This window comes from Dipodomys spectabilis, unplaced genomic scaffold (genome assembly GCF_019054845.1).
Source record: "Dipodomys spectabilis isolate Male_0828 unplaced genomic scaffold, ASM1905484v1 ptg000071l, whole genome shotgun sequence".
NCBI classification, from domain to species: domain Eukaryota; kingdom Metazoa; phylum Chordata; class Mammalia; order Rodentia; family Heteromyidae; genus Dipodomys; species Dipodomys spectabilis.
Genome location: NW_024870748.1, coordinates 2,137,271 through 3,290,703, shown reverse-complemented (window position 1 = coordinate 3,290,703; position 1,153,433 = coordinate 2,137,271). Strand labels below are relative to the sequence as shown.

At 36.0% G+C, this 1,153,433-nt stretch overlaps 6 protein-coding genes, 1 long non-coding RNA gene, 3 other non-coding genes and 2 pseudogenes across 18 annotated transcripts; 5 read left to right on the top strand and 7 right to left on the bottom strand.

Annotated features, from left to right (window-relative positions):
- Positions 1 to 187,405: 187,405 nt before the first annotated feature.
- Tenm1 (teneurin transmembrane protein 1) lies at positions 187,406 to 787,098 on the top strand. Of its 3 annotated transcripts, none has more exons than XM_042682396.1 (32): positions 187,406 to 187,622; positions 265,496 to 265,756; positions 268,321 to 268,377; positions 420,935 to 421,175; positions 459,534 to 459,772; positions 502,472 to 502,618; positions 525,362 to 525,561; positions 526,759 to 526,969; positions 531,988 to 532,089; positions 534,319 to 534,513; positions 537,558 to 537,758; positions 608,552 to 608,737; positions 610,265 to 610,288; positions 612,156 to 612,302; positions 623,083 to 623,299; positions 645,291 to 645,410; positions 652,202 to 652,463; positions 655,091 to 655,358; positions 667,255 to 667,398; positions 674,175 to 674,424; positions 686,226 to 686,246; positions 691,409 to 691,641; positions 720,397 to 720,551; positions 746,402 to 746,768; positions 748,343 to 748,853; positions 759,475 to 759,647; positions 760,673 to 760,908; positions 776,012 to 776,308; positions 781,612 to 781,999; positions 782,784 to 784,004; positions 784,575 to 784,717; positions 786,220 to 787,098. In XM_042682396.1, the coding sequence occupies exons 1-32, from the start codon at positions 187,406 to 187,408 to the stop codon at positions 786,976 to 786,978; spliced, it is 8,193 nt and encodes a 2,730-aa protein (XP_042538330.1). In that variant the 3' UTR covers positions 786,979 to 787,098. The 3 variants fall into 3 exon arrangements, with proteins under 3 accessions (XP_042538330.1, XP_042538328.1, XP_042538329.1); XM_042682394.1 differs by having other exon boundaries at positions 502,469 to 502,618; XM_042682395.1 differs by lacking the exon at positions 686,226 to 686,246 and having other exon boundaries at positions 502,469 to 502,618.
- Positions 391,233 to 392,015, top strand: LOC122109937 (annotated as a pseudogene).
- Positions 731,020 to 746,513, bottom strand: LOC122109982. 2 transcript variants are annotated; one of them, XR_006147784.1, is made up of 3 exons: positions 746,426 to 746,513; positions 744,826 to 744,898; positions 731,020 to 731,677 (listed from the first exon to the last, which is right to left on the bottom strand). It is a non-coding gene; the product is annotated as an uncharacterized LOC122109982 (long non-coding RNA). The 2 variants fall into 2 exon arrangements; XR_006147785.1 differs by lacking the exon at positions 731,020 to 731,677 and adding an exon at positions 743,993 to 744,211.
- Positions 761,644 to 765,068, bottom strand: LOC122109925 (annotated as a pseudogene).
- A 4,571-nt stretch (positions 787,099 to 791,669) lies between the features above and the next one.
- Sh2d1a (SH2 domain containing 1A) lies at positions 791,670 to 819,275 on the bottom strand. The gene is made up of 4 exons (XM_042682449.1): positions 819,018 to 819,275; positions 802,680 to 802,743; positions 796,764 to 796,905; positions 791,670 to 795,390 (listed from the first exon to the last, which is right to left on the bottom strand). Exons 1-4 carry the CDS (start codon positions 819,152 to 819,154, stop codon positions 795,353 to 795,355), a joined length of 381 nt encoding a protein of 126 aa, XP_042538383.1. The 5' UTR covers positions 819,155 to 819,275; the 3' UTR covers positions 791,670 to 795,352.
- Positions 819,276 to 836,922: 17,647 nt separating this feature from the next.
- On the bottom strand, positions 836,923 to 838,607 carry LOC122109943 (testis-expressed protein 13D-like). Its single transcript, XM_042682413.1, has 2 exons — positions 837,003 to 838,607; positions 836,923 to 836,931 (listed from the first exon to the last, which is right to left on the bottom strand). Exons 1-2 carry the CDS (start codon positions 838,605 to 838,607, stop codon positions 836,923 to 836,925), a joined length of 1,614 nt encoding a protein of 537 aa, XP_042538347.1.
- A 105,963-nt stretch (positions 838,608 to 944,570) lies between these two features.
- On the bottom strand, positions 944,571 to 944,677 carry LOC122109992. Its single transcript, XR_006147793.1, has one exon. It is a non-coding gene; the product is annotated as a U6 spliceosomal RNA (small nuclear RNA).
- Positions 944,678 to 975,401: 30,724 nt separating this feature from the next.
- On the top strand, positions 975,402 to 976,538 carry LOC122109967 (actin-related protein T1-like). The gene has a single exon (XM_042682438.1). It carries the CDS (start codon positions 975,402 to 975,404, stop codon positions 976,536 to 976,538), a length of 1,137 nt encoding a protein of 378 aa, XP_042538372.1.
- A 21,636-nt stretch (positions 976,539 to 998,174) lies between these two features.
- Stag2 (stromal antigen 2) lies at positions 998,175 to 1,127,078 on the bottom strand. 6 transcript variants are annotated; one of them, XM_042682463.1, is made up of 34 exons: positions 1,126,855 to 1,127,078; positions 1,078,079 to 1,078,219; positions 1,071,553 to 1,071,631; positions 1,067,815 to 1,067,979; positions 1,062,351 to 1,062,447; positions 1,056,590 to 1,056,666; positions 1,054,070 to 1,054,274; positions 1,051,183 to 1,051,334; positions 1,046,865 to 1,046,938; positions 1,046,023 to 1,046,146; positions 1,044,893 to 1,044,991; positions 1,044,728 to 1,044,807; positions 1,042,318 to 1,042,425; positions 1,040,084 to 1,040,195; positions 1,039,038 to 1,039,155; positions 1,038,164 to 1,038,267; positions 1,036,462 to 1,036,554; positions 1,036,274 to 1,036,363; positions 1,035,203 to 1,035,406; positions 1,032,072 to 1,032,142; positions 1,031,480 to 1,031,567; positions 1,031,309 to 1,031,389; positions 1,028,311 to 1,028,403; positions 1,027,605 to 1,027,779; positions 1,024,299 to 1,024,438; positions 1,022,918 to 1,023,019; positions 1,019,129 to 1,019,277; positions 1,016,348 to 1,016,476; positions 1,013,409 to 1,013,632; positions 1,010,090 to 1,010,279; positions 1,009,890 to 1,010,000; positions 1,006,484 to 1,006,610; positions 1,005,109 to 1,005,186; positions 998,175 to 1,000,090 (listed from the first exon to the last, which is right to left on the bottom strand). In XM_042682463.1, exons 2-34 carry the CDS (start codon positions 1,078,120 to 1,078,122, stop codon positions 1,000,067 to 1,000,069), a joined length of 3,807 nt encoding a protein of 1,268 aa, XP_042538397.1. In that variant the 5' UTR covers positions 1,078,123 to 1,078,219; positions 1,126,855 to 1,127,078; the 3' UTR covers positions 998,175 to 1,000,066. The 6 variants fall into 6 exon arrangements, with proteins under 6 accessions (XP_042538397.1, XP_042538392.1, XP_042538398.1 ...); XM_042682458.1 differs by lacking the exon at positions 1,126,855 to 1,127,078 and adding an exon at positions 1,126,243 to 1,126,490; XM_042682464.1 differs by lacking the exon at positions 1,126,855 to 1,127,078 and adding an exon at positions 1,126,167 to 1,126,245.
- LOC122109990 lies at positions 1,010,478 to 1,010,611 on the top strand. Its single transcript, XR_006147791.1, has one exon. It is a non-coding gene; the product is annotated as a small nucleolar RNA SNORA51 (small nucleolar RNA).
- Positions 1,069,379 to 1,069,482, top strand: LOC122109988. Its single transcript, XR_006147790.1, has one exon. It is a non-coding gene; the product is annotated as a U6 spliceosomal RNA (small nuclear RNA).
- Positions 1,127,079 to 1,135,952: 8,874 nt separating the features above from the next.
- LOC122109942 (protein AMN1 homolog) lies at positions 1,135,953 to 1,152,773 on the bottom strand. The gene is made up of 2 exons (XM_042682412.1): positions 1,152,622 to 1,152,773; positions 1,135,953 to 1,136,610 (listed from the first exon to the last, which is right to left on the bottom strand). Exons 1-2 carry the CDS (start codon positions 1,152,771 to 1,152,773, stop codon positions 1,136,124 to 1,136,126), a joined length of 639 nt encoding a protein of 212 aa, XP_042538346.1. The 3' UTR covers positions 1,135,953 to 1,136,123.
- Between the last annotated feature and the right edge of the window lie 660 nt (positions 1,152,774 to 1,153,433).

Below are 1,153,433 nucleotides of genomic sequence, written 5' to 3'. Positions count from 1 at the left end.
CAATGTCATTATTATAGGTTCCATAAGGGAGCCACTTGTTCTGGCTGTGGTGAAGTGCTTGTAGTCCCCTGAAAGAAATAAAGCCTCATTTTTCTGTAGGTGGATCTCATTATTGAAAAAAAAAAAAACTCTTGTTTCACAATCAAGTTTGTTTGCTTTTGCCTTGCATAAGGAATAGATAATTCTTTTATACATGGATTTCCAATTTATAACACTTCTATGCTGGCAATTAAGTATTTAGTGATAGATTACTTTAAAAGAAAGTGACAAGTGTTTACATGGCTATGAACTAGTAGCATACTAATACAGTCTCCATGGCACAACTTGTATAAGCTATTGTCAGCCTTCACAATATAGGAATAGATGAGCTTAGCTCCAGAAAGTTTTCATGTAGGTTAATAATATTAGTGTAAAATCCCAAATGAAGCTCCATCAGGAAATCTTTTATGCCCTAATACCATTACACATTCAAGAATAACAACCTATCTTTTAAATAAAGTTAGAGGCAATTGGTTTGAGACTGTATAAAAAATGTATTGGAAAACTGTGTGTAGTAGAGATATATACTCTTGCTCTGTTGGGAACCCTTTTATTTCTGCCTCTGAGACTAATCCTATTATTAGTAGATATACACACCCTGGGCAACTTGAAATACAGTCAGTTTAGTTTCAGGAGGACCCTCTGAGATACCTACTGTTGCCTGGAAATTTTCAATTTAACTCCATCATTTTATGAGATTATCAAGTCTTTTTTTTTTACTTTTGCATATGTATGTGTCCTGTTATTCATGTTCTTGTACTCATCTTCTCCCTGATAGACTCTGTAAAGTACTACTGATCATTTTTCTCTTGAGGGGCAAGGTCTTATTTCAAAAGGGTTCCTGCATACTCCCAATGTTATTGATTTTGGATGTTTGTTTTTCATGACTCTGTATGAATAGCACAGAGTATAATGACATACTTAAGAGCAGCCATCATGGTTCAGATGGGAATTTGGATCCATGTTAGAATGATCTGAAACTGTAGTTTTAGTTGTAGTAGAATAAGATGACTCAAGGTATGAAAACGTCAGACTTAAGAATGCAATTGTTTTCTCTGACTATGCTAATGGAAAGGGGCCACATAGTACAACATCAAGGCTTTTCTAACTTTTACTTAAAGATGTGCAATCATAGTTTAAGTAAAATATTGTATAGAAATAGTATATAAAATAAGAAAATGTAGTTTTCTGGATTAGGAAGAAAGCTCAGGCACAGTTTCTCATGAGATCACTCTTGTGCTTGGCCTCTTCTTCATCACACTCCTTCAAGAAATTTGATGAAGCCTTATCATCTTCAAGAATAAAATATAAAATCTCTAATATTTTAAATTATTGTGCTTTGTTTTTACAATTTAAAATTCAGATGTTGTTTAGGCAAATAATACAAGTTCAGATAAAACTAATGTTACTATGTAAACTGAAGTCAAGAGAGCTTAAAAACTTATAGTTTTCTTATAAATGTGTTAGAAACAATCGCATGAAAGAAAAAAAACATTTGAATACATATCTTAGGGTTCATTTCCCTAACATCAACTTATCTGACCTTTTCTGCTTGACTCAGACATATTCTAGTTATTGCAAATAAGGGAAACCATGGGACCTATGTTTCTTTGGTCCTGGCTTACTTCATTTAATATAATTTTTTCCAAGTCTTTCCATTTCCTAACAAATGGGACAATGTCATTCTTTCTGATGGAGGCATAGAATTCCATTGTGTAGATATACCACATTTTCTTGATCCATTCATCTACTGAGGGGCATCTGGGTTGGTTCCATATCTTAGCTATGGTAAACAATGCTGCAATAAACATAGTCTTGCTGGTAGCTTTAGTGTGGTCTTGTTTGTGAACATTTGGGTAAATGCCCAAAAGTGGGATTGCTGGGTCATAGAGGAGCTCTATGTGGAGTCTTTTGAGGAACCTCCATACTGCTTTCCAAAGTTGTTGAACAAGCGATTGTTTCTAACACATTTATAAGATTATTTCTTTGTTGCTTTGTATGGCCCTCCCCCACAGTATAACTCCTGCTTTCACTGTATTTGATGTCAGTATAATTTGTGGAGGGGAAGGGAAAAAACAAATCGTTTAAATAGGGATATGGGTGGACCCATTGCAACAATGAGATGTACAAGTTGTTATGTTGAAAACGACCTTTACAACTTTGGTGGGGGGGGGAGGATTGGGTGAGGGGGCAAGGGGAGGATGAGAAGGGATGGGAGGGGGAAACAAAGGAGGAGGCTACAATCCTTGATAAGGAATGTACTCATTATCTTGTCTACATAATTGTAACCCCTCTGTAACCCCTCTGTAGAGTATTTTCACAATTAAAATTTTTTAAAAACTTATAGTTTTTATCTCAACAAAAATTAAACATGAAATCAATTCAATTTTAAGTAATTTGAAAGTTAGATTCCATACCGTATCTCCATATCCATATATACACAAAGGTACTGTGATATGTGTGTTGCATTGTTTAATTTTTAAAACATTCTTATTAAAACCTTGGGGTTATTCCCATTTCATTAATAACACATATTTGGCTAGTGGAGATAAAGAAACTTAACTAAATTTCTAAAGCTAAGAAGTGGAGGATGTGATAGTAAATCCTAATATACCTGGTTTCAACACTCAACATTGGTCCAATGTTTTGCTCTTTCCAATAATATAGTAAGAGTAGACCAAGAGATCATGAAAGGGAAATTTAAGGTCATTCTGTGAAATATGCAGAGTGATGGTGTGCAGTGTTTTTCTATTCCATGTTCTCAGAGCTCTACATGCCTATATACCTATATGCCACTATGTATGTACATCTTCTTATATTTTGTGAAATGTATTTTACATATTGTCTCTTCTCCTATGCCCCATTCTCTGTCTTCCCTTTTTTCTCTACTGTCACATTCACACTCTTAAGGGAGCTGGCTCCTTCCTCCAGCAGTCAATCTTTCCTCTGGAAGAAGTGAAAACTCACTTAAAGTAATAAAGTAGAAAATTATTAAAAGAATGTAGTAACAACTCAAAAAATGCAAGAGCAGAGTGTAACTGCCATTGTAGGAAATGATGTAGCTATTTCCAAATCTCTAATAGTATATAACTTTACTTATTTTTACTACTCTATAGGCTTCTCTTTACAGATATGTTCTAAGTCCCCTCTCACTTTCTCTTCTCATGTCCCTACTTAATTGGTTTCATTAGTTGTCTCCAGAGTTGTTCAGTATAGATGACCTGACCCAAATTTTAAAGAAGCTTTCAGGTCCACTACTTGGAGCTTTCGTCCACGTCTACTTTAAATTGCAGTAAACATAGAATTGGTTCATTCCAGCTCATGAATGATATTGCTTTAGATGCTCAACCCTAATGCAGTCAGCTATATTGGTCTGACAAGTCAAAGATTCAAATATGGTTCCTTTGGTAGAGACTACATTTAGAATCTAAACCTAAGATACCTCTAGTATATATAATTTTCCTTAATAATGGATTTTATTTCTAGATATGCTTTATTTCTCCCTTCCCCAATTACTCTAGGAAAAGGAAGAGATTCTTAAGGGTAGAAGAATTTTACAAAAGAGGTCATATTACTCTACTCAAGTCTTATAGGAAACATATTTAGCTCAACAGTGCTTACTGTGGCAGAAGGTTCACACATTTTTTTGTAGGAAAGTAAGTACACACAATTTTATTTGGTAATTATTTTTATATGAATTCACCCTTATTTTTTATAAATCCTCCTTTTTTTATCGGTCATGGGGCCTGAACAATGAGACTTGGCGCTGTCCCTCAGCTCTTCAGTTCAAGGCTAGAGCTCTACTACTTGAGCCACAGTGCCACTACCAGCTTTTTCTGGTCATGTGGTACTGAGGAATCAAACCTGGGCCTCATGCATGCAAGGTAATCATTCTACCACTGAGCCACCTTCCCTGCCTGTAAATCCTCATTTTTAAAAAGCTTTTTTAATTAGAGTGAACAATATGAAAAACCTTTACCATATGGCACAATTGCTTAGACATCTGTAAAGAAGTGTGAATGTTGCCCACCTTACTGGAATTTTCTCACCTGAGCTTTCTTTGAAACTCTTCAACCACCACTCATTTTGAACATTGAACTAAGTGAATAAAAAATGGAATCATCTTCAACAAGTATCCAAATGTATTAGCATCTCGTTTTCAGTCTCAAAACGTTATTTATTCATGCTTCCAGAAATGCTTCTAGACTCAAGCACCTGCCTACCCCCACAATGTTATCACATTTGGTGGTAGCCTAGGGAGGGTTAGCACTCCATGGTTACTTAAGCTTCCCATATTATAATTCACTAAAACTTCATGGATAATAACTTCTTACTTGAGAGAAGCCATCCTTGATCATTCTATTTTAAGAAGACCTATTTCCTCCACTCTCTCCCTTTATATTCCATTTTATTTCTATGCTTATCACAATCTAAATTTTTGTTTATTTTTTGTGTTACTGAATGCCTTTGTCCTTAGACTATAAGCTTTGAGAAGATAAGGACCCTATGACATTCTTGATTTGTGTCCCTAGTGCCTCGCATAGTACATAGCTCATAAAAGTGCTCCCTAATTATTTGAGGGATTAAGTATGTAAAAAATCTAGAAAAACATTATCTATGATCACAGAAGAGCCACATAAAACATTATTTCATTTTAGCAAATGTATTAAACACGCTGTCATGTTGGCTCTGTCTCTTATGTTCACTTGGTTAGTATTACTGTGATCCCTGAAGAAAGGAATAGGGGATTTAGTAGTATCTTACTACTGTATCTATCCTTTAAAAAGAACAATTTCAGTATTTATTTGTATAAATACATCATTCTTATGAGCGACAGTTTTCCACACAATGAGTACACCCAAATAGTTAAGCCCTGGGTGCTCTCTCGTTGCTTGCTTTGAGACATTTTTCTCTTATAAGGAATCACTATTTTGTCTTCTAACAGAGAGCGCTAGTTTCAACCATTTTTACTTTATGCAAATGGAATCATAAAGTTTGTACTATTTCAAACATGTCTTTTGGATTTATCCATCAGCCATTTGATTACAATTTCCCACATGTATTATTTTTAAACAAACACAAATGAATACCAAGACAAAAAAAGGGTAAAGTAGTCGAGAAAGGGGGCTGGTCATATGGAGTGACGAATGGAGATTATGTATTGAAGTTATCCATGTCCTATTAAATTTACTTTGCCTTTTCTTCTTTCTTTAGTCTTGCTTCTCAAATCCTAAACATACAGCTTACAAATATCTGCCCTTGGAAAAATACTGATCCACTGAAAAAATTTGTTGAGCTTATGCTGTCTCCCTTAGGTGTATCAGTAGTGCCATTTCTTTTTTAAAAAAAAAAACAGGGCAGTATTTAATTATTGATTCGCCATGCATATGTCCTGAAGGTGTTTAATAAACTGAGTTTAAGGATATTGTTCTTTCCATCTCAGTGCATAAGGTGATGAGAAGACTACCATAGAGAGAGTGAAAAAAAACTGATTACATTTCTGGACATTGGGCAGAAACATATAAAAATAGGTTATATGCATGATTTAAAATTGACAAGGACAGACCTTCAGTATGGGGTAATCTTTTCAAAATATTAATCATGAGTTACACATTTTTGTGACTGTGAAGAGGAGAATCTTTAATTAAGCATACCTTAATAATCTTCCCTTAGCAAATCCCCTTTTAAAAATAAATGTGGCATCTAGTAATCTATGGAAGATGTGGAGTAACTCTTCTATAGTTCTACATAATGAGGAAACACTTCCTGACAGAGAAGGTTGCCAAGCACTTGCACAAATTACTAAAGAAGGCTGGGGAATCAATGGCCATCTGTTCAGCAAGGTTCTCATGAAAGTGTGCCTGAACCAGGGGACTAGAGATGATCTTTAAAAAGGAAAAATCTTTCATTTTTCACTTCATGATTATCGGGTTTCTTAATGCCTAAAAATGCCTTAAAACTTAAAAATTAGACAAAGATGTTTCTTTGGCTTCTGCAATGTCTGTCTCTTTCTCAAGTATTTTCAGACTTCATGCCAAAGATTGCTTGAAGGCAAAAGACACTATTTCACTGCTTCCAATGCAATGAGAGAAAGATTGAGAGAGGGAGGGTGAGTGAAAGAACAAGAGGGGAGAGGGAGAGAGAAAGACAAAGATGTGCTATTGCTTAGTAAAGAGCAATTATTTACTAGGCCTCATTTAAAAATATTTTTATTGCTTTTTAAAGTGGTCAAAATGACACTTAAAACCCACAGTCTTGTGTGACTTGCATATTGAACCAGTCCAGGCACCATTTGAAAGGTCCTCAAAGGCCACTGTGGCTCCATACACACAACAATCAATAACACTTAGACTAGTAGGTACATAGTACATGCCGGGAACTGGTGAGCACTTTATATAGATTATCTCATTTAATTCTCTCAATGATCTGGCAAGGCCAATATCATCACACTTATAAATAACACTAGTGAGTGTTTGCCAAGGCAGACAACTATCCCTCAGTCTCGTACCTACTTGTCTAAATACTGAATTGTAAACTCAGTTGTCCAAGACTCATGTTCCTTCTAAACTATATTCTTTTGAAATATATTGAGAGCCCATACTATTTCAAATAAGACTCTGAACCAAGTATATCTTTCTATTTGAATATAGTCTTAGTTCCATCCATTTTGTTGCCTAGGCATAGTTAGGTTTTTGAATTGTGTATTTCTAGGTTTGAACTTTGCCTTTCCTACTGGCCACCTATATGACCGGAGGCAAGTTGCCCAATCTCTCTGTAGTTTAACTTCATGTTGGTCTGAATTTTCACCACCAGATCAAATACCTGGGGGAAACAATTTAAAGGAAGATTTATTTTGGTTCATGATTTTAGAGAGGTCAATCTGATTGGTTTGTGCCTTTGCTTCTTGGCCATGGTAAGACAATCATAGGAGAAGGGCATGCTAAATTCTAATCTCATGGCACCCAGGAAGCACAGAGATAGAATGGGTCAGAGCCAACATACACTCTTCAAAGGAAAATCCCTTTTGCTACTACTTTCTTCCTCCAAATAATCCCCACCTCCAAAAGTTTTCTCTACCTCCTAAAACAGTACAGTTAGCTGGATACAAAGCCTTCGATACCTGAGCCTATGAGGGACATTTCATATTCAGAAATACTAGAACTTTGAAGAGATGATTTGAAGATAATAAAAATGATACTAGTATGTAATACATGGCGTCAGTGGCTCAAGCCTGTAATCCTAGCTACTGAGGAGGCTGAGATCTGAGGACCGCGGTTCAAAGCCCATCTGGGCAGGAAAGTCCGTGAGACTCTTTATCTCCAATAACCGGAAGTGGCGCTGTGGCTCAAGTGGTAGAGCGCTTGCCTTGAGCTGAAGAGCCCAAGGACAGCGCCCAAGCCCAGAGTTCAACACCCATGACTGACAAAAAAAAAGAAAAGAAAAGAAAAAAGAGAAAAATGTTATCAGGATTTATTTTTTGTCTTTAGGATCTTGGTATTGTCTCACTTATTATTTATTTATTAACTCAGCTATTTCCTAGAAACAAATTATGACCAAAAAAGATTCCCATTCAAGAGTTTTAAGCTTGGGCTGGGAAGGTGGCTCAGTGCTTGCCTTGCATGCGCGAGGCCCTGGGTTCGATTCCTCAGCACCACATAAGCAGAAAAAAGCCAGAAGTGGCACTGTGACTCAAGTGGTAGAGTGCTAGCCTTGAGCTGAAGAGGTCAGGGATAGCGCCCAGGCCCACAGTTCAGGTTCCAGCACCGACCAAAAAAAAAAAAAAAAAGAGTTTAAGCTTTCCACTTGAATATTCAGAAACTATGTAAGACCCTTGATTCTCATACTTGCATTTTCAGCAGCAAGTCTTTCCATCCCTAAGATCTAAGGAAGAACAACAACAACAAAAAAGTAACACCTAACTCCAAAGTAATACTATATATCCTAGCATCTCAAATGATTAAAATATCATAATAGAAGAAGAAATGTCTATTAACCTAATCTTATAATTCTCACATATTCCAAACCAATGCATGACATGTGCTCTAATAAAGAATTCATTTATATTTTAATGACTTATAGGATAATACCTATAGAGGCATAAAATGAAATTGCGTTTAGCTATACATTTTATAAATTACCACTGAGATGAATAAAGGCTATAATGCTGAACTCTTCTACAGATCAGGGACACACATTATTTCTTTCTTTCTCATTTTTTATTATAAAGGTGATATGCAGAGGGTTTCTGTTACATAAGTTAGGTATTGAGTAGATTTCTATTTGAACAGTGTCACCTCTTCTCTCACTTTCTCCCAGGTTTTTTCTTCTGACCCTAGTCCCCCACAAATTGTATAGTTAATGAGTATCACAACTGCATTTTTACCCTGTGTCCATCTATTTCTGTTCTCCCTCTTACCTTGCCGCAAACAGATAAACTTACAAGACAAATATACCGGAATCAAATTTAGCAACAAAGGAGATTAAAAACAAAAACAATAAGCAAAATAACAAAAAAAAACTTTTGTTTCCCTTTCTTGGAATTCATTTTGATAAATATCATTTTATATGCTCATATGCACATACCTATGGAGCCTTTGTGCTCCTCTCCTAAGATCGTCCTCCTATTTTTTGAAAAAACATACCATCAATCCTTTGAATATCCTTGAAAATTGCTAACATAGAAGGATATTAATATCTATTACAATATTAATCTAGAATTTTCTCTGGGTTCTACCAATTATCAATGATTATAGCACTCCTATTAATATGAATGTAAGCTTACAGATACACATAGCTTATGTAATTGCTGGTGTCCATAGAAGAAATACATATTCAGAGAGGTGGAAAAAGATAATTAGCCCCACCATGGATAGATATCATTTGGTAATTATTGTATTAATCTTAAAATCTTACACCTAACTAATTACCATTGTAATGAGAAATTTAATTTAATTTTTAAACTTCCTTTCAGTCATGGCTGCAAAACATTGAAAACATGTAGAATGGTCATCCTGTTACCTTGGTCCTCATAGAATTTTAACTTTGGAAAAAATGTGTTCACAGAGTTCCAACAACTTTTGGTGATAAAATTTTAGAAATATATTTCACAATTTGTTTATACAGCACACACTCAATACAACTTTTCAGATAAAAAAAATGAAATTGTACTCTCTGAAGTAAAATGAAAGAAGGCTTAAAGTAGTGGATGCTAGTAAGATTCATTATAGGATTCTGCATGTATCTGTGTGATTTTTGTTGTCTACGGCCCTCTCAGCATCACCATTCCCATCTACTTTCCTGTTGTCTATTCTTAAAGAGATTGCCTTGTTAGTCAAGGGTGACTTATTTCTACTAGTGGTGAGAAAGTATTTTCATCTCCCATGATAAGGTAGTATTAATTTGCTAGGCCTTCATAAATTTCATTGTGAAAGGACTTAATTTGTTTCCATTATGAGGACTTTTGAGCACATTCAGTTATCATAATCAAAAAGCACTTAACTACATGTGTGCTATGCCAAGAGAATGACAAAGACACATTTTCTGCCCTCTGAGTGTTTAAGAGTGAATACCAGGTTATATGGATCACTGTGAAGGATAGTATTCTACATGATCTAAGAGAGTGAACTTGGGGCAGGATATCACGCCAATACACAGAACCTGAGTCACAACTGGAAATGTCAGGGGGTCTAGAAAATGTGTAGCTGGTGCTAAAGGCACAAACAGAATTTCAGTTGGAAATGTGTATATAATCTTGAAAACTTCATCTAAGAGTTAAAGCATAGTGAGAGACCACAGGCAATAGTGGAGTACAAGTACACAAGCAAATTGGTAATGTTTCTTGAAAGGCAAAAATTGGAATAGTTGATATAGATTCAAAATAATTTTGTTCATCTAGTCACATAGTAATATTGAGACTCTATATTCCTTCCTTTGTTCCTAATTTTAAACAGCTTTTCTCCTATGTCTTAATTTGGAATATGGGTTTGGATGCCTTTGTCAGGTGAGGCTGGGTAATGCTACACAGACTGAGATTCTGGAATGAATTCTTTTATTCTTGCTTTTGAACAAAACATCCTTTCAAGATCAAATGCTATCTAGGGTCTGAAGCTTGCAGTGTATCTGAATAGGATTCCCTCTTTCTTGCAGATAGATTACAGAATACAGGATCATTTCCACATCAACTTTTAACACTTGCAACTGAGAAACTAATCCTTGTCTCAACAGAACATTTTCACAATTATCTTAACCACTAAGGGTGATAAACTTCCCAGAAAGAGATATGGAATGTGGCAGATTCCAACGATCTGTTCTGTGGTAAAGATCAGATCACTTCTCATTTGTTTATAAATAATTTTCAAATTTTATTTTTTTTTCTGGAGGAAAGGTGGTCATTCCTTTAGCTAAGGTATACACATAGCACCTTTTGTCATCATTAAGTTTTATGACACTGACCTCGTTGGGAGCAATGACACTGTTTTAGCATAGAGTCAACAGTGATCTGATGAACAGATACTATTTCTGAAATATATAAGCATAGGGTATATGAGAAAGGAGAAGAGAAGGATTTTAAAGGATAATCCACTAGCCATCATTATTCTTTTTTAATTTTTAAAGTTATCTTTAAGTAATTATACGAATGATTTACATCTTGCATTATGGCTGTGTGCATGTATTTCTATTTCTCAAGATTATCTTGATGTTGGTGTAATGATCCAACAATACCACTTGGAGCCCTAAGGATAAACATGAGTAGTTGGGGAGGTAGAGCTAAAGATAAGAAGTAAATTATGGCCAGGTACTGGTGGCTCATACCTGTAATCCTAGCTACTCAGGAGGGTGAGATCTGAGGATAGTCGTTCAAAGCTAGCCCAGGCAGGAAAGTCTGTGGGACTCTTATCTCCAGTAAACCACCAGAAAAAATAAACTGGAAAAGGCGCTGTAGCTCAACTGGAAGAGTGCTAACCTTCAGCTGAAGAGCTGAGGGACAGGGCCCCAGCCCACAGTTTAAGTCCCAGGGACTGACAAAAAAAGAAGGAAATTAGAGACATACTTGAGTTTGGACAAAGTAATTCTCACTAATATCTGGAGAATTACTAGTGGTCTGAGTTCTTAAGGAGAGGAAGAAATGGGACAGAAAAAGTATGTCATTTTTACTTTTGATTTTCATTTTTCAGTTGAGTAAATAAAACCTTGGAGATGTCAAGTAACTTTCTTCAACACTTTAGTTAGGAATTTAGGTCCTGGATGTAGAGGTGAACCACTACTAGCTCATCTATATTCTATAATGATTACTTTGGACAGAAGCCTAAACTTGTGTGTTGGTTTCCCCATTGTTAAATGAGATGTATAATTAGAAGATATTGTATATATTTAATGAGATAATGTGTATAAATTATTTACTAGTGTTCTAGACACTTGGTAAGTGCATAAAAACTGTTTTGTGGTTATCATCAACCATCATTGTCATCAGCAGCACCACTTATAGCTAATGCTCCTTCACAACGTTGTAGTGCCTCCTAGTGGTAGTGAGAATAGTGGAGCCAGAGAAAGTCAATGTATTGCAATATGAAAAGATAGGGTCATAAGAAAAAAAAAGACAGATAAAATTTTAAATGATGATAAAGAAGACCTTTATCATTTGAAGTATGATCATTAGAAGCAATGGTCTCAGTATTTATTCACTACACAGTCTTTTCTTCTCTGAAACGCTAAGGTCTCCATATTGTGAAGAAAAAAATCTCTGGGCAATCAATGAGACAGATGGACAAGCTTTCATTAAGCTATACTAAAGAAAACCACTGAATAGAACTCATGTAGCAGATCTCAAACCTAACTCAAAGGAGTTGAAATCTACTCTTAAGGACATGCACATGCAATGGAAAACATGGTCAATCCAACATTTCTTTGCCTTGAGAAGTTATTCAATTAACTATAATCAATTAAATATATTAAACCCCTAAGCCACCCCAACACTCAAGTATATCTTGTTTCATGGATACCATGCATACCAGATTTTCCCAAATCATGCAAATGTTGTGTGAAGTCATTAAGTTGGGACAATTTGAGAACACTATAGTTTCAGGCTTGAGTTATCCTAAGTGTTGAAGTCCAGTGCTCAAAAGGATTAAATGAATAGTTGATAAGGGAAGATTTAATTCTTTTGGAGCAGGTTCTGATGGAAATTTTCTACAATTACGAAAGATTTAGCCTTTTGATCTAGTGAAGCAGCTAGTAGGTTATCCAAAAACGGTGTTGTCTTTATTCAGTGTAAGTTTAAGGCTCCTCAATATACACAAAACACTTTTAGACCATGTATCCATATATCAGCAAAGCTACCATTTAGAGAAAGAGAACATAAGAAAATGTGAATCCATGAAATATTAAAATAAAGCTTATAAGGAAAGAAATCCTCTATGTTAAGCACAGCAATTTAAAATTTAATAGTACTAGAAGATAATTGTTCTTCTAAATAATGGTATTTCGAAGAAATATCAGTAGAGGATTATCCCAAATAGAGAAAAAATAAAATAATTTAGTCATTTTGGTGTTTACTACCTTCACATCTCTGCAGGACCTTACCTTTTCTAGTATGCCTTGGCATACTAGTTCATAGGAACTATAGAATTCCAACATCATATTTTAGTTGCTTAATTTTTTTCATTCTGGGACTGGCCTTGTGCTCTTGCTTAGCTTTTTCACTCAAGGCTATTGTTCTATCACTTGAGCCACAACTCCACTTATGGCTTTTTCCTGGTTAGTTGGAGTTAAAAGTCTTTTTAATTTGTATTCTAAGGCTGGCTTTGAAACTGTATCCTCAGCTGTCAGCCTCCTGCGTAAAGATTACAGGTGTGAGCCCATAGCCCCCATCATTGCATATTTCTTTTTTAAAAATAGGTTTTTTTATTCTGAAAATACTGTACAGAGGGGTTACAATCACATGGGCAAGGTAATGAGTACATTTCTTATCAAGCATTGTTGACTCCTCCTTTGTTTTTCCCCTACCATCCCTTCCCTCCCATCTCCACAACTACATGTCCCTCCACACCTAAATTGTAAAGTTCGTTTTTCAACATAGCGTCTTGTATATCTCACTGTTGCATATTTCTTTATTTAAATAAATCTTATAAATAAGTTTTCTAAAGAAATTTCTTTAAAGAAATATGCAATGATGCTCTCCTCCAGGATAACATCTTCCTGGAAACAACATCTTGGTTTTACTCATTATTGTATTCTTAGTTCCCAGAAGAGTGAGTGGAACATAATTGGTGCTCAAAATATGTTTATTGAGTGAATGGATGGATAATCATAAAGAAATGGATTCTAATTCAACTGACTCAAAAGTTGAGTTTAAAATTATCTTTCAAAAATAATTTCAACTAAGTACAATTAAAAATTCAATATAGTCAAAGTAAAAATTTTTATATATACATGTTCTAATCTTGCTTTTCCAGAACCATAAAAAATGTAAAATACTATCACGTAGGGGGACAAGTCTTCATGTTAATACTTGATGGTATCTAAGGTAATTAACTTTAAGTAATTATGCCAAATTTAGTTGCTATTTGAATATCATCAAATAAGATAATGAACCTTGTCATTGATAATAATACAATTTACTAGCCTTTTGCTCTTTTATCTCAGTTTTTATTTCCGTTTGGGGAAGTTATACAATATTTTAGAAAACTAAGAGATAAAATGGTGATAAGATTAAAGAAGTAAATTTAGAGATGTATACTGTTATTTTTTTAATATCTCAAACTGCCTCTACAAGCATATCTTTAAAGTTTTAATTGAGGATTAGTAAAAAGATTCTTATCAGCAAGACGACTTTAGATAAACCAAGACTCCCCAATATATAAACACATAATAATTTCTATCCTCCTCATTCATGGGATTATTGAAATATATCCGAAAACATTGTGAAATATAAAGTAGAATTTAAATATAAGGAGTCATATTATGCTAAATAATTTTATTTGTCTAATAATGTTGCCTTTAGAGTTTCTGCTTTCAAATGTGTAATATATTCAAATGATTGTTTTCAATGAAAAAAATAAGTAGTGTGTTAGTGTTAAGTGCAATGACAATGTCTGCAGATTGTCTGTGTTTTCTGAGAATGTGGTCATCGGTGACAATTTCTTCAGAAATGGGTAAAGAATGGTGAAAATTAGGGCTGGGAAGGTGGCTCAGTGGTAGAGCGCTTGCCTTGCATGCTCGAGGCCCTGGGTTCGATTCCTCAGCACCACATAAGCAAAAAGAAAAAAGCCGAAAGTGGCATTATGGCTCAAGTGGTAGAGCGCTAGCCTTGAGCTGAAGAGCTGAGGGACAGAGCCCAGGCCCAGACCCAAAAAAAAAAAAAAAGAATGGTGAAAATTGAAAATATACTGAGCTTGTCTTTGGGGAGGGTCATTGATTTCAGCATTTTAGCACAAGAAACTAGAATTTCAAAAGGTCAAAGATAAGGTGTAGAAATAGAGAAGCAAACATAAAAGTACTTTAATCTATGGTTGTATAGTATAGTAGAAGTCTGATACATGTCCAAGAAGGTTGGACAGACTTGATAATCTCAAGCTGAATGAATAAAATGAGATAGAGGAGTTTCTGAATCTGGTGATAAAGACTCCTGTTAACAAAAATTTCTTCATGGGGCTGGGTATGGAAGCTTGTACCTGTAATCCCAGCTGCTTGGGAGGTGATAGGATGATTATATTCTATGCCAACCCCTGGCAAAAGCAATACCTATCTGAAAAAATAAAGCTAAGCAAGACTGGAAGCATGGTAAAGTTTAATTACAAGTATTTCCAAACATTTTTTGAAAATGCTTATGTATGTTCATGAAAATATCTAAGGCAAGATGGAGAGAGGTATAATGTAATTCTACTGGGGTATCAAAATCAGAAGTCTAAGAAAACAGATTGTTTTTTACTTAGAACCAAAGTTGACAAGACAAGGTAATTAACCAATAAGCTAAGAGAATTTTAGGAAAATCCTATTCATGTCATACACTGGTGCCATGATTTCAGAATATAGCACTTTATGCAGAGTTGCTATTCTTTTATCTGAACTGATTTTGCCAATGACTAGCTCTTTTCAAATTGCTGAACGAGGGTAAGTAACACAACATATATGAAGAGGGATCTCAGTTTTACAAAAATCTTTGTTTTATGCTGATACTGGGATTTAACTCTGAGCTGCTCATGTGCTCGTAGCTGATCCTCTACCACTTGAGCCATGTCTTCAGCCTGGATTTTTGCTGGTTATTTTGGAGATGGAGTTTTGTGAACTTTTCTACCATTGCTGGCTTTGAACTGTGATTCTTCAAATCTCAGTATCCTGCATAACCAGCTTTGGAGGCATGAGTTACTGACTCCTCAGTCTTGACTATGGAAAATTGTTTCACATGACCAAGGACTAGTATGCATGACAACAAAATCTTTGAAAAGTATCTCAAGTTTCCTGCTGAACATTCGGTATAGAAGAAAATTACTGAAATTTCTCAATAACATAAATGCAAGAAAATATATGAAATAATAAAATAAAATCTCTCAATACTTTTTATACTTTCTAGTAGGACTTTGAAGGTGAAATCTGGCTTAGTTAATTCTGCATCACTTCAGCAACAGAAATTTACTTTACTTTTTCCATAGTTCCAGAGTACAGAATTATGAAATCAAACTGGTAAATTCAACTTCTAGAGACAGCAGTCTTCCTATGTTATGAGCAGTTAATTTCTCTTTATTTTTTTAAGGATTGTTGTTGTTGTTGTTGTTGTTAAATAGTTGTACAAAAGAGTTATAGTTCCATAAGTCAGGTTATGAGGAAAAGGTTTCTTGGTCAATGTCACCCCTTCCTTTATTTTCTCCCATTTTCCCCTCCAATACTTACCCTGGAGTTACATAATTCATTTTTTAGATAATATGCATTGAAAATAATGATCACATTTTCTCACTCCTCCTCCCTCCATTCCATTTTCTATTTTTTTTTTTGGGGGTCCGGTCGTGGGCCTGAACTCTGGGCCTGGGTGCTGTCCCTCAGCTCTTCAGCTCAAGGCTAGCACTCTACCACTTGAGCCACAGCGCCACTTCCGGCTTTTTTCTTTTTGCTTATGTGGTGCTGAGGAATCGAACCCAGGGCCTCAGGCATGCAAGGCAAGCGCTCTACCACTGAGCCACCTTCCCAGCCCCATTTTCTATTTTTTTTTAACTGGTTTTTCCACTCTTTCAGGGATGTATGTCAGGAGAGAAAGAGTTTCTATGCTGTCCTCTCTCATGACATCATCAGAAGAGGCCCCACCTATGATTTCTTCTTTTATTTCTTTAGAGGCCCCATGTTCAAATACAGCTACATTAGGAATCAGAGCTTCAACATGAATTTGGGTAAACAGAAACAAATATTCAGTCTATAATGGAAAAATCACCAAATTTTGTTCATTATAGTGGCCTTTAATTAATCATTTCTGTGGGTATATATTATATTAGTGAAATATTTCCATTGATTTAATTTATTACAATTCCATGAGTGTCACTGACAGGAGCACTTCTCCCAGTACTTATTTAATACCAAGGTTCTTTCCATCCGTGCATCTAGCCTCCTGTAAATTCTAGAATTTCCTTTCATTTAAATAGTAGGTGAATATACAAAGTAAGGATTGTACATAGTAAGTTTTCTTTGTTCTGTGTCTCAAAGTGGCACATAGCCACTTTTCATTAGGAAGAATTTAATTATACGGGTATACTGAATAGCTGTGTGTTTGTTGAAGAGAACAGGAAATACAAATATCAGTGAGCATTAACAGACTTCCATGACATTCATTTAATTTTCACTACAACTTCATGAGTTAGGTACCATCATGATCCTTATTTTATCAATGAAGACAGGGCAGTATCTTCAGTGTCATATTACTAGTAAATTGGAATTGAACTTAACCTAGCTTCAGACATTATATTTTAGTCAGTATCCTGTTCTTTATCAACTAGGTGCATAGCTATTATCTCCTTATTATTGTGAAATTTTAAAATTATTTATAAGTTCTCAAAAACGTTTTAACAGACCACAATATTGAGCTAAGTAATAGATTAAGTTTTTTTCATCTTTGTTTTGTTGCTACAACAAGAAAGAAAAGAAGGGAAGGAAAGCAAGGGAAGAAGGGTAGTAAGGAAGGAAGGAAAGAAGGAGGGAAAGAAGGAAGGAGATGAAATTTTTGTAGAAGGATTTAATATTTTTTTATGTTATCTCATGTATTGTTGCTAATGTTAGTTTAAACATTATCACGACCTCTTTCTTCATTGTTATAAATTATAAAGAATTACTAAGAATGTGTTTAGGATATTATTGTGATTTCAAAGTATATGAAGTCATTTGTCTCATCATAACAACTTCACAAGAGAAATCATACAAACACATCTCAAAATTTCAATGCATTTGTCTATATTGGACATAAGTTGGAAGGACAAGAACCAAGGATATTGCATCCCATTCAAACATGAGGCTCCAAAAGTGAACCTAGGAAAGAGGAATGGGAGATACCCATTTTCTTTTAACTAAATATTTATAGTTCTGAAAAGAAACAAGTGTTGCCATATGTTTGTTGGGACTTGGGTTGTCTTATAGTCACCTGAAGCAGGTTACCTGTCCATAGTACCACATTCAGTTATATACTGGTTGGTTTACAATGTTCGACATATATTTTTTGGTATTCTTACATTTTAGTTGAAAATTTATTTTTGATTGGCAGTTTACTAGTACAGTAATTCTAGCTCAGTTGCAGTAACAAATTACAGAATATGAATTTTTATGCTTCTAAAAGTTATCTTCCTACCATTCAGATGGTGTGTTCCATAAAATGCCAACATACCCTAGAGACTATTTAATTCAGCTTTTCTACAGTATAAAGAGGAATTCATTCTCTGGCAAAGCTGTTCTCCTTCCATATTAAGTCAATTTTTCTCCAATATTATTATAGTCCTGGTGGCTTTTCAAGGTGGTGGTCAGGAGGTACAGAATCTGTAGACAGAGAGTGAAAATGTTTAAATGATTCTTTCCTATATTAGGGAAGGATGGTTTCATCTTGAACTAAATTTGCATCCTATGTAGATGGTAAAGGAATAGGAATAACCACTTGACTGACTGGTACCAGTATTAAAAGTCAAGCCAAGATTATTTTATGTGACTATAATATATGTTATTATTAGGGATACCTTTCCTCTAGGACTGTCAATAGTAACAATAATGTGGATCAGGCCTGTTTTACTAATCCAAAGCATCCTATAATCTGAGAAAACATTGAAATCAGACTTGTAGAACTGAATTAGAGATGTGTGGATATTAAAATACTCCATCCAACCCATTTCCACATGTACCATCTGTTCTTGCCAGCTGCACTGCTTCCTAGAGGCGTTTTCATGGGCTTGGTATTATAACACCAACACATCGGCATTCCTAGTTCTGGGACTTAATTCTCAGAAATACAAGTTTTCATTTGGTACACATCAGGGAATTAGACTCTTCCGTGGCGAGGGACACGCCATTACAACCATGGTAACGGAAATAGACCAATTCAGAGCTTATAAGACAGCAGGGAGCCTTCAAATTGGGAACAGTACAAAGTTTCTCTGATATGTCTGTAATTCAAGATAAGTTGAGTAGTGCTATTAATGTTCCCTCCTTTGGTGGTTAGATATGCCTAACCCGTTGTAGATAAGGTATTGGAGGTAACTGTTCTATGTTATGTTTCATAAGGAAAGTTAGAAAATGCTCCAAAGATTTTAGAGTATATGCTTAAAGCCACGTATATAGTCCACCACTTTAATCTGGTGCTGTCTGTAAAGCAATGGGCTGTCACCTCCCTCAAGACCACTGCTTGCCTCATTAATACCACTGGAACAAATTATCACTTCACAGCCCAGAAACCTTCTATAGCAGTTGTGGTGATTGATGTAACAAGGCTAAAATATAATGATGAAATGCATGTTCCAGAAGACAGATTCAAATGGCAGGAGCTTCAAAGGCAATTAAATGTGCCACAGAAGAAGTCTTCCTGGAATAAAGTATTTTCAAATAAATAGTAAGATAAGTATGATAATCTCCTAGACTCACATTACACATAAATTAGTTTGCTATGAATAATTATTTCTGAAGGCTTAGTGGGCATTGAAGTCAAAGGTTAGAAACAGCCAGTTTAAAGCATAAAAAATATTTTGGTTTAAGAAGGAAGAAAAGGCAATGTTTGGGTACTGGGATATATAGCCAGGATGGGATTTATTTATTTGTAGCAAAAGTGTTTGAATAGCATCTTTTGATAGACTTTAAACGTTCTTGGTGGTGGCAAAGTACAGAATCGTAACTACAAATGTCAAGTTTAACTGCCTTCCTCCATAGTGAGTCAAATGATTCTTATGATGTATTGATTGTATACCACTAAGTTACTAACTTTGTTGTGGGAGGAACCAGCTTACTGAAGAGAGTGCAACTGTACATTAGACTGACACATCAAGGTTGCTATGAAGGGGAAATTTAAGATATGGGACTGGAACAGCTGGGCAAGTTTAAAGCCTTCCAGCATACACTGTCAAATATTCATGATATTCTAACATTAACAGTGATAATTACAAACATTTTCAAGTGAAAGTGAAAAACCTAAAGCCTTCTACTTCTTTCCTGTGGAAAAGGTTGTGTGCAGACTGTCATTTTGAATGTGTTAAGTACTGCTTTCCTGTTTCTCTGAAATCTGAACAGAAAATAGATAAGAGGAATACTAATTCATTTGTAGCAAGAGATTGGTTCTTTTAAATAGGGATTTAATTTGTATTTTTAAAAAAATCATGTTTGGGTTAGATGTAAAATGAGCTTTACTGCCTATTTATTCAGTTGTTTCTTCACAAACCTGTTAGCCAAACCTGATGAAGTTATGTGTTAATTTCTTGGCAAGATCAAAAGAACATACTTATTTAAGGTAAAATGTGTGTTATTTTCACGCCCATATTCTCTAAATATTGCTCAGTAAAATTCAGCAACGATTCCTTCCACTTTAATATATTATTCTGACATTTACTTTTGCAGTTCTTTTCCATGACATGATCAAATGACATGGAAATTGTTGCTAATTGTCCAGACCATCATCAACACAGTTGTTTACTTTCAGGGAGTCAAAGTGTCTTTTAGAAATAAAAATGAAGGGCTATTTTGACCTAGTTCTTTAAAACAAGTAACACTTGGTTAATTTGTAGGCAGTAGACAGAAATATTCACCAACTGTCAAAGAAGCTAAGAAGTTATTTTCCACTCTAAGATGTCTACAATTCTCGAAGTTAGTTAAAAAAAAGGCACATGCATGAATCAAGTAACTTGTCTTTTAAAAATGGGTTTTTAGAAAATTGCCTTTAACATCTTAAAATCTTTGAGTTCAGCCTGGAGAAATCCTGTCTTTTACTTACCTGTCTTGTTAATTGGTTGCACATACTTAAAATACAAACTTTCACTTCGTAGGTTGCAGAAAACACACATGACTAATCTGACAGCTGTTTGAAATAGAAAAGCAATAAAATGACTTTGTACTTTTATGACACATTTATAGATTGGTAATAAAGCTCCTTCCTAATCTCATTCACTCATCACAGCACCCAAGTGATTTGTGTAATTATTATTTTATCTGTCTTTTTAAAGAATGAAAAAGGCAGAAGATGAACCTAATGACCCAGCATTCATTTTTATTGTTACCATTCTTCAACTACTTACACATTCAACTCATCTTGAAAGAAAATCCTTATGTTTTCCCCCTATCTAAAAAGCATATCACAGCTGGGCACCAGTGGCTCATGCCTATAATCCTAGCTACTCAGGGGGCTGAGATCTGAGGATCATGGTTCAAAGCCAGCCAGGGCAGGAAAGTTTGTGAGACTCATCTCCAATTAACCACCAGAAAACCAGAAGTGGTGCTGTGGCTCAAGTGGTAGAGCTCTAGCCCAGAATTCAAGCCCCACAACCGACAAAAAAAAATCACTACATTCTCATATCTTGTAACAACTGGCAAATAATGGCTAGAGTTTCCTTGGTTATAATTATTGTATTATTTTATTGGGTGGGGTTCTGGCTTTTGAGCTCAGATCCTTTTTTGTTAGGTAAGCCCTCTGCCATTTGAGCTACACCTCTAGTGCCACTGAGTTAATTTTTTTTTTCAGTTCAGGTTCTCTCAATTTGCCTAGATCTAGCCCCTGACCATGATTCTACTACCTTTGCCTGCCATGTAATCAGAATTGCAGACATGAACCACAACACCAGTCCCTTAATTGTGATTGTAAGCAACCTTCAGAATTGGTTGCTTATATGTGATACATTAAAATTGCTAGTGGCACCTTTTAAATTGAATACCTGGAACCATCAGATTCCAAGTTAGGCATGTCATATTGAAGATGAAAAAGACTTTTGTAACAATGAGAGTGCCTCCTCTGAGCCAAATACTGTCATCTATGTAAACTTATTTAACAGCAACTTCACAAAAAATTGTGCAGTACTTATTTTATCCCTATTTTTATAGAGGAAAAAATACAACCTCAGAACCAGTAAGTAACTTCTCCAGTGTCACACCATCTAAGTTAGTAGAGTTCAGATTCAATGTACAGCTGCCTGTTTTACATACTATATTACATAGCTTTTCAATAAAAGAGAATATAATTGGTAATAATGGCTAAATCAAAGTACATGTGAATAAATTTGTGTAATATTTTTCATCAAGGCATAAGCATGAGTTTGATTTGTTAAGTAGTTAATCCAATGCTAGAATAAATTAAATGCATGAGTAATCTGAGATTCTAGAAAATTGTGTTTATTGTATTAAGAATGTTTTGCAAATTTTTATAAGGGTTTCATCTAAAAGAATTTACACAATTATCGAATAGAAAATATAAAGCCTTTTTTACTTACATATTTATAAAATTATGATTTCAGAGCTGGAATTTCTCTTTTTTTTAGCAACTTTATACATTAAATAAGCCAGCTACCAAAATTGAAAAATGATATGACTTCATTTCTGTACTCTCTGTTGCTATGTATGAGAGTTATCAAACACATCCTGGTGCAAATTACTCCTTAAAAAGAGTACTTCAATTAGCTATCTTCGGTTATATAATATACTTTTGGCTTTAGGGTGTAATGCCATCAATTATTTCACTGTGATTCAATATTGACATATTTCTGCTGCAGAAAAAGCCCAATCACTGTGGCAAACAATGGTGTAATTCTATATATGTGGGAATATTGTTGTATAATAGCATCTTTGTTATTTTTCTACTAATCTTTTATGACTATTTAAAACATTTTATTACATTCACTTTTAATCCTGGTAACTTTTCTGTTTTGCAGAATGGTGTTAAAACTAAGCCTAGAAGTGACAATATTATTTACTATAAATAATTATTATATCAGAAATTGAAAAAAATAGTTTCTCTTTTTTCACCAAGTTGGTGTGAAATACTTATCATAACCCTTTAAGTCCATATACCCTTTTAGTTCTGGAACCTCCAGAATCCCATACTTTGCTTATCTATGAAATGAGATACCAGTTACTTCCCTGGGTTACTATAATAATAAAACTACATAAAATATAGCAAGGGGCATGAACATTGTGTGGTAATGAGTAGATATTCAAATGCTGCTGCATGAAATAATATGTTCAGCATATACTCCAGAATTTTTGAAATAGGATGTTAGGAGCATTTCATAATCTGGCCCAGAAACTGACTTTAAAAATGAATGAAATCTAAATTACAGTATGCTGCTTATCAGATCTCTTTGAAGGCTTCCCCAACATTGATGAAAATAAGACAGACCTCTCAAGAGCTGTCTTCCTTTGTTTGCTAGATCTTACCATCTACACCATCAGGATTCCACTTGTTTACCTCTCAAAGTAGAATATCTTGATATGACTATTTGACACAACTGTTTTGATGGATCCATTGACAAAATCACATCAAAATAACTGTCATGCGTCTTTCTCTTTATTCAATTTATATTTTTATTTTTTTCACTAAGCATATTGGTTTTATAGTCATAAAACAGAACTGTTTCAAAGATGTGTACAGTTCTAAGTTTCAAGGGAAAGATAGTTTCATCCCCTAAAGCCATCAGTATAAAAACAGTATCACCTTGTAAAACATGCATCTTAATCTAGAAGTTGTTATAAGATGTATTCTCATGCTATATACCTACTGTCCTAGTTCAATATAGTCACCATTAAAATGCTTTTCTGCCAGAAAATGGACAATGGGTAAATTTTATTTCAGTAGAAATTAAATAAGCATGGCAATTGTAACTTTTAGACAAAAGATAATTTGAAATAGTAATCATTCAGAAAGCAAAATAAATTATGGTTGATGCTTCTTTATGAGAAAATCATATGTAATAAATATGTGAATCCTAATTTTATGTCACATGGATACCAGATGGTGCCTAATCTCATCCACATTCTTTATACCATTCCTGAGCTTTTTTTTTTCTTTTTTTTATTGTGAAAATGTCGTACACAGGGGTTACAATTACATGGGCAAAGTAATGAGTACATTTTTTATCAAGCATTGTTGCCTCCTCCTTTGTTTCCCCTTCCCATCTTCCCCACTTACCCCTTCCCTACTGCCCCCTCTGTGGAGGGGAAGGGGAAAAATTGTTTAAATAGGCATACAGGTGGACCCATTGCAACAATGAGACGTACAAGATGTTATGTCGAAAAACAAACTTTACAACTTTGGCTAGGTGGGCTGAGCTTCTTATCATCCCATGTTCTTCTGGAATATAAAAGAGGGATAAGGCAACATTCAAAGATAGAATGAGGATATTGCTTTATATACTGCTTGATTTAAAATAATCTGAATACAACTTTCTCACATTATCAAAGTATTAGGTATCTTATTCTTTTATATTCAATATGCTTATATGCTCTAATCTACCAAAGCAAATGGTAGAAGAATATACTGTAGGTCAGAGTATATTATTTTTGTCTGAGACTGGAATTCGAACTTGGTAACATGAAATTTTGCTCATTGGCAGGTCCCCTACCACCTGAGCCATACCTCCAACCCCAAGGTATTTAAGTATCTTTGTGTATCTTGGTGGGTATGTGTGAGATGGACAGTTGGAATGAGGCTGAATACCATTGTCCTCCATTCTTTTCCTCATTCCTTACATTTTTGCTATGAAACATTTTTACTATAAAATATTTTCTTAATTGTATTGAGAAGTATCTATTAAAATATCCTTTTAAACCTAAACATTATTCCACATTGAAAGATAATATTTTTGATACTTCAATGAAAAGGCAAGAGCATCTCTAAAAGATAAAATTTAATAATGTCATTAAGTAATCAGTTCAGAAAGATCATAGTATATACAAAACAGGCCTTATTTTGCAAGACACTTGAGTGAATATACAGATAGAAGACAGTCTATTTAAGTGAGTAGAATGATGATAGAATGTACCACTATAGGATGAGTTGACCATATAGATTATAAGGCCACATTTGCCATAAAATATCCCACACAACATTCAGATGATATAGTACTTTCAGAAAATAAGCATTTGCTGAGCGTTGGTGAGCAATGTTTTATGAGTTTGTTTTTTTTAATATAATGGCTACAGAAATTTTAAATCCTGCCTTTAGAATATGCTTCAGCTCAGAGGGCATACTGATGTTCTGATTATAAAGAGCACATTAGATATTACTTAAACACTTAATTTAAGTATTAGCATTTCATTGAATGGGTATTGATTAGATTCATCTGGAAAATTCTCTGAACCAAGTGAAATTTAGGATAAAATATCTGGGTTAGTGTTATTTATACTCTTGATTTTTAGAAGCAAAAGTATTAAGGACTATTTAAGGAGCTTTGCTATTTATATTTTATTCTATATCTAGGGAGAAGTATGCTGTCATAAGAAAAAATTTCATAATGACTGATTAAGATTTGGTTGAATTTAGTACATGCTGGTATTATGGTAGCACTATGCCATAAATAAGAAGTAAAGAGAATATTACACACTACCCATACAATTAGAATATAACAACCATTTATTTCCATCTTGATCATCTTCATTTTTCATGGCTTATATTTGTAGCTTATAGAACAGGATAACCTGATTAAATTTAGTCCTTTGCATCATAAGGAATTCTAGATTATTTCATTTTTAATTCTGGGAAAACTTAAGCCATCTGTTGCCTTGAAGCAGAGAGATTTAGTAATCAGGCACAGCAGTAAGAAGATATTTGTCTAGGGATGCTATTAATTAACAAACTTGGAAAGCATTCTCCATTTCTTACTTTAAAATCAAAACACCTCTCACAAGCAGGTTGGACAATTAGATTAGAAAACCTGTTTTAGGTCAGATACCTTTTATGCTCTGAATAAAATAAAATGAAGTAAAAATGAATAGAAGATGTGTCCAGTACCATAACAAATTGTAAATTATAAGAATTACTGACTGTGAGGTCCCAAATTCCCAGTTTTTCTGAATAGGTATTATGTTCTCACTTAAAAACAAACTTTCCAGTGTCTATTCTACCTAACGCTAACATTTAAATTACAAAACCTGAACAATAAATTTTGTGGGAATTGAAATATTTTTCTTTAAAATCAGTCAAATCTATATAGGTACAATAATTGTGCAACAAATTACATGTATTTAAAATTCATACGCTGAACAATTTAGACAAATGTACACACCCTGCAAAACATGACCACTATCCTGCAAATTTTCTTGTACTTCTTAGTTCTCATTCTTTTAAGCCTCAATGAATTGCTGCACTGATTTCAGTCACTACCTATTAGATATATCTTTTAGAGAATCTCACACTGGTGGAAAATGCAATCTTATTCTTTTCTATATCACTTCCATCACTTAGAATAAGAATTTGTTTTTCTTTCCATATCCTTGTAACACTTGGTATTATCACTCTTAATATTAAACATTCTAATGGGTCAAAATTATTTCACTAAAATTTTTATTTTACTAGTAATTAATGATGTTGATCAACCTTACTGAGATATAACCTCACTGTGAAAAACTTCCTTGATGGCTTTGACTTAAAATTCAGGATTCTCTTGCCTCAGCCATTTCATCATCTCAGCAGGCATACACCATAATGTTCAGCTAATGTGGAACGTCTTTTACATGTTTATTGGCCATTCATATCTTTTCAATGATGTGTTGCTTCAAATATTCTATATATTTATTTTCTTTTTTTGTCGGTTGAGGGGCTTGAACTCTGAGTCTGGGTGCTCTCGCTCAGCTCTTCAGCTCAAGGTGAGTGTGTGTATATATATATATATCACACACACACGCACGCGCACACACACACACACACACACACACATACCAGTCTGTAACTTCCCTTTTTAATTTTCTTAATGGTGTCTTTTGCATACTATTTTTTAGTGGTGATCCTAGGGCTTCATTTCAGGGCCTGGGCCCTGTCCCTGAGCTTTATGGCTCAAAGCTAGGGCTCTACCACTTGAACCACATTTCTACTTCCAACTTTTTACTAGTTGTGGAGATAAGAGAATCTTACACACTTTCATTCCCAGGCTGGCTTCAAAGTTGATCCTCAGATTTCAGCCTTCTGAATAGCTAGGATTACAAGCATGAGCCACTCCAGTGCCCGGCTGGAGACTTCTAAAAATTTATTCTTGACCTTTAACTGAACCTTTTATTTCTGTTTGGTGCTTTTTTAGTGTCCTTGTGTGTCTTTGTATATGCCATAATATTGACAATTGTCTCCTCTTGTGTTTTGCTGTGGTAGTTTTATAATTTTTGCTAAGGTCTGTAATACATTTCAAAGTAACTGTGCACAATATGAAGTAAGACTTGAAGTTCATTTTTGCTAAGTGCTTATCCACTTATGGTAGTATCATCCTTATGGTAGAAGCATCCTTTCCCCCCTGAATTTTACCTATGTTTTATTCATATATCATTAATATACATGTTTTTTTTTCTATTTTGTGTCATTGATTCTATGTGTGTGTGATCATGCCAATAATACACTGTCTTGATTTTTGTAGCTTTGTACTATTAAAATCATTTCCCTAAGTTTGTTGTTCTTTTTATAAACCATTGAAGTTATTTTAAGGCTTTACATGTTTGTATAATTTTGAAAATCAGCTTGTCAATTTCTGCTACAAGAGCATAATGGGATTATGAGTGAAATTTTTAGAATTCTTAGATCAGTTTAAGCAAAAATTGCTATGTTAAAACTTGATGCTTAGGGGCTGGGAAGGTGGCTCAGTGGTTGAGTGCTTGCCTTGCATGTATGATGCCCTGAGTTCAATTCCTCAGCAACACATAAGCAGAAAAAGCCACAAGTGGTGCTATGCCTCAAGTGGTAGAGCATTAGCCTTGAGCCGAAGAGCTGAGGGACAGCGCCCAGGCCCAGAGTTCAGGCCCCACAACTGACAAAAAACAAAAACAAAACTTGATGCTTAAAGTCTAATAATATGGTATATCTTTTCATTTAGATAGTCCTTTTATTATTAGCAACATTGTTTTCTGTTTCCCAGTGGGTAAGTAGGGTTCTTTAGTTTTTTTATGTTTGTTGTTATTGTTGTTTTGGTCCTTGGGCTTGAACACAGGGCCTAGATAGTACTATCCCTGAAGTTTTTGGCTCAAAGCTAGTGCCCTACCACTTTAGCCACAGTGCTACTTCTTTTCAAGTAATTTATTGGAAAAAAAAGGGTCTCAGGGACTTTCTTTCCAAGGCTAGCTTTGAACCATGATACTCAGATCTCAGCCTCCTGAGTAGCTAGGATTACAGACATGAACCACCATGCAATTAGATAAATTGTTATCTATGTATTAAAACAAATGACAGCTAGACACAGAGACAGAGACGATAATCAACTTTTAGAAAATTAATTTTAGGTTAGCACCAACAACCTATTTGATCTGAAATTTTAGATATTTTCATGAACAACCTAAATTTATGTGTATCACTTTTCAAGGTTTTAATGAATTTAAAGAATCTGTAGTATACTCTCCATAGGAATATACAAATGGGCTATCTAATTTATTTTTGTTAAGTTTTTTATTGTGAAAACACTGTACACAGGGGTTACAGTTACATGAGCAAGGTAATAAGTACATTTCTTATCAAGCATTGTTACCTACTCCTTTGTTTTTCCTGTACATCCCTTCCTGCCCCACCTCTACAACTACACTCCCCCTTGCCCTCGCATAAATTGTAAAGCTCATTTTTCAACATATTGTCTTGTACATCTCATTATTGCAATGGGTCCTCCTGTATCCTTACTTAAACATTTTGTTTTTAATCTTCCCTTCCCCAAATTATACCAACATCAAATACAGTGAAAACCGGGGTCATACCATGAGGGAAGGACATACAAAGTAACAAAAAAAAATCATGTAAAACATATAAATATGTTAGAAACAATTGTAAGAAAGGAAAAAAAAGCACTTGTGTCCCTATCATGGAGTTCATTAGTTCATTATGCTTAACTTCATCTTATCTAGTCATATGTGTATAGCTTTTGACCATGTCTACTTGTCCCAGACAAATACTAGTTATTGCAAATCAGAGAACCCATGGGACTTCTGTTTCTTTGGATCTGGCTTACTTCACTTAATATAATTTTTTCCAAGTCTTTCCATTTCCTAACAAATGGGATGATGTCATTCTTTCTGATGGAGGCATAGAATTCCATTGTGTATATGTATATGTATATATATGTATACATGTACATACATACACATGGATACATGTATATATACATGTATATGTATATATACATATATATATATATATATATACAGAGAGAGAGAGAGAGAGAGAGAGAGAGAGAGAGAGAGAGCACATTTTCTTGATCCATTCATCTACTGAGGGGCATTTGGGTTGGATCCATATCTTAGCTATGGTAAATAATGCTGCAGTAAACATAGTTGTGCTGGTAGCTTTAGTATGGTCTTGTTTGTGATCGTTTGGGTAAATGCCCAAAAGTGGGATTGCTGGGTCATAGGGGAGCTCCATATGGAGTTTCTTGAGGAGCCTCCATAATAGTTTCCAAAGTAGTTGAACATGTTTACACTCCCACCAACAATGCAGTAGAGTTCCCTTTTGGCCACATCCCCTCCACCATCTTGTTATTAGAGTTCTTGATTATAGCCATTTTAACTGGAGTGAGGTGGAATCTCAAATTGTTTTGATTTGCATTTCTTTTATGGCTAGGGAGGTTGAGCATTTCTTCATGTGTCTATTGGCTATTCTTATTTCCTCTTCAGAAAAGTTTCTAAGTCTTTACCCCACTTATTTATTGGGCAGTTGTTTCTTTGAGGATTTGTTGTTGGGGGATTTAATTTTTTGAATACCAAGTATATTTTACATATGAGACCCTTTTCCATTGTATGGCTAATGAAGATCTTTTCCCAATCCGTGGGCTTTCTATTGATCTTGCTAGCTATGTCATTTGCCATGCAAAAGCTCTGCAGTTTCATGCAATCCCGTTTGTCCAACCTTTCTTTGATTTGTTGTGTTTCTGGGTCTCTATTAAGAAAATTTCAGCATGTGCCAAGAAGACCGAGGGTTTCTTCTATTCCATCCTGTAATGTTTTCAGGGTGTCTGCTTTGACTCCAAGGTCTTTGATCCATTTGGAGTTGATTCTGGTACAGGGTGATATATAAGGATCTAGCTTTAGTTTTCTACAGGTAATTAACCAATTTTGCAGCACCAATTATTGAAGAGGCTGCCTTGCTTCCATTTTATTTTTTTAGCTCCCTTATCGAAGATTAGGTGGCTATAAGTCTGTGGGTTTATTTCTGGGTTTTCAATTCTATTCCATTGGTCCTGAGGTCTATTCTTGTGCCAGTTCCAAGCTGTTTTGATAACTATGGCTTTGTAGTAGAGTTTTAAATTGGTATTGATATTCCTCCAGCACTGTTTTTTCTGTTAAGGATCTTTTTTGCTATTCGGGATCTTTTATTGTTCCATATGAATTTTTGGATTGCCTCTTCTATTTCCTTGAAGAATGAGGTTGGCATATTGATAGGTATTGCATTGAATTTGTAGATAGCCTTGGGAAGTATTGCCATTTTTACAAGGTTGATCCTTCCCATCTAGGAGCATGGGAGAAGTTTCTACTTTCTAAGTTTTGCTTTGATTTCCTTTTTTAAATTTTTAAAGTTTTGATCATAGAAATCCTTCACTTCTTTAGTTAATTCCTAGGTAATTTATTTTTTGTGGGGCTATTACAAATGGAGTTGCTTTCCTGATTTCAGCCACGATCTTCTAATTGTTGGCATACAGAAAAGCCATTGATTTTTTATGTTTAGTTTTTTAATCAGCTCAAGTAATTTGGGAGTGGAGTCCCTGGGATTCTTTAAATACAAGATCATGTCGTTTGCAAAGACAGAGAGTTTTACTTCATCTTTCCCTATTTGAATCCCCTTTATGTTTGCATCTTGTCTTATTGTTGTAGCTAGGCATTCTAATACTAAATTGAAGAGAAGTGGAGAGAGTGGACATCCTTGTCTCATTCCTGAGTTAAGAGGAAATGGCTTTAGTTTTTCACTATTAAGTATAATGCTGGCTGTAGGTTTGTCATATACAGCCTTTATTGTATGGAGGAATGTTCCATGGACTCCTAGCTTTTCCAGAGCCTTCATTATAAAGTGGTGTTATTTCTTGGCAAATGCTTTTTCTGCATCTATTGAGATAATCATGTGGTTCTTATCCTTGCTCTTTTTCATGTGATGAATTATATTAATTGATTTTTTTGGATGAATTGGTGATATCGATTGGCCAAAATTTTGTTGAGAAGGTTTGCATCGATATTCATCAAAGAATTGGGTCTATAGTTCTCTTTCTTTGAGAAGTCCCTGCCCGGTTTTGGGATGAAGGTTATGATGGCTTCATAGAATGAGTTCGGCCATGAACTTTCTCTTCCTATTTCATTGAAATGTTGGAGAAGTATTGGTGTGAGTTCTGCTTTGAAGGTCTTGTAGAATTCTGCTGTTAGTCCATCCAGTCCTGGGCTTGTCTTAGTTGGGAGGCCTCTTACTGCTTGATATGGGCCTGTTAAGATGGTTTAACTCATTTTGGTTTAGTTTGGAATGTTGATATTTGCTAGGAAATTATCCATTTCTTTCAGAATTTCAAACTTATTACCATAAATGTTTGAGAAGTATTCCCTTATAATGTTCTGAATCTTGCTTGTTTTTGTGGTGATGTTTTCATTCTCATATCTAGTTTGTTTATTAAGCTGTGTTTTCTTCTTCTAGTAAGATTTGCTAGGGGTCTGTCAATTTTTTTAATATTTTAGAAGAACCAACTCTTCGTTTTGTTGATTCTTTCTATGGTTTTTTATACTCTAATTCATTTAATTCTGATTTAATTTTAATTATTATTTTCTGGCTTAGCTTACTGCTCTTTTTCAAAGAGGTTCAGATGTCTCATTAAATTGTTGTTTTCAGATTTCTCCAATTTGATGATGTAGGAATCCAGAGCTATAAACTTGCCTCTGAGTACAGCCTTTGCTGTCCCAGAGGAGCTGGTAATTTGTGTGGGTTTTTTTTTTTTTTTTTGGTTCAATATCATGAACATTTGAATTTCCTTTCTAATCACTTCCATGACTCACTGGGGATTCAACAGTGTGTTGTTCAGCCTCTATGTGTTACAGGACTTTCTTTGGTGGCTTTTGGTGTTGAGTTCTAATTTTATTCCTTTGTGGTCTGAGACAATACAGGACATTACTTCAATATTTCTGAATTTGGACAAGTTTGTTTTGTAACTTAAAATGTGGTCTGTTTTGGAAAATGTTCCATGTGCTGCTGAGAAAAACGTGTATTCCAATGTTGCTGGGTGAAATATTTCGTAGATGTCTGTTAAATCTAGTTGATCTATGCAGTTGTTTCAATCTGCAGTTTCTCTGTTGGGTTTTTGTGTTAAAGTCCCCAACAATTAATGTCTTTGGTCTATTTGAGATTTGAGGGAAAATATTGTTTCTTGGATAAATTTGGGTTCTCTGTTGTTTGATGAATAGATATTTAGAATTGTAGTATCCTCCTGGAGGAGAGACTTCTTAATTAGTATATAGGGACCTTCTTTATCTCTTCTCACTAATTTTAATTTGAATCTATTTTATCTGATATTAGGATTGTAGCTCCTGCTTGTTTATGGGGGGCATTTGATTGGTAGATTTTGTTCCAGCCTTTCACTTTCAAAATATGTTTTTTTTATGGTCAAGGAGTGACTTCTCAAGGTATCAGATAGAAGGATCTTGCTTTTTAACCCAACTAGACAGTGTATATTGCTTAATTGGAGAGTTAAGTCCATTAATATTGAGAGTTAGGACTGAGAGATGTTTGGGAGTTCCTGCCGTGTTATCCACCTTCTTGAGGACTGTGACAACTGGGTTCTTGCAGTTTTTGGATTCTCAGTTTGGGTGTGGTTTCATGGCTTTTGTTGTGGTCTGTTGGTTTTCTATGAGTAGGACATCTTTAAGTATGTTTTGTAGGACTGGTTTGGTGGAGATATATTGGTAAAGATATATTGGTGGATATATATATATATATATATATATATATATATATATATATATATATATATATATTTGCTATGGAAGGTTTTTATTTGACCTTCCATTTGAAGGAGAATTTAGCTGGGTACAGTATTCTTGGTTGATAATTGTTTGTCTTTAATGAATGAAATACATCATTCCAGGCTCTTCTTGCTTTAATTGTCTCTGCTGAAAAATCTGAGGTTTTTCTAATTGGTTTCCCTTTATAGGTGATTGATCTTTTCTCTTTGACACTTTGAGGACCCTTTCCTTGGACTGAATTGATCCTATGCAGATTTTACTGTGACGTTGGGATGTCTTGTTCTGGTCTGGTCTATTTGGGATTCTAAAATTTCTTATATCTGAATAGGCCTATCTTTTTGCATGTTTGGAAAGTTCTCTGCTAGAATCTTGTTAAATAAATTTCCTAGACCATTAACTTCTGTCTCTAGTTGCTCCTCTACACCCATTATCCTCAGATTAGGCCTTCTGATGGTGTCTTCCAAATGTTGAATAGATCTATCATATTTCTGGGATTTGTTTTGGATAGTTGTGTGTTCTTTCTCTATAATATCTAGGCTGTCTTCAATCCCAGAGCTTCGATCTTCTGCATGGTCTAGACTTTCTACTTTTGTTTTTGTTTTTTGTTTTCTGTTTTTCTCTTTCCTTCTAATTGGTCGGCTTTGATGGCTTCAAGTTCTTTGTTGGAGCTTTGTTTTAGACCTTGTATGGACTTATTCCTTCATTTGGTGTTTGGTGTTTATTCTCACATCACTTAGTTGATTGGTTATGGTTTCATAGGATTCCCTTTCCTTCTGATGGGCTCCATTCAGCATTCCCTTTGTGGTCTCCTTGGATTCTTTCAGCTGTCTGTTCTTGGATTCTATAAATGCCTCTATTGATGTTTATCTATTCTCATCTTGGTCACACAATTCCTGTATTATTCTTTGATTAGCTTTCTCATGCTCATGCAATTCCTGTCATTCTCTTTGACTGTTCTCAGCCTGCTCATGCAATTCATCTATTTCTCTTCGGTTGTTCTCAACCTGGTCATGCAATGCTTGTCTTTCTCTTTGAATGTTCTCAGCCTGCTCTCTCAATTCCTGTATTAATCTTTAAGTAGCTTCCTCAAGCTTATGAGATTCCTGTATTAATTTTTGTTTAGCCTCATCATCCTCATGAAGTTCCTGTCTTACTCTTTGGTTTGCCTCATCTTGATCCCTATCATGTTCACACTGAGAACCTTTGCAGGTTTACAACCTTTTCATTCACCGTGTTTACCAGTAGTGTTTGTAGAGCTTTTTGTGAGCTCTTCTCTGGATTATTCATTAATTATTCTGTCAACTGATTATCATGAGTTGAGATTTCCGGGACTTGCCATTTTTCTTGTGTTTCTCTGGCTTGTTCTGCCCAATTGATATGAAAGAAGTAACACCAATTTTAAGCTAGAACATGATTTTAAGGCAAGAATCAACCAGAGTCTTGTCATTACACAGTCTAAATGCCTGCAGATACAATCTAGTTCAACAGATACAGTCTATTCAATATAAAACATCCAAGAGGGATTTAGCTGACCAGAAATTAATAGATGTAGGGAGAATTGTGGGGAAAAATAGGATTAGATGGATGTGGAGAGGTAAAAGGAAAAAGTTAATTTAACTAAGTCTTAATCTCAGAGAGGGAAATGGATAGGACAGGTTGAAAGGAGAGAGAGGAAAAAAACATGAAAAAATGGAAAAACAATCATTTTAATTTAAAAAATGAAACACTTAAAATTATGTAAGTATAAAGAAATGATATTGGGAGAAGAAAAGGACAGGATGAGAGGAGGAGAGAGATAAAAAGGAAAAATGAAAAAATTAAAAAGATCTTAAAATTGGAATACTTAAATATTATATAGGTATAAAGAAATAATACTACTGTTAAAAAGTTAAGCCTAAGATGTTGTGAATTGAATAATAAATTTCTGAATTATGTATGTACACAATGAGGGATGAGGTCTAATAATCAACGACGGGGATGAACAGAACAGCAATTAAGTCATGCAAAAAAGAAAGAAAGAAAAAAGGGACCAAAAATCAAAAGAGATTTAACACACACAAACACACATGCCTAAAATGAAAATTATTAAAGAAAAAAATAATAGAAAACAATTTTTTAATTAAAAAGGTAGAAAAAAGATTTCTTTGACTTTTGGGGGGAGGGCGGGGAAGATCTTGTATCTCCCCTGTGTCCATAGCCAGTCTCTTAGTGGAGTCTGTCTGCTTGTGATGTTTGGTTTTCCTGTGGCTTGATTGATTTCTTAAGTCAGTTTGTTTGAGCAGGCAGAAAATAGCTCTACCTTACCCAGGACTTTGTGATCCTCCTCCCTAGTTCAGTGGGAGGGAGATCTGCTTTGACTATCACAAAAAAGGGAGATTTCTATTTCCTCTAGCTTGGAGTTGGTATGGTAAGGCTACCTTGGGGTAAAGTTGAGGCCTATCAGCAATCAGTAGCTTTTCCCTGAGGGGCTAGCTTCTGAGACACTCACAGAGCCCAGCTTGGAGCCATTCTCAGGGTTTATGTTTACTGAGTTTCAATTGTTTGTCTAAGCTGCAGTGGGAGTGTGGCAGCCTCTGGCTCTGCTTACCCAGTGGAGAAAGTCACTCCTGGGGGTGGAACTTACTCTTCCTGGGCAGGGTGACTTTCCCCTGGGTGGAGATGAGCCTGGCAGGTCAGGTCAGATTCCTGTGACCTGATGAATGGCTCCTATTGTTTTCTTCCAAGGCCTGCATTGGAGCTAGCTGCTTGGCTGGGCCTTTGTCAGTATCAAAGATGGAGATCTTCTCCAGTGGTGGGGGAGGGGCTACCTTCCCACCGCAGCTCTGTAAGGAGTAAGGATGTCAGGGTTCTACTCACTCTAGTCTCTTGGTTCCTGGGCTGTCCCTGGTCTGTGATCAGCAGGATGAAGATTTCTGCTCCTTGTCAGTTCTTGCTTGTAGTGAATAAAATCTGCTTGCCCACTGCATGTGGTGCCTTTGTCCCAGACTCTCTCTGTTGATGTGGCGGCTGCTGCAGCTAACAGCAAGTGTTCAGATCTGTCTCCTTGAGCAAGCTGCCTGGATTTTCCCTCTCTGGCCAAACTCTCTGTACTGTGGTGGCACAGTTGTTGTAATTCTCTAGCCTAGGACTGTTCACTGAAACACTAAAACTACTTTCTAAGTGAGAGCTTGTTTAGTCTCCAGCTTCTCCTCTTCCATCTTCCTCCAGACTCTATCTACTTTCTCTTAAATGTGGCTTATTTATATTTAGTTTCTGCCTTATTTATGTTATATTCGCTGTTCTGTTGACATGAGATTATATGAATGCTTTCTACACTTTACACATATTTTTCAAATTAATACTTTCAGTTATGAGCTCAGTTTGGAAAACTCACAAGTCTACATATGAAACCCAATATTTTTGCAAATTGTAGCTTAAATTACCTACTTTTTCCTAGGTTATTTCCACATGTAAGGGAATTTAAGTGTGTTTGAGATGACAGGACTCATCTTTCATACACACACACACACACACACACACACACACACACACACACACACACGCCAATGTGAAAGACAGGTATTCACATATATCACTAAATAGCATATTTCTGGTATCTGTTATATAAAGATATTTTTATAGTTTAATGAAAAAGGCACAAATGTAAACATGCAAATAGTATAGACTGGTAAATCAATGATGGAAGTTAAGAGATTATTATGAAATATACCCAACTGTGATGAGTACATTTAGGAACTTACAAGAAGATTATGTCTAAATTGGAACTTCTCCAATCCAGTTTTGTCCATCAGATGGTACATAAAATAAATACTTTTGGTGAGCACTATTAGTTCACTCCATGTTTGCAAATCTGATCATTCTGGATTCTTTTCATTCCCTTGTATATGAAGTTCAGTGACTACATATAACTTTTATGCATTGTAGCACAGTCATTAAAATGCTAAATCAACAGCTAGATTGGCTTTGAATACAATACTACTAGTTGTTTCTTTAGGTGAGTTACTTAACATCTCTGGGAAAGTTTTCTTATCTTTAAAATGTGATATAATAATACCTACTATGTGACTTTATAGTGAATATAAAGCAAGTCAGTGAATCATCATCTCAGTGCTAAGCACACAGTAAATCATTTCAAAAAATGTTTGCAATAATCAGTATTCACATTGTAATATCACAAATGTTTTTCTCTCCCTCTGGCTCTTTTTAAACTATACTACTGACTCTTGTGCCTGCAGGACTGTATTGCTAAGTTGTATTTAAATAGTTCATAGTTATGCTTATTATCTGGAATATCACTTTGGAATAGAGACTATTGTAAATTATGATGAAATTACGATATCAATCCAGAAAAAAATAGAGTTTTGTTAAATATAATACTAGGCTAAGCACAGTATTAGTCTTGTTATATAACTCTTTAATTATTCAACAAATACTTATCAAATGTTTACTATGTGTCAGACATGATTAGATGCTTAGACTATATCAGTCCATGTACTTGAAGACCAAACATTCTAGAGGGAAAGATAGTCATTTTTTTCAACCATCTTACAGATTGTGTCCCCACTGTGGAAACTTAAATCAGGTACGCAGCTCTTTGGGAGATCCCTAAGGAGTTTTCATGGAAAGGTAGTGAGAAACATAACAAAGAATCAATGATATACTCTTCCATGCTTTATTTTCTTCTTTTCCTTTTCTCTAGAGAAGGAAACTAACACTTAGTCTTTGACTGCTCAGAATGAAGTTTTTGTTTTAATTTTAGCTTCATTATGGAGAGGAAAAAGTTTTGATCTGCAAAAGTATTTTTTACAGAATTTGGGTGGGAATTTGTCTGTGGGTCAGAAAAAAGATGGCAAAATAAAAAGAGGAAAGCATTATTAAGGAAAAACAGCTAGGATAGTGCTCATGATAGCATTTGTTGGGGTTTATTCACTCTCTCCTTCCTTTGTCCTGCATCAACTTTAGCTTTGCCAGTGTAGACCCTTTTGATGGAATATTTCCATTAAAATGTCAAGAAGAAGATAATCTCACAAGCATGGTAATAGGATTAAAGGCATCCAGGAGAAGGAAATAAAATGAAGTCTCAGTCATACACCCCAGTGAAGGAAGGTATTTTTTGCTCTCAAATGGTTCCAGGTTCCTGAGATATATACATATTGTAGACTTTAATGTCAAACAAGCAAACAGGCTATGGTTTGAATCCAAGTTTTTCTATATTATTCAGTTTTTCACTTTTGAAAAGTTACCCAAAATTATAAATCTAATGTCTTCCATTTAGAGTTCATCAAATCACTTATGGGTATAATAATTTCTAGAATTAAATGAGATAAATACTTAAATTTTTTTAAATCTAAAATCCTTACAAAGGTGACTGTCACATAGAAGAGTCTTATAGATGCTAATCCCTGTCTTATCTTTCAGTCCATTAAAATTAACCCATTTCTTAAAACAAAATAAAACAAAAACACAAACACAAACACAAACAAACTGTGTGTCTTATCCTTCTCCAGTCCAAAACATCCTGCAGGCTGAAAATACAGGAATCTCTTAAAAATACTTTTGGATCATGTTCCATCCTGACAATTCCCAATGGTTCTCCAATCCCTGGTAGGTTAATGCCCGTACTTCTTTGTTTAGTATTTATAGTTCTCCACAATCTATTTTTTTTCTTCCTTGGATGGGGAATATCTCAAGCCTGATTAATCAAAACCAGCCTTTATCTAGTAGATCTGATAAATTGTTATTTAATCATAGAGAGTAGTGTGATTTGGGGGAAGTGTTGGTGATGCTGATAGCATTTTAGATAAAGAGCACAGAATCAGAGAACAATTATTTTCTAGGAAGTTTTCTTGGGTTTTTTTTAAGCCAGGAAGTGTTTACTTAAAAGTTCAGTATGTATATACATTATGTACATGTGTGTGTTTTATAGAAATACAAAGGGAAGTTTGGCAAACTGATATAAATAATCATTCTCTAGAAAGATAACAGTTGAGTGTGACTTTGAGGTTTTTGACATTTAATGGAAAATGAGAGAACTGAGTACATAGTGAAGGAACACCTGACACCGGGGTGTAGAAGATGCAATGCGATAGAGGTGTAAAAGGATTTGGTGCATTCAGGGAGGCACATAAAGTCTATTCATGCTTCACCATCATATTGGGAAAAGGATAGAATGTGAAATAATGAGAAATGAGGTTCTGAGAGTGGGTCAGAATCAGTTGGGGGTTGCATTTACATACTTATTATTCATTGAAGACCTGCTATGTTCTAGGCATTATGTAAAATGCAAAATATGTCTTGTCATTTCCAAATATTTCTATAAATGCTGTGAGGTCTAACGAATATAATTCTTCCATTTTATAGTACATAAGCCAGGAATGGCAGAGACGAAAGTCAGCCCTACATGTTTAGGACCATATAGGCCACAAACATGAGTAAATGGAGTAGTACTTGTGATAAGATTAGGACAGATCACAGAGATTAGACAGAGCCATTCTCTGACATATAAATAATATTAATATAGTGTGGTAACTTATTTGATGATGTTACTGTGTCAAAGTCAGATGAGACATGAAAATGATTCTAAAGTTTCTACTATTGAGAGACATGATTTGAAGACTACACTAATCCTATCAGCAGAGATGGAGAATTTAGGAGAGGAACATGTTGCTCCCATTTGCAAAATGGGAATTAGAAGAGGAAGAGTAGCAAAGTTTTGTGAAACTTAAAATTAGATGGAAGGTAGCCAATAGACAGTTATAAATATAGGTCTAAATAGCTTGAACTAAACATACAGATCTGAAACCATCAGCATGTGGCCAAAAATGTTATTATGGATCAGATTTACCCAAAGAAAATGTGTAAAGGTAAAAGAGAACATCAGGGATGGAATAGAACTTCCTCTGAAATCCTTTTGCATTTCCTTACTAAATAGAATGATATTTCTGGTGTTATGTGGGTTTTTTAACCTCTTATATCTGTCTTGCTTACTTGCAAGTGTGGAACATTCTTAAAAATTCCACAAAGTAGCTACATTTGACAGAAAGTTTTGTGGGGTATGTAAATTCACTTTATTGTGAGGTCTCCGTGCATGGAAGGTGTTAGAAATGGGACTATAAGGGGCCTATAATAAGAGGCTTTGGGTTGTCAGGTAGGAACCCAACTGAGAATTATGAATTTGGAATAAAGGAGGGGAGAAGAAAGTGTCTACTACTGCTCCAGTCTCACCAAGGACTTGGTATTGACCCCACTTAAATGTGCTGAGTATATTCACATCAAAAAACAAAAGTTCTATGTTCTGTTCTCAAGCTTGATGTTTGGTATAATTTACTGTAAGCAGTTAGAAGTCCTTCAAATTGAATTTTCACATTTGGAAGTATACTTCTCATTGTAGTAAAAAGCACGCTGAGTTCTTTCTTTTAAATCAGTTTAAAATTTAGAAGTAATATTTCAACTGTGTATCACAATGCAACTGTATAAATGAACTATTCACTGATTATTCTGGGATTTCCAAAGACACAGAGCACTGAATAAAAGCCTAGTATTGTTATTTCTTGTGGCTAAAAGACAAAATCAATACTTGATTACTCTGAATTAGTATAACCAGCCATGCAAATCTTTAACCTCAGATTAACTAAATGTAGGACCATGACCCAACCCACAACAGTAACATTTAGAAATAGAGAATTAACTGGTGCAGAGCCTATTTGTAAAGCATGGTGGTGTACTGCTGCCCAAGCTAGTTTTCTAAGTATCATTCTGTTTAAAAAGCTGTGCAATTATTTCAGCTGAATTTTAACTAGTGTTTCTATGACCCTTTGCTATCTCCTCTTTCTACTACTTATTTTATAACATAGGCCTGCCTACCCTCAGTGGTACTTGATAGCGAGTAAGTCTATCTCCTTTACTAATATTCAAAATAGTTGACAAACTATCATTTTTCCTGTAATAAAATGCTCATGAAATCATTGAAAGTTTTAGGTATGATATACCGAATGTCTAATGTGTGTCAGGTAATAAACTAAGCATTGGAGCTGTAGTGACTGACAACATTACCAAGAAACTTACCCAGCTACATTGTAACACTAGAGGTAGATAATATACAAACAGATGCCTAAGTCAACGGGTGATCTAAAATAATGCTAACAATCAAGATAATGGAATATCATGTTTGGGCAATGAAGATAGGTATCCAAGAAACATACATTAAGGTTTTCATCAGAGGAGGCCTTTGTGAGGAGGCAACATTTCATCTGATGCCAGAGTGATAAAAAGCATATGACCATGGGCTGGAAATTGGCTCAGTGGTGGAGTGCTTGCCTCACGTGCATGAGGCCCTGGGTTCAATTCCTCAGCACCACATAAGCAGAAAAAAAGCCAGAATTGACACTGTGGCTCAATTGGTAGGGCACTAGCCTTGAGCTGAAGAGCTGAGGGACAGCACCCAGGTCCAGAGTTCAGCCTCCATGACTGACAAAAAAAGTTAAATTAAGTTAAATTTTTTTTTTTTTTTTTTTTTTTTTTTGGGTCCGGTCGTGGGGCCTGAAGTCTGGGCCTGGGCCTGGGCGCTGTCCCTCAGCTCTTCAGCTCAAGGCTAGCGCTCTACCACTTGAGCCACAGCGCCACTTCCGGCTTTTTTCTTTTTGCTTATATGGTGCTGAGGAATCAAACCCAGGGCCTCGAGCATGCAAGGCAAGCACTCTACCACTGAGCCAACTTCCCAGCCCCTAAGTTAAATTTTTTAAAAAAGGATATGACCAGGAAAATAAGAAGAAGTAGTCCCCAGACAAAAAGAGCAGCAAGTGCAAGAGCTCCAAACTTGGAATGAGTTGAATAGCAGCTGTAAAGAAGATTGGAGGCAATTGAGAATGGTTTAAGTGGAGTGGAATGAGACGATGGATATCTATTTTGAGGTCAGAGAAGCAAGCGGGATTCACATCATTCAGGACTATCATTCCATGGACCATAATGTGAAAGGCACTGGGACTCCTTGTTGGATTTACTATTCTGGCTTCTGCAATTTGCTTTAGGGTTCCCTTTATTGTCTCAAGCCCTGTTTCTTCCTATAGTGGTTTACATTGTCCCACAGGACTGTTTAGATCTCTCGGGGTTTAGAGCCATCCTTTTTTTTCCCACTGTCGTCCAATTTCGCTCCTTCTTCAGGCACTGAGTGGGCACTCCTTAGTATTCTTGTTTTTTTTAATATTTTTATTGTAAAGTTACTGTGGAGAGGAGTTAGTTACATGAGTAAGGTAATGAGTACATTTCCTATTGAGCATTATTACCCCCTCCTTTGTTTTCCCCTACTATCCGTTCCTTCCCCATTGCCCCAACTCCTCCTCCCCAAAGTTGTACATAGAGGCCTGTCCAGAATTTGGAAATCTGGCCAAAAAGGATTCTGGGCTGAAAGGCAGCATAAATCTTCCTAGTGTAGATGACTTCAATCTCCTGCAGTAGCACTTCCCCCTTCCCAGAAAGATGTGGGAAGGTGTAGCTGCAAAGGTGGGGAAATGTCCCAAGGAATTCATTCATATTGGAAAGAATCATAGGCAATATCTGCTATATCATCAGTTTCAACATTCATCAATTTCATGAGAAAATGTCAGGATGATGGAAGCTTTTGATGTCAAAAAAGCTGAGCTAGAGATCTGACATTTCTTCACATCTCCACCTTGGTTCAAGGGAGTGAAACTGATGGCTTTGAGTTCATAGAAAAGCAAATCTTAGTCATCATTTGTGATTCCCTCAGAGATTAGTAAAATTACTTCGAGAACTCTCTAGTTGCCCCCTTTTTTCAGATTCTATGTGTACCAAACCACATTTCTACCATCAGAAGTAGCCACTTTAATTTACTCTGTGTTTCACTTCAGAAAAATTTTCACATATGATATCTAATTAACTCTAAAAGGTATGTTTTATTTCATGTTAAAGATTATGAAACTGACACATGTAAGAAAGACCCCACAGGACAGTAAGCAATCTTTACATAAAACGTAGAGAACTGAACAAATGGCATAAATAGCTTGGAAATACAGTGAGTAGGATGTTTTTAGAATTATCTGTGGATAATGAATAATATTACCTCTTTGTCATTGTTCCAGACATAAAAATAGAGTAAGGTTAGTTTATAGAGATTGCTATCAGTGCTATTAAATTTTTTTAACATTTTCATTTAGATTTATTGCAGCTAACAAAGTTTTCAAGGAAGTCTTTTTCTCATTTTACTACTTTTTTTTTCCTAGTTACTTCATCGTTAGTGCAGTTCTAGATTTAATTAGTACCATTATGACTATTGTGTTTTATATTAATAAGCCCTTTGTTTAATAATGTAAAAATTACCTGTTTTTAATGTGAAAAAAGCAGCGGTTTTCTTTAGTTGATCAGGATATATAATTGAGGATAGAGGGAACTGGGCCTTTGAAATGGGAGGAGAAAAATTTACTAATAAAGAAAACAGGTGTTTTACAGTTATAGTTTGGAGATACAGAGGAGGTCTAGAAATGTATGAGGAACATTTGACAATGTTTTTTTTTGACACACGAAGTTAGAGTAAGATCCATTTCCCCCGGCATTTGTACTCAGTGTTATGCTGTGTATAAATCATATCCTTTTCAGAGAGTTGTTGGTCCTAAGGAAGAGTTTGAGAAGTATCTGTGAAAGAGAAATTGAACTCATATTTATAGACTTCTACAATACAATAGGAACTGCAGCAAGATTTTTTTCTGAATGCTACCCTACCTACTTCCCCGAACCCCCGAACTCACTGCGTGTGAATACTAAGTCCTTTTACAGATGAGAAGATACCAATGACCCATAAAGAAGTTAAGTACCTTGCTCAAGAAATAAAGATGATGAGCGAAAGTTTCAAGCCCAGGTGACTTCAAAGCCTATCTTCTCTTTCTATTACAGCCCTTGCAGTATGATGAGTGAATTTTCACAATTGTAATTGCTTATTTATTTGTGCTTTTAAATGTACACCATAAACTAGCTTTTGATTGTAATTAAGTCATTTTTTGTCAGTTGTGGGGCTTGAACTTTGCGCTTGGTCACTGTCCCTGTGCTCTTCAGCTCAAGGCGAGCACTCTACCTCTTGAGCACAGCGCCACTTCCGGTTTTCTAGTGGTTTATTGGAGGTAAGAGTCTCATGGACTTTCCTGCCTGCGCTGGCTTTGAACCAAGATCCTCAGATCTCAGCCTCCTGAGTAGCTAGGATTACAGGCATGAACCACCAGTGCCCGGCTTTAAGTCTTAATTTTACATTAAGCAAGCAAGACTGACTCCTCTATTTCTGGAAATCAAAAGTTTTTATTCTGGAAATACAGTTTATGGAAACTGTTCACATGATAAATCTTTCTGTTTGTCTACTAATCCATCCTAACATAGTCTCTATTTGATTAGAAGAGTTGTCAAAAAATCTAAAGGATAGATAGATAGATAGATAGATAGATAGATAGATAGATAGATAGATAGATAGATAGATATTTGATAGGTCAAAGAGAACTGCAAGTACTCAGCCTCGTAACCAAGACCCCTGATTACACACTGAGCATTAAAACCTATTGGGTACCAGTGGCTCACACCTACAATCCTAGCTGTTCAGGAGACTGAGATCTGAGGGTCATTCTTTCAACTAGCCTGGGCAGAGAAATGGGAGAGACATCTCCAATAAATCTGTAAAAGTCTGTTCTGGGAAAAAAAAGTCTGTACTGGAAGTATGACTCCAGTGGTAAAGAGCCAGCCATAAGCAAAACAACAGAATGAGAGCATAAGTCTGATCTAGAGCTCAAGTTCTTGAGTTCAAGCCTCTGTGACATCACAAAACAACAACAAATCCCTCCAGAAGTTTATACATTTAGCACATATCTATCATTGTATTATAGCTGTTAAAATTCTTTATTACAAAAGGAAGATTTTTTACAAGGTCAAATCTTCTTGCTCAATGAGGTTATATTGAAATTCAGACTGGAAGATTTTAAAATATTTTGAGATAGGATTATTTTCATCATAGACATTTGTTAGTTTCTTATTTCACATTTTGAAGGAATTTTCCTCATGATTTTGACTGAAGTTTCCATTTTTCAGTATCTTGCATGATCACCTCTCACCTTTGTCTCTTGGTGACTGGATACTGAGATGGGACATTATGAAGTTAATCTGACAACTTAATAAGATATAATAAGACCTGAAATAGGGGCAGTGCCCTTTCAGCTGAGAAGATCTAGATGGTTGCAGAATCTTTTCAAAAGTATATCCAACCAAATTCCCTTTTAGACATCCCCTTAAAGCACTAAATGTCTTTTTCTGTTTCGAAGTACAATGTGATCAATTGGAATATACTGGCAAGGAACAGGTCATTAGCAAAACTCGAATGAAGACAATTGGCTTTTGGTTTGATTTTTCTGTTTTTGTGGTTTGCTTAGCACCAGATGGTGCCCTAGTGAGTTCTGTATAAATAATACAATCATAGGGTTGAGTGAATCTCTACCAGTCACAGACTCAAGCAGAAAATAGCATTTGTCTTTCCACACAAGCTCATGTAGATTCTCTAATTCAGCACTGTTCTTATGCAGCTTTAACTCTTAAACTGTTGTGATGGTTGGTGGTGTTTCTTGTTTATTTTTTAGGTAGGCAAGCAGTTAAATCTTCCCAGTGCCTCAGAAGGCAGGAATAGTGGATTTAAGGATTTTTAACATTTATCTACCCATTGTAGAAAGGAGAAGCAAAGAAGCAAAACTCTTCTCAGTTCTTCTATTGCTATTGAAAATGAAGGGTAGCCCTCACACTCCCTTGACAGTTGGTGCACTGGTGCACAGGGCTGATGGAACTGGCTTTGCCTACAGTAGGCTTGTAATAGTCACTCACAGGCTTTCAAGGTCTAACTCAAATGCCAACCGTACCCATGCTCAAAGATCTTTCTCTGTGTTCAAATGACAATCATAACTTGCACTTGAGAGCTGCCTCCTCTGTCATTTGTCTGGGCTTCTTGCTTGGGTGTAAGTCTTGTCTCACCTACAAGGTACTTAATTGCAAAAATCTGTTTCTTTCAGCCTTAACTACAAAATACAGAATCAGCATTTAATAACAACATGGAGGCTTGATAACATATATTTAGGCCACAGTTCCCACACATAGGTTCACAGATATAATGGTCAGTATCCTATTTAATGAATAGAATTCATACATTTTGACATAATAGATTCTAGCTTAAAACAAATAGATAAAAATAAAATAAATGGCCTGCTTGTCCTTTTATCTTTAGTGTCCTGGAGATGTGATCCATATAGTAGCAAATAACAGAAATGGTGGCTTAGTAAATTAAAAGGCAATATAATCATTAAAAATCCTTTGTCTTTTGAAAACAGCCATTCTTTGACTTTATAAACACTAATCATCATATAGTATGTCCAACAATCACACAGATCTGCCATTAAATGGACCTACTCCAGTGTCCTAAATTGGGGTTCTATTTCTAAAAAATTGTTGCCTTTGTATTAAATGTCTTGAGTCACCTCAAAAGTGTTATTATGGTCTTTATTTAGATGAGTTATTTACACCAGATACTTAACAATCATATCCAAAACACCCTTTTCTTCTGTCCCCCTGAAACATAAGATAGTCTGTAGCAGGATTCCCAAGTATATCTTGTGGAATATTAGTGTTCTGCAAAATATAAATAAGTGCTTCTTGGGAAAATTGCTTGTTTGATCCTTCAAGATCAATGTTATATACTCTGCCTCTTGGGTCAGGATATGGCTTAATATAGGCTACAAGGATACCTGAAGTAAAGAAGTCTGTTTAATATATTTAACGTGGCATTCAGCAAAAATATTTAACCTTATGAAGAGAAATAATGTTTAGTGGGTTTTCTGTGCTAAGCATACATTAGCCGATAAAAGTTATATACTAAGTCTCTAAGTTATATATTAATATCTGTAGTTGAAGATGAAGGATTAAGGTTATTCTGTGTTAGAGGATATGTTCCACATAGTGACAGAGTTTTGTGTAGTTCATTTTTATGTTGGCTTTACCACTAATTATCTGCAAGGAACAATTCTGGACAAATAAATCAAACCTGTCTTAATGTTTTATTTGTTAGTCACATTTACATAATAAAATTAGTTTAAAGTGAAATGAATTGAATTTATATTATTGTATTTTTGAATAATAATTATACATGTAGCATTTTATTTTCTAAAATTGCAAAGCGGTGGAGAGCAAAAACTAGTCTAGCAAACAACATATTCACTCAAAATATATTATGCTAAGTGGTAAACTTAGAAGAACCAAAAAAAGCTAACAATGATACAGTTGTAGATGCCTAGAATGGTCACCAGAACACATACATATTCATTTATGAGTACTATGCACTTTTGTATAGTCAAACTCATAGATTCATAGACCGACCAAATTGGGTAGTACAGTCTTAAGGCACCCAACGGTGCTGATGTAAAATATTAAGAGCAGAAATATATTCTGACTGGATATTGGAGCATTGATTCTAAACTGCAACTTCCTTGTTTCTATGGCTTTTAGCCAGAAGCTTAGCCTCCTGCATTTTTATGTTTGTATCATACAGTAGGTCAGCACTGCATAAATGTTAGTAGTACCTCAGTCTTCTAACTCCACCATGTAGTCCCTGATACTTAGGACTCATTTGAATTTCTTAGCTTGTCAAATTTGCTACAAGAGGTAAAATAATCTTTAATTGACCCTTTATACACTTAACTTTAATGATTTTGATGTTGATATATTTCTTGCTAATCTTGAAAAGCTTTAAAAATTGTTCCACTGCTGAATTCTATAAATAAACAGCATACTATATTACCTATACTAAATCCAGCTTTCTCTAGGCTTATCTTGCCTATCAAGCTGACTGTGGAGATGGGTATATGACAAAGGGAAAGAAGACTGCTAATTAGACATCTACCTTGCCAAATTGTAAACTGATTTCCTTGTTACCCAAGTTGAACTGAATCCCGTTTTCAATCTAGAAGTAATTACCTAGGCAATGTACAACTGAACTGAGACAGGCTGTAATTTGCATTCTGTATCCCTATACTGTCATTAGCTAATATCATAAATATTGATATATAGTATCATACTCCACCAAGTTTATTAAAAGAATAATTTAGAAGTCCATAGTGTTTTTTTTTATCCAAGCTTCTACCATTCTCAGAAGTGTGATGAGTATTTCTGTGGTTTTCCTCGATTTTGTATTTATGAGTTGTTTACGACTCTGACATTATTTTCACACCAGAATTCATTAACCTTTAAAAAGTTTCTGATATGGTTAGGTATTGTAGTCACCTCTGGTTTCTAGACACACAGAATGCATTCCAAGAAACAAACAGATGGAACTGATAGCATCCACATTCACTGCAAGCTGCTTTCTTTGGCCACTTGGTCTCAGAGGTTTGATGTGCTGGAAGGACAGAACTGCCCAGGATGTGATAACTTTCCAATGCCTTTGTTACAGTCCTAAATTACAAGCTTCATTCTCTGATAATGGTGATTTCTTGAAAGATGCATATCCATCTCTTCACTGTAAAGAATAGAAGAGAAATAATGCCACTATTTAAAGAATGGTTTTAATATATAAGAAAAGGTAATTGCCATGCAATCTGTGCATAACCTAAATGAGTTTGTACTCTGACAAAAGCATTTCTCTAACAGCAACTCCTTAGGTGGATTAATGCTTCTGTCTAGATTCCTCTCAGCAGAGCTTAGGAGACTGAATGGAGTAGGCAATAAAAACAAACAGACAAATGAACAAAAAAAACCTCCTTCAGTCCTTTCAAAAATCCTTTGCTCTTTGTGTAGCGCAATAGGTGAAGCAGCTATCAGAAATACTTTTAAACACTTATTAAATATCCAGCCTTCTGCTGCTAAGCAGTGACTTTGGAAGGACTGAGGCTGAAACTGGATCTATTTTAATATTGATTCTGGCCTGGAATAAATGTTTATGTCCTTGAAATAATTTGTTGGTGGTTGTTCATTCATTATTGTCTTTATACATTAAATGGGAAGTCCTTTGGTCTCCTTCAAGTTCTGTATGGGCTAATTAGCCATTTTGTAAGCCAATATAGTACAGTATTTTATCGGGATAAATTAATTTATAGTCCTACATTGAAATGTAATTAAAATGTTGTTGCAACTACTTTTTAGTCCCTAATCAGCAATTGCTGGTACTCTGTGCATGAATTGGATGGCAATTTTTATTATGTTCTTTTTCTGGGCAAAAGTTAGTGTCTTATCACAGTCTCTGATCCATAGAACTGCAAAAAAAAGACCCACTTTTAGCATCAGCTTGCTAAGCAAAACTTGTCTATATCCCATTTTAAGGCTATCAGGATAAAGGTGGTCTTTATTGCTTTCATTCTCTTGATGTTTTCTTTATACTTAAAAATATCTAACTTATGCACTTAAAATAAATAAGATACTTTTATTGTAATTTAATCCAATAATCACTTATTTTACTCTTCCTTGAAAATTACCAGTGACAATCACACATCAGCAGTCACTTTATCAATTTATCAGCCAATTTTACTTTGGAGTTTATCTGTTCATTCATTTATTCTGTCACTCAATAAATATTTACACATGCCTATGGACCCTGTGATGTTTGAGGGCATAGCATGACCAAGACAATTTGATAGGACTAGAATTAAAAAATTTAAATATCGGGCTGGGAAGGTAGCTCAGCAGTAGAGTGCTTGCCTCACATGCATGAAGCCCTGGGTTTGATTCCTTAGCACCACATAAACAGAAAAAGTCAGAAGTGTCATTGTGGCTTAAGTGATAGAGCACTAGCCTTGAGCTGAAGAGCTCAGGGACAGTGCCCAGGCCCAGAGTTCAAGCCCCACAACCGGCCAAAAAAATAAAAATTTAAGTATCAACCAATGGGAGAAGAAAAGGAAAAAGACAAAGTGAAGAGGGAGGGTTAATATTATAGAAATATTTTATATTTATGTATGGAGATAATGTAATACAATTCAAGAAAATTCCTTAAAAGGAGGGATGCAGACAGGGAGGGTGTTAAAAAAATACTAACAGTAAATTTGCTTAAAGCACATTAGATAACTAGTTGTAAATATCACAATGAAACACATTTCTTATGCTAATCAAAAATCTAAAAATTAAATATATTAGATGTTAGCAGAATGAGTCTAAATTAATGAAAAATATCAGTAAGCATAACATGTTTTCACAACTGTAATAGGAACTGATAAGGACAACAGCAAAGTATTTGTTGAATTAGGGACTTTTTTGGAAGTTTAAATCATCTAGCAAAAAAAATCAAAATGATCTGTACAATCATGTGATTCACATTGGTGAGCTTATTTCCTGGGAAGAACATTATCTTGGGATCAAAATAAGAAATTAATCTCTGTGTCACGTGCTCCAGTTTTGGCAGATTTAGTAGATTTTATTGCAAGAATTTTTACAACTGGTAGGACTTGGGTTTTGAGATATTATTTAAAATTTAGAATTTTTGGTAACAGCTCTTTATATCTTAAGCAAATTAAAGTGATTTGTTTTTCATTACAGTATTGCTTAGATTTTTTTTTGGGGGGGGGTCAGTTGTGAGGCTTGAACTTGGGGCCTGGGCACTGTCCGTGAGCTCTTTTGCCCAAGGCTAATGCTCTACCACTTTGAGCCACAGCTCTGTTTCCACTTACATTTTTAGAAGTAAGTTTTGTAACTATTTTAATGTTTCTACACACACACACACACACGTACAAACATACACATAAACCAGATATAAAAGCTTAGGTCTATTCAGAACTAGTAGATGCAGCATGATTAATGAATCTGTTTTTCAGACTCAAATATTACCTTCCTGCTTGGCCTGTAAGGGATGGATCACCAAAATATTCTGAACTGTGAATTAATGTACATTATTCTCTATGGAAAAAAAGAGCAGATACAACCTGCTTAAATTTATTCTTAGGCCTAAGGTAATAGCCATCACTCAATATTAAAGTAGTTGAAAAGCCATCCCTTTTAGAGTATGTATACCTTGAAGGAACTTTTTCCTATCATTCTGATGGCACTGTGTTGGTTCTCTAGAGAAGTATTACTCATCAGAAGCTATACTCCAGGTGTCATATGGAATTAGGTAACCAGTTATTATTACACCCTGCCAAAGTTGAAGAAGAATCTAATGATTATATAGGCCAACAGTCATCTTTTGTTTGGATCTCTTCTGTTTTTGAACAGGCACATTTACAGAGAACTCATTTCCTCTCACAACAGCCCTTAGTCAGTGTTTCTTCCAGAATATTCTCTTTAAGGTCAGTCCTAAGTGGTGTTCTACAAAAAGAAGTGTTTCAAATGTCAAATTAGTTTGAGATCATAAACTCTTTATTCCTCCAGAATATGAACCTAACTAAATTACCTGGATTTCTCTAACTGATTTGGCCATGAAATCTTACTGCTACATATCTTGTCTCAGTATACTCTATTCCACTGAAAATGATTCAGTGTATCTTTGTCCAGAATTGTTAAACAATGTGAAATTCCATTGTCTTCTTGATCTCACATAAACCCTTCTTAGTCTAATATAAGTTAATGTTTAAGCACATTTTCATGTTTTGCTTCTCTTAGCTTCTTAAACTTAAATATTGTTCACTTCCTCCTATATCTTTCTTCTCTTCTTCTTCCATTTCCTTATCTTTTACCTCTTCATTCTCCACTTCCTCCTACTTTAGCTCTTCTTCCTCTCTCTTCCTTCTTCCCTTCATTGTTCTTTTCTTCTGTAATATTATATGTATGGACCCAGTCCATTTCACCATCTTATCCCCTGGAATCCTGGTTATTTCAAATTACATTCTACATTCATCAGGGTGTGAGATCTATACTACTGATTAATATAATGAGAATTTATTTTATTTTCTTCTGTTCTCTTTCTTCATTTTCTCATTTTCTCTTCTGTCTCTGGATCTGTCTCTCACCCAGGCCCCCCCCCCCACGTTTTGGGGGCTAGTACTAGAGGTTGAATTCAGGGCATTCTGCCCTTGCTTGGCATTATTTTTTGTCGGTCATGGGGCCTGAACTCTGGGCCTAGGCACTGTCCCTCAGCTTTCCAGCTCAAGGCTAGCACTCTACCACTTGAGCCACAGCACCATTTCCAGCTTTTTCTGCTTATATGGTGCTGAAAAATCGAACCAAGGGCCTCATGCATGTGAGGCAAGCATTCTACCACTAAGCCACCTTCCCAGCCCCCTGCTTGGCACTTTTTGCTCAAGGGTGATGCTCTACCACTTGAACCACACCTGAACTTCTGGATTTTTGTTGTTTAACTGGAATTTATCTTCCAAGGCTGGCTTTGACTCTATCCTGTGTAGCTTAGTATTATAGGCATGAGCTCAGCTTATTCTCAGCCATTATCCAAATTGTTAAGTGCAAATGAGAAGTAAGAATAGATAAGGTTGATATCACTCTATGAAACCAGCACTCTTTGGTTAATATCCTACTTGTAAAGGAGTCATTCAGAAGTGAGTCACATACGGTTCATGACTCTACACTTCGTGGTTTGAAAACTTTTCATTTTAGAGGCTTATAAAACATCCTTTAGTATTTGTAACTCTCCCAGATTTTCCATATCAAATTAATGATAATATGGCTTGTAAATACAGCAGATCATCAACTTTTCATAACAGTGTTACCTTGTTTGAAGAAGTATATTTGGTCAAAATCCTGCTTTACATTTACAAAATCATATTTCTGGAATGCTATATACCAATAGTGTCTACCAGCATATAGATAGTTTAGTTTGTATAGTTTTAGTACATTTCTATTATAGTTTTCAATCTGAAGGAATAATCATATGAAATTATTAATATAGTTTTATATATATTTATTGGGAAATGTTGTACAGAGGGGTTAGAGTTACATGAGTAGAGTAATGAGTACATTTCTTAGTGAGCTTTGTTACCTCCTCTTCTGTTTTCGCCCTACCATCACTTCCCTCCCCACCTCCCCAACTCCTCCCGCTCCCCCAACCCCAACATTTTAATATAGTTTTTAAACTAAGATACTTTTGAAGGTGTGGGAGTGAGATTTTGAAATGAAGCATTTAAATATAATTATGTTTAAACATTTCAATTAAAATGTGAATTAATGATTTTTTATTGTAACAGGTTTGGAGCAGTCCATTATTAATTAATCTCTGCATAAAAAAGCAGCCCCCTATGTGTTACCCATACTTTCCCCAAACTTCTGTTGTCAATGTCATTATTTACATTTATTTGTATACATTTGCAAATTCTCACTTCTGTTTATACCCTCTAAACTGAAACCTAGAGAATACCTTTTGCTTTGTTTTCCACTCACTGATGTTGTATAATTGGCATGTTGAATTTACTTTTCCATATCAGATTATCTTTGAGATTTTTTTTGTTAACATTGACTTAGAAAATTCTTTCTCAGAAGCACAGGAGAGCTCAAAGTCTGAGAAAGAATATCTCTAAGTTCATGAATGACCTTATGGCACTTTCTGTCTGGGGCAATGTGAATGAATTCATGTGTTTAAAGCTTGGTTTAGCATTTGGAAAATCACATTAGAAAATGACAGATACCTATCTCACAGGTTTACTTTATAAGCAATATAAGGCCTGTAATCATAGTTTCTCAAGAAGCTAAGATCTGATGATGGCCATTTGAAGTCAGTCCAAGCAGATAGAACGTGAAACTCTTTTTTAATTTCCCAGCCTTGGGCTTGAATTAAGGACTTAGGTTCTGTCTCTGAGCTTCATTTGCTCAAAGCTAGGTCCTTATCACTTGAGACTCAGTGCCACTTCTCTTTTTCTAAGTTTATTGGAGATAAGTGTACCATGGACTTTCCTGCCTGGGCTTTGAACCACAATCCTCAGATCTTAGCCTCCTGAATACCTAAGATTACAGGTGTGAGCCACTGGTGCCGGGCCAGATTCTTGTCTCCAATTAACCACCCAAAAGCCAGAAGTCATGCTTCATTATCTTAAATGATTTACTGAATATATTCTGTAAAGCTGTTTCTTCCAAGGATTTAGTTACATATTTATCTGGGTTCTTGAAGGACTGGGTCATTATTAAGCCTCCTTATTCTTTTTTTTACTTTTATTATTATTAATAAGCTTTTATTATTGTGAAAATACCATATAGAGAGGGGTTACAATTACATGAGCAAAGTAATGAGTACATTTCTTATCAAGCATTGTTGCCTTCTCCTTTGTTTCCCCTTACCATCCATGCCCTCCCCTCTCCTTGCCCGGCCCCCCAAACCCCCCTTAACCCCCAACACCCCCCCCTTCAAAGTTGTAAAGTTCGTTTTTCGACATAACGTCTTGTAAATCTCATTGTTACAATGGGTCCACCTGTATCCCTATTTAAACAATTTGTTTTTTCCCTTCCCCTCTCCAAATTATACCAACATCAAATACAGTGAAAACAGGGGTTATACTGTGGGGGAGGGACATACAAAGCAACAACGAAATCATTTTCTAAATATGTTAGAAACAATAGCAAGAAAGAAAAACCATTTGACTCCTTATCCAGGGGATCATTTCACCTAACATCAACTTATCTGACTGTTTCTGCTTGTCTGAGACATACACTAGTTATTGCAAATAAGGGAAACCAGGTTTCCCTTATGTTTCTTTGAGCCTGGCTTACTTCACTTAATATAATTTTTTCCAAGTCTTTCCATTTCATAACAAATGGGCAATGTCATTTTTCTGATGGAGGAATAGAATTCTATTATGGATATATACCACATTTTCTTGATCCATTCATTTACTGAGGGGGTTGGTTCCATAGCTTAGCTATGGTAAATAATGCTACAATAAACATAGTTGTGCTGGTAGCTTTAGTATGGTCTTGTTTGTCATCATTCGAGTAAATGCTCAAAAGTGGGATTGCTGGGTCATAGGGGAGCTCTATGTGGAGTCTTTTGAGGAACCTCCAAACTACTTTCTAAGGCTCTCTTCTGTCCACATCCCCTCCAGCAACTGTTGTTATTAGAATTCTTGATAATAGCCATTCCAACTGGGTTTAGAATATCTCAATGTTGTTTTGATTTGCATTTCTTTTATGGCTAGGGAGATTGAGCATTTTTTCATGTTTGTATTGGCCATCCTTCTTTCCTCTTCAGAGAAATTTCTCTTTAAGTCTTTAGTCCAGTTATTTATTGGGGAGTTTTTCTTTGTGGATTCGTTGTTGGGGGATTTTTTTTTTTTTTTTGGTCGGTTGTGGGTCTTGAACTCTGGGCCTGGGCACCATCCCTCAGCTCTTCAGCTCAAGGCTAGCGCTCTACCACTTGAGCTACAGCGCTGCTTTGGTTTTCTGGTGGTTTATTGGAAATAAGAGTTTCATGGACTTTTCTGCTGGGGCTGGCTTTGAACCATGATCCTCAGATCTCAGCCTCCTGAGTAGCTAGGATTATAGGCGTGAGCCACCGGCGTCCGGCAGGAATTTAATTTTTTGAGTTCCATGTATATTTTAGATATGAGACCTTTGTCCATTGTATAGCTAGTGAAGATCTCCCAATCTGTGGGCTTTCTATTGATCTTGCTAGCTATGTCTTTGCCATGCAGAAGCTCTGCAATTTCATGCAATCCCATTTTGTCCAAACATTCTTTGATATGTTGTGTTTCAGGATCTCTATTAAGAAAATTTCAGCCTGCGCCAAGGAGACCTAGGGTTTCTCCTATTCTGTCCTGAAATGTTTTCAGGGTGTCTGCTTTGACTCCAAGGTCTTTGATCCACTTGGAGTTGATTCTGGTGCTGGGTGATATATAAGGATCTAACTTTAGTTTTCTTTGATGAACATTGATGCAAAGCTTCTCAGCAAAATTTTGGCCAGTCAACTTCAACAATTCATCCAAAAAATCATACACCACGATCAAACAGGATTCCTTTCAGGGATGTAAACCTGGTTCAATATAGGCTAATTAATAAATATAATTCATCACATCAACAAGAGCAAGGATAAGAACCACATGGTTATCTCAATAGATGCAGAAAAAGCAGTCAACAAGATCCAACACCCTTTAATGATGAAGGCTCTGGAAAAGCTAGGAGTCCATGGAACATTCCTCAATACAATAAAGGCTGTATATGACAAACCTACAGCCAGCATTATACTTAATAGTGAAAAACTAAAGCTATTTCCTCTTAACTCAGGAATGAGACAAGGATGTCCACTCTCTCCACTTCTCTTCAATTTAGTATTAGGATGCCTAGTTACAGCAATAAGACAAGATGCAAAGGGGATTCAAATAGGGAAAGATGAAGTAAAACTCTCCCTCTTCGCAGATGACATGATCTTGTATTTAAAGAATCTCATAGACTCCACTCCCAAATTACTCAAGCTGATTCAAAACTTTGGCAAAGTAGTAGGGTATAAAATTAACCATCAAAAATCAATGGCTTTTCTGATTGCCAACAATGAGAAAAGTGTGGCTGAAATCAGGAAAGCAATTCTATTCGTAATAGCACCACAAAAATAAAATACTTAGGAATTAACTTACCCAAAGAAGTGAAGGAACTCTATGATGAAAATTTTAAAAACCTGAAAAAGGAAATCAAAACAGAACTTAGAAAGTGGAAAAACCTCCCATGCTCCTGGATTAGAAGGATCAACATGGTGAAAATGGTAATACTTCCCAAGGCTATCTACAAATTCAATGCGTTATCTATCAATATTCCAACCTCATTCTTCAAGGAAATAGAAGAGGCAATCCAAAAATTCATATGGAACAATAAAAAATCTTGAACAGCAAAAATGATCCTTAACAGAAAGAACAGTACTGGAGGAATATCAATACCAAATTTCAAACTCTACTATAAAGCCATAGTAATCAAAACAGCTTGGAACTGGCACAAGAACAGACCTCGGACCAATGGAATAGAATTGAAAACCCAGAAATGAACCCACAGACCTATAGCCATCTAATCTTCAATAAGGGAGCTAAAAAAAATAGAATGGAAGAAAGACAGCCTCCTCAGTAAATGACGCTGGCAAAGTTGGTTAATCACTTGTAGAAAACTAAAGCCTCCTTACTCAATATTCAGTAGGAGTTTTACCCAAATATATTTTATTCAGAGCCATGGTACAACATGTATTTTTGCAACTATAATTAATATATAAAAATATCCTGATAAATATTTTAATCAAATTAATTATCTTTGATAAAGAAACAATATATCCATATCAGGTCCTGCACTTATAGTATTTTATTTTTTATTTTATTTTTTTATTTATTTTTTTAATTTTTTTTTTATTTAATTTTTTGCCAGTCCTGGGCTTGAACTCTAGGTCTGGAGGCTGTCCCTCAGCTCTTCAGCTCAAGGCTAGCACTCTACCACTTGAGCCACAGCGCCACTTCTGGCTTTTTCTGCTTATGTGGTACTGAGGAATCGAACCCAGGGCCTCATGCATGCAAGGCAAGCACTCTACCACTGAGCCACCTTCTCAGCCCTATTTTTTATTTTTTTTAATACCAGCCCATTTACAATCTGATAACTTCAGGATGACTATTGTTCCATAGGAAAAAATTTTTTTCTTATTTTCATTTGTTTCTCTACAGATTACTTGGATCATATTTGGATTACAAAAAAAAGCAGTTGCCCTTACTATATTTATAATATACGTTTCAGTCTGATATGGTGAAGCTTTAGGATACAATTGTGAAAAATTTTTGTGGAAAAAATATAAAATATATTGCCATTGTTTTGTGAGTCAAATCTGTAATCATCAGTAAAAGAAAAAAAACTTTTGGGAAATAAGACCAACTGTTTTGTTTTTCAGTTCTGTGCAAATAAAGTTTGATTTTTAAAATTATTTTATTATCACTTGCACAGAAGAATTGCCATTAAACAAAGCAGTTTATGAATATGATACATCTTGATCAATGTCACTCCTTTCAGCATTCTCACCCATCCTTCCCCTACCCACACCTTCTCTTGCTTTTCTTAATTTTGTACAACATACATTGAATTCTTGTCTGCATTTCTCCCCCATTCTCTTTTAGGAGTTTTACTTACAGATAGAACTTAAGAGCTTTATGTTCATTTATGCAACTCAATCAGCTTAATGTGTTTAAAGCAATAAGGCAAGCATTTTACCTGACTACTCTTCATGTAAACTCTGGGTATATATGGGGGGGGGGGGGGGGAAAATAGAGAGAAAGAATGGGTGTGTGTAATGGGGGTTGAATTCTGGGCCTAGGCATTGTACCTTGACTTTGTTACTCAAGGCTGCTTATGCAAGTTGTTTTCTTCAAAAGGGGGCTTTGTTGAAGTGGCATGAGGTTGCACTGACACATAAGTCATTCAATTCAGTTTGGGCTCTTTGAGGTTGTTCTGCCTGAAAGTATACGGTGTGGAAGTTCTTCAGCCAGAGGGGATGTCTTGTTCTATTTTGTGCAAAGGTGCTTCATGGACAATGCAGACCCGGCAGTCTCCACTCAGCCATTAACTCAGCTCTGACTCTTCTTGTTTAATTGAAATTTCTCTATGGTAGAGAATAACAGTGGATAAGCTGATTACTCCCAGAATGATATTCTTGATTCATATTTCTTGAGATGATGGAAAGATTTCTTTAGTTATATAATGAAAAATGCTGAGGCTTTGTAGTTGAAGTCCAGGGTTTTAATCCTAATTCCAATTTTTACTGGTATTCTGACCTAAGTTAATGGGAAATGTGCAATTATATAAATAAATCAGATTGATTATGCCACTTTGAATTTTAATATGTATGATAAGTATTAAATTATTTAAATATGGCACATAAGTTGAAAAAATGGTTTATGAGACAAAGAAATTATTTATTTTTTGCTATTAAAGCAAAAATGTCATAGTATTTACAATATTACCTGTGATAAAAATCATATCTGGTCCATGTTGGCTGATAGAATATAGATGATTCTTTGCCATTACATAACTTTGAGAATTGAGAGAAATTATTTCTTATAAAATGACTGCCTCTAGGTACTTAGAGAAAATGACTATCAATTGTATAATCTGCCCTGCTGGGGTTTGAGCAGCCTAAAAGGCATATTCAGTACGTCTCCATTTTGAATATTTTCAAATTTGAGATTAACAAATGATATCACAGGCATTATTTAACATTATGCCCACTATGCACACCTTACCAATACATTTCAGAAACTGATTGGTGGCCTACAAATAATCCTATTTTTTCTAACAAGTTTTTTTTCTTTATTTTCCAAGTAGAAAGAGTTCTGTAAAGAATGTCTCATTACATATAGAATAGAATTTCCAGCAATAATATTCCAAGGTTGCTATTCACGCAAGGATAAACAAGAACAAAGATAGTTGGTTTTAGTTAGCTTTCCTTGTTAGAGTATTCAGTACATTAAAAATTCTGTAGTGTTCAGTCAGGAACAAGATAAACTGTTATAATCCTAAAAAATAACCAATGGACAAATAATCACAAAATCAAGCCCTCATAATATCCTTATTATTTTTATCAGCTCCAGAATCACCCAAATATGTCCTATAGGAAATGCTTTTCTTTTATTATAAACAATTGTATCAAACAACATTGAATGAGAGAGGATATCCTCCATGTTTTCTGTTAGTCATTTTAGTAATTTGATCTATGATATTTTTTTGTTTTTGGTTTCCACTGATTACATTTTTGAGGACTAATGTTCGTGTCTACAGAATTTTTGGCTGCTATAATCTAAAGAGCTCTAGCTGCAAAGTAAGAATGATAAAACTAGTACTACTACTACTGCTATTAATAATGATAATAATTCTGCAATCTATAATAAAGTTATGATGACCTTTCTTCTACCATTCCTTGATTCAGTAGCTTCCTTTCTTTTGGGATCCTTATATTGACAAGCTAGTTAAGGAGGATTATGTTTAGTAGATTGTGTTGTCACATTCTAGAAAGTTCTACTATAATGTGTGCCTTAGTTAAAATAATTTTATTTACAGAAATTCACATTTCAACAATTGATAGTGATACTTTTCAGCTTTCTCACAGTGTCTTTCTAGTAATAACCTCATATCGGCAGGTAGTGATATAAATGTGCCCCAAGCAAAAACAAAAAAAAAGCATTTAACAATCCATTATACTAAAAAATGAAAATTGTTGGGGGAAGAATTAGAGAGAGTGGTGGTGGAGTGGTGATTCTAATCAAGGTACATTGTATGCCTATATAGCCATGTCCTTTGTACAACGAATTGATGCTAATAAAAATGTAAAAATTAACAGCAAAACTATCCATTTATCTTTTTAAAATAGTAGCTCTGTATTAAAATATAGCTTTACATTAGAAGCATTTCTCTTCTATTTTATTTCAGTTTCCATGTTATGTACCCCAACTGGCCTATTTTTTTGTTTGTTTGCCAGTCCTAGGGCTTGAACTCAAGGCCTGGGCACTGTCCGTGAGCTACATTTCCTCAAAGCTAACACTCTTATCACTTGGGCCACAGCGCCACTAATGGCTTTTTCTGTTTATGTGGTACACAGGAATCGAACTCCAGGCTTCATGCATGCTAAGCAAGCACTCTACCACTAGGCCACATTCCCAACCCCCAGGTGGCAGATTGGACTCTTATGAACCTATATCATGAATGTACAGTGGGATATTTCTTCCAGTTCCAGGGGGGAGGGGCACAGAGTTTGACTCAGGGCTTCACTTTTTTCTTGGGCAAAAAGTCTACCACCTGTCTCGTGCTTCCAACTCTCTTGCTTTAGGATTTTTTTGTGTTTTTTTTTTTTCAGATGGCATCTCTTTTGCCTACATTGAGTCTCTGATCACTGTTCTCTTATCTGAACCTCTTACATGGCTAGAATAATAGGTGTATACCACCACACTCAATTTGTTAAAAATGACATCTTGCTAAAGTTTTTCTTGGGCTGGCCTTAAACCATGATCCTCACAATCTCTTACTTGTGCCAAAGAGATCTAATATTTCTCCTAGTCTTTCCTGTAATAGTTTCATAGTTTCAGGTCTTGAAGAGACTGTTGAAGAGGCTGTCTTTATGCAACCTATGTTTTTGCCTCCCTTAGATGGCTATAGGTCTGTGGATTTATTTCTGTGTCTTCTACCCTATTCTATTTTCATGCCAATACCAGGCTGTTTTCATTACTAAAGCTCTGTAATAGAGTTTGAAGTTTGGTATAGTTATAGCTTCAGCATCTACATTTTCTGCTCAGGAATGCCTTTGTGTCTCAGTGACTTTTGTGATTCCATATGAATTTTAGGATTGTTTTCTCTATCTCATTGTAATTTTTGGATGTGATGGTATTGCATTAAATTTGTAGATTGCTTTGAGCAGTATTGCCATTTTCACGATATTAATTGTGCCAGGTTAGGATCATGGAAGGTCTTTTCACTTCCCTATGTTTTCTTGGATTTCGTTCTTCAGATTTTTATAGTTACACTGCAGAGATCCTTCACACCATTGAGTAATTCGTAGGTGTTTTTGAGACTATTGTAAATGAACTTGCTTTTCTGATTTTAACCTTACTCTTTCATTGTTGGCATGCAGAAGTGCAACTGATTTTTGTGGGTTGATATTTTTTTGTTTTGTTTTGTTTTTGTTTTTTTGGGAGTCCGGTCGCGGGCCCTGAACTCTGGTCCTGGGCACTGTCCCTCAGCTCTTCAGCTCAAGGCTAGTGCTCTACCACTTGAGCACTATGCCACTTCCGGCTTTTCTCTTTTTGCTTATGTGGTGCTGAGGAATCGAACCCAGGGCCTCAGACATGCAATGCAAACGCTCTACCACTGAGCCACCTTCCCAGCCCTGTGGGTTGATATTTTACCCTGCTACTTAACCAAAGTTTTTAGTCATCTGTAGTAGCTTGAGTGAGGAGTTTATAGGGTCCTTATATTATATAAGTTCTGGAGAAATTAGGAGTACATGGAGCATTCGCCAACATAGTAAAGGCTATTTATGACAAACCTACAGCACACATTATACTTAATGGTGAAAAGCTGAAGCCATTTTTGCTAAAATCATGAATGAGACAAGGATGTCCACTGTCTCTACTCCTCTCCTCCTCAATATAATACTGGAATTCCTAGCATGAGCAATGCAGCAAGAGAAAGACATAAAAGGGATCCAAAATAGAGGAGGATGTCCCTTGTTGCAAATGTCATTGTCCTATATTTGCCTAAACACTCCTCCCCCAAACAACTAGAGCTGATTAAAAAGTTTGCTAACATTGCTGTGATTTCATCCATTCAACCTACCTGTTTTCCTGTTATTTGACTATACTATAATTGAAGGTATGCAAAGTGATATGGGCTCTTGGTGTTTTATTATTTTATGTAATCACAGTCACTTCTTTCCCCAGCTACCTTAAGAAATCCCTGACTATATCTTACTCCTTCATTGTACATTGCCTCTTTTTTTGGTGGGGAGGGTCCTGTCGTGGGGCCTAAACTCTGGGCCTGGGCACTGTCCCTCAGCTCTTCAGCTCAAGGCTAGTGCTCTACCACTGAGCCACAGCGCCACTTCCGGCTTTTTCCTTTTTGCTTATGTGGTGCTGAGGAATCAAACCCAGGGCCTCAGGCATGCAAGGCAAGCGCTCTACCACTGAGCCACCTTCCCAGCCCCTGTACATTGCCTCTTAATTTCACGAAGAGTGCAGTTATCCAACATGAAAGTCTTCAAATTTTCTCATCTCCATTGGAAAATATTCAAAAAGAGATGTACTCATTACATTACATATGTAACTGCACCCACTCTGTACAGCACCTTTATAAAAAAAACTACATGTTTGATAAAATACAGAAAAAAATCAACAAACATTCTTTGTCATTTCCTCCTGTTTTTGAGGAACAGGCTTGTTTGGTCAATACTATTTTTCATCTATTCATTTTCTGTCTACCTTTCTGCCACTATTCCCTTAGCGCAGTCAGTCACAATCTGTCATCTTTTAACCATCTTTGTCGCCAGTTTTGTCCTTCATTCTGTCAGTCCATTCTCTTCAATTTGGCCAAAAGAATTCATCACTGGAACCATGTTATTCCTCTGGTTCAACTTTTTCTTGCCTGAAGATTAAAGTGTAAAGTACTTTATATAATGAGCAAGTTCCTTCCTAATCAGGCATGCTATAATCTCCCTGATGCAGTTGCTGTTTCTTTGCCATGCCATGTACTTTTTTATATAGGTTTCCTTCTCTATGTAACCTTCTCAATTCCTTTCACATAGACTATTTTAATGACTTTCTCATCTTAGTGAGGTCTTTATAGATAAAATTGAAATATTGTATATGTATATGGAGCATTTTCCAGGCAACCTCTATGCAGCATAACTCCTATGTATTTCCTTGGTTCTCTCTGCATACTTTATGTTATCTACATGTTGCTACAATTTCTTTTCTGTCCTTACTAGCTCTGTGAACATTGGAACAGTCAATTTCATTTCTTACATTTCTAATGTAGTGCCTAACATAGAGTGGACACTCCATACATGTTTTTGAATGAATAAATGGAAAAACAAATGAGCAGCACAGGTTTCATTTTGGATTGTGAAACTTGGCTTGTAGCCTCACACTCTAGATATTTGAAAAGATAGACAGCATTTGATATATGTTTAAATTATGATCCTTTTAAGAAGATCTGGTGACAGACTTATAATTTACTATTTATTTATAAACATAGTCATTAAATTACATGTATCTATTGTGTGGCAAACTACACAACACTCGGAAATTCATTTATCATGACCAGTTAGAAATTTCCTCATATATATCAAGTGAAATGATTCACTCCTTCTCCTTTTTAGTTTTTAAGAAATTCAAGGTTGGTCACAAAGCTTCCAACAGATATTAGATTTCTGAATTCACACTCATGTTTATAAGAATGTATCTGATATGTTTGTGTCTGAATAGTGCAAGGATAAATACATTAATTGAAGAAAAAATTATATATTTTTCTTATTTACTGAATTTATGATCTACTATTAAGTAATTTAAAAGTTATGCAGATTATAGCCTAAGAATGACGTAAGTAAGCAATAAATGTTGAAAATGATAACAAAATTTTAAAAATCAAATTACTCTTTTGTGTGTTTTACCTATGTATGTGCATTTTACATTTAAGTGACATTAGAAGGGTACTTGATATTAACATCTCCTCTCATAAAGTCTGATAGTATTTTCATTATTAACCTATTTTTCAAGGGCATATAATGTCTCCCCTAAAATTTATTTTGTATATTATGGTTGCTAAACACAATTGTAGAATGAAAGTTTCTTTTGAAAATTTAATCAAATCATTTTTTTTAGGATTTGACTTGTGTGATAGCTGCTCTCTTTCTTCCTGAGTCTTGATAAATGGTTTCTCTCTCATCTGAAAATGATGACTTTTGAATGAAAACATACCCTACCTTTGATGGGTAATGTGTAATATCATAACTCTTTGATTCTATGGCAAGCAACTTCCAGGAGACATTGTTTCCTCAATGGCAAAGATTAGATTTTCTTCTTCTTCTTTTTAATGGCCTATTAATGCACTCCTTTTGGATTATGCTGTTTCTCGCTTGATATGCCTGCAACAACTAGCTAGAAATTATAAATGTGGGAAATAATTATTGAAAGTATTTTTAAGTATTTAATTATAAGAGAAATTTTAGCAAGAAAAATATAAGGCTTACATTTTTCTTGAAAGCAATTATTCTTCAGTAACATAAAGAAGAGAAGAAGGGAGGAGAATGCACTCGTAAAATTCAATGCATTGTCTGCAAAATGAAGAAAATTGAAGGAAGGATAGAGTTGAAAGGGTGGGGGAGAATGATGAAAGGGGTGATGTTGAACAAGATTCATTGTACTCATATTCTATTTTGTTGAATGCCAACTCCTTTGTACAACTACTGAAAGGTTAAATAAAATTATAAAAATATTGAACAAATGGAGGGATAAACTTTTCTGACTAAATTGTCCATTTTAGATATATCAGGTTGGTTTAGATATATCTGACATTCAAAATGTATAGATTTAATGTAAAACCAACATGTTTCTATTTTACAACGTTTCTGAAGTTCATTTTGGAAGAATAGGTATATTTTAATTGACGAAATAAGTTTTATAAATTTCAATGTAGGATATTAAAGGATTTATAATATGTGCTAGTGTTGTAAGTTCGTAAGAATAGAGTGATGAATAAAATCAGCCAGAACTTTTTCAAGGGAAAGGAAACTTGATGGATTATAGGAAAATATTACCTAATAAATACTTCTTGAAAAACTGATCTTGTCTATGAAGTATGAATAAACAATAAAATTCCAGTTTAAATCCTTTTCTATGTATCTGATTAAAAATTTAGAATGATAGGTAGTGAATCATACTGTATCATGTATAAGGATCACACAAGGTAACCCTGTGAAAGCTGTTGAAAGATGATAGACAAATAAAGGAGAAAAATAGAGCAAAAGAGGAGGCCAACTGGATCAAAACACAATATAAGCATGCATGTCATGACACAGTGAAACACCTTTGTATAATTAATATGCACTGATTTAAATAAAGATGGGGGCAGCTTGTTAACCTATTCTAGCAAACTAACAAAGGCCTTCTCCATTTCTACAAGGAGCAGCCTGTTCTCTCAGTGCTGATTTCCTTCTAAAGCCCCATTAAAGCCTTACCCACATTCCTTACAAAAAGATAAGATTAAAAGCTTGAAATGTTTGAAAAGAGGAAAAAGTTGACTTTTAGGGCGAGGAGGTGATTTCTCATAATAAATATCAGAAGAAATCTAAAAAGATAAGGATGTTGAATTTTAATTTTTAACAACTAATATGTACAGAATGTACAGATTAATTACAAAGAGAAAAATACATGATTGTATAAAATAAAGACTTCATGTCTGGGATATATAACTATCTCTTATAAATCAATAAAAATTGGATAGCCTTGTAAGAAAATGACAAATATACAACAAGTAAATTTCAAATAAATGTCCAGAGAAAATATTTCAAAATCCAAATTAAAGGCAGATTTTTTTAGCCAAACATAAGTTGAATTTCTGTGAAGGTGCTGTGAGACAAGGATGCTCATGATTAGACTTCTGGAAGAGTGTAAATTAGTGTAATATTTCTGGAAAGTAAACAGGAATATGTAAGAGGAGTCTGAAAAGCTATTAAAATCTTTGGCAGTTTTTAACTTGCAGACAGTAGTCAGGTGCTCTACCACTTGAGGCAGAAACCCAGACCTTTTCTGTTTATTGGGATAGAGTTTTACCATTTTGTCCAAGGTAAGCATTAAACCATGACCTTCCTTTCTGTAGACCCTCATACAACTGGAAATGCAGGCATGAATAACCATGTATGGCTTCTTTCCTGAAATAGGATCTTGATAATTGGGGGATTGAGTGGACTATCCTCAAAGTGATATCCTCCAGCTAGCATATGAGCTATTATGCCTGCCTAGACTGCTACTAAACTTTAACCAAGAATTTTATAAAGGAAAATAAGATAAAAATCAAGAATAAATAAAAGAAAATGAATAACCATATACAAAAAATCACTTTATCATGATTTGTAATGAAAAAACTGGAAAAACCAAAATGCCAACAATATGGAAACTCTAAAATTATTATGGCATATCTATTATTATAGAACAGCGTACAAGTGTTTATCATCATATTGCATGCTGAATTTCAGTGGACATCTGAGTAGGTAACTATTTTAGTATCCACATTACCCTTGAGCTTATTAAAACTAACAAAAGATTGGCATTTTAGTCAATGTAACTTCACAGAATTTCCAAAGTTTTGAAACATTACTGTTTCTTCCCAGTTGTTTTGTTGGCCTAGGGCCATGTGATGTGTTCGATGCATACCAAATTATACTTGCCATAAACAGAGGGTCTGCCCCTATACATAACTCAAAATCTATGTCCAGTTAAGACACATCTTTAACTGTTAATTAGCCATATAAAAAGAGATTCTAACTTTCCTGAAATTCTCTTTCTTCGACTTCTGTGTTACTACTATGTCCTTGCTCTTCCCATATACTTCTTTGTGTCTCTCTAGTTTGACGGGACAGGTAGAATGTAGCAACCTCAAGCAACTCTCAGTCATTCAAAATGGCTATGCTTTTGATTAGGATAACATATCCATCACTGAACAGTGTAGTGATTGCAGGACTTGGGAATGAGAACTATGCCATTCCTCCTGTTAGTTAGTTGATTGTCTTTGAGCAAATGACTTTAGTTCTCTGAACCTCATTTGTTAAGGAACAACTGTTAAAATAAACAGATAAGCCATTGCCTATAACATAATAAGCTATTAAATTAATAGCTATTATCATTATTACTATTTTATATTGGGGACAGTGGGATACCAATAAAATTTGTGAAGAAAAAACTCTTGTTTTTAAGAAAAAGTGCCTTATTTTAATAGCTAATACTACCAGAGGGCCAGTATAACAGCTATGCTGCCATGTATGTAAGATACAAAGGAAAGAGTTTTCCAGAGACACTCTAAGGAAGTCATACTTAGAGACTAAGCTTTATTCATCTCTCTATCCCTTGAACCTAGTACAGTTCCTAGCACAACTTCCAGCCAATGACCAATGTTGAATGACTATAGTATAACAAGTCAAGCCCCTACCACTCAGATGTAATGGAAAGGAATCTACTGTATGTGTGTCAGGAAAAGAGAGGATATAAGTATGTAGTTAAAGGAAGGATAAGACAAAGGGAGATGGAAAGTTATTAAAAAAACATACCTTCCTGCTTTGGAGCTATAATCCTTTCTATTCTCTATATTGTACAGAACCCTGTTTCCACACATAGCTAAAACAGCTATGAAAATATTATAACAGAAATGAAAATTCACCTGTGTACCAAATGTGAGGTCCTTAGCTAAAACCTCAGTACCACCAAAAAGTAAAAAAAAAAAAAAAAGAAAACTTCTGCATTCTCTCTGACCCTCCATCTCTACACTTCTTTATGAAAATTAGTGACATGATGACAAAGCAAAGACTACTCAAGGGAGCTATTCCTGAACCCTGTGGAGATCAAGAACTAGGCTAATGGGGCAATAGGATCATGGCTATAGTGACCTATTTTTGAGTCCTAAATTGGGACACATCATCTGATCTGTTTTTTTCTAATATGTGGATAATTCATGTTAATATTCTCAAAAGATACATACATTACATTCCCATTAAAGATTTTACCATTATTGAAAATAATAACATTCTCTGAAATTTCAGCTCTTCTAAAAACTGGAAGCATATGATTGCCATGATATTTTCGGAATCTTTTTAAATGTAAGGATTTTTTAGTTTTTTAAAAAAATAAGTAATCTTGTGGATTATAGATGTACACATACATATACACACAGTTATTGTAGGAATTCCTATTAAGACTTTATATTGTTCGGTTTATGCATTACCATTAGTAGGGAACAGAAGTCTAAGTAGAGAATGCATGAAATGGCAGGCACAATATCAGGGTGGTAAATGTAATATGTTCTACATAATGTGAGGCCAAGAAGACTAGACTGATAATTGTACAAAATACAGTATGGGCTCCAGAAATTCAGGAATGAAAACAGTACTAGGAAGAAAGATTAAGAATTTCCTGTGATTGGTATATATACACAATGGAATTCTATGCCTCCATCAGAAAGAATGACATTGCCCCATTTGTTAGGAAATGGAAAGGTTTGGAAAAAATTATATTAAGTGAAGTAAGCCAAGCCCAAAGAAACATAGGTCCCATGGTTTCCCTTATTTGCAATATCTAGTATATGTATGAGTCAAGCAGAAAAGGTCAGATAATGTGATGTTAGGAAAATGAACCCTTAGATATCTATGTAAAGGGTTTTTTTTTTCTTTCATGCATGTGTTTCTAACGCATTTATAAGATTATTTCTTTGTTGCTTTGTATGTCCCTCCCCCACAGTATAACCCCTGCTTTCACTATATTTGATGTCAGTATAATTTGTGGAGGAGAGGAAAAACAAGTCGTTTAAGGATACAGGTGGACCTGTTGCAACAATGAGAAGTACATGTTGTCATGTCGAAAACAAACTTTATAACTTTGGTGGGGGAAGGGGGGAGGATTGGGTGGGGAGGCTGGGGGGAGGTTGGGAAGGGATATGAAGGGTAAACAAAGGAGGAGGCTGCAATGCTTGATGAGAAATGTACTCATTATCTTTCCCATGTAATTGTAACCCCTCTGTACAGTATGTTCACAAAAAATAAAAATAAATAAATTAAAATTAAAATTAAAAAAAGAATTTCCTGTGATTGAGCTATAGTAATTTATGCTATGTAGATAAGCCAAAAAGTAGATACAATGTATTTAATTGGAAACTAAATATTTCTGGAAATGAAACAATGAAAGTCCACATATGCTGTTGTCTTAAAAGGGATTACAGTGAGAAAGTTTCCAAAAACAAAGGTGGTAGCCACCACTGTTCATTCACTGAACAAAATTTTAATGTGCCAACTATGTACCAGAGACTGTTCTAGGAACACGAGATATTACAGTAAGCCAAGCTGGCAGGGTTACTGTTGCAGTGAATCATGCATAATATTGGTAAAACAATCAATGAATAAAAACACATATAGCCAGGTGCTGGTGACTCACATCTATAGTCCTATCTACTCAAGAGACTGAGATCTGCAAATCATGGTTCTAAGCCAATCTGGACAAGAAAGTCCAAAAAAGTCTTATTTATAATTGACCACACACACACACACACACACACATGAAGCTGTGGCTCAAGAGGTAGAGTACTAACTTTGAGCAGGAAAAGTTAAGGGACAGGATCCAGAACCTGAGTTCAAGCCACAGTACTGGCACAAGTAAAAGCAAAACACATATATAATGGATTAAATAAGGATAAATGCTTTGATGGAAAAATATACTCAGATAGGAAGACAAAAGATGGCATGCTACAGCTGGGGAATTATTTTGGCAAGTCACCAAGTTACTTATCTCTGAAAAGGTGACACTTAAGGATATTTCCTGAGATGGCATTAAACTTGGAGTATAGTTAGAACTTACTAACATAGAGGAAGCAGAAATGAGTTTGTCTGGGGCTATTTGGGGAAATGCTTTTTATTTAAAGTGGGATAGAATGCCATTGGAGACCTTGGAACTGAAGTTTCAAGTAATATGACATATGTCTTAGAGATATTACCCTGGCTTTTAGCTTAACAAAGACCTTTTACAGAGATAGGAATTAAAATTTCAAAATCAGTTAAGTGGTTATTGCTTAAATCCAGGTGGAACCTCGTGATAGTATGGATGAAGGTGGAAGCTGTGCAGGAGACCAAGAATGATTCTATTCAAAATTTGTTATGAAGATTAAACTCAGTGTAACTATCTGATTGGGGATAGAGTAGAAGGGGAAGCAGAATCCGGGAGTACATCAAGGTTTTTGGTCTGAGTGACTAGATATGTAGTAATGCCATTTAAATATGTAGAGTTACAAACTGGGAAAGTTTGGGGAGGGAAAATAAGAAATAGAACTTTGAATGTACCCATAGTACTTAATGTATAGCATGTGAAATTAAGAAAATTGAGAGAAGGGTTCAGGTTAGGAGGGATAGGGAAAGAGTGATAAAAAGGGTGAAACAAAAAATGATGCATTGTGTTCATAAACTGCTTTGTAAATCTATTTGCTCCCATATTTCTGTAATTCTGGTTAAGTTTAGACTTTGTTTTTCATGGTCTATTGGTTAAGAACTTTAGATAGATAGATAGATAGATAGATAGATAGATAGATAGATAGATAGATAGATAGATAGATAGATAGATAATATGTAGATTACTCTTAACTGTTTAAAAGAAAAGAAACTATTTTCTTCATCTAGGCATCTTGTCATTTCTCTCAAACTTTAATGAGCACAGGAATCACCAGAGATCTTGTTATACTACAGATCCTGATTCACTGGGTTTGGGGAGGATATAAGGCTTTGAATTTTTAACAAGCTTCCAAGAGATTCTAATGCTTATATTGTTTTCCACAGAGCTAGGAGGACTTTCTGGAGCACACTAGAAAAGAGCAGGTCCCAGATAATCAGTGACCTGAGTCTCAAGTGAGGCAGGATAGCATTGATGATTCCTGCTTCTTCTTTCAGTGTCAAATGGTTTTCTTACATTAACCTCCCATACCTAGAATGCATGGGATAGGGTAAAGGAATTAAAATGCAGAAATGCTGCATGTTTCTTTACAGCCTTTGTGTTGTCCTGAAACAGATGTGGATACACAGCTGTATACTACAAAGACAGCTTCTGAGGAAAGTCTCCATAGAGCAACATAACTTTTTTACGTTGCTTTCCTCTTTATGATGTTTGCGTTTCTCAATCTAATGAAAAATCACACAATGTGATTTTATTGTAGCATGTTTGAATGGATAGGACAATGAAGAAATAATGTAGTTAAGAAAGTGTTCCCTAACTATAAAGGAAAGTTATCTGAGAAATATTTGTAGCAGAACATTAGCAATTATTGTAAGATGAAAAATCACTCAATATAAATTGTGTATTGTTTATCAAAAATACTCTTGATGTGCAATAAGATTTTCATTGTGATAATTGAGATTAAAAATGTACCCTTTAAATATATTGTTCCAATATGACTGACATATTTTATTGCAAAAGCAGCCCTTCCTCCAGACTTTGATAAATGAAGATTAAAACAGACAGTGCATGCAGAGCCTCCTGAATATCCTTAGATAAGTTGCTTCTCAGCAAGGAAACCATAAATCGATAGTGACAGTGTTTGTCATTTGTCTTTTCACCATGATCTTTCTTTTTATGAATGAAACATTCAGTTTCATTTATTTGAGATTACATTTATTATCTTTATATCTTTTATTGCAGCTTAAGTTAATTTAGCATTCAATCCACAGTACTTTAAGTTATTTTGTCTATACTTAATTGACTAATTGACTGATTGATAGGATAGGCATTGTACCAAGGCGTTTTAAGGGCATGAGCTTTAGAGCCAGACTTCGATCCTGATATTGTCACTTATTACTTGTATGACTTTGAAGGATTTACTGAAGCTCCTGGTGTCAGTTTCTTCATCTATAAAATACTATTAATAGAAGTGCTTACTCATGGGGTCATTGTGGTTCCTAAAAGTGTTATCATATGCAAAACCGCTAAAACTGTGACCAGCATAGTGTGGAAACACTTACTAAGCATTCAAAATATATTGGCTAGCCTTACTAATGATGCATGACAAGACATTTCATGTCAATGCTCATGTTTTATTCCCTCAGCCAGGATATAACACATTTTAAGTATGGAAACAATGTGTTTATTTCTCTGCATATTTTTCAAGATTATAAAGAAAAAAAACCTGCCAGCAATAAGCAGTAGGTAAAAAGGTATGATAAACAGTCCCTATGCCCTTACTAATAAGTAATGCTACTTATTATAACACCTCCTTATCAAGTATCTATTTTGCTGTCACATATTTTAGGTTATCACTTTTATTCTTTTCAATAATTCTAAGAATTAGGAAACTGGCACTCATAGAGGACTAATAAAAGGTTGCAGGTCACTAAGTTAGGTAATTCAGATGAATTGTTCTCCAGTAGCAAATACTGCAATTATCTCTTCCCTTTTAAAACACTCAAATAGGATTTTTATTTAAAACCACTGAATTGGAATCACATAACACTTATGCTTCTTACCATGTGACAACTTTGAATTTCATGTTTGTGATGAAAGACACTAAAAATCTGAAGCTTCCTTGTAAAAGAATTCATATTCTACCATTTCCATGCCAGACTGCTGCTTCTGCCTCCAGACAACATGAGGCGATATTTCTTTGCATTTCCCTAGTCACTGCCAACTAAATTCTGCATGCATCTTCTGTTATTTTGTCCCAGATTTTTCTTCTTTTCATTTATAGGTATGATTTATGGTGTTGAATTTCCTATTTTTCCATTCCATGAGAATAATTCAAATATGAAAACATTGTCTTGCTCCATCTGTTTCAACACTTGGGCTAGCAATCACATTTTAATTAGTAAGTACTACTCTGAAATAGTGGAACAGAACAGAAGTAAAATGATCAATACTGCTGGTTCAAGTCCAAGAGTACTATAATGAGCATCTTGGATGTAAACAGAATTACTGCAGTTGATTTATGCTCACAGAATTGGCGGATTATTAAACCACTAATAATCTAGTTCTACTTGGCATGGGTGGAAAATGACTTAAAAGCATTTCTCCCTCTCTGTGGTCACTTTTTTCTTTTTCCTTTCTTCATGGAGTGAGTATTGGGAGGAGATGCTTAAAGGTATTAATGGTGATCCTTTAGGGTCACAGGTTCTGTGCATGTACTTTCTTATTCCTAGTCCAAGCCTTCTTAATATTTTCACCTTACATTGATTCAGTACTTGGATCATATGCATCTTTAGAGATTTGATTAGAGTTCCTTCATCCTTTGCTTTTCTTCCAACTCAAGTATCATTTACAAACTAGGAAATATTTTCAATATCCTCATCCAAATAATTACATTTATATAAAAAAATCTGTTAATGAAACATTAGCGCTACAAGCTTAATTGCTGAAATCAACTCTTGGAGTTCGAAAATTCAGTTAAGGTTCCATGGCAACAAGATCTATTATTAACTGTATAAATGTTATCTAATAACATTTTCAAATTTGCATACAAGTTTAGGTAGTTTAAAAACTATACATAGACATATAAGGTAATATGCTATTTAAAATGTTTGTTTGAATAACTTCTCTGGATGATAATTATGAGCCCTTCTAATTCCTTCAATTTTTTATTGCTTAGCAAATTTATGCTCATTTTTCTATCAGTTAATGAGAAAATGCTCCATTGCTTTTGAAACACAGCAGCATTTAATGTCCATAAGCCATATTTCTATCTTACTTTTTCAAAAAAACAAACAAGCAAGAACATCCCCCCCCCCAAAAAAAAAAACCCTACAGGCTAACATCAAAGAAAAATTCAAACACAAACTTAATGAAGTGGGAAAGCTAGTGTAGGAAACATAACTTAACCCCACTGAAGGAAGGAGAAGTAGATATAAGAATTTCTTGTTAATTATTTTGTTGTTCCTGTTGTACTAAAAAGACGAACTCACAGCCCACATTTCTTGCTCAAGACTGGCCTTCTACCACTTGTGCAATATCTCCAGACTAGCTTTATAATTTTTATTTTGAAGCCACAATCTCACAGAATTTTCTGACAGATCCTTGAGGTATCAACCTCTGAGTAGGTAGTGTTACAGGCATGAGCCTACAAGTACCTTGCTTGAAATTTTTAAGTATTCTAAGATGACAAGGCAATCTCAGAATGAATGAAAGATACTGCACACTCAGTTGTCACAAAAGATGGAAACTAATTCAGGTTAATAAAATGACTCTAGGATAATGAGTTTTTACTAGGAATTCATTAGGCAAAAGTAATTGAATATTAAAATTACTAGAAGACTAAGAACTTGTCATGATTCAGAGTGGGAAGCAATGCTGAGATTTTTTTATCTAAATACTGAAGATTATGAACAGAGACCCAAGTCTTAGCAGCAATAGTGACAAAGTCATGCAGCAAAATATATGCAATAGTAGTATAATAGTACTTTAGTATAGTAGAACCATGTACTATTGTGTACAATTGTGGTAGCCCCTGCACATAGAAGAATTCCAAGCTCACTGTTTAAAAAGAAATGTACTCATTACCTGACTTACGTAACTGTAACCCCTCTGTATATCACCTTTAGAATAACAACTAAAAATGAAAAAAAGAATTCCAAACTCTGCTCTTCAATACTCTCAGAGCATGAAAATATCTTGAAAGATGATGCTTCAAATGCTGCTCAATATGTTTATTAAAAATATATTTTAAACTGTGCTGGTTACCCCCCCCCAAAAAAAAGCAAATAGAAAGACAAAGCATTTGCCCCTGATAAATTGCTTTTTCAACAATTCAGGAAGACAAAGCCTTACATATTTACATTAAAAACTAACAGGCAAGGTTAAAGTATCTAAAAGATGCCATCATGCAGATTATACACATGTTGATGGAACAACTCTAAGTAAAGGACAGATTATTATGGGATCAGGTGAATCTATAAGTCCGTTGAGATTCAGCTGCTGGTGCTTTCTTGAAATTAAAGGAACATACTAATTCCCAGCCTATGTAAAAGTACTGGTTTAGTTTAAACATGAGAAAAAGCTTTTGATGATAATAAAATACATTGACTCTATGTTTTTAGTACATTTTGGGTCTAAGTCCAAGGAACTATAAAACACACTTTTTGCTGTCTATGATTTAGTTGTAAAGCTAAGATAGTTTTGAGACATTAGTTATAGATAAAGTAGCTGATGTTATATGTCAAAGAATACACATAGATAACCAAATGAGAATTCTGAAGAGATCTCACAGACCAATGATTCTGAGAATTAGTGATGATGATGTGGAAATACAGCAGTCTATGGAGTGAAATAGATTGGGTTCAAATAATATCAGGTATGGGATTTTGCTATCAAAATGTTAACATAATTAATGTGACATATATAATATGATACCGTATCTCATTCCTATGTATATACAGAGGAAATACAAACTTGTGTGCATACAGAAACTTAAACTCAAAGGTTCATAGAAGCATTATTCCTAATAGCTCAACATCTGTGCTCATTTTTTCATTGCTGTGACAAGTGAGAAAATAACTTACAAGGCAGGAAAGATTTATTTGGCTCACAGTTTCAGGGGCTTCAGTTGATGCTCACCAGATCCATTGTTTCTGGGTCTGTAGTTCCATCATGGTACAAGAGCATGATGGGAGAACTGTTCACTTCATCATAGTCAGGAAGCAGAAAGAGGACAGACAAGAAAGGACCAAGGAATAATGTTCCCCCAAAACAGTCACCCAGTTACATATTTTCTCCAGGTATCTCTTGCCTTGTAAACTTTCTAGCTCCTCCAAGACAGTGCCACAAGTTCAGAAGCAAGTCTTCAACACAAGGATGTATTCAAACTGTAACAAAATCCATATATGAATCAATTGATAGATGATTCCAATGTATATTCATGCAATGGAATGTCATTCCATCATATAAACAGTGAAGTTCTAATGCATGCTACAAAATGAATGAGTCCCCAAAACATGTTAAATGAAAGAATCCAGGTACATAAGAGGATTCTATGATCCCATTCATATTCTGAAATCACAAACATAGATATGGAAGTTTTACTGATGTTGCCAGGGGTGAGAGTAGGAATAGGGAATGGTTGTGCATGTGTACAAAAGATGTTGAAGGTTATAACAATATTCTAAAATAGATTCGTGATGATAGTTGCACAACTCTGTAGATGATATAAAATTATTAGCTTGTAGATTTGTAAACAGGTGAATTTTATAGTATGTCAAAGGTATACTGAATTCAAACATCAAGTAATATATGCTTATCAAATGGTAAATTTTAACATTGATGAAACAATCAGAGAAAGCCCCTGTAGGAACTGGACTCTTAATTATTAAAGATGTGTAAAATTTGGGTAGGAGATGAAGACCTAGAGAAAGGAAGAATGGAGTACAGGAAAACAATATGAACAGTGGTTTGGAATGAGAGATAAGCCTGGTGTTAATTAACCTTCCTCTACAGAAGACTAGAATAACTGTGTAGTAGGGAGTATTGGGATAATGGCAGATAAGAAATTATTGGAATCAAACATGAGACTGTTAAGGGACTGATAGGACATGTTTTGAGTTGTACTATTGAAGAATATCAAGAGGGGCATCTACGATGGTTCCATATCTTAGCCATAGTAAATAAAACTGCAATGAACATAGCTGTGCTGGAAGCTTTAGTGTGGCCTTGCCTTGATCATTTGGATAAATGCCCAGGAGTGGGATTGCTGGTGTGTTTAGTCTTTTGAGGGACCTCCAATACTGCTTTCGAGAGTGGGTAAACCAGCTTACATTCCCACCAACAAGTGTAGTGTTATTCACTTTTGGCCACATCCCCGCCAGCATCTATTATTTGTTTTCTTGGTAATGTCCATTCTAACTGGGGTGAAGTTGAACCTCAATGTGGTTTTGATTTGCATTTCTTTCATGTCCAGTGATGTTGAACATTTCTTCATGTGTCTATTGGCCATTCTTTTTTCCTCTCCAGAGAAGTCTCATTTTAATTCTTTTATCACACTTAGTAATGTGGTATTTTGTTTCTTTGGGAATTTTATGCTTCTATTAGAAAGAATTACATCACCACTTTTATAAGGAAATAGAAAGACTTGAAAAAAAATATTAAGTGAAGTAAGCCAGACCCAAAGAAACATAGGTTCCGTGGTTTACCTCATTTGTAATAATTATTATATGTATAGGATAGTCCTGGCAGAGAATCATAGTAGCTCAAAAGGTATGTACATATAACCATACAAAATGATGCTAATTGAAATGAACTCCAAGACAATGAAACAACAGGTCTTTTTTTCGGTTATTGACCTTGTTGTTGTGTCTGAACTATATCTAGTTCTTTCTTTTTATTTTATTTCATTTTTCTTTTTCCATTGGTTTATCCCTGGAAATCACCATCTTTGATTCAGGTACCCTGCATCTCTCTCTCTCTCTCTCTCTCTCTCTCTCTCTCTCTCTCTCTCTCTCTCTCTCTCTCTCTCTCTCTCACACACACACACACACACACACACACACACAAACACACACACACATATATATCAGATATATATATATATATATATATATATGTATATTTGGGGTAGGGAAGGAGAATAACAAAATGCTGACCCATTGCAGCAACGATACAAGACACTTTGGGGTCAGGGGAAGAATGGCGGAGGGAAGGGATAGTGGGGAAAAAAAAAGAAGTGATTAACAATGTTTGACAAGAAATGTACTCATTACCTTTCTCATGTTACTGTACAGCATCTTTACAATAAAAGAAAAGAAAAAACCCTATAATAGAGAGTATTAGGGAAAAAAGTAGCTAAAATGAAAACATTTGAGAAATGAAGTCATCAGTGACAGAAAAACGATGGGCTTTACAGACATTGGGAACAGTTAGTCTGGTTACCTCTGGCTGGTGCTGATCCAAATCATTTAGAGGTCAAGTTGGGAGGAGTTTAGGTGGTAGAATATGGTGTGGTGGTAGCATTATATGGTGTGTTTAGGCATCTTACCATAGTTTTATAGTTTTACATCTGAGCAAAGAGGCCAGATGGACCTGCCTGAGGGACTAGGCACAGAGCGGCCAGTTTGAGAATCCAGAGAATAAGGGTAATGTTGTGCATATGTAAAAATAATTAGTAATCCAACTACCTTTTCCAAGTGGTTTGTGGAAACGTATAAGCACTAGTCTACCTTCTTTCCATTCTTATGAATTATTTCAGTAAACAACCCTGTCGACATTATGCCCTCCAGCTTTTCAACAAATTCAATGAGGTCACTGGGGCAGGGGAGGGAGAAATCTCCAAATGTCTTCTCCAAGTTGTCTAAAATTTTAAAGATTTCCCACCAAATTTGAAGAAGGGAATCCTTACAGTGCTTAATCTTTGTTCTGTGATAAGATCATGACCTTTTCAGAAATGCCTTTGATGTCAATCCTAATCCTACTAAATTTTACTTGACAGCATAAGAATGAAACATTATAAACTCATTTGTCAAGCATCTCAGTAATCTGTTGTGGCAATAATCTGCTCCAACTCAACCTTGCAGTGATAGGCTCTGGTGAATGATGTACGTTGACTGGGAAGGAACTTATTAAGTGTTAGACCACTGATTAATGAAGTATAAATGCACTAGGTAGACCTTGAAGTGATAAACTGGACAGGTTCCTTGGCAGACATTACTGCCTCCTGTCCACTATTATGCTATGATTTATTTTGCGAATGATGACTGCTCATTTTCTTACCCACATACCTATAATGCCACAGAGAAAAAGTGTTGACAATAGACACAGAAATAAAAAATATTGCAGGTATCTTCTGTTTTGAGTTTTAATTACCATTATAAAGTGAAAAAATAATCATAAAGATTAAATTTGAAAAAGCCCATTTTTCCTCATGTGACCTCTTCTGATGTTAAATTTAAACACTATGCTATGATGTTTGATAATATAAACATAAAAGACAAAGGAAATTGAAATTGCATTTTTATTTTTTCAGGTACATTTTATGGTTGGCCATTACAACAAAGTAAGTATGTGATATTTTTAGTTGATCATCCATTAAGTTTTAGAAGGTATTTAATCTCTTCATCAATGTGTCTCATTTCTGTAAAGACCACAGACACTACTGTTCACAAATGGAAAGAATGTGATTATTTTGTTGTTATTGCTTTATTTAATATTTTCATATATTATGAGGTTTATACGAGTAAAAGCTATGTCCACAGAGGTTCTTGAGTACTTAAAGGACTGACAGAATACATCATATTCATTTTCTCTCCTCTGTTTTTGTGCCTTAATGTAATGCCCAAAGTTAGACACAAAATATTCGATGGTATTCGAGACTGGCAGTTCCTATATCCCTATTAAGTTGTCTTAGTTTTCATAAATATCCTTATTTTATTGTCCAGGATAAAATTTACTTCATCATTCCAAACTACAGCTTCTGAAGTTTCTTTTTCTTTTCCTTTTTTATTTTTATTTGTATTTTTTTTCCCAGTCCTGGGTCTTGAAATCTGGGTCTGGGCACTGTCCCTGAGTTTCTTTCTATCAAGGCGAGCATTCTACCACTTGAACCACAGCACCCCTTCTGGGTCTCATGGACTTTCCTGCCCAGGCTGGCTGTGAAACACAATGCTCAGATCTCAGCTGCCTCAATAGCTAGGAAGACAGGCGCAAGTCACTGGCACCTGGCTTGTTATTTTTTTTTATTTATTTTTTGTGTTTTTTCTCTTAATATATATTTTTATTGTAAAAATACTGTACAGAGGGGTCATAGTTACATGAGGAAGGTAATGAGTCCATTTCCTAATGAGCATTGTTACACCCTCCTTTCTTTTCCCTCTACCATCCCTTCCCTCTCCACCTCCCCAACTCCTCCTTCCCCTCCTACCCTCCCCCCTCGACCCCCCTCTTGAAAATTTGTAAAGTTCATTTTTAACATACTGTCTTGTACATCTCTTCTATGCATTCATCAGAAAGATTGACACTACCCCATTTGTTAGGAAATAGAAAGACTTGGAAAAAATTATATTAAGTGAAGTAAGCCAGACTCAAAGAAACATAGGTCCCATTCTTTCCCTTATCTGCAATGCAATAACTAGTATATGTCTAGGACAAGCAGAAGAGGTCAAAAGCTATGCACAAATGACCATATAACCTGATGCTAACTGAAATGAGCCCCAAGATAGGGACACAAGAGATTTTATCTTTCTTCTTGTTGTTTTTAATGTACTTATAATGTACTATGTGATTTTTTTTGTTTCTTTGTATGTTCTTCCCCCATGGTACAATCCCTGTTGTCACTGTATTTGATTCCAGTGTCCTGCATCTTATATATGTATTTTTCTAATCTGAGGAGGGGAAGGGAAATAACAAAATGCTGAAATAAGGATACAGAATGACCCATTTTAACAATGAGATGTACAAGACACTATGTTGAAAACAAATTTTACCACTTGGGGGGGGAGGGGAGCGAGGGGGGAGCGGGAGGAAGGAGTTGGGGAGGTGGGGAAGGAAGGGATGGTAGGAAAAACAAAGGAGGGGGTAATAACGCTGGATGGGAAATGGGCTCATTACCTTGCTCATGTAACTATAACCCCTCTGTACAGTATCTTTACAATAAAAAAGATATTTAATAAAAAGACAAATGACATAATATTGTCCCAGTAAACAACACCAATAACATGAAATCCAAACCCAAATAAGGTATAAAAACCAAGGGAATGTGACAGATTCCATTAGACCTGAATAATGTATCAGAGTTTCATTAGTATTTCTTTTCTAAACTTCTGAACGTTTCCTAAGCATTCATCCCTGAAAACTGTTAATACAATTCCAAACTTTGCATGAATGCAATTCAATTATGAAGAATGCCAATTTCTTACAAGTTAAGTTATAAGTTATTAGCTAGATAACACATAGAAATTCTTCATATGTGGGGCCCCAACAGGTGCTCTTATAAATTACTACCAAATTGCAGCTAATGGCAATTCCTGCACTGCTGCCACTGATAGATAAATCTATGCCATATTATTTAGGCTTTTATTGTCTCTTAAAACATCATCAGATTGATTTTAGAGTATCAAGGATATAAAATAAATACACAAGATACCTTTTTTAATAAAAGAGAGGAAAGCCAAATTTTATGCTTTAGAATTCTAGCATCAAAAGAGAATAACATTTCAGAGTGCGTTCTTGTTTTCAGCACAAAATTATCTATGTTTCCAACTTAACTTTAAAGAACACAGAGCTAGTTTATTGTACAAGAAAATTTACAGGACCTACCAAGGGAAAATCCACTATTTCAATCTATGTTTACCATTAAGAAGCTATATGACTTCAAATAAGTCACCCAAGTTTTCTGTGCCTTAGTTTTGACCTCTGTGAAATTAATATTTCTATTTGATGACCTATCAGTTCACTTTAATTTTAATATCCTATCATTTAATAAGATAAATGCACTTAATAATTTATCTATGCTATTTATAATCATGTATCTTATATAACTTGACAGAAATATATAAATGTAAAACTAGTCAAGATTTGATATAAAAACAATATAGCTAATGAGTCAGTTAAAAATATAAACTAATATTTTTATAAATTGAAGCAAAAATAATTTTGAATAACTTGGTGCCATATAAGTGGCAGATAGAGAGCTGAAGATTAAATATACATTTTCCTTCATGCATAATAATGACTATTATGGATGTATAATGTAAAAATATCTCAATTATGACAGAGAAATAGTTTTAGTTGAGGCTTCTTGTGTATGGGTATGTGCTGGTCCTGGGCCTTGAACACGAGATTTGGGTGAGCATTTTGTTCAAAGCTAGCACTCTAATACTTCTGGCTTTTTGGTGATTAATTGGAGATAAGAATATACATTTTTATAATTTGGGGAGAGGAAGGGAAATAACAAAATGCTGAAACAAGGATACAGGTTGACCTATTCTAACGATGACATATACAAGACACTACGTTGAAAATGAATTTTACAACTTGAGGGAAGGGAGGAGTTAGGGAAGTGGGGAGGGAAAGGATGATACGGGAAAAACAAAGGAGGAGGTAATAATGCTCGATAAAAAAAAAATGTACTCATTACCCTACTCATGTAACTGTAATCCCTCTATATACTATTTTTACAATAAAAACATTTAAAAAAAAAAAACTCACAGACTTTGCCACCTGGCTGGCTTCAAATTCTGATCCTCAGATCTCAGCCTCTTGAATACCTAGGATTACAGGTATGAGCCACTGGTGCCCACCTTAATTGAAACTATTTAAAATTAAGTGACATATTATTTCACTTTGTCATTAAAGCATTTTATAAAACTGTAGCCCATTTTATGACATAAATAAGTACAGTTTTTAGTGAACATAATTGCATCATACTTTAACATCCACATTGTTGCTTTCTGAGATGGTCTCAAGTTCCTCATGCTGAAATCAGTTCTTAATTGTACTAGGAAAGTAGAAGGTTGGGATGAATGAACCCCTATTGTCCCCATTTTTCAAGAGATGAGTATTTTTTTTTTTTTTGTCGGTCGTGGGGCTTGAACTCTGGGCCTGAGCGCTGTCCCTCAGCTCTTCAGCTCAAGGCGAGCGCTCTACCACTTGAGCTAAAGCGCCACTTCCGGTTTTCTGGTGGTTTATTGGAGATAAGAGTCTCACGGTCTCTCCTGCCCGGGCTGGCTTTGAACCGCGATCCTCAAATCTCAGCCTCCTGAGTAGCTAGCATTACAGGCGTGAGCCACCAGCGCCCGGCATGAGTATTTTTTTTCTTTTGATAAATCCAGGTTATTTGTTTGCTTAGTTACCATGTTGCCATTTCTCATAAAACTTGAGAAACATGAAATAAAATGTTTCATTAATTGAGCTTGTGTTAATTAAGGCTTTACTGTTCATAAAATCTTAACTAGTTGTGTAGAGATCTGATTGCATTTCAGGGAAAATACTATGTTTTCAGTTTAGGATGTGTGACATCATGGAATATAGAAGAGATAAATCAGAAAAGAGAAGACCAGATATATTTTATATAAAATGGTATAATAAATTAAAATATTTGTGGTGAACAGAAATGATGAACAAAAGATATAACTATCTGATGAGCTTTCTGGTGGAAACTGAGTAGAATGCTGAGCTTAAAAGGGACAAGAAAGTTTGCTTTGTTCAATCCTCCTAATTTATTGCATATCTGTATAGCATTCAATCCTTTCTACATTATTTCTTTTGGTGACTAGGATTATATGGAGAATGTCTGAAGCTGCCTTTGCACTCATGGCTTCTTCTGTTAGCTTTTTATTCATATAAAACTCAAATGTTTATAACCTATTGGGAAGAGCCATACAGGATATATCTCTTCCATACCATCTCTTCCATACTTTAGAAATTTGAAATCTATAAATCATGTCTTCTTTGAACCTAATTTTTCACTCTTGTGAAATGTAACAAGTACACTTCCAGTCTAGAAGGTGAAGACATATTAAAACCACTCTCCTACTTAGAAATTACCACTGATTGGGCTGGGAAGGTGGCTCAGTGGTAGAGCGCTTGCCTTGCACGCATGAGGCCCTGGGTTCGATTCCTCAGCACCACATAAGCAAAAAGAAAAAAGCCAGAAGTGGCACTGTGGCTCAAGTGGTAGAGCACTAGCCTTAAGCTGAAGAGCTAAGGAATAGTGCCCAGGCCGAGTTCAGGCCCCATGACTGGACCCGCCCCCCCAAAAAATTACCACTGACTCTCTATTTTCCACAACATAATTTACATATATTTATCATGGTATTTGAGACTCTGCTATTTTTGACCTTGATTCACTTTATTTCCCCAATACTAGCTGCACCAAAATTTTCTGCTTTTAAATAAGCTAACTCCTGTGTTGGCTGGGATTTTGCCTTGACTATAATACTGTGATTTCTTTAAAGCCCTACTCAAGTGTTTTTTAGTCTAATCTTCTTCCTAGATATTTCTTCATATCCACCTTCTTTATTCAGGAACCAATTTCCTAATATGTTACTATAATCTTAATTTTAGCTAATGCTAATATTATATCATTTCTAATTTTTACTTTCCCAGATAGAAAGTAAACTCTTGGTATTGAATTCTAGATCTGGTTCATATTTCTTCCCTCTATATTTTAGGATCTTTTATTTATTCAATCCATAACTTCATTTGTCAAACATTTTTCATATTCTTTTCTTATAAGCCTTTGCCTTTCTTTGTTGAAGAAAGAAGTATAAATCTTTTTTTGTCTGTTCTTTATTTTACTGTTCTATTAATTTTTCCATGCCTATTAAGGAGCAGAACCTTGAGAAGGTCTAATAAGGTGATTACAAAGGCAACTGAAAACATTATTTATCTCATGAGAAAAATATCCTAAAATTGTTATACCACCATCAGCATCCAGCTTCATGCTAGCTTGCTTCTATGACAGTTCATACTTCCCACTGAAGTATTATAACAGCTATGACTATTTACAAGTCATTGGCATATTTATTAGTGCATATTTGTTCAACAATGCGAATTAGGACATATTACTTAAAGTGATATGTATTTGAGTATGAGGTATTACAATGCCAGTTCTTAGTCTAGTTTTGAACATATGATTTTCAAAACATTGAAGATCAATTCTGTATCAGATTTTCAGTGGAATTTTAGAAAATCACATTCCATTTCAAAGCAAACTTTTATATTCTCAAAAAAAGAAGGGACAGATGCCAGTGGTTCACATCTATAATCCTAGCTACTTACTCAGGAGTCTGAGCTTTGAGGATCATGGTTCAAAGCTAACATGAGCAGGAAAGTCCATGAGATTCTTATGTCCAATTAGTCACACAAAAAAAACTGGAAGTGTAGCTGTGGCTCAAGTGGTAGAGTACCAACCTTGAACATAAAATCTCAGGGCAATGTTCATGCCCTGACTTCAAGCCCCAGAACCAGCACAGAAACAGGAGGGAAGGAGTGAAAGTATAAAGGGGAGCTTTATAAATGGGTGAAGTCGTTTTCTTTAGGAACATACTTGAAAACACAACCTACTTCTGAGCCAAAATCAAGAAGTAACTACCACTTAGAGAAGCTACTTTAGACTGCACCAACACTATGAAGACCATTGCCTGCAGCCAGGCTCACCAATAGTTTCTGAATGAGTACTGGCTTTAATGACTCAACTTCAGTTACTAAAAGCCCAGAAATATGAGAAAATAGATCAACTGGAACTCAAAAATGGATAAACAGCGATTACTGCTTTTTAAAATAGAGGGGGGAACAATATGAAACCTTTTATTAGATAAAGTATATACCCTCCCCCTTTTCTGCCAACAAATAACACTTTGAATTCTTTCACTTGGTCTTTCTCGCCAAATTTCTCTTACCCACAAGGCTTCAATATAATAAAATGAAATCTATTTGAGTACCAATGTTACTTTGGGAATAAGTGGTGTGCAATACTTAGGAAGCTACTCCAGTCATTGAATTTTTGATAAGATTGGATTTTTCCCAAGATGCTTTGAGTTAGATGCTGAGGAAAATTAACCCTTTCCTTGAGGTGTAGAGATAAGAACAAGCTGATATTTGTTATGAATCTCAGCAAACCAGTCTTCTCTTATGGTAAGAAATAAACATTAACTCTCTGAGCTGCCATTTCTGTTTCTGAAAAAGAATTGCATTTCAAAAAGCACTGAAAATGAAGCATTTGCCCCATGAATCCTATATTTATAAATAATGTATTATTAGGCCTTTTTTTTCGTATGCCAAGTGTTTCTGCCTATAAATGACACAATTCAACTCTGATATATAAATCAAATAACAAACTAAGAATCATTATAATTTTAAGAAATCTTGCTTAGGGAAATTCTTAACAAGCTTTCCAGCCTCAGTCCTTCTCCAGTGTAATATAGAATATTTTCTCTTAACTATTGAATTTTAGCCACAAGTTCCTTTGTTGCTTGATCTAGAAAGAAACAGCTCTTTAAAGAATAATAGTGCATGGTTTTCACCAAATACAACTAATGCTTTTATTTTTTTCATGTACCTGAATTGAAACAAACCAACAAAATTACAAACAAGAACATGGGAAGCAATTAAGACTAGAAACAAAGCTATGATATTCCCCACATATTTTGTTTGCTTTTGTCAGTTGTGGAGCAGCTTGCACTCTGATCCTGGGCGCTGTCCCTCCCCTCTTCAGCTCAAGGCAAATACTCTACCACTTGAGCCACAGCACCACTTCCAGTTTTCTGGTGTTTTGTGGGAAGATAAGAGTTTCAAGGACTTTCCTGGCTGGCCTGGCTTTGAACCATGATCCATAGATCTCAGCCACCTGAGTAGCTAGGATTACAGGCATGAGCCACGGGTGCCTGGCTATTCCCCACATATTTTTTATCACCATCAATTAATTGTACTAGGGCTTTTCCTTTTGATATATGTACCTTGTATCATGTACCTTAATAAGACTCAGCTCCTCTGTCATTCTCCCTCCTTTCTCTTACCTCCTTTCCAAACTAATTTCAAGAAGCTTCTTTGTTACATATTCATATGTGTACATAAATTATATTTACCTTCCCTTCTTCCCAGTGGTACCACTCCCCAAATAGGACCAGTCTTAAATTCTTCATTCATTTTAAGTATATGTTAATTGTGCAAAGTGGTTTCACCATTGTATTTCACACATGCATACACAGTACTTGAATCAGATTGACCCCTTCCATCACTCTCACTTTCCCCATCCCTCTAGTCTATTATTTAACAGCTTTCAGTGAGTTTCACGTTATTGTTTTCATTTATAGGCACAACATACCTGTCTGGATTTATCCACTTAAAAATTTCAGCATTGTCTGAAATGAATTATGTAACATGCCAAAATTTTATTGTTTAATTCTCAAGGTGAAATAATAGTTGATTTTCATGGAAAAGTTATAAAATTTTCAAAATTAACCAAAAGGCAATACAATTAAAATGTAGTTTCAATCTAGAAATGACCTTAGTTGTCATTTAATCTGACTTCCTCCTTTTTCAGATGATGTAATTAATACCTAGAGAAAATACATATAATTCCTATATAACCTTGATATTCTCTCAGATAGATTGCCACTGCTCCTAGATGTTCCCTATGCAATCTGTACTTCAGTGATTATAGGAAGAAAGTATCAATAACATGTTTAAAATGGCTATACAGTGTCTGTGTCTGGATCATGCTTACTGTAGGAATGGACTCTGGGATAGAAAAAAGTCAGAAGTGGTATATTGAGTACACAGTCTAAGAAAAATGGAGTTTCCGATAGAAGTTATCCACAGAATACTCAATGTTTTCTGTGGTCTGTATTTTTGTTTTCAGGGTTCACTGATATGACAAAAGGGGTTCATATAACATTCCACATATATATATATATATATATATATATGTATATAGTACATTTGGGGAAAGTTCATTTTCTCTATTATAGTCTCTTTTTTTGGGGGGGAGGGGTCTGGTTGTGGAACCTGAACTCTGGACACTGTCCCTCAGCTCTTCAGCTCAAGGCTAGCGCTCTACCACTTGAGCCACAGCGCCACTTCCAGCTTTTCTTTCTGCTTATGTGGTGCTGAGGAATCAAACCCAGGGCCTCATGCATACAAGGCAAGCGCTCTACCACTGAGCCACCTTCCCAGACCTCTCTATTATATGCTCTTAACCCCTCTCTCTCCTAACTTACTTTAAAAACAAATTTTTCTGGGTTACTTTATTCTACCATTGCAAATAAAGATGTAAATTTTTCAATTTTCTTCAATCTCTTCATACTCTCTCCATTCCTTTATCCATCCTACTAACACCTTCCATGGCATTTTCCCTTTCACAGTCAAGTCTCTCTCTCTCTATATATGTGTGTGTGTGTGTGTGTGTGTGTGTGTGTGTGTGTGTGTGTGTGTGTGTGTATACATATATACACACACATATTATCCATTTATCAGTTGTAGAGTATATAGTCTGATTTTACCATGTGGTTAAGCTATAATCATGAGTGTATAGGTGTCCTTCTTGTATGTTGATTTACAACCTGTCATATATGTCCTCAAGAGTGGCACAGAAGTCAGAAACATCATCATCAGGAAAACAACAACAAATGTTAGCAAGGATTCAAGGAAAGAAGAACCATCACACACTATTGATAGGAACATAAACTGTTACCACAATTATGGATGTCAGTAAGGAGGTGAATCAAAAAATGAAAACAGGCCTATCTATGACCTCACCAGACCATTTTTGAAATGCCCTAAGTCTTGTGGCAATCTGTGTTCCTTAGTTCACAACCTTTTAACTGCTCACTCTTAGATTCTAAGCAGTTGCCATCTTTTAGATACAGATTTAGTGTTAGTGACATCCTTATGAGTGTATCATCTCACCCTATTGGTTGAGACATTCCCATGATTTTCTTAACAAATAGCTATTAAACACATGAAGGGATGGCATACCTGTAGGTCTCAACTACCTAGTCATACTCTTCTAAGCATGTTCTATTTATTTGGTCCTTGGTCTTCTAAGAAGAGGAGCTCACAATCAAACAGAAGATCCAGATATACATTGGGCACCATAAATCAGTCAGAATGGCTTTTTTTGTATAGTCTACATTTTCACTTAACACATCCTATGTTCACATCACCTCATTCTTCTGCCAATTCACTGTGCTTAGAGATAACTAAAATTTCATAGTCTCTATGCACAGCTATATTAATCTAATTTCTCCCACAGTGTACTTACTTAAAGTGTTTTTTAACACAAATGAAGAGCTCAAAAACATCTGCCTTTGAAATTATAACTATGTTTGGCTCATGGTTTCATCCTGGAATAAGTTTAGGGTGCCATGATTGTGTCATTCAACAAGTTAGTTATACAAAATTTAGTCTGGGCTATGTACAAACTATATTCCCTTTCCCACAATATGAATAAAAAATGTTAAATACCACAAAGGATTGAACATGTCAAGACAAATTATTTCTTTTTGTATGGTTGGTTCATTCTTTTGTGTGACAACCTACTTGTACCATCATTAAGTCCATAATATTTAAAATCATAAAATAACACATCACAGAGGACTTAAAAAATGTCTTCCTGGGTGTGCAACATATGTCATGTGAATCTAGTCTATATACATCAAAGGCAGTTACTTTGTCAAAATACATTTGGAGTATTTCTATGCTGACATCTGCTATTAGTTGCTTCTTTATCTCAGAACTAAGATACTATTCTAAGAAATCTTTGATAAAGGCTCAGAAACATAAATTTCTTTTAAATAGTGTCTCTTTGTAAATCCTGACCTTCAATGTACTCTTACAGAGGATTCTGCTATTCTTTCTGGTCAAAAACAAATCTTTTCAATGGATGCAAAATAGGAATTGTTTATTTATTGATTTGAGGATTTGTTTGACAACTCTCACTACATCACTGATCTAGCATGATACTTATTCATCCATTTTGAATCTTGCCCTAGATGCATCTAAGAAAGCCTACAATCCTGACTTTTTTGACCACTGAATTTTTTATAAGTTGTAGTAGGCTTAGCTGGTCAGGCCTTTTTCTTAGTTATATGAAATTGATTATACTTTTCAAATCTTTAAACTTTTCAAATATTTTCAAAGCTTTAATAAACCCCAAGATAGGGACACAAGAGGTTTTATCTTTCTTACTGTTATTTTTAATGTATTTATAAGGAACTATGATTTTTTTGTTTCCTTTGTATATTCTTCCCCCATGGTATAGCCTGTTTTCACTGTATTTGATTCCAGTGCCCTGCATCTTGTTTATGCATTTTTCTAATTTGTCGAGGGCAAGGGAAATAACAAAATGCTGAAATAAGGATAGAGGTTGACCCATTGTAACAATGAGATGTACACGACACTATGTTGAAAATGTACTTTATGAGTTCGGGGGAGGGGAGGGAAGAGATGGTAGGGGAAAAACAAAGGAGGAGGTAACAATCCTCGATCGAAAATATACTCATTACCTTACTCATGTAACTGTAACCCCTCTGTGCAGTATCTTTACAATAAGAAATATATACTTTAAAAAAATCCAGTTGCAACTGTATCTCAATCTAGTAAATTTGTCCTTCATCTCTTGTTAGTACAGCTTTATTGCTAGGACAATGATAATGATGATGGTGATGATGATAGTGACGATGATGACAGAGAAAGCAACAACAGTAACAAATGTTTAGTAATACTGAACAATTGTTAAATACTTAGTGTGGGCCAGAAACTATTCAAACTTGTTTTCGTATGTTAATTCTTTAACTTTTTACCAAAGGGAGGGAAAAACAAAACCATATTATTCTCTACTTCCTAGATACAAGCATATGAACATATGAACAGGACAAGTAATTTTCCAAATTTTCATAGTGTTAGAACTAGATGCCCTGCATTCTGATTTTATAACCTGGCAGCTAACACTTTTACTTTATTATTTGGGGTCACATGTTCATCACTGAAAAGTGGAATTGTTAGGACAGTTGTGTTGCAGCCTCCGAATATCACACAGGCAATATTGTAGAGTTTGGAGAATTTGTTTTTGGCATGCCTTATCTGTACATCAGCACATTAAGTATCTTCACTGCTTCTTTTTGCCAACCTCTGCGTTTCCTGTTACTTGTATGCTATCCTTAGCACTATAGCTAAACTGAAAAGTTCTAGAGAATATGGTCTATGTTGTAGTACTCCTTTATTTTCCCACATACTATAACCAAGTACAGTGCTAAATATTGGACATATGTGAAATCTTTATAGAATTAAATAAGCAAGAAAATTAATTCTGTTCTTCCATAGAAGGTCTATGTGTCTATGTGTATATGTATATGTGTGTGTAGACATGAACCTTTATGAGCACAATTGTATTTGTAAATAAGCTGTGAATAGGGAGGGAAAACACACTGCTTGCAACAGAGCACCAGTCCTATTACTATTAGGTAAATGAATTATTGAATGAGGCTGGTAAGCAGGAAGAGTTACTATGGAATATGAACAAAATCAGTTGTATACATTTGGACCATTAAATAATGGATGCAATATACTAATCTTTTTTTCTGATGTGAGTCATAGTGTTTGTGTTAGGAATGTTCAACTGTTTCATTTAAGTTCAATTAAAAATTTGAGTGTATCTGTGATATATAGATGAAGATACAATATGTACAAATATATACACATATGTATATATAGATATATATCATTCAACAGGCTAGATAATCCTACTAAGAATACACACAAGCATATAATATCTCTATATAGCTATCAATGTATCATTAGCTTTCCAGAACAAGGCCCTTATATTAAATGTTACACTACTTGAATATAACATACATATATCCACTTATCTATTTAAAATTGTCTTTTTTTTATTGTGAAAATACCATACAGAGGAGTTACAATTACATGGGCAAGATAATGAGTACATTTCTCATCAAGCATTGTTGACTCCTCCTTTGTTTCCTCTTCCCATCTTTCCCATCCCACTACCTCCCCCTACACCCCCCCCACCCACGCCACACTTGTAAAGTTCGTTTTTCAACATAACAATTTGTACATCTCATTGTTGCAATGGGGCCAACTGTATCCCTATTTAAATGATTTGTTTTTTCCTTTCCCCTCCACAAATTATACTCTTTAGATTTTATGTCAAATAAAATGCAAGCTTTATAATATTAGTTGCTATAATGTATTTTTTAGGAAATGGCAACATGGTCTGCCTATGTCTAATATATGCATCTAATATTGTTTTCAATATTTTGTTCTATGTTAGGTGAATTGAAAGATATAGAGAGCTGAGTATGTATGTACACTTGTACATATACATATAAATATATAAGTTTACATAGATATTCAAATATAGATATTATATTTTATGTTTACTTGTGTGAGTAAACAACTTGACTACTAGTATCTTTCTGGTAGCTGAATTTATTATTTTAGTATCTGGGTAAATCTTGAGGCACAAATTGACTTAGACCTATTCAAATTTAATTTTAGACTTTAGACAAATCCTTTCATAACACAAAATAAATGAAGAACATATGATGTCTTAGGTCTTTTATATATAATTATATGGTTCCCAGAGGGGAGTTATAATTGAATTATAAGCTGCCTCATGAGTATTCTAGCTGGTGTTTAGAGAACTACAAAGCAGAGCTGAGCAATTTTTTTCATCAGCTAGAATGTGAACAAGACACCCTATAATTCAATTATAACTAGCCTCCAGGAACCATATAATTATATTAAAGGAAGTTTGGGAGAACTAGGAAACTGACTTTTTCTCAACACATTGTATATGTTTAAAATGGTGATTTGATCATTTTGCCACTCAGGTGGCATTATAACACACAGGTTACAGGACACCTTTGTATCCTTATTACTTACTTTTCAAAATTTTGGGAACTAATTATTATCCTAGGAAGTCATTCAGTTACTCTCCTTTTATTGCCAGCTGTCTGTCTGTCTGTCTGTCTGTCTGTCTGTCTGTCTCTCTCTCTCTCTCTCTCTCTCTCTAAATGGCTTGTAAAATACTTTCCAATAATGTTACCCACTGAATTAGTCAGGATTCTTCACATAATAAACCGATGATTTGCAAGAACATGCATGTGTTTGTGTGTGTGTATGTGTGTGTGTGTGTATCTGTAGAAAGAGAGTGAGAGAACAAGCAGGTGAGAGAGAAAATAAGCATGCACTTGTAGGGCTGACATATCTGAAATCTACAAGGAAGGCATCTGGATTGGGTTCTATGGAACAGGTGATTTTGCAGCATGAATATGAAGGCACGCTACTGGCAAAATTCCTTCCTTTTTGGCGGAAGGTGAAATTTTAACCTTGAATATTTGATAATTAATATTGTGATCATTATATTATAATATTGTTATCAGTAAGTTTTCCATTCTGTGGTACAATAACTCTCCATAGAGAATCTACTATATTTATTTACATTTTCATCATTTTACCCCATTAGGCAGGTTTTACCTGAGTAGCTAATGAACGTGTAAAGTAACATTAACTTTTATAACAAACTACTTTTATTAAATTCAATATGTAGACACATATATGGCTTTTCATGTTAGCACTAGTCATAGAAACAGAACCAACCCCAAATGTCCCACATCTAGTGAATAAATTTTAAAAATATAATTGAATATTAGCCACAAAATGAACTTCTGATATCTATTACAACATGGCCTAGACTTAGAAATTATTATCCTCATTGGGCTATACCAATCAGAAAAGACTACATGTTAATATGACCTCATTTATTTAAAGTATGAAGAAGGTGAGATAAACTGAGCATACAAAGACAAGTATCTCATGATCTATTCTATTAAAACTGAACAAGTTGATTTTGCTCAAGTTGAGAGAGAGAATGGAGTTACTAAAGGCTGAGATTTTGATGAAATGAAGAAAATCTTAAAACAGTAGATGTGAAGTATTTTTTATCAATTGATAACTTAGGAGATAATACATGTGTTAGTTGGCCCAAAGTAAACATTCTATAAACTATATATATTTTAAAACATCATGTTGTATATCATAAACATATATCATTTTATCTGTCAATTAAAAAGAATACATTTGAGAAAAGCAGAATTTGTAACTACATAGAACAGAAATTAGATTCGTGTTTGAGAGATGAAAACAGCAAGAAATGGGAAGTGAGTGCTAATGGGTACAGTCTTCATTTTAAAGTAATGAAAACATTTTAAATTTATGAAGGTTGAATTTTACAATTTTTTTTGGTCAGTCATGGGACCTGAGCTCTGGGCCTGGGCGCTGTCCCTCAGCTCTTCAGCTCAAGGCTAGCACTCTACCACTGAGCCACTTTCCAGTCCGAATTTTACACTTTTTAATGGATGGTTGTTGTGGGTGAAATATATCATTAAAATCTACTGGAATATATCTAAATAACTCTTAAAATAATTCATCCATAGGGAACACTAAAATAACGTTGAATAATATATATTCAATGCTTTCTCATTCCCACCCCAATCTTTGCTAACACTAACTACCCTGTCATGCTCTCTGTGAGGATCCACTGTCAGTAGTTCATCCTTTCCTCCAAAACTTTTTATCTCTTGAGTATTTTACTCAATAGTGTTTTCAGAAATGTTCTATATGTACACTGTGTATATACAAACATACATAATAAATACAAATTCACATATATAACAGTATTTTGCACAACTATCTAATCTTCCTCTCTGTGAATATATTAAAATCTAAACATTTTCTTCCTGAGGAATTTGTTTTTTTCAGTGCTTGTAAAATGCTCCATGGAGATTCTTTGATACTGTGGACAAGAAGGTACAAATTAACTGTGAATAAATTCTTACATATGAAATTGCCTCATTAAAAACAAATGTTCATTTCAGATCTTGATAGGTATCACTACATTGACTTACATAGTAGTTGGACCAATTTATTTTCTTTTGACTGTGCATGATAGTGCTTGTATCTCTAAATTAATGCTGCATATTATCAAACTCTTTAATCTTTGTCAATATAATAGGTAAAAACCAATTTCATATTTCAGTTTTTAATTGTACTTATTATTGCATGGTGAGGCTGAATATCTTATTTTGTCAGTGTGTTTTTATGTCATCTGTGTTTTTTGCTCACATTTCAGTTGGATTACTGGACTTTTCACTATTGATTTATGAGACATCTTTGAATATTAAGGAATTGAGCTTTGTCTCTCATACATTTTGCCAAGATTCATTCCTTTTTTGTTGTTTAGTGTGTTTATGCTACATTTTGGGGTGGATATTTTTGATGTGTGTATTTCATTTATTTGCAATAGATCATATACTATATACAATAGTAAATATTGTCTAAGTTGAAATCATACTTTATCTGACTTCCTTTTTGAATAAGATCTTGAAGTTTAAAACAATATCAGTGTCTCAATGCTCAGACCTGATTCCTCATGATTATCAGATATCACTTCTCATCCTGAAGTTTCCTCTTAAAGTAATTTTTGTTATTTACTTTAAATTTTATTCACAGATTTATCAATAGAAGCATGGCAATATTTAACAGATTTCAAGTCTTTTTTCCTTTGCCAGGGCAATCTCACTTCACTCAATGTAATAGCTGTCACAGCACTTAAAGTACTTGTAGATTTAAGTGTATTATTCCTCTCGCATACCACATAGAAGTCTTTGCAGCACACAATATGTCACCACATAGAAGTCTTTGCAACACACAATATGTGCATGAGGACAAAATGACACATAAAATTGTTAACTGTAAAACTTCAATTATAAAAAATATTTGACAGTAGATAATTAGCTACTAGGCTACTTTATTGCTGGTCTTCCTTTTCTGTTCCCCTCACTTTTTTACTTTTCCTAATTTCTGTTTTTACTTTTACTTCCATTTTTCCTTCTCTCCTTCCTTGTTACTATTAAAACAATACCTTCTATCAGAAAGAATATATGTGTGTACATGGACACATATGGACATAAAATATAATTACAAATGATTTGTGTAAAATAAACTTAAAACATACACTTCTTAGAAATAATCAGTACAATGCTGTCTTTGCTAACAGTTTTCTTAAAACATCTGACTATGGCTTTTACATCATAGGAATTATCATTAAATTTTATTTCTGATGGATTTAGTTTTAATTGAGAATGGCTGTCATTTAGGAGAACAACCAAATTCTATTTAGAGTCAGGTCTGTTGAATACAGACATTCAATGTATCTAGAATGATTTTGTTCATGAACACTAAGGTAGAAATCTGATTGTGTCAAACTCATAAACATACACTATGCACATATGTGCATGAGATCTTCTAAAAGCGTTTTGAATAATGATAACATGTTTGTCTACTTATTGTATCACACAATGAGAGAATCAATTAAGAAACTGAAATTCATTTGAAGGTATACATTTCGTTGTACTAAGGTGTTATTTTTTTATTTGATGTCAGAGTTCTGCTGAACCTGTTACAGAATTCACTATAGTTCCCCTCCCTAAGAGCCTAAGAAACATCATTCTAGGTCAGCAGTATAGTATATTCAGTAGAAAGGTTGGTTTGGATAGTAGCCTGGAGGGATATGACAATCTCAGAGTTAAGGTAGAGCCCCTGGATTTTTCCATACATATTTCATTATCCACTGAACAATTGAACAATAGCTCCTTTCCTTTCTTTTCTTTTCCTTTCCTTTCCTTTCCTTTCCTTTCCTGTCTTTTCCTTTCCTTTCCTGTCTTTTCCTTTCCTTTCCTGTCTTGTCCTGTCCTGTCCTTCTGTTTGTTCCTTTCCATTCCTCTCTACTGTTTGCCTTTCTTTCCTTTCTACCATTGTTAAAGACATCAAAATAGTCTTTCTGGAACAAATATTCTTTACAACTCAGCTTAAATTAATTTCTTATTTTTTCAGAGAAGCAAGGTACACACCTCCTGCAAATATACAATATTTCAGTTAATGCATTTACACATACTTGCATACTCCTAATGAATTTACTTTTATGTTTATAAGCTAAATCTAGCTTCAACATAGGAGGCAAAACATGCAAGCTTTGACTTTCTGGATCTGACTTGCTTCACTTAATTATTTTCAAGTATTTCCATTACTTCATAAATGATACAACTTTATAAATGGTACACCCATTTAATGAATGGGTAAAATTACACTGTGTATACCAACCACATTTTCATCTGCTGAATGACCTCTGGGCTGACTCCATACCTTCGCTATGGTGAATAGTACTGCAATAAACATGGTTGTGCTGGTGGCTTTTCTTTAACCTGATTTTTAATCTTTTGGGTAAATGCCCAGGAAAGGAATTATAAAGCCTTCATCAATCTTTTCTTCCAATAGAAGTAGGTATTCTAACCCAGCCCTGACTGCTACTTACTTACTATAAAAACATCCTAACAGTTTTTTAAATTCTTCGGATCTCAGTTTTCTCTTTGTAAATCTAGGATAATAATAATTACAGAGTTTGAGTAAGCTTTTTATCTAATCATATATCACAACTGTTTTTTCAATATTCAACAAATGACACTTTGAATGATATTTTGTATATATAATTTGCTTACACGAATTACATGATGTACAACAGAGGGATTTTTCCTTTTTATTCTTTACCTAAATAGGATTTTTACAGTTTAAACAGTGACAGATACTGGAGAAGAAAATGACAGTATTTCCACAAAGCCTTATAAGCACTTGTAGAACACACTAAACATGCTTTTCTGGTGATGCATTTTGTATCTGTCCAGCGTAGCATGCATATTATGTTTGCGTTAAACACAATAATTTCACTTGCCACTTAACTTCTATCTCACACATTTTCCCTTTATATTTCCCTTGCAAGGGTCATGCTAAGAAAAGGCAGTGTACAGAAAAATGCTACTTTCCTCTTTGTCACACACACATGTCCTGTATGTCCTCTGACATCCTTCCTGTCAAATTGAAGCCTCAATATTGGACTCACTTTAAAACATAAAATTATAGGCTGAATAAAGAAACAGAAATACTTCAACCTGATTTATGCCAAAAACTTACTTCTGTCCTTCAGTTTGTGGATTTTAATCTTTCTTTGCCTAATGTTGAAATATTCAACGTTCATTTGGAAAATACTAATCAAAATAAGTAGTCAGCTTTAGATAATTTTTGCAACAAATTGATCTTCTAGAATGTTTTGGCCTTACGATATATTGGGAAATAGTATTTGCCTTGGGTCAATAATGTCTAGCACATTTTTAGTTAACAAGATAGTAATCCTAACGATAGTTTAATTATTACTAATTGAAGATAAAATAAGTAATTTTACTTCCATATCAAGTTTAATAAAGGACAACACAAATAATGTCTGTAGTACAGGAATCATATGTCTATCATTGTGCTTGCTTCTGTGGTGATTACTAAAGTGATAAAACAAGTTCTCCTTTCTCCATCCTGAGAAGGTATCGTGGTATGAGAAGAAAATTACTACAGAAATTTAATGAGTGTTATAGATATAAGCAGACAGGCTGGAACACTTATCTTTCATTAGTTCAAGTAATTTTTGAGCATCTCATATATATGATATATATACATATATATCATACATATTTTACAACACAAACTTTGAGAATATAGCAATAAATTTGACAGAGCCAATCTTTGCCTTCTTTGGATTTTAAGAAATAGAAGAAAAAAAGATCTCTATTATTAAAATTCTGATAAGTACACTGAAGGAAAATTATCAATTGCTATGGGAAAATTTACCAAGTACTTTAATCTAATCTGGTGAGCAAAGAAGTTTTCCCTAAGTATTTAAACAGGAAGGGGAAAAGTGACACCTCCAAAGAAAGTATGACAACTTTTTATTGCACTGGACTAGTACTTCCCAGGTGGGGACAACTTTGCTACCACTAGTGGATCTCTAGATATCCCTAAAGACATATTTAATTGCCCCAGTATAGAAAGCAGTGCTCTAGGTTCCAGGAGATAGAAAGTGGTGATACTGCTAAACATCTTACTCTTCCAATAAAGGATACCTCCAACAAAAAAATTTCTAGATGACAATGTTGAGTGCAGAAATTGAAAAACTGCATCTGTTTCTATGAGACAGGAAGGTCATTATATTGGGATGAAGGTACAGAAATAGTACAAAGAAGCCTGAGTTCATTTTAGCAAATATTTTTGTGTCGCTATTATGTCCTAAGTATGTCTGAGAGACATCATTCTGTACCTAATGAGCTCAAGCTAGCAAAGAAGAAAAAAGTAAACTCTTGGAATGGCACAATAACTTATAGAAATCATCATTCAATGCTAAAGGAACATTAAATGTGGAAGACTAACAGATCCTGAGAAAGTCATAGGAAGCTCCCTTACTGACCTGTTTTCAATGGTTTTCAAATAGTGAATAAGGATTAATATTTCTGACACTTCTTGAATCTTAGATTCAGGAAGATGTAGCCATAGAAAATTAGAAATAAACTAGGGAGACAAAATTAAGGCATGGGAACACAAAACAAATGTATGCCATGTGGCCATTTAGTATGCAGGCTTATTTCACTGGCTCCTGGGAAAAGATATATTTTTTGCAATCTTGAGTTCTATATAAACGTTTGAGTATGGAATGTGGGCAGCACCATCGTCTAGATCAATGTAGAATCGTCTTATTGGGAGCATAGTTCATGGGCTATGAAATTCTCATCTTGTCAGCAGGTGTACTTACACACAAAAGCTGACACTGAGTCCTCTAAGAAGTAGATACTGATATTACCTGAGACCCAGAATATGGAATTGAAAGTTTGAAGGCGGGTGAAGAATTAAGTCAGCAAAAAAATTAGTTTTAATTAATCAATATGAACTAGAATTAGGATTATTCAGCAGATTAAACAAGATACATTGCTAAGAAGAACGTTTTCATCATAAGTGTTTCAAATTTTGAAATACTTCTTTTAACCAATGCTTCTTGTATACCTTCTGCTGGCAAATGAACCAATGTAAAAATATAAGTTCATAAATGGGTGTCTCTAAAACAATTCCAAATTTGGTGTGTGTAATATTGTGCCTCTGAAATTATGCTGACTGGATCTCATGATGGCTTGATTGACTTGACCTTGTGTCTGCTCAGCTACTAAACTCTGAAATTAATTTACTAAACATATTGTTGAATTATGAAAATTTAAAACTAAAGATGTCACATAATTTGATGGTCTTCACAACTCAATCTTTTATTTTTGAAGCCAAATAAACTTATTATTTTTGGAGTCAATAATGTAGCACATTATTTATGTAGCACATAAATAGTGGAGCTCCACAATACTTGGGTTCATATTAAGTCTTTTGTTTATTTGCCTTTAAAACTTGGATGAGTTAATTAACTTCTCAGTTTTCTTATCTGAAAAATTGATACCATATTAATACCTATTAACAGGTTTTTGTGATGATTAAATCAGCTGATTCATAAAAATTATTTAAACCATTGATAAGCATGGATAAAGTATATTTCAATGTTTGATATGTTTCCAAAAGAGTACTACTCTTTCATGGAATCCAAACATAAGGCTGAAGGATAGCTATTCTAGTTGAATAGAGGATAATGGCAGAGGTAACAGTGCTGGCTGGCCCCTATTCCCAACTCTATCCTGCCCAAAGAGGCCTTCGGCAGCACAGACTATTTGCTTGATGTTGGAGTGACTTGTTAATTTTAATTAAATGAGGGCATACATAGTAAATAGAACAGAGTAATGTTTTAATACTCTAAATTTCACAATGGAATTCTATGCCTCCATCAGTTAGGAAATGGAAAGACTTGGAAAAAATTATATTAAGTGAAGTAAGCCAAGCCCAAAGAAACATAGGTCCCATGACTTCCCTTATTTGCAATATCTAGTATATGTATGAGTCAAGCAGAAAAGGTCAGATAAGGTGATGTTAGGAAAATGAACCCTAAGATATGTATTTTAAATGTTTTTTTCTTTCATGCATTTGTTTCTAACACAATTATAAAATTATTTCTTTGTTGCTTTGTATGTCCCTCCCCCACAGTATAACCCCTGCTTTCACTGTATTTGATGTCGGTATAATTTGTGGAGGGGAAGGGGAAAACAAGTCGTTTAAATAAGGATACAGGTGGACCTGTTGCAACAATGAGAAGTACAAGTTGTCATGTCAAAAACGAACTTTACAACTTGAGGGGGAGGGGGGAGGACGGGGGGGGGGGGGGGGGGGGGGGGGGGGGGGGGGAGAATGGGAAGGGATGGGAAGGGTAAACAAAGGAGGAGGCTACAATGCTTCATAAGAAATGTACTCACTATCTTGCCCTTATAATTGTCACCCCTCTGTACAGTATTTTCACAATAAAAAAAAAAAAGAAAAAATACTCTAAATTTTTCAGTCTTTTGTCTTTCAGTCAGAGTCATATAAACTTTCATAGTAATATTTGATCTTAAAAATTATAAATTAGGGCTGGGAAGGTGGCTCAGTGGTAGAGTGCTTGCCTTGCATGCATAAGGCCCTGGGTTCGATTCTTCAGCACCACATAAGCAAAAAGAAAAAAGCCAGAAGTGGCGCTGTGGCTCAAGTGGTAGAGCACTAGCCTTGAGCTGAAGAGCTGAGAGACAGCACCCAGGCCCAGAGTTCAGACCCACGACCAGACCCCCCAAAAAATTATAAATTAAAATGAAACACTGAATGATTATCTTGTTTGTAGTAATCATTTTAGAATATGTAGTATATCAAATGCATCATGTTACAAATACATGTATATTGAATGTACACAGTTTTTGTTTGTCAAAATGATCTAAATAAAGCAATAAAATGATTAGGTATGACACTTTAGGAAAATGAGCTTGAAGGAGCAAATACTCCTCCACTTCTATTTCTGTTGGCAAAGCTTGAAACATTTGTCTTTCTCTTGAAAGAACTTACTGTGGGTGAACAGAGTAGTGGGTATTGTATTATTAATTTTATTTCAGAGATGTGTTCATTGGATTGAAGTATCTTTTTTAATATTTTAATAATGTAACTCTTCTTGTGCAAAATAAACTAAATGTTCTTTCCATATTTCTATTATTTCATTTCTAAAGGAGATAAAGAAATTTTCCTTTAATTGGCTATTTGGTTGTGTGGCCCTCTGGTAAGAGCTCATTTTATTCTTAAATGAGAGAAAGCCAGCCTTGTGAGATGTTGGTTGGGCTCTTCCTAGTATAAAGTGTCTTCAGTTAAAACTAAATGCATTAAATTTCTTCACTGTATTCAATTACTGCGTTAATTGAAAAGGACAGCATTCCAGTTTAATTATATGTTCTTGTTTCTGCATTTCTTTTAATTTATGGAACCATAAAAAGTAAAGTGATGCAAAAGTCAAAGCTCTAAAGAGCCATTTGGTTCTGTGCCTATATGGCCCTGTCCATTTGAGACCAGATTTTCTGTGATTTTTTGTCCTTCTCCCTAAGCATGGTTTGTTAGCTTCACTGGTTACTTTCAACAGCACATTAATTATCCCTAGAGATCCTATTTTCTGGCTGATAGTTGATGTTTCTTCCATCACTTTTAAGATTCTGTACTTCTCCAGCTGTCAAGTTGTGGAGTAAATTTGCTGTGTTGCCTGTATCAGAAATATTGAGAAATTGCAGGAAAGTATAAATGAAAATACCACTGCATTGATATTCCTAACCGAATACATTTAAATTTCTATAAGTAATAGTAACAATAGCAAAAAGGGAGGGACAAAACTTCACAAGCTCAGAAAAGTAAAATAAGTTATAGAAGAAAAAATTTTTTTGCAAACCCTGTAATGGGAATGTAAGGCTTAGTGGTAGAGTGATTGCCTAGCATTCATGAAGCCCTGGGTTCAATTTCTCAGTACCACATAAACAGAAAAGGCCAGAAGTGGTGCTGTCAAAGTGATAGGGTACTAGCCTTGGGCAAAAGAAGTTCAGGAATAGTGTCTAGGCCCTGAGATCAAGCCCTAGGACTGGCAAAAAAAAAAAAAAAACTCTTACAAGTCAGTAATGGGAAAATTAATAACATAAAATAGTCAAAAGATATCTTAAAAATCACATAAATTACCAGTAAGTACATGTAGTAAGTATCACTATCCATCAAGGAAATTCAGGTCAAAATCACAAGGATAGCTACAATAAAAATGGAGTAAACTAAGTGTTGGTGAGAATGTGGAGAAATTTGAACTCATATGCAGTCTGGTATAAAAAAGTACAATTTTGTAGCTGCTAGAAAAGTCAGTTTATTAGTTCATCACAAATCTGAAATTAAACATATTTAACATCTGGCCTAGCAATTCAATTCATAGTTATATATCCAATTAAAAACATCTATCAACAAATTACATATCGGTATGTGTTTATGGAGCATTTCTTTATAATAGTAAAGAAACACATGAAATATCCAGATAACTGGAAATTACATGTAAAAAGAACAGAACCATAATAATTTTACATTCGTTTCCTTATGAAAATACCTCCATGTTGGTTATACTGTCTCCCCCCTATAATCCTAGCTACTCACAAGGCTCAGATTAGGAGGGTAGAAGTTTGAAGCCAACCTGGCCAAAAATTTACCAAGATCCCAAATCAGCTAATAAATAACTGTACAATGGCAAGCACCTATCATCTCAGCTACATGGGAAGCATAAAGAGGATGATCATTGTCGAGTCTGTCTCAAGCATAAGTGAAACAACACTCTTTTAAAAAAATAACTAAAACAAAAAGACTGGAGGTGTGACTTTGGTGACAGAGATCCTACAAATGTGAAGCCCTGAGTTCAAATCCTGTGGCACAAAAAAAAAGGACAAAGAAAAAATGGTGAAATGTGAGACTAACTGAAAGAAGCCACAAATAACTACATAATTTACCACATTTTAAGTATCTACAAGAGCCAAAACATAGATACAGAAAGTAGATTAGTAGCTGTTACTGAGGGAAGGAGTGCTTGCTTGTGAGTGCAGGATTTCTTTTTGTAGAGCTGGGAATATTCTGTATTCTCATACTGGAGACCTAATATTTAATATGACACTAAAAACCATAGACTCACCTTTTCAAGGTAAATTTCTGACATATGAATTATATTTCAATAAAGCCGAGGCTTACAAAAAGGAGGAAGATAAAAATAGCCCACATGCAGCACATATTGGTTTCCAGTTTTCAGACTAAATACATTTGCATTCCAAACTATGTTTAATGTTTAAAACAATGTGTGTCCATCCATGCTGCTATTTCTCCATTTTACAGATGAGAAATGGAGTGCTACACAAATTACTTGATTTTTTTCTAAGGTATAAGGGACTAAAAGCATAATAGTTAACCTCTAATTAAAGATCCTGACATATATTTACTTCCTGCCATCACTTTGTAACAACTTTATTGATGTGATTTCTTTACTACACAATTTATTCACTTAAACAAAAGTATCATTCAGTAATTTTTATTATACTCACAGATGTGTGAAACCATCACTACAATCCATTTAAGAACTTTCAAATCATCTTCAAAGTAATTGCAACTTTAAACAGGTGAATTGTGTATAAAGTATATCATTAAACGTCTTCATTTAAAAAACAAACCACTTAATACTCTTTAACTAGAAACTTTCTGCTCCCTTACCCATCACAACCCTAATCAGCCAGACATCAGCTTCTATGATGGTAAAATGGTTGTTTAGATTGATGCCTCCAGCTCCATAAATCATTTTATTCTCTGTTCAAACTATGTTAGTATTCAGAGAACCAAGAGAGAAAAAAAAAAGAACCAAGGAATTAAAGGTAAGAGAGTTCCCTTTGTAAAAAGACATGAAAACAGCTGATGTTATAAAACAGAACAACTCAATATCAAAATGGCATGGGTTTGGATTCGTCCTAGTTTGCAGTTCCTTTCATTGTTTTACCTAGGAACTTATAGTCTACTCAGAAAGAAATTGCAATTGCAGAAAGTATACTTTATCTGGGGGAAAGATTGTAGAAATTGTCAGGAACTTTCTTTGCCTTGAAAATTGACACAACGCCCTCTAGCTAAATGGTTTTGCTAAGTGGCTTTGCTAGAAACCTTTTGTTCCCTCCTTGTCCTGAAGCTGCTGCTTTTCCTCCTGACCCTCTTGACTCCAGTCTGAGTGTATGTCTTCCAGTTAACAAGTAATTTGGGGGAGTGTCAAAAGGTAACTAGTGTCCCCTGGGTTACAATTAACCTAAAAATTAAAAGGTGGAGTTTAAAATCCTCATTAAGTATAACAAAAACATAAAAGGGAGATTCTGAATTGGAGTTAGATTTAGAAAGTCACCTTTGAATTAATGAAACTGACCGTACTTGACTATGCAGCATGCAAGGTATTTGAGAGAGGATATATACAGTGTAGTTTAGTGGTGATTAGTGGCTAATATAAAATGAGTAGAAAATTCTTTCTAGGAGTCTTTCTCTCAATGCCACTCACAGTACACATAATAATGTCCTTCAGCTTCAATTAGCACTAATTTCTGAAATATGCTTGTGAGTATAACATTATTTGAATTAAGAATTAGTGCTTTCTCATTTAACCTGGTCAGATATTTGGCAATATCATAGTTCCATGAGAAATTTTCTTGATGATTTATTTTTAAAGCAAGCATATTAAAAAAGAGTAGCTAGGATCTCTAAAAATGATTTATGGTGAACTCTTACAGCCTACTAGTAAATTCTAACCAATATGTACTACTTATAATGGATGCTACAGCTTGTCAGTTCTGAGCTAAAGAAGGGAAACAATAGTGTTATTGTTCTTACTATACAAACCTCAAACATGTGTGTTGTGCTAGTTATTTTTTGATGCATGGTGGATGTTTAAAATATTTAATAATTTAGACCTGCTGATGTTTGTTTTAAATATTTTTGCCAACTGGTTCCAAAAGCAACAAGGTTCAAGTTATGACTATAAAATATCATTTAGAATCCTATTTATCAAAGTCAATTTGTGGCTTCTAGACGTAAAAGTTTGAAAACGCCATAAGTGTCTGCTACCTGACAAATTCTGGTAAGTTTAGAATATTAAAAGCTGAATTTTTCTCACAGGTATGCATATTACTCCCACTTAGTATTTCTCTGAGATGGTATTTGGGTTGTAATAAGCCTTATTTTCCTATTTCACTGTATTTCCCTTACACTATCTCCCAACATTCATACATGTGCATGCACACACACATACACATATACACATATATGCACTCAGATGAGCAAATCTGCTGCATACTGTTGCTTCCTTTGATAACCTTCTCTCAGTTGTTTGTCCTTTATGGAAGTTAATTCATTTGGGTGTGTGGAAAAGATTAGGGGTTAAGGATAAAACAATAATGACCATGCTGACTCACAATCAGCAGAACATGCCCTTTAAGTTGTTCAAAAATGCAAATGGTCTTTCCAGGTCCTTGATGACCTATGGCCCATATTTCTTTTTTTTTTTTACTTGTGAAAATACTGTACAGAGGAGTTACAATTACATGGGCAAGATAATGAGTACATTTCTTATCAAGCATTGTAGCCTCCTCCTTTGTTTCCCCTTCCCATCCCTTCCCAGCTTACCCCCGCCCCCCCCCCCACGCACTCAATCCTCCCCCGCCCCCCCCCCCACGCACTCAATCCTCCCCCGCCCCCCACCAAAGGTGGCTCAGTGGTAGAGCACTTGCCTTGCATGCATGAAGCCCTGGGTTCGATTCCTCAGCCCCACATAAGCAAAAAAGAAAAAAGCCGGAAATGGCGCTGCAGCTCCCACCAACAATGAAGTAAGGTTCCTTTCGGTCCACATCCCCTCCAGCATCTGTTGTTATTAGAGTTCTTGATTTTTGCCATTCTAACTGGGGTGAGGTGGTATCTTAATGTTGTTTTGATTTGCATTTCTTTTATGGGTAGAGAGATTGAGCATTTCTTCATTTGTCTATTGGCCATCCTTCTTTCTTCTTCAGAGAAGTTTCTCTTTAGCCCACTTATTTATTGGGCAGTTGTTTCTTTGAGGATTTGTTGTTGGGGGATTTAATTTTTTGAGTTCCAAGTATATTTTAGATATGAGACCCTTGTCTATTGTATGGCTAGTGAAGATCTTCTCCCAATCCCTGGATTTTCTATTGATCTTGCTAACTATGTCCTTTGCCATGCAGAAGCTCTGCAACTTCATGCAATCCCATTTGTCCAACCTTTCTTTGATTTACGACCTGTACATCTCATTGTTGCAATGGGTCCACCTGTATCCCTATTTAAACAATTTGTTTTTCCCCTTCCCCTCCACAAATTATACCGACATCAAATACAGTGAAAGCAGGGGTTATACTGTGGGGGAGGGACATACAAAGCAACAAAGAAATAATCTTATAAATGTGTTAGAAACAATTGCATGAAAGAAAAAATTAAGTGAAGTAAACCAGGCCCAAAGAAACATAGGTCCCATGGTTTCCCTTATTTGCAATATCTAGTATATGTCTGAGTCAAGAGAAAAGGTCAGATAGGGATATGGCCCATATTTCTGCAGCTGTTTATTGAAGTTAGGTTTTCTCTATTCAGAAACAGAGAAAAGGTAACTGGCCCACTGCAGAATTGAAGCCCCACCTTGATCTCACTGATACGAGGTTTTGACCAACCGTTATGGGATTACTTTGAACAGACTACGAAGCAAAAGACAACTAAGAATTTTATTGCTTTTGACATAAACAAGCCATCATGTCTAAGGTTATACCATATTCAAGCAAACCGCAGCATTTTTGGTTGAGAGGAAGAGTTTTCATTGTTGATGAACCTTGAGCTTTGTTGAAAATGAATACATTTGGGTAAAACTAAAAGCCAATATTTTTGCTTATTTCCTTTATTCTTGAATATATCTGTAAAATGTTAATACATCTGGCTCTATAAAGAGTGCTTCTCAACCTACAACTTGCTTTATATTACCACAAATGGACTGAAAATGTTTAAATTATCTTTCTTATTTTTGAATTCTTTTATTTCATTATTTTGTTTTTTTCCTTAAACAACCTCCTATAAGGAATGCAAACAAAAGAATTGGTCCTGTTTCTTTTTTTATTGTAAAGGTGATATACATAGGGGTTACAGTTACTTACGTAAGGTAATGAGTACATTTCTTTTTGAACAGTGTTATCCCCTCCCTCATTTTCTCCCATTTTCCCTCCCCCCAACTTCTCTCCCCCCCCAAGTTGTAAAGTTCATTTCCAACATAGTGTCCAGTGAGTATTGCTATTGCATGAGTTTGCCCTTTGTCCCACCATTTCTGTGATTCCCCTTCCCTTCCCCAAATCAGATAAACTTATAAACAAGACAAGGGGTTCTGTTTCTTCAAGAGAAAAATAGTATATTTCTAGTCTTTTGGAAATGAGAAATAGCACACTAATGTGTATGTAGGGGTCTTTAATGGAAATTAATTGTTGAACTATTTTTGGCTTAAACTGAATGAGTCACTCATATGCTTTAAACCCTTGCATTAAATGAAGAATTTAATGGAAAAAAAAATGTGGAATTGACTTCTGATGATAATTCACTGTCTTTATTGTTGGGAGCAGATTATTTTATGCCTGTACAATGACAGTTATAATACCCATGGAAAAAGATTATGCCTATTTGGATGACTAAGTAAGATATGGCTTTTCTGGATCCTCAATACACATTTCACAATTTCCCTGGCATTTAGTAAAGATGAACTACAGCTGTGAGTAGGAAATTGTATAGGAGGAAAAACAAACATAGTTCTAACTTTGCTGACAGATACAAGTATATATACATAGACTATGTCTTAATCTAAAAATCTAGTTTGTTTTCAACCATGAATTTTTAGAAGTCTACACCGTTTGATTTGGTAGGGTTTCATTAATTTTAGGTACCTTTCAAAAATAAATCGAAGTAATAACCCATAAGAAATAATTGACGAGGGAGGAGGAAGGAGGGAGTCAGGAGAAGGAAAGTGGTAGAAAAACAAGGGAGGGGGTAACAATATTTGACAAGAAATATGCTCAATTTACCTTTCTTATATAAATGTAACCCCTCTCTACATGACTGTTACACAAAAGTAAATTTTTAAAGAAAAAAAAGGAATAATGCACTTGTTAAATACTAACACAGTGTTAAAACTACAAAAAGCAGTTTTTGTCTTATAACAAAGTAGAAATCATTAATAAGAATAAAATATTTATTAATTCTGGTCTCACATATGGTTTATTTTCAGTTCATTAAAGCATATATTTACATGGGATGTGGATTAATAAAAGTGAATGTTTTTTAGGCTGACAATATGCTACAACTAGGAACTTATAGTCTCTATTATGGTTATTGATTAATAATACTTTGGCTAAACTAATGGCTTTCTACTTTAATTTGGTTTAGTTATGGAAGATTCAATAGAAAGTAATGATTTAGTATATACTTTTAAGTCTCTATAATGTGAGTAAATACTGAATTTGTCTTTATTTACAATTATTGTCCTTTAAAATATTTATTATCTTTATATATTTTTCCGAAAGGGTTTCAATACAACAAATCAGTTTATTAGTACAATGAATCTTTATCAGTATCATCCCTCCCCTCACCCCATCCATACCATCAAGTTACACTATTCCATTTTCATATATTTATATTGAATATAATGAATAAATTCACCTGCTCTTCCTCTCTTTATTCACCCACTCCTTCCCTTGGACACCCCTAACCAAACATGTTTCTCCTCCCTGGTATTCTTTTGGTAAACTATTGATTAACTGTTCAGAGGAGTTACATCATTGGAAACCTCCCCTGAGTATACCATACTTTAGTCATTTTTTGTGTATTTGTGTGTGTGGCCCTGTATGTATTATAGTTTTGATAGGTTTTGTTATTCTGTTATCATATATGCATGTTGTGTATGTCAATCATATTCAACTACCCTCACACTTTCCCTTCACCTTCCACCCCTATGTCTAGTCCCCCTTGGCTTATCATGGTAATCCCTAGTTCCATCCATTCTCATGAAAATGACATAATTTTCTCTTTATGACTGAAAAATACCCCATTGTATATATATACTGTATTTTCTTTATTCATTAACCAATTGGACACCTAGGTTGATTCCATACATTGTCTACTACACAATGTGCTGTGATAATCAGTGGTGTGTTTGTGTCTCTCTTTTGTATTGTTTACTTTCGTTATGTGCTCTCCTTTGGTTACATGCTAAGGAGTGGTTTGGCAAGATCGAAAGGTAGATGTATTTTTAGTTTTATGGCACCTCCGTAGTTTACATTCCCACCAGCAATGTAGGAGGGTTCCTTTTTCCCTGAATGCTTGAAAGCATTTGACTTTTGTTTTCTTGAAGACTACCATTCTAACAAGATGGAATCTTAGTGTAGTTTTGATATGCATTTTCTTTTTTTAAAAAAAATTTTATTGTGAAAATACCGTACAGAGGGGTTACAATTACATGGGCAAGGTAATGAGTACATTTCTTATGAAGCATTGTTGCCTTCTCCTTTGTTTCCCCTTCCCATCCCTTCCCATCACTGCCCCCGCCCCCCTGGCCAAAGTTGTAAAGTTTGTTTTTCAACATAACAACTTGTACATCTCATTGTTTCAATGATACGCATTTTCTTTATACATAAGAATGTTGAACATTTCTTCATGAATTTATTAGCTGTTTATATTTTTTCTTCTAATTTATTTTCCCATTTATTAATTGGGCTGTTGTTTTCCTGTTTAATTTTTTTACTTTTTGTGTCTTCTGGCTATTAATCCTTTCTCTATTGAATGATGAAGATTTTCCTTCTTTCTATAGGTTGTCTCTTTGTACATCTCTTTGTGTGCATGTGCGTGCATGCCTGCATGCGTGTGTGTGTATTTGTGTGTGTGTATGTGTGTGTGTGTGTGTGTGTGTGTGTGTGTGTGTGTGTGTGGTGTGTGTGTATACTGGAGCTCGAACTCAGGTCTTCATGTTCTCAGGGCTAGCTCTTTTTATGACTGAAAAAATAAAAAGTAATGGCACTTAATCCATGCCTCTAGTTCTGGGTTTATATTGGTTAATTGTAGGTAAGAGTCTCTTGCATTTGTCTACCCAAGTTGACTTGAATCTGGATCCTCAACTTAATTCTAGGCCTAAAGCTGACTTTTGACATCTATTATCCATTTGTATATTAGAAACTCTTTCAATATCTAGTAAGACTCTTAGTCTCTGATACATAATAGTTTGTGCCTTGCTTATATTTTCTTTTACTAAATGGTCAATCACTTTTATTAAGCTTCTTTTGATATGAAATGTTGGGAAAGAGAAGCAATTCTAAATCAATGCTTTTTCCTGTATTACCTATTTATTTGTCATGATTATCCCCTGCCCAAAAACAGCTCTCAGTCTGGCACTATACCACATTAAAATAAACTTAGCTGCATTGATTCATTTTAGTTTATTAGTTTATCCAGTTCATTTTCAGATTTCAGGAGTTGCTAAAGGAAATTGAAGTGGGACTTGTCTCAAGAATGAGAGAGAATGAGGTGGGGGGAAGTGTGAAAATCATATTATGGTTGATTCTGCTATTAATTCAGATGATTGTATAAACTAATGGATATTTCACACTAAGATAAACAAGGTGATGAATATGGAAATGGGGAAAGATGATTTCAAAAGGAAAAGGAGAACCACAAAGTTCAAAGTCATCCTCTTTGCTATTCTTCAAATATCAGATTTAAAGATTAAGAATTAATTCAGTGCATTGCTGGCATCCACTTCAAGGTATAATGCTGCTTTTAAACTTAAACTCTAGTACTGTGATGAAGAGAAATTAATGAACAAGCTCAGGTTTCAAGTAGTTATTTTTTCTCTGAGAGCACTGAAGTCATACTTAAAGCAGTTGAATAAAAAGTGCCCATTAATTGAAGTATAGGATATATCCAGATATGAGAGTTTTTATTATCTGGTGAAAAGTACAATAAATATTATAATCTTTAAAAGTCTTTAAAACATGGATTCTACTTGACCTGTTATATTTACATAAACTTTACCAGCATTTATTCTGTGATTATATCCTCTTCATGTTTTTTCTCCTATTTTTATTCCTCTTTACCTTTGTAATGTTTATCTATACTTTCTTTCAGCTATCCTCAACATCACTCAGCTAAGGGAATAATGTATAATCCCATGAGTGGTACCATTTGAAGGACTGTCGGAATACTTGGTTTTTGTTGAGGCATTAGAGTTGTAAAAAAAAGGAGAAAAAAATTATAAAAACAGTATCCAAAGGAAGTACACCCACATTTATTCCTTAGAAGATATAGACTGTAGAAATTATTACATTTCTTTAAGACTTATATAACCTAGCATGTTAGAGTTGGAAGGGTCTTTGAGGTCATCTTCAGTTTTTAATTAAATTTAGATTGTTTTATTTGATTTGCTTCAGAGTCCTTTCTTTAAATAATATTGGACATGAAAGTCCACTGTGAATCAGAGACCATTAAGGCTCAAATTCTTTGCTCATTATTGTTTTTCTGGAAGCTTAGGGGTTCCATGGCCTTTGAAGTGAGCTCATAGTCTCGGAGCTATTTTATGAGGAGAGTGTAACCATTAGTCCAGTATTATGATTCCCAGTATAAGGCGCTTTCCATCCGTTGGACTGGTCCCAATGGTTATTTTTCTAAAAACTTTGTTGAAATTTTTTTCTGTTCTAGAAATATTCTTGTAAGCATGATTGTGCTTTAATACCACAGCAATAAAATAATGAAATTATGACCATGAGGGAAATAATCCAAAGGAAAAGAGGAAAGTATAATTCTGAAAATGAACCCTCTTGGCAAGACCTACAATTTCTAAGAGAATTGCTGAAGTATAGCCAAGTATGAAGATTGGATAGGTGTGTTATATTATTGATAATTCTTGTTTTAATAACTCCCCAACTGACATTAAAGCAATGTCCAAGTAAAGTGGCCTTTAATAGAAAGGGGAATGAATTGTAGGTTAGATTCTCCCAACTTCAGAAGATTACTTTCTGAAAACAAATAGCAATATCTGACAAAAAACCAGTTTACTGAGGTCAAGAGCCAAAATTTCATTGCAACGTTCCAAATGATGAATAGAATCAATTTTTTCCTTCAGCTCCGATTTTTAACATCAAAGGGAACAAAGTTGTATATGGCAAAATAGATGTAATCAGTGAATGTAAACAGAATTGGTTTTGTGTAGTAAAAAACTGGAGCCAAACAGAAGTTTATTAAACAGAATGTATGATATTAACTAAGAAGACAGTTGCTGATACAGTGTACATCTAGTGATGTTTCAAAATCCTTTAACTGAAGTTGCTTATACTATGCTTATGTCTGAGTTTTTGCAATGTGTGGACTTTTTCAGTTTGCCAGTTTCAGTGAACTCCAAGCTGAGTGCTAAAGTAGCACTATTAGGAAGAAAAAGAAATATCATTTTGTGACATTTTATAGTCCTAACTTACATAGGGTTTCCATTTTTTGATATTTGTTGTGCTAAGTTGCTAGTTTTTCTTTTAATAAAGTTTCTCTTTCTGGAAGACATAAGTATAGATGAAGACCTGGTTTCATAGGGGTTTGAAATTTTTACCAATTGGGAGCATTTCTGTAAGGGAAGAATACATAGTTACAAATGTCAAATTAGATATGAAAGAGACTATCTAGAAGGAGCTTATGTAGTTAAGGTGTCCTGGGTTGAAGTTTCAAAGTAAATCCATTGCTGCATACAAAACATACTACTAAATTATTAAGCAGTTTACCAGTGAAAAAGGTAATTTACAACAGCCACAACCCTGTGAATAAATACAAATGACAAGATTGTAATCATTTGGTCACAGGAAGTCAGAATTATAATGCACATTTTTTTAAAGGTGAGATCTAAATTAGATCAATTAAACAGTGCTGTGACAATCTTGTATGTCTTTATGCAGTACATCTTGAGAAATAAAGTTACAATTATTTTAAATCACTAATAGTACATTTTATACCACCTAAATGGAAATTACCAAGAAATATATTCAATCTGATCAAGGTTAATAAGAAAAGGCTCAACATTTTCATAAATGTCCTCTAAACAGATGGTCTTTATAATATGTAAGATGAAAACTAGGAACCAAGTAATGATTCGTTTCCTTAATTTGTGATATAAACTGAAATTGAATTTAGAATTACTATAGTTTTAGACATTGTATTCTTTTGTCTTAATTGGTCACTAAATAATACCATAGAAGTATCTTCACCCTAAGATTCTTCATGCATATACCTATAGTCTATTAAACTCAGATTTACCTAAGCTTGTTTTTCTCTTATTTGTTGGAAGAATTGATTAAAAATCTACCTATATAGTTACTAGAACACAATTGAATTATATCCTGATGCTTTACAAGTGATGAATGAACATAATTGACTCACCTTTTAGGACACAACCAAAGAAGTTAGGGAAGCATTTGGGCCCCTAAATCATTGCATTTGAGATATTCCACAAGATTTACTTGCCAAAGAGTATCTTCTTATCTCTTCTACACTGATTTCTGAAAGTTGTCACCATTTCAGTTAGTTCTAATTTTAAGACCCTAGTTTAATCACACAAACACTCAGAAAAAAATATGCCTGTCAGATTTTTTAATGGTTCTATTAGCTATCACGCCAAATATAAAAGTGGTAAGAGCTGGACTAAGAATCAAGTTAAATGTATAGGGTCAATAGTAAGGTAACTGTGCTACTGGGATATATTCAGAGGTGTACAACTAGAATTTAAGGACATAAGTATAATGCATTGTCTCATTGGATAGGAGACCTTGGTTTTACTTCTTCCGGATGTGAAAGAAGTAGCTAACTGTGTCACTTCAAAAAAGTCATTAAAATTCTATTTTTCTCTGTAACATACAGGAGTTAGGCTTTTCCTGTCCAAAAATACATGATGAACATCAAATAATTTTTGTAATTCATTCTTTTGGAATAGAAAAACATTTATAATTGTTTTGTGAGAAATAAATTTTAAACTGACAACTTTATAGTCATCTTAAAATATTAACTTTAAACTTACATATTGTAAGCTGGGCTATGTAATTCTAGCTAGTCAGTAGGCTGAGATCTAAGGGTTGTATTGTTAAGCCAGACAAGGCAGGAAAGTTCATGAGGCTCTTATCTCCAATTAGCCAGCAAAAATCCAGAAGTGAAGCAGTGGCTCAAGTGGTAGAGCACTAGCCATGAGCAAAATGCTAAGGGACAACTCCCAGAGCCTGAATTAAAGCCTAATACTAACACTTTAAAAACCTATTGTAGGTATATGCATATGATACTCAAAGCAGATTTGGGCACCTATGAGACAGTGGTATCTATTATAAACAGTTCATGTGGCACTGAAATAAAATTATCTTCGAGGTCCCAGCTAAAATAATGGACTAATGGCTGTTACAAACAGTATCACTTTCACTTCCTTATTATAAACTACAGGTTGTGTTTCTGAAACAAATATAGAAATAGCAGTCAGAGTATATAAGGCACTTTTTGAGTGTTTTAATGTAAGAATACATTTAATCTTTACAATACATGAATGAGGTCTGGTGCTATTATTCCTCATTTACAAATGATGAAATGGAAGCAGAGAGAGAGAGAGAGAGAAAGAGAGAGAGAGAGAGAGAGAAGAGAGACTAAATAACCTGCTCAAAATCACAGAGCTCATATTGGCATTCAAAGATGTTGGTTTAGCTACATGGTCCTTCTGAAAGGAGTAGGTATAATAAGGAAAACAAAGAAAGACTAAACTCTGAAACTATGAAAGGGTATAGGAACATTTCTGTAATACTTTAAGCAAAGATATTTCACACCTAAATAAATATGTGCAAAAACACATATAGTGATTAGGAGTTACTTCCAGCAATCATTTACTTCAGTGTTTGGTATAATCTTAAAGGGATTCATGAGGCAAGCATGACTGGACCAATGTGCAAACCAGGTAAGAATTGAGTCTTGTCATTTGTGATGACATGATTGGAACTGGAGAAGTTTCTGTTAACTTTATGTTAAGTGAAATAACTCAAGAACATAAAGACAAATATTGCATACTCTTGCAGTAAAAGGTAAAAGTGTTGATGTCACAGGAAACTTGAATGTGATCACTAGAGTCTGGAAGGTGCAGGACTAGCGTATGATAGGTGTGCCAAAGCTTAGCAAAGTCAGACCTTCAATATAACAAAGTATAGTCATATGTTTCATAGGGTGGTAAGGTGACTACCTTTCACAACAATTTATTATAGAACTACTGGAGATGAGTAAATCCACAACACAAAGAAGTGATAAATGTTTAAAGAAATGTAAATGTTAATGATTATGATTTGATATGTTTCATTCTACACATATATCAACTGTGCATCATACACACACATAATTATTATGTGACAAAAATAGTATTTTCTTGTATGCAAACAAAGAAATATGGCTCTGATTTTGCAAGCTATGTTGAGGCTCTACAATAATGACTATAGGCTGTGCAGAGGTAGACCATGAGTGTGGAATTTCATGTGCTAATGTGAGAAAAATAAACTTCTTTCCCACTTGGTTCAGTTGGAACGGCAAGTAGAATGCATGGTACCATATAAGGAATGTCTCAGGAAAACTAGGCAAATGTAGTACATAGAACTGAGAGTCTTCTCAGAGCCTTGAGAGACTAATTTATGAGGAAAGATTAAAAGGATTAATTATATACAACTTGACTATGTAATGACTAATGAGGAACATGAGAACTGTCTATAAGTATTTGAAGAATAAATATGCCAAGGAGAGAAGGGATTTACTTAGTGGGCACAAATAGATCAAACCGCAAAACATTAGTTAAAATTACAGAGAGAATGATTTTCACATGATAGCATATGAAAGTTCTTGACAGATAATGTGTATTGTATTGCAAAGTAAATTCAGAACATAAAACAGATCAAAATAGGCCCCAGTATGGACTTTTAAAATATCAACAGCTTACAAGACATTCAATTACATTCAGTCAGAAGGTAGAGCCTAGGTTAAGATCAATGATCCTAGAATCTGAAATCCCTTATAAATTGGGATTATCTGTACCCATGCCACTCCTTCATAGTTAAAGTTATGTGTTGGTTCTTATTGCTTGGTGGCATGTGAAGTATTTCTGTGCCTGATTTTTTTGGATAAATGTTACTGCAGGAAAAAAGAAAAAGTAACAGTGAGAATCAAAATGTGTTCTTCTGAGGAGGAAGTATTTCTAGTAGAGACAAGAAACTGAAATCTAAGACACAAGAGAGTACAAATCAGGCAATTTATTTAACATAGTAGGTGTTCACTTATTATTTGTAGAATGAATAAATGGATAAATATATCACTAGTCAAAATATCCTTATCTGTAAAGTAGGGTTTGTAAAAATATTACTCATACCTTATTGTTAAACTATCTAATGTATGTGAAATCTGACAAAATGCCTATGCTCCCTAAATGGCTATTATTATTTTTTATTCAGTGTACTTGTAAATAATGATATTTAAGCTTTCCTTTAACTACTCTTTGCTTCTACATTCCTTAATATGTCTACCTCATCAGAAGTGTGTAAACAAGTGTCACAATAGTCACACTATTTGGAGGAAGGAGTCTAGAATGTGTCAGTATAGAGGATTCACTTTTGCAGATTAAGTAATTTTGCATATAGTAGAAACCTGATGGTGCTGCCAAAATGGAAAATAAATTAACATGTTTCACTGGATCCTGGTGTACTTCTAGCTACTTAGGAGTCTGAGATCTGAGGATCATGGTTCAAAGCCAGCCTAAGCAAAAAAAATCCACAAAACTCTTATCTTCAATTTAGTGAAACAACCAGAAGTGGAGCTGTGGCTCAAGTGATAGAACACTAGCCTTGACCAAAAAGCTCAGGAATAGAGAACAGGCCTTGAGTCAAAGACCCAGAATTGGCACAAAAAAAGAAGGAAAGAAAAAAATTACCATTTTTAGCATCAAACTGGAGGAAGGTACAAAGATTATTTTATGCCATACTTTGTCAAAGAAGTTTCCTATCCTAAGTCTCTGTCAGTTGAAATCACAAATGTTCATAAACCTGCAAGATCCATTTAGCCTTTGGAATACTCCCATTGCTACTCCAAGTTTTGGATGGTATTACAAATGTACTATATCCTAAACTTTTCCCAGAGCCCAGTGTTATAGCTGAACTCTACACAGATTTTTCTCTTCATGCTCTTGTCTATAATTCCTGACACATTTTGATACTAACTCATAAGTATTTAAATATAAATGGCTTTTAAATTTTCAGCTGTTAAAAATTAACACAAATATGTTGCAAAACCATGAGGCTGTATTTGCAGTGAGAATTGTTCTTTTTAAATATGTGGTGCTTGAGTTTGAAGTACATGTATCCTTAAAACAACCAAAACAAAAGCAATAACAAGCATAAATTACACTTAAAGATAAATCAGGTGAAAATAGAAATTTTTGACCAAGTGCCAACCACTGTATAAGGTTGCAATGACTTTAAGAATAAATTTACATTTACTTTGTGAAGATTAAAGGCATGTCTGTTTGTGAAATATCAGTTAATATATACCTATGGTTTTTGTTAAAGTATGCATTTTAATTGTTTCTGTGGAATTTTAATAATGATTTGATTGTCCTTGTAACTGGATTACTCTCAATCTCCATAGTAGCCTGAGAGATAATACACAGACTAGTTCCCACAATATTTTATAGACTACTAATTCACTGAGAGGGGAATACTATTATTCCTAATAGAAGACTACAATGGGAGGACAGCACACCTTCTCCATTCACAAGGGATATACCCCGTGACCTTCTTGACTACCTACATCCTCAAATACCACTCTAGCATATAATTTCCCTCATAAAATGTAGTAAAGTATAACTGAAAAATTTAACAGACCCTTTTCAGACCATTAATGATTCTATAAATACAAGACTAAAGTCATTTCCAAAGCCATTTTCTGGCTAAGAAATGGCACTTTTTCACTGCCATTGTTAGTACTAGCAGTTGTTTTTCTTTCGATAGCCATTTTTCACATAGAAATAAAGTTAACTATAACCATTATCACTTAAAATTGTTGACTATGTCCGTATAAGTATAAGATGGTAAACACCAAGTTTTTGTGAAGCAAAAACCTCGCCCAACAGTTGGCAGTTGACCAATTCACCCACTAGTGTTTCAAACTCTAGTATATCAGCCTTTTACCACCAAAGATTCAAATTCAGCAAGTCAAACATATTAAAAGTTGCTACAGGTTATAGACTTTACAGAATCACTTCAAGAACAGCAAGATTGCAAATATTAAATCCATAAATTATAATAATCTTCTATATTTACTACCTTAATGAATTTGGATGTTACTTTTCACTGGTTTAGTGCAATATCAAAAGCATCCAAGCCTTAGTTTATTCTTGTTATTGTAAAGGTGATGTACAGAGGGGTTACAGTTATATGAGTCAGATAAAGAGTACATTTTTTTGGACAATGTCACCCCTTCTCTTGCTTTCTCCCAGATTTTCCCTCCCATCCCCCTCCCCAAAATTTGTGTAGTTCATTTTCAACATAGTGTCTAGTGAGTATCACTAATACATTTGTTCACTCGTGCTCCTACCATTTCTGTGCTCCCCTTTACCCTCCCCCAAATAAACTTACATACAAGACAAAAAGAACAGAAAACAAAAACAGCTACAAAGGAGAAAAAACAAAATAACAAAAATCCTCTTGTTTCAATTTCTTGAAGTTCATTTCCATAAATATAATTTTTGAGCTTTTGTGATCTTCACCTAAGTGTATCCTCCTTTGGTTTCACTGTGAGAATGTCTAGAGTCCAGTATAATTTATCATGTCCACGTGTATTTTTGTCTTTTACCATCCATTATGTTTACATATAGATTTATAGACCCATTGTAGTTACAATAAATGAGGGAAACCATGCAACCTATGTTTCTTTGGGTCTGGATTACTTCACTTAATATAGTATTTTCAGTCTTTCTCTTACAAGTGGTATAATATCTTTCTTTCTGATGGAAGTATAGAATTCCATTGTGTATATATCACATTTATTTGATCCATTCATCTACTGAGGGGTATCTGGGTTGATTCCACATCTTAATTATGGTAAATAATGCCTCAATGAAAGACCCAGAATCACAACAAATCCAAGAAAGACTGGATAAATGGGATTGCATCAACCTGAAGAGTTTCTGCATGGCAAAGGACATAGCTAGCAAGATAAATAGAAATCCCACAGAATTAGAGATTTTTACTAGCTATGCATCAGACAAGGGTCTCATATCTAAACTATACCTAGATCTCAAAAAATTAACCCCCCAAAAAATAAATTCTCAAAGAAACAACTACCCAACTAATAAATAGGCTAAAGACTTAAAGAGAAACTTTTTAGAAGAAGAAGTAAGAATGGCCAATAGACACATGAAGACATATTCAACAGATCTGGTCATAAAAGAAATACACCCCAAAACAACATTGAGACATTTATCTGAATTAGGGTAAGGAAGAGAAAAACAAAATGGTGAGACAAAGGGCAAAGGGGGAACCAATGCAATAGCAATACTCACAAGAAAATATGTTGAAAATGAACTGTACAACTTGAGGGGGCGGATTAGGGGGAAGGAAAGTGGGAGAAACTGAGGGAGGGGGTAACAAGTTTGACAAGAAATGTACTCATTACCTTACTTATATAACTGTAACCCTGCTGTACATCACTTTGACAATTTTTTTTTAAACCACATTGAGATTCACCTCACCCCAGTTAGAATGGCTATTATCAAGAAATCTAATGACAAGAGATGCTGGCAGGATGTGGCCAAAAGGGAATTCTACTACACTGTTGGTGGGAATGTAAACTTGTTCAGCTACTCACCAAAGCAGTATGGAGGTTCCTCAAAAGACTAAGCATAGAATTCCCCTATGATCCAGCAATCCCACTCCCAGACATTTATCCAAATGACCACCAACAAAGCCACACTAAAGCTTTAATGTATTCTTGTTGTTCTTATCAACTTTATAAAAATTATGGGATTTTGAGTCATAGGTGTTAAAGACCACTAAGTACTAACCTTATCTATGCTCACTTTCTAATAAATTTTGTTTATTTCATTATTAGGAATTTGAAGAGTATTTTTATCTGAAAAGTAGATGTTTTGTCATCTAATAGTAAAATGTGTAAGCAATACCCACACATTATATACAATACTGTTCTTTCACTATAGTGTATGAAAATATTAATATTGAAAAAACATATGACCCATTATTATATGTTAAATATTGGCTAATTATTTGAATTATTTCATCCCTAACAATGGGCTAATGAGGTATACTCCCAACCCTTAAAGTCTGTAGTCAGTTTGAAGTCATAAATCACAAAGGTTATAATTGGTAATTTACTCAGAATAGCCTGAAAGGAATAAAGCATTTTATCCAAAATGTGCTAGTTTTTTAATATCCATTTTTCTAACATAACAGCATGTCTCTCCTTTTCTACAAACTAATAAACTTAGAATTTCTGTTAATTTAGATACATCTTTCTGACGTTAACCTTTATAATCCACTTTTAGGGGCTCATCAAGATTACCAATAGCAAGATATGAGTGGAAATGCAATCTTCCTTAGATCAACTGTTTTGATGCTTTTTATTCAAAATCGTTCTATTTCATGTGACAGTATCTTTATTGTTTATTAAAGAAAATGATACAATCCTGTTGGACTTGCATTACTTTATGAATTTGCTATTATCCTCCTAATTTGATCTTTGATCAAAATTTTTATTATTTCCTCTGGGAGTTACAGATATGAAGCCATCTCAAACCTTTTTCTCTCTAATAAATGAAACTCACAAGCAGAAGCTCATTGAGCAGTGCATATTAATGCCAACTTTGCAAGTGTCAGTTTTTGGTGTCCTGCCTCCTCTGATATAGAGTTAACTAAAAGCAGTATGACACAGGAAATCCTACAAATTCAAACAGATTGCAGATGTCTAGCATCTTGAATAGCATATAGATTTGTTGCTTTCTTTCAAGGACTCTTCCTTTCTGTGAAGCAATATGACTGCCTCTTGAGTAATATATTTCCTATGGAATAGAGCTTTACCTTGAATTCCAGGCCTTAACACAACCTATGTGAGTTCTGGCAAGTGACTTTATCTGCCGGGGCTAGGATTTCTTCAGGCATAAAATAAATGATTCACAGTGCTGTTATAAAGACAAGTGCAGTAAGGTTACGTTACTGTTAGAAAGGCATAATATATATCTAAAATGGTGTTGTTGGATGAATACGCACTCTCATTGTTGACATGTATAATGACAACTATTTGTCATTTTATTTAACTGCTGAGGCCCAAAAGAGATATGGATGAATAAAATTTGGTTATAAACAAAGGAAGAATATTGTGTAGATGAGCTGAGTAAATTTTTCTTCTGCAATGTATGCAGTTTATGATTGTTATAGTCAGGAAGAGGATATTAAAAAAGAAAGCAAAGCTACAGCTATTCAGCACCAATCTCTTTAAGGTAAAATGTTCTATAGCAAACCCATGGCTCAAGAAAAGGGATTGCAGCTTGCAATATTTTACCAACTCCTTTTGGTTTTCTTGGTTCTAATTGTCAGTAGCATTTTTTCCACTATCAGAATTTCACAGCTGCCTCTTGGGAGGTTTAGCATACTTATTGCCACAGCTTTACATTCTCCATTGATTTCTATTCAGTAAGGGTGCCATGACAAGCTGTAGAACATGGTATAATGAATTTTATTGTCTCATCCATATGGGTCAAGTGAATGTTTTTCCCTGATACCTATCCTGTACCAATACTATTACCTGAAACCACAAGAGACCAATAGAAAATAACCAACATGGACTTCATATGTTTGGGAAAAAAATTTCTGTACATGACGTACATTTCATCTCTTTTAAGCCTATATGCTCTTTGAAGCCATGAACTATGATTTACTTCTGGGTCCTTAAGGCATTTTGAAAGAGAATTCTTCACATAGGAGCCTGTCATACATTACCACCAATGATCATTGTCCCCTATACACTAAATGTCAGAAGCTTCCCTTGGTCATTTAAAAATTCATAATTTACACTACCTTTCCAAATTTGAGAGGACTGATTTCTCAACTTAAATATGGTTTTTATAGCATCATAAATGTTGTCGATGATAGAAAATCCAGCAATATTTTCTGAAAAATTATTTCATGAAACATTTCAAGTATAGAATACTTCAATAGAGCACAAAATCATATGTAAAAATCTTTAGGACAAAAATCTAGATCGTTAGGGAAATGAGATTGTTGGGTAAACTGTATTTTAGTATGTTGAATTGTGTTTTAATAGGTAAATTGGCTCTCAAATGTGAATTGAAAAATAGAAATCCATTTAAAAGAAGGTTACAAAACTTAAGTAACAACATTTAGAAGGAATCATGCTGGTTGAGTGAATGGATAGTACAAAAATATTAGGATAGTCAGCTGGATTTGAGTTCATAATCCAATTTCTTTTTTGATACAAGGTTATAAAAACATGTGTGTTTCACCTCATGAAGACAAAATTGGCTTTAGACCACAAGATGAATTTAGGATGGGAAATACTGAAGACTAGTTAGGTTGTTAGTCTAATAATCTAGTTGGAAAACAATGAGGTTTTCTCTCTCATCTCTTCTTGTTAATTTTCACACTTTAATATTTTTCTTTCACTGTTTATCTCTAGGTTTTGGTATAGTTTCAGACTTAAATGTATTACTGTATTTCATCTATCTTGCCTGTCTCATTTAGTGGAACATATTCTACTCTAGAATATATTATATTATAGCTTTATAATGTTAAAATGCATAGTTTTATCTTCTGTCCTTTAGAACAGTTCACAAAACCTTATGACTATATAGAAGGTGGAAATAGAATTGACTGACTATGGATCTACTTTACCTCTAGAAGTAAGAGAACATAAGGAAACACTTAACTCTAAATGTGGAAGTTCTGAATGATGAATAAATGTTTGTTGAGTGAAAAATTATGATTACTTGAGGTAAATTAATTCATGGCTTTATATGAACATTCATTTTTTTCAGTTGTCAATATTTTAAATTTCAGTTGGGAATGGGCCACAAGAGGGGAAATGTTTATTCTTATTGCCCATATCAACTGGGATTTACTTAAGTTGACCAGAACACAGGTAACAGAGTTCACAAAACAATACAAAATAACTCATTAGTAATTTATATAATCAAATTAATATGCTAATATAAATTCTTAGGCTAGCTACATAAAGTTTTGCAGAACTGTACTTTGAAAATGTATTTTTTAAACAAAGCAACAATTCATATACAATCAAAATACTGATTTCCACTTATTCAACATGCACTCATGTGCCCAGAGACTACAGCTACTAACACTTAGCAGTTAGCATGTATTATTGTCAGATGAAGTAATTCAATGATTGAATTAATTAAAATAACGTTTAAATGGTTTCTTTTAAGTGATTCAAAATTTGCTAATACAATTCAGATTTCATAATATGTTTTCAGATATTGAATTGCCCAAAACAACAATTAAGCAAAACACGTCTTTGACTCTTTTGGTAGACATACATAAAACTTTTGTCATATGTCATACATAGTTTGAAAATTATTCTGAGAACAAAAAGGAGTAACCTTGACCACTACCAAGAGTTAATGAAATATGGAATGTAAAATCCTAGATCATGTCTAATTTTTGTGGTGATTCAAAAGTAGAGAAAATTATAACAGTGGCTTTTTAACTTGGCAATATCAACTATTGCATTTTTCATGACGTTTTCTAGTATGCAGCTAAGGCATAGTTCAAAGAAATGTATTAATGGAGCACAGAAAACACTACAGTAAAGAAGGAGGAATGCATGTTTCTTATAACAATCTACTTAAGATTCATGGTTCCTAAATGTCAGCTTTCAGTAGCTCTTTCAGTGTTTAACTTGGGTGATGTTTAACCAATTGTACTTCTCCCTTTGAAGCTAGAAGAAAGGTTTCTTACTATGTAAGAGTTCTCAAAGCATTAATTTCACTAACTAATTGATTTCTAAGTGAACTTATTGAAAATTCTTTGAAATACCTATTATAACAGTAACACACACTCAAGATAGTCACTTACCAACCTCAATCACATAGCAAATTCAAATGACACAGACCTAATTTGCACACAAAATTCTTCATTTTATTTGTGCCAGGAAAAAAATGGGCCAGGAGTATCTACCATGTACATACATCCAAGTATCTACCATGATCAAAGTTCTCCTACACAGTTGGTTCTAAATTCTCATCAGAGATGATCCTGGTTAACTAACTTATACCATATTAACTGCATACTTATTGTTTAGCCTAATTCCCATGTATACTACACTTTAAGTACAGTACCACCAGTTTTCTCTTGGCATCCTACATAAGGCATATGGTGAACTTGATCCTGTGCTCTCTATTGAGGAACATGTATATAACTTCTGATGTTTTTCAAACTGCATTAACTTAGACTTCCACAAACATGAAATTCTGAATTTTCTGTATCTTCATCAAAATTTGGCTTGGTTAAAAAATTTTCAGTCTGCACATACACATACTCTAAGTCTTACTAATTTAATTGTCATGCTACAAATTGCTTAAAAAGCAAAAGATTTTTTCATAAGTGTAATATCTCAGAATTCCTTGTGTGGTAATTGCATTTCCATTTTATTTATTCACTTTTCTAGTCTCTATTCAATTGTACAATTTGAAAAAAATAATGTTTGTCAGATACAATCCTTGCAGTTTTCTTTTCTGTTTTCTACTGTGTTCTGTTTCTTCTATCTTTGGCATTTATAGGTTTAAAATACCTACCTTTATTATTTTAGATTCAAATACCTACCTTAATGATTTTGAATCTCTAATTCATGAACACATTTTTTCTCTCCTTTCACTCAAATCTTTATATCCTCAAATAGTATTTGCTTATCATATAAAATTTTGGCCACTTATTGCTAGATTTTTCTAGGTCATTTTCTGCTTTTTATTTTTCTGGCCCTCATCCTGGGGCTTGAATTTAGGCCTTGGGTGCTGTCTCTGAGCTTTTTTGCTCTAGGCAAGTATTCTTGCACTTGCGCCACACCTCCACTTCAGGCTTTTTTAGTAGTTTAGTGAAGATAAGATTCTAACAGACTTTCATGCCCAAGCTGGCTTTGAACCATGATCCTGAGGTCTCAACCTCCTGAGTAGCTAGGATTAAAGGTATGAACAACCAGCCCCTGACTCTTACTATAAATAGAGCCCTCAATTTTTAGCCTATTTAATCATCTAGTTGGTTATTACGGAAATGAGTTTGTTACTGATTTTAGTATACCAATTTTTCTTCTAATAACATTAAAGGATTTTCTTATTAGCTAAAAGAGTATGTATTTTTGAGTAGTTCTATGTAGATATCTATATTATTTGTAATTAATGATAATTTTGTCTAATATTTTCCATTATTACAACTGGTATATTTTCCTAATTTTATTACTTGGCTCTACATAATGAATTTGAAATTAAGAGATAAAAGTGTGTATCTTTGTCCTCACTTTAAGGAAACCATAAATAAAATTATACTATTGTTATATTTACTGCAGGTTTTTAATAGATTTTTTTTTTTTTTTGGGTCCGGTCGTGGGGCCTGAACTCTGGGCCTGGGCGCTGTCCCTCAGCTCTTCAGCTCAAGGCTAGCGCTCTACCACTTGAGCCACAGCACCACTTCCGGCTTTTTTCTTTTTGCTTATGTGGTGCTGAGGAATCGAACCCAGGGCCTCAGGCATGCAAGGCAAGCACTCTACCACTGAGCCAACTTCCCAGCCCTTTAATAGATATTTTTTAAGGCGGCAAAATACTACTAATATATTCCTGAATTTTAAAAAAATAATTCTTAAAACATGAGTGGGATTCTGACTTTTGTTAAATATTTTTTCTAAGTCTATTAAATAACATATGTTTATGTTTTTGTTATTTTATTAGTAAGGTTAATTACATTGGTTTTTTGATGCTGAATCAGCCTTTCATTTTTTGGCTAAAATCAACTTATGTATGATTCCTTCTGAATCTGAAACTCTGTTCAGAAGAACTGACTTAATACTGGTGCCTTCCTCTGGGCCCTTATATCATTGACAACTGTCTGGGTCTGGAATAATACCTGTAGGCTTCTGAACACTGATGCAAGAATGGAATTTGATTCAATTTCCTATTATTCTAGGTGCAAGAAAATATAAATCTTGCCTTTGAACCCAGCTACATATTTTAAGTTTTCTCACTTTCTCATACCTATGTATTTAAATGCAAGAATGAGTCTTTTTAATTTTGCCAGTCCTCGGGCTTGAACTCAAGGCCTGGGAACTGTCCTTAAGCTTCTTTTGCTCAAGGTTACCATTCTACCACCTGAGCCACAGCACCACTTCTGGCTTTTTCTGTTTGTGTGGTACTAAGAACGCAGGGCTTCATGCACGCTAGGCAAACACTCTACCACTAAACCACCTTCCCAGCCTAGAATGAGTCATTTTAAATTGCAGTGTCTTTCATAGTTTTAAAACATTAACTCCTGTGCAAAACTGAAGAACTAAAGTAAACAATTTTTCTTTGTTTCTTTTTATGTTCTTCCCCCATGGTATAACCCCTCTTTTCACTGTATTTGATTCTGGTGCCCTGCATCTTGTATATACATTTTTCTAATTTGGGGAGGGAAAGGGAAATAACAAAATGCTGAAATAAGGATAAAAGTTGACCCATTGAAACAATGAGATGTATAAGACACTGTGTTGAAAACAAACTTTACAACCTTGTGGGGGAGGAGAGATGGGGTGTAAAGGGAGGAATTAGGGAGGTGGGGAGAGAAGGGATTGTAGGGGAAAAACAAAGGAAGAGGTAACAATGCTCAATCGGAAATATACTCATTACCTTACTCATGTAACTGTAACCCCTCTGTCCAGTAAATACATATTTAAAAAAAGAATTTAAAAAACAAAAAAAATCACAGATTACTTTCCTCTAAAAACACAATAATATGTATTTTTAATCTGTCTCATCCTTTCATTTTGAAATCACATGTCTTTTATTTCAATTTTGGCAATTCTTCTTTGTTCAGTAGTCATGCTACAAAAATACATATCTACAGCATTGTTGGCTTGTGTTATTTGGGACTTCCAGACCCAAGTAGTCCTGAATAAATTCATATACTTATGTTGAATAATCTTGATAACTTTTAACAATGTTTTAATTTTTCAAGTATAAAACTGAAGGTCGCACTGCCTGTTGATAAATTGCCCACTCAAGGGGCAATGAATCATAAGGTCAAACAGAATTGATTAGAAATTGGCAGCATACTCTGCATTCTTAGGGCTTATCAAGAGATTTAGTGAAAGCTAATAACTATGTAACAAAAACAGACAAAATTGTAAAAATGTCCTTTGCATTTAGTAAAGCATACTGATATGAATTGGGATAATAAAGTTAACTTCTTTATTCTATATTTTAATACATAGTAAGAATCTGAGTGGTGGTTTAAGGGAGACATTTAAGACTGTATCTTCTTCACCAGCCACTATGACTGATAGCATTGAGTACATCATTTATACTAATCTATCTGGAAGCATAATCTATACAACTGGCCAATCCACAGAAATTTTTAGATTTTCCTGTCTTTATACATGATGCATCATGTGAGTTGCACAGTAACTCGCTAAAATTTCATACAAGTCATCATCTATCATCATCCAACATTACTATTGTCTCCAGAATCTTATATGCCTGGTTGATAAAGCACCATTGTAAGATCCTGGCCAGTTATTAACACTTAATTTCAGCAAATTTCTACACTTAAAACTCAGCCAGATGATACATTCTAGTATTTCATAGGTATGTCTTTCAGAATCACTGTGATCAGAAAATTATTTTTGTTTTAATCTTGCATTTATATAACTCTGTATGCACAGTATATCTCTACATGTAAAAAGATGGTGCTGAACATGAAATAACTAAGAGTTAGAAAAGAAAGTCAATTTCTTGGGTAAATATATGCATAAATAAAGTAGTCCTAAGTTTCTCAAATAATAAAATCAATTGTGCAGTAGCTCGTACCTCAGAGGCATAACTGGTCTGTTTTAGTATGAACTGCCTTGTTCAAAATTAATTAGGCCCCTTGATACTTGGGATGCTAAAGAAAAATTTAAAAAGAAATCTTGGAGTTATAAACACTCTCTAAAATAGTTCATTTTATATGGTCCTTCAGAGTAGATGCTTTGAAGCAATGCAATGTAAAATTCCTAAAAGCAGGCATCAAACTATATTTCTAGTAATAATTTTTCTAGTTGACCCCTGCTCAATAACGCTATCTGCTTCTCTGAGGAATTTGCCTAAAACTAGATCAGATATTTCATATATTTTGACCTGGAAGTTTTCATCTTTTTTTCCAGAGAACTACTCCTTCTTATTGCTTTTCTTCTTTTTTTGGATAAGGGCACTAAGTCAAACAAACAAATATGCAGGACTGAACCCTACAAGGTAATTTCAGTTTCAGCAAAAAATATGTATGGATCTCTCAGCCACTGAGAGTAAAAAAAGGCCACCGTTCTTATAAAAAAAAATCTATTTGACTTGTTGGGGTGAGAGCATATTAATACTTGAATGTTTTGGGATTCTACATGAAATACTGGCACATTCATTTCTAGTTAAACACATAGAAAGCATTTGCTAAATTGGTAAATGGTCATAAATTTTCTACAACTTTAAGGCACTTATTCAACTTCTTAGTTCTGTATCTATCAAAGAGATAAAGATAATACCTCTTATTTAATAGTTTCATGAGAAAACTTATAGCTATAAGCTAAGAGTGTTTTCCCTTTGTAAAGGGTTAAAACAGAAACTCAGAAGAAAGAGTATTTTGTGAAATGTGGAAATTATATCCAAGTCTTATTTCAGTCCCCATGAAAACAGATTTATTACAACAAGGCCATATTTATTGACTTATACATGGCTTTTGTACCACAAAGGCCTAAGCCATTTAGTGTGTGGCTCTTTATTAAGAAAATGTTTGCCAGCTCCTGACTTACAGGACTCAAAAACAATTTTCATAAAGAAAACTACTTGGGGAAGAACAGTGTGACTATTTCATTTCTAAATCTGCTTCTATTATTTCTGAGTCATTTGCTTACAGGCTTTATAATAGTAACAGGTGCTAATGTACAAGAATAGAGCAGTAACTCCTACTATAATTGTCCACATTCATGGAGAACTGCAGGTACAGATGAAGCCAGATGTTTAAAAAATGAAAATTGAAATGAAAAATTTTGAATCTTTATGGAAAAAAGTAGAAAAATGATACAGAAATTGAATCTATTGTCTGGTTAAAAAATAAGCAAAATATATTTGTCTTTAATTCCTCTGTGTCATTGCTCAGACAGATTTTTAATAGACATACTGAAAAACACTCAAGGTATTTTATAAAACCATGCAAAAGTTTTTTTCCTAAAGCAAAAATATGACTTTTCTTGAAGTTTGCATCAACCAGTACAACTGAATGCTACATTTTATTTATTAAGTGTCATATGCAAACTGTTGACTATTTACAATCATTATGTAAAGTTTAGGGATAGGTTTATACCCTTGTAGTATAAGTGTATAGAATCTTAAATCATGATAGAAAAAGAGTGAAATATCAAATAGTGAAATATGTAGAGAAATGGATCTGATTTTAGTACTGTGACCGTAGTTAGTTCTAAAACCTTATGGCATAAGCTGTGCACTGTGCAACAGTACAAATGGAAGTGAAGTTTAATTAATGGAGTTCATTTAAGTACTGTAGACAATCAAACCAGATATTTCACTCCCTGAATGGAATTACATTTTGGCAGTTATCTAGTTAATTTGATTCATTGGAATTTGTAAATTGAATCATTCAAAGTCCAAAGTCAAATGGTTATTTAAATGCAGCCCAGTGGCCTCTAGAGGAATAATCAATTCTTTAGAATTCATCTGAAGAATTAAGTTTTATCCTAATTACTCACCTGGAGAATTACCTTGAATTTTGAAGCATTTGTCTGTAAAAAGAAATAAACCTTAGCCCTCCATTTAGAAAAATCCTCCCAGAAAAAATTTGGGGAAGATTTGAGACTATTAACAACTGGAGTGAAGCCTGTTTTCTTGGTAAATAATGTGTTAAATTTTATTATTTATTATAATGTTAACAAATCTATTCATCTGTTCACTTAGTTAATATTTATGAAAAGCCACTATGTTCCAGCAGTTGTAAAACTGCTGAAAATACAAAAATAAACCAAAGAACAATAAAACAGGTTCCCCATTTTCTTTAAAGCCCACAGTCCTTTTTTTTTTTTTTTTTTTTAGTGTGGGACTTGAACTCTGGGCCTGGGTGCTGTCCTGAGTTCTTCAGCTCAAGGGTAGTGCTCTACCAGTTGAGCCACAATGCCACTCCTGGTTTTCTGGAGATTAGAGTCTCACAGACTTTCCCACCTGGGCTGCCTTTGAACCATGATCCTAAGATCACCACCTCCTGAGTAGCTAGGATTACAGGTGTGAGCCACTGGCACACAGCTCCACAATCTTTTCTGTATAATATTTTTATTTATTTATCTGAACTTAAATTTAATTTTCTTTTATATATCTTTATTGTCAAGGTGATGAGCAATTACATAAGTAAGGTAATGAGTACATTTCTTTTTAAACACTGTTATCCTCTCCCTCATTTTCTCACACTTAGTCCTCTCTACTCCCCTTTCCCCCAACTTTAGTTCATTTGTAGCATAGTGACAACTTAGTGTCATTGTTGCATTGAATCATCGTTTGTGGTGTTGTTTCTGTGCTTCTCTTTCCCTTCCACAGATCAGATGTTTTTATTTTATTATATTAATTTATTTTTTTAATTTTATTTTCAACCAATGCTAAGAAATGTAAGACTTTTACATACTGATGAGATACCAATATATGTATGCATTCATAATAATAACATGTATAATCTCAAATGTTTGTCATTTTAATTGTGAAAACTTTAAAAGTCCTTCTGGATTTTTGAATGTATGGTTTATTATTATCTACAATAAGCATAATGAGTATTATTATTATCTATAATAAGCATAATGAGTAAAACTATAATAAAATACCTCAGTCTTATCTCATTGTAACTTAATAACTATTGATTAAACTTTCCCCATATCTCCTTTTTTTTCCTACTCTAACCAGCCTCTGATACCACCATTTTACTATCAATTTCTGTGATATAAACTTCATGTTCTGCTTATGAGTGAAATTCTACAGGACTAGTGTCTCTATGCCTTGCTTATTCTACTTTAACAATCTCAAGTTCCACCTTCCTTGTCCCAAATGACAGGATTTCAAAGTTTAGTGTAGAGGCTGAGCAGTATTCCACTGAATGTATGTACCACACTAAGGATAATATTTTTTTTTATCGTTCACCACTTGATAGACACATAGATTATCAGAGCTCACAGTCCATGGGGAAGAAGTAGGCAATAATTATCATTAAAATAAGGGAAAAAACAAATCGTTTAAATAGGGATACAGGTGGACCCATTGCAACAATGAGATGTACAAGTCGTTATGTCAAAAAACGAACTTTACAACTTTGGTGAGAGGGGGAGGATCGGGTGGGGGGGATGGGAAGGGATGGGAAGGGGAAACAAAGGAGGAGGCAACAATGCTTGATAAGAAATGTACTCCTGGAAGTGGCGCTATAGCTCAAATGGTAGAGTGCTCACCTTGACCTGAAGAGCTGAGGGACAGCTCTCAAGCTCAGAGTTCAAGCCCCACGACCGACCAAAAAAAAAAAAAAAGTAAGAAAAAAAAAAAGAAATGTACTCGTTATCTTGCCCATGTAATTTTAACCCCTCTGGACAGTATTTTCATAATTAAAAAAAAGTTAGATTGATGCGGTTCTATATTACCAGATTTTTAAATTCACATTAGAGACATTTTTAAAAGTAAGAGCTAATGAGGATAATAACTGAAGTAATAAACTCAAGTGGCTGTCTTGCTGCGGCAAAATGAAAAAAATCCATGAATTACTCTAGAACTAGCAATACAATAAGCAAAACAAAATTATGAGGCTAAGAATCGTTTTTAACTGACCTATGCATGCTATACTTCCTTTCAACAAGTGCAGGGGAATATATTCTCAGTGTTTTGTACTATTTTTCTTTCTACCTTACTATAAAACAAATACCATTAAAAAGTAAATAAATGAAATGAAATAATTTCATGGAGGGACACATTTATGTAATAAAATAAATGGAGTCATTAGAGGGAGAGATTAAGTAAAGGGGCCCTACTCCAGGTAGTGAGGTCAAATTTTCCTTCCTGGATTGGTAGCTTTGAGCTGAAACTTGAATAGTGGGAAGGAGCCACACATGGAGACACATTAAAGAAATATATCCAATATGTGAAATTCAGGTTTCTCCTGAAACAGCAATTCCCTCTGCTCACTGTTCTCTATTTTATAAACAACACTCAAAGTGACTCTGAGAAACAATTTTAAAATGGATATATCACTATCATTGCCCTTGTTATGTTAGAATTAACATTTTAATATCCTGTAGAAGAGATGCTTCGGTACACATAATTTTGTTTCAACCCATGTGCTGTGTATACTATTATTTTTCTCCACATTATGGGAAAAAAGGGCAAGTGTTCAGGGAGACCAAGCACTGTGGTCAAAACCACCCAGAGAGTAGTTTGGCAATTGTGGAGGGGCCCGGAAATCAGACTTCATGCTAAATATCTAAATTACTCATTTTATTACCCATTCTGCCTTAAATCGTGTCAGTAATTGTAAGATTGTGTATGTTAATTATTATCCATGGCAGACAATAAATGTCTATCCAAAAAATTAAGACTTTAATATTTGCTACTTAATAAAAGTAATCAGAATAGAATTTTTTCCCTAAAACTTGATGGTGCCCTTGATCAATATAGAAGACGTGATTAACTTTTTATAGTGTCACATGTTTTACAAGTTTAATTTTGTACCTTTTTTTCAAAATAAGTCAAATTTGAAAAGACCATCATTTCTAATGACTTATATATTATTTACTGCCAGCTCTTGAACCCGAGGCTGACCGTACTAAGCATGTCCTCTACCACCAAACTACATACCCAACACTGTTACTGACTTATTTCTAAAATGGGTTGAATATTTAATGTCATAGTGGGAAGTTATAAATACAGGCTTACTTGCTTTGTTTTCTGTTTTGTTTTGATTTTGAGAAGGTCCAACAGGGCTAAAATGCTTATCTGTACTGGCTTAATCCTGTGGGCTCTTCGTTGACTTTACATCTAGAGCAAAGCATTCCACATGGTCTTCTGTGCAAAATGTACTTGGCTATGGCTTACAGGATTTTTTTATATAAAGCATTTCCACAAGCCTTCATATAACAAAATCAGCAATTCATGGGAAGCACATTGCTCTGTGTATCTTTCATTTATCAAAAGTTGATGCGAAACATCTATATTGTTTGTTCAATCTGTTAATTGTATGTTTTCAGCCAAGCTGAACTGACAAGCTAAGATCTGTTCACTCAGATTAGTCTTTAGGAATATGCTTGTCAATAAGGACTTTAAACTGTTTTATATGTGACCTAAAACTCAAGTAATTCTTCATGAAGCAATATTAGAAAGGCTAGCTGTACTTGAACTTTACATTTGCGGCCTATATTAGTGTAGAATACCTGCTTCAAAGAATGTAGTTTTAATCTCAGCATTTATAATTTGGCTAATTTTAAATGGATTGATAACTTTAGGAAATTTATGATAAAAATACCATATTTTTATCTGGGCACCTATGGCTTGTACCTGTAATCCTAGGTACTCAGGAGGCTGAGATCTAAGGATTGAGATTTTATTCCAGCCCCAGCAGAAAGTTCTTTGAGGTGCTTGTCTCCAATTAACTACTGGAAAAAAATGGAAGTAGAACCATGGCTCAAGTGTAACAGCACTAGCCTTGAACACAAAAGCTTTGTGACAGTACCCCAGGCTCTGAGTTCCAGTATAAGACACACACACACACACACACACACACACACACACACACACACACACACTATTCAAACATTTACAGAAAATTCAGATAAATTTGCATAAGCCATTTTAGAAAGTTGAGTTTTTTTCCTATGTAGGACCTCAAAAATGATTTTCACAACAAACACTGCACTGCTATGAATTTTTAAAAGAATTTTAACATGGTTAATAGTTGTATAATTAAAGTGAAATCAATGGTCCTATTAGTGCCAGTTTGGCAGGATAGCCTAAAACTAAAACAGTGTTATCAAAGCAAATTATGGGAAAGCTAGCTTCTAAGCTATGTGAATTTACTTAAGGTTCTTTAAAGGACCTAATAATAATCAAATTCATTGTCCTCATATTGCTCATAATCAGAATATCTCAAGCACAATTCCACTGCTTTGATTCATTCTGGCTATGATTTAAGGATAGAAAATAAACATTAGAAATTCATGAAATATAAAGTGACCTCATTTTTATTTCAAGAAAAATTTGGTTTTCTTGACTATTTTAAAATATTTTTCTCTTTACTATTTTAAAATGTTAAAATTGATACCCCCCTCCCCCCCCCCCCCCCCCCCCCCCCCCCCCCGGGCTGGGAAGATGGCTCAAAGGTAGAGAGCTTGCCTTGCATGCATGAGGCCCTGGGTTCAATTCCCCAGGACCACATAAGCAATAAGAAAAAAAGCCAGAAATGGTACTGTGGCTCAAGTGGTAGAGCACTAGCCTGGAGCTGAAGAACTGAGGGACAGCGCCCAGGCCCAGAGTTCAGGCCCCACGACCGGACCCAAAAATAAATAAATAAATAAAATAAAATAAAATAAAATTGATCCCCCCCTTTAAGTCCAGAGTATTCCTGGTATTGAACAAATAAGTATGCCCTTCTTTCAATTTCTTGTTTCTTGTAGGCACTAGAAATAATTGGATGAATGTGCCTTTACTTATCTGTATACCTGTCTATGTGTTTGTGTGTGCATTGCTACGTATAAATACATATATATATATGTATATACAAATATAGAGAGATATTTATATTTTATTTTATTTATTTTTTTATTGGTCATGGGGCCTGAACTCTGGGCCTGGGCACTGTCCCTCAACCCTTCAGCTCAAGGCTAGGGCTGTCCCACTTGAGCCATAGCACCACTTCCGATTTTTGCTGCTTATATGGTGTTGAGGAATCGAATCCAGGGCCTCATGCATGCAAGGCAAGCACTCTACCACTGAACCACCTTCCCAGCCCCCGATATGTGTATAGGTTTATCCAGATAGATAAAAAGATTTCTTGGAGGAACCCTGATTTGAGTTCAAATGCAGAAGAAATTCAAATTATACAGTATTCAATGTATACTAATAATAGACTATGAATTTCTTGAAAGTATTTGAAACTTCTTAGCTCTTGGCTGTACATATAATAGGTACTCAGTAAACGATTCATGAGTAAGCCATCAGTTTCACTTTTTAATTTTACTGTTTTGAACCTAATGCTCAAGTTAGTGGTAAAAAGAGAAATAAGAATCCTTATGATTTGACTCAGTATATTCATTGTCCTTTTTTCTATAATACCAAATTTCTCTAATTTATTCCTCATGCTCCTTCAATTTTAATATCAAATGATTTGGGACAAGAAGGGGAATGACTGTGTGAGTTTGTCAAAATATAAGCCTGTACTTCCCCCAAAAAGTATAGTTACTATACCAAAGCATATTTCCCTACCTTTCAAGATGAATAACTATTCTGCTAAAATAAGGTCTATTTGGACTTGATCTCCCTACTGTAGTTTGAATTTCAGCAGTTACAATTGACACTAATGTATAGCACAGCCTTTTCTCATGTTGGGCAACAAGGGGAGCAAGAATGTTTTCTGAATAAAATATCAAGTTGAGTTTCTCTGATATTATTACTTATGTGCTACTGTGATGCAATGTATAGCCCTTTGGGAAGTACTGACTCAATGATGTACTGGAGTAAAATTTCATGAAGGTTTTTCCAATAAAATACAATATGCCAAATTGAATGGTAAGTTCACATAAACATTTTTTTCAGTATATGTATTTCCCATATGGGATTTCGTTGCTAAAACTCAAAGCCCAAGGTTACTAGTCACACAAAAGTTCCAAATGATGTCCCAACTTGCTTTCTAGCAGCCTACTCTTCCTTACTTGGTTATTCTGTTGAGTCTTAGTGAACTTTCAGAGCATTACTATGGGCCAGTTGTTAATGCTAGCAATTTACACAATCTGTTAACAGATTGGTGATCTAGGCATAATATAAAACTCCCCCAGAACCCTTCAGGAACTGGGGCTAAGCCTTCCACATACTGTTGTTTCAGCCTATTCAAACATATATATATATATCCTTTTGATAAACATAAAACTTATGTCCCTGAACTCCATTGAAGGTGTTATTTTCTATAGCTTTTTTATGAAAATATTTTATCTATTCAATTTTATAAATATAACAACATATTAGGATAATAAGCAATCTCTTTCTAGCTACACTCCATATTATACTGCTTCAAAGATTTTGAAATCTTTACCTAGAGACTAGTGCCCCCTATTTGAGATGCAGGAGGCCATGCATTCCAAAACAAACCAGTGAAAAGTGAAAAATTCATTTAATCTATCCATTTGTAATTTTTAAAAATATTTTTGTCAAATCAATTTTTTCTAGAATGACTTCAGTGAATTTAAATTATAATCATGTAATTAAATTAACATGTACTAGAAAATACTATCTTCCTATTTGACTGCAATAATAAAAAGTTGAAGTTTGAATAACATTGATCCACATGAGATAAAAATATAGTTTGCTATTAAGAAAATCTTGTTACCTTCAATATTTTCTCACCAAAAATGACCAGTTGTTTGGACCATTAGTAGGTAGACTAGCACTGGTAAAGAAGGCTGGCTACATGCAAACCTGAAAATCATTTTTTGTTGTGTATGTTTGTAACATTATGATATCTTGCATTTCTTCTTATTTATTTTTTAATACAGAAATATGATTGCCAGTTTGCAGATGAAGATACCAAAGCTTAGGGAGAAGAGATGCCTAATTTTTCTATTGAGACTCAGATTATAATCTTTGTTGTAAATCACAGCTTGCTTTAATTTCTATAGAATTTGTTTGAAAACCTACATTGTAATGCATTTCTGTGTCTCAGGAATCTATTGACAGGTGAACTACTAGATTTAAAGGCCCAAGTTTGGGGCTGGGAAGGTGGCACAGTGGTAGAGCGTTTGTCTTGTATGCATGAGGCCCTGGGTTCGAGCCCTCAGCATCACATAAGCAGGAAAAAAAAAGCTGAAAGTGGCACTGTGGCTCGAGTGCTAGCCTTGAGCTGAAGAGCTGAGGGACAGCGCCCAGGCCCAGACTTCAGACCCTGTGACCGGACCTCCTCCCCAAGAAAAAGAAAAAGTTACAAGTTTTTGTGAAAAGATGAATATCCTGGCAACTGATAGCTCCAGGAAAGAAACTTAGGTGTAGGTGTGCATTCTTCCTATAGATAATGTTTTATTTTCACATAAATGATAGGTTTAACACCATGCAAAGAAATATTTAACAAAAGTGTTTTGTACTGAATTATCCACTTGTGGATTAAGCTTCCTGAGATGTTGTCACAGGCCAGGGTTCACACACTTAATCTGGTTAGGCTGTTGCCTGCCTATTAACTAATGTTTAATGATTTTTTTTGGGGGGGTCCGGTCATGGGGCCTGAACTCTGGACCTGGGCTCTGTCCCTTAGCTCTTCGGCTCAAGGCTAGTGCTCTACTCCTTGAGCCACAGCGCCACTTCCAGCTTTTTTCTTTTTGCTTATGTGGTGCTGAGGAATGGAACCCAGGGTCTCAGGCATGCAGGACAAGCGCTCTACCACTGAGCCACATTCCTAGCCCCTAATGATTTTTTTTTTAAGTTGAGGAACACAATGACTCAAAAAAATCTTTAGCCTTTGATTTAATCAACCTAAAACAAATACCAAACTTAAAAGTGTTTTCTCAGTTTATCACATACTATCACTCAAGCCAAGCACAGACTATCATTTATCATTGTGGCATACCAGGCCTCCTAAACAAAGTAAAATACAAATTATTAAAAGGTTTTGACAGGGAAAATATGAAAATACCATTTTACTACTCAGATAAACATTCGGTTTTAATACTAACAAAAGACAGAAAAGACCAATAACCTTCCTTGGTCATTTGTAACATGAATTATATTTAAGATTATTAAAGATTAGAGCATTAAGTGCTAATTACTATTAAAATTAAATGCTAAGATATTTATCAGACTCACTTGAAAATTCATGATCTGTCTTGAAACAAAATTTCTGCAGAAATAAAATTTAAATAAAGTATTATTATTCTTAACTTGATTGTCCATTCCTATTTGCCTTGATATCTGTACTTTTGAGACTATCAATCCAGTTGTGTTTGTTATTTTTTCTCATAGAGACATGTAAAAGGATCTAAAGCTCTTTTGGAGTTGGGGATAAGTTGTTGCAAAAGGAATGAGAAAAATTATTTTTTAAAAAATTCTTCTAACCAGCATGACTATGTTTATTGCAGCATTATTTACTATAGCTGAGATATGGAACCAACCCAGATGCCCCTCAGTAGATGAATGGATCAAGAAAATGTGGTATATATATATATATATATATATATATATATATATATATATATATATATATATATATATATATGTAATGGAATTCTATGCCTCCATCAGAAAGAATGACATTGCCCCATTTGCTAGGAAATGGAAAGGCTTGGAAAAAAACTATATTAAGTGAAGTAAGCCAGGCCCAAAGAAACATAGGTCCCATGGTTTCCCTTATTTGCAATATCTAGTATATGTCTGACTCAAGCAGAAAAGGTCAGATAAGGTGATGTTAGGGAAATTAACCCTAAGATATGTATTCAAATGTTTTTTTTTTCTTTCATGCAATTGTTTCTAACACGTTTATAAGATTATTTCTTTGTTGCTATGTATGTCCCTCCCCCACAGTACAACCCCTGCTTTCACTGTATTTGATGTCGGTATAATTTGTGGAGGGGAAAGGAAAAAGCAAATCGTTTAAATAGGGACACGAGTGGACCCACTGCAACAATGAGATGTACAAGTCATTATGTCAAAAACGAACTTTACAACTTTGGTGGGGGGGAAGGAGAAGGGGCGGGAGGATTGGGTGGGGGGTGGGGGGGGGAGGATGGGAAGGGATGGGAAGGGGAAACAAAGGAGGAGGCTACAATGCTTGATAAGAAATGTACTCATTATCTTGCCCATGTAATTTTAACCCCTCTGCACAGTATTTTCACAATAAAAAAAATAAAAATTAAAAAATAATTTCTTCTAAGCCGGGTGCCACTGGCTCATGCCTGTAATCCTAGCTACTGAGGAGGCTGAGATCTGAGGATAGTGGTTCAAAGCCAGCTGTGAAACTCTTATCTTCAATAAACCACTCAGAAAACAGGAAGTGGCTCTGTGGCTCAAGTGGTAGAGTGCTAGCCTTGAGCTGAAGAGCAGAGGGACAGGGCTCAGGCCCAGAGTTCAAGCCTCAAGACTGACAAAAAAATATTCTACAAAGCTTCTTTTTCAACATTACTAGATAGAATTGTAGATACTGAACATTGTGGAGCTAAGTCTTCCTGACATCAAATTATTTGCAGAAAACCAACAATGATCGTTATCTAGGCAGTAGACCTTCCATAGACTAGCTTATCTACTTTGAAAATGTCTGGTTGATTGTTTTCACTAAAAATATGAAATAGTTTCCAACCTTACACAACTACATATATTTACAGAAATCAAAACTGCTATGTTAATCAACCAATTACATACATAATGATCTCAACTAATACTCTTAAATTGATTGATTTAATCTTAATCTCCATAAATTCTTGGTGTATGTTTCATCAAGGTTTCCACATTTCTCCTTTCTTTGAGCTTCATTTCAATTAAACTTAACTCTAACAAAGAAAAATTCGCATTGAACAGTCTTCACTTAAATTAGAATGAGGTTCTTTTTAAGTACAGTTATACTATTGTGCAAATATTTGTCACTTCCAATTAAAGATAATGAATTTGGTGTTATAAACTGAAGAATATATTTTAATTAAATTATTACAATATACAGAACTGGATCTGGATAATAATATATTATTAAATTATTACAATTTTAAAATACACTTAAAGAATAGCAAGAAATGTATTTAATTTGACTAGCTTAGTGCTTTATTGTTGAAGAAAACAATTTACTTGTAAATGGATAGCACCAAATTGGAAAGGTCCTTTTCAGTTATGATCAAAAGGAACAAAGTGATCAGGTTGAGGCTTTCAAAACTATGAACCCACCCACAAACTATTTCCCCTTCATGCTGCATGATAGATACAAATAAAATCTTAAACTTTGAAAATACAAACTGTAGTCAGACTTCCTGAGAAGAATTTATAAAGTTTTGTGCTCTACTATTAACTTACTGAATTAGAGAAGAAGGCAATTTTTCTTACACAGATGGATTAGTTAGGAAAATAATATGAAATCCTTTGTCTAATAGAATACTTAGCATTACTATATGAATACTAAATTCAAGCAATATAACCCTCCATTTGTTGATCATATTTCACATTTTATACTACCACCTGGCAGTAACATTTTCCTTAAAGTTCATAGAAACACTGGGTCAAACTTAATTCAACTTCATTTCCTGTCTCAATTAATCCACCAAAATATGGCAGAAACATTTGGTTCTACAGAAGCAATGGCTGCTTTATTGAACCCAGACAAATGTAGTGTGGCATTCACTTGCACTATTCTGCTGGGAAATCAATGGCTCGTTCTCAATGTTCTTCATTGTATCAGTGTTATAGTACATTCTATTATTTCTTTTTTCTTTTTTTTTTTTTGGTCGGCCGTGGGGCTTGAACTCTGGGCCTGGGCGCTGTCCCTCAGCTCTTCAGCTCAAGGCGAGCGCTCTACCACTTGAGCCACAGCGCTACTTCCGGTTTTCTAGTGGTTTATTGGAGATAGGAGTCTCACGGTCTCTCCTGCCCAGGCTGGCTTTGAACCGCGATCCTCAGATCTCAGCCTCCTGAGTAGCTAGGATTACAGGCATGAGCCACCAGCGCCCAGCTTATTATATCTTTTTATAAATTTTTATTTATTTTTTATTGTGAAAATACTGTACAGAGTGGTTACAATTACATGGGCAAGATAATGAGTACATTTCTTATCAAGCATTGTAGCCTCCTTTGTTTCCCTTCCCATCCTCCCCCTCCCCCCCCCCCCCCCCCCCCCCGCCCCCCACCCCTCCACCCAGTCCTCCTGGACACCCCCCACCAAAGTTGTAAAGTTCGTTTTCCACATAACGACTTGTACTTATTGTTGCAATGGGTCCACCTGTATCCTTATTTAAACGACTTGTTTTTCCCCTTCCCCTCCATAAATTATACCGACATCAAATACAGTGAAAGCAGGGGTTATACTATGGGGGAAGGACATACAAAGCAACAAAGAAATAATCTTATAAATGTGTTAAAAACAATCGCATGAAATTAAAAAAAAAACATTTGAATATATATCTTAGGGCTCATTTCCCAACATCAACTTATCTGAACTTTTCTGCTTGACTCAGACATATACTAGATATTGCAATTACGGGAAACCATGGAACCTATGTTTCTTTGGGCCTGGCTTACTTTATTTAATATAATTTTTTCCAAGCCTTTCCATTTCCTAACAAATGGAGCAATGTCATTCTTTCTGATGGAGGCATAGAATTCCATTGTGTATATATGCCACATTTTCTTGATCCATTCATCTACTGAGGGGCATCTGGGTTGGTTCCATATCTTAGCTATAGTAAATAATGCTGCCATAAACATAGTTGTGCTGGTAGCTTTAGTGTGTTCTTGTTTGGAAAGTAGTATGGAGGTTCCTCAAAAGACTCCACATAGAGCTCCCCTATGACCCAGCAATCCCACTTTTGGGCATTTACCCAAATGTTTACATTCTATTATTTCTAAGGTTTACTTTCCTATTTATTTTTAGTGTGATCAATTCTAGAAGAATAAAATTTTAAAAAATGCCAGCCACAGTGATTCATACCTTTCATCCTAGCTTCTTAGGTGTCTGACATTAGGAGGATCATGGTTATCCCTCATTGAAAGAAGTAATAGCAAATGCCTATCCCAACAATGACAGGAAGCTTCAAATTGGCAGAGTGGTGAAGGAAAAATGAAATAGAGGCATGGTTCATTATTAGGCTATATATACCTGCCTAAAAAATGTGAGCCTCTGAGTTCAAACTATAATACAAACAGAAAAAGAGTTGGACCTGTAACTCCTCTGTACAGTATGTTCACAAATAAAATTAAATTAAATTAAAAAAAAAAAGTCCAGATTACATTTATCAAATCTCTGAGACAGTTGGTAATTAAGGCAAGTTATCAAGTCAGATGTAAAAATCAGAAGCCCTTGATTGTTTAAAAATGGAGCCCATACCTAGGTCTTTATCTGGCAGCTGCTTCAACAGATTATAATGAAGAAGCAAGTCCAAGGAAGTTGTTTATTTCCTTCTTTTGCTTTCGTTTCACCTAAATCCATTTGAAATACTATCACTGAATCTCATCTGTCAAGGAGTTGATTTTGTATGTCAATGAATTTTGAAGTTATTTTGATTTGGAGACTTGTGGCAACATACTGAGCTGTCAGTCTATAATGGGTTAAAGGCAAGTTTGTTTCAAACAAAGATAAGGCTCAGGAAATTCAGAGGTGCCAAGATAATTTTGAGCTTTGGATGAATCAGTAAGTGAAGCCAGATAAGTCAGAAAGAGATAAAGTGACTTAAAGGATAGGTCTGACTGAGAGTCAAGAACACTTCTATTTGCCCCAGATGTTGTCCACTTACAGTGGTAAAATATTGCCAAATTCAAACTGATTATGGAGCACTTTGCTATCTAGAGGAGAGAGATATTATATAGGAATTACGAAGGGATAGATGTAGTTTGCTCTTATTACTTGGTTTTTCTTTTCTATTTTTCTCTTTCATTTTTTTCTTTTCTTCAAGATACAAATCTCACAAGTATCCCAGGCAGGTTTTAAACTGATGATTCTCTTATTTCTGCCTTCTTTTCTGGTTTTTGGTCGATTGTGACACTTGAACTCAGGGCATGTGTGCTGTCTCTGAGCTCTTTTGCTCAAAACTAGTGCTGTAGCACTTTGAGCTGCACCACTACTTCCAGTTTTCTGGTGGTTAATGGAGGTAAAAGTCTCATGGGGACTTTTCTGCCCGGGTTGGCTTCCAATAGTGATCCTCAAATCTCAGCCTCCTGAATAACTAGGATTACAAGCATGAGCCACCAGCGCCCAACTCAGCCTTCTTAATAGCAAGAATTGTAGACATGTGCCACTATTTCTGGTTAGTAATAGGTACAATGATATAATACAAGAACAAGTTTCTGTAGGAACCCAGTTGACAATCACTGTAAAATAAGCCCTTCTTCACTCATTATACAAAGGTTTGCTGTACATCTACAATTTTGTAGGCACTAGGTGTAGATACAGTGGTGGTGAATTTTTTAAAAGACATGACTCCTGCTTTCTTCATATTACAGTTTAAGGGCAAATAAAACTAAGCAATTATGGTTAAGAGCTGTGAATAACTTAATATTTCTGGTACTATAGAAACTAACAAGAAGTAGGCCTCACCTTTTTACCTTACTTGGTTATATGCTTGTAAATGTATGAGTGTATGTGTAGGTGTGTATATGTGTATGTATGTATACAAGCTCACTAAAACAAACTGCTTTAACAAAAATCAAAATCAATAAAACCAACAAGAAAACCCACCCTCAAATCACAGTGGCTAAGCATAGTCAAACTCCCTTCTGCACTGTAATAATGGGATACTTTGAGAAAATCTGCTCTTTCCACTTATCCTTCTCATTTTGACACTGCCTTAACTTACTTTGCATTGTTATAAATTATTTTAAGTATATTTTCTTTTTCAATAACTACCTTTTGAGACTTTAAAATCTTAGCTATGTTTGTTTATCAGTGTTTATCAAAGGTCTGTTGAAGATAATTTCATAGATGTGTGTAAATTCTTAAATAGTACAGCAGATTCAAAGTTGAATCATAGCTAAGTAAAAGAAAATGTATTGCTTTTTAAACTTTATTATTATTATTATAACACAAATACCTAAGGAAACCTAAAAAAGAAACAAGATTTACTTAGCACACAGTTCTGCAGATTCAAGGTCAAGGTGTTAATAGCAGCTTGGCATTGGTGGATTTCCTCATTATGGATTGCATTACAAAGGAAGAGGTTAACCTATGAAAAGAGAATTAGAGGAAGAGCCAGTATGTGATTTCCCACTAGACCCCAGCTTTTAAAGGACCTACCACTTTTCAAAACCCAACACTGAGAAAACTTAAAGACAATGAGTGAAACACACACACGACTCTGTCTCACATTTCTTCAAATCATTTGTTGGTTTTGTTTTGTTTATTTTGAAATAGTGGGATATGAATTCAGGACCTTGTGCTTCAGCACTTGAGCCATTCCACCAGCCATGGTCCCTAAAATTATAAATTAAATTAAAACAATTGAAGATGGAAAAAAATAAATGAATGGATGGATGAATAGAAATGAAAAGCGAAGCTGTGCATTTTCTTAAGGGATAATTTGGAATATAGATTTTATTATGCAGTGCAAGCCTTTGCAGGTATTTTATCAACAAAGTCTCTTCTAAATGTAATAACAGTACTAATTTCAATTGAAACCAGTGAAAAAAAATAAAGCTTATTCAACTATAATAATTCCAGGAGAATCTGTCTCTGGTTATGATTGGAAGCCTCTGGAGACCTTAAAAGTAAGAAAGAGGAAACTCAGCATTATAGAGTCAAGAATTAAAGTTAAGTTCCAGAAAAGATTTATTTTAGAAAATAGCTCTCATCTAGCTGGAATTACAGGACAATGAAAAAAGAGAAATTTAGTTGCAACAAGTCTAATAAATGCATGATAATTTCTCATTATATATAAACAACCAGATTCAAGCTTTTATACTTTTCTATAACAATTTAGTACTCTGTGAAAAAAAGACAAATATTTTGCCATTGAAAAAAGCATCTTCTGTTCACATCAGAGTCTAACTCAGTGTGCATTATGTCTCCTCTCATATTTGTAGCAAGTGCATTTTGAAAATATGATGCTTTTAAAGAGTTCTGGAAATATAAACCCCATAAGCAATCTAACCATTCTTTGCTCATTTACTAGTTGTTCTTCTTGACATAATTAAAAAAGATGGTTCCAGTGATCAGGGATTGTGTACTTCTCAGTGATCAGGGATTGTGTGTACATCTCAGTTATAAGTTTCAGGTAAAATCTCAAGTTTCAACATTTTCATAGCTCTAGGTCAGATAGTATTTTCAATTATCAAAACCACACTCTTGAAGACAAGCATAATTTTTGTAGCTTACTTATAAATTTGTAATTTTAATGACTTAGTTTATGCTGAACATGAATAATAATCTATTACCTATTAAAGCTGGAGAGCACCAGAAGTTACTAATATGATTTACAATGCACTGCAAAGCTGAGAATCAGTATTAACTTACATTTTAGAGATTAACAGTAGAGTAGTGTAAACAAGTATTTACATTAATTAAGGAAACAGGAAGCATTGGGTAGGGAAGTATTATGTGTAGAAAATAATTCTCTACTAACCAGAAAGCTTATGTTTTGTAAAAAGAATTCTTGGCACTTATTGAATTCTATCTCAAGATCTGTTCACTCATTTGAAAGACAATGAGGGATTTTTAAAAGCTTATCTACACACTTCTGATGGCTTTTTTTCAGTTCTTGCCAGCTTACCCTGTGTTTAAAGCAAGATCAGTTGGAGGATCTTTACTCAAAGGAGAGAGAATTTGAAGTATTCATGTTACTATTTTTTCTTTTCTTAAATTGCTTTTGTAGACCAAGACATTTATTAGTGGGCTTTGACAGATCTTTAAAACTTACAAAATGACCCTGGAAAGATAATAGGCTAACTTTAGATAATGTTCAAATTCCTCAGCTGGTATTCAATCAGCAATCCCCTCCCCCGATAATCTGTACTCATCATCCTATGTGGTCTCATAGTGCTCTTCTTTATTAACATGGGCTTTGGTGGGTGCTTAGTTTAAAATGGGTCTTAAGAGAGCTACTGTTTCATTTGGATTAAGATGTTTTTCAAGTCTACTTTTATTAGGTAATCAACTTCAGTTTCCATTACGTGACATAGTAAGTACTGAAATTTAACTTGTTCTTCAAATGCAGTTCATCTTTATTTCCTTCGATGAAGCCCTTGACAATTAATCTAGTTCATGCTGTTCCCCACATACTGGAGCATCCATAGTACTTCGTATATATCTATGCTTGGATGTCTACTGTATAGGAATATTATTCTCTAATATCTTACATAAATTACATACTTTAAAAATGTATAAGCCATTGGTCTTAAAATAAACAGCACTTACATTTTAATACTAGAACCAGCAGTGACAAAGGTTAGAAGTTTTTTTCTAGTTAAATTATGGAATTGGAAGATGCTATCTCTGTTAGGAAAATGGAGAACAGAAAAGGAATAGACCAGACTTGATTCTTAACAGGCTAGGACTGTTCATTGCCAGTGGGGGTACAGATCTTCCTACAGGTATGGAGGTTGTCCAAGGGGCTGGATTTGGGGTCAGGCTTATATGGGTCTTAAAAAGGAAGAGAAAAAATTTAAAAATAGGCTTAGTATCTTGGGGGCCAAGGGCAGTGTCCTTAGCCAGGCCCAAAATGGAATGGTTGGCCTGGGGTGATGGGGCTTTCAGCTAAGCCAAAGTCAGAGTGACCTGGCTATAGACAAGCACTTGAACTTGCACCTGGTGTTTATCTTGACCTGTGGTAAGGCAGGAGTCAATCCTTCCTATTCTATCTTTAAATACATAAAAAGATTGAGCTAAGAGGGATGAGATAAGTCCTTCAGGGTCTTTTGATACATGAAAAGATTTGACTGAGAGGTAAGCAACATGGAGTTATCATTTGAAATCCTGGAAAATATAAAAGTTGAAGGATGTTGTGTTCTTCTCTGGTTACTTACCGCTGACCTAGGGGTGCCAAGGAGTCACTGGAACTGGGGTCCTCAGGGTCCAGTTCAGCACTGGACAGAGCAAGGCAGTGTAAGCAGCCTCAGGTTGCCTGCAGGAATAGAATGGCCTTGATTTGGTCCCACGTGATATCCTGATGAGACCTTTTATCTTGTTAAAGAGAAACTTTTGAAAAAGGTGAGATCAGGCAAAAGACTGACAAGGTGACAGGACCAGTTGATATCAATGACAGGAAAGCATATCCTGGGGCACAAGCTAGAAAAGTTCCCTTTGGAGCGTAAACCCAGTTGTAGCCCTTTACAGGTAAGGAGGAATATCCATGTAACTGGACTGGGGCAGAAAGGGAGTATCTAGGGTTTCTGGTGATTGGGTAGAAGAGAACATGGTGGAATAGTTAAGAAGCTAGGGCTGGATTGGTCTGCTTAAGGGCCCAATGGGAGGCCTTGATCATTTCCTGTAACTGGACTATAGGCATGTATCTGGACTATAGAGTATGGATGGGAGATCCAGGAAGGTGCCAAGGTAAATTATCCTGAGTCCAAGATTCACTATAAATAAAAATGGCAGGTAACAAAGGCAAGAATGTATATTCCTATCCAGTTAGATGGTAGTCAGGAATGGACATTAGATAGGCATGCTCATGAACTATTTTCTTTTGCTCTCCTGGCTCTGGTTAATTTTGAAAGGGCAAGCACAATGTGACTCCATTTAGAATTCTGCACAGTTTTTTCAAACTGTGTCTGGATGGATTCTCATTGCCAGGACAAGCTTTGTCCTGGGGATGTCTGCTTCTTTCTGAGATCCCTTTTGTCAGTGATGGGGCTTGAACTCAGGGCCACCACTTCAAGAATTCTGCAGGTTATTTAGAGGTAAGAGTCTCATAGGGACTTTTCTGCTCCGTCTGGCTTCAAACTGCAGTCTTCAGATCAAATGAGCCTTTGTCAATGTTAGGTTTTAAACAAGAGGTGACTGAGTAAGAACCACACCATGTACGTGGTATTCAGGTAAGGGGTAGGTTTATTCAGTAGACCAGCTGGCACCAGGCCAGGTTGGCACTCCACTGGGATAGCAAAGAGGGCATCTGGCCCTGGGCTAGGCCTTATCTAGGGTAGGAGAGGGGGAAGGAAAGTGTGGCCAGGTAAAGGGAGGTAGGACCAGGTAAGAGGAGGTGGGACCAGGTGGGAGAAAAGTGTGACCATATCAGATCCAGATGTACCTTAGCAGATGCAGATACGACCTCTTCCAGGTGTGCCAGTTGCCTAGGTAACGCAGGTACTGGGCCGGGTCTGCTCGCCATCCAGGAGCGGACCTAATAGTCAACAGCCCCTTTACTACAATTGAAGCAACATGGAGATTGGTAGAAATAGCTAAGTTTGACCAATAAATACTTTCAAGTTATTTATCCCTCTGTGGGTAGATTGAATTTTGCATAGGAAAAAATCTGTATTGACAAATGCAGTAAACATGAGAGTTTTGAAACAGCAACTGATTAAACAATCTAGTTAGTTTTTAACTGAACATAGCGTTTTAAGATACTGATTAAGATTGAAACAGTTGTCAGCTTACTTGGGAAACATATTAAACAGGAAAAAACAGCATTTAAGTTAAAAGGTGTTCATTTGAAGGACTTTGGCATAAACAAATACTTAAGTGAACTTTGGTTAAGTTGCCACTTAGTTATGTGTGACAAACTTAATATTGCAAAAACAATTACTTTCATAGACTGACATAAAAAATGTGATTCTGGCTTTCAGTATGTAGTAGGAAGACCCTTACTCAGGCAGGCAAGACCACCTAGTCGTCCAGAGTGACAGAGCCCACCGCAACAAAGTTGTTAATAAAGAAGCAACTTTATTGAGAAGGTTCCTACACTGACAGGCCACAGCACAGGCTCGGAAGCTGATACTGCGACCCGAGCAGCCCCCATTCTTTGTTTTTCAAAGGCAAAATCCACGAGTTCCAGCCTGGTCACGCACAGGTGACCAATGGGATCGTAATACACACAAAGGATTTTATGGTCATACCAGACTACACACAGGTGGCCAATAGGCAGAGTTTACAGTAAGCATGTGCAAAAGGCAGGGTTTACCATAAGCATGCGGTGTCACCAGTTGGAGCCAGCTTACAACGATTATGGGTCAGTCCTTAACTGAACAATCAAGGTGGGTTAGGTTGTTAAGGAGAGGGGGACCTAGAGGCATTCTTTCCATTCCAAGAACTGGGCTGGTTGGAGTCAAGGTCAAGTTAACCTTGTTTAGAGGGTTTTTTTTTTCCCCCTAAAATCCCTAAAACAAAAGCAAAGCCTGGAAAGAAGCTGTACCAGCTCGAGTCTCCTCTACTTCACAGTATAAATTATAGCCAAATTAATTACATACCAACTTTACTCATAGGCTTTATCTTTCTAGGCATATTCATACCATTTGCTACACCTAAGACAATTCTTACTTCTCAAATAATTTCTTATCCAAAGGAAGAAAATTTTTGTTTCCTCAATTCCTTTTCCAAGGATTTACTCTTTCCTCTTTCTTTACATTTCTCCTTACTGGTTTTCTCCATACAGCTGGTAAGGAATAGGGCTGCATCTCATTCCTTTTACTATTTCCATTGATAAAGATTTTTCCTCTTAACAAGCATCACACTTGATTCATACCATGATGACAGTTTTATGCATCAATTTGAGGTTATTTTGAACATGATCACACACACACAATTGTGCACAAAGTTCTATGATGTGCTTAAACAGCAACAAACAAACTACAAGGCAAAACTCAAGGCACAAAACTTCTGCCAACATCAAACAGAATTTAACAGAATCTCCAAGCTTTAACAAACTTTGATATCAAGAACAGGAGCAATTTTGTTAATGAGATATATTAGCATATGAATTGACCTTTGAACACCTAGATTAGTGAAGCAATAAGCTTGTTGGAAAAATGATGTAGATTCCTGTGAAAACCTACCAAGTGGTTTTTGTCTCTTCCTAGTTGTCAGTCTCTAGGACCTGCAGAGAGAATGGGGGTAGGAGAGGGAGGCATCCTCCAGGAAGCCTTTTACAGCCTCCTAGAGGAGTTTTGCCTTAATGGAGAAATTAAGAATACAGGTTCTGAAGTGAGAAGATGCAGGAAAGAGAAAAGGAATGGATTAGTGTACCAGTCCCAAAGGCAAGATTGGATTTGTTTTGGGTATGCTCTCTGTTGCTGTTCACACAGCGAGACCTGAGAACTCGGTGTCTGGTAGGCAGAAAGGGACCATACCATGTGGGTATAGACAAAGTTTATTGAAACATCATACACTTATATAGGGCATAGGGGCATAGAAGGCAAAGCTGTAGTCAGGGGCCAACCCCAGGACAAGAAAATGACCTTAAAGGTAAACAATTCTTGGTGAATGTGGACAATTATCAAGTCATTCAAGGTAACAAAAAAGGAAGCAGGGCACAGGTGGGGCCCCATTTAAAAAACACAAAAGGAATGTTGAGGCATAGTTCTACACAATTAACTAGGAGGAGCACAAATTGCACTTCCTGCCTGGCACTGGCGAAGTACCTTTGCCCCCTCCGCGTGGAGGAAGGGATGTCTTCCTTCTCCTGCCCCCCCCCCCAGTACCTCACCAGAGGAATGCATGCCAGCACACACCCTCATGGCACACAGGACTCAGATGGGGTCTTGTGAGTCAATGCCTTCAACACTAATTGCTCCCATTATTGGATTTTGGGGTGGGAAACGGAGAGAAGCAAGAGAGACAAGCTGAACCAGCATGTTTGCCAGGCAGCCACAGTCAGTGATGGAGTTCAAGGAGGTCTGTTAGCTTATATAAAGGAAGTTGTTTTCTTTACCTTTAGAGGCTTAAACCCCACCCAGCAACATAGGCAGGCAGGCAGGCACGGGGGCAACGGAAGTTTGCTTAGAGCAGACAGTTTTCACTTAGAGAATCCGGGCCAACTGCACAGAGGAAGAATGTAGTTACAAGAGCAAGGACGGAGAAGACACTTGAGTTTATGGAACCTGTGATCCAGGATGAATAGCCTTCAAAAGGGTCCCATTCTGCATCTCATTCTCAAGGGCACAAATTGAAGGACTATCTGCAGGAATAGAGGCAATTTAATGGTAAATGATCTCCAGTCTGGAGGTTGTCAGAGGGGGGGGAGGGGAGATAGGAGTTTGCTACAAGACAAAGAAAGTTACCTTTCTAGAGGAGATGTTTGAGAAGGTTATGGCAAAGAAGGACTTGGTGAGCAGGACAGAACAGGGAGTCCTCTGAAGTGGAGGTCAAAGGACTTGGTGGGCAGAAAAGGACAAGTGGATAGGGGGGTCTCTGGAGCAGAGGTAAAGGAGGGCTTGGCTCTCGGGGACCTCGGACCCCTCACTGTTTTGTTGGAGAGTTGTTTAAAACAGTCAAAAGTTTGGAATTCAGGCCAACAGTGGCCATTGTTTAAATGGTAGTAAGGCCAGATTTTAGTAAACCAACAAGTCAGTTTTCTTTCAGGATAAATCAGTCAGCCAGAGAGTCTTAAGATTAGACTGCGGGCAAGCCAATGGGATGTCTTTGGGAGACAATTTGGAGCCCATTTTGGAAAATTTGATAGGAATATGGAGACTTGTCCTGCCACTTCAGGTGTCCCTTAGAGTTTGGGAAAGCGAACAGACAGTCCAATAATTTGGAGCGGGCATCCCCAAAGTCAAGGTTAGAGTAACCTGCCTGCAGAAAAGCATGTGAGTGCAAAACTGGTGTTTTGCTTGACCTGGTGGAATAAGGCAGATGCCAATCCTTCAGTCTCTGCCCTGGAATTAGGGGAAAATGCTTTCAGAAGAAAATGTTCATTTCTTCATGGCACATCATGTCCTTACTCCCAAGTGAAAATTTTTAGCTTGATAGCTCACTTCATTTGAGTGACTTGATATCAACTGCCTTCCTTTTAGATACATTTAAATTCTGTCTCCAAGGATGTTTTCCACTGGCAAATAGAATAAAACAATGTTTTTTTTTAAAAAAATATAATTATTTCAGATGAGGTCTAAAAGTGTTTGCACCAATGTAATCAATGTATGGTTCTCTAGGATGACTATTAAAGAAAGAAGCTTTTTTCTATATTAATTCTTGTATATTGATTATATATACCCATGATCACTGTGTTTACATGAGACATGTATAAAAGTGAATATCTAACTTACTGTTCCAACAAGAATACAATGTCAGGAGCATTACTTAGATTACATCTCTATGCCTCATATTCTTAATAAATCAAATGGTTGGGGTGAGATTTCTTTTATAAAATGTTCTTCAGATTAAATGAGAATACATGGAAAGTATTATGCATTGAGATTGTTCTCTATTAAGTACTCACACAATACATCTATTGTCATTGTTACTGCTCTAATTACTTACTTAGAAATACTTATTTGTGTCTACTATTTTGCTCACTTCCTGTGATTGAATTTTATATTTTAGACATGAACTATATTTCAGTCACCACATAGAACACACACTCCTGCTAAATCATATATAACTGTTTCCACGCTTACTCTTTTGTTCAAAGTCTCTTAATAGCTTCCTATTAAATTCTGTTACAGGTATAAACCCCTTGATGGCAGTGTCAAGACTTATGCCCTAATACATTCCTTGACATAAAGCACTAAGCTTCCATATAGTATCAGGTATCTTATAAATTATGTTAATAAATGATAATGATACCATATGAACTGTATCAAAGAATTAACAGGAATCTGAAAGACACTTAGTGGAAATTCCCTTCTATGTTAAAATAAAACTATTTTGAAGTCACATGATGATTGGCTATAATGCAGAACTACCTGTGAAGCAATTGGAAAACTCACCTCTTCTAAAATGAGCATGGTCAACTGATACCATTAATAAGCAAACTCAGGGATCACTGCCTTGACCTTGTATATAGATGAAAACAATAGTTTAAGAGATGGAAGCTTTCCAGTGGTTTAAAAAATGGTCAGAGGTTGTTCTACTTGAATAACCTTACTATCCATGTTGAAAATGGGACAAGGGAGCAATCAAATCTAAAGTAGAAAATTACAGCCCAATTTGTTTCCAGGTCTCCTCTGTTTCTCCTTTTGGAGTCTAAAGCCACTGGCTTACACCAGCACAAAATGTACTAGGGAATGAAAGACTTTGGCATTTGACAGAGCACACTGTCCAAGTTCTTATCGTTCACTTGACCTAAATTAATGGCAGCATTCATGACAAGAGAGTAGCAGTAATGTTAAAGCACATTAAACTGAGACCTTTCATCTCTTTGGCATTATGTTCTCTTTTGAGATTTCTCGTTACACAAAGTAATGAAAAAACCAAATCACTATGTACATCTGTGTTTGTTGGTACTTGACATTTGGTTTTAAAGTGAGATTTAGGAGGACCCTTATTTAAACTGGGTTGGACTCTCCTGTGAACCAATTTATTGGCTGCCATTTAGGTTTCATTTCTACAGTTGAGCATCCAGTGGCCTCAATGTAAGATTAAAAGGCTCTCATCTTTTACTATACACACTGCATTCTGCAACATTATTCACCTCATTCACACTGAAGAGTGGAATTAACAATGTCTCAGGACCACAGACATGGCACTCTCTGCCACAGTGTTGAGTTAGAGGAGTTCTGGAATATTATTGCAGTTGTCATTGGTTCACATACATATTCATTATTCTCTCATTGAAGACCTTCCATAATCTGGCCCTGATTTGCCTTATTATTTCCTAAAATCCATTGCACATTCACTATACATGATAGTTTCTTAACAAATCATATTTCTCCTTGTTTCTGGCCTTCCTCATTGTACTTTAATCAAACTTACATCTTAACCCATCCTTCACAGACTATTGAAATCCCACCCTTTGAAAGTTTTCCTTGTGCTCAGGTATTCCTCTCTACATTCTCTCTTTAATTTCTTTGGTGCTACATACTACATGCAAGTCAGTGGACAAACAATTTACATGGGTAGACCTGTTTAACAAGATATTGGTGGTGACATCAGCAAGGATTTGATCCTATTATAGATATACAGCTTCCAAATTGTGCAGTACATTATGGTAAGCTCAAAATCAACAGTTACTGATTTTTGATTGAGAGATTGATTGGCCTTTGAAATGGTTTATTCAGTGACAATATATAGCCTCTTATGAGGAGAGGGTTTTGAGTACAGAATTTCAGGATGAATGAAATGTGCATTGAATTTTATTAGAAACTGGGATGATATTATTCTGGGAGGATAATACAATGGTGAGGTTGTGTGTGTGTGTGTGTGTGTGTGTGTGTGTGTGTGTGTGTGTGTGTGTGTGTGTGTGTGTTGCTACTTTTAGCTGTAATGGAATCAGTAAAGCCTTATCTGATTTAACATGGAATCCTTTGGTAAGCATCTGCTGGGTTTCTAATCTTGAAGACCAGAAAATAAAAGTGGAATTTCAACTGGAGTATCTATTTTTAGGAGTGCTGTTTTAGGCATATGTTTTCCTATGAACTACTCAGAACCCAACTCTATGTGTAAGATATTTGCTAACACAGGATAACCTCAAGCAATTGTAGCTTTGTGACACAAAAATATTTTTTGAGACTTAAGAAGGTTTTGTAAAAAGATAAGCCAGACAGTTAATATGGAGAAGGGTTAAAGAATTTGAAAGATCCAGCACATATTATGAGATTGTTGTACTTTAGACTTATAACTTGGATTTTTCTAAACAATATTCATAATTCTAAGATTTTTTTCCATTAAAATTCCATTTATTCCATAAAAAACCTTCCATATGTACTTTTTCCAAAAAAACATTTCATTAATATTTTCACTTAGCTTTAAATATATAAAAGTGTGTATATTTCAGCTTACATTTTAAAGAATGAATAGTATTTTATTTTATTTTTCCCATACAAATTAATATCAACTTAGTCTTGTGTTTCTCTATAAATACTTTAAAGAAAAATGAAATTCAAACACTTGGATTACAGAACTGAAAAGTGTTGGGAAATTTTGAAAGTAATTTACATTTTTTTATTAAAACTGCTCAACCAAGCTGTGTGCTAGTGGCTCACATCTGTAATACTAGACAGTTAGTGAGCTGAGAGCTCTGGAATGTGGTTCCAAGACAGCTGTGTAGGAAGGTCCATGAAACTCATCTCCAATTAACCACTCAGAAAATGCCAGAAGTGGTGCTGTGTCACAAGTGGTAGGGCAACTTGAGCAAAAAAACCCTCAAGGACAACACCCAGTCCCTGAGTTCAAGCCTCAAGGCTAGCAAAAATTGCTCAAGTATGCTCAAGTGACAATTTACTTATATGCTACTTTATTAATAATCACAACACTCTGTACTTGCTTTCTTCATGGAAGATAAATTTCTTTTATTGGGACTGGGGTACTGACATGTTCCTATATTCTCTTTGGTGAAGAGTGCCATTTTAATGTGCAATATCTGGCAGAAATTAGGGGATTTGTGGCCAAGAAATAGAAAACGCTAAAAGTTCTAATTCTGTGCACTGGGACTCAGGAAACATGAATTCTAGTTGTATGAAAATCTGGAATTTCATATCATCATTGATTAAATTACTACTAATTGAGATAAGTAAAAGACACTGAAATGAGTATTAGGGATAGAGTAAAATAAAATATGTTGAATTCTTGCCCTAATGGAATTTATACTCCATTGGTGAAGACTCACATTATTAAAATAATCCTACATAAAAACTGTAACATGACACCAGTTAGAGTATACATAAGAAAAAATACAGTGCTATATAGGAGTATGCTATAAGGAAATTTGACCAAGTCAGAAGTCAGAATAACTTTCCCTGAAGAAATGATACATTAGTTATGATGTAAAATTAAAAGAGCTGAGACCTGATCTTGGGTTAATGATAAGGTAAGGAGCTATAAAGGATAAGTCAAATTTCAGGTTTAACTATATGGATAGTAATTTATACCTTAAAGTAAAAAACTTATAGAAGAACTATGATTGGGGGGCATGAGAATAATAGAGAATATTCATTTTTATCATATTTGTTAAGCCCAAGTGATTTCAAAAAAGTATTTGTACCACCATTTCAAAGTCAGTGAGAGTAGGGTGGTGATGTATTTTCTAAAGCAGTATTTGGAAAGTGGATAGTATTTTTGGCTTTGTGTGACATGCAGTCTCTGTTTCCAGTGCTCCACTCAGCTACAATGGCTGGATTAAAGCATTAACAATTCTTAGACCATACCATCTGAAATCTACCAATTAATTTGGTCAATGACATGACATAATCTGTCAATTCACTGAAGTACTGATTGTGATATGCATTAATGAGCCAAATTGATAGCATTTGACTTTGTCCTTGTCACCCAATAGTTATCTGAGATGCATTTCCCACATCATCCATTGGTATGTATTTTTCTTATGGCCAGTGTGCAATAAACGCTTATGTGGAGATGGGTAGAAACATATAACAAACATTCAAAGCTCACCATATTAAGGTCTTTAGTAATGTGCTTATTTTAAGGTAAAATAATTTTCTGCTCCTCAACATCAACAATGATCATCCAGGGTTTGATCATGACTTCTGTAATAAATATGCAAAATGAGGATTCAGAAATACATGGCTTATGGTAATTGGTTGAAAAATTGACTATCTCACGAAAATGTAAATCTTTTCATCAAATCATACCCATTATTCATTATTATGAAACACTACTCTATTTCCATTTCTTATGGCTTCTTTTTTTTTTTTTGTCGGTTGTGGGGCTTGAACTCTGGGCCTGAGCGCTGTCCCTCAGCTCTTCAGCTCAAGGTGAGCGCTCTACCACTTGAGCTACAGCGCCACTTCCAGTTTTCTGGTGGTTTATTGGAGATAGGAGTCTCACGGTCTCTCCTGCCCGGGCTGGCTTTGAACCGCAATCCTTAGATCTTAGCCTCCTGAGTAGCTAGGATTACAGGCGTGAGCCACCAGCGCCCGGCTCTTATGGCTTCTTATGAATGAATATATGAAAGCTAAGCCTAAAGCCAAATATATTTTTCAGAAAAAAATCTTTGAAATTGCAACAGGTAAGTTGACATTTCTTTGATTTATTTAATGAGAGACCTTATCTGATGTGTTATATTATTCTTATTTAATATTTATAGAACTCTACAATGTAGGATGGGAGAAAGGGAAAAAACAATTTGTTACATTTTAGTTTATGAGCAAGAATTTTAATGGAAGCATTGAATAAAGCCACTCACTCTGTCCATTATGACTATAACATGGCCAATATTATAGGTCAGATTTCATTAAAGTGAAAAAATGTCCAAAAAATTAACTGAAAAGGAAGAAAGACTTATTTTGGTCTGTAATTTCGGAAGTAATCCATGTTTGATCCATTGCTTTTTTGTGTGAGGCAAAGCAGAACATCGGGACAGAACAGTATATGGAGGAAAGTTACTTACCTCATGGCAGCCATAAAGCAGAGAGAGAATGAGGCTAAAAACAAGATACCCTTTTCAAAGTACAGCTTCCATGTCTGACTATTTTCAACTTACTCCACCTACTAATGGTCCATTCAGTTAATAGTCCATTCAATTAATCCATTGATGAGGTTAGCATCATCAAAATCCAATTATAGGTCAATAATGTCACTAGCCTGAGACCAAGCCTTCAACACATGAGACTTTGGAATAATTTTATATCCAAACCATAACAAAATCTTAATTGTGTAGTAAAAATCTAGAAGCCAGGAAGACAGGGAAGGTATAAGAAAAATATAGAGATTCATGAAGCTCTTGATAGTCAAGAATAAACATGTTACTGTCCCCAGAGAAGACCAACAATACATGAAAATCCCAATAACCAAGCAAACATGTATAAAGGAAAGTGAGCAGTAGATACATTTGTAAATGTCACATCTAGTTCTATCAGGAGATAGTTATCTAACAAAATCGGAGCCAGAGTTCCATTCCCTAGTAGATTTGGAGTGAAGGTGTTTTCCTGAGCTTTGAAGAACTGTAGTTTTGAGCAAGGGAGTTACTAGGTGGAAAAAAGGGACAGGACTCAGTTTTTTGGTAGCAGGCTGGCCTAGTATTCCTAAGGCCTGGAGTTTGATTCTCCTAGGCCCGCAGGCAAACAAGGCAGAAAAACAAGGGCATAGTACCTGGGACTGGAATAAAGGTTGGAGTTTTTTTTAAGGAACAATGCTAAAATACTAAAAGAGGCTACAGAGTCACAGCAGATCTATCTGCAAAGCAATTTTGATGTTAAATGATTAAATCTCTTAGATTTTAAAAAGTTTTAATTCCAAGATTAATTAACTAACAATATTGGTCCCAGATTCAAGGAAGGAGCATTGAACATGAATGTCAGGCCTTAGCAACATTACCTGCTCATATTTGAATGATATGGAGGTAAGAATCTATGTTTCCTATCATTGTTACATAAAAGCTTCAGATTTGAAATTTAGAAATTTAGTCAGTCATGAGAATCAGTGCATTATATGAAGCTTATTTCTCTCTTCCTCTCCCACTCTTCCTTTTTCTCTTCTTGCTTTGTTTCTGTCTTTTGTCCCTGTCCCTTCTGCAGAGCACACACACACACACACACACACACACACACTCACAAATCTGATGATCCTCAAAGTCAGAGCTGGCATAAATTTATATATATCCTCCCTTGTGGGATATGTTCTTCCTGGGCATTGTATTAGGAAGTAAAACCAAAGTCTGTTCCATGCTGTTTCTAGGAAATGTATGCTAGGTTTGTCAGGATAGAAACCAAAAGCATAGTATAAGCTTATCCAGGGATGGTCCTGTACAAAATTGCTGAATAAGAGTACAACTTACTCTTGCCTTTTCCCTCTTTAACTTAGTATGCTTCTCCAGAGCCTGGCATTTTGATACATACCTGTAACTCAAGCTACTAATGTGGTACATATCAGGAGGATTACAGTTCAAGATCAGCCTGCATAGAGTTGGTGAGACCCAATCTCACCTAAAAAATGGGTTTGGTGGTTTGTATCTGTAATTTCATCCATACCCAAGAATAGTCAGCAGAATCATGATCTAGGTTGGCTCCTGACAGAATTGTAAGAACCCTATGGAAAAGATAACTGAAGCAAAAAAGGATAATGTTGTGGCTGTGTTGTAGAGTACCTGCCTAGAAAATGTAAGACCCTTTGTTCAAAATTCAGTACTGTTACTAATTCCCTTCTTTCCAATATGGCAAATTTAACAGATTAAATTCAAACTTTTCTCTTCATTAATTACACTCACAATCACAGTCTTAATTTTTCTAGACTTATCATCAATTACTTTCTTTTATTCCTCTTTCTCTTTTTTTATTGTCAAGATGATATACAGAGGGTTTACAGTTACATAAGTAAGGTAAAAAGGACATTTCTTGTTGAACTTCTTACCTCCTCCCTCATTTTTCTCCTACTTTCCAATCCCCTCAATTTTCCCCAAGTTGTACAGATCATTTCCAACATACGGTCTTGTGAGTATCGCTGTTGCATTGGTTCCTCCCTTGTTCTTTGTCTCACCATTCTGTTGTTCCCCTTCCCTTTCCTAATTCAGATAAATGTATGTACAATACCAGAGTACCAACATCAAGTAGGATGACAACAGGGGATAAAATGTTCCTCAAACTCTTTAAGGAAATTGAAAGTAAAAGTTCACTACCAAACTCAATCTGTGAAACTAGCATAACCCTCCAAAACCTGACATAGACTCATCAAAGAAAGAGAACTAAAGACCCATTTCTTTGATGAACATTGATGCAAAACTTCTCAACAAAATTCTGGCAAATCAACTTCAACAATTCATAAAAAAAAATCATACACTATGATCAAACAGGATTCAATACAGGGATGCAAAGCTGGTTCAATATATGCAAGTCAATTAATGCAATTCATCACATCAATAGGAGCAAGGACAAGAACCACATGGTCATCTCAATAGATGCAGAAAGAGCATTTGACAAGATCCAACACCCCTTTATGACGAAGGCTCTGGAGAAATTAGGAATCCATGGATTCCTCAATATAATAAAGGCTGTGTGTGACAAACCTACAGCTAGTATTATACTTAATGGTGAAAAGCTAAAGCCATTTCCTCTAAATTCAGGAACGAGACAATGATGTCCGCTCTCTACACTCCTCTTCAATATAGTATTAGAATGCCTAGCTAGAGAAATAAGGCAAGATGCGAACATAAAGGGGATCCAAATAGGAAACAATAAAGTAAAACTATCCCTCTTTGCAGATGACATGATCTTATTGCTTTCTTATACTATGAAGAATAGTACAAAATTATTCATTATTTTGTTAATAGTACCAACAGGCTCCCAACACCCGGCATTTGCTTATATTACTTCCAACGCCTAGAAATTCATGGTAACTCTCCCATCATTGCTTCTTGAAATGATCTACTCTGCAAAGCCATATCACAGCTCCTCCCGTTTACTGTGAGATAGAGAACAAGTTACTTTATCTTCTCTAAACCTCAAGCATCTTATATATGAACTAGAAACAATATATGCTTTCTAGGTATAGGGAACTATTAGGTAACAAATGAATGAATTAGGTAACAAATGAAAAGCAAATAGAACTGTGGCTAGCACATATGGGAAAGCTCAATGTACTATAATTATGTATAGGTTTATGTCTTCTTTGTTCTAGATCTTCCATGAAAACCCTTCTTGATACTTTTTAAAAATGTTTTTGTCCTATTTCAACACTTAAATACTTTCTTAATTGTTACTCTGAAAATACTGCTAGAATTTATCATTTTAATGCTTTTTCTCTACCAGGCACTATATGAAGCACTTGGTGCACATGATCATTGTATCAAGTCCTTACCAATTCTCTGAAGAAGATACTAATAGCTGGTCCATTTTACAGATCGGAAATCTGACAATATCTTCTGCCACATTCCCATTCTTTCCAGATTCTTAATTCTTCTCCATATCTACAAGTAAAGCCAAAAATTAATTTATTCTTGTCTATATTCTTAGTGACTAGCACAGTGACTGCCATATTTTAGACTCTCAAGGGATTTACTGGTTGACTGAATCAATGCTGTTCCCTTGTTGCTCAAAGCCACCAACCACCTAGGTAAGCATGAACATTAGAGCTCATCAGTAGCTTTTTCCACATTAAATTTTATATTTTGCACATTAGATACCCTCAGGGCCCGATTTCTTCTGGACAATTGATAAATTAATCCTGATAGGATGATAGCAGTAGATAATTACTGTGAGTATGTTAATGTGTCACCCCTCCTACATAACTTATTTGCATTTTAATGGAGCAATTCTGGAGATAATCCCTTAAGGCAAAGGAATATATCTTGAGGGTGAGAAAGCCATTGTCAGTGCCAAGCTGCAGTTGTGGGGGTGGGAAGAGAAGGTGATGAAATGCAGGTCTCAGAAGTGACAACACTTATGTATTGTGCCAGCTTTCATGAATAATTTTTATAAGGCAAAATTAGATCTATTGTCATCTCTTCTTAGTTTTTTATTAGATTTGGTGATTCTCTAGAGCACAATATGAAGCCCTTTTGGGCAAAGACAAATAGCTAGGTCTAATAAGAGGCATAGTACTATGAAAATAGATTAATTAACTAGGATTTGAATTAAAGTTGTTTTTGAGATCAAATTTTGACAAAAATGTATTTTTGTGAAGAATTTCTACAAAGAGACCGCATTGGTCACACTGACTATAACTTTTCTTAAAGCTAGCAAGGGGCACATCTCAGAAAAGGAAGAAAAATATCTAATTTTAGATGCTTTTCTCATCTAGGCCTCAATTTAACTCATCACAGTATATTCTGTTTTGGTCAATTCTTTAAGTGATCTCTAAGAAATGTATCAACGAAGTCTTTTAAATGTTTAAATTCAACTTTCCCAGATGTATACATATAATCAGCTTTTACACAATGATATATTTTAGAACAAAAAAGATATTTTCAGATACAAAATGGTGTAACTGATCACAGAGAATTAATGCAAACGTTGCCAAATGGCACGTATATATGTATATATATGTATAATTTATTAGTGACTTAATGTGAATGTTTGAGATGATTTCTCAACAAATGTTTGAACAAAAACTACCAGAAATGTTGAAAGGTCCAGTAGAAATGAAATGTTATTAGCAAATGTATATATTTTATACATTCATCAGTTTTTTTATTTCTTACAAAAGATATCTTTTATCAACTGTTTTAATCTGTTTATTCTTACATCAGTAACAGACTCATTTGATAGCATTTTGTAACATCTTGAAACCAGGTAGCATTATTGTTCTTTTCTAAGATTATAATGGTTACTCTGAATCATTTTATACCTAAATTTCAAAATCATCTTGGTAATCTCTAGGAAAAAAGTCTGTAATTATTGGGTTGGAGATCTGGGGAGATGACATCTTAATGTTGAATTTTTCAATCATGGTCAATAGTGTATTTATTCATTTAATTAGATATAAATTAATTTCTCAGTAATATTTTATAATCTCAGCAGAGGTCTTAGACATATTTATTTTTTTCCTCAATTTTGACACTACTCTATAATTAGCATTTTACTTTGTGTCCGAGTTTCTCATTAATGGTATGTACCAATACAACAGATTTCCATGTCTTGACTATCAATCTTTCAGGGCTCATAATCTCTCTTGATTGTGAGACTGGTATTCCATCCAGACCTTCAGATTATATGTTGATAGTCATGCAGTTTATTCCTTTTAAGTATATATTCCTTTTAATTTTTTTTTGCTTCCCCTATTATATTACCTAGAATGCAAGTGGTGAAATCAAACATCCTTTCCTTCTTTCTGATCTTTAGGAGAATGATGTAGTCTTTCAGTTTGAAGTATGAAATTACAGATAAGTTTTTAATAAATGCCCTTTACAGGTTGAGGAAGTTCTTTTATTCCTACTGTGTGGACAAATTAAAAAAAAAATCCTGAGTAGGTATTAAATTTTGCCACATGTTTTGTTGCATGTATCAAAATGATCAGAATTATTCTGTTTGATCTGCTCCATAGTGTGAATTATGTTTTGAATGTTACAAATACTTGGAATCTGTCATAATTTCTGTTTGATTGTGATATATTATCCTTCATATCGTGTGTTATGACATTTGATAATACTCCATTCATGACTTTGTATCTATGCTTATGACAGATACTATTGTATAATTTTTGTTGTATTATCCTAGTCAGATAGAGTTTACTGGCCCAGTGAACTGAGTTGCAAATATTTCTTTCTTATCTCTTTCTGGAATAGTTTATGTAAATTTATTATAATTTATTTTTTAAATATTGAATAAATTTATCAGTTTGAGCTGGGTGCTATTGACTCCTGTTTGTAAGTAACCATAGCTACTCAGGAGGCTGAGATCTGAGCATCACCGTTCCAAACAAGCTTGATCAGGAAAGTCTGTCAGATTCCTATCTCCAATTAACTACCGGAAAATTGGAAATGGAGCTGTGGCTCAAAATGATAAAGCTCTAGCCTTGAGGAAAAAAACTCAGTGACAGTTCAAGGCCTTGAGTTCAAGCCCAATAACCACCAAGAAGAGCCCAAATATCGACATTGAAAATTATAGATTTGCTGTCTTTAATAGATACAAAAGTAATAAGATGTAATATTTCTTTCTATGTCAGTTTTGTCAACTCTTTTTAGAATGAGCATGTATTTTCTTTTTGTAAATTCATTCTGGCATTTTCATTCATACACATGGTATACCTCCATCAAACTTATTCCCCATCTCTCATCTCTCTCCATCTTCCCTCTTCTCCTCCTTCTTTAAAGAACTTCAACAGATTCATTGGTCTATTTTCATTTGACCTTATTTATACTAATTTATTCTTCCCTTTCCTCTCTCATATCCACCCCAAAACAGAGCCTTGCTTCCTTTCCTGTCATTTATTATTTTTATATTAATCGTACAAATATTAATAATAAAAATCATATTTATTATTATTTTGTTTTTATATTAAACATAGTAAGCAACACATGCATATATTGTTTAGCCAGATTAATATCACTGTTCTCTCTTCCTGTCCTCCCTACTCCACTATTATTGTTTATTTGTGTTCAGTAGATTTCCTTATTCTATCTTGTTTTATTAGCATATGTTAACTGTACAAGGAGGGTTTCAGTGAAGCATTTCTATACATTCCCTGACAGCTTTATGTTTAATTTATTATAAAGTTGTTTCTAAATGCCTAAAAATGTACAATGATGCCTCCACCTTAATTAGTGATATTTCATCCTCTTCAATAGTTATTAGTACTTGGTCAGTCCTGAATAATGTATAATTATTAAGACCCTCATTTTATATTTCATAGATTGTGTTTCTTAATCTCCAGACACATAATTTCTCTTTCACCAACTTTTTAAATTGTACCAAAAAATCCTTTTTCTCTCTATATGTAGCTACTTTTCATTTGGTGGTATTGGAGTTTAAACTTGTGCCTCATATTTAGTAGGCAGGCACTTTATCACTAAACTACACCTCTTCCCTCAAAAGGCTACTATTTTATTTCAGGGTTTTTTTTTCTTTACTAATATGGATGAATCAATTACCTTGAATCCAGCAAATTAGACATCAGAAATTACTATCACATTTGAAATTTAATAATATTCAATGATTCATTCTGGTGCTTTGCTGCACAGTAGAATGACTATAATTAATAATTTGTTGTGTATTTCAAAATAAGTACCACAGAGAATCTTAAATGTTTTATAACAAAGAAAGGACAAATGTTTCAGGCAAAAAAATACATTAACTATTCTGATTTCATTATTACAAAATGTATACATATATTGCAATATATTTTACTATTATAAAATCTATATAACTTTGTTAATTAAAAATAAAATGCAGCTACAAAATTAATATAGTTTTAATAATAAACAATGCAGCAGTTTAGTTTATCTGAAGAACCACCAAGAATTTGGTATTAATATAAATGCTTGATTTAATATTTCAGAGTTCATGGTTCAGATGTAGTTTCTTTTTTTATTGTGAAAATACTGTATAGAAGGGTTACAATTACATGGGCAAGATAATAAGTACATTTCTTATCAAGCATTGTTGCCTCCTTCTTTGTTTCCCCTTCCCATCCCTTGCCATCTCCCCTCCCCCCCAAAGTTGTAAAGTTTGTTTTTCGACAAAACTACTTGTACATCTCATAAGGATACAGGTGGACCCATTGCAACAATGAGATGTACAGATATAGTTTCTTATAATTCTGAATCATAACACATAAAAAAGGAAGTGTTTGTTTGAGAATAGTCCCAGAGTGCATTTCTTTCTTTCTTTTTAATCAAGTTTTTAATGCTTCACAAAATACATTCCTTTCTTAACTTCTTTTTTCTTAATTCAGTTTTTTTGTCATGGTGATGTGCAGAGAGGTTACAGTACATTTCCAAGACTTGAATATAGCTTGGTACTAGACTGCTTGCTTAGTATGTGCAGTGCCCTAGGTTCCATCCGTACTACTAAAACAACAAAAAATGAATTAAATGAAAGGATTTTTGTAATGACACACAGGTACATGCATGATGCATATGTCATCCATGTTCTGTTATCTTCCCTGCTGTCATTTTAATGTATTTTCATTGGGTCCTTTCTTATATGTTTCTGTTTGGTTCTTTAATTGGTTTTTAATTAGTTGTAACCTATAGGGTACATTTGTTTTTCTTTATTTAAAATTGAATTAAACAATATTTTCAAATTTCTACACAGATTTTTAACTGGGGAGACAGTCTTAGGGTCACTTTCAACTTTTTATTAATGGCTAATTGGAGGTAAGAGTCTCAGGGATTTTCCTGCCCCAGCTACCCCAATTGTGATTCTCAGATCTCAGCCTCCTGTATAGCTAGGATTACAGGTGTGAGCTACCAAGGTCTGGCTTACTTTCTAAAAATCTTTATTTGACTGTAAGTGATGTCACAACATTCAATGAAGGGATTATAGTAATATCTACTTAACTATCTTACTGAGCTTACTACTTTGACCCAGTGAATTCTTCCAGTTTGTCAATTCTATGTTGATATATCTACATGCATGTAACATCCCAATATAGACTGTATTCCTTAATTAAAAGAAACTCACAGGAGTGGAATTATAATCCAACATTAAAGAGGAAAGTCTCATGATGATTTTGATATATAGCTGAATATGCATTTCACTATCAGAGACAGTCTGCTCAGTGTTCAAAGTGATGATTAGTATTAGTTGTGTGAGATGTTAAATTAGTAATAATGAAGATGAAATGCTTGTGAGCTAAAGATCGTATCGTAACAGAAACAGGAAACTTTTTTTTTTTTTTTTGCTCAGTTGTGGGGCCTGAACTCTGGGCCTGGTTGCTGTCCCTCAGCTCTTCAATGCACAGTTAGCACTCTACCGCTTGAGCCACAGCACCAGTTCTGGCTTTTTTCTGCTTATATGGTACTGAGGAATTGAACCCAGGGCCTCATACATGAAAAGCAAGCATTCTACCACTGAGCCACCTTCCCAGCCCCAGAAACAGGAAAACTTTAAGTTCCCAGAAGTTTGGATTTTAAGGAATCTAGGAAAAAGAGCAGGATGTGGTAAAGGAATGGTAGAGCAGGAATTGTGCAATTGTTCAGTTCATTCCAGTGAAGAATGAAACGTTCTAGAGCACCTCAAGAAATCTTATTTTTTTCTCGCTGGTTCCAAAGCTTGAATTCAGTCTCAAGCTTGCTCAGCAGGTATTCTACCACTTGAGTCATAGACTTTACGGCCCAGGTTGGCTTAGAACCATGAATTTCTGAATCATAGCCTTCTGATTAGCTAGAATTAGAAGTATAGCCACCAGCACCTGGATAAAAAGTCCTACTTCTGAGAGATCTGAGATATGACCACTTGCAAAGATTCATATTCTTCAGAAAAGTTAGTTTAGGTCTGTTATGATAACAAATCAAAGCTGCAAACAAATCAATTGCTTCTTAGGTTGTTGGACATTGTATTGTCTTATATTCAGAGGGAACCATACCTAGTATCACGTAAGAATATCTCAAAGAGGGTGAAGTGTGAGTTAAGTCTTTCATCTTCTTAAGACAAAAGTTAAGTACTGTATAAAAGTGAAAAGTCCATTTTATTTTTTTAATAAGAAGTAAAGGTTATCCTGGCCATCATTTTCAGAATGATTACTGAAACAGTTCAAATATATATTGTGATACTATTGTACCTTCCCTGCCCAAGGAAAATGCATAACTTAATATTTCATTTTGGCTAACAGGAAGTTCTTTGCCTAAAGGAAACAGTGTATAGGAAATACTTCCTTATATAAGACATGTCTGATTTTGAATGGCGGTCTTAACAGTATTATTATTTCAAATTAATAAATAGTGGCACCTCTCCTTATATTCTTTTGTATGTTGACGGATACTCTATTCTTCCTAACTTATGTCCAGACTGTTAAAGATTGCGAACTTTAACAATCAAATCACCTTCCCCCTGCATCCTTTTAACTAACACCATAGCTCAAAACACTTGATGCATCACATTTAATTTTTTATTACTTTGTAAAAAAATGTTTGAATTGTGATCTTGTGTAGAAATATCTGGGCTACTGAATTGTCAACATCATTATACAACTTCCCAAATATTAGTTACATTGTACATGGACCAATTGTTTTTAGGATTTCCCTTTAAACGCTAAACTTTTCAATGCCTTAAAATTAAAGGCAAGCAATTAGTGTTTTTAATATTTGGTTATTAGGCACAGCTAGAGGTCGAAAATACATTTTATATCAAACATGGACAACTTTGCCAATATATAATTGACTCTAATTTCATTTTCTGTGACAAGTAGTTTATAAATGACTCACAGATCACCTCACATTTGTCAATCAATGTGCTTTCTAATATCAAGACATCTCAACAATATAAATGACTACTTATTGTTACACATAGTAGATGTCACCCATGTATTAGTCACACTTTCCCAGGAATAAATGCCTTAATGTAACACTACATCAAATTACGTTTTAGTGGGCCTAAAGTGTGATTTAAAGATATATGCTTTGATAGTAACCTTTATGTAAGTTGAGTATGATTGAAGAACTGTGTGTCATATTTAATCAAATAATATGCTTTGCACCATCTCTGAGGAATCAAAGTTTAATAAACTATATTTAAATTTAGAACTATAATTAAGGAGAGTCTTATTGGTACATACTGGCAATCCAGTTATTGGGAAGCAGAAATCAGAAGACCTCAGTTCAAGCTGAGCTCAGGAAAAACATCACAAAGACCTTATCTCAACAAATCAGCTAGATATGGTGGTGTTTTCCTGTAATACCAACTGTGGAGAGAAATAAGGTGATCACTGTAAAGTAATTATTGAAAGAAGAGAATGGTATGTAGCTCAAGTGTTAGAGCACCTATCTAGCAAGCATGAGGTTCCCTGTTCAAATCCCAGCACTGTCAAACCACTTATATGCTATTCTTTAGTTCATCTTTAGCAATATCTATTATACTATGAAGTGAATTCTCAATCAGTTTTCTTGACGACTCTATGCCAGAATAAACGAATGTTGACTATATTATAAATGCTTTGTTGAAGAAAAGGTAAAAATCATGTACTATGGGTATTTTGCCCTTTGATATTTGACTAAACACCCAAGAACACTCAGTGAACAAGTAAGCTCTAGAAATACCCAGGACTTCAGCAACTTGAAGCCTGGAGCATTTCAAGTCCTTCTACAAAACTGGAAGAGGGGAAAGGAGCCATAGCTTTGCATCAATGAATCCTAATAGAGGAACTTTATTTAAGACATCAATACTAAAATTTCTAACAAATTTCAAAATTTTAAACTATTTAGAAGTGTTAATTCATATGTTCAAGTTACAAATGATATAATAGATTTACTCTGAGAGTGTGAAAGAGAAAACAATCATTGTTAGTTTCTATGTAGTGGAGGAGCTCATTTCGCCTCACTTAGTATTAAATCATCAGAAGGCATCAGGCCAATCCTGTCTCTGCCCTGAAGATGGAAGAACCAAACTTGTAAGGATCCAGCCCCATAAAATCCATGGATTCAAAAATACCTGAACTTCGGGAACATACATTAGTATACTCTGTAGCCACAATGTATCTTCTTTAATTGTCTACAGTGGGACCTAAAGTTTCAAAAGCAAAAAATAATGCTTTTAGTCAAAAATACTTAAATTCCAGATGACCTCTATAAAAAGCAACTTCTTCTAGGAGGAGAATTTAGTTCCAATTAGTCATTAATCTCTCTAAACAAGTTGTTGACAGGTAGACTTGTAGAAAACTTGTGAGAGAAAGGCTGTAGGCATATCAAGTAATACTTGATGAAGGAGAGGAATAGATGTGGAGGAAGGATGAAGTGAAGATATTATTTTAGAATCTTTTGTCCAGTTAGGGACCAGCAAATATCTGGGAAAATATCTCCTGTTTATGGGTGTTCATATTTGTATATAAAAGTACTGACATGTATGTTTAAGAAAGAATGAAAAAGTAAGAGAGACAGGCAGATGGAGACAGAGAGAGACAAAGAGAGACAAAGTAGTAAGTCCAGAAAAAACTTTACCACCGGTTATTGATTATAACTTACAAGACCTGGTAAATTATTATGGAAGAACATTTTTGTTATTTAATTTTTAATTTATTTATTGTTATTGCAAAGGTAATATACAGAGGATTTATGGTTACATAAGTCAATAGAGAATACATTTCTTTTTGAACAGTGTCACCCCTTTCCTCGCTCTCTCCCACTTTTTCCCTCCCATCCTCACCCACAAGTTGTACAGTTCATTTTCAACATAGTGTCTAGTGAGTATCATTACTGCATTTGTTCACCCTTTGTCCCACCATTTCTGTACCTCCTCTTACTCTCCTCATGTTAATGAGATAAATTAATGATGAAAGAATATGATAATCAAACCGGAACAATTCTTAGAGTTCATTTTGATAAATATTGTTTTGTATGAACATATGCATGTAGCTACTGAGCCTTTGTGATCCTCTCCTAAGCATATCCTCCTTTGGTCTCCTGTGTGAATGTCTAGAGTCCTGTATAATTTATCATGTCCCAGTGTATTTTTTTCTTTTACCATCCAGTGTGTTCACTTGTAGATATATAGTCAGATACCAGTTACCACAAATGAAGGAAACAGTGTGACCTGTGTTTCTCTGGGTCTGGCTTGCTTTACTTACTATAAATTTTCATTTCTTTACAAATGGTACAATATCATTCTTTCTGATGGAAGAATAGAAATACATTATACATATATGTATATATATATCATATTTTATTGATCCATTTATCTACTGAGAGTCATCTGGGTTGATCCCATATCTTAGCTATGGTAAACAATGCTTCAATGAATATGGTTTTGCTGGTAGATTTAGAGTGACCTTGTTTATAGTCTATTAGATAAATGCCCAAGAGTGGAATTGCTGGGTCATAGGGAAACTCTATGTTTAGTCTTTTGAGGAAAAAATCTCTTCCTTTCCTTGATATTGTCTATATTTGCTGCAAATCTTTTTAACTGCTTTTATACATATTCTTTAGTCAAACTTTTGTTCCATTTTAAGCAATCTAATTTAGAGATAGTCTATTATATGTTGCTCAAATTTAGGTTATTGACTTGCTCAGTCAAATCAATTTATTCATGATTCACAGATTGTGTCTATATATGTGCATTTCAGGAACTCTTTCTTGCTTATGCATCTTATAGAGTTAATGCTAATTAGCTTCCACAAGCTTCTGTTTTCTTACCAATAACAAGATTGTTGATATTAATGACAACAATAGCAGCCAAGAATGAGAAAATTGGGGCTTATTTTATATACTACACTCCACTATAAAATTCATGAACATTACTTTAAAATAGCATACATTGTTCGTTTTTACGTTAGATAGCTTTTACCATTACAAAAGAGAATAAAAAGCAGACAGTAAAATATAACCCTTAGTGATACCGTCTAATAATCAAAATATGAATTCCATCTTCAAACCACCATTAATACTTTGGTGGTACATATGCTTACAGGCAATTTTCCTACAAAATATGAGTGGTACATGCTTTTGTTAAATGCCACATACATATTATGAGGAAGATACTGTTCATTTATATATGAATGATATAGATGAGGATACATGATGTTAAGTTTAAGGAGTCATTAATAGAGCCCAGTACTCTCTCCAAACCCAAGGATTTCTCTTAAAGGTTATATCTCATTACTCTGCAACAGAAAAATTTAAGGACTCATAATCCTCCTTTAGCTAGTTAAATCTCTAAAGCTAAAACAAACACCATACAAGCAAGCTTCCCAGTGAAGAGCCTTGACATTTAAGGACCAGCTCTACTAAATGAAAAAGATTTGACCACACCAATCAAGAACCAATTATTTGAACTGATAGTTATATTGCAGGAAAAATGCTCTGTCTTCACACAATTCACCATCCTCTTAAATATGAAGTCTTCCTTCAAATATGGAAATTTCCCCGAGAGATATCAAAGATTCTTGGAGCACCAGAGTAAAAATTACATGTTCTTAGCAATCTATAGAAACATCTTTTTCAAAATGAACCTGGTGTACTGCTCTCAAGAAGCATTCTTACTTGGTCCTTATGAAGTTCACTGACTTTAAACTACTAGATTTTCTTACCTTAACTAGGATCTATTGAAGAATTGTGTTATAACCTTTTAGGACAAAAGGGGCAAAGATATCATTCTGAAAAAGAAAACTAATTGCTTTTATCATATATATTTTTTATTTTCCTGGGTTGTTTTCATTCCCTGAAGTTAAAATAAGAAGGAAGAAATGATGTTTCTAACTAGAAATAAACCTAGGACTTATTTGGATTTAACTGGAATAATAGGGAATTCAGATGACAATTATAGTCTTCCATGCAGTGAGTAAACAGGATAGTTTGTACCCACAAATGGGTCAAACATATTGCATTCTGTATTCCATCAAGTCATGCCAAGTCTATGTTCTCATGGGTTTAGGTTTCAAAAGAAAGGGCTTGGAGGTTGTGCATTTCCTGGCATGGGGTATACCTCTTAGTGAAATGAAAGACATTTTGCAGACAAAAAGCTGGCATGAAACATACCTTTGATTTCACCAGCAAGCATGCCATATGTCACAAAATTCTACTGCTTCCTCCCTGTTATTTCATCTGAGTGCTTCTTTCCTGCACATGGCTCACGGGTGCAGTTAAGTAAAACAGATAGTACAGTTAATTGATGCAAGTGACTTGAATTCATCTGGGTGTAAGTTAGTTATTTTATAAATGAATAGTTTGTCGAGTTCAATAGTCTTCATAGGAAGTAATATAATGTAATGAAAAGAATACCAATGAGTTGTGAAACCTACGTGTTTGTCCAAGTTCGGATGCCATCTTGCTAGATGACCTTTGATAACTATCTGAGTATCTATGTTTAGGAGAAGTAATAATGTCCTCCTAAACTGTCATGCCAGAGAGATGTCAGGATGTAAATAAAAGTACTACTCATGAATGTTAGAAGTTTGAAAAAGTCTAATATGTTTTGTAATATGTATGATGCTACTAATCTTTATCTCTTATCAGACACAAATGCATATGAATATATCAAGAAAGGACAGAAAGGAAAACATAATTAAACTGTTGTGGAAGAAACTTGATGAATTCAATATAAAAAATACAAAGCCTTTAAAGAAAGTAAAAACCATTCATAATCACATACAAAATAGACAATTGCCATTAATCTTCTAACACTTCTTTTCATCTTTTAATTAATTTAAATAGTTGGTAATACATATCTGTTTTTATAAGTGGTACTGTTTTCTGAAGACAAATTAATTTGAGTTCACCACAGAAAATTCAGTTAAAACTTAGTACCTTCATCACGTGTAACCAGCATTAGTTAATTTTTATTAATTTCAATTTTTATTTTTCATTTAAAATTGTATTTTAGTATTTTCCAACATCATTAACAATTCTCCAAAACTATTTTCATGTTTGAAGTAAGGTACATGATTAAATAGACTGAACACCTGATTTTCTTTCTTTCTTTTCTTTTTTTTTTTTGGTCGTTGTGGGCCCTGTACTCTGGGCCTAGGTGCTGTCCCTGAGCTCTTCAGCTCAAGGCTAGCGCTTTCCCACTTGAGCCACAGCACAGGGCCACTTCCGACTTTTTCTGCTTATATGGTGCTGAGGAATCGAACCCAGGGCCTCATGCATGCAAGGCAAGCACTCTACCACTGAGCCACCTTCCTAGCCCTGAACACCTGATTTTCGACTGTGGGGTAATCTCCTTTCCTCCCCATACTTCTCAATTGCTTCCCTTTTCTCCATGGATTTTTGAAGTAAACCCAAAATGTCATATGGCTTCAGCCATTAATATTGATTATATCATTACAAGATATAAAAAGCCTTCTAACCTTACTTACAGTACCCTATTGCACTTTAAAAATTAACATGAAGGTTTAATACTATCAGATACTGTGCACATTTTGTGATTTCCCAGACTATCTTATGTTTGTAATATTTTCATTTTTCCAAATGTGAGTCCAAATCAAATACAGATATTTCACTTAAATTTCTATGTCTCTTTTATTTTTTCACTTAACCATTCTTGGTGAAAAGCTACAATTTGTAGATTTTCTAAATTCTAGATTATGCCATTTGTATACCCATTGCATTATTTGATTACAATAGTTTCTGTAATCTAGTAACCTAGTAGAAACAGTACATAATACATGTGATTACAAAATTTCCAGAAGCCACAATTAAAACATTTTAAAATGTGAAATTAATTTTACTAATATCTTTTCTTTGTCCAACAGCTTCCTAATATTATCATAACAATATTTGATACATAGAAAATCACTAATAAAATAATTTATTTTTTGCAAAAGTTTCTGAAATTGTAAGTACAAAAAGTTACTAATGTGTGACATTTCTATAAAATCCTGCCAATACAAAAATCAGTCATTTGGATAGAACTTCTGGCTGTGGTCTTTGGAGGTGATCTACAAATGCACTTTCCAAAAAACAATTATAAAGCTCAAAAAATTCACAAAAACAACCGTTTAGAAAATTTGGAAATCAACCAAAAGCCTACAGCAATCCAAGAATCACTGATACTTGAATAAATTTTTGTGTTCTGTGTAATAAAAATGAGAATTTGTATTATTTTGTTCTAGGACTTCTTGTGCTCCCCCTCCATCATTAAGATTAGTTAATGCCAGGGATATGATAGAACAGTCTGTAAGAATTGTAGATGCACCATTACTGTCAAAGATGGTTTACTGGGTGTTTTGAAGTACCTGATGCCTAAACAAAATGCTATTGTTATGCTACTGCATAACAATGCCAACAGTTCCAATAATCAGAGACATTGGTTCTGTTGATAAGATGCATGTTCTTTTTTTTTCTTCAGTCCTGGGACTTGAATTCAGGGCCTGGGTGTTGTACCTGACGTCTTTGCTCAAGGCTAGCACTGTACCACTTTGAGCTACAGTGCCACTTCCGGTTTTCTGATGGTTAATTAGAGATAAGAGACTCTTGTACTTTACTGCTGGGCTGGCTCTGAACTGTGATGCTCAGTTCTTACCCTCCTTAGTAGTAGTTAGGATTACAGGCATGAACCACTAGCCCTCAGCATAAAATGCATATTCTTCATTGTGGCTTTGCCTATGTGCAAAAGACAAATACCCAGAGAGGCCAAGTCAGCTTTTCATTTTTGGTCAACCTTGAGACCAAAAGTTGCACAAAGGATATATGAAAAGGCTATATGCAAATAAAAACTCTAGAAAGTTTGATAATGATATGAACTTTAAATGAGTCTCTTTCCCACAAAGATATCAATTGGCAGAGGACAGAACTCTTGAACTCTCAGGTGATTAGGCACAATCTACAACAACTATTGACAGAACAGAGCTACAGGAGACATGGTTGACACTTAGCAAATGAGGCTATAAAGTGTGTATATATAAAACAATAAAACTGACCAGAGATATCAGTAGCCACTTATCACAACTTGTTTGGGATAAATCTAGAAAATTATCAAAACATAAAAGTAAAAACAACCTTTAGGGAAAAATAAAATCCAGATTTGGAACATATTACCTAAAATGTACAATTTTCAACAAAAAGTGTGAGATATGCAAAGAAATAGGACAGCATGACACATTCTGAGTAAAAACAAGAACAAAAATAGTCTGTGTAAACTGTTTCTAAGTGTCTCCAGATGTTACGATTAGCAGAGAAAGATTCAAAGCAACCTCAAATATATTCAAGATAATAAAATATACCATTAGTAACTCAATGGAAAGTATGACAAAGGAACATATCATGTTTTGAGAAGGAAAAGAACCAATGGAATTTCTATGGTTGCAATGTATAAAAATTTTTCCCCATTTGTTAGGAAATGGAAAGGCTTGGAAAAAATTATATTAAGTGAAGTAAGCCAGGCCCAAAGAAACATAGGTCCCATGGTTTCCCTTATTTGCAATATCTAGTATATGTATGAGTCAAGCGGAAAAGGTCAGATAATGTTAGGAAAACGAACCCTTAAATATGTATTTTAATGTTTTTTTTCTTTCATGCATGTGTTTCTAACGCATTTATAAGATTATTTCTTTGTTACTTTGTATGTCCCTCCCCCACAGTGTAACCCCCGCTTTCACTATATTTGATGTCAGTATAACTTGTGGAGGAGATGGGGACAAACAAGTCGTTTAAGGATTCAGGTGGACCTGTTGCAACAATGAGAAGTACAAAATGTCATGTCAAAAACGAGCTTTACAATGTCGGTGTGTGTGTGGGGGGAAGGATTGGGTGGGGGGGAGGGGGGAGGCTGGGAAGGGTGGTGAAGGGTAAACAAAGGAGGAGGCTGCAATGCTTGGTAAGAAATGTATGCATTATCCTGCCCATGTAATTGTAACCCCTCTGTACAGTATGTTCTCAAAATAAAATAAAATTAAAAAAAAATTAAATGAAAAATCCACTAGATGTACTCAACACCACATTAGTCACATGCCTGTAGTCCTAAATAATCAGGAAGCTGAGACTGAGGGTCCAGCTTCAAAGTTAGCCTGGCAGACATATCTGAGAGACTCTTATCTCAAGTTAAATAACATCAGAAAGCTAGAAATGGAGATGTGGCTTACATTGTAGAGTGTTAGCCTTGAGCAAAAAAACAAATCAATAGCACATGGGCCTTATTTCAAGTACAAGTACCAACACACACACACACATACACACACACACACACACACATACACACTGGAAAAGAAAACCATTAATTTGAAGACTAATCTGTAGAACTCATTCTCTCTGAAGATCACAGAGAGAAAAAAAGGTCAAAGAAAACAGAACTTGGTGACATGTAAGACAACATCATCAACCATAGGACCATATGTGTAATGTGAATGCCAAAAAGTAAAAGGGAAAGAAACAAAATAAAACAATATACAAGATTACACTCAGAAATAAAAGATATGAAATACTGCTATACACTGCAATATGATGAAAGTTAAGAGCACTGAAAAAAAAGTCAGATATGTAAAACCATACATTGTGTGATTCTGCTTATAGAAAGTGTCCAGAAGAGGTAAATACATAGAGACTGAAGTATATTAGTGATTAGTAGAGACTGGAGTAGGGGGAGGCATATCAGGAGTTAATATTTAACGGATATGGAAATAGAAATGTTTGAAAAGTGGATAGTGGTAATGGTTTCTCAACTATAAGTGAACCTCAAATCATTGAATTTGACATTAAAATGGGTGAGTTGTATTTATGTTATAAAATAATTATACTTAATACCCAGGTGCTTGTTGCTCAAGCCTGTAATCCTAGTTACTCAGGAGGGTGAAATCTGAGGATTGAGGTTCAAAGCCAGTGATGGTAGGAAAATTCATGAAACTCGTATCTTCAATTAACCACCCCCCCAAAAAAAAGAGGTGGAAATGGAGCTGTTGCTCCAGTGATAGAGTACTAGCCTTGAGCCTGAAAAAACTCAAAGAATCCAGGCTCTGAGTTCAAGCCAGTATGGAAAAAATGCACTTAATAAAGAAACAATAAGCCAGCTAACCATGAAACAAAATATCTAGTGCTTTGTTACCCAAGTATGGCTATTACTTTTGACATAAACATACATTTTCTCAAAACAATGGATAGCCTAGTTTTGGTACATTTTAACTGTAAAAGACATTAATAATAATAACTAAATAAATTATTTTAACATTAAGATAGGTGCCTTAATACATAGTCTAACATTAGAGTCATCTGCAAGCATTTTGAGGAAGGAAGGGAATTTAATTTGTGCTGTGCTAATGTAAAGGAGGTAACTGGTTCATCCAGTGTCATGTAGTAAATGAAACAATAGACCAAAACTCAGACATCCTGACCCCAAATTCAGTGCCCTTTCTGTTGCAATATTTGAATCTTACTCCCAATGATAACAACCCACTTACAATTACCTTATATTACTCCAAGTTGGTGGATGTGAAAAGTTAGACATTAGAAGAGGGAATCACAAACTATAGGACATCTGTCCTATAGTTCTTACAGAGCATTTGTTGAGATGAGACTGAAGAAATCTAGCAAATTTCTGCTTCTTACCTGAATGCATGCACAGGTATGTGTCAAACTGATCACACACTGCTAATACCATGTGCACTAGTCTAAGTTCAGTATGTACCAGGTGGAGGGATTTATATTGTAGACTGACCCCCAGAGCCTTACAGAACAGCCATTGTCCTCATAGTTTCTCTGGTTTTATTCATAGTATCATAGGATACTACACTTTGCATACCAGGATTTGAAATGAGTGAGCCTTATGCTCACTCATCTTTCTTGAACTGCTGGTGCTCTAGCATTTGAGACACACCAGCTCCAACCTGTTTCCTCTGGTTAATGTAAAGATGGAGTCTTCTGGGTTTTCTGCCCCAACTTGCTTTGAACCATGGTCCTCAGAATCTCAGCTTCCTAAGTAGTTAACCAGTACTACAGGCATGAGCCACCAGCATCTGCTTTTCCTGGACACCTTTAGACCACACTGTCCAATAAGCACATTTCTCTTTGTTACATAAGTGAAACCAATTATCTTTCAGCTTCAGCAGCTTCCAGAAGCTACTTGAGCATTTTCTAAGTTGCATCTGAAAATAGACAGCTTTCTGTGAGTTGTTCACTGTGGTTACAGCAGCCACCGTTACACCTTATTGCTGAAAGTTTGCAACTATTTATCACAAAGAAAAGAATACTTTAAAAATTAACCCATTAGACTTGACTTCTAGCTGTATGATCTTAAAGAAATTATTTTTCTATGCTTTTTTTCTTATATGAAACATAGGAAAATGTATCTCATAAAAGTTTTGAGGATTTAATGTTATTATGATTATGTTACATGAAAGAATACTTGTTCTTTTTCTATTCCTTTTTATTATTGATAAGCATAATGTAATGATTATAAGTTATTACTAATATTTTCTAATTAGAGTATTGCTCAGTATCACTTATTACCAGCTATGACAACATTTTGAGTTACATGACATTCATGATATTAGGTACTTCCCCAACATTATAGGCAAGAAATGGAGGCACACTACTTTGTCATAAAACTGACTCTAGCATCTACATATTAAGAATCCAATATAGGATTATTTTTGTAATACTAACCTTCTACCTTTGCCATAATTGTGATTTGCCCACAATAGCAAATTCCAAAAAACTTTGTTAACCTCTGTATCCACCTCAGCAATTAAGTTACTAAAGGATATATATAGTTATAGCATATGTTATGTTAATTTGATTATCTCCTTTTCAGGCTAATCTTTAGCATAATTGAAAATGAATTTCCAGTAGTTAGTAGTGCAAATGCTGCTGCTTCAACTTGTTCTACATGAAACTTGAAAGGGTTACTGATGAAGTGCCAAATTTACTGAACTAATGCTGGAGATGGGTAGCAACAAAGAATGTTGATTAATGCTTGCTATTTGTAAACTATGTAAGAAAGCATTATGTGTGGTTATAATACCATATTTAAAGCCTATTATTTGTCAAGATACTATATTAAATTTAATGCTACATTTTGTATAAGTATGTTAATGCTAAAAGTACCATGAAATTTACAAGACCCCGATGGATTTCATTGTAAGCAAAATGAATTGAATGTGATTATTTACTTGGAGGAAATAAGTAGCTATTGTTCTTCTCTAAAGAATGACAAAGCTTTTATATATTGAGTTACCTTCAATTTTCTTGAAGATTGCTCCCTCTATTAAGTGTTTAAGCAATCTACATAATCCATCACAAAGGATATTGAGAAAGTTATGAGACAAATAATTTGAAATTACTTTAGGAGGCTGTTAGACTTTCAAAAGATAGTGTGATAGAGATGTCATTCCAATGCAAACATGACTTATTATTTGCAAATTACTAAAGGATAGAAATAGGCTATGTATTTATACAATTTCAAAAACTATCTCTTTCTGAACAGGATTCTGTATGTTAATTTTGGAATCCATTCAGCAATTGTCACTTGCCTACTATAGTATAGTCATCAAGGTCATAAAATGCTTAGTGCTAGTCAAGAAGAACTCTGTCCAAACTCCTGTATGTATGCATGTGTGTGTAGATTTGTGTGTGTGTGTTTGAAAGACAGACAGAGACAGAGACAGAGAGAATTCCAAAACAGGCAGCAATAAGGAATACTACATGAGAGTAAGCTTTCAGTCTCCCAAATAGTTGCCTAGAGTTTGTAGAGAATCAAAACATCATCATCTTTCCCATTTACTAATTCGTACCTCTTTCTACTTTTCTTGTGTGATGTAGTTTTAGGGTCCATCAAACTGACTTTTAACAAAAATAAAGAGAAATTAAAAAAAAACAGAAGCAGCTAGAAGAAATACTTTACAGAAAGGATCTCAGAATATTATTCTTTAATTGTAGAATTAAACAACTTACACATTCTCTTCAAAATTGCCTAAAGAGCCTGTCAAGATACCACAAGGATATCAACTGCATCTGTTCTCACAAATGAGTTTAATCAGTTTTAGAGGAATTTTTTTCCAAAGAGTAACCTTTTCTCTTTCCATTGTAAGATTTCTAAAAATTGTAAACAATTAGTTTAGTCAAATACCTGTGAACCAAATTGATAAACAGAATTCAATTTCAACACTGGAATGTTTCATCCTAAGTATAACAAAACATCTATGTAGCAAGAAAGCAAACTTGTGCAAAAGAAATCTCTTTCTGGATAAGACCCCTACTTAGTACATAAAAATTTCAGTCTATGTCCTAAAATGTTATGGTATATATGTGACACAAGACAACACAGGCCAATTCTATGGCAAAATCAAACTTAAATTTTGGCTTTATGTATCTACCTAGGCCATCATCACACACCAGTCAATATTTTTGTGTTCAAATTCAGCCAATGCACAATATATTTTGTGACTAAATGAAGCTAATCAAATATCCATTTAATAATTCAATATTAGCACATTGGTTTTATAGAAATTTGGGGGGTTTTGTGAGCTTAGTATTTTTCTGTAGCCATTTGTCTATACCCAGTCTGTGACTACATTTCCCTTTAATATAATAGTCACCAAAGGAAAACATAAAAATAACAAAGAACAACAGCCTATGAAAGACAGTTTCAGCACATAATGTAGCTAAAGGTTTAATTTATAAGTTGTATAGCACCAGTATAGTTTAATTTTTTAAAACATCTTTAAGGTTTCCATTAGAGTAATATAAATGACTTCACAAGAGAGATTTAGAACTAGAAAATATACAGAAAAATATTGAGCCTCACTTACAATCAAGGAAATGAGAATTTAAAGGAGGCACCATTAATTTACTTATTTTTAAAAGACAATAAAAGTAATACTCAGTATTGGCAATGGCACAATGAAAGAAGAGTGCTCATGCACACTGCTCATGGTGTGTATATCCTTACAAAAATTTCAAATCTTTTGATTCATTAATTCAATTTCTGAGAATCTATCCTAAGGAAATAATTTTTTAAAAATTGAAGATATTAACAGTACCTTTATATGGCTTCAGTTATAATACTCATCAATAAAGGAGGAGGAATATAAATATTCAACAATAAGGGGATGCATATGAAAATTATGCTACATCTACACCCTATGGAGCCATTAAAAATGGCAGTTATAGAAACTATGTAAAACTTGCAAAAAATCCTAAGAGAAGAAATAATCATGAAGGGAAAAAGAGAAATTCATGTATATGTGGTTAGAAGAAAATGGTCTAGGTTGACAGCAGTCATTCCTACAGGCTTGTAAAACTATGAAGAAGTTGTTTCCTTCCATTCTGTAAAGAATCAAATAATTATGTTATTTTTACAGTCACACACTCCCAAGCAGTTCACATAGTGTTTCATTTTTTTTAATGAAGAATAAAGTTAAGATTCAGTCAGGATTACATATTCCTTTTTGTTGTATGGCTTCCTTCCTTCCTTCCTTCCTTCCTTTCTTTCTTTCTTTTTCTTTCTTTCTTTCTTTCTTTCTTTCTTTCTTTCTTTCTTTCTTTCTTTCTTTCTTTCTTTCTTTCTTTCTTTCTTTCTTTCTATCTTCCTTCCTTTCTTTCTTTCTTCTTTTCTTGTCATTTGTGGGGCTTGAACTCAGGGCCTGGATGCTATCCCTGAGCTTTTTTGCTCAAGGCTAGCACTCTACCACTTTGAGCCACAGCACCACTTCTGGTTTTCTGGTGGTTAATTGGAGATAAGAGTCTCAAGGACTTTCCTGCCCAGGCTAGCTTTGAACTGTGATCCTCAGATCTCTGCTTCCTGAATAACTAGGATTTACAAGCGTGAGCCACCAATCCCCAGTCTACTTTATGTTTTGCTCAAGGCTGTGCTCTATGACTTGGGTCATACCTGCAGTGGCTTTTTGTCCTGCTGAAATGGAGAGAAGAAACATGGATTTGTATGCCTCAAGTTGGCTGTCTTGGGACCTTTATTCTCATAATTCAGACTCCTTAGTAGGTAAGATTATAAATTTTAGACACTGTCGTCTAGCTCACGTTTATTTTTAAGAGTTAAGGTGGCTCATGCCTATAATCCTAGTGAATTGAGAGGCTAAGATTTGAAGATCATGATTCAAAGCCAGATTAGCCACAAAGTCTCTGAGACTCTCATCTCCAATAAACTAACAAAAAAGGCAAAAGTGAAGTTGTGGTTCAAGTGGTAGAGCACTAGCCTTGAGGAAAAGAAACTTGGGGACAGAGCCCATGCCTTGAGTTCAAGCCCCAGGACCAGCACCAAAACAATCAAGTTCAATATTATCTGAATCAGTCAATCTGAATTAATGTACAAGGCCTATATGTGAGAAATACTATAGTATTTTTAAAGAGTTTGATCCCCTTTCTTCTATTTCCTAGGTACTATGTGGCCTTATTTCCTCTATTTTAGGAAGGCTTGTTCTCCTATGTATCCTTCACTTTCTTCTCTGAGGTGGAGTGAGAGTTTTTCATTAATGCTCCAAATCACAATAAACGATTATGAGTATGACTGGTCTGTATGTGTTGAGGATAAACCCAAGCAAATTTTCACTTTGAGTTATTACAAATGAGAACGATAAACAAAATAGAAGGATAGAGAAAGCAAAAGAGGCATGGGTTCCAAAGCAATATTTCAGTGCTATCATGCTATAGTAGATAGGTGTATATCTTGGGAGGGCTGGGAACTAAAAAATAAAGTCAGGAGGGAAGAGGTATGATGACTAATGTGAACCAACCCTAGTATCTACACACAATTTTTGATAAATTAGTCAAAAGTTCCCTTCAATGCAAATGCAAACATGGAATGTGATGGATAAAACAGTTCTTTGAGCTAATATTATTTCATTATTTTACTCCTAGAATAACAAACTTACCATGGAGGGGAAATTTTTTTCCACATAGGTCACTTCCTGGTGTTCTACTGAATGGCAGTGTGGAATAATAGCTATGAATGTGGCCATTGGAGAAGTTTACTATCTGTTTGAATTAGGTTATTCACTTAACTGTTCTTGTTTATGATTTTCTCTGTTGCAAAATAGAGAATTAAAATAGTACCTACTTCATTGACTACTTTAAGAATTTAAAAGTTTATATAGGAAAAGCACTACAATACTGCCTTGTACCTGTTGTCTCATATAAGTTAAGCTGTGGTCACTGCTGTTTTTCTTTTCATGATGGTAATTCTGTCTTTCAAATGCCAATGACTGCCACAAACCAAGTTGTCTTTCCCTAGCCTCACGGGAAATAAATAAATGAGTTCACACTTTCCTGGGTCTCTTCTGAAGTCATTTAAAGTTTACCTTGTTAGCAAGTAGAGTCAAAATCAAAGGGCAAACCACAGTAGTGACATTTGAATTTATACTATGTGAACTCTCTGAATGCAGCTGCTGCAGTAAATAATGGTGGTCTTATATGTATTTTCCCCATTCTATTCCTTAATAACATATTCTTAGCATAGTCATTGCTTTATTGAAAATTTTATCATTATCAAAATAATAGATAAATATGAATTATTTTGATGTGAATAGCATTATATATACATTTGGTATTTCTTTGTGTTGACAAATATCGTCAATGCTGGACTTCCAGAATGACATGGTTGTTACTGAATGACAAAGTCAGTGAAGCAATTATGAGCTATCTTTTACCATGAAGCATTTGGAATAGAATCTTTTCAGAATTATTTTGCTTTTAAGCTTAATATTCTTGATAATGTTAAATTTTGGTTTTTTCATTTTCAAATAATGAACTGTTTGCCAGTGAATTCAATCTCAGCTTCTCAAGATTTTAACAAATGTCACGGTTAAGTACCTTCAAAGCCCTAGGCACAGTACGTGCAACTCTATCTCACAGGCCTAAGAGACTTGGAATGTTTCTCTCATCACTTCAGTCACTGACACAAATTTTAGGACAAAATTTTGTGGAGCTAACAGCTTTGTTGTTTAAAGGAAGATTGCTTCCAAGGACACCTGATAACCTTGAATAGGTGTGACATTCCTAGTTGATTTATGACTGTGAACAGCTGTGATTAGAACTTTGAAAATGGTTCATAATGGTTATATGAATCTCTGTGTCTTTCTCCCGCTCCCTCTCTTTCTCTCTTTCTCAGGAATACCTATGTTGCAAATAAATATACCAAAGGAAAAGAAAATATGTAGGTTTCCATAAATGATAATATGTATAATAATTTAAACATGATAATATGTATAATAATTTAAACATGATTGATCATAGTCACAAAACACAAGATTAAGTCTGATAGCATAGGTGTGCAATAGATTTTCAGTGGCTATAGTGTCCCTGATAGTGATGATCAAATAGACTGAATCCAACTTCTCTAATTCCTGTGTCTTAATTTAAATTACAGAGGTATTTAATCCTCCTTTGTACTAGAGTTGTTAATTTATTGTTTGCATTAAGCTGTAAGTTCCTTGGAGGTCAAAACAATTTCTAATTAATTTTCACATTCTCTCTAGATCTTCTTGAGCATTTTCAACAATTGCTGAATCACTCATTCAAAATATATTGATCAAATAGCTACTCTATACCATTCATTGTCTTTCTTCTCAGGGATATAGCAATGAACAGAACTTACAATGCCTACCTTCATGGAGCTTGTAATTTAGTGGGGAATGATAGGTGGCAGACAGTAAACTAAGTAAAATATGTAGTTTGTCATTTGTTGATAATATCTTTGAAAGAAAGTTGAATAGGACCATTTGGGCTGTTTTTTCCATGAGAAGTTGCAAAGGACTGTTGGTGAGAACATGCCTGGCATTTACAGAAATGAATCAGAGGGTTAGTGCAGCAATAGTGCATGAAAGAAAAGGAAAACATGAGGAGATGTGTTTGCAGAAATAGTGTAGGGCTCTTTTGGGCTCTTGTAAGCCTTTTGTCTTTTATTTTACAGAAATAGGATGTCTTGCTACTACTTAGCAAATGAATCATACTCTTTCTTATATATTAAACAGGTTAATATGTTCAAACATCCATTCTGGCTGCAGAGAGAAGCAAGTTCTAGCTTGCAACAGACCAATTACGAATATACTGCAGTAACCTAGATGGAAATGACTTGATCCAAGCTAGTATTGAGGAAGTGGACTTTTATGGTTGGATTGTTGATATATTTCAAATGCAGAACTGGTGAATCATTGCATATGAGATGTAAAGGACTGTAAATGGATGACTATGTTTTCTTGGCCTGAACAAACAGAAGACCAAAGAGGTCATCTGCCAAGATAGAAAACACTATGAAAGGATCAGGTTTAGGAATGGGTAGGAATTAGGAGTTCAATTTCTGACATACTTAAGTTTGAGATACAATGATAACTTTTATCTCAAACTTGTTTTTTTAGAAAACCAAATGGAGTTATGGAAAAAATTTAGCTATTAGTCAAACCTCAGGCTTAGAGGAGAGATCATTAAGTACAACTACTCTTTGGAAAGACATGAGTTACAGGGACAACACAAAGGAATTAATTGGTGTTAAAATTAAAATGTTGAATCATCAGTACATTTTCATTTATAATATCATATTTGCCTTTGCTCTAATCATCATATCTGATGTTAAATCAAACTAAAGTTGGTATCTTTCTGGACCACTGATAGGATTAGGTTATTTCTAACATGTATGTCTAGGGTAGTGCTAAGAGATATAAGAGATATAGGCAGTATCGAAAGGTCTAAGACTGAAGTCTCCCATTAGAAGATCTTAATATGTGGTAGGGAAAATAAAATCTCAATTTCTAAAATTTTGCTCACACTATAAAGAAGATATGCCTTTTAATGCATATCAGTCTATCCAGAAAACTTGGCTGGGTAATTTCTGTGTTCTGTGTTTGCCGTAAATGCAATAGGATTCCAAAAGGACAGATAGGTTACTATATAGCCTCAACATGCCACATCTAGATGTCTATTAGGTTTCTCTGAAAATGGCTTTAGAGAAGAGCTGAAGAAAAAGAAAAGAAGCAATTTCACTACTCAGTTTTGTAGTAGGATTTTTAACATTGCCTACAAGGACCAAGTAGCAGAGTTGCAACAGTGGATAGAAATGGTGATAATCAAATAATCTGAAAAACAAACAAAGAAAATAAGAACCTTTTTATTGGACTTTTGGCTTTCCACAGGACTTTGACGTCTCAGATGGCACTTGATCTTTTCAACCCTCTCTGTGCTAAGTAGGGCAGCTAATGCCTCTACTGGTCTTAAGAGCTTCAGCAGCTCCTAGCTCAGCATTCTGTGGGGAAAGGGTTTTTTTTTTCTCAGTGATTTATCATGGAGTTTAATATTCCATTTCTAAAACCGATTTAGATCATGCTGTTCTTATACCACTATAGTCAACAGAAGTGTTGTTTACATCCTCTCTGTATTAGGAAGAACAAAAATTTACCACTGTCTAACTCATTAAAAATGCTCTGCAGGCCTGAGGCTCAAAAGCCACAACACAAACACAAAAGAGCTCAGTGCTCCTCAAAGACACTTTATTTCATGAGCTCTCCTATGTACTGCTCTCACCCAGAATCCTTCCCTTCTTCAGAGCCTCTATTTTAAATGCAATATTAAACCAGAGGCAAGAATGTGTTCTTTGCCAATGCAGTTTACTTACCAGTTTACATTTCAAATGTGGGGTGTGCTGAGTGACCATTTTCAAATCAGATAACCTTAAAAAAAATCTTACTACTGAGTTTAACATTAAAAATACATGTACACCAAGCAAACGTTAGTTCTTTATTTGCATTTCAATATAAATATTTTTTAGGCTATCTCGATTTTGAGTATTTTCTGACAGTGCAATCTCCAGCTTAATCCTAACTGCCTGCCAATATACGCATGTAACACAGAATGTTATTATTGCCTCCGGCTAGCTTCATGTCATCTACTTTGTCTTTTGCTTCACTCCTTTGATAGTATTATCAGGACCAATTGTGTATCTGCCAGATGCGTTTCCTTGCAAAAAGGACAAATCTAAGAAGGGTTGTGTTTTTCACTCTCTTCCAGAACTGCCTTCATTAAAAGACTTCCTCATCCTTTTTTTAAATGAAACTGAGCTTGCTTAATCAGAAATGGAACAAACAGACTGCAAACCTTACCAGCCTCTGTCAAAAGTCAAGCACGAAATGGATCTAGCTTATACTAGTTCTTCCGACGAGAGTGAAGATGGAAGAAAACCCAGGCAGTCTTACAACTCCAGGGAAACTCTGCATGAGTATAACCAAGAGCTGAGGATGAATTACAATAGCCAGAACAGAAAGAGGAAAGAAGTAGAGAAATCTACTCAAGGTATGTTTTTTTAAATTGTATTTAGAACTATTATTTTTCCTTAGGGAATGCTTGTATGCATAAACCTATGTTTCAAAACAAATTTGCTGCTATTAACTGGTTAATCATTTGTACTGCTCACAAAATGTCTTTCATATGCTAACCCAGCTGAGGTTGTAGGTTTACATGTGCTTTTTACGGATTATGCATGAATTTGGAAGCAACAATCCTCTTATCAGAGCTTTCAAACTTTGTCTAATCCTACAAATAGCCATTTACAGACTAAAGGATAAATAATTTATAGTAAGATGAAAAGTAAATAGCTAAGTGCTTTTCAAGCCATTGCCTATATGGGACAAAGTCTCAAGTAAATATTTGACTGCTGAAAAAAGCTAGCAGGTTAGCAGTGACCAGCAAGCAAAGATCCAGAATGTCTATCAATAGAATTCACAAACACTTTACAGTGCAGTGCAAAACAAAAATACGAATTTTCAGAGCCTTTAAAAATGCACTATATTTTGGAAGCATATTCTTTGGGCAGCCTTGGATTCTCCATTGTGAACAGACAAAACAATTTGAATTTAAAAAAACCAAGTAGATGGAAATACATCTATTTATTTTCAATTGAGGGATAAACAGTCGTGCATACTATAAAAAAAAAGATGTTCCCATCAGCAGAGATTATTTATTCTGGATAGTTCATGCTGCGATTTAGAAAAATAGACTTGGTTGTATAGATCTGGTTCTCAAAGTATTAACCTGGACTCAAAAACATCAGCGTAACTAGGGAACTTACCAGAAATGTAAATTCTCAGTCCTTACCACCAGAATTCTGATACGTTTTTTCCCATCCTAACCTTATTTCTGAAAACTAATTGTGAATTTTTAGTTACATCCTGGACATTTCAAAATAAACAATAGCTGATCACTCATCTAAATGCATCTTAGCATCAATCTCAGGTCTTTCTTTGTGTCACTAGACATCTGTTAAGGATGCCACACTTCTCCCAGGTAGCCTACAACTTTCTGTATCTAATAAATTGCTCATTTAGGAGATGTGATCTCTATATCTCAAATTCACCTTCCCCCAGTTCTCATCAACATTACTCTTATTATATCACCTAGGCTATAAGGTATTTTTTTCAAGCTAGGCACCAAGTTATTTTAAAAAAATCTTGACTATATGCTATACTGCTACCTCTTGACAGAGAAAGATATTTTTGTGTGGTATTGGGGTAGAACCCAGAGCCATATACATGCTAGACAAGCACTTTACCCCTGAACTACATCTCCAGCTCCTAAACTTTTCTTTGGAATATTCTCTGCTGATTTCCTTGATCTCTTTCAACCTTCCTTTGAGGCCTAATTTGTAGTAAACATCTTTTGTCACTCAATCCATCTTGTATCATCTCCTTAACCATTATTAACCATAAGGCAGGTGATATATTTATGTGTGAACTTTTAGAATGCTTTCTTTAGAACTCTTACTTCTTATTTACCTCTTATTATGATTGTGTGTGTCTTGCCAGATATATGATTTCCTTGCTGATCTGTATTTATCCTATAGTTGTTTTACTAGTGAAATTAGTTGCTATCAATTTTTTTTTTTTTTTGTCGGTCGTGGGGCTTGAACTCTGGGCCTGGGTGCTGTCCCTCAGCTCTTCAGCTCAAGGCGAGCACTCTACCACTTGAGCTACAGCGCCACTTCCGGTTTTCTGGTGGTTTATTGGAGATATGAGTCTCACGGTCTCTCCTGCCCGGGCTGGCTTTCAACCGCGATCCTCAGATCTCAGCCTCCTGAGTAGCTAGGATTACAGGCGTGAGCCACCAGCGCCCGGCAGTTGCTATCAATTTAAATACAAATGCTTATCATGCACTGAAAACTGTTGCTTACATATTAGCATGTTGGCTGGGTGCCATGGCTCATGCCTGTAATCTTAGCTACTCAGGAGGCTGAGCTCTGAAGTTCACAGTTCAAAGCTAGCCAGGACAGGAAATTCTGTGAGACTCTTATCTCCAATAAACCACTAGAAAACCAGCAGTGGTGCTGTGGCTCAAGAGGCAGAGTGCTAGCCTTGAACTGAAGAGCCGAGGGACAGCACCCAGACCCAGAGTTCAAGACCCATGACTGACAAAAATTTACCATGTCAAATGTGGATATTATAAAAACAAATTGCTGTTTTCTAATTAGTACTGAAATCTTATACCAAGAAAAAAAAACTTTAGATTAACTCATTTCATAATAATACTTAAAGTTATATTAACTGTTCATGATATAAGTTAATTTTTAGATTTATTTCTGATATAATTGGTATAGATTCTGTATTTGTCTTTCAAGCAATTCGTGTTAATTTGTCATATGGTTTTATACAAGAATCATTCATTCCATAAATTAAAAGTGTAGATAATCAACAGACTGTATGTTTTCTTCCAAATTTACTCTGTTGCTAGGGTGCTGATGAGAGCAGGGGAAAAAATGAAATTAACCAAGGTTAAGGTTTTCCAGTTTAAAAATAATCATTTATTCAAAAATTGTTTCATTTTTTCCATCTGCCTGAAAATTGGTAAATCATTTCTTATGGGAATTTTGGAGATCTATTATGCTTTAAGACACATGTAGTTACCATTAAAATACTTCTCTATAAGTTTGTTCTTACACAAGACAAACTCATAAGTGAGTTGGCATGAGGTAATAATAGCTGATTTTGTGAGTTTAAATAAGAACGAACTCTGGAGATAATCCTAAGAATATAAACAACACCAGTGGCTCCTTCCTGTAATCCTAGCTACTCAGGAGGCTGAGATATGAGGATCCCTGTTCTAAGCCAGCCCAGGTAGAAAAGTCCTGGTGAGACTGTTATTTCCAATTAACCACTCAAAAATCAGAAGTGGAGTTGTTCAAAGTGGTAGAGTGCTAGCCTTTAGTACAAAGAAGCTCAGGGTAGCCCCAGGCCCTGAGTTCAAGCCCCACAACCAAAAAACAAAAAGAATATAAACAACTTGATAGTGAATCAACATGAAGAGCCAGTCAGGTTTAAATTTTATCTCTATGAGGGTATGATCAAAAGAAATTGAATTGGAGTAGTTTGTCTTCCATAATGTCATGCTGACTTTCTTTCTATAAAGTATTTTTATGCACTAAGAAGCACCATGTGATAATGTCCCACAACATTAATCATTCTTTTTTCCTGTGTATTTGTGCTGTATATGCTACCCACCCTTTGGTAATTTTATAGTTGTGTCCATTATCACCTTGACTCATATTGCAGTGTTTGTGTTCAAGCAATTCTTATTTTACTTAACAATGACAACAAAGAACAAGAATAGTGATCAGCATCACTGGGTACGTCAATACAAATCCATAAAGTGCATCCTTTAGATGAAAAGGTGAAAGTTCTTGACTTAAAAAAAGAAAAATCATCAAATGTGGAAGATGATAAGTCTATAGTAAGAATAACTCTTTTAGTCATTGAATTTTGAAGAAAGAAAAAGAAATTCATGCTAGTTTCACCTCAAACTACAACAGTTGCAGCTATGATATGGGTTAAATGCTTAAAGTAGAAAGGATCTTAAGTTGATGATAGAAGACATAAACAGAAACTGTGTTCCAATTGATGACTAAATGTTGAATAAGAAAGTACTGAGCTTCTATGACTTCATTGAGGGTTCGTCAAAAAAAGAGTGGCCCAAAGCAATTTACCGAAAATAAGGAACAGTGAGGTAGACTAAGGAGTGGGTTGAAACTAAAAATGTAAAAATTTCTGAAGAGGCTGCTTCCACTGATGAAGGAGCTGCTGTTATGATTCTATCCAAGAAGATTATTATAGAAAAAGTATACCATTCAAATAAAGTTTTCAGTTGCAACAAAACTGGGATGTCTGGAAAAAGATGCTTAATAGAACTTAAATTCATAAAAGTGCAAATGAGACACCAGGACATAAAATATGGAAGGACAGATTCATGCTGGTATTATGTGGCAACACTGCAGTACATATGATAAAACCAGTTGTAATACACAGAGCAAACAACTCCTGCTTTTTCTAAAACAAAAATGGAATTATTTGCCAATGAATTGGCAATGTAATAGAAAGTGTGGGTGATAGCCATCCTGCTTATGAAATGTTTCCACCAATACTTTATCCCAGAAGTTAAAACATATTTTGAAAAGAATGAGTTGGAATTTGAAGTCCTGTTAATAACAGACCAGGAAACTGGCCATCCCCAATCTGTTTGCCATGAAAATGCAAGTGTCTAAGTTGTATTTTTACCTCCAAGTCCAACCTCTTGTGTTAACCCCTTGACCAGAGAATTGTCTGGTCCATCACAACCACATATACATACCAGGTATATAATCTCATTGGAACAGCTAGTTTATAGGTGGTTGGAGTTTATCCAGAGCCCAGCATATGATTAGCAAGCACCATTCCATTCATCGACATTCCAAGCCCTGGATCTGTTTTTGATGTTAACCCTAATATGAACATAATGCAATGCTGCAAATCATTCACTATCACTGACACAATAACATTCATCAAAACTGCAAGGAAAGAATTAAAACTAGAATCTGTAAATGCCTGCTTGAAGAACTTATGGAATAAAGTCATGAATGATTTGAAAGGCTGCTCAGAGATTGATGGAAGGGTTAGGAAAATCACTCACACAGCAAGACAAGTTGATGGAAAAGTATTTTGCCAATATCGTTGTTGAAGAAGTAGAAGGCCATATTAAAAGCCATGAGAAATGTTAATAAAGCAAAGAATTTAGGGAACTTACTGAGTCTTTTTTTTATTGTGAAAATACCATACAGAGGGTTTACAATGGGCAAGGTAATGAGTACATTTCTTATCAAGCATTGTTGCCTCCTCCTTTGTTTCCCCTTACCATCCCTTCCCATCTCTCCCCCCCCCACCCCCCCACCCCGGCCAATGTTGTAAAGTTTGTTTTTTGACATAAAGACTTGTACATCTCATTGTTGCGATGGGTCCACCTGTATCCCTATTTAAACGATTTGCTTTTGCCCTTCCCTTCCACAAATTATACCAACATCAAATACAATGAAAGCAGGGGTTATACTGTGGCAGAGGGACATACAAAGCAACAAAGAAATCATCTTATAAATATGTTAGAAAAAATTGCATGAAAGAAAAAAAACATTTGAATACTTATTTTGGGGTTCATTTCACCTAACACCAACTTCTACAAAGGAAGAAGAAGGTGAAGAAGGAGAGGACAAACCAACAATAAGAACATCACTGGAATTTTCCAAACATTCCAAATCAATTAGATATTTAATGACAAATTTATGGAATATGATCCTCAGATAGAACACAGGAGTATTAAAGTCATCTATATGACAAAAAAATGATCATAACTTCTACAGTAATCCTTTGATAAGCTAAAAAGACATAAAAACTTCCAACGATAATTTCACCCAAGTGGCTCCAGCAAAACAAACAAATGTCATCATAAGAATGAAAATGCCTGGGAAATAGCATTTAGTTTTTCTTCGTTTTCTTCCAGAACAACTTTGCCAGCCTCTTTATTTTCCAATGACTAAGGGTTTACAAGGAGCTTAAGAAAGCCTTTCAACTTGATTATCCCTTGAAAAGAAAAAATGAGGTGGTATATAATTTATTATGAACTGTGTTCTGTCTGTTTCTACCTGTTTGGGGAAGTTAATGTTTATCGTGGGCGAAATGCTTGAGGAAATACGTGGCTCCATTTGAAAATATGTTTGTAGTCTTATCTTTATTTGCCAAGAAAGCTTACCCCTATGCCCATGCATATGTAGAGTACTAGATTCTAAAGATGATTTTCTCATCTTCTGAAAGCCTTTGAATGAAAAGATGGACACTAATCTAAAATTATTAATGATTCTTTACTAACAGCTGGAATGAGGCCCAGGCAGGCTTAGTTCCTATGATTTTGAATGGCAGGGGAAGATCTCCTGGAGGCAATAAGATGAGCAATTGTTCATAAACAAACTCACTTCTAAGGGGAGTATCAAAAAATACAAAAGATGAAAATATGAATGTACAGATAAGCAAAAGGTGATTGTTTTAATTATGATCACTGGCCTATGGTTTTATATAGATAACATTAGTTTTGAATGTATCCACTTTACTGCAAGGTAATTATGAATGAAATTATCCATGTGTTGTAAAGGACATATGGTGAGAACCTGTTACAGATATCAGAAGATCATAGATTTCTAACAGTATAGCCCACACAATCATTTTTCCCTTCTTTTCCTGAACTTTTAATTTTTATTATCTTTTTTAAATATATGTTTTTATTGTAAAGATACTGTACAGAGGGGTTACAGTTGCATGAGTAAGGTAATGAGTACATTTCCTATTGAGCATTGTTACCCCCTCCTTTGTTTTTCCCCTACCATCCCTTTCTCCTCCACCTCCCCAAATTCTCCCTCCTCTTCCCGAAGTTGTAAAGTTCACTTTTAACATAGTGTCTTGTACATCTCATTGCTACAATAGGTCAACCTGTATTTTTATTTAGTCATTTCTTATTATCTTTAAGTAGTTTTACAAAGGAGTTGTCATTTAACAAAGCAGGTTATGAATTAAATATAGCTTGATCAATGTCACCTCATTCAACATTCTCAGCCATTCCACCCCTACCCACCTTTTCCCTCACTCTTTTGGATTTTGTATAATATACATTGAGTTATTCACTGTATCCTTCTCTTCTTCACTTTTGCCCTTTTAATCTGCTCTTTTGTGTCTACATTTTCTTCTAATGTGATTTTTGTTCGGTTGGTATTTTTTTCCCCACAACAGCCTAAACCTATATCTCACATTACCGCCATCTGGTGGAAAAAAATAAAACTGCCAGTCTGTATTTACTAAGCATACAAACATGTTAGCTATCCATCAATCCATCCATTCATCCATTTCATAACTTGTTTATGCATCAACATTAATTAAGTATCAATCATGGTTCAGGTATTTTGCTAGACAGATGAAGTTCACCTTGGAATACATGCACCCCCATACCTCTAATTCCCCCCTCCTTGCCTCAAGTTAATGAGCCACATCAACTCAGAGCACAAGCTGCTTATATAATACTGCCACTGGTGATTTCAAGGAGTGGACAGAATCTTAAACTTCAGAAGCGTTCTTTCTCTGTTCTTATTTCAAGCACATATAAGTAGTTTAAGCAACTATGTGCTTATATCTACATGGATTAAATAATAGTTCTGAAAAAAATAATCTTAGTCCCAGGATATATGTTTACTTACATGGTAAGGAGAGCAGAGAGCAAGAGCTACATTAAAATAAAATATTCAACAATATTTGATTACATGCAATGAATTTTCTGCTGTGAGAGTGTTGTGAATGTAGTTACCCCAAGTTGTAATGACTGCTTTTATAGAACTGACTCTAAGAGGAAATTAACCAAATTATGTAACAATGACTCAAAAGGTTTCCCATCTTTCAGCTAGTCATACTTTTTCACAAAAAGTTATTCAATAAGATGGTCTTATATAGCATCTGAAATAGAATGGAATTTCCATGAAACTTGTTTTATGGCTCTGTTTCATGGTACACATTCTTTAACTAATCGTGGCAGTTTTGCATACTGCGCCCAACTGCATCCTCCCATCCTTTTTATTTTTTTAATATTTTTTGTGATTTTTATTTTTTTTATTGTGAAAATACCATACAGAGGGGTTACAATTACATGGACAAGATAATGAGTACATTTCTTATCAAGTAGTGTTGCCTTCTTTGTTTCCCCTTCCCATCCCTTCCCATAACCCCCTCCTTCCCCCATCCTCCCCCCACCCCCTGACCAAAGTTGTAAAGTTTTTTTTTCGACATAACAACTTGTACCTCCCTTTTCATACAGAATTTTCTGCAGCTCTTGTCCATCAATTAGAGTTCGAAAAGTTGTAAACTATTTCCTGTGGTCTGCCTGTGTATGCCTCGTTCCATGAGAAATTCTCAAAATACACAGATGAATAAGAAGTTTTGGGCTTCAAATAATACTGGTATACTTGGGAAGTCAAATATACAAAATCAATACTAAGGCAATGTGATTAGTCTAATAATAGCACATGTAAGGTACATACCACAAGGAATCTACTAAGCAGTACCATAGATCCTGCTTAGAAAATGATAATAATGATGAGGGAAATATTTAACATTTATTGAACCTAAGCCACTGAATAAGATAATTTAAGTGGATTATGTTGTTTAATCTTCCCAGCAATTCTGAGTCTGGGATCACTATCATTTCCATTTATTAGATGAATAAATTGAGATTCAGAAGTAGTAAGCAACCAAACTGAGATTGGAACCTATGTGTTGATATTAAAGTCTACCACCATAAATACTAAGCCCAAATTTTAGACATCAAGTTTAAGAAAATGTCACTGTTTCTGATGTTGTTTATATTTGAAGTAACTTAATGTTTTTAAACTCTTCATATTACCCAGCCTGTCATTGATGTTTTCAATTTTCTTGGATAAAGAATAGACAAGATTAGGTGCTTAATATATAGATTATATAGATGAGTAATGAAAGTTTTCACTAGTGAAAGGAGGAGTTGTATATTCATATGTGAAAGCTAGGCGAGAGTATACTGAAAATGGGCCTTAATAACAATAACTATTATTGAATACTAGCTATTCTAAGTGGATTTGCTTATAGTTTGCTTTAGACCTCATATAACTTTATGATGTAGAAATAATTATTGACTCCTATTGTGTTAGTTTTCTCTCCTTTTAAAATACTTCTATTTTATGCAAATGTAGTAATACTCAAATATTTATTGACACTTATTTTTATAGAGTCACACATCTTGTGTAAGTAGAAGGACCAATATTGTTTCCACTACACTATTAAGTACATCTCTCATGGATCAAGACCACACTGTGTATAAGCACACTCAGAAGATTATTTTTAGAAAATTATTTTCCAAGCTATATTGAGTGCCAGACTGAAGTTGGATATCCTATAGTTTGGCAGCATCAGCTTATGTGACTGATTCAAGGGAAGAAAGGATATGTAGATTATCTGATAAATTTTCATCTAATGAATGTGGAGCTCCAATCACTCTTACAGGTTACCACTCATCTTTCGTTCTATTGAAAATCCTTCAGTGTCTCCTAATGCCTAGAATAAAAGACCTTCATAGCATAGTAATGGGGACAAAAATTTACAAAATGCTTTGAAAATCTGATCAAAGCTCTGAGTCTTTTCAGAAAAGTTTTACCATATACACAATATTTGCTATACATTCTATGGGATTAAAGACGTCCTTGAAGACTTTGCATTATCTATGGAATGAAGTTAAGATTCTCTGTCAAAGGAATTTCATTCCCCTTAGTTAACATACCTTGGGCCCTTCAAGACTTAGCACTGAAGGAGTGTGGAGGTGTGGGGCTACCAAGCAGTGCCCCGAGGTCTTTAGCCTTATATCATCTTGGTGTACTACCCATTATTTGTATTACCAACTAGGAAATTTTCTATTCTACCAAATCTAACAATACTCAAGGGATGTGATGTTGATGTCTTCTATGTAAATATTTATATGACCATGCTCCTACATGAAAATAGTATTCTGAACATATATATATATACTACATATATATGTGTGTAGTACAAATATGTTCATGACTTGATTTTAGAGTGGAGAAAGGAGCTATATTAGTAAAAGAATAAGAAGGGAGAGATTTACAGTTATGTAGCTTCAAGCACCTTTTTGAATGTCATAATCTTTGTAAACTTCTCTTTTCTCTTTGTGAGTCATCTGGGTGTATAAGGACTCAGTCACAACCTGTCACCTCGTAGATACCAATGTGTTAGCAAAGTAGAAGTCACCCAGTAGAGCTAAATTTGATTAGAATTATTGTCTATATAACATTCTTAAGCTAATTTTATGAAATACTATTAAATTTTAGCTCACTATAGACATATTATAAAAATGTGATTATGTCTTTGACTATCAAATCCCTTACTAGTGAACATTGTTCAGCTACAAAGAGCAAGATCAGTTTCTCAATTCTTTTGCCTTGCTGCTTTTTAGACCATATGGATTATTACTCTCAATCTGAAAATGACTCTTACCTGTTCAGTGTTAATCCTAGAGCTCACTATGCTTAATGCTATGCTCCGTCTTTTCATGGCTTTTCTTCAATCTAGAATAAAAATACACCATAATATGGACAATGATACAGGTGTATTCTTTATAAACACTCAGTGGAATTGTGTATTTCTCTTAAAGACAGACATTAATTTGAGAAGGAAAACACTGTCTTTTGGGTGAGGTATCATGTAGATGACTATCTCCTGGGAAGCGGTGAATTCTTTTTGGTATCTCTTGAAATGTTTCAAGAATGATTGGAGATATTTGTCTCTGGGATTGTGAAGACAACAGGAGGGGAAGCTTTACTTTTGATTTTGGTGGTTTTAAAAAACTTGTAATACTTTGGAACCATTTATTATATGGTTCTCTAAAGACTCAGAGACCAGGGTAAGTCAGATCATTTGAATGACAAACACAATAGATAACAGGCCTCAAGCAGGGAGAATGCAGCTGATGAAGAATGGAGGTTGATGAAATACAGAAGGAAGCAGGGACTAAATCTAGAGTAAAAGAAACAGTCAGGTATGTGGTTCAGTAGATAATGGAATGGCTGCAGAATCTTGAAGGGTTTGAGTTCATAGGGTTGATTGAGATTATATCCATATTACATGGTTCTCTTGAAATACAAATATTTAGGGAAAATTCTGAGTAGGCATTCAGTAATGTCACTTTATATTCAGCTGATCAGTCAAAAACACTTTTAAATATCTTCAGTGGCATAAGTATGAGGTATGCCAGCCTGTCCTGTCAGGAAATAGGACTGTCAAAATACTGTTATTTTGCTTTTTTGGTCATCTGTGATGTAGTACTGGACTGGCAACTATACAAATAAGTTCTATTTATTTTCACCACTTTTTGTTCTCATTATAATTCTGAAAGGGTATAAAGGTGACAGAAGATAAATCTTGAATCCCTCAGAACCTTGAAAATATTCATTTGAAGCCTTTACACCAAAAGCTGAGGAGGCTTCTGTCCCATCAGTAAAAACTGAGCCATATGCAGTGCTATTTTTGTGCCAATTATTCCTGCAACACATGAAATATTTAATTTTCTTACTCTTGAGCCTGTCTGAGCAAATGACCCTTCCTCTCTTTTATATCACAAAAAGAAGCAGTTAAAAATAAGCCCAAAGGCAAAAAATTAATAAGGACACACCCAAATCTTTCATAGAATTTAAAGGTTTGAAATAAGAATCATTTCTCAGGTTTCAGCTGAGACATTTACAAGTCCTCACTACCGAAGTCCAATTATATCTTTTCATTAATGGCTCAAGTCCAGACTTTCAAAAATACTTAAAAATTATCATATTGCCATACAACCAGACTGAATACTAATATGTCTCAGATTAATCAATAAATATGGTTCAAAATCACCTGTACTAATTGAAAAGTAAACATAATCTGTGGTTCAGATAAATGGCATAGTCACAAGGAATGCAGAAATCAATTGCATGTTTTATGAAAATGCATACACATATTTCTGTTGTATGTATACTAATCATATATGTATGTTAGAACAATGAAATGGATCATATTATAATGTAATTGCACTCTTTTTTCTGTTGATGCCTTTTTTTGGGGAGGTGGTCTGGTCGTGGGGCCTGAACTCTGGGCCTGGGCACTGTCTCTCAGCTCTTCAGCTCAAGGCTAGTGCTCTACCACTTGAGCCACAGCGCCACTTCTGGCTTTTTTCTTTTTGCTTATGCGGTACTGAGGAATCGAACCCAGGGCCTTATGCATGCAAGGCAAGCCCTCTACCACTGAGCACGTTCCCAGCCCCCGTGATTGCCTTTTCTTTATCAAGGTTAGTGTACATATATACTTTATGGAGAGACAAACCAGAAATAAGCTACATAGAACAGAATGTAGAATTCATGCAGGGATACTTGTACCACCTAAGGCTTTTACAGCTTCCCACCTCAAGTACTATAAGCACCAGGCATGCTTGCTAAACATTAGTGTTTGGCAAACTCTACTTCTTAATCGTTTCTTTCACACCACCTTTTAGAAAGATGGCAATTAAGCTGATTTCTGAAGCATTTTAATGTGATTCACAGCCAATATGATCAGTAACTGTGTTTTTTGCCAATGCGCATTTTTTATTGTTAGGGTCAGTGCATCTTCATAATGAACCATGGAACATGTCTGACCCATTTGTCTTAAACAAGTAGGATCTTTGTGAGATAATTCTGGTTTTGCCACCATGCTTTTGGAATGTCCTTTAGAGCTTATAAGGGTCTTTGTAATATAGTAGGAATTCAGTAAATATTTATTGGAAAAATACACTTAGTAAATGTATAGTACTAACATTTATTTTTTTTGGGGGTCCGGTCGTGGGGCCTGAACTCTGGGCCTGGGCGCTGTCCCTCAGCTCTTCAGCTCAAGGCTAGCACTCTACCACTTGAGCCACAGTGCCACTTCTGGCTTTTTTCTTTTTGCTTATGTGATGCTGAGGAATTGAACCCAGGGCCTCAGGCATGCAAGGCAAGCACTCTACCACTGAGCCACCTTCCCAGCCAAGTACTAACATTTTATAATTTGAAAGGGTCTTTGAACTTTAAATTCAATTAGACTATTAAATATTTTGTTTGTAGCATACCTTTATAGAAAAGTTATGGTAGTTTTAACATCAGTGCTTTATCTAAATGGACCTACTGAGAAAACTATGGTAAATTTAGTATATAATGTATTATCATGCAATGATAATTAAATTTAAAATTTGCACAATGGAATAATAATGTTTAGCCCAGAATTTATTGACAAAAATATGTGTCTCCTTTTGGCCACACTGTTAGCTTTAGAGTTGGAACAGATGTGGATCTAGTTGTTGTAGAGGATGCAAACCACATATGTAGAAGACTGTGTAGAGGAATTACTTCCACTTTTATTGCACTGGAATATGCACATACAAATCGTTGAACAGCAACCACTCTAAAAAGCAGAATGGAGGTTCTTCACAGAGCTTCATTGTGATCCAGAAAATCTAATCCTAGTCATTTATCCAACTGACCACAAACCAGGCCACATTAATGCTACCGGAAAAACCATGCTCATTGCAGCATTGTTAACCATAGCCAAGATATGGAATCAACCCCCTCTCTGGACGAATTCATCAAGAAAATGTGGTATATATATACAATGCAGTTCTATGCTTCCATCAGAAAGAATGATGTTACACCATTCATATAGAAATGGAAAAAGTTGGAAAAAATTATATTAAGTGAAGGAAGCCAGACCCAAAGAAACAAAGGGTGCATGGTTTCACTCATATGTGGTAATCAGAGTGTACCTATAAATTTACAAGTACACATAATGGAAGGTAAAACACAAAAACAATGTCAAGATAAACAAGACTCTACACATGCACACAGTGAGACCAAAGGAGGATATTGTTAGGACAGGATATTAATGGCTCAATAATTCTTTACATATGATCATATAAAATAATGTTAATCAACATGAACTCCAAAAAATGGAAAACGTTTTAATTTTACTTTGTGTGATTTTTTTCCTTTTTTTTGTTGTTATTGATTTCTGTACTTTTTGTCTTGTATATAATATTATCTGGTTTTTTTGGGGGGGGGTAACAGGAATCACAGAAGTAATGGGACAAAGGGTGAGTTAATTTAGCAGTGATAATCACTAGACATTGAAAATGAACTCTACAACTTGTAGGGGAGGGGGCCCTGGAGCGAAAATAACTAGGTGAACCTGAGGGAAGAAGTGGCATTGTTCAAAATGAAATATACTCATTAACTGACATAGGTCAGTTATAGTTATAACTATATAACTATATAACTATAAACCCTCTGTGCATCACCTTTACAATAAAAATATTTTAAAAGAAATCATTAAATGACAACTCCAATGTGTTTTCCTATATTGTGAAATTGAATATAAACTTTGGAGCCAATAATGCCATAATTATACCTTCATATGAATACTGTGAAGGCTGTCAATCTTTATCTAGATTCAATGCGATCCTATGTTACATGATATGTAGATTCAGCAGTAGTGCCATAAGGCATATTATCTTTTCAACAAGCTAGACACACTTCTTGTAAGTCATTGTTTGGCTGAAAAATTTTACCTTTCCTAAAAATAAGCTTACAAACACAGAAGCTATAAAAAGAAGACTATTAGCCTTGTGCAATGGCTCACAAATGTAATCCTAGATCCTTAGGAGTCTGAGATCCTGAGGATCACAATTTGAGGCCAGTATGTGCAGAAAGGTCTATGAGACTCGTTTCCATAAGACTCATCTCCAAAATAACCATTAAATAGCCAAAATGAAGGTGTGGCTCAAGTGGCAGAGTGCCAGCCAAACAAGCAAGCTTTAGGTAGCACGAGGATCTCTAAGTTCAAAAAAACACTGACACCAGCAAGAGTGAATGAATGAGAAAGTGAATGAGAGAGGAGGAGGGAGAGTAAAGAAAAGAGAAAGCAGAAAGAGAAAGAGAGAGAAAGAGAAAGAAATTAAGAGAAAGAAAACAAAGCAGTTTTTATTGTTCAAAATCAGAACCACAGTAGAAATAATTAAACTGGAAGTTAGATCTAAAGTATAAACATATATGAAAATATAAAGGACTATATCCATAATACACAGACTGTCTACAGTGTGGTACGCACAAATGTGATTCTCATAATTTAAGTCCTTTGAACAATTCATAGACAGTTTAACACAATTGAATGCTAGCAATCAGAAATGTATTTTGTTTGAGCAGGTGAGGCTTAAGGGGAGGGACCAGACAGATAGCAGAATGATGAGTGAATACCATCATAATACTTTCTCTATATATTTGAAAATGGAGCCACACAGCTTAAGGGGATGAGTAGTGTTCAGATATATGGGAAGTGGAAGTAGGAAAGGGGTGACATTGATCAAGAGGCATTGCACTGACTGTAACTGGACATGTCGAATTGGATCTCCATTGTCCAATTCTTTGAAAATAATAAAAGATAAAATTCAAACTTATAAATGAATAAGTAAGTAAATAAATAATAGGGTTACAGTGTTGCCAGAAAGCTTCATAGAACAAGCCTTTCAGGTAGGACTATACTAACTCTGCTCCCCTACAAATTATTTAAAATTTGATTCTATTCGTTTTTATCAAGGAACTTTGTAAGTTTTCCCTTCCTATATTATCACAGTAAGTCTAATTTTCATTCTGACTAGTGTTTAACTTTCCAGTTACTGGTTTCCAGAAAAAGAATTCACTAAGTACTGGTCAATTTGTGAAGCCATCAAGAAATTTCTAATGTTTTCTAACGTACTTTACAAAAGTTCCACAGAAATCCTTCAAATCCCCCTCCCCTTACTTTGTCCTTACATAACATGGTGTATAATGAGCTACCAATGACCAGTAACTGGATGAAATGCTAAAGTACATTTCTTTGCTCATAATAGGTCAGGAATTTAATGTGTGTCAATAAAGTAAATGAAAATGTTGAGTATATTGGTTTTGTTGTATTTGATGCTGAATTATTCAGAGAGGGATAAAAGTAGGACAATATATGATTTATAATATATAGACTTTATAATTCAAAGATGAATAGTAATATAGATGGAAATTTCTCCTTTGCTTAATATTCAAGCATAAAATTATTACAGAGTAAGTGCTTAGTAAATATTTCCTTAGTGAATGGAGTTGAACTGAACTGAACTGAACTGAACTGAATTGAATTGAATTAAGCCTTGGTCATTCCCTCCCTGTAAAGTTCTCATTTGGTGCTTTTTTTTCTTCCAACCTATCCAATCATGGCTCTCCTCTGAGGCTACAGTTTCTCCACCATCATTTGTTTGGAGCCTATGCTTCACTGTTCCACACTCCACAAACCTGAATCTTTACTACAGTACTTAAATTCCCCTATCTTATATTAATATTTTATAAACATCAATAAAACAATAAGCTTATCTCTTCATATTGAATGTCATTCTAATGTAGATACCACTACTAGTCTTACTCATGGTCTGTTGTTGTTTTTTTTTAATGTTTTCACATCTGATAACATTCTTTGTATTATTTCCAAAACTTGCTATCATCCTGATTTTGTAATGGCTTTCATCTCTTACTGAAACACTGCTTGTAAACCCATCAGTTCCTTCTATGCACCTAGCTAAATACTTCACAGAATGAATTTTGACCTAGAAACTGCCTGCTTTAGAATGCCTTTCTTGTTCCTGTGTAGTCTTCTGTGTGCTCTTTATAGCACTTTACTATTATTACCACAGCAGTAATCATTGTAAATTATAATCAATTAATTCTTTACCTCTCAAACTGTACTGAAAACTTCATGAGGACAAGAAATACCCTTTCCTTTTATTAACTCAGGCATAAAAATAAGTACTGCATTCCTTCTAATACTTGTGCATGATATTGACCACCCATAATGGAGGTTTAGTGATTCTTTAAACTCAGATGGGTGTTTCACTACTGAGTTCTTATATATGCATGTTACCTTTATTTTGCAAACCCATTTGAAAGTTACTACTTTTCAGTTACTACTCTTAAAAACTTACAATTTTTTTAAAAAAATTCTGGATATTGTATCAATTACATTTAGAAGGCCCCACAACTTAGCAAGTTAGTTAGAAGGGTTATCTTTGTTTGTAAATTAGGGCAGAAACTTTTGTTGAGGTACTTTAATAAATGGAAATCTTGCTTTTTAATTTATGGTGCTGATGGCCTTCTTAACTTAGCATCCACTGGATTATTTTAAAATCAAGTCTACTCAGAATAAGAACTAGAGAGTTTCTAATCTTCTAGAGTATTTCTTTTCTTCCTTAAAATGTTGTGATAACTAGAATAGGTAGCTCATAAAATGCCTAAATCAATACTGCCATTGACTTAATCCACATAAGAGGCTTATCTTCATAGGTGACTTCAGAACAGCTGAAACAAAACAAAAATCAGTTCCTGACATGTTTAAAATAAAGTAAAAAGCTCTTTCAGAAAAATGCTTTCTAGACGAACAGACTAGGCCCTTTAAGCAAGCATATTACAAGAAATCCTCATGCTTCTCATTTTAATGAATAATAATAGTTAACATTTATTCTGTGTTTTACATTGTGCTAAACATTACCTTATCCAAGCTTTAAAACCAACCTCTGTCATTTAGACACACTTCTAATGACCATTTCACAGGTTACAGAAGTGAAGCTTAAAAAAACAAGTTAACTTTCTCAAAATGGCACACATATTAAGTTGGGACTTGAACATATGAAGTAAACACTAGAAGTTAGGCTTTCAATCAAAGTTCTATATGTATTCACAAAGTATAGTAGTTGATGTCCAAATGATTTTTCAATGGCAGATGATAATCATCCTCTCTTATTCCTTTAGGAATCCATGTATCATTTTCTGTGTTAGTATGGCATACACTTGAGGTTTCTGCACTTTAATGTCAAGAATCCTCTGTGATTAATATCAGAATTACATAATTTGCAAATAGCTGTGCAACACTAAAATTTATTACATTATCACAGTCCAGTGTCCCTTTCTTTGCCCAGACAGTTATCTTTGATAAGAATCAAATTCTCAAACTTCCTCTTTTCAAAAATTATGCACTAACTACCAGAATTAACTGAGCCAGAGGAAATTTACTCAATGATAAGTAATTTAGTCCAAGGCCTTTACTTTACCAAGCACACTTCCCTTTTATTTTATGCAATCTAAGTTTTGTTTCCTCTTTCTATCTCATTAAAGTGCTCTATCAATCTTCACTCTGACAGGCATTTTTCAGTATCCCATTGTTATATCTTTGGTTATTCTCATTTCATTTCCTACTGCTATCTTTAAGAAACCCAACACTCAAAGCAATTTTTCTAACATCTAATCCCTAGAATTCTTTGACTTCCTTAGAAAATGTTCTTGTCAAGATCACCAAGAGCCCTCATGGTGCTCAAATCAAAGGTTAATTCTTATTCTCAACTTGAACTTCCGGCAGCATTTGATGCTTTTGATGGTTTTTAAAGCATCATGTTCTCAGTTTCTTATCTCATTGACTATCCCTCCTCACTTCCACTTTATGGACTTTCCTCATTTATCTAAGGACCCAGTCTTCAGACCCCTCTCCTCTTATCTTTGCTATACTTATTCCCTTGATTAGAGAATCCTGTTTCATGATACTAATATCAGGTATGCTTAAAATATTTTGCATAATAGCTGGTAGAGGATGGCTTACACCTGGATCTTAGTTTCTCAGGAAGCTTAAATCTGAGCATTGTAGTTCGAAATGCTGTGAGACTTTTATCTCCAATTAAGCACAAAAATTCAGAAGTGGAGCTGTGACTCAAGTGGTAGAGCACAACCCTCAAGCAAAAACTCAGGGACAGCACTCAGGTCCTGAGTTTAAGACCTAGGACTGGCACACTCAAAAAATAGCATAAATTTAGACATCTTTGACATATCTCAAATTCAGATTCATTTTCATGTGACTATGTGTTTTAAGTGTTTCAAACTTAACATATCTGCATGAAACACCTTTTTACTCCACCTCATATTTCTTGGGCCTATCTTTCCTTTCCAGCTGTTCCTTTGCAGCTATCAGCTGTACATAGACACACACTAACACCTCCTTTCATCTGCACCAAATAGCTCTCATTCCCTGTCTTTGTTGTTGTTGTACTACTTGAGCCATGCCTGTTGACTGGTTGTTTGTGGATATCTTTGGAGATGGAGTTTCTCAAGCTTTTCTACCCAGGTTGCCCTCAAACCACAATCCCAGGAAGTCACCCTCTGTATTAGCTAGGGACACAAATGGAAGCTACCTGGGCCAGTCTTAATCTTATCTACTTTTATCAGCAAACATTCTCATCTTTGCTTTTATAATGTATTCAGAATCTGACTCATTCTCATCATTTCTGCTACTGTCCTTTTCCAAGCAACCATTATTTTGCACATTGATTTTTGCAATAGTCTTCTAATATTTTCCGTAGTTCTGCCCGTCTAGCCCTATAATTTGCTCAAGATACAATAACCAGAATGAAACATTTAAAACCTAAAGCTGATTATGTCATTCCCCTAATGAGATGTTGTAATGGCTCTGCAGGTCACTTAGAACACAAGACCATTTATAATGTTACTTCCCTCTTTAATAATGACCTCTGCCTTCTGTTATTCTCCCTCATACATTCCATTACAAACATTGTGTTATGTTTCCTTTGTGAAAATAGAGGCATATTTCTGCTTTTGCTGTCACTATTCCCTCTGCCTAAAATGTTCTTTCTCTTTATAGCTAACTGGGTTGGCATCTCACCTGAGGCAGACCTTTACTCAGATATTACCCTCTCAGTGAGACATGTTTGATGATACCATTTAAAATAATCATTCTTCCCTGCACATTCCCCTCTGTGCTCTTCTCCCCCCATGCGTGATCTCCTAGAAGAATATAGAATTTATTGTCTAAAACAGGAAATTTTTGACAGTAAAAACATTCACTAGGTATAATCATACTACAATCACAGTATAAACCAAGACTAAAAATACTAAGACATTACGCTCACCATTCTTATCACTATCAAAACACCTCATTTTCCTTATTTTTATTTATACTTCATAAGTTTATAGTTGCTGCCTATTGTCATCTATCTGTGTAACATCTATCCATCTCTTTATCCACTCTCTACACTATATTATGTATCTCTATATAGTACATGACATATTTATTAGCATATTTCAATTTTACTAGTGAAGTTTCTGTGTTTACCACTAAGATTAAATTTTGTGAGGCCAAGAATTTTTGCCCAATTTTTTTCTTTTGCTGAATGCCTATGATTATTAGCACAGGGCCTGAAAAACACTAGACATATGGTAAATATTAATTTAAGTGGTACAAACCAATAAAATACTGGATCATTGTGAAGCATATATCAGATCTCAATTAATGTTTGTTATTATTATCAGAATGCATTATTATTTTGGTTTTTTGTCATCAAACACGATTGCTTTTCATACTGATTGAAAATGGTGTTTTAGGGGTGACATTACTATGTTTTATTTACCTCTCAGTAATTTTTCATGGGCTACCTGTATAGAGATATTGACAACTGCCTAATCATTTTTACTTAAATAATCTACTGTCCTACAGCTTTTTATAATCTTTATACCCAGTAGCTGTGAGACTTTCAATCCTTTGTAATTATAATAATGATGAATTTATGTTTTATATACACTAGTACAGGAAAACATTAGCTAGTAAGGCCTTATATGAGTTTCTATTTTAAAATGCATTAGAATAATTTTAAATCTGGTTGTGAACCTTTTTTAAATGCTTGAAATTCTAATTGAAATAATGAGTATCATATCTCTTGTATACTTTATCCAGTTGGGAACTGTGGCTAAAAATATCTTAAAAGAGTGATTTTGAGTTCTTTCAGTGGAATTCTGAAAATGCAAATTCAGATAATTGTAATGATCAATCATTTACTGGTATGTTAATTTCTTAATGCATTCAATTTATCAGCAGCAGGTTTTTCCTAATTCTAAAGAAGCAACACTTAATTCTCTTTTACTGATTAATTGTGGAGAATTATACTTCTGGCAGTTGACAAAGGGACTTACATGGCTTGCTTCAATACCATTCAAGACATAGGTAAATAATAAAAGTAAACAATTCATGAGAAGTGGAAACATAATTAGCATCATTCTTATGACTGTCTTCTGTTGCAAAAATCCCAGTAAGCTATGGCATGAGCTTCCAGTTTTCTTTGGGTGAGAAGTACTTGTTAACTAATCAATGCATAATCCCAAATGATCCTTAAACACTAAAAAAATTGACAGTTAATTAGCTAATTCGGTTGGAGTAGAATTTATGGAGCATTTACTGCCCAAACAACTTTCTTTTTGTCATAGACACAAATTGAATATAACAACACTCCTTTATAAAGGTCATGTTAGGAAGTATAACTGATAGCTTTTTTATTTTGGCTTTGGATTTGCTGAGCTTTTATATTTCAAGACACAGGATTTTCTGTATAGAAAATCTGTAGCCTTATAAACGTGTACTCTGTTATAATGGATTTGTGCTTTATTGAGATAGAATGGATGAATTGAATGTTCAGTTGGTAAGTTCTTTCATTTTAATACTGAATTCCATACTGAGAAGCCTTGTCTTCTAACCTTTTGTGCAGATAATGCCTCTTATTCCCATTTGCCCCATTTTGGATAGCCTCTACTATATGGTCTACTAGAAAGATCACATCACTGGGTCAAGACTCATGCTTTCAATTTTCCTTCATTCACTCAGTGACTGACCTTAGGTCTTCTTTTAACTGCTTTTACTAGTATATTAATAGCCACCTGGGGTCTGGTAGCACAGTTAATCAAAGTCCTAAAAATAATTTGAAATGTACAGCCCTCCCTTTTGCCCCTGGAGAGAATCTTTGAACCAAAGAAGAAAAGAAGGATAGAAAGGGAGGCTTTCTCGGATCAACAATATCTCTGTGTGACAATGGCTCTTTCAGCATTGTCCTGTTTGATCCTCTTTGTTCTCCTAAATCTGAAATAATCATTTTGGAGGTTCATCTTTATAATTACTCATTTGAACAACAGACCTTAGAAAATAACAAGATTGACAGTTATTTGAATGAAGAATAATAAAACTGATGGTATTTCTTAATGATACAAAGGAACAGAAATGACTCCCCTGATATAGGGTAATTATATAATATCTGGCTTAATATGTATGTAGATATGGTTGAACAGAAGTGATGAAACCCTAACAATGTCCAAATTGTAACAAGGTGTCAACTAAGAATTTTGTCCTCCTCTAAATTATATTGCTATTTTCCCATGTTATTTACCTTTCTGCTAATGCTTTTATCAGCCATGCTTTCCATGTTTCCATTAATAGACTTTACTAAGTTAATAGCAATCTTAGCAAAATAACTGAAATTTCATTTCCTGTAAGCCTGGTATGTGCATGGGAGGGAAATGTTCACAATCAACTTTGGTGTGTTTTTAATATAGGGAAGATCTCAAAACTTATAGTTAATGTTGTCAGTGAAGTAGACACACTGGAAGTATAAAATATATACTGTGGATTGACCATTTATTACCATAACCTAGAGAAACAGATAAGTGATTTAACTTAGACATTGAATGCATAAATAAGGAAATAATATAGCTAATTGGATGTGAGAAATGAAGAGAGAGAATCAAGATATCTACCCTTGATAAGTCAGTCAAATGAAAGGGAACTACTAATCAAGGTATGGCAGCAGTAGTAACAGAGTATTAGAGAAACACTGTTTTGTTTAGAATTCAACTTTGTAGATGTTAAAGATTTTTCATGTAGAAATTCCTAGTATGATGTAACACATACAAGATTTGGATGAGTAGAGTTAAAAACTAGATTGGATGTGATTGCTTAATAAAAATGAATGTGGTGAATGGAAAACATAAAAATGTAGAGAATACATAAAAGTGGGGGGCATTATCATGTAAATAACTAACTGGAAGATCCTGGGGAAAGTGCTGAGAAATACTTAGAAAACTAATGATGAGTAAAAACAATGTGGTATTACACAAGTTATTAAAGAACAAAACAATCCAGAAAGAATACCAACATCACAGAAAGAACATTTTAAAAGCCTGGCTGATCTACCATTTAAGAGTTCATTGATGATTTTAAGGAAACAGTTCTTAGTGTGACTTTGAGGTGGAAGGCAGATTTCAGTGAGGAATGACTAGAAAGGAAAAAATAATTAGCATCATGAAATATAAACGTTTAAGGCTTTGGGCTGTGAAGGGTAAAATGGCAGAGATTAGAGATAATGGCTAAAGGAGAACACAGATTTAAGGAAGAATTCCTGTTGCTAGTTTATTTCTTTCTAGATGCAAAAAAATTGTGTTGTCCTAATTGTGTGCCTACTACAGTAATAATGAATGAATATTTGAAATATGAACAAAGAATGCTTATTGATTGATGGAGAACTAAGAAGAAAAATAAGTGATAGGAAATATAGTTTGTGATGGAACCAAGTTCTAGAAAAAAGTCTAAGTGATTGGATAGAAAATACATGAGAAGATTAATTGAATGAATGTCTTGTGTTTTATAACATGTTTGCTATGTTAAGTGGGAACAATGTTATTAGCCAAATTTAAGTGTAGAAAGATCATGTGTAGATTAAGAAACATTAGCAGACTAAGGTATAAGAGATGGTATAGACTAGAAGAAAATATAGTGATTATAGGGTTGCAATAAAGGTTAATATATAAATTACTATTTTGGGTATAAGTGACAGAAAGTCAACTCACATTAGTGGTAAAGGGAGAATTTATTGGTTCTTGGAATTTTAGAAAAAGTTGAATATTAAATGGCAAAAATGGTTTGGATATGAACAACTTCATAAACAATCAGAGGAGATGAACTATTGGCATAATTTTAAATTCTTTTTAGTGGTCTTTATGTTTATGTTTTCTTCACATACATTCCTTCTCTAGAACATGAGAAACATGGATGGTGAAAGTACTTGTGCTTTTTTTCTTGGTTATATAGGGTCTAAGTTCTGAAAATCATAACAAGGTCTCTGATTAGCCATACTTTGTTCAAGTTTCCACTCCTGGATTAATTAACCATGGCCAGGAGTAATCCATAGAATATATTTTAATTGATAAAACTCAGATGAGCTGTTCATATGAACTGATTAACTATGATGATTCATTTCATTATTTTACAATTATTTCATTGATTTTTATAATATTCCAGGTCTTATTAAAGGTTTGGAGCATTCAAAAATAAAAAAAAATATGGCTATGGACGCTATTTTGTGGAATTCATACCCTTGTAAAAGGCTATTGACAACAGACTATTACTACATATTCTTTGAAGAAACTAAGACAGAGCAGGTGTTGGTGAGATATACTTCAGATTAGATGTTTGGGTAATTCTGGCTATCATAAGGAGACACTATTTCAAGATCTGGGTGAAAATCATTAGGGAAGAGAGATCTATTGCTAAATCCCAGGGTAGTACACTAACTTGGCATATGTAATTAGTGCAAAGAAGGTCATTGTGAATTGATTCTAGTGAATGAGTGAGAGAGTGATGTAAGATGGAGTGAGTGGGCAGGAATTTGACCCCATAGGACCTTGCCTTCACTGTAAGGGATGGCTGGGGAGATTGATCCACTTAAACTAAAGAGCTATTCTTACAATAAGTAACTACTAAAATGAGGGGCAAAATGCCTAGCAAAGGGATATAAAACACACAAATAAACATTTTTCTCATCAGCTCTAATGCATGAAAAGGGCAAATTAAGGCACAACCTCTTAAAAGACTGACAAGGCAGGTAGATGAGAAAGATAAGGGAGAAGTCAAAGGTAATAATGTTCAGCAATTAGTTGACAAAACTGATCCAGTATTCAAGACCACCATAGAAAAGAGCTGAAGTTAGGAGACAGGCTGATAGACTTGGAGAATAGAAAGAAATTATTGATCTTGTGGTCTTTGTCAAGGTTGAAGAGTAGGTTTTATATCTATAGAAAGTCAATAGGGAGAAAAGATTGGCAGAGAGATTTCCTAATCAAAGGTGTTGGAGAATCCATTTTTATTGAGATGAATACTAATTTTTATGCTTATTACTAACCAAGTCCATGAATATCTTTTAGTATACTTGGTTTCCAGGAACTTGCTGATGTGAGTTCAAAATACCATCTCCCCCACCCTTCCCTTTTTAAATTGTGATCTTTTCCATTATTAAACACTGGCTTTTTTCCCAGGGATGGCACTGAAGAAGAAAATCAATGACATATCTAGCCAGCCGGCTTGGACTGAATGGGCACTCAAATAGACTCTGAGGGCCAAGTACAGATGGTGATTTATTGTGCATACAACTTTTACAGAATGCCTTCATTTGAGCATTGATGTATATACAATTACTCACCAGAATGCTGCAGTTTTACAATTTAGCCAGGAATCTGTGGAGAGAACATGTTCACCAAGAATCCACAAATGTAGTTTGTACCCTTTTCAGCAATTGAACCATCTCACAGTAGTCTCCCATATAAGAAAAGAGAATTTTCAAAACTAGTTCTTCCACTTTTCCATATTTCTCACTGTAGTCATCCTTACACAATTTCCATTTCTCACTGTAGTCATCCTTACACAATTTCCATTTCACAAGCAATTTATTAAACTACATTCCTCTCCTAACATGTAAGTAGGTGGAAGTCACTAGAGGCAAATCATTCACTATGGCTATTGTGAAACCCAAAATTGCAGTAGTCATTTACATGTATCACAAGCATGTATCATTGGAAAAATCATTTTTAGTCAATGTTTGTATGATGCTGAAACAACTGTTTTAATTGTGAAATTTTTAAGTAAACCATATACTGGCACTTCTCAATCTCCTTTTCTTACTAAAAAAGTTTGAGTGACCAATTTACCCTTGTAATTAGAACTCCAATTGAAATTGTGAGGTTATCCCGCTTTCACTATATTTGATGTCAGTATAACATGTGGAGGAGATGGGAACAAACAAGTCGTTTAAGGATTCAGGTGGACCTGTTGCAACAATGAGAAGTACAAAATGTCATGTCAAAACCAGCTTTACAATGTCGGAGTGGGGGGGGGGAGGGGGGGGTTGATTGGGTGGGGGGGAGGGGGGAGGGGGGGAAGGGAGGTGAAGGGTAAACAAAGGAGGAGGCTGCAATGCTTGGTAAGAAATGTATGCATTATCCTGCCCATGTAATTGTAACCCCTCTGTACAGTATGTTCTCAAATAAAATAAAATTAAATTAAAAAAAGAAATTGTGAGGTTATCACTTTTAGAAGTAGTGTAATTTCCAATATTTTTCTTTTATTCCTGGCCAAATATTATTTAATTTCTGTGTTATTTGTAGGAAAGGAACAATATGTCTAGGCATTTATGGATTTATAACGTATCTAGGTTTTGAAATATGGAGAATGAGTTGTTTTGGCTTACAACTGAAATTAAATTGTCTGCTTTTGAACCAATATATATTGAATTATATTAAAATATTTTTCTTTAATATTTTTGCTAAGTTTCAGTGGAAGTGTTAATCAATTTAATAGAAATACTTCAAATCACTCTTTAATGCAAAGAATATACAATCAAGATTAATAGATGCTATAAATAAAAAGAAGCTGTAAGAGTATTGATAAAAATCAGCTCAGCAAATGAAAATGAGGAAGTTCAATAACAAATAATATATGGCGATGACATAGTCCATCGAATTGCTATATGAGGCAGCATGAATAATTCAAGTTATTTATAAACCTTACAAAATAATCAGCCTCTTGGATAGTAACCTACTAGAAGGGATAAACAAATGTAGTATGGTGCTAAGCCTAGTACCACTGTCATATTAAAGATAAATAAATTCATTTTCTATTACATAATAGATATTTTCCCAATGTGATTCAGTCTATCATCAACAGACTTTCTAGCTCTCATCAGCATTTTCTCATCTATATTTTCTTTTTCCTTTCTCAGGAAATTTCTCAGTTTTTATATTTCTCAGGTTTTATATTTTTTTTTATTATAATCGAGTAGCTGAGTCAGGCTAGATTCTTATTTTGGCTCATGATACTGAAGATGCAGGTAGAAAGTGGACTGTCTTCGACTGGACTAGAACTTATTGATGGCAGAATACCAAGATGAGAGAGAGCCTCAAATGACAAGAAATGGGAATGACATGATGTGTTGGGCTATCTTTCCTTTATATAAAACCACAGGGACTCAATCAGCAGGACCCAACTAGAATAACTATAATCTTTATTATTTTCCAAAGTCTGAGTCACTATACACCATTGTTGAGTGTTCATTCTTTATATATCATTGACATAAGATTTTGGAGATTATGTTACTTCATGAGTTTGTGGGGGAAAGCAAAACTATAGTATTCTACACTCAGGTCTGAATGTGAGTCTTATATTGGATAAATTAAAGGTCTGTGTCTGTTGGTAGAGGGTTAAGCATTTACAGGAGCATCATCTACTTACTGTGCTAACCGTAGATTATGGCTGTATTGTTAGAAGATAATATGGTAATAATAATGGTTTATTTAGTGTATTTATAAAAAGTTTATATAAAGAAATAATCAGTCAGCTGAGATAAGGGAAAAAAGATCTAATCATTATAAGTGTCAGAGACCAAGAATTCCATATTGTGTGTGAGGGGGAGCAACATATTCAAAGTCACTAAATCTTGAAGAAATTTGTTGTAATTAATAATATATCCAATATGAATATATTGCAGAAGGTATAGAAAAGATACTAGTAGATGAAGCTAGGGAAAGAAGAGACAAGACACAGGGCTGGGAAGATGGCTTAGTGGTAGAGCGCTTGCCTTGAATGCATGAGGCCCTGGGTTCGATTCCTCAGCACCACATAAGCAAGAAGAAAAAATCTGGAAGTGGTGCTGTGGTTCAAGTGGTAGAGCACTAGTCTTGAGCTGAAGAGCTGAGGGACAGTGCCCAAGCCCCACGACCAGACCCCCCAAATAAAGAGACAAGACACATATCTCTATATACTGAATATTTAGTCTTCTTAAGGGTAATTGAAAGATATTGAAGGGTTTCAATCAGGAGTTGGAGAGAAAATTATACACTTAAAAGATTTATTGGGATGATCAGTAGAGAATAGGAAATAATTGGGTAATCCATTTGGATAATGGATGGAGAATATGGAAATGAACAGAGAAACATAATTATAAACGTATTGCAAAAGACTATGCAGGAGTTAAGGGTAGAGGGATGTAGAGGGATGTGATATATTTTGAAAATATAACCCAAGGGACTTTCTGTTCAGCATTATATTTAAATAGAGTGAGATTTCTTACTGCAGAGTCTTGCATGAGGAAGATTGAAGAAGGAATATGTTTCAGATTGGAAAGCAAGAATTCACTAGAAAAGAGAAGTTTGACTATCATGCTTTAACATGTAATGCTTTAATTAATTCAATAAGCATTTGTTTAGTCTACTATATGGCAGATATTGTGCTAAGCACTAGGAATCCAAATACATAGTCTTTACCAATAAGGAGTTCATCATAATCAAGCTTGATGTTAGGAATGGGAGATACCACATATTATTGAAAATGAGATAAGAACAGGAAGAGGAACATCTAACTTAAGACTCAGGGAAGGATTCTTTGAATATATGATATTTATGTGCCATACTACAATCTAACAGCATACAGTAGCAAAAGGAATTCTAGACTTACCTTTGTTAGAAAAAGTTGTGAATTAAATGCTCTCTGTGATATGCAAGTAACTGGGAGGATTAAATTAATACTTTCACCACCATTTAGTAATTAACTATTGATAATAAATATACATTATTTTTAAATTGCATACAATAGTTAAACAAAGGGGGGGGGGTTTCACTGTGACATTTCCATATATGTATACAATAGATTCCAATCAACCATCCCCAACTATCACTCTCCTTTTCCCTTCTCCATAAGATAACATTATTTGAAAAAAATTGAAATGATAACTTATCAAAGTGAAAGCAGTAGAGGCTAAACAAATAAGAAAATTTGAAAAATTTGATGTTTCTGACCATAAAACTTTTTGTATCTATAGAATGTGATTATAGATCATCTTTGTAAAATCTGAATCAGAGTAATGAAGGAACTCTAAAAATCTCTAATATGGACATTCCTTTTACAGATGGTGAATAGGACTTAATGAGAAGTTACTTGTCCAATTCACTTTGATAAGTTATCATTTCAATTTTTTTCAAATAATGTTATCTTATGGAGAAGGGAAAAGGAGAGTGATAGTTGGGGATGGTTGATTGGAATCTATTGTATACATATATGGAAATGTCACAGTGAACCCCCCCCCTTTGTTTAACTATTGTATGCAATTTAAAAATAATGTATGTTTATTATCAATAGTTAATTACTAAATGGTGGTGAAAGTATTAATTTAATCCTCCCAGTTACTTGCATATCACAGAGAGCATTTAATTCCCAGAGAAAACGCATTTTCATAAACTCTCCTCCTTTATTTCCCACTAATGCACAATGAACACTAAATATCTTAATCTAAGTGTAACCTATAAGGACAACATTAAATAAAGTCTGTCAAAAGAATGGTTGCAATCACATTCTTTTCATTTGTTCTCCCATATGAAGGTCTCTACTTGCTGGCACTGAGTGCACCAGTGTTTCAGTATAATGATAAAAGCACTGTCTACTCAGAATTTAATTATATTTGTTTAGTTTCACAGGTCTTCTATTTCTACTGCCCTTATCCTTTGCCAGACTGACTGTAATTCCTTGTATCATTAATTTTCTATCTGCTCTACCATCATTGCACCAAGTATTACTCACCATAGGAAGCCCACCTCTTCAAAAGCCATCTAAGCACTAGTCAAATGGATCCTAAAAGAAAACATTTTTCCCCTCTCTTTCCTGCAGTACCAAATAAACAATATAAATGAGATGAAACCTTAAGCAAAGACAGCTATTTATTATGAATCAATAATAGCAGAAGCATCAAAAGTAAAAGATAGGATTATATAATATGAAATGACTAATTTGGACCAGTTTAGAAGAAGCTCTTCTTAATGTTTGAATACATTAGTAAGAATTGTAAATTATTCCTTTAAAATAAAATCATTTATTTATAATGCAGGTCCATGCAATCAATATCTTTGTAGGATGATTGAAGTGATAACTAACAAAACAAATAGAAAATATTAAATTTCTATGAGTAGAAACTGGTTAAAACTCAATTATTTAATCCATGCAATAATAAAAACAATATAGACACACATCTATAAAATATTACTTTGGCAAACAAACTAAATATGTTAAAAGCTCACAAATTTTATTAAAATATGAACTTAATTGACAAATACACAAATGTGTATACATTACTACTAATGCATATACAAAACCTGTGTGCACATGTATACAAAAACAGCAATGTGTGTATTTGCATATAGATACACATGTTTTGCTTATTACTTCAAATGAGTAGTATGTGCAGACAGGAATAAACTGTCATTTTCGTTACACATCCACATCTATGCATATTCCCTTGTTTATTTGATACAAATATTTTATCATAATAAAATATATGGGATTACATGAAAAATATTTATGTGGAAAATAAATTTTACAAAATACTATTTGTGGTGTTTTATAGCTATATAAAAAGTATAAAGTATACTCTTTAAAATGCTCTGGAACTTTGGGTAAAGAATAGTTTAGCCAAATAGCAATCCTCTGGTGCCAACTTTAATGAACACATAAAAATGATTATCAATTTTTGGAATGTGAATGCATGCCTTTTAGGAACTTTTCAAAGTTTATTTTGCATAGCTAAACCTTTCCTTTTCAAATTTTAATTTTGCAATTAACTTGTTGCACTGACATTTTTGCTGATAGTAAATTTCTAACAATATTTGTTGAATTTTTAACAAATTCTGAGTGGGTAGAACATCAGTGAGGACTTTAAACATGCTTTAAAAATTAATAATAGGGGCTGGGCAGGTGGTTTAGTGGTAGAGTGCTTGCCTTGCATGCATCAGGCCCTGGGTTCGATTCCTCAGCACCACATAAGCAGAAAAAGCCAGAAGTGGTGCTGTGGCTCAAGTGGTAGAGTGCTAGCCTTAGAGCTGAAGAGCTGAAGAGCTGAGGGACAGCGCCCAGACCCAGAGTTCAGGCCCCACGACAAAAAAATTAATAATAGATAATAAGTAATCCCTCTGTTTAAAGTACTTTTGAAGCAATGAATTAAGGAGGAAAAAAAAGAAAAATTATAAAATGATTCTAAAAATCTCACCCTTATCTCTTTAGTTTTCTTTACCCTCTGCACATGTTGTATTTGACTAGTTATGAATCAAGATGTTCACAATGTTGAGTTATTTTTTTGGGGGTGGGGGTGCAGTCGTAGGGCCTGAACTCTGGGCCTGGGCGCTGTCCCTCAGCTCTTCAGCTCAAAGCGAGCGCTCTACCACTTGAGCCACAGTGCCACTTCCGGCTTTTTTTCTTTTTTGCTTATGTGGTGCTGAGGAATCGAACCCTGGGCCTCATTCATGCAAAGCAAGTGCTCTACCACTGAGCCACCTTCCCAGCCCCACAATGTTGAGTTATTGAAGGCTTTTCCAGTTGTAATATGTGTGGTTTTCCTCTTTCTTTGGCTAATATGGCCTTTTGGACTTTTCTCTGCCCATTAACACCTTTAGAGTATGGGTAATAGAAAAGGTGAAATGTAAATTGATAATCTGAGTAGATTATGAAAAGCAGAGGTTAATTTTCTCTACTACAGTCACACGGATAATCAAGTGTTCAAGCTAGAGAGTTGGAGGATCTGGTTTTAAAATTACTCCTGGGATTATTTTTAAATAGAATATATGATTGGTTTGAATGCAAATTCACCAAGTATAGTGACTTTATTATGGAATACAGTGAAAGGCACCTCTTGGGATTTTTTTATTCTAGTCTTGATTGTATTCTTAAACTTAAGTATGCAGAGATGCCTAAATTTTAATTAAGGTAAAAGATTTTAAAAACCTATTTTTCTATTGGCATTAGATGCAAGGTTAGGGAAAATTTCATATGAATTATGATTTATTTCTCTTTAATTTCTAGGGTCTTTAATCAGAACATCTACACTGATTCTTATACTCAGGAGTAAGTAGAGTGACTGTGACTCATGTTGAAGGTTATGTTTAGAAAATCTTCGTTCCTTAAAGTCTTTGATATAGACATTTGTTTTGTGAAATTCTTTCTAGCACTTACAAATCCTGTGTATCATCAAAGCCTAACTCATGTCTGACTTCTTTGATCAAGTCTTCTTTCCTCTCTTCACTACACATTGCTGACTACCTTCTGCTACCTCTTACAGCTTTTATTTTCTGACATTCACAGTCTTGCAGTTGGCTATTTACTGGTTTAAGCATTAGCTGTAAAGTTTGTCTCCTCAATGACATGGTAAGTTCTTTAAAGATAGTGACTGAAATATTTTAAATTGTGCTTATACAGAATCCTTCAATCCCTTACAAAACTGAGTGTGTTGTACCTAACTGGTATTCAAATATTGGATTTTTAATGTTCGTTTTTGGGTTATATATAATTATATTTTAATTTGTCCATCTATTTCCACTGTCTCAATTAGCCCATCCCTCACTGTATCATTTTTATAAGGCAGGACAGAAGTATTACCACTGATATTGAACTCTAGTTTGGCTTATCTGCTGGTGGCAGGTTTTCCTGTAGGGCATTGTGAGTGCTTACAAAGCTAGTATAGCTAATCTCTTACAAAGCTATCTTTTCCTTTTGGTCAGATTTATTTTCATGGGGTGCAGTGTTCTCTGGGTTACTGTGAAAGCTCAGAATTTGACTTTTGCAAGCATCAATGACTAGGAAATGACAGTATATTCATTAGTGACTATCTGCACTTACAGTCAAAGCAATTACTGTAGGAGACAGGGTTTTGTGGCAACTGTGCATATCAAATGAGAGGGGGGGGAGGAGACTCCTGTAACACTCCCACAATATCTACCCAACATTTCCAAAGTCCCAGTAGGCTTCCTGGCACAGAAAATCCTATACCTTAAATATTTAAATATGCCACACAATAATTTCCCTGTTTTCTTTGAGCTAAGGCATAGAAATTATTGGCATCACTTCTTCTGTTTGGATCTGTAAGGAATTTTATTCTATCTGCCAAATAATCTGCTTGAGAGATAGTGAAGTTTGAGACTTGAATGGCATCTTACATGGCTAGTGAGTACCCATTCTTTCCAAGAAAAGAACTGGAGTCAGGGACATTATTTAAGGGTTACAAGAGGTATCTTACCATTCGTGGGCCTTTTCTGCTGTTTCAACCTCATGTTCCTTCTCCCTGCAAAGAACAGGTGTGCCTGACAGCAGGTATGTTTGTTCTACTTTTCCTATGGCAGCTGTCACTCCCCAGGTAACTCCCCTTTCCAGGTGGTGAATTCTTATAAGCCATCATCTTCTTTCCTGGCTACCATTACTTTAAAAAAAGGTTTGGCTACTTGGTCTCCCTTGTTGGACTGTAGCTTCTGTTAAAATGTTATCATTATTATTGTTGATTTTTTTTCCTCTCATGCTTTGGGAAGATGTTTAAAGGAAAAATATGCCTACAGATGGATTCTATTTACAATTCAGACAAATCTAGCATTTTCCTTTTAAATACCTCCATGAAAGTCAGCAGTACTCTTTGATTTGGATAGAGTTTTGAAGCCTCCTTCTGTGACAGCTTTGAGTTTCTCCATTTATTTTTTACATTTTCCAGTAGATCTTGGGGTCCATCCTCAGTCAAGACACCTGCTGCTGGAACTGCCAGTCACCACATGCTTGCCTTTCATCCTCCCTCGTTTCTATTCATAGTATTCACTTCTCATAACTCTAAAGGACTGTTTGATGCCCCACGTTGTTTAATACCTACATGATTAAAGCAGCTGAGAGAATTAGCACATGTCATACGCCTAAGGAAAAATTCATTCTAAAAGAAATTGTATCGAGGGCCCAGATCATTTTTAATAAGCTCTGTTGCTCACTCTTACCTGTTCCTCTTTTGGACTCCCTTGGATTGTAGGTATTTGCATTTTAGATTTAAAATGATTCACACAGGCATGTGTTGGACTCTCAATATAACATTTACTGATCCATAACAGAATACAGCATCCTTCAAGTGTTCCCATATTAAGATACAAAAGATATAATCATGTGATTCTAACACCTAAAAATCAGGTGGACCCATTGCAACAATGAGATGTACAAAATGTTATGTTGAAAAACAAACTTTACAACTTTGGCGCAGGAGGGGGGCAGGAAGGAGGGGGGTGGGTTGGGGGGGGACGAAGGGGGGCAACAGGGGGCAGGGGGTGGTAGAGATGGGAAGGGATGGTAAGGGGAAACAAAGGAGGAGATAAAAATGCTTAATAAGAAATGTACTCATTACCTTGCTCATGTACGGTATTTTCACAATTAAAAAAAAAATCAAAAAAAAAAAAAAGAATTGAGTGATTTGAAACTCAGGATGCTGTGAGGGAGAGAAATTACATGCACGTAAAAATACTTGGGTATGGGCTGGGAAGGTGGCTCAGTGGTAGAGTGCTTGCCTTGCATGCATGAAACCCTGGGTTCGATTCCTCAGCACCACATAAGCAGAAAAAGCTGGAAGTGGCACTGTGGCTCAAGTAATAGAGCAACAGCCTGAGCTGAAGAGTTGAGGGACAGCGCCCAGGCCCAGAGTTCAGGCTCCATGATGGACAAAACAAACAAACAAACAAAAAGAAACGGGTACATTTTGAAGCAACAAATAAATAGGTGTGATATGAATACCGAGTGGTTACATAAGGGGGAGAATGAAATGAATGTATAGCTGACGGAAGGTAGGAGTTTTGAATGAGCGCCTTACTTGAATGAATGATGTGAGCTCAAGAGCTTTTATCATATGAATTGTCAATAAAGCAGTATACAATGCAATGAAAACATGTTTGTATTCTGATAGAATTATATAATAATAATGACTGCTACTATTTATTTAATTTTTATTCCAAATCAATACAAAAGTGGAATTATAAGTGAACGATAACATATGGGCTGAAAAGAATATACCATCTTTAAACTTGTTCAACCACTCTGGAAAGCAGTATGGAGATTCCTCAAAAGACTACACATAGCGTTCCCCTATGACTTAGCAATCTCACTTCTGGGCATTTACCCAAATGATCACAAACAAATCCATAATACAGCTACCAGCACAACTATGTTTATTAAAGCATTGTTCACTATAGCTAAGATATGGAACCAACCCAGATGTCCCCCAGTAGATGCATGGAAAGAAAATGTGGAATTCTAGGTTCTATGCTTCCATCAGAAAGAATGGCATTGCCTCACTTGTTAGGAAATGGAAAGACTTGGAAAAAAAATCATATTAAGTGAAGTAAGCCAGACCCAAAGAAACATAGGTCCCACGGTCTCCCTTATTTTCAATAATTAGTATATGTCTAGGGTAATCTTATCAGATGAGCAGAAAAGCTCAAAAACTATGTATGTATGACCATAAAAGATGATGCTAAGTGAAATGAACCCCAAGATATGGACACAAGAGGTTTTTCTTTATTGTTATTTTTAATGTACTATGTGATTTTTGTTGTTGCTGTTGTTGTTGTTTTTTTTTTTTGCATGTTCTTCCCCCTATGGTATATCCCTGTTGTTACTGTATTTGATTTTAGTACCTTGCATCTTTTATATACATTTATCTGATTTGGGAAGGGGAAAGAGAATAACAAAATGCTGAAACAAGGACAAAGGATGACCCATTACAACACTGAAACTCACAAGACACAATGTTGGAAATGAACCTTGCAACTTTGAGGGGGTAGGAGTGGGGAAGGTTGGGGAGGGAAGGGATAAAAGGAGAAAAACAATGGAGGAGGTAACAATGCTCAACAAGAAATGTACTCATTATCTTACAGATGTAACTGTAACCCCTCTGTACAGCATCTTTCCAAGAGAATTACATTTTTAAAAAAGAATATATCATCTTAACCTAGGCATGACGGTTCTTGCCTATAATCCCAGCCTACTCAGTAGGTTGAGATCGGGAGGACTGCAGTTTGAGGTCAGTCTGGACAAAAAATATGTGAAGCCCCTGTCTTAAGAAATAAGCCAGAGTGTAGTGGCATTCACTTGTCATCTGATCTACAAAAGAAGCTTAAATAGCAGGATCATGTTCCAAGCTGGCTTAGCCAAAACATAAAAAGCTATCCACAATATAACTAAAGTACAAAAGTGGGGCTAAGCCATGTTTCAAATAGTTGATCACCTTCCTAGCCAACATGAGGCCCTCAATTCAATTGCCAGTAATACTCCCCCCAAAATTATGTTTATACACACACACACACACACAGACATATACGATTGATATATATATATATGAGATATATATATATATAGGAGTTACAGTAATTTAGGTGAAGAGAGAAGTATAGGAAAATAATCTGCTTACAAAGAGAATGATTCAGAGTTGCAGGACATGGAATGAAATTCTTCTATTAACAATTCCACTTCCACATCCATCTTGTATATAAGTTTATATTGTTTGGGGAGGGAAAGGAGAAGCATAGAAATGGTGGGACAAGGGGGGGAGGATTGGGTGGGGGGTGGAGGGAGGCTGGGAAGTGATGTGAAGGGTAAACAAAGGAGGAGGCTACAATGCTTGATAAGAAATGTACTCACTATCTTGCCCATGTAATTGTAACCCCTCTGTACAGTATGTTCACAATAAAAAAAATTTTAAAAAAAGAAATGGTGGGACAAAAGGTGAACCAATTCAGCATTGGCATTTAGTAGACACTATGTTCGAAATGAACTATACAAGTTGGGGGGGGGGGTAGTGGAAGGAATGGGAAAATTTGGAGAAAATGAGGGAGGGGTTGACACTGTTCAAAAGGAAATGTACTGTAATCCCTCTGTACAGCACCTTTACAATAGGTATTAGAAATGATACTACAATCTTTTTTACAGCTGATAAAGACTAAGGAAAATCTTAAAATACTCTTTATTTTCTCATACACTTTTCACTGCAACATTAAGCTTATTTGTGTATTTTTAAATTTTATTTTATCATAAAGAAGCTTATTTATTTATAAACAGATCATTTATTTGTGTATTTTTAAATTTTATTTTATCATAAAGAAGTTTATTTATTTATAAACAGATCATTTAACTTTGAAAAAAAAGCTTTCACAGAAAAAAAACTTTTATTTAAAATTCTAGTTTTGCTTCTGAAGTTCTGTGGTTTAATATTTCCCCTAAAAACATGTTGAGGCAGTGAGTGTGGTGCTGAACATCTGTAATCCCAGCTCTTGAGATATAAAGGCAAGAGGGTGGAAAGTTTTGTGCTAGCCCAGACTTCATAGTGATTTTAAGACCAGCATGAGCAACAAAAGTTTGAGAATGCAGTTTCATGGCAGTTTTATGTGCAAGGCCCTGTATTTTTTCTCCAGCACCACAGACCCAAACAAAGCAAAAGATTCATGTTGACATTTAATGGTCACTGTATGCTATTAAAAGATGAAGCCATTAAGAGGGGAGGACAGAAATGGAGGGATAAAAGGTGAACAAATGCAGCAATGGTACTCACTGGACACTATATTGGAAGTGAACAATACAATTTGTATATGGAGATGGAAGGGAAAAACTGAGAGAGAGCAAGGGAAGGGGTGACAGTGTCCAAAAAGAAATATACTGGTTTCCTGACTTATGTAACTGTAACCCATCTGTACATCACCTTTACAATAATAAAAAAAAATCTAAAAAATAAGTGATAAAACCATCTGGCATGTGCCCTCTTGAATGGATTATTGCAGCTATTATGGGAATGAATTCTGAATAAAAGTAAATTTGACTCTCTTTTTCTGTCTGTCTTCATACTGGCTTTCCCTTCTACCTTCCACCATGGGATGAAACAAGGAAAATGCCAGTGCAATGCTCCAGACTCTCCTGCCTCTAGAAAAATGTACTAAAGAAACTTTTGTTGTTCAAAAATTACCTATTTGTATTATTATTTTATAGCAATAAGCACTAGACTAAAACACAGAGTTGCTCCAACTCATCACAGATTTATAATTCTGAGTCAATTAGAAATGCCAATGTACTCATTACCTTTCTAGTGTAACTGTAACCTCTCTGTACAGTATCTTTACAATAAAAATATATAGAAAAGAAATTCCAATACATTTCAGAAAACTAGGTAGATAGATAGAGATTTAATGTTAATTATTTGAGAGGCTCACATCATCACATAAGCTTATCTTTAGTATGATAGTGAAATGCCTAGCATAAGTAACTTTTAGAGCACCTAGTAATATGCCTGAGGTCCATTTCTTATAAGCCAAGTCGTTAGTGGCAGTTATCACAATTTATACCAGAATTATTTTTATGCAGACATAATCTCTAGTAGAATTTCACAGCCTCATTTGACAGAACCAACAGTGTATGTAGACCCAGTCTACCTGGCAATGCCAGCAATGTTAGTGGTCAGAAAATATTTATTATGCTTTAAACATATGTATAGCACCTTTCTAGAAACAAAGGAGTGTGAGTCTTAAACAATACTTTCAGGTATTTTGTGGAATAAGGACATATTTAATTAAATGCCAAATTGAGGGAAAAGTTGGTGTTTTGGGATGTTAAAAAGGAAAAGATCAAATAGAGCAATAGATTGAAAATATCATCACAGAATTGGGACGTGTCATTTAACTTAAAAGATAGGTAGAATTTAAAGAGTCAGAGTGAAAAAGCAAATATATTCAAGTTGAGAAAAACCAGAGGAAGTCAAAGAAGATACCTGGTGTTTTTATAGCACAAAAGGAGATCAGCTTGATTGTCGTGGAAGACCTGTTTGAGATCAATAGAAAATAAGTTAGCTAGGGCCAGATTATCAAAGGACCTTGAAAAGCAGGTCAAATGCTTTGAACTCAATATATTAAGAAACTGAAGGATTTTTGCTACATGTTAGAAAGGAGAATAAGATGACCATTGTAGAAATATTTTAAGAAGATAAATGCAATATGGGTGTATTTTAGACATCGGAGGGGAGATGGAAGTAAGAATTGCCATAGGTATGCCATATTAACTTCAGTCTTACCTTTCAACACATGAAGCCCATTCCTAGAAACATCCTGGATTACATTGCTTTAACAAAGTCCAAGGCTGAAAGAACCATGTATAACACTTTAATTAAGAAGAGGTCTAACTCTAAATTTTTATTGGATTTGTGCAGATGTTTCATAAACACTGTCATACCCTTTCATTAAATCCTTTTCCTAAATTTCCCATTCTAAGGCTAGGGAATATCTTAGAAAATTCCATTGTATAAAAAGTAAAACATATGAAAAATAAAACAAGCTTTTCGTTTAGAGAGGAAGTACTATGTACAAATAACATGGAAAAAGTAGGCAAACCAAACTAGTTTATAGGGATGATCCAAAATCCAGGATATAGTTGAAAATGGAGGACAAAATAAAATCTATCCCAAATAAAGACATACTAAAATCAGAAGAAAGACAATGCAGAGACCTGAGGATATAAAGCAAGTTTCATTCTTATTATATGCTTGATTTATTGACTTGATTATTTCTCTGTCAATGTTTGTTAAGTATAAATTTTTTCAGATTTATATCATCATCCAAAGAAACTGATTGCTAATCTTGAGAGAATTAAATATTCTTCCTTTAAAAACTTGGAAATTAAACTTGACACTGGCGGCTCACACCTGGCGGCTCATAGCAACTCAGGTGGTTGAGATCTGAGGATCAAGGTTCAAGGCCAGCCTGGACAGGAAACTCTGAGAGACTTTTATCTCCAATTAACAACAAAAAAACCAGGAAGCAGAGCTGTGGTTCAAGTGGTAGAGCACTAGCCTTGAGCATAGAAGCTCAGGAACAGCACCCTGGCCCTGAGCTCAAGCCCCAGGATCAGCATACGTACACACAAACACAAAAGAAAATTGAACTTTAAGACACAGGAAACACTACTTTTCTAATGAAAACTTTGGAACATAATTAGTATGAAGAACTGTGTGATGATGTCTAACACTGTAAAGAAAAAGAAAAGCCAAATGTATTTTGTTTTTATCCTTCCTTAATTGTCTCCATAAAACATGTTTTCTTCCCTTTGTACCAATAAGCCAATCACAGCTATACATTTGTATCACTCAAAAAGCTTCAAAAGTTGCCTTTCCAGGGCTGGTGTATAGCTCAACGCTATTTAGCACATTCTTAAAATGAATGAGGAGCTGGGCTCCACTACTACCACTGCCAAAAATCAAAGTTCACTGCCCAGATGTCAGGCTTTGATATTTTCTAAAGCTCCCCAGGTGTTCTAATAGATAGAATTTAAGAGCTATATATTAGAGTAGCATCTGCCCCACTTCCTTCCTTAATGATCCTGAAAAAATAATAACAAAACCAAGGAAGGACAAAGAGTGGTAGAAAAGTTGGAAAAAAGATGGATTTCTTATTGACAACATTGACGACAAACTCTTCCTGAGTATGACCTTTGCTTAATTTTCACAAATATCCTATGCAATTAATAATAGTTTTTTCATTTTTAGGAGATGCTAACTAGCTTATGGTTATGTAACAGGGTTCTAATAAAAATTCAGATCTCTTTCTTTTCTACTATATCTGACCATCACTTAAGGGCAACTATCCTTTCTATAAAACAAGAGTGTTGGACTTAATGACAGATTTAAATCCAGCATTCCATGTGCCTTTTGATGTCCCAAAGACATATGCTTTAGACAGTAATATCTTAAAAACTGAACTGATTAATCGGCATTTATAAGAGCTTTCCAAAAAAATTGTTGATTTGAACTTTTGTGTAAGTATTGGCAAATCTAGTAATCATGAACATAGTCATTATCAGCTGAATCTCAGCAGTGTTACCCTGGTGAGGCATAGCATATATTCTATGTTTTTTAGCACCCAAAACCCATGTTGTCATATCTGACTAATTCATTCATTTCTATTACCTACCTAGATAATGTATAAATGTGAAGTTTTGACCAGCTAAATTAGATAATATAAAATTCCTCTTCAATTTTAAAGTTATCATGGGAATTCAGATTCACTTAAGCTTCTTAACCATTAATTGGATGCCTTATCTATGCTGAGTATTTCTCCTAATTTGCTATTTTTTCAAGTTTAATAGGTATATAAATAATAATTAAAATCATTCAAAGTTCTTTTTTCATTTTAAAATATGATCTCTGGTTAAAATATGATCTATGACAATACACACATAAGCATACACATTTTTGGTTCTTTTTTCCTTCTTAATATATATTTTTATTATAAAGATATTGTACAGAGGGGTTATAGTAACATGAGCAAGTTAATGAGTCCATTTCCTGTCACGCATTGCTACACCCTCCTTTATTTTTCCCCTACCATCCCTTTCCTCCCCAACTCCTCAACCCCTCCTTTCCCTCCCCCCTCCACCCCTCATCCCCCTTCCACAAAGTTGTAAAGTTAATTTTCAAAATACTGTCATGTACATCTCATTGTTACAATGGATCAACTTGTATCCTTATTTCAGCATTTTGTTATTTCCCTTCTCCTCCCAAAATTAGAAAAATGTATATACAAGATGCATGACACCAGAATTAAATACTGTGGCAAGAGGGATTGTACCATGGGGGAAGAACATACAAAGAAACAAAAAAAAGTGCTAGGAAGGTGGCTCAGTAGTAGAGTGCTTGCCTTGAATGCATGAGGCTCCGGGTTCTATTCCTCAGCACCACATAAGCAGAAAAAGCTGGAAGTGGTGCTGTGGCTCAAGTGGTCGAGTGCTCTGAAGAGCTGAGGGACAGCGCCCAGGCCCAGAATTCAGGCCCATGACCGACAAAACAAAACAAAACAAAAAACAAAAACAAATCACATAGTACATTATAAGTACATTAAAATGAACAACAAGAAAGATAAAATCTCTTGTGTCCCTATCTTGGGATTCATTTCGCTTAGAATCAGGTTATATGATCATATGTACATAGTTTTTTACCTCTTCTGCTTGTCCTAGACATATACTAGTTATTGCAGATAAGGGAAACCATGAGACTTATGTTTCTTTGGGCCTGGCTTACTTCACTTAATATTATTTTTTCCAAGTCTTTCCATTTCCTAACAAATGGAGCAATGTCATTCTTTCCGATGGAGGCATAGAATTCCATTATATATATATATATACCACATTTTCTTGATCCATTCATCTACTGATGGGCATCCGGTTTGGCTCCATACCTTAGCTATGGTAAATAATGCTGCAATAAACATAGTTGTGCTGGTAGCTTTAGTATGTTCTTGTTTGTTATCCTTTGGGCAAATGCCCAAATGTGGGATTGTTGGGTCATAAAGGAGCTCTATGTGGAGTCTTTTTAGTGATTTGTATTTCTTTTATGGCTACAGAAGTTGAGCATTTCTTCATGTGTCTATTGTCCAGTTTTATTTCCTCTTAGAGAGGTCTCTTTAAGTCTTCAACCCACTTATTAATTGGGCAGTTGTTTCTTTGAGGATTTGTTGTTGGAAGATTTAATTCTTTGAGTTCTAAATGTATTTTAGATGTGAAACCATTGTCCATTGTATGGCTAGTGAAGATCCTCTCCCAATCCATGGGCTTTCTATTGATCTTGCTTGCTATTTCCTTTGCCATGCAGAAGCTCTGCAGTTTCATGCAATCCCATTTGTCCAACCTTTCTTTAATTTATTGTGTTTCTGGGTCTATATTGAGAAAATTTTGGCCTGTGCCAAGGAGCCATAGAGTTTCTTCTATTCCTTCCTATTATGTTTTTAGGGTGTCTGCTTTGACTTCGAGGGATTTGATCAATGTGGAGTTGATTCTGGTACAGGAAGATATATGGGGATCTAGATTTAGTTTTTTACAGGTGTTTAACCAATTTTGCCAGCACCATTTACTGAAGAGGCTGTCTTTCCTCTATTCACTTTTATTAGATCCCTTATCGAAGATTAGGTATCTATAGGTATATGGGTTCATTTCTGGGTCTTTAGTTCTATTCCATTTGTCCTCAGGTCTGTTCTTGTGTCAGTACCAAGCTATTTTGATTACTATGGCTTTGTAGTAAAGTTTGAAAATTGGTATTGATATTCCTCCAGCACTATTCTTTCTGCTAAGGGTTGTTTTTGCTATTTGGGGTATTTTATTGTTCCATATGAATTTTTGGATTGTTTCTTCTATTTCCTTGAAGAATGGTGTTGGAATATTGATAGGTATTGCATTGAATTTGTAGCTAGCCTTTGGAAGTATTGCCATTTTCATGATGTTAATCCTCCCAATCCAGGAGCATGGGAGTGTTTTCTACTTTTCTTAGTTGTGTTTTAATTTCCTTTTCCTGGACTTTAAAGTTTTCATTGTAAAAGTCCTTCACTTCTTTAGTTAACTCCTAGGTATTTTATTTTTTGTGAGGCTATTACAAAAGGAGTTGCTTTCCTGATTTCAGCTGTGCTCTTTTCATTATTGGCATCCAGGAAAGACATTGATTTTTGAGGGTTAATTCTGTATCCTGCTACTTTGCTAACGTTTTGAATCAGCTCGAGTAACTTGGGATTGGAGTCCATGGGGTATTTTCTTTCTTTCCGTTCTTTCTTTCTTTCTTTCTTTCTTTCTTTCTTTCTTTCTTTCTTTCTTTCTTTCTTTCTTTCTTTCTTTCTTTCTTTCTTTCTTTCTTCCTTCCTTCCTTCCTTCCTTCCTTCCTTTCTTGTCGGTTTTGGGGCCTGAACTCTGGGCTTGGACACTGTCCCTCAGCTCTTCAGCTCAGGGTTAGTGCACTCTACCACTTGAGCCACAAGGCCACTTCTGGCTTTTTCTGCTTATGTGGTGCTAAGGAATTGAACCCAGGGCCTCATGCATGCAAGGCCACCACAATACCACCCCACCTTCCCAGCCCCATGGAGTTCTGTAAGCAGAAGCTTATGTCATCTGAAAAGAGGGAGAGTTTTACTTCATCTTTCCCTATTTGGATCCCCTTAATGTTTGCATGTTGTCTTATTTCTCTTGCTAGGCATTCTAATACACTAAATTGAAGAGAAGTGGAGAGTGTACATCCTTGTCTCATTCCAGACTTTAGATGAAATGGCTTTAGCTTTTCGCCGTTAAGTATGATGCTGGTTGTAGGTTTGTCATACATATTGTATTGAGGAATGTTCCACGAATTCCTAGTTTGTCCAGAGCTTGCATCATAAAGGGGTGTTGGATCTTGTCAAATGTTTTTTTGCATTTATTGAGATAATCGTGTGGTTCTTATCCTTGCTCTTGTTGATGTGATGAGTTATATTAATTGATTCGCATATACTGAACCAGGTTTGCATCCCTGAAATCAATCCTGTTTGATTGTGATGTATGATTTTTTTGATGAGTTGTTGAAGTCGACTGGCCAAAACTTTGTTGAGAAGTTTTGCATTGATGTTCATCAAAGAAATGGGTCTGTAGTTCTCTTTCTTTGATGAGTCCCTGCCTGGTATTGGGATGAGAGTTATAATGGTTTCATAGAAAGAGTTTGGTATTGAACTTTCTCTTTCAATTTCATGGAAGAGTTGGAGGAGTATTGGTGTGAGTTCTGTTTTGAAGGCCTTATAGAATTCAGGTGTAAATCCATCTAGTCCTGGGCTTTTCTTGGGTGGGAAGTCTCTTCTTGCTGTTTCTACTTTAATGCTTGATATGGGTCTGTTAAGTTGGTTTAACTCATACTGGTTTAGTTTGGTCATGCCAATATTTACTAGAAATTTGTCCATTTCTTCCAGACTCAAACTTATTAGCATAAAGTTTTGAGAAGTATTCCCTTATAATGTCCTAAATCATAGTTGTTTCTGTAGTGATGTTACCATTCTCATCTCTGAGTTTGTTTATATGGGTGTGTTCTCTTCATTTTCTAATAACATTTGCTAAGGATCTGTCAATTTTGTTAATTTTTTTCAAAGCACTGTCTTTGTTTTGTTGATTGATTCTATTTTTTTAGACTCTAATTCATTTAATTCTGATTTAATTTTAATTATTATCTTTCCATCTACTGGATTGGGGTTTAGCTTGTTGTTCTTTTTCAAGGAGCTTCAGGTGCCTTGTTAAACTGTTGGGTTCAGATCTCTCCAATTTATTGATATAGGAACTCAGAGCTATAAACATGCCTCTGAGTACTGCCTTTGTTGAGTCCCAGAGGAGCTGGTGATCTGTGTCTTCATTTTTGTTAATTATCATAAACATTTGAATTTACTTTCTAATCTCTTCTATGACCCACTGGTGGTTCAACAGTGTGTTGTTCAGTCTCCAAGTGTTACAGGATTTTCTTTGGTGGCTTTTGGTGTTGAATCCTAATTTTATTTCCTAGTGATCTGAGAGAAAGCAGGATATAATTTCAACATTTCTGAATTTGGACAAATTTGCTTTGTGACCTAAAATGTGATCTATTTTGGAGAATGTTCTGTGTGCTGCTAAGAAGAACGAGTATTCTGATGATGTTGGGTGAAATATTTGGGAGATGTCTGTTAAATCTTGATGATCTATGCAATTGTTTAGGTCTGAGGTTTCTCTGTTCAGTTTTTGATAGGTTGACTTATCCAGCACGGATGTGGTGTGTTAAAATCCCCAACAATTATGTCTTTGGATCTATGTGTGAATTTAGGAAAAGCAGTGTTTCTTGGATAAATTTGGGTTCTCTGTTATTTGGTGAATAGATATTTAGAATTGCAATATCGTCCTGAAGGATAGATCCCTTAATTAGTATGTCATGACCTTCTTTATCTCTTTTCACTAATTTTAATTTGAAGTCTATTTTATCTGATATTAGGATTGCAACACTCACCTGTTTATGGGGGGCACTTGCTTGGTAGATTTTATTCCAGCCTTTCACTTTCAGAATATGTTTGTTTTTGTGGGCAAGGTGTATCTCTTGAAGGCAGCATATAGAAGAATCTTGCTTTTTGATCCAACTAGACAAAAACTATGTCACTTAATTGGAAAGTTTAGTCCATTAATAGTGAGAATTAGGACTGAGAGGAGTTTGGTAGTTCCTGCCATGCTATCCACCTTCTTGTGGACTATGCCAACTGGGTTTTCCTGTGCTTCTTGGATTCTCTGTTTGGGGGCTGTTTTTTTTTGGCCTTTATTGTGCTCTTGTTGGTTTTCTATGTGTAGGACACTTTTAAGTATCTTTTGAAGGGATATTTTGGTGAAGATATATTGTTTCCATTTTTCTTTGCTATGGAAGGTTTTTATTTGACCTTTTATTATGGCGAGTTTTCTTTGGTGCAGTATTCTTGGTTGATATTTGTTTGTCTTTAGGGTGTGGCATACATAATTCCAGGCTCTTCTTGCTTTAATTGTCTCTGCTGAGAAAACTGAACTTATTCTGATTGGTTTCCCACAGCTTTAAGGATCCTTTCCTTGGTTTGAATTGATCCTGTGGTGATTACAATGTGATGGTGGGATGTCTTGTTCTGGTCTAGTCTACTTGGGGTTCTAAAGGCTTCTTCTATCTAAATAGGCTTATCTTTTTGCATGTTTGGGAAGTTCTCTGCTAGAATCCTGTTAAATAAATTTCCTAGACTTTTTTCCATTAACTTCTGTCTCCAGTTCTCCTCTACACCCATTATCCGCAAATTAAGCCTTCTGATAGTGTCTTCTAGATGTTGAATAGATCTATCACATTTCTTGGATTTGTCTTGAATAGTTGTCCTTTCTCTATAATGTCTACGCTGTCTTCAATCCCAGAGATCCGGTCTTCTGCATGGTCTAACCTACTTTTAAGACTTTCTACTTTGTTTTTTATTTCTTTTCCTTCTAATTGGTCATATTTGTTGGCTTCAAATTCTTTGTTGGAGCTTTGTTTTAGATCTTGTGTGGACTTCTTTACTTCTTTAATTTGGTTTTCAGTGTTCATTCTCAACCTTAGTTGATTGGTTATTGTTTCATTTGCTCACTTTCCTTCTGTTGGGCTTCATTCATCATTCCCTTTGTGGCCTCCCTAGTTTCCTTCAGGAGTCTGTTTGTGGATTCATGGATGCCTCCATTAATCTTTGTCTATTCTCATCCCACTCACGAAATTTCTGTATTAATCTTTGGTTAGCTGCATCATGCTTGTCATATTCCTGTACTACTCATCAAGTTCACACATTTCCCTATCCAGCTTACGCATTTCCTTATCACGCTCACAGTGAGACCTTTTCAGGCTTTCAAACTTTTCATTCAGCATGTTTACTAGTATTGTTTGTAGAGCATTTTGGGAACTCTCCTCTAGGTTATTCATTGACTGCTCTGTTGCCTGATGGTCATGAGCAGCAGTTAAAACACCTGAACTTGCTATTTTTCTTGTGTTTCTGCTCCTTCTCCCCATTTGGGTATGATAGCTAAACCAATTCTGAGCTAGAACACTATTTTAAGGCAAGCATCAACCAGAGCCCTGTAGTTCACAACAACAAACAGCTCAACAACAAACAGCTAGGGATCAATAGACTAAGAAAAATCAAGGAAGGGTTTAGCATACCAGAAATTACTAGGTTTAGGGAGAATTGTGAGGAGAAAATAAGATTGGAGGAACATAGGGAGGGAAAGTGAGAGAGAAATTCAGAGAAAGGGCAGGGATAGAAGGATAGGAGAAGAGAGATAAAGAAAAAGGAAAAATAAGAAATTTTAAATGAAACACTTAAAAATTATATACGTATAAAGAAATAATTCTATAATTAATGGAGTTAAGGCCAGGAGTTTGTGAATTGAGTATTCAATATCTGAATTAAGTATGCACACAATGAATGATAAGGTCTGATAATAGAAGACAAGTATATATCTGGGTATGAACAGAACAGCAATTACATAAGCAAAAAAAAAAAAAACTCAAAAGGACTAAAAGGGAAAAGAATATAAAGAGAATATTTTAAAAAAAAAGAAACAAAAAGAACAGCAACAAAAACAAAAACATAAAACAAACCTAAAATAGAAATGAAAAAAGTAGACAGCAGTTAAAAAAATTAAGCAGAAAAAAGTTGTTCATATTTTTTTGGGGGAGGAGGCAGGTGTGGATCTTGTGTCTTCCCTGTGTCTGTAACTAGTCTCTTGGTGGTGGAGTCTCTGGTTTGCTTGTGGTGTGTGGTTGTCCTGTGGCTTGGTTGGTTTCTTAAATCAGTTTGTTTGAGCAAGCTAAAGGAAGCTCTGCCTTACTGAGGAGTTTATTTCCTTCCTCCCAGGCTAATTCAGTGGGAGGGCTATCTACTTTGAGTATCACAAGTGGCTGTTTCCTCTAGTTTGGAGGTGCTGTGAAGGGTATTAGGTTGTAGATAGGGCTGTGGCCTGTCAGCAATCAGTAGGTTTACCTTGATGGGCTAGCTCCTGAGAGGCGCAATCAGCCCAGCCTGGAGCTGGATTTAAGTGTAACAAGATTCCAATTGCTCTAGGGCTGGAGTTGCTTTCTGTGCAGCAGCTGGGTAGGGTAGCCTCTGTCCTGCCCATTTGGAGCTCCCTCTACTTAGGAGAGGTAATTCTCCCCAGGGTTGGAGCTGAGTCCTGCTATGGGTCAGATCCTTTTGACCTGTTGAATGGCTCCTGTTGTCTTTTTCCCAGGCCTGAGTTAGGCTAGCTGTTCTAGCTGGGTCTGTGTCAGTATCAAAGATGGAGTTTTACTCCAGTGGTGAGGGAGGGGCTACCTTCCCACCACTGCTCCATGAGAAGGAATGAGGATGTCTTGGACATACTCATAGCTTTCTTTGGTTTCCTGGGCCATCCATATCCACAATCTGTGACTGTCTGTAGTCAGCCGACTGAAGATTTCTGCTCCTTGTCAGTTCTTGCTGTCAGTAAGTAGAATCCACTTGCACACCACCTCTGGTGCCTTTGTCCCAGGGTCTCTCTGTGAATATGGCAGCCAGTGGCAGCAGCTGCCACCTCTGGCTGCTTCCATGAACCAGGGTTGCTCGAATCTGTGTCCTTAACTAAGCTGCCTGAGATTTTCCTCTCTGGCCGAACTCTTTTTACTATGATAACACACTTGGTGTGACTCTCTAGCCTCTAGATTTTCCACTGGAATACTAATACTGGTTTTTACAAGAGAGCTTGCTTAGCCCCCAGCCTCTCCTCCACCATTTTCCTCTCCTGTCTACATTTTTGGTTCTTTATACAAAGAAAGTAAAACATACTAAACAGGTTAAAATTCAAATAATGCATAAAATTTAAATGGTATAATTACAAGTAACTCATAAAAATTAAATTCTTTCTATATGGAAGGATGGAAGCCAGTTTAGAAGTCTGTATTTTAGTTGTTTACAATTCACCCTAGCCTTTAAAAATAGAAGAAATTATTAATCTAAGTTATAATGCTGAAAGATGTATAAGAAAATATCTTTCTTATGAAAATCATTCGAAGTATAATTATTCTTAGCACATTATTAAAATGTATTTCTATAATAGAATGTTTTTATTAGTATTCTGTGATACAAGATGCTTTATGTAACATTCTTTCTATATTTGTATTCTTATAGGGTTTATTTTATAACAATAAACAATGACTATAGTCAGAATGAATTATGGTTGTTAAATGCTGTGAGTACAAGTTGTTTTGTCAACTCACAGGCCCAATTATTTGTTCATGTGGTTGCCCTTGAGCTGCCTTAAGGCATTCGGCTTCTACGGCCAGAATATATAACATGTATCGTGGTTCCTATTCCTTTGTTGCTTGTGTGATTTCACACAGGTATAGTAAGACCTCACATACATTGCTATGAAGTGAAATGTGGCATGTAGTCTTCTTCCCTGCCGCATTCACAAATTATTTCCTCTATTATATGCCAAATTGTCTGCTTTTCTCAGCTGTGAAGTGTTATTCCTTTGGGTTAAATTGTTCTCTCTTACTGGAAAAAAAATCACTTGCAAACACTTCAGTCTTTGCCACATATAAATATTATTGACTTCATTAGAAGTAAATAATTGTCCATTCATTTGCATACCAACATATCATTATACTTGAAGGAATGGGATACAAAGTAGATAGGTAACTCTATTGAAGGGAGAAAGAAAATTTGATCTAAATATGAAATATTGGCCAAGGAGGCTATATATGGGTTGAATCAGTGGTCTTGCACAATATAGGCTTGATTGGGAACAGATGATTGAGGATGAAACAAAGAACAATAAAATGAAGGATGTATAAGTGAAATAAGGCTAAAGAAATTCTATTTCCTGCTGTCCTCCTAAGTGTTCCTCATAATCTGTATTGTATACAGATTTAAAAGCTAGTGCTCAATTAATATGAATTCTTGAGAAACAAGGCATGTATGATAGAGTTTGTTAATGTAGATTAAAATATGTAATGAAATAAACATACCAATGAACCTGAAAATTATGGAGGAAAAGCAGATTAAAGAGAAAAGAGCAACTCAATGACCAAAAAAAAATGAATAAGAAGACAATATTAATTTCCTTATTTTACTTAATTTTCAAATTGGTTTTTCTCTTTATCCATTCACTGCCCTTAGGAACTTGGGAAATACAAAGCTATTTATAATTTAAATTATTAAATTCATTTTATGTTATTACAAGAAATTACCATAAACATAATAGCTTAAAACAACATAAATGTGTTATGTTACAATTCTGTGAAGTGAAAAGTTCAAAAGGATTCTCACCAACCTAAAATTTAAAAAAAGATTCTGATCCTTACTGAAGGCTGTATTTTTGAGTTTTCCAGCTTCTATTGTCTGCCTATATTCTTTGGATCATGACCTCTTTTGGTATCTTCAAATCTAGTAATTTTATTTCTCTTTAAGCTTCGCTTCTGACAACATATACTTCTAACTTTTCTCTCTTGCCTCATCTAATTCTAAGGCCCTTGTGATTACATTGGATACACTCAGGTAATCCAGTCCAGTTATCTCCCTATGTTAAGGTCAGTTGATTAACTACCATAACACCAGCAAGGCTTCAGCCTTGATTTTTCTTTGCCCTGTAACCTTACAGCTGTACGTGTTGTATAGAGTAAGACGCATACATTTCAGAGGTATTCTTCTTGCTAAAACATGGTAAACAAAAATAGTTGTAATTAAGACATTGTATTGGTCACAGGAAAGTTAATGGGTTGACATCTTTCATTTTAAAACAAAAAGATTTAACATTACAAATTTTAGCTGAGTATACATACAAGAGATAAATATTAAACAAAGTAGTGAAACATTTCAAAATAAATGCATGGGAAAAGATATTTCAGGAAATTTTCAATAAGAAATTTGAGTAAGGAAACTGTACTAAATAACATGACTTTCAAAGGAAAAAAACATTTAAATAAAACCTAGCATGCTTTATTCATTAAACAAATATTTAGTATGTGTGCTATTTAAAGTAATACATAAAGATTCAAACTACCATGTCAGTTGTGGAATAGAGTTCTGTCAGAATTTTAGTAGTAAGAAGTAAAGTGTAATAGTACAAAGAACTTGAATAATATTGCTTTACCTAATATTTTAACAGATATATAGTATTACTACTATATATGCACATTAAAATCGTGTGTCCCTGACACATTTACAAAATTGATAATGTACTTCATCATAAGGAAAAGAAGTAATTTTCAAGTAGAATAATTCTGGCAATTTCAGTGCACCAAAGAAAAGCTGTAAAGTACTTCTTTCAATTGAAAAGGAAAATACTTTTTAAAATAGTGTGTCATCATAAGGTTTCCTACTTTATCATTAGTTATTATTTATCATTTTCTATGATTAATTTATGGATTATACTTTAATTGCACACACAATGTATATTTAAGACATGGAACTATCTGAGGTATGGGTTATCAATTGGAGGTCTAAAAATATTGCTTCTACAGATAAAGGGGGCTGATACCATACATGTAATTTTTGAGTTTTCTAGTAGCCAAAGTTTAAATAGTAAAAAAAAGGGGGGGATAAGTGAAATTAAGATATTTCATTTAAACATATAAGATATTTCAATGAGCAATTGATCTGTATATTACAAATGAGATTTTTATATTCTCTTTTCATGTTATCTATTCATGATATGCACTTTGTTTTTGAAGCACATCTCAGTTGAGACCACATCTCAGTTAGACTAACCATATTTTATGCATTCAATAGTCACATGTAGTGGGTGGCTAACATATTGGATAGTACAAGCCCACAAGTACTTGCATTAAACATTCTCTATAAAACATAAAAATGGATATGAGAAGCAGTGAATTATGGGACCCTGAATATCTCAAGGGGTTAGAAAGAGAAGTGAGAATAATGATGACTATAACACAGTACAGTTATCATGCCAAAGAAAACATCCTAGAAGTCTAGCAACAAGGCATTAGTTAAATAATGACATATTATAACACAGAATATTTGTGGATATTGAAATAATGAGTTAGAAGCAAAGCTTTGCCTAGAGAAATTTTTATATATAAAATTAGCAAGTGTGGTGTAATGCACAAAATATCAATTGTTTAAGAAAGGGGGACAATCCTGTATGTGTTTTGGCATTTCTCAGTGTATTTAATAGAAACTTTTAGAATGATACTTTAAAATGAATGTCAGCTTCTGAGACACTCACAGAGCCCAGCCTGGAGCCATTCTCAAGGACCAACCCAGATGCCCCTCAGTAGATGAATGGATCAAGAAAATGTATATGTACACAATGGAATTCTATGCCTCCATCAGAAAGAATGACATTGCCCCATTTGTTAGGAAATGGAAAGACTTGGAAAAAATTATATTAAGTGAAGTAAGCCAGGCCGAAAGAAACATAGGTCCCATAGTTTCCCTTATTTGCAATAACTAGTATATGTCTGAGACAAGCAGAAAAGGTCAGATAAGTTGATGCTAGGTTAAATGAATCCTAAGATAAGTATTCAATTTTTTTTCTTTCATATAATTGTTTCTATCATATTTATAAGATGATTTCTTTGTTGCTTTGTATGTCCCTCCCCCATGGTATACTCCCTGCTTTCACTGTATTTGATGTTGGTATAATTTGTGGAGAGGAAGGGAAAAAAATCGTTTCAATAGGGATACAGGTGGACCCTTTGCAACAATGAGATGTACAAGTTGTTATTATGTGGAAAAACGAACTTTACAACTTTGGTGGGGGGGGGGGGAGGGGAGGGGGGAGGGGAAGGAGAAACAAAGGAGGAGGCAGCAATGCTTGAAAAGAAATGTACTCATTATCTTGCCCATGTAGTTGTAACCCCTCTGTATGGTATTTTCACAATAAAAACAAAAAAGTATGTCAGTTGCCATACCGCAAGAATCTAGGAGGTAGACAGGAGTTATTCATCAATCCTCTCTGGAGAAATACCCATAATGTTGACCTGGTATAATGAAGACTTTTTGGTAATTTCTAAAACATCTTGTACATTTATCAATGAGAATAAGAAAGAAAGTCCTCTCAATGTTTGTGAAAAGACTATCAAGTTTTTTGATGAAATGGACAAAGCCTGTACTCAGAATTATTCAGCATTAATAAGGGGAGTGGATTTCAGTCAAATATCCTATTGTGTGGAAGGCATTCCTAAATGGAGCATGAAGCTCACAATGATAAAATGACATATTTGGCAATATATAAATTGAAAATCTATAAATAATAGTGAGAGAAAGATAAGAGATTGGGAGATAATAGTATATACAATATGCTATGTGGAACATATTTCATGCAAAAATGATCCAACTACCCAGTACAATTAAAACATAAAAGATGACAAATGAAAAAGAATATAAATATGTAGGCATATAAATAAAATATAAACAAAATTAAATAACATATTTACCTTTAAATTTTCCAAAATGGAAAAAAAGATCATTGTAACCTTTGCTATTAGTAAGGATATGAGGAAGTGGCATTTGTATACACTGTTGACATAAATTCAAAATTGAACAATATTTTAGTTGTACAAGGACTTGAAGTCTGAGTCTTATACTTGCTCAGCAGGTGCACAATTACCTAAGCCACATCTCCAGTACAACAATCTTTTGTAGCATCATTTTTGAGAATCTAATAAAACCCATACACTGTGACCCAGCTGTCAGACATTCAAGAATATACTTGACAGAATCACAAATATTAACAAGAACAAATTAGATCTATATATCCTAAAATGGGAAAATATTCATGACATAGAATTGAGATCAAATTAGAACAATATGTACAAGGTAATATTAGTCTTGTAAAGACAAAACACATATTTATGGGTATAAATGTATGAATGTGTTTTATGCATGTTTTAAATAAAAATACTTGTGAATTAAAATTTCAGTTAATATTATATTTAGGGAGCAAGGAATTAAAATTAATTCATATATCTAATTGAGTCAGCCATAGCTTTATTTCAGTCTCTGCTGAAAATATTTCTAAAATTATTCCCTTTCTACCATTTGCCACTTAGGAAGCACATTTGAACCTTTATTCTTTGATGGTTGGTTTTGAGTGATTTATGTTCATATTCTGATATCAATTCTCTTTGAAAAAATCAAATAATTAAAATGACTACATTTGTAAAACCATAATTCAAATCAAGGTCCCTGGGATGCCATTTTTTAAAATTTTCTTTTGTGCCCTCTTCCTCATATTAGAATAAAGAGGAAAATGATATTTTGAGTGCCAACATTGAGAATTCTGTGCATCAACCATAAAGCTTAAGAAATGTAATGTAATCAACACTTTGGGGATTCCATATTCAATACTTAGATCCCAGCATATTTTTCTCCCTTCGTACTAGTGATAGCTGTAATCCGGAAATATGTTTAACAGTCAGTTGCTTTACTTTATAGACTTACCATCAAATATATACCCTCAAACAACATATTGTTTAAGGTTTCATGCTTAAATTTTATATAATCATGTTTATTTTCTTAGAATTGCTTTTGTATAAGAATCATCCATGTTATTGTTTACAGAAAAAACATTTTCAAGGTTGTATAATATTCCACTTTATAGTTGTATAATAGTATATGGTTAGTTTAAATGAATGGTAATATAATTGATGCACACTTTAATTAGTACGTACATAACCTCTTTTATCTCTCACCTCTGTATAGTGCTGAAAGGGGGAAAAAATCAAACTAAAAATGAACTTCAAGGAACTTAATCATGAGTATCAAAATTAAAAATAGAAATAGAGAATTGTGCAAAATGAAAAAGTTAGATTAACTCTAGGTACAGAAAGCCTTTGAAAAGAAATAATTTAAGTGGGCCTTGAAGAACAGATAAGAATATTCAAAAGTAGAGGTTTCTATGCATAGACTCTCTTGAACACTAAAATGTAAGACCATATTTAGAAAATGATTATTATAGATGTGCCTGGAGTGTAAATACCACTGAAGGTGTGGCTTGCTCAGTTTCCTCAGAACATATCTATAGTCATATCATAGTTGTGCTTTTTCTTTAAAAGGCAATGTTTTAACTTGATGGTTTACTTGACCTGACTTTGCAAATTGAATAATTCACATTCTTCTGAGTTACTGTGATGGAATTAATTAAATGGGAAACACATGTAAAGTGTTTGGCACAATGTCAGACACAGAGTAGGTATTAAATGAATATTGACTCCCTTCTCTTTATTATTGAGTTGTGTGAGATCACTTTTATTTATTGTTAAGGGATTTTTTATGGGATTGAATGGGTAGGCAAAGGACAGTGTATTTTCCTTGGAACGTTTTTTGTAGTCATCAGGATACCTGTTTTTGTTTCTATTAGAAAACTGGCTATTCTCTGTCCCAACTTGAAAGCATCTACTTGCTTTGACTTTCTTTCCCAATTCCTACATGAAAATATTACTTCCTGTATGTCAAAGAAAGTCCAAGGTGGGATTTTCTACTGAATTCAGGGATTCTGTGAAAGGAGAAAAGCAGGCAGTTTCTGTTATTAGTTTGACCTAAGAAACCTGCACCAAGAATAAAGCTTGAAGCTAAATCCAAATCTTATGAGCTACATATTACCTATTTCATCTCTAGAGACAGAGCTGATGTCCAAGCATAGGTAATGCTAAGCCTATAGATTACCTTGCTATTGTAGAAGAATGAAGAACAAATCATGACCAAGTGATTTTTATTTCATTTGATAAAGTTAAGAAAGCCAGATGAGTCACTGAATGTTCTAGGAAGGAACAGAGTAATCTCGCACACAAAGTAAGTTAGGGATGTCCAAAGTCAAATCCTATGAAGAGGATGTAAAATAAGTAGTAGCAACCCACTGAGAAGGTGCATAAACTGGGCATATTGGAGCTGAAGAACTGAGATAGGTAAAAATCTACAGAACGACTAGACTTATCTGGCTTGTTCTTATAATCCTAGTTATTCAGGAGGCAGAGATCATAGTTCTAAGCCAAACTCTGGCAGGAAGGTCTTAGAGGTACCATCTCCAATTAACTAGCAAAAATCCACTTAAGTGGTAGCAGTTTTGAGCAGACAAGCCTAGGAAGATCTCAAGGTACTGAGTTCAAGTCCCAAAACCAGCAAAAGAGGGGAAAAAATCTACAAAATCTTCTATTTCAATCCAATTCCATAGATAATGTTTTAAAAAAATCTACTAATTATTTCTAGGCACTAAAGTTGGTCCTGGGAATAAAGAAGTGGTTTAGAAAAATAATATCAAAAGACAAAATGTTTAGGGATACAGGTTGACCCATTGTAACAATGAGATGTACAAGACACTGTTCAACAATGAACTTTACAATTTAGGTGTGGGGTGGGGGTGTGGGGAGTGTAGTTGTGGAAGTGAAAGGGAAGGGATGGTAGGGGAAAAACAAAGGAGAAGGGGCTGGGGGTTTAGCCCAGCAGAAGGGCGCCCGCCCGGCGCTGCAAGGCCCTGGGGAAAAAAAAAAGAAAAAGAAAACAAAGGAGGAGGCAACAACGCTTGATAAGAAATGTACTTATTACTTGCTCCTGTAACTATAACACCTCTGTGCAGTATTTTCACTAAAAAACTTATTAAAAAAAGAAAAATATCAATATCAAACATAAGTCAAAAAATAAGAGCCAGGAAAAATCTTTGTGGGGGTTAAACAATGAGCTCTAAACATCTCTTACCAAAAATTTGATCATTAAAATACCTTTCTAATACAAATCCAGACTATTTCACAGATTTTGTATTACTTGCTACAAGTGATACTAAACCAATTATAAGCAGCTTAAGACAAATCACATTTACTATAATCAAACAAGATGGGACAGAGTCATATGCAAAAGCTGTAAACAGCTGGATTCATGGACTTGAACACTGCGGCAACTGCCGCATATAGTTAGTTCTTTCTGTATATCAGCTTCATTATGTACACAGTTAACTACTGACTATTCAGAGAGGGCAATACTATCTCCTAGCTAACTAAAGGGCGAGTGATCTTCTCTTACCTGTTTTAATTAAAAAAAAAAAAATTGAGGAAGAAGCCAGGCACCAGTGGCTCACACCTGTAATCCTGGCTACTCAGGAGGCTGAGATCTTAGGATCATGGTTCAAAACCATCCTGGGCAAGAAGTCTCTGAGAGTGTTCAATTAACCACCAGAAAACCAGAAGTGTTGCTGTGGTTCAAGTGGTATAGCACTGATTGCCCTTGAGCACAAAAGTTCACAGATAGCACCCAGGCCCTGAGTTCAAGCCCCAGGACCAATATTTTAAAAAGAAGGAAGGAAGGCAGGAAGGCAGGAAGGCAGGCAGGCAGGCAGTCAGGCAGGCAGGCAGGCAGGCAGGCAGGCAGGCAGGCAGGCAGGCAGGCAGGCGAAGGAAACTACCTTAAGGATAAACCTGCATTGGCCTGGTCTATGTCCCATTCTCTGGGAAAAAGGAGACAGTGCCTAACGTTGTGTTCTGCTGCTATAACATAATATTATAGACAAGATAGCTTAAAATCGACAGAAATGTATTCTCTTTCTATTATGTAAGCTAGGAAATTCATTGTCCAAAAGGTTCTGGTTCTGGTGAGCCTTCTTATGTGTCATTGGATATCTAAAATTTTCGTATGGCAGAAGCGCAAAAAGATGGCAAAGTAGAAAAAGAAAGAAAGGAAAACCAGAGAAAGAGAAAAAAAAGACTAAACTTGTTATTTTTATAACAAAACTACTTTTATGTTAATAAGCCTACTGTTCTGAGGACAGTAATCGGTTTACTAGGGAAGAACAAGTATGGCCTAATCATTTCTCAAAAATCCTACCTCATATTGTCATTCCAATGGTGATTAAATTTCAGCATAAGTTTTTGTGGAAATCAACATTCAAACAACAGCAGAAAATAAATTATAGGAATGGTTGAGACTGGATCAGGTATCTACCCTCTTGAACAGTTGCTGTGGCTAAGAGAAGAAAACAATGAAAGGGGGGTGGGGGGGAGGATGGGAAGGGGAAACAAAGGAGGAGGCTACAATGCTTGATAAGAAAAGTACTCACTATCTTGCTCATGTAATTGTAACCCCTCTGTACAGTATTATATATATATATATATATATATATATATATATATATAAATAAAAACAATGAGCCTCATTTTTAGATCACAGTCTAAAGTGAAAGTAAGGTATATCTCTAATGCTGAAAAGAATGGGAACCAATGGGAAAAGTGTTGGTCCGGCAGGATTGAGGAAAGGTAAGTGGACTGCTCGCCTGTTCCCCAGCCTCCCTTAGCCCCAGAGACAATCAGATGCAGCAGGGAGTCAAGTCAAGCAGGAACTCGTTTATTATCACACAGTAGGCACTTTTTAAAGTAAAAGACCGGGTGGTATGGGAGGGGAGGAAAAGGAACCAACCAATCACTGTAAAGGTCACCCTATCATGCACTTTTCACCTGGGGCCCGGGGTTTAATTGGCCCCAGTGCTTTTGAATTTTCCATTTGACTGTATGGGTACCAACCATATGGAGCCAACTTTTAACTGCTGGAGACTCCATAAATTACAGGAGTAAATGGCCTAGGCAAAAATTCAGTCCTTTTACAGAGAAATCAATTATTTGATTCATGTACAAAAGGAAAAAAGGAAGGAATGAAGTATTGAGGCCAGGTCTGGCCAGCGCCATATTGGCCACATGGTGGGTGGTAGGGTCTGGCATCTTGTCTTCATGCTGGGGAAGGAACACCCCCATCCCATCACCTTCCTCCCAGGTGATGGGCATGCCAGACCCCTGGAGGCAGGAGCAGGCACTTGGCTGGTAGATTACTGAATCTGTCTGTCTAGTGCTTGGGACTGGGAATTTCCTGAGGATCTGCCCACTGTGCAGACCTATTTACGCCCTGACCAGCCTATCCTCCAGGACTCCATGCGTGGTGTGTCCCTGTGATCATGTCTTGTGTCCTATCTGCTGGCTCCTCACCAGTCATCATGGCATCCCAATTCAGGTCTCCATTGGAGCTGAGTTGGCTTGTTGGTATTGTTTTTGTTATCTCTTTCCTCTTTAGCATGTATCTTACCTGTGTTATGTGTATTTGCACGCTGCAGCCTTTGTAATAACTGGCGGCCTGCAGCCTGTTAACTGTATAATAAACACTCCAATATTCTATATTTAAAAAAATAAAGTAAAATATATTCTTTTTTTTAAAATTTTATTTTATTTTATTTGAGAACATACTGTACAGAGGGGTTACAATTACATGGGCAGGATAATGCATACATTTCTTACCAAGCATTGCAGCCTCCTCCTTTGTTTACCCTTGACCTCCCTTCCCAGCCTCCCCCCTCCCCCCACTCAATCATACCCCCCCTCCCTCCCCCACACCGACATTGTAAAGCTGGTTTTGACATGACATTTTGTACTTCTCATTGTTGCAACAGGTCCACCTGAATCCTTAAACGACTTGTTTGTTCCCATCTCCTCCACATGTTATACTGACATCAAATATAGTGAAAGCGGGGGTTACACTGTGGGGGAGGGACATACTAAGCAACAAAGAAATAATCTTATAAATGCGTTAGAAACACATGCATGAAAGAAACAAAAACATTAAAATACGTATTTGAGGGTTCGTTTTCATATTCTAATGCTGTTCAGCTTTAGATTTTTTAAAGCAAATACTATTTAGTGTTTATGTATAATATCCTGTCTAGATTGAATGTTTGTATATTGATTATATCTCATGAAGTATAATAGTGATAAGCTTATAGTTTTATAAATGGCAGGGTTTCTCGACTTTTCTTTTCCTTACCTCTTCCATCTGGATTCTGCTTTGGATAGAAGAACTTCCCAGAGAAATAAAAAGTTTCCCTTCCATCTTTCCCTCTCTCCCAGCCTCCTTCTCTTGTGATATTATGTTCATAAGTATTTAGAAGTATTTCCAGAAGCAAAGTGAACAAGTGAACCAATATCACAGAGGCAAATGCAACCTGTCTCTATATAGCCTTCTGGGATCCTCAATTTTCCCTAATGGAATAATTTTCACCTAATAGATTTCAAATTTGTGTGGGCAAACAAATAACTTCATGCTGGTGGCAAATATTGCTTAGTGGTCTCCATCATCTGCATGTGCCCTGAAGTAAACCCACATGAAATGCCTGGACAATGTCATAGAGATTAATATACATATGAGATTCTAAGACCATATTTTGTCCAAACTCCATTATTACAAATGTATTCCAACTAGAATATGAATTGTACCTTATTCTAGATTTTTATATTGTTATGATTTTTCCCTAGTTTCTGAAAGTATCTACCACATTACATTATATACATATACATATATATATATATATATATATATTTGAGATTACAATTCACTGCTCTAGAATTTCCAGCTCACGTTGTAGAAGTATTAAAAATAATTTTGTGGTACTAAGGATTGAATTCAGGCACTTGTCCATGATAAACAACTGTTCTTTCTCTGATATATATATATATATATATATATATATATATATATATATATATATATATATATATATATTCCAGGCCAAACTCTTTGTTTTCTTCTTTTGTTTTAAAATTGGGGGGGGGGGCTTGCTATGTTCCCTAGCTGGCTTCAAACTACCTATTCTGCTGTTACAGTCTTTTTTTTTTTTTTTTTTTTAAATTTAATTTTATTGTCAAGGTGATGTATAGAGGTTAGTTACGTATGTAAGGTAATGAGGACATTTCTTGTCAAACATTATTATAGTTCTAGAAAATGGTTAGTTCTGATAGCTAACAATAGTTCTGAGAAGTCCAAAGTCAAAGTGCCAGTATTTCATGTTTAGTGGAGGCTTTTTTGTGCCTTCACATGGCAGAAGAGAGATGCTGTTACAGTCTTGAGTAACTGGGATTATAGTCATGAATCACTGTGTCCAGCTATTCAAGAGTTCTTAAGTTCTGGTTATTTGTATTCAGATTAATAATTGTATAGCCCTCACAGGCAGGAATATAATTTGAGGCATATAAGGCCCTTTACAAACTGTCTGCATCCTACTTTCTTGACTCTTCTACTCTCAATACCCAGAGTAGAGACACAGAATAGTACTTGTTATCTTGCATTTGCCTGTTTTTGAACATGTACTTTTCTGTCTAGTTAACATATCAGTGCTGTAGTTATCCTTTAAAATGCAACTCAAATCTCAGAACCTGTAGTAGTCCTCCAACAGTGTGAGTTCCTTGCTTCTTTTGCATGTACCACCCTGGAATAGTACCTATTTCCTTGTCCTGTCATTATTTCCATGTCTGCACTGAGTTGCCAGCTCTTCTATGGCGAGGGATATTGTTTACTTCTCCTCTAATCGGACTATACCATATCATATCACATCATATCACACAATGTGGGTTCAAAAATGCTTATTCAATCATTCATAGGCTATGCATGTGGAAACTAAGGATGGAAGTACTCCATTGCAATCATATAATTTGGCATTACTTTGTATCAGATTTACTACAACTTCTTAGGTAGTTGGCCCTGAAACAAGAGTTTGGCAAAAAGAACAAGTGAATAAAACAAAGGAAAATAAGGCAATTTGGAAAAGTATTGGATAGGGGTATTCAATAGGAGAAGCTATAGGATAGTATACGAACAAAATGAAAAAAATCCACCTTAGAATCAAGCCTAGAACAAGTAATATAACCAGTTACAGAGTCATTACAATGACAGTTAGCTAACTAGGAGTTTTCTGGATGTTACAGTGCATCACTATTTGCATATTTGTTTAAGTCTTTTTCCCCTAAGGTTGATTGTTGGGGAACCACGTGGACTCAATGTTAAAGGTCTTGTGTAGATTCATATTACATCTGTCCTGTGTATCACATATCACTGACAAACACAGATATTCTTCATTCAGAGATTGTTTGGCCTGCACATTTTTCCCAAAACTGGGAGATGTATTCATGTATATAGATTATCCCCTTTCTTGCCAATCCTGTGGCTTGAACTCTGGGCCTGGGCAGTGTCCCTGAGCTTTTGTGCTCAAGGTTAGTACTCTACTACTTAGCCACAGATCCACTTCTAGATTTTTCTGTGGTTAATTGGAGATGAGTCTTATGGATTTCCTGCCTTGGTCAGCTTTGAACTGTAATCCTTAGCCTCCTGACTATCTAGAATTACATGCATCAGTCACCAGCACCTGGCTTAGATTGTCCATTTTAAGTGCCTAAAATATTAATGTGATTATTTGTTTTAAACATTTAAGACAATGTTAATACGGATTTGGACTGTATAAAATTTCAGGTTGAAAAGCACTAATGTTATACATGCTGTTTGTATTTGTTTTCTAGCTTCAAGAGGTTTCAGCACATGCATTTTGCCAAAATTGCCTGCGTTATTAGTACTAAATGATAGTGCATGAAGTAAAGAGACGCACACCTCTATTCAATTTCATACTTCCTTGATTAATTTAAATTTAAAAATATGCTTTAATCAGAATTGAATAGAATATTTTCAATTCAAGACCTTTCTCTGAATTCTGTGATACACACTAAACTCTTAAGATAGATTAAAGGTTTGCACTCAATTTGTGTAGTCTGTCATTATAATTTTATCTTCTAAACAGGAAATACCCCAAATTTTAATTTGATTATCTCTCACGTTGCTGTGCAGGATTGCACTAAAATAATACCTCCATGCACATTTCCCAATGAATAATATTCCTCTCATCTTTGTTAATGTTGTTGAGTAATTTCAGCACTCTCCTCAAGGCAGCTGCTCTGTGTAGGGAGCTAAACACAGGAGAGGCCAGTATTTTCTTTTATTTGTCTGCCTGCAGACACAGATGTTGTTTGTGTTGTCTGGAAGCAGAAAATATGCTCTAAAATATCATCACTGCTTTCAGTGAGTCAAAGGGACATGACGATAGTGAGGTGAATCCATAAGAATTAGGCCGAAGTGGAATAGTGTTTCCAAATGGGGCATACAAATACATTAAACTCGTGAAAAACAAAGGGCTAATACATGCATGGTTTGAAGGTCTCTTTTCATACCATCCATATCCCTCAAAGTATTTTGGCAGCTGACTATGAAAATCCAAATGGAAACAAGAAGCAAATCAAATGAAACCTTGGAGGAAAGAAACAGGAAGTTCTAGCATCATCCACATGCACATTGCATAGATGAGATATAAGCTATGAATTTGAATGTGCTACTTATAATTTCACATGCTGAATGAGGTGATTATAACTCAGTATTAAAATTATTCTGAGTTAGCTTTGTCCCCTTAGTTTCTATGTAGCCTTGGACAAATTATTAAAAGTATTTAATCTCTGTGAGCCTCAGGTGCTTATTTGAAAAATATGAATACTACTAACATTCTCACATGGTATACTGTAAGGATTAAATGATATAATCTGTGCTTTAAGGTCTAATATATAGAAAATGCAAATATATATATATTTGAATTATAACTTTTTCTTTTATTAGTAGGTAGAATTGCACGTTCCTTGGTAGATTGACCTCTATCCACCTGTGACCCAGGCCTATAGAATGTGTGCTTTAAAATCAGAACTACTGGTCCAAGTGTTTTTTTTTTTAATTGTGAAAAGCTCCTCTACGACCCAGCAATCCCACTTTTGGGCATTTACCCAAGTGATCACAAACAAGACCATACTAAAGCTACCAGCACAACTATGTTTAGTGCAGCATTACTTACCATAGCTAAGATATGGTTCAAGTGTTTAAGCCTAAATCATTTTGTTTATTCATTTTTAATTGAATTGCTTGGTAACTGAGGTAGATTAGTTTTCAAATTTCCACAGCAAATAAAGAATGACCTTAGCTCATAAGTATAAATTTATAATTGGAGGTCTGCCTATAATGTAAGCAACAGTATCAAAAATATTTTACCTATTCAGATATACTTCAAATTGAGGTCCAGACTGACCCAATTTACAGGAGTGTTTGACTAGTATGCAAATTTTTCTAATATAACTTCTCTTTGGTATATTTTGTAGGGTGACATAATTAGATCAGGTATTTAGTTTATATTTAAGCCATTATGCTTTTTATTATACATGTACCATACGACTAAACAAAACTCATGTAGAAATTCATAATAAATGAAAGGAACATTACTAACCTCCAATTATTGAAATGTATTTTGAGGACTGTTTAAAATAAGTAGGGCTTCATTAGCATTGAGTTAACCAAAACATGTCCCCTAGTCTTTGAACCAGGTAACATACAATGAATCACTAGAATTATGACAGAAATCTGTACTATTAAATAGGACAAAGTCACCTAGCATAAACAACAATGGCAAGTATCATCACTAGTGTCATCAAATGCTCTTAGTCTATCATGGTACTTTATAATTAAGCCTAAAGTAGCCTATAAATTCTTCCTGTCGTAAGATCAAACTGAATTTGTTGGGTTTGTCAGCATCAGTGTGTAATACCCTAAACATTCCTGAATATAATACATAATTGAGAATATGTTATTGCACATATTTTACATATTTAGCACATATATTGTATATAAACATGTACACACAGAGAGAAAGAATATAGTACATATACTACTCAATGCCTGGGAATTATAAAGCTTTCCACTCAAGCTGTCAGGAACAGAGTCTAATTTCATCCAATTTCAGATTTAGAGGCTGTTTTCTTTATTCCTTTAGAGAGTATTTGTATTGTCTTTCATGGTATTCTTCCATATGTATGCTGTTCAAAATGCAAAAGAACTCCCTTAAGAACCCTCTAAAGGTTTTCATAGTTTCCTCTTTGTGCAGTTCTGCCCATAGGGACTCTGTATATCAAACCTTGGCTATCTTGATCTTCCTAAATGATTAAATCCATCTTATCCACTCATAGGGACCAAGAGGTTCCACCTCTTTGTAGGCAGTAAACTTGAACAATCATAGAGTTGATTTCACTTCTTCCATATATCACCATAATCATTATCCTTCATTAACTAAGAGCACATATCAATTTCAACCCAACTGAAATTGGTGGTTCTGTTCATTTTGTGTGGTATTTGTTCATTTTGTGTGGTATTTGTTTTCATTTCAGATGGGAAGGTGGATTTAGTTCATTTCATCCTATCTTGACTGAGAATGGGAGTTCTTCCACATAACTTAATATAGTTTTGAAAATAGAATTCAAATTTAAAAATTCCTAATGAGTGTCCAAAAAGTTATTTCTTCAATCTTTACCTGCCTGAAGAGTTTCTTTTTCTTATCCATGAAAAGTGTTTTGAATAACTTCTGAATTTGTGAAAACAGAACTCTCAAAAGAATTACAACTACCCCCTCAGGATAGTCTACAAACCCACGGAGATATTTCTATATCAGTGAGTAATGGGAATACCATTACAGGATGTTAATACCATATTTCAAGGACATATAGTATGTGTCCTGAGGACATTTTCCTAAGGACAAAGTTTCTATTCAGTTATACTAAATGTTGTTTTTAACTAAAGCTTTATGAGTGTTCTCAGTAAAAGCCCCAAAAGTCCTACACTCTAGTACGTATTTCTGAAGAATTTCAATGGGTAATCATTTCCCAAGTCTTTAGGACAGATAAAAAGTACAGTAAAGAATGCTTCCTTTGTGGAACTGAATCAGAAGACTATCCAGGGTACTTGCTCTTCATTAGTCAAATATCAGTTATAAATTGTTCTTTCCTGAGTCCACAGACAGTGGGCTGCTGTTTTTCCTTTCTTGCCAAATTTGCAGATCATCTATTATTTGAAATATACAGCTAATTGACCAAAACAACAATTTTCATTTTGCATTAGTAAGCATTGTTTTGGTAAGTAAAACCATCTCATATATATCAAAAATATATTCGAGATGTTAACCCTTTCAAGAGTGATTTTTATACTATTGATTTTTAATATTTGGTATACAATGATAGGTTGGCCTAAAAGATTTGTAGGACCTGGGCTAAGTAAAATACTACCTTAAACATACAGCCACCTAATATTCAACAAGGGAGCTGAAAATATGAATTGGAAGAAAGATAGCCTCTTCAAAAAATGGTGCTAGAAAAACTCACTATGTGCAGAAAACTGAAGATAGATTCTCATATAGTACCCTGTAACAGAATCAATTCTAAATGGATCAACGTCCAAAATTTAAGACTAGATACTATGAAAATGTTACAGGAAGGAGTAGGAGAAACATTAGGCATGAGTTGGAACATCCTAAGATCCAGAATCACAACAAATCAAAGAAAGACTGGACAAATGAGATGGCATAAAACTGAAGAGTTTCTGCATGGCGAAGGACATAGCTAGCAAGATAAATACAAAGCCCACAGTATGGGAGATTTTTCTATACCAGCTATACACCAGACAAAGCCCTCATATCTAAAATATATTTAGAGCTCAATATATTAAATCTCCAAAACATAAACCCTCAAAAGCTCAGCAAACCAATCAATAAATGGTCTAGAGACTTAAACAGAGACTTCTCAGAGGAAGAACTAAAAATGGCCTATAGGCACATGAAGAAATGTTCAACATCTCTGGCCATAAAGAAATGCAAATCAAAACAACACTGGGATTCCACCTCACCCAGTTAGAATAGTAATTATCATGTAAACTAACAAACAGATGCTGGTGGGGATGTGGCTAAAAGGGAATTCTATTATTACACTCTTTGTTGGAATGTAAGCTTGTTCAGCCACTCTGGAAAGCAATATGGAGGTTCCTCAAAAGACTAAACTTAGAGCTTCCCTATGACACAGAAATACCACTCTTAGGTATTTATTCAATAGAACACATACAACACCATATTAAAGCCACCAGCACAACCATGTTCATTGCAGTATTATTTACCATAGCAACATATGAAATCAACTCAGATGCCCCTCAGTGGATGAATGAATCAAGAAAATATGGTATATATACACAATAGAAGTCTACTCATCCATTAGAAAGAATGATATTGTACCATTCATAAGGAAATAGTAAGACTTGGAAAAATTGTAATAAGCAAAGTAAGCCAGATCCAAAGAAACATAGATTGCATGGTTTCCCTTATTTCTGGTAGCTGGAATGTGCCTATAAATCTACAGGCAAGCAGGCCACTGGTGGCTTATGCCTGTAATCCTAGCTACTCAGAGGGCTGAGATCTGAGGATTGAAGTTCAAAGCCAGCCAGGGCAGGAATGTCCGTGAAACTCTTATCTCCAATAAACCACCATAAACTGGAAGTGGCGCTGTAGCTCAAGTGGTAGAGCACTAGCCTTGAGCTGAAGAGCTGAGGGACAGTGCTCAGGCCCAGAGTTCAAGCACCATGACCGACAAAAAAAATCTACAGGTAAACACATAGAATGATAAATTCCACAGGTCTCTAGACATTTAAAGTGAGGCCTAAGAAGGATATGCATAGGAGTAGATCACAAAGGCTCAATAGGTATGTGAATATGATCATATAAAATAGTATTTTACAAAATGAACTCCAAGAAAAGGAAATGAGATTTGTTTTAGTTGCTGTTGTTGCTCTTTTTATTTACTTTTACTTTTGTCTTGTTTACTAGTGTCTCTGTTTGAGAGGGGAAGAGAGGGCACAGGAAAAATAGTACCAAAGGTGAACAAACATAACAGCGATGCTAAACACTGTGTGGAAAATTAACTGTACAGGAGAGAAAACCTAGGTGTGAGCAAGGGGAGAAACAACAAAATGGTGAGAAAAAAGACAAAGGGGGAACCTATGCAATAGCTATACTGACAAGACAATAGGTTGGAAATGATCTGTACAACTCGAGTGTGGGGAGGGGATTAAAGGGAAGAGAAAAAGGGAGAAAAGTGAGGGAAGGGATAACAAGTTAGACAAGAAATGTAATTACTACCTTATTTATGTAATTGTAACCCCTATGTACATCACCTTGACAATATTTTTTTTAAAAGACAGGGTTCAAAACAATTGTACTCATTACCTGATTCATGTAATTGTAACCCCTCTGTATATCACCTCCACAATAACAATAAAATCTTTTAAAATACTACCTTATATGGCCAGCCCTTAGATCACATCACACATTGCATTCTTTTCTTTTTCATTATATTACTAAGTATAGGTAGTCATGATATTTAAAATGCTTTTATTTACTTTTAGACACATAGTGAATTGATTAACACAGTCATGCAAATTCACATATACATCTTGTATGTTACTAATTTTGTATGGATCCCTGCTCATAAAGCCTGGATCTCAATTGGAATGCTGTGCCCATCAAAGCAAACAGTAAAAAATATAGATGACAATAGTTTACAAACTAAGGAAGGAAAAATGTTTAACTTCTTCTTTCCTTACCTAATAAGAAATAAAAAATTTTAAAAGCATAAGTACATTTAGCTCTCATTGGAACTAGGTGATAATCTTTTCTGGGAGATGATTGTTTCTTTTGTTCTTAGGGCTCTTGTAGGTGACCCATTTTTCATTCCAAGAATGTTATTTGCTGTAGAATCCCTAACTCCTAAAACGTCCACTGCCGAATGAGCACCCAAAGTCTACCATACTGATAAATTACCAACATATAATTCCTAACACTGAATTATAAAATATTTATGGGTCATTATAGGAGTTAGAGTACTGATTTAAAAGATAAAATGTAATATAAATATGAAGAAAATAAAAATATACTTCAAGTGTAAATGTATGTAGTAGGCAAAATAATTTAGGAAAGGCCAGAATTTAGAATGATGGAAGACTGAGAATTTGGAGAATATTTTGTAAACGTTCACATACAAATATAAAACAGGCTGGATATATACAATCGATTATTTTTAAAAATCACAGGGAATTTTTTCTTCTCAGTCGTGGACCCTGAACTCTGAGCTTGGGTGCTGTCCCTCAGCTCTTCAGCTCAAGGCTAGCGCTCTACCACTTGAGCCACAACACCTCTTCCAGATTTTTGTGCTTATGTGGTGCTGAGGAATCGAACCCAGAGCCGCCTCATGCTTACAAAGCAAGCACTCTACCACTGAGCCACCTTCCCAGCCCCACAGGGAATTTTTTATCTGGTTCACATGATATGTTCAAAGATAGATAGTGAAGATAAATGGAATATTATTGGAAGGTATCAAGAATCACTTCAACAGAGAAGAATGTAGTTAATTCAGTAGTACTACATGTACACTAACTTAGGTGGTACAGTTCTATCTTAGCATCTTTACTCATTCATCCCCTAATAAATACTAACAGAGTTGGAAATGTTAAGACATTACACTGTCTGCCTTTATGAATATGTGCATAAAGCACTCACAAGTGTTTTTAATGGTTATTTAGCTTTAGTGGTCTCACTCCTCTGGATGGAATTGTGCTGTAGATTAATGTAGTTTAAAATTTCAGACACACACATTTTGAGCAAACAACTTCACATGCTTAGTGAGCATAATGGAAAATACAAGTATACCTGGAAGACCACAGTGGGCAATAAGGATTTAGGCTCAAAAGTGTTATGAACAGCCAGAAAATTGGACCAGCACAGGTAAGAAATGAGAAATTTTTAGGGCCATTGAGCACCATGCATTTGCAGTGCTCAGTAGCCCTGAAAATTTCTCATTTAGACCAGGAAGTCTTTGTCTTGTTGAAACGTTGAAATAAAGGCAACATTCACAGGTTCCCATTGATCTAAATTTCTCTTGTAGTCTGGGACCTCCCACTATTTTCTCTGGTCCCTGATTCTTTTCTAAACTCTTGTTAGAATTATTGTGGAGCAGGCATCCACTTTTTCACTGCTGTCTGAGTTGGCTTCAACACAGTTTTCCAATGTTATGTGAATGCAGTCTTTTGTTTGTTTGTTTTTGTATAGTTGATATACAAAAGGGTTACAGTTACATGAATCAGGTACAAACAATACAATTCTTTCTGAACCATGTCTCCCCTTCTGTTGGTCTCTCCTAGTCTTTCACTCCAGTCCCCACCCAAAAGACATAGAGTTCATTTTCCACAGTGTCTAGTGAGAATCACAGTTGTATTTGTTCATCTTTGTTTGACTTTTTATGTGCCCTCCCCAACTCTCCCAAATACAAACAAACAAGACAAAAGGAAAAGAAAACAAAAATATCAACAATGGTAACTAAAGAATGGCTCTTGTTTTCTTTTCTTGAAGTTCATTTCAGAGATTATTTTATATGATCACCTGTCCATAGCTATTGAGCCTTTGTCCACCATTCCTATGCATAGCCTCCTTTGGCTTCTGTATATTAATGACTATAGTCAAGAAAATATGGTGTACATATATATATGTATATATATACACAATGGAATATTTATAGATGTATATACAATGGAATTCTACATATCCATCAGAAAAATGATATTGTACCAATATAAGGAAATGGAAAGTCTTGGAAAAATCATATTAAGCAAAGTAAGCTAGAGCCAAAGAAACATAGGTTTCACGGTTTTCCTCATTTGTGGTAACTAGAATGTGCCTATAAATCTACAGTAAACACACTGAATGACTAAAATAAATAACACTAGGACATGAATATAGTCTTAATGGAGCCAGCCTTTAAGATAAGAATTAGTTCAAGGAAATAGTGAGTAGTAACTTAGTCCCACATTAAATTTTCTTCCTCTCCTTAGATTACTGAAGGATGTTTTAATCTCTAAGTATGATTGGAGCTTGTTTTTATTTCCTCCAGGTTCCTATCTCATCTCCCTTCCTTTTGACTTTGTGCTACAAGTCTTTGTCCTTCTCTGAATTGGGCTGTTTTACAGATGAGCAATTCACTGTACTTCCAAAAACATTCTCCTTGACATTAACATGGTCTTTTAACTATGTTCTGGATTATTTCCAATGCATCATTATTGGCTTGCTACAAAGCATGAGTGTTTATACTTCCGGCTTTTAACACTGCTCAGATTGGTTGCTCTGTTTTTGTAATGACAGATGGAGAAATCTTGAAAATTAAATAAGGCATAATTGGTAGGTTCTGCGTGCTGAGTTAATGACTGAATTTAAAACTGTGAGGAAAGGATCAGGTTTCAGGAAGCTTAGTTATTTAAGTCCTTGAAAAGCCACAGCCCTTTACATTGGGAATACTCTATCTCTCATGTGCCCTCAGCAGAAAAATACAGTTCAGATTTAGGTGATGTGCCTTTATTACTTTGTTATCTCTAGAACCTTTAAAAAGGCTTTCTGTGAAACTTCCCAAAGGACCTAGCATGTCTGGTTAACACAATCTGCTTATTCTCTAGTTCAGCACTGTATATATTGATAAAGCTTTCTTATGAATAGAATAGGAAATTAAGTTGGATTAATCCCTTAAGAATAAGAAAAATCAGGGAAGATTATTTTTTGTTTCCTTGACTTGAAACTGAATGGGTATTCAGTGAAGCTGTGTTTAAGTAAACTTGCATGAACTGATTTGTTTGACAATTTGATATCATTTTCTTTTCAAAGCCCCCAAACTGAGAAATACAAAATAATATCTAATAGTGAAAGCTATTTGTTTCCTATCTAGGCATTGTTCATTTCTTTTTTTCTTTGTGTTTCTTACTGAAGACTATTATAATATATTGAATTTCCCCCAAAGCCCATATGAATTAATACTTTGTCAACAATATTTCTCATTTTATGTCATTTTATTCATGTTGTCATAGAGTAATACTTTCAATAAGCCATGCTTATACCCTATAATTTTATTTTTGATGAGTAACCACTTGCTCAGTTGCCTTTTTTGTACTTTAAATTTAAAATATGCTATTTATCTACTAATAGTCTAACAATTCATAATAGTTATCTAGGCTGTATCTATACTTTAACAAGATTGATCATCATGACACAAGTTCTTATTTAAAAATGCATGCGAGAGCTAGGTGCCCATTGCTCACACCTAAAATCTAGCTTTTTAGGAGGCTGCAATCTGATGATCATGGTTCAAAGCCACTGAGAGCAACAAAGTCCATGATACTTTTCTCCAATTAACCAGAAGAAAGCTAGAAGTGGTGTTGTGGCTCAATTGGTAGAGTACTATCCTTTGACAAAAAAGTTCAGGGACAACATCGAGGCCCTGAGTTCAAGCCCCAGGACTGGCACAAAAAAATGCGTGTGAGAATAGAAGTATGAATACACCTTCATTCTCAAAAACATTCTTTTCCTCTTGAATATTGGCCATACATTTGATCATATAGGTTTAAGTTATAGTTGGAGAATTTTAGAACAAATCAGTTATTTGGAGATTTATTCCAAAGAGAGTCTATGCATTTTGCAAGTGAAGAAACTGAGTACCCCATCAAGTAACTTATTCAAAAACACTTGGATAATTAATGATAATTCTCCATATAATCCACAAAGGTTATTATGAGTCATAGTAACTGAAACTAATAATTTTATCCACATTGCTTATTTTCGATATAGTCCCTTTAAAAGCTATATTCCCAATTTCTCAGGTCACAACTAAGATTTATCTTGTTTCTTCACTTCCAATCATTTATCTAGAATATGATACTTTAAAGCTCTCTTTTTAGAATAGTAGATGGGTAGACTTTAAGAAAAATAAAATCTTGAGCTTATCAGGAGCCCAGAGATGGCATTTCTTAAAAATGTTGATATAGATAACTAGCATTACTTTCTCTTTCAAGTTTTGATAATGGCTTTCCATGCTGAACACCTGAAGATTAACACTAGATTCTAAGGGAAAATGCAAGTACTTCATTTTATTAAGTACTTCATAGCATTTGAAATCTGGTATTAATACAGGTAAGTATAAAATGATCTTATTGCCAGAACCATGCAAGTTTGTCTCACGATCCCTCTCCACAGTATACTTCCTTAGCTGCTGAAAATTCAATACTGATTAGTTTAATTCTGAAGTCCCACCTAAATTTGACTTCCAATTGCTAATGGCCTCCTGATGAATGTACTCCCCAAAGCATCACTGAAAAGTCATGTATCAGTTACTCTTGATTACTCTTGGCTTAAATATAAACAAGATAACATTATTACTTCTGTTTTGTTCCTGTTGCATATACTTTCTTCAAATGGGGTGAGGGAATAAAGCAAAACCTTCTTCCAGCTCTGAAACTCTTCACCTGAAAAAAATGTGCTAACTCAGAATCACCTCAGCAGAGGAGGACCATGAAAGAGGTGACATTGATCACAATACATTGTACTCATAAAGTGATATGTTGAATTTAAATCCCTTTGTACAACTAATTAGTGACAATAAAAAAATAATCAAAAGCCGGGTGCAGTGGCTCACACCTGTAATCCTAGCTATTAAGGAGGCTGAGAGCTGAGGAGAGTGGTTCAAAGCCAGCTCAGGAAAGAAAAATCTGTAAGACTCTTATCTTTAATAAACCACTACAAAACCGGAAGTGGCACTGTGGCTCACATGGTAGAGCGCTCACCTTGAGCTGAAGAGCACAGGGACAGGGCCCAGGCCCATGAGTGACAAAAAACAAAAAAGCTAATAAAATCTTCTTTTTTAAAAAAAGAATCACCTTGGGATTTTAACACAAACCACTAGAAAAACATATACAAGTATAATTGAAGTACAGTAAATAATACTTAAAGTACACAATATGGCAAGTTTGGGCATGTATATATCTAGAAGTCCTTTAGTTCATGCCAAAATTTCCTCATTCCCTATTGTTATTCAACTTCTCTTTCAGCCTCTGTCTCAGGAACCCCCTCATGATAGTTTCCAATTTCTAGTTTTCTATAAATGGAAGCATGTAATATATAATCATTTGTCTATTTTCTGTCAAGCGGCATAATTATTTTGAAGTCTTTCCATATTGTTGTGCATTAACAATTCATTCTTTCTCAGGAAAGTCTAATATTTCATTTTGTGACTATAACACAGTTGATTATTCCATGCACCTATTCATCTATTTATGTACACTTGGGTCATAGCTACTATTTAGCTGTTATGAATAAAGCTCCTGTACACAACCTTGTACAAACTTGTTTCTTTCTGACTAATATCCAAAGGTAAAATTACTATCCTAGCCGGGCGCTGGTGGCTCACGCCTGTAATCCTAGCTACTCAGGAGGCTGAGATCTGAGGATCAAGGTTTAAAGCCAGCCCAGGCAGGAAAGTCTGTGAGACTCTTATCTCCAATTAACCACCACTAAACCGGAAGTGGTGCTGTGGCTCAAGTGGTATAGCACTTGCCTTGAGCTGAACAGCTCAGGGACAGTGCCCAGGCCCAGAGTTAAAGCCCCATGACTGATTAAAAAAAAATAATAACAAAACTCTCCTGGTAAGTATACCTTAAACATTTTCGGAAACTGCTAAACTATTTTTCAATATAATTGTACCATTTTACTTTTTTACCACAAGTGTGCAAGAATAATAGCTGTTCCAGATTTCTTTATTGTATCTTCCCGGTAACTAAGTCATGTTAGCATCTTTTCATTTGCGTATTGATGTTTTTTCATCTTTAGTTGTGAAGTGTCTGTTCAAAATGTTTGGACATTTCAAATTTTCAACTCTATATTAATATTCTCAGTCTTAGGCTCTTGAAAGATGGCTAAACAGATTCCTTAGAATAAAAGTTATATACATGTGAGACTGCAAACATGTTATTTACTTGACTATATCTACACCTGTTTATTCTTTTTTTTAGGGGGGAGGATGGGGTCCAGTCGTGGTACCTGAACTCTGGGTATGGGCGCTGTCCCTCAGCTCTTCAGCTCAAGGCTAGCACTCTACCACTTGAGCCACAGTGCCACTTCCGGCTTTTTTCTTTTTTCTTCTGTGGTGCTGAGGAATCGAACCCAGGGCCTCATGCATGCAAGGCAAATGCTCTACCACTGAGCCACCTTCCCAGCCCCACACCTGTTTATTCTTGAAATGTAGTTTCTCATTGAACAGTCTATCTATTTAAACCTCACATATTGTTAAGTTTGGGCTTATTTTTCCCTTGTGGATAGCTTTTTGGTAAGAATAGATCTATAATAAAACTAGTTGAACTTCATCTTCTCTAGGGATTATGTAGTATTTTAGTTAACAAAATAATACATCCAAGGATGAAAAATAAGAACTTAAGGTACATTGTTAAGCATCATGAAGACTTTTGTATATTTAAGGAAATATTTACGATAGTAACATTGATATCAAGAAAGAGAAGCTAGGAGCCAGTGGCTCATGCCTGTAATCCTAGGTACTCAGGAGGCTGAGATCTGGGGATCACGGTTCAAAGCCAGCCCTGGAAAAAAAGTCCTTGAGACTTCTATCTCCAGTTAATCCCCAGAAAACTTGAAGTGGTGCTGTGGCTCAAGTGGTAGAGCACTTGCCTTGAGCTGAAGAGCAGAGAGACAGTGCCCAGGCCCAGAGTTCAAGCCCTACAACTGACAAAAGAAAAGAGAAATAAAAATGTTCACTGAATCATCTACTATAATAAAGGAAATACTTTCTTTCCTTTTCTTTCTTTCTCTTTTTTTTTCTCTTGGTTTTCCTTTACTACTTAAAAAAAGAAAAACTAAAAGGTAATTTGGATTATGTCTTTTCTGGTCATAGACTGGATAAGGACATATAAATTTATCTGGCTTCTTAATTCGAATTTTTATTTAATTTTTGTTTCTTAAGGTACATTTCCAATAGAAAATAAATTCTTTATCTTATACATATTCTATGCTATTATGTGATCAGATTTCATTTTGGTTGGGAAAATTTCTTCAACCAAAAGAAATATGTTAATATTTGTCAGTGCTTTTTTATGAAACCTTATCTAGTGTTTTATTAATCTAGAATAACAAATGGTCATATATTTATTTTTATTTGCTTATCCTTTTTCAAGAAAAGTCATGACTCAGAGGCTCATATTCAAAATCCAAAAAATCCACATCTCACATGCTATCATCTGAGTAAAACTAAATCAAAGTCTGTGCTTTTGAAAGTAATTTAACTAATTGGTGTCCCAAATCCATGGGACATAAATGGAGACACATCACAGCAGTTCAGAAGAAATACTTTCTTTGTTATGTCTGCAAACAGAATTTAGAGCTGGATAGGAAAAGCTGTGTAATAATGCCATGATGAGATTGTACTCACAGTGAGCCCACTTTCATGGCTTCCAAGGACTTCAGAGAAACATCTAGGGCCATATTTTTCAAAGTGTGAGTCTCTGGATCTGCAGCATAGGACTGGCCTTGAAACACATTCAAAATGAAAATTCTCTGGCCTTGCAAGCTGCAACAGAAATTAGAAATACGGATAGGAATGGAGGTGGGGATGGCATACAACTATCCTGTTTTAATAAGCCTTCTAGTTGATCTTGAGGCAGAGAAGTTTGAGAACCAGTTATATAGAGGAATAAAAAAAATTTTGTATAGAAAAGCTATATAATAATCCTTTCTTACAGTTCAGAGCTGACAGGTTCATTAGTAGGTTGCTATAGCAACAACTGCACAAAAGTATTGGATAATGAAACATTGTGAAATTAGGAAGGATGAATATTAACCGATCCCAGAATTCTAAAATCCTAAAATTCATATTGTGCAAATGGATTTTTCCTTTTATCCTTATGGTACAGTAGCATATTTGATAAGGTTTTATGTTTGATAAGTAGAAACCATGTCTGACTTTTAAACATCATTCCTTTGGAATTTACTTAAGAAATCACACTAACATACAGTGACAAATAATTCTGAAAAAGTCCCTATTCATTGTAATTCTCTAATATATTACAGTATATTTATTTGACAACAATAACTGTTGTACAAAGCATAGTGGTAGGCAGGCACATAATGTCTATTAAATGTGTTAAAGTTAATGTGTAAAACCCCTATCCAGATATTTATATTACAGTAGTAGTTATAACAGGTAGATTCATAGTCTGTATTTTCTCTAGTATATAGTCTAAGATTCAGCATTTTCTGCATTCAAAGAATTAAATTTAGGTTAGGGTTTGCATTTTATTGATATGTGCTAAGGATTAGATGCACTCAGCTAAGCTTCTTCCTGGCCAAATGACATACCCTGTCTCTGATGACAATTTGAGAAAATCCCATATAGTGTACTACATCCCAGGATTACCTTATCTAAGTATTACATGGACATTTCAGACGATATGTCTTGGCATGTGGTCATTTTCCATTAACTTATTAAGGATTGTTGAAGCATCTTTTCCCCTTCTTGACACCTTGCCATAATTGAATGTAAAATTCACTATAAGACTAAATGTCTGATATTCAAGCAGTAAACTGATGGGACATCATTGGTATCTAGCAGAAATGATGCCCAAATGGGTGTTTTAAAGAAAAGGGTATGTTGTTATCTGATGTTAGCTAAGGAGAAATGAAATTTCTACTATGAGCCTTATTTCTGCCAGCTATTAGAAGATTTGATCATGTTTGTAACCCTCATTTATGTTATATTCATGTATGGATTGAATTAACCTAATTAGCATATAGCAGGCCTTGGATACAATAGGAACTCATATTGTATATGGGTGACTTTACAATTTAAAATAACGTTTCAGAACAAATATTTAGATATGCATATCTGAATTTGTGTGTTTTCCTTCTCAGGGTTTTCATACTGATCTATTTGTTTTTAAGTCTTACATAAATAAAATGTTTTTTTAAAAAAGCAAGTAAATTTGATCATTTAAACACAGGTGTGTTGTAAGGTTCATGTATATTTTTTCTAGATGAGAAATGACTTTAAAAGGATAGCTTTCTACACTTTATATTTTCTGAACTCACTTATTTCATTATATTTTGTGCAAGCAAAAATTGTAGCTATAAAGTTATTTTAAGCATGCTCTTCCCAGAACCATGTAAGAATCAAGAGGAGCATAATTTTAAGCTACAGAAGTGCAAAATAAGCACAGAGTCCTAGCTACTATAAATAAAATGCCAGAATTCTAACTTTGCAAAAACAAAAAAAAACACAAAAATTAATATCAATGGGGGGGAAATATGAGGGCACAAAGTGGGATTCTATAGGATAATTTTTTCATATATCTCTGCTTTTGTTTTTTAAATTTTCTTTCTTCTCAGAGATGGAATTCTGTGAAACACCTCATACTCTGTGCTCTGGCTACCAAACAGACATGCACAATGTTTCTCGCCATGGCTACCAACTAGAGATGGGATCTGATGTGGACACAGAGACAGAAGGTGCTGCCTCCCCTGACCATGCACTGAGAATGTGGATAAGAGGAATGAAATCAGAACATAGTTCCTGTCTCTCCAGCCGTGCCAACTCTGCATTGTCCTTGACTGACACTGACCATGAACGGAAGTCTGAGGGGGAAAATGGTAATAAAATTACCCTTTTGCGGGGCTAGGAACATGGATCAGTGGTAGAGCACTTGCATTGCATGCATGAGGCCCTGGGTTCGATTCCTCAGCACCACATAAGCAAAAAGAAAAAAGCCGGAAGTGGTGCTGTGGCTCAAGTGGTAGAGTGCTAGCCTTGAGCTGAAGAGCTGAGGGACAGCACCCAGGCCCAGAGTTCAGGCCCCATGACTGGACCCCCCCCCCCAAAAATTACCCTTTTGCTTAAGTAAAAAGGAGAAACAATGGTTGTTTCCACTTTGTTTTGTTCTCCTTTCCCATATGTGCCTATCATTCATTTTTGGAAGCACTAGTATTTGAAGCTAGAGTCGTGTGGTTGATAGGCAGGTACTCTACCACCTGAGCCATGCCCTTACCCCTACTTACTTACTTTTCACAACACTATCTTGTACTCTTTGCCTTAGCTAGGCTTAGGCCATTTTTATCCCTTCTGAATGGCTAGGAATATAAGTGTGATCTATAGCTTCTAGCCGTGAGTGGCTGCTTTTTGAAGTGTTCATTTTGTTGCTTTCAAGTAGCTTGCAATGCACAATAGAAAACACTGTCTATCTTTCATTTAATAAGGAGAATAGAAATGCAAGGTAGCAAGTCATATGGACAAGATGTAGATCTGGTAAATCAACACATTTATTTAGCATGATAGACAAAACAGGCTTTATTAATAGGGACCTCCAAGAGAAACAATCTTATGTATTCAATAGTATTGCATATTCTTAATCAGTACTCATCTCTTATTTTAATCTTTACTTTTTGTGTAATATCAAGGGTTTTATTATAGAAAGTACTCATTTCAAATATTCCACCTTTATTAACAGTGAAATGAACAATAACAAAGCATGCATACTTTATGAACTTTCTGTTTTAATCTAGATTAAACTGTTGAATATACAGACTGATTCAAATTAACCAGGTTGGACTGAAATGCATTGAAAAACAGAAGATGAATTAACATCAGCCATTTTCCAGAAAACAAATACTAATTGCAGTGGCATTATATTATAATTATATATTATTACAATTTTTAGAAAAAGAAAGGTTTGTTCTATTACTTTTGGGGGAGACTTTTATTTTTAACTGCTTTTCCCATATAAAAGAATAAAATCCTTCCGTACAAACTCTTTAATTATTAGTAAACATATCAATCTCATCTTCCTATCATTCTGTTTAGTTACATGGCCCTCATCATGAAGACCACAAAGCTTAGTCTGTAAACATCAGTTAATTTATTACTTAAAGATAATAATAAAAAGAAAAATAGAATATTGGCTAATTTGCATTTTCTCAGGTTGGCACAGAGATAAAAATCCACCCTATATTGGCAGCTTTCATCTATTTTATCCTCTTCTGTTTCCTTATGTGCAAAGATGATATTGGCCAAAAGGATACAATCAGGAATGAGTTCCTGTCCCTACCTAATGTATCATCTCCTAAATCTTATGCTATAACAATTATAATATCAAGTATCTGGAGAGATTTATTTTTAATATTATTTTCATTTATATATGTGTTACTGACTTAGCCAAGAGTATAGGAGACCAATTGTGGAGATAAACAGGGAATATATTTATGTATATGTATGTGTATGTGTATCTATTTTTTTAAATTTTAATTTTAGTTTTTGTGAACATACTGTACAGAGGGGTTACAATTACATGGGCAAGATAATGAGTACATTTCTTATCAAGCATTGCAGCCTCCTCCTTTGTTTACCCTTCACATCCCTTCCCAGCCTCCTCCCCCCCCCCCCCGCCCCCCCCCAACCCCCCCACCCTCCCCGCACCAAAGTTGTGAAGTTCGTTTGTTTCTAACTCATTTATAAGATTATTTCTTTGTTGCTTTGTATGTCCCTCCCCCACAGTATAACCCCTGCTTTCACTATATTTGATGTCGGTATAATTTGTGGAGGAGATGGGGAAAAACAAGTCGTTTAAGGATACAGGTGGACCCGTTGCAACTATGAGAAGTACAAGTTGTCATGTATGTGTATCTAGATATGCATATTCACCTAAGCAAAAGAAGTTTAGGATGGAATTAGGAGAATTTGGACTGGTCACCATGATTTACTGGACTCCATCTATCAATAAAAAAAAAAAAATCTAAGAACCAAAATCATATGAAATAGAGTGGTAAATGATCTGTATTTCCAGGGTATCTTGTACTCTCTCTCTTCCCACATCTGACATGAATTTACAGTAACTTTATCTAATTTAAACATTAAAATTCAATAAAGATATTTCCTCACTGGATAATATCATTCTACTTCTGCCAGACCTTTGCTCTGATTTTTCTTTAGGGCTCTTTAGAATTAGGTAGAATGGACATTAGAGCTCTGAAAATATTGAACTATATACTTAACTGTACTAAACTGCATGCTTTTAAATGAGGAATATTAAATGAGGAATATTTGTTCACTGTCAATAATTCTGTGATTTAAAAATATCACTAGATGAAAGGTTACAATTGATATCTGATGAATTCCCAATGACTTGGCCAATTATGAATTAGTCAAATATTTTCTATTACAGGTTTTAAATTCTCTCCTGTTTGTTGTGACATGGAGGCTCCAGCTGGGTCTACTCAAGGTAAGTGTTTCCAAATAATTCACTACAAATTATTTTTACATCATCATCCCATAATGCTTAGCCCATAAAGGATCACCTTGTTCCTTTGATAAGCAACACAAAGTCTTGTTCAATGTAATTGTCAGAAATTAGTCCAATGGAAGGTTATTGGCTTGCTGTTTTTCTTCTGAGTGTATAATGGTAGTAAAGAAGAGGTGAAGGAGTAGTTAGTGCACCCACGACATAATTTGGGATGGGAGGAGAGATCATTGCTTTGATTTCAGAACAGAGATTAAAATCAGTCCAATTGTATTAGGTCTCATAATTTCCTATACATAGACTGCTGTGTGCATGGATTTGACATTAGCTCCTTCTAAATCTGATACTGTCAGAACTTTCCAATGCCACCAAACAGATGGCTTTGGTCTTTTTGCCCAGATGTTCCTAGCTTGGCTCCACAATCACATTTTATTTGTGTCATCAATTATAAATAACACCTTAAAATGAAAACAAATGTTTATTATTTTCCATAAACTTTCATCATTTTTCATTGAATAGGCATTGGTGTTCTTTTACTTTTGCCTTTATTATATTCATTAGGATTTTCCTCTCTGCTGAGGGCTATTGAAAATAGCATTTATAAATGATTTTTGTTTGATTTGTGCTGGGTTGGTCCTTCTCAAATGCTTTGTAAAAAATTCCACAGTCCAACCATTATCATTCAGTTTAGGAGGAAGTTAGCACATAAAAGTTTACTGCAGAGTTCGTTTTCAACATAATGTCTTGTACATCTCACTGTTATGGGTTAACGTGTATCCTTATTTTTAGCATTTTGTTATTTCCCTTCCCCTCCCCAAATTAGAAAAAAAAATGTATATACAAGATGCTGGGCACTGGAATCAAATACAGTGAAAACAGGGGTTATACCATGGGGGAAGAACATACAAAAGAAACAAAAAAAAATCACATAATATATTAAAAGCAACAGCAACAAAGACAAAACCTCTTGTGTCCATATCTTGGGGTTCATTTCACTTAGCATCATCTTATATGGTTCTCCGTACATAGCTTTTGGCCTTTTCTGCTTGCCTGGTAAGATTATCCTAGACATATACTAGTTATTGCAAATAATGGAAACCATGCGACCTATGTTTCTTTGGATCTGGCTTACTTCACTTAATATAGTTTTTTCCAAGTCTTTCCATTTCCTAACAAATGGGGCAGTGTCATTCTTTCTTGGGGAGGGAAGGGAGAGGTTGGGGAGGTAAAGAGGAAAGGGATGGTAGGGGAAAAATAAAGGATGGGGTAAGAATGCTCAATAGGAAATGTACTCATTACCTTACTCAGGTAACTGTACGGTATCTTTACAGTAAAAATGTATTTAAAAATAAAAATAAGTTTGCTGCAATACTTGTCATATGTGCAGTATGAATATTCACTATTAATAGATCATTATTTTAAAATACCCGGTACAGTATTCAGACCCTTATTTCATTTACATGGTCACTCTGAAATAGATCGATCATCAATCTCCATTTGTAAATAAGTATTTAAAAACAATTTCAAAGCTAGGTAACTAAGTACAATAGATTATTTTCTAAATAGTTATTTGTTCTCTCATGAATCATGTGTGATGCTTGTGATATGAACTTGAAGAAGTGTGTTCAGCATAGAGTTCCATATGTGTTATTTCAACATCTATGACTATTTTCAACAAGTATTATACAATGCAGGATCTTAAGATCTATGGAAAGATTTCACCAATGTGGATTCCATAAATGCTTAATAGATGATAACTACACCAGATCTTCTTTAACTATTTCCATAGGTTCATATTGAGTTTAGACTTTGAGTTGAGATGAGACTGTAAATGCTTTTTCCAACAGCAGCTAAAATTTGGAACCACGTATTTCCAATGAGTTAACCTGGTATTTGTATGCAAATTTGTTTCCCAGTGATAACAGTCTTTCACAAGAGCATGACTAAAAGGGTGTCTATTTCATTAGCTTAACTTTACACATACTGTGTCTGAAAAGTAAAGTAGCTTGTTTGACTATTGTAGATTGCATAAAACCCTATCCCTATGCCTCAATTAGTGTCAAGGTCATTTGTTTTGTTTCTGCTCCTATACTCTGTTTTTTTAATTATTGATGAGACAGTAGGGACAATATCTTGGGACAGTTGAGGATGATTTAACCTCACTGCTAGGAATGAAGTATAAAAATGAAGACAGGGGAAACTATTAATTTGGATAAGTTGTCCAGCTCAGAAAGAATCTACAAAGTGATTAGAAGGATTTTTACAATCCTATCTATCACAGGGAATACTGTATGAGTTAATTTTCTGCCTACATTTCCAAAATTATGGCTGAAAGGATTTTTTTCTTTCATTTCGTTAATAGGCCAAACCTTTCAGAATATAGTTTTTCTCATTTTGTCAATTCTATTTGATTGTTTTAACTTTAATTTAAATTCTTCACACATTATAAGTCTTGGAGAATTATTTTTTTTTTAAAAAAACAGCTTCAGAACTGGACCACTTGGACTGAAATACCTAAAGAAAGGGAAAGGAAAACTAGCAAGTATCAGAAGGGGATTCATACTTCTAGGCTTTCAAAGGGACTATATGAACTTCAAAGCATTGAGTTTCCAGTCCCTGAAACTTATCCTAGGCAAAACTGTCATCATCTTTTGATGTTTGATTATCCATTAGGAAACATTCAGATTAACTCAAGTAAGCTTCACCCTAGGACACATGGATAGTCAATACCTGCATGATACTTTAATATGAACCCTTATGCTTTATTCCCTCTACTTTTTCAATTGACAAGAGTGTGACTAGACCACAAATAGATATTACACTATAATAATAAGACTTTTTATTTTGCTTCTAAGCCCATTTCCTTTAGCCTTATCTTTGTAGATTGATATGTCTCTAAATTCTGTCTAGAAGGAAGGAATAAAACCCTACTCTGTCCCTCAGTTTATATTTCTCTATTCATGAAATAAGCTAAGATGGACCATGTATTTTAGGATTAGTAAAAAAAATTGCTAAATTCCAAGAACACAGAATCATATTCCTAGTATGACCTAGATAGCTACTCTGGGTCTCAGCAGGTGTAATTATAATACAAGTTTTGCTTTCTGAAGGCCCTCTCATTTGATTCTTGAAGCAGTTCCTCATGTAGGGCAGTCAGTGTCAAGTGAGCATATGAACCCAAAGAGATCTTACTTAGGAGGATAAAAAGTTAACTTAATGTAATTTAGTTTGTCAAATGAAATAAACATATCTTGATCTAAGAGCACAAGAAATATGAAATCATTTAAAATATAAATTGTTATATTAATGAAATAATGAAATCTAACTAAACCATATTGTTTTCTAATGAATATATAAAACAGCTATAATATGTGTGTATACACACACACGTACACACACATATGTGTAAGTGTAGTTCTGTAATGCACCTGCTGTTTGTTCTACCCAGTTATTTAGAAGAAAAACTCTCAAAGCCTCAATTTTCTGCTTTGTAAAATAGAAATATTACATAATATATTAAATATTATATAGCACTTTATACTGTATTCTTATAATCAATTCCCAATATGTGCCAGTTGTGGTCTCTATATATCACTATTGTAGATCAACCTTCCTATTCCCAATAATAAGACAGACATGCAATGTAATTTATGAAACATCTGGTGTCCTAAAGAACTTACTAGTCTAGCAAAGTCCATCCTATTTTCTACTCATTTCAAACTAAATAAAAAAAAATCTTTGTACTTGTCTCATATTAAATAATCATTTAATAGCAAACAACTTGGTTCTGCTAAATATAGATAGAAAAGACCATTAGAGGAAATTTTATTGATACACTTCAGACTTGGCTAAGGGTTAACTCTCACTGTAGTATTTCCTATTGCCATTAATGTAGCCCTTTAAGATAGAGCTAGGGCTACAATTCTTGAGAAACCATGCTGATCTCCATAATTGTTGGAAGCTGAGTTCCTTATATACTTTTCAGGAACTTTACAATCAAAGGTGTATCTGATACAATCACGTTAGTCAAGAACCCCATTAGTACTGCTCCCTGTTGTCCTGTAAACTACAGAACCCTGCTAATATCCCCTGTGCTACCAAAATACACTATACCATCATAGCAATTCACATGCCATTCTCAGAACTTAAACTGCATCATGAGAACAGCTGGAGTTGTTAAAAAAAATGCCTTGACGAACACCTGGGTTTTCCTGAATGGAATGGAATATTTACACCCAAACGAGGGGTTCTTCCTGCTGATATTTGCCCATATGGGGCCATTCGTGTACATATAGTGGAAGTAGTTTGTTTGTATTACATTTTTTTCCTCTGCTTTTTTTGTTTCCCATGGTGATATAAGTTATACAGGACACTTCCATAGCAGTGATAACAGTTCCTCGGGAACCATTGGAATGTCAAAGGAAGTGTATGAAACAATGCAATGACTTGGTAATAGCTTTGACAGAAGCCATGCCATATAACTGACATCCTAATGGCTCTGCTGGAACCATTAGGCATGTATGAGACTGTGCAGTTGACTTTTGTAACAGCTCTTTTGGAGATGTTACACTATCAGAGGAAGTGTGTAAGTCATTGGGATTATTTTATGGGTGAGTAGTAAGACACTTCTGTGGTGACTGTGATACTCTTACAATTTCAAACCATTTTGATTATATTGAACTTCAAGCTTTTATGAGGGTAAGTCATAGTTTTTCACTAGGTAAAATTTAACTAGTATTTTACTATTGAAGTAATATGGACTGATGGTTTAAAAACTAAAATAGTAAATCAAGTTTAAAGTGAGAAAGTGAAATATCCTCCTCCATCTCCATCCAACACGTGAACAGAAAGAAAACAGATATAGGCCATATTTGAGAAAATGAGAACAGTTTCTGAACACTAAAGAATAGCCTCAGTCCTAAATGAAATTTTATATCACTAGTATAATGTGATATAACTTACCATTTAAAATATTGGCAAGCCGGATGCTGGTGGTGCATGCCTGTAATCCTAGCTACTCAGGAGGCTGAGATCTGAGGATCGCGGTTCAAAGCCAGCCTGGGAAGAAAAGTCTGTGAGACTCTTATCTCCAGTTAACCACCAGAAAATCGGAAGTGACACTGTAGCTCAAGTGGTAGAGCAATCTCCTTGAGCTGAAGAGCTGAGGGACAGTGCCCAGGCCCAGAGTTCAAGCCCTATGAGTGACAAAAATAAATACAATAAAATGTTGGCACTAATGAACATTTAGTAGCATTGTTTTAAAATGTTATTTACAAGATTATAAATAATCTATATGAAAGAAAACAATAATATCTGTCAAAAACATAGCTCTTTTGACCAAGCAATTTTACTATGTATAAATTATCCTATAGATATTGAGTGAAAATGCAGTGATATATATGTATATATATAGTATATATATAAAGTTGTTCAATGTAGCATTGTTTAAAATCCTGAAAAAATCAGGACTACCAATCAAAATGTTTAACAACAGGAAGCCACTTGAATAATTTATAGTACATTCGTTCAATGGAGTACCCAGCAGCCTCATAAAGAATGAGAGAGACATGCTTGGTAGGAGAAGCTAGATAGCTCAACTGGGGATTATGCACGAGAGACTCAATTCCGTTGAGATTTTGTGTGTATTTATAACTTTTTTATTTATTAGGCTAGGCAGTGGGATACTGATGTAATTATAATATTATCTTCTATTGTTCTTTTATGGATGTCTGCAATATTTAAAATAAATTTAGCACAAACAAAATAAGGCAATTCTTTATTAATCTTCATGATGCATCATTAAACACCATTAACAAGAACAATAAAAACAAACCCACAGAGCTTGAATCATTGTGTAAGAAAATGAATTGCTTTGTCTGTAACCCCATATTAAAATTTTGTTTTACAAGGGGCATTGGTGGCTTACACCTATAATCCTAGCCACCTAGGAATCTGGGATCATAGTAAGAAACCCAAGATGGCCTGGAGAGGAAAGTCCATGAGGCTCATCTTCAATTAACCTATATAATTATCTGTAGATATAATTGTAATCCAGTTCACAATGTATATATAAGTAAAAACCAAATATTTCATAATAAAATATTTATCTTTACTATGACACACTGTATTTTTTATGTTCTATTTCTTTATAAGATTCATTCTGATATAGAAAATGAATTTTGGAACTCAAAAGTGATGGTGTCCAATATACTATAGTTTATGCTTGAATTTAATGCTAACATATACATACATGTTTGTATGTGTGTAGATTTTTCTGGAAGACTTAACAGTGAAGAACTTTAGTGTGAATTTGTGAAGGAGAATTCAGTACATATTGTGAAAAAAAGTAGAGGAAGAAATTTTTCCTGTTGGTTTCTTCCCTTTTGACTTTTGTATCATATGATATTATTTTTATTTAACATAGTTTTTAAAATGCATGAAATGATGTCACAGAAGAATGAATCCTACTCACATATTTTCTGGATCACTTCTTCCAATACACAATACTGTTATAGAGCTCTTTCCAATGTTTTAAGATAAAACTTAGAAACAAAACTTTCTGTGACAAAGAAAGAACATGTTTATGAAATGTTTATTTTATGGTAATCCCTAATTAGAGCTCCTTATTTATTTAACCTGTTTGTGTGTGTGTGTGTGTGTGTGTGTGTGTGTGTGAATGTGTGTGTGTGTGTGTCTGTGTCTGTGTCTGTGTCTGTGGGTGTGTGTGTGTTCATTTGAAAATAGAGTGGGAAGCCAGGCGCCGGTGGTTCACGCCTGTAATCTTATCTACTCAGGAGGCTGAAATCTGAGGATCACGGTTCAAAGCCATCCCAGGCAAGAAAGTCCGTGAGACTCTTATCTCCAATAAACCACTAGAAAACCGGAAGTGACGCTGTGACTCAAGCGGTAGAGCACTCACCTTGAGCTGAAGAGCACAGGGACAGTGCCCAAGCCCAGAGTTCAAGCCCCACAACCAACCAAAAACAAAAAGAAAAGAAAAGAAAGTGGGAAATAAATCTACTAGATTATATTATTAGGTGATATTCTAATCTTTGTATTACTTTCAAGGAATCTGCTTATTTTTATTTTCCTCATGAAAATTAGACCCCCATGTGTTTACTTAAAATATTTATGTTTAGAGTGCAAGTAGTATTGATCAAGTACTATAAGGCAATGAACAAGCCACTTTAAGATTCTAAATTGTATCCCATAAAGTTGGCTGCAAATTTAAAACATTGCATGTAATATATAACATGCTATTTTCTTTTGAAAGCAAACACATATATTTGCCATCTAACAACCTTACCATTGCATGTGGAACTATGTTTTCATGAGGAAATGACTATTAGGCTAAGTGGCTGATTTTAAATAGCATAGGTTTATTGACAAAATTCCATACATTTACATTTTTTCCTGCTATCTTCTAGAAATATTTACTTATATATGCATATGTATGTACATATCTACATGTATATAGAGAGACAGACAGAGACAGAGTTTGGAATCAAGGTCTGATGCTTGCTAACAATCACTGTACTTGAACCACACTTCCAAGTCTGTTCTGTTTTCAGAGTTTCAAACAGGTTTTCCTACTAACTGAGGTGTTCCTACTTGTATCTTCCTCCTGTATAGCATTGCCCATACCTCATCTTATGATTTAGGTAGAAACTCATTAACTTCTGTTTCAGTTGGCCTGGAACCATGTTACTGGTGTTTGTCACCACACCTAGCCCAGTTTTCATGTATGTTAATGTTTGTAAGTGTAAATGTAGTTTCTCTGAGACAGCTTAATCATTACTTTCATTGTTCCTTGGAAAAATTCTATTTGACACAATAGTTTGTTTTGATTTTTAATTTTGAGGCATATAGAAGAAATCTGTGAAATTGCTTATTTGCTTATTTGCTTTACCATAAGAATATGTGAAATAATCCAAACTTTTCTCAGTATCACACATTTTATAAAGTTGGGTTGCCATTGCTTAACTGGAGGTAAAACAGAGAAGTGAAAAATCTCATGGGTAGTCAGTTCTCTGAAGAAATGAGTTTTCTACTCTTTTCTCACACGGTTTCCAGCATGCATGCTTTCTTAATTTTTGTCTTACCTCAGTGGTCACTTGCATATATTGTTTCGTGATTCTTTCTCATATTTGTGACATATTCCAGGTTGAATTCTTTATCCTTGAGTTTTTACAATTTATATTCACTCAGTAATTGAGTATTGCCTTGAGATTAAAAACACTACCTCATATACTGATTACTCATTTTTCTCTCCTTTCCACCATTGTTTTTCAACTACTTGCTCAATAATTTCGCTTGAATATTTAATAGGTATCTTAAACTCAACTTGGCCAAAATTAAACTAATGATCTCTCCCACTATGTAATGTTCACTCCACCAGAAAACTTGCCCATTTCAGTTGATGGGAGTCTGTACTGCCGTATACTGTCTGCAGCCAAAAGTCTTGGAGTCATCCTAACCTCTCTTTCTCTCTATCAGTAATCTTTTTATTCTTCCATTACCTCCACTGCTTCTTTATCATCTATCATATAGATTAATTCTATAGCCTTTGACAGGTCTCCATGCTACTGAAAATATTTTTTCCAAGTAAGTCTTCTCTGCCAAAAATATCATAATTAGCTTCTGATTTTTTTCAGAGTAGAATATTTACAGTGACCTAAAATGTCCTCTATGCCTTACCTTGCTATTATCACTCTGGCCTCATATCCTTGTACTTTTTCTATTGTTAATTCTGCTCTAATGAAACTGACATCTTTGTGAATATCTTTTTAAAATAACATCAGATACAGTTCTGCCTTAAGGACTTCATTCTAACTGATGTCTGCTTGGACCTTTCTTTATCCAGATTTTGATGCTTAACTCCCACATCCCTTCACATCTTTGTTCAGATGTCTCCCTTTTATACTCTACTCCATACAATGCAGTGGTGCAATGTATATCCAAACTACTTAAGGCACAATATCTTTACCTTACTATACTTTTTCTCATTTTCTTAACCTGTATCACCTAGCATATACTTTCCTTATCTAGTATGGTTATTGATTATTGTCTCTTTCCCCTTCCACAATCATTTGATGAGTCTTGGGATCTTTAAGTGTCATATTTTTTATTGTTTTCTTTTAATCTCTTTTTTATTATGATGAAAATACCATACCAAGGAGTTACAATTACATGGGCAAGATAATGAGTACATTTTTTTATCAAGCATTGTTGCTTCCTCTTTTGTTTTCCCTTCCTATCCTTTCCCATCTCCCCCCCATCTCCTCCCACCAAGCAGAAAAGGTCAGATATGTTGATGTTAGGTGAAATGAACCCCAAGATAAGTATTCAAATGTTTTTTTCTTTCATGCGATTGTTTCTAACATATTTATAAGATGATTTCTTTGTTGCTCTATATGTCCTTCCCCCACGGTATAACCCTTGTTTTCACTGTATTTGATGTTGGTATAATTTGTGGAAGAGAAGGGAAAAAACAAATTGTTTAAATAGGGATACAGGTGGACCCATTGCAACAATGAGATGTACAAGTCGTTATGTTGAAAAAACAAACTTTATGTGTCATATTTTTTGAACTGTGAGAAAGTTTCTAGAATAGTTTCCAGCACTGAGCAACAAATACTGTTGAATTAAACGAACATCAGTGACTCATACCAGTAATACTTACTACACAAGAGGCTGAGATCTAAGGATCAAGATTTAAACCAGTCCAGGTAGACAGTTCCATGACACTTTCTTTTTGTTGGTTGTGTGGCTTGAACTCTGGGTCTGTGCACTGTCCCTCAGCTCTTCAGCTCAAGGCTAGTACTCTACCTTTTGAGCCACAGTGCCACTTGTGGTTTTCTGGTGGGTTTATTGGAGATAAGAGTCTCACGGACTTTCCTACCCAGGTTGGCTTTGAACCATGACCCTCAGATCTCAGCCTCCTGAGTAGCTAGGATTACAGGCATGAGCCAGTGGCGCCGGGCTTCCATGACACTTTTATCACCAGTTAATGAGCAAAATGACAATCTGGGGGTGTGATTCAAATAGTAAGGCAACAGACTTGAGGAGAAAAGCAGAGTAAAAGTGCAAGGCCCTAAATTCAAGCCCTAGAACTAACATTAAAAATAAAACACTGTTAAATGAATAAGCATGGATAAAATTATTATTCTTAGTATATAATTTCTGGCTGTATCTTTACTCAGAACCAAGTAACTTTTTTTCATTAGTTTGAACAATTATTTCTTAGATTTGATTTTGAGAATGGATGCACTGTAACCCTTCTGTATATCATCTTTACAGTAAAATTTAACAAAAAGAATGAATGTATATGTGTAAATCAGTTTGATTTCTCAATGACTTGCTTAATCATCTAAGTTCAGTCAGTAGTTTTTTTTTCTATTCATTTTTAAAATTTAGAAGATGATGTACAGAGGAGTTACAGTTACATAAATAAGGTAGTGATTACCTTTCTTGTGTACATTGTTACCCCATCTCTCATTTTTCTCCAGTCAGTAGTTTTTAAACCCCTATCACAACAGTCAAATAGAACATGTACATAAGTGAGATTTTTGAGGGGAATTGGGAAAGGGTGGAACAGAGAATTTGAGAGGGTGAACTGACACTGAAATACACTGACTGTATCTGTGAATGGAGATGACAAGCCAAGGTCAATGAGAGTCCTTGGATAGTGTATAGGAAATGTGGGGGAAATGAGAAGAATTGAGGAAGTCCATCTGATTAACTTACTTTATACTCATTGTAAAATAATTTAGTGGAACACCTTTGAACAATGACCACTTTTAAAATATGAATGACAGAAATGCAAAACAAGCCCTGTTCAGGGAAGTGGGTATTAATAGGAGTTTAGGAGAATGGAGAGAGTGAAGGAGAGTGAATCTGGTTAAAATGTGTATATGTGTATACATGAAGATAGAACAATAAAGCTTGTTGGGATTAGTTAAGAAAAGTAGGGGAGCGATAATGAAAGATCATAATATAAGTGATATTAAGGGCTGAAGGTGATTGAGATACATTGTATGCATGTAAGGACACCTCAGAATGACACCCCCTTATTCAACTTAATGATGTCAATAAAAAGTGCAGGGAAATAGTTGAATCATTCAAAAGTTTTCTGTGGTTTCCTGGATTTGTTTCGTTTTAGATTGTGATGACTGTACTGACCTTTACAGATAAAATATTCAACCTAATTTATGTATTCAGAAAGAGTTGTGATTGATGTACCAAATCAATGCATGTAGACATAGCCGTCTTCAATCATAATTAGATCAGAAGTCAACTGAGCATTGTAAGAGAACTTTATTGTCAGGATACTTTATGACTTAAAAATAATAATGATTGAATATCCATAAATCAGTACATGTATGTATCTTTTTGTGTGATTTATGAAAATAAGTTTACCAAAAAGAGTCTAGCAAAAGAAGTCTAGAAAATTAGTTTATTCATTTAAGGTATTTCCTAAATTGTTATGTCATCTGTCTGAATTGCTTTGTCATTCTAATAGAAACTGTTGAATTTTTGTTTATAGAGATACCACTATATTATCAAATAATGCATTGATTGATTTTTATTGAAAAGCATTCCTATTAGAATTGATCAAAGCAAGCAGGTGCTGGTGGCTTACGCCTGTAATCCTAGCTACTCAGGAGGCTGAGATCTGAGGATCATGGTTCCAAGCCAATCCAGGAAGGAAAGTCCTTGAGACTCTTATCTCTGATAAACCACTAGAAAAACAGAAGAGGCGCTGTTGCTCAAGCCTTGAGCTGAAGAGCGCAGCGACAGCACCCCAGTCCAGAATCCAAGCCCCATGATTGACCAGAAAAAAAAAAAATTGATCAAAGCAGTCAAGAAATGTGACTGTATAAGACAGTTACACCTAAAGTAAAACTAGGATAATAAAATATGAGGTGTTACAGTGAGACTGTGCTTATTCCAATCCATGTCAAAGTCTGAGGAAATAGCTGTAAAGGTTAAAAATACTTCCTAATTAGTATCCATAATTGCAATGCCACGTCATGACATTTTTACCAATGTTCTCATAGTTGTTTAAAGTTAAAACAGTGCTCACACTAATATACCTAAACAAGTTAAAAAAACAAACAAAATACAAATAAAAGCAGAACAAAACCAAACCATAAAAAAGGCAAGAAAAGGAGATAAGCGATATTAAACCCAAGGATTAAGCACACAATATGCATTTTTGCTTGCAATAAGTATATATACATAAATTATCTTACACTTTGAATGCTCTATTGTGTTCCTACATCTGTAGGATATTATTTATTAATTTCTATAGTGTGCAGAGGTAGTAAAAATTAGAAAGACAATTTGTTGTTTTACATGTCCATACGCTTTGTCATTTGTACATCAAACTATATACTGTTGTTTTTGTCAGCTTCTATAGTTTTTTTCAAGATGAATTTCTGTTCTATGTCTCATTTCCAAGCAGCTGCTTAGAACTAGAGTCACGAGTATGCTAAATTGGGCAGGCATTTAGAACTTTTTTTTATCATGTTCTCTCTAGAAACATAATTTTATAAAAAGGAATTAGTGCAAGGTAAATCTGAACAGAAAACTGATTTTCTCTGATAACAATTTGCCTCCACTGAAGGGACTGGTCTTTGCTCATCAGAACTACAAAGAATAATTTAGACATATTTTCTTGTACCTTATACTTTGAGCCTGGGGGACTTAAAGAAATATCTTGCTTTCCAACAAGTAGGGTTTCACTTGTTCCAGATTAAATTAGTGTAAATAAAATAGAAAGAAGGGCTCCAGCAAATCAATACTGTATTGGTAGTAAGCTGGAAAATACTGACAAATTATCCTTTTAGGCCTTAGCGAGGTTTAATCTAAACATCGTTTTCTCCTGACAGTGTGTGAGAGGAGAGAGTAATTTATTACTTAGTCCTGATATGGATGAGAATAGACTGCTGCTTGTTCTTCACTTCACTGGCTCTTCTCCCCTCCATGTCAGTTCAATTTTTTGTTTTCCTCCAGAAAATCATTCTCCAATAATGTTTCTAAGTCTTGTATCTTTAATGCCATATTAGAGTTCCCTTATCATAACTTGTCTAAACGGAATATAGATTATGAAGTGTTTTGTAGACAATCAGATGTCTCTCACTACGTGCCTGAGACGTATCCCTAAGGCAATGTATGCACATCATCTCTTAGGTCCACATTCTGTGTGAGATTGAACTTTTCAAGGATTGGATCATGTATACAGTGAATAGTTACTCTTCTGTTGAATGTATGGATTTTATAACATGGGATGTTTGGCTTATTGTGTTTAAAGTGAGCTCTATTTCTGGTGTAATTCAAACCTACCTCTCAGAGGAAAGGAGAATATTTTTAATGAAAATTATCCCACATGGTTTATTCCCTAATTTTTTAAGGTTTTAATGATTTCATTATGCAACTCTTTTTCCATGTGATAGATACAGAGTACAGACATGTGAAAAAATTAGCAGAAATATTAGATCAGCAATTTGCTAACCTCTTTTCTGTTACATAACTACTTGTGCTGAGTGTCACACTTTCAAACATGGATATAATAAAATAACATTTTTAATTAACCCAAGAGGAACATGGACATAAGCAAACCAAATACTTGCTCCAGGCAGGATCATTTCTCAAGGCACTGAATTATGAACAATATTTAAATTACTGATTATATTTATCCCTCATATTTTGCAAACCCTAAGGTCTTATTATATTACTTCAGCATTATTATCAGAGTAGTAAAGAAATGAATCTTAAACATGTTTACATGTTCAGTGAATAGGATGCATATTAAATAAAGATAAATGTTCCTTATGTATTGTACACCACACTAAATTAAAGCCCGAATAGATTTACCTACAGTAATATTTAAGTTCCCTGGTACCTGTAGTTCAAGGGAAGAGTGTAAGCTATCAGTGATGACAATGTTTACAAAAGGAGCAATTTCATTGAGAAGTTCGGTTACACCATATTTTATTGTCACCTAGGGAAATATATTTCTTCTGATAAACATTTTCTAAAAGAGCAAAATTTGATACAGATATATGAGACTATTAACTATAAATACGGCAATCTTAAAGTACTACAAAATAGGCTATGGTGACAGAATTTCCCTGTATAAATTAGCAGCACTCTTGTATATGTCAGTGAGTTATAGAGAACAAACTATTCTGAAGCCTTAAATATAGTTAACTGAACCATGTGAGACATCATCAACTTTCTACATAACATGTAATGTTATTAAATATTTTAAAATTTCTTCTGCAAATGAAGAAATATTATAGGAAAGAGATGGGGAGATGTAGGGAGAGATAAAAGTCACAAGTAGATATGACTTCAAGTATTAGTAATTTGTTTATTTAGTATTAATAGTACTGATAAAAATAATCCGGATGGCATTATAAGCCTATCACTATGCACCTTATCTAATTGACCAGAAAAAGATCAATATTTTTCCTAGTTGTGAAGCCAGCCAGTCACCATGTTTTTGATTGTATCATTACATGGTCAATCTAATTCATTAGTTAAGATTACTGAAATAAGCTACACTTGGAGAAACTCAAATGTGAGTTAGTAGTTGGTGCCAAATAATGGAAGAGTTCTGTAAGAGCAAGCTCATCAAATGATTTCTGAAAGTCATTATTTATGTCCAAAATTGATTCAGTAAGGAAAGTCATTTGAAAGGTTTGAAAGATATAAAGTATAAAATGTGCTTAAAATTTTTAACGTGAAGAAAAATTTGTTTCCAAACTAGAATTTATTTCAGAAATATTCGTCTATATACAAAAGACTGGGGACCCACAAATAAAAATCTCAACATTTTTTTCTGACCTCAAAAATTCATAAACAGTGAGCAAATTGGGCAGTAGGCATAGATAATTAATGGTGTACTGTAGTAAGTTTTATAATAGAGAAATATGTAAAATGTACCAGTGGAGGCACAGACAAGGAAATAAACTGGGAAATCTAAAAAGAATGTTGTATTTAAACTATACTTTCAGTTGTATATATGAATTTGCCATATAGAATAAAAAGAACATTTCAGTCAGAGGAAACAGGACACATTTGGCATTAAAAGACATTGCATATTCAAGAAATTCCAAGTAGTTGAGTTCGCACATTAAATAATAGCATGCTATCAAAGATTCAAGATAATTTGAAATTACTTCGTAAGAAAATCACATGCCAGTATAAAGAGTTTTGGTATTTTTTTCTACTGTAAAAGTAGAAGTACTCACTAAAGTATATAGAGACAAAAAAAGTGTAAGTACCAACTTGTTTGTCAACATAGTAAGATTTGTACTTTAGAAAGATGCCTCAAGGCATTGCAGAGTATGCTTTGCAATCATTCATTACTTCCTGTCATTCATTAGTTTTTATTGAACAAATACTATTTATCTGGAAATCACAGTCCCTAGACCCAGACTCAGACTGGTAGAACGACAACTCTGTAAACAATTACAATTCAATTTTTTGTTCTATACTCTGATTCTATCCTAAATACAATGAAAACACAGAGGTGGTAGTATCTAAATTATCTTGAGGAAGCCAGACAAAGCATAGAGTATGAAACAAACTAGAAATGTACAAAATGTTCAAACTATAGAGTTAAACCAAATATTCTTCATTTAGAAAATGGAAAAAATATAGAATTAGTATCTATATATAAAATGGGATTTTTTGGTAGCATATATATTTGGGAGAAGTTTTCATAGACCAAAGAGAATTCAGGTCTGTGTAAGTGAACACATATATACAAGTCATAAGATATATACATACACATATACACATCACATGTCATACTTTACTCTGAGCCACAGAAAATCTGTTTTAGGAATAGTGATTTGGAGTATCTCCTACAGGAAATGGCCACTAATTTTTGGTCGTGGAAGAAACAATGTTATTTAAAGTTGAGTAGTAATCTAGGAAGAAAACTAACAGAATCTACTTTTTAAAGCTATATGGAAAATAAGGAAACAGGAATAAGAAATGGCAGGAAAGAACTCATTAAAGAAATATCTCCAAGCAGAAAAAAATGGAATAAAATATTTTGGCAGTAAAGTAGTATATATTATCTATGTTTGGGAGTGCGAAGGAAAATGACTGGTCCTCAGTAAAGTTAAAATGAAGCAGAAAACAAAGGAATAAAACAAATCAATCACAAAGCATACAAATATTGGTTAGAATTTTAAAGTGGTCTTTACTGACCAATCCACTATCTGCTCATATGTACCTGTTCTGGAATTACATAGAAAATGGGATTTTGCAGGCATAATTAAGGATGTTTATCGGGTTACTTTAAGACTGTATCCAGGTGGTTCTAAATTATTGTGACCCTAAAATAATGCAGCGAAGCTGTTGACAGAAAAATAATTCAATGAGGTTTGAAAATGAGACAAATTCAATATGCTAAAGATTCTTGGTTGATGGATGGAGGAAGCCATTGCTATCTATTACAGACATTCTATTTCTGTGTTCTAAATAAAAGTGTCATAAAACAATACTTATAGTTAATATGTGTGACAAACTGATTTCCTGTTCTACTGTAGTCAAGCTTAACTTGCTATTCTATTCTTCCATGTGGCCATGCCTGTCCTAACTTATACTCTATTTTAAATGTGCCTTCCTTGATCTCTTACATTATTTTCACAATACACTATAAGATCAATACTTAAAATTTTTAAAGAGTCCAGAAATATCCTTCCTAATCTTTCTTTGCTTATGGCAAAGAATGATCTTTTATTGGATGATACCAATCAAGTGTTGTTGTTTAATAGAAAGTCCTTATAGTGGCATATTTATTCTTAACCTTCTGACCTTTAGAAACATAAGAGTAATTATTGGTACAGCCCAGCACCTTAAGAACAACTAGAGTAATCGTGCAATGTATGCTATCCCTTTCTTTGGAGGTATTATCTTCTCTTTTTCATATTAAAATCTTTTTTGTCGGTCATGGGGCCTGAACTCTGGGCATGGGCACTGTCCCTCAGCTCTTCAGCTCACTCTACCACGTGTGCCATAGCACCACTTCTCACTTTTTCTGCTTATCTAGTGCTGAGGAATCGAACCCAGGGCCTCATGCATGAAAGGCAAGCAACTCTACCACTGAGCCACCTTCCCAGCCCTTATATTACAATCTTTAATACTTCCTTTTTTACTAATATTTGCTTTCAATACATTTTAAGGCATCCTCTAAATCCAATTCTTAGTACCCTTTCCCTTTATATTTTCAAGGATGCCTCAATGATAAGGTTTCACTAGAGTGTCAAGTACAAACCAAGCATAAGGAAAATACACCTGATTGAAAGACATTGAATGAACTGAAAGCCTGTTCAGGTTCATTTCTCCTATGGCCAGTCTTAAGAAATTTCCCTTGAACTGCTTATATTTTAGAAGGAACAATAATTGACAGTCCAATTGTAAATGACAGTGAATAAAATGTATCTATAGGACAGAATGTGATATTATCATATATAATGGCAACTCTTCAAAAAACACAACTCCCACCACCTTCCATAACACTTCTTCATAATTCTTAAATAGAAAAATACCCTTATTCTCTTCCTGTGATTACCTCATTGCCTAATTTACTGCTTTCTCCCTATACTCCAAGCACATTAAAGTTAGAGAAGCTCTAAAGTACCCCCTACCCATTTTCCTCTTGCTTTCCCCACCCTACCACCACGATGTTCCTTTCCTTTCTTCAACTTTTGTTTGTATCTGTCCTTTCCAATAGAATTCAAAATGTAAAACTGACAGGAAACAATCTGAATTAGAGGGAAGGGAAAAACTTCCCCCTTTAACTCTTCACCTGTCATCCAGCACTTTCAGAAAACTCCATTATAGTCTGCAAAATTAATGTTGTGAGGTAATCACACACAATGGAAGTCTCAAGGAATCTTTAAAAGGAAGAAAGTAAAGATAGTGGAGCCCTCCAGTTTCTTACAAGTACTTTATTTTACTTATTCAAATGCTATCATTTTAAGTATATTTCCAACACCATTTAGCATAACAGCTCCACCAATGCATTCAATTATTTGAAATTGAATGAAACTTTTATTGCCATGGGTAGAGAATATCACACAAAGCACTGCTTTTAAATCATGCTCAAAAAGATGGTTACACATACATTCTTTTGAAGTAGGAGGCAATACCAGAATCAAGTAAGGAAACAGAGGAAAGCATTTCTTGAAATTTTAGTATGTGCTTCTAAAGATCAGGCTTATCTTGGTTTCCCGTAACTATTATGACCTCAAAGAAGTAGAGAGTGGCTCACAAGCAAGGGAAGGATGTATTGGGTATAGAAAGAGGATAGTTTAGTGCAGTTGAATAAAAGAATAACTTCTAATATTCTATAGCACAATATACAATTGACAATAATTAATAGCACATTCCAAAACAGCTAGTGAAAGCATTCTGAGTGTTCTAAGCATGTAGAAATCACAACTGCTTAAGATAAGGAGCATGACAATGATCATAACCCAATCTCTACAGATGTTATGCATGTACTCACTGAAATAGCACACTGTATGACATAAACATGTATAATTATTGAATGTCAATTAAAACAAAGGAGGAGGCTGCAATGCTTGGTAAGAAATGTATGCATTATCCTGCCCATGTAATTGTAACCCCTCTGTACAGTATGTTGACAAATAAAATAAAATTTAAAAAAAAATTTTATGAATACTTACAAATGAACTTAAAAAATGAATAGCCATAATATAGTAAATTCAAGATGTTTAAATTTCAGTTGTCAAATGAAAATGTCATGTGTATCTTCAACCTGTGAAATAGCAGATACATTTGTGATTATTGTGGGTACTAACAACTTTAATTAAGCCAAAAAATCTCAAAAGAACAATAATAAAAATTATATATATAAGTAATAAGACTATATATCAGACTTGTTTATTTTGTTTTCTTTTGAAATATTTGCTGATATAAAGTCTACAACTATGAAATAGTCTTTTCATGGACATTTGCAAAAAGGATCATTTTTCATCCAATTCAATTTTACATTTTTCTATTATACTACCAGGCAGAGTTTAAAGGAATAGAGCTGGAATCATGTTATCTTTATTGAATAAGTTTATCCTACTTGCCCAGAGTTAATGCATTTCACTCTTTTGAAAACCTTTATTTATTTGCTTGTTTTGTTTGGCTGTGGGGTTTGAATGCAGAGCCTGAGCACTGTCCCTGAGCATCTTCCCTCAAGGCTAGCTCACTTCCGGTTTTCTGGTGGTTAACTGGAGATAAGAGACTCATGGAGTTTCCTGCCCTGGCTGGCTTCAAACCATTATTCTTAGATCTCGGTCTAATGAATAGCTAGGATTACAGATTTGAGCCACTGGCGCCCAGCATTATTTATGAAGAGCATTATTTAAACTTAAATGTTTACCACTATTTTACCTAACAATGGTTTAGAGTATTTATTTAGTTGAAGTATGTTTTCAGATTTTGAGATTCTTTCTCCAAATAACATTTACAAAATGAATTTCCTGTTGTTCTGTTGCAGTAATCTTTTTATAATTGGCATTTTAACATTTCTTAGAACATAAGACGTGCTTCATATACTCCATTTATATTCATCTTTAATTGTAGTTTGAACTGATAAATTTATTCTTCTGATAGGTAAACCATGTGTATCAAACAGCTTCCTCTTTTCTGACATATAGTACACTTGATACCCCAACTTCATGATTGACTGAAACTTTTATTTTGGTTTTGGGTTAGGTATGTGCCTACTATTGAGTCTGATGTGTGTGTGTGTGTGTGTGTATATATATATATATATATATATATATATATATATATATACACACTTTTTTCAGGCTGATGATCATCATCTTCACCATACTTACCTAATTACCTGCTTACACTCCTTTACTCCCAATAGATCCCCTTGTTCATACAAGGCCATCTCAGCCATCTCAGCTGCAATATCCTCCAGACATTTTTATACTTTATTTCAACAGGAACTTTGTATTACATCATCCTGTGCATCTTTAACCATGGATCAACTTCCCTTGATGCTTTTTTTATTATTTCTCCCATTGTGCTGATCATAAAAAATTACTTACCTGATTAGTATCCCTGCACATTTACAATATTTACAATATTAAATTTTATCTGAGACATTAAGGCTACCTGTCTGTCCTACTTTTGCCCCAAGTCAGCTACCTTTCTAAATCCCTGTTTGTCCTATTCTACTGCCTTTCTCCTTGAACTACTTATTCCACCCACCTCTCTACAGATAGTAGAGAATATATCTTTCTACCTCATATAGAAAGACTAGGACAACAATTATGAACTGCCCTCAACTTCCTGACACTCCACTCTCAACACATCTGTATTTATTCTTAGTTTTACCATAGGTTAGACAGGCAGAAATATCCTTCAACCTTGTTCAATGAAATCTCACATTCTGTGGGTTATTTAATCAATATAACCCTCAGTTCTTTCATTATCCATTGCCTGGTAAATACTTCAAGTATATACTTAGATATGACCTGCTTTTATCCACATAGTTACTTCCTGCCTTTCTCTTTTTATGCTGGTACTAAGGTTTGAACATGAACAGAAAGTTTTGACCTTTCTTTTTTTTTTTTTTGGTCTTTCCTTTTTTTTATTGTGAAAATACTGTACAGAGGGGTTACAATTACATGGGCAAGATAATGAGTACATTTCTTATCAAGCATTGTTGCCTCCTCCTTTGTTTCCCCTTCCTATCCCTTCCCATCTCCCTCCTCCACCATACACCCTACCCCAACCCCCTCCCACCCACTCCAGCCAAACCTGTATCCCTATTTAAACGATTTGTTTTTTCCCTTCCCTATTAGCAAGCGATATACCACTTGACTTTTTCTTAGCTGCTTTTCAGATAGGGCCTCACACTTTTCCCTGCAGCCAACCTAGGAATTCAACCTCCCTATCTCCACCTCCTGAGTGAGTGTGATTACAAATATGTGACCCTGTGCAGTTTGGTTTATTTGAGATCGAGTCTTGCTAAATTTTCGTGTGAGTAGGCCACAAAGAATTAGCCTCCTATCTTTACCACCCGAGTAGCTAGGATTATAGACATGTACTATCATATGTAGCACCTGTCCTCATTTCTGCCTTTAATTTATTTAGTCCTGGTCATTATCTGACGAGCTCTAGCTTATTTTCTTATTCCTTATATTTACCTTTCCATTAGAACATAAATTCTACCAAGTCAGGATTCATGTATTAATTCTTATGAATCAGTATAGGTTGTTACCCTATAAAAGCAAAATAAGCTGGGTGCCAGTGGCTCACTCCTAATTACTCAGGAGTCTGAGATCTGAGGATCGCAGTTCAAAGCCAGCCCAGGAAGGAAACTTTGTAAAACTCTTATCTCCAATAAACTACTAGAAAATGGAAGTGGCGCTATGGTTCAAGCAGTAGAGCACTCACCTTGAGCTAAAGAGTATAGGGAAAGTGCCCAGGCCCAGAGTTCAAGCCCCACAACCGACCAAAAAAGAAAAAAGTGAAATAAGCATTTATTGAGTAAAAACAATAAATTAACTGTAATTCAACCTTGTTTTCTCCAGTATCATCACAAAGATCGTCATGGACATTATAGCTAAATTCAGCCTTCAATATGGTTTCCATCCTACCTGCAGTAGATGTCATTTTTTTTTTTTCATTTATCACCCATGTAGTCAGTGTATTTTATTTGAGTGTCTTTGGTGAGTAAGTTTTGCATAAAATAATGGGGGATATAAAGATGAATAAGTTTCCACCCACAGAGATCTAACAGTCTAAGGAAAGAGGTGCATACAAAAACAAGCTCTAGATGTCATTTTTTTTGTCCATATGTTCCCTTGAAAAAATAATTTCTCTGAGATTTCTAATTGTTTTCCACTCATTCACTAATATTTCTTGATCAACCCACCTGTTAATGCTATCAGTATCTCCTGGGGATCTGTCCTTGGATTTTTATTAATCATTGTATGTATTTTTTCTGGAAAATAGCATTCATAGTTCATATTTCTATCTTAAGCACTGTCAGTGCTAGTGATCTAGTTGTTACTTTCCTCCAAAACTATTTCTAAGTGGCCATTGAGCATGAACTACATAGCAAAATGCTCTTCATACTCAACATAATACCAAGTCATTATCTTCCCTTCTTCCTAAATGCCCTGCTTTAGTTGGTGGTATCAACATCTATTCTGACTTCTAAGACATACATAGTTAGAAAATTTTAATTTAAAGTTTTCTCTCCTGCCTCCTCTTTTTCTCCAAGGTTTAAAAGATCGATATCAAACTCCATTTGTAATGTCTCCTTTCTTCTCCATACATACATACATACATACATACATACATACTTCCTCTGCATTATTTCTTGCATCTTGTTTTTTCCCATGCGACGTAACAGCTGTCACCTGACTTTCCTATTTTCATGCCCACCTACAGCTAATAAAATTTTTTCACAGTCACCAGAAACATTAGAGTGAATATCCCCATGAAAATTTTCTCTTAAAGGTTTCCATGACTATTCATGCACTGTAAGATAAGCTCTGTTTTGTGTGTCTCACTGGGCTTTTTTGCTCAAGGCCTTTGCTATCATTTGAACCACTGAACCACAGCTCCACTTCCTGCATTTTGCTGGTTAATTGGAGATGAGTTTCTTCCCAGGGTGGCTTTAAACTACAGTCCTTAGCTCTCATCCTTCTGAGTAGCTATGATTATAGGCATGAACCACAAACACTTGGCTGACATAAGTAAGCTCATATATGCTGTAAAACCTAGCCTCAACCTACCACTAGCCTTTTAAATTTTACAGGCACATTCTCTTAGTTGCCAAGTACCTCAAGTTCTTTCTCAACTTTAAGCATAGATGTCCTTTTACAAAGAATATCAATTTCCTTCTCCTGCAAACTTCGAAGAATTCTCATTTTTCAGTAGCCACTTCATTAGTTCCTCTGTAGACCTCTTCTGAGTCTCATAGAATAAGTCCTCTCACTCTTTGATCTTATATCATCATGTATCATGTCTCTCTCTTAAAGTATACTTACATTATATTCCAGAAACTTGTTCAGATGTTTATCTTTCTCACTGGACTCTGAGCTTTCAGCTTCCAAGTGAAGGTATCCTGTGAGGAGAGAGAACACATACTCAACAGAGTATATGATGTGAGTATATGATGTCCAGCATATAAGTCAAATGTACTAAAAAAAGAGGAATGGAAGAAATCTAAAGAGTGCTTGAGGATGGACAGTTATAAAAGTTCCTAAAGAAAGCAACTTTTTGAAAGATGAATAGGTTTGGGGTAAGTTAGGCAAGGACCCAGTATATCATTTTGCATACAAACTTCAAATAGAAGAATTGTAGGATGTATACAGGGACAGGGAAATTTGAACTTGATTGTATCATTCTTGAATGTGTTGATGTTATTATTGTGTTGTATATGTGTATGTGCATATGCATTTACACCTTGTCTAAACTGAAACACTTCTGAGGTGCTCTGAGAAAATATCTCATTATTATTCTTGCATTTTCTTACATTATTTGAAGGTGTCCTTCTCAATTCAACTTAGTTCCTTGGAATCTCAGGCTCTGATCTCTGGGGCCAAATTAGATATTAAACTGATTCTGATGGGAATATAGATAGAAGATCAGAGATCATAATGATATAAAATGTGGATTACAGACATGGTTTTGTTTGTTGGCAACAATTTTTGGCTGATAAGGTGAAGAGACAATAAAAACAGGAGTGCATGTACTTCTGTACTTTGAAGAGCAAATTAGAACTCCCACATTGGAAATCCATCTTACTGTCTAGTTGTCTCTTTATTCAGAAATTTAAGTTAATTAAACTTGGCTTTCCCAGTGTTTGAATGCCAATTCTAAATGCCTGTGGTAAGAAAAATCACAACCCATAAAATCAGTCATAATGCACATTCTAAAAGAGTCAACACAGTTGAGAGTGATATTTCCCAATGTCCTTGTGTCCTACAGTTCTTGCTGTTTTTCAGTAGGTTTTTTTTGTAATTATTATCTGTTGAGATTAGTGGTTTGCCCTTTGCTTTCTGGCATGGCACATTGTATAAATGCTTTGTGGTGGGACTTTAATTTGTTCATGATGACACAGTTTCTGCCTTTGCCCATGGGAAAAATAAAATTGAGTCATTCTTCCTCTGGCCTTCTGCAGCTACATATCCTGTCAGTGTGATGTTTATCTCCACTTACGTATTGATGATTACATTGATTGTGGTGTATTCTAGTATGCAGCTCTTCGCTTCTGGCTTTTTAGTTTTGTAGAGCTTGCTTTCTTTAAAATAAAGCCTCCTGAACTTAAAAGAGTCAGTGATCTCCTAAGAAATAGAATTGCCCCTGCCATGGGTTATTAGCCATTATTTGAATGGCAGAATATAAAAGATGTATGATAATGAGCCTTCTTTTAGCCAGACTGCACTATACTGAGTTTTTAAGTTAAATCACTTAAAATGAGTACTGGAAAATTTAACATATTTAGAGAATGATTAAAAGATTAAAATAACTGTTTTTGGATGAATCACCAGACTTACATCTTCTGTTAATCACTGATCTTTCTGGGATTTGAACTCAGGGCCTTGGTGCTTATTAGGCAGACACTCTACCACTTTAAACACAAACCTAATCCTGTTTTGTTTCCATCGTATTTCAGGTAATATCTCACATTTTGGCCCACAGTTGGCCTTGGATTGCTATCTTCTAACCTGTATCTCTTTTATAGTTGGAGTGTAGCTCACAAAAACCACATCTAGTTTTTATAGTATTGCTAACATTGTCATAAGCTGACCTGAATCATGTTCCTCTTCATCTCTACTTACTAAGTAGCTAGGATTCAAGGCATGCACCACAATACTCTGCCCTGTATCACTGATTTTGAAGTATTTTCTGAAGTAAGATTATATATATATACATATATATATAATTTTTCATTTTCATGACCGTGAATATGAATACTGACTTACCTACACTCTAGCCTTGCCACTTTGACCAAATTTTGTAATTCTTGAAGCCATAGCATTCTCACATATATATGGACTCATTACAGGAGTTTGGGATACGGAGTAGGTTCACATATATGAATTTGATATAGCATGAAAGTTGTTAGAATGAATACTTCGTATGACATCAGACACATGGCCATAACAAGGTAATTATATTACAATCATCACATACTTCAGGATATAAGACAGCCGGCATTTACTATCTTTTTTACTCTGAATCAAGATTCTGAGCACAACCAACTAAATTCTCTTCTTAGGGTCTCACCGGGATGATATTATGATGTCCACTGAGACTTAGTCCTCATCTCATGATCTTCTGAGTGTATGTGGTATTAGCAGAATGCTTTTGATTGTAGGACTGAAGTTTCCCTTTTTTAGCCTGTGAGCTTGGAGTCACTCTGACCTACTAGAAATAGGTCTCTAATCTTGACCATATGGTCACTTTCATAGGCCTACTAGCAGCATGGAAACTTCTTCAGAATCAGCATCTGATAGAAAGAAAGAAAGGGGAAAGGGGAGAGGATGCAGAAGAGAGAGAAGAGGGAGGAGGAGGAGGGGAGAGATTATTACATGTTAGCAATTATTGTGGTGGTCACATTTTCCATGTACTATTGTTTACAAGCAAGTGACAGATTGTACCCACACCTAAAGGAAAGGGATTATATAATAACATAAGTGTACCAGAGTACCTATATACTTTAGTACTCAAAGAAATAATCGATAATTCACTTTCACAAGAGTTAAAAGTAACAGCTATTTCTCTTAATAATGGCTTAGCATGTTTAATAAGAACTAAATATAAAATACCTCATGCTTCGGGCTGGGAAGGTGGCTCAGTGGTAGAGCGCTTGCCTTGGATGCTTGAGGCCCTGGGTTCCATTCCTCAGCACCACTTAAGCAAAAAGAAAAAAGCTGGAAGTGGCGCTGTGGCTCCAGTGGTAGAGCTCTAGCCTTCAGCTGAAGAGCTGAGAGATAGCGCCCAGGCCCAAGTTCAGGACCCACGACCGGACCCCCCCCCCCAAAAAAAATACCTCATGCTTATTTTTTCTGAGTGTGTAGCATGAAGATCTAATGTTTTAGAGATTCTTTTCTTTTCTTTTTTTTTTTTGGGGGGGGGGTCCGGTCGTGGGGCCTGAACTCGGCCTGGGCGCTGTCCCTCAGCTCTTCAGCTCAAGGCTAGCACTCTACCACTTGAGCCACAGCGCCACTTCTGGCTTTTTTCTTTATGTGGTGCTGGGGAATCGAACCCAGGGCCTCATGCATGCAATGCAAGCGTTCTACCACTGAGCCACCTTCCCAGCCCTAGAGATTCTTTTCTTAAAAAATATTGTTGTCCCCCAAATACATGATGATGTTCTTACTGAAAAAAGACAAATTAAGTGATATAATAGTATAAAATAGAAATGAGCTGTATTCTTAACTCCATATTCCCTTATACAAGGTGACCAGAGATACTAATTGTTACTTATCCTTCTGTCATATTTTCAAAATGTAAATTGACTTTGTAGGTGGTTTCTCATAACTTTTTTGGAACAATGCCTTTTGGAGGTCTTTCTATAGCAACATATCCAGTTCTTCTGTTTCCTTATGGACAATATTGTCTCTATATGTGGGCAATTAGATAATTCCTAATCCTTTAATTTCATGGGTAACACTAGGTTGAATTCCATGTACATACCTTTTTACACACCTGAAAGAGCTAATTTGTAGGAATCGTTTCCCTAAAGGTGGAGTTGAAAAGTCAAAACACACACTGTACACATTTAACATTTAATAGAAAAAATAAATGGAAATATCTAATATTTTACTATTGATAATATATCCTCCAAAAGGACTATATGTGTTTATAATCCTACCAACACTATGTATGTGAGAGTGATCTGGGGGTTTTATTCCACATTAAGGTATTTTCCAAAATGTATTACTATTAGCAACCTAATTTGGAGATGTACTAGAACTTAGTGAGCATGAAAATAGGTAAAAATCTGAAAGCATTGCAAACTATTGGGAGACAGGGTCTACTTTACTGGCCACTGAAAATGTAGACCAGTTTATAGTTTGGGACACTACTTCTAATGCTGTATTATATCAAGTGATGCCATTTTCATAGTATATAAAATTAGAGTTCTCATTTTGATAAAAGTCACATTAAGTAAACATAATTACATGTAGGGGAAGGGAAGAAAAGAGAATAAGAATGAAAATAACATTTAGGGAACGAATATATGTATATATATATTGACTGGTCTTGGGGCTTTAACTCTGGGCTTGGGCACTGTCCCTGTGCTCTTCAGCTCAAGGCGAGCACTCTACCACTTGAGCCACAGCGCCACTTCCGGTTTTCTAGTGGTTTATTGGAGATAAGAGTCTCACAGTCTTTCCTGCCGGGGCTTTGAACTGTGATACTCAGATCTCAGCTTCCTGAGTAGCTAGGATTATAGGCATGAGCCACCGGTGCCCGGCTAGAGAACGAATATTTTAAAGGTATAAAATGTCATGGAATGTTGGTAGTGCATGTTATTAACTCAACAATTGTAAGAATCTTTCTTCAAAGCCATGTTCAAATCACCTATGATTATATGATTAGTGATCTATTAAAATAGGTAAAATAGTTCCATAATCTAGGTTATCAGACTACTAAAGACCTGCCAAGAACTATCATGTAAAAATGTCACAATATATAACCCCTCCCCAAAAGAAATACAAAATTGCCTTGATAATAATGTCAAAGGATATTTTTTAGGATGGTATTGCTGGGGCGACCTGGAGACTTTTCAATTTGCTCATTACAAACCTACTCAGAATCTGAAGATGTATTTCTAACCATCATAATTTGTTGAGACCTGAATTTCTTGTTGAGCCCTGTGAGAGCAATTATGAACGCTGCAGAAATACTCAATTTTATCTGATTTCTGCCAACTACATTCTAACTAGTACCATTTAGTTTTTTCTCTTTTGAATGAGAATATGGAGAAGGAAGACAATAAGCAAATAAACCCTCTTACGCTATGCTTTCTCTGTGGCACACACACTTTCAATTAATTATGTACAATTTGTGGATCGATCACGTAAAGTGGCAATCTTGGCTTAGTCCAATTGGTTTAATCACCCTGACTTACATGTCCAATACCAGAAGCTACAGACACACCACACTTCCAATGCTGAAAGTTGCTGATTATGCAACAAATCAGCAAATCAGTCTTTGAAAGACTTAAAAAAAACTTTGTACACAAGGAATACTTAAAGCAATGATACAACAAGAGTTATGCTGTTTGTTAAATTCAGAAATAAATTATTCAGGGCTGGGAACGTGGCTCAGTGGTAGAGCACTTGCCTTGCATGCATAAGGCCCTGGGTTCTATTCCTCAGCACCACATAAGCAAAAAGAAAAAAGCCGGAAGTGGCTCTATGGCTCAAGTGGTAGAGTGCTAGCCTTGAGCTGAAGAGCTGAGGGACAGCGTCCGGACCCAGAGTTCAGGCCCCATGACCGGACCCTCCCCCCCAAAAAAGAAATAAATTATTCAAAATAGGTTATCATTTCCTAAACTACACTATAGAGAAACACTAATTTAGGACTATACTCTGTGAGAGAAAATAGGAAATATGTTTAAGAAGTATTCTTTACATTTTCATTCTTGATGATTAGCAATATATATCAACATATTAATAGCTCTGAGAACTAGTACAATGAAGGAATCTTTGTACATAGATGTAGATTTAGCACAAAATTCCCAAATTTATTTGTAATGAATTTTTATCTCTTACTTAGCCAATAAATCCCATATAGTAAGAAATGTTAATTTGAGAGATATAATTCCTAGCATTAACATCACTTATCTGTATAATTTTAATTTTGACATTTACCTTGCTAATTACATGATTAGTTTTAATTCAATTGATGAAAATTTTAGTTCTTTTGAAGAATAAAAGCTTTTTTGAAAATATTAAAATAATATGCTTGGCTGGCAAATCGATGGCAGTTTGTTTATAAAACTCATCATAAAAGGCTTATTAATTAAGACTCTTGAATTAGCCATGCAGTGGGGGAAAGAAGATAATTCTGGATAAAACCACACCTTCTTTTCAAAAGATTGTTTAATTTGTGTTTAATAAACGTGCAACTTTCAGATGGTGGCATTGGATAAGTCCTCATCTTTGAATTAATTTATTTCTTGCTGTTATCATTGTTAACTTTGCTTGTGAAGATAATCTAAGAGCACCTCAGGAATTAGATAAAGAAGGACTACAGTGTCACCTCCATGTAGGTGATGAATTGATAACCTCAATAGAAAATTGTAGTCAACTTTAAACAAAACAAAATAAAAAAGGAAATTACTGCCAAGTGGAAATATCATTTTAGAAGCCAAAGGCTTATAAATTGTATTGACGAGAAACCTGCACCTGAGCCACTGCACTTGGATTATGTTTAATAGCAGTTGGAAATATCCTTGTTCCTTATACTTTTATTGTGTGACACTTTCTGTGGTTCAGCTCAGAAATCCACGTTTATTGGGAAATAAATTTTCAGTGTCTCATATGTTGTCTTTAAAGAAACAGTGGTCACCACCTGCCTCTTGATACCCACTGATGTCGTTTTTCTCCTCCCCTCCAAAAAAATGCAGGTCAGCAATTTCCTACCATAACAAAGTAGTGAAGATTACTTTTTCATACAGCACTGTACATGGGTAAGATTTGTAGCTAATCTCACATGGGCATATATTTTTTAATCTCTTTTAAACTTCCCTGCACTCTCTATTAATGAAAATAAACTATACTGTTGTTACCAAGTTTGAAGTTCCAGACTATCCTTTCCTTTAGGTTTATCTTATCTGGAAAGACTGTATGTATTGAAAACTTCCATTACTTTTAAGCTTTTGTATGATCTTTTTCCTGTGCCTGCACCATTCCACACTCCTACCTCCTTTTTCTCCTATTTATTAACCTTCATTCTTCCTAACTAGCCAGATATCTATTTATCCCCTAGATCAGAACTTACATGCTACTTTTTCCAAGTTGTTGATCCTATTCTTTCCCGTGTACACCAAAACATCTCATGTAATTTCACTCATATTATTAACCACAAAAAGGAAACGTGAGTCAAAGTGTGTTTTCCTTGCTTAACTCAAAGATCCCATGTCTATCAGGTTATCCACAAGTACTCTGTATTTGTAGTCTCTCTGGGATACTGGTGTCAGAGAAAGACCAAATCAAGGGATTTCTATAATGGTTTGCCCAGTCTTCCTGCAGCCGACTTTTGTTCCCAAAACACATATTACATACTTAGACTTCCTGAAAATTTTCAAAAACTGAAAGCCAAATAACTCCCCTTAGGTGTTATAGGATGTTGTTAATCAAAATGGACGTACCCAGACAACAGCATCCATAACAACAGGTACTTTGTTAGAAATACAAAACTCAGGACCCACCCAAGACACGGAATCAGTGTGGATTTAACAAGATTCTCAGGTAATTGATTGATTGATTGATTGATTTTATTGTGAAAATACTGTACAGAGGGGTTACAATTACATGGGCAAGATAATGAGTACATTCCTTATCAAGCATTGTAGCCTCCTCCTTTGTTTCCCCTTCCCATCCCTTCCCATCCTCCCCCCCCCCCGCCCCCCTACCCAATCCTCCCCCCACCCCTGCACCAAAGTTGTAAAGTTCATTTTCCATATAACGACTTGTACATCTCAGGTGATTTGTGTGCCTATTAAAGTTGAAAAAGCACTGGTACAGGAAAGTTGCTGACCACATTCTAACTTTGTGCCTTAGTTAAAATTGTGAAAGATTGAAATACCATATAGTTACTTGGAATAGCATTACTCTTTTACAACTTAACATCCAAAATTAAACTATTTGCTATTTTTGAAAATAAGATGAAATATGGTTTTGAAATTTTACAATGAAAAGTATTTCTTCTATTTCTATAACACCCCTTCAAGAATGCTATGATTCTCAGTAATATATTTTATATGTACAAACTTTCATAATACAGCCCAGAGATTCTTTGATAATTGTCTTGTGATAGATTCAGAGATCTACAGTTTTAAGAAGCTGCATACATGATTCTAACACAAATAGTTCATGGATTTTTTGGGTAAAATACACACACATACACACACAAACACACAGACACACACATATATATGTATATATATATATATATATACACACATATATACATATATATATAAGTATGTACCTTCAACTTATCTGATATGTATATATATACATATATATGTATATATACATATATATGCTTATATATGTATATATACATATATATATTTCTAGCAAAGTACCTTCAACTTATCTGATATGTCATATCAGATAAGTTGAAGGTACTTTGCTAGAAATATACCAGTTGGCAGATAGTCTATTTCCAAGGGACCAGGTAAACAGTATTTTACCTCCATCACAAATTTAATTCATATTTTCCAATGTTCCACAATCAGTGACATATTATTTTTTCAAAATGAAGTATTAATTCTGGGAAAGGACCTCTGGATAAAAGCCTTAGCTATCACTGGATATCAGAGTACATACAATCTTTTTCTGGAAGAATTGAAAACATAGCACAGAACATGATTTCCCCTTTCCCTTCATCACTACTATCACCTTTGACAACATAAGCATCAAGAATAAGAACTGCTGTTAAGAACATCAAAGGGAATTCTACAGAAAGGGAACATTCTCTTAATAGTCTAGCATAAATCTAAAGATGACCATTCATTTACAAGAATTTGAGACTAACATGAGTCTACCTTGAGTCTATTTGGCAACAGATTGTGTAATTGACTAATTAGCTTGGGAAAGATCATATGGAATATGTATGGACCAGAGTTTATGTCTTACAAGTAGCAAAATATTTCTTTATACCCTTAAAATTGTTTTCTACTTGGCTTAGAAGATTCAGTATCATAAAATCTTTATGTAGGCATAACAAACGACATTTGCTTAAATCTATGTAAAGATTCCATGGAATGCTGAATTACAGCAAGACCACTCTTACATAATGACATCTAGAGGGGAAGATGAAGAAAGCCGTTCATACATAATGTGGTTTACCAGTGAACAGAACAAGAAATTGGGAAAGTAGAGAAAGATGAAATTCTTGATTCCACTATCACTAGTAATGGTAATGAAACATTGAATGAATATGTTCCTTGTATTCCTGTATTCCATCCCAGGTGGAGAGGAACATAAAATATAAACTCTCAAGAAAGTTAAATAGCATTGCACAGTTGTATACACACACACACACACACACACACACACTCACACACACACACTGTAGAAGCTAGCTAGCTTAGTGAATGGTCCTACAAACACCAAATGGTGCTGCTGAGGAGGTAGACAACACAGTTAAAATGTGTAACTTGTATATATTTATAAAGAATAGCCAGGCACCGGTAGCTCATGCCTGTAATCCTAGCTTACTCGGGAGGCTGAAATCTGAGGATCACGGTTCAAAGCCAGCCTGGGCAAGAAAGTCTGTAGGACTCTTAGCTCTACTAAGCCTCTAAAAAACTGGAAATGGTGCTGTGGCTCAAATGGTAGAGTGCTTGCATTGAGCTGAAGAACTCAGGAGAGTGCCCAGGCCCAGAATTCAAGCCCCATGATTGACAAAAAATAAAAAAGAATGAGTAGAATCAAGTCTAGGTACTTTCAATAAAATGAACATTTTCATTACTTGGTAAAAAGAAAGTACTGAAAAAAATTGAATTTGCTTCTAATTATTGTGTATTTTATTAAATATATAAGGGAAAAGGTAGTACCTTCCCTTAGATTAATGCATTGTCCAAGTTAGTTGAAAACCACTAGAGATTTATGAGATGAGAAGCAAATCTCTGAAAATGGAGGATGTGGTATAAGAGGTTGGGAAAGCATAGAGCCAACAAGAACTAGCAAAAGTTAAGATACATCTAGGAGTTGAATGAAATGGCAAACCATATTCTTTAGCCTTATAAGTACTAAAAACCTTACAAAGAACACTAAGAACAAGGGATTCTAGATGAACACAAGGCTTAGCAAAGTTGCTCAGGAAATTAATGAAGATGATGTAGGTCTAGAAGAGTACATAATAATAAATACTCTTAAGTACTTTATCTAATTTGGAGGGTGAAACAGTGCTTAAAGGAAATGACTCATTTGTTTATTATAGGTGTACCATTGGTTATCTAATTCTAGTATGGCCTATGGTAATAGGAATACCTAATATGTGACCATTTACATTCACTCTTGAAAAACACAGAAAACGTTACTTTGAAGAATAGAATAACTACATTGGAAGCTTTCATTACTGTGGATGTATTTGTGCATAGTAAAATATACTGGAGTTAAAACAATGTGATGAGGGTATTCAAGAAATGGTGCCAACTAACCTACAGAAGCCTGAATAGAATTAACCATATGAAGAATTTTATGCAGTTTGATAGATTTTAGGGGGAAAATGATTAATTTCTTCAAGAAAACAGTTCTCTATACTTTCACCTTTGTCTTAGAAATCCTTAGTTATTAGTCTGAAAATGAAAAATGCATACTACAAACTGTTTTCAGAATTTGTATGTTTGAATTCCTATCCTTAATAGTATGTAGAGATGTAGTACTCAGTTGCTAATTATGATTATATGAGATCATGAGGATTCAGACTTTATGGCAGCCAGGAAGTAGAAAGAATACTTGTTTCATCTGGAACAAAATGTAAATGGTAACATTCAACCTTGTGGATGATGTTAATCACAGTCAGGACAGATCTTTCCCCCTTGCTTAATCTTTTCTGGAAAAACTCTCACAGATACACATATTTCTTAAACAAACCAAGTCAAGATTCACGATCACAGGTTTGTTTCTAGATCTTCAGCAGCTCATGTAGTCTGTACCAAAGTCATTGTTCTTGTCAAGATAATGTTGATTTGACATTTCTTCTTACTCATTAAACCAAAAATAGTTTAGAGCCTCAATGATGATAGAGCCATACTGAATCTTGACCAGAGGCCAAAGGACCAGTAGGTGATGTTGATTCTATGTCCGTGTAATTCTCTCCTGATGTATTTTTTTTTCCTTTTTATCATTTTCAGAAAGAGGCAGCCAGATTACTCACTTTTTAGCCAAGATGGGTCATAACCTATTGTATGCATGCAGAGCTTTTGAGAAGTACGAGCAATGGGAATAGTGCAAAAGCAATCATTTATGATTGGTACTGCTCTGTGCTGAGTCTTGTAAACTCTTTCCTAATAACAGAGAACACATGTTGCTTGCTGAGGAAATCTTTTAGCCTTTGCAGGAGTCCTAGCTTTCATTTCCAGAATCTAAGCACCCTCAGTAGTATAGATACGTTTAGTTTTAGTTTAAATTCTATTGCTTATCTATTTTCTCTTCTGTTTTTCCTTTCTGTTTTTAACCAAAAGAACAAAAGATGATGTGCTTTCCCAATGTGTGTTGTTTCCATTAAGGAGAAAGGTGTGGAGAAAGACCTTTTCTGTGCAACTGAAGTAATATGTAGGGACTGAAAACTATTTTCTGACTATTTGTGTTGCCTGCCATTTTATTAAAAAGTATGTACTTACCTGACAAGATTTTTTGTCTTCAACACTCAGGTACAAATTCTCCAGGGGTAATTTTAAGCATAGAAGTATCTTTTCCATGGTAACTGTGTTCCCATTTTGTTTAGCAGAAAAGTGAAAATCATCTTGAAATAGGCACAGTGAATAATATTCTAACTTCACTCATGTTCTTTTGTAGAAGTTGCAATAAATGTAAAAGTAAAATGACATATTACCCAAGTAAAATCATTATATATAAACATATATTAGAAAATTACTTATTATAGGCTTATTGTATAAATTGTTTTATTTTAGAAAATTATCTATACATAAATATAGCCAGCCATTTTTAGCTTTTTTGCTACACTCTCGGTAGTCAAATAGGCAGTTAGGTTCTGATTAGCACATACTAATTGGAATATAGGGCCTTTCAGAGATGTGTTTTTTTCATTTGCAAATTGATATAACCTCTAAGTTACATGTCAAAATCTCTTCTTTAGTTGGGCACATTTATATGCAAATGTACATTTAATAGGTTAGATTTAATGAACATCTAAAAAGTTGCACCCAGAATTTCTACTCATATGCTTGAGAATTCATTCTGATTTGGTTTTGTTTTATTGAGATGTAATCTCATCGTATTTGCTCAAGGTTTTTGTTGTTATTTTCTTTTGGGTTCTAAAGGCTTCTTGTATTTGAATAGTTGTATCATTTTGGATGTTTGGGAAGTTCTCTGCTAGAATGTTGATTATATGTCCTATCCCTTTCACTTACTTCTCTAGACCTTCTTCAATAGTTATTAGCCTTAAATTACTTATTCAGCCATAGAGCTCCTACAAAGACCTTCCTTGTTTCTTGGATTTGTTCTGACTAAATTCTCTGTTCTTTTTCTATAACATCTAGATTATCTTCAATTCCAGAGACTCTCTCTTCTGCATCATCTAATCTGCTGTCAATACTTTCTACTTTTTTTATTTGCCTAATTGTTCGTTTGAGATCTCGTACAGACTTCTTCCTTCATTTGGTTTTCAGTATCTTCTTTTATATCCTTTAGCAGAGTGAATTTTTTTTATTAGACTCTTTCCTTCTCTTGGAATTTATTCAGCTTTCTGTTAGTGGAGTCCATGAATTCCTCTAATAATCTTCAGTTAGCCTCATCATGCTCATGCATAGCCATGTGCAGGCTTTCTATCTTTTCATTCTATATATTTGTCAGCAGCATTTTAAAAGCATTTGAGATCTGTCTTCTAGATCTTTCATTAACTTCTCTATTGCCTGGTTATTTTGAGTGGGAGTTGAGGTGTCTTGACTTGCCATTTTTCTTGTGTTTCTATGGTTTGTTCTGCCCATTTGGAAATGAAGGCAGATCCAATACCACAACAGAACACTATTTTAAGTCACAAACCAACTCAGAGCCCAATAGTTGCACAGATTTTAGAGGTTCAAAATCATAGATAGATAATACCTATCTAATTCTACTTTGGTGAGGGGTTTTGTGGTTCAGGAAAGGAAATATAAATAGTTATAGTCAGCAAATCTGTTATTAGCAATAAAACAATCTGGATAGAAAGGATAACCAGTTAAGCCAATTACACAGTCAAAATGGAAACAAATACAGTCTAACTCACAGACAAGCAATTATTGATCACCACACTAAAGAAAAAGAAAAAGGAGAGGACCAGAAATAAAGGAAAACAGATTAAATTGAAATTAAATAAAATATTGAGATACAATGAAAAATAGGAGGAGCAAATAAGAATAGAGAAAGTAAAGAAACAGAAGGAACTAAGACCTACACCAAAAAATTTAATTATATATAAATAATCATAAAATTTAAAAAATACTACAAATGATGCAGTAATAGAAAACTTATCAATCAAAAATATAGGCTGAAATACATATACATGCAAATAAGAAGATGCCTAGTAATCACTATAGACTCTATATCTAAGACTAAACAGAAAGGCAATGAAAAAGAAAAAAAAGAGGGAATAAAAAGAAAAACATGTTATCTAATTTACTAACTCAAAGTGAACAGATAAATTCTCAAATCACTTTGAGAGGGCTGAAAAAATTATTCTTTACAAACTTGGAGTCTTTGTAAACCTCCTCTCAACTTAACTTAGTGGGGATTTTCTGCTTTGGTAGGGTAGGAAGGAGGTGGCTGTTTTTGGCTGCTTACTGCAGCGAGCTTTAGTGTGAACAGTACTAAAGCATATCTGGAATAGTGGCTTTTCCCAAAGGGAATAGCTCCTAGGACCCTCCTTTTAGCCCAGCATGACATCGCCCTCAACTTTATGATCTGTCCAGTTTTTTGGGTTTTTCTAGTGATATTTTAGAGACTTTTGGTTTTGTAATTACAATGTGCCTCTCCCTGGGTAGGACTGCCTCTCCTTGGGCAGAACTACTTCCCCTTGGGCAGGTTTTGGTTTTCCACCAGAGAGTGGAGGTGCAAGCACATCAGATTCCTTTTCCTTCCTCAAAAATATCAGCTGCTTTTCTGACAAGTGTTACTGAACAGGTGCTCTGGCAGGCTCTATACCACTTTCAAAAATGGTGTTCTTCTCCGGTAGGATTTCCTTCTGATATTCTCTAGGAGGGAGGGAGGATGTCTTTTGTAGGGTACTCAGGCTTTCCCTTGGTGTTTCAGTTGTCTGAGATGCAACCAGTTGTCTCTGTGGCTTTCTGTGGCCAGCTGGGATGTGCATTCTCACCCCTGATCTTTAAATTCATGCTGGAAGTAATGAAAAGCCTGTGGGCACACTGCCTCTGTCAGTGCCACCACTTTTGTCACAGCTCCCTGGACCACCACTGCAGCCACTACTTCCAGTAGATGCTTAAATCTGTATTCTTATGTAGGCTGCTTATGTTTCTTCTTTGGTATTAATATCTTTATAATTATAGCTTACTTGGTGTGACTCTCTAGATGCAGATAGCTTGGTGGGACCCTAAAATTCTGGCTCTTTGGAAAGACTTCTGTTGGTCCCCTGTTAATTTTCTGCCACCTTTCTTGATGAAAGAACTTGACTTCAGGTTCTTAATCCTCCTACTTCACTCTCCCAAGGAGTTGAGATTGCATACCACCATGTCTAAGTGAAACATACCATTTTAATATTTGTTTACTTTCTTTTGGTCAGTCATGGGGCTTGAACTCTGGGCCTGGGTGCTGTCCTTGAGCTCTTCATCTCAAGGTAAGTATTTTACCACTTGAGCAACACCACCACTTCCATTTTTCTGGTGTTTTTTTGGAGGTAAGAGTCTCATGGACTTTCCTGCCCAGGCTGGGTTTGAAGTATGATTTCAGCCTCCTGAGTAGATAGGATTATAGGCATGAGCCACCAGAACCTGGCTATTTACTTTTCTTTCATTGTTCTGGGAATCAAACCCAGGGCCTTGTGTATGCTTGACAAGTAAAAGTATACTACCACTTAATGACATTCCCAGCCATTTAACCATTAATTCTGGAAGTTAAATATATGTTTGAATGTTTTTCCCATGCTTCTTCCATGTTTATTGTCAAGTTTCATTTCAAATGAAATGTTTAATTACATTATACTTTCAAAATGTTCAGTATAAAGCAGATTAGTCTTATTGCTCTCCCAACAGCATTTCTGGATATGACTACCAAAAAAAAACCTTATGTAAGTGATTTTTACAGTTCCAAATGACATTATTGTGTATCACCTTGTATTTATCTAATGGTGAGTACCTAAGAAGAGAATTACATTTTAAAAGTAGTGTCTAGTGGTCGATATTATTATCATCATTTGGAAGATGGAAGAAGAAAGGTCTTAAGAGGTCAAGCCACATGTGTAAATTTTAGGAAGTCATTGCCAGGGAATGGATTCTGTGTTCCAGTCCTGCACTCTATCCATTCTTGTCACTCATGTCTGAGCCATCACGGATTTACTATAAGTAGAACTAAAACAGCAGGACTTCCTTCACTTCTGATGTAGCAAAAAAATAAGGGCCAATCATTTGACAGAATGGATTGACCCTGATTGCATGTGAAGGATATAGGACAGAACATATGATGTGAAAGGATTGCTTTTATTCTTTCTATGCCTAAAATGACTGTTGATGTACTTACTTAGAAAAAAATTGTAAAAAATATTTCATTTATTTCTGTGTTTTGAATGTGGTATCTTTTATGGCTAGCTGATAAACAAACATTATGTTGGATGAACAGAGCTAATGGCATTACTTCTATCTACCCAGTAACTTCCCATTAGACTTTAGTATATTGGAACACCCTGTTTTCTGTCCACAGTCTTTGCTAAATATCCGGAGACAGAGAGAAAAAGGGAGGAAAACACATTTACACTGTTTTATTCCATATAAATCTTTTTAACTATGCCCCTATAAGGTAACATTTTTATATCTACAACTAATATCTAAACTTCATTAACTTCTTGCAATATTTGCTTCATAGCATTTTTGGTTTAAAGAAAGAAAATATTAGTAATTACATAGAGCTCCACCCTCTTATTTCCTTCCAAGAGTTAACCATAATCTTGAAGCTGGTTTCTACTTATATTATCACATACATGTTTTTAAATAACTTTATTAGAAATTACTCAATTGATTTTGCTTCTAATCTTTTCATGAATATTATACTTGTTTTTAAAATTTGTTTATTTTCTTTTTCTTTTTCTTGAGAGTTTATGTAGCTCAAGCTACCCTCAAACTTGTGATCATCCTCCTTCAGGTCTTCCAAGTAGATATGCCCACACACCTAGCTCAGAAATTGATTTTAGCTGATTGTAAATAAGTTTCATTTTTAAAAGTTTTTTTCCTATGTTGATACAGATAGATGAATACAATCCATTGCTGTGTAATAGGCTATTATAAAAGAAACTATAGTTTATTTCTTCGAATGAAGGATTGAAAATTTTTCCATTTTTATCACACGAAGAGGGCTTCAATGAATGTCCTCATTGTATCTTATGGTAAACACATACAAGAGTTTCTGTAGGATAGATACTTAGAAGTAGAATAGTGTTTTCATCTGAAAATTAATAAGTAATTACTTTTCTTTTCCTTTTTTTTGGGGGGGGGGAGGTCCGGTCGTGGGGCCTGAACTCTGGGTCTGGGGGCTGTCCCTCAGCTCTTCAGCTCAAGGCTAGCGCTCTACCACTTGAGCCACAGCGCCACTTCCAGCTTTTTTCTTTTTGCTTATTTGGTGCTGAGGAATGGAACCCAGGGCCTCATGCATGCAAGGCAAGCACTCTACCACTGAGCCACCTTTCCAGCCCCAAGTAATTACTTTTCTTTCTAACAAAATCATATCTGTTTTACTCCTTTTGGAGATATAGAGCTATTCTGTTTTCCTCAGTATTTAATGTTATCAGACTTATGAATTTTTTTCCAAGTGCAGTGGATGTGAAGTAGAATCTTGTTTTGACTTGCATTGGCCTGAATTATGGGTGGTATTCTTTTCACAAACTGGCTATGGAGGTATTTTCCTTTGCTAATTACCTCACTTCATCCTTTGCTATTTTTTTGTGCACTTTGTGTTTTTAATTGATTTGTAGAAAATCTTTATATGTTCTAAATACTGATCCATTCTTTGTCAGTTATATGCACTGAAATTTTCTTGTCTTTACACTGCTTATTTTTTTCTAGAGTATAACCATTATTTTATTTCAATCTGTAAAAGAAAAACCATTTATTGCTCTTTTAATAGAAAAAGTAAAAAAAATTGTAAATGGTTTTCCTCTACTTTTCTTTCATGTAACTTCCAGTTGAAATTTTGAAAAATCACTGTATCCTCTATGTTTATAGGGCTAAATAAGATGTATTTGCATCATACCAACGTGTTGTTGATTGATTTTCCTTTTGATCTTTTGGCTCCAATATAAAAGTTAATTTCTTGTGCATTCACAGGCCAATCTGCCTAGTTGTGGGAAAATTCTCTATCACTCCTTCCACGTTTGATGAACTGATAAACCTGCAGACATATTTCTGATGTTTTTCTGTTCATATTTAAATTGTTTTATTTTATTCCTTTAAATGTGAACTGTGTGGGGTATTTTTGTCAATAAGACTAGGAAACAAAGAGGAGGCAACAATGTTTGATAAGAAATGTACTCGTTGGGCTTGGAAGTTAGCTCAGTGGTAGAGCGCTTGCCTTGCATGCCTGAGGCCCTGGGTTCGATTCCTCAGCACCACATAAGCAAAAAGAAAAAAGCCAGAAGCGGCGCTGTGGCTCAAGTGGTAGAGCACTAGCTTTGAGCTGAAGAGCTAAGGGACAGCCCTCAGACCCAGAGTTCAGGCCCCACGACAGGACCAAAAAAAATATATATTAAAAAAAAGAAATGTACTCGTTATCTTGCCCATGTAATTGTAACTCCTCTCTACAGTATTCTCACAATAAAAAAATTTAAAAAATAAAAAAGACTAGGAAACATACTTTTCCAATGCCCAACATGGCAGCAATTACCTCTGTGAAGCTGTAAAACACTTTCTATCTGATTTTTTCCATCTAACCTACAATTAAAATCATGTACACTTAAAATATTTTTTCAGGTGATGCTGTGGCTCTAGTGGTAGAGTACTAGCCTTGAGCTGAAGAACTTGGACATTGCCCAGGCGCTGAGTTCAAGCCCCATGCCTGAAAAAAAAATATATATGTATATTTTTTTCATTGTCAACATCTTTGTTAGTTTTAGCGGTTCTTTTTTCTTAACACCTGAGCCCCATAGATTTTTTTAGATATAGTGAAAAACCATGATATATTCACTAAAATGTGACTTCATATTCATCCAGCGAAAATGGTAATAAGATATTTAAGGAAAGTTTTTGTAGGATTTGAACATAACCCTTTGTATAAAATGGGTTATATTCACCAATTTTCACCAAGAAATGAACATTTCTGCCTTTGTTTCTTTTTTAAAAATATTATTGTAAAAGTGATATACAGAGGGGTTACAATTATATAAGTCAGGTAATGAGTATATTTCTTTTTGAATGGCACTGCCTTTGTTTCTTATACCAACTGATCAGGGAATATAGAAAAAATAAGATGTATGTATGTCATATGTGAATGGTAAAACCTAGGACACAGATTAGAATTTCAATTAGAATAGCTTAAAGCAGGTCAGAAGCTCAGGAACAAAAGCTAATTGAAATCATGATTCATGTGACTAACAAACTAAAATCAGTAGAGTAAGAATCAAAATTCAGATAAGAATCAAAGATCCAAAACAAATATTATAAAAATGAGAGTAAAGAACCAATATGAAAAAGCCAAAGCAGGAAGAAAGCAAAGATCAAATATTAGGAAGCCAAGACTCTATGTGTAGGCCCTTTGTTTTCTTAAGTACATCATTCCATTTCTTTGAGACTTAATTTCAACATTTGTAAATGTAAGGGTTTGATATTCGATAAATACTCTTCCAGCTATCACATGTTTTGATTGTAATTCCAGCATGTGATTAGAAGATTAAAGTTAAATCCAAGTATCAGACAGCTATCTACTTTTATTAATAAACAGAACAACAACCAGATAACTAAAACACTATTACAGAATAATTAGTTGGCATGTACCACATTTTGAATCTTTATAAATTTTCTAGGGATGAGAATAGTAGAGATAGAAAAACAGAAAGAAATACTTCCTTCTAAAACATTTATTATACTTACAAATAGTACTACAAAGTGACAGTTGTGAAATGAGTTAACAGGCAAGAGAAAGAAGAGGTGATATAAAGTTTTAAGTAATAGGCTAACAGAAAGTAGGGGAGAGGATTTCACTAATAGCATTGAGGAAATGATACATTGTGCATTTAATAACAGGTTAAGGGTTAGAATTATAATTCTATGCAATCACAAATATATTTATAACCTGTGCACTTATCAGATCTCCTAGAGGAAATATTGATGTAAACATAAAGGAGTAATGAAACTTGTTTTAGGCAACAGTTCTTAATATGAAATCACTCCCAAAATTCCTTAATGTTGTAACATGGTTTTGTAATTGTTTACCCTATCTACCCTTAAACTAATAGTACTATATCACTTACGGTCCATGGAAAAATAGTTTTATTGGCATAGTCATTTTGAATCATTCCAGGAGGCACAATATATATTTTAAACTCAACTTTACCTCCCAAGAAACATTCCCATTAGATACTTACTAGCTATGTCTCTTTCCTATGTCCTTGAAGCAACTTTTAATGAATGGCCAAGTAAGATGATTCTCCTGAGGAGAGATATTCCAATGGCAATTTCTCACTTGTAGAGCAGCATTTCACAGTTATTTCTTTAATTTTAATATTTCCCATTAACTTGAATCATTTATGAAGGTAACTCTGTGCCAACTCTCAGTGACCAGACAAACTGGAAACAAATCAGTGACCTCCTAGAAGCTAATGTGAGAAATGTGTCCTATTGCTCCCAAAAGGATGGAAAAGATTAAGACCTAGGTTAAGAGGTTAATAAAAACTAAAGTAGAATGTTGTAATGAATTCATTCATAGAGCAGAAATGTATTTTAACATTTTGTAATATACATATAAAACATTTATAAATATCAACTAATACATATTTAATGAACATAGCAAGGATTATACTGCCTAATATCCAAACATTATATTTCATAATTATGATCCACTCACTGGGCAACATTTTACAGATGAGAGGTCAAGGCTGAGAAAACAATTTTTAGAAGCATAAGTCCCAAATGTACTTTTTACAGCATTTTGGCATATCAGATTACTGTATTTACCCATGTTCATCACTATTCTTTAATTTTAAAAAGGAAACAGTATTTGTTAATTTTGTTATAGACACAGAGTATTTACTAAGTACCTCTTATAAGCTGATGAATCTTACAGGACAGACAAGGATTTACTTGGCCACAAAGTTGGATAGATCTTTACACAAACTGGAATCACATTTATAAAACAATACTCAGAGACATAAGACAGTATAGGATTATTGGAGAAACTAGCACTGATTTAGTATAACCAGAGGAAACGTACATAAAGTGGGGGATGTGAATCTAGAAAGGTGAATATGGACTAGTTTACAAAATGCTTTTTATGTCATGTGTGAAATTCAACCTTTATTCTGAAAGCAATGGGGTGCATGCAAACAATGTGATTGCATTTGCATTTCAGAAAGTTCAATCAAGTAGCTGCCATGAATAACTATTGAGTATGGAGTGGCCCAAATGAGAAATATTAGTTCGGATTAAAACCATGGAAGATGAGTTAAGATTACAAGGTGATGTGAAGAGGAAGCATGAGACAAGCAAGGACTTGCAGATTTCCAGAAATGATTTTTCATTACAGAAATACCATCTGCTATTTCTGTGGCTTTTGGCAAGTTATTAACTTCTTTGAGTGTACAGTGGTATGAGACAGTACCTGATGAATGCTCAATGAAGGTCAATGTGGTTACCCTATTTAGATGTTATATACAGGACCCCTTGGCCAGTTAGTTACATGTGGGAATTGAGAAAAAGAACATGATGCAGAGTGATTTCCATAATTTCCTTTCAGACAAAATCATCCATGAGAGCCAAAATCTCTGTTGAGTTAAAAGTACTGATGACTATTTAAAAGAATGCACAGTGTGATTTCTACATTTGCAACTGAAAATATGGTTTAGAAATAGAAAATAGTTGTGACTATAGATGGAGAAATGCTAAGTAAGATTGAAAAGACAGGACTGGGTGTGTGATTCATTGGCAGAGTGTTTCTCTGGCTTGAAAGAGATCCTGCATTCCATTCTAGCACTACCAAAAAATATTGATGGGGAATCTGGATAGAGATAAGAAATAAGAAGTTAGAAATGAAGGAGGGGTGACACTGTTCAAAAGGAAATGTACCCATTACCTGACTCATGTAACTGTAGCCCCTCGTACATCACCTGTACAATAATTTAAAAAAAAGAAATAAGAAGCTAGATTTTAGCTGAAGACTAATCTAAAGTTCTAAGGATGCAAGTAATATAGTAAAAATATGAAAAATGTAAGTCATAAAGTCATAGGATTCTAAAGATGAAAAGGCCTACAGAGTCTATCTGGTTCAATAACCAACACTGAACTTCATAGTTCCTACTAAGGACATAAGCATTGCTCTACAAAATCTACCTTGTGGTTCATTCAAAACATTATCTTCCTGGGTAGAGCACTTTGTAAACTACAGTGGTGATCACTTGATGAGTATTCATAAACTCATCATTGAAAAACGTTAGTAAACATCTTTTGAGCTGATTTGATCTTGGTCAATTCTATTTTTTCTCTTCTAAACCCCTGATTTGACCTGTAATATCTAACTAACTTTTAGTTATTGGCTCTCTCTAATTTATACCTGTCATTACAGGACATATAATTTTTTTGAACTTTCCTTCAGCCCTTATTATTTTGTGCTGTTTTCCATTGAAGTGTGCTTTGATGGACAAAATGCATACAACCATTTTTCTATTACACAGAATTACTTACAAACACATCTAATGTTTATTTCACATTACCACCAGACACTAAAGAGCTTTGCATGTAGGAACTCTCATAATCCCTATATTAGACAGTTATTATTATCATTCCCCTTTATTTAAACATTATATATTATTGTTATTATAGAGGTGGTATACACATGGGTTACAGTTATATATTTTGTTATTATCTTTAAATAGTGGTACAAAGGAGTTGCCATTTAACAAAGCAGTTTGCAGATAAAATGCATCTCTATCAATGTCATTTTTATTTTTTAAATTTAATTTTATTGTAAGGGTGATGTACATAGCTAAGCTAATGAATATATTTCTTGTCAAATATGGTTCCCTCTTGCTTGTTTTCTCCCACTTTCCTTCCCCCTGATTCCTCTGCCCTCAAGTTGTAAAGTTCATTTCCAACACAGTGTCTTGTATCATTGTCGCATTGGTTCACACTTTGTCCTTTGTCTCAACATTTTGTGATACCCCTTTCCTTTCCCAAATCAGATAAACATATATACAAGACCAAAATATAAAACAGTGACAACAGGGGATAAACCAAAGGAAAAAAAAGAAAAAGAAGAAAGAAAGAACTTCAAACAGTGCATTAAAAACACCAACAAAGAAAAACCACTTGTTTCCATACCTTGGAGTTCATTTCAATCAGCACCATTTTATATGATCATATGTACATAGCTATTGAGCTATTGTAATCCTCTGCTAGTACTATCTGAGATATGTACTAATTATTACAAATGAGAGAACCAGGGAGACTATGCTTCTTTGTGTCTGGCTTACCTCACTTAATAGGATTTTTTCCGTTTTTCCATTTCCTTACAAATGAGGCAATGTAATTCTTTTATATAGAAGCGTAGAAATCTGTTGTGTATATATACACCATATTTTCTTGATCCATTCATCTCCTGAGGGGCATCGGGTTGGTTCCATATCTTAACTACGGTTAATACTACAATGAACATAGTTGTGCTGGTAGCTTTAATGTGGCCTTGTTTGAGATCATTTGGGTAAATACCTAGGTGTTGGATTGCTGGGTCATAGAGGAGCTCTTTGTAGTCTTTTGGGAACCTCCATACTGCTTTTCAGAGTGGTTAAATCAGTTTACACTCCCACCAACAGTGTAATAGAGTTCCCTTTTGGCCACGTCCCCACCAACATCTGGCATTATTATTTTTTCTTTATAATGGCCATTCTAATGGGGATAAGGTAGAATCTCAGTGCTGTTTTGATTTGCATTTCCTTTTTATACTTTTTATTGTAAAAATACTGTACGGAGGGGTTACAGTTATATGAGCAAGATAATGAATACATTTCCTATCAAGCATTGTTACCTCCTCCTTTGTTTTTCCCCTACCATCCTTTCCCTTCCACCTCCACAACTACACTCCCCCACCCCCACCTAAATTGTAAAGTTCGTTTGTTAACATAGTGTCTTGTACATCTCTTTGTTACAATGGGTCAACCTGTATCCCTATTTAAGCATTTTGTTTTTTCCCTTCCCCTCCCCAAATTAGAAAACTGTATATACAAGATGCAGGGCACTGACATCAAATACAGTGAAAAAAGGAGTTATACTGTGGGGGAGGAACATGCAACGAAACAAAAAAAAATCATATGGTACATTATAAACATGTTAGAAACAATAGCAAGAAAGAAAACCACTTGTGTCCCTATCTTGGGGTTCATTTCGCTTAACATCATCTTATCTGGTCATATGGACATAGCTTTTGACCTTTTCTGCTTGTCCTAGACATATACTAGTTATTGCAAATAAAGGAAACCATGGGACCTATGTTTTTTGGGGGCTGGTTTACTTCACTTAATATAATTTTTTCCAAGTCTTTCCATTTCTTAACAAATGGGGCGATGTCATTCTTTCTGATGTAGACATAGAATTCCATTATATATATACTGCATTCATCTTGATCCATTCATCTACCGAGGGGCATTTGGGTTGGTTCCATATCTTAGCTATAGTATACAATGCTTGCATTTCTTTTTAATTTGTTTTATTTTATTGTAAAGCTGCTGTACAGAGAGGTTACACTTACATGAGTAAGGCAATGAGCACATTTCATGTCGAACATTGTTACCCTTTCCCTTGTTGTTCTCCCACTATCCTTTCCCTTCCCCACTTCTCTTACTCTTCCCCCTTCCTGAAGCTGTAAAGTTCATTTCCAATATATTGTCTTGTGGGTACCATTGTTACAATGGATCATTCTGTGTCCTTATTTCAGAATTTTGTTATTCCCCTTCCCCTCCCTAAATTAGACATATGTATATACAAGATGCAAGGTACAAAAATCAAGTACAGTGACAACAGTGGATATACCATAGGGGGAAGAACATACAAAGGAAACAAAAAAAATCACGTAGTACATTAAAAACAACAGCAAAAAGAAAGACTCTTTTATCCATATCTTGGGGTTCATCACATAGAGCTCCCCTATGACCCAGCAATCCCATTTCTGGGTATTTACTCTAATCATTACAAACAAGGCCATATTAAAGCTACCAGCACAACTATGTTTATCACAGCACTATTCACCATAGCTAATATATGGAACCAACCCAGATGCCCCTCAGTAGTTGAATGGATCAAGAAAATGTGATTATATATATATATATATATATATATATATATATATATATATATATATATACTGTGCCTCCATCAGAAAGAATGACACTGCCCCTTTGTTAGGAAATACTTGAAAAAATCATATTAATTTACATTTCTTTTATGGCCAGAGATTTTGAACATTTCCACATTTGACTATTTGGCTATACTTATTTCCTCTCCAGAGAAGTCTTTTTTTATTTTTTAACCCACTTATTAACGGGGTGGCTGTTCTTTGAGAATTTGTTTTTGGGAGTTTAATTTTTTTGAACTCTAGGTATATTTTTGATATGAGGCCCTTGTCTGATGTATAAATAGTGAAGATCTTCTCCCAATCTGTGGGCTTTCTGTTTATCTTGCTAGATATGTCCTTTGCCATGCAGAAGCTCTTCAGTATCATACAACCCCATGTTTCTGCATCTTTATTTAGGAAGTTTCAAACTGTGCCAAGGAGCCTTAACCTATCTCCTATCCCTTCCTGTAATATTTTCAGGGTATGTGCTGTTACCTCAAAGATTTTGATACATTTAGACTTGATTCTGGTGCAGGGTCATATATAAGGACCTAACTTCAGTTTTCTACATATAGATAGCCATTTCTGCCAGCACCATTTGTTGAAGAGTCTATTTCATCCATCATATGTTTTGGGCTCCCTTATCAAAAATGAGTTGGCCATAGGTCTGTGGCATCATTTCTTCCATTCTAATCCATTGGTCCTCAGGCCTGTTCATGTGCCAGTACCAAGCTGTTTTTATAACTACAGCTTTATATTAGAGTTTGAAGTTTGGTATTGATATTCCTCCAGCACTGTTTTCCTGATAAGGATTCTTTTTGCTATTCGGTGTCTTCTATTATTCCATATGAATTTTTGGATGGCTTCTTCTATTTCATTAAAGAATGTTGCTGGGATCCCACTTTTGGGCATTTACCCAAATGTTTACAAACAAGACCACGCTAAAGCTACCAGCATGACTATGTTTATTGTAGCACTTTTTACTATAGCTAAGATATGGAACCAACCCAGATGCCCCTCAGTAGATGAATGGATCAAAAAAATGTGGTATATATACACAATGGAATTCTATGCCTTCACCAGAAAGAATGACATTGCCCCATTTGTTAGGAAATGGAAAGACTTGGAAAAAATTATATTAAGTGAAGGAAGCCAAGCCCAAAGAAACATAGGTCCCATGGTTTCCCTTATTTGCAATATCTAGTATATGTCTGAGTCAAGCAGAAAAGGTCAGATAATGTGATGTTAGGGAAATGAACCCTAAGATATGTATTCAAATGTTTTTTTTCTTTCATGCAATTGTTTCTAACAAATTTATAAGATTATTTCTTTGTTGCTTTGTATGACCCTTCCCCACAGTATAACCCCTGCTTTCACTGTATTTGATGTGGTTATAATTTGTGGAGGGGAAGGGGAAAAACAAATCGTTTAAATAGAGATACAGGTGGACCCATTGCAACAATGAGATGTACAAATCGTTATGTCGAAAACGAACTTTACAACTTTGGTTGGGGGGGGAGGAGCGGGGAGGATTGGGTGGTGGGGAGGATGGGAAGGGATGGGAAGGGGAAACAAAGGAGGAGGCTACAATGCTTGATAAGAAATGTACTCATTATCTTGCGCATGTAATTGTAATCCCTCTGTACAGTATTTTAATCCTCCCAATCCAGGAGCATGGGATGTTTTTCCACTTCCTTAAATCTGCTTTAATTTCCTTTTTCAGGTTTTTAAAGTTTTCATCGTATAGATCCTTCACCTCTTTGGTTAAGTAAATTCCTAGGTTTTTATTTTTAAGGCTATTACAAAAGGAGTTACTTTCCTGATTTCAGCTTCACTCTTATTGTTGGCATAAAAAAGCTACCGATTTTTGTGGGTTAATTTTATACCCCCCTGCTACTTTGTCAAAGTTTTGAATCAGCTCAAGTAATTTGAGAGAGGAATCTACGAGGTTCTTTATCGGATCATCTGCAAAGAGGGAGAATTTTACTTTTTTCCCTGTTTGGATCCCTTTTATGTTTATCTCTTGCCTTATTGCTCTGGCTAGGACATCCAATACTATATTGAAGAGGAGTGGAGAGAGGAGAGATTCTTGTCTCATTCCTGATTTTAAAGGAAATGTTTTTAACTTTTCACCATTAAGTATAATGCTAGATGCAGGTTTGTCATATACAGCCTTTATTATATTGAGGAATGTTCCATAGATTCCTAGTTTTTCCAGAGCTTTCATCATAAAGAAGTGGTGGATCTTGTTAAATGCTTTACCTGCATCTATTGAGATGATCATGTGGTTCTTGTCCTTGCTCCTGTTGATGTGTTGAATTACATTAATAATGCCACCCCTTTTATCATCCTCTTTTTTAAAAAGAGGAAACTAAAACCAGATAGCTTAAGTAGCTTGGTCAAAACCCACACTGCTAAGAAGTCACAGAAGCTGTCTTCAAACAGAAGCGGTAGCAGTCTACACTAAAGCCTATGTATACTTTTAATCATTTGGTAATAGTAATAACTTTTGAAGGCAGACACAGTGACACTATTTTGAGAATTACACAGCATTGCTCCATTCAGGTGTAATTATGACTCCCTTAACTATATTCTTTCTCTCATTTTGCTTCTGTGAAAATCCTCTTCCAAATGGTTATTTCTGTTTTGACAGTTGCCTTAAGATGCATGTTTTCATTTGTCCTAATTGTGTTTAAGTCTGCTAGTATGAATATATACTTAGGGTATTGCTAAAGATTACATTTTAAAAGGGATATGGGGATAAGTAAGTAAATAAATAAGGCCCCCTCACTAAGATCTCCAGGGACTGTGAGATGTGATAAAGCAAACACTGTTAAAAATTCATACTAATATCCTTATGTTGTATATTATGCATAGTGACTAAACTTTTTAGTGTCTTGGCAAAGCCCTGGGGCAGCAGAGAGGTACCTTACAGCACAGAATGTGCATTTGAAATGGTAATGAGAAGTGATCTGTGTGACAAAATGCTAGTCAGTGAACTATTTTCCTGAAACAAACACATATTTGGAAACAGTGTTAAGTTATTGGCCATGCCCATAACATGACCTTTTCCAATGTTTCTGTCTCCCAGACAATATGTTCTAACAACCTCACACAGGTGACAATATTAATAATACAATAAATATCCATATCTTTGAATTTCATGTTTACTTGTTACATTGTTAGCTCTCAGGATAGCCAACTTTGGATTTCATACTTTAAAATATCAATAAATCCTACATGAAAGGACTTCCAAGATTTAGTATCCATGAAATATAGCTCTGTGTTAAAGAAATTTCAAAGTTCTTCATCATTCCCTAATAGAATGCAAACCTGTCTTCCCTCTAGACTGGAGTAAACAGTGAGTGAAGTTCCTTATGTAACACCTTTCTGTTGGTACAAAGTTTAAGATTCAGCCTTCTGTGTGCTGATGAATAAAATATGATAATGAAAAAGAAGTTGCTTCCAAATTTGCAAGAGTCATTCAGTACCATTTTTCATCACACACATACATATTACTATATTCAGTGTAGTCTGTGGAATAGAGCAACAATGAGACCCCATATATCAAATGGAACTTCCAGATACTCTATGCTTTGTTCAGAACTTTTGACAAGATGTTTAGGTAAGTTCTCCAGTCTCAGACGTTAAGAAGAAATTTAGGCAAGGAAATTAGGCTACAATGGGTGGTGAAATTAAAAGAAATTCTCCAGAAACAGCACTAAGGAGACAGAAAATGAAGGTATGAGAATGCCTGGGAGAAAACAGGTACAAAATGTAAAGGACTTACAGATGTTTACATTTTTCCTCACTAACGCAGATACAGCTTTGGACTAGCTATGTCACCACATTCCATTATCCCCAAATGTTCTTTAAAACAATGAAAACACAGAAGTATAAAGCAGTAAATCAATACTTTGTACCTATAATCTGAGCTACATAGATGGTTCCAATCAGGAGGATTACCCGAGACAAGAGATCTTGACATCCCCTTCTTGAACTACAATTGGTCTTGGTGGCATATGCCTGTTATCCTTGTTACAGAAGGAAAACTAAAACGGGCAGATTGTATCCAGGTGCATTCCTGGACAAGAAGCAGAATCCTATTTCAAAACTAATCAGTATAAATGAGGGCCAAAGGCATAGCCCTACCTAGCAAGCATGAAGTCATGTGTGCAAATCCTAATACCACCCCCTAAAAAAAAAACACCTAAATATTTGGAACACAGACTGATAAAAAGCTCCCTTATTGAAGATTAGGTGGCTATAGGTCTATGGGTTCATTTGTGGGTCTTTAGTTCTATTCCATTGGTCCACATGTCTGTTCTTGTGCCAGTACCAAGCTTATTTGATTACTATGGATTTGAACTAGAGTTTGAAATTTGGTATTGATATTCTTCCAGCGCTGCTCTTTTTGCTATTGGGGGTCTTTTATTGTTCCATATTAATTTTTGGATTGCTTCTTCTATTTCATTGAAGAATGAAGTTAGGATATTTATAGGTATTGCATTGAGTTTTTAGATAGCCTTTGGGAGTATAGCCATTTTCACATTGTTAATCCTTCCAATCCAGGAACATGAAAGTTTTTCTACTTCCTTAGTTCTGCTTCAATTTCCTTTTTCAGATTTTTTTGTTTCTTTGTTTTTTCTTTTTCGTTTCTTTTTGGTTGGTCGTGGGGCTTGAACTCTGGGCTTGGGTACTGTCCCTGCGCTCTTCAGCTCAAGGTGAGTGCTCTACCGCTTGAGCCACAGTCCCACTTCCAATTTTCTAGTGGTTTATTGGAGATAAGAGTCTCACGGACTTTCATGCCTGGGCTGGCTTTGAACCGCGATCCTCAGATCTCAGCTTCCTGAATAGCTAGGATTACAGGTGTGAGCCACCAGCACCTGACTCAGGTTTTTAAAGTTTTCATCATAGAGGTCCTTCACTTCTTTAGTTAACTCCTAAGTATTTTAATTTTGTGGAGGTATTACAAAAGGAATTACTTTCCTGATTTCAGCTATGCTATTCTCATTATTGGCATACAGAAAAGCCATTGATTTTTTTTTTGTTGTGAGAATACCATACAGAGAAGTTACAATTACATGGGCAAGATAACGAGTACATTTCTTATCAAGCATAGTTGCCTCTTCATTGTTTCCCCTTCCCATACTCCTTATTTTTGAGGGTTAATATCATACCCTGCTACTTGTCAAAGTTTCAAGTCAGCTCAAGTAACTTGGGAGTGGAGTCCATGGAGTTCTTTAAATACAAAATCATTTCATCTGCAAAGAAGGAGAGTTTTACTTCATCTTTCCCTATTTGCATTACGTTTATGTTTGCATCTTGTCTTACTGATCTAGCTAGGCATTCTAATACCAAGTTGAAGAGAAGTGGAGAGTGTGGACATCCTTGTCTCATTCCTGAATTTAGATGAAATGCCTTTAGCTTTTTGCCGTTAAGTATAATGCTGGCGGTAGGTTTGTCATACACAGCCTTTATTATATTGAGTAATGTTCCATAGATTCCTAAGTTTTCAAGAGCTTTCATCATAAAGGAGTGTTAGATCTTGTCAAATGCTTTTCCTGCATCTATTGAGATAATCATGTGGTTCTTATTCTTGCTCTTGTTGATGTGATTAATTATATTGATTGATTTGCAAATATTGAACCAGCTTTGCATCCCTGAAATGAATCCTGTTTGATCGTGGTGTATGATTTTTTTTGATGAGTTGTTGAAGTTCATTGGCCAGAATTTTGTTGAGAAATTTTGTATCAATGTTCATAAAGAAATGGGCCTATAGTTCTCTTTCTTTGATGAGTCCCTGCCTGGTTTTGGGATGAGGATTATGATGGCTTCATAGAAAGAGTTTGGTAGTGAACTTTCACTTTCAATTTCATTGAAGTGTTGGAGGAGTATTGGTGTGAATTCTGCTTTGAAGACCTTGTAGAATTCAGCAGTAAATCCATCTGTTCCTGGGCTTTTCTTGGGTACGAGGTCTCTTGTTGCTATTTCTATTTTGATGCTTGACATGGGTCTGGTAAGTTGGTTTAAATCATCTTGGTTTAGTTTGACCATGTCGATATTTGCTAGAAAATCGTCCATTTCTTCCACATTCTCAAACTTATTAGCTTAAATGTTTGAGAAGTATCCCTTATAATATTCTGAATCTTGGTTGTTTCTGTGGTGATGTTTTTGTTGTTATCTCTGAGTTTGCTTATTTGGGTGTGTTCTCTTCTTTTTCTGATAAGATTTGCTAAGGGTCTGTCAATGTTGTTAATTTTTTTGAAACACCAGTTCTTTGTTTTGTTGATTCCTTTTATGGTTCTTTTGGACTCTAATTCACTTAATTCTGATTTAATTTTAATTATTTTTTTCTGTCTATTGGATTGGGGTTTAGCTAGTTGCTCTTTTTAAGGAGCTTCAGGTCCCTCTCCAATTTGTTGATGTAGGAACTCAGAGCTATAAACTTGCCTCTGAGTACTGCTTGCTGTGTCCCAGAGGAGCTGGTAATTTGTGTGTTCTTTTTTGTTGAATGTCACGAATATTTGAATTTCTTTTCTAATCTCTTCCATGACCAACTTGTGGTTTAACAGTGTGTTGTTCAGCCTCCATGTGTTACAGGATTTTCTTTGGTGGCTTTTGGTGTTTAATTCTAATTTTATTCCCTTGTGGTCTGAGAGAATGCAGGGCATAATTTCAATGTATCTGAATTTGGACAAAATTTTTGGGTGACCTGAAATGTAGTCTATTTTGGAGAATATTCCGTGTACCACTGGGTGAAATATTTAGTAGATGTCTGTTAAGTCTTGTTGAGCTATGAAGTTGTTTAGAACCGAGTTTTCTCTGTTGAGTTTTTGCCAGGTTGACTTATGCAGCAGGGATAGTGGTGTGTTAATGTTCCCAACAATTAATGTCTTTGGATCTTTGGATTTTAGGGAAAGGAGTGTTGCTTGTATAGAATTGGGTGCTCTGTTATTTGGTGAAAAGATATTTAGAATTGTAATATCCTCCTGAAGGAGAGATCCTTTAATTAATATTCTTTATCTCTTCTTGATAATTTTAAGCCTATTCTATCTATTTTATCTGATATTAGGATTGCACTCCCACCTGTTTATGGCGGCTATTTACTTGGTTGTTTTTATTCCAGCCTTCCACTTTCAGAATATGTTTGTTCTTGTGGACAAGGTATGTCTTTTGAAGGCAACAGATAGAAAGATCTTGAGTTTTGATCAAACTAGACAAACTATGTCGCTTAATTGGAGAATAAGGCCCATAAATATGGAGAGTTAGGACTGAGAGGAGTTTGTTAGTTCCTGCTATGTTATTCAACTTCTTGTGGGCTGTACCAAGTAGGTTCTTCTTATGATTCTTGGATTCTCTGTTGGGGGGCTGTTTCTTTGCCTTTATCATGCTCTTGTTGGTTTTCTATGTGTAGTACATTGTTAAGTATCTTTTGTAGGGCTGGTTTGGTGGAGATATATTGTTTCAACTTTTCTTTTCTGTGGAAGGTTTTTATTTGACTTTCTGTTATGAAGGAGAGGTTAGCTGGGTACAGTATTCCTGGTTGATAGTTGTTTGTCATTAGGGTATAGCATATCTCATTCCAGATTCTGCTTGCTTTCATTGTCTCTGTTGAGAAATCTGAGGTTAATCTGATTGGTTTCCCTTCATACAGTATTGATTTTTTCTCCATGAGAGCTTTAATGATCCTTTCCTTGTTCTTTATTGATCCTGTGCAGATTACAATGTGATGGTTGGGTGTCCTGTTCTGGTCTGGTCTATTTGGGGTTCTAAAGGCTTCTTGTATTTGAATGGGCCTATCTTTGTACATGTTTGGGAAGTTCCTTGCTAGCATCCTGTTAAATAAATTTCCTAGACTTTTCCCTTCTGTCTCTATGCCCTCCTCTACACCCATTAGCCTTAGTTTAGGCCTTTTAATGGTATCTTCTAAATGTTAAATAGATCTACCATATTTTTGGATTTTTCTTGAATAGTTATATGTTCTTTCTCTATAATATCTAGGCTGTTTTCAATCCCAGAGATTCTATCTTCTGTATGATCTAAACTACTGTCAAGACTTTCTACTTTGTTTTTTTTTTTTTATTTCCTTCCCTTCTAATTGGTCATATTTGTTTAGGAGAGTTTGGCTGGGTACAGTATTCCTGGTTGATAGTTGATGGTTGTTGGAGCTTTGATTTATATCTAGTATGGACTTCTTTACCTCTTTAATATCATTTTCAGTGTCCATTCTCAAATCCTTTTTTTAGTTTCATTGGACTCCCTTTCCATCTGTTAGGCTTCATTCAGCATTCCCTTTGTGGCCTCCATGGATTCCTCCAGCTTTCTGTTTGTAGATTCCATGAATGCCTCTAGCAATCTTTGTCTAGTCTCATCTCACTCACACAATTCCTCTATTAATCTTTGATTAGCCTCCTCACAGTTGTGAAATTCCTGTATTAATCTTTGGTTAGCCTCACCATGCTCAACCATTTCCCTATCATGCTCACACAGAGTCCTTTACAGGCTTTCAATCTTTTCTTTCAGCATGTTTACTAGTAGTGTTTGTAGAGCATTTTGGGAACTCTCCTCTGGATTATTCATTAACTGCTCCGTTGTCTATCATGAGTGGGAGTTGAGATCGCTCTGTGAAAGGGAGTAAGGATATCTTATCTTATTGATGGCTTTCCCTTGGTTTCTGGGCCGTCCATGGTCTGAAACTGTGGTCAGATTTCTGCTCCTTGTCAGTTCTTACTGGTAGTATGTAGAATCTGCTCGCACACTGTCTCTGGCACCTTTGTCCCTGGCTGTCTCTGTTGATATAGTGCCTGCAATAGCAGCCACCCCCTTGGACACCAGCAAGTGCTCAAATCTGTCTCCTGAATCAAGCTGCCTGAAATTTTCCACACTGGCCAAACTCTCTGTACTATGTTGGCACACTTGATGTGACTCTCTAGCCTTGGACTTTTCACTAGAACACTAAAACTGGTTTCTACTTGAGAGCTTATTTAGCCTCCAGCTTCTTCTCCCTCATCTTCCTCCAGACTCAACACCTTTACCTATGTCTGCAGTACATATCAATGTATAGACTTAGGGAGCCAGGTAGAAATCATATACCATATCAATGAATCCTCAGTTCTCCATTTCTAGTCCCAAATATCAGCCACTACAAATTTATTTGCTATGGTACCTTTCTTTTCCTTCCTTCCTCCCTTCCTCCCTCTTCCTTCCTTCCTCCCTTCTTCCTTCCCTCCCTCCTTTTATCCCCCTCCCTCTCTTCCTTCCTTCCTTCCTTCCTTCCTTTCTGTACCAAGATTTGAACTCAAAACCTTTTTACTTTCTAGGAAACTTAGGTATGCATACCTCCAGGATTTTGAACTAGTTATTTTTTATATAGGGTCTTGCTTCGGTGCCCAGGCTAATGAACTGTAATTTGCCTATTTTAGACTTCCCTTGAATGCTAGAATGACAGATTGCAGTCTCCCCATTCAGCTTCCTTCTGTTGAGGTGGAGACTTTTCTGCATAGCCTAGCCTGGAACTATGATAGCTCCAATCTCAGTCTCCTATGTAGTTTGGAATGCCAAAAATTCAGCACTATCCCCAGCTATGGGATGAAAAAAAAGTCTCAAAATTTTCTTCCCAAGCCAGTCTTGAACTATTATTTTCCAAATCTGAGCCTCTCAAATAGCTAAGATTAAAGATGGAAGCTATTGACTTCTAGCCCCATTGTCACTTTTGATTTACCTTTAAACAGGTTTGCTTAACTCCATAGATATCTTATGTTCCACTGATATTTTTATACTTCAGTGGCCAGAGCCAAGCATGTTTTCACTGGTTGTATGTGTAATCAGAAGACACACAAAAAATGAGTGTTTAAGAAGATACTTCTCTTTTTGCAGCAGGGGTTCATAGGCTTTGTCATGGATCTTACCCACAGCTTATAGACAAATGGAATAGATTAGGAGATCCAGAAATAAAACCACACACTTACAGTCAGCTCATATTTGGCAAAGGAGCCAAAGACATACAGTGGAGGAAGCATAGCCTCTTCAACTATACTGGTTCTAGGAAAACTGGGTGGCCACATGCAGAAAACTAAAAGTGGACCCCAGCCTGTCAACATTCACTAACATCAACTCAAAATGGATTAAAGATCTTAACATCAAACCTAAAACTCGGAAACTACTGCAGGACAGTGTAGGAGAAACTCTTAAACTTATAGGCACAGGTAGGAATTTCCTGGAGTCCCAGGGTCACAACAAATTGAGAAAGAGACTTGACAAATGGGACTACCTTAAAATAAAAAGTTTCTGCACAGCTAAAGACATAGCAACAAAACTAGAAAGACAGCCAACTCATTGGGGAAAAATATTTACAAGCAATATATCAGAGGGTCTATTATCCAGTATATACAGGGAACTCAAGAAACTAATCCCTCCCAAACCTAACAAACTAATTACTAAATGGGCAAGGGATCTAAAGAGAGACTTCTTAGAAGAAGAGATAAAATGGCAAAGAAACACATGAGGAAATGTTCATCATCCCTGGCTGTAAAGGAAATGCAAATAAAGACAACCCTGAGTTACCACCTTACCCCAGTCAAAATGGCCTGCATCTTAAATTCAGCCAATGACAAATGCTGGAGGGGATGCAGAGAAAGAGGGACCCTACTGCATTGCTGGTGGGAATGTATACTAATACAACCACTTTGGAAAGCAGTCTGGAGGTACCTTAGAAAGCTAAATATAGACCTCCCTACAACCCAGCCATACCACTCCTAGGTATATACCCTTAACAACAAGAACCAGGATATAAGGACACATGTACTTCCATGTTTATCTCAGCACTGTTCACAATAGTCAAGATATGGAAATAACCTAGATGCTCCACTATAGATGAATGGATCCAAAACTTGTGGTACCTATATACAATGAAATATTATACAGCTATTAAGAAGGACAAAATAATTGGGGAAATGGATGGAACTAGAAAAAAATCAGTTTGAGTGAGGTAAGCTAAGAACAAAGAGAAAAATGGCACATAGTCTCCCTGATATGTGAATGTTAAATACAAAATGTAAGGAGATACGACAATATAAACAGGACTCAAGAAACAAAGACCTCCACTTATTTTGGGGGGGTCCAGTCATGGGGCCTGAACTCTGGGCCTGGGTGCTGTCCCTCAGCTCTTCAGCTCAAGGCTAGCGCTCTACCACTTGAGCCACAGCGCCACTTCTAGCTTTTTTCTTTTTGCTTATGTGGTGCTGAGGAATCAAACCCAGGGCCTCAGGCATGCAAGGCAAGCGCTCTACCACTGAGCCACCTTCTCAGCCGACCTCCACTTATTTTGTTGTATCACTACTCAATGACCCATGCTGCTGACCTCATATATGGTATATATATGTGCACATATGAGGTAAACTAGGAGGAGGACACAGAATCAGAGGGAAACAAGGGAAAACATACAACAGAGGAACCCATCAGCTGCACTGGACATTGATGAAAACACACTAAGTGACTCAAAGGCAGCGATGGGAGAGAGGGAATGAGAGGGATAGAGGGGTAGAGCAAAAAGAAATAAATATACATATCACACCATGTGGAAGAAATAGCTGTATTGTCAAAGCTCATAGAATCCACAAACTTTATAGATCACAATAATGACAATTTGCCTCATGAAGGTTAGGAGGTGTTTGTGACTTTACGTATTGCTATCTCACAATACTATGAAATTTGTGAAAATTATGTAATCACTTAATCACAATAAAAAATAAAAAATTAGGAATAGCTATCACATGAATTTGAACCCAAGCAGTCTAGGATTACAAAAGAAACAATAAAGATGTCCAACCTGAGCTCTGTTTTACCCTTCTTTTGAACTCCTAACCCATCCCTATATTTTTTTGTGTTGGTCCCTTTTAACACAGAAGCCAATAATCTTTTTTATTATGCTCTGAGCCTAGGAATATGGTGGCCTAAAGAATGTAATATCTTAGGGGACACCGACTGTGTCTCCTCTGTATGTTTCCATCATCTAGCATTCAGGTACTCTCAATGAATATTAAACAATAAGATGTGACCCTCTTAACCATAAGAGATGATTCCTTGTTTAGTGATGACAAGTACTGGGAATAAAGAATGCTTCCTTCCTTTGTCATAGCTGTCACACTGGCATCTTTCATCAGTACTAAATTCCCTTTTAAGTAGTTGAGTGCCTTACACAATTTTAGCAGCAAATCTCTCAACATATCTATTTGTTGAAAAGAAAACAACTTTTTTCCAAATGCATCTTGCAGAAAACAATTTTCTAAATGAAATAAAAAAGTGGTATCATATTTAGAGGGAAAGAAATAAGTCTGTGAATGGTAGTGCCAATTTCATGTTTTCCTTAATGTTGCAAAGGTGATTATTTCTGCCATAATCTGCTTCTGGCCGTTAGCCCAGGATGGCAAGCTTCATAGCTGCTTTATTAAATAAAAGGGAAGAGACTTTCTTGCAGCCATTTTTACAGAGGATTTGTACATATGTGTGTGGGAAGAGTGTGGGTGTAATCCCTAGTACAGTAATTTCCCATCTACTACTTTCATAATAATTTGTGGAAAAAATTGAATTCTATTACTTGTTATTAATTCATGCCCTGGAAAAATACTCTAATCATCAATATTGTTTCCAAACAATATGTAAATATCATGGTGTGCTTCAAACCACCAAATAAATTACTGCTTAGGATGCATTTTGTGGCTTTTTTTCTTTGTCATTTTAGTTAAAAGTCAGTGTTGGCTCTATAAGAAGTATAGTTACATACAAAATGAGTCAATTCCCAACCCTGGGCCTCTTTGGTAATCATGTTTTACCAATTTTTGGTCTGTTCAACAGCATACAGTTCTAAAAGAAGCGTTTATTTGAAAACAGTCTAATTGGCATGAGCTGCTGTTGCTGTCATGCTGAAGTCCTGCTGACAAGGCTGAGGTTGGCAGAGAAACAAATAAAAGCAACTGATAAATGTCAGAAGTGAGTTGTAGTAAAACATACTGTTTGTTTAATGTTGATAAAAGGGCAGGTGGAGAGTACATCAAATTTTCTTCTTACAGAGTGCTTGACTCATAAATTGCAAATGCTCACAAGATATTAAATTTATGTCTTATTTAGTCATAGCTAAAACAATCAAATAGCAAGAGTATATGAGGAAGGTAGTATACCACAGGAGCATTACTATTCCCTACTTGCCCCTACACACTTGAGAATTGTGAAAAATATGTTTCAAAGAGAGGTGATGTATTCTTTAGCTATTATAAACACTTGAGTGTTAATATCAGAACTGAAGGACTGTGGAATTCCAGAAAATAAATCTAAGGTAGAGATGAAAAGATTTTTGGAAATGTGTATAAATGGTTATTTGTTAAAGCTTATTTTAAAAATTATTGTATTAAGTTTTGAGATACTCTGATTCTTTCTTATGACCCTTAAATTAACATTGATTCCTAATGTTTTGCCCTAAGTTTTAATATCCTACTTTGTTTATGTCATACTATGATATTAGCATTGGCATTAAGCTTGGCCTTCCATTAAAGTATATGTAGTTCCAATATTTTGTTTGTTTCTTAAGTCTGTGTTAATATGTGCACTTTTATTAAAGAAAAAATTCTGTGAATGGTTAGCTCAGATAAAAGGTATTGTATATTGCATGTTATTTTTTTAAATGCAACGAGACTTGAAATACTGGGTTCACATTATAACCCTACTTTCCTTATCGTAATAAAAGTACATGCTGTTTATCTGACTGACATTCCTTTCAGAAGCAGGAGATATTTTATTGACTTTGGTATAAATCTCATAGTCAGGGCTTCCTTCATATCAAAAACAATAATGGGAAAGTTGGCTGCTGGGAAGGTCATAGACCTTGGAAATAAGCCAAGTATCTGTTTTATTTCATGCCTCTAACAAAATTTTCACACAAAGATCTTTTCAGAATCCCATCACTACAAATGAAGGCATTTTAACTCCCTGTCAACTTCAGTGTGAGAAATCCCTTTGTTATATAGAATACCCATGAACTTCTCACTTCAAAAGTAAAAGTAATGTAGATTTAATTAAGAGAAGAAAACTACCAAAATTTTTAGCAAATTTTGGGTTACTTTACGCTTGTAAAGGATCTGAAATTCAGAGAACTGACATAATTTTGAATTGGAAATAATTGGTTTTTGTTCATAGCATCATGAATGTAATAACTGAATGAGGCAGTGGGCAAAATGTGACATTCACAAATATAAGTCCTATTACAAGACTTAGATCCTAAACTTTTCATGTCAAATGATTTTTAATGCTATTTTTCCTGGATTTCGGCAAAAGGAAATGATTATTACACTGAATTTAGAAAGTACAAAATCAGTGAATTAGAAAGGTATAAAAATACAAGAGAGAAACAATTTTCCCACAGTCTAGAAAAAATAGATATTAACATCCTTGCCTCATTTTTCTTGAAAGTGTTTTATTTTTTATATACTTTGGATTGTATTACTTATATAACATTAAATATTGCTTTTTGTTTAGCAATGGTTAGTTTTAAGTAATAACACCAGTAAATAACTTTTAGCAATCTTTCAAAATTTGGTATATTGCAAAATTTATACAAATACTCCTCTAATGGTAGGTAGTTAGGGTGCCTTTAATTTTTGTCACTCTAAGTAACTCTAAATTGAGTACTTTTTCATCTATCTTTGTAAACATTTCATAATGTCTGTACAGTACAGCTTCTGGAAATAGTAGTTTAAACAGAATGAATATTTTTAAAATTTTGATTGTATGCTTCCAAGTTAATTTCCAGAACAATGACTAAATTATATTAGAAGAAGCAGTGTATGAAAGAAGGAGTTACCTATTATTTGCTTTCACCAACTCTAAAATTTGTTCTTTCTTTCAACTATGGTTTGTGCTTTAATTAACCATTTCTGTCTGGATAATGTTCGAAGCATTACAAACTCAATGGCAGACCTGAAGGCCACATCCTGCGTTGTAAGCTCTTCCACAATAGACAAAACTTTTTCTTTGTAATATGTAATATGTAATAAGATACACTCCTATAATCCTAGATACTCAGCTTGACAGCAAAATGATCACCACTTGAGCAAAGCCCTAGCAAAATTAGTGAGACCCAAAATTAGGTATGGTCACCTGTGCCTATGATTGCAGGAACATGGAAAACTAAGTTGTAGGATCTCTACCCAAGACCAATAAGTGAAACTCAATCTAAAAACCTCTCCCCTTAAAAGCAAATAAGACTGGAGACATCACTCAAGTGATGGGGTACATGTCTAACAAGGCCAAAGTTTTGAATTTATACCCCAGTACCAATGAAAAAAGGTAATACCTATTAAGCATTGATTCAGGTAACAAATAATATTTAAAAGTATTTCTGACCAACACACTGTATACATTTTAAATGCCAAGAATTTTAAGGTAGGTATTAGAAAAAGTAAAATAAACTTGCTTGATTTTTTTTATATTTTTAATCATTGGTTTTAAAGTCCTTACTCTTAATTTTTTTTAATGTTCAAAATAAGCAAAACTTGGATCTTTTTAATCTCAGTATTTTCTCCCCAATTTTTCACCCAGAAGTCAATAAAGTTGACACATGTATGAAAAAATCCTGTCAATGTTCACTAGGTTAGTATCATTATATCCAAAATTAATCTACAAAATAGTATTTTTCTTACTTTCTATGTTTCATCATATTCCCATTTCATCATTTTCATTTCTGTGGAAGCAAAATTTCTATAATGAGAAGAAAACCTCTTTATTTTTTAACTGTAGTTTTAGAAATGGAAGGGTTCAGATGTGAGATTACTTCTAGACATTCTCAAGTTGGAAAAAGTGCTGCTCTTAAGAATATCACTTATCTTAAAGTGTGAAAAGGTAAAAGGTAATATTGTACATTAATAGTAGTACAAAGAAAATGGCTTATGTTTCAAAGTTTTGAAGTTATATCCTCTTATATCCTATTATCTGGTCATATTAAGAACAACTTGAGAATGATTAATAGCTTTCACTTGAAGCCAAACAAGCATATTTCCAGTTCTGGTGTTGCCTTTTACCAGCTGTCCGTCTTTAGTTTCCTATTTAGCTTCTAAAGAAGTAATTTTTTTCTTTCTTTTCCTTTTTTATGTTTGGGATAGAAGCTAGGGCACTTGCTATTTTAAACATGTGCTGTACAATTGAACTGAACATCCAGCCCAAGAAAATGTTTTAATTTTCAATTCTGTAAAGTGGAAGTAACTAGTTCCTCATATGCTCAGTGTAAATAGTATAGGATTATTGGGAACTGGGTCGCATTTCCATCACAATCTGACCAAATAGAGGCACATTTACAGCATTTCTTTTACTTGCTGCTTGGATCTTCTGTATACCAAAAGGCTACTTGCCACACATAATGCTTTATTTTTTTCAGTTGTGTTTCTGTTGTGACTAACCATGAAATATGTGCAAAAATTCCAACATGAATATACATCTAAACAAATAATATGCTGACATGTATGGCAAGCTGTAAGTCCAGCCATTTTGTCTTTTGAACTATTTGGATAAATTGGCAACACTTTCCACTTAAACTTCTAAACACAGTATTAATTTTAACAATTTTTTCTTAAGCAATTTTCTTTTAAATAAATGTAAGGAAATATTTTGACAGGAAACAAATTCTTCCAAAAGTATGACTAAGTAATCGAAAATTAGTTTCCTGGCCCATATTTTAAATTAGGTATAAAGTAAATAAATGTGAAGATATAAACAGAAATAAAGAAAGGAAGTCTTATAATATTGATTTGGTTAAACAAATAATTATATATATAATAGAACCATAATGCTATAGAAGAATGACCTGGAGCATTTTTCATATTTTAATTAGAAGAAAACTAGTAATAAAACATCTATTTAATGTTCATTTCTAAAAATTATGCTTTAAATTAACCAGAACAATATTCATGGTATTGTTTACAGTATTTATCCTTCATGACAAGCCTTTTTTCATTATGAAAATTTATTACTACTATAACATTCTAATATTTTCCTAAATCTCCATGGAAAACATACTTTTGTAAACTCAAAATTTTATTTTCAGGGAAAGGAAAAACTATTAACTCTGTAAGAATAATATGCTCATATATTACACATATAAAAGCTGCTTTTTAATGTTTCAGAGTTTTATCTGTTAACGTTCCCCCATTTTTAGTTAAAGGAACTAAGAAATGTTCATTAATAATTATACATCATTATACAAAGAAAGCACATTTGATAGCCTACATTTCTCTAGTCATTCTATTTTTATATTGATTTATAATGATAGCAAAAATGATATACTCAAAGATTGTATGTGCAAATTTAGAAATAATACTATATTAATACAAAATTTATAATTTTTATTATTTATGTAATTTATTAACATTTATTTTACATGTAAATAATATTTTTTAGGGTTAGCTTTAGCTAAAATAGTTATTTGTTTAGGTTGGATTGCTCCTCTGATGTTTCTTAATTTTCAGGTAAATTTCTACTTATACCAATGACTATAGTTTTTTAGAATCAAATACAGCTGTGAAGACAAGGAAAACAGAATCACCTTAATAAACCAATACAGGTGTTAAGCTCAAATGGTCCTTGAATGTTGGACTCTAGTAAATTTTTTTGTTTTCATTGTAAAATTAGTGTACATAGGGGTTACAATTACGAGTAAGGTAGTAAGCACATTTCCTATAGAGCATTGTTACCTCCTCCTTTGATTTTCCCTTACCATCCCTTCCCTTTCCACCTCCCCAAATTCCCCCTCCTCCGACAAGTTGTAAAGTTCATTTTCAACATAGTGTCTTGTACATCTCATTGTTACAAAAGTTGTTAACAATGGACACTTTAGCACAATCAGGTTAAGATGATCATTAGTAGAATGTAAGCTCTTTTATGTTAACTACCAACAATTATTTTTCTGTATCTTTCTGGAATAAAACAAACAGCAGAGTTGTAAATAATTTTTATTTAAACTTATCTTTTCTGGTACCTAGATTTTTATCTACTTTTGTTGCCCTTAGCAAACCTATATTTGCCCCAGGCTTACGTGGTTTCAACAGAAGATTGTAGATAAACAGCATGAAGTTCAAATGTTTCAGTCCTTCATATAGGTCAAAAGCACTTCATGAAAAAGAGATAGTGGCATAAGATATAAACTTAACAACCATGAAACTTGCTCTTGTAGAAGAGATAAGACATGCAGTAACAGATTACATTATGATGTTAGAAAATGAGACGCCCTAGGAGACTGACACAAGTTTATATCCAGTTTGAAGAAACTTGTATGTAAATAAGGAAAGGATTTGTGCATGTCAATTATGGTCTTTTATGGATAACACTTTGTCACAAGTGGTTAGATTCCATGAACACATGTTATAATAAACTTTTCAAACAGGCCATGATTTAGTTTAAGCATTAACTACACTTACTACGATAAATTTTTTAGTTACTGTAGCAAAATAATTTAACAAAGTATACTAGTGTACTGTCATGTACACTAAAAGTGAAGTCAATAGAATGTGAAGAGATACTTCAACTTTATGAAGTCTTTGACTGTGAAGGAACCCTGATTCATCTATTTATGTTATTTCATTCTACTCTGGAGTTATGCTTGTAACCTGAATGTTTAAAACTCTTCCTACCATGTCAGGATTTTAGGAGATAGGATACCGAAAAGTGGAGAAGGAGGACACTTGTGATATGTTAAGTCTTCAAGTGTTCAGCACATGGTCCCCTGCCTCAACCATGATGGGGAATGTGTTCTTTGGATAAGTACCCACATAATTTCCATTAATTATTTTATGAAGTAGAAGGGAAGAACAGATTTTGATGGATAGCAAATTGTCTCTTCCCAGGCATTGTTAATATTGACATTATTATTATTATTATTTTACCCTAATAATCTGAGAGGAGAAACTCAACTCTCAGCAATGAATTTTTATTGTACAGTTATGTAATCCCCATAGATTCTTGGTTGGATTACTATGGAATGGAATTCAAAACGTTCCAAGGCTTCCTGCAAGCTACCATCATATCGTTGTCCTTAAGTGTCCATGCTGTGAGGAAATGGAGTATAAAACAGCGAGTTGCAAAACCAGTGCTTATACCTTCCTTGAATTCTCTGCTCTTTTGATGAATAGTTTTCACGGTGAAATGGCAAAGGAAGACTGCTCATACACTTTGATTTTATACTAAATGCTCTTTTCCCATTTAAAAGTTATTTACTGAATAAAAATATTCCATAGGTTCATTTTGAAATTTCAAATAGCAGTTCCCTTTTTGGGAATTATCTTGTAGAAAATTGCATGTATAATTTTATATCTACTTTTCTACTTGTTGTAGCCTTGTGAACTGAGGTGAAATTGTCTCTTCTTTTACCCTTGAGACAAAGTTTTGCTATGTAGCACAAACTGGCCATGAATTGTTCTGTTCCTATCTCTGCTTTTCAAATGCTGAGATTACACATGTGCAACACTGTGCCTATCTAGTGCCATGTTATTTTAACCAAGCTGAGCAACTGTACCACCTGAGTATTTTGAATACTATACAGGAGTGTTTAATTGTAAGCAAACTTTTATTCTGTATCCTATTGATATAATGATTTATTTGTAACTCGAAAATGAAAGGAGAAGCTTTCTGTCTGTAGTGATACCCTGTCTTGTAGATAATAATTGCAATGCTAATTCAGTCCTGGAGTTACAGACGCAGTCAACTAAATCGTAGTACAAGAAATTGATAAATGCCAAGTAGGATAAGTATTTAGCAACTCCTTATTAAATCTATTTATTGTGGTGGCAAATTTGAAAATAAGATCACATTTAGGAAATTTTATAAATTATTTTTTTCTTAGATACTGTCGTCAGTTATATAAAGAAGGAAGACTGAATTTAGATTTTGGTCAAAGTTTGCCTTTATATAATAGAAGACAGCATATACTCACAAAAGTAGCAATATTGACACAAATATATGTTAAATATAAGTTACATTACAAGAAAACAGTTGGCATGTGATAAGAAGATGTAGCTTTTAGTTTATCCACCAACAGATTGTGAGACCACCCCCAAGAAGAATTTCTCTTAAGAGGTTTCTCCTCTCTCTGTGCCTTAGTTTTCACCTGCAACATGAGAAGGTTGCACTCCACTTATTGTTTATCCTTTCATTCCTCATTAGCTTTCTGTCTTGGACTGGCCTTAGCCAATTTGATCATGCACAAAAATTCTTAGATTATTTGTGAGAAATGATGGTAATCTTTGAAAAAGTCTTGGGATATTGAGGGAAGATGAATGGATCTAGAAAATGTGGATTTTTGTTTAGATAAAGATTTCCCAAGGGTCTTAGGTTTTATGCAGAATTATAAATAGCTGAGACACCTTAGATTAAATGCTGCCAATTTAATTACTTTTCCTGGAAATTTCCTTTTTTTCTATTTTTTTCCTTTTGGCAGTATTATTTGAACACAGGAACTGTAGTACTTAAGACATGCCCCTACCCTTTTTGCTTTAGCCATTTTGCAGATAGGGAATAAAATAGGGTCTAGAATGCTCTGGCCCACCTGGACAAATGTCCTCCTGCTTATGCTTCCTGCATAAATGAGATGCCAGGCACATACTACTATATCCAACTTTGTATTAATTGAAATGTGTTTTTTTAAACCTAACTGATTGGCTTTAAACCAGAAACATCTTATTCTCAGTCTCCCAAGTAGCTAGGATCATAGTAATGAGCCACCATGACCAGCTGCCCTCTCTGGGTTTTTCTTTGATCTTTCTTGGGAGGGTATGTATTTAAGCTTTAGCACATACAATCTGATTTTTTTCCTGCCAATCCTCTCACACACTTGTAGATATTTCATGAAGAGATAATAAGATCAGAGGAGAAAACAAGGCTTTTGGAATGTGAAATGACTACATTAGGATTCTCATACATTCATTTAACTTCTGGGAGATTTGGGCACATTCCTTAAAATCTTGGAGCTTTCATTTACCATTTTAAAATATGAGGATAAGAAAACATAGTACAAGGTTTTTATACCAGTTGCATACATTGTGTATGTAAAGTTCCCCTCAAATAGTGCCACATCTATGAGAATCCCATGACAAACTGTCTAAAGTTAAAAAGTATGTTGCTTCAAAAACATGTGACAACTGATATATAGGTAGAACATTCTGTGAAAATATGCATGTTTATATGGAATGTATAAATATTGTTAATTAGAAAAACAATTTTTGTTTATAACAATTGTTTATGACAATTGTGGAACACTAATCCAAAATAAATTTTCTATAGAGAAACATTTATTCTGACACCATTATTTATATTCTGACTAGAGGGCTGAGCTACATCTCTTTGTTGTGTTTCAGTTGTGGATTGATAAGCAAGTTTGGACATGAAGTAAGATGACAGAGAGCATAGAATACATGAGAGCAACCAGAATGTTTTCAAACACTCCATAAGCATTCATTTACACATAAATAACTGGTATGCAAATTACAAGTCATTCTGTTTGTCTTTTTTTTTCACTTTCACACTTATTTTTTAATTGTGAAAATACCATAAAAAGGGGTTAAAATTACATGAGCAAGGTAATTAGTACATTTCTTTTTTTCAGTCTCTCTAAAAATATTTATTTGGTACAAAATAATAAAATTTTAATTAATGATTATGACTTTTAAGTATCATCTGAAATAGTCCTCATGTATATAATTGTATATAATTTTTTTATTGTGAGAATATCGTACAGAGGAGTTAAAATTACATGGGCAAGAAAACAAGTTCATTTCTTATCACGCATTGTTGCCTCTTCATTGTTTCCCCTTCCCATCCCTTCCCATACTCCCTCCCTCTCTACCCCCCCCCCCCAAAGTTGTAAAGTTCGTTTTTCAACATAACGTCTTGTACATCTTATTGTTGCAATGGGTCCACCTGTATCCCTATTTAAACAATTTGTTTTCTCCCTTCCCCTCCATAAATTATACCAACATCAAATATAGTGAAAACCGGGGTTATACCATGGGGGAGGGACATACAGAGCAACAAAGAAATCATCTTATAAATATGTTAGAAACAATAGCAAGAAAGAAAAACCATTGAGTCCTTATCTTGGGGTTCATTTCGCCTAACATCAACTTATCTGACCATTTCTGCTTGTCTCAGACATATATTAAACGATCCTTAACAGAAAGAAAAGTGCTGGAAGAATATCAATACCAAATTTCATTGTTTTTTTCTAAAAGCAAGTTCTTAGAGATATTTCATTAGTTTATGTTGAACTACTGTGGACTTTGGCTATTCACTATTTTGTCTATCAATACACATACCCATGTGTGCATTAATACATGTGTACATACATCCATTTCGTATGCATTTCTTTTTAAGTGGTCTATAATTCTTACAAATTTTAATAAATGTATCTAAGAAGTGTTTGTTTTATCCACATCTATTTTGTCATTTTTCTTTCTTTGCAATATTGCTCACATAATTGTCCTTTTATATCCAATAATTAATTTGTCTTTATGACAACTGTACAATTTTTATCTTTATAAATATCTCCTAGACTATATCACAAATAAAAATTTTCCAAAATATTCAAGAAGAAACAAAAACATGTCCTGTTCAAATATCACACCTGATTCATTTTCCCTAACATAGTTTTATAGTATCATAAACATTTTGACTTATGTTCAAGTATATTTAAACTGTATGTGAACTAATCTTCTTTAAGATTGCTTAATATTTGAAACCAAGTCCATATATCATACAGCTGAATAAGTCTCACAGCCATTTCCTACTGTTTGGTAGAAGTCTTTTTAGTCTAATGATTAAATAAATATTTGAAAGGTCTCTTTAGATTGTTTCATTCAGCAATTCTGTTTCACTAAATGATTCACAACATTTTAAATCAACTTTATTTCCCTGAGTACAATGTTCAAGTAAAGTTTTCTTTATTTGCTTAAAATACTCTTGTAATTAACACAGATTCCTCTATTATTGACAGCTATGTCTAAAATATGATGATATTTACATGCTGCTAGTATTTTAAAGAAATATCAGAATCTGTTTGGCTTCAGCCACTAATTTTTTCTGACAATATTATCAAAGGACAATAGTCAATTAAAATTTAACATGGCCTAATGTTTTGGAAAGTCCCAATTAGGACATTATCATTTGCTATATAGTGAAATCAACATTAGGATAAAACAACCCAGATTTTGCAGAGCAATCCAGTTGTGTTTTGGTTTTAGAAATTTTCTAAATATTTTATCATATATAAATGAAAATTATATCTATGAATATTGAAGAACATTCTAGCTTCCAACATTTTGTTTTATAATGTATTTGAACTCATTATAGTATGTGATTTGATGGAGCTATCCTTTTAATCTATGCATAATTGCTTCATGAAGTGTATAAATAAGCATTTCTAAAACCCTGAGCTGACTCTGACAGAACTTCAAGGTATTGATGTAGTAGCCTGCCAACCATCTACAACCATGCATAGCTTCTTGAATTCCTCATTAGGAAATAATGAGGGAACAGTCATAAATACATTCAATTGATTATGCTTTACTACCAAAGCTTGAGTTTGCTTTCAGTGCTAGTTAGGCCTACTCCAGACTTTTAATTAATAGTTTGCAGCACTTGCTGATGAAAACATTGAATGTATACCATCAAGACAGAAATAATTTACTTACTTGATTTAGTGAAAATGTTAAATCCTTTTAGAGCTTGTTTACCACAACCTTGACACTGGAAGTTACTTCCAGTTTCAGCTCATACCCATACGATTCAGTGAAATAAGTCAGGCCAGGAAACACAATAAATCCTAGCCACTGATGCAGGAATATACCATTGTTCCTGGGTTTTTTCTTCATCTTCTTTGTGCAATCTGCTGTCTCAGCTAGAGTCCAAACAGAAAAAAATATATAAATTTAAATGAGGATATTTAACTTAGGATTCAGTTACATAAGTCATGGAAGAACTGATAACCTGAATAGAGGAGATTGAGGCCTCCTGGTTATAAGCATGAGCCGAAAGGGTGGAGGAAAAAGGAAGAGTCCACTGCCATGATAATCTAGGAATGAGGGACAGATTCAAGTACCTTCCACTAGCCTCCATCTCTTAAATACTTCATTATCACCTCATAACACCTCTCTACAGACGAAACATCCAACACAAGCTTTTACTGATTTCCTTCTTTCCTTCCTTCCTTCTTTCCTTCCTTCCTTCCTTCCTTCCTTCCTTCCTTCCTTCCTTTCTTCCTTTCTTTCATCAGTCTTGGGGCCTGAACTTTGGGCCTGGGCGCTGTCCCACAGCTCTTCAGCTCAAGGCTAGTGCTGTACCACTTGAGCCACAGCGCCACTTCCCACTTGATCTTGTAGTAATATTTAAAATCCAGACTTTAGGAAGCATTTGAAGATTGAAGTTACTTTCATTCCGTTAGTATTACAAGAATGTAGTAAACTTAATATGTTTATGTGTATCACTTTGTATAGGCCAATTACTAGAAAGGCAATTTGTTTCAAAGTATCTGTGCATTCTTAATTTTGATAAATATTGTGTCAAATTGCCTTCCACAGAATTTGGGAAGCTTAAAATCCCTATTTTCAGTGTATTATGATGCCTGTTTCCTTAAACAGACATGCTATGATATAAATCATTGTGTATTATGCCAAACAAATAGGCCCTTAACATAATATTTGTTTATTTTCTTTTGTGTTTTTGTTTTTATGATTTAAAAGGGCAGTAGTACTATGTTCAAGAGCTAGTCATATTATATTTTCTGTAGACTATTCAGATTGTTTACCATAATGTTTCCTTTTAGTGACGTTATTCATTTGTCAACATTTTTAATTATCTTTAAGTAGTTGTACAAGTGTTGCCATTTAACAAAACAGTTTATGAATAAAATATATCTCAATTAATGCCACTCCTTTCAACATTTTCACCCACTCTTCTCCTACCCAGCCTTTCCCTTACTCTTTTTAACTTTGTAGGTATACATTGGATTTGTGTCTGTATTTTCCCCTTCTCCTTTTCATTCATCTATTTTCCTTTCCCCTTGGCTCCACACCAACCCTTTTAAGTACTTGCTTCCTGGTGTTCCTGGTGTTTTTTGTTTGTTTGTTTGCTTGCTTAACTTTGATTTGCCTTCCAAGGGAATTATACTATGTGAGTTCATCCTTGCATCCACTGGATTTCAGTTAATACATTTGTGTACATTTGCATACCTCGCAATATATTGATGAGTTTGTAAGCTAAATCTAGCTTCCACATATAAGAGAAAAACATGGAACCTTTGTTACTGACTTACTTCACTTAAATTTTTTCACGTCTATTTCTTTACAAATGGTACCATATTATTAGAGCTGATAAGTAATACTTCATTGTGTATATGTACCATATTTTCTTGATCTACTCATCAAGTGAAGGGCATCTGGGATAATTCCATACCTTGAATATAATGAAACACTATGTATTTAGTAACTTATTAATTTTTATGGAAATTGTTTTGGAGTCACTTTTCTTAGATTCCCCTTTGTATTGTTGTGCTTATGTCCCTTTTGTGCTGGACATGTGTATGTGTATGAAGAATTGCTTTAAAAAACATTCTATGTGCTTTTAAAATGCTCTACCCATTATACCAATCAAGAAATTTGAAGGAAAAAGTTAAATTATGAAGAATTTCAAAATTAGCAAGCTCATTTTGAATGTACTTTGGAAAGTTCTAGCTGTTTTTCTCTTTTAACCCAAATTTTTTATTTATATCCTTTATAAGTATTTTTGTTTGTGTTGTTAATTCCAAAATGCTTTTGCATACATTCTCATTGTCTACTTGGAAAACTAACATATGAAACATCATATTTATGTAGGAGTAAAAGATTATTAAATTTGATTTTAGTAATGTTAGTCTATCATTTATTCTATTGATAGCTAGTCTATCACTTATTCTATTGATAGTATCGTGTCATTTTTTGGGTTGACATTAGAATTAATGTGTATGTAGAATAATGTAAACAAAATCTATTTACCAAATGATTGAGATTACCTGACCTTTTTACTTCCACCACATATCAACACTTTAAATCATGGATAATGATATAACCCATGCTTGCTTACTTATTTTAATTTATTTAATTGAAATACTATTTTGAAATTCATTATATTCATGGCAAACCTATTTGATAACTAATGTTCTTTAGTTACTAACCTCTATTTCATTTGCATTCTACACATTTTCTTCATGCCATATTTATAATCCCAAATGTCACAAATATCCCCTGCAACTTGTGTTTGTTCACTACCTCAACATTGTTTTATTGAGCACTAAACATACAGGCACTATACTGGGGGTTGAGATCCAGGTCCATTAAGGTACTTACATTCTGATTCAGTTAGTGAACTTGACTTTTTAATCATACTCTATTCCCAATATGCAGTGTGAACTCCATCCCTCTCACATTTGTTTATTTTTATCAACCTCTGAAAACGGGTATGTCCATTTTACCATGCAATTTACTTGAACTTCTGCCCTTTCAAACTCTTCTTCAACACTTTCAAGGTTGGAAATGTCATCTGTCACTTTCTTTAGTGCAACATATTTGTTATTGCAAGAATCACCTGCAAACAACACACTCTAAAATACTTCTTGCATTACTCATTCTTTTTATCGTATTTTTTTTCTTTGTTCTTCAGGGCTAGTATGTAACTGTATGAGAAAGATACATAATGACACATCTGGGTTCTTATCCCAACACTATCCAGCACTTAACTGTGTGACCTGGAAAGAGGTAAATTAAATGAGAGAAAATAGCTAGCATATATCCTGTCATACAGGGGATAGTAAGTGTTTTTTTCCTATCTTCACTACACATGGTTTTCCATGAACATTTCCCTACATATATTCTCCCTGCCCTAGTTTCCCTTTCTTTCTTCTGAATTGAAAATACTCCAAATATCACACAAACCAATACAATGGTGGTATTTGTAATTTTTCTCCTTAAATAGACCATACACTTGTTTATATGAAACTGACTCTCTATGTTCATTGTCCCTCTTTGAAAGTCATCTGCTACACACTGAAAATACTAGTCACATGGAGGCTAGTTTGTCTGTGCTCAGAAAGAAAATATCAACGTTAAACTCTCTTAAAATTGCTGCTAAAATAAAATTCTAGAAGCATCCATAATTCAAAGACCTGTTTCTTCTTGTTTTATCTTGTTGTGGTCTTTCCTAATGCCTATTGGTTCACAGATGATATACCAAAATTAAGCAAGAACAATTGTATGACTCCAAATTCTTTGTTATTGAAAGTTACTTTTTAATAATTCTTAATTGGTTTTAGACTTGTAGAGGAAAATAGAACCATAATAGTAGAGATTCAAAATATAGGATAGAGGAAGCAGGAAATTAACACATTTAATTATAGATTTTGAATGACTTCAAGGAGACTCATTTTTTTTCAAGGGATTAAGCCAGGAACTGGGCCCTTATTTCAGGAAGCCACTTGGGCTTCTATTTAGTCAGTTTCTGGCACATTCATTGACAGGAATAAGTTAATGATCGTGAATAATCACAAAGTGTAGGAAATAAGGTCCTCCTTGTGTCATAAAGCTTTTAAACATGAAAAATATTATGCATTTGTTTGAGAATGTGAAACATGTGAACTAATTTCATATTGTCCTACCAATTATGAATGTTTTATTTCTGGCAAGCAGGTCTCTTTAAAATTGCATATACTTAGTTCCTTGCCAGGGAGGTGAGAGAAAAACATTGTCAGCCTCTTTATACCCAGCTGGGGCCAGGTGTTGTTCATTAACATGTAAATAGTGCAATTACTGACAATTAAGATTTTTTAAAACATTAAAATCTGTGGGAACACAGTAATACCACCTATAAAAATTTAACATATATATACATATATATGTGTGTATAAATATATATATGTATATATATATACATATATATATACATATACATCTTAGTGCTTTAGGTTCCTACAAGGCATATAGTAAAAAAAATTCTAGTCTTAATTATAACATGCTTCACGCTGCTCTCCTTTACAGAATATGCAATGGAAAGTAAAATTATGTTGCTGGAATGATGATCATAGGAAAATATTGAGGTATTATTATAGGTTTTGTGAATTAGAAAGCATGATGAGTTGCTGAACACAGTTTGAGTAGAGAGATCTTAGAAGCTATTTATGGAGTAAATATTTCAGTAATATTTTCACAATGCAGCAATATTTTAGTTATGTCCAGGTCAATAAAGTGGACAAGTGTACACTGGCAAGAGATAATAGCATCAAGCAGACTTACAAGCGAAAAAAGAGCTTGATGGCCATCAAGAAATTAACAAGAAAGGATACATACCTACTTCAGTATAGTGGTTTCTAGTAGAGATCATGAGAGCAAAGATAAGTATTAGTAAGCCCTATTATCTTTCAGAACATATATATTTGGTTCTCAGTGTCTTAGGTCTTCCTAAGAAGAACATGTGTTTGCTCCACCCTAATTTGGGGTACAATGTTTTGTTTTCACAGTAATAAAGCCACTTGGGGCCTAAGTAATGGGGCTTAAAATAATACAATTTTAGTTGACTTTTATCAGGTAGCTGAATCACTTTATTAAAAACAACTAAATCATATCCTGCATCCCACACTATTTTAAACTAGCTAGCTCTGTTATAATTTTTAACACTTTGTTTCCAAGGAACAATAAATCATCCCACTATCTCTGAAAATGCATCAGAGTAAATGGGCAGCCACTCAAGGAGGCTCTTGAATTGCAATGTTTTAAGCTTTTAGCCTCAAGATTGCTTAGATTTACAGGTGTCTACAAATAGTGTCTAAAAAGCTAAGATTAACAAGGATCCTAAAGCTCATGCTCTACAACTCTAAGGAACTATGTGATAAGAAAAAACATTGGCAAAGACTAAACTTTTTTTTAATCTACTAGGTTGACTACAGAGAAGAAACAAACCTACACAAATCATACACATTAGTACTAATTCAGTTCAATAAATATTTGAGTTAGTACCATATGCAAGGCCCTTCATGGGCTACAAAACTGAGTAAGATATAATTCAAATACATGTGAAGTTTAACATCTACTTTAAGGGATAAACAAATACAAATCTCACTTATCTTGGAGTGGAAATAAAATGAAAATAGGTTCATTGCAAAACGACCATAGAATGGAAAATGGCTATACTTTTTAACCCAAAGATATATTGATTCAAATTAAAATTACCTTTTTTTATTATTATGCCATTGTCATGGAAGAGAAATTAGTAGAAATCTAGGAAAACTGATGTGATTGGATGGCAGTTTTACATAGCTAGGTAAAATTCAGTTATAAATGATTATTCACTATATAAGAAACTACTCTTTTTTTTTTCAAAAAATGTCCAATTATAACAATGAATGTCAAAGTTCCCTAAGTGTAACTATTTCAGTTGAGGTTTAAATAACAGATTTTATTTGGTTGCAGAGAAAATACGTTGTATAGGAATGTTATTCTGTTTGATAAACAGATTCTTCTATATTTAGCATAATAATGAGGTCTACACAACAGAGCACAATATTCTAGAAATTTTAAGTTGGATGTTATTCTTAAAATAGTGACAGTTAAGGTAGTTGTTTTAGAAAGAAGAAAAAGGAAGATTACCCTGTGTTTTAAACTTGATGCCCTGGTTTGATCAATTGAATTCACTAGAAAAGTGCATAAAATTTAATTCAAAGGTCATAAGGGTCTATTATCTATTCTAAAATGGTGGTCCCTGGTGGAAAAAACAATGTAGCACATGTTGCCATGTGCTAGGAAATGAAAATATGTTCTACTACATTTTGTAAGCAAGACCTGCTATACTGAATAAGCACAGATGTACTTCAAATTAATATTTAATCTGATAGCTAAATCACTTAAAGGAGTTAGGGACATGAATTGCTCATAAAAAGAACTTCTTTCTCAAAGAGTAATTATGGTACTGCAAAGATTAACACAAATAAGGTTGTCATATTCTCCTTAAATGGTAAGTCTGGAAGTGAAAGTATAGTGGTGGCTTTTTGAATTTTATTAGTATTATTCTTATAAAAAAGAAAAAAACTCTTTGAATTCGTACCATGGATGACTGATTGAGAACACATGTGTGATATGCAAATATATACAAATGTATTGAAATATGATAAAGGGAGAACTCAAATAATGTAATTTCTTAGAGACAACGTAAAACTTCAACAAAACAAACACCAGGAATCAAGTACTTGAAAAGGGTAGGGTGAGGTCAAAGGGAAAGTGGTAGACACACGAAGAGGAGAAGAAAGGGAAAAAGCAGTCAAGAATTCAATGTATATCCTACAAAATTGTAAAGAGTGAGAGAAGGGGTAGGTAAGGGAGGGATGACTGAGAATGTTGAAAGATTTGACATTGTATTCATAAACTGCTTTGTTCAATGGAAACTCCTTTGCACAACAACTTCAAGATAAATAAAGATGAGAATACCTTTTAATTGGTATCATTAGAGTATCATTAGAATAAAATAGAAAAAAGTATTACTAATCCTTAACAGGGGCTATAAGCAACTTCTCATTTCTTCCTTTTGCCTTTTGAGACCATTGTTCTTCTTACTTAAGTGGTTTCAATTTTAATATCTGCTTTTACATTTTTTTATTTAATTGATCAGGTAGTCTTTCTCGAGTGTGTGTGTGTGTGTGTGTGTGTGTGTGTGTGTGTATGTGTGTGTGTGCATGCATGCATGCACGCTCTTGTGCATGAATGCCTGTTCCATTGCTTGAACACAGGGCCTGCACATTGTCCCTGAGCTTTTGTGCTTAAGGCTAACTCCACTAACTGGTTTTTGATAGTTAATTGGAGATGAAAATCTCATGGAATTTCCTGCCACACCTGACCTGAATCATGATCCTCAGATCTCAGTCTGCAGAGTATTTGGATTACTGGTGTGAGCCACAGGCATCTGCCTTTTCTGGCCTCTCTTTTTCAAGACTTGGTAAAGATTTTTTTATTTTGTTTTTAATGTTTAAGAAAACACTCTTCAACTCATATTTTTATGTCCTTGAATATATTTCATTTATTTCTTCTGACTAATGTTTTCTTCTACTAATTTGGCATTTTCTTTGTTGTGGCTTTTTTCTAGTTACTTGAGGGGTATTAGGTTATTTGTAGGAAATCTCTCTAAATTGTATGTAGTTGTTCATTTGTATAAATTTCCTTCCTAGCAGTATTTTTTCTGTGTCCTATAAGATTTATTATCTTGTATTTCCATTTTTTAAAGAAATTTTGGCTCAAGTGGTAAAGTACTTGCCTATCAAGTTCAGGGCACTGGATTTAATCCTAATAATTAATTATTCTAATTTCCCTTTTGATTTGTTCAGTGATCTATGAAGAAGGATCATCTTGTTTAGTTTCCATGTACTCGTACAATTTATAAAGTTCTTTATCACACTTAAATGATTTTCATTTAAATTTGATGATACTGGTTTTATGGAGCTTATGATCTATCCTAGAGACACATACTATGGTCCATGTTCTAATGAAAAGAATAGGTATTGTCAGACAGTACAATAAAATTATCTGATAATGTTACATGTGTTGATGAGAAGTATGTGCTTTCCAAGTCTTCAAACTATTCCAGACTGGAGCAATGGTCAGTGTGTATTGTAATTTACTTATTCTTATCTTATTTGGAAACTTTATATATTAAATATTCTGTTTCATTACCAACTATAATGCAGCACTCTCCCCTAAATAAACTTGCTAAATATTCTTTGCTTTTGATGCTTATTTTCAGGGAAATGTACATTTAGTACCTCTATCTAGACATCTTGCTAGAAATCTAGACATATTTTTAAAATATTACTTCTGATTAGTACACAGAAACAGATTATAGGAGGTAAGATTAGAAATGAAGATATTCAGATAAAATAGGAGTGCAGAAACAAAGAGAAGTTGATAGAGACAAGATTTATTTTTGAAGGAATCCAATAGAATTTGGTAATGGATTTAAGGTGGCCAGTAGGAAGAAAGAGAAATCTAGAATGATTCCATTATTTTGCTTAAGCAACTGAAAGCCTTGGGGTATTCCTAGGTTGCAAGAGGGAGAAAAGCATAGTGAGAGTGAGAGTAAGGGAATTAACAGTTATATTTTAGGAATATTAAATGAATGTGTATGAATGATCCAAACTATACATGGACTTCCAGCTTATGTATAAACCTGGGTACATGAGCCACTGAAATTTAACTTTCATCTAACCAGAAGGAAACATCAAACTGTATCCTGTAAAGTTATCACAACTCTTGATAATAACTGGATACTTATCTAGATTCCAGGATTCATATTTAAAAGAAAGCAGTACTATCAAAAATGTAGGTAGACATACTGGGTACTTTCTTGAAACTACCTTTAGAAACTGTACCAAAGAATGAATAAATCAGGATTATACAGTTTTATTTGTAAAGGTAGATTTGAGTCATTTCACAACTTTTGAGGGAATCAGACTTACTACTACTAAATAACTATCTGGAAATTTTCTTTAAAATGTGCTCATCTTTTTTTTTTTTTTTTGGCAGTACTCTGGTTTGAAACCAAGGCCTTATATTGGCTAGACAGACACTCTAACACTTGAGCCACACCTCTGGCTTTTTTGCTTTCATTAGTTTTAAAATTATCTTTAAATTGTTGTGCATAGGAGTTTCAGTTCAATATGTCAGTTGGTACATGCAAAACATCTGGATCAGTATTACCCCTTCCTGCACTCCCTTCCATTTATCACACTACACCCATCCCCACACATTACCTAGTTCTCCATTTTTCCATATGTCCATCGAATGTTAAGACTCTATTCGGCCTGAGCCAAGGAGACCCAGGGTTTCTCCTATTCCATCCTGTAATGTTTTCAGAGTGTCTGCTTTGAGTTCAAGGTCTTTGATCCATTTGGAGTTGATTCTGGTGCAGGGTGATATATAAGGATCTAGCTTTAGTTTTCTACATGTAGTTAACCAGTTTTGCCAGCACCATTTACTGAAGAGGCTGTCTGTCTTCCATTCTATTGTTTTAGCTCCCTTATCGAAGATTAGATGGCTATAGGTCTGTAGGTTCATTTCTGGGTTTTCAATTCTATTCCATTGGTCCTGAGGTCTGTTCTTATGCCAATACCAAGCTGTTTTGATTACTATGGCTTTATAGTAGAGTTTGAAATTTGGTATTGATATTCCTCCAGCCGTGTTCTTTCCGTTGAGGAGCGTTTTTGCTATTCGGGGTCTTTTATTGTTCCATATGAAACCTCAAATATGTATTTTAATGTTTTTGTTTCTTTCATGCATGTATTTCTAACGCATTTATAAGATTATTTCTTTGTTGCTTTGTATGTCCCTCCCCCACAGTGTAACCCCCGCTTTCACTATATTTGATGTCAGTATAACATGTGGAGGAGATGGGGACAAACAAGTCGTTTAAGGATTCAGGTGGACCTGTTGCAACAATGAGAAGTACAAAATGTCATGTCAAAACCAGCTTTACAATGTCGGTGGGGGGGGGGTGGGGGGGTATGATTGGGTGGGAGGGAGGGGGGAGGCTGGGAAGGGAGGTGAAGGGTAAACAAAGGAGGAGGCTGCAATGCTTGGTAAGAAATGTATGCATTATCCTGCCCATGTAATTGTAACCCCTCTGTACAGTATGTTCTCAAATGAAATAAAATAAAATTTAAAAAAAAAAAAAAGACTCTATTCATCTCTCTATTCCTCTCTCCATTCATCTGCTCCTCCTCTAACATTCTTACCTCTCCTGCTCAAGACATATTTCATCTTCCTGGTATTCATTTTATTAAGATGTTAATCGTTCAATGAGGTTACACCGTGGAAGCCTACCCTTTGTATGTCATACTCTAGTCAATTTGATCATGTAGATAGACATATAGCCCCACATCTCACCTAATTAGTAAATTTACAAAATTTAGTGAACTCCACAGTGCTCTAAATATAAGAACTAACTTGTTAGTTATTCAGAGAAAAGTATACTCTAGTCAATTTGATCATGTAGATAGGCATATAGCTCTATATATCTGTAAAGTTATCTGAGTTCACTTAATTAGTAAATTTACAAAATTTAGTGAGCCCCACAGTGCTCTAAATATAAGAACTAACTTGTTAGTTATTCAGAGAAAAGTATAGGACACTTTCACAGATGAGAGGACATGCACATTGAGGTCCAAGGTTTTAAATTGCATGGTTTTACTGTAGCCTTAGCAATCTGTTTCGAGAATCTTGATTCCATTGTACTGTGATCTTGACTACGCATTTAAATATAGAGTGTGATTATAAGTAGCATTTTTGTATCTCTAATAAGTAGTCCCTTTGTTGTAAATGATATTGACATATTAATACTCATTTTTACTCCATACATTCCACATATTTTGTAGTTTGCAGAATGATTGGCATAACAGTCTACAAAATTAATATCTCTTTCCAGGCCATCTATACTGTCAATTTCTTTTAATTATTTTGACTTTTATTTTCTTCTCATATTTCTTAGCCCTTTGTTCTTTAAAATAACAGTGCTAAGAGCATTGTTTACTGCTCATCATAGAAGCCACTATACAGTTCTAAACACTCTTATATTGACCATAATTTATTGATGAGATCTATCCTCTCAACCTCTCCATCCATATTTCCTCCCATGAGGGAAAGGCTATAAAATTATTTTCTTGCTTGGCACATTTAACTCCTGAAATTTGTATCTAACCACTCTTGTGCTATACAACTCCAGCAGCTGTTCCAAGTACAGAAAAAATTTATCCCATAGAGAAAATGAAGTATGTAATTGGCTAACATATATTATAATAGTTGTATTTTAATGATATGTCTTTAGGTTATCTTTGCCATGTGTTAAGGCTTATGTTCAGAAGCTAGTCTATTTTCAAACTAGGCTAGAACAACCATCTATTGTGAACAGCTTCACTCAAATAAATAAAACAAAAGCAAAAATGATCTTTAAATGAGTTCCAAAGAATGTTTTGACCAGTAATTTTGTAACCTCAAAAAACTTAAAACTTACTGGTTTTTGTGAAAATAATTGATTTTCTGCTTACTAATTGAAATTATTTTCCTTTTGTGACATGATTTTCTTTATACTAGAGATTGTTTTTTTATCATGGCTATGTCCCATCTGTCATTGTGCATATGGGCTTGCCCTTTTCATTTTGCAAATAGTTTATTTCCCTTTTAACAAATAATGCTCCAAATTTACATAGCAAATATAAAACAACATTTGCTCTTATTCTCTGGCTGACAAATGGCATAAACTTATGACTCTAAAGAGTTCATTACTGAAAGTTTAGCTTTTATTTTTCTATTATTTTTGAAAGTTTATCTTTTAAAGACTAATAAGTGAACTTTGCAAAAAGAGCCAGTTAATTTCTTTCTTCAGATTATCATAAAAAGCCGTTAGCTAGGGGCTGGGAAGGTGGCTCAGTGGTAGAGCGCTTGCCTTGCATGCTCAAGGCCCTGGGTTCGATTCCTCAGCACCACATATGCAAAAAGAAAAAAGCCGGAAATGGCACTGTGGCTCAAGTGGTAGAGCGCTAGCCTTGAGCTGAAGAGCTGAGGGACAGTGCCCAGGCCAGAGTTCAGGCCCCATGACCGGACCCAAAAAAAAAAAAAGCCTTTAGCTGAAACTAAGAATTTAACAGTGGTGATTTTGGTGTCATTAACATGTCTTCCTAACGCACTAACCAAAGGATAGACACAATTTAAGAACAAAATGACTTATAGGCTATATAGACTCTGGAAATACAGCATCAAATACCTATCACATGATTTGTACCCAAAATTTTGTAAAAACTAATGAAATGCTAAATCTTTCACAAAAATATAGAACATTTTGTGGAGGGATACAGTATAGTATTGAGATGATATAAAAAAATTAGATTATTTGAGTTGTGGAAATGAATCAGGCTGGCAAGTTCCTGTATTCCCAGTTTTCATCTGAGATAATTCAGGCCTCCCAAAGATAAGTAGGGTGTTTCCAAGACAGTAGAAATATTGTGCTATCTGAAAGAAATAAAATATTCACCTAGATTCATCATTCACAGGGAGGCTAATATCTCCCTGAAGACATTCTATCACCACTGGAAACATAACTTAATGTGTCTGGGGAGTATATTTGACAAACACATGTGTAGACACACACACATACATACACACACAAAATACTCATACACACAAATCTCTTCCACATACACAAACCACTGAAATAATACAGGGAAATAATGGCTGTACTCATTTCCAGCTTCTGACTGAAGTTTGCCAATCCCACTGCCCTCATAATGGAGAAAATTAATATATCCTGTCAGCACCACATGATAAGAATAGTGAAAGGCTGCTGTGAAATGACTGTATATAGAAGAGTCGGGAAATCCACTTTGATCTACATTTTTGATGTTTGATAATTGCACTTATTATCAGGTCCTCTCTGCTCTTTTTCTTTGACATGAGATCCATTATCAGTGACAGCATGAGTTTCAGTATGGGTTTGATGTGAAAAACTGCTTAAGATGAGGTAATGTAACAGAAGTTTCTCTTTCCCTCTTTCTCCCCCTCTCTCTGTCTCTGTCTCCGTCTCTCTCTCTTTCTTTGGTTTAATGGAATAGAAAAAAATTAAATTTCATAATACAGTGGCTCAATTGAAATATGTTTTTCTTTTATGTATGCTGTTGCCTGGATTCCTCATGAAGTTATAAGAAGAAATTGTTCCCTAGTGAAATATTTGGGATAAACACAGACTAGTGTCATTTGCTTTGATGTTTTCATTGCTATTCAAATGCATTGAGTGAAGAGATAAGGAAATAATAGTCACAAAGGACCAGTCATGTAAGCCAACCTTTGAATCTTCAGAAACTATTATAAATAGAATGCATGGGTATATGTGGATAGAATCAGGCTAAAAGCAATGTGCAAACTCATATTTGTAAGATATATACCACATACACTCTGGGTGTTAGAGGTTCATGCTTCTAATCCTATTTACTTAGGAAGTTGAGATATTAGGAGCACAAATTGAGGCCAACACAGGCAGGTAGAAAAGTCCTTGAAACTGCATCTGCAAAATAACTAGCAAACACCTAGGTTGCAAGTGTGGGTCAGAAGGTCTGCTGAGCAAGTAAGTTAAACTAGTATGAGGCTCCGAATTCAGACCCCAGTATCTTCCAAAACAAGCCACTAAACTCATGATATACAGACATATTTATATAAAATAATTAGTAACTTCACTAAATGGGATTTTCTGTATTAGTGTATTTATTTTTACCAACACAGGCTACCTATGTCCAAGACATTATTTGCAATTAATATGAGGTAAGGTATGGAATTTTTCTGCTTCCCAAAAGTTAACAATAGGGGTCAAGGTTAATTTAGCATTTGTTTGTGGCTCTTGTACATTAACAAATTAGTATTCCTCACAGTAGAAATATAAGGAAAATGATGTATTCACTTACTCTTTCATTATCTCTGGGTGGATTTTGGTTTTAAGTGTTTTATGCATAAATAAGCATTACATAAATAATACATGGTTAAAGGATGAAGTTATGAAACTCTTTCATTCCAACTGAATATTATTCCTATGTTTACTTATGAGTGTTTTTATTTTGCTGTATGACAGACAAGCAAGCTTGTCTTTACTCAACCAAATTAACTTATTCTCGGTTTGGGGGAAGCTCCTAAAACTAGTAATTTTTGATGTTCCTCTTTTCCATTACCATTTATTTTTCAGGTAGATTCTCAATACAATAGATACTGTACAAATCATATTCCTCCCAGCTCTCTCTCTGGGAGAGAATGACAATGTATTCGGGGCTAGTTTAAGAAGTAGCTTTTTGTAGTCTCTGACTTTATCCATATGATCAGATGAAAGCATATTGTAAGAATAAAGTACAATACAAATGTCATCAAGTATCATGAAAACTAAGAAAATGTAGTAAAGTATTTTTACTTTTCAAATTAAAGGCCTTAACCACATTTGTGCTCCATTTGTTCTACTTTTAAATCAATAGCTCACTTACTGCTGCTGAAGTGCATATACTATCTTATAGAATGTCTTCATTTCATTGTTCTTTGGAGTTCTGAAACACTGTAAATCATTTAGTGCATCCTTAGGGAACTGAGAGAGGTTTATTGAAAATGTGTAAAAATAGTATTGAAAGTTTATTTTCTCATCCAATTTTAGAAAATAGTAGTGAAATGAGCATCATTGTCAGAACATCTTTGACCTCAAAGTCCAATGCTATAGGAATATGATTATTGAGGATACGTGCCTTTTGGAAATTGTTTCCCTTTAAACGATATTTCTGATGGAGGTCAATCCAGATACTAAAAAATGTGTATCCAGCCATATCAAGAATATAACTCAAGGAAGGTCCTAAAGGATTAAAATGCAAAGGGGAAAGAAGCAGATTTTTCAAATCCCATATTCTGCTTGTATCGAATAATGTTAATGAAAGAATTACAAGAGGGTAAAATGTCCCCAATTTTGTGAAGTCTTTTGACCAGATTAATCTTATGTATTGAAAGTACATTAATGGACATATTAATTGTTAGTATGAACACACAACCTCTATATTTTCACAGAATATTAACTTCAATGTCAGATCAATACCATGGCTGATAACTGCAGATCAGTTCTTAGTATTATACACCTTCTTTTCATACAGAAAAGTGTTAATAATTAGCATGGAATGAAATGCTGCATGATACTTTGAAATTACAAGCTGTGTTGGTTATGCAATATTTTCATTTAAATGACAGAACATGGTATTGAATGAAATTACTAATAATATCAGGAATATTGAGGAGAAGGTATAGAAATCTTGTGATTACCAAATTATAAACCTTTATCAAATTGACACTTTGGTGTCATGTTTTCATACTGAGTTACATAATTTTTAAAGAATATAAGGTAATCTCTTGATTGCATCTTCATTCCTTTGCTTCTGTTTTGCTGGCTTGTTTTGTGTATAATCATGAATAGGAATAGAAAGTATGCTGAAATAACTTCATATGATGGCTTAAAAAAAGAACTAACAATTTGGTGAACCACAATGATAATATATTCTCCACTGAAACTCGGCCAAGAGAACACCAAGCCTCCACTGGATTTTCAATTTTACTTCGTAACAATTCTCTCTCCCCCATCACTGTTTCTCTCTGTCTCTCTATGTCTGTTTCTGTTTCTCTCTGTTCTTCTTTCTCACTTCTTAAGTGTTCACATAAAGATTTCAAGAGTGTTTGAACAAAAATTCAGATGTAAATTGATGGTTAGCTAAATTCTCTGACTGACCTCTTTTGCCACTTTGTCTGACACATAATAGGGCAATGGATGAAAAGCATATCCATGCAGTGTCATTTCATAAACTTTTAATAATAACGACATGGGAAGAGGAATGAGTCTAACTGACAAACATTAAACTGAAGATGTTTCCTCTACCATATTGTCCCAGAGGTAGCTTAAAGAAACCAATCAAAATGGCACATTCCAAGAAGTAGATAACAAGACACTAGAATGCGTTAAGACAAGTACCCTTATTACTGCAAAAGGCCAAACACTGCCTAAGCAATCACTCCAACAGCATTTTTCCACTATCATCATTCATTCTCCAAACATTCATTCATAGCTACTATAGGGCCCTAAGGTTCCCCTATCCTCACCCCACCTTTTTCAGTTTTTAGTCAACAGCCATCTCCTGTGAAGAAAGTAGTATAATCATCTTCATTCTGGTCTTCCAGTTGGGAGATAGCATCAAGTATTACTAAGAGAGCTGAAATAATAATAAAAACACTAATTCTCATACCAAATTACCCCCATATGCGGAGGTTGAGTCCAGAGAACCAAGTTTTAGAGTTAAGCCAACTAAGACTGTTTTGCTTTATTGCTTGCTACCATACAATAAACACAAATCTTCTATAGAAAGTTAAAATTTATCTAAGCTTCCATAGACCCTTACTGACCACAGCCTAGAGAAATGTAAACAAATGTAAGATGAAATGTTAAACCATAAGTCTATAAAATTAACTGCTATGCATAATGTATAATTGTAGCAATTCCATAGCGAAGCCTTATTTCTTTGCCTTCAGTACAAGTGTTTTGAGTATCTGCTTAAAACTCAGTGTAACTCTAAACATCTCTATATGAAGTTTATCTCTCTAGTAAATTGCATATCATAGTAAAAAAAGGTATGTCGTGGCTCATGTGTTCTTTTAACTGTGTATATAATACATATATCATAGAAAATACATGTTAATTGAATACTTACATTGTTGGTAAAGCTTTTGGTCAATGGTTGGCCAACAGCAGCTACAATTTTTTTTTACCATATACAGATAGGCATACTTACTTCCAGCATTGTTCAAGTGTTAGCTATATAATTTTCAAATAGGCCTAAAAATTCACATCAGTGCATTTCTGTGCTGTGTTGGATAGCTACGTGAGAAATCAAATATTAACCAGTAGATTTCTCGACAAGGAATAAGTTCTTGATGAGGAATTAGTTGAAAGATTAAAATTCAAATATGTCAATATGGGATGTCTCTAGCTCAACATCAAATACTTAATTTTCTGAATTAGATGACAGGTCTGAACTTAACATAATAGGACAATAAAAATGATAATAAATGAGAAAATTTTTAAAATAAATTTTCTATAATTCCAATTTTATGTGTCCCATGCTTCTGATAGTGCATTCTTTTGTCCAACTTTTAGCATGTCAATGTAATAGTATCTGGCAGTTCCAAATACATGTCATCACTGATTTACAAGTTATTGATTAGAATGGGCTCATTTTATAAGGGACTAATATAATTTTTTATGTTTTTTCTCAATTTTATTTTCAGCTAATGTTCTTTGTTTTTGAATTTGTGAACATGTCTTATCCATATTGCTTTCAGTACTCAACCTTGAACCATTGTTAAATCCTGTACTTCCAAGAAATAGAAATACCCATTGACATGTCATCAAAACTCTTGATGGAAAATTATAAAAGTATAAACCAAAACAGGGGGAATTGAATTGATAAGCATATAGGAGTTTATCAAAACTCAAGGACAGAAATCATTATAAGGCCCAATGAGGGACAGGAAGCAGAAATTGAAAGAAATCAATAATTCCCACTATTTCAACTTCTCTGTGTATTTTTCTGTGTATATTTCTTTCTACAGATGAGCTCTCTCTGCTTACCACTATACATGGCCAGAGAGGTTCATATGTATAATATGGTATAGTATGGATATGACATATCAATTTTAAAACTTAATTGGGTCTGACTAATGCCCTCTCCAAATTCTAACATCCCAGGAAATATTATCTTGTTAATGTAGTTTACATCAAGGATATATTTCCAGACAATATAGATCTCAGAATTTAAAGAATATTCACAGAACTACTATAAGGGTTTGTCTCTGTAGATGGTGGTCAAATTTCAGGAAAGGAGAAAACTGAGCTTAGCAACCAATTGGCTGCTATCTGAAGAAACTAATAAAAATTAAACATTATTTAAGTATGTAATTTTCATTTTAGATTTCTGCTCCTATTTTTAATTAATGTTTTTTATTGTGAAAATACCGTACAGAGGGGTTAGAATTACATGAGCAAGGTAATGAGTATATTTACTCTAGTAATTTTTCCCTTCCTTTCATACATTCTGGCATGTTTTTCTCAATATTCATGAGCATAGTGACAGCAAATACTTTGAAGTCCTGGGCTATCATGGGATTGAAATGACAAATTCTGTCTTCAGTTGCAGCTAAAAATCTCAACTCAGTTTCTTCATTCTCAGTTGGAGTCTTCCCCACCCCTGCATGATTCCAATGTCTGAGAAAAGTTTATCCATAGAATATTTGGCACATAAAATTTTATTTCCTTTTAGGGATGTCCCCTTAGCTTTCTATTGGTTAGTCATATGGACTCTGTTCCCTGGTTTTTAACACTGGAGATACTACAGGATTTTGTTAAGATACTTTCTATCTTGTGCTTTCCGTATTGCTTTCTGTACTCAGGTTGGAAAAAAATGTATAAAAGCTGGAAAATCACCTGTGCCTTCTGTTCTTCCAAGTGTTGATTCCCCACCAGACTCTCTTTCATTTGTTCATTCTCCACTGCCTGCAGGTCATTGATTTATTTATTGAATTTTGTGTAGTAGTTATTATCTGCAGACAGGTAGGTTATAGTGGAAGCATACTTAACTAAACCCTTCTAATCTCTTGGACATTTCCCATGGTTCTTTATAAGTTTTTCAAAAAATTAATGCAACATGTGCTCACTGTAAAATAATGTAATATAAAATAAAATAGGCAGCATGTATATATGTTTCATATATGCTAGGCATGTACTCAACCATTTGTATATAAAATTGATAAAGGAAAATGAAAGAAAAGATGATTAAAGTACAGTTGAAAGTTATACTTCTCTCATTATACTATTCCATAAAAAATGTATTTTTTCTGAGTGTATTTTTACAGATGAAATTTTACTGTATATCATCTTTGTGCCATGTTTTACACATACAATTAATCATAGATATCTCTCCAAGTCAACTTAAAACTTAAATTAGACTAAATAAATTTGCTTCTGTCTACCACCACCACAACCACCACCATCAACAACAACAAAAACAACAACAACAACACACACACACACACACACACACACACACAGTTTTATAGATGGGTGGATAGTTATTTTGATGAATAAACTTTGTGTTTAAGTATCCTTACACTGTTTATTTCCTTTTCTCCTTCCTTATCTGGCTAAAACATATTAATGTCCAATGTCAGAATATTAAGGTCTAGACAAGCTTTGGTCAGTATATATCAAATAATTTAAACCTGCATAATGGTCAAGATGCTAAAATAATGAACAGCTGAAATAATATTTTAAATTTTAAATTTAATTTTTTTAATTTAAATTTAAATATTTTCAATTGATACACAAATGAGTAGTAACTATTTCACCTACATTTGTTGAGTGCCTATTATAGATGAGTTAGACAGATGTTTGAGGTTAAAAGATAAATGAAAAAAATAAAATGGAAGAAAGTCAGACTCTTTAATAAAATGGAAACGGGTTATACTGTGGGGGAGGGACATACAAAGCAACAAAGAAATATCTTATAAATATGTTAGAAATAATAGCAAGAAAGAAAAAAAACATTTGAGTCCTTATCTTGGGGTTCATTTCACTTAACATCAACTTACTGACCATTTCTGCTTGTCTCAGATATATACTAGTTATTGCAAATAAGGGAAACCATAGGACCTATGTTTCTTTGGGCCTGGCTTACTTCACTTAATATAATTTTTTCCAAGTCTTTCCATTTCCTAACAAATGAGGCAATGTCATTCTTTCTGATGGAGGCATAGAATTCCATTGTGTATATATACCACATTTTCTTGATCCATTTATCTACTGAGGGGCATCTGAGTTGGTTCCATATCTTAGCTATGGTAAATAATACTGCAGTAAACATATTTGTGCTGGTAGCTTTAGTATGGTCTTGTTTGTGATCAGGTAAATGCCCAAAAGTGGGATTGCTGGTATAATTTGTGGAGGTTCAGGGAAAAAACAAATTGTTTAAATAAGCATACAGGTGAACCTATTGCAACAATGAGATGTACAAGATGTTATGTCGAAAATGAACTTTACAACTTTGGCTGGGGGAGGAGTGGATGGCGGAGGGGGGAGTGGAGGGGAGATGGGATGAGATGGTAAGGAGAAACAAAGGAGGAGGCAACAATGCTTGATAAAAAAATGTACTTATTACCTTGCTCAAGTAATTGTAACCCCTTTGTATGGTATTTTCACAATAAAAAAAACTTATTAGAAAAAGAAATGTAATCATTACCTTGCTTATGTAATTGTAACCCCTCTGTGTGGTATTTTCACAATAAAAAAAGTAAAGCAGGGACACATTTCCAAAATAGGACTTGGTGATTGATAGTTTAGCGGTAGGGAGGTTATGGACATGAACAACAGATTGGTAACCTAGGTGAATGTAATTTTTCTATTCCATATTAATAATTCTCATCTAAAAGTGAAAAGTTTTTTTCTATAACTGCTGAGTGTTAAGATAAAAGCCACTCATCAAGAACTATGGAAAGCTTTCTTTGATTTGTCCAAACACAACAAATCAAAGAAAGGTTGGATAAATAGAATTGCATTAAACTACAGTGCCTCTGAATAGCAAAGTACATAGCTAGCAAAATAAATAGAAAACCCACATATTGGGAGAAGATCACTAGCCATACAACAGACAAGAGTCTCATATATCTAGAGCTCAAAAAATTAAGCCTCCCCCCCCCAACAAATCCTCAAAGAAACAACCACCCTATTAATAAGTGGGCTAAAGAATTAAAGAGACTTATCTGAAAGGAAATAAAAATGGCCAGTAGACACATAAAAAAATGTTCAACATCTCTGGCCAGAAGAAAAATGCATATCAAAACAACATTGAGATTCCACCTTACCCCAGTTAGAAGGCCATTATCAAGAAATCTAATAACAACAAATGCTGGTGAGGATGACACTGTTATTGGGAGTATAAACTTGCTCAAACAGTCTGGAAAGCAGTATGGAGGTTCCTCAAAAGACTCCACATAGAGCTTCCCTATGACCCAGCAATCCCAGTGCTGGGCATTTACACAAATGACCACAAACAAGGGCATACTAAAGCTACCAGCACAACCATGCTCATCAGTAGATGAATGGATCAAGAAAATGTGGTATATATACACAATGGAATCTATGCTTCCATCAGAAAGAATGACATGGCCCCATTCATAAGGAAATGGAAAGGCTTGGGAAAAAATCATACTAAATGAAGTAATCCAGACCCAAAGAAACGTAGGCTCCACGGTTTCCCTCATTTGTAATAATTAGTATATGTCTAGGATAGTCATAGCAGAGGATCACAATAGCTTAATAACTATATACATATGATCATATAAGATGATGATAATGGAAATGAACTCCAAGATATGGAAACGAGAAGAGGATTTTTTGTTTTGTTTTATTTTTGTCGGTTGTGGGGGTTGAATTCTGGGCCTGAGCGCTGTCCCTCAGCTCTTCAGCTCAAGGCGAGTGCTCTACCACTTGAACTACAGCACCACTTCTGGTTTTCTGGTGGTTTATTATTGGAGATAAGAGTTTCACGGACTTCCTTGCCGGGCTGGCTTTGAACTGCGATCCCAGATCTCAGTCTCCTGAGTAACGAGGATTACAGGCGTGAGCCACCGGTGCCCGGCTTGAGTTTTTGTTTTTTTTAATGTACTGTGTGAATTTCTTTGTTTTTTTCCATTTTTTTCCCTTGAGCTTATCCCCTGTTGTCATTATTTTTTAATTTTGGTATCCTGCATCTTATATATACACTTATCTGATTTGGGGAAGGGAAGGGGAATAACAGAATTGTGGGACAAAAGACAAAGGCTGAACCAAGGCAACAGCAATACTCCAAAGACAATACGTTAGATATGAACTTTACAACTGGGGGGTGGGGGAGAGAGTTGGGGGCGGGCAACTGGGAGAAAAACCATGGAGGGTAACAATGTTTGACAAGAAATGTACTCATTACCTTATGTAACTGTAACCCCTCTGTACATCATCTTGACAACAAAACGAAATTTAAAGAAAAAGAGCTAGGGATGGTATGGGAAAAACAAAGGAGGTGGCAACAATGCTTGATAGGAACTGTACTCATTACCTTGCTCATGTAACTGTAAGTCCTCTGTACAGTATTTTTACAATTAAAAAAGAAAAAGAACCATGGGAAGAATGAAATTATGTCCTTTGAAGGAAAACAGATCGAACTGGTAGTCAATATGTTAAAGTTCTATACTGTAGTATGTGATTTTTTGTGTTTCTTTTGTATGGTCTTCACCCATGGTATAACCGCTGTTTTCACTGTATTTGATTCCGGTGTCCTGCATCTTGTATATTCACTTTTCTAATTTGGGGAAGGGAAAGGATATAACAAAATGCTTAAATAGGGATACAGGTTGACCAATTGTAACAATGAGATGTACAAGACACCATGTTGAAAACAAACTTTACAACCTATGGGGGGAGGGAGGGAAAAGTTGGGGAGGTGGGGAGGGAAGGAATGGTAGGGGAAAAACAAAAGAGGAGGTAACAGTGCTCAATAGGAAATGTACTCAATACCTTACTCATGTAACTGTAACTCCTCTGTGTGCCATTTTTGCAATAAAAATATATTAAAAAATAAGTATTAAAGTTGCAGGACTCTTTTGATATTTAAATGCTAGGCCTTAAAATTTGAATGATAGGAGAATAAAACAGTGGCTGTTTTATTATTATTTTATTATTTTACTGAGAAGGGAGGAGATAGGAGAGAGTAAAGGGGGAAGGACGAATATGATAGAAGTACTTTGTATGTATGCATGAAAATAGAATAGTAAATCCCATTAAATTTTGAACTCAGGACCTGGGCACTGTCCTTGAGCCTCTCTGTGCTCAAGGCTAGCGCTCTACTACTTGAGCCACTTCCAGCTTTTTCTGTGTAGTTAATTGGAGATAGAGTCTCGCCTACTTTCCTGCCTGGGCTGGCTTTGAACCATGATCGTAAGATCTAAGCCTCTTAAGTAGCTAGGATTCCTGGTGTGAGCCAATGGTACCCAGCCTATTAAAATTTCAAGTGAGTTTGACAGAGTAAGAGAGATAAGGAAGAGGAATGAGCTGAGTTTGTTCAAAGTAAAAGTACATTATATCATATCCATGTATTTTAATATATGCTTAAAAAACCTGAACTATAAAACAGTGATCAGGTAGCTCAGTGGTTTAAAACTTGTCTATCCTATTTGAGCACAGAGGAAATCTTTGTGAGACTTTGAACTTGTTTTCAAATAAGAGTATAAATTTCCACCCAAACTAAAAGTGATGCTTAGGAGAACGGGGGTCTTTCCAATGCATAGTTTAAAAGGAAGATATGACAAGTCAAGAGGAAAGGGAAAATGTCATGTTAATATTTGTACCTTCTACATATTACATTTGACCATTTGCAGATATTTAGAAATTATTACATTCTATTTCTGCATGCCTTCCCGTAGTCCTTGCTGGACTATCTAGTCTACTTCTCTCCAACTTCAGACATCTAACTAATTAACAAAGGTAGTAAAATAATGATTTTTCCATCAGTGGTTGAAGGCTCTGCTTGTCCCTTCTAGTGACCTCACTTTGCATTCCCCCAAGGCTATAAAGTCATTTGCAGATGCATGTGGTTGCTTTAAATCACAGTTGCAAACCATCACTTGATATAAGCCATCCAAGTTCCAATTTCTGTTCAAAGTGAGATACCTAACTGAAATAATAGTATCAGCAAATACCATCTTGAATTCAAAATCAGGTTGAAGCAACAAATAAAGTTTTATGTGATATGAATCAACAACTGTTTGAATTTCTCTCACTGTAGCAGAACTATAATTCTTAAAAGCCAACAACCGTATTTTCTTAGAGAAATTTACTGTTTGAAATGTATAAGTACACTTTGGTCCTTGAAGGGTAGTAATTTTAACCTGAAATATTTCAGAACAAAATAATAACTTAAGAAATGAGAGCTTGGGCAAGGAGTGTGACAATGCAATTCATTGTCATTTTGTGTCTATCCTCATTTGAGTTCACATACAAAATAACTAGCTATTACAATTTAAACCTTATATTCTAATTCTCCATGAGCCCAATCTATAATCTACACTAGTCAGAACAATGTTCTTTTAAAATGGATTATTTATAGGACCTGTTTTATTCTTTTCTGCTAATAAATATCTTGGATCACAGTAAAATTAGGCCAAGGTAGATAATTGTCAGAAAGACTTAGGTTCATTTTTGAGGTTTGTCAGTTCCTAGCAGTCTGGCCCTAGCCTGTTACTCAACTTTCTGAACCTTGATTTTTCATCTAAAAAAGAGACTAGTACCAGCTACCCACCTCCACTATATTTGGGAGATTTTGAAGTTATACTGTAGGAATTGCGAAGTATGATGCTTTTGAAGAACTGATACTTTTATTGCAACCGTTGTTGTTAGTATTTTTTAGTTAAAGCCTTACTTTTAGTGGGTATAAGTACATCTGGAACTTTCTGTTGGAGATAGGTTACCCTCTATCCACAGGAAATATGTTCTAAGATCCCCAGCAAATGTCTGAAAACTCAGATGGTACTGAGTATATATGTACTATGTTTTTTCCTGTACATAGACACATGGTAAAGTTTACATTTTTTATTAAATTTTTATTGTCAAGGTGATGTGCAAGGGGGTTACAGTTACATAAGTAAAGTAATAAGTAAATTCCTTTTTCTTTTTAAGTATTTTCTTATTTGTTTTTTATTGTCAAAATGATATACAGAGGGGTTACAGTTAAGTAAGGTAATGAGTACATTTCTTGTCAGACTTGTTACAACCTCCCTCATTTTTCTTCCACTTTTCCTCCCCTCCCAATCCCCCCTAAGTTGTACAGATCATTTCCAATATATTTTCTTGTGAGTATCCCTATTACATTGGTTTCTCCCTTATCCTTTATATCACCATTTTGTTGTTCACTTTCCCTTCCATAATTCAGATAAACTTATATACCATACCAGGGTAACAAAATCAGATACAGTGACAACAGGGGATATACCATAGGGGGGAAAATGCACAAAAGAAACAAGAAATTACATAGTACATTAAACACAACAAAAAGGAAAACCTCTTGTGTCCATGTCTTGCAGTTCATTTCACTTATCATAATATTATATGGTCATATGTATGTAGCCATTGAGCTATTCTGCTCATGTGCTAAGATTACTGGAATTCTATACTTTTATCAGAAAGAATGACACCACCCCATTTGTAAGGAAATGGAAGGACTGGGGAAAAAATCATATTAAGTGAAGTAAGCCAGACCAAAAGAAACATTGGTCCCATGGTTTTCCTTATTTGCAATAATTAGTGCACATTTAAAGTTTACATTATAAATTGGTCATTGTAAGAAACTAACAATAACTAAGAATAAATTATGATGATATGCTGTAATGAAATTGTTAGCATCATTGTTCTTGTACTTTGGGGCAATTAGTATTGTAAAGTAAGGAACATTTGAAAACAAGCATTGCGGTACCTAAAAAGTTGATGTGATAACTGAGGTCAATAACGAATTCCATAACTAATTTCTAATGGGTTAGTAGCATATGCCATGTAGATGTGATGGACAGAAGAAAGAATTGGCATGAGATTTTATCATGCTACTCAGAATAGCACTTTACTAGAAACTTAAGATCTGTTCATTTCTACTATTTTTCCTCAGTGTTATAGAACCCAGTAAATTGTAAGCACCTGAAAACATGGAAAATAAAGTCATGCATCAGTAGGGACTGTTAAAAACAGTTCTAAAACATTCTTTGCACCAAGATACTATATCTGACAATGTACACAACATGTTCAAATAAGTGAAAATAAAAGACCCAGATCTCCATCCCCCATCCTACTTCCTAAGACATGCTTTTGAAACCATTCCCTCAATGATATTTATTAAAATATGAAGGGAATTTCTCCAAGGATTAGGAAAGCACTCTCTAGTTTCTGATAGAACCATATATGACTTACATGTTTATTCTATGGTAAATATTACCTAAAAGGCACAACAATATGACTTAGTCTTTTTTATTGTTTATTTTTTGTTGGTTGAGGAGCCTGAACTCTGGGCCTGCGAACTGTCCCTGAGCAATTTTGCTCAAGGCTAGAACTCTACCATTTTGAGCCACAGCTCCACTCCCAGTTTTCTGACAGTTAATTGGAGTCTCACAGACTTTTGTGATCCTCAGATCTCAGCATCCTGAGTAGCTAGGATTACAAGTGTCAGCCACTAGTGCCCTACAGCACTATAACTTTGAAGAAAAATGTGTGGTTTGATTACTGATTGACCATTAAAAAATATGTGGGAAATGGATGTTCTTTGGATAAGAGGAAAAAACTTCATGGTTTCTTCCATTTTCTACAGTCTTACTAAGGAGGTAAACTAAAACCTGTGCTCACCGTGCTTGAATGACAAATTTTCTCAAAACAGTTTACTGCACTCCATCAAAAATTTACTGTAAAATAGTGGCTGTTAGACTAAGAACGGGTAGAGCCATCTTCCAGAAATCTGTTTCAATGCCCATTTTCAGTGTCTCCAATGTGAATGGCACATTTGTGTGTGGAGCACTCTTATATAGTATACAATCAACATCCATTATTCCATGATCCTGCCACTATCCATATATTTTCATGAAGATTAATTGTCTGGATAATTATAAATGGCAGCTGATTGAAAATATAATTGTTTTTTAGATTTTTATAAAGATGCTTTAGAAATTGAGTTTAAACTACAGAAGCAAACCACATAGAGATTCTTGAATTTTAAGGGCTTCTTTGTAGATACATAAAATAGCAGAAATTCAGCTGTCCACACAATTATAAGCCAGTTAGGCACTATCTATGAATTTAAATGCAAAATTTATAAATAATCTTCCTAAAGATTATTGAGTTAAACATGAAATTCTCTTTTATGTTTTCTATGGCTGACAATATTTTGGAAATATGAACGCATCCTCCAGACATCTAAGCTGAAGTACTTTTAGAATACTGAAAGAACAGGCAATAAAAACAATTTTAAAGTAAGGAATGTATGCATTGGAACAAAAGCAGTTTATCATTTAGAGATTGATTAAATAATCTTGCTTATTAACTGTTTTGTAACATGAAACCACTCTGTAGTGAAAAGCAAGCTAACATAATGAACAAGCTAGAATTCAGGGTCCAAATCTGACCCATGGTCAGTTTTCGTAAGTGATATTTCATTGGAACACAGGCACACATTCACTCGTGTGTTGTCTGTGGCTGCTTTGGCACTACACTGGTAAATGTGAGTACTTGGAATAGTGACTATATGATTTGCAAAGCCTATATGTGTATCATCAAGCAAAATTTGACTGGAACGTATAGAATTATTTTATAACAAATAAAATATAATGATTTGTCTGAACAAATTCATATAAGAAATGCTATAGTATCCGTCACTCTAATTGTTAATTGTCATCTGGAAAAATCCTGAAATTCAATAGACTATTTCATTCCTTCCTGTTATGCAACTGTAATGAACACAAATTCTTTCATCTACTACATCTCCTGATACAGAAAATAGAATTGAATATAATTCAGATGAAGAACAATGAATTTAAAGTAGACTTACAGCAGTGACAGTCAAAGATGAGTAGGTATTTTACAAAAATCTTCACGGTCATAAGTCCAATGGTAAGATACACTAGGGGTACCTTACACTCGATGTATGTGAAAAACACCCCCAAGAGAGAACTCAGGACTATAAGGACTAGAGATAAAACAAGGTTTCCAGACTCCCTGTTAAGTTTAACTTCATTCAATATTCAGAAATAAGATACAAGATCACTAAATAGCATTGAGATAAAAATACAACCGTTTCAGCACTGTTATTGATTTCTGTACCCTTTGTCTTGTACGTAAGTTTACCTGATTTGGAAGGGAAGGGAAGAGAAGACATGGTGGGACAAAGGGTGAACCAATTCAACATTGCTAAATATTACGCACTATGTTGGAAATGAACCTTTCAACTTGGTAGGGGAGAAGGACAGGAAAAAAACTGGGAGAAAATGAGGGAGGGCGTGACACTGTTCAAAAAATGTATATATTACCTGATTCATGTAACTATAACCCCTCTGTATACCACCTTTACAATAAAATTAAAATACTAATAAATAAAATAAGAAGGCAACTCTAACTTGAAAGAACAAGCTCTATGGTCTCAGAGAACAACATCACCTTCTGGGTTTGAAACACAATTCTTTTGTAAAAGGATTAATAGTATATGAAACTTCAAGGCTTATGTAAAACACATTTTTATGAAAATAAATTGAACAGTCATTTAAATGAACAACAAAAAAAGACCAACACTGAACTCAAAGCATCCTACAGAGGGAGCTATTGTGTTGAAATTTGAGGTCAGATCCATTTCCCAATACTGGAGCTCACTGGGAGAAGCATGATAAAAAGTGAGATACACACATTGTGGTTTAAAGAATATTGAAAGTATAAATGCATCACCTTACCTCTTAAGATGAAGTACATTTAGTCTTCATTCAGTGAAATTTTTCCTAAACCATATGAAAAAGTGAAGGTACAAATGAAGCAAAAATAGATGAGTCTTAAAATTATGCTTACCAAAAATACAGCTTGGTACTGGCACATGAACAAGCATGAGGACCAGTGAGACAGAATTGAAGAACCAGAAATGATCTCACAGACCTATGGCCACCTAATCGTTGATAAGGGAACAAAAAACATAGAATAGAAGAAAGACAGTTTTCAGCAAATGGTACTGGCCGAATTAGCTATTCACGTGTAGAAAACTGAAGTTTCATCCTTATGTATCCCCCTGTAGTAGAATCAAATCCAAATGGATCAAAGAAAGAATAAGGGGTATACTAGGACTGCTGGGCACAGGTTGAAACTTCCTAAATAAAGATCCAGAAACACAAAAAGAAAGAGTGCATAAATAGGATTGTATTAAACTGCAGAGCTTCTGCATGGCAAAGGACATAGCTGGTAAAATAAATAGCCCACAGATTGGGAGAAGATCTTTACTAGCTATGCATTAGACAAGGACTCATATCAATAATATATAGAGAGGTTAAAAAGCTAACCCCCCCCCCACAAAAAAACCAAATACTCAAAGGAACAACTACCCACTTAATAAGTTAGCTAAAGAACTAAAAAGAGACTTTTCTGAAGAGGAAATAAGAAGACAGACAAAAGAGGGAGTAACAGTGCTCTACAAGAAATCTATTCATTACCTTACTCATGTAACTTTAACCCCTCTGTACAGCATCTTTACAATAAAATTTAAAAATGGTCAACAGACACATGAAGAAATGCTCAACATCTCTGGCCATAAAAGAAATGCAAATCAAAACTACATTGAGATTCCAACTCACTCTAGTTAGAATGGCCATTATCAAGAAAACAAATAATACTATTTGCTGTTGGCCATGTGAACAAAAGGAAACTCTACTACACTGTTGGTGGAAATATAAACTTGGGTTCAACCACTCTGGAAAGTAGTATGGAGATTCCCCAAAATACTAAACATAGAGCTCCCCTATGATCCCTCAATCTCACTCCTGGGCATTTACCCAAATGATCACAAACAACGCCACCCTAAAGCTACCAGCACAACCATGTGCATTGTAGGATTATTTGCCATAGCTAGGACATGGATCCAACCCAGATGCCCCTCAGATGATGAATGAACCAAGAAAATGGTGTCTATATACACAAAGTGGAATTCTATGCTTCCATCAGAAAGAATGACATCATTCCATTAATCAGGAATGGAAAGGCTTGGGGAAAAAATCATGTTAAGTGAAGTAAGCCAGACCCAAAGAAATATAGGCTCCATGGTTTTCCTTCATTTGAGATAATTATGATATGTCTAGGATAGTCCTAGCAGAGTATCATAATAGCGCATTAGCTATGCACATATAACCATATAAAATTATGTTAATGGAATAAACTCCAAGATATGGAAACAAGAGGATATTTTTGTTTTTTTGTTTTATTTTTGTTTGTTTGTTTAATGTATTATGTGATATTTCCTTTTTCTTTTGTTTCCCCCCCCCCCTTTGGTTTATCCCATTGTCACTATTTTTTATTTGGTACCTTGTCTTCTATATATGTTCATCTGATTTGGGTTAGACAAAGGACAAAGAGTGAACCAATAAAACAGTGATACTAACAAGACACTATGTTGGAAATGAACTTTATATCTTACAGGGAGGGGAGCCGAGGAGGAGGGAAACTGGAGAAAGTGAGGGAGTGGGTAACAATGTTTGACAAGAAATGTACTCATTAGCTTAGCTATGTAATTACAACCCCTCTGTACATCAGCTTTACAATGAAATAAAATTATATTTAAAATTGTGCTTGCTTGGATAAAAAATGTGAGGCATATTATACATTTATATGTGTGTTATATATTACATATGTGTGATACATATTTCTTACATACAATACATAGTATGTATATATAATGTATATGGGGTAATATTTATCCATGAAAAATAATGAAATTATGTCATTTGCAGGAAAAAGGATAGAACTGGAGGTTATCACATTAAGTAAAATAAGCCAGATTCAGATAAACAAATTTCCTTCTTTCTCTCACTTTTGAAATCTAAACTCTAAAAAAAGAAAACAGAAAGTGGGAGAAAAATGAAGGAGGGGAACAACAACTTTGACAAGAAATATACTACCTTATGTATGTAACTGTAACTCCTTTGTACATCACCTTGACAATAAAATTAAATTTTAAAAAAGACCAAGTCATAAATGTAATAATAAAGATGGAACTAAACAAGGTGATAGCAAGGTGATGAACATAATAGTAAAAACATTACATTCATGTATGGAACGATCACAATGAAACTCCTTTTTGTAGTTATTATGTGTATATGTTAATAGCATGAAACTAATAAAATACTTTTACTTCCACTACTATGTCCATCTCATCTATGAGAGTAACTACATATTTTTAATTAGTGAAATATCTCTGAAATTTAATCAAATAATGATTCAAAAGGAGTATTTTTGTGTTCTGAATATTTAACTTCCAACATGTCTAGACACATTTCTTTAGCCCTTCATCATCTTCTTTTGGCCTTTTATGTTTGTGTTCTGAAATATTTATAACATAGTGAAATAATTTAAAAATATATGACTTTAAGCATAATTATGCATAAGCAGAGAAATATTTTATGATTTCTATCTGTATTCATTTACAGAAAAGTTTTATTTTAGTAGATACCTATAATTTTATTATCCCTACTTGAAAGTCTAACATTAATCAGTAATGCTACCACTTTTTAAAAATTAGATAGCTCTGAGAATGCTTTAATTTACTTATAGGTAATTATTTCCTGGCATCCTGAATTCCACTTATTTTTAATATCACCAAATTACTGATTATATTTTCCACATTTAATGCTTATTTAGATGTACCCATATGTTCTACAATTATTTAACTCATCAGTCTTTTAGTTCACATTTTCCATCTCAATTCAGTTTTATCTTTGCTAAAGTACATTCTCTCAGAATTCTATCAATAAGCATCTATTGGTGGCATATTCTCTTTCACGTGAAATTGCTTCCTAAGAAATTTGGTAGACATGCAATCAAACATTTACAGTTATTTACTTTAGGCATTTTGCTAACAAAAAAGCATTTTGAAAATATGAGGTAGGTTATAATTTTATCTCTCCTTGCTATAATTAACAGAATATCCAGCAATTCTAAAATAAAAAGAATATGTATTTTCTCTAAAGATAAAATGAGAACTATGTTTATGTATATTAATTAGTGACAATATATCAGAACTCTAAGATTGCTTCTTTGTGGTTCCTTTGTAGTTTCTAAGTTACAAAGTCCATTACTAATGTAAGTTTGGAGTAGCATTCACTTTTTCATACCTGGACAACATAAGGGATCTACTAGCATTAGAAAAGAGAATATGTCTATTATTCTACAAGTAAACACAAGTAAAAGGCAAATAACTACACCTGAACATGTTTATGAAACAACAGTCTAAGCATTCATGCAGTGAGAACAAAGGAGGATATTCTTAGGAGAGGATTGCAAGCGTTCAATAGCTATGTGCATAAGATCATATAAAAAGATATTTATTGAAATGAACTCCAAGAAGTGGAAACAAGAGGATTTTTGGAGGACCGTGTTGTTTTGTTTTTCTTTTCTTTCCTTTTTTCTTTAGTTTATTCCTTTTTTGTTTTTGTTTTTGTCAGTCACAGGGCTAGAACTCTGGGCCTGGGGCACTGTCCCTGAGCTCTTCAACTCAAGGCTAGTGCTCTACCACTTTGGGCCACAGCAACACTTCCAGCTTTCTGGTGGTTAATGGGAGATGAGTCTCACAGAGCTTCCCTCCTTGGCTGGTTTTCAACCACAATCCCCAGATCTTAGCCTCCTGAATAGCTAGGATTACAGGCATGAACCACTGGTGCCTGGCAGTTTCTTCCTTCCTGTTGCTGTTTTATTTTATCCTTTGTCTTGTATATGTTTATCTGATTTGGAGAGGGGAATTAGAAGCACAGAAATGATGAGACAAAGGGTGAAACCAATTCACCAGTGAAACCCACTAGACACTATCACTATCTTGGAAATGTACTATGCATCTTTGGAGTGAGGGACATTGGGAGGGGAAGATCTGGGAGAGAATAAAGGAGAGGATGACCCTGTTCAAAAGGAAATGTACTCATTACCTGACATAAATAAAAATTTAAAAAATACAAAAAGTAAAATAAACTATTTTTAAGGAAAAAAGAGATTCGTGATTATTGATTAGGTTCAATTAAGAAATCTACTTTTACTCAATCCTCCAAGAAACAGATGCCAAGATAGGAAAGATTGGCAATAGTGTGATGGAGAACTTTTTCCAAGATAATGAATAGGAAATAGAAAGAAAGGGAACCTTTAAAACACAACACAGGATCTGACACTTTTGAAGAACAGAAAAAGAAAAAGATTGAGCAGAACAGTTGCAGGCTCCAGTGACCATTCCAAAGACCTATAGCCAGACTGGTGAAAAATCCTAGAACAAAAGCTGTTATTAAAATGTCCTTCATCTGTCGGCTCAAATGGTGAACCTACATAGCAAGTGCAAGTCCTTGAATTCAAACCCAAAACAATTTTATTAAAAATGTTTTCCATCCTTCATTTAACGATTTTAAATATATACAATTTTTTATTGTGAAAATACTGTACAGAGACAAAGCCATTACCTGAAATTCTTGATAATGTAATCTTATTATTGGGAATGTAATCTTATTATTAATTAATTTGTTTAATTTATTTTAATTAATTAATTCTATTATTACTTAATCTTATTATTGGGAATGTAATTTATTAAGGGTCCTAAGGTAGATTGTTGCTTTATGTAATTTTCAACTTCATATTATGACCTAATTTGTATTTCCCTCTGCCAAGTCCTCCAGATAATTTTGTATGAATTTCTCAAAATGATAGTTTCTATACAACAGAGATGATATAAATTAAACTCTAAAGCCATGCTTAAAATTGGTCCATGCTTATAAAATCTCAGGTAATACATTTTTTATTATCTTCACCTACAGCCAAATCCAAGATAGATAAATGTCTTTGATTTTCTAGTGTACCCTCTTTTTGGTGTGTGAAAAGCCAAGGGTCCAGTTATGTAGGCAACATACAGGAACCTCGATTGCAACTTCCTTCCCTGTGAAGAAGTATGGTGTCCTCTCTGAACTCTCCTTAGGTCAGTCATTCATAAGAGAGCTACTGATTCCTGAGCATGCCTCATTTGTTGAGTTCCTATCTTGATTTGTGCTCTTGGTTGTGTGCTTAATTCTTGTCATTTCCATTCTCCAGTTAAAAGGAAGCCACAAAAGCTCCATAGCTATGTGAATATGATCATATAAAATAATGTTTATTCAAATGAACTCCAAGAAATGGAAACAAGAAATTTTGTTGTTATTTTGCTTTTTCCCCTCTCTGCCCTTGTCACTGTTTTTTGGTACCTTCTATCTTGTATGGAGGTTTATCTGTTTACAGAAAGGTAAGGGTAGCACAGAAATGGAGGGACAAAGAGTGAACAAATGCAGCAGTGATTCTCATTAGACACTACATTGAAAATGAACTATACAACTTGTGGGAGAGGGGGTCAGGAGGGAAAAGGCTGGGACAAAACGAGGGAAGAGGTAACACTGTTCAAAAAGAAATGTACTCATTACCTGACTTGCGTAATTATAACCCCTCTGTATATCACATTTACAGTAAAAATTATAAAGTTATTATTACAAAAAGGAAACATGTATATTGCTAAAGCCTTTTAAGGTATTTTGTAGTGTGATTTTTTTTTTGCAAATTCTTTATTGTGATTAAGTGATTACAAAATTTCACAAATTTCACAATATTGTGGAATAGAGATGCTTAAAGTCACAAACACATTCTAACTTTCATGGGGCAAATTATGATTTCTGTGAACTTTGGCAATACAGTTTGTTTTTTCACTCTCCATTATGGCCAGAAGCTGAATTCATATACATACATACATACATATATATATATATATATATATTTGTGAAAATACTGTACAGAGGGGTTACAATTACATGAGCAAGGTAATGAGTACATTTCTTATCAAACATCTTTTATTATATTGCTACACTATAGTTTGGCTATCAAACAGCAAAGTTTATCAACAAGCCTCTTCAAAACCTAAGTAATCATACTATTTTAGAAAACAAAGTGTTGTATCTAGCTTCAAGAGACAACTATGGCACTTCCAAAACAACTAGAAGAGGTCAAGGGGATGCTAGGCAGAGAAGCTAGAAAATGTTTAGACCATGTTTACAGTTGTGTCACGGAAGAACAGAGGGGCCTATTTAGACAGTACTGGAAAGATATATTGCTCCTTTTTTCTGGTATAGACCAACATTTGTTTCAAGGAAATTGCTCCAAATTTTGTCTGTTTTCTATCATCTACTAATAAAGGGTAAGAAGATAATCCTTCAGTGACCCAGCTGACTAGTTGTATAAGTTATAAAGTTTTATTTTGTCAATAAAGATGTACTTTTCTTAAGAATGTCTGTGTTCTTGAGTCCTGTAAACTCTGTATGGGAACAAAGTCTGTTACTAAATTATTACCACAGAATCAAGGTCCCATCTAGTAGCATTGTTATACAACCTCAGGTCAGTACATTTTATGAAACACTTTTAAAGGTTCATTTGTTGGTAGAGTTGACACTGATGAAAATATGTCAGTCCTTTTGATATCAGTTGTGTAATAAAAATCTATTTCACAATATGTTGTAAATATTGTGTTAGAGTTCCTATTTTGGTGATTTCAAATTATTATGTACCAAGTGTCTATTCTAAATTAGAGGTTGGCTTTTGAAAATGATAACATCTTTAATATGACACAGAAAGGACATTACCTTTAGATAATTTAATTTACTAAAGTCTTATGATTTTAGAACTTAACAGGGCTAACCTGAATCTTGCCCTAAACTAATCCATGGAAAGGATACTATGAAGAATGTAGGGGATTTGTTTCACCTGTTGAGAGAATAAACTATTAAATGCTTTTAAAGAAACAATAATATATTAGGCATATTTACTGTTTTTCTATAAACTAGTGAATGTAAAGGCCTTTGTAGGACATCAGTTATAGTCTCATTCACATAGGACACTTGAATGTAACTACCAAATATGTGTATATATATATATGCATGTATATATTCATCTATATATATGCATGTATATGCATGTATATACACATATATTTAATTGTATAGAACAATTTCATCATAATAGTTCTGTAAACACATTTTGTACTTTAATACTGTTTCCTTCTGATATTAGTTTTTGTTATCCCCATACCCTTTTCAACTATTTTTAACTGATTTCATGATTGTGTTTTTAAACATGCATGTAAAGTATATTGATTACGAGTGCCTCCATTAGCTTATAATTTTACCTTTCATCTTCTTTGTTTGCTCCCAATAGTCACCATTTTACATTGCAATCATTTTGGGTCTAGATTCTGCATATAAGATATAGCATACAATATTTATCTTTCTTGGCCCACCATGTTATTTTGCTTAATAAAGTTGTCTCTACTTCCATCCATTTTCCTGCAAACAACATAATATCATTATCTCTTATGATGGAATATGTACTCCTGGAAATATATGTATGGTGTTTTCTTGATCCAGTGATTGTTTGTTGTGCATCTAGGCTGATCACATATCTTGTCTATTATGGAATGATAGTATGTACTTCCATTTTTAGGATTTTGAGAAATCTCCATACTGGTTTCCTAGTGGCTAGACTAATTTACATTCCAACTAACACTGTATGTGTTCCCTTTTTTAAGAAAATTATTTTATTGTAAAGATGCTGTACAGGGGGGTTACAGTTACATGAGTAAGGCAATGAGTACATTGCAGGTTGATCAATGTTACCCCTTCCCTTGTTGTAGTCCCACTATCTCTTCCCTCCCCGACCTCCACCTCCCATACTCCTCCCCCCTCTCCCCCACGCCCCTGGCCCAAAGTTCATTTTCAATATACTCTCCTGTGAGTATTCTTGTTGCAATGGGTCATCCTGTGTCCTTGTTTCAGTGTTTTGTTGTTGCCCTTCCCCTCCCCAGATTAGACAAATGTATATACCAGATGCAGGGTACCAAAATCAAGTACAGTGACAACAGGAAATATGCTATAGGAGATAGAACATACAAAGGAAACAACAACAACAACAAAATATAATCACAGGGTTCATTTAAAACAATAACAATAAAGACCCCATATCTTGGGGTTCATGTCATTTTAACATCATCTTATTGGTCATACATACATAGCATTTGAGCTTTTCAGCTCATTTTATAAGATTATCCTATATATATACTAATTATTGCAAATAAGGGAAACCATGGGACCAAAATTCCTTTGGGACTGGATTACTTCACTTAATATGATATTTCCAATTTTTTCCATTTCATAACAAAAGGAGTAGTGTTGTTCTTTCTGATGGAAGCATAGAATTCCATATATATATATTACATTTTTTTGAGCCATTCATCTACTGAGACACTTCTGGGTCAGTTCCATAACCTTAGCTATGGTGAATAATGCCATAAACATAGTTGTGCTGGTAGCTTTAGTGTGGTCTTGTTTGTAAACATTTGGGTAAATGCCCAAAAGTGGGACTGCTGGGTCATAGGGGAGCTCTATGATAGTCTTTAGAGGAATCTCCATATTGATTTCCAGAGTGGTTGGACAAGTTTACACTCCCACCAACAGTGCAGTGGGTTTCCTTTTGGCCACATCCCCTCCAGCATCTGTCATTATTAGGGGAAAACCCTACCATGCTCCTGGATAGGGAGAATTAACATCGTGAAAATGGCAATCTGCCAGTCTTCCTACAAATTCTATACAATACCCATCAATGTCCCCACCTCACTCTTCAATGTAATATAAGAAGCAATCCAAAAATTCATATGGAACAATAAAAGACCCTGAATAGCAAACAATTCTTAGCAGAAAGAACAGTACTGGAGGAATAACAATACCAGACTTCAAACTCTACTACAAAGCCATAGTAGTCAAAACAGCTTGATACTGACACAAGAACAGATCTCAGGACCAATGGAATAGAACTGAAGACCCAGAATAAACCCACAGACCTATAGCCACCTAATCTTCGATAAGGGAGCTAAAAAATTAAAATGGAAGAAAGACACCTCTTCAGTAAATGGTGCTGGAAAAATTGGTGAAACATCTGTAGAAAACTAAAATTAGATCCTTATATATCACCCTGCACCAGAATTAACTCCAAATGGATCAAAGACCTCAAAGTCAAAGCAGACACCCTGAAAACTTTACAGGAAGGAATAGGAGAAACTCTAGGGTTCCTTGGCACAGGCCGAAATTTTCTTTTTATCTTTTTTAAGATACGTTTTTATTGTAAAAATAGTGTAAAGAGGGGTTATAGCTACACGAGTAAAGTAGTGAGTACATTTCCTATCCAGCTTCTTCCTTTGTTTTTCCCCTACCATTCCTTCCAGCCCGACCTCCCCAACTCCTCCCTCCTTCCCCCCACAAGTTGTAAAGTTCGTTTTCAACATAGTATCTTGTACATCTCATTGTTACAATGAGTCAAGCTGTATCCCTATTTAAGCATTTTCTTTTTTCCTTTTCCCCTCTTCAAATTAGAAAAGTTTATGTACAAGATGCAGGGCACCAGAATCAAATACAGTGAAAACAGGGGTTATACGTGGGTGAGGAACATACCAATGAAACAAAAAAAATCACATAATACATTTTAAGTACGTTAAAAACAATAGCATGAAAGAAAAAAACTATTTGTTTCCTTGTCCTGGGGTATATTTAACTTAACATCATCTTATATTGTCATATGTGCATAGCTTTTGACCTTTTCTGCTTGTCCAAGACATATACTAGTTATTGCAAATAAGGGAAACCATGGGACCTATGTTTCTTTGGACCTGGTTTACTTCACTTCATATAATTTTTTCCAAGTCTTTCCATTTCCTAACAAATGGGTCGATGTCATTCTTAATAAAGATCCAGAAACACAACAAATCAAAGAAAGGTTGGACAAATGGGATTGCATGAAACTGCAGAGCTTCTGCATGGCAAAGGACATAGCTAGTAAGATCAATAGAAAGCCCAAGGATTGGGAGAAGATCTTCACTAGCCATACAACAGACAAGGGTGTCATATCTAAAATATACTTAGAACTACAAAAAAAATTAAATCGTCTAAATACAAATCCTCAAAGAAACAACTTCCCATCAACAAGTGAGCATAAGTTTAAAGAGAGACTTCTCTGAAGAGGAAATAAGAATGGCCAGTAGACACATGAAAAAATGCTCAACTTCTCTGGCCATAAAAAAAATGTAAATCAAAATACCATTGAGATTCCACCTCACCCCAGTTAGAATGGCTATAATAATAAAAGAATCTAATAACAACAGATTCTGGAGGGGATGTGGCCAAAAGAAAATAAGTGTTCCCTTTTTAAGACTGGCCAGAATTACTTGTTGTTTCGTGATGATTACCATTCTGTCTGGAGTAAGTGGAAATCTCAAGATTAATTTAATTTTTATTCCTTTGGGGCAAAGGGTTTTGAACATTTCTTTATGTATTTGTTGGCCATTTATATATTTTATTTTGAGAACTATCTCATTTTCCATTTATTAATTAGATCGATTCTTCTTTTGGTGTTTAATACCTTGAGCTCTTTACATATTCTGAATATTAATTCCTTACCTGATGAATAGCTGAAAAATATTTTCTCCCATAATATTCTAGCATTTTACGTGTTATTTGGACTTCTACCAGTTAATAAAAATTTATTCTCCATTTATCTAACTTAATAGAGATTTTCAAAAATAATTTTACTAATTTAAAAAAAATAAATATTTTCTATACTGAAGGAAAGCAGTTTCTTTTTCTTAAGCTATTTTCTTCAGGAGTACTTATAATTTTATGACTCACATCTTCTAACTTTGTCTTACAGTTCCAAAGTGAGTTCTTCATGTCTCTTCTCTATTTCTAGCAATTCTTTACCCCACCAATTTTGAAGATGTGGTAATAGACTGGGGAGGAGGTGGGGCGAGTGCATAATATTCATTCCAAACAACATGACTACACATAATTTAAAGCATTCTCTGCATTCTAAACTGACATTTAAAGATTGCTCTGCACTAATTTATCCTGCCCTCTTCAGCCTACACATTTCTTCAGTGCATAATTCCTTCTTGAAGTTAATGGGAGTTTGGCATGAGGCAGAAGTACATGTTTCATGAAATGGGAATCTGGGATCTGTCATTTAATAAGAAATCTGCTCTTCTACCTTAATTGGTCTGTCTCCCTAACGTCTTTCACTATAGTAAAGCAGTGTAGGCAAGCATCCCATTCTAATGTGAAATGGAAACTATTTTAAAATGCAGAATATATATGGGTTACTCTGAACAGAAGGCAAGTAGTATGATCTATTGAACTGAAGATGGATTTTGAAATGTTATGCTTACTGAACATAGAATAAAGGTCAAAAGTCTTATGTGCTGCATTTTAAACATTTTTAGATAACAACACATAGTTTTACTTGCCTCTTCCATTAAATCCTGAAAAACCACTTACTTAAGCAAACAACTTCAGGACAAAAAACTTTAAACAAAACAGAAAGTGATGGTTTTTCTGATTGTTCTTGTGTTCTGCCTAGTGCACTGAAGTTCAGCCTGCGCTTTGATATATACATTTTCAAAGTTTGGGTTGTGCAAACACGTACTTCTTATATATATAGCATGAAATGACTTTTAGCATCTACAGCACTTTCAAATAGTTACTATTAATTTGACAACACTAAGTAAACTTTAGTATCTCTCTGCGGGAGAAATATTATGCAGCTTAAAAGGAAAAAATAATGAAACTCTTCTATGCACTGACTTGGAAACACCTCAAGATGTAGTAAGTGAACCAAACCAAAGTATAAGTATGTGAATATAATGTATTATGCTTTATGCACAGAAATTTGGCAGATAATATATTCTTTTGTTTTTCTGAAGACATGAAAAATGCTGGAAAAATAAATAAAAACTAGTAGCAAATGTTTACCTAAAAACTAGAAAAGGAATGAGACATTTGTTTCTATAGACATTTGTTTAAGTTTTGAAACATTTTAATGAGATGCAAAGAAAGGGAGTTAACCAATATGCTTATTCTCTCTATCAGGAATATGTAAGTTTAAATGTTCAACCTATTTTTATGTAATAATTTTGCTATTAGACATATGGCATTGGACAAAGTCCCTTAACCTATTTGGACTTCAGTATTTGTAAATTAAGAAAATTATAATAAATGGTTTTCAAGGTCCCTCCTAGCTCTGCCTTCTCATGATATGGAAACAGATGAAGATATTAATGTGACTAGGCTAACTTCTTAAGGAATGAGAGTGTATTGTAATTGATGAGTATTTATTGCTACTCTAGGATTTTTCTGTTTTAGCTAACATTTTCCCCCAGTGAAATAATAATTAAAATTGATATTCTCAATTAGGCAAATAGACACATGTTGGATATAAATTACTGTTTGAAAACTTGATTTTGCTGCTCTTCTAAAAAGAATTTGTCTTTTAACCTTAGGAAAAACCTCTACAAATATTTGCTAAGGTATTATAATATACTAACACCAGATGAACTCAAAACATTGACTTTTAATTGCTAATCATTATTTTGATAAGCTCCTGAGTCTTTATTAAATATGTGTTCATGTTTGATATCCATTCTGTTTAGGCTTCAATTATTTAATTACAGGTCTTGATATGAAACTAATCATGCATATATCCATACGAAGCTTGCATACTGACAGGATAAAATCATTAAACAGTCATTACTGTAAACTGATGTTGGCCTGAAATTTTTGCAGTTAACGGGGGAGTTGATGCTTGATGAACAATCCAATTAAAACTGGCAACAAAAGACCTAAAATGTCAGCCAAATTGCTTTTTAATAGTCAATGCAGCCGTCACAAAACATAAACATTAAAGTCCCCATAGAAGCATAAAGCTTCATGGTGAAACAATTCTAGAAAATGAATAATAATTACAGCATCTTGAGGATTCTTTTAATAGATATGCACTCATTAAAAATATTGTGTTGCTTAGAATAAGATGACAATGTATGTTTGTCAAAATATATTTTTGTATTTGTTATAATAATGATGAATTAGGTATGGTTTTTCTGATTATTTTTAAAGCATCTTAGTAATCTAGAAGTTAAGATTTTAAACTAAGGGATTAAGAAAGTTGTACAATATGACCTGCTAATATGTTAAAATATAAATCTATAATGAATCATCAGTTATGCCTACATTAAATAATCTTAAATATATACAACATAGACATATGTACATATATATTATTGTATGTATTTCAGATGTATCACTTAGATGTTTCCTACAATTCAATAGTAATTTTCAGTTGAAGGTACAAGTTCATGTGATTTACTGCATTTTTCAACATTGGCTCACATATTTTCTACACAAAGATCAAAGTACTATATTTTCTATGAAAGGTTATCTTATATACTATGAATAATAACTTCTCCCTCCTTCATTAGTGACACTTGTTTCAACAGGCAGAGAAATCATGAAGTTTTGTCTTTGTGGTATCAAAATAATTTTCGTAATATATTTATTCTTTTCTTAATAAACATTTGCAAAACACTTATACTGTGCCAACAATGTAGACCACTCTGAAAATCTGAGCTTAATGCTTGAATACCATCCTAAGATTCCTATTTAGTTGACAGGACTTGTATGGAAAAAATTAAACTACAAAAACAAATAACATCTCTCAAATTTATGAGAGGATTATCCTTAGCTTATCACATATTTTTAAAAGGATACTTTATAGCACCAATATACAGAGTAGCGTCCTTAAACAGATGGTATCCTAATACATTTATGTATTAAATATCCTTCAATTAAATGTGGCCTTCCCCTACAATCATAGAGTGTAATTTATGTGCTATGATGGGTAAATTGACGTTCACACTTCTCCAGCTGTGGCTCCTCTGTTTTATCTGTTAAGGAAGTTAGTACTATTTATTTTCAGAACAACAATTTTTTTTAAATCCCTCAAAGGAGTGATAGACTTATTGGGACTTCAAACTCCATTAGCTGAAACAGTGAGGGGAAAAAAAGCCCTATAGGAATATAAATGAAACTTTAATGGTACCATATCAGAAAATATTAAATTACTCAACTATCCATAAAAATTGCTTGTCTTTTACTTTTTTTCTTTACCTCATAATACAATAATAGCAAACTATATTGAGAAAAATTGTAACATATAGTCTAAAACACTATTTCTGCTCTGGGTAAATAAAAAGGCTGTAGTCTCTTTTATGCACATAACCATATCAAGTCATGTCAGTAATTTAAGTGTTGCCTTTAGTAGGCCAAATCAACCAGCTCTTGTGCCCTGTACAGATTACAGAATAATAGGTTTAAATATGATTCTCTTGCCCAGATTACTATTTTAACACTGATACATTTAGAAAAGAATGATCTCTTCAGTATAAAAGAGAATAAAAGAGTGGGGCTGGGAAGGTGGCTCAGTGGTAGAGCGCTTGCCTTGCATGCATAAGGCCCTGGGTTCAATTCCTCAGTACCCCATAAGCAAAAAGAAAAAAGCCAGAAGTGGCACTGTGGCTCAAGTGGTAGAGCACTAGCCTTGAGCTGAAGAGCTGAGGGACAGCGCCCAGGCTCAGAGTTCAGGCCCCATGACTGGACTCCCCCTCCAAAAAAGAATAAGAGAACCACATGTATGGTACATATATATATATATTATATATATATATATATATTATATATATAATATATTATATGTATGTATATATATGTGCACATCTGAGGGAAGCTAGGAGGAGGACACAGAATCAGAGGGCAATGGGAAAATCAAACAACAGAGGGGCCCATCAGCTCCACTGGTCATTGATGAAAACAAATTAAGCAACTCAAGGGCAGTGATGGAAGGGAGGGAATAAGAGGTAAAGAGGGAACAACTAACCCTAACCAAAAGGAAACAAATGTACATACCACCCTGTGGAAGAAATAGTTGTATTGTCAAAGCTCATAGAATTCACTCACTTTATAGACCATAGTAATGACAATTTACCTCATGAAGGTTAGAATGTGCTTGTGGCTTTAGCTAAGTTGTCACTATCTCACAAAACTGTGAAATTTATGAAACTTATGTAATTACTTAATCACAATAAAAAATATATATATAAAAAGCTCCAAAAGCCAAAAAAAAAAAAGAGAAGCCAGGCTCCTGTGGCTCATACCAGTCTAGCAGGAAAGTCTGTGAGATTTACTCCAATTAATCACAAAAAAACTGGAAGTGGCTCTGTGGTTCAAGAGGTAGAGTGCTAGCCTTGAGCAAAAGGAATTTAGGGACAGTACCCAGGCCCAGAGTTCAAGCCCCAAGAAAAAGGAAAGATAAAAGAATAAGAGATTTGTCTTGTATATATGTTTATCTGATTTGGGGAAACGAAGGGGAATAACAAAATGGTGAGACAAAGGACAAAGGATAAACCAATTCAACAGATACTCACAAGACACTTTGTGTGAAATGAACTTTACAACACGGAGGGGCCAGGAGAGAAGGGACAATGGGAGAAAGATGAGCGAGGGAGTAACAATATTTGACAAGAAATGTACTCCTTACATTACATATGTAACTGTAACTCCTCTGTACATCACCTTGTCAATAAAATCAAATTTTTACAAAAGAGATAGATGATAGATAGGTGATAGATCTAAAAAATTATTGTGACAACCTGCAAAGCTGATTGATATATGTTTGATATTTTCCATTGTAAATTCAATATAGTATTTACTCTGTTTAACAAAAATTGAATCTTATTTGACCTAAGTATTGAGCAACAAGGATTCAAAAATTAATATTGATCTGCTGGTTAATCAGCACATTGCCTAGCTGAAAGGACCATCACATAGAAATAATTATGCTAATATTGTGAGGCTTCTGATAGGTAACTATAATAACAGTTGTGAAAATATAAAAATAAAAGTAATAGGAACATCATACAAGTGATAATATTCCCTGAAAGACTTGTAGTCATCTTTTCAGATCCATCTGTATAGAGGACAGTTACACGAAATAGCAGCCAGCTTATCCTTGTGGACATGTGGAATACTGGACTTATTTATTCCACTAAGGATATTGTACAACAAATAATAAAGAGTGATTGCATTCATCATAATTAAGAAAACATCTGTGGGTTCATTTATTTTGATTATTCATTGGTCATTACATATAATTAAATAAGCTATTGATAAATTCCAGAAATAATAGATAACCTTTATTTTGAATGTGGATCACATAAGTGAATGCTAGGATGTCTGTCCTCTACAGTAAATATCAATTTGTGAGTACAACATATCTTCATCATTTGCCTCATATCTGTCAAACCTACCCATTCCTCAAGTTACCTGATTCCATTTTTACATACATTGAATATTCTGACTGTATTTTCCCACCCATTCTCTTTCTATTTGTCTATTCCCTTAACTCCCCCTCCAGCAGAATTTCTTTTATTTTTTATTTTTTTATTGTGAGAATACCATACAGAGGAGTTACAATTACATGGGCAAGATAACGAGTACATTTCTTAGAAATTTTATAGTACAATTTTTATAAAGCACAATTAGTACTTCTTCCCAAAACAACAGGGATAAACCAGTATTGTGCTCTAATTTTTAAAATATAATATTGAAAGAACTCTTAAAAGTGGTCAAACAATGGAATTACATCATTTCATTAGTGTCTAACTCAGTAAGTAGCAGACAATACATTTTTATTATTCATAATTATGTTAAGGTTAAAACTAATAACATCGGCTTTTAAGTAACCTAATGATTATAACAGGCAATATGGTGTAGGTCAATGTCCTTCAATTTACTTTTCTCATCATTCCTCATGGTTAGAAATATAGCCTATATCAAAACATGCAGAAAACTAAGACACGTTTCAGTGGACATTTCATACCTTCACTAAATGTTATGTTTTCTAATATATTCTCTTTCACTTTTTTAATTGAGATTTTGCATTAATGTACATTAATGCAAGTTCCATTAGGATGTTTCCATATATAAATACAATGTACTCCATCAACCCTACCTCCTATATTACTCGCCCTTATTCCTCCATCCCTTTCATAAAACAACTTCGAGATGTCATTGTTCTCTTTTCATATATGCATATTAAAACACTTCCATATTACCTCAATTCACCCTCTCCATGTACTCTCACGCTTGCTACCAATATCCACACTTGAGAACACCCTGTTTTACCTTCGTGTCATTCATTGTTTTTACCATATATTAATTGTACCAAAGCTTTCCACCATGGCAAATTTCACATGTGCATATTTTGTATCTTAATCTGTATGATCTCTTCTATTTCTGTCCCACAACCTCTATTGATCAATAGCTTTCATTGAAAATCTTCATACCATCTTCCTACTGGACACGATGAATTGGTTTTATAAGCCATCAGTTGATTATAGCCAGACATCTGAAAACAATGTTATAAATAGAATAGTTGAAAGCAAACTAGTCAATGTCAAAAGAATACCGGATTAGAAGTTGAAAGACATTGCTTCTTTTCCTGGTTTCTGTTCACTACTTGTTATCTCTATGACCTTCATAAAGTCAGCTAAGTTCTCTGTTTTTTTAATATACAAAATGGAATGCTGCAATGCTGCCTTCCGTGTCTATCGCAGACTCTTGTTGTAAGGAGCAAACGAGATAATATATTTCCAAGTGCTTCCCAAACCATAAAACACTATGTAAGTGTAAGGAGGTGATATCCATAAAATGAGACTATACTTCACAGTTATGTATTTCATGTGACTTCTGTGAACCTTTTAATCCTTCAAATTCATTCTTGAAAAATAATTTCCTTGAGGATATACAGTCACACCAGATATATATGAAAATAAGGGTGACAAAGTGCTTCCCATCCTAAATAACAGACAGCAGTGATATCAGTTCAAGTACAGTTTACATTTTTAGCCTCTCAGAAAAGAATCGGATACAGTACACCACCCTTTAAACTAAGAAGATGCTTGCTAAAATAATAGGATGAATGCATGGCTTTCTGTTATTTAATTTGCTTATATGACACATCATTTTTGATACATAGTGCTTCTGCTAAAGTTAGCCGTTGGCAAAGATATGTCATAAACATGTTTGCAGAACTCTAATAGAAAGTAATCTATAACAGTGGAGAAAAAAGCAGGCAAAGCATTCATTTGAAAAAGCAATGTTTAGTAAAATATTATGAACTACCTGTGTTCAGTTCTTGCCTTGCTAAAAATGACCTGAGAGTATGATTTAAAGATGAACTGTCCAATTTTCTCCTCTTATTTTCTCAACAAGCATTTGCTGAGGACTAGTCACACTGGAAGTGCTACCGAAGTCATGACCTTTCACAGAGCTTTACCCTCTATTATGGTAGATGAGTTAAGTGTAAGAATATAAGGCCCAATATTAGGGCTTTTGGATTACATGCAACAAAGATTTATCTCAAATGATGAGAATTTATTAAAAACATGCATGTCCAAAGCTGAAAATCAACACAATTCTAGAAATTTTAGCATAGAGAGTTTATGAATCTCTAACTATTTATATGACACAATGGCCGGCTGCATGTTTGCTTTATTTCTGTGTCTCTCTCTGTTCCCATGTGGCTTCATATGGTTTTGGAAGTTTGTAAGTAAAACAGAAATATACTACTCTAGTAATTCAGAACAGAAAATATTTGCTTTTTCCTTTAGATTTGGAACAATGCTTAATGAAAGACATAGCATTGGTATAGGTCCGTGGAGGAGTGGAGTGCAAAGAGAATATTGGACAAAAACATATTTGATGTGGCAAGTTAAATATGAAGAAAAAGTTAAGAAATGGAAATTGCCTACTGTGTTGATTGGATGACAAATGTTGCAGTTTAGCAGGATAATAGAAAGTATGATGTTAGACTGGGCCCAAATCATGCCTTTTTAAAATCTCTGACAAAACTAAAAGCTTTATACTTACTTGCAATATAGTCAGTATGGATTCGTATTTTTTAAATATCAGTCATTTTATAGTTTAAGATACTTTGCAATCGAGATAATTAAAATATTCAAAAATTACACAGCAAAAGATATCTTTCAAAGAAAGCATTCCTTAAAAATGGTTCCTTCTGCCTTTTGTTTCAGTTTATTCCACAGAAACTAGAGCATATTTGTCACTTTATTGACAAGATTGCTTAGTAAGGCATGCCACTAGATAAGGTAGAGTGATAATTTAAGAAATTCCCTGTCCTTAGAACTTGCAGACAAGCATAAACACATACAGAATGGTATTGATGTGTGTATTATACACAACTCTCATTGTACATTACTAACCACTATAACAAGACTACCATCCAATCCTCCCACTAGCTTTCTTGCTCCTTTTCTTTTTCACAGGTCCCTTAATCTTCAGCCTTCCTCATAATCCATAGCTTCACTGAGAAAACTGTTTATAAAATTGAAATGTCTAGTTAAAGATTTAAAAATATTTAACAGTTGATGTCACCCTTATACTTAGCAAACTATGTTCATATTCCATTATCACTTAGCCATGCTTTCCTTTCTAAGGACATAAACCAATTTCTTACTGGAAATCTCAATGTCTTAAAAGCAAGAAAGAGAACAATGATAAAAATCTGACTACCTATCATGATATAACGAGGATAATAGTTTAAAGCACAAATTCCCTGATACATATTGGGGCAAAGTTCAGCTAAAACTGGCAAACAATAGTTAAATGTTAAATAATCAAGATGTACCAGCAAATGTCTTTCCCACTTACTGATTTTCCAGGAAGTAGAGGAAAAGTAATTCAAAATGATGTGGTCACAATACAAGTCAATAAGGTCCCAGTCTGTTTCTTTTTTATTATTTTTTATTGTAAAGATACTGTACAGAGGAGTTACAGTAACAAGAGTAAGGTAATGAGTACATTTCCTATTGAGCATTGTTATCCCCCCTTTGCTTTCCCCCTACCATCCCTTCCCTACCCACCTCCCCCACATCAAGTTGTAAAGTTCGTTTTCAACATAGTGTCAGGTACATCTCGTTGTTACAATGGGTCAACCTGTATCCCTGTTTCAGTATTTTGTTATTTCCCTTCCCCTCCCCAAATTAGAAAAATGTATATACAAGATGCAGGGCACCAGAATCAAATACAATGTAAACAGGGGTTATACCATCGGGGAAGAGCATACAAAAGAAACAAAAAAAAAATCACATAATACATTAAAAACAGCAGCGACAAAGCTAAAACCTTTAGTGTCCATATCTTGAAGTTCATTTCACTTAGCATCATCTTATATGGTCATATGTACATAGCTTTTGACTTTTTCTGCTTGTCCCAGTCTGTTTCTTGAAGGATAAAAGTATATTTTACTCTTTTTGAATGCTTTTCACAAAATAAAGTCATGCCCAAGGAGAATATTTCAACTTAATTCTATGTCCAAGGGATAGCACTGTGTCTTTTACCTGATCCCACTATTCAAATGCTTACATAGAACTGATCCCTTCATCAAGCACAAGTAAATGATTCTAAAATACAGGCTTATCTTCACTGATATGTAGACAATTTGTAAAATGATTACAAATGTGTGAATATGCAATAATAATAATAATAATAATCCATAGCATATGGATTAATATAGTAGTTAGTAGTGGTAACTCCATTGAAAATAGTAGATCAGCGCCTGGGAAAACCCAAGCTTCATATCTTCACAGTAACCCTAAGCTTTTCAAGATGGACACATATGTGTGTAACAAGGCCAGGAATGCATATGTATCTGATAATAGAATTTAGGTATGCAAAGTGGTTCACAACTGTAACTGTATTCAGGAAGTAGAAATTCTTGATGAAAGAAGTAAATAACTGGTTTGGGGTTAGGCAAAGTATTAAGTCAGCATTTTCAAGTCTATATTTTGTATCTTTAATTCCTTTATTTATTTTGACTATCATGTTCCATATGTCATTCATTCTTTAAGTCAGCTACGTATTCTACTCTGTCTCACTCAGGCCATTTCTCTTCTGTATGTATCATTCAACTTTTTTGTGAAGCCTTGTAGACTAGTTTGTTCACTTTTTCTCCCTCAGCTCTGCCACTAAAGTCTCTTTTCGTATCAGCCAATTGTGTTAATATGTATATACTTAACCTCTTCCATGTACTTTCTTTTTTGGTGACCTTTTGTTGTTTGCAGCAATTTTTCAAGCAGATGCATCTGTTAGGGAAAGAGAAGAAAGTGGTAAATGGCATGTTAACTTCTGTAATTTGGGGAATGAGGTTAGTAAAAAGAACACAAATATCTATCTTGCTCCTCTAGCTCCAACATAAAGGTTATATTTTGTAACGTAGACACCATGCTGACCATTTGGCATAAAGGTGGAAAGAGTAATATTATAACTTGGAATAAAGGTATATTTAGGTCAAATGCCACCACTGATTACCCATACAATCTTGGGAAAATAATTTAAATTTTCCATGTTTCATTTTTCCTCATCGTATATTTAAATGTATTTATTTATTGTACTAGCAAATTTATAATCAGAATAACTTACCACATCTTATAATGAGAACGATGATGGGAATGATAAATAAATGGAATAGTATTTATACATCAGTATGGAATATGAAAGTAATTAAAAACAGTAGAAAATAATTTATTCAGTATGTCTCAGACCTGACCTGTCCTTGATTAATTATATTAGAATTTGGATATCTTAATTCCAAATAAGCATAACAGTTTTTAAAGACATGTTAGCTCATAAATTATGCTCTGTAGCAGAGGATGAAAAGTATAGTAAAAAAATAAGTTTAAAAGCTTTATGCCTTTGAAATGTTATCCATAGTATAAAAATAAGATGTGGCATAAAATAAAATTTCAAAACACATCCTAGAAAATATCTCTGTTTTTGCCAATTCTCGGGCTTGAACTCAGGGCCTGGATGCTGTCCCTGAACCGCTTGGTTCTCAAGGCCATCTCTCCACCATGTGAGCCACAAAGCCACTTCCAACTTTCTATGGGTATTTTATTGGAGGTAAGAGTCTCACAGACTTTCCTGCCCAGGCTGGCTTCAAACCTTGTTCCTCAGGTCTCCTGAGTAGCTAGATTTGCAGTCAGTAGCAACCATCACCCAGATAACATTTATGTTATGTGAATATACTCTCCAGATTACTTGATACTGTGCACTGAACTGTGTTTTCTCAAAATTCTTTTGTTTAAAATCTGGTAAGGATGATACCATAATTATGAAACCTAACTACTAATTTGATTATATTTTGAGATAGAGCCCTTAGGAAATAGATTTAGACTAAGTCATAAAACTATGGACTTAGGATACATGAATCCTCTTAAAAAGAGACAGTCTCTCCTCATGATGTAAGGACATAGCAAGAAAGACCACCATTTACACCCTGGGAAATACAGCCCTCCTCGAGAAATAGATAATGGCGATTCAAATCTGCAGTTCTAGCCTTTAAAGTGTGAGAAAGTACATTATTGTTATTAAGCTACCCAGTCCATGATGTTTTGCTATGGCAAGCTAAACTGTGTTAATGGCTATTTCCTGAGTCATTTATTTAAATATATACATCTATACCACCACTTCTTGATGATTAATTGCATTAGTATAACTTGAAACCCCCAATTTTCCCAATATAGTCACTTGTTTTCTCTTCTTATTATTCAAACTGAAGAATAAGCCATAAAATATAATTACAATAGTGCCTCTTGAGTGGCGGGCATGATAACAAACCCTTGGCGTCTGCAAGCATGTTCAAGTGGGGGGGCTCCACGGTTGTGAATGGGAGGTTCTGCGAGATTGGGTCCTGGCTTCTGTCTGGTTAGGTGGCATGATATTGCTTTCCCAGGGCCTGTGGGGCGCGCTGAGGGCACTGGGAAGATCTGGAGCAGAGCTGTGCACTGGCTGTGGGAGTCGCCTGTATTCACCTTTCAGTTTTGTGTATTTTCCAAAATACTTTTCATCCGCCTTGAGTAGTTATCCAAAGAAACCCATGACTTCCTACCTTCGATTTTATAAAGAACAGCTACCAGTATTTATAGCTCAGAACCCAGATGTAAAAAGTTAAGAACTAATTAGACAAATTGCAGAGGTATGGAGGGGACTTCCCGAATCAAAGAAAAAAATATATGAAGATGCTTTAAAGACAGACTGGAAAATATACAAAAAAGAAATAAACAATTCAAGAATAGCTTACTCCAAGTCAGCTGCTGTTTTTGGAAAAAGTAATCATACAAAGACGTTTGAAAAGAAAAGTATTAATAAAAAGAGGGAGTTAACACCTCTTGGAAAACCAAAAAAAAAAAAAAAAAACCTCATTCAGCTTACAACATTTTTATAGCTGAAAAATTTCCAGAAACCATAGATTCATCATCTAAGGAAAAACTGAACACTTTAAATGAAAAAGCAGGTGTATTATCAACTTTCTGAAGACAATAAAATTCGTTATGAGAATGAAATGAAATCTTGGGAAGAATGGATGATAGAAGTTGGGAGAAGTGATTTTATATGTCAAAACAAGAAACTACAACCAAAAGCTGCTACTAAGAAACTAAACCTCAAAGAAGACTGAGTTATGTTCATCATGGTTGGGCACAAGAAGTCAATTAGGTCTCAATATCTGACATTGTAACATTAGAATAGATAAACTTGGTAAACATTTTGTTTTCAATTCCTTTCTCTTTAGCCCATGGTCTTCTGCCAGTTGAACACATTTTGTATTAGTATTTGTAAAGCCCAAACAAATGAAGGTCATAAAAATACTCACTGTACAGTATTTCATAATAAAAAAAATCAGTAATAAAAGAATATATACCGGGGCTGGGAAGGTGGCTCAGTGGTAGAGCACTTGCCTTGCATGCCTGAGGCCCTGGGTTCGATTCCTCAGCACCACATAAGCAGAAAGAAAAAAGCTGGAAGTGGAGCTGTGGCTCAAGTGGTAGGGCACTAGCCTTGAGCTGAAGAGCTGAGGGACAGCGCCCAGGCCCAGAGTTCAGGCCCCTGACTGGACTCCCCCCCAAAAAAAGACTATATACCATAAAATTTACCATATTAGCCTATATTATGTGTATAGTAGTGATAATTATGGAATAATGTTGTTTAACAGTTCTTTATTTTTTTATTGTGAAAATACCATACAGAGGAGTTACAATTACAGGGGCAAGATAACGAGTACATTTCTTTTTTTTTTTTTTTTAATTTAATTTAATTTTATTTGTGAACATACTGTACAGAGGAGTTACAGTTACATGGGCAGGATAATGCGTACATTTCTTACCAAGCATTGCAGCCTCCTCCTTTGTTTACCCTTCACATCCCTTCCCAGCCTCCCCCCTCACCCCCTAATCCCAATCCTTCCCCTCCCCCCCCCCACCACCAACGTTGTAAAGCTCGTTTTGGACATGACAACTTGTACTTCTCATTGTTGCAACAGGTCCACCTGTATCCTTAAACAACTGGTTTTTCCCCATCTCCTCCACAAGTTATACTGACATCAAATATAGTGAAAGCAGGGGTTATACTGTGGAGGAGGGACATACAAAGCAACAAAGAGATAATCTTATAAATGTGTTAGAAACACATGCATGAAAGAAAAAAAACATTAAAATACACATCTAAGGGTTCATTTTCCTGACATCACATTATCTGACCTTTTCCGCTTGACTCGTACATATACTAGATATAACAAATAAGGGAAACCATGGGACCTACGTTTCTTTGGGCCTGGCTTACTTCACTTAATATAATTTTTTCCAAGTTTTTCCATTTCCTAACAAATGGGGCAATGTCATTCTTTCTGATGGAGGCATAGAATTCCATTGTGTATATATACCACATTTTCTTGATCCATTCATCTACTGAGGGGCATCTGGGTTGGTTCCAGATCTTAGCTATGGTAAATAATGCTGCAATAAACATAGTTGTGCTGGTAGCTTTAGTGTGGTCTTGTTTGTAAACATTAGGGTAAATGCCCAAAAGTGGGATTGCTGGGTCATAGGGGAGCTCTATGTGAAGTCTTTTGAGGAACTTCCCACCAACAATGAAGTAAGGTTCCTTTCTGTCCACATCCCCTCCAGCATCTGTTGTTGTTAGAGTTCTTGATTTTTGCCGTTCTAACTGGAGTGAGGTGATATCTCAATGTTGTTTTGATTTGCATTTCTTTTATGGCTAGGGATGTTGAACATTTCTTCATGTGTCTATTGGCCATCCTTCTTTCTTCTTCAGAGAAGCTTCTCTTTAAGTCTTTCGCCCACTTACTTATTGGGCAGTTGTTTCTTTGAGGATTTGTTGTTGGGTGTTTTAATTTTTTGAGTTCCAAGTATATTTTAGATATGAGACCCTTGTCCGTTGTATGGCTAGTAAAGATCTTGTCCCAGTCCGTGGGCTTTCTATTGATCTTGCTAGCTATGTCATTTGCCCTGCAGAAGCTCTGCAACCTTATACAATCCCATTTGTCCAACCTTTCTTTGATTTGTTGTGTTTCCGGGTCTCTATTCAGAAAATTTCGGCCTGAGCCAAGGAGACCCAGGGTTTCTCCTATTCCATCCTGTAATGTTTTCAGAGTGTATGCTTTGAGTTCAAGGTCTTTGATCCATTTGGAGTTGATTCTGGTGCAGGGTGTTATATAAGGGTCTAGGTTTAGTTTTCTACATGTAGTTAACCAGTTTTGCCAGCACCATTTACTGAAGAGGCTGTCTGTCTTCCATTCTATTGTTTTAGCTCCCTTATCGAAGATTAGATGGCTATAGGTCTGTAGGTTCATTTCTGGGTTTTCAATTCTATTCCATTGGTCCTGAGGTCTGTTCTTATGCCAATACCAAGCTGTTTTGATTACTATGGCTTTATAGTAGAGTTTGAAATTTGGTATTGATATTCCTCCAGCAGTGTTCTTTCCAATGAGGAGCGTTTTTGCTATTCGGGGTCTTTTATTGTTCCATATGAATTTTTGGATTGCCTCTTCTATTTCCTTGAAGAATGAGGGTGGAATTTTGATAGGTATTGCGTTGAATTTGTAGATAGCCTTGGGAAGTATTGCCATTTTCACGATGTTAATCTTTCCAATCCAAGAGCATGGGAGGTTTTGCCATTTTTTAAGTTCTGTGTTGATTTCCTTCTTCAAGATTTTAAAGTTTTCCTCATAGAGGTCCTTCACTTCTTTGGTTAAGTTAATTCCTAGGTATTTTATTTTATGTGGGGCTATTACAAATGGAGTTGCTTTCCTAATTTCAGCCACACTTTTCTCATTGTTGGCATACAGAAAAGCCATTGATTTTTGGGGGTTAATTTTATAACCTGCTACTTTGCCAAAGTTTTGAATCAGCTTGAGTAATTTGGGAGTGGAGTCTATGGGATTCTTTAAATACAAGATCATGTCATCTGCAAAGAGGGAGAGTTTTATTTCTTCTTTCCCTATTTGGATCCCCTTTATGTCTGCATCTTGTCTTATTGCTGTAGCTAGGCATTCTAATAGTATATTGAAGAGAAGTGGAGAGAGTGGGCATCCTTGTCTTGTTCCTGAGTTAAGAGGAAATGGCTTTAGTTTTTCACCATTGAGTATAATGCTGGCTGTAGGTTTGTCATATACAGCCTTTATTGTATTGAGGAATGTTCCATGGATTCCTAATTTTTCCAAAACCTTCATCATGAAGGGGTGTTGGATCTTGTCGAATGCTTTTTCTGCGTCTATTGAGATAACCATGTGGTTCTTATTCTTGCTCCTGTTGATGTGATGAATAATACTAATTGATTTGCGTATATTGAACAAGCTTTGCATCCCTGAAATGAATCCTGTTTGATCGTGGTGTATGATTTTTTGGATGAATTGTTGAAGTCGATTGGCCAAAATTTTGTTGAGAAGTTTTGCATCAATGTTCATCAAAGAAATGGGTCTATAGTTCTCTTTCTTTGATAAGTCCCTGCCTGGTTTTGGGATGAGGGTTATGATGGCTTCATAGAATGTGTTCGGTAGTGAGCTTTCTCTTTCAATTTCATTGAAGAGTTGGAGGAGTATTGGTGTGAGCTCTGCTTTGAAGGCCTTGTAAAATTCCGCTGTAAAACCATCTGGTCCTGGACTTTTCTTAGCTGGGAGGTCTCTTATTGCTGTTTCTATTTCAATGCTTGATATGGGCCTGTTAAGCTGGTTTAACTCATCTTGGTTTAGTTTTGGCATGTCAATATTTGCTAGGAAAAGGTCCATTTCTGTCAAGTTCTCAAACTTATTAGCATAAAGTTTTGAGAAGTATTCCCTTATAATGTTCTGAATCTTGGTTGTTTCCATGGTGATGTTTCCATTCTCATCTCTGAGTTTATTAATTTGGGTGTGTTCTCTTCTTTTTCTGATAAGATTTGCTAAGGGTCTGTCAATTTTGTTAAGTTTTTCGAAGAACCAACTCTTTGTTTTGTTGATTCTTTCTATAGTTTTTTTGGATTCTAATTCATTTAATTCTGATTTAATTTTGATTATTTCTTTCCATCTACTGGATTGGGGTTTATCTTGCTGCTCTTTTTCAAGGAGGTTTAGATGTGTCATTAAATTGTTAGTTTCAGATCTCTCCAATTTGTTGATGTAGGAGTTCTCTGCTAGGATCCTGTTAAACAAATTTCCTAGACCATTAACTTCTGTTTCTAGGTGCTCCTCTACACCCATTATCCTTAGATTAGTCCTTCTGATGGTGTCTTCCAGGTGTTGGATAGATCTATCATACTTCTTGGACTTGTCTTGGATGGTTGTATGTTCTTTCTCTATAATATCTAGGCTGTCTTCAATCCCTGAGATTCGATCTTCTGCATGGTCTAACCTGCTGTCAAGACTCTCTACTTTGTTTTTTATCTCTTTTCCTTCTAATTGGTCAGCTTTGATGGCTTCAAGTTCTTTGTTGAAGCTCTGTTTTAGGTCTTGTATGAATTTCTTTACTTCCTTAATTTGGTGTTCAGTGTTTGTCCTCAAATCACTTAGTTGATTGGTTATGGTTTCTTTGGACTCCCATTCCTTCTGTTGGGTTCCATTCAGCATTCCCTTTGTGGTCTCCCTGACTTCCTTCAGCTCTTTGTTAATGGATTCCATGAATGCCTTTAGTGATCTTTGTGTGTTCTCTACCTGGTCTCTCAATTCCTGAATTACTCTTTGATTAGCTTCCTCCCGTTTGTGGGATTCCTGCAGTTCTCTTTCCTCCCGTTCGTGGTATTCCTGCAGTTCTCTTTGAGTGTTCTCAGCCTGCTCACGCCATTCCTCCCTTTCTCTTTGAGTATTCTCAAGTTGTTCACGCAAATCCTGTATCAGTTTTTGAGTAGCTTCCTCACGCTTATGATATTCCTGTATAAACTTTTGGGATGCCTCCTCTCTCTCCCTATCACGCTCATACAGAGTCCTTTGTAAGTTGTCAAACTTCTCATTTATCATGTTTGCCACCAGTGTTTGTAGAGCTATTTGGGAACTCTCCTCTGGATTGTTCATTATCTGATCTGACCCCTGATTATCAAGATTGGGAATTGAGATACCCGGATTTGCCATTTTTCTTGTGTTTTTCCGGCTTACTCTGCCCATTTGAGATGAAAATAGCACCAGTTTTGTGCTAGAACACTATCTTAAGGCAACCATCAACCAACGTTTGCATTTATACAGTCAATAGTCTACAGATACAATCTAGTTCAACATATACATCTATTCAACATCAAACAAGTATATGTTAATGGGCTTCGAACCGCAGAGAAGAATTTGGAAAACCAGAAATTTTTAGGGTTAGGGAGAGATGTGGGTAAAAATTAGGAATAGATTGGTGTGGGGAGGCACAGGGAGAGTTAACTATGTCCTAATCTCAATGCAGGAAATAGGTTGGGTAGGATGCAAGTAGAGAGGGAGAGAAAAAGAAGAAAGGGAAAGGGAAATGAAAAGACACCAGAAAAAAAATTAGAAACGTAAAAATTAATATAGTTATGGAGATTGAAAGACCATCTATTTAGGGAGGAATGTGAATATAATGAGAAAAAAGGAGGGAGATAGAGGAGATGTGAAAAACTTAAAAAATGCTTAAAATATTATATAGGTATAAAGAGGTAGTACTGCTATTAAGGAATTTAAGTCTCAGAGGTTTTGGATTGAGTAATAAATTTGTGGATTAAGTGTGTACACAATGGGGGATAGGGTCTACTAGTTAACTATGGGTTTATCTGAGGATGTGCAGGGCAAGAGTTAAGTCACATACAGAAGAACAAAAGAAAGGAAAAGGTGAAAAGGATAAGAAAGGGCGAAAAAAAAAGATCAGAAGTTCAGTAGAGCTAGACAAAAAACAAAAAGATAATTAAGAAAGAAAGAAAAAGAGAGAGAAGACAAGAAAAGAAAGGAAAACGTACATTCACGTATTCCTAAAATAAAAATTATAAGAGGGGAAAAAAAGTTACTGGAAAACAATTATTTTTTCAAAAAAGGCAACAATTTAAGATTAATAAAAGTTTTAGAAAAGGAAAAAAAAATTTTATATATATAAGGTACCAAAAAAAAAAAAAAAAAAGAAAAGAAAAAAGAAAAGAAAAAAAAGCTCTTTGATTTTTTTTTTTTTATTTTTTTGGGAGGGGTGGGAAGAATCCTGTATCTCCCTTTTGTCTGTACCCAGCCTCTTGTTGAAGTCTCTGGTCAGCTTGAGGTCCTGTGGCTTGATTGGTTTCTTGAGTCAGTTTGTTCAAACAGGCAGAAAAATGCTCTGCTTTACCCAAGATTTTGAGATCCCCCTCCCAGGTTAGTTTAATGGGAGGGTGATCTGCTTTGAGAATCACAAAAGAGGGGTGATGAGGCTAGGTTCTGGTAGAGTTGAGGCCTTTCAACAAACAGTAGCTTTTCCCTGGGGCTATTTTGTGAAAAATTCACAGAACCCACCCTGGAGCCATTCTCAGGGTTTCTGTTTTTTCAATTGATTGTGGAGGCTGCTAGAGGGAGGGGCAGCCTCTGGCTCTGGTTACCCAGTGAGGAAAGCCACTCCAATGGCTGGTGCCTGAGCTGGGTGACTTTTCCCTGGATGGAGCTGAGTCTGGCAGGTCACTTTGCCGTTTAAGTTCTTGTGACCTGTTATATGACTCGTTTTATTCCAAGGCCTGAGTTGGAGCTAGCAGCTCCTCCGAGCTTTGTCGGTATCCAAGATGGAGATCACCAGTGCTGGGGGGGGAGGGGTGGCCTTCCCTCCTCTGCTCCCGGAGAAGGAGTGAGGATGTCGGGCTTCTACTCACCCCGAGTCTTGGATCCTGGGTCGTCTCTGGTCTGCAAACTGCAGGATGAAGATGTCCGCTCCTTGTCGGTTCTTGCTGGTGTTGAGTAGAATCCTCTCACCCGCTGCGTCTGGCTCCTTCGTCCCGGACTCTCTGTTTGAGCGCTCAGGTATGGCCGCGGCTGCGGTCCCCGCCGCGACCCTGCCGCCGCCGCGGCTGCTGGCAGGCGCTCAGATGTGTCTCCTTGTCTTGGCTTCCCCTCTCTTGTCTAACTCTCTGTCCTGTGATGGCACACTTGGTGTGATTCTCTGGCTTAGGACTGTTCACTGGAACTCTAAACCTGCTTTCTATGCGAGAGCTTGTTCAGATTCCAGCTTCTCCTCCGCCATCTTCCCGGAACCTCACGAGTACATTTCTTATCAAGCATTGTTGCCTCTTCTTTGTTTCCCCTTTCCATCCCTTCCCATACTTACCCCACCTCCCCCTACCCAATCCCCCCACACACACCAAAGTTGTAAAGCTCGTTTTTCGACATAATGACTTGTACATCTCAATGTTGCAATGGGTCCACCTGTATCCCTAGTTAAACGATTTGTTTTTGCCCTTCCCATCCACAAATTATACCAACATCAAATACAGTGAAAGCAGGGATTATACCATGGGGGAGGGACATACAAAGCAACATAGAAATTATCTTATAAACGTGTTAGAAACAATTGCATGAAAGAAGAAAAAAACATTTTAGTTCTTATCTTAGAGTTCATTTCACCTAACATCAACTTATCTGGCCTTTTCTGCTTGACTCGGACATATACTAGTTATTGCAAATAAGGGAAACCATGGGACCTATGTTTCTTTGGGCCTGGCTTACTTCACTTAATATAATTTTTTCCGAGGCTTTCCATTTCAAACAAATGGGGCAATGTCATTCTTTCTGATGGCAGCATAGAATTCCATTGTGCATATATATCACATTTTCTTGATCCATTAATCTACTGAGGGGCATCTGGGTTGGTTCCATATCTTAGCTATGGTAAATAATGCTGCAATAAGCATAGTTGTGCTACTAGTTTTAGTATGGTCTTGTTTGTGATCATTTGGGTAAATGCCCAAAAGTGGGATTGCTGGGTCATAGGGGAGCTCTATGTGGAGTCTTTTGAGGAACCTCCATACTGCTTTCCAAAGTGGTTGAACAAGTTTACAGTCCCACCAACAATGTAGTAAGGTTCCCTTCTGTCCACATCCCCTCCAGCATCTCTTGTTATTAGAGTTCTTGATGATAGACATTCTAACTGGGGTGAGGTGGTATCTCAATGTTGTTTTGATTTGCATTTCCTTTATGGCTAGGGAGGTTGAGCATTTCTTCATGTGTCTATTGGCCATCCTTCTTTCCCCTTCAGAGAAATTTTTCTTTAAGTTTTTAGCCCACTTATTTATTGGGCAGTTGTTTCTTTGAAGATTTGTTTTTTGGGGATTTAATTTTTTTTGTTCCAGGTATATTTTAGATATGAGACCCTTGTCTATTGTATGGCTAGTAAAGATCTTCTCCCAATCTGTGGGCTTTCTATTGATCTTGCTAGCTATGTCCTTTGCTATGCAAAAGCTCTGCAATTTCATGCAGTCCCATTTGTCCAAAATTTCTTTGATTTGTTGTGTTTCTGGGTCTCTATTAAGAAAATTTCGGCCTGTGCCTAGGAGACCTAGGGTTTCTCCTATTCCATCCTGTAATGTTTTCAGAGTGTCTGCTTTTAAAACATTTTCATTTTCATTATTGAAAACTTATACTGATTGACCAACTATTTTTTCTCCATCTCTATAGAAGTGTACTCATTTTCTGTTTTGAAGATTTTGTGGGTTTTTTAAGTATTTTAAATTACTCATTTGTATAGTTTGATGTCCTATTTGTCTATCTGTGTATAGTTTATTTCACTTAGTTTAAAGACTCTAGGTTCAAGCATGCAAATGGCAGGGTTTCTTTCCTTTTTAAGAATGAATAATATTCCATTGTATATGTGCCACAATTTTTTATTCACTAATCTTTCAGTGGTTGGGATGCTTACAACTCTTGGTTATTTTAACTATGCTGCAGTGAATATGGGTGGAAAAATATCAGTTTGAGATTCTGTTTTCAATTCTTTTAAATATATACTTGAAGTGAGATTATTGTATCATATACTAATTCTATTTTTAATTTTTTAGGAACCTTCATATTATTTTCCATACTGCTACACCACTTTACTTTCTTGCAATATAAAAGTATCCATTTTACCACATTCTCACCAGCATTTGTTATTTTCTCTTTTTTAATGTTTTGATTAGCATTTTTCTGATGAATAAAGATGTTACACATCCTTTCAAATACTTCTTTTTCTCTTTAGAAAATGTCTATCAGGTTATTGTTATTTTTATTATTGTAATAGAGTTGTATAAATTCTTCTTTAATCTGTTTAACATATGGTTTGTAAATACTCACTTACCATATGTCGTGTAAATATTTTCTCTTATTCCATAGAAATTTTCACTCTGCTGATTTTTTTACTTTGATACACAAAGTGAAAAAATATTTTCAAGCTTATTTCCAAAAATTCCTTTTTTTGATTGTGAAAATACCATACAGTGTGGTTACAATTACAGGGGTAAGGTAATGAGTGCATTTCTTATCAAGCATTGTTGCCTCCTCCTTTGTTTCCCCTTACCATCCCTTCCCATCTCTCCCCCCAAAAAATTCCTTTTTAAAGGTATTTTCATTCCTGAAAATTCTACACAAATGAACTTTTGTTGTAATATTTAGGACTCTAAGATATATTTATGTGCTAGGCATTCTTAATTCTTTCAAATAATGGTGATATAAAAATTGCATTATCAGGCTGTATTTTTCACAATACAGGAAGTTATGCATATCAAATTATCAAAATCCATAAAAATACACAATGAAAAGTCACATTTCAAATAAATATCTATATAATTTTGGTCTTCATTCTATTTTATCTTATGTTATGTTTATAAACTAATATCATTTTTAACGGAATATAGGCCATATGAAGGAGTACATTCATTAGGCCTGCAATTTATAAGATATCCCTGATCATATGTTTAACATTGTTAAATGTAAATTTAAATTCTTAAATACATTTTGAAAGAAGGATCTTGTTTTTGGGTTTTGGGTTTTTTGTTTGTTTGTTTGTTTGTTTTGGGTCCAGTCGTGGGGCCTGAACTCTGGGCTTGGGTGCTGTCCCTTAGCTCTTCAGCTCAAGGCTAGCGCTCTACCGCTTGAGCCACAGCGCCACTTCTGGCTTTTTTCTTTTTGCTTATGTGGTGCTGAGGAATGGAACCCAGGGCCTCATGCATGCAAGGCAAGCACTCTACCACTGAGCCACCTTCCCAGCCCCAGGATTCTGTTTTTTGTACATAACAAATTACCACAAATGTTTCTGTGTAGATAAATCTTTATCAACTTTCTAAATTTTTATTTTTTTGTGTTTTAAATGAAAAACATTAACAAATAGAAAAGCACATGTAATTGAGAAATTCAATATATTATCTTGAATGCCTTGTTTAATTATTTCCATGATCAAGCTAGTTAACATACCTATCACTTGACATAGATATCTTTCTTAAATTTATATATTTCAAAAACCAGATCTAATATTCATAAGATTGTTAGACTTTAGATTTTTACATATATATCAAACATTATACTATAGATTTACATAAAATAACCAAACGTTAGACCTATTTTCCTAAGTAACCTATGTATTGGTACTATTTATATAGTCATTAGTTGAATTACCCTAAACTATCCTCATAATCATTAATTTTCACAATTATGAAGTGTATTTTTGGAACAAAAATTCCCTATATGTGATTCATAGTTTACAAAAATCCATTTTATTATAATAATACTCATTTTAAACCAATTTGGTTCTTGCTATATACAGAGAGAGTCATCATGGATGGTAGTTGTGTACAATTAGAATTTATTTTATTTTATTCCCTTAGTATTTTATTAGTAAATAAGGTTAGGCTTTAATTTGCAGAAGAAAAATGGCATAAATAAATTGCTCTGTTGCCTTTTTAAAGAAGATTCACTAAGGAAATGTTTCTGGTATTTTCATAATCAACACCAAATAAGTTACAGACTATTAGTATGGACCACACTAATTTTATAATTAATACTAAAATTGGCTTACTTGGTACTGACAACTAAAGGGAAATATTAAATGATGTGTACATTAGCATATTTAATTATATTTACAAATAAATTAACCCATTACATGCATAGATTTCATGATAAATTATTATATGGCAGAATCAGATTTGACATTTTCTCTTCCTTGGTTGCCATAAGTTGAACAGCAAGTGTTGTACAAGGGCAATTGATGTAGTTTATTCTGAACCCCGAGAGACATGACTTAGTGCAAAAAAAAAAAATGCAGTTAGTTTAATGCTGTAGTCATACCCAGGAACTTGGAGGAGCTTCTCCACTTCTCTGAGCCTAAAATATGCACAATGTATGACTTTAAATTGCTGTGCTTTCCTTCAAGGAAGCAGGAATAATTCATATCTTCAGAAGACTTACAAAAAAGAATCTCACAATCTTAAGCGTATTGTTCAAATAGTCCAGTTTTACAATATATTAGTTATGTGAGTTAGATGGAACAATGAGGAAGGGAATAGAGGGCTAACTAGTACTTAAAGCCAATGGTAGCTCTATAGTGATTATGTGTACGCTGATATGTTTTCATAGCACTAATGGGACTGAATTTTAAAACAAGGTCAATTTTCATGTGACTTACAAAGGTGGGAGGGAAGGGATGGTAGGGGAAAAACAAAGGAGGAGGCCACAATGCTTGATAGGAAATGTACTCATTACCTTGATCATGTAACTGTAACCCCTCTGTACAGTATTTTACAATAAAAATGTATTAAAATAAAAAAAGGATAGTACCGATTTGGGTCTGTCTTCATGCCCCCCCAAGTAATTGGGTATTGTTTTATTATCAAAGCCACAGCCATAGTATCCATAGCAAGACTGGATAAATGACTTCATTAAGAGAATGGAAAGTGATCTTAACATCAGAACAGCCTTGACTTTCCCCATGGGGTGTGGTTATTTCTAGAAAGAAGGGGAGATGTCCTTTTCCTTTCTTTATACGGTATAGGTACCTACCTTAACAGACAATAGAAAAGTAGCAGCAGCAGCAACAAATGTGAATACATGCCCACTCTTCACTGAGTTCTTTAAAAGAACAGTGGATTCCTAATCTAAATTAATAGTTGGTACAATTCCAATTATAACTTTATTGGTAATTAACAGTAACTGAGTTTTTATGGTACTAATACTTAGCTTTTGACATGCAATTCTGGCCCAGTGCCCATATTGTTTAAATGTAATATATAAGATATGATGAATATCCAATGTGCTAATAATTTTATATAGATGCATTGTGAAGCAAATCATTATCATAAAATTGTTCAGATATTATTAGCTTGCAATGGAGGCTGCTGGTGTTGATGCCATTACAATAAACTTTATGTATTTACTGTGAAAATTCTACATATGAATGCAATACTTCTAAGTAACAGTTATTCTTTGTTAGGTGGCATTTTATATGTACTATTTTAAAATATTTCTGAACATTCTGACACTAACCAGCTATTCACAACTCCTTTTCTCATGGGGTTTGATTACTTTGATGGAATTCTTTGAAAGACAATTTTGCTTGCAGCTTGGCCCAGTGAATAAAGCATCTGATAATATTTGTGAAAATCTTTGAGGCATGCAGATGAAAGGTGCTTCCTAAATACAAAGCACTAATGTTGTATGCATGGAAATGTTTTTCTTCACATCCTTTGCTCTAATGTCTAAATCCTGAGGTGATATTGCAATAAGTCCTTTAGAAATGCATGCACACCCCAAAATCACTTAATAGTAGGGGAAAATGCAAGTGAGCACATTGAGAACACTCAAATGAAAGTCATGAAACAGCTTGTTATCTGAAGTAAAAGGAACTGAGAGCATAATAAAATAACTAATCAATAAAGAGTATTTGGTGTGCTTGAGAGAAGAATAAAGGATAGGAGTCAACTGTCCTATTGACTCATGATTTTGATAATAGTTTCTTAAAACTATTGGGGAGAAATGGAGAAACCCAGGAAAACTACAAAACATCATTTTCAACTACAATTCACAAGTTTCAAATGACTAAATAACTTAGGGTTAGTTAACTTTTTCTTATGGATTTTAGTGCCTGGTTTTTAGGACCCAAGTTTTATAGATTTTGTTTGGCTTAATCATTCATTGTTCATTTAATATTATTTAGTGTTTTCCATATGCTAGATACTTTACTGCTTTATACATACCTACTCACAAAATATTTATTACTGCCTCTATTTTACAGTTGAAGAAACAGCAACTTGAAAATATCTGACTGATCATTATCAAGCTGTTAGTAAATGGCAGAGTTGTGACCTAAATCCAAATTGGTCTGATTCTAGTATGTGTAAACTTAATAACTGTAATGTTGGAAAATGTCACAATGTATTTACTAACTTAAACAAGTTTTATACAATGGTATCTCTAAGTAAGTAAATTAACAACAAATTACTCTGCCATTTATTCATTGTATTAAGTAGAAAGCAATGAAAGCAAGACATTTCTGTCTTTTTGATTCTGAGTACAAGTTTCCATAACAGTTAGGCTTGGTTCATTTCTGGGGTGGGGCTCTCTTTCATTTGTTTTGTGATTAAAGCAGTAATATTGTATTATTCAGGGATAAGTTCTACTTCAAAGAATATTAGGCAATATTCCAATAGGGAACTATTTGATTTTTCTTTCAATGTCAGTCATGAGGCTTGAAATCAGGGCCTGGGTGCTGCTATCCCTGACATTTTCTGCTCAAGACCATCATTCTACCACTTGGAGCCACAGCTCCACTTCCAGTTTTCTGGTGGATAATTGGAGAATTGAGTTTCATGGACTTTCCCTCCTGGACTGGCTTTGAACCACAGTCCTCAGATCTCAGGCTCCTAGGATTACATGTATGAGCCACCAGCGCCTGGCAAATTATTTGATTTTTATATTTCATGCATATGTATGTATGTATGTATGTACCTTCTTCAAGTGACTTTTTAATGAAATCACTGTGGTAGGCTAGAAGGCTCTGTGATAGAGTATGGTTAGACCTGCCCATGTAAATCCTGAGGTAGAAATGAACAGAAAATGCCTACACTCTGTAACCTAAGTACTTAGAAGGAGACATTGTCCTGGTGCAAATGTAGCAACAATTTGAAGACATTAAACTTGCCTGAAATGACTTCCTGAGTAACTGAATCAGTTTCTGAATGTCAATGAGACTGTATAGAAACAACAATCATATAATACTGCTCTCTTACACTGAGAGAGAGAGAGAGATGTCTCATTTCAGACCACCAGTTGAGAACTTATCTTCAGGAAATAAAAAGGGAATCAAAATAGAGCCATGACCTTCTTGGGGGCTGCGGCAACTGGGTTCTGTTCTTCCTATGGTTCTTGGATTCTCAGTTTGGGTGCTGTTTCTTGGCCTTTATTGTGGTCTTGTTGGTTTTCTATGTGTAGGACATCCTTAAGTATCTTTTGTAAGGCTGGTTTTGTAGGGCTGGTTTGGGGAAGATACATTGTTTCAGTTTTTCTTTGCTCTGGAAGGTTTTTATTTGACCTTCGGTCATGAAGGAGAGTTTAGCTGGGTACAGTATTCTAGGTGGACCCATTGCAACAATGAGATGTCCAAGTCGTTATGTTGAAAAATGAACTTTACAACTTTGGCCAGGCAGGGGCAGGGCGGGGGGTGGGGTGGGGTGGGGGGGTGGGAAGGGGAGATGGGAAGGGATGGAAAGGGGAAACAAAGGAGGAGGCAACAATGCTTGATAAGAAATGTACTCATTACCTTGCCCATGTCATTGTAACCCTTCTGTATGGTATTTTCACAATAAAAAATTAAAAAACAAAACAAAAAAATAAAAGACTCATCCATTTTGGAAAAAGTAAAAAAAATTAGAGCTATGGATTTTTTTTGTGCTTGTTTACCATTAAGGAGTAAATAAAGTATAAGCCAAGTTGAATCTGAACTAAGTTTCATGAACCCAAGTCATACTCTATGGTCCAAGCTTATTAAGACCTCCAGAATTAATATATGGGAAGAAGCATTCAGACATTGGTACCACTGGCACCATAAAAGGGCTCTCTGAGAAACTGCTTCACATAAGTAATGTGTGACTACTCCTCTGTCCCTGTCAACACTCACTTATCATCCAAAATAGTTTTCATGAACATATTTCAAATGTTTACTGAGCTTAACTAAAAATTAATTTGCTTTAGATATTTGCTTAAAGGAAGTATATGTAATGACTACCTACAGAGCATTGTTTGTAGATTTTTACTACTTATATTTATCACCATACCCCACATATTCAGTTTCTTCAACATACATTCTCATTTTCCACTCTGTTTATGCAGACAGACTTTCTTCTTTTGAAAAGACAAACCATTTCTTCAATTTACCAAAGGCATCTATATATGACATTAATTTCCATGTTGGGGAGGAGCTAGCTAAGACCACAACTACTCTGTCCATTGTAACACTGTGCTAGTAGATTTCACTAATTTGCTTATTTTGATGACATGTTTCACTTGATCCTCTAGCAGACACATGTATATCAATATATCAGTATATCTCCTAATTGAGCCTCTTTGTCATGATTTCATTAGCCATCTTCCAGTTAATGAAGTCTTTAGTGTAATCTACACATAGTTTGAGGCAACATTTGGAAATACATCATTACAAAATAATCTATCAGATAGCTTTTTGTATTCTGGGTGATGTTCATTTAGAATGCTGCATTTTGTTTAGGTAACGTGAAAGAACTAGTTAAATAAAAGGGAATCCAGGTAAATAAACAGTAATGTAACCGAAAAAATGAACTAAATAAAATTAGTTAAATATGCATTGCATATTAATATAGCATAAGCAACGTTTATATGGTAGGTTTAATAATAGATCTTCAAGTTTACAACTCTCCAAAAACATACACCTATATTTAATAGTTCACTAATATATCATGTGGGAAAACAAAAAACTAAAAATAATTAACGTATCAACTAATGATCATTTTGGCAAAAAACTTTTCTGATACATATTGTACCCTTAGTGCTTAAACAGCTGATAGAAAAGTAAAGGATACAATCAAATGACTTAATTGACTTAATTGAGCTTCAACTGTTATGTTTTTTTATAAAATAAAACTTGATTCAATTCAAACTTCAAAAATTTTAATTCATTTAAATAAAATATACTTGAACATAATAAACATATTGAATAAAATGAAAGGTTTTGTGTGGGATATATAAAGATGATTCAGACCCAGATCCTAATGCAAGACAAATACATGCATAGCTTGAATTCATGACAGGAAATAAAACTTTGTCCCGCATGCAGAATTGTTACTTTCCTGTTCATACTTATTATTAAGACTCTCTCTGCTACCTACAAGTTGTCAAGTGGAAAGATTGCTGGCAGCCAGTAATATTCTAATCAAATCTATAATTCTTGATTTTTTTGACCCAACACATTTTAATAATATGTATGTGTGTAAAACACTCCTATGAAAATATCAGGATGTTTTGTAATCTTCTACATTTTCTTTTAGGGAGTAAGAGATAAACAAACTATCCTTGCTATTGTTAACATAGAATCTTTTTATAAGCTTATACATGTGGAAATTCACTATTAAAATTATTTCTAAGGTTAAGATTGCCTCCAATTCATGTCACTAACTGTAACTCCACTCCTTTCTTTCCCAACTAGGAAAGGATATTAAATGCAACTCAAGATAAGTGGCACTATTAGAGGGTATCACCTTGAGTCCACTCTCATCAATCCTTCTTAAGCAAATTGGGAATTTCAGTCCTCTAAATTAGTAACAAGCAATCACACAACACTGATGTATTCTGATCCTGTAGCTGAGTACTGTTGAACTAAAGCAATGGCCAAATCATGGTTGAAATTTTGAGCATCCTCCAGTTCTTGTAAATATTGCTGTAACAGTGCCATCTGCTCCCATTATCCCAGATGAGAGTCTCCACAAGCTAACAGATAACAAGCTCATCCCTCAAGTAGAGATATAGAACTCCTCATCAGGTGTCAATGCTCCTTTGTCTCTGCAATTGTGCAGATGGGGAAGAACTACTGAATACCAGGCACCTTTTCCAACAAACTGCCAAACCATGTTCAGGTAGAATAGTAATAAGCACAATTTTTCCTTCAATCTCTATTTGAAACGTTTCAGAGGCCAGGGAGGCCTCTGCAAAAATGTCTTTTGCTTTTTGTTTTCTCTAACTATTAATATAGTATGTTCTCCGTATTTAACAAATATTTTCATACAACTTTAGGCACAATCATTATTTTTCCCTGATCTGTGCTTCAAAATTCAGAGCTCCAATATAATAAATAACAGAATAATTTTTATTCCTTGCTTTTTGAACAAATATAGGGTGACCATTTGTAACAGGACAATAAAAATGATGCTCTGTAAAAGAAAACTTTGTAAAATTCCACAATACTTGTTATTAGCTAATTTATTAAATGATTCACTGTCAATTAATTCATAACCCTCCATTACCTACTTGCAAGTAAATAATTAACTTAGGGATTGAAAATAATTTGAATACCTACATATAACTTTGGTCTGAGTATAAGTAAATAGGAAACCTTTAAGGATCATTACTTTTTTATATTTTCTTTTTGATATACTTCACTGGCTAATAATAGGAACCACAGCAACATTGTCAGCATAAGATAAAACAGGGCAATTATCTATTTCATGTTTCATGGTACATACTAGATAATGGAGTTTGCTTCAAGACCATACTGAAAAGGTTTTGGTCACACATTGATTTTACTTGTTAAATATATTATGAATACTTTTTAAATATTAACATGTAAAATTCCAAATTATACCATAATGTAAAGTCCTTTACCAATCTACTTAAAAAATGATCTTTTTAAATTTAATTTAATTTTTTAAATTTTTATTTTTCAGTACTAGGGCTTGAACTCTGGGCTTGGGCACTGTCCTTGCCCTCTTCAGCTAAAGGAGAATGATCTACCACTTGAACCACAGTGCCACTTCTGGTTTTCTAGTGGTTTATTGAAGATAAGAGTCTCACGGAGTTTCCATGATCCTCAGATCTCAGCCTCCTGAGGAGCTAGGATTACAGGCATGAACCACCGGTGCCCGGCTTTAATTTAATTTTTTTGTCAAGGTGATGTACAGATGGGTTACGGTTACATATGTAATCTAGTGAGTACATTTCTTTTCAAACATTCTTAACCTGCTAGGTTACAAGTATATTGTCTCCATTTTTCTTTTTTCAAACATTGGCAAATGCCTGTGAACATCTAAGCAAAGATGCATCCATCCTGTATCTTCACAACCAAGAAAATTAGGTAACATGACTACTTCCCTAGTTAAAGCAAAATGGTATTTACCACTGCCTTCTCTTTTTTCTTGCTGTCAAGTAATCTATTTCAGAGAGTTGGTTGACTTAACAAAACAGCTGCTACTGGCAGGACTATTGACTATTATACCTCAGATCATCTAATTGCACGATGTAAAGTCAGCATAGTTCACAACCCAGTTATATTCCTCCTGTAGCCTACAAGGAAGACAGAAATGGGTTGCCAGGGTACTCTGATTCACTGGGTGAATTATTGACTTATTGTTTTGTTTGTACAATGGATTGCAGAATAGGATATGGGATGAATAAAACCTAGAAATTAGAAAGTTCAGACTTCTGGAGGAAAAGCAACACATCCTTTGAAGATTAGCATCTGTTCATAGAATAATGGAGAGAACCTATTTAATCCTATTGGTTATAACAAAGGTGAACCTGACAGAAGTTTAAAAGAGTATACCATCTTTCTTTCTGGCTTACTGAGTAGGCCATCCAAAATTCTCAGAGGTGTGTACTTTACAATCCCAAAGAGCAGGCATAGTGGCTCAGAGCTGTAGGAACCCACAGGTTGCAGTAATCCAGGGCTAAAATGTACCTATGTAAATTAAGAAATATCAAAAATCCTTACTGCCCTTCCCCCAGAGCTTCTGCAAATCTTCTGCGGTTAGGTGTGTCTTTCTCTCTTTCTGCCTCTTTCTGTTGTCTGTGACAGGCTCATAAACATGCCAATATGTGCGCAAATATTTGCTAGATATTAGAGTCTTAATAGATTTTAGTTCTATTCTCCATCTAGTGGTTTATTTAAATGATGAATCTACTTTTGTAAGGATATTGGTACATTAATATTAAAGCAGTATTATTTCATCCAGAGAAGTGATAAACTCTATTTGTTTATTCTAGTTTCCTCTTAAAATCAATTTTCTTACTTTCTTATCCCTTGAGCTCCTAATAATGATAAGATTAAGAAGTATCCACAGCCAAACACTTTGTGCTTAATTTTATGATTGTTGAAAACTATGAAGTTAAAAAAGATATTCACAAATGTATGAATTATCGCCTCCCAAATAATGGAACTCCTTGGGACAAGTATATTACTACAAACTGCAAATATATGTTTAGAATTGGTAGTAATAATTAATAATAAACCTCTCCTTTCATTTAAGCCTATTTTCTTTCATGTCTTCTCCTGCCTAGAGGAGCAGATGAGAAGAGTCCCGAAGGTAGCACAGGCTTATAATTGGGCATGAGAGTCTTGACATAAGTACTATGGCAATAACGCTCAGTGCCCCAATGGTCTTTACACATGTAGATTACAATGGTCTTTATAAGAATTCATTAATATTGCCTTGTAAGGAAGGTGGTTAAATACTAATGCTGGTCCATAATCCTTATTTAAAACCTCTGACACTTGTATCAGAATTTCTCTGTTACAGATTTTACAAAGTCAATGTTTGGAATAAACTATATATTACACAACACCAAAGGTGTGGTGTGGTCCTATGACATTTTAATGTATGAAAATTTATTGTATGAAATAAAACTATAGTTATCCTCATATCATTTCAGGTCAAGATTTGTCACCAAAAATAGCTTCCAAAGGGAACCAGTTTCCAGTGTGGTGGCTCACACTTGGAATCTTAGTTACTCAGGGAGCTAACATTTGAAGATTGCAGTTTGAAGCAAACCAGGCAAAAAAAGTCCCTGAGACTTCTATTTTCAATTAGCAGCAACAAAAAAATCTGGAAATTTAGCTCTGTCTCAAGTGACCAAGCAACACCATTAAGTGAAACAGCTAAAGGACAGCATTCAGGCTCTAAATTCACACCCATAAACTAGTACACAGACATACACACATGCACAAAACCACACATACAAAGAAAAACTATGGTTTTGGGGGACATTTTTTACTCTAGAGATGCAGATAAAGAATTATGGAAATACAACTGGGAGAGAGAAAGGGAAGGGATGACACTGCCCAAAAAGAAATATACTCGTTATCTGACATGTAACTGTAATCCCTCTGTATATTACCTTTATAATAACAATATAAAAAAATAAAATAAAAAATAGATTTGTAGAAATACTCCTCCTCAACCATCATCATGAAATGCAGAAAAAGGCCAAGAAGTACAGACATAATTCCTGATTTCTCTGACCTTTGTCCTGAGTTCTAAGAATATATGTGTTCATTTTGGCAACACATAATGCATGGTAACCATGGAGAAAGCATACTTGAAGGAGTACTATGATAATGTAACTAAAGAAAAGAATGAAAATTTTAGTTCAGTATCTCTAAAAAAGTGGTAATGTGTCTTTGTGGTCAAATTTTTCAAGAGAAATGCTCTGTCTTTCATTACTGCAGTACTGGAAATAGTTCTTTTTAACACCTACAGAAAATTATTTTGCATATACACTTAGTTCTGCAACTGCTTGCTTTAAAAACATTAACTTGTTCCCTTGCTATTGGGATGGTTGGGAATAATTTGAACTTAAAACAAATTGCATGTTTCCCATTGGTTAAAAGCCCTAGATGAATTCAGAAAACTCTGTATAGCAGAATGACCCATATAAGAATACACAAAATGGCCACAGGCATATACCTAAAGCATCCTCCAGTGATTTCAGTTCACTATGTGTATTGGAATTCTCACCCATTCACATGACACATGAGAATCTTCTGTCCTATTCAGATAACCCTCCTACCCCTTTACAGTAGTCATCATTAATAACCCTTCCAACATTCACTTTTACAAGCAGATGTTTTTGAGTGATAAATGTCACATTTGACAGTTCTTAGCCATTAAGATGCATATATTTCATAACCACTAGTATGTGTACAAGTAAGCCAATCTTACTAGTTTTCTTTTTGCTTTAAATGTGTCACTGGTGGTATTTTGGAATACTGACCCAACACCATTTTTCTCATCAAGTCTTTTCATAGGTGAAATTTTTCATAGTGCAGTGAATTTTTAAAATGTGTGCATTGGCTTATAGCAGAACTGATGGCATGTGTTCATCAAATAGGGCTCAGCAACCTTGTTAGGTAGCCACACAATGTTTCTGAGCAAAGATACTCTAATTTCTGGAGATAACTTTCTTGAATATGATCCAAATAAAGGTTTCTTTGCAAAAAGATGGGACGAATCCATACATGACGCCTTCCTTTCCAGTTACCTTTTAGAGACAAAGAAATGTTTCTGAAAAGTTATACTTCTAGCAACTCTGGCAAACCCCAAATGCCTTAGGTCTATAATTTGGGAGAATTTGTGCCCCAAGAGTTTATCTTCCCACATTATTTTAGGACCTCAAACATGAAACTGGCTTCTATCCATGCGTATTAGGGAATTAGACCTTTCCATCTGCAAACTTAGTTTACTTTCAGAAAGCTTTATAAGTATGTCTGGATATCCACATTTGCATAGTCACCATCTTCCCTTGTCCTTGCTTCTCTCTTGTGGGTACAGAAGTATATGTTGCCAGTTACATTTGGAAGTGACTGCATGTGACTCTTAACCTTCCAGAACTGGTGCTCTAGAGCTCCTGACAATGAACACTAATGTTTTTTTCATTAGTGTTTAATGTTGGGAAATCCCATTTCATGGAGCCCAAGGATTAAATCACTTCATTTGGGAGGAAACAAGTGCATTCCCCATCTTTCTCCTGAGTAAAAAGAAGAGTGAATGTGAAATCATTTGCATTTCATAAGGCTTTGAGGTCTGGATGTATTCTATTCAGTATAGCAATCCAATATTGTGAGAGTATTTAAGACAATATTAACTAGTAGGGAAATCTCTCCATATGAAATGTGGGAAAAATGCATAGTAATATAAGCAAAAATAAAATAAACATATGCATACACACATGGGTACATGTGTGTACATACACATGTATATCCAGAATGAGTGTATCAGAATCACAATGACTATACAAAGTCATTATTTCTAACTATTACATAAATATTATTATTGTGCCATAATTATGAAATATTACAAGGAAATATAATGATAGCACATTGTGCTTTTCATTGAAATAAAGTTTTTATCTTTTTCATAATAATAATACAGTTGCAAAGATTTTAATGAACATTAGCAAATATTAAATGCACATAATCAGGAGTGATTTTTTTTTTTTGGTGCCATTCCTGGGGCTTGAACTCAAGGCTAAGGCATGATCACTGAGCTTTTTATCTTAGGGTTATCACTTTACTCTTGAGTTACACCTCCTCTTCTGGCTGTTTTGGTAGTTAATTGAAGATAAAAAGTCTCAGTGACGGAGCTGGGAAAGTGGCTCAGTGGTAGAGCGCTTGTCTTGCATGCATGAGGCCCTGGGTTCGATTCCTCAGCACCACATAAGCAAAAAAAAAGAAAAAAGCCGAGGAACAAGACAAGGATATCCACTCTCTCCACTTCTCTTCAATCTAGTATTAGAATGCCTAGCTACAACAATAAGACAAGATGCAAACATAAAGGGGATCCAAATAGGGAAAGAAGAAATAAAACTCTCCTTCTTTGCAGATGACATGATCTTGTATTTAAAGAATCCCATAGACTCCACTCCCAAATTACTCAAGCTGATTCAAAACTTTGGCAAAGTAGCAGGGTATAAAATTAACCCCCCAAAATCAATGGCTTTTCTGTAGGCCAACAATGAGAAAAGTGAGACTGAAATTAGGAAAGCAACTCCATTTGTAATAGCCCCACAAAAAATAAAATACCTAGGAATTAACTTAACCAAAGAAGTGAAGGACCTCTATGAGGAAAACTTTAAAATCTTGAAAAAGGAAATCAAAACAGAACTTAGAAAATGGCAAAACCTCCCATGCTCTTGGATTGGAAAGATTAACATCGTGAAAATGGCAATACTTCCCAAGGCTATCTACAAATTCAATGCGATACCTATCAAAATTCCACCCTCATTCTTCAAGGAAATAGAAGAGGCAATCCAAAAATTCATATGGAACAATAAAAAACCCTGAATAGCAAAAACGCTCCTCAACAGAAAGAACTCTGCTGGAGGAATATCAATACCAAATTTCAAACTCTACTATAAAGCCATAATAATCAAAACAGCTTGGTACTGGCACAAGAACAGACCTCAGGACCAATGGAATAGAATTGAAAACCCAGAAATGAACCTAAAGACCTATAGCCATCTAATCTTTGATAAGAGAGCTAAAAAAATAGAATGGAAGAAAGACAGCCTCTTCAGTAAATGGTGCTGGCAAAATTGGTTAACTACTTGTAGAAAACTAAAGCTAGATCTTTACATATCACCCTGCACCAGAATCAACTCCAAATGGATCAAAGACCTCGGAGACAAAGCAGACACTCTGAAAACTTTACAGGATGGAATAGGAGAAACCCTAGGTCTCCTTGGCGCAGGCCGAAATTTTCTTAATAGAGACCCAGAAACACAGCAAATCAAAGAAAGGTTGGACAAATGGGATTGCATGAAGTTGCAGAGCTTCTGCATGGCAAAGGACATAGCTAGCAAGATCAATAGAAAGCCCATGAATTGGGAGAAGATCTTCACTAGCCATACAACAGACAAGGGTCTCATATCTAAAATATACTTGGAACTCAAAAAATTAAATCCCGCAACAACAAATCCTCAAAGAAACAACTGCCCAATAAATAAGTGGGCTATAGACTTAAAGAGAAACTTCTCTGAAGAAGAAAGAAGGATGGCCAATAGACACATGAAGAAATGCTCAACTTCCCGAGCCATAAAAGAAATGCAAATCAAAACAACATTGAGATACCACCTCACCCCAGTTAGAATGGCAAAAATCAAGAACTCTAACAACAACAGATGCTGGAGGGGATGTGGACAGAAAGGAACCTTACTTCATTGTTGGTGGGAGGTTCCTCAAAAGACTTCACATAGAGCTCCCCTATGACCCAGCAATCCCACTTTTGGGCATTTACTCAAATGTTTACAAACAAGACCACACTAAAGCTACCAGCACAACTATGTTTATTGCAGCATTATTTATCATAGCTAAGATCTGGAACCAACCCAGATGCCCCTCAGTAGATTAATGGATCAAGAAAATGTGGTATATATATAAAATGGAATTCTATGCCTCCATCAGAACGAATGACATTGCCCCATTTGTTATGAAATGGAAAGACTTGGAAAAAATTATATTAAGTGAAGTAAGCCAGGCCCAAAGAAACACCTTATTTGCAATATCTAGTATATGTATGAGTCAAGCGGAAAAGATCAGATAATGTGATATTAGGAAAATGAACCCTTAGATATGTATTTTAATGTTTTTTTCTTTCATGCATTTGTTTCTAACGCATTTATAAGATTATTTCTTTGTTGCTTTGTATGTCCCTCCCCCACAGTATAACCCCTGCTTTCACTATATTTGATGTTGGCATAATTTGTGGAGGAGATGGGGAAAAACAAGTCGTTTAAGGATACAGGTGGACCCATTGCAACAATGAGAAGTACAAGTTGTCATGTCGAAAACGAACTTTACAACTTTGGTGTGGGGGGAGGATTGGGTGGGGGGGGGCGGGGGGAGGAGGCTGGGAAGGGATGTGAAGGGTAAACAAAGGAGGAGGCTGCAATGCTTGATAAGAAATGTACTCATTATCTTGCCCATGTAATTGTAACCCCTCTGTACAGTATGTTCACAAAAAATAAAAATAAAAATTTTTAAAAAAAGAAAAAAGCCGGAAGTAGTGCTGTGGCTCAAGTGGTAGAGCACTAGCCTTGAGCTGAAGAGCTGAGGGACAGCACCCAGGCTCAGAGTTCAGGCCCCACGACCGGACCCCCCCCCCAAAAAAAAAGTCTCAGTGACTTTCTTGCCTGGGCTGGCTTTGAACCACAATCCTCGGATGTCTGATTCCTTAGTAGCTAAGATTATGGGCAAGAGTCACAGGTGCCCAGCTTGATTTTCTTCTTTTGAGCAGCAATACTGCACTCTAACTTGCTTTTTAATAATTGCATTGAAAGAAACACCTACCCATTACAATAGTGGATAGCAGATCTGTCGTCTGGAGGTGTTCTGAACATGAAACTGAAACAGATTTTCTCTTCTTCCTATGACCATGGAGTCCCACAATTTGTTTCCATTTCCTTAGGTCATTAAATCTTTTTCTTCACATGACCTTTGATACAAAATCTGTAGTGTGTCCTATTGTTCTTTGTACATGTACACCTTGAAAGAACTATATTTTAAATCACTTCTTCAAGATATAATTATCTTTCACCTTGATTTCTAGGAGAGATTCCACTAAGACCTACACAGGAAAATCCTATTCTTGTGTGAGTAGGTGAACACATATCCAGTGTTTATATCAGATTGACAGCTAAAGGGAAGTTCTCTGGGTCCCATGAACCAGTCACTTCCTTCTGTATCTGTAAAAAATTGTTCTGTCTTTGGCACTTTGCTCAATGTTGTGTGGCATAGAAAGGAAGCAGAAGATGATCTTGCTCTAATAAATGCATAATCTAGTATAGAAAACAACGCAAAATATATAGACTGTCAAAGGAATACCTTATACTCTGAGCTTGGGCCAAATTTATAAGAAGAACACTAAGTGTTAAAGTCAAAAAGAGAGTCATTTTTATTGTAAAGATACTGTACAGAGGGGTTACAGTTACGTGAGTTAGGTAATGAGTACATTTCCTAGCGAGCATTGTTACCCCCATCTTTGTTTTTACCCTACTATCCCTTCCCTCACCACCTCCCTATCTTCACCATCCCCCCCAAATTGTAAAGTTCGTTTTCAACCAAGTGTCTTGTGCATCTCATTTTTACAATGGGTCAATCTGTATCCCTATTTAAGCATTTTGTTCTTTCCTTTCCCCTCCCCAAATTAGAAAAATGTATAGACAAAATGCAGGGCACTGGAATCAAATACAGTGACAACAGGGGTTATACCATGAGTCAAGAACATACAAAAGAAACAAAAAAAAAATCACATAGTCCATCAAAAACAACAGCAACAAAGATAAAACCTCTTGTGTCCTTACCTTGAGGTTCATTTTGCTTAGCATCATCTTATATGGTCATATGTACATAGCTTTGGACATTTTCTGCTTCTCTGGTAAAATCCTAGAAAGGTTGGATGGGATTTCATGAAACTGCAGAGCTTCTGCAGAGCAAAGGACATAGCTAGTAATATCAATAGAAAGCCCATGGATTGGGAGAAGATCTTCACTATCCATACAACAGAAAAGGGTCTCATATCTAAAATATACTTAGAACTCAAAAAATTAAATCCCCCAACAACAAATCCTCAAAGAAACAACCACCCCATTAATAAGTGGACTTACAGAGAGGCTTCTCTGAAGAGGGAATAAGAATGGCCAATAGACACATGAAGAAATGCTCAACTTCTCTAGACATGAAAGAAAAGCAACTCAAAACAACATTGAGATTCCGCCTCATCCCAGTCAGAATGGCTATAATCAAGAAATCTAATAACAGATGCTAGAGGTGATGTGGTCAAAAGGGAACCCTACTACGTTGTTGGTGGGTGTGTAAGCTTGTTCAACCACTTTGGAAAGCAGTATGCAGGTTCCTCAAAAGAGAGTCTCCTTTTAAAGCATTATACAGAGAGTACTAAGCTAGTAATCATCAGATCTGAGCAAGCCAATTCATACAAGTTGAATGACTTTGAGCAGATCACTTCTCTATGGGCTGTGGACTGATTCTTCATCTGTAGCTGAACTATATCCCTATTGTTCTTTCCAATTGTAAAGTTTTATACTTCTACTACGTTCAATGAACAAATAGTTATTGATATGTTAAGTTCAAACAGATTTTATGATAATTAAATTTAATTGTTAGGAAATAGATAACTACATCCATCTTACAAATAATGTGTTATTCTACATTACAGAGACTAACCTTAAACACAGGTTTGCCATTCCTCCAAATGCTCCTCTTTCCAATATGAGTAGCATTATGCCACATGTCTTCCTTTCTACATTTCAGGAGATGTGGCCAAAGTGGAAAACAGACATATAAAAATAAATTGAAAATTCAGAAAATATAGAAGATTGTGTGTCTCTAAATGTATGAAGGAAAAGAGATGTTTCATTACAGAAACATGCAATACAAAGAATAGTCTTGGCCAGAGAGTCAGATGACATTCTAGTTTGGACCATACCACTAATTTGCAAAGAGTCTGGACAAACTCTCATCTGCAAAAAAATTAAAGGATCTCCAAGGTCCTATCAGTTCTAGCATTCTATCATCTATGACTCCCAAGAATCGAAAACATACTTCTAGTTATAGTTATGAGCCTGAGCTCAGAGATTTAAAAAAGTTAATGAGATGTTAAGTACTAGTGATGACTTTTTAGTAGATGTGGGATTTGGGATGAATCTGGAATAATGGGAATGATTTAGAAAATTCATGAAGCATTTGAAATATACACAGATAGCTGACCATCTAAAGGAATCCTTTACATAAAATGATTGCCACCCTTTCTCCAAGCTTATCTTTTGTACAATTCAGATTTTCATATGGCAAATTTATTTAAAGGGGTGCCACTGTACTAAGAAAATCTATCCAAGAATTTTTCATACTCTCATGCTCTTGGGACAGTAATGTCATTTTAAAATACGAAAACTGTGCCAATGTCTTTAAAATTCATGTCTGAGGTGGAAAGATTGAAAGAAGTGATTTTGTGCCTATGATCAGTCACTGTAAAGTGGGCTTCAGTACAAACCAGCTGAGCCCTTTGCTAGGCATCGAAAGCCTCTGGCATTTTTTCTGCTTTTCAACTTTGTCACTGGAGAGGTGGGACAAAACCATGCTGTCTACAAAGTTTATCCAGAATGTGCTGGTGTTACAAGCAATCACTTGACATCTATTATATTTCTCCTGTGGAAGAGAGGTGACTATCGGCTACAGTAATGATTTCTTTTCAAAAGGGTTTAATTGGGGTATTTCTCATGGGCCAGTTTCTAACTCATTGCCTTTCCATGTGCCTGCCAGAGAGCAGTGGAAAAATACCAAACAATAGCAACAGAAGTCTAAGAACCACTATCCTAGGCTGCCCCTTCTGTGAACAAGCAGAGAAAAATCCAGTCTCCCTGCTGCCTAAGCTGATGCTAACATGGCAGAGCTCCTAGTAAAGTGTGACAAGTAGGGGAGGGTGCCAACTGCGCTTTGCATGGCCATGGAAATATCTATAGTAACCAGAATAAACTCTCTTCAGAGCGCCTTTTACACGTAGCACTCTTGAGTGAGGTGGGGACTGATAAAGAGACTAATTTCATGCAGTTGATATACACACTTGTGAGCTTTTCTTTTCTTTATTTCTGAAATATGGATTTGTTCCTGTGTAGGCAGGCTAGAGTCCTTTCCTGAGGTAAGCCAGAAGGTGGCCTTGTATTTTGATTTGATCTATTGAATGATTTTCCTTGCTACAAATTTGTGCCTTTCACTGGTGTTTTCTTGAAGTGAGGTTTTTGCAACTGATGGAAATCAGCTCATTTTTGTTCTGTAACTTAGTGTGTTGTTGATGATTTATTTGTTCAGTAGCAGAAACTATGACAAATTGTTTGAGGCGGCCTCATTTACTTTTTAGCTGCTATAGCCCTGAAGAATTTACATGTAAATGTAACTGTGAATGTTTTACATTTCATAAGCATGCTGCTCATGCTTTTGTAACTGAAGTGACTATTTTAGAGATAGGATAAACTTAAAACTCTCCCTCACTACCCCATAGGTTATATTAGCTAAAATCCCAGGAATTTACCATGCTGTGTTTTCCTGATTGCCAAGTGCGAGAGTAAGTCTCCATTTTGTGTTTTTCTTCTATCCTTTTCAGAGGTGCAGAACAGCCCGCACAACCAGTTCACCTTCAGACCCCTCCCACCTCCACCACCTCCTCCGCATGCCTGCACCTGTGCCAGGAAGCCACCCCCTACAGCGGATTCTCTTCAGAGGAGATCAATGACTACCCGCAGCCAGCCAAGCCCAGCTGCTCCACCTCCCCCAACCAGTACACAGGATTCTGTCCATCTGCATAACAGCTGGGTCCTGAATAGCAACATACCATTGGAGACCAGGTATTTGAGTTTATTATTAATCCAATTCAATTTAAATATGGGCATCGCATGGATCTACTGATTGTAAGAACTCCACCACAGCACTTTTGTGCACAGAAACACAAATGCACACCAACACACACACACATCACACACACACACACACACACACACAGGTGCATGGACAAAAGAACAGAACCCTCAACAGGCACACAGGTACTCACATTCAGGCGCAAAGACCAAATCAGATGTGTGTATAGAGATGAAACCTGAGATGCATAAATACTTCCTGTCATCCACTCACAAAAATATGAAATGAAGCAATTATCTGAGCTTTCACTATAGCCTCAAAGGCAATTGTCCCTTGTATTAAGAAACCAAGATTACAGAAAAATTCAAGCATTGCTGGAGGAGAAGTGATAGATTCCATTTGATTTATACTAAGATAATTTGAAAAAAAATGAGTTGCTTTCCAATATTTATTTTAAAATATTTGGGGCCAGGTGCTAGTGCTTATGCCTATAATCCTGCTCTAGAAGCTGAGAACTGAGGACTGCGGTTGAAAGCCAACTGGGGCAGGAATGTCCTTGACACTCTTCTCCAATTAATCACAGAAAAAGCTAAAAGTAGCACTGTGGCTCAAGTGGCCTTTTGAGGAAAAACAACAACAACAACAAAAATTGCCAGTATTTTTCTGTCACTTCATGTATTTAAGTTTCAGGATTTACTTCTCAATTTCTTTCCACATGATTTAAGTTATATTACTCTACAGTTCTAGGTTTTAAAGTACTTTCACATTACATGATATTAATTGAGAAGTCATTTGATGTTCAGTAACTCTGCTGTTAGATATAGGGCTTGAGCGCTTGTCTAGTATGCATAAGACCCGGGGTTTAATCTTCATTACCAGAAAATATAACTTTTTATTAACATAAAAAGTGCTAATTTGAGCCAGGCTCCGGTGGCTCATGCCTGCAATCCTAGCTAATCAGGAGGCTGAGATCTGAGGATAGCGGTTCAAAGCCAGCCCAGGCAGGAAAGTCCATGAAACTCTTATCTACAATAAACCACCAGAAAACCGGAAGTGGCGTTGTAGCTCAAGTGGTAGAGTGCTCGCCTTGAGCTGAAGGGTGACAGACAGCACTCAGGCCCAGAGTTCAAGCCCTATGATCGACCAAAAAAAAAGTACTAAGTTATAGTATTTTGTTAGCTTTTAAATTTGAAGAATTCATGTTGTCTACTTCATGGACTAACTATTTTCTATAGACATTAGTGTGTATAAATAATGAGCATAGCACATCACTTGAAAAACACTGTTTAGTATCAACTTCTATCCTAATCTCCTTTGGGAATCAAAACAGAAGCAGGAACACTAATAAGCTCACATTCTAACACATTTTTCCTTACCAGGATATTAATATAAATGCCAGTTGTGGTATCAGAGAGTATGTTACCACCAATAAACCAAAAGCACTATGGCACAAGTCCAGAAAAGAGTACCATCATCAACGCTTTTTCTTCTACTTTCCAAGAGAAAATTCATCAGTAAACACCTATGATGAAGATAACACTATTAGAGAAGTACTAACGAGCAGAGTTCATGCATCACTGCAATGCTCTGTTTTTAATTGAAAAGAGAAAGTTAATAAAGTCACAAAAGCAGAGATCAATGTCTATCTTCTTCAGAGTTTTCAACAGTAGTGACTTCCTCATCTTCCTTTTGATTCATTTGCAGAGGAAACAGTAGGGCAATGTGGTTAACTAGCAATTCTGACAAGCAAGCACACTCCTTTCCTCTACAGGAAATCTGTTATTTGGGATTGGAATGGGCTCAGGCAAATGGAGAAAGAATACTATTCTTATTTGAAATGTACATCTAGGGATGTTTGTACAAACTGCACCCACGAACCTTCTGTATCTATGCAAGGAATATATTAATTGGTCTCAGTTTCATAAGATGCAGGGAAGAACATAAGTTTTCATGTGAGTGAGTGAAGAACCTTTTTTAGTACATTTAAAAATATATTCAGTATCATAAAAATGAATTTTAAAATACATAGAAGTCCTATCAGTTTGATCAAATAGAATTTTCCAAATATATCCTTTAAATGTTCATTTCATGTTTAGTCAATAAAAGGTAACTGTGGGTGCTGAAGACTTTAGGCATGAGCTATGTAATACAAACACACTGAGCTTCCTCATCTATAAAAACAAATATAAAAATAGTTGCTAGGATTGTAGGTGTGCTGCTGTGGTCAAGGAAGTCCTCAGGCTGTGAAAGGTATTGGGTTTATCCCTAAACACCTCAAAAAACCTGGCCATGGCCAAGTTGTTAAAAAGATAAATGTAGAGCAGTAAAGAGTGCCTCATATACTGTAAATCACTATAAAATTGAGATGCAATATTATCATCTCTTCTGTATAAATATCTCTAAAACAGAGAACTGAGATATTCCTGAGGCATTCCATTCTACCCAAAAAAAACTAGTGAAAGTTCTTTTTGAACCCAAATCTGCCTCTTCTCACTCAACCCATTTTATTCCCATATCTAATTATAGAATTTCGCAGAATAAATAAAATCCTTCCCACATCTGATAGGCCTTCAGTGTCCCTCAGTCTGCTCTTCATTGTGTTCTTCATCCTCCCTCATTCCTTGCACCTGTTACTGACATGTACTAGATTCAAACTTCCCTGCCTAATGTTTCTTTAGAATATGCTCAATTTTGTCTAAACTATTTTTGAAATCTAAGGCATTCAGCCTTGAACATTTCTGATTGTGAGGAACACAGGACATTCTGGTTACCTTGAAGAACTGAGAACATCTTTTTAATGTATGTTGCATTCAATGAGTGTTTTGTTTTTTGTTTTTTAGTCTCTGGGAACCCAAGAAATAGTAGTCAACACTTGAATAAAGGACTAAAGCTCATAGGTCTCTGGCATTAATAAGACTCATAAAGGTTCTGCATTTTGAATCTTCTTGCTAAATGTCTTCTTTTTTCCAGAAAGGCTCAATATTGTTTCTAACAAATGGCTTCTGCTTTTTCGTAGCACTATCTGACTCCACCCAACACCTCTTACTTCATTCATTCAGCTGCCTTTTACTTTGTTGTCTGTGTCTTGGTGGCTCTAGATTAAAAAACCTAAGAAAGGCATTTGGATTAGCCCGGTTCATCTCTTTTGTGCTACATGGTGTTTAAATTTCTTATCAATTTTTGTAATTTATTCTTTTATTCAGCATAGACTGAGAAGAGAGGAAAATCGTGGTAAAGTAACAACAAGGTCAGCTTTAGCTAATCCTTGGGCAAGAGGTGGGAGTAGATGCAATGCCTCTTTGATGAGACTCTTAGCAATAACCTTGACTCAGTCATTTTGGATTTGTGTGTGTGTGTGTGTGTGTGTGTGTGTGTGTGTGTGTGTGTGTGTGTGTGTTCTATGAACAACAACAATCAGGAATCTCCCTTAACTATTATACCTATTAGTGCTGTTTACTTCAGTACTGGCTATTTTCCTATATGGAACTATTACTGAATAAGTTGACAACTCTGGGAATGCCAAGCCTATGCCTTCTCAACATGTTCTGAAGCTAAGTGATATTTTGTTTATTGTATAATTATATAGTTGAAGCTTCTTAAATTGCATGTTTGAGAAGGAAAGAGATAATCAAAATATGTGTATAGCCTTGATCTGGCTACTCATTTCTTTTGATAGTATGTGGAGGTGTAGCTGAATTCTAATATTACCATACAAAGTGCTTACCCCAATCTTTTACTTGTGCAATATGTAGGGTTGTTAGACATAAATCATCCTTTTCAGTATGTTAGTAACAATAAAGCTACATAGAATCACATCAAGGTCAAAGATCCACAGCATGCCACTGGAAACTTCTCCGCAGGATGACCTTTATCTGTCAAGAAACATTCTTTTCCTAACAGCACAACACACATTTTACATCTTGTTCAGAAGCATATCATGAGTGATCTTCTCAAATACCTTGCTGATATCTAGATCCAGTATGCCTACATATTTCCTCATCTTCCAATCTAATAACCAAGTCAAAATAGAAATGGGATGGTTGTTTATCATGACTTCTTAGAGAACCTTTCTTTATTCTCATGGTTACTATCTTTTTTATTCATAGCTTCTTACAAATAATTATTTTAAGAACTTGTTGTAGAATCGTGCATTGAATGTCCATGGCACTTTGCAGTCTAGTCTAGGGAATCCCTATGCTTCCTGTCTCTTTTGGAAATTGAAGCCAATGATTGCCATCTCTCATCTTCTGCCTCATTTCACCTGCACCACAGTCTCTGAAACTTTCATGCCAAATTACAAGATCTCTCTCCATTCTGAGATAGAATTTGTGAATTCATTTAGAGCACTCAATTGTCGTTTAGTGTACACTTTGCTTCTTAGTCTTCCTGTTATAGTAACTGGTAGTATTTTACAGTGTTAATTCAATGATACCTTTAGACAAAGAAAACTAATAGCTGATAGTGCCTCTCTTACTTTTCTCAGAGAATAACAATTTCATGAGTTGCCCATTCTTCTTATCTTTGTCTTCCTGCTCTAAACATATATTTAAAACATCAAAAGAAACATTTTCTGTCATCATTAATAGTATTTTTGCAAGCCCCAGGCTTTTTGTAGTTGTGAACCAACTTGATCCCATTTTCATCATGCCTTAATACATTTACATATCCTTGGTTTTCATCCATTTATTATATTTTCAGTTATTGCCTTATGTAAATTATAGAAATGAATTTCATTGTTTTATTTACAGCATACATATAATGTGTTTGGATCAAATTCAGTCCATCTATAGCATTCTTTTTTAACTTTTTCTCTTCCTACTCCTGCCCTTTGCACAAGTTTTGGTGGGTCTCATCATCCCTCTATTTTAATACATGTCATCCAGAAATTGAACCTTAATAAAGAGAACCAAATAAGACATATAAAGTTCAATAGAAATTCTCTTATTTCTGTGGGGGAGGGTCATACAAAGCAACATAGAAATCATCTTATAAATATGATAGAAACAATTGCATGAAAGGAAAAAAACCCAAAAAACGTTTGAATACTTATCTTGGGGTTCATTCCCCTAACATCAACTTATCTGACTTTTTCTGCTTTACTCAGACATATACTAGATACAGACATATACTATAAGGGAAACCATGGAACCTATGTTTCTTTGGACCTGGCTTACTTCACTTAATATAATTTTTTCCAAGTCTTTCCATTTCCTAACAAATGGGGCAATGTCATTCTTTCTGAAGGAGGCACAGAATTCCATTGTGTACATATACCACATTTTCTTCCCCCACAGTATAACCCATACTTTCATTGTTTTTGATGTTGGTATAATTTGTGGAGGAGAAGGGAAAAAAACAAATCCTTTAACTAGGTATACAGGTGGAACCACTGCAACAATGAAATGTACAAGTCTTATGTCGAAAAACGAACTTAACAACTTTGGTGGGGGGTGGGAAGAGGATCGGGTGTGGGGAGAGGAGGATTATGGAAAGGGATGGGAAGGGGAAACAACGAGAAAGCAACAATGCTTGATAAAAAATGTACTCGTTATCTTGCCCATGTAATTGTAACTCCTCTATATGGCATTCTCATAATAAAAAAATAAAATAAAATAAAGAAATTTGCTTATTTCATTAGTATTTGAGAGTATCATGTCTAATTCTTTTTATGTGAGCTGCTTTCATAAATTCTTTGATTTTGGATTTATAATTTATTTATCATCCTTCGATAAAATGGTGTCTTTCTCTGAAGAATCCTTTCACCATCAACTCACCAGTTTCTTTCTTTTGAAAGTAATTCAGAATGTCACCTCTCCTCACCATTTTCTCTTCTTCTGGTAGGTATAGTCATCAGTTAGAGAGATTGAGATTTAGGGAATGTGCCATATATTTGCCTTTAGCTAAAAAATACAACCAACAGATGTTGGGGAGTTGAAATTATTCATGCTTACTCCATTTTATTCCTATGATACTTTGGTAGTGTGTGTTGAAAATGACCCATCATTTCTTCCATCTGGCTAAGAGGCTTATTGTAGACTCTCTAATTTACCACTCATCAGTTATGTGCCCTATACTCCATTACTCAACATCACCAAGTTCTCTTTTTTTTTCATCTGTATAGTAAAACCTACTTCATAAGGCTGTTGTAGGAATTAAATGGCTTAACACTTGAAATATGCTAATAGCAGCCATGAACATAGTAAACACTTGATCAATAATAATATAAGGAATGATATTATTTCTGTCTTCATCTACTCTACGCTTATATTACAATTGTCCCCAAATAAACACGTACAAGATCATTCCACTCCCTCTTTTGGTATGCCTTCACACAAAATATACTCTTTCATCAATCTTTATCATAACATTTCCTTCCCTGTATTTTAATGATACACATCTGTAAGGCTTTTTGAGACTGTTCTGTGATCATCCTCTGGAATAGGCTTTTTCTTTTGGGGGGGGTCCGGTCGTGGAGCCTGAACTCTGGGCCTGGGCACTGTCCCTCAGCTCTTCAGCTCAAGGCTAGTGCTCTACCACTTGAGCCACAACGCCACTTCCAGCTTTTTTCTTTTTGCTTATGTGGTGCTGAGGAATCGAACCCAGGGACTTGAGCACGCAAGGCAAGCGCTCTACCACTGAGCCACCTTCCCAGCCTTGGAATACGCTTTTGATTGCTGCTTGCCAGAGAAACAATGCCTCAGTTATCCAGTTTATTGAAGAATGTAATTTTCCTTGAGTCTACTCAGATACCAGTCATTTTATCTCCATCTTCATGCTTTATCTTAGCATTCCCAGCACCTGGATTGTCTTGTTTGGGTGTGAGTATCTTTTACAACCTTGAACTACAGGAATACCACCAAAACTTGAGAGACTGACTGATGTATATAAACATATATGCTTCAACATACCAGGACTAAGCTACTGTATTGTTGTGAACATTTTGTAGGGCTCAATTTCCTTCTGTGTTATATGGAGAAAATGACAGCTCTACATTGTAGGATTGTTTCAAGAACTGAATTGGAAAATATACAAAATATCGACTAAGAGCCACATACATAGAAAATGTATATGAAATGCTATTTTCAGTATAATACAAGATCCTTGCACAGACCTATTGACAATGAGAGGAATTCAGAGTCGCTACAGTTCAGAGAACCACATTAACTTTAATCTGCTCTAAAAACAACCAATATTCTCATGTATCTCCCAGTCTGTGGATTATTGAGCAGATCCTGAACAGTGGGCCTTTACTGACATCACTTGTTCTCTGTAGCAACTATCAACAATAAGAATTCTTGTGCTCCAGAAACTTGTGATCTCATATGAGTAACAATAGTGTTTTGTTTTTTTTTTTGGTCAGTCGTGGGGCTTGAACTTTGGGCCTGGGCACTGTCCTTTCACTCTTCAGCTCAAAGCAAGTGCTCTACTGCTTGAGCCACAGCACCACTTCCTGTTTCTTAGTGGTTTATTGGAGATAAGAGTCTCACGGACTTTCCTGCCTGGGCTGGCTTTGAACCGCGATCCTCAGATCTCAACCTCTTGAGTAGCTAGGATGATAGGCATGAGCCACCAGCACCTGGCTAACAATAGTAATAGTTAAATATGCATCATTACTACATGGCAAACACTTTTCCAAGCCCTTATAATTCTTCTCCTTTGATCCTCACACTGATACCCATAAAGTAGGTATTATCAGTGTTGCTATGCTAAAGTGAGACTTGAAAAACAGTGGGACAAACTGTCTTTCTCAATCAAAGCGTGTTGCTTAAAAAGTTTTGCTTTGACCTGAAAGTGAAAGAGGAACTGAGTTGAGATAAGGAAGGATTTTTGAAATGTAAGGTTTTTTTCTTAACTTGTTTTTTCTAAGATAGAACTAAGACATTCTGCAGAAGATACTGCTCAAATTTTTCAAGAAATAGCAGAGAGTGTGTGTATGTTTTAAGGTTATTTATCTACTGTTAATCTCATTTCAAAATCATCTTGAGTAAGTACATCTTACCCTATTCAAACTAGCCAATCACAAGCAGATTGGAAACGACTCAACCAGTCTGACAAGAGGATCTGAGCTTGCTGTATTAGGGATAAATAGTGGAGCAGACAGATGCTTGCTTAACAGATTTTTGGATAATGGTGCACCCTTCTGCAGAAGTAAATTTTGCCTTGCAGAGATTTTTTTTTTATTTTTCTGCCAACTATTGTGATTTCAGTTGTTCTTGAAGAGCATATTTAGAACAAAACTAAGGTACAAGGAATTTAAGAAACTTTGTGAAATTCTGCATGAAGGGATATGACATAGTGTTAGGTTTTGAATGCAGGCTATATATGTTCAAGTTCTGCCCATTGAATTAATGTGCATTTCTAATTTTTAGTGGTACTATACTTAAATTTTGGATTTACATAAATGGAAACCCAAGGTAGAAATCCTTGTATACAGCCAATCTAACAAAGGTCAGGATGATGGTAGCAGAGAAAATGTTGAAGTGCATAGAGGGTAATAACTATGCATTTTCCTGTGTGAAATTGCTTAAAATCCTTTTCTTTCAAAAATCATTAAGAGGGGGCTGGGAAGGTGGCTCAGTGGTAGAGCGCTTGCCTTGCATGCATGAGGCCCTGGGTTTGATTCCTCAGCATCACATAAGCAAAAAGAAAAAAACCGGAAGTGGCACTGTGGATCAAGTGGTAGAGTGCTAGCCTTGAGCTGAAAAGCTGAGGGACAGCGCCTAGGCCCAGAGTTCAGGCCCCACGACCGGACTCCCCCAAAAAATCATTAAGGGTTGGTTAATGATAGAGGAATGGACGTTGTGGAGGATCATATCATACTCAAAATTCATGCATAGTCATCAGTTCTCCATTTCATTGATATTAGGCATTATTCTTCCTTTTCCATTTATATCTTTTTTTTTCAGGTAAGGGTAGGTTTATTCATCGTTCTGGTTGGCACCAGGCAATGTTGGCCCTCCACATGGCTGGGAAAGGCCTGGGAATGAGAGCTGGGAAAGAGAGAGAGCTGGGAAAGCGAAGAGAGAGCTGGGAAAGAGAAGAGAGAGCTGGGAAAGAGAAGAGAAGGAAAGAGCTGAGAAAGAGCTGAGAAAAGAGCTAGAAAAGAGAATTTATATCTTCTTAACCAGGTTGGATAATCATATGAGAAAGTACATTCTGTCTGGTTTAATCAGAGAGAACTATTCTGGAGTCCCAAAGCCCAGCATTCTTAAGCTAGGATACAGAAATTGACATTTCAGGCTATAATGAAAGCTGTTAAGGTGGTATACATGGCTTCCACATACAGGGGCCAATCCTTAAATATATTACAGCTTTTAGATTCTCTTATCATTTTTTGTTGGTCATGGGGCCTGAACACTGGGTCTAGGTGCTGTCCCTCAGCTCTTCAGCTCAAAGCTAGCACTCTACCACTTGAACCATAGTGCCACTTCCAGCTTTTTCTGCTTGTGTGGTGTTGAAGAATCAAACCCAAGGCCTCAGGCATGCAAGGCAAGCACTCTACCACTGGGCCACCTTCCCAGTCCACTAGATTCTCTTATGTTTTAATTCTATCCCAGAAAATCTCTACTCTTCTTGTCAAATAAGCATCCATTTTAAATCATCATACAGCTAGCTTTGGTAACACAACATTGTGCCTTCCTTATAAAAACTGTTAAGAGTCTTTTATAAAAAGTAAGTAGTTCAAGGTGGCTCAGTGGTAGAGTGCTTGCCTTGCATGCCAGAGGCCCTGAGTTCGATTCCTCAGCACCACATAAGCAAAAAGAAAAAAGCCAGAAGTGGTGCTGTGGCTCAAGTGGTAGAGTGCTAGCCTTGAGCTGAAGAGCTGAGGGACAGCGCCCAGGCCCAGAGTTCAGGCCCCACAACCAGACCCCCCCCCCAAAAAAAGTAAGTAGTTCATTCAGGTAATCCTAGCTACTGAGGAGGCTAATATCTGAGGATCAAGGTTAGACACCAGCCAGAGCAAAAAAGTCCATGAAAATATTATCTCCAAATAATCACCAAAAAGTCAGAAGTGGAGCTGTGGCTCAAGTGGTAGAGAGCTAACCTTGTGCAAAGGGACTCAGGGACAATGCACAGGCCCTGAGTTCAAGCTTCAGGACTCCTTCCTCCCAGAAACACACAAACTCACACACACATGAAGGTTAACAGTTTGGATTGTAGAAGCCAATGAAACTCAGTTCTGTTCCTTATTAGTGATATCAACTTAGAAAATTCTATGCTTCTGTTTTCCAGTCTGAAAATGGGTAATAGCACTCTATTTAACTGTTAGAAAGGGCATTTTAGAATTCACACATTCACAAGTGATTTTTACATCACTTTACTTTCTTCTCTTCTTTTATCCCTTGTCCCATTCCTTCCATTTTCAGCCCTGTGAAATTAGTTTTGATCCTTTTTAGTTTCTTAGAATCCTAAATAACTGTTTTGTTTCCTGCATCTGTTTCTCGATTCCATCTAAACATTTTGAGTATAAGGGGCCCATCCTGCCTTTAAATTGAGTCTTGCTTACTCCTGTCAGGAAGTCAAAGCCTAACCCGCTTCCTAACAGAGAGCTAGAACAATTCCCTGAGCTTCTCAACCTCCTCATGTGGATTCATTTGTTTAAGTGGAACTTTAGGCATTGTTTCCCTCAATTATTCTTTTTGTTGTTCTTCAACTCAAATTGTCCACTGGAAGTTTACCTGATATTCTAGTCAATAAAATTTTGGGCACAGTGTTGGTTCAAAGCCAACAAAATTTGCTTGATTTGCCCTTCGATGGTATTTTTCAGAATGATGATAGACATTAATTGTGATCTGTTCATCAAAATAAATCCTACCTTATAATTTTTTCTGTGATTTTTCAATATGATAGAGAATGTAGACTTTAGATTAACATGACTTCTTCAGCTCACAAAGAGAAGTCACACCTGTATGGAGGAGTAGTGTCTGACCAGGAGAAAGGATACTAGTTATCTTCACTGATTTTTAGCATATTCTGATAGATGGCTGTATTTTAGGGTGAGGCTAACTGCCCTTGCTAGCTGCAGGCCAATATAACAATGAAGTGAGTCTGTATAGTTGCTTTAATAAAAGAAGAGCCAATGCATTGGTGGAGGATATGTTAACAAGGAATGAAAAGAGAAGTAAAATCTATATGACCAATATTTGCCACTAGACTTCTAGAGCTAGTGTCTGTCCTGGAGAAATAAGAATCATTTGGAAGAAATATTAATGTTGATGGTAGTGACAAATATTTATGAATATTATCCTTTTCATATTAACCTATAAGTGTAAGTTCTTCAGCAGTAGTCACATTTCTTTATTATACAATAGCATTAAAATATACCTAACATTTAAAATTAGTTTTTTCTTAGAACATTTGAAAAGGAAAAGTAGATTTGCAGGCATAATTTTTTCCTTCAATAATGACTAGAGGGGAAATAAAGCTCAGTATATACATGTGCAATGCTTAGACTCAATAATATCTCATGCTTTAAAGCGTTAATAGCACTGGGGTTAGCAAAATCTATCTTCAGCCACAGATTTAAAGATTCTTTCTGAGACAGGAAAAGACTTCTTAGAACTAATCATTGACCTATAAATCTCGTTTACTACACATGAACACGAATCAACCAAGCTTTTAAGCCTACGTGAAATAATGGATACAGAATATACATAAAATTTAAATGAAAGAGTTCTGTAGTCTTAAAAATATATTTTACATACTGAGAGTTAAAACATGTCTATAATACTCTAATGTGCCTAAGTAATAAAGAACAATACTTAGGAGCTCATTGTGATACAGTCTGTAGTCACTTTTGTGGTGATATTACTTTAAAACATTCTTTTTAATTGACTGTTCTCAGGTTCATTTCAAAATAAAACCATAGGCAAGTTTAATTTGTTTCATTTTATAAAGGAAATTTCACCTGTGGTAAAATAGAATCTGATTTAAAGAAGATTTATTTAGCAATCTAAATATGAATGTAAACAGAGGTTTTAGAGCATTTGTAAAATTGAGTTGATTGATAGATGAGCACAATAAACAAAAATTATATTTTTGAAGACTTGTTGTATCTAACTTCATGCCCTCATTCACTATATAATTTTTTTCCAGAGCTGAGGAACAAACTCAGGACATTGCACTTGCCAGGCAAGTGCTCTGCCACTGAGCTAAATCCCTAACCCCTCACCATATACTTTTACACTTCCTTACTTGAGGTTATATACTTAGAACAAAAATGTATGTTTTTGAGGGCTGGGAAGGTGGCTCAGTGGTAGAGCGCTTGCCTTGCATGCATGAGGCCCTGGGTTCGATTCCCGAGCACCACATAAGCAAAAAGAAAAAAAGCCGGAAGTGGCGCTGTGGCTCAAGTGGTAGAGCGCTAGCCTTGAGCTGAAGAGCTGAAGGACAGTGCCCAAGCCCAGAGTTCAGACCCCACGACCGGACCCAAAAAAAAAAAAAAAAAAAATGTATGTTTTTGAGCAATAGAGAAAACCAGTTATTAACAACTTTACAAAGTTACTTATTCTCTTGACCATAATAAGTATTTTATTACTATGGCAATAGACAGTTGTCTTCTGTATTTTACTAGAAGTATGAAATATATTTAAAGTAGCATAAAATGACTTTTCTGTCAATTCTTAGTCTCTACAGGTGTCTGCATGCGTGTGTGTGTGTGTCTGTGTGCCTGGCATGTGTGTAGGCATCAAAGACATTGAATTATATCTCCCTTTGGGAAAATCCAGCTGATTCTTAGTTCTATGACACAAAAATATTTGTAGCTTTAAAAACAGAAGATAAGATCAGGTTAAGTCTTTGAATTTTCAAATGTCTCTGCAAGAAAGGTGAAAGTATGATACTGATTATTTCATTTAGAGGATAAGAGAGCTCAAAAAGAATTATCCAAACCAGGTGCCAGTGGCTCACACCTCTAATCTAGCTACTCAGGAGGCTGAGATCTGAAGATCAGGGTTCAAAGCCAGCCCAGGCAGCAAAGTTCATGAAACTCCTATCTCCAATAAAAAGTCATCAGAAGCCAGAAGTGGTGCTGTGGCTCAAGTGGTAAAGTGCTAGCCTTGAGCTGAAGAGCTGAGGGACAGCGCCCAGGCCTAGAGTTGAAGTCCCACAACTGACAAAAAACAAAAAAAAAAATCCACTTTGGCAAACAGATAAGTAAATGAACAATAACAACTGTTTCTCCATTCTGTTACATATTTTTGGTGTTAAGTTACATATAAGAAAGTGTATAAAGCAATCACTAAATGAAAAATAGTTAAAATACATTGAATTAATTTTAGCATAGGTAAGTTTCAACAAATGGCAATAAATATATATTATGTACCATTTTCTGAAAAATATTCTAGCTAGTGGGGCAACAACAAAGATCTAAACAGATAAAAGTCCTGTCTTGTGAGTTTACATTCTACTGGGGGCAAGAGCCTTTCTTCTAAGATGTTAATCTAATTGAAAATACTATAACTTTGGGACTGGGGGACTGGCTAGAGATTATTTGGAATAAATAGCAGAAAATCACAGATAGAAGTAGTCACTAATATTTTGACTCCTATTATTTCTTTTCAAACTCTAAACATCCTTAGAAAATGGACATACTAGAAATTAATCTCAATTTAAATGCAAGAACTCCATGTTGGGAAATTTTATTAACAGATCTACTTAGCAGTTTGAGTAAGACATTGCAAACAAGTCTCCATAAAGCCAATTTAAGTTTTTTTTAACTATGACAATTTGTCTCTGATATTTTACATATCCTAAGCCATCCCTTTTTGTTTTCTGAATATCTATAATTCTGTTAAATTTTCCTGCCTAGAAACATAATTTAGTTTTTATTCTATTCATATTAAAATCTTAATGAGCATCAATGCTTAGAAAGCTGGAAGGTTTTGAGTAATGGGAGAGAGTGATTAAAGTTAAATCGAACTTTTTGAAAATTGTCATTCTGGTTGAAAACCACTCAAATATGAATCTCTTTCCATCTTAATCCAAATGATAATAATTTAATCTTTTATATTTGAAAATCTTATATTAGGTTAGAATTGTTTTTTTTCAGACACAAGTTGGCACTTTGCAGTGAACAAAATGTCTAGTGGTCCCAGAACATCCTTCAAATTTTTCAGGTCAGAATTTTTTAAATTTTATTTTTGTGTAAAGATGCTGTACAGAGAGGTTACAGTTACATCAGTAAGGTAATGAGTACATTTCTTGTTGGGCATTGTTACCCTCTCCTTTGTTTATCTTCTAGTCCTTTAAAATTTGAATGATCTGTGAGTAGATGAAAAAGAAGCACTGGATTTAGAGTCTGAGTCCAATTCATTCACTGAATAGCTGTATGACCTTACTAACACCTGTCTCTGCTTCTCAACCTCATTTTCCTCAATAGTCAGATGAGTGATTGGCAAAATACTCAAGATCTTTTCTGAGTATTACTGTCTCAGTCATTCTATGGCTTTTATTTTTGTACTTACTCCTTCACTGAATCCTGATCAGTTGAGATTTCCAATTATTAGATTCTAGTTAATTTGCAAGTTTAATAATTCTACTTTGGGTCTCCTAGCCAATGATTCCTTCAGAATTTCCAAAGCCAAGAGTAAATAAGAAATACACTATTTGTTGAGGTTAATGATAATACCAGTCAAGTATATTTAAGCAAACAGATCAGTGCAAGACTACTCTAAGAAGACATTATCTTTGATAGACATTTTCTCAATTAAACGTAGTTCAATAACTTCATGGTCACAGGATTCAACCCATCTTTTATAGAACTATCCTGTCTTGGTTCATGCTATACAACTGCAGTAAAATCCCACTATGTTCCCTCACCTAGTCATTCTCAGTCTAGTTATGAAATAAATATTACTTCATCTTTTCCATTGTTAGATAAATATATAGTCTGTGTTGGGTTTAAACCCCAACCAGTCATTTCTATGCTATAATCCATGAATTCACAATAAGATATTTTTACTATATTGACCATGATACATACAGAAATAGATTTAGGTTTAATATTACAATTGCCAAAATTAGGAAGAGTGAGGAAAAGGATAGGTAAGGGAAGGGATGGGTGAGAATGTTGAAAGGGGTGACGTTAATCAAGATACATTTTATTCATAAACTACTTTGTTAAATGCAACTCCTTTGTACAACTACTTAACAATAATAAAAAAGCATAAAGAGGAAAAATATATTTGCCAAACATAGATGCTGATTTGACATTCAGGATGGTACATAAAATCACTAAACTGCAGTTCACATTGTCTTGTATATCTCCCTGTGTTTTCCCTGAATAATCAAAGTAAACCAATGGCTTATTTTGTACTCTAGAAACCATAAAACAGAGAAGTAGGAAGAGACTATTTTAATGGAAGGATTGCCTGATTTCTCAAATTTCTCCTGTGCTCTAGGGGGATTTATAGTAACTAAGGTTTAAAGCACAGCACAAGTTTGAATTTGACTGTTTCCTAGGTGTTCTAACCTAAAGGGAGTTAATGTTGTTTCAATTGCTGTGATTATTATACACTCTGCATGTTTTAATCGGTCTTCGGGTCTTGGATTTATGCCTTGTGACAAGTTCATGAAGGGTACAATTTATAAAGCAATTTAAAAAATTGAAGTAGAAAATGTTTTCTGTTCTCAATAACTTAGAAAGATTTTCTTATTTGGTCAGCAAGGGTAAATGTTTGAGGCAATTATGAGTGAGTTTTATATGCTCTCTGGCCCTAAGGTTCAGAGCATTTGTTTGTATAATAGATCAGTCTCAAGTAGAAATAGTCTCAAGGAGTTGGGAAGGAAAATAAGATCATAAGTGCCTGACAGGAAAAATATTTTTCTAGAATTCTTTAAAGAGTGACAGACTCCCTCCTGTAGAGGTGGTGAAAACACAGAAATCCATGTTCCAATTGAATGAATAGCTTTAGACAAAAGTTTGTCAACATTTTTATTCCAGTAAATTATTCCAACTTGGAATAATTTATTGTTTTTCATATTTTGGATTTGACAGTCCAGTGTGTTATAGGATGTTTAACATCATCTTTGTCTTCTATATGCTACATGATAGTAGCCATAACACTCTCCTCCCATCTATGACAACCCAAGATAGCTCCAGACATTACTCAGTGTTCCTGTGGTCCAGTTCTTCCCCCTTACCACCAATATTTCCCAATCTTTTCTTGGTACTTGTGAGATAGCATCTACTGTAACCTAATCACCTGTATTCAACCACTCTTCAGACTCCTATAGTTTCATTTTTACCTTGTGATCTTCTCACTTCTTATTATTCTTTTCCCAAGGCTTTTGTTAGAGACTTTAGATGTTTCAAATATATAGCGTGGTTCATATTGGAAACTACTAACTTATACCTGTTTAGCTCTAAACCTCCTCCTCATGCTTTAGTACAACAGCAACTACTCATGTAATTTTATCTCCTATTAACTTGTCATAGCCTACATTTTTATGTGAGAATCTTCAGGAAGAGGAATATATTTTGGGCACATTGGATATATACCCAGCTTATTTTGTGGCTAATGAGTTTGTTTGCTACGAATAAAGAAGTGATGGAATATATCACATCATTATCAACAATTTATATCAGATCTAGGCTGACTCTAGCAAAGCAAATCAAAGTTACTTCTGAAGCAATTGGTAAACAATTCTCAACCCTTGCAAACATGGCTTTATTGATAGATATAGCTAGATTTTGGTATCTTGCCTATCAATTTATACATAATAATCAATATATTTTTATCCATATAGATACATCTATATTTATCTACCTGCAATATTTCCTTTCCTATCTTCTTTGCTTTTTCCTATAATCTTCATTCTCCTTTTGTCCACACTATTGTCTTTTCTGCCTTACTTTAGATATAAACTAGTTTGAGAAACTCTTTAGCATTTCAAATGCCCAATAAATAAGTGGGCTGAAGACTCACAGAGAAACTTCTCTGAAGAGGAAAGAAAGAATGCCAATAGACACAGGAAGAAATGCTCAACCTCCCTAGCCATAAAAGAAATGCAAATCAAAACAACACAGATACCACCTCACCCCAGTTAGAATGGCTAAAATCAAGAACTCTAATAACAAGAGATGCTGGAGGGAACCTTACTGCATTTTTGGTGGGAGTGTAAACTTGTTCAACCACTTTGGAAAGTAGTATGGAGGTTCCTCAAAAGACTCCACATAGAGCTCCCCTATGACCCAGCAGTCCCACTTTTGGGCATTTACCCAAATGTTTACAAACAAGACCACACTAAAGCTACCAGCACAACTATGTTTATTGCAGCATTATTTACTATAGCTAAGTTATGGAACTAACCCAGATGCTCCTCAGTAGATGAATGGATCAAGAAAATGTGGTATATATACACAATGGAATTCTATGCCTCCATCAGAAAGAATGACATTGCCCCATTTGTTAGGAAATGGAAAGACTTGGAAAAAATGATATTAAGTGAAGTAAGCCAAGCCCAAAGAAACATAGGTCCCATGGTTTCCCTTATTTGCAACAACTAGTATATGTCTGAGACAAACAGACACTGTCAGATAAGTTGATGTTAAGTGAAATGAACCCCAAGATAAGGGTTCAAATGTTTTTTTTCTTTCTTGTAATTGTTTCCAACATATTTATAAGATGATTTCTATGTTGCTTTGTATGTTCCTCCCCCACGGTATATAACCCCTGCTTTCACTGTATTTGATGTTGGTATAATTTGTGGAGGGGAAAGGAAAAAACAAATTGTTTATATAGGGATATAGGTAGACCCATTGCAACAATGAGACGTACAAGACGTTATGTCAAAAAACGAACTTTACAACTTTGGCTGGGGGTGGTGAAGGTGGGACAGGGAGGGGAGGGGAGATGACAAAGGATGGTAAGGCGAAACAAAGGAGGAGGCAACAATGCTTGATAAGAAATGTACTCATTACCTTGCTCATGTAATTGTAACCCCTCTGTATGGCATTTTCAGAATAAAAAATAAAAACAAAAAATAACAATTAATTTGGTTTCAACAGAGAGCAGTAGCACTGCACAGGTAACACGAGTATGATGACTGCAGAGGATAGGAAAGCTAGAGCTATCCTGATTAGAGTGCAACACTTGCAGACCTAGCTGCACTTTTCAAACACAGCACTCCTCAGATGAGTATAATTTAGTCAATCTTCAAATCAATCTTCCTGAAGAAATGTGTAATAAAGTTTACTGTGTGCCATATACTGAGAATAAAAATGGACCCCCCCCACACACACAAAATATTACAAGGACAGGAGCTGGTACTTCACACCTGTAATCCTAACTACTCAAGAGGCTGAGATCTGAGGATTGTGGGTTGAAGCAAGTCTGGGCAACAGTCTGTGAGACTCATCTTAAATTAACCAGCCAAAAGCTAGAAGCAAAGTATAGCTCAAGTGATAGAGTGCCAGAATTATGGAGGACATTGAAAAAAGTAGCAATGTTGAGGCAGACAGGCTCATAGAAGACAGAAAAGCATGACAGATATTAGAAAAATGATGCCAACTCATTTCCAAAATAGATATAGCACAGATAATCATGAAGCAAAATGAGTACCTATTCGATCATCCAAAGATAATTACTATTAAGGTTGTCATATTATCTTCTAAGCCAGATTTGTATATATAGAGTAGGGATGTGAGACTGTACAATATATAATATATAACATATATGTTATATATGTATATATGTATACTGATATACTGGTTATTGAGAGCAAACATCCACAGTATATCAAATGAAAAGAAGACTTTCACAAAAGATAATGGATAATCTCGTAGCTAAAACAAGAACAATAAATTTAGGCATGCCTATTGAAAAATGAAAATCCATTAATCTGTTTCTTGGCTGACATAATTTTCTCATCTGCACATATGCTCCACTTTCAGGCTTAACTCAAGATGTTTCTTGCTGTGTTTCCCTATTGCACTGTAACACTAGTTCTGGTTCAACATGCCCTTCCACCATGGTTTCTGTAGTTGACTGTTTCTATGTCTAGATTTCTAAGAAAAGAAAAAAGTCCATAAGATTGACTGTCACCTAATTCTTAACTGATTTTGTAAGCAGTGGTTAGTAGGAGTGGCGTAGGGATCACAGGCAAACTCTAAGACTGTATGCTGAGAGATAATTAGTAGAATGTCTACTATGGTTATGTGATTATAATTTTTTTGTATTTTCTTTTTTTGTTTTTGTATATTTTTGTAGCTAAACCTTTCATTCTTTTTAAACACTATTTTATTGTAAAGGTGATGCACAGAGGGGTTACAGTTACATAAGTAAGGTAATGACTGCATTTCTTATTTTTAATATATATTTTATTGTAAAGATACTGTACATAGGGGTTACATTTACATGAGTAAGGTAATGTGTACATTTCCTTTCAAGCATTGTTACACCTCTCATTTGTTTTTCCCCTACCATCCCTTCCCTCCCCAACTCCTCAACTCCTCCTTCCACCTCCCCCTCTGAAGTTGTAAAGTTCCTTTTCAAAATAGTGTCTTGTACATCTCATTGTTACAATGGGTCAACCTGTATCCTTGTTTCAGCATTTTGTTATTTCCCTTCCCTTCCCCAGATTGAAAAATGTTTATACAAGATTCAGAGCATCAGAATCACATACAGTGAAAACAGGGATTATACATATCTTGGAAGAAGAACATACAAAAGAAACAAAAAAATTACATAGTACATTATAGGTACATTTAGAAACAACAACAAAAAAAAAAAAGATAAAACGTCGTTTTCGTATTGTCTACAATTATATAATAGGCTCTCTTCTAACCAGTGAATGAAGAAGGGGTTTGAGAATCATGAGTGTAAGTTTTTAGGGGGCAAGTCTTAAAGTGTCAAATAACACTTTTATTTACAACTTACATTCATTAGACAGAGATCAGTTACATGACAATACTTAAGTTAAATGAGGGGCGGGAAATGTAATCTGCATGCACAGGAAGGGAGGAGAACATAAATATTTATGAAGGACAGGAAATCTCTGCATCAAGCTCTTCTTTGATTTTGAGACTAATATTTCAAAAGACAGTCATATCCTCTGCAACATTGTTTTTTAGATACAAATTTTATGCTGAATAGGTTAAAGGACTGATTTAAATGATGTTTTCTTTGTTATTTTCCAGCCTTATAAAACATTTTAACTTCAATGTGCATATATTAGTAAGACATCCAAAAATATTTTGTCAATTTAAGGAATATATTGATCAATAGCCTTTAAAAGTTGCATTAGAATAATAATATAGATTTCAGCCTGAAGACATTAGCATGAAAGTCTTTGACTCTGTCCTTATACTTCTTTTAAATTAATTTGGAATCTTTTATGAAACAAGTTGTCCTTGCTAAGAGAGATGACAATTCAATAAAAACAAATGATAGAGAAAAGTATATCATGTCATCTGGCTCATGAAATAAACAAGGAAAATAAAGTCTGTAGAAAATGAGGATGAATAAAAAGGTAATCAGAGTATATAATACTTGACCTACCACCCTGTCTTTTTTAAAAAGGAAAAAATAAATGACGAATGAGGACAAATCTATCTATAAAGTCAGCACAATTCTCTGATGAGTTAAAGTGGGAAATGACTTAGAAACTTTGCAAAGGAAAACACAATATTTGAATTTTTTTCAAAACGAAGAAAATTTTTAACAGGTCTTGGAAAACTTGAGTTCTTGGTTTAGCTTAAAAAGTGTAGCCCCATAGTTAGCAAGATCAATAGAAAGCCCACAGATTGAGAGAAGATCCTCACTAGCCACATAACGGACAAGGGTCTCATATCTAAAATATACCTGGAACTCAAAAAATTGAATCCCCCAACAACAAATCCTCAAAGTAACAACTGCCCAATAAATAAGTAGGCTGAAGACTTAAAGAGAAACTTCTCTGAAGAGGAAAGAATGGCCAATAGACACATGAAGAAATGCTCAACTTCTCTAGCAATAAAAGAAATGGAAATCAAAACAACACTGAGATACCACCTCACCCCAGTTAGAATGTCTATCATCAAGAACTCTAATAACAACAGATGCTGGAGAGGCTGTGGACAGAAGGGAACCCTACTGCATTGTTGGTGGGAGTGTAAACTTGTTCAACCACTTTGGAAAGTAGTATGGTGGTTTCTCAAAAGACTCCACACATAGAGCTCCCCTATGACCCAGCAATACCACTTTTGGACATTTTCCTGAATGGTCTTAAATGAGACCATACTAAAACTACCAGCACAAATAAGTTTATTGCAGCATTATTTACAGCTAAGATATGGAACCAACCCAGATGCCCCTCAATAGATGAATGGATCATGAAAATGTGGTATATGTATATACAATGGAATTCTATGCCTCCATCAGAAAGAATGACATTGCCCCATTTGTTAGGAAATGGAAAGACTTGGAAAAAATGATATTAAGTGAAGTAATCCAGGCCCAAAGAAACATAGGTCCCATGGTTTCCTTTATTTGCAATAACCAGTGTATGTCTGAGACAAGCAGAAAATGTCAGATAAGTGGATGTTAAGCGAAATGAACCCCAAGATAAGGTCACAAATGTTTTTTTTTCTTGCTTGCTATTGATTCTAATGTATTTATAAGATACTGAGTTTTTTTGTTGCTTTGTATGTCCTTCCCCCATGGTACAACCCCTGTTTTCACCATATTTGATGTTGGTATAATTTGGGGAGGGGAAGGGAAAAAACGAATTGTTTAAATAAGGATACAGGTTGACCCATTGCAACAATGAGATGTACAAAATGCTATGTAGAAAAACGAATTTTACAGCTTTGGCGGGGGTGAGGGGGCTTGTGGCGGGAGGAGGGCTGGAGTGTAGTCCTGGAGATGGGAGGGCAGGGATGATAGGGGAAAAACAAAGGAGGAGGTAACAATGCTTGATAAGAAATGTGCTCATTACCTTGCTCATGTAATTTTAACCCCTCTGTATGGTATTTTCACAACTAAAAAACATTAAAAATAACAATTTAAATATCCAATTATAAAAGTATAGGCTCATCAAAAAATGTAGTCCCAATTATTTGCAAGTCACATGTTTGTTCCCATTTCACTATTCCCTGCTATGGAATAAACTACTGAAAACCGTGGAGTAGCTTTTTCTTATTCCTTCATTAGAATAATGTATAAAATGAAAAGATTAAAAAGCACCCACCAATTGATTTCTAAGAAACTTTTCTTTTTAATATAAATTTTTATTGTAATGATACTGTACAAAAAGGTAACAGTTACATGAGTAAGATAATGAGTATACTTTCTGTTGAGCATTGTTACCCACCCTTTTGTTTTTCCCCTACCATCTCTTTGCTCCTCACCTCCCCTACAGCTCCCTCCTCCCCACCCCAAAGCTATAAAGTTTGTTTTCAAAGTAGTGTCTTGTACATCTCATTTATTACGTTGGGTCAACCTGTACCATTATTTCAGCATTTTGTTATTTTCCTTCCCCTCCACAAATTAGATAAATGTATATACAAGATGCAGGGTACCAGAACCAAATACATTGAAAACAGGGGTTATACCATGGGGGAAGAATATACAAAAGAAACAAAACAATCACATAGTACATTATAAGTACATTAAAAAACAACAGCTTTACAATGTCGGTGTGGGGGGGAGGGGGGGAAGGATTGGGTGGGGGGGAGGGGGGAGGTTGGGAAGGGATGGGAAGGGGAAACAAAGGAGGAGGCTACAATGCTTGATAAGAAATGTACTCATTATCTTGCCCATGTAATTGTAACCCCTCTGTACAGTATGTTCTCAAATAAAATAAAATTAAATTAAAAAAAAAACAGCAACAAAAATAAAACTTCTTGTGTCCCTATCTTTAGGTTCATTTCGTTTTGCAACATCTTTGTGTGTGTGTGTGTGTGTGTGTGTGTGTGTGTGTGTGTGTGTGTGTGTGTGAAAATAACGTACAGAGGGGTTACAATTACATGAGCAAGATAATGAGTACATTTCTTATCAAGCATTGTTGCCTCCTCTTTTGTTTCCCCTTCCATCTCTTCCCATCTCCCCCACCCCCTGTGACTCCCCCTCCCCCCCCGTGGCCCCCTGACCCCGTGCCAAAGTTGTAAAGTTCGTTTTTCAACATGTCTTGCACATCTCATTGTTGCAATGGGTCCACCTGTATCCCTATTTAAACAATTTGTTTTTTCCCTTCCCCTCCCCAAATTATAGCAACATCAAATATGGTGAAAACAGGGGTTATACCATGGGGGAGGGACATATAAGGCAACAAAGAAATCGTCTTATAAATATGCTAGAAGCAATAGCAAGAAAGAAAAACACATTTTGTATGGTCAAATGTACATAGTGTTTGAACTTTTCTGCTTGTCCTAGACATATACTAGCTATTGCAATAAGGGAAACCATGGGGCCTATGTTTCTTTGGGCCTGGCTTACTTCACTTAATATAATTTTTTCTAAGTCTTACCACTTCCTAACAAATGGGCCAGTGCCGTTCTTTCAGATGGAGGCATAGAATCATATATATATATATATGTATATATATATCATATATCACATTTTCTGGACCTATTCATCCACTGAGGGGCATCTGGATTGGTTCCATATCTCAGTCATGGCAAATAATGCTGCAATAAACATAGCTGTGCTGTTAGCTTTACTAGGGCCTTGTTTATCATCATTTCCATAAATGCCCAAAAGTGGTATGCTGGGTCATAGGGGAGCTCTATGTGTAGTCTTCAGAGGAACCTCCATACTGCTTTCCAGAGTGGTTGAACAAGTTTACACTCCCACCAACAATGCAGTAGGGTTCCCTTTAGGCCACATCCACTCCAGCATCTCTTGTTATTACGTTTCTTGATTATAGCCATTCTAACTGGGGTGAGGTGAAATCTCAAAGTTGTTTTGATTTGCATTTCTTTTATGGCTAGAGAAGTTGAGCATTTCTTCATGTGTCTATTGGCCATGCTTATTTCCTCTTTAGAGAATTCTCCCTTTAAGACTTTAGCTCACTGGTTGATGATGTGGTTGTCTCTTTGAGGATTTGTTTTTGGACAATTTAACTTTTTAGTTCCAAGTAAATTTTAGATATGAGGTTCTTGTCTGTGTATAGCAAGTGAAGATATTCTCCAAGTCTGTGTGCTTTTTATTGATTTTACTATGTCCTTTGCCATGCAGAAGCTCTGAAGTTTCATGCAGTCCCATTTGTCCAACTTTTCTTTGATTTGTTGTGTTTCTGGATCCTCATTAAGAAAATTTTCACCTGTGCAAAGGAGCCCTAGAGTTTCTCCTATTCCTTCCTGTAATGTTTTCACGTTGTCTGCTTTTACTTTGAGGTCTTTGATCCATTGGAGTTGATTCTGTTGCAGGGTGGTATATAAGTATATACCTCAGTTTTCTACAGGTGTTTAATGAATTTTGCCAGCACCATTTACTGAAGAGACTGTCTTTCTTCCATTTTCTTTTTTTAGCTCCCTTATTGAAGATTAGGTGACTATAGGTCTATGGGTTCATTTCTGGGTCTTCAGTTCTTTTCCATTGGTCCACAGGCCTTGTCTTGTTCTAGTACCAAGCTGTTTTGATTACTATGGCTTTGTAGTAGAGTTTGAAATTTGGTATTGATATTCCTCCAGCACTGTTTTTTCTTCTAAGGATTGTTTTTGCTATTCAGGGTCTTATATTGTTCCATATTAATTTTTGGCTTGCTGCTTCTATTTTACTGAAGAATGTTGTCAGGATGTTGATAGGTATCACACTGAATTTTTAGATAGACTTTGACAGTATTGCCATTTTCACGATGTTAATCCTCCCAAACCAGAAGCATGGGAGGTTTTTCCACTTCCTTAGTTCTGCTTTATTTTCCTTTTTCACGTTTTTACAGTTTTCATCATAGAGGTCTGTCACTTCTTTAGTTATGTCTTAGGATTTTATTTTTTTGTGGGATTATTACAAAAGAAGTTGCTTTCCTGATTTCAACGATGCTCTTCTCCTTAGTGGCATATAGAGAAGTCATTGCTACTTTGCCAAAGTTTTGAATCAGCTCGAGTAACTTGGTAATGGAGTCAATGGGGTTCTTTAAATACAAGATCATGTCATCTGCAAAGAGGGAAAGTTTTACTTCATCTTTCCCTATTTGGATCCATTTTATGTTTGCATGTTGTCTTATTGCTCTAGCTAGGCATTCTAATACTAAATTGAAGAAAAGTAGAGAGGGTAGATATCCTTGTCTCATTCCTGAATTTAGAAGAAATGGCTTTAGCTTTTCATCATTAAGCATAATGCTGGCTGTAGATATATCCATACACAGCCTTTATTATATTGAGGAATGTCCTATGGATTCCTAGTTTTTCCAGAGCCTTCATCATAAAGGGGTGTTGGATCTTGTCAAATGCTTTTTCTGCATCTATTGAGATTATCACGTGTTTCTTATCCTTGCTCTTGTTGATGTGATGAATTATATTGATTCATTTGTGTATGTTGAACCAGCTTCGCATCCCTGAAATGAATCCTGTTTGATCACAGTGTATGATTTTTTTGATGAGTTGTTGAAGTTCATTGGCCAAAATTTTGCTGAGAAGTTTTGCATCAATGTTCATCAAAGAAATGGGTCTATAGTTCTCTTTCTTTGATGAGTCCCTGACTGGTTTTGGGATGAGGGTTACAATGACTTCGTAGAAAGAGGTTTGTAGTGAAGTTTCACTTTCAATTTCATGGAACAGTTGGAAGACTATTGATGTGAGTTCTGCTTTGAAGGCCTTGTAGAATTCAGCTGTAAATCCATGCGGTCCTGGGCTTTTCTTGGGTGGGAGTTCTCTTACTGCTATTTCTATTTCAATGTTTGATATGGTTATGTTAAGTTTATTTAAATCATCTTAGTTTGGACATGTCAATATTTGCTAGAAATTTGTCCATTTCTTCCAGATTTTCAAACTTATTAGCATAAAGTTTTGAGAAGTATTTCCTAATAATGTTCTGAATCTTGGTTGTTTCTGTGGTGATTTTCCATTCTCATCTCTGAGATTGTTTACTTGTGTGTGTTCTCTTATTTTTCTGATAAGATTTGCTAAGGGTCTGTCAATTTTGTTAATTTTTTCAAAGAACCAATTCTTTGTTTTGTTGATTTTTTTCTATGTTTTTGACTCATTCATTTAATTCTGATTTAATTTTGATTATATTTTCCATCTATTAAATTGGAGTTTAACTTGTTGCTCTTTTTCAAGCTGCTTCAGTGTCTAAAAACTTTTCCAATGAAAAGTTTATATTTTCTAAAATGTATCTCAAAATATAAATTATTATTAACTATAAAGTTAATGAATATAGAATAAACTTACTTACCTAAACTTATTTTGATATATTGGCCTGAGAATTCTAATACAGAAATATTTTCATTAATAGAAAACATTAACTTGAGGGCTGGGAAGGTGACTGAGTGGTAGAGCGCTTGCCTTACATGCCTGAGGCCCTGGGTTCGATTCCTCAGCACCACATAAGCAAAAAGAAAAAAAGCCGGAAGTGGCGCTGTGGCTCAGCTGAAGAGCTGAGGGATAGTGCCCAGGCCCAGAATTCAGGCCCCACGACTGGAACCCCCCCCCCCAAAATAAAGAAAACATTAACTTGATATTTACCTATTAATATTTCCTTTTAATTGGCATAGACTTTTTAATATAAATTTTTAAGTTAAAGTTAGATCTCCACAGCATAGATATAATGTAGAAAAGAGTATGGAAGTTTGTCTTGACATAGCATTAACATAGCATTATTATTAAGTGGTAACTAAACATTTTAATTTACTTTAGGGTTTACTAAAACAACTTGATTAAACATTATAGAATATGTAGTGGTTTTGTTCTATAGGAAATACACATTTTTCTATACTCTTTGTCTTATTTAACCTTTGAATATCTTGTATCAGAAATATTCTAGTTTTTAAATTTTTATTTTATTGTTAAGATGTTGTATGGAGGGGTTACAGTTACATGAGTAAGGCAATGAGTACATTCCTTGTCGAGCATTGTTTCCCTTTCCCTTCCTTATTGTTGTCCCACTATCCTTTCCCTCCCCCACCTCCCATACTCTTATCCTCCCTCTCCCGCTCACCACCCGAATTTGTAAAGTTCTTTTCCAATATACTGTCCAGTAGGTATCTTCGTTGCAATGGGTCATCCTGTGTCCTTGTTTCAGCATTTTGTTATTCCTTTCCTCTTCCCAGATTAGACGTATGTATATTCAAGATGTAGGTTTCAAAATAAAGTACAGTGACAACAGGGTATGATATGTTGTATGGGAAAGAACATACAAAGGAAACAACAACAACAAAAATAGTAAAATCACATAGTACATTTAAAACAGTAACAATAAAGACAGAACTCTTGAGTCCATATCTTGGGGTTCATTACACTTAGCATCAACTTATATGGTTGTTTGTACATGGTTTTTGAGCTTTTCAACTCATCTGATAAGTTTATTTTATATGGATGCTAATTATTGCAAATAAGGGAAACCATGGACCTAAATTTCTTTGGGACTGGGTAACTTCACTTAATGTGATTTTTTATAAGTCTTTCCATTTCCTAACAAATTTGGTGGTGGTATTCTTTCTGATGGAAGCATAGAATTCCTACACACACACACACACACACACACACACACACACACACACACACACACACACACACACACACACAGCACATTTTCTTGATCCACTTATCTACTTGAGGCTCACCCCAGTTAGAATGCCTATAATCAAGAAATCTAATAACAATAGATACTGGAGGAGATGTGGCCAAAAGGGAACTCTACTGCACTCTTAGTGGGAGTGTAAACTTGATCATTCAATTTGGAAAGTAGTATGGAGGTTCCTCAAAAGACTCCACATAGAGCTCCCCTATGACTCAGCAATCCCACTTCTGGGCATTTACAACTATGTTTATCGCAGCATTATTTACCATAGCTAAGATATGGAACCAACCCAGATGCCCCTCACAAATATTCTAGTTTTATAGGAATATGACAATAACTTTCATAATGCCTTAAATATGAATTGTCTTCCTATTATCATTTTGTCATTCCTGTATTTTTAATTACCCTGGTATTATATATATGTTTAACTGAATTAGGGAAGGAAAGGGGAACAACAGAATGGTGAGACAAAGGACAAGGGGGGAACCAATGCAACAGCAACATACACAAGACAATATGTTGGAAACAATCTGTACAACTTGGGGGGATTGTGGGGAGGGAAAGTAGGAGAAAATGAGGAAAGGGGTAACAAGTTTGACAAGAAATGTACTATTACCTTACTTATATAACTGTAACCCCTCTATGTATCACCTTGGCAATAAAGAAAAAATTGAAAGAGACTTGTGGCTCACTTCTGTAATCCCAGCTACTCATAAAATATGAGGATCACAGTTTGAAGCCATCCCAGGCAGGAAAATCTCCAAGACTTTCATATCCAATTAATCACCAAAATCTGGAAGTGGAGTTTTGGCTCAAGTTGTAGAGTTCCAACCTTGAGCAAAAAAGCTAAAGAAAAACAAAAGGCTCTGAGTTCAAGCCCAAGTCCTGGTACACAAAAGAAAAATAGAAGGTAATATCTCCAGCAGGGCACCGGTGGCTCATACCTATAATCCTAGCTACTCAGGAGGCTGAGATCTGAGGATCATGGTTCAAAGCCAGCCATGGCAGGAAAATCCGTGAGACTCTTATCTCCAATAAACCAATGGAAAACCAGAAGTGGTGCTATGGCTCAAGTGGTAGAGCACTCACCTTGAGATGAAGAGCGCAGGGACAGTGCCCAAGCCCAGAATTTAAGCCCCAGGACCAAAAAAAAAAGAAAAGAAATATCTCTATAAAATTATGTTCAGAGGAATACTTAGCACTGACATTCATCATTCATAGATAGATAAATAGATATACATATATATTATATATCTTTGAAAAGAGAAATGTTACATGATTGTGTGAATTAGAAACTTTGTATCACTTTAATGATCAATATTATAAGTGGTATTTGTGAGCTATTTGTGCATAATGGTTAAGTAAAATGAGTTTTATTGTCCATGAATGAGCTGAAAAATGATTGTTAATCATTTGTTTTGTGAGTTACCCTTTCAGAATTTAGGAATATAACAGTAAAGAAAATAGACATTCTTCTTCTTATCTAGTTTATGTTCTTTTTAAAAAATTTATATTTTATTGTAAAGATGCTGTACAGAAGGGTTGCAGTTTCATGTTCTAGTGATCAACAAAACTGTACTTGATGTTTAACTATTACCAATTGGTTGAGCTTAGGAAATTTATATTCTATTAATATGGGTCATCTTTCCTGTAACATGCAGATAGCAAAAGAGCGACAAAGAGAAAAAGGCAAGTTTAGATGCCATATATTTGACAGAGTTATGAAGTTCAATGAGAAAATTATGCACATTTTCTGAGAGTGACTACAACATAATAAATTATCAGCAAATGTTCATTGCTACTGCCATTATTATAACAAATATTTTTAAATTACTAATACTTATGTCAACAACAGTTCTGTCAATCCTAAAACATCTCACAAATTAGTTGAAATACATCTAAACTAGTTCTTTTATTTATATGTTTGGTTTATATGAAAACAAAACAAAACCTTTAAATTTTTCATACCAATAAATTAAGACACTTGTTTATATGTGTTTGACTTTAGAGTCTCCCAGTTTAGTTCACTGTCCACAGTGATCTTGAGCCTTTCAGAAGAAGCAAATACATCACAAAAATCAATATATATTCTTTGTATATCTTTAGAGTAAGAGAGTAAGAAATTGAGACTCATTTCCTTCCCTCAACTAATAAACAATGCAGAGGTAAGTGAATAGGTAGGGAAGCTATTGGTTCTATTATTGACCACCTCATTTGAAAGATCACAACAACAACCTAGACCATAGAGTATGTCTATTTGAGAATACATAATAAAGCTAAGAATTAAACCTAGGAAAATCAAGACTTTTATTGATATCCTCAAACTGTTTTTTTATCTTAAAAATTATGAATCACTCACAATACAGATTTTTCATCAAAACTTACCAGATATGGTTCAGAAGGTACATACAGAGAAAAGGAGATTGATATTTGCAAGAAACAATCAAAAAGTAGAATGAAACCTTTTAGCAACTTTTAGGAGAAAATATAATGTGTTACTCTAGTACAATTTCCAAACTGATAATGCCATTAAGTTGCAGAATTTGGATGAATAGTCTCTTTACCAGTATCTGTTCTAAAAAGGAAAACTGGAAAAATGGTTATTAAAAAAAACAGGAGATTCTAAAATTAATTTTACCCATAGCTACATTTTTCCACCAAACAGTACTAGGTAATTTTGTCCAAGGAGAATATGGGGCTGATTCAAAACAGTTTGTTCTTTTGTTTCCCTGTGTTTGTTAGAGACATTAGAATGAACACATATGAATAGATATTTCATCACAAATACTGAAAAAACAGCCAATGAGCCAATGAAAAAGATTTTTGACTTGACTAATCACCAGAAACATGCAAATGAAAACCACAATGAGCTATAATCTTACACTCATGAAAATAGCTATTTACTGTTACCAGATTCCTTGATAATGGCCATTCTAACTGGGGTAAGGTGGAATCTCAATTTTGTTTTGATTTGCATTTCTCTTGTGGCCAGAGATGTTGAAAATTTCTTTATGTGTGTATTGGCCATTCTTATTTCCTTTCCAGAGAAGTCTCTCTTTAAATCTTTAGCCCATTTATTAATGGGGCAGTTGTTTCTTTGAGGACTTGCTTTGGAAGGATTTAATTTTTTTAGTTCCATTTTAGATATGAGGCACTTGTCTGTTTTATGGCTAGTGAAGATCTTCTCCCAATCTGTAGGCTTTCTACTGATCTTGTAGTTCATCTGTGAATCCATCTGGTCCTGGGGTTTTGCTTCCATCTGAAAGAATGACACCACCCCATTTGTAAGGAAATGGAAAGACTTAGAAAAAAATCAGATTAAGTGAAGTAAGCCAGACCCAAAAAACATAGATCCCAGTTTCCTTTATTTGTAATAATTAATATATGTCTAAGATAGTCCTAGTAGATGAGCAGAATAGCTCAATACTTATATGTACTTATGAACATATAAGATGATGTTTAGTGAAATGAAACGAGGTTTTTCTTTGTTGTTTTTGTTTTTAATGTACTATGTGACTTCTTTTTTCTTTTGTGTTATTTCCTATAGTTTAACCCCTGTTGTCATGGTTTTTTATTTTGGTACCCTGTGTCTTGTATATACGTTTATCTAACTTGGGGGAAGGGAACAACAAAACAGTGAGACAAAGGACAAAGGGCGAACCAATGCAATGGCCATACTCAAGACAATATGTTGGAAATGATCTTTACAACTTGGTGGGAGGAATGCGAGGTAGTTAAAGAGGGACAAAAAGGAGGGAGGAAGTAACAAGTAGGATAAGAAATGTACTCAATACCTTTTGTATGTAACTCTAACCCCTCTGTACATCACCTTGACAGTAAAATTAAATTTTTTTAAATGGCTATCATGACTACAATCTTAACTACTTAGGAGGCTGAGATCTGAGGGTTACAGTTCAGTGTCATCCTGGGCAGAAAAGTCTGAGAGATTTTATCTCCAATTAACCAGCAAAATACTAGATTGGAAGCATGCTTCAAGTGGAAGAGCACTGGCTGTGAATGAAAAGACCCTGAGTTTAAGGTCCAATAATAGCACAAAATAAAGAAAGTATTAAAAGTTAGCTACTCATGCCAGGTGCCAGTGTCTCACACCTGTAATTCTAGCTACTCAAGAGGCTGAGATCTGAGGATCACAGTTCAAAGCCAGCTGGGTCAGGAAAGTCCATGAGAGTCTTATCTCCAATTAGCCACAAGAAAACCGGAAGTGGTACCATGGCTCAAGTGGTAGAGTACTAACCTTAAGCTGAAGAGCTCAGGGACAGCACTCAGCCCCAGAGTTCAAGCCACATGACCGACAAAAAAGCAAAAAAAAAAAAAAGGTTAGCTACTCTTTAAAAAATAGAAAATAGCAGCCATGGAAGAGGATATAGAGATTAGAATTCATTGTACACTTTTAGTAAGATTTTAAATTAGTAAATACCACAGGAAATGGTATGGAACTTCCTTTGAAAGCCTTCAGGACATTGTGTTAAATCAAATAAGCTAGTCACAATAATACAAACACTTTATATTCCTCTTATATGGCATATGCAATGAAGTCAAATAGTAAGAAACAAAGAGTAGAATGGTGGTTGTTATATAAAAGCCCATTGTTCAATAGCTAGTGTTTTATATTTTTAAATACACTTTTATTGTAAAAATGGTGTACACAGGGGTTACAGTTACATGAGTTAGGTAATGAGTGCATTTCCTATTGAGCATTGTTATCTCCTCCTTTGTTTTTCCCCTACCATCCCTTCCCTCCCTTCCCCAACTCCTCCCTCCCTCCCTACCACAAATTGTAAAGTTTGTTTTCAACATAGTGTTTTGTACATCTCATTGTTACAATGGGTCAACCTGTATCCTATTTAAGCATTTTGTTTTTTCCCTTCCCCTCGCCAAGTTAGAAAAGTGTATATACAAGATGTAGGGCTCAGGAATCAAATACAGTGAAAACAGAGGTTTATACCATGAGTGAAGAACATACAAAAGAATGAAAATAATCACAGTACATTAGCAAATTGTATTAGAAAAAGAAGAGAACACACCCAAATAAACAAACAGATATGAGAAAGGAAACATCACAGATATAACCAAGATTCAGAAAATTATAATTTATTATTTATTATTATTTATGCTAACAAGTTTGAGAATCTGGATGAAATGGGCCATTTCCTAGGAAATAATCGACATGATGAAACTAAACCAAGATGAGTTAAACCAACTTAACAGACCCATATCAACCATTGAAATAGAAACAGCAATAAGAGACCTCCCATCTAAGAAAAGCTCAAGACTAGATAGATTTACACTTGAATTCTACAAGGCCTTCAAAACAAAACTCACACTAATACCCCTCCAACTCTTCAATAAAATTGAAAGTGAAAGTTCACTACCAAACTCTTTCTATGAAGCCATTGTAACCCTCATCCCCAAACCAGGCAGGGACTCATCAAAGAAAGAAAACTATAGACCCATTTCTTTGATGAACATCGAAGCTATTGTGTTTTAGACTTGCCAGAAAAAATGCTCTGAAGATCCACTGTACAATAACATGAGTATACTTAAAACTACTGAACTGAATACCTAAAAATGCTTCAGATGGTCAGTAGTCAAGCACTGGTGGCTCATGTCTGTAATACCAGCTACTCAGGAGGCTGAGATTGGAGTATCATGAATCGAAGCCAGCCTGGGCAGCAAAGTCAATGAGACTCTGATCTCCAATTCATTACAGAAAAAGCTGGAAGTAGTGCTGTCCCTCAAGTAGTAGAGCACTAGCCTTGAGCAAAATGAGCTCAGGGACAGTGCCTGGACTGAGTTCAAGCCCCAGGATTGGCAAAATAAAACAAAATGCTTAAGACAACGGATTTCATTTTATGAAATTTTATCAAAATACCAATGCATCTAAAAATTAAAAAATAAAAACCTAAATTCCACTATCCTATCCAAATATGATTTAGGCCAATTAACTTGTAATCTTAAATCAACCTCAGCTTCTACAAGGCAAAAGGAAGTTAAATTCCTCCCTATGAGTATGAAAAAATGAGTCAATTGTTTATAGCAACAGGAAAACAGGGTTTGATGTGTCTCATAAGAATGTTTACAAGATGTAAAAGAAAAAAATGCTTATTTATATATGTGCTGTTAAAAGCTGTACACTTTTGTCTATTTCCTATAGAATTTTAAGTGCCATATTAAATCACATAACTTAATGCTAACAGAATCCCTCAGAATTATGAAGTGAGAGAGTTTAAGAAGAGATGGTACAATTTCTTCTTTTTTATATACATGATTTTAAAATCCTTACAGGAGCATTTATTATATTCTCATTTACCACCACTGTGTCTCATCCGTCTTGAAGATTTTTTTTTTTTGCAATTTCCTTATATGCCCATTTCCTTTTCAAAATGTCTTGCTTTTCCTTTTTAACTTGACTATTGAAACAGATGCAAAGAAAAGTACTACTTACACATAAACTCTTGAACTGCATTTTTATCATTTGCTCTGTGGAGTAAAACCTCAATTGTCTGAAATTGATAGCAACATTTTAGTATATCCTCCAGTCCCTAGGAAAAGCTATGTGCTTAGATGGATGATCTGATTTTATGAGCACATAGAACACATAGCTGAAGTCTAGCACTGTGCATTTGTCTTTATGCTTCAACTTTTTCAAGGACTATGAAAGCACATTAGGTATGGTTTCACATTCCAACAATAGATGCAAAGCCTATGACAATACATAACATTTGTACGACTGTTCTTCGTGTGGTACATCAAGGTATAGCTCACTTTCAGCATAGATTTGTAGTCTGAGCTTCTTAATAAGGAAACAAGAACCTTTATGAATTCATTTTATTATCTACCCTCACTGAGGACTCTGATTGGGATTCCACTCAAATATATATCCGTTTAAATGTAACTCTGCTGTGACTTGAATTTACTCATTACACTGTAATATTTTACTTATGAAACTGCATTTAGAAGTCCTTTAGTGTACATCAGATGAAATTACAGTGCTCGGGATATTGATTATTGCTTGAAATTGCTATCATAATAACCAACATTTCTCTGTCTTTCTTTGTCTTCATTCTACCCCTTAATGATATAGCAAATCAAATCAATATCCAAGATATGGACACTTACATTGTCCTAAAAATCCAATTATTATTTTTCATAAATATGCAAAGGATTGAAGCTTTTCTCCAAAGTTGAGTAAAAGAGCTCCAAATGACTGTTTTTTCTTTTCTCCCACACATGTTGTATGGTATTAGTTATATGTAGTGACATTTTTACCATCCCTAAAGTAGGGGTGAGAAGGCAGGGATACTCTTCCACTTTACTCCCTGTAAATTGCTGTATGTCCTGCTCAAGAGTAAATGAGATGTACACAGAGGAGAACATAGGCTGGCTTTGTTAACCATATATTAAAGAATAAATTCACCTATTTATTTATGGCATGGAAGGCATTATTTCAAAGCTTTAAAGAAGAAGCACAACCGAATGAAAAGATCACTATGCTGTGAGTCAGTTATTCAACCAAATATATTTACTGGTATATATTGTGCATTCATGCTGAGGCTAAACTATGTGCCTTTGGAAGTAGCAATAAGTCTTTTAAGTTTTCATCAACTGAAGAGTAGCTTTTAAAAATAGCTATCTATGCATCCAAAATACTTAAACTTTAAATATTACTACAAGATCATATGACATACAAAAGCCTAGCCATACCATATGTAGTACTATTTGAGCAGATACTATTTGCTTTGCTAAGCTTGTGTCAGTTAAACCTAGGTTATTAGAACATAGTGCTAATCTGGTGAAGATTGTGGTCATGCATAGAATAAGTGAATGGAAATATGCTATTTTACAAGTCACTAATACAAATTTTATGCATGACATTAAGTAGCTATGTGAATTACTTTCATTCTCTGGTCATTAGTTTACTGAAAATTGAAGGAGTTTAACTACTAGATGATTTCCTACAAGGACTCTCCCAACTTTGTGATTTTGTGATCATCATTGTTACACCCTTATTATTAATTCCAAAGGAGGCATGTTGACAAGTCAACTCAATTTAATATGGTCACATAGCGAATTCAATAGAAAGCATACTTTTCTTTTGTCTTAACAAGCAGATTTAATATACTCAGCAACTACCTAACCCTATTGTTGTCTACTGAAGCTCATTGATTGGGAGCAATGTCTCTGTAGTCATTGTGCCTACATTTGAAACTAAGCTTTCCACTCAGCTGTGGAACCATGGACAACTTAATAAACCTCTTCATGCTTTGGTTTTCTCATCTGTAAAACAGATAGACTTATGGTAATAAGGTTGTTAATAAAATTGAATTATATACCAATGTAAAATATGTAGAACAATGCAAAGCACAGGAAGCATTCAACTGTATGTCAGTATTATCATAATTATTATTAGTACCACTTCTAAGTTTTGAGGGGTCTCAGTTTAGTCTATATGATTAAGACCATTATATCAATCTCACAGATACAAGATCAAAATAATTCACATAAATTACCTAACTTGCTGCCTAGACCTCCTAGATGCTTGGTACATCATGTTCACTTAAATGGAAACAACTGTATTTGTAGTTAGTGCCATCCAGTGAATTTTTCAGTCTTGTTTTATATTAGTTGTAAAACTGAAAGCTCAAGAGAAAACGGTCCTGAAAATAACCCTATAATATATATGTAACATAAATTATTATTTTTCCATGAATACATAGCAATTTTTTTCTTTGAAAAAAATGTGGCTGTTGATGCCTGCCTTCTTTCACTTGATAATATTTGCAAACACTTCTCACAGCACGTTGTGAAAGTTTGTATTATGTGTTTTTAAAATGATTTACTTAATATAATATCAATTTTAGACATTTGGGGTATATTATTTTTGCTATAATAAAAACATTGTTATGAATGATTGCATATATACATTGTCATATGCATACAATTTCCTGAGGACAAGCCCTTATATGTACAATTATTTTGTAAGAAAATTTGTGTACTTAAAGTCTTGTGATACATAATACTTCCCCTTCAGAAAGATGGGGTCTGTCAACTCCCATCAGTAACTCAACCCAAATATGCTTAACTGTTACTGATACTCAAATGAAAATCTTTATTGTGGGTAATTTTCATGAATTGCCATATTGAATTGTAGGATTTCTTTTTTTCTGCATTTGTTCTTTCAGTATGGAAGGCAGAAATCAGCCTAAGGCACTTATATATATGTTACATTTTTTGTTGTGTGTTGTGCATTAAAGGGCAACAGTAGAATGTGTGTTGTTTAGCAGTGTATTTTACTACCATATATGTTAGAGTCAAATGGTTAAGTTTCAGTACTCTGAAAAATGACCTATCATTTGATTGTAGCTGTTATTCCCTTGCTAGGTGAAATTCAGCAAGTTCTACAATCTCTTTTGGGTTTCGTTTAATCAAAAACACAGAGAGGATTTTAACTAGCCTGTTTTATATAAATAAAAATCAAATGAAATAAGAAATTTTCAATAGAACACAAGGCACTTAACACTCAATATATATGAAGTATACACACAAAACCATACTTTAATTATTTTGTTTTTTGACAACTACCACCATGTCAGTACATCACTACTGCTTATAAAAGACATAATAGCCATGAGCAGTGAAAAGTCTTGTTGCAGTAATTCATTACTCCATTAGTATAAACTTCAACAATAGTCAAATGTATAGTCAAAAAATTTCCGAATACTTGTCTTTCTCTGGGAATGGATACATGTTATTAGAAAAGAGAAAGTGAACTTCTTGGTGTACTAGGGATGTTCTACATCTTGATAGGGATTTGGGTTACACAAGTAATTGCATTTGTCAAATCTTAGAAAATTTACATTAAAAATTTGATCCTAAGAAAAAAATTAAAATGTTGAAAGCTGACATAAGTGAAGGGATGTATACTGATGTACACTGACTATATTTCAAAATGTTTAAAAACTAGGATGGGATATTGGATAGAGAGGAATGCAGAGGTGGATAGATAAATGATAATATGAGTAAAGTCAAATATAAACTCTAGAGTTCAGTCTATGATATTGTGGGAATTTATAATAAAATTCTTTCAGCTCAGCTGTATGTTTGATAACTTTTATAATAAAGTTTGTGGTGAAAATATGACTATGCAAGCAGATCTCTAAAGTTTAGGATAGAGAAAACCCTGAACACTAGTATCTAGACTATTCTATTCATCAAAATACTTTATTATATGTCTCTTAACTACTGAGTATATTTCATAACTAGGAATAGTGTCATGAGTAATATTAAATGTAGTGCTGACACTCATTAACCAGCAATCAGAAAGCACAAGCTCCTTCTTCTTAAAGCTCAAAAATAGGAAAAGTTACAAATAAGAAATAGGGGGACAGGAAGTGGAGGGGGAGAATGAAGGGGAAATAGAGGGGGAAGAGGAGAGAGAAAGGGAAAGAGAAAAAAGAAGGGGAGGAAGAGGAGCAAGAGGAAGGGGAAAGAAAGCACACCAAAGATGGAGTACAGTTTGGCGTTAACTCTTAAATATATGAAAATTTTGCTTAACTCTTCTAGTTCCCCTATGATGTATCCTATCATGATTGTAATAGTGGAGTTCTTGATCTTGTAGTGATGAGATTTGGTCTTTACAATGATCATTTTTTTCTCCCCCCTCCTCAGGCATTTCCTGTTCAAGCATGGATCTGGGTCTTCTGCTATCTTCAGCGCGGCAAGTCAGAACTATCCTCTGACATCCAATACCGTGTATTCACCTCCTCCCAGGCCACTTCCTCGAAGCACCTTTTCCCGGCCAGCTTTTACCTTTAACAAACCTTACAGATGCTGCAATTGGAAATGCACAGCCTTGAGCGCCACAGCAATCACAGTGACTTTGGCCTTGTTACTCGCCTATGTTATTGGTAAGCCCTTTATTCTGTGCCTCAGTCTTCCTTCTTTTCTTTCTTTCTTTTTAATGGATAAGAAATCTTAATGGACTTACAATAAAGGATATGTACATTGATATATTTTTCTCAAAAGTATTACCCATCTCAAAATGCTATTATAAAGTATGTCTTAAAATAGATTCTTATTCACAAATCCACTGATAAATAACCCAAGTAAAGAAGAATACAGGAGGTTGTTGATGTTTAGAGAATATATACATTTTGTAAGATATAAAAATTAATTTTTCCCTTCTGCTCATAGCTTTATTGCTACTGAAAGTTTAACACATAAATTCGGTAAAGTTTGGCTTTGACATTTTTATTATTTTTTTTTATTGTGAAAATACTGTACAGAGGGGTTACAATTACATGAGCAAGATAATGAGTACATTTCTTATCAAGCATTGCAGCCTCCTCCTTTGTTTCCCCTTACCATCCCATCCTCTCCACAACCTCCCACCCAACCCTCCTCCCCCCCCACACCAAAGTTGTAAAGTTTGTTTTTGACATAACGACTTGTACGTCTCATTGTTGCAATGAGTCCACCTGTATCCCTATTTAAACGATTTGTTTTTCCCCTTCCCCTCCACAAATTATACTGACATCAAATACAGTGAAAGCAGAGGTTATACTGTGGGGGAGGGACATACAAAGCAACGAAGAAATAATCTTATAAATGCGTTAGAAACAATTGCATGAAAAAAAAAACATTTGAATGCATATCTTAGGGTTCATTTCCCTAACATCACCTTATCTGACCTTTTCTGCTGGACTCAGACATATATTAGTTGTTGCAAATAAGAGAAACTATGGGACCTATGTTTCTTTGGGCCTGGCTTACTTCATTTCCAAGTCTTTCCATTTCCTGACAAATGGGGTAATGTCATTCTTTCTGATGGAGGCATAGAATTCCATTGTGTATATATACCACATTTTCTTGATCCATTCATCTACTGAGGGGCATCTGGGTTGGTTCCATATTTTAGCAATGGTAAATAAGGCTGCAATAAACATAGTCGTGCTGATAGCTTTAGTGTGGTCTTGTTTGTGAACATTTGGGTAAATGCCCAAAAGTGGGATTGCTGGGTCATAGGGGAGCTCTATGTGGAGTCTTTTGAGGAACCTCCATATTACTTTCCAAAGTGGTTGAACAAGTTTACACTCCCACCAACAATGTAGTAAGGTTGCCTTCTGTCCACATCCCCTCCAGCATCTGTTGTTATTAGAGTTCTTGATTTTAGCCATTCTAACTGGAGTGAGGTAGTATCTCAATGTTGTTTTGCTTTGCATTTCTTTTATGGCTAGGGAGGTTGAACATTTCTTCATGTGTCATTTTTTAAAAATATTTTTCATAAGTCAAAGCTTACTTATACTCACAATAGTAATGCTTTTTTATTCAACAAGAGATAAATACGGGTCCCCTCCATCATATAAGTGAAGTAAGCCAGACCCAGAGAAACATAGGTCCCATAGTTTTTCTCATTTGTAATAATTAATTTATATCTAGGATATTCCTAGCAGATGAGCAGAATAGCTTAATAGACATATGACCATATAAGATGATGCTAAGCAAAATGAACTCCAGTCTTTCTTCTTAACCAAAGTTGTTTTTGTTTGTGGTGAGGGAAATGGTTTCTCTCTCAACAATGGGAAGTACAAACATAGACCAAAGCTGAGTATTGTATATAACAAATGGATTTTTAATTAGTACTTTTTTTCACTTCCTAACCTTAAATAATGCTGTGAAGAGTATGGAATGCTGTTTGAGAAAAAAAAATATTTATACTGCTAAAAGAGTCTTATTGATTGTAATTACTGTAGTTAACTATTTTCCTTTCAATTAAATGGATGTTATAGTTTTCTCATTAGTTGTCATAATTGCTAATCTACAATAGCTTCAAAGATTATAGTTAAACAATAATACTGCTGCTCCTGAAGTTTCAGGTAGCAATTTCATTAGAGGTAGTTATTTGGAAGCTATCTGAAAAATCTAGTGTATAATGCCTTCCCCAGGATTCAATTTTACACTGCAGCAACAACAAACAATGTATCCTTATTTCTACTAGATAGTTGAAAAATCATGCATTTACTAAATTTGGGAAGGTAAAGCAAAAAGCAGTTGTTAGGCATGCTCTCCAATTTTAAGAAAAAATATTGCTGTTCTGAGTGACCCTGATTAAAGTCACCCTCATTTAATAGCAAATTGTATTGATTTTTCTCATTGGCATTTTATTTTGAGTGAATATTAATTTCCTTGCTTGAGTGACTCTGCAGTCTGAAATGTAAATTAACATAAGAAACGTGTTTGTTGAAACATAATTCCAACAATGAATAGATTGTCTGGGTACAAAAAAAACCTATAGAGATATGTCTCTAGTAACTTCTTTTCTGGTTTAACCTAAAAATGCAGTTTCCTAATTGAAGTAGAATTAATTACTCACTAAGACACAATGTATATGATTCTAAGAGATAAATGAAAAGGGCTTAGAATTTCTTACAATTATAAATAATATAAAGAGTACTTTTGCTTGGATCTTCTTATCTAAAGTGTGAGTAATAAGAAATTTCACATAGCCGATTTCCATAGAAGTCATAAAGGAGGGGATGGTAAATAAATAAATAGGTAATATTCTGTAGGGAAGTCATAGGTGATGTCATCGATAAAAATTCATAGCCTGTACTGATACTCACAAATTTCTTTTTTATTGCCATCATACAACCCAGATGTATTTGAACAATGCTTCTATCAAACATGAATGATCTTATGCTGTAACATCAAAAATATATGTTTTATCTTAGACATTTCAGGATAACCCAGCATGTGTGTTTTCTTGGTTTGTAATAACTTGTAATGAGAAGCATTGATGAAGGCATAGGATTGGGCAATGAGAGATAACTGCAACTCAAACATGACTTTAGTTTGACTATTTTGTGTCCTGAGAGAGATTTATTTACTGAGTGTGCACAAAATATTATATATTATAAATATATTCATAGTATTTGGAAGGATTATTAATTATATCTAAGTAAACAAGTCAAGCAACTACTTTATTATATATGTTCTTCATCTTTATCCTATTATTTTGTTTTGCTTATTAGAATCAACTAATTGTACAAAGGTTTCATTTTAACATGCTCATTTCTGGATATATTGCACCTAGATGATACTCACACCCTCCTTGGTTCTCTCTCCTTCTCCTTCCACCTTATCTCCCTTTTGCAATGAGTTTTAAGTTTCTATGTTCCATTTTCCCACATGTACATAGATTATTATGACTTTATTCTCCCTGCTTCCTCCTCTCCACTTGCTCAAACTAACTCTCACTACCACTCATACCTGAGTCCACGCATGTTTAATCTTTCTAATGCTGCATGTTAATTCTTCAGGGATTTCACCATGATACCTCACATCTGTAAATTGTAAATATCATATAATATTTTAATTTCATTTTATATGATTATGTGTTTACAACTATATTTATGTTTGGAGTCTAATACCTATATATGAGAGATAATCTGTAACCTTTGTCCTTCTTAGCCTGACTTATATTGCTTAATATGTTTTTCAGGTGTATTCATTTTTATATTTTATGCATTTTATATGTTTTCCAGGTACATTCATTTCCCTGCAAAGGACATAATTACATTCTTCATTATGCCTGAGTAATATTGCATTTTGTATATATGCTTTATGATCTTCATTCATTAGTTGTAGAGCACCTATTTCTATCTATCGGCTATTGTGAGTAGTATTGTAATGAGCACAATATATAGGTGTCACTATTATTTCCTAATTTACATTATATAGGATATATCCTTAAGAGTGGTATGGCTGGATCATAGTAGAGTTCTAGTTTTAGTTTTGTACTGATTTCTACTAGCAGTTGCACAAGTGTATATTCTCATCAGTAGTGTATTAGGATTCCTTTTCTTCACTTCCTCACCAACATTACTGGTTGGCAATGGTCTTCATGATGGAAATTCTGAATGGAGTGAGATAGACCCCCCCCCCAAAAGCCCCACCATGATTCTATGAAGAAGCCATTCAAAACAATAACTACAATAAACACCCTTTAGAGTATTCTTGTACAATTATGAAACCAACTTTTGCTTCCTAACTTGACTTTCTAGAGAGATAGTGATATAAAATTACTGTTGTTGAAGACAATGTTTCTATTTAAATATATTATGAAGGCTATTCTTATGTCAGAAATTTCAGTATGTAATCTGAGACTTGTTGCAATTATATTTATATTAATTTCTTACATAGGTAAAAGTAGGGAATTTCAGTCATTTTAAGAAATAAGTAAATATAAACTTGGTATGACAGTAATGTAGCACAATAGTTATGAGCATGGATGTTCAAGCCTCTGTCACCTGTTAGAAATATTACTATGGACAAAATGTTTAACATTTTCTCATCTGCCAAATAGATTTAAATAAATACCTACAATGTTAATAATAGAATTGTAGTGAGAAATAAACGTCACTATATTCAAAGTACTTGGTTTAGGGCCTAAAACATACAAGTTGCCCATAAATACTACTATTATTATTATTATCACATATTTATTATTCACCACTGTTATCCACTGGTTATAACAATTAAGCATATTGTTTATAACTGTTGTATTGACAGGGCCTAGAATATAAGAGCCTTGTCAGTACAATTTTGGATAAAATGAATTAAGCAAAGTAACTTACTTGTAATTAGGTCACTTAAATCTCTCAAGAGTTCTTTAGGATAGATATCAGTACTATGAGGAAACAGAAATAAAAAGTTTTAAGAGATCACATGACTCAGGAGTGACTACCTTGACCTTTACAAGACAGCAGACTGACTGCAGCACACAAAACTCTTTTGAAGCATGGTAATGGGAATTAAATTCAGGATTTCATGGTTGCTACTTACCTGCTCCATCACTTGAGCCACACGCTCAGACCTTTTGCATTTAATGTTCTTTTTTAGGTAGTGACTCATGCTTTTACCTGGCCTAGCCTAGGCCCACTGTTCTACTATCTTCATCTCTTGAGTAGCTGGGATTACAGATCTGCATTATCATACTGTTCCTAGGGCACAACTTTTTTTAAAAAAATTTGTCTCATCATTTATAAATGACTCTATGTTCTTTTTTATTTTCAAGGTAATGTATAGAGGGGTTGCAGTTATATAAGTAAGGTAATAAGTACATTTCTTGTCAAAGTTGTTACCGCTTCCCTTACTTTTCTACTTTCCCTCCCTCCCACCCCCCCCCAAAGTTGTACAGATCATTTCCAACATATTGTCTTGCATATGTTGCTGGTTCCTACCCTGTTCTTTGTCTCACCATTCTGTTGTTCCCATCCTTTTGAGAACTATATCTCCCTGTCATTCTAGCACTCCAGTAAAGTTTATAACTTATTTGCTTTTTGGTTTATTAAATGAATGCACCTTACTTTTTTCCTATTAAATACAAATTTGATTCGATATACCAGCTTATCTGTTGCAGTGATGAGTGCAATTAAGTAGATTGGTGAGAGATATCTTTTGAAATTATTCTGTGATTTTTCTACATACAGAACTATCAGGCAAAATGCTGCCACAGTAGTTTGAAGGAGTTCAAATTCAGATGATGTTTATGAAAAACATTGTAATTTACTTCAATGTTCCATCATGATCTGGATATTATGTGGCTTTGGATAAATCAGCAAAAAAGCTCTTCTTTAATTTAACCCATCAATACTATATTAATGACTATCTCAATGGAGAGTAGAATTCATAAACAGACATTCAGATGAAAGATGCTACATAGGAAATGCAACATATAAGATGATTTCTAAATGGCTTTCTGTGGCTGAAATAAAAAGTATTATATTTCAAAACACAGAATCATTTCACACTTAACTCTTGTTGAGTCTGTAAGAATCATCACTGTTTCTTTTTTCAATCTCCTTTGCAAGGCTTCTATAGCCCAAGTAAAATCTTTCTCTGAAACTATTTACTGCTACCGTTTCCTGTGTAAATTCCTTTCTGCTCTTTCATTTTCTTCTATTATCCATTATGTATAACCTTTACATACTAATATCTGTATATTGTACTGCCCTCAATCCACTAGGGAAAATCACATTAAAATCAATGGGACATCAGCAGACATTCTGTGCATTATGCCCCTATAAGTGGTCATTGGGAAGCAGTAGAAAACCAGAGCAGAGTTATTCAGCCAAGAGGCCCCATTTTTACATCTACCCATTACAGAGTATAGGTCAGCAGGAAAATAATTCCTTTGAATAAATTTAAAAGTCATAAAATTTGGTAAAAAGTGGTTTGTAGAGATACTGATTATCCAAAGGTATTATGGAATGGCTATTGTCATCACTTCCCCATAAATCTGTAATATTTTCCATCTGAAAAAAAAACATGTCCTTATGTTTCATCCTCTCTGATATTTTGGCATCAGCGATGTATCAATGTCAGTCAGAAGCAAATTTTCTTGAATTTACAAATAAGCCATACGAAGTACTAGTCAGGAAGACAGATGACATCAAGAGAAGGTGAGGTTAAGGTACTTCATCAATGGTTGTAAAGGGCACAAATAGAGCTTCTCTGGTGATATTTGATGTTTTGATAAAGTTTCTCCAAAGTCAGCAGTTTGTATAAGAGGCAATAGAAACTCACAGGAACATATTCTTTCTGGGTTGAAATGGGCTTTTGCACTGAATCAGCTGGGATGTAGAAATTTCTATCAGTCCCAATATCATCAGTTAATGACATGGATAATCCTTTTGCTGAGGCCTAAAATTGGTACTGATTCATCTACTTTCAGAGGATATTCATAGTGTCCAAGGTGTTCAATGAAATAATTGTAATCCTTGACACAACTATATATATATATATATATATATATGTATATATATGTATATATATTTCCTACATATAAAAATTTGACTAGAATGGATATTAACAAGACATATACATAGCCGGTGGCTCACGCCTGTAATCCTAGCTACTCAGGAGGCTGAGATCTGAGGATCACGGTTCAAAGCCAGCCCGGGCAGGAAAGTCTGTGAGACTCTTATCTCCAATAAACCACTAGAAAACCGGAAGTGGCGCTGTGGCTCAAGCGGTAGAATGTTCGCCTTGAGCTGAAGAGCACAGGGACAGCACCCAAGCCCAGAGTTCAAGCCCCACGACCGACAAAAAAAAAAAAATACAGATACAATAGTGAATCCAAGTCTATGACCCAAAAATGTAAGGGTGAAACCACTCAGGAGGGCAAAGGTCCTACTTTACATTATTCACTGAACCAAAATTTAATAATATTGATTCTAATCCTTTCTTCTGCCTCCTTCACACAGGCTCAATTTTCCTATTTTCTAAGGCCCTTATTATTGGTGGGATAAGAAAGTGCTGAAAATTAATAGAAGAGTGGAATGGGCTCATTTTCTCTTATGCAAAAACAACAAATACCTCCCTTAGAAGGGATGAAATAAAATGGAATGCAGCCTGATTCCAGAAAATTCAAGAACTTAGATTTTTAAAGAATAGAATAGAAATGGATATTTTTCCCATTAAGGTACACAATGCCTCTTAATACAATATTTACTAAGCGCACAAAAAGCACAAATATTGTATGCTTGCCAAAATCATTTACTTTTGATTGCTGGATACCTAATTACCATTTCTATGCCTAACTTTTCTCATCTATGAAATGGGAATTTTGATAATACCTTCTATATAATTAAATGATTAATGGTTTGTAAAACACGTAGGTCATTTTTTTACCAGATCTAAATGAAGACTAATGATTATTAATGAACAGGATTATTGTGAAGATTATTCATTTGAGCTACAGTAAGCATAATTTATATATAATTTATCCTAACATGAGCTGCTTTTGCTTCCTTTCTTTCAAAGTTATCTAAAGCAAATTTTTCATGGCTTAAATATGTGTCTCATTAGAATTCTTAAATGCAATTGTTGTCTTTGCCTGGTCTAAAATAACTGTCATTTTACTTTCATTTTATTAATTTCCGCTTCTTTGGTATTTGGACCCTTCATATGGTTTTGTATTTCTATCTGGAGACCATATTGGAGTTGACATTCATTCCCATTAAAATGTGTTATATGTTGTAGCATTCACAAAATGATTCATCATAAAATACTAAAATCAAATTTCACACAATCCTAAAGATCATTATCAGCCCTTTTGGTTTCATGTTTAATACTTAATTACATTATTCCAGTTCACTGTCATGGACCAATTCATAATTAATAATGGCAGATCCTTTGTTACTATTGACTTTTTCACCTATTTATGAATTTACAAACATTTTAGCAATCTTATAAAGATCTGGAAATGGTAGTGCAATATCAGTCTAATTATAAGACTTCCATCTATGCAATTATCACAGCTCTTCTTTAATAAAGATTTATAAGTTCACCCTATATCACCTTTTGATGTAAGATGTTCCATCAGATTTTATTTTCAGCATGCTAAGCAAATGTTTTACCTGTTATAAATAAAAGTACAAATCCTAACCAAATTAATCGTGCTAGAATGACCCTATGTTGCATACAACTACTTCTAAAACCAGTTTCTGTTTCTCAAGATGAAGATATTTTCATGAAATAGAGATACTGTGTTTATTTTTTAGGTGGAATTCCAACAGGCTACTTATTTAAAACAAAGTAAGAAATAATTTTCAGCAGCAAGTAGTGTATAATATAAAAATACATGTTTTGCACCAAGGGAACCAATAAATCCACTAAGTAGTTTTCATGCAGGACTTTCTAAGTCTAGGTAGGGAAATTAAGATGAGTCTGGAAAATAGACAAACATGCACTGAAAGGCATACTAAAGTGGCCTCAACAATATGTTAGCAATCTTGGCGTTTTGTATGTTTAAAAAATTTTAGAACACCAACAACCAATCCTGTAAATTTGAAAAGGCCTATCTTTCAAGAAATCTATTATCTCAATGGAAATGATTCAAATTTTATTTCATAAAGAAGTCTTGTTCCTATCTTGTGTCTATCCCACCTACATTATATAAATATATACATTTATGTGTGTTTATATTAAATGTGAATATTTTTAGACCCATATTGCATTCATGGTTAAGATATACATACTCTGAACTAAGAAACAATAAACCAAATTAGAGCAATGGCTTTTAAACAGATGGCAGGTTAACACATATTTAACTGTGAAAATGTGTAATTTTTATATAAAATAGTCAGAATGGGGTAGCACAAGAGGTGACATCTTCCAAGGTGAGAGGTTCAATAATATTCCTTTCATAGATAGGTAAAAATATGTATGTGTCAGTAAATGTACATATATTACAATACCCGAAGAAAGAGAAAAATAGACGATCCAGGAAGCTGGCAGAAAATGAAGATAATCAGCAGGAGCAAAACACATAACACAGCTTACTCTAGGGAAACAAGCTTGGAATTTATTCTAAAAACACCTGAAGTTACTTTAGGTTTTTTTTTCATTGGGGCAATGTAATTATTTCCTCTGATTTACACTTCAAATAATAGTGTTATGGAAGTTTGGCTTTAGCAGCAAGGACAATGAGGATTGTAAAATTGATGTCATAAAAAAATCAAAACAGGGTGATACATAAGGATCTAGCTTTAGTTTTCTACAAGTGATTAACAAATTTTTCCAACACCATTTACTGAAGAGGCTGTCTTTCTTCCATTCTAATTTTTTAGCTCCTTTATTGAAGATTAGATGGCTATAGGTCTGTGGGTTCATTTCTGGGTTTTCAATTCTATTCCATTGGTCCTGAGGTCTGTTCTTGTGCCAGTACCAAGCTGTTTTGATTACTATGGCTTTGAAGTAGAGTTTGAAATTTGGTATTGATATTCCTCCAGCACTGTTCTTTCTGTTAAGGATCGTTTTTGCTATTCAGAGTCTTTTATTGTTCCATATGAATTTTTGGATTGCCTCTTCTATTTCCTTGAAGAATGATGTTGAAATATTGATAGGTCTTGCATTGATTTTGTAGATAGCCTTGGGAAGTATTGCCATTTTCACAATGTTGATCCTTCAGATCCAGGACCATGGGAGGTTTTTCAACTTTCTATGTATATAGCTTTTGACTTTTTCTACTTGTCCCAGACATATACTAGTTATTGCAAATAAGGGAAACCATGGGACCTATGTTTCTTTGGGCCTGGCTTACTTCACTTAATATAATTTTTTCCAATTCCAAACAAATTGGGTGATGCCATTCTTCCTGATGGAGGCCTAGGATTCCATTGTGTGTGTGTGTATATATATGTATGTGTATATATATATATATATATATATATATATATATATACCACATGAACCCCAAGATAGGGACACAAGCGGTTTTTTTTTCTTTCTTGCTATTGTTTATAACGTATTTAGAAGGTGCCATGTGATTTTTTTGTTGCGTTGTATGTCCCTCCCCCACGGTATAACCCCTGTTTTCACTGTATTTGATATTGGTATAATTTGTGGAGGGGAAGGGAAAAAAACGAATTGTTTAAATAAGGATACAGGTGGACCCATTGCAACAATGAGATGTACAAGAGGTTATGTCGAAAAACAAACTTTACAACTTTAACAGAGGAGGGTGGGAGAGAGATGGGAAGGGATGGTAAGGGGAAACAAAGGAGGAGGCAACAATGCTTGATAAGAAATGTACTCATTACCTTGCCCATGTAATTGTAACCCCTCTGTACAGTATTTTCACAATAAAAAATCAAAACACTATATCATAGTATAGAGGAGTGATAGGGAAAAGCCTAAGCTGCTAGAAATGGGAAGGAGATGGGATTGAGAAATATTTAGAAGATAATACATACTAGATTTTGTCTAATAAGATGTTTCAGGAGAGCGTTGTTTTCTGACTTAAAAACTTGGCAAGTGCTGATGCTGTTAATACCAAAGAAAGGCCTGAGACCAGATGGCTTTACTACTGAAATATATGAAACATTTAAACAAGAAATTATACCATTTATTTTTTTTTTGAGTAAGAATCTCAACTATGTAATTCGGGATGACCTAAACTCACTACTCAATTGGCCTCCAATTCACTATCCTACTGCCTAAGCTTCTCAAATGCTAGAGTTGGAGCCACCATGCCTGGCTACAATTATATGTAAATCATGTCAAAATATTGAAGAAGAGAGCATGTTTCCAAGATCATTGTGTAAATCCTGCATCAGCCTAATACCAAAGCTGAAATTCATACTACAAAACAAGGAAATCAAGGCAAGAAATGTAAACTACATACAATAGCTTTGATGAGCATAGATATTAAAATCCTCAACAAGATACTAGTTGTTCCAAATTTACTGAAAAGATCACTAAATATATCAAGTTGAATTTATCCTAGGGATACAAGGAAAATTCAACTTACATAAATCAATAAATATTATGTATTTAATAGAATGTAAGACACAGCTCATTTATCATCAGATGCTTAGAAAGCCTTTGACAAAATTCTGCATCCTTTCATAAAAAGGTCTCAACAAATTACTTATAGAAGGAATGTATCTCAACAGAAATATATGTCATATATGTGCAAACTATAGCTAACATCATATTAGGGGAAACGCTTTTCTTGTAAAAATCTGGAATAAGAGTGATGATCAGGGCTGGGAATGTGGCTTAGCGGTAGAGTGCCTGCCTAGCATACATGAAGCCCTGGGTTTGATTCCTCAGTAGCACATAAACATAAAAATCCAAAAGTGGCACTGTGGCTCAAGTGGTAGAATGCTAGCCTTGAGCAAAAGAAGCTCAGGGATACGCCCTGAGTTCAAGCCCCTGGACTGGAAAAAAAAAGTGATGGTTATTCTTTTTTAAACATCTTGTTGGTATATATTCATTTTACAAGGTAGTTTTATTGTGAAATTTACATGCATGCAAACAGTGTACCTTGATCAAACTTTCCCTAATCTCCTTTCTCACTTTCTTAAAATAACTTAGTTTTCATTTTATATATACCATAGTTCCTCCTGCCTGCCTTTTGGCTTTTTTAATTTTCTTAATTTAAATTTTATTTCTTAATTCACTAAAAAAATCTTTAAGTAGTTGTACAAAGGGAATGCCATATAACAAAGTAGTATGACTACAATGAATCTTGATCAGTGTCACCCTTTCAACATTCTCACCCCACTTTGATCCACCACTTCCATTACTTTTTAAAATTTGTGATATATACAATGAATTCCTGACTGCATTATCCACTCTTTTCTCCCCTTTAATCATCTACTACTTCCCTTTTTGCACCACCCACCCTCTTGGATATACTCATTTCCTTGTGCTGCTTTTGTTGGGCTTTGACCTAGTCTTTCTACAAGATTATTCAATTTGAGCTGTCCATAGAGTCAATTATACTGCAGTTCATTCATTTATAACCACTTGCTTACTACCTAGTACATCACAGTTTTTTGTCCATCCATCTGTTGAAGGGCATCTAAGATATTTCCATGGCTTGGTTATCGAGAATTTCAATGAACATGAGTATACACATGTTTCTTCATAATTCAATATGGTACTGGGAATCCTAGCCAGAGCAATTAGGTAAGAGAAATAAATGAAAGCCATCAAATTTGAAAGAAGGCAAATTGTCACTATCGGCAGATAACATGATCTTTTCTTCATATATTTTTGGGTTTTACCTATACTAGGATTTAACTCACTCAGGGCCTTGTACATAATCAGTTTGCTTGTTCATCTGGCATTCTGCCATTTGAGCCATGACAATAGCCTTGTTTTTGCTAGTTTTTTTGGAAATGGAATCTCTTGGATTATTTTTCAGGGACTGGCCTCAAATTTAAAATTCCTAGATACAAGCCATATGAGAAATTCAAATTCCTAAATACAAGCCATATAAGACACCAACACCCAATATATGAATCTTTTTCACTTTGATGTGTGTGTGTGTGTGTGTGTGTGTGTGTGTGTGTGTGTGTGTGTGTGTGTGTGTCCTGGGGCTTGAACACAGGGTCTGAGAACTCTCTCTGAGCTTCTTTTGCTCCAGGCTGGCACTCTCCCACTTGAGCCAAGATCTACTACCTGCTCTTTGGTAGTTTATTGGAGATAAGAATCTCATGGATTTTCTTGCCCATGCTAGCTTTGAATCATGATCCAGAGAACCCAGCCCCCTGAGTAGCTAGGATTACAGGTGTAAGCCACCAGATCTTGGCCCTTTTTGCATTTTTATTTTTTATTGTTATTATAATTGTGATGTACAGAGTGGTAACAGTTACACAACTCAGGTTGTGAGTAATTTTGTCATTCCTCTCACTCTCCCAGATTTTTCCTCCCCTCTCTCATTTTTAATTAATTTTATTTCTAAACATGCATAGAAGCATAAGGCATGATGGTCATAAACATTAGTGAGATTTTCCAGTTTATATGTTTACATTTAAATCAAGTTTAAACATATATCTCCTCAAATATTTTATATGGCAAATTTTTTAGAATTTTTCTTCCAAATTGAATTATATAATACATTATTATCTGTTGTCACCTTGCTATACAACAACACAACAGAAATTCAAGTTCCTAGATAGTTATAAATACCCTTTTGTCAAACTTTTCCCATTCTTCTCTCCAAAATACATCTACTCTCAATTTCTATAAGATCAATTTTCTTAGATTGAACATATGAGTGAGATCATGTGCTACTTGTTTTTTTCTGGGCCCAGCTTTTCTTTAACATTAATCTATGGTTCCATCCATGTTGTTGCAAATAATAGGATTTAATTTTTTTTATAGCTAATGGTATCCCATGGTGTAGTATATATACCACATTTTTATTGGACTTATTCTTACATATAGTGCTACATGCATGCCCATAAGGAAGTATTCCAAGACCTCCAGTGAATAATTGTAACTATGGAGAACTAAGGCCTATATGTGCCAAGTTTACTATTATGTTACATACTTATGATAAAGTTTAATTTACAAATTTGGCAAATAAAGGACTGCCAACAAAAGCTAATACTGTAAGAAAATAATATAAAACTAATAATATAAGAGAATAATAGCAAAGCCTGACACCAATAGTTCATGTCTTTAATCCTACTAACTCAGGAAGCTGACAGACAACTGGGAAGGCAAGTACAGAATACTCCATCTCCAGTTAAGCAGCAAAATGCTGGACTGGAGTCAGAAAACATCTGATAGAGCAATACATGTGATCCAGAAAGCATATCTAACTCTCAAATTTCTGAATTCCTCACTATAGTATAAAAATAACTTCAGGCTTCCTTCAACCACAAATAACTGAAACCATAAAAGCTAAAACCACAGATAAGGGTGCAGTACTGTGCAGAAAACACAGCAATCATTAAAAAGTGTGAGAACTAATTAATTCAATAAAGTGACAGGATACAAAAGCAACATACAAAAACATCAGTAGTATCGTGAGACAGTAACAGTGAATTCTCAAAAAAAAGGAAAAATCAACAATACAATTCTTTTATTTATTTATTTATTTATTTTGGTCGTGGGGCTTGATCTCTGGGCTTGGGCGCTGTCCTTGCACTCTTCAGCTCGAGGCAAGTGCTCTACCGCTTGAGCCACACCACCACTTCTGGTTTTCAGGTGGTTTATTGGATATGAGTCTTATGGACTTTCCTGCCCAGGCTGGCTTTGAACCATGATCCTCAGATCTCAGTCTCCTGAGTAGCTAAAATTACAGGCATGAGCCACCAGCACCCAGCTAACAATACAATTCTTTCTACAATAGGTACTTCATGTATTTATTGGCCATGCATACCACAATACTTTCAGAATTGTCTGTTCAGTTCTTTTGCCCATTTATTAATTGGATTCTTGAGCCTTTCTGAGTTTAGATTTTAGCTGTCTGGATATTCTGGTTATTACTCCTTTACCAAGTGTATAGCTGGCAAAGATTTTTCCCCCATTCTGTAGATTGTCTTCTCAGCCTTGATTACTTTCCTTTTGCTGTGCAAAAGTTTTTAAATTTTATGCAATCCCATTTGTAAATATTTGCATTTCTAGAGTTTTATGTAGGAAGTTATTCACTATGCTAATAAGTTGTAGTGTTTTCTCTATACTTTTTATAGTAATTTTAAAGTTTCAGGTCTTATGTTAAGATCTTTGATATACTTTGAAATTATATTACTACAGCTTCATTCTTGTGTGTGTGAATATCTAATATTCCTAGAAACATTTGTTGAAAGGGCTATCTATTCTCCGATGTACGTTTTGGTCTTCTTTGTCAAAAATTAGATGCCTGTAGGTACTCAGGTCAGTTTCATTGTCTTCTATTCTGTTCTATTAGTTCTGGAAATTTTTGTGCCACAACCATGCAAGTTTTGCATTATAATTTGATGTTCATTATTATTGAAAATATTTGCATTTGAGGACACAAAATTTTGGAAGTTGAACAATGGGAAGAAAGAACCTGAAGGTGGCAGTGTAGGAAATTCTAATATTCAAGAGAGCTGAGGATAAAGTATCTGCAAAGCATACAAAGAAGCAGAAACTAGGACATTAGTGAAGATGGAATTATAGTTCTTAGAGTATGATCTAGAGACCACTAGGGATCCTAAGTTTTTTTAGGCATTTATATAGTAAAACTACTTTCATAATATCAAAAAGAGATCATTTATTTTTTCACTATAATAACAATGAAATTGCATGCAAATGTAAAAGTGAGAATCCAATTATCTTTTATTAAGTTAAACACTAAGAGAAAATCAAAATGCAAATGCCATTCTTTCTCACTAATACTTTTTGTTTTCTAGAAGATATTTATCATAAAATGTGACATTTGTTAAAAGTGGAATAATTTCTTGTTAAATAAATCACAAAATAAACACTTATAGAAGTTACAGGTCTCAATTTTTAATATAGTAAACATAGGAACATATATATATAGGTAGCATAAATAAAGGTAAATATAGATAACACATAATTGAAATTTTTCAGCATCCTCAGTAATTTTTAAGACCATACAGAGCTACTGAGACTACAATATTAGTAAAGGGCTGAGATACAGAAAAGAAAAGAAGTACATAAATGTTTCAAGAAGACTAATTAAGTGAAATAAAGACTGTTTATTGTTTATGTCAGCATAGAAGCTGGCAATGCAAGTACAACAAGAAGAAAAAAGGCATAATCCATGATAGTTGCTGGTAATAAAGAGCAATCAAAAAATAAAACTTAAGCCGGGCACGGGTGGCTCACACCTGTAATCCTAGCTACTCAGAGGGCTGAGATCTGAGGATTGCGGTTCAAAGCCAGCCCAGGCAGAAAATTCCATGAGACTCTTATCTCCAATAAACCATCAGAAAAGTGGAAGTGGCATTGTGGCTCAAGTGGTAGAATGCTTGCCTTGAGCTGAAGAGCTGAGAGACAGTGTTCAGACCCAGAGTACAAGCTCCATGACCAACAATAAAAAATAAAACAGGAGGGAAGGGAAACGGCAGTTGAATCAAATGGCATAGGGAGGAAAACACAGGTCAAATTTTATTGTCAAGATAATGTAAAGAGGGGTGACAGTACTGAGTGCATTTCTTGTCAAACTTGTTACCTGATTATACTGGTAGTGGACTTCGTGGCACTGAAAGAGCTGAAAAACTAGAAGCTGGTCATAGAGTAATATATTAGAACTTCAGAATAGAGATTCAAGAGCACAAAATTAGATTTCCTTTTGTATTTTAGGCCTCGCTAAGATTTAGCTATGAAGACTCATTATTTTAGATTAATCATTTACAGATCAATCACTCATTCTGAGAAGACTAGAATCTTGTTTAAGTGTGATCTCACAAAATTTTCTTCTCTAGTTGGACCCAAAGCTCATTAATAAGTTACAGTGACATGCAGAGAGTATTCAAATAAGAGCTTTACATTTATTTGACCCTCCATTTAAGTAAGGTTTACATGGAATTCCAAATCACAGTATGGAGTCTCAAGAACTTCTCCCTTCATGCTTCTATTGCTCTCTACGGGACAATAATGAACAAATTAAGAGAGTCCCAGATGACCCATTATAATTTTCTACTGATCAAAACCTCATCAAAGCATTGCCAATCTAGTTAATGTAGACCTATGTAATCTGTTATACTTAATTTTCAACGTAATTGCCTACTACAGAGTTCCTAACAACAAACTACAAATGTCTGGTTTGCAGTTGAATGTGACAACCAAAAACTCTTACATGAAAAACAGTACACATGATGAGGTGCTTTGTAAAGAACTCTTAATTCTATTTCATTTCTTTTACATTATAGGAGATTCATATGCTGATAAAATGATCAGGAAACTGCAGGCTAGCGTAGGTACATAGAATATTGGAGGAGGTTGTTAAGCTTTCAGATGAACTAGTTGTGTCTCAATGCAAGTATGATTTTTTAAATTTAATTTTATTGTCAAGGTGATGTACAGAGGGGCTACAGTTACATAGGTAAAGTAGTGAGTATATTTCTTGTCAAACATTATTACTCCCTCTCTCATTTTTCTTCCAATTTCTCTCTCCCCAATGCCCCCCCGCCCCCAAGATGTAGCTTCATTTCCAACATATTGTCTTGTGAGTGTGGCTGATGCATTGGTTTGCCCTTTGTTCTTTGTCTCACCATTTTGTTGTCCCCCTTCCCTTTCCTAATTCATATAAATGCATATACAATACACAGAATACAAAAATCAAATACATTGACAACAAGGGATAAACCATATTGGGAAAAAGAAAAAAATGAAAGAAAAAAGAAATAACTTCACACAGTACATTAAAAAACAACAACAAAGGAAAACCTCTTATTTCCATGTCTTGGAGTTCATTTCACTGAGCATCATCTTATATGGTCATATGTACATAGCTATTGAGCTATTCTGCTCATCTGCTAGGATTACATTAGATACATACTAATTATTACAAATGAGGAAAACCATGGAGTCTATGTTTGGTGCTGGCTATGGGGCTTTCACTCAGGGCCTGGGTGCTTTCCTTGAGCTTTATGCTCAAGGCTACTACTCTACCACTTGAAACATATCTCTACTTCTAGTTCTTGGGTGGTTACTTGGAAATAAGAATCTCATGGTCTTTCTTGTGAGGGCTAGTTTTGAACCACGATCCTGAGATCTTAGCCTCCTTAGAAGCTGGGATTATAGGGGTGAGCCACTGGTGCCTGACTCTGTAAATGTGATTTTCAAAGTTTCCATCTGTGCTGCTTTCCTACTTACTACAGGCAAAAAGATTTTGCTATTTAATAGTCTTTGGATTTGGCAAATCAACTAGCTCCATTGTTAATGTTGTAGATAAGATAATTCAGTTTTGTTTTGTTTTTATTGAAGGAAAAATCTGGTTCCCTTTGATCTCAAACTTTAATTTTAACTAAAAATAGACAGTAAATGTGGCAAATAACAATTATCTTTGTGTACCACATATCTACAAATACCTTGCAGAATTAGCTAATAAAATTAATGAGTTAATGAAAATAATATTAGAGAAAGGATTTTGAATTTTACATCAAGCAGACAGGCAAATACTAATTAATAAGACAACGGGACAGATCTCAATTTTCAAGAAACCAGGAATAAAGTAATCCTTCCATATCCTTAATGCTTGGTTCCAGGGCCCTTGGAGATACCAAAATCTACAGACTTTCAAATTCTATAGAGTGGGTTATTATTTGCATATAAAACTGCATATCCTCCAGTGTAGTTTAAATTATGATACCTGATATAATTTTATGTAAATAGTTGTTACACTATATCGTTTAGGAAATAATGAGGAGAAACTGTCTGTACATATTCAGTACAGACAGGATTTTTTCCATTTTTTTAACCAGCAGTCGGTGAAATGCTCAGATATCAAACCCATGAGTGTGGATGACCAATTGTATTGCGCTAGAAAAGAAAGTGCAAATTTTCCAAATGGAGTGGTTTCATTAAAGTAGATAATGTACTCCTTCTAGAAATAGAATCCCGATAAGCCAAATGCTTTGGAGCTAAGGAATGGTTTTTGGATTTCCCCCCAACAACTAGCATACAGCCAAGCTGTTTTTGAAAAATATTTTTGATCTTTGATCATGATGGTAAAGCTAGCCTCAGACAGGGCTAAGTAGTATAATGATATTTGAACCTACTTGATCTAATTTGCTTTCATAAGGCAAAAAGTTCTTAGGCCAGTGAGAAAATGTGGTAAAGCACTATACATGCTCAAGTTCTATTATGTAGGATTCTGCAGAGATGGTATTAGTTGAGTTTTACTAACATAAGATTTTGTGGGAGAATTTTAAAGCCAGACAGAATAATAGATACATGACCTGTACCAAGATTGAACAAAGTCCAAATAAACCTTAATATCTTTGCTTTCTCTTTTCTGTTGTTTTTAGTTTAGTTTCCCTCAAGAGATCTTGCCCTTGTAGTAGTCAGCTTACAAATATGTTTGCTGAGGTGTCATGTCGAAAACGAACTTTACAACTTTGGTGTGGGGGGAGGATTGGGTGGGGGGGGCGGGGGGGGGGAGGCTGGGAAGGGATGTGAAGGGTAAACAAAGGAGGAGGCTGCAATGCTTAATAAGGAATGTACTCATTATCTTGCCCATGTAATTGTAACCCCTCTGTACAGTATGTTCACAATTAAAAAAAACATGCTTGCTGATAGTCAATAATTTATTATATTCTACCAGTGAAATATTAAATACAGAGACCCTCTATATAGGGGAAACAGTTAATTTTTTAAATAGGAGATTCAATGTACAACGAATGACTGAATGCACTTTCAAAAAATGGAGTCCAGTGATGGGAACTGCTTTGGGCCTGAAATAAGCATAATTCATTGCTAGTATGCATAGCAAACAAAGCAATATAGTACTGATTTTATAGATAATTATAGTATATATCTTTTGTGATATGAGTACATAGGAAGAAATAAAAATATTTTGAGTGTGCACTTACTATCTCAGTAGCATTCTTGTTAATGAGGTGAAGGTCATAGGCTCAGTTTGTAGTCCAGCCTGTTATCTCTGTTATGTAGCCTTACCAAAGTTCACAATCTCAATCTCACCTGTGTTCTTTTCTCCATATATGGAGAAATAATGAATGACACAGGTTTTGCTTGGCTTGTATAGAATTTGTTAAATACTGTGGAAAATTTAGAACTGTAAGTCAAGACACTTTATATAAATGGTGTGACTTACATAAAATTTCTGATTTATCTAGAAAAATTGAAAGATCTGGCATTCCTAGATCTACAGTCACTTATTTTACCATATTTGTTGAGTACCTACTTTGTGCCAGTCTTTGTGAAAAAGATTATATGACAATCATTGAAGCCAAAAAAGAGCGGTCATGTGATCATGTGGCAAATCCACCAGAATACTCATCATATCCTCTTCACTCTTCCATTACCCACGTTTCTTCTACTATGACATACATGCTTACATCCATGTACTAATTTAATTTACAATGAAATATAAATGTCACAAGAAAGGTACATGTATTGTATCTCCCTTAGTTTATCTATATTTAATTGTAGACAATGTCTTTAAAAAAGAATGGTAACATTTTTTTACATGCAAGTCATCATTTTCATATCCCAGACTCATATAATATACCAATATTTAAATGCAATATTATTCTGTAGTGAGTCTAAACTATGGAACTAGAATTGGCTCAGTAGCTCAATTATATGTGTCATCAATACTGTAAGCCAAAGAAATGAGATACTCACTGTGAATTTTCAAATTGTAGAAATCTAGATGGAGGAATTATGTGAAAGGGAGAAAAATACAGCATAATCATCCTTCTAGTAAATCTAGCCCCGTGAACAGTTAAAATTGAAAACCCTAATCATAGCTAACTATATGGAATTGAACAGAAAAAAACCAATCAGGTGAACATATATTACATTTTCATTATTAGACAATCATTTTGCAGTCTCATTATTAGACAATCATTTGAAATGAGTGCTGTAAATACTGAGTACACAATGTTCAAATGTATGTGTCTTCATATGTATTATATAAATGTAGTAACAATGAATTATGATTTCCCATACAAATCTCTCTATTATCTTATGAAAAGAAATTCAAAACAACAAGGAGAACAAATAAAATCATCCAGAACCTCATTTAGTAACTTAACTTGGAGACAGAGAAATCTACAACCTAAATTATGCCTAAGTAAGACAAGCCCTAATTAAGCATAATTATCTCTGTAGCCCACAACAGACATGAATGTTAAATGGAAACTAAGCAAAAGGGAGAGAAGAAAAGCTGGGACCTAGCTTTGCCAGAATTGACCAATTAACTTACATTAAAAAGATGTTGTACCCTTTGGCAGGCAGATACTGAGAACAGATTTCGGATCTGAGGGCATCGGATACTGAAAATAGAAAGGAGTGTGTTTTAGAGTACATAGAACTACAGCTTCTGTCCTTGGAAAGGCACAGCTGAGGATCTGGAGGCACTGACTTAAAGAAGCATCTGTGAGAGACTTAGTAGGGAAGAAGGATGGAAGCAAGAGGTGGAATTCCAAGATACTACAGAAATTGAATTGAACATGATATTTGAGACTATAGCAGAAATTTTATACAAAAGACATCATTGACTTTCTTGAACTTTTGTAGTAGGCATAAGGGTATGTCAGAATTTTAACATGCTCTCCCCTTCCAAATTTACATTATGGCTTACAGCATGCATAATATTTTGATGCATCTATACGTTGTGAAATGATTGCTACCATCAAATTAGCTAACGTAGCCATCACCTCCCACAGTTACATTTTATTTTCGATAATAAGAGCATTAAAACCTACCTTCTTAAAAATTGTAACTATATAATAGAATATTAACTATAACCAACATACTATGTGCATTCAGTCTCCAAACGGTATTCATTTTGTGTACCAAAACTATTTACTCTTTAACCAGCTTTCCCTACCTCCAGTCTCAGTGACTTTTTTTTTCCAGTCATGGGCCTGAACTCTGGGGCCTGGGCCCTGTCCCTCAGCTCTTCAGCTCAAGGCTAGCGCTCTACCACTTGAGCCACAGCACCACTTCCAGCTTTTTCTGCTTATGTGGCGCTGAGGAATCAAACCCAGGGCCTCATGCAAGGGAAGCACTTTACCACTGAGCCACTTTCCCATCCCTGAGAGTGGCTTTTTGACATTGTGTATGTGTGTGTGTGTGTGTGTGTGTGTGTGTGTGTGTGTGTGTGTGTGTGTGTGTGTATGTGTGCAAAATGATGTAGCATTTGATTTCAGTATCAACATTAATTCACTTATCCTTTCTTATTTTGTATGTGCTTTTGCAAAGAATAAGTTGGTTGTTATATTTATTGTTGTTGCTATTGTTATTCTTACTATCATTCTTTCTTTTTTTAAATTTTATGGTCAAGGTGATGTACAGAAGTGTTACAGTTACATATGTAAGGTAGTGAGTACATTGCTTGATGAATTGTTACCCCCTTCTCATTTTTCTCCCACTTTTCCTCTCCCCAACCTCCCCCCAAAGTAGTATAGTTCATTTCCAACACATTGTCTTGTGAGTATTGCTGTTGCATTGGTTCTTTTTTAAAGAAGACTTTATTGCAAAAATACTGTACAGAGGAGTTATAATCACATGAGCAAAGCAATGAGTACATTTCTTATCAAGCGCTGTTGCCTCCTCCTTTGTTTTTCCCCTACCATCCCTTACCTCCCATCTCCACAACTACATTCTCCTCCTCCTTCCTTCTGAATTGTAAAGTTCATTTTTTTGACATAGTGTTTTGTAAATTTCATTGTTGCAATGGGTCAACCTGTATCCTTATTTAAGCAATTTGTTTTTTCCCTTCCACTCCCCAAATTATACCAACATCAAATACAGTGAAAACAAGGACAAATAGTAAGGTATTCAATGGGCTTATATTTGTGTGTCTGTGTGTGTGCTTATGTGTCAAAATTCTTTAAATCATGTGTTGATAGGCACATTGTCTTTTACTACATCTTCAAAGACTACTTTGTCATTAAGTCTAGTTTGTCTGCTGTGAGTTTGGCCATTCCTTCTATCTTTTGGTTATGTCTTACGACAAATACTAACTCCCATCCTTCATATTTTCTGCTTTCATATCCACAAAGCTAAAATAAGCCTTTTGTGGGCAATGTACAGTTGAATCTTTTTAAAAAGTCCATTCAGCCACTCTATATCTTTGATTGGAAAACTTAATCCATTTACAAAACCACTTACAAGTGACTATTTTGTTTATCATTTCCTATCTTACGGTACCTTTGTTTTTTCTTTCTTCTCTTCATGATTTAATGATTTGTTTTTCTAATTTTAATTTTTTGCTCCTTTCTAAATTTATCTTTTGTGTATTTATTTAAAATATTTTTAATGGTTACCATGAAGATCGTATAAAACATCTTATAGTTAGTTTGTTATAAGCTGATATCAACTCAATATTCACTGTACTCAAAACTCTACAATATAACTGCTTTCACAATGTTTGCTATTGACGTCACAATTACATATTTCTATTTGTTAACAAATTACTGTAGGTGTATAATACACTTTTCATTATAGTCATTGTGACTTTCAAACTTCACCATTTGTTTCATTTGTTTTTGCTGAACCTTTCATTGTATGCATACATTGTCTTTCTGATTTTATTATTTGACTGTTCACAACTCAATTTCTATTTTAATAATACAACATCTTTAAGTCAGGCCCTCACCCTTAGTAGTCAGGTGCTTTACTACTTACTCCATAACCTCCAGCTCTTTTCACTTTAGTTATTTTTCAGATAGGGCCTAATGTATTTGCACAAAGTAGGCCTGAGATCACATTCCTCCAACTTTTGCCTTTCAGTATCTAGGTCTGCAGATGTATCTAAACGATACTTGGGCTGTTGGTTAAGATGGTGGGGGACTCACTTACTTTTTTTCCAAACTAATCTTGAACCATAAGCATCTCAGTTCTTTTTTTTTCTTTTTATTTATTTATTTATTTTTATTATGAAAATACTGTACAGAAGGGTTACAATTACATGGGCAAGATAACGAGTACATTTCTTATCAAGCATTGTAGCCTCCTCCTTTGTTTCCCCTTCCCAACCCTTCCCATCCTCCCCCCGCCCCTCCACCCAATCCTCCCCGCTACCCCCCACCCCACCCCCACACCAAAGTTGTAAAGTTCATTTTTCGACATAACGACTTGTACATCTCATTGTTGCAATGGGTCCACTTGTATCCCTAGTTAAACGATTTGTTTTTCCCCTTCCCCTCCACAAATTATACCGACATCAAATACAGTGAAAGCAGGGGTTATACTGTGGGGGAGGGACATACAAAGCAACAAAGAAATAATCTTATAAATGCATTAGAAACAATTGCATGAAAAAAAAAAACATTTGAATGCATATCTTAGAGTTCATTTCCATAACATCACCTTATCTGACCTTTTCTGCTTGACTCAGACATATACTAGATATTGCAAATAAGGGAAACCATGGGACCTATGTTTCTTTGGGCCTGGCTTACTTCACTTAATATAATTTTTTCCAAGCCTTTCCATTTCCTAAGAAATGGGGCAATTTCATTCTTTCTGATGGAGACATAGAATTCCATTGTGTATATATACCACATTTTCTTGATCCATTCATCTACTGAGGGGCATCTGGGTTGATTCCATATCTTAGCTATAGTAAAAAGTGCTGTAATAAACGTAGTCGTTCTGGTAGCTTTAGTGTGGTCTTGTTTGTAACCATTTGGGTAAATGCCCAAAAGTGGGATTGCTGGGTCATAGGGGAGCTCTATGTGGAGTCTTTTTTTTTAAATTTTTATTTTTATTTTTTGTGAACATACTGTACAGAGGGGTCACAATTACATGGGCAAGATAATGAGTACATTTCTTATCAAGCATTGCAGCCTCCTCCTTTGTTTACCCTACACATCCCTTCCCAGCCTCCCCCTGCCCCCCTATCCAATCTCCCCCTCCCTCCGCACCAAAGTTGTAAAGTTCGTTTTCGACATATGTGGAGTCTTTTGAGGAACCTCCATACTACTTTCCAAAGTGGTTGAACAAGTTTACACTCCCACCAACAATGCAGTAAGGTTCCCTTCTGTCCACATCCCTTCCAGCCACATCCCTTCCAACATCTATTGTTTTCAGAGTTCTTGATTTTAGCCATTCTAACTGGAGTGAGGTGATATCTCAATGTCCGCCCTCAGGACCAATGGAATAGAATTGAAAACCCAGAAATGAACCTACAGACCTATAGCCATCTAATCTTCAATAAGAGAACTAAAAAAAATAGAATGGAAGAAAGACAGCCTCTTCAGTAAATGGTGCTGGCAAAATTGGTTAATCACTTGTAGAAAACTGAAACTAGATCCCTGCACCAGAATCAACTCCAAATGGATCAAAGACCTCGAAGTCAAAGCAGACACTCTGAAAACATTACAGGATGGATTAGGAAAAACCTTAGGTCTCCTTGGCACAGGCTGAAATTTTCTTAATAGAGACCCAGAAACACAACAAATCAAAGAAAGATTGGACAAATGGGATTGCATGAAGTTTCAGAGCTTCTGCATGGCAAAGGACATAGCTAGAAAGATCAATAGAAAGCCCACGGAATGGGAGAAGATCTTTACTAGCCATATATCTAAAATATACCTGGAACTCAAAAAATTAAATCCCCAACAACAAATCTTAAAAGAAACAACTGCCCAATAAATAAGTGGGCTAAAGACTTAAAGAGAAACTTTTCTGAAGAGGAAAGAAGGATGGCCAATAGACACATGAAGAAATGCTCAACCTCCCTAGCCATAAAAGAAATGCAAGGGCTGGGAAGGTGGCTCAGTGGTAGAGCTCTTGCCTTGCATGCATGAGGCCCTGGGTTCGATTCCTCAGCACCACATAAGCAAAAAGAAAAAAGCCGGACGTGGTGCTGTGGCTCAAGTGGTAGAGTGCTAACCTTGAGCTGAAGAGCTGAGGGACAGCGCCCAGGCCCAGAGTTCAGGCCCCACGAACGGAACCAAAAAAAAAAATTGCAAATCTTTTTATTTTTTTACTTTATTATTATTATAAAGATGATACACCTGTGTCAAGTAATGAGTACATTTTCTTTTGTATTGTGTCTTCTGTTCCCTCACTCTTTCCTAGTCCCTCCCTCCATCTCCACTCACAAATGGTATAGTTCACTTTCATCAGTGTCCAGTGAGCTCCATTGATGCACTTTCTCACTGTTTTTCCCTTGAATTCTGTGTCCTCCTTCACCCTCTGAAAGGTAAACACATGGATAAACCATACAGAAAGAAAAGAAAACAGAATCATCAACAAAAATTGAAGAAAGAGGCTCTCTTGTTTTCATATCTTGGAGTTCATTTTGATATATGTATATGTATATATTCAATGTATATATTATTTTATATAAATATAAAGAGGCATATACGCACCATGCCTTTGTGTTTCTTTCCCAAGAGTATCCTCTTTTGGTCTTACTATGTGAGGAGACCTGTATAATTTATCATATCCCCATGTATTTTAAATTTAACTTCCACATATGAGAGAAAACACATACTGTTTGTCTCTCTCTGAGGTTGGCTTATCTCACTTAGCATGACTTGTTCTAAGTCCATCCATCTACCTACAAATAACATGATATTCTTTTTAATTGCTGCATAAAATTCCATTATGTGTAGGTACCACACTTTTTGGATCCACTGTTCTATTGCGGGGAATCTGGGCTGTTTCTGTAACTTGACTATTGTGAATAGTTCGGCAATAAACATGGATGTGCAGGTTTCTTTTTTTTAATATTTATTTTTTATTGTGAAAATACTGTACAGAGGGGTTACAATACATGGGCAAGATAATGAGTACATTTCTCATCAAGCATTGTAGCCTCCTCCTTTGTTTCCCCCTCCCATCCCTTCCCATGTGCAGGTTTCTATAGTATCCTGGTTCATGATGTTTAGGGAAGATGCCCAGGAGTGGTATGGCTGGATCATAGGGAAGATCTATGTTTAGTTTTTTAATGAATCTCCAGACTGCTGTCTAGAGTGGTTGTACTAGTTAACATTCCCACCAACAGTGCAATAGAATTTCTTCCCCCCTCCCACATCCTCACCAACATTTGTTGTTGTTTCTGTCTCTGGGTACCTAGTGTTATAATTTTGTGCCACCATATTCACGGATAATTTTTTGATGCTGCTTGGGTTTGAACAGATGGCCTTGAACTTGCTTTAAAAAAGCACTTAACACCTGAGTTTTATATCTCTGTTCCCTGAGCTTCTTTAAGTCAATTAGTTTATCAGGGAAATTATACATGTCCATTATTTTTGTTGGTCCTCAAACTTGAACTCAGGGCCTCACAATTGTTAGGTTAGTTCTCTATCATTTGAGCCATATTTCTAGCTCTACTTTTAGCTAGTTATTTTGAGATAGCCTTCTGAATTTTTCCTCCCCAGTTGACTTTGAACCACAATCCTTCCACTTTCAACCTCCTGAGTAACTCGGATTACAGGTGTGAGCCACTAGCACCTACCTCATATCTATTTCTTTATGATTGGTATCAAGTTCTTTATTCTGTTCATTTCGTAGTGTCATGTTTCCTTGATTATTCATGATCCTTATGGCTTTGTCACCACTTACAGTCTTTTTTATTCATTGTATTGCCATCAGTTAGTCACACACAGTGGTGTTCCAGTCTTTAAAGACTAACTTCAGCAGGTAAAGCCCTTCATCAATCAGCTCCATCAGTTTCTGTGTGAATGATCCAAGAGGGTCTTCAGGCAAACTTGCTCCTGGAATACTGAGCAGGGAGTTCCCAGGATCATTGACAAATCAGACCTGATACTTAAGGCCATAAAATGACACTGTGGCAGGCATGGAACCTGGAAACATAGTAGCCATCCTGGAACTTAGGGATTTAGGGGTCAACCTGATATTGACATGGTCCTTGACTTGTTTCTGCAATAGGCAGAATGAAGTTGAATCTTTGGGATCCCGAATGGTAATGAAGCAAGCCTACAACCTGAGTTTGTAGTGATTAATCTTAAGCCTGAAAGCACGTGGGTCATACTTAGCAGCAGATTAATCTGGGACTTGGGTCTGTGGAGACCAGCCTACGCCCTCAGACCACAGGATGTTAAGTATCCTGACCATGAATAAGCTTCATTTCAATAGAAGACTGGTGACTTGTTGAGTAGAGCCTTGCTATGGTTTCATCTCATAAAATCCTAAACAAAATGAGTAATTATACTCATCATATTCTCTATCTGCGCATCTGATCAAGTCTAACAATGCAGTTAAGAAATGTAGTCATTTCCTATTGTATTTCTACCGATTACCTTCCATGTTACATCTCCTGCCTCCCCAGCCTCATTCAAGCCCTTTCTTTTCATATTAACTGAGTAATGAGGCAGTTGAATAGGTTTGAAATTCTCAATTTCCAAAAGTTTATGCAAAAGTAGATACTATTTATCTATTGCTATAACAACTTGATGCTTAGTCAGTAAAGTGAGTTTCAAAGCATCAGCAAGAAGAGGTTGTAGACACAAATCAATGAATATATTTCCATTTTTAGCATTTAAAAATATATGGGACAAATGAGTAAGAAGACAAAATCAGTTTAGTTTTTACTCTTCACAGTTATGTTCTATTTGGATCATTTTGAACAAACCTGAATATTATTTCTACTATATACTCAAGCCAGAGGATGAGAGAGTGTGTTCAGCAACTTAAGAGATGTCCATCATAAATCATAGTGATGTGATGTATCTGGACCATAATAATAGGAAGATTCATTATGCAAAAGGTGAAGCAAAATGGAAATATAAAAGGAAACTTTAAAAAAAGAGTCAAAAATACCAATTCCTTGCAAAAAATGATATTTTGTTGCATTATTCATAAACTGCATTTTTAAAAAGAATTATCCTTCATTATGCTGCTTATTTTTCCTGACTACACAAAACAAATAATAATACAAAGATAAATAAGATTTAAATTACAGACAGCACTCACTGGTGTGACTTGAGATGAAACCACTAAATAATTGTGTTTGTCTGATAAGGACTACACAGATGGGCCTGTTGTGCAACTGCAAATGGAGATCATATATTAAACTTGTGATAAGGTATCTAAGTAGACATGTTATTTATAAATACTGCTGCGTCCTTGGGATGGAAAATATAAAATACATACTAAATGAAAGTTTTAAGGTAATATAATATAGAACTTGGATATTAAAAAGATTTATTGTTTTGATAGAATCTTTCCTCTCCTGAGTATTGGATAAAACTAGGACCATACTAGTGAGAGGAAAGCATGCTGTAATAAAGAATAATTCATTTCACTCAGGAAAGGAAATATAGGGATTGAAGCATGTGTAGCACCCAGAAAGGTGTCCTTGCTCCTCCTGTCTTATTGTCTCAATCTTAATTGGCATTTAATTTTACTGTTCCCTTACAGACTTACAGAATATATTCTGTAAAACTGTGCAAACTAAAATGCTTTCTATCTTTTTGTTGCCTCTTTTTTTAATTACCAAAAACCTTACTTCCAAAAGAAATTCTACTCATACCCAACACAACAGCTTTTCAGCCTTTCAAAAGTGTTTGAAAAGAAGCTGAAAGCCATATTGGCTACATTCAAATTGCTTTGAAAAGAAGCATTTAAGTATGTTTTATTTATGTTCATGATGTAGTGCAAGCATAGATAATATTTTTAGGAGAAAATGTATATGTATAACCCCAGGAAAAAATGGAAAATTTGAATGAAACTGCTGAGGCAAAAAGTAAAGTACCATAAATAAACATGCATTACTTCCTTTATTTAGTTCTTGAAAAATGCTTCACTGAAAACTAATGGTTTTCGATCCAGCATGTAATCTAGTTATTACCAGAATAAAACTGAGATCTGAAAGTAATTTATCAAAGGCTATAGTTCACTCATATACCAGTTTGATGTTTAATGTAATAAAAAGGGATTTATTTTAAGATGGAAAGATAACCTGGTTTCTGTAATGTTTGCAGTCACTGCATTTAATTCAAGTAGCATTTATATTTTCAGTGATACTCCTTCTTGCTGAAGCAACTAGTCTTATATGATGTCCACTGAAGTATCAATTTGATGAGATTGTTTCCCATAGGAGTTAGGTTGAAAGCCTGAAGTCATTGGGGTCATGATCTGAGTAATGTACTTGGTTTATTTGTCAGGAAGGGAAGTGTCCAACACACAAGCAGATCTGTAGTTCTAACAAGCTTTGGAAGTAAAATACAAAAGCTGTAGCATGCCCTAGCCTGAAGGAACAAGCAGCTACACATGTATGTATAGCCATTGGTGGGAGAAAATACCAACAGGAAGAAAATAAAATTATTTTGAAAAACATTGCATACTTTTATCTTACCATGATTCAAAACTTCTGCCACCAATAATAATAGAATTATTTATAGGATAGCCTTTAAGCTTTCTTAATAGTATTTATTTTTGTAGAATAGTAAATAATAGTAAAATGCTAGAGTTTATTTAGTAGAATTAATAAAACAATCCCCAAAATTATTTCAAGAAATGCATATAAAGTCTTTAGTTGGGTGTGTACATTTTAAGATGCAGGATAAAGTTCTCGGAGCTTCATTAATACCTTCATACCCATGTCATTTTCTTATTTTTAGTAATTATACAATGATATTGCAAATGTTAACAGTGACAGTTATTTGGATATTCTCTCCACTTTGAATTTTTCTGTTAGTCTAAAATTACTTCAAAATAAAAAATCAGAGAGAGAGAAAAAGACTAATCAAATAATGTTTTTATGCTGGTTTAAGGGTCTTTTTCCAATTCCACTTTCAGTAACTTTATGGTGGCAGTTGAAATTAGACATGGTGAGTGTCATAACATCACAGAAATAAACAAATTTCACAAATAGGGGCACATATGCCCAGAGAGCTGTTTCTTACCATACAACTGAATGGCCATTATAGTTGTAGAACTATAGACACATCATATGATCAGTCTTTTTCTCTCTGTTTGACTTTTTATTTAACATTGGCATGAGGGTATTAACTAAACTTAGAATTTAATTCTGATTTTTCCAGTTTTTTCTTATGGACATTTTGCTGCTCCAATATCCCATCTAGGATCCCATAGTGCATAATGTTTTTATGCCTCCTCACCTTTTTGCAATGTAAGTGTTCCACAGTACAATTCCTTTAAATCTGGACATTACAGATGGAATAGGAGAAACTCTAGGTCTCCTTGGCACAGGCCCAAATTTTCTCAATAGAGACCCAGAAACACAACAAATCAAAGAAAGGTTGGACAAACGGGATTACATGAAATTGCAGAGCTTCTGCATGGCAAAGGACATAGCTAGCAAGATCAATAGAAAGCCCACGGATCGGGAGAAGATCTTCACTAGCCATACAATGGACAAGGGTCTCATATCTAAAATATACCTGGAACTCAAAAAATTAAATCCCCCTAACAACAAATCCTCAATGGACATGGGATTTCTTTTAACAAAGTATATTTAACTTTAAATTTGCCATACCCAGCCTTTATTATATTGAGGAATGTTCCATGGATCCCTAGTTTCTCCAGAGCTTTCATTGTAAAGGGGTGTTGGATCTTGTCAAATGCTTTTTCGGCATCTATTGAGATGATCATGTGGTTCTTGTCCTAGTTCTTGTTGATGTGATAAATTACATTAATTGACTTGCATATATTGAACCAGCTTTGCATCCCTGGAATTAACCTTGTTTGATCATAGTTTATGATTATTTTATGCATTGTTGAAGTCAATTGGCCAGAATTTTGTGAGAAGTTTTGCATCGATGTTCATCAAAGAAATGGGTCTATAGTTCTCTTTCTTTAATGAGTCCCTATCTGGTTTTAGGATGAGAGTTATACTGGCTTTGTAGAATGTTTGTTAGTGAACTTTTACTTTCAATTTCATTGAAGAGTTGGAGGAGTATTGGTGTGAGTTCTGCTTTGAAGGCCTTTTAGAATTTGGCTGTGAATCCACCTGGTCCTGGGCTTTTGCTTCCATCAGAAAGAATGACACCACCCCATTTGTAAGAACATGGAAAGACTTGGAAAAAAATCATATTAAGTGAAGTAAGCCAGATCCAAAGACACATAGATCCCATGGTTTCCTTCATTTGGAATAAGTAGCACACATCTAGGATAGTCCTAGTAGATGAGCAGAATAGCTCCATAGCTATGTACATATGACTGAATAGGATGATGCTAAATGAAATGGACTCCAAGACATGGACACAAGAGGATTATCTTTGTTGTTGTTCTTAATATACTAGGTGATTTCTCTTTCTTTTGCTTTTTTCCCCTATGGTTTATCCCCTGTTGTTACCCTGAGTATTTTTAATAAGTTTTTTATAGTGAAAATACCTACAGAGGGGTTACAATTACATGAGCAAGGTAATGAGTACATTTCTTATCAAGCATTGTTGCCTCCTCCTTTGTTTTTCCCCTACCATCCCTGTCCTCCCATCTCCATGACTACACTCCCCACCCCCATCCCCACCCCTGCCAAAGTTGTGAAGTTCATTTTGACATAGCATCTTGTTCATCTCTTATACATTTATGTGAATTAGGAAAGTGAAGGAGAACAACAAAATGGTGAGACAAGGACAAAGAGTGAACCAATAAACAGCAATACTCACAAGACAATATGTTGGAAATGATCTGTACAACTTGGGGGAGGTTCTTGGAGGGACAGAAAGTGGGAGAAAATGAGGGAGGGGGTAACAAGTTCGACAAGAAATATACTCACCACCTTACTTATGTAACTGCAACCCCTCTGTATATCACCTTGACAATAAAATAAAAAAGAAAATAAATAAATTTGCTTTTAATTATTACATGAGAACAATTTTTATTAATTTCTAGAACCATAATAATGCACAAATCAATGAGATTCCATGCATTGGTTCAATATATGTATGCATTATATAATGCTATAGGACTTTATAGCATATATATATATATATATATATATATCCATCTATATATCCATCTGTCTTACATAGATGGATATATTGCTTGTTCAAAATTTTACAATAAAAAGGTCAATATATTAAGTGTAATAATGACTATTTATTTAGTGAAGACATAAGGAATATTCTCCATTCGAGTTGTGATAGATATAAAAAATGTCTCCAAAGCCACTTTACTACATTACATTCCTATCAAAAGTGTATGAATGAGGTACTTGCTGAAAAGTTCTGAGCTTGGCAACAGGGATTAAAAAAAATTGTTCCTGCTCTTTTAGTACTTGACGATGATGAGGGAAACATGCAAATGTATACCTTCAATACTATTTAATAAATTCTATAATGGAGTCCTAAAAAAGAAACATGATATTTCTTTGGAAATGTTCAAGATATTCAAGACATCACTGTCCAAAAGAAATATTATATGAGCCATATATGTAATTTAAGATTTAATAGTAACTGTTCAAATATTAAAAAGGAATAGGTGAGATTCATTTTAATAAAAGTTCTATTTAATTTACTCTAGCTAAAATATTATCATTTCAATATGTAAGCAGTATAAAATTATTGTGATATTTTATATTTTTTTTTTCATACTTCGATTCTGTCTGCCTAAACCTCAAGTGCTCAGTGTAGGGAATGACTACCCAATTAGCACACTCCTAACTTACTCATATTGTACTTCCTACCTTCCTACATCTACTTCTGAAACAGTTCTGTGGTTTCTTCTTATAAGTGGACATTTGTCCCTTGGAGGAAGTGGAATGGGGAAATATTATTGGCTATAAAGATTACTAGAGAGCATCAATCTTACTTAAGAGATACAGTCTAAAATTACAGAGGTATTATTGCAGAAAAGACTTGGGAATGTGTATAGAACTCTGCAAGGTAAGAAGAGTTTCTGTTCATGGAATCATCCTGCCTTGAGATCCAAGGTACTGAGCTTGTCAGTAGGAAACAGTAACACAATCTATTTGTTATCATAACAAATGAGGATGGTACAGGGTATTGTGGTACATGTCTGCAATTCTAGCTACTTGGAAAGCAGAAATTGGGAAGATTATGGTTCTAGGCTTTCCTGACCAAAAAGTTTTCAAGACTCTGTTTCTATGAAATAGTTGAACATTGCAGCATGTACTTGTGATCACAGGAACATAGGAAGCAAAGGTATGAGAATTATGATCACTGGACAAAAAGCAGAACTGTATTTGGAAAATAACCTCACTAGTACCAAAAAAGAACTTTTAAAATGCTTAAGTAAGGATACAGGTTGACCCATTGTAACAATGAGATGTACAAAACACTATGTTGAAAAACAACTTTACAACTTGAGGGAGGAGGGAGTTGTGGAGGTGGGAGGGAAGGGATGTTAAGGGGAGGCAACAATGCTCATAGGAAATGTACTCATTACCTTGCTCATGTAACTGTAACCACTCTATACAGCATTTTTACAATGAAAAGCAAACCAAAGAAAGAAAAGAAAAAATGCATTTATAATTTCATATCACAGTTCTTTGCAATTGGATTAAACAAGAAAGCTAGTAATTATAAAACATACAGGGTTGAGCAGCAGAGAGCAATTGACAAAACACTATTAGGTTGTATGATTCTCTTTATTTTTCAGTTATGTGTCTTGAATTTGGGGCCTGGGAACTGCCACTGAACTCATTTACTCAAGGATAGCACTCTACTACTTTGAGCCACAGTGTCACTTCTGGTTTTCTGGTGGTTAATTGAAGATGAGTCTCACAGACTTTTCTGCCATGTCATGCTTTGAACCATGATTCTCAGATGTCAGCCTCCTGTGTAGCTAGCCAACAGCACCCAGCTGAATGGTAGGATTCTTAATCAGCTAGAAAGATATTATTCCTGGAATATCTGAATTAGGCACACACTTTTTGTCCAGCCATTTGAACTCACTCTTCAAGAGCTAAGTAGTGTTCATATGTACTATTCAAATAGGCATATTTGTATATATGTCTTTAGGGACAACTTCAATCTTGCCTTAGGGTCAGGAGTACTTATACTTTTACATCTTGTGCTGTTTATTTACTAGTGGTTCTTATTTGTGGGTACATATTCTTGTATATAAGATTTTAGCCTTGTTGTTTTCTATTCACTTGTTTATTGGTGACCAGTTTGTGAACTGGGTTAGAGCACTGAAATAACAGGTTTATTGGTCCAGTCCTCATCTATACGAGTTTTTCTACTGTTTTGCCTTTCTGAGCCCATCCATTCTCAGTGTTCCACACACACTTCATGTAAGACATCAGGGATCTTTGTAATATATTCACCCTCTGTGTGAGAGTTTCTCCCACTCTATATTCAAATTGGTTTCACATCCTTGCAATTTTCACTCAAATATTACTCCTTTAAGAGGGCTTTCCTGATCACCCATTTGTTTCTTCATATCACTGCCAATATTTCATTATGTTGGTTGTTTCCCTAAAAATTAAATCCTCATCATTTATATATTTGTTATTTACTTGTCTTAACCTGCTCATAAGTTCTAGGACGGGAGAGGGGTTTTCCCATTGCATTTCTGTCCCTAATGTCAAACATCTATTCATAGCTAAGAACAGTTATTCAGGCTAACTACTCAAGAAGTTGAGATCTGAAGATCACAGTGTGAAACCAGCCTGGGCAGGAAAGTCTGTGAGACTCTTATCTTCAATTAAAAACCAAAAAGTAAGAACTAGTGATGTGTTTCGAGTGGTAGAGGTCCAGCCTTAAGTGAAAAAGCAAAGGAACCCTGCCCAGGACCCACGTGCAAACCCCAGTAATAGCACAAAAAAAATCTATTCTTAGCACAATGAAGACTCTCCAAAAGTAGTTTTAATTAGTATATAAATATAACATGACATAACATTACTCTGTTTATTCATTCTTGGGTTTGATCTTAATTCTATACAGTTAGTTCATAGTGCCTATACTTATACTTTTGCAGGACCTTACTAGTGTAGCTCTGAAAAGGGATTCACTTGAAGCTAGTAATGCCATATATTTATTCCTTACCAATGCTGACAGCCAAGCAGTGTGCACTAACAAGTCTATTGATTATTTATTCCTGATATCTATTGCTGGTTGGCCAGTACATATGCTGTCCTCGCAATTGAATATTTGTAATATTTCCTTTGGGTCTATTCTGAACATCCCTGGTGCGCTAGGCATATATTTTGAAAACATTCATTAAATAAATCAATAACTAATCCCTATGGGAGAACTACTACTTTATACTTCTAGTAATACAATGATATACCCCATAGTTCAACACAATCTTGTTTTATTGGTTTAGTATGGACAAACTATTATTGTTTGTAATAAAACTCTGGGAAAGGTTTGGCCGCCTTTCACAGCTTAGCATAGGGAACTTCAATTTGGAAGACAGAAAAGACCAGTAACCTTGCAATGGTACCCTTGATCTACAGCAAGTTATTAGCTTCCATTATGTATTCAGACCAAATATAACTTCCAGTTTGTTTCTAATGAAAAATATAGTAAACTTAAATATTATAAATCTTGAGACCACTGTCAAAGAGTGTTCTATTAAAAATGTCCCTACCTTTTATCTGTGTTAGTTGGCTAGAAGCAGTGTATTTCATTTGAAGGCAAAATTAATTCTTACCTATATGTTTTGAAATGAGACTCCACATGTATTTTTTCTCACTTTATTGTTCACTCAGGACACTGGTTTAACTTAAATAATGTATATAAAATAGCTCTCTGGGTCTTTTAAAGAGAACCAAGATGCCTTTTATTATATTTGCCCCCACTAGTTTCACAAAAGGACTTCAATCAAGGAAATGAATCATATGTTAATATGGTGTATAAGATGAATACTATTCATATTAATTTCAGAAGTCAGAATAGACCAAAATTTCTATTATACAGATAAACATTTTTAATGGAGACAGATATGCTAAAGCAAAATTTTAACCCTTTAGCAAGGAACTCTCAACAATGTTCTGATATGGTTTTATTAATAATGCTATGTTATATTTTGCTCAAATCCACTAACTATCCTTTGGTTTCAATTGTTTGTAACAACTGCAAATTATGGATGTTTGAAATCTCTCATAGCTATACCTAAAAGTGAATTAATTAACTAATTTTTAACTAGATAGGTAATGTTTGGTAGGTTTTTTTAAAACATGGAACACGGGGTTTTGTGTTTTTTAAAAATTATATGTTTATTATCTTTAAATAATAAAGGGGTTACCATTCAACAAATCAGGCTATAAGAATAAGTTCATTTTAACAAATGGGGCAATGTCATTCTTTCTGATGGAGGCATAGAATTTCATTGTGTATATGTACCACATTTCCTTGATCCATTCATCTACTGAGAGGCATCTGGGTTGGTTCCATATCTTAGCTATGGTAAATAATGCTGCAATAAACATAGTTGTGCTGGTAGCTTTAGTATGGTCTTGTTTGTGATCATATGGGTAAATGCCCAAATGTGGGATTGCTGGGTCATAGAGGAGCTCTATGTGGAGTCTTTCGAGGAACCTCCAAAGACTTGGAAAATATTATATTAAGTGAAGTAAGCCAGGCCCAAAGAAACATAGGTCCCATAGTTTCCCTTATTTGCAATAACTAGTATATGTCTGAGTCAAGCAGAAAAGGTCAGATAAGTCGATGTTAGGTGAAATGAACACCAAGGTAAGTATTAAAATGTTTTTTTTCTGTCACACGATTGTTTCTAACATATTTATAAGATGATTTCTTTGTTGCTTTGTATGACCCTCCCCCACGGTATAACCCCTGTATTTGATGTTGGAATAATTTGTGGAGGGCAAGGGAAAAAAACAAATCGTTTAAATAGGGATACAGGTGGACCCATTGCAACAATGAGATGTACAAGTCATTATGTCGAAAAACGAACTTTACAACTTTGGCGGGGGAGGGAGGGAAGGGGAAAGTTGGGAAGGGATGGGAAGGGGAAACAAAGGAGGAGGCAATAATGCTTGATAAGAAATGTACTCATTATCTTGCCCATGTAATTGTAACCCCTCTATACGATATTTTCATATACAAAAAAAAGAATAAGTGCATCTTGGTAGAGAATGATGGATGATTTTTAAACAGGCTATCTGGCTAGCTTCTCTGTTCTCAGTCATTAATTCATATACTATAAATGAGTGTTTGAAATACACACTGTCCCTTTTTACTCTGCCAAGAAATTAGAAAAAATATTAGCGTTTCACTTTTATTTTGTGAGGAGGAGATTCCCTTATTTCCCTTTTGGAATGATTTAGTTGATGTTTAAAAATATAATCAGAAAACAAATAAGAGGATTTCTCTAGTTTCTGCCTTAGGCACTATACTCTCCTAAAATTGTGTCTCTTCATTGACATCAGTTCTAACATCAACTGTTCTCACCATGCATATACAACTTTGTGATTTTTCTGGATTTATCCAACACTTCAAATTTCCTCTACTTAACATTCCTATTTTGCTAGCTCAGAAGTCTCTGGAATCCCACATCTCTAAAGCTGACTTTGTTATATTCCTCTAATTTCTCCTCAAATAATATATTTCGTGGGTCATCACTCAATAAAGCACATCTCCAGCCCTAACTAATTGTAAACTATGTGAGGTCTATAAATCTGTTAATGGTTCCACCATTCTTTAAGTTACTATGACTCAAAACAAAAACTATTTTATACTTTTAGGAGAGGAATAGAAAGGCACAATGCCTATGTTGATCTGACAATATAAAATAATATTTATCAAAAATGAACTCTAGGAACTGAAAACAAGAGTTTTTAAATCTTTTTTATTGTTTTTGTTTTCATTTTATTCTATTTGTTTATATGTCTTTGGGAATGTATTGGGAAGCACAAAAATAGAGGGACAGAGTGAATAAATACAGCAATGGTACTCACTGGACACTATATTGAAAATGAACTGTACAACTTGTGGGTAGGAATGGGATGGAAAAACAGGGAGAGAGTGAGGAAAGAGGTGACATTGACCAAAAACAAATGGACTCTTTACCTGACTTACATAACTGTAACCTCTCTGTTCATCACCATTATAATAACAATTTTAAAAAGTTAAAAAATAAACTACTTTGAAATAGCCCTTTTATCTCACCTTTCCTGTGTCCTCCTTTAGTACATTTATATGTAAACACAAGATATGTCCATATGCACCATAAGCACATGCAGATTGTTGTCAAATCCTGAAATTACATCCATGCAATTTATCTTGAATCACGCCATCTCACTGGACATAGTTAAAGCACTCCTGTGATTTGCCCTAAATAAGATTGTAATTGTTTCACACCTCTATTATTCCAATACCATACCAATTTGTTTCTTTAATTTATCTTCAGGTCTATCTTTCTATAATACCTTTTGATTACCTACAAACTTTCAGTGTCTCCTTATTTTCTAAAGAAAATGGATCATATCATTGATATGCTTAGAAAACAACTATGTCTCTGTTTCTGAATGAACTAAATACAAATATCTCAGATTGATACTCAATATCCTCGACAATATGGCCCTAATCTTCCCTTCAGGACTTAACTTTCACCACCTACATATAGCTAAGCTTCACAAATCCTAACATTTTCCTTTGCTTAAGTAATTCTATAATGTACAAAATTATATATATATATATATATAATTTTATTGTAAAGATGCTGTACAGAGGGATTATAATTACATGAGTATAGAACTCCCCTATGATCCAGCAATCCCACTCCTGAATATTTATCCAAATGATCACAAACAAAGCTACACTAAAACTACCAGTACAACCATGTGCTGTGCAGCATTTTTTTACCATAGCTAAGATATGGAACCAACACAGATGCCCCTTAATAGATGAACGGATCATGAAAATGTGGTATAATCTCCATACTGCTTTTCAAAGTGTTTGAACAAGTTTACACTCCCACCAACAATGCAATAGGGTCCTTCAAAAGAATATATATAAAGCTCCCCTATGACACACCAATCCCACTTTTAGGCCTTTACCCAAACAATCACAAAGCCCTACTATAGCTACCGGCACAACTATGTTTTTTTGTTTGTTTGTTTTGTTGTTTTTGTTTTGGGTCCGGTCGTGTGGCCTGAACTCTGGGCCTGGGTGCTGTCCCTCAGCCAGCTCTTCACATCAAGGCTAGCTCTCTCCCACTTGAGCCACAGCACCACTTCCGGCCTTTTTTCTTTTTGCTTATGTGGTACTGAGGAATCGAACCCAGGGCCTCAGGCATGCAAGGCAAGCGCTCTACCACTGAGCCACCTTCCCAGCCCCACACACAACTATGTTTATCGCAGCATTATTCACCATAGCTAAGATATGGAACCAACCCAAATGTCCCTCAGTAGATGAATGGATCAAGAAAAATGTGATACATGCAATAGAATTCTATGCCTCCATCAGAAAGAATGACACTGCCCCATTTGTTAGGAAGTGGAAAGACTTGGAAAAAGTTATATTAAGTGAACTAAGCCAGACTCAAGAAACATAGGTCCCATGGTTTCCCTTATCTGTAATAACTAGTATATGTCTAGGACAAGCAGAAGAGGTCAAAAGCGAGGTACATGTGACCATATAAGATGATGCTAAGCAAAATGAACCCCAAGATAGGGACACAAGAGATTTTATCTTTCTTTTTGTTCTTTTTAATGTACTTATAATGTACTATGTGATATTTTTGTTTCTTCATATGTTCTTCACTCATTGTATAACCCCTGTTGCCACCATGTTTGATTCCAGTGTCATGCATCTTGTATATACATTTTTCTAATTTGGGAAGGGGAAGGGAAATAACATGCTGAAATGATACTGGATGACCCATTGTAACAATGAGATGTACAAGACAGTATGTTAAAAACTAATATTACAACTTTGTGGGCGAGGAGGGTGGAAGAGGGGAGGGAATAGTTGGGGAGGTAGGGAGGAAAGAGATGGTAAGGGAAAAATAAAGGCGGGTGTAACAATGCTCCATAGGAAATGGTCTCATCTTGCTCATGGAACTGTAACCCCTCTGTACAGTATCTTTATAATAAATATATGTAAAGAAAATGTGGTATATATACACAATTGAACTCTATGTTTCTATCAGAAAGAATTGGAAAAAATCATATTAAATGAAGTCAGCCAGACAAAAAACAGGTTCCTTGGATTCTCTCATTTGTAATAATTATGTCTATGATAATCCTAGCAAAGGATCATATTAGCTCAATAGCCATGTACATATGACCTTATAGAGTGATGCTAATTGAAAGTTATATTTTGTTTAAGCCTCCAGCCACTGTTGTCTCCAACAAAACCATATACATCCTGAAAAGTCCGGTGTTGGTGGCTCATGCCAATAATCCTACCTACTCAGGAGTCTTTGATCTGTGGATCTTTCAAAGTCAGCCCAGCCAAGAGAGTCTGTGAGACTCTCACCTCTAGTAAAACTACTCAGCAAAGGCCAAAAGTGGCACAGTGGTTCAAGTGGTAGAGTACTAGCCTTGAGCAAAAATGTTTAGGGATAATGCTCAGGCAAGCCCCAGGACCAACACACAAAAAGAAAGTTAATCTCTAATTCATCTTCTTACATAAATCATCCTAGATCAGCCCAGAAAAATTTACTATATTCTTCCTTTAAACAATTTATTTTAAAATAAAATATATTTCCCTCAGATGGCAAACATTACATATATTCATAGTACAAAAACATAGAAAAGAAAGAAATCATATAGAAGAAAATTTAAATCCTCCACAACTTCCTATCACACACACACACACACACACACACACACACACACACACACACACACACACAAATTCAGACAATATTATTCACATTATTCAAGAGCCCTTCATTTGATCCACTATGAATATGTTCTGTATTGTTACATGGTCTTCTGAAATGTGGTTTTAAATGCCATACAATCTTGTATTATTTAATACATCATAAGTCATTTAATTAAACCTCTCAATGAATATGTAGATTGATCATAATTTTTTACTATTACCTCAAATGTTGCAATGGACAGTGTTATACAAATTGAATGGTTAGCTCAAAAGGCTATTCAAATTTTAAGACTTTTTTAATAAACAGTGCCATATTGCCTCCCAAAAATCACTTGTAGCTTTTTATTCTCATCAAGAGTGTAAGTGTGCCCAGTTCTTTTTGCGCACTGACCAATAGTGGGTACTTTTAAATTTTATGATAGAAATTTAAGCCCATCTTATATCATTCTGCATAATTTTATGGTTATTTTACACTTGTAGTATAACAAAATTCTACCCTACTGAGCCTCTATATTTTAATACCTGTAGCAGCTATTAAAGTTTTTATGCGTGCATTCTACAAACTCAGGAAATATTTATTGAAATAAATGGAATCAGATCCATGAGGAAGTTGTCCTGTGCTCTCATGACAGCCTGTTTCATTACTCTGCAGTAGTTTCCATATGCAAATTTGAGTTACATGACTAAGGAAAATGGGAAAAGAAAAGTACTAATGAACCAAATCCAATTTCACTATAATTGGTTAACGAATCTTCCAGTCTTATCACAGAGATAACTTTAACCTCATGTTTGAATACCAACTACTTGATAAATTAGCCATATGTATGATTCAAATATAGACTCATTGTCAATTCACCTAGCTAAAAGACAACTGGTCATAATATTTTTTGTGTGCAAAAAACTAATTTGTGTGGAGATGTTCTCAGTGGTTCCAAATAAGTTAATATGTGGCTTGTTTTCTTGCAGCAGTACATTTGTTTGGCCTGACTTGGCAGTTACAACCAGTTGGACAGATTTATGCAAATGGAATTAGCAATGGGAACACAGGGACTGACTCCATGGACTCCACTTACTCTCCAATTGGTGGGAAGGTTTCCGACAAGTCGGAGAAAAAAGGTACAGTGATCAAAAAGACTGATTGGCTATTGCATTGAATTCTAATTTGATTGTTAGGGCTATACTTGGAATAGTTTTATTTCACATTAAAGTTCATAATCAGCTAAAAGAAGTTCTGTATGTGAGCAATAGACACATGGAAACATTCTTTTTCTCCAGTGCTTTGAGTGTAAACCAATTAAACTTGGCAAATATATTTGCAATTTTGAAAATAGAGAAATATTTACGGAATTAAATTTTCAATGCAATGGAAGTTGAATTCACACATAACTAACTACCCTAAAGCAACATGGGATTTTCATTAAGTTCTCTAAGTCTAAGCAGCATATACGTGTAACATTTTGCAAAGGGTATAAAAAATTTCTCCTGTTTATAATATGAAAGGACATTTTCCAATTAATGTAAGGGTGAATATCCATGTCAAAATGGAAAAATATGAATTTTCTCTTGTTGAAGGACATGAACTCTTCTTAGTTTGGAAAAAAATCACTTTGCGTCTTGAACTGGTAAATTGAATCAACATGATGATAAGCTACTGCTCTTGTTTACAGTGTCACAATACCCATTCCCAACTTCTTACTCACATTGAATGATCTTAGTCTTAATGCACAAACAAGGAAAATAGCTAGTTGTTTTGTTTTGACATCTTTTGGAGTACATTCCTTGCAGAGGCACTCAACTTTTATAAAATTTCAGAAAATCAATTTAAAAAATGAAGACCAATATGAGTCATTGTCCTCTTAGCTATTTTAAAGGATCAATATAAACAAATGAATAAATGAACAACCCAAACTCTTCACTCATGAAGCTTATAATGTTATAGAGTTAAAAAGACAATTTTTGAAATTAAAATTTCAAATATTTTCTTTTATAGCTTTTTGAAGGGTTCTTTTAGAGGATTATGTAGTTTTGTGAAAAATGAACTTCACTTTATTTAGTTTATGCTTCAGTAAATATTAATGCTGATTTTTCTTTTTCATAATGCTGTTTGCTTTACATTTCATTTGAAAATACTTGCTTCTAGCCTGTACCAATGTTTTCTGAAGGTTTTGTTGTTATTGTTGAAAGGAGCTGTGAGGATGGTTAGGGGTCAGAGATGGAAGAGAGGAGGATCTGAATATACTGAGATTTTTTTCCTTCAACTTACTTTACTTACTTTTTCTCCTTAGTATTTGATTCTTTTTTATCTGAACACATAATAGCTATTTTAAATTGTCATTCACATTGAAAATCAGAAATATGTTTAAGAAAAATGATAAATGCAAAAGAGGAAAGGGTCATCACATGGTTATTAGAGTATATTATCTTTTGTAGATGAATTTAAATCTTATGATTTCTTTCCATAAAGTGAGTTGATAATAAAAATGGATTAAGTTACAAACCAAGAATTGTTCCAGACACTCTATGCATTTTATGGCAAAGATTATTTTTTGGTCACTGTTTTCACAATGAAAAAAAAGAGGCACAGAAAGGTCAAGTGAGCTGCACAATGTTATAGAGTTAGAAACCAATGGACTTGTTGAAGAGGCTACTCTTAAATTCTGTACTAGAATTGTATATTGAAAAACATAAAACTGAACTGTGTGGGTTCACTTTTATAGAGCTATTTTGTGAGATGTATAACAGTTTCAAAAATCTCACAGATGAAACATATATCGTAGATATACCAAACAATTAAGAAAAAGAAATAGTTAACATGAACATTGTGTATTATAAAATTTAAAACATCAAAACTTAAGCATATACAAATACATATAGACCAAACATAATGCCATCCTAACAGATGAAAGCAAATATTTTTTAAATGGAAGTGTTTAAGCATAGCTGCATGAAGCTAGCTGTTGTGCATGTTGCACTAATGTAATAACTTCATAACTACCTCCTGTATCTATTGTGGCAAGCTCAAGTGATCTGGGCATCATCTTAAAATGTGGTGTTATTTTAAATACCTTCATTTGAACTGTTTGTCTCTCCAGTAAATGTTATATCATAATAACAAGTAATCTTCTGTTGTCCTTGCATATTTTCCACCATATACAATAAATAAAATGCACAAAATATGTGCTAATCAATTGTTTGCATCATCAATATAGCTTCTAGATAGTGAAAGGCTATTAGTAGTTAAATTTGGGAAGATTCATAAATAATATGTGGATTTTTAGCTGTCGAGAGGTAAAGGCTCCTAATCTCTGTTGTTCACGGTTCAACTGCATACTGAAATCAACATACGAAATGATTATAAAGACTACAAGAGACTTTTTACACAAGGAAAACAAAGGCCTAGAGTCAATTCATGACAGATTTTTAGAGCAATTTTATTCACCTATGTTTTTAATTTGTTGTGACAAGTTTTATAAATGAAACCTGTTTTATGTTTCTGCTTAATTATAACAACAAACAGGGCAGAATTATTTCAATTTAATATTTTATTAAGAAAAATCGTTATGGGTTGATGCCATATATACCAAGGTGTTACTTTCTACTGACTTTTTATGAAAGTCTAAACAAAGCATTCACTATAGCTGCATATCATAGTTCTATATTAGATCTTTACTAAATATTATTTTTCAAATAAAAACTTAACTCCTTTTTTATAATGCCAGATGTATACTAAACTATACCTTAGAGAAGATGCAATGCAGTGTAAGGATATTTTCAAAATAACTGACTCCTTTATGATTTTCCAAACAACTTGTACCATATATGCAGTTCTAGAAGCTTGTGGCCTGATATATGAAACTGAAAACTTAATGTTTGTTTCCACATTGTTTTTTTAGTCCCATAAAGATTAGGCATTGTAGCATTAGGACTATGATCCTAGACTGTGGAGTCAGACAGACATGGCATCTGTGTCATTTATTGACTCTCCAATCTCAAGTAATTGACACAACCTCACAGAGCCAGTGTCTTCATCTATGATATAATAACAGTGCATGTCTTCTGTGCTTGTGATGAGGAATAATTGATATAGAGAATATAAAGAATATCTATAACAGGCGCTGGCATATTATTTAATCAAGAAGTAATTATTACTGGGACAAAGTCAGAAAATTACCTTGAGCCTTTGACCTTCCTTGAAATTCTCTTAGGTAGTGAAGTTTCTGTTTTCAAACTAGTATCAACTTTCCTATGTATAATGTTATTCCTGGGAAATAGTGTTTTCTCTAAAGTGTGCTTTCTCTTTACTTAACAACTTTTTATCATCGATTGTTGATTCCAACCAGCAGAATGCAGGGCAATAGATGAAGAAATGCCCATTCAGTGCCATCTCATATTAAATATTTTATTATTAAATAATAAATATCCCAATACCACCATGTAGGGAGGAATGCATTATCTAACAGACCCAATTAAACTGAAGATGTCTCTCCCAAACCACTGCTTTTATAGGCTCAAATTGGCCCAGGGCTTTCTTAAGGGAGTTATGGAAAAATAAACAAAAGTGTACATGTCCTGAAAAAACAAAACTTATTGAGATAAGCAGTTTCGGTAACCTATCCAGGGTATATACCAGAAATCGCTGAGATAAATAAATACATGGTTTCTTCCTGTCTTTTGAGAAAATTACTGCAGAAGATCAGATAGTCATAATCCTATATCTTTACTTAGACAAAGAATAAACACCCACACAATCAGAGTTTTCCACTGGTATTATTCAAATACCAGTAAAAACTCCTGCAGCCAGTCACAGTTCCCATGGGGCTCTAGGATCCTTTCAATTTATTATTTTAAAATTTTCTCCATCATCAGATCATGAAGAAATATAAGATTTCTTTAAAAAAATCAAATTGTTCTAAAATTAGTTCCCATTTCACAATTATTATGGGTGTCTCTCATTAGATAATAGAAGAATTTTCTCACCACTTAGTTAACTACATGAAGGAAATTAAGATATTTATTATGCTACAAATTTTAAGAATACTGTAGAATTTAAGACATATGTTCCAAGTACATACTGGACTTGAGCAGAAATTTATAAGTTGCAATCGTTCAATGAACCCTTCTGCAATGGGAGGTGCTGTGCCAAAACAGCCATGGACTGCCTTATATCTCTTGCCATTGAAAGAGTAAGCATTATATAACAACTAGTTCAAACAGAACAGGGGAAATATAAGCAAATACAAGTCCATCTGCTTTACCTCATAAAAATTTAAAGATAACTACAATGTGATTGATCATCAAATGAATATAAATAAAATGTTGAAAACTTAAAGATTATGCAATCAACCTCTTTATCCAAAGTTGAAGGAAATGAAGCTTCAAAAGGTCAACATCATTCAGAAAGTACTGAGACTAGAACCAAGGACATTTGTCTCCCATTTTATCATGCTGTAAAATGTCACACAAAGCCTCAATAAGGAAGTGTTGAAAACAAAATTTAAGTATATTTTAGATATGAGGCCCTTCTCTGTTGTATGGCTAGTGCAAATCTTTTAAAAAATTGTTTAATATATGTATTTTTATTGTAAAGATACTATACAGAGGGGTTACAGTTCCATGACCAAGGTAATGAGTCCATTTCCTATGGCGTATTGTTACACTCGCCTTTATTTTTCCCCTACCATTCCTTTCCTCCCCACCTCCCCAACTACTCCCTCCCCTCTTCTGCCTCCCCCTCCCCACCCACAAAGTTGTAAAATTAGTTTTCAACATACTGTCTTGTACATCTTATTGTTACAATAGGTTATCCTGTATCCTTATTTCAGCATTTTGTTATTTCCCTTCCCCTCCCCAAATTAGAAAAATGTATATACAAGATGCAGGGCACTGGAATCAAATACAGTGAAAACAGGAGTTATACCATGGGGGAAGAACATACAAAGAAACAAAAAAATCACATAGTACATTGTAAGTACATTAAAAAGAACAGCAACAAAGATCAAACATCTTGTGTCCCTATCTTGGGGTTCATTTTGCTTATCATCATCTTATATAGTCATATATATATAGTTTTGACCTCTTCTGCTTGTCCTAGACATATACTAGCTATTGCAGATAAGGGAAACCATGGGACTTATGTTTCTTTAGGTCTGGCTTACTTCACTTAATATAATTTTTTCCAAGTCTTTCCATTTCCTAATAAATGGGGCAATGTCATTCTTTCTGATGGAGGCATAGAATTCCATTCTGTATATATACATATGTGTGTATACATATGTGTGTATACATATATATCACTTATTCTTGATCCATTCATCTACTGAGGAGCATCTGGGTTGGATCCATATCTTAGCTATGGTAATTTGTAATTGATTCTGATGCAGAGTAATATACAAGGATCTAACTTTAGTTTTCTACATGTGAAGTAACCCAGAATCAAAGAAACATAGATCCCAGGGTTTCCCTCATTTGTAATAATTAGTATATGTCTAGGATAATCCTAGCAGATGAGCAGAATAGCTCGAAATCTGTGTACATATGACCATAGAAGATGAGGCTAACAAAATGAACTCCAAGACATGGAAACAAGCAGTTTTCTTTGTTATTGTTACTTTTAATGTACTATGTGATTTCCTTGTGTGTGTGTGTGTGTGTGTGTGTGTGTTCCTATGGTTTATCTCCTGTTGTCACTGTATTTGATTTTGGTACCCTGAGTATTTTATATATATTTATCTGAATTAGGGAAGGGAAGGTGAACAACAAAATGATGAGACAAAGGACAAAGTGGGAACCAAAGCAACAGTGATACTCACAATACAATATGTTGGAAATGATCTGTACAACTTGAGGAAGGGATTGGGTGGAGGGAAAGTGGGAAAAATGAGGGAGGGGGGTAACAAGTTGGACAAAAAAACATGTACTTATTACCTTATGTATGTATGTAACTATAACCCCTCTGTACATCACCTTGACAATAAAATTAAATTTTACAAAAACAAAATCTGAACAAGGAAGGAAACTGGTCTTATTCAGACTCTTGCAGTGGGGAGATTTCAACTTATTGTTTTTATAGGGAGAATAAAAGTTAAATGTGGGAAGATTTAACAGTAGAATTGTTCTTAGTTAGTTGACAATGTTCAGCCATTTTACCCCAGCTAGTTTCAGTAGAACAGTTTTAATTTCAATAAATAACTTAAAAGATAATGAAGAGGAAATTGAAAGGTTTGTATCATGTCTTTTGCAAGTTTAGGCAAAGTGGGGAAATGTCAGGTGTGTTTTACAGGAGTTATGGGCAAGAATGGATAGATTTATCTCTTAAGTTATATAGAAAAAGTGGTTTGATATGCATTGCTGTGTGTTTTCTGAAAACCATTTCCAAGAACACACAATGTAAGGTAATGTTTTAACAGATACTTTTCTTTGAGAGCACAGCACTCAGGGAAAGCCAATATTTTCAGTACCTATCTGAATGAGGATGAAACTTATTGAGTAGTTGAAGACAGAATTTCTACAGAATAGATGCCAAAATAGAACACCAGGAACAAAGAACATTGGTGGGGGAGAGAACTGAAGGATACTAAACGCAGCTTTTATCTCCTTAAGAGTTTTGCAGAAGTCTGGCCTTGGGGGAAAAATGACTTTTCTTTGAAATTCATTCTACAAGATCTTTCTCCAAAAAGTTGAGAAAAACAATGACACTATGCCTGCTGAATATATGACTGTGTAAACAACTAGTTGATTGATATGACACATTCTGTAGTTTGTCTTGAAAAAAAAACTTTAGACAAAACTTGCGAGTATCTATAAAATCACCTCCCTGGATTCCAGTTTCCCATTTGAAAAATAAGAAGTTCGATTTCAGAGCTTACAACAGGCCATGAAGTCTTTGTCACAAATTAAATCTTATCCAGATTTTTGCAATTTAAAGATAAAACAAATAAACAAGATTTCTCCAGATAAGATGTAGGAGGAGTACATTCCTGCATTTTCCTTCCCCTTTCCTTTCTATGCCATTCATTCTCTTAGCAACTTTGAATATTGTGACAAACATTAGGCTAAGCTGACTAGAAAGGGGCTTATCTATGTTCCTTCCATCTCTGTATCTTTCGTGAGTTAGTGAATTTGAACTACAGTTAAGGAAGAGCAATGAGTTAAAAAATGGACTTATCTTGCAAATGGGATATATTGTGGGAAATTGGTTTTAAAAAATGCTTTCAAAGTTTGTAAGCCATATTTGCCATTTCAAGTTCTTGCTGCCAATTCTATTGCAATTCGGAGAATTCATTTCCACCTTTCTGCAGTCTAAGTTAGGATTTTTGGTGCATATATAAAAATAACAACTTGCATTTAGACAGCATTTGCAATTTCAAAATAATTTAATGTCTTTTTTTCACATAATAGTTTCATGGGGTGGCAGCTATTGTTACCTCTATTTTACAGCTAGAAATGAAAATACAAGAACGATGAGTAATTTGCCTTGTATAATTGACATACTATAGGCAGAGCTAAAATGAGATGCAGTCATTCCTTGCTTTTAACTATACCCACTTTGGGTGCCTTTTCTTTATTTTTAATAATTATTTTCTCAGCATCAGTTGTTTAAGTGACAGGTATTTTGATGAAATATTTCAGTGTATTCTGTTCTAAAGTGCATCCTTCAAGAATACTGTGCAAATCTTACATGTCTCACCTAGGATCTCTATTCACTGAGATTTCTCCCTCCTCCACAAAATAAAAGATAGATACTCACATATACTCAAACACTTACACACATACACCCTTCAGAATTTGAAAATTAAATCATAGTGCAAAATATACCTTTACCAATGCTTTTCCTTATGAATCTTTAAGAAACGTCATTTTATGTGTGTGTGTGTTTAATTTTTCTTCTCATTTCCTTTTTCACTGTGTTATATTTTAACTGAATCACAGACATACTAGAACATGTATGCAATGATGGTTGTGGACCTTGAATACAGGTTAACATTTAAATTTACTTACAGTTTCAAAGATATTCATTTCACAGACCCAATCAGTAAGTAAAGATTCATTTTGTGGTACCAAAATAAAGAACTGAATCAATCCACTTAGGTAATCATTGTGCACTCATATGGAACATAGTCCTGCAGTATAATGCAGTATTGGTTCATAGCATATGTGGACATTAAAATGCACTTGGATACCTTTTGAATAAGCCCACAGCTTCAGTATCTTTTACTTAAAAGTTATCAGAGTCCAGGACATTGCAGTAGAATGGGGAATAATTCATATAAGCACAACAAACCACATGAATAAAATAGTAGTAATGCCCTAACAAAGAAAACATTGTTGGGAGCTTAACATTATTATTTTTAAAGATTGATGGAAAATTACAGTAAATGTTTCCTATAATGCTGTATAGATGTTTCTCTAACACAAGTTTTCAGAGAGCTCAGCTAGAGTGCTGTAGCTTGTTTTCAACTATATTAAATCACTTTATCAATATACTTCAGTTTTAACAAAAGCTTTTCTAAAGCATAGCTGAGACCTGACCTCTAAAACAGATTTATGGAACAGGTTTTCTATGTTAAAAGGAAACTTATTTATTGTATAAAAAATTCATGCTAAATGTTCTTGGTCATATATGTTTAACGTTTTATTCTTATTTCATTTTATTTCTTATTTTAACAAATACACATCTCTGCTATATGCCATAAGAAATTAGTCTGTCTTGTGCCCCCTTTGAGACTAGTATTGTACATGTGACCAGAGTACTACAAGTGGTGTGCCTATAAAATGTTATATTAACCTTTCTAGATTAGTCCTTCCAAAATCGTGAGATTGAATTTTCCCATAACATCTCCCAGGTTTTTAGAGGGTCCAGCCCACTGTCAAAGTTTATCAGCCATGGGGCTGGAAAGGTGGCTCAGTGGTAGAGTGCTTGCCTTGCATGCATGAGACCCTGGGTTCGATTCCTCAGTACCACATAAGCAAAAAGAAAAAAGCCAGAAGTGGCGCTGTGGCTCTAGGGGTAGAGTGCTAGCCTTGACTTGAAGAGCTGAGGGACAGCGCCCAGGCCCAGAGTTCAGGCCCCACGACTGGACCAAAAAAATAAAATAAAATAAAATAAAAGTTTATCAGCCATCTGTACATTGGATTTTTTTTAGCATCCATTTATATTTTTCAACCTGTATTATTTTGGGAGGAAGTTCAAATATATACTAGCAATTTTATAAAGACAAAGATATTTTTATTTAATAGAAATTTTCTCTTGAAAATGAAGTCCTAGAGTTCCAGGAATTAGTGTACAACTATACATTTTCCCTGTATATAAGGTATAATCCCACTGATGAGAATCACACAGCCTTTTTCACCTACACATTTGTAATAATAAGTCTGTGGGTTTATCTCTGTACTCTTCTTGTGCCTCTTATTTTCTCTACTCATTGAGTTGTCTTTCCCTATTTTTGTTATATATTTTTCTGAAGGAAATTTATTCAGAATCTACCTTTTATGTTTTTGGAGAAGGAAGAAGGCAATTGAACCTTGGGGTAGAAAGAGTAGTGATTCCTGGTCATATGAAGTCCCTTTATTAAAACAATCACAAGGTTACTTCACTTAATATGATTTTTTCCAAGTCTTTCCATTTCCTAACAACTGTCCCAGTGTCATTCTTTCAGATGGAGGCATAGAATTCCATTGTATATATATACCACATTTTCTTGATCCACTCACCTACTGAGGAGCATAAGGGTGGGTTCCATATATATCTTAGCTATGGTGAATATTGCTGCATTAAACATAGTTCTGCTGGTAGCTGTAGTAGGGCCTTGTTTGTGATTTAATAGATGCCAAAAAGTGAGATTGCTGGGTAAGAGGGGAGAACTATGTGTTGTCTTTTGAGGAACCTCCATAATGCTTTTCCAAAGTAGTTGAACAAGTTTACACTCTCACCAAGAATGCAGTAAGGTTCCCTTTTGGCCACATCCCCTCCAGCCTCTGTTGATTTCTTGATTATAGCCATTCTAACTGGGGTGAGTAGAATCTCAATGTTGTTTTGATTTGCATTTCTTTTATGTCTAGAGAACTTGAGCATTTCTTCATGTGTCTATTGGACATTCTTATTTCCTCTTCAGAGAAGTTTCTCTTTAAGTCTTTAGCCCACTTGCTAATCGGGCAGTTGTTTTGGGGCCATTTAATTTTTTGAGTTCTAAGTATATTTTAAATATGAGGCCCTTGTCTATTATGTGGCTAATGGAGATCTTCCAGTCCATGGGCTTTCTATTGATCTTACTAGTATGACCTTTGCCATGCAGAAGGTCTGCAGTTTCATGCAGTCCTATTTGTCCAACCTTTCTTTGATTTGTTGTGTTTGTGGATCTTTATTAAGAAAACTTCGGCCTGTGCCAAGGAGCCCTAGAGTTTCTCCTATTCCTTCCTTTACTGTTTTCAATGTGTCTGATTTGACTTCGAGGTCTTTGATCCATTTGGAGTTGATTCTAGTGCAAGTAACCCAGCCCCAAAGAAATTTAGGTTCCATGGTTTCCCTTATTTGCAATAATTAGTATGCATATAGGATAAACTTATCATATGAGCTGAAAAGCTCAAAAGCCATGTACACATGACCATATAAGATGATGCTAAGTGAAATGAACTTCAAGATATGGACACAAGAGGTCTGCCTTTATTGTTTTTTTTAAAGTGTGCCATGTGATTTTTTGTTGTTGTTGTTTGCATGTTTTTTCCCCCTATGGCATATCCACTGTTGTCTCTGTACTTGATTTTGGTACCCTGCATCTTCGATGTACATATGTCTAATCTGGGGAGGAGAAGGGGAACAACAAAATGCTGAAACAAAGACACAGAATGACCCATTGCAACAAGGCTATCCACAGAACAGTATATTGGAAACGAACTTTACAACTTCCTCAGGGGGGAAATGAAGTGGGGTGGGGGGAGGAGTGTAGGAAATGGAGGAGAAGATGGCAGGTTTAGTGAGAAAACAACAAGGAAGGGAAGGAGTAACAATGATCAACAAGTAATGTACTCATTGCCTTACTCATGTAACTGTAATCCCTCTGTACAGCATCTTTACAAAAAAAATTTAAAAAGATGTTTAAAAAAATCACAAGGAATGTAAAATTAAAATCTTGGGATTCATAAGCATAGAAATTCATCTTCATTTAATGTTTTATCACCCAAGTTGATATTACAATTGTACAAAATACACTGAAAATTAACAAAGGAAACAAACTTATCTTTTGCCCTTGAGTAGGTCCCAATTAAGTAGGAAAACTAGAAGAAAAAAACATTCATATGCACACAAGGCAAAATAGCATGCAACCAACTTGTAGAATAAAAAAATGATTCAATATTTAAAGGCTTAAGCGAAAGGAAATAAAAAGACGGTTGCCTTATAGTGGTTTGAAGTAAACCTCAAAAGACAAGATAATTCAATGTCAGTGACCTTAAGGTATACATATTTAGGAGAATAGAAAAATAGTAATAGTGAAAAAACAATAAGGGAAGAGGTAACAATGCTTGACCAGAAATGCTCTCATAATACCTAGTATATATATGAGTCAAGCAGAAAAGGTCAGATAAGGTGATGTTAGGAAAATGAACCCTAAGATATGTATTTAAATGTTTTTGTTTCTTTCATGCATTTGTTTCTAACACATTTATAAGATTATTTCTTTGTTGCTTTGTATGTCCTTCCCCCACGTTATAACCCCTGCTTTCAATGTATTTGATGTCGGTATAATTTGTGGAGGGGAAGGGGAAAAACAAGTCATTTAAATAAGGATACAGGTGGACTTGTTGCAACAATGAGAAGTACAAGTTGTCATGTCAAAAACGAACTTTACAACTTTGGTGGGGGGGAGGATTGGATGGGGGGGGTGAGGGGAGGCTGGGAAGGGAAGTGAAGGGTAAACAAAGGAGGAGGCTACAATGCTTGATAAGAAATGTACTCACTATCTTGCCCATGTAATTGTAACCCCTCTGTACAGTATTTTCACAATAAAAAAAGGAAAAGAAAAAAAAAAGAAATGCGCTCATTGCCTTACTCATGTAACTGTAGCCCCTCTGTACAGCATCTTTACCATAAAATAAAATTTAAAAAAGAAAAATGCTAGTAGAAAAAATGCAGATGGTGATAGCTTATGTGATAAGTGCATAGTGAGGCAATGGCAGCAACAGATGAGACAGTTTGTCAAGGAAGGGAAGGAGAAAAATAGTATGATAACTAAACAGAGGAACAGTTGAATTATCTTATTTTGTTTCAAAAGAAGAGAGATTAGGGGGATGGGAGGGAAGGGTTGGGAGAAGGGAAAGTAGAAGAAAAATGAGTAAAGGGGCAACAATTTTGATAAGAAATATACTTATTACTTTACTTATGTAACTGTAAGCCCCCTGCATATCACCTTGACAATAATAAAAAAGAAGAGAGATTAGTGCTTGTTTGAAGACAAAGAATAAGAAGCTAATAGAGAGAGAAAGATTAAAGATGCTAGTAAGAAAGGACATTGGAAAAAAGACCAAGGTCCCTAGGAAGCAAAAGCAAAGAGGAGGAACAGTCCTCAGAGATACTTTGAGACATCAAATTATATGCCATACTGAGAATGAAAGAAGCAATGCGTATTTTAAAAATAAGATACAGGAGCTCATAAAATATAGGAGCTGGTGGCTCACACTAGTAATCCTAGCTGAGATCTGAGGACCTCAGTTTGAAGCAAGCCTGGGCAAGAAAGTCTGTGAAACTGTTATCTCCAATTAATTAGAGAGAGAGAGAGAGAGAGAGAGAAGGGAAGGAGGGAAGGAAGGAGGGAAGGTAGGAAGGAAGGAAGGAAGGAAGGAAGGAAGGAAGGAAGGAAGGAAGGAAGGAAGGAAGGAAGGAAGGAAGGAAGGAAGGAAGGGGGAGAGGGAGGGAGGGGGAGGGGGAGCAGAGGGGAAGGGAGAGGAGAGGAGAAGAGAAGAGAAGAGAAAAAGGAAAAGAAAAGAAAGGAGAGAGAAAAGAAAAACCCTGGAAGTGAAGCTGTGGCTCAATTACTAAAGCACTAGCCTTAATCACAAAAGTTCAAAGACAGTGCCCAGGCCCTGAGTTCAAGCCCCAGGAATGGGACCAAAAAAGAAAAAGAAAAAGAAGATACAATAAATGTTCAATAAGTGCTATCCATATTTAAACTATTATTACTCTTAGTAGCTACAGTGAAGGTTGCTGTTGAGAAGTGTTAATTTGATATTATTGTATATCCTAAAAGTAGATACCAAAGTTGTGGAAGTATAGCAAACCAGGACAGGTGATACCGTTTTCTTTTTTTAGATTTTCAAACTTTTATTGTAAAGGTAATATACAAAGTGGTTACAGTTACATACATTAGATAATGAACACATTTCCTTTTGAACAGTGTCACCCACTCACTCTCTCTACCATTGACTTTCTCTGTCTAAAGGCTGGCATACAGGAAATGCTACAACTCCCTAGTTTGCAAATCTATAAGTAGATCACCATGTAGTTGTTTCTTTAAGTGCCTGATTGAGTATATGTCCAGTATCAATGAGCTGAATTCTAGCCTAGGAATTCTTTACTTAATTTTCTTTGTGGGTATATTTTCATTGATTACATCCATATTTATTCATTAATTTATTTTTTCATTAATTTTTTTATAAATGTCAATATTATTTTCTTTTAGCAAAGTATTTTATTCTTGTGTAACCCATGAGTATGAGCAAATGCTTGAATATATAATGATGTGATAATTAGAGTTTTCTGTCAATTCTGGTTTTCATCAAGGAAGTTCAAAAATACTATTTCATGTGATCAGCATACAGGAACTCTGTAATTTGTGTGCTCTACTGAATGAGATTGTATATCAAATAGTAAGAGCCTTACATTTGGAAACTAATTTTTGAAAGTGTTACTAAATGGTCAGTGGATTTTATGAGAACTGTAAAACTTTAACGCTTACACTGAAATGTCAAAATCGACTATCAGTTCTAGAAATATTAATTTTCAATGTTGCTTTGATAGTTCATCCATACAGTATCAAGTGCTTACTCTATGTAAGTACCATTCCTTATTTTCTTTCATTCTTTTAGACTGTATAGTGGATGCAGAAAACATGTTTGATAGATAATCTGGATTTGGCCCTGAAGAACTGAGAGTTGGGTCTAAAGGTATAGCTCAGTAACAAAGCACATTTGCCTAGCATGTGCAAGATTTAATCCTGGGTACTGAAAAAAGGCGCGGGGGGTGGGGGGGAGGCGGGGGAAGAAGTGAGCCTCTGAATTCAATTCCAAGTACTGAAAAGAATGAGAAATGAATGCATGTTTTACTTCAATGGTTCTTGTAAGAAGAATTATATGAGGGTACATAGATAGAAATGCTAGATTTTCATTACTCCTTTTCAATATCTTTATAGCATTTGATCACAGAGAATAAACGTTGATTTCACATACCATTTTGTTCCAAGAACTGGTATTCTAAATTTCATGAAAAATTGTTACTGTAAAACTAGTATTATATTTGAAGGACCATAAAGAAAATGGAACTTAAATTATGAGACACACATACTATGAGTCTTTCAACTGAAAGACCGTAACAATGTCTTATATAGGGATACAGGTGGACCCATTGCAACAATGAGACATACAAGTCCTTATGTGGAAAACAAACTTCACAACTTTGGCGGGGGAGAGGTAAGGGGGAGAGATGGGAAGAATGGGAAGGGGAAACAAAGGAGGAGGCTACAATGCTTGATAAGAAATGTACTCATTATCTTGCTCATGTAATTGTAACCCCTCTGTACAGTATTTTCACAATAAAAAATAAATAAAAAAGATTTTGAACATGGTTGTTAGGTTTTTAAAAAGAGGTGATCGAGTAAGAACAGCACCAGCACGCACGTGGTATTCAGGTAAGGGGTAGGTTTATTCAGTAGACCTGCTAGGACCAGGCAAGGTTGGCACTCCACGTGGCTGAGAAAGGCCTGGGAATGAGAGAGAGCTGGGAAAGAGAGGAAAGAGCTAGAAAAGAGCAGAGAGAGGGGTAAGAACAGTAGCACTCACGTGGTATTCAGGTATTCAGAAGACCTGCTGGGACCAGGCAAGGTTGGCACTCCACGTGGCTGGGAAAGAGAGAGGAAAGAGCTAGAGCAGAGAGAGAGCAGACAGAGCTAGAAAAGAAGAGCAAGAGCAAGAGAGCTAGAAAAGAAGAGCAAGAGCAAGAGAGCTAGAAAAGAGCAAGAGCAAGAGAGCTAGAAAAGAAGAGCAAGAGCAAGAGAGCTAGAAGAGCAAGAGCAAGAGAGCTAGAAAAGAAGAGAGCTTCTGGGCCTGGGCTAGGCCTTATGTACGGTATGGGCGGGGAAAGGTGTGGCCACATCAAATTCAGATGTGACCTCAGTGGATGCAGATGTGACCTCTTCCAGGTGTCCCAGTTGCCTAGGTAACGCAGGTACTGGGTGGAGAGTTTGCTGCCAGGAGGGTGGAGTCTGCTTGCCATCCAGGGGCGGACCTTACATTCCAGCCTTTTAATAATCATGAAATAGGGCGCGGATTCTCTCTGGCTACTTCCTGCTGAAAAGGGGCGTCGACAATAGGGGTAAAAGGCTGGAATTTGGTCCCCTCCCAGAGAAGACAGTGAGCAGCAGCTGTCCCTTGGTGGCCTGAGTCCTTAGATGAAATCTGGAGAAGTCTCATGAGCATTGAGGGGCTGGAAAAAAAATACTAGAGAGCAAATAAGTGGCAAGAGGAAGGACTTGAGCTGAAAATGTTGTTAGAAATGTCCCTAGGTACTTCTGACATCTGGCTACTAGGTAGAGAAGTCAGGGGACAAAGGCAAGAATATAAATTCCTGTTCCATTAATAGGTAGACAGGTATAGACATTAGATGGGCAGGTTTCTTACTTCTACTGACCTCCCGGCTCAGGTTAATTTTGAAAGGGCAGGCACAAAGTAGCTGATGTGACATTATCTCCTCTTACTCTTCTCCACGTTCCCTTGTTTCCCAGACTGGCTGAGTCTAGGTGCTCGTTGCTGGGATGGCTTGTCCCAGTTGGTATTCAAGATTTGAACTCAAGGCCTGGGTACTGTCCCTGAGCACTTCTGCTCAAGGCTAGCACTGAACCACTTTGAGTTATAGTACCACTAATATTCAAGGAGGTTTGAACTCAAGGCCTGGGCACTGTCCCTGAGCACTTCTGCTCAAGGCTAGCACTGAACCACTTTGAGTTATAGTACCACTTGCAGAGTTTAGCTGGGAGATGGAGTATTAGGGATTTTTTAGCCCGAGATGGCTTTGAACTGAAATCTTTGCCACAAAAGCCCTTTATTATTTCCAATTAAAGCAACAAGGAGATCAAGTAGAATAAGTAGAGCTTACCTGGTCCTTAACAAGAATTGCCAACAAATATTCTGAAATGACAAAACTCATTAGATGTGATGATAATTTTAGCACAGATAGGCCCAGTATTTTAGAACCACGTAGTCAGTAGTAGAATACACAACACAAAACACAAAAGGCAAAACTCAAAACCTAAAATTTTGACAACGTTTAGACATCTTTGCTAACAAAGCACATCGGATTGTTGGGCCTCCGTTACCAGGGCCTGTGAAAAGAGCAACTTGTTAGCAAGGCACTTTAGAATAGATGGATGGAGTAGTAAACTTAGTGGAAGGTTAAGGGTCACATGAGGCTAAACCCTTAACCCACCACGTGGCCAAGATGGCAAATTCAAGATGGCGAATTTCTGAAAGAATGAAAAGAAAGCCTGAACAAATAGACCAAGTCTACATTGGCTAGCCTTTGAGAGGGAACCTAGAGGGCGGTCCCTGGGACCCAGCCTGCGTCGCACTCTTCAAGGCACAAACCAAAAAGTTGTAGAAAAAAGGGTAGAAAGTTGGACATGAATGGCAGAGAGAGAACAAAGACAGCCTGAAATTAAACTTCTGACCATTTACCATTGCAGTAGCAAAAACTGTGTACTTCTGAGAACGGCATAAAATTAGGCTCTCTGGCTTTCCAGGGAGCGCAGGAGGCATTTCAAAGGGGTTTCACGGCTCAGGCGTGATTCGTAGCACCCCATTAAATGAGTAGAGTCAGTCTGGTGAGTGAAGGAGAGCTGACCAGGCAGAAGCGGAGTCCCGACTTCCCCCAGAGCCCTCTAGAGAGAGCAACAGAGAACCGTAGAGAGTAGCTTCACTCACCAGAGTAGAGAAGTGGTGTGGACGTGGATGTGAAGGCAGCAATGGTATAGATGTGCTGATTCTGCCGCAGACAGACTGGTTCGCAAAAGGCCGTCAGAACTGTGGGTATTCCTCAGAGCAAAAAGGGAAGAACAAAAAAAGAAAAAAGAGGAAAAAAACAGAGAAATCCCAGCTTTCCTGACTTTAAGCCTTTATCCGAGTCACGGCACCATTTATGTTATTTATGTTAGGTTTTTAAAAAGAGGTAACCGAGTAAAAACTGCACCAGCACGCACATGGTATTCAGGTAAGGGGTAGGTTTATTCAGTAGACCTGCTGGGACCAGGCAAGGTTGACACTCCACGTGGCTGGGAAAGGCCTGGGAATGAGAGAGAGCTGGGAAAGAGAGGAAAGAGCTAGAAAAGAGCAGAGAGAGGGGTAAGAACAGTAGCACTCACGTGGTATTCAGGTAAGGGGTAGGTTTATTCAGTGGACCTGCTGGGACCAGGCAAGGTTGGCACTCCACGTGGCTGGGAAAGAGAGAGGAAAGAGCTAGAGCAGAGAGAGCTAGAAAAGAAGAGCAAGAGCAAGAGAGTTAGAAAAGAAGAGCAAGAGCTAGAAATGAACAGAGAGAGAAAGAGCAAGAGAGCTAGAAGAGCAAGAGCAAGAGAGCTAGAAAAGAAGAGCAAGAGCAAGAGCTAGAAAAATGAACAGAGAGCGCCCGGGCCTGAGCTAGGCCTTATGTAGGGTATGGGCGGGGAAAGGTGTGGCCACATCAAATTCAGATGTGACCTCAGCGGATGCAGATGTGACCTCTTCCAGGTGTCTCAGTTGCCTAGGTAACGCAGGTACTGGGTGGAGACTTTGCTGCGAGGAGGGTGGAGTCTGCTTGCCATCCAGGGGCGGACCTTACAATGGTGTAGGATGAAATGAAGAATAAATACAGTGATAAAACATTTCTATTTCTTTATTTGGACGACATAGCTTGGATCTTTCGTGGAATCTTCAAATATCCTTAAAAGAATTCTCACCTTACTGTTATGGACAATATCATAGCCTTTAACATAATCATTTTTACATGAACACTTTATAATGCAGTCTTCATTGTGGGTGGAGACACAGGTTTTCTTGCTATTTATTTGGACTTGGAATCTAGCAGAATTTCTCTTCTGGCTGGCCTCACACCTCAGTACTCTTGATCTCAGCATCTTGAATAGCTAGGATTACAGGCATGAGCCACAAGTGCCTGGCTAGTAATGAGATCTGCTTTTTTTTTTTTCATTGAGCTGTCACTTATTTTTAGGCTTTTATAGTTTAAATAATGTATTATTATGGTTAGGTAGTTGTACAAAAGACTTTCCATTTATTTTATCTTATTGTAAAGGTGATGTACAGAGCGGTTATACTTACACAAGTAAGGTGATGAGTACTTTTTTGAGCAATATTACCCCTCCCTAGTTTTCTCCCACTTTCCCTCCCCCCTTGCCATTTAACAAAACAGTTTATGAATACAATATATCTTGATGAATGTCACCCCTTAATGACCACATATCAGTATATTCTAACAATGTTTGTTTTGTGTACAATCCCTGAATGTGGCATATAAAACCAAATTCAATAAAAATAAATTTTGTGTATATGTTCAGAATATAGTCACTGAACCCAATGAATATGAAAATGTTAAAATAGTCATATTATTTGCATCCAGCCATGTCTAGGTATAGATATAGGAAATCTCAGTTTAAAGGGTACAACTATGTCAGTGTCTATCATCAATTCTTTGCTTCATGCTTTACCTTCCAGGTAGCCTGACCTCTTTTTGAACTAAGCTACCACCACTTAGTGTACCATCCTTCAACACAGCCTATCTGCCATTGGTTTTCCCTGCTCAGCAGTTGATGTCTGTGTTGTAACCTATAAATAGAGTGTTTAGTTCAGACTAAATTGGTGGATATTGGTAAGACTGTGATAACTATAGCACTGCACAGTGTGATATGATTCATGGCTCTCTGAATTTTATTCTGAATTTGTACAAGGAAAAGTGTTCTGATGTTGGAGAATATGATCCTCTTGGGCCTTTTAATAGGCTTCAGCAAGGCAGGTGATTAAAAGATCATTTAAACATGAATATTACAAAAGGTGTACCTTACTGTTCTGCTGTTGATAGTTTACAAGCAAAGGATTAATCTATTTCACTTACCTATAATTATACAGAATTTCTTCCAAAAAGAATTCAAATTCCAAAATCACATTTTTCATTGATTTCCTGCATATTATATCCTTCTTTTTGGTTTTTCCACCCTTGAGCTACAATCAGAAAAGTGAAATACCAACTAAAATTATAATAATCAATTTTAAATATTCATAACTAATTTGAGAGATAGTAAAATGGACAGGCTATTTAGTGATATATATTACTAACAGAGAGATGCCTTCTTTTCTGATGAACAAGCCCTAAAAGGTTAAAGGTGGGAAAATATTCCATCTGCTTATTATAAGAAGAATTTTCCTTCTCTAATATCAAATCACTTCAACTAGATTGGTTTGCTATTTTAAATTATGATCCACATGGTCACTCCCATGTTGTTATCTCTGTTTATCTACCCCATCTTAACTTTAATATGCAGTTTGAAAAGATGGGATCATCTTTAAAAGTAATTTTCATAAATGGCTTATGCACATGTGCTCTAAATATTCAATATTGGTAGTAGTCAGGAAACTTCCACAACAAAGCTTCATAAATTTCTTTTGATTTAGCGAATTTACTGAAAATTTAAGTAGCATTAGTATTTAATATACAGTGCTAGAGAATGAGGAAAAAATACGTTTCAGAATTCCCCGAAGCTTCTCTATATAAGTTGGTAACCATCAACCAGTTTTTTCCAGATTTTTTTAAACAAGAATATTTCTTTATTAAAATCTGTTCTCAGCACCTAAAAGTATGCTTCGTTGACCCTACAATATTTTCCTTGCTTTATGGCATTATTTACACTACAAAATGGTGCATTTTAAGATGTGTTGACACTCTAATGAAGATAGTTGAATAAACAACATTAAATTTAAAACAGAAATGTTTGTATAAAAATAGTTGGTTAAACTTCTGCCCATTGGAGTTGTTTTTCAGTTCTAGGACCCTAAGAGTTAAATATATAATCAACCATTTGGGTACCAAATTGCTTGGTCTTACATGGATAAAAGTAACTTTCAATGAAAAATAAGGTCCTCAGTTGGTCATTTATTATCTCAAAGGGCGTATTTTATTGTAAATGTCAATTCCACAAAATTATGTGTCCTGTAATACATAATTATGTTCAGAATTGCATTTGAAATCTATTATTAACAGTTAACAGTGAACATTCTTAAAATAGTTATTACTCTTGGCCTTAACACAAAAAGCAATAATGGAGGTATTTTAGGGAGTTAAAAGCTGCAAGGCACTGGCCTCTGAATAAAGTCACTGCAGGTGTATTTCTTAATGGGCTGTTAATTTTATATCAAGTGAACACAAAGGACAGAGACCATGTGTGTTTTTAAACTGTGTGATGTGGGGACAGAGTTGATGGTGGAAAAATACAAAGGTGGTATGGAATGAGGCCAAATTGAACTTTCCCTCCTGAGGTATAATCCCCCTTGCTTAAAATCAAGGCAAAATAATTCTTTTTTTTCACTTGTATTCCTTTTCTCCCTACTATTAGAAAACAAAGAATTCCATAGAAATGTGTGCTAAATGAGGACCTAAATAATTAGAAAGTATAACAATAAAGAAAAATTAATGTCTGTCAAAATTCAACATCCCACATAGATTAGCTACTTTTGGGTATCTTGAATATCTTATTTTGCAATTAGCACTGTCTAAATGGCTCAGACACACAAATGTGAGCAATTTTGATTCATGTCTAATTTTCATGGATCATGCAACATGGGAATCACTTGGGAATTTTCAAAAAGTTTCTAACTCCAGATCTACTCAATGTTTTAAAAAGAAGCCCCCGTTCTTATATACATTGTTTGAGAAATGCCATTATAGACTCTTCCTTTCATTGCTTCTTATCCCTTCCTCTTTCCTCTACTATAAATTATTTTTCACTGAAATGTACCTTTTCTACGTGAGCTGTCTGTCCTTACCTTAAATTCAGGTCATTGTGTCATTTTAGTTGACTCTGTTCTGTAATTCCTATTTTGTTTTTGTGACTCTGTTTCCTAATTCATTCCATATTCTACATCAAGATTACTTTCTCCATTATGCCCAAAAGTTTTCTCTCTTGTGAAAAAAATAAGGCCGTGCTCATACTACACAAGTACTCTACCACTGAGGTATAACCACAATAGTCCCTCTTCTTAAAAACCTTTAATGACTTTATATCCTTTTCTGAATAAATACCTTTGATATCCAAGGCACTGTAGAATGTGATATCATTCTTTCCCACCATCCCTATTTCCAATTCAATTTATGTAGACAAATACCCCACACCTTTACTTTACACTGCCCCTTCTCTTCATTTTAGTCCACAGGTCCGGTTCCATGTTCTAACATCCTTTCTAGAAGCTCTATTGAAATCGTATCATTCTGCTTGTAAAGTTCATGTTCAGTATTATGCCCTATACTAACCAGTTTCGATTCATTAATTCAATAAATATATATCTAAAACTTAAATCCTTTGCCTGCATTTACCTCCATCCTTCTAGATTCTGGAGATAAAGAAATGAGCCCGAAGATAGGAACACAAGAGGGCTTATCTTTCTTGCTGTTATTTTTAATGTACTATGTGATTTTTTTGCTTTTTTTTGTATGTTCTTCCCTGGTAGTATAAACCCTGTTTTCACTGTATTTGATTCTGGTGCCATGCATCTTGTATGTACATTTTTTCTGATTTGGGGAGGGGAAGGGAAATAACAAAATGCTGAAATAAGGATGCAGGTAGGCCCATTGTAGCAATGAGATGTACAAGACACTACGTTGAAAACAAACTTTACAACTTTGGTGGGGAGAGGGAGTAGTTGACGAGGTGGGAAGAGAAGGGATGGTAGAGGAAAAACAAAGGAGGTGGTAACAATGCTCAATAAGAAATATACTCATTACCTTACTCGTGTAACTGTAACCCCTCTGTACGGTATCTTTACAATAAAAATATATATTTAATAAAAATGAAATCAAACAACCATTATCCTCGACTTCATAATGCTTGCCTTCTACTGGGGGTAAACACAGTAAACCATAAATAATGAAGATATATGTTATATTAGATAGTGAAAAGTGCTAAAAGTAACTAACACACACTTTCACTTGTGGGATACCCAGAGAACTTATTTTTCTTCACAGTGTGGTTATTTGTATACATATACCTTTTCCTCAGTGATTTTCAAAGCTCCTTGAGAGCAAACTGCATCTTATTCATCTTTGTAACTCTTGTAGCTACCAAGACAGAACTCAGTAAATAATGGTTAAAATGAATCAAATTGATTGAAATAAATGCAATAGGAATTTAGGAGAAAGAAGAATCTGACATAGTACTTGGTCAGAGAAGGCTCCTTAGAAGCTATTTAATTTGGACAAGACCTTGAAAGATGGGTGGTGTGGGGAGGAAGAAAAAGCTGAGCAAGTGTTTTTCATAGATCTGTTCTTGAAAAGCTGAAAAAGAACATGTTGCTTTATATAAAAAGATTAATCTGTTATGTAATTTTCTCTGCTTTTCAAACCAGTGTTTCAGAAGGGACGAGCAATTGACACTGGAGAAGTCGACATTGGCGCACAGGTTATGCAGACCATTCCACCTGGCTTATTCTGGCGTTTCCAGATTACTATCCACCATCCTATATATCTGAAATTCAATATTTCTTTAGCCAAGGACTCTCTTCTGGGGATTTATGGCAGAAGAAACATTCCCCCTACACATACTCAGGTATTTGATATAATAGGTATTTTCTTAAACCCCTTTAGAGGATGGTGGGTTGAACAATTCAGTTTGTGATTTATGGAGTGTGTAGGAGTCAAAAGTGATAGAAACAAAAAAAAATCATTGTAATGAAGAACTTTCCAAAATACTCACACTCAAACTAATGAAAATAAAACTAGTATGGAGAAATAAAAAATACATTTAGCAGAGCAGTTTCAGGAAAGCAGGTTTAAGAAAATACTCTAAACTCTATCCCGGCTTCCTGAAACAGAATGATCTTGAGTTCACAGCCCTTTCATCTTAGCTTCACTGCCTTCACCCTGTTCAGTGGTTCGGTATATCCTCACCTGCTTGTTCAATGAAGGAATGCACATCAATCAGACAGTTGTGGGAGATGAGATGAAAAGGCAGGTTGTGTCTTACAGGTATAAATTTTTCTATGAACGATAGTTCATAACTCCAACATGTAAAAATTCTATAGTTTACATAGCCCTTTTATAAACTTAAGCCACCTCGTTTCTCTTGTTTTATTTGCCTTATTTCTTCCTTACATTAAACCATTTGAAATTTTGATTTATCTAAGAGGTATGAAAAGAAATATATATCTAGCTTATACTTTTTACTCCAACACACACTACTAGAGTCAAAACCTTACATTCTACCTAAGAATAAACAAGGAATCAGAATGCCATTCAAACATGATTCTTAGGAGATGAATTTGCAAAGAAATGTGCAGATTAGAGTAAAAGCAGTCCTTTGAATATTTAGATCTGTAACCACAAAGGCAGTAAATTATGATGAATGTTCTTAAATTTTTGACTGTTTACTTATTTATTTTAAAAAGTAAAACTGATTTTAATTTGTAAAGGTCACATTTCTAAGCAGAATATGTGTTTTCCACTTTCATCTATTAGGCACTTCAGTAAAATGTCAAGATTCTCTTATGTAATAATAAATATTTTTCTTGTCTTTTTTTACTTTTACACAACCATTTTGAATAACATTTATAAAAATAGCATTAATTTTTTTCAGAATTAATAAATGCTTTTGATAGTAAATATACTTAACGTTTACTAATCTTCTTTCTCACTTTGCAGATTCCCAAAGCAAAGGTGTATTAAATAAATCCATTGAAATTAGAGATGGTTATCAGTCCAAAATAAAAGTAGTTCAGGTCTATATTTGTGTTTATGTTTGTTCCAGTTTGATTTTGTAAAGCTAATGGATGGCAAACAATTGGTGAAGCAGGACTCCAAAGGCTCTGATGATACCCAGCACTCTCCTAGGAACCTAATTTTAACCTCGCTCCAGGAGACAGGTTTCATAGAGTATATGGATCAAGGGCCTTGGTATCTAGCATTTTACAATGATGGAAAAAAGATGGAACAAGTATTCGTGTTAACTACAGCAATTGGTAAGCTTTTTTTGGCTATTGTTTTGCACTTAGAGTAAACTAAAAAGACATAGATGATAAAAAGTAATACAGGTGTTGTTTCAACTTATTGTTCCTTCTACCTTAAACTTCTTACTCAGGATAGGTAACTGAGAAAAGCCACTCTTATGGTTCTCATTGATGTTAAGTGCTGGCTAAGATTTTTTATGGACACATATTTATTTAAAGTCATATCATCTTGGTTTACATTTTCTCTTGTTCCATCATCCCTTTTTATTTCTCTATTTAACAAGGAAAACAGGAAGAGTTGAATATTCCCTCTTGTGTTTTCTTTTTGCCTTCTTTTTCTTTTCCTTTCTCAGATTTTTTTTTAAAAAAAATTCTCCCATATTTTCTTCTAATCCAGAACATTTGCCATTTATATTTTTATATGTTCTCAACATGAATAATGACTTGGGTAATATTATTACCAAGACTACATAGATGAAATAATTTGGAGAAGGAAATAAATGAAAGAAGCCTATTTCTTATTATTAAATTATCTTATTAAAAAAGAAAATAAATACCCTTTAAAACAGAAAAAAAAACCCTACCAATCAATGCAGTCCTTTAGAACAACTGTATCTAGAACCATTAAGGCATCAAAAAATTCAACATAAAAAAGTTAGAGAAAAATATTAAGGATAATAATAACTTGAGTCATTTAAAGCCCTTTCTTGCAGAATTTTTTTTTAGTTTGATAATCATCGCAATGGCTCTTTCAGTGAGCTCAGGGCTTTTTAAAACATTTTCTTTGTAAATACAATGCCTATACACACTTTTATTCTCTGTCACCTTAGTTAGTCAAAGACATCTCAGTCTTTTGTCATTTTTAGTAAATTCATTCCCCATAACCCTTTGTGTGAATAAAGCTGAGCACTTTAGCAATTTTAGAATCTTGAGGGTAAATAGCTCATAGACACAGTATTATATTGTGTGAATTTCTCTCAAACACGTCTTTAAAAAAAAAGGAAAATATTTTACAGCTGTCAATTTTCTAAGCAAATCTCACCATTTTTATCCTTTAGTTAACCTGCTCAGCCATATGTTTAGGAAGACGGTGTTGACTGTTAATAGATATACCATCTGCGCTTTATAACAATTATGTTCTATTTTTATTTGATTCCGAAGACCTTGAATGTGTAGAAAATGGTATCCCAGCCATAAGATTATTAAAAGCTTTCTTTTAAAGTAATCAGAAAAGCTGTAAAATTGTACTAATGATTTATTTTTTTCTCTAAAGAAAAATTCCACTGATCTTCCAACTTCAAAAGACAAAGAATTTGTTAAATTAGTTTTTAAAATATTCACTCATGTCACTCTTTTGGCACACACAATACATCTCTTCAAGTTATCACACTGAAAATATCAAAGCCTAATTTTGATAATATGAATGATATTAAATCATAAGAGATATTTTCTCCAGAGAAATTAGAGAAACTAAAAGATACAAAATATTTGTGAAGGATTTCTTTCTTTTGTTTAATATTTCAGTTCAAGTTAAAAACACTAACCACACTATTAACTTTTTTGAAAATCAGTAGGCCCAGAAATATGCTTGGAACTTCTTCCTGTAATTTACCTCATCCCAAATGGATCACTAGCTGTGAGATCCATTTCTGTCATCCAGATATCAAGCTGTCAGTTTCACAAACAATTACATATTTGCCTCTTGATTCTGAGGTACAGTTCTTTTTATTCTGTATTGTTCTTTTAATAATAGAAGCAACAGAATGATTCTCCTACTGTCCCATTTAAAGAAAATTCAAATAAATTTCTAAAAATATTCAAAGGCATGTAAATCATTTATCCTTATTTTTCCATTAGATTTTTTATGTTCTTATAGTTTATCTCAGAGTGAAAAGACATTAATATATGTCTTTAAACAAGTAAGGCTTATGTGAATATGTTATAAATGCTGATCATCCATCTCTTTCAGAATGTTAAAACCAGTGCATTGTGGCTTTTTGGCCTACTACTTATGAGGATGGGAATAAAATTAACAAGTACTATTGTTAATGTTAAATGGCATATATATATATATATATATATATATATATAATTTTTCAGTAGTATAGGCAGAGTAGTCAATAGTCCCTGATCACAAGCATCTTGCTCCATAGCATGATAATATATGCCACATAAGAGGGATAGTTTCTCAAACAATCTACCAGACACTTTACATTCAATTAGCTTATTGGATTCTCATCAAAATCCTGAGAGCTTACACATAGTGATTCTTAAATTACAAATAAGAAAACATAGACTTGGGAAGAGTAAATAAATTTCACAAGGTCTGTCAGTCAACAAGTGACAAAATTGAGATTTGACAGCCAGTATGTCTGATTTCAAAGCACATGACTTTTTTTCCCTTTTGTCTTTTTTTGGGGGGGGTCCAGTCGTGGGGCCTGAACTCTTGGCGCTGTCCCTCAGCTCTTCAGCTCAAGGCTAGCATTCTACCACTTGAGCCACAGCGCCACTTCCAGCTTTTTTTTTCTTTTTGCTTATGTGGTGCTGAGGAATTCAACCCAGGGCCTCATGCAAGCAAGGCAAGCGCTCTACCACTGAGACACCTTCCCAGCCCCAGAACATGACTTTTAACCTATGTTCATTCCATAAAATTACCTGTTACATTATGCATTTCCTCCTATGAGAAAAACTACCAGAAGCAAAACTATCCCACTAACATAGATGTGAAAACTTCCTCTTGTGTTATATAAACAGGGGTTTAATCATGTCACTTCAAAATTAATAATAATAATGAACTAGAGTCTCAGAAATGATTGTGAAATAAGCTTTAAAAGATAGAAGGTGATACCTACTATAGACCAACCTAAACAAAAACTTTCTTTTTGTTAATAGGTAGTTTTGCTTTACTACTATGTTCATCTGCCTCTGACTCTCCAAGCTGTCTGAATATATCTTTGATACCCAATGGAAGTGAAAGCTTCCTAAACCTTTTTTATTGTTTTTTCTTCTCATTTGCATAACCGGATTTAAGCTCTGTATGGCAGTGGGGACCTAGAAGTGGCTTTGAGATAAGTTAATAAGATGTAGAGGTTTTTAAACCTTAATTTTGTAGCACATGTTAGTTAGCAGCTATTTTCAAAGTAACAAATCTCCGAAGTCAGCTTCTATAACATTGTCAATAGGTTCTTGTTTAAAATGAAATTCAACATACTGACATTTGAAAGCTTTCTTCATGTCTTCTTATTACCCAATCAAGACAGGAAGAATTCAAATATAGATTCAAGAACTGCCACTATTACTTGGTTCAAGAAATCTAGATAAGTAGAAAAGTAATCACTTCAACTCTAAGCAAAACCCAAGTTGCTTTTTATAGTGTTTTAAAATTACTTGTGAAATAATAATACAATTATTTTTCTGGAAATAACTAATATTGTAATAAGTTGATACTGATTGACACTTTCCTCAATGTCACATTCTAGCCAACTCAGAAGTAGTTCAGCTAATGGTATTTGTTACTTGTTATCTGGTTTAGTTTTCAAACACTGATCAGATAAACCAACTATCATAGACCTGCAAAGTGGGATCTAATGTGTTCACGTGAAGTAACAAGAGTGATCTCTCCTGACTGATGATTAAGGTAGCTGTCCATACAGTCACTGGATTCATTCTCAAATTTCTAAGGATCCCCCAATGGAATGAGATACTACTTTCTGTTGCTTTTTATTCTGCCCAAGGCAGAACTGCAATATATCCAATCACATGTTCTCTGTGTCACATATTATTTAAAGCTTTGGTTCTCATATAGTGAGCTATTGCAGGTTACCCTATGGCATTTGTATTAGAACATAGATTATCAGGCTACATTCCTCAGAGTACACTCAGTAGAAGTGGAGCTGAAGCCCAGGCTTCTGTACTATAAAAGCCTACACGATTATCTTACTTATGCATAAGAACACCCCCTTCTTCCCTTCTGATTGGATATCTTATCCAAATGAAATTAGTGAAGAAGATAATTTGGATTAAACAAAGGAAAATGGGTATATAGAAGAAGCATGAATTTCATAAGCCAAAGCATGAAACTCTGGTTCCAAAAGTATAAATATGGAGAATTTATAGAAAGGAATAATGGAAGAGGATGAAACTATCATGCACGTGTGTGTGCAAGCAGACATGTGTGTGCACGTGCACACACACACACACACACACTAAAAAAACTTGCAACAATAAATCATAGCAACAATCATGACGTATAGGTTGATAATTTGATCATTATTATGCCAGTATGTAATATTAAACTATGGTTTATTTGTAATTTGATATTTGTAAAAGTATACATTTTCCAAAAAGTTACTATGTAGAACTTCACATCTTATGTCACCATAACTGCCTATGGTTACCTTCAAAGCCTTCCGAATTACCCTATAAACTATTGTCCTTATGCATTGAAATGAAATTAATGGCAAAGAATTGATAAGCATTTACAGGCAAGAGGACATTTCTCAACAAAATACTTAGGTTCTAATGCTTTTAGTGTTGGAGAATTTAGCATGAACACTTAACTTTAAAAGCCTTCCGTTTTCATGATTTAATGAAATTGTAATACTTATTATCATATTTAAGCTGTCAGGACACTAGACTAAATATCTCAAGTTGCTAAGAAGAAACTTTATTTGCTACACCTTAACTTTGGAGAATAAACAGTAGTCTTTATTTTTTGTTTTATTTTTAAGCCTATTTGGGTTTTGAGAAGTCTCTTATTAAATTTCATGTATTTTAACTTTATTGTCTCAATACAATTAATCTAGACCCTTTATCACTTCAAAGATGAGGTTGGTTTTTAGTTCTTTTATAATCTCCAACAATATATATCTTACAAAAATCTTCCACAACTGATTTTGAGCAGAAAGTGCTCTGAAGACAGCAGAAGGCAAGATTGGTATAGGTGCAAAATTCTTTCATCAGAAAAGAAATATCAAGGGATTCTTGGCCTAAAGTCTTGCTCATTTTTTTCTTTCCCTTTATATTAATAGAAATAATGGATGACTGCTCCACCAATTGCAATGGAAATGGAGAGTGTATTTCTGGCCATTGTCACTGTTTCCCAGGATTCCTTGGACCTGACTGTGCTAGAGGTAATGTTACTCAGTTACTCTGATTGCTTTAGGGAGATAGATGTCACTTTAGCAGCAATGATATTGACAATAGTAGTACTGGCAGAAGCTGTAGCAATACCCCTAACCCCTACCACAAAAAGCTGAGCACTTCCTAGCTAAGTCTTTTCTAAATATGGTGAATTACCTTTTATATGTGTTTTCTTATACGTGTTTTCTTTTTTGGTTTTGGGGATCGAACTCTGGATGTTGCACTTGCTGGGCAACTGCTTTTCCACTGAGCTACGTCTCAGCCCTGAATTCTTTTTAATTCCTACTTTCTACAATAGTCCTATGAGGTAGATCTATAATTATCCCACTTTGATGATCAAAGAGAGATTAAGCAATGCTTATATTTGCCCCCTAAATTAAAACACAGTAGACTTTGTTTAAAAGTGGACAGTTAGTAAGTACTTATACAAACTAGTGGGTCCAGAAAAGGTGGCTAATCATCATATTGATGAGTGGCCTAGAAGTTAAAACAATGGAAATGCAGAAGTTAAACAGTACACTATACTGTTTCCTACATTCACCCATAGCTTTAAGTGCTTTGCATTGTATTTTTCCCAGTTTTTAATTAGCATCAACTAGTTCTTCCAGCGGGTTTCATTTTGATGTGCCTATATATGCATACAATGTGCCTTGATCAGACTCACTCCCTCTGTCATCCTCTCTCATCCTCCTCTGCCTTTCCCAGTCTCAATGACATGTAATTTTCACACATTTACATAAAGCATTTTGACCATATTCCACCCACATCCATCCTCACTCTCTCTATTCATCCTCCCCTCCCACTAATACCTACACCCTGACAGGAACTGTATTAAACTCCTGTCATTCATTTTTAAATGTAAGTTAATTGCTCCAAGTGGGTTCACCGTGGTATTTCACACACACACACACACACACACACACACACACACACACACACACACACACGAGTACTTTAGTCAGAAGAACCCCCTCATTTACTCTCACTCTCCCTCTCTCTCTATTCCTCATTACTCAACAGATTTCAGTGAGTTTCAGTATGCCATCTTCATTCACAGATGGAATGAATTTCAATATTGGTCTCTATCACACATTCTCTTTGTCTCCTTCGCTTTTGGTGAATCACACATCTAGACATGTAGCTTCTATTTTAGATATGGTGTCTCTTCATTTCCAATGTATTCTTCATGCTTTCAGTCTGTAACTACTTTCATCTTAAGTTTCTTCCACATTTAGTTTCTTTAGATTAGGCCCAGAAAATTCTAAAACACTTGGTTTACAGCACCAAGACAGATCTTGAGGAGTAGTGGGAGAGTGTATAGGTCATAGATGATATTTTTTTTGGGGGGTCCGGTCATGGGACCTGAACTCTGGGCCTGGGCGCTGTCCCTCAGCTCTTCAGCTCAAGGCTAGCACTTGAGCCACAGCTCCACTTCCGGCTTTTTTCTTTTTTTTTGCTTATGTGGTGCTGAGGAATCGAACCCAGGGCCTCAAGCATGCAAGGCAAGCGCTCTACCATTGAGCCACCTTCCCAGCCCCATAGATGATATTTAACAAATGAATAAGACAATATAGAGTCTCTGTACTAAAAAAGTTTATAGTTTTAATATAGAGACATACGAGAGCAAACCAGAATATGTATTTCTAATACATTTTTGTACAATGTGTAATGGAAGTAAGTATCTATCATCTAGCCATTATGAACCTAACTACACAGTCTTAAAAAATAATATAATATTTATACCCCCATTTGCTACCTTTTAAATAATAGTATAATATGTATACCCCTCTATTTGCTAGTTTTTAAAGTCCCCAGAGAAAACCCTCCATTAAGATAACAATAATAATAGTAATAATTGTTTAAAAGAATGGTGGAATTCAAAGAAAATAGTTTTTCTCCACTCAAGATCTCTTCATCATTTAATCTTTATTCCACTTCTGAAAGAGGAAAACTTTTTATGTTTCTTTTATTTCTTATAAATGTGGTGGAAAAAGTAAAAGTAAGTAAGGAAATGAGTACATTTCTTTTTAAACACTGTTACCCCTCTGGTAAGTGGGAGACATGAAGGAGAGGAAAACTTGTTAATTGTGAATATATGCTTCTTTAATCATGAGTAAGAGAGAAGCAATACCATTGCCTGAAATATTACACAGGAATCAAAAGAGAATTCTTTAGGAATTTTGAAAGCATTATGAAAACATTACACATTCACTCTGCAGATTCATGCCCTGTGCTGTGTGGTGGCAATGGAGAATATGAAAAAGGACACTGTGTCTGCCGGAATGGATGGAAAGGGCCAGAGTGTGATGTTCCCGAAGAACAATGCATTGACCCAACATGTTTCGGCCATGGTACCTGCATTATGGGAGTCTGCATTTGTGTGCCAGGATACAAAGGAGAAATCTGTGAGGAAGGTCAGAATCCTATTTCAATCTATTTCTTCAGGCTTTTCTCTCACTGAATTTTACAAGGTGTGGATCTGTACTTCTCATAGAGATGCAAGTGTTTTGTTTTGTTTTTTCAAACAGTACATGTTCAGCATCAGCTTACTACAAGGAATAAAGGGTTAGGATCAAGTAACCTCATATCTCTTCTGACTATATCTAATATTATAAATGAGATTGTAACTATGATACCGTAGTGTAGTATATTCCTTCTCATTTCAAATAGATTTTGGGTTTTATTTGTGGGTGTGGGTGTGTGCCAATACCAGGGCTTGAACACAGGGCCTGAGTGCTGTCTCTGAGCATTTTTGCTCATGATTAGCACTCTATCACTTGAGCCACAGTTCCACTTCTGGATTTTGGGTGATTAATTGGAGATAAGAGTCTCATGGATTTTCCTGCCCAGGCTGCCTGTGAACCATGATCCTCAAATCTCAGCCTCCTATTAGCTCAGATTATAGGTATGGCTGTCTAATACTGATTTATAATGGGAAATTCCATATAGGTAACTTTTCTGTTAATTCATGTGCATTCATTATTAGAGAATGAGTTCTACAACACCTTCCTTTGAAGAATATAATAAAAATAATGCTATATATACATTTAAAATCATTTTGCCAATGTTTTCTTTAGGAGTGGTTTATAATTACTAATCTCATTATTTCTATATATAATGTATTTTTATATACCTCATGCTGAAACAATCTCCATGCCCAAAGAAGTAGGCATTTGACTAATGAGTTTCAGAGCAATGCCTTTATAGTATATTCAACCCAGTGTAATTGTCACAAAAATATTTTGAATTGGCAGTAGTTTTATCATTTGAAGAAACACATTGGAAAATAAGTTTGTTAGTAATCAGACCTTTTTCATGCCACATTCCTCAAATACAACTGATTTCAGAAATAATCTTAAACCATTACCGTTACAGGAGAAGATCTCATCACAAATGTTGTTCAGGGAAGGGGCTGCTGAAAATGCACTATAATTGCTCTTTAAAGATTTGCTCATTAAGACTATTACACAGCATTCTAAAGGGTTTAATTTTATCCCACTCAATGAATAAGCAAGACTTCAGTTTTCCACCTTCAATTAGCAGCAAGAGGACTTTGGTATGAAAACTCTGTCTATTCTAATGAATGGCATGAGGCTTAACCAAGTTACTAGAGTTCCTAAATTTATATTAGAAAGTATTTCTGTGATAATCAAACTGCAGTTATTATATTGAAATTGTAAATTCAGTATCTGTGTGGACACGCACAGTTAACTGGACAGTATCTACAGTTTTCAATGAAAATCACGTATCCTAATTCATTATATCCTAATTTTAATTTTGTAATCAGTTATGAGAGCATTTATCTTAAATTTTTCTCTTCCAGGGCACTGAGGAAATTTTGTAGAATAGCTAATCTAGCAAGGAAGAATATTTACCCTATTTAAGGGTATTAGCTTTATACATAGGATAGAAAAGGTATTTAAAATAGGTCATAGACCAAGAACTCAAGATCTGAACCAGACCTATGGATGAGTGTTGTTTGGTTCATATATGATGTGGCTTTTAAAAATTATTATTACTCGATGTGACTTAGTTTTTAAAATTTCAAAATAGAAAAGTCTGATATTTAGCTGCTATTTTGAGTTCTTTACAATTAGAAATCTGTACCATGGGCCTATATCAGTACACGGTAGCAATCAATTGTCACCAAACAGCAGTAGTTGTCTTGCATTCAGTTCACATCCTATGTTCTTACATCCAGCACATTACCTATACATGGTGCCTTCAATTTTGCCCTTGATTTAAGTTTCACTCACATCATATAAATGTGACTAACACGAAAACACAATGGAACAGGTTGTTACATTATATTAAGTTAAATATTATTTTATCTATTTATTGTACCTTAATATAACAAACTATACTTGGACTAAAAGTAATTCTGTACTCTGGATTTTACTTCCCCTCCAAAACAATGAATTAAGTTAGATGTACCTCTGGGTAATTATCTTTCGATTAGCTTAAATATTAAAGTAATGTGTGAATGACCCTGAGACCTTATAGGCTAATTATAATGGCAAATGACCCTAATTACAATAGTTTCAGTTAGACTTAATCTATTCTGTGATAACAAGCCACACCCTAAAATTAGAACAGTTTTGCAAATGAAAGTAAGTTGTATCAATCTATTTCCATTGCTGTAAAATTAATTTAATGAATAATCTTCATTGTAATAAGTTATTTGTTTTCATCTTATTCACATGGAAGTCAACCTGTCCATTTCTCATGGAACATTACTCATTCAAAAGCACAAAACACTTTTTCTCCAGATAAGCATTGTATCCTGCCCTTCAAATAATTCATACATTTGTTAAAACACAAAAAAATTTCCAGACTCACAAAATCACAGGCAAAAGGAATTGGTTCTGTCACATTCTAAGACATTGAAAACTGTATCAGAGTGTCTTGATAGAAAGAGAATACATAAAGAAAAGAATTTTTAAATTAAGTTTAAAATGTATTTTCGATGTTTCTAAGGAATAAATGAGAGATTATAATAAACATGTAAATTTTATTTCATGCAACAGTGAACACCTTGCACAATAGCTTGAATAATCAAAGCTTAAAAATTTTATATAAACTCCCAGACACATCAAAATAAAAGCTATCATTCTAATTTCAGAAGAGATATAGAATGACATGAAAAATTCCAACTCGCGGGGCCGTACTGGTCCACCCACCCATTTGTGTGGGGGTACTGCAAACTGTTCTCAATTTCACACAGCATATGTATGACTGTTTTCTTCCAAATTTAGGTTGTAACCTTTATGATACCGTACCATATTTTTAAGTGTTAATAATCTTCTGGTTTGGACACAATGTTTGAGTGAGTCATTTTATTGCCTAATTAAAGCAATATTAATGATATAATTCTAGGAAATCAATGTGAATATCTCTGTTCCATTATCCCACACCTGTTCCTTATTAACCTTCCTTCTCACTTTTCTTGGACCTTCAGAGGACTGCTTAGATCCAATGTGTTCCAGCCATGGCATCTGTGTAAAAGGAGAATGTCATTGTTCTACTGGCTGGGGAGGAGTCAATTGTGAAACTCCACTTCCTATTTGTCAAGAACAGTGCTCAGGACATGGGACTTTTCTTTTGGACACTGGAGTATGCAGTTGTGACCCCAAGTGGACTGGATCTGACTGTTCCACAGGTACATTGGACTTATTTCCTACTTCACCTTCCTCTACTCTAATCTTTCCCTAAGGCAGTACTTCTTAAAATATGATGTGTTATGTTATCGTAAATCACAAGCAACTTCAATGTGTTGTGAGTTAGTATTTCACTGCAATTTGGCTGTTACCTATTTGTTGTTTTATCTTTGTTTTTCACTGCTGTAGATATTTGTGTTTGACCTTTTGTCCTGATTCTATATTCTCCTGTAGTTATTTCTCGAATTTCCTACTGCCAGTTCTTTGCAAGTTCTTTCAAAGGTCCTAAAGTTGAATAATCCTCATTTTTACTACACCTAATACACCACAACGTAGCCCAGGAACTCTGGAAATGGTTTGATAATATATTTTAAAATGATGAAAATTTGATAAAAAGAAATTTAATTGCAGATGGAAAGGATGGATGCCATAGAGGTTAAGAAACAGAATTTGGTGACTATGTAGATGTAAATGCAGGCAGGGATTTGCACTAACTCTGATTTTATACCTTGGGATTTTTTTTACATTCTACAATAATCTAACATTACTGCTGTATGAAAAAATGTTCAGTTCATCTATTGAAGAACTTTTTCTTAAACACCTACTGTGTGCCATGTGTTAAGCTTTTGGGATACAACATGAAGATAAAATAAAAATTCCTATACTAGAGAACCCTGGAGTCTGGCCGGAGAGATAAATGGTGAATAATGAATAAGAAATATATGCTTTTAAAAAAAAACAAGGGTTATCTGAGAACCAGAGAGGCTAAATGACTAATTAAAAGTCATAGACCTGTATAGTCACAAACCTCCAAACAGGAACCCTATCTACTTATTTCATTCTCTGTCTAGTGTTCACATAAGCTTCATACTCCTACCCTTATCAAAAGAGACTAAAGTGAGATAGAGAACCAGAGCTTTAGTGAATAAATTAACTTAATGAAAAGGAGGTGAATGACATCACAGACCAATTGAGTGAATGACAAACTTTTATCCTCAAATTCTGAACCACAGTCACATTCATTCATTCTGGATTCAATAGAAAAAGCCCACAGGAAGCTTCTCTTGCTCATAGAAGCAAAAAAGGTGAATAACTATGATCCCAAACTCAGCAGCCTCTCATACTAATGGCTTCTTAATAAAACTACCAAATTGAAAAATAGGGAAAGGAAATGCCTTCCAAATCTCAAGTGTCATGATAGGAATAGTCCTTCTGAGATTTTTAAGCTCCATAAAGGTTGTTCCCACAGAGCATATTTAACCATTGAGATGATCTCACTGTGCAGGCTTTTAATTGAGTGTGCTCAGTACAGGAAGCAATTTAACATCTGATTCTTATAATGGATCATGTCATTTCAAATGTGGATATCCTCTTTGCCATTGATCATTTTCTTCTTCTAAGCTTAGCTATTAGTGTGTTAACTCTGCTTCTCTGATACCAAGAGACCAGCAATGAACAGTTTACTGATTATTTTCACTATGTTTTTCTAGGTACACTGAGTATTGTTGGCATCCCTAAATTAATATTTGATACAAACTTCTTTAAGTGGGAAGTCTCATGACATGTAATAAAGGTTAATGTAGTAGTCTTTTAAAATACCTCAGGAGGACCACAGTAGAAGCTTGTTCTATCATGTTTTTGATTTGGATATACCACTGGTCAAATCATTCTTGCTTAAAACCTAAACTCTTCACTTTAAAATCTCACTATTCTAAGAGTATTGCTCTAACTTCTGCATAAGCACTGTAAAATGTTTTACCATCTATCTTTTGTAAAATGTAGTTTCTCCTGGTCCTGTAGTCAATTGAGTGTAGAACTGAGAGTCTTTTCCCCTCTCTTTGTGATAAAACATGCCACGAGTGACTTACAATGTTATGACAAATGATGGGCAGCAATTTCCATGGGAGGTAAGCATTTACATAGAAAAGATGACTCTTGGGCTGGGAAGGTGGCTCAATGGTAGAGCGCTTGCCTTGCATGCATGAGGCCCTGGATTCGATCCCTCAGCACCACATAAGCAAAAAGAAAAAAGCCGGAAGTGGCACTGTGGCTCAAGTGGTAGAGCGCTAGCCTTGAGCTGAAAAGCTGAGGGACAGTGCCCAGGCCCAGAGTTCAGGCTCCACGACCTGACCCCCCCCCCCAGAAAAAAAGAAAGAAAAGACTCTTGTACTTTTCCCACAATCTGCTCTCATGTCAATGTGTCGTAGAAGTGGATTGATCAGCTGAGAGCCCATTATCCTAGCTACTCAGGAGGCTGAGATCTGACAGTCGAGGTTCAAAGCCTGCCCAAGCAGTAAAGTCCATGAGACTCATACCTCCAATAAACCACTAGAAAACTGGAAGTGGCTAAAATGGTAGAGCTCTAGCCTTGAGCTGAAGAGCTGAGGGACAAGCCCCATGACCAACAAAAAGAAAAAAAAATGGATTGATCAGTTAGGGAGATATAAAGCAGTATAAACTAACATGTTTCTGAATATGCTATTTGATATACAATAGAAAATATAAATATAGAAAGTATCCAACATCCAAGGGGATTTACTTCTAAAGACATCAGTTATGAAGATAGTTGGTTTTAAAACCATCATAACACATTCAACTATCTTGCCCATCCAGATGACAGTGTGTGTGTCTGTTTCTGTGTATACTAATGACACTTGGAGTTATTCACTTAATTTTGTTGAGTCTCAGCTGCTTCATTTGTGAAATGGGAGAAGATAAGCCAAAGCACCATTGAGGTCTTTCCCAACATTAAGATCTGTAATTTTTCATCCTATATATTGGATAATTGAAATTTATTATAAATGGTTCATGGATATAGTACATAAATTCATTTAACTCCATAATGTTAGTAGGGAGAATATATTAATTCAACTAGTTTTATTCTCATTAGAAGGACATTTACACTTTGATATATAGAAAACATTGTTTAAAAATGTATAGAGATATACATACATGCATAAACATAAATGTGTATGTGTCTTCATTATAGCAATGTCTCATTATGTTGTTAAGTATTCCCTAATGGATTGTGATATGTGTCTACTACTAAAGCAGATAATTAGAAGAAGTTGTAAAAGGTTCTTATAATTACTTTTGCTAGGGAAATTTTCCCTGATTATAGAAATAGCATATGCTTTAAAAATTGTTGGTTTCTCCCATTATTGAAAATGCCAATAATCAAAAGCTTTTCATTTGCCTCTATATGTCTAACACTTACAAAAAATCACTTTCCAGTGATTTCCAGGAATTGATTAATACCTTTTAAAATACTTCCTGTGTGCACAATATCTTTCCTCCTCATATTACAGTTACAGTAGGTCCATATATTCTACTAGATAAAGAAGCTTTAGTAAAATATAGGTAAAGAAGGTAGATATTGTTCAAGTATTTGAATATTTCATGAAAAATGATTGCATGAAAAATGTAACAATGGAACCTGTTTTAAAGGAGTATGATTTAGGTGGTAAATCTAATTAGGGGACATTGTATGCATGTATGGAAGTAACACTCGAAACCCCAATTTTAACAAGCAATATGTGCTAATGGATGTATATTGCACATGCCATGGAATGACTACACAGCAATAAATCAAATCATACCACTGAAGGAAAAAGTTTTCATATAAAGTTACTGTAATATAGAATCTTCAATAGAAAAGAAGACACTGATGTAGTCAAATTAGGAACCTAGGATTTCAGTTAGTTTACCTTCTAACATTTTTGACATACCCAGATTTCATAAAAACAGTGGCTAAATTTTAAAATGGGTTTCAACTAGTTAGCAAGAGTACTAATACATCATAATGCTACAGATTTGCTGGACTTTGAGAAAAATTCAGATATAGAAATGTATTCACTGACCTATGTTGGGGAAGGAAAGATTATGGTGCTTTGTATTGTAAAAGAACAAAATGCTTATGACTAATGTACATTTAATTATCTTTGATTTGATGGTCAAGGTATAACCTCCTGTACTCAAAATTTACTTGAAATTAATTCTTCACCCACTCAGTAAAACATAAAAAATAGACTTTAAGGGGACTCTGTTAATTGATTAAATAAAATAAACACTACTTGAAACATAGTAGCTATATTACTAACATAAAGTCCAAAGATTAACACTGAATTACTGAAGTAAATGAAAGTCCATTGTAAACTCAAGAAAGGAAAAGCAAAAGCATCCTTAAGAAAATCTCAAGCCAAATTAAGTGTGTAAAACTGAATCCACAGAACTATCTTTGGAATGTAGATATGAAATAGAAAAAATCATACCATTATAATGATTTCCTAGCAACTCGTCCTACTCAGACATGGTTTGGCACCCCCAAGACTTTTTTCCGCCTTGAGTGAAAAAGGAAACTAGATGTAAAAAATCCCCAAATTTAAATTTTTCTCACTTTCATTAAAGCAGCTAGTTTAATAACCTTAATATTGTAGGTATTGTGATTTAAAGTATATCAAATATCTCATGAATCCAAAAGACAGATTTTACATTTTGTTCCAAGACAATAAATATCACACCTGTTATGCCATCATTAGCAAGCAACGATACAAAAAAATACAGTGAAACTTTTTGACAATTTGACAAGTCTACAGTAAGAAGTAAATTTGCAGATGCTGCTCTGTAAACCTACCTGTACTATTTCAGGACACTAAAGCTTCAAAAATTGTTTTGTTTTTTTTTTTACAACCAAGTTCCTATTTAAATAAGGAGACAACAGTGAAACAAGAAAATGTAAGTTATGAGTGTGAGATGTCCATTTATTTTTGTTAAAATACACTGTAGTAAGGGATACATTTGGACATACCAACAGGAACATCAGAAAGAAATAAGGAAATCTTATGTTTCACTACTGAATACATTCCTGGTTTTGATCAAACTCGTATTGTGATTTCCGGGTTCAATTGCTACTTGCCATTTTTCTCAATACTAGTAAGTAAAGTAAAACTGGACCTGGAAAAAGATTTATCTAACGCATGTATTTCGTCCCTATACGTAATGACCTTTGAAGAAAGTGAACACATAGCTTCATAGTTTGCCTGGGTATCATAGCAGTCTTTTGACAAAGAAGGGGAAGGTAGAAAGGCTTTGTAGTAGAGATTGTTAAAATATGTGGAAAGAAGCCAGGATTCAATTGTCAAAAAAAAATCCACTGGTTGCCCAGAACATGGAGATGGATAAGAGTAAAATTTTTTCCACACATGTATGTCAAAATGAAAATTCAGAAAAGTATCCCATTTATGACACCCAAGAGTAGCAATTTTGTAACAAAAACATTATGCATTTATCTGAGAAGTGTTTTCTTTTTCTCCAAATAGTTACTGATCTATTTTTCTTCATTATGGCCAGAATCTGGAGACATGTTTAGAATTAGTATTACATGTTTTTGAACTTTGATTATACAAAATATCCTCCAGATTCCTACAAAGATCTCAGTTACATACAGATTCCTCTGAATCATTGGCGAACAGAGCAAGAGGGCTAAGAAGGAGATTAGTTCTTAAGTAGAATGAAGGTGATAAATTTTCACTTAGATGCATGATAAGGTCAAGCTCACAGAGACTCTGAATAGGTGCTTGAATTAACTATAAAGAATTTCCCTTGTATCTTTGCCACTGAATTTCCAGTAACCTAGGGGAAAAAATTTTCTTGTAGTTATAATATCCATGATGTATAAGATACATAATTATTTCTTCATTTTATAGGTAAAATAACTCTCTAAAGGAGGCATGATTCAAAGTTGAGGCCAGCATTAGAATTCACACCTCAATACCCTTTCTTAATAGATTTTACTGTGGATTATTTTTATCCTGTTCTATATTTGCAATGTTTCTATAATTTGTCTTCTACAAACTATAGAAAATTTGTTTGCATCTTGATTCCCCTTCTCCTTTGGGAAGTCCCCTTTGAATACCCTTCTCCAGCTTGTAAATCTTTAACTTTTTTCTTATTTTCCATATCTTTGCTCATGTGTGTTATTTTATACATATAATTTCTTCATGTAAGTCTTCAAGTTCACTAAACTTCTGTTTGGCTGTAATTATGTGCTCTTTAACCCTTCCATTAAATTTGTAAATTCAATGATTATTCTTTGTTTCTAAAAATATTTGTGTCTCATTATCTTTGGGTACTTCTTTGTTCCATATTCCTCCTTTTTATTACTTTTCTTTAAAATACACTAACATGGTTATTTTGTAGCCTGTATGTTATAAATATATTGTCCTTGTTTTTGTGGGTTTAGGTCTATGGTCTTTTGTTTTTCGTGAACTGGAGATGGTTTTCTTTCTTGTTTCTATTTCTTTTCTAACTTGAGCTGCTCAGATTGGTCGGAATTCTTCCTAAGTGCTATGTGAAGAAATTATTCCTGTTGGAAGGATTTACATTTCTATCTGCCAGGAACATTCAAATAGTATAATATTGGGATAAACTTTAAATTAAAAAATCTTGAGTGACAGTTTTTGGGACCAAACAAACATGGAAATTGAAATCATTAGGGGAAAATTCAGACCACTAAACTCATCCAAACCTTGCTGGTAATGATGAAGTCTCAGAAGGGCTTGATTTTAACATCCTCACAGATCCAAGCCTGAAACAGATCATTTCTTTTATTTTATTGTGAAAATACCGTACAGAGGTGTTACAATTAAATGGGCAAGGTAGTGTTAGTCCAGTTCTACATGACATATTTCTCTTTCTAAATCAATTCCCAATATAGATATTTAATTCTGCACAGGCCTAAAGTTTAGCTAAACATCTGTTGCCCACTGTGAATCCTTATAAGAATTTTAGGTCACCCAGATCAGCAGATGGACCAGGCAGAGTTTTGGCTCATCAAATAATCTTAGACATATCAATCATTATGGATTCTAATTTATATATTTCCAAACTGAGCTTATAAACTAAATTTACATTTGAATTTATTTTCAGCACTTAGAATGTTTTCTAAGTAGAGAAAAAAAACTGTAAGTTACACTGAAATCAAGAATGCATTAGCCAGGCGCTGGTGGCTCACACCTGTAATCCTAGCTACTCAGGAGGCTGAGATCTGAGGATCTCGTTTCAAAGCCAGCTAGGGCCGAAAGTCCTTGAGACTCATCTCCAATAAACTTCCAGAAAACCAGAAGTGGTGCTGTGACTCAAAGTGGTGGCATGTTAACCTTGAGCTGAATTGTTGAGGGACAGTGCCCAGGCCTAGAGTTCAAGCCCCACAACCAACAACAACAACAACAAAAATAAATAAAAGAATACATTTCACTAAGGTACAGTTAACTATATTAGAGTACAGAAAAGCTCAGTCCATGCTAGCAAAACAGTTTTGCAAATGTGCATTTCAGATACATATTGAGTATTGTTTAAAAGATAGTTTTGAAACCATAGCAGTCAAAGGCATGAGGTTAATAATTGAGTCAAGAGAAGGCAGTTTCAACAATGAAAGCAAGCCTCCCACACTTCTCTTCTAGGCTCATTTATTTTTAAAATTGAATTCAGTATGTCAGGCAATGAAAGTTCAGACACTCTAAATACTACTAGGTATTTCCTTTTGTTATTTTTGTTCACTTTTCTTTGGCAAAATTATTGGCAATATTGTGGAATAATGGCACTAGATGAGATTTTAGATACTACCTAGTTCCTCTACTTCTGTAGATCAGGAAACTTAGTCCCTGAAAGTTTGAATTTCTTCTGTATGGTCACACAGTTTAGTATGTACATAGTTAATATGAGAAACAACACTTAGGATTTCTGAGTTAGGCTTTTTGTTCTCTATACCATTCAGAGAAATACGTTCAAATTCAGCGGATGTTTCTTTTCCATTGTCAACATGTCTATTGACTCTTTAGAAAGCTGGCAGTGAGCATATATAGAAAAGAATCCCAAGATCTTTTCTTAGCAATCAGGATATTATGAAAATTGCCTAAGATTCGGCATTGAAAAATTCAGACAAAAACAATCTCAAATCTTAGTTCCACTTCTAAGTTACTGTGTGACCTTGAATAAGTTTCTTGGATCTCTGAGCTCTTGCAAATGGAACAATTATTCTTATCTTGTCAAGTAGTAGTAAGGGGTTAAAGGACATAATATATGAGCAGCATCCAGCATAGTGCTTCTCCCATAGCAGACACTAAATCATAATAATAAATGCTAGCTATTATTGTCATTATATTTCAATTCTCATTGTAAAGACACATTTCAAAGACAAATCTTTTGTAAGTGGGAGATAAATTAGTAGCTGTCTCAAAGAAATTCATTTTTAGACACTGGAAAGCTGAATTAATTTTAGGGAATATGAAAATCCTTTCTATCCCAAAGTTATTTCATTCTTTTGTCCATGTTAAAGTGGTGTTACTTCCTGTGTTTGTAGAACATGGAAAGATGTTTTATTATGACATTGGCCAAAAGTAGTTCTTTCTTTTCAATGCCTTACTTTGTGCTCTTCTCTTCATTATAAAATCAATTCAAGAAAATTTGTATTGGTCGTATGTGAGATGAGGTAAGACCAGATTTCAACAACAAGAATTGCCTCCCTGAAGGAAAAAGATGAGTGGCTTAAGCAAGATTGAAATATAAATTTTTCTCAGGAAAAACAAATCTACCAGTAGACAATATAAAGCTTGTCTGATGATTTCAGAAAGTAGCTCTTTTCAGTTCACCACTCTACAGTCTCTAAAAGGGGGCCTTTATTTCTATATTACACAGTACTAGCCAGTGCTTCTCCTATTCCATTCTCATTCTAGGTAAGTTGAAGAAATGGAGTGGTTTTTCCACTCTCTTATCAGAACTTCACAGAAACTACTGCTAGAAGCACTGACTTACATCGCATGCACCAATAACTTAGTCACATGAACACACCTAGCTGCAAAGAAAGATAGGAAATGTAATCATCATTTAAGGAAGCCATGGTTAAAGAGCATCTAATTTCAACATAGGTTTCTAGCTTCAACCCAATGAACACAAAACACCAATGTGATTAATTATGTGTTTCCCTGTGTCCTCAAGAGAAAAACAAATGAAAATAAAACTTTGCATTTAAATCAGAAGATATTTTTCTTTAAGATTTGCACAGAAAACTAAAATATTCCTTAATTTTTACATTGATCATATGATGAAATTCTATATATGTTTGTATATACAATGTCTGTATACATATGTACTTATATATTGTATGTATGCTATACATACACATATACATACATATACACACACATTTACACACCGTGGAATACTTCTCAGTGACAAAAGAAAGCTTGTCATTTGAAGGACAATGTGTGACACTGGAAATTACCATGCTGATCAATGTAAACCAAGCACAAAAAGCCAAATATCGCATGTTATTAGTGATAATAACATAATAAATATTGAGTAAATAGTATGTATTACACAAAACCAACAAGTTTAGTCAAGCTTTAAAATAAGTAAACAGTGAGGCTTTACGTTGGAAGCATGTGTCATTAATTTATTCATTGCCTCTAAAGTAATGTGAACTTAAAAATCAATCATGTTTTTAGCAATTGTTAAGAGTAGTCGGTTGAGGGCCAAAGGGTAGAAAGCAGGCAAATAAACCTTATGCTCAGTAAGGAATGGTATAAATTCTTCAAAGGTCATCCTTTCAGATTTACTATAAAACAGTCAACATGCTATAATTCAAAAAATGGTAATTATGAACTGAGATAGACTAGAATGTGATATTTGCTTTATGACATTAGACTATTCAATCTTATCTGAAAAGTGTAAGTAACACTGCCTTGTAAGGTTGTGGTGAAGATTAAGTGAAATAATATATGTAAGTTCTAACCCTGAACCAGGCACTTATTACATGGTAACTTTGCCTCTTTGAACTTTTCTTCTAGCTTCTACAGTAGCATGCATTAGCCAACAAAAAAGGAATTCTGTCTTGACAAAATACCCATGCATATTTGCATATAAATCCATACAGTCATGCATGGCTGTACTTGTGTACAATAATTTCTGCCTATTTATAAGGAATGCTATCATTAGTTTGAATAAAAAGAAAATTTTTATCATAATGCTCTCATCCTAAGCTGATTTTATACGCTCATTGAACATTTGAGTTTTTGTTTACTTATATTAGAAAGAACATAGAATTTTAAGGCTCTAAATTGTATTCATGCTCTTTTTAAAGTTAACTCTCATTCTATCCTGAAAAACAGAACATCTTTAAAACTGAAGTGCTTTGGGAAAAATGTAAAATTTTGTAATAGTTGTAAATTGGTATGTGCACTGTAGAGTAATTTAAAATCATTAGAATGATGCATTTTTAAAGTAAGTGCTTTGCTAGAAAATGAGTGAAGCAATATCACAGTGTATTAATGGAGCCTGAGACATCTTAAATTGATTTTGAAATTAAACATCAAAAATTGCAACTTGAAAAAATAATTAGGTAAACCATTATATGGCAATCAAAAAGAAGAAGAAAAAAACCTCTTGAAATGTAGGAAATTGCAAATTAAGGGTGTCAGTCATCCGGATTTGGCAAGGGCAAGAATTGTCAATGAAAAGAAAACATATGTCATTTAAAATATTCTTAAAAACTGAATTATGCCCAGGGTTTTAGACTCTGTTTTAATTTCTACTTTGGATCTCTCCCTTTTACTCATTTAGTGTATCACTGGGAGAGATTCATTCAGCAGAGGACTTGCATATCTTACCATTGGAGGCTTGACCTGTGAGCCTTTTGCCAAAGCAGTAGGTGACTCTAGACTTAGGAAATGGTGAAGCTATGTATCTCTTCTTCTTCCACTTTTATTTAGTACTGAATTGAAATGTATAAAATTGTTGATATTAGGCCTGTAAAATGTGCTATTTTATGCAATCCAACACAATGTTTTCACTTTTACTGGATTTGGTGGGAAAAAGAATTGTAATTATCTGGAAGGTGTCCCTCTTGTTATGATTATACAAAGAAAAGAAAAAGGATGTCAAAATCATCTTTGACACATGTAGCTAGATACTTAACTAATAATACTTCATTCCTTTAAAGATAACTTGCCATACTTAACCCAAAAAGTACTATAAAAAAGTAGTCCAAATTTCAATACATATAAACTGAAGTGCATCCTTACTTACCTGGGTCTTTCATTTATTCAGATTATTCTTATATATGTGTGCCAGTCCTGGAATTTGAACACAGTGCCTAGGCACTGTCCCTGAGCTTTTTTGCTCAATTCTAGCAGAAGTAAAAGTTAAGCCACAGCTTAACCTCCAGATTTTTTTGGTGGTTAATTGGAGACAAGAGTCTCATGGACTTTCTTGCCCTGGCTAGCTTCAAAACATGATCCTCAGATCTCAGCCTCCTGAGTAGCTAAGATTAAATATGTGAACCAACAGCTTGTGGCCAGACTATTCTTAAGTATAAACTAGCTCTTTCAAAAGGTTCCTTTATTTTTAGTATTGGGCCCAAATACTTTGAAAAAATGAAATCTATTCATGCTAAATCATTCATCTCCAGCTATCTCTGAATGAGTGGGATTTATGTAATCTTCAGCATTATCTGGATCTCTCTATTATATGGATTGAAATGTCTGTCACTACAAAGACTGCAATTCTATTCTATCTTTTTTTCTCCTATCTCATTGAGTCTCTGAAACCCTTTGTCAGATGGATAACAAGGTAAAATCTACTTCTTCTTCTACAAAACATCTACTGTTGTTTATTCCTCAGTGACATGATGATGATATTTTTAGATTTTATTTTTTATTTTTATTTTTTCTAATTGGGTATGGAAATTATATTCATAATACAGATTAATGATTTTAGCCCTTTAGAGAATTTGACTCTCAAATCCCTGTATAAAGGAAGAGGCACATATTAAGCATCCACCATGTGCCAAGTCTTATGCCTTGTGGGAATGTGACATTCAAATATAATAATATGATCTTTCTAGATAATTGGGCTGTTCACAGCAACTACTCAGAGTAAGGAGAAATTAGCAACAACTTGAATTACAAGGTTGTGGAAATGATTAGGCAAATTTGGATGCATTTTGGAATATTATGTAGCCATTTGTGGCTTTGCCAACTGTTGTACACTTTAATGGAATTTACCATGATGTTTCATGCATATATATAATGTACATTGATCAGATTCATCTCTATTATCTCCCAAATATTTTAACATATTAGAAAGGCTCAAAATATAGAAAGTCCAAAATCCAGCTAGAAATGTATATCTAATATCAAAACAAATATTATGGTGTGCAGAATTGAAGGAAAGATGCCAAAAGATCAGCAGCAGATTTTATTAAATTGGGAAACAGTATTTTCTTCTTACTTACTTTGAATTAGAAGCTCATAGAATTTGAAATATAGAAAGCTAATGTAATTTAAAATCCTGGACAAAATAATCTTTGAGCACAAGTTAGAGCCCTTTATGTATTCAAAGAAAAAATGGTTCAGAAAAGACTTAGTAATAGTCTTAAAGTACTTGAAAAAATTTTCAGACAGGGCACGGTGACCAAGTCTTCTGCAGTTCATTAAAAACAGAATGAAAAGAAGTAATAAATACAAAGAAAAAAAGCTGGATAGATGGGAGAATTTCATTGGGGAAGAGAATAATTTCTAAATAAGTTATAGTGAAAACTAATGGCATTTCCTTTATAGAATGTATGAACATTAACTTTTCATCTCCTTATAAAAGTTCAAGAAGAACATAGGCAGTTTTCTTAATGCAGAAATGTTGCCTGATTGGTCTTGAAGTCACTCCAAATCCTTTGATTAAATCATTTTCTCTTCACTTGTAGAGTATCTGCTGCAACTTTGGTCTTTGAATATTACCCTTTTTACTATGAATTATATTGAAGTGAATTCTGTTCAACCATAATTTGATAGTCTTTAAGAAACCAACTGGAGGAGTGGTACTGTAGCTCAAGTGGTAGAGTGCTCGCCTTGAGCTAAGGAGCTGAGGGACAGCACCCAGGCCCAGAGTTCAAGCCCATGACCGACAAAAAAAAAAAAAAGTTAAGAAACCAACTGGAAAGGATGCTAACTTCTCTAGGTACCAGGAAAGTATATATGTTAAAAAGACTTTTTGTGTTTCTCATATTGACATATTGGTCAAGGACACAGAAAAGCAAACTTTTTTTTTCTCTTTGGACGTATATTCTCTTTGGTACATCTTTTAATTGGTATCTATTAAATTTTAAAATGCATGTAGTTTTCATTCCATTAAGTTCATTTCTTGTTGTTGTTTTTTTTGGGGGGGTCTGGTTGTGGGGCCTGAACTCTGAGCCTGGGTGCTGTCCCTCAGCTCTTCAGCTCAAGGCTAGCACTCTACACTTGAGTCACAGCGCCACTTCCGGCTTTTTTCTTTTTACTTATGTGGTGCTGAGGAATTGAACCCAGGGCCTCATGCATGCAAGGCCAGCGCTCTACCACTGAGCCACCATTAAGTTCATTTCTAAGAAAAATCCTAGAAATTCTGGTATATGTACAAAATAGGCAGTACATAACTAAAATCTAAATTTCTATTTGTTATGATTAGTCTGTAGAACATATTCAAACTATGATGACATGCTATAGAAGATGTTAAAAGAGAGAGTTCTATATGGACTTAATATGCTTTGGGGATATTTCCCAGTTCTAGAAAATTACATGCAACATTCATTCACTCATGAAATATGCCCACAACCTAGTTGTGTATTTCTATGTAGTTCTGCTAATACAAATGTTTAGAAAGGCATGTCAAAAGAATACTTATCAAACAGCTATTAGGGATTAGTCTCTGGAGGAAGAACAATGATGACTGGCAGCTCAAAGTGGATTATTGTTTTATCCTCAGTAGAAACTTTGACAGTGTAGATGAATTTGTGATTCATTATAATAGCATGCAATTAAATACAAACATAAATAAAAGTTAAGACTCAGATATGTAATACAGAATTGGAAAGATGTGATTAAAATAGATAGTTGTGGCATTTAGCATAGAAAAATAATTAGGCCAAAGTTAGAAATGGTAGGAACAACAGGGTTGCAGAGAGAGTCAGAAAACACAATTAAAAAATAACACTTACAAAAGCATGAAAAGTCTTAAGATTAAATAGGATAAAATGTACAAACCTGTGAAGAAAAATATAAAATCTACATACTAATAAAAGGGGAGTTTTCTTTACCAGATATCAAAATGTGTTACAAAACCTGACTAAATAAAAGAGTTTGGTATTGATGCTTGCAAGTACAGCTCATGGACCAAGATAAAGACCTAGAAAGCAGCCTAAGTGTATGTAAGAGTTTAGAGTATGACAAAAAATTAGATGCAATGTATAACCCAATAGATTCCATAAAGCTTTATCCTAACCCAAGCACATAAACTCTGACAATATCTCTCTGAATAAGTAGGAAATCGATGAGCAGAATAGAAAAATCAAAGAATTCCCCAGAATAAGACTAAATCCACAGGGCAAAATGTTCATACTCCAGATTGAAATATATTGGGATGTCACATTTCCTTGGGTTTTTGTTTTTCCTTTATAGTTCAACTTTTCTGTGATAAAACAAATAGGGATAAGAAATTCTTAAGGACCATAAGGCTATGAATGTAGTCAAAGTATTCTTTTCCTTTAATTATAAAATCCTCTCTCTCATTTCACTGACAGAATCTAGCATCTTCCAGTGAAATTACAAAGTCTATTTGTCCATGAATCTTAATATTTTGTATGGGCTCAAAAAAGATCTCAGGGGAGAAGCCAACTGGTGAACCAACATCCTTTCTGGGAAAAAAAAAGAAACATCATCATCATAACAGGAAGAAAAGCTTAATTTAAGTCCCATAGGAATTTAAAGTAAAACTCATTGGGCAGCAGGATGGAAACCCCTAGGTTTTTGGAACTAGTCCAAACTGAACCAGAAGGGCCTAATGCAGTCATTCATTGATTTGAGAGATAGGATATGTCAAAGGTATTAGAGTTACAACCAGGCAACCTGCAAGGCAGAGGCTAGCCTGCCAACCTTTACTTGATCATTTGCTGCTTGATATTACTGGCAGGAGAGTCAGAAATATTACCTCTTCCCTGCCCCCTTTCCTTTCTGTTATAGCTAGTCAATTCTCAATTCCTCTCTGCTTCAGCTCCAGTTACCTTAAAAATAAACCTCCGGAAAGTCTACCTTTATTGCATATATATCATTTTCTTCATACTTGCCATTGTTCTATCTACTCAGCAGTGAAAATTAGGCAGAGATTATTAGAAATTCATTAGTATCCTTTTGTCTCAAGCCACCTTTGCTATTCTGATTTAGTGATGCATATTGAAGGGCACCTCTTAAAGCACAGGGGAAAATGCCAGACCCCTTAATTTTCACTTAAAAAAAGAAACCTAATTACCATAGGTGGCAATAGTACTCAAAAATAATATCCCTAAGGAGGAATAAAAAGAGTGTGTTTTATCAAGTGCGTCATATACATGTATGGATAGATCACCAGGAAATCCCGTTGTACAAATAATTTATGCAATGAAATACAGATACAAACAGTAAGAAATTTAAATGTTATTACAGTTTAGAACTAAAGATCACATTAACAATGAAACTTCATATTCTGCGGATTCTTTCAGAATCCATCATCTTTCTAAAGACCAGTTACCTTTGTCACATATTTTTCTTGCTTTGCACAAAGAGCCAAAAAGAGAAGGAAGGAGGATGCTAAATATATATTCCCTTGTAAAATCTTTCCCTGTCAGATAGGAACGTCTCAGGCAGCTACTTATCTTTTATGTCTTTTAATTCCTAAAGTGATTTAGCATATATTACACAGGAACTCAATTATCCACATAAGGCCCTTTACTGATCCATCATATTTCCCAAATATGTGCTAAGATCTGTGCTTAAGTGCTAAAGATACAATAGAAACAATTAACACCAATGCCTTTTGTTTTCAAAGAACTCATATCCCACATGATCTGTTTCCATCATAGCACTCTCACAAAAATGAAGCACTCACAACGAAGAGATAAAAGACATTGTTCTTTTTAATAAATTTATTTTTAATGATTCTATTTTTTATGTATGATATATTCACCTGTATATGTTCAGGAGGGTGGGAGGAGAGTACAGAACTCGAATGAAAAAGGGTGAAAATGTGAAACAGTTCAGTTCACTGGACACTGGTGAAAGTAAACTATACAACTCATGGGTGGACACAAAAAGGAGGTACTGGGGGACAGTGAGGGGACAGAAGGCACTGTACCAAGGAATCGTATTCATTACCTGACTCATGTATTTGTAATCCCTTTGTACTTCACCTTTATAATAATAGTAAAGTAAATTGACTTTTTAAAAAAGAGTCTCACAATCTTTCCTACCCTGACTGGGTTTGATCTGTGGTCCTTAGATCTCAGCCTCCAGAGTATCTGGGACTGCAGCCTGCATCACTATGCTCAGCTTGATTCATTTTTATATGTAGTGTTTGAACAGCCAGAGTGATCTCATAGCCTTACCTCTCTTTCTGGAGAAGTTGTCCAAACACCCTTAAAAACTTATTTCTGTAGGTGGGCACTGGTGTCTCAGCCACTGATGTCTCGGTTGTGTTATCCCAGCTATTCAGGAGGAAAAGATCTAAGGATCACAGTTCAAAGCCAGCCTAGGTAGGAAAGTCTATGAGGGTCCTACTGCCAATTAGCCACTGCCCACACGAAAAAGGAAGGAACACTGGTACACTTGTAAAATATGTTTCTTAAAGATCTACAAGGGGACAGATTCCATGGAAGTTTCTGAAATTTGGATGTGCATAAAAAATAACTGGAATGCTTACAGAATTCGCAATACAAGAGATACAATACAGCATGCTAAGAACAGTGACTCTGTGCTTTTTATAACTAATTAGTATTTCACATATTTTCATTCATGGCTTTTGTCTCTGGACATAGAAAACACATGCTCAGCATCTTCTTCATATAAGAAGTCTAGACATAGCCTGAAATTGACCATTTTGTGGTTAACTTGGGGCTTATGGTCATATTAATAGCTGGTTGCTGAGCAATTGATCAGAACAGATATGTGGTTAGTTCAGCCATGAAAATGGCCAATAAAATAACTGAGCAGGTGGTGCCTGCCAACAACACTTAGACATGACCAAATTTTGGCAATTCATAGCATAGACAGTATTTTAATTCTTGTCATGGTTACAAGGATAAAGAAACACTTTAATCTCCTACTGAAACTATTTTTTATTACTTATCAAAAGTTGATTCCAATATGAATACCGGCAGCTAATCACTTCAAGGAATTTTTATGTTCTCATTTCTAAAGAATGATAATACAACAGCTTATTTGAGGATGGAATGATTGAGCACATAATAATATTTGTTGTAGGGCTCTGGTAGATGCTTAGTACATAACTTTTCCCTACAGAGGCTACATAGAGTTGAATCCAACAGTGATAGTAGTATACTTGTACAAATAAAAACCAAAATAAAGAGAGAACAATAAGACACCAAGGTAATTGATACATTATCATTCTTTTCTTACTTTACTTTCTAGAAATTGTTACTTTTTGAAAAAGATTTTGTTTATAGTATAAGCTTACTTTTGTGTAACATTGCACTTTGCAATATACTTTTCAGTTAATATTACATAGGATACAACAACCCTGCTAGAAAATGATATTAGCATTTGACAGTGAGGAAAACAAGAACAGAAATTAAGTGGCTTGTTCAATTTTATCCCATCATGAAGTGCTTGGAATAAATACTAATTTTTTAAATTAATACATTACTTTCTCTCTAGGCTGTTTGAGGAGTGAGACCACACTTAAGCGCCAACAAGTGAAATGTGAATTTTAACAACATTTTAATTTGCAGTTTAAAGGCAAGACATTTTTCATGCAAAACACCCAAAGGTCTATGCATTAAATATTACCTCAGCCAACATTCACTTAACTGCTTTCCTATCCTATGCCTAAAACTACACATTATAAAAAGAATGAATATTTGTATTATTGTTAAAGCACATTTCTTTCTTCTTCCTTTTGTAAATCAAATAAAACTAAGAGTTCTGTTGTGAGGATAGTTTCTAGGCATAACCTTGGTTATTTTATAGCTACCAGCCTGATACTAAATATTCTGCCTGTTCTTAGCAAAGAGACCTTGTTTTTTTTAAATGTCTCTATCATACCTTCCTGGATTGGGGCATTTGACTAATGCATTAAGGAAGCCAAGACACACAAATTACTTACACTGTGTTCATATTTTTATAGATTTGGATCTTGAGCCATTTGGCTTCAGCCATCTACTCCTACCTTGATCTTTTGTTTCCGTTCAACTTCTTTATGATATTTATTCCCTTTCTATATTTATACCTTCAATCAAATCACCTCCAGTTTGAGGCATGATCAATTGCTCTTAGTCTGTATCCTTGGTTCTGTCTTCTAGTTACTGTTCAGTACTTCTAAAATGCTTTAAAAAAAAAAAAACAAAAAAAAAAACACTGGCTTCTGTGCTCCTGAATGCAATCCCAAAGGAAGCCAGCTTATTTTAGTTTAGTCTTATTTTATATGCTTGACCTAGAAGTAGAAAAATGGGATATTGCTTTCATGGGTTAACAAGCATAGCATGGAGCTTCCTGGAAAGTAGGTATATTAACTTATTAAGTGCAATGATGTGTTTCATGGCTAATTTCTAGATGATCTTAACATTGCACACACTGGAATACCAAGAGAGATTTCAATGTGTCCTACATGCACTCCAAATATAATAGGGGCAGGCAAAGCCACCCCTAGTATTTGTGGAGTCTGGAGCAAATATTCAAATGAGGATTTCCTACCTAGATCTTGATCCTCTTTCTCTTGCACCCTAGCTTTGTTCCACATTGTGAGAGACATCATACATATGAATTTGGCCATAACAGCCATTCTCTATCTACAGACCATTTGCCCAGATCCTGAAAACAAATGCATGTTGGCCATTCCTCAAGTCAATTGGTATTGGCAACACAGGTCACACCAAGCAAGAAAATCCCACATAGGCACTGGAAGGGACCTCAAGACTGAATTCTGAATATCCAGCTGCCCTGGGAGAAGCCTAATTGGGGGCTATGATGCAAACTTTATATAGGTATACTCTATTGAGTCAGTGAAATTCTAACCCTGAAGGAGAAGAATATCTTCAGAAGGGCCAGATTTGGAGTGGCAATTAAATACAATCTAAGGAAACTCAAGATCTTAGAGCCATACTGGGGTGAGAAATAATTAACTGTATTGAGAGAGGGGAGAGAGAAGATGAAAGAGGACAGAGGTAAGGAGAATGGACATAATAACTGTTATAAAGAAGCATGAAAGTATCACAACAAATCTCTATAATTTATATAATTCATGTGTTAATAGTTATTTTAAAAAGAAATAGTATACTGTCCTGGAATTTTTGGTATCTTTCAGTTACAACCACTTTGAAGAAAAATAACATTCATGAAAGCATTTTCATGATGTTATCAGGTAGTAAGAGAACTGGAATAGATGGATGGTAAGTTATAAAGACTGTACAAATAATTTGAAGATTTAAGTACTTCATGACTGCCTAACTGTTACACTTGGGTATCCCATTTCTTAATGTCTCTCCACATGGATTTTCAAGAACAGTGGTTGTTGTTAATTGTTAAAGTAAGGGAATCTGAGAAACCACTCTTCTCCTTCTTTAAAAATAAATTTAGCTTACATATACATTAAAATCAAGCACACTGGGATAAACAGGCATTTCTTTCCTAGATTCTTTTCAACTTCATTGGTAATCCTAGGTTATTTCTGTTTTCCTTCCCACAGTGCTTCAGGCCTGGTAGACAGGCAATGTTTAAGTTGATATATGTGACTTGAGTCATTATGATAATGTTTCAGAAAGTGCATTGCAAAGGCTAAAGTTCTATATAAATAGGTTGCTCATATTAGCAGGCAGTGTCTTTCTTTACCAATCTTATTTTGAATTGTACCTCTCATTAAACACCAAAAGGGAACTTTCCGCTAAGGCCTTCACTTGGTACAGATTATAGAAGGTAAAGATGGACAAAATTTAGTCAATAGGATGGAATATAGATTTTATTTTCTTTCTAGTGATGGTCTTGCAAATAGATTTCAGGACTGGTAGATACTAATTTCGTGTATGGTGAATTACAAATGTGCTGTACTTCAAAAGTCTGCATTTGTATGCAAACATGAAATTGATATTAAGTGCTTTAATAGACTATAATAAGTATATATGTGTTATGTATATTGTAAGTAGGTAGGTAGGTAGGTAGGCAGAGACAGACAGATGGACAGGTGGATAAATGGAAGAATGGTAGAAGGAAAGGAAGAAATCAAGTTAATAGATTTTCTTCCTCTTTCTACTTCTCTAACTTGAACATCTTGAACAAAAATAGTTTTAGTGTGTGAATTGTTTAATGACAAGTTGTCATTTTCAAACACATAACACAAAAACTAATCTCTTCCTTCCTGGGAATTTGTTGGATGGAAAACATTACCATTCATTTATAATCATGGTTTGGTTGATTGACACTGCAGGAATAGGAGGAATTCTTGTTTTATTTCCTTGGAATAATGTTGCCACAGATGTTTACACTACCTAGGCAGTCTTTTTATGCTATCCAATGTAACAAAGGGCTATGATGTGATCTATCAGTCAGATGGCTTTTTGAAGTACTCTATATATTCTCAATTTACAGTGATTAAAATAACAAGAGATGGAGTTAATATAGTTTGAAAGCTATCCAGGTTTACCACCAACACACACACACACACACACACACACACACAAACATGCATATACACATATGCCTACATACTCCTTGAGATCACTTTTCTATTTTTATTCTATACCTTAAGACATATTCCTGAAGAATACATATAATTTTATTGAAAATAGAATTATCTTGATTGAAAACATTCTTCATAAAAGAAAATGACACAAAATGACCTGTGTCATATTCAGCAAGATCATTTTCCTTCCATCTATAATCTAATAAAAGAATTTTCATTTTCTGAGTAAATCATATTTTAAAATGTAACAAAATGGAAAACTTACAGGCACATTGTATTAAAACATTTACTCTTGCATACAAGTCAAGTTGCTTAGTGGTATAAGCCAGCTGTGGGCTTCAAAAGGAATCTAAAAATGTATACCTCCTTTAAAAATTAGTTTCTAAACCATGCTGTGCACTTGAGTCTTAGCATTTATTACAGATAACATTATATGCACCTAATACATTCTGACATGAAAAGTCACAATATTCTTGACAATTTTCTGTGTCACAGTAGGAGTACCAGTCAAGTGAGTAGAACAAGAGCCACAGAATGGATCACCCTGTGATATGTTCCCATTTTAGATTATATTTTATCTCATGACCCTGAAAGGAATTATTGATCTTCTTATCTTTAGCATAAAAAAAATCTTTTTCCTTATGCCTGTTTTCTATGTATATTGGGGGAAGCTGATGTTGAATTGCGTTCAACAAATACTAAGGTACCTTAAAAGTATCTTAGGAGCCTCAAAGAAGTGAGGGTCAAGATAAGAAGATTTGTGTATGGCCACTGCTTACTATCTATAACTATATTACTATCTACTAACTATAATGGAATTATGAGCAAAATTTCATTTGAACAGAGAGCTTTATATATATACATATATACATACATTTTCCAGTGTTCAGCAAGATTCTAATTGTTTTCACCTTTTTGGGAGCAATGCAGTTAAGCATCATCATGTGACTTATTTTGGTCTATGAAATGTGAACAGATGTTATTGAATTTCTGGGTAGAAGCATTTTAGTGTTTTATACAATTATCTACATTCTGTTCCCATGCTTCGGAAGACTCTAAAGGTATCATGTTGGTAAGCAAATCACCTTCAGAACCATGGTGGATATGTGCTCAATGAGAAATAAGAAATACATATCAGCAGTTGCCATTAGGGAATATGGGACAATCATCTGTTATCTAATCTAAACTATATTGACTTGAACAAGCATCTTTTCAAAGTCACAGCTATACTGAAAAGTACGTGAAATTACAGCAGGGTTCCAATTCTGCTATTGACAAGAACTGTGACTTTGGTTGAATAACTTACTTCTTTGAGCTTCATTTCCTTCTTCATTAAGGTAAAAATAATCTGCATGTTTCCTAGAATGCTATGAAATAAAATTTTAGATGTGAAAGTCTAATAATTTCATTATCTTATTTTAAAAGTGATAACTAATACACATGCTTGTAAACTAATACAATCCTCAGATTAGGGAAGAACAGGAAGACAAACATACTTCTAAATTTTTCTGTGAAGTAACTTCATGCCTCTCTGACAGGAAATATTTCATGCAAAGCAATTATCATGAGTTATTCAAGGCACTGCTTTACTACATCTAGGTGATTTTGTGTGTGTGTGTGTGTGTGTGTGTGTGTGTGTTAGTACTGGGGCTTGAAGTCAGAGCCTTACACTCCTTTTGCTTGCTTTTTCACGCAAAGCTGGTGCTTTACCAGTTGAGCCACAACTCCACTTCTGGGTTTTGTTGGTGAATTGGAGATAAGAGTTTCACAAGCTTTCCTACCTAGTCTGGCTTTGATCCTTGACCCTCAGACATTACCCTCCTGAGTAGGTAGGATTAAAGACATTAACCACAAGTAGCAGACTGGTGATTCTTTTCAATAGGTCAGGACCACCAAAATGCAGTACTTCTTGTTGAAACTTGATTACACAGACTTAGTAGGAATAAATTCAATACTTATTCTTATCAAACAATTTAGATGGAAATAAACTTTACAAAGCTTGCTAAAGGTGAGAAGATTAAGGTAAATTTAATAGCTTTTCTCTATTATAACACTTATTTGCTACAAAATAGATTCCAAAAGAAGGAGATTTGGACATTTAAAATTATTGTTCCTCTTCCAGTGCCTTCAGGCATTCAAAGGCAGAGTGAAAGTATACTGTGTATATGTATGAAAATACCACAATAAACCCTCTCATAAAATAAATACAGGTTAATTCAAAAAAGAAGAGTAAATACCTACTTTATTCATAAATTTCTATTATGTGCAAGACAGTAATTTTCAAGCTATTCATTTCTGAAATATCATTTTAAGCTTTTACATTGTCACTTTTTTAAGAGATTTGAAGTAATATATTCAAAGTGCTATAGGATTTCAAACAATTAGTTCTGAGCTACTGATTCCCAATTATCAAAACAAAAATATCTCCCTATCTCCTGTTTACGAAGTTACTTTGTTTCTTGGTTAACTTGAGCTACATACTAGAAAGCATTATGAGCTATGGAGAGAAAGCCCTCCTTTGTAAATTGATTGCATGAAATATTGATTATTATCTTTAGATAACATACCATACATACAGTGATTACTACATGATACTTATTGGCACTATCTTGTTATATTTCATAAATTTTGTCAGTCCTGGGACTTGAACTCTGGGCCTTCCTGCTGTCCCTGAGCATCTTCTGCATCAAATCTAGTGTTCCACCACATGAGTCACAGTGCCACTTCTGGCATTAAATGTGATTCATTGGAGATAAGACTCTCATGGGCTACCTGGGCTAGCTTCAAATTGCGATCATCAGATCTCAGCCTCCTGAGTAGCTAGGATTACAGACTTGAACCACTGGTGCTCAGCGATATCACAATGTTTATTACCTAGACTTCCTTTGGCTAATTCTAGATTACAATTTGTATCTGCTTGTTTTTAGTATACAGTTCCTATGTTGACAGCAAACATTTCCCTTACCTACATAGTTCCTTAGCTTTAGGCATCAATCTTACATTCAAGGGTCATAATACTTTGAGATTATTGCTTTTTTCTGCATTCAAGCTGCAAAAATATTTCTCCCAGTCTGAAGCCACATAGTAGGTTCCTAACTTGACTTTATTCCAGTAAGAACAACCACAAGTTACGTGAGCACAAGGCAAGAAGTGCCAGTTACATTGTGTCTGTGTGTATGTGTGTATGTGTATGTGTGTGTAAGAGAGAGAGAGACACAAAAAGAGACAGAGAGAGACAGAGAGACAGAGACAAAGAGAGTCCTGTGGCTTGAACTCGAGTTGTGGGCATTGTTCCTGAGCTTTTTTGTTCAACGCTGGTATTCTACCACTTGAGCCATAGCTCCATTTACAACTTTTTGGTATTTAATTGGAGATAAGAGTCTAACAGACTTTCCTGCCCTAACTGGCTTTGAACCACGATCCTTACATTTCAGCCTCCTGAGTAGCTAGAATTATAGATGTAAGCCACCGGCACCTGACAAGGGTTACAGCTTTTCATTCATTTCATTTCCCATTCTGAATATACTAGAAATAAGGGAACACAGTTCCTTTGGTGTTGCCACATTTGGGGTGAATCATATTAGAAGGCTTGTTGACTGCTATTTGAACCTCTAGCCACTATTGTCTTACAATTTCAACTATAGCACACGTTGCTCTAATCCAAATACTTTAGATACATCAGTGAGAGAAAAGAACAGCCCTGGTCCAAGGATCTGAAAATCTATCTTCTCTAAGAGTTTAATTTTAACAAGTTGATCTTAGAGAGTTTTATTTCTTCAACAAACTATGTCAGTCTAATTTTCCACCCTATACGATTATGCTTTTTTCCATTTATTGTAAATGATTTTCCACAATATCCTTATTTGATCTGCCAACTTGTACAATCTATGAGCCTTAGGGAGAATGGGGAAGGCAAGTTCTACTGTTCAAAAACCCCTTGTGTGTTGGCCACAGCATAATTGTATTTCTGCTTTACACCTATATCATGGTTGGGTAAACAAAGTTATACCCAATGGTGAATGAGTAATCCTTTACAGTAGTATCAATTTCCAGATCTTTGGCCTCATGAAATGAAATATCTGTTAGTATGTTTACCATTACCAGTCCAACTCATAAGATTGTATTGATTAAATTTTTGCACTGCAAAAATACCATTTTGAGCGAGAGTGAAATCAATATGGGTATGTATTTTTATATACAAATTGGATTTAGCTCAAAAAGAATATTCTTCATTGGAGCAGAAATAAATCTGGGAAGAAAATCGGATAAAGCATCCTAAAATAAAAAGTTTACCCTTCCTAGTGCTTCAGTCCTTTCCCCTGACTATTAATCTGAGCTCAGTCCTCCCTGCCTGAGATGAGATTTCTTTTCTGCTCAAAGCAGATCAATGTTTGCACAAATTAGGACTTCTGATAACATCATCAGCGTGCAAATGCCTTCTTTAGATTTAAATGACACAATAGCATTCCATTCAGCTCTTTGGGAAGCAGCACAAACTGAAGTACAAAACAGCCAGTGAGGCTCCTGATGGCAGTGTGCTTACTGTAAAGCACAGAAGCTCTTTTTCCTGGAGCACTTAATGCTTCAGAAACATCCCACCAGATGGGGTAGGATTATTTCCAGAAAGCAATTAAGGCAGTTACTGGAGCGATGGTAAGGCATCACTGTGAGTAAGCAAATAGCAAAGTTGCAGCCCCTCAACTTGTACTAGTTTTCATTTGCCTTAGTTAAAGCTGAAGTTCAGAGATAATGAATATGGCTTTGGAAAGCTGAAAAGTGATGTATATTAACCTGAATGTGGACTTCCCATGTATAAGAAGACTGCAATTTATTCCTGAAATAATTTTGCATGCACTCAACTAAAACTAAAGACATGTTCCATGGCACCGTTATAATACTAACAAAAGCACTTTACTAACAAAATTTCAGAGCACACATTACAGGGCTCCTCACACAGGAAGTATGCACTAAATGCTAGTTTACTGACACTTCTCACTGTCTAGACTGCTTTATACATATATATCATTCTTCATGTACATGCTTCTGCCACAGTCTTTTGCTATCTAAGGAAATATAACTCCTCCACTGTTCCAGTTGCTCATGTCAGAAGCCATGGATTAATCATCTATCTCTCATCTCTACATAGAGTCAATCAGCAAAATGAACTGGCTTCATCTTCTAAATATATCCAGAATATGGCCACTTCTCCTCACCAGCTACACTGCTACAATTCAAGTCCCAGGCCACTGTCACTTCTTGCCTGGATTATTGCAATAGCCTCCTCACTGATCTTCTCTTTCTAACTTGTTCCCTAGAGTCTAGTCTTAATACAGCAGCAGAAGTGATCTTTTATAAATCAGATCATGCCGCTTCTCTGTGTAGAATTTTCATGGTCTTCTTACTTCACTCTGAGTAGAAGTGGACTCTATACCATGGTATATAAAACCCTACTTAGTCTGTTCTTTCCCACTCCATGACTTCCCTTATACCATCTGTACTCATGCTACCATCTCTTATCTTCTTTCACTCTGATCCAGCTACATATTCTGGACTCTGGATTCCTTTGTTTTCTTCCATACTGAAAGGTTCTCAGTTCAGAACCTTCCTACTTATTTTTCACTTGGCCACTCCCTGCAAGTAGTTGAAAGACTGTTCAACTGATAGATCATTAGGCTTTCCCTAATGTTCTAATATAAAATAGCAACTCCCTATTCTCCATCACTGCATGTCCCCTTTACTCTGTATTCATTTTCTCGTAATGATTATCACCACGTGAAATAACCTCTGTCCCTATATGATTTTCTGCTACATTCCAATCCCCACTATGTGTACACACAATATAATATAAGCTCTAATAAAGGAGAATATTACTATATCCACAGTAACAGGACAGTACCTTGCATATCATGGATGCCTTCAAAATGTCTGCCTTCAGATAACTATACTAGGATGCTAAATTCCCACTATCTTGTCTAAATGCTGCCCCCTTTTCCTCTTCCTTTTCTCCTTTATCATATCTATCACATTAGTCACCTGTTACTGACTGCTGATGTCCATCTTGTACTATATATTTAAGCATCACAAAAATTCCATGATACATATATATAATATATATGCATATATATATATAATTCTATGTTGATAAAGGGTATAATTTGCTCAAGGGTACAATTTGTTCAACAATCATTATATTAAATCTATAATCTAAGCTATAAGCCTCTAAAACTCATACTCATTCTACTTCTCCAAATACAGTGACATCATCTCACCTTCCTGTCTTTTTTCTCCAGTAACTACCCTCTAGCATCTGGGACATTGATCCGACTATTGTAGGTACAGGCAAATCATCAAACTTGAACTTACCTAACCTAACTCATCTAAATTTGTTACATTTTCCTCTGTCTTGCACAATATTGAATTTGGAGAATCTAAAGTTTAGAAGACATCCAATGCCACACAAGAGAAAAGTGGCAAATAAAGACTAAAATTTGCTTATTCCTACTCCTGGGTTCTAAGTGGAACATATAGAGATCTTTAGTTATTATAAAGACCAGAGTTTGGGGTTAGGGATTTAGCTCAATGGAAAAGCACTTGCCTGGCAAGAGCATCCTGAGCTCCGCAAAGAAAAAAAAACAAGCTAAAAAAGCCTGAATTTACCAAGAAAGGATTAAGTAAGAGGAGGATAAAGGTTCTTAGGAAAAGGAAACAGAAAAGTAGGAGTGACTCTTCTATTTTATAATCATGAAAAATTTACCTAAGCTGTGGTTAAAAGTAAAATCCTCAATCTCCACTGCTATATTTTGATTCAGTGGATGGGATGGGGACAGATGCACATTTCTGCCTGAATCCCCAGCAGAGAGTTTGGGGGCCGTGATTTCCAAAATTCTATATACTCTAAATACAGCAGGTTTAGGTTAACAGCATATAGTCTTATTGCAAAAGTACCATAGTGAGGCTTAGAGAAAAAAGTTTAGGTTCTGAAAACTCATTTAGAGTAGACTACAACGTACATGCTTTAATATACATTGCTACAGTAAGACTTCAACTTTTCTAGACAGCAGAAGCAACATGAGATGAGAAAAAGTCAGCTTGGTTTGATATATGATGACAAAAATATGCATGTTAATTAAAAGCCTCACACTTAATGAGAAATGTGCATTTATTAATGATGCATGACATTGGCATTCCAGTGGAACAGTAGATCATGTTCCATATTATCCAATGCATTGTATTACAGTAAATACCCCCAGGATTAATAATGTTTCATTAGGGGAAAAAATAAAGTTTAAACTCATTGTTAGGTTCTCAGACAAGTGATATCGGTCCTCAGAGGCTGAAAATACAGACAATACTGAAAAGTAAACGTTACTGAAAATGAAATTGGCAAAGCAAAACCAGAAGGATATTTGTAAATGTTAGAGAGCTGTGCTTTCTATATTGGAAAAAGATACTGGAGATTAGAAAATGGAATTCACTTCCAAACCTCTCTAGCCCCTTGGCTTGATATATAACAAGAGGATCTATAGATTACACCTGGAGTTATTTGAGGGAATAGACCAAAACAGAAGTGTTTTTATGTGTGATTTTTTTAAGGTAAAACTTCCTAGTGGATCTAGCCAAAGAAAAGAAAAGTTATCATTATACATATAAAGCCACCTAGTCAAAAGTAGTCAAATTCACCCTTATTAACATCACTAAACACCATACTACCAGTATGATGAAGGTAGTATTGAACTTTAGAGAACACTTCGATGACTTGTATTCTAGATATTAAAGGCTAGTTTTCTGAAATACAGCTTCCTTCCTCATTGGACTCCAATTACTTTTTCTTAGAAAATTTAGAGTCTGACATATTGACTTCACAGCAGTTCTTGGGGCTTTATCCTCAGGGTGCTTTTTTTTGTCAGTCATAGGACTTGAACTCAGGGCTTGGGTGCTGTCCCTCAGTTCTTCAACTCAAGGTTAGCACTCTACCACTTGAGCCACAGCGCCACTTCCAGTTTTCTGGTGGTTTATTGGAGAAAAGAGTTTTGTGGCTTTTCCTGCCCTGGCTGACTTTGAACCAGGATCCTTATATCTCAGTCTCCTGAGTAGCTGGGATTACTGGAGTGAGCCACTGTCATCCAGCTCAGGGTGCTTTTTAAAGAGTCCCATGTACAGAAATGTACAATAGGTCTTAAAATATTTTCTCTAGGTCTCAAGACATTTTTCAGAAATAGGGCATAAGAAGGAAGAAGGAAAATTATATGTGTCCACTAGGATATTAAATATCATTTTTCAAAAAATACCAACCCATGTAAGCATATAATCTGGTAATTTAGAAGAGTTATCTGTTTGACCAATTAGGAAGTTAGCTTTGAAGTACTTCTCCAAATCCACACAGCTATAGGTGATTGATTTTGGATTTAAAATCTGTGTTTATCCATCATGGAAGTATTGGTTTCCTATATCTAAAGATGACTGGTTCATTGTGTAAATTTTCAAAGTATTTTTACATATTTATATCATATTCTCCACGCTCTGTAAGTTATAGTGAGTGATGACATCCAACCATTTTGTAAATGAAGACAGACTCAGAGAAGCTAGATAATATATTCAGGCTCATATGGCTAATAATTAGCTGTTCTGTGACTCTCACTTAGGTCTATGGATTCTATCTCACACATTGACTTTGTACCCAAAGATGAGTTTCTGCTTCCAACAACCTAAAACTTTTAGCATGCTAAGAATATTAGTTTAAGAAAAGTAAAGAACTCTATCCCTTAATACAATGAAATTTGAGGAACAAAATGAATGTGGTTAAGATACATCTCAAACATAGATACTTAAAATACAAGAGTGATTTTATAAGACGTTAGTACTCCTTATGGTGCTGCTAGCTTCTGAAATAAAAATATCATAAAGAGATAATGCCAAGGTAATGGCATTGTCTCAGTAGGAAGCTTTTCTGAAACAGTGGAACAATCTAAGCATGTAGGTAGAGGACAACATCTTAATTGCTGAGGTACTGCTAATTTTGAGATGGCACAGATTACTGAATCTTTTTTCCATTAAACTGACTGAATCATATTTACAAGAGAAATTAGTACCAAGGTGTGAGATGAGAGGAAAAGTATACTCACATGACGTCTAAAATCTTAGCTAAAATCTTAATAAAAAATAACTACTTCTACAGGTAATGATTTTTTTTTGGAGTCCAGTCGTGGGGCCTGAACTCTGGGCCTGGGCACTGTCCCTCAGCTCTTTAGTTCAAGGCTAGCACTCTACCTCTTGAGCCACAGCACCACTTCTGGTTTTTTTCTTTTTGCTTATGTGGTGCTGAGGAATTGAACCCAGGGCCTCAGGCATGCAAGGCAAGCGCTCTATCACTGAGCCATCTTCCCAGCCCTAGAGTAATGATTTTATTAAAGTATCCTTTGTACATAATATATAGTACATAGCTTAAATTTTATAAAGAACATTTTAACTTTTAAGAAAATATCATACCAAGTTAATTTTGGGTAACAAAATGTGTCTTTAAAAAACTGTCCGTTTGTTATGATGTACACTGACAGAAATGAACTGTGTGAATTTAGATTGAATATCGCTAATGTGTGTATATGTGTGTGTGTGTGTGTGTGTGTGTGTGTGTGTGTGTGTGTGTGTTATTGTAGGATGCATTGTTTTGTTTTGCTCTGACTCAATACCTTTTACTTGCTAGATTGACGCTATTGCTTCTGCTTCTTGGTGGTTATTTTGGCAATGGAGTCTAGTGAACAATTTTGTTGTTGTTGGTGGTGGTCATGGGGCTTGAACTCTGGGCCTGGGCGCTGTCCCTCAGCTCTTCAGCTCTAGGCTAGCACTCTACCACTTGAACTACAATGCCACTTCCGGTTTTCTGGTGGTTCATTGAAGATAAGAGTCTCACAGACTTTCCTGCCCTGGCTAGCTTTGAACCCTGATCCTCAGATCTCAGCCTCCTGAGCAGCTAGGATTATAGGCATGAGTCACCAGTGCCCGGGTCTAGCGAACATTTTAAAAACCATCATCCTTCTTTCTGGTGGAAACATAGAATTCCATTGTGTGTGTATATATATATAATCCACCTTTTCTTGATCCATTCATCTACTGAGGGGCATCTGGGTTGGCTCCAAATCTTAGCTATGGTAAATACTGCTGCAATACATATAGTGATGCTGGTAGCTTTAGTATGGCCTTGTTTATGGTCATTTTTGCTTTCATCAGAATGACACTGCCTCATTTCTAAGGAAATGGAAAGACTTGAAAAAATTCATATTAAGGGGTGGGAAAGGTGGCTCAGTGGTAGAGTGCTTGCCTTGCATGCATGAGGCCTTGGGTTGGATTTCTCAGCACCACATAAGCAGAAAAAAAAAATTCATATTAAGTGAGGTAATCCAGACCCAAAGAAACATAGGTCCCATGGTTTCCCTTATTTGTAATAATTAGTATATGTCTAGGATATTCCTGGTAGATGAGCAGAATGGCTTAATAGCTATGTACATATGACCATATAAGATGAGGCTAAGGGAAATGAACTCCAAGACATGAACAGAAGAGGTTTTTCTCTGTTGTTGCTCTTAATTTCCTATGTGATTTCTTGTTTCTTTTGTGTGTTTTTCCCCACTATGGTTTATCCCCTGTTGTCACTGTATTTGATTTTAGTTCCCTGGATATTGTATGTATATATGTTTATGTGATTTAGAGATGGGAAGTAGAACAACAAAATGGTAAGACAAAGGACAAAGGGGGAACCAATGCAACAGTGATACTAGCAAGACAATTTGTTGGAAATGTTCTGCACAACTGGGGGAATGGGTTGGGAGAGAGAGAAAATGGGAGAAAAATGAGGGAGAGGTTTACAAGTTCGACAAGATATGTACTCACTACTGTACTTATGCAACTGTAACCCCTCTGTTCATCACCTTGACAATAAAATTTTAAAGTTTTTTTAAAATATACTCAGTCTCCTGAATAGCTAGGAGTACAGGCCTGAGCCACTATTGCCTTGTTTAAATTTCATTGAACTGGTACACAAAATTCGTATTATGATATTACTGAGTATATAATTTCCTACCAAGTACTATAGTGTATTGAAAACATACTATAGTATATCTAAACTAGCAATCCAGTATGAGTTAAAAGGTAGCCTCTGAGGCCTGCTGCTTGTGGTTCATACCTGTAATCCTAGCTTATCTGGGGGCTGAGATCCGAGGATTGCAGTTGAAAGCAAGCTCAGTCAGGAAAGTCTGTGAGACTTGTATCTCCAATTAACCACCAAAATGATGGTAGTGGATCTGTGACTCAAATTGTAGAGCACTAGCTTTGAGCAGAGAGAGCTAAAGAACAGTGCCCGTGTCCTGAGTCCAACCTCCAATAACAGCATACAAAAATGTAGCTTTGGAAGTTGAACTATATGATATCACATCCTTTCTTTACTTCCTGCTGACTGTATGATCTTGAATTGTTAAGCCTTGATTCCTTTACTTATAAAGTGAGATTAGTAGCAGTAATTTTATTATAGAGCTGTTAAGACTAAGGAAAACAATTTTTACATTATTTACTATAAAGCCTCATATCCAAAAGTCTCAGTGTTAGCAGTTGTCTAGTACCATTATTATTGCATAATGTCAATAGACATGCAGGTTGCAAATGCACCATGTGGTCTTGGCAACTTCAGTGGAACCACTGCATGTTTAAATGAAATTCTTTGTATATGAGTTTTCTGAGACCATTGGTACAAATTATGCCAAACTACATGGTTTAAACCACAGAAACTTATACTACCACAGATTTGGATAGCTGAAGAAGTTTGAAATCAAACCATTATCAGGGCTGCATTCTCTCCAGAGGGTCCAGGAAAAATGCCTTTCTTGCCTCCAGCAACTTCTGATGGCTGCCAGTGTTCTTTGGGTAGTGACTATGTGACTCCAATCCTGTGTGTTCACAAGGATTTCTCTACTACTCTTCTTTTCTATGTCATATAAGGACAATAGTCATTAAACGTAGAGCCTACTTAATTAAGGATGAGCTTGAGATTTTTCAATTATATATTTATCATTAATTAGTTGTACAAAATAGTTGCCATTTAATAAATCAGTTTATGAATACAGTGCATCTTGATCAGTATCACCCTTTTCATCATTCTCCCCCTTCACTCCATCCAACCTCTCCCCTCAATTTTCTTAATTTAATTGGATATACATTGAATATTATGATCATAATCTCCTTACCTTCTTCTCTTTATTCATCTGCCCTCACATACATCTTTCAGGTGCCAGTTTCCTGATATTCATTTGTTGAGCTGAGTTAATTTTTTCTAATGGATTACACCATTTGAATTCTCCCTTTCAAATACTGTATTTCAATTAATACATCTATGTATATTTGCATACAACCCCATTGTGTTTACTTGTATATTTATAAGATAGATCTACTTTCACTCGACATATAAATTCTCCTTCAGCATCTCCTGATTTTCTCACATATGTTAACAATGCTTCATTAGCTCATATACCTCAAACTCCAGTAAGGAAAATAATAAAAGAATTATAACAAAAATTTTATAGAGAAAATTGATACCCTGGTGAAGAGTTCCCTTCAATAGACCAGTTTTAAACTTCATTTTTGACAGCAGAAAATTCCAGTTAAGTCTTCTTCAGAACTTTAATTAAATGGGCAAAAATGAAGCTACTCAGGTGGACATGTAGGTGTTTAAACTACAATGGAATAATATCTTGCTTGATGGAATTTTAGGCACTGTGGGATAGAAGATTTTGTTGGATTTTATACTATAGAATCAATATATTTAATCTATTTCTAATGACACTGAACAGATGTGTTCTTCCCAACCAAAAATATGTGATTATATGGCAATACTATAAAGTCTTGATTGATGATTCCCAAATGATAAACTAGAGAACATTATTATAATTTATTAGGAAGAGTGAAATTTTCAGCTTGGAAAATATTCAAGTTTTGATTTATTCTGACACCTTGGACGTTTACTAAGTTATCATTCCATTGCTTTTTTATCACTAAAGGTTACACAATTTATGTTGGATTTGCTTTAAGGGAGAAATATAGCGAAATTTATTTCTCCAAAGTTTCCACACAAGTGATCTTTAATCTCTCTTGCAAATACCTTAAAACCCCTTTCCTCATTGGACCTCCCTCACAAAACTCAAACTGAATAATTTCATCTCAGCCTCATTCTTACCTATAACCAACAAGGAGTCCTGCTGGAGAAAAATCTTACAGTTTGTGTATAATGTTACCATACCTTTATGCTCACAATTATAGCTAACTTTCCATTACTATATCTATATACCTGAGATAATCCACTTAAAAATAGGAAAGGTATATTTTCACTAGTAGCTTCTTAGGTTTCAATGCATAAAGCCCCATTGCTTCTAGACTTGTAGCAAGGCAGTGCATCATGGTAAGAGCACATGGTAGAGAAGCATGTTTACCTCATGGCCAGAAAAAAAGTACTAAGTAGAAGAACAGACGCCAGGGAGTGAGGTAAATAAGAGGATACTAAGGAAAATAACATAATGAACCCCACCAAATACTATTTGAAAAGAAGAAGGGAAGTTGGACATTAGTGAACTATAATAAAGAGGGTGACGTTCAGAGTACACTGTATACTTGTGATGGATCTCTTCCCCTCTCCTTTCCTAGATCTTATGATTCCATTTGACCTTTAAATGTTAAAGTTTCTGTCTTAGGTTTCATTCATCCATCATGTTACTTGAAAGTCATCCATTGGTTTCAATTACTGTTTTTATTGAACAATAACAAATTTTGTCATTAGTGTTGATCTTTTTTTAATTTCCAAACCATAGATCCCGTCTGTGTACCTGGAAATTCTCCTTGGATTTCTCACAGTCATCTCAGGTTAACATAGCTAATTTTGAACTCAGAATCTCTCTCCCCCAAAATATGCTTTCCCTTCAGCATTCCCTATAGTGACAAAAAAATAACATAACCATTTATATAGTTGCCTATGACAAAATTAGCTATTATTCATGGCATCTCCATACCCTTTCTTTGCCTCCTTCTAATCTGACTTCCTAAACTATTTCTTTTTTCTTTTTGGATTGTTTTTATTATTGGCAAAGGATTACAGTTATATAAGTAAGGTAAGAAGGAAATTTCTTGTACGTTTTTCTCCTACTTTTCCTCTCCCCAATGTCCCCTCAAGTTGTACAGATCATTTCCAACATATTGTCTTGTGAATATTGCTGTTGCATTGGTTCCTCCTTGTCATTTGTTTCACCATTCTGTTGTTCCCCTTCCCTTCCTTGATTCAGATAAATGTATGTACAATACCAGGATACCCGAATCAAATACAGTGACAAGAGGATATACCATAGGGGGTGGAACATACAAAAGACAATAGTCACATAGTACATTTCTTCCAAAATATTTCTAACACATGCTTTGTTCTCTGTCTCCATTGGCTCCTTTTGAGCCCTAGGGACCATTTTATCTTGCCAGGACTCAATTTTCTAAATGAATAATTGAATCTGATTTTATTCTTTCCACCCCACCCTTATAGTATTCCAAAAACTTTTTATGCAAATCGAATTTTTGTTATTCTTTACTATCTTTTAATATTTCCAATTGCTAGCACAATAAACTAAAAAAACATTGTCATATGCAAGGCCTTGACTCTTCTGACCTCCAGTTTTCCATATTACATCATTCTACTTCTTTCTCATCCACTATTTCAGACTCATGATGTCTATTTAATTTCTTCCATCACAACATACATATACCCACATATGCTATAGATTTCAGGTTAAAAGCCAATACTTGAAAGAAGTCAAAATCCTGACATTACAAAATTAAATTACACGATCATATTATACGCTGTTCCTTAATAATACTTTCCATATTTGTAGTATTTTGAGTGTTTATGTTCTAACTCATAGCTGAAGTTATATTTCAACCAGTTATAAAAACGATAACTCATGATACATGCCTAACAAATATTTTTAGAAGCATGAATTGATATAAGGTTGAAGTGAAGGGAAGAATGATAGAATGCTGATCTTCACAACAAAAAACATTTAGAAAATAAAGACATTGCATACTAATGAAGAGATTTCTCCTACAATTCTAAATATCTATGTATCAAATGCCCAAGCACCCAACTTAATCAAACAAATACTACTTACCATAAAAATACACATAGATCCAAAAATATTTATTGCTGGTGAATTTAACACACCACTGTTGCTTCTGGATTGATCAACACAGCAAAAGCAAGAGAAACCTCAAAAGTAAATAATTGCAAAAAACAACTAGATGTAACAGACATCTACAGTATATTTTACCTAGCAGCATCAGAATATACATTCTTCTCAGAAGCACATGGAACATCCCCCAAATAGACCATATTTTAGGTCACAAAGGAAATCTCTGTGAATTCAGAAATATTGGAATTATTCCCTTCATTGTGTCAGACCACAATGGAATAAAATCAGAGCTCAACATCAAAAGCCAAACATAGAAAATTCTGTATCTCATGGAGACTGAACAACATATTGGTCAATTACAAGTGGGTCATTGAAGAGATCAGAGTGGAAATTAAAATATTTATGATATTTAACAAAATGAACACACTACATACCAGCTCCTCTTGGACACAGCAAAGGCAGTACTCAGGAAAATTTGTAGTTCTAAATTCCTACATGAACAAATCTCAATGAACAATTTAATGATGCACCTTAAGCCCCATGAAAGTGAGCAACAAGTCAAAACCCAAACAAGTAGACTGAAACAAATAATTAAAATTAAATCAGAAATAAATGAATTAGAGACCAAAAAATAATAGAAAGAATCAACAAAACAAAAGTTGGTTCTTTCATCATGAAAATGACAATACTTCCAAAGGCTATCTACAAATTCAATGCAATACCTATCAATATTCCAACCTCATTCTTCAATGAAATATTGTTCATATGGAACAATAAAAGACCCCTAATAGCAAAACAACCCTTAGTAGAAAGAACAGTGCTGGAGGAATAACAATAACAAATTTCAAACTCTACTACAAAGCCATAGAAATCAAAACAGCTTGGTACTGTCACAAGAACAAACCTGAGGACCAATGGAATAGAACTGAAGACCCAGAAATGAACCCATAGAGCTATAACTACCATCGATAAGGGAGCTAAAATAAATAGAACAGAAGAAAGACAGCCTTTTCAGTAAATGGTGCTGGTGAAATTGGTTTAACATTTGTAGAAAAATAAAGCTAGATCCTTATATATCACCGTACACCAGAATTAATTCTAAATGGATCAAACACCTTGAAGTAAAAGCAGACACACTGAAAACAGTAAAGGAAGGAACAGGAGAAACTCTAGAGCTCCTTGGCACAAGCCGAAATTTTCTTCATAAAGTCTCAGAAACACAACAAATCAAAGAAAAATTAGACAAATGGGATTGCATTAAACTGCAGAGCTTCTGCATGGCAAAGGACATAGCTGGCAAGACCAACAGAAAGCCCACAGATTGGGAGAAGATCTTCTCTAGCCATACAATGGACAAAGCTCTCATATCTAAAATATACTTAGAACTCAAAGAATTAAATCCCCCAACAACAAATCTTCAAAGACACAACCATCCAATTAATAAGTGACTAACGACTTAAAGAGAGACTCTCTGAAGAGAAAATAAGAATGGCCAATAGACATGAATAAATGTTCAACTTCTCTAGCCATAAAAGAAATGGAAATGAAAACAACATTGAGAGTCTACCTCACCCCAGTTAGATTGGCTATAACTAAGAAATCTAATAACAACAGATGCGGGAGGGGATGTGGCCAAAAGGGAGCCTTACTGCATTATTGGTAGGAGTGTAAACTTGTTCAACCACTTTGGAAAGCAGTATGGAGGTTCTTCAAAAGACTCCACATAGAGCTCCCCTATAACCCAGAAATTCCACTTTTGGGCATTTACCCAAATGATCACAAACAAGGCCATACTAACCCCTACAAGCAAAACTATGTTTATATCAGCATTATTTAGCATGGCTAAGATATGGAATCAACCCTAACGCCCCTCAGTGGATGAATGGATCAAGAAAATGTGAGATAGATAGATAGATAGATAGATAGATAGATAGATAGATAGATAGATAGATAGATAGATAGATAGATATAGACAGACAGAGAGAGAGATCTATCTACATATAGAGAGAGAGATCAATAGACAGATAGATAAAATACAATGGAATTCTATGCCTTCATCAGAAAAAAATGACACTACCCCATTTGTTAGGAAATGGAAAGATGTGGAAAAAATTATATTAAGTGAAGTAAGTCAGGCCCAAAGAAACATAGGACCCATGGTTTCCTTTATCTGCAATAACTAGTATATGTCTCAGATAAGCATACAGGGTCAAAAGCTATGTACCTATGACCATATACGATGATGTTAAATGAAATGAACCCCAAGATAGGAACACAAGTGAGTTTTCATTCTTGCTATTGTTTTTAACATAATAATGTGCTATGTGATTTTTCTGTTTCTTTTGTATGTTCTTCCCCCATGGTATAACCCGTTTTCACTGTTTTCTGGTGCCCTGAATCTTGTATATACATTTTATAATTTGGGGAGGGGGAAGGGAAATAACAAAATGCTGAAAAATGGATACAGATTGACCCATTGTAACAATGAGATGTACAAGACACTATGTTGAAAACAAACTTTACAACTGGAGAGGGGGAGAGGAAGAGTTGTGGAGGTGGGGAGGAAAGTGATTGTAGGGGAAAAACAAAGAAGAAATAACAATGCTCGATAAGAAAAGTACTCATTACCTTACTCATGTAACTGTAACCTCTCTGTACAATATTTTTACAATAAAAAACATATATTAAAAAGGAGTTGGTTCTTTGAAAAAATTAACAAAATTGACAGACCCTTACCAAATCTGACCAAAAAATGTAGAGAACACACTCAAAGAAATAAAATTCAAGATGACAATGTGAACATCAAGACAGAAACAAGATTCAGAACATTATGAGGGAATACTTTGCAAACATTTATGCTAACAATTTGGAGAATCTGGAAGAAATGGAAAAATTCATAGCAAATATTAATATACCAAAACAAATCCAAGATCATTTAAACCAACTATATAGACCTATAACAAGTAATGAAATAGAAATGGCAATAAAAGACCTCCTATCCAAGAAAAGTCCAGGACCCAATGGATTCACAGCCAAATTTTATAGGGCCTTCACAGGAGAGCTCACTCCAATAGTCTTCAAACTATTCAATGAAATTGAAAGGAAAAGATCACTACCAAACTCATTCTATGAAGCCAGCAAAACCCTCACCCCAAACCAGATATGAACTCACCAAAGAAAGAGAACTATAGACCAGGCCCTTCGATGAACGTCAACGCAAATCTTCTCAATAAATACTGTCCAACTCACTTCAACAACTAATCAAAAAAATCATACACTATGATAAAATGCGATTTATTATAGCGATACGAAGCTGGTTCAATATACCCAAGTAAATTAATGTAATTAAACACATCAACAGGAGCAAAGACTAGAACTATATAATCATCTCAGTAGATGCAGAAAAAGCATTTGACAAGATTCAACACCTCTTTATGATGAAAGCTCTGGTGAAGCTAAGTATCCATGGAATATTCCTCAATATAATAAAGGTTATATATGTCAAACCTACAGCCACCATTGTACTCAATATTGAAAAGTTAAAACTATTTCCTCTAAGATCAAGAATGAGACAAGGATGTGCACTCTCTTCACTCCACTTCATTACAGTACTGGAATTCATAACTAGGGCAATAAGGCAAGAAACAAACCTAAAGAGGATCCAACTAGGGAAAGAAGAATTAAAACTCTCCCTCTTTGCAGATGATATGATCCTATATTTAAAGAACTTCATATATTCCTCTCCCAAGTTACTTGAGAGGATCCAAAATTTGGCAAAGCTATAAAATTAACCCACAAAATCAATAGCTTTTTTGTATGTCAACAATGAGAATAGTGAAGCAGAAATCAGGAAAGCAACTCTTTTTGTAATAGCCTCAAAATTAAAATACCTAGGAATTAACTTAACCAAACATATGAAGGATCTCTATGATGAAAACTTTAAAAACCTGAAAAAGGATATTAAATCAGATTTGAGGAAATGTAAAAACCTCCCATGCTCCTGGATTGGGAAAATTAACATTGTGAAAATGGCAATACTGCCCAAAGCTATCTACAAATTTAATACAATATCCATCAGTATCCCAACAGTATTCTTTAATGAAATAGAAGCAATCTAAAAATGTGTATGGAATAATAGAAGTCCCCTAATAGCAAAAACAATCCTTAGCAGGAAGAAAAGTGCTGGAGAAATATTAATACCAAACTTAAAACTCTATTACAAAGCCATAGTAATAAAAACAGATTGGTACTAGCACATAATCAGGCCTGAGAACCAATGGAATAGAATGAAATACCTGGAAATGAACCTAGAGACTTACAGCCACCTAATCTTTGATAAGGAAGCCAAAAATATAGAAAAGGATGAAAGACAACCTCTTCAACAAATGGTGCTGACAGAACTGGCTACACACATGTAGAAAACTGAAGTTAGTTCCTTATATATCACCTTGCACCAGAACCAATTCCAAATGGTTCAAAGACTTCAATGTAAGATGAGGTACCCTGAAAATATTACAAGAAAGGATAGGGCAAACACTAAAACTTCTTGGCACAGACCAAAACTTCCTGAGTAAATGATCCAGAATCAATAAATTCAAGAAAGGCTGGATAAATGGGATTGCATTAAACTTAATAGTTTCTGGATGGCAAAGGACATAGCTAGTAGGATAAATAGGAAGCCCATGGACTGGGAGACGATCTTTGCTAGCTATATGTCAGATATAGCTTCATATCTAAAATATACTTAGAGCTCAAAAAAAAAAAAAAAAACCTCCAGAAGAAACAACCCCATCAATAACTGGACTAATGAGTTAAAGAGAGACTTCTCTAAAGAAGAAATAATAATGGCCAATAGAAACATGAAGAAATATTTTTTCTATTGAGTAGTTACATAGATTTTGTATTTAATATATATTTTATTGTAAATATAATGTACAGAGAGGTTACAGTTACATAAGTAAGGTAATGAGTACATTTCCTATTTAGCATTGTTATCCACTCCTTTTTTTCCCCTACCATCCCTTTCCTCCCCCACTTCCCCAATTCCTCCCTCACCCCTCCCTGAAGTTGTAAAGTTCGTTTTCAACATAGTCTGGACATAAAAGAAATGCAAAGTGAAGACAACATTCAGATTCTACTTCATCCCAGCTAGTATGGTCATTATCAAGAAAACTAATAATAACAGATGCTGGTGGAGATGTGGCCAAAAGGGAGTGCTGCTATACTGTTGATGGGAATGTAAACTTGTTCAACCACTTTGGAAAGCAGTAGAGATTACTCAAAAGATTAAGCATAGAACTTCCCTATGACCCAGAAATCCCACTCTTGGGCACTTATCCAATAGAACATGAACAAGACCATACTAAAGCTACCAGCACATGTCAACATTGTTTACCATAGCCAAGATACGGAATCAACCCAGATGCCCCTCAGTAGATGAATGGATGAAGAAGATGTGGTATGTATACACAATGAAATTCTATGCTTCCATCAGAAAGAAAGATATTGCACCATTAATAAGGAAATGGAAAGACTTGGAAAAAATTATATTAACCAGATCCGAAGAAGTATAAGCTGCATGGTTTCCCTCATTTTTAGTAACTAGAATATGTCTATAAATCTACAAATTAATCCAATGGATAATAAAATACAAATAATTATGATTGGACATGGTTAATTAAACAGCACTCAGAATCTCACAGTAAGAACAAAGGGGACGATCACAATGGCTCAATAGCTATATGCATCTGACCATATAAAATGATGTTTATCTAAATGAACTCCAAGAAATGGAAACAAGAGTATTTTTATTGCAATTTTCAGCTAGTTCTTATTTCTTTCTTTAATTTCCTTTGGTTTACTCCATGTTATCACTGTTTTTGATTTCTGTACCCTTTGTCTTGTGTATAAGTTTATCTAATTTGGGGAAGGGAAGGGGAATCACAGAAACAATGGTACAAAGGCTGAATAAATTTAACAGTGATACTCACTAGATACTATGTGGGAAATGAACTTCACAGCTTGGGGAGAGGAGGGTTGGGGAGAAGGGGGGAGAAATGGGAGAAAATGACACTGTAATAACACTATTCAAAAAGAAATGTACTCACTACCTTACTTTTATAGTTGTAACCCTCTGTACATCACCTTTACTATAAACTTTAAATTATAAAAAAGAATAATATTTAGAGAAAATATCATTAATTTGGTCAAAAATTCAGATGCATGCAAATAGTCACATATTTGGAGTCACACATATTTAGATTCATACAAACTAATTTTTATTTTAAGTTAGCTATCAGAACAATCTGATTGGTTGGCTCATAATCATTTCACATTGTGTAACTCTGAAATCACTTCATAATTTTAAATCCTTTTTCTTAACTTGGTTCCTCTAAAATGAAATTGGATTGCATCCTGGACACAGCAGGAAGGCAATTTAAAGAACCCATGAACATTGTTGAAATTATCATGCAAGCTTATTAAATGCAATGTATATTTAAATTGAAAAAATCTTTCTTTATTAAACCAAGATAGGTGAATTTTTACAGCTTCCAGCACTAAACTATATTAAGTTTGAGAGTCAGGTTAGATTAATTTCTAATCTTTATGGAAATCATTTTTATTAAAAATTGGAAAGTTAAGATTTTGACAGTTATAGGGTTTAGATAACTCTAAAAGGGTCATCATTTAAATGTGCAAGAAAAGTAAAATCATAGTACTTTCATGATAAAGATGATTTGTTTATTTTATGTGCTCATTTTTTAAAGCTGTTTTAATATTTAAGCTTGTTAAGGAAAATCTGAAATGCGGTTGAATATATTAAAACCTAAATAAGAGTTTTGATTTTCATTACTTTTTGTCAGAGCCAACCAAATAAACCTTAGCCTGGACTTAGATGCTAAAATGAAAAAGATTAAGGAAATATTTCCACTTCTAATGTAAATGCTCAGCATATTTGATTTTCTGTGAATATGTTCTATAATTTTCAACTGAAGTTATATTTTCCTTTTTATGAAAGAGTATGTCACATACATGAAACTTATTAGTTGATCGTTTTGATTATAAATTGTTTCTTTTTTTGTTTCAAGGTTATTGTGATGTCATTTGCAAATAAGATTATACAAATATAGGATGCACAATGTGATGATTTGGTATACAAACATACTGTGAAGTGATCACTACAGTCAAATTAACATTCCATCTTTTCACTTTACCTTTGTGTGTGCACAGATAGCACTTATGACCTAATCTCAGAAATTCTGAAATCTGTTCCTGCAGTTTTGATTTGAATATTTTTTCTGGTTAATTTTATTTTTATCTAATATAATTTTGTATTTTTAATTATCCTTAAGTAGTTTCAATTCACCATGTCAGTTTCTGTATGCAATTCATCTTGATCAGTGTCATTCTCCACCATGTCTCCCAACCCCACCCATCCCCTCATTCTCTACCATGTTGCCCAACCACACCCATCCCCTCTATTTAGCTAGTTCTGTTTTCACATATGTACGTTGAATATTATCACTGCATTCACTCATCCTTCTCTCATAACCTGATGCTTTCACTCACCAAATAGTGCTCTACCAACTGAGCCACATCTCCATTTCCTGACTTGAATATTTCTTGTGGTGATTGCTTTAGAGGTTCATACAACACTAGGAAAGAGCTTACCTAATCGCTCATAGTAAACAGTTTATGTAGCTTAAGTAGGGCACTGGGTTCTATCCCCAGCACCACAAAAAAGGAAAAAATTCCCAAGGAGATGACTAAAACTAGAGTGGAAAAAACTTCTACCTCTCTCCTTTAAATTTAAGATAGTCTTGGTGGTTGGAGCTCCAGTGGCGCAATCAGTTAGCGCGCGGTACTTATAAGATAGTCTTGGTGTTTGCGTTTTTAAATGTGAAAATCAAACCTAAACAGAGTATATTACTTTTGTTCTCTGAAAGAAAAACAAGAGTATTTTTGTAGTGTGTTTATTGGTAGCTTCAAAGTAACTGAGAGTTTGTAAATTGTCATAACTTACATTTGAAATCTAAACAATAATTAATTAATGCCACATTGTAAGCTTTTATGATGAATGATTTTACAGAATGAAGTCCTCATTCAGTGAAGCTATGAATGGAAATTCTCATGTTCCCTTTGATTATCAAACAAAAAAATTAAGAAAAGAGCATCTATGTAGGATATGATGCCTCAAGTCCATAATCCCATCTATATAGAAGGGAGGGATTAAAAGGATGAAAGTTCAAGACCAGACATGGACAAAAGATAGCAAGACCCCTTCCTAAACAATAAAATTAATCTTGGTGCTATACATCTTGGCCTAAATATGAAAATGGATTAATATACCATTGTGTATTCACATAATTTTTACTTAATAAACATACATACTTTATTTGCCCAGCAATAGACACATAGGTTATTTCCATATTTATCTTGTTATTTTGATTTAGTGTTATTCTCAGACAAGTGCCTAAGAAGTGACACTCTTCAATTTCCTGTCTTCATTTTTTTGATTGACATATTAAAATTGTGCATGTTTACAGGGTGATGATTAATACATGCATACCTTGTAAAATGTTCAAATCAAGATAAACATATATCTCCTCAAACATTTAGCATTGCTTTCTATTAAAATATTCAAATCCTTTCTTCTGGCACATATATACATTATAATTATTATTGACAATAATCCTGTTGTGCAGGAGCATAACAGAACTTCTTCTTTTCCCTGTAGCCCGGTACTGAATGACTAACAATGTCTTTACCCTGTTCTTCCCTCAACCATGCCACACTTCTGGTAACCACTGCCCTCTCTTAATTTATTTGGAAGTCATTTTTTCAGATTCCATATATAAATGAGATCCGGCACTTTGTTACTATTCCTGCTATAATTTTGCACTTGATATAATGACCTCTTATTCCACCCACATTTTAACCAATAAGTGATTTATCCCTAAATGTCTGAGTGTATATGTGTGTGCATAACATTTTATTCAATTTTTATTATCTTTAGGTAGTTATATAGAGGAGTTTCAACTCAACATGTCAATTTTTGTGTACAATGCATCTTCATCAATGTCATGCCTTCCATCATTTCTCCTCTCTTCCATCTATTCTAATCCCACCTGTACCATCAATATCTCAGTTCCATTTTCACGTATGTACATTGAGTATTATGACTCCATTTGCTCACTGTTCCTCTCCTTGATCAACCTTCGGCCCCTTAGACCCACCCCTCTCAAATAAGACATAGTTCGAACTCTTGGTACTCATTTTGTTAAGCTTGTCTGCTAATTGTTGACAGGAGTTATTTTCCTCAGCTGCTGGACTTCCGTCCTGCTCTGTGTTGCCTCTGGTTAGAAGAGAGATGGTAAAGGTAGTCCATTGATCACCAAGGTTAATACCAAGATGAATCACACCTGATTCTCACAGGCACAGGGACATATAGAGTCTCAGGAGTGTACCCTTGGCCTGCACAACAGGTAGGAGTGATGCTTGCCAGAGCATAGGTCCATCCTACTGTACTTCAGGGCTCTAACCGTTCATAAGACATACCAGGTCTGTCTGTAAAGACTGATCTGGGAAAAATGCCTTGGAATTCTGCTTAGTGATAGGCTTCACCACAATAGAGCCAATACAAAGTTGTAATACAATAGTCCTATACTCATTTCCCTGTTCTGATGACAATTGTACCCTGCTCTATGCTATATTCCCCTAGGCTGAAAGAGATGTGATGGAAAAAGGCACTTAGTCACCTAGCCAATATGCGTCCAAAAGCTCAGTCACTGGGCACTCCCTGAGAAGTTCAAACTAAGAACTGTGTTTCACTTGGGTGGACATAGTACTAAGTGTTAACTCTAAAGCCTAGACTTAATTTCCTTTTCCTCCTCCAAGCAGTAGGTGTGTCTCACCACAGAGTTGCTTGGAGTTGGCAGGACAGGGAGGGGGGAGGGGGAGGGCAGGGAATCACACACACACACACACACACACACACACACACAACACACACACACACACAAGCAACCTTTTTTTTTCTTTTTTTATTATTTGTGAAAATACCGTACAGAGGGGTTACAATTACATGGGCAAGATAATGAGTACATTTCTTATCAAACATTGTTGCCTCCTCCTTTGTTTCCCCTTACCATCCCTTCCTATCCCCCCTTCCGTCCCACCCTCCCTCACCAAACTTGTAAAGTTCATTTTTCAACATAATGTCTTGTATATTTCATTATTGCAATGGGTCCACCTGTATCCCTATTTAAACGATTTGTTTTTTCCCTTCCCCTCCATATATTACACCAAAATCAAATACAGTGAAAACATGGGTTATACCATGGGGAGGGACATACAAAGCAACAAAAAAATCATCCTATAAATATGTTAGAAACAATTGCAAGAAAGAAAAAACATTTGAGTCCTTATCTTGGGGTTCATTTTACCTAACATCAACTTATCTGACCTTTTCTGCTTGTCTCAGACATATACTAGTTATTGAAAATAAGGGAAACCATTGGACCTATGTTTCTTTGGGCCTGGCTTACTGCACTTAATATAATTTTTTCCAAGTCTTTCCATTTCCTAACAAATGGGGCAATGTCATTCTTTCTCATGGAGGCATAGAATTCCATTGTGTATATATACCACATTTTCTTGATCCATTCATCTACTGAGGGGCATCTGGGCTGGTTCCATAATTTAGCTATGGTAAATAATGCTGCAATAAACATAGTTATGCTGGTAGTTTAGTATGGTCTTGTTTGTGATCATTTGGATAGATGCCCAAAAGTGGGATTGCTGGGTCATAGGGGAGCTCTATGTGGAGTCTTTTGAGGAACCTCCATACTACTTTCCAAAGTGGATGGACATGTTTACACTCCCACCGACAATGCAGTAGGGTTCCCTTCTGTCCACATCCCCTCTAGCATCGGTTGTTATTAGAGTTCTTGATTATAGCCATGCTAACTGGGATGAGGTGGAATCTCAATGTTTTTTTGATTTGCATTTCTTTACAAGCAACCTTTTTCTTCCTTCCTTCTTCAATGTATCTGCTTTTATATCCTAAAATCAGGTATTGTTATCTCTCACCTGATTTTCTTAGCTTTCAAGAAGGTAGTTTGTGAGTGAATAGCTACTCTTATTGCTGTTTCTGTGGGAGATATATTTTCAGAGGGTCTTTCTCTGATGCCATCTTTCTCCACATCTCCCCTGTATTATTTTGATTTTGTATGTACAGCAGTACCTTGCATGAAGTTTTCTCACATACAGCTATAACGTAAAATAAGAGAATCTTACTTTAGTAGATTAAATTAAACGCATCCAAAACCAAATAGAACTCTCACTACAATCAGTGTCTCCTATAGACCTCCTAATTTCCTTGGAGAACATTAGCTAAATGACTTAATGAGGTAATTTTACAAATACTTATTTTTATCATGTAATTGAAATGTGGAAAATGTGGGAATGAGAAAAAGATTGTGACAAAATTGCTTGTTTCCTCAACTTACAGTAAGAAGAATAATACATAGACAGATGATAGATAAATGGATAGATAAGGACGATAATTTAGATATAGATACAAATGTTTAAAAAGAGAAACAAGAATTTGTAAAACCAATAAGCAGGCTTTTATGAGACACAAGACAAAAGATAATGAAGGCTCAGATATGCGTATTGGAAACATATAATCATACTCATTAATAGTAACAAAGAGCTTATTATGTACCCAGTACATGTGTATATATGGACATACATACACACATATGTGTGTATACATACATACATACATACATATATATATATATATATATATATATATATATATATATATCCTGTAACATGACCATTTTAGATACTGCCTTGGAATAAAATTATAAAATAAAATCATTAAGTGGATAGATATAGGCTGTGGTTAGGACATTGATAAAGGGGAACAAGGCATGCAGTCAAATTTATCTGTAACAAGGACTAAAAATAGAATAACAAAAGCCTAAGAGAAGTAATGACAGTAACTTAAATAGGAAAAGTTTAGATTTCTAAAGTAAAGAATTTGGACATAAAGTATGGTATGGGAAACTGTAAAATATTTTATATTGGTTTGTGTCTAGAGCTGTACTTTGTCCAGGAAAGAACAACCAAGATGTTAGTGGTAAATAAACCATATGATATGAACAACATTAACAGAACTTGGGGACAGCCAGAAGAAAAACCTTAGATGAGATCAAATAGCTATTTTCAATAATCAGAGAGGCTGACCAATAAAAGAGAAAACATGCTATGTTAGGGTCGATCTAAATGACAAAAGTAAGAACAATTAAAGGAATAGATAGGGGAGAGTAGATTTTAGTTCAAATCAACAAATTAATTTCCAAAATGAATTCTAATAGAATTGGAATCATCAGCTTTATAAAACAAACAATAGTTGAACCTTTGGTGGAAACACTGGTAACACAAATAGGGTTTGAATGATAAAATGATAAGCTGACTACATGAATCTCAAAGTTTGCCCAACTGCTATGATTCCATTGTTTTAGCTTACAGTACTTTGGGGGATATTTAAAAAGAGAACCAAGTATTTGTAAAAACCAATAAAAAGTCTTTTATAAGACACAGGACAAAAGCTAATGAAGGCCCAGATATGTGTATTAGAAATGGATATCATCATAATTGCTAACAGTAACAAAGATTTTATTATGTACATGTATGTAGCAAATATATGTATATACAAACAATTTATTAAATGACATATACACATCTGTATATATACAGATATACATATATGTATATATATATTCTATAACATGACCATTTCATAAATGGGAAGGAAGCCAAAGCATAGAAGATTTTAGTGATTTGCTCAAGGTCATAACCATCATGCTATACCAGCTCTTCAGAGAGATTTTAAGAGGGCTTCAAGGTGATACTCACAAGATACTATGTTGGGAGGAGGGAAAGAGGGAGAAAAATGAGGAAGGGATAACAAGTCTGACAAAAAATGTAATCACTACATTACTTATGTAACTGTAACCCCCCTGTACATCACCTTGACAATAAAATTAAAATTTTAAAAAGTCAAACTCAAAAAGAAACTGGAAGGAATAATGCCAAGATTCTTAACCTTGGAAACTAGTCATATTAACACTAACAAAAAATAGTGAAGTAAAGAGAAAGAACTAATTTATGAATAGAAATTTAAAAATCTAGGTTATAAACATGTTGAATTTAATGCACTAGTCTCTACGCCAAGTAGAAAAGTGTAGCTTGCTAGGATTTGAATATAGCTAGATTAATATATGGAACTAAATCTTTCTTACTGTATGATACAACCTCATCAGGAAGTTGTTGATTACAATTAATTTCTGGAGCAGAAATTAAGTTGAATTCTTTATTCTATTATTAATCCTTAGAAAAATTAGTTGTGACATCCTTTAAGGAAATATACAAAATAGCTCTTAAAGTTTACAGCCAGGCATAGTATTGCATGCCTGTAACCTCAGAATTTGGGAAGCTGAGGCAGAATTGTGAGTTTGAGCAAACCTGTATATTTAGGAATTCAGAGCTAGCTACATAGGGAAAGTCTGGTTTGAGAGAAAAAAAAAAAAACTAAAGTTTATATGGTACAAATAACCACATGGCCTTTAAACATTTTAGTGACTGCCTTACAATAAAATTATAAATTAAAAAGAATATTAAATGACATTTAAATGTACATTAAAATGCTACATATGGACATATATATTTGCCTTTGTCTTCATCACACTGGGGAATATTTTGTTGATTCTGAGTTCTTTATATTTATTTTCTCCTTGTCATATTTATTTATAGTAGTAAAATAAATTGTAGATGTATGGTCTGCTGGGCAATGATGGCAACTTGGTAAATATGTATGCAGCTTGTGTTCAAAGTCTTTGACAGAAAGCTTCTTTTTGTGCCTTTGTAATTCCTTGAACACACCTTTTGCATTAAGGATGCAGGAACCTACTACAGCCTGCAGCAGCCTACCACTGTTGCAGAGGTTGCCTTGTGATCACTAGTACTGCCTCTCATAGATTCTATTTAGATTTTGCTTTTTTAAAGCCTGGAGAGCAGTTAACAAAAGTGTTCAACAGTGGGAGGGGGAAACCACTCTGTGGGCTCTTTCACATTTAAAGCAAATTTTTCACTCTACATGAAGTGTCTTTCCAACAAACAGCTTTGCTTCTCCACTGAAGAATGCATGAGATGAGTTTGGGGGCATGGAGATGTGTGCAGATCTCTCAATGTGTAAAGCTTCTGGGAATATGGACACTTGTGTGTTAAATGGAGAGGCTTATTGCCTTAGAAAACCACTATGCAGGAAATTTAGGTGTGTATCAAGGAGATTAAGAAAAGTTCAATTTGCAGAAAAGACGTAATGTCAAAATTTTGGAATGAGAGACACATCAAATATCAGTCAGGAAAAAGTCCTAAGATTCTACTTAGTGCAATTTTAACGTTATACAAAATCATAGCAAAAAGATTGCTAAACAATATCTGCAAAGAGTAGGTTTCTAACTCACCAAGAAATACTTTCACATATACCACCTAAGCCAAGATGTAGCAATGTATTTCAGTAGTAGCTGTGTAGTTTTTTAAGTGAGACTACTCTTTTATTGAGGTCTAGGACATAAGTTGGTAATGCTATGAGCAGTAAAGATTGTTGTTTTGATGGTCACAAACTGCAGATGGATCGCAATAATGATTTTTTAAGTATAAATGAAAAGCTATGGATAGACCAAACAGCCTTTTCTTTTATATTTTTCCCATTTTTTATGTTTTTGTTTTTGTAAAGATAGTATACAGAGGGGTTACAGTTACATGCATAAGGTAATGATGTTGTCCAGACTCAGGACCCCCAAAAAACCACGAGAGACCACGACCAATGCAAACAGTAAAAGAGTCGTTTATTTGCAAGCTCGAGGTTAGTCCACCACACACTCGGTAACCTGTGATGCTAAGAAGCCCCGAGCACAAAATCAACACAGCTTTTATAGCTTTTAACAAACAAGTCTAGGGAATTTCCACACAAGCAGTTATATGATTGGTTAACATTTATAAAGATTACATAGTCATTTTTTATTGGCCCATGTACCGAGGTTTGAGTCCACCCCAACCGCACTGCCCTTTATCTGAACTATTGGTCCACGTTTGACGGTTCGATTGTTGTTCTGTTCCTGGAACACTTGGTCAATTGTTCTGTTTCTTAAGGTTGAGCAGGGTTGATGGCAACCGAGAATTGTTTTTTCCTCTCTCTTGGGGTTACTCTGAGGGCAGCCCAGCACAAGATGGTGGGGTTAATCTCAGAATGGAGTTACTTTAGCTCTTCAATGAGTCCATTTCCTGTGGAGCATTGTTACCCCGTCCTTAGTTTTTCCCCTACAATCACTTCCCTCCCCACCTCCACAACTCTTCCCCGCCCCCCAGTTGTAAAGTTTGTTTTCAACATAGTGTCTTGTATATCTCATTGTTACAGTGGGTCAACCTGTATCCTTCTTCCCGCATTTTGGTATTTCCCTTCCCCTCCTCAAATTAGAAAAATGTATATGCAAGATGCAGGGCTCTGGAATCAAATGACAGTGAAAACGGGTTATACCATGGAGGAAAAACTAAGGTACCATGTGGGGTTTTTGTTGCTTTGTATGTCCCTCCCCCACAGTATTACCCCTGTTTTCACTGTATTTGATGTTGGTATAATTTGGGGAGGGGAAGGGAAAAAACAAATTGTTTAAATAGGGATACAGATTGACCCATTGCAACAATGAGATGTACAAGATGCTGTGTCAAAAAAGGAACTTTACAATTTAGGCGGGGGTAGGGGGGGTGGGCGGCGTGTAATTGAGGAGGTGGGAGGGAAGGGATAGTAGGGGAAAAACAAAGGAGGAGGCAACAATGCTGGATAAGAAATGTACTCATTACCTTGCTCATGTAACTGTAACCCCTTCGTACAGTATTTACACAATAAAAAGCTCATTCAAAAAAAGAAACAAAAACTCAGTACATTAAAAACAGCAGCGACAAAGATAAAACTTCTTATGTTCCTATCTTGGGGTTCATTTTACTTAGAATCATCTTATATGGTCATATATACATGGCTTTTGACCTTTTTCTGCTTGTCTGGTAAGAGTATCCTGGATATATACTACTTATTGCAAATAGGGGAAACCATGGGACCTATGTTTCTTTGGGTCTGGCTTACTTCAATTAATATAATTATTCCCAAACCCATTTCCTAACAAATGGGGTAGTGTCATTCTTTCTGATGGAGGCATAGAATTCCATTGTGTGTGTGTGTGTGTGTGTGTGTGTGTGTGTGTGTGTGTGTGTGTGTGTGTGTATCACATTTCATGTACTGAGGGGCATCTGGGTTGGTTCCATCTCTTAGCTATGGTGAATAATGCAGTGATAAACATAGTTGTGCTGATAGGTTTAGTATGGCCTTGTTTGTGATCGTTTGGGTAAATGCTCAAAAGTGGGATTGCTGGGTCATAGGGGAGCTCTATATGAAGTCTTTTGAAGAAACGCCATACTGCTTTCCAAAGTGGTTGAACAAGTTTACACTCCTACCAACAATGCAGTAGGGTTCCCTTTTAGCCATATATCCAGTATCTGTTATTAGAGTTCTTGATGATAGACATTCTAACTGGGGTGAGGTGGAATCTCAATGTTGTTTTGATTTGCATTTCTTTTATGGCTAGAGAAGTTGAGCATTTCTTCATATGTCTATTGGCCATTCTTATTTCTTCTTCAGAGAAGTCTCTCTTTTTTTAATTTTATTTTATTTGTGAACATACTGTACAGAGGGGTTACAATTACATGGGCAGGATAATGCGTACATTTCTTCCCAAGCATTGTAGCCTCCTCCTTTGGTTTACCCTTCACATCCCTTCCCAGCCTCCCCCCTCCCCCCCAATCCCAATCCTTTTCCCCCCCCTTCCCCACCCCCCCACCGACGTTGTAAAGCTCGTTTTGGACATGTCAACTTGTACTTCTCATTGTTGCAACAGGTCCACCTGTATCCTTAAACAACTGGTTTTCCCCATCTCCTCCACAAGTTATACTGACATCAAATATAGTGAAAGCAGGGGTTATACTGTGGGGGAGGGACATACAAAGCAACAAAGAGATAATCTTATAAATGCGTTAGAAACACATGCATGAAAGAAAAAAACATTAAAATACATATCTAAGGGTTCATTTTCCTGACATCACATTATCTGACCTTTTCCGCTTGACTCATACATATACTAGATATTGCAAATAAGGGAAACCATGGGACCTATGATTCTTTGGGCCTGGCGTACTTCACTCAATATAATTTTTTCCAAGTTTTTCCATTTCCTAACAAATGGGGCAATGTCATTCTTTCTGATGGAAGCATAGAATTCCATTGTGTATATATACCATATTTTCTTGATCCATTCATCTACTGAGGGGCACCTGGGTTGGTTCCATATCTTAGCTATGGTAAATAATGCTGCAATAAACATTGTTGTGCTGGTAGCTTTAGTGTGGTCTTGTTTGTAAACATTTGGGTAAATGCCCAAAAGTGGGATTGCTGGGTCATAGGGGAGTTCTTTTTTTTTTTTTTTTTTTTTTTTTGATTTTCATTTCTTTTTTTTTTTTTTTTTTTTTTTTTAATTTAATTTTATTTTATTTGTGAACATACTGTACAGAGGAGTTACAGTTACATGGGCAGGATAATGTGTACATTTCTTACCAAGCATTGCAGCCTCCTCCTTTGTTTATCCTTCACATCCCTTCCCAGCCTCCCCCCTCCCCCCCTAATCCCAATCCTTCTCCTTCCTCCCTCCCCCCAGCCCCCCCCCCCCCCCACCAACATTGTAAAGTTCGTTTTGGACATGACAACTTGTACTTCTCATTGTTGCAACAGGTCCACCTGTATCCTTAAACAACTGGTTTTTCCCCATCTCCTCCACAAGTTATACTGACATCAAATATAGTGAAAGCAAGGGTTATACTGTGGGGGAGGGACATACAAAGCAACAAAGAGATAATCTTATAAATGTGTTAGAAACACATGCATGAAAGAAAAAAACATTAAAATACACATCTAAGGGTTCATTTTCCTGACATCACATTATCTGACCTTTTCCGCTTGACTCATACATATACTAGATATTGCAAATAAGGGAAACCATGGGACCTATGATTCTTTGGGCCTGGCGTACTTCACTCAATATAATTTTTTCCAAGTCTTTCCATTTCCTAACAAATGGGGCAATGTCATTCTTTCTGATGGAGGCATAGAATTCCATTGTGTATATATACCATATTTTCTTGATCCATTCATCTACTGAGGGGCACCTGGGTTGGTTCCATATCTTAGCTATGGTAAATAATGCTGCAATAAACATTGTTGTGCTGGTAGCTTTAGTGTGGTCTTGTTTGTAAACATTTGGGTAAATGCCCAAAAGTGGGATTGCTGGGTCATAGGGGAGTTCTATGTGAAGTCTTTTGAGGAATCTCCATACTGCTTTCCAAAGTGGTTGAACAAGTTTACATTCCCACCAACAATGAAGTAAGGTTCCTTTCTGTCCACATCCCCTCCAGCATCTGTTCTTGTTAGAGTTCTTGATTTTTGCCATTCTAACTGGGGTGAGGTGACATCTCAATGTTGTTTTGATTTGCATTTCTTTTATGGCTAGGGATGTTGAACATTTCTTCATGTGTCTATTGGCCATTCTTCTTTCTTCTTCAGAGAAGTTTCTCTTTAAGTCTTTCGCCCACTTATTTATTGGGCAGTTGTTTCTTTGAGGATTTGTTGTTGGGTGGTTTAATTTTTTGAGTTCCAAGTATATTTTAGATATGAGAGCCTTGTCTGTTGTATGGCTAGTAAAGATCTTCTCCCAATCTGTGGGCTTTCTATTGATCTTGCTAGCTATGTCATTTGCCCTGCAGAAGCTCTGCAACTTTATGCAATCCCATTTGTCCAACCTTTCTTTGATTTGTTGTGTTTCTGGGTCTCTATTCAAAAAATTTCGGCCTGAGCCAAGGAGACCTAGGGTTTCTCCTATTCCATCCTGTAATGTTTTCAGAGTGTCTGCTTTGAGTTCAAGGTCTTTGATCCATTTGGAGTTGATTCTGGTGCAGGGTGATATATAAGGATCTAGCTTTAGTTTTCTACATGTAGTTAACCAATTTTGCCAGCACCATTTACTGAAGAGGCTGTCTGTCTTCCATTCTATTGTTTTAGCTCCCTTATCGAAGATTAGATGGCTATAGGTCTGTAGGTTCATTTCTGGGTTTTCAATTCTATTCCATTGGTCCTGAGGTCTGTTCTTATGCCAATACCAAGCTGTTTTGATTACTATGGCTTTATGGTAGAGTTTGAAATTTGGTATTGATATTCCTCCAGCAGTGTTCTTTCCGTTGAGGAGCGTTTTGCTATTCGGGGTCTTTTATTGTTCCATATGAATTTTTGGATTGCCTCTTCTATTTCCTTGAAGAATGAGGTTGGAATTTTGATAGGTATTGCGTTGAATTTGTAGATAGCCTTGGGAAGTATTGCCATTTTCACGATGTTAATCTTTCCAATCCAGGAGCATGGGAGGCTTTGCCATTTTTTTAGTTCTGTGTTGATTTCCTTTTTCAAGATTTTAAAGTTTTCATCAGAGAGGTCCTTCACTTCTTTAGTTAGGTTAATTCCTAGGTATTTTATTTTTTGTGGGGCTATTACAAATGGAGTTGCTTTCCTAATTTCAGCCTCACTTTTCTCATTGTTGGCATACAGAAAAGCCATTGATTTTGGGGGGTTAATTTTATAACCTGCTACTTTGCCAAAGTTTTGAATCAGCTTGAGTAATTTGGGAGTGGAGTCTATGGGATTCTTTAAATACAAGATCATGTCATCTGCAAAGAGGGAGAGTTTTATTTCTTCTTTCCCTATTTGGATCCCCTTTATGTCTGCATCTTGTCTTATTGCTGTAGCTAAGCATTCTAATACTACATTGAAGAGAAGTGGGGAGAGTGGGTATCCTTGTCTTGTTCTTGAGTTAAGAGGAAATGGCTTTAGTTTTTCACCATTGAGTATAATGCTGGCTGTAGGTTTGTCATATGCAGCCTTTATTGTATTGAGGAATGTTCCATGGATTCCTAATTTTTCCAAAACGTTCATCATGAAGGGGTGTTGGATCTTGTCGAATGCTTTTTCTGCATCTATTGAGATAACCATGTGGTTCTTATTCTTGCTCCTGTTGATGTGATGAATAATATTAATTGATTTGCGTATATTGAACCAGTTTTGCATCCCTGAAATAAATCCTGTTTGATCGTGGTGTATGATTTTTTTGGATGAATTGTTGAAGTCGATTGGCCAAAATTTTGTTGAGAAGTTTTGCATCAATGTTCATCAAAGAAATGGGTCTATAGTTCTCTTTCTTTGATGAGTCCCTGCCTGGTTTTGGGATGAGGGTTATGATAGCTTCATAGAATGTGTTCGGTAGTGAGCTTTCTCTTTCAATTTCATTGAAGAGTTGGAGGAGTATTGTTGTGAGCTCTGCTTTGAAGGCCTTGTAAAATTCCGCTGTAAAACCATCTGGTCCTGGACTTTTCTTAGCTGGGAGGTCTCTTATTGCTGTTTCTATTTCAGTGCTTGATATGGGCCTGTTAAGATAGTTTAACTCATCTTGGTTTAGTTTTGGCATGTCAGTATTTGCTAGGAAAAGGTCCATTTCTGTCAAGTTCTCAAACTTCTTAGCATAAAGTTTTGAGAAGTATTCCCTTATAATGTTCTGAATCTTGGTTGTTTCCGTGGTGATGTTTCCATTCTCATCTCTGAGTTTATTAATTTGGGTGTGTTCTCTTCTTTTTCTGATAAGATTTGCTAAGGGTCTGTCAATTTTGTTAAGTTTTTCGAAGAACCAACTCTTTGTTTTGTTGATTCTTTCTATAGTTTTTTTGGATTCTAATTCATTTAATTCTGATTTAATTTTGATTATTTCTTTCCATCTACTGGATTGGGGTTTATCTTGCTGCTCTTTTTCAAGGAGGTTTAGATGTGTCATTAATTTGTTAGTTTCAGATCTCTCCAATTTGTTGATGTAGGAGCTCAGAGCTATAAACTTGCCTCTGAGTACTGCCTTTGCTGTGTCCCAGAGGAGCTGCTAATTTGTGTGTTCATTTTTGTTGAATAGCATGAACATTTGAATTTCCTTTCTAATCTCTTCCATGACCCACTCATGATTCAGCAGTGTGTTGTTCAGCCTCCATGTGATGCCGGACTTTCTTTGGTGGCTTTTGGTGTTGAGTTCTAATTTTATTCCCTTGTGGTCAGAGAGGATGCAAGGTATAACTTCAATGTTTCTGAATTTAGACAAGTTTGCTTTGTGGCCAAAAATGTGGTCTATTTTAGAAAACGTTCCATGTGCTGCTGAGAAAAACTTGTATTCTGATGCTGCTGGGTGAAATGTTCGGTAGATGTCTGTTAAGTCTAGTTGATCTATGCAGCTGTTTAGATCTGCGGTTTCTCTGTTGAGTTTTTACCGAGTTGATCTATCTAGTGGGGAGAGTGGTGTGTTAAAATCCCCAACAATTAATGTCTTTGGATCTATATGGGATTTGAGGGAAAGTAGTGTTTCTTTGATAAATTTGGGTGCTCCATTGTTTGGCGAATAGATATTTAGAATTGTAATATCCTCCTGAAGGAGAGATCCTTTAATTAGTATGTAGCGACCTTCTTTATCTCTTTTCACGAATTTTAATTTGAAGTCTATTTTATCTGATATTAGGATTGCAACTCCCACCTGTTTATGGGGGCCGTTTGCTTGGTAGATTTTGTTCCAGCCTTTAACATTGAAAACGTGTTTGTTTTTATGGGCAAGATGTGACTCCTGCAGGCAGCAGATAGAAGGGTCTTGTTTTTTAATCCAACTAGACAGTCTATGTTGCTTAATTGGAGAGTTCAGCCCGTTAACGTTAAGAGATAGGACTGAGAGGTATTTGGGAGTTCTTGACATGTTATCGACCTTCTTGGGGGCTGTAAAAACTGGGTTCTTCCTATAGTTCTTGGATTCTCAGTTTGGGTGCAGTTTCTTGGCCTTTATTGCGGTCTTGTTGGTTTTCTATGTGTAGGACATCTTTAAGAATCTTTTGTAGGGCTGGTTTGGTGGAGATGTATTGTTTCAATTTTTCTTTGCTATGGAAGGTTTTTATTTGGCCTTCAGTTATGAAGGAGAGTTTAGCTGGGTACAGTATTCTTGGTTGATAGTTGTTTGTTTTTAGGGCATGGCATACATCATTCCAGGCAGAGGAGTCTCTCTTCAAGTCTTTAGCCCACTTATTAATTGAGTGGTTGTTTCTTTGAGGATTTGTTATTGGGGGATTTAAATTTTTAACTAGAGATACAGGTGGACCCATTGCAACAATGAGATCTACAAATTGTTATGTTGAAAAAAGATCTTCACAACTTTGGTGCGGGGGGGGGGGAGTATCAGGTGGGGGGAGGGGGGGAGTATGGAGAGGGATGGGAAGGGGAAACAAAGAGGAGGCCACAATGCTTGATAAGAAATGTACTTGTTATCTTGCCCATGTAATACCTCTGTACGGTATTCTCACAATAAAAAAATAATTTTTTGAGTTCTAAGTATATTTTATATATGAAGCCTTTGTCTGTTGTATGGCTAGTGAAGATCTCCCAATCCGTGTGCCTTCTATTGATCTTGCCAACTATCCTTTGCCATGCAGGTCTCCAGTTGCATGCAATCTGATTTGTCCAACCAAACAAAGTTTTTTCATTGCTAAACAAATCAGTTCTCCTCACATGTCCTACTGCTGGTGAAACATTAATACTTTCAAAAATTAATATTTGCTCCTTAAGGATGATACTTCTACCCTAAAAACCTTGAGCCTACCTTGTCAAGTGATAAACATTTTGAGAAATTATCTATATACTTCTAATATTCTCTGTAATCAAAGGATTGCAGTTATTGTCAGGTTTATAATCAAGGTATTGAAACATTTTCTAAGTCTATAACTTCATCTATGTAAAATGTGTCATCTTGAGTTAGAAAGATAATATTTTATTTAGCGAACAAGGAAACAAGACTCATTGCAAAAGAGATTCTGTATAGTGAAAAGCCAGCTGACTATTTTATTGAATTAAAAGCTTGTAAGCCATTTGTAGTCCTTTTCTGACTTGTCAGGCTTTTCATACCTACCAAAGAACAGTTATCAAATTCATAGTTAAGGAAAATCTAACTTAAAGAAATTTAAGGTCATATGTGATAACAAATCCATAAAACTTTAAGACAAAAGTCAATGTAACTCTGGATCTTCAAAAATTGCATTTCAAGGAATTATTACTCATACCTGTCATGAATTTGTGGCTCAAAATTGTGTATGATGCTGGAATATGTTATTGTTTTTTCTACTGCTGCTTGTATCTTGCTACTTGTGCAAACACCTGAAATAACCAGCTTATAAAAAAAAGGTTATTTTTCCATACCGTTTTGGAGGTTTCAGTCCAAAATTGATTAGTTCCATTGCTTTTAGGCAATGGCAAGGCAGCACATCATAGCATAAGCGTGTGAAAGAAAGAGAAAAAAGAACAATTTCACAATCCGTTTGGATATCACTTCCAAAATGACCTAAAGACCTCCCAGTAGGCACCACTTTTTTTTATACCATCTAGTCTTTTTTATTGCAAAGGTATTATACGGAGGGGTTTCAGTTACATAAGTAAGGTAATGAGTACATTTCATTTTGAACAGTATTATCCCCTCTCTCATTTTTTCCCAGTTTCCCTTCCCCCCACCGAGTTGTAAAGTTCATTTCCAACATAGCATTTTGTGAGTATCACTTACTAGTAACATCAAGTTGCGTATCAAGATTTTAATACATAGACCATTGGGGGATGTTTAAGATCCAAACTTCTGAACATAGAAAATGTGGCATATAGGTTTTCAGTGAAACCCAGTCTTTGTCATAGCAAGGTGATTGCAAGCACCCTCTAATCTCTACAAAGACTGAGTTGAGGTTCTATTGAACTTAACTCTATGCAATATCATAGATGTGCTATATTAAAAATTAACTTTCAGAGATAAGTACCAAAATATCATGTGTATGTGCATATAGATAACAGTCTCCATTGTCTCATAGTTTATCTATCTGCTCCTGAGAAATGTAATGGATAGAAAGTAGTAAAATGAAGATCACTCAAATATGGAGACTATGCAAACTTTTTCTTTTTCTTTTTTGTTTTTTTTTTGGGGGGGGGGGGTCCGATCATGGGCCTGAATGCTGGGCCTGGGCACTGTCCCTCAGCTCTTCACCTCAAGGCTAGTATTCTACCACTTGAGCCACAGCTCCACTTCCGGCTTTTTTTTTCTGCTTATGTGGTGCTGAGGAATCGAACCCAGGACCTCAGGCATGCAAGGCAAGCACTCTACCACTGAGCCACCTTCCCAGCCCTACAAACTTTTTCTTAATAATATATTGTTTGATTTTATGCTATATATACTGTCAAAATTTTCGAGTACTCAAGCTGCTTGGATTGAAACTGTCCACATTTACCAATATTAATATACTAATATCACCTTAATTTTTCACATTAATCACACAAAACAATAAAAATAATCTCTCTCTTTTTTTGGTTGATCATGGGGCTTGAACTCTGGATTTGGTTGCTGTCCCTCAGCTCTTCAGCTCAAGGCAACTGTTCTACCACTTGAGCCACAGCACCACTTCCAGTTTTCTGGTGGTTTATTGAAGGTAATAGTTCCACGGACTTTCCTGCCCAGGCTGGCTTTGAACCGTGATCCTCAGATCTCAGCCACCTGAGTACCTAGGATTATAGGTGTGAGCCACTGGCATCAGGCAAAAATAAATCTCATTTTTTCCTCCAATAAAAATGGTTGTAAAGTTTGACAAAAAACATCTCTACTTATTTGACAAAAATAAGTAAAGTTTGACAAAAGCATCTCTACTTATTTATTCATTCCTACTTCTTGATGTTTTTGCTACATGTTCTTAGATTTTTAATTGATTCCAGTGCAGACAAACTAATAGTTTCTTAATTTTCATGAATTTTTTATATCAGAGCTTTATTTCCTTCTTTAGAATGCAATATTATAAGATTGAATTTTTATATATGTATATTCTAAAACCTGATAGCCATACTTAATATTTTGGAGTGATAACATTATCATTTTCCAATATTGAATGCAGATGAAATGCCAAGCATAATAAAATTTACTTAAAAAATTCCATCTGTCTGACAAGTAAACCTCAGAGAAGTGGTTCTCAAGGATTTAATGTTTATCAAGTTATTCTTTGTCAGGATGCAGCAAACAAGTGGCACAGTTGCATGCTAGTCCTATTTATACAACTGTTGTTGATTGCTCACATGCATGAACTTATTAAAAATGAAATGTCTCACAAGGCACTGGTGGCTCATGACTGTAATCCTAGCTACTCAGGAGGCTGAGATCGCAGAATCAAGATTCATAGCTAAACTGGGCAGGAAAGTCCATGAGACACATATCTCCAATTAACTAATAAAAAGCCAGATGTGCAGCTGTGACTCAAGTGGTAGAGTGCTAACCTTAAACACAAAAGCTCTGGGACAGCAACCAAGACCAGAGTTCAAGCCCCAGGACCAGCAAAATAAATCTCAATAGAACTTTAAAGTGCTTGCCCATATTTATTCACATTCTTTTCCAATACATTTTCACAGAGTAATGTTTGTATTTTAACATTTCTTTGTCATATTTTGCAGTCAGTAATGTGAATGTATTTTTCAATCACATAGAAAATATTAATCATGGAAAAGAACTATTTATGAGACAAATATGTTAGAACAAATACCATTTTATCAGGCTTATATATTATACAATTGCCAGATCTGTTTTCTGTTATTATTTTCCCGCAGCAACCCCAGTGATGATCATAAGGAAATTGAGATTAAAAACATCCTAGAATCAGTTCAGAAACTCCCATTGAAACTGGATACAGTTGCAGAAATGGTGATGTAATTCAAAATGAGAAATGTTTACTATTGAAGATCTGCTGCTCCATTTGTAGTAATTTATTTCTTAGAGGATTCCTTTACTTTTGAGGATAGCTTCCCACCTGGATCCTTGAGTTTCTTAAACAGTAAATCAGGCTTGTGGTCTTGACTTCTGTCTATGAAGGGCTTTGTATCGAGGAGTGCTCAGTCTTGTCAGTATTTATTAAGTAGTCCATAAAAGACTGTTGTTTCTTGCTAATTTTTTCTGAATTTTTGATAATTTATTATTACATATTTCAAGTATACAAAATAGCAGTGGAAATAAACATACTGCTTTGTTTTAAAATTTAACAAATATAAAAACTATGCATCATTTTCAATAAAATTTTATTCATAATGTCTCCTATTGTACACATTATGGAGCATAGAATAGAAATTCAATACATCTATACAACATATCATTATCAGGATAATGATGATGGGATCATATCCACCATCTTTTTTCTAAAAAAATTATTATCCTACATGTAATCATTTTATATTTTTTTAAGTTTTTTCAAATATGTATCTAACTGTAAAATATCTTATTATTTTTCATCTATTTAAACTCCATATGAATGACTTTTTGGGGGTTTATCCACATGGAGGCATGTGTTTATATTATTCAAGGTATTTTGAATGCTTTTGTAATATACGAGTACATTAAAATTTTCCAACTGGATATTTAAAATTTAGAATTTTTCCTACTGGACATATAGGATAGGACAAACTCACCAATTAATACACAGTTTCTCAAAATATTCTTGAATATTCTTGGTCTTTTCTCAACTATCTGGATTTTAAGATCCTATTTTTAAGCTCTGAAAAATGGGATATTGACTGGAATTACATTTTATTTATAGAACTAGCAGAGGAAAGTTGACATCCTAATGATATTGAGGCTTGTGAGTTATGAACACAGTACAGAATATCTCAACTGAATGACTTTTTGTATGTGTTCTTCAATAAGATTTTTAAATTTTATATAAAAAGCTATTGAACTTTTTTCTAGACTTCTTAGTGTTATGAATGAAATCTTTTTAATGATCACATGTTCTTCAACAAATGCTGGCAAAGTTTCTCTCTGTTGGTAGGAATACAAACTAATGAAATCGCTATGGAAATCCGCATGGAAGTTCAAAAACAAACTAAATAGTATTCCCATATGCTCCAGCAATATTACTCTTAACTATATAACTTAAGTAGTGAAAATCAAGATAAAATAGAGGTCATTGTGCTTGAAATGAACCCTACAATTTGGAGATGAGGAGGGTCAGGAGGGGAAAAAACAGTAGAAAAATGAGGGAGAGGAGACTGAGAAAGTGAGCATGAATGGGTTTAATCTGTTTAAAGTACAGGATTTGCATTTGTAAAAATATTTTTTAATTCAAAAGACAGTACTTTGATCAGCACATCAACATAATATTTCAAATTCAGTACAGGCTTTATATATACATATATTTATATAATACGTGGATTGTTTTTTTTATTCCACTTTTTTAATATTGTGAAGGTAATTACCACACACTGAAACCAAGTCCTATCCAATGTGTGGGTACTACTGGGAGTGGAGGGAATGAACAGAGAAGGTGAAGGATAAGGTCAACATACTTTAGGTACAGGTGTGAAAATTTAATAAAGAAACTTGCTGTTTTGAGAAGAGGGATCGTGGCAGTGCAAGAGGGCACTGATGGAGGGGCTGAGTCTGATCAAGGAACATGGTATGCATACATGGACATATCAAAATGGAACCTTCTTGCCCAATAAATTAATGCTACTATAAAATAATAATAAGCTGGAAATGGTGTCTCACACCTAATATCCTCCGCTACTTGGGAGCCTAAAACCAACAGTAGTGCAGTTTGAAGACAGCCAAGCCAGAAAATTCTGCAAGACTCCATCTCCAAAATAATCAGCAAAAGCCAATGGTAGAGTGCCAGCTACACAAACAAGCTAAGCAAACTTGAGGCCTTGAGGTCAAATCACCATACTGGCAGTAAATAACTAACTAAATAAATGAATATTCCATGTTCAAATTGGCTGTGCCAGATATAAAGGAATGTTGATTATGTTGATATTGATACTTTTTTAAATTTGCTCTTGCATCTAGTAACCTTGTTATATTCACATTGATTTTCATAGTTTACATGTACATTGTTTTGTCTATCCCTTTCTTGATACTACACATTTTATATTTGTGGTTACTTTATAGTGTTGGCTAAGATCTGCAGGATAATACTGATATAGGAGAAATTAATTTTAGTTTTTCTTCTTTGTTTAAGGGAAATTTCACTCATTGTTACAACTATAGTGCTTATAGTATTTTTGTAAATCACTATCCTTATGTCTAGTAAGTTGCCTTATAGTCCTATTTGTTAGATCTTATAAATGTCAATTAAATTTTGTAGAGTGCTCTTTCTGTATATAATAAGATCACATTTTTCATCAGTCATTATGAAATGGATTAAAGTAAAATGGATAAATTCAATGATAGATCACCTTAATAGATTTTCTATAGAAACTATCTTGACATTTATCTCATTTGATTGTGATTTCTGTTGCGGTTTGTATGCGTATGTGTGTGTCTGTGTGTGTTTGTATATTTCTTTCTTGATTTGCAGTTATTCTATTGAAGAATTTACAATAGTCGTGATAAAATTGGCCTGTTTGAAAAACACTCCCCATTTTTTATTACTGCATTTTTGCAACAGAATATAGGACTGTTACAAAATAATTCTCATGTAATTTAAAGTAGAAATAATCTGTCCTCTAAAAATTTGGCAAGATATACCATACTATAAAGCCATCTGGGCTATCTTCAATATATTTGATAGGTAATTCAGGTTTTGTATTTCCTCTGAAATCCATTTGTTTTCTTTAAAAATACCTACTTTGTGTAAGACTTCAAATTTACTGGCATGAATTATTAGTATAAGTCTCAATTATATCTTAATTTAGATACTATGCTTCACTATTATTTTCTATTGTAATATTTTTATTGTAAGGATACTGTACAGAGGGGTTACAGTTACATGATTAAGGTAATGCGTACATTTCCTATGTAGTATTATTACCTCCTTTTTTGTTTTTCCCCTATAATCCCTTCCCACCCCATTTCCCCTACTCCTCCCTTCCACCCTCCTGAAGTTGTAAAGTACATTTTCATCATAGTGTCTTATACATCTCATTGTTACAATGGGTCAACCTGTACTCTTGTTTCAGCTTTGTTATTTCCCTTCTCCTCCCCAAATTAGAAAAATGTATTTACAAGATACAGGGAGCCAGAATAAAATACAGTGAAAACAGGGGTTATATCATGGGGGAACAACATACAAAAGAAACAAAAAACTCACTTGGTACATTAAAAACAACATCGACAATGAAAAAATACCTCTTGTGTCCCTATCTTGGGGTTCATTTCACTTAGTATCACCTTGTATGGTCATATGTACATAGCTTTTGACCTTTTCTGCTTGTCTGGTAAGGTTATCCTAGATGTATACTAGTTATTGAAAAATAAGGGAAAGCATAGGACCTATGTTTCTTTGGGTCTGGCTTACTTCACTTTTCCAAGTTTTTCCATTTCCTAACAAATGGGGCAGAGTCATTCTTTCTGATAGAGGAATAGAATACCATCACATGTATAGATAGATAGATAGATAGATAGACAGATCGACAGACAGACAGACAGACAGATAGATAGATAGATAGATAGATAGATAGATAGATAGATAGATAGATAGATAGATAGATAGATAGATAGATAGATAGATAGATAGATAGATAGGTAGGTAGGTAGGTAGGTAGATAGATAGATAGATAGATAGATAGATAGATAGATAGATAGATAGATAGATAGATAGATAGGTAGGTAGATAGATAGATAGATAGATAGATAGATAGATATCATTTTCTTGATCTATTCAACTCCAAATAGATCAAAGACCTCGAAGTAAAAGGCGACACCCTGAAAATATTACAGTAAGGAAAAGGAGAAACTTTAAGGCTCCTTGGCACAGGCCGAAATTTCTTTCATAAAGACCTGGAAACACAACAAATCAAAGAAAGGTTGGACAAATGGAATTGCATGAAACTGCAGAGTTTCTGCATGGAAAAGGACATAGCTAGCAAGATCAATAGGAAGCCCACAGACCGGAAGATCTTCACTAGCCACACAACAGACAAGGGTCTCATATATAAAATATACTTAAAAATCGAAAAATTAGATCCCCTGACAACAAATCTTCAAAGAAACAACCACCCCATTAATAAGCTGGCTAAAGACTTAAAGAGAGACTTCTCTTTTTCAACATAACGACTTGTACATCTCATTGTTGCAATGGGTCCACCCATACCCCTATTTAAACGATTTGTTTTTTCCCTTCCCTTCCACAAATTATACCAACATCAAATACAGTGAAAGCAGGGGTTATATCGTGGGGAAGGGACATACAAAGCAACAAAGACATCATAACTCCTCTGTATGGTATTTTCATAATAATAAAAAATCTCAAAAAAATAAAAAAATTTAAAAAATTAAAAAGACTTCTCTGAAGAGGAAATAAGAATGGCCAATAGACACATGAAGAAATGCTCAACTTCTCCAGCCATTAAAAAAATGAAAATCAAAACAACATTGAGATTCTACCTCACCCCAGTTAGAATGGCTAAAATCAAGAAATCTAATAACAACAGATGTTGGAGGGGATGTAGCCAAAAGGGAACCCTACTGCATTGTTGGTGGGAGTGTAAACTTGTTCAACCACTTTGGAAAGCAGTATGGAGGTTTCTCAAAAGACTCCACATAGAGCTCCCCTATGACCCAGCAATCCCACTTTTGAGCATTTACCCAAACGATCACAAACAAGGCTATACTAAAGTTATCAGCACAACCACGTTTATCGCAGCATTATTCATAATAACTAAGATAGGGAACCAACCCAGATGCCCCTCAGTAGATGAATGGATCAAGAACATGTGGTATATACACACAATGGTATTCTATGCCTCCATCAGAAAGAATGACACTACCCCATTTGTTAGGAAATGGAAAGACTTGGAAAAAATTATATTAAGTGAAATAAGCCAGGCCCAAAGAAACATAGGTCCCATGGTTTTCCTATTTGCAGAGACGTTGAGCATTTCTTCATGTGTCTATTGGCCATTCTAATTTCCTCTTCAGAGAAGTCTCTCTTTAAGTCTTTAGCCCATTTATTAATCAGGAGGATTTGTTGTTCGGAGATTTAGTTTTTCTGAGTTCTAAGTACATATACATAAATTGTGAAAATACCATACAGAGGGGTTACAATTGTGGAGGTTCCACAAAAGACTCCACATATAGCTCCCCTATGACCCAGCAATCCCATTTTTGGGCATTTACCCAAATGATCACAAACAAGACCATATTATAGCTACCAGCACAACTATGTTTATGGCAGCATTATTTACCATAGCTAAATAATGGAACCAACCCAGATGCCCCTAAGTAGATGAATGGATCAAGAAAATGTGGTATGTTACACAATGGAATTCTACGCCTCCATCAGAAAGAATGACATTGCCCCATTTGTTAGGAAATGGAAAGACTTGGAAAAAATTATATTAAGTGAAGTAAGCCAGGCCCAAAGAAACATAGGTCCCATGGTTTCCCTTATTTGCAGTAACTAGTATATGTCTGTGACAAGCATAAAAGGTCAGATAAGTTGATGTTAGGTGAGATGAATCCTAAGACACAAGAGGTTCTATCTTTCTTGCTGTTGTTTTAATGTACTTATAGTGTACTGTGTGATTTTTCTGCTTCTTTTATATGTTCTTCCCCCATGGTATAAACCATTTTCACTGTATTTTATTCTGGTGCACTGCATCTTGTATATACATTTTTTTAATTTGGGGAGGGGAAGGGAAATAAGAAAATGCTGAATTAAGCATACAGGATGACCCATTGTAACAATGAGATGTACAAGACACACTGTTGCAAATGAACTTCACAGCTTGGAGGGAGAGGGAGGGAAAAGTTGGGGAGTTGGGGGAAGGGATGGTAGGGGAAAAACAAAGGAGGGGGTAACAATGCTTGATAGGAAATGTACTCATTATCTTACTCATGTAACTGTAACCCCTTTGTGCAGTATCTTTACAATAAAAATATATTTTAAAAAGAATGAAAAAGCAAACACAGAGAGGAAAGATTTTTGGGGGCTTATGGTTTCAGATGTGTCGATCTGTGATGGGAATGCTCAGCAGAGGACTTTTTAACCTCAGAGCACCCATGAAACTACGAGAGAGGAAGAAGCCAGCTGGGATGGAGACTTGGATAAGGTGATAGGGCACTTTCCCAGAAAATATGAGATACCGGTTGAAATCACTGCACCAAAAAAAGAAAGAGGAGTGGAGTCACAATATCCATTGAAGGATATCCCCCCCACACACATACATGCACAGATTCATTTTCCTTTAATATCATCTGAACATTTTTGTATTTTCTTTTTAATTGACAAATATTAATTATGTGTTCTTGTAATAGGGTAGTGTATACATTAGTGGAATATTTCAGAACTTATTTCTCAATCTCTGTTTGGGGATATCAATCAGTTTCATGCTTCAAAGACCATCAGCTTTATATCTCTAGCACTAGCCTTTCAGAATGACTATTCCAATACTTAGTTGATATTTATTGTACTCTATGGACATAGCTTAATATTTATCTGTGTTCCTTGGCCCTTATTACCATCTCAGCCTTTCCCCATTCCACTAATTGTAGTATTGTCTATTAATTAATTTAAGACAAACTTTTTTTTCCCCTTTCTTCTATCTCTTATATTCAATCTTGAGGAATTCCTGTATTACCTTTACATACATCTCAAATCAGTTTGACAAACCAAGTTTAAACGTTATTCTTTCTGTCAAATACTTAACACAAGTCAGAGACTGCATAATGTTAAGTTGCACATGGCAATTAAGCAGAGAGTATCAAAACTGTGTAGATTACTTTATTTAAAATCTACTCCTCTTTTGTATAAACCTCAACCTTAAAAGAATACTTGGAAAGAAATTAGTTGGCAAATTGATCCAGATTGCCACATACTGAAAAAACCATGCTACTACCTATGGAATTGATTAATGTAATTACACCTGAATGCTTCTATATTAATAGCAAACCCATTGCAATATTTGAGAGTATGTAAAAATAAAGTTAGTGTCCAGAACTCTTTCTTTTTCCTTCAAGAACTTATGACCATTAAATCCCAATGGATTCCTTCTCAGTTCTCTAGCAAGGGAATTAGATCACGAAAGAGCCTTGCTAAGCTTTTATTTTATACTGTTATGACTTTATTAATATTCAACGTTTCTCATCAAGAAGTCAAGGATACGAAGGAGAGAACTTGAGCAGAGCAAGTACACAACCCCATTGGCTAAATACTTAATATCATTTCAGGATAAGAAGGCTGTGTATCTTAATCAACCAGGAATCATTTATATGCTTAAAATAAAGTCAAATATTGATTGTGTGATCAGAGAAACCAATTAATTACTGTCACTAGGAGCTTTACATTTTGAATATTATAAATTTTCTTGGCTATTCTTTCCAGCCAGATGCTTTCTAGTGGCTCACACCTGTAATCCTAGCTACTCTGGGAGCTGAGATGAGGAAGAGTGTGATTTGACAACAGAATGGGCAGAAAAGTCTGAGAGACTCCTTTTCAAATTAACCAACAAAATGCTGGACTAGAGAAATGGTTCAAGTGATAGAGACCCAGTGGTGAACAAGCAAGTTGAGCAAGAGCACAAGGCTCAAGTGAACTCCTCATATTAGCAAGAAAAAAAAAGAAAAAGAGAGAGCTAGTCTTTCAAATTATTAAAGATGTATTCCTGAAGTTAGGCACTATTACTTTGTTTTCCCCTCAGTGATTTTTGTAGTATATCGAATCTCCTCAGCATTATCTGTGATCATTTTTCCTATTCCTGGGGCCTGAACTCATGGCCTACGAAGTATCCCTGACCTTCTTTTGCACAAGGCTAGTGTTCTACCACTTGGGCCATAGCTCCACTTCTGTTGTTTTGGGTAGTTTATTGGAGATAAGAGTGTCATGGACTTTTCTGCCCGGGCTGGCTTCAAATCTTGATCCTCACATCTAAGCCACCTGAGTAGCTAATATTATAGAAGTAAGCTACCAATTGCAAGGTAATTTTTCCATTTTCTTTTATTTATTTTTATTATTATATTTAAGTAATTGCACAAAGGAGTTGCCATTTAACAAAGCAATTTATGAATATAATATGTCTTGATCAGTCACCCTTTCAGCTTGTTGCATGGTCCCTTCATTTCTAGCTGTTATTGCCATTATCATTCTATGGACTTCTCAAAAGCAATTTAGTGCTATTTATTTAGCCTGTTGTGGGGCTTGAACTCTGGGTGTAGGCACTGTCCCTGAGCTCTTCATCTCAAGTCTAGAGTTCTACCACTTGAGCCAGAGTGCCACATCAGTTTTTCTGGTGGTTTATTTGAAGAGTCTCATGGACTTTCCTGCCTGGGATGGCTTTGAACTATGATCCTCAGACCTCAGCCTATGAGTAGCTAGGATTACAGGCATGAGCCACTGGCGCCTGACTCAGAGTTTATTTTTATATGTAGCTATATGACAATCTTTTTAAACAAATTCTTTTTATTTATTTTGATACTAAATATATGTTGTTTGCATTAAATGTTCACAATCATTTTGTTTAGAATGCACCAATAGACAGATGTTCATAGATTCTAATGTATTTTGGAAGGAATGGATGCTGTTTTTAATAACATGTTAATACAACTTCTTTGAATTCTCTACAGAGCTCTGTACAATGGATTGTGGTAGCCATGGGGTCTGTTCAAGGGGAATTTGTCAATGTGAAGAAGGCTGGGTAGGACCAACATGTGAAGAACGCTCCTGTCATTCTCACTGTGCTGAGCATGGTCAATGCAAAGATGGAAAATGTGAGTGTAGCCCTGGATGGGAAGGTGACCACTGCACAATTGGTAAGTATTAGAATTCTTTGGCCAATGTAAATTGGACTAATTAAAGAAGCAAGATCAGCCTAGTGATCTAATTGGCAGTTGTGATTAGTCATATTAGATGTTAAAGAAGAATGGGAGAGGTAGGAGAATTGTCTAACTTTGAAAGTTGTGTGAACTGAGTTTTCTTTTGTTGATAATATCCTACTTATTTCTCATTACTTCAGTGTTCCTTATGTTTTGCGCTTTCAACTGCTTTGAGCTACACAAATGAAATATGTTACATTGGAATAGAGTGTCATTAGTTAATAAAAGAAGTGCTTTTGTTGTAAAGGTAATATTCACTATCCATTTTTCCTCTTGAAAAGTATAGGTTGTTTCAGTTGAAAGCACTTAAAGGCAATTTCATTAAATGGGACTATTTTAAGAGGGGCCATTTGATATCATTAGAGTCTGTCTTTAATGTATATGAGGAAGGCACTCCTGACCTATCATCAATAGAACATCTGTGTTCAATGGTTTATCCTTATTCAGTACTACAGAACATTTGTTCAGAAGCATCCATCTTCTCTCCCCCTTTGTCATCAATTTCACACATTTTCAGGGCACTGCTTGGGAGATCAGTCTATAGACAGGGGAAAACCTATACAATAATTAATCTACCATTTTGATCTTCTCACTATAAAAGACACTAGTAGTAATTGAGGTTTCTACTAGAGAACTTTTTTCCCAAAAAGCAAATCAAAACCCTTAACAGAAGGACAAGTGCAATGAGGAATAAGGAAAATAAGTTTGAATAAGGAAAATGAGTTGCAACGTTCCCGTAGCAGGCCATGACTAGACAAAAAACACATGTAGAGCAAGGGCCTGAATGAGGTTCTGGATTCACAGCTCATTGTTTGTGGAACTTTTTTCCCACTAGACTATACTATAGCTTTTTTTAGGTGAAAGTATGCTGTTATAATGATTGGAACCTACCAAAGCAATGTATACTACTTATAACATGTATAATATATACTTTTAATATAATGCATTAGTAGTCTACTAATGGTAAAGTTAGTCTTCTTCTGTGACTGTGGAAAATATTTAAGATTCATTAAAAATGTGGTGAGGATTGAGATTCAGATGCAGCTTCAATAATTACATTCCTGCACGAGAGTGTGTTTATTGCCTTCACATAAGAAGACTTAAATATTGTGATGATTACCAAAGGTGGTTACTCCAGAACTCCCTTTGAAAGATATTACCAATAAGAAGTGGAAGCGAATGCTTTTTTACAGAAGTTATTACTGAAATGTAAAATGCAATTTTATACTTTTAGTGAAATATGACACTTTTTTAGGAAGCTTAATAGAGTTTCTGGCAGAAAGGCCATTAATATTTTCTCCACAGAAAATATTACTCACAAACTACACAGGCCTGTGTACAAACTTTTGAGCTGAGGTGTTTCAAAAGTGACTCTCTCAGGCAACAGATGATAAACCATTAGAATATGTTTCATAGCTTTGTTCTCCCAGAAATTCAGTTAATTCCACTTTTTTTCCTTTTTAGCTCACTACTTAGATGCTGTTCGAGGTAAGACATTTTTCTCATCAGTTTTAAAGCAAAAGGATATGTATTAGGCAGAATATAGACATACAGAAGAAGAAGGTTTGGGTTTTGTTTTCTTGTTTTATGTATTGTTTGATTTTGCTTTCTAATTTTATGTAATTTTACTTAAGTTTAATATTGTCAGGTATATACTGTATTAATTTGATTGGAAGATAATCTGTTCTTTTTCCAAGTCCAATAGGAAAAAAAATCCATAGGATAGAATGAACTAATAAGCAACTTTAAGAACTAATATTTCTTGTCTTTGTACAGAGATGTGTGTGTGTGTGTCTGTCTGTCTGTCTGTCTGTCTGTTTGTCTGTGTCTGTGTTTGTGTCTGTGTCTGTATCTGGTGTGTTTGAACCTGCCAACAGAACAGCTTGCCAGCTAAACTGTTTCTTTAATATTTTAATAAATACTTACATCTATATGCAAAGACTTTAAATCCTTACAAGGGCAAAGTATTATCCCCTTAGAAGTATACCATCCTCCAATCCCTTTAGGATTCTGCCTTTGACAGAGACAAGGGATATTCTGTTGGATGCCCTGGTGTCTTTCATCATCTCAGCTTCAGAAGCTGAATAGGTCCCAAATTATCTCTAATTTTTCCTTTTACTTTGAATATCCAATAGAATGGAACTAGATAAATTCCCTTTTATAGTCTATGTATGTTCATTGTAAGCCATGACTTGAAGAAATTATACACATAAAACTTTTCATATTTTCTAGTAAGCCATCTGTCATTTTAAAGGTTTTTCCTCCTCTAGCCTGTTGATAATTGCTTAGAAAACCATTTGGAAGGAACATTGGGTTACTTCTACAGATTTTAAAGCTCATTTTTCTGCTCTTTTATACTTCTGAATATTTTCAAATACAGAAAAATGAAAAGAATGTTGATTGGGCTATCAAAATGGAGGTCTGGTCTTGTTGAGCTACTGGAAAAACACTCAGAAGATATTTGCTATCTCCATTGTTTACTTGACACATGTGAAGTTAACCCCTTTTTAGACCCTAATCATCAACTGCTTATAGAAATAGTAGGGTATTTTTAGGGCTATTAGAGAAGAAGAAACAAAAAGTCAAAAGAGAGACCAATTTGAGTGCTGGTGCTTTTGTTGATAGATAAAACTCCATTATTCTGTCCTATTGAAAATACTTTTTTCAGTTATTCTACAGAATTCAGAAAATCTACATCTGGCATGCTTTAATTCCATAAACATTTGCTAAGCACTTAATAGCATTATTACAGGCATACTGTTATACTGGCTTCTGTTAGAGAAAAAGCAAAAGTAATATTTTTCAGCCTTAGCTCTCAGATCAATAATAATCATGAAAATGTGAATAGATGCAAAGCAATTGCTGCATATTTATAAGGAATCGTGTGTCCTAAACTATATACCAACATACCAAAGTCCAGGAGCAATACATCATGAGGAAAAAATCAGTACAGGCTAGAAGCAGTCAGAGATTTTCTTCATAAAAACAGCTATGTTTTCCAAACTCATTGACTATAACTATATATAGCATTACCCATCCAATTTTGATTAAGATAAGGAGGCATGTTTTTTGGGGGGAAAATCTTGTCACCACCATAGTTTTTATCCTATCTGAACCAGAAGTTAGGAATTGGGGTTAGCATTAATAATGCTTAATGAGCTCTCCAAGGAAAAACACTGAAAAGTAAGGAATAACAAGTTTCCTGGGAAGATTTTGCAAGTAAGCAAGCTCCTCTTCCATTTATTCAATGCCTCATCTGAATGGAGCCCAATTGATTACAACACAATTGATGCATCAGTGTTAGACAATCCCTTTCTGATGTTTCTGTGATTGTTACTGTGTGCTGTCTTTTCAGATGGATGCCCAGGGCTCTGCTTTGGAAATGGGCGGTGTACACTGGATCAAAATGGTTGGCACTGTGTGTGTCAGGTGGGTTGGAGTGGAACAGGCTGCAATATTGTCATGGAAATGCTTTGTGGTGATAACTTGGACAATGATGGAGGTGAGTCACTTATAAAAACTTAATATAAGAAAAAAATAACCCAGTCTCTAGCATAGTAGTAACCAACCTTGTTACATGAACATTAAGAATTTTAAGTTTAAATTATATATAGCCATACTATTTTTATCTCCATAATATTTAAGATATAACATATTAATTTATTGTAGTTAGGTATTATTCCAAACTCTTTGCATATGTTGTTTAATTACCACAATAACTCTATGAAGTATAGGTACTATTATTTTCCCTATGTATGTATACATATGAAACCAAAGGCTCTGGATAGGCTTGCAAGTGACTTATCCAAGGTCACGCAGGGAGAAAGTAACAGACCCAAAGTTCAATTTAGTGTTCATTCTCATTCTCTCTGTTCATTCTCACAGACACACACACATAGACACACACACTAACCAATACCGGATTAACTATGACAAAGTAAGCTAACATATCACTGTTCAAGCTGTCAGATGTTAGTGTACATTATACACTACAAAATGTTTTCTGTGTTCTCGGTCATGTAGAGCTCCCTTTTGTGTCTCTACATTTTAGCAACAGTATCATTCACAGGACACTGAATTTTAAAATGATAGCTTTTTATATTTAAGGGAAATTGTGCACATAATATGCTATGTATTGTTATGTTTATTGACACATAATAAGTGTAGCAATTTGTGGATTACAGTACGATAATTCAATAGTAGTATATGATGAATAATAATAAAACTAAGGCAATAAGTACTTCTATCTTCTCAAATATTAATCATTTGTAGTAATCTTATAATATATCATACACTATTATAATCAATAGATTTATTTCTGCATTATAGAAAAACAGCAATAATTCCTCCTATCCAACTATGTTTTGAGGCCTTTACTGAAATTCTTTCTGCCCCCCTCCGCCTCCTTTATGTGTTTCTCAAGCTCTAATGAACATTATTTAATTATGTTGTTCAGTGATACCAAGTTTGCCTGTGCATGATACTATGAAAGTCACATGCAGCTTTGAAGGCACAGAGTAACCACTACTGTTTAAGTGAAGCTAACTGAAGCATCTTCTACATTCTACAATCAGACCTCAAAATAGCCCAAATCACTTCTTTTCTCATACTTTCTGCTCAAGGATATACTGTCTTAAAATGAAGTTAATGATTAAACTCGACTCCTCGGTTTTCTATATTGCTGAGACAATTTCATCCCTTGTAATTTGAATCCAAACATGGGGCTTAAATTAATAAGGAAACAGTTATGGCTTAAGCACTAAATTGAATGTAAGAGTTGCTTTCTGATTCTGATTAGAACAAAAGAAAATGGGACTGATAATGGCATTAACTGTTTAATAAGTATTTATAAGTATTAAATGAAATGATTCAAGTAAAACACTTAAAAGATAAGATACCATGAACACTTACATATACAAACACACACAGACACACACACATAGACACACACATACACACACACACATACACAAAAGTTGGATGATTTTCTGAAGAGACCATTCACTACCTGTCTAAATTGAAAACCTCACTTGGGAAACCAGAGCAAGATTATTCTATTAAATATACAATGCTCAATTATTTAGTTGGCTTTTACAACCCTCCAAGACTCATCTTTTTTTTCTTCCTCTTACTTATATACTTCTTCTCTACACACATCAATTCACTGTCCATAGTTAAATTCTTAATTCAAGCCACACTTCTCATGAAACCTGATAGTTAGAGGTGAATCTCTCCTGGTACTTATAAACAAGCAGTTATTAGACTTTAAATTTTTCTTGGTACATGTCAAACATGACCCATGTCCCATAGTTATATGCTCATTATAATGAATAATGGTATCTCACTTGTATTCAGGGTTAACTATGTACTAGGCACTGTCCTATGCCCTTAATGTGAATTATTTCATTTAATCTCTAAAGTGTAGGACATATTATTGGGACTACTTTAAAAATGAGAAAACTGAGATAGAGAAAAGTTAAGTTGCTAAAGATTATATAGCAATCAAATGATAGATCCAAGATGCATAATATAGGTGATCTGTCTCATTGTTTTAGAAACAGAGATCTCTCAGGTGATGTATGGATTGAAAGGTTATGTTCAGTTGTAATTTCTAACTCAATTGAGTTTCAGCCAAACTAAATTTCAAGTAATAAACAATTAAATATTTAATTTTCAAACATTTTATGGCCTCAAGGTCACCTCAAGGCAGTCTGAAATGTTCCCTGAATAGATCAATTAAATATTAATGAATTAATAAGTTATCAATTCTCTGTGTCTGTGGTATGTATAGATAAAGAAAAGATATGGAAGATTTTACTGAATATGCATTGACCTCTGATAGTCCTTTTAAGAACTGTGTATCAATACGCAAATTAAAAACCAAAGACCCCATATCAACTTGTGGTTTTATGAGTGTTGCTTTAGAGAACAATGGCAGAAAGCTCCTTGAGAGTTTCAATTATCATTTTGCCTTTAGTAGGATTAAGGTGATATTGATGATAAATATAGATTCAATTCTATTTTGCAATAGAAAGATAGTGGAAATAACCTCTGTTAGCCTTATGAATATGATATTAGACCAATAATTACATTGTTACAATGTTTTTGTATTACCCCTAACAATACTTTGAATACTCTGCATTTGGTGATCTCAGCTTCCTAGCTTACCAGAATGGCTGGATTCATTTAGCTAAAGATGATTAATAGTTTCATACTTGTTTGTATATGTATGTATATTTTAAATTAAATCAGAAAGTGTATATTGAACCTTTTCAAAAACCGTGGTCCTAATTTTAAAAGTGCAACTCTCAAGAAATCTTCCAATCAAAAAATATCACTTTCAAGCAGTTACTTCAAGTGGCTGCTACCTGATTAGTGAATATTATAACTGATACTTAAAGCATGTCAAGATTATTTTGCATCCTAATCAGCTTTGAATATTCATTTGCAATGCTGTTTCTTCCTGTACCATTGACTTTAGTAACACTCTGATTCAATGCATTGTGACTCTTTGTAACTAATTAAGCTGCATCGAATATGTGGGTGACACAACTTCTGTACAAGATACCTAAGAGATCCTTGGACACTGAAACAAAGCAGAATAAATCATCTTTGAATTTTGTTTAACATGCAAAAAAAGGAAACTCTTAGCATGAAAGTAATTACTGAGGTAGACATGATGGTACACACTTGTAATCCAAGCATTTAGAAGACTGAAGCAGAAAAATTGTGAGTTTGAGACCAACTTGTGCTTTATAGCTAGCTGGAAGCTAGCATAACCCTGTCACAAAAAAATTGTAAAATAATACAAAAGAGAAAGAAAAGAAAGAAGGAAGGGAAGAAAGCCAACTAATTATTATAGAAGTCACAAACCCATCAAATGCCTTGACTTCATGTATCCCTTTTCTTGACTTCATTTTTGTCAACAAGCACCTGCCACATTCACAGCCCTATGACTGAAGGAGACTTAATATATGGTAACCAGATGTTCATTTGTCAATCATGTGTCCTTATTTGTTCTTTTAAAAATATGGTCACCACCCTACTTAGGCCCTGACTAGCTCAGTTGCCATTTTGTGCTATGCCTCCTGTCTCCTGACTTTGTTCAGGTCACCATGACATCCTATTTCCACTCTCCATTAGAGTTGATCTGGTTTGTTGAGATTGTTTGTCTGCTCTTTCACTACTACCCTCATGGCTCAGTTTCCTAACAGTCTTAAATGTTTTCAAGGATGCAAGTTTTTTAGGGGCATGTGTCTGCTCGTAGTCACTGGCTTTCTAATAAAGACTACCAATTTGACCTCTCAAAAAAATATGATCACCAAAACCTCCTACATATCAATTCATATGTGAGAAAAGTTCCAGTTCAAGCCTTAGCACAGATGGTTGTGCACACACACACACACACACACACACACACACACACACACACACACACACACACATCAGTGATGAAAACCAGCATTATAAGGTAAACTGTGTTGGGACAGCTATTAATAAAAAACCTCTGGCCAGGCGCCAGTGGCTCACACATGTAATCCTAGCTATTCAGGAGGCTGAGATATGAGGATCACGGTTCAAAGCCAGCCCAGGCAGGAAAGTCTGTGAGACTCTTATCTCCAATAAACCACTAGAAAACCAGAAGTGGCAGTATGGTACAAGTGGTATAGTGCACTTCCCCTTGAGCTGAAGAGCTCAGGGACAATGCCCAGGCGTAGAGTTCAAGCCCCACAACCATTAAAAAAGGAAAAAAGAAAGAAAGAAAAAGAAAAACACTTAGGGATTGTAACTTAGGGATGTAACTCAGTGGTGGTATAAAGTATGCTTCATATACACAGGCCCTAGGTTCTATCCCCAGCACTATAAAATAAACCTTGAGTTTTAATTCATGTCTGAAGAATCAAATAAATCATAATGCTTCAGTTGCATTAACGAATAAAAGGAAAAGAAAAATCAAATGTATGTAACTAAAGAAAATAGAAATGGCATATCTTATCATGGGAAGACAGTTATCAAACATAAAAGTAAATAAAGAAACCAAATAGAAAAAAAAGGTAAATGTAACAAAAAATATTTAAACATTTTAAATATGTTTGGATAATTTTGTAGATCACCAATATGTAAATATTTGGAGACATTAAAAAGTTCCACTGTTTGATACAATAACCACTCACCACGTGGGAGTACTTAAAATTTATTAAAACTGTCAAGTGCACAATAGCTGCATGAAGATAGTGGCTTATTGTGTTAGCACAACAGTAGAGCATTCCTAACTTGGAGTTTGTTTTATTGGATAGTGCTTATTCAAATTTTAACTCCAATGTTTACCTTTCACTTAAACATTTCACACTGAGTACCTGATTTCTCATTCATTCATTACTATTCTTTATGAAGTATTATGCTTGACACTGGGAAGGAAATTGTAAACAATACAACTTATGTCTCCACTTATCATCTAGCAACCAAGACAGAATTAAATAAGAATTCGTGCCAAAGGTTATGTATTTAAAATTTTGAAGACTACTATAAAAATCTGAGCGAGGCATACATGTCAAAGGACATAATTACATCTGAGTGATTCAGGAGACTATTCAGAATATTCAACACCAAGGAAACAGCATGCACAAGTGCCCTGTGGTAGAAATGTACTAGGCTCTTCTAGGAAGTCATTATTGCCAGAACATAGTAAGTTAGGGATATGCTAGTATATAAAAGGGGACAGGGATTGAATTACCCAGAACATTGTGAGCTTTATAAGATCTTCAACAATCAATAAAGATGCTATTTTATGCATTCTAGTTATAAAATTATAGTTGTCTCTGGTGCTATGGAAAGATCATAAGGTTGGAAAGACAGGGAGATTAAAATGCATAATAAGAATTTTATCAACATCAACGTGACTTTTTTTCTCTTTTAAACACTTATCACGTGTTTGTCCCAGCTTCTTTTACAGAAACTCTTTCTGTGGTTTATATTCATATTCATTGGCAAAATCAGTAAGGAAATTACCCAAAACAAAATGATCTTCCTGGTATCATTCGTCATAAAAATTCACCATTCATTAAAAGTAATAGCTATCTGCAAGCCTCTCTTGCAGTATAGTGTTTTAGACCTAGAAAACAGCACCATGTGTAAATATGAGCATGTATAAACTCATGGATCAATTAAATTCATGTTCTGAATGTCACAAAAGTACTTCAGTGTTTAATAAATAAGAAAATAAAAGGCAAGGCATAATGATTTAATAGCATTTTCTCTGTTTAAAGACCAGATACCTTCCCTCCATATAGTTTTGAGATTTTGTGTGTAAGACCTGATAATCAAATACATGTTCCTAACTATTCTAGTCTAACCATTTCCTTCTCATTTCCAAACAATATATTTAGTAAAAGTAATCACTTAATTATGAGAACCTAAAATGCCACATGCTACCAGTTGAAAGTGAAGTGTGGAAAGTCTACTCTATAACTGAGTTCATCACTCTCACTTGGTATTACACATTATCAACTAAGCCTGGTAATACTTGACAATCATCTGTATACCTTTATAATGGTGAAATAAATGAGAAAATGCCTGAATGAAAGTGGTTTAATGAACATAAAGAATGTGGTATCAATGAAATGTTGATTACCAACATGCATTAATTGCATGTTTAGTAAAATCTAGGCAAATTTGCAAATGTTATAGGAATAGAAGTTTAAGGTTTAGCAGACATCTAGTCTACAACTTACAAAAAGGGTAAACTTCAATCTAGTTCTTACACAAATGTGACAAGCACTGAATCAGTGAATTCAAAAAATGTAAAAAATTATATGGTATTAATGTCTGTCTAATTAAAGTCTATAAGACCCTACCCATGTGACAACCTACCCAGATGTTGTGAACAAAATGAATACATTTCAACCAGCGGAATGTGCTATATACAGAAGTTACTTGCTCTCCAATCTGTGTTAAGACAAATTCAATGAAATGGAGACAACACTGTAGACCACTGGCAGCAACCCCCAGGACTCTTATCCCTAGACCTTGGAGTATTTGTCCTGTGTCTTGCTTATTTCTCTAATCATAATGTTCCCCAGTCTATGGTCATACCACCCTAAACACATGCAGTGTCATCTTTGTGATTATTAAATTGTGTGATCCTTATAGCTCTATGGGCTACATATTATTGTTACCTACATCTTATAGATGCAGAAATCAAGAGTCCAGAGTGGAACTAATCAGAATCATGTAGATCTTAAGTGGTAAAGTCAAGATTGGAGCCAAACTAGTTTTTTTTTTTTTTTTTATTACTTTACTTCATTTTCTCTAAATAACACAAATTTACTCAAGCACTTGGAAATCCTACAGGCTGGGTCAATACCAATAAGACTTACTGCTTAGTGAATGAAATTTGCAATCAGAACACTACATGTTCTTGACTCAAATTTCTTACAGCTGTACAATCATGTGTAGCATTCTTTTCTTTATTTATACAATTAAGATAAAATAAAATTAAGATAACTACCTACACTAGTCACTGGTAGCTTATGCCTGTAATCCTAGCTAATTAGGAGGCTGAGATCTGAGGAACGTGCTCTAAAGCCAGTCTGGGCAAGGAAGTCCATGAAAGTCCAATTAACCACCAGAAAACCAGAAGTGGTTCTGTGGCTCAAAGTGATAGAATGCTAGCCTTGAGCAAAATTGGTCACAGGTGCCCAGGCCCTGAAGTCAAGCCCCATAACTGATCAGAGAGAGAGAGAGAGAGAGAGAGAGAGAGAGAGAGAGAGAGAGAGAGAGAGAGAGAGAGAGATTGTATCTACCTAGCAAGGTTGTTACAAAGATTAGCTGAGATGATAGAGGTGGAAATACCTAGTCCTAGCAAATATTAACTAATATATACATGGTTCCAAAATCTTTGCTATAGCCTACCAATATCTCTTTCTGCCCAGGACCATGCCTGGATAGCAATAATTTCAGGCTTCCGCGTAGTTAGGATTGCAGGTATGCTGATGCTTGGCTATTTTTTTTAATTATTTAATTTATTTTTAATGTAAAGGTGATATACAAAAGGGTTACAGTTAAATAAGTCAGGTAATGAGTACATTTTTTGAACAGTGTCACCTTTTCCCTTTTCTTCCCTGACTTCCCTCCCCTACAACTTTTATAGTTCATTTTCAATATAGTTTCTGGTGAGAATTATTGCTGCATTTGTTCATTCTTTTTCCCACCATTTCTTTTAAATCAAGATGATAATATGGATGCTGGCCCTAAAGGATATGTAAGTAAACTCCTTTCAGGTATAGGAAAACATGGTTCTTTGATTTCCTTATATTGCTTCTATCCCTTTTTCCATTCTCATTTTCAATTAAGGGGATTCACTTAAGAGGCAAAAGTTTAATACTGATGATTTAATCACATAGCAAAAACCAGTGTCCTAACTTTTCATCAGCACTAATAGAGCGAATTGGAATATTTCTAAATCACTTGGCCAAGCTAGGACCTATGAAGACCATGTTTAGTCCCTCATGGCAATGTAACACCCACCTATCTTGCTAAATTTTATTTTTATTCCCTTAAAGACAACAGCTTCAAAGTAAAAAGGCAAAATCAGCTAACATTTGAAATGTTCATACCTTACACCCAGAGTCTGACTGTTAGTAGGGTGCCACAAATTCCAATTTTGAACAATAGAAGAACTGTTAATCCAAAAAAATATACACATCCAGTGTGACTATCATTTGCACATCTTTGTAACAGTCTAGATATACTGTGTTAACTAATGTGATAATTGGTAAGAAGATCTTTATCCATGTACTGGGTGTGTCTACGAATTATAATTTGGGTCACATGTCATTCTTCTGACTGAATGCAACCTGCCTAGGTTCAGCAGAAGTCTTGTTGTTTTCCCAGAAAGCAGAGGTATTAGAGTGTTGGCTCTGAATAATAGATAATTACTAAATTTATGAAACATCTTAAATTCTACAGTACATATCAAGATGAGAATTTGGCTCAATTTTGAATTGGTTCTATGTTTAGTTTTAGATTCCAATTTTAAAAATGACTTGGGCATTAGTATTTCTCTAAAATCAGAGTTTGTCATAAAAAATAAAATTATATATGTTATTGAACGATATCTATGAATATCCAAACTGCATTTGTTGATTTTTTTCCAGACACCACACTAGGTGATTCTACATATATAATCTCAACAATAACTAGTGCACTATTTGATTTTTTTAATGTAAGCTAAAAGTAACTGCCTATTTTAAATGCAGTTTTTTTATTGTTTAGTGTATTATATGCCAATTCCAGACATCAGAGAACTCTTCTAATCAGCCTGGTAGTTTTGCCAGCTTTTCAGTGCATCCAGATGTTTAATTAGCAGAGTAAAGAGATAATGTGCTAATAAGAGGCTGAGAATAACATATTGGAGGGAGAGGTGATAGTGACATCTAAAATCCATAAAAAGGTTTCTTAATATGTTTTGCTGAATGAAGAAACAGAAGGAAAGGAGAATCTCTTTTAGAAATAAATCCACACTAAAAGTCAATCATCACTGAAAAAGAAATATATATACTGAGAAAATAGAAACCAGAGCAAAAACATACCAAGCAAACAGGAAAAGTAAGAAAGAAACAAAGTGCATTTTAAATCAAAGTACTATCTATGGTACAGGGAATTCAAAAGGACCACATGTGGGGAAAAATATTTCCTGGGTGCCCTAGAGCTACTGTTCCAAATGCCTACTCTGCCTGCTCTCTTGGTGTTGCAGACTTTCATTGTCCCCAGCTGTGGAACACTCTACTCCCTCTCACTCAACATGAAAAGCCAAGTAGTGGAGGGAGAGCAAGCATAAGAGATGCAGGAAACCAGGACCAGGAATTTTCATCTGCAGACTTACAGAGCCACTGATCTATCTGAAGCTCCCTATTCTTAGCTGCAAGTTAAGAAGATTAGACTCTTCATATCTACCCTGGTTAAACAACTAAATTAGATCCAGTTGCCTGCTTTAAGGACCCTGGAAAGGTTTTAATAGATTTTTGCTCCTTGGGTATGGAATGAAGTGTCCATATGCTCAGTTAATCACTCAGCCACTTCTCTTTGCATGCAAGTGTCTTAAAGCACTTCTTATATTTCACTAGTATAAGAGTCATCTGATTACACACCTATTTTTCCCATGAAGCACTGAGATCCTAAAAAAGAGGGAGTCTTTTTCTCTTCACCTCCCCAAACACATAACACCACCTATTAGATTTTCAATAGTCCCTCCTCCTTACATAACTTTTGAGCCCTACAGCAGTCCTCTATGGAGAGTGAAAGCTTTTATGTGTTTCTTTTTCCCCACTTGATGCAATAGTCGATTCAAGAATCTGGAGCAAATGATGAAGGACAAGGAAACGAAAGCAAGTTGTCACACTCATATATCTCAAGTTTAGCAATAATCACACCAAAAATCTCCTTTCAAGTTATAAGCAAACTGTAGTTGGTTCAACAAATTCCCTTTTCAAACGTATTTATTTTTAAATTATCTTTAAATAGTTGTACAACTATGTACAATTTCCTCTTTTTAAAAAAAAAGTAATTTTGCAACTTGAGTGTGCAACAACATCACCAAGATAAAGTATACAAATCCTGGGCTCTATATAAATTGTAATTCTGTGGAAGTCAGGTATATGCATACATAAGAAGCTACCCAGGTCCTTGACTGCACAGAAAATCACTTTTCTACATATTTTGACACCATGAAAATCACTGTGTCTATTTTGAGAGTTATTAGTATGCAATAATAGTGGGAGTTAAAAAACACAATGCAAATTCAAATTGGGTGCTCAAACATACACTAGTTGTGAAGAATGCCCGACAAGAAATGTACTCATTACCTTAGTAATAATGTAACTGTAACCTATCTATACAGCATGTTTACAAGAAAATAAAAAATTTTAAAAATCACCAGAAATGTTTTTATTTATAAGGATGAGATTCCCTGAATAAGAAAACTTTTAAAAAATGTTACCTAACAAAATACTATGCCTAAAAGCTAAACTGTAACTATGTAAACTATATTCTCCACGTTGTAAATGACAAGGAATTCTGAAAAGACCTATATTTCTCTGAGGTACCAAGTAAACTTCAATAAGCAATAATTCACCAAAAAAGTAAATGTAACAGATTTTTCTAATTCAAAATATGATTTGCTAATCTGATATTTAAATTTTTATCCATTTTGCATATTTCATATTATTTTGTTTCTAATCTTAAACCTAATAGTAATATTTGGTTTGTTTGTTTTGTTTTGTTAGATGGTTTGACAGACTGTGTGGACCCTGACTGTTGTCAACAAAGCAATTGTTATGTAAGCCCTCTCTGTCAAGGCTCACCAGATCCTCTTGATCTCATTCAGCAAAGCCAGCCCCTCTTCTCCCAACATACTTCAAGACTCTTCTATGATCGAATAAAATTTCTCATTGGCAAAGACAGTACTCATGTCATTCCTGCAGAGATTTCATTTGACAGCAGGTATGTTTATTTCTATTAGTACTTAATTGATAATTTTGCTTTATCAGTGAAAAGATAACTTTAAAAAATCAGATTCCTTCCCAGTTTACATAATCTATACTGATATATTTTCTTAGGATTTCTCTGGAATGGCTAAGGTGCTATTGATTAGTTGTGGAAAAAATTTCTATAGATTCTGGATTATTAAAGATATATCTTTATAAGTTGCACATGAGGCTTTTTTTGTAACTCCTCCATACAGAGGAGTTACAATTACATGGGCAAGATAACGAGTACATTTCTTTTCAAGCACTGATGCCTCCTCTTTGTTTCTCCTTCCCATACCTTCCCATACTCTGCACCTCCCCCCACCCGGTCCTCCCCCACCCTCCACCAAAGTTGTAAAGTTGATTTTTTGACATAACGACTTGTATATCTCATTGTTGCAATGGGTCCACCTGTATCCCTAGTTAAACAATTTGTTTTTGCCCTTCCCCTCTACAAATTATACCAACATCAAATACAGTGAAAGCATGGGTTATACCGTGGGGGAGGGACATACAAAGCAACAAAGAAATCACTTATAAATATGTTAGAAACAATTGCATGAAAGGAAAAAAAATTGAATACTTATCTTGGGGTTCATTCACCTAACATCAACTTATCTGACCTTTCCTGTTCAACTCAGACATATACTAGCTATTGCAAATAAGGGAAACCATGGGACCTATGTTTCTTTGGGCCTGGCTGACTTCACTTAATATAATTTTTTCCAACTCTTTCCATTTCCTAACAAATGTGGCAGTGTCATTCTTTCTGATGGAGGCATAGAATTCCATTGTGTATTTTATACCATATTTTCTTGATCCATTCATCTACTGAGGGGCATCTGGGTTGGTTCCATATCCTAGCTATGGTAAATAATGCTGCAATAAACATAGTCGTGCTGGTGGACAGAAGGGAACCTTACTGCATTGTTGGTGGGAGTGTAAACTTGTTCAACCACTTTGGAAAGCAGTATGGAGGTTCCTCAAAAGACTCCACATAGAGCTCCCCTATGACCCAGCAATCCCACTTTTGGGCATTTACCCAATGTTCACAAACATGACCACACTAAAGCACATGAGGCTTTTAATGACAAGATAAGAAGGTGTTATTTTCAAATTGTTTCACTTCTGATTCAACTCCTTGAAAAAGTGTGAAATTTTAAAAGTGAAATTTTAGATTTTGCTCTGTGATTAAAAAAAATGTTTCCATATGAAAAAGTTCTAGAAATTTGACATCCTAATATGAAATGCAAGATATGGGGTCTGTTTGAGTAAAACTCAAATGCATTATTGTCACATAAGGTATGAGACCAAGCCGGGTGCTGGTGGTTCATGCCTGTAATCCTAGCTACTCAGGAGGCTTGAGATCTGAGGATCGTGGTTCAAAGCAGCTCAGGCAGGAAAGTCCATGAAACTCTTATGTCCAATAAACCACCAGAAAACCGGAAATGGCGCTGTAGCTCAAATGGTAGAGAGCTAGCCTTGAGCTGAAGAGCTGAGGGCCAGCGCTCAGGCCCAGAGTTCAAGACCGAAAAAAAAAAAAAAAAAAAGACATGAGACCAAGCCAGACCCTTTGAGCAAAGAACTTTCTTAGTAAACGAACTCACTATTTGAAGTATCATTAACATAAATTTGCTTATTGGTATTCAATGCTGAATCTACTGCAATGGTATAATTTATTAATTAGCAGTACATATAGATAAGACAGTAAAGCCAACATTTCTCATCTCAAAAATGTCACTCTCCATTCACTACATAAATTATTCCACTAGTTTCCTAGACAATTACAAATAGGAATTTCTTTAAGTTTCAAAATAATGCCTAGGACACCAACATCAAATACTTCTCTAATTTGGGGAAGGGAAGGGAAAAAGCAAAATCCTTAAATAAGGATACAGGTTGACCCATTATAACAATGAGATGTACAAGACACTATGTTGAAAAATGAACTTTACAATTTAGGTGGGCGGTGGGGGGGGGGGTGTAGATGTGGAGGTGGGAGGGAAGGGATGGTAGGTGAAAAACAAAGGAGGAGGTAACAGTGCTTGATAGGAAATGTACTCATTACCTGGCTCATGTAACTGTAACCACTCTGTACAGTATTTTTAAAATAACGAAGTATGAAAAAATATAACGCCTAGGAGCTCCTGTCTATATCCTAGTCATTTGTGACCTGGTGGTTACATAATTCTTGACCTTGGTAGGACAAGAATTTACATTGATATCAGTGCACATTACAAATAAAACTTTTACACAGTAGAAAAGGATAAATATAATAATATGCATGAAATTTTTACTCAACTGCTTTCCCTTCAATTATATACTGGAACTCCTACCAAAAGTAAATACTTCCTCAATGTTTTTATTTCTATGTAGTGATGATCTCACAGAACCCCAAATACAAATGTCAATATATCAGAAGAACAGACTTTTCTTTCAGGGAATCTAGTTAAATCTTGCCTGCTTTTAAAAGAATCAATGATCTTCACTTTGAAATGCTTCTCCCAACTCCAATAACTCTTAGGTAACTTTTGGATGGGATGTATGTAATTATTTAGATACAGATATTTCTTTGTTGCTTTGTATATCCCTCCCCCACGGTATAACCCCTGTTTTCACTGTATTTGATGTTGGTATAATTTGTGGAGGGGAAGGGGAAAAAAACCAATTGTTTAAATAGGGATACAGGTGGACCCATTGCAACAATGAGACATACAAGACCTTTGTTGAAAAACGAACTTTACAACTTTGGCAAGGGGTGGGTTGGGGAGATGGATAGAGATGGTAAGGGGAAACAAAGGCGGAGGCAACAATGCTTGATAAGAAATGTACTCATTGGCGCTGGGAAGGTGGCTCAGTGTTAGAGTGCTTGCCTTTCATGCAAAAGGCCCTGGGTTCAATTCCTCAGCAACACATAAGCAAAAAGGAAAAAGCCGGAAGTGGCGCTGTGGCTCAAGTGGTAGAGCACTAGCCTTGAGCTGAAGAGCAGAGGGACAGCCCCCAGGCCCAGAGTTCAGGCCCACGACCGGACCCAAAAAAAAAAAAAGAAAGAAATGTACTCATTACATTGCTCATGTAATTGTAACCCCTGTGTATGGTATTTTCACAATAAAAAAGGAAGGATAGGAAATCTAGACTGGTGAAACACACACACACACACACACACACACACACACACAAAGAAAACATACTGTATACCAGAGGAGCCAAAATAATGAAATATAACCATTATCCCGATTTATGGGGAAATTAGTCCTGAAAAAGACACACACAGAAAGAGGGAGACAGGAGAGAGAGGAAGATTTCCAGAGTGAGGAGGAGAAGAGAGAGGCAGAGATATGGAAAAAGACAGGGAGAGGCATAGAGATGGAGACAGAAAGAGTGACAGAGACAGAGACAGAAACAGACAGACAAGGAAGGAGGGAGGGAAGAAGGGAGGGAAGGAGGGAGGGAGGAGAACAAACAATAATCTCCATGGCATAAAGATGTGATGAATGACACACTGAACTCAAATAAGGGGAGAAAGTCAGGACCTAAGAGAGTCAGAAGACAAGTCATTGTGACCCAGTGTACCGCATTTAAGCAATAAACTTAGAAAAGTCAGGACTGACTTAAACCCCTATGGTTCAGCTTCATGCTTCAGCAGTGCTTGCCAGCCACTTACAAAATGAACAAACCTATTACTTGTGGTAGTTAATGCCCTTCACCTCCTCCTGGTTTGATTGAGTTTTCCCATTCTTTTGTAAAATGCTCCAAGTTATCATTTGGCTCTAAAAGTCACATTTAAATTCAGAGCGATGGGTCTCCATCCAGGGGTCTCAGTTACTACAGTCCATTCTGTTAGAAAAGGTGCAAACATTTTCTAAGGAAAGTCACTGAAGACAAGCAATCTAACAACATTTTCTCTAAAAACTAGATTTTTTTCTTGTGCAATTCTTGGGCAAGGTAAGTCCAATTCTGATCATATATATAAATAATAACAGTTACAGTCTCTTACATCTATATTGTACCATTTAGTTTGCAAAGCAATTGTATAGTATGCTATTGTGTCTTCACAGCATCCCTTTAAAGTAGGTAATTGTTTTAGATATATTTTTTATATGAGACTGAGGTTCAGAGAGAATAAATAGCATGCCCCAAAGCACACAGACAGAAAGTGTGCATTGAAACAAGCAAGTCCTGTAACTGTTCCACTATGCCACCACTGCCCCATTTCAACTTGTCCTTAAATCAGTCTGGTGACATGAACCAAATTTATCCTAGGTAAATGGCATCTGGGTCAGCACAAGAAAGTTAGAAACCAAGTGAATTTTTTAAAAAACCAGTTCAATTTAATGCTTTACAATGACATCATTTACAAACTTGGAAGTAGTGCTTATAGCTTACTTGGTACTTCTTTGTAGAGCACAAGCAAATGACAAGAAGTGAATGTGTTGCTGTGTATAAAATGTTACTGCCACTAGTTACATATCAAATTTCACCCTAAGCTTTTACATCTGATATTTAAATTAATGCTCACAAAACTGTGTGATAAAAATGGTTACTAGCTTCACTTTTCAGGTGAGAAGGCAAGAACTTAGATGTGAAGTCCTTCAAGTCACCATGAATGTGTGTCAGAGACAGAATTTGAACCCAGGCAGACTACTGTTGAAAGTCTGATCTCTTAAGACTATTGTGAAATACTGGCTACTTATGGACACCTATGTTTCATAATCAGACAAACAATTTGAATTTTTTGTTCTCACTACATACTTGAGATAAAGGTGGAGAGCCAGGTATAGAAAGCATCGCTAAGGCACTTATTTATCCACTGGCAAAATGTGGTCCACACAGTAGACTTGATCTTGAGCATTGTCGCCATCAGACATCTTTGGTACTAAAGACGGTGGTATACTGGTGACTGTTACAAGGACATACAATGGTTAAACAATGGTTCAGCTGGTATTTCCAAAGGAAACTAGACATTCTTGTTCTGAGTGTGCTGTGATGGTATGTGGCAGCACATGTGACAAGTACTTACTGTGCTCAATGATTGGATAACATCAGTGTAGACATTTAACTTGACCACAGAGAATGCTCTAGCAAAATCAACTCACTGTTTTGTTTTACACAATTTACCATGTATCTAAGTTTCTTCTTTCTTCAATCTACTGCAAACATTACTATAAAGTAAACCACATATTCCTCATGCCCTGTATGACTTATTACTTTTTCATAATGTAAATAGGTGAACAGGAGCATTATTGATCGGCAGTGTCTAAGCATTTAATCACTATTAATAATGTAGAAGGTTTTTATAAATATGTAAAAACAAGAGTACATTAAACTAAATGACAGCAGTAATTTGCAAAGTCAGACTTTTCACTCACAAACACTAATGGAGAAGTGCATTTAAAAAAAATTCTTCCAGGGCTAGTACAACCGCTGACAGTAAGGTCTGGCCAAACTCATTTTTCTGTTTTGTAAACATGACAGGCTGATCTCTACATCAGTCCATGTCAAGTGTCTATTATCATACTTTGCTTAAAACCAGCCCACAGATGAATTTTTGTTGGTCTGACACTTAGAGATTAGAAGATCTAACATAAAACATTCGGTTATCTTTCTTCTGTAGAAAATCCATAAAGCTTGGAAACCCTGAGCCATAAATATGACAAAAGGTCTGGAGCTAAGGACCAAGTTCTAAAATGAGACATGTTATGTAACACACTGTTCACTGATTCCCTTACATATGGACTACTTGTCTTACTTCTAATGTTATCATTAGCCCTGCTGTAATGTGCATTTGTAAAATTTTCGCTGTATAATTTCTATAGTTTCCTTGGAAAGATTTTAAGTGGTGTGTGTGTGTGTGTATGTGTGTGTGTGTGTATGTGTGTGTGTGTGTGTGTGTGTGTGTGTGTGTGTGTGTGTGTAAAGACCCCATTGTCTTTTTGAATCTCTTATCATTTTACCTAACTTTATTATGTTGGTTTCAAAAGTGAGAAAAGATGACTGCAAATGAAATAGAAATTACATTAATGGAACAATAGTTCCACTGAAGCATACACTGTATGCTTCATAAATAAGTGGTATACACTCTTCTTCACACTCTAGACTAATTAAGACTGCCTGACTGAGTTCATAATTTATGGGATCTTATATTTCATGAAACATGATAAAATAATCCACATCCCATCATGGTATCAAGATTCCAGATTTTATAAGAAAAGATATATATATATATATACATATATATATATATATATGTTTGCAAGCATTTGATTGTTGTTATTACTTGAATAACTTCCTCATTTTTTAATTTTTATTTTTATTGTAAAAGTGATGTAGAGAGGGGTTAGAGTTACATAAGTAGTGTAATGAGTACGTTTCTTTTTTAACAGTGTTACCCTCTTCCTAGTTTTCTCCCACTTTCCCTCCCCCTCATTTCCCTCCACCAAGTTGTAAAGATCATTTCCAACATATATCTAGTGAGTATAGCTGTTGCTTTAGTTCACCCTTTTTCTCACCATTTCTGTAGTTCCCTTACCCTTCCCCAAATCAGATAAACTTAAATACAAGACAAATGGTAATGAGCTGGACGCCGGTGGCTCATGCTTGGATTCCTAGCTACTCTGGAGGCTGAGATCTGAGGATCATGGTTCAAAGCCAGCCCGGGCAGGAAAATCTGTGAGAATCTGATCTCCAATAAACCACTAGAAAACCTGAAGTGGTACTGTGGCTCAAGCAGTAGAATGCTCACCTTGAGTGCAGGAACAGTCAGTGCCCAAGCCCAGAGTTCAAGCCCCATGACTGACAAAAAAATGGTACTAAAATAAAAAATAGTGACCATAGGGAAAGAAAAAGAAATAAATGCAAACCACACACTAAAAAAAATAAATAAACCTTTTGTTTCCATATTTTGGAGTTCATTTCGATTAGTATCATATGTACATAGCTATTGAGCTATTGTATCTCTGCTAAGACTATGCTAGACATACACTAATTATTATGAATGAGGGAAGCCATGGAGCCTATGTTTCTTTGGATCTGGCTTATTTCACTTAATATGATTTTTCCAAGTCTTTCCATTTCATTATGAATGGAGTGATGTCATTCTTTCTGATGGAAGCATAGAATTCCATTATATATACAAATGTGTATGTGTGTGTGTATATCACATTTTCTTGATCCATTCATCTACTGAGGGGCATTTAGGTTGATTCCATATCTTCACTATGGTAAACAATGCTGCAATGAACATGGTTGTGTTGGTAGCTTTACTGTGGCCTTGTTTGTAGTCATTTGGGTAAAAGACTAAACATAGAGCTCCCCTATGACCTAGTAATGCCACTCCTGGGCATTTACTCAAATGACCACAAACTAGAGTAACTCAAGAATAATTTAAAGATCTAAAATTTCACTACAGTGCTTCTGAGTACAGTCATGATGTCTTCTGCCCACCACTAGTAAAATATCTTAGTTTAAAAGCTCTAGAATTAGGGACTGGGAAGGTGGCTCAGTGGTAGAGCACTTGCTTTGCATGCTCAAGGCCCTGGGTTCGATTCCTCAGTACCACATAAGAAAAAAGCCGGAAGTGGTGCTGTGGCTCAAGTGGTAAAGTACTAGCCTTGAGCTGAAGAGCTGAGGGACAGCGCCCAGGCCCAGAGATCAGGCCCCATGACCGGACCCCCTCCCCAAAAAAGAAAAAAAAGTTCTAGAATTAGAACCAAATTTAATGTAGTACTAACAGCATGAAAGCTCTAAACAAGATGATAAACTTCTTTTAGTTCTAACTTTTTATGGAGTTGCTGCATTTCATTTTCCCAGTTTACACTGAGATGTTCGGTGTTTGCTGTGAATTACTCTCAAGGCTTATTCTTAGATTTTGTGAAGACACGCGCCAGGTCTGATTCGTTCTACCATCGTTTTCAATGAAATAGCCAAGATGGCATATCTCTGCTCCAAAATGTCTGGTGAATCAGCTTGAATGAATGAAATAGCTGAGGGCTGAAATAGATGGACAGGAGCTACGAATCTTTCTTTCCATATAAAACCCTTCTGTTGGTAACTTGAGCTTCCGACTGGCAACTCCCCTGGGAACCAGACTACAGTTTGTAGAGCTCCTTTGTTGTAATTCAGGCATGAAGACTGAATATTCTACAGACAGGACATGCCAGGTCTGGATTTGAGTTTGAAAATTGCCATGGTATCATTTATCATTTAATTTGTAAAAACAGTTGAAGAACTTGCTCACTCTCAGAGTACTCAAAGGTCCAGATATAGGCCCCAAGTTTTGTTAACAAAAGTATCAAATAATTTTGACAATCTTTAATTGACCATACAACAGAGCAGGTGAAACTGAATGAGTGAACAAATGCATCACTTAGTTGTCATGATTTTGAAATATTAAATGCTCTTCTGCCTAATGAAAATGTCATTTTCATTGCTTAGAATATCTAAATGATATTAAAACCTACAGTAAGTCAATTCCCAAATGTAAAACCAGTCTAAAGTTAAGATTACAGTTCTCCAAATAGCACAGGAACAAAATTTATGAATGATGAAGAGATTAACAATATCAAAGGAATTACTTGTTTCTATAAACTTACAAGACCTTTCACCACACAGCTTGCCAATAATGGACATCATTTATAACTCAGCATAAACATCAGTAACTCTCTCTTCCTTCATATAACAAGCATTTAGTACCAGAAGAAAAATTAGAAAATAAGTAACAACATCAAGAAGTCAGTAGGAAGACCACTATATACCACTATTGGTATATATCATTATTAAGTTTCACTAAAAAAAATCATAAAAATGTCCCAAAACAAATTAAGATTCAAAAAATACCTTAAGCATGAATCCCTGGAAACATGTCTCCTCACCCAAGATGTATTCCTCTTTTAGTGTACCCCACACAACAATAAAACCTGATTCTTTATCCTTATTAGTCATGATACCTGGTAATAGCAATAATTACTTATAATAATTTGTTTAATAGGAGATTCTTTTCTGCACTCAGCGACATATAGCATTTGCCATTCTATGAATGGCAATACAAGCTAGTAACCCAAGAATCAGGTTAAGGGAATGCTGCAGGAAAATGGTCTCTGCTTCAGAAGCAGCTGATCTTGAATAAAGACTGAGGCCTGAAAATAACCACACTGGTATATTTCAAACTAGAAGACATAATTTTATGTTTCACTAATAACAAATGAGAAATATTCAAGGTGATAAATATTCTAATCTCTATTAATTGATCAATATACAATGTGTACACATATTGTATTGTGTGTTATTTCAAACTATACTCCATTATTTTGCATACTTACTACTTTATTTTAGTAAACTAAGATGAAATTTAACAAAACAAAGTCAAATAATCATACCTACAGATACTGATTACACTTTTAAAATTTTTATTATATTTAAATAATTGTACAAAAGGGTTTTGCTTCAATATGTCAGTGCATGAGTACAATGCCTCTTGATCATCATCACAGCAATGTGTTCATTCTTAGAAGTTCACTTTGAGTTAATAAATGAAAAAAATATTTTGTTAAAGTGTATAACTTGGAATTTGTCCAAAAGCTACAGTAACTTGAAATTTACAAGTTTAATCATTTCATTTTATACAAAAACGTAACATAAAGTAAATGTCTAATATAAAAATTAAAATTTTGTTTTACACCAAGTTTACAACAGGAAACACATTGAAAATAACTACTCAGAACTTTCACTTGGAGGAACAGAGTAGTTCTGCATGTTGGGTTACACTGATAGTGGACTGATTACTATTTTAAGTGTCTATTTTAAGAGTAAATAATGGTTTTATGTCCTCAGGAGGAGATAGAGATTTCAAAATCCTCTGCCATCCTCGTTTATTTTAAATTATATTTTTCCTCTGTCATTCTTTTTAATGCATTTTTTATTGTCAAGGTGATGTACAGAGGAGTTACAATTACATAAGTAAGATAATAAGTACATTTATTTCAAACTTGTTACCCCTTCCCTAATGCAGCATAAAACCCTGATACTGATCCATTTTTTAAGCACAATGTGAGTATTATTCGTTCATTAGTTCAGCAAATATTTCTTGTAAACCCATGGTACACAAAGAATTGTATGGACAAATATAAGCATAAAAAGGAGTCCCTTTCAGTCACAGAATTTACATTCTAGTGTCAGAGGTGGTCCAATATCAATATTTAATTATTATACATTCTGTATATATCAAATTATCATGCTATATGCTGCAAATGCACACAAATATTAAATACTAGCTTAAAATCAAAAGTAAAAACTGCATCAAATAAACATAATTTTTTTAATTGCAATAAGTTCACATTATCATGGACCATCAGGTTCCTAATGGAGCTTGGAGTTCATTAATTCAAGGGTCTCAAATTCAACCAATTTGATGGACAAATGTGTAACTTAAATGGATGTCAAACGAGAGGTATTTCAGCAGAAAAAAACAAAGTCATTAAACAATTACAGAAATGATACTGACCTGCAAGTTTTCAGCAATAACCCTGAGATGGGACTAATTGATTCAGATGAACACAAAGAGCTTCTAAAATTGACACACACAGGAAAATATTGATGATTTGTTTTAAAAAAATAAAGCTTATCTGGATAGAGAACTGCTTAACCATATGCATGAAGCTTATCCTTTGGCATTTAGTGTTAAAACTTTTCTACAAACTAGTGTTTGTACTTAAGCAAATATTTTTTTAATCTTTAAAAAGTTCCATTTACCACAATCCTTATAACCCTGTTAGTTACACTTTGGAATCATTCTATGGTAGATCCTACAGTTTCTTTCAAAAGAATTAATATTTGGAAAGCCTGATAACCAATTCATTCTTGAGATTTATGATCATTGCAACACTTACATGGTTCATTTCTTCATTCAGTTAGACACACTGTCCTAGGCTGAAGGTTATAAGAATTATCGCCTCAGCACAGCAAGAAACACAAAATAGTAACAGAAGGGAAATATAAGGAAGATCTGAGCACTGTTGACTGAGATAAAGAAAGGATAGGAACAAAACATGACCATTTTATACAGGCAGGCCCAGGGAACCTTCTCTGATGACATTAGAGAAGAATCCTCATAAAATTCATTTATATGCTTGATGATTTGAAAGTGAATATGTCTGAACTCTTATCAATAGATTTTCATACAAGTTGAGCTGGACATTAACTTTTACAGCCCCGTTGAATTAAGATCTTATGACATTAAGGCAGAAAAGATAAACAAATATTTCTCAAGAAATTACAACCTGATAACTGATTTGGGTCTCTGCCATCCAAAAGAGAATGTGAATACTTCAGACAAACTGAACAGTAGACTCTAGAAATAAAAATGACCAGAAGTTCTACATCAGTTATTTCTAAAAGAGGAGAAATTGTACATGTTTATTAATTAGTTGAACCTAAAAGAAATACAGTACTTAGTAAATTCGTGATTTAGAATTATAAAAAGATAGAAAACTCTGTATTTTGAATGCTCAAAAAATTTACAGGGAAGGTGGCTCAGTGGTAGAGTGCTTGCTTTGCATGCACTAGATTCAATTCCTCAGCACCACATAAGCAGAAAAAGCAGGAAGTGGCGCTATGGCTCAAGTGGTAGAGTGCTAGCCTTGAGCTGAATTGCTGAGTGACAGCACCCAGGCCCAGAGTTCAGGCCCCACGACTGACAAAAAAAAAAAAAAAGAAAAGAAAAAAGAAAAAAAGATTTATAGGGGTACGGTAGTACACAGTTGTACTTTATAGGAAGTAGAAGCTGGAGAACCTTGAGTTCAAGGCTAACTTGGGCAGTGTTAACTGGACACTATCTCAAAAACAAAATAAAAACTAAAGGGCTAAAGGCATACCTACTTCAAGTACTTGCTTAGCAAGCACAAGGCTATGAGTTCAATGGCTAGTATCAAATAAATTAAATACAATATTATCTACAATATTCAAGCACTCCCAGAATTAACATAGTTTTACATACCTACAAGTAATCCCCAAAATGCCTATAATCATTTGTAATTTTGTTTAGGCACAAATTCAAATTCGTATGCTTTGTGTTTAATTTTTTATGAATCTCTTGGTTAAAGTACTCTTTTATTTGCTAATTGAAGACTTTAGTGTATTTTTAATCTAAGAACAACAATTATTATACCATATGTACCAGAGGAGGATAAACACACAGAACAACAATTGCTAAATATACGCAGTAGATTAAGGACTGGGGAAACCCTTTGTAGGGTGCCAGTGTCTTCATATCTACCCTCTGTTCACCTGTCTTTCTAAAAATAGGCACTGTTCATGCACATGATATGCCAACTATTGGAAAAACTATCCAAGCATGACTTGGCCATGGCTTCTTGTGGTTCTCTCTTTACATCTTGCTTTTCTTGAGCAGCTTCACTTGTTTATCACTTCTGTAGTTGTCCTAAGTGGGAAGTAAGATTATTGATAGTTACTAATAAAGCACTTTGATCTCATTGTTGTGAAAGGTGTTACATATGTGAAGACAGGATCTACTGACAACTATTTGGGCTCATGCTAAAATTCAGGAAACACATGTTTAAGACACATTTTAAAAATTACAAAGTGCTGAAGGTTCCCAGATTTATAGTGCCGAACTAGCTTCTGAAATCAGCAGTCAACACCTAAAGGTACCAGAAAGAACGAATGTGTGACTTTCACTTTTTTACAAATGCTCTTGGGCAAAGCAGAATGAAAAGAAATCAGAGTATAAATCTTCAAAAGGTTATTCAATTGATTATTTATGATATTTTAAAACTCAGATGTTCAGAGATGCTTAGCAATTATAATTAGCTATCTAAAATTTATCTCAGCATGAGTAGGTATTTTCTAATATGTTTTCAATCCTACTTACTGTACAATTAGAATCAACCGTCAAAAGGCTTAAATCAACCATACCATATGCTTACGAGTGACTTTCTAGCAGGTTCAAGCAGCTTATTTTGTCTCTAAAGAGGATAGCATCAATGCAAGCTTTAGTGAAACCCTAGAAAGAACATTTTGCAGATGATCTGAATGACACAGCTACTCACAGAAAGTGCTCAGCAGTTAACTCGATTGATTTATACAGAATGTTTCCTACAGGCAGCACAAAGGTTGTAGGTAAGCTTTTCTATTTGTAAATCCAAATTGCAGTGCTACTCAAGTTCTTTAGAATCCATATCAAGAAGCCACCACCAGTCTACCATTTATTAGCTGTTTTACCTTGAGAAAAAAAAATTTTATTGTAAGTCTAGTTTCTTCCATTTACAAATGCATCTAATAGTTTTACCTACTCACAGTTATTTGGATGTTAGGTGAAATGAGGCGACGAAAGTGCCTGGATTAGTATTTAACTCATAATTATCTGTGTAATGTTTGATTTATACAAAATCTATAATAATTTTATGCTAAATAATAGAAAATAATTTGAAGAATCCAGTTCAAACAGTGGTCATTTTACTGGATAATTGTATTATGAAATCTTTTTAAGGTGATAAGAGGACAGGAAAGAGCTATTATTTGCACTTTACATAAATAGCAAATGAAGTTGAGAATAATTCTGATTTTTAGAAAAAGTCAGATCAGTGATTACTAGCAATGCAAGGCTAGAACATAATGACAGTAACAGCTAGACCGCATTTTCCCTGTGTCAAGAAGTGTAATTCATGCCCAAGAGATCATCAACAAGAAGGACCTGCCCTATATTTAATGGCTATCCATTATTTGAAAGGTAGAACCACAGAAAAGTAGGAGAGGTTAATGAGGTTAACAAAACCCCATAAGGCTGATTACTAAGATAAACCATTTGAGTAATGTGTAGAACAAGCAAAACTGCAAACAAACTTGTAAAAAAAAAAAAAAAGACTTCAGCCTATTCAAGAGTTGCAAGGGCTTACAGGACAAATATTTCAGGATTCAAATTCTGGATGAAAATAATCATGTATCTATATGAAGCGAACTGGCACTTACACAGCCCTGAAAATGTGACTGTGTCGTCAGTTTTCTTATTGCTTCAAAACACTTGATCTTTTTCCCATTACTTTGGGGATCTCAGGCATCCAAAGCAAACCTACGTTTGACAAGCAATTACCAGGGCAGATGGGAAAATAGCCACCCTACCTCAGGGTGAGTGCCCCCATTTTGTTTTACGTGAAACATCACTAGCCATGAGGAAAATAATTCTGCTTAAAAAGCTATCTGCATTTTCAATAACACCACCTTTCCCAGAGCCCTAGAATGTCGATAGGTAATGCTCCCAGCTGCTTTTAACATTACCTACTTGGTATGTGATATTCATCTGTACTACTGATCATTGGAGTAGGATTAAATCAACCTGCTATATTTAAGTAAAAACTTATGAGATTTTATTGCGCTTGCACATGAACATTTACTGCATTCACATTTTTTGCACATGAAAGTGGGTTTATGTTAGACATTGTTTCCACAGTGCTATACCAACTTTAGATAATATATATCTTCAACAGCATATCTTCTCTTTAAACCCCATCCTAAAAATCTGGATAATAGATAACTCAAATTCACTTAAATTATGAAATATCAACTAGCAATTATATGATCATATATAAAGGAATGGTAGAACTAATATACATAAATTAAACATTTGAGGACTATTCATTCATGCTTTCCTATTAAACGGCTAATATTTTCTGAAGTAGTCAATTATCAGGCAAAACTTCCATGATGACAATGCCATAATAGATAGTTCAGAATATCAGCTTCTCATAACTGAACCACAAGGCATCTTTCAGACAGGAACTTCTGAAACCCTTGAAGCAGTGCCATGAGGACAGGTTGCATGTACCTTGCAACTTTATATATAAATATTTAAGTTGAAATGCTATTACTTCTTTTTGAAAACATGCTGTGTGCTCCAGGCACTTGGAAGGACACGGAGAGAGAAATCACACAGTCCTTGTCCTGAAGTGACTATATAATAGGAAAGACAAATCTGTAACTGTCATCCAAGACAGGCAAGACTATGACAAATGCAATAACATGGGTCCAAGCACTGTGTAATGAGAATAATCAGAGTAAAGAGAAGTGGACACTTATTTGGGACAGATAAATTGGGTTAAAACATATTTCCATTTTGCAATATCTGGATTTGAAGAGACTCCACAGTTCATTTTATAATTCACCTACCACTTTGTCATGACAGTTTCAATATGACTCTCCAAATGACAGTTGTTGCCAACCTTTCTCCAGAGGTTTATGTGGAAGAGTTTAAATGAATGTCACAGATTTCGTAATGGTAAAATTGTGAACCGTTTTTAATTTACCTGTCTTTTTGTGGTTTGTTCTTCCTGCCTCCTTCTCTAGGAGTTCATACAGCTTAATTGGCTGATTATGCTTTTGTCTTACTTTCACTAAAGGAACAGTTCTCAAATGTGGCCTTTAGACCAGCAGGACCAACAACACATGGGAACTTCTTAGAAATGCAGACTGACTAAACTAGAAACTCTGTGGATGGATGTGGACATTGAACATTGGAGATTGTAGTACACTATCATGTCTGAAAATTACTGAGTTTAGGGGGTAAATTACCAGACAAAATGAAGGCCTGTGATATTCTAAAGACCATTTTATTCATTATATAATGGTTATGAATAATAGAAACACCAGACACCCTTTGTTTCAACTATTTGGAAATATTTTCATTCACATAAGGCTCCTAGAAGTAGCAATGCTTACCACAATTAATATACTCTCAATGGTGGGGTTTAGGATATACTAAACCCATAGAGATCTCAGACGAATGGTCAGTCCATACCTCCTATGTAGTAGGATTCTGTCCCTTGATGATGTGAACAAGTGATAATTTGTTGAGGAATTTACAGGGTAGGATTCAAATACTATGGCACTATCTCTCCAATAGAGAATAGAGATTAACCTGCCCACCTGGTACTAGATTCCCTGCTGTTTTGAATGTTACCCTTCAATGCTTGCTTATGCTCATGTTAGCAACAAAAGCAAATAACTATAACTTCTCTGGCCCTGAGCCTCATTTTCCTTAGGAAAGAGAAATACAATGCACTAAATTACATCTTTCAATATTTAGTTTTCATCCTTTTTTTTTTCAAACCAACTTTTGTGCTTTAGGTTAATGTTGTTGCCTGAGGTGTTGATTGAATATTGGAAATTTTACATAGAAGACAAAAGACAACAAATAAGGGTAAAGGAGAATAGATCCAAGAGTTGATTGAAGGCTAGGAATAATTTGGCCATGCCATGAAAAACAGCAAATACAAAATGAATTAGATCTTTTCCTTCAGAGCTGTCCAACAAGCAGCTTATTAGTTAAATAAGACTCTCAACAAGGTGTATTCTGAGTTGCAGTTCTCGAGATGCCCTGTTGTTCAGACCAAGCTCCAAACACTTGGAGGATTCAGCATTTAGTTAAAGTGAAGAAACAATTCCTTTGGGGTTACTGCTTTAGCACAGTGACAGCAGGTAGACAGCTTGGCAGCAGCCTGTATTCTCCAGGGAATAGCAAAAGAGACACTTGTGAGGGGTAATTTTCCCAATACATGTTTTTAAAGTCAGATTGGACATGCCCATCAAAGCTCAAGTTACCTTGCTCTAACCAACTACAGAAGGGAGAGTTTCTTGTTTTTAAAGGTTCAAGGAAGCAAAGCATGCCATCCATGTCTGAATAAAAAGAGAGCCCCAGGCAAATATGGAAAAGATGTAACATAACCATTGAGAGTACACAACGAACACATTCCTGTGAGTGTCTGGGGGAGAGGGAGAGACAAGGAAAGACAGAGGGAGAGGGAGACAGAGAGGGGAAAGAAAGAGAGAGTATTTACAAGAGGATTACACTGAAAAGATGTTTGTTGGTGCAGGCCCACCTTCATATGAGCCCAGACAGTAGCTTCTTGTCATCTGCCTTGAAAGCTTATGAAGATTTATCTATACTACTAATTAAAAAGAAAAGATGGAATGTAGAAGGACAAGGATTCATGATAAGGGAAGTTTTAATATAAAATATTAAGAGCTCAAGATGGTTGTGAATGATTGTATAAGGAAAAGCCAAGTAGATCTGCCTAATTCAGATGTAATTGAAGGAAACTGGGGACTCTGGGATAGAAAATAGGGATATTGTGCAATAAGGATAATGGAAAGTACAGAGAGTAGAAAAGATAGACTTGCACCATCTACACCTAATTACTCAGCTAGGGTCTAATGTTGAGATACATGAATGTTATAGGCTATCTTGGATCTGACTAGGATTATCAGAACAGGTTACATAAATGGAGGAAATACCACCTTTTAGTGGTTATGTAAATCAAGGTCGAGGGGAAAATAGTAGATGCCAGGCTTCCATCTACAAGCTGAAATACCCAAAATGGCAATTAAACTGAATAAAGTAATACAATACACCATATTTGCCAAGAACATATAGAAATGTTTTCTAAGAACCACTAGAGATGAGTGTAGCTTAGGACAAGGAGTAGACTCAAAAAGGCTTTGTTTCTTAAATGGGAGACTTTCCTGAGAAGTAGATTTCAGAATAAAATGTCAGTCAAAATGAAATTAATATTTTAACACTTTTCCCCAATTTAGACAATTTATAGTGACACAAGGTAACTGCATTGGTCAAAGACTACAGTAAGTACTTTGTAAAGTTCCAATAATCTAGGAATAAAAAGAGCTAAGAGTTATTATTTTGAAAAATGGATGGCATAAAGTATGTAAATAATGGGAGCAAATGCAGCAAGATACAGGGAATCAGAACATTTAAAGTCTAATACATTACAAAGACAGTTCAATACTGATAAATGTAGAATAATAAGTTTTATGGAGCTTTATCATATGCTGTAAGTTGGCATGGATCATAAAATATAAGGAATAAAAAAGTAGTAAGGGTGTTGAAAGACAAGTCTGTGTGCATTATTTATGAATGATGAGGGGTGAAATGAATAAGAAGAACAGGTAGACAATGTCTTGAATAATGATGACTTTGATGAGTCGTTATTGCACAAATCTGTGTGCTTCATAAAATATGAGAAATATTAAGGAACAGGAGTCAAAAGACAAGTCTACTCAGAATGAGATACAGAATGAATGAAAAGGGGAATACAAAGGATATGCACAGAATAATGATGACTTTTATGAGTCACTCACCAGCCTGGATCCTTCATAAATATAAGCCATACGGAAAATAAAAGTGTAGCAAAAAGAAGAGACAGATCTGTGTCTATAACATATGAGACATTAGTGCCAACAAGGCTTGAAAAAATAAAAATGAAAATAATTGAGCTTACCATGTCTGTGGAAAGACAAAATAACCAGATTAATGTAAACAAATCAAATGAGTACGTAGAATTTGCTTGCCAATAAAGAGTTATCAAGCACTAGGAGGACATTTTTGTTGCAAATTCTACCTTAGTTAACTGATGGAGGCTTCATAAAACTTACAATTAGTCTCCACCACTCATCAAAACAGGCAACAACATGTAAAGACTCAGAAAATGTTTAACTAATTTCTAAAATGGTTTGACTGACTAACACAATCTTTTCTCAGTCTCTACCTCCAATTTCTATGTAGTTTGTAATAAATTTTCAGTTTATTTCTACCTAATCTCTGTCCATCTTACCAAAGATTTCTCATCTATACCACTGAAAGGTTACTGCATAAAACCAGAGCTGTTCTTTATTTTCATTACTTGGCCTTAGAACCTAGGACAGATTTGTTAGGATTAGTTCAAAATCCAGAAATGAAAGGCTTCAAATGTCTTCTGTTTTAGCACAACAATAAATGTTTCAAAGCGGAACAGAAACTGGAAAAATTGGACATGGAAAGCCACTGATTGATGTCACAGAACTAAGAATTGCATTGAGAGTACATAATACTCATATATAGTAAAAGTGACAATTATATTATTTTCCCATTGTGTAATACTTAATAGCTTGTAATTTGTGTTTTGGAAAGGCTTTAGATAAACTAGAATAAATTTTTTGACGGGTATGGGACTTGAACTGAGGGCCTAGGCATTGTTCCAGAGCCTCTTTGTGCTGAAGGCTAGCACTCCACCACTTGAGCCACAGCATCACTTCTACTTTTTGTGTGGTTAATTGGAGATAAGAGTCTCAGAGGACTTTTCTGCCTGCTGGCTTCAAACCACAATCCTGAGATTTCAGCCTCCTGAGTAGCTAGGATTACAGGCATGAGCCAACAGTGTCTGGCTAGAATAAATAATATTAGCATAAGTTAGAACCAATTTTTGTGATGGATATAAAATTTTGTAGTGGGATTTATTGGCTAAAGCATAACTGTGGTGACTGTCTTTTGCTAACTTGGAGATATTTTTTGTTTTGTTAAATTATTTTTGTGGCCATGAACTTCAGAAACTTTGTTTAGCTTCATGATTCTATTAGACAAATATATAATTCTAGATTGCAGATATTACACCTAGTCAGGTGATCCATGTTGACCCAAATGACACAGCACTCTTTTAAATCCAAGATTGAGCATCCTAAAATACCCTGAACCCCATTTGATTATACAAAAATGACATTTATCCACTAGGAAAAACTTGTTCAGCCTTGATTAGCCCTATGACCTCAAAAGTCATGAGCTCAAGGCTTCCAACATGTTATTGAACCCCACATCCTAAATAATGGTAGACTAGTGAAAGTTCCCTGTTTGAAATTTTGCCCAGGGCCCTCTACTTAAGCACCATACTTCTAGAATTCATTGCAGCTTATCAGCCAAGCTACAGTTGAAAATGATGCACACTTCCATTGACTAATTCCTGAGAGACTATATCCCTGAGAGACAGACTAGTTTAATGAAACACAACAGATCCTCTTTTTTTTTTTGGTTGTGGACCTTATTGTCACCAATGTACTATATGTTCTTCCTTATTTTATTTCATTTATTTTATTTGATTTTTCTTTTTCCATTGGTTTATCCCTGGCAATCACTGTCTTTGATGCTGGTACCCTCCATATACATTGATCTGATTTGGGGAGGGAAGGAGAATAACAGAATGCTGAAAGGAAGACAAAGGATGATCCATTGCAACAATGATACTCACAAGACACTACATCAGAAATGAACTTTACAACCTCAGAAGGGGGGAGGAGTGGAGGAGGGAAGGGATAGTGGGAGAACAACAAAGGAATGGGTAACAATGTTGGACAAGAAATGTACTTATTACCGTACTCATGTAATTGTAAACTCTGTACAGCATCTTTACAACAAAAACAAAAACTACAAAAGAGAATTGAACTACATTCTTTGTCAAAGCTGAGGCTAATTTTTAAAGGAAAATATCCTGACAATTTTTAATTAGGCAAGAAAAATCAGGATACCAAACTGATTTATCACGCCTCCATTTCAGACTTTAACTTAAAATCTACACAGACAAGTTTGTTTGTTCATTGGTTTTCCAAAGAAATTTATCAGTTTAGCATAGAAAATGTACACAACTAATTGATACTACTGATCACCTGTGTTAAGAACAGAAAAAACAAGTGGAGTTGGTCATCAGAGATTTTAATTTTATGTACTATGTATATCTGTGTCAACTAATAAGATTACTTTTGAGGGGTTGGGAAGGTGGCTCAGTGGTAGAGCTCTTGCCTTGCATGCATGAGGCCCTGGGTTCGATTCCTCAGCACCACATAAGCAAAAAGAAAAAAGCCGGAAGTGGCACTGTGGCTCAAGTGGTAGAGCGCTGGCCTTGAGCTGAAGAGCTGAGGGACAGCGGCCAGGCCCAGAGTTCAGGCCCCATGACCAGACCCCCCCCAAAAAAAAGATTACTTTTGATAAAGAAAAGGGTCTTTCCAACTAGGACTCTCAGTCAGGTGCTGGTGGCTCACTCTGTTACCCTGTTATATCAGGAGGTTGAGAGCTGAGGAGTATGGTTGATAGCCAGACTAGGAAGGAAAGTCCATGAGACTTTTATCTCCTTTTATCTCCAATTAACCACCAAAAAGTCAGAAATAGAGCTGTGGCTCAAATGCTACAGTACTAGCTAAGAGAAAGAAAGAAAGGAAGGAAGGAAGGAGAAGGAGAGGAGGAGGAGAGGAGGAGGAGGAGGAGGCGGAGGCGGAGGCGGAGGAGGGGGAGGGGGAGGGGGAGGGGGGGAAGGAAGGAAGAAAGGAAGGAAGAAAAGGAGGGAGGGAGGGAGGGAGGGAGGGAAGGAAGAGAGGGAGAAGAAGAGAGAAAGAAGAAAGAGAAAGGAAGAGGAAGGAAAGGAAAGGGAAGGGAAGGAAAGGAAAGGAAAGGAAAGGAAAGGAAAGGAAAGGAAAGGGGAGAGGAGAGGAGAGGAGAGGAGAGGAGAGGAGAGGAGAGGAGAAGAGGGGAGAGGAGGGGAGAGGAAGGGAGAGGAGGGGAGAAAGACTCCGGGACAGTGTCCTGAGTAGCCCAGAGCACTGAGTTCAAACCACCAACTGGCATACACACACAGACACGCGATCCTATGCCTCTCTTCCAAGGAAATACAAAATTCAATGCAGAAAAAAATTAAGAAACAACTAAATGTTCTAAAAGATAGATTTTAAAATTGAAAGAGGGTGAACAAATGCAACAGTGGTACTCAGTAGACATTATGTTGATAATAAACCATAGAACTTATGGGTGGGGACAGAAGGCAATATTTATGGTTTATGAAATGGTAACCCCTCTGTCTATCCCCTTAATAATAATATTTTTAAAGTGAATATTGTTTCTAGTTGCATTAGGCATTGTTGATAATTCAATGTTTACTTTAAAATATTAGAATTCAGAACTACACCTAGTAGGATTCCAAGTTTGATGGGTTAAAAAAATATCTCCTCTCCAAAAATGTTATTCATATTTACAGAGGTTAGTGAAATTATTGTTTTCTTCATTATACTTACTGTTTTACAAAATTTCTACAACTTGATGTCTAGATTCTAGTTTCTACATACTCTTAATTTCCTTTTGTCTTGTGTTTCAGGCGTGCTTGTGTGATTCGAGGCCAAGTGGTGGCCATAGATGGAACTCCCCTTGTGGGTGTGAATGTCAGTTTCTTACACCACAATGACTATGGCTTTACCATCAGCCGGCAAGATGGAAGGTATGTCAGTATTGCCTCTGAAAATTTTTGAAGCCAAGTTGTGACTTCTAACCATTGGTAAAACCCAGGGCTCAAGATAATACAGTGATAGTAAGCCCATTTGCTTTCTAGAACTACCTAGAAAAGTCAATAGTGACATATATTTACTCTATTTTCCATCTAAGTAAAACCAAAAGTCTGCTCTAAGGGTTGATATTATTCTCGTTTTCTTCAAATCTGACCATATGAAAAGTTTTCTGTCTCGCATCTAATTTTATTTATAAATCAAACTCCAAAGTTTACTGACATAGTTTAAATAATAAATAGGAAAATTTATCACAGAACGCTTATACTATTCTCCCACAATAGGCACAAAATATTTCAGAAATGATCATGTCCAAAAGATTTTTTCCAAAAGTTCAAAATTCAACTAAATTAAATAAATATTTTATCTTATTTTCAAATACTATTTAAAAATAAAATAAAATAAGAAAAAATAAAGGTAAGAAAATATAAATATTAAGATATCAATAAAGATAAAAACCAAAAAATGCAATCTTATTTTTAAATATTTAATAATCCTTTCTCAAGGAATGAGGGTGTATTTCATTGGCAAAGCATTTGCCTGGCATAGTCAAGGCCCTGGGTTTGATATGCAGTACCACAAAAAACAAATGTGCCTTCACCAACCTGTATTTTTGCTTAGTGATTGCATCTGATTGACAGGCATGGCAAGCAGCACATATAACTGCAATTATTTAACCCTGAGCACAAATGACCCAAATCATAAGAGCTTCTCAAGGTTCTCTAAGACCTAGAAAACAAGATCTCTAAGTAAAATTCACCCATCCTGGAAAAGTACTTACTCTCAAAAACCATTTTGTTTCTGTCATTTAAACAGACTTTTCTTCAGAATATTTGAGTGAATAGGCCTGTGTAGCTCTTCATGACTCTCAGGAACACTACCTTAATGTGCCCTGTTCACCATTTGGCTACCCTAGTGATCTAATACTCACCCAAAAAATGACCTATTGGCTTAGAGCTTTTTCACAAGAAACTCAATCAAACCTTATTAGTCTAAACCACTTAAGGGAAGTTAATTGTTCAACTTGGGCTGTGCTAAATTACTTTTTCAACTGTCTGTCATAATAATGCTTGTAGAAAATATTTTAAAAGACAAGAGTTTTAACCTACTTACAAAAATAAAGTATGTTCAAGTGTTTAAATGAAGTATTTGTATGCAAATTATGTTTCTAATACTAACTTGTCATTTATTCATTTTAACAGACTGACACAAAACTACTCAGCAGGTAGTGTAAATATGATAGCCAGATAGATAGAATTTCCTGCTACATATTCCAAAATGGGAGCTCTACACTAACTTTAGCGGACCTTTCTTCCAGTTAGATTAAATGATAAAATTTTGATTATTCATTCACCAATAAGTAGTGTACAAAACTAGCCTCTCCCTTGACACTGTGTTCAACTATGTGCCATGAATTGAAAAATTGTTTCTTCAAGGAGAAATTTGTCTCCTTCTGCCTTCTTATAGGGTACTGATGGACTCAGAGGACTTTTTAGCTTGCCTTAAAAAGTATAAAATTATTTTATATTTAAAAAATAACTTGAAATAATCTTAATGTCTAAACTGTCTAAAGATTTCTCTTTCCATATTACTGAGAAAAAAATTAAATATTAATTCTGTTGTTATTTCTATGTTGTAAGTTTTAAACCAAATGCATAGACCCAAATGCATACAAGTTGTTTGTAAAAGTAGGTTTATGTAAATGACAGATACTAGTCGGAGTCCCCTCTAGCAATAACTCTTCTCACAGGATCCATAAAAGGAGTATGTATTCAAAATATGCGCCCCAAATGCCAAGCAGATATCTTACTGTGACAGTGTAGTGAGATTTTTTTCCATTTATATATCTCAGCTTGTTGCTACTTCAGATTAAGTACATTTCAAAAATAGAAAATCATAAGAAAAAATTACCTGAGGGTAAAAGATTATAAAAAGGTTGTTATTAAAGTTTACATACCTGTAGACACTGTGATATTTGAAATGCTAAAAGGTTCCTGTCTCCAAGTATCAACCCCACCAGTCTGCTGCAGTGTTTCTAATTAATACAAGTAGCACCACTGCATTCGATTAAGCTATCAGCTCTCTCAAAGTCTATATCAAATACAAATACGTTACGTAGGATGTCAAAATGTTTACCAACTAGGAATGGTATAGGTTATAGAACCAAGTTCAGATATACAAAACAAAGGAAAAAATTATTATGGAAGGCTGAGCCCTTTAAAATTCTAAAGATTACATCAATCAAGATACATTGTATTCATAAACTGCTTGTTATATGGAAACTCCTTGGTACAAATACTTAAACATAAGGAAATTTAAAATAAAAATAAATAAAAGTATAAAGATTAGTTAGTTAGATTGAGAAGAGCCAGCACAGCATAAGGGGGAAAAGGTAGGTATAAAGGAAAAAATTGTTTACAAGTGTGTGTTGCTAAGAATGTACAAATGGTAACATCGATGAAGATATACTGTATTCATAAGCTACTTTGTTAAATGACAAAGCCTCTGTACAACTGCTTAAAGATATTTTTAAAAGACATGTCAGATATATTCAAGGCATTTTCTTATTTTCCGTAGACAAAAATGTATTCATTGAAAATCTCCAATGTAGTACTTTTTAAAAAAATTTTATTTATTTGTTTTTGTTTATGTGGTACCAAAGAATTGAACCCAGGGCCTTAATGCATGCTAGACAAGCACTCTACCACCAAGCCACATTCCTAGGCCTCCAATGTACTTCTTTTTTATATATAAGTTTTTATTGAGATTAAGTAATTACATAAATTTCACTGTATTGTAGGATTATGATACTCAAAGTCACAAACACATTTTACCCTTCACAAAGCAACTTGTCATTATTATGGTCTATAAAGTTTGTGAATTCTATAAGCTTTGACAACACAACTATCTCTTCCACAGCAGGTGATGAGTACATTTTTTTTCCTTTTGCTTAGTGTTAGCTGTTCCCTCTTTCCCCCTCATTCCCTCCCTTCCATCGCTGCCCTTGAGTTGCTTAGTTCATTTTCATCTGTGTCCAGTGCAGCTGATGGGGCCCTCTGTTGTATATTTTCTCCCTGTTTCCCTCTGATTCGATGCCCTACTCCTAGCTTCCCTGAGATGTGGATGTATATATATATGAGGTCAAGACCAATTAAGTAGAGGTCCTTTGTTTCCTCAGTCCTGTTTACTTTGTCATATCTCCTTGCATTTGAATTCTACATCCACATATCAGGGAGACCATGTAGCATTTGTCTCTCTTATCTTGGCTTACCTCACTCAAAATGATTTGTTCTAGTTCCATCCATTTTCCTGTAAATGCCATTATTTTGCCCATTCTAAAGGCTGCATAATACTCCATTGTTACATAGGCATTTTCATTAAAGTTTCTCTGTCTTCATTCTCACCAGAGGTTTTACAAACCAACATTATCATTGTACTCATTTGGCAAGTGAGAAAATTTCCCCAGATTAACATGGCTAATAAAGATAAATTCCAAGATTTAAACTCAAGTGCTCTGACTCTATTCCAACTGCTCCGACTCTAAACTTCTATGATTTACCATTGCTGGCTTAGATATGTGACTGATATTAGTGTTGAAAAAGAGCTATTTACAGATTATTCTAACTAATAGTAAGCAAAATAGGTGACACAATGACTTAGAACATTCTTAAAGAACATGAAATGTCCCAAGAACTTTGTTCTAAAAACTGTATGATGAAGGTAGAGTTCTCTCTAGTTTTCCTCAAGGCAAAAGTTTGTTCAGTTATGGATACAATAGGATATGAATATGGTTTAATAGTCTTCCATCTACAGACAGGACTGGTTTGACATATTACAGATTGTCAATAATAGCCAAACAAATAAACATTCTCCCTTGAACATTTTATACCTAGTCTTATATGTCTTGAAAACTTGTTCTTAATGATCCATGGAAATGGAGGTGATTTGTGACAGTAGAAATCTCAAAAGTTTAATCATTCCAAGAACATTCTATTTTACACTGCAATGATTTAGATGCATTTTAGCCACAGATTCCCCCTCCCCCCACCTCCAAGGAGTAAATCAATGAGTAAAGCATCCAGTATTTACTACATAAAACAGTTAAATGAGAAGAGACAATATATCTGTCCAGGAATATAGAAAAAATTATATATATATATATATTCGCCCATAGGAAGTGGTGCTGTGGCTCAAGTGGTAGAGCGCTCACCTTGAGCTGGAATGCGCAGGGACAGCGCTCAGGCCCAGAGTTCAAGCCCCACGACCAACAACAACAAAAATTTAATATTTACACATAGTCAAAGTTTTGTATTGGGTAAGAGAGAAAGAAAAAGACAGACAGACAGATAGATAGACAGATGACAGAGATTTCAGTTCATTTTAAGGAATTAGTTTACCTGATGGTGAAGACTGGAGAGTCTGAAATCTATAGGGCAAGTTGGCAGATAGAAAATTCTCAAAAAGAAAGGAGTTGATGCAGAAGTATTGACACAGAATTTCTTCCTCATATAAACTTTACTGTGTTTTTAAGGCCTCCTAATGATTAGATAGAACTCACATATTTTATCAAGGACAATCTCCTGTTCTTAAAGTCCACTGATTTTAGATATTAACCACACCTGCAAAATTACCCTACGTGGATTAGTGTTTGGTTAAATAACAAAAAAGTATAATAACCTAGACACTTAGAAGTATTTAAATAACCATCCTAATAGGCTTAGGGGAAAATACAGCATAAACTTAAAAAGTAATATCTTTTCATAGAGATAACCAAAAGTTAGCCTAGAGTTAATATGAGCTACAAGGAAAGAAAATGTACAGTAAGCCTAGTAGGACAAAGTATCCAAATTATAGAAGAAAGTTAACATGTGTTGCATTCCTAATTACATATTCCCTTATTTATTTACAATCACTGCTAAGGAATACATCATATTGGCCTCATTTTATTAATGAGAAAACTGCACTTAATGAAGTAAATATCCCAAAGATACAAAGTTAATATAATAAAGTTGAGACTCAATCCTATATACATTAGAAGCCAAAATCACATAACTTGCAAAAAACAAGATGACTGCTCAAACTTTAATCTTTCTAGAAATCGAGAATAATTCTTAAATGTGTTCTTACTATATTTATTTCTGTTTGTGTTTACATTTGTTTTTTATTAAATAAATAAGTACTTTAGTTTTAAGTCAGTGTTTGGGCAGAGGAAATATACTCACTGTCCAAGGAAAAAGTTAAATCTTTGTAGAAGGTGAAGTAGCAGAAAGGTTATTTGACAAGCAGTGTTTGATTTTTCCCTCCTTCGCTGCCTTAAACTGCTCCTGTATTATCATGAACTCAAGCTATCTGCCTTAAACCATAATCTGTTTGGTTTTTCTTTTTTATGCAGTTCTTGAAATCCTCCTTTTAGAACCTTCCTTAATATTACTGCTACTTCACTAAAGAGCAAAATAAAAAATATAGTATTATCTACTCTTTGTTACTGTGCATTTATCTTTATCTAGAAGATTTCTGCAACAAGATAATAATTGGTAATGCCATAATAAATATAATAAATGTCATATGAAGAGAGCAGTGAAATGTCCATAATTAAGTCTGATTTCCTATCAGTGCTTTTTAGCATTGAAAAAGTGATTCACTGAAAGATCTTTTATAATGTGGAGAAACACACTTACATCTCTCTACTGTGGATTTACATTGCCTAGAATATTAAGGAGCATCATATTGCCCCTTATCCATTTTTAAGATATAATGATAATAATTTATCATTATCTTTCTTTTACACAGCATTTCATCTTTTTGAATGGTCTCAAGTATATTATCTCAAAGTCATCATTATACTTAAAAGAGAAGTAAGGTAGAACCATCAGTGTAAAATGCACTAAAATCTGAGGCTTTTATGCTCCAACACAATAGCCTTGTCAGAGACCATATCTACAGGCGGACAAGGGACAGAGTGGATTTAGAGGAAAGTTAGTCTTGCTTTGTGAAAGGATATATATATGCAAGGTGCTGTCAGTAGAGATGCCCACAGTCCATTCTTCCCATTCATTTGGAAGAGTCATTCTGGACCAAAGCAGATATCTTAACTATGGAGTTCCAATAGAGTCAGGTGGCAAGGAGAACTGTCCAATAGAGAGGTACATGCATGGTACAATTCAAACAAATTTACCTGGCCAATTTTCCTCTGCTGGTGTCTTTTTCCCAAAGTTATCTCAAAGACACTATATAATTTCTGACATTATATTTGTGACCCTGAACAAAATATTTAACCTTTTGGCTCTTTACTTTTCTTGTAATACATTATAAATTTTTGAAGATGAATAATTCATTATATTAAAAGTGCTGCTGAATATTAAATGGTCATCTTTCAGTTATCGTCAGTACATGGGGGTACAGCAATGTCAGATTTGGCTTTGCAAAAGTGCATGAAGCAATTTTAAGAGAATGTTCAACTTAATTTTTGAATTCTGAGTGAATATCCTCTAATTATAGATAGATAATATCTTCTTAGAAGGCTACCGAATAGTGAAAATAAGTCATCCATAGGATAAATCTTTATTGAGAGAGAATGTACAAAATAGAAAATACAAATGGATATAATTGAGTCCTGAAAGAAGGAAAAGCAACTAAAATTGACCTATTTTTTTAAGCTTCAGGTTTTTTGGTTTTTTTTGACTGCTTACTTGATTGGCTTTATTTCGTTTCTTTTTTTCCTTCTCAGCTTTGACCTCGTGGCCATTGGTGGTATCTCTGTTGTCTTAATTTTTGACCGATCACCTTTCTTGTCTGAGAAGAGGACACTCTGGTTGCCCTGGAATCAGTTTATTGTAGTGGAGAAAGTAATCATGCAGAGAGTTGTATCAGAACCCCCATCCTGTGATATTTCCAACTTTATCAGCCCTAATCCTATCGTGCTTCCTTCACCACTCACATCATTTGGAGGGTCCTGTCCAGAGAGAGGGACTATTGTTCCTGAGCTACAAGTGAGTATATCAGCCTTTGACTGTACAAAGTCCTATGAATGACTGACTGTATATTGTGGCTAAATTCCTTTCCCTACCATACCCTATGGCCCTATAATGTGTTCCCTTCATGTTTCAAGAGAAGTTTCAAATGTAGTCTCTTCAACACATATTTCCAAGGTGACTAACCAAGGCAATAACGTGCTATCTGTGGCTATGGAACAGCAAGATAAACTTGCTGTCATGGAAATTAAACCCCTAACCCTGCCCTAATGAACACTGTGCTCTAAAGTTGGCTATAAATAGTGATAAAAAATATAATCAATGTGCTTTGTCTGTTATTCTGAAACTAAAGCTTCTTAAGAAATCAAGTTTTGTTCCATTGTGTAGCTTATATCCATTGTCACTCTTCTTAGAAGTTGTGACAACACTTCATCTTATTTGGTATTTAGTAAAAGTAGTTTTCAAGTCTGTGGGATTTATTTTAAAGCTTTGTTTCTGTATATTAAAGCTTTATATTTAGGACTCTAAATATTTTAGTATTTTTGAGCATTATTCTTTCTTGAGCACTCAATAGTAAGCCACTCCAACAGCCATAGTACATGTAGATGCCACCATATACACTCGTAAGACTTATATTACCAGAACTCAAGTATAGTTTTTAAAAAGACAGTAATGGCTATAATTAATGTGTACACCAATTCCTTGACAGGTGGCATAAGAAGTATGAGTCTTATTTCATTCCAACTTTTCTAGTATTAGATATTTCCTTAGGAAAATGAAATAGTAAGCTGGAAAATGTCACATTATCCTTCAATACTGTATTTCTGTCACTATCTGCAAAAACTATCAGTGGACAACTCTGTTATCAAGTACCCAATGAAGAGGGGGGAAAATCCTAGGCAAAGATTGCACAAAAATGGTCTTTAGAAAAAGTAGAATGACAAAACATTCTAGAAATATGAGGTGGCATGTACTTAGCAATCAATTCTACTAATCCCATCATAGAGGACAATTCAGAGGACAATATTCTGAGTTTAAAATGAATCAGGGCACAAGAATATCTGCAATATTCATGCCACTTCAAATGTATTCAAAAAATATAGGCTTGTTCTTCACATGTCTTGCTTTGAAAGATTAAAGTCTCCTGAGGTTCCATATGGAACCAATCTAGATGCCCCTCAGTAGATGAATGGATCAAGAAAATGTGGTATATATACACAATGGAATTCTATGCCTCCATCAGAAAGAATGACATTGCCCCATTTGTTAGGAAATGGAAAGACTTGGAAAAAATTATATTAAGTGAAGTAAGCCAGGCCCAAAGAAACATAGGTCCCATGGTTTCCCTTATTTGCAATAACTAGTACATGTCTCAGACAAGCAGAAAATGTCAGATAAGTAGATGTTACGTGAAATGAACCCCAAGGTAAGGACTCAACTGGTTTTTCTTTCTTGCTATTGTTTCTAACATATTTATAAGATGATTTCTTTGTTGCTTTGTATGTCCCTCCCCCATGGTATAACCCCTGTTTTCACTGAATTTGATGTAGGTATAATTCGGGGAGAGGAAGGAAAAAACAAATTGTTTAAATAGGGATACAGGTGGACCCATTGCAACAATGAAATGTACAAGATGCTATGTCAAAAACCGAACTTTAAAACTTTGGTGTGAGGGAGTTGTGGTCGTAGAGATGGGAGAGCAGGGATGGTAAGGGAAAAACAAAGGAAGAGGCAACAATGTTTGATAAGAAATGCACTCATTACCTTGCTCATGTAATTGTAACCCTTCTGTACCATATTTTCACAATAAAAACTTATTAATAAAAAAGGAATAATATCTGATTTTAAAAGAAATTTTAAAAAAAGGATGAAAGTCGTGGAAAACAAAATTCAGTTTTAGCTATTTGTGATCATTTAACTCTAAATAAGTAGTAGTACTTAATAAAAAGAGCCAAGTGGTATTTTACAAAATTGAAGAGGAATAAGGGAGAATTGTTCACCTCTCAGTCACAGGTGCCAACTTGGAGAAATTTGTTTGTAGTCATTCATTGGTATATGCAGTCACAGAGAACAATGTAAGAGAAATTGATTAAAAATGTGGCCTTGAGGTCATTCTAAGCCTCCAAAGTAAATGAATTTGATGACATCAGTAAAGATGAATTCTTGAGGTACTATAATCTTTGTCATTAAAAAATGACTTGCTGAGCCTAATTCTTGAGTCCTTCCCCTTAGCCTCGCCAGAATTAAACATGATGGCCATGGTTTATGATATATTGTTTACACCAAACAAGATTTGTGTATGTATATATAAGGAAAAAGGATTCTTTCATGAAGACCATGGCACTAAATTGCTTGACATTCATCAGTGTGCTCTTTTCAAACTCCTACTATGCAATTTTTAGAACATTGTTAAAAAACTGTAATTGTTCTTCATAGCCTTTCCTGGCAGGGAAAAATGAGAGCAATCTCTAGGGATGGATGCCTGTCTTGTCCCTATACAGATTTGATGCAGAATTTGAAAAGTTAGATCACATAGCCACACAAAGGCTCAGGCACAAGTGGCTTGATGTCCATAGATTCCCCTTGACTCTCTTTTAGTACGTCTCTAAGACAATAACAACCAATTGGGTTACTTTTCTTTTCAGGTTGTACAAGAAGAAATTCCCATTCCTTCTAGCTTTGTGAGGCTGAGTTACCTGAGCAGCAGAACTCCTGGGTATAAAACCCTTCTGAGGATCCTTCTGACACATTCAACAATTCCTGTGGGGATGATTAAAGTACACCTCACAGTAGCTGTCGAAGGGCGACTCACACAGAAATGGTTTCCAGCTGCAATTAATCTTGTCTACACATTTGCTTGGAACAAGACTGACATCTATGGACAGAAGGTTTGGGGCTTGGCAGAAGCTTTGGGTATGTTGAATTAATTTTATGTAAATAGCAATAGTATGCTCACAAGACAGAAAATACTAGTTGCATATTAATTTGTATTCAGAATAACGATTGATTTTCTTCTATTAAAAGGGTCTAAGGCTTTTATAATTAAACATTACTTTTGTGCCTGTTTAGTGTTCTCTTTTGACACATTTTTGCTTCAAAATGTTTTTAGTGTCCCTTTCATGATAGCAGCATACCAGAAGAATCACATAATATCTGACTTGTAATTGTCTCCAAAGTTGAATGTTGCCTTCTAACTGTGACCTTTGGTGTGACGTTTTTTAGGCCATATTTTTGGACTTGACATTTAGGCTGTCATTTCCACTTAGAAACTACAAAATTCTAGCTTATAGACATCTCCACTTATTATCTTTTATGTCTAAGATGGTTAGATTACACTAACTTGTTAGCTCAGTAGGTTAACTAAAAAAAAAATCATCTTCCCTTCCTATTTCTGTTGATATTCTCTAATCTCAAGGCTTTAAAATCTAGAATCTTAAAGTTAGCCTGTACCTGAAAAAGGTTCTTGAGAACTATGCTTTTTTAAGATTTTTAATTTTCTCAGACAAATGATTTTTTAAAAAAATGAAATTGAGACATATTTGTTAATTTTCTTTTTCTAAAGAATGTTTTTAAATTAAAAAAAACTTTCTACAATCCATAATTTTGTAAAGGATAGACACAACAGAAAAGCAAAGTAGTCTTTTAAGAATTGATGGTAAACAATCTAGCACTGACAACCAGAGAGAGACTATCTGACACCAGTCTTCCATTCTTTTGAAAACAAAAAACTTCCTAAGGGACTTGGTAGAGATGTGTGGACCTGCAGATGGAAAACCATTGATCCTTGTTCCTCCAGGCAGTATCTCATGGCAATCTCTCTTGGGCACACTACATGTCCATTATAAAGCTCTCTAGAGAAGCTGTTTTCACATCCTTCCTTGGAAATGTCTGTTGTGATGCATCTCCTATACCTCTAACATATTTCTTAGAATATCATGTGTCAATTTCATTTCCAGAGGAAAATATATACATAGAGGGAAGGACTAACAATCTCTCTCTGCCTAGGAGACCTTTATTGAAATAATTATCTATATTGGACTTCATAGGAATATAAGGAATGTGGGCAGGTTCCTCAGTTAATGGAATATTCCTGTAATCACACACTGGAATTTAAGAGAGAATCATTATCAGCAAGCAGATGTCTACAACTATAGTTTTGTTCACATGTATTGTAGCTCTAAAAGGCCAGCATCTGTTCTCTCAGATCAACAATTCTAGTTATTCTTTCTGCAGCGAGTCCAGTGCGTAAGAGTCCTACAATAGTAACTGAGTCATACTATAAGCTTATTTCTTTTTAACCACCCTGCTTCTTTGAGCTCTCTAATGAGTTATGTCTGCTGACTTATTCTTCCTTGAATTCAGACTCCTTCTGGAGACAATACTACATTATGGCAGCCAGTTAACACACAATATAAAATAACCACTTAATACAGAGCTCTGCCATTTGGCCAAGAACCACCAATATTACTGGCCAGCCAACAGCGTCCAGCTCAGTCCCAATTCCAGTGAATGCAGTAGTTAAAAAGAATGCTCTCTGGGCTGGGAAAGTGGGTTAGCAGTAGATTTCTTGCCTAGCATGCATGAAGCCCTGGGTTTGATTCCTCAGTAACACATACACAGAACAAGCCGGAAGTGATGCTGTGGCTCAAGTGGTAGAGCGCTAGCCTTGAGCATGGAGAGGCTCAAGGACAGTGCCCAGGCCCTGAGTTCAAGGTCCAGGACTGGTAAAAAAAAAAAAAAAAAAAAAAAAGAAGAAGAAGAAGAAGAATGCTCTAGAGTCAGAGTCCCCCCTTGGGTTCCAATAATCCCTTTTTTCCTCAGTAGATATATGATGTTGGCTAAATAAATCTCCAAGTGCCATAGTTGTTCCACCTATAAAATGGGCAGCATTATCTCAGTTTGTGTTACTTGGTTATAGTAGCAATAAGAAACTAATATAGGGCTGGGAAGGTGGCTCAGTGGTAGAGCGCTTGCCTTGCATGCCTGAGGCCCTGGGTTCGATTCCTCAGCATCACATAAGCAAAAAGAAAAAAGCCAGAAGTGGCGCTGTGGCTCAAGTGGTAGAGCGCTAGCCTTGAGCTGAAGAGCTGAGGGACAGCGCCCAGGCCCAGAGTTCAGGCCCCACAACCAGACCTAAAAATAAAAAAATAAAATAAAAAAAGAAACTAATATAAACCTTGACCAAAATTCATAAAGTTTCAGTTATAGAAGGATTTTGTTTAAAACAGTGGCAATAAGGACTTCTATTCTCCCTTCTCATGTCAGTTAAATTTGAATCTTTACCAATCGCCAATGGTTGAGTGATGTATAGAGTGGGATTCAGATTTTAAAAAGATGAATTTAAAGTTGTGGTGAATATCTAAGTTGAAATATCTGCTTAGTTTGAAATGTGGGAGTTGTGTTTCCCACATAGCTCAGCTATGGGGAATAGGTGTGAGCTCTAAGGACTAGAATGTCACTGAAGAAGAATAGACTGTTGAAGGACAGCCAAAATGAGAAATGAGTATTTGAGATTCTACACTAGCCCATCATTTTTTTTGTAATGAAACAGACTTTGCAACTGGGATAATACCAGAGTGAAATAATTACCGACAGGGGTTGTATGGACTCTTTCCTTGGAGAAGTATCAATGGCAACTGATAAGATTGATTAATCCAAGTACAATATTGATCAAGTAGAAGAAGAGTAAAATCACCCCAGAGTTCAGTACAAAAGCTACAATCACTAGTTCATCCAGCTTAGAGATTTTGTTGTCTGATACATAGACAAGACTCTCCTGCTAAAAACTCTATGTGAGCTCTGGAAATAATTTGTCCTTAGTGTTTTATATTTTTTTTATTTCTGGTTCCAAATAAGATACAATGTCTGGAAATCATTGTATTTTATTTAGTTTCTCCCCCAACTCAGCTACTTGCAAAACAATGCAAAAACTCATTATTGTTAAGTTCATAATGCTGTTAAAATTCTAGAGGCGGCTTATTTAATTTGACAAACTGACTTGTTCAGGGCCTCTGATCTGCATCCATTATGTGAATTTTGTCAAAATAATTCCCTATGTCCGCCTGTGTCTGCATATATTACCAATGTATAATAGTGCATTCTGCCTAGTCTCCTTTTTAATTAAATTAAATTGCAGTGGTTTGGAGTCCTGGAAGTTCAGGAAATCAGCCATCCACCTTTAGTAGCCATGCTGTAAACAATTCTATTTTTCTTCAAGGTTATTGGCAACAACAATTGCATAATTATTTAGTACAGTAGTTTGGCAGGAAAGTGGTGTTTCTTGAAGAACTAGACTTCCTAAAGGTTCGCAACAAATAGGAGTCTGTAGAAATTGTGTTAGAGAGGAACAAGGGAACATTAATAGTAATAGGTGCTAAGCTACGGCTGCTTTGTGCACACAAAACATTCTTGAGAATGATGCTTTAGTGTTCATAAATTTCCCTTCAGTAAAACCTCAGCAGGCTGGGCAGCTACAAAAATAGCATCCACTGAATATTTTAAGAATAAATGGGTAGTGCTTTACAATTTGCCAGGGATTTTCACATACATTTTCTCATTTTGATCTATATAACATTCCTGCCTAGTAGGCATGACAGGATTACAGAGTGGGAAACTGAGGTTCAGAAAGAGAAAGCAACTTGCCAAAATTGTGCACACAGCAAGTATTCCAGCGTAGGTCTAGCAGTTCTGTATGCATTCCACTGCTGTTTCTCTTCACTAAAGTGACCAGCCCACCTTACCAAGGGCCTGATTTAACACCCCAATGGCTTTCTGTCAGAGCAACTAACCGAGATAATAATCTTTTATCATTTCTCTCCTTTCATGAATTCATAATTGTTAACTGAGAGCAAAACTGGTTTATACATTCAACTTTATAGGCACAGCTTCAGGGGTATAGGTTTTTCACGGAACTACTAAATGTAACCAAAATCCAAAGTTATGAAAAGAAACCCAGAACATCAACATTAATAAAGCTTCAGTCTCTGCAATCTCAAGCCTTATGTCAATTTGTTGACTACAACTCAGTTTTCACACATGTATGAAATGTGGTGTCGTATGTATATATGTGTGTGTGTGTGTGTGTGTGTGCACCTATACCCACCTGGAGCATTATGCAGATAGTTCTTCAAGATTGGGTGATCATATAATTTACAATTCAAACCAGATTCTTTTTGAGAATGAAAGTTACTAATTACATCAAGACAATTTCATTCTGAGCCATTCACTAGCAGTACCTTTCTTTTCATTACAGTATTGTGTTCTTTTTAATCTCATTATTTCAAAAGATAGTGTGCTTTCAAATTGAGTACATTTCATAAACCATTATCCAAAGAAAAATGCCTAAATACTGCTAAACGATAGTAATTCTGGAATTTTTTTAGTTGAGTGGAGAAAGGGAGCAGGTTGTCCTTCACCTATTATAAAAGAATTCTGAAATATGCCATAGATTTTTGCATTTTTATTAGAAGATGTTTTATCTTAATATTTCCATACGTGCATATAATATTGTTTGATCAAATTCCTCTTACCTGTCTTATCTCTTCTCCCCATCCTCTTTTTAACAGCTTTTTAGTGGGTTTCATTATGCTATTTTCATTCATATATAGGTAATATGCTTGCATCATATTCACCATCCATCACCCTCTAAGGACACTTCAGATGCCTTAAATTGTCTTCTATTCAAAATAGTCTCATGAAATCTCCCACAGCATCACTCTGTCCATCAATCATCCTTTTGTTGTCCAGAATTTTCACACAGTACATACCAACACCCTCCCATTAGTCATTTAGGGATGTCTCCAATTTCTGATCAACTATCATGCTTACGTTCAATGAACCCCTATTTTACCCAATGGCCCCACCCAAGGTAAACGATCAGTAAGGCAAAGGAGACACCAAACCTGGAAAGATAGACTTATTCTGCTACGATATGGCAATATTGTATGTCACATAGGGAAAAAAGTTCAGTATTACCCATGGTTTCATTCATCCAATAGAGGGTCTTAGAATTTCTCCACACAAAAGAGAGTTGACCACTTCTACAGTTCATGCAATAAACTCCTTCCTTGTAAAGATGCTAATCCTTATCTCTCTCATCCAACATAAATGACTTTGTTAAGCTCTCATGTCCCATGTTTTCTCATTATAACACCATATTTTACACATGTATACATGCATGACTTTCCTATTATAGTAATTTCTTGCAATACAGTGTAAGCTCCATGAAGAGGAATGTTATCTTATTCTATTTTGATTTGAGATTGGGGGTGTGTGTGGGCATGAGTGCACACCTGTCTTAGACCTTGAACTCAGAGTCTGGGCACTGTCACTATGTTTTTTCGCTCAAGGCAAGTTCTCTACCATTTTAACTATAGCTCCACGTTTGGTTTTTTAGTGGCTAAATGGAGATGAGTCTCAAACACTTTCTTGCCTAGACTGGTTTTGGCTTTGAACCGTGATCTCTAGATCACAGCTTCCTGAGTAGTTAGGGTTATAGGCATGAACCACAGGCACCTGGGTTATTGTTTTATTCATGCTGACATCTCTTATGACCTATTCAATGCATATCAACAGGAGATACATATCCAGTATTGTATGTTTGTTGCATAACCAAACAAATAATGACAGAGGTGACCTCTTAGCCTCTCTTGTGTAGTGGGATAGTGGGTCTTCCCAAGAAGAGGAGTGTGCAGGTACAAAAAGGCATTCACAAATGTGTATGTGAGCTCCACATTTTATTCTGATTTTCACATGATATAGATCATCCACATTGGCTAGACTTGGAAAGACAGAAAAAAAATCTCATTAGAGTAGATTTCAACATGTAAGGACTCTGGCAAAAATGTTTTTTTTTCTTTTCTTTTCTTTTTCTTTTTTTTATTGTGAAAATATTGTACAGAGGGGTTACAATCACATGGGCAAGATCATGAGTACATTTCTTATCAAGCATTGTAGCCTCCTCCTTTGTTTCCCCTTCCCATCCTCCCCCCACCTCCCACCTATTTCTCCTCCCCCCACACACACCAAAGTTGTAAAGTTGGTTTTCAACATAACGACTTGTATATCTCATTGTTGCAATGAGTCCACCTGTATCCCTATTTAAACGATTTGTTTTTCCCTTCCCCTCCACAAATTATACCTACATCAAATACAGTGAAAGCAGGGGTTATACCATGGGGGAGGGACATACAAAGCAACAAAGAAATAATCTTACAGATGTATTAGAAACAATCGCATGAAAGAAAAAAAACATTTGAATACATATCTTAGGGTTCATTTCCCTAACATTAACTTATCTGACCTTTTCTGCTTGACTCAGACATATCCTAGTTATTGCAAATAAGGGAAACCAAAAATGTTATATAGTTAATTTTACTCCTAGATGATTTTTATTTTTCTCCCACCTATACTTTCTATTCGTACAGATCCTTTATACTTAAAAATAATTTGTTTAACCCTTGTTTTGGGAATGGGCATAGTACAGATACTAAGGAAATATTACCAAGTGAAATCTAGTGATTCACTCATTTGCTCAAATGGTAATACATCATTAAGAAGGAAAGTTTTTTATATCCATGATGAAAGTTCAACATTGCTATTAATTACTACCCTAATCAATGAAAGAAGCAAACTATGTGACTATCTCTGTAAGTGCTGAAAATGCAATTGATAAAAATTTTTCCTGGCTCTGGTGGCTCACACCTGTAAATGCAAGCTACTCAGGAGGCTAAGACCTGAGAATCACGGTTCAAAGCCAGCCCAGGCAGGAAAGTCCATGAACTTATCTCCAATAAACCACTCAGAAAACCAGAAGTGGCTCTATGGCTCAAGTGGTAGAGCTCTAGCCTTGAGCTGAAGAGTTGAGGGACAGCACCCAGGCCGAGTTCAAGCCCCACAACCGACAAAAAAACAAAAAACAAAAACAAAAATAAAACACATTGATGCTGCCTGCTTTAATAAGCTAAGAATAGTAGATAAACAAAATTTTTCAGACCACCAGACAAGTCAAATGGAGGCTCCAGAAGGGAGGTGAAGGGTAAACAAAGGAGGAGGCTACAATGCTTGGTAAGAAATGTATGCATTATCCTGCCCATGTAATTGTAACCCCTCTGTACAGTATGTTCACAAATAAAATAAAATTAAATTTAAAAAAAAATGGAGGCTCCACTGAGGTCATCCCATTCTAGAGAAAAGGAAATGAGAACGCTGAGAGAAGGCACCATTTTTCTACATAGCCTTGGTCTATCCTTTCCATGGCTTTCATTCGTTTCTGTAGGGCTTTTGTTTTCTGTTATTTTTTCTGTTTTGGCATTAATCTAGCATTTTTAAAGAGTTCAAAATAGTTATTAGTCTAGTTAGTAACTTCTTTTGGAGAAAATGATTTTCATCTTTATAGTTACTCTTTTAAATGTCTCCAAATTATAGATGTACCTTGAGTTCATGAAGGTAGCATGTAAATTTCTCACACTATCAGATTCCTTTTCATTATATATTTCTTTCCTAAATGCAACCATTATGAATTCTGTAGCCTTAGCCTGGAGTCATTGAAAATCATGTGCTTAATCTTGTCAGATTTTGCATATCAACTTCATTGCAGAGCATCTTTACCTTGGCTACTTAATGTCAGTCTCTTAGCCATTATTGATGAATGGTATACTCATTAAACTGGATGTCAGGGACACTGGGCCTTCTGTGTTCTTGCAGTTCTTACATCATACTAATGTGGCCATTCAGATAAGTTCAATGGCCATCACAGTTGTCTTATGTCAAATGGCTTTTGGGGAAGCTGAATATTTTCACTTTTTTGTGAGCTAGTAGAATATTTGCAAGATGTCTTAACAGTAAGGTCAAGCTACAATCCTATGTCCACAAGACAGAATATTTTGAAACTCAATGACTCCTGGTTAAGGAACACTTCATTAATAGCTCTGTGTATAGGTAAGAGAGAGAACATTAGAAGACAGAAATCCAAGCAGAATTAATTGTGTCACAAATGAAGTGGTCCCATGGTTCAAATAAAGTACTTTTTTCATATCAATGACTCTCAACCTCCTTCCCAGTATATGCGCACCAGCATCGGACCCTATGGAAGCACACATGTGCCCTAGGACCCTTTCTTACTAGTGTATGTTAACTGGGATTACAATCTATATTCTGTAGCTTCTCTCAAATACTGATGAGCAGTCATTTTCCTTTCTTTACACTAGCTTTCCTAGACCCACCACAGAGTACCAGAGGCTGAATGTGTACCCTATAGTGTGCTATGCTAATCATCAGACATGATAGCGAACAACCCTCCTGGGAATTAGTAGTGGTCCACCCTGCTTACTTAGCTGTGTCTCGACAACTGTCACAGTAATAGGCAGAGTGTATTGTCAAAGCTCAGCATTTCCAGCACCAGCCCTAATATAATCACTTTTCCCCCACACTCAATTATACAAAAAAAGAGTGGGTGTTCAGTGCATTGCAGTCTGCTTCCATGATAGGAAGTCTAGGGTTGGTTGTTACTGTATTTGCCTGTTCCCATGTTTTGGATTGCAGCTCAACTCTGTGGGGTGAAACTTCTGCCTTCTCCAAAGTCTACTGCAAGTTTTAGGATGTCAAAGTGGTCTGCTGTCAGAAAGAAACCTTGCCTTGTTACTCTGAGCAAGAAACCACATACAAAAATACTCCACTACTCAGCCATTCTCATTAAAGTCAGTTCAAGTTTTGGACAAGTCTTAAGTATAAATTATAATTTTATTAGCTCATAGAGCTTTCTTGGGAGAAAGTAAATCTAATAAAAATTAGAGGGAACTTATTAAGTAGCTGCCTTGTTTCTATTTGCTGTGACTGGGGAGAAAATAGTAATATAATTGTGGGGTTTGCAGCCAATGCACATTTTTGTTACGGACTGGAGAGCAATTCAGACGGCAGATACAGGGAAGTGAAAAGAGTACATGTATCTCATTACCATTACATCAAGAACTCTTTAATTAATGCTTTCTGTAAGCATTTTCTGCTGCAAAGTTAGGATGATCTTTAACTGATACTGTGAGGGAAAAAAGCAGGCTCAAAACCAATATCCGAGGTCACCAGGGCACAGTACTTATTTGCAAAAATGTGCAATCATCTTCCAGAGAAGGTACTCTAGAAGAGCTCACCAGGCTTACAGTGTACAGAAGGCAGACCCACTAATTGCCAGGAATACTGTGGGGAAGGAAATGATGGCTTTAAGGGAACTTGTAATTATTGTTGTTGCGATTATTTATTAATCAAGATTTTAAATGTTGGCAAGAGAATCAGAAACCATGTTAATCTATATACCAACATGGCCTTTAATGTGCTGTCTAACCATCTGAATTTTTCAACATGAGATGTAGCATTCTATTTTGCTTGTTGGTTTGATCCTCATCTCATAAGGTATAATCTAAAAGGAAAACAGTTAATATCATAGTGTCAATATAAAAGGAAGAAGAAAAATTATTTAGCAAAGGATCTTCAATTTGAGATTTTTATTCAGATTTTAGTCTATCAATGACACCCTCCCAGAATTCTACAAAAAAATTGTGTAGATTAGCACTTTTCTAGGAATACTAGCCCTAACATTTACCAAATTCACAATAAAATGCTCCCTACCCCAAATATTCTAGGAATAAACAATTTTAATCACCTCTCCAACTTGGTACATATGAAAAACACAATGTCTAGAAATGAAGAATAATTTTCTAGAGCCCACATAGCTCACTAATGACAGACATGAAAGTTGAAGACATTGTGTACTTGATCTAAAATTAGTAAGCACAGGGACTATGGTAAGATATAAGAGTAGTTAGAGATGGCATTGCTTTACGCCATGAGTGCTTCCTGATATCCTGAACAGAAAACACCATTACACAGATGATCCCAAAATAATTTTCATTTAGAAATCACTTACACTGTATGATGTCTTCTACCATCCCCTTGGATCCCCCTTGCTAATAATGATTGGTTAAGGCTAATAATAAAAATGGATTTAGCCAGGCACCAGTGGCTCAGACCTGTAGTTCTAGCTGCTCAGGAAGATAAGATCTGAGGATCATGGTTCAAAGCCAGCCTAGGCAAAATAGTCCATGAGATTCTTATCTCCAATTAGGCACCAGAAAACTGGAAGTGGTTGCAGTCAAGTGATAGAGCACTAGCCTTGTGCACAAAAGCTGAGGGACAGTGCCCAGGCCCTGAGTTCAAGCCCAAAAACTAGCACAAAAGTATTTTAATGGTTGTATATTATGTACATCTTCCCTCACTGATGGCTGATAGATGTATATAAATTAGGACTGTCTACAATAAATTGCAAGCCCCAGTGAGATGAAAATGAAAATACTGAGGCTCTAAACTGAAAATCATGAAGAGTTTCAGGACAGTGACAATCAATACAGCATTATAACCAGTATATGAACCTTCTAAACATAAGCAGCCACCATGAAAACCATCCTCTTTCATATTATAATCTTTGGTAGACAGGAGAACAAAGAAGAGGCAACTTCAATTTGAAATTGACCACCAATGATCTAAAAGTTAGACCTGTGTGTTCATAATCATGGGGATATTTTAGCTTATCTGTTTGTGTACTTTTGCACAAATATGTGCACATACACACATACAAAAAATCAGTTTGACTAAAATTACCAGTTCCCTTCACCCAATGGCAATAATCAAAACTTGTCTTTTTAGTTATTCATTTTTGGAGACAATTGTATTAGGATTGCTTGTGTGCCTGTTTTCATTACCAGATGTCATAACCAAATGACAAAGGAAAGCCTGAGATCTCCAGGAGCATCTAACAATCTAGGAGAGAGGTACTCTGAAACAATGTCAAACCACAGACCAATGGGGCTATTTTAAGTTTCCAGGAAGGGAGGATTAGTTTTGATATATACCGTGTAATGAATCAACACTCTTAGGCTATTAACATTATGAGAATGGAAAGCATTTTTAAATTCAGAAAGCAAAAATCTGGGAGTCCAACAGGTAAGGAGGTTTACTGACTGGGAAAATGATGAGAACCTTGTATACTTAGGCTATACATATTTCAATAGCGCAGAGACATCCATGATACCACATTCTGCACTTTCTATTTTAGTGGCATACCAGGGGTCCGAGTTTAATGCACAACATCTGTGCTTTATAGGAGTTCAAGCCAAATGTTGGGTGATGTCCCATTGGTTAGATAAATGCAGAAACCAAAACTTAATGTGCCAAGGTGGAATTTGCACTTGCAGTACTCTAAGCAAACTTAGTTCTCTCAGCAAACTAAAGATCAGTTAGCACAGGAAATACATAAATTGGGCAACTCAATTTTTATTAGTTTCATGTGTAGTCCATTGTTGTATGTAATTAAGTACTCCAAAGCTAATTTCCCAAGTGTATTTTGTACTCTAGAGAGGAAATAATAAACTGGCTTTTCCTACATTTCACCTCTATAGGTATAAGGAGAAATTGTACTACATTAATCCTGTAGAGGGATTCTCTTTTCAGTTTTATAACACACTTTTTAACCTAAAAGCCCAGAATAAAACCTATTTCCCATAAACATATGGTACTTACCTACTGACTGAATCTATTAACTCACTTCTCTAGTACTTCATGTCCAATGTACACTGACATTACTTTTGGATAACCAATGCTATGCTAGGAGTAATGCTGTATTATGTCACATGAAAGTCATTTTCCATCAAATAGTAATCCAAATAAAAATTCAATAACCAAAATAACATGAAGAGTCCTTAACGCAAGTAAATGTGAAGCAAATATTTTATAATTTTTAATGCTATTGACCCTTTGTTTGCAGTGTCTGTGGGATATGAATATGAGTCGTGCCCTGACTTCATTCTCTGGGAACAAAGGACAGTCACTTTACAAGGTTTTGAAATGGATGCTTCTAACCTAGGAGGCTGGTCCTTGAATAAGCATCACATTTTGAATCCTCAAAGTGGTAAGCAGCTAAAATTGTATTATTACTGTTTTCCTCATGCTATTTGATGCATGTTCATTGAAGAAATGTGGGAAAATCCAAGAGAAAAAAAAATCACCTATACTAAAATACCACTTAACTGGGCACCAGTGGCTCATGTCTGTAATCCTAGCTATTAAGGAGGCTGAGATCTGAGGTTCTGAAGATCATGCCAGCCTGGGCAGGAAAGTTAATGAGACTCTTATCTCCAATAAACTACTCAGAAAAAGCTGGAAATGGCACTGTGGTTCAAGTGGTAGAACATGAGCGTTGAGCACAGATAGGCTTAGGGACAGAGCCCAGGCCCTAAGTTCAAGCCCCAGGACCAGGAAAAAAAAGACCACTTAGAGATGACCAACTTAGTACATGTCCTTCCAGTACCAAAATTTGATTTTGAATTAGTGTTATTGTATAATAATCTGAATACTTTTATTTTCAGTCTCTCCTTTATTTGGACCCCTTTGACTTCTGTTACTTCCTTCTAGTTTATAATGTAAATGTTAACTAAATCAAGAAATAAATCAGACTCTTGAGCCTGTGTTTCTTTCAAACAGACTCTATGAAGGTTCTAACTCCTTCATACAATTTCCCTACCTCTTTAGGAAACCAATCTGTGGTAGATCCACCCAGTTTTTCTATTATAATCTACTGGTACCTTTTTACTGTGAAATCATATACCATTTTGTCTGAAGAGGTAGATTCACAGCAAGCTGGAGTAAGATATTAGATAAATAGATAGATGTAGATACAGATATATCTTAGGTTACATTTTACAAAATGAGTATGTAGAGACAGCTACTTTTCTACCCAGACATCCATGTATTCATCCTGCCTTTAGGGAAACAGCTGGATAAGACTGTTATCTTTTAAGGCTAAGAGATCAATTTTATTATCATATTATTTTTCTTCATTTGCACCATAGCTGAATCAGCCATAACATAGGCTGGGAAGTTTTGATTGGCAGTGGTAACCAGGTTTGGTTGGACCCTAGAATGAAACCATCTTCCATAGTCCCTGCATGAGACCCTTAAGGTGATTGAGTCCATTCATATATGCCCCGATTGTACAGTCTTGCCCCTTTCAAGGAAGATTCTAAATTCCATTTCAATTTGTTTGCTTTTTTAACTGCAAAGATTCAGGCACAGATATAAAATGTCAAGATTTTTTTCTGTTGTCAAAAGGAGAGCCACAGTTTTAAAAGTACAAAAACGAAAGGGCAGATGCCACTTATTAAATTATTAGCGTTTTTGTTTTGATTTGAAAGAGGTTGACATTTTAAGCAGCCATTTCTTTTTCACTCACTTTTATTGGCATGTATGGATTGTCTATTTCAAATGCCTGTCATTGACATTAAACACAAAGTGGGAAATGACCTCACTGGAGCTAGCCCCCCAACTGTGTGATCCCAGTCCTGTAGGCTCTTATGATTTGGTTCACACAGACTTCAGAATGGGGAAGCCATTCAGATAGTAGGTTTTGAGGGCCACCTGAGTTTCACAAATGTGTTCTCTGAACTCCTAATTCTCTGAATTAATAATGACTTTTTAGGTAATAATTATTTCTGCATACCAAGTTACTTCTGGAGATGTTTAATAGCTTTATTGAAATACAATTCACACTATAAAATATATCAATTTTTCGAGGATATATCAAATGTTTGAGTTTTTGGAAACTATCACCAAAATCCAGTTTTAAAATATTTTAACCACAGCAAAAAGATCATACCCTTTCCCAGAGCCCCACTAAAAGCTCTTTCTTTACTTTTCTGATAATTTTATTCTGGGAAAGAAGCTTTACTTTGAATAATTTTTAAAGCAACATTTGTTCATTTTATTACTGATCTGTATAGGCATTGTATATCTAATCAACTGGTTACACTTGCCAGAAAAAAAGAGCTGAAGCTAGTTTTGCCATTCCATTTCAGCCTGACCTTGGACACAAACAGCTGTCATGGGACATTTATGAAGTCTAAATTCTACCCCCAAAGGCAGTTTTAGAAGTAGGAATATTAAGTGTAAGGAAGCATCTTTGGGGACTCCAATTTGGAAAGCAGTGCTCTTTCCCCTCAGGTCAGATGGTCTTTTCTGACCAATTAAGGCAAGAGCAAGGTCTTTCCAAATCTCCCCTCTCCATGTCTTCCCCCATGGGATGGAGGAATAACTCTTTAGGCATACTGCTTTTTATCTGAGACATAGTAGATTAGAAACAATCTTCCTCCAATTTGTTCCTACTAGTTAAAAAGACATATAAAATTAGACTGGATGTCTGCTGCCATTCTATTCTTCAGTTTCTCTTTGACTCTAAAAGCATTATGTAGGGGGTAGTTTCCATTAGGCAATGTTTTCAGACCATTTGTCATTTCAGCTGCAGCAATTATTTTTACCTAACAATTAACTGGTTTTGTGAAGAAAATTTCCACCAATATTATGCCTATTATATGTATAGACTATACTTTCACCAAGATAAAAACACTAGGAACTTGTATTTTCACCATTATTTCTTTACAATGTATTCTTGTAGTGGTTATAGAGAAACTTGGTTTTAAAATTATGGGGGAAAATGTGCATAGAATTCTACTACTTCCAAACCTAGCATATCTTTTATCAAACATATCTCCTAATGTTTCCTACTACTCAAATGTTTAAAATCATTAGAACAATCCAGAATACTAATTAGGCATCATCATCTGTGTGAAATGAATAAAGAATTTTTTAAAAAAACTTGGCCTTCATGATCTGCTAGTAGTTTGTCACAAAATGGTTTTATAGGGAGGGGAAGTAAATTCCATTGAGCACACTGGCGTATCTCCCAGTTTGTGTTTATATCCTCTCAGTCAAGTAGTAAGAGAAATATGTATTGTGCTCCTTGTTCATAAGTCTGAAAAATGGTTTCTTCTTTGAAACAAGCATAAAGCACCACCCTCTGCCTTCCAAGGAGAATTTTATTTTAAACTTATTTGCAAGCCTCAGAAGAACTTCTGAGCAAGGTAGCAGGAGGGTATGAGTAGTGTGCTTACTTTTTTTCTCCTACAAAACAGACAGCTTTCTGGCAGAAGAAGTAAAACTTAAAGATGAAAATGTGCACCAAGCCACATTCAAAAGGATTTCACTCTTGACTATAAACATGACACCCTGTCCTTAGCAGGAAGTTGGTCTTCATGTAAAAAAAACAAAACTGTATGTTTTCCTAGGATCTTTTTATTCTATTTTCAAAATCAGCATGTGTGGCAGAATAAACTGGAAGGGAGGCAACAGTAATTGATTAAGATTCCCAGAAACATGAACAAAATATTTTCAGGGCAACCTTTTCAAGAATGATTGGTGTTTAAATCATTGTTGCTAGATGGTATGGACTGGTTCTATGTAATGGAAGGTTAAACAGATTCTTGAAACAACAAAAACACCCTTCAAAATGATCTATTTTTCCAAGGCAGTACAAAAGGGGTTTTCCCATTTTTGTTTTGATTGCTTCAGCTTTAAACAGGAATGGTAATTTCACTACACGGGCACTTTAGTACCTTGCATGAAAGCAAGACATCAATTGTTGAGATGTAATCAGAAAGTACATTGCTTTATGTTTTATTTCCTTTAATCATTCTTCTTTTTTGATGGAGTACTGGGCTTTCTAATCGAAAAGAGGAGTTTTAGAATTGCAAGCTTAGAAGAATGGGTTAGAATAGCCATCTTTAGTTTTTAAATTGCCAGGAGCCTGGTAATAACATGTCATTTTGAGGGTAATTGTTAACTATACTGTTATATTGATATAAAAATGGAGATCTACCTGTGAAAAATAGATGTTAATAGCAAATCTTACTATTTCCAAGCTAATAATTGGAAACGTTTTTGAATTGTGTACCCTATAGTGCACTGCTGAAATACTGACATGTTACAAACTGGCTTTCTCATTTATTAAGGAACATATCATAGTCTCATTGGTAGACTATTCAGTTCACAATCATCAGAAGATTTCTTTTCAGTGATGTTGTGTGAATATCCTTTCAGTTATTATCCACCTCCTCCTAGATCATTTAAATTGCTGCATTGATCACACTTCAATTAAATATTTTGGGGAAAGTGGAATTCATTCCTGTTAAGATTACTTAAATATTACAAGTTTTAAATTTTCTTAAAAGCTCAAGTAATAAATTATTTCATAAGTTATTTCATAGTTTTGAAAAAACAATTTGTTAATATGGAAAGTCACAGATGCAATTGGCAAATTATATATTTAAAAAGGTAGCCAGGCCAGACTAGGCACTGGTGGCTCATGCCTATAATCTTAGCTACTCAGGAGGATGAGATCTAAGAATCACAGTTCAAAGCCAGCCTAGCCAGGAAACTATGTGAGACTCTTTTTTGGAGGGTGAGGAGTGTTGTAGGGCTGAAACTCAAGGCCTAGTCACTGTACTTGAGTTTTTTTGCTCAAGGTTAGTCATCTACCACTTTGAGCCACAGCTTCACTTTCAGTTTACAGGTGGTTAATTGGAGTAAGAGTCTCAGTGCACTAGCCTTGAGCATGTAAGCTCAGGGACAGTGCTCAGGCCCTGAGTTCAAGCCCCAAGTCTAACCCCCCCCTCCCAGAAAAAGTAGAATCACCCTGAAAGAGAAAGTAAAAGTATATAAATTTTAAAGCCAAAGATTATATGATAGGTGGGATATCTGGTTCCCTGAAGGCCCTTTCCAATTGTATATTGGTTCCCTTGTATGCATGTTTTACCCTTTTATTTGTTTTTTATTCCAACAATGTTCCTATCTCAGAGTAATCAATAATTCTATTATAAGGCTTTAGGACTAAAAGCCAGAAGAGAACTGAGGAAGACATTTCGGGAAGTGTTTAGGGAGAGTAACAGGCAGTCCAAGGAGATAAATAGCAAGAGGCAACAGGAAAAGCATAAGGCTGCTCAGTGTAACTGCATTCATTCATTTGCTGTCAGTTATTTCAATCTGATGCATTGGCATGCCTTCTCACAACATGGATGGTTTCCCTGCCCTGGCTCATTCTGGACTGACTTGAGCTATTTAGTACAGCACTCCTTGTTCCTTGGATTCTCTGCCCAAGCTCAGCAAGTTTGCAAAATCATTAGGTTGTGTACAAGGAAACAAGAGACTCAAAGCCTATATTCAACATTTGCTGAGCACTTGTAATGACTTGGCCACAAGGATTGGCACTAAAATGCAGAAAAGAATAAGACAGAGGGTCTGCCTTCGAGGAGCTCTTTCAGGTTCTAATGGAGAAGACAGAAGAGTAATGAAAACTGTTTCATACAATGTAAGTGTTGTAATACAGCTTTGGAAAACAAACTATGGGTATACAAAGAAGGGATGACTGACTTCTTGGCTAGAACATTTGAGCTGAAATTTGAAGGATAGGTAGATGTTCCCCAAGCAGACAACAAGAAGAGGGCATTCAAGATAGAGGGAATAAAGAACATGTGCCCAAAAAAAGCCAAGAGGAATGGATGTCTGTAAAACTATTAGTAGCTTGCTATGGCTTTTTCACAAGATACAAATGAGAGTGCAATGAGATAGGAGACTGAAGAGGTAGGAAAGGGTCAAATCATGAAGGACTTTGTGTTTCTTAACAAAAAAGAATGTGCCCTTTATCCTACAGGGGATATGGAGGTCTTGAATGGCATTAAGCCACAGATAAATGACCTCTGTGGCAACAGTGTGGACAATGGTTTAGAGATCGGCGTGCATGAAAACCAAGAAGCCAAGAAGTTAAGGAACACTGAACTGAACTGGAATGCAGAAGAAAAACTTAGTTTCAATATATTTAAAGGATAGGCTCAATGGGAATTAGAAAATAATTAGGTTTAGAAAGTGAAAGGAAAAAAGTCATGGTAATGATCAGATTTCCGATTTAGGTAACTATATGACAGAGCTACCACTCATGGGATCAATAGGAAACACAGGAGGAAGAGAAGCATTTGGAAGAGGTTGCAGAAAAATAAGTTTACTTATTATTTTCCAAACTTTTTTGAGTTTAAAGTACCTATGTGGCCTCTAAGTAAAGGAATGTAGTAGGAAATTGCATATCAAATGAAAACTCTGGACAAAAGAAAGTTTTAGTATATAGAGATGTGAGTTAAAGTTGTGGGTATGGATAAAATTTCCCCAACAAAATGACTTCAAAGCATTTCCATAAGTCAGTATCTCTATTTCCTGCACTGATAATAGTGAGATGTGGTCCAAAAGAGTGGAAAATTCAAGTCACTTTCACATATTATTGAAGCGCATTCTAGCAATAGAATTTCTTTCCTTCTCACAAAAATAGATTGCCTGCCCGATTGTGTTTTGCTAAAGTTAATATTAAAGTTGACTGACACTCACTTTTAAAGAACCAGTTGCATACTGAGGGCAATTTGAAATCAGACAAGTGTGTGCTAGGCATCCGGACATAATTCTGCCAGAGATGAAAAATTAGCCACAGAAGATTGCCAGGGCCCAGAGTGAACAGAATATTGTTAGAAGTTAGTTATCAAATATTTTATTGAGATGTTCACACTGAACTTTAGATATACTGATTCTTTCTTTCCTCTTCACATATAGACAAACTGAGGTAAAGTATTATGGTACTATTTTGTGGTTATACAGTTAAACAAAACTAAGGGCAGTGCATTTCACTCTCAGGTTCTCTTATTTTGGCAAAAATTCCTTCCTATTCTGAACAATTAGGGCCAAATTTAAATTTTACTGAGATTGATTATTGTATGGTAACTGCCCTTTTCATTCTCTCTTTTTTCCCCTTGTGCCTAGGAATCATACATAAAGGGAATGGGGAAAATATGTTCATTTCCCAGCAGCCCCCAGTCATAGCAACTATAATGGGTAATGGACACCAAAGGAGTGTAGCCTGCACTAACTGCAATGGCCCAGCCCACAACAACAAACTCTTTGCTCCTGTAGCATTAGCTTCTGGCCCTGATGGTAGTGTGTATGTTGGTGACTTCAATTTTGTAAGGAGAATATTTCCCTCAGGAAACTCATTAAGCATTTTGGAATTAAGGTAAGTCTTTTCTAATCTCTACATTTACATAGTGGATAAAGAAAACAGCAAGAATAAGATAACATAAAGAGACAAAGTATTGCCAAAAAGTCAGAAAATTCATTTGCCTACAAATGTACCACAGAGTTAAGATGCAGGGATACTAATAATGGTCAACATACCCATTCCTCCTATGAAAGAGCCTTTGAGCACTGCTTTACAGAACTAAGAAGTGTTGACATCCTTGTATATAAGACCTCCCCTATCTAAACTGCTGTCTCTGACCAGAATCTCAATACTTCCAAGCACCCAGTTAAGTCACTCACTCATTGCTGTTCACTACAAAAACTAATAAATACTGTCTATTCCCTTATAACAGGTAGAAGTATTGCCAGATCCAAAAGGTTACACATTCCCATATTTTTTGAAGTAGTCATTTATAAAGAAGAAATGGATGTCTATTCTTTCATGGCATAATAAGGAAGGAAGAACGAGTTCTTTACCTATACAAGCATAAGTCCATGAAGATTAGAAAACATTCATCTTCAGATTTTCTTTTACTTTTTAAAATTGTGGAGTAGGATGAGTCTTCACTGGCCTCCTGTTTGGCAAGTTTGCAGCCTTTACCACCCACTTTACCAAGACCATCTGGGTTATTGAATCCCTCATCATCTTTTTAAAACTTTGCACATACTACTTATACAAAAAGGTTGCATTCTGTTATTTCCATATGTGCATATAAATCAAGTTCACCCATTGCATTTACTCCCTTATCCCTTTTTGTTATGACTTTAATGGGTTTCATTACTCTACTAACAATGCATAAATGTAATTTGATCATTTTTGCCCTCATAGTGCTTTCTCCTTTTCCCTTGCCCTCTCCAGTTTATTCTCCCAATAGTCCCACATTTATGTTCAAGTCTTTCTTTTTCTTTCTTGTTTTTTAGAGCTAGATTCTGTATATGAGAGAAAAAATGCAATATATTTCTGAGTCTGGTTTGTTTTGCTTAACATAATAATCTCCAGTTCTATCCTTCCATCTGTTGTTTCCTGAAAGAAACATAATTCCATTTTTCTTTATGGATAAATTATTCATATAACATAACACATAAATGTTATATATGTGCATATATGTATATACATGCATGTGTATATGCATAAATAACACATGTGTGTTATATATAGCATATGTAATACACATATATAATGAACACATACATGTATTATATATATATTATACACTTAATGTATATGTGTGCTATATAAAATATGTATAAATAAAACACTTTTTTCTTTTCCATTCTCCCATTGATGGGCACCTAGACTGATTTTGTAGCTTATCAATTGTAAATACTGCTTCTATAAACATAGATTCAGGAATCTCTATTACATGTTGATATTTGCTCAAGAGAGCTAGAGCAAAATCATATGGTAGCACTACTTTCATTCCTTTGAAAACCTCCATACTGATTTCTGTAGTGACCATATTAATTTAAATTCTAACAGAGTAAGAATAACTTCGCACATACACATCTTTCACAGCTAACAGCACTTGTATTTGTTTCTTTGATGATAGCCTGGTATAAGATAGAATCTTAAAGCCATTTTGATTTGCATTTTCTTTATGGCTAAGAATGTTGAGCACTTTTTCATGTATTAATTAATCTTTGAATCTTCTTACTCTGTTCAAGACAGTTTTTTGAGAACATAAAAAATTTTAACAACTTTTTGTAAGGACTTCACACTTTTTATATTCCATAACCCAAACTTACATACAGATTACAACTAAATCAACCATGGCTTAATCAGTTTATTTCTTCCCGTGCCTCTTTAAAGCTATGAGATCATGTATGGGACCTCTGAAGTTCAGGAAAAACAAACTATCCTCTTCTATTTCATTAGGGATAAACCTGATTTTGATCCCCTAGGTAAACTGGTAGAGACTTCCTTCTAAATGATATGACAGCATTATACCTGACACATGTCTGTGGAAATTGAAGCTAAAAGTTTGTCTATATTGCACAGGATTTTTGATATTGTATATTAACAATTCCATAAATGAATTTTTGGTGGAGTATCTCCTCCATGAGCTTAAAAATAATAACTAAGAGAGCAGATATGTTGATAGAACAACTTGTATGTACAAAACACTATCAAGTCCAATCAGAACACATGCGAAGCCTAAGTCATTATTATTTAACACTTATGCTTACAATAGCATGGAAATTTGAATTTATAAGTCCATTTCTTGAAATTTTTCAGATTTTCATGCTTACTTTGAAATATACCTTCCTTTTCTCAGAGTAACTGGGGAAATCTAACTGGGGAAATCTAGTCCCAAGCCCCCCATCCATTTTTTCACATTAATTCACTCCAGTATTAATACATTCCTTAATTATAATTGCAAACGCTGTCACAGGGAAGAAAGCTGTTAAATCCCTTTGCTAATAAAAACCAGACCGTAAAGTTAAGACTTTACAAAGACATAGCACATCTAGAAAGTCTAGAAATGCACTACTTCATATTACCCTATCCTAATCAGGGAGTTGTCATCTCCAGTAGTATATCTCTTTGGGCACCTATTTACTGGAAAGTCAACAGGAAGGCGAAAAAATGGTTGCATGGCTGAGTTAAGAAATGATTTACATAATAGACTACACTGTTTCCAAAAACCCTACAGGTAGTCTAGATGCATGATGCCAAACATGCATGGAAACACTGAATAATTTATTCAATACTGAGCATTTTCAGTCATGTGGATATTGGCTGTGAAGTAAAGATCTTGTTTGCAAAGTTAACCTTATAAGGGACATACCATTCCTATATAGCTAATTCCTCAAAAGAAATGTAATTCCTCAAAGGAAAAGTAATAAAATTACCTATATAAGCAAAACAAAACATGATCTTAATATAAGGAAACCCCAGCTAAGGTTAGTCCCTTTTTGTAATTTAAATATAAATTTACTTAAGGTAGAGGAATTGTCATTAACTGATGAGATGCTCTCTTGGTCAAGAATCCTTAATGGATTAACTAGTATATGCCTGAGTCAAGCAGAAAAGGTCAGATAAGTTGATGTTAGGGAAATGAACCCTAAGATATGTATTCAAATGTTTTTTTTTCTTTCATGCGATTGTTTCTAACACATTTATAAGATTATTTCTTTGTTGCTTTGTATGTCCCTCCCCCATGGTATAACCCCTGCTTTCACTGTATTTGATGTCGGTATAATTTGTGGAGGGGAAGGGAAAAAACAAATCATTTAAATAGGGATAGAGGTGGCACCATTGCAACAATGAGACGTACAAGTCGTTATGTCGAAAATGAACTTTACAACTTTGGTGGTGGGAGGAGGAGGGTTGGGTAGGGGGGCGGGGGGAGGATGGGAAGGGATGGGAAGGGGAAACAAAGGAGGAGGCTACAATGCTTGATTATCTGGTCCATGTAATTGTAACCCCTCTGTACAGTATTTTCACAATAAAAGAATTTTTTTTAAAAAAAAGAATCTTTAACAGTTCACATCTTGCATCTTAGTCCTTACAGACTTCAACACAAAGTCTTTTGAAGTATAAAATACAAAAATTGGGACCTTAATTGCAAATTACTTTTTCAGTATGAATAAAAATTAAATCCAGGCACAGTAGCTATACTTGAGGAAGCAAAGATCAGGAGGATTGCAGTTCCAGACGAGCTTAGTCAAAAATGTTCATGAGACTCAATCTTCAGTAATAAAAAGCTAGACATGCTTATCATTATAGCTACACAGGAAGCATAAACAAGAGCATCTCAGTCCAGGCTGGGCTGGAATAAAGAAGAGCTTATTTGAAAAGCAAGAAAATTTATTTTCAGGCAATTTGAAATGTTTTACAACACAATGTGTTATTACTCCATAACACTGCTTTCTCTCATGTGACAGTGCTTTAAATGAATAGGCATGTACACCCATAAACTCATACACTCTGATTCTCAATTAGCCTATTTCATATATATATATATATATATATATATATGTATATATATACATATATATATATAGATATGATACAGTACAGAGGAGTTACAGTTACAAGAGTAATGTAATGAGTATATTTCCCATGGAGCCTTGTTACCCGCTCCTTTGTTTGTCCCCTCCTCTCCTTTCCCTCTCCACTTCCCCAACTCCTCCTCCAACCCCCAAAATTGTAAAGTTTGTTGTCAACATAGCGTCTTGTACATCTCATTGTTACAAAGAGTCAAACTGTATCCTTCTTTCAGCATTTTGTTATTTCCCTTCCCCTCCCCAAATTAGAAAAATGTATACAAGATGCAGGACACCGGAATCAAATACAGTGAAAACAGGGGTTATATCATGGGGGAAGAATATACAAAAGAAACAAAAAATCACATAGTACATTAAAAACAATGACAAAGAAAAAACCTTTTGTGTCCCTGTCTTGGCTTTCATTTCACTTAGCATCATCTTATATGGTCATATGTACAAAACTTTTGACCTTTTCTGCTTGTCTGGTAAGATTATCCTAGATGCCCTTCTGTAGATGAATGGTTCAAGAAAATGTGATATAGATAGATATAGATATAGATATAGATATAGATATAGATATAGATATAGATATAGATATAGATATATAATGGAATTCTGTGCCTCCATCAGAAAGAATGGCATCACCCATTTGTTTAGAAATGGAAGACTTGGAAAAAACTATATTAAGTGAAGTAAGCCAGACCCAAAGAAAGAAATATAGATTCCATTATTTCCATTATAGGCAGTAACTACTTTACGTCTAGGATAATCTTACCTATCTGGCTTATCTGAGATGTGAACCTTTAGACTTGCTTAACAATTTTTGTTACTTTTAGACCTCTTTAAGAGTCTATGTGCCAGACGCCCATGGCTCACACCTGTAATCCTAGCAACTCTGGAGGTTAAGATCTGAGGATCGTGGTTCAATCCAGCCTGGGCAGTAATGTCTGTGAGACTCATCTCCAATTAGCCACCAGAAAACCACAAGTAGCACTGTGGTTCAAGTAGTAGAGCACTCGTCTTGAGCTGAATTGCTGAGGGATAGTGCCCAGGCTCAGAGTTCAGGCCCCATGACCGACAAAAAAAAAAAAAAGTCTATATAAGGTGCTGAGCCCTCTCCCTGGAAAGAATATCTTACCTGAAATTGCTCACGATTCAAGGGGCCACATTTCACATCCCTTGACACCCCTATACTATGCCAGCAACCTGTCCCTAAAGTGAAGCTCAATTATATCAATTATAGATTCACAGTTAAAATCTCCCACTAGATTAAATTCAAAGAGAAAATAGTTCTCCCTTCTCTAGTCCAACACTCCTATGACAGACCTCATAGAAATAAGCTGATTGAATATACATGATCATTTTTATCTAACTGACAACTCCCTCTTTGAATATAGCTAAAAATACCAAACCAGGTTATGTTGGCAAATATTAACTTTCATATTTACCCAAAAATTTATAGAGTTCTTATCAGATTCACTTATTTATCAAAAGCATCTATCCTAATCCTAATTGACTCATATATAACTTGTGGCTTTATATAGTTATGTAACTCTTTCAGACTTAAACTTTCTATGGAGCAACAAGTTAGTTTAAGACGGCCATACTATCTTAAGAACCATAATGTGTATTGAAGTTTACTGTGTTCATACAAACTTAATTTAGTACCAGTTTTGTTGTTATTCTTGTTAAAATCAGTTAATTTAATTTTGTCCACTCTGTGTACCTTAGTAATTTTACTTTGGTGAGTCAGTTTCCTTTGAAACACAGACTAATATAGTCATGATGTTATTGCTTATACTCAAAATAATAAATGGAGGAGTGAAATTAATAACAGTTTATTACACAGGACAGAGAATATCCAAGACTTGATCCTCTGTCAAATAATATCTTATGCATATTCATTGCTCTGTTCCCTACTTCCTGATTTATAAAATTGAATTCAAGTTCATATTTGATTACCACTTGTTTTGAGATCCACAAATGTACAGTTCTCAGATCAGATTGCAAAACATTCTGTTAGGATATAGTGTTTTTGGTTATTTCTTTCTTTTTCTTTCTTTATTTTTTAATTTTATTGTCAAGATGATGTGCAGAGGGGTTACAGTAAGGTAGTGAGTTTTACCAGAGTTAATATTTGAAACCAACCCAGATGCCCCTCAGTAGATGAATGGATCAAGAAAATGTACCATATATATATATATAAACAATGGAGTTCTATACTTCACTCAGAAGGAGTGGCAGTGCTCTATTTGTAAGGAAATGGAAAGACTTAGAAAAAAATCATATTAAGTGAAGCAAGCCAGACCCAAAGAAACATAGGTCCCATGGTTTCCCTCATTTGTAATAATTAGTATATGTCTAAGATAATCCTAGCAGATGAGCAGAATAGCTCAAACACTATGTACATATGACCATATATGATGATGTCAAGCGAAATGAACTCCAATACATGGATACATCTTATATTTCCTTCCCTTCCATGTTTTGTCTGATATATTGGTAAACTTGAACAACTCTAGATTCCAAGGTACATTTCAAAGATGGGAAGACTATGTATTTTTACACCTAAAGTTATATTAAACCTAAACTATCCCCAACTGATAGTTGTTCACATATCCTCAACATAACTTCATTTTTATTGGTTGCCAATCATTCATTCCCTCTAGCTGGTCCCCTATGGGCTGAACAGGAAGAGAAATTAGAAGTCAATGATGTCATTACTATTAGATATATGCCAATAGGAACATTTCTTATTATTATTTCCCTTTTGCTTGATTCCTGTGGAAATGTGCTTATTCACAAATTCACATTATAATGTTTCCTTCCAGTAGAAGATTGAGGTAAGATAATAAAGAAGTAAAGCTTATAAAATAATGTAATTAAAACTAAAGGAGTTTTAAAATACGTTCTCTGAAGACATGTTTCTTTTTTACTATTTTATATTAATTGTGTCAAGGAGTTTTGTTGTTTAATTCCCATACATGCACATACTGTTTCAATTATATTCACCCCCTATATTACTATCTTAAGATACATCCTTTCCTATGCAAGATAACTTAGGTCATGTTTTCCTTAGAGATTTGCATCTCATATTCAAGTATGCATTGATACGTATGTATATATGTACATACATACTAGCAGAGTGGAGGGGTGTCAAGGGAGGTGAAATGCGGCCCCTTAAATCATAAACAATTTGGGGTAATATATTCTTTCCTGGGTGAGCTCAGAGTCTTACATAAGTGTACATACATACATACATACATACAGACAGACAGACACAGACACACATTTTAGTAGCATAAAACTGATAACAGGTTTCTGATTTTAACAGCAGAAGGATCCATGAAGTTGCAAGGTCCAAAATCATGTCTAGTTCATGCCTGGCAATTTAAAATCTCTACACAGTTTGATTCCTTTTGATAACCAGAAACTTAAATACCTCTGAAGAAAGACCATTACAACTTTTGACTGCTCTGTTAAATTTTTTTCTATCTTATATTCAACTTGTCTGCTGTCTTAAAGCATCTAGTTAGTGCAGGCAGATGCTAACATCTGTAGCAGCACAGAAGTCACTTTCCTTTTTTGCTTGAGAAATTTTCACAAATATGAGTACAACTACCATAGATCCTTGCCTTTCTTTTCTTCAGTTCAAATAAGCCCAAGTCATTCAATTATTTCTCATCAGTTATGGTTGTTTCTTTTTTCTTTAGTCATAGCCTCAGGGCCACCTTTTCGTTTTCTAAAACTAATAGGTATAATTATATAAGTAAAAATAGAATATACCATATCAAGTTCTCTGTAAGAATTCAACTATGCAATATACCCTTGCTCCCCTCTCATTTTCTAATTTCACAACTCTATTAGAAAACCCATTAAGCATGACTGCAAGTGATTTAAATATTCTTCATCAAAACCTTGCACTGCTATTTTTTGGGGACTTCGTGATTCTCTGGATATTTATTTTGTCCTTCCCTTAAAATGACAGCAAAAAGAAAATGAGAGATTGGTAAATGCTTCTTAGTATCTTCAGTAATTTGAACTTGACAAATGTCAATGTGACATAAAAATTTCTCTAGAGATTTTACTGTGTCTTTTTCCATAACTAGTTAATAGTTCTACATTGTTCTCAGGACTTGACTCCTATCATTGATTATGGAGTGGACTTGGAATAATACACATCTAGGGCCATTTGGCCTGTTGAGAGGTAGTAGAATTTATAGAGCACTCAACTGAAGGAAGAAATGGATACTGGGCTTTGGAGAACCCTGAAAATAGCTTAGAAATGATTATGAACCATCATCTTGTCCTGGACACTAGAGCTACAAATGCTAGAAATACTAATTACAGATTAAATTTGTGGCTACTTCCCTCAGAGATTAAAAAGTGGTTATCAGTGGTACCCAAAGGTTCTTTATGCCTCACCCCTACATATCTTGTAGAGCCAAGCATGGTGGTACATACCTCTGATCCAGACTGAGGCAAGAGAATAGGAAATTCTAGGCCTGTCTATTCTACACAGTGAGATCCTGTTTCAATACTCAAAATGAGCTGGACACTGATGGCTAACACCTACAATCCTACCTACGCAGGAAGATGAGATTTAGAGGATTGAAGTTCAAAGCCAAGCCAGGCAGAAAAGCACACCAGAATAATCAGCAAAATTACAGATTAGAGGCATGATTCAAGTGATAGAGAAACAGCCACGAGCAAGGAAGCAGAGTGAGAGCTCAAGACCCTGAGTCCAAACCATAGTACCAACACAAGAAAAAGAAGCATCTTTGCTTGTTTTTCATAGGTTCTTAAGTTTCCACTATAAGAAATGTGCTCTTTTGAATTAAAACTTTATCCTTCAAGAGCTGCTAACATAAGAACTGTAGGATCAACCATCACGCTAAAATCATCCATTATTCCCTTGACAGGGGTTCATTTATCAGATTCCTTTTAAAAACTGGTATCCGAAAGCATGGGCCCTAAAATATAAAGGAATAAGGTGTGATAAATGTGAGGACCAGAGCTAGTGCATTATGGGAAGGTGTTCAGTATACAGTTGCTGGAGTTGGTTAAGTCAATGGTAAGCAAAGTTAGCAACGGACGTGAAGACTATAGTATGATGAATAGGAAAGGCAATCCATTGTTCAACACCAAATATTTCTGAAACAACATATAGAGACTATGTTAAATCTTTAGATTAATTTGAGGAGTACTATGGTTTGAGTTCCTCCGAAATTTATATCGAAATGTGCTGAAATACTCCAATACAATAACATTAAGAGGTGAAACTGAGAAGAAAATTAAGAACAGATAAAGGTTTACACCACACAGTTCATTATGACTCCTTTGATGCCAAGTCACTAAACAACAGTTCCATAGTAGACATGACTCCCTTTTATCATCCCTTACCACACAAAAATAAAAAAATATATGGCAGGCACAAAAGGACAAAGACATATGATTCTGTTTATGTAAAATATTCAGAATAGCAAATCCATACAGAAATTATGGGGGTTTTTTTTATCAATGTATATGCCTATTCAGGGACTTAAACTCAGGACCTCATGCTCTCACTTAACTTCTTCACTCATAGCTGGCACTCTACCACTTAAGCCACACCCCTCCACATTTAGAAATTTGATTTTTGTTACCTGGAGTTGAGGGAGTGGTAAATGGGGAATTGCTACTAGCAAATAGGCACAGCATTCCTTCATGGAATGATGAAAATGTTCTGGAATTGGATGATAGTAATGGTTGTACAATTCTCTACATATACTGGAAACTGATAAATTGTATTTTTAGAAGGGTGAATTTTATGGCATATAAATCATGCCTCAATAATGTTCTTTTAAGTTATAAAGGAAGAATAATAACCCTTTCCAACATCTGGATCTTGGGAGATTCAAAGAATAATATACAAACCCTATAATTAGGAGCATTTTTTGTTCTAAAAAGATTTGTGATTACACACCTTGCTCCTAAGTCATGACAGGCTTCAAATCAGTCAGTTGCTGGATGTTGATACTCACTGATGAGCCTAGGTACTAGTGATGAGCTCCCACACTGGCATCTCAGCATGTAGTCAGTTGCTACCTAGACAGCAGGCTGACTTTGGTGGCGGTTCAATACTAAATCCTTAACTAAAAGTAATTCTGAGACAGAACAAGGTCACACACTGGAAATAAATTCCGTCATTTTCACTTCCTCCCTCTGAGATGTTAATGAGAGAAGCTGCTCTGTGTAATATGGGACATCTTTCCAAATTCACAATGACATTTTTGGCAAGATCAGAAGCAGCTGCAAGAAAAATCAAGCTATTCCCCTCCTTACTCCTTGCCACCACCTAAGAACTTTAAAACCCTTGGTAACCAAAAAAATGATTTTATACCATGAGAATCTGTTACAAATGAATCTATGTTTTAATCACATTTTTCTATGATTTTTCACAACTAAACTTTCTTTGGGAGCATCAGTTATAATACAGTGATACCAATGAATCTCAAATACGCTTATCATTTAGAAGCCATAAAAACAAGCAAGTTTCTGTGGTACTACTGAAGGAAGAAACTGAAAAAGGTGCAAATGCCTAAGGCAGGTTTCTAATCAGAGCTATGCATCCTTACTGGTCACCCACAGAAAATCTACTGTTTTGAGATAGACAGAAGGAAAACTGAAAATTCAGTGGAAACTGACCTGTGCCCAGCTAGTAAAATCCCAGAAAGTTTTCTCTTTTTTTTGCCAAAACAGTTGAGTCCACTTTAACCTGTAGTTTCCAGTTAAATAACTTTGTATCTATTCTTTTTTCTGATGTTGCAGACATTTTTGAAATTTCACAAAACATTTTGTTATCTTCATGTTTCCAAATGACAGACTTAAAAGGATTTTAAAAATTAAAATCACAATAATTCACAGATGATTATAGCCTTTTAATTCTAGGCAGACTTGTACAGATTTCAACCTCTGGATGAAAAAGCCTCATACCAAGTTGCAGAGTAGAATGATGTAGGCAGTAATACACTGTGCCAAGAAGCTCACAGATCAGGAGTTGCCAGAGTATTCTGCTGCTGCTTCTCAGCTGACAATTCCATTTTGCCCATCCTTGTGACTCCCTTGGAGAATGGATAGGTGGAAGACCAAAAGATTTAATACTTGATATACATAATGTTTTATTAAACCTGTTTTGATGCAGGGGTTTTGTTGTCAGGGACAGTCTATCATGGTTTAACAGAAAACCCTTGTACTTTTATCTTCTTAAGAGGCTTAATATTGTTTTAAAAAACGAACACAGTAGACATCTCTAATCTCAGACATCAGATAAGTGGCTTAGGCTTGGGGTTGAGATGCCTGTCCAACATATGACTTGATAATAAAACACAGAGGTTTTATTTTTTGATAAAAGTAGTTAGGCCAGCAAGCTGGAGCCTACACAGTCATTTGCAATAACTGCTTTTTTAATGCCTAACCTCACAAGCTAGTTTTGTGTAAAACAGGATTCCCAGGCCCCACCCTCATATTAGGATTCTGACTTAGTAGAGAGATCCCAAAAAACTGTGTAGACAAAATCCATAGTTTATGAAAAACCTTTCTAAAAACTAGCTTCAAAACACTCTCACTCCACTTTGACATTTAGGAGAAGTGTGGGAGGATTGGATCTTTGGCTTGCACACCTAATGATCCCTTTTACTAAGTCCTAATTACTACAAGCTGAGTTAGGAATTTGCTGTGTCTGGTTACATTTCGTTTGTGGAATGATACTGATGACTGTCTGTTTGCTTTACTTGCTACTCCTGGACACATTGTGCACCCTAGAAACAGAGATACCAGACATAGGTAAGCAAATTATATGCATAGCTGCGTAATACCCCCTCTTGCCTAAAGACCACCCTAAATAACATGTTGACAGGGAAATTGCAATTCTTAAATATGGTTTAAGAAATCAGGCTGGGAATGGGGTTCAGGGATAGAGTGCTTACTTTGCATGCATGAGGCCCTGGGTTTGATTCCTCACCACCACATAAGCAGAAAAAACCGAAGTGGCACTGTGGGCTCAAGTGGTAGAGCTCTAGCCTTGAGGTGAAGAAGTGAGGGACAGCACCCAGGCCCAGAGTTCAGACCCCATGACCGACCAAAAAAAAATATGAAAATGAATCTGAACATTGTGATTGGGTAAGTGTCTTCCAAAAGAAGAGAGCCCTTCAACTAAGTAGGAATTTTCTGGAGGATCAGAACTTACATTAAAGCAAACAAAGTGAAAGATGACAGTTTGATACTTCATTTGGAAAGCAAGGCCATAAGTCTCATTAAGTTTTGCTAAGATGGTATCACAAATGAGTACACAAATTTAAACAGATTTGATATTTTCAAGTTGCAAGTATAGGGGGAGGATAATGTAACAATCTCCTTAGATTAAGCATACAGTTATCAAATTAGGAAACCATAACTAAGATAACTTTCTTTCCTTAACAGAAGATTGTATATGTTCATGTGATGATATGCTTTAATCAGACTCTTTTCTTTCATGTAACCTCATGGATTCTATTTATTCACACCAAAACCAAATAATAGAAAAACTTTAAAACTAACCATTTCTCATTTCTCAGTGATGCCACATAGCTCTGAAATTACTTATAACAAGTATTTCCTATTCCATTTGTTTATGCATTGCACTTCTTCTCAATTCCTAAATTGCAAGGAAGAAAACATAGTTCTCTCCCAAATGCCAATTGTCATCAAAATGGCATTATCAAAGTTTTTAATTTGAATATTGTTTGAGAGATGCAACTTCCTAAATGCCAATGCACAAGATCAACCTTGGTGCTTTAACATAACTAGTTTTTAAGCAAATTAAGGTGGTTGTGAAATTACTTACTGGTAATGTGTTGCACATTATTAACTATGAGTTAATTGCTTGTTTAACAATCTATGTGATTTTAACCAGCATGACCAAAGTGATCTTTTCTAAGTTGAAGACTACTTGAATGTACAACTAATGAAAAGGTACCAGTAAGTCTAAAACTTAGGTTACAAAAGAAATGTTTACACAACTCAAAATGCCATACGCACTAGGATATGAAAGATTAAGGTAAAACACCACATAGTGCAATGGTGTTTCTTTCTTGGCTGTAGCATGTTGGTTTTTTTAGAAAGTACAAAGAAATTGGCGTCAAAAGAGCTGAAGTGAACTTAGGAAATGACGAGAAATGACAAGACATTACATATCAACCTAGAGTATGTTCCTGACTGCTGACTGTCAAGAAAATAACATTAATCAGATTTGCATTTAGAATGTTGAGCATTCCATTTTCTGAAACATAGTACATAGGTTTGAGAATAGCCTCCCTGAGCAAAATAGAACATGTCATTCAGTTAAATAAAAGGCAAGAACACATTTTTTTTACACCTTCAGAACAAGAGTACTTTGAGGGTTTGCATACACAATCACTTATGATCTTACCTAATCTTAGTAATGGTAAAAAGAAAAAAAAATGTTAGTAAGGTGGAGGTAAAACCCCTTATGGTTTTGGGTTTCCCTAGATGAGATTGACGAGAATGCTAATTCTAACTTCCCTCACGGGCACATTGAGGATACTCAATAATGAATGAATGTAATGCATTCGAATGCACTTTTGTGTGAATAACATTTCTCTTGGAAAAATAGCCTATGGACTCTTCCTAAACAAAGCATGATTAATTTAGTTCAGTCGTAGCTCCACAAAATGGCTAGCAAAGTATTGAAATTTGTTTGGGGGAAAGATTGTGACCCATCTTTATTCTAAGAAGATCAAACATATTGGAGATACTTTATTCTGCATATAAAAATTAAACTATGTAAAAACTTCCCTCAACACCCTATGTAAGAAGCCTTTGCCACAGAGATGCCTTTATCTGGTAAAACTGCCAAGACAATTCCGGAGGCTGTTGGGGCCCTTTTCAGTTTATTTACAGCATCTGTCATGGTGGTTCCAGGGTTGAAGATGTCCCTGGAATCTATCTTACTTGATAAAGGTAAGTATTAAACACCTCAAATATTCCAGTTGGACCTGATTTTGTTTCCAATGAAAACTTGAGTCCTAAATTACCATTTACCAGCCTGATTACTATTAACATACATCAATATGTCTAAAGTACATATACAAGTAAGAACATGCTTGTCCTTAAAAGATTTCTTTCTTCTGATCACACTCTCCTCCATTTTGCTTGGCTAAGTAATGAAGTCCTGAACACTTTTGCATCTTAGTTTTATATCCTACAGTTCAGTACTCAGTGAACATTGAACTTTTCAGAAACCTGGCACCAAGGATATAGAGAAACATGGTTTGCTGCTTGCAAAGAGCTTGCAGACTATTTAGAGGGGGAAGGGAGATGTCAAAACATTTAGTGCTTACAATCAAGCACCTGAATCTTTGTTTCTAACACCATTCTTGACAAAAAGTCCCTGATGAAATGGCTGATTCTAGAATAGGGACATGTAGCATACATAATGACTGGAATATCTTCTTGTGTCAAAAATAAGTAGTAAACAAACCCACTACACCAGATTCACTCACACACACGCACACACACACACACACACACACACACACACTGACAGAGATATGGGAATGGAGTAAATAATCCAACAGAAAGAGCTCTCAGTGTTGAAAATTTAGCTTGAGCAACAAAGTAAAGTAAGATTGGATTTAATACAAAGTATTAAATGAATATCCATGATATATGGTCAAATTTATAAATAAGTGAAAAATGATAAAGCTCTTATTCAGAAGAATTCAAAATAGTTTACTTAGATACTCCATCCTTAAGGAGATGGAATGTAACTCCTTATTCCTTATGTGTTGTCTGTGTAAAGTTACTTCCATCTAAAGAGGAAAATATGAAAGTAAGAGAGGAAGAAAAACCTTACAGTGGAGAAAAACAGACTCAGCTAAGACATCAACCCCAACCAGTAAAAGCCATATTGATAGTTTGTACCTTTTATATGATTTGATTAAAATAGCACTTTATGGCTGGGAATGTGGCTTAGTGGTAGAGTGCTTGCCTAGCATGCATGAAGCCCTGGGTTCCATTACTTAGTACCACATAAACAGAAAAAGCCAGAAGTTGCATTGTGGCTCAAGTGGTAGAGTGGTAGCCTTGAGCAAAAGAAGCTCAGGGTCAGTGCCCAGGCCCTGAGTTCAAGCCCCAGTACGGGCAAAAATTAAATTAAATAAATATATAAAATAAAATGGCACTTTATCACTGTGGTCTTCCCTCAAAAGCCTACAACTCCCAATTATGAGAAAATAGACATTATAGACATATTTCAGAACAAAGGCATCCTATAAAGTACCTGGTCAACATTCATCAAAGCTGTTAACAGCATTAAAATACAAGAAAAACCTGAGAAAATATCACATCCCTAGAAGAGTATAAGAAGAGATCTTAACTAAATATTGTTGGTATCCTGGACAAGCTGTTGCACTAGAAAAAAAGACATTAGGTTAAAAAACTACAGAAATCTGAATAAGGCATCAATTTTGCTTAAATTTTGAAAACAGTACTAATATAATGCTGTGTTACTAGATTTCTAGTCCCTGCTCTCTGCTTATTTCCCTCCCTCTCTGTCTTCTGTCATAACAAGTTAACTTATGGTATCCATGTCCAGTTTATTTATCTGTCTTTGAGTTCCAAAAAGAAAACTTATATCTTACAAACAAGAAGTTTATCAGATCATAGCACAGTTCTAAAGCACATTGCAGGCACTTAGTATATGCTGTTTAATGAATTAATAAAAATAGAAAACAACTATGGAATTCAGGTGAGATATGATGGGATCTTAAACTAATGACAACAGAGGCAAAGAAAAATTAGAAATCTGGAGAAAAAAATCAGAGGGTAGAATTTTAAAAGATACTGTCTCACTAGATGTGAGAAATGCAGGAGAGAAGTTGGAAAAGAACAGCTTCTAGAATTTGACAAATAATTGGGTGGTAGGCAGATTTCTGAGCATTGAGCAAAATGGAGTGAAAAAAAATCCAACTGTCCTCCAAAGCTCTCATGACTTATGAGGGAGACACTTACACATAAATCAATATTTTAAGGTAATAGCTAATCCCCTTAAGCAAAATACAAATACCTCAAAGTAAAGATTTGGGGAACACTTCATTAAGGAGATAGTGTCTAAAAAAGGCCTCATAAAGAATATGAAAATGAATTAAATGAAAAAGGGTTTATGTACTACCACAAAGAACATTACGAAAATTTTAAAGATAAAAACATCTCGGAAAAGTGGATTTTAAAGCACCTTCTGTTTCCTACAGTACAGAAAATATTCCAGGTCAGATGATGAAAAGTTACAACTAATATAATGGCAGAAGGGGTAGAAAAAGAGAGTGATTCTGAAAGCTAGTTCACAAAAAATTTCATGTAGAAAAGAAATAAAGGATGAATCAAGAATGGCCTCCAGGTTTGGGGTTAGAATGAAAGTACATGAAGTTAGATTGGAATAATGAGACTATCTCCAACTAACCAACAAAAAGCCAGAAGCGAAGCTATAGCTCAAGTGGTAGAGTGTTAGCCTTGAGCAAAAAATCTCAGGGACAGTACTCAAGCCTTGAGTCTAAGCCCCAGGACCAGCACACAAAACACACACACACACACACACACACACACACACATGCATTCACATGAACATGCACACACACACACACACACACACACACACACATACATACATAAAATTCTGGAAGTTTTCTTTCTTCTCTTTCTATTCTCAAATGGCCAGTATTAAAATGTCAGCATCATTAAAGGTTAGCAGTACACACTGGATTTCTTTTCATATGTTTATCCATTAATAGAAAAACAAAGAATTTCCTGTCCCATTGGTACATAAAACATAAAAAATACAGAATTTCTTTCATCTATTAAAAGATTTTTCCATTTGTAAAAAGAGGTAGACCCCAGGGGGTGCATATTGAACAAACTGCTTTGAATAACTTTTCTTTTCTCTCCCTTAGCACAAGTCCTGCTCACAAATATTACCTGGCTATGGACCCTGTGTCTGAATCATTATACCTATCAGACACCAATACTCGAAAAGTCTACAAGTTGAAATCTCTAGTGGAAACAAAAGATCTATCCAAGAATTTTGAAGTGGTGGCAGGGACAGGTGATCAGTGCCTTCCATTTGACCAGAGTCACTGCGGAGATGGAGGAAGAGCATCAGAAGCTTCATTGAACAGCCCTCGAGGTAAGAAAAAAAAAGTATCTTTAGTCAACTAAATATTTCATTTGACTTCACAGAATTCTAATGCTGTGGCCAAAGTGCGCTCTATTGATCTATCTCAATATTCTGCCTCTGACAAACACATTCTCTTGTCTATCCCAGCAGATAGGCACATCCAGGTTGAAGTTTAAGCCAACATATATTAAAATGATCCTAATAATCATTAAAAGATTGAATGTTTCCTTTCTGATTGATGAATAACTATTTCCCAGAGCCCTTAGAATGCCTTTTTCGACAAAGGAGGGGATAACAATGCTCGATAGGAAATGTACTCATTACCTTACCCATGTAACTGCAACCCTGCTGTACAATATCTTTACAATAAAAAATATATTTTAAAAACACACAAAAAAGAATGCCTTTTTGGCTCATTGACCTTGGTCAGAGGCTACATTATGGAAGATCTACACAATCCAGCAAAGGGTTTTCTGGATTTAAAGGGTTAGCTGGGTCTAGAAGGTGCTTCTAGGACCATGCTTTAGTACTTTTGTTTGCATTGGGTGAGATCAGATCTGTCTGATCTTTCCACCTCAGTCAAGTATATTGAATAATATAGAATATCACAGTTGTTAAACTACTTTCAAAGAGCCTTTTTCCATTAATTTAACTAAATTACTATTGAAACTACTTGATATTTTCAACTTTTATGATGCCTAGTATAACAATTTCTTTTTGTTTTGTCTTTTATGGAAACTCTCCCTTCATTTTATTTGTTTTAAATTTACTTTTCAATCTTCAAGAACTACCTTTCAACTCAATTGCCTGGAATTTAGTGAACAAATTTACATCTCCCAATTAACTTCACAGTTTCACTTGGATCATTTACCCATCTGAGTGCACTAAGCTGAAGGATGTCCAATGTAGACTGCCACCATATACCATCTACCATATCTGCTTAGTTATTTAGTCGCTCTTCTCTGTTCTTTCTCTAAGATGTGTGTATATTTTTTAGTGAATTTTACAAAGAATTCATTTTACTGAGTTTGGAAAAATCAATGAATTTTTACAGTATTGCACAAATAACATATATTTGTTACAAATAATTAGAAAATAATGGAAATTTTTAATCAAAATCACCATAAGTTTATCACATATAGAAAACCACCATTAGCTCTTTTAGTATTTTCCCTTTTTCTTGAAAATAATGTTTTAATTCACTGAGTAAAATATTAGACAATGCTATTCTATAACCTGCTTTTATGAATATGTTTCCATGCCAAAAAATATGAGGTCAATGTATTTAATTTGTTAGACAGGCACTCTTTATTTCAAATATTAAGAGGTTACTCTTTAGCCATTTGACATTTGCCATATTGGGATTATGTTGCTACTAGTATCCAAGGTTAAAGCCTTCAATTGCCTTAAGTTCCTTGTCTTTCATAAAGCCCTTCTGGCTAACCCTAGATCATTAAATCTGAATTTTGTTAACAGTATCTACACTACCGAATTAGTACTTAAGTTATAGTTTGCAGTTTTTGCTTTCTACCTCTTTCATGAGTGGAAGATTTTTTTTTCTCCTAAAAACTAAATTGCTTGAGATGAAAACTTTATGTAGTATTTTCTAAAATTCTCAACCTCCCCACCAACTTTTAGCACTGTATTTATTTTGTAAATGATGCACTATAGGGCTTTTTGTTGTAAATGATCCATTAAGTAACTCAATTGTTTATGCCAGATACTCTAAAAAGGAATTTCACAAATGCTTAAATGGGGTGACTGTCCCCTCTAAGGCAATATATCTCTCCCAAGTATTATGACAAAGTGTTTCCTTTTCTGTCTGCCAGCTCTCACTCCTTATACATAGTAGGACCACAATAAATATTCTATAAGAATAGCTCAGGTGTAACATATAGTCAACTCATTTTTCAAGAAAATATATTAGGCTGAGTCGGACCTTTTACACAGGTTTTAAATCTCTTGTGGTTATTATAAGGAATTCTACATATGAAATAGTAGGAATCAAGCTGTATTATGTCTGAAATTGACATCCTTCTGAGATGCTGATAGTATGAAACCCATTCATTTCACATACCACATTCAACCTGTCACAAAGAGAACAAATACCTCAATTTTTTCCAAATAAAGCAAATAATTGGTTTACAACAGCTATGTTTTTTTTTTGTTTTAGGGGTGTTTTTTAGTTTTATTTTTGTTTCAAAAGTAGTAATAATAGAGTTCTGATGAACAGGATTTACATGAACTCTTGAAGCAGCAGTAATGAGTGTCACAATTTGTGTATCTGTTAGAGCTAATTTTAAGCAAGTTTTTTTTCTGTCATAACTAGTAGTATATTTTCTTCTGAATTCAGTTATTCATCTTTCTACCCAGAACTGGTGTTTACCCTAATCAACTACACTTTATTCATCCAAAGCAGTAAGGGTCCTAAGAACATGAAGTTCAGTCTACATGTTCATTTTGGGCAGCTTTCATATAATACTCCTGAACCTGATACTGTCAACCTCTTACCTGATCCAACAACTGAATTAGATCCCCTAAGGGAGTAAGATGTGTGTATTAAACCAGGTATCCACCACATCTCTTTCAGCCATGTTAACAATATTTGAAGACCTTTCTCACACTCTATGAAATCAATGAGATCACAGAACCTATCCCCAGACAACAGTCACTCTGAAAACACTGGACAGAACACAGCTGCTCAACTACAGCCCCTAGCCCCATGCTCAATATAGAGAACACTCACTCGTCACTGAATCATAAGTGACATTCTCATTATATGGAATGCCGCAGGGCAATGTCAATAGACTTCCATAAAAGGAGAAAAGTATGCAAAATGTTATTAAAACAGTGTGAAAATTGAGAGTTGACTATTGCTAATTGCTAATTTTCAGGTTCACCTGCAGGTTTTTTGCTCTCAAGAAAGACAAGTTTGTTTATTTTTTACCACACAAATACCATGCACAACAGGTCCTTCTTTCTGACCCCTAGAAGACAGCAACAATTAAATAAATTTCTTTAAGGAGTGATTTGATTTTTCTTTCTACCTGGATGTTCATAAAGCAAAGCTAGAGAGCAGTCAAAAATGTAAATGTACATCTAGAAAGTACAAACTAGGTTAAGAAAGATAGCTTTCTCTCAGACTTTAACAAGCAAAATATTGCAATTATAGGCAGACACTCCAACATATTCTTCATTATGCAAGGTAAGTCAACTAAAAGTTAATCTGTGAGCCAATTAATTTACTTTCCAAATCTAAAAATAGTGTGAAATAAAATTTACTTTTGAAGTCATTCATCCTAGAGTCAGAGTAAGTTACTAAATCAGATTAAAATCCTGTGAGCAAAAGGTTAAAAATAGTCAAGAACCATGGGAATTTTGTTTTCTTTTATGTTTGTTAAGAAATGGTAGCAAATTATGGTGAATACCAGGATAGAAAGCCTAAACGTTCTTGTTCAAGCCATGTAATAACGTCTCTTTGATTGACTGCACAAATCAGAATCTTGCTGTGGTTTCCTTTTCCTCAAGGCTAAAATATGTGTTTAAAAAATGATTCCATTGACTGGTTTTGTGACATCAGGCATTTTAACACTAGGCCTTGAAATTCCTCGATTGTACACCAAAAGGCTCAGAATGAGCAACAATATATTATAACCATAACTTAATGAGTACCTAATGCACTGTGATAGATATTTTCTATGAAGTATCTTTAATCTTCACAACAATACATGCATTTTTACTGTAGCAAAATTCTTATTGGACAGACAAGGTAACAGAGATTTGGATATATTAAAAAATATCCCCAGGGTTATAGAGTTTAGAGCACAACACCAAAACTCAAACCACATTAGCCTGACTGCAGAAGTCCCATGATGAGGGGCTAAAGGCATATTTCCAGTGGTAGAGGATCTGCCTAACAAGTGCAAGACTCTGAGTTCAATCCTCAGTGCCACAAAACAAACAGTGGAAGAAAAAGCCTGAGCTACCTCCATTCTCCCACCCAGTGTAGCCCTGCTAAAATCCATGATCTCTGGGAATGATAAACATATTGGTGAAATTTCTATCCAGTAGAAAAAACATAGTTTTATTTACAAGGTAAATAACAATTAGCTTAATTTCCTTTTTCTATTAAAACCATTTCTCTGATTTTTCTGACCTAAGAGCATTCCAATAGTACACTACAAAGCTTTCACAAATTCAGTAAATGTAATTATTCAGATAAATCTCCAGGAAACCTTATCACTTCCCTTTGGAAGATTCTGCAATTAGGAACTCCACAAAATTTTCCTTAAGGGACCAAGGCAGGAAACCTTCATTTTATTAAAATTCTTGATTACAATAAAAACTACAAATTTTGTTTGAAGAAAAAATGGAAGTGTCTCCAAATAGAATTTCACATGATAGCCTCTGGGTACTTCTCTTGGGAAGAAGTCTTTATCTTCTCCAGTTTTATATGCTTTGATTTGAATCCCACTAAAGAGAAACATTTGCCATTTTACTCATCAATACTTCAACGTAATGGGGCAAGGAAAAAAGTTTAGCAAAGAGGTTGATGGAGTGTTAATCCCTGGCATTGTATATGAGTTCGAACTGACTTTGAAAGATGCTTTTAAAACATGCATGGATGATGTAGTTGAAACTTAGGTTCCATTTATTATTTTTACTGCAACTTTCTTTAATTCTACAGAGAACTCAAACTAATGAGTCATGTAATAGATGACCAAGTACTTAAGCAGAATGTGAAATGGTACTAGGTGGGGACATAAAACAAAATTTCTGACAAGCTGAATGCATTTATTTTTTTGAAGTAGCTACAAAGGGTGACAGAGTGATAGGACAGGACAAAATTAATCAATTACTTAATTTGGTTTTCTTGGGACCTCACCAAGGATTTGATATCTGGTTTCATGTATGTCTTGAAGCAAACTGACTTCAGAAGTCAACAGAACTTAAGCAATATCCACATGAATGCAGTTGTTCTACAGAAAAGATATCCTTATATCTTGACAGCCTCAGAAAAGTAGTTTTAGCATGACACTAACCATGCAAGAGTCATTTTAATTCTATTGGTAATTGTGAAATCTTGACATAATAAAGTCTAGATGCAAGTGATCTGTTTTCATCACTTCCTAGATAAAATGATGGTACATCCTGAAGCTCTACTTCTTCCCCTAGCATCTATCTGCATGCTGTTCTTAAAACCTATATTTATGGATAATGGAAAGATGCTAAGACTATAATCAGTGACTTGTTGTTGAAGTCAGTGGTGTGTATAATACAGAAACAGCAATGAGAATGCTCTTTTGGTTCTTCAGTGTGATGAGGGAAGTAATGTTTTTTTCCTAAATTCCTTTAGTGTATAATTTGTCCTGGTGGCATAGCTATTTGTATGGTCAGTAAGAACAGCCTTCAGCAAAATTACAGAAAAGCAAAACATTAATGAAATGAATTGTGTATTTATGAAACAAAAAATAATTCAGTATTGTTGGAATAAAAATATTTGAGGGTGCCAGGTACTGGTGACTCATGCCTGTCATCCTAGCTACTCAGGAGGCTGAGATCTGAGGTTCGTGGATTGAAGCCAGCCGAGGCAGAAAAGTCTCTGTGAGTGAGACACTTATCTCCAATTAACCACTCAAAAAAAAAAACAGGAAGTGACACTGTTGCTAAAGTGGTAGAGCACTAGCCTTCAGCACAAAGAGATTCAAGGACAGTGTGTAGGCCCTGAGTTCAACCCCACAACCAATTTAAAAAAATGAGAGTAATACGAAAGGCTGAAGCAGAAGTAGAAAGTTAAGCAAAAGATTTAAAACAGGACAATGACAACATAATCTGACATATATTTTGGATAATTTTGATGACAACATATTAAATGACTTGTAGCAAATCAAAGAAACCATTGGGAGTAGTAACACTTAAAGTAGGTTGAAGGAGCTAAAAGGTTCATGGCTCTCCATATGATAACATCAGTGTTCATGTAGAAGTGGATCATTTTTGCTGAAGATGAAAGAGTAAAGACAGGCATTATGGTAAGTAGGAAATATTTGGGAAAATTTCTTAGTAAAGTCTGCTTTTCAATCAAATTCCTAGGCACTTTCCATATGAATTTTCCTTCAATATTCTTGTTTTAAATCAGAGATATCCTGAATAAAATATGTTTGAAAATGTCTGAAAACACAGGCAAAATATTCTTTATCCCTCAATGATCCTGTGCTATTTTCACTTATGGGATGTCCTTCTTAAACTAAATAATTGATTTCCCAACCTATTGTTGCTACAAGAGAGAATAGTTAAAATCTATTACGAAGCCAAAATGAGATTTTAGCCTGTTTCTACAGTTTGTCTGTTGTCTCTGCATATGTTGAACAAAAAAGTTTTAACTTTAGCTTATGTCAGCTGCTGGAATTTAAGAATTTTTTCACCTTTTGTTTCAATCCAAAAGCCATAAAGCATTGATGAGAGAAGGCAAACAAGAGGAAGACATTTACACCCGGCTTTAGCTAGTTGCCTATTTGGTGTAGGGGGAGCATCAGTAGTTCAACAAACCTCAATTAAATGCATTCAAGTTTTATATGGCCACAGATGCTTTATTAAGTGGATTTTCTTCACATTTACTTAACTTTCATACATGCATCAGATCCTATGGAACATTAATATTTTACAGGCCAAATACAATAATAGATAATCTTTTTTGGGGGGAGAGGTCTGGTCATGAGGCCTGAACTCTGGGCCTGGGTGCTGTCCCTCAGCTCTTCAGCTCAAGGCTAGCACTCTACCACTTGAGCTAAAGCACCACTTCCGGCTTTTTTCTTTTTGCTTATGTGGTGTTGAGGAATCGAACCCAGGGCCTCATGCATGCAAGGCAAGCGCTCTACCACTGAGCCACCTTCCCAGCCCCAATAATAGATAATCTTAAACCGAACTGCACATAAATCCCAAATCTTTCACTCATTAAACATTTATCTTGCCTAAGTCCTGCAACATTCCTGAGCTTCAGATCCTTATCTGAAAAATGAGAAATCTAGAAATTGTGAGCACACAAGGGAGTTGTTTTATTTGTTTGTTTATTTATTTATTGTCGGTCGTGGAACTTGAACTCTGGGCCTGGGCGCTATCCCTCAGCTCTACAGCTCAAGGCCAGTGCTCCACCACTTGAGCCACAGTGCCACTTCCAGTTTTCTGGTGGTTAATTGGAGATAAAAGTCTCATGGACTTTCCTGCCTGGGCTGGCTTTGAACCTCGATCTTCAGATCTAAGCCTCCTGAGTAGCTAGGATTACAGGCGTGAACCACTGGTGTCTGGCAAGGGAGTTGTTTTATAATGCATATAATACGCCTAGTATAACACCCAGCATGTTGTTATGAACACAGTAAACATATCTGCTCTTATGATTCCTCTTAACCTTTTGTTGTTAGTAGTAATAATGATTACAAGTTACTCACACATGAAAGAAGTTACTTTGAAAAGAAGGAAGTTTCATGTTCATATTCTATTAGGAATGGTGCCCAAAGACAGAAGCAAGAATCAAGGTCAGGTAGGATTCAGAAACGGTATATAGTTGGGCTAACTTATTCTCCGTGACCTTCAGGAGGGTGCAGTAATTCTAGTACTGGTTCCTTATAAATGTGGAGTTCTGGAGAGCCCCCCAGATCCACCTAAGCAAAATAATTCTCTTTACAGCCTATGATTTTATGCTTAAATTCATTCTGTAAGAACTTTTTTCAGATGTGAGCTTAGTGTTCAGTACAGGAAATTGCCTTGGTGAGCAGCACATTAATTCCTCATTAAAACGCTTTATGGGGTCCTTGAGGGCAAGGAGCACAGGATGGATATGTTTGCATAGATAAGATCACCTGAGTAGGGCAAGCTTAGCTAGGATATACTTGAAGTTACATGGAGAAATGTGTGCTAGATATCTGGTAGAATAACAGGAAAGTGGGCAACTGCAAGAAAAAGACAACAATTTTTTAAAATCATCCTTTGGTATGCATATGGGAATATTCAAGCCTTTTATATAAATGGTACAGTATTTGCATCCATTATGCAAGCCCTACTGTATCCATTAACTCATGTCTAATACAATGTGAAAGCTATATAAATGGTTATTATACTGTATTATTTAGCGAATGATGACAAGAAAAAAGTCTGTGTATGTGCAATACTGATGCAATTTCTAATATTTTCACTCCATGGTTGGTTGACTTCAAGAGTGTAGAACTTGAAGATACTTGGAAAATGTTAGCTGATGTTTACTTTCAAAGAATTGTCTAGAATGAAACATGAACTACTACATCTAAAGACTGACAACATAGAATTGTGGTTCTTTTTTTTTAAATTTAAGATTATAGCCAAAATAATTTTGCTTCCTTATTATAGTGCCTCAATGTTATACCTTTTCTATCTGTCCACTTATGAATCATCTGAGCTTATTAAAAAGAAGAGTCCCTGGCCAAAAAAATGACAGAGCTCACACACTAACAGGCAGCAAATCACTTAAATCATATTTTGAGTGGTGTATTATGGTAACCTATAAATAACTAATTGCGTAAAATTGCTTTAGTAGTTTCTAGATGGCAGCTTTAATTAAAAGCACCAGAGACATTTAGAAGTTTAGAAATGGATGGCATGTAATTTGCCCTTTTACCAACCATAAAATGGTAATTACAGAATTTGATTCACTTCTTCTTATTAAAAGTTTTATGAGAATAGCAAGTTCCTTCTAAATACAGTTTCTCTTCCACAGAAGGTAGTACTTTTGCTTTATCAGTCTTGTCCAGCAGGGTAAGATGTCTTAATGTACAAATTCTTCACAAGTTAATTAGGAAATTTCTTTCAATGCAAAATATTTATTTTTAAGGCTCTTAAATATGAAAGTATATTAGAATGAAAACTTTGTCATGGCTTGTATTGTTCCACCATCAGTACAAGATGTCTCAGTAATTTCAAGTTTAACAAATTCATGGCGTGGACTATAAAAACAATCAAAGAAATGGGAAAGTCATTTCCTGGTGAGTCTAGCATGCTTTGGTGATTTCTAGATTAAACTAGTCTAAAATGCCTTGACAATCCAAGTAATCTAGAATATTCACTCTACAACAGAAGAATCATTGGATGTTTTTAAATTCATTGATCCTGAGAAATTCAGGACAAATGGAGCAAATATAGAAAGTAAAACTCCAATAACATACAGAAAGCCAAAATGTCTTTGGAAATCCATGAATTTACCATTAACATCGGCTAAAACAAAGCTGGAAATGGAACCAGAATGTCGAGTTTATTTTATAATTAAACAACTGATTGCATTTTGGGGCCACTTCAGCCCATGGATTATAGATAGCAACATACAGGGCACTTATACCAACATCACTAATGACAGGTTATATGCACCTAAGAAATATGCCTGCTGTGATATTGTTAAATCAAGCAGAAGCCAAATTTTAGAAATTATCTAAGATGGACAAATGGTAAGCCTGAAACTGATAAAGTGGATGATGTTGGAAATGCCTTCTCTCCATTATGGTCTTTCAATGATGCCCTTCAGCCCTCAGCCCATCTTTCCTAGGTAGAAATCTACATGTTTCACTTCTGTCACTGCCAGTCAGAAGTAGGTAGGCATATGCTGTTATACTAAGGAAACTAGAAACAGACAAGTCATAGACCAGTGTACCACAACTTTAAAAAATGAATTAGTCAGGAGCCAGTGGCTGAACCTGTAATCCTAGCTACTCAGGAGGCTGAGATCTGAGGATCATAGTTCAAAGCTAGCCAGGGCAGGAAAGTCCGTGAGATTCTTATCTTCAGTGAACCATCAGAAAACCAGAAGTAGCAATGTGGCTGTAGTGGTAGAGCTCTAGGCTTGAGCTGAAGAGCTGAGGGACAGTGCCCAGGCCAAATTCAAGCCTCACAACTGAACAAAAAAAAGTGAATGAGCTAAATCTATGTGCAAAATCAATGTTACATGAATCCAAGAGACAAGTGACAAAGGGATATATAAGGTATGATATTATTTAAATATTTTGTTGTGGTAAAATATATAATAATATTTATCCTTTTCATTATTCTAGGTACAGTTCTAGAGTATTATATGTATTTATGTTGCAATCCGACCATTGCTGCCCTCTCTTTCATATGCAATAGATGATATTTTGTCATACTGGGAATCAAACCAAGGGCCTCATGTTTACTAAACACATATATTACCACAAATTTGTTCTCAATCTCATCTGCACACATTTTTAAAGCACAAACACAATATTATATATATATGTTATTTGTGCATAAATACATATGTATAAAAACATATATAAGAATAATGTATCCTAACTTTAGGATAGTGCTTAGCTCTGCGAAAGTGTGTGGTGATAATGAGGTGGAGATTTGTCTATTTCAGTATCATTTTTAAGATATCTAAACTACACATTAACTTCTTTTAAACTTACATAATTGTTTGAAAGTCCATAGTAGACTTTTCTAAAATTGTCTCCAATGCGAAATGTTTCAGAATCTTAAAACGTGTTAAGTCAGAAAGACAGCTTAGAAAGCGACCTGCAAATTCATACCTGACCATTCCATTTTAGAAAGGGATTTATTTTGCTTCTTCATTTGAAATGAGGCCTTCACTCATGTAGAGATGATAGTTAAAAATATCTAATGACTAAGTCACAAGAGACCACATACACACACTAGCTTTAGTTTTGGAGCAAAGCCTTTCAAGCCCCCTGCAGTGACCACCATTTATTCCTTATTTTCTGAATTGGTTGGATTTAAGCATCTTGTATTAGATGCACAGAGCTAAATACAGCTGCTGGTATGTTCTCATATGTGGAGTTCCCTGAATGGCTGATGGTGAACTTTCTGGAAAAAGCCTCAATGTAATGAGTCAACTTTATCATTGAGCAAAGGAAATCACTGTTTCCTTGGGAGTGAGTCTTGGCCCATTTAAACTGTCTCCTGGGAATCACAAACTTAACTACTCAATTGTGGGGTTATCTTCAAGCTTCAAATATTAAAGTCCAGCCAGGAAGCCCCAATATTATTTGATCTATTTTCTTCCAGTTTCATTGACTAGCTCCTCCATTTGGTTTTGAAAAATATCTTGTAAGATTTTCTAAGGCTCTGTCAATTTTGTTAATTTTTTCAAAGAACCAGCTCTTTGTTTTGCTGATTCTTTCTATATTTTTTTTAGATTCTAGTTCATGTAATTCTGATTTAATTTTAATTATTTCTTTCCATCTACTGGATTGGGGTTTATCTTGCTGCTACTCTTTTTCAAGGAGGTTCAGATGTCTTCTTAAATTATTGGTTTCAAATCTCTCCAATTTGTTGATGTAGGAACTCAGAGCTATAAACTTGCCTCTGAGTACTGCCTTTGCTGTGTCCCAGAGGAGCTGGTAATTTGTGTGTTCATCTTTGTTGAATATCATGAACATTTGAATTTCCTCTCTAATCTCTTCCATGACCCACTGGTGATTCAACAGTGTGTTGTTCAGCCTCCATGAACAAGAAAGTCCTCCAGGACTTTCTTTGGTGGCTTTTGGTATTGAGTTCTAATGTTATTCCCTGTGGTCTGAGAGAATGCAAGGTATAACTTCAATGTTTCTGAATTTGGACAAGTTTGCTTTGTGGCCTAAAATGTGGTCTATTTTAGAAAATGTTCCATGTGCTGCTGAGAAAAACATGTATTCTGATGCTGTTGGGTGAAATATTCGGTAGATGTCTGTTAAATCTAGTTGATCTATGCAGCTGTTTAGATCTGCGGTTTCTCTGTTGAGTTTTTGCCGAATTGATCTATCTAGTGGGGAGAGTGGTGTCTTAAAATCCTCAACAATTAATGTCTTTGGATCTATGTGGGATTTGAGGGAAAGTAGTGTTTCTTGGATAAATTTGGGTGCTCCATTGTTTGGCGAATAGATATTTGGAATTGTAATATTCTCCTGAAGTAGAGATCCCTTAATTAGTATGTAGCGACCTTCTTTATCTCTTCTCACGAATTTTAATTTGAAGTCTATTTTATCTGATATTAGGATTGCAACTCCTGCCTGTTTATGGGAGCCGTTTGCTTGGTAGATTTTGTTCCAGCCTTTAACATTGAAAATGTGTTTGTTTTTACGGGCAAGATGTGACTCCTGAAGGCAGCAGATAGAAGGATCTTGTTTTTTAATCGAACTAGACAGTCCATGTCGCTTAATTGGAGAGTTAAGTCCGTTAATGTTAAGAGATAGGACTGAGAGGTATTTGGGAGTTCCTGCCATGTTATCCACCTTCTTGGGGGCTGCGAAAACTGGGTTCTTCCTATGGTTCTTGGATTCAGTTTGGGTGCAGTTTCTTGACCTTTATTGTGATCTTGTTGGTTTTCTATGTGTAGGACGACTTTAACAATCTTTTGTAGGGCTTGTTTGGTGGAGATGTATTGTTTCAATTTTTCTTTGATATGGAAGGTTTTTATTTGGCCTTCAGTTATGAAGGAGAGTTTAGCTGGGTACAGTATTCTTGGTTGATAGTTGTTTGTTTTTAGGGAATGGCATACATCACTCCAGGCTCTTCTTGCTTTGATTGTCTCTGCTGAGAAATCTGAAGTGATTCTAATTGGTTTCCCTTTATAGGTGATTAATCTTTTCTCCTTGACAGCTTTAAGGATCTTTTCCTTGGTCTGAATTGATCCTGTGTGGATTATAAAGTGACGGTGGGATGTCCTATTCTGGTCTGGTCTATTTGGAGTTCTAAAAGCTTGTATCTGAACAGGCCTATCTTTTTGCATGTTTGGGAAGTTCTCTGCTAGGATCCTGTTAAATTTCCTAGACCATTAACTTCCGTTTCTAGGTGCTCCTCTACACCCATTATCCTTAGATTAGGCTTTCTGATGGTGTCTTCCAAGTGTTGGATAGATCTCTCATATTTCTTGGATTTGTCTTGGATGGTTGTATGTTCTTTCTCTATAATGTCTAGGCTGTATTCAATCCCCGAGATTCGATCTTCTGCATGGTCTAACCTGCTGTCAAGACTCTCTACTTTGTTTTTTATTTCTTTTCCTTCTAGTTGGTCACCTTTGATGGCTTCAAATTCTTTGCTGAAGCTTTGTTTTAGATCTTGTATGAACTTCTTTACTTCCTTAATTTGGTGTTCAGTGTTTATTCTCAAATCACTTAGTTGATTGGTTATGGTTTCCTTGGACTCCCATTCCTTCTGTTGGTTTCCATTCAGCATTCCCTTTGTGTGCTCCCCGACTTCCTTCAGCTCTTTGTTAATGGATTCCATGAATGCCTTTAGTGATCTTTGTGTATTCTCATCCTGCTCTCTTAATTCCTGTATTACTATTTGATTAGCTTCCTTCCGTTCATGCGATTCCTGTAGTTCTCTTTGAGTGTTCTCAGCCTGCTCATGCCATTCCTGCCTTTCTCTTTGAGTATTCTCAAGCTGCTCATGCAAATCCTGTATCAGTTTTTGAGTAGCTTCCTCACGCTTATGATATTCCTGTATAAACTTTTGGATTGCCTCCTCTCTCTCCCTATCACGCTCATACAGAGTCCTTTGTATGTTTTCAATCTTTTCATTTATCATGTTTGCCAGCAGTGTTTGTAGAGCTATTTGGGAACTCTCCTCTGAATTATTCATTATCTGTTCTCTCCCCTGGTTATCATGAGTGGGAGTTGAGATACCCAGACTTGCCATTTTTCTTGTGTTTTTCCGGCTTACTCCGCCCATTTGGGATGAAATTAACACCAGTTTTGTGCTAGAACACTATCTTAAGGCAAGCATCAACCAAAGTCTGTATTTGCACAGTCAATAGTCTGCAGATACAATCTAGTTCAACAGATACATCTATTCAACATCAAACAACTATATATTAATGGGCTACGAACCGCAAAGAAGAATTTGGTAAACCAGAAATTATTGTTTAGGAAGAGATGTAGGTAAAAAATAGGAATAGAGTGAAGGCACAGGGAGTGTTAACTAAGTCCTAATCTCAAAGCAGGAAATAGGTTGGATAGGATGAAAGTAGACAGAGAGAAAAAAAAAAAGAAGAAAGAGAAAGGGAACAAAAAGAGATCAGAAAAAATAGAAAGGTAAAAATTAAAAATATTATACAGAATCGAAAACGAACTATTCAGAGAAGAACATGAATATAATGAGAGAAGGGGAGGGATAAAAAGATGTGAAAAACTTAAAAATAAAAATACTTAAAATATTATATAGGTATAAAGAGGTAGTACTGCTATTAAGGAATTTAAGTCTAAGAGGTTTTGAATTGAGTAATAAATTTGTGGATTAAGTGTGTACACAATAGGGGATAAGGTCTAATAATCGACTACGGATTTATCTGAGGATGTGCAGAACAGCAATTAAGTCACATAAAGAAGAACGAAAGAGAAGAACAGGTGAAAAGGATAAGAAAGAATGAAAAAAGATCAGAAGTTCAGTAGAGCTAAGCAAAAACAAAACAAAAAAAAACAAAAACAAAAAAAAGAAAGAAAAACGCACACACACTTATACTCCTAAAATAAAATTCTAAGAGGAAAAAAAATTACTAGAAAACAATTTTTTTTCAAAAAAGGTAAAAATTAAAGATTAAAAAAAATTTATAAAAGGTACAACAAAAAAAAAAGTTCTTTGATGTTTTTGGGAGGAGTGGGAAAAATCCTGTGTCTCCCTTGTGTCCTTAACCAGCCTCTTGTTGGAGTCTCTGGTCTGCTTGGAGTCTCTGTTCCTGTGGCTTGGTTGGTTACTTAATTCAGTTTCTTTGAACAGGCAGAAAAATGCTCTGCGATCATCCTCCCAGGTTAGTTCAATGGGAGGGAGATCTGCTTTGAGTATCACAAAAGAGGTAGATGGCTTTTTCATCAAGTTTGGAGATGCTGTGATGAGGCTAGGTTCTGGGTAGAGTTGAGGCCTTTCAGCAAACAGTAGCTTTTCCCGGGGACTGGTTTGTGAGAAACTCACAGAGCCCAGCCTGCAGCCACTCTCAGGGTTTCTGTTTACTGAATTTCAATTGATTGTCGAGGCTGCTAAAGGGAGGGGCAGCCTCTGGCTCTGATTTCCCAGTTAAGAAAGCCACTCCTGGGGCTGGCGCCCGAGCTGGGTAACTTTTCCCTGGATGGAGCTGAGTCTGGCAGGTCAGGTTAGGCTCTTGTGACCTGTTAGATGACTCTAGATTTATTCCAAGGCCTGAGTTGAAGCTAGCAGCTCCACCGAGCTTTGTCGGTATCCAAGATGGAGATCTCCGGTACTGGTGGGGGAGGGGTGGCCTTCCCTCCTCTGCTCCCTGAGAAGGAGTGAGGATGTTAGGCTTCTACACACGCCGAGTCTTGGTTCCTGGGTCGTCTCTGGTCTGCGAACTGCAGGATGAAGATGTCCGCTCCTTGTCGGTTCTTGCTGGTGTTGAGTAGAATCCGCTCACCCGCCGCGTCTGGCTCCTTCGTCCTGGACTCTCTGTGATTCAGATATGCACGCCGTGGCGGCTGCTGGCAAGTGCTCAGGGCTGTCTCCTTGCCTGTATTTTCTCTCTCTGGCCTAACTCTCTGTCCTGTGATGGCACACTTGGTGTGATTCTCTGGCTTAGGACTGTTCACTGGAACTCTAAAACTGCTTTCTATGCGAGAGCTTGTTTAGCCTCCAGCTTCTCCTCCACCATCTTCCCGGAACTCTCTCACTTACCTTTCTAAGAGTAGTAAAACTGGGAACATTTGGGAAAATAATGAACTAAAGAAGAAGTATTTTAATAATCTTCATATTTTAACTCATTGATGTTTTTAATAAATCAAACAGCACATCTCTCTCTCTTTTTCTCCTTCTCTCCCCCTCTCTTTTTCTCCCTCTCCTTGCTACCCTATTGCTGGTCACTATTTTACTTAATCTGGTCCAGTTTTAATGATACAAATTTATTCAGATAATCAATTAGGTGTTTTAAAAAACTAATTGAGAAATTACTGAAAACAGTGGCTCCTGATTTGCTATAAACTAAAATTTCCCTGGTTCCTGGAAATGTTGGAGATATTTGAATGGTTGAATCAAGGAACCATTGCAGCTGCAAAAAAAAGTAGATGACAGGTTTGCCTCAGTTTGGTTTATTTTACTTTTTGCTAATACTCATTGATTGTTATTATTCTTTCTGTAGTTGTTCTGATCCTAACAAAGACCATAATAATTTATTTGATAAACATATAAGGTATTCCATTATGCAGAAGCTATGCTAATGCTATAGTCAAACATTGTGACCATCTCTTGTTACACAAAGACCTCCTGGTTGGTAGGCAGCGATCCAGAGATGTCATCATCCTAACATCTTTCAGTATATTTAACTGACATCAATAAGACATTAGTACCAATGGCCCATTTTGCTATTCGTAAGACTTGGACTGCTTTTTTCCACTCTATCAAACTTTTATCATTTCCTCTTATATATCTTGTCAGAAAAAGTACCATATGCACTGAACTTCACTATTTGGTTAAGCTTTATACCAGCAAATTCAAAACTTATAAGTGAAGTAAAAAGACATGGACCCTTCCTGGTTAGGAAGACATGGCAGGACCACTAGAGACTATCATCAACATTATATTATATGACATAAACTTTAAACATTACAATTGTTCAGAGAATACAGAGCAGATTAGGATTTGGGGAAATGGGAAGAAGAAAAGGAAAATGGAGAAAAACAAAAAGGAATCTGAAAAAGAACTGGACACAAGGGTAAAGAAAAAAATGAAAATTAGACTCTTGATCTCGCTTCTTAACAGATCAAGTGAATCCCAAACAGAATAAGAAATCAAAAGCAAAAGAAAGAAGGTAGATCAATGGGAAATTTAAAAAGTAACTGTAAGTAGGAAATTAAAGTCCTTTCTGTGAGAAGACTGGTCCTGAAATGCCAATAATTCAATATTTAAAGCATATTCTAGAGTCCACTCAAAAGTATCCTGTGCTGTTAGATTAGTAACTACATGTCATGATATATCTCATTCCTACACACATTTATTTGTATAGATCAGAAGATTCCTACCATCAGATACGATCCGTGAATGTTTTCAATGACCTTACAAGGAAATAGTTACATCAAGATATTTGCAAGTATATGAGTCAGCTCATATACTTGTAATTCTCAAGCCTAAACTTGTGTTGCTTCTTGAAAGATGGGCAGGATTTAAATACTGAGGAAAAAAAGAAAGGGTACAGATAATGGTCCAGGAAGGTTTATGGCGATGGAAAAGTGAGTGGTGTGTTACAGAGTCATCACATATACTGGTTTGATTACAGAAATAATACAGGGTCCTGAGCAGAATGTTCATCACTGTCAGTATGGAGGAAATGCTGACAGAATTACATATAGGTCTTCTGCCATCTAAATCAAACTATGTTGAAGCAAGTAACCATGTAACACAAACCATAGCATGATGCCAGAAAACTGTTCATCAAAACGATAAGTATTAACATCACTTGTTCACCTTTTAGAAAGATTTCACACAGAACAGCTGTTGTTTTATTTGGCCTTTACAGTAATCTGCTGACATGGTAGCTCAGCTGTTATTCTCACCATTCAACAAAGGCAAAAAGCTGTGCACTGGAGAGATTATGTAAATCTTTTCAAGTCACAGTTTCCCACTAAGAGCTTCTAACTTCTACCACTGACTCTTTCCTCCTTTTCTCATATTTCTCATGAACTCTCTCACAAATCTGTGTATTTGCATTTAGAAGAACAGAGGAAGATAAATAGCAATGGACAGCCCAATTTCAGTCAAGATTAGACTAAAGAAGTTACCACTCCACTTTGAATAAAGCATCTAGCTTTTTCAATACCTTTTGGTATAACTTTGTTGTGCCCACAAATTGATAACATTGCAGGTCAAAATGCAGACAAGCAAAAAAACATTACAGGGCATTGTTTATATTGTGAAACAAATTTGAATATTTTGCTCTCACTTACCTGTCATATTTTGTGTGCATGTGTGTGCATGCAGGTATGTCGCTATATTTATATAATAGTGACTGAGCCCAAATCAGTCCTCCTAATTGTATTGGGAACTTTCATTTGGAAGGTTGGGAAACTGTATTCACACAGTGCTCATTACCTTGCTTTAGCTTTTGCAAAGGACTGTCTATTTGGTGAACTGCTCTGTTGACATTAGCTTCATTTGTCAAGATGTACAAATGTAGGAAGAATTTTAAATAGGCCATCTGTGCTGTTTTTTGAATGAGAACTACATGTAAATAATTATCCTACAGTAATGTTCATTCTTTTTCAGTAAGCCCATTTTTGTGACTAAAAAGCACTTAGTTCTTCATATCCTGCTTTTATTTAATATTCAGGCCAAGGTATTCTACGTAGTTTACCTTTTATATCACAGTCTCTTGGATTCTCACATACCTGCAGGAAGACTCATTTTCCCTACAGTGAAAGAACTGCAATTAGTTTTTTGCTGGTCCATGGGAAATAAATGAACTTTGCTTCCTCCAGATAATTGCTCACATAAGGATCTTGGAATAACAGAGGCATTTCTTTGAAATGTACCTGAGTCGAGTTCTACATATATATGCTTGATGTTTGAAAAAAAATTTAAGGAGGGTTGTACAAAGTATTCATCTCAAATTTAGTAAACACTATTTGTTTTATCACATGTCTGCTGAGTCCCCTTAAATTTCACAATGGGGCATTTTTTTAAGCAAAAAACAAAGCAAATGATGCACATTTTAGTTTGAATTAGAACCATCTACTCACCCCAAACACCTACACCAACCCCTAAAAAGCAAGGGAAAATAATTATATATTTGTATATATATATATATACATATATATATATATATATATATATATATATAGAGAGAGAGAGAGAGAGAGAGAGAGAGAGAGAGAGAGAGAGATCTCATTAGTGTCATTGTTAAATGTTGATACACTACTACCACTTTTGGCCCAGAATTTTCTTTGACAAATTTCAAGGCATAAATCTTTACTTACTTGATTCTCTGTATGAAAACTTTAACCATTTTATAAAAGCTTAAAGGCTTTTACCTCAATAGTTCAGTAGTACAGTATTTCCCCTAAGCCAGCAAAATTGTTTGCAACTTACTGCCTTGTCTCTATGGTGAATCTCACATAGGGCACTGTGTTTACAAAGGTTACATAACACTTTATATACTTAAATCTTATTATATTTGTCCAATATAGAAAGCCCTAAAATGCTGAAACATGGTCTATGTGGAAATCTTTATTATTCTAGGTTTAGAAAAGTCACTTTCAGACAGAATTACAGCAATGACTGTACAATTAGGATACCATTTAACACCTCCATAATACTTTATCCTCTTGAAAATCCTTTCATTTCATTGGCTCCTGTAAGCTTCATGCCCTTTTACCTTATGTAATAGGAAATATATATATAGTCTAGAAAATCAAGACACTATAGGGTTAATTGCTTTAACCAAAGCCTACAGTAAATATGTAACAAAAGTCAGCCTAAAAGGTAGATCCTCCACCTTACTTTAAAGCCAATTTTTTCTCAGCTTTTCCTTAAGTACTTCATAGCAGAGCAAAGTAAGGAAAAATCTTGAAACATCTATGTTCTTTTTAATCTATGACATGGCAAAAATAGACAATATTATCACTTCACAACACAAAATTGTTCTAGCAGAGCAAAGTATATGTGTTGTATTGGGAAACTCTGTATATGTCAAATTCATTTGGAGTTAATTCCATTAATGGGCTGTCATCTATTCATTCTTAATAAACAACACCCCCTTTGTCATACTCCAATAATCACTAATTGGTAAGCTTTTAGAGAGAATATTATTACATCCTATCTATAAATTTATATCTATAAATTTATTTTTTGAAGTAATTCATATATACAGTTCACCTCCCATCCATCTTTATTTCATTCAAGATAGATATGCTTCAACACATGGAAATTTATTCTATGGTTTTGAAAAGCTTATTGAACATTTGCCCAGATCTCCTAGATTCATTGAGATACTAAAATGAGTCATAAACCAGTAGTGATGGTATAATCCAAGCTAATTAGAAAGCAAAAGCAGGGGGCTGGGAAGGCGGCTCAGTGGTAGAGCGCATGCCTTGCATGCCAGAGGCCCTGGGTTCGATTCCTCAGCACCACATAAGCAAAAAGAAAAAAGCTGGAAGTGGTGCTGTAGCTCAAGTGGTAGAGTGCTAGCCTTGAGCTGAAGAGCTGAGGGACAGCGCCCAGACCCAGAGTTCAGGCCCCATGACCGGACCCAAAAAAAAAAAAAAAAAAAGAAAGCAAAAGCAGAAGGAATGTGAGTTCAAATCCAATGTTGGCAAAGGTAGCAGTAAGATACTACTGTCTCAAAATAACAAATAGAAGGAAAGGCCTAAGGTGAGGGATAAAATGACACAAGTGGTAGAGCTCTTGTACAGCATGTAAAAGGTCCTGGGATAAATCTCTGAGCTAGGAAGCAAATTTATGAAGGAATAAATATCAAATTCTTACCCTCAAAGAGGGTATTGACTTGACTGAGCATGAGTGGAGAATTCACTTAAAAACACATAAATAGCAGTTTTTGTGGTTTAGAAGACATGGTTTACAGAGATCATGATAAATTTGAGTTTTTAAGGGAAGTTTCATGAAACAGAATCCTTGAGAAAAGCTTCCGTATACACCATGCATGTTATGCCAGTTTTCGGAGAGTTGGAATGCACATGAACACAGAAAAAAATACTTTTAAATTTAAAGAACATTTTAAGATCAACTGGCCAATGTCAGTTGCACTATTCAGAGCTCAGTACCAGAGATTGTGCTGACACCTTGAAAAGCTTAAGATATCCTCTAGAAGTTGATTTTAACCTTTTATCTGTCTCATAAAATTAAAGAGCAGATTGTGGTAGAAAAAAATGTGCAGTATTTCAGTTGTCTAATTGCCAAGGGTGTAGATGAAGAGAACTTTATGACTACTTTCCAAGGCTTATATTCTGAAAAGGCTTCATTTTTCATATAAAATGGTACAAATGTGGATGACCTCAACAGCTGTAATTTTAAAAAATTAAGTACAGAGATGCCTTCTGCCAACATTTGAAATTGGTGTTGCACATAGCCAAAAAGTCCTACCTTTTGTGTTACCTAATTTGAAGGTTTAACTACTGTTTCCAAGCTATTAAGCTCCACATCTGGACCCCAGTGATCACATCAGCATGCCCCCGTTCCTTCAGTATTGATTAGCAGCAGCATCTTTCCCAACAGGTGATAAATATAGTAGTAACCATCCAGGCAGCCCCAGCTTGAGAATTATGGTATTTATTCATTGGAGGATAATAAAACAAGGGAAGAAGTCAAATAATTTTGCCTGTAATTTGCAGCCATTTCATACAGACTGATGCTTCAAAGAGAAAAGAGCCTGCAGTTCACATAGTATATAATGTCCCCTGCTTTGCATAAGACATTGTGAATAATTTCTTTTACAAGATGCACTTTATTTATGAGCAAGTCCCTCCATAGAAGAAGCTGATTAGGGCTTAATGCTGATGAATGGAGACAGTACCATTCACACTTCCAGGTTACAGTCTGTCAGTGCTTTCGTTATATGCACTAATTTACAAGGATTTATTTATTTTCTCACAAATGTACAAATGTGCTCCAAGCTGAACATGCTGTATGGGCACCTGAGCCCAGTGTTTTTCTTGGTGGGGTGGATAAGTATAAGGTTCCAAGCTGTTGTGTTTTTCTTCCCACCTCTGGTCCCATCCACTGGGCATCACTGTATAAACTTGGGCTAAGATAGGAAAGTAGGAGAGAGAGAGAGAGAGACAGAGACAGAGACAGAGACAGAGAGACAGAAAGAGGGAGAGGGGGGACAGAAAGAGGGAGAGGGAGAGGAAGAGAGGGAGAGGGAGAGAGGGAGAGGAAGAGAGAGAGAGAGAGGGAGGGAGAGAGAGATTGTCTTGCTTGGTTTAATAATTGAATACTGGTTAAAATTTTAAATAATCTTGGAAGTGGTTTCTTAATGCAGTTCAAATCTTTTCTTACTCAGTGACTGTTCTTTCTACTGTATTTTAAATGCTAATGTAAACACTGCCAATAACCACAGCAATGGACGTAATTATTGGAACAAATTATGCCTACAACACTAGGTACTAAGTTTTGGAGATCTGGAGACAACAGTAGCAAAATATGAAAGTAAATTGAATGGGCAGATTCTGCTTTCAGAAGGCTTTATGTGATCTGAAATCACTCACAACTCCTTCTCTAAAAAGTAAAGCTTAAAATATACTGGGAATGTGTCACCTCCTCCTACTCAGTCTCACAAGCAGGATCATCACTTTCCTTGGGTTATACATCCCTAGATTATAACAGTACTTGTTATAGGAAGGGAAAAAAAACTCCTCAGATGATGAACAAAATTAAATTTCTCTTACCCACCTAAGGTTTCCAATTTGATATTTACCCCCAAGTGAAATTTTCAATATCCCTTAAATCTCACCAGTGTGTTTATGTGCTTGTTGTTCAGTTGTCTGTTGGTAAAAGGAAAGAAAATTTGTACATATAAAATATTCCTATCATCCAGTTCCCTCAAAGCCCTTTGTACTATTTCTTTTTCCACCCTAGGCACACATGTAGCCCAATCAAAATTAATTAGTTTTAAGAGAAAAAGTGTGTCTGAAATGTGAACTATGATAAAAAGAAGTTGCTACATAAATATATGAAAGAAGAAGAGTGTACAAACTGTCAGCAGAATAAGCCCTGAAGGCTGCCGAGTAGTGAGAATTTAATCAGCCCAGACTTATTTCAAAGGGCAGTCATCTGTGGAGCTCAACTGACATGAGCAGAGATAGACACAAGTTCACAGTGTTTAGAACCTCAGAAAGATTAAAAGTAGAAAAACCATGAAAAGACAAAGAATTTCTTTCCTGGATAAGCTGGAACTTTGCACTCTGATGGACATAAAAGTGTGGTAGTCATGGAACAGAATTGTCTTTCTGTTGTGAGCATAAAGATGCAAAGACCTAGAGTTAGAATCTCAGATGTTTCCCACCAAGCACCCAAAGGCTTAGTACCAATGTGACATTTTGGTGAGGTGGTGATAACTATAAGAAGTGGGGGCACACAGAATCAGAATCACATGTATTGAATATATTGTCTCCTCCATGGAACCTATATTTTAAAGAAAAGATGAGTTGGGCATCAGTGTTTCACACTTGTAATGTTAGCTACTCATAAGCCTGAGATCTGAGGGCTGTGATTCCCAAAAAGGAAAGTGTATGATACTCTTATCTCCAAATAGCTACCAAAAATCCAGAAGGGTAGCTGTGGCTTAAGTGGTAGAGTGCCAGCCCTGAATCAAGAAGCTAAGAGACAGCATTGAGGGCTTCAGTTCAAACTCCACTGTCATCATAAAAAAGAAGGGAAGGTGGAAGGAAGGAAGGAAGGAAGGAAGGGAGGGAGGGAGGGAGGGAGGGAGGGAGGAGGAAAAGAAAAAGAAGTACAGGTGGACTACTTGGAAAAAAGATACAACAAAAAGGGGAGAATAGAGGGTGATTATGATCAAAGTCCATATGTATGAAAATGCCATAATCACTGCATCCGATTTTGGTACCCTGGTATTGTATATACGTTTGTCTGAATTAGGGAAGAGAAGGGGAACAACAAAATGGTGAGAAAAAGGGACAAAGGGGGAACCAATGCAATGGTGATACTCACAAGACAGTATGTTGGAAATGATCTGTACAATTTGGCAGGGGGGGAAGGCGGGGATTGGGAGGGGAGGGAAAGAGGGTTAAAAATGAGGGAAGGGGTAACAAGCTAGACAAAAAAATGTAATCACTACATTACTTATGTAACTGTAACCCCTCTGTACATCACCTTGACAATAAAATTTTTTAAAAAATATATTATAGCAGAGTAAAAAAAAAGAAACAAATTACCATAATGAAATCCATTATTTCTGCAATTAATATATGCTAATAAAAGTGTTTAAGATACAGGTTGACCCATTGTAACAATGAGATGTACAAGATACTATATTGAAAACAAACTTTACAACTTCGCCAAGGGGAGGGGGGAAGGAGGCTTGGGGAGCTGGGAAGGGAAGAGATACTAGGGGAAAACAAAGGAGGGGGTAAAAATGCTCAATAGGAAATGTACTCATTACCTTACTCATGTAACTGTAACCCCTCTGTACAGTATCTTTACAATAAAAAATATTTTTAAAAGGTTTAAGGGGTAGGGGCTGGGAAGGTGGCTCAGTGGTAGAGTGCTTGCCTTGCATGCCTGAGGCCCTGGGTTCGATTCTTCAGCACCACATAAGCAAAAAGAAAAAAGCCAGAATTGGCGCTGTGGCTCAAGTGGTAGAGCGCTAGCCTTGAGCTGAAGAGCTGGGGGACAGCGCCCAGGCCCAGAGTTCAGGCCCCACGACCAGACCCCAAAAAAAAAAAGGTTTAAGGGGGGGCAGTGGAGAGACCCTCTTCCCAGTTGGGACCATGAAATAAGTACCTCCTCCCATGTTGAATTATCTAACTATAGGTCCAAAAGCAAGAGAGCCAACAAACCATGGACTGAAACCTCCAAATTGATTAGAGTAAAATAAAATTGACCCTTTTAAGTTGATAATATACAATGTTTTGTTACAGTAACAGAAAACTGACTAAAATAGGACTGCAAATAAATTGGTTCAGGCTCAGTTCTTTTCATATACCTTTTGTGAACTTGTTCAAAATTCCACAGGTCGGGGCTGGGAAGATGGCTCAGTGGTAGAGCGCTTGCCTTGCATGCCTGAGGCCCTGGGTTCGATTCCTCAGCACCACATAAGCAAAAAGAAAAAAGCCGCAAGTGGAGCTGTGGCTCAAGTGATAGAGTGCTAGCCTTGAGCTGAAGAGCTGAGGGACAGCGCCCAGGCCCAGAGTTCAGGCCCCACGACCGGACCCAAAAAAAAAAAAATTCCACAGGATCAGATTCTCTCAACATTAATTAAATCTCTTATGAAGAACAATAATACATCTTATTGTTTTTAATATACTTACTAAAGTTTCAATATGTCTCCCTTAATCTTGATTTCAGTGTACCCAGAATTTGTCAGTTCCTCAAAGTGCAGAACACAGTGTCATTCAGCTAGGAAGGTGGCTCAGTGGTAGAGCGCTTGCCTTGCATGCATGAGGCCCTGGGTTCGATTCCTCAGCACCACATAAGCAAAAAGAAAAAAGCCAGAAGTAGCTCTGTGGCTCAAGTGGTAGAGCGCTAGCCTTAGCTGAAGAGCTGAGGGACAGTGCCCAGGCCCAGAGTTCAGGCCCCACGACTGGACCCAAAAAAAAAAAAAAAAAAAGATATAGTGTCATTCAGCATAAGTTTAATGAAATATTCATGACTTCACTCTTATCTTTGCCCTCCCAGATTTGAGTCCTGATTTTTCAATCTTTTGTCTTACACTAGACAAATTTTACACTCTGTGATATGTAATACAGAGATCATACAAGGGTATTCCTAAACCATTAGGCCTGCCAAAAACCAGACCAAATTTTAGGCCATTAAAAAATTGATTTTGCCAAAAAACATACAAAAACAAATAACAGGGATTCCCCTTGGTTAATCTTCAATCAGAATTCTCTAGAGAGGAAATAAATGTTCCTTTCACCATCATTTGACCTGTACGAATCTCTTTTTTTTTTTTTTTTTTTTGTCGGTTGTGGGGCTTGAACTCTGGGCCTGGGTGCTGTCCCTCAGCTCTTCAGTTCAAGGCTAGTGCTCTACCACTTGAGCCACAGCACTACTTCTGGTTTTCTGGTTAATTGAAGATGAGTCTCATGGACTTTCCTGCCCGGGCTGGCTTTGAATCATGATACTCAGATCTCAGCCTCCTGAGTAGCTAGGATTTCAGGTGTGAGCCACTGTGGCCCTGCCTTGACCTGTACCAATCTTAAAGCTCTGTTTATAAACTCCATTAAAATATTTACTGACATGGGATTCTTTTGTTTAAATATGTGAGCCTCCTTGGGGAACTCACACAAAAATAAGTGAATTTAGAGATTTTCAGGAAAAGTTAAAATGAATCTGTAAGTTTCATATGAAGGATTGATACTCCAAAAGGAATATCAGAATTAGTAACAATATATGATACAATTACATCTTAATTTTAACCTCCTACCAATGAATCTGTTCATCACAATACAATTGGATTTTTAAATTGTGTTTACATGAGTTTATATTTTGTCAGGAAAATGTGTATATATAAGTGTGTGTGTATGTGTGTGTGTATGTGTGTGTGTGTGTGTGTGTGTGTGTGTGTGTGTGTGTGTGTGTGTGTGTGTGTATTATTAAAAGAACTGTCAGGTGCTGGGGGTTCATACCTGTAACCCTAGAGTTACTTAGGAGGCTGAGATCTGAAGCCAGTAAGGGAAAGGAAAGTCCAAGAGGCTCATCTCCAAGGGGTATATTTCTCTCTAGCCTTGAGCAAAAAAGCTCAAGAGTAGCACCTAGGATCAGCAATCAATCCATCAATCAAGTAATACATAAACACACATGTTTGTTAGCATAAAGGTTTCTAACTGTAACATATGTTCAATGGATTTCACAGGTTCTGAACAAAAAAGATGGACCAAGACTAAGTGTAGTCTACTGTAAATGTACAGTACAGTAGTCCTCTTATTCACAGTGTCAATTCCCACAGTTTTAATTGCATATGATCACCTTTGGTCTAAAATTATTAGCTGGAAAATTTGATACTAACAATTCAAACATTTTAAATTGTATATTAGTCTGAATAACAAGCTAAACTCTCACCTGATCCTACTTCATTCCCATGGTCTGTGCATCATTCCCCTATCCAAAGTCATTTAGAATCCATCTCAGTTTTCAGACCAACTGTAGTTGTACTACAGTGCATGATTTCAATTAACCCATACCTCATGGCCTAATGCATCTCACTTCGTCTCATTGCACAGATATATGCAGATCATATGATCAGAAAAAAAGAAAGATTGAGTACAGTATAAGATACAGTATAAGATACTTCAAGGAAGTATCTTACTCTTCAAGGAGGAGTAGAAGAAACTGAATTTGTACAACTATTACACAGTATATTGTTAAAATTGTTCTAATTATCACTGCGTTACTGTAGTTGATTGTACCCAATTTTTAGGTGTATGTGCAGGTATCTATATGAGGAAAGGATGCTACACATAGAGTTTGGTACTGCCCATAGTTCAGTCATCCACTGGAGGTCCTTGATGGTATTCCCCTCATAAAAAGGGGACTACTCTAATGACACGTGGTTTTTTTCAAGGCCACTATCAAAGTACCAAGAGAAATGTGAGCTGTTTTATTACTTAGATCTAATGCTTTAAATGTATCATTACATGTGCTACAACAACAGAGACAAATAATAGCCATCATTTCCCAAATTGCCAAAGATTGTCTGAGTTTTAAGCCTGAGTCTTGTTTTAGTACTAAGAAAATTAAGATACTTCATGATTTTAGGTAAATTATATCATCTATTTGCTATTTTACAAAAAGGAAGCTGAAATTGGAAATTTGGAGTCAAATAATCAAAATTATGGATCAATTATAAGTAGTATATTCAGTATTACAACACAAAACTTCTAACTACTATAGATAATATTATATTATATTAAAATGATTATTATATTTGTTCTAATTATTGTTGAGTTATTGTAGTTAATCCTTTACTCTTTAATTTATAAGTTAAACTTTATAACAAGTATCATAAGTACATATACAGGAAGGTGTATACAGGAAAAAGCATATCAGAGGATATAATTAACACACTGTATGAAAATTGAGAAATTTTTACTGGATTTTTTGTAGAAGTTTGGTCATTCTCTGTGTAATACCATAACTTTTCTCTCCAACATTGTCTTAATAAATAATTCAGAAGAAAAAATTCAATCTAGTCTATTAGAATTATTATAACCCTCTAATAACTGCCTGTAAATTGCTCAAATAATTCTAATATTTTTCAAGTCAATTGTTCCCGAATGCAACCATGCAAATAATCATCCTGAGAGAAATGTAATACACACTGCCTCCCCTGTCTTTCTCCATTTATTTTAAAGAAGATTTTTCTTTTTTTAGTTTTTATATTTTTTAATGTTATTGCAAGGGTGATATATGGAGGGGTTACAGTTTCATAAGTTAGGTAATAAGTACATTTCTTTACCTTGAACAGTGTCAACTCCTCCCTCGTTTTCTCCCAGTTTTTTTCCCTCACAACCTCCCTCCCTCATAAGTGGAATAGCTCATTTTCAACAGTGTCTAGTGAGTATCACTGCTGCTTTTGTTCACCTTTTGTTTCACAATTTCTGTGTTTCTCCTTGCCCTCCCCCAAAAGATAAACTTACATATAGGACAAAGGGTACAGAAATCAGAAACAGCAACAAAGGAGGGGGGGAAGCAAATACCAAAAAAACCTCTTGTTTCCATTTCTTGGAGTTCATTTTGATAAACATCATATTATATTATATGATCATATGCACATAGCTATTGAGACTTTGTGATCCTTAAAGAGGATTTTTCTGTAGGTGGGAGGAAACAAGTGTCAAATAAATGAAAATGCAAAAGTGGATAAAGCAAAATTATTAGACCTGGCTTTATCTCTATGTTCCTTTTGTCATTTCTTTTCAAAACACAAACAAGAGAATGTATATCCCAACAAACCTATCCCATTACTGTCTTGTCTATGCTGAGCAAAATTGAATCCATATATCTTTAAAATGTCTTTCCATTTCTATGGTTTCTTTCAAAATACTGATCTTAGTGCAAATGTGGCCCACAGGACTACTGATGTTCATTTGCTGTTTCCCATAGGCATCACAGTTGATAGACATGGATTCATTTACTTTGTGGATGGGACTATGATTCGGAGAATTGATGAGAATGCTGTGATCACGACTGTAATCGGCTCAAACGGTCTGACTTCCACACAGCCACTGAGCTGTGACTCAGGAATGGACATTACTCAGGTAGGCACCACTGCTTTTCAGTATTATCACCATTTGGCATCATGAAAATGGATAACAATTTTCTCATGCTGAAATTAGGTAGAAAGGAAACCTGATGTATCTGTTATAATACCAGATAGCAGGAAATTCTCTTTATGTAAGTTACTTTTTTCCTCCTCAGAAAAAAAACTTACTTGGGAGAAAATGGTAAGCTAGGACGATTTTGAAATAAGGCTAGATGGGGTATTAACATAACAATTGAAATCTCCATAATATAAACTAATTGGAAGATAAGACCAGCCTTCTTTATTGAATATTTCCAAGACATAAACTCTATTTTTAAATGAAATAATAACTTATATTTGGGGAAGCTGTGACTGATAAATGTCTTTAGAAGTCTTCTTAATTGGGGAGCCAGACATAGTGGTGCCCAGAAAGCTGAGACAATAGGAAAGTGAGTTTGAGGCCAGCTTGGAGTACATAGAGGGACCCTATTCCGAAAAGGAAAAGTAAGGAAAGAAGGTATGAATGAAGGGAGAGAGGACAAGAAGGAAGCAAGGAGAACAAGAGGTAGGGAAGAAGGGAATATTTCTTAATGGATATGTGAAGATAACTTGTTTCTCGTGTATATTTAAAAAGCTATTTCTAGGATGTGGTAAAATTTTCCTAAATAAAAACAACATTTTTTTCTGAGATTTATTTTTTTTATTGTGAAAATACTGTAGAGAGTTTTCAATTACATGGACAAGGTAATGAGTACATTTCTTATCAAGCATTGTTGCCTCCTCCTTTGTTTCTCCTTCCCATCCTTTCCCATCCCCCCCCCCCACCCCACCCCCGGCCAAAGTTGTAAAGTTCGTTTTTTGACATAATGACTTGTACATCTCATTGTTGCAATGGGTCCACCTGTATCCCTATTTAAACGATTTGTTTTTGCCCTTCCCCTCCACAAATTATACCAACATCAAATACAATGAAAGTAGGGGTTATACCGTGGGGGAGGGACATACAAAGCAACAAAGAAATCATCTTATAAACATGTTATATAAAGAAATACACAGAACAGTCCTCAAATTGATTTTCATATTCTCAACATTCCATAAATCTGTGACTCTGATGAAGCAGATTATTACATAATCCTGTCAAATTAATTACAGTAGATGTTGAGAGTTTTAAGATTGGTTAGTGTTTCAGACAGGATAGTTTTGGCTGCAAGTAATAAAACATTTTTCTAAAAGTACTTTTATCAATAACGCTTAATTATTTCACATAATGAGACGTACCAAGATAGGCAAAGATGCCAACATATATTGTTGTTTTGTCACATTGCTCAGAATTGAGTCATATGCTCATGCCTTAACTAGTCACTGGCAAAGGAGAAATAAGATTTTCAGAATAGATTCAGACACTCTAGAACTGATTACATTGCTTCCTGATTCTTGGAGCACATTTGGGGATATATTGGCAAAGAATTTATTATTGCTGTTGTATAGAAACTCGTGATTTGCTCCACAAGGAAGATATCCCTATAATCTCATTTTCTGTAGCACCTGTATCCTAGGATAATTGGAAAACTAAATGAATGCATTACGTAGAAGCCTTACTTCTGTTATTAGGTCTACTATCTCCTCTTACCTCTACCTACCAAAAGTATTCTATAAAGACCAAAGTTGTTCTATTTGGGGTTTTTCATCTTTTTTCGTCCCTGCCTCAACCCCAGAATCTGGGGGACTGGCAAACAGGAGTCAATTATAAAAATAAAATGCAGAGTATGAAGGCTTGGAAAAATCAACAGAGAAAACCATCCTTATAAGATACTTAGTAAATCAGACTAAGTCCTAGACCTTCAAAATTTCTGCAGAATGTAAAGAAAAGGGCCATCATTTATGGAAATGAGGAAAAATAGGAATGCATTTATATAGGAGGAATGTACTTATACAGGAGATGAGGGAGAGAAAAAATTCATATATGTGATTTGTGGAATATTTTTAAATTAAAATGGAATCGTTAGTAAAGCAATCAGTGAGCTCTAAGCAATTTATCTGACTGTAGGAAAGCTATGTTGGAAATAAAATTCTTTATATAGAGTTAACGTAAGATCCTCATCTTTATCAGAATGGTTCTTTTTCATGACTTTCCAATTCTAATTGCTACCAAAAAAAATCATTCCTTTAGGATGTACATTAGACTATATATTCTTTGAACTTTAATAGTACGTGCATGTTTCACACAGCAGTATGTGGGTAGCAGATATACTTAATATATATTGCTATGCCAAAAGTACAGTATGGTGACAATAATATAGAAGAATGGTAGACATGAAGTGAGACTGGTAATAACTGAGGAGGATGATCAAGGATCTTATAAGGATGATAGAGTTTTATTTTATCCAATGGGCAATGAGGAGCAAGTAAAGCATTGACCAGAGAAACATCAATAAGATTAGAACTGTTTCAAGAAACTGCTATGCAAATTAAGTTATTGTCCAATCCTTTTGGAATGTTGAGTTGATATGTCTTTATAATACAGCTCTGTAATATAACTGATCATGATGATGCTCAGTTTTATGAAGTCACATAGCAAGCAATGATGAAGACTGACCACAAAGTATTACCGAATGGATTGAGAAAGCTAGACAGATAAGTGAGATGCTAGAGTTAAAAATCCAAAAACTTGTTGGCTGATTTGATTTCAGATTTATGGGAGTACATGCATAGTAGTATCATCCACTGGGCTAGAGACTACAAGAAGAGAAGCAGGTTAGAGGAAGGGATGGCTCTGTTTGGGTACATGGAGTTTGAGCTTACCATGTGTAGCAATCAGGTAAATATATGTAGCTGACAACTGGATATAGACCTAAAACTCAAAGCCTGAAATGCAGACAAGATTTGTGGTTATTGATTTATATATGGTAATGGCACGTAGGGAAGTCGATGTAATCTCCTAAGAAGGGTACATAACATGAAAAGTAGAGAAGATTCAAGGTCATACTCTAAGGAACACCAATATTTAAGGGAAAGATGAAGAATGGAAATCCACAAAGGAGGTTGAGAGGAACAAACTTGGCACGCAAGTAGAAAACCAAAAGAGTTATGTAAGGTTGGGAAAACACACAGTAAAGCCAGCTCTTCAAAGTCACTTTCAACTGCTGCTTACAAGTTGGGGAAAATAAGGTGTTTCTTTTTTAAAGCCATTTGATTTTACAGCATTAGTGAGCCTGATAAGAGCACCTTTGATTGAGTGTTAATTGATGAGAACTAGATTTCAGTGTCAGAGTAGGAAATAGAGAAAGTGAAAAGAGATCACTTCTTGTGTTTACTAGGAAGGAATGGCTTTGGGTTTGAAACAACTCAACTCAGATATGAGTAAATCAGCACCCATGTAGCACACAGATGGATAAAAGCAGGAAAACACTGGATGCAATGGAATGGGCAAGTGAATAGAATGTTTTCAGGAGGAAACCTGTGCTTGGCACAACTCCTTAGATGCTCAGTCATAATAGCCAGAATTTCCCATCTGTTTTGACAACTGTGGAAGATAAACAACCAATATTTCCCATGAGTGTCCTGAAGAATATGGGTAGTCTTCAGTTACAAAGGAGAAAACTGAGTAGGGAACTTCAAAATACCTTCCAAGAGCAAAGGTTTAGTTGTTTATAGTAGTACTTACAGTGATCCAGCTGAGCTCACATGCTGCTCCATTTCATAGTTCAGTAAATCAAAATATATTGAGGGCAGAGACAAATATCTAAATGAGAGCACATGAGTTTTGCTGAGAAACAGGAGAAAAAAATACAGATCTGTGCTGTAGCAGGAAGATTTGAATTGGACTTTAAGAAGGCTATGTGGCAGCATTGTAAGTCAAAGGATTTTGTGGCTTCTCACCTTTCAAAGCTTCTCAAGCAAATGTTGGAGAACAATAACAATAAGCATGTCGGTACCTGGCATTCATCAGTCTTTCTGGAATCAGAATGATGGCTCAAGCATTACTACTCTATTGTTTGTTTTCAGTAATAGAACAACATTCCTGTAATTTCATGTTCCTTTCCTTGCATTTCAAAACCAAAACATTTCTAAGAGGAAGTTGTATGCTAGCTACCTTTGAGTTTGGAGAATAGTGAAACACAATGGTCTTCTTTCTATTCATCTCCTTTGAGTTCTGCACTTTCTGAGACAAACTGGAACCTCAGAAAGAGAGACCTCTAACGTCTAATATTCAACAAAGCATAATGTCTTCTAATAATTCTAAAAATAGCTGTTACCACTTACTGAGAGGATACTATGACAGAGACTATGCTGAGCCGTTCCATTTTATCTACATAGCCTGACCGTCATTGAGAGATAGGTGTTATTATTCCTACCTAGAGAAGAGAAAACCAGTAGCAAAAATAATATTGTGCTATTGAACAAAGGTGTTATGTGACCGAGATAAGATTTCAGCATAAACTTTTTGACTTCAGGTGTACCTTTTTCTAACTTCAGTATTTTCAATGACAATTGGAATACACCAAATATCTCTGTACTTAGCTGAATGACAAATGCTGTTTGGTAGAGGACTGTACTGTTTATTCATAGAATGTATGTTTAGTGACACATAGGAAATTGTTTAATAAAATCTAATCATCTCAAGAAATGAAATTTGCTTGGACAATAAAATCAGCCATTTGTTCAAAATCAATACTTTTTCTTTATTTACTGAAATGTGAAAGTGAACTCTTGGTATAAACTCTGAAGCATAACTTCCCTTTGTAAGCACTGCTATAAACAGGTCTTTTACTTCAAGAGATGAGTTGATTATGAAGCAACTAGGCTCTTTATTTCGATTGCTGCTTTTGAATCCTCCTACTTTGCACTTCCACATTGTGCCTGACTAGAATGGAATTAGGAGTTAGAATAGGTTTCTCGATGGGAGAGGAAATCTTGGAGCCACTTTGATGCTCATCCAAAACTCAACCCAAGGGCAGATAGGCAAACAACATGGATCCTGGTGAAACCAGATATGTAATCCTATTGATCCATTGTCAATAAAGCACACTTTAATTTGTCTAGAGCATCTAATACATAGTCAGTGCTCCACAAAATACACATTAGAGCTCCACAAATACCCACTAGATTCTCTGTATTCTCTGCACTGGTTTGCAATATCACGTATTTGTAATTTGGGTGCCAAGCAATCCTCCATGGATATAAAGGAAGGAAAGTAACTGAGTCTCTGGAGGAACAAACCATGCTGAGTACATTTAATCAAGTAAGCTAGTTTGCTAGGAATCCTTTTGACAGCTGTTTCATGCAGAATTTTTCCACCACATAGTAACAACCCAACCATTCCTCAAATGCTTCTTGTAATTATAAGAAACTTGTAACTTCACCCACTCCAAGGGCTCCTTCCATCTTTGAATGCATTTGATTGATAGAAAGCTCTTGTGGGAATTCTTTACCTTTAACATTTTATCTTCTTTTAATTTTTACCACCCAGTTTTACTGCAACTCTTCAGACTGAGTTATATATGCAATCCATTTTCTATGAAATTAATGTGCTAATGAGTCATACACTATACTGGATTCTTTCATACATTATTTTATTGAATCTTAACCCAATTTTTCTAAGATAAGCATTATTTTCTAAAATAGACATTCATTTTAATAAACATAAGATGATTCAAAAGGATCGTGTAATTTGATTAAGGCCACTAATAAGTGATAGAATTAGAATTTGAACCTGGACAATCAATTTGCCTTTTTCACAGTCATATCCAAAAGTCATTTAATGGTACTTCATTGGCAAAATTTGGAATTACTTCACCATTCTCCTCACTCTTTTGAACCATTTCTCTGTATGTCTTAGAAAAAGTGGCTTTCAAAAGTGGATGAATTAACCCAGGGTGCTGTGATGATTCAGAAGTAGAATGGGGACTATCACAACTCTACCTTATTTTCTTCCAAACAATGCTTGATAAGAAATGTACTTATTACCTTGCTCATGTAATTGTAACCCCTCTGTACGATATTTTCACAAACAAAAAAGACCTTAGCCACACAAAATTTACATCAAAGTAAGTCCCAATTTACAAAACAGGTGTAAAACAATTCAAACAAGTGGCATCCCAACAAGTCATTATTGAGACTCACTCTACTCTTATGAGATATCCCAAGATGTTTCTGCAAAATGGGAACAAATAAAAACCAAAAGCTAGTAAACCACAATTAAATTGAAGTGGATTTTTTTCACAATGTGACACTTTTGGCATATAATCTGATTCCAAATGACTCTCATATCTCACGTCCCTTTTTCCTTAACTTGTACTTATACAAGGTGATTATGTTACATCATACTCCAGTGTCTTATATTAGCCTATGTTTAATTCCATAACACTTGGATAACTCCACTTTTTGTATTCATTCAGTATTATCCAATATCTTCACTATCATTCCTAGCCTTGTATCACCTGTAGATTTGATGTGTATCTTCCTTATCTTCATCCATGATAAACTCATGAATGGACCAAGATACAATTGTAGTATCATTAGAATAGTTATCTGTTAGATTATGATCCTATCTGTTTGAACTACTTCCTGCAAGTTATGATTCATAGGTAATCATTGTAATGACCTATGATGAACACTAAAAATTAAACAATAGCTGGGGGGCTGGTGACTCATGCTTGTAATACTAGCTACTCAAGAAGGTGTGATCTTAGAACTGTGGTTCAAACCCAGCCCAGGGAAAAAGTCTGTGAGACTCTTATTTCCAATTAACCACCAAAAAGCCAGATGTAGAGCTGTGGCTCAAGTGGTAGAGTGCTAAACTTGAGCAACTAAAGATCTGAGACAACACCAAGGCCCAGAGTTCAATCCCCAGAACCAGAACCAAAAAATAATTGAGAATGTTATCATATAGTAAGGGTATTAGTTCTTAACAATTTTTTTCAACTTGATCATAGTGTCATATATATTTCTGAGTGTGAGCCATAGTCCAAACAGCTATGAAAGCCACTATCCTCATAGATATCATCTTCAATTTAGTTTAAAAGGAAATGAGAACCTCTTGACAAAATCTGTTTATAGGCATAGTATCCATAAGCACCTCTTCCTCAAGGTCAGAGACAATTGATTATGAATACATTCAAGGATCTTTTCTGAATCATGCCCCCTCCCTGCAGTTTGTAGGGCACATTTTTTATTATTCTTAAAATTAGAGCTATGTTTAACCATTTCTAATCTGCCAACACATCTTCAACTACCCATATTACTCAGTTATTGTAAAAATACTGGTTCTAAAAATGCATTTACAAGTTCCCTATGAGAGGTAGTTCTTCAGGGCCATAAACTTCAACTCCGTTGAACAAGTTAGATACTTAACTCCTCTTGGGCTTTGGTAACTTTGAGTCAATACTCTGTAGCCATTTTCCTTAACTGAGAAAACAAAGCTTTCCCCTCTGTCTCATCCATCAGCATTTTATCACCTGCCCCATGTAGTTGACTTCTGCCCCCTTCATTGTCTTCTCTCTCTACATAACTGAAAAAGCAATTTTTTCTTCTCCTTAGAAGTTTTTGCAAGCCACAAATTAGCTGCAACTGGATAAAAGTGAAATGATAAAGCTTCTTTTTCAAAATCTACATGTCAGTGTGAGTTTGGGCAAGTGGATCCAGCACTTTCGGTTGTGAAATATATAAGACACTATGTTGAAAAACGAACTTTACAATTTAAGCGGCGGTGGGGGGTAGTGTAGTTGTCGAGGTGGGAGGGGAGGGGTGCTAGGGGAGAAACAAAGGAGGAGGAAACTATGCTGGATAAAAAATGTACTCATTACCTTGCTCATGTAACTGTAACCCCCTGTACAGTATTTTCACAATAGTGAACTTATTAAAAATAAAGATACATATAAAATAACATCAAATCATGAAAAGTTACAGCAATCTCAGGAGAGAAAAAAAGAAAAAAACAGTAGTTTATGAGGAAAAAACATATTTTCCCCTTAATATCTCTCTTTTTCTCTCCTATCCTATCCTCTCAAACCCTATCATATCTCAAGAATGTCCTCACCAGTGCTATTGAATGTGATACCAATGCTACTGAAAGTGAAGTTTTTCAGGGGTGACTTGCCTTTCTTTGTGCACTTCCATCACTCTCCCATGTGCACACTGAAAGAGAACAGAATTAGATCTTTCAAATGAAGGCCATTATAAGTGAAATTCCCTGCAGGGACAGACTTCTGAGTTTTGTGAAGCTCTGTAGGGAATCAAGAAAATCTGAATTATAATAAGTTTGCTGGAATAAAGGGATCTCCCAGGGGAAAAAAAAGAAAGTTTATTTTAAAAGTTCTTGCCACTGGGATGAAAATCTCACCACCTCCACCCCCACCACACCCTCTCAATGTTTCAATAACCATGGAGCTGAGCTCACTCTCAATGCAAAGAAAATGTCTGGGGCCACCACCAGAAAATACAAAAAGAGGCATACATGGAAGGGGAAAAATGAGTTTCAGGTCAATGCCATGCAAGGATGATGAAACGAAGGTGTCTGAAATATCTGGAGACACCTATTTCAGTGGACAGCCACATAAGTAAGCAACAGACACAGCTAGATGAGACAAAACAAAAGATAGAAAACCTGATAAGAGAATATTAGATTGTGGAGAAATTATCAAACAGCAAATTAATGAGGACTAGGGAGTTATAGAAAAGAATCAAAAGGTTATTTTATGTCCCTGATCCAAAACACATACTCCATTCCAATTGGTTATGGCTAATCTAAACAGTTGAATATTATTTAATAATGGCTTACATTAAGCAATGGATCAGATGGCATTAAAAATAATACCATACAAACTTCTTTTCATTCAATATTAGCATGTTTAGATAATAATAGAGGAAAACGATAGTCTGGAATTATAGTATGCTATCTGTAAATAAGAAAGTTGAGCAAGTGTGAGGCCCATGAGTCCAAACCTTAGTACTGGGGAAAAAAGCAATACTGGAAAAAGCTAACTGCTCATCAACTGGTTATTCCCAGAGTCCAAAAAGATAAGTACAATAAATCAATAACATACTTCTCTATTCATTTGTACCACATGCACTAAGTCACCAGTCACAACCAAAATGTGTATGGAAGGACTTCCTTGTCTGTCGGTACCACTAAATTGCCCAGGCTGATCTCAAAGTCATTATATAACTGAGGCTAACCTCAAACTTGTAATCCTCCTACCTCATTTTTCTGAGTGCTAGTATTACAGGTATATGCAACTTTTGTCTAATAACAGAAACTTTTAAAAGGTATTTCTAACTGTAGATTGTTAGATTAAACCAAGAGACCACATGGCATTGCATGTAACTTTGACTTTCGTGTGTTCATTTGCCACACTAGTTACATAGACACATAATACAAACCTCAAACTACATAGCAATCCCATTATGCTGTTATGGCTCTAAGATGGCAGACTCTGGTTTTACATCTGCACCAAAAACCAGGTTAAAACTTTTCTTTAAGAGTTCCCAGTGGCTTTGCAATTACTCAACCATAAATGGAAGATCTGAAAATTGCATGATAATAACTCTTTGTGAATCACTCATTCTCCTCTCCTCTGAAATATAAGATAGAAAAAAATCAATCATTTTTGTCTACTTCTTGACCCAGAAGAGGTTTCTCTATCATTTCAAATTCAGCACGACACTTTAAAAACTGAAACTAGAATTTTAGACACGGTTAATTATTCATCCTTATGAAGCCTAATTCAATGAATTACCCAATTGTTGATTAAGAGGCCTCTCTATTTTAATGTGAAAGCACTTTGGAAAGTATAAAGTGCTTTACAAATATAGGGCATGACGTAAGATGCTAATTGGCATCTTCAGGAAATATTTTCTGTTGATTCATCATACACTTGCTAAAATGGGAGGGCACAAGAACAAAATAAGCCTACAAGGTGGTTATTCTGATTTTGCAATATCTGTCATTGTCAGTGTCTAATTTAAATACATTCCTGGATAATGTTATTTATTGCTTATTCAGCCCAGACCTGGTCTCCTGGCTCTGTCATATGCAGAAAAAGAAACACCTTCTGGGACTGCGAAGGATTGCTAAACCTTTCTCTAATCCTTTAATAGATGATGCAAGGAAGGAACAGAGAGTCAGGTCTAAGCTAGACTCTTCTTCATAGTTCTACCAATATAGAAAATCCATGAAGCATTGTGATTGGGAAAACAGACTGCCTAATTTCTTTTTTCTATATAAAGAATAGGAAATTCTTTTTTATTAATGTTTTTTATTGTAAAAATACCATACAGAAGGGTTACAATTACATGAGCAAGGAAATGAGTACATTTCTTGTCAAGCATTTTTGCCTCCTCCTGTGTTTCTCTTTACCATCCCTGCCCTCCCATCCCCCCCATCCTCCCACTCCCCCACCCCCCACCCCCGCCAAAGTTGTAAAGGTCATTTTTCGATATAACGTCTTGTACATCTCATTGTTGCAATGGGTCCACCTGTATCCCTATTTAAACACTTTGTTTTTTCCCTTCCCCTCCACAAATTATACCAACCTGGATTCACAATTAATGTAGGCCACTGGGCAGGGGGGAATTCTTTATCATCAGCAATGTTTCATGTACAAATGAGGATGATATTGCTACCTTTCACATAGTGAGGGTATGAAGATCCCATGAGGTGATATGCAGAAATCACTTAGCAAAATGGCTCATAAGTGTTCAATAGAATATCATTACTAGTAGCATAGGAGTAATAACAGTAGTAGCAGTACCAATATCAGTAGCATTTGACTTTGCAATCACAAAACAGAAAAATGAACCCATAATTTACAGATTGGGAATAAGAAGGATCTAGAAAAAGTAATTTTCACAGCCGTGTACTTTTTTGCAGAGAAGCATACCTGTGTATGTGCATTTGGTAAGCTGCAGCAAACATGTGCTCCAAGGACTGGTCATAACCTGCTTTGACTTTCACAGACTATTTCATTTCCCTAATGCTGGTGTGAAGCTCCATCTAGTTCATGATAGTCATTGAGTGTTGCTTCAAAACCTTCATTTACTTTCTATTTTCAAGAAGTTACATGCTGATTGCAGAGCTTAGGCTGGAATGTAGTGTCACTTTTGTACATCTCTAAATATGAGATTTAAAATCATCTTCTACCCCTGAAATCAGGAAGGAAAAATGAGTATTATATTCAGTGTGGCCAAAAGCCCTTCTAGGTGGGTCAGTTCCACTAAACAAAATATTATGGTAGGTAATAGAAAACATAGTTTATCTAGGTCAATATGAAGAATATGATTCTCCAAGACAAAACAAAAATGTTGCCAGCTTAATGTAAACCCCAAATGAAACATGTGAAACCAATGTATCATGAGAAGAAAACACTATATTGGGATTTTGAAACAAGTTTAGTCTATGAATCCCTTCATCTCTAATGACTTTTCCGTGTGTGTGTGTGTAAACAGTATATTGGGATTTTGAAACAAGTTTAGTCTATGAATCCCTTCATCTCTAATGACTTTTCCATGTGTGTGTGTGTGTGTGTGTGTGTGTGTGCGTGTGTGTGTGTGTGTGTGTGTGTGTGTGTGTGTGTTTGCACGTGCATGTATATCCCTTTCCTGGGCTTGAACTCAGGGCCTCATCATTGTCTATCTCTACGCTTCTTTTTCTCAAGGCTCATACTCTACCACATGAGCCACAACTCACTTCCAGGTTTGTGCTGGTCAATTAGAGCTAAGACGCTCACAGAGTTTCCTGCCCAAGCTGGTTTCAAACTTCAATCCTCAGATCTCAGCTTCCTGAGTAGCTAGGATTACAGATGTGAGCCAGTAGTGTGACTTTTCTATTTTATCAAGATATTAAAATTGTAAATATGTCTATGAGGTTTTTCTTTAATCAAATATATAAAAATCCAAATTTAAGTAGGTGATAAACTGAGGCAAAACAATGCAATAAGTTGATCCCCAGCATTCCTTAATATTTTCTAAATTCAATTGAATTCTTTTTAACTATATTTTTAGGTCCACATCTGTTAGGCAAAAAATCACAATCACTAAAATCTAATATAACAACCTGTTATCAGAGGTATTTACATTGCTGTCTCCAAAGTGACAGCTCAAGTTGTTTATATAAGAGGGAGAAAACAGCAGGCCAACATCTTCAACTCCACCATATCCAAATTCTGCTGAAATCTCTGCACACAAGCAAATAGCCAGAGCTGTCAGGAGCCTTAAAATAAAAGTCAAGTACCATGCTCAATGCTTTATCGAAAACGTAATTTATCACATAAATAAAACTCCCTCAGCAGTGTCCTCTTTCCATACAAAGGACAATGGCACGTTAGCTCTTATTAAAACTATTAAGCACCAGAAGAAAAGCATCTTCAAATTTCAGGAAGAGTCACAAGATGCAAAGCTTGCAAACTACTTTTGAAGCATTCATTCTTCCACACATTTTGCTCAGCATGCTCCATGACCTGAGATGACCCCAAAGCTCTGTAATCCATAAAAATACTTGTTTGGTAAATTCAGTGGTTAGGGTCTAGAGGGTTTAGGACAACATCCTTGGCATAGTCCTATCATAAGCAATTGACCTAAATATATTTCTTATTACACCTTTACACATATCCCCATTCCCTATTAACTATGGGAGGGGAAGGTACACAAATCAGTGCCAGCACTTCTTTATCAAAAGGAAATACAATTTAAAGATGGTGCTTACTCCATCTAGGAAGAAGACCACTTGCCACTTGTTTGTGTGAAAAATATACCTCAAGAAGTAAACACGGGAGCATATAAAACATTTAGTAATAGGCTATTCTTGTTGAGAAGTGTTTATCCTGTAATGCACTCTTATGTATTCACTTGATCCACTTCAGAATACTCTTCCAATGCCCAAATTCAGAAGAGAATGATTCTGAAGAAGCAATCTTAATGTCTGACAAGGAAACTACCAAGTGGGAATATAAAAGAAATGTCATAGTAGATATCCAATGCATTAGCGTTTATAAATTCTGAACACAGAAAAAGCTGTTGTGAGTAAACCTTATGAATAATTCAGTACAGACTCATGACTGCACAAGTCATATGGGACAAGTGCATGATCCCCCATGAAAGTATGCTTATACAAAGAATCAAAGTGTCCAATGTGTGATAGCATCATCATGGCATTTTCAGAGAACTGAAGAGGTCTACTTAAAGTCCATCACCAGTAACTTCATAACATCCATGCTCAGTAAGTTAATTTAAGTGCATGGCAATTACATAGTATTTAGGAAATGCCTAGTCCAACAGAGATGTAAAGGAAGCCCTTACTAGTTCTTGTTCAGCTATAGTAGTTTTACCATCAGTACTTTGCTATATCCACTGACCTCCAATAATATATATAATTCTTCTGGGTTCATGCAATAAATGCTAGTCAAGATCCATTGAGCAAAACAGAAAATGGGATTTAATATAGGAAATGGTTTGCACAGATATTAGGGGTTTAGCAAAAGAAAGGTTATCTTCAGAAAGTGGTCAGCACCTCTAGGTTTGGGCAACAAAGGGAAGAGTTTGGGATTGTCAGAACCTAGAAACTTTGCACCATGGAGATAGGATAATGTTCTTCTAAGAAGAGGACATCAGCCTTCTTATAATAACAATATTCTTCTTGTAATAATCAAATTTGTCTCTGGTACCTCTGAGGAAACATTATGATTATGACTGATACTCATCGTATTCAAATTAGCTGGAAAATGCAGCCAGTTACTGCTGGCAGAATGAAGGCTTACTATAACAATGATGTTGACAGGAACAGAAAACAAGCAGGAAGGCGCAAATCCCTTCTCACTTGTCTAGCCTCATAGAATTCCTTCATTTCCCATATTGTCAGGATCTATCAAAATCTAACTGGTAAACGAAAAAAAAGAGAGATCTTAGTGTCCCAATTGCAACAACCCAAAGCAATGCCTTTAAAGAGTAAGTTTGGAGCTGTAAGAAAGCAGCTTAATAACTAAATACTGTTCAATGAGGTGTCAGATTTTTCATGTCATTGTTGCTCCTGAAGTTACTCAGATATGCTTACCATTTGGATGAAACATTAATTAGAATGGACTGTTTGCCACAGAGGATTTCAACTTTAGTGAATTCATAAGAAGCTGCGATTAGAAGACCTCAACCAAAGCCACTCCCCATGTTTTATGAAGATGATTTTGACTCTCCTCTTATGGAAACTCAAGTATTCAGTATTCATCATCATTTTCTGCATTAGTTCAGGTTCAAGTCTGTATCCTCAATGTTTCCCTAACTGATTCTGTACACCTGGTAGGGGGTCACATGGCCTATCTCCAAAGTTCTGGAAGCAAGAAGCCTGAGCTAGGCCATCAAGTGTGTCCATTTTTGAAGCTTACCTGGGGAAGTAGTAGGTCAACCCTAGAACCACACTGGAGGCCTAGTGAAAATACCTCAGTTATTTTTCCCCTCTAATATTCATTAGGCCTTCTCCTCTTATTTAGGGTCCTTATCATTTGGAAACTTCACATAGTTCAGATGAGAGTGACAATCTGTAGAATTCTAGTCCAATTCTAATCCAGTGAACTTCTGAGTAGAACAATCATGAGTTATAAGGCTTCTGTTCCCATTCATAACCATGTATAACATCTCCATGGTAAATGTTTTAATAGTTTCTTCCTGAAATACTATACCAGGAAGAATGGTTAGCAGTAGCCACAACATGAAAACATAATCTTAGAGTGGCTGATCAATGAAATCAGACCATTTCATAAAAAGCCATGCAGTCATACTTCTGGTCTGTAAATTGCTTTATGTGCCAAAGGGAATTGAAAGACTGGTCTACCCTGTCAAGCTAATACTACAATATTAACAACCTGCAGCAGACAGGTTTCTTCAACTTCTTAGCAGGAAAACACTACAGAATGATTTTAGGGACTTCTTATAAGTCTCTGGTATCTATGCAAGCAGAAAGTCAAAAGACTGCACAGCAAGACAATCCACAGTGATCCTCTCCTTAGTCTGAATTATAGCAGAATTCATGGTCTGATGAGACCATGTCATGCACAATGTCATATTATCTTAGACTCTTCTCTACTTGCCTGTCCTTCCATGTCTTTATCCTTTACAGAACTGAATATACCGTAGGTATTTACTAAGTATCTATACAATTAAATTGAAATAGATACTCAAAATGAAAACAGTAAAACTCTCATGTTACTCTTCCTATCTCCAGAAGTGCTGAAAGGGTTAACTCCTTTGGCTCTAATGATAAAAATCCAAGATACAGAGATACAAATAGTAAATTGGCAAGCAGCGTCATGTAAGTAGCATCATTGTACAATATGTTCTTCTTACAATAACAATCAAATTTACAAACAAATTAGCTGTGGAGTCTGAAGGACATTCTGTAGTTTTCACACTGGGCCTTCATCTCCTGCTGACAGACGACTTTGACTGTAAATTGAAAACTGGAAGTGGTTAAACATTCTGTGTATTCACAAGTGCCATTTCCAAAATTGAGGCTTCAGAAAGGAGATGCAAGAAAGGGTCGACGGAAACTCAGAGCAATTATGCCTGTTATTAAGATGAGGTAGTGGCAATTATATAGCAGACTCATAGGGAGTATGTACGTGCTGATTGTTCTAAGGGAGCCTGAAAGAACAAACTTTTATAACACTCATCAGACTTTGAATCTCTAGAGGAAGTGATGGTTGTCAGGTATTCTATCAGTATGCTTTTGGACAGGGCGTATGGCCCCCAGGAACTATCTTCTAAGAAATGCATAAATTTTTTCCTTAATGAGTCTGAATGAAACCTTTTGGTAATAGAATACCTTATTTGACTATTTCTTTCTTCTAGAATAGCCATTCTCAAGCTGTTAGGTTTCATAACTCCTTTGTATTCCTAAAAATTATTGGGGACCTCAGAGAGCTTTAATTTGTGTGGGCTTTTATAGTGTAACTATTTACCATATTAGAAATTAATTTAGAGTGAATTTCTTGATCTAAGGATATATAGTAGCCCCAGATAGTCTCGGGGAAACTCCACTATACACAAATAAGCAAATATAAAAGGTAAAATATTTTAATAGCTTTCATCTTGTAGACCTTCTGAAAGAGACTCAGAAGTTCCCAGTCTCTTTATCATATTTCCTCCATTCTAAGATACCATAGGGTAAAAGATGGCATTACTTTGGTAACTTGGGTGATGGGACAGAATGTTCCACTGATAGTATGCATTGATTGTAAGATAGATACACAGTCATTTTAGTTAAAATATGGAAGGAGTAGGAAATACATTTCTGAAAACTGAGGGATTAGTGCAGATCCAACATAATATCATATCAGTGAACCTCTGCAAACCCGAATTCTGTTGATGAAAGTAGTTTTTCTTAGAATCTATTTGCATGTTACACTTTGCGTTTTCATGCTCTGAAATTCTTACAGTCAATGAAGCATTAATGTTGTCACTCAACATTTGCCAACAGTAATACTAGATACTGGGAATATAAAAATGAATGAGTTCTCTTTGCCCTTGAGGACTCATAGACCTGGTGGAAGACATAGGAAGGCAAACAAGTATTCGTATGATAATGGAGAAGCCCAGTATATGAGAGAGTCCTGGAGCTGGAAAAGCAACTTCAAGTGCCCAGAGATGGAGCCTTGTGTATTCAAGAATGCTTGAGGTTAATCACTAAATTTAAGCAATTAGTCACCCTCTTAACCAAGAGCTGTCCGAAAACATGGATGGAATTTGAGATCATTATCTAACGTGAAATTAGACACAGAAAGACAAGTACAAAATGATCACACACATATATGGAATATAAAAAAGCTGATCCCACAGAAGTTGTGAGCAGAATGATGGTTGCCAGAGACTTGGAAAGTAAGAGGGAGGAAAGGATAGGGAAAAGTTCATCAAGAGGCAGTTATAGGTACATAAGAATAAGAAGTCATAGGCTGCTATAGCACAGTATGGTAAATTGAGATAACAATAATGTACTATGTATTTCAAAACAAGAACTACATGATAGGATTTTAAAATGTTACTATAAAAAGTGATAAATATTTGAAGAGGTAAATATGTTTAACCTGATTTAAACATTATGCAATATGCACACTTATATAAACTTTACATTGTACCCCACTAATATGTACAAATTTTATGTACATAAAATGTAATCCAGTAATCCTAGCTACTGGGGAGACTGATATCTGAGGATCATGAATTAAAGCCAGCCCAAACAGGAAAGTCCAAGAGACTTTTATCTTCAATTAGCTATCCAAAAGTCAGAAGTGGAGCTGTGGCTCAAGGGATAAAGCACTAGCTTTAAGAAAAAAAAACTCTCAAGGATAGCACCCATGCCCTGAGTTCAAGCCCCAGACCTGGCCTAAAAAATATGAATTACAAGAAGAATATTAAAATACTTCCCTGGTGACCTTTGTCACAGTGACTTTCAGATCTTCATTGATTTTAGTTTAATTTAACCTTGCAACATGAGTGATTCATTCAGAGATGTAAAACCAGAAACTTATTAACCAGTCCAAATATAATGCTATTATCCAGAAGCTTCAATTAAAATAGAAAGCCTAACAGCTTTGTTTTGATTCAACCTACAATAACAAAAAACCTCAACGAAGTATAGATGTAAGCAAGAAGGCAGCCAGATTCTGTGTATAGTTTAGGATCAAATTGGAAGCTCCACCTTATCACCTAGGATGCAGGCTCCTGTTGCCATTCTAGCATATAACTTCCATTTTTGAGGCAACCTTGAGGCCCAAGATGTCTGCTAAAACTCTCACTACTGTATCTATATTGCAGAATGGAAGGAAGAGCGAAAAGAGGCTTCTTCTAGTTGATTTCCACTGTTTTCAAGCAGGTGGATACTTCCACACTTCCTCTTAGACCATATAATGCCTGGAATTTTATCACATAGATACTAATAATTGGAAAATATCTTTATTCAAGCATCAGTATGACCAGATAAAGCTTTTGTCCTCCTATTGTTAAGGAAGAAATAATGAACAAATAATAGAATAGGCCTAGAATTATGGGTTTCTACCACAGGCAATGTACAATCACAATTTTAATATTTTATTTTGGTTCTAGTCTGGCTGAGTTTCTTCAAATTTATAAAGAAGAAAGAAATCTCACCCAAAGAACATTTGATTTTCTGTTATGGGAAAGCACAATGACACATAAAAGAGTAATAACCCTTAATAATCTTTTTTTATAAAAGTAGAAATTATTAGAAAATGAAATATACTGAGATTGCTTGTGAGGTGGGTTTTTTGCTTTATTGTGTTTTATTTTGCTTTGCTTTGCTTTCTCTACTTCCAAAATATTTGAATGCTATTTAATGTACATACTCTGCAATCGTATAATTCTAAAGTGTAAGCCAATTACACCTCTTGATTAGACTGATAGTAGCTAGTCATTTGCAAGGAATAGCACAGCAAAAGTGTCTAGTTTTCTCATTGAACAGCCATAGAGACAGACTGTGCTAATGCATTTGACCAAAGGTAGAGAAGGTCTTCAAATGCTCTATCCATTATGCAGAGTTACACAAGAGTGTGGATCTGAGATAATGGCAAATGATTTACCTATTGACAAGGCCATGTAATCTGATGTATTTCATCTTCTAATAATTTCCACAATTCTTAAAGCAAGATCAATAGAGGCCATCACTTTCAAAAGTGTCATCGTGCTTTTCAAGTACAAAATACTAAACTTTCTCCAGACAGCCTTTTCCCTCTTTTATAAATTTGAAGAGGCTCAGACAGTATCAATGTCAAGAAATGAGAAGGCCATTTGAAAACTGACAAAAATGATGCTAACAGTCTGGAGATGTCAGTTTTTAGAAGCATGGGGAAATATAATGTGGTGCTGCCAGAACACCTGGCAGAGAATATTCACTCCCATCTCTATATCTTCCCCAGGGCTAGCATAGCGCATAAGAGATAATCATATACTTCCTGAAAATTCTTACAGAGATCAAAACCTAGTAGGGACTTTTTAAATGGGCCACACGACTCCAAATGTTCTGAAGGAGAGAGATTTAGAAGTGTCATGTTTGGGTAGGGAGGTAAGACCTTTTGAGAAACAATTGGTTTCTCAACTCGGTTGAATGTTGGGAAAAGAAACTATTAGCACTTGGTAGCAATTATAAAATACCATAACTATCCTACTTCTGTCCTCTTGTACATACTGGAATAAAGGAAATGAAGTCAGCAAAAGACTGCAAACTCCATGAGGGGATAACTCACTATGTGTTCATTAGAGCTGCATTCTCAGTACCTAGCATAGGACAAACACATTTATTGGCAGAAAGAAGGAAATAAAGTATTATGTTTTGGGTTTAGAGTTGTGTCACAAATACTGTTACAAGTAATAAGAGGAATCCAAGTAATTAATTAAAATATTATTCATAATTGACTGATAAATTTATATGAGATAATATGGCCCAATATAAGCCAACTATTTCTTGAAGAGCTCTAAGAAGGGTACATAGTGTTGGGAGAGATGGGAGAGAATGATGAAAGGGGTACTATTGACCAAAATGCATTGTACTCACAAATTTGGATGTTGAATTGAAATCCCTTTGTTCAGCTATTACAGATAATACCTATAAAATATTAGAAGACATTATTTTACTCTACTTCTAGATCAAAACTTGAAATTCCTCCATTTTTATTTTTATTTGCTCCATTGCAAAGAAGACAAATGATATTGTCATAGTTCCAGACAACACCCTCACTGTTCTATATCTGAGCTTTCCTTACAGGAAGAGAGTACATAGCTTTCATCAGATTCTCTGACATCTCTGTAAATCAAAAAAAGTATGAGAAGCACTGTTTCATACTCCAAGTACCGTAAGTGCAGAAACTATGCCTGTCTGTCTGTATAGCAACTCACAAGACAGGTGGTTGGATGGAAGAATATACTAATGGATGAATATGATGAATGGATGGCCTCCATATGAATTCTCCTGCAGCTAGTCAGTTTTTCCCTTCAGAAATCTTCATTGACCCCACAACAGCTATAATTTAAGTCTAAACGTCTTCTTATACACTGCCTCTCATGAATTAGTCCAATGGTTCTCAACAAGTGACATTTTGTCCCTCAAGAGATATGTACCAATTTGACTGTCAAAACTAGATGCTGCCTGCATCTAATGAATAATTCTACTGAACAACATATAGATATACAGTACTGATGCCACTTGAAAATAGTACCTCCATGGAGAAATCTGGACCTAGTCCCTGACAAATATTTAGAACATCATTTGCCACTAATTACTATCCTGTTCCATGCCTAAGAAATCCTAGATCATACTTCCCTACTCTCATGTGGTTTCATGTTGCTGTGATTTTGCTCCTTCAGCCTCTTTTGCTGAGACAACTCATCTCACTTTGCTCCTTCTCTATATCTTTGATTAATCTTTCAAGTTAAGTTCACATTTCCATTCCAGGAAACTTGTCTGAATCCTTCCTCTTTATTAGACATACATCTATCATGCCTGACCCATGCTATATTGAATGACATATTTCTGTATTTGCCTTCTAGCAGTTAACTGTTAAGCTAAGAATGGCAGGAAGTTGTTTTATTTGTATTTGTAATGGTGCTTAGCACATAAGTATCCAGAAAGCATTGAACTAGAAGATAAGAGATTGCAAAGACCTTCTTGGACAAAAAGAACAGCCTTTTGGTTGACTCAAAAGTAGAGGGCAGGACTAATGTGGTGAAAAAATAGTACAGAATGTGTCTACTCTGCTGAATGAGGAACATAGGGACTAAGAAAACATCTGAAAATGGGGATGTTATTTTCTCAAATTAGTTTTTTTTCCTCAAGCACATAAAGTAATCATCTTGAGTAAATTGTATGACACCTAGCAGATACTCTATAAATAGTTTTATTAATGGCCCAGATTAGTCATCCTGTAATTTTATAGGTTCTATAGATTTGGACCAACTCAATAAAAAGGGTAGCACTTGTTCACATTTAGGAAGTAGGATAACTAAAGAAAAATATTAAATTAATTACAGTGTAGTTGGTATAGGAGTAAGGCAAAAATCATGAAAATGGTGGAAGGATAACTGAAAGGGAACTACATTGAATATTGGTGAGACTAAGTTTCTTCCACTTCTGAAGATTTGCAACCATGAAACCATCATCAGTATTAATACCACTAACAATCCAGTACTATGTACCAGACACTGGGCTGACTACTTTATATCACCATATCATGTAACATAAAAATTTTAATGTATGTACTATCATTAGCCTCTTTTGTTAGAGAGAAGGAATCCAGAGCTCAGCAGAATAACCTAATTTGCCCAGGGTTACACACAAGTTAAGGCAGGGAACTTGGAACAAAACAATTATAAAGACCCCAAGTATACAAATGATGCTTCGTATCTACAGTGTGGGATTAAGTTTGTAATTGAGGAAATTTCCAACTTAGTCTAATCAAAGGCTCATATTCGCATATTGCTTTTACACATAGATTTTTCCCTGTAGGATTCTGCTGCTTTATAAACTGATACTTAGGTCAGAATTAGCTGGATCTTTAAGCCAACCATGAGACTGGTTTGACCTGAAAGTCACTCCCTTCAAGGTATGTTTTCAATTAGCAGAGGAAGACATGGAGCTGACAAGGGCTGACAAGTGGACCACGCACTCCTTTCTGCCCAGGGATATTTCTCAAGGAAGGTTGTTGGGAGATGGCCACATTCCACCAGCTGGAGGCTATGCCAATGACCTTTAACGCTAGTCTAATTTAAATACATTTTGACATTTCAAATAAATTAATGTATTTTTACAAGGTGGGGCAAGTACCACAAATTAGGCCAAACGGTTTGCCTGTGGCTGGGACACTAAGCAGAGTTTACAGAATATCACTGCTGTTCTTCAAGCTCTTTCTACTCCCATCCCAAAAAGAAGTGTTTATCCTACCACCTCACCTCCCAAAAACATTTGGTCAAATGCTAGCAGTTCTCACAAGGTAACCTTCAATCCATCTCAGTAGCATGTAATTCTGGAATATCTCTTCTCCTAATAGATGCAATTTTTGTTGTTGCTGTTCTGTAATGAGGCTTGGACGCAGGGCCTGGGCACTGTCCCTGAGCTTCTGTGCTCAAGGCTAACATTCTACCACTTTGAGCCACAACATCACTTTCAGCTTTCTATTGGTTAGTTGGCAATGAGTCTCACAGACTTTCCTGCCTGGGTTGCTTTCAAACCATGATGCTTAGATCTCAGGCTCCTGAGTAGCTAGGATTAAAGGTGTGAGCCACCAGCACCTGCCTACAGAAGCACATTTTAACAGCCAGGATCAGTTTAAAAACTGCCTTTCATTGTTAAAAAAGTGCCTTAATAGTAAATACTGGATTTCTAACCTGTGAATGTAAGGCACTATGTTCCTTGAAAATTTACCTGGAAATAGGAGTATTTAACTTCACACAGACATAAAAGGAGCTGACAACCTAAAAGAGGTGGAAAGGTCCATCTTCTGAAAAGGCAGCCCCTTGACTACTAAGTAGCCACACATCTTTCATCTGGGCAGATTTCATAGACAAGCTGCCCTGCCAAATCAAATGGGAATTAAAGGAATTCTGTGTAGTTGGTATAGAATGTGTCTCAGAAGCCCAAAGACCACTTTAGTCACAGGAAAATGCCAGAGGGTAGCTTATTTGATGGAAAAGAAAACAAATAGGCGCAATAGCTGATGTATTTTTGAAGCAATATTAAATCTAATAAACATGACATCAATAGTATTGGCTTAAATCAGGGTGGGTGACTTAGAGAATTTAACAGCTTATTTTTTTCCACTAGCAGCCTTTATCTCAGAGGCAGCCTTGATTGCTAAGAACAGTGTCAGAAACATGCTCCTTCTCTTGCTCCTGCCAGGTGTGTGTTGTCCCTGGCCTCTGCCCTGGCCTTAGCTCCCAGAGTGGGGATAATTAGAATGTCATTTCTGCCAGGTTTGTTTTTTCTGGGTCACTGACCAGACTCTATTGAAATAGGAATGTTGTACTGAAATAAATTCATTTCCTCATCCTCATCCAACCTCAGCTTATTTCCTGGAGGACGATGCTCTATAGGACCAGTGTACACACACAGTTTCTGTGCAAGCATCTATATAGTGTATAGAGAGGTCCAATGCAGAGGCAAGCAGGGGAGGAAGTCAGCAACAACAGCAGCAGGAAGAGTCTCCCCCACCCCGTGTACCTCCCTCTCTGTCTCTCTCTGTGTCTCTGTCTCTGTCTCTCTCTCTGTCTCTCTCTTTCTCTCTCTCTCTTTCTCCCTCTCCCTCTCTGTGGCAGGGCATTGACAAGCAAAGGCCTCACACAGACGTGCTGAAGAACACATCACCACAAACTGCTCTGGGAGCTGTTAAAGCTGCTGTTTAATGTTTATCCAATGGCCTCCATCAGAAAGGCTCTGTAGAACACGCTTAACACTAGCTGAGCTTTATACCCCATTAGCACTCAAATTCCTAGTTGGTCAGAGACACATGGTACTGACCAGAGAAGGATAGTCTATACGGGGGTTGAGAAGGAGGGTACACAGACATGTGGAGATAGATGAGGTTTCTAGGTATCTGGGAGGTACTCAAAGGAGAGAGCAAAGACTCCCATGTGGGACAATAGAAAAGGTCAAAGGCAATCTTTGTCTTTGATGACATCACCAGTTGTCTTCCCCTGTGAGACACAAATAAAAGAAAGGCATTATCTCAGATCTCAGACCTGGTGATTTTCTACTTCATCACTGATGACATGTAGGGCCTCTTTCAGAATCCTCTTAGGAATGCAATGACAGCCCATATCTTGTTTCTAGTCTTCTGCATTCCAGGAGAAAGCCTTTGTAGAGCTTTCACTAGAAGCCAAAAAGAATAGCTACATTACAGTTAGTATTTTGTCTAGGAAAAGGACATTCTTTCTGCCTCTATATGACCTAAAGGGGGAGAAATAAAAACTAATGAGTGGCGAAGAGTGTCATGGAACACAGTTCTCTAAGAGAAGTGCCCAGGGATAAATAGTCACTATCAAGATGTCAGGGCAGACATTGAGGCAAGTCTTGTGTCCAGAAAGGAACTAAAGTGGAACAATGTTTAGTTGGTCTATGTGTCCCCAGTGCCTACCATAACACTTGACAAGGCCCAACACACACACACACACACACACACACACACACACACACACACACACACATACACACACACACACAAAAGTCTTTTTACTTCTCTCTGTCATATTTCACATCCATCTACTATCCATGTATTCATTGTCATAGCTCAGGGATCATAAACTCTTACCTGAACTGCTGCAGAAGCCTCCAAGCTCCCTTCCTGTCTCCAATGTGGTCTCAACAGCAACTGGTACGACCTTCTAAAACCCAAATATGACACTGTCATGCCTACTTAAGATTCTTCAGTTGCTTTCAACAGTTACCAGAATAAAACTGGATGTGTTCGTCCTTCTATTACCTGCTATATCACTTTGCTAGGGCTGCTGCAACCAAATTTCACAGACTGAGTGGTTTAAACAATAGAAGTTTACTTCCTCACATGTCTGAATGCTGGGACGCCAAGATCAAGGTGTTGACATATCTGGTTTCCCCTGAGTCTCCTTTGTGGCATTCAGATGCCCAGCTTCTTGTCATATCCTGATATATTTATCCATGAGTATATGTGCCTTTCTTATATCTCTTTCTCTTATTATGTAAACATTTGTCCCTTTGGATTAGCACCTCTCCCCTTATGATCACCATTAATCAAGGCTCTATGGTCAAATACAGACACAGTGGGGGTTAAGATGTTAATAGATTAATTTGGAGAGGATGTAATTTACTCTGTAATACCTGGCCAGTGTCTCCCACCTCGTTTGCCTTACTAAACTTTTTCCTAGTTGCCTAGATGAGCCATGTAGTGTCTGGCCCTGGACCCAGATTGTCCTCAACTCTACTTCTTCCTCAATTTCCACCCCATTTGTCCTCCCCTACTTGTCATCTCAGCCCCTATTTAAGTACTTCTCTGATAATATCCTGTCCAGGTAAAGTGCTCTTATACCCTCACTGTTGCCCTTTCTTATAACATAAAGAATAGTTGCTAATGGTTCTTCTGAAGTCATTTGAGGATAGATGTTCTGTCATAGTCATTTTGTAATCTCCAAAGCCCAGCAACAAGCTTTTCCTGGGGGTGGTACTCAGCAAACATTCAATGTCTTAGCTGAGTGAGAGGGCATATGGAATAAACCAGGCCAAGCTAAGTGAGCAACGTAGGAGTGGAAAGCAATACTCAATGAACTCTACCTAAATAATCCACAAGATGCATATTAGATTTATACGAATGGCAGCTCTTGTCTAAAAAGCTGTTGACTGAGTAGAGTGACATCTGATTTCTCCAGAAACTTGTCAAAAATTGTCTATGACTTGCCTTTTTTATGCATCCTCAGGACAGTGAGAGAGACCAGTCTATTATAGCCACCCAGAGCAATAGTCCTCAGAATTACCTAGGAGGATACCTGGGACCCCACCCCAAAGATTTCTTGCTCAATAGTTCTAGGAAGAAGCCTGAGAATTTGCATTTGCATTTCTAACAATTTCACAAGTGATGCTATTGTTGCTGGCCTGTTGACAGCATTCAGAAAACCATTGCTCTAGAAGATCCCTCTAAAATTTTTGAAAAATTTTGCATTGTGTTAGAAATGGCACAGGTGATAAATGTATTTACCAGAGCATGTCACTAATGATCCCCTGTTCCACTATTAGGCAACACTAATGTTGCTGAAATCTGAGGGAGGGGAAAGCAATAAGCCAATTTCTCCTTTAAGGTAAAACTGCATCTAGAAAGATGTGGTAACTTAATGGTGTGTGTTCTGTTCTTTTTCCAGGTGCGATTAGAATGGCCAACAGACCTTGCAGTCAATCCCATGGACAATTCGTTGTATGTCTTGGATAACAATATTGTGCTGCAAATTTCTGAGAACAGGCGTGTGCGGATCATCGCAGGGCGCCCCATTCACTGTCAGGTGCCCGGCATCGATCATTTCTTGGTCAGCAAGGTAGCAATTCACTCTACTCTGGAGTCAGCTAGAGCCATCAGCGTCTCCCACAGCGGGCTGCTCTTCATTGCTGAAACAGATGAGAGAAAAGTAAACCGCATTCAGCAAGTGACCACCAATGGGGAGATCTCCATCATTGCCGGTGCCCCCACTGACTGTGACTGCAAAATTGATCCCAACTGTGACTGTTTTTCAGGTATGACCTTTTTAGCAATTCACCAGTTCCCCCTCTCTGTTTTCAAAAGTAAAATGTGCATCAGAAAGCTCAAAAGGAAAACGAAAGGCTTCCTTATAAACAATAGTGTGACCTTGTGGAGAAAACCATGCATTAGGAGTCACATCACCTAAAGTTGCTCTGACAATTTATTCCCTGAGTGAGCCTTAGAGGAAAAAAAATCATAAAACCTCTTCCTGACTCATTTGTCTTATTTGTTAAATAGAGATAAACTCCTGCCTGTCATATCACCTTACCAGTCTAAAGATAAACTAGCATAATAAAAAAAAAGACTCTTAAATAGTTAACAACCATTGTACAAATGTAAGATCATGACATTATTTGTGCTTTAAGAAACCTAAAACTAGGTTTAAAAGGTACAGTTACTGATTTAGCTAAGGACAGAATAATACTTTTCCTAGGTGACTAACTGGTTTCCAGATTAAAAGCAGGTATATTTTGAGACAGAAAAACTTAGAACACACTGTTCTGGAGATACATGGGCAAAAGTCAATACAATGATGGAAATTTTTCCTGATGCCAGTCTGATGTATACTCTGTTTGCTTGTTTGTTTTTAATCTAAAACTCTCGCCACAGTGTTATTTACTTTTAATTGAAATAGGGGCAAAATGATCCTTTTTCCCAAAATATGGAATAAGTATTTCACATAGCAGTCTTCTAAATGTCAGCAGATGCATCTATTGTTAGGATGTAGAAATCACTCCATACCCCATACTAAGACAAGCAACTCTATATTACTCAGCAGGATGGGGTTGGGAGGGATGGGATAGAATAAGGTAAGGGGGGATTTTGATCAACATGCATTGTACTTGTACACTGATGTGTTGAACTGAAACTCCTTTGCACAACTACTTAAGGATAATAAAACATAATTTAAAAAATAAACTTCATTCAGGCCCAAATGGTCTTCTTAATTTTTGCCTTTTGTTAGGCCAGGGAAATCAGAAGTGAGCAGTTTGGTGCTTATGACTTTCGATCAGCAATTTAAACACTTTCCTGGGCAATGCATTTTATAGAAATTTTGCCAATTTGTATCTTTCTTTCAAGACAAATCTACTGTTTAATTCTAGTTTTCAAATTTGGTGTTCTGAATCACTGTCACACTTATAGACTTTGTATACTTTAACAATGTAACAATGGGAAGTAACAGAAAAAAACAGGCCTGAAACAGATCCTAAAAGCAGTGACAGTCTTTAGACTCATGGACTTCCAGCCAGTTATTTTGTGGCTATTATTATTTACTGTTCTATCTTGCAATACAATAGATTCCGAACAGCAGGATTGAGGATTTCATAAAATTGGTGTAACTGAGATAATTACATCTTACTGTTCATCTTTAGTGGTACTGACTCAAGAATTACAATTTTTTGAATAATGGGTTTCAAAATTGTCAAGGATACCATGCAGAGTATGTTAGTCCACTGATTTTTTTTTACTTTAAAATGATTGTTGATGCACTGTGATTTCTGTCTATACTATGTTCATTCTAATGCTTCTAAAGGTAATTATTAAAATCAAGGCCTTTCTTCCACAGGTGATGGAGGCTACGCCAAAGATGCAAAGATGAAAGCCCCTTCCTCCTTAGCAGTGTCGCCTGATGGTACCCTGTATGTGGCAGACCTTGGGAATGTTCGAATTCGTACCATCAGCAGGAACCAAGCCCATTTAAATGATATGAACCTTTATGAGATTGCCTCCCCTGCCGATCAGGAACTCTACCAATTCACTGTCAATGGAACCCATTTGCACACTCTGAATTTGATCACGAGAGACTATGTGTATAACTTCACCTACAATGCTGAAGGTGATTTGGGTGCAATCACAAGCAGCAATGGCAATTCAGTGCACATTCGCCGTGATGCAGGTGGGATGCCCCTTTGGCTTGTGGTACCTGGCGGGCAGGTATACTGGCTAACCATAAGCAGCAATGGCGTCCTGAAAAGAGTGTCAGCCCAAGGCTATAATCTGGCCTTGATGACTTATCCAGGAAACACAGGACTTCTAGCTACTAAAAGTAATGAAAATGGATGGACAACTGTTTATGAGTAAGTTTTCAATTCTCAACATAGCCTTTGTTACATTTTTATTTGAAATTGTATCACAGTAGGAAAATGGCTTAGTAATTGCTGGCTATTACATTCTATTTTCACTTAACAATCAAAAAATTAAAAGAAAAATACTCAAGGAAAAAATGTTATCAACTCCTAGGGTTTAGACCCATTTCTCCTGAGCAGTTTGTGAAGGATAATAATAAAAGCATAGAATGAATGAAAAAGGAATGAAATGTGGCACTGCAGGAAATAGGAATTGATAAGTCCAGATACTCAAAGAATGTACACAATACTTAGAGAAGACTAGGTAAAGCTGCATTTAAATAACAAAACTAGAGAATAGTTCTAACACAGTGTGATTTAACAGGTATTTATAGATCCTTGCGGGATTTAATAAATGAATAAATAAATGCATGTCCGGAACCAACTCAGTCTAACTTACTACAGAAGATAAGAGAGAGGTTAGAATATATGAAGTGAGCCCTGAAAAGCACTGTAGAGTTTCTGCAGAGTAAATGCTGAATAGTAACTTCATTCCATTGAATGCTTCTGGGAAATGTGGAGCCAAATGTTCCTGTGCAGGCTTAGGCTTTCTTAGTGTCCCTGTATAAGTCAAAGAATCTGCACATGTTGGCACTTATAGACTAATTCTGTGATAACTTTGTTTAACTGAGAACTAACACAAACTGCATGTGACAGCAACCTACTCAGAGGTGTCATGACACAGAAATAGAGACCATTGTCCTTGCCTTTTAAAACATGGACAACATTGGTTGTAAGTCAATCCATTTAGCCAGCGAGTCTACAAACACTCAGGAAGTATTTTCTCCACAAAGGAAAATACTACATTTTCACTAATGTGTTAAGGGAGGAGGATCCATAGGACTGGAATTGAATAAAAGCTGAAGACTGTTAAGAAGTGGTGGTATTAAAAAATGAGGGGTTCCAAGTGTGACTAGTCTTGGAAGAATGTATGGAATATGAAGAAAATATGTCCTGTCCAACAAAAGCCTCCAGAGGAAAAGGACAAAACAATCAGCTTTCAAGTTTTGGATCATTTCCCAAAGAAATGCCATTTACACAAAAGAGCTAGATAACTATTCTGGTTTCCTTTAGAAAAAAAAACGCATTCGATTTTTTTTCTATTGCAAGTCTTCCTCTATTTTTAAAATGTTTCTCTTACATCTCAATAAGAGTAGTGAAAGCTACTGCTCACTGAAGATTTACTAACTGCTAGATACTGAGCTAGGTGATTAGCAGAAACTATTTCATCTGACTTCCATAATAATAACAATGGTGCTCTAGTGTGACCATTACATTGATGAGGAAACTAAGACCAAAAAGTCAATTTGTCTTTATTCACAAACATGAACAGAATTCATAACCCAATAATGTGACTAAAGAGCCCACATTTTAAAACAATGTTTTAAGGAGTTGAAAAAAAACTTGAGCAGGTACTGGTAGCTCATGCCAATAAATCTAGCTACTCAGAAGGCTGAGATCTGAAAATTGAGATTTGAAGCCAGCCCAAGGAAGAAAGTCTGTGAGACACCTATTTCCAACTAACCACAAAAAGCTGAAAATGGAGCTATGGCTACAGTGGCAGAGCACTAGCTTTGAGCAAAAGAGTGCAGAGACAGCATCCAAGCCCCAAGTTCAAGCCCCTAGGACTGCCACAAAAAAAAATCATCTCATGTGAGATCACATTGCAGCTGAAAATAGGAAAACAACTATTTTAAAACCTATAAGTTGAAATAAAATAAGTGAGTGATCTAGTTTTTGAAATAATTAAGCTATCCTTTCACTTATTCAATAAATACTATGTTCCATTTGATGTTCTAGGTTGTAGAGTATAGCTATGAACCAAACAGGTAAAAATTCTTACCTCCATGGTTCTTGCATTGTAGAAGAAGGAGTTCCATGTAAGTAAGGATAGACATGGATGGATAAGGAGAGAGAAAGAGGGAGGGGGGGAAGGAGGGAGGGAGAGAGGGAGGGAAGGAAGGAAGGAAGGAAGGAAGGAAGGAAGGAAGGAAGGAAGGAAGGAAGGAAGGAAGGAAGGAAGGAAGGAAAGATGGGAGGGAGGGAGGGAGGGAAGGCAAATGTGTGGGACAGAAGAGATTTTTATTTCAAATTTGTTGAGTAGAGCAGACTCAGAAAGAAGGTGACATTTGAGCAAAGGCCTATTAAAATTTAAAGAGTTAGCTAGATGAATAGCTGGCATGGAGTAGTCAGAAAGTATTCCAGTCAGAGGAACACCAAGTTCAAAGGCCCTGTAGCAGAAACAAGTCTGTCATGTCAAGGAATAGTAAAGTAGCCATTTGTGTCTGGAATGGAATGATTGAAAGTAGTAGGGAAATGCAATCACCTAAGTGGCTAGTGCTACTTTATGTAGGAATTTGTAGCCCACTATAAAGACTTTCCCTGTTACTCTAAGAGCCATTGGTAACTTGTTTTTATTATTATCTTTTAGTTGTACAAAAGGGTTTCAATTCGATGTATCTGTTTATGAATACAATGCATCTTAATCAATATCAGCCTTTCAAGACATAACTCAATCTGACATAGTTTTGCTTTTGTTGTGGTGGTTGTCTGTCGGTTGTGGGACTTGAACTCAGGGCATGGGTGCTGTCCCTGAGCTTTTTCCGCTCAAGACTAGTGCCCTCCCACTTTCAGCCACAACTGCACTTCTGGTTTTCTAACTGTTAATTGATGATAAGAGTCTCATGGGGGCTGGGGGTTTAGCCCAGTGGAAGGGCGCCCGCCTGGCACGCGGAAGGCCCTGGGTTCGGTTCTCAGCCCTGGAAAACAAAAAAGAGTCTCATGGACTTTTCTGCCCGGGTTGGCTTTGAACTGAGATTCTCACATCTCAGCCTCCTGGGTAACTAGGATTACAGGTGTTTAGCACAGGTGCAGGCTGACTTACAGTTTTCAAAAATAATTTTAAATTGAAAATGAACTGTATGGTAACTATATGGAATGCAGTGGAGGCATGTGGAGATACTATTGCAATAATCCAGAAAAAAAAACATAGTGATTTGTGCCAGAGAGTGGGAGCAATAGGACGTATTGAAATTCTGAAGGTTTAGATGCTATGAGGATTTACTGACAGATTAGATGTGGGATTTACAAAAAAAAAAAAAAAAAAAAAGTCAGAGACAATTCCAAAGTTTTGGCCTAAATAACTCCATATTGAGGTTTCTACTTTCTAGAAAAGGCTGTTTTACAGGAAGTATGCTATCGTGGAGGGTTGTGACAAAGGGTTTTATTTTTAAGGTGATGGAAATGTCCTAGAAGTGGTGATAATGGTTTCATAATATTATGAATATTCTGCAAGTCACTAGATTATACCCTTTAAATGATAAATTCATAATATGTTAATTATATCTCAATAAGAAGAAGAAGAAGAAACTGACTAGCAGCTAGAGATTGGAGCCAATCAGTAAAGAATTATTTTGAAGAGCTTTGCTATAAAGAGAAGAGAGATTGGGGCTGGAGGGGAAATGGAGTAAACACAAGGAATTTTTCAATGTATTATATTTGTTTGCTAATGAAAATGATTCAATACAAAGATAAAAATTGATACTAGAGATAGAGAAGAGGATATTTTTGAGAAATCAGTTTGTGTGCCTGCTTTCTGGCTGGCAGCATAAGGATACAAACACCGTGTACTAAGCAGGATTCTCAGAGTGAGTAGCATCCAGGCTTGTTATCAGGACATGGCCAACATTGACTAAAAAAGGTATCATCTGATCCCACTGCTACAGACCCAATCTTAAGTCACAAAGAGATCCTAAGAAATCAGGCACCCACATGAGAGGAATCATAGTTTTATGATCACAAAGCAGTAATTGAAATCATTTTATAAATAAGCAAATGGAGGCCCAGAATTGGGAAGTAACTTGTCCCTTCACATTCCAATAGCATCCATTTAGAAGAGAAAGTCCCTCTTCCTTCTGAAGCAATCTATTGCTGTGATGAATAGAAGTCCCTGACACAACTCTAACATCCTGATTTTTACACTTTTACACTGCTCTTCTTCTATCACTTAGACTCGTCAGTACTTTAGTTTTGAACACCCCTCAGAGATTCTCCTTATCCTTCTGAAGTTGGGAAATGCAAGTGAACCTCCTTTTTGTCCAAGTCAGAGTAGGGCAAAATTTGCTAGACAATGATTAGGCCCTCCTAAAAATATCATACACATATATAAATAGAGATATAGATATATAGGTATCTGAGGTGAGTAGGAAGCTTCTTTCTGTAGCCAGAGAGGATAAATTGTTTGCCAAGGTGGCGATAGAAATTTCATGCTGAGATGACAGTGAGAGAAAGAGAAAAAGAAGCATTAGCAGTTTGACCCGATGGCAAACTGCTGTGGAGAGGGGGCGGAGACATGAATCCATTGCACTTGATTATCAGCAGTTATCAAGAAGAGAAATGTTACAAATGACCCCGAACAGTAGATCATAAAAATGGAGTTTAAAATGCCTCTTGTGCATTGGTATTTTGAGGGCTTTTATTGTGTAATACGATGTTATTTAAATGGCTAAATGAGTCACCCAATTCCATTTGACTTGATTTAACAAAGAGGTGACTGGCAAGGCAAGAATACTGGAACAATAAAGAAGGCATTTTGACCTCACAAGCTAGCAGGCCCTAATTTTAACAACCCTGATATAGCTGAGACCTAAGTGAAATGCCCCACAACTCACACAATGGGCAAGCAGGCTTTATTCCCCAGCAAAGCTACAAGTACCCATGATCCCTTTGTTTGCTTTCCTAGTACTTGTAATCAGTCATAATGTCAGCTATTGAACTGGGTGTGGTAAGGCATGCTTGAAATCCTATACAAAGCATAGGGAAGGACTGTCATGTTCAAAGAATGGTCCTGGTAATTTAGTTCAAGATCCTATCTATAAAACATACTAAAAGCAAAAGGACTAGGGGCATGTGTCAAGTGGTAGAGTGTTTAGTAATCAAGATTTCCTGAGTTCAAGTCTCACTAGGATTAAAAAAACAGGTTTCTGCTGTAACTAAATGGAAAATATTCCCCAACTAAGGCCAGAACATCAGCTGCATCACTACTGCCAGTGCAGGCTGAATCAACAGCTCCTCAGGTCCTTTGTGAAAAGTGGTTCCACTTCAGGGAGATTGCATTTGTATAATCCCTTTTTCTTTTGGCGAGTTCTGAGGCTTGAACTCAGGGCCTGGGCACTGTCCTTGAGCTTCTTTTGCTTGAGCCTAGCACTCTACCACTTGAGCCACAGTGCCACTTCTGGCTTTTTCTTTTTATGTGGTACTGAGGAATCCAACCCAGGCTTCATGTAAGCTAGGCAAGCACTCTACCACTGAACCACATTCCCAACCCTTGTATAATCTCTTCACCCTTGGTGTTCTGCATTCTCACTTTGTGGACTTTATTAGTACATTTCTCCTTCCACAAATGCTGTTTTATTTGGCTAATGGAGACATTCCCCTTTCCCTGGTAATAACAGAAAGGAGGGGAAAAGTGAATAAGCCATGTCCCTGGGTGAGATATTTGCCATGCAAACAAGGTGTGATCCCCATAAAGAAATGTTTCTGCAACAATGTGTCCATTCAAATGTGTGTAATGTTTCCAAGGAGGCCTCTACAAATCCCAAAGTAGAAAACGATGGAAGAAGACAGAGTCCACTTTGCTGCCTACTGGCAGGTGAATCATTTCAGGTAAACAAGAGGAGAGAAATGTGGACCATTCGTTCACATTTCAAGAGACAGACAGTCAACACCCTTCCTGTAATGTTTGTGATTGTGTTTGTGTCCTTGATAAGGCTCAAGAATGAGGCAAACAGAACTGTGGTGATGCCCAAGAAAACAGAAATAAAGGTAGAGCAAAGAAAGCTTTTCAATGCCTGCTTTTAGATGCAGTGCACAGGACATCTCAGTAAGCTGAGTGTTCCCTCCCAACATCCACCACTGGAAATGTCCTCTTTCCAGAGTGTTTTGTATTCTGAAAATCGAAAAATGAATAAGACACTGCCCAGCCTGGAAAATGCATGAGTTTACTCTCTAGTGAGGAAGATATGCCCCAATGATTAGCAATAAGGACAGGAGTCCACCATCTTGTGTTATTTACACTGAGGCTTCAGACTCCTAATTGTTGTTTCTGCCTCCAGATCTGCTCATCTGTGATTTTCCAACACCAAGTCATTGCTCAGTTCATCCTCTCCTCACTCTGAAAAGCTTTCTAAGCTTACCTCCAGAGCCTGGTCCCAGCACACCTCTCCAGCCTTTCCTCTCAGTACCCTCCTATACTCAAGCAGTGCTATTCTGTACACACACACACACACACACACACACACACACACACATACCCCAATGTCCTCCTCCACCTCCAATCTATACCTGCCCTCCAGGATTCAGACACTTCCTGCTCTACCTGCTGTCACTCTTCTGCTTCCTCTTCTGCTAGACCCCCTCCACCCTCCACCCACCCCCTATCCCACCCCACCCCCCCACCCCCGCTGAAATTGACCTTTGCCTCTTCTGAGCCTCTACAGCTCTTTCTTTATATAAATTGATGGAAATATTATGGCATTGGGTTTTGTTTTCTGTATGTCTTCTTTCCTCCACTAGACTGAATTACATCCTACATTGCATCCCCAGCACCTAATCTGTACACAATTCCTTTGAGCTTGCTGAATGAAGGACAAATTGAGATAGAAGGGCATATGGACTTGGAACTGAATCATAGCAAGCCTGAAATTCTTGATGAGAAAAGAGAAATTCAGTATTTCCTAAAGAATGCTTATTAGGTTCATCAGTTTGCTGAGATGAAAGGGTAAACAAGCTTTGAATCCTTCCTGTTCCCTTCAAAAAATAATGTTATTTCCTATTGTATTGAATATTTTCTTAAAAGTAGAGGTGGGAGAATTTATAGTTTCTACTCTGCATAGTATAGTTCTGGTATAAATGGTCCTCTGGGGAAAGATTAGGCCATTATTCATAAAAAAAATCAGACCAAATATATTTTAGTAATATATAAATATAAGTTCCCCAATGAAACTATATGTTCCTGATAAGAATAAGTTCTGAATTTCCTTTACAAGTGGCTTCTTTGCTCCAGCAGGACATACATATTACACAGAAACACACATGCATACATGTGCTAATGCCCATGACATATCACAGTACTCAATCAAAAGATAAGTGTGGGCTGGGGATGTGGCTCAATGATAGACTGCTTGCCTAGCATGCATGAAACCGTGGGTTCTATTCTTCAGTACCACATACACAGAAAAAGCAAGAAGTGGCGCTGTGGCTCAAGTGGTAGAGCACTAGCCTTGAGCACAGAGAGGCTCAGGGACAGAGCCCAAGCCCTAGCTCAAGCCCCAGGACTGGCAAAACAAAAACAGTGTGCCCTATACTTTACTGGTGGGTACCCTTATAGTGAATCTCTGTAAAATCTGTGCAGGAAGGGACAACTTGATATCAAATCTCCTCTTACCAAAGCCACTTGTGATGACTGGGATGAAAATAGTCATTCCCTCGTGGCACAGTTCCTTGGCCAGACTCTGTGTCTGGTTAGGTGATTGCTTTGAGCTACCCGGGGGGTGGGGGGAAGGGGATAACTGCTTCCATGTTGTAGCCTGAGGGGGATCAGTTGAACCATATTGGCTTGTACTCTGCACCAAAGGATGCAGGCACCAAAGGGAAACACATAACGTGAGAGGTTTTGATTAAACTCGTTTCTTTGACATTCAGTCTAGAAATGTATTCCCCTGTGATGGGGGTGGGGGAGAATCCAGCAAGCCATAGGAAATCAAAAGCAGCTCCCTTTCTTTCTTATCCACTTTGAGCCATCTTTCCAAAGTTGTGGGACTCATCCACTGATGTGGACATTTGCCTGTCAGCCTTGCTTTGGAAATTACCCCACAGAAGACAGGTGGGCCTGGTATGTTTGGAGGCCAAGCTATAGAAATGATTGAACACCTGAGAGATGCCACACTGCAGACACTATCTGATGTGACTGCTTGGACTAGGACTGGCAGAATTGGAATAAAGGAATGCATTGTGAGATGGTATGTTTGTGGCATTCAAATGAACAGGAGTTTGAAATAAGGATGCCTATCCCATTGTGGAAAAGAAAAGGAGGCAACTGGATAGGCCTGTAGGAAATGATACCTCATTCCTCAAAGCCCTGCTCCCTTTGCCAGGAAAGGACCAGGGAACAGCTCACCCAGCTACCTCTAGCTGGATAGCTATAGTTTTTTATCTAGAACACTAACTTTCCTTTCAGAGTGTTCCATTGTCAAGTTGGAGAGCAGGGATATGAACAGAATATGTAGGAATGTACCTGTGGTCTTGAGCATTAATCATATCACAGAAAAAGCCTTAAATCATATCACAGAAGAAGAACGCGCATGACGTAGCTTAAAAGGAGCTAGGTAACTAGGTTAGGAAAACAGATTTACCCAGATGGCTTTGCTAAGGTTTATTGAGTCTTTTTACCCTTGCACCTCTGAGCATGGATGGCTCAATTGGTATCTAATCTTGTCACGTTGCTCTGATCACTGGATGCAACCACCGAAGTCCCCTTTATATGAAATGTTGCTTTCAAACAAAGGGAGGTCTGAAGGTGTAGCCCAGGGGTACAGCACCTTTTCTCCGTTTAATCCCCAGCACCACATATAAAATAAAAAAAGAAAGAAGAAAACTGCCCCCTCATCTGGAAAGCCAATTGGAAACCTGCATTCCAAGTGTTGGAGGGTAGATTTCTTGGAGGAAATGACAAAGAGATGTATTGACCAAGAGGTCAATCACATCAGAAGAGGGAAAGCAATGAGGCAAAGTTGCTGGTGCCGAGGCCAGAATCCAGGAAGTTGGAATCACAGGCTTCCTCTGTGACAAAGTCTCTCACCAACTTCCTTCTATACACTGATTGAAAACTCCTCTCTATAGGGAAAATGAGACTGATACCTGGGGAGAAGAAAGGCAGACATTTTCTTTCCCTGGAAAGAACACCAGGCAGGTCAGATGAGGGCTGTACTAGACACGGAAGCCCTTCTTTCTTGCAGGGGTTTGCTTCTTGCAAATGCAGCTGCAGCTGCAGAGCCTCAGAGCAGGCCATAGGCAAACAAGGTGGGCAGAGGAAAGATTTTGTCATTAACCCCAGGCACAATAGCACCCTGTGGCCATTCTTTGATAATGAGTCCTCAGCTGCATGGTAGCAACACAATAACCATTTTGACTGAAGTCCATTTAAACAAAAAGGACACCCGACTAAACAACTACCTGAATGTATCTGTGGTGTCAAATGAGCAATTTGCTTATTTTTAGTTGCAGGCATGAGCATTTTAACTGATAGTTTTTTGTCTGCACCCAGACACAAGCTTATACACACAAACCCAAATGAGGCAGCATTGTGCATAGTCTGAAGTTCAGTTAAAGCCTATAAAACCTGGCCTATTTTCCTATCCCTCTTTCCCCAGCCTACCAAAGGTTGGTATAGGTTTTACAATTTCAGCAACTGTTCATATTGAGTTCATTAAAGCCTACTGGATTAACAATGAATCGCTGGGGCATTTTGCATCCATTGTTGGGAGAGGGCATAGTCAAACTAGACTCTACCATTGTGTCTGAGCTGTATCCTGTTCACTTTGGGTAAAATGAATATAATTGTTTAACATTTTAAAGCAAATAAAAGTGCTTAAATATTTTGCAATTTGCAACTTGAAAAGAAAACAGTAATGGGTTTCCAACTGTATGTCTTTACTTTTAATGAAGTGTTTATTTTTCATGGTTCTATTGGCAATAAAAGAACAACTCCGTATCAAAAGCCTTCAGGGAAGCAGTTTCCATTTGGAGGACAGTGAGACTGCCAAAAATTCTGGTTTTTTTATTTTTTTGACTCACTAGACTACATTTCTAGATATGGGTTATTGCCTATTATCTCATGTAATTATTATTTTTTTTCTCTCTTACTCATATAAGAAAATGGCAAAATATTATATACTATATGTACTCAAAAAAGATCAAAAGAATTTTAGTGACAAGATCAAGGGGTTTCAGAATGTTTTAATGAACATGTTTCCATTATCCTCGGTACTTGTTCATTTTGTTGGAAAAGTGATTCATTCATTTCAAATTTGGCAACTTAAACAGCAGCAAATAATAATTTTCCCATCACAATGCAAAGTCAGTTTATTGGCCTGCTCAGGCTTTGAAGAACTTTGGTGTCTCCTTTTCCTTTGACAACAGCCCCCTCTGCTGGTAATTTTAATGCATCACATGTAAATGGGATCCACCCGAACTGCAAACAGAAGCCTCCCTGCAACATCATTGCACACAGCAGGACATGATTCATAAATCAGATTTCCACACCAGTGATTCATTACTAGATTATTTCTCTATAAAACATCACAGCTCAAGGAAATCATCAAGAATTCAGAAACTGCAAAGAATACCTTCATTTGATTAATAATGCCGCTAACCTGTCTCTTCTTATTGAACAAGATTAATACTACTTGTTATCACTCAGAGTTAAACTCTATTAGCTATCAAGTGAGTTTTAGGTTGCAAAGACCTGTTATCACTGCCAAGAAGCTTCAGAGTTTGGATTGGTTATATTCCTCAGATATGACCCAGAGGGACACCTGACCAATGCAACGTTTCCTACCGGAGAGGTCAGTAGCTTCCATAGTGACTTGGAGAAGCTGACAAAAGTGGAGCTAGATACTTCCAACCGTGAAAATGTCCTCATGTCAACCAATGTGACAGCAACTAGTACAATATATATCTTAAAACAAGGTAAGAACGTTAGCGTCTTCACTTGTTCAGAACAGCATGTATCTTCTCAGCCATCTTCTAACCTGTGCATACCATTAATAAACAGAATTCCTCTTTGATTCTGAAGCTACATTCTTCTTCCTATTTTCTAGCTGAAACAAAAGCACATTCCCATCTTTTATTAGTTCACATCTCCACTTTAGGTCACATCTCTGTGGGAGTAATGAGGTTAAATTCCTGCCAAGTCTTCTATCAAGTCATTTTCCAATACCCACCCATTTGTAAGGCTCTTTAAGGCCAAACTAGGCTATATGAAAGTAATAGCATCCTTTTGAACTTAGCATGCTAGATCAGTGCCGACATGGACCAATAAACAGGACATACCAGAATTCATACCAAGAAAGCATAGAAGAGAAATAAGAGGATTAAAAGCTCATTCTGTACAAAGCAAAGAAAAAGGTTTTAAATGGGGAAAAAAATAAGGTACAATTTGGAAGGAATTTCTTGGAAGCTGGAGGGAATTGGACAAAGAGAAATTACTTTCTCTCTACCCAGTCATTAAGACCTTTTCCTGTAAGGCTGTGAGGCCAGTTGCCATTTTCATCAAAGTTAGGATTTTGTGAGCTGTACTAACTTGTGATGGAGGTCCCCAGGTAAGAAGGATGCTGGATTGAGCTTCATATTCTTCTCATCCTAGCTCCCAGCTTATTAAACTAAGGGGGGGTCAACCCAGCAACTCAGAGAGGGAGTTTGTGAGGGAATACTTTAAAAAAAAAAAAAAAAAAAAAAAAAAAAACAGCCTAAAGTGTTATCCAGTAGTCTTTCATCCAGGAAACAAGATGGCCCAGCTGTGAAAATAACAAGATCTAAATGGATCTAGAGGATATCTGCCCTCCCATGTAGTAGTCTAGTCCAGAAGGTGGTTATGCCCACAGTGCCTCACTTGCTTATCCCTTCCCAAATTCACTTCCTAAAACTCAACTTGTCTTTTCCTGCCTCTCCTCCACTTTCTTCTTCCTTTTTTCCTGTGGTTTTTTTCTATACAGAAAATACTCAAAGCACCTATCGGGTGAGTCCAGATGGTTCACTACGTGTCACCTTTGCCAGCGGGATGGAGATCAGCCTCAGCTCAGAGCCCCACATCCTGGCTGGGGCAGTCAACCCCACCTTGGGCAAATGCAACATCTCATTGCCCGGAGAGCACAATGCAAACCTCATTGAGTGGCGGCAAAGAAAAGAACAAAACAAAGGCAACATTTCAGCTTTTGAAAGAAGACTGAGGGTAAGGAATGAGCTTATCCCAGATACAAAACTTTATGAGCTTCTCTGGAAAATGCAGAGCCTGACGGATCTGAAAGTCCCATTTCTCCAAGGCGTTTCTAGGTGACTGACTAGCTTATATGATTATACTAATTCAAGAGAGGATGCTAATGGCTGATAATGGTTCAGTATCCCTAAATGAGCATTCTAATAGGAGCTTTCTTTGTCATTAGCCAGCTAAAGTGCTCTAACAGTAGCAATTTCAAGCACCAAGGAAGTCTGAATGGAGAAGTATGTTTAGTCAGGAAGCCATCTAGTACCGATGCCAGCAGGCCCTGTTCTTCCAGGTTAACCTAGGTTTCTATTTGGGATTAGTTCTTGAAGACATTAGGCAAGCACACACAACACAGAAGACGGAAGGCAACATTTGGATAAAGGCAAGGTAGGACATGGGGACTTGCTGAATATGAGTTCACATGGCAAGGAATACAACTTATGAGCCAGAGAGGTGACGAATTAGCACTAAGATTGAGCTGGAGTCTAGAGATATCAGTACCTGGCGGAAATGAAAAATTTGAAAATATTCAAGTTTGGGGGTTTTAGTATCCTATCTATTTTTATTATTAGTATAAAGACTGCAGGGCTTACTTTAAGTTGATGACAAGCTAGAATTGAAAGATAACAATTTACAATATAAAAGTCATGTGTGCTTACCCCAAAAAACAAATGACTAACCACCTATGGGAGGAGCCAATGGAATGGCTAGTCTTTATTCGGAAGAAGAAACTTTACAGAGCATTCTGAGAACATTAGTATGGGGTTCAATGGCCCATCTGGTGGGGCACCAGCTTGTAGTGGCTTCCACTACTTAGGCATTGCAGCCGGAACCAGATGCCAGTACAGTTGTCTTCTTCTCAAATGCAGCCCACTATCCTCTTGTTGCTGATGGACGGAACCAAATTAGGTTCTTCCTTGGTGCCTGAAGCTGCCTTGGGGGGCAACATATTGTTTGGCCATCAGTAGGAACACCACCTCTAGATGCTGTGGAGCGCACCACAGCCGCTCCATTGGGACCATGGGCCCTTAAAGCCTGTGCGGCCAGTGCTCAGGCTCCAGGAAGTAACCTTGAAGCCGTAGGGCCTGAGACTAAGAGCTGCAGTTCCCTGAACGTGCTTGGGAGATGACAATATTCAAGTTTTTAGCAAGTACAGTTCACTACTATTTATCAGATATCTCTGTCCAAACCACTTTTCTGCAGCACAAAAAAACCTATCCACTTTTCCCTTCTGGAAGAGGAACCAATAGTAAAATGATGTGACCAACTTTCCACATAGAGTAATGTTCAGTATCAGCCCTAGAGCAAGTGCCTGTCCAAGGAAGCACTTGTTCTTGAGGCCAAGCCTGCTCTGAGCATCTGCAGCATGCCTAGGATACTGAGAATGCTTGCATTTTTGTCATGCATAGTAAAAACTTCATAACCTTACAGGTGTAGAAATGAAACTTTTGGGTCGGGTATGGTGGCGCACATTTGTAACCACAGCTCTGCAGGAAACAGAGATTAGAGAAATGACCCAAAAAAATGTTAATGAAACAACAAAGGACAAGCAAGTAGCAGGCAGTTGTAGGAAAATTGCAGTGTATGGGTGGCCCAAGCAAAAAACAAAAACCCTGTATCTGAAAAAGAAAAGTAAAAATGCACGGAGCACCTGCGGCTCAGGCCTATAATCCTATTTATTCAGGAGACTGAGATAAGAGGGTTATATTGGTTCAAAGCCTGCCCATACAGGAAAATCTGTGATACTCTTATCTCTAATTAACCACCAAAACAGCCAGAAGTGGAGTTATGCCTCGAGCACAAAAACTCAGGAACATTGCCCACGCCCTGAGTTCAAGCCCCAGGACCAACACAAAAAAGAAAAGTTAGAGCATTGCTCCAATGGTGGAATGCCTACATAGAAAGTCTCAAAGCTTTGAGTTTAACTCCTAATTCCAAAAATAAAAAGGAACGAAAAGAAAATTAAGCAATGAAAAAGCCATCTAATTCCAGAAACAGGCAGACAAAACATTCGGATAGTTTGGTATGAACAAAGTAAATGATGTCCAATTGGGCATACTTTTCAACCAGCTGTTGGTGACACACAGACTCAGAATTCAGTGGGTATTCTCTCATAACATCCACTGAAGTTTTCTAGGTACAGTCAATTTGGATGTTTTAATTCTATTGATAAACCTCTCACAGGACATTGAATTGTTGAGCCTCTGAATCAGGAAGTCAAACCAATCCAAATAATCCAACTTCTGCGTATGTATTAGAAGTCTGAGTTTATATCCAAGTTCTTTAAGAAGTAATAGTTCCTAGGTAGAACATTGGAGGGGAAAGTTAGATGACCTGACATTCCTACCCAGTTTTATATATGGCTTAGGAAGTGGGTTTTTTGTTGTTGTTGTTTTTTAATTTTTTTTGAGCCAGGTACCAATGACTCATGCCTATAATCCTAGCTATTGAGAAGGCTGAGGTCTGAGGATCATGGTTCGAAGCTAGCCCAGGCAGGAAAGATTGTGAGACTCTTATCTCCAATTAAGCACCAAAAACCAGCTGCAAGTGGAGCTGTGAATTAAATGGTAGAGAGCTAGCCTTGAGAAATAAAAAGCTCAAGGAGAGTGCCCAGGCCCTGAGTTCAAGTCCCAGAATTGGTACAAAAAAACTGCTATTTGCTGTTGACAGATTTCCAGTATATAATCCAAGCTGGCCTCAATCTCACAATCCCCATCTCAGACTCTTGGCTAGGATTCCACAAGGTGGCATCTGCCTTAGTTTTTTAACCTGTATAATAGGAAGATAGTGCAGATAGATACAGAAGAACCTGCATAATGAGGATCATTTATAAATGGCTTACCAAACTTGTGGGTTCAACACTAGGAAAAAATGCATTAAATAAAGGATCCTTTCATAATTTTGTTACCTTACAGCATCAAAGAACTATTAGGAACTAAATCAGACACTGTGGAATTTAAGGATTTTCGATTATAGCCCATCCATAGCAGGAATTTTTCCCATGTCTAGGATAACCTACCCTATGATCTCCCCTTCATATACATAGGTGATGGAAAGAAATTATAAACTATAAATTTACAGGTTGGATCTCTAATTGTCTTTAATGTGGCAAAGCTAATGGTCACAAAAACACCCAGGAGCACTTTAATGTCGAGGATTAAGGGTTTAGTTAATACTAATACTAACTTGACCTATTCTTCATTCTGAGGTAGAGATGGACAGAGTGATAGAGCAGATTATTAGTGAAACAAGTTCAATGTCTTTCCCTTTTTGTGATTTCTAGAGTTTTCCCTGAGAATTGAAGGATGGGCCCCTTTATGGGCTAGGTGATGATAGTGTATGTGTCCTAGAAACCTAACCATAGCAGTCCTTCACATGTAATTAGTGACAGAGAGTCCAGAAATGCTTCAAAGCCCAGATTTTATTTATTTGCCACAACTATCAATTGCTGTTATTCCCAATTTACAGATCAGGACACCAAGGCCCAGAGAGGTTAAATGATTTGCCCAGATTCAAACAGCTGTTAAAAGATCACAGCCAGATCTAAAATGCAGGTCTTTGCCTAGTACAACACACTTTCCAATGCATCATGCTGTGCTGCCTTGCTCCTTAAAATAATTAATCTATAAATCACTCAGTAGAGCCATCTTGGCAGGGCCTGACTCCTCATTTCAATGCTGACAAAAAGAGACAAATAATGAACTCTAATGTACTGGCAAGTGTGGGTGGTGCGGGGCAACTGGCTGGCCTCCCGGCGGGAAAAGCATGGAGGAGACAAAATGCACACGGTGACTGTTTCACTTGTTGATGCTTTTTTTTTTAATTTTGAATGAGCATAAACTAAGACCATGAATGGGCATTGTTGTGGTGCATTGTATACTCAGAAACACTTTTTAACCTCTTCTTTATGTTTCCATTTCCCCTTCTTCCTCCTCACATTCTCTAACCACATTTGTTGGGTTTCAATAAGTATTGTCCATGTACTTAGCTATAGTAATAGATCTCAACATCCTTCCCTTTTGCATTAATGCCCGATCATCATCATCATCACCATCGTCGTCGTCATTATCATCATAATCATCAGGTTTTAAGTCGAGGTTCGACAAATGAGCAAGAACATGTGGCATTGGCTCTTTGAGTTTTGCTTACTTCAGTCAACATGATCATTTCCAATTCTATCCATTTCCCTATGAATGATGTAATTGCATTTTTTCTTTATGATTGTGTACTTTTGTGTGAAATATACATACATATTCTATATTTTCATTATCTATTCATTGGTTGCTGCACAACTCAGCTGACTGCACAATTTGGCTACTGTGACTAGAGCTGCAATAAATATGGATGGGTATGCGGGGATTTTTCTTGTATACTGATTCATACTCCAACAAATATATGCCCAAGAGTGGTATAGTGATGGGGCAGAATAACAACTAGTAGATTATTACCTGTGCTTCCTATTCAGAGAGATGTTTGTTTATACTGCCTTTCCCCCACTGACTTTATTTCATTTCTGGTAGCTTCTCAAGGGATAAACTGATAACCCTCTCTTTTCCTCAATCAAATATTCAGTGACCCATTTTTAAGCATACCAATAAAGAATAAGCTTTTCAAATACCCATGAATATCTCCATGGATTAACTGCATTATTTATTTCCCCAGTTAAAGCTATCACTGTATGGACACCAGTGCCTCATGTATATAATCTTGCTACTCAAGAGGCTGAGATCTGAGCTTCACAGTTCGAAGCCAGACCTGCAGACAAATCCATAAGACGCTTATCTCCAATTAACCAGCAAAAAGCCAAAAGTGTGGGGCAAATGGTAGAGCACCAGCCTTGGGTGAAATAGCCTACAAGAGCACAAGGTTCTGAGTTCAAACCCTAGGACTGGCATAAAAAAACAAGCAGAAAAGAAAAGCTACCACTGTAGAGCATGGACAATTAAGGTTACCAGAGCTATGTAGACAGAATTTTATACATTCACTTGGCAGAGTATTTGTACTGTATGGTGCAAAATAAGGACTCTCTGAAAACCCACAAAAAATTGTGGTTATGACTGTAAATGTGCTCTAGCAGCAGGTCATAATCCACTGATTGTTCAGGCACAAAATGACAGGTTCATGTAAAGGCTTCTTTAGTAAGATGGTGGATATTATATGTTTCAAGAAACTATCACACCTATCCCACACCTTCTAACTGGAAAGGAAAAAAATAAATAAATAAAGGTTGGACCCGTCTTTGAGATCAGCAAGAGCTATTTTGTTCCAATAACCAGTGATTTGTTTTTACATATCAGGATCGCTTTGAAGGTGCGGGAGGCAAACTGTTGAGAAACCTGATCTTCTGCTTAGCCTGAGCAGCCAGGGAATTTGTTAGCTCTGGGCCATTCTTCACCAGCACCATTAAGTGAAATAAATCACATTAACATCCTGAAATTTCATTTATTTGAAAAATCCATTTCCCCCAACCTGAATTGTATTTGAATCATCTTCCTTGCAAAGTACTTTTGCACCCAATCCATATATCTTCTCATCAGCTGTATAAATCTCTTCCCATAAATACATTTCCCTGGACAATAGAGAAATTAGAGTGCTGCTAATAATGGAGGTAGTTGTCAAAGAATTGGACATTCAGTAAAAGCAAACTGGTTTAGGAACCACAACCACATTGTACCTTGCTGTATCCATAGATGAGAATATCATATGAAACGTATCACAGCATTGGATTCTAGAGCTCTTTATAAGATCTTGTAGACTGAATAGTAAGGTCATGGCAAAAACCACAGAACTGCAGCCTACTTTTTGAAAAAAATGAAGCTTAAGCTGGGCGCCAGTGGCTCAGGCCTGTAATCCTAGCTACTCAGGAGCTGAGATCTGAGAAATGTGTTTCAAAGCCAACCCAAGCAGAAAAGTCTCCCTGTGTGACTCTTATCTCCAATTAACCACTCCAAAATGAGAAGTGGTGCAATGGCTCAAGTGGTAGAGTTCTAACCTTAAGCACTAAGAGGCTCAGTGTCAGAGACCAGGCCGAGTTCAAAACCCACAAATGACAAACAAATAATATGAAGCTTAGCTCTTAAAACCAAACTCATAAAATCAATTGGGATGATTTTGTGTCTACAAGCAAAATATAAGAAACTAAAACCTTTACAACTAAAAGAGAACAGAATGGAACAGGATGCATTTTTTTTCAATTAAAAAATTATTGTAAAGGTGATGTATGGAGGGAGGAGTTAGTTACATAAATCAGGTAATGGATACATTTTTTGAACAGTATTATTCCCTCCCCCATTTTCTCCTAGTTTTTTTCTCTCCTGACCCCCAACCCCCCAAATTGTAAAGTTCATTTCCAACATAGTGTCTATTGAGTGTCACTGCTGAATTAGTTCAGCCTTCATCCCATCATTTCTGTGCTTCCCCAAATCAAGTCAACTTACACGCAAGACAAAAGGGTACAGAAATAAAAAAACAGTGACAAAAATCAAAAACAGTGACAAAAAGGGTGAAAAAAAAACAAAAAACAAAAAAAACAACTGCAAACAGTGCAACAGGATGGATTTTAAACGCAACATGGGAGTATTCACATGTGACCTCAGCTCTGAAGGAGAAATTGGCCTAACCGAAATACAGAGACCCAAGCTGACGGATGATGGGGAATTGGAGGGGTCATCAAAAAGGTTCTAGCATCTCCCTCGGCTTCTGAAATCGCCTTTGCTGACAGGGCCATCTGCTAGAGGGTAATCTCAGTTGGAATTCTCATTTCGCACTTTTTTAACTCTCCTCAGATTTGGTGGTGGCATTCACATTGTGAAAGTTTATACAGGAAGCTGCTTTAGAGATAGATGAATTTGTTCTAAAAGCACATCTGTATTTTTCAGTTTCAAGTAAAAGTCTCTCCCTCTAAGGGAGTCACATGAAGACAGGCAATTTCAGGAGTCAAGGCTATAAGGAAATATTGGATTTAGAGGAGAAGGAATTATTGAGGCCATCAAATCATAGAAACCACTATTTTTGCTAATCTTCAGTCATCCTTACTAAGCTAACTAGAAAGTAAGCCCTATTTCACATACTAGTTCACCTAGATTAGTAAGCAGAAATAATTCTACACAATTTTCCCTTTTTTTATTACGCAATTTCATTATTGCACTTTCTCACATGTTCATAATGTATTCCAAATCAGTCTTATACCCTCTACCAATCTCCTTTTCTTCTTTATCCCCTTCCCAAAAGAATTTGGCATAATTTTTAAATGCGTGGTATAGGTTTACACAGATAAAATAATCAATAGGAAATTACTTAAACAATCACAAATTAATAGAGTACAAAAAATATCCCTAAGCCGTGGGCCAGTGGTTCACAGCTGTAAGCTTAGCTACCCAGGAGGCTGAGATCTGAAGATTATGGTTCATATCTAGCTCAGACAGGAAAGTCCACGAAATTCTTATCTCCAATTAGCCAACAAAAAGCTGGAAGTGGAGCTGTAGCTCAAGTGGTAGATAGCTAGCCTTGAGCAAAAAAGCTCAAGGACAGAGGCCTGATCCTGAGTTCAAGTTTCAGGACCAGCACATACACACAAAAAAAATATTTTAGAAAAGAACTAGTATACCAATAATTTTGCACTGTTCTCATCTCTGAATTGAGAAGTATAGGAAGTACAGGTGTGGCTCAAGTGGTGGAGCACTTGGCGCATAAAAAAGCCAAGTAAGAGTTCTATCTCTGAGTTTAAGACCCAGTACTGGCACAAAATTAAATAAATAAAAATTTTAAAACATAAAAGGAGCTATATTATAAACTGATCTTTATTATCAGCAATAAATACAATAAAAGCAACTGATATTTCTTGAGATATCACTATATGTATTGCTATTCGTTAACTCATTTACTATTCATAACATTTTACCAGACTGGTTCTTATAATTATTCTCATCTGACACATGAAAAAACTGAAGTAGAGAGCAACTACACTGCTAGTAATTAGTGATTACAAGATTTGAATCCAGGCAATCGGGCTCAATAAACCAGAGCCATCTCCTAAGATCCTTTCTGGCACTAAGATTTTCTTGCCTGGCACACAAAGGGAATGTCATGGAAGTGAAAATGAAGACAAAGAAATTCAAATGAAATCTCAGAGGCCAATATTAAGATTGAAGATACAAGCTGTTTATTTTTAGACAATGCTGAGATAAAAGTGACCCTAAATAAACATTTAATCTGTAAACTACACATATCAAAAAATAAATCTATGGAATTAAAGTAGTGATCTTTTTAATCCACTCCTGATTACCTTAAAACTAGTGAGGGTAGAGTAGCTACTTTAAAATCAGCTGTGACTTTTCTATCCCTTCTTATAACTTCATGAAAATTAAACACTGTGCATCTTCCAAATTCTGACGTGGCTGTTTGGCTCATCTCTTATTCACCTTCTGACTTCTTCAGCAGAAATTAAAGAGGTAATTCAGTTGTATTATGAGTAGAAATGCTAGAGAATGTCCTTGAAAATTCACTCTTCTCCTCTTACAGAGGAAAGAAAATCAACTGGCGTGATTGTAGTTCCGAATCCAGCACCTCTTGTGGGTGGGGTCAGTTAAATCATATCAAATTTCTCTTTGTGCATAGGCCAAACACAGCCAGCTATCTCTAATTGCCAATGTAGCATTATCCAATGAATTGAATGAATGTCAGATTAGAAGGTTTTAGGTGGCTTTCTCTGGAGCACTTAGAGCACAAACTCCTAAGAGCTTCTCCTTCTACCTAACCTTCAAAGCAGTTCTAGCAAAATTACTCATGGCTCTCCAGAGCAATCTCCCATTTTCCTCTCTGGCCTCAGTGCAAACAAAGACTCAAGCCTTTCTCTTTACTTCCATTTAGTATAGCTGGAAAAATAAGTAAGGAAAACCAGAGAATAATTTTCATCATACATATCCTGTATTAAAGATGAACAAGTCTAGCTTTCTTACCACAACATACAACTGACCAGTTGCCCAACTCAAAGATCTTAATGTCAGTTATTCCAGAAAGAGACCCTTTTTCACTTAGGGCAATATTCACATTTCAATTCTTTTTCCTTTCCCCTCTTTTCCAGGGGAAGGTTTAATATAGACTGTTTAGAGCAAGACTAGAAATAAGTACTGTTGGCCAATAATTAAGACAAGGGCTATTGTCTTTCAGAAAAACAAGCACAGATATAAAAACAGAACATTCTTAACCTTGCTACAGACCTGAGCCAGCCAATCATGGCATTCAGTCTAACTCTGGTATCTGCTATAGAAACTGGCTGAACATAACCCCTCTGCACAGAGGTTGGGCAGGCTTCCCAGGAAAAACATGCATCTCTCCAGGATTCTTACATGTAGTTTCCATGGGCATATGAAAAACATGCATCTCTCCAGGATTCTTACATGTAGTTTCCATGGGCATATGAGTTAGGAAGAAAGCTACAGCACCTCTCATTCCTTCATCCTCTCTGAACCTTTGATGAATTTTAACAATGACTTCTCAATCTGAGTTTAAATGAGTATGTCAGCAACACCAGTGCATCAACATGCATTATTCTGAACCAGAGAACACCCTTGGACACATCATAACAAAGAATATTAGGCAGAGTCTTTCTCTGCTTTTTCTTAGTGAATTTTAACAGTGATCACTGCTTATGTAGCTATAATGACTTTATTAAGAAATGTGTTCTTGAGTAGTAAACTTAATCTGTCAGACAAATAAAACCACAAATTTAGTTGAATTGGAAATCACTTGCTATTTTGGCTCTTTAACTATCATTAGAATATAAATTGTAACAGTTACAACCATCTCTCGGAGTACATGGATATTTTACAGCTGTTGTAAATGAACAGTATTACAGTTGGAGATACACAACTATAAAACCACAGGAAAGATAGTTGAAGCAAAAACACCTGGTTTTCTGTAGGCCTCCAAGCCCTGAGTATCAAAAGACAGGAAATATATCCTTTGCTATCGCATTTTAGGTGATCACAGCAGGTTACTGTATATTTATTCAATACACCACTACACACATTTGCTACAGATGCCTTAAAAAGTCATGGTTTTCTATCTGTGGCTCTATGTCCTGAATTAAATCCACCTCTGAAACTAACAGCACTTTCTCCAAATAACTTGAGTATCTAATCACTAGTCTCTTGGATAGAATTCATGGCATGCAACATTTACTAGGTCATACATACAGATATATAGATATAGATATAGATAGGTAGCAGAAGTTCAAAATTAGGGGCAAATATCATTAGTGCCAGTTGGCTGAGGATCTGAAATCAAAAGTGGCCTAGAAAGCCAAGTGAGGAGGAACAGTGAGCAAATGTTGTCATAGTATTCAACGTACACTATGCTAAAAATGAACTATGCAACTTGTCAGGGATGTGAGAAGGAAATGGGGGAAAACAAAGGAAGAGGTGACACTGTTCAAGAAGAACTGTACGCATTATCTGACTTAAGGAATTGTAACATAACCCTTTTGTACAACTCCTTAATAATAACATTAAAAATAATTAATTAAAAATAAATGACACTTTTCTATAGAAACATGGGCAGATACTATGAGCATGCAATTCATGGAAGGCGTACTTGTGGCCAACATTAAAAAGAATTCAAGCATATTAAAAAATCAAATAAATAAAAACTTAAATCACAGTAGCATGCTTTTATCCCACTCTCAAATCAGGAAACGTTTACTAACAGTGCTGGTAAAGTTGTAATGAAAGGGCTCTTCTACTCCTAGTTAATGGGAATATGAATTTTTACAGTCTTAGTGCACAATAAAATAATCCTTCAAATTACATCAGGAGTCTTTTGATATGTTCTCATAGATGCAGTACTTTCACCCATAAAATTCTGTATTAGGGAAATATTTATTTATAAATATGTTCCACAAAACCAGAGATATGAAAGAAAAATGGAAAACATGAACTTTCCATGTGCAAATAGATAAATGTATATCTTCTAGTCTAATAACATGAATACTGAGTATAAACCTAACAGAAAATGTAGAATACTTGTAACTTTTAGTACAATCCTAATTATGTGATTTAAATGTATGAACAAAGATTATGAAAAGCTGGCACCAGTGGTTCAGGCTTTGTAATCCTAGCTGCTCGGGAGGCTGAGATCTAAGAATCACAGTTCAAAGTCAGCCCAGACAGCAAAGTCTGCATGAGACTCTTATCTCCAGTAAACTACATAGAAAAGCCAGAAGTAGTGCTGTGGATCAAAGTGTAGGACACTAGCCTTGAGCACAAAGAAGCTCAGGCACAGCACCTAGGCCTTGATTTCAAGCCCCAGGAGCAACAAAAAAAAATTTCCTTAAGTTTTTAAAAATATCATGAAAGGATCAAAAAATGTGGAGCATATGAAGGGATGTGAAGGGTAAACCAAGGAGGAGGCTGCAATGCTTGATAAGAAATGTACGCATTATCCTGCCCATGTAACTGTAACCCCTCTGTACAGTATGTTCACAAAAAAAATAAAATTTTATTTAAAAAAAGAAAATATGGAGCATATATATATATATATATATATACATAATATGTATAAATAATATGTACATATATTATATATTATAATATATAATGGAATTCTATGCCTCCATCACAAAGAATGACACCACCCCATTTGTTAAGAAATGGAGACTTAGAAAAAATTATATTAAGTGAAGTAAGCCAGACCCTCCAAAAAATAGGTCCTATGGTTTCCCTTATCTTCAATAACGAGTATATGTCCCGGACAAGCAAAAGAGGTTAAAAGCTATATGACCCACATAAGTTGAGGCTAAGCAAAATAAACCCCAAGATAGGGACAGAAGAGATTTTATCTTTCTTGCTGTTTTTTTTTAATGTACTTACAATGTATTATGTGATTTTTTTTGGTTTCTTTGTATGTTCTTCCCCCTGTTGTCACTGTATTTAATTCCAGTGTCCTGCATCTTGTATATACATTTTTCTAATTTAGAGAGGGGACAGAAATAATAAAATGCTGAACTAAGGATACAGGTTGACTCATTGTAACAATGAGATATACAAGACACTATGTTGAAAACTAACTTTACAACTTTGCAGGGGGGACGGGGAGGGAGTAGTTGGAGAGGCGGGAGGAAAGGGATGGTAGGGGAAAAACAAAGGAGGAGGTAACAATACTTGATGGGAAATGGAGTCATCACCTTGTTCATGCACTGTTCCCCCTCTGTACAGTATCTTTAAAATAAAATATATAAATATAATAAAAAATAAAAACAAAATAGGAAAAAAGATCATGACAAAAAGTGTAAGATAAATGTGATGAAAAAAAGTTTATTAAATTGCTAACACTAATGCTCAGTGGAATGTACAATTACCAAGAATGATTAGTTTTGTACATTTTTTGTTTCCCAATTCTTATTCAGTAAAAAGTGATAACCACCTTTGTAAACAAGGAGAAGAGGTGAAGGAAATTATTTTTTTTTCATCAATTGTGGGGCCTGAAACTATGGGCCTGGGTGCTGTTCCTCAGCTCTTCAGCTCAAGGCTAGCGCTCTACCACTTGAGCCACAATGCCACTTCCAGCTTTTTTCTGCTTATGTGGTGCTGAGGAATCAAACCCAGGGCCTCATGCATGTGAGGCAAGCACTCTACCACTGAGCCACCTTTCCAGCCCCCAGAAATTAAAATGTACAAGATTACTGAGCATCGAAAGTCCAGAATCTTGTATTGACAATGTTGGCTTTGCAGTCATCAGATAAAAAAATCTTTCCAATCAGGATGTTGAACTTTGATTCCTGAGAACCTCTAGAAGTTTCGTGTTAGAGTTTCAGCACAGTTCAGAGGTTGCCTGGGATTAAAGCCAAAAATGTTTATGTATGTGCATTGTGTGCATTTTTCTGAGGACAGAGTATATAGTTTCCAGTCTTTAAATGGATTTTTGACCACAAAAATTAAAAATTAACATAGATAATGAGTGAATGGATTTCTTCCTGCCTCATTAACCAGATATTTAACATTCTGTTTGGGATCATGTCAACAATGCTTATAGAACTAAATCTAACACACTAAACTAAAACCACATTGGAATTTGACACATAGGTGTATCATAGGTCTATAGAAAATGAGAAGAGTTGTCATTATAGTAAAAATAGTAATTACCAATATTGTTTCACAGTTTACTTAGTAATCTCACAAATATCAACAACACTCTATAGCATTAAGTAGTAACATCCTATATAGGAAAACTGAAGCCGAGGCACAAGAAATGACTGGTACATAGACAAGCAACTGGATCTTAACATTTCTCAGACTCTCTCCTTTTTCATTCTTGCCTTTGTTTCTGGCAAATATGCTTAGACTCTTTCAACTCGAATCCAAAGTCTGACTAGAGATAGATGAAGAGTACCTAGTAACTAACATGGTTGCAATTTTTTTGGTATCAAACTGTTTCAAAGTAAAAAAAAAATGATAAAAAAAAGACCTACTCAAACTCAACTTTAAAGGAACAAAGCTAACTAAAATAAACAAGTTTTAGAAGCCCTTCAAGGCCATCTACCTAGCTCTCTTTTCCACAGAGCCTTCTTCAGCACAATGACCAGAAGGGACTGAAATCCCTTAATGATTAAAATCAAGAAACCTTTTTTTTTCTAGAACACAAGAAAACTGTTTGAGTATTGTGTTTTCTCAGAGTTGTTATGCTGTAATAAGAAAGCCATCAGAGAAGTTACTGTGCGGTCTGCCAAGCACTGACATTACTATGCTGAAAATTGGAGACAATCAAGTCAGTGTTCCCGTTGCTTTGGAAATGCAGTCTTTCTCTCTCTCTCTCTTTTTTTTGCTTAATTTTATTTACTTTTTATTCTTTCAGCTATTTACTTTTCTCATGTGGACTTAGTTGAATTCTATCAGAATCAAGCACAGATGTGTTTGACAAGCATAAGACGTGTTGCCTTTCACAGAATCCAATTCAAAGTCCCTTGACCTCTGGGTGGGTCACTGGCAAAAGACCCAGAGGGATGCTGTTGTGGAATAGGTGAAGCCTAACCAGAACCAAGCCAAACTATTATTTCTAAACTCAGAATCCAAATGTAACTACATGCTTTAAGCAGTTAGTGGTGCCATCCTTGCATATGCTAAAACACCAATCAACGCCAGCCATGTTTACCTGTTGCCTTCTATGGAAATATTGTTGAGAGGCATTCCATCCATAGAAAAATCCACATTTCCCTTTGATGAGTGTGAAATGCAAGATGAGCAGAACCATGGAGTCAAAGTAGCAAAATCTCCATATAAACTAGAGCAGTCTCACTGAGTTGCTCTTATTTCGTTGATTTCTAATGCTGCTACTAATTCACGATTCTATGTTCCAATCACTTGATTATTAAAAAGGGAGAAGCAAATCCGGAAGCCCCACCCTTTACAAGGTATCTGACTCACATAAAATAAGATCATAGAAATATTGAAAATTATGGTAGTTCATCTGAGTCTTTAGCTGAGGAAGAAATAATTGCCAAGCACATGTTGAAGGTAGGGAAGATGCCAGATAATGTGTCCATAGCCTTGGCCCTCCAAGAGTATACACCATGGTGAGGAAATAAAGATAACTGGGCCAGATGCCAGTGGCTCACACCTGTAATCCTAGCTACTCAGGAGGCTGAGATCTGAGGATCGGGGTTCAGAGCCAGCCCAGGCAAGAGAGTCAGTGAGACTCTTATCTCCAATAAACCACCAGAAAAGCAGAAGTGGCACTGTCGCTCAAGTGATAGAGGGCTAGCCTGGAGCTGAAGTCCTCAGGGACAACCCCAGGCCCAGAGTTCATGCCCCACAACGAACAAAAAAAAGGAAGGAAGGAAGGAAGGAAGGAAGGAAGGAAGGAAGGAAGGAAGGAAGGAAGGAAGGAAGGAAGGAAGGAAGGAAGGAGAAAGAAAAGAAAGAAAGACAACTGATATCTGAAGTATTTGAAGCCATTAGGATTCTGAGATAATAGAGAGTTTATCTCTGGCAAACCAAGAAAAGCTTCATGATAGTAGATGTCTTAAATAAAAAAATCAAAGCAGCACTTAAAATGTATGTTATGGCTCTTTTTGTAGGCACATAACAGAAATCTACTCTCCATAGACTTTGATCATATAACTCGTACAGGGAAGATCTATGATGACCATCGCAAATTCACCCTGCGGATTTTGTATGATCAAACAGGACGACCTATTTTATGGTCTCCTGTAAGCAGATATAATGAAGTGAACATCACATACTCACCTTCGGGATTGGTTACATTTATTCAAAGAGGAACGTGGAATGAAAAAATGGAATATGACCAGAGTGGAAAAATAATTTCAAGAACATGGGCTGATGGGAAAATTTGGAGCTATACCTACTTAGAAAAGGTAAGTCCATAAGTGGGAACAGATGAGAATACTAAAAGTGTACACAATTACCCTTCACTTGGTGAGGACTGCAGGAAGAAAAGCTTGTTCTTACTTTTTCTGTACAAGTAACAACAAACATGGTGAGCTTCTTCAACTGTTTCCAGTTGAAGTTTGCCCAGTCCCACCCTCTCCCAAGTACTCGTTTAAATGGAAGTGTGGATAATTGGTTAACTCTCTTCTCATTGGAGTGTATTTGTTCATGCTCTTGAAAAAAGGGAGCTTTAATATGAAAGCTCATACAGAGGGGGAATAGCTAGAAAATCATAAAGCTGTGTATTAATATAGCTCCACTCTGGTAAAGGGCCTCTCATGCAAAGCATAAGGTATGCTAATTTTGTTAGCATAGTCATTGAAAGTTTACTTGTACACATTGGAGAACTAATTTTCAGAAGGAAGCAGCTTCAGGCCATGATAGCAGGGAGGCCTCATTGAAAATAGACTTTAGTGTGTCATGCGTCTCCAGTAGCATCCATAATAGGAGCTTGCAGCCTCTCTCTAGTTTAAAAAGAAAAAAAGAACACTAATCCCACCTCATGAAATATTTATTTGTGAGACCTCAGCTCCCACACAGCAAAATGGTCTCTGGTCAGATCAGTATGAGCAATTAGTCTCTGTCTGCCATCTCTATCTGATCTCCTAAGATGATACCTCATGTTTCCCAACTTTAGCCATTCAACTCAATTGAACTTTTTCATCCTGAATCAATTCCTGAGAAATTTACAAAAGATTTTTTTCCCTAGAGTGTTCAAGGGTAAATGAGTTCAATAGAACTTACAGAAGTTCTTAGAAAACTCACAGCTTACATGACAAAATGTCACAATTTGTGCTAAATGATGCCAAACCTTTTGATACAACCCTCAAACATTTTTTTTAAGTTTGCCAGGTACTGGTGGCATATGCCTTTCATCCTAGCTATTCTGGAGGTTGAGATGTGAAGCTCATGCCTCAAAGTCAGACTGGGCAGCAAAGTCTGTAAGACTATCTCCAATTAACTACCAAAAAACCAGAAATGGAGCTGTGGCTCAAGTGTTAGAGTACTAGCCTTGAGAATAGACCCTAAGGTCAAGGTGCAGGACTGGCAAAAAATATTAGTAAGTCAGTGATAAAAAACTGTTTTCCTAGTTCTCAGAGTCAATTGCTGGAAAACATACCAAGCTAGAAATAGCTAGGAAATAACACTGAGTTAACTCAGGAGATAAAGTAGGGAGTACTTTTCTAATCCACCCAATGTTCTTAATTTCTGAAGAAATTTATAGAATCCATAATTTGTCTCATACACTAAGAAAAATGCAGTCTTACAGACCATGTCTTTCTTCATTTGAATTTCTATAACAAGAATGACTGACAAGATTCTATGACTAATATCTATAAAATGTCAAACTTTTAAAAAAAATTAGTTGAATCCAAACATTGTTAGTGTATATACATAGGCAAAATATTTCTTCAAGCATATATTGACAGTCTTTCTATGAAAAACAGATGTTACTCCTTGAGAGCTGGCTTCATTAGTTTTTCAGAACTGAATGTGACACCAATGAGAAGATTATTTCTCTTTCCTGAATTAGCTTTTTATTTGAGGAAAAAAGACCATCTGAAACAAATCTTACATGAATTATTTTTGCTATGGAAACAATGGGTGATACTTCTTTTTAAACACACATACACCAAATAAATATACATACATACATACATACATACATACATACATACATACATACAGGAGTAGTTGTACACATCTATAATCTCAGTACTCGGGAAATGGAGGGATGAGTATCTAGAGTCTGAAGATTCCTTGGACAACATATGAACACCCTGTCTAAGAACAAAGAGTCAGCCTTGATGGTACACACAAGTAATCAGCTAGGAGGCAAAAGGCAGGAATTTCACCAGTTTAGAGACCAGCATGGACTACACCTGGGTGGGGCTAACAAGTTCAACAAGAAATGTACTCACTACCTTACTTATGTAATGGTAACCCCTCTGTACATCACCTTGACAATAAATTTTTTTAAAAAGAAAGAACAAAGAAAAGTTGGGGAAAACTAGGAAAGAGCAAGGGAAGGGGTGACATTCCAAAAGGAACTGTACTCTTTACCTGACTCATATATCACCTTTATAATAACAATTAAAAAGGGGCACGGAGAAGAAAAATCAGAACAAAAAATTTGTGAGACTAATGCCTACATTGGACAGAAATTTACCTTATTGCGTTATTGACATAGAACAATACATCAAGAAAAAAACCAGGGATTTCCAAAAACTAGTTTAGTGATCACTGGAACAAGCCAAATCATTTAGCCTTTTAGTTTTTAGTTTCATGTTAAATTTGTTCTCTAATTAAAAAGGTAGTCCCTTATTTAAGCAATCCTATTATGCAAAACTAAGAATCTACAAAATATATAATTATAGAATGGTTCCTTACTTTCTAAAGCCAATTTATCATGAAATTGATTTTAATAATATTATTATCACCCATGATAATAACTAATTCACTGAATGGAGGTGGTGATTCAATTAAATAAGTTAATATAAAGCAGCAAGGTAGAGAAATGAAGTGCTTAGCTGGCACTTACTGCCACTTGAAAGTACACAAAACAGGAAAGAACAAAAGGAAGAGAGGGAAGACGAAAGAAAGCAAAGCAAAGTGTTTTTGAAAAAGAAGGAAAGGTGTCTGAAATTGCACGTAATTTTTTCAGTGACTTGATGGCATTTTGGGACACTTTGTGCTCTTTCTCATTTCCCATTGTTTGTTTAGTAAAATGAACTTCGCTGGCTCATTCTTTCCCTAGGACAAGAGCACAGCAGGGACACAGAGGCTGGTCCCTGCAGTATGTCTTAAAGTAAGAATTTACAAACTTAAAAATTTACCCCCACATACATGTAGCATTACTCTGTAAAGTTGCTTGACTTCCCATGGAGTAAATAAAAATTATATATATCGTGTTAGTGTGCAATGGTTTATAGCCATTTGGAGAAAAATAATTATTTAGGTAATGGCTCTTGTTGCTTAAATGATCTCTTCTCTATTAAAAAATCAATTATTGTTTCTTAAATTTTCTCTGTGTGCCCATTAATTCTCTGCCTTAATTTATGACACTTCTAATTATATTTTGAAGCTAAAATTTTATATTACAGTAAATGTAAATCTTTCAGTTCCCTAAAATCATTCTTATTAACTTCATTTTTAATACATTTAAATGCATTTTATAATCATTTAATAAGATGCTTTAGTCTTACACATTTACATGAAATTACCTATTTGGGGCTGAAATTTTTCAAAGGATGCGTACAGAGACAGAGTGCAGTCTTTAGCTTACCAGTGGCCTCACGCTGCCACCTGGTGGCCATTCGTATGCTGTGCATTTTCATGTTTCTAGTCTAGAAATGAACAATAGAAATTTCTTGTTCAACTAAATACATGGTCATGACTGTTCTTTTTTCTTTGCGAAGATCACTGCTGTGATCAATTAAATAGAAGGGTCAATGAAAATAATAAAATCTTCACATTCTATTATTGAGCTAATAAGAAATGGCTTTATAATCCTACCTGGACACTGTGGTCACTTGATTGTTTCATAAGCATTGTTGTTGAACAAACTAATAACAATGACCTCCCAGAATGAAAAGGCAGACAAATAGAGCTAAATGCTATTCCAGAAACACAAGGCTACATTCATGAGATTTGTCATCACATTATCCACATTCTTGCTATTGGCAGAGAGCTTTAAAGGAGTAAAGCTTTAAAACATACCCACAACCTTCTAAGACAAGTCAACATCAATTGTCACCATCCAGGAGCAAGATTCAGGCAGCAGTTAGTGCAACCTGGAATATGAGTGCAGTAGGAAGAACATGATAATGCAATATAAAAAAAGGCTTGGCTGAAGCAGGATGGAACTAGATAATGGGGGGTGAGGGAGGGTAAATGGTAATTGTCCCTGGCTCAAGTCAAAAGTGACAGTGACAGATGTCACTTTTTCATGACAACTTGACAGAACAGAATGAAAAAGAGCTGGGAAATCTGATTTTCAGCCCAGAGGTCATGCAAAGTCATTTTCCACCAATTCTTTTATAAAGTCACTCTGCCACACCTTACCCCACCTCACCCCCTCCCACTTCCTGTCCCAGTCATAGGAAAAGTCTCTGATGGTGCTATTGAGTTGTTCAGGAAAATCAGTTCCTGCATCCATATCCAAAGGCACAAAACAAGATTTCCAAAGTCTCATGGGCACACACACACAAGTCCTAGAGCTTTAACTCAGGGCCTGGGAACTGTCCCTGATCTTTTTTGCTCTAGGCTAGTGCTTTAACACTTCAGCTACAGCTCCACTTCTGGCTTTTTGGTGGTTAACTGGAGATAAGAATCTCAAGTTCAAGCCCCCTGACTACCAACAACAAAAAATATGGACTTACCTGTCCTGTCCAGGCTGGATTCAAACCACAATCCTCAGATCTCAGGTTCCTGAGTAGTTAGGACTACAGGTGTGAACCACCAACAACCAGTGGTCTCATGCTTTTTGTTCAGGAAGGTTTTCAGAGGTCACAATAATGCAACTGCAGACTGTAGCAAGCTGCGGGTTATTCACAGGTGAAAAATTGACAGGATTGTGCACTCACCTCTTGTTCTTCTTACTACTGGTGAAAATGAAAGAACTAACTAGGAAGGTAAGATTGGGAGGATTATGGTTTGAATTAATCCTGGTTAGAAATTAATCCTGGTTAGTGTGTAAACTCCCTTCTCCACTGAGGCATGCACCTGTTTTCTCAAAATACTCTGGAGGCTGAGACTGATTCTAGGGTGGCCAAGGTTGAAAAGTCCATGAGCTTTCATCTCAATGGAAAAATGGTACATGCCTGTCATCCCAAAAAAGACAAGGATCCTAAAGTAGGAAAATTGCAGTGTATTAGCATACTCAGGTGGGAATGAGCTTCTATCTCAAGTATTAACCAATGAAAACCAGGACTGGTGTCTTGGCTCAAATGGTAGAGCACCAGCCCAGCAAGCATAAGGCCCTGAATTCAAACCCTTGTACTGCTAAACAAAAGCCTATTTATTGTTATGGTATAATTTGTTTAGTTGTCTTTTCCTCTTTTAAACTGTAAGTTGCATGAATACAGAGCAGTTATTGTATATTACTGTATACTCAAGGGTCTGCCACAGTTGGGCCCATAAATTTATGTTGAATAGATGAATATGTATTTACTTTAATCTGCTCAACTGTAGAAGGACTTATGGTATTTTTGCCTTTGTCTTGTTTCAGTCTGTTATGCTTCTCTTGCATAGCCAGCGGCGTTACATCTTTGAGTATGATCAATCAGATTGCCTGCTTTCAGTCACCATGCCTAGCATGGTGCGCCACAGCTTACAAACCATGCTTTCAGTGGGATACTATCGGAATATCTACACTCCACCAGACAGTAGCACCTCTTTCATCCAAGACTACAGTCGAGATGGACGACTGCTACAGACTCTACATCTGGGGACAGGGCGCAGAGTTTTATATAAGTACACAAAGCAAGCAAGGCTTTCAGAGATTCTTTATGATACCACTCAGGTCACACTGACATATGAAGAGTCTTCTGGAGTGATTAAGACAATACACCTGATGCATGATGGATTCATCTGCACAATTAGATACCGGCAAACAGGTTTGTGATGAAAGGGTATCGATGTGTTTATTGAAATCGTATTCTCTTTTAGAAGATTTTTATGTTCAGAAAGATGCATGCTAACCTATGACCTATGTTTAATGTAAAAGATTTTGCTTTTTGGTCAAATTAGCTTTCATTGAAAATTTAAAACATGTTATCATCATCATCCACCTGAAACTTAATTCTTTTGAAACATTCATTTGTGTTTCATTTCTCAAGAATGCTGCAATCTAATACCTGCTCAGAGTGTTCTTACTCCTTTCCCCACAGATGCGGTTATAAGATATCAATCTCTAAAACTAGCTCAAGCCCTATGTAACCTCTGTAAGACTGAACTGATGACAACACTTAGAACGATAGAGTGTATGTCATTTGGGTGGTTTATAACATGCCCAAATTGAGTTACTTTAATGCTGGATGTTGTGAAAACACTACCCTCTGAGTTGATAGCATGATATGAAAGCATTTTGGTCAGTGATTCTACCAAGAGAGCCTGCTCATAATATCAATTTCATCATCTCATGCTACTTGATGGGCTATTACTTCTGTAGTTTATATAATTAGATTATTCTAGAATTATTCTATTTAATGTTTTTTTCTGTATTTGGCGATTACCACTATAAGAACATGTATTTCTGGTGTAAGACATCAGAGGCTAATCTATAATATCTTATTGTGAATGTTAAAAGTATCAATAATACAATAACATTAGAGCTTTCAGATTATTCCATATGTAGCACCTGGTTTTTTCTCTCATGATTTTTATTTTGATTTACTACAGGACCTCTTATTGGACGACAGATTTTCAGATTCAGTGAAGAAGGTCTTGTGAATGCACGGTTTGACTACAGCTACAACAACTTCCGTGTCACCAGCATGCAAGCTGTTATCAATGAAACCCCTTTGCCCATAGATCTATACCGATATGTCGATGTCTCTGGTAGAACAGAGCAGTTTGGAAAATTCAGTGTAATTAATTATGATCTCAATCAGGTCATAACTACCACAGTGATGAAGCACACAAAGATCTTCAGTGCCAATGGACAAGTCATTGAAGTCCAGTATGAAATCTTAAAGGCGATTGCCTACTGGATGACTATTCAATACGATCATATGGGCCGTATGGTAATATGTGATATAAGGGTAGGAGTAGATGCCAACATAACAAGATATTTCTATGAATATGATGCTGATGGGCAACTTCAAACTGTTTCTGTAAATGACAAAACTCAGTGGCGTTACAGTTATGATCTCAATGGAAATATTAACCTTTTGAGCCATGGCAATAGTGCTCGCCTAACTCCTCTCCGATATGACCTCCGAGACCGCATCACCAGACTAGGAGAAATTCAGTATAAAATGGATGAAGATGGCTTTCTGAGGCAAAGGGGAAATGACATATTTGAATATAATTCTAATGGTCTGCTGCAGAAAGCCTATAATAAGGTGTCTGGCTGGACTGTGCAGTATTACTATGATGGGCTTGGGCGACGTGTTGCCAGTAAGTCCAGCCTTGGCCAGCACCTCCAATTCTTTTATGCAGACCTTGCCAATCCCATAAGAGTTACTCATCTGTACAACCATACAAGCTCTGAGATTACATCTCTGTATTATGATCTCCAAGGTCACCTTATTGCCATGGAATTAAGCAGTGGTGAAGAATATTATGTAGCCTGTGATAATACAGGTACCCCACTAGCTGTCTTCAGCAGCCGAGGTCAGGTCATAAAAGAGATTTTGTATACACCATATGGAGATATCTATCATGACACTTACCCTGACTTTCAGGTCATCATTGGTTTTCATGGAGGACTTTATGATTTCCTTACTAAATTAGTGCACCTGGGGCAAAGGGATTATGATGTTATTGCTGGTAGATGGACAACACCCAATCACCATATATGGAAACAGTTGAACCTCCTTCCTAAACCATTCAACCTCTACTCCTTTGAAAATAATTACCCCGTGGGAAAAATTCAAGATGTTGCAAAGTATACCACAGGTATTTATACACTATAAAATGAAGCTGAACATCAGCTAACTGAGTGCTGTTTATGTTATCACATTATCTTGATGCCTTTGTAAATATGTTTCCTCTTCCTGCCAGTTGGCCCACAAGTTTGCTTGCATTCACTATCTTCCTTTGTTTCTAGAGTGAACAGAGGGTACAGTGAAATGTGATGCTTTTGCACCCTGGTACATTTTTTGTCTTCCTTTTTAGCTATTTCTGTCTCAGTATTTCTTTCGTATACACTTATGAATCTCATTTCTCAAAAGGAAAAATCAGAATTAGGTTATGTGAAATAAATTGAGCATCACAATCCATGTAGTATTAGAATCACTACCTCATTAGATGTTTCAGTGAGGTATACTGAGCCTATATCTGTCATTATCCATGAGTCCAAAGGTTTCCCTGCAGTATGAAGAACATGAATTTTACAGTAAATAATACTGAGGTGTGGGGGTATATCTCCACCTTCCCATTGTCTACACATGCTAAAGGCAAGAAAGCAGCTTTCAATTTTGTATAGGATTCTTTTCAATTTTTTTCTTTTAAATTTGTGTCTTACAGACATTGGAAGTTGGTTGGAGTTGTTTGGTTTCCAGTTGCACAATGTGCTACCTGGATTTCCCAAACCAGAATTAGAAAACTTGGAATTAACTTATGAGCTTCTCCAGCTTCAGACAAAAACTCAAGAATGGGATCCTGGAAAGGTTAGTCAAAAAGTTTGAGTACCCTATATAGCTGAAAAAGAAGAAGAGCATTTAACATGAAATATTCTTTACATATGTTTGCTTATTGATTTATTGAGACTTTTGGATATTCTTTGAAATATGCATGATTCATGAGGAAGGAAACCTCCCTGTAGAAATTTGTGCTTTAAGAAAAGGAAAGAACATGAGGTTACTTGATGACTGCTGCATGATAAACAAGAGAGAACTGAACTTTTTAAATTTTGGAAATGATCTTATTACCAATGGTAATAATGGATTCTATAGAGAGGAAAATGTTACAGAGAGACCTGAAAAATATGAGTTTCAATGGTCAAGTAGCATGGAGGATGATACCTTAAGAGCATGAGAATGACTGAATAAGATTTCTCTGATAATCACAAAGTAGGCAAACAACAAACCATGATATCAAATACTATAAGGAAAAAAATTTCTGGAAAAAAAGAGGAATATGAAAACATTCAAGAAAGCAGATGATCTCATCAAGAGTGTCAGGTACATTAGAAATAAGAAAAGCTAAGAAGATCTATGTATGCAAAAAGTGGGTTCAAAAAACTAAAGTTGAAATTTGGGTAGGATTTGAAATTTATGTCAAAAAATTATAAGAGAAAGGAAATTTCATGTCCATGCTGTACTCTTATCCTGCTTTGTAAATTACATATGTGTGTTTTTGAAATTAAAAATCCTTTTTAAAAAATATGTTCTAAATGTTGGCAATTGTGGGATATTTAGAAATTTATTAGTCTTTATTTCTTAGCATGGTTGAAAATAGCCCAAATGAAAAGATTTTGTTCAAGTACACACAAAAAGATCAATGAATGGTTTGTTATTTTCCCTTAGCCATTAGTACAGTCATAAGCAGTTAAAAGCAAGAACTATGCCTTATGTCTTTTTATACCTCACTGTGCCTAATGTGTTACTATATATGAAATACTAACATCTAATATCAGTTAATAAAAATAAAGCATCTGGGTGTCAGGAGCTGATAGTACACACCTGTAATCCTAGCTACTCAGGAAGCTGAGATCTGAGGATCATGATTTGAAACCAGCCTGGACAGAAAGTTCTGTGAGACTCTTAAAGGTCTGTGAGATTCTTATCTCCAACAAACTACTAAAAATGGTGGAAGTAGAGTTGTTAAAAAAAATTCAGGGGCTGCACCTATGCCTTGAGTTCAAGTCCCAGGACTGGCACAAAGTAAAAAAAAAAAAAAATTCTTGGTTTGAGAGCAGCCTTGTAGTTCTGAAATCCTGTGTCAAATCTGAACCTATTTTCTTACCAAGATAAAAGAATGCTAGGTAAACAGTCACCAGCTATCCTTTTCCCAACTTTGAAAAAGAGATTCTAGACTTGGCTTGTTTTGTTTTGTTTTGTTTTAATTCCTCATGGGAAAATTAAAGAGAGAAGAAAACAACCTTGCCACCCCCTGTGCATACAACATGTTTAACTGTGTATTGCATCTGTCTTGTGCTTTCTTTTCCTAGACCATCCTAGGCATTCAGTGTGAGCTCCAGAAACAGCTGCGGAATTTCATTTCTTTGGATCAACTTCCTATGACTCCCCGATACAATGAAGGGCGGTGCCTTGAGGGAGGGAAGCAACCAAGGTTTGCTGCTGTCCCTTCTGTCTTTGGAAAAGGTATTAAATTTGCCATCAAGGATGGCATAGTAACAGCTGACATTATAGGAGTAGCCAATGAAGATAGCAGGCGGCTTGCTGCCATTCTCAATAATGCCCATTACCTGGAAAACCTGCATTTTACCATAGAGGGGAGGGACACTCACTACTTCATTAAGCTTGGGTCTCTAGAGGAAGACCTAGTGCTCATCGGGAACACTGGGGGGAGGCGGATCTTGGAGAATGGCGTCAATGTCACTGTGTCCCAGATGACTTCCGTGTTGAATGGAAGGACTAGACGGTTTGCAGATATTCAGCTGCAGCATGGAGCCCTATGCTTCAACATCCGGTATGGGACGACTGTCGAAGAGGAAAAGAATCACGTATTGGAGATTGCCAGACAACGTGCTGTGGCCCAGGCCTGGACTAAGGAACAGAGAAGGCTGCAAGAAGGGGAGGAGGGGATTTGGGCATGGACAGAGGGGGAAAAGCAGCAGCTTTTGAGCACTGGAAGGGTACCAGGTTATGATGGATACTTTGTGTTGTCTGTTGAGCAGTATTTAGAACTTTCTGACAGTGCCAACAATATTCACTTTATGAGACAGAGCGAAATAGGCAGGAGGTAACAAAAAAAATCTCTGCCTTTGCGTCACCAAAGACTGCCTGTTTTTAAAAACATGAAATGGTTTGTTGTATTGGTTTTCTAGATCAGAACTCTGTAAATGTAAATATGGAGGAAAAACATATCCAACTGCCTTTCAATGTGACGGAAGATGGTATTTTAATATTGTTTGTTTAAACTCTTTAAGAAATGACAGAGATTTTTAGTTCTTGTGTGGCAGTATTCAAAAGAACACAAGCTGAACTCCAACAGCTAAACAATGTTTTCTGGAAGCACCACATTAAATTTGTCAAGCCATGCATATGTTCAACTATACAGGAAGAACACAATGTTCTCTATCTCTATTGTGACATCAAGTTTCATATCTAACTATTGGCAGGACTTGCGAGCCTCTGGAAAAGGTGGTGCAATAGTATCTGAACCTTACTTACATCTTGAAAGACTGCCAGCCCTTTCACATTTTCCAGATCTGTTATAGGAAACTTACAAAGAATTGTAAAATGTCCTCAGACACCATCTCCTAGAATCAGGACCCATTTCCCTCCTTCCCCGGTTATTCCTCCTTGCTTGTTAAAGTAAATGCCATGTTGTTGTGCTGTGTTTTGGCGTGTGGTGGCTAGATTCTGTCTTCCATGCCTCTCTGTGGGTGTGGCAAGTAGCCTGAAGAGCCACTATTTGCTTGTGTGGGCATGATACCAAAACAGCTGGCAAATGTGACCTCTTTCACATGACTTGTTTGACTCAGTGTTTAATCAAATGGCCCAGCTGCATTGGTGTCGTGTAAACATAGATTTTATTAACCTGGGTAGGAATTTCTCATTTATATATAGAGTGTGTTTTGGTCATAGTTTCACCTTAGTGATTCAGTATTTATACACTAATTCAATGGTTTTGTGCACATGAAAGGTAGTTTGCTAAAGTGTATGATCGTGGCACATAAAAAGAGGCTTTAGTAGGCACAAGGGCCTGGGATGCTGATAAATACATTAACTACTACTGCAGAAATTTATAAGAGCTCAAACCTTAAAGAATAGTGAAAGTACCAAAGGGAAAATCAAACAAAATTTAACAGCAGTTATTACCATATTATTTCATCCCACTTAGTTTCATCTTTCAAATGTCCCATTCTGTACTGAACCTCTCTCAGACATATTCAGAAAATTGAATTAAGTGAACCCTTTTCAACCTAAAACATTTCAACAAATTACATAGAGGCAGATGAGTTTTTACAAATCCAAATTTCTATAATTATTTCATTTTCTTTACTCCATTTATTTTTATTTAGTCATGTCTTTGTCAAGGAAAATGTTATTTCCCAGGTGGATTATTTGTTCTATGATCATTTAAAGTTTAGAGCTAGATCAAGATTGGTGTGAGTAACAACTGTATTTTCTCAATCTGTCTGACTCCTGCAGTAAAAGAAGTTCTTAAGTGTGCTGGGGGATTTGTGCCCTGTGAAAAAGAGATAGTTTGTAAAAAGCTGTGTAATTGTAACTTACAACAATGTGCCCAATAGATAATTCCCCTGAGCCAGCTTCTGCTCTTTCATCACCCAGTCAGAACATGTGCTGTCTGAAGGAGAATTTATGATGGAATGTTTGTTTGGATTTTTTCCAGCTACTACCTAAATGCAGTATGGGGTCACTGCCTTGCTTAGTGATGACAGTTTCACTGGAAATATGTAAAATCAGAATCCTGACTTGTGTTAAGTTTTTTAAGGAGTCTGTTTTTATCTCCTAAAGAAGAATGTGAGGAAAGGGGGAAGACAGTAGGGAGGGTATTCTCAAACATTTCATTTTTAAAATTTTCAGATTGGGACTATTTCATTCTTATATATGAAGAGGGAGAAAGAAAGAGACAGAGAGACAGAGAGACAGGGAGAGAGAAATTCATGGTGAACTCATTTCTGTATTTGGAAGCACACCAGCTCAAGATATCGATAACCCAGAATAAAATCATATCGTTGAGTTTTTCCTGAATCAGACCTCTGTTTTCTGTACAGCATTTATCCAAGTTGGAAATCTGAAATCACTCACAAACTTGCTGAGAATTTGAATACCTCCACACTAACCTAAAAATAAACCTTAATTTCCTAGACCTTCTGATGTTCTTAAAAATCAGTGAGAAAATAATTTGTTAACTGTATATAAAGAGTTCATTAAGTGTGATGATGTATTTTATCTCTAATCCAAGATGTCAATATTAGAGTCTATTTTAGTTTTTTTAAGTGATTATACTTTTTTGCAATTTGTTGATGATGTATCATTTTCAAACTGCTTTAAATATCATTAGAAAAAAATATTTGGAGCTTTTTACTTAATAGTAATTATCTTGTACTGTGCATTTCTAGTTTGTAATACATATTTAGTTAGTTTGTGCCTTTAGTTTCTTAACATTATATTTGTATTATATTCAGGAAATGCACTTTTAATCACTTACAACTGTGGTTTAATACTGCCTTGAATTATTACTCTCTTTAAAACTCCCAAAGTTTGGGGGAGGAAAGAAAAATAACCCAAAAGTTTAGCACTTACAAGTAGTAAATCTAAAAGAAACATTTTGGAATTTCTTAATAAGAACATGAAGATAATTGAGTAGATAATGTCCTATTCAGCAGGATAGAAGGAATGCCTTCACTGACTTTTATTTCTTAAGCTTAAATTAAGGGGAAAAATATTCATTTGTATTTCCTGATGAAAGCAAAACAACTTTAAGAGAAATATATGTATTTCTCACACCCAGAAGACAGGTGGCTGACACTGCATAGCCACCATTCAAATAAGTCAACATGAGAGCACATTAATTGGACTCTTACTTGAAGAGAATGCTGGGATGGAGGCAGGGAATTCTCTAATTGCTTCTTTCCTGAGGCCCAATTCATTTGCACTTTTTTGGTTTTTGTTTTAATTTTCCTCTTGCACTACTGTCTAGAAATCCAAATGAACTAAAAAGTTCAAAGTTGAAGAGATATTTAAATGCATTTATTTTTAGTTCTCATTCTAATTGTTATTCATCATAAGCATGAGTCCTGAAGGAAAGGAAAATAAAATTCAACTCATACTTTCAGCCAAACATTTACCATAGAAAGAAGTATATGTTTTATTTTAAACCCAAGAAAAATGATGTATAAATAAGTGTGTCATTTACTGTCAACTTATCTAGAAGATCTATAATATATAAACTACATATATATAATATAATGTATACAACATAGCCAAATGTATGAAAACTTGACAATGTATAATTTGGAATTCACATGCTACCTACATAGACAGATTTAAAATTAAGTTATACTTTTTAATAAGACTTTTTCATGACTGATTTCTACTTTTCTTTTTTTTCTTCCTTTCCTTTATTTTGTTTTTAAATCAGACCAGGCCCCACTGTAATATCACCTGAGAGAGTAAGGGCAAAGTTTTACATTTAAAAAAGCATGTTTATGTTAAAAACAATTTAATAGAGATTAATGGTGATGGAAGGAAAGGTACAGTAATCAGTTATTAAAGAAAATTTTGGAAAGATTGGACAGTATTGGATCTTGTGGGAAAGCATAAGGCTACAGACTGGATGTAACATTTTTGTTTTCTTGGAAGAACTCACATACACAAAGCTGACCTGACTACTGCTACTTCAGATTTCAGACTGCTTTTCCACAGCTTTCTGTAAGGTTCTTTATTCTGCAAAGAAAACCAAACCAAAAAAAAAAAAAAAAAAAAGAAAAAAATGACAAACAGTAAAACATAAACAAAAAACAAAACAACAAAAAACATTCAACCACAAAATAGTGACTATTATTTCACTGTGTCCTTCATGTGAAAGCTATTAAGGACCAAATATACTACTGTGTGTAAGAAGAAATTACTTCCTAAACAGTAACTAAAAATGCTTAGAGTTAAACTTGCTGTGGATTTTGTCTTGGCAGTTGTCACCTTACGTATTTGTCAAAGGAAATGTGTTTGGCAGTAAAAAAAAAAAAATCTTTCCTTAGATGTAGTGGTGGAGTTTAACCTCTTAAATAAATGTTAGTATATCAGATTGTGTCCTTGAAAAAATATTTTACTTGTATGAATCATGGCAATGTCTAAATCTTTACTATTCTTCTGGTGAAAGTATCAGTAAGAGAGAAGGTGAAAAAGAGAAGTATAGCCTTTACGTCAGAAAAGTATTCTTTTTAGCTGCTTACTTTCTCATGAAAAGTAAAGATGTTTACAATGTATGCCAAGATTTTCAGTTTCTATATAACAACAGTTAGAGGTTCTAATCATACTGAAAATTGTGTTACAATGGCCTGAGCCATGTTGCTAGGAAACAATAGGTTCCAATTTTGTATTCCTGCTCTCACTCCTGTGCTGAAAGTGACTGGATACTGTACAGGTTCATGTTCTCTGGCTGCAGTTAAATGGTCTTTTGCATTTTGCTCTGGCTTTCAGGCCAGAAGCATGCATTTTTCTACAAGAGCATCACAACAACATGCTGTAAATATTTAAAGTTAAACATTATGTGTCGATATTTGAAAGAAAAGTACTTTGAATATTTCATTTTTAAAAAATAAAACTGCAAATGAGCCCTGTGTCCCATTTTATTCATGCGCCAAACTGCATTGCTGAGTCCATCTGGTCACCTGAGATAGGTAGGGTAAATAAAAAACACCACATCATCTTGAAAATGTAGGTACAAAAATCCAAAAGGCATGAATTTGAAGCAAAATTCTGTTCATTTTTATTTTCATACAAATAGGATCTATGACATAAATGACTACTTAATAAACAAAGAAGGGTAGCTACTGTGGATTTAAATGCATCCACGTTATGACATTTTAATAGGTTTCATTTTGATGCCTTTCGCAGCAATAAAGAAAAATAGAAGGGGGAGTGGGTAGTGAGAGAGAGCTAGGAGAAAAGAACACCCAGATGATTGGCAAAAAATGGATACGAGAGTTGGAGATAGAAATCATGACAGACCAAGAAAGAAAAAAAAAAAACAGTAAGCTCTTCAGAGGCCCTACACTACAAGTCATTGCAATTGCCATTTATCACTCACTTTCCACTAGAAGATATTTCCAAGTGACACTGGAAAAGCTGGCCAACAGATCTTGAAAAATTCAACTAGATAATAATGTGGCATATATACTCCAAACTACCCTTGACTGAAACTTGGAATTTATATCACTTCAAAATGCCCTGCTGCTTTTCTAATCAATAATATGTATATGTAATATCATATGTATGGCATCACACATATGCATACACACACAGAGGCACACATGTACAAAGACAGCTGAAAAGATTATGGAGCAGAAGATAATCTTGGTATCAATACATCTCATCAGCAAAATGGAGGGTTATTATTATAATCACTTGGGAATATTTCAAACTATGCATTCCCCATTGACCCTCAGAGTTAAAATAAAAAGATAGGAGTTTTTATTCCTATTACACAGCAATCACTAAAGGAAAATAAGAGCTGTTTCTGTGTACCTTCCCTATTTACTGTAGATTGTAGAGATCTTCAAATATCAACACCATCAAACATTTAATAATATTACCATTTTAAGGTTATGATTCTGGTAATACAATAATCCTTTGAGGGTAAACAAGACTTCAGTATTCCTACTTGAAAAACACGATAAGAGTAACAAACTGTCTTATATAAGTTCACAAAGATAATCATTGGCAAAACTGAAAGGAAATGTCAGGTCTCATGTACTCTTGCTTTAACACTGAATATGATACCAACTTCTATCATGTTATAAAAAATCAATTCAATCTTGGGATAGGAGGAGCAATCAAGGGGTGGGTGTGGGTGTGGGTGTGTGTGCGCGCATGTGTGCACACGCTCATGTGTGTATGTATGTATGGGCACTATCCATTTGATCATGTTTGTTATACTTTTCTACATAAATCTCCAAATGACCTAATGAAAAAAAATTCTGCTTTTTACTACATGTTTGGCCAATGACCCTAAATTATAAAAGTGTCCAAATGAGGTAGTTTAACTTCACCCCCAGCTTCAGGTTGAAAATTAATGGATTCCCACTAACTACAAGTGCAAACATAGGTAAAAAAATGTTCAAATTTATAGCACCCGAACAGGAAAACTAAGCATCCTGTAACCTTGAAATGCTCAAGGGCAAACTTGAGTTTTATTATGAATAGATTTTGGTTTCTGAGCTAACAACATGAATCACATAAGAGGTCAGTAAATAGTGAAACATCCTTAACAAGATTATAAACGGCTTCTCACATTTTTTACAATTTTCTGTGCATTCTACTTCAAAGAATATCTTCATTGCAGTCCTTTATTTGTACTAGATGACTTAATCAGAGGAATTCTCTGTAGATTTGTTCTACCTGTTCACTATCACAAGCATTCTTGCCTGTCACAGTTAAACAGAAATTATCTAAGCAGACAATTATCTTATCTCTTAAGAACAAATTTCAGAGGAAATGAACAGGTATTTCATAAGCTGTGGACTTGCTGACATACTTTTTTCCCTAAAGAGAAGGACACACTTAGAATTATATATACATTTTTCTACTTTGACTCCACATGTACATGTTAATATGGAAATATTTTAGATACAGCCAGGATATGATATTTCTGTAAAAGTGTAGTCTATTATATACTGGAAACTAAAAAAGATGATCACATTGGGAAGTAAAAAATGCAGTAAATTTGATGAATAAAAGTAAAGCCAAAGAGGGTGGAAGTATGTTCATCAACTGGGAAGTTTGATCATACCTAAATCAGAAAAATACTTGCCTTTTCTAGGAAATTGGTTTAAAAACCTTTATCATGCTTCAGTTTGATGACTTGCACCTCTTTAAACATTTTAGATGGATATACTAAAACAAAAGTAGTTTGATAAAGTTTTCAGATACTTTTTTAAAGTGTGATAGCAGAAAGCTTTCTTCAAAAAAGGACTTTCATAAAGGAACATGCAGACATCATTCATATATGTAGTATTGTTTCAGAATTAACAAATTAGAGGCAGTAAAATTATTTATTTGTGGGCATTTTAATTTGAAATTAGGTTTCTGAATTCCTTTACAAGTGGTGCTTATTACTTCAAGAAATTGGGAACTGCCTACACTGTACTAGTGTTTATACTCCACCTTTGCACTTCTCTGCTATCCATATTAAATGCTCAAGGGACAAAGAGTAACTATGTCTGTTAGGAATTCACTAATTATTAACCAAGCCCCCAGATTAATGTACAGCCCAGATTTTTAACATATTAGTTTACAGTCCAATATAGTCTTTTCCTATATAACATAGACCAGAGTATTTGCATCAACTCAACTGTTTCTAAAGACATATTGGAAACCTCACTTACATACTTATAAACTTTTATAGTTATTTTTGTCCTTTCCTTATATTGTTTTTATTGTTGTTGGGGTTTCTTGTCCAAATGTATGGTGAACTACTTAAGAGCAGCTAACAAGTGCTTTTACTTCTCTATTCCCAGCAACCTATTACATTGTTGAATGAATAAATGAATTCTGGAAGGCCTGAAGCAGGTTGGCATGTAATCACTCAACAAGTGATGACAATATAGCAGTGAAGAGAAAATGCTGTATAAAATTTGGACTCTCATTTAAGTTTCAGAAAAATTATAATTAATTAATGTAAAGATAAACTTTCCAGTGGTTTCACAATTCCCTTCCAAATGAGATTTTACAGGTAATAGGAACAACTGGGACACAGATAAATGAAAAGAAGAAAAGTCCACTTCATCAGACCACTCATCTGTAGTATCAAATAGAACAAACATTTAGAACATCTTAAATTATAGGACTTTAAGCTCCAGATTGGTTTGTATATCTTATGTCCAAAACTAGAATTCTAGACAAGTAAGTTTCTTTCATATTTCAACTGGATTTCTTCATTATTTATCTAGCACTTGTTTAAGCATACAGTTTCAAAGCCCAAAACAGCCTATCACATCATAGCTAGTGCAACATTGCACATTATAACTACCTTCCCACCCTACAATCAGAGACACTCAAAAATCACTATCACAGAATATCTCACCTTTCAAAAGTGGTCTTTTTGACTAAAGCTGAGGATTAGTTTTATTTATGTTTGGCAAGAATTGACATTAATCTTTCATAAAGTACTCACTAGGCTTTAACTTCTCTCTTATTTTTAAAATATAATAACTAAAAATAACCTAAGGAATCATTTTTCTCTATCCTATTTCAAAGCACTTCATTATCTACAAGGTCCATTTCAGCTTAAACATCAGGCTAGATGCTTCCATCATAGGACTATGATGGAACTAGAAACGCATTTGTGGCTCACTGAACTATATCATCTACAACATACAAGACTTAATCTATATTTAAATTATTGACAGTAAAGTGTTTTATTTTTCTTCATGGAGTTTTCAAGCAGACATCAGACTCTCTTCTCCCTAAAAGAAAAGAATAATAAAAATTAAGAAAAGATAAATTTATAAAGTAAAATTACAGATTAACTAAAACCTGTAAATTTTCTAGTTGTATGAAACTCATAATACAACCCAATTATATACATCAATTAACTATTTAGAACTGAGTTATAAAGAACGGAATACTGCTGGACGCTGGTGGCTCACACCTTGTAATCCTAGCTACACAGGAGGCTGAGATCTGAAGATCGCTGTTCAAAGCCAGCCCAGGCAGGAAAGTCCATGAGACTCTGATCTCCAATGAACCACCAGAAACCCAGAAGTGGTGCTGTGGCTCAAGTGGTAAAGTGTTCACCTTGAGCTGAAGAGGTCAGAGACAGAACCCAGGCCTAGAGCTCAAGCCCTGGGGGGGGGGGGGGGGGGAAGGGAATGGAATACTGTGAAGAGGAGAAAAATCAACTAATTTGTAAATTGGAGTTATCTTCACTTTTATAAAAGATAGCTATTTGTTAATTTAATTCATCACTTGAATCAGATTCAAGTTTATGCCTGAGCCTAGGACTCTGTCAAAAAGGATGTTAAAAATCATTTTCTCTTATTATAAATATCAATTATTTCTATCAAGACATAGCCTCTCAAACAAATGATTAATTCAACAGTAGAGTAAACAATACCTATAGATACTGGCTGGTTTTCTTTTTTGAGTGTGGTACTTAGGGCCTCACAATTGCTAGATTGTCCCTCTACTACTTAAGGCATATCTCCAGCCCTGATTTTTGGTGGCTATTTTTTAGATAAGTTCTCTTAAACTTTTCTCCCTGGGTTAGCCTCAAAATTTAGTCTTTCCACTTTCAATCTCCTTGAGTAACTAAGATTACCAATATGAGCCTGAGGCTTCAATCTTTAGCATGATGCATAAAATAAAAGATCTTTGCTCAGGAGATAGAATAATTTGTGTCTGTGGAACAATAAAGTTTGCTGTTTTAATTCTTTCGCTATAATAAAAACTCATTCATTCAAGCACCATCAATTCAGAAATCAGAGTCACATGAAGTAAGCTAGCATTAGCCCTTATGTCCCTGAAGGAGAAAAAAAGTGTCTGAATTAGTGATGTGAAATAGTGTTTATAACCTACAGCAATGAGTGGAGAGAACAAGATAGAACAAAAGAACTTCAAATATTTTTCATATGTCTGCAGTGTCATTTAAAGCTTATAGTGTAGGATATTGAAGTTATAGCATATAAATAATCAACTCTCACTTGATGTTTGGCTGCACCTACCTTGTTTTTACATTTTCTTACAGATCTTTCAGTTGATTGTATGTTTATGACAAGATTGGCTCTTAACCTTGAGCCTTCAAACTCTGTGAAGAATAATCTGTGGGGGGAAAACATACCTGTAGTTCCTTGTGTACTTCGTGCTGAGGACTTCTCAACTGGATACTGCAGAGGTATTACAATGCCTTGATCTGGCTTTTGAAATGCTGAAATGAGGTTTTTTATTTTCCGGAAAAATCTTTTATGTACCCCAGGTGCTGTCTGGAAAATAAAAGGTCAAGCAAATTATTTACCAAAAAGGCCTACAATGCTACCAAAAGGCCTACAAAATGGGCAAGGGATGCTTATAGAGGTAATATTTGTATAACTTGTTCAAATATTTAGAAATATAAGGAAAAAAGAAAAAAACAACACTCCAGAAGAGCTTACTTTGGTTGGCTGAATTTCCCTGCAAGAGGAGCTAATGGGCTGTCATTTCAGTTCTCCCAGGGGTGGTATTAGTTTGTACAAGCTCTTTCTCATAGGCCTGCCCTTCCTGCCTGCTACCCATCATACATCCTGAACCTCTAAGGGTATACAGGCCATTACCCACAATGAATTCAGCAACAGAGAGATGAAGTTAAACATAGAAAAAAGTCCAGATCCTACAGGTCATTAATAAAAAGTCTGAGGACCCAAACAAATAAAAATAAATACAAACAACTCACAGCTGCTCCTCCCTGTCATCCTTTTACAATATAAAATACTATGCAGGAAATTTTTTAAATGACTGTGATGGAGCATGCAATGCATGGCTACTCCTGCAGCTCACAATATGTCCTGCTTTACCCTTCATGTTCATTTTTTTTTCTTCCTTCGGAAACGTCCCTGTTCCTCCCCAAATGGCTCTTGCTGTCAGTACTATAGTGACAAGATTTTTCTCTATGACATGGAAATGAAAGACTCTATAAGGTCACCTTTATTTATTTGCTTGTTTGTTTTTAACTAGATCATTATTTGCCAGTAACTATTAAAATGTATTCCTTTCCTGACAGCAATTCTCTTGCAAAGACACTGCCTAGAATCAACAATTTCCCACAAAAGCTTATGAGCCAAGCTTTAGGCAACCATCTCAAACCTGTCATTTTACATAAAATAAAATAGCATCGCTACAAGCAATTGAACAATGACTAGGGATTTCTTAGAAAAAAATTTCAGCTATTGCATCTGGAAGATTTTTGCAATAAAAACAATTTGGCTTTTAGCATTTAATGAGAAAACATGATGACTGGCATGTGAACTTCTGTCAACAGACAGTGACGACCCTATCTACAGTAACTCTCAGTCATTGCCTACCTTGGGGTAAGTAGGTTTTTCATTGAGAGCACTGCAGACATTCTCTGAGCTCTTAATATACTGACAGTAGAAGTCTCCCACCCAGCTACAGCCGTGTGATCAAGACTCTTCATAAAATTCTCTTGAGACCTCATCCAAAAATAATATGGTCATTCTTATTTTTTTGAGGGGGAGGGGAAGGGATGGTACTGGAGCTTGATTTCAAGGCCTGTAACTATACTCAAGCTTTTTTACTTAAGGTTAACCCTCTACCACTTGAGCCGCAGCTCCTTGTATGGCTTTTTGGTGGTTAACTGAATATTGGAGTCTCACAGACTTTTTTGCCTGGTCTGATTGTGAATGATGATCTCAGTTCTCAACCTCTTGAGTGGCTAGAATGATAGGTATGAGCCACTGGCACCGGGCATATGGTCATTCTCTCCAAGAGAGAATCTCCAAATTTCAAAGATGAGTCACAAGAATAACTCCTTATGTCTTTCTGAGGGCATTTTTTTTTATTTTCAAAGCACTTGTCCATCTGTTGCCCCAACTATTATGGTATAGATAGGTAGTGTTGGCTGATTGGACTACTATCATTTGACAGATATGAAAAATGAAAGTAATCAGCTAGCCTAAGATCACACAAGCAGCCAACAGCAATAGAATTGCCTTTGTATTCATTTCAGATAACAATTAGACCAAGAAGGCTCTATTGTAGCTGGAATCACCTACTAAGACTCCTCAAGTTGCAAACATTTTTTTTTGTCAGCCATGGGACTTGAATTCTGGGCCTGGGCACTATTCCTTAGCTCTTCAGCTCAAGGTGAGCACTCTACCACTTGAGCCACAGCACCACTTCCAGTTTTCTGAGTGGTTCATTGGAGATGAGAGTCTCACAGAGTTTCCTGCTCGAGCTGGCTTTGAACTGTGATCCTCAGATCTCAGCCTCCTAAATAGCTAGGATTACAAGCGTGAGCTACCAACGCCGGCAAGTTGCAATCATTTTAAGACATATTTTGTTAAACTGCTTTTAAAGCCATTTTCAACAAAAGCATCATTTTTATGGAGACATACATGCAGTTAACACTTGATTATCCATGCTAACAAGAGAAGAATGCTAGCACTCTATGTATAGAACCAATATGAATTTAGGATGCAGGATTTCCTTAGCAAATGACAGACCAATCAGTGCTTTCCTACAAAATCAAGAATAGTGATTGTTCAGTAGCTACAGAACTACTGAGCATCAAAAACCTATAGAAACATAAAATTAAGCCAGGTACCAGTGGTTCAAGCTTGTAATCCTCACACTAAAGAGGCTGAGATCTAGAGGGTGGAAGTTTAAAGCTAACCCAGGCAGAACAGTTCACTAGATTCCATCTACAAAATAACCAGCAAAAGACAAGGTTGGAAGCGTGTTTCCAGTGGTAGAGTCACAACCTAGAAGGCCCTGAGTTTAAATTCCAGTACTACTACAAAAAAAAAAAAAAAAAACCCTAAGGAGATCAAAATCAGCTGATAATTTGTAAGTTAATTAATAATAGTTAACCATATGTAGAATTCTCTAAATTAACAACTTATCAAAAATTTTAGCTTGAGTCACATGCGCTAAGTTCACCAAATAGGCCATAGTTTAACCTAAAAGTCTATCTAAAACTAAAATTACACGATGTTTGTATTTTATATTTAAGTGGATCTAAGATTTAATTTCATCTCATTCTCTAAAACAAATCTCAGATTTTATCCAAGATTTCTAACACAGTCTTTTCACTAGAGAATATAATGCTACTGCCATGGAGGGTTTTGTTTCCTGCAATGGTGGAAAACTAAAACATTGTTTCAAAAAGCAGCATAAATATCTATCATATACCCAAATTTGAAAACACATTTACCACAAGAATTGTACCACTGAGCGCTCCCAACCTATTCCTGAAATCAGTAATTGCTCCAATTTGTATATTTCCCGTACTGTCACAGCTTAGTTATCCATGGAAACATGTTTTGCATCACAGCTGGTCTTCAATATGCTCTAGAGACATTTTTCCCAGGCAGGTGGTATGAGCTCTGAGAATACACACTAGTTTCATATTCACCTTAGCAAAATATCACTGAAAAGGCAAATTTAGTCAACAGGAAAAATTGCAATATACATTTCAAAAATTGAACGATTTTTGAATTGTGTTGCACTCACATCAATCTTTCACTCTCTTCGTGTAAATAACTGGAATATTATTATATAAACAGGGTCAATGGGGGACATTTATATTCAATAAGTGCCTTCTTCTTTAGCATGATCACAAGTATGTAATCATTTGTATATAATGTACTTGAAGTGGAGAAAAGCGACTCTTAAGGTTGTTAAGTCCTACGAACCAAAAATCTTTTCTATAAAGAATATTCTGCCACAACTAAAGAGCACTCTCTAGTGAAGACTATTTCTGGTCAAATCACATATATCGTACATAATCTTGATAAATTAAGTTTAGTTTTGTATTCAATTAATCATATCTGTGGTGCTACAAAGAAATTTAAAAATTAATAAGGATAGTTTTTTATTAGAAATGGAACTGCTTTTTCATTACTTCTTATTGTAATGTTAATTATTTTGATGTAAAGTGAGAATGCATAGTGGTACATATCTGTAATTGCAGCACTTAGGAGGCTGAAGTAAAATGATTTTAATTTGAAGCTAGTCTGAATTATCCAATAAATTTCAGGATAACTTAGCACACTTTGATTTTTTGTCTCAAAATCAAAGTTAAGGTAATACACTTGAAAATAAGTCCCACCTTAGTAGTTCTAAATATGTACAATCTCAAATTTGTACTTTTCAGATTACTGATGTATTTTAAAGCTTAGAGTTACTTTAAATTTTTGAGTCTAGACATGAGTGTTTAAAAGCATACATTAAGTTACTAATAGAGGTTGATACTAACATTTACCACAAGCTAATAATGAAGTATTTTCATTATAAAAGATCTACTTTTAAACAGTTAGAAAGCAGAGAAAGCACTTGAGGTTGAAAATTTCAGTTGTAGAGACTTCAATGTAAAGTATGATATAGCATATGACCCTGGTCCATGGGATTAGATTTCACTCCTCAGGCTCTTCTTGGAATGGTACAGTGATTTTCAAAAGTTTCCAAAACCTCAAGAATTCTTTGTTCTAAAGAAACCTTAGAGTCCTGGTTTATAAGCAAAGTAAAAGAAACTTGCTCAGATGGAAGCCACTTACCTCCTCCTCTCCTGCAACCCTACAGGCAATCCAAGGTAGAAAAGCATCAAGATTTAGCAAACAATAGCTTCAAAATACTACATCTCCATTTCTCTATTCAAAATATCCAAAATATTTCCAACATAACTCCATTGGGGTTCCTGACTCCTCACACAGCAGCAATTACTTGGGAAATTCCCAATTATTTGAGAAAACCTCCCTTTTTCAAATTCTTGTAAGTAACTTAGCAGTGAGCTGACTTTATGCAATCACACTGCTCAGTTGTTTTCAGGAATGTGCGTTTTTGTGCCAGGCCCTGTAGCTAAGAGTTTCTTTACATGCATTATCTCATTTACTCCCCTCTAAGTCCTGTGAGTAAAGGACTGTTTTTGGCTTCATTTTTCAAGTGAAGAAATTAGATCACCAAAAAACAACCTGCAATTCTCAGTGTATATAGGTGAAAATGGAATCAAGTAACTTGAGGGGTTGGGTGGGTTTAGGATAGATAATGTGGTAGAGAATGTTGGCAGGGGTGATACTGACCAAGATAGTCTGTACTGATTTTCCAAAAGACTAGAATAACATATAGACTAATTAAATGGCCTCTGCAAATGTATGGGGATTAGGGATATCTTTCTCTTTAGTTGCTGAAATGTTCATAGTTTATTTTATTGTTTAGAATTTAAAGAAAGCATGCTTGTATCACATTTGCCTCTCTTTCTTCTTACACAAAAGCTTTTGTTTGAAAGTTTTCTTTCTTTGAAAGTTAATTTACTTGCCCCATACAAATGTTAACTCCTTACCCTCTGATCAATAGTAGGTTGTATAATTCCTTTCAATAATATTGTTTGATTAAAAAGAACTTAGATTAGAAAAGAAGATGCATTGTACTCAAATGAAAATGTAGCACTGAAACATTGGGGGTTTTTTTGGTTTTTTTTTTTTGAAACATTGTTATACAACTACTTAAAGATAATTTTTTTAACTAAATCCAAGTAAATGTTTTAAAAAGTAGCCTGCCTTAAATTATAGATGTGTTGAGGAAGAGGAGGGCAGCAGAGTTGGAAACTTGAAATTGACAACAAAGAATTTCACATTTCATCTCCTCAAAGATATTATGGACTCTTACAAATAAGAATGCTATTTTTAAGATACAACAACACCAATACTCATAACAGTATCATTCAGTAATTAAGTCTGATTTAATGATTTTACCTGCTTTTTTTACACTTTCCTATAGGAACTAAAAATTGGAAACAATCCTTCAACTTGTTTATCTTTCCCCAGATTCATAACACTCTAATAATACTGGCTGGCTACAACTGGAACCAAAATTCCCTAAAGGCTTCTTAATGATCCATGAACAATTTTGGAAAGGAACTGTATGGATTTAAATATAGCGGATATTTTGTTAGTGTGTGATATGATTTTTTCTTTTATGAAACCTATCTAAATTTCAAACACTTCCCTGATATCCACAGAAACAAATATAAACAAAATAGCTGTACCTCAGCACTCCAAGATCCAGTTTCTGTCTGGGACACTCTATATGTATAAATATAACCTTGATACCTGTGAAAAAATAAATTCTTATCACTGAAAAATTCCAAAATAGTGTAGTAGGTACTCGAACTCTGAGCTTTAACTTTGAGCTTACTAGTCTATTATAAATATTACAAACACTAGGATGCACATAGTTCTACTGCATTCACAGAAAACAAAGTCAGTGACTTTAATTTGCTTGCATATTATAACACCCTAATCACAGTTTCAACTAAATCTTCTTTATCTTTTCAGCTTTCTAAATGTGGCAATTAGCACTCCCAAGGATTTGTCTAGATGACAGACTAAAGAAAAAGAAACTTAGACTTGTTATGATTAACAATAATCATGAATTATTAGTTTTAACAAACCAAATTCTTATTTTTAAGTACATATAGCAACTTAGGTTTTTCATTTGTTTTTTTTTGTTTTTTGTTTTTTTTTGTTTTTTGTTTTTGTTTTTTTTTTTTGTAGGCCATGGGGCTTGAACTCAGGGCTTGGGAGCTATCCCTAAGCTCTCTTCCTCAAGACTAGCACTGTAAATACTTTGAGCCACAGCACCACTTCCAGTTTCCTGGTTGTTAATTGGAGATGAGTTCTCACAGACTTTCCTGTCTGGGCTGGCTTTGAACCACAATCCTTAGTTCTCAGCCTCCTCAGTAGCTACGATCACAGACATGAGCCACCAGCACCTGGTTCATATAGCATTGTAGGGCAAAAACATTTCACTGGTATAAAGCACTTACCATTCCCCCTTAAATTGATAGTAATATGGATAATATTAATCATAAAAACCAATATTATAATAACATAATACATAATACTACAAAACTATTCTTGTCACATTATCATTAGAATGTGTAATAATAGAGTAATACTATATGAGTTTATAATATATTATAATACAGTAGTAACAGTAATTTGAATTTAAAAGGAGTATTGTTCCATGTGATATTATCCAGTAACAAAAAGAATGAAATTCTGCTATTTTCAGCAATGTGGATGAGACTACAAAACTTTTTTTTTTTGGTCGGACATGGGGGCTGAACTCTGGGCCCGGGCACTGTCCCTCAGCTCTTTAGCTCAAGGCTAGCACTCTACCACTGGAGCCACAGCTCCACTTCTGGCTTTTGTCTGCTTATGTGGTGCTGAGGAATTGAACCCAGGACCTCATGCATGCAAGGCAAGCACTCTACCACTGAGCCAACTTCCCAGTCTGAGACTACAAAACTTTGTAAATGAAGTGTGTGAGACTCAGAAAGACAAAAACTATACATTCTCACTTACACATAGAAGCTAAAAAATTGACCTCAAGAAGGCATAAAGGAAAATAGTGGTTACCAAGGACTAGAGAGTGTTGTAGGTGGTAGGGGGAGAGGATGGTTAATTGTTACAGGGCATGGATGGAAGGGAGGATTAAATCCTAATGTCCTATAGCACAGTAGGGTAACTATCACTGACAGAAATTGTATTGTGTATTTCAAAGAAACTATTGGGCAAGGTTCAAAATGTTCTCAACACAAAGAAATGATAAATGTCTGAGTTGATGGACATGCCCACTACCCTGATCTAATTATCACACATTGCAGATGTATTTAAATAGTGCATTGCTTTCCAGAAATAAAGACAATTATATATATTTGTTAAAAATAAAAATTTTTGATGATAGCATATTGATAATGTACTTGAAAGCAGTTGTTTAGAGAAAGAATAGGCATTCTCATCATTACTCAGTTTATATGTATGTTGCCTATATGTATAATTGATTTCTATTATATCCTGGGAGTTTTATATGCTATGATTGTCTGTTGTGCTGCCATACTATTGTCTGGGTCACTTAAACAACAGAAAGTTATTTCTTATAGTTCTAGAGGCTGGAAGTTCAAAATCAGGGAATCAGCAGCACTGGTTTCATTCTGAAGCCTCTTCTCTTGGCTTGTATATAAACTGGCCTCTTCATTATCCATGTGGTCTTGTCTTCTTATACAGTCACCAATCCAACCATCAGAGATTATCTGTAAGAACTCTAGAGGGTTTAATTGCCTCCTAAAGATCCTATCTCCAAATACAAATACAATAGGGTAAGAATTTAAACATAGGAATTTTGAGAGAACACAATTTAGTCCATTATACATGCATTAACACCTTTGGGCTCTTCAGAATCCTTTGAGCTTTATATTGTGGAATTTATTCTATAGCTAAAGAAACAGACTTTGAGAAGTAACCAAAGCCAGACCAAAGGTCAACCAGCAAAAATGTGATTGTAACACTCCAGCTCCTGAGCTACACACTGAAATTTACATTGATTTATTATATTTAAGGATACATGGTAATCCTAATTTTCCTAATAAATTTCTAAAACATTTTATTAATGAAATTTATTTATTTTATTTTATTTATTTTCTCTCTAGTTAAAATATAAGGAAATACTAATAGGGTAATATGATATTTTGATATGAGTATGAATTGTGTAGTGTTTAGACCAGATTAAATAAGACTATCTCCTAAATATTTGTCATTTCCTGTGGTAGAATCTTTCAAACTTCTAGCTCTTTAAAATCTGTGGTACATTATTGCTATCTACTACCCAACTGTGAAGTCGGACACCAGAATGTCTTGCTCTTATTGAAGCATAGATAAATATCTAATAAGCAGCCTCTCCTCCTCTTCCCTATGTCATTCCTACACTCCTTGGCCTCTGGTAACCCCACAAATGATGAATTTTCATAATCTTTACAACTTAATATTTTGCCATGGTGTGTGTGTGTGTGTGTGTGTGAGAGAGAGAGAGAGAGACATTTGCTTTGTCTGTTCATCAGTTGATGGATACTTAGGTTGTTTCCATCTTGGCTATGATTAATAGCACTGAAATGAATCTGAGAATCCAAATGTCTCTTCAACACATTGATTTTATTTCTTTTAGATCAAAAATACTAGTGGGATTGCTGGAAAATATGGTCATTCTGCATTTTTGAGAAGTTACATTCTCACCAATGGTATGTGGTGTGCAAGAGTTCCCTTTACTCTGCATATTTACCAGCACTTTTAATTTTTTGTACTTTTGATTACACTTATTCTTACTAGAGTAAGGTAATAGCTTATATGGTTTTAATTTGCATTTCCTTGATGAATAGTAAAATGACTATTTTTTTCACCATTTACTTAACCTCTTCTTACAAAAGTAAATTTTACAGTAACTTATTTCAAATTTTAAATTTGCATATAAATCACTGTGATTTTATATTTAATACATTTTGCAGTTGCTGTTCTTGAACATAAGTTTGGATCAATAGATATCTATGGTTAAGACACATGCCAAACTCTGTTTAAAATCAATGTGTTTAAGCTTAAAAAAAAAAAGATGATGCTAAAGAATTCAAAAGGGCGTGCGTGCTTAAGACATTGGCCTTATTTGCACTTACGTTCCTTCAGAATTAAGTCTTTAAATATGTGAATTAAATTACTATACATTCAATCCATATGCATTGGTGTTTATTACATAAAGAACTAAAAACTTTAAGTACTGTAATCAGGTACATTTGATTGGTAACAATGAAAAAAGGTCAATTTAACGGCTGACATGAGGACTAGAAATGTTTCATTTTGTTACAAACATGTGTCAGACTATTTAGATTGTATGTAAAATAGCTTGCTATGGGCCTGCATATAAAATGATGAATAAATATAAATATATCACATTATACTGTTAAAATTTTGATTTTGAAGCAACTGAAATCTACTTGATTTATGTTACTCTACAGGGAACAAGGCAAAAGATTTGATTTCCATGTTTCACCATGGGAACTTCAAACAGGCTTAAAGAGGCTTTCTTAAAACCACATAACAAAATAGAGATGGACACAGAAAAACAGCACAGGTTCTTAGTTCCATTTTCCCTAGGAGAAATGACTAATGGAAATAATTCAGTAGCATTAAGGGTGATGATGTAGAAATCCATTATTTAAAACCTTAGTGATGACAGAAGCAAAATGTAAGTCATCTCCCACATTCTAAAGCAATGGTCTCTACAAAACATCCAATGAATCTCTCCTTACCATCATTCTTTCTGACTTAGTCAAAATAAATGAGACTGTTTTGATAATTGTTTCCTAACGAATCTGATCTTATCTTAGTTTCAGTTAGGCAGCAGGAACTTGGCTACCACTTCAAAAGTTCTTACCTCCTTCAGTCTCTGAACAACCTGGTATCAATGACATATAAAATTTCTCATGATCAATGTATGTAATATTAACAAATTTCCCCCAGTAGCAACCCCTTCAATTTCTCAAAAAAAATATTTTCCTCAGTCAAATAAGTGAGCAGTTTTAAGTAGCCAAAGTAAATGAACACCAACCACCTCAGGTTACAAATGGTCATGGATGCAAAAAAATGTCACAATTTGAATTGTATCCCTAGGGTATCAACATTGCCATTACCTAGGAGCTTGTGAGAATTGTAGGATCTCAGGTCCCATCTCAGATCTACTGAATCAGAATGGCATTTTAAGGAGATTTTCAGGTGGCTTGTATAAACATGGAAATTACTAAAAGGACTGATTAAAATGCAAAGACAGAGTTCCAAACTCACTGGGAATATTGATGGCAATATCTCTGACACCAAGCTGGCTTATTTCAGCCACCAAAGGCATTTCTGTGCAACCTCCCCAGTACTCTCTCAGGCTATGGCTTGAAAATGAAATTTTAGAATTAAAGCCCCTTTGTACAACTACTTAAAGATAAATTTTTTAAAAAGGATAGCAAAGAAATGCAACTTCATTTCAATATAAGCTAGATTTCCAATTTATACTGAAATAAATTCAATTGTTTCAGCCTTTACAGAAGAGTTCCTAAATCATTTCTCCTCCCAACAAATGTTTCATTTTATTTTCATAACTTAAATTATGAAACATTAATTTCATATTATAAAAATAACCAAAAAATTGAATATCCTTTTTCAAACTACACATACCCTCTGTTTATAGAAAAATTACTATTGTAAGAAATAAAATATTATACTTTGAACAAATAGTCTTGCTTATCTTCGTACACTCTGAGGAAACATGGCAAAAGGAAAAAGGAATTTCACATCAATTTTCATAGTAGTTTTACTCTAATGGTGAAAAAACAAAATTACCTAAGTATGCCAAAATAAAGAATGATTACTCAAAGTAAGGGAATCACTTTTATATATGACCCCAAATGCATAAATGACAAAAGTTAAAATAGGTAAATGGGATTACATCAATACCAAAAGCTTTACAGTCAGGGAAATATTCAGTTATTAGACTACCTACTGAATGACAGATAACATTTGCAAATTGCATATCTGGTAAGGGATACATGTCCAAGATATAAAAGGAACTCATAAAACTCAGCAGGAAGAAAATAACCCAAGTAAAAACCCAAGCAAAGCTAGTGTCTCATGCCTATAATACTAGGTACTCAGGAGGCTGAGATCTGAGGATCATGGGAAGTTCAATGCCAGCCTGGGCAGGAAACTCCATGAGACTCATCTCCAATTAACCACCAAAAAGCCAGAAGTGGAAGTGTGGGTCAAGTGGTAGACCACCAGCCTTGAACATAAAAAGCTCAGTGACAGTGCCCAGGACCTGAGCTCACAACCAAGCACCAGTACAAAAAAATAGACTCCCAAACTTATATAGGGTAGAGCTTGTGACTCAAGCAATGACCTGTCCAATAACTGTAAAGCCCTGAGTTCAATCCCATAACACCACTTCCATCACCAATCACATCTTTAAAGGCTTATCCCCTAATATAGTCACTTTGGGGGTTAGGAATCCAAAATATTTTTTTTTTCTAGTGACAACTTTCTTGCCTGGACTGGCTTCAAACTGGGATCCTCAGATCTCAGCCTCCTGAGTAGCTAGGATTATAGGTGTGAACCACTGGCACCTGGCCAAAAGCATTTTTTTTTGGTCAGGAGTGGGACCTGAACTCTAGGCCTGGGCGCTGTCCCTCAGCTATTCAGCTCAAAGATAGTGCTCTACTACGTGAGCCACAGTGCCACTTCTGGCTTTTTCTGCTTATGTGGTGCTGAGGAATCGAACACAATGCCTCATGCATGCAAGGCAAGCACTCTACCACTGAGCAACCTTCCCAGCCCCTAAAAGCATTTTTAAAGAAGAAAGAAAACTGCAATTTGGAGCTTTACAAATCACAGATCAGAAAAAAATATGATCTAAAATATACTTGAACTCAAAAATTAAACCCCCCAAAAACAAATCCTCAAAGAAACAACTGCCTGATAAATAAGTGGCTAAAGACTTAAAGAGACACTTCTCTGAAGAGGAAATCAGAATGGCCAATAGACACATGAAGAAATGCTCAACCTCTCTAGCCATAAAGAAATGCAAATCAAAACAACACTGAGATTCTACCTCACCCCAGTTAGAATGGCTATAATCAAGAACTCTAATAACAACAGATGCTGGAGGGGATGTGGACAGAAAGGAACCTTACTTCATTGTTGGTGGGAGTGTAAAGCTGTTCAACCACTTTGGAAAGTAGTATGGAGGTTCCTCAAAAGACTCCACATAGAGCTCTCCTACGACCCAGCAATCCCACTTTTGGGCATTTACCCAAATGATCACAAACAAAACCACACTAAAACTACCAGCACAACTATGTTTATCTCAGCATTATTTACCATAGCTAAGATATGGAACCAACCCAGATGCCCCTCAGTAGATGAATGGATCAAGAAAATATGATATATATGTATATACATGAATTATATGCCTCCATCAAAAAGAATGACATCACCTCATTTGTTAGGAAATGGAAAGACTTGGAAAAAAATAACATTAAGTGAAGTAAGCCAGGCCCAAAGAAACATAGGTCCCATGGTTTCCCTTATTTGCAATAACTAGTATATGTCTGGGACAAGCAGAAAAGGTCGGATAAGATGATGTTAAGCCCCAAGATAGGGACACAAGTGTTTTTTTTTTTCTTTCTTGTTATTGTTTCTAATGTATTTATAAGGTATCATGTGATTTTTTTTGTTGCTTCTTATGTCGCTCCCCTATGGTATAACCCCTTTTTTCACTGTATTTGATGTTGGTATAATTTGGGGAGAGGAAAGGAAAAAACAAAATGTTTAAATAGGGATACAGGTTGACCCATTTCAACAATGAGATGTACAAAACACTATGTTGAAAAACAATTTAGCAGGGGGGGGTAGTGTAGTTGAGGAGATGGGAGGGAAGGGATGGTAGGGGAAAAACAGAAGAGGAGGCAACAATGCTTGGTAAGAAATGTACTCATTACTTTGCTCATGTAACTGTAACCCCTCTGTACTGTATTTTCACAATAAAAAAACTTACTAAAAAATTGGTACATGTCTTTTCTTAATTGTCAAGGTGATGTACAGAGGGGTTAAAGTTACTTAAGTAAGTTAGTGAATACATTCCTTATTGAACTTGTTACCCCTTCCCTCATTTTTTTCCTACTTTCCCTCCCCCTCGGAACCCTTCCCCCTGTTGTACGGATTATTTCCAACATACTGTCTTGTGAGTATCACTGTTTTGTTACAGATTTTTAGGATTATATTTCCTCTGGCTCTATGCATTATTACAGATAAATCAAGAATGTATAATTTTAACTTTCTTCTCATGTTAAAATTATTTTTTGGCCTTGATGATGAGTCTGAAATTTTAAGTTTCTTATGGAAAAAAGAAAATGAGTAATTGGTACAGAAGAGTAGTCTAAATTGTTGCCATTATTTTAATAATCAATATTTTTCATTTTAATGACTAAAAGGTGTTTATCTACTTTTTGCTGATATTAAAATTTGTCTTTATTTCATCAAAAGCTCTTCGTAAGTCCTTTTTTAGTGTTTTAATTAGAAATAGATAAGAAGAAAGCCACCCAACCTATTATTTTCTTAATGGGTCAGTGTGGAGGACAAATCTTGGTTTCAAACCAACAAAACCACAGCAATTCCTCCTTTATACCACTTCAAGGACTACTCAGAAGAAAATGTTTAAGTATATCTGACTTCTTCATGACACTTCAAACAAAACAAGATAGTTCCCATGACCTCTTATGTTTATACGATGTAAATGCTCTGTGCAAAATTCAAGATATGATTACATGTCTGATTTTTAAGTAAATATTCTATATCCAGAGAAATAATGTCGCATGCAAAACCATCATCATTGATTCAAGACATTTCTCAAGTTTCTGTGACCCAAACTTTATTCTTTCAGGGTAAATTTCAGTTTTCAGAATAGTCAAAAGTCATCCTTTTCCAAGCAAGTAGTAAAACTACGTGATAGTAGTTTTTGATATGTCACGAAAATAAGCATAACTTTTCCCCCTAAACGTGCATAAGCATTTTATTTATGTACATTCATGATTATCTTTTCTTTGCAGAGCTGAGAACTGAGCTTAGGGCCTTTTACTTGCCAGGCAAGTACCTTTCCACAAGCTAAAACCCCAACCCATGATTATCTAATTTTGTACTGTATCTTGTAGAGATTTTTATTTATGTTAAAAACTTATTAAATGTTAACTTGATAAATATGAACTCACACAATAATCTTTGTGATTATTATTACCATTGTATGTTTTGTAATTTTTCTTTAAATAATTGTACAAGAAGTATCAATGCACTATGTCAATTTATGTGTAATATGTATATATATACATATATACGTATATATATATATATATATATACGTATATACGTATATACGTATATATATATATATATATATATGTATATTGATCAGGTTCAGTGACCATTGCTTGTTTTATAGATAAGAAACTGAGCCAGGCGCTGGTGGCTCACACCTGTAATCCTAGCAACTCAGGAGGCTGAGATCTGAGGATCATGGTTCAAAGCCAGCCCAGGCAGCAAAGTCTGTGAGACTCTTATCTCCAGTAAACCACCAGAAAACCGGAAGTGGCGCTGTGGCTCAACTGGTAGAATGCCAGCATTGAGCTGAAGAGCTGAGGGACAGTGCCAACGCCCAGAGTTTAAGCCCCAGGACTGACACAAAAAAAGACAAGAAAAGAAAAGAAAAAGAAACTGAAGCACAGAAAGTTCAAGCAATTTGCCCGAAGTAAAATAGCTAGATTAGGATAGGAACTAGATGCATCCTCAGAGGGTCTGGCTGGGTGATATGAGCTATCCCTCTACCATTCTATCATGATTCTTTTAGAAGGAATAAATTAACAGATTGATGTAAAAGGCAACTGTTCACTGAGGGAAAAGATAATGAAGTGCGCTAAAAAGAAAAAGTCAGGTAAGGATAACCTGGTAGGAGAAATCCCAGAAAAGGTCAATCCAGACTCAATCTTTGCTAAAAACTAAATTGCATCTTCAATATAATCAACTTCAACTTCACATCATCAGCTAGTGTCAGAACTTGGTTTATTTGCCAGCGAATTTTTCATTTGATAGTTTATGTGTGGTAAATTTAATCTTAGGCTTGCTTTCAGGGTCACTCCACCAATTGTATCCAGAAAATTCAAAATAACTTGGGTGACTTATCATGAAGATGTGTCAACATACACCTATCAAATCGAATTCAAAAATTATATCAGGCACTTGTGGCTCAAGCCTATAATTCCAGCTAGTCAGGAGGCTAAAATCTGAGGACTGTGGCTTGAAGCCAGACCAGACTCTTATCTACAATTAAGCACCAAAAGAAGTCCAGAAGTGGTAGAGCAATAGCTTTGTGCACAAAAGCTCAGGGACAGCACCCAGACACTGAGTTCTAGCCCAAGGATGACACCAAAAATGAAAAAAATAAATAAAGCAAAATTAATTTTTAATTTCATGCTAAAGAAAACTTAAATCTGAAGTTTTTGAAGTTCTTTTGGACACTGTTCTCCTCTATGACAAATGATAAGTTGGAATTTTATTTTGTACTGCTCCTCCTCCATTTTTTTAGTTCAGTTGTTTGACAGGCACTTTATTTCCAGTAATTCCTTTAAATCTTAAAGGGCAAAAAGATAATTATGCTTTTTATCTGAGGACATACATGTCAAATGACTTCATTATGTGCCCTTGAGGCAAAAGAATTATAATAGCATTTATTCTTACAACCCGTCCATTAGATAACTAACAAAGCCAGATATGTACAGAAGGATGTTAACTACAGAAATAAGCTAATTATTGGAAGCTATTTTTTGAAATATTTTAAATTAGTTTTCCTCTTCTCGCCATCAATCAATCCCATTGGATAATTGGTACTTTCCAAATGGCGTCTAAAAGGAGGATGAAAATGGAAAAAAAAAAATGTAAGGACATATATGTACCTCAGTGATAAGAAATCTAGTATACCAAGAAACTAAAGACAAAAATATAAATATATGTTTGCTTTAATAGGAGTATTGTATATACTAGAAGAATAAACAGTACATAAATCAGAGCTTTTGTATGTAACAGAAAATAAAGTGGAAACAGATTTCTTTATGATAAAAAAGACAAACCCTTTCATCTACATAGTAAATACAGTGTTTAAGACCTACAGAAAAACAAAATCTCTATTGATACTTATGAATGAAAAGTTATAACAAGAGAGACATGGATTTGGAAGCAAAGAGTATATTCTTCAAAAACAATTTCTCAGCTGGATGCTGGTGGCTCACACCTGTAATCCTAGCTACTCAGGAGGCTGAGATCTGAGGATCATGGTTCAAAGTCAGCCCTGGCATGAAAGTCCATGAGACACTTATCTTCAATATACCTCCAGAAAACCAGAAGTGGTGCTGTGGCTCAAGTGGTAGAGCACTAGCCTTGAGCTGAAGAGCTCAAGGACAATGCCCAGGCCCAGAGTTCAAGCCCCATAACTGATTAGGAAAAATTCTCCTTAATTTATTAATTACATTAATGCAATCCCAACAAAGTTTATTAATTTAACAAAATTATTTTAAGTTTCACCTCAAACAACCGATAAGGATAGAAAATAAATTTTAAATAAACATGCTTTTGTAATGCTACCTGTATAAGGATAAATAGATCCATTGGGACAAAAGATAGTTCAGAAAGAGTAACTGTTAAACATATACAATATTATTTTACTATATAGTGAGGTAGTCTAACAAACTAGGGAACAATGGAAGTTCTTTTTAATAAATTGCATTGGAACAATTGCTGCATATGGGGGAAACAAAATCAGATCAGATCCTTTATGTGCATAGCAATAAAATTTCAAATGGCATTAAAGGGTTAAGTGTAAATTAACAAAACAAATTTGTTACAAATCAGAAATGAAGTTTTACAATATCTCTGAAGGAGAAAGGACTTCCCAAACTGAGAGATAAAGAAATTAAAAACAAGCCGGGCACTGGTGGCTCACGCCTATAATCCTAGCTACTCAGGAGGCTGAGATCTGAGGATCGCGGTTCAAAGCAGGAGAGACCTTGAGACTCCTATCTCCAATAAACCACCAGAAAACCGGAAGTGGCGCTGTAGCTCAAGTGGTAGAGCGCTCGCCTTGAGCTGAAGAGCTGAGGGACAGCACCCAGGCCCAGAGTTCAAGCCCCATGACCGACCAAAAAAAATAAATAAATAAGAAATTAAAAACAAAGAAAATGAGTGACAAATTTGACTACTAAAATGTTTGTTATTTTTCTTACTTTCTTGTGGCATAGAGGCTGGAACCCAGGGTCTTGTGCATGTTAAACAAGTACTTTTCCAGTGAACTACATCCCCAGATGTACAAAGTGTGTCAAAAAAGATAATGGCAAAGGAGGAGGCAACAAGGCTGGATAAGAAATGTACTCATTATCTCATTATCTTGCCCATGTAATTGCAACCCCTCTATATGGTATTTTCACAATAAAAAAAATTTAACCCAGCACCTAAGATTAGACCTTAAGAAAAAAAGGTAATAGCACCCAGGTGCCAGTGGTTCATACTTCTATTCCTAGCTATTCAGGAAGCTAGGGTTCAGAAGACTTCATCTCTGAAAGAAAAAACAAGGCTACAGGTATGGCTCAAGTGGTGGAATACCAGCCATGATCAAAAGAGCCAAGCAAAAGAGACAGGTCCTGAGTTCAAGCCCTAGTACTACCATGCCAAAAAATTAAAAGAAAGTATACAGCAGATGAAGGTTAGTATGCAAAAAGATTATAATGCATTAAGAAAAACAGTAAGACCTAAACTAAGTGAGAAAATATACACATAGCCAAACACAAAGAGCCAATTCATGAATTAAGAAATAGAATTGCAAATTTAAAAAATAGAATCATTTATTACTCATATAAAATGGCAATTGCTAAACATGAAAACTAAAACATGACAAATAAAAAGATAAGTGTAAACACAATATAAATAATAGTACACCAAATGTGAAGTAGAATTATTTTTTAGCAAGTTTACCCAATTTTAGGGTAGGTACCTTTCTGATAAATATATAAATTTGTATAACCATTTTGAAACAGTGTAATAATCATATATGTGTTATGAATCTGAAATTGTTTGTATTTTCTGACCTAGAAATTACATAAGGAAACAGTCACAGAAGCAACAAAACTTTTTTTTTCGGTCGTGGGGCCTGAACTCTGGGCCTGGGCACTGTCCCTTAGCTTTTCAGCTCAAGGCTAGCACTCTACCACTTGAGCCAAGGCACCACTTCCAGCTTTTTCCGTTTATGTGGTGCTGAGGAATCGAACCCAGGGCCTCATCTATGCAAGGCAAGCTCTCTACCACTGAGCCACCTTCTCAGCCCCTCAAGAAAACATTTATACTCTGAAATATTAACTATGGTAGAATAATCTTAAAATGGAATGATATAAATGTCAAAAAGATTATGACAAAAATATACTATCTCACAGCTATTCTACTCCCTTCAAATTATTATCATTTTTTGTTGGTGCTGGTCCTGGGGCTTGAATTCAAGGCCTGGGCACTGTCCTTGAGTTATTTTGCTCAAGGCTAGTGCTCTACCACTTGAGCCACACCTCCACTCCCAGCTTTTTGGTGGTTAACTGGAGATAAGAGGGTTACAGACTTTCCTGCTCAGGCTGGCTTTGAACCACAATCCTCAAATCTCAACCCTCTTGAGTAGCTAGGATTACAGGCATGAATTATGGGCACCCAACCTTTAAATTATTTTTAAGAATATTATGAGGATTTTTTTCATATCTAATGGGAAAAACCACAAAATATATGATAAAAGCATATATACACTAACAACAAATGCAAAAAATTCACTAAAATTTTAATAGTAGTTATCTTTAGATTGTAAAATTATAGATGATTTCTTGTTCAGGCCATTCTCTATGTTTTTCAAATTTTCTAACATGATGAAGTATAATGAAGCATTTTTAATAGGCTTATACAAAAAATCTAGGTTTAGAGAAAATAATTGAAAGAAAAATTTCTCACTTTAAATGAAGGTGAGCAAGCGTATAAGTGAAAAACTTCCATTTTGTTTTATGAGATTTTACTTTCTAAAACTGAATAGACTAAAAAGCTATATCTGAAAACCATGATTGAGACATTTAGAACTGAACAAAGGGACAAGACTGGTTTGAAAGTACAACTTAAAGTACAGTCTGAAAGGACGATGACGTGTTATCTCTACAATAAAAACACAAAAACTAAAGCCCACTCAAATCTTTGTGGTTAAAAGGAATGAAAAAAAGATCGAGTGAGAAACCATGGAGTCAAATCTGCAATCAAACTAGTTACATGGACTATTCCAAAACAAAATTTTGTAGTCACAATGTAGTACCAATAAGAGGTAATAAAGTGCTTATATGTATCTAAAAGGACCTTGGCTTTATAAGGTGAAGAAATGGATAGAAGGTCATGTGTCCTTGTGACTTGCCTCTGCAGCAGTCTGGCTATCACGTTAAAAATGGAGCACTAGGGCTCCATCAAAAGACACAGGAAGGGAACTCCCAACTTGCTTACTACTTTATGCTACTTCATGAGGACATTTTTGTAGAGGAGTAAAGGTCAAAAACTAGCCACTTTGGGTAGAAACATAAATGTTTGAGAATTTCACACTTACTGTGTGAACTGAATGTACATTTGAAAGTAGAGACCATAAGTGCTTCAGAAATGTCCGGAGGACCAGTGAGGTTGTAGCCTTTGGTGTGTCTGTCACACAGTGTCTGCTGTTCTCTCTCCCCTAACTCACGCTTCTTGTGAACCTTCACATTTATCTCAAGGTTAAAGATTGCTTTCCCCAGCTTTGTTAGCTTTCCTAAAGCAGCCACTTTCAGTAAGTCTTCTTCTTTAAAAAAATTGTATATAAATATAGATTTATATATATGTATAATATGCATATAATATATGCTATAATACTATAAACAATATATTATATAGCTACATAGACATATATTTAACTGCAATGCATCTTGATCAATGGCACTTCTTCCATCTTTCTCTCCCATCCCTCTCAACCCAATCCTTCCCTCATTTTTCCTAGTTTCATAGGATATGCATTGAATATTATGGAGCCTAAGAATCCCAGTTGGCTTTCCTTGCTCTTTTGGGTTTCATTTGGAAAAATCAATCACATAAGCAAAATAAAAGATCCAGACTAGGGCTGGGAGGTGTATGTAGCTCAGTCAATGGTAAAGCAGCTGAGACCCTGGGCTCCACTGCCAGGCATATATTTACACAAACACATACACATAGAAATTAAATCCAAAAAATTCAGAGGCTTCCACTCTTTTACTTTCAAGTTTTTCTAATAAAATTATTTAATGTGTGCTTAGAACTGCCACAAACAAGACGATCTTTTTTTGGTACCAGTTCTAGGGCTTGAACTCAAGACATGAGCTACTCAACAGCTCAGAACTGTCCCTGAGCTTTTGTGCTCAATGTTAGCACTATACCACTTAGGCCACAGCTCCAATTCTGTTTTTTAGATGGTTAAAGAGTCTCACAGCCTTGGAAGTAAAGCTGTGGCTCAAGTGGTAGAACACTTAGCTGAAAAGCTCAGAAACAGTGCCCAGGCCCAGAGTTCACATCCCGTGACTAACAAAAAATAAAAATAAAATAAAAAAGAGTCTCACAGCTTTTCCTGTCCATGCTGGCTTCGAACAGCAATCCTTACATCTCAGCCTCCTGAGTGCCAGGATTACAAGCATGAGCAACTGGTACCCAGCTCAAGACCATTATGTTTAAAGAAACATAAAATGAAAATCCTCTAACAGTACTGATAGTATATTTTTTTCTTTGAACCAGAAAGAACCATTAAGTACTGAACTCAGTACACAAAAATCTTTCTTTGTTTTGTTTCTGTCCAGAACTTAATGGTTAAGATTGGGTATTTTTATCTTGCTGACAGTGCTCAAACTGGTTTCTCCTTCAGAAATGTCTCTATGAGTACTAAAATATATCCTCTAAAAAGATAAAAAATGTAATGATAATGCCAATGGCTTAGATTTACTGAACATGCACTGAGTCTGGTCCAATGCTCACCTTTTCACATACATTATGGCATTTAATCCTCATGACATAGTTTTTAAAATGATGCCCATTTGATAGATAAGAAAACTGAGAAACTCTGAGATTCATTTGCTGGTATCTCACCCTTGCATCTATTACTGAAAAATTAGGCTTCAAATCTGCCAGCTTCTGGAGGTCTGGAGCAAAGATTCGAGTTCCTATTCAAAACTACCTAAGCAAAGAGCAAGACTGAATCATAACAAGGGTGTTTTCCATCTATGCTCTTTACAATTCTTGTCAGTTCTGGCTTTTATTGAAAAGGGTCATACTTCTGAAACCTTTTACCCACTACACAACTCCAGTAATGGAAACTAAACTAACTCAGCAGATCCAGAGAGGCAGACACACACACACACACACACACACACACACACCAGCATCCTCACACACACACACACACACACACACCAGCATCCTGATCTAACTGGTATTACATTCTTAAAGTAATGGGCTCCATTTCTTACTTTTCTGTCTCCTCTGAATTTACTGCTCTCTTCCTTTGGGATAAAATGTCCAAATCTGCTTGTGGTCTCTATTAGAGATCAAAACAGCAATCCAGAGCAGTGATGTTTCTCAGAATGAAGGAAAATTCCAGGGCACATTTTCCCACTGTGAAGGGCATTCCACACAATCCATAAAAGCCCTGTTCAGCACATAGGCCATTTCATGGTCACCACATGCCTCCGCACAACCTATGGAAGTCTTAGGGCCATGGATGTGGGGAGGAAGAGGCCTCCATGAGCTATTGCCACCTGTGCTTCCTCCTGCTTTGATAAAAAAAAAAACCATCTTATATGTATTACTCCCACCCTCAGCAGTCCCAGGCCACACATGTAGCCAAGCTACCACCATAATGTACTCACAGCACACACAAGCAGTACACTCCTGGAACACTCTCGCTGTCTCTCAACAAATAGCTGCCATCAAGTCCCCTGGCAAGCAGTAGCTTCTCCCCAGTCTCCCGGCTGATCTTGCCATGATACACAGTCACTGCCTCCATGGCTTGATGTATTCAAGAGGGCCAAGGACAGAGATGGTAAAAAGGAAATATTAGTGGTGCTGCTGCCGCCAGGCACAAATCAGCCACCTGACTCCCAGTTCAGCCAGATGTGTGTGTGTGTGTGTGTGTGTGTGTGTGTGCGCGCGCGCGTGCGCACGCTTGTATGTGAAAGAGAGCAAGAGCAAGAGAGAGAGCTCAAAGAACAGGATGTTGTCTACCTGTCTTCTCACACTTCAATTAAAATGAACTCAGCAATTTAGCAACTAATGTCCCATAGAAATTACCACAACATTTGATCATCTGCTCAAATTCCAACACAGGGTTCAAGTGGAAAGGACAAAAACCTTGGAAAAACCTCAGGAGATTTGAGTTATACTGGTAATGCAAACAGATTTTGTTAAAGCCCTTAGTAATCCTTCTATCCTCCTTAGCCTGCTACCTTTAGAGTCACCAAGCAAGGCTTAACTAGTTTCCGAAGGAGTTGATACAGACAAATTTACATGTCATCCTGTGGGACAAAATGAAACTGACAAAGTAAAAAGAACAAAAGCTCTATGATATGATCAAAACACTAGCACTATTAACATGCAATCACAACTGAACACTGCCCTTGAGTGAGTTCTTCTACTCTGTCTTCCTGCCTCATATGATCCTCTTCAACAGCCTTTTTCTTTTCTTTTTGTGGTAATAAAGATTGAAGCCAGTGCCTTGCACGTGCTTGCTAACACTTTTCCACTTGAGCCATGCCCCAGCTCTTTGGTTAGTACATTGTTTTTGAGTTAAGCACCTCACTAACTTTGTCCAGCCAGCCACCAATATCCAGTCTTCCTGCCTCCTATCCCATGCTGCATATGAACCACATCTGACTGTCCAATTGAGCAATCTTTTTATTTTTATTTTTTACAATATTAGGAATAAAGAATCCAGAGACACACGTGAAGCATAGTGCCATTGAACCACACCTCCATCCTCCTGAATAAACTTTTGTTGTTCTTTTTGTCAGTCGTGATGCCTAAATTCTGGGCCTGGGTGCTGTCCCTCAAGTCTTCAGCTCAAGGCTAGCACTCAACTACTCACAGAGCCACTTCCGGCTTTTTCTGCTTATGTGGTGCTGAGGAATCGAACTCTGAGCCTCATGCATGCGAGGCAAGCACTCTACCACTAAGCCACCTTCCTAGCCCCCTGAATAATACTGTTCTTAACTAAATACTGACGTTTTTGCAGTCTTGGGATTGAACTCCAGGCCTGGGTGCTGTTCCTGCACTTTTTTTGCACAAGGCTAGTGCTCTACCACTTAAACCAGAGTTCCACTTCTGGCTTTTTTTCTGCAGACCTGGAGCTTGAATTCAGGGCCTGGTCACTGACCCTGAGCTTTTTTTGCACAAGGCTAATGCTTTATCACTTGAACCACAGATCCACTTCCAGTTTTTGGTTGTTAATTAGGAATAAAAGTTTCATTGACTTGTCTGCCCTGGTTGGCTTCAAACCACAAGCCTAAAATTTTGGCCTCTTGAATAACTAGAATTAGAAGCATGAGACTGGTACCCATCCCCAAATACCGCTTATTTTTCCCTAACACCTTATTCAAGATCCCAAAGTACTTGCTGAAGTACAAAACACCCAATGTTATGTCCAAAGATGTCCAATATTTACTTGATATGTTCTAGGTCAGAGAATGGATTGGATTATGTGAAGTTGGTGCTTTGTCTTTATGTGGATTTGTATGTGTTCTCTGGTATACAGGACTTGATTTTCAACACTTTATTCCTAAAATCTCTTTTAAGTCATTGTGTAAGTATTGATCATTGCAATGTACCTTTTTACCAGGACCACAACTTGAACTCAGGGTCTTATACTTTTAGTCACATGTTGGTGCTCTATTACCTGAGCTTCCCACTCCATGTAATGTAACTTTCATTCTTGGTTCTAGAGAATGATTTTTGATAGCTAATTTTTGACCAAAAAAAACTTTTTTAAAAAGATTTTTAAAAATTTTGTATTATGAAAATACCGTACAGAGGAGTTACCATTACATGGGCAAGATAATGAGTACATTTCTTATCAAGCATTTTTGCTTCCTCCTTTGTTTCCCCTTCCTATCCCTTCCCATACCCTGCCCCCTTACCCCCACCCATATTCCCCCCCCCCCCACCCGGCCAGTAGTAAAGTTCATTTTTCAACATAACGACTTGTACATCTCATTGTTGCGATGGGTCCACCTGTATCCTTATTTAAACGATTTTTTATTTCCTTCTCTAAAATAGTGTTACATTTATTTCAAAACGTGCTAAGTAATATTTCCCAAACATCTTCCTCTAATTTTACCAGAGGAATGCTTAAAGCTGAACAGTCTTATTCATATTGAGGGAGAGGCAGAAAGGGAAAGAATAAGCACATAGGGAGGTGTTGTCCTTTCTCTATCCTGAAAACCCTGGAAAACAGCTTGACTGAAAATTGTTCATCCTTAGTAACTAAAGTGTAAACAAAAGTTTCCTACAGTTATTTTCTACACTAAGAATGAATAATCAAATGATGTTGAAGTGACAACCAGAATGGCACAATGGCTTCTCATATGGCTCTAAGGAACTGAGCAAAGATTATCTCATCAGCATTCCACCTCAGGTTTTTTTGCCCAGCTCTCTCTCTTAGCCCTTTGAATGCTTTGAGTTATGGAAGAAATTGATCTTATTCCTGTTAAAAACTTTATAAGACCGGGTACTGGTGGCTCATGCCTGCCATCCTAGCTACTCAGAAAGCTGAGAATCTGAGGATTGCTGTTTGAAGCCAGCCTGAGCAAAAAAGTCTATGAGACTTTTATCTTCAATTAACCACCAGAAAATCAGAAGTGGAGCTGTGGCTCAAAGTGGTAGAGCACTAGCCTTGAGCAAAAAGAGTTCAGGAAAACTTACCCCCCCCCCAAAAAAAAACTTCATAAGTTAGTCCACACTAGACTCTTCACAGAAGCAAATGGTTATCTCTGAAAAATTAATTATAATGGTGACATTTCAAATAGGAAAAGATAAGACAGGGAACAGTATCCTCTTACACGTGTCCATGGAAATAACATCCCACCTCCCAAGTGAACTGTGAGAACACTCAGTGTTACATAGGTTAAAAACAAATCCTAACCCTTTGTTGTCCCTGAACAACTCTGAACAAATCATCCACAAACTTAAGAATAGAGCAACCCACATCTGACAGCACAAGCACACCATGTATTCTTCTTTTCTGTCTCTGTTTTGTTCTGTGTTACTAAAATAGTACACCTGTCAAGGCATCCAAGTACAGTGGGGTTCAGCACAACTAAAACTGTATTAAAAAAACAGATAAATTATAAGGTAATAGTACAACTCTTACATCCAGTACTTCTTTGTCATCTCACAAATGAGCTGACAGCTAAGCCAGCCCACTAGTGCAGTGTTGAAAAATACTTACATCTTCACTCTTATGTTACACTGGTACAAAACCTGACTTCAGCAAATTCAAAGCTTTACACTGATCCTGAAATATAGAGAAAAAGGAAACTGACATGGTTATCTTCCTTCTTTCATGTTATACCCACAAGAGAGATAAAGAAGAAAAGTGAGACCGGGAAGTAATGGAGAGAATAAAAGTATCAATCGACCCAAAAGTTAAGGAATAGGCTCTAAGATCAAGTATACATTAATAGAAGCTGAGGAATCTGATTGTTTATTGCCTATTTCTTATAATTAATTATAAAGTCCTCTGTGGAAGGGTTTTATGTACCTTGTTCACCATTGTATCTTCAGTATCTAGTACACAGTAAATGCTAAATGTATTTTTGAGTGAATGAATAAAGTTTATGGTCCCAAGAAAATAAGAGTAGGGCACAGTGGCTTTAGCTTGTAATTCTAATTACTTGGGAGTAAGAGATAGGGAAATCATGATTTGAGGCTAGCCAGGCAAAAATAAATGTACATAAGACTCCATCACCACTAATGACTGAATGCAATGGTTCCTGCCTGTCATCCCAGCAACAGAGGCACACACAAATACAAGGATTTGGTCTAAGCATGAAGCAAGACCTTATCTCAAAAATAACTAGTGAGCTGAGCACCAGTGGCTCACACCTATAATCTTAGCTACTCAGGAAGCCGAGCTCTGTGGATCATGGTTCAAAGCCAGGTAAAGCAGGAAGTCCATGAGATCTTTATCGCCAATTAACTACCTTTTAAAATGTTAGATGTGGGGCTGTGGCTCAACTGCTATAGCATAAGCCTTGAGCAAAAAGAATATATAGAAACATTACTTAGGCCCTGAGTTCAAATCCCAGGACCATAACAAAAAAACATAATAACCAGTGCTAAAAGGGGCTAGCAGGAAGTTGGCTCAAATAGTAGTGTACTTGCCTAGTAGGTACAAGGCCTTAGTTCAAACTCCTGTACTGAAAAAATAAACAAAGGTACACTCTGTCATCTAGAGAAAAGTGAGTATGTTCTCTGACCCATCTTCCACACTCTATGTTTTGCCATTCAATTGTTTTCTCTCTGAATCTCATTATCTTCATCTGTGAAATGGAGTTGAAGCAGATGACCCTTAAGGTTACTTTTACTCTAAAAATTCGTGTTTTAAATAAAAATCAAAGGTGTTTCTTTAGAGAGAAACAGAAAAGGACTCAAATCACTTTTATGCTAGAAACAAGATCAAACAATAGGGGAAAAATCCTTGTTCTTGTTTTAAAATAACCTAAGAAATAAAAACCGTAGAATCTAGGAAGAAAGCTTCACAGTTTAAAGAAAACTACAACCTTTTAGAGTATAGCTGCCATTTAAATAAAGCACAAAAGCATTGAAAGTAAGAAAAACTGTCATCCAAGGTTCAAAGTGTCTTCTTATCTAAACCTGTCACCTCCTCAGGTCTCTGAGAGGTGACGGAATTTTGCATGTGTATACCCCATCTGAGGTGATAATTGTCTTCATTTCAAAAACCCTAGGCTATTCTCAGACCTAGACAGATTAAAAACATGATGCCAATGGTGGTCAGTTTTATACAGTGGCTCTGACATTTTAAAATCTTTTTCTGTAACCTTTCAAAACTAACTTTGTTCTTCCACTAGCTCATCTGTAAGTGTGAATTCTCCTGTGAAAGCGTTATAATGTTGTCACATGTGGTGAGTTTACACATTCTCGCCACACTTCATAAAGTTCACTTCCTTTTTTAAAGCAAGATAAAAATGTCTTAATATCTTTTAAAAAAATAAAGAGTATATCCCTTGGTAATACCTGGTTTACTTATGTGTAGCTAATATTTGGCTTACTTATGTGACTACTATTTTTTTAAGTGAGAGACTAAAGACAGGTACTTGTACTTAAGCCTGTTTAAAATATATTTCATTTTCAAGGCCAAGCGTTAGTGAGTCACGCCTATAATCCTAGCTTCTTGGAAGGATGAGATTTGAGGACTGCAGTCCAAAGCCAGCCAGACAGGAAAGTCCATGAGACTTTTATCTCCAATAAACTACTCAAAAAAAGCCAGAAGTAGAGCTGAGTCTCAAATGGTAGAGCACTAGCCTTGAGCAAAAGCTCAAGGACAGCACCCAGGTCCTCATTCAAGCCCCAGGACTGGCACAAAATAAACATGTTTATTTTTTCAGTCATTTATGAACATCCAATAACATATGCCAAATTATGGAGTAGATATTTATTTTTATTATTTTTACACGTTTTTTATTGTAAAACTAGTGTACAGAGGAGTTTCAGTTACATGAGTAAGGTAATGAGTACATTTCCTATTGAGCATTGTTACCTCCTCCTTTGTTTTTCTCCTACCATGCCTTCCCTCCCCATGGAGCAGATATTTTAAATGTAGAAAAATGGTGTACCTATACTTAAGTGCTCACTGCCCAGTGAAGCAAGCAAACAGATTATTGTAATTTACTGAAAGGCTGTATTATAGTCTGAAAATGAAATGCCTCCCATAGGCCTATGTATGAAATGTTGTGCTCCAGATATTGGCATTTTTAGGGGAGGTAATAAAAACTGTAGGCAATAGGGCTTAGCTGGGGGAAGTAGTTCACTAGGGTCATGCCTTCAAATGCTATATCCAATCTTTGGTCCTATTTTCCCTGTTTGCTTGATATCGTAAGATGATCTAGTCTGCTCATCCATACCTGCCATGCCATGATGCTTAGCTTCATATGAGCTCAGAAACAACAGAGCCAGCCATGATGGACTAATGTCTCTGAAACCATGAATCATAATAAATCTTTTCTCCCTTAATTATGTCAAGTATGTTTCCACATGATGTAGAAATAACTAATACAAGCTGTGCTAAAGGAAACTACAGGGCTCTAGGAGCATAGTAGTAGTACATGGAATTTAACTTATATCATCAGACTTCACAATCTATCTAAGATAGCAAGGTCTTAGTTTTCTTGTCTACTGGATATGGATTTTTTTACTTGTCCTGATTTTACCTCCTTCTATGACCTAAAGGAAATCTAAGTGTGTGTGTGTGTGTGTGTGTGTGTGTGTGTGTGTGTGTGTGTGTGTGTGTGTGTGTGTGTTGGTCCTGAGGCTTGAGCTCAGGGCTTGAGTGCTATCCCTGAGCTTTTTTGTTCAAGACTAACACTCTTCCACTTGAGTCATGGATCCATATGTGGCTTTTTGGTGGTTAATTGGAGATAAGAGTCCCATGGACTTTCTTGCCTGGGCTGGCTTTGAATCATAATCCTCATATCTCAGCTTCTCAGTAGCAAGGATTAACAGGCATGAGCCACTAGTACCCAGCTAGGAAACCCAATTTTGGCTGAAACTCGGCATTGTTCTAAGATTCTGTGTCTCATTGGTTAATACTCATTGGAATGGTCTTGAGAGTCAAGCCTGTTTCCAAGCGTACAGGCCTGGAATCTGAATCATCAGTTGATCCATCCAAAGCAAGAGATCCCCAGACTTTTTCATTGTTTTTTAAGTGCCATGCGTCCGTACTTCCAGCTACTCAGGAGGATTGCTCGAACCCAGGTGTTCATTGCTAATCTGGGCAACATAGTAAGACCTCATCTCATAAAAACTGTAAAAGCTATGTGCTGGTAGTTCACGCCTATAATCCTAGCCTAAGAAACTGAGATCTGAGGATCGTGGTTTGAAACCAGCCCAGGCAGAAAAGTCTGTGACTCTTATCTCCAATAAACTAGTCAGGAAATGCCAGAAGTGGTGCTATGGCTCAAGTGGTAAAATGCTGCTAGCCTTGCACAAAAGAGATCAGGAACAGCTTCCAAGGCAGAGTTCATGCCCTAGGACTGACCAAAAAAAACCAAGAAAGAAAACTTTAAAAAGCCACGGATGACCATGGCTCACACTAGGTAGCTAATCCTGTAAACCTAGATGTCACAGTATTGGCATCTAGTTAGCACCTCCCTTCCCCCTTCTTGTTTCCCTTTATAGAGTAAACCCTTTAGAGAGTGAAGCCTCTAATTTACCTCAAGGAGTATATCACTTCTGACACTGACTTCTTGCACATTCATTGTTTACTAACATCTACTCTGTGATCTGCTTCATTTTGGTTTGTAGAAATAACTCTTCACATTCCACTTCTCAACCCATGACAGACAAATAAATCATTGTGTAGCTCTTTTGGCCTCATCAACCTAGTTGCCTCTAGATAGTGATTGAATCATTTTTCTATGTCCTTTCATCTTGGGTGGGAGCCTTCAGCATGTAAAAGTAATAAGCAAATACCACTTCTTGTAAAGAAGCTCTAACTTCTCATCTAAAAATCTGTTCTTTTGGGGTTGGAGATTTAGCTCAGTGGAAGAGCACTTACCTGGCAAGTGCAAGGCTCTGAATTTAGTTTTCAGCTCTAAAAAAATCTGTTCTTTTTCTTAGAAACTCCTTACTAAAATTCAACCACTAGAATTTAATATAAAAGGTTAAAATCCAAAGAACTATTATTTTGTCTATATATTTTGTCTGAATGAAGGTCTTAAGAAACCTCTGGTATTTTATAGCATGAATTATCACTTTGATCTGCGAATCACAAAAAGAAAAATTTAGTGAGGAATGACATAAGACTATATTTCCATAAGTAGATTTGTAAACAAATATTGTAATCTAGTAAATGAAACAGCTAATGGTAGATAGTTATGGAGGGAGGACCAGTACTGGGGCTTGAACTCAGGATCTATGGTTCACCTTGCTTGCTTACAGGTAGCTCTGTACCACTTGAACAATGACATCATTGTCTTTTTACTAGTTAATTGGGACTATAGCCTCATGGATTTTTTTGCCCAGGTTGTCTTTGAGCCACAATTCTCCAGATCACAGCCTTTTCAGTAGCTAGGATTATAGGCATGAACCAAAAATGCCCAAATGGTATAATTCTTTTTTCCCCTTAATTTTAAATGAGTAAAGAATCATTTACTAATTTATACCATTTAATATACAGAATCTTTCAAAAATGATATTCTGCATGACAAAAATATTATGGAACAATTGATGAAAAGACTGAGAACTATTGTAGGGTGCAATATTTCCTTTTTTCTTCTAATAGAACAGGATTTCATTGAAGACTAACAATTACCTTTAAAGAGTAGTGCACAATGCAATATTTGTAGCAAGACTGCTCAGAATTCATGCTGTTTATTTAATCTGTAAAGCAATAAAAAAGAAACTGGAGATTCACAGTGGTATTACTAAGCTCTATACTGTGTACCATAATTGCTTTATACCCAGAGAGGTTCGAGAAAATGGGCCAAGAGCTAACCTGCTGGAAGAATTCTTAGGAAAGCCTAAAAGTAGGTAGCTAAGGCTCAGGTTCACACTTGGCTAAGCATAAGATTCTATCTTCAAGATAACTAGTGAAAGTCAGGCACTAGTAGCTCATGCATATAATCCCATCAATTCAGGAGGCTGAGATCTAAGGGTCATGGCTCAAAGCCAACCCAGGCAGCAAAGTCCACACGACTCACGACTCTCTTCTCCAATTAACTACCCAAAAAGACAGTAGTGGCACTGTGGTTAAAGTGGTAGAGTGCCAGCCTTGAGCAAAAAAAGTTCGGGAACAGCCTCCAGACCCTGACTTCAAGCCCCAGGACTGGCATGCATACACACACACACACACACACACACACACACACACACACACACACAAACCAACATTGAAAATCATATCTGGAGGCATAGCTCTGCACTATTAATCTAACCTAGTAAGCACAAGGCTCTGAGTACAGACCTCAGTATAGCAAAAAATAAAATAAAAAGTGCAGTAGCATTGGTGTTGACAGTTTTACACCACACATGATAAGGATTTATGTATTTCTGTGTCACTGTCATACATTTAGTAATACAATTGATTTGGGTAGTGTCTGTGTCTGTGTCTGTGACTGTGTGTGTATACTGGCACTGAAGTTTGAACTCAACTCTGGGCCTGAACGCTGTCCCTAAGCTTTTATGCCCAAGATGAGTGCTCTACCACTTAAATCATGGTTCCAATTCTGGCCTTTTGTTGGTTAACCAAAAATAAGAATATCATGGAATTTCCTGCCCAAGCTAGCTTTGGCTTATAATCCTTAGATCTCAGCCTTCTGAGTATCTAGGATCACAGATGTGTACCACCAGTGTCCTCCTCCCAGACCTATTTTAGTAAGTCAATTACATCCCATATTGCAACATGAGACTGAAGGTTTTGAAATCTCTTAATTCTCTCCTTCCCCACTCAAAAATATATAAACATAGATTGCACTCTTACAACTGGCACTCTATAAACTGAGTTTTTCAGACTTTAGATAGGCAGTCAACATGTGTTCTACCTTAATCATATTAAACTTCAACACAACCTTTTTCATGAAGCTTGCCTAATCAATGACACACAAGTCATTCCCTAAATTACCATTCTCCCTATTATTTTTGTTATAGTTCTGGTAATTAAGATAATAAAAGGAACTACTCCTGATAGCTGAGGTGACCATACATCTCAAAATTTGAAAGATTCTAAATGTAGCTCCATGGTCAACAGACTGACCCTGTATCTCAAAGTCCTTCCATTGCAATAATTTCATTTGGCTTAAATATCGATGATCCCTGCCAATATGCAAGCATAATAGTAAGGATAAATGGTTAAAGCAATATGATATAATAGGAAGAGCAAGAACCTGGAACCAGTAAAATTTTATTTTCAAGCCAAACTTGAGCACTGATTTAATATATCTGTAAAATGGAAACGATGGAACAGACTATGAAGAATATTAATATGGATATTTATTATTCCTATAGTTACCAGAAGGCAAAATATACTTAGCATATTTCAAACATAGTAAGACATTGATGGTAGCTCTTAGCTCTTTAATAAGCCTTTATCTGCATTGCCACCACACCCAGATCAGTACCTCCAATGAGAGGAAAAGTAAACTAAGTTGTTGAGTCTCCTAAAAATCAGTAACTAATGTGAAGTGATGTAGCTCCTGAGTAACACAGCAAGTAACTGAACTCAGATCTCTAGTTCCAAATCCCAGGCTCTCAGCTTAGATACATGCCGCCCTTTGTTTTGTGTACCTACCCTAGAAGAAAACAGTAATTAGATAGACTTGGTGGTTCAGGTTGCTTTAAAAAAAGTCAGTTCTCCTATCAATATCCCAACCTCATTCTTCAAGGAAATAGAAAAAGCAATCCAAAAATTCATAAGGAACAATAAAAGACCTCGAATAGCAAAAACAGTCCTTAGCATAAAAAACAGTGCTGGAGAAATATCAATACCAAACTTCAACTCTACTACAAAGCCATAGTAATCAAAACAGCTTGGTACTAGCACAAGAACATACCTGAGGACTAACAGAATATAAATGAAGACCCAGAAATGAACCCACAGACCTGTAGCCACCTAATCTCGATAAGGGAGCTAAAAAAAATAGAATGGAAGAAAGAGAGCCTCTTCAGTAAATGGTGCTGGAAAAATTGTTTAAACACCTGTACAAAACTAAAGCTAGATCCACATATATCTCCCTGCACCAGAATCAACTCCAATTGGATCAAAGACCTCGAAGGCAAAGCAGACACCCTGAAAACATTACAGGAAGGAATAGGAGAAACTTTAGGGCTCCTTGGCACAGGCCAAAATTTTCTTCATAAAGACCCAGAAACACAACAAATCAAAGGTTGGACAAATGGGATTGCATGAAACTGCAGAGCTTCTGCATAGCAAAGGACATAGCAAGCAAGATCAATAGAAAACTCACAGACTGGGAGAAGATCTTCACCAGCCATACAACGGACAAGGTCTCATATCTAAAATATACTTAGAACTCAAAAAATTAAATCTCCCAACAACAAATCCTCAAAGAAACAACCTCCTGATTAATAAGTGGGCTAAAGACTTAAAGAGTGACTTCTCTGAAGAGAAAATAAGAATGGCCAATAGACACATGAAGAAATGTTCAACTTCTCTAGCCATAAAAGAAATGCAAATCGAAACAACATGGAGATTCCACCTCACCCCAGTTAGAATGGCTATAATCAAGAACTCTAGGGGGGGAGGATTGGGTAGGGGGCAGGAGGGGAGGATGGGAAGGGATGGGAAGGGGAAACAAAGGAGAAGTCTACAATGCTTGATAAGAAATGTACTCATGGGCTGGGAAGGTGGCTCAGTGGTAGAACGCTTGCCTTGCATGCATGAGGCCCTGGGTTCGATTCCTCAGCACCACTAAGCAAAAAGAAAAAAGCTGGAAGTGGTGCTGTGGCTCAAGTGGTAGAGCACTAGCCTTGAGCTGAAGAGCTGAGGGACAGCGCCCAGGCCCAGAGTTCAGGCCCCACGACCAGACCCCCCCCCCCAAAAAAAAAAAGAAATGTACTCATTATCTTGCCCATGTAATTGTAACCCCTCTGTACAGTATTTTCACAATAAAACAAAGAACTTTAATAACAAAAGATGCTGGAGGGGATGTGGCCAAAAGGGAATCCTACTGCATTGTTGGTGGGAATGTAAACTTTAGAAAGCAGTATGGAGGTTCCTCAAAAGACTCCACATAGAGCTCCCCTATGACCCAGCAATCCCACTTTTAGGCATTTACGCAAACGATCACAAACAAGGCCATACTAAAACTACCAGCACAACTATGTTTATGGCAGCATTATTCACCATAGCTAAGATATGGAACCAATCAACCCACATTCCCCTCAGTAGATGAATGGATCAAGAAAATGTGATGTACATATATATACAATGGAATTCTATGCCTCCATCAGAAAGAATGACACCGACCCATTTGTTAGGAAATGGAGAGACTTGGAAAAAATTATATTAAGTGAAGTAAGCCAGACTCAAAGAATATGAGCTCCATGGTTTCCCTTATGTGCAATAACTAGTATATATCTAGGACAAATAGAAGAGGTCAAAAGCTCTGTACACATGACCATATAACCTGATGTTAAGCAAAATGAACCCCAAGATAGGGACACAAGAGATTTTATCTTTGTTGCTGTTCTTCTTAATGTACTTATAATGTACTATGTGATTTGTGTTGTTTATTTTGTATGCTCTTCCCCCATGGTACAACCCCTGTTGTCACTGTATTTGATTCTGGTGTTTTGCATCTTGTATATATATTTTTGTAATTTGAGGATGGGAAGGGAAATAACAAAATTCTAAAATAAGGATACAGGATGACCCATTGCAACAATGAGATGTACAAGACAGTATGTTGAAAACGAACTTTACAACTTTGCAGGGAGGGGAGTGGGGAGGAAAGAGTTGGGGAGGAAAGGGATGGTAGGGAAAATATAAAGGAGGGTGTAAAAATGCTTAATAGGAAATGGACTCATTACCTTACTCATGTAACTTTACAATAAAAAAGTATTAAAAAATTTAAAAGATCAGTTCTGAAAGACTGCAGTCCAATTAAAATATACAAAAGGTATATACACACACTCACACAAAAGGTATACACACAAAGTGGTTTCATATAAGTCAAAATATATACCAGTAAACAACAGAGACTATTTTGGAATCATAAAAGCAGCAATTACAGTGAGATCCAGAACGGCCTGTTGGTACATGAAAATAAAATATGTTGAAAATTCCTAGCTCTCATCTGGTCCCTATATTCCAAAAAGTCCAAGGAGCTATAAGTACCCAAGCATCAAAAAACATGGCCCAAGCCAGGCACTGGTGGTCCATGCCTGTACTCCTAGCTACTCGGAAGGCTGAGATCAGGAGAAATATGTCTCCAGGTCAGCCCAGGCAGAAAAATTCACAAGGTTCCCTTCTCAACTTATAGATGTGCAAAATCATACTCCCATCATCTCAAGCTATATAGTTGGCTGAAATTGGGAAAAACAAGTTTCTAGGCCATCCTGGGAAAAATCAAGTATATTAAATCTCCATAGACAAAAGCTGGATGTAGAAGTGTAAGCCTAATAATTCCCAGAAACAATGAAAAACCTAAAATAGAATAATCATGGCTAAAGCAAGATGCTACCTCAAAAAAAGTAAAAACAAGCTTCCAGCTTGGGTGGAATGGTAGAATATCTGCCTATGAAATGCAAAGCTTTGTGCTCAATCTGCAGTATATGCAAGAATAAAATCCTGCCCTAACCCAGATGACTCGGGTCTAATGACCCTAACAGACACCTTCATCTCCAGTGCTCCCCTCCCAAGTAACCAGGGCCATCTCAATAATGACATACATGTCTGAGGGATGTAAGAAGGCTGCTGAGGCAGGGTCCCTTTTGTTCTCTGGTCCCATTCCTGTCCCTTATCAAGCAGGTTGCCAGCCTTTACCCTCTTTGCCTGATAGAAAGTCTTATAAGAAGACAGTCTACAGCTTGGGGACAAGGCCTTGGAGAGAAAAGCATAGGAAGGAAATTTCTGATCCCAGGCATTAAGGGTCCTTATAAAAACAGCCTTGGGGAAATAGCTTCTTGGTACACATGGGGTAGCGAGATCCTAGGCATTAGGGGTCCAAAGTGAGCAAAACATCTACCTCATCTCACCCCCCCCCCACCTCTTTGTTCTATCTTCCCACTCCTGTACTCCACTAACACTTAAGGAACACCCAGGTTTAACTTTAAGGGGCCAAGTGGACTTGGATAATAAGGGTAGCAGAGAAAAATGATGATGGATTGAAGGACCCATACAAGTGCTTCCAATGTTTGTGTAACTCATAAGAATTAGAAGAATCTCAATATTGAGCTAGATTGAACATTCCTTTACCTCAGGGGAAGAGACTGAAGATGGAGTTTTGAGCTGCTGGCTCAAAGCACTTACCCCAAGGTACACAATACACAAGAAACGTGAGATAATTTCACACTCTTTTATTATTAGTTAAGATCAGAAAAACTGTGACAAATGTGGAACCTGTTGTGTTAGGTAACACAAAGATACCTTTGCTTCAAATTGGAGGCAGATCATCATCACCTCCCACTCTCCCAACTCAACGTTCCTTGGCTCTTCCTTACTTTGCCACAGCTGTCTTAGGGAAGAAGAGAAAACTACAAACAACACATCTATTGGAAGGGAAAAGCCCCCAGGGGCATTCTCAAGAATACTGGTCCCTGACGTGTGTGTGTGTGTGTGTGTGTGTGTGTGTGTGTGTGTGTCTGTGTGTCTGTGTGTCTGTGTCTGTGCCAGTCTTGGGACTTGAATTCAGAGCCTAGACTGTTTCTGAGCATTATTTGCTCAAGAGTAGTGCTCTACCACTTGAGCCATAGCTCTCTGCTGGTTAATTGGAGATGAGTCTCATGGACTTTCCTGTTCCAGCGGTTCAAACCACAATCCTCTGATCTCAGCATCCTGATTAGCTAGGATTACAGGCATGATCCACCCACAACAAGCTAACCAGTTCTATTTTTAACACAGTTAAGCCTCGCAAGAGAATCACCATCTATATACAGAAAGCACACTAGCCCTGATATCTGCCCTCAGACAGTCACTAATAACTGGAGAGATTTGGAATGGAGGCAGCAGAGATTTGAAAGGTGTATAGTCGACATTGTTCCAGACAATGCAATTCAGTGGTCTTTCAGGCAGGCTGATGAGCAGACAGGAAGACTGATGTGATTAGGGGTGTGTGTGTCTGTCTGTCTGTCTGTCTGTCTGTCTGTCTGTCAGTGTCTGTGTGTGTGTGTCTGTCTGTGTGTGTATATACATGTGGCCACATTTCTTTGTACACCAGTGCTGGGGTTTGAACACAGGGCTTGGATACTGTCCTTGAGCTTTTTTGCTCATGGCTAGTACACTATCACTTGTGCCACAGCTGCATTGCCTGGGCATTGTCCTTGAGCTATTTTGCTCAAGGCTAGTGCTCTGCCACTTGAGCCACAGCTCCAATTCCAGCTTTTCTGGTAGCTAATTCAAGACAAGAGTCTCACGGACTTTCCTGCCTGGGCCGGCTTCGAACCATGATCCTTGGATCTCAGCCTCCAAAAGTATCTAAGATTACAGACATGAACCACTGACACTCATCTCTTTTCTTTGTGTGTGCCAGTCCTTGAGCTTGAACTCAGGGCATGGGCACTGTCCCTGAGCTTCTTTTGCTCAAGGCTAGCACTCTACCACTTGAGCCATAGCTCCACCTTTGGCTTTTTGGTGGTTAATTGGAGGTAAGAGTCTCATGGAGTTTCTTGCCCAGCCTGGCTTTGAACCGTGATCTGATCTCAGTCTCCTGAATAGCTTGAATTACAGGCATTAGCTAGCAGCACCCAGCTTGGTGTGACAAAGAAAAAATGAGGAGAGGATTTTTTTTAAAAAAGCACTGCCTGAAATTTCATGAGGCCTCTTTACCTATCTTATCCACTGTAAATTTGTCTCACTTGGAACCAAGTTTGGTCACTCAGATCTTTCTTGCTGCCTCCACAACTACAAAAATGGATCTGTATGCTATTTTAATTGATTTTACCTAGAGTCACATTCCTAATTTGCATCTCAAGTTATACTCTCTCCAGTCATCTAACCAAATTCATCAAAAAAGATCAATGCAAAAAAAGATTAATGCACCAGATAATAGTGAACATTTCTAACCCCTAACAAACTTGTCAAAAGAATTAAAATTAATCCATTTCCTGCAATATATAGTAAATTTAACACCATAGCCCTCCTAAACCTTCCCAATTAGTCCCTTCCCCAACGCATACAAATTTTAGTCAGAACTACTTTGTTCTACAGTGTCACCATGATGAGTACTAAAACATCTCTTCTTGCCTATCTTCCCTTCCCCTATCTTAGCTAGAGGCCTGGAAGGTCTCACTGAAGTGCAGATCCATCAGAATTGAAATGTTCTTTCTTTTGGCTTTTGGAGGAAATCTTCTAATAGGACACATTCAGCTTCTTCAGCAACAAGCAAGTCTGGTGAAACTGAGACACAAAAATTGGACCTCACCTACAAAACTTAAAAATCAAAAAGAAGTACATATGAACACTAGAGTAGTTTCCAACCCAAACAGCAATTTCAAGCCAAAGTGTTCTAAGATTCAACATAGCTTAAAACTCTGAAATCACTCACAATATTTTCAGGAAAAGAAAATGAAGAGGAAAACAGAAAAGAGTGGGGAATAAAAGGTTTCTTCACTTGAGCTTCTCCAAGGGGTCATCCAATCAGCAACAGCCAAAGAATGCACCACCTGTAAAATTTAAATGCATATATAAGAAATTCCCGGGGCTGGGAAGGTGGCTCAGTAGTAGAGCGCTTGCCTTGCATGCATGAGGCCCTGGGTTTGATTCCCCAGCACCATATAAGCAAAAAAAAAAAAAAAAAAAAAAAAAAAAAGCCCGAAGTGGCGCTGTGGCTCAAGTGGTAGAGCACTAGCCTTGAGCTGAAGAGTTGAAGGACAGCGCCCAGGCCCAGAGTTCAGGCCCCACAACCGGACCCAAAAAAAAGAAAGAAAGAAAGAAATTCCCATCTGCCTTATGTAACTGTAACCTCTCTGTACACCACCTTCACAATAAATTTTTTTACAGAAATTCCCAATTTACCTATGTAATACTTAAAAGTAGTCCCTCTTACTTCAAGTAAGAAAACTACACATGTAAATACATGCATATTTGTAAGTATGCATACCCAAAATAATAAGCGGTCAATTTGGGCAGAGGAATTATGGGTTAGTTTTCTCTAGGGCAATTGTGGCTTTAAATTTTCTGTGACATAAAATGAGCTGCTTTTTATCTAAATAAAATACATCCCTTGTTACAAAAAAGTCAATTGGAGCCAAGTGCTGATGGTTCATGACTGAGCTAGCTACTCAGGATTCTGAGACCTGGAAGATCACAATTCAAAGCCAGCTCAGTCAGAAAGTCCACAAGATTCCACAGCCAAAATAACCAGCAAAAAGTTCAGACTAGAGGCATGGCTCAAGTGGAATAGCACCATCTAAACAAGGAAACCAAGAAAGCACAAGGATCTGGATTAAACCCTGCTACAAAGAAAAACCTAAAAGAAATGTCTTAGAAAATTAATTCATTTGGAGTATTGCAATTCTTACTTACCTTTCTGAAATCAGCGAGTTTATCCTGAATCAGGACCTCGTCTCTCAACTTGCATACGAACTTTCTTGCACTTATAGCAGGCAGAGCGCCATGAAAAATTTAACCCTTTACACCATGAGCAGAACCAGTTTGTTTTATGACAATACGAAGAAAACTGACATTCTGAGGTTTTTCTCCCTTGTGAGGGTTTTTTCTCTTGCTTTTTCCTTGGGGTTTTTCTCTCAGCTTGGCTCTCCAACACAAGCATTGCTTGAAGTTTGTCTGCACCTTCTTCCTTGATGCGATTGCTGCTGAACCCTGAGCCTGCCTCCCTCTGGGCACTCTCTGTACTTCCTTTCTGTCTAAGGCTCCTATTTATCCCCTCAGCTGCCATCTCCTGGACAGTACTTTTTTCTTCTTCCTGGCCATGGCTCCTGCTTACCTTCATGCCTACCATCCCCTGGACAATATCTACACTTTCCTCCTGGATAGCACTCCTGCTTACTTCCAAGGAGGCCATCCCTTGGGCTTTCTTTGGACCTTCACTCTGACTGTAGCTGCTGTTGTCCAGAGGAATCATCCCCTGGCGATTCTGATCTTCTTGGTAGAGGGGTCCACTTACTCTAAGGCGATCCATTCCCTGGGACCTCTCTGCATGTTCTGCTTGGTTGAAGTAGCTACTGTCTCTGAGATGAGGTCCTTGGGGTTTCTCAGAACCTCCTTTCCCTTGACTTTTGCTGTGTCCTTGGAGGAGGGACCCATGAAAATTCTCCAGACCTTGCACTTGGATATTGTACCTCTGGTCCCACAGAGGAACGATCTCTCTCTGGAAGCCTTCTGCATTCCATGGGCCATGAGGGTGTATGTGCACAGGAGGCATGGGTAGTGGAACTACTCCTGATGCAGCTTCCATGACAGCAGCAGGTGGATGAGGCTGCACAAATGGAACTCCCACAGGCAATGACGGATACAGTGGGAGTTGGTATGGCATAAAGATTGGATGAGAGAGGACAGGCTGGGTGAGACCTGGCTGAGGAGCAATTAGATGAGGCTCCATTGGCTGAGGAGCAATTGGCTGAGGGTTCATTGGCTGAGAAGAAATTAGATGTGGCTCCATTGGCAGTGGGGCAATTGGGTGAGGCTCGAAGGGCTGTGGAGTGATCAGCTGAGGAAGGACTGGTTGAAATGCGACTAGAGGAGGCTCCACTGGCTGAGGAGCGATTGGTTGAGCATCAGTTGACTGAAGAGTGATTTTCTGAGGAATGACTAACTGAGAACTTATTGGCTGAGCAGCTATTGACTGAGGAACCATTGGCTGAGGAGTTACTAGCTGAGGAGCAACTGGGTGAAAAGGTGGAACGACTGAGGTCCAGGAACTTAACATTCCTGGCATATAAATGGCTGGTATTGGGGCTGGTATCTGAGTCTCCAAATTTTGCCTGTCATGTACACCTATGGCTCCATTTCCCACTACAGCTCCCACAGCCCTCACATCTGACTGCTGATCTGCATTCAAATGCACCATTGCAGCCTCACATGGCTCAGCTTGAGCCCTGAGTGCTGTATCTTGGGTCAATGGGTTGACCTGTGCTGATTTCTCAGCATGGAGCAAACTATTGCGAAGAGCTTCACATTCTTCCATGGCCTGCCATAAGGCAGTCTGTGTGAACTGCAGCTGTGCAGCAACCTCATTTCGCTCCTCACGCAACTTTTGCACTTGAGAAATCAGAGCCCAAGAAGCTACCTCATGCTTGTCTATCTGGTCCTGCAACTGCTGGACGCAACGTTCCTGCTGCTCGCAATGTCTCACTGAGGCTTTTACACCCAAAGCCAAGCTGCTCCAGGCGTAGGCCCTCTTGAGCGAGAGCGGCATCTGCGGGTTAGCTACAACCAATCGGAGCTGGTCCTCTACCTCCTTCCAAGACAATGAGCTGAAGGCCACAAAAAACTCCGGCCCCCCTCCATTCATAATAACTTCACTGTTAATGAACTGAATCACTTCAGTGTGGCGGAAGCCATTGTTACCATCCCCAAAGTCCAAGGCCATGACTGCGGCTGCGTAGTTCAGTGGTGGCCTAATCAAGCTGAGGCCTAAGAAAGAGCGGCCTAGTCAACTTCCGACCCCGGCTCTGCCGCCCACTGCACCAAAGTAGGCTGCAGTGGGTTGCCTTACCGCTGCCACGCTGTCACTGCAAAGGCTACTGCCACTGAATCCAAGTTCATTCCTTATACAGTCTTGCTCTCCTCTGCAACCACCTTTTTCCTCACTTGCTCTTTCTTGCAATGAAGTGGAGCGTCTCACAGTAGCGAGCTCCACTACACATAGGTGATACCACAATGGCGGCTGTGCGACACAGGCGAGATAATATGACGTTGCAGCCGCAAGGCCTGCTGGATCCAGCTGCCTTCCACATAGCCCCGCCCACTAGGAACTCAGAGCAATATGGCCTCCCTGGTGCCAATAGAAATGAAACTTTGTTGCATGAGTTTACCAATGACAATAGCCCAATTGGGGAATCAATGGTAAGACAACATGAATACGTAGTCTGGTGCCAGTGGCTCATGCCTATAATCCTACCTACTTAGGAGGCTGAGATCTGAGGATCATGGTTGGAAGCCAGCCTGGGCAGGAAAGTCAGTGAGACTCTTATCCCCAATGAACCACTAGAAAACAGGAAGTGGCGCTGTGGCTCAAGCGGTAGAGCACTAGCCTTGAGCAAAAAGAAACTCAGGGACAGTCCCCAGGACACGAGTTCAAGCCCCAGGACTGACACCAAAAAAGAAAAAAAAAAGTTAAAAAAACATTCTGGTACCAGATGTCAGTGGCTTATGCCTGAATCTTAGCTACTCAGGAAGCTGATATCTTAGGATAGCAGTTCAAAGCCAGCCTGAGCAAACACTTAAATTTAATTAACCACCTCCAAAAGAGCAAAACAGAGCTATGGTTCATGTGACAGAATGCTACCCTTGAGTTCTGGAACACAGCCTACATCCTAAATTCAAACCCCAGGACTGGCCACCCACAAACAAAAAGAGAACTTGAACACTTGGCTGCTCTTGGCTCAGTTCCAATTATTCATTACCATCCATTAATACTACAAAAAGGTTACAATATGACAATTACATATATATAGTGCAGTGTTCCTTGAACAAAGTCAGACCTTCTTTTTGTTGTTATTGTTGGTGGTGGTGCTGATTTTAGAACTTGAATTCAAGGCCTGGATGCTTTCCTCTGAGCTCTTTTCCTCAAGGATAGATCACTATTATTTTGACCCACAGCTCCACGTCTGGATTTTTGAGTGCTTAATTAGAGAACACTCTCATGGGAACTTTTCTGCCCCGCTGTCTTCAAACTGAGATCCTCAGGTCTGAGCCTCCTGAATAGCTAGGATTACAAGTGTGAGCTACTGGCACCCAACTGATATATTCCTTTCTCTTTCCTTTTTACTCTGGGTAAGAATTCCATTACTATATAAATGAGAATTGGAGAATAGACACCATTGTTTTCTTTCTGACATTAGAGGAAACAATTTTAGTTTTTCCCCATTAGGTATAAATTTCGCAGTTTGTTATATATAGCCTTTATTAATCTAAGGTATGTTTTCTGTATTTCTTATTTCTTTAAAGCTTTTATTAAGAAAGAATGTTATATTTTTGTCAAAAGCTTTTTGCCATTTATTGAGATAATAGAGATAATCTTGTAATATTTTCCCTGATTCAATTTAATATGCTGAATTAGCTATATGAATTATTGATTCATATAGCTTAAACCATCTATATATGCCACGAATGTTAGTAATTTGATCACAGTGTATGATCTTTTTAATGTGTAGCTGAATTGGGGTTGCAATTATTTTACTGAGGATTTTTATATCTATAGTCATCAAGTAAATTGGTCTATATTTTTTTTGTTGTTGTAATCTTATTAACATCTCATGCTTGTAATCCTAGTTACTCTGGAGACAAAGATCTAGAGAATCACAGTTTGAAGCCAGATTGGGAAGAAAACCTTGTAAAACTCCATCTCCAACTAATCAGAAAAAAATGGAGCTAAGGCCAGGCACTGGTGGCTCATACCTATAATCCTAGCTATTCAAGAGGCTGAGATATGACAATCCACAGTTGCTAGCCCTGTTAGGAAAGTTTGTGAGACTCTTATCTCCAATTAAGCACCAAAAAAGCTGGGAGTGAACTATGGCCCAAGTGGTTTTAGAACAATAGCCTTGAGGAAAAACAACAACAACTCAGGCATAGCACCCAAGCCCTGAGTTCAAGCCCTAGGACTCTTACACACACACACACACACACACACCCCAGAGCTGAGGAGTAATTCAATTGGTAGAGGTGTGTGGTTCTGAATTCAAACCTCAATGATGGCAAAAAATAAACAAAAGACAAATATAAGTTTTCAAAATAATCTCTAATAATTCTTAGGGTTTTTTGTATTTTCTGTGAAATCCATTGTTTCATAAGTATTTACATTATTAATATTGGCCTTTTATCATCTTTTTTTGGTCAGTTTGTCTATGGGCTTATCAAATTTATTTATCTTTTCAAGGCTTTACTATTTTTTAAATGTAATGAAGCTAGGTACCAGAGACTCACACTTGTAATACTAGCTACTCAGGAGACAGACCTAAAGCTGATGATTTGAAGACAGCACAGGTAAGAGAGTCTATATGACTCTTGATTTCTAATTAACTACCAAAAATCCATAAGAAAAACTGTGGCTTAAGTGGTAGAACACTAGCTTTGAGCAAAAAAAAAACCCTCAAAGACAGTGTTCAGGCCCTAAGTTCAAAAAAAATCCCCAAAACTAAAAATACAATCATGATTTATCACCTGCTCTACTGGGTATATATCAGAAGGAATATAATTCAGCATTCTATAGAGATAGTTGCATACTAATATTTCTTATCGCAGTATTCCCAACAGCAAAGTCATAGAATTTGCCTAATGGATAAATGGATAGAAAAATCTGAAATATACATATATCTATACACACACACACACACACACACACACACACACACACCACACACATACACACACACATGATATATTATTCAGTTGTAAAGAAAAAATTAGCAGGAAATTCCTATAAGTTCCAGGAAAGTAGATGAAACTGAAGTTCATAATGTTAAAATGAGCCTGAATCAAAAAGACAATAAGTACATATTTTTATATGCCAAAACTAGATTTTAAATAGCAAAACATGAAAGTAGAAGGGTGACTATCTCAGAAGGGATGGGAGTAAGGGGTAATGGAAAGTGTATATGACCAAAGTATGACCATGTCACAATGAAGTCTATTGTTTTGTGTGTTTCACAATTATATACACTAAAAATTAACATGAGATGTAAGTAAATGAATTTTAAGATGTTTAGATCAAACTGTCTTCGTCCTCTAACCACAACAGAATAAAAATAGAAATTGTTATGAGAAGGAAATTTGAAAAATATAGATATATTAAAATTATATAACACATGCTGAAATAACCAGGAGTCCAAAATATCACAAGAGAAAAATTTAAATATGTTGAGATAAATGCAAAAAAAATCACAACATAGCAAATGCAATGTGATTCAGCAAAGTAGTGTTAAAAAGAATTTGTATAGTTGTGAATTCCTTTATCTTTTAAATCACTTCATATTATTAACCTAATCACAAGCTACAAAACATTAGATAAAGACTTGCTGGGCACTGGTGGCTGGTGCCTGTAATCCTAGCTACTGGTGAGGCTGTTACCTGAAGATCCCAATTTGAAGCCAACCTGGGCAGGAAAATCTGTGATATCCTTATCTCCAATTAACTACCCATAAACTGGAAGTGGAACTGTGGCTCAAAGTGGTAGAACACTAGTGAGCAAAAAAGCTCAGAGATATATCCCCAGGTCCTAAATACAAGCCCCAGGACCAACAAAAAGAAATAGATAAAGATAACTAAGGTCATAGCAAAAAGGAGGAAATGAATGATTAGAGATACACACAACAAGAAAGAGAAAAATAATAGAAAAGAGTTAATGAAATTGAGATTTGTCATTGGAAAGAACATCATATGAAACTAAAGTGTGCAAGTTTATGTTAGTAAATTAGATGCTCAGATGAAACTGACAACTTCCTAGAAGCATATCAACTATCAAAAACAAGCACAAGCCAGGTGTCGGTGGCTCATGCTGTAATCTTAGCTACTCTGGAGGCTGAGATCTTAGGATCCCGGTTCAAAGCCAGCCCAGGCAGGAAAGTCCGTGAGACTCTTATCTCCAATAAACCACTAAAGAACTGGAAGTGGCGCTGTGGCTCAAGCAGTAGAGCGCTAGCCTTGAGCTGAAGAGCTGAGGGACAGTGCCCAAGCCCAGAGTTCAAGCCCCACGACCAACCAGAAAAAAAAAAAAAAGCACAAGAAGAAATAGAAAGTCTTAACAGAGATAGATTGGATTAGTAATCAAGAACATCTTAATAAAATAAAAGTCCAAGAGTAGATATTCTCACTGATAACCTCTACCAAATATTCACAAACTCATCCAAACATTTCTAAAGTATAAAAGATGGGGAAAATCCTAGTCTGTCTATTCTGAGGCTGAAATTACAATGAAACCAAAGGCAGATAACAGACAATACTGTAGACCAGTATCAGCATAGCTACAGATATTTAAAAAAAATACAAAATTAATAAGCCAAACCCAATGGCATATTAAAAGTAAATAAAACATGACCAGATAGCTCACTATATGAAGGTCATGCAAGCAATGAATTGCACCTTCTTACTAGAATGAAAGGGGGAAACAAACCTATCCAGTGCTCTAATAGATATAAAAAACTAATTGATAAAATTCTACAGGTTTTCATGAGGAGATAAGCAAAGGAAACTAAAAGTACAATAAAGCACTTATGATAAGTCGACAACTGACATTAGAAAGAGTGAAAACTTCTTTTCTAAGATCAGAAACAGACAAGAATGTTGTTTCTTCATTGTTATTTAACATTGCCATAGTACAACTGGAGGGAGCAATTATACAACAAAAATATATAAAATCCATCCAATTCAGAAAGGAGACATTGAAACTAAATAATATTTTTGAGGACATGATCCCATATATAAAATACCCCTAGGGATTATATAAGGAAACTAGCTAATTCAAGAAGGCATCAAACTGTGCCAAAATCAATTATATTTCTACACATTAGCAGCAAACAATTTCATCTCCTAAACCTCAAGAAAGTAATTCCATTTACAATATCAAAAGAGTAAAATATTTATAATCAACTGTAATTAAAGGGGTGAAAGACTTATATACTGAAACTATATAAAATAGATTGCATTTAAAAAATAAAAAGACAGCTCAAAGCCAACCCTAAGTCCATGAGATTTTTTTTATCTCCAATTACCCACTCCAAAACCAAAAGTGGAGCTATGGCTTGAAGTGGTAGAGCACTAGTCTTGAGCTACAGAGCTCAGATACAACACCCAGGCCCTGAGTTCAAGCCCCAAGACTGACAAAAAAAAAGACCATTGGTTGTTCATATATTTGGAAACTTCATATTATTAAGTCAGCAATACTCTCCAAAGTGATCCACAGATTCATTGCAATTTCTACTGAATTTCTACATTTCTTTTGCAGAAATGTAAAAGTTGACCTAAACATGGAATTGCAAGGTAACCTGAGTAGCCAAATGATTTTTACAAATAATGAAGTTGGAGGATTCACAGTTTCTGTTTCTAAACTTTACTACAAGGCAAGAATATTAAAACAAAAACAAAAACAAAAAACATAGTGGAACTGACAAAAGAAGAGGTGTATAGATCAATGGGATAGAATTGAGAGTCCAGGAATAAACCCATGAATTTCTGTTAAATTGACTTTTTATCACGAGTACCAAGAGAATTCAATAGAGGGAAAACTATCTTCAACAAGTTATTCTCAGATATGGATATTCACATTTAAAAGGAAAGATGACTACACTCCAACCTCCATACAAAAACTAACACAAAATTTATCTTGCTTGTTTGCTGCTGGTTGAAGTTGTTGTTACTTTAGTTACCTTCCAAAATAATTCTTCTGGTTTCTATTCAACATGTGTGGCCACTGAATCCTGTATTCTGATAGCTTAGTTTTCATCTAGTGCATATTGACAGTTTCCATAAACATGTGGAACACATACATTTTTAAAATAGAGAATATTTTTAATTTCTCACATGCTGAAAATTGGCTTTGTTTTGGAACATTCCTTCAATGCTTACCAGAGCATGCTTATAATTTTAGTTGTTTTAAATATATGAGAATAATACATATTGGTCATTGTCACCTCTTCCATCATTTGTCCCCACCTATCCCAACCTCACTCATCCCTTTGTCTGAGCCTGACTTACTTCACTTAACAAAATGTTTTCTAGGTCCATCCATTTCCCTGAAAAATGATATATTATTCTTTTTGATGGCAGAGTAAAATTCCTTCAGTTGGCTATGATAAATAGTGCAGCAATGAAGCTTGGTGTGCAAGTGTCTTTTTGTGTCCTGACTTTAACTTTCTGGATAAATGCCCAAGCATGGTATCTCTGGATGATAAGGTATTTCTATCTTTAGATTTTGAGGAATCTTCAAATTCCCTTCCTTAAGTAGAAGCATTAGTTTACCTTTTTGCCAACAGTGCATTAGGGTTACTTTGTTCACACATCCTCACCGTCATATTCTTGATGATGGCCATTCTTACCGGGATGAGGTGGAATCTCGGTGTTGTTTTCGTTTTCATTTCCTTTATGGGCAGGGATGTTCAACATTTCTTCATGTGGTTATTGGACACCCTTCGTTCTTCTTCTGAGAAGTCTCTATTTAGTATCTTTTTTCCATTACTTTTTGGGAGTTTAGTTTTTTGTGCTCCTTGTATATTCTATAGCAGTACCTTTTTACTTTACTCCTTGCTTCTATAGGACCTGATATCAGAGATGGCAGTTTAGTGTCTTCTCAGGCCCTTTCTGAGCATTTGGCTTGTTTCAGGAATGTCCATAGTCTTCTCAATTCCTTGGTTCATGAAAGGGTATGTAAAACTTCTCATTTTCCCCTACTTATCTTCTTTCAAGGATTTTTAGTCTATTGCCTGTCCTATCTACACTCCATTGCCCCCTGCTTTCAATGCTTAAATATTACCTGGGAAGCTGCCCCAAGCTAAGAATGTTCTACATTGGACAGACAAACTCACACTTTTAAACCAGTCCCTCTGGGAGATTCTAGGAAGACAGAAACTCATAATCACAATTCCTTGAAAATATGGTCTATATTATTCCTTTTACCACCTGGTAGTTGCTAGTCTGGTGACATTAGCAATGACAGGCAGACACCAGAGAACTTCCTTACTGAAATGCAGTCATTTCTTTCTTTATCAATCATTCCTCTGATTGTTGTGAGTTACTTAATAGATTTCAGAGTCCATTTTCTGATGTTAAGGTTTGAAATTTATAGAAGCAGTTACTCTACTAGAGTTACTTACTCTACTACTTTGAGTATAAAGGGAACTATTATACCTCAAGCCCATTAATATTACAAATATATTGTCCCCTGTTAACTATCACTTGTCCTTCCAACTAAGCCACTTCATCCTCCAGGAAGCCTTTCATTACCACTCTACCACCATTACTGACACTAGTTTTTCACTCTTTTTTCTTACCAATGAATCTTAGTCCTTTGAAAGCAGATATTTTGCTGTTTCATTTCTGGATTCTTAGTACTTAGGTTCCTGTTATGTAGTACTCACAGATGGCAGCGAGAAGACACAAAGGCAAAACCAAAGATGGGAAATGGGACGAAAAATGGAGAAACAGGAACTATTCCATGATTTCTATAATCGTAGGTAAAATCCGGACTAAGATAATGGCATCTGTGTGCCATTATATGAGTTAAGGTAAAAATAATTTGTGGAAGACATACACATTCTTTAAAAAAAAAAAAAAAACCAGCAAGGTTCTGCTTACTCGTGTCTGTAATCTTAGCTTCTCAGGAGCCTGAGATCTAAGAATTACAGTTCAAAGCCAGCCCATACAGGAAAGTCCATAAGACTCATCTCCAATTAACCAGCAAAAAAGTGGGAATGTATGCGTGGCTCAAGTGGTAAAGCACCAGCCTTAACCAAATAAGCTCAGAGACAGTGCCCAGACCCTGAGTTCAAGCCTTAGTACCAACACCAAAAGAGTAATAATAACAACAATAATAATAATAAATTTCCAATTTGATGTATTTGTCATTTGGGAAAATTTTTTCATGCACTATTAAATAACTATTTCAAACTATTTCCATGTCAATGTAACAATACTTCATAAACGTGAAGGTGTTATTAATTTACTAAGTTTAAAATACTTAGGTGGCTCCGTAGCGCAATGGATAGTGCCATGGACTTCTAAAGATAAAATACTTTTGGCCTTTGAGACATTTATAAAATCAATTGCCACTGAATTGAATTATGAAGGTGATATATAATGGCTTATGAATAAAGACGTAACTTGACTGAATTATCAGTTTTATGAAACTGGTAATATCACAATACTACTACACTTTACTGTGCAGGTGAGCAACTTTGCAAAGTTTGAATGTGCATTTACAAGAAAGTAGGACAATTCAATTGCATAAATTAATCAGTCTGAGAAACCACATTAAAAACATAACTAATTTGTACATGATTTTCTGTAAGTTCATATACTTTCAATTTTAGTAGAACCTCTGTCACCAAGCCTTCATAACAAGTTTAGATGATAATCATTGGTGATAAAGAAAGGAAAATAACATTTTAAAGTTCATCATGTTAGTGTGTATGTACACTTGTGCAGATTTAATCTTCCAGATAAAAGGTGGCAAATAGATTTTTAAAGGCATATATTCTATTCTGAGTACTGAGGAACATTTTCACACTACTTTAGGAAAGTTTACACCTTTTATTACACATGCTCTCTATTCTTGTGTTTTTTACCCACAGTGACATCTTCCATACAGCTGCCTAACAGATGCTACAAAAAAAAGAAGAGGTAGCTAGTCAGTGAATCTCAGAAATTTCAGACTGAGACTGATTTTTTTCCACAGGTGGAATACAAGGGCAGAAACCTACAGTACATAATCAATACAAGTGTATACCAAGCTAAACATAGTGCCATAATATAAGCAAATAAGAATTTCCAATCAATTTCATCTGACCCATATTGGCAACATGCATAGTTATTATTGTGCATGTGAAATGATTAGCCGTAAAGAGTAAGCAGACATATTCATTTTGTAAAAACTAGAATTTCCTATTTCCTTTCTTGTTATTCAGTTTCCTGTATCTGTAAGTAGTATTACTATGGGATGTTTCATTGAAATCATTCACAAATTTAAATCGTCCCATTCTCACTGACACTAAAAACGCACGTAAATACACAATTGCTAATGTCTGCTCACTGTCCAAGTTTCCCTGGAAGGATTAAGGCCGCAGGGACTCTGGGATACTAGGCATCAGCTGACTAGCTAGCTAGCTGGCATGTCATGCTTTGGTCTCCATATTGGAGAGGAAGGCAAGAACCAGTAAGTCATCCACGAAATATAGTGGTATGAAACAAAGGAGAATGGATCCTGAGTCTCCAAGATATGGAGTATCATAAAGACAAGGTAGAATGTAGTAGAAGGCAGAAGCAGAAGTGGAAGGGTGAATTAGGTTGCAAATCTTGTAGTGGCTAGCTACTTTAAGACAATCCCAGACTGACTTATATAGAATGGCTTTGGGCTCAGCTCTTAAGGCAAACGAGTAGACCAGAATCAGAAGAAATTGTTGTCAGTTTTCATTAATTCCTAGAAACTATCAATAATATCACATCCAAAATATATTTATATTATTAATATAAATGCATTTACATCAGTCATGATGCATTGCAGTTATATACTGCTTCTTAAATGCCAATTCCTTTGTTGCATAACTACTTAAAATAATTTTAAAACAAAAATAATTTTAAAATGCATTTATACTCAGTGTAATATGATTGCTACTGTAATTCTGACTTGTTGGCAAAAGGAAGACTTTTCAGGGCACAGGCTACCTGAAACTCAACAGATTATCTGATGAGTTAGCAAGGAGGAGAAAAAAATATATAGATAGATAGATAGATAGATAGATTCATTGGCAAGGACAGTACTAGCCAGCCCAACTTCATTCATATTATGCCACAGCCTCTCTCTAAAGTGACACTTAAGCTATCTTTGTTATTTTTCCATCCCTCCTTTAAGTCTGCGGATTGCTACAAGAAAGGGAGAGTCAACAGGGAGAACCAGTGAGACTTTAACCAAGTTCCTGACTTGAAAATAACAGGCCCATAGTCATTGACAGGAAAAATTAACTAATTTCACAGACCTGACTCAAAGTTGAGAAGTGTGGTGACTGCTTCACCAACTCTGCCAGTGCCTGTATTTTACATTCCACTACTACCTTGTTTATCACAAGTCAGTAGCTTGGGTGCCACCTCATTCCCTGGAAATGTGGGATTAGTTAGAATTTAGAAGAATCCAGATAACACAGTGCCTTGCCTTATGCCAAGTAAGGATGCTCATTACGTCTCATCCTTACAAGCACACTATGCATGCCCTTCAGGTAAGAAAGATCCTGAAGTCAACAGGAAAAAATAAATTAAAAGTGAAACTTTTCAACTCTATTCTCTCTCGCAGAAGAGGACACTCAGAGCCCTGTAGCCTTTCAGAGGTGCTTCTAAAAGTTCCAGATTGCCTCCCCTCCCTCTCTCTCTGGAATGTACCTTTTGCCATCTGCATATATTGACCCACAGCTAAATAAATTTTTTAACATTTTCTTGCTTTTTATATCAGATATGAATTAGAAAATGCTTACTATGGAGTTACTATACAAAAATGCTATACATTATTTTATTGGATCCTCAAAACAACTCAGGAAATTACAGGTGCAATTATCACAATTTAAAGTTCAGAATATTGTGGATTATGAAGGCTTTTAAAAAAAAAAAATGGCTCAAGCTGGGTGCTGGTGGCTCACATCTGTAATGCTAGCTACTTAGGGGGCTGAGCTCTGAGGACTGTGATTTGAAGCTGGCCCAGGCAGGAAAGTCTATGAGACTTTTATCTACAATTAGATGCCAAAAAGTCAGAAATGGAGCTGTGGCTTAAATGATAGCATGCTAGCCTTGAGGTAAAAAGAAAAAAAAAGAAAAAAAAGCTCATGTCATGGCAGCATTCAAGCCCTGAGTCCAAGTTCCACAATCAGCACAAAAAAGGCTCAATATCACACTGCCAGAAAGTAGTAAATTTCACAATTTTGTGAATACTTTGTCATAGTTCATATCTTGAGTTTTAAAGAATCTTAATGTTATTGATAAAACTAAAGTTCTCCTCACTTCAACTTTTCTTCTTTACCTTCTTCTCAAAGTAACCCAAGGGTTTTGCTTTCCAAAAGTAACCCACGGTTGGCATGTATCTTCTTGAGTATGTATTTATAAATAGGTATATATCTCAATAGCAGGCATTACTAGGTGAGAAAAAATAGAAAACTTCTTTTTCAAACTTGTATTTTTGTACTTTACATGATGTTTGCTAAATCTTACTATGTTGAAACCAGTTGATAAATTCAGTAATTTATAATTACTCTATTTTTCTGTTAAACTTGCATTTGAACTCAGAGCCCTGTGTTTGTAAGCACTGTGTATCAGTTGAGCCATATCTCTAGTCCATTCAACTAGTGTTTAAGAGATTACTCTTCAAATGAACATTTAGGTTCTTTCTAGTTTTTTGCTTTCACCATGAACAATAGTTACCGTTCACAACATTGAACATGTCTCCTGATATACATCTATATTTTTAATACGTTTTTTTAAAAAAAATACTGTATAGAGGGGTTACAGTTACATGAGCAAGGTAATGAGTACATTTCCTATCAAGCAGGTGGACCCATTGCAACAATGAGATATACAAGACGTTATGTCAAAAAACAAACTTTACAACTTTAGCACGAGGTGGGTTGGGGGGGGCACACAGGGTGAGGGGGACATGGGAAGGAATGGTAAGGGAAAATAAAGGAGGAGGCAACAATGCTTGATAAGAAATTAAGAAATGTACTCATTACCTTGCTCATGTAATTGTAACCCCTCTGTACAGTATTTTCACAATTAAAAAAAAGGTGGAATTTCCCCATGAACACATTTACCATTTGGTTATATATTGCTAAGTTCTTCTTCATGACAGCTCCAAAAGATCACACAAGTCTATTTAGAAATTCAGAATTTCTGTGTTGCCCTACTGCATTGTTGGTAGGAATGTAAACTTGTTCAACCACTTTGAAAAGCAGTATGGAGGTTCCTCAAAAGGCTACACCGAGCTCCCCTATGACCCAGCAATCTCACTTTTAGGCATTTACCCAAACGATCACAAACAAGGCCATACTAAAGCTACCAGCACAATATGTTTATCGCAGCATTATTTAGCATAGCCAAGATATGGAACCAACCCAGATGCCCCTCAGTAGATGAATGGATAAAAAAAATGTGGTATATGTATATACAATGGTATTTTATGCCTCCATCAGAAAGAATGACACCACCCCGTTTGTTAGGAAATGGATAGACTTGGAAAAAAATTATATTAAGTGAAGAAAGCCAGGCCCAAAGAAACATAGGTCACATGGTTTCCCTTATCTGCAATAACTAGTGTATTCTAGGACAAGCAGAAAAGGTCAAAACCTATGTACATGTGACCATATAAGATGATGCTAAGCAAAACGAACCCCAAGATAGGGACACAAGAGGTTTTATCTTTCTTGCTGTCGTTTTTAATGTACTTATAATGTTCTGTGGGTTTTTTGTTTCTTTTGTATGTTCTTCTCCCATGGTATAACCCTTGTTTTCACTGTATTCGATTCCGGTGCCCTGCATCTTGTATATACATTTTTCTAATTTGGGGATGGGAAGGGAAATAACAAAATGCTGAAATAAGGATACAGGATGACCCATTGTAACAATGAGATGTACAAGACACTATGTTGAAAACGAACTTTACAACTTGGGAAGGAGAAAGGGAGGCATTGGGGAGGTGAGAAGGGAAGGGATGGTAGGGGAAAAACAAAGGAGAGGGTAACAATGCTTGATAGGAAATAGACTCATTACCTTACTCATGTAACTGTAACCCCTCTGTACAGTATCTTTACAATAAATATATATATATAATAAAATAAATAAAAGGAAAAAAAAGAATTTCTGTGCTCCAGCTCTTACAGAACAATGGCATGTCCTATAAAACTTAATTCCCTGTTTATCTACCTCTACTGAAATCTCAAGTTTCTTTCCTTTGAGATAGTCTGCACTAAGGAATATTTACTTGATTACAACAGCCTGAATAAATCCTCTTTTTAGTTAGTGCATTTTGTCCTTCACATGATCTTTTCTATTCTTTTTAATATATATATTGTGTGTGCGCACATGCACACCTATGTCTGTGCCTGTGTATGTATGTGTTCTAGGGCTTGAACTCAGGGCTTGGAGGCTATCACTGAGCTGTTTTGCTCAAAGCTAGTGCTCTATCACTTGAGCCACAGCCCCACTTCCAGCTTTTTGATGGTTATTTGGAAATAAGAGCCTCATAGATTTTCCTACCCAAGATGGCTTTGAACCACAATCCTCAGATCTCAGCCTCCTAAGTAGATAGGATTGCAGGTGTGAACCACCAGTGCCCAGCTCTTTGGAATATTTTTATTCATGAATTTCAAAATGAACTTCAAGATGAATGCCACATGTTCTCACTTGAACATAAAGGTTAAAACTCTTAATCTTATAGAAGTAGTATACAGTAATGGCTACCAGCAGCTAAGAAAGGTAACAGGGAGGTAGTAAATGGACAGAAGATGGTAATGTATGCAGTTGGAGAGGAAGAATGACTTATAATGTTAGTTAGCACAGTAAAATAACTATAGGGCAATACTTGCTTGCATATCTCAGGATATCTACTGGAAAGAATTTCAAATGTCTTAAATCAGAGAAATTAGGCAATGGGTGTGTCAATTTGCCGGGTACGATCACCATCTATACTGAAATATCATACTTTACCTCATAAATTTGTACAACTATATATCAATGTAAAATTTGAAAAAGAGCTTGGTGCTGAATTTCATGCCTGTGCATCTAGCTATCAAGAGGCTAAGATTGGGAGGATCAGAGTCTGAAACCAGCCCAGACTCACTCACAAACAGTATATTAGGCTCCATCTCAATTAATAAAATGTTAGGCATGATGATACACACCTGTCATCCCAGCTACACAGAAAGCATAAATAGAAAGATCACAGTCCAAACTGGCTTAAAAAGAAAGACTATTTAAAAATAATAATAAAAGCTAGCTGGGTATGGTGTCTCATGTCTATAATCATAGCTACTCAGGAGGCTAAGATATAAGGGTCCCCATTTGAAGCCATCTCAGGCAGATAAATCCAAGAGATTCTTATCTCTGATTATCCAGCAAAAAGCCAGAAGTGGAGATATAGCTTAAATGGTATAACACCATCAGTGAGTGTAAAGGCTAAGCAACAGCTTGAGGTCCAGAGTTCAAGCCTCAGTACCGTCAAAAAAATTTTAATGAAAATCCCTTGCCAGGTGCTGGCGGCTCACACCTGTAATCCTAGCTACTAAGGAGGCTGAGATCTGAGGATCACAGTTCAAAGACAGCCTGGGCAGGAAAGTCGATGAGACCCTTATCTCCAATGAACCACCAGAAAACCGGAAGTGGTGCTGTGGCTGAAGTGGTAGAATGCTCACCTTGAGCTAAAGAGCTGAGAGACAGTGCCCAGGCAGCAGCAGCAGCAGCAGCAGCAGCAGCAGCAGCAGCAGCAGGAGGAGGAGGAGGAGGAGGAGGGGGAGGAGGGGGGAGGAGGGGGAGGAGGGGGAGGAGGGAAAAAAAAACCTTAATCTTCTGAAAAAATTGACTTGAGGAGGAGGAGGAGGGAAAAAAAAAACCTTAATCTTCTGAAAAAATTGACTTAAGGGATAAGCTTTCATGTAATAAATAAAAAAATTGTTTTTTTTTTAATTCAGCCTTTCTTTCTTTTTATACAGACTAAGGCTTTGACAGTTATTCTAAGTAGCATTCCAGATGCATCCCAAAAGTTGCTTTGTTTTGAATGACATGGATGGAATCCTGTTCTTGGCAATGATAGGCAAATATTGTTCAACTAAGCTATATGCTAAGACCTTCAAATTTTGGTATGTTTTATATCTGTTATCATAAAGTTTAAAACATCTCCTAATCCATTATTATTTTGTGTATGTCTCCCAGTACTAGAACTTCAACTCAGGGTATCCCTTAGCATGTTTGCTGAAGGATAGTGCTCTACCACTTGAACCACAGCTCCACTTCCTGCTTTTTGCTGGTTAATTGACCTAAAAGGCTTATGGATTTTTTGCCTAGGCTGGCTTCAAACCATGATCTTCAGATTTCAGCCTCCTGAATAGGCAAGATTACAGGCATGAGCCACTGGCATCTGCCACCATTATGATCCAATATTATTTCAAAATCTATTTCTTCCTTTTATAGAATTTTTCTGGTGTTATGGATTTAACTCAGCACTTCACACGTGCTCAGCTACAATACACCTGAACCTCAAAAGCTATTTGTTGATGTCAAAACCATGTGAATTTTTCTGAATATACTTTGTTACTAACATCTAATTTAACTGTACTGAAATTGGAAAATATGCCGAATGGTTTCAGTTACTTGAAATGTGTTAGGATTGTTATTACTTCCCAGCTCATGGTTAAATTTTCATGACTGTGATTGAAAGCAATTGCATTTTGTAGTTTTGGAAGAGTAATCTATATTTTTTATTACTTTCAATTTGTTTACTATGTAATTTAAACAATAAAATCATTCTTCTTATTGGATTATAATACAATAAATTAAATAAATATTAACTTCATTGATATGAGCTAATGATTGGATAAGTATACAAGTGGGGGAGAAGGAAAAAACTTCCCATGCAAATGAATTTGAAATAAATTATGTAGTAACCCCATCCCAAAGTCAAAGAATATGTCAATTCTAAAAATAAAGTATAAAAATGGAAATAATCAATTATAAAACTGGAAAAATAGTAGCTTCACAATGGAGAAACCTGACTGACATCACTTAACCAAGCAGTCACCAGTGATGAACCATAGCTCCTAATCTTGTAGGATGAGATAAACAATGCATAACTATGCTATTCTTTCCAAAAATATACAATCCTAGTCTAATCATACATAAAACAAATGCAAATGAAGGGATTGTCTAGAAAACATCTAGCCATTGTAAGCATAACAAATTGGAAAAGACAAGATGTAAGAACTAAGATGTGGAAAAGAAGGACATAAGTGGAAGGACTTGTGATGGCTGAATAAAATATGTACATTAGTTAATATTAATGACCCAATGTTGGGATTTTACCTTTTATAGATATACTATTGTTACTTAATCTTAAATTTGACTTATTATAACGATAAACTGGAAACTAGTTAAATGCTAATCAATGATAGAATGAAAAAATACATTGTAAAATATGCATTCAATAAAATATGAGCAATACCAATAAAACATAACAAACCACTGCTACATACAACAATGTGATTGAGGGCCTGGTGATGTTACTCAGAGGTAAGCGCTCCAGCATAGTACATGTGAGGCTCTGAATTCAATGCCCAGTGCTGGCAAAAACTATAACTGCTTCTCATGTACATCATGTTGCATAAAAGAAACCAAGTCTTGAATACTTTCAGCATGATTTCACCTGTATGAACAAGAAAAACCAACATGTTAATTAGGATAGACTTCAAAATGGCCACAACCTTTTAATGCAGTTCTTGCCATGAAGAAGCAATATTCCAGGTTGTTGGCATGGCTCAGTTTGTAGAAAGCTATCCAGTGAGTGAAAGTGACAGGTACCAAATTCAAGTCCTGGTCTCAGACCTTAAAAAAAAAGTAATAGTAATCTACACACCTAGAATCTGAGATGGATTTGTAATTTGTTTTGGACAATAGAGTGCAGCAATGATGCTAATTGTACAATTTCTGACAACTCTGCTATTTCCCTCACATTGTTCTGAGATCTCCATATAAAGCATTGTACTGTACCCACTTAGAGGTATAGATACATATGGAAAAAGAGAGACCTACATGATAGATAGCACCAACCACCACACATATTCGTAAGACCAACTCAGTCCATCCAAACCTAGTCAAGTTTTAAGTAAAACTATCAATGGTGAGATCAACAGAATTACCCAGCTAATCTCAACCTAAATTTTGTGACCCTCAGAAGTAGACACAACAATGCTTGATAAGAAATGTACTCGTTATCTTGCCCAGGTAATTGTAACCCCTCTATACGGTATTTTCACAATTTTTTTATATATAAAATAAATTTTTAAAAATGGTCAATGTTTTGAAACACTGAATTTTGAAATTGTAAAATAAACTGAGGCAAAGGTACAAGACAACGAAAGGCAAAGAAAGTCATCTACAATACCCTAATTTTTCCACTAAGACCCTGTGTGTGTGTGTGTGTGTGTGTGCGCGCGCGCGCGCGCGCGGGCACACACACACGCCAGTCCTGGGGCTTGAATTCAGGGCCTAGATGCTGTCCCTGAGCTTTATTGCTCAAGGCTAGTGTTCTACCACTTGAGCCACAGCTCCACTGTTGGAGGAGCTGTTGGTGATTGCTTGGAGGTAAGAGTCTCATGGACTTTTTCTGTCCAAGCTGGCTTTAAATCATGATCCTCAGATCTCAGCCACCTAAGTAGCTAAGATTACAGACGTGAGCCACTGGCACTCAGCAGGGGCCAGTTTAAACATTTGATGTCGAGAATTAATAGTTAATACATTTTGGCTGTTTTAAACTGTTACGTTTGTGGTAATTTGTTATGATAGAAATACACACACACACACACACACACACACACACACACATGCAGGGTTGCCACTGGCCTACCTCAATGAATCTCTTTACAACTGATTGACTGAAATTTTAGTTCACATACAATTACTTCCTCAAGACTTAAGGCAGCTTAACACAAACCAGGGCCAGAACAGTTCTTTTGTACAGTCTCAGAAAACCAAGTCAACAGTCCAGTTAGGGCTGGTGTAGCAGTATCATTGGTTTATTTAATACTCTAATGTAGCAGTCATGAATTCTTGATAGTTTAATAAAGGGCCCTGAATTTTAATCCTCCTTCATCCCTTCTACTATCTTCCCTTTCCTTCCACTTTACTGAGTAGCAGGAGCAGCCCACCAGACAGACCTCTCTTTAAATTTTTGTTATTATTATTTCATGGGTCCTACTGCCTTTTCTGAACATTTGCCTTGACCAACCCTCTAACTCAGGACAAAGAGTTGAAAGTTCCTTCCAGAGACATCTCATAGTGATTAGTCCAATCTCTCTCCAAATCTCTGCATATATGATTGTGAACAATTGTTTAACTGAGGTAGTCTTTCAAAGATCTGCAACCTGATGTCTTTCCAACTGCCTATATGGAAATGACAGGTTGTTCCTTTTTGTGAAATGGAGAAAAATATTTATCTCTGAAAAGATAGCCCATTGTTTATAGAACACTAGTGCATGAAGATACTGACAATGCTACAAGAAAAAGGAATAATGTGACCAAATTTTAAAAAATGAAATAGATTTTCTGGGGGATTGTTCACCTTACTTAGTATACTAATACAGAGAGAGCACTTTCCTAGATATATTAGACAAATACCCTTTCTCTTTTCATGACTATTTTTAGACAGTATAGGTTTTGAACTAGGTCCTCATGCTTTCATGGCTGGTGCTTTATTTCTTGATCTATACCTCCTCCAGTTCAAGCATTTTTACTGGACACTTTGAGATAAGATTCTTTGGAATTTGTCTGTTTGGGCTGAATTCAAACTGCAATACTCAAATCTTAGCCCCTGAGTAGCTAGAATTATAGACATGAGTCACCAATGTCTGCTCTCGTAGTGATCTTGTAGGGAAAATTTTTTAAAGGGGAAATAAAGATCCCAGGTACATTCTCCTAAACAAATTAAGCCTTTTCTTTATCTCTTCTCCTATTTTAATATATAGCCACAAAAGGCAGAACACATCTAAGGTAAAGACACTTTGTCTCTCAAATTTCCCATTGTCCTCCTCTGTTTATATATTCACTTTATAGAAGGAAACGAGTTTTGAGTATATATTCAAATCTATGCTTATTGGGTGGATATGGTGACAATGAAAGCTAACATTATCAATCACTTGTTGTGTGCTACCAAATACTATTCTAAGCATTTATTATGTACTCTTTTTTATTAATATCATGGCCTTCTTTGAAGTCTACTCTGCATTTTTAATGCAAGGAGCCTCAACCTACAGAGGATAAAATTTCAATGTATACAATAGATGGTTAACTCAGCCTTTCAGCCCATAGAGTAACTAGCATTTCCATTGGCATATCTTCACTCAAAGAATTATAGAATTTCTTTTCTGTACATAAGACAATCCAATCAAATTTTTCTATATAATAACAAACTTTTAATAACATATATAAACCTGTTGAAGATAATGAGCTATCTGGTCCGTTTTCTAATGCTGATTGACGAAAATTATGATTTGTTTTGGATGCTGGGAACTGATTACTCAAGTGAGATCTAAAACAAATTCTGAGGAAAATACATTCACAACTTCTGAAGATATTCTCATGTCATGAAATAATTCTGTGAATTTCTGTAGAGGATGTTTAAATAATGAAATATGGAATGTGAAAAGGATAGCTTACTTGATTATTTTCTGTTTAACATTTAAAAAAACAATAATCTGGTACTTGAGAAGCTAAGGAAGGGGAACTGCAAATTCAAGGTCACCCTGGGCTACATAGTAAAACCCTGTCTCAAATAAAAACTAGAAATAATAATAAAACCAATATAATGGCTGTCACTACCAAAAAAAAATAACTTTGCAACCCAAATTTCTTCAAGCTTCCCCAGCCTTTGGAATATAGGAAATATCTTAGATGTACTTGACAAATTTTACCAGTTCTTGCATTCTATATAGCAAAACCCCAGCATCTTCTTTTTAAGTCTCATCTAGTATTTTCTTAGACATTCCTGGAGAATAAATATCATCTGTAAGCATATATTAAACTACCCAGATACCCAATCATCTACCATATGTTGTATGTCATTTTTCTCTTCTGCTTCCATCTCTATTCTTCATTCCCTTAGCTGGACCACATGACATCAGCCCAGGCACCATTACCCCTACTGAGAAACCCCTGCTACTTCCCACCAGGATCATCGGTGTCTCTCTGCAGTGGAAGCTCTAGAGTCAAAACATGTAAAAAAAATATATTGTACTGTCTTGAAAGTGAGGGAGAAGAAGGCTTGTGTCTTCTTATCTTTTTCAGTGAACGGAAGAAAAATGAAGAATACAAGTTTACTTAATGTCCTCACAAACCTCTTTCTTATTGTGATACAGGTATGACTTTTCATCATCAGCTACTCAGTCTCCAAGTGAATAGTGAATAGTCTTCCAAGTGAATAGGAAGACAAACTTTGCCAATTTTCTCTAATTTTGAGTTCCTAACTTTTTTGTGTCATGCACCCCTTTGGCAGTCTAGTAAACCTTGTGGCTCCTTACTCAGAATAATATTCTTTTTCTCTTTCTGAGTATGTGGGGGGCGGGGGGGCTTGAACTCAGGGCTTGGACCACTGTCCCTGAATTTCTTTGTTCAAGGCTATCACAACCATTTGAGGTACATCTCTACTTGTAATTTTTTGTGGGGATTTTTTTAGTAGTTAATTGGAATAAGAGTCTCATAGGCTTTTCTGCTCAGAATGGCTTCAAACCATGATCCTCAGAACTCAGCCTCCTGAGTAGCTAGGATAACAGGTATGAGCCACTGATACCCACCTCAGAATAATATTCTTAAATGCATACTGCACAATATATAAGGTTACAAAGGAAAACAGTTTAAGGAAAACATTTAAATATAGTAAAGCTTTTTTAAAAAAAGTTTTATATGACCAAGATATATGATCCAGCAACAGGTCTAACAGCATAATTCAAACTAGTATATTAAAGAATACTTGAAACATCTGAAGTTGTAAAGTGATATGAAAGTATCTTTGATTTCTAGCAATGACAGTTACATAAACACCTAATACAATTGTAGTTTGTTTGGGTTAATTGGGGAAAATACATTTTCAAAGATGTAATTCTTTTTCCTTCCAAGTTCACAGACCCCATAAATTCTATTCCTGTATCTGAGTTAAGAAGCACTGCCTTGAATAAGTTCTCTGCAGGGAATCTTTATAGAGTTTAGTGCTAAAAGATTTACAGCTAACTTTCTAGATCTACCGTTCACTACATAAGTGCAAACAAAAAGCCAAACAAACCATCTCCTCACCAATTCACTAACCACATTGTGACACTGATGTGACTTTGTTTTTGTCCTTAATTTGGTTCTTTGTTTTGTTGTTATTTTTTTCTTTGTTTTGTTATATAGCCCTGACTGTCCTAGAACTTGTGGCTCGTCCTGACTCTCAGAATCCTGAACACAAACTGATATTTTATAAAGCAAATATGGAACCTGTCATTGCTATACTTATAGCACATGGCTCTTTTGGCCCCTTGTCACTTTTATTTCCTAAGCAGCATCCTAAGTGTGATCCTTCTTCCTTCTCTGTAAAGCAGCAGTTTACTGTAAGGTAATTCAGAATCATTAAGCCACATGACGTAGCCCATATACCTTTCCTTCCTCTATACATATTTTTCCACCTCTGTACTGACTTCCCAAAAAAATTCCTCAACGAGAAAATTCCTCCTTGCTCTTTAAGAGGCAGCTCAAGCACTAACTGCTGTGAGAGAAGGTATCAGTCCTTCCCTGGCATCCCTGGGAAAAGTTTATTACTTTCTCCCATTTGTTCCCCACTCACTGAACCGTGACTATACATAGAGTGCAGCCTTATATAAAGGAGCTTATTGAATGAGCTAGACACAGTAGGATGCAGGCTAAAAAGCAATATAATTCTTTCACACTACAGCTTCACACCACAAGATCTTTGGAATCATTTTTCACTACCCAACATGAAATTTCAGACAGGGCTCATACCTTTTTCAGTCACTCTAGGATATTTAAAAAATACTCTTGAATTTTAGGCAATAAAAATTCCAGTCTAGTCTGATACATTGCAGTTCTAATCCGTTACCCATTTTCAAGCTTTATTCTGCCTTCAGCTCAAGTCTAAGTCGATCAGAAAAGTTGTACTAGGAACATAACTTCCCCAGTGGTTCATTACTTTTCCTCCACCCCTCTCCTGCAACCTAGAAAACACACACACACAGACACACACACAGACACACACACACACACACACACACACACACACACACACACACACACACACTGCTGCCTCCAATTATGCCTCCAGATTCAGAACATCGGGAAGGGCTAGAAAGTAAGCAACAAAAAAGGCTTTCTTTGTGTCACACACACACTCACACACACACACACACACACACACACACACACACACACACACACACACACACACTGCTGCCTCCAATTATGCTTCCAGATTCAGAACATCAGGAAAGGCTAGAAAGTAAGCAACAAAAAAAGGCTTTCCTTGTCTCATTCCATTTTATTCTGGCATTGATTGAAGAAGTGTGGCATATATCTAAAGCTGACACATTTTCTAGAGAGTTACTTGAAGTCCTTCTGTCACAACTGGAGCTCTCTCACTTGTAGTTTCCTAGACCTGAAAAACACTCCCTTTAGCTAGCCTGCTTCAACTACTCTGCCCTGAGTTCCCATCTGTCCATTCCTCTGCTGGGATCAACATTTTCCTTGGGGAGATGTCATAACATAGCTCATCTCTAAGTTCCTACTATAGGGACCATACCTGGTCATTGGGAAACAGAGATTTGCCCACACATTGGCAGATGGACAGCTCTCTACAAATGCAGTCCTCTGTTGATTTAGATTATAATCTTTCTGACCTTTACATCATACTGTGAGTCAGTGGATAGTACTTGAAAGTATCGATCCCCAGGGTACACATGTTGACCTCTTGGAAGAACTCTCATGTAGCACCTTTCCAATTAAATTGGTGACAAGTGCCTCCTATTCCTTCCTGGATTCCATTAAAAGCACAAACATATTATTAAGGAATAACTTCTATTAGATTTAAAGGCATGAGATGACAATTAAGAGCAGAAGCATTCCCAATATATTTCTGGAAGGAGAATAAATGTGAACATCTTGGCAGGTGAAACAGATGAATAAAATCATAGTCTACATTATTATGAAGAGTGCAGAAGAGATGGGAGCCAGCCTTCTTGGAAGAACCCAAGAGATACTCTGGGCTCTAAGTCAGCAAGTGCAGAAGGGAATAGGAATAGAAATGGGGATTTAAACTGAGGAATTAATTGAGGATTTGTAAACAGAACACCTGCATCTTCCATAATAATCTTCCCAAATCCCTTGCTCTGTATATCACTTACTGGCACTCACCCACAAGAAAATCACAACCAATACATAACTACAGAGCTTCTGTCTGAGAATTCTAATGCCATAGAAAAGGTTAAGACTTTCACTTTGTGTATTCACTTCTATCGTGCGGGCATTTAGAGAGCCCACAGAAAGATAGCCAATTCTAAGCTAATTCATCTCAAAACAAAACTTTCCAAACTATCATTTCCTCCTGCCCTATCTCATAAAGTTTTGTTTGTCAGAAATCTCAGGCAGCCATCAGAAGTTAGAACCATCTAAAACATAAACCTTCTTTATACAATAATATAGGAAAAACCACACCAGCTACCCAGTAACTTTTCTTTTTGTCCCTACATTTTTTTAGCATTAATGAGCTGTAAAAGAGGACTCCATTTTGACATGTCCCTGTGTGCATAAAATGCAGATTCACACGCTCCATCTGTCATTTTTTCTTATCTCTCACTCTTGATATCTTATAGCACCCAGTATTCCAAGACCAAGTACTAACCAGGGTCTATCCTACTTAACTTCCAAAGTCAGATGAAATTGAGCACATTCCTAGTGGTATGGAACAAATGGATAAGATAGTAATATCACAAAAAAAAACAGGGTGGTAAGTTCAGTGCACCATGCTGACACAAAGATAAGCCATAAAGTGGCAAAGACTCAGAATCAGTGAGAATAATGGAAGGGGTGCTATTGGTCAAGATGCATTGTACACAGAAATGGACATTGTAAATTCAAATCTCTTTTACAACTATTTGAAGATAACAAAGAATAAACTTATTAGAGAAATGATTTTCTATATTAGCAAGTGTGAAAATATGTTTATTATATAATAATCCTTTATATACAATATATAATAACTGGACATATGCGGCTCACACCTGTCATCCTATCTAGTCAGAAGACAAAGATCAGAAAGACTGAAGTTCATGGCCAGATCAAGCAGAAAGTTTACTAGACCCTCATCTCAACTATTAACTGTGAGTTATGGCGCATACCTATTATCCAAGCATTGTGGAAGGCTGAGATCATGGCAGAAAAGTCAGCAAGACTCTATCTCACTGAAAGAAGAAACTGGCCATGGTGGCACACATCTCAGCTAAAGAGGGAAGTATAAAATATGAGGATTATAGTGTACTGAAGGAAAAAGTGAGACTATTTCTCAAACAATCAGTGTAGAACACAGCTGGAGATATAGCTCAATGGCACATACAGCACCTGCCTAGTAAGTGCAAATTTTAGTACTGTCCAAAAACCAACACATAACAATTATGAATATATACAGACCTAGCATCAGAACCCCAAAATGCATGAAAGAAAAATCAACAGAATTGAAGAAATATACAGCTCTAAAATAATGATTTATGTTTCCAATGTCTACTTCAAATCTTAAGACAAGTAGGCAAAAGACTAGTAAGAGGCCAGATGCTAGTGGGCATGACTTACTTTGCTACTCAGAATGCTGGATCTGAGGATCACAGCTCAAAGCCAGCCTGGGAAGGGAGGTGAAGGGTAAACAAAGGAGGAGGCTGCAATGCTTGGTAAGAAATGTACGCATTATCCTGCCCATGTAATTGTAACCCCTCTGTACAGTATGTTCACAAATAAAATAAAATTAAATTTAAAAAAAAAAGCCAGCCTGGGCAGACAAATCCAAGGGACTCTTACCTCCAGTTAACTAATATAAAAAAAACAGAACTGCAGGTGGTTCAAATGGTGGATTGCCAGATGTGAGCAAAAGCCAAGAGAGAGAGTAAGAGGTCCTTACTTAAAGCTCCCTATTCTGGAGCACCTATGTGCATACATGTGTGTGCACAAATACACATACACACATACAAATGAGTAAGAAAATAGAACATAATACTATAAACCAGTTATACCTAATTAACCTATAGGGAACTATCTATTCAACAATAACAGACTATATATGCTTCTCAAGTGGACATGGACCATTCTTCAGCATAAAACATACAAGAGGCTTAAAAACTACTCTCTGTAAATTTTTGAAGAGACTGAAATCATACCAAGTCTTCCCTAACCACAATAGAATAAACCTAAAATCAGTAACAGAAGGACAATGAAGAATTCACTAGTATGTGGAAACTAAACAACATATTTTCAAATAGACAATGGTTCAGAAAAGCTAGAAAATGCTTTGAAATGAATGAAAATGGAAAAAATATCATACTAAAACTTATGAGGTGCCCTGAAAGTAGTAAAAATTTTATATTTGAAAAGAAAATTAAAATCCCTAAATTCTATAATAAGCAATTAAAGGAAGAAAAAGAAAGAACTCAACTCAAATCTAATAGAAGAAAGGAAAAATACATTTTAAAGCACACGTAAATGAAGTGGTGACAAGCACAATTAAGTGAGTAAATTAATCCAAAATTAATTTTTAAACTCAGCAAAATAGACAAACCTTTATCTAAACTCACAAAGAACCAAGACAGATGTAAATCACAAAAATCAGAAATGAAAGTAGTAATTTTATTATCAACCATTTAGAAAAGACGTTGAACATAATTAGTCATTAAGAAAATGCAAATCAAAACCACAATGAAATACCACTTCCCACTTCACTCACTAGGAAAAAAGAAAGCCAGGCCTGGTGGCATGGTGGCTGAAACCTGTAATCCCACCTACTTAGGAGGCAGAGATTGGGAGGATGGTGGTTTTGAAGCCAGCCTGAGTAAAATGTTGAGGCCCCCATATTACCAAAAAAAAAAAAAAAAAAAAGCTGGACATGTTGGTATCTACCAGTCATCTTAACTACACTGGAGACAGGAGAAGGAGAAGGGGAAGGGGAAGGAGAGAGGAGAATGGGGAGGGATGGACTGGGGAAAGGGAAGAGAAGGGAGGAGAGGGGAGGAAAGAGGAAAAAAGGGGAGAGGATAGGAGAACAAGGGAAAGGAGGAGAGAAGAGAGGTGGGAGTGGACAAGAGGGAACAGATGAGGGAAAAGGAAGGAAGGAAAGGGGAGAGGAGAGAGGGAAGAAAAGGAGGAGAAGGGAGGGTATTGGGAAGGGCATGGTGAATTTAACATCCTCATACATTACTGATGAGAAGGAAAATGCAACCAGTGTGGAAAATAATATTAAAAACAAAACATTTTAAGGGTACAATATGGAACTTTCAGGTGTTGCTTGCATTTATATCCCATTAGCTAGAACTTCATGTTATAGTCACACCTACCTAGAAGGAAAGCCAAGAAATATCTTTATTCACCCATATAAAACTTAGGCTATGTTTTAGTCCAATGATAAAGAGCTTGCCTGTGATGCACAAAGCTCTAAGTTCAATGTTCAAAAGCCACAAAATAAATAAATAAAGGCAACTTAAAACTCCAGATCGTTTTTGAAAGTACAGCGAAATCATCATCCAAACATCAGAAAACTAAAATTGGATAGATTTTATGCAATAGATGGATTATTTTTTAAAAATACTATAAAAACTGCACATACTGAAAAATCCATTTCACCTTGATGCTAGCATTCATAAAGGTTTGGAAGCAATTTTAGCATTCTGACTGGCTTGGTATTTCTTGGCACAACATTATATGACTCAGCATTGAAAAATCATTATGTGAATATATATGTGCTATTTTACATAGTTTTCAAATTTTAGAGTTAGCTTATGGACAAGGTATAAAAGTTTTTGGTTTTATTTGCAGATTATATTAGTCAAGATTCAATCAGGAAAGCCAAAACATTATCAGTGTTATACAATAAGATATTTGTTATCAGAATAAAAGTACATAACTGTGAGAGAATCTGGGAAAGTAAAGATCATAGAGAGTTAGAAGATCAGGCTAAGTTACTGAAGAGCCAAGGTTAGTTCAGCTGCCAATGTGAGAGTGAAAAGGATTGTTGATGCAGAAATCTTCTGGCTGCTACCACTGCAGCTAGTAGTACTCTTAGGATAGGACTGAGAAGTTTAGCAGGCTCACATGTACGCATAGGCCCATATACACAGTATCTATAATATACATATGTGTATTTTAGTCTATGTATATACATACATATACCAGATGTATGTGTATAGGGTATAAAATACATATGTAAATCATATTTATGTATAATATATACACATTTACATGGGACACGCTCATGTTAAAAATTTCATTGCTTATCTAAGATTCAAATTTTACTTGACATCCTGCAATTTATCTGACATCCACAGCATTAGGTGAGGAGCACTCTTACTTAATAAGGATGGTAGTTGAGAAGGCTGGATTGAGAGTGTAGGGGGGGAATGGAGGGAGCATGTGTAAGCTAGAACCAGCAAGCACCTCTGTTTTTGACTCTGCTGACTATTACAGACTTCACAGAATAAATAGCTGCTTTATTTCTGCCCTCCAAGTCATGCACAAATGACTCTTTTGGCAAACTCTAACTTAATAGTATAGAGTAAAGCATATTTTAGAAAACATAGGTTTTTTTCCCTGATAAGATTTTGCAGGACTAAAGACCACTTTGTATGTTTAAATCACATATTCAAACTGCTCTTTACAGAACCACAGCCAATAATGAATAGAAAATATATGCGGAATTCAGACATACAATTTGAATCCTGTGTTGCATATTAAATATAGGCATTACACATCCATAGTTGTTAATATCTTAAAAAGAGACAAACAGATACTATATTAGCCCCTATGCTCTTGTCAAACATGCCTACAGTTTTGGCAAAAGAATCAAAGGGGGGGGTCAATGGAGTCTCTGGATCCACTAGCCATTTTTAGAGAAGCACACAGGACACAAAACATGTTGAACTCCACCATAAGTGTGAATTCTATAAACCCCAGACAATGAGAAACTACAAATTTTATTTCCTGATTTCAAGAGGTTAAATACGTTTAAAGAAATTAAGGAAGAGTAATGGAGAGGGTGAGGCTGATCAAGGTACATTGTGTGCATGTAGGCACATGTCAAAATGAAATCCCTTGTAAAAACTAATTGAAGCTAATAAAAAGTAAAATAAATTTGCATGAACATAAGATAAATATATACTTAAAATATACATCAAAATGCATATTTTAATGGTAAACCAGTGATAGGATAAGAAATATAGAATGTCTCCTGGATTGCTAGCAAAGTTCTGATTCTTGGTCTTGGTAATAATTACAAGAATGTGGTAACAATTACAAGAACGTTCTCATGTGTGTGTGTGTGTGTGTGTGTGTGTGTGTGTGTGTGTGTGTGTGTGTGTGTGTACAGTTCTGGTGCTTGAACTCAGTGCCTGGGCACTGTCCCTAAGCTTCTTTGCTCAAGGTTAGTGCTCTACCACTTAAGCCACAACTCCACTTTTGGCTTTTAGGTGGATAATTGGAAATAAGAGTCTCATGGACTTTCTTTCCCAGGCTGGCTTTGAACCATGAGCCTCAGATCTCAGCCTCCTGAGTAGCTAGGATTAGAGGGGTAAGCCACCAGCACTTGGTTACTAAAATTTTCTTAATAATAACATACTAAGTAACATACTGAAGTGAAATTATACTGAAAGTACAATTACTTAAGTACAATAAAAATAAAAAATTAAAAATAGTTAATTGTGTTGTGCTTGTTTTGTTTATTCTCTGAATAACATTTTCTGTTTCATCTCAAGGTGAACATTGACAAAGATTTCCTAGAAATTTATTCAAGGGTAGTTAATAGGAGAATGGTAATAAAGTCACTTACAGTCCTTTTGTTATAATTCAGGTTTCTAACCTGAATTATTGTGAATGGAAAGCAAATATTTCTTCTGCCAGTAGGTTTTCTTAACATAATTAGCTAATTAATATATATGATTTGGATCACACAGATCTATAAAGTCATGAACAGATTGTGATCCTTGGCATCAGGAAATCCAATAGGAAGTATGGTGTTACTAGGATCATATCTGCTCTACTTGTGATCAGGATAACAATGAGAAATGAATGATTAAGTTGATATGGGGATTTGGAAGAAGTCCAAGCAAAAGAAAATGACAATGGGGAACAGAAAGAAAAGCTACCTGTAAACAAAACTTGGATTTACACAATGATATCTACAATTTTGTGGGTTTTTTTTTATTATGGGGCTTGAACTCAGGACCTGAGTGCTGTCCCTGAGCTCTTTTGCTCAAGGTTAGTGCTCTACCACAGCTCAAATTCCAGTTTTCTGATGGTTAATTGGAGATAAGAGTCTCACAGGGACGTTTTCTGCCCAGGCTGCCTTTGAACTCAAATCTCAGCCTCTTGAGTATCTAGGAATACAGGCATGAGCCACTGGCAGACCACCACATCTACAATTTTTAAATACACATTTATACTTCTTTTTTTATTGTGAAAATATCGTACAGAGGGATTACAATTACATGGGCAAGGTAATGAATACATTTCTTATCAAGCATTGTTACCTCCTCCTTTGTTTCCCCTTCCCATCCCTTCCCATCTCCCTCCCACCCCCCAGTATACTTCTATTTTTAATTTTACTTTTACTCCAAATTTCTGTAGGTAATAACTCCAAAACTTCTATTAAAAGAAAACTGGTTAGATAGACTGCAGTATACTTATAAAAATAAAATACTACATTTCAATAAAAATAATCTTGTACTGAGATATACAAAAACATAAATGGATTTCAAAAACATGGTAAGCAGACAGTCCGGGAAGAAGGAGCCAGACGCAGCGGACGAGCGGATTCTACTCAACACCAGCAAGAACCGACAAGGAGCAGACAACTTCATCCTGCACTTTGCAGACCAGAGACGACCCAGGATCCAAGACTCGGCGTGAGTAGAAGCCCAACTTCCTCACTCCTTCTCTGGGAGCAGAGGAGGGAAGGCCACCCCTCCCCCCCAGCACCGGTGATCTCCATCTTGGATACCGACAAAGCTCGGAGGAGCGGCTAGCTCCAGCTCAGGCCTTGGAATAAAATGAGTCATTTAGCAGGTCACAAGAACTTAACGGCGAAGGGACCTCACAGACTCAGTTCCATCCAGGGAAAAGTCACCCAGCTCAGGCGCCAGCCATTGGAGTGGCTCTCCTCACCGGGTAACCAGAGCCAGAGGCTGCCCCTCCCTCTAGCAGCCACCACAATCAATTGAAAAACAGAAACCCTGAGAATGGCTCCAGGCTGGGTGCTGTGAGTTTTTTTCACAAAATAGCCCCAGGGAAAAGCTACTGTTTGTAGAAAGGCCTCAACTCTACCCAGAACCTAGCCTCATCACTGCATCCCCCCCCTTTTGTGATTCTCAAAGCAGATCACCCTCCCAGTAAACTAACCTGGAAGGGGGATCTCAAAATCTTGGGTAAAGCAGATCATTTTTCTGCCTGTTCCAACAAACTGACTTAAGAAACCAATCAAGCCACAGGACCTCAAGCTGACCAGAGACTCCAACCAGACTCTGGTTACAGACAAAAGGGAGATACAGGACTCTTCCCACCCCTCCCAAAAAAAAAAAAAAATCAAAGAACTTTTTTTTTTCTTCTTCTTCTTTTCTTTTTTCTTTTTTTGTTCTGTTTTTTTTTGTCTTATGTTACCTTATATATATAAAAAAAATTTTTTTGCTTTTCTAAAACTTTTATTAATCTTTAATTTTTGCCTCTTCTGAAAAAATAATTGTTTTACATTAACTTTTTTTTTTCTTTCTCCTCTTATAATTTTTATTTTAGGAATACGTGAATGTGTGTTTTCCTTTCTTTTCTTGTCTTCTTTCTCTTTTTCTTTCATTCTTAATTATCTTTTTGTTTTTTGTCTAGCTCTACTGAATTTCTGATCTTTTCTTCTCACTCTCCTATCCTTTCCATCTTTTCCTCTTTGTTCTTCTTTATATGACTTAACTCTTGTCCTGCACATCCTCAGATAAACCCGTAGTTAACCAGTAGACCCTATCCCCCATTGTGTACACACTTAATCCACAAAATTATTACTCAATTCAAAACCTCTGAGACTTAAATTCATTAATAGCAGTACTACCTCTTTATACCTATATAATATTTTAAGCATTTTTTTAAAGTTTTTCACATCTCCTCTATGTCCCTCCCTTTCTCTCAACATATTCATATTCCTCTATAAATAGATGGTCCTTTAATCTCTAAAATAACATTAATTTTTACGTTTCTTTTTTTTTTTCTGGTCTCTTTTCATTCCCCTTTCCCTTTCTTCTTTTTCTCTCTCTCTCTACTTGCATCCTACCCAACCTATTGCCTGCATTGTGATTAGGACATAGTTAACTCTCCCTGTGCCTCCCCACACCAATCTATTCCTATTTTTTACCCACATCTCTCCCTAACCCTAATAATTTCTGGTTTTCCAAATTCTTCTCTGCGGTTCGAAGCCCTTTAACATATAGTTGTTTGATGTCGAATAGATGTATCTGTTGAACTAGATTGTATCTGTAGACTATTGACTGTACAAATGCAAACTTTGGTTGATGGTTGCCTTAAGATAGTGTTCTAGCACAAAACTGGTGCTATCTTCATCTCAAATGGGCAGAGTAAGCTGGAAAAACACAAGAAAAATGGCAAATTCGGGTATCTCAATTCCCAATCTTGATAATCAGGGGTTAGAAGAGATAATGAATAATCCAGAGGAGAGTTCCCAAACAGCTCTACAAACACTGGTGGCAAACATGATAAATGAAAAGTTTGACAACGTACAAAGGACTCTGTATGAGCGTGATAGGGAGAGAGAGGAGGCATCCCAGAAGTTTATACAGGAATATCATAAGCGTGAGGAAGCTACTCAAAAACTGATACAGGATTTGCGTGAACAACTTGAGAATACTCAAAGAGAAAGGGAGGAATGGCGTGAGCAGGCTGAGAACACTCAAAGAGATCTGCAGGAATCCCACGAACAGGAGGAAGCTAATCAAAGAGTAATACAGGAATTGAGAGACCAGGTAGAGAACACACAAAGATCACTAAAGGCATTCATGGAATCCATTAACAAAGAGCTGAAGGAAGTCAGGGAGACCACAAAGGGAATGCTGAATGGAACCCAACAGAAGGAATGGGAGCCCAAAGAAACCATAACCAATCAACTAAGCGATTTGAGGACAAACACTGAACACCAAATTAAGGAAGTAAAGAAATTCATACAAGACCTAAAACAGAGCTTCAACAAAGAATTTGAAGCCATCAAAGCTGACCAACTAGAAGGAAAAGAGATAAAAAACAAAGTAGAGAGTCTTGACAGCAGGTTAGACCATGCAGAAGATCGAATCTCAGGGATTGAAGACAGCCTAGATATTATAGAGAAAGAACATACAACCATCCAAGACAAGTCCAAGAAATATGATAGATCTATCCAACACCTGGAAGACACCATCAGAAGGCCTAATCTAAGGATAATGGGTGTAGAGGAGCACCTAGAAACAGAAGTTAATGGTCTAGGAAATTTGTTTAACAGGATCCTAGCAGAGAACTTCCCAAACATGCAAAAAGATAGGCCTGTCCAGATACAAGAAGCCTTTAGAACCCCAAATAGACCAGACCAGAATAGGACATCCCACCGCCACATTATAATCCATACAGGATCAACTCAGAACAAGGAAAAGATCCTTAAAGCTGTCAGAGAGAAAAGGGTAATCACTTATAAAGGGAAAACAATTAGAATCACCTCAGATTTCTCAGCAGAGACAATCAAAGCAAGAAGAGCCTGGAATGATGTATGCCATGCCCTAAAAACAAACAACTATCAACCAAGAATACTGTACCCAGCTAAACTCTCCTTCATAACTGAAGGCCAAATAAAAACCTTCCATAGCAAAGAAAAATTGAAACAATACATCTCCACCAAACCAGCCCTACAAAAGATTCTTAAAGATGTCCTACACATAGAAAACCAACAAGACTGCAATAAAGGCCAAGAAACTGCACCCAAACTGAGAATCCAAGAACCATAGGAAGAACCCAGTTTTCCCAGCCCCCAAGAAGGTAGATAACATGGCAGGAACTCCCAAATACCTCTCAGTCCTATCTCTTAATGTTAACGGACTGAACTCTCCAATTAAGCGACATAGACTGTCTAGTTGGATTAAAAAACAAGACCCTTCTATCTGCTGCCTGCAGGAGTCACATCTTGCGCGTAAAATCAAACACATTTTCAATGTTAAAGGCTGGAACAAAATCTACCAAGCAAACGGACCGCATAAGCAGACGGGAGTTGCAATCCTAATATCAGATAAAATAGACTTCAAATTAAAATTCGTGAGAAGAGATAAAGAAGGTCGTTACATACTAATTAAAGGATCTCTCCTTCAGGAGGATGTTACAATTCTAAATATCTATTCGCCAAACAATGGAGCACCCAAATTTATCAAAGAAACACTACTTTCCCTCAAATCCCATATAGATCCAAAGACATTAATTGTTGGGGATTTTAACACACCACTCTCCCCACTAGATAGATCAACTCGGCAAAAACTCAACAGAGAAACCGCAGATCTAAACAGCTGCATAGATCAACTAGACTTAACAGACATCTACCGAACATTTCACCCAGCAGCATCAGAATACACGTTTTTCTCAGCAGCACATGGAACGTTTTCTAAAATAGACCACATTTTAGGCCACAAAGCAAACTTGTCTAAATTCAGAAACATTGAAGTTATACCTTGCATCTCTCTGACCACAAGGGAATAAAATTAGAACTCAACACCAAAAGCCACCAAAGAAAGTCCGGTATCACATGGAGGCTGAACAACACACTGCTGAATCATGAGTGGGTCATGGAAGAGATTAGAAAGGAAATTCAAATGTTCATGCTATTCAACAAAAATGAACACACAAAATACCAGCTCCTCTGGGACACAGCAAAGGCAGTACTCAGAGGCAAGTTTATAGCTCTGAGCTCCTACATCAACAAATTGGAGAGATCTGAAACTAACAATTTAATGACACATCTAAACCTCCTTGAAAAAGAGCAGCAAGATAAACCCCAATCCAGTAGACGGAAAGAAATAATCAAAATTAAATCAGAATTAAATGAATTAGAATCCAAAAAAACTATAGAAAGAATCAACAAAACAAAGAGCTGGTTCTTCGAAAAACTTAACAAAATTGACAGACCTTTAGCAAATCTTATCAGAAAAAGAAGAGAACACACCCAAATTAATAAACTCAGAGATGAGAATGGAAACATCACCACGGAAACAACCAAGATTCAGAACATTATAAGGGAATACTTCTCAAAACTTTATGCTAATAAGTTTGAGAACTTGACAGAAATGGACCTCTTCCTAGCAAATATTGACATGCCAAAACTAAACCAAGATGAGTTAAACTATCTTAACAGGCCCATATCAAGCATTGAAATAGAGACAGCAATAAGAGACCTCCCAGCTAAGAAAAGTCCAGGACCAGATGGTTTTACAGCGGAATTTTACAAGGCCTTCAAAGCAGAGCTCACACCAATTCTCCTCCAACTCTTCAATGAAATTGAAAGAGAAAGCTCGCTACCGAACACATTCTATGAAGCCATCATAACCCTCATCCCAAAACCAGGCAGGGACTCATCAAAGAAAGAGAACTATAGACCCATTTCTTTGATGAACATTGATGCAAAACTTCTCAACAAAATTTTGGCCAACCGACTTCAACAATTCATCCAAAAAATCATACACCACGATCAAACAGGATTCATTTCAGGGATGCAAAGCTGGTTCAATATACGCAAATCAATTAATATTATTCATCACATCAACAGGAGCAAGAATAAGAACCACATGGTTATCTCAATAGACGCAGAAAAAGCATTCGACAAGATCCAACACCCCTTTATGATGAAGGTTTTGGAAAAATTAGGAATCCATGGAACATTCCTCAATACAATAAAGGCTGTATATGACAAACCTACAGCCAGCATTATACTCAATGGTGAAAAACTAAAGCCATTTCCTCTTAACTCAGGAACAAGACAAGGATGCCCACTCTCTCCACTTCTCTTCAATCTAGTATTAGAATGCCTAGCTACAGCAATAAGACAAGATGCAAACATAAAGGGGATCCAAATAGGGAAAGAAGAAATAAAACTCTCCCTCTTTGCAGATGACATGATCTTGTATTTAAAGAATCCCATAGACTCCACTCCCAAATTACTCAAACTGATTCAAAACTTTGGCAAAGTAGCAGGTTATAAAATTAACCCCCAAAAATCAATGGCTTTTCTGTATGCCAACAATGAGAAAAGTGTGGCTGAAATTAGGAAAGCAACTCCATTTGTAATAGCCCCACAAAAAATAAAATACCTAGGAATTAACTTAACTAAAGAAGTGAAGGACCTCTATGATGAAAACTTTAAAATCTTGAAAAAGCAAATCAACACAGAACTTAAAAAATGGCAAAACCTCCCATGCTCCTGGATTGGAAAGATTAACATCGTGAAAATGGCAATACTTCCCAAGGCTATCTACAAATTCAACGCAATACCTATCAACATTCCACCCTCATTCTTCAAGGAAATAGAAGAGGCAATCCAAAAATTCATATGGAACAATAAAAGACCCCGAATAGCAAAAACGCTCCTCAACGGAAAGAACACTGCTGGAGGAATATCAATACCAAATTTCAAACTCTACTATAAAGCCATAGTAATCAAAACAGCTTGGTATTGGCATAAGAACAGACCTCAGGACCAATGGAATGGAATTGAAAACCCAGAAATGAACCTACAGACCTATAGCCATCTAATCTTCGATAAGGGAGCTAAAACAATAGAATGGAAGACAGACAGCCTCTTCAGTAAATGGTGCTGGCAAAACTGGTTAACTACATGTAGAAAACTAAAGCTAGATCCTTATATATCACCCTGCACCAGAATCAACTCCAAATGGATCAAAGACCTTGAACTCAAAGCAGACACTCTGAAAACATTACAGGATGGAATAGGAGAAACCCTGGGTCTCCTTGGCTCAGGCCGAAATTTTCTGAATAGAGACCCGGAAACACAACAAATCAAAGAAAGGCTGGACAAATGGGATTGTATAAGGTTGCAGAGCTTCTGCAGGGCAAAGGACATAGCTAGCAAGATCAATAGAAAGCCCACGGACTGGGAGAAGATCTTTACTAGCCATACAACGGACAAGGGTCTCATATCTAAAATATACTTGGAACTCAAAAAATTAAACCACCCAACAACAAATCCTCAAAGAAACAACTGCCCAATAAGTAAGTGGGCGAAAGACTTAAAGAGAAGCTTCTCTGAAGAAGAAAGAAGGATGGCCAATAGACACATGAAGAAATGTTCAACATCCCTAGCCATAAAAGAAATGCAAATCAAAACAACATTGAGATATCACCTCACTCCAGTTAGAACAGCAAAAATCAAGAACTCTAACAACAACAGATGCTGGAGGGGATGTGGACAGAAAGGAACCTTACTTCATTGTTGGTGGGAATGTAAACTTGTTCAACCACTTTGGAAAGCAGTATGGAGGTTCCTCAAAAGACTCCACATAGAGCTCCCCTATGACCCAGCAATCCCACTTTTGGGCATTTACCCTAATGTTTACAAACAAGACCACACTAAAGCTACCAGCACAACTATGTTTATTGCAGCATTATTTACCATAGCTAAGATATGGAACCAACCCAGATGCCCCTCAGTAGATGAATGGATCAAGAAAATGTGGTATATATACACAATGGAATTCTATGCCTCCATCAGAAAGAATGACATTGCCCCATTTTTTAGGAAATGGAAAGGCTTGGAAAAAATTATATTAAGTGAAGAAAGCCAGGCCCAAAGAAACATAGGTCCCATGGTTTCCCTTATTTGCAATATCTAGTATATGTATGAGTCAAGCGGAAAAAGTCAGAGAATGTGATGTTAGGAAAACGAACCCTCAAATATGTATTTTAATGTTTTTGTTTCTTTCATGCATGTGTTTCTAACGCATTTATAAGATTATTTCTTGGTTGCTTTGTATATCCCTCCCCCACAGTGTAACCCCTGCTTTCACTATATTTGATGTCAGTATAACATGTGGAGGAGATGGGGACAAACAAGTCGTTTAAGGATTCAGGTGGACCTGTTGCAACAATGAGAAGTACAAAATGTCATGTCAAAACCAGCTTTACAATGTTGGAGGGGGGGGGAGGGGGGGTGTGATTGGGTGGGGGGGAGGGGGGAGGCTGGGAAGGGAGGTGAAGGGTAAACAAAGGAGGAGGCTGCAATGCTTGGTAAGAAATGTATGCATTATCCTGACCATGTAATTGTAACCCCTTTGTACAGTATGTTCTCAAATAAAATAAAATAAAATTTAAAAAAAAAAAAAACATGGTAAGCAGAAAAAAAGTCAGACATAGAAGACACTGTTTGATTCCATTTATATGAAGTTTTATAACGGGCAAAACTAAGCTACAGTAGCATAAATAAGAATAGTAGCTGTGGGGAAGGAAAGGTTTACCAGAAAGGAATATAGAAACATTTGGAGGAGGCTACAATGCTTGATAAGAAATGTACTCATTATCTTGACCATGTAATTTTAACCCCTCTGTACAGTATTTTCACAATAAAAAAATAAACCTTAAAAAATGTAAAAAAAGAATAGAAATATTATTCAACTAGATTTGGGATAGTGGTTGTACACGTGAATGTATTTATTAAAACAAAAAATTATTGAACATTTTAACTATATGCATTAATTATATGTGAATGACATTAGTAAAGCCAATTATTAAAATACTTACAGGAAAAATCACCAGGTGCCAGAAGCTTATTCCTGTAACCCTAGCTATTCAGAGGACTGAGGTCTGAGGATCACAGTTCAAGGCCAACTCTGGGCAGGAAACTCAATGAGATTCTTTTTTTTATTTTTTTTTATTGTAAAAAAACTGTACAGAGGGATTACAATTGCATGGGCAAGATAATGAGTACATTTCTTATCAAACATTGTAGCCTCCTCCTTTGTTTCCCTTTCCCATCCCTTCCAAGCCTCCACCACTACCCAATCCTCCCCCAACACCCCCACACCAAAGTTGTAAAGTTCGTTTTCGACATTACAACTTGTACTTCTCATTGTTGCAACAGGTCCACCTTATTTAAACGACTTGTTTTAGCAACCAAAAAAAAGTCCCAGATATGGAGCTAGAGCACTGGCTAGCCTTGAGCAAAATAGCTCAGGGACAGCACCCAGGCCTTGATTTCAAGCCCCAGGACTGGCACACACACACACACACATGCACACATGCACACGCACACACACTTATAGGAAAAATAGCATCACTATTAATCTGAAAACTGGTTAATAATATGATAATGCACAGGTCAAAATCAGCCCACATATGTGTATTGTTGAATTTGGTTGCTTAAACTGCATTAGTTGTCAACTAACATTGAAGATTTTTTAAATCGCAACTTGTGCTGAGAACTCTTGAGATCTTACAATACTGAAGCAACATTTTCTTATTTCATTACAAAGGTTCTGTACAAAGGGGTTACCATTACATAAGTAATGAAATTAGTATATTTCTTGTCATACAGTGTTACCCTTCCCCTTGTTTTCTTCCCCCTCCCCTCACTCTCATGTCTCCCCCCCCCCAAGTTATAAAGTTTATTTCCAAGATAGTGTCTTGTGAGTATCACTGTGAAGCAACATTTTTAATGGTAATAACCTTCTAGTGTACCTATCCTGTTAAAAAAGCATACATCCTCCATTCCTGCCAAGGGAACTATGTGTCATAGTAGACATTGAATTATGGTAGAACAAATAGTTACAATTACTAAAGATAAGGAAATGTAGGGGAAGGAAATGGGAGTTAGTTGTTGAGTTTGTTCGTACACATCATAAATTTAGGTGTGTTAGAAATATATCAAAACAAAAATATTCAATAGCCATTAAGTTCAAAATTGAGATTCTGGAGGAGTTAAGCCTGGATATGGATTTGAAGCTCAAACTGAATAACACTTCCAAATTGTCTCCCATGTCATAGTTACCATACTATTTCTTAGTTTTGTAGTTGTCATTTGCTTAGTTGAAGACCCTGAAGTCAAGTCAATTACTAAGGACATAAAGAGATAAAAGCAATAATTAAGATAGGATCTACTGAAAATAAAGTTCAAACTTATATGGTTTTATGACAGGCATAGTGGTACACACCTGCAATTCCAGCTGTTTGGAAGGGAAAGGTAGAATGACTATGGTCTGAGGCTGGCCCAGGATAAAGTGCATGAAACTCTACTTGAGAGACCCTAGCAATTGGGAGGTCCTAACTTCTAGCCCAGGTTCACAAAAAATAAAAGTTTTATAAGATGTCAAAGAAACATGAGACAAACATGGACAGGGGAGGATAGTGCATGGTGCTAGAAATCAAAAGCAGAGGGAATTTAAATATAAATATGGTAACAATTATGAGAGCAAAAGTTGAGAACTAAGAAAAAAGTCATCTGAACAAATAAAAGGCTCCTATTGAATGTGAACTTGAACAGTTTCAGTAGAATACTGATAATTTCAGTTCTGTTACAAGAGGTACCATAAAGGAACAGTTAATAAATGAGAAGCAAGTGGTAATACAATGATGGAACATAAGTAACCAACTCTAATATCTAAAGCCAATCACCCAAATTTCCTGGGTTATAGAATAGAGTAGATTTTTTATGTGCATCTTATATCTCTGTTCCAAATATCTGAGGATAGACAGGGAAGGAAATATGCTCATAATACAGTGAAACTCTAGTTACTGGTCATTTTCAGGGTAGCATATAAAAACCAAAGGATGACAAAAAAGAAGAAAAACAAGAAATCAAATGACAGTTATCACAATTTAAAATCAAAGTATAAAAATAGAAAACCTCTAAATTATTTTACAAAGTTGTAATTTTTATTCTGAGCTAATACAATTAGCACACAAACATCAGAACAATTTTAGTTATGCATATTAACTGCATGTATGCTAGATAAAGTATCAGCAAAGTGAATCTAATAGCATACAAAGAACGCTGGATCGTTACTAAAACAGTTTATCTCAAGAATATGAGTGTAGTCTATAATAACCAAGCCATTCATATAATTCATCACATCATTAGTGTACAAGAAGAAACTGTTTCTTATAAACACAAGTAGCAAAACACATTGATTAAATTCAAATTTAAATGACAGACTGAAATCTCTGTCAATACACTCAAAATGAAAGATGTTTATGAAGATCAAACTACTTCTTAATCTAAATGCCAATATCTTGCTGAAGGGTAAAACACTAGACGTCCATTCCTTTTAAGTCAGGGACAAAACAAGAAAGTTCCTGTAATCGACAATAGGTATATTTTTCTAAAAGTGTTATTATTAAAATAAGAAAAACAAATTTAAAACATAACTATTTAAAAGGGTACATAATTATAATTCTTGCTGATCAAGTTTAATTTCCTAGAACCACCAGAAGACAAAAATATAAGAGAAGCAATACGTGGCTATATATAAAATGAACAAAAGCAACAACTTGTAAGATAATATAATGGGAAAGAAAAAGACCCCAATTACCTTACCAATATAGCATATGAAATAAATATGAAAATTATTTAAGCAGGATCTTTTTGAAAGAAATCACATGAATGAACTAAAAAAGAAAAATATACTTGAATAAAAGGAGAAAGATAGCAAGTTCTTGGATAATTAGCACAAGGCAGATAATGATAAAGATGTCAAATCCAAGAAGCAGAGTTGTGGTTCAAGTGGCAGAGCATTAGCCTTGAGGAAAAAGTATCAGTGATAGTGTCCTGAATTCAAGTCCCACAACTTGCCACCACACACACACACACACACACACACACACACACACACACACACACACACACACACACACACCTTCAAAAATGTTGTATACAGAACTAAAAGATTGCTAATACTGTCATCAATGCTTCAAGTTTTTGTATCAACATACATCTATTCAGAGAGAGAATATTGTGCAGCCAGGTCCTATTCTTCAATGCCATAGGTTAAATTTTAGGAATTTGCCCAGCAGGTTACCAAACCTTTGGTTTCTTGAAATTGTCCATGGTAGAAGTCTTCAAGTGCCATAAATTAAAATTTCTAATATCTAAAGAACTGGTTTTTAAACATTTATTGCCATATGACTCTATCATAAATTGGGTATACACTATTCCAGAACATCTATACTTAAAATACCCTTGCATATTTCCAATTAACAACAATCGAAATTAACAAGGAGGTTTTCATATGTTTTTTTTTTCTAGTCTTGGGCTTTGAACTTTGAGCCTGAGTGCTCTCTCTAAGTTCCTTTTGCTCAAGGCTAGCACTCTACCTCTTGAGCTACAGCATTACTTCCATCTTTTTCTGTGATTAATTAGACATAAGAGTCTCACTGACTTTTCTGCCCCAACTGGCTTCAAACTGTGATCCTAAGATCTCAGCCTCTTGAGGATAACAAGCATAAGTCACCAGTGCCTGGCTCAGAATTTAATTTTAAGATGTCTTAAAATGTGCATGTATTATAGCTTTCTTTATTCATCTAGTAAGTTATCGCATATGGAATTATATTACTCTTTTCATCTACCTTGTAGGAATTTATTGCTTAATTATAACTTTTATCTGTCCATTTATGTAGAATGCCTAGATTCTTTCCAACCTTTGGCCAATAAAAATTTGCCAACAATGCTTGATAAGAAATGTACTCATTATCTTGCCCATGTAAATGTAACCCCTCTGTATTGTATTTTCACAATAAAAAAAAGTTTGCCAAAATGACTGGCCCTTGTCTGTATTTATAAGAGTATATCTAGGTGTGTGCCCAGAAGTGGAATTACTGGGTTGTTTACATTTTATCATGTAGATCTTTTCAAATTTCTTTCTCTTGGGTCTAAAATCAATTTATACTATCATTAATAAGAACTCTTATTGCACTAAAGTGCAGTCCAACAGTTGGTCATACTTTTAATTTGCTTTATCCTGTTACATTGTAGTCAACTTGTAGATCACTGGTGAGGTTGAGCATTTTTCTCACTATTGACAATTTGTGTCTTCTCAAAATGACTTTCTTTTCCTATTCTTCTACTGATTTACTTACCATTTTCTTCTTAATTTACAGGAGTTCTCATTACAATTGGTAAGCCATACACTCGTGTTTATGGTAATTTTACATGGGGTGTGTATACACATAGGTGTGTATGCATGCATTATATTGTTGTTGTTGAGCACACAGAGAAAGGTGGATTAAAGTTCTATGGGTTCTTGTTTTTGTGGTCTGTGGGCCAAGTGGTCAGAAGGCTTGTCTCACATTTCAAGAGTGATGATCAACCCAGAACAAAATCACAACTGGCAGCTGGTCTAGAAACTATAAATTTACCCTCCACTCCAGTCAAATTTATTTTTTTCCATAGTTATATATTGTCATATCTCCAGGCTCTTGTCTTCTGCCAAGAATATTCTTCAGTCCCCTAATATGGTCCTGTCTTCCCCCTCCCACAAGGAACCTTTAAATTCCCAATCTTGACAGTAAGCTGTGCTTCATAACAATAATCTGATAATTCAGAGAGTTTTCTGCTAAACAGTGAAGCCTATGAAAGAATAAAAGGGTATTTTATTCCCTGTGTGGGCCCTACACCTACCAGAAGTCTTGACACAGTGTAGTTACTCAAAAACTATGTATGAAAAGAATGTATGAGTGAATATAAGGTAGCCATATTGAGAGACAGAGAATACTTCATTCATTGATTTAATAACATACCACTTAATTTTTGCCTAAATGAGCTTGGCCAGGTATTTTTCTTATTGGTCCTGGTTAGGGCAATACCTATTCCCAGGACCAGAGCCAAGCTATGTGTTACAGCTCTGCCCCTTAGATAACATAAAACAAAAGGTCAACCACTTCCCTTTCCCTGATCCTTGTGTTCTATAGCCACTACTTTTAGCTACAGGAGGTCTTCTCCCTCTGTAAGCCAAAATAACCAGTTACTCTCTTATTGTCTACTCCTATTCAATGTCTCCTTGGGGCCTGTTATGGGGTAAGCCATGAGAAGTGAATAATGAATTGGTGCCATCTTATGCAGAAATTTCAAAATAAGCCTACCATAAAACAAAGCCTGGAATCTTTCAAAGGTGATAGAAGACAGGGAGATAAGAGAATATGAGGGGCTGGGAAGGTGGCTCAGTGGTAGAGTGCTTGCCTTGCATGCACGAAGCCCTGGGTTCAATTCCACAGCACCGCATACGCAGAAAAAGCCAGAAGTGGCACTGTGGCTCAAGTGGTAGAGTGTTAGCCTTTAGCTGAAGAGCTGAGGGACAGCGCCCAGGCCCAGAGTTCAGGCAACACAATCGGCAAGAAAAAAGAAAGAGAATATGAGATAGTAAATATATTTATATATGTATACACACATATATCCAGTGGCCAAAAATGACTATAAGTGGGTAAAAAATAAGTGATGCAAGATGAAGCTAAAGAAATGGATTTTAGAAAGCCACCAAAAGGTTTAATGCAAAATAATTATAGGTTTTCTACATTGAAGAAAAATGTTACGGTATCTCACCATAAAGTCAGAGTTGAACAAAATATATAGTCCAGAACTATGCTCTCTCATATTATTCAGAAGATGTTTACTGAAAAGACCTCAGGTCTTATCCAAAGCAGCAAAGCTTCATGCCACAGTGACTCATTCCTATAATCCTAGTTACCCAGGAGGTTGAGATCTGGGGATTGCAGTTTGAAGACAGCGAAAGCAGGAAAGTCTGAGAGACTCTTATCTCCAAAAAACTATTTAGAAAAAGCTGAAAGTGGCACTATGGCTCAAGTGGCAGATTACTAGCCTTGAGTAAAAGAAGGTCAGGGATAGCACCCAGGTCTTGAGTTCAAGCCCCAGGACTGCCAAAAAGAAAAAGAAAAAAAAGGAGTGAAGCCCAAGCCTGGGTGAGCTATAAATGTGCTGCCCAAGCTCTATCAGTGCCCTGGGCGTTCTTTCTTCCTGAATCTCTGAAAGCTCTGTCAGTCTCTCTCCCTAATCATCATCCAAGCCAAGACTAGATCAAGGAGACATAAACAGATTAAAGCCAACACGAGTTTATATGTGACTTGGTGTCTGGGACTTGGTACTGCACCTGCATGGGAACAGTCTTCCCCATCCGGACAAGGAGCAGCCCACATGTCTCTAGGTAGGAATCATTTCATTTCAGCATTATGTCACTGACATAGCCTGATAGCCTTCTGGGACCCTTGTTATTTTTCAAACATCTGTTTCTTCCTCTCTCCCCTGCCTTCTTCTGGGGTCAGGAACCTTCTTTTTCTCATGGCTCACTTCCTGAAAAAAAATCAATCATATTTATTCATTTTCTTGGCACTGGAGAAGAATTGCAAGGTCTGGCTCTCTTACACTCAAGATCTACCTCTGGCAGTGTGAAAGTATTGAAAATGGTGCAAGTTTCTCTTCTCCTTTTGGGAACAAGAAACGCTATCAGAGGTTGTCTTTTACTGTCAGAGTTTCTAGTTTCTACTATTCACTTAAACACAGAGGTCTTTTCGCAGAAGTTGATTTCTTGATCTTTGGTCTATTTAGAGATACAAAAGCATATGACTCTAATGATCACATGTTGCAAGTCTCTGAAGTCTCTGCTAGACTTGGATATACAGACTGCCATGATAGAGAGGCCCAGTTTGACTAGCCCAAAGAACTGACCCTCTTCTCAAAAGAAATGAGTGCATTATTTCTTTGTTCCTTTGTATGTCCCTCCCCCACAGTATAACCCCTGCTTTCACTGTATTTGATGTCGGTATAATTTGTGGAGGGGAAGGGGAAAAAGTCGTTTAAATAGGGATACAGATGGACCCATTGCAACAATGAGATGTACAAGTCGTTATGTCGAAAACGGACTTTACAAATTTGGTGCGGGCGGGGGTGGGGGGTGCTGGGGGGAGGGGGGAGGCGCGCGGGAGGATTGGGTGGAGGATGGGGGGTGGGGGGAGGGGGGGGAATATGAATTGAATATGCTTGCTCATATTCAATTTTAAATCTCCTAAAACAAAGGATTCGGATTTTCATTAGGCAAATTTGGGGGTATTACTGGGGTTTGAACCCACGGTCTTATACTTGCTAAGTAGTCACTTTATCACTAAGCTATGATTTCAGCCTGTGTGTGTGTATGTGTGTGTGTGTGTGTGTGTGCGTGCGCGCGCGTGCACACGTGCATGCATTTGTCCATGCATGCCAGTCCTGTGTGCTGTCCCTGACCTTCTTTTACTCAAGGCTATTAATCTGCCACTTGAGCCATAGTGCCACTTCCAGCTTTTTTTTTTAATACTTTGTTGGAGATAAGAGTCTCATAGACTTTCCTGCTCAGGCTGTCTTTGAACTGCAATCCTCAGAGCTCAGTCTGCTGCACAGCTAGGATTACAGGCATGAGCCACCAGCACCTATCTCAGGCTAGGTTTGTGTATACTGGTTTTATAGTGTGTATGCACTGGTTATTTTTGACATACACTTTTGCTTCCTATGCAGGCATGTGTCCTGGACTGCAATCCACACATTTTCACCTACCTATTCTAGCTAGGATGACAAGTATGGACAACCACTCCCAGCTTCTTCTGTTGAAATGGAGTCTCACTCATGGACGTTTCTGTCCATGCTGCTTGGAAATGTGATCCTCCTGATCTCACTCGGCCTTCCATATATTGTGGGTGACAGCAAATACCATCGCATCTCACTCTTTTTAAAATATTTTTTATTGTAAAGATACTGCACAGAGGGGTTAGAGTTACATGAGTAAGGTAATGAGTACATTTCCTATGGAGCATTGTTATCCTCTCCTTTGTTTTTCCCCTACTATCCCTTCCTTCCCCTACCTCCCTCACCCCCCCACACCAACTTGTAAAGTTCATTTTCCACATAGTGACTTGTGCATCTCATTGTTACAATGGGTCAACCTGTATAATGTTTTCAGCATTTTCTTATTTCCCTTCCCCTCCCCGAATTAGAAAAATGTATATACAAGATACAGGGCACCAGAATCAAATAAAGTGACAACAGAGGTTATACCATAGGGAGAAGAACATACAAAATAAACAAAAAATCACATAGTACATTAAAAACAAAAGTAACAAAGAAAAAAACCTCTTCTGTCCATATCTTGGGGTTTATTATCCTTAGCATCATCTTATATGGTCATATGTACATAGCTTTTATGGTCTAAAGACTTAAAGAGAGACTTCTCTGAAGAGGAAATAGAATAGCCAATAGACACATGAAGAAATTCTCAACTTCTCTAGCCATAAAAGAAATGCAAATCAAAACAACATCGAGATACCACCTCACCCAAGCTAGAATGACTATAATCAAGAACTCTAATAACAACAGATGCTGGAGGGGATGTGGACAAAAGGGACCCTTACTGCATTGTTAGTGGGAGTGTAAACTTGTTCAACCACTTTGGAAAGCAGTATGGAGGTTCCTCAAAACACTCTACATAGAGCTCCCCTATGACCCAGCAATCCAACTTCTGGACATTTACCCAAATGATCACAAACAAGGCCACACTAAAACTACCAGCACAACTATGTTTATTGCAGCATTATTTACCATAGCTAAGATATGGAACCAACCCAGATGCCCCTCAGTAGATGAATGGATCAAGAAAATGTGGTATATACAATGGAATTCTATGCCTCCATCAGAAAGAATGGCATTGCCCTATTTGTTTAGGAAATGGAAAGACTTGGAAAAAATTATACTAAGTGAAGTAAGCCAGGCCCAAAGGAACATAGGTCTCATGGTTTCCCTTATGTGCAATAACTAGTATACATCTAGGATAATCTTACCAGACATGCATCCCAATCTTGTATAAAAAGGAGTTTCATGAACTTTTGTTCCCAGGTTGTCCTCAAACCACAGTCTTATTCTCAGCCTCACAAGTCACTAGGATGTGCTCGGCTAATTGGGTGATTTTAAGTCAGTGTAAATATTTTTGGATTTGATATGAAGCCAAATACTTTTCCTTACTACTAGATTAAAACCAAGAGAAGTCTGAACAGTAGCGATGGATCAAATAACCATTGGGGGACAAGGATTATGGATCTTAAATTCCACCTTATCAGTCTCTCTAAGTTCACCTGAATCCTCTGGGGAAAACAGCATTAGAAGGAGGAAAATATAGTTCTATCTCTAAAACAAGGCACTAAAATTGTTTCTTTCTTCTATAAAATAATTGTATCTGCTAATGGAGTGAATACACTCCAATTTTTTCCCCATAAAGAGCAGAATGTGCTATCTCCAACTATGGAATTTGACATTTCAAAACCTCCTTAACCCATATTTTTCTTTTCACAGGCAAATTTTTATGTCCTTTGACATCACATCATTCTCTCTATGAAACATGTCATGAAAGAAAAATATTATCAAGATTATAGTTAAAGGAACAGAAAGATCAATTGAATTAAAAATTGCTGGGAAGAACTGCTAATATTTTGAGACAAGTCCTCCAATATGGTCTTATCTGTATGGATTTATCCATTCTGGATATTTAATATAAATAGAATCATCTTGGCTGAAGCAAGTTAAATTTCTATTGCCAACAAAAACAAAATGAAATCATACAATATCTGATCTTTCGTGTCCGGCTTCTTTCACTTTGCGTGTTCTCAAGGTTCATATTTATATTGTAACAATAATCATGATTTAATTCCTTTTCATGAGTAAATACAACACTATCCTATGTATCAAATTGTATTTGCATATCCATTGATGTGTGTCAAGCTAACTTCCCTTCTTGATCTTTCTCTTCCAGTTATGAAAGGTTTTGGACCGATTCTGTCAAAGCAAAGGTAACACATAATCTCTAAGGGATTGGAGTCAGTTCACCAGAATTCTGGACCTACCATGTATTAGCTTCGAGCACAGTAGTTCTCCACTGAAGGCAATTTTTGCCTGTCTCTTGTCCCCAAAGACATAGTCATGTCTGGAAACATTTTTGCTTTTCACAATTGAGAGTGTGTTATTCACATATAGTATGCAGAGACCAGAAATAGTATTAAATATTCTACAATGCAAAGGCCCAAACCCACAGCAACGAATTATCTGGTCCCAAATGTCAGCAGTGCCAGTGTGAGAAAACTGCCAGTCTGGGATCAACTGAGTTGTCAGAGGTCCCAGAGAAGTTGGCTTTGATGGAAAATTGTTCATAGATTTGATTACTTTTAGGGGGATAATACTAAGTTTCAAACTAAGAGCCTCAACTTTTTAAGCAGGTGCTCTACCACTTGAGCTATACATCTATTTTTTGGCTCTGATGATTTTTGAGATAGTATCCAAACTGCAGCCTTCCCTACTACGTATACTTCCCACCACAGCTAGATTGACAGACACACACCATGTGCCTAACTTTTTCTGTTGACCTAGAAGTAGGATCTCACTAACATTTCTTTGCCCTTGCTTACTTTGCTAACATTTCTTTGCCCTGATCCTCTCAATCTCATCCTGCCAAGTAGCTAGGATTTCAAGGATAAGACACAGCATTAAGTTCAGATATTTTAACCGTAGTTATATATGGGACATTCATTGATTCAATGTATATTCCACACATATTTATGAGTCAGATTCTAGTCTGACTCAAATTATTCACAATTTAAGAATCACACATACACAAAAAATATCATTTACTTAAGCAAAGTACAGAGTGTAAAGTGCATGAGATGTTATAAACCTTAAAAATTCACTTCCAAGATGTGTGATGTTTTAATGTTAGCACTGTAAATTGTGAAAATACTGAGAAACTAGTTACTAAATCTACAGTGTATTGTGTTAGTATCAAATAAACCATATTATTTCATTTGACATCTCTAAATTTACTAATTCCCATTCCAGCTTAATGTCCCAGACCTCAGCTTAATTGTGCAATATATTTCACAATGGACTCTCTAAACCTTTTAGATAACATAGATTGCTTCTTGTCTTTTTTTTGTTGTTGTTGTGAGGCCTGAACTCTGGACCTGGGCACTGTCCCTCAGCTCTTCAGCTCAAGGCAAGCACTCTACCGCTTGAGCCACAGCACCACTTCCTGCTTCTTGTCTTTTTAAACGTTAAGAAAGCCATTTTTTCTTGCCTTTACTTGTTTGATCATGATAGTTTATGTATATGGACTTTGATTTTTTTTCTGTTTTATTGTTTCTGGCTTTTTAAAAGAGGGGAATTGTTGTGTGTGTGTGTGTGTGTGTGTGTGTGTGTGTGTGTGTGTATGGGTGTATGGGTGTATGTGTGTGTGATAAGGGAGAGATATTCAATTGCAAAGAAGAAAATTATATTATATCAAGGCCCACAGTGTTAGTACAAGATGTGTCCAAAATGACTCTCCAATCTCTTTCTTTTAAAAAACTATTATTTAAATATGTACTCTGGAAATGCAAACTGTCAACATCTACCACTCTCCTTTTTCTCAGGCCCATGCCATATCAGTTTGTGATTAAAAAGAATGCTTGCTTATTTAGGCTTATTTAGTACTCTAAGTACTATTGCAAAGCAGGCAGTTTGTCCTATTGAGATTTATGTCATTTATTTTACTACTGTCATGGGAGATTAAAAATTAAATCATAATTTTAAATATTTTCATAAAGGTTAGATAGGCATGTTTGATTTCTTTATTGCTCCACTGAATGTCAGAGGCTAGAGTGTTCACAGAGGACTGACAGTGAGGAATGATGGTATTTATGAAAGAAATGTCATTAACTTTACCTTTGAAAATGATGCATTCTGGACTTCATCTAGAAAATTATGCACAAATTAATTCCTATGATAGCCTATTATTTTTCCACAGTAAGATTACTGGACTCTAAAAACCATGATTAAAAACAACAATGAACAAGTCACATAATTATTTGTCCCAAACTGGGCGCATGTGCAAGCAAGGCTATGAACTTCAAAAGGCTCTAAAACTGCACTGGCTTGCTCACACAAGCTGACAGTCTTCAATGAGGCCTCAGAAAAACTATGAAATTTTTTTTCAGAACCCAAATCCCTAGTTTCTGTAATTTTCATCTTTAATAGGAAAAATGAACATCAGCCTCTGAAAACTTGGCTCAATAACAGTACAGTCAAAGCATTTGACAAGACTGATCACATGAGGTTAAAAAAATGGAATCCCAAAGGAGATAATTCAAGTAGAAAGTGTAGAGTTTCAGAACAAAAGGAAATGTTAGAGACACTGTATATGTGCATGTCTTTATAACAGGATTCCTCAACATCTTTAATATAGTAGTACACAGCATAATTCTCTGTAATACATTTGACCACTTAGCAAGATATATTCCTATCTGTGAGGACCCCAGAGTTTCATGGAACATAGTTTGGGAAATGATGCCATATTCTATGTCTAAAAATCACCAAGGCATCTGGTAATACTCTTCCAATATCTTTGGGAATAATATAGAGTAATAAAAATTGAATGAAAACACTATTGTAGGATTGCCAGGTAGAATGTAGGACATCACATGTCCCATGGGGCATAGTATATTAAAAAGTGACTCATTGTTTATGCAATCCAAAATTAAAATCTAACTAAGCATCTGGTTTTTGGTTTTGGTTAACTCTAGTAAACCTATATATAGTCTTGATGTACTTTATGAGCCTTATGACAAATATATTTTTCTGCCTTCAAAAGATACATTTCATCCTTGTCTTCAAAAGATATATTTCATTCTTTACCAATAACCTGTTTGTTTCATGTGGTGTTATAGGGAACATTTTGTTACGGCTGGCCCAGACAGGAAAACTTATAGGATTCATGATGACAGACTAAGAAGTCATTTTACATTTCCAAAGGTTGGTTTCATAGAGTGTGGTCTTTGGTTTGCATGAGAGTAATAGCAAGTCATTCTAGATGTCACAGTGTAGTTGGATCTGCCTTGTTGGCTGTTGAAGTAACAGTTTGTAACATGCACTTGAGAAAGGATGGCCTAGACTAATCACTGCCCCATATTTCCCATATGGCTACACCTCCTTTATCTAATGCAACCCTTGTGTAAGTCCAGTGCCCTGATTAAAGGTGAGAATCATGGTGAGGAATCACAAAGGGAATGCTTCTACTACCACACTATAATAATCTAGAGTCACCTCAAGGCCAATATGATTGTGCCTGGTTTGTGGTGCTGTTCCTTTTGAAGCTAGCCAGTGTGAGGTAAGTTGGGGTGGGAGTTCAAGCCTCAGTTTTCCAAGGCATGGTCAGCATCCCAGGCTGGGGTCTTGAAAGTGAATTGCTCGTTGGGCAAGATATTGTAGGGAGTGGGAGTAATCTAGGTATAGTGAAGACAGGAAAACTTCTTTGTCCTGTTAGGATTTCTTTAGCTAACCATGCTCTCCAGGCTGGCGGCATCCCTCCTGGTGTCTCTTGATCAGTCATTGTCCTTATCCTTCTGAATAAAAAAAGATTGTATTACAAATAAGAGAATAATGATAAGAAGAGATTTTTCCTAATGGTACCCCCAGCAACCTGTTTTTCTACTGCCAAAGCACAGGCTATATTAGATCAAATATTATGAATATAGTCAACTGTTTATTTTTGTGTCCTCCAATCTCTGCCTGTCACTCTATTTATCCTGCGAAGGAAAATGCTACTGGTACTCCCAAATCCTTCAAGTTTCATAACCAACTTTAGAATCATTAAAGAAACAGTTCCATCCCTTTTGGTTATATCATTTTCTCCCACATGAATCAGTACACGTGGGTAGAGGTCAGGAGCTTGGCAAATTCTTGGCAGACTCTGCTGTATGACTGTACACTCCTGAAAGAAGGCACATTGGAACCTCTATTCATTGTCTTCTGTCCTTATCATTCACACTTTTTATAGAATAAATAGTTCCCAATCGCCCAGAAACCACTAAACTCTATTGGGTATATACAACACCTGAAAAAGATAAACATAACACCTGTCTGAACTGACATTGCATTTTAATAGGGAAGGAAAAGAAAAAAAAAACAAGTAAACAAAATAAATTATTTCCAGTAGTCAGTTAGATAATAAAAAGTCCAATAAATTTCTATGAAAGCAACTAGAGTAATATAATAATGAGAATAATTGGGCTGAGGAGAATGGTAGCTATATTAGATAGCATGACTAGAATAGGCTTCTTTGAAGAAATGAAACATAGGCTAAGGCCTAAAGAACAAGAAGTTAGAAATGCCAGGATCCAAAAAAAGAACAATTCATACAGAACATGGGCCATAATGCTTACTCCTAAAGTCAGTAACAGAACCAGAAATGACTTAGTGAAAGTGTCCAAAAACCCCATTAGCACAAGTGGTAGAGCACTAACCTTGAACAAAGAAACTCAGTCAGAAAGAAAGAAAGAAATCACCACTCACTCTATGTTTGCTTCTGCACCTTTTTCATTGAAGAACAGAAATTTAAGGGCTGAAGTGAAGGAAATAGCTCTAGAAAGGACAAGGAACAAGTGGCACTTGCCCATTTAATACATGATAGAAAGCAACGAGTCAGCATCTAGAAACCAGTGCTTTTTCACTTTTAACTAATTTTGTTTTCAATGAAATTCTTTCCTGATAGTTTTCTTTACCTAAATGGTGCTATGACAATTCAGATTCCCTACCTTTATTTTCTGCCTTGGGGAAAATAAGAAGCAGTGTTTGTCTATTTCTCTGTTTAACTTTATTGTTAATATTATGTACAGAGGGGTTACAGTTACATGAGTAAGGTATGAGTACAATTTTTGTCAAGCATTGTTTCCCCTTCCTATGTTGTTCTCCCACCATCCCTTCCTTCCCCCACCTCCCTCACTCCCCCCCCCCACCAACATGTAAAGTTCATTTCCAACATAGTGTCTTGTGAGTATCATTGCTGCAATGGGTCATCCTGTGTCCATGTTTCAGCGTTTTGTTATTCCCCTTCGCCTCCCCAAAGTAGATTAATGTATATACAAGATGCAGGGCACCAAAATCAAGTACAATGACAACAGGAATATACCATAGGGGAAGAACATACAAAGGAAACAAAAAATCACATAGTATATTAAAAACAACATAGCAAAGAAAGACCTCATGTCCATATCTTGAGGTTCATTTTGCTTAGCATCATCATATATGGTCATATGTACATAACTTTTGAGCTTTTCTGCTCATCTGATAAAATTATCCTAGACATATACCAATTATTACAAATTCTCTTTAAGTCTTTAGCCCATTTATTAATGAGGCAGTTGTTTCTTTGAGGATTTGTTTTAGGGGGATTTAATTTTTTGAGTTCTAAGTATATTTTAGATATATAAGACCCTTGTCTATTCTATGACTAGTGAAAATATTCTCACAATCCATGGGTTTTCTAATGATCTTGCTAGCTATATCCTTTGCCATGCAGAAGCTCTGCAGTTTCATGCAATCCCATTTGTCCAACCTTCTTTGATTTGTTGTGTTTCTGGGTCTTTAGTAAGAAAATTTCTGCCTGTGCCAAGGAGTAGTTTTTCCTATTCCTTCCTGTAATGTTTTCAGGGTGTCTGTTTTTACCTCATAGTCTTTGATCCATTAAGAGTTGATTCTGGTGCAGAGTGATATACAAGGATCTAACTTTAGTTTTCTACAGGTGTTTAACGTATTTTTCCAGCACCATTTACTGAAGAAGCTGTCTTTCTTCTTTCTTCCATTCTATTTTTTGGCTCCCTTACCAAAGATTAGGTGGCCATCAAACTACGGGTTCATTTCTGAGACTTCTGTTCTATTCCATTAGTCCTCAGGACTGTTCTTGTGCCAGTACCAACCTGTTTTGACTACAATAGCTTTGTAATAGAGTTTGAAGTTTGGTATTAATATTCCTCCAGCACCGTTCTTTCTGCTAAGGATTCTTTGTGCTATGTCGGGTCTTTTATTATTCCATATGAATTTTTGGATTGCTTCTATGATTTCATTTATGCTAACAAATTTGAGAAACTGGAAGAAATGGAAGGATTTCTAGCAACTATTGATATGCCCAAACTAAACCAAGAAGATTTTTTTAGTATACATATTTTTATTGTAAAGATACTGTACAGAGGGGTTACTGTTACATGAGTAAGGTAATGAGTACATTTCCTATGAGCATTGATACCTCCTTCTTTGTTTTCCCCTACCATCCCTTCCCTCTCCACCTCCCCAAAGCCTCCTTCCCCACCCCAAAGTTGTAAAGTTCACTTTCAACATAGTGTCTTGTACATTATTATAATGGGCCAACTTGTATCCTTATTTAAGCATTTGTTATTTCCTTTCCCCTCCTCAAAATAGGAAAATGTATGAACAAGATGCAGGACACCAGAATCAAGTACAGTGAAAAAAGGGGTTATACCATGGGGGAAGAACATACAGAAGAAACAAAAAAGAACTACATAGTATATTATAAATACATTTAAAACAACAGCAAGGGGCAACCAAAGTGACAGCAGCATTAGCAAAAGACCCCAGACTCACAGTACACCCCTGTGCCTCCCTACAGTGGCCCGCAGAAGAAGTCCAGCCTGGAGCAGGACGGCAGCCGTGAAGAACCCCAGACCAATGACACCAAATGGGAGAGCATAAACAGTGCTAAAGTCTGTGAAACACAGACCCAGCCTGTGCTACCACCCAGCATAGCCCACAATCATCTCAAGGAATGTAGAACACTGTGTTGACCAGCAACCTAAGGCACACAAAACCAGCGATCTGCCACAGCACTGCTGGACGGCTCCCAACCAGTACCAGGATAAGTGAGTACCCCACAGGAGCACCCCCCACCCAACCCTCTCTAACCCTCCATACTACAGGAGACCAGCACTGGTGGTAACACCACAGAACTTGACTTGGCCCCTATCACCACCTGGACTCAGGTCCTAAGGAAGCTAAGAGCTGTGCAAGTGTACCAGCAAGCAGCAGGCATGCCCAGCCTGCCAGGCTTGACCAAGAGTGCCCCTGGGAGGGAACATGAGCAGTCTAGGCTGCTGGTTCTTGAGTAAAGGTCGGAACTGCTTAGGATCTCCAGTAGGTAGTTGAAGGAACCCTACCTGCATCCCAGGCAGGAACCCTAGCTATCTTAACTGCCTGCCCTAGTCTGGTCCAGATCTGAGTGCACCCCCCAGCAGAGGGCAGAGTGTGTTTGCCCACCACAAAGTAACAGGAGTAAGCCCTACATGACTCAGACCAGCAGCTGGAAAGCAACCCCTCCACAACAGAACCTCAGACCAGGTAAAATACTCTCAACCAGCCCAGCGCTGAGAGCAAGCTACATCAATTGATCCAGGAACAAAACTAGAACCAAGCAAAGGTAACCACCTAGTGACCAAAACAATCAGGTCCTGGAATTGGTCTCCAACAATCCCTGAATCCACCTGCAAAAATCACAGTGAAAATTTTCAAAATTCATCAACAGCCAAGATAGTAAACAAGACTCAAAGGCCAGCAACCACACTGGGGAGAATGTCAGTGGAAGCAAAAAAAAAAATGGAAGACAAACACTACATCCAAGAGATGATAGAGGCAATGACTCAAGAATTAAAATGAGGAAGTGGCACTGTAGCTCAAGTGGCAGAGTGCTAGCTTTGAGCTGAAGAGCTGAGGGACAGCGCTCAGGCCCACAGTTCAAGCACCACTACCAACAAAAAAAAAAAAAAAAGAATTAAAATGAGAAATAGATCAGATATTTAAAGAACAAAGGAATGAGCTATCGAAAGAGATCCAGGCCGGGTGCCAGTGGTTCATGCCTGTAATCCTAGCTACTCAGGAGGCTGAGATCTGAGGATCATGGTTCAAAACCAGCCTGGGCAGGAAAGTCCGTGAGACTCTTGTCTCCAATAAACCACTAGAAAACAGACAGTGGCACTGTGGCTCAAGCGGGAGAGCGCTTGCCTTTAGCTGAAGAGTGCAGGGACAATGCCCAAGCCCCATTACTGACCAAAAAAAAAAGGGGATCCAGGCCTTCAAACAAGAAATACACACCAAATAGAAGCAGTACATACCTCGCTAAAAGATGAGGTTAGTACTCTAAGGAATGACATAGAAATTATAAATATCTTACTCTCCTCCATGCAAAATTAAATTTCCTCCATACAAACCACAATGGAAGCCACAGTTAAAAGAATAAATGAAATGGAAAATAGAATATCAGACACTGAAGACAAAATTCAGGCACTGGAAAAAAAGTTACAGATATGGAAAAAAACACTCAAGACATGCCATAGGGAAGCCAAAGGACAAACAGACAGTGCCAAGATGGGGAGGAATACCAGAATAAAGGAATGCAACACTTATTCAATAAGATCATCAATGAAAACTTCCCAAGTCTTAAAAGAGAAAATCTTACCTACATAAAAGAGGCCTACAGAACACGTAACAAGCAAGATCCCAGGAGGAACACTGCTAGGCACATTATAGTAAAAATGCTAGACTTTAGCAATAAAGAAGCAATCTTGCACACAGCAAAACCAAAGAAGGAGCTATACTACAATGGGAAAAAAACTAGAATCACTGCAGATCTCTCCACACAGTCACTGAATGCAAGAAAAGTTTGGAAAAGAAAGTACCATCCAAGCCCCGAGAACCAACAACTGCCAGCCCAGACTGGTATATCTAGCAAAACTGGCATTCACATTCGAGAGAGAAATTAACTTTTTTAATAGTAAAGAAAAACTAAATGAATTCATAAACAATGAGCCAGCATTACAAAAAATATTAAGAGCAGGATTACAATCCAAAGAAAACATTCAAGAACGGGGATCCAGATCAGACAGGTATCATTAGGAGACCAACTTAGTAAATACAGGAGGGAAGGAAAGAAGAAAAACTTAGGAAAGTAGAAAATGACAGGAAACTTCATGCAATCCCATTTGTCCAACCTTTCTTTGATTTGTTGTGTTTCCGGGTCTCTATTAAGAAAATTTCGGCCTGCGCCAAGGAGACCTAGGGTTTCTCCTATTCCATCCTGTAATGTTTTCAGAGTGTCAGCTTTGACTCCGAGGTCTTTGATCCATTTGGGGTTGATTCTGGTGCAGGGTGATATATAAGGATCTAGCTTTAGTTTTCTACAAGTAGTTATCCAATTTTGCCAGCACCATTTACTGAAGAGGCTGTCTTTCTTCCATTCTATTTTTTTAGCTCCCTTATCGAAGATTAGATGGCTATAGGTCTGTAGGTTCATTTCTGGGTTTTCAATTCTATTCCATTGGTCCTGAGGTCTGCTCTTGTGCCAGTACCAAACTGTTTTGATGACTATGGCTTCATAGTAGAGTTTGAAATTTGGTATTGATATTCCTCCAGCAGTGTTCTTTCTGTTGAGGATCGTTTTTGCTATTTGGGGTCTTTTATTTTTCCATATGAATTTTTGGATTGCCTCTTCTATTTCCTTGAAGAATGAGGTTGGAATTTTGATGGGTATCGCATTGAATTTGTAGATAGCCTTGGGAAGTATTGCCATTTTCACGATGTTGATCTTTCCAATCCAGGAACATGGGAGTTTTTGCCATTTTCTAAGTTCTGTTTTGATTTCCTTTTTCAAGTTTTTAAAGTTTTCATCACTTCTTTGGTTAAGTTAATTCCTAGGTATTTTATTTTTTGTAGGGCTATTACGAATGGAGATGCTTTCCTAATTTCAGCCACACTTTTCTCATTGTTGTTATACAGAAAAGCCATTGATTTTTGAGGGTTAATTTTATACCCTGCTACTTTGCCAAAGTTTTGAATCAGCTTGAGTAATTTGGGAGTGGAGTCTATGGGATTTTTTTAAATACAAGATCATGTCATCTGCAAAGAGGGAGAGTTTTACTTCTTCTTTCCCTATTTGGATCCCCTTTATGTTTGCATCTTGTCTTACTTCTGTAGGTAGGCATTCTAATACTAGATTGAAGAGAAGTGGAGACAGTGAACATCCTTGTCTTGTTCCTGAGTTAAGAGGAAATGGCTTTAGTTTTTCACCATTAAGTATAATGCTGGCTGTAGGTTTGTCATATACAGCCTTTATTGTATTGAGGAATGTTCCATGGATTCCTAATTTTTCTAAGACCTTCACCATAAAGGGGTGTTGGATCTTGTCAAATGCTTTTTCTGCATCTATTGAGATAACCATGTGGTTCTTATCCTTGCTCCTGTTGATGTGATGAATTACATTAATTGATTTGCGTATATTGAACCAGCTTTGCATCCCTGAAATGAATCCTGTTTGATCATGGTGTATGAATTTCTTTGTTGCTTTGTATGTCCCTTCCACACAGTATAACCCCTGCTTTCACTGTATTTGATTTCGGTATAATTTGTGGAGGGGAAGGGAAGGGGAAAAACAAATTGTTTAAATAGGGATACAGGTGGACCCATTGCAACAATGAGATGTACAAGTCATTATTTCGAAAATGAACGTTACAACTTTTGTGCGGGGAGGGGGGGAAGAATTGGGTGGGGTGGCGGGGGGGGGGAGGATGGGAAGGGATGGGAAGGGGAAACAAAGGAGGAGGCTACAATGCTTGATAAGAAATGTACTCATTATCTTGCCCATGTAACTGTATCCCCTCTGTACAGTATTTTCACAATAAAAAAAGAAAATGACAGGAAATACAATATGCCTCTGTATAATAACCATAAATATTAATGTACTCAATACACTAATCAAAAGAAAAAGAACTGCAGATTGGATCAGAAAAGAAGATCCATCAATTTCTTGTCTTCAAGAGACTCACCTCACAGCCAAAGATAAAAGTAAACTCCCAGTGAAAAGATGGAAGAAGATATACCATGAAAATGCCTCCAGCAAGAAGGTAGGAGTTGCTACTATGGTATCTGACAAAATTAACTTTACACTAAAATCATTATGAAAAGACAAAGAAGGTCAGTATATAATAATACAGGGAACAATTCAAGAAGAGGATATCACCATTGTCAATCTATATGCCCCAAACATCAGTGTACCCAAATATGTTACTCTCAGATTTACAGGAAACGATGGATTCAATACAATAATACTAGGAGACTTTAATATTCCACTCTCACCAAATGACAGGTCTACCAACCAAAGAATTGGCAAAGAAGTCTCTGAATTAAATGATGTCATATCTCAACCCAGTACACATTCTTCTCAGCAGCCCATGGAACTTTTTCTAACGTAGAAAAAGTTCTTAGTTCACAAATAATTTAAGCAAATAAAAGAAGTTCGACATAATCCCCTGTATTTTATCTGACCATAGTGGAATCAAACTAGTTCTCAATAACAAGGCATATAGTAGAAAAATCTCAAACACATGGAAATTAAACAGCATACTGCTGAGCAACACATGGGCCACAGAAGAAATTAAAGAAGAAATCAAAAAGTTCCTACAATTCAATGAAAATAAAGACACATCACAAACCTATGGGACACAACGAAAGCAGTCTTGAGGGGCAAGTTTATTGCTCTCAGTGCACAAATCAAGAAAACAGAGATAGACCAAATAAACAATCTCATGATGCAACTAAAACTGCTAGAGACCCAAGAAAAAGCTGAACCTAAAGTTGCTAGACAGAGAGAGATAACCAAAATAAGAGCTGAAATTAATGAGTAGAGACTAGGAAAATTATAAATAAAATTAATAAAACAAAAGGCCGTTTTTTAAAAAAAAATCAATAAAATTGATGGACCACTGACAAGATTAACTAAAAAAAGAAGAGAGGAGACCCAAATCAATAAGATCAGAGATGCCACAGGAAAAATTACAACAAATATTCAAAACAACCAAACAATAATAAAGAAATATTTCCAGACTCTATACTGACAAAGGAAGAAAAACCTAGCAGAAATGGATAAATTCCTAGAGAAATACAAATTTCCCAAACTGAACCAAGAAGAAAAAAAGCAATTAAATACCCTAATAACCTACAATGAGATAGAGGAAGCAATCAGAAACCTTCCAACAAGGAAAAGCCCAGGACCAGATGGATTCACTACGGAATTCTATAAGACCTTTAAAGAGGAACTAATACCCATATTCCTCAAGCTCTTAAGAGAAATAGAAGCAGAGGGAGTAATCCCAAACTCATTGTATGAAGCCAGTATCACACATCCCCAAACCAGGCAAAGACTCAACAAAAAAAGAGAACTACAGACCAATCTCTTTGATGAACACAGATGCAAAGCTCCTCAATAAAATTCTAGCCACCAGAATCCAGAAACATATAAAAAAAATCATACATTATGACCAAGTAGGCTTCATCCCAGAGATTCAGGGGTGGTTAACATAAGTCAATAAATGTAATCCATCACATCAACAGATCCAAGGTCAAGAACCACATGATTATCTCCATTAATGCAGAAAAGGCTTTTGATAAAATACAACATTCATTCATGTTAAAAGCTCTGGAAAAAATAGGAATAGAGGGAACATTCCTTAAAACAATAAAAGCCTTATATGACAGATCAACCGCCAATATTATACTTAATTGGGAAAAACTGAAACCAATTCCCCTAAAAACAGGAACAAGGCAAGGATGCCTACTCTCTCCACTCCTATTCAATATAGTTCTGGAATCCTTAGCCAGAGTAATAAAGCAAGAAAAAGACATTAAAGGGATCTTCATAGGGGAGGAAGAAGTTAAACTCTCTCTTTTTGCAGATGACATGATTTTGTATCTTAACGATCCCAAAGGCTGCATCCCCAAACTCTTAGAGCTTATAAACCACTTTGGCAAAGTAACAGGAGATGAAATTAACTCACAAAACTCAGTCGCCTTTCTGTACACCAACAATGTACAATCAGAAAGGGAAATCAAGGAAACAACCCCATTCATAATAACCTCCAAAAAATAAAGTATCTAGGAATTAACCTAACCAAAGATGTAAAGTGTCTATTTCGTGAAAACCATAAAAGCAAATCATAGAGGACACCAGGAAATGGAAAGATCTCCCATGTTTCTGGATAGGCAGAATTAACATAGTGAAAATGGCTATACTGCCAAAATTGATATACACATTCAATGCAATTCCCATTAAAATCTCAATGAAATAGAGAAAACAGTCCAAAAATTCATATGAACAACAAAAGACCTAGAATAGCCAAAGCAATTCTAGGCAAAAGAAACAATTCAGGAGGGATTGCAATACCAGATTTCAAGCTCTACTATAGAGCCATAATAACAAAGACAGCTTGGTACTGGCACAAATAGAGACCTGAAGACCAATGGAACATATTTATATGCCTTTTTCAAAATTTTCTGGTTACATGTGAAATAAATGTATTGAATTTTAAATGAACAGAAATAATTATTTAGGTGGAGAAATTGACATGAATTACTATTTTTAAAAAAAGTTGGAGCTGGGTGCTGGTGGCTTACGCCTGTAATCCTAGCTGAGATCTGAGGATCATGGTTCAAAGCCAGCCAGGGTAGGAAAGACTGTGAGACTCTTATCTCCAATAAACCACCAGAAAACCGGAAGTGGCGCTGTAGCTCAAGTGGTAGAGCGCTCGCCTTGAGCTGAAGAGCTGAGGGACAGGGCCTAGGCCCAGAGTTCAAGCCCCACGACCGACCAAAAAAAAAAAAAGGGTAATGTACTCATTACCTAATCTATGTAATTGCAACCTCCTGTTCATCACTTTTACAATAAATCATACATAAAAAGATATAAAATAAATAAGCAAAAAAATTGGTTCTCAAATCATTTGGGGACTGTTCTCTTCCTAGCATGAGTAATAATAACAGCACCAGCAATTAATCCCCATGTAAAACTTGGAGTTGCATTTTTTATGCTCATTTTTAGATGATCCCCAAATAACCTGCTCTCTGTGGTGATAGAATGATCAACTGTTTTCTCAAGGTTTGGTGTGGTTTACCATGAACTTGTTAAATGTGAAGAAGGTGTCCAACTGAAAACTTGACTGTCAAATACCACAAGAGATGTAAGCTGACTAAAGTCATTGCTTCAGGGTGCTATTTATAAAATGTAACAGTAAGCATAGGTCAGGTACTGAAAAAGACGATATTCTAAGATTTAATGCTTTAACTCTGTATAAAAATGCATAACGTTAGCTTATATTATCAGATAAGAGGGAAAGGTGTTATTACTGCCAAAGGGGGCTTTTGGAGACGTTTCAACTGCAAAAGGACAGATTGGGTACCCTTCAACAGCCTGAGTTGGTATTTCCTAAGAACGCTTTTGGGGTAGCAGTGACTTAGTGAATTTACAATCATCTCATTTTCCAGCTAAAGTAGCTTTACCTCTCTTAGGCATATCAGAGTAGATTTAATCCACCCAGAGGAAATTTCACAGTTCATTCAAACGTATTTTTTCAATCCTTTTACCTGCATCTATGCACTAAGATGTGATGGGGAGTGCTGAAGGGGAGACTCAAGTGGTAGAGTTTCAGCCACATAAGCAAGCCCAGCAAGCAGAGGGCCCTGAGTTCAAACCACACAATGTCCCCCCCCTCCCACCCCCCCCACCCACCCCCACCCCCCGCCAAAAAAAAACAGATGTCATGGTGAGCAACAAAGATATTGGCAAGTGTCTTCTGAGGGGCATATTCTGTTTTTAATTAGCTTAGTACACTTACAGGCTATATATTTCTGATTTCAAAACTCTGTGAAGCCATATAATCCTTTCATGACCAAATCTGAGCATTCATGCCACTTGACTGCAAAAAATCGACACTTCAACCAAGTTCCCTTCCCCAGGAATTTGCAAGAGTCCCTAAAGCCTATTTCCACATTCCTTACATCCATCCTAGTTTTTCAGCACAGTAGGCACTCAGTAAATGACTATTATACGCATGAATGAATTTTGATAATCCCTCACATTTAGATTTACAAAGCACTTTCATGGGTCTTTTACCTTATCAATTACCAGGCACTCTGCAGAATATAGTAGAGCTGGAGCATAACTGAAGGATAAGAACCTTTTTTAGCTGGCCATGTGCTGGTCGCTCACACCTGTAATCTTAGCTATTCAGGAGGCTGAGATCTGAGGAACCCAGTTCGAGGCCAGCCTGGGCAGGACAGTCTGTGAGACTCTAATCTCTAATTAACCATCAAAAAGTCATAAGCGAGCAATGGTTCCAAGTGGTGAAGGAAAGTAAAAAGCTGAGGGACAGTGCCCAGGCCCTGAGTTCAAGCTCCCGGATTGTCACCAATAAAAAAGAACCATCTTTGTTGCTTGGCACTGGTGGATCACATCTATAATCCAAGCTACAAGAAGCTGGGATCTGAGGATTGCAGTCTGATGTTAGCCCAAAGAGGTAAATCTGTGATAGTCTTATTGCCAATTAACTACCCAAAAAGCCAGAATGGAGCTGTCAAGTGCAAGAGCACCAGTCGAGCTAAAAAAAATCTCAGGGATAGTGCTCACTCCATGAGTTTGGCAATGGTATAATACCCAAAAGGAATCTTTATTTCCTCAGGTGGATCATCTCATTTTTGAAAAACATAAATATATAAAGGTCAGCAAATTTGGAATATTTGTATTTATTTGAAAGACAAGAATGTAACTTAGTCTCTAAGTCCAACAACTTCTAAAATATTTTCCTCAGGGTAACAAATGATCCCTCTGGATTATTCTCCATCTGTTTGCCATATATTCAAAAGATTATTTTAAGATTATATATAAGACATGAACTTCTTCCTGCATAGACAAACCACAGTATGTTGCAGTGCACTGAAAACAGAAAACAAGTACAACCTTTGCTGAAAAACACTTTGAATTATGAAACACCACTCTTTTGTTCAAGGAACTGGCAGACAAAGGTAGCAGTCAATCCAAAGATTAAGTAGTCATAAGACTGAATCCTTTTCAGTTTTTAAATTATAAAGTATTGTTTTCTTTTTTATTAGCATTTATTACTTGTACAAACAAGGGTGTGTAAGTATAAATTTTAATGTTTTCATCACACACTTCCAATACATCACTTAGCAATGCCCTGGGAGTCACTATATATCTCCTTGGAAACCAGTGGCCTAAATTGAATGGCTACTGTTAAACTCTTAACCCGAGCTTTGAAGCCCAATAAGTAGGTGGGTGATGGGCAGAGAAATAAGAAGCTGTGTACCAGTGGCTCATGTCCATAATCCTTGCTACTCAGGAGGCTGAAATCTGAGGATCATTGTTCAAATCCAGCCTAGGCAGGAAAGCCCATGAGACTCTTAATCACCAAGTAACTACCAAAAATCCAAAAATGGCACTGTGGCTCAAATGGTAGAGCACTAGGCTTGAGCACAAAAGTTCAGGGACAGTGCACAGGCCCTGAGTTCAAGCCCCAGGATCATCACAAACAAAAGCAATGAGAAGCTCCCTCACTGCCCTCAACCAGAGGAAGGCCACTCCAGGTCTGCCCATGAGTAGAAGGAAGGAGATAAAATAGGCCCACGAGCTAAACTTAATACTATCCTGTGCTAAACAAATAATATTTTTGTAATGAAACCATACAGTATTTCTGTACCTTAGGAAAAAGAGGTAGAAATTTTAATGTAGACTACAACATATGTAAAAAACTAACATTAATAATGTTCTCCAACAATTCAAAGCAGTCTCCATTAATTAATCTGTTTAACAATCACAAGAAACCAGTGAGGTTGCTATCATTTTATCTTCACTTTGTGAATGAAGAACCTGATGCCTAGAGGAAGTCTCAACTTGCCCAAGGACACATGCCTACAAAAATGGTAAAGAAACAAAACTAAGTTTGGTTTAGTCAAGTGTTATTGTTCTTCCTACTGTCCCCAGACTAATATGGCATCTGGGAGTAGCTGCTCATTCCAAACATGAAACTAATGAATTCCACTTGAGGTATTCCTCTGCTCCTCCTTAGGTTTTTTTTTTGCACTCCAATGTAAATGAAAAAATTTACCCTGATTCCTTGACTTTTCAGACAGTATTAAATCTCCTGAAAATGCATACTTCATGACTGCATTCCTCAGTCATACAAGGGTCAGGAGCAATTCTGGAAATGAACTTAGTTTACAAAGACTATTGCAGCATTGTTTTCAGTTGCAATCTTGCTTGTGCTTATTCCTCCTCTTAGACCTACACGATTACAAAGTGTCTTACAGTCCATTCATTGGGAATATGCAATTGTTTTCATTTAGCTGCCACCTTGACAATCCCTAGGTCTGAGAGTCAATGCACAGAGTAAGAACTGCTGTAAAATTTCATCACCTATCTATGACATTTATAAATAGAATAAAGGGGAAACATTAAAATTTCTTAGGTTTTAGCCCTTTGAAACTTGATGTGACATCCCTTATAGACCAAATTTGCTTTTCAAGGCAGCTTATTAATGGAAGAAATAAATGAAATATTCCTAAAGGTATAATTTCAGTACAGATGAAGGTCAGCTAGCTTTTCCTTCAAAAACTGTCAGTACCTCAGCATTGAAAAAAAAACCAGAATGCATAGATTTAGCAAGTTTACCCTTACTTTATTTCCAATGTGTGTTTGTATACATATGTGTGTTGTGCCTACCCTTTGACCAAAGAAGCCAATTCACATAATCACAACAGCACACACACACACACACACACACACACACACACACACACACACACACACACACACACACACACACACTCAACATACGAAAAACCCAGAGTAGATGCTGATCCAGAAATGTATAGAACATCATAGATATGGGTTAAATTTAAGAGTAGCAACCCAGGCAAATTAACTATTTCAGGTTCCTAATTTTTAGAAGGTAAAATAATAATTCCTAGTTCTATTGCATTATCAAGAAGATAAATGAACCAAAACCTGTAAAATTCTTAGCACACTGCCTAGCAATAAGTAAGATTTTTAAAATGATAATCATTAGCTTCTGGTATTATCATCATCATTGCTTTATAAGCAATAAGCCTAACAACTCATTTCTTTTGAAGTGCATTGAGAAAAGACTACATCGTCACTACAAAAACTTATTTCACTGGAGAAGACTTGAATAATATTACCAAGTAGTCCAGGATGGGATTTGACAAGTACAATGCTAAGAAGATATACTCAATGTAAATGAAGCACTAACCACATAGAAACTGGAAAGATTTAAACAGAAGAAACATACTTGGAAATGAAGATTTTCTCCACTTCCCTTGGAAATGGAACAGACTTATGAGAGAGCTGGTAAGATCCCCATCCGAAGCTATACAAGAAAAGTAGCAAACATCCATTTGTCTTGCATAAAAAGTAAGCCCTGGGGCCCAAGAATTCTATGTATGAACCTCCAACACATCATTATATACCCAGAAACTATAATGGGAAATTTTCATTATTATTCTACAGAAAAATCATACTGAAACCCAGGTTCCTACCCTTTGACCAAAACCAGTTCATATAACCACAATGAGAGCTCTCTGCCCCATCACCATAAAGACAAGAATCTCCAAGTACACCTTCCCAGCACCATTATCACTTTCACCTTTAAATGTCATTAGCCAAAGAGATTAACAGGTACATTAAATTTTCCATTTGTAAGTAAGTAGATCCAATTTTTTCAGATGACTCAGGATGAGAAATAGTCTGAATTTTCCATCCAACAGTGAACTCAGAAAAGCTGACACCACACCCACAAAAGGTTTTATTGATTTTCAGTGACCCAAACCAATCTGAAAGGTGTATTACCTTCTTATACAAAAAGTTCATTTATAGAAATATCAAAATGACCTCCCCCACAGTATAACCCCTGCTTTCACCCCTGTATTTGATGTCGGTATAATTTGTGGAGGGGAAGGGGAAAAACACGTCATTTAAATAAGAATACAGGTGGACCTGTTGCAACAATGAGAAGTACAAGTTGTCATGTCGAAAACAGACTTTACAACTTTGGTGGGGGGGCAGGGAGGATTTGGGGGGGGAGAATTTGAAGGGATGGGAAGGGGAAACAAAGGAGGAGGCTACAATGCTTGATAAGAAATGTACTCATTATCTTGCCCGTGTAATTGTAACCCCTCTGTAAAAAAAATAGAAAGAAATATCAAAATGAGATAAGCTTGTGAGCTAAATTTACATTTTCATATCAAAGAGGTATGGCCTTAGATGTTAAGTTCTGTGAAGCTCCTTCTCTATAGGTCCAATGTGCTTACACATTTTGAGGGTAGGACAAGCATCTAAACATTGAATGTACACATTTCTCATAGCCAAGATGAACATTGAAAACCTGTCTATCTTCTTGGCTATGTAGAGTACATTTTTTAAAACAAAAGAGAGCTTTATGTGTTTTCCAACTCAGCAAGGTTGGACTGAGTACTAAAAGCAACTTGAAAAGAAGATTCAAGAGATAATTTTGCTTTGAGAATTGAGGTCAGTTTTCAGTGCACCAGACAAGACCATACCCAGAGCTTGGGCATAGATGACTCAGTCAGAAAGCTCTCCTATTCCTCTCACTTCATTTGCTGATAAAGAGTGGGGTTTCTGGCTCTTGTCATCACACCAGGCAGTCCTGCCTCTACCCAAAATGGCAAGATTTATTTCTAGTGTCTCCATTTATGTCATAGGCGTTACACCCTTGACTTTGCCTATACTGTAGTTAAAAGCTGTCTGGGGGTACAAGGGCAGATTAATAAAGAAAACTCGAGACCAATTTCTTTAATGAACATAGATATAAAACTTCTCAATAAAATATATACCACCATGTATGTTGACCCATGCCTCTAATCCTAGCCACTCAGGAAGCGAAGATTGAGATGATCATAACTCAAGGTCAGTACAGGCAAAAAGGTTGTAAAATTTCATCTCAATCAATAAAAATCTGGGTGTGCCTCTGTGTACATGTCATCCCAGGTACATAGCAAGCATAAAAATGAGGTTCAGGGTCCAGGCTAGCCTACACATAAATGGAAGATTATAGTCAAAAAATAATGAAAGCACAAAATGCCTGCCTGGCAAACACAAAACCCAGAGTTAAAAATCCAAGTTCCACCAACAAGAAATACTTGCAAACCAAATTCATACCAAATAGACAAGATCATACAATATGATATGGTTGGTTTCATTCCAGAGATGCAAGAATACGTTAACATATGCAAATCAATAAAAAAAAACACACAGTACATAAAGAGAATCAAGGACAAAAATCACAGAATCATCTCAATAGATGCATAAAAGGCCCTCAATAAAATTTGACATCCTTCATGGTAAATTTTCTGAAAAAAAAATATAATAAAGACGATGCAGAAAACAGATATAACCAGCAATATATTACATGGGCAAAACTGAAACTCAAAGTCAGGGATGAGATAAAAGTACTCACTCTCCCCACTCTTCTTCAATATAATAATAGAATTTTTAGCCAGAGCAATTAAACAAGAAAAAGAAATAAAAGGAAATCAAGAGCCAGGTACCATTGGCTAACGCATATAATCCTAGCTCCTGAGGAGACTGAGATATAAGGGCTGCAATTCGAAAACAGCCTGGGCAGGAAAGTCTGTGAAACTCTTATCTCCAATTAACCACCAAAAAATATCTAGTAGTGGAGCTGTGGCTAAAGTGGTAAAGTGCTATCCCTCAGCACAAAAAGCTGAGGGACAATGGCCAAGTCCTGAGTTCCAGCCCCAGGACCAGCACAAAAAAAAAAAAAAAGGAATTCAAATAGGGAAAGAAAGAATCAAATTATCCCTGTTTGCAGATACTATAATCCTTTATTTAAACCCTAGACTCCACCAAAAAAAAAACTCTTAGATCTGATAAATATTTCTGGCCATGAAGCAGAACATAAAATATAAACAACAAAATCAGTAACCTTTCCATAATACAATAAGGGAAAAAATCAGAAAATTCTATTCACAACAGCTTTCCTCAAAAGTAAAATACTTAGGAATAAAGTGTAAGAGACCTCTGCAATCAAAACTCTAAAAGACTGAAGGAAGACACTAAATGACAGGATGTCCCGTACTCATGGATTGGCAGAATCAATATTGTGAAAATGGCTACACTATTGAATAAAATCTACAGATTTAATGCAATCTCCAGTAAAATCTCAATGTTATTCTTCACAGAAATAGAAAAATAAATCCATTAAACTCAAATGGAAGCAAAAAACAACCCCCAAGTAGCAAAATAAAAATAAAAAATCTTGAGAAAATAAAAGCAATGCTAGAAATATCACAATATCTGATTTCAACTTAAACTACATAGCCATAGTAACTAACAAAATGTGGTTCAGGCACAAAAACAGACAGGAAATCTACTGCATCAGGAATAGAAGACTCAGAAATAAATGCAGACAGCAACAACCATCTGATTTTGGACAATGGACCCAGAAATTTACATTGACAAAAACATTCCCTCTTCAACAAATGGTGCTTAGAAGAGCAGTTATCTGTATGCAAAAAACTAAAATTAGAACACTTTCTCTAATTCCATGTAAACTCAATTCCAAATTGATCAAAGATGTTAATGCAGAAAATGAGGAAGGGGGTGACACTGTTCAAAAGGAATGTACTTGTTACCTGACTTATGTATCTGTAACCCCTCTGTACATCACCTTTACAATAAAAAAAAAAAAAACAAAGACATTAACCTAAGACCTGAAGCTTCAAAACTACATCGGGAAAACATTGGAAGATATACATAATTATTTTCTGAATAGGACTTCAATCACCCAAGAAATAAGGGGAAGAATTGACAAATGCAATTGCATTAAACTAAAAAGCACCTGTACATCAAAGGAAACAATTACCAGAATGAGAAATTATCACATCATGAGAGAAAAATCTTTGTCTACTTAATGAATAAAGGATTAGTATCCAATATGTATAAAGAGCTCCAAAAATTAAACATTAACAAATAATCTAATGGAAAAATAAATTGAACAGGACGTTCCTAGAAAAAGAAGTGCAAATAGCTTAATGAAAACATGAAAAAATGTTTAATATCCTTGCTCATAAATAAAAATGCAAATCAGAACTATATTGAAATTCCATCCACCCTGAGTCCAAATGACAATCATGCTGGTAAGGATGCAGGCGGAAAAAGAACCCTCATATGCTGTTGGTAGGTACATCAATCAGTGCAAACTCTAGTGTAATTTCATTCAAAAGCTAAAACAGCCTTATCTTATGACCCTATTATAACAGTCTTGGACATGAATCTTAAGGAGTGTAATCAATATACAAGATACCTGTATATCCATGTTTATCATAGCATTACTCACAATAGCTGTGTTGTGGAATCAGCTAGATGCCCCAAAACTGATGAATTAGTAAACACTTAGAATAAAAATGACATGAGAACAACAGGCTCTGTTGTGGGGGAGGGGACCAGCAAGAATAAGGAGGACTAATGGAGAGTGGGAATGACAATGATTATGGTCAGGAAGTTTATCTGCATTTATGAAAATAGAACAGTGAAATCTGTTGAAATTGTTTTAAGGGCAAAGCAGGTAATGGAACTTTACGGAGGAAGTAAGGTTGATGGTATATATACATTGTATTCATGAGTGGAAATATCACAATGAAATGCCATTGTACAATGAATATATGCTAATAAAAATGTAAAACACACACACAGCACAATAAATCTCACCAAATACTCCTTGAAAAAAGTGGAAAAAGGGATAGAAGCTAAGGTAATATAATGGTGAGGTTGTTCAAAATACATTGTATCTATGGAAATTTCATGAGAGCTCTCTTGTACAACTAAGAAGGGGGAGGAGGAGGAAGAGAAGGAAGGAGAGAAGGAGAGAGAGAGAGCCAGGGATGGTGGCACATACTTGATATCCTAGCACTCAGTAGACTGAGGCGGAAAAATCAAAATATTGAGGTTTGATGCCAGCCTGGACTATACATACTTGCTTTGAAAGAAACAAAAGCCCCTTGGGGTGTTAGAGAGACCCAGGGTGCCTCAAAGAGCCAACCTTTTTCTATTCTTAATATAGCTCTGCAGCCAACTTGTTTCCTGACTGATAGCTGTGGAAGTCTGACACCTTGGGAAGTATGCCATGAGAGTCACCCAACATAGAGTCAATGAGCTATAATATGTATATGCATAGGGAATATTACCATTTCGATATTATGGGGCTAACTTTTTATAAGGGCACCAACTCCCAGTATACATGCACCTGCACCCACCCATAAAACTCAGTCCTATGCCATAGAGCCTCTTCTTCCACCAGTTGTACTAGATGAAATAGAAAACTTCTCCACATCAAGGCTCTGATAGCTATTTCCGGCTGAATGGGCTCATGTGTCTTCCCTTCATATAACTCCACATATTGTAAAGAGAGTCTCCAAAAACAAAACACTGTTTTGTTGCTTTCTCTAATGGAAAATTCAGGCCTTGGGACCTGATTGTAAGGGGAGAATTTGGCAAAGGAAGATGCTTTCCCCACACCCTACAAATCACAAGGTTTGGGTGACTGCCTACTCCCTCGACATAAAACTGGCTCCAAGTCTAAACACACACATATGGTGTCCAGCTGCTTCTCACTTTCGAGTCCGAGACTTGGCCTCCCTCTTGTCTTCCACAACCTACATTCCATCACCTCCTTACAGATGACTGATGGAAGCCATATGTTCAGAATTTACATCCATTGTGTGCATAATGGAAAATTCTAGTCAGACTTCTGCAATAGATATCTGGATGTCAGCTTTGCTATACTTTTGTGGACAAAGCAAAGCCATTTGGCAGTCATCTGTCTCTTCTTATCTTATAAATAGTAAAATCAATTTTGTTATTTAAGTAAACTTCCTTGATGGTAATTTCTGAAGATTTTTATAAATACTTTCCAAAGTTATGTGATTTTCTTTTTTCTGTTTAGAATAATGAAACTTAACCTTACATTTTGAAATACATTCCAGTCTGTCCTCACACAGAAAGATACATAGTACACACACAAGTAGTGCATCATTCAGTTGCAGAAACCTATATTCTAATCTAGACCAATGTGCTTCCATGTCCTGACCTAGGCCAGTTAGTCTTAAATGGTATTCTAATGGTTTTCATGTGGTCCACATGATACCCTTTATAGCGTATAGAACCTACTGCAGTGGTGGACAGTAAAAAACCCTATAAAGTGAATGGTGGAATCAAATTAATCTTTATAAAATGTTGAGAAGGTCATTTTAAAATAAAAAAAATAAATAAGGGGCTGTATGTGTGGCTCAGAGGAAGAATGCTTGCCTAACAAGCATGGGGCCCTGAGTTCAAACCTTAGTACCACCAAACACACACACACACACACACACACACACACACACACACACACACACACACACACACATACACACTGTAAGCTATTTTTTCTTTGTTGTTGTTGTTTTTAATGTACTATGTGAAGTTATTTCTTTTTCTTGCATTTTTTTTTCCCTATGGTTTATCCCTTGTCATCACTGTACTTGATTTTGGTTCCCTGTGTATTGTATATATGTTTATCTGAATTTGGGAAGGGAAGGGAAACAACAAAATGGTGAGACAAAGGACAAAGGATGAACCAATGCAACAGTAATACTCACAAGACAACATGTTAGAAATGAACTTTACAACTTGTGGGGGATTGAGGAGAGAGTAACAATGTTTGACAAGAAATGTACTCACTATCTTATGTATGTAACCATAACTCCTCTGTATATCACCTTGACAATAAAATAAAATTTTTAAAAATCATTAAAAATAAATATAATATATGGCTGGAAAGAGAGAGAATGACTATAAAAGTAAAGCCAGAGGAATTTTCTGGAGATATATAACTATTTTCTATCTTCATTGTGGTGGTTACATGAATCTGCAACTATATTAAAAGTCATAGAATTTTACACTTAACCAAAAAAGACAAGTTTACTACAATCTTAGGACAAATTAAATATAATCTAATATAAAATTATATTTTCAGAATAAAAGTAAAATAAGTGACTAAATTCTAGTTAAGATTTATGTCATTAATTTTAAAATTTCATCTAATCCTGTTTTCTTATCCAGAATTGTGTAAAATGCTCCTCTCAAATGGCCCTGAATCTTTAAACATAGAGTCAAGTTACTCAGAAAAGGCTTCACAGAAAGTTTCATTAAGTTGTGTATTTTTTGATAAGGTCTATCTTCTGAATCATGTCAAAGGTCTCAATATCCAAGTGATCAAAGAAACTAAAGTTCAGATAAGTATATTAACAAAACAGAGCCTGGAGTTGGTGATATTGTGCAATGGTTCTTAACATGAGTAAGGCTGTAGATTCAGTCCCTAGCACCAAAGGGAAAAAATTCAGATCTTGACTAGAATTTATCCCATTCCTGGTACTTTTCAAGTATACCACAAATGTTCAATAAGACAGGATGTTTCTATTCCTGTGTTTACATCTTTCCTATACAGTGCAGAGTTCAAGGCCACTTATTGCTATGATGTATTGTAAATTATGTTAACTAAAAAATCAAGGCAAATACCAAGGCCATAGGCAAGGGTAAGATATAGATACTGGAACCACAGAGACATCCATAGTTAATAAATTAGAAGCTGTAAATTTGGCTCTGGGCAGTCTGGGGGTCAAAGCAAAACAATCTTGTTTCTATATGAACATTTACTAAATTTGTATTGCCCATGAGGAATAAAAGCGTACCATGTTCTCAGAATAAATAAAGGTTTTCCTGGGACTCAGAGCTATCCTATAAAGGACACTGAATAAAAAAGTGAATGTGATCTTCAACAACAACCTTACAATATATTTTATTAGTGCTACAGAATTCTTTTTTTAGTTTTTCTCCAAATTTTTTTTTTTTTTTTTTTTTTTGTTGGTCGTGGGGCTTGAACTCTGGGCCTGGGCGCTGTCCCTCAGCTCTTCAGCTCAAGGCGAGCGCTCTACCACTTGAGCTACAGCGCCACTTCCGGTTTTCTGGTGGTTTATTGGAGAAAGGAGTCTCACGGTCTCTCCTGCCTGGGCTGGCTTTGAACCGCGATCCTCAGATCTCAGCCTCCTGAGTAGCTAGGATTACAGGCGTGAGCCACCAGCGCCCGGCTCCAAATATTTCTTTATTGAGAGTAAGTGATTATATAAATTTCACAGTACTGTGGCATAGTTATACTTAGATAAAGTCACAAACACATTTTAACTTTCACAGTGATCCTCATGAATATCTTAATCTACAAAGTCTATGAACTCTACAAGGTTTAACAATAAAACGATTTCTTCCTAATCGAGAGATGAGTACATTTTTTTTCTTTTGCTTAGTGTCAGCTGTTCCCTCTTTCTCTCTCATTCCTTCCCTCCCATCACTGCCCTTGAGTTTCTTAGTTCACTTTCATCAATGTCCAGTACAACTGATGGGCCCCTCTGCTGTATTTTTCAACCGTTTCCTTCTGATTCTGTGCCCTTAAACACATTTGATTAAGAAAAAAAAATTGTTGAACCAGGTCAGTTATCAGTTGAGGCAATTTACTTCCCCTTTCTTTCAGAAAGTCCCATTTATGAACATTTAGCACTAGAGTCATTGAGCTCCTAGGCTTCTCTTAGGTCTGATATTCTTTGACTCTGTGACTTCATACAACATTTTTTCTAACAACTTATGTTGGTAGAAACCTGTTTCATTGTATATGTATATTGCATGTGCACATGTATGCTAGATATAACTTCAGTAACTTAGGGCATTCAATTTCCCCCTTCCACATCTTCCAATGAAGTAGACCTTCAATACAGATATGACAGGTTGCAATCTGATATAATTACATAATGATGAAAATGTCTCATAGATCCCACATTATCCTCTTAAAAATGTAGAGCCTATAATCTTCAAATAAAGATACTTTGCCTCTTCCAAATCCAATTTGACTACCTATTATTTGGGGGTTCTATTTTTTAAAAATTTTATTCTAATGGTGATGTACAGAGGGGTTGCAGTTACCTAAGTCAGGTAATGAGTACATTTCCTTTTGAACTGTGTCACACTCTCCCTCATTCTATCTCAGTTTTCTTCCCCTTCCTCCCATTTGTATAGTTCATTTCTAACATAGTGTCTAGTGAGTATCACTGCTGAATGTCCCACCATTTCTGTGCTTCCTCTTCCCTCATCAAATCAGATAGACTTACATGCAAGACAAGGGTACAGAAATAAAAGTGACAGAAGGGAATAAACCAAGGAAAAAGGAAAAAAATAGAACTTCAAAAAATGCAGTTAAAAAAAACTTCTTAGAGGGGAGCCAGTGGGGGTGGGGGGAACAGGAGAAAATGCAGGAAGGGGTAACACTGTTCCAAAAGAAATGTATTCATTACCTTACTTATTCAACTGTAAGCCCTCCATATATCACCTATACAATAAAAAAAATTAAACCTCTTGTTTGCACTTCTTTGAGTTCCTTTTAATAAGCATCATTTTATATGATGATATACACGTAGCTACTGAGTCCTTGCAATCCTCTCATAAGAATATCCTCCTTTGCCAGGTGCCGGTGGCTCATGCCTGTAATCCTAGCTATTCAGGAGGCTGAAATCTGAGGATCGCAGTTTGAAGCCAGCCGGGGCAGGAAAGTCCGTGGAAACCACTAGAAAACTAGAAGTGGCGCTGTGGCTCAAGCATTAGAGTGCTTGCCTTGAGCTGAAGAGCTGAAGGACAGTGCCCAGATCCAGAGTTCAAGCCCCACAACAGACAAAAAAAAAAAAAAAAAAAACCATCCTCCTTTGTTCTCACTGTATGAATGTTAGAGTGCTGTTTAACATGTAATTATTTGTCTTTTACTATCCATTGAATTTACTTGTAGATTTATAAGCACATTCTAATTATTACAAATAAGGGAAACCGGGCTGGGAAGTTGGCTCAGTGGTAGAGCGCTTGCCTTGCATGCCTGAGGCCCTGGGTTTGATTCCTCAGCACCACATAAGCAAAATGAAAAAAGCCGGAAGTGGTGCTGTGGCCTCAAGTGGTAGAGTGCTAACCTTGAGCTGAAGAGCTGAGGGATAGTGCCCAGGCCCAGAGTTCAGGCCCCACAACCGGACCCAAAAAAAAAAAAAAAAAAAAAATAAGGGAAATCATGCAGCCTATGTCTTTTTGGATCTGGCTAACTTCTCCTAATATACTTTTTTGCAAATTATGTAATAATCTATATAGACAATGTAAAATCAACACAAATTATTTTTTTTAATGTAGAGCCTAATAGTAAAACCATCTCCAGTGTCTGGTGCCTGGAGTTGTTCCATTCCTTGGTCAAAGATTAGGAGAAAAAAAGAAATATATATTGACTAGCTACTATTCATTAGTATTTTTTAGGGAATCACATCATTTATTCTTCATAAGAAACCTATAAGTAAGGCATTAACATCTCCATTAAGAAAAAGGCCTTTTACTGTTGACCTAGCTAAGCAGGAACTATGAACTCCAGGGCAGCAGATATTGTGACATCTTAACCACGTTGTCTGTTCTCTCCTTGTTCTATCTTATCACAGAGCAACTACTAAACCTCCTCCTTCAACTTCTTAAATTCTTCAGGAACACACATAAGTCAAAGCTTCTCTAGCATCCTTGAGATTTCTTCCTTCAACTTCACTGTCTTAGGGGCCTGATGTCTGTTTAACTCCATGATGAAGCACACTAGAATTCTCCTGCAGAAAACCCATACCTTTGCAATTGGAGGCTTAGAGCCTATTAATGACTAATACTGGTTCTAGTTCATCCTCATGAGGTCCCATAGGTACTCATATGTTCTGATTTGACCTTGCTTCTTGAATTTCACATCCACCTTTCCTATTTGCCTAGGTAACTTGGAGCTCAACACCAGACACAGAACAAAAGGCTTACATGAACTCTGATCAGTTCTTACAGCTGCATAAGTCCAATTCACAGAAGAAATCTTTCTTTATATCACTCTTAAAGGTTCTGCTTCTCTGTCTAGAGTACTGGATGATATGACAATGAAGTAAAATGATTCATCCAAGATCACAAAGCAGGGAGGCAGATTCCATGCTTACTACCTAGGTAGAAAAATTTCTTGTCATCTAAGCTCTGATGAGATGTAGCACCGATTTTCCCATGCAGAAAGTAATTGAAGCAAGTGCCCTCAAGTTCCCATCTTGCCTTATTTTCTACTGTAGAGCTTTTCATACTCAACATACAATGTATTTGACTACTATATATTTTGCTCCTGGCTTGCCCACCCAACTAAAATATAAGTTTCATGAAGTCATAAATATGGGCTTGTTCTTTTCAGTGATGCACCTCCAGTGCCCAGAAAAATATTTTGCTCATACCAGAGGCTCAATATTTGTTGTTAAATAAATGAAAGTGATTCATAACTGCCAAAATTTAGTCAAATGACAATGAGTGGTCTGAGTCTCAGTCTTCTTCAAACAAAGGCTAAGGATGCAAATAGTTTTAAGAATGTTAAGAACTCAGATGACTAAAATGAAAAAAAAATCACCAATAGCTATGCAACTTCCCAAATAAACGTATTGCTCATGCATTGCTATCTCTGATTGTAACCCACTTATGATAATCAACTAAAATTAACTATCCCTACTTTCACATCAAACATTATTGACTTCTGGCCTTTGTCTCCTTACAAAATAACACCCAAATGATATAGGAAGCAACTCAGATTCATAGAATCATGGATTGTCAGAGAAAGAAGTAGATTAAAAGTAACCTTTCACTTTATAGGTGAGGACACTGAAGCTAAGGGAGAAGTGAGTTGCCTAAGGTCACAGCTTCATCTGGGTCTTCGGCTATCTCCAATTTATCATGACCTTGAGCAAATGACTTAACCTTTCTAAGCACTAAAAGGAGAATAATAGTATCTACTTCAGAGTTGATGTGAGAATTAAATGAAATAATGCATGAAAGACACATAATACTGTACCTGATACTAGCAAACACCAATAAATGTTCATTACCTCTCCCTACTAGACACACACAGAGTTACAATGCAAATCTCTCTCCTTTCCTCCTTTGTTCACATATAGACATAACCCAGGCCATCTAAATTAGTCTCTATACTTCTATACTTATTTGAATCATCTTTCATTATAAAAAGTTGTGAAACCATGATAAGCATAAAAGAAACCTCAATAAAAGGCAAAAGTTAAAATAGATAATTCTTTATTTGTTGAATAAAAAAATTCACTGCTGGATTTTTTAGCTAGCACATTTTATATTGGAATTGTTCAGCAGAAGTGTGTTTACTGACTACCATTTCAGTATGAGGAGCAGTGGCAGAATTCCAGGCACACCTGCATTCATTTCAAGCCATCTGGAAAGTTCCTGACATCCTCATTTCCTCCAGTGTAAGTTACATGGTCCCTATGCTATTGTCTGCCCTCCAAAAATTCACAAAAAAAGAAGGAAAGTGACTTTTAAGGGGTGTCTACTCTGGAAAGGATTTATTCAGTAAAACCCCCACAAAATTTGGCACTTTACTAGGAGTTTGCTGAATACACAAAGAGATTGAGAAATTAGAGGACGACTGTCATTAAGTTTGACAAAAGTGTACTGCCAGATGCTTTTCCAAATTTCATTCCCATCATCTATTCTCTCTTAAAGACAACCCTGTTGGACTTAACTTGAAGATCTTATTGGGAAACCGAATATGATTTACACAATCTGTAAAAATATGTGTTCAGAAACTCAAAATATGAATTGGTTCCCAAATACAGACATACATCATTATGAAGATATAGTCTAGAAATAATCATTAGGCAAAATAGTGGGCAATCATTGAGTATACTTGTACAAGCTAAAATGGCTCCCATGTGACTGAACAATGAAATCTTATAGGACCACCATCCTATATATGGTCCATCAATGACAGAAACATCATTATACAGCCATCATTCATTAAGTCTGTCCCATTCTTCTGTCAAACATAAGTACATCTCTTAGTAAGATGCTAGACTCATATCTGTAATCCTGGCTATTCAGAAGGCTAAAATCTGAGGATTGAAGTTAAGAGCCAATCAGGACAGACAAATCCACAGGATTCATGTAACACTAGCCATGAGTAAAAAGGCCGAGTGAGATCTCAAGTTCATGAGTTCAAGCCCCAGTACTGACCCCAAAAGAAACACAAAACATAAGTACATTTCATCCTGTGCACATTCCTACGGCATTGTGTCGGGAAAGAACTAAAATTCTGAACAAGCACTGCTGTACTCCAGTTGTAGAGTAGAAAAATAGACTCAAGTTTTAGTCACCAATTCCAATTCAAACCATGGAAACACTAAAACCATCAGTGGACCCTTCAGGAAACTCCTAATTAAAAAAAAAAAAACTACTGGTATTTCCCATGATCTCTTTTTAGATTAGAGATCTGCTGTGTGGAAAACCAAAGGACCAAAAGCAGGTAATGAACCCATCCAATTACATTCTATCAGTCAGTTTCATTGGTGCTACTCAGAGATTTCTCTTCAAAACAATCTTCAGATTACAAAAACTACCATAAATGAGGTATTTTGAGTTATAAACTAAGGCTTGAGAATTATAGAGTCTCAAACAAGTTGGAATCCAAGCTTTAAACTTATAAGCTGGGTGCCTCTAAACAAATACTTTAACCTGTCTAAATTCCTCATCTAGAGCAAAAAGATGATTATAATACTACTTCATGTAATTATTGTATTAAAAAGATATATTATGATGACTTTTCATTATTTTATGACATTTCAGCCTAGACAAAATAATAGTAGGTCTGTGCCACTATATCCTTGCTTTATCTTTAGCACGAGTCAGCTCTCATAAGGATGCATAGACTGGAACAGAGAGCGAACATTGCACCAGAAAGGACCACATTCCACATGTCAAAACCGCAAGTGTTTCTCAAAGGACCATTTCATCTTTGCTAACTAATCAAAAGAATATCAAAAATTACTTTCATTGAAAAGCTTGCTAGGTACTAAGAATGGGCTGTCACTGAATTTTTTAAAATAACTATTTTATACTTATTTTGTATTGAACAGGGTATGATAATCTAAGGAATCTTATAGCTTATTTGTACCCTGAAGGAAGGAATATGAAGCTAAATACCTAAAGATAGCTATTCCATCCATTAGTTTTACTTTGCAGTTTTTAGAAAGACAGCAGTGATTTATTTAAGAAAGCATGACAAAAGTGGGGAGAAATTTTAAAAAACGGAGAGAGGAATACTCCCTGACACACAGGAGGTAAGAACAAAATGTTTCAAAATGGCAATCCTTTGTCTTGGGTAAATTTATTCTCTCTGAGCTCATCCATTGGATTTTTGTATTCATTGTCTAATATCTATTATAAGGCATTAAAAACTCTGCTTCAGGGAATGACATCTCTGAGAATAGAGGAGTAGGAGAGGACAGAGCCTTGGCCCTCCTTAAAAACAACCAAAGAGCTGGGCACTTGTGACTGTAATCCTAGGAGGCTGAGACCTGAGAATTGAGGTTTGAATGCAGTCCAAGCAGGAAAGTACATGAGACTCCAATTAACCACCCAAAAAAAAGCTGGAAGTGGAGCTGTGGCTCAAGTGGTAGATCATTAGCCTTGAGCAAGAGAAGCTCAAGGACAGCACCTAGGTCCTGAGTTCAAGCCTTAGGACAGGCACACACACATACACAAAAAGTAATTACCTGCCTTAAAAAAGATCTGCTATAATAATCTTTTAAAGAACTCTTGAATTTAAAAATCAAAACAACAACTGAGGAAAACTTGAACAAAGTGATTTGTGATAAGAGCATAATGCTTGTGCTTAAATTCAGGACATCTTGCCCTCACTTGGCTTTTTCACTCATATCTGGTACTCTATCACTTGAAGCATATCTTTACTTCCAGTTTTTTGGTGGTTAGTGGAAATAAGAGTCTCATGAACTTTTCTGCTCTGGCTGGCTCTCAAACAAGATCCTCATATCTTACCTTCCTGATTAGCCAAGATTACAGGAGCCTAGTTCACAATGTTATTTTAAATTGCTTGCCCACTAAGCCATGCCTACAAAAAAGCTTTTAAAAGCCTATAAGCCAGCCAGGATCAGGTAGCTCACGACTATAATCCTAGCTGAGGACAGAGGAGGAGGTTAAAGTCTCAATAGGCTAAGATCTGAAGACTACTGTATGTAGCTAGCCTGGACAAGAAATTCCATGAGATATTTATCTCTAATTAACCACAAAAAGCCAAGTGAAGCTATTTCTCAAGGGAAAGAGTGCCAGCTTTGAGTGACAAAGCTAAAGGACAGTGTCTGGTCCTGAATTCAAGGCCCAGAACCAGCACAAAACAATAGAATCAGCAAATTTACAGATAAGTCAGTAAATATTATTTAGATAGGTCAGAAAGAGGAAAGAATAAAGATCCTGAAACTTGTGAAATACCATCAAGTATATCAACATATGTATGTATAAATAGATTTCCAGTAGGAAAGGAATAAGAAAAGCAGAATAAAGCAAGAGATAATGATCAAAAAATTACCAAATGGAAGAAAAACATGAATTTACATATCCAAGAAGTGCTACAAAATCCAGACATCATAATCCCATAGATATCCACACCAAGACCCATAATAGTCAAATTGCCAAAAGTCAGAGAAAAAGATCATCTGGAGGAAAACTAAAGAGAATCAATCAATCAAATAAGAAATCTTCACGAAGATAATTTATCTTCAGAAAACTTGATACCAGTCAGATGCATATTTACAGCTTTGAAAAAAAATAATGTAAACCAGAAACCCTGTCCTAAAAAAGAAGGAAAAAATTAAGATATTTCCAGGTAAACAAAGCACAAAAGAGTTCATCAGTGGTAGATAGCCCATACCACAAACGCTAACAAGAATTCTACAAGATACAATAAAAGCAAACTAGACATTAACTCAAATATTGTATGAAAATAAGGTACAAAGATTAGTATTTACACAGGTAAACATTACATACTAGTCATGTTGTATATATATATATATACTTTATAATTCATTCTCTCTTCCTCACTTTTTTTTCTCTTTCTTTCTATTGGTCCACAAATGATTTTAAACACAAGCAGACAAAGAGATAATAACCAAACCATCCATAACTAGTGCATAAAGATGTAATTTGTGAAAATAAACAACTCATCAGGGAGATGGAAATATAAAGGAACATACTTTGTATACTATTGAAACTAAATATTAATTCAAACTTGATTGATATAAAGTTAATGTGGGAACTGGTGCTGTGGCTCAAGTGGTAGAGTGCTAGCCTTGAGCACAAAGGCTCAAGGACAGCGCCCAGGCCCTGAGTTCAAGCCCCACAACCTACAAAAATTGATTTTTTTAATGCTAAAAAAGTTATTGTAATTACCAGGATATAAACCAAGGAAAATAATATATATGAAAAAAGGAGAAGGGAATCAAAATCATATACTAAAAAAGCAACAAAAGAAAGCATTAGTGAAGGAATTAAGGGACAATGTTGTGACTCAATGACAATGGAGAGATAATTCAATAGTATCAATGGTTTCAATAGATTTTTTCTAAGGAAGATGATCAAATGGTCTCAAAGAACATAAGATACCCAGGATCATGAATCACTAGGCAGGTGCAAATCAAAAGCATAAGACATTTCATTTCACAATACTAAGACAACTGTTTTTTTTAATAAGTCAGGTACATACTTGTAATTCTAATGTTAGCAAGCTGAAGCAGGAGGATTACAAGTTTGAGGCCAAGCTTGGGCTATTTTGTGAGACATTATCTTAAAATAAATAAAGAAAAAGTGTTGTTGAGGAAGTGGAGAAAATAGGAGCCCCCAGAGACTCCTAGTGGGATGTAAAAATGTTGCAGCACTGTGCAGCTGTTTGGTGGCTTCTCAGAAACTTAAACATAGAATTATCATAGGAGGGGCTGGGAAGCTGGCCCAGTGGTAGAGCTCTTGCCTTGCATGCCTGAGGCCCTGGGTTCGATTCCTCAGCACCACATAAGCAAAAAGTAAAAAGCCAGAAGTGGTGCTGTGGCTCAACTGGTAGAGCGCTAGCCTTGAGCTGAAGAGCTGAGGGACAACGCCCAGGCCCAGAGTTCAGGCCCCACGACCGGACCAAAAAAAAAAAAAAAAAAGAATTATCATAGGACTCAGCAATTCTACTTCTAGGTCTATGTCCAAAGTTACTGAAAACAGCCACTCAAATACACATGAATGTTTATTGCAGTACTACTTAAAACAGCCAAAAAGTAGAAACAGGCTCAATGATTTTTAAAAGGTAGTCAGCACACTAAGATAGTATTCAATCATTAAAAAAGAATAACATGCCTGGTGCTGGTGGCTCATGCCTTTAATCCTAGCTATTCAGGAGGCTGAGATCTGAGGATCACAGTTCAAACCCAGCCTGGGCAGGAAAGTCCATGAGACTCTAATCTCCAATTAACCCCAGAAAACCAGAAGTGGCACTGTGCCTCAAGTGGTAGAGCACTCCCCTTGAGCTGAAGAGCTGAGAGACAGTGCCCAAGTCCAGAGTTCAGGCCCCACAACCAACAAATAAAATATTATTGATATTAAAATTTTATGCTAAATCAAAGGAGCTATTCATAAAAGCTCACATATTATATGATAGTGCTTCTATAAAATGTCTAGAATAGGAATATCCATGGAAACACTAAGGAGATTAGTGGTGACCAGAAGCTTAGGAAGACGGTAGTAATACTTGTGAAATAAGTATGAACTTCATTTTTGAGTGAAGTGCTGTGGAATTAGAGAGTGGTGATGCCCAATATCGTGAATACAAATACATTAAATGTCATCAAATTGCACAGATTAAAATGGCTCCTGATTTATTTTATGTTATGTGAATGCTACTGCTATGAAAGTAGTGTTTTAAAATCATGCTTCTAAAATATGATTATGTCTTCTTCCTGTGACTATTTTAGATATGTGTTATAATCAACCTTTAAAATGAAGAGGAAGGGGCTGGGAAGGTGGCTCAGCGGTGGAGTGCTTGCCTTGCATGCATGAGGCCCTGGGTTCGATTCCTCAGTACCACATAAACAGAAAAGCTGGAAGTGGCACTGTGGTTCAAGTGGTAGAGCACTTGCCTTGAGCTGAGCCAAGCCCAGAGTTCAAGACCCATGACTGACAATAAAGAAATGAAGGGGAAGTAGAATTACAAAGAATTTAAGTTTGATCAAGATGCACTGTATAATCCTTTGTACAACTACTTAAAGATAATAAAAATTCAAAAATTTGAATAATAAAATCTAAAAAATGCATTATATTCATAAAGAGACACAGCAAAATGAAACTCCCTTGTATAACTATGATGCTAATTTTAAATGTTTTAAAAACTCAGAATCAGCAAGAGTTTAGACCTCATCACGCTTACAGAACACTTCATATGAATAATTTTGTTACTATTAGTGAATGCTCATTTAATAAGTGTTAATGTGTTTGACAAAAGTTGGTACAAGATTATAACTTCTTAAGGATTGCAAAAAAAGTAAATATCTCTTCTCTCACTCATCACAAACTGAACCTTTTTTGATGGCTACCCATATTTTCAAATAAATAAACATAAATAATGTGAAACTAAGATGAGTTTACACTACGGAACCTGATGAATTATAGTTACCACATTTAAAAATTAATATAAACATTAATTATTAAAATCAGCAAGAACATCAAAAAGGATTATTTATAATGCAAATGAAATAATTTTAAATAAGCTTTGTATAAATGACCAAACAAGGTAATCATATGTAACACAGGTTTCAGAAGCCCACCATCACCCCAACACAATGTGCAAGTACAAGCAGTGCTAGAGGGGCTACAGAGCTATCAAACTGATTTAGACCATACATATTCGATACTTACTAATAAAAACAAAACTACCAACTGCAGTAGTTAAAGAATATTCCCTTCAGATATGGGGAGAACAATGGAAGAAATAATGTTGATCAAGCTGTATTGTACTCATAAATTGACATGTTTGTTGAAAGGGATGACACTAATCAAGGCACATTGTATTCATAAACTGCTTTGTTAAATGGTACCTCCTTTGTGCAATTACTCAAAGGGTAATAAAATAAATAAAAATAAATTTATCTGTTAAACTAAAATCCTGTTGTACAACTAAAGATAATTCATTAATTAATATTTCCTTGAAGCCAGCTTGTGTTTAAGGTCTAGTTAAATTATTAGATCTTAGCCTGGCGCCAGTGGCTCATGCCTGTAACCCTAGTTATGCAGGAGACTGAGATCTGAGGATTGGGGTTCGAAGCCAGCCCAGGAAGGAAAGCCTGTGAGACTCTTATTTCCAATTAACCACCAAAAAGGCAGCAGTGGAGTTGTGGCTCAAGTAGAAGGCTCAAGTAGTAGAGTGCTAGTTTCAAGGGGAACAAAATCTCCAAGACACCAACCAAACCCTAGACCTGAATTCAAGCCCCAGGACCAGAACACACACACACACATAAAAAAATTTCATCTTATCCAAAGGAAATTAAAAGTGCATGTCAAAGCAACATTCATATATCACTGCAGCATTATGTATTCATAATAGCCTAAATGTCAATCAACTGATGAATAAAGAAAACACAGGCCATAGGCACAATGGAACATTGTTTAGCCATAATAGAGATTAAACAAAAGAGGGAGTAACAATGCTCCACAAGAAATGTACTCATTACCTTACTAATGTAACTGTAACTTCTCTATACAGCATCTTTTTTTATTGTGAAAATACTGTACAGAGGGGTTACAATTACATGGCAAGATAAATTTCTTTTTTTTTTTAATGAGTAAATTTCTTATCAAGCATTTGTTTCCCCTTTCCATCCCTTCCCATCCTCCCCCTGCCCCCCACCCAATCCTCCTCCCGCCCCCCCACCAAAGTTGTAAAGTTCGTTTTTCCACATAATGACTTGTACATCTCATTGTTGCAATGGGTCCACCTGTATCCCTAGTTAAACGATTTGTTTTTTCCCTTCCCCTCCACAAATTATACCAACATCAAATAGAGTGAAAGCAGGGGTTATACCGTGGGGGAGGGACATACAAAGCAACAAAGGAATAATCTTATAAATGTGTTAGAAACAATCACCTGAAATAAAAAAAACATTTGAATACATATCTTAGGGTTCATTTCCCTAACATCAACTTATCTGACCTTTTCTGCTTGACTCAGACATATACTAGTTATTGCAAATAAGGGAAACCATGGGACCTATGTTTCTTTGGGCCTGGCTTACTTCACTTAATGTAATTTTTTCCAAGTGTTTCCATTTCCTAACAAATGGGGCAATGTCATTCTTTCTGATGGAGGCACAGAATTCCATTGTGTATATATACCACATTTTCTTGATCCATTCATCTACTGAGGGGCATCTGGGTTGGTTCCATATCTTAGCTATGGTAAATAATGCTGCAATAAACATAGTCGTACTGGTAGTTTTAGTGTGGCCTCGTTTGTGAACATTTGGCTAAATGCCCAAAAGTGGGATTGCTGGGTCATAGGGGAGCTCTATGTGTACAGCATCTTTAAAAGAAAATAAAATTTAAAATAAAATACTGTCATTGTGCAGAACCTGGTAGTTCATGCCTGTAATTCTAGCTACTCAAAAGACTAAGATTTGAGGATCGTGGTTCAAAACCACCCCGGCAGGAAAGTCCATGAGACTTTCATCCTACTAACAATTGGAAAACCAGAAAAGTGGTAGAGTGCTAGGCTTGAGCAAAAAAGCTTAAGGACAGATCCCATGCCCTGAGTTCAAACCCCACAACCAACAGCACACACAAAATACTGTCTTTATAACAACATGGATAGAACTGGAGATCACTGTGTTAATCCACAGAGAAAGACAAGAACTAAAGGATTTCACTAATATATGACATCTAAATAAGTTGATCTCACTGAAGTTGAGAGTAAAATGGTAATTGCCAAAAGCCAGGGGAGGGAGGTTGAGTGATGAGAATTAAGTTACAGTCAGATAAGCACAAGAAGTTCTGGTGAGGTATTACATAGTAAAGTTATTATTGATTAGAATAATATATTATAAATTTGAAAGAGCTTCAAGAAAGAGTTTTGAAACTTTCACAATAAAGGATAAATATTTGAAGCAATATGATTTAAACATTTAAGCTGATTTAAATATTACACAATTTGTGCACGTATCAAAACATCATATGTTACTTCATTAATATGTATAGTTGTAATGGTTTTATGTATGAACTAATAATAAATTAAGAGAAAAAGTAAAATAAAAACTTGGAGGCTGTAGATCTAACAATACAGAAAAATAGAGAATAAGAGAGATGTGGCTTTTCTGCCTCAACATGATGACCTCCATATCTATTGATTTTTTTCTGAAAATGACAATTTTATTAATCTTCATTCATTTCACTTATTTCAGTTTTCTTTATGACCGAGAAATACTCCTTGGAATATATAACTTCAATGTTTGAACTACTGGCCATAGGCTCTTATTTCATTCAAGAAAAGGAACCTTAGCTACAAAAGCCATCACAGTTGATAAATCACAACCTTGAGATTACACCAAACCTTAGTAGATTGTAATCCCTGCTTTTGTTTTAGGATGTTTGAAGAAATATAGAAACAAGGATGAATCTTCATGATCTAGCAAGACTTTAGTTGATACAAGTGGGAATGTGAAGGAAATAAGTAGGATAGCATTAGCAAATAATATAAAGCATATAAGTCAGGAAGGGGTGGCAGCTTAGCTTACTAGGGGTTAATAATGTGGAGTGACATTGATATAAAATATCTTTAATGATGAGAATTGGAATATCAACTAGAAAAGTTAGACTAAAAACGGAGAGCTAGTGGTTTAATAAAATGCTGAAAGTATAGGTAACAAAGAATTATGGACGAGGTGATAGAGATAGAAAAAATATGAATGAGGGAACAGAAGAAAAATATATGTTGTGAAGGGTAAATGCAAAGTAAAGAAAATAGTGTCTCATTAAATATTGAAAGGCAAAGGTTATGGTTCATATATGATGACTTCAGAGAAAAGGAAGAAAGGGTAAAGCAGAATTAAAAAGGAAATGGGAAAGATATTCAAAACCAAAATAAACAATCAAAAAATACAAAAAAAAAACAAAACAAATTTAGGAGAAAACTAACTCAAAAATTTCAGCTGGTCTTCTCTCTTCTTGTCTTCTCAATTTCTCCCTCTCATTCTCCCTCTCCCCATCTCTTCCTCCACATGCCGGATTTGCACAGTTCAAACTGGCTTAAATTTGACACATAGTACCCTGGCAGAATTCTGATCCACACTCATCAAGAATAGTTAGTGGTCTCTGGAAGAGTGCAACGGTACATAGTGTGTCAGGAAAAAAAATCGACCCTTCAACAATTCCTAAGTTTTAGTCTGTTCCCTGTTGGGAAGAAAATATAGGGAAGAAAAGAGGATTGCTTTGAAATAGCTGTCTATTAAACAGAAGTGTAAAAGCTTGTACTTATCTGATAGGTAGCATTAAATGGTAGAGATTTTCAGCTCATATCTATCTATATAAAATGCATATATATACATATATTTATATATTATCCCCTCAGTGCCCAAATCATTCAAGCGTATGGATGGTAGACTAGAGATTTGCCTCTAGAATTGTGTGTACTTGAGTTCCTTTTCCTGTGAGAAAGGACTTGGAGATGTGAATACAATCTCCACTGAAGACTTCCGGTACTAAGCCTCAATACCCTCCTTCCACACAGTTCTCCAAAAACTTGTAGGTTCTCCTTCTCCAAAGTCCCCAAGAACTCACAGTCTATTGTAGTCTGCAGCAGGGGAACCCTTGGTAGAAATTGTCATACTGCTAAGGTGCTTGCTGTCCCAATGCCCAGGATGTAGCAGCTGCTACAGTGTCCAGACCCATTTGAGGACTCTTAGACTTTGTGTAGGTAAGAGATCAGATCCATGTTCCTCTGCTGTGTTACAGTCCATGCATTTAGCATGCATCTCTGGGCTTCTGTGCTGGCAGAACAGACTGTGCCCTTAGCAGGCAGTGCCAGGCACACTGGGATGGTGACAGTGTATGTACACTGGGCATATACTGCTGCAATGGAGCCCCTCCCCCATCCTAAAAAGCCACAATCTATAGAGATCCACAGTGCTTATGGTCACCTGCAGCTCTGTGGCATACTGTTGGTGTCCAAAGTACTGTGTCACTCAGCTTGGGCACTGTCCTTGTGCTCTTCAGCTCAAGGTGAGTGCTCTACCTGTTGAGCCACAGCACCACTTCTGGTTTTCTAGCGGTTTATTGGAGATAAGAGTCTCCCGAACTTTCCTTCCCCGGGCTGGCTTTGAACCGAGATCCTCAGATCTCAGCCTCCTGAGTAGCTAGGATTACAGGCGTGAGCCAGCAGCGCCCGGCTTCACTCACACTTTCTTTTTTTTGGGGGGGGGGGTCCGATTGTGGGGCCTGAACTCTGGGCCTGGGTGCTGTCCCTCAGCTCTTCAGCTCAAGGCTAGCACTCTAACCACTTGAGCCACAGTGCCACTTCCAGCTTTTTTCTTTTTGCTTATGTGGTGCTGGGGAATCGAACCCAGGGCCTCAAGCATTGCAAGGCAAGTGCTCTACCACTGAGCCACCTTCCCAGCCCTTCACTCACACTTTCTTAGCAGCTCTGCAGGGAATTATGTATAAGAGCAGCTGTTCCATAAAGTATATTCACAAGGAAGAATGCCAGTTGGTTTCACTCCATCACTATCATGTCCAAATCTCATCCATCAGAAACCTTACTATATACCAGGAATAAACTCATTGAGAGAAAATTCAGCAAAATAATCTGATTACCAATAGCCACAAAAATAAACTAGAATTCAGCTTAGGTAAGGATTTAAAGATTTCTACCATAAAACTTTGAAGAAAGAAATTAGAGAAGATACTAAAAGGTGCAAGACTTCCTCCTCTTCGTGGATTGGAATAATATTGTCAAAAATATCCAAAGTGATGTAAAGATTACTGTGATTCCCAACAAAAATATTAGTGGTATTTTCCCCAGAACTAGAAAGGGTGGCCCTAAAATTTATATAGAAGCACACACAGAAACTTAACACATTAAAGAAGTTCTCCACAGCAAAGGAAAAAAAAAAATCAACTGAATCTGCAGAATGGGAGAAAATCTGACAGCAAACTAGCTGAATAGATTTCACACAAAAAATAAACCTCCAAATGTCCAATAAACATATAAGGAAATGCTCAATACCATGGACTATCTGGGAAATACACTGCTATGAGATTGTATCTCATCCCTGTTGGAATGCCTGTTTTCAAGAGAAAAAAAAAGAGAACAGGGGGATAAGAGAGAGGAAAAGGGAAGGGAAGGAAAGAGAAGAGGGGAGAGAAGGAAGGAAGGAAGGAAGGAAGGAAGGAAGGAAGGAAGGAAGGAAGGAAGGAAGGAAGGAAGGAAGGAAGGAAGGGAGGGAGGGAGGGAGGGAAGGAGGGAGGGAAGGAGGGGGAGGAAGGAAGGGAGGGAGGGAGAAATGGAGGGAGGGAGGAAGGGAGGAAGGGAGGAAGGAAGGAAGAATCTTTGCTGATGAGGATGTGGATATCAGTGGAAATTAAATCAGTGCAGCCAGTATAATAGTCATAATAGAGGTTCCTGAAGAAACTAAAATAGAACTACATGATCCAGCCTCACTACTGTGTATGTATTCAAAGCAAAGGAAATTGTCCTGCGAAAAGGTACGTGTATAACCATATTTGTTGCAGCTCTTATTACAATAGTTAGTGGGACCAGCCTGGGATCCTGTCAATATATCGATAAAGAAAACATGTTATATATTCATAATGGCTTATTCAGTTCTGAAGCATTGTCATTTGCAGGAAAAATAATGAAACTAGAAAGCATTATGTTAAGCAAAATAGACCAGAATCAGAAAGGCAAGTATATCCTTTCTCTCATTTATGGAAACTAAACAAAATATATGTATGAAAGAAGATGGATTATTAGGAATTGGGAAGAGGTCAAATATATTTAAAGCAGATCAAAACATAATTTATGCATGTAATAGAAATATCAAAGTGAATCCCATTAATTGTTATAATTAATCTATTGATAATTTTAACAATAAAATAAATACCGTAGGTATGTTTTGTGGTTGTTTTGTTGTTGTTGTTTTTTGCCAGTCCTGGGGCTTGATCTTGGGGCCTGGGCTCTATCCCTTAGCCTCTCTGTGCTCAAGGTTAGCATTCTACCACTTGAGCCACAGTGCCACTTCCAGCTTTTTCAGAGTAGTTTATTGGAGATAAGAATCAAAGAGGCTTTCCCTCCCAAGTTGGCTTCAAACTGTGATCCTCAGATTCTCAGCCTCCTGAGTAGCTATGATTACAGGTATGAGCTACCAGCACCTGAATACATTTTAAAAGCAGAAAAGATTCCAAGAATTTCATCCTGAAATTCACTAAAGATGCTTGTACCCTATAGTTGAAATGATATCACCGAGAGAGAGAGAGAGAGAGAGCCATCAGGGAACACTTTATTTTGAACAAAGCAAGATGAATGGGGGCAAATAATCCAAATAAAAATGCCAGTAAGCAACTGAAGCCCAGATGAGGTCAGAGCCATGAACATCAGATTCAATACTGAGTCTGAAATCTCGAATGCTGATCACTTACTGTAGCAGACATTGTAATTTACCTCCCCAATAAAGCTATTTTTCTTTTTTTCTTGCTTATAGAATCCTAATTTTTAATCCTGTTGCAGGAATTCATGTACTTAAGGTGTCCTGGAAGTGTTCCAGTCTTCACAGGAGGAAACATCCAAGGGATTGGTCTAAATCAGTAGTTCTCAGTCTGGACCAGCACAGAAAACTAGAGAATTTTTCAACCTAAAGAGTTTTGTTTTATTTTTTGGTTTGTTTGTTTTTTCAGAGATTTGGATTTTATTATTCGGGGATGTACCTGGGCCGGGCACCCTCCAAGTGATTCTCAGCCAAAGTTGAGATTTCACTGGTCTTGGCCAAACATGTCAATTTCATTCTCCTTTGTCTGTAATTACTTTAGGTAATCTTAGCCAGTGTGTCTTGGGAGAAAGTTGGGTGGGAACTTCTAAGAAAGTTTTTTCTTACTCATAAAATCAAATGCACTATAGTGTATTTTTTAGTGAACATCATGATTTCTTCATGGATAATTCTTGGAACTGCTATATTCTTCTTGATGTCTGGAAAGAGATGTATGAAAGCTAACAGATGAAAACAACTGAGCCCAGAATGACACCCTTGAGCTACTGAACTCACCAACTTTAGAAGCTCTCTGCCTTTGGGTGTCTTGTTATAAAACAAAATACTTCTCCTGATTGCTTAAGTCACCTTGAGTTGAGCTTGCTGTTACTTGTAAGCTGAAAGCATTCCAATTGAAAATATATACAGATGTCCCTACCATGGAATTCAGTAAAACATGTCATGTATTTCATACTAACTACTATGCTATATTGTTTCATTGATTTTCTGTCTGTTCCCTCTTCTAGTGTTTGAGTTCCCAGAAAAGAACTTTTATCTGTAATACATTTTTTTAGCTCCAGAGCATACATAATACAGGATTCCAAATATAAATAAACATTTCTAAATGTTTAATAGGTAGAAAGATGAAAGAATGTATAAAGAAAAGAGTAGAGTGTCAAGGAATGGGTCTTTAGGAGAATCCACACTTAGAGTGAAGAGCAAAAGATAATCAGAGTTGCGGTCACAGGGACAGAAGGAAAACTAGCATAAAGATGGGTCATGAAGCCCAAATAAAATTTAAGAAATTACAGTAGACTTCTGTGTATATACTCAACAAAATTAAAGTCAGCTTCCTATAAAGATAGCTACATACCCTTATTTAGCATAACACTATCCACAATAGCCAAATTACACTATCAGCCTATGCGTACATCAATGGATGAATGGATAAAAATGTGGTGTATATATACACAATTGAGTAGTTTGATTTAGGTACGGCATCATAGACAAGTAATCCTAGCAACTTGAGAGGTGGCATTAGGAAGATCAAAATTTCAAGGCCAACCCAGGCAAAATTTGTGAAACCTTATTAATAAAACAAGAGGTAGAGTACTTACTTTGGGATAACAAGCACAAGGCCAAGATTTGATACTAATATAGCCAAAAAATTACCACATGAAGAATTATTTCTCAACAATCTAAATTATGTGTGTTCCAGGTGGAATCTTTGACACAGTTGCTTAAACTGAAATTGCTGTTCTTAGTCAATGCAGTCAGTATTCAGTGGAATCTCAATTAGCCCTCTGTCTGGCCTTCAATTTGGTTTCTGGTGAAACCCCAAGTACCAGAGACTAGATCAAAGTCAAGGATTGTTACCATTTTCACCAAGAAATATAGTGCTAAATATCCTCAAAGGAAGAAAGGATCATACTTTCTCTGCAGGAATAAAACAAGAGATTTTGGTATCACTTTCTCCAAACAGCATAACACCTGTCACAAATAAATTGAGTGGCATAGAAAGGTCACCTGTTTGCAGTCTTCCTTTCTTGCTCAAAAATCAACAAGGGGGGTTTCCCCTGGTGGTAAAACTCTCATTTAAGACATTTTGTAGTCCTAATTTCCACTGCAGATGATAGGTTATGTCTATTTTCCAATTAACAAGTAACTCTAAGGCAATGCCATGAAATTTTTATGTATGACTTTGGTCTCTTGAAAACGATGTGTTTCGGAGAAGCAGCCTTGGCAAAAATCCCCTTCCTGAGGGCACAAGTATCGTCCCAATCTCAACCTCTTATCTAACTGCAGATGGCAGGCACATGGCATTGTACATAGCTATGAGAAGGAGTCTTACAAACTTTTCTGTTCAGGCTGGCCTAGAAGCAAGATATTCACATTCTCAAACTTCTAAGCAGCTGGGCACTGGTGGCTCATGCCTATAATCCTAGCTACTCAGGGGCACCAATTGGAGGATCATGGTTCAAAGTCAGTTGAGGCAGAAAGATCCACGAGACTCATCTCCAATTAACCGCCAGAAAACCGGAAGTGGATCTGTGGCTGGGAGTAGTAGAACACTAGCCTTGAGCACAAACAGCTCAGAACAGCCCCCAGGCCCTGAGTTCAAACCTCACAACCAACAAAAATAAAAGCTTCGAAGCAGCTTCCTCTATTATAAGCATGAGACACTGGTGCCCAGCTAAGAAACAGACTTTATGTATCCTCATAACTAAAACTGATAAATATGTGAGATTAGGCATTTATTAACTTGAGTTGAACGGTCCAAAATGCACATGTATTTCAAAACATCATAGTTTATACCATAATATATACATGTGTGTATATTGCAATAAGGTAAATTATCAGAGAAGCCACATTTTGAAGGATCGAATTTTGGAGTCGTTATTGGAACGCTATCAGTCTGCAGGCAGCCCACAATACACTTAACACAACTAGGAAACAGGTCAGAGAGGGAAGAACAAAAACAAAACCAAGAAACCAATTCAGTTCCCATGGAAAGCTAAGTTGGGACATCATGGTGATGAGAGAAGAGCCAGGAGACAGGAACAGTACATGAACATTGAAACACATGGCATGAAGTAATGGCACCAATGCTGCTCCAGGCCTAAATAGGGTTAGGGCAGGGGGCAGGGTCACAGGAAATTCCTAGTCCCAGGCACTGGACTGACAGGTCCAGCAACCTTTCAGCCAAGTTCCCGCGCCTGCCTCCAGGGATTGGGGCATTCCCATCACCTGGGGGGAGGGGTCATTTTCCCCCAGCATGAAGACAAGATGCCAGACCCCATGTGGCCAGACCTGACCTCCATACTTCATTGTATAATTTGTATACGTCAATTAAAAATAAAACATTATGTAACTATGACCCCTCTGTATATCACTTTTATAATAACAATATGAAATTTTTAAATAAATACACGAATAAAGTAAGGAATACACTATAGAGCTACTGTAAAGAAGAAAAGGGTGGTTGCTCTCTCTGGATGGCTAAATCCAGTACATGTAAAACATGGGTGGTATTACATGTTTTTACTAATATGTACTAGAAAGAAAGCTAGTTTAATATAAGAAGAACAAGAAGAATAAAATACAGAAAAAACAGGGCACAGAAGAAAGGCATGGAGAGAGAATTCAGCCATTTATCCCATGGCTCCAGTGAATCTGTGAAAATTACTTACATTCAGGAATTTAGTTAGGTTTATGAGACTAACGGAAGACTTACTAAAAAAAAATTGCGGGCTGGGAAGGTAGCTCAGTGGTAGAGCGCTTGCCTTTCATGCATGAGGCCCTGGGTTCGATTCCTCAGCACCACATAAGCAAAAAGAAAAAAGCCGGAAGTGGCACTATGGCTCAAGTGGCAGAGCGCTAGCCTTGAGCTGAAGAGCTGAGGGACAGTGCCCAGGCCCAGAGTTCAGGCCCCATGACCGGACCAAAAAAAAAAAAAAAAAAAAATTGCTTTGGTTTACTTTGTAAAACTGGAGTGACTGTGTCCTACAGTTACTAAAAAAGAATTGTATGATCAAATAACAGTATGCCAGGTGCACAAATAGTTCTATATCACATGTATCAAGTACAGTCCATTTCAACTCAGGATACCAATTTTATCATTTCATTTAATGCTTAATTTATTATTTCAGAGGGGATTTTTTTTTGCCAGCTCTGGCTTGAACTCAGGATACTGTCCCTGAGGTTTTTAGCTCTAGGTTAGTGTTTTACCACAAAGTAGAGCCATAGCTCCACTTCTTTTTGGTGGTTAATTGCTGATAAGAGTCTCACAGATTTTCCTGCCCAGGTTGGCTTTGAATTGTGATCCTGAGATCTCAGCCTCCTGACAGGTGTGGAGCCACCAATGCCTGGCTTTTACAGAGTTTATAAATGCCCATGTTAACAGGAAAGTCTGTCTTTATTTACAAGTCCATTTGAACACAGAGTATCAGACCACTCCCTGAAACAAATACATAGCCTTTACCCATGGGCTAGATTATCACCCATAGAAACTTGGCAGCATATTTGCCTCAGCCAAATATTTCAAGATAAAGTAGACCCAGAGTCTATACTTCTTGTATTTCATGATCCCCAGTGAATTATCAGCTACCTGGTCCTGATTCCATCTTCTTAGGAGTTTTGACACTTGGGCTAGGCTAGGATCATCTTAGTCTATCCCAATAAGTCACACTTTGAGGCTCAAATAAAAATTTAGTCAGAAGTTTGGAATGTGATCTCAGTCTCATATTAAAGCCCTGGTACTCATATGCAAATATCTCCAACTCTTTCTGACAATGGTGGATATCCCATGTCAATGAGAATATAGTGCTTTATAAGTATGAAATTAAAGGTCCATTCTGGTGATTTGCACAGAACAAAAGAAGAAAGCTTCAAAGGGAATCAAAGTCTTCACCCAAAATTACCAGCAACTTCAAATGCTTAACTCCATTCTTAGGAAATAAGAAGAGTCATTTTCCAGTGGCAGCCATAAAATGCAAATTTGACATTTATAGGTTAGATAATAATAAAAAGGCACTGACACCTAGAGAGGAAGGAGGGATAAAGTTAAAGTTGGTGGAGGTAAAAACAAGAGTAGAAACAACGAATGAGAACAATTTTGCTTGCTGCTAAATGAATGCATTTAAGAAGTTTTGAGCTATTGTAATCCTCTGCTAGGACTATCCTAGACATATACTAATTACTACAAATGAGGGAAACCATGGAGCCTGTGTTTCTTTGAGTCTGGCCTACTTCACTTAATATGATTTTTTCCCCAAGTCTTTCCATTTCCTTACTAATAGGGCGATGTCATTCTTTCTGATGGAAGCATATAATTCCATTGTGTATATATACCACATTTTCTTGTTCCATTCATCTAATGAGGGGCATCTGGGTTTGTTCCATATCTTAGTTATGGCAAATAATAGTACAATGAACATAATTGTGCTGATAGCTTTAGTGTGGCCTTGCTTGTGATCATTTGGGTAAATGCCCAGGAGTGGGATTGCTAGATCATAGGGGAATTCTGTTTAGCCTTTGAGGAACCTCCATACTGCTTTCCAGAGTGGTTGAACCAGTTTACATGCCCACGAACAGTGTAGCTATGTACATAGTACCATATAAAATTAAGCTAATCAAAATGAACTCCAAGATATGGACAAAAGAGGTCTTTTGTTGTTGACCTTGTTGTCATCAATATATCAAGTTCTTTCTTTTTATTTAATTTTTTTCTCTTTTTCCTTTGGTTTTTCCCCCGGTAGTCACTGTTTTTGATTCTGTTACTGGTACCCTGTGTCTTGCATATACATTTATCTGATTTGGAGGAGGGAAATGGAATAAATGTTGAAACAAGGACAAAGGGAGTCCCAATACAACAATGATACTCACAAGACACTATTTTGGAAATTAACTTTACAAATTGGGGGGTGAGGAGAAAAATGAAGGAGTAGGTAACAATGCTCAATAAGAAATGTACTCAATACCTTATTATGTAATTGTAACCCTTCTGTTCAGCACCTTTACAACAAAATGAAATATAATAATAAAAAAGAAGTTTTGTTCAGGAAATAGCTGAGGTCAGGAGAACCCAATAGATATGTACCTTGAGGGAGCATTGTCAGGGAACTCACATTATCCCACTGCAAGATGACCTCAAAGCTATCTGCTTGCTTATAACCAATTAGCGACATGAACTTCATTCCCATTGGAACTATTTGTTGAGCTCGTAGTTGAACAGTGGTTCCCAAATTGTGGTCCTAGACCACCACCAGCAGTACTTAAAAAGATGTTAAAAATACAGATTTTCGGCCAGGTGCCAGGTGGCTCAGGCCTGTAATCCTAGCTACTCAGCCGTTCAAAGCCTGCTTGGGCAGAAAAGTCAGAGAAACTCTTATTTCCAATTAACCGGAAGTGGTGCTGTGGCTCTAGTGGTAGAGCATTTGCCTTGAGCTGAAGAGCTCAGGGACAGCGCCCAGGACCAGAGTTCAAACCCTACAACTGAAAAAAAAGTGCAGATTTTCCAGAAACTATCCCCCAAGTACTGAATCAGAAACTCTGGGGGAGAGAATCTAGCAATTTGGACTTTAATCACCTCCAGGTGACCCTGCAATAGCACGAACCACTAATTTACCTATCAAACTCAATGCTTGGTACTCTGGTGAGTTTAGGGTTGCCAAATAAGACACAGAACACTCAGTTAAACTTGAGTTTCAGATAAATAACATTTTTGTGGTATAAGTATGTCCAAAATATTGCACAGGGAGTACTTGTGTTAAGTAAAAACATATGTGTGCATATCTAAAATTCAAATTTAACTGACATTATGTGTTTTCATTTACTAAATCTGACAGCCTTATGTGGGAGGGGGAAATCTTGAAAGGATAATGATGACACAAGCCCAAGAAGGTCCCCCAAGATCTATTAGGCATGCAAAGCTTCAACATAAAACAAGCTATGGGACAACTCCAAATAGCGCGTATTTGAGTTTAAAATGTAGGTTCTAAGTGCACCTTAAGCTGTCAGCAATTCTAAGCAAGCTTAAAGCAGCAAGAGTAGGATCAACCAAAGAAGATTAGAATTTGGATTGGAGTTCACAGTTCAAACTCAAGGAGTCCCATTTCTAGCAATGACATTTTCAATTATTTTTTTTTCTGTGACCAAAATCGTGCCTGGTGCCCATAAGACACCTATGTTTGAATTAGAAAAAGGTGCCTTTACTTGTGTCAAATGCAGCTCTGAATTGGGTGCACAGCTTGGAGCAAGAATCTGGGGCAAGAGTTCATTCCTTGTTCAGTCCCTCCGCTAAGCACAAGCTGCACAGCCCTTTGTTGCAGTTCAGAGCCCACTTGCCCTGTGACAGGTCCTCTTAGTGCTGGCTATTTGGATGCATTCCAATTACTTAGAGTCTCCCTGCTTTGTTTCCTAGTCCCAGCCATCATTTGGAGGAGGGCCTGCCCCCCACCCCCACCCACAGCTCCATTTTCCAAAACCATGTTTGTCAAAAGAATCGCTGTGCAAATTTCTTTGTTCATAATGGTGGCATTCAAGTTGAATTGTGCATGAAATTGTCTTGCTAAAGAAGCAGCTTTCTCTATATAAAAGGGGGCAAGAGAAATTCAAGGATCTGATTAGTTAATAAGAATTCTTAGTAGTGAAATTCCAAATTAGCATAAGACAATTTCTCGTTCAGAGCACGTGCAGCATCAGAGCAAAAGAATTCTTTTCTTCCCCTCCTTTTTTTTGTTAAAGCATTTAGTTCTAAAATAGTATAATCACAATAAGACATTCCAATGTGTGAATTATAGTATATTAAGTCATGACTAATTGCATTGATTTGCATTCAGGGTTTTTTAACATCTGTGTGGTAATTATCCTAATCCAATTTGTTATGCAGAATACAATCAATGTTATGTATGTTAGTGTTTAGGGCCCTAACACAATTTCCTGCAATAAAAGGGAATGAAATACAAAGGTAGCTCAGGTGGAAAGACAAGCGCATCTTTTATACATATCAAGCCCCCTTTCTTGATCTCCAAAATTAGCTGGGGGGGGCGCGGTGAGGAGCAGAGATCAAGCAAATTTAATTAGCATTTTAAAAGGAGGCCCAAAAAAAGAGAGAAAAGGCGCAGATCTAGCTAAAGCACTCCTGAGAACGTGAGAGCAAGCAGCATTAAATCCTCAGGAAGATATTTTTTTCCAAGAGGCTGTGGCTTTCAGAAGCTGCCAGAAATAATGTCCTCACCTGATAATGAGCCAATGAGACATGTTCTGCTGACATAGTGCTATTTCAGGAAGGGTTGCATCTTACCTGGGAGTCAGGGTTTTACTTTAAAGCTTTCATTTTTCCTTCCTTTTAGGAAAAGGATAGAGCTATGTCTAATATCTATTTGAAATTCCTGTGAATCTAGGGCATACTCAAAGTATATGACTTTAGATATAGACAAACAGCAATCCACATTTCCTCCTTCTCCCACCTCTAGACAGAAACACACATGAAACCTTGCTACCCCCTCTCAAATATCTGAATTTCCTGTTTCAGACATTTAGTCTCTTCTGGGTTCATCCTTTTTTAAGAATGCCAGTCCTTCCTAGCAGCAATATGAATCTTAGTGAACAATGATTAACCAGCATTTCTCAAGAGAGCAGGATGTTATTTCAGAAGACCACAAAGAGAATGGGATGGTATCAAATGTCTGAGGAATACAGAGGTGTCAAAGGGGTGGGGAGAGAAAGGCCTAAGAAGGTGACAAATTTTACAAATAATATTCACTTAATTTGCCATTTTGATGAATACACAAGTTCTGGTGTCCTCCAACTATAGCGGGATCCCATATCTGGGGAAAAGGATAAAGATAGTGGTGAGATAACTTCCAGCCTCGTCTGCTTCTACTCCAACCCATCATCTCCCCCAAATAGCCAGCACCCATTCCCTCTTTATTGCCCTCTTAGTCAAGCCATAGTGTAAACCTATCACCCCATACCTAACTCAGGCTGAGAAATACAGGAAAACTTTCTAAGCAGAAACTTGCCTCATCCCCTTTTCATTAATAAGGACTTATTAGGACCCAAGCCTAAGTGTTTTTAACAGTTTCCTAGATGATTCCCTTCAGCGGCTCTTTTTGGTAAACACTGGCATTGCCTGCAGTTTCCTACCATGTATGCTTATGAATGCAGCAGGCAAATAGAGATTATAGTGGTGTAAAAAATGCTAAATTTAATAACCAAAACTATGCTCCAGAAGACTAGGCTTCACAAACTTCCTTCTTGACAACACTTTAGTGAGGATCCTCTAAGCCCTTTTTAACAAGGCCTTATCCTTCGCCCTACCCTTGGCCTATCTTTAGCAAAGAATGCTGTTAAACTGAATTCCTTGATTTAGCAAAACTACCCCACCTCCAATACCTGATCAGATTCTTCATCCCCTTCCAACACCATTGATTGGTAAGTCCTACACCAGCCCTTGGGTTCAGTCCCAGTCACCTAAGGAAGAATGATGTCCTAGGCCTGCCATTAGAAAGAATCCTGTTAAGTTACCTGTGGCCTCAATGGCAAGTCAAACTCCTTTTAGTAATTTTCCACTCACTGATCTCCTTACTCTACTTTTTGGCTATTCATGTCCACTTCTCCTTATTGTATTCAAACTTGAGTTTAATTACTGTCCCCTATTGCACAGTCTTTCTTACTAAATCTTCCTTTCTAAGAAGTATCGGAATATTCTTGTCTAACAGGTCCTTGGGAGAAATTTTCTGCCAGATACAAGAGCTTCATTTAGCTCTCTACTTTCTAGTTAGTCAGGGCCTGCTCTAGTACACCTGATAACCCCATCTAGTTGCCTAATGTATGAGAAGGAAACCTTCTAAAGGACTAACTTTCCTTGTGAGCGTCCAACAGTGAAGTCCTAAAATTCCCATCATTCAAACAAGCATTTACTCTGGGTCTTGGTGGTAGAAACTAAGGAATAAAAGATGAAGCTCCTTTGCCTGGAATACTCACAAGAAAGCAGACAAGAAACAATTCTAATACCTTAGGACTGTGGATGGCTTATCATAACAAAGAGAAGAACCGGACATACTAATCTCCTTGCCATTAAAATGGAGATGACACTGCTGTCCTCCCTAGCTCATAGAAAATGAGTGAGAGTGAAGTGAGATAAAGAATTTGAAATGCTTTCAAACTGCAGCAAGCCATCCACACAGAAGAGCTTGATATTCCTATTCTGGTGAGCTCTGCAAGGCACATTGAAAAAAGGTTTTATAACAACACACATCAGGAAAACAGGTTGCTTCAAAAAATAAGAAGAAGAAGAAGAAATGAAGACCATCAGTGACTCATACACATGTGCTGTCCCAGTTTTTCTTACCTGGGTCCTGGATGCTTGATAAGAGTTCTGCCTTCTAACAATATGGCTGCTGAACACCTGCTATATATCAAGTGCAGATGCTAATCCTATCTACAAATAAGCACTGTGCTTTGAAAGCTCATTATTATCATTCTTGAAATTCTGGTCCTGATTTGCCCTGACAAGAATTTACCTGGGACAGGCATTATATGAAGGAGGGAGAGTCTTTGCAAATCTTCCCTCTTGAGTTTGAACCTACAAGCTAAAGAAAGAACTAACTTATATGTGTCTGGTATGTCTGCAACATTCCACCTCTCTCATTCAAACATCCCCTAATTGCACTTGTCTCAATATCTGTAGGGGAAATTGGGCAATACTATGACTTCCTGATATATGTGAGTGACTGAGTAGACATCACACCTTCCCTCTGAAGGGAAGAAGGTATTTACACACTACCTGAAAGGCCCAAAGAGAAATTTATTTCAGGGATCAAGGAATGTTAAGCCTTGTTGATTCCCCCCACAAAAAACCCCACCCTTCAGGGAATTGCTACAAAAATCCATAAAAATCAATTTTGGGAATCATTGTCAATCATCTATCCTGCTTGTCCCAGACCTGAAGGATTTTGTGGTAATGCCAATAAATCAGTATAGCACAGCACTGCTGCAAACTTCTCTTCTACCACAATTATTTGGAAGCTTCTCTTTTTCCCCTCTTCAGGCAATATATCAGACTGATTTGATAAAGGCCAAAGTCTAGAGAAAGAAGTAGAAAGGAACCCTGACATGTTTGGGGCTCCCAGAAAGGCCTGGTAAACCTAACCTAAAGTAAAATCCTGGGCAATACGTTGTAGCTCTTCAAACTTTAAAGTCCAGTAAGGGTCTGAGATAAAAATGGTGGTGGTAAGGTGATTAAGCTTAAGTCAGATTTTAAAGCTTGGTTTTTAAAGGACAAAAAATATTTTCCACCAGGCGCCAATGGTTCACACCTGTAATCCTACTCAGGAGGCTGAGATTTGAGAATCCCAGTTCAAAGCCAGCCCAGGCAGTAAAGTCTGAAGACTCTAATCTCCAATTAACCACCAGAAAAACCAGAAGTGGCTCTGTGGCTCAAGTGGTAGAGTGCTCGCCTTGAGCTGCAGAGCTCAGGGACAGTGCTCAGGCCAAGATTTCAAGCCCCATGACCAACCAAAAAAACATCCTATCCTTTAATCAAGCTAACAACAAAAGAATAGAAAACTGAGAAAAGAAACAGGTGATGCCATATGAGAGGATACACTTAGAAGATTGTCTTTGACTAGATTGTAACAGCTAAGTACCGTTTAATGTTTTAAAGCACAAAATTAGTCCACCCCACTTCTTGTGATGATGGAAGAATTCTCTATAGACCAATCCCTACACCAGCCACTAGCCACAGGTTGGTGTCAAGTTTGAAATGTGTTACGTATCACTGAGAAAGTGAATTTTTAAAACTTCATTTATATTAATTTCAATATAAATAGCCACCTGGAGCTAGCGGTTACCTTATGAACCAGGGCAGGTCTAGAGTTTCTACACATTGCACTCAAATCCCAGTTCTGCTCTCCCTAATAGCTAGGGTAATATAACCTAGCTGAACCTCTATGTCTCAGTATATATGTGTGTGAAATGGAAATACAATGATTCTTAATAGGGAAGCCCCTCCTTCTATTGGGAGGATGATGTAAATGTGCTTCTATGTAGATAGTGATTAGACATGTTTCTGTTGCATAGTAAGTGGTGTGTGTGTGTGTGTATGTGTGTGTGTGTGTGTGTGTGTGTGTGTGTGTGTGTGTATGTGTATAATCTCCCCAACTAACTAGACTCCATAAAGCAAAATTTACTAGCCACTAAGGTCTCCACAGAGAAAAAGAAAACCCCACGTGGCTACACAAATAGCAAGTGAAGTCATGCAGTATTCATAAACTGACTTCAGGGAAGATGCCATTCAAATCACTCTTTCTTATGAAAGGCTGAAAGCACTGTGTGTGTGGTGTGTGTGTGTGTGTGTGTGTGTGTGTGTGTGTGTGTGTGTGTGTGTACACATGCACATGCATGTGGTGGGCGTTAGACCCAATCTTGTATCTGCTTCTAACTACAGACACTGAAAGCACTTCTAGTCTTTCCAAGCCCATCTGGTTACAAGTAACTGAAATAAACCTTGAGGGCAGATATCACCATCCTCAGCAGTGAGAAAGACAGTGCTGTGTCATGGTAGGAGCTTCAGATAAATAGACATGGAGATCTGAATTTAAATTCCAGCCTAGCCTCTAACTAAAAGGGTGAAATTAAGCAAAGAACTTCCCTTCTCTGAGCCTGTTTCTCTACTATGCAAAGCAAGGATATATTAATTCATATCTTCTAAGATTGGTATGATTGTTTCAGGGAAATAGTATAAGCACAGTACAGTGCCTAGTAGCTGCTATCACATCCATACGTATAAGGAAGAACTGATTATAGGTATATGAGTGAGTAGTTATTTGCCAATCCATCCCCAATAACTCTGTAAGCTCAGATGAGGATAGGAAAGTTTACTTCCTAATGCCCAGAGAAATACAAACCCACACTACTGCTTCCTAGCCCTAGGCCAGGCAGCAGCACAGTCTCTTTCAAATGGCCTGCTGGCTGCTAGTTTCTGATGGGATTGTAAAAGTATTTTTTCATCAATCACTCTCAATGCAGAAAACAGAAGTACAAGTTGCTTCATTAAAAGCTTTCACACATAACTGGATACATTTACATATTAAGCAGACAACTGAGACTCTAATCTTTCTATTTTATGTACAGCTGTAATCATTAGTCAGTACCAGAATGCTTGTTAACTACTCTGAGTACTACAGAGAACTCTCAAATCTTTGCTATGTAAAGATGATGATTTGAAAGTGCCCCCATTCACAAGCTTGATGAAGTTCCCCCTCAGCATGTCTTGAGCCCGGGTGACAGTGTGTGCAGGCACTCTAGAAATCATTCAAGTCTACCCTAAGCTTAGAAAAAGATATTCCTGTAGGTCTCTCTGAAACTGAGTTTTTTAATTTAATTTTATTGTCAAGGTGATGTACAGAGGGGTTACATTACATACGTAGTGTAGCAAGTACATTTCTTGTTGAACTTGTTACCCTCTCCCTCATTTTTCTTGCACTTTCCCTCCCCCCACAACCCCAAGTTGTACAATTCATTTCCAATATATCATCTTGTGTGTATCACTGTTGCATTGGTTCACACTTTGTTCTTTGTCTCACCATTTTGTTGTTCCCCTTCCCTTCCCTAATTCAGATAAACAATACCCAGGGTACCAAAATCAAATACAGTGACAACAGGGGATAAACCATAGGGGGAAGAACACAAAAGAAAAAAAAATCACATAGTAAATTAAAAACAACAACAACAAGAATTGGGTGCTGGTGGCTCACGCCTGTAATCCTAGCTACTCAGGAAGCTGGATCTGAGGATTGCGGTTCAAAGCCAGCTGGGCAGGAACCACCAGAAAACCAGAAGTGGCGCTGTTGCTCAAGTGGTAGAGTGCTAGCCTTGAGTTGAAGAGCTGAGGGACAGTGCCCAGGCCCAGACTTCAAGCCCCATGACCACCACCACCACCACCAACAACAACAACAAAGAATAGCCTCTCGTGTCCATGTCTTGGAGTTCATTTTGCTTAGCATCATCTTATATGACTGCATGTACATAGCTATTGAGTTATTCCGCTCATCTGCTAGGACTATCCTAGACATATACTAATTATTACAAATAAGGGAAACCATGTTATCTATGTTTATTTGAGTCTGGCTTACTTCACTTAATATGATTTTTTCTAAGTCTTTCCATTTCCTTACAAATGGGGTGATGTCATTCTTTCTGATGGAAGCATAGAATTCTATTATGTATATATATATATATATATATATATATATATATATATATGTGTGTGTATATATATATATATATATACCACATTTTCTTAATCCATTCATCTACTGAGGGGCATCTGGGTTGGTTCCATATCTTAGCTATGGTAATTAATGTTTCAATAAACATGGTTGTGTTGATAGCTTTAGTATGGCCAAAAATATGGAATGCTTCATGAATTTGTGTGTCATCCTTGTGCAGAGGCCATGCTAATCTTCTCTGTATCATTCCAATTTTAGTATATGTGTTGCCAAAGCAAGCACTGAAACTGAAATTTTGATTCCCCAGAGCCAAACTCTAGGAATTCTACATATCGGGTCCAGCTACCCACTCTATATGCCCAATAAAGAGACATGATGAAGGGCAAAGAAAGGAAGTTCATTACATAGCACAGTTATTCCATGGAAAAAATATCTTCAGCCATCTTTTACAGATAAGGAACTGGGGGAAGGATGAGAGAGGTACATATAATTATTAAACAGTCCTGGTCAAAGTACGGGTTGATTGATCATTATTCCAGAATTTATTTTGGAAGGGTTCCAGAAAAGTTGTTATCACATCAATACTGGTCACTATTAAATAAGTCGTTGTTTCTTGGTGGATGGTCTTCTCTATGGAAACTATTGTTGCTTAGGGGTAATTTCAGTCCCCATAAAGATGTTATTGATCAGTGATAAGTTCACTCCTTCTCACATTAAAAGGTGATGCAGCTGGGTGCTGGTGGCTCAGGCCTGTAATCCTAGCTACTCAGGAAGCTGAGATCTGAGGATAGAGGTTCAAAGCCAGCCTGGGAAGGAAAGTCTTGGAGACTTTTATCTCCAATAAACCACCAGAAAACCAAAAGTGGTGCTGTGGCTCAAGTGGTAGAGCTCTTGCCTTGAGCTGAAGAGCTGAGGGACAGTGCCCAGGCCCAAAGTTCAAGCCCCACAACTGGAAAAAAAAAAAAAGGTGATGCAAAGTAACTGCAGAGAGAATGAATTCTAGCAAAATCAGATAAAACATGGAGGCAGATGCCAAACTTTCCTCCTACTTTTGTTAATTTGGTGGTTCAACAAAAGCAGCATCTAAGCCTCTAAGCATCTCTTACCTGAATTTTTCCTTATTTCATTAGCTGATTCACATAAAGGAAATGACTCTCTGTTGTGCAATGAGTTGTTAATTTGGAAATGGGGTAAAAAAGGGAGATAAAAATTGCTAAAGCAGGTCTGGGAAGGTGGCTCAGAGGTAGAGTGCTTGCCTTGCATGCATGAGGCCTTGGGTTCGATTCCTCAGTCCCACATAAACAGAAAAAGCCACAAGTGATGCTGTGGTTCAAGTGATAGTACACTATCCTTGAGCTAAAGAGTTGAGGGACAGTGCCCAAGCCCAGAGTTCAGGCCCCACGATTGACAAAAATATTGCTAAAGCTAGCCAGACACTGGTGTCTCACACCTGTAATCCTAGCTACACAGAAGGCTGAGATCTGAGGGTCATAGTTCAAAGCCAGCCAGGGCAGGAAAGTCTGTGAGACTCTTATCTCCAATTAACCACCAGAAAACCATAAGTGGTGCAGTGGTTCAAAGTGGTAGAGCACTAGCCTTGAGTAAAAGTGTTCAGGGACAGAGCCCAGGCTCTGAGTTCAAGCCCAGGATCAACAAGAAAAAAATTACTAAAGCTCTAAGAATCACAAGAGACTATTTGAAACTGTAGTGCCACTTTCAGGTTTGAGAGGTAAAGTAAATGATGTGGTTTTGCGAAGTAAAGGAAAGCAAACCCAAGCCTTCGAGAAACTTGCCCTTCTTATATAAAACACTGTTGCCTCAAACCAACCCCAAATTCAGCCCCAATACCTGCTTAAATAACTCCAATCCAAAACCAAGTCAATATCACACTAAAGACATTGTAAGAAAACTACAGGCCAATATCCTTCATGAATATACAAATATCCCTCTCAGAAACATTTTTAAAAATCACATCTCGCATACCAAATTATACCTCATGGCTAAGAATGGTCTATCCTTGGGATACAAGACTATTTGAAATTTGAAAAGTTAGTCAGTATAATTTACCATGTCATCAGATTGAAAATAAGAACCATGTGATCATTTCAAAAGATGCTGAAAACTGCCAGGCACTAGTGGTTTTGTAATCCTAGCTACACAGGCGGCTGAGACTTGAGGAACACAGAAACCAGCCCAGGAAGAAAAATTCATGAGACTCTTATCGGCAAAAAAGCCAGAAGTAGAGCTGTGGCTTAAGTGTAGTAGAGCACTGGCCTTCAGCAAAAAAGCTTAGGCACAATACCATGGCCCTGAGCTCAAGGCCCAAGACTGGCACACAGACACACAGACACACACACCGACACACACACTCACACACACACACACACACATACACACACACAAAGATGCTGAAAAGGCATCTGATAAAATGGCGATTCATTTAAGATTCTCTTTAAAAGATTATTAGGAATATAGGAACAGAAAGGAACAACCCCAACTCAGTAAAGGGCATCTATGTACAAAACATCACATTTAGCTATAAAAGATTGAAATATTTTCCTCTGTATTCAGGAACATGATACCTGTTCTTGCCACATCTATTCAACATCTTACTGCAGGTTCTACCCAAGAAAATGGAGAAAGAGTAAAAGACATAAATATTGATGGTGAAGAAATGAAATGATCTTTATTCATATATTTTGTAATCACCTGCATTAAGAATCCCGAAGAGCATACCATAAAAGCTACTAGCATACTAGTGTGCAGCTCAGTGGTACTTACCTAGGCTGTGTAAAGCACAGTGCTCAACAACAAAGCAAAATCCTAAGATACAAGGTCAATACACAAAAATCAATCAATCAATTTGAAATTAAAATTTAACAAACAATACCATGACTGTAATAGCAAAATAAAAACAAAATACTTGATAAACCTAACAAAATATATGAACGGAGAAAACTACAGAATATTGATGAACTAAACTAAATAAATAAATAGAAAGATTAAATTAAGAGGTAAAAACTATGTTCATGGATCAGAGATTTGCAGGATTTTTTCCAAATTGGCCTCCAAATTCAACACAGTCTTAATGAAAATGCAGTAGACTTCTTTGTAGAAATTAACAAGCTGAGTTGAGGATGTAGCTGAATCATAGAGTACTTGCCTAGCAGATATGAAGACTTGAGATTGATCCACAATATTGCAAAGGAAGGAAGGTACAAAGGAAGGAAGGAAGGAAGGAAGGAAGGAAGGAAGGAAGGAAGGAAGGAAGGAAGGAAGGAAGGAAGGAAGGAAGGAAGGAAGGAAGGAGGAAGGGAGGGAGGGAGGGAGGGAGGGAGGGAGGGAGGGAGGGAGAGGAATCAGGGATTAGAAGAAAAAATTTACAAAACATATCTGATATGGGATATCAGAATATCAGATATCTAGAATACATAAGGAACTCTCAAAACAATCTTAGAAAACTACACATTTTAAAAATGACCAACAATTTAAGTAAGTTTTAGTGATTAATATACAATGTGGTTCTAATAGTTGAAAACAGTTTTTGTATATGTAAAACCATGTTAAAAAGATCCTTCTCCTGGGCTGGGAAGGTGGCTCAGTGGTAGAGCGCTTGCCTTGCATGCTCGAGGCCCTGGGTTCGATTCCTCAGCACCACATAAGAAAAAAGCCGGAAGTGGCGCTGTGGCTCAAGTGGAAGAGCGCTAGCCTTGAGCTGAAGAGCTGAGAGACAGCGCCCAGGCCCAGAGTTCAGGCCCAGGACCGGACCCAAAAAAAAAAAAAAAAGATACTTCTCCTATTAAGTGTTCCTACTATTAGAAAAGGGGGAGACAGTCAGGCACCAGTGGTTCATACCTGTTATCCTAGCTACTCAGGAGGATGAGATTTGAGTATTAAGGTTCAAACCAGCCCTGGCAGACTCTTATCTCCAATTAACCAATTAAAAACCAGAATTGGACCTGTGGCTTCAAGTGGTATTGTGCTATCCTTAAGCTAAAGAGCTCAGGGACAGTGCCCAGGCGAAATTCAAGCCTCATGACTGACACAAAGAAAAGAGGGAAACACAAGGAAGTTTTGGGAGATAAAAGATATGTTCCTTTATTTTGTTTATCATATTATGAGTACATGCTCATGTCTAAACTTACCAAGTTGTACTTTAAACATGTACAGTTCTTTGGTATAGTGATTATACCTCAATAAGGCCTTCAAAATTAGGCAAAGGATTAAAACAGGTATTTCATCATGAAAGACATACAGATGACAATAAGGACATGAAAGTTGATTCCATATCATTCATTATTAGGCAATTACAAAGAGAAATGACAAGGAGATAAAATATACACCTATTTCCCCAAATCCTTATCAGCATTTGCTATTGTTTGTATTCTTGATAATGGCCATTCTTGCTGTAACAAAATGGGATCTTAGTGTTGGTTTGATTCACATTTCCTTTATGGCCAGAGATGTTGAACATTTCTTCCTGTGTCTATTGGACTGTTGGTGAGAATGTAAACTATGGCAAACAGTGTGGAGAGTCCTCAAAATATTAAACATAGCACTACCCTATGATCTAGGGATACTACTCTTGGGAATTTATCCAAAAGATTACAAGCCAGGATTCCATAAAGACATTTGCACATTCATATTGGTTGCTGCACTATTCACCATAGCCAAGTTATGGAAACAGCTCAGATGGCCAATAATGCACAAATACAATGGAATCTTACTCATTCAGTAAGAATATGATGTCATTTGCAGGGAAATATCTGGACCTGGAAAAATTAAGACAAGTAAGTCAGGATCAGAGAGACAAAGGATACATGTATTCTGTCATATGTGAAAGTCAGAGGTTATTTCTTTAACATATATGAAAAAATATGTATGCTTATATGCATATATAAATAAACATATTGTCTAAATTATGATATTCACAGAGGAGAACTGCAATAGTGTAACTCATTCTAAATGAATACCAGGAATCCAAAACATGGAACATTCAAGGAGAGGTCAAAGTGAGGGGGTATACAAATAGAGAGAGGAAGAGTGGGTGAATAGTCATATTATATATTTGAGTGCTTGTGCATGCATACACACAAGCATGTGTATGTGAAAATGAAACTAGCAAATTTGAAGGTATGAGTAGGTTTGGGAAAAATGGAAGAGAATAATGAAAGGGGTGACACTGATAAAATACACTGGACACATAAATTAATATATTGGATTGAGACTCCTTTGTATAGCTACTTAAAGATAACAAAATTATGCACCCATACACACACACACACACACACACACACACACACACACACACACACACACACACACACATATATATATATATACATGAATATAATATATATATGTATATAAAATCAAAGAGTAACTTTAGTCTAAGAACTGGCAAGGATGCAGATCAACTAGAACTTCCATACATTACTGGTAGGAATTGATCATGGTACCCCCAAGGTGGAACAAGCTTGCCAGTGCAGGGGAAGAAATATATCCTTTTTCTTACCAATCCTATAGTCATGGCTTCTGCCTCTGTAACAAAAGACAGATTAACTAGAGAAAAACAGGAACATTTATTTAAGTTTTATGCAACAATGACGTCTTCCTTGGTAAAGAAGACACAAAGAAGCAAACCTGAGGACATTTTATACTAAATATAATAATGACTAGAAATCCATGGAGAAATTGGTAGAAGGACAAAACAGTCTGATCCAGTGGTAATACCTGAGGGAAACCGCAAGGGCTACCTGTACAGGTTCCTCTAAGTGTCCCTTGTCTTCAGATATAAGAATATTCCTTCTTCCGGATATAGGAAACTACCTCTCATAGAGCATCTTATGATCTGCTTCAGGGAGAGTTCCAAAAATGAATCTCTGCTTTAGGGAAAGACAGGAGCAATATTTATCTAGTGACTTGTTTTTTCAAGTGCTCCTACTATTTTCATAAGTTAGAATAATTTTCCATTATTTTACTAACAATAACAATTTTAAATAAAGCCAGACTTCTCATATAACCCAGTAAAATAACCCCTAGGTATTTTCCCAGAAGAAAATACTGCTTACAAAAATCCTGTACATAAATGTCTACATAATGCTTATTAATTATGAAGCTAGTTAAAAAATACAAATATCAAAAAAATACAAATATCCATCAGCTGGTAAGTGAATAGACATATATATATTCAATGTAATATTATTTGGTAATAAAATGTATGTGCTGCCAAGCCAGGATAGCATAAAAACACTTGCACATTCATGTTCATTGCTGTATTATTCACACTAGCCAAGTTATGGAAACATCCCAGATGCCAGACAATAGGTGAGTGAGTCAATAAAATGTGGTACCTATACACAATGGAATCTTACACGGCCATTAGGAAGAATATTATTTCATTTAGGGGGAAATGGATGGACCTAGAACAAATCATGTTAAGTGAGGTAAGCCAAGGTCATAGAGACAAATGGTGCATGTTTACTCTCATATGGGAAAGCTAGATCTAAATTACACTGGGATATGATAAATTATACAGGACCTAGGCATTCATATACAGGGAGACCAAAGGAGGATATTCTTAGGAGTGAAACACAAAGGAGCAATGTCTATGTGCCTCTGATCATATAAAAAAAAATATTTATCGAAATTAACTCCAGGAAATGGAAACCAAGGGGTTTTATTTAATTCATTGCTGTTTCTCTTTTCTTTACTTTTTGTCTTATTTGCTCATTTATCTGTCTTTAGGAGGGTAATGGGGCACAGAAATGGAGGAATAAAGGGTGAACAATGCAGCAGTGGTACTAAATGGACACTGTTGAAAATGAACTATAAAACTTGTAGGTGGAAATGGGAGTGAAAAACTAGGAGACAGCTAGGGATGGGGTGACATTGTCCAAAAAATATATATACTCTTAAGCCAGGTGCTGGTTCACTCCTGTAATGCTAGCTATTAAGGTGGCTGAGGTCTGAGGATCCAAGTTTAAAGCCAGCCCAGGCAGGAAAGTCCGTGTGACTCTAGGGAATGGGTGAAATTGTTCGAAAAGAAATGTACTCTTTAACCTGACTTATGTAACTGTTACATGAGCAAGGAAATGAGTACATTTCCGATCAAGCATTGTTGCCTCCTCCTTTGTTTTTCCCCTGCCATCCCTTCCCTCCCACCCCCAACCCCCACCCCCCCATCCCCACCAAAGTTCATTTTCAACATAGTGTCTTGTACATCTCATTGTTACAATGGGTCAACCTGTATCCCTATTTAAGCATTTTGTTTTTTCCCTTCCCCTCCCTGAATTAGAGAAGTGTATATACAAGATGCAGGGCACTGACATCAAATACAGTGAAAACGGGTTATACCGTGGGGGAGGAACATACAAAGAAACAAAAAAAAAAATCATATGGCACATTATAAATACGTTAGAAACAATAGCAAGAAAGTAAAAAAAGTTGTGTCCCTATCTTGGGGTTCATTTCGCTTAACATCATCTTATATGGTCATATGTATATAGCTTTTGACCTATTCTACTTGTCCTATGCATGTACTAGTCATTGCAAATAAGAATAAGGGAAACCATGGGACATTTCTTTGGGCCTGGCTTACTTCACTTAATATTGCTTTTTCCAAGTCTTTCCATTTCCTAACAAATGGGACAATGTCATTCTTTCTGATGGAGGTATAGAATTCCAATGTGTGTGTATGTGTGTGTGTGTGTGTGTGTGTGTGTGTGTGTGTGTGTGTGTGTGTGTGCGCACGTGCACGTGTGCATGTGTGTGTGTATAACATTTTCTTGATCCATTCACCTACTGAGGGGCATCTGGGTTGGTTCCATATCTTAACTATGGCAAATAATGTTGCCATAAACATAGTTGTGCTGGTAGCCTTAGTATGGGCTTGTTTGGGATAAATGCCCAAAGTGGGATTGCTGGGTCATAGGGGAGCTCTATGTGAAGTCTTTTGAGGAACCTCCATACTGCTTTCCAAAGCCGTTGAACAAGTTTACACTCCCACCAACAATGTAATGCATTTTGGTCACATCCCCTCCAGCATCGGTTGTTATTAGAGTTCTTGATTATAGCCATTCTAGCTGGGGTGAGGTGGAATCTCCATGTTATTTTGATTTGCATTTCTTTTATGGCTAGAGAGGTTGAGCGTTTCTTCATGTGTGTATTGGCCATCCTTCTTTCTTCTTCAGAGAAGTTTCTCTTTAAGTCTTTAGCCCACTTATTTATTGGGCAGTTGTTTCTTTGAGGATTTGTTGTTGGAGGATTTAATTTTTTGAATTTCAAGTATATTTTAGATATGAGACCCTTGTCTATTGTATGGCTATGAAGATCTTCTCCCAATCTGTGGGCTTTCTATTGATCTTGCTAGCTATGTCCTTTGCCATGCAGGACCTCTGCAGCTTCATGCAATCACATTTGTCCAACCTTGCTTTGATTTGTTGGGTTTAAGACCCTGAATAGCAAAAACGATCCTTAACAGAAAGAACAGTGCTTGAGAAATATCAATGCCAAATTTCAAACTCTACTACAAAGTCATAGTAATCAAAACAGCTTGGTACTTGCACAAAAACAGACCTAAGGACCAATAGAAAAGAACTGAAAACCCAGAAATGAACCCACAGACATATAGCCACTTAATCTTCGATAAGGGGGCTAAAAAGAATAGAATGGAAGAAAGAAAGCCTCTTCAGTAAATGGTGCTGGCAAAATTGGTTAACTACTTGTAGAAAACTAAAGCTAGATCCTTATATATCACCCTTCACCAGAATCAACTCCAAATGGATCAAAGACCTCGGAGTCAAAGCAGACACCCTGAAAACATTACAGGATGGAATAGGAGAAACCCTAGGTCTCATTGGCATAGACAAAACTCTATGTAGAAAAAAAAAGAATGTGCTGCAACATGGATGAATCTCAAAAATACATTAAATGAAATAAGTCATACCTAAAAGATATATAATATATATGTATATGCATATATCTATCTATATAGATATAGATATGAGGGTCAACATGCATCCTTTTCCTCTTTGGGCTTAACTTGCTTCACATAGTATAATTTTTTCCAAGTCCTTCCATTTCTTTACAAATGATACAATATCATTCTTTCTAGTGGATGATCCATTCATCCATTGAGGGGCATCTAGGCTGATTCCATATCTTAGCTGCAATAAACATGGTGCTGCTTTAATGTATCCTGGTTTGTAATCGTTAGGATAAATGCCTAGGAGTGGAATTGCTGGTTCATATGGTAGTTTTTGAGGAACCTCTGTATTACTTTCCAGGGTGGTTAAATAAGTTTACATTCCCATCAACAGTATATTGTTTTCCTTTTTGCCACATCCTTGCCAGAATTTGTTACTCTTTGTTTTCTAAATAATGGCAAAGTCACTTTTTAAAAGAGTTAATCATAAACCAGATGCCTATAATCCTACCTACTCAGAAGGCTAAGATCTGAGGATCACAGTTCAAAGCCAGCCCAGGTAGGAAAGTCAGTGAAACACTTACCTCCAATTAACCACCAGAAAACAGGAAGTGACACTGTGGCTCAAGTGGTAGAGCACTTGCCTTGAGCTGAAGAGCTCAAGGACAGTGCCCAAGCCCAGAGTTCAAGTCCCACAACCAACAACAAAAACAAAGCTAATCATATTAGTGAGTCTAGGTAGAAAAGAGATCTACCATGCTTGGCATTTTTGACTTGGCTTCCATATCTATGAATTTCATAGTTTAGAAGAATATCTCACATACATAAAGAACCACTTGGTATCCTTGCCTGCCTGCTAGAATGCCAACCTTGATTAGTGACAATTAGGCAAAGGGATATAGAAGAAGAAAGGCATATATGGGAAGAGACTGGAAAATGTATAGCAGATTCAAACACAGGTTTTGATCTCAAGAAGCACGTGGGTAGCCAGGCTCACTCTGTTCCTGAGGCAGCTAGGGTAAAGACCACCCCACTGGGGTCCTCAGAGCATTACCTAACTTGTGGCAGTGACCTTGGAAAGAAGTCCCTGAGAAGGGCCAGAGACCTTGTAGGTACTCAAATAAATGCTCTTCCGTCCTGAAAAATAAAGATGCATTTAGGTTCAAAATTTTAACTTTGTGGGCTGGGAAGGTGGCTCAGTGGTAGAGTGCTTGCCTTGCATCAATGAGGCCCTGGCTTCAACTTCTAAGCACACATAAGCAGAGAAAGCAGGAAGTGATGCTGTGGCTCAAGTGGTAGAGTGCTAGCCTTAAGCTGAAGAGCTCAGGGACAGCGCCCAGGCCCAGAGTTCAGGCCCCACGACTCACATACACATACACACACACACACACAATTAACTTTGCTATCTCTGAGCTGTATGACCATGGGTAGCCCACTTAATGTCTCTGAGCCACAGTTTCCACATTTGTTTTTAGGTTGCTTTTTTTTTAAGAAACCCCATACTGATTTCTAAAGTGGTTAAAAAAAATTTTCATTCCCACCAATAGTGTATAAAGATCCCTTATTACCACATCCTTACCAGCACTTCTTCTTTTCTTGATAATAGCCAATCTGATGGAATCTTGGTATAGTTCAGATTACAGTTCCATGGTAGCTAAAGATGTTAAATATTTTTATGTATCCATAGACCTTTGTGTGGCTTCTTGATTCATGTTCACTTCGTTTTTCCATTTTCTATGGAACAATTCTTCTTTTGCTATTTAGTTTTTTGAGATTCTTGTCAGATGAATAGCTGGCAAAGGACAGCCTTTATCTAGCCTGTCTTTTCAGTCTATTGATAGTTTCATTTTGCTGTGCAGGGATACAGTCCTATTTGTCAGTTTTTGTTATTTCCTCATCTATTGGAATCTTAGTTAGAAACTCATTACTTATGCCTACATTTTAAAAGATTTTTTCCTGTAGTAATTTCAGTATCAGTTCTTAGAGTAAGGTCTTTGATCCACTTTAAATTATTACTACAGAATAAAAGACAGTGCTCTACTTTCAGACTTCTGAAAGTGCATATCCAGTTTTCCCAAAACCATATGTTGAATAGAGTCTTTTCAGCAGTATGTTTTTGCTGTCTTTATTGAATATCAGATAACTATAGCTGTTTGAGCTTATTTCTAGGTCCTCTATTCTATCCATGTATCTACATATATCTGTTTTTGCACCAGTATCATGCTGTTGCTATAGTTCTATAGTACCATTTGAAGGTAGGCATTGTGATACTTCTAGCATTGCTCTTTTAACTCAGGATTGCTTTGTTAATAAGGAACTTTTGGCTTCCATATGAATTTTTTTCATTTTTGTGAAAATGATATTCTTATCACTGCCATTTTGATGTGGATTTTGTTGAATCTGAAGATTACTTTTTGTAATATACCCATGCTAATGATATTAATTCTGCTGATCCATGAATATTTCCATCTTCTAATAAGTTCTTTAATTTCTTTCTTCAACATTTTATAGTTTTCATTACACAGGTCTTCTACCTCCTTAGGATTATTCCTAGGTATCTTATTTTGGCACTATTGTGAATAGGATTATTTTCATCATTTCTCTCTCAATAAGTTTATTATTGGTGCAAAATTATCAACTTATTTTTGTATATTGATTTTTGTATCATCTTACTTTGCTGAAAGTATTTATCAGAGCTAAGAAGTTTCTGGTGAAGTCTAGGCTATTTTAAGTTTGGGAGGAAATCATCTACAAATAGACACAAGTTGACTTTTCCTTTCCTATTTGGATCTTTTCTTTTTCTTTTCTATGTTCGTCTGGCTACTATTTCAGAAATAATTGTAAATAAGAGTAGTGATAGTGGAAACCTTTGTTTCTGATTTTATAAGAAATATTTTCAGTTTTTTCCCATTCAGAATAATGTTGATTATAGTTTTGTAACATATGCTTTTTATTATGCTGAGGTATGATCCTTCTGTATTTAGTTCAAGGTTCTTATGACAGTGTTTTTAATTTTGCTAAAGGTTTTCTCTGTGCTTATGGAGATGATCAAGTGTTGAGGTGGGGTTTTTTTGTCCATGATTCTACATATTTGCTTACATCCCTGAGTGAGACAAACTTGATTAAAGTGCATAATCTTTTTACTATGGAATTGGGTTCCATTTTTTGAGGATTTCACTGTCTGTGCTGTGTCCATTTCTGTCTAGACTTGGTTTTCCAATTGCAAATCAACAACTGAAAATACAGAAAATATGCAAACATATGGAGATTGAACAAATACACTTTTTAAAGATCACTGGGTCAGTCATTGAGGATATTAGGAAGGAAATTTAAAAATTGCAAGAATCAAATGAAAATAAAAACACAATTGACCATAATCTGTGGGATACAGCCAAGGTAATACCTTTAAAAAGGTATTATTTTCAGGTTTTTTCCTTGCTTCAAATATTCTGGGTTTTTTCCGTTATTTAACTTAAATAATTGCTGGGTTAGAGGCTTAATATTTCTTAATTTTCACTTATTTTCTAGTAAGATTTTTTTCTTTCCTAAACTCTTATAATTGTGTACATTTTTCTTCCTCTTCTGTGCATAATATTCATTTAAGTATCTTCTGTAATGTGAGCTTAGTGAACATGAATTACTTTGTGCTAGGCTTATCTTGAAATGTTTTATTTGTTCTTCACTTGTAAAGGTTGGATTTTTCTGGGCATCATAATCTTGATAGGCAGTAATCTTCTTTCAGGGCTTTAAACACCACCTTCCAAACCTGTCTAGTCTTTAAGGTTTCTGCTGAGATGGTGACTGCTGTTTAGATGAGTCTTCCTTTGTAAGAGACTATACACTGCTCTTATAGCTTTCAGTATTTTTCACAGGGTAATTCTAGTTTTAGTTTTGTGAGAGGAACCTTCGTACTGATTTCTATAATGGCCACATTCATTTATATTCTCACCACAAGAGTGTATTAGGGACTATAAACTTCCACTTGTCTCTGTAATGCAGACTGACTTGCTGCTGTGCAGAATTGTGTCTAAGAAATTGTGTCTAAGTCACACCAGTTTTCTAAGCCCACAGTGTCTCTTAGCCAATGAGCCACTGAAGCCAATGAAGAGAAGAATATATCAAGACCTGGAAACACATTTATACATGTGTTCCCTATGGCAGTAAGGTCAGAGGGTAAGGATCCTCTTAAGATAGTTCCCAATTATGGCACCTAAGACTAAGCAGGGAAATTCAGAAGATTCCTTCTCCAGTGCCAAGTAGTTAATATGAAAGTGCCTGGCACAGATGTATAACACATGATAGTGTAAGGTCCATTCCTGGACAGCGAACAGACCTCGCCCAGTACCTGCGTTACCTAGGCAACTGGGACACCTGGAAGAGTTCACATCTGCATCCATTGAGGTCACATCTTAATCTGATGTGGCCACACCTTTCTTCCACCTGATCTCACTTCCCTTTACCTGGACACACCTTTCCCTGCCCCCTACCCTATATAAGGCCTAACCCGGGGCCAGACGCTCTCTTTTGCCAGCCGCGTGGAGTGCCAACCTTGCCTGGTCCCAGCAGGTCTACTGAATAAACCTACCCCTTACCTGAATACCACATGCGTGGTGCTGTTCTTACTTGGCTACCTCTTTTTAAAAACCTAACAGATAGGAGGCAATGTAAGAGGTATATGAAGGTTATCAAAATAACTTTTTTTTTTGCCAGTCATGGTGCCTGAACTTTGGGCCTGGGCACTGTCCTTCAGCTCTTCAGCTCAAGGCTAGTGCTCTACCACTTGAGCCACAGCACCACTTCCAGCCTTTTTTATGTGGTGCTGAGGAATCGAACCCAGGGCCTCGTGCATGCAAGGCAAACACTCTACAACTGAGCCACCTTCCCAGCCCCAATGATAACATTTTTACTCCTAGATCAAGGTGGTGTAGGGTTGAAGGACAGCAAACTAGTTGGTAGGGAAGATATGTGGGTGGCATTGGTGCCTCCCACTCATAACCACATTTGCATCTACTCTTCATTTTGACAGTATTCACTTAGTAGCTGACCTATATTCTGTAATTTCTAGGATAGTCACAATTCTAGTCCTTCCCCTCAGGGGACTATATGTCAGAGTTGGGAAAATGGTGGGATCACAGTTAATGCATTCCTGGTTCCTTCTATCTTTCTTCATTTCTCTCCCGTCCTCCATCACTGTGGGATTTGCCCAGGGTGCTTTCATATGAAATCAAACAAAACTGAGATGGTAAATCTGGGTGAAAATGTATGTGCGTGTGCACACACACACACACACACACCACAATACACACGCACACACACACACACACACACACACAAAACCTCTGTACAATTCATTTGAACAGCAAATAGAGTAGATATAGAGTAGAGAGATCACTTCTGTTCCTTATGTGTGACTCCTCACCTCTCATACTCCATCCCTTTCTCTGCCTCCTCCTGCCACATTTCCCCACCCTTCTTCTCATGGGGCAACTAAGGTTGAGAAAACATTTGTCTCTCAATGAGTAACTGGGACTGAGAGCAAGGAAAATGAATTATTTTAGTTCTGGAGCAAGCATGAGTTTTCTTCAGTGGTTGCCTCCCCCCCCCCTTTTTTAATTAATGAACAATCTGGCCCATTACTGCTCCCTTAGGTATGCAAAATAGCTTCTTGTTTGAAATCTCTGTTGTTGAATGTGCTCTGTGGGGCACAATCACATTGCCACCCCTGCTTTGCATAAGAAACTGCTGTTTGCAAGATAAGAATCTTTTCATTTAGCTGTCATGATATCATCCTTTTTCCTGTGCATTGTAGCTCCTGCTCCTTTGATTCAATAACCAAACAATGACTGCCTGCATTCAGGCACCTACCAGCCCCCAAGACCAAGACTGGAGGCTGGGCCTCCAGAAACCTGCCTAGGCAGGCAACCCAAGTTCTTTTCAGACCTCAGATGTCAAGAGGGCAAGAAATAAGATCTAAGTCTCCTGAAAATCTTCCACAGCTTTAAAGCAAACCATGGGAAAGAAACCCTGAAAGACATGGTGTGTGGTAGAGGGCGGGCACCCTGTGCCCTGGGATCATGAACTTAAACAGCCTGGGAAAATGGAAGAGTAGAGTGCAAACCTAAAAATGTGCAAAGCTGCTAAACTACTCTTCCTCTGTCCCTGAGCATCAGACTGCATCCTGTCACTGCCCTTTGGTTTGGAACAATTGTGCCCATATGCAGAAAGCACACAATGGCACTGCGCTCCAATTAGAAACTACAAGGAGCCTTAGAATCTCTGTAATCCAAACCTTTTCCTCCTTTATGTGGGTAAATTGAGGCCCAGGGAGGGAAAGCCTATTGCCTAAGAACATTCACATAATTCAAGTTGTGGGTGCTAAAACTCCAGCTTCCTGCTGTTTATCCTACCACACATGGCTGACTGTGGAGGGAATCAATAACATTTGTGTACAAAGCACTGAGGGGGAAAAAGATAGGAGATTAAACAAGATCACAGTAAACTACAAAGCCTATACAAACAGCAGGGATTTTATTCTTAGCCTCCTCATTTGTAGGAGATATTTTCAAAAGATTCATGAGAACAGCAAAATTTAACCTTTACCAGTATGAAGGAATCCTACAGAAAACATTGAGTTTTCAAACAAAAAAAATATATAGTCATTTTCCACTTTAGAAAAAGAAAATGAGGCCACAAAGAGGCCTTAATCAAACCATGGGTAACTCACATATATCCAGCAGGGAGGCCAGTTGCAGTGAAGTTCACAAGAATTGGGGAAAATGAAGGTCTTGGCTTTGAAGAAGGTACAATTGGATCATGTTTGGTTTGCAATTTCATCATAAGCCATTTCAGGCTCACAGTGTTGTGTATTCCTGGTATCTTGCAGCATAGTGAAGAGATCACAAGCAGATTGGTGCTGCACTAAGATACCACACTGCCTCTGAAATGTCCCTAATGCTGCATTTTCTCCATATTTGACACAAAGGAAGATTTGTTACGTTTCAAACAAACTATTCTGTTATTTTGAGAGAACTCTAATGATTCACAGAATATTTGGTCATATGTGGTATTCAAGATGGGAGGGGGGCACCGGCAAAAATACTGGTTCAATGTCACTAGTGAAACAGATTAGAGAAAAACACACTTATAAAGTCATAAATAAAGGGGTTTTATTTGCTGTTGTTTTCATTCAGGTCCTGGGACTTGAATTTGGAGCCTAGGCACTGTCATTGTGCATTTTTTGCTCCAGGCTAGATCTGCCACTTAAGCCACAGCTTCATTCCAGCTTTTTTGGTACTTAATTGGAGGTAAGAGTCTCACCCACTTTTCCTGCTCACACTGACTTCAAACTGCAATCCTCAGAGCTCAGTCTCCTGATTACAGGTTTGAGCCACCAGTGCCTGGCTCAGAAATAAAGTTTTCACTCACCTGTCCACCAGTTTTATGTGTCAAGAGTTCTCATATCCTCATTCTAAAAGCAGCAGTAGGGCATGAACAGGAGATAGGGGCAGCCATCCTAGGTTAGCCCTGCGCTACTTGTGCACTGTTCTTGTCTGTGTTCGGTATTTAAAGAGGCTGCCAAGTAAGAACAACACCACGAACATGGTATTCAGGTAAGGGACAGGTTTATTCAGAGGACCGGCTGGCACCAGGCCAGGTTGGCACTCCAAGCCTCTAGAAAAGAGGGAGGCCTGGCCCCGGCCCATGCCTTATGTAAGAGAAGGGCTGGAGACCATGTGGCCAGGTAAAGGGAGTTGGGACCAGGTGAGAGAAAGTTGTGGCCACCTCCAAGTGTGCCAGTTGCCTAGGTAACATTAGGACTGGGCGGAGACTTAGCTGCAAGGAAGGCAGAGTCTGCTTGCCATCCAGGAGCAGACCTTACAGTTTGTACTTCCATCTCTTCATCTGTAAAACGATGGTACTGACTTGAACAAACTGATGTTTAAAAGCTTGTCTTTTAAAATATGGGTTAGGATGATGAAGAAGCAGGTGTAGATATATAATAAAAGAGGTACCTGGTTGAGGGAAAAAAAAGAACCACTGAACTGGATGAACATTTCTAGTTACAATATTTCATGCTTCTGTGAAATCCAATTTCTGTTTATGAAATATGCTTTAAAATGAAACAAGTGTTTGTTATTTAAAACAATTCCACTTCCAATTAAATCTAGTTAATTAAACAGATACACGTAGCTCCTTCCTAATATCTTTCAAAAATAGTAAAGAATTAAAAGGCCAAACTATGTAAGCACAAACAAAACAGGAGAGGATACAATACACACACACATACACACACACACACACACACACACACACACACACACACACACACACACATGCAGATATGCAAAATACGGAAAACAAATGTTGGATAAACAAGTAGTAACTAATAGTTTACAGGATGTTGAAACCCAAGTAAGCGATACTGGAAATCCGCAATAGCTCGGGAATTTAGGGTACCCTAAAAGTAGGACTTTGGTATAATAGTGAAAACATGATGACTGATCAAACGTGTGCGTGACTTTGTGTGCGCGCACCAGTTCTGGGCTTCGACTCAGGGCCTAGGTACTGTCCTTGAGATCTTTTGCTCAAGGTTAGTGTGCTTCTACTTAAATCACAGATCCACTTCTGCCTTTTTTCAGAGGGAGTAGTTAATTGGAGATGAGAGTCTCGTGGGTTTTTGTGCCCAGGCTGGTTTCAAATCATAATCCTCAAATCTCAGCCTCCTGAGTAGCTAGGATTACCAACAAGAGCCACCAACATCCAGCTGATCAAACATAAGGAAGAGTTTCCAGCTGCCCTCCTCACCTTACCAAGAGATAGGACATTTAAACCAAGCACACCTGAGGTATCACTAAGGTGCCGTGCTGAATTCAGACATTAAGTTGAACTCAGTATTCTGAGCATTGAGACCTCTAGTCCTCTTCATTGGCTCAATTCCCAAAACACTGTCAGCCAGGTTATACATGCCAAGCAAGAGATTTGGAAGATTCTGCTTGGGAAAACACAATAAACTGAGGAATAAACCAAAGATGGTACTGGAAAAGAAGACAGTGTGAAATTAAATATTTTTGTTATTTTTTTAAATGTTTTTGGTTGTAGCAAGGGATATTTTAGTCTAAAAGCTAGAAACATCATCCAGGGGTTTTAAATAGTAGAATAACATGATCAAATTTGCATTTTAGAAAGATGATTTTTAAAAGGAGCTAGTGTATGACTGGGGATGTGGGTTAATATTACAGTGCTTGCCTAGCATACATGAAGCCCTGGGTTCAATTCCTCAATACCACATAAACAAAAAAGGCTGAAAGTGGCACTGTGGTTCAAGTGGTAGATTGTTAGCCTTCAGCAAAAGAAGCTCAGGGACAGTGCCAAGGCCCTGAATTCAAGCCCCAGGACTGGCCAAAAATAGGGGGGAGCTATTGTGGATGTTCAAAGAAAGGGAAATCAAAATCATATTCTGGCCAGTGTTCATCACATTAAAATACCGTAATTTTCCCTTTGCTTTCCCCTACAACTTGAAGAAGTCAATGGTAGTAAAGAAGGCTGCCATATTGAGGCCCAACAATGGTGCTTGCTGGTACCTAAGGATGTAGTATCCTGGCAAGGCAGATAACATGTTTCTGTATGAAGGGATGTCAGTGGCTTGTCAACTACCTCCTATAGCCCTTACATTATATTTACCATTATTCATCTTTTTTTATGCTTTTTTATTTTTGCAAGACCAAGACTCAAACTTGGTACCTCCTGCTTTAGTTTTGGCTGGTACTCTACCAATTCAGGCACACCTCCAAGCCCACTATTGCTCTTTCTTACATCAACTGCTTCAACCCCTATGTTTTAATTTTTCTTTCAGTTTTCAAATGGGTTCCACTATGACTTTTTCATGTATGATTATAATGTGTTTCAATCATATTCTTCTCCTCTTCACCCTAACTTTCCCTCTACCACCTCCACAGTATGCTCCAAAACAGTCTTCCTTTCATGAATGTATGCTTTTTTTACTTTATGTCTACATTCTACATATCAGAGAAATGTGGCATCTGTGTTTCTGATTCTGTCTTTTTTACTTAACCTGATTATCTCTAGTTCTATTCATTTTCCTGCAAATGAAATAATGTCATTCTTTGTGGTTGAATATTCCATTGTGTATATATGTCATATATTTTTATCCATTTATAGTACATATGCCAGTTCCATAACCCAGCTATTGTGAATAGTGCTACTATAAACATGGATCGATGTGAAGTTATCTTTATTGTGAATTGACCTATGTTCCTTCATGTCTATGCTCGAGTGGATTATATGGTAGTTCTATCTTTAGTTTTCACAAGAAGCTCCACACTAATTTCCAATGTGGCTGCATCCATATACATTACTATCAGAATGTATGAGGCTTTTTTTACTTCCTGTATCCTTACCAGGATTTGTTGTCATTTGTTTTTTTAATGATATGTATTCTAATTTGGTTGATATGGAATCTCAAACATGCTTTATTTTCATTTCTTTTATGGCTAAGGATGTTGAACATGTCTTCATATAATTTTTGCCATTTGTAGATTTTAAGAAATATCTGTTAATTTGCCCATTTATTAATGGTATTTATTATTTTAGTGTTTAATTTTTTATCTTTATACACACACATATATACAAACTTTATATTAATCCTTTAATGAAAAACTGGTGAAGATTTTCTCCCCTTTGTGGACTATTTCTTTATTCTGGCAATTGTTTCTTTGCTGTAAATTTTTTTTTATTTGAAACAACTCATTTGTCAATTCTTTTATTTCTTGGGCTATTGGACTCATTCAGAAAGTTGATGCCGATGACCATATAGAGGTAAATTTTTAATATTTTTATTGTAAAGATACTGTACCTGTATTTTCCTGTAGCACTATTATATTTCATGCTTTACCTTAAGGTCTTTGATCCATTTTGATCCATTTGATCCATTTCTTTTTTGTTGTTGTTCTTGGTCATGGGGCTTGAACTCTGGGCCTGAACACTGTTCCTCAGCTCTTCAGCTCAAGGCGAGCACTCTACCACTTGAGCCACTGAGCCACTTCCAGTTTTCTGAGTGGTTTATTGGAGATAAGAATCTCACAGACTTTCCTGCCCGAGCTGGCTTTGAACCTTGATCCTCAGATCTCAGCCTCCTGAGTAGCCAGGATTACAAGCATGAGTCACCGGCACCCAGCTTTTGAATTCATTTTATACAGAGTGAGAGATATAGATCTTGCTTAGATCTTCTACATGTGTATATCTTTTCTCCAACATATAGTTTGCCACCATTTTTGTAAAACAGCAGGATTATATTGTAGTTCTAGCTTTATTTTTTAGAAGACCTTCCATACTAGTTTCCAGTGTGGTTGCATTAAGTGTTCTAACAGTAGTGTAGAAGGAGTCTATATGGTATATATCATATATATATATGATATATATATATATGATATATACCATATAGACATATATATATGTATGTATGTATATAAATGTATCTTCATACATATATATACCATATAGACTCCTTATACACCATATGTGTGTGTGTATGTGTGTGTGTGTATCTTGGTCTTCTGTTCCACTGCTCTACATGTCTGGTTTTGTGCTAGTGTCATGTGTTTATGTTACTATGTTTCTATAGTATAATTTGAAATAGACTATCAAGAGCATTACTCATTTTTGGTAAAGATTGCTTGGGCTACTTGGGGTCTTTTGTACTTTCATATGAAATTTAGATACTCATTTCATTGAGTCTATAGATTACTTTTGACAATACAGCCAATTTTTACAATATTAATTCTGCCCATTCATGAACATGGGCAGTAAAGACTGCTATTATTTCAATTTTAAATGAGGGATGTCACTCATAACCATAAAATTATTTGTGGCCTATGGGCTAAGCAGTTTCTTACCCGTTCCAATGGCACTTAGTTTAAAACTTGCTTGAAGTATTGGTTTATGCTATGGCTAAGTTTGCCAGTCTGTTGCCAGGGTCACCAAGTATTTTCAGCTTTGTCCTAAAAAATAGTTTCCACTAAATTGGTATGGCTTTTCCATCATCATAAATTTGAAAAAAATAAATTGAACCATTGTAAATTGTGGACTTTCTGTACAATGACTTCCTAGCTCTATTAAGAGGCCTTGCAAACAATGGTAGCTCATTAGTAATAAGCACAGCAATCACTCAGATTATGGTGTCTATATACCACCATCCAGTAAAAGAAGCGCCAAAAAGTAATGGGAAAATATCAGAATGATACAGAAACTGTCTTGAACATTTCAGAATAATAAAATCTGGGGGGCTGGGAAGGTGGCTCAGTAGTAGAGCGCTTGCCTTGCATGCATGAGGCCCTGGGTTCGATTCCTCAGCACCACATAAGCAAAATGAAAAAAGCCGGAAGTGGCGCTATGGCTCAAGTGGTTGAGTGCTAGCCTTGAGCTGAAGAGCTGAGGGACAGTGCCCAGGTCCAGAGTTCAGGCCCCACGACTGGACCCCCCCAAAAAATTAAAACAATAAAAAATAAAAAAGTAAAATCTGGGACAATTTAGAAATGAAAGTAATGATAATAATGGACTATAATCAACTACATAACATAGGAATCCATGAGTACAGATGACATAAACAAATAAATGAATAAGTAAATGGAGAATAAGGTGGACCAAGTTCTACAAAAATTCTTACCACAGTATATTTTGTCATATAGGCTGTTTTTACAATGTAACGTTAACATTCTTCCCAATTAGTAAGAGGTAAGATCCTTCTACTTGCACCTACATAGACAATAGTGATTGCTTCAATTAATAGATTATAGTGGAAGTAAAAGACACATGACTTCTCAGATTGTTGAAGCAAAAAGTCATAAACTTCTACTATGTTCTCTTGAAATGTTGAATGCTTGTTGTTGAAACTCAGCCATAATTCTGGGATAAGATCAAGCCACAACACAGAATGGCCTTATGTAGAGGTTCTAGTTGGCCACCCCACTTGATCTCCTAGCCATAAACCAACACCAATTAGTTAGCCATGGTAGTAAGCTCACTTAAAAGTAAATCCTTCCATCCAGTATCCTGACCCAGTTTATATATCACCTTTCTCAGACTGTTGATTCAGGAATGAGATAAATGGTTATTGTTTAAAGCCACTAAATGTTATGCTACTTTGATATCTGTAACAGAGGAGAATCCCTAGCATGTCAGCTAATAAATGTATAAAATATGATGGAAATGAAGAATCATTATTTGGCCACCATGATACAACTGTTTGATTCAAGAAACTAGTGCTGGTAGATTGATAAGCAATAGGGTATTGGTAAGATGTAGGAATATTCTTATACAAAATACTAATCAACTGTAAAGAGAAAAAGTTGTAACAAAGGATGGAGTAACAATGCTCGATAGGAAATGCACTCATTACCTTACTCATGTAATTGCAACCCCCCTGTACAGTATCTTTTTTTAAAAAAGTTGTAACTTTGTGATGGAAAACCCCTATAGATGCCAACATAAAAGGTAATCAAAATTAATATTACCAGTGGGAATGGTGGGCTATCTGATGTGATACACTGAGAAGAGCACAGTATCATTCCTAGGGTATTCATAACAGAAAACATAGCCTGAGGTTAGTCAGGTAACATGTGAGCCATCCTACAAAATATAAAATCAATAGTTTGTACAGCTGTTGAAAGTTTCAGAAAGACAAGCAAAGATCATGTTACTATCTCAGACTGGAGGAGCTTAAAGTGATATAGCAGCTAAATGCTTGGTGGCTATTGCTGACAACTAATCACCAAATGGAATATTGGACCAGACATGAGACACTGTTGAAACAGTTTGGCAAAGTTGTTATGGGGAATACAGATTAAATTGTGGTGTTTTACCAGTGTGGATTTGCTAGGTTGTATTTGTTTGCTGGTACATCAGAATTGGCTTGTTTTGGAGGTTACATAGTGAGATATTTAGGAATATTTAGGATATTTATGGATATTTAGGAGATATTTAGGGATATTTAGGATATTTAGCATCATGTCTTTGGCTTATTCTCAATTTGTTTCAGAAAATAAATCAAAGTATATGATAAAAGGGAGGATTGAGGAAATGCAGTGAAATGTTAACAGTTCAGAATCTAAGTAAAAGGGTCATGGAAATTTAATTGTTTTATTTTATTATTATTATCTTTAGCTGTAAAAGGAGTTTCAGTTCAGTTTATAAATAGAATGCAACTTGCATGATTGTGTGCATGTATGCGTGTGCATACGCATGTACATGCCAGTATCAGGACTTGAACTCAGGGCCTCCCATTCTTACTTGGCTTTTACTGGCACTCTACCACTTGAGACACACCTCCACTTCAGTACAATGCATCTTGATCAATGTCATCCCTTCCATCCTAGATATAGAAATTGCTCATACTTCACTTGTAACTTTCCTGTATGTTTGAAAATATTTTAAAATATAGTCTCATTCAACCACACAATGACTTGTTTTTACCAAATCATTTCATATTAAGGATTTGTTGCTTACTTTCATCTAGTCAACCAATTCTGCTCTTCAGAGCAAAGGAGTAAAGGTATGGCAGGCATAACCCCAAACCACAGATATGCAAATCATTTTGTAAACCAGGCCCCAATTCATACTAATTCATCAAAATTTCCATGTGCACTGCTACATCAGCACTCTCGATGCCAACCAAAACACCGGGGTTTGCTGAGTTCACTCCTAGCACCACAGGTGCTTATTGCACAAAACAGCTCTACCCATGAAGTGATGTAACAAAGAGGTACTCTTTTGTGGTAATAGTTTCTATCTGACATCTCTTAGTTTCAAAAAACTGGAACATCTATCTACAGTGCCCTTCCTTTCATCTTCTACATTGCTCTGCCTTCTGTCACCAAGTTACCAGCACCCGATGTTTTGAACGCTCAGATAGTTGTTCTGAGGTTCAGATAGTCGTTCTGAGATTTGCTCTGTTTCCATCCTGCATGGAGCATTTTCCCTATCTTTCTTTTTTTTTCCCTTTGGTCATCGGGCTTGAACTCTGGGCCTGGGTGCTATCCCTCAGCTCTTCAGCTCAGCGCTCTACCGCTTGAGCCACAGCGCCACTTCCGGTTTTCCACTGGTTTATTTGAGCTAAGAGTCTCATGGACTTTCCTGCCCAGGCTGGCTTTGAACTGCAATCCTCAGATCTCAGCCTCCTGAGTAGCTACGATTACAGGCGTGAGCCACCGGCGCCCGGCTTCCCTGTCTTCCAAAGCTTCTTGGTTCATACACAGATAGGCTTGACAACAGAGAAAACAGTAAAAAATCAAATACAAGACAATCAACAATATTAATAAAGAAAACAAATAGAACCAGAATAAAGTAGTCAGTAATTTAAAAAGTAGTCTTCAGGCAGCATGATAGTAATGTAGACTGGGAATCTTGGAAAAGGGATGCTTGTATCCTAGCCTTTGACACAAAATCCTACTTTTAGGAGTTTTATCAGAAATTACTCAAAAGATGAAAAAGTACAATACTTTAAGCTGCAAAACATGTATATTTCCAACAATTACTAACTGAAAACCTACTATAAACCAGGCCTATCCTAGAACCGTGATAAGTAGTAAAATAAATGGACACAGGAAATGTTGTATACTTACTAAAATACTAAGTGGAAGTATTCATGTTAGCAAAACAGCTTATGAAATGATGAGTAGAATGCAAAATTTTATAGGGAAATGTAAGACTATGTAAAATATAGCAAATACTATAATACATGAAACTATACATAGACTAAAATATAATAAAATTAAAGTTGTATAGGTACTATGTAAAACCAATATACAGAGTATAAATTAAGACACAATAAACAGGTGCTTTGGTATCCTGTTAGAGTTGCTTATTGTCCCCATGGTGCAGAAAGAGCAAATGAGGCTCAAGTACATTATAAAATAACAAATATATTTTTTTTTAATTTTATTTTATTTTATTTGAGAGCATACTGTACACAGGGGTTACAATTACATGGGCAGGAAAATGCATACATTTCTTACCAAGCATTGCAGCCTCCTCCTTTGTTTACCCTTCACCTCCCTTCCCAGCCTCCCCCCTCCCCTAAAATAACAAATATTTTTGTCTGTCTTGTTTACTCTTATATCCCCAACAACTAGAACAGGGCCTTGCATATATCAAGCACTCAGGTAAATAAGTCCTGACAAAATGAAGTGATTGAATCACAATGTTGATCCAGTGTGCCTAAGAGATTGACATTGTTCATAAAAGGTACACCTACCAAAACCTCAGAAGCGTGGGTTCAGACGGGCTGAGGTAGCTTTGCTTCCTTGTTGAGCAGGGAAAACCTTATCTTTCCTCTTCTTTCCTTTCTCTTTTACCGTCTGCCCTCTGGTGGAGGCACTGGCGATTAGCAGGAGTCAAGGGGAAAAAAGGGCCAGGATCATCACTGACTACACAGATATAAAGCATATAAATAATCTATGACGTATCTACATGTAATTAATATCCAATTTTACCTACTTCCCCATGATATGAAATAATCTAAATAGCTTTTCACTAAATTTGGAAGCTATGTATGAAAAGATGGTTTGACTTAAAATACACTGTAGTGGCAAATTATACTTGGGGGAAATTTAGGGCACTTTGGACATTTTCTTCTTTATTATTGTCAGTTTTGTGGTCCACCATTCTACAAAACTGGAGGAGTTAAGAAATGGACTTCCTTTTTGGAAGTGCTAGTGATCAGCCATAATTATGTGTGCTATACAAACTCTCTACCACTGAGCTACAAGCCCAGCCTAAGAAATTTACACCTTTTGAGTTTTTCTAAAATGTCATAGATTGAAGAAGATATTTAAATTATCTACTCATTTTTCAGAATTGTTGACTTTAATTTCTCCACACAAGAAATTAAATGCCACAATATTCATCCCAACAGTGGGAAAAAAATCTTAAAAGTTTTTTTGTTTGCTGGTACTGGGGCTCAAACTCAGAATCTCACATCCTCACTTGGCTTTTTTTGCTCATGATTCATGTTCTACCACTTGAGCCACAAATTCCCAGATCTCTACTTCCTGAGTAACTAGGATTATAGACATGAGCCAAAAACATCTATCCAAGAACACTTTTAAGTAAAAAAATTTTTACAGAAATGCAAACCTAAAAAACTTTTATATATTGCTAATTTGAAAGATAAAATGAAATTTCAAGATTAAATGAAAAAAACATTTTAGTGGAATATAAGAAATTATGTTCTTTCACATTTGAAACCAAAATCCCATTCAAAGAGGCATCTGGGAGGAAAAATGAACAGATGCAGTCATTATATTCAATGGACATCATGAGCTATACAACTTGAGGGTAGGGACAGGAGGAGGAAAATAGGGGAGAACAAAGGAAGGGTTGATATTGAACAAGAGGCATTGTACTCAAAACATGGCTTATAGAATTTAACCTCTTTGAACTACTATTTAATAATAAAAATAACAACAAAAAGAAGCATCTGACTGCTGATCAGGAGTTATGTGAAATATTAATTCAAATCTTTCTGCTAAAAAAAAATGGTGCTTTTAAATTTGAGCTCAAAAGCAGTTGTGCTAAAGAACTTCTACCTCTATATCTGGAATCTGAAAGGAGATCCTAAATGCTCTAATGAAAAAGGCCATGTCTGAACCAACTTCTCAGCTTCTAAAGTTGCCAAAATTATTTCTAATGGAACAACATCCACAATTCCAGAATCTTTGAGAATGTAATATTTCAAGATATTACAATAGCGAGAAACCTATACTTAACTCCCTCAAACCACTCATCTCCTCAAATTCCCCCTTTATCTTTTAACACCTAAATACCAATTGATAATTAACTGTCTCTCTTTCTCTCTCACCATGGCTATTAATAAATCTCAAGTGCAGATGCTTCAAATAATTGGCATTGGTTTGTGATAGAGATGAAACACCATGTAATGTGTTCTTGAGTAGAGAATAACAGGTTTCTCAAATGTAATTCAAATTTAACAGTGGCTTCTAAAGACACTGGAAGAAAAAAAATTAAGCCTAGAATGCTGAGGTTTTTCCTTACTTCTATTAAACTTCATTTAGTGAGTTACTTGGTATTTACTTGTTTTGTGCACTAGGAGATTCCTGAAGCCTTTTTCTTCCCTGGAACTTATAACAAAAACATATGGAATTAACTCCTAATTTTCTCTTGTTGACAAAAAGAGATCTTACTATTAAGCATTTGGAAAAACTCTCCCATAATGCAAAAATATCAGCAACGAAGGATAAAATAGACAAATTAGACTACAGCAATTTTTGGAGTAAAGAATAGTTTATTGAAAGAGAAGTCAACTATCAGAGGTAAAAGTGGTTCATCTCAGAATGAAAAGCAGAATGATAAAACTATAACAAATTTGAAAACTTTTACAGGGCTGGGATATAACTCAGTTGCAAAGCTCTAGCTTAGCAAGTACAAAGTCCTGGATTCAATCCCCAGTACCAAAAAAGAAAAGATGAAAAAAATAGTTTAAAAACTTTTACAATTCTAACTTTACTATCAACACAATGAAAAAGAAGGAATTCAACAATGGTAGAAAATAAGTAATATATTCATTAAAAGATCCTATCTAGTATACATAAGGGATACTTCCAATTTAATAATTGACAACATGAATAAAGGATCTGCACAGATACTTCAAAAAAAGATATTCAAATGGTCAATGAGAAAATAGAAACATTCTTATCATCAGTCAACAAGAATATGAATCAAACCTAGATCAAGTTAATATTTTAGAAATATTAAAAAGCCTAAAATTAGATAATAGTTTTATGAACCATGTGTAAAATATAGGAATTCTATGGCATAGGTAGGAATAAAAAAAAATCACAGACACTTTAGAAAAAAGAGTTATTGTAGGTAAACTAATTTGACAGAGTCTTCATATGACATAGTAGTTATTCTTATACATATGTCACAAAATAGTGGGCTTGGAACCTGCTCTACCCATACAGAAATCATGAGTATGTGAGAAAAAGCTCCTCCAGTTAGTCCTTATCCTGGTGAGTATTTGCAGGTGACAGAGTGTGTGACAGTGGGCAGCAACAGCTTCCCAGGGCCTTAGACAGCTAGGACTGCAGGCACAGCACAGGTTCAGGCCTGAGGCCACAGACGACTAGGGTGGCAACACGAAGTAAGTTTCAGATTTTGGACTGAAACCCCTGCCAGGTATGAAAGAAACAGAGGTTTAAGTTTTGGGATAAATGTTGGGGTGTTAAATATTACAGCTCTTTTCTACCTGTTTCTCTCACTACCATTGCATCTTCTCTTCATTTTGTTTATATTATCTTAGCAATAGTAAGAAAAATGAGTTTACTGGGAGCTAATGTTTTAATACCAAAGGGACAGCACAAGAGAGAGGCTCCCAGCAGCTCAGAAAAGTAACTTGAGCAGCTTGCTTATATAACTAGAAAAGGAAGGGGGCAATAACTGCAGCAGACCTTTATTCAAATGAGGGACTAGGTTTGCACCAATCACAATAGTTCCTTATGCAAATGAAGTTATGTGTTTTACACCAATTGACAGTCTTTGTTTGGGCCAATACAGGAAGTGCTCCACCACTAACTGACCTGAATAGAAATAGATTCAGGATCGCTTAGTGTTCACTGAGATATATAATGCCAAAAAGTCCCTGTGCAAGCTATCTGGTGGATAATACCTTCAGCAAACAGATCTACCTCAGTATGTAGGTTCCTGAAATAGCTGATGCTGGCATGAGGGCATCTCAAATGGCTGTGTGAGTGATAGTCTTCCAGACAGGACTGGTAGGGTCCCAATAAAAAGTCTTAGAGTAGTTAATTATGGAGTCAATTTGCCTGAGGCCCTAACATCTAAGCACATGTAAACAAAAAAAACATTTAAAGGAGTGATTTTAATAAAAGCTCATAATAAGCATCAAAAGTGCTTTAGTAGAGTCAGATGCTGGTGGCTCATATCTGTATGCTAGCTACTCAGGAGGCTGAGATCTGAGGAGAGTGTTTCAAAGTCATCCCAGGTAGGAAGTTCTGAGAGACTCTTATTTCCAATTAATCATAGAAAAACCCGAAAGTGGTGCTGTGGCTCAAAGTGGTAGAGTGCTAGACTCCAGCAAAAGAAGCCCAGGGACAGCACCCAGGCCCAGAGTTCAAGCCCCAGGACTGGCAAAAAAGTGCTTTAGTAATACTTCACAGTGCTCTAAAATATGTATCTCCTGTTCCACTACCCCATGGAAGCCTAATATCTGTACCTGATAAAGAGAAATGAAAGCATAAGTCCACATAAAACATATACTGGATTGTTTCTCGGAGCATATTTTATAGTAAACCAGAGCTGAAAATACTAAATATCTATCAACTATCTCTATCTATCTATCTATCTATCTATCTATCTATCTATCTATCTATCTCTATGTATATCAATAATCAAAATGTATTATAGCCAAACAAAAGTTAGAGCTTGAAGGCATTTAGCAGAGTGACTGATGCCAGAGATAAAAGGCTGCCTATCATATCACTTCATGTAGATAAAAAAGAAAAGGTAACGTTTGCAGAAACAAAATATCCATCTAGTGCTTAAAGGATAAGAAGAATTGTATAATCAGTGGTAAAAATGAAAGAGTCCTGTGATAGTTCATGAGAGAAAAATATTCTTAACATTCACTTTATCATGAGCATTTATATCCAAATATGGCAAAACCACAAAAATGAGTAGATCAAAAAACAGATGGAGTATATATTATATGAAAGTTATCTTATGTACTGCTAAAAACAGGAAAATGGCCAGACACTGGAGGCTGACAGTTGTAATCCTAGCTACTTACAAGGCTAAGATCTGGAGATCATGATTCAAAGCTATGGCAGAAAAGTCCATGGGATTCTTATCTCCAATTAACCACCAAAAAGCCAGAAGTGGAGCTATGACTCTAGTGCGAATGCACTAGTCTTGAGTTCAAGCCTAAGAATTGGCAAAGAAAGAAAGAAGGAAAAAGGAAGGAAGGAAGGCAGGCAGGCAGGCAGGCAGTAAGGCAGGAAGGCAGGAAGGAAGGAAGGAAAAGAAAAAGGAAAAGAACTTTAAATGGAAACAAAAAGACTGTTCTAAGCGCATTAGGTATATCCATTAGTTCATACTTCTAGTGAACAAAAGTGTATTTTTTACTTCTCACAGATAGCAGCTCAACAAGAAAAGACAGCAGTTCTCTGGGATAAGTCCCAGGCCACTGTTTGGGTTCAAAGAGTACTCAGTGTTATGGTAGGTAGGTAACAAAGCTGTTATCACATACCACTCCTCCATCACCTATGTATTTACATATCTGTACTCAGGTTGAGATAGTTAATTCTCTATGTACCTCAGAGATACAGTTGAATTTTTATTTCTCATAACTCCTTTCTCAGTTGTGGCATTATGGTTATTTTTAATTCCCCAAGTACAGAAGTGTTCCCTTTTCCTGATCACATATATTATATAGGGGCAGGGGAGAGGGAAAGAGAGAATATATACATTGGATATATATTCAGTGTATACACACACATACATAGACATTCAGTATATATTGTGTGTATATGTATATATATATATATATATATATATATATTCACTGAATCTATGTGTAAAACAAATCATTTAATGTAACACTGTAGACTGAATTTGCTGTGAAATTCAGCCTGTTTGGGATTTTTAGGCAACTCAAAATTGTAGTAGGCATAGTTTGTCTTCCTCTGCTTTCCTTCTCACCACAGAGTGAGTTTTGATGGCTCACAAGCCCCACCCCCTCTGAGTATCACTGAGGGCAACTATTGCCATGGCTACATTGTTACATACCTGGCAACTATCTCGGTATACACACCCTTGTTTCAGTTGGCTCTGGGCCACCAGAAAGGAGACACATTTCCAGGGAAGCTAGAGGTACTCTGTCAAAATGGAGAATGCCTGTTAGCTTCACCTGGGTGACAAACTGAGAACTTTGAACTCGCTGTCTCTTAACCTACAAGAAGTACCCAGACTCCCAGGTATTGAACCTGGTATTCTTTCTTCATCTTGGTGAATTGCAGATCATGGGCATCTATGTCTGATTCCCATGTGTTGGATGTTCCCGCTGTAATATTCGATAATGGCTCAGGACTGTGCAAAGCAGGCTTTTCTGGGGATGTTGTTCCTCGTTCTGTCATAGATTCTGTTGTGGGCTCCCCTAAATTAAAAGTACCTTTGGCGCAACTAGCAAAAATCAAGCAGAAGATCTTCTTCGTAGGCGAAGAAGCCCAGAAGCGATATAACAGCTTATGTCTACAGTATCCCATTGAGCGTGGAGTGGTAAAGAGATGGGACGACATGGAAAAACTTTGGGATCATCTTTTCAAGCGAGAGCTCGAAGTCAAACCTAACAAACAACCAGTACTGTTAACTGAGCACGCCTTGAACCCAAAGAAGATTCGGGAGAAAACTGCTGAAATCATGTTTGAGAAATACAATGTTCCTGCCATGTACCTCTTCAACCATGCGGTGGGGGCACTTTATGCCTCTGCCAGTGTCACAGGCCTGGTGGTGGAGAGTGGAGATGGGGTCACCTGCACCGTCCCCATCTATGAGGGTTACCCCATGCCCCATGCTGTAGCCAAGCTCTCTGTGGCAGGGAAAGATATAACTACACGCCTCATCCAACTCCTTTTTCTGAAACGCTATATGTTTTCTTCTATATTCAACAAGACCTATATTGATGAGATGAAAGAGAAGATGTGCTTCGTTGCCATGGAGGCTGAAGAAGCCAACAGCCAGCCGGCAGTTGAAAGATACTACAGATTGCCAGACGGGCATGTCGTCCTCATGGATAATCATCTGTGCCACTTGCCTGAAGCAGTTTTTACACCTGAACTGCTAGGCATTCAGGAGCCAGGAATCACCAAAATGGTGTGTAGCAGCATTGAGAAGTGTGATGTAGACATCCAAAACAACCTCTTTGCTGACATTGTGCTGTCAGGAGGCAACACACTATTCCCTGGCCTCGGCGAAAGGCTCATGAACGAACTGAAATCGACGACTTCCCCACAACAAACCATCAGAATCACCGCTTCACCTGACCGAAGTTTCTCTACATGGATTGGTGCATCGGTCATAACATGTATGAGCATGTTCAAGCAGAGATGGGTCACCACTTCGGAGTTCAAGGAGTTTGGAAAGTCTGTCATTGACAGAAAATGTTTCTAAAACAGTACTGAACCAAGGGTGGCCACTCAAGATGGCAGATGACAGGAAGTATGGGGGAAATGAAGGTTGCTCCTTGGACTTCAGTACAATATTCAATAAAAGTATTTTCTATTTCCACTTTCCATTCCTCCTTTGTAGCTCTAATTTCTGATCTATGTCAGAATCTTTAAGTGATTCTAATCGACCCTTCCTGTTCCATGAACTTTTTAAATTTTTTCTCTGGAGAAAATCTGGGTTTGCATGTTGACATATCTACTAGGTTTGTAATATGAGATGCCTGACCCTCAGGCCTAGAAGCCTGATGCAGTTTGAGTCCCTAGACACTTTATTTTAAATAATTGTCCTTATCGGTTCTAATAGACATAAAGTGATGGAATTACTAAGAAAAGTGTTGGAAAGGGCATGGAATGAAGTAGAAGAAGGAATGCTATCCTCTTTTCAGGACTCAAACCACTTCTTTGTGTTGGTCTTTCATACAATAAAGTTCTTTACATGAAATGAGTCAGTATAATAGATGCAAAGGAATGTTGAGCAGAGGAATTTTCATTTAAGGCTCTAAGATCAAGGAAATGTACTCCAAATTGAAGGATTTATAATCAACAATTCAAATTGCTTATTGTATTTTTCCATTTGTTTACTTCAAGAATACCCATAGCATCTTCCTGACCGAAGCAAAATAGTGGAAAGTGTTAATGATTTTCAATAAGCAATTACTAAGTGACTTATGCATAAAAATGCCTTAATTTATTACTTTCTCACAGAAAAAAAGAAAAATGCAAAGAAGTCTTTGTCATTTAAAAACAAAAACATCGACTGACATACATTTATCTATGCTTAGCTTGATTGATAGATATTATCATAAGACTAATCATTTGGAGAAAATTACCCAAGGTTAACAATCATAAAAATATTGATTATATAAATGCAAACTGGACAATTAATATATTGCATCATGACTGGAAAACTGAAGGTTCCCAGTAAAATGAGAGAGACAACAAAAGAAGATCAGTGGTTGGCCTAAAGGACATTTTAGAATATAGGCCATCTCCTCTGCTGACGGAAAGCTCAGATTGCAGGAGCTGCTAGAGTGATCTGTCTACATTAGGTCCTTGTAAGCAGCCTGAAACCAGGCAGAAATAAAAATCTGAGCCACACCTTTGGGGCTTAGAAAACAAGTAACAATCATGAAATACCCTTGAAAAGTGGCTATGGAGAGGGAGGGGCTTAGATGTTGGCAAGCTGAGAATTCAAAGCAAAAATAGATGCTCAAGCAATGAAGGATCAGGGAGCCAGTCACATTGCACAGGCTGGATAAAGCAATTCCCAGTACCTAAGGATCACTATAGACACAGCATCAACTTAGAAGCTATTACGAGTCCCCAACATTTAGGAAATATCTGCTGACTATATAAATATAATACAAATTATTTTTCAGTAAAATTCCTGCAATGTAACTTTTCTTTTGGTACTGGGCTTTGAACTCAGGGTATTCTGGGTGTTCTATGACTAAAGAACACCACTAGCCTCCTGATTCCTTCAATATTAATGTGTGTCTATGTGTTATATGTGCGTGCACACGCACACACACAGACACCTGTGCATGCACACCAATCCTAGAGCTTGAACCCAGGGTCTAGGCATTTTCCCTTAGCTTTTCCTTTCAAGGCTAGTGCTCTATCATTTGAACCACAGCTCCACTTCTGGCTTTTTGGTAGTTAATTGGCAATAAAAGTCTCACAGACTTTCTTGCCCAGGATGACTTTGAACCATAATCCTCAGATCTCAGTCTCAAGATTACAGGTGTGAACCACTGGAACCTAACTAATATTGCCTTTTAGGTATTGTGTTTGAAATGACTGCATACAATTCCCTATCGAGACTGTAATGATGACTCTTAATCCTTCCTTGTTATCACTGGTGAAAATTTTGGTTGTCACAAGTACACGATAAAAAGATTTTTTTGTATGTGTTGGTCATGGGGCTTGATCTCTGGGCCTGGGTGCTGTCCCTGAGCTCTTTTGCTTAATGCAAGTGCTCTACCACTTGAGCAAAGTGCCAATTCCGGTTTTCTGGTGGTTAATTGGAGATAAGAGTCTCATGGACATTCCTGCCCAGGCTAGCTTTGAACTGCAGTCCTCAGATCTCAGCCTCCTAAGTACCTAGGATTACAGGTGTGAGCCACTGGCACCCAGCTGAACAGATTTTTTTTAATGTTTACTAATCATTTCAAAATTTACCACGGTATAAATAGTATTTATATGTTTACATGTTTCTTTCTTTGTTTTTTTGTAGTGGTGGGGATAGAACTCAGGCCTTGCACATGCTAAGCTAATGCTCTATCACTATGCCACCTCCTTACCATGAAATTATGGTTGAACACACTGGCTGAGGAATGAGTGTCCGTGGTATAGTATTTACATAAATGTGCTCAAAGAACTGGATTTGAGTCACAGCATCCTCACTACACATACTAACAATAAATAAATAATACTCTACTAATTTCTCATTTTTTTCATTGATAGCTACTATGAAGAAATACCTGGCAATGATATAAATCAATACCAAATCCAACTGAACTTTCACAGCAAGCACAGTAATCCAACATATAGATTTGAGATTGGTATCCAGTTTCTCTCCTCACTTCCCCCTCTACCCTGAAATGGGTATTCTGCTAGTTGATCACTTTGTTGCATATACTCAGCATGCACAGTAAGGCAGTGGGGGCCAGGAATGTCCTCAGTATGGCTGACTGTGGAGAATAGAAGGCAAAATTTCAGATTGTGTTCCACACTATCTGTCCTCTAAATAAAGCTCAACAAGCAGCTGGTAGTAACTGGTATGTAGACCCTGGCTCCCTTAAACCCTGTGTGTCCCAAACTGTAAGAGGATCAGTACATCTTGCTCCCATTATAATCCATTGGCAACACTCCAAGGACAAAGCCCATGGTTAAGGACACTCTGCTTTATCTATTAAATCTATAAAAAAAACTATAGAAGAGCATGGGCAAGCATCATATTCTTGGCCTTCATAAGAGGGACATCATATCCATTTGCACTTATGCATTCTTTCAACCTGCCCACAGCATCTCCACCAGAGTGTTCTGGTTTCTCTTTCATTCAGATGGAAATTTGGCAGTCTTTCATGCTACAGCTTGTGGTTACGTGGCCTTGCCATTCCTTCTGAGGCTACCCCTGACACTTCAAGGGGTTTGTGCTCTGCCAGTGTAAGCCTCACTCAGTGGCATCAGGGATGGGACTGACCTGCTCGATTCCTAGCAATGCTGTGTTGTGGCAACAGTGGGAACAGCTGAGGAAATATAATTCTTCTGCTCACAGAACAAGCTTTCAGTGTTCTCTCCTCTCAAGGCAACACGAACCAGTACAGACCCTTTCAAATGAGTATACATTCCTGCTATTCATAGAACACTTGTGAGATGGAACACGGTGGGGAAGGAAGAAGCATATTCTAATCATAGCTAAAATGAGGGGCTAGTACCTATAAGTTTACTTCAAGATTCACAATTAGTATATGGATATATACATTATATAATATATAAAATATACTATGCAAAAATATATCAAATGCAGTTTATATAATATATGATTATATATTATGTAATATGTAACATATGATTATGTTTATATTGATATATAAATATATCATATCTGTTCTTTCCCAAAACATAGCAGCCTTAAGTTTTCATTAGGTTCTAGCACATATCTAAGTTACATATGATGACATGTTAAAGTAGTAAACCAAAATGGGACATCGTTTCTATTTCTCTTGTCTGTTATGAATTGCATGTTTTATTGTAAACCTCAATTTCCTCAGGAAGCTCTCAACTAATCTCTGGAAACATTCTTTAGCCTGCTTGCCCTTGGCAAAGTAGAAGAAAACTAAGTTTTTCTCATGTTTGTTTTTCTCATATTTGTTTGTTCCAATTTATAGATTTAACCTGACAGTTGTCCGTGAACTTACTGAAGTGTTCCTCTTGCTGGGCCTTCAGTCTTCCTGAGGAACATGAAAATAAAACCAGCCAAGTACAAAGGAATGTTGAGATCAGGGTCAAGGCCATGGGTGTTGCCTTCTTTCCTTCTCCCTGGAATTAGAAATATCATTTAGGTCATGAAACTGCTGCCTGGGTTAAGAGCCAAGACACTGTCTAACCTCAGCTGTTGTGTCATTTCAGCTATTCTGTCTTGCTGTTTGTTTCTTGTTAACTCTCTTGCTTTCTCCTCTGTGGTTTCCTAAGTACTTTAATTTTCTCCCACCATAGTTATTACAATCCTGATTACCACTGTCTTTTTCCCACTATACTGAAAGCTTCAGGAAAGCAGAGCCTGTATGCTTTAATCTCCACTGCATCCCTAACTCACCAAGGGTCTTCCTGGCATAGCCAGTAGTCGATAAATACTTGTTGAATGAATGAACCAAATTCTATTGAGCTTAGTGACATAAACAACTTTTTTCCCTTTCTCTAAGTCTCATTTTCCCTATCCATGAAATGATGGTTATTATACACTATTAATGTATTATATTATATTATATATTATTATACAACACTATATTATTATATTAACATATTAATATATTATAAAACATCATTTTCTCTTAAAGAGATTTAATTAACACACGATTGTATACACATGAGGAAAGTAATATTTGAGTACATGTGTATATGGAATAATGGTAAATCATTAGAGTATTTATCATATCTACTGTCTCAAATATTTATCATTTCTTTGTGCAAAAACAATTTTAAGTGACCCAGACACTGTTTACCTAGTTCCGACAACTGCATAATATTACATCTCTGCCATGAATCCTTTATTATATATGGCTTTGCTTTTTTTTTTTATTTTTTTTAGCAGTTGCAGGGTGTTGAACTCAAGGCCTAACACTGTCTCTAAGCTGTTTTTGTTTTTTTGGTTTTTTTTTGGTCAAGGGTAGAGCTCTACCACTTTGGGCCACAGCTGTCTCTACTTCTACATTTTTGGTGGTTGACTGGCGATAAAAAGTCTCCCAGACTTTCCTGCCTGGCCTGGGCCTGATCCGAGATCCTCATCTCAGCCTCCTGAGTAGCTAGGATTATAAGCATGAGCCACCAGCACCCAGCTTGGCTTTGCTTTCTAATCTTGTACTAATCTGTACTAATCTTGCTAAAAGCCATTTCCAGAGTATTTCTTAGTCTCCATAGCTTCATCTTCAGTTTGTCCCAAACTAAAGGACCTACCCTAACCAAAGGCCATAAGAAAGTCAGTACTCTCAGACTCTCCTCTGGTCACCCTTGCTGCTGGGCCATTCCTGAACTCAGTGTCTAGTTCTGACAAGTAGGTCACTGTATTCTTGAGATCCAGGACCCCTTTAATCACCTGTTCTGAACACTGGGGTCTGGATGATGGACATTTGTGCTCTCGCTGTATATTCACTTGAGCCCACACAGGAGGAACTAGGAGGAAAGAAAACAAAGAAGCAGAATCCATAAATCATCTCTTCAAACCATTGGATTCTACAACTACTATCTTTTAATAGTTTCCAATTTTTGTGTTTAAGGTGAAGAGTAGTAACTAATAATCCCATAAAACCGTAAGAAATCCAGAGGGAGCAGAAGCTAGATGAATAAAATGGAGCTGTTCACCACATGCCTACAAGGTTAGTTTATCACTAGTAATATCAGAACAACCCATAAGCTTACCTTATATCAATTATTTCTATGTCACAGGAGTCCTAGCTAATTCCCTAGGAAGGCCTTTCCTGGTGTTGTCTATGGACTATGTTTTTCTGTGTTACCATAGTATGAATTATCCTTCCAATTGGAACAATTTAAATTGGAAAAAATTTAATTTTAATTGGAAAAATTTAAAATAAGCTTTAGACTCTTTCAACTCTTCCTTCTCCTCCACCTTGGGGCCATCTTTTTCCTAAACTAAACAACATTTTCTTGTTCCTTCAGCTATACCTGTGCTCAATGTTCTGTGACTTGAGTCACCTAGGGGAAGAAGCATACCATAAGACATAGCACAGAGTGGATGTTTAAAAAATTGATCCATTCACATGGGTTCTATACAAATTGCCATCCATGTTAGCTTCTTGTCAAAATAATGCTAGCAATGGTGCATATAGGTTGGTCCAGATGAAACAGAGCAGATTACTTTTTGCCTGAGATAGTGTGATTATCCAGATACAGTCTAGCAAAGTCAAAGCATATTTAGTAACAGGGTAGCAATAGCTTCATGATGATCACTGGGCTCACTTCTACCTAGAGCTTCACCAACCCTCCTTCCCCACCCCCCCCAATATTCCAGAAAGCTATTTAAATGGAAGGTTTCTTGAAGTTGCCTCAAAGGGATGCACTAGCAGCAAATCAGTGAAAAGAGAAACATCATAGCTCCCACCAGCATATCTGCATTCATATACTGATCAGGGCTGTTAATTCCACTTCCACAGAACTCAGAAAAACTAAGCAAAATCAAGAAAATTAAAATGCATAATTCCACTCTCTAGAGGAGCCACTGTTAATGCTTTGGTTACAACCCAAGTTATATTCATTCAAATTGAAATCCTGATTCTTTCCATTCACTCTTGTTTTAGGCAAGTCTAATTTTTTTACTTGCCTGCTTATCTGAAAAACTGAGATAATAATGCCATTCTAGCAAGGTTATTGTAAAGATATATTGAGATAACCTATACCAAGCATGTAACTCATACTTACTCTCAAACTTATAACTATTAGTATCTTATCAGGTTATTCCACTTCCAAGTAACAGTCCTAATCTTTCTTACAACCTTGCTTGGGTTGCATTAATTCTTTATTAAAATGAATGGGAATATAAGGCTGGTTACTTGTTGATGGTTATAGAGAATGTGTATTCATTGCACTATTTTCTTATATTTATATATGTGTATCTTTCAGAGGAAATGACTTTAAAAGAGAAAGAAATAAGAAAGGAAAGTAGGTGGGAAAGGAAGAAAGGAAGGAAGGAGGGAGGGAAGGAGGGAGGAAAAGAGGGAAGGAGGGAAGGAAGGAAAGAAAAAAGAAAGGGAGGGAGAGAGGGAGGGAGGGAGGGAAGGAAGGAAGCTATACTCAATTCAGGTATCATCCAATGTTTTGTTATAAACTTGTTTTCTGCATTATAGGACCTTGCAAGTCAGTTACTAAGGGTATTTTGAGATACAGCTACAGTAAATGGCATGCACCATTACTCAGTTTGTAGATAATGAGGCGAATCAGTGACTTTGCCCTTCCAGAACTAAGTCTATGGCACATGGTGGCAGAAGTAGAGAAATCTGCACAGAGAAGCTAGTGTGGTAGTGACCTGACAACATTGTTGGCTCAATGGTTTTGTTTGTTTGTGGTTTGTTTGCAGCACTGAGCTACATTTGCATCCCCATTGAATTTCTTGCTATGGAGATGCTCTAATTCTCCATAGTTGCTGATCTTCTGCCTCCCTATTATGAGATGGATATGAGGTTTCCCCAAAAACCAAAATCCTATTCACTGAAAGCTTGGTCCTTAGAAGATGGATCTAGACATTAGGAGGTGATTGGATCCTGAGAGCTCTGACCTTATTAATGGATTAAGTGCTGTACTGCTGGATTCAAAAACCTGATAGTATTGTTGAGACAGGGTAGAAAGTAAAAGATGAAACCAAGTTGGAGAAAGTAGATCACTGGGGAAATTTCCTGGAAAGAAATGTTCCTCTTTCTCCCTCTCTTCCTCTCTCTTCTGTCCACCATGATGGGAACTGCTATGCCCCACTACATGCTCCCTTCCGTGATGTTCAGCCTCACCTCAGGTTCATAGCAATGCAACTCGTGACCATCATCTGAAGCCTCTGAAACTGTGTGACAAAGGAAACTTTCCTAAACACATATGTAGAAATCATTTCTCAGTTATTTATCATAGTAACAAAAAGTTAGCTACCACATTCCCTCTCATTCATTCACTTTTTGCCATGAGAGCTTATTGTTACTCTTTCAATAATTTTGTAAATCAGATGATGTCATAGTTTGGATTTGGAATGCCTCCCCACCCACCAAGGATCAATGTGTTAAAAGCTTGTGGCCAAAATGGTGCTCCTGGGAGGTGGTGGAATCTTTAAGAGATAGGTTCCAGTAGGAGGTTTTCTAGTCATTGGGGCTGTGCCTTTGCAGTGAGTCTTGGGACCTTGATCCTTTTCTATATCTCTTTGTTTCCTAGAGAATATGAAGTAAATTGGACCACTGGAGTGAAATTTTGCAAGGCAAGCGCTCTACCACTGAGCCACCATCCCAGCCCCTGGAGTGAAATTTTGAACTCATAAACCAAAATGAACTTTTCTTCATTTTAAGTTGATTATTTTATGCCTTTTGTCACAGTGATAGACATCTGACTAACACAGCCCCACTAGGGGCTTTCAGCAGCCATGATTCAAGTATTTATATAATAGAAATAAACAAATTTTACTTAAAAAAGTGACAAAACTGACTGCATATTCCTAATAACTAGGGAGATATTAAATTATGAAGTGCATTTTCAAAACAGAAATATGCCTGAAAATTACTAGTGATGCTTCCTTTTTTTTAAATATGTTTTTTATTGTGAAAATACTATACAGAGGGGTTACAATCACATGAGCAAGGTAATGAGTACATTTCTTTTTTAAAAAATTTTTCTTGTTTTTTTGCTGGTTAATTAGAAATAAAGATTCTCTTGGATTGGTCCATCCAAGATGTCTTCAAATCATGGTTCTCATATCTCAACATCCTGAGTAGCTAGGGTTATAGGTGTGGGTCACTGGTACCAGCCAATGTCACTTTTTTTTGGTCCAAAATTAGAACTTGAACTTGGTATCTAACACTTTCATCCACTGCTGGCATCTAACACTTGAGTCATACATCCAATAATGAGTACATTTCTTATCAAGCATTGTTGCCTCCCCCTTTGTTTTCCCCCTACCATTCCTTCTTCCCATCTTCACAACTATATCCCCCTACTCTAAATTGCAAAGTTTTTGACATAGCGTCTTGTACATCTCATTGTTTCAATGGGTCAAACAGAAGTTGTTTGAGTTGATGATTAAACTATCATTGAAAGTTGAACACTGGTGTCTCATGCCTGTAACCCTAGGAATTCAATAGGTTGAGATCTGAGAATGGAGGTCAGAAGCCAGCATGGGCAGAAAAAAATCTCTGAGACTCTTTATCTCCAACTAACTAGCAAAAAGCCAGAAGTGGAATTGTGGCTCAAGTTGTGGAGCACCATCCTTGAATGAAATACCCACGTGAGCCTGGAGGTCAAGCCCCAGTAACAGAACAATGAAAGAAAGAAAGAATGAATGGATAAATGTGTAAATAAATGTCATTAAATACTTAAAAAATAAACAGTATAAATCAGATATATTTTGTTCTGAAGGGCTAGAAAATAAACATCCACCCATTACCAGAGGAAAAAAACACCCTGATAAATTGCCTTTTAATTTCAATTACCCTGAGTTGGATTTCTATTAGCCCTTTCCTAGCTTTGCCATGTAAAACAGTAACGAGCACATCTTGCCAAGAAAGACAGCTTGTTACTACTTCTTCATCTAAGCATTAACTATGGCATGGTACTCTTTTTAAGACAATGTCTCCATAGATACTGATAAAATATTTTATTTCTTTTTCTAATTGTCAGATAACTTATTGGGTAACTCTAAGTGGCAGATACTAGCAATGGGAAGTCTCAAAGAAGAGAAAAGCTACCACAGTTTTCTCCTGAATACTTGTACCTGATATGTCAGAATCTCATTACAATCCTCTGGCCTTTTTTCTTTATATTTCACTGAGATGGTGGACTGGATGAGCAACAACTGACCCTTTACACAGTTTTAGATACAGTAATTATTCCCATTGGCATCTCAAGTTGTCCCTCTGGTTTTAGAATCCAGTTTTCCTATGATACTAAGGAAACCTGCATTATACTGTTAACTCTGTTCACTATATCAGCTTGGACAAATACTATCTCTTATAGTTCTGATCCACAAATTTGCTCAGGTTCTGGTATCCTCTACATATGTTATCATTTTGTTGTTTAAAAACCTTTCTTGATGGGGCTGGGAAGTTGGCTCAGTGGTAGAGCGCTTGCCTTGCATGCATGAGGCTCTGGGTTCGATTCCTCAGCACTACATAAGCAGAAAAAGCCAGAACTGGTGCTATGGCTTAAGTGGTAGAGCACTAGCGTTGAGCTGAAGAGCTCAGGGACAGTGCCCAGGCCTAGAGTTCAGGCCCACAACTGACAAAAAAAATAAAATAAATACCTTTCTTGAGCATATTGGTTAAATTAGGCAAGTTTTTTAGCCAAATGAATTCACTGTTTCAAAAGTTGAAATGACACAGTAAAATGAGATAATCATCATTCCTTTCCAATTTCTATTTCTCTTCTTAGAGATATCTCTTATTACTTTCTATGCTTCCTTTCAGTTCTTTAAAAATGCACTGACAGCTGGGCACCTGTGGCTCATCTCTATAATCCTAGCTACTCAGGAGGCTGAGGTCTGAGAATCGCAGTTCAAACACAGCCTGGGCAGGGAAGTCCATGAGGCTCTTATCTCCAATTAACTATCAAAAAGCCAGAAGTAGCACTGTGACTCTAAGTAGTAGAGCACTTGCCTTGAGCTGAAATGCTCAGGGACAGAGCCCAGGTCCAGAGTTCAAGCCCTACAACTGACAAAAAAAAATGCACTGACAGGAGAGGTGCCAGTGGATCATGCCCATAACCCTAGCTTCTGAGAGGGTGAGATATGAGGACTGTAATTCATAGCCAACCCAGGTACAAAAGTCTATGAGAGACTTATCTCCATTTAAGCACCAAAAAAGCCAGAAGTGGAGCTGTATCTCAAGTGGTAGAGAGCAAAAAAAACCTCAGGGATAGCACCCAGGCCCTGAGTTCAAGCCTGAGAACTATCACACAAAAAAATACGTTGACATGTATGTAAGTACATACATATACACAGTGCAAACGCTGTTATAAATGTATTATATTGATGAATCTGGGCTTATGACTTTTTAGAGATGTTATAATCTGTGCAAACTTAATTTATAAAATTTTCATTGATTAACATTAATCATAAAAAGTGACGGGCATCAATCTAATATCTTTAGATGTACATATAATGTACTTTATCTTCACTCCTATTATTTTTATCCATTCTTATGCAATACCTCATTTTCTTAATTTTTATTTTTGTCAGTCGTGGGGCTTGAACTTTGGGCCTGGGCACTGTCCCTCACCTCTTCAGCTCAAGGCTAGCGCTCTACCACTTGAGACACAGCACCACTTCTGGTTTTCTGGTGGTTTATTGGAGATGAGTCTCATGGACTTTCCTGCCCAGCTGGCTTTGAACCATGATCCCCAGATCTTAGCCTCCTGAGTAGCTAGGATTACAGGTGTGAGCTACCAGTACTCGGCTCATTTTCTTAATTTTCTTTAAAATTTTCTTTAAATGAATTTTGTTATTACTTTCTCACCCATGCATATGATGTATTTCTATCACCTCCCACTCAAATAGTCCTCCTTTCATGTTTTCTTTTAATCTAGATTATAAACATGAGGAGAAATATATAGAATTTATCTTTCTGAGTCTGGCTTATGTCACTTAACATGATGATCAACATTTCCATCCATTTTCCCATAAATGGTGCAATGTGTGTGCCAGTACTGGGGCTTGAATTCAGGGATGCCTGCTCTTTTCTGTCTTTTACACTCAAGGCTCTACCACTGAAGCCAGCTTTACTTCTGGCTTTTTACTGGTTAATTGGATATAAAAGTCTCATGGACTTTTCTGCTTGGGCTGGCATTGAACCGTGATCCTTAGATCTTGACCTTCTTTTTTTTAAACTTAATTTTATTGTAAAGGTGATGTACAGAGGGGTTAGTTGCATAAGTAAGGTAATGAGTACATTTCTTTTCAAGCAGTTACCCCTTCCCTTAGCCGCCTTTGTAGGACTATAGGCAAGCCACCAGTGCCTGGCAAGTTTGTTCTTCTTTATGGTTGAATAATAATGTGTACTATATTTTTTTTACACACTGTTCTGTTGATGAACACCTAGCCTGAATTCATAGCTTAGCTATTGTGAATGGTACTACAGTAAACATAGGTGTGCAGGTGTCTTTATTGTGTGTTTGTTCTTGTTCCTATTTCTTCAGGTAAATATTCAAGATGATATAACAGATTCACTTGATAGTTCTCTCTTTAGTTATTGAGGAACCTCCATAATAATTTCCATAGTGTCTACATTAACATATTTCTACCAAGAATATATAAGGATTCCTTATGTTTTACACACATCAGTATTTGTTGTTGTTGTTTTCTTAATGATATCCAAAAAATTAGGGTGCAATGGAATCTTAATGTCATTTTGGTTTGCCTTTTCTTTATCATGAAAGATATTGAACTTGCTATTTGTATTTCTATTTTTTTTTTAAGAATTGTCTCCCAACGTAGAAAACCCAGTACCTAGAGGACTCACTTCTGGATTCTATCAGATTTTCAAATCAGAACAAATATCAATACCTCTCAAACTTTTCTATAAAACATAAAGGGTGGCAATCTTACCAAACTCATTAAATAGAGTATTATGTTCAATTCCAAACTGGACAAGGACATACAATAAAGAGAATTAAAACAATTTTGTTATTGAAAGTAGACACAAACATTCCCCATAAAATTCTTGCAAACTGAATTAAAAAACACATTTAAAAAGATTATACATCATAATGAAGGTTGTTTCATCCAAGGGATTCAAGGATGGTCCAACATATGTAAAAAATTAATACATGCAATACAGCACATTAACAGGATCAAGAACACAGACAACACAATCATCTCAATTGATGCCAAAAACCCTTTGAAAAATATAGTATCTTTTTATACCAAAAGGTATGCAAAAACTAGGAACTGAAGGAATGTACATCAATCAATATAACAAAGGCTATGTGTACAAATCTATAGCCAACATCACATTAAATGGGGTAGAGCTGATATGATTTGATCAAAAATCAGGCACATTCCTGGTACCAGGTTTCAATGACAAGGTTTGCATCTTATTGCAATCATTTTATTTATACACAGGCAAGAGTAATTCCAGGGAAATAATGTCAGTCACAACTCAAAGGGGCTGCACTTGCGTCAAGCTGGATCCCCATACATGTGGTTTTTGGATAATAGCCCCTTGTCTTAATCTGTCCTGACTCAAAATAAAAATGCTTTATACTGGATGATTTATAAACAACAGAAACCTTAGGCATCTACAGACTGGAAAATGTTTCATAAGGGCTTATGATTCATAGATGGCACTTTCTAGGTATTCTCACAGGGGCAAACAAGATCCTTTTGAGCATTTTTGTAATACTACTAATGTCATTCATTAAAATCTGTCTTCATGACTCCTAAAATGCCTCAATTTTTCATACCATTACATCCATGGTTAGGTTTCAATATGATTTGGGGGGTGGGGAAGCAACACAAACATTCCAATAATGGAATTCTTTATAATACATGCAGTTTACAAATATCTTCTATTTTATCTGTTGTCTTTTTACTTTTTGATTGTTTTTGTTCCTGTGCAGAAGCCATTTATTTGGATACAAGCCCCACTTGTTCAGTTTTGAAGCTGTTTTAATTTAATAAAAATTAGAAACTAGGTAACATATCAAGAAAGATTACAAAATAGTGACCTTAGTTAAAAGTATGGTTTAATCACAATCCATATCTCAAGAGAAGAGAAAATACATTTCTGGCTTCTTATAACTTTAACGAAGGTAACAAATGTCAAGTTAATTGAACATTGGTTAAATACTAAAGGACAAGCTGTATTAAAGAACAAGTCAAGACTGTTGCTATTTCATTGTACTATACATATCACTGTTATTTTCCTCAAATTTACAACAAGTATCTTGAAGTGATTCTGTACATCTATTTGTTTTCATCCTACTGTATTCCATCACATTACTTTCTTGTCCATATTTGGAGCAATCCTTATATTTCCCATCTGACCTTCTCTATTGGCTCTGTCTTGCACTTAGAGCAACGGTCCCCCAAGAACTCACTAGCAGCCATGAGCCAGTGGCTCATGCCTGTAATTCTAGCTACTCAGGAAGCTGATATCTGAAGATCAAGGTTCAAAGCCAGCCTGGGCAAGAAAGTCCCTGAGACTCTAATCCCCTATTAACTACCAGAAAACCGGAAGTGGCTGTGACTCAAGTGGTAGGGCACTCACCTTGAGCTGAAGAGTTCAAGGACAGTGCCCAGGCCCAGAGTTCAAGCCCCATGACTGACAACAAGAAAAAAAAAAAAACACACTAGCCTTTGTCTTTCAAATTCAGGCCTTCTTTAACTTTAGACGTTGTTTAATTCTTTTAAATTTTGGAATATTTTCAGTCTTACAAAAAATTATGATAGTGCAGAAAATTCTCATATAACTCCAACCAATTTTCACTAAGTTTAATACCTATGTATGTACAAGAAACCATTGCATGTGGTATTATAGAACAAAATATATCATAAAAATGTGTATATTTGTGATTACTAAAATATTAATAAAAATTTAAACATAAAGCACATTTAGAAAAATAATAAAACTTTCACTTAAAGTAGCAAAAACCATCTTGAGCAAATAATGAAAGTGAAGACATCACACTGCTTAACTTCAAAATATACCACAAAACTATATTAATCAAAATAGTGATAGAGGAATAATAATATAGAGCGATAGGACAGATAACCCAGCAACAAATACAAACTTATGCTCAACTGACTGCCAACATCACACAATGAAGAAATGGCAGTCTCTTCCATAATTGTTTAGAGGACTGGGTAATGACATGCAGCATATAATTAGATCCTTATTTCAGACTGTATTTTTTTAAAACATTTTTATTATTATCTTTAAGTAGTTGTACAAAGAAGTTCCCATTCTCCAAAACAGCATATGAATACAAGGCGTCAGACCGTATTTAAAACAAACAAACAGCATGGACTAACAATTTAAATGTTAAGACCAGAAATTACAAAACTGCAAAAAATAAAAAAGAACAGCAGGAAAGCTCTTTGACATGTCTAAGCAATGTTTATTTGCATAGACACAGTGAGACCAAAGGAGGGTACTCTCAAGAGAGAAACACAAAGGCACTACTTCACATAGTTTCAGCTATTGCAGGGATCTGTGAAACATACTCTTGCAATAGGTGACGGATCACTATTTACATTTTTTCCTTTTTTAAGCCTGCTATACAGAGAAACCACAATAAGCTAGCTGTGAAATGGCAAGGGACGACATTATAGTGAAACAAACTTCAAAATATGGAAACGAGATCTTTCTTAACAAACTTTTTATTTCTTGATGATTATATCTTTGTGTATGGTTTATTCATGTGTATCTCTTTGTGGGGGAAAGGGCACAGAACTCAAGGAAAAAAGGGTGAAAAAGTGGAGCACCTTTAAAATAACAATAAATAATATTTTTTTTTAAAAAAAAAAAAAGAACATAGGGGGAAAGCTCCTTGACATGTCTGAGCAGTCTATTTGCAAATGGCCAGCAGAACTCAAAAAACATCATCAGCATCTGAGTTAAACATGCACTTGGGAGGTAGACTATTTGAGCTCAAAACCTGGCTCTACCACTTACTACCTATGTGGACTTTGGTAAACAACTGCTCTTTGCCTCAGTTTCTACTTCGTTAAGTATTTCAATGTTAACATTGAAAACATTACTGTGAACTATGCATTTAGGCCACACAGGACAGTCATTTGTAATTGTCATTGACAACTTGGGAATAAAACTTAATACTTACAGAATAAAACCACCCTTAAGGTTGCTTGTTTCTTTTCTATTTGTTTATGTATTTATTTTTGCCAGTTCTGGGACTTGAACTCAGGGCCTGGGCACTGTCCCTGAACTTCTTTTGCTCTACCACTTGAGCCACAGTACCAATTCCGGCTTTTCCTGCTTATGTGGTACTGAGAAATCAAACACAGGTCTTCATACATGATAGGCAAGCACTCTACCAAGCCACATTCCCAGCCCCGCTTGTTCCTTTTCAAGAAGCTTTAACCTTATTAAAGAGTCCCTGATCTGGAAACTACTGCCACAAGACCACTTAAAATTCTTAAGCCAGTTTGTGGTGGCTCACACATGTAATCCTAGCTACTCAGGAGGCTGAGAGCTGAGGATTATCGTTCCTAGGCAGGAAAGTCCTTACCTCCAATTAACCACCAGAAAAGCCAGAAGTGGAGCTGTGGGTCAAAGTGGTAGAGCGCTAGCCTTGAGCAAAAGAGCTCAGGGACAGTGCCCAGGTCCTGAGTTCAAGCCCCACAACCAACAACAAAAAAATTCTTAAGCTGGGCACCAGTAGCTCACGCCTGTAATCCTAGCTACTCAGGAGGCTGAGATCTGAGGATCAAGGTTCAAAGCCAGCTCATGCAGGAAAGTCTTATCTCCAATAAACCACCAGAAAACTGGAAGTGGCGCTGTGACTCAAGTGGTAGAGCACTTGCCTTGAGCTGAAGAGCTGAGAGACAGTGCCCAGGCCCAGAGTTCAAGCCCCACGACTGACCAAAAACAATAAAATCTTATTGCAGAGGACATACGGTTGGTGTGGCTGGGTTTTGATGAAGCTGGGAGAGAACGTGCCTCCCCAGAATCCATGGGTTCTTCAAACTGAGAAGAATTTTCCCTCCCTCCATTGGCATCAAAGCAGAACATAAAATCACAAAAGAAAACAAGGTAGCTGCTCACCTGCTGTCAGCCAAGGCAAAGGAAGGTTAACTACCCCACCAGCATAGACACAGGACCAGGAGAACCTGTTACTACAGTTCTACTAAATCCTTTTTGTCTCATTACTTTCCTTCCCCCAACTTGCCTTTTATGTTGTCTTTTCTTCTCTAAAAGAGCACAGTTCTTTGTGGAAGAAACAACAAAATGGAACTCAAAACATATGTGAGAACTACTCATTCCTGGGCATGTCCCATATTTATGTGAAACATACATGCTAGCAACTTTTTTAAAGTGAAAACATACAAATGGGGTTAAACCAAAGACAATCTGTTGGAGAAAGTACTTGTAACCCACACATCTGGTAAAGGGTAAACATATTGACAGTTCATAAACTAGCAGAAAAGCAATGTGACTGAAAAATGTGCAAAGGACCTCAATAGAAATTTTGCAAATGACAAATAAATGGCCAACAAGTATTATGAAACAGTGCTCAATATCATGAATTGTCAAGGAAATGCAAACCAAAGCCACAAGATATCACACACAACTGTTAGTGTGGCTATTATTAAAATGACAAATTCATTGCCTGGTGACAAGGTGGACATAAGGAATCCTTGCAGTGTTGGGGACAACTACCATGTTACAACCATCTTGGAAATACAAGGAGGTTCCTCAAAAAATTAAACTATCTTAAGATCCTGCCATACCACACTTGACATATATCCAATGGAGATCTAAATCAATATACAAGGAGGAAATCAATATACAAGGAGGATAACTGAAGGCCCGTGTTTACTGCGGGTCTTTTCACAACAGCCAAATTGAAATCAGGCAAGGTGTACAACAACCAAGGAACGGCATGTGTGTGTGTGTGTGTGTATACACTTATACTATGTATGCATACACACGTGTGCGCACACATAGACATCGTGTGCACATCCATAGACAAAAATGAAATTGCCACTTGCAGGAAACAAAACTGAATATCATAATGTTGAACAAGATAAGCTAAATTCAAAAGGCAACTATGACATGTTTTCAGTCATTTGCAATGTTAGTCCCAAAGTGATTATGGTGGTTTTGATGATTTGGGGACATGGGTGTAAAAATTAGACTATCTAGAAGCTGATCAGTAGGAAGGCAAAGAGGAAAAGCAGGAGATAGTGAACAGGATCAAAAGACATTATAGATGTCTATACACACATATGTATGTTTATATACACGCACACACACACACATCTCTCTCTCTCCACACACACAGCATAATTAAACTCCATCAAATGCTGTTTGAAAAGGGAAAGGGAAGCAATGGGAATACAGTAACTGTCAATTTGTTCTAAGTGTATTGTATGAGTGTATGGAAATATAACAACGAAATTCCCACATATTAAAATATCATAAAAATAGAATCACTATTATGACTCAGCAATCCCATTCCTGGGTATATATCCAAAGGAAATCATTATTAGATATTAAAAAGGTACATTTTCTCTTGTGTTCACTGTAACATTATTCATAATAGCCAAAACATGGAATCAACTGGTATCCATCAAGAAATGATGAAGACAAAACTGACATATATAACCAATGGATTATTATTTACCATTAGAAAATAAAATTTCTGCTATTTGAAGCAGAAAGAACCAGGACATGTTGCTAACTGAAATTAGCCAATTGTAGAGAGAAAATATCACAATTTCACTTACTTGTAGAATTTTTAAAAAATCAAACTCAGAGAAGCTGAGTAGAGTGGCAATCATCTGAGGCTCAAGGTATCAGGGGTTTGGGGGAAGTGACTAAAGAATATAAAATTTCAATTAGAGTAAGTGTTAAGAGATACATTACACAACATGGGAATAAATCTAATAACAATGTATTACTGAAAATTAGATTTTTTTTTACCACAAAATACATATGCAAGGTAAAACATGCTGAGTTTAATTTAGCCATTCTACAATGTATGTTTCAAAACATCATTTGCACATGATATATGCAATTTTGTCAGCAAACACTTTAAATTTATAGTAGCTAATCTAGCCTTCATTTTGTTTAAATTATCAATCCCAAATTAACATCAATTTAAGAATCTCCTTTCAGAAATTTACAGCATTTGTGGAGATGGTATCATCTTTTTAGCATTATTTGTAAAATTTCACTGGATTTCATTACATGTGTGGAATGAACTTTTACTATATGTACCCCCTATTTTTCTATGTCCTCTTTTTCCCTTCCTTTTTTATTTTTATTTTTGAGGGAGTGCCAGTCTTGGGGTTGGACCTCAGAACCTTGGCGCTATTCCTGAGCTTTTTGCTCAAAGCTAGCAATCTACCACTTGAGCCACAGCTCCACTTCTGCCTCTTATATTTTTGGTTGGTCATGGGGCCTGAACTCTGGGTACTGTCCCTCAGCTCTTCAGCTCAAGGTGAGTGATCTACAACTTGAGCCACAGTGCCACTTCCAGCTTTTTCTGCTTATGTGGTGCTGAGGAATTGAACCCTGGGCCTTATGCATGCAAGGCAAGCACTCTACCACTGAGCCACCTTCCCAGCCCCCACTCCTGCCTTTATGTTTAATTGGAGATAAGTCTAATGGACTTTACTGCCTGGACTGGATTTAAAACTGCAATCCTCAGATCTCAGCCTCCTGAGTAGCAAGGATTACAGGCTTAAGTAACAAGCACCCGATCCTTCCTTCTTTAAAAGAATCTAGTTTATTTTGCTGAACTTGGTCTTCTCTAGTCCATTCATTTTCCTGTGAGTAGCATAGTTTCATTCTTTCTGGCATTCTAAGCACCCCCTCAAAGAAATGAACGATGTTTAAGGAAATGACAATTGTCTTTGATCACCACAAATATATATTGTTGACACTATATAAACACAAATAATTATATCCTCAAATACTTTTAAGAATAAAATACCCACAAGATACTGAAGTAACCAATTGTACTGACTCATTTTGAAAGCCTATATCTATTCTTTCATTCTTGCCCCACCCAAGCCTAAGCTTACATTCCAGATGGTCATTTATATTGTTGCCTTTGCCTGAAACTCTCAACCTTGGTCATCCCCATTCCCATTTCACATGGCCCATGATGCAGTTTTTAAGATGCAATCTAAGTGATGGATTTATTCTATTCCTAATAGCAAAATTAACTGTAATATATCTTTAAACAAAATACTACTAGGGATAAAAGGAAGTAACTGTTTATATACACAATGTAGATAAATCTCAGAAACATTCTGCTATTAACATGATTTTATACACAAAAAATAAATACAGCATGATTCCACTTATACAAGGTTCTAGAACAGCCAAGTTTATGATGAAAAGAAACAATAGCTTTTGCCTACTCAGGAAGGATGGAAGCAGCACAAATAGGATAGAGAATATAAACTTTCTGCATTGATGACAGACAGTGTTCAATATCTTTGAGAAGGACTGGGCTAAATAGCTTCAATTATTTGTCAAAATAACAAATATATAGTTTATATAATTACTGTACAAGATTATACGAAAAGAAAAAACTGTTAATCACTAAACTCTTAGGTACAAAGTAATATATTTTACTGTAAAACTCCTTCACCTTGTACACATGGATTTTTTTCATAAGAAAATGTTGGGAAAAATTCCGTTTTTTTTTTATCATCACTGTGCTGTTTAATAGTCCACTCCACTTGCTCCAAAGACAGCCTGCTTGCTCTCACCAACAATGGCTTAGGGGGAAAAGATGATTGACAACAGAAAAATTCAATTTTTGTCAGTTTTACACAACTTCAAGACTTTCTGAATATATTCACTGTTAGTGCTCCTGCTCTGTGCTCAACACATAATTCAGATTTTTAGTGTTGTAGCTAATTATCTCAATCACTGAAAACTATAAGCAACTTAAAAGTAAAGTCCATTTTCATGGCCTTTGTGTGTTCAGGAGCTAGTAAAAGATCAAGCACACAAAGAATCATAAAGGAGTGTTAGGCAGGGCACAGTGACACACTATAATCTCAGTTGTGAGGGTCTCAAAGATAGCTCATAAACCAGCCTAGGCAAAACAAAACCAAAAAAAAAAAAAAAAACAACAACAACAACAAAAACACGTTAACAAAACCTAATCTCAGAAACAGAGTGGTCATTGTGACACATACCTGTGTTCCTAGCTACGTGTGACAGTGAGGTTAACAGTCTAAGGTTTGCCTAGGAACAGAAATGAGAGACCCTACCTTAAAAGTAAACAATGTAAATAGAGATGAGTGGTAGAGCCTTTGTCTAGTAAGCATGTGGCTCTGGACTCAAACCCCCATTATCACCACCCATTTAAAAAACATTGACTTTAATTTAGTGAACTTTGTCACCTAGTTTTCTCATAATCAAAGGCTGTGTACTTATCTGGTTCCATCTAAACTGGTACCCATTCACGTGAACCCTCAAGTTCCTTTTGTGGCATAATACTGTATATGTCTCTCTTATATTATCCTACTTTCTTCTTGGATCCAAAGCTTTAAAAACCATTAACTACTGGAAGTCTCAGAACACAGACTTAATTTATACTTTCTTCAGAGAAGGCAGCTGGGTAACATATTAAGAACAATGTTTATTCACACCACTCAATTCAGTAGCCAGCTGGATTCCTTAAAGATGCACCATGGCACAATGAATAATATGCCATTTTATCTTTATGCAATTATGCATGTTATATCCTTATTATCAAGTAGCTTCAATGGCTTGTGGGATTACTCATATTTAGAGATTTAAATCTCATTTAAAAATACATATGATTTACTAAAATATGAAATGGTGATGTTTTCTATAAACATTTCCACTCAAAAAACATTCAAATATGTGATATAATTTGTAAGTCATTTAGAGCCATCCTCCCCCTTTGATTACAAGAGATAAAACATACAACATACTGTAGGTTTATTTTTATTCAAAAAGTTACTGTCTCAAGACATAAATACAAATCAGAAAACAGTACAATTAGGACAATAGAATGTGGAGGACAACAGGTTAGAGTAATATATAAAACATTTTTAGCTGGTTGAAAACAAAGCTGTAAGAACTGCTTTCACAAAGAAGTACTCCTTTCAAGAGTGAGAAAAAAAAATCAACTTAGGTTTGAAATCATATATACAGTCCTCTCAGCAGTTCTAGTAAATGCAGTGGTGTGTCAAACAACATATGCAATACTTTTGCACATAACAATATTTGTTGATGGAAAATCTGTTAGACAAGTCTGGTTTCATTTGTTATTAACCAGGATTTAATATAATAATTGTATTTTATCCTGATCTTTTAGCTAATCTATGGTTTTTGGCTACCACAGCCCAATGCTTGTTGATTTTCTGATTCTAAAATCTGGAAGCCTTTTGGTTTCACTCATCTGAATATATTGTTATATTGCAAGCATATTAAGGCATGGAATGATTAAAATAATATACCTCAAGAACTGAGAGACGACTGACAAAAGATACACATGTAATATAAGTTAATATTTTGTTTTAAACGATGTCTAGCTGCCTAAGCCTCGCAAAATGAGTTTGATGTCAAAATGGCAAGTAGCCACTTTCTGTTTTAAACTAATTCAATTTGTGAAAGGACATAATGAAGTTTAAAGCTTAGCTTTCAAAGAATATTATGGGTTATGAATTCTATTATCCCATCTAATTTACATACAGAGGAAATGTACTGTAACCTGTTAGAAGTATCTTTAACCTGAAGACTGCTTGCAAAGACAGATAGATAAAACAATATAAAATACAAATTTAAAAATCATTTTAAAGCATGAACATTCATGCTTTTCTATTTTTAAACATTGTTAAACTTTCAATATATTTCTGAAACCTCATAATTTTAAGTTGGAATTTAAAAGTAAGAAAAAACTAAACAAACTGCGCAATTATAAAATCAGCACCAATTTATATATATATATAATTTTATTTAAAATTTAGATCCCTATTCCCACACTCTAATAAGCTGTATAATTTTTGTTTAGAATTTTTCTGCAAACATACTACAATAAGCTTCTTTTATTTGGAGACAAAATACAGTGGCACTACTTGAAGGAATATCACAACATTACATTTTTATCTTAAAGGACAAGCAAACTTTCAGGGTTGATAATGGGATAAGCATATGTTTGAGACTGGTTACCTTCTGGCAGTTCACTGCATCTGGATATTTCTGAAAAGTATAGAGAAGCTCTTGGATTTTAAAAATATCTTAAAATACATTTTAGATGAAAAAATTGTAAAAGTTCTGCTTATAAGTTTAACTTTTCTCCACAATTACAATATTTAAAACAAAGTTTTGATTGGTGTTTTAAGCATTTAAATTTAGAATGCTAAAAACAATTCTATCCTACAATTTCAGTGTCAGGGAATAAACCATCCTTAACTTCTGATTCTTGGATGTAAACAGAAATCCAGCAGAGGACATCATTACTTAATACAACCAGTAAATAAATGAGAGATTTCTTATCTGTACCAAATGCCTCTTCAGATTGTTATGTTTTGTAAAAAAGCATGAAATAAATTGATTTCAAAGCCAACTAACAGCGCATAAATAAAATATTTACTTTCTAAGAAAAACTGTAGCTTATCATCAAATTGTTTACTTGTCCTTTACTTTTTCAGGCAAACAAAACTGCCTCTCAATTCATCTGATCTTGGTAAGCATAAGCATTTCATATTCTCCTTAGAGAAAAATCTGTACAGGATTTCATTGTATTTCACACTTTACTTTAAAATTTCTTCTTCCACTTAGAAAACGACTTCACCACAGATTTAATTGTGTACTGGTATTAAAACATTGACACTCCAAGAACCTAATGAGAGAGAAAAAAATTCATTAAAATAGTTATCTTTATAAAATACGTATCTATTAAATATTGTTATTACATTAACCTTTTATATTAAATAAAATGCTAATAAAACCACTCTCCAGATATGTAACACAAAGTTCATGTGACTGAAATAATAACAGCATCCGAACTAGTGAAGATGGCAATTGATTTACTGTATGTATACACATTCCTAAAGCCCTGAAGATAGATACACACACAACATTGTTGAATGAACAAATGAACATGTTTCTGACATGGAGGGTCACTGTAATGTGTTTAAGATTTTCTTAAGAAAGTCTTGGCCATTTGCACTCTGAAGTGGTTACATTTTTTTAAAAGGCATTTGAACATGCAGATCAAAAAAGCCAAAAATAAGAAAAGTATGTAGCTAAAACAGGAAGCTTTCTTTAAAAAGTGGGCCTGAGTTATAAATTATAATTCTTACAATTATAAATTGTAAGAAAGCAAAATAACTTACATTGATATTTTTCTATGCATTCCAATTGGAAAAAGAATGTTAGGGAAAACATAACAGTTACTTGTCACTAAAAGTCAAAGCAAGTGAGGAACAGCTATTAATTTCTCCTTGTTCATTAAACCAGTGTGGCACATAATTTTGGTGTATAATCTAAATTAGATGTTTCAATTAAAATTCTAGCACTTAATAGGACAATTAAGCAATACTTCAGAATACTGTAATTATTAGCTAGTAAGAACTCCTAGCAAAGCCAGAGGTAACAAGCTGAGATTGAAATGATGAAGGACTCTTGGATCACATATAACTTGAACAAAAGTTAGAAGCTGTAATTTTTTTAATCTGAACAAATCTGTATTTTCAAATGAGGAAAAAATGTAGCTTTTTTTTGTAATAAAGTACCATGTGAAGTGTAAGAGAATCTCCAATAAAAACAAAGAGGATTTATACACCCTACTTCTTTCAATTCCCATTAACCATAAGTACTCCACTACTTATCCTTTGTATTCCCTGCTCCGAAGAGAAGTTTCAGGGTTCTCTTTGGTTGGTCAGACTCAGGAGTTTCAGTGGTTACAATGTTTACATTAAAGAAACCTCGGTGATGTTTAAGGGTCCTTTCTGGTCAAAACACTCGTGACTCTTGGTATAGAAAGACATGATGAAAGGATAAAATTTTAACTAGTCAATTCTTAGTGTAGAGTGTTGCATTAGGATGAATTAGGTTCTTTGCAAAGTGCCTGACTAGAAAGCATTTGCACATCTTAAATTCTTTCTGTTCTTTTGTACACACTAGAAAATTAAGTAGCTCCCTTCCTTTATCAATTTTATGGGATGTATAAATCTTGTGTCCAAATGTAAAGTCAACTATATCACATATCTACAATCTAATGCATATGCACCCCAAAATGATATGGCTTGTTTTTTTCTTTTATTACCACCCTTAGATAATGTGAAAATCATGTTATGAAAGACATACTTATGAATTATTTTGTAGTAGCTTGGATTATTTCTATAGTATAGAATTAAGTCCACTTAGAATTTGAGAATATCAGAACTAGGCATTAAGAGATTTAAATTCCAGTTTTTACTTTGATGACTCACTTGTTCATAAGCTTGAATCTATATCTGTTTTATTAATGAAAACATTTTCAGTTATTTTTTTATTAAGATATGGATAAACACTAGCATATGCAAACTCAGATGGAAACTGGTGTCTCACATCTATAGTTCTAGCTACTCATGCAGTTTAAAGCCATCCCAGGCAGAAAATTTGTATGATTCTATCCCCAGTTAACCAGCAAAAAAGCTGAACTGGAGGTGTGACTCAAGTGGTAAAGTACCAGATATGAGAACAGGAACAAAATCCAAGTGAGAAAGTATGAGGTGCTACACTTAAGACCCTGTTCCAGCACAAAAGTAAATAAATAAAAATAAGTAAATAAACTCATGCAAATTTTAAAGAGAATACAGGAAACTCCTAAAAGTACCTGAAATGTTAAAGATTACTGAGCACTCAGTTATGAACCTGCTGCCATCATGTGGTAATGCTATAAAATTACAAACATGATACATGTGCTTATTTTAATAGTAAAGGCAGCTAAAATATTATCAAGTTAATAAAGGCCTTTTTGTTACAACATATTCAATGCCATAAAGTTGCTATACATAAATAATTAGTAGGTCCCTATTTTTTACTGAACTCAGGCTGCAATTTTCTCTGAATATCAAATATGAAAAAATATACACATTTTATATTACTGCTAATCTGTTTCTGTAGAACATCTTTTTACAAATCTAGCATGTAACTATGGAAACAAATGCTTACAGTTCTGACAGATGAATACATAAAAATATGAAGAGTTATAACTGTTCATATCAGTTTTGATTATGGTAAATCATTTCAATTTCCTAATTAATTTTCTTTGTGTTTCATCAAAATAAGGTCTGGTTTTAGTTTCCACAAGTATAAATAGTACTAACAGCATGGGATTATGACACTGGCACTTATTAGTTGCACAACTCTACATAAGTCACCAAACCACCTCTCTGTTATCTGTTTACTTAATTATAAAAGTGAGAATCTTGTCATCTTTCTCCCAAGGTTGCTGGAAGGATCAAAATAAGTCATATAGTGTTAGGTACATAAGCTGTCGAATACTAGCTTCTGTACTTCCATTTTGAATGAATAGACAGGGTACACTAGACTATGTAATTGTAGGGGCAGGGGAAGGTCTTCCTCATCACTAAACTTCTACCTTGATAAGGTATTGAATGAATGCATATAATATCTGCTTAAAAAGATTAGTTTATATCCCTCATCACAATCATCACATGCACATTTTATTTAACAAATTACTCTAGATAATCAGAAAAAAAGCACATATTTCAATATGCATTTAAACTGTAATATTATTGATAGGATAGGTCCCCAATGTTTTATAAAGAATGCTCTGCTGACCTAACCTGAAGCATCAACAGCTCTTGTTAAGTGGCCAACGTTCCAGGCCTACTGAGGCAGAAACTAGTTAGATCTCATAAGATCTCCAGATGTCTCAAATGCACATTAGAGAAAAAATAGACTGATAAGCACTGCTCTATGAAATTCTATCTTTTGGGTCAAATATCTAGCGTCATTAATGTTAGTGTGAATTTGCTGTATTTCCAAGAGCATATGTTTTTAAAAATAAAATATTTTCAGGAGCTCCCTGAAAAAAGACTAACAGGTGAACAAGGCAAGGAAGGAATGTTGCTTCACAGTACAATACAATAGTCCCCAACAGGAATAAGTATTAGGAGGAATGAGTCAGCACTAAAAAGTGAGATGGCATATAAATATTTATTCATTCAACAAAACTAAGTACCCACTATACTAGGAAGAACTCAAAATGAATAAAATCAATAGTGCTTTCAAGGAGTTTGGTCTACTGAGAGAACAGGATACATAAAAACTTATCTCACTACAAGGTAGTAATTATCACAATGAAAGTACATATGACAATATAGACAAAGAGAATATAACAAAAGATCCAGAAACTAGAAAAAAAGTATGAAGTGTTAAAGGAAGCAAGAATAAAATATCTATCTGGAGAGGTCAGTAAAATTTCACAGTTATCAGAACTGAGTATTAAAGGAAGTATTTACTAGGAGGAAAAAGGAAGGGGTATTGCTGACACAGAGAAAAGCAGGTTATACAGTTATAGAATATGATAGAGACAAACTAAAAACTTTGATGTAACTGGAATAAAATACACAATGCAAATATAAGAAGAAAACAAGTTTAAGGTGGAAATGGTTTTGTTTGCCAGGCTAAGGAGTCAGTAGTTTTTCTGAATGACAATTAAGGAAAACTTTTCAAAAAAGACTTAGAAAAAAAAGATCAGATGTGCATTGTTAAAAGGTAATTCTCTAAGAGGAAAAAAAAGGAGTGAGATGGTAACATCTGTGTAAAGACTGCAATATAGTCCAAGTGATGACTGAGGAGATTATGTACCAAAGCACTGATGGGGAGAATATGGTACAAGGTACTAATATTTAAGACAAAAAACAGTGGGTATTATATTGCAGGCCTATAGCCCCAGCACTGGAAAGGCTGAGGTAGTATCAACAGTTCAAGTATTTCATAATGAGTTCAAATATGGCCTGGAATATATAGTGATATGTACAGTGAAACCCAATTTTAGGAAACCAAAAAGAAGAAAAAAAAAGGAACTGACTAACCTCTTGTTCAAGTTTTTTTCCACCACCTCCTGCTTTTGAGAAAGCCTGCACTAGCCCAGATTGGCTTCAAAATTAAAACTCTACTGCCTCAGTTTTAACAGTGCTGAGATTACAGGCCTAAATCACCAGATCCAACATCAACTTCTTACTATCATTCACTATGCTTTTATATTGTAATTAATCTTTAGCCACGCTATCCATCCATAAATGCATAGTAAATATTTCTGAAATACATTTGATTCTAAGCCATTCTCATGTAACATTCTTTAATTGGAAACCTAAACCTATAGTAAGGTTCTAAATTGTTTAATATTCATATCACAGTTGGCTAAGGATTTTGAAAGAAGTGTGTGTGTGTATGTGTGTGTGTGTGTGTGTGTGTGTGTGTGAATCCTGCGACTTTAACTCAGGGTCTAGGCACTATGCTTTGGCTTTCTGGCTCAAGGCTAGCACTCTACCACTTGATCCACAGCTCTACTTCCTGCTTTTTGGTGGTTAATTGGAGGTAAAAGTCCCACAGACTGTATGTATATGCTGCTTTGGAACTGTAATCCTCAGATTTCAGTCTACTGAGTAGCTAGGATTACAGGTGTGAGCCTTGGGCTCATGAATTGAAACAAGTTTTAATCTGGTACCAGTACTGCATTCACCCTCCCCTATGGAAATTCTACTTGCCAGCCTCTGTTTTCTCCACTCCAAATTGTTTTCATCCATTTTCATTATATTGCCCCAACACTTCAATCTCAAACGCAGTTATTGCATATACTTTTGATTTTGCAATCCTGGGGTAAATTTAAATTAAACCTACTGATTCATCCATAATTGAGGCTGGATCAAAGAAGTCGGGCTTCAGTTCTGTTCGTTCTCTTCTGTTCTTTGATGGTGGCTAAGGAAGAAAAAAAAAGAAAGTGAGTTGACATATGCTATATCTATAAACCTACTAACTGAAAATGCCCACATTAATTATCATTAGGTGTATTACCTATATGATTGTAAGTTTACTTTACATTATCTCAAATACTGTACACTCAAATTATTCACTATTGAAAAGTACAAAAACAATTAAATTATTTTTAGTGGCAAAAACTAGAACTCACTTTTTTATTTTACCTTAAAAATCTCTTGTCAAATTATTTTCCTCAAACTTATATTATTCTAAAGAGAAACCATATTAAATTACTTCTACCTTTTAAGAAGACTATACCATGGTATACTAAAGCATCAAATCATAGGACCTGGCTCATAAGTCTTAGTTTTTCTGATTACTATTTTTTTTTGGGGGGGTCCGGTCGTGGGGCCTGAGCTCTGGGCCTGGGCGCTGTCCCTCAGCTCTTCAACTCAAGGCTAGCGCTCTACCACTTGAACCACAGTGCCACTTCCGGCTTTTTTTTCTGCTTATGTAGTGCTGAGGAATCGAACCCAGGGCCTCATGCATGCAAGGCAAGCGCTCTACCACTGAGCCACCTTCCCAGCCCCTGATTACTATTTTTTTTTTTTTGGGTCCGGTCGTGGGGCCTGAACTCTGGGCCTGGGCGCTGCCCCTCAGCTCTTCAGCTCAGCGAGCACTCTACCACTTGAGCCACAGCGCCACTTCCAGTTTTTTTCTTTTTGCTTACGTGGTGCTGAGGAATCGAACCCAGGGCCTCAGGCATGCAAGGCAAGCGCTCTACCACTGAGCCACCTTCCCAGCCCTTGATTACTATTTTTTTATCATTTGATAAACTAACTTTTCAAACTTTACTATGGTCAATCCTCTCAATTTACTTCACAAAGTACAATGCGATAGCTGGAAAAATGAAATATGTTTAAGTATTTTATGTACTTTTATGCCATATGTTTTATGCCATATATGTAATTATTAACAATGTGTTTACTATTTCTTCAAGTTTAACTTTATTACCTGATTTAAAAACTTGTCTCATTAATAGGTTATCATTTTATTAGTATATTTTTTATAAGGTGAGTAAATAGAAAATTATATTTTTGCAGAACTTATTTCCCTGTAAACTATTTTTAGTTTGCAAAATTTATTTTTCTTTTTTAAATAAAATATAGCTTTATTACTTGACTTACGTAACTGCAACCCCTACATCACCCTTATAATAGCAATTTAAAACTTTTGCTAAGTAACTTTATTTCTGAAGGATATATAATTGGAAATCTTCCTTCTGTCAGTTCCTTACCAAGTCTATATCCATTGTATCAAAATCCATTCCCTCATTAAGATCCTCAATCCTTCCTTCTGAGGACATCATAACGTCTTCAACAATTGGCTCTTCATCATCTTCCATTAGACTTGTACCACGCCGACTAGAGAAATATAAAACAAAGTGAAGATCTGAACCATGTCATGTATATTGCAACTATGTGGTTAAATATATTCAACTATAATGGAAAATGATGGAATTAAAGGTCAGGGAGAATGATTACACTTTGATCATGTCATCGATGATGTCGAAATCCCAATGTTCATTTATTTAAAAATGCTAAGGATTTAGATTTATTCTACATTATACTTAATTAATGTTCTGATATGTCATATACAAGGTTCAATGAGAATTTTCCACATGGGAACATACAAGATACCTCAAATCCTTTTTGCAAGTAGGCAGGGCATAAATTAATAAGCAAACAAAACAGAGACCAAAGAAATGACATTTTTAGAATACATGTATTTTTATAATATATAATGCTCAATTTAAGCATCACTCACTCTTTCACTCAGTATATAATGTGTACCAGTACTCAGTCACTCACTGAAGTCATTTACTCACTGAATGCCTATTCTGTGACAACTTCTACTATGTTCAATGGATGCCAGAAAATATGAATAAGATTCCTGCCCTCAAGGAGCTCACAGTCTACTATGAGAACGTAAACAATTGTGACAAAAAGCAGAACTGTGCATCAATTGCTATAAAGACATACTAAAATGAAGTGACTCTCCCTCAGGAATAAGGCTAAAACTTGAATCCTTGTACTCTATGAAATTCAAAACTAAGACATTAATTAGAAAAGAAAAGCAAAAGTTAAGACCAATAGCTCTGTTTGATCATATAGTTATGGAGCAAATAAACTAATGTTCACAAGTTAGCCCACATCAGCATATTTATTTTCCCAGTTTGGCTAACATTACATTACTTTTGTCATTAAAAGATCCTTTACCATCATAAACCTATGAAAACCTCAATGGTTAACAAATGCTTACAATAAATACAATAATATGCTGGATCTCAAAAGAGATAAAGATAGAGCCAGGTGTTGGTGGCCCATGCCTTAGCAGGCTAAGATATGAGCATCACAGTTCAAAGACAAACAGGATAGGAAAGACTGTTAACACTTTATTTCCAACTAAGCACCAAAAAGCCAATAGTTGAACTGTGGCTCAAGTGGTAGAGCACCAGCCTTGAGCAAAAAAGCTAAGGGACAGCACTCAAGCTGTGAGTTCAAGCACAGTACTAGCATGCACACACGCATGTGCAAGCACACACACTCTCTCTCTCTCCCCCTTCTCTCTCTCTCTCTCTCTTACCCCCCACCCAAACACACACAAAGGCAAAGCTAATAAGACATGATAATTGATCCAGGCTACTTGGACAAATATGTTGACAATGGTCCTAACAGTTCTGGATAATAAAAGATGGTTTTTACTATGTGATATCAACTACAACTGGGAAGTATTTTCAGTTAAAGGGCAGATACCATTATACAGAAAAGTCACTGTAAAACAAACAAGTACTCTACAATCCCAGGCAACAAATTGCTTATGGGAAAATGGTTGTTTAACTCAGACAATCCCTTTTTGTTGTCTGGGAGAGATTACCTGTAATTAGGAATTAAAACAAACTGTAAACAAAAAGAATAATGATAATGGGATGCTCTAGAAGATGTTGGAAACTGGTATTCTTAGAACAAGTTTTGAAGCAAATCATAGTAGAATTTTACATTATTTCATGATTGAGTGGAAACTACGAAACTAGTTGTAGGATCAAGCATATAACAACAAAACATATTAAGATGTGGCCAAAGAAACAGGAAAGGAGGGCCACCTGTAATTCTAGCTACTCAGTAGGCTGAGATCTAAGGATTGAAGTTCAAAGCCAGCCCAGGCAGGAAAGTCTGTGAGACTTTTATCTCCAATTAACCACCAGAAAACTGGAAGTGGCACTGTGGCTCAAGTAGAGCGCTCACCTTGAGGTGAAGTAGCTCAGGGACAGCACCCAAGCCCAGAGTTCAAGCCCCACGACCGACACAAAAAAAAGAAAAAGAAAGAAAGAAAGGAAGGAAGGAAGGAAGAAAGTAAGAAAGAAAGAAAGAAAGAAAGAAAAAATCAAGTGATAATATTAGCCAAATGAGGATCAGAATCTATACCTGTAATAGAGAATATGTCATGATAGAGGTTATCATGACCACTAGGAAGATAGCTGATAAAACCCTTAAGAGCAACAAATTAAAACAAAATATAAAATTTAAAAAAGAGGGTAACAATTACTACTTCCTAGCATTAAAAATATACATTTAAGTTAAACTGATGTTAAACTCAAAACTACTAGAATGAACACACTTTCCTCTGTAAGCCAATCAAGACATATAAAATACAATCTAAAGACCACTTGTTTGAAATTCATTTAGGAGACAAAGCTAACAAAGATTTCAGCTATAATTGTAATATTCTCATACAGAATCCAGTAAAAAGAAAGTATTTAAAAGAAAATTATAATTTTCCAGCACTGAATATTTTTGTTCACTGACCATTGATTTAGCACCTTCTATTTGCCAAGCACTAACAGGAAATGAATGAGGTCCCTGCCCTTTAGGAGCTCACAGTCTAGAGAAAGGGACAAACTCATACAGGTATAATTACAATACAACATGGCAAGTACTGTAAGAAATTATGAATATCCATTATGTTATGGGAGCATAGATGAGTGCAGCTTTGTTTAAGGTGATACCTGAGCTTGTTCTTGCACAAAGATTGTACCAGTTGCCAAGAATGATATGACAATATTAAAACATAAGCAGGGGACCTATTTTGAAAAATCTCGCATGCCATGAGCTAAAAGAGTCTGAATTTTATCCAGCAGGCAATATGGAGCCATGGAAAAGTTTTAAGTAAGAGAGTTACATGGGTAAGATTTTTACTCTAGAGTAGTAATTCTTGATGGCAATGTGAACAATGGAGTGGTAGGGAACGTGAAGGGAGGGAATTGGTGAGAGGATAAATGGGTGCTTTAGGGAAGAAAACCAGTTAGAAACCTAATACAATAGTTCAGGTAAGAAATGAGGGCCTGAACTAAGGTGGGAAAATCAATTAAAATATAACATAAATGTACTTTTAATTCTGTGTACCAAAATAAACAAGGACTTTTTCCAACAGATCAACCTATAATTTAATTGGTCCTCTAACTAACTAAGCAAAATTTAACTTAAAACATTTTCTCTGTTGGAAAGACCAATTTTTAGTTCCTTGATTATTTCAGCTTAGTTACTCTAGAGAGTTTGCTGAAATTTTAGCTAAGGCACACATTGAATTATGTTAAATGAATTAGTGAACTTCCTAGACTCAGACAATAAGGCACTCTCACTTACATGGCATGCTGAAGATTAGTTCGCAGTTTAACATAGCTCATTGCTGCTCTCTCCTGCTGTTGCCTTGCTTCCTCTTGTTGTCTTTGAGCTAACATCCATGTTACCTGCGTGCTTCAAGGAGAATTTTATTCTTCTTTTAATTTAACTTTTTTCTATGTAATTAATAAAGTTCTAGTACACAAATGATCAAATGTACTTACTTATAATCAAGAGGAGCTTGATGATGCTCAGTCTGCATAGGATAGACACTCATGAAGCTATCCTCAGGCCGTAATCTTTTGGGCTCTCTCATGATAGTGGAAGTGAGCTGCGGTGTCTGCATCATAACAGGTGTGTGCAGTGCTTGATCTCTGCTTAACCACATACTGTCACTACTACTGCTTTCTTCAGCTGAAAGAGAACATTGACAGCAATGAAGTTGAGATGCCTAATATAACCCATTCAAGTCAATAAACATTTCTGTTGCTTTCTGTAAGCCTAGTGTCCAGAACAGTGACACAAAGATATGGAAGGCAGTTTCTGCCCTACCTTTAGTCTAGTTCTGAGGAAAGAGCAAGTAGGCAATTACAATATAAAAGAAACACAGCTGGCCTCTGGGTGCTGCTTACCACAGGCTGTGTTCTTACACTGACTGTATAGAAAGAGGAGGCAGAGTAAACCTACCTCATATACACCTCAGCCCAGGCCTGTGCCTAGTCTGTATTGTGAATGGGGAGACAAGGGAAAAAAAAAGAAAGAAAGAAACACAGCTATCCACAGCAATGTTAAGTAACATAGGGATCATAGGCTTGAAAGGCTTCTTCACTGGGAAGAAGCTAAAAGCCCTGAAAATAACAATAACTTAATAATACAAACTTGCTGATAATTAATAAAATGAAAAATGACAACTTTATATGGTTCAAATTGCTCAATATTCTTTGGATATAAAGATCAAAAGAGTGATAAAGTAAAATTCCATATGCAGCCATGCAAGGTGGTACACACAATTTCAGCAGGGGAAGGGAATATGAGTTTTAAAGACAGCCTGGTCTACATAGCAAGACATTGTTTCAAAAAAGAGGGGGGGCAAGGAGGTAGAGGTCTACACATAGAAAGTCTCATGATCTGTTCCCAGGAATCAGCTGGGCACTGGTGGCTCACACCTGTAATTCTAGCTACTCAAGAGGCTGAGATATGAAGATTGTGATTCAAATCCAATCAACCACCAAAAGGCCAGAAGGAGAGCTGTGACTCAAGTGGAAGAGTGCCAGACTTGAGCACAAGAACTCAGGGTTAGCACCTAGGCCCTGAATTCAAGACTCAGGAGTAGTACACATGCACACATGCGCACACACACATGCGCACACACACACACGCGCACACACACCACCACCACCACCACCACCACCCCAGGATGTCACACATATTCTATACCCCAAGATGACAGGAACCCACTGTTGAAAGTTTTTTCAGAATGGAAGAAATTTGGTAAGTTAATTTTTTTTTTTTTTGGTTAGTCGTGGGGCTTGAAGTCTGGGCTTAGGTGCTGTCCCTGAGCTCTTTGGCTCAAGGATAGCATTCTACCACTTGAGCCATAGCACTATTTCTGATTTCCTGGTGGTTAATTGGAGATAAGAGTCTCAATGATTTTCCTGCCAGGGCTGGCTTTGAACCACAATCCTTAGATCTCAGCCTCCTGAGTAGCTAAGATTACAGATATGAGCCACTGGCACCCATCAGTTAAATGTTTTAATCAATATATGGAGGGTGAACTTAACAGGCTAGTTAGGAGAGTAATCATATACCCCTTAATAGGAGAGTGGTAACCAATCTAAGAGATGCAGGCTGTTAAACAGTTCTTAAAAGAACTTCTTAACTACAAGGGGAAATCACACTTGTAAGTATAAAGTCATGGTTGGACTAAAGTTATTGAAACCATTAATCCATAAGGTAATCATATCTTAACACTGTACATCTGATGACAAATGCTACATAAATTTTGTGAAATTTAAAAATATAGTCCTAAGATATTTTAAACACTTCTCATATTAACAGATACAGGACTGGGCCTGGTAGCATACATTGAGTCATGGTAACATATATTTATAATCCCCACACTGGGAAGACAGGAAGATTGAATATTTTTCTTGCTGGTTCTGGAGCTTGAATTCTGGGCCTGGGCACTACCCACCCCTGAGCCTCTTTGTGCTCAAGGCTAGCCCCTGAAACCACAGAACCACTTCCAGCTTTTTGTGAGTAGTTTACTAGAGATATGGACTTTCATGCCCGGGTTGGCTTTGAACCACAATCCTCAAATCTCAGCCTCCTGAGTAGCTAGGATTATAAGTGTGAGCCACTGGCATCTAGCTTAAGAGATTTGGTTTTTTGTTTTTTGGGTTTTTTTTGAGAGAAGACCCTATCGAAAAAAATAGAGGACTATGTTTTTTCCCTCTACAATTTGCACAATTGCAGAAGTTATACTATGCCTGTATGCAGACCTACACCTTATGAGACATACAGATCCTAGATTTTGAGGGTTATTTGTAAGTGCTTTGAGTTTACCTGAAGGCAAATATGCTTCCATATGAATATAGCCACCACCCAACATACCACATAATATAAACATTGCAATGTCCTAAGTTTTGAGCTAGTTTATTACTTGGTACAATAAATTCTGAGAAATGCTAATTTCTTTTAAAGGTTCCTGAAAACAGGAGAAGTACCCAGATGCGTACAAAACCAATCTTGGAATGCTAGGATCCCAAGAACATGAAGCATCATAACTCATTCTTATCTATAATATAATATACAGCACTTCGAATTTCTGTTAAGTTCTAGATTATTTCTTCATAGAAATTCAGAAGTTTCAACTTGTATAAATCTCTTGCTCTGCTTCAAACGAGATAATCTGATCTCCCAAGTAAAAACTAGTTCTTTCATGCTGAATCCATTTCCCTGTGCATATGGTATAAAACAGTGATTAAAAAAAAAATAGGTACTTTACAGTGAGATTACCACGCTCGCCTACCAAATGTGTGATTTTGGGAAAGTTAATTCTGTTGTGATAGCTCTCTCATCTGAAAAATGAAAACATACCTGAAGAGTTGAGTTGATCAGCTTGAGTTTATGTTTACAAAACATTTAAAGCTAGCCAGGAGATGGTGGCTCACCCCTGTAATTCTAGCTACTCAAGAGGATGAGATTTGAGGTTCCCAATTCAAAGCCAGCCCAGACAGAAATGTCAGTGAGACTCTTATCTCCAACTAACCACCAGAAAACCAGTAGTAGTGCTGTGGCACAAGTGGTAAAGTGCTAGCCTTGAGCTGAAGAGCTCAGAGACAGCACCCCGGCCCAGAATTCAAGCCCCATGACCAACCAAAATAAATAAATAAATAAAACAAAAAAACCCCACATTTAAAGCACCAATGACTGGCACATGGTGTAAGCTATTGTTAAACAATACATACTAAATAAAAAATTAAGGATCTTAATGGCAATTCAGTTGGTAACCACCAGAATATAAACAAACTATATCCTTACGGAGTGCAAGTTGCATGCCTTCAACCACTTTCCGTTTTCCTGTAGATGGTTTTGATTTTTTACTCCTTACAGTTGACCCCCGACTGCTGATTCCACTAATAACTGACATAGTGTCATCATCACCACCAGCTAGCAAAGAATTTCGGTAAGACATCAGTGGAAGCCACACATCTTCTCTTCGGAGTGACATCTGAAAGGTCATGAACTTTTCCAAGTAAACATACCTTAAAAAGAAATATAAACGGTTACCTTTGACATATAAAACTGCCAATTCTACTACTCCCTTAGATATAGAAACATAATTTGATCTCTAGTCAGCAGGACACTGATTAGCAATTTTATCTCTATCAATATTCTTACATTGAATGAGAAAATTCAAGGACTTCAGATTAACATTTCTAAATTATCTACTACATTCCACCCACATACAGAAAATATAGGAAGATGAATCATATATACTCCCTATCTGTAAAAAAATTCTTCTTGATGGAAATAATAAATTTGCCTTTGGATCAAATTATCACAAGGCTTATATGTAATTTTACAATGAAAACTCAACATTCAACTGACTTCTATTCACTAGGCATTCTTTTCTCAGTTCTTTTATTATTCCTACCATTACATGGGGGAAACATTCTCTCCATTGTACAGATGAGAAAAGAAATGATACGAAATTTTAAGACTATGTACACACAATAGTAACAATAAGTAGTATATCCATGATTTACATATCATGATCTGACACTAAAGCCAAATTATGTTTAGTAAAGACAATTATCAACTAATTGTAAAGTTCAATTCAAATATTTATTGCCATTGCAGTGACTAATTCCAATCAATTCACATTTACTAACACAGTTACGTATATACTGCTTTGTGGTAATTGTTCAGTACATTTTAATTTATAATACATTCAAACACACAGAGTAAATAGTAAAGACTCTCCAATGTTGCTATGAATAGGCTAGCAATCTGGGAATTATTAGCAATCATATAAAACAAAGTTTGAGCTAAACTATGCTCAAATGGTAGAGATTCAGAGCCCTATACCCTCCATATAACCTAATATATTCTAATATTACCAAAAAACTCTCAATGAAGCCATTCTTATTTCTGTTCCTCTCTGCTTCAGAGGGTCTACTAACCTGAATTTGCTATTTATCATCTCCATGCAGAGTGTTTGTATTTCACATATAGATATAGGTGTCCATAAGCACAAAAACAAGACTTTGTACAGGATAATATAAAATTCTCATTAGGATGCTATATGGCATTCCATAAGCTATCCATCTATTGAGTCATTTTCTTATAGATGAATATTAAGATTGTTATGCAATTTTCCCTATTCAAACAATACAACACTGAACAATTGTATGCACATGTTCACAAGTTCTTCCAGATTGAAACCACTAGATATGAGGTAAGGTGAATCCTAAACTTCACTCAGTAATGCCAAATGGCTCAACTAAGTGGTGTATTAATTTACACTGTCACCAGCAATGTATGAAAGGTTCCACTGCACCATATGCTTGGCAATATTTAATATTATGAGATGTAATCTTTGCTAATGGGCTACATAAAAATAATTCATTGTTTATTTCATATTTTTCTGGCTAAGAGTATATGGTCTTACAATTTAAATAGACCATGTCTTGCTTTTTAGTACAGACATGGCCCTGAACTGAGTGCTCAAGTAATCCTCCTCCATAAGCCTCAAAATGATTGGGACAACAGATCTGCACTACCATACTTGGCCAATTCAATTTTTAATTGGAATAAATTCACATGTAATAAAATGTACAGAAATTAAGAGTATAATTAGATCATTTTGAAAATGTATGGCATTTATATAACCCACATACTATACAAGATGTAAAACATTGCCAGGACCCAAGTATTCTATTCTCTCTTCTCATTCAGTAAAACCAGTCCTAAAAGTAACCACAACTGTGGTTTCTATGACCACAGATTAGTTTTTGTTTTCTTTAGAATTTCATAGAAAATAGTCTTTAAACGCAAAATATTGGTGGATTTATACAAATGATTATACCATGAGATTTATATTCTTCCTCCTTTTTGCAACACAAAACTAAGGGGAGGAAATTTAAACCTATCTTTTGGATTTATCTCTCATTAAGACATGATTTTAGAAGACTAACCCAGAGAAGTTCCCTGTTAAATGGTCTATTAAAAACAGGAAAATTAAACTGAAATGATTTTTTTTTTTGGTCAGTCATGGGGCTTGAACTCTAGGCCTAGGTGCTGTCCCTGAGGTCTTCAGCTCAAGGCGAGCACTCTACCACTTGAGCCACAGTGCCACTTCTGGTTTTCTGGTGGTTCACTGAAGATAGGAATCTCAAAGACTTTCCTACCCAGGCTGGCTGTGAACCGCAATCCTCAGATCTGAGTAGCTAGGAGTACAGGTATGAGCCACCGGCACCCAGTGTGAAATGATTTTTTTAAAAAAGATTTCTACTTTGCACTGGAGCTAGAGCTCAAGACACAAACTAACTGGGAGGATGCTCTTGATGGATCCTTACTCAATATTAAGGTCTTTTAAATGCTCCCTCCTCGACTGAGCTATGGCAAGAATACATACCAGAATATATAAGGCACTCTAGTTAACATCTCAAAAGCCACAATGTTATGGGGGGGGGGGGGGGGGGAATTTACATGATCAAAGTTGAGTATTATATAATAAAATAGAATACAGCTATCATCCTTAAAATTATACAACAGAAGGAAGTGGAGATGTGGCTCAAGTGGTAGAGTACCAGCTTTGAGAGAAAACACACATAGTTGCTTAAGTACAAAGTTTTTAGTTTTTATTCTGTATATAATGTAATCCTACAAATGGATATGTAGAAAAAAAACAAAGTGTAATAGAAGCTCTTAATTCCGAAATCAATTTAAATATGACATTTCTAGCAAATACATACACTGTTCTTTTGTCTTGGCGGAGAAGTTTAGAAGAAAATTCACTGAGAATATCAAGAAATGCCAAATTTAAAGGCGGATGACTCTCCCCTTGTGGATTAGGCTCCTTAAAAGCAAATTCTATGCCATCTCTGCAAAGAAACAAAACATTATGTAAATATTTAAATAACTTCATTATATAAGAACTTAGAAAGCAAATTTCTCTCAGCCATTTATTTCTACTACTGAAATATTTCTTCTGTCAAGCTTTTAACTCGAGGAATCAGAGAATAAGGAGGGTTTATGTGTGAGAGTAAAGGGCAACATTTTAGGTAACTGAGTATTTTTTTTTTTTTGGTCAGTCGTGGGGCTTGAACTCTGGGCTTGGGCACTGTCCCTGTACTCTTCAGCTCAAGCCGAGCGCTCTACTGCTTGAGCCACAGAGCCACTTCTGCTTTTCTAGTGGTTTATTGGAGGTAAGAGTCTCACGGGCTTTCCTGCCCAGGCTGGCTTTGAACCATGATCCCCGATCTCAGCCTCCTGAGTAGCTAGGATTACAGGCGTGAGCCACCAGTGCCCGGCTTGTGAATATTTTTAAAACAAGCAAAACATATACAAAACTAGTTTCCCTTCAGTTAAATATGGTTTGATATGTCTAGATTTCTTTTTTTCTTTTCTTTTTTCCAGGGCTAAGGACCGAACCCAGGGCCTTGCGCACGCCGGGAGGGCACCCTTACGCTGGGCTAAACCCCCAGCCCCGATATGTCTAGATTTCTGTATTTTTGTTTCATTTTGTTTTCTGACAAATTCTTCCTATGAAGCCCAACCTGGCCAAATCCTCTACCCTTCTGCCTCAGCCTCTCAGGTGTAGAGATTATAGGTGCATACACCACACCCAGTAGGCATTCTTTACTCAATATTTTTTCTCCCATAAAATAAGCCATATTCCATTACATCATTTTGTAACACAATATCAATACAGGATCTTGAATATTATACAGAACTAACATATATAAGACTAACTTAGAAACAGTGCCTGTGGCTCACATCTATAATCCTAGCAACTCAGGTTAAGATCTGAGGATCAAAATTCAAAGCCAAGAATTCAAAGCCAGCCAGGGCAAGAAAGTCTGTTGATGCTCTTATCTCCTCTAAACTACAAAAAAAAAAAAAAAAACAAACCCAGAAGTGAATCTGTGGCTCAAGTGGTAGAGCCCTATCCTTGAGCATAAAAAGCTCAGAGACAGAGCCTAGGTCCTGATTTCAAGCCCATGGAACCCTTCTGCCTCACACATAAAATGACTCCCTGTAATGACATTTCAAAATTTTAAAATTAAACTCTAGTCAGGGGCCAATTTAATTACATTTATGTGGAAATTTAAATACCTCAGTTAATCAAGACAACAAGGCAGCATTATGCTCCTTCAAAAATGTAGCTGGGGGCTGGGAAGGTGGCTCAGTGGTAGAGCGCTTGCCTTGCATGCTCAAGGCCCTGGGTTCGATTCCTCAGCACCACATAAGCAAAAAGAAAAAAGCCGGAAGTGGCGCTATGGCTCAAGTCGTAGAGCGCTAGCCTTGAGCTGAAGAGCTGAGGGACAGCGCCCAGGCCCAGAGTTCAGGCCCCTTGACCAGACCCCCCCCCCCCCCAAAAAAAATGAAGCTGGGCCAGGCACCAACGGCTCATGCGTATAACCACAGATATCAGGAGAATGAAACCTGAGAACACCAAATAAACAGCAAAAGGCTAGAAGTGGAAGCATGGACCAAGTATTAGAGTGCCAGCCTTAAAAGAAAAAGTTCAGAAAAAAGTAATGAGGTAAAGACAATGCAAATCTAACTGGGAAAGAAAGAAGGCTATAACATGAAGACAATCATATATTACTTCTCGAAATAATCACTAGATTGTGGTCCTTAAATATTACCAAAAATTGCCATCAATATGAAAAAGTGAATTTGATACTTTATAACAAGATGAAAAAAGAAAGCAAATTAAAGTGGGCAGATATGGGTAAAAGAAACAAGAAAAGGAAATTTTCTGTGGGAAAACAATGTAAATAACCTTTTTCAAACTAAGTAAGCTTCAGGAATGAAGAAGAGAGTAACAAAGTAGATAAATTTCAATGAAGAGCCCAAGCCTCTTAGTGCTTCCAAAAAACAAGATTCTTTAACCCATAGTTAATGGATGAAGAGATTTAATATACAAATGTTGCTTATATTAAAGCTCGAAAGCATATCTATACTGTAAAAAGCTTAATTGAACTATAAATTATATATGTAATATAAAAGCAAATATTTCCAACTTCGATAAGGAGTAAAATAGAATGTTGTGATTCAATGAATACACAAATGCAAGTCATTATAAAATAAAAAACAGGGCCATTCTCACCTACTTTCAGTCTATCAGAAATGTATATGTTTTCTAACAAACTTTCCTATTACTTTCACAAAAACTTTTTAACTAGAAGAACAAAAAGAAAAAAAACCAGACATAAAAGAATCAAACCTGAAACGTAACAGTAGATTATGACAAAAACTGAGTACAGATTTAGTAATGACTGTTGAATATATGCAGTCTCACCTTCCATGATTTGTAAAGATTTTGTACTGTTTTAACTGAAATAGTTTCTTATAAAGGGGCTTAGTCCTTATTAACATATCACTATAACTGGTTCATAAACTTCAAAGAAATCACAGTACAGATTTATAGACAAATACAGCTATTCTAAATGAAAAGGCTAGACATACACACAAAATACTTTTATGGCTAAATATTACAAGTGTTAAATAAAATGTCTGGAGATTACTTGTGTAACATGGCAATAGCTTCTCTTGTTTTCAGTTGATCAAGCCCAAAAGTTAAAGCAAAACGTCGAGCAAGTTCTTTTATGCCACTAAAAGTTGAAGATGATCTATCAAAATTATAGCCATTTTCTTGTATCATTTCATTAAAAAGCTGTTGGGAAAGAAAGAAAGAATGTTAAAGCTTTTCTGGTGACTATGGATTAGCATTTTTTCAACTAAGATAATTTCTATTTAAAATATTCAAAAAAGTACAGTGTTTATGATTTTTAAAAGTGGAATTTTTAAAACAACATGGTCCTAATGACCAAAATTTCTAGCACTTAATGTATTTAAAAGAGGTCATTAGCAATGTTAGAAGCTCTAGGTGAATTCTGTCAGAATGCTGTTCTGCTGGCATTAGGTATAAACAGAGCATACAACATAAAGGGAAAGGAAACCCACTGAACTATTAACTATATTTGTTTGTTTGTTATTTGTAGCACTAATAGTATGAAAGTCATGACATCAAAAATGTTAGGGTGGTATTTACACTCAAGTGTTGCATCCTCACATTAAAAGCATTCACCATAAAGTAGTCCAAGTAGAATTCTGAGGTCCCTTGAAGAAGCAATTCTAATTACAGAAGACATAATATCCAATACATATAATGGTAACATTAATGTAGAATCCACATAGTATGTACAAATAACTCATATGAAGAATTTATACTATGTAAAAAATGTTTCAAAGCCAGACAAAATGGCTCATGCCTATTTAGCTATGAGAGGCAGAGATCAAGAGAACTGAGGTTCAAGATTAGCCTGGGCAAAAGGTTCATGGAACCCCAACTAAATCAACAAGCTAGGCACAGCTTTACACTCTTGTGATCCCACAGATCAAAGTCTTAAGTAAGAGGATAGCAGTCTGTGGCCAGACCAGTGAAAGATGCATGACCATGAATAATAACTAAAGAAAAAGGGCTAAGGATATGGCTAAGGATATGAGTTAAAACCCCAATAACATCCAAAAAAAATTTAGTGCTAATATATGAGGACAAAACATTTTTTTTTTTACAAAAGCAATCTCATCTGGATGCTAGTGGCTCACAAATGTAACCCAGCTACTTAGGAGGCTGAGATCTGAAAATCACCATTCAAAGCCAGCCCAGGCAGGAAAGTCCATGTGACTCTCATCTCCGATTAACTGCAGAAAACCAGCAGTGGAGCGGTGGCTCAAAGTGCTAGAGTGTTAGCCTTGAGCACCAAAAAAATACCTTCAGGGACAGTGCCCAGGCCCTGAGCTCAAGCCCCACAATCAAATAAAAACAAAAACAAAAACAACCAAAAACACCCCACAGTGTCAAATAGAAAGAGTCCATCCATAAAACAGAATATTACAAAGTTATTAAAATGTCTAAGAATTCTAGGTAAATATCCAATAAAAATAAAATCTATGTTGAAGAGTTATCTGTACTCTTGTGCTCATTGCAGATATATTCACAATAGCTAAAATATACAATCAATCTGTCCATTATTGAACAAGTAAAAAAAAAAAAGTGGCAGGCTGCTACTGGTGGCTTATGCCTGTAATCCTGGCTACTCAGGAGGCTGAGATCTGAGGATCATGGTTCAAAGTCAGCACAGGTAGAAAAGTCCATAAAACTCTTATCCCCACTTAACAACCAAGAAGCCAGAAGTGGACCAGTGGCTCAAGTGGCAAAAGCACTAGCCTTGAGCAAACAAACAAAGGCTAAGGGACAGCACCCAAAACAGGCAAACACAAAGTGGTACATGCATATGTGCTTATGAGTGAGCATATACACAAGAATATTTAGCACTCAAATAAAAAGGAATATGTCACTTGCAGAAAAATGGATGAACCAAGAGAACATATTATATTAAGCGAAGTCTGTCAGGAATACAAAGCCAAAAACCACATTAATCTCACAGTTATGAGACTCAAAAAAGTTGAAGTCATAGAAGCAAAGAGTATGATGATGGTTCCCACCAGATAGGGTAAAGAAGGGGGAATGGGAGTACTGTTGGTAAAAGCATACAAATTTTCAGGTAGGATGGGTAAGTTCTGAAGACCTACTGTACAGTACACTGAGCATAATTAAGAATAAGGGATTGAAACTCAGTAGTAGATCACTCAGCTAGCATGCATTAGACCCTAGGTTTTAACTCAAAAGAAAATGCATGCATGCACACATACACATACACATACTGTATATTTGAAAATAGTTCATGTTTGTATCTTAAATGCTTTTGCCACAAAAAGAATTTTGTAAGGTAATGCATTTGTTAATTAGGTATATTTAATATATATGTACACATACATAGAAAAATATCATGTAGTTTACCACAAATACATAGGTAGTGGTGTGTGTGTGTGTGTGTGTGTGTGTGTGTGTGTGTGTGTGTGTGTGTGTGTGTGTGTGTGTGTGTGTGTGTGTGTGTGTGTGTGTGTGTGTGTGTGTGTGTGTGTGTGTGTGTGTGTGTGTAAAATCTGTCAATTGGTAAATAACTATATCCTGGCTTTGTTTTCAGTCTCCACAGAATATTATATTTTGAATACTTTCCACAGCAAGCTGCTACTATTTTACAGAAAAAGTTACTTAAATGCAATCTCTAAAATCTTTTTAATTTTTAATGAATCTTGAAATTTGCAAATGAAATTAAGAACTTTCATGTTTACATTTCTAAGAAGCAAGAAAGTTTATCAAGGCCAATTATGGCAGTTTATACTTTTAATCCCAGATACTCAGCAAGTGGACATTACATACTGTTCAAGGTCAGCCCAGGCAAAAAAAACTCAAACAAAGCCAGGTGTGGTGGGGTACACTATGATACTCAGTATGGGGAAAGCATAGCAAAAAGGAATGTAGTCTAAGTCCAGTCCCAGGAGGAAATATGAGGCCCTATCTAAAGGAAAAAAGGCTCAAGTATGGCTCAAATGGTAGATCACCTGCTTGAAAAGCAGATATTGCCCAAAACACAAACTTCATCAAATTGGATTGAAGTGTATTTTGTATGCAAATTTTATCTCTAAAGGCAAAAGTACTCTGTACCTTTAACCTGGTAAGACTGTCTTCCCACTAGCAAAACAAAATTGATTTGTATTCTGGTTATGAAACTCATATACCGTTCTCTAAAAAAAGTTTAGAAATATATAGAATGTATAAAGAAAAAAAGTAAAAGTTCACTTGAAATCTAGCAAAGCATGTTAACAACTGCTAACATTTCAGTGATTATTTTTCCAGTCACAGAAGGGTAGGCAAAATTTTATAAGGCTATTTTTGTAATCTCTTATTCTTTGTTTCTCATACCTATGGTGGTTTTACACATTAAATATATATCTACATTAATTTTAAATATTACATGCACAATAAGGCAATTCAGAAATTTGCTACATATTGAATATTCTATTATGGACTTTTGAATTATTGCTAATATCTTCCTATTTTAAAAAAGCTTTGATGTACAATTTTGTACACAAACTTTTAGAGCTTCAACTTGTTCCACCTTGGATAAACTTAAAAAGAGAAATTCTGCCTCAAATAGCATGCACATTACAAATTTTTGCATGTATTACTGTCTACCATACTTATTCCCTATGAACTTTAGACAGTTCTACATTTTGTCAACCTTTCTAGTCAAAAGGAAAAAAAGCCTCAAACTTCTTTTAAGGTAGTTGAGTTGATTATATATTTTACATCTATAAATTATCCATCCACTGCACCTTTTGTCTAGCTTTAACTGCTACTTATTAGCTATTAAGTGTTGACTATGTTAACTAAATCTGGTACTCACCTGCTGCAAACTGAGAATAAGGGTCTTAGCACACTGAATTTTGTCAATTTGCCTCGTTTTACTCATTGTTTCTTTGATTATATCTCCATAATCATTGTAATACTAGAAAAGAAATATGCATGAATTAAGCTTTATCTCTTAAAATTATTGACAATAAGAATAATTTTAGGCTAGTCTTGTAAACATGTGACAAAGTATGTATTTGGTCAAAATTACACTTTTAAATCACAAAAACTTAAGGCCATTTTAAGTACATAATCTCTAACTTCAATAAATTAAAAAACACCTAATAAAGGAGGTGTGAAATAAGATAATAATTAGGTTATACACAGTTTCAGAAGAAAATATAAAAGATATAAAGTTCTTTTTATGATTTAGACAATAAATACTTTATAGCTTATTTGTTGCTAAAGATGATGTGGAAAATGGTCAGGTTATAACCTTATTAATTTGTAAATAGCAACCAAAAGACCACAAATAACATGCAAAAGAAAACTTATGTGTAAAATTCATATTATTTATTATACAAAGTTTTTCCTAAATTCATATAAAACTATCAGATCCAGAATGCCTAATGTGAGGGTTTAAATTTTGTTACATGATTTCATGACTTATTTTTTTAAATTACCAAGTTAAATGATATAAGTTCCAAAATAAGTTAATAGGGTTCTTTGGTGCAGCAAAATAATACAAATATAGGATTAACTTGTTTTGACATATTTATTTCCTGAAAGCAAATGCTACATTTCTAGTTGGGTTTTCTGTTTTTTGAGAAAGAACTTTTAAAGAAATCTTACCAACTTTGGTCACAGTGTTAGCTAATTTAATGTCCTTTCTAATACTACTTCAAAATTCCACAGTATCTCACAAACATTTATGAAATTATGAATAACCTATTGTGAATCACATAAGACTCAGAGAACTGAATGGAACCTTAACTATCCAAGTGGAACTGAAGAAACTTAGGGAGCAAAAGTTGAGTGACTCAAGTTTATAAGCTGTATTGTAACAAAGTCTAAATGACCAGCTAGGTTTCTTAAAGTAACATCTGTTGTGCAACTCAGCCTGTTACCTTAGTCATAAATCCAAGTTCTGATGATTACAGGTAACCAAAGAAGTTTGTTTACAGTGTGTGTGTGTGTGTCTGTGTGTGTCTCTGTGTGTCTGTGTGTGTGTGTGTGTGTGCAAAAAGCCCAAACATCAAAATATCCACTGATTAGAGAAGTGGAGCTATGAGAAACTTTCAAGCATTTTAAAACAAATTTTATACTACAATGTTAATTTAGTATTTCCAAATCCCAGGGGTAACCAAGCACAGAATCCAATGTTTCTATTTCAGTTAAGCATTTAAGCACTATCCAGTTATAGGCTTCAATTTTACCTTCATATACTGCTTGAAGATATCTGCAGCTGTATTCATCTCCACCACAGTATATACAATTAGTTTACAAAATGCTGCGAGTAAATTTCTCCTCTTGTGCAAAGCTTCAATTTTACTGGCTTCATCCTCTTGCTGACCATCTGGAAAAAAAGTTATAACCCTTAAGCTATCTTGCATTATTACTTCAAACATTTTTTTAAATTCACGCTTGCCTTTTAATTAGAGAATGTGAAAGGGAAAAAGACACTAACATTAAAACATTCTATTTATTTTAATAGACTACATTTTCCAGACATTAAATAATAATCAAAACTGCTTCCTGGGCGACCACGGAAAAGGAATACATAGTAGAACAGAAATATAAGGAGTGAGTCAGAGGAAATAAGTCAGGTTTAGCTAAGTCAGGTTAAGTTTACCTGATATATTCTATTGCTTCCTCTACAGATGATTTGTCAGTGACATTTGTTGGTTAAGGATCCTTCTCATGAACTCATCTGAGGTATTTCCTTACTATTTCCAAGGATGATCTCACCTTGCCTCACCTATCCTCACCTCCAAATCTTACACATATTTTTATAGGTATTAAATGTTACGTTAGAATAGCTTATTTACAGTCTTAAGATAATTCCTTATTCCTGCTCTTATTCATGATGTAAGATGTAGACCATACAATTTCCTTTTCTTTTTTTGTCAATCCTGGGGCTTGAACTCAGAGCCTGGGCTCTGTTCCTGAGCCTCTGTATGCTCAAGACTAGCACTCTACCAACTAAGCCACAGCATCACTTCCCGCTTTTCATGTTTGTGGTACTGAGGAATTGAACCCAGGGCTTCATGCATGCTAGACAAGTACTCTACCATTAAGGCACATTCCCTGCCCCAACCACACAATTTTCAAGAGGATAGACATTTCTGATATGGAAATGTTTGTAATTATTTGATAATGTAAATGAAATTGTGCATTTATGAAAAAGGTATAAAAGAATATTCCTGTGGACAGATATCACAAATTAAATTACTTACAAAAATACTGGCTCAATGGGATAAAAGAGAATAGAGATGTAGTGGCACCTGTATATAATCTCAGCACTCAGGACATAAAGTAATGAAGATGGTACTTCAAGAACAGCCTAAGCTACATAAAACCTCATCTCAAAAAAAAAGGGAAAAAATAGAGGGGGAGAAGAAAGGAGAAAAAACCCAGAAGAAGGGGGAGACAAAAACTCCAATATAATACCATTTATGTAAATGTTAGCAAAAAAGATAATTAAACCCAAGTAAAATTTTTAAATATTGGGCTGGGAAGGTGGCTCAGTGGTAGAGCACTTGCCTTGCATGCCTGAGGCCCTGGGTTTGATTCCTCAGCACCACATAAGCAAAAAGAAAAAAGCCGAAGTGGCACTGTGGCTCAAGTGGTAGAGCATTAGCCTTGAGCTGAAGAGCTGAGGGACAGTGCCCAGGCCCCAGAGTTCAGGCCCCACGACCGGACCCCCCAAAAAAATTTTTAAATATTATAATGCAAAAATGTGATAAACACCAAATTTAGGACGGCAATTACACTTAGGTAAAAGGAACAATAATGGGATTGTTTCTTTTAAAAATATCTGAAACTGGTACAGCTAATTATAACAATCACTGACAAGAGGGCATGTACAAAAGTTATAATTTATATATTCCCACCAGACTAGAATATATTTCATTTAAAAAGTGTAAGCAAGCCAGAGACACTGGCTTACACCTTAATCCTAGCTACTCAGTAGCGATAAAAAAGATAGCAGTTTGAGAGCAATCAGAGCAAAGGGTTATCAAGATCAAATTTCAAACCAATAAACTGTGTAGAGTGGCAAATGCCTATCATCCCAGGCATGATATGGGAAGGCATAAATAGGAGGATAAGTTGTTACCTTCTTTCAAAGATGCAGACCAATTAGAAATTCTTCTACATGGCCTACATGTCTCTCTAATTATCAAATTGCATTGACAACTAGTTTTTAAATACCTTTTCCACTTGAGCTTAAATGTTGAGAAAAGAGATTGTGTCTCGATTTATCTGATCTATAGGATCTAGTATTCTGCCTGCTCACCATTAAACATGTCAAAATTATTAGTAAAAATTAAGGTATTATTAAACCACAAGCTGAGAAAGTAAAGCAAAGAACAAAGCACATAAGCTTTTATTACAGATTTTGACAATTGTTTTGGCTACTCAGGATTGTTCACTTCTGTTCTGTGTATCTTTTCACCAAATGATGAGAACAAAGTTCCTTATTGCTAAGATAGGCTACAAGCCATGTATAGAGTTATGTTTATTTAGAAACTATATAGTGACATGTCATAGAATTCATATGTTGATGTTTTATTTTACTTGATGTATAATTTCAAATGAAAAACAAACCTATAACAACCCACTAAGAACTGCTTGTTTTCCCAAAATCTTATATTCAAGTAAGAAATCTGTGGATGGAATTAGGATGTGAAGAGAATGGGTAGTATGTTTTGACTATTGTTCTGTGAACATTTTTTATTATACTAGATTTTATAGGGCAGTTGACACATTTTTTTCTAACATTCAGGAATCAAACTGTTTAATATCCTCAAAATATAAAAATGTTTACACAAATATGCAACAAAAAACTAAAATATTTTATTCTCTTCCAAACGCCTCTAAATTGGTTTACTATAGGGATTACCTCAGGGATGAGGGATTTGAATCAAGAACTGTGACAAGTCCAAGTGCTATTATAATCCAGTTTTACTTAATCTTCACAATAGCTACAAATTAGCAATACAGGACCAAAGTCAGTGAGAAACAGAGGTATCACTCAAACTCTATAGTCAGCTGGGCGCCAGTGGCTCACGACTGTAATCCTAGCTACTCAGGAATCTGAGATCTGAGGATGATGGTTCAAAGCCAGCCCAGGCAGAAAAGTCCATGAGACTTTTATCTCTAGTGAACTACTCTGAAAAATCTGGAAATGGTGTTGTGTGGTTCAATTGTAGAGTGCTAGTCTTGAGCACAGAGAATCTTGGGGACAGGGCACAGGCACTAAGTTCAAGCCCCAGGACTGGAAAAACAAAAAACCAAACCATCTATGTTCAACATCACACTGTACTTCCAATGTTACCAGAAAAGAAGACTAATGTATTAGAATGCATACCTGTTTTACCAGAAAAGAAGACTAATGTATTAGAATGCATACTTGTTTTCATATTCTGAAAAGAAAATATATTGTAGCACAACACTGCACATTTTTACTTAATAGGATTTACAATGGACACAGAAACTTAAGAACATAATAATAAAATTACCTGCACTATTACTATCATCATCTTGTTCAATGAAGACATGATCCAAAATAAAACTGAGCAACTCAGACTGCAATGAAGAATCAGGTGTATAAACTAATGGCTCTAACATATCACGCCCTCCTGACATGATCTGATGGCTGAAGATCATCAACATATCACACAGAATAGTGAAGGCCTGTTTTAAAAAAGTAAATAATGTTGTAAGTTTTCTAATAAAACACTATCATGTTTTAAAAATACACATTAACACAGAAATAAAACCCAACTTCCTACATTTTAAAATAAAAAAAACTCATGTACTTTTTTCTAGAATTTTACTACCTACAAAGTAATTTCACAAATATTTTTTTAATTTTCAGCAATGTGAGGTTCCTTATACAGTATTTTAACACTGATAGAGAATGTGTAATCAGGTCTTAATCATAGATTTTCTGACTCTAGTGCCTTACTCTGCACTGACTAAAACCGCCTCATAGTATTCATTTTCCAATAGCAAGTAATTTACAAATTTAGTATCTTTGTTCTACGGAACAATATATCATAAATATTTGAATACAAATAAAATGTCTGGTACTTTTAAAGTACTCTCATTTGCATGTTGGCTATGAGAAAACTAAGTATCACACAGCAGGTATTTCTTGTATTATTTAAATATTTTATGGTAGCTTCCATTTTATTAAGATTGCTTACAAAAGCAATTACTAACCTGTTCTTTAACAGTAGTATTCACGTTGGTCAAGTAATGCTGACATATCTGACAAAACACTCTCATCTGTTTTTTTAAACGCAGTAAGTCCTCCTTGAAAAAATTTAACATTAACAATTTAAAATATTATATACACAACTGAATCAGCAATTAAGACATTTAAAATAACAGAATATACTGCCACATAGATAATTATATTAATTCTACTTGTGTATTTGATTTAAATGTCTCCTTAATAATTAGGAGGAGGAACAAAGCAAAAACATTTATTTTTTTTTTTTTTACAAACCTCACCAAAATACAGCCTTATAAGTATCAGGTATTAAATAACTATATCCAAAGTGATCTGGTCCTTTAAAATATGGAAACATATAACTATAGATTGCTATCTTTACCAAAAAGCTACCAGATCAGAATGATTAAAGAGTAAACATATACACTACATGTTTACTTTACTTTCTAAAAAAATAACATCTTTCTTATTTTAAAAAAAAGTTCTAATTTTTAAAAATTAGAGAAGTAAAAAAAATCAAGTTTTATAGTAGTAACAGAACCTTTAAAATAGCTTTTAAATGTACATTAAAACACTGAATTTTATTTTCTAAATACCTACTCATTTGTTAAATATAAAATTATCTGTAAAGCTCAATCACATAAACCTACTTAAGCTACAAATTTTGGCCCAACTTTTGATACTACACACCAAATGAATGTTAGGATGATTATTATATACTAGAAGTTAAATAAAAGTAGGCCTGCCAGATACTGGTGGCTCACAACAGTAATCCTAACTATTCAGGAGGGTGTGATGTGACAATTGTGGTTCAAAGCCAGGTCAGGCAGGAAAGTCAACCAGACTAATCTCCAATTAGCCACTAAAAAGCTGGAAGTATATGGGGCTGGGAAGGTGGCTCAGTGGTAGAGCGTTTGCCTTGCATGCATGAGGCCCTGGGTTCGATTCCCCAGCACCACATAAGCAAAAAGAAAAAAAGCCAGAAGTGGCGCTGTGGCTCAAGTGGTAGAGCGCTAGCCTTGAGCTGAAGAGCTGAGGGACAGCGCCCTGGCCCAGAGTTCAGACCCCACGACTGGACACCCCCCCCCCAAAAAAAAGCTGGAAGTATAGTTGTGGTTCAAATAGTAGAGAGTGCTAGCTAGCCTTGAACACAAAAGCTCAGGGACAAGACCCAATTCCTGAGTTCAAGCCCTAGGAAGAGCACTGAATGAATGAACGAAGTCCTAACATGGAGATCACACTTTGTGAAAGCTCAATCAAGCAACCAGATTTTTTAAAAAGTTCTACTAACCCCTTCCTCTTCTCAGAATATTACTTTTTTCTCATCTTTTTTTTTTTTTGCGGGAAAGGAGGGGATGGCTGTAGGGCTTGAACTCAGGTCCTGGGTATTATCTCTGAGCTCATTTGCTCAAGGCTAGCACTCTACCACTTTGAGCCACAGTTTTACTTGCAGTTTTCTGGCAGCTAATTGAAGATAAGAATCTCATGGACTTTACTGCCATTTCTAGAGTTGAACTACAATCCTCAGATCTCAGCCTCCTGAGTACCTAGGATTACAGGCATGAGCCACTAACACTCAGCCCTTTTCCCATTTTAATTAACTTCTGACATAAGTAAGTAATTATGCATACTAACATGATCACTGTCCCTGCTATAAACCAGCTAATTAAGCTTCTAGGTATGTTAGACACAACTGTAATTCAAACACTAAGGAAGCAGCCAGCGTGGCTAAAAGGTGAGAACCCTATTACTAAAAACCATTTTTCTTTAATATAAAAGCCGTGTTTGATTGCATACTACTATAATCCTAGTACTTAGCAAGGTAAGGTAAAAGGATAGTAAGTTCTCAGCCAAACTTAGCTACACAGATGTTTCATGTCAGAAAACCTGAGCTACATGACAAGAGAAAACCAACTTTACAAATTTTTGCCCAAGTGTCTGACAAAAAGTACACTTTTTTGTGGGGTTTGGACACAGGGCCTCATTGTATGCTAAGCACTTTACTATTTGAGCCACACTACCAGCCCAAAAGTACAGTATTTTAACAACACTAGACTATTTTTCTCAAGAGGAAAAATCTAACAAAGAAATTCTTAGCTTTTAACATTATTCAGTAAATTTATGCAATAAAAGTATATTATATAGTCCCTCTTGAAGAAAATAGGTATGAACAATATTTTATGTCCAATAAATAAAATACAAAAAAAGAGTCCAAATAATATGTAAAGCAATACCGCTACTGTGAGTACAATGTTTAAGCTTCCACTTTTCAAACAGGAAAGTAAGTCCTGGTTTAGATCAATTACTAAGTATATTAAAGATTATCATTATGGATAAAGTTTTAAAAGTTCTACCTCCTAGTCAAATTACAAGAGACATCAAGTAGTAATCAGGAAAACATAATCAGGAAGCCAGGTGTTGGCTATTCAGGAGACTTAGAACTTAGAAACCAGCCAGACCAGGCAAGAAAATCCATGAGACTCATCTCCAATTAAATATCAAAAAGCCAGAAGGAAAGCTGTAGCTCAAGTGGTAGAGTGCTAGCCTTGAGCCAAAAGCTCAGGGATAATGCCTAGGCCTGAGCTCAAGTCCCAGGACTAGAACTAAACAAATCAGGGCCTTTGATAATTTAAGAAAAATTTGCATAGTCCAACAGATTTATCTACTTGTTGGAAAAAATTTTCATCATGATTTACAAAATTCTATTTCTAGTGACCAATTCTGAGACTTTTATCAGTTTCAGATGTAAATAACTTTAAGGAAAATACTTTTTTGAACTTAAAGTAGCATATTTAATCAAAGGAAAATGACATTAGTGCTCTTTTACAGAATATATATCAAACTAGAAACTTGTTTTATGTACATGTGCATACATATTAGAATAGAAACAACCAAGACTTCATTGAAGAATGGTTTCATTAAAAGTATGTGCTTGCTGATATCAATGAATGATATTTAATGTAATAATGTTAAATTACCACACACCTTTGTAGAGCTGCTTTCAGTTATCTTCGCTAGCTGCCAAAGGATTACATAGTGAGTACACTGCAGTGCATGAATAACAATCTGTAATAACGAACCAAGAGAATAAAGGTAAATTTTAAGTCACAGGCCTTTATTCTCAAAGCTATATATGAAACACAGAAATAAACAAACCTGCTCAGGCATATCTCCATTTTCAATTCCGGTTTTCAAGAGTTTGTAATTACAAGGAAACAAATCCCATTTTGAAAGATCATGAGCACTGCAAAAAAAAAAAACCCAGCTATGTTAAATAGTAATCATCATAATTTTGAACTTCAGTTTTAACAGAATGTTACCAAAGTAAATACAGTAAGCATCTTAACATGCCACTACAAAAAAATGTCTTTTTTAAAGATTATTACATTTTTCAGTCACTCTCCAATTCAAAATGACTCTACAAGTACTCTTCTGAAAATCTAAAAAGAAAACCTAGCAAAGATTTTGAAAACATTAGAAACTGCAAAATACACGTTGACTACTACAGTTTTAAGAAAGCAGGGGCTGGGAATGTGGCTCTGTGATAGAGTGCTTGCTTAGCATGCATGAAACCCTCTGTTCTACTCCTCAGTACCACATAATCAGAAAAAGCTGAAAGTGGCACTGTGGCTCAAGTGGTAGAGTGCTACCAGCCTTGAGCAGAAGATCAGGACAGTGCCCAGACCCTGAGTTCAAGCCCCAGGACTAGTGGGGGGGAAAAAAGCAGAACCTAAAAGGTTCAACTTACTTGTGAAAAGCAGTGATCCTCTTCAATGTAGACAACACCTGATATGCATCATCTTCATCAGGTTCTTCACCCTATGAATATCAATTATATATTAAGAACCACCAACGTAAAAAATCCTATAGTAGTAACCTGGTAATAGTACCTTGAGAAATAAATTAATAAAAACAAGCACAAATAATCTTCATCATACAATGCCTAGATCTGGCTAAACTATCAGAGGTACAATGTGCCCCCGAAGAGAAAAATGAAACTATATTCTTCCCTTTGGTCTGAGAGGGGACTCAAACTGGAATTTGCTTTCTGGTCATTAGCAGGTGCTCTACCATCTGTGCCATGCCTCAACTCTCCTTTTCTATTAGAAAGACACAAACTATGAAGATATCCACATTTACACAGTAATAAATGTACTATGGCAACAAAAGAAAACACATTAGATTACAAGAAAACAAACATAAAAGACAACATATAAAGGACAAAACTTACATAAACTAATCATAGTACTCCTGAAAAAGATTTATCACACCAATCACAAACAAATGGGGTGAAAGCCTCTGAATAATGTCTACAAATGCTAGTCTGTATGATGGACATCAATAATTGCTCACATGTTTTTCAATACAGAGTAACTTAAGCATAAAAAAATTCAGTCTTACTACATTTAAAATAAAATTGCTTAAATACTACTATATTTAATCTACTGTATTGAATTCTAGGTCTCTCAAAAAGCATACTTGGTTTTTAAAGATTAATTTTCCTTCAAATGAATTAAACTTAATTAACAAACCATGGCTTCATACTAAATTAACTTGTCCTAATCACAATCATATTCATCCAACAACGGAATTATTAAAAATTTTACCCAGAATGTGGAAGCTAGTGATTGTGATGTGCACAATCACTAAATTAGTACAGGTTAACAAGCCTAGAATGTGACATAGCAACACAATGTTAAATAACTTGATAAAACAAAAAAAACAAAAGTTTCAAAATCTATGATTTTTTTTCTATATGATTTTTATGCCATAAGTAGAAGCAGTTATATGGGAAAAGCTATAAGCAATAATTTGAAAACTATAGCTTTTGATTTTTTTTCTCTTTGGTGTCAGTCCTAGGGCTTGAACTAAGGGTCAGGGCTCTGTCCCTGAGCTTTTTGCTGAAGATTAGCACTCTACCACTTGAGCCACAGCTCCATTTCTGACTTTTGGGTGGTTAATTAAAGAAAAGAGCCTCAAGGACTTTCCTGCCTACTCTGGCTTTGAACCCTGACACTCAGATCTCAGCCTCTTGAGTAGCTACGATTACAAGCATGAGCCATCAGCAAACAGCCACAGCTTTTGATTTTAGTCTCATACATTAAAAGGTACAAAGGAGGGGCTGGGAGTGTGGCTCAGTGGTAGAGTGCTTGCCTTGCACACCTGAGGCCCTGGGTTTGATTCCTCAGCACCACATAAGCAGAAAAAGCTGGAAGTGGCATTGTGGCTCAAGTGGTAGAGTGCTAGCCTTGAGCTGAAGAACTGAGGGACAGCACCCAGGCCCAGAGCTCAGACCCCATGACCAACAAAAACAAAAAAAACAAGAAAAAAAAGAGGTACAAAAAAAGAGGGGGTACAAAGGAGGTAAAGCCTGACCAAAGAAACGTAGTCTCCATGTTTTCCCTAATTTGTAGTGATTAGGATATGGCTAAGATAGTCTTAGCAGAGGTTCACAATAGCCCAATAGCTATGTACATATGGCCATATAAAATGATGCTAATCAAAATGATCTCCATGATATGAAAACAACATTTTTTTAATGTACTGTTTGCAGTTACTTCTTTCATTTTCTTTTTTTTCCTCCTCTGGTTTATTCCCCATGGACACTGTTTCTGATTTTGGTACCCTTTGTCTTTATAAGTTTAACTGACTTGGGGAAGGTAAGGGGAATCACAGAAACAGTGGAACAAAGGGAGAACCAATGCAATATTGATACTCACTAGACATGTTGGAAATGGACTTTACAACTTGAGGGGGAGGGGAATCCAGGGGAGGGAAGTGAAAGTAAACAAAGGAGGGATAACACTGATTGAAATGTACTCATTACCTAACTTATGTAACTGTAACCCTTCTGTACATCACCTTTACAATAAAAGTAAATTTAAAAAAAAAAAGAAAAATTCAACAACAACAACAACAAAAAAAAGGAGCTGGATGCCAATGGCTCACACTTGTAATCCTAGCTACTCAGTGAGATCTCAGGATCACGGTTCAAAGTCAGCCTTGGGAAGAAAAGTTCTCGGGAGATTTATTTAATTAATTTATTTTTACTGTAAGATGAAAGTTTTTAAATCACTTCTTTCATTTTTTTCTTGTTTTCTTTATTGTCAAGGTGATGTACAGCCAGGTTACAGATTCTTATTTCTAATTAACCACTCAAAAACCAGAAGTGGATCTGTGGCACAAGTACTCTAGCCTTAAGCAAAAGAGCTCAGGGACAGCATCCAAGCCCTGAATTCACGCTCCACAACTGACAAAAATAAGGTACAAGGGTATTTCCAGAAAAAAAAAACACAGTAAAAGTACAAGTTGAAGAAGATACAACAGAACCACAGAAAACTCCAAAACCAACATTGGCCATAGTAGCAACTTACTAAGACTACAGCACAGGGAACATGACAATGATGGCTTTTAGTTTTGAACACTGAAAACACCAATAAATCTCCTATTTGGTCTCATAGTACCCCTACTTTTCTGTTCCATTAACACCCTATTCCTGAATAGGCTAAAACCAGGAATCTGTTTAATTCACTTCTTTAAATCAAAGAAAAAAATCCTAGTTTTGCTTCCAACTCTCCAAGTCAGAGATTCATACCAATTTTCCATTTTTTGGTCAAGGACTATTAGTACCTTGATGACTCACAGAATAAGAAATCTGAGCATAGGTGGGGCACCAGTGGCTTATGCCTATAATCCTAGCTACTCAAGAAGCTAAGATCTGAGGATTGTGTCCTGAGGATCAATTCCCAGGACCAGTATACACTATACACCCCCCCCCCCACACACACAGCATGATTTTAATATCTGCTACACCACTACCAAGACTAATTAATGGAGGGAAAGGGCCCAACTGTCAAAATACTATAAAATATTACATACCTCTTGTAGAAAATCCTCAAGAAGACGGTTAAATTTATCTGCCAATTCATCAATCAGTTGACTCCTTGAAATATCTACTCGGTTGAAGATTGTGAACTCTTCATTACAGAGTGCTTGGTACGTTTTAGAACATGCTTCCAAAACATCTGTATCAGTGTGCTTCTCTACAATATTTCGAATCTGGCGCAGTAAGGCATCCAAATGCTGGAAAATAAAATACCTTTGAGTTAAAACCAAGGTGTATGGCTAGGGGTATATATAGATACATTTAGCATGTATAGTATGTATAGTATGTATATAGTACATACTTGGGACGTACGTGCAAGACCCACTAAGGTATACACAACAGATGTTAATTGACTGCATCAATAACAGTGAAAGTTTTGAAACATAATAACTTTATGATATAGCACATACATTTTTGCATATTTTGAGTCATGTTAAGTAAACAGACTGATCTGGTCATATTTATTTCCTCAACTTTAATGGGACTACTATTACCTAGGGCTTTGGTCCAAGCATTACATATAGTTTATAATAGTTCCTGTAATATATTGAAAGTGTTCAACGAATATTAGCTAGTTTTGCTTTTATGATTCATTTACCCAGTTAGTCATGGAAAATCTACATAAATAATCAGTGACAGAGTCACACAATGTCTAAGAATAAAGCTATGGATACAAAGCAAATGGGAAGTCTTAGCACTATATTCTTAAAATATATGACTATTAAGATATAGGCTTCCTCTCATGCTACAAAAATATTTTTAAAATACAAACAAATGCTATGATAGGGTAAATTAAAATTTTTCTTCAATGTTTTATTTGAGGGGGGAGGAAGTAAGTCATGGAGCTTGAACTCAGGACCTGGGCACTGTTCTTGAACATCTTTTTACTCAAGGCTAGCATTTTACCACTTTGAGCCACAGCTCAACTTCTGGTTCTCTAGTGTTTAATTGGTGATTAGAGTCTCATGGACTTTCCTGCCAAGGCTGGCTTCAAACCCCAATCTTCAGATCTCAGTCAACAGCACCCAGCTTCAAAGTTCTTTTGTACACAAAAACATTCTTACCTTTTCTAATCTTCCAGTGGTATATATTTCCAAATCAAAATACTGAGGCAACTGCAACAAGTTAGTAACCTTTTCTGCATCTATAGAATACTTTGAAATAGAAGGATCACGAGAAACATGGTTATTGTAAGGAAGCATTTTAAAAACATCTAATTTTTAGTGACACTATGTTACTAACACAAACTTACTTTTGCTAATAACTGAGGAAGAGCTACAGCAAAAAGTTCAGTGATTTTTGTCCTGTCATCCAACTGAGTCTTCTTCTCCTTTGCTGTGAGCACCTAAAGTAACAGGCTTACATTAACATTTATTAAACTTATTAAACATTATTAACTGCCAAATTTTAGCTAACACAGCCACACAATAAGTAATAAAGTTGTATTTTAAATGCTAGATACAAAAAAGAATTTTCTTCAGAAAAGATCTTGATATGTCACCTAGGTTGGCTTTCAACTCATATAACATTCTTGCTTTAGGTTCATGAGTACTGAAACTATAGGAATGAATGTACCACACAACCCAAAAATTCCTACTGTAAAACTTTAATCATAGAAGTGACAAACGTGAATATCTTACTTATATAAAAGAAAAAAGAACTAAAACTAAATGAATAGTCCTATAGGAAAAATTGAAATTCAATTAGATTAACCAACTCTACCTCTGGATAGAAGAAGTATTTAAAAACTGTAAATTGTAGGGGGAAAACAATGGAGGGGGTAACGATGTTCAAGAGGAAGTGTACTCATTACCTCACTCATGTAACTGTAACCCTCTGTATAGTATCTTTACAATAAAAAAAATAAAAAAATAAAAAATAAATAAATAAAATAAAAACTGTAAATTGTGGTTTTGGAACTGAAACATGAGATTAAGCAGGTTTTCAACTTAATCTAGGCTGTGGGAAATAAAACATGGCTTATAAATTCAAAGTAATTAAGTTGCTACCAGAAATTGGAAATGAAACATGTTTAAAAAAATAGTAATAGGGGTATAGCTCATTGGTACAGCACTTGCCTAGAAATGGCACAATGCCCTGGTTTCAATATTGGACAATGCAAAAACTAAGTAATTTAAAAAGAAACAGAACAAAATATACAGAATGAATCATATACTGTTTCAGTATCACATGATGAAAATTTGGTTCAGGTACACACAAATACATATATTTTGTGTACACTATACCACAATATGAAAAATGCATTCTAAGCCAGGCGCTGGTGACACACCTGTATTCCTAGGTACTAAGGAGGCTGAGATCTGAGGATCACAGTTCAAAGCCAGCCCAAAAAGGAAAGTCTGTGAGACTCTATCTCCAAATAAACCACCAGAAAACTGGGAGTGGCGCTGTGGTTCAAGTGGTAGAGTGCTCGCCTTGAGCTGAAGAGCTGAGGGGCAGCGCCCAGGTCCGAGTTTAGGCCCCACGACCAACAACAACATCAAAAAATGCATTCTATGCTTGATAACGAAGTTTGAAAGCCAGTGAACTTCTTGGAATACATTGTAATTACTGTGCTATGATGGTGGGAAATAGGAATCCCTTCATTTCAATTAATATTTATTTCTACTTTATTTCTAGTTTTATATTAGAAAAAAAATCAACAAACTAAAGCACACACAAAAAATCATTCTAAACTGGCCCACTACATTCAGTCTTAAACAGATTGTTAGTGTGTTATCCCTCATACAGTAACAAAGTATATTATAGAACTAAAATTTCTCAAATTGTTAAATGCTTTAAGATTTACATCTAACACATGTGTATAATAAAAGTTTATCTGAAGAATAAAAATTAAAAATCATATGTTTGTTCCATAATAAGAGTAGGATTTCTATAAAACATACTGGGAAAACAAAAATGAAACTTTGAATATTGAAAAAACATTGGCATACCCTTTTTCCTGTCCCTCTTCCCACAGGAGGATGACATTCAGCTGCTTGTCTAATAGTACAAAGCATTATTTCAATCAGCGCACTCTCTTGTCTGTCTGTTAATGCTAAAAAAATTAAATCAGAGTTAATCTATTTTTCTTACCAGTAACTATTACATAATAGTTTCTTCTGCCTATGACTAGAAAGTGACCTAATGTACTACAGAATATTCCATTATTTATCACACAAAAGGTGAGAACAAGTTAAATCTTCCTAAACTCATCAGCAATCTGTGTCTAAAAGTGATCCTAGAGAGAAAACATGAAATTCTGACAGCAATTGTATCTTGTTGCAGTATAATATCCACATAACCATACACATATATAAACACAAATATGAGAATAGAGCTGAAGGTAAGGCTCAGATATAGAGTGTTCCTAGAATATATGAGGCCTTGGGTGTAATCCTCAGCAGAACACACACACACACACACACACACACACACACACACACACACACACACACACACACACACACACACACACACACACACACACTCTCTCCTAGAATATATGAGGCCTTGGAGGTAATCCCCAGCAGAACACACACACACACACACACACACACACACACACACACACACACACGCTCCTAGAATATATGAGGCCTTGGAGGTAATCCCCAGCAGAACACACACACACACACACACACACACACACACCCCTGCTCCTAGAATATATGAGGCCTTGGAGGTAATCCCCAGCAGAACACACTCATGTGCGCGCGTGCGCGCACACACACACACACACACACACACACACAAACTAGAGAAAATAAGTAAAATGTATTTTCAAACTGTCTAGGTAAGACAACTACTAAAATTAAATATCCTTACCTTCCTCTCCACTAAGTGGCTCCTCTAGCAATAAGCTATTCATACATTCCCAGTCTTTTAGCAGCTCAGTAGCACAGTCCCACATGCTATCCACAAGATAGGCTGCATGCTCATGTAGCTAAAATTTGAAAAGAATAATATGGTCTTAGACAAATAGTAATTCAAGGGAATTGCACTATGTACAAATACTCAAACAGCAATCCAAATGGAAGAAGGAATTGCCTTAATTTGCTATACATAATTCAAGCTTAATAGGCCTCATTGAACATTTTTAAGCTTTTAAAACATTTATACAAAAATTATTTTGGAAAATATAACATGCATACTTACTTATAAAAAGATTATATGCTTATTCAGAAAGCAGTTAGCTTCAGTCAATTCTTAGATATACTATTATTTGACTTTAAATGAATGGAAATAATAATGGTTAATTAAGATATAAAATACATCTTACTGTCAATCTGCTTCAGAAACAAATTATTCTCTTCATTCTGTTAAGCCTAGCAGACCTTATATCTTCCCAACTTGAGGGAGTATAATCATGATTTTAAAAACTATTAAAAACTTTTAGAAATTGTCTATCAGTGGTTTTCTATTCATGAGCATAGAGGGATATCCCCATAATTATCAAACTGAATTCAGCAGTATATATAAAGGAATATATACAAGCAGATTTTAGCATTGAAATGCAAGATGCTGCAATATTCCAATAAAATTATTCAATATAATTTCGCTATGTCAGCTGAAAATTATTCCATATTTTGTTACTAAGAAAGTGAAGCTTCAAATAAGTAGGTAACTTAACCAAGGTTACAAAACTAGCAAGAAGGACCAATTGATAATCAGGTTTATCTGATTCCAAAAGTACATAGAATCCTAATATTTGAATATCTTATTACAACTAGTAATTATTCTTTAAAATTTTGGAATGGGGAAGATTTCTGTTCTATTCAAAAGTGACAACAGAGTATTTAACAAGCACTTCATTTTAATAACATCTCAGAAATTATTTGAAATAAAGTATAAATTAAACAATATAAACTAACCTCACTTTCCAGAAAGAAAAAGACCAATGTCTTAACAAGATTGGCATTTGGACCTTGCCTTCCTCTTCTTTTCATCATCCCATCATCCTCTGGATCTCTACGACTGAAGAGCCTATGAACAAGGAAAAATATTTTAAAATGAAAACTGCATTTGTTATTAAAAAATTAACTCTATTACATATTAAAACATCTAACAAGGCATTAATAGAGAGCTTGGTAGATTAATTACCCAGAATTAAGCCATCAAGTAATTGCTATAATTTTTTTTATTCTAATCTTGATTGTTCATTAAATCCTTTGAAACTGATAAGCTAATTATATAGTATGCCTACCTTCCTCAAGAATTACTACATGTAGTTTTGACAAAGCTCAGTATACATTAAGCAGCTCAGTTGATAAGGAAAGTCCTCAGATAGCCAGGTGGTGCTACGTCAGTTTTGTTTAATTAAACTCTATACATCTTGACCATTTATTGTTCCCCCACACACATACACACAGTCTCCTTGGAACAATGAACCCAAAGAGTCTACTTGCATTGAGTTATAAATTATTTTTTGATCTTACATAACTGTTTCCTTTATCAAAGTAATATACTGACTTCCTATAATATTCATGAACAATGATACGTATTTTTATCTTATGACATATTTTTCTCTAAAATTGAACATACCAATACCTTCTGTATAAAATGCTTGCAACATTATCCATATCCAGTGGACTCTTCCTAGAGACAGTGTGACTGTTTTTCCTCAGAAACAAGAGAACTACCACTGGATAACAATAGAAATTTTAATAGAAAACTATAGAGTAGATATTTTATACCAATAACTCTTTCACATAAATCCCCACATGGGCATCATAAAAAAACTAAAACAGAATCTGTGTAGTTCAAATGGTACTTTGTAAAAGACATTATATAACATTTGTTGAATACTTTCTGTGATCAGATATTCACACCAAAGTTCATATTATCTAATCTGAAATGCTAAATAGCATCATAAAATCGAGGATTTGGGGGATTCTTAGGTCAAACTATATTAAGTACTTGAAGTAGACTTTTAAATATTTTCTCAAGTAATGGGAAAATAAGCTTAACACTACATACTATAATATTTGGAAAATGAAGTAGACAATTAAGAAGAGGTAAACCTAAATATTATAAATTAGGTAAATTTAAAATATATCCATTAGGGGATGGAACATAGCTCAGTGGTAAAATGCTTGCTAGTATGGTGAACTCATGTCAGCATTTGTAAAAACCAAGCTAATTCCTTAAAAGACATGATATATTTCCCTTAAAAAATCTAACTTAAGCACAAGAAATATATATCCTTAAAAGGCAGAATATATTTGCCTTTAAAGATCTAACTTAAATCAAACAAACCAGAGAAGAGCAATCTAAACTTTTAAAGGAAAGAGTAAAGTGAAAGTATTCATAAAATGTGTGTATTATCCATGTTCTTTGCCTCACTATTCAAAATAGCCAAGATATGGAAACAGCCAGATACCCCACAATAGATGAGTAGAGGCAAAAAAGTGGTATCTATTCATAATGGAATTTTACACAGCCATTAGAAAGAATAAAATAATGTTATTTCCAAGAAAATGGATGGAACTAGAAAAAATCATGTGAAGTGAGGTAAGCCAGGATAAGGTACAAACGGATATTTTGCTCTCTCTGATATGCACTGGGATATGACAAATGACATAGAATTCTAGATACTCACATACAGTGAGACCAAAAGAGGATAGTCTTAGGAAAGAATCACAAAGGTGCAATGCCTAAGCACCTCTTCATATTTACATAAAATAATATTTATACTGAAATGATCTCCTAAGACATGGAAACAAAAGATTGTTTTTTTCTTTTTCTTATGAGTCTGTATTCGTTACTTATATACGTTGTATATCATTGGGAGGGTGGTGGGGAGGACACAGAACTCGAAGAAAAAGGATAAAAAGTGCAACAGTGGAGTGCATTGGGCATTGATGAAATTCAACTGTACAACTCATGGGTAGAGATGAGAGGGAGGGACTTGGAGAGAATGAGAACACAAGACACAGTACAAATGGAAATGTACTTATTACCTGACTCATGTACATGTAACCCCTCTGTACTTCACCTCTATAATAATAAAAATTTTTAAAAGTTGTGTGTATTTAATATTTAGTATATCAAAATAATGTTATGCACATGTACTTTAGAAAATAAGTAACAGAAATAACAGATTTACTTTTTGTAGAGAAACTCCCCAGCTGCTACTGCTACTGGCCGGTGAGCTGAATAAACCAGATGATAGACATTTTCACAATCTTCTGCAGTAAGAACTTCTTCACTACTCCTAGTAAAAAATAAGTAGTAATAAGGTTTTTAGCTATATCCTAATTCTAAGAATATACATAGAAAAATTCATGCTTTTACATTTTCCCAATTTACCAATTTGGGTTAAAAGAAAATAAATAAACCTAATTTATTATTTTTGGGAAAAGATGTGCTAACGAAAGTGCTGAGAATTTTATTAAGATGAAATATAAATGTAGCACCACATTTAAGAGCGAATACATGAAGTAAATAGGTAAGGGAATAATGTAATATAAATGCTAAACGGGAAATAAAGACAAAACAAAAACTAATATGAGAGGGGCTGGGAAGGTGGTTCAGTGGTAGAGTGCTTGCCTTGCAATGCATGAGGCCCTGGGTTCGATTCCTCAGCCCCACATAAGCAGAAAAAAAAATGCGGTAGTGGTGCTGTGGCTCAAGTGGTAGAGCACTAGCCTTGAACTGATGAGCTGAGGGACAGCGCCCAGGCCCAGAGTTCAGGCCCACGACCAGACCCCCCAAAAAAACAACAACAACACAACAACAACTAATATAAATGTAAACTTGCAGCATGAAGAAAGCTTAGAGTTAATAATCATAGACATCATTCTGTATCCATTTCATATGAATATTAGGAAAGATGATCTGGGTGCTGGTGTCTCATGTCTATAATCCTAAGTACCAGAGCTTACCAGAGCTGGGGCTGAAGCATTAACAGTGCCTGCCTAGAGTTCAAATGCTAGTACCAGGCCCCCAGAAAGAAAAAAGACAAGTGTGACTAGATTAAAATACACCCAGTGCCTAACTTATCTCACAGTTAAGAACATTTCGTATTTCATTCATATAAGTAAATAGTGCTGTACTTTGTTTTTGTTATTTGCTCAAGATATCTGGATGAAGATAAATAAAATCTTCAAAGCATAAAAAAAACAAGTATTTTTCCAAATAAATATTAAGTATCAAAGACTTACATTTGTAACCATTGGAGAAAATCCTACTGAAGATTAATGCTAATTTTCCTGATCTTTTTAAACAAAATAACCATAAGAAAATCTTGGTAAATCAAAGTTATTTTTAAAGTAGAGCTCATCAAGCAGTGTAAACTTTGAGTTCTTCCTATGGAATTATATTCAGTATGGTAGCCACTGGCAGCTGTTTTCATCTCAATATTCTTCTATTATGAAATAAACAATCTAGGAATTTACTATTATATATAAATTTACAATCATAGGACTAACAGCAGGCAGTAAAAAATAAGAACATATTTTGGTACCAGTATTGGGCTTGAACTCAGGGCTCTGCAATCTCACTGGGCTTTTTTGCTCATGGCTGACAGTCTACCACATGAGTCATATCTCCACTTTGGTTTTTGGCTAGTTAATTGAAGATAACTGAGTCTCACAGTTCTAATGATCCTCAGTTCTCAGCCTCCTGAGTAGATAGTATTATAGACATAGCCACCACACCCAGTCATAATTCAGCTTTAATTCAATTAGAGTTTAATGAAACTGGACATAAATGCCTACAATTCCAGCATTCTAAAGAATAATAATGCAAGAGGATTGTGAATTTGAGGCCACCTTAGGCTACATAGTTAGACCCAGTCATAAATAATAAGTAAATCCTACGGGTTCTCAGAAAATGTCAACACATCTACAATTGCCTTCTTTATAAATACTACACAGTGATACACTTCATACAAGATAATAACCAGCCACTTTGTAGGGTTGCTGTATTCAGTTAAATAATACATATGAAATACTTTTTATTGGCTGTCATCACATGTTAATTTTTACTTTTAATAAACACTTATTGTTATTAATTATTTTAGAAATTCTATTTTAAAATATACTGTGTTAGCAAATGTGAACATTTTAGGTTTTGATAGACATTGCCAAATTTAGATCAATTTATTTTCCTTTCAACAATGCGTAAGGGACTATTTTTATACAGCCTAAACAACATGATGGATTACCAAACATTTTTATTTATTCCCAGAGCAAATACATTAAAAATGTTCTCATTTTAATATACTTGTCTCTGAGAACAAACTCAACTTTTGGTATGTTTAATTTTTTCTTTTCAGTCAATGATCTGATCCATAACTTTTGACATTGCTTATTAGATTTCTATTTCTTTAGTCAATATGCAAAAATTAATGTCTTTGATGCAAAAATTTACTCTAATCTGGCATTTTTTGTATATGTATGTCATATAGGCATTGAGTTTTTTATGAAATCAACACACTGAGTTGTTATTTGGTTTTTTTTTTTTCAAGACAAATCTAACCAGGAACTCTAATGTAATATGCAGCACATACTTACTGTAAAACAAGAGTGAGTAATTTTATTGCTTGTACAGCAACATCATATTCCTTGTCAAGAGTCATAGACACAATTCTATCCTATAAACAAAGAGATTCAAATATGTTTTAAAAAGGAAGAAAAATATTTTCAAATTCTAAGCAATTTTAAATATTTAGTACTAACCTTGAACCGACTGGTAAATAGCTCCAGTTTTGAATTAAGCTCTTTATTATAATAAAGCCCTTGTAGTGCAGTAAGACATTTGAGTCTTACCTCACCTTGCTAAAAGAAATGAAGAGAAAACATATTCAAACTCTGTGCATTCCCAACCTGAAAATTTCTGGTTTAAAACCTTAACCAATAACATTTCCTCCGAGATGTCATCTTTGATAATGCAAAAATATAAATGATTATACACATATGACGAAATACAGGGTTACTATCTCATACCCCAAATAATTTTTTTGTAAAATTTGTTCATAACAAAACTATCGTGAAAGTTGATAGCAGCATATTTCACAGAGAGCAACATTTGGAAAGAATGTATACAAGAAACATGTTCAAAGTTAATGAAAAGGCAACTAAGAATGGTAATTTGAGGGAAAAAATTTAAAATGAAGTTGCAACATGTAATCTAAGGAACATGCTTTATCAAGCGGAGAAAAACGAGGTGCTGAGAGTAAGGTTTCAGTGGTAGAGCACTTGCCTAGCATGTGCAAAGCCCTGGCTTTGATCCCTGTCACTGGAAAAAAAATGAGGAAAAGTTTAGGTAGCATTCAGATAACAGCCTATAATGGTTCCTTTTAGTCCTCTACAAAATGCATCACCAAAACTATCTCCACGATACCAGTATTGAAGCACAAATACTAAGTCAATACTCAGAATAAAGTCAGTGGTCAGAATATAAAAAAAAAAAATCTGGGGGACTTTACATTTTAGATTTCACGTTTTTTTTTATTTGTTTGTTTTTTTGTTGGTCGTGGGGCCTGAACTCTGGGCCTGGGCGCTGTCCCTCAGCTCTTCAGCTCAAGGCTAGTACTCTACCAATTGAGCCATAGCACCACTTCTGGCTTTTTCTGCTTATGTGGTGCTGAGGAATTGAACCCAGGGCCTCATGCCTGCGAGTTAAGCACTCTACCACTGAGCCACATTCCCAGCCCAGGTTTCAAGTTTTCATAGAGCAGAGAGAATAAAGGAGAGGTTTATACAAGTTGTGGTATAAGGAATGTATGCATTTCATTTATGAATGAAAACTGCACACAGTTATGCCTATGTATAGACAGAGAAGCATTCTATATAGGGCACACTTTTACCTTATCATGCATAGTCCAACCAACATATTTTAAATAACTGTCATTAAGAAAGGCATCACTATACATCTTCATCCAAATGCCAATCTCTTCAATGCATATAGCTCGGATCTCAGCTATTGCATCCCTAGATGGATGAAGGAAAAATAATATCTAATCAGTTACAGTATGCTACAGGACATATGGTTTATTCAAGATATGCCAAGTACATCTCATCTACTATGGATACACCACAATTTTAAGTATCACTGCAAAATAAGGTATAATTGAAATATGCTATCTAAAGCCAGTAGCTTAAAATCTAGTTGCCAAAGCAGAGCTACCAACATAAATATTTAAAACTAAATATAACTATAAACAAAGCCCCATCCTTGCCTTTTACACTAGACCATATCCTAGTCTTGGCTCATACCTGTTGGACTTAATGTGTTGCAGAGTTAACAGGTGATACACATCTAGTTAGATCAAAAGTTCCTAAGTGATAATTACTTACACACATCATTGAGCCCATATTTATAACAAGTGAAACCAAGTTTAACAGAGTTATTAAATGATTTTAGGATTTGATTTTTTTGGAAACAGAATATCATAAAGTTTCCCACACTGGTCTTGAACATCTAGGCTCAAATGATCCTGTAGCCCAAGGCTCCTAGTTGCTGAGATTAGAAGTGCATATCAATGCATTGCTGTATCTAGCATAGGTAAAGGCTTTAAAATCCCCCCTAAGGTACAGATGAATCATTAAAGGCAGAGGAATACCACAATAAAAGGATGTTTTAACAAAACTGCAATAATTCTAACAAAACTTCAATAATTCTATTTACAAAAACAATGTTCTGACTTACCGGTATCTATGTACAAACACTCCTTTAAATATTGCATTCATCATATTTTCAATTTCATCTTGATTTTCCTGAAGCTATAAAAAGAACAAATCATTAATTTTCATTAGACAAAGAACAGAAAAAAAATCCCACAAAATGCAGGTTGCTTCAATATTTTGGTGATCACATTTTTTTTTTCCCACTAGACAAAAATAACCAAAAGGAAAGGGTAAAGTTTGGATAGATGAAGTTCCTTGAAATATCTGACAACTTAAAAATTTTGATTGGGAAAGTAATTCTTTTTTCTTTTCTTTTCTTTTCTTTGCGGGGGTGTGGAGGGGGTGGTCAGTGTGGGGCTTGAACTCCAGGACTGGGCAATGTCTCTGAGCTCTTCAGCTCAAGGTGAGTGCTCTACCACTTGAGCCACAACACTAATTCTGATTTTATGGTGTTTAATTGGAGAAGAGTCTCACAGACTTTCCTGCCTGGGGTGGCTTTGAACCTTTATCCTCAGATCTCACAGCCTCCTGAATAGCTAAGATTACAGGCATGAGCCACTGGCACCCAGCCAGGTTAATTCTTTTCTAACAAGCACAAAGTTCCAATACACAGAGAAACTGGTAGAAAAATATGGTCTATTATTACATTTATTATGTAATAGTATTAATTACAAAGCATTTATATGTTCATATCAAGAACATGTAACCATTTTTTATTTTTATGTTTATAGTCTAAAAGAGAAGAATCATGTTTTGTGTCTGCTAAATGACCAAAACAGTAAAATAACTATGTAAAAAAAAAATATAGCTATTTATTGCCAGGCGCTGGTGGCTCATGCCTGTAATTCTAGCTACTCAGGAGGCTGAGATCTAAGGATCTGGTTCAAAGCCAGCCCAGGCAGGAAAGTCCGTTAGACTCTTATCTCCAATTAGCCACCAGAAAACTGGAAATGGTGCTGTGGCTCAAGTGGTAGAGCACTTGCCTTGAGCTGAATAGCACAGGGATGGTGCCTAGGCCAGGAATTCAAGCCCTGTAACCAACCAAAAACAAATATATAGCTATTCACTAAATTCTGTTGAGAAAAGACTGACTTGAAGAAATATTTCAAATTAACAAAAAAATTCATTCACATGGTGTGTGTGTGTGTGTGTGTATGCGTGCACGCACACACACCAGTCCTGTTTCTTGAACTCAGGAACTACGTGATGATCTGAGCTCCTTTGCTCAAAGCTGGAATTCTACCTGATTAGCCAGAGCTGCACTTCCAACTTTTTGAGGGATAGAGAGGTAGTTTACTGGAGATTAACTACGTTCCTGCCTGGGATGACTTACAACTGTGAGCCTCAGATCTTAGCTTCCAGTATAACTGGGGTTACAGGAATGAGCCACCAGCACCTGGATTCTGTTAACTCAAACTATCAATTAAAAGTGCATGTGAACTGGGTGCTGACTAGCTAGCTACTCAGGAGTCTAGAGATCTGAGGACCACACGGTTTGAAACCAGCCAGGGCAGACAAATCTAAGAGATTCTTATCTCCAATCAATCAACAAAAAGCCAGAAGTGGAGGTGTGGCTCAAATGAAAGAGTACCAGTCTTTATCAAAAAGGCCAAGTTAAAGTGGTAAGACCTCAATTCAAAATACTAAACCTAAAAGAAAAAAATTAGGTTACACAGTATTGTTTCTTTTTTACAATCTAAGGATAAATTAGCTCTTACTCTATGTGCTTTTTGCAAAATGTATCTCTTTTCTCTGCATAAATGTCCTGTACTTCTAAATAATGCTAACATAAGCATGCACTTTTTATATTCATTAATACAGTCAGTTATAGGATGTCCTTCAAAATGTTTAAAATCTTAACCTTTGCAAAGGAATGTTGCTCAATGACAGTGCACTTTCCTCACATATATGAGGCCCTAGTTATATCCCAAGCACCACACAAAAAATAAAATGAAATGAATTGTAAGAATAAATGAAATAAATTATAAGAAGCTTACATTATTTGAATTATAAGAGGCTTAACTCTAATGTAGAAATACTAATATCATATAATTATATAAAAATTTCGGGGCTGGGAAGTTGGCTCAGTGGTAGAGCGCTTGCCTTGCATGCCTGAGGCCCTGGGTTTGATTCCTCAGCACCACATAAGCAAAAAAAAGAAAAAAGCCGGAAGTGGCGCTGTGACTCAAGTGGTAGAGTGCTAGCCTTGAGCTGAAGAGCTGAGGGACAGTATCCAGGCCCAGAGTTCAGGCCCCACGACCGGACCCCCCCCCCCCAAAAAAATTTCCATGTCAAAGTCCTCTTAATTTTTTCCATATATTCTATGTTAACTGTCTAGGAATAAGGTAATAATTTCAAGAACTAAGACATGCTTTATATTACCAGTAAAATTCATTAATTAAGAGACTGAGGTGTATCAACACGCTAAGTTATATGAAAATGAGTTTCAAGGCTAGGTACTGGTAGCTCACACCTGTAATTCTAACTACTGAGAACTCTGAAACCTAGAGATTATGGTTTGAAGCCACCAGATAGGAAAGTCCATGAGATTCTTATCTCCAAAAAGCCAGAAGTGGGGCTGTGGCTCAAGAGGGAAAGCACTAGCCTTGAGCACCAAAGCTCAGTACAGAGCCCAGTCCCTGAGGTTCAAGCCCCAGCAATGGCATGAGAGAAAGAGAGAGAGGGGGGAGAGAAAGAGAGAGGGAGAGAGGGAGAGAGAGAGAGGGAGGAGAGAAGAGAGAGGGAGGGAGAGAAAGAGGGAGAGAGAGGGAAAGAGAGGGAGAGAGAAGGAGAGAGGAAGAGAGATACTTTACATGAATAATAATACTTTACATGAATAATGCTTTACATGAATAATACTAAGGCTGGGACAACTTTCCAGACTGTCCCAAGTATTTTTACTTAATAAAATGCAATTTCTTAGAAAATATATGAGGTGGGCTGGGAAGGTGGCTCAGTGGTAGAGCGCTTGCCTTGCATGCCTGAGGCCCTGGGTTCGATTCCTCAGCACCACATAAGCAAAAAGAAAAAAGCCGGAAGTGGCACTGTGGCTCAAGTGGTAGAGTGCCAGCCTTGAGCTGAAGAGCTGAGGGACAGCACCCAGGCCCAGAGTTCAGGCCCCACAACCGGACCCAAAAAATAAAAAGAAAATATATGAGGTATTGTTGACAGATATTCAAAAAACTTCAAGTTAGACAAATAAACTACTTTAAATGTACTATTTGAGATTATTTTTAAATTTTCATTGTAATTATTAAGGAGTTGTACAAAGGGGTTACAATTCCATAAGTCAGTAATGAGTACAATGCTTCTTAGACAGTGTCACCCCTTTCTTCATTTTCCTCCATATTCCCCTTCCTGTTCCTACACACAAGTTGCATAGTTGATTTTTTTACATAATGTACAGTAAATACTATGATTGCATTTGTTCACCCTTTTTAGCTCCATTCCTGTGTGCCTCCTTTTGCCCTCCCCTAAACAGACAAAAAAAAAAAAAAAAAGAAAACAAACAACAAATAAAAACATGTTTCTATTTCCTGGAATTTGTTTTGGTTTGAAGTATTTTAGATGTTATGAGGAATTATGCCTTTGGGTCCTTCCCCTAAGTATATTCTCCCTTAGTCTGTTTGTGTGTAAATGCATAGAGCCCTGTATAAATTGTCATGTCCAACTGTATTTTAGAACTAGCTTCCACATCTGAAAGAAAACATGCTATTTGTCTCTCTGAACTTGTCTTACCTCATTTAACATTTGTTCTGGGTCCATTCCGTTCCCTGCAAACATATTCTTTCTAATGGATGAGAAGTTTTTCATTCTGTATATGTACTGTGTGTCTGACCACTTATCTTTTTTTTGTGGCTGTTGTTTTGTGTTTTTTGGTGTTTTTTGGTCAGTCATGGGGCTTGAACTCTGGGCTTGGGCACTGTCCCTGCGCTCTTCAGCTCATAGCAAGCACTCTACCACTTGAGCCACAGCACCACTTCTGGTTTTCTGGTGGTTAATTGGAGATAAGAGTCTCACAGACTTTCCTGCCCGGGCTGACTTTGAACCACGATCCTCGGATCTCAGCCTCCTGAGTGACAAGCGTGAGCCACCAGTGCCCAGTTCCACTTGCTAGGCTGACAAGACACTACTCAGCCACATTTCAAGCCCTTAAAATTAAATTTTTCATGAGACTGTGGCAAAACACATGCTTGTCACCCATAAGGCCCTAAACTGAATTCCTAGTACCAAAAACAAAAAAGATTTTTTGAATAAAATTATCTGAAGCATTAACAAGTTATAGTTGATGATAAACAAGATACACATTAATAGCCTAAATAGGTTATATAAAAATTTACCTCTTTCCGTTTTTGTAGCAGGAGTTCTAGCCTCTCATTGGCTCGTTTTCCAATCATTTTATTCCGTTCTGCTTCATACTGTCTTTGTGTATTATCCATATTAATGCTAAGATTTAGTGCCACATTCACCAAAGCTGTCATCAGCTTCATAGCTATTTTTAAAAGGGTAAAATGTTGAAATTAGCCTAATAGATACAAATTTTTACAACTTAAGATCAACTTAAGTGAAATTAAGCAGAGAGGAGCTACTCTGCTTCTAACAGAAAAGAGGAGCTCCAGTGGCACAATCGGTTAGCGCGTGGTACTTATAAGACAGAAAAAAATACAGCTGCTACAAATGATGTCAACAACAGATCATACTATATAGAATCTTAGTATGTCAGCAAATTGCCTATGCCAAATACTTTTGTGCATTATCTTGCAATCTTCCCAACAGTCCTCACAGATAAGGGCAGAGGAAATTGAAGGAAATTTGGCCCACATTGTAAGTTCACACCCACCCACACCTACACCTACCCCTACCCCTACACATGCACGCACACACAAACATGTAGTTAAACCAAGATTAAAAGCAATAAAAACTGACTCCGTCCAGAATATGATTAAATCCTAGTATTGTTAATAATGTCCCCTACAACAACCTAACTCAAGTGATCATGATTCATATGAAAGTCATTTAGTTAAGACCTTAGTATGTAGCTCAGTAGTGTGGCATTTGCCAATCATGTGAGGTCCAGGATTCAAAATCCAAGGCACCTAAAAGTTATTTAGCTACCTCAGTAACCAAAGAGGATCTAAATGAATTATATCAAATCACATGGTATAACAATGTTGGAGGGTTTTATCAGCATTAACTTATGTTTCACTTTACTGCATATCATAAAGATAATGATGAAATTGTAAAGAATCTAAATTCAAAAGTATAAACAGTGGGGGCTGGGAAGGTGGCTCAGTGGTAGAGTGCTTACCTTGCATGCATGAGGCCCTGAGTTCGATTCCTCAGCACCACATAAACGGAAAAGGCCGGAAGTGGCGCTGTGGCTCAAATTGTAGAGTGCTTAGCCTTGAGCTGAAGAGCTCAAGGATAGCACCAGGCCCAGAGTTCAAGCCCCACAACCGAACAACAAAAAAAAAAATCCCAAAGACAGCCCAGGCAGGAAAGTTAAAAAAAGTATAAACAGGGAAATGCCACTTAAATATAATTTTATTATTTTTGGTTTACATGATACTGAGGAATCACACCCAGGGCCTTACGCATGCTAGGCAAGCACTCTATCACTAAGCCACATTCCCAGCCCCAAATGTCATTTAACAAAGTGCTTTCCCGTAAAAAGATTTTTCCCTATACTATTCTTTTAAATCTTGAGACAGTAACCTCTTCTGTCTGGGATTTTTAATTTAATAATTTATATGTTGTTTATTTAGTATACTCCAGACCATTTCTCATACTTGGTTGCATTGTATGATACAAGAAGTCAAACTCCATCTTCATTTGTGGTTATTGGCTCTCTTAAAAGGAAGTTTCTAAGTAACTTCAAATATTCAGCAAACTAGTGTGTCACTCGGATCTAAAATTATTTGTCATACTTGTTTTAATTTACACTAGCCATCAAATTTTTGATGTTGGACTTAATCATGTCAAGTATGACCACATTGATATTTTGTGTATTCAGCTCCAAAAACAAAAAGAGAACCTATAATAAACTGCATTTTACTTTTACTAATGAATTTTTCAGAAGTATATGATGAATCATAGCTTTAATTCTTTTTTTTTTCTTTTGTCAGTCGTAGGGCTTGAACTCTGGGCCTGAGCACTGTCCCTCAGCTCTTCAGCTCAAGGTTAGCGCTCTACCACTTGAGCTACAGCTCCACATCCAGTTTTCTGGTGGTTTATTGGTGATAAGAGTTTCACGGACTTTCCTGCCCGGGCTGGCTTTGAACCACGTTCCTCAGATCTCAGCCTCCTGAGTAGCTAGGATTACAGGCGTGAGCCACCGGCGCCCGGCTATAGCTTTAATTCTTTCAGGAGATATTCTACCAAAAATTTAATAAAGTTCCTCAGAGGAAAGTTTTAAAGACAGAAATTAAAACTGACATTAAAGCTTAGAACATTATAAAAAAGTCTATCTGATTTATTCAAACTGAAATCAAAAATATATATTCAGTAACAGCCTATCAGCAATTTTTATCTTCAACACAAACTTAAATTTCAGATGTATGAAACAAAAAAAGCACTGCTGTAATATTAACCATGTGAGGTATGAAAATGTAATTCAAGTCACCAAAATTTAAAGATGAAAGACTGACCTGACCTAAAGTTACTATTGTCCAATGTAAGTTGAAGAATTAGCCTTGTCCAACTGGTTGCCATCCTATCTGGAGGGGACTAAATATCAAAATGATGGCAACAGTCAACCCAAATTTGCCATCAATTCTCCTTGATAAAACATCATTCAAGCCAAGCATCAGTGGCTCATAGTAATTCCTGTGGCTTGTGGGCAGGGAGGAATCACCACATTTTAGTTTGAGTATACCTTCACAAAGAATTAAAACAGAAAATACTAGGTGGATATTGTGATGCATGACAATAATACCAGCACCCAAGAGGCTTAGGCAGCCTGGGCCTTATAGTAAGTTTGAAGCTACTTTGGACTACACTTCTGAACCCTATCTCAGAAACAAACAAAACTCATAAGAAATAAAACTAAGCTCTGAAACTACCAATTTATTCTCAATATTGCACAAAGAGAAGAATGGAGGGAGTGTTCTCTTAGTGATCATTTTAGAAGTTAAACTAATTAATGCCACTATTATTTCATTTCCCTTTTAATGAGAATCATTTCCTCTCTAACCTAAGGCAATAGAGAAAATCATTCAAAATACTAACCTGCCAGGGTACTTGTATGCCGAAATGCTCTGACTTGTGAGTCAGATAATCCTGTAAGAAGTGAAATGACTGTATCCATCATGTACTCATCATATATGATACTATACTGACATTGCCGTACTAGAACACCAATGAATTCACAAAAACTCGATTTGAACTTCTTCCACTGAGGACCAGCCATGGTAAGTGGATAATCGCCACTATCCTAAAACACAAATTTTAAACAGAAATTTAATTTAAAATTTGTAAGATTTTTAATTGCTTTTTAAACATCTTAAACAGAAGTATAAAAAAATTCCTTTATCTTATCCTTCCTCTATAATAAACTCTCAGGGCAAGCAAGAAACTAGGTGCAAATGTAGAAGTACCTCTGGACAATTCTGCTCATTTGAAATCAGTCAATGAAATTGTCAATTATTGATATTAAAATTTTTAAAGTCTTCATCAAGGTGAAATATTCTTCTGATGAACATAAATATATTTATACAGTAATTAAATTTCTTTAAAACAAGCAAACAAAACCTAAACCAAATAGATGTTTATGAGTGGATTCAAAATAACAAAATCATATTCCATGCTTGTTTAACAAAATGATGGTCACCTTTGGTGAAGGGCAAGAATTATAGCTCAGTGGTAAGAATAGACACTAAGTACTGCTCATTCTCCACAAAATAAATGGAAGGAATGCTAGATGGATAGACAAGACAGATGGATGAACAGATGGATGGATAGATGGATGGATGGATAAATGGATAAATGGATGGGTGGATAGATAGGTAGGTGAATGAGTGCTTAAAAACATAACATAAGGAACAATTATAGAGAAAAGTGGGGAGCATTAATAAATATAACTCAGAGCTATAAGGTAATTATCAGTACAATATAGTCAAATTTTCAACAATTAACTTTCATCACTAAATTTTTACCTCATGTCATATATACACTGAATTGTGTCTGAGAACAAATTCCTAACATACTCTAAAAAGTGCTTTTTTCATTTGGTTAAGAAGAGGGATTGGTCTTGGAACCAAATTTGTAGCGCAGAGCATGCTAAGCACACATTCTACTGCTTTGTTACACCTCCAGCCTCTACATTCTCTGATGAGCTCATTTAGTGAACAGACTAAAATATGTTATTATTGTTAACTTCATTTGTTGAAATTTTCAAATTATATTTCAGGATGATTATCTTAAATACTTCCTTTTAGCAAAAAGTTCTCACTTAAACAGTTAATATTAAAAGGTTAAAACATGTAATTACTCATAATTATCTCTTCTCTACTCAGAGACTGATTAATATCCCTTAGTGATTAACAAAACCATTTTAACAACTCATCTATCTTTTAGAATCATAGCTGGAAGCTTATTCATTTAAAAGAGCAGGAAAAAAAATGACCAAATAAAACAAATGAGATCAGAGATTCTACTTAAAAATGTAAAAGTTTTGAAACTACAAAACCACTGGTGCTATAGACAGATGTAAAAAAAAACAAATTCCTTCCCTGAAGGAACTTTCATTCTAGTCAATCTACAAGTATATTTATTGGTTACAATACTTACAGATATTATAGTGATGATAAACTTGTTTCCTATTTATTTTTATTATATTCTCAGTTAAGTCACAAAGGAATTTTTAAATAATATATACATTCTTTTTTCTACACTTTCTTCAAAGATTGACTATCTTCTTTATACAGTATTTGAGAATATATTCCTATGTTCTGAATTGTTTTCCCCACTGAAGTTTTTACTTTCAAAATCACCCTATTAGCCAGGCACTGTTGGCTCATATCTGTAATCCTAGCTACTCAGGAAGCTGAGACCTGAGGGTCTTGGTTCAAAGCCAGCCCAGGCAGGAAAGTCCCTATCTTTGATTAACCACAAAACTGGAAGAATATCTCAGGAACTGCACCCAGGCCCTGAGTTCAAGCCTAACAACCAACAACAAAAAGAAATTACAATTTTACCATTTTTAAAAATTTTTTGTCAGTCCTGAGACTTGAACTCTGGGCCTGGGCACTGTCCTTCAGCTCTTTAGCTCAAGGCTAGTGCTCTACCACTTGAGCCACAGTGCCACTTCCGACTCTTTTCTGTTTATGCGGTGCTGAGGAATCAAACCCAAGGCCTCATGCATGCAAGGCAAGCATTCTACCACTGAGCTACTTTCCCAGCCCCAATTTTACCATTTTTAAAGTTCTTGCTAAAAATAAATAATAAATAAATAATAAAGTTCTTGCTACATGGAATCATAAAATGCTAAGCAATATTTAATCATTACTATTAGTCAATTACTATTAATCATTAATCATTAATATTAATCATTATTATTAATCTATTCTATTTCTACAGCTGCCTCATAGAAAAAATTTACAGATGAAACTAATGATAAGACAACTTGACCAAGATTATATAGCTATCATTTTATTAGGGTTATAGCTCATATCTACATTAATACTTCAAAATAATTAAGTCAAGTTCTATGTGTATAAAATTAATAAAACATTTCGGATAAGATGTTACCTCGTCAAATTCTTCAGTCATTTTTCGAATTATCTCAGAGTTCTGCATATGTCTAAACATTTCGGCTGTGACAACTCCTGAAAATTCCAAGTGTCAGAAGTTAATACATGGTATAATGAAACAATGAATTTCTAAGTCAGTCTCTACCAGTAAGTCTACAGTTACAAACAAAAGAAAGCATATTCATTTCATATTTGGCAGGATACAACAACCCATAATTAAGGCATGAACAAATACCACTGTCAACATGGCACAAGAAAATAACATGACACTTCAGACAGGTACTTTTCTTAGCACAATCAGCTTTGGCCATTTCTACATGTTTTACTTTACTCATGCCATAATGTGTATATAACGGTCCCTTTGGTATCCATGGGGAAAAGATCTCTGGCTAAGAGTTCACTACTAACCAGTACCTCTGTGCAAATCAACTATATCCTTAGATCCTCTAAACAGGTTGTAAATGAGTTTAATTAGTAAGCTATAAGTCCACTCATCCAGCAACCTGTAACAGAGTTGAGGTGCATTACATGTTAAAAAAAGAAAAAAGAACAGCCGGGCACCAGTGGCTCACGTCTGTAATCCTAGCTACTCAGGAGGCTAAGATCTGAGGATTGTGGCTCAAAGCCAGCCTAGGCAGGAAAGTGCCTGAGACTCTTATCTCCAATTAACTACCAGAAAACCAGAAGTGGTGCTGTGGTTCAAGTGGTATAGCACTAGCCTTGAGCTGAAAAGCTCAGGAACAGCACCCTGTCCAGAGTTCAAGACCTATGACTGACCACCCCCCCCCCAAAAAGCTCTTTGAAACTCCACGTTTTTAAATTTTATTCTCCCTTTATCCTCCTTTGTAACCCTCATGATTCCTCAATCAGTGGAAGTTTACGTACATCTCTTGTATGAGCTCCGAAGATAACTCTTCTCTATAAATCCCTTTTCTGATATTTGACCTTTTCAATACTAAATTTTATTACTTCCAGTGTATATTCTTCTCTAGTCATTTATGATTCTGATTTTTCCATTTTCATATTATTTTTCTATGAAACATTTCTTTTTTCAAAAACAAAGCAAAAAAGGTTTTTTTTGTTTTTTTTTTGGGGGGGGGGGGGTCCGGTCGTGGGGCCTGAACTCTGGGCCTGGGCGCTGTCCCTCAGCTCTTCAGCTCAAGGCTAGTGCTCTAACACTTGAGCCACAGTGCTACTTCCTGCTTGTTTTCTTTTTGCTTATGTGGTGCTGAGGAACCGAACCCAGGGCCTCACTGAGCCACCTTCCCAACCCCAGCAAAAAAGTTTTAACTCTTTTTATTTTCAGTCCTGGGGCTTGAACTTAGGGTCTGGGCACTGTCCCTGAGCCTTCTTTTGCTCAAGTCTAGCTAGCACTCTACCACTTGAGCCACAGCACCACTTCAGACCTTTTCTGTTATGTGGTACTGAGGAATGGAACCCAGGACTTCATGCATGCTAGGCAAGCACTCTACCACTAAGCCACATTCCTAGCCCCAGTTTTAATTCTTTTAAGTTACAGTGTCATTCTTCTTTGTCCAATCTTAGAATTTTTTGACAGTAACTTTTATCAGGGAATTTAGTATGTACCATTGTAAAAGTTTATTTGCTTTTCTTTTTTTTGTTCTTTAGTTGTTTGTAGGGCTTGAACTCAGCCTGGGCGCTGTCCCTGAGCTCTTAGGTTCAAGGTTAGTGCTCCGCCACTTTGAGCCACAGTTTTCTGGTCTTCTGGTGGTTAATTGGAGGTAAGAGTCTCAATGGACTTTCTTGCCTGGGTTGGCTTTGAATTGAGAGCCTCAGATCTCAGCCTCCTGAGTAGCTAGGATTACAGGAGAGAGCCACTGGTGCCTGGCTTCAAAGGCCCTATTTTTATTGCAACAATATTTACTTGATTAACCAGAACACTTATCAAAAATATGGTAATAAAAATTCTCGAAAAATTTTTTTAAAAATCCTCAAAAGAGTCTTAAAATTAGGTTTATTAAAATTTCTAAATATAATTAACAGATTCTCAGATAACCAAGGGATGTGTTTTTATATGTCTATTTTTATTTATACATATTTTGCTTATATATTTTTAGATATGAAAAACAAAGTTATTAAGAAAATTCACATAATTCATTTCACATTATTCACCTACATCATGTTGCTTCTGTGAATGAAGTCAATTTCGAGGGGTGTCCTGGCATATATCACAATTGTAACCAAATTATTCTTTTCAAATATACACATATATTGTTAAATTCAGAATAAAGCAGAATTTCTTTGGCTAAATCCTCTTTAAAAAACATTTTGGCAGGTTGTTTTTTCATCTAGAATTGTGTATATCAATCTAGTCAAAACCTTCCCCTATTTTTTTTTGGGGGGGGGGGGGTCCCTCAGCTCTTCAGCTCAAGGCTAGCGCTCTACCACTTGAGCACCAGTGCCACTTCTGGGTTTTTTCTTTTTGCTTATGTGGTGCTGAGGAATCGAACCCAGGGCCTCAGGCATGCAAGGCAAGTGCTCTACCACTGAGCCACCTTCCCAGCCCCACCTTCCCCTATTTTTATACTCAGGTTTTGGTTGTTTTTTTTTTTTTTTTTTTTTGGGGGGGGGGGTCTGGTCATGGGGCCTGAACTCTGGGCCTCGGTGCTGTCCCTTAGCTCTTCAGCTCAAGGGTAGTGCTCTACTACCTGAGCCACAGCGCCACTTCTGGCTTTTTTCTTTTTGCTTATGTGGTGCTGAGGAATCAAACCCAGGGCCTCATGCATGCAAGGCAAGCGCTCTACCACTGAGCCACCTTCCCAGCCCCTATACTCAGGTTTTTTAATACTTGGCAATGCAAAGGAAGTATAAGCAATTTAATAACTAAAATAATTTCTAAAAGTAAATATTTACATATGAATAAATCTTTGGGGTTTTTGTTTTTCTTGGTCATAGGGCTTGAACTTTGGGCCTGGGCTCTGTTCCCAAGCTCTTCAGTTCAAGGCAGGAGCTCTACCATTTGAGCTACCATGCCATTTCCGGTTTTCTGGTGGCTAACTGGATGTAAGAGTCTCACGGACTTTCCTTGCCAGGGCTGGCTTTGAGTAAGGATCCTCAGATCTCAACCTCCGAAGTAGCTAGGACCACAGGCATTTGCCACAGGCACACAGCATGAATTAATCTTAAAGAAAACACTGAATACACTTTGGCAAATAGCCCATCCTCCTATTTACAAACCTTATTGGATTGCTAGAAACCCAAAAATAAACAAAATTGACCTAAGAGTAGAAAAAGCTGTTGCCACAAGATCTATTCATTTAATACTAAAGCAGGTGTAATCCCACCATGAGAACAGAACATCAGGCCACAGTCTTAAAAAATCTGCGGGAAATGAAGCAACATTATTTTTTTAAAAAATGGTAAATAGCCAAGCCCATAGATCACACCTGTAATCCTAGCTACTCAGGAGGCTGTGATCTGAGGATCTTAATTTGAAGCCAAAGCAGGCAGGAAAAGCTGAGAGACTCTTATCTCCAATAAACTACTCAGTGCTGTGGCTCAAAGTGGTAGGGCACTAGCCTTGAGCAAGAGAAGCTGAAGGACAGCACCCACACTCTGAATTCAAGCCCCAGGACTGCGGAAAAAGCAAAACAAAACAAAAAATCTCATAAACTGAAAAGCCAGAAAAAAAAATTAAAACACCAGCCACAGAATAATCAACAACAGAGCAATTTGAAGGCACTCAGTGTAAAGCCAATAATCCCCTTCCTGCCTTAAAAGGTGTAGAAAGCAGTGTATTGTAATAATAAACTGATAACTCTAGTTGGGCTTAAGTGGTACAGTGCTAGTCTTGAGAGAGAAAAAAAAAAGCTCAGGGACAGCTCATGCTTTGAGGTCAAGCCCAGGACCAACCAACCCCCTAACACAAACACACACACACACAAACTGATATTCCCAACTACCTTGAATCCAACAGAAAAAGGTCAAAGTAATGAGTATACTTGAAATTCTATCAAAATAATGTGTGTAAATTTACTTACTAATGTTTAACTCTGATTATATGACAAATTTCACTTTATAGAGATGGCTAAGTTCTAAAGAAATATCAGTGTTCAAATCTACCTAGTAATTTAACTTTTAAACCACCTTAAATTGTGAGAAATCTTGACAGCCTCCACATAGCCAAGTTGTGTTAGAAAGCTCTTTATTTGTAAACTGAACCCTGACAAAGGATGACTATGATAAAGGAAAAATGCTCCATGGCCTTGTTTTGAAACTACAATTCAGAAGTCTTAACTCCTCAAACTAGACCTACATTTTATTATAGCTGAATCATTAAACTAGGCAGCTCTCTGTACTATATGAATAGCTTTAAATTCTTCTAAAATTTGTAGTGGTGCACGTCTGGTATACCAGTTAATTGAAAGGTTGAATAGGAGGATTGCTTGGGCCCAAGAGTACAAGAACAGCCTGGCAACATAGTTAGACCCTCAGCACAAAATAATTTTTTTTCCTGTCCAACTGCCATTTGCATTAAAATCCAATACCACACTAATAACTGTTGGCTCATGCCTGTAATCCTAGCTATTCAGGAGGCTGAGATCTCAGATCTGAGTCCATGAGACTCTTATCTCCAATAAACCACCAGAAAATGGGAAGTAGCACTGTGGCTCAAGTGGCAGAACTCTTGCCTTGAGCTGAAGAGGTCATGGACAACATCCAGGCCCAGAGTTCAAGCCCCTCAATGGACAAAAAAAACAACCAGAAACAAAAACAAAAAAACAAAAACTAGCCCATGAGCTTGACTGACTCATTTGCTGAGCCAGATGAGCTATGATAACTACCCAACTAAAATAATTTTGTTCCCTTGCCAAATGCCTGTCCTAAATATTCCTGATGTAGGAATATCCGTACTTTGTATATTCCCCATTCCTAACTTCAAAATATTTTTCAAAAATTTTTATTAGAATATATTTGTTGTATGAGTTCTGGTGTCACTACCATACATACATACACAGAATGTACTCAGATCACACTCATCAACTCTCCATCTTTCTCTCTCATGCTCTTTCTCTTTTCTTAAAAGTTTCAACAGGTTTGACTGTTCTATCTTCATATATCCACATAAAGTGCTTTGACCATATTCACCCTCTCATCCACCCTCTCCATTGCCTGGCCTCTCCCACTGGTACCAGTTGCCTTAACAAAGCCTGTTTTACTTTCCTATGATTTATTATTTTTCAACCTATATTGATTGTACAAAAGGTGATCACCATGGTAAGTTGTACATGCGTATATTATAATTTAGTCAAATTAAACTCATTTATTGTTCTGTTTCCTGGTTTTCCCTAGTCTTCTACTGTTCTAATAGCTTTATTTAGTTAATACCGTCTTCATACATAGACAACATATATTTCAATATTATTTGTCATCCATCACTGGAAATTTCTTTCACAAGAACTGACAATTTCTCCAGTAATTAACTTATAATCATCATGCATTTTTAACTCCTTACATTTAACAAGTCCCTGTTAGATGAACGAGTAACTCTTCCACTTCTTAAAAAGTAATGTACTGCTTATAAACTGTAGTTTTTAGGTAAATTTCACACATGAATATTTGGTAAACAGACTTTCACCTTATCCTTTGCTTTTACTTTATACATTTTATATGGATATAATGCAAACAATTCACTACATTGACATTACTTGCCATATAAAGAGCTAACATCTTTCTAGGGAGAACAAGAAAACAAAGTAACTATTTGAGTTTCTCCTTCCAAAATAAGTATATCTTACCTTTACAGCCTGAACACTGAATAAAAAAGTTGATAAGGTCAAGAAGTGCTATATCTCGGTCATGCTTGTATGATTCTATCCAGTCATCTACCACCGACTATAGCAAAGGAAAAAAAAGAATTAAGTCATTAGCTTTTCTGCATGTTCTAAGAATCAATTTCAATTAACATCATAAAATTTAACACAATGTAGGATTACATTACTTTAAATTAATATTCATACTTTTATTTTGAAATTCAAAGTCAATTTGAACAATACAAACAGATTCAAATGAAGGAAAATAATTGTCTATTTTTTATTAGGATGCAATCATATAAAGTACAGTTATCACTTCTTAATAATACAAGATCCTAAAATAAACATTAGTCATATTTATTTCTCACTAGATATACATAATATATAGTATTTTAAAATTCAAACTAACTATAGAATGATCACTTGAGGAAGGGTGAGGAAAAGAGGTTAAATTGGGAGGTTGGATATGATTAGCACGCACTATGTACAATGCATTTACATCAAAGCCCATCAGTACATACAATTTGTACATACTAACAAAAAAATACAAGTAATATTTAAATATTAACATAAGACACAAAAATCAATGTGATATAACCACTATCAAGATCACAGCTGGTTTATCAGCAAATACCAAAAAGCTGATCCCTAAAATTCTTTTTTTCTTTTTTTTTTTGGTCCAGTCGTGGGGCCTGAACTCTGGGCCTGGGCGCTGTCCCTCAGCTCTTCAGCTCAAGGCTAGCGCTCTACCACTTGAGCCACAGCCCCACTTCCGGCATTTTTCTTTTTGTTTATGTTGTGCTAAGGAATCAAACCCAGGGCCTCAGGCATGCAAGGCAAGCGCTCTACCACTGAGCCACCTTCCCAGCCCCACCTAAAATTCTTATGGTAATGCAAGGGACTCTAAATAGCCAACTCAGTTTTGAGAAAGGACAATCTGGAAGACTCATACGCCATTTCAACTACTACAAAGCTGCAGTAATCAAGACAATGGAGTACTGCCCTAAGTATAGAAATGCAAATTAATGGAATAATATTCATAGTACAAAAACAAATTATTACATTGATAGTTATTTGCTTTTAAATATGTCAAGACAGAAAAATGACCTTTTCAAAAAATGATTATGGGGTAACTGGGTGCCAGTGTTCTCATGTCTGTAATCCTTATTCTTCAGGAGGCTGAGCTCTGAGGTTCAAGGTTCAAAGCCAGCCTGGGCAGCAATGTCTGTGAGACTCCGATCTCTAAATACTAAAATGCCAGGGATGGAGTTATATAGCTCAAACCAGAGAGTGCTAGCTTAGTTACAGAGTGCAAGCTTGAGTTCAAGCCCTAGGACTGGCAGATACATGAACGAACACTCTCTCTCTCTCTCTCACAGGGGCCTGGGACAACTGGATAGCCTTATGCAAAACAAAAGAAAAAATATAAGTTGAATCCTACCTCACACTACATACACAATATTTATTTAACGCAAATGATTAAAAATCTATTTCAAAGAATTCCAACAAGAAAGTAAAAGTACAGGCTGGGAAGGTGGCTCAGTGGTAGAGCGCTTGCCTTGCATGCTCAAGGCCCTGGGTTCGATTACTCAGCACCACATAGCAAAAAGAAAAAAGCCAGAAGTGGCGCTGTGGCTCAAGTGGTAGAGCCCTAGCCTTGGGCTGAAGAGCTGAGGGACAGTGCCCAGGCCCAGAGTTCAGGCCCCATGAACGGACCCAAAAAAAAAAAAAGTAAAAGTACAATAAATTGAAGAAAATATTCACAAATCATATATTTGAGATTTTTAAAGAGTATATACATTAGCATGCATGAGATTGATCCTGGGTACACACACACACACACACACACACACACACACACACACACACACACACACACACACACACACACACACACACACACACACACACACACACACACACACACACACACACACACACACACACACACACACACACACACACCCCCCCCCCCATACCAAACAATCAGTTAAGGCTGGGAATGTGGCTTAGTGATAGAGTGCTTGCCTAGCATGCATGAAGCCATGGGTTCATTTCCTCAGTACGACATACACAGAAAAAGCCAGAAGTGGCACTATAGCTCAAGTGATAGAGGGCTTTGAGCATAGAGAGGCTGAGGGATAGAGCCCAGGCCCTGAGTTCAAGCCCCAGAACCAGAAAAAAAAATACAGTTAAAAATTATACAGACAATGGGTCAGGACAGGTCTAAAAGACTATATGCAAAATGCCAACAAATGCATGAACAGTTCAATTCCAGTAGTGATCCATAAAATGTAAATGAAAACAACGAGATAATTACTTCATATCTACTAGAACCCATCCGCTGACTATAATTTTTAAGACAATATCAAATATTGGCAAAGATATGTGAAATTGGAACAATCAAACACGGCTGGTAAAAATGTAAAATGTGCAGTCACTTTGGAAAAAGTTTGGCAGCCCCTCAAAAAGTTAAATATAGAGTTACCATATGACACTGCAATTTGACTCCAAGGTATTTATTACCCAAGAGAAATAAGACCATAAGTATACATACTTAAAAAGAATCATCCAAACTAGCCAAAATGTAGAAAGTAACCAAATGTGCATCTAAGTAAGAATGAATAAATAAAATGTGGAGTATATTGTTACAATAATTGTGGCAAACAGGATACTGTACTTACTACGTGCTTCAAGACAGATGTATCTTAATAATTGTTATGCTAAATCAAAGAAATCATATAGAACCACAAATTACATGATCTTACTTATATGAAATGTTCAGAATAGGCAAAAACATAGGAAGTAGGATGGTGGTAGCTTAGACCAAGAAAGGGAGAAGTTAACACTAATGGGACATGAGATTTAATTCTGGAATGTGCAGTTTTCTCAAATTAGAATGGTAGGGAAGCTGCAAAATTCAGTGAATAGCCTTTGGAAAAGTATGCTAAAACTAATTTCATAAAATTCAATATCTAAGCCGGGCGCTGGTGGCTCACGTCTATACTCCTAGCTACTCAGGAGGCTGAGATCTGAGGATCGCGGTTCAAAGCCAGCCCAGGCAGGAGAGACCGTGAGACTCCTATCTCCAATAAACCACCAGAAAACCAGAAGTGGCGCTGTAGCTCAAGTGATAGAGCGCTCGCCTTGAGCTGAAGAGCTGAGGGACAGCGCCCAGGCAGAGTTCAAGCCCCACGACCAACAAAAAAAAAAAAATTCAATATCTATTATTTAATAAAATTGGAGGATATAGCCAGGCACTGGTGGGTGGTTCACACCTGTAATCCTAGTCAAGAGGCTGAGATCTGAGGATCATGGTTCAAAGCCAGCCCAGGCAGAAAAGTTCCCCATGAGACTCTTATCTCAAATTAACCTCTCAAAAACTGGAAGTGGTGCTGTGGCTCAAAGTGGTAGAGGGCTAGCCTTGATAAAAGTGCTCAGCAACAATGCCCAGGGCCCAAGTTCAAGTCCCACAACCAACCAAAAATAAATTGGAAGAAGCATAGTTTCCTTTCTTAAAATATGAGAACTATTTTTTAGATCAATAACCAATAGTGTAATTAATCACTATCACCTACTATGACAGGTCTAACTCTGGGAATACAAACTGTGAATATACAGATCCAGATTTTTAAAAAATTATAAATGGAAGTGGAACTGTGGCCCAAGTGGTAGAGTGCCAGCCTTGAGCAGGAAAAGCCAAGCAAGAGCACAAGACTCTTTAAGTCCCATTATCAGCACGTGCATGTGCTCACATGCTCACACACTCACACATTAATAATTGAGAAACAAAGTAATGCCCAAGAATCCTTTCCAGAAAAGTGACATTTGATTAACTCCCCCTATTTGAAATGGAAGAGAGGAAAAGAAACTATTCCAGGCATCTCAACAGGCAGAAAAAGGAAATAGCCAAATGGAATGCCTCATGCCTATTACCTTAGCTTCTTAGAGAGTCTGGGCAAAAAACTTACAAGACCCCCATCTTAATTAATAAGCTAGGTATGGGGGTACAAGCTAATCATACCAGATATGTGATAAGTATAAATGAGAGGATTACAGTCCAGGATGGCCCAGGCAAAAACAATAACATTATGTGAAAAGTAACAAAAAGGCAAAAGTGATGAGGTATTCAAGTGGTATAGCACCTCCCTACCAGACCCCGCCACCACCAAATAGATAGAAATATAGATAGAGACAGATGAAATAAGAAACTAGAGTACAATTTAACTGAGATAATGTACTTATTTGTTAAAATTAACCCAAAATGGAACTGAAGGGAAGAATGTATTTTTTTAAATCAAGTCAGAACTAAATAAAACAGCAATAGTTTTATTTCTGAAAAGCCAAATGTATACATGTATTCAATTATCAACACAGCAAAAAGGAAAGAAAATGCAAACAGAGAAAAAGAAATTCAAACATGAATTTAAAATGATCACTTAAAAGATGGAACAAGAGGGGCTGGAAAGGTGGCTCAGTGGTAGAGTGTTTGCCTCACGTGCATAAGGCCCTGGGTTCGATTCCTCAGAACCACAGAAACAGAAACGCTACGGCTCAAGTGGTAGAGTGCTAGCCTTGAGCTAAAGGGCTGAAGGACAGCATCCAGGCCCAGAGTTCAAACCCCACACCACCCCCACCACCCGCAAAAAAAGATGGAACAAGAGCCAAGTATATCAGCTCACACACGTAATCTTAGCTACTCAAGAAAATGAGATCATGAAGGTGTGGTTCAAGGCCAGCTCAGGCAAGAAGTTCACAAGACCCCCATCTCATGTAAAAAATTGTACTTGGCAGTGCACTCCTGTAATTCTAGCTATGACAGGAAGCATAAATAGGAGGATCACAGACCAAATCTGACTGGGCAAAATTTGAGACCCTATTGAAATAGTAACCAGAGCAAAAGGGGCTAGAGGCATTACGAGAGCACTTGCCTAGAGACCTGAGAACCTGAGTTCAAAATACAAGCCCACAAAAAAAATCAAACAAGAATAATTCCACACTTTAATCATAACTATACAAAAGAAAAATCATTAATACTTGAGAGCTAGTTATGTAGTTCAGCAAGACCATGAGTTCAACCTATACACACAAAAGATACAGATAAAAGGACTTATGAATGAATGGACACACTGCTGGAGTTTTGAGGAGATTGTTATAAAACACAATTAGAAAAAAATCAAAATGATATTTTATAGTAGTGACTAAAATTTAAAATGAATGAATAAAGCTAGGAATGAGGCTTAGTCGTACAGTACTTGCCTAGCATGCATGAAGCCCTGATTTCCATTTCTCAGGACCACTTAAACAAAAAAGGCCAGAAGTGATGCTGTGAAAAGTGTTACAGTGCTAACCTTGAGCAAAAGAAGCTCAGGAACAGTGCCCCAGCTCTGAGTTCAAGCCTCAAGACTAGCAAAAAAAAATGAATAAATTGTAAGGAACACCATATTACCTGCATAGCACTCTTGCCCATTTTAACAACTTCAAACAACATCATGTTTTCCACTCCATTCTGTTGGTGGTGACCATTCATTCGGTTTGGCCCAGAAGGAGGCTTTCCTCCTCCATTTCCACTTTTGCCCTTTTCTCCTGGGCCTTTTTTGCCTTTTTTACAAGTCTGCATAAAAAAATACAAGTTAGTTATTTCACTACCCCTCAGAGTTGAAAACAAAAGCTACTACAAAAGCAGGTGATAGAATACACAATTATAACATGCTTAACCTTGACCTGTGAAAGAATGCCATGCATATGTAAGAAAATTATAAAATTACAACTGCTTCTTTGTCACTTCACTTTTTTCCATGTTATACAACCATGAACTTTACATTATGATGTAGTTAGTATAACAGCCTCTTCTGACAGACTAAGTAGTCTCAAATTTCTCCTCCTATTCATTAGAGTGATTTGGGCCAAGTTATTTAACCACATTGTGTTTCAGAGGCTTCTTTCTAACTTGTAAAGTGGAAGGTAAACTATGTATAATAGGGTTGATATGATAATGAGGACACAAAGTGTTTATTAGGAATACATTCAGCTCATAATAAAGTCTAAAATAGATACATCTACTATTATAACCATCAAATAAGAAAATATCCATTAAAAGAAGCTATACAAATGTTATCCAAGTTTGCCGGAAAGACCAACTAGATATGAACAATTTCCACATTTGCACCAATTTTGATAATCAATGTGAAATCACATTAAAAGTTCTCAAAGTATCAATGAAGTTTGAAAATCACTTTAAAAAAACTTCAAAAGTATAATCAGAAAAATTCCCACAAGTGAAAATGGCTGTCTTCAAGCTTTATCATAGTCCAGTCATGCTGACAGAGTACAGAGTAGATGAAAAACTATACAGGAAGTGACAATACAAAGTAGTGTAAGCAGTAAACATGGCCAGAAATGGAGCTATGGCTCAAGTGGTTGAGCACTAGCCTTGAGCAAAAAAGTTCAGGCACAGTACCCAGACCTTGAGATCAAGTCCCAGGTTTGGCAAAAAATAAAATAACAAGTAAGGATGCTAGCCTCTAACACTCTTCTGTATACCTAACACAGAAAAAGCAGAAACTCTAATAAAAGATTTTAGGAGGTAGTAAAAAAAAAAAAAAAAGATTTTAGGAGGTAGTATAGTACTATCTCAACTTGTGAATTAAATCAAAAGCACAGACCTGAACTTACATCCTTTAATACTTGAGCTTATCCAGACCTCATCTTCCTTTCTATAAAAATACACAAGTTTCCTAATTTTAATTTAATATGGAATTAAAAAACATGTAACACTGTTACCACAGTGCCTACTACACAGTATAGTGTTGAAATGTAGATGTTCTTATCATTGGAATAAATTTTTGACTGTAATACCTCACTCTCAGCAAAGACTATATACAGTTAAACAAACTGTATCATAGAAATTTTAGAGAGGTACAGAGAGTAGCACTATCATAGAAAACATGTGTACCATGCATGAAAAATCCTTGATTTCACCCCTAAACCACCAAAGAAAAATCTTCAGAGATATGCTTCAGCAGCATGTATGCTAAAATTGTAGCAATATAGAAAAGATTAGCATAGCCCCTGTGGCAAGAATCACATGCAAATTCATAAAGCATTCCAGTAAAGAAAAATCTTCAGGTCTGGAGGCAGGACTCAGGAGGTACCATCCCTGTTTGGCACTAAGTTCACAGACCAATACCACAACAAGAAATGTTTAAGCTGGGCACTGGTGGCTGCTCATACCTGAAATTTTATTATTTGGAAGGCTTAGAACAGAAAGGTCAGTTTTTCAAGGCCAGCCTGGACAGAAAAGTTCAGAAGACTCCTCAATCCATACATGGCACCGTGCTGTACACCTGTCATCCTGAACTAAATGTTAGACTGAGATTGGGAGGATTATGGTTCAAGGCCGGCCTCGGCAAAAAAGAGACTCCATCTCAAAAGAGGAAATCTGGATATAGGAGCATGTGCCTGTCATTCCGGCAACCACTGGAAGCCTCAAGAAGGGAAACTGCAGTCTAGTCATGTACTCAAGTAGGAAACACAATCCAATCTCAAAAATACTCAGCAAGAGCCAGGCGCCAGTGGCTCACACCTGTAATCCTAGCTATTCTGGAGGCAGAGATCTGAAGATTGAAGCTTGAAGCCAGACTGAGGTTTGAAGCAAGACCAGGCAGGAAAATCCATGAGACTCTTATATCCAATTAACCACCAGAAACCAGAAATGGTGTTGTGGCTCAAATTGGTAGAGTGCTAGCTTTGAGCAAAAAAGCTGAAGCACAGCACCCCACCCCTGAGTTCAAGCCCCACCACCAACAAAAAAAGTAAACTAAGTGCTCGCCTTGAGCTGAAGAGCTGAGGGATAGCGCCCAAGCCCAGAGTTCAAGCCCCACGGCCCACCAAAAAAAAGTAAACTAAATTAAAAATGATTTTCTTATGAACAACCATGCACTGTACACTAGAATTACAGATACGTTTGTTTTGGATATTCATGATCTGGCATGTCTAGTCACACATATCTCTCAAAACTTCTACCTTTTGAGGAACTAAGAAATAGATGAATTAGGAAAACTATAAAGAGTATTCCAAGGGCTTGTTAAAAAACAATTTTCCATACACAAAATGTAATGGTACAACATCATTAAAAACTGCAGAGATATGTAATGAGTAATGAGAAAGTAATCAACAAAGTATCAATTGAGTTTTCAAAACATACTGTTTATTATGATTCCATTTATGTTTATTATGATTCCATTTAAGTAAAATTCTACATGCAGGTTTATTGTAAGTATATGTAAAAATGTATTTACCAAAATGTTTAAAGAAGAAGTGATCTTTAGGTGATAGGATTATGGGAAAAGTTCAATTTGCTCACTGTACATTTCTTTTAAGTAGTATAAAACTTCTTTTAAATGTCATTAGAAAATTTAAATCCAAAATCATTTTGGGAAAAAATGCAGAAAAAATAAAAACAAGCTCTCTTTTAAACAAGTTATTTATTTAATATACATGTCAAATATACCTTTCAAAGCCTCTGCATAATTTAATGATTCACCAAGTTATCCGTAGCTTAAGACTATCCTATTCAGTGTGTATATTTCTTCACTAAGAACTTACATAAATTTTTATCTTTGCTGTTATTCATAAAAGTAAAATGAATGTCACTAGTAACCCATTAGCCATATAATGGCAGTCTGTTGAATCTGTAGTGTACTCTAGAATAAAAATGTTTATGTATTATTATGCTCTGTAATTTGGAAAATATAACATTTGTAATACATTTATGAGAAAATAATAAAGCAAATAAACACCATGATTTGCTTAGCATACTATGATTTTTACAAAATGTACTGGGATAAATGACGTGTTCTTAATTTCAAGTTTTACAGCAGTGCATACAGATAATCAAAACCTATTTAGTCCAGAAGAATAAAAGGTGTATATTTATTCCAATGTCTTGCCATACTAGTCAGGCCATAAAACGAGCCATTTAAAAAAAATAAAATTCCATCTCTCTAAGTGTCCCTGTCTCCTTTCTCCATTTCTCTCACCCTTTCCCAGGCCCAACACCCTTAAAATCCAAAATAAATAGAGGTAAGAGACACTGGTTGACAGGGTAAAGAGTTTCCAGCTAGCAAGCACAAACTTTACCCACCACAAAACAAAAAAAAAATTAAGTTACATATTTGGTGCATACCTTTCCTTTGCCTTGTTTTTGGTTTTTTCCTTCAATATCTTCAAAATCTGTGTCAGAAGAAAAATGTGTTTCTGACTCCCTGAAACAAAAAGATAAGTAAATATTTAAAACCTTCCTTAGAAATATATGTGCCAAATGGGGGAAGGGATAACTGGCCAAAAAGAAATGTACTCTTTACCTGACAGTATATAACTGTAAATCCTCTGTACATCACCTTTATAATAATAATCTTTCTTTAAAAAACACAGATACTGTTTCAAATTTTTGCAACTTTTCTAAACAAAAGTTGACTCGTTACAAAATTCCTATTTGAGTTAAAAGTGATTAAGAAACTTTCCTTAGAGATACTGTAGAACATTTACAAACATATAAGATTATATAACCAAGGGAAAGTGGGAGAAAAATGAGCGAATGTGTAACAATGTTCAATAAGAAATGTACTCATTACCTAACTTATTTAACTGTAACCCCTCTGTACATCACCTTTACAATAAAATTAATTTTTAAAAAGATTATATAACCAATTACAATAAAAGTAATCTAAAATACAAATCTAAATATCTGATATTCAAATTGGTACCAGGGTTCGAACTCAGGGCACTATGCTTGCTATGGAGATGCTCTACCACTTAAGAGTTTACCCTCAGCCCTATTTCATTAATTTTTTTTTTTTTGCTGTTCCTGAGGCTTAAACTCAGGGCCTGGGCACTGTCCCTGAGTTTATTTTTGCTCAAGGCTAGCTCTCTATCACTTGAGCCACAGATCCACTTCTGGCTTTTTCTGTTTATTTGGTACTGAGGAGTCGATCCCAAGGCCTCACGCATGCAAGGCAAGCACTCTACCACTGAGTCACATTCCCAGCCCTGTTTTATTAATTTTTAATCAAACTATAATAACTAAACGAACTGCTCTTTAATTTAAGCCTAGGACCTGTGATATTCTATAGTAATGGCTGATTCCGTTTTCTGGTTCAAGGACCCCAAAGCTATGGTAAACTATATTTTAACACCCAACATTAGATAAACTTTATTAGGGAATTTTAGCAACATTATGGATCTTCTGACCTCTCCCACCTCACAAAGAAAACGATTCTAAGTCTAACTCACTAAACACTAATATTACTTTTCTTAATCAACTAAATCATTTGATATATAGTAAAGAAATGTGGTAAATTTTCAAACTCCTTCAGGAAGTAGAAGTACTGAGCTATTCAGGAGAAATAAATCTAGAACTAAATAACTATATGAACTTATACAAGTAACATTTCAATATTTTCATCTATAACAATATATATGCAGAAAATCAAGCAATCCCTAAAGTCTCTCCACTCTTCAACACATAAATCTATCATCTTAAAAAAAAAATTCTCACCAGGCACCAGTGGCTCACGCCTGTAATCCTAGCTACTCAGGAGACTGAGATCTGAGGATTGTGGTTAAAAGCCAGCCAGGGAAAGAGGAGACTCTTATCTCCAATAAACCACTAGAAAACCGGAAGTGGTGCAGTGGCTCAAGTGGTAGAGCACTCACCTTGAGCAGAAGAGCACAAGGACAGTGCCCAAACCCAGAGTTCAAGCCCCACATCGACCAAAAAAAAAAAAAATTCTCCTTGTTTTAAGAGTGGGTGATACCACTGTATAATGTGGATTTTCTCACACACATAAGGAAGCAGATCAATTTGAAGTAACATGAAATTTTCTGTATGTTTAAACATGCTTCTAAGTAGCCACATACATTTAATTAAATGCTGAAAACAAAACATACTTACACTGATGTGTGAGGAACAATGGACTTTAGAATTAAGCCACTCAAAAAAATAATAGTTTTATCACTCTAAACGTGAAAATTTAGTATCAGTTTTAAGTGAGGCCAAAGGGAAAGGCTATCTGCGTAACTGTAAAAATGTGAACATTACTCTTCCAATATTTCAGTGGCCACAGTGTAATCAAAGGCTCAGTTATATTTTTAATTTTCCAGGCTATCCCAACTACAAAAATAAGCCACTAGGGATTTTTTACTAAGTGAAAAAAAAATCTGAAAAAAATCTGAAGAGAATAATCAGAATAGGAGTAGAAACTAACACTCAACCAGAGAAAAAAAGTTTCCCAAATGTTTTGCCAATGATGTTACATGTTTTAAATCAAAGAACAGTACGCTACACTCAAGATGAAATAACATGTTTATATGTTGATAGCAAATACAAAGTTAACCCTTCAGTGGTTTAAAACTAGTCACCTATCACATGAACGAATCTTCTTAACACTCTTCTTCATTGTGCCCTCATCCCATATACCCAATCGAATGCTAAGTTATTTGGCCCTCACAACACATCTTTTCTTTTTCAGAACCTTATTACTTAACATATTCTAATAGTGAATGTCAAAGTCTATAATATAAACCTTTAATAGTCTTTAATCTTAATGTATTAAAAAATTTTCATAATCCCCTCTGTATATTTTTAAAACAAAAGCTCATAAAGGCAGAAATATCTAACTTAATGCCTCACAGAATCTAATACAATGTCCTATATATGAGGCACTTAATGAAACAAAAATAGTACTTTACATTCACTAAGACTTTTAAGTGGAATCCTCACTAAAAATGCTGTCTTGGGAAACTTCAATATCTTTGATAATTTTGAATTAAATAAACCTCAATTTCTTTCTCAATTATCTCATGTCCTCCTGTAAACATAAACAAATGTTTCCTCAAGAATCTTAAAACCAAACCTACTTACACTGGAATGGAAAAATTATACTTTGAGGGCTTGGGGTATAGCTTAGTGTTGGCATAGTATGCACAAAGTCCTAGGCTTGATCCCAGAACAGCAAAAGTCATACTCTGAAATATTATTAATATCCCAGAACAGACATGATATCCACTAAGGATAAAATTAAAAATATAAAAATCAGGCTGGGAAGTTGGCTCAGTGGTAAGAGTGTGTGCCTCGCATGAGACCTTGGGTTCGATTCCTCAGCACAACATAAGCAGAAAAAAGCTGGAACTGGCACTGTGGCTCAAGTGGTAGGGTGCTATCTTTGTGCTGGAGAGCTGAGGGACAGTGCCCAGGCCTAGGGTTCAGCCCCCACGACTGACCAAAAAAAAAAAAAAAGAAAAGAAAAGAAATTTAAAAATCTATGTATCACCAAAAGGTGATACTGGCTGACACGTATAGTGGTATCTACCTGTTATGTTCCAAATATTTAGCAAGCAAATTCTCTTTTTAAGGCAATTCTCATAAAGGACCAAACAGAAAATACAAGGTGGAGAGAATAAAGATAAAGGAATTTTTGGGCAGTTTTAAAATTCATTTATTCACTTAAGTACCTTATGGAACTGGAATTCAATATGAAAATTACTCATACGGGATCTCACCAAGTAGCCTAGGCTAACCTCCAACTCACAAACCAGGTATGGTGTCCCAGACCTGCAATCTAAGAACTCAGTAGGCTGAGGCAAGCACATCAGAGTTTGAGACATAGCCAGCCCAAGCAACAGTGTAAACCCTCTTTGAAAAGGGGGAGAAGAGGCCAGTAACTGGTAGTTCACACCTATAATCCTAGCTACTCATGACACTGAGATCTGAGGATTGCAGTTCAAAGCCACCCAGGGTAGGAAAGGCTGTAAGACTCATCTCCAATTAACTGGCAGAAAACAATAGATGGAGCTGTAGCTCAAAGTGGTAGAGTGATAGTCTTGAGCAAAAGAGCTCAGGGACACTACCTAGACCCTGAGTTTTAAGGCCCAGGACTGAAAAAAATGGGGTGGAGGGGAGGAATATTTAGAAGAGGAGACTGAGGAGTACTATTAGAAGCCTTAAGGACAAGTCGGGGGAGCCAGGTGTGTTTAAAGGACAAACCTATGTTAAAAAGCACTTTATAGACCAATAGGAATTTAACTTTTTTCTGGTAAAAATGATGGACAGCATGTCCTTATCTTCCTTAGATAGGCTTACTTAAGTTTATAACAGAAACATGAACTTACACTCTAAATCTAACACCTAACGTATACTTGCTCCTAATGAGAAAACTTTTTTAAAATTTCATGACATTACCTCAAACTACCTACTACAAAATCAAATATAAATTGAGAATTGGACACCAAAAGCAGTAACTTTTCCAGTATGTAAATTTAAAACACAGCATCAACAGAATGGAATGTTAACTACTAAAGAGTCCAATGAACAAGTGATAAAACTTTCAAAAAATACACACTTATGTTAGATAAATAAATTTAACCAAGTTACCATTTCCTGTTTTGTGGGGGAAACCAACTATCTTAAAATTTATACCAATATTTAATTTTTTTTAAATTATGACAGCATTGGGTACAGCAGGAGAATCACAAGATCAAAACCAGTCTGGGTATCTCTATATGTAGTCTTTTGAGGAACCCTCCATACTGCTTTCCAGAGTGGTTGAACATGTTTACACTCCCAACAACAATGCAATAGGGTTCTCTTTAGGCCACATCCCCTCCAGCATCTGTTGTTATTAGATATCTTGATTATAGCCATTCTAATGAGGGTGAGGTGAAATCTCAATGTTGTTTTGATTTGCATTTCTTTTATGGCCAGAGAAGTTGAGCATTTCTTCATGTGTCTATTGGCCATTTTTATTTCTCTTCAGAGAAGTCTCTCTTAAATCTTTAACCTACTTGTTGACAGGAGGTTTGTTTCTATGAGGATTTGTTTTTGGAAGATTTAATTTTTTGAGTTCCAAGTTATTTTAGATATGAGGTCCTTGTCTATGAATATCTTCTCCCAGTCCGTGGGCTTTCTATTGGTTTTGCTAGCTATGTCCTTGGTCATGCAGAAGCTCTGCAGTTTCATGCAATCTCATTTGTCCATGTTCTTTGATTTGTTGTGTTTCTGGGTCTCTATTAAAATTTTGGCCTGTGCCAAGGAGCCCTACAGTTTATTCTATTCCTTTCTGTAATGTTTTCATAGGGTCTGCTTTGACTTTGAGGTCTTTGATCCATTTGGAGTTGATTCTGGTGCAGGGTGACATATAAGGATCTAACTTTAGTTTTCTACAGATGTTTAATCAATTTTGCCAGCATCATTTCCTGAAGAGGCTGTCTTTCTTCCATGCTATTTTTTTTATTACCTTATTGAACATTTGGTGGCTATAGGTCTGTGGGTTCATTTCTGGGTCTTCGGTTCAATTCCATTGGTCTTCAGGTCTGTTCTTGTGCCAGTACCAAGCCGTTTTGATTACTATGGCCTTGCAGTAGAGTTTGAAGTCTGGAATTGTTATTCCTCCAGCACTGTTCTTTCTGCTAAGGACTATTTTTCCTATTTGGGGTCTTTTATTCCTCCATATGAATTTTTGTGTTGCTTCTACACACAGAGCTCCCCTGTGACCCAGCAATCCCACTTTTAGGCATTTACCCAAATGAAAACATTCAAAGCCATACTAACGCGACCAGCACAACTATGCTTATTGTAGCATTATTCACCACAGCTAAGATATGGAACCAACCCAGATGCCCCTCAGTAGATGAGTAGATCAAGATATTGTGCTACACACACACACACACACACACACACACACACACACACGCACACACACACACACACAAAATGGAATTCTATGCTGCCATCGGGAAGAACGACACTGTCCCATTTATTAGGAAATGGAAAGACTTGGAAAAAATCATATTAAGTGAAGTAAGCCAGTCCCAAAGAAATTTAGGTCCCATGGTTTCCCTTATTTGCAACAATTAGTATACATATAGAATAATATAATCAGATAAACTGAAAAGCTCAAAAGCTATGTACATATTGTAAACATTATGCCCACATTTGGTCCTCAGCTCCACCCAGATCTGAGCTCCTCCCTGCCCTGGAGTTCCTACCATACAGCTGGCCTCTCCCTCTCTCCGCCCAGACCCTGCTGCTACCTAGATAGTGGAGGCCTCCATGTGCTCTCTCACCGGGGAAATACGACTCCTCTAATAATAAATACGACTCCTTGTAATAATCTTTCTCCTGTGCCTGCCTGCCTCCGCGCAGTCCCCTGGCATGGATGTGATCCTTTCACATATGGCCATATAAGATGACGCTAAGTGAAATGAACCCCAAGATATGGACACAAGAGGCCTTTGTTGTTGTTTTAAATGTACTATGTGATTCTCTTGGTTTCCTTTGTATTTTCTCCCTCTATGGTATATATCCTGTTGTCACTGTACTTGATTTTGGTACCCTGCATCTTGTATATACATTTGTCTAATCTGGGAATGGGAAGGGGACTAACAAAACTGTGAAACAAGGATACAATATGATACCACGGGACAGTATATTGGAAACAAACTTTAAAACTTGGGGGGGAGGGGTAATAGCGGGACAACAACAAGGGAAGGGGTAACAATGATCAACAAGTAATATACTCATGCAACTGTAACCTCTCTGTACAGCATCGTTAAAATAAAATTTTTAAAAAAGTCTGCGCTAAAGAAAAAAAAAAAAAAAGTCTGCGCTACATACAGAAACCATGTCTCAAATAATGACAATGAAATGTACTTACTGAAGTAGATTAAAATCAGTTGGTATTTCTGGAGCTGCTATCATTTCTTTATCATCTTCTGGAACACTCCAATATCAGAAATATATTCATATATTTATGTGAAGTAAGATGACAGTTTGCTTCCTCTAAGAAAGATAATTCCTTTAAAGAGAAAATGATACTTATTAAAACATGGCACAATTAAGATGTCCATACTCAAAAGTGAAATTCCCCAAGTATCTGCCCAACTGTTTAAAGATTCTTGCACCCTTAAATTTTACTACTTTTTTCTTTTTTTTTCTTTTTGGGTCCAGTCGTGGGGCCTGAACTCTGGGCCTGGGCACTGTCCCTCAGCTCTTCAGCTCAAGGCTAACGCTCTACCACTTGAGCCACAGTGCCACATGCGGCTTTTTACTTTTTTTTGCTTATGTGGTGCTGAGGAATTGAACCCAGGGCCTCAGGCATGCAAGGCAAGCACTCTACCACTGAGCCACCTTCTAGATATAAATTCATCAGAATTAATGGGCAGTGGTGGTTCTCACCAATAATCCTAGCTACTCAGGAAGCTGAGATCTGAGGATTGCAGTTCAAAGCCAGCCAAGGCAGAACAGTCTATGAGACTCTATTTCCATTGAACCGCCAAAAAGCTATAAATGAAGCTGAGGCTTAAATGGCTAAGCTCTAGCTTTCAAGGGAAAACAAAAGCTCAGGGACAATACCCAGTCCCTAGGTTCAAGCCACAGCACAGAACTGAGAGACCGGAGGGAGGGAGGGAAGGAGGGAGACTCTTACTTTACTGGCCAGAAAATCCCAATGACAAGTTTAAACTATAATACTAGATGCCTAAACATTTGTGACTTTTGTTGATGGTGTACAGATATGATTTAAATGAGCTAATAAATAAAATGTAGCCGGGCGATGGCGGCTCATGTCTATAATCCTAACTATTCATGAGGCTAAGATCTGAGAATCATGGTTCAAAGCCATCTAGAGCAGGAAAGCCTGTGAGACTTTTATCTACAATTAACTATCAGGAAACCAGAAGTGGAGCAGTGGCTCAAAGAGGTAGACTGCTAGCCTTGAGTAAAAAGAGCTCAGGAAGCCAGGCGCCAGTGGCTCACACCTGTAATACTGGCTACTCAGAAGCTGAGATCTGAGGACTGGGGTTCAAAGCCAGCCCAAGCAGGAAAATCCATGAGACTCCAATCTCTAATTAACTACCAGAAAACCGGAAATGGCGCTGTGGCTCAAGTGGAAGAACGCTTGCCTTGAGCTGAAGAGCTGAGGGACAGTGCTCAGGCCCAGAGTTGGAGCCCAACAACCAACCAAAAAAAAGAGCTCAGGGACAGTGACCAGATCCTGAGTTCAAGCCCCACGACCAACAAAAAAGAAAATCTAGGATATAATTTTAAAATACTTTAAGAATAATTTTTTAATCCTTGAGGAAACAATGCAAAGCCTGACTTACTAATACATAACTCCTTCATGATAATACCACAATGTTTTTGTTTTTGTTTTTTTGGTCGGTCGTGGGGCTTGAACTCTGGGCCTGGGCGCTGTCCCTCAGCTCTTCAGCTCAAGGCGAGTGCTCTACCACTTGAGCTACAACGCCACTTCCAATACCACAATGTTTTAAGAAACAAAAAGAAAATGTATCAAATTCAATCTATTTCTTTAAAGAATTTGTAGTCAATTTGCACATGATTAATGTTATATATTGCCTACTAAGGCTCTAGGTTCCATCCCCACCACAGAATGCCGCTTGTACCTAAAGTCAAGGATATTCAAGACTACACTGGGCTACATAGATATACCCCTTATATGAAAGAAAAAAATAAAAATACCACAGTGGTGGTTTTTACCTGTAAGCCCAGTTACTTAGGAGGCAAAGACTTAGGAGGATCATGGTTTGAAGACAGCCTGGGAAAAAGTTAGCAAAGTCTCATCTCAATCAATAAATCAGGTATGGTAGTCACACCTGTGATCCAAGGCATACAGAAAGGAATAGGCAGAAGGATCATGGTCTAAGGCCAGTCAAGGTAAAAATGGAGGGAGACCTTATCTCAAAAACAACTAAAGTAAAACAGAAGGTGTGGCTCAAGTGGTAGAATGACTACCTAAGCAAGCATGAAGATCTCCTAGGTTCAAATGTCAGTATTGCAAAGGGAAAAGGGGGGGGGGGGGGGGGAAGAATATCACCTGTAACTAAGTGTAGTTACAGGAAAGGTAGTTTTCTAGGATTGAAAGTGACAAGTGCATTTTAACATCATTTTACTGTTATTAATTTGTTGTCCAGAGGGGTTACCATTCCAAAGGTCAAAATTCTTTTGGACAATTTCACCTACAAATGCATTTTTTAATTTTTTTTTTTTTTTTTTTTTGGGTCCGGGTGGTGCCTGAACTCTGGGCCTGGGCACTGTCCCTCAGCTCTTCAGCTCAAGGCAAGTGCTCCACCACTTGAGCCACAGCGCCACTTCCGGCTTTTTTTCTTTTTGCTTATGTGGTGCTGAGGAGTCGAACCCAGGGCCTCATGTATGCAAGGCAAGCACTCTACCACTGAGCCACCTTCCCAGCCCCAAATGCATTTTTTAATAGAGATAATAATCAAATACCAAATTGCTAGGCTACAACAAAAAAGAGTTACAGGCTAAATCCAAGGTCTCAAGCCCTTAGACATTTGTTTTACATTTTTTTTAATTCCCAAAAGAATCTAGGTTAATGAATCTAAGCTAAAGAAAAAGCAGATACGACTAAACATATCCAATTAATTATACAAGCTAAAATATAACTGATGAAATTCACGTGGGTTTTTGTTGTTGTTGAGCGTGGGGCTTGAACTCAGGGCCTAGGCACTGTCCCTGAGCTCTTTTGCTCAAGGGTAAGGCTCTACCACTTTGAGCCACAGTGCCACTTCTGGTTTTTAGTGGTTTTAGTCAGAGACAAAAGTCTCATGGAGACTCTTCTGTCAGAGCTGACTTGGAACCGCAATCCTCAAATCTCAGCCTCATTAGTAGGACTAGGATTATAGGTGTGAGCCACCAGCTCCAGGCTCCATGAGACTCTTATCAATTAGCCACCAAAAAGCCAGAAGTAGAGTGGCTCAAGTAAAGTGGCTCAAGTTGTAGAGTTCTAGCTTTGAGACCAAAACTCCAGATTAATACCCAGGCCCTAACCAGACCAGGCCAGCATTTTTTTTAAAAGACAAAGAATATCCTCCCACTTTGAGTTTGTCTTTTATCTGAAATTTTATCTCATAAGCAAAATCACTAGATTTTATTATTATGTCCTCCTCTTGCTCTGAATCATTGCCCCAGTATTGTTTCCTTCCAAGACCACTAAGTAGTACAGCATAGTTCTGAGGGCATCATATATATGTCCACATAACTTTTGTTTCCAAAAATACTGCCTAATGTTTAAAAAGAAAACTATTTTTCACCAATAAAGCTGGAAAAGCACAGCCCTAAATTAATTCTAACCAGCAGATCAGATCAACCAGATGGCAAGAGGAAAATAAAAAGTGGCTCACGCCTATAATCCTAGTTACTCAGGAGGATGAGAAGTAAGGATTGAGGTTCAAAGCCAGCTGGATGCTGAGCATTGGTGGCTCATGCCTGTATTCCTACGTATTCAGGAGGCTGAGATCTGAGGATTGCAGTTCAAAGCCAGCCTGGGCAGGTAAGTCCTTGAGACTCTCCAATTAATGACCAGAAATCCGGAAGTGGCACTGTGGCTCAAGTGTTAGAGCACTCACCTTGAGCTGAAGATCTGAGGGACAGTGCCCAGGCCCAGAGTTCAAGCCCCACTACCAAAAAAAGAAAAAAAAAGGCCAGCCAGAGTAGGAAATCCATAAGACTCTTACCTCCTATTAACCACTATAAATCCAGAAGCTCAAAAGGCAGTTGAGCAAAAAAGTTAAGGGACAGTGCCCAGGCCCTGAGCTGAAGCTACAGGGGCGCAAGGAGAGAGTAGTCATGTAATCCCTACTGTGTTTCTGTCTCTCAGATCACTTTATAAAAACACAACTTTCTGGAGAGAAGGATGTAGCTCAGTGCAGTATTGCATAAATTAGCTGGTGTTTTATTCCCAGCACCAAAAGTAATCCAAAATTTGAGCTTCCCTTCATCACCATTTATAAGGAGACAAAGATCCTTCACAAGTCAATTGCTAGTGGCTCATGCCTGTAGCTTCTCAGGAGGCTGAGAACTGAGGATCACAGTTCAAAACCAACCTGGTCAAGGAAATTCATGAAGTGCTAGCCTTAAGCACAAAAGCTGAGGTACAGTGCCAAATCCCTGAGTTCATGTCCCAGGACCAGAATCTTCCCACAAAAAAAAAAGAAAAAAGAAAGAAAGGAAGGAAGAAAGGAAGGCAGGCAGAAAGAAAGAAAGAAAGAAAGAAAGAAAGAAAGAAAGAAAGAAAGAAAGAAAGAAAGAAAGAAAGAAAGAAAGAAAGAAAGAAAGAAAGAAAGAAAGAAAGAAAGAAAGAAAGAAAGAAAGTGAAATCTAGGAAAGTTTTTGAAGAAAACTTTTAAAATAAAGAGCTGAGAATGTCTGTTAATGTCTTTAAATATGATTAATACATTTAGTCTATGCTGGAAAATCCAAAACCAGGAGAATATGTAATGCTTAAATAAAAGTATGTTTGAAATTGTAAAGTCATTTCTGAACTACTGGTAATTAATTCTAAAAATATGCTCAAAAATAAAAAATATGCTCAAAGATCACAAGGTGGAGCTCTTACCTAATATCAAAAAAACAACTTTGAGGTCTCTCACATGTAGGAACTCTTAACTACTATAAAAAAAAGTTGTCATCTCAACATTGCTTGACAATAAAGGACACAAATGAAATTTGCATTAAGCCCCATCACTCATTTTCCTTCAAGGAAAAAACTTAACCAGAAACAATTAGCTTTTTCTCTTTATTAAACACTAATCCATCACATTTGTAAATTATGTGAATAATACAACTTAGGATCAAGCATACACAGTAGTCTCCTATCTAGTTTAGTTTACTGCAGGTTCACTTAATCCTCACCAAACACTTGTCCAAAAATATTAAATGGGAAATTCCAGAAACAAGCAGTTTTAACATTCCATGCCCTTTTGAGTAGCAGAATGAAAATTTTCACTATCCTCCATCTTATCTGATGTGTTGAACTACGCTTTTATCCAATGCACCCATGACAACTATACACTATCTACCGACCTACTAGTCACTCAGTAGCTATCAACTCTACTACCTCAATATCACAGCACTTGTTTGCAAATAATCCTTGTTTTACTTAATTATGGCACCAACACACAAAGTTTCATACAGTATATTGCTTTTAATTGTTCTATTTTTATTGTTGGTAATCTCTGCCTAACTTATAGTTTATGAATTAAACTTTATGTATCATGTTTATATAGAGAAAAGCACAGTATACCATAGAGGTTAGCTCTATTTGTGGTCTGAAGGGTCTTAGAACACATCCACCTGGATAATGACTTGTATATAGTATGCTGCCATAACTTTGTTGAATACATTCATATACAACTACAAAATTACAAAATAATGGGAAACCAGGCAACTTAAGTTTCTTTGAGTTTAGCTTACTTGCTTAATATTGTTTTTCCCAAGTCTTTCTATTTCTTACAAATGGCACAATATCATTCTTTCTGATGGAAGAGTAAATTCCATTGTGTATATATAGCACATTTTCTTAATCCATTCATCTACTGAGGGGCATCTGGGTTGGTTCCACTCATAGCTATGGTAAATAACACTGCAATGAACATAGTTGTGCTGGTAGCTTTAGTATATCCTCGTTTGTGGTCATTTGGGTAAATGCTCAGAAGTGGGATTGCTGGATCATAGGGGAGAGCTCCATGTTTAGTCTTTTGAGGAACTTCCATAATGCTTTCCAGAGTAGTTGAAAAAGTTTACACTCCCATCAACAGTGTAACAGAGCTCCCTTTTGGCCACATCCCTGACAGCATTTGTTATTTTTAGTTTTCTTGATGATGGCTATTCTAACTAGGGTGAGGTATAATCTCAATGCTGTTTTGATTTGCATTTCTTTTTATGGCCAGAGATGTTGAACATGTGTCTATTGGCCATTCTTAGTTCTCCTGTGAAGTCTGTACGTTTTTAGCCCATTTATTAATGGCATTCTTGAGTTTTTTTTAGGGGGGGTTAATTTTTGAGATCTAACTATATTTTAGATGAGGCCCTTGTCTGATACATAGTAGTAAAAATCTTCCCATTCTGTAGGATTTCTATTTATCTTATTAGTTATATCTTTTGCCATGCAGAAATGCTTCAGTTTGATACAATCCCATTTATCCAGTCTTTTTTTGTTTTGTTGTGATCCTTGAACTTAGAAAGTTTTAACCTGTGCCTAGGAGTCCTAGTGTTTTTCCTGTGCCTATAAATCTACAAGTAAACACACTGGATGGTAAAAGACAAAGAAATATACTTGGACATGATTATTTATACAGGTTTCTAGACATTCACACAGTGAGACCAAAGGAGGATACTCTTAGGAGAGGCTCACAAAGGATCAATAGCTATGTGCATATGATGATATAAAATCATATATAGTGAAATGAACTACAAGAAATGGAAACAAGATTTTTTTCTTTTCTTGCTGTTTTTGTTTTCTTTTGTTTATAAGTTTATCTGTTCTGGGGAGAGTAAGGAGGAAGCACAGAAATAGTGGACAAAGTTTAAACAAATGCAGCAGTGATACTCATTAGTCATTATGTTAAAAATTAACCATGTAACTTGTGTAGGGTAGGGGAATGGGAGGGAAAAAGGGAAGGAAGGAGTAACACTACTCAAAAATAAATGTACTCATTACCTGATTTATATAACTGCAACTGTTCTTTACATCACCTTCACAATAACAATAGAAAATAAAAAATAAACACAATGTTTTTAATATAGTATGTGATTTTTTTTTGTTTCTTTTGTATGTTCTTCCTCCTATGGTATAACCCCTGTTGTAGCTGTATTTGATTCTGGTACCCTACATCTTGTATATACATTTTTCTAATTTGGGGAGGGGAAGGGAAATAACAAAATGCTGAAACAAGGATACAGGCTGAACCATTATAACAATGAAATGTACAAGACACTATGTTGAAAATAGACTTTACAACTTAGAGGGAGGAGTTGGGGAGGTGGGGAGAGAAGGGACAGTAGGGGAAAAACAAAGGAGAGGGTAACAATGCTCAATAGGAAATGTACTCATTACCTTACTCATGTAACCGTAACCCCTCTCTACAGTATCTTTACAATAAAAAATAAACAGGAAAATATAGGTATAGTTTTCATTCTAAACATTAAATATATTGGTCATTCTAAACATTAAATTCAAGTAAATAATCTCAATGCATTTGATACAGGGCCGTGTCTGAAATTCTTTGGCTACAGGGCCATGTCTGAAATTCTTTGGATATAGGGCCATGTCTGAAATCCTAGGACTCAAAGTCAGGAGGCTCTCAACAAGGCCAGGCTGAGCTACATAACAAGTTAAAAGACAACCTAGCAAGCATAGCAAGTTAAAAGACAACCTAGCTGGGCCTGGGTGGCTCACACCTATAATCCTATACACTCAGGAGGCTGTGATCTGAGGATCACAGTTCAAAGCCATCCCGAGCCGGAAAGTCCAGGAAAGTCCATGAAACTCTTATCTCCAATAAACCACCAGAAAACCGGACATGGCGCTGTGGCTCAAGTGGTAGAGCACTTGCCTTCTGCTGAAGAGACAAGGGACAGTGCCCAGGCCCAGAGTTCAAGCACCGTGACCAACCAGAAAAAAAAAAAAAAAACCAGAAAGAGAGACAACCTAGATTACAAAGAAAGATCCTGTCTCTAAACAAATTCATTTTTAAAAGTTGAAAGTTAATTTTTCAGATTACTATTAATAGCTTATGTTTACGGCCTTTAATCAAGTTTAGATTACACATTTGTGTGTGTGTGTGTGTGTGTGTGTGAGAGAGAGAGAGAGAGAGAGAGAGAGAGAGAGAAAGAGAAGAGAGGAGAGGAGAGAAAGAGGCTAATGCTGTCACTTGCCTTTTTCACTAAAGACTGTCACTGTACCAGCTGAGACACACCTTAACTTTCCACGATAAATTCTGTAACAGAATCTACTTCCATCTGGGTCTGGGGATGTAGCTCATTCGTAGTGTTACCTAACATACACAAGTCCCTGAGCTCAATCCCCAACATCACTTTTTTTTTTAAACAGTACTATTTTTCCTTCCACTGCTGAAAACCTGCCAGACACTTATTACTATAGCATATAAACACAAACATGCAAAAATTATCACTATGCTTCCATATGCATCACTAAAAACTGACTTGTAGAATTCACTAGAATCATCAACTCAAGATTCAAGTGGCTGGGAAGGTGGACTTAGTGGTAGAGTGTTTGCCTTGCATGCATGAAGCCCTGGGTTCAATACCTCAAGACCATAAACACAGAAAAAGCAAGAAGTGGTGGCTGTGGCTCAAGTGGTAGAGTGCTAGCCTTGAGCACAGAGAGGCTCAGGGACAGAGCCCAGGCCCTGAGTTCAAGTCCCAGGACTGGCAACCAAAAGAAAGGATTTTATCTAAGAAATGCAAACACTCTTCCTAAAACATGATCATTATAATATAAACATTTAAAAATTAGAAGTTATTTTAATGACCCAGTCATGTATTAATGATGGTACATCATTGTAATTACTCTAACATTCATGCAATGAAACTATCCAAAACAAATCACTGAAACACTGGACCAAAATTAAAAATAAAACAAAACCCTGAAGATGGGGGTATAGCTTGAATGGTAAGAGCACTTGCTTGCCTGGCATGGGTGAAATGTTCACTCAAACCCTAGTAAAAAGTTAAATAAACTTATTTTTAAGAACAGCTCGAGGGGCTGGGAAGATGGCAGAAAAAGCCAGAAGTGGCACTGTGGCTCAAGTGGTAGAGCGCTTGCCTTAAGCTGAAGAGCAGAGGGAGAGAGCCCAAGTGCAGAGTTCAGGCCCCACAACCGACAAAAAAAAAAAAAAAAAAAAAAAGCTTAAGAAATTAAGAAACTATCCTACTAAAATGTGCTTTATTCTTTTTCAGATCCATAATTTATACCATTATCTAAATAAATACATAACTTCTTATACTATTAACTATACCATGTCAAAATTTTCTTATGTTTGCTGAACTTTCTTTTTTTAAGACTGAGGATCAAATCCAGGACTTTGCACACTTATATGCACTTGCCTTGAGGCAAAAGTTTTTACCAAAGTTACATCTTCAGCACAGAAACAAAAATATTCTTATGGACTCCTTGCAACATGAAGCAAAAGTATTTTCCTTTTATTAGTCTATTTATATTTTCAGATGAGAACAGAAAGATTGTCATTTACTCTCAGACTGATCAAAACAAGAAAGTTAGTACCATTCCTATGTCAAATGAGGTTATAAGAAATGAAAAGCACAATTGAAATTAGACATATATGTATAACTTTAAAAGAAAAGGCCAGAGGCGTAGCTCAAAAAGTGGTGTGAGGTCCTGGGTTCAATCCCTAGTACAGGGTTGGGGGGTAGGGGGGGAGACCTCCACTGACCCTTTGCTGACTAATAACACTTATAATACATTCATTACCCCAAAACAATTTTCCTGCCCCTAGCCATCTCCCTAATTTATACTAGCCTTCTGAGTAAATGACATAGTGCAAAGAATGACAAATCAAGCAATGATCATGTGTACTGTGACCGGGAGTAAATTCATAATCTAAAATAACATGCATTGTAGCTACCATATAGCTCATTTGGAAATGCATTTGCTTTTCCACAAATATAGATCTAATCATAAAGAATTCAAAATGCTAGTCCTTGCTCTACAATACAAGAAGGGGTAATCTGGAGAAGGTATCTGAAAGAAATGTACACTTTCTGAGTGATTCGTTGTTAAGTTCAATGACTGTCTTTATAAACATAAAAAAGGTCAGGCACTTGTAGCTCATGCTTGTAATCCTAGCTATTCAGGAGGCTGAAATCTAAGGATCATGGCTCAAAGCCAGCCCAGGCAGGAAAGTCTGTGAAACTCTTATCTCTAGCTAACCACCAACAAAAAGCCAGAACAACTGTGGTTCAAGTTGTAGAATCTAGCCTTGAGCACAAAAGCTCAAGGGCAGTGCCATGACCTAAATTCAAGCTCCAAGGGCAGCCCCAGAAATAAAAATAAAAATATAAGGGAGGGAGGAGGCCACAAAACTGAATACACCAAAGGCCTTAGGACTTCAAAAATAACATACTTTCAGAAAAAGGGGAAGGAGCATATGGGGGCAATCTACATAGATACAGCACCAATATATACTAGCCAGAAAGAACTGGAAACATCCACCTGTTCCCCTCTATTTTTAAGAGAATGAAAGTAGAGTGCAATGGCTTGGCAATCTGTTTCCTTGCCTACCCATATTCCTTAATAATTTCCAAATGTAGTATTTCCTTACCACAATTAGTATCACCTGGCACAACCTACCTACCCAGCTTGTCCTAGTGTGAATCATACCAGCTCCTACTTCTATATAAAGGCTAGTATGCCACTTGTGAACTCAGCAACTAGTACTAACTAGTCTTGGGTTTAGAGGAAGAGAAATAGAGATTCAACAAGGGAAAAAAAAAAACCCTCTCATTCCTGCAGACTCAGTATTCTACCAACTTAGACTATTATAACCCTGTTCTTTAATCCCCCAAGGATCATATCCTGACATATATATCCCATCCTGGAAACTGGAATCTTGCCCATAAAACACTTTAAAACTGTTTCCTTGTGTCTCTAGAGTTACCTAAATCTAAGCGCCATACTGTCCTCCTCTCATATGTCTGACCACACTGGTCCTGTGGGACTATGACATTGGATACCATATTATGCCTAACATATTATATGAAAACTGTGATCTAACTCCCAAGTTTGCCATAGGCTGCTGAAGTTAAATAGAAATCACTTGTCTCTAACCTCCTCATAAACATCAAAGAACAGGTAATAGCTTTATCATATACTACATCTTCAACTCACTTCTTTCTGCCTAGGCAAACAACTAATAAATTTTTTTTCGTTTTTTTGCCAGTCATAGGGCTTGAACTCAGGGCCTAGGTACTACCCCTGAGCTTCTTTTACTCAAGGCTACTCTACCACTTGAGCCACAGCGCAACTCCTGGCTTTTTCTCTGTATGTAGTACTGAGGAAGGAATCCAACCTAGGGCTTCATGCATGCTAAGTAAGCATTCTACCACTAAGCCACATTCCCAGCCCAAACAACTAATAATTTCTGAAAGAAATGTCAGTGCCCATTCTTCATCTTGTGTGATAGTTTAGATCTTGAATGTCTCACAAATATGCAAGTGTCTGGTCCTCAACTAAAATGGCACTATTGGAGGAAGTGGAGTCTCTAAAAGAAGTCTAATGGGTGATTCTTGAGTCTTAAGAGAATGCCCTTAATGGAGACTGTGGGACTCCAGTAACTTCTTAGTCTGTCTGCTTTCAGACTTATGGTAAAGTGACTAGTATTGCTCTGCCACGAATGATGTACCAGTCTTGCCATTTTTCCCACATATGATAATGCTGATTCACCACAGTCCCATAACAGGGCCAATCCATCATGGACTTTCAACTCCAAAACTATCAGCTAATTAACTTAAACCTTTTATCGGATTGTCTCAGACATTTTGTTATAGTAGTAGAAAGCTACTGTATTTCAACAGTATCTGAATATCACACCAGGCATTTAGCTTTTTAAACAGAGTTCATTTAAATACACATCATATTAACACAATTCCCTGTATGTTAAGACATCATGAATAAACATGGATAAACTACAACTAGGTATATAGTAGCTAGCAACACTGCAGGTAAGATCCAATTTCTAGTGTTGTTATATAGACACAGGAAAGTTAAATTTCAAACAAGGAGCTACATTCACACGCTAATACTAGTAAATACCATGCATAGCTATTAAAGCACAACATGGTATTGTTATAGAAACCATTTTACACCAGACACTATTGCTTCACTATGTATCATTACCAGATTTCAAACAACTGCAGATATCAAAGCAGATTTGAAAGCAAAGTAGATGAAGACACAATATTATTGCCTGAATTTTAGGGCAAGTCTAAAATATTCATTTTACATATTCTCAATAGATTACATTAAAAGTTGTGACATCACTTGCCTAGCAGGCTGAGTTTAGTACTGGAACCTTGACCCTCTCCCACCCCATCCCACACACAAAAAGACCTTCCTCATTTACTGATTCAAGACAATAAAAATTATCTAAATGAAAATACTGAGTGTTCATAACCAATTTTCATGAAGATGAAGAAGACACAGGTGCCCGGCACCAGTGGCTCACACCTGTAATCCTAGCTACTCAGGAGGCTGAGATCTAAGGATTGTGGTTCAAAGCCAGCCGGGTCAGGAAAGTCCATGAGACTTTTATCTCCAATAAACCACTAGAAAAACGGAAGTGGTGCTGTGGCTCAAGCGGTAGAGCACTCACCTTGAGCTGAAGAGTGCAGGAACAGCGCCCTGCTTAATTGGAGATGAGTCTCACCGACTTACCTGTCTCGGCTAGCTTTGAACTGGGATCCTCAGAACTAATCCTCCTAAGTAACTAGGATTATAGGCATGAGCCACCAAGAGCACAGCTGAATATCACTTTTAAAGTGAATTTCAAGCCAGATACTGTGGTTAATGCCTGTAATCCCAGTTACTGAGGAGATGAACAGCAGGAGGATTGTAGTTCAAGGTCAGATGGGGCAAAAATTCAGCGATCTTCCTATCAACCAAATCTGGTCTGGTGAGGCACACCTGTAGTTCCAGATATTCAGGAGGCAATAGGGAGTATCATGTGGGAAGATCACAGTATTCTGAGGAAGGCTCTAAGCAAAAGTAAGAGACCCTGAACAATAGCTAAAGCAAGCTGGGCACAGCAGCTTAGGCTTGTCATCAATCCTAACTACCTGGAAGGCTGATATAGGAAAGATTGTGTTTTGAAGTCAGCTTGAGCAAATGTTCCAGCTATGTGGAAGGCTGATAATAGGAGTATTTTAGTTCCCAGGCAAATATTAGTCTCCATTATTAATGGAAAGCCTTTTCTTAAGATCAGAAATAAGTCAAGAACATTCATTCTCGCCCCTTCTAATCAACACAGTAGTGAAGCAGCCAAAGCAGCTGAACAAGAAAAATGAAAAACATTTAAATAAGTAATATTATCTTTGTTTCTAAATTAGTCGTATATATGCAGAAAAATGACATTCAAACATAAAAACTTTTTAGAATTCAACAACGTACAAAATAAACACACTAAAATTATTGTAGCCTAAAATATTAAAAATGAACAATCAAAGAAATAATTCCACTTGTAATAGCATCACAAATAATAAAATAGAAATAAACACAAGGGCTTGTCCAATGAAAATACTACTGAAAAATTAATGACACAAATATAAAGATGTCCACATTAATGGATTGGAAGACTCCACATTGAAATATTCATAATACAAAATGATCTACGGATTTGGTTCAATTTTGTCAAAAACTGAGCATCACTTTTATGAAAGCTGGACTCTTTCATCAGATATTAAAAAGTAACTAAAATGGATTGAGCATCCAAATATTTATGAACAAAAACTCTAAAAGCTTCTTCTATATAGAAAAGAAGAAAAACTTCCTGACATTGAAGTTGGCAATAATAATTTTTTTCCTTTTTTTTTTTTTGTCAGTCATGGGGCTTGAACTCTGCGTCTGGGTAATGTCTCTCAGCTCTTCAGCACAAGGCTAGCATTCTACTACTTGAGCCACAGTGCCACTTTTGGTCTTCAAGTGGTTAATTGGAGATAAGTGTCTCAAAGAGCCGGGCGCTGGTGGCTCACGCCTGTAATCCTAGCTACTCAGGAGGCTGAGATCTGAGGATCGCGGTTCAAAGCCAGCCCGGGCAGGAGAGACCATGAGACTCCTATCTCCAATAAACCACCAGAAAATCGGAAGTGGCGCTGTAGCTCAAGTGGTAGAGCGCTTGCCTTGAGCTGAAGAGCTGAGGGACAGCGCCCAGGCCCGGAGTTCAAGCCCCACGACCGACAAAAAAAAAAGAGTCTCAAAGACTTTCCTGCCTGGGCTGGCTCTGAACCGCGATCCTCAGATCTCAGCCTCCTGAGTAGCTAGGATTACAGGCATGAACCACCGACGACAGGCAATAATTTCTTGATATGATACCAAAAACACAGCCAACAAAAGGAAAATAGACAAATGGGACTACATAAAAGAAACTAAAAGTCTTCTTAAATCAAATAACCATGAATAGCATAAAAGGGCAACTTTGAGCTCTTCAGCTCAAGGCGAGCGCTCTACCACTTGAGCAACAGAGCCACTTCCGGTTTTCTGGTGGTTTATTGGAGATAAGAGTCTCACTGACTTTTCTGCCAAGGTTGGCTTTGAATCGTCATCCTCAGATCTCAGCCTCCTGAGTAGCTAGGATTACAGGCGTGAGCCACCAGCACCCGGCTAAATTGAAGAAAATATTTTACACTGTATATTTGGCATGAGACTAATATCCAGACTATATACAGAATCCTACTCCTTATTAATGAAAAAAATCAAAGAACTCAATTTCTTAAAGAAGGCAAAGACTTTTTGAATAGATTTTTCTCTCCAAAGATGATACACAAACAGCCAATAGGATATGGAAAGATTCTGAACATCATCCTTCATGATCAGATAAAGGCAAATCAAAACCAGAGTGCACTGGTGGTTCATGGCTGTAATCCTAGCTACTCAGAATCCTGAAATCTGAGGATTGCAGTTCGAAGCCAACCTGGGCAGAAAAGTACATAAGACTCTTATCTCCAATAAACTACTCAGAAAAAGCTCGAAGTGATCTGTGGCTCAAGTGGTAGACCATTAAAAAGGGTCAGAGACAGCATCCAGGCTCTGAGTTCACGTCTCAGGACAGGCAAGAAAAAGATAAAGAAAAACCCCAGTGTGGTATCAGTTTAAACCAATTAAGATGAATACTATTTTTTAAAAAAACATACAAATAACACATTAAGCAAGAATATAGAGCAAAATAGAACCACTGTGCACTGCTGGTAGAATTGAAAGTGTTGCAACTCTATTAAAAAAACAGTATGGAAATCCTTTTAAAAATTGAAAACAGCCAGACGCCAGTGGCTCAGCCTGTAATCCTAGCTACTCAGGGGGCTGAGATCTGAGGATCACAGTTCAAAGCCAGCCTGGGCAAGAAAGTCCATGAAACTCTTATCTCCAATAAACCACCAGAAAACTGGAAGTGGTGCTGTGGCTCAAGTGGTACAGCACTTGCTTGTGCTAAAGAGCTGAGGGACAATGTCCAGACCCAGAATCCAAGCAGCATGAATGACAAAAAAAGTGAAAACAACCAGCATATGATTCAGCAATTCTACTTCTAAATATATATCCAAAGGAATGAAAGCAGTATCTCAAACAGATATTTGTATACCAGTTCACAGTAGCACTACTCATACTAGCCAAAAGTAACCCAAATGTCCATCCACAAATGAATGGATACACAAAATGTGACACATTCAATGAACTATGTACTATTTAATTTTAAAAAGAAGAAAATTGTCACACACCACAACATGGATGAACCTTCAGGATATTATACAAAGTGAAATAAGGCAGTCAGGAAAAGACAAATGTCCATTATTCCACTAAAGCATCTAAAGTAGTCAAATTCACAGAAACAGAATAGTAGTTACAAAACAAAGGAAAATGGGAGTTGTTTAATGGATAAGTTTTGTATTTACATGATAAAAAATTACTGGAGATCTGTTTCCTAACAGTAAATATATTTCATACTGTTAACTTGTACACTTAAAGATAACTAAGATTGCTGGATAGATATAGTAGTACAAACCTAAGACTAAAGCAGAAGGATCACAAGTTTGAGGCAAATCTGGGCTACATGGCATAACCCTATCTCAAGACAAAAACAAAACAAAAAAATTAAGATGGTAATTTTTCACATCAAATTTTATGTTTTATCTTTTTTTGTGCTGGCACTAGAACTCAGGGTTCCCCTTGGCTTTCTTACTCATCAATGGCACTCTACCACTTGAGCTATGCTTCCAGTTCTAAATTTGGTTATGTTTTTTACCACAATAAAAAAATAAATATATAAGGGGCTGGGAATGTGGCTTAGTGGTAGAATGCTTGTCTAGCATGAAGGAAGCCCTGGGTTTGATTCCTCAGTACCAAATACACATACAAATAAAGCCAGAAGTGGAGCTGTGGCTCAAGTGGTAGAGTGCTATCCTTGAGCAAAAGATTCCCAGGGACAGTGCACAGGCCCTGAGTTCAAGCTCCAGGACAGGCAAAATAAATAAATAAATAAATAGTCAAGCTTGATGATACAGTACTGTGATCCCAGTCCTCACCATGTGAAGGAAGGATAATGAAATACCATGTGAACCTGGAACTCTCTTTTATCAAAGAATTTCCTTGGATATGTTAGATGCCAAACAATTTACTTAGATCATGACTGTTTTGAGCATTAATATTTTAGATGCAATTTAAATAAAAGAAGATACTGAAAAATTGGCATTTACATTCAGAACATTATTTTGATAGACTTTTGTTTCCTATTTAGGCAAAAACACACCAAGGACTGTATCAAAATCTCAAGAAGCCAGGCACTGGTGGCTCAAGGCTGCAATCCTAGCTACTCAGGAGGCTGAGCTCTGAGGATTGAGGTTCAAAGCCAGCTCAGGCAGAAAGTCCATGAGACACTTATCTCCAATTAAACACCAGAAAACTTGGCGCTGTGGCTCAAGTGGTAGAGCATTCGCCTTGAGCAGAAGAGCTCAGGGACAGCGTCCAGCCCGAGTTCAAGCCCCACAACTGACATTTTTTAAAAAAATCAAGAAGAATGTAGCTCTTCCTAAAAACAGATACAGAAAACATATTGAAATCCATTTAACAAATACTAAACACTTCTCTTGTTCAAAATCTGATGATTCAAGTCAAATCTTTATCGTTTCTAGAGGGGAAGAGTACACAACTTAAAGGGGAAAGAATGGAGCAAGCACTTTCCCCAGGAATGCAAGCAAGCTGTATTTAATATTTAACTAAATGGCCTCATGATACTAGGAATTAGGAATGACTGATTCATAAAATGTACAACTGATTCCATGAAACTCAAGGAAAAAATAGTATACACCAAAAGAGATAATCCAGAGCTGGGTATATGTCTGTGATTCCAGTTCTTGGGAAGCTGAGACTGAAAGACTGAATCACAGGCCAGCATAAGCTACTTAGCAAAATCCTGACTCAAAACAAAAAAGATAGATAATCCTGTGAGATACTTTGTGTGTGTATGTGGGTAGGGTGGAGAGGGGGTGGAGAGTTTATTTCTGCTAGACTACACTATGAGCTCTCCACATTGTGCCCTCTAACCGATTACATTTTCAGTGACTTTTTTTTTTTGGGGGGGGGGGTCTGATCGTGGGGCCTGAACTCTGGGCTTGGACGCTGTCCCTCAGCTCTTCAGGCCAAGACTAGCACTCTACCACTTGAGCCACAGCGCCACTTCCGGCTTTTTTCTTTTTTGCTTATGTGGTGCTGAGGAATCGAACCCAGGGCCTCAGGCATGCAAGGCAAGCACTCTACCACTGAGCCACCTTCCCAGCCCTTCAGTGACTCTTTACACTCATGAGTGCATTTCTTCTACTTTAGTTTATCAGACAGACCACCTCTCAAAGATCTAATTTTTTGTGTGACAGTCCTGGAGCTTGTACTTAGGGCCTGCACTCTGTCCTTGAGCTTCTTTTGCTCAAGGCTCTACCACTTGAACCACAGCTCCAATTCTGGCTTTCTTTTTGGGAGACTTTAGTGAGATAAGAGTCTCATGAACTTTCCTGTTCAGGCTGGCTTTGAACCACAGTCTTCAGATCTCAGCCTCTTAATCAGCTAGGACTTATACGTGTGAGCCACCGATACACAGAGATCAATTTTTTTTGTGGCCATCATGGGGCTTGAACTAAGGGCCTAGGTGCTGTCCTTGAGCCTCTGTGCTCAAGACTAGTGCTCTACCACTGGAACATAGTTCTTGCACCTTTCTTTTCTTTTCTTTTTTTTTGGCCCGTTAATTGGAGATAGGAGTCTTACAAACTTGCCTGCCTTAGCTGGCTTTGAAACAACTGTGATCCTCAGATTTCAGCCTCCTGAGTAGCTAGGATTATAGACCTAAACCACTAGCGCTTGGCTTGAGATTTAATTTTTTAAACTTTCATAGAACAGCTAAAAACAAAAGGCTACCATATTTCCAATCCACTACAAATACATACACACAGAAAGGCTCATTCACTAGTCTTTTTTAAAAAAGTGAAATGATTCAAACAATATTTAGAATAATATTCCATTAAAAATACATACTAGGACTAAAGTTTCTGTTTGGAGTAGACTTAAAAGTACACTATAGAGAACTTGAAACTAAAAAAAAAATCTTTGTTATGTATTGCAACTATGATGTTACAACATCATTTCCTATAACAATGATTTATCTGCTAAGTCATTACTCAGGAAAGAATCTTCTCAGAATTTTATCTATAGAAAACTGCATGTTGTAATGATCCACTTCTCAAAAAGACATCTGACCAATATAACAAGATTTGAGAACAAGTGTAAAGGGATTCTTTACACTTATTCTATGCCTACTTTGGCCAGAAATACTAAAAAATGCTCATTATGATAACAATCCCTCTTTCCCTTTCCCTCTCCTCTGCCTCTTCCTCCTCCCAACACCATGTGCTCATCTCTTCTGATTAATAAATCCTAAGAAAAGAAGTTCTTTTCTCGTAAAGTTTCATATAAATTACTCTGTTGATATTTGCCAAATAATCCACTCTTGCTTGTCAATTTAAATGTTTTACTTTATATGCTCCCACACAGGTTAGTCACATGTAACCTACTTCGACTATAACTTCCAGTTCATCTAGAATCTTTAAATGGAAAAAAAAACACAAGGATAAGAAACAGAGAACAACTATCAATATTGGAAGGAGTAAGACATGGAGGTATTGAAACTGTTATAACTGTCTTGTAGTAATAGACAAATGAAAATAGACTGCATAAAAGCTGATACACACAACAACAAAGTGGACAGAAATATAAATTGGTATAACCCTCATCTATGCAGACTAATGTTAGCACTGTTTATTAATATTACAGTTTTATATGGATTTGGGCAAGAATCATTTTTTTTCAATAGATAACTGGTTAAAATTATCACCACATGTAATTAAATATTGTTCAGGTATCTAAAACAGTGTTGAGGCTCCAATTTAGATATGGGTAAAATAAGCCACAGATTTTTTTAAATTATGATATTTATAACAATGTTCTTCAAGACTTATCAAGCTTCTGCCAATCAACTAAGAGATAGAGCAATTCAGAGTATATCGGTGAACCATCTACTCTAAGTTCCACTACACAATTTCAGAATCAAACATACATTGTAAGTATATCCCTTGTAATTCAGAACTCATTAACCAAAAAGATTTGAATAATGTGGTATTCATCCCTAACTAAACACTTGCTAGGGAAATCAGGAACCAAACAAGTCTGGTTAGGAAAAGATACTTGTAATTTTAACTTGCATTTCTCTAATTTTCTTGTTTTAAGTCTCATTAATATTGTATTTCCCACAAATGATCTCTGCTCACATCCTCTTCTATTCTCTTAAGTCTGATAAGTTTTACTGACTTTAACAATGCTCTTTATGCATTATAGGCTACATAAGCAGCTTTTCTCTATTGTTTCTACAAATTCCTGCTTAAAATGGTTTCTTTGATCAACAGGTATTGCATACAGCCTTTCCATCTCTTCTATTGGACTATATTTTGACCACAAGGGCTTTTTAACTTTACCCAATCCCTTGGACATATACAGAGCATATACTTAGGCATTTTGCATCCCTTGGCTAGTTCATTACACACTATGCTTCTCTGACACACCTAAACCATCTATACATTTTTTTTGCAATCTATACACTTTATCCATTTCCAGTTTTGGGGGGTGTTTAAGACCAGAGTTGGTGGTTAGAGATGTGTTTCACAAACTTTCCTGCCCAGGCTGGCTGTGAACCATGATCCTCAGATTTCAGCCTTCTGAGTAGCTAGGATCACAGGCATGAGCCACCAGTGCCTGGCTTGTTTCTGTACTAGACACTTATACCACCAGGGTAACTCCAGAAAGTCATACCAAAATACTTAAGTATTGGCATAAAATCAATTTTCCCTAAATTCACATCAACATTATCTATTCCAATGGTTAAATGCTTTGCTCAAGGTCACACAGCCCCTAAAATACAAAAGCCTGAGTCAGTCATTGTGGTATTTTCCTGTAATCCAAATACTAAAGGGGCTAAAACAGGAAGAATTTCAGCCTGAACCAGAGCAGGACCTGTCTTTAAAACAAAAAGAAAGGAAGAACAAGAAGGCAAAAAGATAAAGATGGAGAAAAAAGGTGAAAAAGAATAAAAGAGAAAGTAAAACAGACAAAAATATGAGCTTTAACCCATCTTCTGCACATTTCTCTCCCCCAGATATATGGCTATCATCTTGATTCAAGCCCCAGGACCAGCACAAAAAAAAATACACAAGAAAAACAAATATTTCAAAGCACTATAATATGGGAATCTCTCATTGGCTTCAATTGCAGAACTCCCAGAGGATTTATCTAAAACAAAAGACAAAGGACAGGGAGGAAGGGAGATGGAGATAGGGAGAAAAAGAGAGGAAGGGAGAAGGGGAAGGAGAGGGGGAGGAAGAAAGAGAGAAGGGGAAGGGAGCAGCAAAGAGGTGGGGCAGAAACATATATACACAAAAAGAACTGGGGACCAGAGGCTCACACCTTTAATGTTAGGTACTCTGGGAGGCTGAGCTTTGATTATGGTTTGAAGTCTATACCAGCAGTAAAGTCCACAAGATTCTCATCTCCAATTATCCACCAAAAGGCCTGAATTAGAGCTGTGCTTAAAGTGGTAAAGCACTAGCCTTGAACACAAAAGCTCAGGGACAGTGCTCAGGTGGCCACCCCCCCCTCCCCCCACCGCCCAAGTTCAAGCTCCAGGACTGACTCAAAGAAAACCTTTATTTTAAAATTATGCTTAACTGAAAAAAAGCTAGAAAATGAAAAAAGCATTCTAGTAAATTTTCAAACCACCCAGACTATGATATCATTAAGTCAGATGAATTCAATTTAACAAGTTTCTTTTAAAATCAGAATACAAATGAGGAAACTCAATGGTGCACTGTGTCTTATAGTACTCACAGGGGAATGGATAAAGGAATCAAATTAATGCCTCAATCAGTTTTTTTTATGGAAGCAATGAATTAGAAAAGAACACAAATTCCACAAACTATATCTACCATAGAATATATGGGAACTTTGAAAGGCAGAAGTAGTGAACTATTTTGTTTGTTGACTGACAAGTTACACAACATGCTGTGGGCATAAATGATAATGGATTTGTTTCAATACTTGCAAAAGACATGTACCTAGGGCTTAAAATCTTTAGTGTTTTGTTAGTGACAAGAGAAAACTGAAGATTCAAAAATCTATTATCATGCAAAAACACATAATATTTAAATCTACTTACTGTGGCTATAAATTTCACAAATAAATTTTTTTTAAACTCAAGGCTTTGTGCTTTTGCTAGAATTGAAAAAAAATAACACTAACATTCCAGTTAAAATGTAATCAGTGGAATGATAATGTGCTATGAGTTTGCTAATGAAGTAAAAAGCCAGTGCTGCAACTACTAAAGTCCCCCTGCCCAAAGTATAAGACACAATGCACTAAACAACATCATTTATAGGAAACCTTTGAATATTTTAATGATAATATAGAAAGCATCTCACTTTGGTTTTTGCCTCCTTATTAGATGAAATTATCTTTCATAATCATTAAGAACGGGGCACAGGTGGCTCATGCCTGGAATCCCAGCTATTCAGGAGACTGAGATCTGAGGTTTCAGGCTCAAAGCCAGCCCAAAAAGTCCATGAGACTCATCTCTAATAAACCACCAGAAGTGGTGCTGTGTCTCAAGTGGTAGAGCGCTGGCCTTGAGCTGAAAAGCTTGAGGGACAGCCCCCAGGCCCAGAGTTCAAGCCCCATGACCAACAAAAACAACTCAGTAAGAATAGGCTAGAGGTGTAGTCATTGAAGAATACCTGCTTAGTTTAGCATGCACAAAGCCCCAGAGGTTTGACAGCCAGCACCCCCAACTAAAAAAATCCATCACACAGTATTCCAATAACCTGATAAATGCATTACTTTCATTTCCTCACCCAGCCTTTATCTACTACTAAAAAATACTAATAAAATTTCATTTCAATATGGGCTTCATTAACAAAAAGACAACATTGTAGTTAAGAAAAAATTCTTGGGACTGGGAATGTGGCTTAGTGGTAGAGTGCTTGCCTAGCATGCATGAGGCCCTGGGTTCGGTTCCTCAGCACCACATAAACAGAAAAAGCCAGAAGTGGCACTGTGACTCAAGTGGTAGAGCGCTAGCCTTGAGCTTTAGAGGTGAGGGACAGTGCCCAGGCCCAGAGTTCAAGCCCCACTCCAACAAAAAAAAAGTCAGTTAGCAACAGGCCCCAACTTCAAATCCTGGTATTAGAGGCATGACAAGTTGTAGAGTGCTTAATAAACACAGTTATAACCCCAATATTTCAAGAAAAAAGAAGACAGGAGGCGAGGATTTGAAAGGATAGAAGAGATGAGGAAAGGAAAGGGGAAGGAGAAGAGAAAAGGAGAGAAGAGACAGGCTACAGTTTCAATTACCAAGAATTCTTTTAAATGTTCATGGTGAGCTGAACATGGTGCTCACACCTGCAATCCCAGGTACACGCAGGTGAAGATCAGGAGGATGACAGATCCAGGTCATTGCAAGCAAAAAGCTGGATGGACCCCATCTCAACAACAACAAAAACACTGGGTAGGATAGGGCACTACAACAGTAATAATTGCAGCTAAGCAAGCAGGAGATGTATGTAGGAGGATCATAGTACAGGCTGACCAGGCAAATAATGTAAGATACCAGATGAGGACATAACACAGTGATTGTAAATCACTTGCCCCATCATACACAAATCTCTGGGTTCAAGCCTTAGCACAAGAAACGTAAGCGTCTATATGAACTATAACTAAAGCAAACTAGCCAAATGTCTTAAATTCAAACATCAATACTTCTAAAACACTAACAGATGACACTGTATCCCTCCTTTGTAACACTTAAAATGCATAACTGTGTTTACTTAACATTTTTTCCTACCAGAGTGTAAACCATACAAGGGTAAGAACCAGGTATTGTTCACTGTTATATCCCCAGTGCTTAACATAGTGCCTATCTTATTCCTGGTACTCAAATATTCATGGAACAAGTTTATCTTCTCATATACACAACAGAACTGAAAGCAGAGGACTTTGGATGTAGTAGCTCAGTTTACAGAGTGCTTGCCTAGCATTTATAAGGCTCTGTTCCCCAGCACCACATGTACATAAAAAATGTGAAAGCAGGAACTAGAACAGGAATATGTATACCAATGCTCATATAAGTATTATCCATAGTAGTCAAAGGGTAGAAGTAGCTCAAACATCTATCAACTGACAAATCGATAAATAAAACATGGTATAAACATAGAAAGGAATATTACTCAGACTTAAAAGAGAATAAGGGGGGCTGGTGGGGGCTCAGTGGTACAGTGCTTGCCTTGCATGCATGAGGCCCTGGGTTCGATTCCTCAGCACCACATAAACAGAAAAAACTGGAAGTGGCACTGTGGCTCAAGTGGTAAAGCACTAGCCTTGAGTTGAGGGACAGCACCCAAGCCCAGAGTTCAGGCCCCACAACCGACAAAAGGGAGGGAGGGGGGGAGGAGGGGGAGGGAAGAGGGGGGAGGGGGAGGGAGAGTAAAGGGCTGGGTACTCATGGCTCCCACCTGTAATCCTGGCTATTCAGGAGACTGAGATCTGAGGATCACTGTTCAAAGCCAGCCTGGGCAGGAAAGTAGGTTAGACTCTTTATCTCCAATTAACCACCAGAAAACCAGAAGTGGCCCTGTGGCTCAAATGGTAGAATGATCTCCTAGAGCTGAAGAGCTCAGGGAAAGCACCTGACACAGAGTTCAAGCTCCATGACTGACAAAAAAAAAAAAAAAGCAAGGAAGGGCTTGGGAATGTGGCTCAAGTAACAGAACATTTGCTTAGCTTGCATTTAGCAAATGCAAGCCTGAGTTCAAAATCCAATACTACCAAAAATAGCAAAACTGAAACTCTTAGACATGTTACAGCATACATGAACCTAGAAGTACATCTTGATAATAGCCACATGAAATGACAAATATTGGATGATTCCACTAGTAAGTGGTACCAAAATAGTTCAAAATAATAATAGAAAAGGAAAGTAGTGATTGGAGTGGGTAAGCAAAGAGTTACTGTCTAATAAATATAATTTTATTATAGGAATGGAAAGATTATGTGGAAAAGGTGGTAATATTTTACAAGAATATGAATGTGCTCAATGCCACCGAACAATACATTTAAAGTTGTTAAATGGTAAGTGTGTGTGTGTGTGTGTGTGTGTATTACTAGTACTGATGATAAAGATGGGGCATAATGTGTGCTAGGGAAGCACTCTACCACTAAGTTAATTTCCAGCAACTGTGTGTATATTTCACCAAAATTTTAAAATTGAAATAAACTTGAGTAGTTTTCATGCCAATAACAATAATGTCCTTGACATATTATACCAAGAAGCAGAATATTTTATAAGATACTCTTTTCCAGCATTATATCTACCTAAGATAGCTTTCCCACAAAACTTGGAACAAATTTAAGTAGTTGGCTATACACTTAATTCACATGGAATTTAGAGAGTGAAAGTGGGGGAACGGTTCCTTTTCAGACTCCATGAAGTCCAATTACTTATGGTTATTTCAAAGACACTAAATTAAAGCATTATGTATTATCAAGTACAATCAATTCTTTGATTTTCCACATTCATATGTGTTTCATGCAAAATAATCCCAGTAAAATTTATTTGATGTTTTAGAACACAGTAATCCAGATATGCTTTGTCTTCTATTCCTTACCACTTCTAATCCTATTCTCGGTAACCTGGGAAAAGAATCTTACTCCCAGGAGATGCCCATAGAAAATAAATCTACATAGGGATAGTTGTTGACTATATCAGCCTTAAAGATAATTTTAACTTGACATAATTGGAAGAACAACAGATTTCATACTGTATACAATTTAAAAGTATCTCCCAGATGGGAAAATATGCCATCTGGATTCTTTACAAATTTGAGATGCTTATGGATTATATGCTCCATTATCCTAGTTTTCTCCTACCTTCAGTGGTCATATTCTTTCTGCCCAGTTAAGGACTATTTACCCCTGACCTCCTCTTTTAGAAGTTTTCCTCTCAGATAACATACTCCAGGTTAAATGCATAGCTCACTTGGTAGAATGCTAGCCAATAAACAAAAGCATCAGGTACTGAGTTCGAGTCCCAATTGTGGACCCCCTCCCAAAAAAAGATAATATATTTTATAAACAGTGACCCCCATTATTCCTAGATCTTAAACTGTAATTCCATAATATCAGTGTAGAGCCAAAGTCTAGCATCTCTTTCTCTCCAAAATGTAAACATTTGGTGGAAGAATACAGTACAATATTATTGCCACTGTGTTCCAACTACATGTATTAATACCAGAAATGACTCGAAACAGAAATGAATGAAAGGGTATGCTTCCAAGACATCAGAAGACTGCTGTTAAGATATTACATGGTAACCATAATGAAGTTTTAGTACATTGAATTTCTGTAATATACACACATAAGCATATGTAGGAAATGTATGTTGTTATTCTGTAAGATATCCTCCTGGTTAAAGCTAAGCCCTTGCTTCATATCTACTTCAATACATTACATATCACAAATACACTATAAATATTCATGCAAAGAATCTTTAGGCAAAACGAGAGGTTGAAAGTTAAGACTGAGGAGGGCTGGGAAAGGGGCTTAGTGGCAGCATGCTTGCCTTTCATGCATGAGACCCTGGGTTCGACTCCTCAGCACCATATAAGCAGAAAAAGCCGGAAGTGGTGCTGTGGCTCAAGTGGTAGAGCGCTAGCCTTGACCTGAAGAGCTGAGGGACAGCACCCAGGCCCAGAGTTCAGGCCCCACAACCGGCAAAAAAAAAAAAAAGAAAGTTAAGACTGAGGAATAAACTGTAAGAGAGCAAGGGAAGGGGAAACATTGTCCAAAAAAAAAAAGTAAGTCATTACCTGACTTACATAACTGTAAACCCCACAGTCATCACCTTTATAAAAATGAAAAAAAAGTTAAGGCTACTTGTATTGAGATAAAAGGCCCTAGAACCTAGATGCTGAGTTTTGGGGACATATCCTACTCCTGGAACTCAAGGTAACTCATGAGATTAGGCCTCTTAGAAAACAGTAATATTATCACAATGAAACTCCCTCATATTATCAAGTATATTAATTTTAAAAATAAATAAAATTAATTCTTCAAGTGTTAAGAGCCCAGGTGCCAGTGGGTCATACCTGTAATACTATTGACTCAGAAGGCTAAGATCTGAGGATCATGGTTCAAAACCAGCCTGAGCAGGAAAGTCCAATTAGACTCCTTGGTCATATTAATCACCAAACAGCCAGAAGTCAAGCTATGCCTCAAGTAGTAGAGCATGTGAGGGGGAAAAAAAAAAGCCCAGGGACAACACCCAAGCCATGGACTAGCACACAGAAGAAAAAAAAATTGAACTGCTGCCCCACCTCTACCTCAAGAGGTTCAACCATCTGCCACCCAGGTTTTTCAAAGATTCAATCAACTTACTTCAAGATTCACTTGGGGAGAAGTCTATTATCTCACAAAACTACACAAAGCACTCAACAACTATTTAATACCTTCTATGTCTCATGCACTGTTCTAGGTGCTAGGGTTAAGAAAAAACAAGGCTAAAACATAAACATGCACTCACTAAGTTTACATTCCAGTGTAAGAAATATGAGTAATAACTATATGAAGTAGGGAAGACATGGAGAGCCAGGAGCAAACGACATTATTTTATATGACATGCTTCACCAAATGCTTCACCAAAATGATCATTTCAAGTACACTGAAGAAATGAGGAATCAAGATAGGTCAAGAGTCCATCATGTACAACAGACACAAAGGAGTACCTATTTGGACAAATTGGTTAATTAAGATTATAAATTACTTAATTTTAGGTTGATTCTTTATCTGTAAAGTGGGTATAAAATTCTACACCATATAAAAATTAAAGGTAATATATTTTAACAAATATATGACAACGAAGTTACTTAATAACCGGGAATATTATTAGTAATGGGGAGGGGGCTAATTTACCAACAAAACCCTCAGCATATTCTTTGGCGCATTCAAAAAAGCACTACTATCTAACTTTGTAATAACTTATCAGGTAGGTAATTTATAGCAGAGAAACTGAGTATTCTCTAAAATTCCTGTAAGTTGACATGAACATATGTCACAAATAGGAGATTTAAGTCATACACTAGTGGTTCATGCCTGTAATCTCCTTGCTACACAGAACCTTGAGATTCTGAGGATTGTGGTTCAAAACTAGCCTGGACAGAAAGTCCACAAGACTGTTATCTCCAATTAAAAGCTGGGCTGGAGGTATAGCTCAAGTAATAGAGCACCAGCACAGAGCAATCTGAGGAGCTTGAGACCCTGAGTTGAAGACCTGGTATAACAGAAAGAAATAAAGATTCAAAATACACTACGAGGATAAGGAAAACACTTATGGTAATGTCCATTTATCAGCTCCACCACTCCTAGGTATATGTTCTTAAGCATGCTTAAGCCCCTTATACCTAGGTTTCCTAGCTAGTAAATGAATGATAGTACCTACCTCAGAGGATTGTTAGGAAGATTAAACTGGTTAATTATTCTCATTTCTATTGTAGTGACTAGCATGCAGATAAGCTACAGTTAGTAGTAATAGCATAAACACGAAATATAAATAAACTACCATCAAAATTTCTACTTTCTATGGGGAACATAACTTGTAAAGATACTTACTGTTGGTCAAGAAGCTACAAAGAAGTGGGGGTGGGCTGAGCACCAGTGGCTCATGCCTGTAATCCTAGCTACTTAGGAGACTGAAATCTGAGGATCAAGGTTCAAAGCCAGCCTGGGGAAAATTCTTGAGGCTTTTAATTACAAACACAAAAAAAAGTAGCAGTGGAGTAGTGGATGAAGTGGTAGAGCACTAACCTTGAGCACAAAAGCTCAGGGACAGAACTCAGGTCCTGAGTTCAAACCCCAGGACTGGCACAAAAAACAAGTGGGGCTAAGAATGAGAGCTCTTACCTGGGTTGTGTAAGGCTCTGAGCTCCACCCTCAGCAATATGAAAGAGGAAGAGATAAAGAAAGGAGGAGAGTAAAGGAGAGGGATGGGAGAAGGGAACAGGAAGAGGAACCCTAGGGGAAAATGATAACAAAACAGTGGCGTCATCAGGCAGTCAGACTTAAGTCAATTTATCTGAACATACTGTTAAACTACTAGAGTTATCATTTAGTAGAACGTACTATGTTTGAAATAACATATACTTCAAAACTTGTTATATCGGGCTGGGAAGGTGGCTCAGTGGTAGAGCGCTTGCCTTGCATGCGTGAGGCCCTGGGTTCGATTCCTCAGCACCACATAAGCAAAAAGAAAAAAGCCAGAAGTTGCGCTATGGCTCAAGTGGTAGAGCGCTAGCCTTGAGCTGAAGAGCTGAGGGACAGCACCCAGGCCCAGAGTTCAGTCCCACAATCAGACCCCCCCCCAAAAAAAAAAAACTTGTTATAAAAAGATTAATTCACTTGGATACTGGTGGCTCATGCCTGTAATCCTACTCAGAAGGCTGAGGATCACAGTTCAAAGTCAGCCCAGGCAGGAAAGTCCATGAGACTCATTTCCAATTAACCACCAGAAAACCGAAGAGGTGCTGTAGCTCAAAGTGGTAGAGAATAGGGACAGCGCTCAGGACCAGAGTTGAAGCCCCACGACCAATAAAAAAAAAAAGAAAGAAAGAAAACAAAAGCAAAGAAAAAGATTAATTCCTTAAAATCAATTCAAGTATTACTCTCCCAAGTATTAAAATAGTCCAATATAACAAACTTTATCATCACCCCTATACCCAACCCCTTTCAGATGTTATTGATCAGACTGAGAATGACATCCTCTATCAATGTCAGTATAAAGTAAGTTTTCTTCCTTCCTAAGCTTCAAGTTTTGTTAAGTTTTTGTAAAGCTCTAAAAGGTTTAACTATTATTATCTATTATTATATATTTAGGATTCCTGTCTTTTCTTTTCTTTTCTCAAAGGCATCAGTATAAATCATCCTACTTGGAAGCAGCCTATCATCACCATTGAAGTTTTCTAGAATTAGAAGAAGATTCAAGAAAGTAAGCACTCTCACTTATGAGCTGACTGATCTTGGGCAAGTTAACTATTCTAAAGTTGTTAAATAAAAATAGCACCAACGACCTCACAGCATTACATAAGAAATAAAATTTGAATGTTAGCTTACTATGAACTGCAATGTAGTAAAATAATGCTGCGAATGATACCCTTTTAGATAAAACCTATCATTAAGATATACTGACTATGGGGAAACCATGCGTCTGACAATATATACTGACTGAATATGAATACTACTAATAATTGAGTTGTATTTCTGAAAAAAATCTCAAAAAACTGAAACCTCCATAATATATACAACACAATGAGACAAGCACTCAGCTAAAACTCTGATTTCTAGACTGAAGAATTTAGTCACAAGACATAAATCTGGATATTCATTGTAACTATACATTTAGATATTACATATTTACATACAAACACACACACAATTGCCTGTCAAGACTGTTATTTATTGTGCAGCACTTGGGTAACTGCTTCAGTCTAACTTCAAAGAATTAGGAACTAATTCACTAATAAAATTCTGATAAAATTATTTTCTACTGAGTATTCATTCCTCAATGAATAGCAGTACTTTGTACACTGATATTTAAAAAGTACATATATTCAGAATTGGAAATATCCATTTGTCCTTGTCAAGCTTGCTTTTCAAACCCATACCTTCATGTTACTGCTTTCCTACCACCAACCATAGCTACCACTTCCTCAATTCTCCTGCCAGAAGAAAAGTTTGAGGAATGTCTTTGGCCTGAATGAGTGGTGGAAACAGGGAAAGACATATCCCAAAGGAAAAGTATTGTGGTTTTAATAAAATTTCCTACATTTTCTTTCTTCAGTGTAGAAGGGAGACACTGAAAAATTCATGTTCCTAGCTTCCTTTAGACCACAGAAACATGTCTTTTTTAAATATAACTTTATTAAACATGGTGTTTGTAATAACAGTATAGTGTTAAGTTTGCAATTTAGGTACAAGGCAGTAGACACACTGTAGAGTGGAAATTCTCTACTTTTGAAAAGAGAAAAAGATTAGAAAACAGGACATCATTTATCCCATTCCTGAACACATTTTAAATACAGAAAACCTGTGAGAAAAGATGTCTTTTCAATCAAAAAAATCTCAATAACTATTTGATTGTTGCTTACTTTCTGTCAATTGTGTTAAAATTGTTTTACTGAAAAGTTCCTGCTTTGGAGACAAGGCTTAGTCCTTGTTGATTAAATCCTTTTTTTTTTTTTTTGTCCAGTCGTGAGGCCTGAACTCTGGGCCTGGGCGTTGTCCCTCAGCTCTTCAGCTCAAGGCTAGCACTCCACCACTTGAGCCACAGCACCACTTCCGGCTTTTTCTGCTTATGTGGTGCTGAGGAATCGAACCCAGGGACTCATGCATGCAAGGCAAGCGCTCTACCACTGAGCCACCTTCCCAGGCCCTGATTAAATGTTAATGATATCCTTTTCCTGAAATACTTTAATTTAAAGACATCCTATTACAAGGGCATTGAAATTTAGTTACATCCTGCTCCTATAAATTAAGCCATATCCTTTTGCAGATTGTGAACTTGAGTTCAGCCAATCTGAGCAGAGGGGCAGAGCCTGCTGGGTTATGGATAAAAAGGGAAGTGCCTTCATGTTCTGTGTGCTTGCTTGCAAGATTTTAGCTGATAGTGCACCATTCTGCAGAAGTAAACTTTACCTTTCCTAGTTCAAGTTATTATCCCTATTCCTATATGATACTCCAATATCCCAGGCATATCTAACAAACGCCACTCAATTATGTGTATTATATATAGAAAATGAACTTAATATTATATATTGCTACCAAAAATGTCAAGCTAACAGAAGCCAAAGTTAAAACACAAAAGTTAAACACAAGCACATGTAAATGAAATACCTGTCCAAATACCACAGATTTAGAATTTCATATAAAGACACTGAAGGAAATCCTATAGAAGGTTACTGGTGGTACTGTGTTGTCCAGGATAGCTTCTTGGGCTTACACTATTCTTCTGCTCCGGCCTCCCAAACACAGACCTATATACTGAACACCATTAACAAAGTTGTTGTTGATTACATGCACTCTTTACACAGAATCATACTTTTGGAAGGCCTCAACCTTTTGATAATAGTAACTGGTTATACCGCATCATCATACAATATTATTCAACTAAACAAATTAACCACCAAAAACTGAGCATTTCAATGCTCTCCTAAAAGTCTTTAGTAGTTGTTTTTCCCTAAGGATCTCCAGAGCAGAACTTATTCTGAAATAATTGTCACTAATTTCAAATTAAGAATACTGTATACAGGATGGGCTGGAAAGGTGGCTCAGTGGTAGAGTGCTTGCCTTGCATGCCTGAGGCCCTGGGTTCGATTCCTCAGCACCACATAAGCAAAAAGAAAAAAGCCAGAAGTGGAGCCGTGGCTCAAGTGGTAGAGCGCTAGCCTTGAGCTGAAGAGCTGAGGGACAGCGCCCAGGCCCAGAGTTCAGGCCCCACGACCGGATCCAAAAAAAAAAAAAAAAGAATACTATATACAGGAATGGAGAGAGAAAGAGTGAGCAAATGTAATCATATTCAATGTACATTATATAAAAACTTAAGACTGTAACTTGAAGGTAGGGAGGGACAATGGGATAGAATGAAGGGGTGACTGACAAAGAAACACTGCACTCATAACCTGACTTATGGAACTATAACCTCAACATACAATTACTTAATAATAACAATAAAATATTTTTTAAATCAAGTGCCTCCAGTCACCAGCAGTGAACTCCTATAATCTTAACTACTCAGGAGGCTGAAATCTATGGCTCATGGTTTAAAGCCAGCCTGAGTAGGCAGAAAAGTCAGTGAAATCTCCAATTAACCACAAAAATAAAGCTAGAAGTAGAGCTGTGACTCAAGTAGTAGAGTTCCAGCCTTGAGCAAAAAAGCTAAGGGTCAGGGCCCAGGCCCTGAATTCAAACCCCAGTACTGGCACAAAATAAAGGAATACCATGTCAAAAAGTGTACAGATGGCAGGCTAGATGTATAGCTCAGTGGTAGAAATCTGACCTAGAATGAACAAGACCCTGGATTCTATCCTTAACACCACAAAACCAAACCAAACAAAACAAAACACTTGGTGAGTTCACCTATATGCCTAGCAAAGACACTAAGACAGGAAGCTAAGCAAGCTGGAAGCCAGCCAGAGCTACATAGTAAGACTTTATCTCAAAAAAAAAAAAAAAGTAAATAAAGAGCAATTCCAGTACATGACATTTTTTGAAAAGTGGAACTTTTTGCCCTTTAATAAGTTGACAGATTCCAACTGATAACATCGCCTTGGGACAGAACTGTGTGTCATCTACTTTACTAATGTATTTTCTAGTCTCCAGTAGGCACTTCAAGTACCAGCTGATTTAACAATGAATGAACCAGCTCATGAAAACTTGATAGAAAGCACACAAAACATTTTATACATCATTTCACTGTGTTCATTAACCTCCATCCCACTCATGGACTCCAGCTTAAATACGAATAATAGTTCTTAAAAGCTACATTTCATATAATAAATTCTCCCAAAAGATCTAGCTGTCTACCAGTGGCCAAATTTCTTCATGTGATCAAGAAACGCAGTCCTCCTTCAAGCTATTATCTTCTCATTCACAATATTTGAAGGAATTAGATTTAAAATTCTTTTCAAAAGTGAATGAAGGTGCTGCTGATCACAAATATGGTATATAACGTGTGAACACTGTTATATATTACAGACTGTGATAGACAATTTGCTCCAGGAAAGTTAGAATGAACTTGTGACTTTGAAATTATGTAATCAATTAATCACAATCAAAAAAAAAAAAAAAGAACCTCGGGGAAGGGAGGGAGGGAGGGGATGGTAGGGGGAAAACAATGGAAGGGGTAACAATGTTCAAGAGGAAGTGTACTCATTACCTCACTCATGTAACTGTAACCCTCTGTATAGTATCTTTACAATTAAAAAAAAAGTGAATGAAGGGGTTGGAGGTATGGCTCAGTTGGTAGAGTGCTAGCCAATGAGCAAAAACATCAAGTACCGAATTTGAGTCCTGATCTCAAATCAAAAAACAGAAGTGAGTGAAGCTGAGTGCGTGCTGGTGGCTCACACCTCTAATCCTTGTTACTCAGGAAGCTAAGATTTGAGGACTGTAGTTCAAATCCAATCCAAGTAGTAAAGTCTATGCGGCTCTTTATCTTCAACTACCAAAAAAGCCAAAATTGGAGCTGTGGCTCAAATGGTAGAGCACCACCCTTGGAAGAGGAAATCTTAGTTTACAATACAATATACTAGTCTAAAATTTTATCGAAATCGCTTTACCATGTCTGAATTCACTATCACTAATTTTGGAAGGAGGGGAAGTGCCAACAAGTATAAACAGGCCACAAAAAGTACAAAGTAGCTACAAAAATCACAACAAATGAGAGGGCTTTGGGGGAGGAGAGTTGGTGTAACTTTATGTTGTCTATACCCAAATCCAAGGCCTTATAAATGTTAAGCAAGAGGACTACTAAGAAATGGTGCACATTAATCTCTACATATCAACCTCTGCAAATCCTAACTTTCCAATTATGTAAAGAGTCAGTTTAACTTTTAAGTCTCTAAACTGGACCTTCCCTTTCTTTCTAAGTTAATATCACTTCTCTTAGTGAGAAATATTTCCTTTTTATTTTTTTCTTTTGTAGTCTTGTGGCTTGAACTCTGAGCCTGGGCGCTGTCCCTCAGCTCTTCAGCTCAAGGCAAGTGCTCTATCACTTGAGCCACAGTGGCATTTCTGGTTTTCTGGTGGTTATTGAGATAAGAGTTTCATGGACTTTCCTGCCTGGGCTGGCTTTGAACCATGATCTTCAGATCTCAGCCTCCAGAGTAGCTAGGATTTCAGGCATGAGCCACGTGTGCTCAGCAAATATTTCCTTCTTGAAGCTATCTTATCAGAAGAACCCCTATGAAATTTATACAATCTAGATTTGCTCTTAAGGAAATAGAAACGGAAACCTGAATTATATGTAAAGAAAATTAACTCAGATGGGATCATTTGATTTTTTTTAACTTGTTTTACTTTGATACAACTCAAGGACACTGCTTAACTTGGCAAAGAGTTGATGAGAGCTGGGTACCAGCAGCTCACGTCTATCATCCTAGCCACTCAGAAGGATAGTGGTTCAAAGACAGCCGAGGTTGGAAAGTCTGTGAGACTCTTATCTCCAAATAATCACCAAAAAAGCCAGAAGTGGAGCTGTGGCTCAAATGGTAGAACAAAGTCAACACCGAGATCCTGAGTTCAAGCCCCAGGACCGGCACCAAAAAAAAGAGAGAGAGAAAGAGACAGAGAGAGAGAGAAAGAGAGAGAGAGAGAAAGAGAGAAAGAAAAAGAAAGAAGAAAGAAAGAAAGAAAGAGAGAGAGAGAGAGAAAGAAAGGAAGAAAAGAAAAAGGATAAAACCCAAGTAGAAATTTTCCTCATTTATCTTGTCTTATACTACTGATCTTGTCTTATACTGACCTTGTACCAATAAAAAAAAATTCCCCAAAAGAATAAACGTAAACTGAGAATATAGCAATTTAACATAATTTAAATCACTTTCATGTCCACAGAAATCTCTGTAGGGATTTGGAATCCCTTCCTACTACTTACTAATTGGGCAAGTTATTTGGCTTCCATAAGCTTCACTATCCTCTTCTGAAAAAGGGGGTATTAATTAGGGTCGTCACATATCCCAGTTTCTCTGGGACAGTCCTAGTTTATACCATTATCCAAGCATGCCATCCCCATTAAAGTCTCATTTCACTCTCAAAAGTATCGTAGCTTAAACAATTACTTATATGTATGCTCACCTGACTTCATAGGGTTATGAAGATTAAGTGAGCTAAAACTAATGTATCTGCAACAATATCTGGCATATAGTAAGAGTTCAATTAATATTAGTTATTCTCAATGTAGTCATTGTCAGTGGCTTTTTATTTTAAAAAACTGAACTGCCTAATGAATGGTGATCTTACAATAATTCCTTTTTACTAATACAATTATGCATTTGATTTCCCACATTCAACTCTTTAAAATATTAAACACTGTCTGAAATAAACACTAACCAATTTATTGCACAAAGCAGCAATATCATCGATTGCATTCACATTTTACCATACATAAATTTTAGTAGAGGCTATATTATGGTTACTAGCAGGAAAATAACAGTGAAAAGTTGTTTGCTTAGTGACAAATTAAGTCCCTTAATATTCTAGACGTGTTTTCAACCACTGTTCCTCAGGTTAACTACAGAATTCAGAAAACAGATTATTTCCAGTGCCAAACTATCTTAAAAATTGCCCAGGAAAAAAAAAAAACCTAATGTACAGTGGGTACCTAGGGGCCATAATTCTGTTCTTAGCTGGGCTCTGATGGCTCATGCCTTTAATCCTAGCTACTCAGGAGACTGAGATCTGAGGATCATGGTTCAATGCCAGCCCGGGCAGGAAAGCCTGAGACTCTTACTACAATTAATGACGAGAAAACCAGAAGTGGTGCTGTAGCTCTCAAGTGGTAGAGCACTCATCGCCTTAAACTAAAAGCTCAGGGATAGTGCCCAAGCCCAGTGTTCAAGCCCCAAAACCGACAAAAAAATAAAATAAAATAAAATAAAAACACCAGTTCTTGCAACAATGAGATGTACAATGAGATGTCGTTGTGTCGAAAAACGAACTTTACAACTTTGGTGGGGGGGAGATGGGAAGAGACGGGAAGGGGAAACAAAGGAGGAGGCAACAATGCTTGATAAGAAATGTACACGGGCTGGGAAGGTGGCTCAGTGGTAGAGCGCTTGCCTTGCATGCCTGAGGCCCTGGGTTCTAAGAAAAAAGAAAAAAGCCAGAAGTGGTACTGTGGCTCAAATGGTAGAGCACTAGCCTTGAGCTGAAGAGCTGAGGGACAGCGCCCAGGCCCCGAGTTCAGGCCCCACAACCAGACCCCCCCCCCAAAAAAGAAAAAGAAATGTACTCATTATCTTGCCCATGTAATTGTAACCCCTCTGTATTGTCACAATTAAAAAAAAAAAAAACACCAGTTCTTGGCATTCTTGAATAAAATCAGAAGAAATGAGCCAGGCACCATTAACTCAAGTAATTGTTCCTGGTAAGGAGGTTGAGATCTAAGGATAGTGATTCAAAGCCAGCTTGGAAAGGAAAATCTGTGAGACCCTTATCTCCAATTACCACCCAAAAGCCAGAAGTGTGAGGATGGGAGGGAAAAACTGAGAGAGAGCAAGGAATAAGTGACATTGTCCAAAAAGTAATGTACTCTTTACATGACTAATGTAAACTGTAATCGATCACCTTCATAATAGCTTTCAAAAAAAAATTCTAAAGCCAAAAGTAGAGCTGTGACCCAAGTGTCAGAGTACTAGTCTTGAGCAAAAAAAACACCGAGTTCAAGCTCCAGGACCAACACACACACACACACACACACACACACACACACACACACACACACACACACACACACACACACACACACACACACACACACACACACACACACACACACACACACACACACACGAAAAACAAAAAACAATATTTCTAGGTTCATCGCCTGGGAACATTGATGTTCATCACCTGGGAAAACTATTTCCTACAGGATGAAACTTAAGGGAGTGTAAACATAAAGTATGTAATTTTAGTCATGGCCATGGAAAGCATACACACACAAACCCATATGAAAAACAGCTTCATGAGCTGGGCGCTGGTGGCTCACGCCTGTAATCCTAGCAACTGAGGAAGCTGAGATCTGAGGATCACAGTTCAAAGCCAGCTCGGGCAGAAAAGTCCCTGAGACTCTTATCTCTCATTAACCACTAGAAAACCAGAAGTGGTGCTGTGGCTCAAGCGGTAGAGCACTCGCCTTGAGCTGAAGAGCGCAGGGATAGCGCCCAAGCCCAGAGTTCAAGATCCAAGATCGAGAAAAAAAAAAAAAGATCAGCTTCATGGGCTGGGAATGTGGCTTAATGGTAGACTGCTTGCCTACCATGCATGAAGCCCTGGGTTTGATCCCTCAGTACCACATAAACAAAAAATGCCAGAGGTCGTGCTGTGGCTCAAGGGGTAGAGTACTAGTCCTAAGCAGAGAGGCTCAGGGACAGAGCCCAGGCTCTGAGTTCAAGCCCCAAAACTGGCAAAAAAATAAATCAGCTTTATATTGTCCCTTATTACCTGACTTACGAAATGCTAACACCTCTGTATAACCCCTTAATAACAACAGCAAAATTATATTTTCAAAAACTGGCATTACTAGTGCCAGGTGCCCAGGGACCAGTAGCTCACACCTGTAATCCTAGCTACTCAGGAGGGTAAGATCTGAGGACTGAGGTTTGAGGCCAGCCCGGGCAGGAAAGTCCAAAAGACTCTTCTCTCCAATAAACTACTCAGAAAAAGCTAGACATGATGTTGTGGTTCAAGTGGTAGAGCATTAGCCTTGAGCCTGAGAAGCTCAAGGAGAGAACCCAGGCTGAGTTCAAGCCCCAAGACCACCAAAAAAAAAATTGGGTTGGGCTGGGAAGGTGGCTCAGTGGTAGAGTGCTTGCCTTGCATGTATGAGGCCCTGGGTTCGATTCTTCAACACCACATAAGCAGAAACACCCGGAAATGGTGCTGTGACTCAAGTGGTAGAGCGCTAGCCTTGAGCTGATGAGCTGAAGGACAATGCCCAGGCCCAGAACCGACAAAAAAGAAAAATTGGGGTTTACCTCATGTCTACTAATTTAGGTAAAATACACAACATCCAGCATTTATCCAAATAAAACTCCAGGTTTATTTCTTTGTTGCTTTTGTTTTTGGTTTTTTTTTTTGTCAGTCATGGGGCTTAAACTCTGGGCATGAGAGCTGTCCCTCAGCTCTTCAGCTTAAGGGCGATGAGGGCTCTTGAGCCACAGCACCACTTCTGGTTTTCCGGTGGTTAATTGGAGATAAGAGTCTTAGGCTTTCTTGCCCAGGCTGGCTTTGAACTGTGATGTTCAGATCTCAGTCTCCTGAATAGCTAAGATTACAGGTGTGAGCTACTAGCCCCCGGCTCCAGGTAAGTTTTTGAGAAGCAGAAATGAAGAAGAAAAGTAAAGGCCAAGATACTGATCGGTAATTCATGTAATAATATGGGGCCCTGATATTTATTTACTACCTGAGACAAGTAAAAACAAAACTTAAGGTAAAAGATGGACTGAAATAGAAAGTATAAACCAACAGAAAAAGATACTATCAGAAGGAAGGAGAATTTTTGTTGTGTTAGTCCTGTGACTTGAACTCAGGACCTAGACACTGTCCCTCACCTTTTTGATCAAGGCTAGAGTACTTGGACTTTTCCTCCCCAGGCTGTCTCCAAACTGTGATCCTCAGATCTCAGCCTGCTGAATAACTAGGATCATAAGCGTGAGCCACTGGTGCCCCTCAGGAAGAAAGATTTTAAAGTATCATTGAACTACAACCCAGGCACTGGTGTTTGAAGTCTGTAATCCTAAACTACTCAGGAGGATGAAATCTGAGCATCCAGATTCAAACCAGCCTGGGCAGGAAAGTCCATGAGACTCTCATCTCCAATAAACTACCAAAGGAAGCCAGAGAAGTGAGCTGTGGCTCAAGTGGTAAAGCCCAATCCTTGAGCAAAAGCAGCTCAGGGACAGTGCCCAGGCCTTGAATTTAAGCTTCAGGGTCAGCAAAAAATAAAAATCCCACTACAAAACGAGTACAGTGTTATCAAATTAACTTTTGGATTTTTTTTTTTTATCTGAGTAATGTAGCTTCAACTCAAGCTTTTTCTGCTCACAGCTGGTACTCTACAACTTAAGCCAAACCACCGGTCTGGAATTTTGCTATTTAACTGGAGATAATAGTCTTGTGAACTTTTCTGCCCAAATTAGCTTTGAGTCTCAATCCTCAAGATTAGAGGCATGACCCACCAGCTAGCCTAAACCTTTCATTATAACCTACCAACTCAACAAGCTAGGCAACTAGCTTCAGACACAGTTTAGAGCACAATTGGCATTAAGAAAATATGTGGAGGGGCTGGGAATGTGGCTCAGTGGTAGAGCGCTTGCCTTGCATGCCTGAGGCCCTGGGTTCGATTCCTCAGCACCACATAAGCAAAAAGAAAAAAGCCGGAAGTGGCACTGTGGCTCAAGTGGTAGAGTGCTAGCGTTGAGCTGAAGAGCTGAGGGACAGCGCCCAGGCCCAGAGTTCAGGCCCCACAACCAGACCCCAAAAAAAGAAAATATGTGGAATCATTCCACATACCACAGAAATAGGAAATAGAAATTCCCCCTGCCCTTCAAGAATTCAACAGTAACCCATAAACTTTTTTTTATTGGTTGTGGAGCTTAAAATCAGGGCCTTGGCACTGTCTCTGAGCTTTTTGCTCAAGGTTATGGCCCTATCACTTGAAACGTATCTCCACTTCTAGTTTATAGGTGGTTAAATGGAGGTAAGAGTCTCATAGACTTTCCTGCCCAGGCTGGCTTTGAACTGCAATCCTCAAATTTCAGCCTCATGGGTAGCAAGGATTACAGGTGTGAGCCACTAGCACTCAGCTGCATAACCCATAAACTTTAATAAGCATACTAAAGTAACTCAGAGTTCTTCAATTATTAGTATAAAAGTATTAAACAATATTTACAGACCTTTTAATGAGCAACTCAGCTGAGTAAAATTCTGCATTTACTTGTGCATTTATTTAAAATCTTGATTCTACGAAACTAAAGTAACAATTCATGTTTTGGGGATGGTGGACCACTCAAGACTAAAATCAGATAAGGGAAACTACTGAGTTTAACAAAAAACAAATGCACAAAGAATTTGAGGACAGGTTAATCGGGGTATGATTTGGGGCAAACCATGTACTCTGAATACCAGAGCCTAAATTTCCTCATTTATATTTTGTAAAGTTGCTGAAAGGATTAAATATTCATGTTAAAACATGGGCCTTAACATTCAAAAGAAACTCAAATCAAACCAAGTTGTAGAATAGGTTTTTTTCTTTCAAAAAAAAAAGTCAACCCCTACCACAACAAATATTACATACAAAGATGTAAAAATAGTAATAACTTAATGTCCAACAGATTTTCAAAAACTTATTTACCTTTAAGTTGCACATAAAATTATCCAATGCTTATGGAAATTTCCCTAATGTATTTCATCAAGCCTAGTTATATGTTTCCCAATTTAAAAAAATTAAAGTCAGGCATAATGGAGCATGACTATAATTCTAGCACTTAGATGCTGAGACAGGAGGATCGCCCATTTGAGACCAGCTTGGGCTACAAGAAACCCCATCTCAAACACAGTAAGATCAATATAAAAATAAAAGATAGACCATTGATATTATCCTTTTTTTGGAGGAAGGACTACAAAACAGTATCAGCAATTTCTTGGTGGCACTAACTTCACTTGTGTCTACTTCTTAGTGCTAATTACAGAAACATTAAAAACCCAATTCAAGCCTGGCATTAGTGCCTCACACCTGAAATCCTGGCTACTCAGTAGGCTGAGATCTGAGGATTCAGGTTCAAATACAGTCCAGGAAGGAAAATTCTTATCTTCAATTAACCATAAAAAAGCCAAAAGAGGAGCTGTGACTCAAGTGGTAGAGTGCCAACCTTGAGCAAAAGCTAAGGGAACGTGCCCAGGCCCCTCCTAATTCAAGCTGTAGTACCAGCACGCACGCACGCACATTCGCACACACACACATGTGCGCGCACTGCACACACACACACAAACTTTCAGGAGGGTGGGAATGTGACATAGTGGTAGAGTGCTTGCCTAGCATGCATGATGCCCTGGGTTCAATTCCTCAGTTCCAAATACACAGAAAAAGCCAAAAGTAGCATTGTGATTCAAGTGGTAGAGTGCTACCCTTGAACAAAAGAAGCTCAAGAATAGTGCCCAGGCCCTAGGATTGGCAAAAAAAAAAAAAAATTTTCAGGAAAAAAAATGCAATTCAGGAAGCATATTACTATAGCTGCTAAAGATATGTAAATTTTTAAATTCACATACAAAAGTCAATCCGCAAAGTCAGGTCATATACATTGAAGAAATAAAATCTTTGGTCAAATTAAATGCAAAAGCAGCAATTCACGAAATTGAAAAGTCAAGCTGACAATTGTTTTATCTTTGCCAACAAAGCATGCAATAACTACTGTTTATGATAGCTGAAGACACAAAGATTATACAGAAACAGTATTGAACCACAGATTAAAAGCCCTGAATATATGTTAAACATAGAAAACTTCAGAAGAAAAATGTAAAGAACTTTTAAAATACCCCATAATTTTAAAGTTTAATCTCTACTACTGAATAAGTAAGCAAATCTTAATATACTTTTTTGGAGGGGGGGGCCAGTCCTAGGGCTTGAATTCTGGACCTGGGCACTGCCCCTAAGCTCCTTTTGCTCAAAGCTAGCTAGCTAGCACTCTACCACTTGAGCCACAGCTCAAATTTTCCTGCCTGGGTTGGCTTCCAACTTCAATCCTCAGATCTCAGCCTCCTGAGTAGTTTAGGATTACAGGCGTAAGCCACCAGCACCTGGCATACAAATTTCAATATATTCTAACAGCTTACTGGGACTATGCTCATGTATGAGTGGAACTATCCTTTTCTTTTGCTATTCTCCCAACTCCCAAAACAGTGCTCCATTACATACAGTTCTGTATAAAATTTAACCTCAACTAGGCACTGGTGGCTCACACCTGTAATCCTAGCTACTCGGAGGCAAAGATCTGAGGATCACGGTTTGAAGCCAGCCTGGTTAGAAAGGCCCATGGTCCTCAGAGTCTTCTCTCCAATTGACCACCCAAAAACCATAATTGATGCTGTGGCTCAAGTGGTAGAGCACTAGCCTTGAACACAAAGAGGCTCAAAGACAGCACCCAGGCCCCGAGTTTAAGCCCCACAACCAACCAAAAAAAAAAAAATTTTTTTGTATGTATGTGTGCCAGTTCTGGGGTTTGAACTTGGGGTCTGCAAGCTGTCCCTAAGCTTGTTTACCCAAGGTCTGTGCTCTTACCACTTGAACCACAGCTCCACTTTTGGCTTTTTTGGTGGTTAACTGTAGGTAAGAGTCTCACTGACTTTCGTTCATGAGCTGGCTTTGAACCTGGACCTACAGATCCCAGCCTCCTTAGCAGCTGGGATTACAGGCCTGAGCCACAGGTGCCTGGATCATAATGTAAATTTTTTCTTAGTTTTTTTAAATTGTCATTATAAAGGTAATATTTAGAGGGATTTCAGTTATATATCAGATAAACAGTAATTTCTTTTTGGACAATGTCACCCTTTCCCTTGCTTCCATAATGTAAATTTTAAGTCGAAAGTTAATTCACAGCATCAAAACCTGAAGTGTAACATAGTATAAAAAAAAAAAAAAACCTCAGCTCCAAAAGAATTAAGCTATTCACTGCTCACTACCTTCCTACACATGACTGTGAGTGGGTGCAACTTCAGCACGCAGAAATATTAAGTATTAGTAAAATGACCACAGCATATTTTCACATCTAACCCTGGTTACCAAAAGAAATAAATCTGAGCCAGATTCTGTTCCCCCTGCCCCCAATTTTACTTCATAGCTCCTAAGGAAACAACAGGAGTCAATAAGAGTCAAAAAGGAAAACAATGAAAAGGAAATGCAGAATTTAATTTCATTAAAGCTTGAGTTTTTGGCCTTTAAAAATCCTAACTAAATAAACTTCAAAGTTACCAAACTTGGTTTGTTGGTTTAGTACTGTAGCTATTGCCTTACCACAATAAAATAAGTCTAATGCCACAATCCTCATCATCTACTTAAGCATATTTGCATAGGAATAAAACTGAAATATACAAGCTGTCTTCTAAAAGTTGAAATAAACATGAAATACACAAGCATACCAATGTTCACAGTTATGAAACTTGTATTTTCAGTCTGGTAAAGCAAGCATTAAAAAATATCCATTATCATGAATCACTTCCAGAATTTTAAGATCTATACTTAAATAGAAAAAATGAAATTAAAAAAGAATTTTAAAATAATTTTAAGATATATTCAGATGTCACAGGCAAGAAGTACACTTGACTAGGCATAATACAATATTGCAGAAAACAAGGCACTTAAGGAACAGTTCAAAAACTAAGAAGATCAAGTGTATAAATTGTACTTTTTTGATGGTAATGGTAAAAAAAAGTTCTTAAGAGAAAATAGTAAAAGTTTTCCTGTAATTTTTTGGGGGGGGATACCAATCCTAGGTATAAAAGTCAGGGCATGGGTGCTGTCCCTGAGCTTTTTTGCTCAAAGCTGGAGCTCAACCACTTGGGCCACAGCTCCACTTGTAGCTTCTTGGTGATTAACTGGAACTCTCAGAGACTTTCCTTCCCCAGCTGGCTTCAAACCCTGATCCTCAGAGTTCATCCTCCAAAGTAGTTAGACTTACAGGTGGTGAGCCCTTGGCCCTAAGGGCATGTAACTTTTAAGAAGCTATAAGCTCCAGATCCTTTAAAAAAGAAAGGGATGTGGGGGCTGGGAAGGTGGCTCAGTGGTAGAGCGCTTGCCTTGCATGAATGAGGCCCTGGGTTCGATTCCTCAGCACCACATAAGCAAAAAGAAAAAAGCCAGAAGTGGCGCTGTGGCTCAAGTGGAAGAGTGCTAGCCTTGAGCTGAAGAACTGAGGGACAGCGCCCAGGCCCAGAGTTCAGGCCCCATGACCGGAACCCCCCCCCCCCCCCAAAAAAGTGATGTAAATCAATTCAAATGTAAACACTCATTCCCATATCAGCCAAAAAAAAAAAAAAAAAGAACCTACTCCACCTCTGCATCAGTTTCTGATAAGTTCTTACACGGTAGGGCAGAATGGCTTACTTTTCTAATACATTTCTCTACCCAGTCATTAAATGCCAACTATTGAAAGTGAATTCAGCTGCCTAGCTCTTCCTACCAGAATACACCCCATGGCACTCCAATCTCTTCCACTGTCACTTACTCCAACTGCCAAAGCCCCTCCTATTAATAGTAAATCCCTTTCATACTGACTCACTTGAACGGCAACTTGATGAAATAGGCACCAAGCAGAATTTTTTTTAATTTGCAAATGGAACTTTTCTGTTTTCAAATCATTGAAAGGGAAATTATTTAAATAGAGCACATTTACACTGAATTGCAAACATTTAAAGGGTAACCAATTTTTATGAGTTTACATTATTTATACTGGTTCTGTTCAAGCATTTTTTAAATCCGTGTGCCAGCCATTAAACATGTTTCCCAGGTAAATAATTTTGCCATATAAACATAAGTCATTACACCAAAACTACACAAACAATGTGGAAATGTTTTCTTCCAAAATGTTTTCCTTTAACCATGGAAAATTTCAAGTGCACACAAAAGTAGAATAAGAGTAAGAAAACTCACCCAGCTACATACAATAAGTAACTCACAGCCACTTTTATTTCATCCATACCTCCTACCCACTCGCTGCCCTTATTATTATGTTTAAAAAGAATGAAGAGGAAGACACTGTACTCAATAATAAGTACACTGAAAAAAAACAAAAGATAAAAGTATGAGACTGGCAAATTAAAAGCCAAGAATCCAACAATAACTATGTAGACACCCTACACAACTCCTACATGACAAATTTCTTTAAGAATTCAATTTTTTAAAAAATCTTTAAGAATGTTAATGAAGCCCATAAAACCCAATTGTTTTATTTTAAATTATATGTAAAAGGGTGAACACGAATATGGAAACTTAATCGGAATATGAAAATGAAGTGAAACATTTGTAATTGGCCTGCATTCACCAAGCATTTTAGCTGAAAATGAAAAAAGAATATTTTGTTATAAAATTACAATTCCCCACTTGAAAAACCCCTGAACACTTATGCTTTAACTGATCCTTCTGATCCCTAATTACAGATTGATATAAATGCAAAAGGAAAACCAGGTATTTTATCTTTAACTGGTTTAAAACTCAAAGTTAACCCCCCCTAGAAAATAAATGAAAGCAAATCTAAAGTACCAGAATTCTATGTCATTAAACCAAAATATATCCACTTTCCAGGGCCTTCTTTTTGAAAAAAATAAGTTCCCATATACCCTTAAACGCAACGCGCTAGGCTACAGACAGAATTAGGAGACCGCCTCCTGCTTTTGCTCCTAACCAATACGCAGAGAGAGAAGGTTGGCAGGAAAGTGCTGCGAGGACAGTAACAAACACCAGCAGCTCCAGAGCAGGCCCTGCTAGAGCCAGGAATGACGCACTTCGGTAACCCGACTCTTTCTCCCCTCCACCCCCCGCCCCCAACAGCGGTGCTGACACTGCCAACAGCCCGGAGTAGGAAAAAAAGACAACAGAAAAAAAAAAAAAAAGAAAAAGAAAAGAAAATGAAAAACCCAGAGCTTGGACCGCACCAGGTTTCATAAGAAACCTCGATTATTCCTCTTTCGACACTAACCACTAGGACTAAACAGGAAAAGAAGCTTCGTGCTTAAGCAAGTCCCATCATGGTGGTTTAACTCACTAAATTAAGCTGATAATGAGTCCAATCCACTGAGACAAATACAGGGTGTGGCTGCTGTGAAATACGGCGGTCCGTGGGAGAAAGGGGGTATGGAATTTACACCCCTTGTGAGAGGAAGATGGGGCTTTACGCGGGGTGGGGGGAGGCGGCCCGCGCATTTTAAGGAACCATTGCAAACCAACACAAGCGTCTCCTTTACTTAAACCTAACCCCACGGATGAAAAGTTTCTCATAGATGCATCATGTAAACTGTAAATAACCATTTAATCTAAAACCATGACCCTCAATTTGAAAACTGCATTCAAGATCTAAGAGGGAGAGGGGAGTGGGGGTAGGCAACAACAATATAAAAAACATCCTAGGCCACGGAACAGAAAGTCTCACAAACCGGATGAAACTACTAATGCAATATTAAAAATTAAAGTCGAACCCTGAAGCACGAAAAATACACGAGAACCCATTACAATATAAGATTAAAAATAAAATGACATATACACCGAGGAGGAGCGCAAAATAAATGTCGAAAGTACAGCGGTTTATTAAAAAAAAAAAAAAACTAAAGGAAAACAAGACGTTCCCGCGACGGGAAGGGGGGGAGGCCGAAATCAACAATACGTTTACGATTCTAGGCCAGAAGAAAATGGGAACGGGGCTCAAAGTTTTGCGGAACTACTTGATGCTGTTTCCCACACCTTCACTCTCCCATGGCCCATCCAACCCCTTTCCTCTTAAAATCGCCCTCTAAGGACCTCCGGATGCGTGATAGAAGAAAAGAGAAAGTCGCCCTGAAGCCAAGAATAAAAGTGTGGAGGGAAAAACGGAGGCTGCCTACCTGGGGCAAGGATCAGCTCAATTCGTGCCTTGAGAAAGACAGTGCGGGTGGGGGTGGGAACGAAAAAGCAGCACTAAAACTAAAACAAAAGTGGCGCCAAAACCCCCCAACAAACAGCCTTCTACTCCCGCCCTTCCCCCCCTCCGCCCATGCCAGACAGGCAGGGCCCCCTTCAGGGCAAGGTCTGCGCGCGGGGCCAACGCCGCCAGACCCCAGCCTATTTATAAAATTGTTGCCCTAAGAAAACTGACCGAAGTCGGGCCTCGGAAGGGATGGAGAGATCGATGCCAATCGCTTTCCCAAGCAGTTCCCCCACCACGCGCTGGAGATGATGGGGCGGGGGAGAAGCCGAGGGGCCCGTCACATGAATGTTGTTCCCTCTCTAGGAAGGGAGGAAGAGAGGGAGGGAGGGGAGGGAGGGAGGAAAGGAAGGAGGGGAAGAGAGAAGGGAGGGGGCACGAGGGAGGGGTGTGATCAGAGTAGATTTTCCCTCGCCTCCCGCGGTCCGAGGCCCAAATATACACAACCGAGCCTGACGCTCCCCTCCCCCCCCTCCGGTTCCCAGCACCACCATTTTGCTCTGTTCCTTCCCCTCACCACGACATCGCGCTCGGCCCCCACCCCAGACACAGTCGGCCAGAGCGGCCTCCCCCCCCTCCGACTACGGCTGGCACCCCACCCCACCTCCAGTTTTCTCTCTCCTGGGCTTAAGAGCCTGGCGGAGAAAAGGAACCTAAGTCTAAGGCTACACAGAGAAGCGGAGCCTCCATCTTGCGCCTCTCCGCGTTCTCCATTTTGGGCCACCCATGGGGGGGGGGGTCTTCCTCCGTAAAGGCCCCGAGGGAGAGTTGGGCGAGGGAAGGAAGAGAAAAATCTTCCAGGAGGGTAGTCGAAAAAGAAGAGTCCTGCGCTAGAAAGCGACTCTAGGAGTAGGAGGTAGGGAGGACGGGGGGCTGGAAGTTCCGTGGAAGTGTTGGGGTAGCGACTTGGGGGAGGGAAGGGTTGGAGGCTGAGGCGACGAACATTCCCCCCCCCCCCCCCGGTCAGGAGTTAACCCCTCACTCAAGGGTGCCCGCCACAGGGGCACAACCACCCCAGGGGAAAATTGAATGGCAACCGACTGCCCAGCCTGTTCCCCCCCCCATCACCCCCCTCAACTGCTGTCGCTCGGTCGCGCAATTTCCACCACACACACCTCACCGTGGGCCCCGCGCCCTCCGGGTGCCCCTCCAAACTTCTCGAAGCTTCGCCTCCGCCATTTTATAACTTACCTCCCCCCTCAGCGTACACAGAGGCAGCAACGAGACCGTTCGCCTCCCCCACTCCTTCCTTCTTTCTCAGGCCGGGGGCTTCTTCACCCCTGGGCTGGTACAAGGTTTTTTTTTCCCCCTTCCTCTTCTTTAACACCCTCGAATTCTACTCAGGGACGGAAGCTCCCGCGGTTCTAGAACGGCGCGGGGGGTGGGGGGGTTGAAAGTGGCGGTCGGATCCGGCGGGATTTTTTTTCAGGGTTTTTTTTTTCGGGTTTCTTTTTTTTTTTTTTTTTTTCTTTTTTTCCTTTTTTTTTTTTCGGTGGCGCTTCGGGATTGTTTGGGGTGTTCGCTCTTCGGCGACTTGGAAGCGAATGGAACGCGCAGGCGCCATCTGTCGGCCACGAACCCGCGCCTGGCTCCCGTTGGGAGGGGGCGGCATCTACCGGCAGCGAGTTGGCACTGCAAAACTTGGCTCCCAGCCCTCCCAACCCAGCGTCCTCCTCCCTGTCACTAACCAATGGTGGCCGACTGACTCCAGGGTTCAGCGTCTCCGACGCCGGCAAACGAGGCGTCCGCAGGGGCGCGCCGCCGAGTGGGATAAACAAGGTGCCGTGCCCGCGCCTCACTTACTCTGTCGTTTGGTAGCGCTTCCGCCGCGGACTCGTGGGTGGGAGGGGGGGTGTCACAGTTCCTCTCTTCCCGGGGAATTGTGGGGGGTGGGGGTGTAGAGGAGGGTGACGAGGGACGAGCAAATAGGAAATGTCCGGCGGAGCGAGCCCCAGGCTGTGGGAATTCCGAGGCCGGACTAGCCCAGCGACTTGTTCCTCAGGCTCCTCCGCCCAGAGCGCAGCCCCAAGGTGGCAGCCCAGTAGGGCATCACCCTTCGAAGTCCCCTCCTCTAGACACGCCCCAGCGGCTAGGGGCCTGCGGCTCTAGTTCCTGAGCCCTCGCTTCCCTCCAGTCCCTACTCCTGCCCACCAAAATAATCCAAGTCGCCCAACTCCGGGCACCTGATCGGAAACTGATATAATCGCACTTGGGTTTTTTTGTTGTTGTTGTTGCTTTGGGGTTTGGTTTTGTTTCTTTGCTTTTGCTCCGGGTATGGAAAAAAGGGAAGCTGATTGTCTACCAGGAAGACATAGCACTGGGAAAGACCGGGAGCTGGGGGGGGGGGGGGGGGGGGGGGATCTTTTGCAACCCACTATTCCGTTTCAAAAAAAAAAAATTACAAAAACATGGTCAATAATCTCCAAGGTCTGGAAGACTTAGGGAACTAGGCTACTAGGCTAGGCCGGACGCTCCGCCAGTATTGGGCACTGAGGGGACGGAAAAGGACACGGAGCTCTGCAAAGTGAAGGGAAATGGAAATTTAGGGTCAGGATTGGCAGGGGGAGTGGGCCTCCCCCTCCCCCCCCCCACGTCCACTGAGTGCCTGGAAACGTGCTAGGGGATGGCGGGGAAGGGGGGGGGGGGACAAAGCCGGCCCGGTCACATTGTTGGGGATTTAGGGTCCCAAACCGTCCTCCAAACCGTTTGAAGTACTAAAGGGCCCCTTCCGCTCCTTCAACTCCTGTTAACTGAAGTCTTTTATCACCCTAGTTTTGTGTTGTTTATTTGGAATCCAGTGAACTGAACCTTTGACTGCCCCAGCTCTGCGGGGTTGAGAAATGTGGGGAAGGGTTATCTCTTGGAAGCTCAGCAGCTTGTCACCTATTACAGCGTCTCCATTGCTATTGCAAAAGTTCCTGAACCCCTGAGAGAATTGGGTAAAAAACTTCATAGGGTTTTTCCCTCCACCTTTTCCTTTTTTTTTTTTACATTTCAGTTAACCTATTGTTTTAAATGTTAAAATTTTGAAATTAAAATGAACAAAACGTATTAAATAGCAAGACAAATGGCAAACAGGACAAAATCCGTGTAAATTGTGTTTATTGCACTTAATTATAGAGGCTAAAACATTCCTCACGCAATACTATGATTCTTTTCAGTCCTGAAAATTATATTTCTTCCACATCTGTCTACAGTCCTCTGTGGTTATTGCGGTTTTTTTCTGCAACTTAAAAAATTATAGTATATTTAATCAACCGAACAATAAAAGTTAACCTGAAACATATCAGTAACAAGAAATAATGTGTGGAACATTTTTACTTCTAAAGCTTTGCAGACTAGAATACTATTCAAAATAAATTTCCATTGCTTTTATAGACATATTTAGTAGGATATTCCACGGAGTTTTTTTATTGTTTTGTAAGAGAGATTCAAATTATAGAATGGTGCAGCTAAAACATTAATAGGGAGTAGTACAAATTTTAAAGTTATATAAGTTCATGCATTTTTCCACTTGAAGTACAGACAAATTGGCCTGTGTACCAAATCATTTTACATTAATTTAGTTCAATTGTGCCAATTTACTAACAATTGATATTGAATGATTTCCTGTTTTACTATTAGCTAAAAACTGATTTTTTTTCCTCCAAACACATAATACAGTCCAATTTTTCAATAATTTTATAAATTTACACTCTCAGTTGACCTCTATACCAACTACAACTGCAAAATAATTTTATACTTTAAACAAAAATTGAAAATTTAATTCCTATTTACTAGACTTTGTTTTGTGAAAAATACTACTGAAGATTAATAACATCAAAAATTAGTTCTGTAGGAATTTTCTAAAATATTAGGCAGATATTTAGTGACACAAAAATGTTTTACAGTGGAAGGTGGCTCAGTGGTAGAGCGCTTGCCTTGTATGCCTGAGGCCCTGGGTTCAGTTCCTCGGCACCACATAAGCAAAAAGAAAAAAGCCGGAAGTGATGCTATGGCTCAAGTGGTAGAGCACTAGCCTTGAGCTGAAGAGCTGAGGGACAGCGCCCAGGCCCAGAGTTCAGGCCCCACGACCGGACCCAAAAAAAAAAATGTACAGTGACCCCTCTTTTCTTTCTGCTAGAGCTCTTTCAAAAGCTGTTTATCACACCCTCAATATGTACACTTCAAAATGCTATGTTCCCCTATCCTCTCCTAAGGAATGGATATTATTTCATAAAGTACAGAAAGAACAAAAAAGTTTACTTCTTGATTTTGAGAGTAAAATGAGAAAAAAAGCAGTTCAATGAAAATATTCACTAATGTAAAATAACCTTAATCTTAATTATTTGTACTACTTATAACATGTCCAAGAGACAGTATTTTAAGGCTTATATAGGCTTAGATGTCTGGCTAGGAAATACTGGAATATGAAAATTAAATAGTTAAATTTGTTATGTATATAACATGGCAAGATACTTTTTTAATTCAGAAATTATCTGGTCACAAGTTGGGAATGTGGCTTAGTAGTGAAGTGCTTGCCTAACATGCATGAAGCCCTGGATTCTATTCCTCAGAACCACATAAACAGAAAAAACTGGAAGTGGCACTGTGGCTCAAGTGGTAGAGTACTAGCATTGAGCAAGTGAAGGTCAGAGACAGTGCCCAGGCCTTGAGTTCAAGCCCGAGGACTGTCAAAAGAAGGAAAAAATAAATTATCTGGTCACTGGAAATTGGGAACCTATCATGCAGGTTCATCATGATTTGAATAAACTATCCAGTGATTCTCTTTTACTCTGTCCAAGTACAGCAGACTGCTCATTATAAATTACATTTTCCAAATAGCCTAGTGCTCTGGACAACATAATAGAATTTTATATTACACTATTCTATACAAGAAGCCTAATAAAGCTGGCGGCCAGTGGCTTGTCTGTAATCCTAGCTACTCAGGAGGCTGAGATCTGAGGATCGAGGTTCAAAGCCAGCCCGGGCAGGAAAGTCCATGAGACTCTTATCTCCAATTAATCACCAGAAAATCAGAAGTGGCACTGTGGCTCAAGTGGTAGAGTGCTTGCCTTGAGTTCTTAGGGACATTGCCCAGGCCTAGAATTCAAGCCCCACGACCAACAACAACAACAAAGCCTAATAAAGATGGATAAATTTGAGACTATAGAAGTTTTTAAAATTGTATAACAAAATATCATGAAGCCAAAACATAAACTATCTGCAGATTAAATTTGCTGCATGAAGGAAAAAGACTTTTTCCCTAATACACAATGCTTAACATGACACTAAGATCGACATAGTGCAGATGGTTAATAAATATATAAAACACTGCTCAGCTTCATTAACAAAAAAAAAAAAAAATTCAGGGCTTGGGAGGTGGATCAGTGGTAGAGTGCTTGCCTTGCGTGCATGAAGCCCTGGGTTCAATTCCTCAGCACCACAAAAGCAGAAAAGGCCGGAAGTCTGGAGATTATATTATACTGTGGATCAAGTGGTAGAGTGCCAGCCTTGAGTTGAGGAGCTTAGGGACAGTGCCCAGGCCCAGAGTTAAAAGCCCACACCGGACAAAAAAAGAAAGAAAGAAAGAAAAAGAAATTCAAATTAAATACTATGCCAACTTGTCAGAATTTTTTGTTTTTTGTTTTGTTTGTGGGTTTTTTTGGGGGGAGGTGTCAGTCCTGGGCCTTGAACTCAGGACCTAGGCACTATCCTTCAGCTCTTTTGCCAAAGTCTATCATTCTACCACTTGAGCCAAAGCTGCACTAGTGGCTTTTCTGTTTTGGGTAGTTAATGGTAGATAAGAGTCTCTTGGCCTTTCCTACCAAGGCTGGCTTTAAACCAGAATCATCAGATCTCAACCTCTTGAGTAGCTAGGATTGCAGGCGTAAACCAACAGCACCAGAATAAGATTTATATTTTTTTACCAGATTCAGTATTGATGAAGAACTAACAACTCTCATATACCATGTGTATAGTTTTTTTAAACAAAAAATTGAAAAAAAATAGAATCAACAAAAAATTGGCCACTCCTAGGAATCTATTATATAGGTATGCTCAAATTGCACAAGTATAAAATGAGAGGACTTCATTATAGCTTTGTAAAAGAAACTGACAATGGTAGTCATTGGAGTAGTGTAGTCTATAATCTCCACACTTAAGAGACTGAAACACACACACACACACACACACACACACACACACACACACACACACATCCATACAGGTTCAGGGTATAATCCAATACTAGAACATTTGCTTACCATGTGCCTGGGTTTGATCCCCAGCACAAAAAAAATGAAGGTATGAAAAAATATGTGTGTATATTTACTGATAAGTTGTAAATAACTTGTATAGTGGGACCCCATCTTGAATGGGTATATTTACATATGCATAAAACATTCTTGAATAACATACAGGACATGTAACAAAATTTATCTTTCAGTAAGGAAGCAATTCCATAGCTTGAAATTTTACTTTTCACTTTATACATTTATTTTTTTACAATTGTTATGTCCATTTAAGGTTTATTTAGCTTATTCTAGAAAATAATTTATCACTTTTTATAAATATATACTTAGTAAATGACCCAGAAAGCTTATTCCTGAGTATTTATCCTAATAATATAAAAACATGTTTATACAGAAAACTATATACAAAAACTTGCAGCAGCTTTATTTTTGGTAGCCAAAATTAAACAAGCCAGATGACTATCAACATTCTTTCAATAAAATAGTACTCAGCAACAAGAAGGAACTATTGATACATGAGGAGCACTTTGGCTTAGCAAATGCAAAGAAATCACTGAGATCAATCCCAGGTATGGGGTAGAGCCAATATGAAAGAACTAGTTACACACTATGATCCTATGATAAAATATTCTCAAACTAACAAAATCATAGTTCTGGGGAACAAATCAGTGGTTGATATAGTTTACAGTTGCAGAAAAAGTATGTTTGTTAAGGTCCAACATACTTGTGGGGGTTTGCATAGAGGTGATCACTTTGAAGTTTTGGGGAATTTGAACATACTGCCTTGTACTTTCTAGGCAACTGCTCTAATACTTGAGCCACATATCCACCATGAAGTAGTTTTTTTTGTTTGTTTTGTGTGTGTGTGTGTGTGTGTGTGTGTGTGTGTGTGTGTGTGTGTGTGTGTGTAATGGAGCTTGAACTGAAGACCTAGACACTATCCTTGAGCTTTTTTGCTCAAGTCTAGTCTCTACCACTTGCGCCTTAACTCCACTTCTGGCTTTTTATTGGTTACTTGGAGATAAAGAGTCTCACTGTGGCTTTGCTGCCTGGGCTGTCTTTGGACCATGATCCTCAGATATCAGCTTTCTGAGTAGCTTGGATGATAGCTATGAGCCATTAGTACCAGGCTAAGAAGTTTCTTTATGATGTTTAAACCCTGATTATGTTAATCGCTCAAATCTACAGATTGAGTGAAAGTTCATAAACTGCATATATATATATATATATATATATATGTATATACACACACACACATTTAAATTCATGAAAAAGTTGGTGAAATTCAAGTGAGACCTCTACATGAGTTGATAAATATTAAATCAATGTCAATTTCCTGCATGTGCTAACATACTACAATTATAATTACTATTGTCATTAAACAAAACTACTGAAGGGCACATGAAAATTTTGTGTATATTTTCTGCTTATTGTGAGTCATAAAAAATTTCAAAATTTTCAGGCCGGGCCCTGGTGGCTCACGCCTGTAATCCTAGCTACTCAGGAGGCTGAGATCTGAGGATCGCGGTTCAAAGCCATCCCGGCAGGAGAGACCGTGAGACTCCTATCTCCAATAAACCACCAGAAAACCGGAAGTGGCGCTGTAGCTCAAGTGGTAGAGCCACATCCACAGCTATGTAACATATATATATTTTTTTTGGGGGGGGGGGTCTGGTCGTGGGGTTTCCTTCCCCCAGCATAAAGACTAGATGCCAAATCCTAGCATCCACCATGTGGCCAATATGGCACTGGCCAGACCTGACCTCCTTACTTCACATTGACTACTATTTCACTGCCACTACTTAAACCCCCTGAACTCTGGGCCCGGGCGCTGTCCCTCAGCTCTTCAGCTCAAGGCTAGCACTCTACCACTTGAGCCCCAGCACCACTTCCAGCTTTTTTCTTATGTGGTGCTGAGGAATCGAACCCAGCGCCTCGAGCATGCAAGGCAAGTGCTCTACCACTGAGCCACCTTCCCAGCCCCTGTAACGTATATTTTGAGAAAATAAATTACTTGATATTTTCCAAGCACTTCCCCACCTCTGTGTATTTGCTTATGCTATTTTCTCTCCTTTTCCAAGATTTTCCCCACTCAAATGCTCCCCATCCTGAAATGAACAATTTAAATAAGACTATCTCCATAAAGCCTTCCCTGCTATCCCTATAAAATATCCCATTCTAGAAGTCTCCTGAGTAGATTTTTAATGACTTGTTCAAAAATACTAATAGTCATATCAATCATATTTTGCCCAAGACAAATTTGTCTAAGACAAATGTTAGCATATGGTAAAAAATGTTATTTGCATTGAACTAATAGAAGAAATAATTATATCATTATTAGAACCTTTTGCAATGGTATGGTAGTCATATGTAGCTATTGACCATTTGTAATATAGTGTTACTGAGATTTTTTAATTTTTATCCAATTTTAATTAAGTACAACTTAAATATATATGTGGCTGACAGTTTCTGTTTGGACAGTGGCTATCTACAAGATTCTGATTACAATTGTTTTCCATTCAACAATATTGCCAGAAGGTTCTCTGTGGGCCAGATGCACAATAATGTTGAAGCTGTTGATACACAGGTGAATAATGTATTGTCCTTGACCTCAGAGAGATTGCAATCTATTAGGACAACACAGTACAGATCAAAGAAGTAAAATCAAGTGTTAGCAGTGCTATTATAGAAGATTGACGATATACTGTACACACAAAAAAAGAATGAGGATAGGAGTCCCAAAAGGAAGATAGAAGTTGAAAGGACATTCCTATTCATTAGACAAAGAAAAGATAAAGCACTTTACCCAGGAAGTGGAATGAACAGGCAGCGAAAGTCAAACCAGAAAGTGCCTCTCCTGGAATTCCAAGAACTGTGGTTCATTGGCCTAATGTTTAGGTTGTGGAAAGCTGGGAGTACTATTAAAAGAACTAGGGGAGTTTGTTCTGGAACTCCTTCACCAGGGCCTTGTGTACTATACAGTGCAGAGGAAAGAGTGTGGTATCCTGTAAACAATAGAGGGAAATGAAATGTTTACATGGACATTTTATGGTTATGTTTCTGGGGGATGCATTAGAAATGTATCTCCTGAGAGATGATGAGACCTAAATTAAGCAGTGGCAGTGAAATAGTAGTCAATGTGAAGTAAGGAGGTCAGGTCTGGCCAGTGCCATATTGGCCACATGGTGGATGCTAGGATTTGGCATCTAGTCTTTATGCTGGGGGAAGGAAACCCCCTGCCTATCACCTGACAAATGTTTAAATAGGGTATATATACTTTTAGCTTGAAACAAATGGAATTTATGGAGCTTGGCGTGGAGCTCAGTGATGGGGCATTTGCCTAACAGTACAAGGACCTAGGTTCCATCCTCAGCACTTAAAAAAAATGAGAATTGCAGTGAACATCTCTGTTTTGTTCTTGTTTAGTAATGCATTCCATTTTTCCTTTTCACATAAAACAGTAGAGTGTGTTTTACTCTACTGGTCTCCAAGAAGTATATCTTAAACTTATGATGTCTGAATACTTCAAGAAAAAAAATCTTAATTTCTACCTAAGTCATTTGAGAAATACTAGCCACAATAATTGGTTCCTATCAATAGCTAACTCTTGTGTACCAGTAATGGGGCTTGAACTCAAGGCTTGAACTAAATTCTTTCACAACTTAATGCTAGCACTGGTCATAGCTGTCTGTATGAAGCAGTTTAAAATGTCATGGTTGGGCTGGGGATGTGGCTCAGTGGTAGAGTACTTGTCTAGCATTCACGAAGCTCCAGGTTTAATTCCTCAGTACCACAAGTGGTGTTGTGGCTCAAGTGGTAGAGCACATAGAGGCTCAGGGAAAAAGCCCAGGCCCTGAGTTCAAGCCCCAGGACTGGCAAAAAAAAATGTCATGGTTAGGCTGGGAAGGTGGCTTAGTGGTAGAGTGCTTGCCTCGCATGCATGAAGCCCCAGGTTTGATTTCTCAGCACCACATAAACAGAAAAAGCTGGAAGTGGCACTGTGGCTCAAGTGGTAGAGCACTTGCCTTGAGCTACAGAGCTGAGGGACAGTGCCTACGCCCAGAGTTCAAGCCCCACAACTGACAAAAAAATATCATGGTTGCTCATGTAGAAAGATTATCGATATGTGCATTAATTTTTGAGGACCTATCTTTAATAAACAACAAAAGACTTATCAGGGCACAGGCAGATCTGTCAAGTTAATTACTGTGATGATCTTGTTCTAAAGTAGTATTTTTTTCAATATGTTCAGGAGACATGTCACATTAAATCCATATACATCTATGACTACATTTTTTTTTTTATGATTCCTCCCCTTTACTCTGCCCTTTCAGACACAACTATACAGGCCACTTCTTGGGGCTCCTATGCCCAGGACAGAAGCTTAGCTACATGACAGTTTCTTTTCTTTTTTTTTTTTTTTTTTGTTTTTAGAAAGACCTTTACTTCAAAGAGTTCTAAGGTTTATTTGGACCAGTTAATATCTCAGAACAGCTCTAATACCTACAGAGGTGGGCATTTCAAGGGAAAACATCATTTGAAACTTTTTTACTTCACAAAACAGTCTCTTTCTCAGCCTGAGTTCATATCAGGATGAGCATTTTATAAATAAATACTTATCAAACAAATACAGACTCAGAGTCGTAGTAACATGTTTAGGAATCTGAATAGCTTTACAGCACAAACTACTATCATGGGGATTTAGTCTACTCTCTGAGAGTATAGCTTAAATAACACAATAGTCATGAAGTAATGCTAAATTAAGTGGGCAGCAGATATCTATTGACCCTATCTGGAAAACGGAGTCCAGCTTTCATTGTTTGACAAATTTCCATAACCTCAGTACACAGTCCACAATACTTGCTTTAGTTTGTTTGGGCCTACTAACTGGTCCAAGACTTCTCGTGAATGATCTGTTATCAGGGGGCATCCATGGAAGCACAATATGCAAATCTGGGGGCAGTAGGTAAGAACAGCTTCCACAGCATCATCTGTCAGATTAACACAGTGCCCCATGTGAATCTCCTCTACCTTCTTAACACATGGTCCACTAACCAACACAAGCACACCACTCTCAGAGACCTGGCTGGCAGAAAAGTCAACGCATTGCAAAAAGGAACAGTTTTGTCCTAGAGCATGTAAGGCCATGTCAGTAATACTCAAGCATCCATCTAAGTCAATGATCTTCAGCAGCCAGCAGTTGAGCGCAAGTGCAAGGACACCTTCATCAGTGAGGCCGCAGCATCTTTTCAAAGAAATCTCATGCAAGTAAGAGCAAGATGCAGCCACAGCTTTTATTCCTTGGGATGGCACTTCTCTGGGGCAGCTACCACCATATAAGGAAGGCAACAGCTACATAACAGTTTCTAGACGTGTGGCTGACCATTTGCCATTTGAACGTTACAGCAAATGATTCTATTTCTAGTTTCTAAACCCCCTCTCCCCCCTCCAAAAAAGCTGTACATGAGTTTACAAATATATTAACATATAAATAATGAGAAAAGTCTTGGGGAACGTCCCCGTTGTCTCTGCTGGAGATAACACTTGAGGGGAGCTGTCCCCACAGATTGCATGTGCCCTGGGGAGTCTCATGGTGGTTGTTCTGGGCCCCACCACTAGCTTCTTTGGCACCTCCAGGTTCAACCACTAGTCTGACTTGTGCTGTCCCCACAGAAGAGCTGGAACCCTGCAGCAGTAGTGGCTGTTCTGCCCGTCATCTTTGTGTGTATGTGCACTCGCATGCATATGTACTGAGGCTTGAACTCAGGGCCTTGCATACACAGTCAGCTTTTTATGATCTACCACTTGAATTATACTTCCATGTCTGGTTTTTTGCTAGTTAATTGGATGTGTCTCTTGCATTTGTCTGCCCAAGGTGGCTTCTAGCCATGCCTCAGATCTCATCCTCCTGAGTAATTGGGATTATAGATGTGTGCCACTGGAACCCAGCTACATCAGTCTTCATTTTGCATGTTTCTTTTGTGGAACTGTAGCTACATACTGTTTTTTTTTTTCATAAAAAGTAATCATTTGAGGGAATCAAGGCATTGTTGTTAGCAGAATAATAAACTCTCCCTACCCCCCAAAAGAAACATGTTTGGGCTTTCTCCAGAATGCTGGAAAAGATTTGGTTAAATTAGCATGGCCCAAACCTGGGCAGCGTGGCTCATGCCTGTAATCCTAGCTCTTCAGAAGGCGAGATCTGAGGATCGCGGATCAAAGCCAGCCTGGGCAGTAAAGTCCATGAGACTCATCTCCAATTAACCACCAGAAAACTGAAAGTGGTGCTGTGGCTCAAGTAGTAGATCATTTGCCTTGATCTGAAAAGCTGAGGGACAGTGCCCAGGTCCAGAGTTCAAGCACCATGACTGACCAAAAAAAAAAAAATTAACATAGCCCAAAACCTCCAGTAAAACTTTACTGACACGCCTTGACTTATAAGGCCAATGTAATATTAATTAATAAAAGGAACACTGAATAACAAGAAAGTCACTACCCTAATTTAAGCACAGTATTTGTTACTAAGTAGCTACCAACATAAGCTAAAATCTAGAAACTAATGTCAGCATTTACTGTCTATCATTGGTAGCAAGTTTACTGTTATATGCTTATAGCACTTCTAATGTTAGACACAAAAATTAATGTTAGAACTACTGTGGAAAGATTAAGAGGTGTGAATAGAGAGTACGTGGATATTTGTCAAGCACAAGAGGGCTGGAGAAACCACACTGAGAATTGAGAGGGCACATTTTATCTGCAAAAAATAGACGGCAATGGATAAGGTTCCTTTTTACAGCTATACAGAATATTATTCCAACTGCTGATACAACCTAAATTAGATCTAGTAGATTGAATTCCTTATTTTTATTTGAACTGGGATTATTTAGAAGGATTCTAAATAATCTTTTCTAGCTCCAAAATAGACACTGAAATTAACTGTACCACTTGTTGGCAGGGACGGGAGAAAGTGAGGGAATGGGTGACATTGTCCAAAAAGAAATGTACTCTTTACCTGACTTAGGTAACTGTAACCCCTCTGTACATCACCTTTATAAAAACTATAAAAAATAAATAACTAAAAAGAAATAGGGACTTGGATGAAGTGTGCCTGTAGACTCATCTGCTCTTCTCAGAAAGCTGAAGGAAGAACATCACTTTCAGCCCAGGAGTTTGAGATCAGTACAGGCAACACAATGAGACCCTTGTCTCAAAACAGAAAAGAAGCTGTGTGTGATAACACATCTGTAATCCCAGCACTTGGGCGACTGAGGCAGGAGGAACCTGGTCTACATAGTAAAACTCTGTCTCAAAACAAACAATTACCAAATACACATATGCACGTGTGCGCACACACACACACACACACACACACACACACACACACACACACACTGAAAAGGCCTTTGTATCTACATCTTACCTTGAAATGATTCAGAAAGAAAGATAAATATATTCCTTGTGTGTACCTTACATTACTGCCACATTACCTGGCAAAGAAGATATTCTTTTTTGGTGGTGGTGGTGGTGGTGGTCATGGGGCCTGAACTCTAGGCCTGGGCTCTGTCCCTCAGCTCTTCAGCTCAAGGCAAGCGCTCTACCACTTGAACCACAGCACCACTTCCGGTTTTCTGGTGGTTTATTGGAGATAAGAGTCTCATGGAGAGTTGGGTAGGTAGCTCAATGGTAGAGTGCTTTCCTTGCATGCATGAAGCCCTGGGTTTGATTCCTCAGCACCACATAAGCAGAAAAGCTGGAAGTGGTGCTGTGACTCAAGTGGTAGAATGCTAGCCTTGAGCTGAAGAGCTGAGGGACAGTGCCCATGCCCAGAGTTCAGGCCCCACGACCGACAAAAAAAAAAAAAGAGTCTCATGGACTTCCTACCCAAGCTGGGTTTGATTCTCAGATCTCGACCTCCGGAGTAGCTAGGATGACAGGAGTGAGCAACTGGCGCCTGGCTGAAAAAGATATTCTTAAAGGAGAAACATATTGATTAATAACATATATATATATATATGTGTGTGTATATATAGGGCTATAAGTCATTTGTCAGGGGTTAGAGGTTTGGCTTAGTTGGTACAGCACTAGCTAATAAGCAAAAGTGGCAGGTACCAAGTTCAAGTCCCAGACTCAGACCAAAAAATAAAGTCATTTGTCCATTTATTTATTTATTTATTTAGGTCTTGGAGCATGAACACTGGGCCTGGGCACTGTCCCTCAGCTCTTCAGCTCAAAATGAGTGTTCTACCACTTAAGCCACAGTACCAACTCCAGTTTTCTGGTGGTTTATTGGAGATAGGAGTCTCACAGACTTTCCTACCTTGGCTGTCTTTGAACAGTGATCCTCAAATCTCAGCCTCCTAACTAGGATTACAGGTGTGAGCCAGGGGTACCTGGCCCTATTTTTTAATAATATTTTTTTCATGGACTAGGGGTATGATTCAGTGGTAGAGTGACTATCCTGTGATACCCAGCATAGCAACCTACTTAAATGAATAGATAGGCAAACAAATAAGTTTTTTACCATCTTTTTTTGCCAGTCATGGGACTTGAACTCAGGGCCTGGGCATTGTCCCTGAACTTCTTTTGCTCAAGTCTAGCACTCTACCACTTGAGCCACAGCTCTACTTCTTTTTTTTCTGTTTATGTAGTACTGAGGAATCGAACCCAGGCCTTGGTGCATGCTAGGCAAGCACTCTACCACTAAGCCACATTTCCAGAGGTTTTTACCATCTTTAAGAAGAGAATATGATAGAGAGTTTGAATATTTTATGTTTGAAAAGGAATAGCAGATGCAACATAATGAGGGTCTTAGTGTATTTAAGATTCCAATCATCAGAGACTTTAACTGGGGTTTTTATTCCTTTATGAGTTGTTAAAACACTCTTAAGGTTTATAGCCTACCATTCCTGAAGTTAAGGCCAATAAAACATTCACTTGACAAATTCAGACTTATTTCCCAAGAAGAAATATCAAAACAGAGTTTGAAAAGACATTCATCTGTTACAATAGTTTTAACAGAGTTAAAAAAAACCTTTGAAGTATAATGATCAATCAGGTTTTCACACATATGAAAACAGTATTTGATTGGATGTCAGATCCCATCCTTGAATTTGCAAGTTATCAGTATATAAAATTTAAAGGCTATAGAAAATTAATATAACCATTATAACCATTATTTGTTGTGATGACATTCAATCAAATTTGTGATATTAGTAGACAGCTGTAAATGTTTAGAAAGCCACACAAACACTAATGAGTTTGAAAATATTAGAATAGATGACCCATATTTCCTTTGAGGAAAATAAAAGCTGTAATTTTTAAATGCGTGTATGGAAATATCTAACTAAAGAAGTTCTCCCATATATATGTTTGAGAATATTAGAACAGATGACCTATAGTTCCTTTGAGCAAAATAAAAGCTGTAATTTTTAAACGTGTGTATAGAAATATTTAATTAAAGAAGTTCTCCCATGTACAAAGTTGTTCATAGTAACAATTATTTTTGTAGGTTGTAAGGCTTGAACTCAGGGCTTGGGCACTATCCCTGAGCTGTTTTGCTCAAGGCTAGAGATGAAACACTTATAGCCAAAGTTCCTCTTCCCATTTTCTGGTGGTTAACAGGAAATAAGGGTCTCTCACAGGACTTTCCTGCCTGGGCTGGTTTCAACCTATGATTCTCAGATTTCAGCCTCCTGAATATCTAGGATTACAGGTGTGAGCCACCAGTGCCTGGTGAGTAGCAATTTCTAAATGAAAACAACCAAAATGCCCATCAAAAGAGTAGATAAATTTGTTTAGTGTATTCATACAATGGAATGCCATAGAGTAATGAAAATAAATTAATGGTATGCATATGGGTAAAACTAAAACTTCTTTAAAAAAACAAGGAACAGAATGAGCTAACACACACTATTTTGTTTTGTTGTGTTTTTGTCAGTCCTGGGGCTTGAACTCAGGGTCTAAGCACTGTCCCTGAGCTTCTTTTGCTAAAGGCTAGCATTCTACCACTTGAGCCAAAGCACCACTTCTGGCTTTTTCTGTTTATGTGATACTGAGGGATCAAACCTAGGGCTTCATGCCTGCTAGGCAAGCACTCTGCCACTAAGCCACAGTCCCAGCCCACTGTTTAGTTTTTTTTAATATTATGTATGTATGTATGAACCCATCTAATCCTTAAAACAAACTTATGAGATAGGTTCTATAGCTGAGAAAAATGAGGCATAGAATTGAAAAGAGTCATAAGTAATCTCCCAAGGTCACGTAGTTAGTAAAATGCACAGCTTATATTCTAGACCAGCTCTGTCTTCAATATTCGTGCTTTTATTCAATGAACTATCTCTCCATTAATTATTGTACAATATCACTTATATAAAGCCTTGAATATGTAAAACTATGTTATATATAGTTTATGGATAAAATATATGTGATAAAAATATGAAAACATGCATAGAAATCAAAGAAGCAAACCCATCATTGTAGCTACTTCTGAGACAGGAAAACAGAAAATGAATGGGGACAGGAAGCTTTGATTACATATGTAATGTCTTAACTTGAAAAAAAATCTCTTGTGAATATGGGAAACAAGTTTGAGAATATCCTTGGTAGGTATAGAGGTTTATTACAATGTTCTCTCTCTCTCTCTCTCTCTCTCTCTCTCTCTCTCTCTCTCTCTCTGTTGGCCATGAGACTTGAACTCAGGGCTTAGGTCATGTTCCTGAGCTTTTATTTTTTACTTTTTGCTCAAGGTTAGCACTCTACCTCAACACTACTTCTGCTTACCTGGGGGGTTAATGCGAGATAAGAGTCTCATGTGCTTTCCTGTCTGAGTGGGCTTTGAACTTAGACCCTCAGATCTCAGCCTCCTAAGTAGCTAGGATTATAGGCATGTGTCACTGCACCTGGCCTCTCTTACTTTTTTTTATACTTATGATATTCCTTTATTTTAGTGAATTTTTGAAAAGAAAAATATAAAGGCATAACATAAAGCCAGAATATTTATATTGCAAGTCAAAAGTAATGAACAATTCAGATTATAATTTTATTTATACAAATAATGAAAAATAAGGATTGTGTGATATTCAGACCTTTTTCATTTCAGTTGAAATGTATTATGATATTTAATGAAAGCTCAATGATAAAGCTTAAGAAGAATCAGATTGTACAGATAAAGGTAATATAAATCTCACAATAGCTGGCGCCAGTGCCTCACACCTGTAATCCTAGCTACTCAGGAGGCTGAGATTTGAGGATCCCTGTTCAAAGCCAGCCAGGCAGGACAGTCCATGAGACCCTTTTTTTTGGGGGGGGGTCTGGTAGTGGGCCTGAACTCTGGGCCTGGGCACTGTCCCTCAGCTCTACAGCTCAAGACTAGCGCTCTACCACCTGAGCCACAGCGCAACTTCCAGCTTTTTTCTTTTTGCTTATGTGGTGCTAAGGAGTCGAACCCAGGGCCTCATACATGCAAGGCAAGCGCTCTACCACTGAGCCACCTTTCCAGCCCAAGTCCATGAGACTCTTATCTCCAATAAACCACTAGAATACCAGAAGTGGCACTGTGGCTCAAGCGGTAGAGCACTCCCCTTGAGCTGAAGAGCACAGGGACAGCACCCAAGCCCAGAGTTCAAGCTCAATGACCAACAAAACAAACTCACAAAAAAGTAATATAAATCTCACAATAAAATATTATTAGCATATTTTCATATAAACATCACATATATAAAAATATAGACCATTTCCAAATTAAACTCAGAAGTCCACATACCATTCTGGAATTAATTAAATGCAATACTGTTGTTTTACACATTATAGTACTTAAAGAAAGTGATACATAGCCAGGCACCCATGGCTCACACTTGTAATCCTAGCCACTTAGGAGGCTGAGATCTGAGGATTATGGTTTGAAGCCAGCTCAGGCAGGAAAGTCCATGGAGACTCATCTCCAATTAAGCACTAAAAATAAACCAGAAGTGGATCTATGGCTCAAATGGCAGAGCACTACCCTTGAGCACAGCACCCAAGGACTCACATACACACAAAAAAAGTAATACCTAGCCATCGGTGACTCATGCCTGTAATCCTAGCTACTCAAGAGGCTGAGACTTGAGTATCACAGTTCAAAGCCAGCTGGGGCAGGAAAGTCTCTGAGACTCTTATCTCTAATGAACTACCAGAAAACCAGAAGTGCCGCTGTGGCTCAAGTGGTAGAGCACTAGCCTTGAGCTGAAGAGCTGAGGGACAGTGCCCAGGCCCAGAGTTCAAGCTCCATGACTGACACACACAAAAAGATTAATAATCAGGAAAAAGGAAAATTTATGAAATATCTTAATACAATACCATGTTTCATAGGGTATATAATAAGGTATTTGGTGTAGCAACTAATACTACATTTTTTTAATTTAAAAGTCAGACAGTGATTTGAAGTTAAAAAGGAACAGAGACTACTTCATCTCCCTGTTGACAGACATTCAAGTAGTTAAACAAGACTTCTTAAGATCTAAAATGCAGGGGCTAGGAATGTAGCTTAGAGGTAGAGTGCTTGCCTAGCATGCATGAAGCCCTAGATTCCATTCCTCAGTACCACATAAACACAAAAAGCCAGAAGTGGTACTTTGGCTCATTTGGTAGAGCACTAGACTTGAGCAAAAGAAGATCGGGGACAGTGCCAAGGCCCTGAGTTCAAGCCCCAGGACTGGCAAAAAAACATATCTAAAATGCAGTTGATTGTTCTTAATGTGTAGAAAAAGTTTTTTTAATAAAAAAATAAAAACACTGCTGAGATGCTGGAGGTGTAACTCTGTAACGGAGTGCTTGCCTAATGTGAAGGAGGCTCTGGGTTCCAACCAGGCACCATAAAACAAAACAAAATAACAACCAATAAAATTACTGTTACCATTAACACCACTACAAAAATAAAAACCACTGTTGAAAGCAGAAAATACCATTATATTCTTTTTTTTTTAAAGTAGAACAGAAAGTCTTCCAAATAGAGTTCATGCCAATATAGCTTTCCTCAGAAACACAACAAGAGAGCTCAGGATGTTATAAATATTCATGTGAAGTTTTCCCCCCTTTAAAATTTTTTTTTCGGCCTTCTTCTTAGTTACATATTTCAAAGAACATCTTGCCTGTCCAGAAAAAGTATTCCTATCATTTTAACCTACAAGTTAGAGGAATTTTCTACTGCAAATGTTACTGTCTAGCTACTTGCCCATAAATTAAGCTTCTAAAGCACTGATTCCTAACCATTTCCAAACCAATATTCACTCCACATTTTGAGGGTCAGAAAAGTTTTGGCATATCCTCAAATCTTGAATGAAACACGGAGTTAATTACCACATTTATGAGGCATTTGTTGCCTCCCCTCTCTCCTCAATGTGTGTGAGCTCAGCCCTTTGGTAGGGAAGATCTGAGAAAAGGTGAGAAGAAAATAGTTAAGAAATTTCTGTCTTAACAAGGAGCTCCAAATACTTTCATGTTATAATACTACATTTGTCTTTATAACTTCTCTGCAAAGTGTGTATGTGGGAGCTAAAAGGATTACTGGAGCAATTGCTTAACATTTCCGTTTTCTTATACATTACTTGGAAATAAGACGTCAGGGTTGAGGTATCAGGTTTAATGATAAATTTAGTAATGGAACATTCATATTTTGAAAATCAATATATCAAAAAAATGAACATATAGTTGGGTGCTGGTAGCTCATGCCTATAATCCTAGGTACTCAGTAGGCTGAGATCTAAGAATCATAATTTGAAGTCATCCTAGGCAGACAAATCTGGAAGCTCTTATCTCCAGTTAACTAGCAAAAAGCCAGAACTAGAGGTGTAGTTCAAGTGGTTAAAACATGAGCTGTAAACGAAAGGTCTAGAAACCCTGATTCATAAGATAGAAAAAGCAAGACAGAAAGAAGAGAAGAGAAAGGGAATTCTACTTATCCATCATCAGAAAGAATGATATTGTACATTAGTAAGGAAATGGAAAGACTTGGAGTTCATTTTGATAAGCTGGTAAGTATCATTTTACATGATCATATGTACACAGCTATTGAACCATTGTGACCCTCTCCTAAGAATATCCTCCTTTCTTATAATTAATCCTTATCAAAATGAACTCCAAACAATGGAAACAAGAGGATTTTTATTGTACTATTTTCAATTATTTCTTTCTTTTATTTCCTTTGGTTTATCCCCTGCTGTCACTGTTTTTTATTTCTGTACCCTTTGTCTTGTATATAAGTTTATCTGATTTGGGGAAGGGAAGAGGAATTAGAAAAGGTGGGACAAAGGGTGAGCCAATTCAACAGTGACAGTTACTAAACATTATGTTGGAAATTAGCTTTACAACTTGGGGGGTAGGGAGTGGGAGGAAGTGAGAGAAAATGAGGGAGGGGATAACACTGTTCAAAAAGAAATGTACTCATTACCTTACGTATGCAACTGTAACCCCCCTGTACATCACCCTCACAATAAATTTTATTTAAAAAATAAAGACGAGGGGCTGGGAAGATGGCTCAGTGGTAGAGTGCTTGCCTTGCATGCCTGAGGCCCTGGGTTCGATTCCTCAGCACCACATAAGCAAAAAGAGAAAAGCTAGAGTGGCGCTGTGGCCCAAGTGGTAGAACGCTAGCCTTGAGCTGAAGAGCTGAGGGACAGCGCCCAGGCCCGGAGTTCAGGCCCCACATCCGGACCCCCCCAAAAAAAATAATAAATAAAATAAATAAATAAAAAATAAAGACGAAAAAAATTATGTCAAGAGAAGTAAGCCAGATCCAAAGAAACATGGATTGCATGATTTCCCTCATTTGTGATTACTAGAATGTTCCTATAAATCTACAAGTAAACACACTGAATGATTAAAAAATACACTGGATTGGGGCTGGGAAGGTGGCTCAGCGGTAGAGTGCTTGCTTTGCATGCATGAGGCCCTGGGTTCCATTCTTCAGCATCACACAAGCAGAAAAAGCTGGAAATGGCACTGTGGCTCAAGTGGTAGAGTGCTAGCCTTGAGCTGAAGAGCTGAGGGACAGCGCCCAAACCCAGAGTTCAGGCCCTATGACCGGCAAAAAAAAAAAAAAATACACTGGAACATGATAAATTATACAGGTCTCTAGACATTGACACAGTGAGGCCAAAGGAGAATATGCACAGGAACAGATCACAAAGGCTCAATAGCTATGCGCATATGGTCATATAAAATAATATTTATGAAATCAACTCCAAGAAAAGGAGTTGCTGTTGTTGCTGTTTTTATTTTCTTTTCCTTTTGTATGTTAATTTGTTTTGTCTTTGGGAGGGAAAGGGTGAACAAATATAGCAGTGGTACTCACTAGACAACTATGTGGAAAATGAACTGTATATATAACTTGTGGGTGGGGACAGGAGGGAACAACTAGGAGAGAGCAAGGGAAGGGTAGATATGGTTCAAGAAGAATTGCTGTCATTACTTGACTTATGTAAACTGTAACCACTCTGAATATCCCCTCTACAATAGCAATAAAATATTTTTAAAAGAAAATTAAAGAAAAAAATGAAGCTAAGATCTTTGTATTAGTTAAGGTTCTCCAGAGAAGGCTGAGAACATCCAGATGTGCAGTCAGCAACCTGTAAACCCAGAAGCCAATAGAATGCCAGTCAGACACTCACAAGGCTCCAGACCGCAAAATGTTTCCCATCTGTGTCCAAAGGCAGGGAAAGACCATGTCCTTCCCATCAACTTTACTCTTAGAAGAGTAGGTAAATCTTTTTGGTCTATTATGTCCATCAACTACTAAATGTGGCTCACTTACTTTAGAGATATGTGTTAGTCAAAATTTTGTCACTGTAAGAAATATCTGAGTATATTTTAGATATAAGACCCTTGTCCGTTGTATGGCTAGTAAAGATCTTCTCCCAATCCGTGGGCTTTCTATTGATCTTGCTAGCTATGTCATTTGCCCTGCAGAAGCTCTGCAACTTTATGCAATCCCATTTGTCCAACCTTTCTTTGATTTGTTGTGTTTCTGGGTCTCTATTCAGAAAATTTCGGCCTGAGCCAAGGAGACCTAGGGTTTCTCCTATTCCATCCTGTAATGTTTTCAGAGTGTCTGCTTTGACTTCAAGGTCTTTGATCCATTTGGAGTTGATTCTGGTGCAGGGTGAAATATAAGGATCTAGCTTTGGGTCTCATATCTAAAATATACTTGGAACTCAAAAAATTAAACCCCCCAACAACAAATCCTCAAAGAAACAACTGTCCAATAAATAAGTGGGTGAAAGACTTAAAGAGAAACTTCTCTGAAGAAGAAAGAAGGATGACCAATAGACACATGAAGAAATGTTCAACATCCCTAGCCATAAAAGAAATGCAAATCAAAACAACATTGAGATATCACCTCACTCCAGTTAGAACGGCAAAAATCAAGAACCCTAACAACAACAGATGCTGGAGGGGATGTGGACAGAAAGGAACCTTACTTCATTGTTGGTGGGAATGTAAACTTGTTCAACCACTTTGGAAAGCAGTATGGAGGTTCCTCAAAAGACTCCACATAGAGCTCCCCAACGACCCAGCAATCCCACTTTTGGGCATTTACCCAAATGATCACAAACAAGGCCACACTAAAGCTACCAGCACAACTATGTTTATTGCAGCATTATTTACCATAGCTAAGACATGGAACCAACCCAGATGCCCCTCAGTAGATGAATGGATCAAGAAGATGTGGTATATATACACAATGGAATTCTATGCCTCCATCAGAAAGAATGACATTGCCCCATTTGTTAGGAAATGGAAAGGCTTGGAAAAAATTATATTAAGTGAAGTAAGCCAGGCCCAAAGAAACATAGGTCCCATGGTTTCCCTTATTTGCAATATCTAGTATAGGTATGAGTCAAGCGGAAAAAGTCAGATAATGTGATGTTAGGAAAACAAAACCTCAAATATGTATTTTAATGTTTTTGTTTCTTTCATGCATGTGTTTCTAATGCATTTATAAGATTATTTCTTTGTTGCTTTGTGTGTCCCTCCCCCACAGTGTAACCCCTGCTTTCACTATATTTGATGTCAGTATAACATGTGGAGGAGACGGGGACAAACAAGTCGTTTAAGGATTCAGGTGGACCTGTTGCAACAATGAGAAGTACAAAATGTCATGTCAAAACCAGCTTTACAATGTCGGTGGGGGGGGGGGAGGGGGGGTATGATTGGGTGGGAGGGAGGGGGGAGGCTGGGAAGGGAGGTGAAGGGTAAACAAAGGAGGAGGATGCAATGCTTGGTAAGAAATGTATGCATTATCCTGCCCATGTAATTGTAACCCCTCTGTACAGTATGTTCTCAAATAAAATAAAATAAAATTAAAAAAAAAAAAAAAAAAAAAACAAAAAAAAAAGAAACAACTGTCCAATAAATAAGTGGGTGAAAGACTTAAAGAGAAACTTCTCTGAAGAAGAAAGAAGGATGACCAATAGACACATGAAGAAATGTTCAACATCCCTAGCCATAAAAGAAATGCAAATCAAAACAACATTGAGATATCACCTCACTCCAGTTAGAACGGCAAAAATCAAGAACCCTAACAACAACAGATGCTGGAGGGGATGTGGACAGAAAGGATCCTTACTTCATTGTTGGTGGGAATGTAAACTTGTTCAACCACTTTGGAAAGCAGTATGGAGGTTCCTCAAAAGACTTCACATAGAACTCCCCTATGACCCAGCAATCCCACTTTTGGGCATTTACCCAAATGTTTACAAACAAGACCACACTAAAGCTACCAGCACAACTATGTTTATTGCAGCATTATTTACCATAGCTAAGACATGGAACCAACCCAGATGCCCCCTCAGTAGATGAATGGATCAAGAAAATGTGGTATATATACACAATGGAATTCTATGTCTCCATCAGAAAGAATGACATTGCCCCATTTGTTAGGAAATGGAAAAACTTGGAAAAAATTATAATAAGTGAAGTAAGCCAGGCCCAAAGAAACATAGGTCCCATGGTTTCCCTTATTTGCAATATCTAGTATATGTATGAGTCAAGCGGAAAAGGTCAGATAATGTGATGTCAGGAAAATGAACCCTTAGTTATGTATTTTAATGTTTTTTTCTTTCATGCATGTGTTTCTAACGCATTTATAAGATTATTTCTTTGTTGCTTTGTATGTCCCTCCCCCACAGTATAACCCCTGCTTTCACTATATTTGATGTCAGTATAACTTGTGGAGGAGATGGGGAAAAACCAGTTGTTTAAGGATACAGGTGGACCTGTTGCAACAATGAGAAGTACAAGTTGTCATGTCCAAAACGAGCTTTACAACGTTGGGGGGGGGGGAAGGGGGGGGAAGGAGAAGGATTGGGATTGGGGGGGGAGGGGGGAGGCTGGGAAGGGATGTGAAGTGTAAACAAAGGAGGAGGCTGCAATGCTTGGTAAGAAATGTACGCATTATCCTGCCCATGTAATTGTAACCCCTCTGTACAGTATGTTCACAAATAAAATTAAATTAAATTTAAAAAAAAAGAAATATCTGAAAGAAACCACTTACAGGAGGAAATAAATAATTGAAATAATTATTTTAGCTTCCAGTTTCAGAAATTTCAATCCATGGTTGGTGGGTTCTGTTGTTTCTCTGTGTGTGTGTGTGTGTGTGTATGTGTGTGTGTGTGTGTGTGTGTGTGTGTGTGTTCTGGTCTTGAGGTTTGAACTCAGGGCCTGAGTACATTCTTGTTAATTGGATATGAGTCCCATGGGTTTTCCTGCCCTGGCTGGCTTCAAAGAATGATCCTCAGATCTCAGCCTCCTGATTATCTAGGATTATAAGCATAAGCCACTGGCTCAGTTATTTCTATGCTATGGTGCAGCAGTATGTCATGTCAGATGTACATGAAAGAGCTGTTCACCTCATGGTGGCTAGGAAGCCAGGAGAGAAATGGAAAGGGACTGGGGATAAAATGTGGTCCCCAAAGACACTGTCAATGACCTACTTCCTCCAGGTAAGCTCCATTAAGTAGAGTTTCCATTATGCCCCCAAATAACACCACCAACTGCAAACCACGCATTCAACAAATGGACATTTCATACTAAAACTATGGAAATATATCTGCTTTAATTAGTCTGACACTTGAAATGTTTATGTCACCACATAACATCCTCTTATATAACCAGAATATCTGGGTATCTTTGGCCTATTCAAGTTGACAAATAAAATTAACCATCATAGGCTGAGAATATGGCTTAGGGGTAGAGTGCTTGCATAGCATGTATGAAGCCCTGGGTTTGATTCCTTAAATCCATATAAACATATAAAAGCCAGAAGTGGTGCTGTGGCTCAAGTAGTAGAGTACTAACCTTGAGGAAAAGAAGCTCAGGGAGGACTGGAAAGTGGCTTAGTGGTAGAGTGCTTGCCTAGCATGCATGAGCCCTGGGTTTGATTGCTCAGTACCACATAAACAGAAAAAGTCAGAAATGGCACTGTGGCTCAAGTGGTAGAGTGCTAGCTTTGAGCAAAAGAAGCTCAGACCCTGAGTTCAAGCCCCAGGACTGGCAAAACAAACAAACAAACAAAAAATAAGCAACATAGCCCTCTTAGCTAACAAATCTTCCTGCTCCCTTCCATTTTTTTCTATGAATAACCAATCTTCCAGATAAGTCTTTTCTTTTCTTTTTTTCTGTCGGTCATGGCCTAAGTGCTGTCCCTGAGAGCTCTTCAGCTCAAGGCAAGCACTCTACCACTTGAGCCACAGCACCACTTCCAGTTTTCTGGTGGTTAATTGGAGATAAGAGTCTCACAGATTTTCCTGCCAGGCTAGCTTTGAACCGTGATCCTCAGATATCAGCCTCCTGAGTAGCTAGGATTATAGGCATGAGCCACTGGAGCCTGGCTCAGATAAGTCTTTTAAATACTTTAACCTATACAGATATAGAAAATACATAGTGTGATAGCATACCATTTGACATAAATGGTATTATTTTTGTTACTTGTGGGGCTTGAACTTGGGGCCTGAGCACTGTCCCTGAGCTCTTTTGTTCAAGACTAAAGTTATACCACCTTGAGCCATAGCACCACTTTCGGTTTTCTGATAGTTAATTGTAGATAAGACTCTCATGGACTTTCCTACCCGGGCTGTCTTTGAACAGAAATCCTCACATTTCAGCCTCCCAAGTAGCTAGGATTACAGGCATGAGTCACCAGCACCCAGGTCATAAATGGTATTCTCACATACATACCCTTTTCTGATTTGTACTTTTTATGTAGTATTATGTTTTCAAGATATATCCCTGGGCTGGAAATATAGCTCAGTGGTATAATGTTTTCATATGGTGTATGAGAAGCTAGGTTTAATAACCAATACTGCCAAAAAATAAATCTGGTTGCCAGCCATGATAATACACACCTATAAACCAAGCATACAGGAAGTAGTAGGATTGTGAGTTTGGGGCCTTTGTGCATAGCAAGTTCCAGGCCACATTGAGCTACATAGCATACCATGTCTCAGAAAAGAAGGAAAGACAAACAGAGACAGTGACAGAGAGACAGACAGAGACAGAGAGAGAGAGAGACAGAGATTAACTGTTGACATAAAGGATAGTTTATGAATTTTAAGTTAATCATAGTCCTCCATTGTATGAGTAAGCTATTTTAATCATTCCTTTATTAATAGACATAAAGTTTCTTTCTTATTTGTTACTATATTGTTACAGTCCTTTAATCAGCATCCTTGTAAACATGAGAGTGTGTCTTTCTATATAGAAATGCAATGCGTGTAATTCTTTTTTTCTTATTTTGAGTGATGGGTATTGAACTCGGGACCTTTGTTCTTCTTCACTGAACTATTCTTCCAATACCTATGTAATTCTTTTGAGGGGAAAGAGCTAGCATAATGAAAGTTGGATGTAAAGTTTTAAGATAGTAATTTCGATTTGTTAATTCACTGTTTTTTATTTTAGTAATGAGGATAGAACCCTTGTCCATTGATAGGGACTTGTCCAAATTAAACACTCTACCTCTGAGCTACACCACTCAGGCACTGCACATTAATACCTTAGTTGTGATCAAGCCTCTGTTCACATGTCCATTATATCCTCTTTTCTTTTTTAAGAAAAGCAAAGATTTATTAAGATGCTGTTATAAGGGAAACAATGTGGACAAGTAGACAAGAGTATATATCATGCTGAAAAGATTGTGTATAGGTTTTATACCTTGGGTTAGGTTATTCTTGATTTGCTGCCTCATTGGCCGTATTGATTAGTTGTTCCTTCCTCAGATCATGATTTGAGTTTCATGTACACAGGAACATCTTGCAATCTCGGCTTTCACTTCCGCAGTCCATTTGGCCCATTTTGCCACTTGGCTTACCTCCACATTCTATTTGGCCCATTTTGCACACTTGACTCACTTCTGCATTCTATCTGGCCCATTTCATGCCCTTGGCTCTTCCGTGTTCTACCTTTCCCTTGGTATTTTTCCATCAGCCATGACTCCTTAAAAAGTGGGGAATTCTCTTCCATGCCCCCCCAACAGAACAACAAAACTACTTATGGTTTAAGAGGGGTAAAGATTTTTCTTCTTGTACCTGCTTCCTGCCTGGTAGAGTCATAGAGTTGACCCTGACTATATATTTGTCATTCTGACAGAGGGTTATAGAGCAGTCTATGGGGCCACAGCGGGGTGTACTTGAATACCAGACAATAATTGTATGGAAGCTTTGTTCTGGGAGTTAAGAGACAATGAAGGTTCAGATGGTAGAGGACAGAACCCACATTGTGGCATCATGTGTAACTTCATGGACAGGTTCCAGATACTCATCCAACAGGCAAAGGTAGTATGCCCAAAGAAGGTAAAACGGGATTTGAAAGAGAATGGAAAGATGGAAGATAATTGTCACTCATAGCTTACATGGATTCACCCAAACTCCTGGCTGAACTTTGAATGGCTCTTACAATTATTGCTAATGACATAGAAATTTTACCTTGAGAGTGATGGGGATCTATGAAGTCTTACAACAAAGGAACTAGTATCAGCAAATGATCTGAATGGAAGTATGGAGTATGAACAAGGGGGCAAGCTTGATATTAGGAAAGTCTCTTAAGAGGCTATGATAATAGCTTTGAAAATTAATGACAAGACCCTAGAATAAAGCTCTGACAAGATAGCTAGAAAAATGGAAG

Excerpts from the sequence above, each read along its gene's own strand:
- Tenm1 (XM_042682394.1), top strand. The coding sequence starts at position 187,406 with ATGGAACAAACAGACTGCAAACCTTACCAGCCTCTGTCAAAAGTCAAG. Across the intron at positions 608,738-610,264 it reads AGGTGACCACTGCACAATTG|CTCACTACTTAGATGCTGTT; the intron begins GTAAGTATTAGA and ends TTTCCTTTTTAG. Across the intron at positions 667,399-674,174 it reads CATTTTGAATCCTCAAAGTG|GAATCATACATAAAGGGAAT; the intron begins GTAAGCAGCTAA and ends CCTTGTGCCTAG.
- Sh2d1a (XM_042682449.1), bottom strand. The coding sequence starts at position 819,154 with ATGGAGGCAGTGACTGTGTATCATGGCAAGATCAGCCGGGAGACTGGG. Across the intron at positions 802,744-819,017 it reads GTGTACTGCTTGTGTGTGCT|GTATCAAGGTTATATTTATA; the intron begins GTGAGTACATTA and ends ATTTTTTCACAG. Across the intron at positions 796,906-802,679 it reads CTGGATCTTGGAGTGCTGAG|ACAGCACCTGGGGTACATAA; the intron begins GTACAGCTATTT and ends TTTATTTTCCAG.
- LOC122109943 (XM_042682413.1), bottom strand. The coding sequence starts at position 838,607 with ATGGCCTTGGACTTTGGGGATGGTAACAATGGCTTCCGCCACACTGAA.
- LOC122109967 (XM_042682438.1), top strand. The coding sequence starts at position 975,402 with ATGTCTGATTCCCATGTGTTGGATGTTCCCGCTGTAATATTCGATAAT.
- Stag2 (XM_042682463.1), bottom strand. The coding sequence starts at position 1,078,122 with ATGATAGCAGCTCCAGAAATACCAACTGATTTTAATCTACTTCA. Across the intron at positions 1,038,268-1,039,037 it reads GCCACTTAGTGGAGAGGAAG|CATTAACAGACAGACAAGAG; the intron begins GTAAGGATATTT and ends TAATTTTTTTAG. Across the intron at positions 1,036,555-1,038,163 it reads GAAGAGGGACAGGAAAAAGG|GTGCTCACAGCAAAGGAGAA; the intron begins GTATGCCAATGT and ends CTGTTACTTTAG.
- LOC122109942 (XM_042682412.1), bottom strand. The coding sequence starts at position 1,152,773 with ATGGAAGAGAATTCCCCACTTTTTAAGGAGTCATGGCTGATGGAAAAA. Across the intron at positions 1,136,611-1,152,621 it reads GGGCCAAATAGAATGTGGAG|CTGCCCCAGAGAAGTGCCAT; the intron begins GTAAGCCAAGTG and ends ATATGGTGGTAG.